Source organism: Pleurodeles waltl, chromosome 7, assembly GCF_031143425.1.
Source record: "Pleurodeles waltl isolate 20211129_DDA chromosome 7, aPleWal1.hap1.20221129, whole genome shotgun sequence".
NCBI lineage: Eukaryota > Metazoa > Chordata > Amphibia > Caudata > Salamandridae > Pleurodeles > Pleurodeles waltl.
In genome coordinates, this window is record NC_090446.1 from 533,333,636 (window position 1) to 534,351,570 (window position 1,017,935).

Here is a 1,017,935-nt window from a genome sequence, read left to right on the forward strand (position 1 = left end):
CACATCATGAGCAATGGTGTGCCCCCTTGTAATGCATGCTCAGACCAGGTCTTAAACCAGGACACATGAATGAAGATTTACCAAACCTTAGAATAGCAGGTGAGAAGTTTCCAGCCCCTCGATCAGATGCCCCCCACCTTGCATCCATGATGGTTGGGCAAGCCTTGATGTTTCACCAGGGGTGTCAGTGTGGTGGATTGCATACAAAGACCCCTTTATTGACAAGGACACAGGAAATCCATACTTGGGGCACGTGATCCTCACAAGTTTGACAACACAAATGTTGATCAAGGGCAAATAAGTCCACTCACCTCTGGGCCCTGATGGTCGTCAATGGATAGCGATCATCCCACTGACATGTACATGATTCCGTAGATGGCTGGTAGGGGAAAGTCATAGATTAGGAGTAAGTCATTGTGGAGGAATGTGTGGTGGACTGCATGTGTCATCTGCTGATGAGGTGTACATTATGGTGGTCATTATGATATTGGTGGTGACTGTTAAAGTGGCGGTAATTACTGCCACATTATGACTATGACAGTGATAACTCCCATAGACAGCCAATGCACCATACCAACCGCCAGGGCCTTAACACCACTGACCACGGCGGTAGCCGTTAATAGCCTGGCGGAAGACAAGGTGCCACCGACTATATTAAGACATAGCAAACTGCCAGGATTTCCGGGGCAGTACCAATGCCATCAAAACCCTGGTGGAAGCAGAAAACAGAAGACGAAAGACTCACCGTCAGAGACACAAGAAGACCATTGCTGTCAAGGAACCGGAACTTCAAGTCTTCTATGCCATGCTCCACCTGGATCACCAACGCCGACGGTGAGTACAGCTGCCTAGCACACAAGGGAGGAAGGGAGGAAAAGGAGAGCGCCACGCACATGCACAACACACACCAGCCACACACGCACCATACACATAACCAGCTGCAGAGGAAAACCAGCCTCACAGGACACACGTCACAATAATGAATGGACAACACTTATCCAGAACTGATAGTGTAATTTGATGCTGACAGCCACCATATTCTCCATGTGACAAGAAACACACGAGTCACTGTTCAGAAAAGGCCAATGGCCAGTCCAAAGTACAAAAGGCCCACATAGCCACAGGGCACAGTCCAAGGTCCAACTTGTCCCCTGACATAATCCACACTACACCGTGCAGGGGCATCATGTTGGGAATGGCCAGGCACCTCAGGGAGAAGCGGGGTGGGGGCACCTCACCTGAAGTGGTGAACTTTCCCACTGGTTATGGAGGGGCTCCATGCCCATTTCTCTTTACTGGGGAGTGCAAGCTCACAGTCTCTGAAGTGGGGAACTTGCTCACTGGTTCTGAAGGGCGCTCCATGCCCATTTCTCTTTGCTGGGGAGTGCAAGCTCACAGTCTCTGAGGTGGGGAACTTGCCCATTGGTTCTGGAGGGGGCTCCATGCCCACTTTTCTTTGCTGGGGGGTGCAAGCTTACAGACTCTGAGGTGGGGAACTTGCCCACTGGTTCTGGAGGGGGCTCCTTGTACAACAGTCCCTGGAGGGTGGCCTACATGCCCTCTGCTGGAGAGGAGGGCTGGTGTGTCCCAGCTGGAGGTGGCGGCTGGTGTGTCCCAGCTGGAGGTGAGGACTGGTGTGTCCCAGCTGAAGGTGATGGCTGCTGTGACCCAGCTGGAGGTGAGGGCTCCTTGCCCACTGTTGTTTGAGGGGTGTCTTGCCTCTCTTAGTTGGCGGAGTGGGAACCTTCCCTTTCCTGGGTGGTGGAGTGGGATCCTTCCCTCTCTTGGGTGGTTGAGTGGGATCCTTCCCTCTCTTGGGTGGTGGAGTGGGATCATTTCTTTTCTTGGCTCAACGACTGGGAGGTGGCTCCACTGTCCCCATAGGCTGTTTTGCTGAGGTGCTGGGCTGGGTTGTTGTGACCCTACTTTTACAGGCAGGACGGGGGGACTGAGGGGGAGGGAAGAGGTCAAGTTGGGCAAGGAAAAGTTTCTTAGGGATAGTGAGGAGGGATAATGGAGGAGGTAGGGGAGTGGAGGATGAGGGAGTGGTTGTTGGAGGTGTATGTCTGCTGGACTTGGGTACAGGTGCATGGGCAGTGTGCTGATGTGAGGTGGATAGCTGTTGGGTGTTTGAGTGCGTGCATTTGTTTCTCTTAGGAGGAGGCAGACAGGGTGGGAGAGGACACAGGGGACACCTGGATGGATGTTGTGGAGGTGTCTGCAAGTGAGGTGTGTGTGCTGCTTGGTGTGGTGATGGTGGTGGTTGCTGTTGATGCAGTGCATGCAGGTGTGAGTGCGGATGTGACAGTGAGGGAGGAGGAGCAGGAGGGGGAGACAGTGGAGGCAGTGGATGTTGTTGTGTGTGCAACTGTCTGTTGTTTGTGTGAGTGCTTGTGGCCTGTAGTGTGCTGCCTGTGTTTATCTGTGCAAATCTTGCGTGATGTTTTGTGTGCATGCTTGTCTGTATGTGTACATGGGATGGGATGGGGTTGTGGATATTGGGACTGGGAAGTGGTAGCTGGAGGGGGGACGTAGGAACAGGGACAATGGCTGCCATCAAAGAGTAGGCCAGAGCCTGGAACAATCTCTGTTGGGCCACCAATACACTGTGAATGCCCTCCCGGAATGCATTGCATTGCTGCATCCGGGGTGCCAGTCCTTGGATGGCATTCCCAATGGTTGACTGCCCTATGGAAATGGATCTCAGGAGGTCAATAGCCTCCTCACTCAGGGAGGCAGGGCTCACTGGGGCAGGGCCTGAGGTGCCTGGGGCGAAGGAGATGCTCACCTTCCTGGGTGAGCGGGCATGGGCAACTCAGTGAGGGACTACTGGGAGGGCGGTGCTGGTATTGGGGTGGTGTCTGTACCTGTAGCTGGGATGGACCCATAGGTGTCCGCCACCACCAGGGAGCTTCCTTCAGAGGAGGAATCTGAGTCAGTGTTGTCACCTCCTGTCTCTGCTGTGGAGCTCCCCTCACCCTCCATCCACCTGTCCCCTCTTCGTTGGTGGACTCTTCCTCCTGGGTCCTGTGGGATGCAGCTCCCTCTGTCACCGTTGCCCATGCTCCTCAGCCAGATGATGCTCATGCACACATGGACAGGATGACAGAAGAAAAAGGGGGGGAGAGAAAGGGAGCACTGGATCAATTGTAGCACCAACACCACAAATGGCATACATATTACCGTCACACACAGGGATCAGGATTGAGCACCATGCATCACACTGGCATTCCATTGGCTAGGTACCGCAGCAAGATGTGAGCCAACCCCCGCCAAGTGCACCCCTCCTGGGAGTCACTAAGCCCTGTTTGACATGGAATACAACCTAGCTGGGTTACCAGATTTAGCAATACAACCATTACCCTTGAGCTGGATCATGCTGCGATCTTTGATCTGGCATTAAGGGGTACCCACTAACTGACACCCACCACCAAGATCCCATGCCACCTACCAATTAGAGTTGTAACGCCCACTGTACTCACCCCCATGTGGCTGCTATGATGCCCTCGAGTACCCATCCAGCTCTGGGTAGGCCATCGCCAGTATGCAGGCCATTAGGGAGGTCAGGTTCCGACGGGCACCCCTCCCTTGTTGGGAGGCCATACCCAGGTGGGCCTCTGCTGTCTTCCGGGCTCAGCAACTCAGGTCCTCCCACCTTTTCCTGCAGTGGGTACTCCCACTGCTGTAGACCCCCAGGGTCAGCATGTCCTTAGTGATGGCACGCCACAATCCCTTCTTCTGATGGGCGCTTACCTGCAGATGAAACACAGACAGGAGGACACCGTTACACATACAATCCAGCCTGTCACACATATGGCCCACAAATCCCTTTCCATCTCCATTGGCACTCACATCACCCAGAGGCCACCATGTACACTACCACCAGACATACCATCCCCCAAAATGACATGATGCTTGCACATACATCTCCATGCAATCTTGTCAAATGCATCGTGCCCACGGTATACCCACCTGTTGGTCTGGAGGCCCCTATAGCTGCTCATACTGGGGTAGGACCCCATCCACCAAACTCTCCAACTCCTCCGAAGTGAAGGCAGGGGCCCTTTCCCCGGTCACATGGGCCATGTCAGGATCCAGACACAGGTCACAGCAGCACATGCAGTGTAGGTGTTGTTCTGTGGAAAGTCAGGAATTCAGTGAGGTTATTAACAGAAAATGGCGGTCACGTCCGCGACGGTGTGCACCATCACCACCGCCGGTGATCCCCTTTGGCCACTGTACTCCAATGAGGAATAGCACGGAGGTGCAAGAACACCTTCAACCATGATGCACAACGCCTGTGGAATTACCTCACTTCCACCTATCCCTACATACAGGACTGGTGGTCACCATTTTATGGTGGTGGACAACATACAGATAATCGAGAACTGAGTCATTTCTATAATTTGCACATACATTGCCATTCCCATTGTCCCATCACATTACTGCTCTATGTACACTTAAGTGGTGGTTCCATTGTTCAAATTGTGACACCCTACTCACTCTTGTGTCCCTTAGATACCTACCACTGCGGATGAATCGTAGGAGGAGACAAGACCCCATGTACAGACCCCTTGTCGACTGGAGGACAGGCACATAATATTCACCTGTAGACTGGACAGGGCCACTATCACAGAGCTGTGTGCTCAACTGGATCCTGGTCTGATATCAGCTGTCCGTGATCCCACTGGAATCCCCCCTCTTGTGCAGGTTCTATCAGAGCTCCATTTCCTGGCAACTGGTTCTTTCCAAGTGACAGTGGGCTTGGCAGCAGGAATATCACAGCAATGTTCTCAATCATGCTGGCAATAGTTTGGTCTGCCCTGGTGAAACACATGTGCAGCTAAATTGCTTTCCACCAGGTTGAAGATTTGGCCACTGTGAAGGCAGGATTCAATGCCATGGGACATATACACAATATTATTGGGGCGATTGACGGTACACATGTTGCATTTGTCCCCCCCGCCAGAATGAACAGGTGTTCAGAAATCGGAAGAGTTTCCACTCACTCAATGAGTAAATGGTGTGCCTGCCTGACCAGTACATCTCCCACGTCACTACCAAGTATCCTGGGTCGGTGCATGACGTATTCATCCTGAGGAATAGCAGCATCCCAAATGTGATGCCACAACTACAGAGGCACAGGGTGTGGCTAATTGGTGAGCCTGACTCCACACCCAATTTATGCCAGTGTATGCCTTCTGGTGTTAACCCCATACCATTGTGTAAGGCTAATGTTTGTCCCTCAGTACTTGCAGGTGACTCTGGCTACCTAAACCTATTGTGGCTCCTAACCCCTGTGAGGAATGCCAGGACCGGGAGTGAGAATCGTTATAATGATGCACATGGGTGAACCAGGAGAATTATTGAAAGGACCTTCGGCTTCCTGAAGGCCAGGTTCAGAAGCCTCCATCTAACAGGTGGATCCCTGTGCTTCTCACTGACAGATAGTAGTGGCATGGTGCATGCTGCATGTTACACAACCTGGCCCTCAGACAACATGCACCTTATCTGCAGGAGGAGAATACTGGAAATGCTCCTGTGGCAGCAGTGGACCCTGGGGACAGTGAGGTTGAGGAGGCAGAGGATGAGGATGTGGACAACAGAACATCTGTTGAATGTCAATACTTCTAATGACACACAGGCGAGACAGTGGAACTGACCATTCCTCTGATTATTGAGGTTTTCTGTGTGGCTGTAGCTGGATGGCATTCACTTCATTTGCATCTCTACTTACTGTCACCTATGAATTCTCATTTTTCAGATGTTGGTGATATAACAACTGTGTACTGATGTGATGACAACAGCCGGATAAAGGTCATTAAATGTATGCTATCACAGTGTTCAGATCATTTGCACATGATGGGACTGTTTCCATATATGCACATTTTCATCACATGAAACACTTTCACCCAGGTTGTGTTCAAGAGTGTTTATTGTAGTACAAATAATTGACAGAAAAGTGCAATGGAATGGGGTGATGGTTGAGGAAAGTCAAAGGTATTGTTCCAGTCTATTTGTAGCACAGGTCCAGTGTCCAAGGGGGCCATAGGAAGGGGAGCAAAGTCAGTTCAAAGTGGACAAGGTGACAGGGTGGGACACATGGGGGACATTCAGGAGGGTCTCATTTCCTGGTGGTGGTCTTGGTCTTGGCAAGTGTCTCTGGCTTCTGTCTGGGTCGCAGGGAATGTGTGCAGGGTGGTTCATCTTCTGCAGGGGAAGGGGTGCTGGTGGCCTGTGGGTCCTGTGACAGGGCCTCCTGCCCACTATCTGCAGCGGAAGTGGTGGGCTGGTCAGCAGACTGGCTAGTGGTAGGGGCCCACTGGTGTGCTATCCATTCCCTCATGATATTGGCCAGATCTGCCAGTACCCCTGCTATGGAGACCATGGTGGTGTTGAGGGCCTGCAAATCCTCCCTGATCTCCTGATGGTGTACCTCCAGTAGCCACTTATTCTCCTGCATTTTGGTAAGGATCTGGCCCATCTTGTCCCTGGATTGCTGGTAAGCACCCAGGACATTAGTGAGTGCCTCCTGGAGAGTCCGTTCCCTGGGCCTGTCCTCCCCCTGGTGCACAGCAGTCCTCCCAGTGTCCATGTTCACCTGTGCCTGTGTCCCCTGAACGGTGTGCCCACTACCACTGACCCCATGTCCCTGATTTTCTTGGGGGTGAGGTGTGGACTGGGGTCCCTGTACAGGTGGTCTCACTGCTGATTGACGTGATCTGAGGACAGAGGTATGGGGACGTTGCGTGGGTGCTGTGGTGTTGGATACTGAGGGGGGAGGCTCTGTGGTGGACTGCGAGTGGGGTAGGGTGACCGACTGACCAGTGGCCCCTGATGGGCCAGGTAGTTCACACAGATCCTGAAGTCCAGAGCTACTGTCATCACTGGGGGCATCTTCTTTCTGGGGGACTGGATATTCATGGCACCTCCTCGCCGCTGAGATTGGCTGGGGCACCTGTGGGGATGTAAGTGATGTATTATACTTCATGTCTGTGACATACTGTACATCCCTAGCTTCCCCTCTATTGTTGCTGTTGCCCTGCCACCTTTCTTTGTGTATGGTGATGTATTGTGAGATTGTTGGTTCTCTATGCTGTGGATGCTTTGGTGATGGGTGTCCATGCAGGGCTGGGAGGGCTGTCCATGCATTGGTATAGCCTGCAGGGCTTGACATTGTGGTTAGTCAGATGTGTAGGTGCCGTGTGTGGGATGGAGTGGAGTGATGGGAGTCAGGGTGAGGGAGTGTTATGGGATACAGGTATGGGGGTGATAAGTAGTAAATGTTGACTCACCAGTGTTCAGTCCTCCGGCTACTCCAGTGAATCCCTCAGGATGCAGTATTGTCAAGTCTTGCTACTCCCATGCTGTGAGCTGTAGGGGAGTAGATGGGGGTCCACCGCCAGTCCTCTGGATGGCAAGCTGGTGCCTTGCTTCCACAGAACGTACCTTCCCCCATAGGTCATTCCACCTCTTCCTGATGTTGTCCCTTGTTCTTGGATGCTGTCCCACAGCGTTCACCCTGTCCACGATTCTCCGCAATAGCTCCATCTTCCTGGCAATGGATATTTGCTGTACCTGTGCTCCAAATAGTTGTGGCTCTACCCTGACTATTTCCTTCACCATGACCCGCAACTCCTCATCTGTGAAACGGGGGTGCCTTAGTGGGGACATGGATTTTGTGTGGTGTGTATTGTGCAGAGGGTGTTAATTGATGTGGTGTGAGATGTGGGGTGTGTGACGGATAGATGGGTGTTTGTGGTATGTGTGTGTAGTTGTCTCAGTGGTCTTTTTGTTAGTCTTGTGCCGCTTATTGGTATTCATAAAGGGTGGTGTGTGTTTTATAGTACTATGAGTGGCTGGGTGTTGTGTGTGTAGCAGTGTCAGGTGTGCGATTTTCGTTTAGACCAATGTTGTGTTGTTTTGTATTTGGGTGGCCATTGAGACCATGTCGGTGTGTACCTCCAATGGTTTACCGCCATTGAATGTCCACTGTGGTGATTTGTGGGTCATAATGTGGTGGGCGTTGTTTTGTTGGGGTAACGGTATGGGTGTTCGTACTGACACATTACCACTGACCTTTGGGCTGGCGGATTTGAGTATGTGGCAGTATTCCGTCAGTTTGGTGTGTGTGTATCATAATTTGGTAAATGGATATTCACCACCGCAGCGGTATGTTGTCAGCCGTCACTGCTGCTGTAAGCGGGAATTCCCGCCAATGTCATAATGAGGGCCTACATTTCTGTGCTTTCTCCACCTAATGATGTATGTAATGCTTGAATATCCTCTTTTTTCAGCTGCCAATATGGCACCTGTGCAACGCATACATACCACAAAAGAGCTGAAAGGTACAGGTACAAATTGGAAGTGGATGCCAGGTACCACAGGATGGCAAGGATATTATGCAAGGAAAAAGCCACAGGGAATGGCGTGTGTTCTCACATGGGGGACCTCAACAGCAGTTGCAGAAGAAAAAGGACAATTTGGGGAAAACATCAGGGGTGCAAGTGGCCTCTGCAGGTCCTTGCCCCTCCACGTCTGCTGCACTTGTAAGAAGCCAGGCACCTGTGCAGCCACCTGCTGCGGTCATGAGCACCAGGTTCGAAAGGGACATGAGACGGGACATAGCCACTTTGATGGCCAGACTGGACGGGTGGAGAAGGAGAGTGCGGAGAATAAGAAAATGTTAAAGTATATATTACAAAATAATTGAAGAAAATTTAAAATGCTAGTGTCACGCCCTCACAGTTCCTTCCCTCTCCCTATTATGGTTGTAAATAGTTTTAGATTGGGTTTTAGATGAATAGTGTTAGGTTAGTGTAGTAGTGTAGGGTAGGCATAGGTTAGGTTGAGTATAGTTGGGAGGTGGGTTTTAGTACTTATTTTTTATTGGGGGCTCATGTTAGGGTATTTGTGTAAAAAATATAAAATACCCCAAAAAATAAAAAAATACAAAATATATATATATATTTGTTTAGGCCGTAGGTTAATTTAGAACATGTGTAGACATAGTTTATGTTGTCTTAATTGTATCCTGTCTCTTAAGGTGGTTGGGGGCCAACGTTTAGAGTGTGGTGTTACATGTGTAAGATTAGTTTAGACTAGGTTACATAGGTGTAGTTGTAAGTTAAGTTAAGTTAGTTTTGGTTAGTTTAGGATAGGGTCGTTTTTAGGATAGTTTTAGGTATGTAGTTGATAATTATTTACAATAAATCCTGATTTGTATATAGATTTTTCCATGTTTATTGAGTGTCTGGGGGTTCTCATGTGTGCACTGGCCAAGTTGAAGTTATGGCCTAGGGTATGTTTACTGACTTGCTTTCCATGGATTACCATGTGCATCCCCTATGACCAAGGAGCTGTCAAATTGGCTGCTAAGTAACAACAACTAGTCCATAAAATTGTCATCCACTGTTCCAGCCATTCACATTGTGTATGTATACTTTATCTTGGACAGGTAAGTATGGAACTTCAATTGTCATTAGTGGGGTCTTGTAGTTTCATTGTTGGCCAGTGTGGCACATATGACAACATGCAACTTTTAAACTGTATCCTTCAACACTGAAAGGTGCCCATCACCGATAAGGTTAGCCACTTCTGTACCACACAAATTAGTTGTACTGGTACTCTCATCTGGGTAAATTACCACTGACTTGGTTCTGAGTCGTACATGCCATATGTGAACTTCAAAGGATATCTGATCAATATTTGTGTGGAATACTCAGTAAGTTGACTATAGACCACAACACCATCATTCACCTATCTCATGTAAGGACCCTAATGTGTGGTTTTGTGTCTGACAGTAATGCACTCATGTGATGATGTTCTTTACTCATTGACATGGATTCACACAATGCAATAATTTAGCTGAGTAGATGGATCACGGTAAACATTGAAATGCTACATCTATACAAGGTGCTTTATTTACAGGTGCAAGTGCATTTCAAATGCTATACAATGCCCAGTTCACAGACCCCGTGAGTGGACCTTAGCCATATGTAGCACAATCAGAGTCCAGGTGTGAGGGACATGTCATGAGACATGGTTATGAGAAGTGTGTATTAGTGAGGAGGTTTAAAATTGGTAATTGGTAAGAATTGAGACAATGACAGTACATAGTAGACAAGCCAACTGTGTTTGAGTGAATAGAGCACATTTCCGACTGTCACAACACTGGCATGATATTAAGCCCAGAACTAAGGAGATACTGTCCATGAAGCACAGATTGGTGCTACCTGGTGGTTTTCCTTGTGAATGTTATTCCTTCCACAGCTTCACCCTTTGATGTGTGTGGTGCCTTCTGTGCCATGGCTGGTGCTGTTGTAGAGGTAGAGGAGGCCACACACACACATCAGGGGATAAACATGTGGAGTTAAAGGTCCTGGCAACTGCCATTTGTAGGAACACATAAGGCATCACTGCAGCAAAGAGAAACTGCTGATTTCTCAACACTGCAGCAACATCACAGTGGTAGGCAGCCTTGCTTTCCCTGATGGAGGCCACTTCCTGCTCTATGGACTCCAGGGTATTCTGCTTGGCCCCCAGCCTGTTGTATGTCATGCTCCTACCAGTTTGGGAGGGCAATCGTTGTATCCTCTGCCTCATGACAGCAGCTATGTCGGCCAGGGATTGCTGGAGTCTACGTAGTGGGTGCCTATGATGGCAGCTGAGTTGTTCTTATTTTGACAGAGGCACCTCTGCACTCCATCAAGGCTTCCTGCCATGGTCTCCATTCCCACCCGCACCTGCATGGCCAGCTCCCGTTGCACTCCTACCACTGTCCTCCGAAAGGTGATCTCTGGGTCCTCAGAGTCCAGGGCTGTGTCAGTACTGGCTGGTGGTGTGTGTTGGTAGCTTGGTGGTTCATGTGGAGACCCCGTAACGCTGTGTGTCCTCCCTGCAACTGGCGGTGGTATCTGGAGGGATCCTAGGACATCCTGGAGAGTCTCTTCTTTGATGGTTGGCAGCTGTTTATCCATTTCATCTGTAAAATCCAGGACAGGCAGGTCGGCAGGAGGTAAGCCATCATCCTTTGAAATGAGATGGTGTTAACTCAATCTTAGATTATTGTGGCTGTTGACATGGCACATAATTTATTTGCTACTGGAGGCTCAGTGACATGTTACTGACCCAAGGTTGTAGCTGTACATTATGTGTAGCATTGTGGATCACAAATGGGTCAAGCTCACAAGGTATTTTGGAGCATATTTAGGTGCCCCTAGTGCCACCTGAGTATCACTTTTTGTGACGCTCCTGTGGCGCTAAGCACTGCTCTCTATTTAAAAAGAGATGTAATGGCACATTTTTGTGGGGTTACGCCTCCTTGTAAATATGAGCGTACAATGGGTGTTCCGGTGGGCGTTCCACCGGAACACCTATTGATTTTGATGCAACCTCAGATTTACAATTTGCCCGAAACCTGAGACAGTGCCAAAACACTAACACCACCCCAGGGGTGACGTTAGCATGACAAAACAAGGAGAGATTTCTGCCGCCCACAAAGAAAGAGCAAATTGCCATTTAAGATTGTTGTTGTGCAGGAAAGGGCTCCTTCCTGCACAAAAACAATCTTCCCCCCAACGTAGCCATCCTTGCACTATGGTGAAAGGGTGGCCGCATTGGCGTACGGCAGCTAATTTTGCACTAGTGCAGGGGGAAACACAGGGCTGTGCCGTATTCTTTTAAATACAGCACATCCCTACATTTTGAAAATGATGGTGTGTGACACTGCCAAATTGGTGCAGCACCATGCACTGTTATATTCTGTTCAATCTGGCCTTCTATCTTGTCAGATGGTGAGATTTCAGCTATGTGTACAGCTGCACACATGATGTTCACAGACAAGCTCCATGTGTTGTATGTGTTTTATGTTGTGCCATTCCCATATGGCACATATAGTTGTGTCTGAGCTGTTGTGGGTTCACCCTGTGTGGGTTGTGTTCCACAGGTTGCAAGCTTGCTTTGGGCTGATTTTTCTCAAGTGGCACAGCTCAGTGCAACAACAATATGTGTTACACGACACTGCAGCAGTTTAGTAACGTTGGGATGTGCCATATTTACTTGAATATGGTACAGTCCCGCAATTCCCCATGCACCTGCACAGATTTGCTTTCCCTGCACCAACACAAGAATTGTTGCAGCATGATGAAGGAGTTCCTGCCATGAGGGAATAATTTGTTTATGTGTAGGAAGGTGACATTGAGACATGGAGGAAGGGAAGTATTTTGGCCAGTTACACCACCCTTACACCACTCCTGGGGTGATATTGACTTCAGTCCTAGTCTCTGATGTCTAAGTTGTGTAGGTGCAGGGGCTTTGACAATATGTAGTGGTTGTTTGGAAGTCCCTTCCAGGTAATGTGCTGCATAGTTACATGGTGGAATATAGCCAAGTGTAGGAAGGTTGCTTTCTTCTAGCATGGTTACCCCAATTTTTTGCCTGTTTGTCAGTGTGTTTTTACTGTCTCACTAGGATCCTGCTAGTCAAGACCCCATTGCTCATAGTTTGTGGCCTATATGTCAGTATGTTTTACTGTGTTGCCAGTATGCTTGACTGTGTCACTGGAGCCCTGCTAACCAGAACTCCAGTGCTTATGCTCTCTCTGATTCCAAATTTGTACTGACATACTGGTAACCCAGTATTCCACTCCAAATTGTCATACTGGACCCCCCTTATAATTCCCTAGTATATGGGTACTCAGGGCATTGGGGTTCCAGGAGATCCTTCTGGGCTGCAGCATTTCTTTTACCACCCATTAGGAGCTCATACAAACAATTCTTCAGAACTGCCATTGCAGCCTGCGTGAAATAGTGTAAGCACTATTTCACAGCCATTTGCACTGCCCCAGGTAACTTATAAGTCACCTATATGTCTAACCTTCAGTTCTTGAAGGCTAGGTGCAAAGTTACTGTGTGTGAGGGCACCCCTGCACAAGCAGAGATGCCCCCACGTGGTCGAGGACCAATTTCCCAGACTTTGTGAGTGCGGGGAGACCTTTATAAGTGTGCACTGTGTATATGTCAACACATATATGTAGCTTCACAATGGTAGCCCCAAATATGGCCATGTGAGGTATCTAAGATTGGGAAATTGTACCCCCAATCCAATTCTGGTATTGGGGGGGGCAATTCCATGCACCCTGGGGGCTCCACCATGGACCTCCAGTACTGCCAATCCAGTTCTCTGAGGTTTCCACTGAAGCCCCAGCTGCTGCCACCTCACAGACAGATTGCTGCCCTCCTGGGGCTTGAGCAGCTCAATCCCAGGAAGGCAGAACAATGCATTTCCTTTAGGAGAGGGGTGTTACACCCTCTCCTTTTGGTAATAGGTGCTACAGGAATGGGAGGGACATCCTCCCAGAGCCTCTGGAAATGCTTTGAAGGGCACAAAAGTTGCCCTCCTTGCATAATCCATCCTACACCGGTTCAGGGACTCCCAGTTCCTGCTCTGGCATGAAACTGGACAAAGGAAAGAGGAGTGACCACTCACCTGTCTATCACCACCCCAGGGGTTGTGCCCAGAGCTCCTCCAGAGTGTCCCTGGGTTCTGCCATCTTGTTTTCACGATGGCCAGGGAACTCTGAGAGCATCTGAGCGGCCAGTGCCAGCAGGTGACATCAGAGACCCCTCCTGATAGGTGCTTACCTGGTGAGGTGACCAACCCCCCTTAGGGCTATTTAGGGTCTCTCCTCATGGTGTTTCCTCAGATTCAGTTTACAAGATTCCAGCAGGATTCCTCTGCAACCTCTGCTTCACTTTCTACCATCGGATCAACTGTAGAACTGCTCCAGGAACTCTACAACTGCAACAAAGTATCCAAGAAGGCTACTGCAACTCTGTAACTCCAGCTCCTGCAAGCAACTGCAACATTTTCCTGGTTGTGCATGTTCTGAGAACTGCCTGTCTTGATCCTGCACTAGAAAGACTGAAGGAATCTCCTGTGGAGTGACGTAATCACTTCCCTGCTTCAGCAGGCACCTCTCTGCAGCGACAACTGGTAAGTGATCCTGACTGTCCAAAGGTCCAGCTTGCCAAATTTGGTGGAGGTAAGGGCTTGCCTCCCCTAGCCAGACAGTACCCCAGTGCACCACATGTTTTGCAGCTCCTAGGGCTTCTGTGTGCTTCTCAAGAAATCCTTTGTGCACAGCGTAGCTCAGGTCACCAGCACTCTATCATGTGACACTCAACTCCCTGAGTTGTTCTCCTGTGGCATGGAATCCCTTTGGGTAGTGTTGCAATGACTGCGATTTGCAACTCATTTGTCCCCATGTCCTGGGAAGCCATTGGGCACTGCCTGGTCTTCTGAGAGCTCTCTGAAGTGCTGAGAGCCCCAATCTGTCTCCTCAGTCCGAGTTGAGACCCCCAGGTCCCTCTTGGGATCCAGGTAGCACCTTTTCCCCCAACTGCCACATTTGCTTGAGCCAAGGCTTGTTGGTAGAAACCAACAACGAAAACCAGCCTGCATCAAACAACTAGACTTAGGACATCTCTTGCCCCATGCAGGAATCCGCAGCTGTGTTCTTTGGTGCATTTCTGACTTTTTCTTCCAATCAGAGAATCCACTTTTGCGCCTTCACCCGGGTTAGCAAGGGCTCCTGTTCTTCCTGGACTCTTCATCTGTTCTTGGACTTGGTCTCCTCTCTCCACAGGTCTTCAAGTCCAGGATTCCATTTGTTGCTGTCTTGCAGTCTTGCTTTGTTTTTGCATAATCGTTTACTACAACTTCTAGTGTGTTCTGGGGAAACTTGCTGTACTTTACTCCTGTTTTCCTGGGCTCTGGGGTGGGGTTCTTTACTTACCTTTGGTGTTTTCTTACACTCCCAGTGCCCCTCTACACACTACTCTTGCCTAGGTGGGGAACCGACTTTCACGTTCCACTATTTTAGTATATGATTTGTGTTGCCCCTAGGCCCATTCTAGCCTATGGTGATTTTCACTATTTGCACTATTTTGTGACTGTGTACTTACCTGATTTTGGTTACTAGTATATATTGTATGTGCATTACTTACCTTCTAAGGGAGTATAGCCTTTAAGTTATTTTTGGCCTTGTGTCACTAAAATAAAGAACCTTCATTTTTGGTAACACTGAGTATTGCCTTTCTTGTGTGTGAGTACTGTGTGACTACAGTGCTATTGCAGTAGTTTTGCATGTCTCCTAGTTCAGCCTTGGCTGTTCTGCCTACAGCTACCTCTAGACAGCCTGGCTTCTAGACACTGCCTACATTTCACTAATAAGGGATAACTGGACCTGGTATAAGGTGTAAGTTCCTATGGAATCCACTACAAACCAGGCCAGCTTCCTCCACTTAGTGAGTGGCTCATGGCTACGTTGTGTATATGCTGGAGTGCATTGCAAAACCAAAGCTTCAGTACGTGTGTGGCTTGGGTGGGGATGGCACATCTTGATTCAGGGCCTATATATCCCGATGCAACCCTTTAGCATGCTTTGAGAGTGCCCTATGTGCCTCCCACTTCTGCCATTTGTGGAATTCCAGATATTCTCCTCCTGCTACGTACTCTTCATTTGTAGTGGTTTTTGGTAGTCTGATCTGTCCTGTCCTGCGATTCCACTGACCAGCCCCTCCAGGATCACCACTGCGACCATCTCCTCCAGCTCATCCAGGTCCTCCTCTGGTGCGGGACTTCCACAACCAGTATGCAGTGCTGCCTTTTGGTTCCTGACCAGTTTCTCTTTAGTCCTGCGCTTATCATCGTGCCATCGCTTTTTTACTCTGTGACAGTCCTCTTCACCTTTGGCATGCTGTTGACTTTGTCTACTATTGTCTGCCATATTGTGTCTCTCCTACTGACTGGCAATTTGGAGGTGACAAAGAGCTGGTATTGGTGCTCCATAACCTCTCTGACCAGGAGTCATGCTCCTCCTCACTAAAGCAACACTTGCACTTCCTCTTCTCCTGGGACTTTTCTGGACCCTTCTGGCTGGTACTTCTGTGATTGGGGTCTCCCTGGGGTCTCTCCTGATCTGCATTCTCCATATTGTCTTTAAATTTCTATTTTTCTTGCTTGTGTGTTTTGTTTTGATGCTAATGTGGTAAAAAAATGACGCCAACCCTTTTTGCGACATTTATACGTGCCGCAAAATAGTCTAGCGCCACTTTTGCAGCATTAGTATCATTTTCCCTTACAGCATGTCTCAATGGTTAATGTAACATTTTTGTGCTAACCATTCCTTAGCGCCATCATTCGTCATTTCTTAAATATGGTGCACGGATGTCGCTAGGGAATTGCGTCAACTTGCGTTAAAAAAAATAATGCACAACTGCGCTAGGGCAATTGTGCGTCATTTTTCAAAAATATGGGCCATAGGACCTTATTTAGACCTTGGCTGGTTGTACTACCTAGGCAGCAGAGGGATACACTCTGCTGCCCGGGTGGACTACTACCTGCAATATTTAGAGATCACTGTGTATTTAGGGGAGCCACAGTGATGGTAATAATTATGCCAATATTCCAAAAGAAATCATTAACAACATAAAACTCGAAGGGGGTTATCTAATGCAATTATTCATTGACGCTTGCATGGCACAAAGTAGCACAAAGCATTTCTTCAATTTACCATTAAAAAGGCCCGTAGGTGCAGCGCAAAACTCCATAGATTTAATTGAGGAACTGTTGGTAAATATAGGTGGACGTCTTTACCCTTTAAATCTGATATTATTTACTCTAACTATATTCAAATGATTCAAATGAACAAAAAAAGCAAATATAAATGCAGAAAGAATTATATAGATTTTAGGAACATTAATTGTCCAGGTCTACAAAAATACATACAAATTAAGTTCCTAGGGTCCAATTCTCGAAGTCGTTTTCACTTGTGAAAGTACTTTTGTAAAAATATTTATTCTATCTCTGCAAAGTGTTTGAAAAACATGTATTTGCTTGTGATGGAGCATTTTGTATGCTCTAATTCTTGACCAATGTCTGACCCTTTGGATCTGTGCATAGAGATTCACTAACGAATCAGGTGACAGTCAATCAGCATTAATTTAGCATTGCAACCAATTAGGCCACACAATTAAAACCCAAATCGGAAATAAAGTTAAAGTGTTTTATTACAAATTAACACTTAGGTAATGTAAACAAATCTCAAAAACATGTTGTAATACCAATAGGGTGGCTAAATCTTCTAAAAAAGTTTAAACAAATTAGCATAAGGCAAACAAGGAATTCAGTCACTGCAATGCAAATATAATTTGGTGTTCAGAAAACAAATGCTAGCCAAATCTTTTACACATTAGTGCAAACGAAATCAACTAACTAAAATAAACCATTGAAATTTGGAAATCTTTTTAGGATCTGAACTACAAAAATGGAAATCTAACGTAAGGACATGACAGCAAAGCTATCATTACTAAAATTGACATGGCTAATACTTCTGCACATATTCATCTAGATCTACCTTTCTGGTTTCTATACTTCATGAAGTGTCTTAATTCAGACCATTTAATAAATGTAGCAGCAGTAGCAAAGGTCTCTTTCAGTCTTCTCAACTGAGCAAAGCAATAGCAAGCAACTGTCTTTTCAGTAAATTTAAAATGTTAATTGCAACATCATTGTTAGTCCTCTTTAAACCTCCTCTGTGTTCTTCTATATGATAACCTCACAATGAATTTTGAAGACTCGGGTCTGGGTACTCGTCGTTATTCTTTACAAATCAATGGAAATTCTCTAATATATGCCCTGTTCAAATTCACTAATAGTCACATGCAGGATATAATGTCTCAGTCTGTCTTGTGGCAATGCAATTTCAAATCTCAGTCCTACCACAAAGTTCAGTTTATGGAGGTTCAGCTGGATATGAATTGTTAAAACAAAAGATTCTTTATTCTCTCTCCTAGTCATTGGCAGTAATATATGCCCATTCAGGGGGGGCTCATTTCCGACAGGGTATCTTGCTCTCTGTGATTTCTGGACTACTGCCCCTTCATCTTCACTATCACTTAGGCCAGACTTTTTAGCTTCCTCTGGAATGGTCTGTGGAACTCTCACTTTGGGCGGAGTCTGTTCTCTTGGCCAATGGTCTCCAGGCACAACTTGCTTTACTACAGTACTAGGTCCTTCATCAGCATCTGAGTTTTGCGAAGTCAGAGTTTCTTGTCTAGACCCTTCTGCACCAACTTCACCTGTTGACTTATTCAGATCCCCCTCAGATCGTAGACGTACTGTTTCAGTCACTTGCTTATTCCCATCAGCTTGACTAACATGCTCCCCTCGTCTCACTGTAACAGACCCTTCAGGCACAGTTGTTGTTGTATCATCAAGGGGACACTGAACTCTCTGAGTGTGAGCTGCATGAATCCAATTGGGAAGACCTCCACATTTCACAGCTGTTCTTTGCAACCAAGATAACCTGGAAATTGCCTTTCCACTGAGGCTTCAAGCATGACTTCTGAATGTGCTTCTTCTCCATAACCCAGTCACCTAGACAGAGGTCATGGCATTGCTCCTGTTGCGACTGTGTTGCAGCTTTTCCAACCTGATGAGAGACAGAATGAACAATATCAGCTAGTCCTTTGCAGCAATCAAGTACAATTTCATCTGTAATGTTCACAAGCAAATTTCCAGGCACAACTGGTAACCTCATAGCATGCCCGATAATGATTTCATGGGGTGATAGTCTTGTCTTCCTGTCTGGAGTACAGCGAAGAATCATCAACACAAGAAGCAATGCATCAGGTCATTTCAGTGAAGTGGAAGCACATACTTTAACCAGTCTGGATTTCAGCATACCATTGACTTGCTCAACAATATCAGAAGCTCCGGTTTGTAAGTGAAATGTAGTCTCTGCTTCACTTACAATGCTGAACTCATCAATATCAGGACTAAAATATAAAAGTGAGTCCCTTGGTCTGACTCCAGAGAAACCGGGAACCCAAAACGTGGTATAAGCTCACTTAACAACAACTTCACCACTGTGAGACTGTCATTTCTCCTTGTTGGGTAAGCTTTAACAACAGAAAATGCATTCAACAACCAAGAAGTATCTCAGTTCATTGCACACAGGTAGTTTGATGAATTCTAACTGCATCCTGTTGAAAGCCCCTCCTGATCTGCCTGTATGGCTCAGTGTTTCTGCAGTTTGTTTGCCTACATTCATCTGCTGACATGTAACACATGTGTGACACAAAGCTTTTGCCATCAACCTAAATCTAGTATTGAACGATGTCTGACGAAACAATCTCACCATGGCGTCATGTCCCACATGAGCTGTACTGTCAGAAATTGGGTCTCTAACTGGCAGAGGTATGCAACCTGTCCTAGACGAGACCACAATCCTAGTCAAGGTAAATCAGATTCACACCCTAAGTTAACCCTGTGCTCACTCTCTGGTAGCTTGGCACAGAACAGTCAGGTTTAACTTAAGAGGCAATGTGTGAAGTATTTGTCCGGCACACACACACACACACACACACAGAGTAACACAATGAAAATACCACAAACAGGATTCCACACACTCTCTGCAATGCTCTGGGGACCCAGCTCCAGAATCCTTGGGGCCAGAGGAGGAGGCCCATGAAATCACCATCACCTGTGGCTGGTCAACGCTATAAAGTGCATTCACTTCACCCGCTGCATGGGACGTGCCCAGGAGAAGCCAGAGCCAAAGGTAGGCCCATTCTGTGCCCGTCAGCACCACAAACAGGCAGGGCAGGGCCACCCCCCTTGGCCTTACACCCACACATTTGTTGCTGTCATTCTTACAAAGACTACCCAGTCTGTTACCTTATCCTGTGAAGAGCGCGTTCCGGCTGCCTTGCGTCAAAACTGTGAGTACATGTAGCCTACAAAGCGGAGAGGTGCCAACTGAGAAAGTAACAGCGTGTAAGTGCCTGACTCCAATCAAAGTGGGACTCAACTACCATAGACACTGTTTGCACGACCCATCCTCGAGTGACTGTGGGCAAAAGGAAGCATACACCATGTGATGCATGGGGTATTGCCACACTAGAAACATTTTTATCTGGCACCATAGAACCATTAAACAAAGAGATTAGCAGCATTGAGGCCAATCTTGAGGCAACAATAAAAATTGCCACAATGTTGGTTGAATGCTTACCAAAATGTTTGGACATGCAGTAAAGGGGGCTCAAGTTGAGTGTCCACAGAAGGTTTAGGCTCCCAGTGCGAAACAACCTAGTAAGATGGGTAGTATTGAGAAATCTAATTTGACCTCTCCTCAAAAAAAAAAAACTAAATCAAGGGGGAGCACTTGCTTTTAATAGTCACTGACCTACTGCTATGTGTGACTTACAGGCCCAGATGGCATGATAATGAAGTATTACCAGGGCCTTTTTGTGGGCATGGAACAGCGGATGGTTACACTACTCAACACGATTACTGTTAGATTCTTGTTAGTAGAGGCACTTGCGGAGTCATGTTTAGGACTTTTAGGTCAACTGATGAATGGGGTGCATCTGTAAGTCTACTACGGAAGCATCATCAGGGGAGGGGAAAACTGAAGAGGTGGTGCAAAGAGAAGGGAACAATTTGGCAGGGACTCTAGCTCACCCAATCACATCAGAAGAAGGCATGCTGCCGTTAATGGTGGGTAAGGACCATGCCTTTTCTGCTCTGGCTATTCCCCTCCCTAGTTGCACCATCCAGATGCCTCCAATAACCCACTCTGATTAATTTAGACCTTCCACCTGTATCCGCTACTTATGTGGCAGTGAATGTAGGGGTCCCCGCCCTCACACAAACAAACAGGAATCTTGGAGATAACTTAAGAACAAATGTGTTCAGTGGACTGGTTCCAGGATCCTGTATCAAAATATGATAATAAGGCGGGTTAACGGGGTGGGGAGAAGTGTAAAGTCTATCACTGGGGAATGTATTGTGATTCATTTTTGTGACTCTGCATTAGCAGAAAGGGCTCTCCGGACTTGTTCCATCAATAAACTCACATCAAAGTCTATAACATTACTGCCCCTGAGGTTCTTTTATTGATTGATAAGGCAGGCTGATTTAGCAGACAAGTATCCCACCTCACAAAGTAACATGGGTCTCTGCTATGGGCACAATGCTGCCCATAGGAGGGCAGAAAGTGTGGGCTCACAATCTATTAATGACTGGAGGAGGGGCAATTGTTATGGCTGCTTGAGCGATTTGAATGAGCTGGATTCACTGATAACTCCTAGTGGGCATCACATAGATAGTGCATCGCAGATCAACCTTTTTGTTTCACCAACACCAAGCATTGCGGTAAATGTACCGGAGCAGTTAGATACTAAATCCCAGACTACGAGTATAAAGGTCAGCATTAGTAGCTTCCTGTTGCTCCCTGATAAAATCCAACAACCTAAGGGGGAGTAGGTGATTGATTCACCAGGGAAACGTAAGCAGGCCAAAACCAGCTCTCTCATTGGTAACCCTCACTTAGTCAAATTCTTATCATGGAACATAGCAGGTTTGGGGAAATAGTTGACACTGCTTGATTGGATGGAGGTTACGGCGAGATACAATGTTATTTGTTTTCAAGAAATGTGTGAGATTGAGGCAAGATACATTGATGAATACAGCACTTATTATACTCTGGCCTGTCCCACAGCTGCAGGTAGGTTGTTGGAAGACTGGGATCTGCTTATTATTAACTATCATAATAACTGTTTTGATGGGAAAGGCTCACAGGTGGTGATGGCTTTAGAATCAATTAGCCAGACTATTTGTAGCAATCACCACAAACTCCTGCAGCTGTTCTGGGTGGGTGATTTTATTGCCTCCCACTGTCCAAGGCTAGCAAAATCAGTATGTGGGTTCGCAGACAGCAAGAAGGAACCTCTGGTACACTTTAGACATGATGAATATGGAAATGCCTTAAATAATCTACTGGTTTTATTTAATCTTGTGATGGTAAATGAGATGGAGGATGCAGAAGCTGGTCATGACCCACCTTTATGGGTAAGAATCACACAGCCATTATTGATTATATTTTATTCACTGAGAATGTGAATACATTGGTGTCAGAATTTGAGTCTGAATCCATGGGATATAGTGACCTTGCTAAGCTGAGATGTAGGATGGAGCTAATGTGTATGAACAAATCTCACATCATTGGATTTCATCCAGACTTGGCAAAGAAAAACGGGTTTACCATTAAGTGGGATAAGGCGGACAAGACAAATTTTCTCTCCTCTGTCCTTCAAGATAACCAGCTTAAGGTCATCATTTGCTTGGATTGGGAAGCTGAGACTACATTGATTACCTTGGCTTTCTCTGATATAATTGTGAGTGTAAGGCAGGCACTCACACTGGTTTGACTCGGCTTGCACCAAAGCCCTTGTGAATTTACATGTGGCCTTTTGTGCTAAGTCGAGAGATACAGCCCTTATCAGAAAAGCAAGGGCACATTATAAGGAGTCCCGGGAGGCCAGGAGAAAAAAGATTAACGAGGATGTGTGGGAAGCACTCCAGATAACAAGATCACAAAAATATATTGCAGCATTTTGGAGGGTAATAGTTGCTCCTTATTTTAGGGAATCTTCAGATACCTCAACAAATGTCCATATTCAGGAATCTAAATGGGTTGAACTTTTTTTCAACCATTTATTCTAATAAGCTCCCGATGTACCATGATGTAAAACCTGTGAAGCCTAGGGGGTGGCCCTGCTCCTCTAGTTTTCCATCTAGATGAGGTGCAAAGGGCTTTCAGGGAAAGTAGTAGGAGTAAGGTACCGTGGACAGACAGGGTTCCTGTAGATGTTTATTGAGATTGCTAGGACCTGTGGACCCCTCTGATCAGTAATGTTTTAATGCCATGTCCAGGGTCAGCCCATCCTTATCTTGGAAGATAATGTCCTTATCTATAGAAAAGAGGAGAAATCTGTGCCTAAGAATTATAGGCCAATATCCTACGCCACAGTTCAATTATGGGGCGTATTTTGTTGCATAGACTGGAGAAGTGGGTGAACTCCAAGAATATTTGAAGACACACTCAATATGGGTTCCACCCTACAATATGGATTCAAGAAAGGGCTAGGTACTATAGACCAGAGTCGGAATTTGAGTATGTTGATAGGAAAGTACACGGTTGTTAAGAAGGGATGCATCTTTCTTGCTTTCTTGGACGTAACATCAGCATTTGACTGCGTTTCACATTCTAAACCGTGGTCTATCATGAATGAGATGGGAGTAGAAGGCATTGTCAACTTTATGAGGCAATTGTATATGGAGGGGAATACGTGTGCATCTTATGGAAATAACGGCAAATGCACAGATTTTTTGACAATAAAAAGGGGTGTTAGACAAAGGTGTGTCCTTGCCCCCTTTTCATTCTCTCTGTACACAAACAAAGTGGAATCTGCACTAACGATGGGAGTTAGGGACACTCCTTATATAGGATCTCGACCCCTCCCAGAACTTCTCTATGCAGGTGATGCAGTTTTAGAGGTAAGAACAGGGAGAGGGTTGCAAGGGTTAATCGATGAATATATTGTTTATGTGCCGGAACTGGACCTACAGGTAAATGACAGTAAAAATGTTACTATGATATGCGGGGTGAGGCCCACAAAAGACCAGCTCATTTTATTAATAAGGCCAAGGTGTGTGAGGGGGCCTCTTTTTCTTATTTGGGTATACTCTTTGATAGCAAATATCTCTAGAAACCAACGGTATTAAACAGGATTGCTTTGTCTGAATAGTCAATTGTTAGTTTACAAAGTCTTTGCAAAAAACTGGGTTCAAAGCCCGTGAAAGAGCTTTTAACCATCTATGCAGCCAAATGTGTAGTGATAGCTACGTATGGAGATGGAATATGGGATATGGTTAATGTGCAAGGTATTGAACAAGCTGAAGATACTGTTTTGAGAAACCTACTAGCAGTCCCCCATAGTTGTCCGAATGCCACTTGCCATGATGAACTGGGTTCCCCTTATATCACGGACAGAATAAAACTAGTGGCACTTTTACCTTGGTATTCTATTTGGACAGGGGAAGGTGTGCTATTGAATAAACTTGTTTTAAAGGACTGTCTGAAAATGCATACAAATCTCGACATAACTTCGTTTGCGTATGTGAAGTTGACCTTTGAGGAGACTGGGCTCCCTGATTTATTGGCTTCACCTAATTCATGTTCGCTCATCATCAAGGCCAAGTTAAAACAATTTTTAGATAATGCCACAGCAAAAAGAATGGTGGCAGATAGACACAAAGGGACTGATTTATACTTTTTTAGCGCCGCATTTGTGTCATTTTTTGATGCAAAAGCGGCGCAAAGTTACAAAATTCAATTATATTTTGGAAGTTTGCACCGCTTTTACGTTAAAAAATTACGCAAACGCGCTGCTAAAAAAGTATAAATCAGGACCAAAGTATCGGTGACCATTTATAATCTGGTACACATCCAAGAAGGTCTCTAATCTTATCTATTTTTAATCCAGAACCTTCAACATCGTTTTGTTTTAGACAGGTTTTGTTTGACCTATTTAGCCCTCGTGGTGAGTTACTCAGCTAACAGCATTCTTTATCAGACCTGCGTCCCTGTCCTTGTGACGGTGTCTCCATTCAGACTAATCTACACATTTTGTTCTTTTGCCCCTTTTATGATGTCCCTAGAAGAAACGTAATATTGCTCCTTTTTAATATGTTTAAATTTAGGCAAGGTGGAACAGCTCTACTGTTCCTGCAAAAATTACATAGCCCCTTGGTATGTTACGAATTGCACTTTATATTTGGCAGATTTTAATATTAAGGAATTGTGCAATATGCTAAAGGGCCCCTTGAAGAAGGTATCATTAATGGGGATATGAGTAGTATTGTATTGGGCTGCTGTAATGTATTGTTTTTTATTATTTTAATGTAATTAATCCTATGTTTTATAGCTTTTGTTTTAACTTTTATTAGGGTGTGATGGGTCTGTACATTGTCGGAAAAAGTTACAAAAGGTATATCAGTCTCTTTTGCTTGCGCTTTCATGGTACACAAATGCAGCAAATAAAGTTTTTTGAACAACTGATTGACTCCACACCAGTTTAGAAAAATTGAGAATATTCTTCTGAGTAAAACATGACCAAAATGACAAATATTCAAGCAGTAAAAGTTGAGATATGTATTTTTAAAGATTAAGGCCCATATTTATACTTTTTGACGCAAAACTGCGCCATCGCAGTTTTGCGTCAAAAAAATTTGCGCCGTCTAACGCCATTTGGATGCGCCATTCGGGCGTCAAATTTATACTTTGACGTACGGCGGCGCAACCAACAGGTGGGAGTCATTATTTCGTGACGCAAACAGCGTCGGTCTGTCGTAAGGCAAACCCACGTAAAAGTGACGCAAATCACTGTGGGTCGATTTACGACAGCGCTATTGTGAATACGCCGTTTTTTTTTCACGCTATTGCGTGACATTTTTGCGCGAAAACTGCACTTCCAGGAGAGGAGACCCAAAATGGATCCCAGATGCCCCAACAGACCCCAGGAGGATGAGAGCAGACCAGGACCAAGCCAGGAGGAAGCACACAGGAACCAGGACATGTTAAAGAAAAAAAGAAAGTGTCGCTTCAGTGCAGAGGAGCAGGAAATCCTGGTGAAAGAGGTGACGGAACACCAGCACCAACTTTTCATATCCTCAAAATTGCCACTCAGTAGGAGAGAGGCCATCTGGAAAGAAATTGTGGACAAGATAAACAGTGTGGCTGAAGCCGGACAGTCACCGAGTGTAAGAAACGCTGGCATGACTGTAAACGTAGGACCAAAGAGAAAATGGCCAGGAACAGGAAGGCAGCAATGCAGACTGGAGGGGGGAGTCCAGCACAACAGGAGGCTCTGGACCACATGGAGGAGATGGTCGCAGCCGTCATCCCAGAGGAGATCGTCACAGGGATACAAGGACTGGACAGCGCAGACTACCACGACACTACGCACATGCAGGGTAAGTCGCATGGGGAATTACAATGCAATAATGGGGACTGTAAGCAGGGGGGGGATACCTACTACACAATGCATGTAACTTAGCACATATATGAAGTGGAATGGGGAAAGGGGCACGGCAGGGGGGAATGCCCAGTACTGACCATAGCCGGGGCACGACAAAATACTGCCACCACTACAGTCCCATGGGGACATCCTGTAATTACAACAAGAGAGCCAAGGGAAACCAGTGACAGGTGGGAAGGACACTACCCTGAATCCACATCCAGGCACTTGTTTTGCACAAACTATTCCCCATCAACTAGGTCCCTACCTGTAATGCAGTAGCAAATACAACAACTGCAACTTAACTGCCACCACAGTTGACAATAACACCTCTCATCTCTGGGCAGCTATAGTACCAAATGGCAGGAGCCCCACCCTGGAACATACATTCCTAAATTAGGGGGTGGGGATGACATCTGCAACTACTCCTAGAAATAAGACAAAGCTACCAGTACACTTAAATGCCGAATGTCCATAACTGACACATACATAAGCCTAAGTAAACAGCAATAGGAGCCACACAGCACTAACGACACACACATGCTGCATACGTCAGGGTCCCTCACGTGCCTGCCTAACAATGCTACATCACAAATGTCATACTGCTCAGACAACAACATTGACGAGGGGACACAGGCAACTGGTCAATGAAACACATCTGCACAGTCTAACCAAAAAATAGGACATTCATACGATAAACAGGCCAATCCAGTAAGACACACATGAGACCCCATCAGATACAAACATCAACAATGTTTTCATCCATACCACATCCTAACATTGACATACATAGGTCATGCCACCTAACATGTACAGATCATGCAATGTGAATAAAAAGTGTATGGTGCAGGGCCTGTGAGGCAAGTGTGCTGGCAGGGCAGTCACAACACCCACAGTCAGTCAAAGTGTAGCGTGGCAAGTGAAACGTATACTTTGCGCAATAGCCTCAGGCTGGAGGCCTTTGTGCATCTTACCCTGAATGTACTTATACTCATTTGCTCACATCTAAGTGCCTCAGAGCACTTTGCACTAAATGAATCTCATTGCCCTTCCTATCAGTTAATGTAGCAAATAGTCAGTCCTAAGGTGTTGGCAATTAGTCAAATCACCCTGTTTTGCCTACTTCTGCACTGGAGTTTGCCAGAACATATTCACTCTGTGGCCCAGTCAAGGATACCGTCTGGTTCGTTGATGATAGATGTGGTAGGGGTTAAGGTTTGCCATTCCTGCGTAGGGAAACTTTGTCATCACAATGACATATGTCTTTTAAATTCACTTCCTCGTCCCAAGACACGCATGGGGGAGTTTACAAACAGAAAATCACATCTAGATGCTGCCTGCCTTGCTGCTGATGCCCAACCAGATCCCAGCCCATTCCTCTGATATGAGGGATGATGTCTCCCCTGTGATTCAGACAGCCAAGCTCCAAACTTAACATGCAGTGCTATATATAGAACAAGCAGAGGGAGAGTAGAAACTGTTAGGCACCATGATAGCTGTGTACCAATGTATTACTCTCCTGCGGACTATTTCAGTTATAACTGTGTGTATTGTTTTGGTTATTGGGGCTCACACCGAAATTCCTACAAGTCAGTTGTACAATGAAACTTCATATCCAACAAATACTGTCTGTGTCATTTGTGTATGGGAACATACCGGAAAAGATAGAAATGTGTAGGACCTGAGTGACCACCACTTCCCTGAGAAGTCCCAAAGATGTCATGGGCTTGGACTTCTAAACATTCCTCTGTTGTGGGAGACCAGAGGCACTGCTAGTCTGTCTGAGCTAAATACAATATCTGGGTGACAGAGTTATTTACAAGTGGGTCAAACTTAGTCCCCCACACCATTAGCTATCCTGCTGCCTAGAAAGCCAAGAATCACATGTAGGATAATGAGAGCCCACCCAAACAAATGTCCCTCCATAACAATAGTGAAACACCGAGGGAGGAGTAGGACAAAAAAATGCATATTCCAAAATAATTACAAATCAACACCTAGAGATGTCCTGGCAGGCATGTCTGATAGCTCCATATCATATATGTGACACACAGGTGGGCCATAGGCCTACAACAATGCCCTATGACAGACAGCAGATACCAAGACAAAATCAGAGTACAAAGTAAAGGCATCCAAAGGCTTGTATCTTAGTGCTAAATGATCTCAACACAGACACACTAATTGTACCCTGTTTCTTTGCAGAGGAACACGGATCTCCTGCCGATATGCCTGTCCATGAGTTCCCTGATGACATGGATGACGAGAACATCAACCTCACACAAGAGACCATTGACATGGTCCTCGAAAGCCTCCAAACCCCCCCTTCAGTAACAAGGAGGAGCCAAGATGAAGCAGCCACCACAGTAGAACCACCCGCCACCCCAATTGTAAGACCTGCCAGCTCCAACACAGCTGAGGACTCTGACGACACTGGCACCAGCTTCAAAAGAACAGTCGTTGGGGTCCAGCGGGAGCTGGCCAAGGAGGTGCGGGTGGGGATGCAAACTATGGCAGCCAGCCTTGAGGGGGTGCGTTCGTGCATGCTGTCAACTGCTGATCAGGCAGCTGCAATGCAAGCCAGAACATCGCTGTTGGAGGAACTTTTAGTAACACAGAAGGCAATCTGCACAGCTGTCATCCAGTTGACCAAACAACTCCAACAGCAAGCCAGTCAGCGTGTGCACGAATGCAACATCGAACCCCTGAGGGCAGACCTGGCTGCCTACCATCGGGATGTGGCTGCCATTCTGAAAAACCAGCACGCTCTCCTTGCTGCAGTACTGCCCTTCATAACTGGACAGGGATCAGCCCCCGGGATGTCTGCCTCCATGTCTTCTGACACTGAGGTGTGTGTTGCCCCTTCAAAACCAACAACAACAAGGACACACCAGGCAACACACACATCAGAAGAAGAAGACATGGAACAGATAACATTCACACGCAAGAGTACCCGGAAGCCCTAGTCCCTGCACCATGCCCCACTCTGACCAAGGTCCTACGTTTTGACACATGCCAGCCTCACTCCAACTACCCTCAATGGCTGTTCGGCAATCTACTGTTTAACTTGTCCACATTGGCTGTAAATGTTTCTCTCCTACCATTTGGCAATTCCTGTTCCTCTGCACCGTCTGTGACATCACCCCAGCATGTCAGGAGCATCATCCACACCCTGTAAATAGGATCACCATTTAAGAATGCACCAGAACGGACTCACCTAACATTGTTAATGGACTTTTTGCACTACTCCACCTAAAAATAAATATCACTTGCACACCAATTGTGTCTCTGTGTCATTTCACACTTCAACTGTGCAGTACATAACTCCAAAGTGGCTGTGTGGCAACCATGTTGATTCTCTAGACTACTGTCCTGATTTCATGTCTACTGAAACATCTGTACAGTGGCCAGGATTGCATCATAGCTTTACTAGACTGAGGAAAATAACTGATGTAGGGACTAAGCACACACAATCATGCTGTGTTGGACAGAATGAGGCCCCATCCATAGCTATTCTAGACAACTATTGGTGGATGAGAAATGTAGGCACCTTGCGATACTAACACAATACATTATGCTGTAAAATGAAAGGAATGATAACCAAATTACACTGCATCAATCACCCTTACAGCGTATACTACCATGAAGGAAAGTCATGCTCAAGCAGTACACACATGATGTAGGTCAGCAATGACAGCAACAAGACAAGAGTGTGAACAAATACTCATCTACAAAGCTCTCCCTGAACTTCACAATGCTGTCCGACCTATCTATTTACCTACAAAATCAACTCTGGAAGCACTCTTTGTGAAGTAGGATACATACCAACCCCAAATCTTGATGATCTATGCACACTACCAATGGTGGCTCTCCCACACGGTGGATACTTACCAAGTTAGCACACGGGTAGCTGGCATGTTAAACCTCAATAGCCTGGGGATAGCGAGCATAGGACACAAATGTCATACTAAAACTTTCTGCTACACTGATGTCAAGGCCATGAAAAGGTAGCACCTAACGCATCTGGTAAAGGGTTAACAAATATTTTATTTCAAATAAGTAAGAAAAGAGGCAACTAAGGGAAAGATAAACCTACACTAATCTAACCTGACTACTACTAACCCACAACTGTCCCTAACTAACCTAAGCTAAACTTACTCTACACATGTAACGAAACGATCTAAACATCAACCCCCCACCCACCATTATGAGACAAGACACATGCAGGACAACACTTACTAACCTACACACATACTATACTATCCTAAACAAACATATATTTTTTTGTATTTTTTTTTTTTTAATTTTTTTTTTTTTTTTTTTTTATCAAACAGGAATCCCAACATTGCCCCCCACCCACCCACCCACACAAAAATATTAGATAGAAAGTATAAGGACCCCCCACCCTCTTACCTAACACTAACTAAGCTAATTACCTATACTTATCCTACAACTAACCCCCCAAACCCAACTAACAGTATGAAAAGAGGAAAGAGGGGAGAGGGGAGGGGTAAAAGTTCAGGAGGGCAAAATAACTAAGGATTTGCCCTCTGAAGTGTGCGCCGGATGGAGCGCACCTTCTTTTTAACCTCCGCCATGTCCTCCGTCAGGTTGTCAACCTTTTGAATTAACCTGTCCAGTTTCCTAGACAATGCCTGGAAGGCTGCAGGGTCAATTGGAGGGTCACTGCTGGTCTGCATGCCGGTGGAGGTGGAGATTGTTGCTGGAGTGGAGTGGCCACGGGACAGCCCTGCTCCCAACACACGGCTGGGTCCAGGTCTTGAGGAAGATGGCTGGTCCGTCGCTGGGTCCCCTTGGGCAGACCTGGTGGTTGTAGGTGGCACCGTTGGTGGAGCCTGTGGTGTGGCATACCACGCCCCGGAGGCCCGTTCCGAATTGTATCTGCGGGCCATCCTCCGATACCCACACTGCACCTGCAGGATGTGCCTGTACCTCATTGCACGGCGCTCAAACTGGTTGCGAGCTGCGGCACTCAGGTTTGCAGCTGTGAAGGGAAAAGGCAAATATTGAGCATAGAATTTACAGTGGGTTGAATACCACAATGGGTAATTTGACCATTACTAGCAATGTATTGGTTGCAGCAATTGTTACAACATATGTCACGGGAAGGCTCAGAGGAAGTACATGTGAATCATGCATACTGAAGGGCATATCACATATAGCATATCCATGTCTCTACATGATGGATGACATCACCCTAAACTACTCCTACAATTCATACCTAAGCCATTATACATTATGGCACCAGCTCGTCCGCATACTGACTTCACTACATATGTCATTCGATGTGATAAGAATCACACTCCTCACTCAATGGCATTTCGAAATAGTTGTGTGCTAAGATTGAACCCCTGGCCATGAATCATATGTCGACACTATGGGCCAGATGTAGGAATTGATGGGAAATCAACTAGCAAATTGCAAAGCTGAACGGTGTCTCTGACACCGTCTGCGAGTCACTATGGGGTCCCGAAATCCCACCTCATGAACATCAATGATGTGGGTTCCAACTTGCACCACCTTAGCAACTATGGGCACTCACGGGGATGGAGGCCTGCTGGGAACAGCAGAACTCCATAGACGTGACTGCTTTTAAATGAAGCAAGTTATTTTTCACCAAGTGTAGGCCCTTTATCTGAAAGGAAAATGAGCTGCGATTTGTTTAAATTCACAACAATTGATTGTTCGTAATTTACACAATAATTATTGCTCCCCTAGACCACCGGCTGTTTTGTGCAGGAGTATTTTGGTCCACTCACAAAGGTGAAGGTTCACAATGAGGACCCCTTCCAGTCAGCAAGTTGGTTAGCAGCCACTTCAAGTGGATGATAACAGCTACTCACTTTGCAACCACGTACTCGTTAGCAAATGGGATTGCCTAACACTGTGATTTGCAAGTAGGGCTGGTAAACTCCTTTATTTTTTTACTTTAGAAAAGCATTTTGCTAATATGTACATGACCACCAAAAACATTTCGGATTAGGAAACAGACGTTTGCAACTCACTAACATCAAATTATGCTATTTGCAATGTGGAGACATTTTGCTACATCTGGACCTAGGTACAAACTCAAGTCACAAAAGGCGTTAAGTACGTGTAACATACTGGTTGCTACAGTCCTAGGTACCCTGTTTGTCAGTAACATCCCAGTCTTTGTGGGTGGTGTGGGAAGAACAAACAACAATCCCATGATCAATGCACAACCAGGAGTGTACACAAAGTGCAACAAGCATGTGCCTTCACACACAACACCTATGAAGGGCTAGCAACACGTTGGAGTCAGCCCAACCTTGTCACATCCCAGGTCCACACATGTCAAAATGATATGACTTAGCCAAACATAACGTACTATTAGTGAGGCATGTTTTACAACACACACAGAGGAGGTAGAACACCCATTCACATGATTCAACAGAACACCTAGGCCATTGCACTCAAGTCACACACACTTCGAGGTCACCTTGTGGAAGTACATGCCCACGGAAGATCCGACCTACAGTGTACACAGTCCATCCTCAACTAGGAAGAAGCACTTGTCATCGAAGCCATGTGCCTAAGCTATCTGGGAGACTGTCAGTCTGATATGCTGACTCAGTTAATGGCAAGTTCCTGACCAAGTCTAACATTGACCAGTGTGTTCAAAATGAGTCATGCTATTCCCAATAGTCGCACTAATTGAATGACCTACTGCCCCTCAATCTGAGAGATGACTAGGGATTGCTTTACCGAAACATTATTCCAATTTGATATCACACCAAAACAACAAAGCCAATGAACGGCCAGCACATCATATCATGAATTGTCCTGAACACACAGTAATCCATCATGCTTCATTTCCAAACAATGTAAATAGCACTTAGGCAACACTCACTGTAGGTATCGGGGTCGTCAAAATGGGCTACCTCACCAACGGTGTACAGGGCTGGTCCACCTGTAAAGCATGAAAGGAAGATTATACTCAGACTGGGTGAACAGACAAATAATTTCTGTTACAATGACAGTGTGTGAATATTACATGGTAATGATACACTTTCACACATGCTCATCCTGCCTGGCTGACTTTGTATTCTAGATTATCATTGGATGAGTCTCCTGCTCCAGTGACACACCCTACTACACTCATGCAGTGGCCAGGACAGTCATGTGTCGTCCAAGTTACTCCTCCATTAGTAGGCCCGAACAATCATGTGATCCATACATCTCAGCATGTGCATCCCAGAGAGAAACATTTCACAACTGGTTCCATGAGGACTGCATGACCACTCACAATCAAACAGGCTATGGGGACAGGTTCAACACACAGCAACCAGACACACATGTGACATATGTGTGGACAACATGACTAACTTCATGTGACGTGAAGGCAACACACAGGTGTTGCATCATCATGTGTTTGCAATTTTCGGTCTAGCTATGGCGTCTACATATGTAGGTATGTTGTTTCTACATGACGTACTCACTGGCCATTATGACCAGTAGAGTACAAATTGAGCAGTTCACGTGTTGCTTTTCAGACACAAATGCAACACTACATTCCATGCAGCTACAGCCATCTGGTATGTGTTGCAAAGATAAGGCATCGGCCTGGTAGCATAGGTCTTCATACACACCCGGCAACAAATACACATTTGGACACATATGTATACCTTTGTAGCGCAGCATTTGCATCATTTTGTGACGCAGAGAGGGGGCTACTTAGCAAAATACAAATAAATGTTGCATTTTACTGCTGTTATTGGGTGTACATGTGTAGCAAAAATGGGGATTTATGTGTATGCCCATGGGCCTAGGTTTCCCTAGTATAACACGCAGTCAGCTACTTATTTTGCAGATTGGCTACCAATCATCACATGTTCACGCACACATTCCTATTATTCCCATGTAATTGATTATTACTCACCAACATAGCCACCAATCCGGAGTCCCAGGTGGTCCAGCAGGTCCTGTTCCCTGCTGATCAGATCTGCCCAGCGGTGCTTGAGTTGATGGACATTCCTCATACTTCCGTAGACCCGGACCAGGTGATGGCGCACCTTCTCCCAACGTATTTTCCTCGCCTCCGTGTGATACCCCTGTATCACACGGCCCCCAGCCTCCAGCATCAGTGGGAGGAAATGGCTTACGAGCCATATGAAGCCCCCCAATTCGTCCTCACCCATCCTGGACAGGCGAGGCCTACCTGACATGATGCGAGGTGTAAAAAAGTACCAAAGAAAAATGAAAGAAAATGTGGGAAATGGGGAAAGGTAGAGGTGTGAAAGAAAAAGAAGAAGGAGAAAAATAGCCCAACTAACACCCCAAACTATGCTACCCACAACAGACTCCCACAGACAATACAAACTATCACAGGTATAGACAAAACAACACTAAACAGACTGAGACAATGTTTGACAACAATAAAAGATTGACACAAAGACAAAATACAAGGCACACAGGACACTAAAGCAGTAAAACACAGGACCACACCTTTCACACAACCACACAGTCTAGATAACTCTGAGACTGCAAAGTGAAAGTGAAAGTCAACTCCCAGTACAGATTTGGTAAACAGGATATCCTATTACATCACTTCCTGCATAAAATGGCCGCCGTTTTTATTTTCGCATAATGCGTCATATTTTCACGCATACACAGATGTGCGTCATATTTTTTTGACGCATTACAGTGCACATGATGCGGAGTGTAAAAATATGCTATGAATATTAATATTTCAAATTGTACATGAGATGACCAACATATTGTGCATGTAGCGTCAATTACACCACGCATACATCATGGGCGTCGTTTTTTTTACACGTACAGTGGTGCACATGATGCGGAGTCAAAAAATATGATATGAATATTAATAATTGATAATGTACATGAGATGACCAACATATTGTGCATATAGCGTCATTTTGACCACGCATACATCATGTGCGTGGTTTTTATTACACGTACAGTGGTGCACATGATGCGGAGTCAAAAAATATGATATGAATATTAATAATTAATACTGTACATGAAATGAGCAATATATTGTGCATATAGCGTCATTTTGACCACGCATACATCATGTGCGTGGTTTTTATTACACGTACAGTGGTGCACATGATGCGGAGTCAAAAAAAATGCTATGAATATTAATAATTAATACTGTACATGAAATGAGCAATATATTGTGCATATAGCGTCATTTGGACCACGCATACATCATGTGCGTGGTTTTTATTACACGTACAGTGGTGCACATGATGCGGAGTCAAAAAAAATGCTATGAATATTAATAATTAATACTGTACATGAAATGAGCAATATATTGTGCATATAGCGTCATTTGGACCACGCATACATCATGTGCGTGGTTTTTATTACACGTACAGTAGTGCACATGATGCAGAGTCAAATATATTGTGGATGTAAATAATAATTTGAAGGTGAAATATCAAGACACTTTTGGATACATTTGTATCTGACTCTGCATTGTGGGCACTCATGTACATGAACAAATTATGACGGCCATGCTGTATGCGTAGAATATGGAGCAAATTGATCCAAATGTCTTCATGTGTTTAGCTTTGGAAAGGTGATTTGTCATGGTAAAACGGTGCGATGTGAGACACATTTGTGTTTGTATCTGACAAATGTCCGTACTTTTATGTATAGACGGCCTTCACACTGTGATGTTTGGGATACGTTAACTAATGTATTGACCATATTTGACAACATATTTGGTGTAATTGCTGATGGCTATTTTGAAATGAGGTTTTTGATACCATTATGTATTCCGTCTCCAAAATGTCCCCACCTTTATGATGGGGATGCTTTTATCTGTAGTCCTAACAGGGAGTGGGAGAGTCACTTTCAGTTTTTAGGGGACTGACCATGTCCCATTATGATTTTGTGTTTCATATTTGTGTAGGACTTGTGACATTGAGGCCACATATGTGCCTTATGCATGTGTTTAGTTCACAAGTACATGATTCCTGTATGTTTTGGGGGTGGTAGAGGTGGAGTTAGTCCCCCAGCACCCTAGGATTTGACCATCCAGAATAGCTACTGTATCCATGGAGTATTTTTATCATATCCTGGCAAACCTGCAGCAGCGGGCAAATGTAAGGCCATATGGTATGAATGACTGTTGACCATTCATTCATCTCATTAGCCCATTTGACGTTTGCAGTATTGATGATTTGGAGCTAAGTTGCATACCATTTTCATATGACTAAGGGGGTCATTCTGACCGCGGCGGGCGGCGGTCGCCGCCCGCCAAGCGGTTCCCGCCGAAAGACCGCGGCGGTCATTCTGGCTTTCCCACTGGGCTGGCGGGCAACCGCCAAAAGTCCGCCCGCCAGCCCAGCGGGAAACACCCTTCCCACGAGGACGCCGGCTCAGAATGGAGCCGGCGGAGTGGGAAGGTGCGACGGGTGCAGTTGCACCCGTGGCGAATTTCTGTGTCTGCAAAGCAGACACTGAAATTCTTTGTGGGTCCCTCTTACGGGGGCCCCTGCAGTGCCCATGCCATTGCCATGGGCACTGCAGGGGCCCCCAGGGGCCCCGCGGCACCCCCTACCGCCATCCTGTTCCTGGCGGAAGACCCGCCAGGAACAGGATGGCGGTAGGGGGTGTCAGAATCCCCATGGCGGCGGAGCGCGCTCCGCCGCCATGGCGGATTCTCAAGGGCAGCGGGAAGTCCGTTTCTGGCCGCGGCTGAACCGCCGCGGTCAGAATGCCCATTGGTGCACCGCCAGCCTGTTGGCGGTGCTACCGCCGACCTCCGCCAGGGCGGTAATTACCGCCAGGGTCAGAATGACCCCCTAAGTTTGCAAGACTCTCAGCGTTCACGATGTGATAATGCGAAGATTGTTTTGCTTGTCTGTGTCCCTTTCTGCATAAACTGGTTTAGTGTCATGTTACAATCTTCCTGCTAGGTTCAAACTGGGACACAACTGTGATGGTCTACTTTCAAATATTAGGTTGGTTGTATGACATATGTGTACATGTGTGTGGGAATGTGGATCCAGTATGACCTGTCTGTGTGTATGTTGTCACTGAAACTTCAAGGTCTCCTCCTGAGTTAGTGGCAGCTGATGTTGTTGCAATTGTGTATTGCTCACATCATACACTTGAGAGAAGCCATTGATGACATGTTCACGTACACATGGATGGTCCCACCCTGTCTCTGAACCCGTGTGATGTGACTTTCAAATGATCTCCAATTTTGGGCTGGATGAGAGACTGTTTCAGTTGTTTGGATCCAGCATGTCTAATTGTCACATTTGTACTCTTGTTGGGCTCTGTGTATGGTAATGTAACATGTCACATCCTACCCTCTGTGCATACAGTTGTGATGTTTATTTTTGGTGTGATGATTTTTAATGGCATTCTTGATCAATGAGACGACATTCATCTTCAACTATTTCAAACTAAAGGTGGTCAGAAATGAATAGGCCAAAGCATGATGTGGTGTTTGTGATCTGTGTTTATTTACAAGTGTGGAATACAAGTGATTATAATGACTTAAGTAAAAAAATTGTTCACAAGCTGTTGGCGCCTACGCACTCCTGCTGCGGTGTTAGGTTGTTCCCCCTCCTGTTGCAGGCCAGCATCCTCCTCATCATCATCCTCAGGGATGTCTGGGTCCGGTTCAAGGAGGGGAATGTTCCTTTGTACACAAATATTGTGTAATATGGCACAAGTGAGTATAATTTTGCATACCATCTCTGGGGAGTATAGTAGGCTTCCGCCAGTGATGTCAAGGCAGCGGAACCTTGACTTTAGGATCCCAAAGGTCCTCTCCACAATGCTGCGTGTCCTCTTGTGGGCGTCATTGTATGCCCGCTCAGCAGCAGTATTTGGGTTCCCATATGGTGTCATTATCCAAGGCTGGATGCCATACCCCTGATCAGCTGAAAGAGAAACACAGAATGGTATCAATTAGATGTAGGAGGCACTGTTGTACGTATCTTTGATGGCAGTAGTTGTGTTGTGTTGTCTGTGACTATTTTGTGTACTAATGTGACAACCTATGGTTGTTGGTGGAAAATTTGGCATTGTTTTTTTTCCTTGGCTGAGCAAGTGTTTGTTGTCTAACTGTTTGTCAGCAGGATGTATTGGTTTCTCAAGTACAGTGTGCCCTCCCTTGCATTGTGACTTGTGACACAGGTGTCCGTGTGTCCTCACTGGGGTTGTGATGATAGTTCCATGCAGAGTTGAAACATGAAAGGGTATTAGAAACGTCCATATGAACATAGCCAGGCCATCCCATCCCTTAAAAGTTATGCATTGTATTAGTGTACAGGTTATTGTGAGACTTCCAATTTGCAAGGTGAAATTTAGGCAACCACAGTCATGAATGTCTTCACACTAAGCTGTGGAGTAAATTCAAATGTGTGAGAGGTTCAATGGTGACTTGTGACACATGGCTAGTGATGTGAGTACCTCAGTGTGTTCCTGTCTAGGTGTTGCTATTGTGGTGTATGTGTTGTTTATCCTAGAGGGTTTCTGTGCAGTGAGTATATAAGTAGATTTTTGTCCTTACCAACAAGTAGTCCATTGCCATACCGTCCATCCTGGAAGTGTTGGTTGATGGTGCAGTGACGGAAGATGAATGCATCATGTACACTCCCAGGATATTTAGCCACGATGTTGCTGATCAGTCCTTGGTGATCGACTATGGCCTGCACGTTGATGGAATGTGTGTGCTTCCTGTTGCGGTACAGGTGTTCACTCGCAGCAGGTGGCACAAGGCGTACGTGTGTGCAGTCGATTGCACCAAGGACGTGCGGAAAGCCACTGATGGCGTAGAACCCCTGTTTTGTTTCCTGCTGCTTCTGCAGTGTGTTAGGGAAGCAGATGTGGCGGGGTGTCAGTCCAATGATGGCATCCAGTACTTTAGGCAGGAATGCGGAGAAAGATGGTTGTGAGATTCCACCAACCAGGGCACCAGTTGTCTGAAAGGAGACACTTGCCAGCATGTGAAGTACGGCAAGCAGCTTTGTTTCTGTTGGGATAGTGCGTGGAGTCACTAAAGTGGGGGCCAATTGCTGTTCAATATTTGTCAGCAGCTGCTGAATGGCCTGCCAGTTCAACCGGTACCTCTGGATGATGTCTCGTTCCCTGAGGCCATGCAGGGTTGTTCTTGGGCGGAATATCCTCTCCTGCCTTCTGCGCTGTCTTTGGGGTCCCTGCTGTTGTTGTTGTGGCTGCTGTTGTTGCTGCAGGGCTCTGCGTCTACGTGCACGTTGAAGAAAAAGCACCTCCATGTCTCCCTGTTGCTGCTCTGCTGCTCTGTTGTTTGTTCTGTGTGTTCTGATTAAGTACAGGTGTGTTTGCCCCATTTTAACGCCTGCCCTGACCCAGGCGTTAAAATGTCACGCTATTCATGCTTTGCGCCATTTTTTTGCGCCGCCTGCCACGCGGGAGTGATTTTTGCCCTGGAGCATAAATACCACGCACCGCTATGTGCGTCTGTTTTTAGACGGGAACGCCTTCCTTGCATCTCATTAACGCAAGGAAGGCGTTCACGCTAAAAAATGACGCTATTTGCCAATACTTTGGCGCTAGACGCATCTAACGCCAAAGTATAAATATGGCGTTAGTTTTGCGCCGAATTTGCGTCGAAAAAAACGACGCAAATTCGGCGCAAACGGAGTATAAATACGGGCCTAAATGTGAAAGAGTACTCAGGAGTCACAAGCGGTGAAAATGTTACCTGAGGTCGTGAGGGACCAGTGCATATCCAAAGTTCAGGCCAACATGGAGGGTGGGCCATCTACAGAACCCACACAGGGTCCACTGAAACAGTACCTTTGACGAAGCAAAGGCGCAATGTCACAATGCGTCAGTTCCGATCCTCACAGTCACTTCCAGCTTTAACATCGAACTCTGTTGAAGTGAATGGGATGCATCGTTGTCGAGCTGCACAGAGCATCGTCATCAAGCCACACAGGCTGTGAATCTGCTGTTAACAAGCAGCCTCTGTGTTGGCGCTGTGGGAGTATTGTATCATAATTTCTCCCCCACTGGAGGCGATGCATCAGTGTTTGCAGAAATCAGCCGCAGAACCCACTTCTGAGGCCCAGGACTGGAGAAGGGCACCTCAGTAAAAATAAGGCTCACAGATGGCAGAGTCCAGCACCACCAGGAGAGTTGCAGGCAGCCTTCCTGAGACTGCAGGAGAACAGGGGGCAGGCCAGCAAGCCCTTGGAGACAGTCTGGCTCAGCAGGATAGGTCCACTCCTTGTCCTCAGCAGGGCAAAGATCATCAGCCAGTAGGGCAGCTCAGCAATGCAGAGAAGCAGTTCCTTGAAACAGTCAATCCAGGCAGAGTGGCAATCCTTACAGCACAGCAGTCTTTACTCCAGTAAAGTTCTTCCCAAGTCCATTATTGATCTGATTTGCTAGGGTGAGAGCCCCAGTACTTATACGTAAAAGTGCATTTGGAGTGGAGGTGACTTCAAAGCAGCTCCTTGAAGTGCATAGGTCTTCCTTTCATCCCAGCCCTGGCTTCAGACTATCTGTTGGGGGTATTCAGCTTTTTGTGTGCAGTCAGGCCACTACCCTTTGAAGTGTAAGTGTGAACCCCTCCCATCCTTCCTGCCAAGGAAGACCTACCAGTACGCAGATTAATGCAGATGTAGTTGAGGGTCCTGTGTTGTGGCTGTCTGGAGGAACTGTACAAATGAAGCTGTCACCCAGCCCAGTCCAGATGTGTATTTTTGTATTTGAGACAGGCTGTCAAGACACAGAGCAGTGAGAGCAGAGAAATGCCCACTTTCTAAAAGTGGAATTTCTAAAATAGTAATATTAAATCCGACTTCACTAGTAAAGATGATTTATCATTACCATTCCAATGATATGAAACATGATACAGCTACTCCTTTCTGATCAGAAAATAATATTAAGGAGTTCTTAATTCTCGCCTATGAGAGAGTAGGGCTCACAGTAGTGAAAAACAACTTCAGTACTTTTTCACTACCAGGACATGTAAAACGTAAAAGTACATGTCCTGCCTTTTAATTACATGGCACCCTGCCCTATGGGCTATCTAGGGCTTACCTTAGCCTTAGGGGTGACATATGTAATACAAGGGGAGTTTAAGGCTTGGCAAGAGGTTTCAATTGGCAAGTTGAAGTGGCAGTTAAACTGCACACACAGGCACTGCAGTGACAGGCCTGAGACATGTTTTGAGGGCTACATATGTGGGCTGCAAAATCAGTGTTGCAGGCCCACTATTAGGATTTCATTAACAGGCCCTGGGTTAATGGCATATCACTTTACAAGGGACTTACAGGTAAATTAAATATGACAAACAGGTGTTAACCAATGTTACCATATTTAGAGAATGGTGCTCGTGCACTTTAGCATTGGTTAGCAGTGGTAAGTGCTCAGAGTCCTAAAGCCAACAAACACAAGGTCAGAAAAAGAGCAGAAGGGAGGCAAAAGGTTTGGGGTAACACTGCTAAAAAGGACATTTCCAACATGGACCACGATAATATCTCACCATAGGTGGTAACAAACTATCTGGTAATACAGTTCTTCCATCATTTGAAACCCAAAAGTCATCTTTACATCCTGCTCTAATCCAACCTTGCTGTTCTGCTTCTGACACTTCTTCCTGCAACCTCTTAACTTCCTCCCAAGTACCTGCTGTAGTTAACAAGAGATTGTAATTTGTCTCTCTCTGTTTCTAAATTTGTCACTACATACTAGTGACTCAGTATTTCACTCCAAATTGGCATACTTGACACCCCTTTTAAGTCCCTAGTATATGGTACCTAGGTGCCCAGGGCATTGGGGTTCCAGGGCATCCTTATGCACTGAAGCATTTCTTTTGCCACCCATAAGGAGCCCATACAAAGGCTTCTACAGGACTGCCAATACAGCCTGTGTGAAATAGTGCATGCACTATTTCTCAGCCATTTTCACGGCACAAGGTCACTTATAAGTCACCTATATGTCAGGCCTTCAGACCTTGAGGGCTGGGTGCAACGTACCTGTGTGTGAGGGCACCCCTGCACTAGCAGAGGTGCTCCCACATCGTCCAGCCCCATATTCCTGGACTTCTGAGTGCAGGGATGCCATTTTAAGTGTGGACTGCACATACGTCAATACCTATGTACAGTTTCACAATGGTAACTCCGAATATGGCCATGTAAGGTTTCTAACAACTGGGAATTATACCCCAATACTGATTCCAGTATGGTTTTAAAATTGCATGGACCCTGGAGTCTCCACTATGGACCCCCAGTACTGCCAAACCAGCCTTCTGATGTTTTCACTGCAGCTCTAGCTGCTGTCACCACACAGACAGGCTTCTGCCCTCCTGGGGATTGAGCAGCTCAATCCCAAGAAGGCAGAACAATGCATTTCCTTTAGGAGAGGGGTGTTACAACCTCTCCCTTTGGAAATAGGCGTTACACGGATAGGAGGGGTATCCTCCCAGAGCCTCTGGAAATGCTTGGAAGGGCACAGGTGGTGCCCTCCTTGCATAATCCAGTCTACACCAGTTCAGGGACCTGAGTCCCTGCTCTGGTTCAAAACTGGAGAAAGGAAAGGGGAGTGACCACTTTCCTGTCCATCACCACCCCAGGGGTGGTGCCCAGAGCTCCTCCAGAGTGCCCCTAGGTTTTGCCATCTTGTTTTTTGGATGGTCAAGGAACTGTGGGAGCATCTCTCCAGATGACAGACGTGGATCCAGCGACACAACTGGTATACTAAAGTAACTCCGACCGTCCCAGCATCCAGCTGCCCAAATTTGGTGGAGGTAAGAGCTTGCCTTCCCACGCCAGACAGTAACCCGATGCACCATGTGACTTGCAGTTGCTAAGGCTTGTGTGCGACCTTCCAAGACGTTATCAATGCACAGCATAGCTTAGGTCCCCATCACTCCATCCTGCGATGCACAGCTTCCTGAGTTGTTCTGGGGTGGCATGGGAATCCTTTGTGTCGTGCTACATGGGCCTCCATTTGCACCTTCTTTGTCCCCGTGCTGTGGGACTCCTGTGCACGCTGCCTGATTTTCTGAGGGCTTTCTGAGTTGCTGAGAGACTCCTCTGTCTTCCCTTTCTGGGTAGAGGCCACCAGGTCCCTCCTGGTCCTGGGCAGCGCCATTATCCACTAACTTGCCCTGCCTGCTTAAAGATTATACATAAGGGTGCAGTATGTATTTTTACCTCAAAGATTAAGGTCAGGGAATATATGGCGCAGCTGAAAGACAGGAGTATTGGTGGAGGGCTAAATTGAGCTCTGGAACTATAGAATCAGGAGGAAAAAGACACTTGTAGCTTAGGGGCTTGGTCGAAGTTTACAATGGGTCTGTGTGTGGATGGGTAGTAGCGGTACCTTTGAAGGTGATATTTTCTAAGGGTAGCTATGCAGTGAGCTTGGTGGGGGGTATGACAACCTCCATCTTACTAACCTTGTGGTCTGGCGGTCTCCCTATGTAGGATGGGGTGCATTTGGGTAGGGCTGTGTTGCAGTGGGGGGGGGGTTGGCCTATGGTCAAGGTAGTGGGAGAGGGTTTCTTAAGGAGACACAGTGGGGGATCATTACTAATGGTGGATCTCAGACAGGTGCAGTGTGTGGAAAAGATAAATCGGTGATACAGTAAAGGAGCAGTTTAAAATGGAGAACATGGGTCAGAAAAGCAAAGTGCATATAGTAACAGTGAATATTTGTGGGCTCAATGATGGTAAAAAACTGCAACTGGTAAGGGAAGGGCTAAAATCTTTTAAGGCTGACATAGTGTGTATGCAAGAGACACATACCGCAGGTTCACAGAAACATCTGCTTGAATTTCCTGGATGGACGCTGGTGGCGTTTACTAGCCAAGGCACAACTACATATATTAGATCATTGAAGGTTTTAAAACGTTTCACGGACAAAGCTGGCTGATTGGTGTTGTTGGAGTGTCTAACTGCGGGGTCAAAATTCACATTCTGTTCAATCTACAGTTCAAATGTAGATGATCCGGAAGTGCTGGACCTTGTTAATAGGGAGCTTGCGTCTTGGTCGGTGCCGGTAATAGTATGCGGCGACTTAAATATACATCTAGATAATGAATACCTTATTTAATATCACACAATATATCAGGGGAGGACACCTAAAGTTTTTGCCGCACTACATATACTAATGTTGAACTATGATATGGTTGATGCCTGGCAGAATTGTAGACCTCTAGAACTAGGCCATACGTTTTTTTCCTTCCTGCATAAGAAGTCAGTGAGATTGGACTATTTTTTTGTGTCATCCACTTTGCGAGAGGGCTTATGGATCGAGAGATAGCCAAAAATAATTTTGGACCATAACCCTCTGGTTTTGGAAGTGTGTATGAGGAGCGATGGTCCTCTGGCTAGGACCTGGTCATTCGATAGAGGGTGGTTAGGTGATCCAGCCTATGTCCAACACATGAGGGCTTGAATCCCTGAGTTTTAGGAGATAAATCGGGGTACCGCTCCAAGTCATATAGTATGGGACACGCTCAAAGCTGCTATTAGAGGAGAGATGCTCAGATACGCTGTTAGCAAAGAGAGGGTGTGCTCTAAACAGCTGGAGGCAGCACAAGCAAAACTGGCTCTAGCTGAACGGTGGTTAGGGGAGGCGGCCACAAATGATTCTGTGATGTTTAATATTTTAAACAAAATTACAGTGGTAAAAGCTGAGATTATGAAAATATACTGTATATGGAAACGGCAGCGGCTTAGTTCCTGGTACACCGACAGGAATGTTATGAAAATAGTGAAAGGGTCGGTAAGCTGCTGACTTTTAAAAGAAAGCAGAAGGCAACTTATGGCAGCATCAACACACTTGAAGATGAAGATGGTCAATTGGTCAGCCATAACTAAGAAGTCTTAAGAGTGCTTACGTAATTTTATCAGAAACTGTATTCACAAGAAATCTACCCCCAAAAGCATGAGGTAATTCAGTATATGGCTAAAATTCCGATGGGACAGTTGCAGGAAGGGGAAAAAAATGAGCTAGAGGCTCCTCTGTCGGATAAGGAGATCAGAGTAGCTGTTACTGCTCTTTTGAGTGGCAAGGCTGCAGGCCCAGATAAGATCCCACTCAAATTTTTAAAAGTTTTATTTGGGGAGTTAAGGAAAGAGCTCCACACTCTATTTTTGGAGGTGAAAGCAGGGTCTCAACCACCTGCATCGTGGGCGGAGGCGAATATGATAGTCTTTTTGAAAAAAGATAAGGATCCGCGACTGCCGGGCTTATATTGCCCTATCTCCTTAATAAACAGCAATGCCAAATTCTATGCCAATGTTGTAGCTACTCAGTTAATCTCAGTGATTATTAATTTAGTCTTTCCCTGGCAACATGGGTTTATTCCAAGGAAAGTCACAGGTGATCATGTTAGATGTGTAATTGCACTATTGGACGCCTTGGAAGTGGCAAAGCTGCAGATGACAGTGATATTGCTAGATGCAGAGAAAGCTTTTGACCGGGTGCATTGGACATTTTTATGGGCATTTTTGAGTAAAAATAACATTTGCCCCCGGTTCATCAGGGTTATTCAGAATTTATACCTAAACCCCACGGCCACTATGCAAGTGGCAGGATCAAAATCGGATCCTATTTTTATTTTGAGGGGTACAAGTCAGGGTGCCCGTGCTCACAGTTGCTGTTTGCCTTATATATTGAGCCATTGATTAGAAAACTGCTAGATAATAGGGTAATTAGCCATTAGAATTTGTAGCGGGAAGCACTCAAATATTAGCTTATGCTGACGACATTGCAGTTGTAACATCTGACCCAGTGGATGCTATAACAGAGATAGAGCAAGAGAAGGCACGATTTGGGAGGGTTTCTGGATATTTGATAAATAAGGCTAAATGTCAAATCCTGACTAATGCCTGGATAAGCATAGAGGACAAGTGCAGTGCGACACAGGTTACATTTTTAGGGGGTCAGGCTGTCGCCCAACTTGGATGAAGTGGTTGGAATCAATTTGGCTCCGGTTCTAGTGAACGCTAAGAAAGAACTGCACTGTATTAATAATTTACAGCTCTCACTCGTGGGGCTGTGTAATGTAATCAAAATGACCTTCTTAACCAGGCTGCTGTATTTTTTTAGGACTATACTGTTAGAAATAGGACCGGATTGGTTTAAACAGATGGAGGATTTGACTAACAGCTTTATATAGTCCTTTTCTAAAACATGCCAGGCTTTTCACTATTTAACATTCCGAAGAGAAAGAGGGGGGTGGGCGCTCCCCAGTTTTAAGCTATATTATTTGGCGGCAGTCTTACAATATGCACGGATGTTATGTTCAACACAAAATCTTGGTAGAGTTCTACGAGATACCCCTCCCTCCATATATGCACTGATTTGGGGCGGGGAGGCTGAAGCAGCCTTTTTAAGAATAGTGGAATCTAGTTACTTCAAGAAAGTTAAATTCAAGATGATTAGGGCTGCCTTTCAAGTTTGGGCTCAGACCAAAAGAAGGATGGGTATTGGGGAGGTTTGTTACTATACGCTGCTCTGGAATACTCCAATGCTTCTGGGGATTTTTAAGGATAAATATTGTTTAAAATGGGCTAATCATGGGGTTCAGAAACTGGGTGATTTCTTTCATAAGGGCGGCCACCTAAAGGCATTTGAGGCCCTGAAAGAGGAGTTTACCCTGGATAATAAGGATTTTTTAAAATTCTTACAGATCAGGAATTTCTTATTAACCATCTCCAAGGACAATTCATGTGGGGGAAAGATTAGGCTAATGGATGTTTTGGGTAACGTAACATGTTGTACCATTAGCAATCTCTACCCGCTTTTGGTAGATTTAATGCAAGACGATTTGAGACACCTTGTCAGGAATTAGGAACGGCGGATAGGGGCCAGTGAAGCTGCGGTCGTAGAGTCCTTAGATATGGCTCAGTGTGTGTGTCTGTCAGCTGGACCGCAAGCCCAGCGCTATAAAGTATTATTTAATTTATTTTACACACCTGCCTATATCGCTAGATGGGGAAGGTCAGAAGGTATTACTTGTCTCCCGTGTAGAAGCTCGATGGCTGATCTATGTCATATGTTTGTTAACTGTGAAAAATGATCAGGCTTTGTCAGTGATATTCCAGAATTCTTGAAAAAACTGTTGAGACAGGATGTTAGCCTAACACCTCAATTGGTGTTGCTAGGAGTTGATGAGACAGTTTGTAGGATCCAATCGCGATATTTTCTTTTTCTGGCAATGTCAGTGATGCGTGGCTGTGTTACATCTGATTGGTTGAAATCAGAACACCCTTCCTGGAACCAATGGCTCACGTGGCTCTTGTATGTGTACCATTTGGAAACCTGTTGATATATGATCAAGGGCACCATGTCTAGGAGAAGGGGCTTGAAAATTTGAGCTACTTTGTCTTCATGGCTCCAAAGGGTTTTAGAAGATAGATCAGTAACTATATGATTAATGAATTTGCACCTGCTTTACTTATTACTGATCAAATACTAATTGTCTGTTGTAACTGATGAAGTTTTTCTGAATAAATTTGTACCCTGCTGTGTGTTAAATAAAAAAAAAAAAGAAAGAAACATTGCGCTACCAGAATATCGTGGACAAGATACCGTGAACAAAGTGTTGAGTCTAGGCAAGTATCGATTTACTTTTAAATGAATACTTTTATACATTTCTCGCTATTTTTGTGCTTGGTGTTTTGTCCACGATTTTCTGATGGCACTGCGTTTTTTTGTGGATATTGCGACATGCAAAAAAAAGAAACAATAACCAAAAAAAACAAAGATTCAGCATCAAAGTTCAGAAAAGGCAAAGTCTTTAAGCAGTAAAGTTAAGCACGTCTCTTCTCAAGACGGTCAAGAAAATAATGGCCTCACAGCAAGATGGGGCAAATGCGGTGGCAAATGGCAAAATGCTGTCCTCTTCTCAGTGCAGTCTGGCTAAGTTCGATTTCCTAAAACTACTTCCCAAGTCCCTATTGGTCAAGGGATCGCACATTCACACTTTGTCCAATAAAACGAAAACTTCAAATCTACAACTTTTACTAGTACGTGGTTCACATGTCAATGATTGGTTCCTTTCATACTGTTCTCATCATCTGGCTTGTCAGGTAACAATATTGCTGTAGCTTATACTCCAGTCTGAGTCTCTATTGTCTTCTCCTGGGAAAGTCAGTCTTACACACATTACATCAACAATGTTGCATTAGCAAGTACAGCATCTTCTAGGAGCAGTTTCTCATGTGAAATACTTTTAGCCACAAGCACAGAGGCAGTACAGTGGAAAATCCCAATTAAATTCTCTAAGCATACATTTTATTAAACGCTTAAGAAATACACCTTGACCTGAGGCTGTGCAACTAGGCCAAGACCTCCGCTAAGTTAAGGTCTACAATTAATAAAGCTAATACATAGTACATATCCCTTATTATAACAAATTACTATTTAATCAAACATAAGCTCAATATTTCAAATTAATAAGCCATTAATAAGTGAACATTGACGGCCACTCACGTGGTCACACTTTCAAATGCGTGCATTATTTTTTTCTCTAAGTTATTAAATTTTCTATGCAAATTCAACACTCGAAATACATGAATATTCATGAATAAAATCAGTGTTAACAAGTGCATAATAAAGGTAATCAAGGAAAGAACCCAACGCGAATCAAACGTAGCCGCAGATACTAAAGTGCCTCATGTGTGTCTGGGTCCGTATCCACAGCAACATAGTTAACCAACAACCAAGCTATGGGAAATAGCGGCAACATTGATTTCCATATATCACATTCACAAAATCTACACAGACTTACAATTTGACCTGATGTCATGTACCAGGAAAGGAACCTTATCACATGCTAAACGCAAGATAGCATGTTGCATCCAAGCCATAACCATTTCATGTCACAGAGTTCACAACCTTCACAACTGAAATTTGCAAACATGCAACTACTCTATTTGGCATATCCACATTTCGAGTATGATAGAGTCTAAACACTTGCCACCAATCCATGTACCACTGGTGATGTAGGAAAGGATGCTACATACTTTGTGGACCTACTCATCTTAGTCATTGTCCACCTGTAAACAAATCCTTGCACACTTATAAGGGCATATTTAGCCCAAAGCATTTGCCCGCAGACAACCACAGGTAGCATAACTACTCTTTCAATGCAATGGACACCTGTCATGTGCATGAAGGCCACATACAGTTCAACATATTATGAGGATTGGCAACATCACTATCCACAAATCAGACATGAGTATCCTTACATCTGTTTAGAAATATATCAATGACACAAAGCCCACCTGAGGTTGCCATGATTGAGACATACACCTTATTGCAAGCCAATTGAGTGACTACATATACCAATCCACCCACATGTGTATGTGAAATACAACACCTGCACCACAATGTCGTCAGTGCAAATAATAGGTTTCCATACAAAAAGAATTCAAAACATATCCAAAATAGCAATAGAAAGTATGTTTAAGACACATTACAATGTAGATTTATGACAAAACCTTACTATGTACACATGATGTTGGCACAACCAGATAAGACTGTAACTATTAAGAAGCTGTCTTGGCCTGTTTGTCATGAATACCACACAATGGCTAAGGAAACAGCTGTGTAGCCATTAACCACCTACAGAACATTAACATGGTACTGACATGCATAGCTCTATCATCAATGTATGTGATCCAATAGGAGTCAGGCAGTACCTCCATGGTTACCTATATGAAGGATGTCCACTCAGATGACGCATTACTGGGGCCAATGTACAGCCCTCACTTACCAAAGAAGTTCACCTCCTACCAGCTCCGAGTAAGTTTAGCAAGTATGGCATGTGAAATGTGGGATGGACATCACAGCCTCACATAAAGCTGTCACTCATCAGAAACCTTATTGGAAAGTAGGAATGACTTTAAATTGTCAGACTCTATGTTGCACATATACATGGATCAAGGGACATTGGAATGGACAGATGGCAAAGACCTGGACAACTTACCATCATAATATTGGGAGTATGTATCTGAAGGTGGGAAGGAACAACCAGCAGGGTATGAAAAGCTGTATAGTGGTACGTAGATGACACAGTCACGTGTGCATCATCATATGCTTCTCTACAGAGCGATAACTTAGGAGAGTAATATGTCCCTATACACAATAGAATGTGCTCACCTGTGTGCCAATGTTGAGGAATGTACAGCTATGTATTTCTTTGAGACCTTTGACCCTTTACACTTATCACATTATCACAGCTTAGATTCTATCACTTCATACACTGACCTGGCAGAGGAATGAAAATGTGTTAAGTCAACACTTATCCCCTTATGGCTGCTGTGCTGGCCTCAAATACCCATCCAACTCAGGGTTGGGCCACCGGCAATATGCGGGCCATTAGGGGGGTCAAGTTCCGACGGGCACCCCCTCCTCTTTGTGAGGACATCCCCAGCTGGGCCTCTGTGGTGTTCCGGGCCCAGCATCTCAGGTCTTCCACCGCTTCCTAGAGTGGATGCTCCGCAGGCTGTGGACTCCCAAGGTCTGCACTTTCTTTGTGATGGCACGCAAAATTCCCTTTTTTTGATGGGCGTTGACCTGAATGGATGACACAGACAAGTGGAGAAAGTCATGTCCACATGCACCATACCAAAACAAGAAGGGTCAAACAAAAGTTAGTGCAAGTAGCCATACACACACTTCCTCCAACATCCGCTTCTATTTGGAATGGCAATCTGCAGCCAGGCAATGTGTGAAGTTGAATCAGACACACAACATGCATATCCAGCACCAGGTATCGGCTAAAAACATATGACCAGACCTCAAGCATGTCTTAAAACATGGTATAAGTATTCAAGTATTTATTACACCACCTTCAAATTTCTAATTACACAGTTTGTACGTGGGTTAGCGTACATACATCACACACTCCCTACTATGTATCAAGGCTCAAAATCTATCTTAGCACATGTGCAGATGTCCATCTACACTCACATATTATCCCAAGCCCTCATTCAACCACATTTCCTGAACATCATCATAACCTCAACATTTCAAACACTGGTATTGTATTGCACTTACCTGTCCATGTGGTGCACCCTAGAGCTGTCCATATAGGGTCAGGAACTCCTCCACAATCTTGTCCAGATCGTCAGCTGAGAAGGCAGGGGCCCTACCACCTGTAGGACATGGCATGATTGCTCCAAGAGGCACTACACAGCAGCTCAGGTCGTGGAAGTCTTGCTGGCAGCAGTTTCAGGAGTCAAGTGAGGGAAGTATGAGATGGCAATCATGTCCGGCACATACAGAACCGTCACCGGTGGCAGACGTCGCCATTGGCCCAAGTCCGCCAAAGGCAGCAATGTGTTCAAATTGCAATGTCCACCGCGGTTGTGTCCACCTACCGACATGACACTATCTGCCGGTGGAGCTAGGTCACTTCCTGGTGTCCGTACAGTAGGTCAGGCAGCTGTCATTTTGAGGCTCATATATGTATGTTAAGGTTATGAAAGGTGTGTCATTGACTATAAAATCCATTTATGACATTGTGTTAACTTCTGGCATTATGCAAACATGTATAAATGTGCATGTATTATGTAGAAGATATTAAATTGCTTTATCCTGAATTATATGCATGAAATAGTATTGTTAGCACAGTAATAATAATCAGTGAATACTATAGCATTACCAAATATGTTCAACATTGTTGGAAATGGCCTTTCTGCAGGGTTACCCCCAGACTTTTTAACTTCCTCCTTCTCTTTTTCTGACCTCATTTTTGCTGGCTTTAGGACTCTGCGCATTTTACTACTGCTAACCAGTACCAAAGTGCATATGCTCTCTCCCATTTAAACATGGTAAGAATGGATCATACCCAATTGGACTATTTAATTTACTATAGGTCCCTAGTAGAGTGCACTATATGTGCCCAGGGCCTGTAGATTAAATGCTACTAGTGGGCCTGCAGCACTGATTGTGCCACCCACTTAAGTAGCTCCTTAACCTTGTCTCAGGCCTGCCATTGCAAGGCTTGTGTGTGCAGTTTCCCTGCCAATTCAACTTGGCATTTAAAAGTAATTGCCAAGCCTAAAACTCCCCTTTTTCCACATATAAGTCACCCCTAAGGTATGCCCTAGGTAACCCATAGAGCAGGGTGCTGTGTAGGCAAAAGGCAGGACATGTACCTGTGTAGTTTACATGTCCTTGTAGTGTAAAACTCCTAAATTCGTTTTTCACTGCTGTGAGGCCTTCTCCCTTTATAGGCTAACATTGGGGCTGCCCTCATGCATTGTTTGAGTGGTAGCTGTTGATCTGAATGGAGTAGGAAGGTCATATTTAGTATGGCCAGAATGGTAATACAAAAACCTGCTGACTGGTGAAGTTGGATTTAATATTACTATTTTAGAAATTCCACTTTTAGAAAGTGAGCATTTCTCTGCACTTAAATTGTTCTGTGCCTTACAATCCACGTATGGCTGGGTTTAGTTGACATCTCCCTTGTGCATTCACTCAGATACACCCATAACACAGGATACTCAGCCTCCCTTACATACATCTGCATTTTGAATGGGTCTTCCTGGTCTAGGAGGGTGGAGGGACTGACACTTGCATGTCAAAGGACAGTAGCCTGCCCTCACACAAAGGACTGCCACACCCCCTACTGGGAACCTGGCAGATAGGATTGAACTGAAAGGGGACCTTGTGCACTTCTAAGCCACTCTTTGAAGTCTTCCCCACTTCAAAGGCACATTTGGGTATTTAAACAGGGTCACTGCCCCTACCAACTCAGACACTTCCTGGAGAAGAAACCTGAACCAGAACCTGCATCCTGCCAAGAAGAACTGCCTGGCTGCCCAAAGGACTCACCTGTCTGCTTTCTGAGAAGGATTGCTGCCTTGCTGTTGCCCTGCTGCCTTGCTGCTCTCTAGCTGTGGTGAAGAAGTGCTCTCCAAGGGCTTGGATAGAGCTTGCCTCCTGTTCCCTAAAGTCTCAGGACCAAAAAGACTTCATCTCTACAAGAAGGACTCCTTGTGCGGGGAAATTCGGTGCACAGCCTGCCAGAAACAACACACAGCCTGCACCGCAGTGAAAATTTCCCTGTACGCCGAACTGGAACGATGCAGCCCGACTTCACATGGAGAAGACGCATCGCCAGCTTAGCGACCGGAAATTCGACGCACGACCCACCGGATCGATGCACAGCCGAGCCGTAACAACGCAGCCTGACTTCCAGAGAGGAATTGATGCAGCACCTGCCATGCGATAGAAAATTTGACGCAACGCCCACAGAATTGACACAGCTCCTGTGATTTCATCCTGCCAGCGCAGGAAATCCACGCTTCAATGGAATCATGACCATGGCGGAAACCGGCAACACACAAAGCCACTTTAACACTCTGACCGCCAGAGTGGTAACTGCCAACAGACAGGAGGAAGACAATGTACTGCCCATAGCATTACAACCTGCCCATCCGCCTGAAACAGTACTCTGAAGGGAAACCACTCACCTCTCGACACTCAAGGAAGAATCAGGATGCCATGGAGCACTGAGTTGCATGTTTTCCCATGCTGATGTATCTTCTCATACACCTGGAGCATGAATGCCGGCGACGACAACAACGGTGAATACTGCACCTAGCACACAAGAGAAGGGGGAAGAAATAGAGAGTGACACACACACACATGCAACCCCCCCACTCCAACACCACATACACAAGCACATGCTACAACATTACATATACACCCTGTAACCCTCAGGAATAATGCAAGGACAAAAGGAATGGAGTCAATCAAGTGTAATATTAGTAATACTTAGAAATACATTCAGAAAGCAAAAACAGTATGTACAATATATACAATATATACAAAATGCGGGACAATGTCCACTCAAAAGTTGTCCGTGGCCCACTTGGCCAAAACACATAGGCCAAGCCCACACTTGACTCCAGCCTCAATACGAAGAGAACACTGCAGGAGCCTCAGGTCCAAAACACACAGGCACCTCAGGGGGAGGGGAAATGGGGGGGCACCTCAGCCGAAAGATGGTACAACGCCACTGCTCCTGGAGGGGGCTCCATGCCCACTGTCTGGTCCTGGAGAGTGCAAGGCCACAGTCTCTCAAGTGGGTGGTTTGCCCACTGCTTGGTCCTGGGGAGTGCAAACCCACAGCCTCTCAAGTGGGTGGTTTGCCCACTGCTTGGTCCTCGGGAGTGCAAGGCCACAGTCTCTCACATGGGTGGTTTGCCCACTGCTTGGTCCTGGGGAGTGCAAGGCCACAGTCTCTCAAGTGGCTGCTTTGCCCACTGCTTGGTCCTGGGGAGTGCAAAGCCAGAGTCTCTCAGGTGGGTGCTTTGCCCACTGCTTGGTCCTGGTGAGTACAAAGCAAGAGTCTCTCAAGTGGGTGGTTTGCCCACTGCTTGGTCCTGTGGAGTACATGGCCACAGTCTCTCAAGTGGGTGGTTTTCCCACTGCTTGGTCCTGGGGAGTGCAAAGCCACAGAGTCCCAAGTGGGTGCTTTGCCTACTGCTTGGTCCTTGGGAGTGCAAGACCACAGTCTCTCAAGTGGGTGCTTTGCCCACTGCTTGGTCCTGGGGAGTGCAAAGCCACAGTCTCTCTAGTGGATGCCTGGAGTGGACCTTGTGCCCAGTGTGCTTCATCCAGGCAAGGAGGGGCTGAGTGGATACCTTCTTCCACTGGATCTGGAGGGGGCCTTGTGCCCTGTGATGCAGATGTTTTTGAGTGCAAGGTCACAGTCTCTCACCTGAGTGTCACAACGACAGCTTTTGCAGGGGCCAGGGTGCACTGCAGCCCATGTAAACACCACTACACACTGTTCTCCGGTGGTGACTGCTGCTCAGTGGATGCCAGTTGCGCTGCAGGTGGCAGTGCTGGCAGTGCTGGTGGCAGCCTCCAAGCCTTCACCTGCAGCCTCGGACGGCTGCCCACTGGGGCTGCTGCTGCTGGCAGTGGTGCTGCTTGTGGCGGTGCAGGTGACGATGCTGGCCGCGGTGCAGGTGGCGGTGCTGACGGTTGTGGTGGTAGCCTCCAGGCCTTCACCTGCAGCCTCAGACTGCTGAAGTGCCAAGGCTGGTGTTCTGTGCCCCTTCCTTCCCTTGGCAGATGGTGGTGCCTCCTTGATTCTGCCATCTGGAGTCTTTGAATTGGCCTTGCTGGCTGGTTGTGCCTCTTTCCCCTTGCTGGCTGCTGTCCCCTTCTTGCCCTTGCCAGGTGGCGGAAGCTTCTTTGGCTTGGCAGGTGTTGGTGGCACACTGGCTGGGCTGACGGGTGCCTCCTTGGAGCCTTTCACAGCAACTGAAACCACAGCTTACGTGGACTGGGTGGCTGAGGACCTGGGCTGGGTTCTGGACAACGTGGCCCGAGGTGAAGGACGGGGGAGGAGGGGTAGGGAATAGGTCAAGGGTGGTGAGGAAAAGCTTCTTACGGACACTGGGGCGGGAAGAGGGTGAATGTTTGAGAGTGGAGGAAGAGGGAGTGGTTGTAGGAGGTGTCAGTCTGCTGTGTTTGGGTGCAGGTGCATGGGCTGGATGCTGTTGTGAGGTGGATGGCTGTTGGGTGGGTGTGTGCTTGCGTTTCTGTACTTTAGGAGGAGGGGGCACAGACACAGTGGGAGAGGACACAGGTGACGTGTGCATGGATGTGGGGGTGGTGACTGCCAGTGAGGGGCATGTAATGATAGGCGTGCTGGTGATAGAGGTAGTGGATGAGGATGTAGTGCATGTAGGTGTGAGTGGAGCTGCTACAAGGGAGGGAGGACGAGGGGTAGGAGGAGGGGAACACAGTGGAGGCAGTGGATGTTGGTGTGTCTGCATGGGGATGGTGCTTGTGTGAGTGCCTGGGATATGAAGTGTGGTGCTTGTGTTTGCCTGAGCCACTTCTGTGTATTGATTTGGGTGATTGCTGGTCTGAAGGTGCGCTTGGGATAGGTTGGGGTTGAAGGGATTGTTACTGGGTAGAGGAAGCTGGTGGGGGAGGCTGGAAACAGGGACAATGGCTGCCATCAATGCGCAGGCCAGAACCTGGAATGCTCTCTGTTGGGCCGCCACACCAGAGTGAATGCCCTCCAGGTATGCATTTGTTTGTTGCAAATACCTTTCAACACCCCGGATAGCATTCAGTATGGTTGACTGCCCAACAGTGAGGGATTTCAGGAGGTAAATAGCTTCCTCACTGAGGGCAGCAGGGCTGACTGGGGCAGGGCCCGAGGTGCATGGAGCGAAGGAGATGCCGACCCTCCTGTGTGAGCGGACACGGGAAACACACTGAGGGACTGCTGGGAGGGTGGTGCTGGTACGGGGGTGGTGGCTGTACCTGTTGTTGGGGTGGGCACAGAGGTGTCCGCCACTGCCAGGGAGCTTCCATCAGAGGAGGAGTCGCTGTCGGTAGTGTCCCCTCCTGTCTCCGTCGTGGTGCTCCACTCGCCTTCCGTCCCACTGGTGCCCTCACCGTCAGTGGATTTGGCCTTGAGGCCCATGTGGGATGCAGCGCCCTCTGTCGCCGGTGCCTCTGCTCCTCCACCAGATGATGCTAATGCACACAAGGACAGCGTGACAAAACAAAAAGGGGGGGAGAGAGACAGAGGATACACTTGGTCAATGCCAGCAACAACACTACTGTTGGCGTACACAACACACAGGGATCAGCCCTATGCACTACCAGTCACAATACCAGTCACCAGCCCATGGGGTACATTGCCTAATGCCATTAGCTGCACATCTGAAACCAACAGGACCCTGGCAACTAACACTATTGGGGTTGGAGTTCTTCAGAGCCTGCCCAACAAGGAACCTACCCTACCAGTTCGCACTGGCCTAGGGGCACCCACAACCCCCACCCAGGTAAAACCTTAACACGCACAAAGTCATGATTCTGAAGCTGCACTCACCCCCACGTGGATGCTGTGATGCCTTCAAGCACCCATCCAACTCCAGATAGGCCACCGCTAGGATGCGGAACATCAGAGGGGGTCATGGTACGATGGGCACCCCTTCTTCGTTGGGAGGCCAGCCCTAGCTGGGCCTCTACCGTCTTCCTTGCCCAGCGGCGCAGGTCCTCCAACTGTTTGCGGCAGTGGGTGCACCGCCTGTCAAGGACCCCCAGGGTTCGCACCTCCTTGGCGATGGCACGCCAAATACCCTTTTTCTGATGGGCACTGACCGGCAAAAAAAATACAGCAGAAAAGGGATTATTCATATCATCCGGACTGTTACACTCAGGGCCCACAACATACCTCCCATCCCCTTATGCACAGACATTGACCACCAGACATGCATCACTCTGCCCAGGACCCCTCAGCCGCCCCCCCTACATGAGGCTTACACACACAGCAATCCCTACATTCATGGCCCATGCATCATGCTCACAGTGTACTCACCTGTTTGTCTGGAGTACCATAGAGTAAAGTGTACTGGGGTAGGACCCCATCCACCAGTCTCTCCAACTCCTCCGAAGTGAAGGCGGGGCCCTTTCCCCAGACACTTGAGCCATTGTCACTTCCAGACACAAGTCACAGCAGCACTTGCAGTGTAGGTCCTCTCCTGTTGAAGGTCAGTTAGGAAGTGAGTAAGATAGAAAATGGCGGTCAGTCCATGGCGGTGCGTACCATCACCACTGGCGTATATTGCCATTGGCTCCTGGAACCCAAAGGGCCCAATGATAACCAATGCAAAGTTGCGTGGTGGTCGTTGACCGCTGACCGCAACAGCACACAACGCCAGCGGAATTACCTCATTTCCACTAGTCTCTGTTCACAGGTCAGGCAACCGCCATTTCAGGGGGACACAGGCATGGCACCTAACTGCGTCACAGCAGACATTGGCACATCAACTTACTCTTGAATTCACATACTGTTTCTGTAAAGGAAGAAATGCATTTTAGTATAACATATGTGTGAATATGAACCTCTGCTCACCGTTTTTCTCCCTAGAGTTCAACCGCTGAGGATGAATAGGAGATGCAGACATCCCCCCATGTACAGACCCCTGGTGGACCTGGCGTCAATGGAGGACAGGAGCATTATCCTGACCTACAGACTTGATAGGGCCACAATCAAGAACTGTGTGCCCAATTGGAGCCAGACCTGATTTCGGCTATCCGCCAGCCCACAGGTATCCCCCCTCTAGTGCAGGTCCTGTCAGTGCTCCATTTCCTAGCAAGTGGTTCCTTCCAAGTGACACTGGCCATGGCATCAGGGATGTCTCAGCCAATGTTCTCAGACGTGCTGACCAGGGTGTTGTCTGCCCTGCTGAAACACATGCACAGCTGCATCATATTCCCCCAGGTGGATGATTTGGCCACAGTGAAGGCTGACTTTTATGCCCTGGGACATATCCCCAACATCATTGGTGCCATTGATGGTACACATATTGCGTTTGTCCCCCCACAGAGAAATGAACAAGTGTTCAGGAATAGAAAAAGCTTTCACTCTCAGAATGTGCAGATGGTGTGTTTGGCGCGCCAGTACATCTCCCATGTCAATTGCAAGTATCCTGCCTCTGTGCATGATGCCTTTATCTTGAGGAATAGCAGCATTCCATATGTGATGTCGCAACTTCAGAGGCACCGGGTGTGGCTAATAGGTGAGCCCATGGTCCCCACCCAGTTGATGTAGGTATTTTGGTGTGGGTTAGGCCCTAAGGGTGAGTGTCCGGCTAACAGGTATCCCTCGATATTTGCAGGTGACTCTGGTTACCCCAACCTGTCATGGCTACTGCCCCAGTGCGGAATGCCAGGACAAGGGCAGAGGAACGTTACAATAAGGCACATGGGCGAACAAGGAGGATAATTGAAGGAACCTCTGGACTCCTGAAGGCCAGATTCCGGTCCCTCCATCTGACAGATGGATCCCTGTTCTACTCACCCAAGAAGGTGTGCCAGATCATCGTTGCATGTTGCATGTTGCATGTTGCACAACCGGGCCTTGAGATGCCAGGTGACTTTTCTGCAGGAGGATGAGCCTGGAGATGGTCTTGTGGCAGCGGTGAAGCCTGTGGACAGTGACGAAGAGGAGGCAGAGGAAGAAGATGTGGACAACAGACATACACTCATTCAACAGTACTTCCAGTGACACACAGGTAAGACACTGTAACTTCACCTTCCATTGCATTTATGTGTTTGACATTGAACATGGCAGCCTAATTTCCCTATGCCTATGGCCACTTATTGTACCCTTTGGCACCTCTATTTTCAGATCTCTGTGCCCCACTCTGGCTCCTGGTGTGTTTACTGCTGCCCACTACAGTTTATACCTATGTTACTATCAGAGTAGATTAGAAATGCAATGTTTGCAGCTTGTTAAACAAATACATATTTCAATGAATTGACAGACTCCATACTTGTATTTGTTCCAAGGGTGTTTATTTTGGTGCTAATAAGTGGAGGGGGTATTGCAATGGGCTGGGTTGCTGATGGAGGAAAGTCCAGGGTAGAATCCAGTCTATTTGTATCACAGGTGCATTGTCCAAGGGGGCATAGGAAGTGGAGCAATTGCAGTTCAAGGTGGACGGGGTGACAGAGTGGGACAGAAGGGTGACAAAGTCTTATTTCCTGGCGGGAGTCTTGGCAATGTTCTCTGGCTTCTGCCTCCTGGTTCGCAGTGACCGTTTGCGGGGTGGTTCTCCTTCTGCAGGGGGTGGGGTGCTGGTGGCCTGTTGGTCCTGTGGCGGGCCTCCTGTCCACTAGTGCCGGCGGAGGTGGAGGGCTGTTCTTCGGTGTGACTAGTGTCAGGGGCCCGTTAGTGTGCCACTGCCTCCCTCATGGTGTTGGCCATGTCAGCCAGCACCCCTGCAATGGTGACCAGGATGGTGTGTATGTGTTTCAGGTCCTCCCTGGTCCCCAGGTACTGTCCCTCCTGCAGCCACTGGGTCTCCCACAACTTGTACAGTATCTGGCCCAGGGTCTCCTGGGAATGGTCGTATGCTCCCAGGATCCCTGCAAGTGCCTCGTGGAAAGCGCATTCCCTGGGCCTGTCCTCCCCCTGTCGCACAGCAGTCCTCCCAGCTTCCCTGTTGTCCTGTGCTTCTGTCCCCTTAACCGTGTGCCCACTGCCACTGACCCCAGGTCCCTGATTGTCTTGGGTTTGTGGGGTTGCCTGGGGTCCCTGTAGTGATGGACACACTGCTGATTGATGTGTCCTGGGGACAGAGGTATGGGCCTGCTGGGTGGGTGCTGTGCTGGTGTTTCCTGAGGGGGGAGGCTCGGTGGTGGGTTGGGACTGTGGCAGGGTAACCGACTGTCCAGAGGTCCCTGATGGGCCAGGTTGGTTACCGTGATCCAGGCGTGCAGAGCTGCTGTCATCACTGTGGGCCTCTTCTGAGCGGGGGACTGGATGTTGGTGGCACCTCCTCTCTGGTGACGTTGAGTGGGGGTCCAGTGGAGATGTAAAACAATGTTATTGTATCTGTGTGTGCCATCTTGTGCATGGATATGTTTGGATATGTTTCCCTCTATAGTTGTTCTTAGCAAGGCAGCTTTGGATTGTGTGAGTTGTGATTTTGTTGGCTAAGTGATTGTCACTAGTGTGCATGCTGTGGTGATGGGTGTCCATGCAGGTCTGTGATGGGGATCCATGCATTGGTGTTGCACGCAGGGCTTGGTATTGGGATGGGTGGGTTGTGATGGTGGGGTATATGTGAGGTGGTGGGGTGAGGGTAGGTGTTTGTGATGGCATGCAGGTGGGGAGTGAAAGTAGTAAAGATTTGACTTATCAGAGTCCAGTCCTCCTGCTACTCCTGCGAGGCCCTCAAGATGCATGATCACCAAGACTTGCTCCTCCCATGTTGTTAGTTGTGGGGGAGGAGGTGAGCGTCAACCGCCAGTCCTCTGTACAGCTACCTGGTGTCTTGCAACCACGAAACGCACCTTCTCCTGTAGGTCATTCCACCTCTTCCTGACGTCATCCCTTGTTCTTGGGTGCTGTCCCATGGCGTTGACTCAGTCTTCGCCATTGCTCCATCTTCCTAGCAATGGAGGTCTGCTGCACCTGTGATCTGAATAGCTATGGCTCGACCCAGATGATTTTCTCCACCATGACCCTTAGCTCCTCCTCTGAGAACCTGGGGTGTCTTTGGGGTGCCATGCTTGTGGTGTGAGTGGTATGTGTGAGGGTGTGTGGGTTGCTGTGTTGGGTTGTGAGCTGTGAGGTGTGTGGATGGTGTATGGGTGATAGTGTTCTGTGGCTCTGATTCAGTGGGTGCTCCTGACTTGTCTCTCTCTCTCTCAGTTGGCAATAATTTTTCATTGTAAGGGGTTGTGGGTAATGTGGGTGTCTGTTTTATAGTGTTGTGGGTGTGGTGTGTGTATGTGTGTCTGGTGTGTGTAGTTTGAATTCTCCAATGTGGTGCTGTTTTGTTAGTGTGTGTGTAGTATGAGCGCAGCAGTCTGTACCGCCAATGGTTTACCGCGGTTGAATGACCACTGCAGTGATTCGTGGGTCATGATGCTGTGGGCGTATTTCTGTTGGCATAACAGTGTGGGTTTTGGTACCGCCAGTTTATCACTGACTTTTGGGCTGGAGAACTTCTGTGTGTGTCTGTACAGTGGCAGATTTCTCTGTGTGGGTCATAATAACCATATCGGTATACCGCTGCGGTCACGGTATGTTGGTGGCCGCCAGCACGGTGGTAGGCGGCATTTACCGACAATGTTGTAATGAGGGCATTTGTTTGCTTTTAAAAGACTTAAGACACTTTATATCACTTTTCAGTGATATATCAACATTTACTTATTGCATTTTAATTGTTTTGACCTGCATCTTATCAGATAAATATTATATATTTTTCTTAACACTGGGTGGTGTATTCTTGTGGTGCTATATGGTGTTATTGTATGATATATTGCACAAATACTTTACACATTGCCTTCTAAGTTAAGCCTGACTGCTCAGTGCCAAGCTACCAGAGGGTGGGCACAGGATAATTTGGATTGTGTGTGACTTACCCTGACTAGAGTGAGGGTCCTTGCTTGGACAGGGGGTATACTGACTGCCAACCAAAGACCACATTCCTAACAGTAGCAAACAGTGTGTAAAGCGCTCTGAGCGTACTTTCCCAGGAATCGAACAATAGAGACACTGACTGGAGAAGAAGATGCAACATTTTCGATACTTGACGTGCCGGATGATGAAGACATCATACAGGGAACCAATCAACAATCTGAAAACTGTGTGATATTAGAATTCAGAGATTTGAATTATGAAAATTATTGGACAAGGTAAAATTGTGTGATTAATTGACCAATGAGGAATTGGGGGATAGTCTGGGTGACTTTGATATAATGCCATGACAAAGGGGAAAAACTGGAGATAGATGAATGGCTGGAGACAGATGCCACGTGCAGATGTTAGGGGAGAGACTGCGAGATCGAGGAAAATATGAGATTCTGTCATTGGGCTCATGCTCTTGAGAGCATGATGTGATGCTGATCGATTGATGACCTGAGGGTGAAGGCTGACTTGTTGCTGATCGATACCGAGGATAGGTAGATATGATAATGTGAGTGAACTAACTTTTGTGCCTTTTCTTTCTAGGTACCAACTGCTCTGTTTAAATAGGTTTTCTCTTAGCTCGATGTTTTTTTAAATCCATGTTCTAAATTGTTTTTGCATGAAGTCCCACATGCTGATGCTAATCTGGGTTAGGTGAGGTTCCTACCCTATGACACTGACAAACACAGACAAATGATTGATGAACTGATTTGCTGAACTCTGCTACTTATGTTGACTTATTCATTCCTGATTCGATTGTTGACTTATGCTACTGCTTTAGAATGTACGCTGATGCAGTTTTGATTAGGTTATGTTTTTGGCGCCTTTTAATGAATCAATATGGATTTATTGACTCGAATAAAGTTGAACTAATTTTCATGACTTGGGCCCTCAATATGAACTTGCCGGTCGAGACCGCCATGCTGGTGGTGGCGGAATTTACCGCCACCGGCATGGCGGTCTCAACCGCCACATAATGAAGGCAATGAGGACAACCACAGGCAGCCTTCCACCATCGCCAGGCCACTACCGACAGGCAGCCTGGCGATGGCGGAATTCTTCATCCGACAGGGCAGTGCTGCCCTGCGGATAAAGAACCCTTGTTCCGCCAGCCATTCCCTGAAGGCTAGTGAAAGGGGTGCTTCGGGGCATCCCTGGGGGCCCCTGCACTGCCCATGCACTTAGCATGGGCAGTGTAGGTGCCCCCCTGCAGTGCCCCCTCACGCAGGTCACTGCCCGATTTACGGGTAGTGATCTGCGCGACGGGTGCTGCTGCACCCGCCGCACATCACCATTGATGGCAGCTCCATGTGGAGCCGTCAGCAATGTCCCGGCCCAGCAGAATGTATATTATTCGGCTGGCGGGGTCTCAAGAGGGCTGGTGGTCTGTGATAAGACCGCCAGCATGAACACGGCGGGGATTCCCGCCTTGCTCATATTGACCCCCTTAGTATTGTAACTAATAGGGATTAAAATCACTAAACGTGTAGTGAGTTGTGGTTATTCATGACTGGAGGATCATGGGGTGTTATGTTCTTGATTCATTGCTGATGATGACTAATGCTTATTGGATTGTGTATTAATCATTAGTGTATCAGCCATTAGCCTAGCTAGGATACTCCATGCGAATCAAAAGGTTCATCGACCTATACGCGTCCACTTGTAAGTTTACTTACTAAGGGCCATGTACGCTATCAGTAGGCACTCCTCAAAGGAAAGTCTTTGTAGTGCAATCCAGTCCACCCTCCCTTTCCTTGCCCTGGCCCCAGTTAAATTGTAGGGGGTTGGAGACTGCTTTGTGTAAGGACAGGCACAGCCCTATTCAGGTGTTAGTGTCAGCTCCTCCCGCCACTTTAGCCTGGGAAAACCCATCAGGATATGCAGGGCACACTATGGGGGTCACTCTGACCCCGGCGGGCGGCGGGAGCCTCCCGCCTGGAGGGAACCGCCGAATGAACGCACCGCAGTCAAAAGACCGCAGTGGCCATTCTGGCTTTCCCGCTGGGCCGGCGGGCGACCGCCTGAAGGCCGCCCGCCGGCCCAGCGGGAAACCCCCTTCAACAATGAAGCCGGCTCCGAATGGAGCCGGCGGAGTTGTAGGGGTGCGACGGGTGCAGTGGCACCCGTCGCGATTTTCAGTGTCTGCAAAGCAGACACTGAAAATCTCTATGGGGCCCTGTTAGGGGGCCCCACGACACCCGTTCCCGCCATCCTGTTCCTGGTGGTAAAAACAGCCAGGAACAGGTTGGCGGGAAGGGGGTCGGAATCCCCATGGCGGCGCTGCAAGCAGCGCCGCCATGGAGGATTCCCTGGGCCAGGGGTAAACCGGCGGGAAACCGCCGGTTGCCCTTTTCTGACCGCGGCTTTACTGCCGCGGTCAGAATGGCCCAGGAAGCACCGCCAGCCTGTTGGCGGTGCTTCCGCGGTCCCCGGCCCTGGTGGTCATGGACCGCCAGGGTCGGAATGACCCCCTATATCTCCTTTTGCGTGACTGTCTAGAGTGAATTCACAAACAGCCCAACTGTCATCCTGACCCAGACTTTTATTCCGCAGATGCACAGAATGGTTAAGCAAGAAAATGCCCACTTTCTAAAAGTGGCTTTTTCAAACTTACAATTTAAAAACCAACTTCACCAAAAGATGTATTTTTAAATTCTGAGTTCTAAACTGGTGTTGAGTCTTTTTGTGGTGTCTTTCATTATGTTTCTTTAAATAAGTGTTGCTCCCTTCTAGGTTAAGCCTGCTTGCTCTGTGCCAAGCTACCAGAGGGTGAGCACAGGTTAATTTTGGTTTTGTATCTCACTTACTCTAACTAGGATTGTGGTCCCTACTTGGACAGGGTACATACCTCTGCCAACCAGAGATCCAGTTTCTAACAAATACCTATCTAGAGGTTGAATTGCAGAATGTAAAACCAGAGAAACTGGGCTAAATACTGGCTTCTCTGCTTGACCAAACTGCGTCATCCTGGGTAGCCATGTTATTTTGCTGAGCCTCTAATTCTTCATTTATAAAGCACATTGAAATATGTGTCCTAAGGACGTGAGTTGTACAACCTCATGTTGGAATAAAAAGACTATAATGTTGCTCCTTGTATTATAAAAACATAGGCTACACATATAGTGTGCACATAACAACTGCCTGGGTTCTTAGTTCAGTAGTTGCGTTGTCATTGGGGCGGGGCAGGGATTTTTCTAAATTTATGTTTAAAAACTATCACTTTTAATAAATGGCTCTCTATCAAGTGATATATTCATTTGAACTACGGAGAAATACTTCTGCATGTCAAAGACAGACACTTATTTGAATTTTGAAGAGACTATTGTATTATAAATTATGATGATTCTTTAACTAGTTACACAGGAAATATTTTCAAGGCTTGGCTCGTGCTCTAAGAGCCAAGCCCGACACAATCATTCTGCTCTTGCTTGGCTCTTCCTAATAATTTGTTGGCTTGCCCACCTCTAGTCTAAAAACAAATAGGTTGAAGGAGTATTTAGATAGCAAAATGGAAAGAAAAATGCAATAAATATCTACCCCAGTGCTGTTTTCACTGATGTGCAGCTGCCACCTAGCCTCGGCCTCACGCACTATTTTGTTTTTCCATGGTGATGGAGACTCAAGACAACTGACAGCCTGATCTAATCAGATCCCTAAGTTTATCTTCTTTTTACCAAAGATCATAGGTAGTGGCAAAACCATTTCTTCCTGGCTCAGGTTCTAGATGGTCACAAATACAATTACCTCTGCCTTTAATGCATTTACCAATTCAGGCACACCGTGTTTAGAAGTATGGCCAAACGTGTGGTAATGGCTTGGACATTGCACAGAGGAGTATCTACGGTAACATTATACTGAATGCCGTCTGCTTAGAAATGACTCTGCACCCTTCTCTTTCACAGATGAGATGAGGAGCTAGGGGGAATATACCAGTTTAAAAGCCTCATAACCTACAGGGATGATGTATCCGTGGGAAACACGATGGGAGGTCCTAATAACTGTGGAAGAAAATGTTCTTAGGGTCACCAATATGTTCTCTTAGACAGGAAAAGGTGATACCTTGCTTGAAACTACCATCAGCTTAACAGAATGCGCTATCGAAATCACTAACATGACAACAACCTACTGTGTATAATAACTAAAATATCACCAAAAGCTGTTAACACAGATGTCTCAGTGTAATGCCTTGCTCTAAGCGTTGACTGAACTGGATGGAATGGGATGTGTCCACGTTAAGATGTAAAGCCCCTGAAAACAATTATTATCAGCAGATCCACGTAAAGGCAGACTGCTGTTACGTGATGCCACAGGCGAAGGTGCAGCGACTGACGTAAAGTTGACGTGCAGCATTAGTCGGCATTTACTAAGATTAAGGGTGTGAATGGGCCCTTCAGGCTACTTGGAAACATATTTGCTGTTATTTAAAGTTGCTTTCACTGTAGAATTAAAACATGGCAACTCAAAGCAGCCTGACAATCAGGCCTTTCATCAATTAACCTTCTCAGAAATGTTTAATTGCTTTAAAAGGTCTACAATAAAAGTTGATCCTAGATGTTTGTTGGATTCTTAGTAAAATTTAAACATTTATAAAAGGCTCTGAAAGCCCAGTCATAGATGATTACTGCGTTAGTCTCCCCAACACAGTAATGCATGGCAAACACGTTGCTCAACTTCTTTCTGGCTGCTCTGCATTTTGCACTAAGTGCCATTTAGCAGACGTTAGAATAACGCATTCTTGGCCTATCCCCTGTATCACCACTTGTATATGACTTTCTCTCGCAATCAGCTGAGCTCATAAACTGATTGTTTCCATTCATCATGGCTGTGCTCGCCCGATTTAGGTGCATATTTATAATGCCCTAGCACCACCTTGCGCCACATTAATGTCATTTTTTTTAATGGTAATGTGGCCCAACTAGGCCGAAAACCCTGTGCCGTACTTACAGAGTGGCGCAATGCATGCATGCATGCATTGCGCCACTCTGTAACGTTTTGCACTACATTATGCCTGTGCCAGGCATAATGTATGTAAAGGGAGCGTTCCCCCGTTAGGGGAGCCTGAAAAATGGCATAAGGAAATCTATGCGATTTCCTCACACCATTTTTTACGGCACTTTTAACGCCTGATCAAAAGCCGGTATTAAAAAGGGGCTTCCATTCTTTAGAATAGGGCCCTGTGTACTCTGCAGGAGTAGCACCAGTAATTTGGCGCTACTGCTGCAGAGTACATCAATAGCGCCTTGAGAAATGATGCTATTGCCCCCTACCCTGCGCCATGGTGCACCGTATTTTAAATATGGCGCACATGTGGTGGCGGTAGGGGAGTGCTAGGGGGCACAGGGATTTCTATAAATCTGCCCCTTAATTATTTCAGTTCCTTGGAGCAAACTTGTGCTTCAGTAGAGAACAAACAAGTACCACCAGTCTCCTTCTGAAGGATCATCTCTGTCGGAGAGTGAATCTTAATGCCGACTGTGCTTGGCGCTGACAGGTGGGTTCTTATTTAACTAAAGAAATTCTGTGCTGATTTGTTTTTATTCATTTCACATCTTACATTGTATAGTGATTTACAACTTTAAATAATTATGATAACTAAAATAAATTACCAAGGGTCTACGCTCGTAATTATACAGCACAGTGATACTTTTGACCTTGTCTGAAAATGTCATGAAAGAAAATAGCTTAATTGGTGCAGGTCTGCCACCTGTAGCATGTTGATGTTATGCGCACTAGAATCCTTGTTGTTCTGGGCAGATTCTGAACAGGCACTCATAATGGGTGGGGAGGTGTTAAGGTGTGGTTAACGGAAAGTATGATGGAATGCACAGTATAGAAGTGTATGTAATGTTTGACCTTAGTTCCCGTGTGGCATAATTCATCAGCATGCTCCGGGCTGGTGAAGACGCCACACCACCTAGTGGGTGATTGTGTTCAGTAAATTCATGGCACGGATGGAAATGTGTAAATTAGTAGTTTCAGTGAGAATGTGTAACTCAAATAATGAATAGTGCACCTTCCACCAGAGAACATATCGTAATTGTAAAAAAAGTTTGTGTGTTATATATAAATTCACATGTAAATGAGCAATATCTGAAGTTTGTTAGTCTTTTAATTATGGATGTTGCAAATCCTTGCACAATGGAATTTGATACAGCTTGCATCCTTGCCCTGCTGGAGGAAACTAAGCTCTAAAATAGCAACTACATTTGAAAGTAGAAATCTTCACCAGGCAAAGGCACTCAAAGTATCCAACCCGTGCAGGACTTTCTTAGGTTGCAAATTTTGAATATCTTCAAGTTGGAGCTTTCCTACCACAAGGCAATAGCTTCACTGGGACCTTATTTGACTGCTATCTGGCCTCATGGTACCCTTCTTAGACACAGCCTGCTGCATTTCCCCATTGAGGGCTTTTGATTTCAATTTCAGAGTCTAAGTCAGAAGGTAGAACTTCCGACAGGGTTAAATCTGGTTTCTGAAGCTGACCTGTGGTCAGCCTTAAATCACACCCAAGTACTGGGCAAGCACAACCGGATGACCTCAGTTGGTGCTTAAAGCTTTTTGGCACTATTTTCTTTGAAAACTTTAATAATTCATAATTCTGGCTACCCAACTGGATTTTTTATATCTTGGTGGCATTTTGTTCATTAAATTATTCTCTATTTTGATAAATGAACGTCAGATATTTATTGTATTGTGTTTTGACTTTTTAATTGTTTTGGTACATCTACATTTTTACACATTTTCTTAAGTTATTTCTGTCTAATTGTTTCACTTTGCTTCAAACTAAGAGGGAACGAGCCTAAAGAATGCAAAAAATGCAGCACTCTTAGTCTGAGTAATGAATTTACTGAGGCACTTCCCAGAGTTCAAATAGAATTATACAAAAATATTAACGTGAATGCTTCATTTAAATGCAGCAAAACACGTGCACCTACTAAAATAGTCACAACAGTTGGATAATAATAATCAGAGAAAATGCAATCTATCAACAATGAGTATGTATACCATGAATATACACATATTTATGCAGACACATAGTAAAGATACATACTTAAGAATTAAAAATGCATCATCCTGGGGATCGAATCCGACATCGTCCTTGTCTTTTGCCAACGTCAAGCTGTGGAACGCGGGACACATGACACAGGAGGAATTTCCCGAATGGGACTCTGATTTTCCTGAGCAATGCATCCACCCTCAGGAATGAATTCCTTCTGCCTCAGCACCAAGCTTCCCCACCTTATATACGTTAAACAAAACTTAAGAGGAAGGTTCTAATAACCCCCCTCCTTATGAGTAAGTTGTGAAATTCAAGTGGTGGTTGTACTTGGTCAGTGTTGAAAAACACACAAAGAGATTGGCCATATCACAAGGTGCATTTCCAAGACCGAGCCGTACCCTTCTCTGCTATAAACATTCTCCTCCTTGTATACCCTTATCAACGTTGCATCCCCCATGTTGTGTTCAATTGCCTGGTGAGAAAAGCAAAAACACGTTAACAAGCCGTGAGCGGAAAAATACCCTGTCCACTGAAGTGATGGAATGTGAAGCTAAGCTGAGCACAAAATGGTGTCAGTGGTCAAGATGGAATTGGTGATTAAATACAGATAGCATTACACTGCTCTATGGTAAAGCTACCAGATCACTGAAAGCTACACTTGACCTAACCAGAATAATGACATTATACTGTACATGTGGTGGACTACCCCACCTCCCAAACTAATAATCCACTTTCTCACAGAAATGAATTGAACAGTCAGGAAATGAAACGTCTCCTCAAAGTGGTAGCAATATTTGGCTACAGGTGTAACAAGCTGCCTTTCTCGCATATATAAATTGGCAATTGATTAGCGTACAGAGCTGAGACCTGGCATGCCATGCAACAAATTACACAGGTCAATTTTTTTAATCTAGCCTCATTTGCCTTTTGCAATCCTGATATGCATATGTGAGGCCTTAATTTAAGATCTGGGCAGCTGGTCAGGGTCTGATAGGGCATGCAAGGGTACAGGAAGAGCCACCTGCCCCCCGTTTGCTCATCTGCAGCCTTCCTAGTAGAGGGGGAGCTGAAGTGGAGAATACCTCCCCACAGCTTAAAAATGTGTATGAACGCCCATATTGGAAATAATTTGCTAGGCAACTCAGAGCAGGAAGGGTGGAGGGGCTCTCTCTTACATTTTAATGGCAAGTAGCCTGCCCTCACACAAAGGACTGATAACCCCCCACAGGGATCTTGGCAGACAGGACTGGGCTGAAAGGGGAACTTGTGCATTTCAAAACCACTCTTTGACATCTCCCACAATTCAAAGGCATTTTTGGGTACATAAACTGGGTCTCTTACCCCACCAAATCAGACACTTCTGAATCTACACCTGCATTCAGTCAGAGAAATTGCCTGGCTGCCCAATGGACTCGCTGAAAAGGACTGCTGCCCTGCTTGTTGCCCTGATACTCTACTGGCCTCTTACTTTGCTGGAAGGGCTCCACCTTCTCTGAAAGTGTCTCTCCAAGGGCTTGGATTGAGCTTGCCTCCTGTTCTGAAGTCTCAGGGCCAATAAAGACTTCACCAACTAGCTTCTAGTTAGTTTTCCAACTTCAGTGGACCAACTTCAGCGACTCCAGTACTGATGCCGCTGCCCAACGCAACACTGCTGCCTGCTCCGGCCCCGTGGTGCTCGCTGCACGCAACAACCACAACCTGCAATGCAAGTCTGATGTCGCAGCAACACCACTGACATCACGCAGTATGATAGCGAACACTCTGAAGTCAACTCATCACGTCTTGACTGACTAGATTCATGGACCCCACCGGGTCACAAGGCCTCGCCACAGATGAGGCACCAGCTCCCCCTGCAACCAGACAGAACCAACACCTCCCCTCCCCTGCCTCGCAGTGCGGACCGCCTCACCTCCCCGGATGCCGTAAGGTACTGATGCCGGACCAGCTCCAGTGATGCTTCATCTCCCCAACTCTGTGCAGTGTCTTTGTTTCTTTTTTTCAAAGGTAATGTGCCTGGGGGTCCGTGTGACTCTGTAACCGGTGCCTGTGGAGTCAGATTATTGGGAACGACTCCGTCAACGATGCTGTGGAAGCCCCAGTTGGAGCTATTGAGTTTCTAAACGTTTTAGTGGTATTTAGGGCCAGATGTAGGTAGGGAAAAATTAGCGAGTCGGAAATTGCGAGTCGTTGCGACTCGCAATTTCCGACTCGCTAAATGCAATGCAAGAAGAAAACGCAGCGACAATTTGCGACTCGCAAATGCAGTCGCACCGCAGATAGCGAGTCCGCTGTTTGCGAGGTCGCTTTTTGCGACCGCGCAAAAAACGGACACGCAGTTTGCGAGTGGGTGTCGCAAATTGCAACTGTGCCACAAATTGAATGCAGGTGCTGCAGAACACTCTGGAAAACACTTTCTGGCACATGATGATGACATCACAGCCAGGAAGTTTACAAATACACCCGGGAGGAGGGAGAACCACACCCATTTTCAACAGCTACACTGCAAACACACAGAACAGCAGCTACCATGGCAGAGACCCCAAGGAAGCGAAAACTCAAGTTTGCAGAAAAATAGCTGGAGGTGTTGACCGAGGAGTGTTGTCAGCACCATAACCAACTGTTTGGAAGGGCAGCCCTCACCGTGCCAGACTCTGAGAAAAGGAGACTATGGATGGACATCCAGGAAAAAGTTAACTCCCTGGGTGTCAGCCACCGGAGCATCGATGAACTCAAGAAAAGGTGGTACGACCTGCGCTCCCGGACCAAGGAGAGGGTGGCAGAGCGGCTCTGGGAGATGAGGGGCACTGGAGGGGGACCGTCAACTTTACCACCACCCACACCCTTGGAGGAAATGGTAGAGGAGACCCTTGAGCCTGAGGCAGTATACGGGATGGGAGAGCTGGACACATCTGAGCCAGGACCATCAATCGGTGAGTACCATGAGACATGCATGTACCCCCATTAATGCCATACCCCCACCCACCTTGTACACAGGAGCATGCACAACCAAAATAGCTCCATTTCAGAGTAGCAATCACCAGAATGGTGCATTATGGGCAATGTAGTCAAGTAGGCAGTTGATAGGCAACAGTTTATTAGGAAGTTAATAACAGATAGTAGATACTGACAGTGTGTTCCCTATGTCCCACAGGTCTCCCACAAGACACCCCCACCAGCCAAAGCAGCCTGGGTCCACTGGTCAGCCAGCATCCAACACAGGGATCAGGATCAGCCACCACTGCGACCTGCTCCACCTGCACCCTGCCCCCTCACGAGACACCAGTTGGCATATTGGTGTGTGAGCCTGCACCAGGTCCCAGCCAAAGTGCCACGGTAGACGTCACAGAGCCATCACTGCGTCGCAGGCTGTAGGAAAGTACCATCTTGCCTGGCATGTTATCCCCATATTTCACTGTATATATGTTGTTTTAGTTGTATGTGTCACTGGGACCTTGCCAGCCAGGGCCCCACTGCTCATAAGTGTGCCCTGTATGTGTTCCCTGTGTGATGACTAACTGTCTCACTGAGGCTCTGCTAACCAGAACCTCAGTGGTTATGCTCTCTCATTTCTTTCCAAATTGTCACTAACTGGCTAGTGACCAATTTCACCAATTTACATTGGCATACTGGCAGTAAAGCCGCGGTCAGAAAAGGGAAACCGGCGGTTTCAAGCCGGTTTTCCCCTGGCCTGAGGAATCCTCCATGGCGGCGCTGCAGGCAGATTACGGGGATTCCGACCCCCTTACCGGCATCCTGGTTCTGGCGGTTTTGACCGCCAGAACCTGGCTGGCGGTAACGGGTGTCGTGGGGCCCCTGGGGGCCCCTGCAGTGCCCATGCCAATGGCATGGGCACTGCAGGGGCCCCCTAACAGGGCCCCACCAAGATTTTCAGTGTCTGCATAGCAAACACTGAAAATCGCGACGGGTGCAACTGCACCCGTCGCACCCTTTCCACTCCGCCGGCTCCATTCGGAGCCGGCATCCTCGTGGAAGGGGGTTTCCCGCTGGGCGGGCGGACGGCCTTCTGGCGGTCGCCCGCCCGCCCAGCGGGAAACTCAGAATTACTGCGGCGGTCTTTTGACCGCGCAGCAGTATTCTGTTTGGGGGACTTTGGCGGAATGAGGCCCTTAGTGTGTGGGCACCCTGGCACTAGCCAAGGTGCCCCCACATTGTTCAGGGCAAATTCCCCGGACTTTGTGAGTGCGGGGACACCATTACACGCGTGCACTATACATGTGTCACTACAGATGTATAGCGTCACAATGGTAACTCCGAACATGGCCATGTAACATGTCTAAGATCATGGAATTGTCACCCCAATGCCAGACAATTCCATGATCCCCCGAGTCTCTAGCACAGACCCGGGTGCTGCCAAACTACCTTTCCCGGGGTTTCACTGCAGCTGCTGCTGCTGCCAACCCCTCAGACAGGTTTCTGCCCTCCTGGGGTCCAGCCAGGCTTGGCCCAGGAAGGCAGAACAAAGGACTTCCTCAGAGAGAGGGTGTTACACCCTCTCTCTTTGGGAAAAGGTGTCAGGGCTGGGGAGGAGTAGCCTCCCCCAGCCTCTGGAAATGCTTTGATGGGCACAGATAGTGCCCATCTCTGCATAAGCCAGTCTACACCGGTTCAGGGATCCCCCAGCCCTACTCTGGCGCGAAACTGGACAAAGGAAAGGGGAGTGACCACTCCCCTGACCTGCACCTCCCCTGGGAGGTGCCCAGAGCTCCTCCAGTGTGCTCCAGACCTCTGCCATCTTGGAAACAGAGGTGCTGCTGGCACACTGGACTGCTCTGAGTGGCCAGGGCCAGCAGGTGACGTCAGAGACTCCTTCTGATAGGCTCTTACCTGTGTTGCTAGCCTATTCTCCTTCCTAAGTAGCCAAACCTCCTTTTCTGGCTATTTAGGGTCTCTGCTTTGGGGAATTCTGTAGATAACGAATGCAAGAGCTCATCAGAGTTCCTCTGCATCTCTCTCTTCACCTTCTGCCAAGGAATCGACCGCTGACTGCCCTGGACGCCTGCAAAACCACAACAAAGTAGCAAAGACGACTACTGCAACCTTGTATCGCTGATCCAGCCGCCTTCTCGACTGCTTTCCTGGTGGTGCATGCTGTGGGGGTAGTCTGCCTCCTCTCTGCACTAGAAGCTCCGAAGAAATCTCCTGTGGGTCGACGGAATCTTCCCCCTGCAACCGCAGACACCAAAAGACTGCATCACCGGTTCTCTGGGTCCCCTCTCAGCACGACGAGCTTGGTCCCTGGAACTCAGCAACTCTGTCCAAGTGACTCCCACAGTCCAGTGACTCTTCAGTCCAAGTTTGGTGGAGGTAAGTCCTTGCCTCCCCACGCTAGACTGCATTGCTGGGTACAGCATGATTTGCAGCTGCTCCGTCTCATGTACACTCTTCTAGGATTTCCTTTGTGCACAGCCAAGCCTGGGTCCCCGACACTCTAACCTGCAGTGCACGACCTCCTGAGTTGTCCTCCGGCGTCGTGGGACCTTCTTTTGTGACTGTGGGTGAGCTCCGGTTCACTCTTCTTTGTAGTGCCTGTTCTGGCACTTCTGCGGGTGCTGCCTGCTTCTGTGGGGGCTCCTTGTCTTGCTGGGCGCCCTCTCTGTCACCTCATGCAATTGGCAACATCCTGGTCCCTCCTGGGCCACAGCAGCATCCAAAAACCCTAACCACAACCCTTGCAGCTAGCAAGGCTTGTTTGTGGTCTTTCTGCACAGAAACACCTTTGCAAGCTTCTTCACGATGTGGGACATCCATCCTCCAAAGGGTAAGTTCCTAGTCCTCTTCGTTCTTGCAGAATCTACAGCTTCTACCATCCAGTGGCAGCTTCTTTGCACCCTCAGCTGGCATTTCTTGGGCATCTGCCCACTCACGACTTGAGTGTGACTCTTGGACTTGGTCCCCTTGTTCCACAGGTTCTCTCGTCTGGAAATCCATCGTTGTTGCATTGCTGGTGTTGGTCTTCCTTTCAGAATTCCCCTATCACGACTTCTGTGCTCTCTGGGGAACTTAGGTGCACTTTGCACCCACTTTTCAGGGTCTTGGGGTGGGCTATTTTTCTATCCCTCACTGTTTTCTTACAGTCCCAGCGACCCTCTACAAGCTCACATAGGTTTGGGGTCCATACGTTATTCGCATTCCACTTTTGGAGTATATGGTTTGTGTTGCCCCTATTCCTATGTGCTGTCATTGCAATCTATTGTGACTGTACATTGCTTGCATTGCTTTTTATTGCTATTACTGCATAATTTTGGTATTGTGTACATATATCTTGTGTAGATTTGCTATCCTCATACTGAGGGTACTCACTGAGATACTTTTGGCATATTGTTATAAAAATAAAGTACCTTTATTTTTAGTATATCTGTGTATTGTGTTTTCTTATGATATTGTGCCTATGACACCAGTGGTATAGTAGGAGCTTTACACGTCTCCTAGTTCAGCCTAAGCTGCTCTGCTAAGCTACCCTTTTCTATCAGCCTAAGCTGCTAGACACCTCTTCTACACTAATAAGGGATCACTGGACCTGGTGCAGAGTGTAAGTACCCCTTGGTACCACCACAAACCAGGCCAGCCTCCTACATTGGTTGTGCAGCGGTGGGATAAGTACTTGCAACTACTTACCACTTTGTCATTTTGTACTTTTCATAAGAGAAAAATATACAAAACAAGTTCAGTGTATGTACACCTAACCAAAAAGTTTTGCTTTTCTTCTCTTACTCTATTGCTAAGTGCTGAAAAGTACCTCAAAACTTTCTAAAAAGTTTCTTAAAAGTTGAAAACGTTTTTTTTCTGTTCCTTAAAAAGTTCTGAAACTTTTTCTTTCTTTTTCTGTCCCTTAAACCCTTTTCTATCATGTCTGGTACAGGTCAAACTATGGATCTGGCCAGCACAGCTTATGACCACCTTAACTGGAAAGTTGTAAGGAGTCTCTGCATTGATAGAGGTTTAGGGGTAGGGAAGAATCCCTCTAGAGAATTGTTAGTTAATATGCTCATAGAAAACGATAAGGCCTTAGCTGGCACATCAGGTGACAGATTAGCTGATGGTTCACACTCTGATTCTGGGGTAGCCCCAGCTAAAGTGTTATATGAGAAGCTTCGCAACCTGCCCCTTAGCAGGCCACCTAGCATGGCTGGTACTAATGTGAGCTCTTATCACAGTAGGAATATCACTCCTTTAGGCCAGGTTGTTACAGTGCCATCTGTTAGCGACAGGTCTCCCTCTGTCCATTCACACCATTCTTCTGTGTCTAAGCATGCCCAACCCACCCACCCTGATGACAGAGTGTTAGAAAGGGAACTCAATAGATTGAGAGTGGAAGAGTCCAGGCTGAAGCTTAAAAAGCAACAGCTGGATCTAGACAGGGAAGCATTTGACTTAGAAAAAGAAAGGCAGAGGTTGGGGTTTGGACCCCATGGTGGCAGCTGCAGTATTACAGATAGTAATCCTGTGAAAGAGCATGATTCTAATAATCTGCACAAGATAGTTCCCCCTTACAAGGAGGGGGATGACATTAACAAGTGGTTTGCTGCACTTGAGAGGGCTTGTGTTGTACAGGGGGTCCCTCAAAGGCAGTGGGCTGCTGTCCTATGGCTATCTTTCAGTGGAAAGGGTAGTGATAGGCTCCTTACTGTGAAAGAAAGTGATGCCAATAATATTACAGTTCTTAAGAATGCACTCCTAGATGGTTATGGCTTAACCACTGAACAGTACAGGATCAAGTTCAGAGAAACTAAAAAGGAGTCTTCACAAGACTGGGTAGACGTTGTTGACCATTCAGTGAAGGCCTTGGAGGGGTGGTTACATGGCAGTAAAGTTTCTGACCATGAAAGCCTGTATAAGTTAATCCTGAGAGAGCACATTCTTAATAATTGTGTGTCTGATTTGTTGCACCAGTATCTAGTGTACTCAGATCTGACCTCTCCCCAAGAATTGGGAAAGAAGGCAGACAAATGGGTCAGAACAAGAGTGAACAGAAAATATCATACAGGGGGTGACAAGGATGGCAAGAAGAAGGATGGTAAGTCTTCAGACAAGGGTGGGGCCAAATCTAAAAATGAGACTTTATCAGGCCCACAAAAACACTCTGGTGGGGGTGGTGGGCCCAAATCCTCTTCTAATCAAGTAAAGAAACCATGGTGCTATTTATGTAAAGTAAAAGGCCATTGTACAACTGATGCCAGTTGTTCAAAGAAAAGCACCAAGCCTCCCACCACTACAACCCCTGCTGCTACACCTAGTGCCCCTAGTAATAGCAGTGGTGGTGGGAGCAAACCTACTAATAGCCAATCCAAGGGAGTAGCTGGGCTCACTTTTGGTAATTTAGTTGGGGTTAGTCTTGTTAGGGAGACCACAGAGGCTGTGTTAGTCTCTGAAGGTGCCATTGATTTGGCTACCTTGTTTGCTTGTCCCCTTAATATGGATAAGTACAAGCAACTTCCCCTAATAAATGGTGTTGAGGTTCAGGCCTACAGGGACACAGGTGCCAGTGTTACCATGGTAATAGAGAAACTGGTCCACCCTGAACAACACCTACTTGGTCACCAGTACCAAGTGACTGATGCTCATAACAACACTCTTAGCCACCCCATGGCTGTTGTGAATCTCAACTGGGGGGGGTTACTGGTCCAAAGAAAGTTGTGGTTGCCTCAGATTTACCTGTAGACTGTCTACTAGGGAACGATTTAGAGACATCAGCTTGGGCAGAAGTGGAGTTGGAGGCTCATGCAGCAATGCTGGGCATTCCTGGGCATATTTTTGCTTTGACAAGGGCTCAGGCCAAAAAGCAAAAAGGACAGGGTGACTTGGATCCTGGAACAATGGACCAAGTGCTCCCTAAAGCTAGGGTTAGTAAAGGTAAAACACTACCTACTATCCCTCCCTCTACAGTGGATTCAACTTCTGAGGAAGAAGAATTTCCACCCTGTGCAGAACCGTCACCAGAGGAGCTGGAAGCAGATACTGCTGAGCTTTTGGGTGGAGGGGGGCCTGTCAGGGAGGAGCTGAGTGTGGCACAGCATACCTGTCCCACACTAGAGGGTCTAAGACAGCAAGCTGTCAAACAGCAAAATGGGGATGTCAGTGACTCTCACAGAGTTTACTGGGAGGACAACCTCTTGTATACTGAAGCAAGGGATCCAAAACCTGGAGCAGCCAGGAGATTAGTGATTCCACAGCAATACAGAGAGTTCCTCCTAACTCTAGCCCACAAAATCCCCTTGGCTGGACATTTGGGACAAATGAAAACTTGGGACAGGCTTGTCCCCTTGTTTCATTGGCCTAGAATGTCAGAGGACACAAAGGAATTTTGTAAGTCCTGTGAAACCTGTCAAGCCAGTGGCAAAACAGGTGGCATTCCAAAGGCTCCCCTTATCCCACTGCCTGTGGTTGGGGTTCCCTTTGAAAGGGTAGGGGTTGACATAGTTGGCCCCCTTGACCCTCCTACTGCTTCAGGCAATAGGTTTATCTTGGTGGTAGTGGACCATGCCACCAGATATCCTGAAGCAATTCCTCTAAGGACCTGCAGTGGCAAAGGCCCTCCTGGGAATCTTTTCCAGGGTGGGCTTCCCAAAAGAGGTGGTATCAGACAGGGGTAGCAACTTCATGTCTGCTTACTTAAAGGCCATGTGGAAGGTATGTGGTGTGACATACAAGTTCACCACACCCTATCATCCACAAACAAATGTACTGGTTGAGTGGTTTAACAAAACTCTCAAAGGAATGATAATGGGACTCCCTGAAAAACTCCACAGGAGATAGGATGTCCTGTTACCTTGCCTCCTTTTTGCTTACAGGGAGGTACCCCAAAAAGGAGTGGGCTTCAGCCCCTTTGAACTCGTATTTGGACACCCTGTAAGAGGTCCCCTTACACTTGTAAAGGAGGGTTGGGAACAACCTTTAAAAGCTCCTAAGCAAGACATATTGGACTATGTACTTGGCCTAAGATCTAGAATGGCTGAGAATATGAAAAGGGCCAGTAAAAACCTTCAGGCCAGCCAAGAGCTCCAAAAGCAATGGCATGACCAGAAGGCTGTTCTGATTCAATACCAACCAGGGCAGAAAGTGTGGGTCTTGGAGCCTGTGGCCACAAGAGCACTCCAAGAGAAATGGAGTGGTCCCCACATTATTGTTGAGAAAAAGGGAGAAGTCACCTACTTGGTTGACTTAGGCACTGCCAGGAGTCCCCTTAGGGTGCTCCATTTCAATCGCCTGAAACCCTACAATGACAGGGCTGATCTCACCCTGCTCATGGCAACAGATGAAGGACAGGAAGAAGAGAGTGATCCTCTCCCTGATCTCATCTCTTCCACAGAACAAGATACTCTAGTGGAAGGAGTAGTTTTGGCAGATTGTCTTACTGCTGAGCAGAAAGACCACTGCATAAATCTCCTGGGTCAGTTTTCTGAGCTCTTTTCTACTGTGCCAGGCACCACTTCTTGGTGTGAGCACACTATAGATACTGGAGACAGCTTGCCTGTCAAAAGTAAGATCTATAGGCAGCCTGACCATGTCAGAGACTGCATAAAACAAGAGGTTCAGAAAATGCTTGAACTGGGAGTGGTTGAGCACTCTGAAAGTCCATGGGCCTCTCCTGTGGTACTTGTACCAAAACCTCATTCCAAAGATGGAAAGAAGGAAATGAGATTTTGTGTTGATTACAGAGGTCTCAACCAGATAACTAAAACTGATGCTCACCCTATACCCAGGGCAGCTGAGCTAATAGATACACTGGCATCTGCCAAGTATCTAAGCACATTTGATTTGACTCCAGGGTATTGGCAGATTAGGTTATCAGAGGATGCTAAAGCAAAAAACTGCATTTTCAACCATTAGAGGGCACTACCAATTCACTGTAATGCCTTTTGAGTTGAAAAATGCACCTGCCACTTTTCAGAGGTTGGTGAATACAGTCCTGCAATGGTTGGAGGCTTTTAGTGCAGCATATCTAGATGATATAGCTGTCTTTAGCTCCACCTGGGATGATCACCTGGTCCACCTATGGAAAGTTTTGGAGGCCCTGCAAAAGGCAGGCCTCACTATCAAGGTTTCAAAGTGCCAGATAGGGCAGGGGAAAGTGGTTTATCTGGGACACCTGGTAGGTGGAGAACAGATTGCACCACTTCAAGGGAAAATCCAAACTTTTATAGATTGGATTCCTCCCACAACTCAGACCCAGGTGAGAGCCTTCTTAGGCCTCACTGGGTATTACAGGAGGTTCATAAAGAACTATGGCTCCATTGCAGCCCCTCTTAATGACCTCACATCTAAGAAAATGCCTAAAAAGGTATTATGGACAGCTAGCTGTCAGAAAGCTTTTGAGGAGCTGAAACAGGCCATGTGCTCTGCACCTGTCCTGAAAAGCCCCTGTTACTCCAAATAATTCATTGTCCAAACTGATGCATCTGAATTAGGGGTAGGGGCAGTTTTATCACAACTTAATTCTGAGGGCCAGGATCAACCTGTTGCTTTTATCAGCAGAAGGTTGACCCCTAGAGAAAAGCGTTGGTCTGCCATAGAGAGGGAGGCCTTTGCTGTGGTCTGGGCACTGAAGAAGTTGAGGCCATACATGTTTGTCACTCACTTCATTGTTCAGACAGACCACAAACCTCTACTTTGGCTAAAACAAATGAAAGGTGAAAACCCTAAATTGTTGAGGTGGTCCATATCTCTACAGGGAATGGACTATACAGTGGAACATAGACCTGGGAGTACCCACTCCAATGCAGATGGATTCTCTAGATATTTCCACTTAGACAATGAAGACTCATCAGGTCATGGCTAGTCTTATTGTCCTTCGTTTGGGGGGGGGGGGGTTGTGTAGGAAAGTACCATCTTGCCTGGCATGTTACCCCCATATTTCACTGTATATATGTTGTTTTAGTTGTATGTGTCACTGGGACCCTGCCAGCCAGGGCCCCAGTGCTCATAAGTGTGCCCTGTATGTGTTACCTGTGTTATGACTAACTGTCTCACTGAGGCTCTGCTAATCAGAACCTCAGTGGTTATGCTCTCTCATTTCTTTCCAAATTGTCACTAACAGGCTAGTGACCAATTTTACCAATTTACATTGGCATACTGGAACACCCTTATAATTCCCTAGTATATGGTACTGAGGTACCCAGGGTATTGGGGTTCCAGGAGATCCCTATGGGCTGCAGCATTTCTTTTACCACCCATAGGGAGCTCTGACAATTCTTACACAGGCCTGCCACTGCAGCCTGAGTGAAATAACGTCCACGTTATTTCACAGCCATTTACCACTGCACTTAAGTAACTTATAAGTCACCTATATGTCTAACCTTTACCTGGTAAAGGTTGGGTGCTAAGTTACTTAGTGTGTGGGCACCCTGGCACTAGCCAAGGTGCCCCCACATTGTTCAGGGCCAATTCCCCAGACTTTGTGAGTGCGGGGCCACCATTACACGCGTGCACTATACATAGGTCACTACCTATGTATAGCTTCACAATGGTAACTCCGAATATGGCCATGTAACATGTCTAAGATCATGGAATTGCCCCACCAATGCCATCCTGGTATTGGGGAGACAATCCCATGATTCCCCGGGTCTCTGCACAGACCCGGGTACTACCAAACTGCCTTTCCTGGGGTTTCACTGCAGCTGCTGCTGCTGCCAACCCCTCAGACAGGTTTCTGCCCTCCATGGGTCCAGCCAAGCTTGGCCCAGGTAGGCAGAACAAAGGACTTCCTCAGAGAGAGGGTGTTACACCCTCTCCCTTTGGAATAAGGTGTCAGGGCTGGGGAGGAGTAGCCTCCCCCAGCCTCTGGAAATGCTTTGGTGGGCACAGATGGTGCCCATCTCTGCATAAGCCAGTCTACACCGGTTCAGGGATCCCTCAGCCCTGCTCTGGCGCGAAACTGGACAAAGGAAAGGGGAGTGACCACTCCCCTGACCTGCACCTCCCCTGGGAGGTGCCCAGAGCTCCTCCAGTGTGCTCCAGACCTCTGCCATCTTGGAAACAGAGGTGCTGCTGGCACACTGGACTGCTCTGAGTGGCCAGGGTCAGCAGGTGACGTCAGAGACTCCTTCTGATAGGCTCCTTCAGGTGTTGCTAGCCTATCCTCTCTCCTAGGTAGCCAAACCTCCTTTTCTGGCTATTTAGGGTCTCTGCTTTGGGGAATTCCTTAGATAACGAATGCAAGAGCTCATCAGAGTTCCTCTGCATCTCTCTCTTCACCTTCTGCCAAGGAATCGACTGCTGACCGCGCTGGAAGCCTGCAAAACTGCAACAAAGTAGCAAAGACGACTACTGCAACACTGTAACACTGATCCTGCCGCCTTCTCTACTGTTTTCCTGGTGGTGCATGCTGTGGGGCTAGTCTGCCTCCTCTCTGCACTAGAAGCTCCGAAGAAATCTCCCGTGGGTCGACGGAATCTACCCCCTGCAACCGCAGGCACCAAAGAACTGCATCACCGGTCCTCTGGGTCTCCTCTCAGCACGACGAGCGAGGTCCCTTGAACTCAGCAACTCTGTCCAAGTGACTCGCACTGTCCAGTGACTCTTCAGTCCAAATTTGGTGGAGGTAAGTCCTTGCCTCCCCACGCCAGACTGCATTGCTGGGAACCATGTGTTATGCAGCTACTCCGGCTCCTGTGCACTCACCAAGGATTTCCTTCAGGCACAGCCGAGCCTGGGTCCCTGGCACTCTAACCTGCATTGCACGACCTCCTGAGTTGTCCTCCGGCGGCGTGGGACTCTCTTGTGCAACTTCGGGTGATCACTGATTCACTCCACTTCGTAGTGCCTGTTCAGGCACTTCTGCGGGTGCTGCTTGCTTCTGAGTGGGCTCCTTCTCTTGCTAGACGCCCCCTCTGTCCCCTCACGCAATTGGTGACATCCTGGTCCCTCCTGGGCCACAGCAGCATCCAAAAACCCTAACCATGACCCTTGCAGCTAGCAAGGCTTGTTTGCGGTCTTTCTGCCGGAAAAGACTTCTGCACAACTCTTCACGACGTGGGACATCCATCCTCCAAAGGGGAAGTTTCTAGCCCTTGTCGTTCATGCAGAATCCTCAGCTTCTACCATCTGGTGGCAGCTTCTTTGCATCCACAGCTGGCATTTCCTGGGCATCTGCCCACTCCGACTTGATCGTGACTTTTGGACTTGGTCCCCTTGTTCCACAGGTACTCTCGTCTGGAAATCCATTGTTGTTGCACTGCTGGTGTTGGTCTTTCCTGCAGAATTCCCCTATCACGACTTCTGTGCTCTTTGGGGAACTTAGGTGCACTTTGCACCCACTTTTCAGGGTCTTGGGGTGGGCTATTTTTCTAACCCTCACTGTTTTCTTACAGTCCCAGCAACCCTCTACGAGGTCACATAAGTTTGGGGTCCATTCGTGGTTCGCATTCCACTTCTAGAGTATATGGTTTGTGTTGCCCCTATCCCTATGTGCCCCCACTGCATTCTATTGTGACTATACATTGTTTGCACTGTTTTTTATTGCTGTTACTGCATATTTTGGTATTGTGTACATATATCTTGTGTATATTTGCTATCCTCATACTGAGGGTACTCACTGAGATACTTTTGGCATACTGTCATAAAAATAAAGTACCTTTATTTTTAGTATATCTGTGTATTGTGTTTTCTTATGATATTGTACATATGACACTAGTGGTACTGTAGGAGCTTTACTCGTCTCCTAGTTCAGCCTAAGCTGCTCTGCTAAGCTACCTTTTCTATCAGTCTAAGCTGCTAGACACCCCTCTACACTAATAAGGGATACCTGGGCCTGGTGCAAGGTGTAAGTACCCCTCGGTACTCACTACAAGCCAGTCCAGCCTCCTACATTGGTTGTGCAGGGGTGGGATAAGTACCCTGTAACTTCTTACCACTTTTGTCATTGTACTTTTCATAAGAGAAAAATATACAAAACAAGTTCAGTGTATGTACACCTAACCAAAAAGTTTTGCTTTTCTTCTCTCACTTCTTTACTAAGTGCTGAAAAAGACCTCTAAACTTTCAAAAAGTTCTTAAAACGTTTAAAAAGTTTTTTTCCTGTTCTTTAAAAAGTTCTAAAAACTTTTTCTTTATTTTTCTATCCCTTAAACACTTTCTATAATGTCTGGCACAGGCCAAACTGTTGATCTGTCCAAGACTGCTTATGATCACCTTAGCTGGAAGGCAGCAAGGAGTCTCTGTGTAGAAAGAGGTTTAGGGGTAGGGAAGAATCCCTCTAGAGAACTATTAGTTAACATGCTAGTTGAGCAAGACAAGACTTTTGTTGGCACTTCTGGTGAGAAATTAGCTGATGGTTCCCACTCTAATTCTGGGGCACCCCTAGCAAAAGATTTGGGAGGGAATCTTTCCAACCTGCCCCTTAGCAAGCCACCTAGCATAGCTGGTACTGATGTGAATTCACATCACAGTAAAAGTGTTGCTTCACATCACAGTAATAGTGTTGTTTCTCATCACAGTAGAAGTGTCACTTCTGTAGGCCAGAATGTTAGTGTGCCATCTGTGAGGGCCAGGTCTCCTTCTGTTCATTCTCACCATTCATCTGTTTCAAGACATTCCCTACCCACCCACCCTGATGACAGAGTGTTAGAAAGGGAGCTCAATAGATTGAGAGTGGAACAATCCAGGCTGAAGCTCAAGAAGCAACAGCTGGATTTAGATAGGCAGTCCTTGGAAATAGAAAGAGAAAGACAGAAATTGGGATTAGAACCCAATGGTGGCAGCAGCAGTATTCCAAATAGTCATCCTGCAAAAGAGCATGATTCTAGGAATCTGCACAAGATAGTTCCCCCTTACAAGGAGGGGGATGACATTAATAAGTGGTTTGCTGCACTTGAGAGGGCCCGTGTTGTACAGGAGGTCCATCAAAGGCAGTGGGCTGCTATCCTATGGCTATCTTTCAGTGGAAAGGGTAGGGATAGGCTCCTTACTGTAAAAGAAAGTGAGGTCAATGATTTCAAAGTTCTTAAGAATGCACTCCTAGATGGTTATGGCTTAACCACTGAACAGTACAGGATGAAGTTCAGAGAAACCAAAAAGGAGTCTTCACAAGACTGGGTAGACTTTGTTGACCATTCAGTGAAGGCCTTGGAGGGGTGGTTACATGGCAGTAAAGTTGCTGACTATGAAAGCCTGTATAACTTAATCCTGAGGGAGCATATTCTTAATAATTGTGTGTCTGATTTGTTACACCAGTACCTGGTGGACTCTGATCTGACCTCTCCCCAAGAATTGGGAAAGAAGGGAAACAAATGGGTCAGAACAAGGGTGAACAGAAAAGTTCATACAGGGGGTGACAAAGATGGCAAGAAGAAGGATGGTAAGTCTTCTGACAAGGGTGGGGACAAATCTAAAAATGAGTCTTCATCAGGCCCACAAAAACACTCTGGTGGGGGTGGTGGGCCCAAATCCTCTTCAAATCAAAACAAAGAAAAGAAACAATGGTGCTATTTATGTAAAATAAAAGGCCATTGGACAACAGATCCCAGTTGTCCAAAGAAAAGCACCAAGCCTCCTACCACTACAACCCCTGCTGCTACACCTAGTGCCCCTAGTAATAGCAGTGGTGGTGGGAGCAAACCTACTAATAGCCAATCCAAGGGAGTAGCTGGGCTCACTTTTGGTAACTTAGTTGGGGTTGGTCTTGTTAGGGAGACCACAGAGGCTGTGTTAGTCTCTGATGGGGCTATTGATTTAGCCACCTTGGTTGCTTGTCCCCTTAACATGGATAAGTACAAGCAACTACCCCTAATAAATGGTGTTGAGGTTCAGGCCTACAGGGACACAGGTGCCAGTGTTACCATGGTTATAGAGAAACTGGTCCACCCTGAACAACACCTACTTGGTCACCAGTACCAAGTAACCGATGCTCATAACAACACACTTAGCCACCCCAAGGCTGTTGTAAATCTCAACTGGGGGGGGGGTGTTACTGGTCCAAAGAAAGTTGTGGTTGCCTCAGATTTACCTGTAGACTGTCTACTAGGAAATGATTTAGAGACATCAGCTTGGTCAGATGTGGAGTTGGAGGCTCATGCAGCAATGCTGGGCATTCCAGGGCATATTTTTGCTTTAACCAGGGCTCAGGCCAAAAAGCAAAAAGGACAGGGTGACTTGGATCCTGGAAGAATGGACCAAGTGCTCCCTAAAGCTAGGGTTAGTAAAGGTAAATCACTACCTACTATCCCTCCCTCTACAGTGAATTCTACTTCTGAGGAAGAAGAATTTCTAACCTGTGTAGAACCTACACCAGAGGAGCTGGAAGCAGACACTGCTGAGCTTTTGGGTGAAGGGGGGCCTGCCAGAGAGGAGCTGAGTATGGCACAGCATACCTGTCCCACACTAGAGGGTCTAAGGCAGCAAGCTGTCAAATAAGCAAATGGGGATGTCAGTGACTCTCACAGAGTTTACTCGGAGGACAACCTCTTGTACACTGAAGCAAGGGATCCAAAACCTGGAGCTGCCAGGAGATTGGTGATTCCTCAGGAGTACAGAAAGTTCCTCCTAACTCTAGCCCACAACATTCCCTTAGCTGGACATTTGGGGCAAATGAAAACTTGGGACAGGCTTGTCCCCTTGTTTCATTGGCCTAGAATGTCAGAGGACACAAAGAAATTTTGTAAGTCCTGTGAAACCTGTCAAGCCAGTGGCAAGACAGGTGGAACTCCAAAGGCACCCCTTATCCCACTGCCTGTGGTTGGGGTTCCCTTTGAAAGGGTAGGGGTTGAAATAGTTGGCCCCCTTGACCCTCCTACTGCTTCAGGCAATAGGTTTATCTTGGTGGTAGTGGACCATGCCACCAGATACCCTGAAGCAATTCCTCTAAGGACCACTACAGCTCCTGCAGTGGCAAAGGCCTCCTGGGAATCTTTTCCAGGGTGGGCTTCCCAAAAGAGGTGGTATCAGACAGGGGAAGCAATTTCATGTCTGCTTACTTAAAGGCCATGTGGAAGGAATGTGGTGTGACATACAAGTTCACCACACCATATCATCCACAAACAAATGGACTGGTGGAGAGATTTAACAAAACTCTCAAAGGCATGATTATGGGACTCCCTGAAAAACTCCGCAGGAGATGGGATATCCTGTTACCTTGCCTCCTTTTTTGCTTACAGGGAGGTACCCCAAAAAAGGAGTGGGCTTCAGCCCCTTTGAACTCCTATTTGGACACCCTGTGAGAGGTCCTCTAACACTTGTTAAGGAGGGTTGGGAACAACCTTTAAAAGCTCCAAAGCAAGACATAGTGGACTATGTACTTGGCCTAAGATCTAGGATGGCTGAGTACATGAAAAAGGCCAGTAAAAACCTTCAGGCCAGCCAAGAGCTCCAAAAGCAATGGCATGACCAGAAGGCTGTTTTGGTTCAGCACCAACCAGGGCAGAAAGTGTGGGTCTTGGTGCCTGTGGCCCCAAGAGCACTCCAAGACAAATGGAGTGGACCCCACATAATTGTTGAAAAGAAGGGAGAAGTCACCTACTTAGTTGACTTCGGCACTGCCAGGAGTCCCTTTGGGGTGCTCCATGTCAATCGCCTGAAACCCTACTATGACAGGGCTGATCTTACCCTGCTCATGGCAACAGATGAGGGACAGGAAGAAGAGAGTGACTCTCTCCCTGATCTCTTCTCTTCCACAGAACAAGATGTTCTAGTGGAAGGTGTAGTTTTGGCAGATTGTCTGACTGCTGAGCAGAAAGACCACTGCATAAATCTCCTGGGTCAGTTTTCTGAACTCTTTCTACTGTGCCAGGCACCACTTCTTGGTGTGAGCACACTATAGATACTGGAGACAGCTTGCCTGTCAAAAGTAAGATCTATAGGCAGTCTGACCATGTCAGAGACTGCATAAAGCAAGAAGTACAGAAAATGCTTGAACTGGGAGTGGTTGAGCACTCTGAAAGTCCATGGGCCTCTCCTGTGGTACTTGTACCAAAACCTCATTCCAAGGATGGAAAGAAGGAAATGCGGTTTTGTGTAGACTATAGAGGTCTCAACCAAGTAACCAAAACGGATGCTCACCCTATACCCAAGGCAGATGAGCTAATAGATACACTGGCATCTGCCAAGTATCTAAGTACTTTTGATTTGACTGCAGGGTATTGGCAGATCAAATTATCAGAAGATGCAAAAGCAAAAACTGCATTTTCAACCATTGGAGGCCATTACCAATTCACAGTAATGCCTTTTGGATTGAAAAATGCACCTGCCACTTTTCACAGGTTGGTGAATACAGTCCTGCAAGGACTGGAAGCTTTTAGTGCAGCATATCTAGATGATATAGCTGTCTTTAGCTCCAGCTGGGATGATCACCTGGTCCACCTATGGAAAGTTTTGGAGGCCCTGCAAAAGGCAGGCCTCACTATCAAGGCTTCAAGGTGCCAGATAGGGCAGGGGAAGGTGGTTTATCTGGGACACCTGGTAGGTGGAGAACAGATTGCACCACTTCAGGGGAAAATCCAAACTATTATAGATTGGGTTCCCCCTACACCTCAGACCCAGGTGAGAGCCTTCTTAGGCCTCACTGGGTATTACAGGAGGTTCATAAAGAACTATGGCTCCATTGCGGCCCCTCTTAATGACCTCACATCTAAAAAAATGCCTAAAAAGGTATTGTGGACAGCTAGCTGTCAGAAAGCTTTTGAGGAGCTGAAGCAGGCCATGTGCTCTGCACCTGTCCTGAAAAGCCCCTGTTACTCCAAAAAATTAATTGTCCAAACTGATGCATCTGAATTAGGGGTAGGGGCAGTCTTATCACAACTTAATTCGGAGGGCCAGGATCAACCTGTTGCTTTTATCAGCAGGAGGTTGACCCCTAGAGAAAAGCGTTGGTCTGCCATAGAGAGGGAGGCCTTTGCTGTGGTCTGGGCACTGAAGAAGTTGAGGCCATACCTGTTTGGCACTCACTTCATTGTTCAGACAGACCACAAACCTCTACTTTGGCTAAAACAAATGAAAGGTGAAAACCCTAAATTATTGAGGTGGTCCATATCCCTACAGGGAATGGATTATACAGTGGAACATAGACCTGGGAGTACCCACTCCAATGCAGATGGACTCTCCAGATATTTCCACTTAGACAATGAAGACTCATCAGGTCATGGCTAGTCTTATTGTCCTTCGTTTGGGGGGGGTTGTGTAGGAAAGTACCATCTTGCCTGGCATGTTACCCCCATATTTCACTGTATATATGTTGTTTTAGTTGTATGTGTCACTGGGACCCTGCCAGCCAGGGCCCCAGTGCTCATAAGTGTGCCCTGTAGGTGTTACCTGTGTTATGACTAACTGTCTCACTGGGGCTCTGCTAATCAGAACCTCAGTGGTTATGCTCTCTCATTTCTTTCCAAATTGTCACTAACAGGCTAGTGACCAATTTTACCAATTTACATTGGCATACTGGAACACCCTTATAATTCCCTAGTATATCGTACTGAGGTGCCCAGTGTATTGGAGTTCCAGGAGATCCCTATGGGCTGCAGCATTTCTTTTGCCACCCATAGGGAGCTCTGACAATTCTTACACAGGCCTGCCACTGCAGCCTGAGTGAAATAACGTCCACGTTATTTCACAGCCATTTTACACTGCACTTAAGTAACTTATAAGTCACCTATATGTCTAACCTTTACCTGGTAAAGGTTGGGTGCTAAGTTACTTAGTGTGTGGGCCCCCTGGCACTAGCCAAGGTGCCCCCACATTGTTCAGGGCCAATTCCCCAGACTTTGTGAGTGCGGGGACACCATTACACGCGTGCACTATACATAGGTCACTACCTATGTATAGCTTCACAATGGGAACTCCGAATATGGCCATGTAACATGTCTAAGATCATGGAATTGCCCCACCAATGCCATCCTGGTATTGGGGAGACAATCCCATGATTCCCCGGGTCTCTAGCACAGACCGGGGTACTGCCAAACTGCCTTTCCCGGGGTTTCACTGCAGCTGCTGCCAACCCCTCAGACAGGTTTCTGCCCTCCTGGGGTCCAGCCAGGCTTGGCCCAGGAAGGCAGAACAAAGGACTTCCTCAGAGAGAGGGCATTACACCCTCTCCCTTTGGAATAAGGTGTCAGGGCTGGGGAGGAGTAGCCTCCCCCAGCCTCTGGAAATGCTTTGATGGGCACAGATGGTGCCCATCTCTGCATAAGCCAGTCTACACCGGTTCAGGGATCCCTCAGCCCTGCTCTGGCGCGAAACTGGACAAAGGAAAGGGGAGTGACAACTCCCCTGACCTGCACCTCCCCTGGGAGGTGCCCAGAGCTCCTCCAGTGTGCTCCAGACCTCTGCCATCTTGGAAACAGAGGAGCTGCTGGCACACTGGACTGCTCTGAGTGGCCAGGGTCAGCAGGTGACGTCAGAGACTCCTTCTGATAGGCTCCTTCAGGTGTTGCTAGCCTATCCTCTCTCCTAGGTAGCCAAACCTCCTTTTCTGGCTATTTAGGGTCTCTGCTTTGGGGAATTCCTTAGATAACGAAAGCAAGAGCTCATCAGAGTTCCTCGGCATCTCTCTCTTCACCTTCTGCCAAGGAATCGACTGCTGACCGCGCTGGAAGCCTGCAAAACTGCAACAAAGTAGCAAAGACGAATACTGCGACACTGTAACGCTGATCCTGCCGCCTTCTCGACTGTTTTCCTGGTGGTGCATGCTGTGGGGGTAGTCTGCCTCCTCTCTGCACTAGAATCTCTGAAGAAATCTCCCGTGGGTCGACGGAATCTTCCCCCTGCAACCGCAGGCACCAAAGAACTGCATCACCGGTCCTCTGGGTCTCCTCTCAGCACGACGAGCGAGGTCCCTTGAACTCAGCAACTCTGTCCAAGTGACTTGCACAGTCCAGTGACTCTTCAGTCCAAGTTTGGTGGAGGTAAGTCCTTGCCTCCCCACGCCAGACTGCATTGCTGGGAACCGTGTGTTTTGCAGCTACTCCGGCTCCTGTGCACTCACCAAGGATTTCCTTCATGCACAGCCAAGCCTGGATCTCCGGCACTCTAACCTGCATTGCACGACCTCCTGAGTTGTCCTCCGGCGGCGTGGGACTCTCTTGTGCAACTTTGGGTGAGCACTGATTCACTCCACTTTGTAGTGCCTGTTCCGGCACTTCTGTGGGTGCTGCTTGCTTCTGAGTGGGCTCCTTCTCTTGCTGGACGCCCCCTCTGTCCCCTCACGTAATTGGTGACATCCTGGTCCCTCCTGGGCCACAGCAGCATCCAAAAACCCTAACTGCAACCCTTGCAGCTAGCAAGGCTTGTTTGTGGTCTTTCTGCGAGAAAAGACTTCTGCACAACTCTTCACGACGTGGGACATCCATCCTCCAAAGGGGAAGTTTCTAGCCCTTGTCGTTCATGCAGAATCCACAGCTTCTACCATCCGGTGGCAGCTTATTTGCATCCACAGCTGGCATTTCCTGGGCATCTGCCCACTCCCGACTTGATCGTGACTTTTGGACTTGGTCCCCTTGTTCCACAGGTACTCTCGTCTGAAAATCCATCGTTGTTGCACTGCTGGTGTTGGTCTTTCCTGCAGAATTCGCCTATCACGACTTCTGTGCTCTTTGGGGAACTTAGGTGCACTTTGCACCCACTTTTCAGGGTCTTGGGGTGGGCTATTTTTCTAACCCTCACTGTTTTCTTACAGTCCCAGCGACCCTCTACGAGGTCACATAGGTTTGGGGTCCATTCATGGTTCGCATTCCACTTCTAGAGTATATGGTTTGTGTTGCCCCTATCCCTATGTGCCCCCATTGCATTCTAATGTGACTATACATTGTTTGCACTGTTTTCTATTGCTGTTACTGCATATTTTGGTATTGTGTACATATATCTTGTGTATATTTGCTATCCTCATACTGAGGGTACTCACTGAGATACTTTTGGAATATTGTCATAAAAATAAAGTAACTTTATTTTTAGTATATCTGTGTATTGTGTTTTCTTATGATATTGTGCATATGACACTAGTGGTACTGTAGGAGCTTCACTCGTCTCCTAGTTCAGCCTAAGCTGCTCTGCTAAGCTACCTTTTCTATCAGCCTAAGCTGCTAGACACCCCTCTACACTAAGAAGGGATACCTGGGCCTGGTGCAAGGTGTAAGTACCCATTGGTACTCACTACAAGCCAGTCCAGCCTCCTACCCTCCTTCCTAAGTAGCCAAACCTCCTTTTCTGGCTATTTAGGTTCTCTGATTTGGGGAATTCTATAGATAACGAATGCAAGAGATCATCAGAGTTCCTCTGCATCTCTCTCTTCACCTTCTGCCAAGGAATCGACTGCTGGCTGTGCTGGACGCCTGCAAAAACGGAACAAAGTAGCAAAGACGACTACTGCAACCTTGTATCGCTGATCCAGCCGCCTTCTCGACTGCTTTCCTGGTGGTGCATGCTGTGGGGGTAGTCTGCCTCCTCTCTGCACTAGAAGCTCCGAAGAAATCTCCAGTGGGTCGACGGAATCTTCCCCCTGCAACCGCAGGCACCAAAAGACTGCATCACCGGTCCTCTGGGTCCCCTCTCAGCACGACGAGCGTGGTCCCTGGAACTCAGCAACTCTGTCCAAATGACTCCGACAGTCCAGTGACTCTTCAGTCCAAGTTTGGTGGAGGTAAGTCCTTGCCTCCCCACGCTAGGTTGCATTGCTGGGTACCGTGTGATTTGCAGCCGCTCCGGCTCCTGTGCACTCTTCCAAGATTTCCTTTGTGCAAAGCCAAGCCTGGGTCCCCGACACTCTAACCTGCAGTGCACGACCTCCGGCATCGTGGGACCTTCTTTTGCAGGTGAGCTCCGGTTCACTCTTCTTCGTAGTGCCTGTTCTGGCACTTCTACGGGTGCTGCCTGCTTCTGTGAGGGCTCCTTGTCTTGCTGGGCACCCCCTCTGTCTCCTCACGCAATTGGCGACATCCTGGTCCCTCCTGGGCCACAGCAGCATCCAAAAACCCTAACCGCTACTCTTGCAGCTAGCAAGACTTGTTTGCGGTCTTTCTGCACGGAAACACCTCTGCAAGCTTCTTCACAACATGGGACATCCATCCTCCAAAGAGGAAGTTCCTAGTCCTCTTCGTTCATGCAGAATCCACAGATTCTACCATCCGGTGGCAGCTTCTTTGCACCCTCAGCTGGCATTTCTTGGGCATCTGCCCACTCACGACTTGAGTGTGACTCTTGGACTTGGTCCCCTTGTTCCACAGGTTCTTTCGTCTGGAAATCCATCGTTGTTGCATTGCCGGTGTTGGTCTTCCTGGCAGAATTCCCCTATCACGACTTCTGTGCTCTCTGGGGAACTTAGGTGCACTTTGCACCCACTTTTCAGGGTCTTGGGGTGGGCTATTTTTCTAACCCTCACTGTTTTCTTACAGTCCCAGCGACCCTCTACAAGCTCACATAGGTTTGTGGTCCATACGTTATTCGCATTCCACTTTTGGAGTATATGGTTTGTGTTGCCCCTATACCTATGTGCTCTCATTGCAATCTATTGTGACTGTACATTGCTTGCAATGCTTTTTATTGCTATTACTGCATAATTTTGGTATTGTGTACATATATCTTGTGTAGATTTGCTATCCTCATACTGAGGGTACTCACTGAGATACTTTTGGCATATTGTCATAAAAATAAAGTACCTTTATTTTTAGTATATCTGTGTATTGTGTTTTCTTATGATATTGTGCATATGACACCAGTGGTATAGTAGGAGCTTTACACGTCTCCTAGTTCAGCCTAAGCTGCTCTGCTAAGCTACCCTATCAGCCTAAGCTGCTAGACACCTCTTCTACACTAATAAGGGATAACTGGACCTGGTGCAGAGTGTAAGTACCCCTTGGTACCACTACAAACCAGGCCAGCCTCCTACACAGGCGACGTGGGAATTCATCATCACAGCGGCAGGCAGAGTCAGGGGATGCCTCCATTTCACGTACTGAGGCCGCACTCCTACGGGGTCAGCGCCTGCAAACACAAGAGATCAGGAGGATTACAGGGGCATTGCGGCACATTGAGCGCAATCAAGGCAACAGCACTCAGCTTGTACATTCTGAGTTGCAACAGATAAATACACACATGGGCGACCTTGCACTCTCCATGCGTCAACTTGTGGCTGGACTGCTAACGCAGACAGAGAGTGCACGGCGTTGGGACAGGCAGCTGCTGAACCGCCTAGAGAGAATGTCAGCATCCATTGTAAGGCTGGCCGTGAACACTACTGGTCTTTCTAGGCGCACGGTCAGCCTCCAAGTGGACATGGGCCACTTTGCCAGTAACATGGCACGTGGACTGGGCCGTCTTAGCCACGCTGTTGACTTAATTGAGGCACGGCAGGTGGCCATGGGCACAGGCGACACGCCGCAAAATAGCGAGCAGGGCTCCACCGTGAGCAGTGTCTCAGCCAGTGACACCAGGGTGCTTCTCAGTGGAAGCGCAAGGCAGGGCACTGCTGACCCCCCAAGTACCAGCCATGTTGGCCGAGGCCGGCGTAAGGTTTGAGCTCCACACAGTGCTGGGGTTGGGGCACATGAAGTCAATGTGTCCCATGCCAGGTGGACTTTTACAGCCCCTGATCTGTTCAAAATGTATATAGTTTTTTTGTTTGCACTAATTAAATCACTTGTTCTTTCCACTTAACACATGGACTCTTTGTGTGTGACCTTAGTGAGTATGGTAACAGTTAGCACGTACCTTCCAAAGTATTGGTTTGCAATGTGTTCCCGTCTCAGTCTGCCTTGATTTGCTATGCTCCTATCCCCATGATGGCGATGTGGTAGCTCTTGCTCTTCATCCTCAGAATCAGGATCTTCAGGGGTGAGAGGTAGCCCACGTCTGATGGCAATGTTGTGCAGCATAGCGCATGCGACAAGGATCTTGAAAGCTGTTATTGGGGTATACTAGAGGGCACCTCCACTTCTGTGGAGGCATCTGAATCTTGCTTTCAGCAGTCCAAAGGTCCGTTCAATTATATTCCTGGTCCTCTTATGTGCACTGTTGTATCGCCTCTCTGTCTCATTGCTGGGTGTTAAGTACGGGGTAAGAATCCATGGTCGGAGTGCATATGCACTGTCACCTGTTTGGCAAAAAAAGTACAATGTTAGCTGGGCATGGATGGGTTCCACATTGACCTGTGTGTATGTCTGCAAGGTGTTTTCAGCTCTACCTAGGAGGTATCCGTCTCCAAACTCCCCATGTTCTAGGCGTTGGTGTATCCCACTGTGCCTAAAAATGTAGGAGTCATGAGTTCTCCCTGGAAATTTGGCAACCATGTCAGTGATGACATAATGGGCGTCACATACCACCTGGATGTTGAGTGAGTGGGTACACTTCCGATTGCAGAACAGATATTCCAGATTTGAAGGAGGGCATATTTGTATATGTGTCCCGTCTACACACCATATGACATGGGGAAAGTTGGCAATCCTGTAGAATTCCAACTTGGTGCTGTTGATTTCTGCCTCATTCCTGGGTAGGTATATGTATCTGGACATGTGTGTGAGTAAGGCATCTAGGAATGCCCTAAAGAACCGTGAGAGTGAACTTTGGGATACCCCACCTGCCACAGCAATGACCCCCTGATAGCTACCCGAGGCCAAGAGGTGCAGTGAGCATAGCACTTGCACATGCATAGTGATGGCGCAGCCCCGCACAGTCTGGCGTTGTAGCTGTGGTTTGAGTAATTCTATTCAATCTAGTATAGCTGCACTGCTGAGTCTATATTTGTCATAAATCTCCTCCTCTGTTTGTTGGAAAAGTGTCTGCCTGGTTCTGTATATCTTCTCCTGTCTCTGGCTCCTCCTCCTCCTCTGTTGTGCAGCGTGGGCTCTCCTCCTCATTCCTATCACATATATCTCCGCCATCTTGGGTAACCCAGATGCCTTCTGGGTCTCCTTTTATACTTTGGTAATGGTTACGACCTGCTCTGAGTTAGTGGTAAATTGGAAGTGCAAAATGGGCTTTTTGCGACTAGTCGCAATTTGCGAGTTGCTATTGCATATGGTTTGCGACTCGCAAATTGCGACTTCCTATTTGCGGGTCGCAAAATGGGGTCGCAAATTTTGCGAGTCGGTAATGGCTCGCGTCGCATTTTGCGAGTCGGAAATAGGTTTTTTGTATCCCATTTCCGATTTTGCGGGTCTCAAATTGCGAATCGGGCCATTTGCGACTCGCAAAAGTTTCCTACATCTGGCCCTTAATCTTTAACAAATTAATAACTTTGTTTGTGTACATTAAATTTTCATTGTTTTGACCTTTATTCATATAAATATTATATCTATTTTTCTAAACCTGTGTGTAGTATTTTTGTGGTGTTTTCACTGTGTTACTGTATGAGTTATTGCACAAATACTTTACACATTGACTTCTAAGTTAAGCCTGCCTACTCTGTGCCAAGCTACCACAGGGTGAGCACAGGATAATTTGTGTTGTGTTGTGACTGACCCTGACTAGGTATGTGGTCCCTACTTGGACAAGGGTGTGTACCTCTGCCAACTAGAGATCCAATTTCTAACAAGGGTGAGCCACAGTAGAGAAAGCTTGACCTTATGTAGCATGCATTCACCCGTGCAGATGCCCTTTCCTGCTTGCCTTCCAACAGTGCAATAATTAGTGTGGATGTCCAAAGGGGAAATCAATAGTTAAGCAACTCACAGCATCCTCCCTAAAAGAAGGACAGAAGAAAGGTGGTCAGTCAAATGAGAAACTTCTGGAACATCCCTTACGTGGAAGAAGAGCCAGACTTTATTTCTGAGCTGTAGCTCTGAAAGAATGGCAGGTAGGGATGCTAACCATCTTTTTCAGATAAAAAAACAGTCATTTGTTTACATTTTGCTATACTGAAAGGAACAGGAATAAGTACTGCTAGGTGAAAAATAATTTGTACAAAATTCTGACTATTCTTTTGCAATATGGCAATTATCCCTCGGTTTGATTTAATAATTATTTAGACAGCTCAAAAACTCTTTTAAAGATTTTTTTTGTTTGCTTGCCTCGAGGTTTAGATTTTAAAAGATTTTACTTCTTTTTCCAATGTTTTCTACAGGAACGGAAACAAAAACACAGGTCTTGCTGTTAAGAAACCAGTCAGGTGGCAACTGTAAATGGTAGGTTGTCTGGCACTCCCTTTTCAAGAGATATACATCTCTCTCTGTTAAAAAGGAAGTGTTCCTATCATGAATAAAGCATTTGGTTAAATATTTAAAGACATTGCTGTTAGCTGTGTACCTTTTTCCATTATTTTTTACTCATGGATCCCTGGATTTGCACAGAGATATTGTGTAGGGGAAGTAGTGGCCTTCATGCTAGATTAGGTGTTGTATGGATTGAATTTTCCATTAACAATAACAATCTAAATAATCTGGTATTGCATACAATACCCAAAATGTCATAGCTATTAAATAACACCTTCAGAAAAAAAGCAATTGGCACGCCTAATAACAACTTATACCAGCCACAGTTGATAAGCATTTCTTATTATCCTTTTGTACAAGAGTGCCTTCCTTTTTAGGGTCGAGCCTGCGTTGCATGCACTCGCGCATGCGTATTGCAACGAGACGCTTTAGTGTTTAGAAAAGGGCTCGGAGCCCTGTCGACGTCACGTCAGTGTTTTTCATTGGTTCATGGGCTTGCCTAATAACATCTGCTTGCTTTCATTAGTCGAAGGCATGCATACGTCATGCCTTTTCCGGTGGCTAGCCCTCCTCGAGCGCATCGACCAAGTACAGAAAACATGTGAGGCTCGTGGACTACTTTTTCTCTAATTTACTAGCTGGATTTCGCTTGTTTATTTTGCTTTGAAAATGTCCCCAGTCTTGTAATCCACAGGCCTTGACGCTGGTTGAGGGCGGTTTGGTCTAGCAGACCTAATTGAAATGCAAACAAGGGCCTTCTTGGGTGGGGACATGAGCTGCTCAAACACATTCTCGTCAGCGGTTAACACCATCGTTGAGCACTGTTAAAGCCATTGTCCGAGTCGTTTTCAGTATATCTTGCCACCGTATTATCCTTTTTCAAAGGGTAGCGACATGCATACTGATTTTTCCATAGTGCTTTACTTAAAGCAGGAAAGGGAACTCCAAAGGTGAGTTTGTTTATTTGTTTTTATGTATTTGGTGTGAAAGAAGCAACTGTTTAAAAGAAGATAACTGCTTGAAAGGCGAGCATTACGTAAAGGTACAGATTTCATTATACTGTCAATGCGGTGCAAAGTGACTTGCGCCTATATGGTGTGTTTGTTTCCATCTTTTTTATTTGCTTTCGAATTGGAAGCATATTGAAACAAAAGTTAAAAAAAATAAAAAAACCTCGACATCCAGATTACTTCTCATTAAAAGTTACCTCAAACGGTCAGCTGTATACTTCTCAGTGAAGGGTTTTAAATGCTGTGCAAGTAAAACGCTTGTTAGGCGTGAGTGATGGATTTGTTGAAGCTAACTTTTAGTTACCAAACCAGCCTCCTTTAGACAACTCAATTTCAAACCATCATTTTAGAGTTTAGCTAATTCTAACTATTTTTGCTGGCCTGACGTAATAACGCATGCCAGACTTAACTTTATTTTGCCTGCAACCTTCCTCTTTGCAGCCTTGTGTGTCTCCAATTCTCTTTCTCGAGCCCGATCTATCATGTTTTTCTGTCTCATTCCCCTTCCATGCCTTTCGAAGTGATTGTGGGAAGTGATTTCATTAAACTTAACGGAGGTGAATAGGTGTTTTTTTTTGGGGGTGGGATGGGGTGGGGGTAGTGAAGAAAAACCATGGGTAGATGAACCAGATAGCGCTTATGGGCAGGCGAGAATGATTTGTAGGCTGGTGACGTTCTACAAAGGCTGATGGGTGCTTCGAGAGTTATGCATCCATTTCTTACGATAATGGCATTACTCCTAGTCCTACTCCCTCGCCTTCCTTTTAACCAATGAGGCTTCCTGCCTCCCTCTAGACCCTCCCTTCCCCTTTTAAAAACCCCGCTCACCCCTACCACCTCCTGTACAAAAACAAGCCCAAGCAGCAACTCAGACAGTCCGTACCGGGGGGGCGGGAGGGAACAGAAAGGAAGGCGAGGGAGTAGGACTAGGAGTAATGCCATTATTGTAAGAAATGGACGCATTACCTCCCGTCCCTCCCTCGCCTTCCTTTTAACCAATGAGACATAGCAAGAAACACACAGGAGACAGACACTGAGTTGCAAGAAGTTTACCCTGTCACCCAGATGCCTCACCCTCAACAGAAAGGACCGGATCAGCCGAAACGGCGGGAAAGCGTACAAAAGGCCCCGAGGCCATGGACACGACATCCTGTCCACCTCCCAAGCCTGAGGACACCGAAACCGGGAGCAGAAGTGACTGAGTTTCGCATTTTCCGGAGACGCAAACACATCCAACACCGTAAGACCCCAGAGACGAACAAGATGAAGAAACAGCGACCTCCGGAGGGAGAAAAGTTGTGAGGAAGGAATCACCCTGCTTAGCAGATCCGCCCGAACATTGACCACCCCCGAATGTAGGTAGCTCGGAGAGAAGGAACCCATTCCTGAGCCCACAAAAAAATCTTCCTGGCCAGACTGAACAAAGCCCTCGACCTGGTCCCCCCCTGTCGGTTGACATAAGCCTTGGCTACTAAGTTGTCTGTCCGAATAAGAACCGCAACTCCCTTCAGGGACACCTGGAAATGAATCAGAGCCAACAACACTGCTTTCAACTCGCGCCAATTCGATGAGCGATTTACCTCCCGTCCCTCCTTCGCCTTCATTTTAACCAATGAGACATAGCAAGAAACACACAGGAGACGGACACTGAGTTGCAAGAAGTTTACCCTGGCACCCAGATGCCTCACCCTCAACAGAAATCACCGGATCAGCTGAAACGGCGGGAAAGCATACAAAAGGCCCCGAGGCCAAGGACATGACATCCTGTCCACCTCCCAAGCCTGAGGACACCGAAACCGGGAGCAGAAGTGACTGAGTTTGGCATTTTCCGGAGACGCAAACACATCCAACACCGGAAGACCCCAGAGACGAACAAGATGAAGAAACAGCGACCTCGGGAGGGAGAAAAGTTGTGAGGAAGGAATCACCCTGCTTAGCAGATCCGCCCGAACATTGACCACCCCCGAATGTAGGTAGCTCGGAGAGAAGGAGCCCATTCCTGAGCCCACAAAAAAATCTTCCTGGCCAGACTGAACAAAGCCCTCGACCTGGTCCCCCCCTGTCGGTTGACATAAGCCTTGGCTACTAAGTTGTCTGTCCGAATAAGAACCGCAGCTCCCTTCAGGGACACCTGGAAATGAATCAGAGCCAACAACACTGCTTTCAACTCGCGCCAATTTGATGAGCGATTGGCCGCCAGCGGGGACCAAAATCCCTGAATCTGTGCCGACCCCATCCAAGCACCCCATCCTGAGAGGCTGGCATCCGTTGTTACCACCACAGGGCTCAGAGGAGACAAAGACACCCCTACCCGAAGATGATTGGACCCCAACCACCATCTCAACTCCCTGCGAATCAACCCTGACCCCGGAATCCGGGTCATCAGAGAACCAGACCCTGGCGCCCACCTTCTCAGGAACCAGTTCATCAAGCAAAGAAGATAGAATCGCACCCAAGGGACCAGAAATATTACGGACGCCAAATGACCTTGCAGACATAACCATAGAAGCGCATGGGGGGCATGACTGCAACACGACCTCCCTCACCATGGACTGGAGTACACCTAACCTCTTTTCTGACACCGTCACCAAACCGAGAAGAGTCAGAAACCGAGCCCCCAGAAAAAACAGATCTTGGGATGGGACCAAATCTGACTTCCCCCAGTTGATCAAAAACCTGTGGTTTTGCAGGACCACCAGAACCCGGGCCACCTGCCTCCGCAACAGGCCCTGCGAAGGTGCATGTATAAGGATGTCGTTCAGATACGGATGAATAAACACCCCTTCTGAATGCAGCAAAGCCACCAGGGGGGCCAGCACCTTTGTAAAAATCCGGGGAGAAGACTTGAGGCCGAAAGGCAGCACACAAAACTGATAATGTTCCAGACTCACAGCAAACCGTAGGAACCGCTGAGAAGGTATGCATCCTGCAGATCCAGTGACACCAGAAAATCCCCCTGACTGACCATCAGAAAAATAGTCTGAATTGACAGCATGCGGAAATGCACCATCTTGATCCAAGCATTCACTCCTTTCAGATTGAGCACAGGCCGAAAACCCCCTGACACCTTCTGAACTAGAAACAAGACAGAATAAGTGCCCTGACCCCTTTCTTCTAGAGGAACGCGGGAAATGGCCCCTTTTAAAAGTAAGTCCCAGACTCCATCCAACAATGCCTCTCTCCGTGCCCCGACCGCAGGCAGAGGAGTGGGATGCACCCCCGAATCTGGAAGCACCTCAACGAAATCTATGACGTAACCATTGGCCACAATGTCCAGCACCCAATGATCGCTGACACTCTCCTGCCAAGCGGAAAGAAAGTGTCTCAGCCTTCCCCCAACCTGCCCTATGCCAGGCCCACAGTGATTGTCAGGACCCCTTCTTGAACCCACCCCGGTTTGAAGGGGCAGCTTTCTTAGGGGAAAAACGGGGCTGAAAACGACATTTCCTGAAAGAAAAAGATTTTGCATCCATCTTGGGAGAAGAACGAGAATGCTTCTTCCACCCTTTGCCAGAAGTAGATCCCCCTTTATAAGGTAAGGCATGCTTCCTTTCCTTAAACACCTTGGAAAGCATTGAAGGCAATTGATCTCCAAACAAGCTACGACCCTCAAAGGGCAGTCTCAGGAGGGCAGACTTCTCCTCAGGATCCGCCTTCCATGACCGCAACCAGAGGGACCTACGGGCCCCAATCAAAGCCCCAGATGGGCTTCAAAGGATAAACAGAATATCCTCTCAAGTGACAGGAAGTTTGCTTAGAGTTTTGTAATGCTATGAATTAACTTATTGATATATATTGAGAATGATCTTTGCAAGACACCAAAGACAAATCGGTAAATATCATAGGAAAGCAGTTTTAAGGTTGTCGGATGAAATCCTCACCAAGTACAAATCGAGACTAAGTGCATAACCACGTTATTTCTTTGAGGCCCCATATTGAGCCCTCCATTCAGGAGACAGTTCACTGAGGTGGACTAGTTCTCATACAGAGCTACCAGCGCTTTGCAAAGTTTAAGGTAAAATTAGACTTCTCGCCCAATGGCCAGAGATCGAAAATCCTAATGTACCAACAGAACTGGTTCGCCTTCAGTTTCACTTTGAGGACAAGGAACCCAATGGTTATTTACGATTGCATCAGTGTAGTCCAAGCAACAACTGCAGCTGATAGTGATATCCCAAATTTTCCCCAGTATAGCCAGGCTACAAAACCTTTGGTCCTTTTAGTGTTTAGCTTAGTTGATGGTCACACTTGTAAAGAGAAGCTATCTCCTTTCCTTACTCCATGCACAAACCTCAGAGAACATAAGATGGATGCCAAGAAATTTTTACACATGAAAATGGTATAACTGATTTCTGTCAGATTGGTCATGGTTTATGCTTGATGTTTCTTTGCAGTTGACAGGGAAACAACAATGTATCTTTCTGGATTTCTTCCACTTAAATTATTCCTTTCCTCTCAAGCAGTTAATGATAGTCACTCTAGCTCAGATATTTACTGTATATTTAAGATTTATTTGTATATTTGTATTATTTTATTTAATCAGCTAACTCATGCGATTTAGGATAGGGAACACTGATAAATACTATTACTGTTGCTTCTTAAATAAACATCAGCTGAATATTTAACAAAGTGATGGCAACAATTGTAGCTCATATGTGAGGTCTGAGACTCCAAATTTAAAAACTCACCTCAATGGCTGGTTCAGTCGACCCCTTTTCCTTTAGTATTCTCGTAAACACTGCTCTCTGGATCCGGGACACTACAAATGTTGGCTACAGACAGTAAATCTGGGGAGGAAAACATTATCCCCATAACCTTTCTCTGCCCCGGTCTGCTGAACAAGAGGATGAGACTGTTAAGTGCAGTTTTTAACCAGCGCGGAATTAGCTTGTGCAGTCAATCTGTGATCACATGCTTCAGGCAATGAACACCCCTTTGAACTGTAATTTTACCACATTTTTAAAGCTTCCAGCAAACAACTGGAAGGCTATGCTGCTTTGAACCTTCTAATGTTTTTTGCTAAATCCTAATTTTAAATGTGGATTGCTATTATCACAATGTCTTGACTTTTTTAGCATTGTTTTGGTTCCTTTTTAGGGTTGATCCTGCATAGCATGCGCTTGCGCATGCGTATCGCTTGCAAGACGCTGTAGTAGTCGGAAAAGGGCTCCATGTCACGTCAGTGTCTTTCATTGGTTCGTGGACTTGCCCTTTAAAATCTGCTTGCTTTCATTAATGAAAGGCATGCATACGTCATGTCTTTTCCGGTGGTTAGCCCTCCTCGAGCGCAGTGACCAAGTACTGAAAACACACGAGGCTCGCTGTTTTCCATCCAGTTTGTGGACTACTTTTTCTCTTATTTCGCAGCGTGCTCTCACTTGTTTAGCAGCACGATCACGCTTGTTTTTTTCCCATTTAATGAGGCAAGAAAAGTCCGGTTGGGAGTTTACAACTGCTAATAGCTCTAACTCTGAGAAATGCGAGACCCGTTGCATTGCAAATGCTTGTTAAAGAATGCAACCAGTTATGTTGTTGAAATGTGAAGTTTGCAGAAAATGCACCTTAACTTTTCTTTGTTAACATTAGATGTACAGAATATGCCTGCACATGCTTCATCGAATAGTGGTATATCTGTATTCAGGAACATTTTGTAAGAACGTCCATGTTAAGATGTGTTTTGTATAATGATTTCTTTAAAAAATTAATTTGATGTTTAGTTGAAAAAGCAGATTGTAATAACATTAATCGCTGGAAGATTCCATCCCATAGAACTGAAATTAGGATTGTCAAAGTCAGCTCAGAATAAAATGAAAAGTATCTGATTTAAAGTCTTTCAAGGACATAGGTTAGTAATCTCACAAGCAATTCAAGGGTAGGAATATTCTCAAAGAATTGTAGCTAATGCTTTTAGAAAGGAATTGATACAGGACCAATGTGATTTCTTTTTTAAACAAAGTAAAGGATAGATGGGATTTTCAGTTATTTCAATGCGGTGCATACTACGATGCACACCAAAAGCAAGTGTTTTCTGTGTGGTGATATCACCATCTTTATTTACTCCTCCTCTTTTCCAGCATACTTGCTTTTTTGCCTCTCTGCCTTGTTGCTATGCCTTGCTGCAGAAAGTATTTACCCCAAACCTGCAATCCACCTCGCCCCAGCCCTTAATACTCCCCTTTCCCCCCTACCCTGATCCCTAAAGCCCCACCCCAGCCCTTGAAACTACTCCGTCCCCTCTCCCGCCCTGAAGCCTAAAACCCTGATCCCTGCTAAAAACCACCCTGACCCAAGTGCCCCAGACCTGAGCCCTAAAACAGCCCCCCACTCCTGAAAACTGCCCCTTCCCCCTGCCCTGTGCTCCAAAAACTGTCTCTAGCCCTTGAAACTACCCTGCCCCCATGCCCTGAGCCCTAAAACCAACCCTGCCCTGCCCTTAAAACTACCCCTCCCCACGCCTGAGACCTAAAATCAACCATACCCTGCCATCAAAACTACCCCTTCCCCTCCCCCACCCTCATGTCTAAAACCCTGCCCCCTGCCAAAAACTACCCTGACCCCCAGCCCCCCTGGCCAGAGCCCTAAAACTGACCCCCAACCCCGGAAAACTGCCCTTCCCCCCATCCTACGCCCTAAATCCCAGCCCCAGTCCTGAAGACTACCCCAACAACCCAACCCTGAGCCTTAAAACCCTGCTCCTGCCAAAAAACGACCCCACCAGCCTCAGTCCTTGCGTCACCTGGCAGCATCTGGAGCTTCCTCTCCAGATCCCTCCTGTTCCTCCTCCCACCCCCTCTGCACAGCTAGACCGCAGTCTTCCTTAACCACACATATGAGTGGTTAAGGCAGATGCATGGTTTAGGCAAGCGCTGCTCCACTGGCGAGGAGACAGCACACATGGCCTAGCTGTTGTTGTAAAGGCAGTTCCCCCCCACCACCTATAAAAGTTGTTGTTAAATCCTGTCCAAATTTGAGACATGTTAATAGCCCAATATGCTTAAAAATGCACTATATCCAAAAACATTTTCAACATTGCCAGTGACCTAGGTGTAAAATTGCTTTTAAATCTGTCCATTTCTGACCAATGCTGAGTATTTTAAAAGACCTTTCAATCCTCGACCCTTCTTTAAAAACACTTGTCAACAACAGCTTCAACAAATCTTACAGGCCTTCCATGCTTTAAAATTTGCCATTAGCCTTAAGGGTCGACCCATTCTGCTGGCACAACGTGTTTTAAAATGCCACATTTGCCACAATTCTTCACAAAAGTCTCTGAAGAAGAAACCCCAATCTACCCTGTCAATCTTATATTCACTAGTGACCAATGTTATTGATTCAGTGTGTTTTAAAATCCCATTTTCCACGACCATCCTTAAAAATCCTTTGGGGGAGAAGAATGTCCAACTAAAAAATTGTCTTTAATTCATTTTACTTTTTTTAACGATTGTACTGGCCAAGACTGTTTAAAAATATTTCATTCATCAATAATTTCTCTAGCTCATCGTTTGTGCAGAATCCTCATTTATCAAGAGTTTTTACAAGTTTACTCTTCACCTTTGTCAGCAAAGGAGCATTCTGTCACAGTCCTATCAGTACGAAGTTGCTGGTTACATCCATGTCCAGCACTTTACTAAAGCAGGATGAAGGGAAAGGTTTACCATACTACTTTAGATGGTCACTCATAAGCTCAAGGTTCTTCCTCGTAGAGGACCCTGTTATGGAGAATCTGGCCAAACAAAATGTAGCACATTTGTCAACAGCATACCCTGAAGAGAACAGGAAAAGGCTAGTAATTAATACTTCCATTGATTCTCCAAATACTGATAATGAATCGGTGATGTTTGTAACAGTTAGTCAGCTATTCTTCAGTCAGCTGGATTGAATGGTTCATGAGAAACTTGGACTTACTCTAAAGGGGGCTGAGTTGACTTTTCAGGAGGTTTAATCCTCCCACATTTCACTAATCCAAACAAATGAAAATAAAAATCCTATTTCCAGGGAACAGCCTGCAATAACCCACTACCAGTAGCAGTGGTCACAGATGAAGATCAAAGTACACCTACCACCCAGAAACTAGACAAACTTGCTACCTTAAGTGATTCTATTCTAGATCGGTGGATCCCGAATTAGGTACATCCAGTGGTCATAGTAATTCTACATTTTACATTAGTGTGACAAAACAAAATGTATTATTCTTTGTTTTGTCTAATGTGACATAAAATCAGTTTATCTAGAAAAGTGCCATTAAATGAGTCATTGAAAAAATATAGTTACTGTTGTTAAACTTTTAAAGCATTTTGTACCTGAAAATTCATTACTACAAACAGATTATAATATAATTTAGCTCCTACTAAAAACAGTGTATAATGGTAAGGCGCTTGTATGATTGTAATGTAGTTGTACACAAGAGTAAGGATGCCAATCCAGACCCTACAACTGGTTTGGAATTGACATCTTCCATAATGTGAATTGCCACATACACACCATTGCCTTGACTTGGATGTAAAGCAGGGTGTGCTCAACAGCATGAAATTAACACTAAATACAGTGCTTCACAAAAGTGTCTACTAAAAGTTGGCCAGTGAATGTACATATGAGAGATATGGTTGATTGAACAGTGAATATTAGACTGTTGACACATCTCTACTGCAAATCCTGGCCAGTGGGAAAAAAAAGCATCAAGAAGGTTCACAGGGTCAGTTATTAGAACTCTTTTTCTCTTCATACGTTGTATGTATCCAAAGGTAGGCACAGCCATACTGAGAAAGAAACATACAGGTCTTGAAGAAAGCCCTTCATACTTTCAAAGAGGGTTAGTTGTGGGCTGAAACATGTCGACAAGCACAAAGGGTTGAAGTATTCCCCTTCTTCTCTTTTAGTTACCCCCAATGAGGACACGAATAAAAGGTGTTGGTCTATTGTCAAGTATTTTTAACTGACTCTACATCTCTGTACCACAGATGGGAAGCCCCTAACCCTTACCTCCACCTTCAACTAGCTAGGTTAACCCCATCACTGCTGTAGATCACAGGGACCAGAAAACAACCATAATGTCTTACCTTTAAGGATGTAGCCCATACTGGTGGCAATCGTTTTCACTGTAAGCAGGTACCCTATGGTGAAGCATACCACCTCATGTGGTTACTTCTCTGAAAAAGGGAAGATCCTTTCAGATCCACTTTACTTTTAGAGCACAACTTCTGCAGGAGTATCTTTCAAGGATACTTATTGTAATAGTAGTAGTTATATTGCGGGGGTGTACCCTACGGATTACTTTTCCCCGTTTTCCCTTCTATTAATTTTTGGCAACCTGCTGTGTTATAAATCCATTTTCCTTCATGAATCTATACCTGAGTATGATATAATTACACTAAGCACAACCAAAGAGTGTATCCTAATCACGGGGGACTTCAATTGTAATTTGTTTGATATGAGGCATGAAATCTCGAATGTAGGTAATAGAGATTTAACTCTTATATAAAGCACATTTGTTTAGCGTAAAATGAATCAGAAGGTACCGGACTGATAAGAACGTTTCTCTTAGACACACTCAGGAACTGAATTACCAAGATAAACTTGAACATCATGTGTAAGATGTTTCAAAAAGGAAGTAGTCTGCCAAAAAGTATCTCCAGTGGCAAAACAAAAATTCTCAAGTCTTTTTTGTAATGTATTAGTGTGTCAAGTTGTAAGTGTATATCTTTGCCAGAATACCGTATTAATGCGTTTACATGGCAAAGTATTTTGGAGCTTTTTACATGAAGCCCAGTAGCTCAGAGTCAGTTTCAGTTGAAAATAGTACACCACCTCCATGTTTTTTAAAAGATGCAGTAGTTTCATGGTATATACACCAGTTAACATTTTAAAGCACCGAGGCAAAATGGAATTCCTATTTCTTTCATTTATAGCAATCCGAGTGACCGGTCGAAAGTATTATTACTTCCATACTAGGAACATGCTTATTAACATCGATACCAATCCGCCTCATTAGAAGGCTTCAATATTTTCTAACCTATTCACAAGAGAGGCACATAAACTGAGCTTTGAAATCCCTTTTAAGGAAAGATCTTTCCATGAATCTTATTTACGGCTTTAGAAAAATGGTCAAAGGACAAAGGCCGGTATGATTTTACTGAAGCCAGTTTTCAAGAGGTCTGTTGAATATCTGATAATATAGCTGCATTAGTATTGCTGGTGTGCAAAAGTGAGAAGGACTAAGAAAAACATTTCTAATTGGGGCTTAGATAGTGTATTTTGAATGTGTGTGAACAATTCTGTCATGTTTACTCCATTGTAATTGATTGGTAAGTCCTTTTATCCACAAAAGGAAATATGAGCTTGTCGAAGAAATGAGGAGGTAGAAGGAGTCTCTAGCTGCCTATCTACCCAATTGTGCTCTGTTGGACGGGGAGATGTGGGAGTCAGAGAAACCTACCAGAGGATCTCTCATCTTCAAATGATGATAAAGGCCTAGAGCCCTGCTCCTAAATGCCTAAATCAGTATGCATTCACAAAGAATCCAAATTTACAACTACATGATTATTTATTATGCAGATTTTGTCTTGATCATAATTATTATAATAATAAACAACTCAGCAGATATTTTGAAAATCTGAGTGAAAGTAAGTAAACCCTGATCAATTTAATGACACATCCCTTTCCTAGTCTATTCCCTGCTTAATGTGCCTGAATGTTATCAGTATCTACCGTATGAGGCTATATTAGTTTACTAAGCCATATTTACGTCAAACCATGTATTGTGTCCGTACAAACCTCATGCTGTTGTCAGGTCATCAGGCAATATTTAGCCTTTCAGCATCTCCCCTCATCAATCTGTCCATATGACTAACCCCATTCCTGCACGGGTACCTTAAATACCTTTATTATTAATGATATTCAATAATGCGGGGAATGGCCATGTTGCCCACCTCCTATTTTGTTACAAAAATATGCAAATAATGTCCCTTTGCAGAAGAATATGGAATCTACAAACCCAGATAGCACTCCCCTCTTCTTCTTTGCAAATCTGACTTTTGCAAGGTCATTTACCTTAGCATTTGTGATTACAGCATGAGACCCAGAGACGTGGAAAGTTTTCCTTCTTTTCCCTGTCAGTTCGAATGGTGTAAAAACATGAAGTTTCTGGACACAACATTTGGTGATCAAGCATGTGCTGTTACCATTATAGTTCAAACAGGTAGTCTGTTTTTCTAGGTCCTATTCCTATGACATGCATTTCCGTAGTATTAAAAGCAGTCATGATTATTTGCCTGGTGTGTCTTGCATGTATCAAGCATTATTATTGCATAAGCCCTGCCACACACAACAGTTCCATACTGGCACTTGGTTTAGGATCAAAATAAATAAGGGCCCCTCGTTATCTTCAAGGATTCACAAATATAACATCCCTGTATTTATATTTAAAATCATCCAGGATGCCTAGCAGATGTAAATCTAGATGTCTAGAAGATGTGAATAGCTATTTTCGAAAACGGAGTGGAGTTTCAATCAGGTGTCTAACATGAGGATTCATTTATTCTGCTATCACATACAGGTCTGGAGAGATTATTTGATACATTAGAAACATTCAATTTGAACAGTCAATTTGCAGATTATAAATTGTAAACAATGATTTGGACATTTCAGTATCAATCAAAACTCAAGTTTATCTGGTCAATTGACAGGTTTACCTTTTAGAAAGGTTAGGGAATATGGTTATCTTGGGGTTCTGATACACTCTTGCATGAATTTGAGAAACTATTGCCCTAATCTAAACCCAGAATGCATAAAAATTTTGGCTGGCTTGTGTACTTTTAAATATCTGCATGGGGGCTGAACCATAGAGCAGCCATTGATGCAGCTAAAATGAAGTTCTATGCCACCTTACTTTATGCGGCCATGGCATTTATTGGAAGGATGCATGCAAAACTAAATGTTCTCCATAACCCAATTGTTAGAAATTGGTCTCTAGCTAGCTTTCAGAGGCATGCACTCTTGTCCAAGCTGGAACCACAGTCCTAATCGGATAACTCAGCTAAACACAAAGTTAACCTGTGCTCACCCTCTGGTAGCTTGGCACAAAGTAGTCAGGGTTAATTTAAGAGGCAATGTGTACAGTATATGTATGTCACTTAAATTACAGTAGCACAGTGAAAACACCACAAAAAGACTCCACACCAGTTCTGGAAAATAGGGAATATTTGTTTGAGTAAAGCAAGACCAAAATGACAAACATCCAATAAGTAGAACTCAAGATAATAATTTTTAACAAATAAACTTCAATGCAGTGCTCAGAAGTCAATAGCGCTAAAATGTTACTTGAGGTCACACTAGACTGAGGTAAATCCAAAGTTCAGGCTGTCTGCAATGGAAGGACTGGATTGGCACCTCTTGGCAGGACAGGACTCACAATTGACAGAGTCCAGCAGCTACAGCAGGGCTGGAGGAAGTCTTTAATTGCCCTGAGACATCAGAAGATGAGGCAAGCCAGCAAGCCCTTTGAGTTACTTAGTTCTTGTGAGAATGTAGAGAGTTAAGTCCATTCCTTCTCAGTCCCAGAATAGAGGCAACAGGCAGCAGGCAACATAGCACTGCAGTTCAGCAGAGTGGCAGTCCCTCCTGGCAGCACAGCAGTCCTTCTTCCTGGCAAAATGTCCTCAGATCTATGGGGGGTTCTACAGCTCTTTGTGTGAGGACAGGCAAAGCTCTATTCAGGTATAAGAGTCAGCTCCTTCCTCCCATCTATCCCAGGAAGGCCAATCAACCTGGTGATGGGCCATCGGGATGTACATGTCACACCCCAGCTCCCTTTGTGTGTGACTGTCTGAAGGGCATGCACTAAGCTCAGCTGTCACCCACCCCAGACGTGTATTCAGAGACAGGCATAAATGGTTAAAGTAAGAAAATGCCCACTTTCTACAAGTGGCATTTTCAGACTTACAGTTTAAAATCTGACTTTATTATAAGTTGGGATTTTAAATTGTGAGTCCAGAGACACAAAACTCAATCTTTTAGCTTTTCCCAATTGGAAGTTACACTTAAAAGCTACTTCAATGTAACCCCATTGTTAAGCTATGGGACAGATTGGCCTTGCTGTAGTGTAAAAAGAATTGAATAGGTTTTGCCCTACCAGGAAATGTTTAACTAAAGAAGTATATGTCCAACATTTTAAATACACTGCACCTTGCCCTTGGGGCTAACTAGGGCCTACCTTATGGGTGATTTATATGTAATAAAAAGGAAGGTTTGGGCCTGACAAGTGGGTATACTTGCCAGGTCTAAATGGCAGTTTAAAACTGCTCACACAGGCTCTGCAGTGACAGGCCTGAGACACGTTCAAAGGGCTACTGTAGTGGGTGGCACAATCAGTGCTGCAGGCCCACTAGTAGCTTTTAATTTACAGGTGCTGGGCACATAGATTGCACTTTACTAGGGACTTACAAGTAAACTAAATATGCCAATTGTGGATAAGCCAATGTTTAAAGTACAAAGTATCTGCACTTTAGTACTGGTTAGCAGTAGTAAAGTGCACAGAATCCTAAAACCAGCAAAAATGAAGTAAAAAAACACAAGAGGTCAGAAGGCAAACAGTCAGGGGAACCACACCAAGAATGCCAGGTCGAACACCAATGCTGCACACATGGCTACAGATAAATAAAGGTACTAGTCAGGCCAGTATTAATTTATTTACCAACTTTATTGGGCTTTTTTCACAGCTAAACAACAAATGTGGGGGTACTTATTTAAAGGCAGTAAAGCTGATATAGGCTTTCTTAACCAAGAGATTGTCATAGAAATGATTACAGCTCTCGATCAAATGCAATTTGTTACCCTTCAATGAAGCATAATCTTTTCTTTAGTGGGTTTCAGATTACTAACTAACATGACATACATAATAACCCATTTTAGGAAAACAAAACTTTCAGAAATCCAAAGCAAAACAATCTTCTTACACACATGGTTTGCCTGTGCTTAAATCGGAAAATGCAGTGATTACACAATGAACACACTTTTGAGCACCATACAACATGAAGTGGATTCCAATTTAGCAGTCAAGTTAAAAAGCAATTCTTGAGATTCAAATTATTCTATTACTCTATATAATAGTTTTAACCCCTAGGGTGCCCGGTATGAGCTAGTCTCGTCCTCGCACACGGTTCTCGTGTGCCGGAGAGGAGACCAGCTCTCCCTGCACCTGGCCCACGGGGGGAGTACTAGCGTTATCCCCGTGGGCCTCCATCCCACACCCCCCAGTCGAGGGTGGAAGGGGCATTGCTTGCCCTTCCACCCCGACCCCCCCGATCGACCCCCAGTGACGTCTGATGACGTCAGCACGAGATCGCATGCTGACCTCATCAGAGGTCACCTCCCATCGCGCCGAAAGCATGCTTCCAGCGCGATGCGGAAGAGAAATGCTCAGCATTTCTCTTCTGCTCGGGAGGAGGGGGCAGGCAGCAGCATGAAAGGAAAGGAAAGGCCTTTCCTTTCATGTCTCCTAAGCATTTCTGCTGCCCGATCGAGATGCGATCGGGCAGCAGAAATGGCAACTAGACACCAGTGATTTTTTTTATACTTACGTATAAGGGGAGCGGCCCCTTGGGCAAGGGGACAAAATATTTTCAAGTCTTTTCTGCCCCCCCGGTGGCCGATCTGCCCCCCGGGGAGGGGTAGAAACCCCTAGACACCAGGGATATTTTTTTTTGTTTACTTTATGTTTTTATTCATGGGGAGCGACCCCTTAGACAAGGGTCGCACCCCTGGGGGGAGATTGTATTTAGGCCATTTCTGCTCCCCTTTGGGGCAGAGTGGCCTATTTTTATTAGACCAATCTGCCCCTAAGGGGGGCAGAAACCACTAGACACCTGGGATTTTTTTTTATACATACTTACGCATAAGAGAAGCAGCCCCTTGGGCAGGGGCCGCTCCCCAGGGGGGCAGAATATTTTTAGGCCTTTTCTGCCCCCCGGGGGCAGAGTGGCCTATTATAATTACGCCGATCTGCCCCCAAGGGGGCAGAAACCCCTAGCCACCAGGGATATATTTTTTTTAAACGTACTTTATGTTTTTATGTATGGGGAGCAACCCCTTAGGCAAGGTTCGCTCCCCTGGGGGGCAAATAGTACTTAGCCCATTTCAGCCCCCCTTGGGGGCAGATCGGCCTATTTGTATTAGACCAATCTGTCCCCAAGGGGGGTAGAAACCCCTAGAAAACAGGAATATATATATTTTTTCTATTTACTTTATGTTTTTATGTTTGTGGAGCGACTCCTTAGGCAAGGGTCACACCCCTGGGGGGTAAATTGTATTTAGGACATTTCTGCCCCCCTTGGGGGCAGAGCGGCCTATTTTTATTAGGCCAGTCTGCCCCCAAGGGGGGCAGAGGGTACTAGACACCAGGGATTTTTTTTTATTCATATTTACACATAAGGGGGGCGGCCCCTTGGGCAAGGGCCGCTCCTGAGGGGGGTAAAATATTTTTGGGCCGTTTCTGCCCCCTCGGGGGCAAATCGGCCTATTTTTATTAGGCCAATCTGCCGCCAAGGGGGGCAGAAACCACTAGACACCAGGGATTTTTTTTTTGTGTTGATTTCACGCAAGGGGAGCGACCCCTTAGGCAAGGGTCGTTCCCCTGGGGGGCAAACTTATTTTAGCCCGTTTCTGCCCCCCCTGGGGGCAGACCGGCCTATTTTTAATAGGCTGATCTGCCTCCAAGGGGGGCAGAAACCACTAGCTCTGGGGATTTTTTTTGGTGCCAATTTCACACAAGGGGAATGACCCCATAGGCAAGGGTCACTCGCCTGGGGGGGGGCAAATTTATTTTAGGCCATTTCTGTTCCCCTTGGGGGCAGATCAGCCTATTGCTATTAGGCCAATCTGTCCCCGGGGGGCAGAAACCACTTAGGCACCAGGGATTGGTGTGTGTGTATGTGTGTATTTTGTTTGGGGGGTAGCCCCTTGGGCAAGGGTCGCTCCACATGGGGGCACATTACTGTTGGCTATATCTGCCCCCTGTGGGGGCAGAGCGGCCTATTTTTGGAAGCCCCATCTCCCCCCAAGGGGGGCAAAAAGCCCACCAGAGACCAGGAACGTTTTTTTTCAGAATAAGAGGGTGGGGGTATGGCCATACCGCCACTCCAAAAAAATGGAACCATAGTTGTTTTGCCCACCAGTGGGCAGATGGGGCAATTACCCCCGATCCAGTGTGGTGGTGGCTACCAAGCAGTATGGGCATGGTTATGCCCCCACCCCAACTGAAGGGGGTAACAGTCTTTCCGCTCTCACCTCTCACACTAAAACATCTTATCCCATGACAAACAAGAGGACATTTGATTATTTTGGGTTTTGGTTTTACATTTGGGCCATGAGAGCTTGGCTAACTTCCAAAATCATCCCACTTTGAACGGTGAGGGCTGCACTTTTTGGACTTTGGGATGCTGCTGTGTAGAAAAATCCCCAAGACCTAGACACTTCTGAAAACTAATGATCTGGATGAGTCCAGGGTGGTGTGCTTCACATGCACCCTGTACCATTTTCTTACCCACAATGCCCTGCAAACCTCCAACTTTGCTGGAAATCACCCATTTTTTCCTCATTTTTGTGATGGAACTTTCCGGAATCTGCAGGAATCCACAAAATTCCTACCATCAAGCATTGTCTCATCTATACTGATAAAGATTTTGTCCCACTTGTCAGCCTAAAAATGTTTTTTTTCAAACTGCCCCTTTAAACCTGCTTTGGTAGTCCCTCAATTTTGACATGTTTTTGGCTATTCCCGATCACAGGCACTTGGCCCACCTACACGAGTTAGGTATCATTTTACCAGGAGACAGAGGAGAACGTTGGGTGGTAGGAAATTTGTCCTGGTGCAGTGATCCAACACAGAAATGTGGGAAAAATTAGATTTTTTAGCTAAATTTGAGATTTGCTGAGGATTCTGGGTGAGAAAACATTGGGGGATCCACACAAGTCACACCTCCCTGGATTCCCTTGGGTGTCTAGTTTTCAGAAATGTTTGGGTTTGGTAGGTTTCCCTGTATGACTGCTGAGCCCAGGACCAAAAACGCAGGTCCCCTCTAACTCCCCACCCGCAAAAACAGGTAGTTTAATAATTGATAATTTTGATGTGTCCACATAGTGTTTTGGGACATTTCCTTTCGCGGGCACTAGGCCTACCCACACAAGTGAGGTACCATTTTTCTATCGGGAGACTTGGGGGAACGCTGGGTGGAAGTAAATTTGTGGCTCATCTCAGATTCCAGAACTTTCTGTCACCAAAATGTGAGGATAAAGTGTTTTTTGGGCCAAATTTTGAGGTTTGCAAAAGATTCTGGGTAACAGAACCTGGTGAGATCCCCACAAGTCACTGCATCTTGGATTCTCCTAGGTGTCTAGTTTTCAAAAATGCAGGTTTGGTAGGTTTCCCTAGGTGCCGGCTGAGCTAGAGGCCAAAATCTACAGCTAGGCACTTTTGCAAAAAAACACATCAGATTTTCAATGTAAAAATGTGGTATGTCCATGTTGCGTTTCCTATCGCGAGCATTAGGCCTACTCACACAAGTGAGGTACCATTTTTATCAGGAGACTGGGAGAACACTGAGTAGTGAAACAAGTATTATTGCTCCTTGTCCTTCTCTACATTTTTTCCTTCCAAACCTGAGACATTGTGTAAAAAATAAGTATATTTGAGAAATGCCCTGTAATTCACATGCTAGTACGGGCACCCTGGATTTCAGAGATGTGCAAATAACCACTGCTTCTCAACATGTTATCTTGTGCCCATTTTGGAAATCCAAAGGTTTTCTTGATACCCATTTTTCACTCTTTAAATTTCAGCAAATAAATTGTTGTATACACTATATAGAATGAAAATCCATTGCAAGGTGCAGCTCATTTACTGGCTCTGGGTACTTGATGAACCTACAAGCCCTATATATCCCTGCAACCAGAAGAGTACAGCAGATGTAATGGTATATTGCTTAAAAAAATCTGACATCGCAGGAAAAAGTTACAGAGTAAAACATGGAGAAAAATTGCTGTTTTTTTCACCTCAATTACAATATATTTTTATTTCAGCTGTTATTTCCTGCAGGACAACCTTGTAGGGTCTAAAACAAATGACCCCTTGCTGAATACAGACTTTTTTCTACCTTTCAGAAATATTTAGCTTTCCGGGATCCAGCATTGGTTTCACACCCATTTCTGTCACTAACTGGAAAGAGACTAAATGCACAAAAAATAGTAAAAATAGTGTATGTCCCAGTAAAATGCCAAAATTGTGTTGAAAAATGTGGTTTACTGATTCAGATCTGCCTGTTCCTCAAAGCTGGGATGCTGGTGATTTTAGCACCGCAAACCCTTTGTTGATGCCATTTGTAGGAAAAAAAACACAAGGCTTCTTCTGCAGCCCTTTTTTCCCATTTTTAAAAAAAAACAACATTTTTGCTGTATTTTGCTAATTTCGTGGTCTTCTTCAGGGGAAGCCACAAATTCTGGGTACCTCTAGAATCCCTAGGATGTTGGAAAAGAAGGATGCAAATTTGGTGTGGATAGCTTATGTGGAAAAAAAGTTATGAGGGCCTAAGCGCGAACTGCCCCAAATAGCCAAAAAAGGCCTAGCACCTGAGTGGAAAAAGGCCTGGCAGCAAGGGAGTTAAAATGCCAATGACTTACTGAGTAATCAGCAAATAAATATTGTGTCAGGTATTGCAAGCAGTGACAAAAAAATCATCGAAAATTTTATATGTTTACACAAATCTTTGTATTGATAAAGAGTCAAATATCTTCAAATTATGTTTAACTATGCAGTGTAAAATAATCAGTTCCGTTAAATTATCAAGGATAATTTAATAACTTGCATTTTGTATCTCACTGTTCCAAGAAGCCCCTGGTTGCTTATTTGTAGAGAATTATTTTGTTCTGTCATTTTTGGTTGTTTTATGTTTTGACAAGTAATATGATTAACATTTTTATTTCTGTTTTGAATGCAATCACAATTACACTAATATTGTATCTGATAATTATTTTGACAAGAATACTACACTGCTAAAGTACGTTGTTTTCAGTGCGAAGACACAACCTACGACAATCAATACTATGTGCAAAACTGCTGCCCAAGAAATAATTGCTACTCACTCCCCTTCCTCCCCCCGTGCATTCTAGTTTGAACCAACCAAATCAAGTTTACAATTCATGACTATGGTTTATGAGAAATTTCTATTGGATATCTTTAGCTGTAATACGATTACATTAGCAGTTTGCTCATATTGAATTATCAATAAAATACTATCTATGTCTCTGTAAACAGCACATTTCTCTCCACCAATGACGGCAAGAAGTGAAGGTCCCACTCATTGGCTGGTCAACCTTCCATGACCCCTACCACATCTGTTCATTTGTGAGTTCCACAAAATCCATAATCCGCAGTGACCTGATATGTGCTGGCTATGAAGGTGGTGCAAACGTCTTTTGCCAGGAGAGTGGCTTTGAAGTATCAACTGAACAGTTATCAAGCAGTGGAAAGAAAATCTTTGCAGTGGAACGATTTCAATAGAACAAGTAGTAACATTTGAGTTTGAACATTTTAGTTCACACACACATATCTCTATTCCCACCTCCAAGTTCAGGTGGAAAACACATTTGGATCAAAATCCTAAAAAAGCTAGATACGAAAATATGTTTTTGCTGTTTACCTTAGATTGCTAGATTAAATATTTGTTTATGTATTACAAATACCACAATGAAAAGAAATAATCACATTTCAATAGATTGAGATTCTTTATTCAATAGTAAAATAGTTTTACAGAGCGAAAATTGATTTCTAATTTAAAAATAATGGAAATCATTTTGAGGGGGAATGGTCAAAAGAAATCAGGATTGTTATCAATCAAGCAATAAAGCGGATCCTGAATTATCCACAAGGGAGTAATGGATGATATGTCCAGAAAACACTTGCACCACTTCTATTCCTCATTGTTATTACAACTCTGCATTATCCTGTGGGGCCAGGACAATGATCTTAAAAAATCATTGCAGTGAAACTGTACTGCTGTGGCTCCACGTCTTCCTTTCCATAGTGCTACTAGCTTACTAGAAGTGGGACACAAGCCTCATTCCTTATGTGTCTGCTATAACTATTCAATGATTATTCTATACCCTTCCACTATTTTCAAAGTTCATTGTGTGTATTTTATCTCATCTAGGGAGACTCTGGAGCACCTCTGGTGTGTGCAGAAGATGGCGGCATGTGGTTCCTGGCAGGCATCGTGAGCTGGGGTTATGGATGTGCTCTGCCACATCATCCTGGAGTCTACACCCTTGTCACCGCTTACACTGAATCGATTCAGCAATATGTGACAAATGTTATATTCCATCTGGCAGTTTTCAACTTCACTATCACCAGCACTGGCCCGAGCACTAGCATCAGGTCCAGCATAAGCATGAGAATGATCCGGAACACTGTTATCACTGCTCTTAAACTTCCCAGCACCACTATAGTGATATACCCTATCATCTTCGCTTTCAATTTCCCATTTCTCCGTCTTATTCAATTGAACGCATTCTAAATGTAGATCTGCCATATGAATCTTTTAACCCTGATTCTCTAAATGTTTAGGGGCATATTTATTAGGAAATCATGCAGCGCAGCAAGTCACCATGCTGCCCTGCACAGCGTGATAGGAAAAGGGCAGGAATGTGCCGTACTTAACACTGTACAGCACATTCCTGTTTCTTCCCTGCAATTGTGCATAATGTGCTGCCTAGAGCCAATGCAGTCATCCTTGCTCCATAGTGTAAGGGTGCCTGCATTGTAAGAAGGATTGATTCGGTACAGGAAGGGGCACCTAGAAAGAGGAAGTAACAAGGAGAAATAATGATATCTTGGGGTGGGGAGTAGCACTTTGACGCATTCCCAGGTCTATCATTAATGCAACTCTGGGAATGCCATTAATAGTAAATCTGGGAATGCGTCAAAATCCATGGAGCCACCCATGGAATGCCTTCCAAGGACAGAGTAATGCAGCGCAGCGATTTGAGCTGAGTTGCATTACTCTAGATTTATCAAGCTACACAAGGCACACGCAAGGTGGACTCGTCTGGCTTGATAAATCTTACTTAAGAGTTGCATCGCTCTTGCGCCTCGTTGCATGGCATGGGAGCAACGCAACTCTTTCATAAATATGCCCCTTAGTATCTGAAGCCTTAGCCATGCTTTCAAAACAATGTCATGAAACCAAATTCCCGGTTAAGAGCCACACTGTTAATAAGATTTGCCATCTATTGGACAGCAGCAGCTCTGGTGTCTTCCTCTCTGGCCGACCACCTGATGAAACGAGAGAGCAGCAACCTTTTCACCCATAAAAATGCTCTAATTGGGAGCATGGTGTACAACTGGGTTTACTGCCAGCGTTGGGGTGTGCTACCCTTCCCAAAATCTTTTTTCTGCTCTAGAAAGTCCCTATTGATTTCATTGATCCACCAAGCCACTGTGGAGCACAGCAAATGGACAACGGCGAAACTTCAGCCCTCATCCTCCTGGACCTCTCTGCCGCCTTCGACACAGTCTGCTACCGCACCCTACTAACACGCCTCCACGAAGCCGGTATACAAGACAAAGCCCTCAACTGGATCTCCTCTTTTCTCTCCGGCAGAACCCAGAGAGTCCGTCTCTCACCCTTCCACTCCGAAGCCACCAACCTCATCTGCGGCGCCCCCCAAGGATCCTTGCTAAGCCTGACGCTGTTCAACGTCTACATGGCACCCCTCGCACAACTGGCCTGGCAACACAATCTCAGCATTCTCTCCTACGCCGACGACTCCCAGCTCATTCTCTCCCTCACTAAAGATCCACACACCGCCAAAGCCAACCTCCATGAGGGACTGAAATCCATTGCCGAGTGGATGAGAAACGGCCTGGGACAACTCCTGGTGGCCGACCGAGCTGGGACCCCCCCCAACACCAGCCAACCACGCACGCAACCTCGGCTTCATCCTCGACCCCGCCCTCACCATGACCAAACAGGTCAACGCAGTCTCCTCCTCCTGCTACAACACCCTCCGCATGCTCCGTAGAATCTACAAGTGGATCCCAACGGAAACCAGAAAAACGGTGACCCAGGCCCTCGTCTGTAGCAGACTTGACTACGGCAACGCACTCTACACAGGCATCCCAGCAAAAGACATCCAACGACTCCAACGCATCCAAAACGCCTCCGCCCGCTTGGTCCTCAACGTACCCCGCCGATGCCACATCTCCCACCACCTGAAGGACCTCCACTGGCTCCCCGTGGACAAGAGGATCACCTTCAAGCTCCTCACCCACGCCCACAAGGCGCTCCACAACGCCGGACCCGCCTACCTGAACAACAGGCTCAACTTCTACGTCCCCTCCCGCCGATTCCGATCTGCCAACCTCTTCCAACGCAAGACTTCCGGCGGCAGATCCTTCTCCTACCTCGCCGCCAAGACCTGGAACTCCCTCCCGACCCCCCTGCGCCAGACCCAGGACCTTCTCACCTTCAGGAGACTCCTCAAAACCTGGCTCTTCGACCAATAGCAGCCCCCCCTCCCCCCCAGCCCCCCTCAGCGCCTTGAAACCCTGACGGGTACGTAGCGCGCTTTATAAATATTGTGATTGATTGATTGATTGATTTGACATACCGCAAAACAAGGTGCATTATGGCAAAATCTGATGCACTACTCAAGATGTAGTGACAAAAACCTCTTGGATTTTGTATTAAAATGGAAGGGAACAATGTTTAATGGGTGAAGTATCTATTGATTAATCAATGTATTAAGCTCACTACTCCAATTTATTATAAACCATGTAGAAAATCAAAGGCGATAGGGAAAGATGTGCTTTGGTGCAAATATCATATACTCAACAGAGTACTGTGGACTAAGGATTAGGCACATCTTTCTCTGAATAAAAACACTTTAATTTTTGCAGGTGTGGTTCAAAGAAGATGAAATTTGAACTGTGATTAACACACAGCAGAGACATTACGTGCAGCAGCAGTGAAAGCTTCCATTACACAAAGAACAGTAAACATCGCCACTTTTTCAAAGTTTTCAATTTTTTTCAGACAAAACAATCACAAACTTGCACCAGTTTCAAAGTCACAAGGAGAATAGTTTTAAGGTAAACTCCTTAGAAAACAACACACATGTGCATTGTAAAGAAGTATTGGATTTCACTAGAATATGCTGGTAGTTTGCGGGAAGAAATAGGTAAGTGCTTAAGTTGCAATAAGGAAACTCTACATACTATGGGTGGGTCAATGTTCGTCATCTGTACAAGAATTTCTCAAAAAACATGCCCATAGCTGTCCTAGAGCACGTTTGGTTTGGACCCTCTCCACGCTGTGAGCTAACCTTCAGACCTCTTCCACATTTATTGCAATCAGGGAGAGGTGAAGGTCTATTCTTTGGGCAGCTCACTAATCAGGTAGATAGACTTCAAAAGTGTGGAATCATCAACAACATGCTTCAGACTATGGGCAAAGGTGTGGCCGATAGAGACCCTGGCCCTGACTTACTATTCCTTGTTTGCAAAGAACGATGTAGAAATTGAACTCTGACTGATTTGACAGGGATGCAATTTGCAATACAACCTATATAGAACGAAGTCACATTACCAATAGGCAAGATTTGAATTACGCTGGTGAATTTCTCAACAAACAACTTTGCATAACTTTTGTAATCAAGTATGTACCTCTCATAAAAATGTATTGGAAGATACCAGTGAGGGGCACGCTTGCACAGAAAATGCTCAACCGAGCGACATCTTCTGTGCAAACAAGTCTCCTGCCAATCACTTATGTAATTTTTTATGCAAGGTGTGTGCTCATGTAGAGAATTCAAGAGAGATACTGACAAAACCAATTTCACTATAAAAATCTGATTTCATGGAATTCTGAAAAGTTTTTTCACTTCTAACTGTCAGAGGGTCACATAATGCTGTGTCTAATGAATACTACGCAGATCGCTGTGATTGGCTACAAATGCAGGGATGGTGGCTTGCAAGGCACAGCAGACTTCTATCCCTGAGTTTGCATTCCCAAAGTCAAAACATTAGTGATAAACAGCACCATGTCCCTAATAGGAATAGATGCTACTTAAAAAAAAGTTTTCACTTTGGGAAGATATCAGGAGGATCATTTACTGGTCCCCTTGATGAGTCTCTGCTCCCCCTATGGCTGCCAGACATGATTCACAAAGGGCACGCTGTTGCTCTGGGGCAGCCTTCTCTGTGATTCAGAGAGCACCCCATGTCACGTGTCCATAGGTGTTTAATGGTTTGTATCTGCAATTGCAGTCACACATCATTGGCACATAGAGGGTCACAAAGAGCTGTATCTGTTGAATACTAAGACAATCTCTGTGATTGGCCACAAATGCAGGGATGGTGGCTTGCACGAGATAGCAGACTTCATCCCTGAGTTTTCATTCCCAAATGGAAAACATTTGCTATAAATAGCAGCCATCGCGCCTTGAAGGGACAGATTCTCCTTAAAGAAGGTTTTTGCGAAGATATCAGGAGGATCATTAGTGATAAATAGCACCATGTCCCTAATAGGAATAGATACTACTTTAAAAAAGTTTTCACTTTGGGAAGATATCATAAGGATCATTTATTGGTCCCCTTGACAACTATCTTCTCTCCCTGTGGCTGCCAGACATGATTCACAAAGGGCACGCTGTTGCTCTGGGGCAGCTTTCTCTGTAATTCAGATAGCACCCCATGTCACATGTCCATAGCTGATTAACAGTTCATGTCTGCAATATCATTCACACACCATTGACACATACAATTGGGAAAATCAATTAGGAGGGAATGTGCTTTCTACCAGGGGCAGCTCCTTCGCAACGATGAAGGAGCGCCGCCCTACCGGCTGAGCCAACAACTGAAAAATAAAACAGTGTTTTACTATTGTTTCATTTTTTAGCTGCTGGCTCAGCGAGCATGTGCAGTGAGGAGCAGGGCTGGGCTGAGGGAAGGGAAAAAGGGAAGGAGGAGTGGAGTGCACTAAGTGCGCATGTCAGTGTGGCCGGCCGTCTTTGGCCATCCAAACTGACAGGCGCATTTAGGTTTCTCCAACCTAGCTGTATTGCACAGCCGGGTTGGAGAAACTGCAGAGACCCCAGACCAAGCCGCTCAGACCAATCCTGATGCTGTTTTTATGCTAGGCATAGCATGAGAGCAGTGCCAGGAATGTGTGGGAAGTCTCTGCTGGTGTTCCAGGGACTGCCCAGACACCAGGAGAGCAGATGAGTGAGGTGACAGGCAATGGCAGCTTCAGAGCAGTACGTTTTTTAGAAATTATTATTTTATTTGCAGTCCTACCCGCCCCTCCTCTTTGTGGCACCCGCCACTGCCTTCCACACCCCCTCCAAAATACAATGCAAGTTGCAGGTACCCTTTCAACAGCTGGAAAGGCTTTTCTGACGCACTTGAGGTTTTCGTACATCACTAAATACTGTTACAAACTCTGGCATTTTGCAAACCACAGAGACTGCAACAGAAAAAGTGTTTCATACATCATGCCCTGGATTACTTGGTGTTGTATAGCAGCTGGGAGAGCTGGGAGTAGTGCTAGCGCAGGTGTATTATTGAAAGTTATTAATGAGTGTTATGTATTCTAAATAATGGGTTTGTGTGGAAAATATAATAACGTAAAAAAATAATGCACACAGTTGAAAATGTGATTACGATGAGAGGACGCCAATGTTCGCAATGTGTACTTACTAGTAGTTTAATATTGTGAAATGTTGAATATATGTTTGACTAATGTAGTAATATATCATATTAAGGGTTATGCATTATGTTTTAGCTTTATTAATTCTAGGCCTTAACTTAGCAAAGGTCTTGGCCTACTTGCCAGGCCTCATGTCAAAGCTGTATTTCTTAACGTTTAACAAATGGCTGTCCCAGAGAGTTAAACTGTGATTTTCCATTTTGCATTGTTTAAATGTGCTCACAACTGAAAGTTCTCATGAGAACCGACTGCTCGAAGATGCTGTTCTTGTTAATGTAACATTTTGTGTGTAATGTGTGTGAGACTGACTTTCTCAGGAGAAGAACAATGGAGATACTGACTGAAGTAGAAGCTGCAACAATATTGTTACCTGACAAGCCGGATGATGAGGACATTGCAGGACAACCAATCAACAACAAGTGAACGGAGTAATGGTAGAATTCGTAGATTTGAAGTTTTAGTTTTATTGGACAAAGTGTGAACAAACGATTAGTTGGCCAAGGGGGATTTGGTAAGTAGTTTTACTAGTTTTGATTTAACGACAACGCACAGGGAGAAGATAGGTTCATTGCCCATTTTCTTGCTGGCCGAAAGGTCGATATTTTCTTGTGCGTCCTGACAAGAGACGTGCTTAACTTTAATGCTTAAAGACTTTGCATTTTCTGAACTTTGATGCTGAATCCTGATGCCTTGCTGGACGACTGATGTCCTGAGGATGAAGACTGACTCTGCTTGCTGATCCACATTGAGGATAGGTATTATGAATTAGACTGTTGATTATCATGTATATTTGTTTTTTCTTTCTAGGTACCAACTGCACTGTTTTGATAGAGCCATAGTTAGATGTTTTCCAAATTTGTGTTACTAAATTGTTTTGCATAAAGCCCAACATGCTGATGCTAATCTGATGTTAGTTAAGTATCCTCACTAATGAAATTTTGCTAATAGTGAATAATGTTTGATGAATTTCTCTGCTGAATTTGAATGTATGAAATCACTTTGACACAGTTGACTTTGTTATTAATCTGTACCATAACCCTGGAATGGGTGGTAGTTCATGCTTTGATTAGATTACGTTTCTTCCGCCGCTTTGGACAGCCAGTATTGTTTCTGTATGTGTTTCATTTGATTTTGAGGTTAATCTACATGACCATAGCATTGTTAATATAGGAAAATAAATATTCTAACTTTTACTAAAAGGTGTGGTTATTCATGACTGAAAGGTCATGGTGAGTGATAATTACTGACTCAATTGATTATTACTGTTATTGATTGTTGTTGATTATTGATATTGTGCATTGGTTATTGATTATGTACTGGAGCTATGGTAAAAACATCTTAATTGCTATTCAAAAGGTTCCTCAACCTATTCGCGTCCCCTTGTAAGTTTACTTATTAAGGTCAGACGTGCTAACGGTAGAAGGGTAGGTTTTCAGAATGGGCAGCAGAGGATAGAGTATATACTGTCTTTTTCAAGTGTCATACATGGAATAGCAAAAATAATCTGAATCTACTCCACCACACTGCCTTCTTGGGACAAAACCACCACCAGTGTGAATATTGATGCAGGACTGAACCCCAGAGGGCAAAAAGGGATGAGGTTCAACAACATTAACACAGAATCTGGGGAGAGTGCATTTGCTCCAAAGAAGCAGATAATTGGAGATGATTATCACAGCACCTAATCCCAGCCTGATGAAAGAAACAGAGTGGGAGGTATTATGCACCAGGCAGGTGAATTCACAATATATGTATATATTCGGAACACTGGCAAGCCTACCAGTAGTGATGGAAATGAAAAATGTGACTAGTCTGTGCCCAGAACAAACGAAATGCTAGGAGACTTAAGGATCTGTAGAGCCAGAAGGTAGGTAGGTGAAGGCTGAGAAAAGGCCCTGAAAGAGGAGGGCATCAAGGAAGCCTGTCTAAGGGTAAAAGGGAAGTAGCAAAATGACAAGAAAGGAGTGGGATGTAAAAAACAGTTACAGTCAAGGGCGAGAGAATAACACCTTAACAACATTGAATTCCAGACATTAGCTTAGAAGTAAATTGGTTTCTCCACATATCTCAGGGATGCTGAGTTCTGAGAATGTTTGAGCTAGTCCTAAGGTGCTGTTGCTGTGGAGGAAAGCTTTTTTTGCAACCCAGATATGCTTTGACTCATACTTCTGTGGCCCTTTTGTGAGTTTGTGTTGCTGATTTACAGGGTCTTGTGTGCCATAGTCTCCACTCTTTCCTCTGATGAATCCTGAGCCTCTTCTTTGGGAGAACGTTAAACGTTCGTAAACCAGGTAAGTTGAATGTATTTTTGTTACCCCTGTCCTTACATCGGTAACCGAAAAGTCAAATAGTAATGGCACACTCTTAGGATTACAAATGTCATTATTTTTGGTTCACTATTATGGTAGCATGATATTAAAGTTGCAATATCCAATGCATTATCTATGTCAGTACTGCTGAGAAACAGTATTAGTAAGTAACTGCAATTAAGGCTGTGCAGAAAGACTATTCTTATGCTATACTGTTGTGGTTTGCACTAGATCACGTTTCTGGAAAGCGGTGACAATCATTTTGAGATCACAGCATTCAGGCAGTGTCAAGCTTCTGGGGGAGATTTGAATGTGGTCAGTTATGATATTTTCGCTGCCTGAGGAGGTCAGATAAACATGCTACAAACCTAACAAAGGTTATGAAGAATCTTTGAAGTGAAAAGCGAATTCTTAACATATACATTTAAAGTAAACATGTGAAATAAACCCCAAGAAGTATAAATCCCGAGCTCTTACATACAGTAGCCCACATGCAATATAATTTAACTCATTAAAATACCAATCGATGGAAGTTACTCCAAATGCTAAACTAGCGGATTCAATTGATTTGCTGGCTATGCTTGGCTGTAGAAATTGTGCTATTAAGCGAACAGACCAACATATGATTTACTCTAAGTAAGCTACACATATATTCATAACAAGTTATTATTCTTTTTATTTAGGGAGTGGGAGAAATTGAGGATTCTGAATTTTCAATGAAGTGACTAAACCAAACATTAGAATGAAGCTTGAGGCAATAAACACTGAAAGCTACTGCAAGCTTTATATTCTTTAGTATTTTAGTATGTAGATTTAGGGGGTCTTTCTAACTTAGGCGGGCGGCGGTCGTCGCCCGCCTGGCGGGAACCGCCAATTGGCCGCTCCGCGGTCAAAAGACCGTGGAGGCCATTCTGACTTTCCCGCTGGGCCGGCGGGCGCTCCGCTGGGCCGGCGGGCGCCAGCCAAGGGAGCGCCCGCCGGCCCAGCGGGAAAAAGCCCTGCAACACTGAAGCTGGCTCCGAATGAAGCCGGCGGTGTTGCAGGTGTGCGACGGGTGCAGTTGCACCCGTCGCGATTTTCACTGTCTGCTAGGCAGACAGTGAAAATCATGCTGGGGCCCCCAGGGGCCCCAGGACACCTGTTCCCGCCATCCTGTTTCTGGCGGTGAAAACCGCCAGAAACAGGCTGGCGGGAAGGGGGTCGGAATCCCCAGCGCCGCCATGGAGGATTGGGCCAACCGGGGTTAATCCGGCGGGAAACCGCCGGACCCGGTTTTCTGACCGCGGCTTTACCGCCGCGGTCAGAATGGCCCAGGAAGCACCGCCAGCCTGTTGGCAGTGCTTTCTGTGGTCCGCGGCCCTGGCGGATTTTACCGCCAGGGTCAGAATGAGGGCCTTAATATTTACTACTGTTTTAGTATTTTTGTGGGTGGTGTATCTTTAGGTCAAGCTTTACTTATGGTTGTCTCTGGCTATCTTAGTATCATCAGGATGCAAAGGTGGTAAAGAATAGGGGAGGAACTCAATTAATGTATCTGAACTATTTGCTGGTGCACAAAATAAAAATTTACCATTTCCAATCTTTTGAACATTTCATGGTAAAAATCTCAGAGACTCTAACTGAAACATGTGTGTTTTCCCTGGTTTATCAACCTCCTGAGAGAACTGGTGACTTCCACACCGATCATTTGGAACTTATAAAGTCTCATATGCAATATCAAAGTCAAATATTTTTTCTAGTAGTCTTTACTCTGTACTTTGGTGTTAGGTGTGACGTAACAGCAGTGGAAGCCTGGCAGACGATGGAGGAAATATGGTGGATATCAAGGTTACCATGCCTAATAAAAGCCATATGGGGTTGTTTTTTATTTCTCTTCAAGCTAATGTTCAAAGAGTAAAAAAAAAAAAAGGAAATTGATTAGTTAGATTATAGTGCAGTATTGTTTGAGACCATAGCCAATTCTTCAATCACTGCAATCATACAGATGTATAGACCTCTGAATAAGCTCTCTGAGTAGGCTGGACAATTTATTGTCAGCCAATCATCTAATTAACAATCAAGAATCCACCCGGCATGCCTAGTGACACAATATATTAACCATACTATTTCTATGAGAAGTATTATCCAAATGGAGGGAGGTATGGCAATTGAAGGAAAGAGACAAAAAACTGTTTGCAGAGAGCTGTGACCCACAAACTGGGAAGCCCAATGTGCCAAAACGATCTGGCAGAAGAGACCCACAGAGACAAATCTAACGCCCAATAAGGAGTAGAGGGAGAATACAAGTCAGTCATTCAGGAGGCAAACGGTTTTCTTTCAGAGGCATTCGGGAATTCTCAAAACACCACATGGGAACTCTTTAGGACTCTAGAGGAGATTATTGGTAACCCATCCTCTTGCGACAGTGAAGCACATAGGATGTTGATTGGTGCCCAAGGAAAGTGACTTTGCACTAATAATTTAACAGATAAATATAGCGGAAGTTATACTCCAGGGTCAAAGCTACTGGTAATGAAGCCAATCCAGCTTCATTTTAAGAAAGTGACTGAGAAATAAATTAGTGACATCTTACAAGTAATGAACCCACGTACCTGTGAAGAGGATCACTATCCATCCAGTGCTGTCAAATCATGGACCAAAATAATTATTGACCCTTTCATTTTTATAGAAGATGTTTTGAAGTACATGACAAGCTTTGAGAGTACCAGACAGGCTTCAGAACTAATCAGAGAATGAAAACTGCTTGTAGACATCAGAGCTATATCTTTATGGACGCCAATACACCAAAATGCCCGGGGAAGCAGATGTGACATCATAGGAAGTAACAATACATTGACCTCTGACCCCCTTTGACGATGGATCAAAATCCAAGTCTGCCTCCCCCTAAAGAGCAATAACTGCAATGTATTTTTTGTCACTCAATAGTTTCTGCAGTACTGCTTATGTAATGGGCAATATCCGAACAAGTAATCATTTCCCATGTGCTAACCCTTCTAAAACCATCAGAAAAGGGGCAGGTGTTATAATCAGTGCTTTAAATGGGCCGGTACTGTCCGGTACTGAGTACCGGCACTTTTTTATTTTGAGAGGGAGAGTACCGGCACATCTCAAGAAAAACGTAATTGTTAGAAATGGGGTTTTTGGTTGGCAGTCAGGTTACCCCCTGTCCAAGCAAAAGCCCTCACTCTAGTCAGGGTAAGTCACACACAATCAAAGATTATCCTGTGCCCACCCTCTGGTAGCTTGGCACGAGCAGTCAGGCTTAACTTAGAAGGCAATGTGTACAGTATTTGTGCAATAAATCATACAATACCACCATATAGCACCACAAAAATACACCACACAGTGTTTAGAAAAGTATATATAATATTTATCAGGATAATTGTAGGTCAAAAAGAATAAAGTTGCAATGGGAAATTGTAGAGATATCACTGAAAAGTGATATAAAGTGTCTTAAGTCTTTAGAATATAAACAAAGTCTCTTTCAAGCACAAGTACCTGGTTTGGCGTGGAAAAATCTCCTCAGAGGGCCACAAAGGAAGAGGTGCGTGGAAAAAGGGTGTGTGCGTCGATTTCTCTCCAGCACACACGGACTTGCGTCGTTATTTTCCACGCGGGGAAGTCGTGCGTCGTTTTCCGGCGCGCGGACAGTCTCTTTCTGTGGATCGCGGGGATTACCAGATGTCCCGGGTCTGTGCGTGGATTTTCCTGCTTATTCTCCGGCTGCGCGTCGGTCTGCGGGGCTGCGCGTCGAAATTACGATCTCACGGCCGGCGTCGCGTCGATTTCTCCTCTAGACGTCGGTCTGCGGGGCTGCGCGTCGAAATTACGATCTCACGGCAGGCGTTGCGTCGATTTCTCCTCTAGAGGTCGGGCGGCGTTGTCCTTGCAAAGCCGTGCGTTGGATTTTCAGTCGTCCCAAGAGCGTCGCGTCGATCAACGTCGGTGTGCGGCGTTCTTCTCGCCGCGGAACAAGCTGTGCGTCGAAATTTTCGGCGCACGGAGCGTCCAAGTGAAAAAGAGAAGTCTTTTTGGTCCTGAGACTTCAGGGAACAGGAGGCAAGCTCTATCCAAGCCCTTGGAGAGCACTTTCACAGCCAGACAAGAGTTCAGCAAGGCAGCAGGGCAACAGCAAGGCAGCAGTCCTTTGTAGAAAGCAGACAGGTGAGTCCTTTGAGCAGCCAGGCAGTTCTTCTTGGCAGGATGTAGTTTCTGGTTCAGGTTCCTTCTCCAGCAAGTGTCTGATGAGGTAGGGCAGAGGCCCTGTTTTATACCCAAATGTGCCTTTGAAGTGGGGGAGACTTCAAAGAGTGGCTAAGAAGTGCACCAGGTCCCCTTTCAGTTCAATCCTGTCTGCCAGGGTCCCAGTAGGGGGTGTGGCAGTCCTTTGTGTGAGAGCAGGCCCTCCACCCTCCAAGCCCAGGAAGACCCATTCAAAATGCAGATGTATGCAAGTAAGGCTGAGTACCCTGTGTTTGGGGTGTGTCTGAGTGAATGCACAAGGAGCTGTCAACCAAGCCCAGCCAGATGTGGATTGTAAGGCACAGAAAGATTTAAGTGCAAAGAAATGCTCACTTTCTAAAAGTGGCATTTCTAGAATAGTAATATTAAATCCGACTTCACCAGTCAGCAGGATTTTGTATTACCATTCTGGCCATACTAAATAAGACCTTCCTGCTCCTTTCAGATCAGCAGCTGCCACTTCAACAGTGTATGAGGGCAGCCCCAATGTTAGCCTATGAAGGGAGCAGGCCTCACAGTAGTGCAAAAACGAATTTAGACGTTTTACACTACCAGGACATATAGCTACATAGGTACATGTCCTGCCTTTTACCTACACAGCACCCTGCTCTAGGGGTTACCTAGGGCACACATTAGGGGTGACTTATATGTAGAAAAAGGGGAGTTCTAGGCTTGGCAAGTACTTTTAAATGCCAAGTCGGGGTGGCAGTGAAACTGCACACACAGGTCTTGCAATGGCAAGCCTGAGACAAGGTTAAGGGGGCTACTTGAGTGGGTGGCACAACCAGTGCTGCAGATCCACTAGTAGCATTTAATCTACAGGCCCTAGGCACCTGTAGTGCACATTACTAGGGTCTTATAAGTAGATTAAATAGTTCAATCAGGTATGATCCAAAGTTACCATGTTTAAAGGGAGAGAGCATATGCACTTTAGCACTGGTTAGCAGTGGTAAAGTGTGCAGAGTTTAAAAACCAGCAAAAACAGTATCCAAAAAGTGGAGGGAGGCAGGCAAAAAGTTAAGGGGTGACTACCCTAAGGCTGTCAGGTCTAACATGTGTCCCCCCCAGCTGAAAGTGGGGAGAGCTACCCGACCTCCTGGGAGCTCTCATCGCTAAGGCGGAAGTACCTGGAGAGATCATCAGCATTGGCGTGGTCAACCCCTGGGCGATGTTCCACCGTAAAGTCCATCCCCTGTAGGGAAATGGACCACCTCAAGAGTTTTGGATTCTCACCCCTCATCTGCATGAGCCATCTGAGGGGCCTGTGGTCTGTCTGAACCCGGAAGTGAGTCCCAAACAGGTAGGGTCTTAGCTTCTTCAGTGCCCAGACCACAGCAAAAGCTTCTCTCTTGATAGCACTCCACCTCTGTTCCTGTGGTAATAGCCTTCTGCTAATAAAGACTACAGGTTGGTCTAGGCCCTCCTCATTTAGCTGTGCTAGAACTGCCCCTATGCCATGCTCTGAAGCGTCTGTCTGCACGATAAATTCCTGGGAGTAGTCAGGGGCCTTGAGCACGGGGGCCGTGCACATGGCTTCCTTCAGGGCGTCAAAGGCTTTCTGACAAGCCTCTGTCCAATTCACCAACCTAGGTTGTTTCTTGGACGTGAGTTCTGTCAAGGGTGACACAATGGTACCATAGCCCTTGACAAACCTGCGGTAATATCCTGTGAGGCCTAAAAAGGCTCTCACCTCAGTCTGCGTTCGAGGTGGTTGCCAGGTCTTGATAGTTTCAATCTTGGCCTGGAGTGGCTGCACCTTGCCACCACCCACTAGGTGTCCCAAGTACACCACGGAACCCTGCCCAATCTGGCACTTACTAGCCTTGATGGTCAGGCCTGCCTGTTGCAGGGCCTGAAGCACCTCCTTGAGGTGAAGCAGGTGTTCCTCCCAGCTGGAATTGTAGACAGCTATGTCATCCAGGTAGGCTGCACAGAAGGCATCCTTGCCAGCTAGGACCCCGTTAACCAACCGTTGGAAGGTAGCGGGGGCATTTTTCAATCCAAACGGCATCACCCGGAACTGGTAATGGCCATCAGGTGTTGAAAATGCGGATCTTTCCTTAGCCCCCTCAGTCAGGGCGATCTGCCAGTACCCTGAAGTAAGATCAAACGTACTCAGGAACTTGGCAGCGCCCAGCCTGTCAACGAGCTCATCGGCTCGGGGGATGGGGTGAGCATCAGTCCGTGTGACTGAGTTGAGACCCCGGTAGTCCACACAGAACGGGAGTTCTGGCTTCGCACCTGGGGCAGTAGCCTTAGGGACCAACATCACTGGGCTGGCCCAGGGACTACTGGATTTCTCGATAACCCCTAGAGTCAACATCTTGGAGACCTCCTCCTTGATGCTGGCCTTCACCTTATCCGACAACCTGTAAATTTTGTTCTTCACAGGGAGACTGTCACCGGTGTCAATATCATGAACACAGAGGTGGGTCAGTCCAGGAGTAAGGGAGAACAGGGGGGAGAACTGCTCTAACAGCTCATAGCAGTCTCCTTTCTGGTTTAGAGTCAGGGAGTCAGACAGAATGACCCCGCTTACTGACCCATCACCTTCTTGGGCAGAGAGGAGGTCGGGGAGAGGTTCACTCTCCTCTTCCATTCCTTCATCTGTGACCAGAAGCATGTTGATCTCCGACCTCTCAAAATGAGCTTTTAGTCAGTTCACATGGAGCACCCTTAGGGGATTCCTAGGGGTTTGGAGGTCCACTAGGTAAGTGGCCTCCCCTTTCCGCTCCTTTATTTCAAATGGGCCAGACCAGCGGTCCTGGAGAGCTCTGGGCTCTACTGGCTCCATTACCCACACTTTGTCTCCAGGTTGAAACTCTACCAGGGTGGCCTTCTGGTCATACCAGTGTTTCATTACCTCTTGACTGGCCTCAAGGTTACTTTGGGCCTCTTTCCAGAAGCGGGTCATCTGGTTGCGGAGGGCCAACATGTAGCTGACCACGTCCTGACGGGGTGTCATTGGAGCTTTCTCCAATCCCTCCTTGACAATGCTTAAGGGTCCCCTGACAGGGTACCCATAGAGAAGCTCAAAGGGACTGAACCCTACCCCCCTCTGGGGGACCTCTCTGTAAGCAAAGAGAAGGCATGGTAAGAGGACGTCCCACTTACGCCTCATGGCCTCAGGGAGGCCACCAATCATGCCTTTCAGGGTCTTGTTGAATCTCTCCACAAGACCATTAGACTGGGGGTGATAGGGTGTGGTGAACTTGTAGGTTACACCACACGCATCCCACAGAGACTTCATGTATGCAGACATGAAGTTAGTCCCTCTGTCAGACACTATCTCCTTGGGGAATCCCACACGGGTAAATATCCCCATCAGAGTTCTGGTCACCACCGGTGCAGTTACGGTCCTCAGAGGGATTGCCTCTGGGTAACGGGTGGCATGGTCCACCAAAACCAGGATGAACCTGTTGCCTAAGGCAGTTTTGGGGTCCAAGGGACCAACAATGTCGATGCCCACCCTTTCAAAGGGGGTGCCAACGACAGGAAGTGGAATCAGGGGGGTTTTAACCCTTTTTCCTGCTTTACCACTGGCCTGGCAGGTAGGACAAGATCTGCAGAACTTATCTGAGTGTGTCCTCATTTTGGGCCAATAAAAGTGGGTGACAAGCCTGTTAAAGGTCTTGCCTTGCCCCAAATGTCCTGCCAGGGGAATGTCATGAGCCAGACCCAGTAGGAAGGTTCGGTAACATTGGGGGACCACCAGCGTACGTGCTGCCCCAAAGACCGGAACCTTAAGCTCACTGTAGAGGAGATCATTCTCCCAATATAGGTGGTGATCGCCAGAGGCGTCACCTGCTGCCTGGTTTGAGGCTTGTTTCCTCAAACCTTCCAGAGTGGGACATTCTTTCTGCGCCTTGCAGAATTCCTCCCTGGTGGGTCCACCCTCAACTTGCCAGCCAGCAAGCTCAGGTAAGTCACCTAGGGTGGCAATGTCTTCCCCAGTTGGCTCGGGAGCCTCCTCCTCAGGAGCCCCGTCAGCCACTGCGGGAACTTCTGGGGCCGGTTTCTCGCGCCCCTTGTCCCTCATCTTGGCAGCTCTCTGGGCCATCGTTCCAGGCTCCAGATGCCCTTGACTTCCCTCTCGGTCAGCCATGGACCGTGTGGTCATGCAGACCCACTCAGGTAACCCTAACATCTCCAGGTGAGACTTGAGCTCCACTTCTTTCCAAGCAGTATGCTCAAGATCATTGCCTAACAGACAATCTACAGGCATGGCAGGACTCACAGCTACTTTCAGAGTACCAGAGACCCCCCCACACTCAAAGGGAACCAGAGCCACCTGTAGGTGACTCTCGCGATTGTCAGCGACTATGACCTGGTGGAATGTATTAGGGACTATCTGCTCTGTTGACACCAGCTGACTCTTGATAGTAGTCATACTGGCTCCTGTGTCACGCAGAGCCTCCACCTTCTGCCCATCAATGGTGACCCACTGCCGGTACTTGGAAGTATTTTTGGGCATGTGGGCCTTGGGCACCATTTCTCCTTCTCCCAGGGACACTAGGGAAATCTCTACCTGTTCCCCAAAGCTATCTGGGTCCATCTCCCCCCGAGCGCTACACTAGTCAACCCAGGTGCCTGTCCGGTAGTGGACGGTGCCCTCTTGGGGCACTGGGGATCGCCTTTATAGTGACCATACTGGTAACACTCCATGCATTTGGGGTTAGATTTCCCTGACTTGTCATATGTCCCTGGCTTTTTCCCAAATCTGGAAAAGGAAGGGTTGCCACCCCCTCCCTGGGAATTCTTTTGGGGGCCTTTGGAGAGTTCCTTATCTGCAAGTTTATCTCCCCCCTCTTTCTTCTGTTGGGAACCCTGACCACCTTTGTGGGAGTCCCCCCCAGGTACCTTCTTGGACACTCTGGTGCTAACCCAGAGGTCCGCCTCCTCAGCAAGCTTCCTGGGATCAGTCAGCTTACTATCCACTAAGTGCTGGCGCAACTCTGTATAAGTAGTATTAAGCATATGCTCTCTCAGAATCAAGTCATATAAACCTTTATAATGAGCTACTTTGTTGCCCCGCACCCATCCATTCAGTGCCTTACTGGAGAAATCAAAGAAATCTACCCATGTTTGTGTGGTTTGTTTGGTGCTGTCCCTGATCCTCTGACGGTATCCCTCAGGGGTCAGCCCAAACTTGGCAAGTAAAGTGGCTTTCTGAAGTGGGTATGTGTTTTGATCAGGTGGATCCAATGTGAGGAGTGTATCCCTCCCCAATGGCGGTACATAACCCCACATAGCTACCCCCCATTGCCCTTCAGAAACCTCATGAGCCCTTAGTGCAACTTCATAAGCAGCTAACCATTTATCTATGTCATCTCCCACCACAAAACTGGGCACCACATTTTTGGGTATACGAACCTTCTTTTCTCCAGCAGGTCCTGTCAGTATGCTGCCACCATTATTGCTGGATTCAGACTGTCTCGCCTTGATCTCCAGCTCCTTGAGACTCAGTTCATGAGCCAACAATAGTTTCTTTTCAGCCAAAGCTCTCTCAGCCTCCACCTGTTTGGTTGCTCTTTCAGCTTCAGCTTGTTTGGCTTCTCTTTCAGCTTCAATTTGTTTGGCTGCTCTTTCAACCTCAGCTTGCTTGGCTTCTCTTTCTGCCCTTCTCTCCTCCTGTTGAGCCTCAATTTTCAGTTTTGCCATTTGCAATTGGAACTCCCTTTCTTCTCTCCTTTCCTCTGCGGTCAGGCTTTGCACAGAGACACTGCTCCCTGGTCTGGAAGGGGGCACAATTGCAGTGGTAACACCATCCACAGATAGTGAAAATTCCTCTGAGGGGCCATTTTCTGGCTCCTCTTCCTCATCATCCTCTAAATGGGCTTCTGCCCAGGCCCTCAGCGCCACTTGAAAGTCCTCCTTTCTGGAGGCCCCTTGGGTGGGTACCCTCAATGCCCTGCAGAATCCTCTTTGTTGTTTGACCGTATATGTATCCAACTGGACTAGGTCAAAGTCCCCTGTCTGAGACCCAGTCAGAGACATGTTGAGTGAGGATTTAGTTTTTGAAAATTGTCAGGAAAAAACGGATTTGCAAAAAGATATAAAAACCAAGTTGACCTTCAACTGTGGGTAGGTAGTGAAATACTTAGCTACTGTATGTCACTGCACAAATACAAGTCCTATCCTCTCCGCTGATCACCAATGTTAGAAATGGGGTTTTTGGTTGGCAGTCAGGTTACCCCCTGTCCAAGCAAAAGCCCTCACTCTAGTCAGGGTAAGTCACACACAATCCAAGATTATCCTGTGCCCACCCTCTGGTAGCTTGGCACGAGCAGTCAGGCTTAACTTAGAAGGCAATGTGTAAAGTATTTGTGCAATAAATCATACAATACCATCATATAGCACCACAAAAATACACCACACAGTGTTTAGAAAAGTATATATAATATTTATCAGGATAATTGTAGGTCAAAAAGAATAAAGTTGCAATGGGAAATAGTAGAGATATCACTGAAAAGTGATATAAAGGCGGTGATTCTAACCGCGGCGGGCGGCGTTCGTCGCCCGCCATGCGGTTACCACCAAATGACCGCACCGCGGTCACAAGACCGCGGCGGCCATTCTGGCTTTCCCGCTGTGCTGGCGGGCGACCGCCAAAAGGCCGCCTGCCAGCACAGCGGGAAAGACCCAGCACCGATGAAGCCGGCTCCGAATGGAGCCGGCGGAGTTGCTGGAGTGCGACGGGTGCAGTAGCACCCGTCGCGAATTTCAGTGTCTGCTAGGCAGACACTGAAATTCTTTTTGGGGCCCTCTTACGGGGGCCCCTGCAGTGCCCATGCTATTGGCATGGGCACTGCAGGGGCCCCCAGGGGCCCCGCGGCACCCCCTACCGCCATCCTGTTCCTGGCGGGAGACCCGCCAGGAACAGGATGGCAGTAGGGGGTGTCAGAATCCCCATGGCGGCGGAGCGTGCTCCGCCGCCATGGGGGATTCACACGGGCAGCGGAAAACCGGCGGGAGACCGCTGGTTTTCCGCATCTGACCGCGGCCGAACCGCCGCGGTCAGAATGCCCTGCGGGGCACCGCCGGCCTGTCGGCGGTGCTTCCGCCGACCCTGGCCCCGGCGGTCAGAATGACCCCCAAAGTGTCTCAAGTCTTTAGAATATAAACAAAGTCTCTTTCAAGCACAAGTACCTGGTTTGGCGTGGAAAAATCTCCTCAGAGGGCCACAAAGGAAGAGGTGCGTGGAAAAAGGGTGTGTGCGTCGATTTCTCTCCAGCACACACTGACTCGCGTCGTTATTTTCCACGCAGGGAAGTCGTGCGTCGTTTTCCGGCACGCGGACAGTCTCTTTCTGTGGATCGCGGGGATTACCAGATGTCCCGGGTCTGTGCGTGGATTTTCCTGCTTGTTCTCCGGCTGCGCGTCGGTCTGCGGGGCTGCGCGTCGAATTTACGATCTCACGGCCGGCGTCGCGTCGATTTTTCCTCTAGACGTCGGTCTGCGGGGCTGCGCGTTGAAATTACGATCTCACGGCAGGCGTTGCGTCGATTTCTCCTCTAGAGGTCGGGCGGCGTTGTCCTTGCGAAGCCGTGCGTGTGATTTTCGGTCGTCCCAAGAGTGTCGCGTCGATCAGCGTCGGTGTGCGGCATTTTTCTCGCCGCGGAACAAGCTGTGCGTCTAAATTTTCGGCGCACGGAGCGTCCAAGTGAAAAAGAGAAGTCTTTTTGGTCCTGAGACTTCAGGGAACAGGAGGCAAGCTCTATCCAAGCCCTTGGAGAGCACTTTCACAGCCAGACAAGAGTTCAGCAAGGCAGCAGGGCAACAGCAAGGCAGCAGTCCTTTGTAGAAAGCAGACAGGTGAGTCCTTTGAGCAGCCAGGCAGTTCTTCTTGGCAGGATGTAGTTTCTGGTTCAGGTTCCTTGTCCAGCAAGTGTCTGATGAGGTAGGGCAGAGGCCCTGTTTTATACCCAAATGTGCCTTTGAAGTGGGGGAGATTTCAAAGAGAAGTGCACCAGGTCCCCTTTCAGTTCAATCCTGTCTGCCAGGGTCCCAGTAGGGGGTGTGGCAGTCCTTTGTGTGAGAGCAGGCCCTCCACCCTCCCAGCCCAGGAAGACCCATTCAAAATGCAGATGTATGCAAGTGAGGCTGAGTACCCTGTGTTTGGGGTGTGTCTGAGTGAATGCACAAGGAGCTGTCAACCAAGCCCAGCCAGACGTGGATTGTAAGGCACAGAAAGATTTAAGTGCAAAGAAATGCTCACTTTCTAAAAGTGGCATTTCTAGAATAGTAATATTAAATCCGACTTCACCAGTCAGCAGGATTTTGTATTACCATTCTGGCCATACTAAATATGACCTTCCTGCTCCTTTCAGATCAGCAGCTGCCACTTCAACAGTGTATGAGGGCAGCCCCAATGTTAGCCTATGAAGGGAGCAGGCCTCACAGTAGTGTAAAAACGAATTTAGGAGTTTTACACTACCAGGACATATAGCTACATAGGTACATGTCCTGCTTTTTACCTACACAGCACCCTGCTCTAGGGGTTACCTAGGGCACACATTAGGGGTGATTTATATGTAGAAAAAGGGGAGTTCTAGGCTTGGCAAGTACTTTTAAATGCCAAGTCGGGGTGGCAGTGAAACTGCACACACAGGTCTTGCAATGGCAAGCCTGAGACAAGGTTAAGGGGGCTACTTGAGTGGGTGGCACAACCAGTGCTGCAGATCCACTAGTAGCATTTAATCTACAGGCCCTAGGCACCTGTAGTGCACATTACTAGGGTCTTATAAGTAGATTAAATAGTTCAATCAGGTATGATCCAAAGTTACCATGTTTAAAGGGAGAGAGCATATGCACTTTAGCACTGGTTAGCAGTGGTAAAGTTCGCAGAGTCTAAAAATCAGCAAAAACAGTATCCAAAAAGTGGAGGGAGGCAGGCAGAAAGTTAGGGGTGACTACCCTAAGGCTGTCAGGTCTAACAGTAATACTTTTAATTGGAGAGTACTGGCACTTCTCAGAAACAAGCAGGTACTCTGGCACAGAGTACCTGCACTTTAATTTTTCCATTTCAAGCACTGGTTATAATGTAAGCAAAATGCTCACTCTAGCAGAATCCTCACTCTGTGCTACCATGGTCACACACTGGTGTAGGCCTAGGGTCCAAACGATTTGCCAATTAGGAAATAAGTGAGAAGTGCCAATAATTTTAATTGTGCCTGTTGGACTGCAGGATTACAATGAAAATAATCCACTGCATTAGACATATGTGAGAAGCTCTACTTCTCGAAATCAGCTGCAACAGTTCTTCGTTTTTAAACAAAACATTTTACCGCTATAGATCCGCACTCAAACTTAAAAACACAAATGCCATCACAGACAACGAACATACACTGTACAACAGTCCTTTATCACCTGACCAAGGATTCATCACAAATGGAGGTTGCTCTTGCCCACACATTGTCAATATTCAGTGATGAACAAAAAGAGGATGAATAGGAAATAGGACTTTTCAAGTTTTAAAGCTATTAATCAGCATTACTACCATAAACCTAGAACCTTCTGGGTCTGATCCAGAGAGCACAATGAGAAATAAATGTTATGCCTGCCCAGTTGTAAGTCCACTAACAAGTTTCTTCATTGGTGATTCGACCTATACAAAGCAACAATGCCAATTAGAAATGTTTGTATTTTTGTAGTGCAATTAGGAGTTCCACCACCAATTCTGAGGCAAGCATTTCAGAACACTACAAGGCTTTCAGAGACTGGATTGTAATTCTGGGATTCAAACCACATCTTCCCCAAAAGCAAGAGAATGACTTGTAGAGATCCGTAGGTCTGCCCAAAGTCTACCTGCTAATTCTGTAGGGCTGGCAAGCTTCCTTCTTAAAAAACTGATTTGCCGACAGAATCACTATGTTTCTGCAGGAGTGTTCATGATCCTACCTCTACAAGTTTCCTTAAAATCAGAGTCACGCACCATAAGGAACAACCTTGAGTTTCCAGCAGTTTCCAATGAGCCAGAAAACATCAACCCATTTCCTCGGCTGTCACGATATCAAAGTCGATATATCGACTTACAGGTAAATTGTGACCTTGATTACAGCTAACAAAATATTCTCAAGTTAAATGAAGATTTAGTATTATTAACTCTGCTGTAGCAATATTTTAGGAGTTGACAATATTTTCATAAATATTGTTTGATACTTCAAATCCAATATTGTGGTTTGAGACCATACACTTCTAAAAAAAAACAACTTCCGGTTTTATTTATCAGACCATGCACTGGTACATGACACACAAGCAACTTTGCCACTTCCCATCCATTGTATTGTTTGAAGTGCCCAACACATTCTCCGCAGCAAACACTGTGCAAGATACATATGTTACAGCACTAAGCGACAATGCATATTTCAACATCACCTTTTGACGTAATGACTTCTACCAGTGTTGTAGGTTGAAGCCATAACTAGGGCTGCCACCTTTGAGTGAAATGGGACATGTCACAGACCACTAACTCTTTAAATGTGTGAAAAAGGCTGCTTTATTAAAAGGCTCCTTTATTAAAACAGGTGTGCATCGCAAAAACATCCTTAGCCCTCTGCCTCACAAAGTAAAACCTCACTATACTTTTGTTAACCTACACTTCCTACGCCCGCCCCTAAATCCCACCCCCCAATTACATAACAATAAAAAATATACATCATAACCTATTCCACTTTTATGATAGTATCAGTTTAAACTTCCCCTCAAATTAACAGTAAACTATTAACATCTGCTAAACTTAGTATTCCTATGAGGTAACCATTAACTTCCTGCCACTTTCCGGAGTGGCTTTTTTCACACCCTCCCTTTCAGTCTGGGTTGCCTATGTCAATAACAGTAATCTTAATTACCTCCCGTCCCTCCCTCGCCTTCCTTTAAACCAATGAGACTTCCTGCCTCCCACTAGACCCTCCCTTCCCCTTTTAAACCCCCCCACCCCTACCCCCTCCTGTTCTTTTTGTCTATCCCGCACTAGACTTACCTTTTCTCTTGCTCCCACGGCAGGGCCTGGGGGACATCGTTGTCTGCACTCCTCGGGATGCGGAGCTCCGCGAGGTGTGCTTCGGCCGGGTACGTCTTTTCGGAGCAGGCGGGGCTGCTCATAAGACGCGTCCTGGGAGTCGGCTGACGGGGTCAGCCGGCTCTTTGTGTCTGGGGCGTCAAGTTCCGGTTTTCTCAGCCACGGAGCCGCCTAGAGATGCTGAGGAGCGTTTTTTGGTTTCCTGAACTGGTAGGATGGGCGTTCTGCCCGCATTTTGACAGCATTTTTTTAATTTGACCTTTGTGAGGATTGGTTAATGGTTGTGTTGGGAGGTCCTGGGCCCTATATATTTGGGGGTGTTTTTAGGGTTGGTGGTAGTGTGTTTTTTATGCTATCATGCCTAAAGTGCCGGCTAAGAGACGGAGGATTGTTTCTTCTTCCTCCTAAGAGGAGGAGGGTGCTGCTGGCGTTTCGAATCCTGGGGGCCCCCAGATTCCGGGTGGTGGTGCTGCGCCTCTCATGTCCAGAGAGGAGGTGCAAGAGATGATCGAAGTGGCTGTTTCCGGAGCTCTTCAAGCGGGGATGGCCAGGCCTAGTAGGTCTAGGGCTACCCATACACCTGCATCTGCAGGGAAGTCCTCCTCAGAGAGTGAGGAAGGGGAAGCTCCATCTACGTCCTCTGGGGGTAAATATGTCTCCAGGGAGGAGATGTGGGATGTGATGGCACATGTACGGGACAATTTGGGGTTTCCAGTGTTTCAACCTACAAACTCGGACTCTCACTTATTTGCGCAATATCAGACGCCTTCTAAGTTTGCCATGCCTTTTCAGGGACCTGTGAAGGATATGGTGTTTAGAGAATGGAAATATGTGGATAAGGCTCAGGTTCCACGATTCCTTCAGAAACTTTATTTACTTGAGAGTGAGGAGGTATTACCCCCCTCGGTCCGCCTGGATTCAATTTTGGCTACCCTGATTGGCAAAACAGCAGTCAATCCGGAGGATTGTGTGCCTACTGATGCCACAGACCGTAAGGTGGATTCAGGGCCTAAGAGGGCTTTTGTGGCTGAGAATCTGGCACTGAGGGCAGGTATATATTCTGCTTATGCGGCCCAGTCGTTGGTGCAGGACTTTGATAAGCTGGCGGGTGGCTGTTCAGGAAGGGGCAGAGTGTTCAGAGGTCCTGGCTGGTATGGAACAGCAGGCCAGGTTGTTGGCAGATGTGTCGTCGGATGTGGTCCGTACTTCGGCTCTGGTGTCTGGTGCTTTAATTGGGGCCCGTAGGTCCCTCTGGTTGCGATCCTGGAAGGCCGACCCGGGGGAGAAGTCTGCCTTACTGCGACTGCCGTTTGAGGTTAGTAGCTTGTTTGGGGATCAATTGCCTTCCATGCTTTCCAAGGCGTTTAAGGAAAGGAAGCATGCCTTGCCTTATAAAGGGGGATCTGCTTCAGGAAAAGGGTGGAAGAAACATTCCCGTTCTTCTCCCAAGTTGGATGCCAAATCTTTTTCTTTTAGGAAACGTCGTTTTCAGCCTCGTTTTTCCCCTAAGAAGTCTGATCCTTCGAACTGGGGTGGGTTTAAGAAGGGGTCCTGACAATCACTGTGGGCCTGGCATAGGGCCGGTTGGGGGAAGGCTGAGACACTTTCTTTCAGTTTGGAAGGAGAGTGTCAGCGATCATTGGGTGCTGGACATTGTGGCCAATGGTTACGTCATCGATTTTGTTGTGGTGCCTCCAGATTCGGGGGTACATCCCACTCATCTGCCTACAGGAGGGGCGCGGAGAAAGGCATTGTTGGACGGAGTCCGGGACTTACTGTTCAAGGGGGCCATTTCCCGCGTTCCGCTGGAAGAAAGGGGTCAGGGCACTTATTCGGTCTTATTTCTAGTTCAGAAAGTATCAGGGGGGTTTCGGTCTGTGCTCAATCTGAAGGAAGTGAATGCTTGGATCAGGACGGTGCATTTCCGCATGCTGTCTATTCAGACTATCTTTCCATTGGTCAGTCATGGGGACTTTCTGGTGTCACTGGATCTGCAGGATGCTTACCTGCATGTGCCTGTGGCGAAGACTTCTCAGAGGTTCCTGAGGTTTGCTGTGGATCAGGAGCACTATCAGTTTTGTGTACTGCCTTTCGGCCTCAAGTCTTCTCCTCAGATTTTTACGAAGGTGCTGGCTCCCCTGGTGGCTTTGCTGCATTCAGAAGGGGTGTTTATTCATCCATATCTGGACGACATCTTGATCCATGCACCCTCGCGGGCCCTGTTGCAGAGGCAGGTGGCCCAAGTTCTGGTGGTCCTGCAAAACCACGGGTTTTTAATCAACTGGGGAAAATCAGATTTGGTCCCATCCCAAGATCTGGTTTTTCTAGGGGCTCAGTTTCAGACTCTTCTAGGCTTGGTGACAGTGTCAGGAAAGAGGTTAGGTGTGCTCCAGTCCATGGTGAGGGAGGTTGTGTTACGGACTGCCCCCGTGCTCTTCTGTGGTTGCGTCTGCAAGGTCATTTGGCATCTGTGATATTTCTGGTCCCTTGGGCGCGTTTCCATCTGCTGTGCTTAATGACCTGGTTCCTGAGAATGTGGACGCCAGGGTCCGGTTCTCTGATGACCAGGATTCCGGGGTCAGGATTGATTCGCAGGGAGTTAAGATGGTGGTTGGATTCCGATCATCTTCGGGTAGGGGTGTCTTTGTCTCCTCTGAGCCCGGTGGTGGTGACTACGGATGCCAGCCTCTCCGGATGGCTGCTTGGATGGGGTTGACACAGATTCAGGGGTTCTGGTCCCCGCTGGAGGCCGATCGGTCATCGAATTGGCCCGAGTTGAGGGTGGTATTGTTGGCTCTGATCCATTTCCAGGTGTCCCTGAAGGGGGCTGTGGTTCTTGTTCGGGCGGACAACTTAGTGGCCAAGGCTTATGTCAACCGACAGGGGGGGACCAGGTCGAGGGCTTTGTTCAGTCTGGCCAGGAGGATTTTTGTGTGGGCTCAGGAGTGGGTTCCTTCTCTCAGGGCTACGTACATTCAGGGGGTGGTCAATGTTCGGGCGGATCTGCTGAGCAGGGTGATTCCTTCCTCTCAACTTTTCTCCCTCCGGAAGTCACTGTTTCTTCATCTGGTTCGTCTCTGGGGTCTTCCAGTGCTGGATGTGTTTGCGTCCGTGGAAAACGCGAAGCTCGGTCGCTTCTGCTCCCGGTTTCGGTTTCCTCAGGTTTGGGAGGTGGACGGGATGTCGTGTCCTTGGCCAAGGGGCCTTTTGTATGCTTTCCCGCCGTTTCAGCTAATCAGGTCTTTTCTGTTGAGGGTGCGGCTTTTGGGGGCCAGGGTTATCCTGATTGGGCCCCCTTGACCGAGGGCGAATTGGTTCCCATTGCTGCAGCTGAAGGCATCCTGTCGGATGTGGCCTCTTCCTCTTTGTCCGTCGCCCCTGGAGTTTCCCTGCCTCTCGATGGGGTCATTGAGGAGGTTACACTTGACGGCCTGGAAGTTGAACGACGGGGTTTGACGGGTCTGGGGGTGCCAGTGGCTTTGAGTTCTACTTTACTGGCTTCCAGGTGGCGTTCCACTTTGCTTTCGTATGGTAGGCAGTGGAAGGTTTTTTTCTTCTTGGTGCTTAAGGCATGACTTGGATCCTACCTGCGCGTCTATCTTTGATGTAATGCAGTTCTTGCAGGATGGTGCGCAATTGGGGTTGTCAGTGGTGTCTCTGCAGGTGCAGCGGGCGGCTATTCAGGCGTTTAGAGGTCCGTGGCGTAATCTTCCGGACGAGGGTCGTTTGATGCCTAGATTTTTTCAGGGGCTTCTTAATTTATTTCCTTGCCCTGTACGTTCTTTTCCTTCAGGGGATCTTGCTTTGGTTTTGGATGTTTTAACGGCTGCCCCTTTTGAATCACTGGGGGACTGTGATTTACGCCATCTTTCCTTGAAGATATTCTTTTTGGTGGCCATTACTTCGGCCCGCCGTTTAGGGGAATTGGGGGCCTTGGCTTGTTCTTTTCCTTTTTGTAAAAATTTTCAGGATCAAGTGGTTCTTGTTCCGGTACCTTCTTTTATCCCAAAAGTCAATTCTTCTCTCCATGCTCGCCAGGAGGTCATCCTTCCTTCCTTTTGTCCGAATCCCTCCTCGGTGGAGGAGGTTCGTTTACATTAGTTGGATGTGCGCAGGGCTTTGTTGGAGTATCTGCGTGTGGTGGCTCCTTTCCGTAAGGGTGATTCGCTGTTTGTGAATTTCAGTCCGGCCCGTAAAGGGGAGAAGCCTTCCGTGGCTTCCTTAAGTCGGTGGGTGAGATCATTGATTCTGTTGGCTTATTCCTTGAAAGGGGTGGTTCCTCCACAAGGGATTCAGGGTCGTTCTACCAGGAGTATGGCGGCTACGGTGGCGGAGCTTCAGGGGACTTCAGTGGTGGAAATTTGCAGGGCCGCCACTTGGGCCTCTCCTTCAACGTTTGTTCGGCATTATAGGCTGTCGGACTTGGGTGGTTTGAAGTCGGTATTGGGTCACTGAGTCTTATCCTCTATGAGGTAATAGGGGTGGGGTATTGGTGTCCTTTGTGCATGGTAATAAACTTCTTGCAACTCAGTGTCCGTCTCCTGTGTGTTTCTTGCTATGTCTCATTGGTTGAAAGGAAGGCGAGGGAGGGACGGGAGGTAATGCGTCCATTTTCTTACGATAATGGCATTACTCCTAGTCCTACTCCCTCGCCTTCCTTTCCGTTCCCTCCCGCCCTCCCGGTACGGACTGTCTGAGTTGCTACCTGGGCTTGGTTTTTGTACAGGAGGGGGTAGAGGTGGGGAGGGTTTAAAAGGGGAAGGGAGGGTATAGTGGGAGGCAGGAAGCCTCATTGGTTTAAAGAAAGGCGAGGGAGTAGGACTAGGAGTAATGCCATTATCGTAAGAAAATGGACGCATTAAAGCCCTGCAAACTTGTGGGCCAATCGCCACCAGAAAAAGGCACCAACCTGACTTTTTCTGCCTCCCTCCAGACTGTATGCTTCACACCTGTGTCGTGAGGGTCCCAAAGATGAACTCTATGACTTTCAGTAGGTACAACACCATACCGTACCTAGAAAGATGTACTCCATCGTCCCTAAAAAACTACACTGCCTGATAACACAGGTTAACATGTTCCACTCGGCCAATTCCTTCATCTCTGCAGAAGTGTTGCATCTCCCTATTAACTTTCCTCCTTGTCTTGTCTATAGCTGCTGGCTTGCTAGCTCCTCTCTAACACCTCCTGGAAATATACTGAGTCCAAGCTACAAAACATCCTGACCACTGAGCATTGATTTCTCTCAAGTCCTAATTCATTGCCCTCAATAGAGCCAAACCTTTCTCCACCACAAATTAATTTTCACCTCAATTTAAAAGCAAAACATCCAGGCAAATTGTGCTGTTCATTAGCTTATTCAATTTAGGCAAAAGCTCCTTCTCCCTCATGCCTCCTTTACTTTGTCATGCTACCGAAAGGGTGGTGTTGTCAAACACAAGGTTCTGTCCCAATGCACTCTTTTCTGCTTCCTGATCTACTCATTTCACAAATGAATGGCCAATGTTCCAAACCGCCAAATGCGCAGCCAACGGGCCTGGAACCGAGCCTCGAAAGATAAAAAGGTGTGAGCAAAATTGTGGCAAACTATGGCCCATATTTATACTTTTTTAGCGCTGCATTTGCGTAATTTTTTTATACAAAGGTGGCGCAAACTTCCAAAATACAATTGTATTTTGTAAGTTCACGCCGCTATTGCATCAAAAAGCGGCGCAGATGCGGCGCTAAAAAAGTATAAATACGGGCCTATGATTCCAACATTTCCCCTTCACTGGATCTGACATACCTCTGAAAACAATTCGATGACCATTTACCCAATCCCACAATTTGATCCCTTGACCAAACCCTCCTGCTCACTTCTGTTCCTACCCCTATGCAAAAAGAATGAGTACCAAAATCCATAGCCACCAAACACAACCTTTCAAGCACTTTTCTCAGAAATTCTAGGAGTTGAAAGGCGGTGACTGGTTCCCCCTAATCATGCATGAAAACCACCTCTTTTGGTTCAAGCGACTGATCTTTACATTTTGGCCCCATGTTACTGGGAACAAGTCCTCCACTCGGTGGGTCAGTAATTTGACCATTGTACTCTTTGACCTCTGGTCAGTTTTGGACAAACGCAGGTGGATTACTACCCCATCTGGCCTAAAACGTACATCCTCCCATGAAAGATCCCTGCTACCCTAACCCCCCAACATCTATGACACCTAAAAAGTGCCCAAAAACATCAGTGTCATCAGTGTGGAAAATAAAATGGATTCTTTTTGTAATTAACAAACCTCGGGCAAACTACTTATTACTTTGAAAACAAACCTGCCAAATAAGGGGCCTCCTCTTTCGCAGTGCACAACCTTGTCCCCTAGCCCATCCTTCTAAGATTCCCTTGCCCAATTCCCCTGCCAAAGGCACGTAACCCAAAAACAGCTTCCTCATAAGGGAAATGCCCACCCGTTTCCCTGCAATCTTGACTCTAGATAAACCTTTCTCTGTCAAGCCTAAAATGAACTGCACCACATCTACCCTCTCCCAATTTCTGGAACATCGACAAGCCCCTGAACTCAGTAATTCTGCCCATGCCTGGTGATATCCTTTATGGGTGAATGCAGCCAGGGACCCTACCACCAACTGGAACATCCTTAGTCTCCTACTGTCCATAACTCCAGTGGCATGTGAATCTTGCCCCTGTCTGCCTCTGTGGCCAGTCCATGGAACCTCTTCCACTGTGAATAAGACAATGTATCTGCAATGTCTCTGTACATGCCTGGTACATGCCTTGCTTTGAGCAAAAAATCGTACCCCAAGCATTCTCGCACAAAGACCCACAGCAACCTGAGTGTCCCTTGCTGATTGTTTGTTGACCACTTGCACCACAGCCACATTGACTACTCCAAAAAGCACCTTCTTGTGCTCTAACAACTTGCCCACAATGTGACAGCCATCACTAAGAGACACAACTCAAGAAATGCGATACTACGTCCCCTTTGTTTCCAACTGTCTGGCCATTCTTCGGCGCACCAGCTTCCTTGCCAGTACAATCCAAAATCTATGCCCGAGGCATCTGAGTAAATCTGAACATCTCATTCAAACTCCTGCTGTGACATGATTGGAACGCAACTGAAAGAATCCAAAAAGAAGCACCACATTCGGAAATACTCCCTAACCCCTGCAGATAAGTGTACATGATGGTGTGGTAGATAAAGTCCTGATAGTGCCAATCCCAGTCACCTACAAAAAGTCCTACCCACCCTCACAACTCTAGATGCAAAACTCAAATGGCCCAAGAGCATTTGCACCTCTCGGACTGTGACCTTTGGCTTTCCCAGCATTGTATCAAACAGTACTTGCATCCCTACTTTTTTTATCTAGCGGAAGGCGAGCCGCTATTGCCTCCGAATCCGGCTCTATTACTAGGAAGGACACGGTTGTCACTCACCCCACCATCTTCACTGGTCCCATAGGGACCCCAATGTCCTCCATGAGCTCCTGACAAATTACCAGCAAGTGCTGGCAGTCCACGGAACTGGAGACTGTTACAAAGTAGAAATCATCCAGATAGTGCATGACCTTGTCATACCCAGTGACCTGCATAAAGAGCCACTCCAGAAAAGTGCTTAGCTGCTGCAACAGTGCACATGAGATAGCGCACCCTATTGGCAGAGCTTTATCCACATACCAGTGCCCATTAAGTTGAATACCCAGTAACTGAAAATCCTCCGGATGTACTGGTAGTAATGAGAATGTCAATTTTATGTCAAGTTTTGGGATATAAGCTCCTGCCCAAGCTTGTTCTACCATTGCCATTGCTACATCCAGTGAGGAACAAGATGCAGATGACACCTCTTCCCAATGAAACCATTTATTGACTGTCCTTCTGGCCATGACAGGTATTCTATCAGTCGGAAGTGCCCTTTCTCTCTTTTTGTCACCTCCCCAATCGGGGAAACGATCAAGTCCTTCATTGGCCATGCGTCAAATGGACTGGTCATTTTCCCATTCTGTACCTCTTTCTGTAATTTCTCCTGCACCACCTGTGGGTGTGCCTTAACTGACCTCAGAGTTTCCACCCAACATCAACCCTTCAGGCCCTCGTAACTCAATTTGAATCCCCATTGAAAACTCACAAAGTATCACTGCATTTTCTCTTGTTAGAGTAAGAGCACAACCAGAATGTCAGCCTGTCCAACTTAACCGGAGTATGAGCTTTTTCCATCAGATCCCTGTGCCCCGACCTCCTTGTAGTTCCCTGTGCCTTGCACCTCAGTCCCACCTGTAGTTTGTTGCCACTGGGTAGAGTTACCACCTGTCTGCCCCCTTCGCATGCCGCCAGCCTTCCCGTAGCAATGTGCAAGGGTGTACTTCCCTGAGCACTTTGAGCATTCATGACTGAATCTACAATACTCCCTTGTGCACATCCCCTTGTTGAAGTCCCAAAAAGCCCAGTGGGAGCCTCCTTGGGTCTAAGCAGCATTACCCACCCATCCCCGGCTAGGACAGGCCTGATAGGGCTGATAGACTATGGGCAAGCCGCTCACTGTAAAAATAGTCTTCCCAAATTTTGCCAGGCCCACCGTATGTTGCCATAGGTCCGAATCTATTTCCCCCCATTTTGCCTCAGGATCAAGGGCCAGTTGTGCCCTGGATTCATCATCGTACTGGACCCAATCATTTCCACCAAACAAGATTTGGGCCTTCCATATAACATCCATATACTTAAACAAGGGTTATGCTACATTCAGGGTATTATTCACAATATACACTGTCATAAATGCCAAAAATACCGCTGTTCAGTTTTCAGTGGTCATTAGAACCCATAAGCGTTTTACCAACTCGTATTCCTCCTCTTTTGAATCCTCCTTGGCCTTCATTTCCTATGCAGGAGCTTGAACATTTCTACATACTTCCCTTTCCAATTTTTTTTCTTTAGTGAATAACATCAAATGAGCCCCCAGTGGCTTAGTTACCCCCATGTATGGGAGTTTTTGTATCTTTAGTTCCTTAATTTTCTTTCCCTCCATTTCAGTTGCCTTTCTCTTCTCCTCAGTTTTGGAGCCTGACTCCCCTCCCTCATGCCTGTTGCACCTTCATGCCACCACCTTCGGTCCGATGGACCCAGCATCTCACAGTCTCTTCACCTCTTCATGCCATGTGTCCATCTCCACACTGTTTGTCACACCAGCCACACCCCGTGGCACCTGATGCCATACCATCCAGCTACCATCATCCTTACCCTGATGGGCCATATCAAACCCTCTCAGTAATTCCAGTGAAGTGAGCCATCAGGACCCATCCTGTCTACCTTCTGACGATGCTCTGTACCCCTCTTTTGGTCACTGTGGTGAGCCCTTCCTGGACCTTCTTGTGCCACATGGGCCGGGTCCCAAGACACAGTCTTGCTGGCCATTCTGGGCCATGCCTTTACTTCACCCCAGGGTGTGTGAGCCACACCGTGCTCTCCTAAGTCTATTACCCATCATAGGCTAAAGACCTGAAATGAAGAATGTAGGACCGGTATGCAGCGCCATGAAATTCCTATCGCCTGAGCTTGACCATCCCTGTCCTCGCTAACCTAGCTTGACGAATAGTGCCTCCTGTGCTCTTGTCCCCGCCTGCTACCTTTGGAATATACTTTTTGTGGTCTGACTGTATTAGACCCCTTTTACCCCCAAGCACTTCTCATCACTTCATCCGAGCATGGCAGCTACAAGCACAGATGCCAGGCCCTTCTTTGTGGCCAGGTTAATTTGGCAGGCCAAAGAAACACCCTAGTCCCCTTTGTGACCTCTCCCTGTCTGTTGTTCCCCGGCCCCTTTCTGGGGCACTCCCATCTGCCATCTATATTGGACACCCTTTGTAGCCAGTTCCACTATCCAAGGTCACTTAGAGTTTGGACCCGACCACATGGCCTCACTGCCATTCCTTGCTTTCAGGCTGAATTCTTCTACCTTTGAGGGCTCCAGGCCTTCAGCACCCTGCTCAATTGGAACTCAACCTGCCTTCATAAGCTCAGGCCCCACATCAAGGATCATAAACAAAGTCGTCCTGCCCTCAACTAGTTATTTGTATCCCAATGCAGGCCTTCGGGTCTGCCCAGTCACTGACTCCAAATCAGGCTCCAAGTCATAGCCAACCCTCTAGTCACTGACTAAACCCTCCCTGCCGGGCTGTTGAAAACTGCCAGCTGAACCTCCCCCTCACCCTCCTGCACTCATTGTATGGCCTGTACCCATGAGCCAGGGCTACTGAGCTCCCTGGGCTGCTCCACATACTGTCTTGACGCTCATGGCCGGTGGTCCCTCCCTTTCCCCACCCCAGCCTGCTTTCGCTGCAGGAGCCGCTCCACGCGCTTGCTGTGCTGAACTTTGCTGGGATGTGAGGCAGTGAGCTCCCAACCCCCCGCCACTTGCGGGTGGCCCTTGTCACCTACCTGGGCCTCTCCTGTGCCTGATGCCTGAACACATAGCAGGGAACTTGCCAGGAAAGCAGTGGCCAGCCCACATGAAGTGTGCCTTACCAGCCAAGCCTACTAGGCAGATGCATCACCTCCCACAATCAGGTCCAGGAGCCCAGCTTCTTTCTACAGAGCACCTGTTGAACTCTATCTTCTGCCATTGCATGCTTGATACTTCAGACGCCGCAGCTGTGCCATGAAGGTAAGGGGGTAATGTTCAAAACACCTAGCAAAGGTAAGTAATAAAAGAGGAAATGCTAATCCCAAGCAATATTTCACTCACTAATGATGTTCCTGATGCTAGAAAACAAACATTTTCCTGTCGGTAAAATGGCTGCATTTATACGCTTTAGGCTACATCCTTTAACTGAGGTAGCCTACGAAGCCCTGTCATCTAGAGTCCGGCTTGTACCCCCAATGACCCTGGGGTACAGACCTTCCTCCGGTCTGCTGTCTCCCAAAACCCCATTCTCAGAGAAAATTACCAGCAATTTGTGCCCGTTTTAAGGTTCTCCAAAGGCCTGGAAATAATAATTAAATCGAACTTTATTTAAAATTGCCTGTATTCTTTTTAACATGGCTTTTCTGTCTTTGTTTACTTTAATCATCTGTCAAGGATTATTAAGGCAGTGCTAAAATCCATTTTAAAGTGTTTTATTCTTGTCTTTACTGCTTATAGTATGTACTGATAAAGGAAAAACACCAGCTTTAAGTGATTGTTCTAATTTTTGCACTGTTGAGATGATAAAATACTGGTCATACTTGTAAAAAGAGACAGCCAGGTGACAACCCTAGGTGTAACATTGCCAACCACAGAATTTACACACCCCAGCATGCCAATTATTCTGCGTGCACATACACATTCTTCTCACATGACCCACAGTAGAAACCAGGAACTCCTTCTTCCAAGCTGTCTAGTGAAAGAGCATAATTTGTCTTCACCATTACGCTTTACTGGGAGAAGGGTAATGAAGCATATAAATGGCTTGTGTAATGTGTGAAACTATATCCATGTAAATGTGGATTAGTAAAAGACCATGACACTGCAGTGCTTCTATGACTAGAAATATAAATGTAATATGTAAGCCGCATTCAAGCAATGTTAGTCAAAAGAATTATAAATACTTCAGTACCTTAACAAATTATATATCACTCTTACTTTTCTGTGGTGTTTAGGACAACTGCATGTGTAAACATATAACCAAAATGTGCACTTTTATTTTTATTGTCAACGCTAGAATTAAGACCTACACGATTTCTGTGTTTAATTTCAACATGAAGTTTGCCTTCTTTGTGCATTATATTTCTTCCTTCTGCAGGTGTGACAGTACCAGACTTCTTTAATGAGAAGAACATGGCTAAGTATGGATAAGGAAGAGATAGCATGAGATAGGTTGTCAAGGACCAAAGCCAGTAAAAGGGAGCTGAAAAAACAAACTCCCTTTTGGGATTCCTGAACTTGACAGTAATCCAAGGTCGTGCACCAGACAGAAGAGAGCAAAATTTACTTGGATGTAATTCACAATGGTGCCCTGTTAGTGGAAATTTCCTTGGCTGTGATGTCAGCTACTGGAAGGTTTTGAGGTTAATTAAAGTGTTGTTTAGTTAGACTGAAATTCAGATTCCCTTTTCCTCTTGACTAGAGATGACCTCTACTTTCTGTTGCACTTAGTGGCTTTATGGTGCTCACATCTTTCTTAACCAAACTTCTCCTAAGGTTTTTTAAAGCTGACATCTTTCTCAGCACTTATCTTTAGTCTATTGGAATAGTCAGAAATGTAAATGTAATGATTAGGCAGGAAAATCTGAACTTGAATGTAAAGCATCTTATACGTTTTCTTATTTACTGCATTGTTGCCTTTGAGATATTGGTCTTTGACATGCTAGTGAAATTTAATGTTGTTCAACATTTTGATTCTCCTTTGGTGATTTGTTTTGAGACTCGGTTTATATGGGTTTAACTCTGAGTCTGTACTAAATCTCATTCTAAACTTTAAGTTTGCCCCTGAGATTCAATGTGTGACCGAATGGGTTACACTGTCATTTATTGATGTGAGTGGATGTGGTTTCTCTTTGCCCCTTGGGACTCCTAACAAAATTCGTCAGACTCAGAAGATTGGAAAAAAGATAAGAATTGGATTACTAGTCCTTGAAGGTTTCAAGCTTGCTTGCAGTATAAACAGTTGCTCAAACCCCAACTACCCCTGGTAGACTATGGGCCACTTGAAGCACTAGCTAAGTAAATCGTTATGTTTTTTTTTAAATGCAGTACTGTCTTGTACCAGGCTCTGTTCCCTGAAGCCTGTGCACAGTGATTCATTTGTAAATAAAAACGTGCCGGTGCCCTAAACTCTCCTCTAAAACACGAGGCTGCTGCAATGAAATGTGAGAGCGCAGAATACTGAGGCAGCGTAATCCTAAATCCATCTCGGGCCTCTTCGATCCATTTACAGCCCGTTCCTGCCACTTCAGCTCACTCTTGCAGCTTTCGGCTTTCTCCCTTTGTGAAGAGTATTAGTTTTTCTCTTCCTCCATCTTTCCCATGTGTATCTTTTGCTCAGAGTAAAAGCTTGAGGCAGCAAAATAAGTGCCGGCCCTCAAAAATAAGTGCAGGTGCTCCACAACGGAAACCACCGGCTCAAATTAGGCACTGCCTGGGCCGTTCTCCACCTTCAGAGGTAAAGAGACACACCTCATTGCAGGGATCTACCTCAAGGGAAAATATGAAACACTGTATGGTGGGTGTGGGAGGGGTGTCTGCCCTTCACGCAGTGATTAACATATGATGGAAAAAGAAAAGACCTCATGTCCAAACTCGGAATCATCGATCTCGAAAAACAGCCAGTTGTAAAACGAATCACCGCAGAGTTCGAGGTCAGCACGATTACCTTCTCCTAGGGTGTAACATTCCTATGCTGCCCTGCGGGAAACAGGTTTGTAAAACCAACTCTGGAAGTCACATATGAGGGGAATGGAAAACATGAGTGGCCAGCTCTTACTGCAGCCCTCGCGCCTTTTTCTGTGCTTGATCTGTTTGCAGGTGTCTTAGCTACTGTCAAGTGTCTCTGCCGGTCTCTATCCACAGTATCTCCAGCAGGTCGTGCTTGTTCACACTGCTAAGCAGCTGTCATCATTTTGTCATGAACAGCGTAGCAGACCTGTACAGGAAAACCAGTTTCTCCCGTCAGACTCCTGTGGCTTCTCAGCCCTTTAGCAACCATTTCTTAAGGCACTGATTTCCGGCTCGGTTCACATCTTCCTGCTCAGCGTTGAAGACTTAAACAGCTCGTCATAGCAATTGCTCTACTTTCATTAGAAGGAACCAGAGGGAAAAGGATATGGCAGTACCCGGCCCGTTGATTGCGGTTCTCTACATAGGTAAGTCTGTGCCCTCCTTCCCTTCGGCGGATGTTAAGATTTCTCCTACCCTTCACATAGGCAGAGGTCAGAGTTTGTATCTCCTTCACCTTGTCACGGGTAAGAGTTTTAGTTTTATCACCTAAGCCCAGGTAAGAGCTTGTAGCTCCTTCATTTAGGCACAGGTAAAAGTTTGTAGCGCCTTCAGTTAGGCATAGGTAACAATGTGTTGCTAGCATAGGTAAGAGTTTGTGGCTCCTTTACCTAGGCATAGGTAAGAGAGTGTTGGAGTTTGTAGCTCCTTCATGTTGACACGGGTAAGAGCTTGTAAGACTTTGTAGCTCATTTCCCTAGGCACAGGTAGGAGTTTGCATCTCCTTCACCGAGACATAGGTAAGAGTTTGATCTCTTCTTTCACTGGGCTCAGAAAACGCTTTTTTGGTCGCATTCCTATGGGCACAGTCTGGATGGAATGGTTATAAGGGACACAACACAATACATTGTCAGGCTGGAAGACAGTTGTTGCTTTTAGGGTTGGATGGAGTGATAAATCCCTCCCAAGCCCTTTTGAGAAAAAGAACGACACAAATGTTGTGTAGATGAATTAGCAACTTGTTTGATGTGCATACTCGGTCCCTTGTGAGCCTGGCATTAACTGTTTTCCTGAGATGATATTTCCCATTCCCGCCCTGACCCACAATGGGGCATATTTACCTGAAAGTGGCACATCAGCTCTGATGCACCACTTTTCTTGCATCACCCTACACCCCCTAATGTCTCCATGGTAGCAATGTATTTACTATACAGCACATCATGGCACATGTTAGGACAATAGCATCACATTCTTGCCGCTATTGTGGCGCTTTGCTGGACTAGTGTAAAAAATGTCGATGCTAATCCAGCAAAGGTCAGGGACGCCCATAGGGTATAATGACAGTGACACTTTAACACCTGCCCTGAGTAGGCATTAAAAAGGTGGAAAAATGGTGCAATAAAATCTTGTAAATTCCACTACGCCATTTTTTTGGGCATCCCTGTGGGGGAACAACCCCCTTGCATACATTATACCTGGCACAGGTATAAAGTGGCGGAAGGGGTTAAAAAGTGGCACAATGCATGCATTGCGCCACTTTATAAATTAGGCATGCGGTGTGGGCCTCCTTAACGCCACCTTACCATAAAAAAAATGATGCTAGGGTGGCACAAGGAGGCAATATGGGCTTGTAAATATGCCCCACAGTTTTTTTTTACCAAGAGGCACAACATGAGAGGTATTTCTCTGATGATTCTGTTCCAGTGCCCTCATGTACATTATAGCTGGATACTACAAGTGACAGAAAACAGTGACAACCTTCTTGAAGCAAGTAGACAAAGGTGGAATGCCTTTAAATGAGAGGAATTTTGAATAACTTTTTAATTTACATCTGGGGATACTTTTTTCCTTTTACGACATAAACACATCATTAACATTTCCCCAAACCTCAAATCCTTGTTTTTACTCTGTTTCACATAAAAAAGATAGTATGGCTGCAGATATGTAGAATGAATGCAGTCTATGTATTGTAAAATTAAACAACCTTGTTATGCAGATAGGAATTTCTGACTAAAAGATGCTAGTCTCCTGTACATCACTTTAAAAAGACATGTAGTTCCGAATGTGTGCTAAGGTGGAGAGAGCCTCCTGCTTTCTTGTAACAAACTCTTGTCATGCCAACATATTAAATCACTGACATCTTTCCTAACTGCCAATAAACAGCTTAGCAAGGAATCACGGTTCTGAAAAAGTTAGTCCTCCCTTTGATTGTTTAAACAGCATCATAATTAAGCTGCCTAACCTGTCCTTTACACTTCTGCTGGGTCTGGCCTCAGGCATTGTGATGTCATAGTTCAACTATAATAAGCTATTAGAGTAGAATACTAGGTATTTTTTTCTTATTACAGGTGTGTAGACTATAATAAGAAAATTAGACATGTTTTTACTTATGTATCACAGATGTCCACGTATTACAAATCCAGTCTATAAAAGTAGCCTCGCTTTAAAGTTGTCTTTGTTAAGCAAATCATATCATATCTCAAGATGTTCAGCAATCACAGATGAGTTTGAATATGTGCGACACACTTCAATTTGCGCCTAGGTCTTTTGTAAAACCAGTTGATCAGGATATGGCACTTTTCACTGCTCATCGCTATTGAGGGTAGGGTATTTAATTTGTTTGACTGCTGTAATATTCTCATCTGTTTGCTATGTCTCATGCTTCATAACTCTTAAAATACACCAAGGTAAATTTACATCTATAGATGTCTTTGATTACGATCATGTTTGTGTTGTTGCGCACGCAACAGTGTATATTATAGTTCCTGTTTTGTTACCTGCTTGGGCATTGAAGTATTGTAGGTAAGGGTGGGTTTTGGTGTAAGGTTTGTGTACGGAATCAATGACTCATGTGGAATGCTGTACACTGTCGCAGAAGTGTCGCAGCACAATATAGAGACAATGATGAATTGCGGGCTTGCTGGAAGAATGAGTTTTTTGAGTTGAAAATATTTTATTGAAGTTCAGATAGCACAGCAAATATACCCCAAATATCCAGGTAAGATATTAAAACGCCAATAACAGAATTAAGACTTCAAATATTGATAAATAAGGTAAAGAAGATTTACGAACGACAAGAGGCATAAATAAAGAGCTCATTGTACGTACAAAATTCTAGGGTGTTTTCAATAGACATCCAAAAAGAAGTTCATCAAAATAACTGGGTTACATCATTGGAGAGTAAGGAAAGAGCATAATGTTGATTTCTCGCTCAGTGAAATTCAGCCATTCCTACAAAGTGTTAAATGTCAGACAACTGTGGTGGGCCAGATGAGTAAAACGAGAAGTAATGTATTTATGATACAGAGATCTGCCACAATGCAACAGAATTTTGGAGTTTCATTGTATAATTTGATAACTAAATTCCATCACCTGATTAATCAAACAAATGACCTACCGGGAAAAGGAGCCATATATTGCAAGAAAAGTATGCAATGTGTCCCAAAAGAATGAATAATGGCCCATGTATTTTATCACAGCTCATCTACAGCTAAAATGGCCAAACAGCATTAAAATAACCCATGGTTATTCCTTTCTGGGGTAAAAGCGAAAACGTGAGATTATGCCATAACAGCATTTGTTCCTGCATACAATCCTATTAATTCGTTTCACCCATAAATCTCCTACACATTATGCAGATGTGAGTATATAAAATTAACTTCTGAATTTCTTTCTTGCTTCACATCATCAATAGCTAAAGTGAAACCCTGACAATGTTCATGCTACATGTCATAGACTCGCAGAACCTTGCTACCTCTCCCATCACTCCCTGAATGTATGGTGGCCTTTGACAATGTTCAGTGCTCTGCTGCCTTTAAGCTAGGGCCTCACCATATCAGTATCACATACACATATGCATCCACACATGCAGGTCTGAAACCCACCATACTTCTACTTTTCCTCAATGTGAAACTTTCTCAAATTCCTATGCTTACTTCTCAAGACGTGCGGGCCAGAATGTCTGGATGCATCAATTTTTTATAAGACAACACTTTATATAACTGCCCCTGTATATATTGCTAGACATTATACTGTGGTTAAAATGGTCTTAGAGGCCATTTTTTCATTACTCAATCTGTTCATATGTTAACTCAACTGAACTATACTAAAATAGGAGGGACGATAATGTCTATTGTGCTTTAATATTCACCATCTCCCCTAGTTTAAAAAATGTGCTGTGGACAAACCTGTTTGGTATTTTGGCATTTGGAGTTCCACTTTTAGACCTATCCCAAAGTTCTTGAAATAAAAGATCACCTTGCCATTTCATCCAATAAAGATAAATAAGTTTGGGTAACCCAGTCCCGACAGATGCAGCAGTTGTCACTTTCACTAGGATCGGGCGTTAAGTTCCCACATGAAGGGCACAGCAAAGGAATTAGTGGTCCTGAACTTGAAAAAGAGGGATCCACTACACACTGTTCGCTGGTTCACCAGACTTTTTTTCTGATGTCGTGCAGCAAAAAAAAGGCACAATGATATGAGCTTGTCCATGCTGGAGTAAGCATTATGACACTGTTGCAGCTGTGTCAATATGCATGCTCTGTGCTAATAGGTACGCGCATACACACGAGTTAAGACTTATGCACATGTATACGACACTACACATGTGAGCATTATTTAATTTATTTTCCATTCCAAGATGAAAGACCCGACATGGAGCAATAAATACAAGTTTCAGTTTTATTTATATAAAAGTATTTTTTTAAATCTGAGCAGACTAGCAGCATGTAGCCGCTGCTGGGTCCATGAACAAAACTAAAAAGAAATTGCATTGGGCGGGGTGGGGTGGGGAAACAATGGAGAACTGGGTGTGGGGGAAGTCAGCGCAAGAGTGGCAGCAATGCGAAGTGAATGAGGAAGGGATACCTTTGATGGGGGCTGGGGAGGTAATAAATACAATAACCAGCAAAAATAGTCACCGTGAAGTATAACAATGAGTGAAATTGGGTGGAGAAGAGGAGAAATAAACACAGAGTGCTCTGGGGTTTTGTGCTCACATGCAATAGCAAGAAATCACATGAACACTCATGGAGTGCTTAAAGAAAACGTCGTTCCCTGAATGAAAGCAGTGGAGAGGTGCACAGCATCCATTCAGAAGGATGATAAAAGGTTATGTTGGGGTGGTACATACACAAGAAAAGGAAAGAAATCAATTGAATAAGAAGCAAGTAAATTAGAGAGGCAAGAAAGCCAATCAATGGCAAAGGATGGGATGGCTTTAACCCCACAGTATGCTTTTGGCATGGTCGAAAAGGGATGTATGATGGAACAACGCATGCACTTACAATGCATGCCTTTACAACGCCGTAAGTACAATGCATGGTCATTACCATGCATGTACTTACCACTAAATGTTTTTACAATGCATATGCTTTTACCACGAATGTCTTTACCACGACAATTTCGTAGTAAAGGCATAGTTGGTAAGGGCATATTCATGGTAAAAACTGGAGGTGAGTATAACATACATTTTATATATATATGTACCTATATATGTAATATATATAAATGTATATATAAATATACATATATATATACATGTCTATGTATATATACATTTATATAATATATATATATATATATATATATATATATATACAAACAAACCTTTCAACCCAAAAACCCCAAACCCTAAAAATTACCTTACCACCCCAAAACCCATACCCACCCTAAAACCTATACACCCCTCACCACCCCAAACCCCATACCCACCCCAAAATCTAAACACCCCTTATCACCCCAAAACCCATACCCACCCTAAAACCTAAAAATACCCTTACCACCCCAAAACCCATACCCACCCTAAAACCTAAACACCCCTTGCCACCCCAAACTCCATACCCAACCTAAAAATACCCTTACCACCCCAAAACCCATGCCCGCCCTAAAACCAAAAAAAGCCCTACCACCCCAAAACCCATACCCACCCTAAAACCTAAAAATGCCCTTACCACCCCAAAATCCATCCCCACCCTAAAAAAACTAAAAATACCCTTACCACCCCAAAACCCATGCCCACCCTAAAACCTAAAAAAGCCCTACCATCCCAAAACCCATACCAACCCTAAAAAAACTAAAAATACCCTTACAACCCCAAAACCCATACCCACCATAAAAACCTAAAAATACCCTTACCATCCCAAAACCCATACCCACCCTAAAACGTAAAAATAACCTTACTACCCAAACCCCATACCCATCCTAAAACCTAAAAATACCCTTACCACCCTAAAACCCAGGCCCACTATAAAACCTAAAAAAACCCTTACCATCCCAAAACCAATACCCACCCTAAAAAAAAAAATGCCTTTACCACCCCAACACCCATACTTAACCTAAAACCTAAAAATGCCCTTACCACACCGAAATCCCATGTCCACCCTAAAACCCCAAAATGCCCTTACCAACCCAAAACCCATACCCACCCTAAAACCTAAAAATAACCTTACCACCCCAAAACCCATACCCACCCTAAAACCTAAAAATATCCTACCACCCCAAAATCCACACGGAGCCTAAAACCAAAAAATGCCCTTACCACCCCAAAACTCCATACCCACCCTAAAACCTAAAAATGCCATTACCACACCAAAACCCATACCCACCCTAAAACCTAATAATAACTTTACCACCCTAAAACCCATACACACCCTAAAACCTAACAATAACCTTACCACCCCAAAACCCATGCCCACCCTAAAACCTAAAAATGCCCTTACCACCCCAAAACCCGTACACACCCTAAAACCAAAAAATGCGCTTACTACCCAAAAACCCACACACCCTAAAACATAAAAATGCCCTTACCACCCGAAAACCCATACCCACCCTAAAACCTAAATACTTAATACTTACCTGTACTTACCTTTAAAACGCATACAATTCATACCTTTACAAGGAAATTCGTAAAGGTATATTCGTGGTAAAGGCTTGCGTGGTAAAGCCATGCGTTGTAAATGCATTGTGTTGTAAATGCATCGCGTAAATTCATTTCGTTGCATTCACCAGGTTGTAAGTGATGTTTCCCTCGAAAAGAGGTCTTCCAGCAAAAGACTGCTCAAAGCTGTCTAAGCAACACCTAAAAAGAGGATGGTCTAGAAGTCAAGGAACCCTTTGATTCTCTTTCGTGACACTCTCCTGCTACCTACTTCAGATCCACATCTGGCATTAGTGGAAGGCTTGTTCTCAAAGTACAAGCTTCTGCCCTCAACCTTCCCTGTATTTATTCTTAGTGTCTGGTACGCACCGCCCTAAATTCATGTTGGTATCCTTCATAATGTATTCAGGGCAAATAGATTCTCCTTCGGATCCAAGAAGAAAACTTCTGGGTCTGCGGTCATCTGTGTGGAGTAAGATGTGACAACACAATGGGATGAGACAACAAGCATTAAGTAGCAAACGTGTATGTTAAAATGGTTGCCATCCTGATCTGTACCAATTAGAGTCTGAAGAGGGTGATGGATCACACGCCAACACATGGCTGTGATATATTTCAAAACACTTACTTGTATCTGAAGAATTAATGCTAAACTTTGCCTTTCACCGTCTAGAAAGAAATGTAACATACAAAAAATTCAAGTGGAGCATCATTATAATTGGTGCAAATTCCGGTTCCTTCCACCATCGGTGCACAATGTGGCCTAACGAATTGGGAAACATGTCACTACAGACTATACTGCTTATCGAGGTCTGGCTGCTGGAGAAGATGGTTCATTGCCTGTGTGAGTTATTAGCTGTATGTGCTCTTACCAATGTTTCAGCATCCAGGCCTGTCTTCTTTTGAGGGAAGGGGTCAATTTAGATCACTAGACTTCTGTAAGTGGCCCAATGTTGAGGGGAGTGAAAAGGTTAGGGTCGCTTGCGATGGCATTGTTTGACAATGATCACAATGAATGCATGGTGGGCACAGGCCTTGATTTTGCCTCTTGAGGGTGCTGTACGTTCAAATGTAAAGTGTAGAAGGAAAGAAAATGAATCAGGCTGATATTTCAATACATCTGCTCTTCGTCCTGTGAACAAGCCCAGGTGTGTCGTACAGAAATGTTAGATGTCCCAGAAGTGATGGGTTGTTCTCTCATTTGCCTTTGTACTTTATTTCCGATATTTTAAATCTGCAAAATGACATGCTGGACACGTTTGTCTTCGGCAGCTGGGGTGTGCAGCAAGTCGAATCTAAGGGGCAGATTTATGCAAAGTGGCGCTGCACCTAGTGCAGCGCCATTTTTCTTGCGCCCTTTAGTGCCCCCTAACACACCATGTGTGCACTGTATTTAATATATGGCACACCATGGCAGTAGTTAGGGAACTAGCGTCATCATTTTTGATGCTAGTTCGGCACTTTGCAGGATTAGTGTAAAAAATGTTGACGCTAATCCTGCAAAGCACCCAGAGGCCAATTGAAAACAATGGCCCCCCCTAATGTGGGAATGCCCCCCTTGCATGCAATATGCCTGGCGCAGGCATAATGTGGCTTAAGGGGTTACAAAGTGGCTCAATGCAAGCATTGCGCCACTTTGTAAGTATGGTGCAACGTTTTTGGCCATCTAACGCCACATTAGTGTAAAAAAAATGATGCTAATGTGTCATTAGGATGGCGCAAAGCCCTCTTAAGTCTGGGCCTGAGGTTCATAGGTGAGGTGAACTCTCAGCAAACCGAAGACCTTCATCAAGGAGATTTTTGTTTAGTTTCCAGGTGTGAGAATCTGTTAGTGAATGTCATTACCTTTCTTTGTAGGTCTTGTGGGATGTTCGGTATGCCGTGAGAGTTTGGTTGAATTGTCGTCTGTACCTGTTGACTTCGCTAATAATCTTAGCCACTTTGTATTTGGGTGTCTATTTAATTTTAATTTGTGTTGGGCTTTGGGGTTCACTTTAGATTTTATATATATTGTATTATGTTTTGTTCTGTGTATGCCATTATTGTTAGTTGTACATGCTCTTTCAGTCTTCTTTCTCTTTTAATTGTTTACGCTTTAAAGCAATAAATTAAATAAAGCTATGAGTGGGTAGGTGAGCACAGGCAATTCCATGACTCTGATAGTTTCGCAAGCTCCAGGTCATACGACATGGACTATTGGCTCTCTTCCAAAGCTAATTGCTGGCAGGAATACTTTTTAAAGTGTAGGGTAGCCGTGTGGGAGTTCGCTTGAGCTTATAGATGTAGTTTTAGGAACACCTGCAGCAGGTCTGGGTCGAGGCTGTCATAAGAAGCAGGTAGAGCATTCATCATGTGCACAGATCTGAGCTTGAAGTAAAAGCCCAGGTCCAACATGTGGTCCAATTTATGAGTGCAGCCTGAATCAGCTTGCTTCAGGCGGTCATGTGTGCTTTAGTTTTTAGTGCATGTGGAACGGTAATAGTTTTGCCCTGTTTTATAGTTTACCACATGCTCTGTTGCAACACAGCCTGTTATTGCCCTGTGTTAATTACATACGTTGGTAGATTTCATTGCTTTTGAGTCATCAAAAATTGTATCTGAAATAAATGCATTATTTCTGTTATCCATACAACCAACACAAATTAAATGGAAAATTACATTTCATAATGGGCACAACAGGAAGTACCTTGCACTTTGATCTGCATGTTTTATTTTTATCTTGTCTTATTTTCCACTGTTTTAGTTTTGCGCTTGGCAGAAATCATTGTACAACCTGTCTTTCCCATGCCTTCGTGCAAACAGAAAACAGTAACCAAGCAGTAAAAAGCTGTCAGCAAACACATACGAGAAAAAAACACAATCTCAAATGTGAGTTTCACATATTTGTGCCCTGGGACTTTTAGCTCTACTCTTATCTAGGGATACTCCTAAATAACAAGCTCAAAATGAGAGCTCAAGTCAACGCAGTGTGCATTTCCTGCTTCCACATCCTATGCATGCTGCAAAAGATCTTCAAATGGTTGTCTCAGAACACCAGATGAAGCGTAACTTAAGCACTTATCATCAGCAGGCTGGACTATGGCAACACTCTTTGCCGGAATCTCCAGGTGACTCCTGCACAGACTCCAGACTACCCAGAACGCGGCTGCAAGACTCATACTCACCCTCCCACATCACACCCACATCCCAATAGACCTCAGGAAGCTTCACAGGATCCTCATTCACAAGTGCAGCCAATTCAAATTTCTCACACACACACACATACTAAGCCCTACACAATGCAGGACACTTTCACCAACTCACCAGACACCTAAGCTATCTCCAGCAGGCCACCATCCTTAATTACCCCTCATTGGGGGAAAAGGTTCATGAAGCAGGGTTGGTAAAAGATACACACATATTTTCTAACAAAATTAACAAGATTGAGGGATTTCCTAACTTGCCTCTCATGTTGTTCTATCCATGTGATACAACGTGATCTCAACCGAGCTGATCTTATTACTTTCCAAGAATACAGAGCAAATGATGCACCACTGACTCTCTCTACAAACAGTAAGAGGGGTGTGCAGCTGACTCATTAGGTTGCTGGGCAGCATTCACAGGTCAGGGCAAATGTTATGCTCCCTCACAAATCAGGAAGTTAAGTGTTGAGCATTAGCAGGAGTAGATGTCTGGAGGCTGTATGAACCTGGGGGTAGCAAACCTGAGAGTATGGGGGAATGAGTGAGGGGAAAACCACACTGGAGAGAGCAAGAAAGCACATGGCTCCAATGGAGTGCTAGAACAAAAGAAAAAAATTATTTCCTGTTGGAAACGGCCCTCTCTACAGGGTCACCCCCAAACCTTTTGGCCTTCTTCCTCCTACTGTTTGCTGGATTTATTCTTGTTGGCCTTAGGACTTTGTGCACTTTACCACTGCTAGCCAGTGCTAAAGTGCATGTGCTCACCACCCTAAATATGGTTTGATTGGCATATACCTGATTGGCAGATTTAATTTACATGTAAGTCCCTTGTAGAGTGTTATACCATATACCAAGGGCCTGTAAATTAAATACTACCAGTGGGTCTGCAGCACCTATTGTGCAACCCACTTAAGTAGCACCTTGAAACTTGTCCCAGGCCTACTATTACAGCCGGAAGGCAGTGTCCAACTGCCATATTTACTTGGCATTTAAAACCTCTTGTCCAGCCTTAAACGTCCCTTTTATTACATATACGTTACCCATAAGGTAGGCACTAGGTAGCCCATATGGCATGGAGCTGTGTAATGAAAAGGAAGGACATGTACTTTTTAGTTTTACCTGGTCTAGTAGTGGAAAACTCCTGAATTTGTTTTATGAGAAGCTTACCCCTCCATAGGGTAACATTGGGGATTTCTTATTAAAATTAATAAGTTGTAATTCCTAAACCAGAGGTGGTAGATATATATTGTTTGGTACCTATGAACTTGTAATGATGAACAGCTCTTTAATGGTAAAGTCAGATTTATCATCACAAATTTGAAAATGCCACATATAAAAAGTTGGCATTTTCCTGCACTTAGACCTCTGTGCCTATAGCCTGTCTTAGGTCATCTGACTGGGTTAACTGACAGTTGGGACTTTGTGAATTCACCTCAGACAGTCACACAATAGGGGGATAAGCAGAGACTGAATGGCCATTAACCGACTTGATTGTGAGGGGGAACTAAGCACAGCGCCACTCGCAACTGAATGGGCTGGGCTCTGCCATCACACAATAGGCTTTACGACCCTGTATTGTCAATGCAGCCAGCTAGGAGCTGGGGCAGGGGAGGGCAGGGCAGGGGAGGCTGGAAATTCCTGGAACTTCAGACAACCTTTCTGGATATCACCCAACTTCTAGGAGCAGAGCCCCAGAATATAAAAATAGGGGTCTCAGACCTACTCCTCAGTTCACTACTGGACCTGCAGAAGGATTCTCAGAGGAATGCCTGCTGCTGTGACCTGCTGTGCACTCTCTCAGACTGCTGCTGTACCTGGAGTCTGCTTGGAACTTTCAGAGGCCAGCCCTGCTGCAGAGCCCTGCATCACCACCTGCACTCTGGAGTGACTCCAAGGGTTACTTTAGCTGGTCTCCTGTTTTGAGGCACAGGGACATAACAGGCTCCCACCATCTTAAAACTGCACCTGGGTCCAGCCTGAGTGAGTCTTGAACCCTCAAGAGGTCTCCGTCCATTCCTGAACCCTTGATTGTGGTGCTAAAGGTCCCCAGGTAGGCATTTTCAAAAATGGAGTACTTGTTATTTTGACCCTTAAATTTAAAAAATTCAGAACTCTGTTTCTACTAATTGATAAATTAAAATTGGATAAATTAGTTTGGGATTTGTATTGTGTTGTGTTGTTACGGCGTTGCTGTTTGTGTAATGCATAAATAGTTAACACATTGCCTTTAAGCTTTAGCCTGGCTTCTTTTTGTGCCAAGCTAACCAGGGTTAAGCACATGTTAAATTAGTGACTTTTTGTGGTTTACCCAGGCGTCACATCCCAGTCAACCAACAACCCAATTTCTCACAGTTTCCTAAACGTGAGCAGTGAAACAAGGCAATATTTGGCTATCCTCCAAGAAAGGAACAGACAGAAAATGACCAAGGCAAGCCCTTGAATAAGAAGCAGGCAAATGAGTGTGGCAGTAAAGCCAACAAATGATAAGCAATGAGCAGGCTGAAATCCACTCTTTGTTCATGGTAAGCCCACAATATGTCCTTTGCAAGTCTGGTAAGCTCAATTTAAAAGTGAATATGAATTCTCCACAAAAAGCACGCTTTTGATATGCTACTTCTTTACCCTAGAATATGTATGCTCCTCCCAACCAAGATCTGGCATTCTTCAGTTGGTCAAAAAATAGAATAAAATTAGGATATAATAGGGAACTTCAAGGTTCGAAAAATGGAAATAAGTACAGTCCCCAAGAGGAGTGGTGAGGATAGTCCATAGAGTTTAACACAAATATAGATACGGCAAGTTACCTCTGTTCCTTGGTAAATCAGATCCATTGATCAGACATAGTGAATGCACCTGTTCATATGAGAAGTTTGGGGACAGGTTGGAAGAGTTTCAGTTCTACGACACTTTCATATTCTACTAGATTATGACCATAGTGGAAAAATGTTGTACAAGATATGGTGATGAAAACGAATAAAACAAATGGCAAAAAAATAAAAAAGTTCATTAGGGGTCCTCACGATTGTGGCGGTCTTAGGAATGCCACACTCATGGTGGCGGTCAGGACCGCCACGGATGCAGCGTTCCGATCACCACATTAAAACCCTGGTGGTTGGACTGCTAGGGAACCTCCAGCTCTGGCAAGATCATTGTTCCCGGCAGCCTGGAGGTGGCAGAGATCTTAATCCACTGGGGCAGCACTGCAAGCAGTGCTGCCCTGCGGATTACTACCTTGTTCATTGCCAGCCTTTTAATGGCAGGAACACCACCATGAAAAGGCTGGTAGAGAACAAGTGCAGGGGCCACAGAGGGGCCACGGGGGCCACAGGGGGGCCACTGCACTGCCCATGCACTTGGCATGGGCAGTGCCTTGGTCAGTGCAGAACCGCCCCTTCCTAGCACCATTGCAATGTTCACTGTCTGCTTGGCAGACAGTGAACATTGTGAGGGTACTAGTACACCCTGCATTGCCGTCGGCTCGATTATGAGCAGGAGACAATGTTATAGCCTGTTTCCCGCTAGGCTGTCAGGTGGAAACTCAGGGTTCTGTCTGCTGACCTAACAGGAAACTCATAATGACTCCGGTGGGGAGGTCGATGTGTAGGCGGGGGTCACCCTGTCGGGAGTTTGGCAGATAGGCTTTCCTGTTCACCAAAGTTGAAATGACCCCCAAAATGTCCAGTGCATATGTGTCTATCACTAGCACTGGTATGAGATATGAAATATAAACTGTTGGGTTACTATGGACATATTGTTTGCGTTTAACCAGAAAATGTAAGCATGGTAACTACCACCTGTATATTGTATCAGTTCGGATGAAATTTGAACTTACCTGACCTTTCCACAGCATAACATGGTCTAAATATAATTTAGCAAAAATATAGGCCCATATTTATACTTTTTTTGCACCACATTTGCGTCATGTTTAGACCCCAAAGTGGCGCAAACTTACAGAATACAATGGTATTTTGTAAGTTTGCGCCGCTTTTGCGTCAAAAAATGATGTAAATACGGCAATAAAAAAAGTATAAATATGGGCCATAGTGTCCTAAATAGTGTTTACAAAAATATCGCCAATTTGGAGTTAATAATAGAAAACGCGTACCCAATAGAGAGACATATTTGCAAATCAGACTTATGCCAGTATACATGTGGCAAAAGGAATTTTTGGTATTTATATTCTGACCTACAGTCCCACCCAAACTGAACCATCTGGATTCTGCATTTTCAGGGGAAAATATTATTTCTAGCACTATTCGTTGGTTGCGTAAATCGTTAAAATCCTGATCTAAATACAGTCCACCTTAAGCCCTGATTCCACGTGTCAGAATTCAGGTTTTTGTTTAATGCACCAGATGAGGAACAATACCCTGGGGTACATTATTTATAGAGTGTGGTTTATAGCCTCTACTTTGTAATTCTGACTAAAGTGAAAATAGGAATTTACAGTGGCATGTGAAAACACCGACCCACTAATAATCCAGACCTAAGATGGTGTTCGATTTTTGCTTAACCAGTTTACTGAACTATAAAACTCCGGAGGATGTCCTTTTTGTCCTAGCCAATAGAACTATTTAATATGTACATTTGGTGCCTGTGCCTTTTATGAAAAGTCCTCAGGACATGCTGCCCCCCCCAGAAAATAGTCCTGAAACCAAAGGCATTGAAAACATTCTTACTTAATCATGAGCCTTACCAGCCACGGGTCTTATAAAAAGAAGACTACGAAATGCAGACAATGTCCCTCTGTTTTTGTCCCAGAAGCAGGAAGAGAAGAATAAAAACATAGTGGCGCTGTTATTTACTAATCCTATTCTGTGACACAGAGATATGGGGGCTGCCAGAGCTAGAAGCCTGCCCTAGCAGAGCTGGGAGCTCATGGAACTGAGGGAAAAGAGATATTACATTTTGAAACCCAGTGCTGCATCACTCAACAAGTCCCGCCAAACAGACCCTGCACTAACTCTTCACTGTGAGGGCTGTTGGCCCCCAGAGGCCTGTCCAGCCACTGCGAGGGATCAGGGATGGAAGGAGAGCAGAGTCGGCTTTAGGAGGTGCGACCAGTGCAGCCCCACCAGGTGCTGTCCGAGGAGAGGGGCTGTGTTTAGAAACAACTTTTGGTTTTAAAAAGAAAACTGCGGTTTGCTTGCACGTCCGTCACTTTTCAGGCAACAATAATTTTAATTTAAATTTATTTATTTATCATAGGAAACGCAAGCTTAAGGACCAAGTTGCTTGCTTAAGGCTGTTTTTTTAACTGCAATGGAAAAAGTGAAAAAACAAGGTGGTAGTTTAAATGCAACAAGTCTAAGGCATAAATAAAATTCCTGCTGCTAGCCAGAATTTTATTTCTTTAGAACAGACCATGGTAACAATAAAAATGGCAAGATAATGCAGGTGATCAATGTTTCTACTGGAGACAGAGCTACGTTTTGTCTATTGGACTTAATATGCCTGCTGCAATGAACGTGTGTGTGTGCTGATCACAGAATGGCAATCCCCATTGTGTAACATTTCCTATTGATTGATTTACACAGGTAAGATTTGTTGTCTCTGTACAACCTGTGTGATGTAAGGTGTTCTGACACACTAGGGTCAGTATGAGTAGTGCTGTAAAACAAAAGAAATGCAGGGAGGGGCTTTGGAGAGATGATTCGCATTGTTAGTGAGGGAATTTGTGGAGAACGATGTAATTGGGGAAATGTGGGACAAAGTGGCGCTAAAAAAGATTGTTGTACCAGGCGCTCTAACTCTAAAGCAATTCCTCGGTTGAAATCTAGGGCTACTGTTATCGAGGCAACAGTCCCTACCGGACTCTGGAGACCGTCCGGAACCTGATGCCTGTTCCAGAACAAAGGACAAATGCGGCTCTGTGCCTCACACTTGTGTGATCTCGGTTACTCATTGTCTTTTACTGCTTTCCATAGTTATTTTTGAGGAAGGTTCATGACTAACAAAGTTAGGAGGGAGGGGTCACCCACTCCTACAGCAGGTACCACTCTTTGCCAGTACGTCCCAATTCAATGAGGTGTAATGGTGGGTGGCACTCGCATCTTAAAAGTAATTATTACGTGATGATGTGTGTGGTTTCATTCTCTTACATTGAGCTTGGTCAGGAACCTCTTACGTTAGATCACATGATGGGAAGTCTAATGTGTGTTTCATGATTATACATGTAAATAGAAACAAAAAATATCTGTTTTCTTTGTTGCATCAATTCATAGTAATGGCAAAAATGGACAAGTTCTTTGAAAAGCTCACCATGATTTCACTTACTCTTCCAGGCCCATTGAGTTGCAGGCTGACAGCATCTAAAGTGTAAAGACTGAGTGAAATGCCCTTATTCTAGCTGGCTCTGCAGTCATTCTAATCCCCTGTGCACCCAACTAGCAACACCCTTCGCTACCAATGAGAAGGAAGCACAGTCCATTTTGTTCTAAATGAGGGTTGAGCTAAACTATTTAACAAAAATAAACAACCTTATTGATTACTGTTTCTTGAAATCCTTCCAGGGTCAGGATCGATAGTTTTGGGCAGGGAAAACGTGACCACCTTCTGAACCCCCAAAACAGGTTTTGATAATAAAACATGTTCATGAATTGGGGTGAAGTGGGCCCCTCACACTTCTGGGCCCTGGTGCCACTGCACCTGCTGTACTATTTAAAGCTACATACCTGGTTCAGCCTAATTTGATGTTCAGCACGACCTTCCTCACACAGTTGTGAAGGACATCAGTTTCCAATTCTCTTCATCCAAAATTTTCCATCAACTTGATCACTTTGACCTGGTCTTAAGCCACTGGTGTTCTCACAGTGTTTTGACTTTGTCCACTTTCTTTCTTTTCCAGGGTTCTTTGGAATGGCCGCTGCACAAGGTGAGATGCCCAATTAAGCTTATTTTTGAAGATCCCATTACCCTTTGTTTCATTGCTTAATTGTTGATAGATGGCCACCCAGCCTTATAGTGGAATCCGTGTGCAGGCCAAGGGTTCAACCCAGCACTAGTTGATGAAATTATGACAATTAATTTAGGTAATTTGGGTGATTAGAAGTATTTGTTGGATAAGGTACTCATTATCATCTGTGTTAAGGATTTCACAAGTGTCCTAGCAGAAACATGACTATAGAGAAGTTGAGTCCCTTTACAAGGTTGTAGAACTTCAGGGTGACTTACAGTGCCTTTGGTGGGCATATATTATTGCTGATAATGCATGACTTTTTCAACACCCCTCCATCCTCTTTTGAACTTTTGGCTTCTTGCCCATTCTGATAAAAGCTTTGCCTTTCGTTGTAGTAATGTAAAATGCAAGTGGAAAAAGAAACCCACCAATATGGAGCATGTAATTTGGTTTATACATATATTTGCATCATTTTTGAGTAATTTGCTTTGTGAATTCGAAGACCTAATAATGTGCAATTATGTTAATTTTGCAATGTTAAGTCATGTTACATTGGATATAAATCCATCCATTGAACTCACATAGTGCAGTAAATGAATTAATTAACATAAATGTCAGAATTTGAGTCAATTGCTGTAAATCGAGGAAGCGGAGTGGAGGATTACGGTTGCTTTCAATTTAAGTGGTTTCCAATGGCCTGTCTCCTCAAGGAACTCCTTTTTACATAAACTGTAGCCTCTGGCTGAAGTTAATGTATGTTCAGAACTAAACTGCAATAAAATATTACAGTATAGTTGTGACTCTTTTCTTATTGTAGATAAGTAGAGATGTCAAAACTAGACCGTAGTACAAATGTTAAATTCAGATTTTTAAACAGGAATTGCAGTCTTCCAAGAACTATAACAAGCATTACTGAAGCACTGAGTGAGTACTTCTTTACTGGTGTGCACTATAGTAGCATATGAATCAAATGCATGGGTCCTCTAAAGGACATAATCTGGACTACAACGTTTTGACCTTGGCACTCTTTGCTATGCTTTGATTTTTTTTTTCCAGATATGTCTACAGACAGGTTTGTTGTTAGGAAGTTCTCATGCCATCAATTCTTCCAAAAAGTACAATAGGAAGTACAGAGAATAGGTAGGGTTAGGTGGGCCACCCTACGGCCATTGGCCTTCATGCTTTTTTTTTTGCAAAACTACAGAACAAGACCAAGGCATTTTCAGTAACGATTACTTTGTCCCAATTGGTGATGGGGTATCCAGTAGTTCTTTTGTTAGATTACAAATGTCACATGAGTATAGCTTTCAATTGAGAGCAAGTATGTGTTCTATGATGTATTTATAAGGACTTTTTATTGCTAATTTATAGCGTTTTTGTTTCGGAAGTGAGTGCTGTTTGCATGTCTTACATGTCTTAGCCTTCCATATATACACTGTGATATGAACTAATTGTCCTTGCTTGCTCATTTGTCTTAGTTTGCAATCATGATATCATGTTGTTGGATACATTGCTTTTTGGTTCGCAGGGTAAGTTTTGCGAGTATGTAGGGTTTTTTAAACAGGCAATGAAAATGCTGGCATTTTGCTAAATTTGTGTGCTATGCATTATTTTTCTGTGTATACCTTTCAAGTTCACCACTTACAATATAAACGTCATATTTCATATTAATATTCTTTGAGGTGACAACCTGCTTTCTTTCACAAGTGCAGTCTGTTCAGAAAGAGGGTCCTACTCTCTGCTTTCATATTGTTTTAGCTCAAGTTGTTTCAGCATTTTGGGATTTTCTAATTAAAACAATGGTTGCCACGCACAAAGTTGCCCAACATTTACTAGAAACTTATTTGTAGGAAAGTGGAGAACTATATACTGATGCTGGTTAGGATTCACTGTGCAATTCTATCACGAACCTCAAAGATGGTCCTTGGATTCACACTAATAAATCCTTTGCACAGTCCTGGTAGAGTGGCAAACACGAGTCAGGCTTTACTGAATGAACATATGTTAAGCATTTCAGTGTACCAACATGGACCATAAGTACTTGACACAGCTCGAAGGAAATCCAACACCATTTAATAAAAATAAAGCAGGCTTTTATATTAATTTAGATACCAAAACAAACTTGATCAGAAACATATAACCGGAGTTGTGGATTTTAGGAGAAAACATAAATCACAGCAATTCAATACTGCAGACCTTTAGTATTGTGGTCAATGGGAAAAAGTGATAGTGACAATTGGTCACTTGCAGGTTTAGTTGCGTGGAACCCACAGAGGTCAAAAGTGATGCGGTCCTGGGCACCAAGCCACAATCGTCAGTTCAAGTTTACCTGGTCTGTGGAGCCCGGGTGCAGAGTTGTCCTGGCTGTCCTTGGGACAGAACTGGAGCCACAGAAGAGCTACTTTTACCACTTACACAATGCTGCGGGAAACAAGATGCAAAAACACAGCAGTGAGGCCGCTGCTGATGCCAGATGCAGGCTGGGTGAAGTTCTCTATAGGTGCAGGGCTGATTGTGGGGGTCAATTGCCGGACTGGTGACCAAAAAGCCTTGGCAGCGTAAGCACAACAGAAAGATAATTTGATGTTCAGAGGTTCACAGGAACACAGTAGCAGCCTGAAACCTCGTGGAAGGCTGCACTACACCATGTGGATTTGGGTGATCCCTTGGAGGGCCTGATGGCCAGTGATTCTTTGGTTTTGGAGCATTGTTTTACCTGCAGTTTGCAGGGGGCTAGTGCCACCAGTCCAGGGGAGTCCGAGTATGCTTCAGGTTTCCACACGGGTCGCTCTGTCTGGGGGAACTGAGATTTAGCCTAGGACGAATCTCGATCAGGCAGTTCTAGAAACGTTGCCACAGGGACAGGGTATCCCTCTTCTTCTTTATGCAGGTTTTGTTGTTGAGGATGTGGGTCTCCAGTTTGTCCTCTTTGAGTTGATTCAGAACTGAGATTCTGGTGTCGGGGTGTCCCTTAAATCCAAGATTTATGGGGGTTGGGGTGTAGGTGCAGGTGACCAATGGGCTACTAGCCCCACCCGTGAATCCGTCCCTGAGGTGACCACATCAGGGTTGTGGGTCACCTTTTTGACTTAGAATCTGTGACTTCCACCACTTTTCAAGATAACAGAGGTCTTCCTTAGCTGTACAGTCCAAGCAGCCCACCCTAGAGGTGTTGCTATCACTCTTGGGGTGTACACCTCCTGCATACAGAATTTCCTGCCTGTCCAAGAGAAATTTTACATGGGGCAGGTGGAGGGCTGTTTTCCATTGGGAGGCAGCCCTGATGCATATCAGAGGTGGTGTAGCCTTTAAAGGTCACGGTCTTGATGGGTCACTTACTAGCCATCATGGGAGGGAGGAGGTGTGACCTCTTTCCTGCCCACACCTTTGTTCCTGACTCCTGGGAGTGTTCACACTAACTTGCAGGAGGTCAGAATCCTGTTTTGGCAACAGCAAGCAAGGCCTGCCATCCAGAGTACAGGAAGGCTGAGACAACCAGGTGAGCAACCTCTATGGTAGCCACCTGGCTGCATGCCCCATCATCCTTGGCATCAGAATTGTGTTGGGGTGATGAAGCAAGTTCTTTGATACCAAGCACGACATATTTAGGGGGTACCATAATGGAGCCGGCAACCTCGAGCGCACCTGGTATTTGCCCATGATATCCTATGGACCTTCTTTCACTTATAGTATGCTTTAATGGTAAACGGTGCTATAGGGAAATGTAAGTTTGAACTTATGTGGCCTCACTCAATGTAATTCACCCTCCCCTCTGGGCTGAGGAGGCCTTCCTTCGGGGTGCTTGACATATATTAAAGATAGTGCTTTAACTTTGCCACACATGGTGAGGGCAAAGTCAAGTTCTAGCAGTTTGCACTGCTCCTGCAATCTGCAAGTCTGTAATGGCAGGACTGCTGTCAGTAGTGTACATGGGTCGTGCAGGATGGCACAAAGAGTGCTTGAGGCCCTGATGATCCCTTTATCACCCATGCCCTGGATACCACTTGTGCTATGTACTAGGGACTTATAAGGGGGTAAAGTCCTTGCTAATTGGGGTTACCAATTCACACATATCAGTTTTGGGGAGAGAGCACTGGGGCCTGGTTGCGGGCTCCAGTGCACTTTCAGAGTCATACCCATCAGCACTGGAGCAAAAGTGTGTGGGGTGAACAGACCATACAAAACTGGCACTTTCCTACATTCCTTTAATAAAAAGCTAGGCCTCCAGCATGGTTTGTCTATTCTTTTGGTCAGGGTTTATTTTCACATGAAGCTCCCAAGCAGAATATTTTGACGGACTTGAATATTTAAATTTACAAAATAGAGGGGATTCAACTATTCAGAATGTTTTAGAAACTATTACGTTGTAGTTTTTATAGCTTGCATTTAAAATCCAGGCCGGTTGTTCCAAAAGTTCTAATATTTTGCAAAGTTGCATTATTGTCATTAAAAATCCACCTTTCTCCTCAGTTGCAACACTGACAAGGAGAGTCTGCAGATTACAACTCCACCCTGTCTCTGTTCTCTTCGCGGAAAATTCTTAAAACTGGAAAGTCTAGGTGATGTGAGTGCATCAAATATTTCCTACTGACCTACTCTAGTCACAAGGGCAAGTATCTGTATGTGTGCGTTTGCAATACCAAATCCCCTTAAGTCAGCTTATTGGGTTATCGCATACGCTGCAGAGATCTGCATTACCCCCTCATGCGATCCTCTTTGTCCCAGTCCTCTTTAGTAATGACTGGGATGAGGAGGATCCATAATCGGGGTAATAATGATTACCAGTAAGTAACCAAACAATACCCTCTCATGTGATCCTCCTCATCCTAGTCATTACTAAAGAGGACTGGGACAAAGAGGATCCTTAATCGGGGTAATGAAGGTTACAGGTAAGTAACTAAACATTACTTCAAAGTCATACAAGAACTACCTGTGGAATGGGTTATCTATTTTTTTCATTGGCAGTCAACAAAGAAACTGTTGTTGAGTTGGTTCTTAGAAGCATACTTTTTGATGGTGGTTGCCTACCTGTTGGAGGTTAAGCAGTGTACAACATTCTTTGTAATTTTAATGCTTAATGTCAAGGTGCTTCCCAATCACCAGTCCCGGTTAGCACTGGAGGAAAATCTTGAGTAATCCAGACTCCACCTGCTAAGTGGAGTTGATTTATCCCCTGAAAATTGATTAGCAGCAAGGAATGATTTCAAAATTTGCAATTCATAGTAGTAATAACTTGGTTTTGACTTGTTCATGTCCAGTATGAGTGGACTTCCCATACTTGTAGGGTAGTGCTTACATCAAGAGAAGTGTCGGAAAGCAGAATGTCAGAGATTTTGAGAAATTCGTATTAAAAAATAGTTGGCTGAGAGCCTCTACAGCGCATGGACCAATGTAGAAGAAAAAAGGCACACTGCTTCTGGCTGAATGCAAGAATTTCCCAAACTCATCTCATAAGCTCATTGGAAATATACAGGGACTAAGGAAATGAAACCAATAAAAGTGAGGGATGTAATGTTAGAATTAATCTCAGACACTGGTAATCACTCAAAGCCACAGCCCTATCTATCGTTATTTTGCACACCATGTCACATCTGAGAGGAATTGGTCATATGCAAATCAGCCTTGGTCCTGCTCCATGTGGAACAAACAGTCCAGATGGAACAGCCAGGCCAGGTCCCCTCCGAACCTTGGACCTATTTAGGCCTTGTTGGTCAGGTGCAGCTTGGTTCCAATGGTAGAGTGAGCAGGGGACCCACATCTGGATATACCCATCCCACTTAAGGTGTTGCAGTGAGGAAAATAATAAAGTGCTTGTTTTCTTGCTCTGAGGTGGCATTGTTGGCAAAAAACAGTGTACTAGATTGCGGCTCAGTGTAATTACCAGTGACAGAGTTTATTTCAAGCAATCCACTGACCACTTTTTTGTTTCCCTCCAAATACAGTCACTAGACAGCAGGTGGATGGGCAAGGCTGTTGGCCATTAATTATATTGTTCTCCTACTTATAGATGCAGGGCATTCTAGGTTACAAAATGTGGACTCACCCTACCAAGATTGGGGGTGATCTGGGGCAACACCCCAATCTGCCACTTTCAAAGAAGGAAAATACTGTTTTGTAGGTGGAGTCAGGTCTTGTACCACTAGGGGTCTGCTCACCCACACATTGTTCCTGCAATCTAGTGGGTATTCCACTTACTTTGGGGGCAGTTTAGTGGGGTAAACACCCTGTGATACTCCTAGGAACGGACAGTCTGCCTAGAGGTACAGGGCTGGGGGAGCTGTGTACTTGGTTTCACACATCTTTCTGATCCCATTTTGACTACTACACATGGGTGTAATGGCTCTGAAATGCCTCGAGCCCTACTAATTAGGACTTAGTGCATGTGGTTTTATCTTTGAAAGGGTACATGGTTGATTAGTTTATACCAATTGGCATGGCTTAACTTACTTGTAAGTCCCTGATATATTTAATACCACGGGTACCTAGGGCCGGTAAGGTAAAGAGTGACTTGTGGACTGCAGCACTAGTTGTGACACCATAAGTATGAGGAAGTAAAACATGTTTTCCAGTTTGCCACTACATGGGGTGTTGGCTCAAATGGTGTGCTTCTAAGGGGAAGAGGCCTTTGATGGGCAAAAGGTGAACAAACTAGAGAGAGACTGTTCTATTGTTCGGGTAGACTAGTTAGCATCAGGGGCAGAGAGGGACACACACTGGCTAAACTGCTTTTTTCCATGGATGTGTAGCCACACTTTTAGGGCAGGCTACCGAGCGGCTACCAAGCTCCACCCACCAAGACACAGCCCGGACATCTTGGGAGTAGGCAGAATAGAAAACTCTGGGATAGTTAGAAGCCACACTACACTGAAAGTTGTTGTCAGGTTGGAGGGAAACTGGTAGGTTTTGGCTAGTGATCACAACCTCCCCTGAGTGCACTTTCTGAGCATTAAAGGGACACCTCATACACAAAGGTGGGGTGAGCGGTATATACCTAATCCTTCGTCCTCCCACTAAATTTACACACACACACATCAAAAAGATCTGGCTCTGTTTTTTGGTCTCTTTTTTGTCCTTCTCAGGCAGAGTTATCTCTGAGAATTTCAAGGCCCTCTCTCACACAAATGTGGCATTCTTCATCATTGGGTTTCCCACATTTTGGACACTGTTGAGTCCAAGGTGGACTCTACCGCTATAAGTGGGAGTGAAGTTTTTTTTTAAATTGTGGAGTGTGTACTCCAAACAATCAAACCAGAGGTAAAAATAGGTGAGCTGTTAAAACTATCTAGAACTATATTTAATCAATTTTATTATTGGCTATTCTGATAGGATTAAAATCAAGGGTGGATGATATAAAGGGATACCAATTACCCTATCACCCTATGCTACTGTCAACATGTTTCTGCTGACTTACAGATGTCCAATGGATCAGCGGCCTTCATCAGGATATGGAGTCTCTGGTTCTAAAATGTAGCACCTTATTAGAGACTAGTCTGTCGTATGCAGGATAAACAGTGATCTATTTGTGTCATATACGCCTGTGTCCATATCATTACTCTGTAAATGAAATTATATAACAGAAACTCAAAACACAAACTTTTTTGGTCAGGCATATTAAAAAAACACCCTTTACTCCCAGTGCCGTAGTGAATATTACATAGATAGGTTCAGTTCACATTTCTCATCATCCATTTCACCAAGTAAAAACATCTAGTGTGGCCTGTTAGAGAATGCATACTGCCAGCAGTTTGCAGTACAGTAGGAGTATTTCTGTTGCCTGTCCCCTCTAAATTGTTGTATTTATGGTCATTCTCACAAACGACTTTCCTGAAGAGCATAAGGGGAGCCCATCAAGTGAGACCCAATGCCTCAAAAACTTTACAAAATGTCCATTCACTACAGTTCCTGGTTCTAAAAAAACAGCCATATCAGCAAAAAATAGAGGCTAGAAATAGAGAGCTCCAATGGACCAACACCTCCAAATTGCCGTAGTGTTCCCTACACCAATGAAACTTTCAATTTGATAGTCTCCTTTTTATTTCCAGCCGACTACATACACATCTACTTCAAGCACCTCTTTGTGTAAGTTGCTCTGAGTATTAATGCGTGTGGCGGCCATCTTAGTGGTAGGAATTTTGTCTATCTCACAATGCTACACGTGACAATCATACAGATAATGACAATAAGACAATGCCTTCTTCAATTAGTTTTCATCCATAGTCAAGACACTCAAATAATATATAGCCTTATTACTAACAAATAACCAATCTGGTTACAGCCCTCTAATGAATAGAAATTATATGGTGCCAATCCTAAAGGGGCTGAAATTAGTCACTACAATATTTCTTGCCAATTTACTGTTATCTTTGTTTGTACTGCCTTGTACCCCTAGATGAAAGTAAAGGGATCTCTTCATTCAATTTGCTTTCAAGCAGTACACCCACCATTGTTCCCTTCTTAATTAAGCCATTTTGACACTCTGCCATTGAACCTGGTTTTATCTATAACTTCCCAGTGAATGTCATTCTCTAAGTGATGGGCTTCCAAAACATATGAGGGGTGTTTGTATAGGAAAAACTAGGCCCTGATTTATACTTTTTGGTGCAAAACTGCACTAAAGCAATTTTGCACCAAAAAAGTTTAGCACCGGCTTGCACCATTTCTGTGCACCAGCTGGGCACCATATTTATGGAATGGTGCAAGCCGGTGCAAAGGGTAGGCTAGCGTAAAAAAAAATACGTTAGTCCTGTGGGATTGCCGGGATGGAAGAAGGGGGTTTTGCACCAAAAAATGACGTTAGGCAGGATAGAGTAAAAAAAATGACTCTAACCTGCCTAGGTTTCAGGCACCAATAAAAGATAACTCTTGTGATTAATGTTCCTGCTAGAGAGAGAGAGATCAGACTTTTGTCTAGTGGCAGTATGGCATATGTCTGCTGCAAAGAACACATTTGTATTCTATGGGGACAGCTGGGTGCAATAGTAATGCCAGCCTTTCCCAGTGCTTTAAAACAGATGAAAAGCATGTGAGAGGAGCTATGGAGAGACGAGGGGCACTTTTGCTGGGTGGTAGCGGGGGAATCTGAGGAGGAGGTCATGGGGATGGGCGCCAAAAAAGGTTGTCGAACTGGGTGCCACCAGTGCTAGAGCCAGCCCTGTGGAGGACCCTGGGCCCCATTCTGGGAAAACAGTGCCTCACTGGTTAAGACATGAGGCGGAGAGGAATCCCCTCAGACAGATTTGTGGATTGCTGCATTCCTAGGAGCTGGGGACACCCCGGAGAGAACAGACTCCCTTTCCATTTCAAAGACTGCTCTTTGATTCAGTGATAGATCGCAAGGACGGGTCCTGGATACATCTCAGAAAGGGAGATCGGGCTGATAAGAGAATTATAAAGGGTAGGACTGAGGGCCTGGGATTATCTCTTTGATGCACATATCACTGTGGCTAACACCCAAGTGTAAATTCTAGTCACTTGCAAGAACTTGTTTGTGGACAATCAGCCTCAGAGTCACGCATGCTGTGGTTGACCTTTTTCATAAAGACAAATAAAAAGAAGTATCCACTTCAAAAGAAGCAGAAGCTCCACATAAAACTTCAAAGGCACAGGTCTTCAGTCATATTTGGTGTCTGGAAAAGGACTCTATTAAGGGCTTGAGTCCCCTAAAATATGTCATCTACCATGCAGCCAGAAGAGCAACATGAGAAGGAGAAGCTCTGTGAGACTTCTGCTCGGGCCTGAGGACTAAGGGCCAAGACCAGCCAGTCTCGCTGCTGGTTGAGGGGATATCACCTAGGAAAACAAGATCAACGGCCCTGGGGACTGGAGCACTAACACCTGCCTTCTTGCCAAGACCACTTTGCCCTGTGAGGATGAGGTGAACACTGGAGGGAGCAAGGTCCAGTGGGGATCCCTGCTGAGGGGACCCCGTGAGCGCGGTGTGAGGAGAGTGGCTGTTCACCGATCACGTCATTTCCCATGTCAAGGAACAGTCTGATGACCCCTGTATGCCAGGAGAGGGCTACTGTGACCTCAACCATGTGAAGTGTGCCATGGGGGAAGCATCAGGCCTTCACCAGTGTGCTGTGGTGACCACTTATTCCAGAAGAGGCCATCTGTAAACTTATTTGGGCTGAAACATGAGACTCTTGCCTGACATGTTTGGGGGGGATGGCACTGAAGATTGCACTCAATAATGAGCTATGTGGCAAACCTATATGCAAATGGGGTTGCCAGTATCACTGTGGCTAAATGTTCTTGTTATGGCCCCGACAAAAGGATTGCTGCCCTGATCAGCAGGTCTAGTTTGTCAACTGCACCTAACTGCTTACCTGAGGATCTCAGGGTTCCTTTGAGGATGTCGCAGTGGCTAAGGAGCGTTGTCCCCCTGGCTAAGCCAGCAGCTGAAAAATCAAAAAAATAGTTTACTATAGTTTTATTATTCAGAAGCTGGCTCAGCCAGCAGCATTTGTAGGGTGGCAGGCTGGACCATGGGAGGGGGAGAGGGGAGGTGGAGTAGAGTGCACTTAAGTGTGCATGTGTGTCTGGCCGGCTGTCTTAGGCCAGCCAAACACACATGTGCCCTTAGGTTTCTCCAACCCGGCTGTGTTACAAAGCCGGGTTGGAGAAACTGCACAGACTCCCATGCAGAGTCTGAGTAGCAGACCAAGCTGCTCAGACCAATCCTGGTGCTGCTCTCATACTATATTTAGCATGTGAGCAGTGCTACCATTGAAAGGGAACAGGAGAGAGGCGGCCGGCACCGGAAAGGTAATTTTTTTTTTTCTTTTTTAATTTCACCCTCCTGTTCCCTCCCCTCAATCTCCCTCTACCTGCCCTTCCCCTTGAGATTTGCGACAGCCACCGCTGATGTTGCTCGCTTGCCGGAGCTCCAGTCAGGAGCTGGAGAACTCTTGCCCCTTTTGTTAGGAGAAAAGCAACTTATCTTTGGTGTCTTCCAAGCTGGAGCAGCTCTGATCAATGGAAACCAACCAGCAGCACTGCTCGACAGGAACAGCCTGCACAACCAGGTGTTGCCGTGTCCACTGCTAGCAGCCTGACTTCGTCATACAGGATCCAGATGGGGGGTGCCGAGGAGAGGGCCCTCACTGCACCACTGAACACTGCCATACTGCCAGACTGGGTAAGACTGAAACTAGGCGTTTGGGGCCCTGGGGTATGCACTGTTGAAGGTGTTGCGGCACAACAGACACTTTTAACTGAAATCCTGAAGAATCAAAAGGGAACTCTTGAGTATAGGCTAATAGTTTGCATTCCCTGATGCAGTCACCAGTGAATGGGGAATAACCCTAAACATATTAGACAAAGGAGGCGGAACAGGGATTTGCCTGACAACTACTAGTGCCCGACCTCAAGGGGGATTGTGTCTTTGCTTCCGAATGTTGTATTCCTTTGCGTGTGTGGACTTTGAAATAAAATACTACTTTTCTTTTAAACGCAAGTATTTGGCTGGACATTGGTTTACTGTTCATACTGTCTGCACTTTGAGTTATGAGTTGTGTTCACTGACCTGTAGCTACACTCCGCTGAGGGAGCCTTGTCTGCTCAACCACAGATACCACTGAGAGTCAACCACAGAAGGGGTTCTTGGCCCAGTTGCTCAGGACCCATAGTGAGCCAGGCCTGGGACGTAAAGAATCAAAGGCTTCAGCCACCACAGTGGGCACCAGCAGCCTCTGCGTGCCCCGTGGCCCTCTGAAAAGGGTTCTGACCGTACTGTTTCAGCCTTTAAGCTCCACTATATTCCGCTCTGCTCTTTTGCCTCCTCTCTTTTTTGTCTCATCATCCAGCAGGCTGCTGAGGGTCTTGGGCCTGGGGGCAGCAAGGAGCAGTGTGGCTGCTAGACAGGCCCTTTTATTCCACTAGACATTTCCCTGGTTGGCTTGAGGCTTTAGAGGCCAGGAACATTCCTGGTGCCGCTGTCACTTACCCCGAGGTTAGATGCAGCTGGGCACAAGGGGGGGCTTCAAGAGAGAGACAAAGAGAGGGAGGAGGTGGGAGAATAGAGAGAAAGCAAAGAGAGAAAGTAGAGGGAGAGGCTGTGATTAGCCAGGTTTTTGGGCTCTGCATCACTACCCCTAGATTCCTCAATTCCACCTTGGCAGCGCTTTATCTGCCTACATGGAGCACTCATCCTTTACTGGTACAGGCGGTGATCCAGCCATAAGGCTAAGAGCGATATTACTGATTATTATCTAGTGAAGCGCTTGCCTGATTGCCATAGACTTTACCAACAGACTGGGCTGAAAGTGCTGTTTTCACCCTCTGCTCTTATCCTAAGTTTGTGATCTTCGAACTAGCGGGCCTGTGCTTTGCCCCAGTTTAACTGCTTTTATCACTTGCTATATTTGGTGTCCTCGCCAGTTTGTTGAGAACTAGAGGACTGATCGGCAGCCTGGCCACTGGCCCTGAGCACTGAAGCCACCACAGGCAGGCTTGGGAATGCAAAAAAGAACCACAACAACCAGCAACCAACCTTGCCACAAGCGGGGAGGTCCGCCGGTCAGAGCTACTTATGTCTGATAAACTTGATATCATATTAGATGCAACTGAGAAATCGAGATCCTCTTTACAGGCAAAAATTGATGCAGTAGTAATCAATATTGGGCTGTTACGAGATGACCATAAGAAACTAACTGAATGAGTGGCGCATGTGCTGCAGTAACTACGACTGCAAACCACTCAATTACAGCAGCAGATGGAGAACCTTACTGTCTGAGACTATTTCTTGGAAGGCAGGGTTAAGGGCTGTGTCAGGCGAAATTATAGCACAGTTGTAGGCCCCCCAGAATGTGTATTGGAACAGAATACGATCGATCTTGAAAACTGGGTTATGGGTTTTGTACTGGGCCAGTACCTCTCCACCCTCCTCTGCCTTCAAAGAGCACACCCAGTACTGACCCGCTCACCCCCGACAGGATCAGCGCCACTGGGACGCTATCCTTCTCGCAGCAAGAGCATAGCCACATTGGTGCCTGAAAATCACATACTGTTGGTGTTGCTGAGTTACACCCTAGCTGTGCAGTAAAAAAGAGCTTTACTGGGGATTAAGTGGCATCTCTGCAAAACTGGTCTTCAGTATTCTCTTCAATTCCCAGATAAACTCAAGATCACCTACAGTCAGAAATCCTACTTTGGTGTGAAACTGTGTGGAACAATAAATATTGAGCCACTAAAACTGATTGGAAAGCTAAATAGGAACATCAAAGTAAACGTCGTTGTCAACGCTTTATAAGAAAACCACTGGATAGGCTGGTGCAGCAGAGAACAACCCCTTTAGAACACTGGATGGACGCAGGGCGGCCTTGAAAAACGCTGCAACTCTTTGAGAACCCAAACATCCAGCTACCGCCAACGAGGAAAATGTCTCGCGCCAGCCCTGGCAGCGAGGATCTATGAAGTTTGCTTTAGTCGCCCTTCAAACTGCATACTAGCTTCTCTAATAACACTTTCCCACAATAGATTGTTTGAATATCAGGAACGTGTGATTGGGTTAGTTCATTCTAATGCACTTTCACATTTTCATTATCTCAGTGTTCACTTACCTGGTAATATTGGACTTTATGTTTTTAAATGAGTTGCTCCCTGTCATAAGTATTAGGCAGCCTTTGGTTGGCAGACTGAATAGTGTATCTTTCCCTTTTGCCCAACTCTGGCTCCTCTTACCTACAGCGGCCTAGTCAACATGTCAGGGCTGCATACCAAAATACCCACTGCATGTTGATATTGAGTGTGTGCCCCGCCCACACGTTGCCTGCCTAGTTCTGAGTACTGCCTCCCCTCACAAACCAGATCCGATATTTTCAACTGTTTGGACCTGCAGCGGTTACTTGCAGGTCCCTCGTATTAATGTTCTTCATTGATGCATGTTGTTAAAATACACCTGGGGAAGAACTATAGACAGGCACATATGACACATACAAGTTCACACCGAGGGAGACACCATGATAGGTAGGGGGTCATGATAGAACGATCACAGCATCAAGAGTCATGCTATCTTGCATGCTTTGACTATTGTACTACTATTTATAATAAATTACTTACTTGGACTATTAAAAAACGCTCACAGCGAGCAAGAATATTATATTCCCTCTAATGTTAACTGGCTGAAAGCGCACATCATTTTCCTCTAGGAGACACGCATAATCTTAGCAGAGGCCCCGCAGTTACAGAAACAATGACGAGGCCAAATGTATTCCATAAACTCCTTGGCTTATGCCAGCGGGGCATTGGTGTGGATGCAAGCAGGGGTCCCCTTCCAACCACGCTCAACACTTCTGGATAAGGGTGGAACATACCCACTGGTAAAGGGCCAGTTGTATGGCAGCATTGTGCTATTAGGTAACATCTATGCACCAAATGTCGACTAGATTGCTCCTTGACCAAACTATCTGATTACCGAGCACAGTAGTGCTGTATTCCCTGGGTACTGGCTGTGGCTTTAAATGTGTCCTAGATGTCATCTTTCAAAGATCACAGATCTCATCCCCCTTACACAATCCCAACTATTCAAATCCCCAAATACTTGACTCGCTGGCTGGTTCACAGATGCTTCTGGACAGTTGGAGACACCACATCCCAGACAGAAGAATTATTCTGCGCAAGTTCAGTGTGGCGACGAGGCGCAAGGTAAACTGAGCAAAATCATGTGATTTCCCTCCGTTCAGGTGCAGAAACGGTGGACATTGACCTTATAGGTAGCCACCTTCCAAGGGAGGGATCTTCTTTTCGTTACCTTGTGGTTTAGATTTATCACTCTGACATTGATAAATATGAGAGTAATTTCATCAAGGTATGACGTCACTGTATCTTCTGGTTGCCTTTTGGAGAGCGCTTCCACTGACTACCCTGGGTCGTATAGCCTTGTATAAAGTGGTAATGATCCCTTTTTCACTCTACTATTTTACGAACATACCACTTGCACTATCAGGAAATGCTTTAAGGACTTAGATAGCCTGCCAATAGACCTAAACTGGGCTAATGGTCATCGAAGAATTGCAAAAACTAAACTCCAACTTCCTTTTGACGGACCAGGCCTGGGAGCCCCTTTGTTCGAACAATATTATGTAGCTGTGCAGTTACAATGGGTTTCTTGCTTGGTAGATTATTGTCTAAGACTTGTAGAAACCACAATCTGCTTTTACCTGAGGCGCAGACAAATGGTTTATTGGTTCGGGCAAACTCAAACAGTACAATATTCCCCTCGGTAAAGTGCTTGAAATGGAAACATTGAAGTGCAGGTACTCTGCGGTACTCTCCAATTAAAAGTATTACATTTTTCTTGAGATGGGCCGGTACTCTCCCTCTCAAAATAAAAAAGTGCTGGTACTCAGTACTGGACACTACCGGCCCATTTAAATCACTGCCTCTGTGACAGTGGCATGCGGGTGCATGCGCAGAACTATACAACTAAGTAAACAAGTTGCAGCATACAGTCCTGCCTCACCACTCATAGACCTACCCAAGTACAAGGGTTATTTGAGGGCTGTTGAGCTGTACTCCTGGAGTGAAGCATTTTTACACACACTATTGGAACTTTTCCAGGATGGACTCTTCTTATTTTTGAAGAAATCACTGAACTCTTCAGAGTCCCCAGAGGTCAGTTACTAACCCAATGACATATATTTAAAACCAAAAGAACAAGCAAATAGCCCACCTCCAAAATAGGTTCCACAAAAATAAATTCCACATTATAGTAAAAGTGAAAACGGTCAAGAATAAATCATAAAAAATTGCATGTCAACCAACTTTCATATAATCAAAATGTTGTTTTATTTGCTTATATTCTTAATAATACTTAATAACATTGTCCATAATGTTTTCTTAAACTGTAGGACCTAAATTTCATGCTCCCTAATGAGTCCACCCATCATTCATACCATCAAACCACTCACGCACAAGCTCACAAAGTTAAAAAATATCTTATCTAATCACAGCAATATTATTCTTCTCAAAAAGGGTCCCCCCAACAAAATAAACCTGATATAAACAAATATACTTTAAAATATTGAAAACAATAATAAGACATTTTCTTTTATCCAGGTCGCATTATTGCTGGACTCCATTAGATTGATTGCAATGTGTTTGCCATGAACCTACATTCCGATAATAAAAGTCCATTATTCTTAACTAGGGCATCAAGGTCCATAGTGTCCGAGATCCATTAAAAAAGGAGTAAATAAAATATCATGTCTGTTAGAAACTGAGGGGCATATTTATACTCCGTTTGCGCCGAATTTGCGTCGTTTTTTTAGACGCAAATTAGACGCAAAACTAACTCCATATTTATACTTTGGCGTTAGACGCGTCTAGCGCCAAAGTTCATGGAGTTAGCGTCATTTTTTTGCGTGAACACCTTCCTTGCGTTAATGAGATGCAAGGTAGGCGTTCCCGTCTTAAAAAATGACTCCCAGGCATGTGCATGGTATTTATACTCCCGGGCAAAAATGACGCCCGGGAGTGGGCGGGGCAAAAAACCCCGCATTTGCGCCTCTTTTTAACGCCTGGGTCAGGGCAGGCGTTAAGGGACCTGTGGGCTCAGAATGAGCCCAGAGGTGCCCTCCCCTGCCCCCAGGGACACCCCCTGCCACCCTTGCCCACCCCAGGAGGACACCCAAGGATGGAGGGACCCATCCCAGGGAAGAAAAGGTAAGTTGTGGTAAGTATTTTTTTACATTTTTTTTTGTGGCATAGGGGTGCCTGATTTGTGCCCCCCTACATGCCATTATGCCCAATGACCATGCCCAGGGGACATAAGTCACCTGGGCATGGCCATTGGGCAAGCGGGCATGACTCCTGTCTTTGCTAAGACAGGAGTCATGTTAATGGCGTCTGGGCGCCCCAAAAAAATGGCGCAAATCGGGTTAAGACGATTTCTTTGCCTCAGCCTGACTTGCCCCATTTTGGGACGCCCAAACGCCATTTTTCCCTACGCCGGCGCTGCCTGGTGTACGTCGTTTTTTTTCACGCACTCCTGGCAGCGCCGGTCGGCTAACGCCGGCTAACGCCATTCAATAAATACGGCGCCCGCATGGCGCTTCAGAATGGCGTTAGCCGGCGCTAATTTTTTTGGCGCAAAACTGCGTTAGCGCAGTTTTGCGTCAAAAAGTATAAATATGGCCCTGAGTCTCTGGTTGGCACTCAGTTTGCACTCTGTCCAAGCAGGGACCCTCACTCTAGTCACGGCAATGGAGAAAAACACTTAGATAACCCCTGCTTAACCACTTGTTAGCTTGGCACAAGCAGTCAGGCTTATCTCAGAAGAAATGTGTAAACTATTAATAACAACACACTAAGTAATACAGTGAAAACACTACAAAATGGACACCACACCCATTAGCAAAAATAGATAATATTTATCTAAATCAAACAAGACCAAAAGGACAACAATATAATATACACAAGTCAAAATATAAATTTTCAAAAGAATAAAAGTCTTACTCCATAGAAAACAATGGAAGCGTTGATTTCACCCAAAGTACCTGGTTTGGATCAAAAATAAAGCCTCGAGCGAGGGTGCACCGGAAAAGTCAGCGATGCATCGATTCCTTACTCACAAGTGAGGCCATGCGTCGTTTCTTCTCCAGTTGGGTAGGCGATGCGTATTTTTACTCCCTCACAAGAGAGTGATGCGTCGATTTCCAGACAGGGCACCTTGGGTCCCCGTAGGTTCATGATGACTTTGACGACCGGGGACGACGAGTGAGAAATTCTGTTGCACGGTGTTAGAAAACGGCGCTGAGTGTGGTTTGCATCATTATCAGCAGCTGCAGGCGGGTGTTGCGTCATTTCTCCAGCCGCTATGCATTTATCTCCCAGCCATGATGCAGGTGGAGCGTCAATGCTTGCTGCAAAGCTCATTGCACATCGTTTATCAGCAGCACTGCAGATGGTGCGTCAAAAACATCCCCGCACGGCATTCTGTGTGTGAATTTCAGCTCTTGTTTTGCCGATTTCACCTTTCAAGGACCCAGGGACTGGATAGGGCGCCACTTGCCAGGGCAGGAGTCTCAGCAAAAAGTCAAGGTGCTGGCAGAGGAAGTCTTTGATGGCCCTGAGACTTCAAAACAGGAAGCAAGCTCAGTTCAAGCCCTTGGAGATTCTTCTCAAGCAGTAATGCACAACAAAGTCCAGTCTTTGTCCTGTTTCACAGGCAGAAGCAGCAGCTGTAGGACAGCCCAATAAAGCACAGTGACAGGCAGGGGCAGCACTTCTCTTCATCTCTTCAGCTCTTCTCCTTGGCAGAGGTTCCTCTTGGTTCCAGAAGGGTTCTTGAAGAAATCTAAAGTCTGGGGTTTTGGGTCCACTACTGTTGTAGTTGGACTCTTGCTCTAGGCAAAACTTCTGGTTTAAGGATGACAGTACTTATGTTTGTAGGTGACGATGCCTATCCTACAACAAGTCGCAACTGTAGTCCCAACAGTTCCAGCTCACTAGCAGTATCTAACCAAAAACCCAAACAGTTAAAGGTGATTTGTGGCAGCCTTTACTCATGGACTCAAGAGTATGACATCTCAGGGAATGTCGTGGATAAACGGAGACTACCCCTTTCTCACAGATACATCATTTCTCAACCAAACACTGGCAATAATGAAGATGCAGTAAGGATTCAGTAGGTTTTATTCAACACAATCTGCAATCTGTGATAAATTGCATGGGCAGCAATGATTAGGATAATGAACAGTGCAAGAGACAGAATTGTAAAGACAAGATTCATGATAATAAAGACCCCCACCATCTTGCAGTAACATGGAAAGACATAGAGTGCATAATATGTCCTATTACCCTATTCTAATAGACCTAACCTTCTACTTAAAAGACAGCTGGGTATGTTAAACCTAATATGCCAATGCCATGTCCCTGAAAAGAGCCCCCAACCCTTGTTACCTTGGAATGAGGTCTCTAGCTCAGACTCCGTAGGAACATGAAGTCCGGGTCAGCATCACGGCGACGTGCGGCATCGATAGCAGCGATGGTATCTGGTCAGAATCCCTCTGATTATCTGTTTAAAGTGAGGTGTATTTATACAGATCTACTTGGACCCCTGACGTAGGTTGTTCCCAAATTTAGCAGGGCATTGGACAGCAGAGAAAAAGGGTGCTCAGACACCAAATCAGCAAACAGTACAGTGTATATTCATCATTACAGCAGTGCTATCATAAGGGGAACGCCTATACCCCCTCCTCTGAAAAAAACAAGTTAATCAGACAAAACCGCATATTTAGAGGCACACGCTATGGTAAGTTAGTGCATGTCTTCAGTTAATAGTACGATAGTTCATATAAAATATGTTGATCAATAAAGATGATAAGTCCAAGTTCAAGGCACAAGAACCTAAACAAAACCTTTATCATGTAGAAAGGTGAAATCAAGCGTTGCAGTTCTTCTGTGTAGTTCAACCAGTTTGGAATGTATTTGTTACAAACAAATCCTTATATTTCCTTAAATAAAGTGATGGATTTCAAATATACCCCAGCCAACACGTGTGTCGTCTAGGGGAGTGACCCCATGACTTCCTCAGGGCTAAAATCATAAAAGAAGAAAGAACTGAACATAAGAATAGATTTAGGTAGTATAGTATACCCTTCACCATAGTGTCATAGGGATGGAAACCAATTTTAAAGGATTCACCTCCTTCTATATATACTTAAAACATAAGAATTCCATATTAATCTATACGATTCATGACATTTGAAGTGAAATATTATATCGCAACTAATCTATCAAGTAATAAACCAGAAGAATTTGATGTGTTCGAATCATGCAAAAACCAAAAGCTCCAAAATAAGAATAGTGCTTGAATTAAAAAATAATAAACGCAAAAATAAAGATAAATAAAAAATAATAATAAAAATAAATATAAATAAAATAAAACAGTGTAAGGAACCATGCACACACATGTGCTACCTTACCTAATCACAAAGTCCTACCTGATACACTAGTCCGTTATGTAGTCAACTGTAAGGTTCTCTAATCCTAACAGGCAAGTTCCAATAAATGACCCACGCCGTATTCAATGAAAAAAGATATATAAGTATAGGATATCGAGTTAGTCCCACGTACCTTACAAGTATATTAAAACCTAAAATATATGAGAGTAACACTAATTCATCATGGCACCGGTAATATTGTACCGCTACGTCACAATGTGGCTAATATTTAGTAGATAAACCGAGCGCGATTTAACAAAAACTAAAATTATAAAGAAATCATCGAAATCACTGTATAGCGGATACATCACCCCTCAAAACAAGCAGAGAACAGTCTGTTCTCCCACCTTTAAACAAAAATTCCGACGCCCTTGGCGCCACAGCTTGCATGTCTGTGAAGTTCTTAACTTTCCGAATTCGATAATACATACACTACCGTTATCTGTAATCCCATGTAAAAAACAAAGTTATTTAATAAAATGCACCACTCGCCTCAGGTATGCGAAAACACAAAAACAGTTGTGAAAATTATCTGTCCAAAACCGCAGATAGAGGTTGCAAGTACGCAGCCTTTATCAACTTCTGAGTACCTCCTATAAAGAGACCACAGACATAGGGAAGGGACTATTCTGCACATTGTTTACTAAACCGCCATATTGTGTGGAAAACCTTCCCCATTACACACCGGCGGAATCATTTTTCTCAACTACAACCCAGTGTCGTATAAAATCCAAGTACATAGACCCCTATGGGTATAGTGCAGGGATTCCCAATCTGTGCTCCGTGGCACCCCAGGGCGCCGTTAAAACTAGCCTGGGGCGCCATCAACAAAGATCTCCTACTGCCCTCCCCATGTGCCGACTTGAAGTCAAGAAGAGATTGGAACAGTGGGGATGGGCACGTAACACACAGAAATTTGGCTAAGTGGCAGGATAATTCCTTGGTTTAAATGTGCTTTATGAAACTCAGTGGCTTCCGCTCTTTTCTCTCACATCCTAACTCACAAAAGACAGGAAAAAATCAGTCAAATTTAAAAGCAGTGTTTCGACCAGTTTCGAAGTATGAAAGTAACAGCGTTTCTGCAGCACTTTTTGGATGGAAAAGGACATCAGGAATAACTTAATTTCCTACAAGAAATGGTTTTCCCACACCTAGACAGTGTAAATGGATGTGAAAATCACAAGAAGTCATGACTTACTGATCTCATAATTTCTCTCTAATTAGCAGTCATGACTACAAGCTGATGATTTAGCTAACACAAAAGGCAAAAACTTGGTAGAAAAGTTGACAGATGGATGCTAGGATCAGCTGTAAATAACAGCAATTCTACAATACGTTTTAATAATTTTCTAGTCAGTAGGCGTAAGGCACAAGTTATCAAATGTGCACAGACTTATGATGCACGTTTTCACGAATTAGGTTTGTGGAAAGTTGCACGTATAGGTTGCGTAGCAGAGGGAAGAACAATTTACAGTGCAGTGTTCAAAGGTCGCCATGTAATAAACAGGTGGGGTTTTCCTGCACATCACATGAGGCTTACAGTTTTTCAATAAACCTTTATGTCTTCAATTCATGTCCTAACACCTTGTTCCATTGCACCGTGCCTACTCTTTTTGCATTCAGAATCAAAACACCAATATTTATGTGTCAGAACAGTACCACTGTGAAGATTTATTTAAACATCCAACTTAGACTGAAAAACACATTGAAATGCTCAGAAATTGTAGTGCAATTCTGATGAGGAATAGACTTAAATTTGTAGCTGGGCCCACATGTAGTAACAGTGTTTTATCGCTCTTTTGCACAATACAATTACACAGTGGTATTTCTAACTGAGATACAGCTATCCTTACCGAATTGGCCTTAAAAAACATAACCACAACAAAAAATGCATCTTTCTGTATGCTGTAGGTCTGTTGCAAGACACATGAGTCCCTGGATCATAAAGTAATGTGGCCAAAAATTGGGCTGCTTTATAAGTGCACTGAACTCCAACATGGCTTGCAAGATACTCCTATGTACAGCAGAGAATGTTTTGTTTGGTACATGTTACTCATTGCAGTGGCTCTTTAACTACTTGACCCAAATGTCCCTTCAGGCTGGCAGGATTTCCAGGGCATGCAGGCAGCAGCACAGATCATTACTGTTAAACTTGAAAAAATAAATAAAAATGGAGCCCTTGCAAATGCACAGTTCAATGAAAAATAAGCACTCCCTTCTCCTCATGTCCATTCGCTTCCAGATCCCATGAACCCTACCTCATAAACAGGAAGGCAAATGACCACTTGTACCCGAGAAGTGAGTTGGTTGTCTGCAAGTCAGATGGTGCTAATTAACAACTGGCTCTTTGCAGATAAGGAAGATCCTGCAATAGCTGTAGAGCTTCAGGGTCTCAAACAACACATTACCCTTGATCTACTCTATTGCCCATACACCCACACCGCCCACTCACCTGCAACACAGACATTGATATCAAGCTGGCACAAAGCATCATTAAAGTGGTTCAAGGCATGGTGTACCAAAGGCTGAAACACTGCTTTGGGATGGAAACTGGCTTGGACATAGTAAAATAGAAGGACTCCCAAGCCTGGGACAACATTGGCATCTCCAAATTAGGGGATGTCCGGGGGGGATAGCTCTATGTGCACATTTCAACACCTCACAGGCACATAAAGGATGCTTAGGTAACTGTTTTACTGCTACCTACAATGGAATCATGCACTAGCAGTATCTCTTAACTCTCTACAGGTCTTTCCACGGTACAACCCCTCACTTAACCAACTTTTTAAATTAAATAACTAATATTATATTTTTATTTTGTTACATCTATGATTATAATACCTTCATTAGCTTCATCCCAATTATTTTCAGGAATAAAAATGGAAGTACTCCTGAGGCCTGGCTTACATTCACCAACCCGCCAAAAAAAGTAACAAAATGGGGAGCTGTGGCCCACGGCCAATAGGTCTAGGGAGCCGTGGGTCGAAAAAGTTTGGGAACCTCTGGTATAGTGTCAGAAATAATTGTACAGTAACCTACGCCCACAAATCTTAATGTACCCGCATCACGCGAATCAGCCAATGTCTGCCATAAATGGTGAGTGTCTCAAACAAACTACATAGACTTTCAGCCCACTTGGATCATGTCAGCACTCCACTCCAACATATTGTATTGATAGCTCAATTACTATCCAATCCATCATGTGAGGTATCGTACCCCACCTACTTATCTGCATTCATATGTTATATTCTTAACCTTAATAGTAATATACAATCTAACGTAGACCATATGTGTGCATGTCCAAGTATTATAACTGTATAGTGGTCACCAAAGAGTCTTAGCAATAAACAAGTCACATATACCCATATATAATAGCCCCAAATATTGATTTAGGTTTAGATTGACAAGAGAAACATATATAGATATGCACACAATCGTAACAAAAAGAAAGTACAATATAAAATAAAATTTGATAAATATACAATGACATACAAAACTAAAAAGCAAATCTCATGAAACAATAGTCACCTAGTACCTAAATAGGAGCATATAGTATCTACGGGTTTAGTCCCCCCAAAAATACTCAAGTTCATGATCTGTATTGAGACCGTTCTCCACTGCTGTAAGGGGCATGATCCAAAGTGCCTCATTTCTTCTCAGGGTAAGTTCCCTGTTTCCACCACTGGGGGCTCTCTGTATATGTTCAATACCAAAAAATCCAAGGCCCATATTTATACTTTTTGACGCTAAACTGCGCTAACGCAGTTTAGCGTAAAAAAATTTAGCGCCGTCTAACGCCATTCTGAAGCGCCATGCAGGCGCCGTATTTATGGAATGGCGTTAGCCGGCGCTAGCAGACCGGCGCTGCCTGGTGTGCGTGGAAAAAAACCACGTAGACCAGGCAGCGCCGGCGTAGGGGGAAAATGGCGTTAGGGCGTCTTAAAATGGGGCAAGTCAGGTTGAGGCAAAAAAATCGCCTCAACCCGATTTGCGCCATTTTTTTCGACGCCCAGACGCCATTTAAATGACTCCTGTCTTAGTAAAGACAGGAGTCATGCCCCCTTGCCCAATGGCCATGCCCAGGGGACTTATGTCCCCTGGGCATGGTCATTGGGCATAGTGGCATGTAGGGGGGCACAAATAAGGCCCCCCTATGCCACCCAAAAAAATTAAAAAATACAAAAAATTATACTTACCTGAACTTACCTGAATGTCCCTGGGGTGGGTCCCTCCATCCTTGGGTGTCCTCCTGGGGTGGGCAGGGGTGGCAGGGGTGTCCCTGGGGGCAGGGGAGGGCACCTGTGGGCTCATTTTGAGCCCACAGGCCCCTTAACGCCTACCCTGACCCAGGCGTTAAATAGTGGCGCAAATGCGGGGTTTTTTGACCCGCCAACTCCCGGGCGTGATTTTTGCCCGGGAGTATAAATACGACGCATTTGCGTCGCCGTCATTTTTTTAGACGGGAACGCCTTCCTTGCATCTCATTAACGCAAGGAAGGCGTTCACGCAAAAAAATGACGCTATTTGCCCATACTTTGGCGCTAGACGTGTCTAATGCCAAAGTATAAATATGGCGTTAGTTTTGCGCCGAATTTGCGTCGAAAAAAACGACGCTAATTCGGCGCAAACGGAGTATAAATACGGGCCCAAATGTCTTATTAACTTCCTGTGTTTGGCAGGTCCTCATATGTGTCACTATCAGATATATGTCATCATCTCCTATTTAATTTATGTGAAACTAAATTTATATGTTAAAATATTTAACATTTCCCAAAATCTATGTTTTATTTAAAAATCGATATGTTTGGACAATATTAGTGTAAATTATATATTTTCTGACGTTTTGATACTCACCATTATAAGAATAGGAGCACAATATTGTGATAAACAATATTTTTGACACAACATTTTTTTCAACAATATTTTTTACAACAATATTGTGTCAGTGATTTAATCCCTTCGCTGCCAGGCCTTTTCCCCCTCAGGTACCAAGCCTTTTTTTGGCTATTTGGGGTAGTTCGCACTTAGGCCCGTAGGAAAGTACCATCTTGCCTGGCATGTTACCCACATTTTTACTTGTGTGTCAGTTTGTTTTTGCCTGTGTCACTGGGATCCTGCTAGCCAGGACCCCAGTGCTCACAGTTTGTGGTCGATATGTGTTCCCTGTGTGGTGCCTAACTGTGTCACTGAGGCTCTGCTAACCAGAACCTCAGTGCTTATGCTTTCTCTGTCCTTTAAATTGTCACTGCAGGCTAGTGACCATTTACACCAATTCTAATTGGCACACTGGAACACCCTTATAATTCCATGGTATATGGTACCTAGGTACCCAGGGTATTGGGGTTTTTGGAGATCCCCATGGGCTGCAGCATTTCTTTTGCCACCCATGGGGAGCTCAGAGAATTCTTACACAGGACTGCCACTGCAGCCTGAGTGAAATAACTTCCACGTTATTTCACAGGCATTTTACACTGCACTTAAGTAACTTATAAGTCACCTATATGTCTAACCCTCACTTGATGAAGGTTAGGTGCAAAGTTACTAAGTGTGAGGACACACCGGCACTAGCCAAGGTGCCCCTACATTGTTCAGGGCAATTTCCCAGGACTTTGTGAGTGCGGGGACACCATTACACGCGTGCACTACATATAGGTCAATGCCTATATGTAGCTTCACAATGGTAAATCCGAATATGGCCATGTAACATGTCTAAGATCATGGAATTGATCCCCCATGCCAAATCTGGTATTGGGGTGCCAATCCCATGTATCCCTGGGGCTCCAGCATGGACCCTGGGTACTGCCAAACTAGCTCTCTGGGGTTTTCACTGCAGCTACAGCTGCTGCCAAACCTCAGACAGGTTTCTGCCCTCCTGGGGTCTGGGCAGCCGAGTCCCAGGAAGGCAGAACAAAGCATTTCCTCTGAGAGAGGATGCTACACCCTCTCCCTTTGGAAATAGGTGTTAAGGGCCTGAGAGGAGTAGCCTCTCCTGGCCTCTGGGAATGCTTTGAAGGGCACAGATGGTGCCCTCCTTGCATAAACCAGTCTACACCGGTTCAGGGATCCCCCAGCCCCTGCTCTGGCACGAAACTGGACAAAGGAAAGGGGAGTGACCACTCCCCTGTCCATCACCACCCCAGGGGTGGTGCCGAGAGCTCCTCCAGTGTGTCCCAGACCTCTGCCATCTTGAATGGGGAGGTGTGAGGGCACAATGGAGGCCTCTGAGTGGCCAGTGCCAGCAGGTGACGTCAGAGACCCCTCCTGATAGGCTCTTAGCTGGTTAGGTAACCAATCCTCCTCTGATGGCTATTTAGGGTCTCTCCTGTGGGTTTCTCTTCAGATAACGAATGCGAGAGCTTACCAGAGTTCCTCTGCATCTCTCTCTTCAACTTCTGCCAAGGATCGACCGCTGACTGCTCCAGGACGCCTGCAAAACTGCAACAAAGTAACAAGAAGACTGCCAGCAACATTGTAGCGCCTAATCCTGCCGGCTTTCTCGACTGTTTCCTGGTGGTGCATGCTCTGAGGGCTACAGATGTCAAGGCATTTGTGAGTTAGGTAAAAGTTCAGTAGTCCATGTGTTTATGCCTTAGTGTCCTTATCAAAGCCATCCAATACAAAGTGGACCAGGAGGGTTAGCATGAATCCAATTTATTCTTGAACTGAGATATCACTTTTAAGCAAACCGCAGCCAACACGTGTTACGTCCTGTGAGAAAATAATCTCAAAGACTTCCTTAGGGCTGTAAAAGATACAATTATAACCGAAATTACACTTAAACACTCTGTTTAACATACGGAAATACATATAGCAGAGAGACACATCAGCAATAGATATCCAACAACAATACCCACGTGACTTTTGTGAAAATGGCAAACGAAAACCACCTAAGCTTTCAAGTGTAATAATTCGTGAATAGTAAAACAAACATGAAGCCACCAATAGAAGCACTAATTAAAAATATGAAACAATTTTGACACTAATAAGGAGTAATTTATTACAGGATAGTGACTAGCATGAAAGTTATGACACCTGCGTGAAAAACATGATGCTGGAGTATTCACCAGAGGGCCCGCATACATAACCCAAGACAGAGTCTATGTAACCAGAGAAAAAACTATAATATCTACTAAAAAGCCCTTCAAGATTGAGAGGAAAAGTCACCCTAATTACAAAGAGATCACATCTAAAAAGTGGTAGTTCATACCTCAAAGTAATATAGGAGAGAAAATGTGCATTTCCATAAGTGCTACAGTAGCTCTCCTGAGATCCCAAAATTTTTAGTTATCAACAAATAAATATATATACATAGTAGCCAAATTAACACAAGTCTAGACCAAAATTTGGACAATTCAAGTAAGTAAAGTAGTGCATTAATGAGAGGGACACCTACCCAGTAACAGAACATCCTAGTAAGTGCGTGTGAGCACATAACGGTGTGTGTGTAAACACCACTGTGGCTGAAATCAAACAAGCGAGTGCATTAAAGACAATACCTCATTGCATCCATAATACCATGGTCACAAACGCCAAGATCCCCTCACTCACCTTCAGAAATCACGAGGACACGAAACAACACGTCCAAAATGAAACGTGGCACTCCCCGGTCGGCATAACGAAAGTGCCGGCACCAGGAGGAGTCCTCCTTTTATTGTTATTTAACCAGCTGTAGAAGAAAGGAAAGTAAAGACAGACTGTCAAACCTCCTCGCTGGCGCCATCTTGGATTTGTAATTCGTTAGACCATGAGATCGAAAATCCAAGAAGGACTCAAAGCACCGAAATCGACAGATTTTCAAATCACATATCACAACCCATAATCCTGAGTACTAGAAGGAGTCCTTCTTTTGTTGCTATCTATTCAACAATACAAGAATAGAAAGTAAAGATGGACTATACAGCCTCCTCATGGGCGCCATTCCTGGATGTGTAAGTCGTTTTAACCACAAAGTCGAATAACCAGGAAGGACTCAAATTACCAGCCCATCGATAATTTTCAAGTACCCTAACAGAAGTTATAATCCCGAGTACTAAAATTGGAAATCAGTAGCTTGATCGAGAAAAAACTGATTGAACTGAAAAGTCCACACGTAACCTGATTGAAATAGGAGAAAAGCGAACATCTGGGTTTTAACACCTAACAAGTCAACACCTGTGGAGCCCCAACAGAAAATTATAATGAATAATCGGTCCTAATGATATTGTATCATAATACAGAGGGCCACCATAATATATTAGGAGATCCTAAAAAAAAAGAAATAAAATAAATAATGACGCTTCACGCGTGTGTCATGTCTATCAAACTTCATCGCAGATCTACATGATTCTCCAAAGTTGGAAAACCTCCCACGGACATGATAAGTATACATTCCCCATCTAGTTAAAATCCATCTTAATCAAACAGCTGTACCTAAATCAATATAAATTAGCAAAAACTTCTCCTACATGACCTCCCCTATTATTCATCGTCCAACATGATTGAAACCAAAGTAACAGTGTACTCATTTCTTGTTTCCCCGCAGTGAACCTCAACATCCGTAATGGCAACTAAATAGCATGGATGCCAAATTATTCACCCAAAAGTACTCCATTTCATAATTCGTGTTGAGGCCCTCTTCCACTGCCCTTGTTTAAGAATCCAGTAACACTCCTGTTTTCTAAGTGCTAATTCCCTATTCCCTCCTTGGGGATCTCTAAATATGTGTTCAAAGCCAAAAAACTCAAAGCTCTTTGTCTGACCCTGTTTGGAGCACTGTCTCATATGTGTAACTATGGGATACCGGTCATCATCTTGTCTCAGGGCCCTATAATGTTCACTCACTCTGGTCCTAAGTGATCTGATTGTGCTACCCACATAATATAGTCCGCATTTGCAGACAATCATGTATATGACATCATTACTGTTACATGTAGTGTTAGATGTGATGCGGAATTGGTCACCTGCCTGTCTGTTAAAGGTAGAGACGCCCGATTAAGTCAATCTGCACATTCCGCAGTGTCCACATTTGTAGAACCCTTTGTTGCAGCTGGTAAGCCAATCCTCATGTTGGTGTACAACAGGGTAACTGGGGCACAATATGTTCTTAAGGGTTCTACCCCTCCGGTATGTAAAGACCAGAGTATCAGAGATTACTCCTTTAAGGTTTGCTTCCGCTGTTAGTACATGCCAGTGTTTGCTCATACATTTATGTAACAGTGTAGAGGTTTTTGTGTAGTTCACTATACACCAAATATTAGTGTCTGCTGGTCTGACTTTGTGTCTAAGAGTGTCTGTCCTAGCCAGGCGCATAACTCTATTGCGTGCTTTCTCAAGGATTCGCGAGGGCTGTCTGCCTTCACCCTGCACTGGAAGCCAAGAAGAAATCTCCAGTGGGTCGATGGAATTAAACTTGCACCAAATGGCACCAAACTTCTGCATCACCGGTCCTCTGGGTCCCCTCTCATCTTGACGAGCATGGTCCCTGGAACACAGGAGCTGGACCCAAGTGACCCCGACAGTCCAGAGGTCCTTCTGTCCAAATGTGGTGGAAGTAAATACTTGCCTCCCCACGCCAGACAGTAATCCTGTGTACTGAGTGAACTGCAGCTGCTAGGGCTTCTGTGCTCTTTTGCAAGGAATACTTCGTCTATAGTCTAGCCCAGGTCCCCAGTACTCTGTCCTGCATTGCTCAACTCGCTGAGTTGACCACCGACTTCGTGGGACCCTCTTTTGTAGTGTTGAGACTACCGCTGTGTTCAGATTTCTTGAACACCTGTTCAAGAGCTTCTGTGGGTGCTGCCTGCATCTGTGTGGGCTCTCTGTGCTGCTGAGTGCCCCCTCTGCCTCCTCCTCCAAGGGGCGACCTTCTGGTCCTTCCTGGGCCCGGTCAGCACTAATTTTCTTCAACAGCGACTCTTGAAGCTAGCAAGGCTTGTTTGCAGTCTTTCTTTGTGGAAACAGCTCTGCAGCCTCCAACATGCCATAGGACATCTTCTGTGCAAAGAGAAGTTCCTGGCAACTTCCGTTGTTGCAGAATCTTCAGCTTCTTCCACCCAGAGGCAGCCCTTTTGCACCTTCATCCGGGGTTTAGTGGGCTCCTGCCCCCCCGGACACTTGCGTGACTCTTGGACTTGGTCCCCTTCCTTTACAGGTCTTCAGGTCAAGGAATCCGTCTTCAGACTTTACTGTCTTTGTGGGGTAGTAGGGTAACTTTACTCCTACTTTTCAGTGTCTGGGGGTGGGATATCTTGGACACCCTTAGTGTTTTCTTACACTCCCAGCGACCCTCTACACACTACACTAGGCCTGGGGTCCATTCGTGGTTCGCATTCCACCTTTGGAGATTTGGTTTGTGTTGCCCCTGGGCCTATTGTCTCCTATTGCATCCTAACGTATTCTACAGTGTTTGCACTACTTTTCTAACTGTTTACTTACCTGATTTTGGTTTGTGTGTATATTTTGTGTATATTACTTACCTCCTAAGGGAGTATATCCTCTGAGATACATTTGGCATATTGTCCCTAAAATAAAGTACCTATATTTTTACTAACTCTGAGTATTGTGTTTCTTATGATATAGTGCTACATGATATAAGTGGTATAGTAGGACCTTTGCATGTCTCCTAGTTCTGCCTAAGCTGCTCTGCTATATCTACCTCTATCAGCCTAAGCTGCTAGAACAATACTAATCTACTAATAAGGGATAACTGGACCTGGTACAAGGTGTAAGTACCATCAGGTACCCAATATAAGCCAGGACAGCCTCCTACAGGCCCTCATAACTTTTTGTCCACATAAGCTACCCACGCCAAATTTGCAGCCTTTTTTTAACATCCTAGGGATTTTAGAGGTACCCAGATTTTGTGGGTTCCCCTGAAGAAGACCAATAAATTGGCCAAAATACAGCAAACATTTCATTTTTTTTTAAATCGGAAAAAAGGGCTGCAGAAGGAGGCTTGTGGTTTTTTTCCATGAAAATGGCATCAACAAAGGGTTTGCGGTGCTAAAATCACCATCTTCCCAGCTTTCCGGGGCAGGCAGACTTGAATCAGAAAACCAATTTTTCAATACAATTTTGGCATTTTACTGGGACATACCCCATTTTTACTATTTTTTGTGCTTTCAGCCTCCTTCCACTCAGTGACAGAAATGGGTATGAAACCAATTCTGTATCCCAGAAAGCTAAACAGTTCTGAAAAGCAGACAAAATTCTGAATTCAGCAACGGGTAATTTATGTAGATCCTACAAGTGTTTCCTACAGACAATAATAGCTGAAATAAAAAAATATAGAAATTGAGGTGAAAAAAGACAGCCATTTTTCTCCACGTTTTATTCTGTAACTTTTTCCTGCGATGTCAGATTTTTTAAAGCAATATACTGTTACGTCTGCTAGACTCTTCTGGTTGCAGGATATTTAGGGCTTGAAGTTTCATCAAGAACCCTAGGTACGCAGAGGCAATAAATGAGCTTCACCTTGCAATGAGTTTTCATTTTATACCGGCTATACGGCAATTAATTTGCTGAAATATAAAAAGTGAAAAATAGGTATCAATCCAAGATGGGATGACTTGTTGGGCTCTCACCCGGTTCTGTTACCCAGAATGCTTTGCAAACCTCAAAATTTGGCAAAAAAAAACCCTTTTTCCTCTCATTTCGGTGTCAGAAAGTTCTGAAATCTGAGAGGAGCCACAAATTTCCTTCCACCCAGCGTTCCCCCAAGGCTCCTGATAAAAATGGTACCTCACTTGTGTGGGTAGGGCTAACGCCTGCGACAGGAAATGCCCCAAAACACTATCTGGACACATCAAAATGATCAAATACAAAACTACCTGTTTTTTTGGGGGGGGGCACCTGCGTTTTTGGTCCTGGGCTCAGCAGCCATCTAGGGAATCCTACCAAACCCAAACATTTCTGAAAACTAGACACCCAAGATAGTCCAGGGAGGTGTGATTTGCGTGGATCCCCCAATGTTTTCTTACCCAGAATCCTCAGCAAACCTCAAATTTAGCTAAAAAATCACTTTTTTCCCATATTTCTGTGCAGGATCACTGCACCAGGACGAATTTTCTACCAACCAACGTTCCCCTCAGTCTCCCAGTAAAAATGATACCCCACTTGTGTAGGTGGGCCAAGTGCCTGTGACAGGAAAGAGCCAAAAACATGTCAAAATTGAGGGTACAAAAGTGCAGTTTGAAAAAAAACATTTTTAGGATGATATATGCAGCAGAATTTCTATTGGTATAGATGAGACAATGTTGGGTGGTTGGAATTTTGTGGATTCCTGGAGATTCCGAAAGGTTCCATCACAAAAATGTGGGAAAAATGTGTGATTTCCAGCAAAGTTGGAGGTTTGCAGGGAAGTTTGGGTAAGAAAATGGTGCAGGTGCATGTGAGGCACACCACCCTGGAATCAACCTGATGGTTAGTTTTCAGATGTGTCTGGGTCTTGTGGATTTTTCTACATGGCAGCGTCCCATAGTCAAAAAAGTGCAGCCCTCATCATTCCAAGTGGGACGATTTTGAGAGTTACCAAGCTCCCATGGCCCAAATGTAAAACCAAAACCCCAAATAATCAAATGACATCTTGCTTGCCGTGGGATAAGATGTTTTAGTGTGCAAGGGAGAGTTGAAAGACTGTTACCCCCTTCAGTTGGGGTGGGGGCCTAACCAGGCCCATTCTGGTTGGTAGCCACCACCCCACTATTTTTTTTTTTTTTTTTAAATTCCATGCCATCTATTCGACTTTCTGACCCCACTCCTGGGGTGTGGATTGAGGGTAATTGCCCCATCTGCCCAATGGTGGGCAAAACAACTTTGGTCCAATTTCCCCACCCTCTTATTTTGAAAAAAAAATCTTCCCTGGGCTCTGGTGGGCTTTCAGCCCCCCTTGGGGGCAGATGGGTATTCCAAAAATAGCCCGATCTGCCCCCAAGGGGGGAAGATATGGCCAACAGTAAGGTGCCCCCGGGGAAGTGACCCTTGCCCAAGGCGTAGCCCCCCCAAACAAAACACACACACACACCATTACCTGGTGTCTAGTGGTTTCGGCCCCCCTTGGGGGCAGATTGGCCTAACAAAAGTACGCCGATCTGCCCAGAAGGGGGGGGGGGGGAGAAATGGCCTAGATACAATTTGCTTCCCATACATAAAAACATAAAGTAAATAAAAATATTTATATATATCCCTGGTGTCTAGAGGTTTCTGACCCTCTGGAGGGCAGATTGGCCTAATATAATTAGGTCCCCAGGGTGGGCAGAAATGGCCTAAAAATAATTTGGCCCCTGGAGAGCGACCCTTGCCTAAGGGGTCGCTCCCCACATATATATAAAAAATATATCCCTGGTACCTAGGGGTTTTCTGCCCCTCTGCCTAATTACATTAGGCCAATCTGCCCCCAGGGTGGGCAGAAATGGGCTAAAAAAAAATCCCCCTCCCCAGGGAGTGACTATTTCCTAAGGGGTCACTCCCCACACATAAATGAAAAAATATATATATATCCCTGGTGTCTAGTGGCTTCTGCCACTCCTGATGGCAGATCGGCCTAATATAATTAGGCCCCCAGGGTGGGCAGAAATGGACTAAAAATAATGTGGCCCCCTGGGGAGAGACCCTTGCCTAAGGGGTCACACCCCACATATATAAAAAAAATATATATCCCTGGTGTCTAGGGGTTTTCTCCCCCCCCCCCCCGGGGAAGATCGGCCTATTTATATTAGGCTGATCTGCCCCTGGGTGGGGCAGAAATGGCCTAAAAATATTTCCCCCCCTGGGGAGCGGCCCTTGCCCAAGAGGCCGCTCCCCTTATGCGTAAGTATAATTATAAAAAAAGTCCCTGGGGCCTAGTAGTTTCTGCTCCCTTGGGGGCAGATTGGCCTAATTATATTAGGCCGATCTGCCCCCGGTGGGGCAGAAATGGCCTAATAGCAATTTGCCCCCCCCTAGGGAGCGACCCTTGCCTAAGGGGTCACTCCCCACACATAAATTAAAAAAATATGTATATCCCAGTGTCTAGGGGTTTCCCGCCCTCCTGGGGGCAGATCGGTCTAAATATATTAGGCCGATCTGCCCCCAGTTAGGGAAGACTTGGCCTGAAATATATTTGGCCCCCTGCGGAGCGGCCCTTGCCAAGGAACCGCTCCCCTTATGCGTAAGTATAATAAAAAAAAAATCCCTGGTGTCTAGTGGTTTCTGCCCCCCCCAGGGGCAGATCGGCCTAATTATATTAGGCCAATCTGCCCCCAGGGTGGGCAAAAATGGTCTGAAAAAAATGTCCCCCTCAGGGAGCTACCCTTGCCTAAGGGGTCACTCCCCACACATAACTGAAAAAATATATATATATATCCCTGGTGTCTAAGGGTTTTCTGCCATGCCTAAAAATTATTTGGCCCATGGGGAGCAGCCCTTGCCCAAGGGGCCGTTCCCCTTATGCGAAAGTGTAATAAAAAAAAATTCCCTGGTGTCTAGTGGTTTCTGCTCCTCCTGGGGGTAGATCGGCCTAATTATATTAGGCCGATCTGCCCCCGGGGGGCAGAAATAGCCTAAAAACAATTTGGCCCCACAAAGAAGTGACCCTTGCCTAAGGGATCACTTCCCACACATGAATGAAAAAAATAACAAATTATCCCTGGTGTCTAGGGGTTTTCTGTCCCCCTGGGGCAGAATGGCCTGAAAATTATTTGGCCCCCTGGGGAGCGGCCCGGCCCTTGCCCAAGGGGCCGCTCCCCTTCTGCGTAAGTGTAATAAAAAATAAAAACCCTGGTGTCTAGTGGTTTCTGACCCACCCCCCGGGGGCAGACCGGCTTTATTATATTGGGCCGATCTGCCCCCAGGGGGGCAGAAATGGCCTAAAAACAATTTGTCCCCCCAGGGAGCGACCCTTACACAAGGGGCTGCACCCATCATGTCCATTTCACACAAAAAAATCCCTGATGTCTAGAAATGCTTGCAGAGACATGAAAGAAAAGGAAAGGCCTCTCCTTTCCTTTTATGCCTCTGCCGGCCCCCTCCTCCCGAGCAAAAGAGAAATGCTTTTGCATTTTTGCACGCTATTGCATGCTGATGTCATCAGATGTCACTGGGGGGTGGAAGGGGAAGCGATTCCCCTTCCAGCCCTGACTTGCGGGGGTGGGGGGGGCGTCCCTCGGGGGGAGCGGTAGTCCTTAACCAGACATAATGGTTACGTCCGTGACGCCTGCGAAGGCACAGCCATGGACGTAACCAATACGTCCATGGCTGGCAAGGGGTTCAGCTCCCTGCTCTATCTAGCTTTCTACTGTTAACATAATCCGAAATACTCCCTCAGATATCTCTCTTTTATAACATCCTGGTCTCCCTTCTTTGCCTCCTCTCCAAATACTAGTAAAAAAACAAAACACCTAAGCTGCAATGCCTTACTAAAATTTTAACCGTGGTGCTCATTAGTTGTTGTCTTTGTGAAATGCTCTAGGTCGGTTCCATGAGTTGAGACCGCACAATTTATTAGCCACAGAATACTTATCAATATGCATTTGTTGTTTTTTATTTCTGAGGGAGAGGAGAAAGGAGAGTGGGAGGTCTACAGTTAGATTTATTGTTTGATTAATCACATTAACATAGAGAAAAGTTTAACAAGTTATGAAGCAATATTGTATAATGAAGTCTATCTAACAGTCTTAAAAAGCCATGTTAAGATATTTTACAGATGTTCACTTGCCGTCGCGATAGCTGCCCTGTAGCAGTACTCGAGTTCATAGGATAATAAAAATACCGAGATATGTGGAAGTTGCAAATTAGTTCATGTATGCACACTCAACATCGGAAAACCTGCTCACTTACAATACTCAAATGGAGAGGCTTATACAAAAGAGTAAAAAGAACCTACAATTTTTTTCATTCACCATCAAAGTCACTACAGCTGTTTCGGACAGGGATGTGCATTTGATCATTGTATGTACTGCATAGAAAGCCATAAAACAATGTGACTGCATTCATTCCAAGTCCAAAGTGTGCTCTGAATTGACTGCTCTGCTTTAAGGAGGGACAAACTATCTTGTACTCACAAGTTGGACACCCTGCAGTTGCTGACATGGGTCTTGACAGATACATCTTTTAGCTCTCCAAGCACTATATCAATAAATGTAACCACTCTACAGATCAGCTGTGAATCTTGACCCTTAATGCAATGCCCCCTCCTGATTGTGCGGACACCAAGGGGCATATTCATAAGAGGGGTGCGTCACATCTGTACTGCGCAATGTAGTACTTGTGTGACGCAAACCACTAAGTCAGATTTTTGAACCTCTGAGTGGTTTCAGAAATCTGGTGAAAGGCAACTCCGCTCAAATTGCTGTGTTGAATTACTCTGCCCTGGGAAGGCATTTCATAGGCATTGTGTGGGTGTTCCTATGCAACTCCCATAAATGCTCCAAAATCTTACACCTTCCCAGCAGAGGAATAACAAGGAAAAATATCTCTATTTCTCATTGCCTCTTCCTCTTTCTATATGTGCTATATTCTGCAGCACACATACAAAGAGGACTATGCCTCCCAGAATTTTTTGTGTGCAGGAAGGTGCCCCTTCCCGCACAAAAACAATTGTGGGTGCAGCACAGGCAGCCTTGCATCATGGTGCAAGGGTGCCTGCATTGGCGCTAGGCTACCAAAAGGGCATCAGCGCAATTGAAAAGGTAGAAATGAGCCATATTGTGATAAAAATTGCAAATTTCTACCCTTTCCCGACATGCAGTGCAGCACAGTAATATGGCCCCCAGTCTTAAAAAGCAAGGTCTCAATGAAATCACCCTTAATCCCAAGAGGTTGTGACACAAGTAGAAAATGAAATGATGATTCACACATGTAGCTGCACCCTCTGCAGCATTTTACTGTATTTTCCACATTGATATTGTACACCAGGACTGAGAGGTGAAATCTCAGGGCCAGATTCACAAAGGTAAAGTTCCATTTTTGAGTAAGCTCATAATTGCTTGTTATTTACAAAGGTATTTCATGACTAGCATCTTCACATAAAAAGATAGGACAGTCCTATCTATGTGTGGAGACTCTGCAGTAGTAAAGATACTAACCATACACTGTGGCCCTCATTACGAGGCTGGCAGTCATCAGACCACCAGCCTTGTTGTGGCAGTCTTACCGCCGTGGACCCAGCGGTAAAGACCACTGCATTATAAGTAGTGGAGTTTGGCGGAAGCCAAACGACCTCAACATCGGCTGGCCCGGTGGTGTGGTCGCACCGATGTGGCCAGCAGTGAGCACCTCAAGCCCAGTGGCAGGCCTCAGCCTGCCGGCCAGGTTACAAGGCTGCTGACCACCAGGCTTTCCATGGTGGTCACCCTGCCACAAAAACCCTGGTGGTAATGCACCCGGTGACAGGAATCCTTATTCCTGTCACTGGCACATACATGCACACATGTCCCCACATCTCCATGTACCCCCGCCCCCACCCGTCCACACACTTACAAACACCCCCACCTGTCCACACATTTCCGAACACCCCTAACTGTACACATCCATCCAAACACCCCCACTCGCTCTCACACTGACATACACACCCCCACTCACACATATGCAACCCCCTCTGCAGACGTTCACCCCCCCACCCCCTGCACTGCATGCATACATTCACTTCCCGTGCACTGCATACATACACTCACTCCCCCTGCCCCACATGCATACAGTCACTCCCCCTCCCACTTGCACCGCATACATACACTAACTCCCCTCCCACTGCACCATATACATACACTCACTCGCTCTCCCCGTTCACTCACACAAACACATTCACATGCACACACTCACCACAAACACCTCCCTCCATCCACAAACATTCACTCATTCACCACCCTACCCCACAATCGCTCAAACACGCACTCCCATCCACAATAATTCACACCATGACCCCCTCCGCATTCATGCACACCTCCACCTTTCCACGCATGCACACATAAACACACTCCCCCCTCTGCATATGCACATGTGCACACAGCCCCCTCATCTGCACACTTGCACCCCCACTCACTCGCAGACTTGCACACAGACACCCCACTCACTTGCTCACAAACACGCACTCATACACCCCCATTTGCCCACATACACTCACTGAGACACCCCTGTTGGACTTTTGCTTATGCAGGGTCATCCCCAGTCTTTTTGCCTCCTGCCTCCTATTTTTTTCTGACCTGTTGCTGTTGGCTTTTCAACTCTGAGCACTTTACCACTGCTAACCAGTGCTAAAGTGCATATGCTCTCCGTGTAAATTGTATGTAATTGGTTCTCCATGATTGGCATATTTGTTTTACTGTTAAGTCCCTAGTAAAGTGCACTAGAGGTGCCCAGGGCCTGTAAATCAAATGCTACTAGTGGGCCTGCAGCACTGGTTGTGCCACCCACATAAGTAGCTCTGTAATCATGTCTCAGACCTGCCACTGCAGTGTCTGTGTGTGTATTTTTACACTGTAAATTCGACTTGGCAAGTGTACCCACTTGCCAAGCCTAAACTTTCCCTTTTCTTACATGTAAGGCACCCCTAAGCTAGGCCCTAGGTAGCCCCAAGGGCAGGGTGCAGTGTATGGATAAGGTAGGACATATAGTAATGTGGTTTATATGTCCTGACAGTGAAATACTGCCAATTTCGTTTTTCACTGTTGGAAAGCCTGTCTCTCTCATAGGATAATATGGGGGCTACCTTTAAATATGATTAAAGTGTAGATTCCCCTAGAGAGTAGATGGACATGTGGAGTTTGGGGTCCCTGAACTCACAATTTAAAAATACATCTTTTAGTAAAGTTGATTTTAAGATTGTGCGTTTGAAAATGCCACTTTTAGAAAGTGAGCATTTTCTTGCTTAAACCATTCTGTGACTCTGCCGTGTTTGTAGATTCCCTGTCTGGGTCAGTTTGACAGTTGGGTTGTTTTTCACCTCACACCAGACAGTGACACAAAGGGGGCTGGGGTATAACCTGCATTTCCTGATTAGCCATCTCTGCTAGGAGGGAGGGGTGGAGTGGTCACTCTCATCTGAAAGGACTGTGCCTGCCTCTGACAATGCCGGCTCCAAGCCCCTGCTGTGTGTCTGATGACTTGCCTGGGCAAGGCAGGATTTCACAAGTAGGTGTGAGTCCCCTTTGAAGAAAGGTGACTTCAAAGACTAAAATGGGTATAAGAAGGGCACCCAAATCTACAGACTTGAGAAACACTTCTGGAACCAAGAGGAACCTCTGCCTGGAGAATAGCTGATAGCTGAGGAAGAAGTGCTGCCCTGCCTGTGACTGTGCTTTGTGGAGCTTTCCTGCAGTGCTGCTTCTGCCAGAGTAAGAGGGCAAAGACTGGACTTTGTGTGCCTTCCATCTTGTGAAGAAATCTCCAAGGGCTTGAGTTAGAGCTTGCCTCCTGTTGTTTGAAGTCTCAGGGACAGCAAAGACTTCTCTCTGCCAGCATCTGGAGTCTCTGGAGAGACTCCTGCCCCGACAAGTGGTGCCCTATCCAGTCCCTCGGCCCTTGAAAGGAAAGCTGGTGGAATCCAAGGAAATCGACTTCGGACGACTCCGGACCGACGCCGCTGCTGAATCCGGTAACACCGCCTGCACCTGACGCCGTGACCTTCGCTGGAACGCATCACTCTTTGCAGGCCCGTCGCCGCAGCAGCCCCGCTGAAGTCCGCGACTCCGTGGAAGTCGCCGCACCACGTTGTGACGACGCCGCTTGAAGTGCACGGATTCAACGTTTCGCACAGATGCCGCGATCCCCGACTTCGCGCATCGGCTTGTTTTCACTCTTCACCAAAGGTACTGTACTTGGGGGTCTACACGACTCCGTGTCCGGCGCCGCTGGTGTCTGCTTGTTGGGAACGACTCCGTCACGACGGCGTGTTAACATCTCATTGAAGCATTTTTGTGTCTAAGCGCTATTTTAGAGTTTAATCTTTAAAAATTCATAACTTGACTTGTGTATGTTGGATTTTTGTCGTTTTGGTCTTGTTTTGTTTAGATAAATATTTCCTATTTTTCTAAACCGGTGTTGTGTCATTTTGTAGTGTTTTCATTAAGTTACTGTGTGTGTTGGTACAAATACTTTACACCTAGCGCTCTGAAGTTAAGCCTACTGCTCTGCCAAGCTACCAAGGGGGTAAGCAGGGGTTAGCTGAGGGTGATTCTCTTTTACCCTGACTAGAGTGACGGTCCTTGCTTGAACAGGGGGTAACCTGACTGTCAACCAAAGACCCCATTTCTAACATTGGTGATCAGCGGTTGGGATTTGGACTTGTATTTGTACTTGACATACAGTAATTAAGTGTACACTACTGTTTGAGTTCAGACCACTACGTGACCACAAACTACTTGTTTGGTGATCTTCGATTTTTCCCCCTTGGGACTCTTTTTATTCTACTTCCATGATTTTGCTGATCCCTTGACTGATTCTTTTTACTTCATTGGGAACTTATTTTCTGCCTTTGGAACTTTGCACTTGTGACCATCATGTCTCAATCTGGAGATGCAACAGCTGGAGCTGTGTTTGAAATAGAGAAACTGAAGGAGTACTCAGTTGCTCAATTGAAACAGTTCCTTAAAGATCTTGACTGTCCCACTGAGAGCTCCACCAGGGAGGCGGAGCTGCAAAAGGCACAGAGGGCCTGGGTGACAATCAAGAAGGCTGGAGGGCACACAGAGGAGGAGAATGTGGGTGGGGAAGTGCAGAGGATACACAGTGGTGTAGTGGAGGTACCTGTTACGCCTGGGGGGAGGGTCCCCAGGAGGGGTAGCAGGGTGTCATCCAAGGGTCTGACTCCTGAAGAGTTACAGAACAGACAGGCAGAGAGGGCTCGCCGGTTCAAGGAGTTGAGTATGCAAAGGGAGAAGGAGTTGGAAGAAAGGAGGAGGGACTTAGAGATCAAAAAGAGGATTTGGGCTTATGAGCTCAAAATGAAGGAGCTGGAAGTCATGAGGGCTGAATCCAGCTGGAATGGTGGCAGCAACAATTTTATATCTAGTGCTGCTGAAGAGGTGCACATGCCCAGAGATGTGGTGCCCTACTTGAAGGAGGTAGTTAACACACACCAGGAGGTTCAGGGGTATGAGGTAGCTCCAGTGATGCACAGGGTCCCTGAGGTGGATTGGGGAACTGGCATGGGGAGTCATATTCCTACTGGTGGGAGGGACACTCTACTGACTCTAGGTGAGAGTGACAGGGAGAGGGGTTCCCCCCAGGTAGAAGTCCTGGTTATGGAGTGTGAAGACATCCCAGAAGAGTGTGGGTTGAGTGTCAGGGACAGTCAGGTACTGTCTCACCAGTCTCAGGAGGGTGATGTGGGGTGCTTTTTCAAAGCAGAGTCACTGGATGGTTGGGTGAAGGGTACTTTGGTTAATTCATGTGAGGGGCTGAGTGATGTAATTGTTGGAGAGCATATGTCTAGTCCTTATTTTCCAGAGCTATGCCAACACCAGGTGGAATGTGAGTTCTCTGACCCCAGGGAGCTTGCAATGGAGGCAGACTTCTGGGTGAGTACCAGAGAGTCTGAAGAGGCATTTGGGGGTGCTCCTGAGAGGAGTGGTCTAGGTAGTTCCCAACCAGGTGAGGTAGGGAAGGATTGTAGTGTCCCAGGTAGGTCCCAGTGTAGTGGGATGGGTGAGGGACCCCATGTCCAGTCTCAGAGGAGAGGGAATGGGGATGGGTTGAGGCCCAAGGTGCCCGAGATCCGGTCCCAGGTCCTGGAGGGTTCCATGAGGGAACACCAGGAGGGGAGCCTAGCCTGTACCATAGGGCCATCTGTTGAGGGAGACCCCACAGTGTCAGGAGAACTTGGGGGGGCGGCTGTAGCCAGCGTCCCACCAGTTCTGGTGTCTGGCAGTACCACTCCTAGTGAGGGGGTGCAGAAGTCCAGACAGAGGGTTGAGAGGGGGTTGCGGACCCCAATGGAGAACCTGGAGGGTCAGGGGTCAGCTCTGAGAGCAGAGCCCCCCAGGAATGACCTTGGTAAGACCATTTCTGGGTTGGGGGGAATCCAGACTCTGTCAGATGGGCAGAGGTCAGGAGACCTGTGCCAGCCAGACTCTTGTGTGGCCCTTGGGGACAGTGTGTCCCTTGAGGGGGGTGAGTGTGCCCCCCTGGAAGTCCTGGTGTGCCAGGCAATGGTTCAACCGCAGGGTGGTGACTCTGGGTTGAATGATCAGGTTCAGGAGGTAAACTCTGACCTGATGGGGGGTAAGTGTGCTCCCAAGGAAGTCCTGGTGCGCCAGGCAGTGGTTCAACCGCAGGGTGGTGACCCTGGGTTGGATGACCAGGTTCAGAGGGTAAACTCTGACCTGGTGGGGGGTAGGTATGCCCCCCAGGAAGTCCTGGGTTGCCAGGCAGTGGTCCAGTCTGTGGGTACAGACCCTGGACTGGAGGATCAGGTGCAGGGGGTAAACCCTGACCTGAAGGGGTGGGCGGTTTGCCCAATCACCCCCCCTGGTGTGATTTCAAGGGGTACTCTTCCTGAGGTGGGGGGGTGCAGAGCCCTGAGAGTAGGGACAGGGGAGAAAGAGCCTCACCCCTGGCCCCAGTGCAATCTAAGGGTACAGACCCTGGATTGGAAGGCCAGGTTCAGGGTGTCCCCCCTGACCTGGAGAAAGGGGCTACTGCTAACAGTGCCCATCCCATGTTGTCTTCTGAGGGGGCCACTCCTAGTTGGGGGGTGCAGGACCCCAGAAGGGGGGGCAGGGGGACGGAAGCTTCACCCCTGGCCCTGGTCCAACCTGAAGGTACAGACCCCAGGTTGGCGGACCAGTTGCAGGTTAACAGCCTGCACTGGTGGAAGAATTGTGCAGGACTGCTTCTACAAGCACCCTGACAGTTTTTGACTCTGGGGGTGCTGTTTCTGCAGGGAGGGTACAGAGCCCCAGAGGGGAGGACCAGGGTCAGGTTGTCATCCCTGACCTGGTGGAAGAGAGAGTGGTCAAAGGGTGCCAGGCACCTGGGGCTACCGCCCCCCACTCTCCGCAGTCACAGTGGTTGGAGAGGCCTGAGGTCGGGCTCTCATCCCTGACAGTTGTCCGGGGCCACCGTGGCTTGCTGTCCTGGTGGACAGAGTTGCCCCTGGGGGGGGGACGAGAGTCACACCCCGGGGGTGGAGTGGGCAACACCACTGTGATGGCCCTGGTGGTACTATCTGCCCATTGCAATACATCTGTGAGCAAAGTAAAGTTAGGTGCTGCACAGATGGTGTCTGTAGATGTGGAGAAGGGTTCCCCATGGGTTAGCTTAGTGGGCCCTGAGAGTATGGACAGAGGGATCCAACTGGAGTCAGGAAGGCGTAGAACTGGAACATGCCCCTGCTGTTGTGGGCCTGGGTCCTTGTTCTATCGCCCCAATCAGGGAAGTACATCAAGGTATTGATTGTTCTCCCCTGGCTTTAGGCTGGTAGGGGGTCGTGTTGGACTTTTGCTTATGCAGGGTCATCCCCAGTCTTTTTGCCTCCTGCCTCCTATTTTTTTCTGACCTGTTGCTGTTGGCTTTTCAACTCTGAGCACTTTACCACTGCTAACCAGTGCTAAAGTGCATATGCTCTCCGTGTAAATTGTATGTAATTGGTTCTCCATGATTGGCATATTTGTTTTACTGTTAAGTCCCTAGTAAAGTGCACTAGAGGTGCCCAGGGACTGTAAATCAAATGCTACTAGTGGGCCTGCAGCACTGGTTGTGCCACCCACATAAGTAGCTCTGTAATCATGTCTCAGACCTGCCACTGCAGTGTCTGTGTGTGTATTTTTACACTGTAAATTCGACTTGGCAAGTGTACCCACTTGCCAAGCCTAAACCTTCCCTTTTCTTACATGTAAGGCACCCCTAAGGTAGGCCCTACGTAGCCCCAAGGGCAGGGTGCAGTGTATGGATAAGGTAGGACATATAGTAATGTGGTTTATATGTCCTGACAGTGAAATACTGCCAATTTCGTTTTTCACTGTTGCAAAGCCTGTCTCTCTCATAGGATAATATGGGGGCTACCTTTAAATATGATGAAAGTGTAGATTCCCCTAGAGAGTAGATGGACATGTGGAGTTTGGGGTCCCTAAACTCACAAATTTAAAATACATCTTTTAGTAAAGTTGATTTTAAGATTGTGCGTTTGAAAATGCCACTTTTAGAAAGTGAGCATTTTCTTGCTTAAACCATTCTGTGACTCTGCCGTGTTTGTGGATTCCCTGTCTGGGTCAGTTTGACAGTTGGGTTGTTTTTCACCTCACACCAGACAGTGACACAAAGGGGGCTGGGGTATAACCTGCATTTCCTGATTAGCCATCTCTGCTAGGAGGGAGGGGTGGAGTGGTCACTCTCATCTGAAAGGACTGTGCCTGCCTCTGACAATCCCGGCTCCAACCCCCTGCTGTGTGTCTGATGACTTGCCTGGGCAAGGCAGGATTTCACAAGTAGGTGTGAGTCCCCTTTGAAGAAAGGTGACTTCAAAGACTAAAATGGGTATAAGAAGGGCACCCATATCTACAGACTTGAGAAACACTTCTGGAACCAAGAGGAACCTCTGCCTGGAAAATAGCTGATAGCTGAGGAAGAAGTGCTGCCCTGCCTGTGACTGTGCTTTGTGGAGCTTTCCTGCAGTGCTGCTTCTGCCAGAGTAAGAGGGCAAAGACTGGACTTTGTGTGCCTTCCATCTTGTGAAGAAATCTCCAAGGGCTTGAGTTAGAGCTTGCCTCCTGTTGTTTGAAGTCTCAGGGACAGCAAAGACTTCTCTCTGCCAGCACCTGGAGTCTCTGGAGAGACTCCTGCCCCGACAAGTGGTGCCCTATCCAGTCCCTGGGCCCTTGAAAGGAAAGCTGGTGGAATCCAAGGAAATCGACTTCGGACGACTCCGGACCGACGCCGCTGCTGAATCCGGTAACACCGCCTGCACCTGACGCCGTGACCTTCGCTGGAACGCGACACTCTTTGCAGGCCCGTCGCCGCAGCAGCCCCGCTGAAGTCCGCGACTCCGTGGAAGTCGCCGCACCACGTTGTGACGACGCCGCTTGAAGTGCACGGATTCAACGTTTCGCACAGACGCCGCGATCCCCGACTTCGCGCATCGGCTTGTTTTCACTCTTCACCAAAGGTACTGTACTTGGGGGTCTACACGACTCCGTGTCCGGCGCCGCTGGTGTCGGCTTGTTGGGAACGACTCCGTCACGACGCCGTGTTAACATCTCATTGAAGCATTTTTGTTTCTAAGCGCTATTTTTGAGTTTAATCTTTAAAAATTCATAACTTGACTTGTGTATGTTGGATTTTTGTCGTTTTGGTCTTGTTTTGTTTAGATAAATATTTCCTATTTTTCTAAATCGGGGTTGTGTCATTTTGTATTGTTTTCATTAAGTTACTGTGTGTGTTGGTACAAATACTTTACACCTAGCGCTCTGAAGTTAAGCCTACTGCTCTGCCAAGCTACCAAGGGGGTAAGCAGGGGTTAGCTGAGGGTGATTCTCTTTTACCCTGACTAGACTGACGGTCCTTGCTTGAACAGGGGGTAACCTGACTGTCAACCAAAGACCCCATTTCTAACAACCCCCATTCGCACACACTTACACTCACTGAGACACCCACATTCGCACACACATACACGCACTGAGACACCCACATTCGCACACATACACACACACACCACACACATGCACCCAACACTCCCCCCCCCTTCGGATGATCAACTTATCTTTTCCGGCAAGCTGGTCATCTGGGAGGGCATGGGTCCTGGTGGTTTTGCACCACCAGCACCATCACCCTAGCAAGAATCTGCCAAGCCATATTACGGCTCGTCATATGACAGGCGGAGTCTTGCTGGCGTGGCGGTGCAGGCGATGCACCTGCCGATGGAGTCGAACTTCCACCCATAAATGGGTGGAAGTCCTCCAACGACTCTTGATATATTAAGAAAAAGCATATTATATTAGCTTTTTCTAGAATAATGTGAGCCCTATCATGCTTCAGTAGTCTAGTCTGGCCTGCCACATTCCACAAGACAAGTGTCAGATGGCACTGCAGCATCCCTGCATTGTTATTGTTGTTAGGTATATTGCTAGTTGTTACCATGGGAAATCGTGGAGCTCCTGTTGATGCTGGTTTCAGTTCCTCAGGCTAGAAACACTTTTCTAGAACGGCTCGTCGGAGTTGGAGAGTATGGAAAGGTTGGTATACTGCCCTGCTGCTTGGAATAGCCTATCCCTTTTAGAATACTGTTGGTTCTGTTTTTTTGCTGCTGTAGTCTACTTGATTCTTTTTTAAATGGAGTGGGATATTTGATCTGGACAGTCGTCTCTACTTTTATGCCACAATCCTCCAGGACCAGCTTGTTTGCCAACATCCGATCAACCAGTGTCGGGAGCTTAAAGTTACTATAGTTGATTCCCAGTGATTGTTGTATTTGGGTAGCACCTTAAATGCCACCCTTAAAATATTATCAGCGTTTATAGTAATCGCTTCTGGTAGTGCCTTGAAGAGCCTCAACAGGTTGGAGCGATTCAGGATGTCATCGCTCCCTTCTGAGCAATATTGGGGTGTGAGAGATAGTTCAGCAGGGAGTGCGCTGTTCCTCGGAGTGTTCATTCCTTGGGTCTCACCTTTGCTAACTGTTGGTTCTACCGGTGTGCTTCCTGTTATATCAGATTGTAATGAGTTATTGAAACTTTGTGCTTTGGGTTTATAAAGTGAAATGACAGTATTCGAAGAATCGAAAGAATCTGAAGAATCTGAATTATCGTTTTTGGAGTAAAATGTGGATCTGGTCAAGGATACATGGTCATCATGCTCAGTTATTGTTGTACTCATTCTGCTGCTGTTGTGTTTGCAGCCCTGAGTCAGTAACTGTGTGGGCTGATTATCTGCTGACTGTCTGATGTTGTGATTCTCCTGTTTTTTCTGCTTGGTCATCCTGCCCTTGAAAATAGGATATACGCTTGATTCGTCTGGCGATGCTGTCCTGAATTCCAAGTTTTGCTGTGCCTGTAATGAGGCCTTGTTTGTTTTATTCTTTGCCTTTTTTAGTCTCTTTTTGGCTCTCTTCGATAGCACTTTTTTTCCAGTGTGGTGCTCTGCTGTTCAGATCACTGGATGCGTCTGCATTTCTCCATACCTCTGCTTCAGTGCCGCTTTGGGACGGCGAGAGAAATTTTTGCAAGGTGTGGGTCTCATCAGTTTGTAAGTTCTCCCTTGCAGTTGGAGGGTTAGGCTGAATGGGATGATTATCCTGCCAGGGCACCGGGACCAGAGATGCAATTGTAGCTGGGGATGTTTTCACCTCTTGAGTTAATGCATCAATTGGTGCATTCATTGGAACCTGATTTGCTGGTTTAGCTTGTGCTGTTTCTAGCGCTGATGGCCTGTCGATGCCAGAGCTTTGCAGGGCTATTTTCCATTCAGTGAACATGGAAGCCGGAACTTCTGGTCGGGATGATAGTTTATACACGATCAAGCATGTAGGCGCATGCACTTACAGATGTACTATTACTCAGTGCTACAGAGTCAATGCTTAACCCTCATTGTTCCAAGGCTGTAAATTTTGATTCAGGTTTATTAATAGATTTGGGTAATGCGTATATGAGATCTAATTGCATTTCAAGCTTATCCGATTGCCAGGTGAGCGCATTTACTGCAGCTGTCAAAGTGGTATTGATCGATGCCAGCAGGTCGGGCTGGTCTGTATTCATTTGAAATCCCAAGATGCTTGGTGCGTAGTAATCCAGCTGGCTGGAGGTATAGGCAAGTAGTGCTGATTGTCAAAAGAGTTGCTGTGCTTCTTTTCATTGCTGGGCCTCTGCCTGCCTTCTAGCATAATAGGGGATTTGTACTTGGAAGCAGACTGTCCTGTCTGTCCTGTCCTGGTTTGAAAAGTTGTCTTTTCTGGTTGACAGGTATTTTCCTGTGGAGTTTGTGAGGGTTATGCAGTGCAGGGTGCAGAGGTACAAGTGTTGTGTTCCTGTATTTTGTGGGCTGGCTGGAGGGCTGCATCATTTGAAATGCTGAGCAAGGTAGCAATACTGCAGCCATGTTCGATTTGATTCTCTTAACATGTGTAGTCCTCAATTGCTGTTGGTATGTTATCGGTAGTACTGTTGGACAGTATTTCAATGATTGTGTCATCCTTCAGCTGGACCGACCCATTGTATGATGGAACTTGAGGTTCTTTTAGGCACTGTTCGGCCACTATCTTGGCGCAAAGATTACTCCCAAGAGGGGGCAGGTCTTCAGCTGAAACAATTAGTTCAATGCCCTGTTAAAAAAATCTAGGACTGATCTTTGAGCTGTTCTTTTAACTGACCTGCCCTGTTTTGGTGTTATTGCCTTGATGCTGTTTCTGTTTGGGTGGCTTTCTTTTGGTGAATTATGATTTTGTGCCAGGCTGGAGGACATCTTTATAATGAGGTGATTAGGCAATTCCTTTTTGGATAGTTTCTCGTCTGCAGGCAACTGCAGCGGCCAGGATGCCCGGGGCCTCCGTGGCTGTGAACTAATTGGGCATAGGTCCCCTGGGGTCGGTTCCTGGGTCTTCCCCCAGGGTTTTTTTTTAGAAATCTCTTAAGCGGACCCGGGTTGAGGGTCTGATTTGCCATGAAGTACCTTGCCTTCAGTTCAATTTGTTGGCAGAAGGATAGCAGGTTCGATATTTTCCAGGTCTGTAGTAGCGGATGTGGCCCTTTTAGTTGATGTGAGCGCCTTCTTGAGCTCAGCCTAGTGCCCCTATCTTTGCCCAAGATAGGCATTACTCAGTTGTTATATTGAGTTGGAGCTGAGACTGAGATTAGAGGAATAAATAATGGTGGAAGTATATTCCGTGATATGATGTGTTGCTTGTTGTTTCAGTGGCATATCGACGACTTGCCGCCGGAGCTCGCTCGGAGGGAGGTCTAAATGGAGTCTGTCTGGCTGGCTGGGAGAAGGTAGAGAGGGATGTGCGCTCGGCTGGTGTTGGGGTACGGAGTGAGGCTCTCCAGCCCCCTGCAAGCCGCACCCAGCATTAGCCGTGCCGCCTCTGCAGGGTTCTGGGGGCACACTCTTGGCCGAGGCTGACTACAGCCTCAACACACCACCCACTGCTCTTCCTGGACTGCCTTTGGCACCCCCAAACCCTCACACTCACCTCTGCTCCGTTTTGCTCTGTTTGACCCGCTTAGCCCTGCTACTTTGGGTCTTCTTCATCTCCACTTCGACTCCTCTTAATCACCGCTTTATCTCTCCTGGAGCTGGGGGCAGGCGACAATTGACGGTAGGGTGGTGGAGCACTGGGCAGGCTGTGTGCCTGAGTGCCTGAATGCCGTTTTGCTGTTCTGCGCGTATGTTGCTGCCACCTCGTCGTCTCACCAACTGTCAGCCTCTCTGTCTCTGTTCCATCTCGTTCCATCCAGGTGCACCAAAATGCACCCAGCCTTCTGTACGCCCTCTGCCAGCCAGCGGGTTCCTGCATATGGACCGCAGCAGCCTCTGTGGAGTGAGCTGCATCGTAGCAAGACTTCTGCCGAGGAGCGCCACTCGGGCTCTCCATTGCGTCGCTGCCCGGGCACCTTAACTCCGCGCCTTCAGCACCGTACCCTCGCTTCAACTCTGTCTCTGCTATGCAGGCCCTAAATCTTCCCGGACGCCGCTCAAATATTAATGTATGTTAATTTTACACATTTATTTTAAATGTAAAATTAAACAAAAAATGCTACAACCTAACTAATTTTGAATAATAAATTACATTATTTAAAATTTCATACATTTAATTAAAATTATTTTTATCAAGTTTAATTTAAAAACTATATTCCCACCTAAAGTAAAACATTACAATTGTTTAGTATGCATTATTAATTATCAAAAGTGAAATATAATTAATTAAATGTAATTATATTTAAGAAAATGCATTGTTAAAATAATTTTTAAATGCAAAAAAGTAATTAAAATATGTTATATTTAAATGAAAAATATTACAGCATACTTATATATATTTTAAACAATACAAATTAATGTTAGTTAAATTAACATTATTTCCTATTGGGTTTTGTTTTAAGTCCCTAACTCAATTTTTGTTCTTGGTAGGGTGTTAGCAATGTGTGGTGTTTAACTTCATTTCTGAGCTTTAGTAATTTACTACTGTTTTCAGGCCATTCTTTGGCTGCAGTAACCTTACAAGTGTAGTTTGTGTAAAGAAATGAGTTTATGCTTTTGCGGTTGGGTAGACACCCCTTCCTAAGCCCCTAACTGACAGCCCATTAACCCTTCCTTACTCCTCCCTATTCCCCTCCCCTTAAGTAGCAAGTTCTCCCCATTTCCCAGCCAATCTTCTCTGTCTCTTTCACACTTACTGCTAAAAAGTGTACTTACGTGTGCCGAGACTCAGCATTCAGGGCAGAGATCTCTGCACAGAAACCGATAGAAGAGGCCGAGGTGTAAGCTCCGCACATAGGTTTGTGACTATCAATTTGCAATACTAAAAAACATGCAATACAAAATGCAGTTTGTGCATAGGCCACTAGGTTGAAAGACGAAAGCCTGCTGTTGATTTGTGCATAGGCCACTAAGTTGAACGAAGAAAGCCTGCTGTTGATGTGACCCCTGGAGAAACATTCAAACTTTAAAAGAACTGCCTTCCTGCAAAGAAGGTTGCAGATAACCCAATTACCAACATGATACAACAACGACTAAAACAAGGGCCCTCATTATGAACATGGCGATCCGTTCTGCACCGCCGGCGGTGGCGGCAGATTCCGCCAACAGAGGAGTGGTCTGGACCACCAAATAATGAACCAAACGAAACTCTTGCATCCCACGCACCACCCACCGCCAGGAAGGTAGTCCCGCTGATGACAGCAGAGTCCACCCACAGGCCATCGGAAAGGCCCAACCCACCCATCAAATTATGAACACCATTCCGCCGCCAGTTCCGGGGTGGGAACCACAGCCACACAAAGCCAGGCGGAAATGAAATGAAACAAATAGAAGGAAACACTCACCAGAGTACCACAAAACTTGCAGCGGCAGCCATGGACAGAGAGCTGCAGATCATGCCAGCCTTGCTCCTTGCCATATATCTACACGACCGAGACCACCGACGAAGACGACAACGGTAAGTACCGCAACCTACGACACAAGGGACGAAAGGGCAAACTTACATACCCACCCACTACACCTACCCCGCAAAGCCCCCCCAACCATCCCCAGCAGCACTAGTCAGACACCCCACACCAAGAGGGATGTACCCAACCGGATGCCACTGCAACGTGGCCATAGGATATACAATAGCCCCATTCACATAAATCATTTAAACAAACAACAGGGTGAAACTGCGTGCAGCCCAAACGCGGGCCACACAGAAACTTTATTAACTTGCTCAGTGAGCTAGATGAAGCAAACAGGGCCAATGGCCAGTCCAACAAGATTCAATTGTCCCTGGCCACAACTGGACACACCTGACTCCCACAAGTGCTGGGTACTCCACAAAACGGGGCACCATAGGGGGATCCAGGCACCTCACGGAATGGGGGCAGGTAGGGTAGGGGTGGGGATTTACAATGGGGGTGGGACTTAGATTTGCGGGAGGAGGTTGGGGGGGGTGGTCTTCTCCTTTGAAGGGGGTGGGGGCTTTTTGGCTCGGGTGGAGCTGGATGCCTTAGGCTCCGAGCAGGCCGTCTTCTTCACTAGAGAAGGGGCATGGGAATGGGAAGGCTGGACCGGGGTGGGCTGCGATGTGGAAGGTGCAGAAAGGGCAAGGAGGTGGGCACGTTTCGGGACAAGACGGGGTGGGCCAGTGGGTTCGAACAGGTCTACACAGGAGAGGAAAAGTTTCTTGGGAGCAAGTGGGGTGGGCATAGATGAGGGCGTGGGAGTGGAGGCAGAGGGAGTTGATGTATGGGGTGTAGGTGTGCGTGTAGTGGGTGCCGGTGACTGCTCAGTATGCTGTGGTGTGGTGGATGTCTGATGGGTGGGTGTCTTGCTGCGTTTGAGTGTTTTGGGAGGTGGGGGGTGGACACAGTAGGAGAAGATAGACAGCTAGTGTGGATGTATGTTGAGTGTGTGTCTGCAAGTCGGGTGAGTGTGCTGCATGTGTCAACTACAGTGGAGGTGGTGAGTGCAGGTGTGGTGTATGGGGTGCATGTATGGCTGTCTGCTATTGTGGTGAGTGCAGGAAGAGGAGCTGAAACAGTGAGTGACGGTGCAATGCATGAGGGTGTGCATGTAGAGGGGACAGACAGGGAGGCGGAAGAGGCGGGCACACTGGGGGAAGTGGATGTTGTTGTGTGTGCAGGTGTATGTTGGTTGTGTGAATGCTTGTGGTGGGAGGTGTGGGGCTTGTGTTTGGAAGTGTTTTTTTTGTATGTTGAAGTGCTTGACTGCGTGTCTGAATGCGTGCCTTGGATGGGTGAAGGGAGTGGGGTGCTGGAAGGGGTAGAGGAGGTTGGAGGGGGGACGGAATGGCCAGGGAAACTGGCTGCCATCCAAGAGGAGGCCAGAGCCTGAAAAGATCTCTGTAGGGAAGACACAGACCCGTGAATGCCATCCAGATAGGCATTAGTCTGCTGCACCTCTGATGCTAGCCCCTGTATGGCATTGATGATGGTTGTCTGCCCTACAGAGATGATTCTCAGGAGGTCAATAGCCTCCTCTGTAAGGGCAGCAGGGCTGACTGGGGAAGGGCAGGAGGTGCCTGGTGCGAAGGAGACGCCCACCTTTCTGGGTGGGGGGGCACGGCCAACTCGGTAGGGAGCAGAAGGGAGGGCACTGATGTATGGGTGGTGGCGGAAGATGTCACGGTCGTGATTTGTTCACTAGTGTCCGCCACCGCCAGAGGACCCCCATCGGAGGAGGTTTCAGAGTCACTACCACGGGTGGTAGTAGCCTCCCCCGTGGAAGTCCCCTCACCCTCCCACCCACTGGTCCCCTGGGTGTCTGTTGTCTCTGCCTCCGAGGATCCGTGGGCCATTGTCTCCCCACTAGCCGGTGCCTCAGCTCCCTCGCCTGATGTTGATGCTGTACCAGACACACAAAGGAGAACAGGGATGGGGAGACAGAACAGGAGAGACACTTGTAAGTAGCTGAATGCTGATACACAATGGCCAGACATACACCTACCCAGCAGACACACTCAACAGGCTGCACCGTGCACTAGGCCCATGACCATGGCCCTGACTACTGAACAGTATAGTGACCTACACCCATATCCTGTCATCGCATTGAAGCTGTGGTAGGTGAAACCTGACAGGGCCACCCTTACACCCTTTGGGGAGCAGACAGTAGCTGGACACCAGTCAAAACCCTGCTCTAAGCCCCATGACCCTATCGCACACACTCATCCTTCCAGGCTGAAGTATGGGCTGGGAGTACTCACCCCCTTGTGACTGCTGTGCTGCCTTCAAGCGCCCATCCAGGTCTGGGTATGCCACCGCCAGGATCCTTCGCATTAAGGGGGTCAGAGCCCGACGGGCACCCCTACCATGTTGGGAGGACTTACCCAGCTGGGCCTCACTGATCTTCCGCACCCAGCGCCGCAGGTCCTCCCACCTCTTCCGAAAGTGGGTGCTCTGCCGGTTATAGACCCCCAGGGTCCGTACCTCCTTGGCGATGGCATGCCAATGTGCCCTCTTCTGGTGGGCGCTGACCTAGTAGGGAGACACAGAGAAGAAACACAGAGGTCAGGCACCTGCATGATGGCAATAGCTGGCTGATTGTTAGACATAGGACAGAGAGTACTCCCAGACATGCAGGACAGTGGCACACAGCATTCCATGCACCAAGCCCCATCCTGGCTCACAGGAACGCACATCAGAGCAATCCACTCCATCTATTACACAAACAGTGCCCCCCAAACCCGGACTCACCTGTACCTCTGGCCGGCTGTAGAGTCTGCCGTACAGGGGCAGGACTCCTTCCACCAGTTTCTCCAGTTCTTCCAGGGTGAAGGCCGGGGCCCTTTCCCCTGCACCACATGGAACATCCATAGCCAGAGGCAGGCCACAGCAGCACACGGAGTGGAGTACTTCTCTGCACAAGATCAGGGAGTCAAGTGAGCACACAATGAAGAACGCGCATACGTTCCAGGGCGGAATGCACTGCCACCGCCGGCGGCGATCATGATACGCAAAGATTCCCCATTGGCATCCATGTTATCCAATGAGGGTGTGAACAGCCGTAAACACCACCGAACGCTGTGACGTCAACCGCTAGTGTTCTTAGGTCACTTCCACAACGAAGGGGCAGAACTACAGTGGGCAGACATTTTGCCATCACCTACGCATCTTGAAATTCAATTTAGTCACATTGCTGGGCCTACTAGCGATATGATTCACATATGTCTCTATCCATAGAATATATTATCACACATGATTTACTCCATTCCCTCTCAGTGGTGACAATGTACATCTGTCAGGTTGCAGTTATTGTACACACACTACTATGAAGAATGCAGTGAATGTGTTCAGCAAATATGCCTGTGTATGTGTGCACATGACTCCTTGTTCTTACCCCTCACAGGTACAGACCCTTGTGGCGAGGAAGGGCACCTTCTGTGTACAGACCACTTGTGGATATGGGGACCATGGTGGAGCGTCAGATCATTATCACTTACAGACTCACACATGCAACTATTCAGGACCTATGTGCATTACTGGATCCTGCACTGACTCCTGGAAATCGTAATCAGCATGCCATTCCAACTGAGGTGCAGGTGCTCTCCGCACTCCATTTCTTGGCCACAAGCTTCTTTCAAGTGACAGTGGGCATGGGTGCTGGTTTCTCACAGCCAATGTTCGGCCAGGTACTTACAAGATTTCTAAATGCATTTGTACAACATCTGCAATCCTACATGCGATTCCCCCAAAGTGCTGAGCTCCCTGCCATCAAGTCAGACTTCTATGCCTTTGCAAACATTCCCCATGTTATTGGTGCCATCGATGGAACCCACATACCCATCATCCCCCTAAGAGTGAGTGAACAGGTGTACAGAAACAGGAAGAACTTTCACTCCATGAACATCCAATTGGTATGTACAGCAGACCAGTACATATCCCATGTGAATGCCATGTTTCCTGGTTCCGTTTACGATTCATTTGTTTTGAGGAACAGTAGTGTGCCACAAAAGATGGAACAACTCCAAGAGGACAGAGGGTGGATCATAAGTAAGTGTGCCTGTCACTAACTGACACATTGCCGAAAAACAGCCTGTCAGACTAAGGACATTCCAATGACGACTCTGTATTGACCATTTCTCTAGGTGATTCTGGCTATCCAAACTTGCATTGGCTCCTGACACCAGTGAGGAATCCCAGGACGGATGCAGAGAGGAAATACAATGAGGCCTATGGATGTACTAGGAGGGTGTTAGACATATCTCTGGGGGTTCCCTGGCCTATGGGCCTGATAAGGTGTGTAGGATAGTGGTGGCCTGCTGCATGCTGCACAATGTGGCAGTGAGGCATTCAATCCCCCTTTTGGAGGTGGAGGGTGCTATAGGTCCTATAGCACCTGATCAGTAACCTCAGAGAGGTGAGGAGAGTGATGGTGAGGATGAGGAAGGGGAAGATGTCAATTCCAGAAACCAACTGATACAACTCTACTTCCAACAACTGTCTGGGACTTCAGCCTGTATATGTAGTTACTGACTAATACTGTAAGTGCGCCATGTCAACTAGGGGGAATTGGTCATGATATGCGAGTCATGGACCTCTTCAGCATTGTACAGACAGACAACATAAGCATTCCCTTCTTAACTTTTTAGAAACACACTGTACCAGCAGCATGCACAATTTGACAATAAAGTTTATCCCTGCCTGTTTCATCATTACTCCACTTTGTTCAACATTGAAGACAGGGGACAGTGTTACAGGTGAGATATGTATTGTTTATTGGTGGAATACAGTGAAATGTGCTATGTACAGTGATGGAAGTCGTTATGGTTGGTTGTCCTCAAAACCGACTTGGTGGCAGGCCATTTCATAGGTGGGTACTATTTGTAGTTCTGTTCATCATTTAGCCCTCAGCTAAGTGCAGTTTGTGAATGGGTTGTGTTGGTTGCTTGGCAGTGGCAGCAGTGTCAATTGTTGGTAGGGGGCTTGTTCTTTGCTGGGTTTCCAGTGCCATATCTTGGCCTGAGGCTACGTTTGGGCGCCTGCTGTGGAGCTACTTGGGGTCACATGGTCGGCCCTTTGATTCCTGGGAAGGTTTTTCCTGTGCAGTTTCAGCTGCTTGGGACAACTGTTGCTGGTTGTCCATGGCTGTTGTGGGGGCCTCTTGTCCGGTGTGGGTGTCTGAGGGTTTGTTGACCAACTGCAGCAGTGCTCCAGCAATGGTGGCCAAGGTGGCATTGTATTCTTTCCACTGCTCCATGGCCTGTTGGTGGTGTTCCAGCTGCATCCTCTGACTTTGCTCCAGGGTGGTTACAATCTGTGCCAACCTGTCTTGGGTATGTTGGTATTGCCCCAATAACTCTGCAATGACGTCCTGGGCTGCTGCATCTATCCGGTGCCCTACCCTCTGACCCACTGGGGCACTTGACCTTGCCCTGGCCCCCTGTGCCTGTGTCACCTGCGCAGGTCTGGATGTGCCACTAGTACTGGGGCCCTCGTCTTCCTGCATGTTGGGGGTGGGAGACTGTGGCCTCTGTTGCTGTGTTCCACCTGTTTGTGCCCTGGGTCCACTGGTGTGGGCACGCCTCCCCTGGCTTGCTGTTCTTGACTGGGTGTTAGGGGTGACAGTGTTTTCCTGGGTGGGGCTGCTGCATGGTGAGCATCCAGGGCTGAGTGAAGGGCCTGCCTGCTCATCAGTGTCCAGGGATCCTTCACCAGTGTCCTGTGATGTGCCTCTGTCTCCCTGGAATGCTGTGGCACTCCTTGTCCCCTCCATTAGGATTGCATGGGTGGTGCTGCCTGTTGGGGGACATAGAAGTGTTTGTTATATATGCATGAGGGTTTGAGGTGGGCGGTACTGTACAATTTAGTGCTGGTGTGCCTTTCAGTGGCCTTCAGGGGTGCCTTTGTGAGGTGGACATAGCATCTAGTGGCAGTGGTGGCGTTACATTGTGGTGGGGGTTATTATTCCATTGTGGGAACGTGCAGGGATGGGTGGCTGTGCACAGCGGGAGTGATGTGGGTCTGGTAGTGAGTTGTGGGTGATGCAGGGTGGTGGATGTGGTGGGTAATGGCTGGGAGGGGTGTGGGTCTAGGTGGGTGTGGGTGGGGTGGGGTGGTGCATGCATTACAGGTATGCTGTATATGGGGTAAATGTAGACGACTTACCCGAGTACCTTCTCCTCCCTGTCGGTGTAGTCGGGTGATGTTGGTGGCGGCCCTCCCCCAGTCTTCTGCACTCCGATGTGGTGCCTGGATGCCATGGCCCGGAGCTTCCCCCGCAGGTTGTTCCATCTCTTGCGGATGTCGTCCCTGGTGCGTGGATGGTGTCCCAGTGCATTCACCCTGTTGACGATGGTCTGCCACAGCTCTATTTTCCGGCCGATGGGTGTGTGCTGCACCTCGGAGCCGAATATTTGTGGCTCCACTTTTAGGATCTTGTCCACTCTGGTCCTTAGTTCCCCTTCAGTGAAGCGTGGATTTTTTGGGGGGGACATGGTGAGGGTGGTGGATTGCGTCAGGATTGGGTACGGTGTTTGGGTGCTCCTGTGTGGGTCGATGTGCGTGTCCTGTCTGCTGACGTTCTCTGTCTGACTCTGGTGCTCTCCGTCTTCTGGTCCTGGTTTCATTGCAAGGGATTGTGGGGTGTGTCTGGGGGTGTTTTATGGTGTTCTGGATGTGTGTCAGGTGTGTGGGTGCTAAGCCCAGCCAATGTGTGCAGTGGTTGCTGTTGGGCCCACTTGCCGCCCGTGGCGGTCGCAACCGCCAATGGTCGTCCGGCCTCCACTGTCCACCGAGGTGATTTGTGCATCTTTATTTGGAGGGCGGGATGTGGGTGTGCTTGGCAGTAGGGGGGTGGGGAGGGCCGTGATTGCCGCGGACAGGGTCCTGGCAGGGAGTGGTGGTGTGGGAATGCTTGGCGGTGTTGTGTTTTTTGTTAATTATATGGTGGGTTTCCATTCGCCGCCACAGGCGGGATTCTGTTCACCGCCGCCACGGCGGTCGGCGGTCTTTACTGCCATGTTCATAATGACCGCCATGGTTTCTGACTCCTCCCATACATAAATATTTAAGAAAGAAAGGGCCTAATGCCTTAAACAAGGAAATCACTAAATACAATGCTAAAACCATCACATAATATTAAATTAGGAAAATCACACAAGGCACTTCGAGCAGCTAATCAGGAGGGCCATCAAAAAGTTTGCTATACCAAACTCCATAGTTTTTCTTGTAACAGTGCTAAGAATTCTAGGTGTTTCAAGATGGTGTCTGGTGCTAATACACCTACATGAAGGGACTATCCACTTAGACCTCTCAATTTTTGTGATATGGGCAAAAGAATATTAAATATACCAGGTATTCGGGTCGTCCTTGCATGTTAGACACTGATCATCAAAGAACTTGAGTTAGCCCTTTACAGCAGAACATTTTAGTAGGGAGTGTCCTGTACCTAATTTTAAGACACAAATAAACACAAAGTCCAGCTACTTTATGCCCTGTCTTGACTACCTGCACAGGTGAAGAGAAAGCTGCATGAGAATGGTGTGCTGCTGTTGCAGTCTAGCTAATACAAAACACATCTCATCAATATAAGATTGCTTTTCTGACCTACTTTCAATGCCTCTCCCTAGAGAAAAATGTGATACCTTTGTTGATAGCCACAGAGTGAGGAAGAGCTAGAACCTCAAGAACCTGGGGTTGATCCATAACCTTTTTGGATGTTCTTTAGGACAATTTCTCCATTGCGGCTGAATCCCTTTTTGTCTCTTAGACCATGTGGATCTGCCACTGCCATGTTCTTTCGACTCGTCACCTGGTCACTATCAGCTAGGCCACAAATGTTGCAACAGTTAACATGTATACCTGGAGACAGTGGCTCACTTGCCCTGTTGGCATGTCTCCACTGAACATGAATTGAGTCAGTGATTGTCACTGCCTCCCAAAAAAGCAAATAAATAGGACACCACACAATTTAGACATATTGGGGCTGATTCTGACTGTGGCGGGCGGCGGAGGCCGCCCGCCACAGTCCCGCCGACAAATGACCGCACCGCGGTCAAAAGACCGCGGCGGCCATTCTCACATTTCCGCTGGGCCGGCGGGCGCTCTCCAAAAGAGCGCCCGCCGGCCCAGCGGAAATGCCCCTGCAACAAGGATGCCGGCTCCGAATGGAGCCGGCGGAGTTGCAGGGGTGCGACGGGTGCAGCTGCACCCGTCGCGTATTTCAGTGTCTGCTTTGCAGACACTGAAATACTATGCGGGGCCCTCTTACGGGGGCCCCTGCAGTGCCCATGCCATTGGCATGGGCACTGCAGGGGCCCCCAGGGGCCCCGCGGCACCCCCTACCGCCATCCTGTTCCTGGCGGGAGACCCGCCAGGAACAGGATGGCGGTAGGCGGTGTCACAATCCCCATGGCGGCGGAGCGCGCTCCGCCGCCATGGAGGATTCCCCGAGCAGCGGAAAGTCGGCGGGAGACCGCCGACTTTCCGCTTCTGACCGCGGCGGCGGTGCTCCCGTGGTCGGTGACCCTGGCGGTCACCGGCCGCCAGGGTCAGAATGACCCCCATTGTCTGATTGTAAGTAGTGTTGTAAAACCAGTGTTTCTTGTTTACTCAAAGACATGGTAAAATCCTCCAGCCCATTCATGGCTATGCCTGAGGTATTACCATATTTAATTTTTAAGACATTGAAAGTTTCATGACACCAGCAGGACCTTTTGTGACAAGCACTAGCATTAGACCTTTTGTGACTAGCATCATTGTGCTCCTCAGAGCATGTTGGGGCACTTGAAGTGAGGCTGCGTTGGTTTGGTGGAGTCTGACCAAACCAGCAGACGTCTCATAGGGCTCAAACATCATGAAGACAGCAGGAATGGAAGTTTTATAAGAATAGCACCTCTTGGTGGCTTTTTAGAATTCACATGATATCTAAATATTTATATATATATTTTACCTAGCGGCGGTCGCCACTACGTAGTTATAGTTAGGACCTAATTTCTACAGAAAATTTGTTTTTTTACTTGCCTATATCTTAAGCGCTGGTTAAAGCATCTTCACAAAATTTTCCCCAAAAAATATGATCCTCAAACCAGCTGCTGTCTGTAAAGTTTCGGGGTGATCTGTCAAGCAGAGGAAGAGAAAAAGGGGGGTACCACAACGTATTTTCTCCAGGTTAATTTCCATGGGCATTTTGAGCAGGAATAGAGGCTGAGCCGCTGGAAAGATATACATCAAATCTGGCAAAAAGCTAGCTGTTGGTCGAGAAAGCAACCTTTCTGTGATTTGGTGTAAATTTGTTAAGTAGTTTTTGAGGTATTGGGACACCGATCCTCCTCAGATTCACAAATCCACATGCCAACAGCAATGTCGTGATTGGCTGGCCGCAACCAAACAAGAAAGTTGCGGCCACCATTTTGTTCATCGGGGCTTGTGTCCCCACGGGGAAAATAACGATAAAAAGTGATAGAAGGGGGCAAGGTAGAGGTACCCTGACCCAATGGAACTAATGGAGGAGTCTGTGAGGCACCCCTCATGACAAGAAATTTTCCAACCAACTTTTTCATACCCCACAAGGAGCCGTGGATCCTTCCCAGATCTTTACTGGGTCTTCCCCAGATCTTTCCTGGCTCCTCCCTTGATCCTCACAGATTATGGTAGATTCAGGTGGATTCAGGGAGGATTTGGGGATCCAGACCACAATTTAAAATAAAATGTACACTCACTCAGAGATACACACACCTACTCACACACTAATTCATACACTCACACACCCACTTACATACCCAGAGACCACTCACACACCCACATATCCACACACACATCCTCTCAGACACTCACACAACCACTTACACACCCACACTCCCCACCACACATCCATACAGACACACTCACACCCACTCACACACCCATGTAACCACCTACACACCCACTCACATACCCACAAAACCACACACACAGCCACACACATATCCATACAATCACTCACACACCCACTCACAAACCCACAAAAGCACTCACAGACTCACATAGCCACTCACAGACCCTCTCAGACACTCACACAACCACTTACAAACCCACACTCCCAACCACACACCCATACAGCCACACACACACCCACTCACACACCCATGTAGCCACCTACACACCAACTCACATACCCACAAAACCACTCACACAGCCACGCACACATCCATATAACCACTCACACACCCACTCACAAACCCACAAAATCACTCAAACACCCACACAGCCACTCACACACCTACTCACACAGCCACTCACACACCCACTCACAGGCCAACTATAACATCCTTTAACCATTGTTTTTTTCAGTGAATTCCTACTTTCTTTTAAATGTAAAGTAATTTTCATTACTATACGTTAATCCAACCACCAATGCACTCATCATTCAGTTGTGTGCTGCAGCGGTTGGCAGCATAGCTTGCTGCCAACCCCTATAAAAACCCTACCCGAGCTGTGCATGGCCTTCAGCAACCCCTGATAGCCACCCAAACCAGCACTGCACATGTCCGCTGGCCTGTGGCCAGGTCCTGCAGCCAACCCCCATAATCACCCAACCCCATATCATGCACAGCCGAACTGTCTGTCTCTCTTTGTGTGAGAATAGGTGTGAGAGGGTGTCTCTGGCTGTGAGAGTGGCTGTCTGGGTGTGAAAGTTGGCTCATGAGGGTCTTAATGGTTCTGTGAGTGGGTGCATCAGTTTCTGATGAGTGGATCTGTGAGTGGGTGCATTAGTACTTGAGTGGGTCTGTAAGTGGGTGCATGAGGGTGTATGTGGGACTGTGAGTGGGTGCATGAGTATCTGAGTGGGTTTGTTAGTTAGTGCATGAGTGTCTGAGTAGTTCTAAAAGTGGGTGTGGGACTCTATGAGTGGGTCTGAGTGGGTACATGAGTGTCTGAGTCTGTGTGTGAGTGGGTGCATGAGTCTCTGAGTGCATGTATTAGTGAATTATTTACTGTATGAATGAGTCTGTGAATTTTTTAAATTTTCTTTTTTGCTTATTCGTGATTAATCTTGATTAATCTCTTGATTAATTAAAATATCAAGTGTGGTCAAGAAAAATCATTTTAAACCCATAATTTGACCCTCAAACACCTGTTTATCACACTCCAGGGGTTAGGGTACCTCCACCCTAAACCCTTATGGTACTTTTTTGTTTTTCAGCCCCAGGGACCGTGTCCCTAGACCTTGAACTGGCAGCCACAACTTTCTGTTCAGGTTGTGGCCGGCAAATTACATTGTTTCTATTCGCATACGCATTTGTGAAAATTCACAATTATTTGTGAATTAATCGCGACCTCAGATGTACAAATGTATTTTCCTTTTATAATTTCAAAAACTACAGAATAGATTTACACCAGGCACACAAAGCACAATCTGCAAGCAGCCAGCTAGCTCTCTGTCAAATTTTGTATATTTCCATCCAGTGGTTCGAGCTGTAGTCATGTTCAAAGGTCCTATGGTACTTAACATGGGACACACAACTTTTTTGACCACCCCTTTCTTCTTGGCCCCCGCTTGACGGATCACCCTAAAACTTTCTGTGTACAACAAGAATCACCAGATCACCAGGGCAGTTTTTGTTCAACATTTTGTGAAGATTCATCAAATGGTGCCAAAGATCCAAAGATATAGGCAAGTCAAAACACGCTTTTTCAATGGAAATATGGTGACCACTATATATATATATATATATATATATATATATATATATATATATATATATATATATATATATATATATATATATATATATATATCTGTAACTCACACCCTCACCAGGCACTGCTAATTACCCACAAATTACATCAATCATGACATCTTCTATTACATCATTGATAATATCACTGCAACATTTGTAGTCAATTATTGCTGAGATACCTATGCATGGTGGAGGTGAGTTATAGTTACCTTAAAGCATGATTTAAGATAACTGCTAAATTTTCAAGGTTTTGTGTGTGTGTACCTCCCTATAACCTTATTTTTTTTAGTGAACTCTTGGACATTTCACATGTAAAGAAACTAACTAAAGTGTCTCCTGCAAGCAAACAAATTACTTTGCTGGTATTTTGTACCTTGGGTTCAATAATGGAATTGAACTGACTTTGACTAGGCAGGTGAGACTATAGCAATGCCTAATACTAAAAGTGAAAATTCTGAAAGTATTTACCCACTGGTGGCAGCTGCCTATACTGCTTAAGGTGGGTATGCCGGAGGTCATGACACAAAACCCCTCAGAAAGAAGTGTAAATAATTTCACAAATAATCAGAGGTATGAGCATTCTTTATGGAAGCATCACTTGCCTCTGATTCTATAAAGACACCCAGAATGTTAGTATTGCAGTGGACCTCTGCCACAAGCCTCAAGTTGCAAAGCAAGAGGAAAGATGTGTTCAGCATGTGGGAAAGCAAAGCATATTGCAAAGGTACGCCTATCATCCACACCGAATTGAATTCTTCTAAGCTGCATGTGACAACTTCCTGAAAATCTGAAAAGCATTTAGAAGAAGGCTCACAAGTAATCCAGAGTGCTGAATCTAATCTTGAGGAAGGTGATAAAGAAGAATATGTCCACCTAGGTTCTGCACTGGAGGACCAAAACTAAAAAATGAATTGTGAACTTCCCACATATGGTTGATGTGCAGTTATGTCATGGAGAGACTATCATTGCTTGTAACCGGCCCTAATGCTGAAGATAACCCACATAAAATCTATACAATTATGGCAGCACATAACAGACAATTACATTCAAGCGGTAGCCCTCCTACATCAGAGAATTCCCTCGCATGTGAGTGCACATGTTTAATCTGAGTTGCATGGGGATAATTTAGGAAATACAATAAGCCCATTCAGTGGGTACCCCAGATTGTGGTTGCCAGAAAACAGAAATACCCAGGAGGAGTGAGAATATGTTTAGACTTGCCAAACTGTGTGATAAAGAAAGGCAAGACACAGCCACACTGCATGGTCTTGTAAGGGAGGGAAAGACAGCAAATTGTTTTTAATTGATCTCAGGGCAGTGTTTCACCAGCTCCAATGGCAGAAATCTGCACAATATATCCCTACGTTCTCTATTTGCTTTGAATAAAGGCAATACCAAATGCCTAAACTACAACATACCAATCCCCACTAAAGTATTCTAAAACTGCATTTGGGAAACTCTCTGAACTTCATGGAGTGGTACACATAAGCAACATAAAGATGTACAGTACATCCATAGAGCAATACCACAATAATCTAAAAAACACTGCTGACCTGAATCAAGGAAAGTGGACCCCGCTTCTCAGTCAGAAATGTGAGTTCTTAAAAAATAATAGAGTTCTTTGGGTATAGGTTGACCTCAAAAGGCCTTGCATCTGACCCCAAAATGGTAAGCGACTTCAAGGAAGCGTCAGCACCTAAAGAATCTCCAGCTTCCTTGGATTGTTTACATAATGTGTACGTTTCAACAGAACCTAGCAAAGGTGGAGGGACTTACTAAAGATGTACACCATCTGGGTTCTGGTCGAAAGATAAAAAAAGGCAATTCTAAAACAACAAAGAAGCATTGTTAACCAACGATACCATGAAATTCTATGACGCAGGAAAACCCACAGAACTGTCTTTAGGAGTGATATAGAAAATAAAGGATGGTGTTTGTACTATGCAAAGGCTGGTGTATATCTCGAGTCTCTGCTGTATTCAAATGGATGGATTTTTTTCACGAATTGAGGTTTAACATCAACAGTTTAATAGCATACAAATATCTGTGAGGTACATTTTACCCCACAAGTGTGACAAAAAGTCATAGATTTGCAAACCATGAAGATTTTATTAGAAAATTAGCGAATCACAAATATTAATCAGTCAAATTCGTCTTCAGTCAATGATCATCTGTGTTAGAAATGGGGTCTCTAGTTGTTAGAGGTATACACCCTTCTCCAAGTAAGGACCACAATCCTAGTCAAGGTAAATCACAACAGAATCCAAAATATCCTGTGCCCACCCTGTGGTAGCTTGGCAGTGAGCAGTCAGGCTTAGCTTAGAAGGCAGTGTGTAAACTATTTGTGAAATAACATATACAATAACACAGTGAAAACAGCACAAAAATACACTACACAAGTTTAGAAAAATAGAGAATATTTATCTGAATAAAATACTGTTGAAACAATAAAAATCCAATGTATGCTAGCAAAGTTATGATTTTTTAAAGCTTAAATCCCACTAAAATGGTTAGAAACACAATAGCTCCAACTGGGGCTATCACAGCATCGTTGACAGAGTTGTTCCCAATAATCTGACGCTACAGGCACCGGTCACGGAGTTGTGCAGACCTCCAGGTACAGTACCTTTTGAGAAAGAAGAAACAAAGATGTTTCACGGAGTCGGGGTGATGAGGTGTTACTGGGGCCAGTGTGGTGTCAGTCCCCTATGGCATCTGGGGAGGTGAGGTGTCGGTTTCGCACTGAGAGGCAGTAGGAGGCGATGCATTGGTTTGTCCAGTTGCAGGTTGAGCTGGTGAAGCAGCAGTGGCAATGTGTTGTTTCCTTATGACCTGGTGGGGTTTATGATTCCATTCAGTCAAGACATGATGTGCCAACTTCGCAGTGTCGCGAAGACCCTGCGTGATGTCAGCGGTGTCGCGGCAATGTCAGTCTTGCATTGCAGGCCACAGTCGTTGCGTCAGTGATGTCCACTGAGCTGGAGCAGGCTGCAGCATTGGTGCTGGTGTTGCTGAAGTCATTCCAGGCAACGCTGAAGTCAGAAAACCAGCTAAAAGCTAGTAGATGAAGTCTTTGCTGTCCCGGAGACTTCAGAACAGGAGGCAAGCTCAATCCAAGCCCATTGAGAGCACTTTTGGGGAAGGCAGAGTCTATCAAACACAGTCGGGGGCCAGCAGACAGCAGGCCAGCAGTCCTTCTCAGCAAAGGAGTCTAGGTGAGCCCTTTGGGCAGCCAGGCAGGTCTTCTAACAGAGTTCAGGTGTAGATCCAGAAGTGTCTGATTTGGTGGGGTCAGAGACCGAGTTTTTATACCCAAAAATGCCTTTGGACTGGGGGAGATTTCAAAGAGTGGTTTTGAAGTGCATAAGTTCCCCTTTTAGCCTAAGCCTGTCTGCCAGGGTCTCTGTGGAGGGTTATCAGTCCTTTGTGTGAGGGCAGGCCACTGGCCTTTGAAATGAAAGAGAAAGACCCTCCACCCTTCCTGCCCAGAGAGACTCATTCAGTATGCAGATGAATGCAGATGTGACTGAGTGTCCTGTGTTTATGGCTGTCTGGGTGGAATGCACAAGGGGAGCTGTCAACAGCACAGACCAGATATGGACTGGAGACAGGGCTGTAAGGCACAGATGGCAGTAAGTGCAGAGAAATGCCCACTTTCTAAAAGTGGTATTTCTAAAATAGTAATATTAAATCCAACTTTATCAGTAAGCAGGATTTTCTATTACCATTCTGGCAATACTAAACATGACAGGGCTACTCCTTCCAGATCAGAATCTATCCCTTAAACGTATATGAGGGTAGTTCTAATGCTAGTCTATAAGAGAAGCAGGCCTTACAGGGGTGGAAAACGAATTTGTGAGTTTTTCACTACCAGGACATGTAAAACACATAAGTACATGTCCTGCCTTTTACCTACATAGCACCCTGTCCTATGAGGTACCTAGGGTCTACCTTAGGGATGACTTATAGATAAAAAAGGGAGTTTAGGACTTGGCAAGAAGTTTTAAATGCCAAGTCGCAGAAGTAGTGAAATTGCACACACAGGCCTTGCAATGGCAGTTCTGAGACGTGGTTAAGGGACTACTGATGTGAGTGACAGAATCAGTGCTGCAGGCCCACTAGTAGCATTTAATTTACGTGCCCTGGGCACATGTATTGCACTTTACTAAAGACCTACAAGTAAATTAAATATGCAGATTTAGTATGAGCCAACGTTACCATGTTTTAGTGAGAGAGGACATGCGCTTTAGGACTGGTTAGCAGTGGTAGAGTGTCCAGAGTCCTAAAGCAAACAAAAATAAGGTCCGAAAAAGATGAGGAGGAAGCCAAAATGTTTGTGGTGACCCTTCAAAGAGGACCATTTCCCAGCTATCAGGTTACAGCATAAGCCAACATAATCTGACCATATCAGAACAGCCAATACAGTTCTAAGTTGTTTAAGTGTTGTAAGCACACTATAAAAGATTTAAGTTCTCCTGAAGGGGAATGCTAAGCTAAGGTTTCAGAAGTGAAGTCAGTGAAGTTCAAGCAGCAAGTGACAGCTAAATAAATCCTCTAAGGCAGAACCAATTAAATGTTCCAATCAAGGACCGGAGAAAAGGGAGAGACTAAGGGGCATATTTAAGAGCCCGTAGCGCTAGGGGAGCATCACTTTTGTGATGCTCCAGTGGTGCTATGCACTGCACCGTATTTCCAAGGTGCCGTTAAGCCATTTTTTGTGGCTTTACGCCACCTTGTAAATATGGCCCCTTCACACCCAGCACTGTGCATGGAAAGGGCGTGCAATGGGTGTTGCTGTGGGTGTGCCACAGCAACACCCATTGCATTTTGATGCTGTCCCTGATTTATGAGTTTCCGTAAACCTGAGCCAGCACCAAAATCTAACACCACCACAGGGGTGGTGTTAGAGTGGCACAACAAGGAGAAATTTTTGTGCATTTTGTGAAATATTTTGTGCATTCTGCAGCACACATCGAAAGAACAAATCACCATTTAAGATTGTTTTTGTGCAGGAAGGTGTACCTTCATGCACAAAAACAATATCCCCCTCAATGAAGCCGTCCTTGCACTATAGTCCAAGGGTTGCTGCGTTGGTGCACAGCAGCAAATACAGGACCAGAGCAGGGGGAAACAAAGGGGTGCACGGTATTCTTTTAAATATGGTGCATCCCTGCGTCTTGAAAATGACTGTGGGTGACGCTGCCAAATTTTGTGCAGCGAAGCGCACCATCATTTTTTTATAAATCTGGCCCCAAGAGTATGGGCAGACATAAAAGAAGTCTCAAGAGTGACAAAGGGATGCCCAGCTTCAAAAGTGCACAGTAAGATGTCTAACTATCAAGTCAGTAAAAAACAAAACATGAAACTCAACAGGATAGATACACCAATGGTTCCCACAGACAAGGAACCAATCAAACTAAAGATTTACAAAGCTCTTTGTGTCAGCCCTCTTCTTATGTATCATACAGTGGAATATTTTCAGTGTCATGACCATATATATTGCACAAGGGATGATTCTTCTCCATCAGTTGATCTAGTGCATGGGTACTAGGATGTTTAGCATTTTACAAATTCCGCTTTCTTTCAAAAGCAAAATGTTCAAAGCAAGCCTATTTTGTAAAACCATTGACCTAAAGGCTACTAAATTCAGTATTAATGTGTTCTATGGGCTGATACTGCTGGGGAATCAGAGGGTAACCTCTCGTTAACAATAATACAGTTGGTCTTTCCTAACTGACTCAAAAGTACTCTCCCTCTATTATTTGTTCTTATATTTGAGGGAAAGGTAGCTGTAGGGATCCGCAAGGCATCCTCTTTTTCGGCGTTCTGAAATTGGTCTAAGACAGAATTGGATATTTCACAATTTAAATCTCCTACCAGACTAATATGTGGAGACTCATCTTTTGCAGCTGCTTTTCTAATATAAGAAAAAACCTTACACAGAAGCTTGTCGTAAGTGGTCTCGGGGGGAATATATGCATTGATTAGCAATAATGGTACAGTCCTTTGTTTATTTCCAGGATTAAACAAAGTTACTGCCAGAAACAGATTGCTTGGATCTTTATAGCACTTATACCTTCACTTAAGCTTGTTAGACAACAGATATGCCAACCCTCCTTTTGCATGTCCCCTTCTTGAGGGCTTTGCTTCACACTCCAAGGTGAAAAAAAATCATCAAAGATTAGTCCCCCTACACTCCATGTCTCCTGGAAGCATATTACATCTCCATTTGATGATGCCAAAAATTTCAGCTTCTACTGACTGTTTTTTACTCCAGCTATATTCCAGGAGATGACTTTTGGCTCATTGGTAGGTGCGAAAACAATGCAAGCATTCATTCTGGGAGGTGCTGGATAAGGTACCCTGTAGTCAGTCCCATCTAGTCAATTCATCTTCACATACTACTTGGGAAGAAAAACTAGGAGAATCCCTGAGGGATACCTGTCTGCCATGATTACCTATATGGACTTTCAACCCCTTATACTCAAATGCCCCTTGCACACTGTATTACACCAATGGGATGCCGTAAAAGAGATCTGTCTCCCCTCATCATCCTGAAAGGGAATAACAACAATCCCCCTACATTGCAGGCATTCAGAGCTATTTATTATTGTTAGGAAATGCCTCCTTGGCATGGTTACCCCCTGACTTTTTGCCTTTGCCAATGCTATGTTTTGAATTGAAAGTGTGCTGAGGCCTGCTAACCAGGCCCCAGCACCAGTGTTCTTTCCCTAACCTGTACTTTTGTATCCACAATTGGCACACCCTGGCATCCAGGTAAGTCCCTTGTAACTGGTACCTCTGGTACCAAGGGCCCTGATGCCAGGGAAGGTCTCTAAGGGCTGCAGCATGTCTTATGCCACCCTGGAGACCCCTCACTCAGCACAGACACACTGCTTGCCAGCTTGTGTGTGCTGGTGAGAACAAAATGAGTAAGTCGACATGGCACTCCCCTCAGGGTGCCATGCCAGCCTCTCACTGCCTATGCAAGTATAGATAAGTCACCCCTCTAGCAGGCCTTACAGCCCTAAGGCAGGGTGCACTATACCATAGGTGAGGGCACCAGTGCGTGAGCACTGTGCCCCTACAGTGTCTAAGCCAAACCTTAGACATTGTAAGTGCAGGATAGCCATAAGAGTATATGGTCTGGGAGTTTGTCAAACACGAGCTCCACAGCACCATAATGGCTACACTGAAAACTGGGAAGTTTGGTATCAAACTTCTCAGCACAATAAATGCACACTGATGCCAGTGTACATTTTATTGTGAAATACACCCCAGAGGGCACCTTAGAGGTGCCCCCTGAAACTGTATCCAACTATCTGTGTAGGCTGATTGGTTCCAGCAGCCTGCCACAACCGAGACATGTTGCTGGCCCCATGGGGAGAGTGCCTTTGTCACTCTGAGGCCAGTAACAAAGCCTGCACTGGGTGGAGATGCTAACACCTCCCCCAGGCAGGAGCTGTAACACCTGGCGGTGAGCCTCAAAGGCTCACCCCTTTGTTCCAGCACCGCAGGACACTCCAGCTAGTGGAGTTGCCCGCCCCCTCCGGCCACGGCCCCCACTTTTGGCGGCAAGATCGGAAGAAATAATGAGAATAACAAGGAGGAGTCACTGGCCAGTCAGGACAGCCCCTATGGTGTCCTGAGCTGAAGTGACTCTAACTTTTAGAAATCCTCCATCTTGCAGATGGAGGATTCCCCCAATAGGGATAGGATTGTGATCCCCTCCCCTTGGGAGGAGGCACAAAGAGGGTGTACCCACCCTCAGGGCTAGTAGCCATTGGCTACTAATCCCCCAGACCTAAACACGCCCTCAAATTTAGTATTTAAGGGCTTCCCTGAACCTAAAAAGTTAGATTCCTGCAACTACAAGAAGAAGAGGACTGCTGAGCTGAAAGACCCCTGCAGAAGAAGAAAAGAAGACACCAACTGCTTTGGCCCCAGACCTACCGGCCTGTCTCCTGCCTTCTAAAGAAACCTGCTCCAGCGACGCTTTCCCCAGGACCAGCGACCTCTGAATCCTCAGAGGACTGCCCTGCTTCAAGAAAGACAAGAAACTCCCGAGGACAGCGGCCCTGCTCCAAAAAGACTGCAACTTTGTTACAGAGGAGCAGATTTAAAGACCCCTGCAAATCCCCGCAAGAAGCGTGAGACTTGCAACACTGCATCCGGCGACCCCGACTCGACTGGTGGAGAACCAACACCTCAGGGAGGACCCTCCGGCGACTCCGAGACCGTGAGTAACCAAAGTTGTCCCCCCTGAACCCCCACAGCGACGCCTGCAGAGGGAATCCCGAGGCTCCCCCTGACCGCGACTGCCTGACTCTAAAATCCCGACGGCTGGAAAAGACCCTGCACCCGCAGCCCCCAGCACTTGCAGGATCGGAACTCCAGTGCAGGAGTGACCCCCAGGAGGCCCTCTCCCTTGCCCAGGTGGTGGCTATCCCAAGGAGCCCCCTCCCTTGCCTGCCTGCACCGCTGAAGAGACCCCTTGGTCTCCCATTGACTCCCATTGGAAACCCGATGCTAGTTTGCACACTGCACCCGGCCACCCCCGCGCTGCTGATGGTGTACTTTTTGTGTGGACTTGTGTCCCCCCCAGTGCCCTACAAACCCCCCCGGTCTGCCCTCCGAAGACGCGGGTACTTACCTGCTGGCAGACTGGAACCGGGGCACCCCCTTCTCTCCATTGAAGCCTATGTGTTTTGGGCACCTCTTTGACCTCTGCACCTGACCGGCCCTGAGCTGCTGGTGTGGTAACTTTGGGATTGCTCTGAACCCCCAACGGTGGCCTACCTTGGACCCAAAACTGAACCCTGTAGGTGGGTTACTTACCTGCAAAAACTAACAATACTTTACCTCCCCCAGGAACTGTGAAAATTGCACTGTGTCCACTTTTAAAACAGCTATTTGTGTTTTATGTAAAAAGTATATATGCTATTGTGATTATTCAAAGTTCCTAAAGTACTTACCTGCAATACCTTTCAAATGAGATATTACATGTAGAATTTGAACCTGTGGTTCTTAAAATAAACTAAGAAAATATACTTTTCTATAACAAAAACCTATTGGCTGGAATTGTCTCTGAGTGTGTGTTTTCTCATTTATTGCCTGTGTGTATGTACAACAAATGCTTAACACTACTCCTTTGATAAGCCTACTGCTCGACCACACTACCACAAAATAGAGCATTAGTATTATCTCTTTTTGCCACTATCTTACCTCTAAGGGGAACCCTTGGACTCTGTGCATGCTATTCCTTACTTTGAAATAGCACATACAGAGCCAACTTCCTACAATTATCATATTTGCTGTGAATGTGGAATGAAATGTTGCCCTAGATATGAAACCCAGCCCTACGTGTAATAAGGAGACCATCTTAATGTCTTTACCTTCAATTATTCTCAAATTCACAATTTCACAATTTCAGAAAGACATATAAGTAATGAGGATCTATCTAAATTTAAATCTCCATTAAAAAGAGGGATGAAGTCCAACCTACAAGAGCCCACATAACTCTCTGCCACCTTTGTCTCTTCTGGCACCAAATGACTTCTCTTAGTGCCAGGATCTAGAAATGGAGCAGCCATTGTGTTTAGGGATGATAGAATATGAGATGCCAGAGACTTGGAGACATCTTCCTTTACTGCAGAGGTTCTCTCAACCAGTGACTTTATGGACATTGTTTTGGGCTCACCTATGGCCTGATCTAAAGAGGGAATTTGCTCTAAGGCCTCAGTAATTAGTAAATTATCCGTGACTTCTCAAAAGTGTAACTTCCTTCGGGCTTTCTGCAAAAGTCTTTCCGAGGTTTTATTTGCTTTGAATCACCAGTGCATGGCACTTGTTTAGGATGAGATTTGAACATCGGGAACAGGTCCTGCTCAACAGTCTGCTCGGCTGCTTGTGGGTTTTCCCACAAATTTTTTATAGTAGAGGATTTATTGAAGACAAATCGAATTTAGTCGACTGGACTGTCTGAACAGAGGGATTCTTTGGTGCATTTCTTACATTATGGTTTTCCTGCATGGGAGCCAAAGTCTTTCTGACAACAAACGTCCTCATGATGGATCTTTCTACCCAACAGTGAAGACCCTTCAAAGCCAACAGGTTCCCTTGGGCCTGAAAAGATGTTCTTCTTCTTGTTAGTCAGTTCTTTTAAAATTGCCGTAACCATATTGAAAATACAGTCAGACCCTCCGACAAATTTTTCTAATAACTGTAGAATTGAAGATGAAAGTCTTTCCAGACACTGTAAGGTATTTAGCATTTTTATTTCTTGATCAGCGATTTGACAAAATTGTATTCTGCTTACCTCCAGGTCTGGAGTGGCTGACAGGTTAGATATCAATGAAGAATTATTTGATGGAGTACTACTGAAAAGTTGCTGTCCTGAAGGGGGAGTGAGAATCCCCATCGACTGCAGGGGTTGTCTCTTATTTTAATTGCTACATCCCTTACATGACTCTAGATCCAGGTCTGGTCAGGTAAAGTCATCATCTCAAACCTGTGCAGCTGTTTGCTGCAGTAAACCCTTTCTGTGGGTTGATTGGGAGAGGGTCATTGCAACGGGTACCGGCGCGGATGAAGGCAAACTAAGAGGAAGGAGGTGGGGGGAAAGGTCAGGAACAAGAAGTCTGGAAGCAGCCCCACAGGTTTGCGAGTCATCCCTCTGTGAGGCAGACTCCCCAAACCCTGAGTTTGACCTTGTCATGTTCCCCACAGACCTCTCCATGCCATCCTTTTGCATAGCTTTGATGGACCCTCCCGTTGGAACTCATATTAGAAATCGGACTCTCCTGCTGGGGTTTCTCCTTTTCCCAAAAGGAAAAGATCTGACTTTTCCCTTTCAGCTGCAAGGTTGAGGATTCTTTATTCCAAAAAGGATTAAATTTGGTTATTGCACAGGCTCTTCCCTGAAGCTAACGGCCGAATCTCAATTTTTTTACAGTCATTGTACAGGGTAGCAGCCAATATTTTGGGCCAGTACTGTTAAAAGGGCACTTGAATTGTGGCTAATAGTGGTACCAGAGGTAATAGGGCTGCAAGCACCACCCTCAGAGGTGGCCGGTTCGGCTGTGAAAAATTAGGGGCTGCTAAGTCTCGGACTCTGTGATTTGTTCCTTCCTAACTAGACGTGGAACTGAGCAGAGTACCCGGCTGAGTCCGTTTAGCATTGATACCAAGTGTTCCAACATAGTTCTAAGCAGGTGGCAGGGAGGGGGAGCTTGCCCGGCCCGCAAGCCACACCTGGCCCTAACTGGGTCTCTTCCACAGGCACAGGGCTTAACCTTGAGCAGCTGCTCAAGAGAGCTGCTCTCCCTGTTCTGTAGGCACTAAAGCAGTGGGGCAGGGGCCAGGGACCAGAGGCGGGGGGAAGTGTCAAAAGTCCAAAGGCTGGAGTAGGCAGGCCAGAGAGCTAAGGGTTGACCAGGGCAACCAAGCACACAAGACAGTCACCCTCCAGCCCCCATGCCCCCACAACAGCATCAACACACTCACCCCCACAAGGTGAGCAAAGCTAGAAAGGAACTGACCGCTCTAGGGGCTGCAGGCATGCAGGGAGCCACCCAAAACCAAAGTCAGCAGGTCAGGAGGCTAATTAGAAGCAAAATGCAGTGGAGGCCAGCAGAGGCCAGATGCGGGTGATACTACTCTTCTACTAGAGCCTTGGCCCTAATGGTGTTAACAAAGTTCAGTATAAATGCTGTACCTTCGGAAAATGTTGATTCAGATCAGCCAAAAGTTAAGTAAAAAATCAGTACATTTTCGTTGTGACAGCTTTAAACAAGGAGGTTTCTTTCAAAAACAGTCTGCCCGTTCTCAGTCTCATGTTAAAGTCACTGACGCAAAATATGTCCATTCAGGAAATGAGCACCTTTGTCTAGGCACCCATGTTCTTCTTCTTCTTCTTCTTATTGCTGACTGTTCACTGACCCTGTCACTTGCGCACTAATCTCTGTCTCTCCATTGATCATTTCTGGGGTGTGCTTTTTGGGCACAGACATTTTCAGTCCCTCATCCTTCTTTGGCCACCTTTTGATTCCTAGTCTTCCTTTGTTCAAACTGCTAGTCCCCTCTCTTGGCTTGGAGTCTACGCTTACAGCTTCACTGTGGCTACTCTTGGCTCATTCACCGCAAGCTCTGAACTTGTATCAGGTTGACATTGAGCCACTTGTGTGTACTCTTCTGCTCCCTATAAGTACTCTGATTGCACTGGAGTTCGATTTTGCAAGTCAGTAGTGGTAATCACCATGTAATTTCCAGCTAGCATCACTCTCCTGGTGTGGGAGGCATGAATCCCTTTTAGAAGGTTTCCACATTTAACAGTGATGTTTGTTGCCAGAATCACCTGGTGGATGGCAGTCCATCGGGGATCCAGGCACGACTTCCTCGTGTGAGCCTCACTAAAACCCAGTCACCAGTATTGAAGTCATGTACTTGCCTTGGAAGTGGAGTCACCAACCCAACCTGGTGGGAGACAGAATGCCCCACATCAGACAGTCCTTTTGAGGAGACAGAATGCCCCACATCAGACAGTCCTTTTGAGCTAGTCAAAACGTGTATGATGTATAATATTTACAAGCACAGTGCCAAGAAGTCTCTGCACATGAGGATTTCATGTGGGGGACAATTTTGTGCTCTGATTTGGGATGCTTCTCAGACTCATCAGCACCAACAGAAGGACACTGGGCCATTTTAAAGACGTGGGTGCGCACACTTTAGCAAGATGTGATTTCAATGTGCTGTTCCACTATGTTTGAAGTCTCAGGTCTGTAACTAAAGTGAAACCTCTGATCTACTTGCAAAGCTGTAAACAAAAGTTGAATCACCTCATCCTTGAAGTGAGCACCACAGACCCATTCAGTTCCCTCAGCAATAGCTTGGCCACAGTAGGCCTGCCATTTCTCCTGGTGGGATATGCCTCCATCCACAAAAAAAAAAAAATACCACCAGAATATAGTGGAGCCGATTACGCATAGCCATTTCAACAAAATCAAGTTACATGCTTTTGAAATAACCACCTGACCTCCCTATGTGGCTTGAGAAAACTACAGTTCTCCTCCCTTCATTTAACTGTTGACTTTTGGCATATTAGTGACACAGCTCTGCTGCAATAAAGTGGAACCAGGGATTAAACCAATAAGGGCTATAGAGATGGGTCATATTGTCTTGTTCTATGTGGGTGGTGCTATGGAAATGTTAGACCAATGGGGGGCAACATAGAGTCAGGCAAACTAAGCCTTCAATCTACTGAAACCCAAACCTTGTCCCAATTCTTCACACACTGTGCTCAGTCAACAAATTCATGGAAGTGCCACTTTCTGAATTATTCGAATAATCTCTATTGAAGGTGCAAGACTCAAGAGAGCAGTATCTGGCTACGTCTTCTGTTACTGATTGCCAGTGGTAAAAAATCACTTCAACTCTGGTGTGCTGCACACTTCACCACAGCTACTTCAATGGGCATTTCTAGCGCCTCTGGCAAATTGCCCAAAATCATGGTCACACCAATCCCATATTGACTATTTGTGTAGATGATGATTCTTACATTGTGAAAGGCGCAGCAAGCTATAGTAAGAGCGATCAATTCAGCCACCTTTGTAGAGGTTGTATTGTGCAATAATCTGCTTTCAAAATTCCCCTTTGTCTCTTAATCAGGAGCCATCCACAAACAACATATAATCAGGCTGTTCCAGAGGGACATCTCGAATGTCGGGTCTTGGCTTGGTACTCAATTCTGTCGCACCAAGGGACTCATTTTCTAGTCCACCATCACTATTATCATCAAAATAAAAGGCAAAGGTACCAATGTGGCAGGGTTGAGACAGGAGCAGCTCCACAGAATGATGTTCTCTGCAGCGAGGATAACCTGCTCATTTTTGATGAGTCTGCTGTTGGTCATGTGTTAGGCTCATATGTGGTGGAGAAAATTACGACAGAGTGTGGGCCACAGCTTTAAGATGATAACCCTTAACTATAGCCTCACATTGCTAAATGCTGACACCAACTCTAGGTACTATCTTTAGGCAACCCGGCAACTCTGTGGCTACTAGGGGCTGAGAAGTATGCAATCGAATGTTTAGAATTACCATGAGTCTGTGTTAGTAGTGATATTGATACTGATAGGGAGCATCATTCCCTTGCAAAATAGTACCAAATGAAAAGATTTTCTTTCAGCTAAAGGAAGGCATCCCTTTATTCACTGTCCCATGGTAGAGGATCAAACACATCTTTGTGTATAATCCTCTGTAAGGCTTTACCACAAATGAAAAGTTGGGAATACACTGACAGCTCACTATCGGAGAAACACCCCGACTTCTCTCTGCATCTTGGGAAGGTTCATTTGCTATTTGGCAGAGATTTTCTCTTGAGATCCAGTTATTGTACCTTTCTCAAAATAATGTTGTAGGTATAGGTCTTCTTTCCTACATTTCTGCAGTTTGGTCAGGGACACTTTAGCCAAATGATTCAAAAAGGCAAAAGTATCTTGTCTGCATGCTTTTTGGGTGATCAATGTCATCAATAGGTCCTTGATATGCTAACCCAGAATGGAGTTGCACCACAATTGCAGGGTCTCCAGCATCCTTTCAGTATCTGATTGAAGATTTAATGGATTTCTGTATACCCTTGTTGAATTCCGTACCTTGCTAAAACTGTATTTTGTAACTGGAACTCAAAGGTGAACTGACTGTTCTCATGGAAAAGTATGGAAAAGAATGCTTGGTATAGGTCGATGGCCATGAACACGCAGCGATTATTTGGAAAAATATCAATGTTAGATTTGGTACCACAGGATAACATGGGACAAAATTTTTATTAATCTTTTGCAGGACCCATAATCGGGAATTGCATGGACTTCCTAAGGTACTCTTTAAGATGCCTTGCTCTAACATGGACTCAGTTCTAGGAGTAATTCCAGTCATCACCTCTTGTGGGAGGTTTTACTGGTATGGAAGGGGACGCTTTGCATTTGATTTGATTTTTATTCTAAAAAATTCAACATCTTTAATCAGGCCAGTGTATTTGCCAGTAGAATCCCAGACCTCCTCGTCCTTAAGGTCATGGAAGAGGTCTTAATTTTTCAAAATGTGGAGCAGCCCAACAACTAGATTCTGGCATAAAGTGAAAACATATAGTAATGCACATAATGGTACTTACTTACTAAGGATACCTGGAGCTCTCCCCTACAATGGTCTGTGATTTGTTTTTGGACAAAGAAATCAAGCTGATAATTGGCAAACTGAAGTTAACTAAAGCCACTGGATCACATAATATTTCAGCAGTCTTAGGTAAGGTGAATAACGATTTGTAGGCTAAAGTTTACTTGCATCTGTTTGGTTGCATAATCAAAACTGGGATCCAACCTCCAATATGGAAAGGCTCTGTGGTGAAACCAATTCTGAAGAAAGGGAATGGGAGACTTCCCCCACAATCAAGATTGAGTATTTTGCTAAATATTTCACAGTTAAGGTTTAAAGGCGGAGAAGGGTTAAGACAGTCCATAGAGAGCTAAGTCTGGTTGGACAATAAATCTAATAGCTCCAGGGATGGTAGAATGTCAAACCTATTCGACAGGGGCCGTGAAATATCGTGATTCAAATTTGAGGTCTCAGTGATGCGTCTCACTGCGGGCGGATGGAAATTGTAGTACCGCCTATCCGCACACTTATGTACCCAAGGGAGATAGAAGAAACACAACGGGTGAACTTTTATACCTTCAGGCTTTGTGGGGGAGCAACTAAGTGAACACAAAAAGCCCAGACAACACTAGGGGTTCTAAAATTAACTATCACACAATCCCCATACATGGTTTTAGGCAAAGAGCCAATCCATGAGACCCTCCTTCTAGACATTCATTCTCTCGAAAGATTGCCCACAGTGGTCAAATGGCTTATCATCCAATGCAAAACTTTATTTCTCAGTGTGGCATGAGTTTCCAACTGTACAAGATTGACTGTAGGGACATTGGTCAGTATAATAATATATCATGTTCATTCTGGTGGAATATGTGGGCACGGTAGAGGAGTTTCATTACTTTGGCCCAGACTCACCGGGCCAGATTCCTGATCAAAACCCCCCTTAGCAGGGGCAGGGGGCTTCCTAAGCTTCACTATGTCTACTAACAGATTGTTGAGGCTATTGCAAGAAGTTACAGGCAGGTGGTCTTTATGCGCCATTTGATCACCGCTGGACAGATCCCCTTGTTAATCTGTATTTGTGAACTTTTGAGGGCACAGGGAGCCTGAGGTTGGGAGAGGAGTGGCTCAAGATCGTGCACCCTCTCCTGTTCCTTGGGCCAATGTCTACAAGACTGCAGTAAAGGGAGGCGCCATAGGGACGACATTCAGACAATTAGACCTTTCCAGCCTCAAGCTTCCTAACCTGCAGTTCAATTACGTCTAACCGTTCCAATATAGGTTTTAACCTAATGTCCAGGGCAGAGAAAAAGACATCCTGCATGGAAACCGGCTTAAGGCCCTGATTTCCTACCCCCTGACCTGAAGAGACATTCTCATCTAACCTTGAGTGCTTAGAATTATTTACTCTCTAAGGCCTCTTTCTTTCTTTCTTCCCCCCTCCCTCCTTTGCCGGTGAATTTGATACAATGATCTCTGGCACCAACGGTGTTGGAATACCCTGAGGCTCGGGCGAAGAGACAAGCTCTAGTGTTGTATAATCCTGTTTGGGAGGCTCTTGTTCAATAAGCATGGGAGATACTGCTCTTGCCACCGGGGATATAGAACTGGCTGAGCTGGAGGCGAGGTCAGGGAAAGGTGGCGTTCGGCCAACACGATCTCCTTAATTATTATATCATTGGCACAGTTGAGAAATGCATCAATTTTCAATGTGGTCGTGCCTGGGGCAGGTACTGGAATGCAGTCAAGGGCTTTGCGCTTCCGAATATTACTAAAGTGAGGCAGCCCAATGAATGAAGAAAAAGGAAAAAAATATGTAGCCAAAAAACTGAAGTTTAAGGAGGATATGCCTGTGAGTAACCTCTGGGCAGAATCAACAACACCGGGCAGCCAGAGTTATCCCAGGTTGTGCCCAAGAACCAAAATGCCAAGAGAGCGGGCCAAGCCTGGCCTCCTCTGGCCTTGAACAGGTGCAGATGGGTCCAGCCCTGGCCTGGTCTTTGCCCAGGCAGTGGGACCCGTACACAGATTTAAAGCACCTCCGGGTGGGCGTAGAGTGGCTGGGGTGGTCCTCCTGCCATTAATTCTCCTAGGACACTGAGTCCGGGCCCCAGGCTGCAAACACCCGGACCTGCACGGGGGGCCCATGCACAGATTTGAAGCACCTCTGGGCACATGTAGAGTGGCTGGGGAAGGCCCTCATGCTGCTAGTCCTCCTGAGCCACTGAGTCTGGTCTTCCCAGGCTGCTAAACACCGGGACCGGGATTACACTCCACTGGGTGTATAAAGAAAATTAGAGTCTTTTGACGCCTATAGTAAAGCCAACTCCATGAAAATAAATCTGTACAAAACAAAGATAATGATGTTAGGCAAAAGGCAAACTAATTTTACAGGGGTCTTGGACTCAATCCCGCGGATGTGGTGAGTCACTCACATATTTGAGGCTGGCATTCATTAGGAACTGAAAGTGGGATGCCCATGTGAGGAGTATAAGAACAAGAGCTTTGTCACAAACGGACTGCCTGGTTACGTTTACCCATATGTATGGGCCTGTGCCTGGTTCCCCTTTTGAAAATGTAAGAAGGGGAAATCCATCCTCTTTCCCTGTATGGGGCAGAGGTCCTAGCACTTGATTCATTCTAAGTTTAGGATCTGGTGGAAAATGCAGTTCCTAATGGTTTATAAAGTCTCCCCCAGAGAACAACGGTACAGGGTAAAAGGAGAGAACTAAGCTTGGTTCCTTGACAAATAATGGCTAATTCCTGAATGTTGAGGTTCCTGATTAGGCTAGGCCAGGAATGTCTAAGTTATGCTTCCTTGTCAGTGAAGGCAAGTGGACTCAGGATGACCGGCTAAGGATAAGGGATCTTGAAGCTGTCCATACTATATGGGGCACAATAGAAACATGGTCCCCCTTCTCTAGTAAACGAGCATTGAGGAATGGCCCTGAAAGTGGGTTGCAGGTTGTATGTGGCATACCTAATGGAGAACCCCTCAATAAAGTTTATGTTGCAGATTTTAGGTCTGGAAAATATTTTTTTCCATCTGTCCCAGCTGAGAGATCCAAAACTTCATAAAGAAATTTTGAAAATTAGATTGGTTGTAACCCATCTTTTCTAACCCGGATTGGCATAACAAAATATGCAATGCAAATGCTGGCTACGTGTGCTCTCTTAATGTAAAATGTTCTCTGTCATATTTTGTTGTATTTAACTTTTTACAATGCTGCTCATATTAAGTTTTTAAGACCATTATTTTTGAATATGTGGGATTTGCATGTTTAATACAGTCAAATAAGCAGAGTTTTAAGATGTTTTGGTTTTTATGATGTTTTATGAACAATTGCTCCAAATACCCTATTGTTACTGATTGACTGGACTTTGTGTACTCAATTTAAACTACGTGCCACTCTGTGCATTTAAAGCACAACACTATTCAATGTATATTAAATCACACAACTCAATTTACACAAGAGGTCCCTCCCCAATGCATTAACTGGAATTGAGTTAGAAACTGATGGCCCTCTTCAATAGGACCTATCTTCACAGGAACTTTAGCTATAGCTGGATTCATTATCTTGTTATATGAGATACCTATAACGTGGACGTGTCTCACAGTAGAACAAGTAGCACCAGTGTCAATAAGAAATGCATCTCTCAATCCACATATGCACAACTCTGGTCTACCTCAATCATTGTGCCAAGCATGCAGTCTTCCTCCTATCTCAGGCACTGTCATTGGGATTGATCAGACACTGATTTTACTCAGAAACTGTCAAAGACTAGGAATGGTTGAAAACTGTCAGAATTCACAAAACGGATCTTTTGAACCCTGAGGTTCACACTCACAGTAGATGTCTGATTAATCTGATTATGCTACATTAGAGGGGCTTGTGGCCTACTAGGGTTCAGAGGTCTTGGAATTTGCATATTCTGAATTGGGATAAGACTTACTTTAGGCATTTGACCATCAAGCTGCATTTGATTTAGATTGAATCTACACGTTTGCTTCCAATTGTGTAACTTGTTGCAATAATGACATGGCATGGTTTTCTTTATCATGACTATATTGATTCCTGAATTAGGACCATCAGGTATTCCTCCTTCTCTAACCTGCGCGACACCATTCACTTTCTGTATCGTCTGACTGTCATCTTTATATCCAACAGCCTGCATTCCAGCTCAAAATTCCAGAACCACGAATTGCCATGTACAGACCATTGTGAAATCCCTTGTAGGCGAACTCTGTTTGAGCCAACATGAATTTCTATTTATCTTTCTTCTGTCTTGCTTCCAAACCATCTTTACAATACTTTATGTATCACGAGATTTCATCTAAGGGGATAAACTGACAACAAATCACAATCTTATGAATAAGCAAGCTTATCTGCGGCCGCAAACCAAGAACAAACAAGCATTTGTAATGCAATAGGTCTCGCATTTTTTTGAGTTAGAGCTATTGGCATTGTAAATTTATAACTGGCCTTTTTTGCCATATAAATTGGTTAACCCTGCGTCATAATTTTGTCTTTTCCTGCCATATAATTCCAGTGGCCCTGCATATAACTAAAGCACCTCTATTTTTCTCTTTCTTCTTTTCTTCTATCTGCAGCAAAAAATTAAAATGTTTCCATTTAGCATTCTAATTTAAATATGCCATACAATTCTACTCCGAATGGAATACCACTTTCACCACCCCAGCATCAGAGTTGCTGTGTGGTATATGCAATTTTCCAATGAAAAACACTAGACACCCACATTTTTAAAACAATAGGTTTCGCAATGTTTGCTTGTGTAAGGTAGCGCATAGAATTAATGTATTTGCTACTTATGAGAATCTAAATATATGTTTAGTTTATGTAAGCGATTGTTTCTAAAATTAACCTTCAACATTTTATAATAGTATAAATAATAAAAACAAGCACAGCCTCTAGCCGCATTGGGCATTATACATTTTCTCAAACAGCTAAAACCTTTGTACGCAGTAGCAAAGCTGTATATACTGCCGCCTGCCACTAGATGTGTGCAGCAAGGAAGCCTATATAAAGTGGAAGCAAGCAGGCTTGTCAAGGTCCCTGCTTAAAAACATCAAAAGTGCCTTAATTGTAATCTTTAGCTCTTGAAGGGTTAGGCCTGACAACCTTTCCAAGGCTTGCTGAAGGAAAAAGGTGCAGTGATAGAGCAGCTTCTGTCCCTGGGCCTCAGAGGGCTGCAATGGTGTTTGAGTTTAGAGGAAACGTATAGTTTCTTCAGAACCATCCTGCTGTCAACTGAACCTATCGGCACTCTGATTCCGTTTTCTGAACCGGAAGCCTTCATTGCGAATCTCAGCTTTTAGACTGGCTTTAAATAAATAATGTATGTGTTTTAAATAGTTTTGTAATTTAGCGATATTTGCACGTCTACCACTAACTGTGCATTTTCCAGGATGCTTCCAGAGTAAAGACTGCTTTTCTCGCATTTCGTGAGCCATATTATAAAAGGCTACGTTGGGCAGACAAATGATTAAAATGCGCTTACACCTCCCTCTTCATCGAACCAAGAAGCATGCACAACAAAAGAGTGTGAAGGGATGTAAATGTGATTCAAACACATACATTAACTAACTTGTCCGACAACATAGCAGACAAAATCTTCCACCCGAGACCGGAGACTAGTTCCCAAGGTTGCCAAATGTTTGATACAACTACGAAGCAACAGCTGGTGGCATTGTCGTTTTTTCTCTAAACCAAAAAGACAAAAACAGGAAATAAATGTATTACTTATTTAACTACCAGTAAGCAAAACAGTGGCTATTTGATAAATTAATATTTAACATTATTCTCAGTGGCGAGAATACATTTATTTTAGCATGTGAGTGCAGTACCTTTAGAACGAAACAGATGATCTAACATACACAACAATAAACAGTATAACACACAGTAAGCAAAGCAAAAATTCAAAAGACACACATTTGAAAACACTGTAACAAAATAAACATAATGGCATGTACGAAGCCACTGAAAACAAACACACACACATAAACCAAATATAACGGCATGTACAAAGCCACTGAAACATAACAGCACGTACAAAGCCACTGAACACAAACACACACACATAAACCAATTCAGAACAGGATCGTACATCTACAAACACAGTTCCATGTGTACAAAATTGTTCAGCTGTACCAAAAAAGTCCCTTAAAAGCATGTAATAAAGAAAAGGTGGTAGACTTCAGGTCCTGCGACAATACTCCAGGGGAGTGAACAACTTTAAAACAAGCATTTGGAATGCAATAGTCTCCTGTTTGCTCGAGTTAGAGCTCATAGCGTTGTAAATTACTGACTGGACTTTTTTTCCACACAGACTGAAAACAAAACAAACATTTGAACTGCAATAGCTCTCGTGTTCGCTTGAGTTTCAGCTATTAGCATTTTCTTGCCACAAACTGAAAATAAAAAGTAAAACAGTTGACATAAGCAGCCGGTTCAAAGCGCTGCTGAGAGCTCGCAGAGACAGACAAAAGGAACAAGCATTTGTAATGCAAGAACAGAAAATGTGCGAGGGAGAGTAATGAATGGAATAAGCAAAGTCACACATCACTGAAGATGAAAAGTAAGTAATAGACTAGAGCCCTGTTAACAGAAACAGACTGGTGCCACTGAAGCATCCAGCGCTCTGGTCAAATGCTATTAGCCTTTGAACAAAGTAATCCCTAAGCACATGCTTCATAGGCACAAGTGGAAGGGTACAAGTACTAGGGCCATGCTCCAGGGGAGTGTACAACTGTGGAAAAGATGGGACAAAGAGCAAGGATTGACCACTAGCAAGCAAGGATTTTTTGAGGACACTAAAACAAACCAGTGAAAAAGCAGAGACCCCACAAAGAAGTATAGAAGTATATACTAAAGTATATACAAGAGGCCTCGCATGCTTGACCTAAAAATGAATATGACTTCCCCGTTTGGTATTTTTAACCCTGCTATGCTGGCGAAAAACCTGCATAAGCCTCTCATAATAAGCATGTGGAGCAGAATCCTTTCCTGTGCCAAAGATACATAGATTACATCACTGGAAATCTTCTATTGTAAGGCTCATGACAAAAGGGCTGACACCAAGAGTTTCATACATTTAGTTTGACTGGTTTCTTCTCTGTAGGAACCGTAGAAGTGTATATCCTGTTGGGTTTCCTGTTTTAATTGTATTTGACTGACTTAGACGTGTTCCGGGCCACCTTGAAAGGTGAACATCCCTTTGCCACTCCTAAGACCCCATGCTTCTTTCAGTTCTGCTCATAGAGTTAACCTCTTGAACAAACCCTTTTCTCCTGTCCTTGATCGAAAGCTTTATTTGGTTCTGCCGTAGAGGCTTTTTTTTTGCTCCCTCATGCTGCTTAAACTTCCCTGACTTCACTTCTGAAACCTTAGCTAAGCAATCTAAAGTTTCCCTAAAGGGGAACCGAACATTTTATGATTTGCTTACAATACGTAAATAACTTGGTTTTGTATTGCCTGTTCTTACCTGCTCTGAAGAAATTGACATGCTGTAACTAGATGATTATTGATGGAACAGTAAATTGACTATATTGTGTTTGTAATTTGCTAATAAAACCTTCATTTTTTGCATATCTACTACTCTCTGTCATCCATGTGTTGTAAATGTGCTTCACAGATATTGAGGTGCTAGCAAACAAATTATACTAGTCCTCAATGTGAGTCAAAGATTCCTCCATTTGAGTACTGGTGAGACTCAAGATTCGCACCACCCTTTGCATGATGCAAACACAGTTCTTACCCTTATCTGCTATGTAAATTGCACGAGGAACAGCTTGTGGTCTTACATTCGAAATGGCAGCACCCATTTTTTCACAAATTGAAAACTGTCCTCACACATATATTCAAATGTATTCGAGCTTGCTTATCGATATGCAGAGGCAGCATCAATGCTTGCTAGAATGGGTCTGCATGTAACTTCTCAGTGACTTTGGCAATCCCCTGTTGTAATGGCTCATGTCACATATACATTTCACTGCAACCTTTAGGAAGAGACATATAAAAGAGCACACAACACAATAATGCCTGCATTTGAGCTATTGAAGGGGCACTTTCTCCACCAGGATTGTTGACATGAAAGTGAGATAAGATGGCTTATTACTAATTTGTTGCATGTTGCACAACATTGGTACTAGGCAACAAATGAGAAGCTACATGACACAAGTGGCTGATGAGGAAGTAGAAGTTAAGGAGGTTTCAGATGTCCTTGTGTTTGGGATTATCATTTCAAATTACTTCTGAATTAACCTACATAACAGTAGTATACTTTTGAATAAAACATAGCACAAAAACGCAATATTAAAAGTGAATGTTGCACCCAAACACTCTTCTACCCCTGCAGCTCCATCCTACCACTGGCCATAACCTCAGCTGTTCCATCTCCTAGCTTTACAGTCCTGCGTGACACCAATTGTTGTGAGTTAGAATAAGGTATTTACTGAGGGAACTGACACGGGCGGGCTTCTCTACTAAGAATCCCGCTTTGTGGGAATTATCCTTTTGGCTTCCACATTGAAGAAATGACAAATTTTCTCAGCTCTTCGGGCTGTGTCAGACTATGCATTTTGAAAGAGCAGACGCTCCAGCCTGGATCCTGCTCAGAGGATAATATAATCCATCCTTTTGGTATTCGCATCAATAACTCCTGTTGCCATCGAGCCAGCATTTTGTTTACACTCCCTATGTTTCCTCTGATGTAACTTGTTTTTTAATGTTGCCTTCTACAAAGGCCCTGCACATTCCCTGAGTAAGTACCCTACCCTGATTCACAACAATTGACATACACAGGGTGTTTCCGGTTGTGGATTGTTTTGCATTGTTGTAACCATGGTTACACAGTAAGGTATGTTGTTACCTTCTTCTCCACAGAGTAGGACACCATCTCTCCTTGATTGTGATGTTCTTATGCCTGTTTTTCAGGCTGTCCCTTTATCAACTTGTCCTGATGTTGAGATCCTACATCTCGCCTGGATACCCTTATAGTTGACAAGCAGCACTCTACAAATCCACCTTGCATTACATTACATCAGGGTCAATACATCATTGACATTATTATACATACAAGCAAAACAAAAAATAAGCTGAATTCAGGAACAGGCTCAGGCTTTTACCTAAGGATTAAAAACTAAGGGGCATATTTAAGAGCCCAAAGCGCCACCTTAGCAGCACCATAGCATCATTCTTTTTATGCTAAGGAGGAGCTAAAATGGCATTTTCTCCATGCCATATATACAAAGTGGCACAATGCAAGCATTGTCCCACTTTATTAACCCTTGCACCACATTATACCTCCACCATCAGGCATAATGTATGCAAGGGGGTGTTGGAAACGGCCTCTCTGCAGGGTCACCCCCAAACTCTATGCCTTCCTCCTCTACTTATTCTGACCTCATTTTTGCTGGCTTTAGGACTCTGGGCACTTTACCACTTCTAACCAGTGCTAAGGTGCATGTGCTCTCTCCCTAAAAACATGGTAACATTGGCTCATACCCAATTGGCATATTTGATTTACTTGTAAGTCTGTAGTAAAATGCACTACATGTGCCCAGGGCATGTAAATTAAATGCTACTTGTGGGCCTGCAGCACTGATTAATGCCACCCACATAAGTAGCCCCCTAACCTTGTCTCAGGCCTGCCATTGCAAGGCCTGTGTGGGCAGTTTCACTGCCACTTTGACTTGACATTTAAAAGTACTTGCCAAGCCTTGAACTCCCCTTTTTCTACATATACATCACCTCTAAGGTAGGCCCTAGGGTCCCCATAAGGCAGGGTGCTATGTAGGTAAAAGGCAGGACATATGGACATATACCTGTGTGTTTTATATGTCCTGGTATTGGAAAACAAAATGTTGGCCCTACTCCTGCAGAGTACATCAATAGCGTTAAAACAAATAATGACGCTATTGCCCCCTATGCTGTGCATGATGCCCTGTATTTTAAAATGGCGCACACCTGGTGGCAGTAGGGGGGCCGTAAGGGACGCAAGGAAAGTGACACTGCACTGGGTGCAGTTTTTTTTTCATTAAATCCGCCCCTAAAACATTTGGTTGCTTATTTTTTGCAGCACATACATTTGTTCATTATTATCTGGATATGTTTTTATCATTGTCTTAGGGTCCTTCTATTGCACTTGGGACACAATCCACTTCTTTGATATTGTTATTTATGTATATTGCACTTACTGCATCGAATGCTGTGAAATCTGCAATTTGAAGTGATGGTTTCATATAGTGCCGAGAACATTATTTGTTCACAGTCATTGTTGCTGACCAAATTGATATTTTTGTTAAAAAAATGACAGTGAGAACGACTGCGTTTGAATACATTCTCATACAATATTACAAGCTGTTTTTCATGCAGTTGCTATAGCAAATAAAGACGGAGTTAGCACTCTTCAAGGTTGGTGCAATTCTCGAGTCTCAAAAATGCTGCTATGAATTCAACAGAAGATAATTTTTGAAATTATTTCCTGTGGGTTTAAATCGCCAGTAGTGACGCGAAACGCCTGTTCAACCATATATGGTTTACACACTTAATAAACTTCAGGCCCATACGCTCTTACATGCATCAGTCACCTAAGAAATGTATCAATAAATGTGTGAGGTTATTGTCGCGCAATATTAGCAAAACGATTGTAGAGTTGGATGGTTTTAAATAGTTTACAAGTTACCGTGCGCGCAAGCTTACTTTCTTCTGGTTATTCAAGTTTTTAAAACCTTAAACTCTTTTCTTAACAGTTAGGCAACCTGCCAGCATTTGAGGATGTTTCCACGTGGAATAAAGGAAGGGCTTTTATTCTGTGCAGAGTGTGGCAAAAAATGTATAAACCACTAATTCACGTTGTTGGCACCTGCCCTACTCTCCTAGTTGAAAGGCGAAAACTGCTTAGAAGTTTGTTTATTAAGTGGGGTATTTGTACGTGTCGGCCGGCTAGAATTGGTGTATTAATCCCGATTTAAATACTCTCTTTTTGAAATACATGTTGTTAGTGAAAAGGAAATTAACGCCTGAATAGTCGAACCAGTAACATTTTCATGTGGTTAAAGCTCAGTATATAAGCATCATTTTGCATTTTGTCTGATATTCTTATTAAAGTGGGCTGATAATGCTATTGTATTTTGATTTTAATGTTACATTGTATTTATTATGCAATGGTTTTAAGTAATCTAATGCGTTAATACATTGATTTTTATTTGAGTCTCAGCTGTGCTTAAATGGATGGATCTTTCACTCCAACTGAGGCTTAACGTCAATAAGTGAATGACATCAATATCTGTGAAGCACACTTTGCCCCATAAGGCTGACGGAGAGTAGTAGATTTGCAAACTTGAACGTTTTAGAAACAAGTTAGCAAATTGAGGGACTCTGCAGATGAGTTTGGGGGGATTCCGAAGAGTAAGGTGCCCATCTGAAAGCTTGTGTCCTAACCCTTAAGAAGAATAAACTAATGCAGGTGCCTAATGAAGATGGGATGTGAGACCGTGTCAAATGCTACCAAGAGGTCCAGGCGAATGAGGGTTGCAGCGTCTCCTCTGTTGTGGATCCTTCAGCTGTCGTCTGTGGTTGTGATGAGTATTGTTTCTGTTCTATAGTTGGGCCTGAATCCGGACTGGAAGGCATCAAGGATCTAGTGTTTTCTGAGGTGGTCAGTGAGGAGTTGGTTGATTTGTTTCTTTAAGTCCTTTGCTAGGTATGGTAGGAGGGAGATGGGTCTGTAATTGGAAAGTGTGGCTGGGACAACAGATGGTTTCTTGAGCAGGGGCATGAAGGTGTCCGTGTCCAGGAATGCAGTTGAGTTGATGGAAGCATTTAAGATAGGTGTTAGTGCTTTGCTGATCAGATGGAGTCCTTTGGTTAAGGCATGGTGGAGCACGCGTCAAATGAGGCCCCAAATGGTGAACATAAATGCAGCAGTTATTTTTACTGTGGCAAAGCTAGGAAACAAGGTCAAGGTTCATTCTTTGGCCCTGATGGGAAATTGACCTGCAACAGTGATGGGGTCAGGCTGAAGGTCAGAGTTGCTGTATATGGAAGTGACATTTTTACAGTGGAATCAGAGAGTTTTTTGCAAAGGTCTTGTGAGGGGGATAATGATGGATGCAACAGGAGGGGTAACAGTGAAATCTTTGATGATGTGATGGCAAAGATTTCCTTGCAGCTATTAGTGTCGGCATTGATGTGATCTGTAAGAGCTGCGCACATGTGTGCTGGTGGCAGGATGTTAGGGCTGACTTGAAGTTGTCGTTAACTGTGGTGTCATAACTTGTTCTCAATTTGTGCTCCAGTTGCTTGCAGTAGTGTATCATCAGCTTGGATTCCTCTGTGAACCAGCTGGTCTCTGGTTGGGCTTTTGCTGCTGTGTTGCGCATGAGTAGAGCCATTCTGTCAGTGAATGCAGTGATCCAGCAGTTGGCGTTCTTGATGGCGTTTGGCAAGTTCCTGGTGTGCAGAGTTCAGTACGTGGCGAGGGGGAAGACCCAGCCTCTTCTGTGATGTTTTCCTATATGCAGTGGGGGAGTTTAGGTGGTGGTAGATCTGTGGTGGTGCAGGAAGGGTATGCTGTGACTGCACAGGGTGTGATCTGCACAGGTCATAGGTTCTGGCTTGTCAACTTTGATATTGCTGATGGAGGAGAAAATCGGTTCAAATACTTGTCCAGCAGTGGGTGGGTTTGGTAACCTGCTGGTTGAGACCAAGGGTTGCAAGGTTTTCTGAAGGGCTGTAGAGTTTGGGTCAGTGTGGAGTACTAGGTGAATGTTAAGGTTTCTGAGGAGGTTTGTGGCTCCAGGGGGGGATGGACCAGCAGGCAGTGGCAATGCTGTTCATCAGCTGAGCTTCTGCTGACCAGTGTACCTACCTCCGAAGCCAAACATCCTGAGCCCCTGAACAATGTGGTAAGCGGAATCGGGTGGTGAGCACCCCTACCATTAGAGGAGGTTTTTTTGAGTGGCCCTGCATGTCAGAAGGCTCTCTACATAGAGTTTTTCAGGCAGTGTGCAGAGGACTGTGTAAGATGCACAATATGGTGGCTGTTGGAACCTGACACAAGCTGCACCACTGAAAGAACCAGAACAGGTGCCTGAACTCCTCGGAATAGGAGTGACACCCTGGAGACTTGAACAGACCCGATCTGGCTGGGGCTCATCCTAAGGCACATCTCTCTCACTGCAGCCTGGGGACCACAGGGAGGAGTGAACAGTAGGCTGTCTCTCTGAATTGCTCAAGGTCCTAGGTTCTGACACATTTAACCCCCTTCTCCCACCCCCAGAGAAAGCTGGGATGGCTAGGTCTACTTCTGAATCTGTTACAGAAGCCACAAAAAGGAGAATCACAGGGCCACAAAGCTGGAAGCGATAATTTGCGGAGCAAGCTGACAGCGCCCCGGGAGGGTGAGAGATATGGCAATATTGAAGTAAGTGTACGGTGCAGCTGTAATGATAGAGGTGTGACACTGGAGGACCTGAGATTCTAAAGCCTGGAAACGCTGTGACAATACCTTCCAAAGCCCTCCATACACAGTGCTTAGATGGAGAGGACAACATACACACATTGAGAGCCTGCAAGTGTGGGAGGGAGGGCTGGACATCGACAAGAGAGGGGTACAGTGCGGAACCCTGCATCGCTCATCTTCAAATTAACTGGGCAGTCTCTCTCGATTGATATATTGGGATTTCTGTCCACATGTAGAGGGAGTTCAGAGCACAATGGCAGGCAGGGGTTTACCTTGCTCCTGGCCCCTGTTTTCTCCCACCACACTTCTCAACCCCTACATTGGCTGAGGGGTGGTGCTTAGAACACATAGTCCAGCAGGACATGGGGAATGCCTGGGTAGCAAAAAGCAAAGTACCTGTCATGCCCTCAGAGATGGACAAGGAGGTACCTCTGGCCCAGGACCCGGACGAAGACCCACTAGCAACATACACTGCAGTGCTATTGGCAGCCATCAACATTGCTAGAGATGCAAACCGCAGCATTTGTGAACAAAGTTAGGATATTGTGGGCTCACAACAAAAAGCTAGTGACAAGGGTCCAAGAGGTGGAAATCAAATGGGACACGACTCACCCGGCGGTGCAGTAACTCACAAGGTGATGCACGCAAGAGGGTGGCTGTCCTCACTGATTGCCTGGAAGATGCTAAGGGCTGAGGGGAGGTCCAGGAGACACTGTGCAAGACTGATAGGGGGACCCTGAAAAGGTGGAGGGACCAAGAATTGAGCTGTTTGAGAAGGACTGGCTAGAAAAGAAAGTGCTGCAGGGCCGATCTTCATGTTTTCACTCAATAGAAAGAGCGCATAGGATACCAGCAAAGGCCCAACCCCTGGACGGCCTCCCCAATGATCATAGTCAGGTTAATGAACTACAGAGACCGGCATAATATCCTCCAGATATCTCATAAATAGCACCAATGGATCCTTGAAGAGCAAGCAGTCAACATCTCTGTTCTAGGAATAAAGGGGGGCCTTTATGCCTGTCAAGAAAATGCTATACCAGTTAGGTCTCAAATCTTCCCAGCGAGACTGAGAACAGTACACAAATGCAAGGGACATTTCCTTTTTTCTGCACAGGAGGCATGGAACTGGGTGGAACAAAAGAGGGGGTCATTATGACCCCGGTGGTGAGTGGAAATGTGGCGGTAGTACTGTCAACAGGCTGGTTGTACATACCGCAACATTATGAGAATGGTGGATTGGCTGCAGCCAACCAGACACTTCTCCACTCACACTGCCATAGCGGTATCAGCCACCGGGCCGGGGATGTCCATCTCCAGCCTGGCGGCTGGCATAGTACCGCCAGTGGCATTATGAGCCTGCCTACTACCATGGTTTTCGTGGCGTTAGCAACACCATGAAAACCTTGGCGGTAGGTCCTATTAATGACAGGGAATTCCTTCCCTGTCACCAGTAGGTGGCTCCCCTACCCCCCAACACACACCTGACACCCCCAGCCCCTCTATCCAAACTCCCCCCACCCCTCCGATCCTCACACTCCCCTCCCAACCCCACGCAGACACGCATCATGCATTCACCCAATCACTCACACTAGCATACATGCATTCATACACACATTGTTCCAGACATGCTCGCACACATTCTTACACACAATCACACGGACATGCAGACACGCGCTCACTTCACCATTCTTACACGCATTCACTCACACACATACATCCACGCAAACAACATAACACACACAGATGCATTCACACACACACAAACATTCATGCACACAATCAGACACACACACACATACAACCAGACTTACCTTGGTTGATGAGGTCTTCCGGCAGGGAACAGGAAGGGGCGCTGCTACCCCCAGCAGCACTCTGGCAGCAGAACAGCACCAGGCCGTATCACAAGTCATGATGCGGCTGATAGCATTCAACTGGCGTGGCGGTGTTGGTGGTAGCAGCACCAGCTTATCACCATCCACCACCATGAGCACTGCCAGATTTCCACCCTTCTTGTGGCAGGAGTCAGGCAGTGATCATAATATGGCAGACGGATAGTAGCCGTGGTGACGGTATTTCAGCGACCTTCACTGCGGCGGTAGTCGGTTTTTACCGCCTTTGTTATAATGAGCGCCAGAGTCTGTTTTCTGGAGCTGAGGTGTCAGCGCCAGATCTTTACCGGTGAAAGCACAGATAAATACAGAACAGAAGAAGGCAGTGGAGGAAATCATGAACTGCAGTGACATTCTTTATGACAACAAGTGGAGGGCAAGAGCGCGGCAAGAAGGAAGGAGTGAAACAGGCTCTGCGGGATCCGACCCTGAGATGGAAGGGGAACATTTGCTGGGGGTTACTCTGATAACATCAGACCACTTTGTAAGAGCGCCTCAACCTCACTCACATCCACAGACTGTGAGTATAAGAGGGGGCTCTGAATGTCCTAGGGGAAGGGCATTGCTGGACTTGGGTTTATGCCTGGTGCTTTACATCTAAGATATGTAATGTTTTATTTAGCCACACAGACCATCGGGACCAGGGCCAGTGCCAGTGTGCCAGATGATGCAGCTGTTGAAGGGAGAGTCTCTGCAACGGCAGGGATGGGCAGTGGTAAGTCACATTGCTTGGTTATTGACAATTCCTAATATAACCACTGTATTTGTTAAGCGAGGCAGATCCACCCATCAACATCCATGACTTCCTTGTCCATGACATTTCGCGACCCATGGGCAATGACCCGATTTATCTGGAACATGGCTTAATTCAGCAGTGTAGTGTTGGCTGTGCAATGTGCCTCTGCTTCTGTTAATGCAACATTTACAAACTTTCAAAGAATTGCAAACTGGAATGAAATCAAGGTGTCTTTCCCTTACCTCCCATTGCCCACTCAGTCACCTCCTAGTACTTAACTCCCTTATTCATTCCTATGCTCTGTCCCAGCCTAAAAAAACATTGAAAAAAAGCATTCTTGTTACATGCCACATTTTATGGTCCAAGTGGTTCACATATTTATTTAATGTTTTCTACAATATACTTTCACTTGTTCAAATGTTTCCTTTTCGAAATTCATCATCTTTCATTTTCAACTACAGTGACTGACTAAGCCTAAACCTAGGCATATGATAATCAGTGACACCCCAGTATTCTATAGCAAAACCTCTACCTGGCATTTACCTTGTACCTTACCATGCAGCCGAGTGAGTTAGGTTTCCTTCACTTACTGCCAAGAAAATGTGTTTGATTGAAGTAATTTGTGTTTGAGGGTGAGGTTAGGAAATAATGTGTGATTAAATGCCTGTGATTTCATGTTTTGCGGATTCAATACTTTGTGTTGATGATAAACATGTCCAATAAGCTCCATATATCCCGTACCTTTTCCTGCACGCCATCTTCTTATGGCAGACATGATATCTACTATCCACATGTTATACATAGAATGTGCAACATATATCATTCATGTGCCTCTTTGGAGTCAGGGTTGAATTTGAAAGGCATTTGGAGAAGAACAGGGCCATTGGAATCAAAGTAAGATAATTGTCCATTGCAGCTGCCCCATCTGCAGACTGCAGAGAGTAGCACATTTTCACCTGATTTGCTGGCTAGCACTTCTCCATTCATTTAGCACAAGAAAAATTGACTACTTGTACTCCACAGTGGAAGATGCCTTACTCATTAATGAGAGTCATTTTTCTTCTTTCCATGCAAAGTTTCTGTGTGAGTTACATTTTTAGAAAGCCTTCTACAAGAAAATAAAATCACTCTGTTTTTAAATCTGGGGTTATGCTGCCTCCTTTCAGCCAGTCAGTGCTTTTTTATGTGAGGCATGTGTTGGTAAAATCATGTCCCTGTGACTCTCCTAACCACATCAAAAATTCCAATGGCCCTAGAGGACCATCAATGTACTGCTACTGTGCTACTATATAAACAAGTTTTTGTACAGAGCATTCTTTACAATTTGTCTCTTTTCTTTTTTTTTCTTTTTGGATATAGCTACTCCTGCTGGTCCACCACCACCATGGACCTGACAGGAGATATTGGCCTGACTCCGGAGGCAGAGGTTGGAGGCCACACGGGCACAGTACCAATGGCTGGTGGAGAAGGAAGGAGGGGTTCATGCCCCCGCACTGGGTCTCAGGTCTGCCAGTCAGCCACCTGCGCCTCCAACCTCCAGGCCATGTCAGCACTATTGCCACTGGCAGCTTGGAGCTGCCTGCACCCATACTACCATTGCCGCTCCCCCTTCAGACCAGCTACTGCATTGCAGAGTGCTGCATGAACTGGCACACTTGGGCCGTAGGATGACAGGCCTTGAGGGCCAGCTTCAAGACTTGCGGACCCTCCTGGAGTATACCCTCTTCTAAAAACTTTTTAATTTTGTGTTTTGGTAAGATGGAATTTTGTTGTGGGTGGAGAGGGTGGGAATTGGGCAGAGCACTTTATTTGTTTTGGACCTTTATGGACATTGATATTTGGAACGTTGGTTGTGGATGGCGAGATATTGTTTTGGGAGAGAGGTCGGCCTGTTGTGGGTGTAGAGGGTGGGCTTAGTTTTTGATCTTTTTGTAAAGGGAAACCTTTCTATTGCAGTTTATGTCTTAATATTTTTTGTCTGTTTTACTTTAACTGTGCACTGATGCCTTTTTGCGCAGCATGTCTTTTTATTCTGCTTCTCAAACTGTATGCCAGTTAGTTATAATTAGCTATACTTATACCCTTGTCCTGCTAACCTCTGTAATGATATTCACCATGAGAAGGGTATGCTGCCGTTCCCTATATTGCCTACAGAAACCTGGTTAAACAATTACTCATCCCATCTGCTGTAGAAGTTAGTTACATACTAAGTAAACTAGTTCACTTTACCCCATAACTATTTTACCTGAATAGATGAAGCGATGGCTGGTCCCTCTCTCAATCTTCCAACACCTTACTGTAGGGTTTCCCAAGGTGCCTTCTTAGTGGTAGTGATAGAGCACTAACATGGAGGACATCACAAGCGAGGTCCCACCCCCACCTAGGTGATCTCCAACTGCAGGATTATTCAAAAGGATTATTTGTCCAAGAACTAAATTGAAAGAAAAACACAGAGTTAATGGGTTATACATATACATTTATATTATAGCTTAGGAATACTGAGATCATACTACTTCCACTATGACACATCAAAGAACAACAGATATTATAACAAAAACTAACAATAGTAAATTATTCTGAGCAATGGTAAGCATTGAATTTAATGAAAACCAAAGTTACATATTCGTCTTGTCAGGAAAATAGTACTCAAAGTTTGGAGTCGCCAATCCGGGCTTCTGAAGGCTATAGGGGAGACTTGCTCTGTTGGAGAAGGATATCCAAGCCCTCGAATTGGACTATTTATGTTCTAAATGCACAGACATGCTGTCCAAATTTGGGATAAACTGTCAGAGGTTACTGAAGAAGCTTTTTGGGAAGTCAATTACCTGGATCGTAACACACAGGCTTGCCGTTATGGGGAGGTTGACTATCCGGGCAGAACTCTTGCAGGTCTGCTTTGCAAGCTGCAAGCTCCCACCTATGTAGTGAAACTGCTGGACACCATTCAGGTCCCCCACACCATCCCTAAAAAGCTGTTGGACACAATGTCCTCCTTCTATGCTGAATTATACACCCCACCCAGGTTCATTCTGATGATAGGATGAGCACATCCCTCAACAACATTCAACTTGTGTGGCTAGATCAGAACTATAGTGCCTATCTTGACTCATCTATTACATGAGAAGAGCTCATACAGGTTATCCATAGCCTTCCAGGTGACAAGGCACCTGGCCTTATGGCCTAACTACTGCTTTCTATAAAGAATTTGAGCCCATTTTAGCTCCTCATGTGCGGTCAATGTTTGGGGAATCCCTTGCCACAGGTTCCCTGCCTCCAGCTCTTAGAGAGGCAGTTATTGTGATGCTTCTTAAGCCTGACAAACCTGTATCCCACTGTGACTCGTACCACCCGCTGTCCATGATCAACGTAGAGGATAAGATCTTTGCTAAAATTCTGGTGAATTGTCTTCTTCCTTTACTATCCAAGATCATGAGGCCTGATCAATCTGGGTTTATTCTTGGTCACTCCACATCCCTCAACCTCTGTACATTTTTTGCTGTTATGCACCACCTGTAGCCCCTTATCTTGGCAGTGGCAGCCATCAAGGCATTTGATTCTCTTAAGTAGCCCTTTCTCTTCAAACTCCTTGCGCACATCCGCCTGAGCTCCCATTTCCTTCGCCAGATACAACTCCTCTATACCTTGCCCACAGCCCGTTTTAAACTCAGTGGTATGATATCAGTCCCCTTTTGGATTACCCATGGGATGCACCAGGGGTATCCCCTGTTGCCCATTTTTTTCGCTATAGCGATGGAGGCTTTAGCGGCTCACTTTCAACAACATCATTCACATTGAGGTATTGGCTTCAAAACCAGGAGGCTGGCTATATCCCAGTATGTGGACGATGTCACCTTCTATGTCCGGAAGCCCCAAGAAAATCTTGCCTCACTCACCCGAGAGATCATCAGCTTTTGTGGTTTCTCGGGCATACAGGTTAACAGGTCCAAATCCATTCTGTTTCCTCTCACAGATGGCATAGAGTCATTCCCAATGGACTATCCATTCAAGTGACCCTCTGAACTAGTCCGATATTTGGGTATTTGCTCAGTCGACACCTGGATGAGCTCTAGGCGACCAACTACAGCCCTGCCATCTCCTGGCTGGAGGTCAGATTACCAGTTTGGCATCCAGATGGATAAAAATAGCGAAAATGGTTGTATTACCAAAATTCTTACATCTCTTCTTTAATGTGCCTCTCTCTCTTACAGTCCACTTTTTACATTGTTTCCGATTCGACTTCGTAGCACTGGCCTGGGCTGGCAAACAGCCCTGAACCAAATGGGAACTCCTTACCCTACCACATGCCCTAGGGCAGTTTGAGTGCGCCCGATATGTCGCTATACTCAATGTGTGCTGGGAGACATATCTACATTTCTGTCTATATCCAACACTGTTTCAGCCTCATGTGCCCAGAGAGGCCGACAATGAGAATCATTGCCCTTAACCACAGCTCTCTACCTGCCATACAATGCACCACAGACTGAGGTAGACACAGTGGAGTGTCTGTGCTGGGTGTGGGCTAGGCTCTCTTGCCTCTATGCACCCTCCATTCAGATTGGACATAACCCCCTGCTGCCTTCTCTGCTGGATGCAGGTGCCAGAGCGAGGGACTGAGGGCGAGACCTTACAACATTGTCTGACTTATACCCAGAGAACCATTTTATACCACCATTTGAGGCCCTTCGCAATATCACACCCCCTGCACTTGAGATACTGCTGTATCACAAACTCAGGGTTGCTTGCCACACTTTGCATGACACCTTCCTCGCTTCCCTTGGTGCTTCAGGCTCTTGAACACATACTTACCAGCCCATCGCCACATAAACTTGTTACCCGTTTGTATAATACAATGCAGTCTCTCGCACCAATTAGGACCTCAATGGACCCCATAGCCTGGGAAATGGATATGGACCCTCCCTATCATGGAAAACCAATGGTCTTAATGCTGTAACCAGACAGAGCTCCTTAAAGTGGGACTTGTGGTGGAGGTCTGTTGCCTGAGATGAGACTCGCTACAGGCCACATTCCCACATCTAGCTTGGGAGTGTCCCGGGGTAGCACGGTTCTGTGAGACAGTACTCTCAAACACATTCTTATCCTTTTAACACCAAAGCAACTCCTCCATATCCTCTCTGTATATGGCTGACTCTGGAGACAACCCTTTGGATGCTAGACTTCCATCACCCTCTTTGGTAACTATGGAAGGATCACCAGATGTTTGGCTCTCATACATGCTGCTACGTGCTGTTGTCACTGACCATTTCACAGAATGTTCCATTTCATTATCATATTGGAGTTGTGCACACTTTGTTGGATTAATTAACCTTGATGCCTTGTAGATGGGAAATGTCCTATCAACGCCATTATACCCTGTGCTGATGCGAAACCGTGCATTCCCTTCCTTTTGATCTCCTTATCTTTTTCCCTTCCCGTTTCCCTGCTTCCCCCCTCACCCTCCGATTTCACCCCCCCCGAACTAGTTGATTGAGGTTGGACTCTTCGTTTCTGTGACATTAATGCCAATAAATAAAAAAAATAATGAAGTCTGGAGTTGACAAGTATAAGCGTTTATGCATAACAAAGCCCTTAATAATGATGTGGATGTATGATGTTCTTGAATGTGTGTTTGACTAAGTGGGGCTGCTGTGGGATACTGCTCAGGTAATAGAAGAGCCCACAGTGAGGGGTGTCACATTTAACCACATCTCAATAAATCACCTGGGAGAGTAGATTAGGGGTTTGATGAATGGATGGGAAAGGGGATTTGGGGTAAAGTGTGACAAAGACAAACACATCACAACAGCAATATTCATCAGGGCGATCAGCAGCACATCACAGTCAATCTGTTTTGGAAGGAAATGGAGGAATAAGTATGATACAGTCTAGTTAAATGCACTGCAAATAGTTGTTCTGCCCCAGAGTCCCAAGCTATTAGAGATCTATCTGTTCTGTCATCTAGGTTTGAAAAAATCAAAGTGAATTTAACCCACCTAGTTCTAAAAAATATGATTGTTTAAATAAAAATAAAACTATAGTGTCAAATTCGGCAGTGCATCTGCATTCTTCTTGGGATGTCCACCATTCTTGGATGCCTGGCTGAACCGGTCCGATGAGTAAGCAGGAGGTTGAGCTTAGCTTTCGCCTTTCATTCATGCAGGAGAGGAGAATGCCTGTTGCTGTGAAACAGAAACTTTATTGTAGAGTCAAGGAGAAAGGCAGAAGGAAGGTAAGCTTCATGAGGAATGTACAGAGAAGACTCAGAGGCGGATCAAAAACCAGAGGAGATTCACACTTGCCAGCACTGCAGCACACACGCTCATCAGCATTTCTCAAGTATGTGCACCTCTCTCCATTCCACATAGCCGAATGCTAGGCCTCAGATTCCACACCATCATGGCTTCCCTTTGAAATAGATAACTCCCTTCTTCTAACTGTTGAGTTAGTCCCATCCTGGCTACTTTCAGCCTCCTCTTGACTCCAAGTAACTCCGTCCCATTCCCAACCCGAGCGAGAAAGACCTGTAGTGCACTGATACGAAACACAAGTAGAGAAACAGAATTGGAGTTTTTGCGTAGATTTGTGTTTGTTAACCAAAATGACTGGTCAGGTCTCTAAAGAACCAGAAAAAAGGAGTGGACCCTGCAGGTACATTTTCATTTAATTTGAAAGGGCCAATCACCTTCAGGAAAAATTATCACCCATCAGGTCCCAGGCATTGAAAATCATCGAAATTGACATACAAATTACTTTAACACCCTCCCTCGCTGTCTGTCACCACATAAATCAACAAGCACCACTCACAATCACTCAGTAGTATATATTCACTACTTTGTGCAATAGTTTTAGTTGCCTCTTCCAATCCAAGCACAGTGGTAGGTAAATTGTATCTCCTCTTTGATGCAAGCAACACATTAAAATTTGGCATTGGCAGTCTTGTAAATCAACGATCTTCTGGGGCAGCCCTGCTAAGAGATGCAAGAAAGGATAGGCGTGTGAGGGAGGCAGGCATTGCCTCCAATGTCCTGAAGGGAATGTAGAGGATTCTTCACTGCACATTGGCCCCAACTCCAAAACAGCCATACATGTGACAAAAAAATTGTGAGGCAGCATAAATCAGACACAAACATAATTTTCCACTAATTATACCTTTTTCGTTGGGCAAAGAAATAGGTTAACTGATAAATAATTAAAAAGTTCCTTGGTGGCATACTCACTCAGGGAAGTAGAGTTTGTCCTCCAACTCAGGTGGTTCGCCCAGAGGTTGGTCAGCTAACACATTTAATTCTGATTATTTATCCTCCTCCTCTGCTGTTTCAGGAACAGTGTAATTGTGTGGTATGAAATGTTGGTTCATTTTGATCATGGTCATTCTCCACATTTTGAGATGAGAGACTGGCCCTTCTCATTGTGGCAACTGTGCCAGCTGCATAGAACACACGCTCAACAGACACATTGGCTACTGGACAAGCCAGATACTTTATTGCCAGACTGCTGAGCACTGGCCATTGATGCATCCTCACATACCAATGCACCAATTGGTTGCGATCCACATAGACCTCCTTTGGGTCTTCCAGATACTCCTGGAACATCCTCTCAATGGTCATTGGTACTGTTACTTGCTCAACCTCTTTTGCCTTCACTGGACTTAAGACCTGCCACTTGAAATCAAGCCAATGCAGAGGCTGGGACCAACTCTTCTGTTCCTGTAGTTGTGTTTTTTGCTGGTGTTCTTCTTGCTGGTGTTGGCTGCTGTGAGACAAGACTGCCCTCTATGGAAGTTAAAGGTGTCGCCCCAGAACTTCTGCCAAGGAGTGGGACTCTTGTAGTTTCCAGCCATTCTTCTGGCTTGCTCAACAATCCACCTCTTGTATTTTGAAACATCCCCTTCAAAAAATGGAATGAAAGTGGGCAGAATATTTTGTACCATGAATCAGATAGTGTGGCACGGATGTGCTCTTTGGATAACATGATGTTATTTTGCAGCCTTGCATTACAAGCAGAGCAAACAATTAGGCTCCCAAAAAGGCATGTGCTTCTGCATTTTTGTTCACACCTGTGACTGCAAACCTTTCAGACACCTTCTTTAGCGGGTCCTGTAGCCCCTGAAGACACTGCATGGAGAGCAAAGACAAATGATAGCCTATGACAAAGACACTCACATACACAAAGAGGCATGGTAATACTGAAGTAAACATTACCAATAATTCAGCAATGCCAAACATGAAAATTAACTGAGCAATACAAAATTTACAACAACATACATCCTCTTATTGCATCAAATATTACCCCACATATACACGTTTTGCAGAAACAAAACATGAAATACAAACAATAACCAACATTTTTGATTTAATCCAGTGTCATCCCTGCCCTAAATTATGCTTTAATTAAAAAAACATATACCACAGAAACCATTCCTTCATGCAGTGATGACTAGTTCTGGGCCTGCTGGCTGTATGGCCCATTGGCAAAATAGGCCACATAGAAAAAAATAATATTGTAAATGCACCAACCATGGAGAAAAGAAACTCGTCTGCGCAACTATGCCCCTACTGAAACTTTAGGCCACCTACCACAATGAAATTTAAAAATCAAAGAAATACTGGTGCATCACCAAGCAAGCAAGTAACACACTTATACAATTGTTTTTTAACTTATTTGTGTGATATCACAAAAACAAAGTCCGTGGATCCCTAAATTCGGCAGACAAAGAGAGTGATTCTTCCACCACGAAATCCAAGTTACCGGGCGATGGACAATGCACTGGGAGAAGCCTGCTGGACAGAAACAGGAACTTGAAGTCTCTGGGGCACTTCCTTCCTGTTGTAAAAAAGTTTAAAAAGGCTTCTTGCACTAAAAAATAACTTGAATGGTCTGTTGGACTAGAAAATCCACACAAAACATCTTTTTGAGTAGATTTAACTACTTCTCAAGTAGAGAATCGGCTTGAGGTGCATCTGTAGTCACTCACGCTCTTGAACGGCACTACAATGGTGCCTGTTGTGTCCAGAAGATGTGCGAGTAGGTACAAACTCTCGCACTTGCTCTCTAGCAACCTGAGAATGTCGTGGCACTTGCGGTTGAGTGCCAAAAACAATTCTCGAGCACTCTAACATTAAGAAAGAATTCTGTTGTTTGCCAGATGGTGAAATTTGTGAACTCTGTGTAGCGTGGAGTGCCCAAATTCCACAAACTCCATGACTGGAATGAATTTTTCCGCCTGGGACTAGTTTCATGTAGCTGGTGGTGGTGTCTGTATAGTTTGTGCAGCAGATGGTATCGTTCAATATGATGTAGAATCCACCTCTGAGGTTGTGCTGAGGATCTTGCCTGGCGATATTGTACACTGTAAGGAGGGCTGTAGAGAAGACTGGTGCAAAAGTTGGAGTTAGCCATGTTTCTGTTAGGAAGAGCGATCTGGAGAGTAGTCATACAATAGGTTCTAGATCTCAGTGATGTGATTAGTGAGGGAGCTGGTTTTTGGGAGCATGCTTGCAAGTGAGGCATTTTCTGTTGGTGATGTTAGGTCAGTGTGAGCGGGTGGCTAGTTGCATGAGTGTGAATGAGTGGAATGCTGAGTACTGTTGGAGCAGGAGTAGTGGGTGTAAGGTGTGTGAGAGTGCATGAGAATATGCAGGATATGCATGTGAATTATCGTTCTGTGTTGATTGGTGTGGCAGTAGTGCAGCAAGCGAATGCCACATTTGAGAGCACAGGGGCAGTGAGGAGTGGAGGAACCAGGTTTCCTGGCACTGGATGCGGGCCAAGATAGGACAAATGAACTTGCTATTGACATACCTTTTGCATGACAGAGGGGTGCTCACTGAGCAGGTCCTAGTAGGTGAATTGGTTTGTTGCCATTACCAATGGATAATTCATTATTTACCTAAAAATGTTCATTTTGGATATTCAGTGCCATGCAAATTGTGTTGGGGTAAAAACGTCTCACAGCTTCCTTGTTTGAGGATACACTAATGGAAAGTGCAGCCTCATGTAATGCAAGTACACATGTAAGTGTGTTGTCATTCAGAAGGGGTAGGGGGTTCTGCATCTTGGCCAGACAGTTTAAGTAAAATTTCAAATTTTTCGACATGCACATGGATCTCTGTTTATGGAGAAAAGTGCTCTTGGTTCAATTTAAACATTTGGAATAGAGATAATCATGGGGTATTAGTGGACTAATATGTTTTTTTAATAACGTATCTCATCTATCTGGAAAGGCAAGTCTGCAAACCTAATTGCCATATTTAGGGAATCATTTATAAGTCCCTAGCAGCACACTGCACCACTGGAGTGTCATTTGTTTTTTGATGCCTCGATGGTTCCAGTGGTGCAGTGTGCCAGGCCACATTTACAAGGCCACACACACAGCCACCTTTCGTGGCTTTTGTATTGTATTGTATTGTAATAGTATTTATATCGCGCTTACTACCCCTCACAAGGCGTCAAAACGCTTTTTGGTCAGTAGCTACCCCGGAACCCAAAAGGAAATAGTGGTGGATTAATATAGGGAAATATTAGTACAGTTTTATTATTATTATGAGTTAATTTTAGCCGCGGATATGTGAGTTTGTTATTTGGATTGACTGGAGTAATGGAGGGGTGGAGGAGGGAAGAATCCAGAAGTGTTAATTGGGAGTTTAGAGGAATAGGATTTAGGCTTAGGATGAATAAAGGGGGGATGGAGAAGGGTAGCGTCTATGGAAAGGGTTAGGAAGATCATAGTAGCAGGAGGGGTTTAGGTGAGATAAATGAGGGAGAAATTAGTAGGGTTGTTTGGGAGATCATGGTAGTAAACTGAGGTTTGTGTGAGTTGGATATGGAAGAGGAGGGAAGAGCTTAGGCAAGGTTATTTAGGAGATGAAAGTAGTAGAATGGATTTGGGATGAGTCAGAATGGGAATGGAGGATTGATTGATAGAAACATGATATATGGTGATGGGTAGACAAAGTAAAGCTTACAAAAGAGTAATAATATATTATTTTGTATTTATAATTGTATATATATATATATATATATATATTTATATATATATATATATATATTGCCAACAATCCTCCTGTTACATACAGAGAGTTCCCGGCCACCAAATGGAAGTCCAAAAATGCTTTATTCACCAATGCTTCCTCCCAGTACAACGCGTTTCAGCCGTAGCCTTGATCACGTAGCACTTGAGAGTGTCTCACATACCAACTATATACCACAAATAGCATGCACATAAGGATAAAGATAAAAGAAGGATGTCTGGCAACGTTGGTGTTTCATTGTTAATCCCCCGAGGCTCCTGCAAGTTTATTTTCCCTCTTCGGCAGTAGAAGATTTACGACGGACTGAACACTGAGAGATTTCATTTTCAAACGGAGTCGGGAACTGGTGACAGCTTTTAAATCCCAGCAGTATATGAACTATTAACTGGTGTGGCATTTCATTGCTGGCTGAGAGACCCATAAGCAACGGGCTCTGTTTGTTTTCGATGAGCACTTGAAACAACATGTGTATCGATTCCAAACACACAAGAGGTTTGCTCAAAGGATTCCTGTATTGTGCAAAATTCTGCTGAATAGCGCTTAGAACTTTACATCAAGATAAATTGGGTTGGATTGGGCAAGCTGTGAATAAATAACTGTAAAGCGGCCAGTTCTGTCGGAAAATACAGTTGTGTTTTTAGGAGTTTCGAATTTTCATTTAAGAATTGCATTTCCCCTTTGCTTTGAATGCGGACTTATTAAATAAAAGACACTGTTTGAGTAACACTTTATTGAATACTCGAACTCAGTGAGAGGGGGTTACAAATAATATAAAATAAAATAATAAGCAAACTCCTCTTTCTCAGTAGTGTCGGACCTTTTCTACAATTGCATTATATCTTACTGAGGCAAATTTGTGGTGGTAGAGTGGATCAGAGATATTGAGAATCCACACCTGGTAGTCCATCGGCTTTGTCACCGAGATGGCTTCCTCCTTGAAGGTGAGACGTAAAGAGAAATCCAGCAAGCTTTTTTCTGCTCACATGATTGATACTAAGGGAAGAATGGATAATTCTGCGAAAGGTGGTTCAGAACTTAAGCTGCAATTACTTCACGAAAAAATTGAAAAACTGTTGAGAAGGAGATCTCTAAGTGGTGGGAGATTGAATCTTTACAAAAGTACATAGATGTGGAAAGAGTACCGAGGGGTCTGAGAATATACACCATACCTACGTATGAAGATCCGGATCCTGACATGCTTGAGGTGTGGGCGGAAAATTAAAAAAACAGTTCACTGAATATAATGAAGATTTTAATCAAATATGCGATTAAGGACAGGAGGAAGATTCTGGAAGAGATTGAGAAAGTGTCAACATAGATTGTATCATTGACTTCAGAGGATGCAATAGAAGAATTTAACCCCTTCGCTGCCAGGCCTTTTCCCCCTCCTGTGCCAGGCCTTTTTTTGCCTATTTGGGGCAGTTCGCGCTTAGGCCCTCATAACATTTTGTCCACATAAGCTAACCAAGCCAAATTTGCGTCCTTTTTTTCCAACATCCTAGGGATTCTAGAGGTACCCAGACTTTGTGGGTTCCCTTGAAGGAGGCCAAGAAATTGGCCAAAATACAGTGAAAATTTCGTTTTTTTCAAACAAATTGGAAAAAGTGGCTGCAGAAGAAGGCTTGTGGTTTTTCCCCTGAAAATGGCATCAACAAAGGGTTTGCGGTGCTAAACTCAGCAGCTTCCCAGCTTTCAGGAACAGGCAGACTTGAATCAGAAAACCCAATTTTTCAACACAATTTTGGCATTTTACTGGGACATACCCCATTTTTGCAATTTTTTGTGCTTTCAGCCTCCTTCCACTCAGTGACAGAAATGGGCATGAAACCAATGCTGGATCCCAGAACCCTAAACATTTCTGAAAAGTAGACAAAATTCTGAATTCAGCAAGGGGTCATTTGTGTATATCCTACAAGGGTTTCCTACAGAAAATAACAACTGAAAAAGAAAAATATTGAAATTGAGGTGAAAAAAACATAAATGTTTCTCTACGTTTTACTCTGTAACTTTTCCCTGCAATGTCAGATTATCGAAAGCAATATACCGTTACGTCTGCTGGACTCCTCTGGTTGCGGGGATATATAGGGCTTGTAGGTTCATCAAGAACCCAAGGAACCCAGAGCCAATAAATGAGCTGCACCCTGACGTGCGTTTTCATTCTATACCGGGTATACAGCAATTCATTTGCTGAAATATAAAGAGTAAAAAATTGCTATCAAGAAAACCTTTGTATTTCCAAAAAGGGCACAAGATAAGGTGTTGAGGAGCAGTGGTTATTTGCACATATCTGAATTCCGGGGTGACCAAACTAGCATGTGAATTACAGGGCATTTCTCAAATAGATGTCTTTTTTTACACACTCTCCTATATTTGGAAGGAAAAAATGTAGAGAAAGACAAGGGGCAATAACACTTGTTTTGCTAATCTATGTTCCCCCAAGTCTCCCGATAAAAAAGATACCTCACTTGTGTGGGTAGGCCTAGCGCCCGCGACAGGAAACGCCCCAAAGCGCAACGTGGACACATCAACATTTTTGGAAGAACACAGAGGTGTTTTTTGTGAAGTGCCTACCTGTAGGTTTTGGCATCTAGCTCAGCCGGCACCTAGGGAAACCTACCAAACCTGTGCATTTCTGAAAACTAGAGACCTAGGGGAATCCAAGGAGGGGTGACTTGCGGGGCTCAGACCAGGTTCTGTTACCCAGAATCCTTTGCAAACCTCAAAATTTGGCTAAAAAAACACATGTTCCTAACATTTCTTTGGCAGAAAGTTCTGGAATCTGAGAGGAGCCACAAATTTCCTTCCACCCAGCGTTCCCCCAAGTCTCCCGATAAAAATGATACCTCACTTGTGTGGGTAGGCCTAGCGCCCGCGACAGGATACACCCCAAAGCGCAACGTGGACACATCCAAATTTTTGGAAGAAAACAGAGGTGTTTTTTGCGAAGTGCCTACCTGTAGATTTTGGCCTCTAGCTCAGCAGGCACCTAGGGAAACCTAACAAACCTGTGCATTTCTGAAAACTAGAGACCTAGGGGAATCCAAGATGGGGTGACTTGCGGGGCTCGGACCAGGTTCTGTTACCCAGAATCCTTTGCAAACCTCAAAATTTGACTAAAAAAACACATGTTCCTCACATTTCTGTGGCAGAAAGTTCTGGAATCTGAGAGGAGCCACAAATTTCCTTCCACCCAGCGTTCCCCCAAGTCTCCCGATAAAAATGATCCCTCACTTGTGTGGGTAGGCCTAGCGCCCGCGACAGGAAACGCCCCAAAGCGCAACGTGGACACATCCAAATTTTTGGAAGAAAACAGAGGTGTTTTTTGCGAAATGCCTACCTGTAGATTTTGGCCTCTAGCTCAGCCGGCACCTAGGGAAACCTACCAAACCTGTGCATTTCTGAAAACTAGAGACCTAGGGAAATCCAAGATGGGGTGACTTGCGGGGCTCGGACCAGGTTCTGTTACCCAGAATCCTTTGCAAACCTCAAAATTTGGCTAAAAAAACACATGTTCCTCACATTTCTGTGGCAGAAAGTTCTGGAATCTGAGAGGAGCCACAAATTTCCTTCCACCCAGCGTTCCCCCAAGTCTCCTGATAAAAATGATCCCTCACTTGTGTGGGTAGGCCTAGCGCCCGCGACAGGAAACGCCCCAAAGCACAACGTGGACACATCCACATTTTTGGAAGAAAACAGAGGTGTTTTTTGCGAAGTGCCTACCTGTAGATTTTGGCCTCTAGCTCAGCCGGCACCTAGGGAAACCTACCAAACCTGTGCATTTCTGAAAACTAGAGACCTAGGGGAATCCAAGATGGGGTGACTTGCGGGGCTCGGACCAGGTTCTGTTACCCAGAATCCTTTGCAAACCTCAAAATTTGGCAAAAAAACCACATGTTCCTGACATTTCTTTGGCAGAAAGTTCTGGAATCTGAGAGGTGCCACAAATTTCCTTCCACCCAGCGTTCCCCCAAGTCTCCCGATAAAAATGATACCTCACTTGTGTGGGTAGGCAAAGCGCCCGCGACAGGAAACGCCCCAAAGCGCAACGTGGACACATCCAAATTTTTGGAAGAAAACAGAGGTGTTTTTTGCGAAGTGCCTACCTGTAGATTTTGGCCTCTAGCTCAGCCGGCACCTAGGGAAAACGTACCAAACCTGTGCATTTCTGAAAACTAGAGACCTAGGGGAATCCAAGATGGGGTGACTTGCGGGGCTCGGACCAGGTTCTGTTACCCAGAATCCTTTGCAAACCTCAAAATTTGGCTAAAAAAACACATGTTCCTCAAATTTCTGTGGCAGAAAGTTCTGGAATCTGATAGGAGCCACAAATTTCCTTCCACCCAGCGTTCCCCCAAGTCTCCCGATAAAAATGATACCTCACTTGTGTGGGTAGGCAAAGCGCCCGCGACAGGAAACGCCCCAAAGCGCAACGTGGACACATCCAAATTTTTGGAAGAAAACAGAGGTGTTTTTTGCGAAGTGACTACCTGTAGATTTTGGCCTGTAGCTCAGCCGCCACTTAAGGAAACCTACCAAACCTGTGCATTTCTGAAAACTAGAGACCTAGGGGAATCCAAGATGGGGTGACTTGCGGGGCTCGGACCAGGTTCTGTTACCCAGAATCCTTTGCAAACCTCAAAATTTGGCTAAAAAAACACATGTTCCTCACATTTCTGTGGCAGAAAGTTCTGGAATCTGAGAGGAGCCACAAATTTCCTTCCACCCAGCGTTCCCCCAAGTCTCCCGATAAAAATGATACCTCACTTGTGTGGGTAGGCCTAGCGCCCACGAAAGGAAAGGGCCCAAAACACAACGTGGACACAACACATTTTTTTATAAAAAGCAGTGCCTACCTGTGGATTTTGGCCTGTAGCTCAGCCGGCACCTAAGGAAACCTAGCAAACCAGTGCATTTTTGAAAACTAGAAACCCAGGGGAATCCAAGATGGGGTGACTTTCGGGGCTCTGACCAGGTTATGTTACCCAGAATCCTTTGCAAACATCAAAATTTGGCCCAAAAAACACTTTTTCCTCTCATTTCGGTGACAGAAAGTTCTGGAATCTGAGAGGAGCCACAAATTTCCTTCCACCCAGCGTTCCCCTAAGTCTCTCGATAAAAATGGTACCTCACTTCTGTGGGTAGGCCTAGCGCCCACGAAAGGAAATGGCCCAAAACACAACGTGGACACAACATATTTTTTCACAGAAAACAGAGGTGTTTTTTGCAAGGTGCCTATCTGTGGTGTTTGGCCTGTAGCTCAGCCGGCCCCAGGGGGGGGGGCAGAAATGCCCTAAAATAAATTTCCCCCCCAAACCCCCACCCCCCCGGGAGCGACCCTTGCCTACGGGGTCGCTCCCCCTGCGTGACATTGGCGCCAAAAAACAAATCCCCGGTGCCTAGTGGTTTCTGCCCCCTTGGGGGCAGATTGACCTAAAATCAGCCAATCTGCACCCAAGGGGGGCAGAAATGGCCTAAATACAATTTGTCCCCCAGGGGAGCGACTCTTGCCTGATGGGTCGCTCCCCATCTCTAAAAAAACAAACAAAGAAAAACAAACAAAAAAAAAAAAAAAATTCCCCTGGCGCCTATAGGTTTCTGCCCCCCCCGGGGGCAGAGCGGCCTAACAATAGGCCGATCTGCCCCCAGGGGGGGCAGAAATGGCCTAAAATAAATTTGCCCCCCCCAGGGAGCGACCCTTGCCTAAGGGGTCGCTCCCCTTGCGTGAAATTCACGCAAAGAAAAAGCTCTCTGGTGTCTAGTGGTTTCTGCCCCCCTTGGGTGCAGATTGGCCTCATCAAAATAGGCCAATTTGCCCCCAAGGGGGGCAGAAATGGCCTAAATATAATTTTCCCCCAAGGGGAGCGACCCTTGCCTAAGGGGTCGCTCCCCACCTAAAAAAAAAATAATGAAACATAAAAATAAAAATAAAATAAAAAAATTGTCCCTGGTGCCTAGAGGTTTCTGCCCCCAGGGGGGGCAGAAAAGGCCTTCCTGAAAAAATGCCCCCCATGGGAGCGACCCTTGCCCAAGGGGTCGCTCCCTTTTGTCAATAACAATAAAAAAAAAAAAATCCCTGGTGTCTAGTGGGGTTTCAAAAGCCGGATTGCAAGCAATCCGGCTTTTGAAACCCTCGGAGAGACTTCAAAGGGAAGGAAATACTTTTCCTTCCCTTTGAAGCCCCTCCGGGCCTCCCAAGTGATTGAAAGAGAAATGCTTTTGCATTTCTTTTTCAATCGCGCTGGAAGCAGAGCTTCCAGCGCGACGAGGGAGGCCCCTGTGACTAATCAGCGCGCGCGCACGCGCTGATGTCACAGGGGGGGGGGTGGGGGGTCGGGGGTGGAAGGGGAAGGGGAAGGTCTTCCCCTTCCATCCCCGACATGGGGGGCAGGGGGGGTGCACGGGGGCGCGCTAGAGCGCCCCCAAGTTCCCCTGTGCCATGGACGAGATGATCTCGTCCAAGGCACAGGGGAACTGTAGCCTTGGACGAGATCATCTCGTCCAAGGCACAGAAGTGGTTAAGAAGAACTTGGAGAAAAAATTAAGAAGGTTTTGAAGGAGATATTATGTCCAAGAAACAACACAAGTTCTTACGAGATTTTAAAGATTACCAATCAGGCAGGATCTTAACCTTTCATCGTAAATATGATCACATGTATGTGGAAAATGACAAAGAATTATTAGCTGAGAACAACAACAGGGATTTCAGGGCCGAGGTGGAAGAGAGTGATATTTCAGACGGGAATCAGTCTGATGTATCTGATTCCCTTTTGGACAAAGGTCCGGCTGCAGATAAGAATGCGAGTAGGTATAATTTTTTTAAGCAATTTCACCTTCTAAATCAGGGAAGGACAGACCAAAGAAATGAAACATTCCTACAACGGGGCAGGGGTCGAGGCAGAAAAGGCAAAGGGAGAGGAACCGGGCAGCACCGATACGGGCAAGGAAAAGAAGAACTCAGGCAAACAGGTGTAACAACCAGAGCCTGGAAAATGATGTGACAACAGTAGTAAATATATCAAAGCGAATATTAACTGAACAAGAAAGGAGCCTTCTGTCATTAGACCTGTCGTTCTGCCCTAGAACGGATTTTGACTATGTACAGACAAGAATTGATCTTTTCCATCTGGTTAGAAAACTGAAATTAAAGAAATGGTATCATACAAAGGTCACTTCAGAGGTGTTGGGAAGTGACAAGCACAATGTCAGTACAGTAACCATTTCAGATGTGGAGGTATTGCATACGCTGTCCAGTTTACATGATGGCATTGAGGCTCATGAGGATCCTGTATTGAACTTAGTGGACTTGGGCATTGAATTGGATTGCCCGTGCCCTACTATGTTTAAACCGAAATCTGTATTTTTACCAGCTGTACAATGTGAAGCGATTAATGTTTTTGAAAAGGATGTTATTAAGCAATTGAAGAAAGTGAGATATCAAATGACAAAGAATGACAGTACAAAGTGAGGCCCTTCAAGGTTTGAAGGATGATAGCAGTATTGTAATCAGACAGTCAGACAAAGGGGGAAATGTCGTTGTTTTGGATAAGGATGCCTATTTAGCAGAAGGATTGAGGCAGGTTAATGATCAAACTTGTTACATACCAGTAAATCTGATGGATGTTAAAAAATCCAACACTCAATACTTTGAAATGTTGTTGGATTGGAGGGATAAAGGGCTGCTCAACTGGGAGGAATATTATTTCCTCAAGTGTGACTCACCAGTAATTCCGATTCTGTAACTATTACCGAAAATACATAAGAGCATTGTCAATCCCCCGGGGAGACCAATTGTTTCTGCCATGGGGTCTCTCCTGGAGAACACGTCTAGGTACATTGATTACTTTTTGAGACCTTTTGTTGAAAGTCTTCCATCTTATATAAAAGATACAACACAGTTTTGAAGGATTATTGATGGAATTGAATGGGAGGATGACTATCTCCTTTTAACTATGGACGTTACTAGCCTGTACACTTGCATCCAACATGATTTAGGGTTAGTAGCAATTCGACATTTTCTAAGGGCAAGATCACTTTCATTTCTGATGCATACAGAGATGATTTGTGATATGATAAGTTTCTGCCTCAATAACAATTTCTTTCTCTTTGATGACAAGCTGTACAAACAAACACAGGGTACGGCTATGGGAACTTGCTTCGCACCAAGTTATGCAAATCTGTTGATGGGCTGGTGGGAGAAGCAAATATCTACTAGCTCACCCGACTTTGATGAAAGGGTTATTTTATGGTGTTGTTATGTAGACAACATCTTTGTGATTTGGAAAGGTGATGAGACTTCGGCTAGAGGTTTCGTAGCCTTTCTCAATAACAATGACTATAACTTACATTTAAGTGATCAGAGTAGCAAACAACAGATTGCATTTCTTGATGTGGAAGTTATGGTCCAAGAACAATCATTAAGGACCAAACTCCATAGGAAATTGACGGCTGGTAACAGCATATTGAATGCGAACAGTGCCCATCCACCAAATCTTATTGCCAGTATCCCCTTTGGGGAATTTTTAAGAGCCTGCAGGATCTGTAGTACCTGGGAGGATTATCAGAAAGAAAGTGATAATATGCTCTTACACTTTCTAGAGAGGGGGTATAGGAGCAAAATGATTCTTCAAGCTAAAAATAAGGCGGATAACATAAAGAGAGAGAATCTGATATACCCGAGAGTGGATTCAGATGTAGGTGATCAAAAGGTAGGATTTATCACAACCTATTCCAACCAGTCACAAGTCCTGAGAAAGATTTTGAACAGGAGTTGGCATATACTACAGAATGATGCCACCTTAGTTAGTGTCATCCTGGAGGCGCCTGCGATTACTTTTCGCAAGGGTAGATCGTTAAGAGATGATCTCAGCCGTAATAGAATAACTAGGGATAGTGTTAGAGCTATGTCCCTTAATCATTCTGTGGGCTTTTTCTGTTGCAGACAATGCAAGGCATGCAAACACAGTAGCAATTGCCTTAAAGTATTTGGGGAAAATGGGCACTGGACTTATCAAATTCGCGGACATTTCAATTGTAATACAGATTTCTGTGTTTACTGTCTGATGTGCCCCTGTGGGAAACTGTATGTGGGTAGTACAATACACAAGGCTAAAAAGAGGGTTCTTGAACACATTCAAGCGATTTGCAATGTTGATCGAACATACCCAGTGGCAAGACATTTCCATGACAAACACAATGGGGATGAGAGGCTGTTAAGTTTTGCAGTCATTGATCGGATTAAACCAAGTATCAGGGGAGGTAATAGAGAAAGGAAGATTAGGATTTTGGAATCAAAACTGATTATCAGACTCAACACCCTGAGCCCTGGTGGTTTGAATTCAAGTGAGGAGATGAATGTGCATTTAGGCTAATTGAAGCTGCTGGATATGTATATTTTTGTCAGTTATTTTAATTATATTTTATTCATATTTAGTGGGGTTTTTATGGTAATTTTTGTGATAGATGTGACACTGTGGGTGGTGTTTTGATACGTGGTAGGTAGTAAGAGACACATATTTGCACACATATATATAATTTGTTTTGAATATTAATATATGGCTGTCAGGGTACATTCATATACTAATGCGTATTTATGTGTTCAGGAATACAATGCTATCCGATATACTATGTTTTATAGTTTTGGATTACCTTTTGTTATCAACAACATTTATTTAAATATTTAATTTTTAATATGGAGGTCAGTTAAATGATTATAATCAATTAATGGTCATTAAGTGTAATTAATGTGGATATTTTAGGAATATAATGGTATCCAGTATATACTATGCTTTAAAAATTATTTTGGACCATTTTGGATATTAATAATATTTAATATTTAATATTTAATATGCAATATGGAAGCTATTTAAATGACTATAAGGAAAATAATTAATTTATGTTTTAAGTGAGTAAATAATGTGGATAATTTTGTAACTGTAAGATTATTTTTAGTATTGTGGATGGGTCATTCTGGACATTCCAAGAAGGGGCTGACATTCGCACATTGCGTGATAGTCATGTAACCTGATGGTCCTTCTTTTATCTTTATCCTTATGTGCATGCTAGTTGTGGTATATAGTTGGTATGTGAGACACTCTCAAGTGTTACGTGATCAAGGCGTTGTACTGGGAGGAAGCATTGGTGAATAAAGCATTTTTGGACTTCCATTTGGTGTCCGTGAACTCTCTGTATGTAACAGGAGGATTGTTGGCAATAATATGTGGATGGCTAGGTCCACACCTGGACCGCTACTGAATTAGCAGCCTCGGATGTCTGGCAACGTTGGTGTTTCATATATATATATATATATATATAAAACACATTTGTGATAATTATTTGTATTCAATTTGTTTAATTCTTTATTATTATTAATATGTATATATATATATATTTTAGATTTATTTATAATTTGAATTGTATTTATAGATTTTATTTTATTTTTATAAAAAAAATTCTCTAGTACAGTAGGGCTAGAGTAATAAATAAATAGATATGTAAGTACATAGTAAGGGAATATATGTCCAAGGAATATAATAATGGGTATAATATGAGAAGAAAAGTAGTATTGTTTAAACACAGACTTTCAAGATTTGTAATATTTGAAGCTAACTAATAAGTGTCCCTTTCTAACATTTATTAATCTTTGCTCAATTTTTGAATAGCCAAATACCTATGATAATAATATATAAACACACACACACATACATACACACATGAATACACACACATATACCCACATATATGTACATACATATTTAAACTGCGAGTAAATATACATTAGTTAAACAGGTTTAAATACAATGGGCCTGATAACAACTTTGGAGGACGGTGTTAATCCGTCCCAAATGTGACGGATATACCACCTACCGTATTACGAGTCCATTATATCCTATGGAACTCGTAATACAGTAGGTGGTAAATCTGTCACATTTGGGAGGGATTAACACCGTCCTCCAAAGTTGTAATCAGGCCCAATGTGTGTAGTTTATTGTTATGACATAGTAGCAATACATATTTTCTAAAGAACTATATATATCTAGAATATACACATAATCAGATAAAACATATTTATTAACACAGGCATATGCAGTCCATAGCTGTTTGAATATGGTGGTTATGAAGGAAAGAGCCAACTCTTGAGCAGTCTTTGGAAGACAAAATAGTTATCTGTGGATCTTATAGTTGGGGGTAATGAATGCCATAGTTTGGCTGCTTGAACGGAGAAGGATGTACCACCTATAGGGGGTCATTCTGACCCTGGCGGCCGGTGACCGCCAGGGTCACCGACCACGGGAGCACCGCCAACAGGCTGGCGGTGCTCCCAAGGGCATTCTGACCGCGGCGGTTCAGCCGCGGTCAGAAAGGGTAAACCGGCGGTCTCCCGCCGGTTTACCGCTGCCCCATTGAATCCTCCATGGCGGCGGAGCGCGCTCCGCCGCCATGGGGATTCAGACACCCCCTACCGCCATCCTGTTCATGGCGGGAAACCCGCCATGAACAGGATGGCGGTAGGGGGTGCCGTGGGGCCCCTGGGGGCCCCTGCAGTGCCCATGCCAATGGCATGGGCACTGCAGGGGCCCCCGTAAGAGGGCCCCACAAAGTATTTCAGTGTCTGCTTTGCAGACACTGAAATACGCGACGGGTGCAACTGCACCCGTCGCACCCCTGCAACTACGCCGGCTCAATTCTGAGCCGGCGTCCTCGTTGCAGGGGCATTTCCGCTGGGCCGGCGGGCGCTCTTTTGGAGAGCGCCCGCCTGCCCAGCGGAAATGTTTGAATGGCCGCCGCGGTCTTTTGACCGCGGTGCGGTCATTTGTCGGCGGTACCTTGGCGGACGGCCTCCGCCGTCCGCCAAGGTCTGAATGACCCCCATAGTCTTTTTCTTGTATGGTGGTGTTCTAAGGCGGGGTGCCAATCTTGAGCAGAGGTTTCTTTGTTGAATGCATTTGGTTATTTTGTTTCTGATAAAAAGTGTTCCTGTCCCATGTATAGCTTTGTGGGTGATACAAAGTAGCTTGACGGTGCATCTTCTGGCAATGGGTAACCAGTGTAGTGTTCTCAAGGCAGGGGAGATATGGGGTTGTGGCTTTACATGTAATAGTAGCCTGGCTTTGGAGTTCTGAATACGTTGTCGTTTTTTTTAAATGATAGATAGAGATGGTCCATGGTAGAGGCCATTGGTATAATCCAGTTTGGAGAGTACAAGTGAGATAGTAGCCTGCACCTTGTGTGGAAATCCGAGGTGGGCGAAGATGCATCGTAGAGTCTTCAAGATGATGAAGCTTGTTCGTGCTGATTTGTCTACTTGGGCATTCATTGTCAGCTTGGAGGCCATGGTGATTCCAAGGTTTTTAACTTCCTTGGATATCTGAGGAGGTGGTCCGAGATCGTCAGGCCAGGCGCGCAGTGGGTCATAATTTTTCCAGTCACCACATATGAGTATTGTTGTTTTGGAGGCATTTAGTTTGAGATGGCTCCAAGTTATCCACCAATCAACGGCTCTGAGGTAACTGAAGATTAGTGAGTTTTCGATGTTTTGGGGGCATTCTAATTTAAGTAGTATTTGTGTGTCATCTGCATAGTTGTAGCATGTGAGATGAAAATCATTGAACAGTTCTGGTATTGATATCATGTAGATGTTGAAAAGCAGAGGTGAGATGATTGATCGTTGGGGGTCCCCTACTTTTGTGAGGTAGGGTTTGGACGAGAAGGGGGGAGAATAGATGATATTAATTCTTTTTTGAAGGTAGGATGTATTTCAGTCTATAGCAGTCCCTTCTATGCCAGCTTCGTGGAGTCTTTGAATTAGGGTGTCATGGTCAACCGTATCAAAAGCAGCGGAGAGGTCAAAGAGAAGTGGTGCAGCAACTTCATTGCAGTCAACTGTGTTTTTAAGATCTTCCCAGATTGCTATGAGTGCCGATTCAGTGCCTCTTCGTGGGCGGAATCCAGTTTGGGAGTCTGAAAGTATAGAATTGTCTTCAATTAATTTTGACATCTGGGTGAATTCTGCTCTTTCTATCAGTTTGCCCAGGAAAGACCCATTTGTGATTGGCCTGTAGTTGTTGGGGACCTGCGGGTCTAGGTTTGTTTTCTTTAATAATGGTCTTATATATGCCTTTTTCAGGTCTACAGGAAAAGTTCCTGTAGTTAAAGAGTTGTTTGTTAATGATTCTTCCTACAGGTGTGGCAGCAGAAGTAGGTAAAAGAATGTTCTTGAAGATGTTTGGTGGGCAAGGGTCAGATGGGCAACCGGAAGGTCTGCTTGCTTTGACCAAATCCATAGAGGCTGGGTTGTTTTATTCTTAAAGGGTATTTTAGGAAAGAGCTTGATGCTGATGGTTTTATTCTGTTTTAAATAGGAGTCCAATGTGTCTGCCTTGGTTGTGTAATGAGTTGCCAGTTTGTTTGTGAAATCTTGAGTAGTGTGATGACTTCCTTCCATGCATTTAGGTTTTCAAAATTCATTGAGAATTTTATAAAAAATTTTGGTTGCAGATTTAGCATTTTGAATTCTGTCTGAGTAGTACTTTTTTTTTTTAGCTTTTTTGATTGATGATTTGTATATTCTGTTAAGTTTGTGTAGCTGCAGTTTGTCTTGACTGTTGTTTGTTTTGAGCCAGGTTTAGTTTAGTTTAGTTTAGTTTTTAGAATTTGTAAAGCGCATGGCGACCCGAAGGCATCCCAGCGCTAAAAGTAACGAAACACAAGAAGGAGAGAGAGTCAGGATTAGTTACAGTATAAGAAGGTTTTAAGCTTTTTCCTAAAGAGGCGCTCGGAGGATTCAAAACGGAGTTCCGTAGGAAGGGTGTTCCAAAGGTGGGAGGCCCTAGTAGAGAAGGAGTTGTTACCCCAGACTCTCTTAAAGCGAGAAACGTGTGCATACCTAAGAGAGGAGGAGTGAAGGCTCCTGGAAGGAGTGTGCAGGAAAATGTGTTTCCTCAGGGAGATGGGACCCTTGTCCTGTAGGGCCCTATGAACAATACAGAAAGATTTAAACTGGATCCTTTCTCTAATGGGGAGCCAGTGGGGGGTGGAGATAGCCAGTTTAGCGGAGGCGTATTTTGAGGAATGGGTAAGAAGTCTGGCCGCTGCATTTTGTACTCTTTGCAGCTTCTTTAGAACATAAAGAGGGGAGCTAAGGAACAAAGAGTTCCCGAAGTCCAAGCGAGAAAGAATTAGGGCTTGAATGAGGATTCTTCTGGCTGTAGGAGGGAGAAGGGTAAGAATCTTTCTAAACATCCGCAAGAGGCCAAAACAGGTAGAGGAGATTTCACTGGCTTGGAGATCCATGGTAAGCCGGGGGTCAAGTATCACACCTAGAGTCTTAACCTGGAATTTAGGAGGAGGAAGAGACCTAAAGGCGTCTGAGAGGGAGGAAAGAGGGTGAGCAAGGGGGCCGTTACCAAGGACCAGGACTTCCGATTTCCCATCGTTAAACTTGAGTTTGGACTTGGTCATCCAATTGGCAATGTCACTCATGACAGAGATTACTCACTGGAGAGTCCCCGGAACTGGAAAGGGACACCACTAGTTGGCTGTCGTCTGCATAGGTTACCAGAGACAGATTGTAAGGGGCAATTACTCTAGCTAAAGGTGACAGATAGACGTTAAAAAGAGTGGGGCTGAGGGACGAGCCCTGGGGAACTCCACATGCCAGCGGGTAGAGACCAGAAAAACAGGTACGGTCCAAAACTTGAAAAGATCTGTCTTTAAGGAAAGAGGAGAGCCAGGAAAGAGCAGAGCCTCCTACTCCTATATCCGATAATCTCGAACGGAGAAGATCGTGGTCAACAGTGTCAAATGCTGCGCTTAGGTCAAGCAGAATGATAGCTACGTGCGACCCTCGGTCTAAGAGCTGGCGAGCCGACTCAGTTACTGTAAGAAGGGCTGACTCGGTGCTGTGCAAGGTTCTAAAGCCCATTTGGATGGGATGAAGAAGTTCATTGCTTTCAAGATAACAGGTGAGTTGAGTGTTGACATGTTTCTCAAGGATTTTTGGGGAAATAGGAAGAAGAGCAATAGGTCTAAAGTTCTCTAGTAAGATAGGGTCAAGTTTGGGTTTTTTCAAAAGGGGTTTAACAATCGCGTGTTTAAATGATAGGGGAACCGATCCCAAGGAAAGTGAATTGTTAAGAATTTTAGTGAGAGAAGGGACAATGACATCTGCTACCTGCACAAGAGCAGAGGGAGGAGCAGGGTCTAAGGGAGAGCCAGATTTAATTTTGGACAAAAGATTAGTGGTCATCTCCTCAGTAAGGGGAGGGAAGGAGGTTAGGGAAGCTCCTAAAGGTAGGGAGTCTGTAGGGTTGTCAATAGGGAAGTGGTTCATAGAGGGAGGGAAACCCGAGTAAATGCTGATGACTTTGTCCTGAAAAAAGGATGCCAGTCGATCACTGTGGGACACAGAGGCCTCCGTCATCGGGGTAGATCTAGAAGGGGAAGTGAGATCTTTAAAGATTTGAAAGATTTCTTTCTGAGGACATAACGAGCGTTCTATTTTTTCACCATAGAAGGTGGACTGAGCCATTTTAATGTTATGGTGATAGGTTCTAACGGATTGCTTATATGTCTCTCTGCTGGAGAGACTGTAGCTTTTACGCCACAGCCTCTCAAGTCTTTTACAGTCCTTTTTGAGTTCAAGCAGGTGAGGGGAGAACCAGGGTTTGGGTTTATGAGTTAAGAGGGATACTCTGGTTGTAATGGGTAACACCGCGTCCAGGGAGGATGAGATCCATTTATAAAAGGAGTCTGCAGTTCCTAAGGCCGAGGGGTGAAAAATTAGGTCAGAGGCTAGGAGAGCTTTGCGCCACTCTACAGGGTCAAGTTTTGACCAAGAGTGACCGGATGTAATGGTGTTAGGGAGGAGGCCATGAGTGGCATCATACAGAAAAGTGAACGAGAGAAGGAAGTGATCGGTCCAAAGAAGTGGCAAAGGAGGAACCATCAGCAAGTTGGTAATATTGCTGAATATGAGATCTAACGTATGACCCTTTTGATGGGTGGGACCAGATGCATACTGAGTTAATTGGAGAGCTGCAAAAGAGGATGTCAATAATTTAGCTGAAGGGCATTCTGGGTTATCAAAATGAATATTGAAGTCTCCTAAAATAGTAAGATTGGAGAGGTTGCAAATGTAACTAGCTGCAACCTCTGGTAAAGTATCTAGGAAGCGTAGCACAGGTCCGGGAGGGCGATAGAGCAGAATACCGGAAAAGGTGAAGGTAGGGGACAAACATAGTGAGAACAATAAGCTCTCACAGTCAGGAATATCCAGAGGTCGAGTAGTACATTTAATAGTGGTTTTGAAAATAATAGCTATTCCACCACCTCTGGCCGCGGGTCTGTCTAGATGGATCATAGAGTACCTGGTGGGCAGGGAACTACAGATGAGTAAGGCAGAGTCCTCATCAAGCCAGGTTTCGGTGAGAAACAGTACGTCAGGTATGAGGTCTTCAAGGAGATTATGGATATATAAAGAATGAGCAGAAAGGGAGCGGCAGTTAAGTAGCATCATTCTAGCTAGTGGGGGGGAGGAAATTTTAGCGGACGTGAGGGGCAGGGTGGTCCAACCACATCGAGGGCAGGTGAGGAGGTGAGGGAAGTGTGACTCAGTTGGATGGGAGACACAGGGATCATTGTTTCTAAATGCCAATAGTTCTGAGGAGGAATAAACTAACCTCATAGGAGGCGGGAGAAGGGCAGCATCTCCGGGCCCAGGACGCTCCAGGGCGCTCCAGGGCGCAGACGGGCTTGCCTTTGGCGCGCCTTTGGCGCGCCAGTGGCGTGCCCGCTTTGCGGCCGGCGCCCCTCCTTCCTTAAATATTGACGAGAGGCAGCCTGAGCCGGCATCGAGGAGAGAAAGGTAAAAAAGGCTATACCGTCAGCCCACATAAAATGGCGGTAGCAAAATGGCACAAACAGGAAGAGGAGAAAAAAAAGGAGTACTGAGCATCCGGTAGCCAACTAAACACGGGCTCCGGTGCTCAGAGACAGCATAAAAAGTGACAATTCAATTTTAAAATGCCCCCGAATAAAGTAAAAAGAATTAAAATTCAGGTATTTAAAAACTACTTCCTTTGCAATTATAAACGCATAGCAATCAGATTCCAGAATAATTCAGGATTAATTTCAGGAATATTTCAGCACACAATATCCTAAAAAACGAATTTAAGAAAGATAGCCTTCTTGTGTATTACTCGATGCGCGGCCGGCGCCCCTCCATCCTTAAATATTGACGAGAGGCAGCCTGAGCTGGCATCGAGGAGAAAACGGTAAAAAAGGTTATACCGTCAACCCACACAAAATGGCGGTAGCAAAATGGCACAAACAGGAAGAGGAGAAAAAAAAGGAGTACTGAGCATCCGGTAGCCAACTAAACACGGGCTCCGGTGCTCAGAGACAGCATAAAAAGTGACAATTCAATTTTAAAATGCCCCCGAATAAAGTAAAAAGAATTCAAATTCAGGTATTTAAAAACGACTTCCTTTGCAATTATAAACGCATAGAAATCAGTTTCCAGAATAATTCAGGATTAATTTCAGGAATATTTCAGCACACAATATCCTAAAAAACTAATTTAAGAAAGGTAGCCTACTTGTGTATTACTCGATGCGCGGCCGGCGCCCCTCCGTCCTTAAATATTGACGAGAGGCAGCCTGAGCCGGCATTGAGGAGAAAAAGGTAAAAAAGGCTATACCGTCAACCCACACAAAATGGCGGTAGCAAAATGGCACAAACAGGAAGAGGAGAAAAAAAAGGAGTACTGAGCATCCGGTAGCCAACTAAACACGGGCTCTGGTGCTCAGAGACAGCATAAAAAGTGACAATTCAATTTTAAAATGCCGCCGAATAAAGTAAAAAGAATTAAAATTCAGGTATTTAAAAACGACTTCCTTTGCAATTATAAACGCATAGCAATCAGTTTCCAGAATAATTCAGGATTCATTTCAGGAATACTTCAGCACACAATATCCTAAAAAACTAATTTAAGAAAGGTAGCCTACTTGTGTATTACTCGATGCGCGGCCGGCGCCCCTCCGTCCTTAAATATTGACGAGAGGCAGCCTGAGCCGGCATTGAGGAGAAAAAGGTAAAAAAGGCTATACCGTCAACCCACACAAAATGGCGGTAGCAAAATGGCACAAACAGGAAGAGGAGAAAAAAAAGGAGTACTGAGCATCCGGTAGCCAACTAAACATGGGCTCTGGTGCTCAGAGACAGCATAAAAAGTGACAATTCAATTTTAAAATGCCCCCGAATAAAGTAAAAAGAATTAAAATTTCTGATGTGTTGCTTTATCTTTTTAAGTTCTGTGTTTCTCCCAGGTGTTGGTTTTCATTTGTCCTGTTTAGGTTTTCTGAGTGGTATTAGGATATCAAAAGCTTCCTGTAGCCACTCATAACATTTTATATCAGAATTAATTGTATCTAGATCTGTGTTGGCTGTTAGTTGTGTTTCTATGTCATCAAAATTGAGTTTGCTCCAAGGTCGATAGATGCATGTATGTAAGTAGTTGTGGGGTGTGCTGATTTGTGGTGTTTTATGTCGGAAAGTTATCAGATGGTGGTCTGACCATGTGACTCGTGTGATGCTATGAACAGTAGTTCAGGCTTAGCAAAAATTGCATCTAGGATGTGTCCAGCGATGTATGTGGGATTGTGTACAATCTGATGTGGGTTCAATGCAACTAGGCCAGTGGTGATAGCTTTTGGATGGGGCATATTGGGTTTGTCAAACTAAATGTTTAGGTCCCCAAGAATGCATAGGTTAAAGTATAATGTAATAAGGTTTGAGGCTGTATCTAGAAAAGCATCTGGGAATGATGAGTTGTTAGGTGGAGAAAGTTACCGGAGGAAGTTGGAGTAGGTTTGCATCTGGTGAGGAGGGCTTCAAAACCTTGTATGGAAATGTTGTCTGTTTTACTGAGATTTTTTGTCTGTTTGAATATAATAGCTAGTCCACCTCTTCTCTGGCCTATACAGTTTTGTGTGATGGTTTGATAGTCCAGAGGAAGGGCTTCAGGCAACACGGGGGCATTTCATCTCCCACCCATGATTCTGTTATGAATAGTAAGTCAGGTTGTGTGTCTGTGAGCAGGTCGTAGATGTGGTGCTTGTTTTTTGAGAGCGATCAAGCATTCATGAGCTGGCAGTTGAGAAGAAGTGTGTTAGTGGCTGTGTTGTTTTGTTTAGGAGAAGGGTGAACAGTATATTTTGAGCTTGTAGCAGGTGTGTTGTTAGTTGAGATAACCGTGTGAGGGTCACAATGGTCTTGTTTTTCAATATAGTGTTCCTCTTCCAGAACGTTTGGGAGGCATTTTGTTGGGTGTGTGGGTGGATGGACTTGGTGGCTGAGAGAGACATGAAGAGTGTACTGTTTTTTGTAGGGTAGCCTTATTATGTAATAGACAAGGGGATGTGAAGTTGTTAAGAGTGGCATGTTGTTTATTTTGTTTGTGTCTGTTTAGTGTGGAAGGAGTATGGGTTAGAGATGGTGGAGGAGCATGTGGCTCATGGTGTGAGTCTCTAAATTGAGCAATGGATGAGAGGCGGGTGAATGAATGTTGCTGTGTTGGGGTGCTTACGGTTGATGTTTGTGAAGAGTGAGAATGTAGGGGTAAAGATTGGACGGGATTTTATTCTTTGTGTAGTCTTTGTGTGACGGTCTAGAGTGTATGCAAGAGGCCCCAGCTGTCAGCTACAAAGACATGAATTCCACAGGCAGGCACAGAATGGTTAAACAAGAAAATGCCCACTTTCTAAAAGGGGCATTTTCAAACTTACACTTTGAAAACCAACTTCACTAAAGATGGCTTTTTAAATTGTGAGTTCAGAGACCCCAAACTCCCCATCTTATCTGCTCCTAGTGGGAAACAGCACTTAAGAGGAATTTAAATGCAGTCCCAATGTTAACCTATAGAAGATCTAGGCCTTGCAATAGCGAAAACCAAAAACTGGCAATATTTCACTATCAGGACATGTAATACACACCAGTACATGTCCTGCCTTTTAAATACACTGCACCCTGCCCATGGGGCTACATAGGGCCTACCTTAGGGGTGACTTACATGTAGTACAGGTTTAGATTTGGGCCTGTCAAGTGGGTACACTTGCCAGGGCGAACTGGCAGTTCAAACTGTGCACACATACACTGCAGTGGCAGGTCTGAGGCATGTTTACAGGGCTATTCATGTGGGTGGCACAATCAGCACTGCAGGCCCACTAGTAGCACTTGATTTACAGGCCCTGGGCACACATAGTGCACTTGGGACTGACTAGTAATTCGAATGTGCCAATCATCAATACAATTTACACAGGGAAGCCTTGCACTTTAGCACTGATCTGCAGTTGTAAAGTGGGCAGAGACAATAAACCAGGAAAAACGAAGTCCAGCATACCATAAAAAACAGGAGGTCAGAAGACAAAAAGACAGGGGAAACATGCCAAAAGATGCCTGGTCAAACACTACATGTGGTTTATCTGTTTATAGGAATATCTACTTTCATGTTATCCTTTGTGGTTCTCCTTTCTGGGAGCACTGAAGTTCCAGAAGCCTGGCAGTACCTCCTTTTTTTTATTTTTTTTTATACATGTTTTTATTAACATTTTGCTGTTGTGTACATACAAATAAAGGTATGGCATTGACTGGTTCTTATCACATCAATGGACAGCATTGTTTGCGTCTCCTGTACACAATTCAGGGTCTAATATTTCAACATATTGTTACTAAATCATTGCCTCGCTTTTGTAAGTCCTCAGCAATGTACTTCTGGTTGCAGACCTTCGTGATCACATCTGTCATATACCATGTTATCATTCACTTCCCCACTCAACAGTCTTTATCAAACTCTGAACAACATAATAACATGATGGCGCACTTGGGGACGTGCAAGGTCTAGTTGCTGGGGGATGCTTCAGTGTACCCACACCAGTGAAGGGGCCCAGTCCCTTGCTCCGTCTCCCTCGATTTGTTTGTGTGTGTCAGGGGCCACTCCATTTGATGCTTAATTACTCTCCCTTCCTGTTCTGTTCAAGGTCTATGAAGGCCCATGTCTCATACTGGCCTCCAGTTACCCCTCCCCACGTCCCTCGTCAGTCCTGTTCCCTTCCTCGCAGTTCTTTGTGACGTACAATACGGCTCTGTATCCCCAATATCTCCACTTCTTCTCTTGTGTGTCAAACCGTCCCCTCCTCAGCATCTCTTTCGCCCCTCACTATACATTCCCATTTCATCAGTACCTGCTCCTGCACCGGAGCAATGGGTGTCTGGCAAAGGCCCGTACCCCTTCGCTCCTCAGGACTTGTAGTTCAGCCCTGGCCCATCTCATCACGTCTCACATCCATTCAGTCAAAGAGGGGCCCTTGGGTGACTTCCATCCCTGTGTGATTAATCTCCTGAATAGAACCAGCGTTAGGTCCAGGAAACATTAATTTACCTTCCCAATTGCTAAACCCGTTTTCAGGCCCAGTAGGCACACAGTCGGAGTCGGGGTCATTTCCATCCCATACAGGTCTTTCAATTTGATCATCACTGCCCCCCAGCCCCTCTGAATATTGGGACAGTGTCATACCATGTGATCAAAGTCAGCATCCAATTCGTCACATTTGGGGCACACCTTGGGGACTCCTCCATATATAAGAGTCAAACGATGTGGAGTGAGGTACGTCCTATGTATGTAATTGTATTGGATATATCTTGAGCGTGTGTTCCTCGAGACCCCCGTGGGTATGCCAACACCTTCCAATACTCTGTGTCTGAGAGACCCCTGCCCAGTGCCCTTTCCCACCTTTCCCTCTGGGATTTTAGTGGGTCTAATATACTTTCGACTTGCGCTCTATACAGTTTAGTTATTAGGTGAGTATCATCTCCCGATGTTAACAGGAGGTGTAAAACCTTGTGTGTGGCGGGCTCCGCATTAACCGTGTTCCAATGCTCCTTTGTGTATCAGCCTCTGACATAGGAGGAACTGTCCACGCGGAACCCCGCCGCTATCCATCAGGTCAGTGGATGGCCTCAGCACCCCATCGCGGAAGAGGCCTCCAATTGTCTCCACCCCACCTTCGTCTATGCTCCCAACCCAGCGCCTGTTCGGCTCCCCTCCACTGTGTCTAACGTTAGTACCGACAATGGTAATGCAGGGGAGTAAGCCGGTCCTACACCCACCGCTGCGTGCATCACTTCCAACAGGCTAAGGACACCTTCGTCATTGCATTTTTTAATTGGGGTTCCACCCTCCGGCGTATCATTTGTGCTATAATCCCATTGCAACTCATCTCGCCGCTGGTGGTGCATCTGTCTAGGCGGTCTCTTCCCACAAACCACCTGGAGGCCCACTGTAACTGGCACACTAGGTAATAGAATTCAAAGTCTGGGGCACCTAGTCCTCCCTCAAGTGTTGGCCTTCGACCTCCATCCCACACAAGGTCTCTGAGCAGTGTATTTAACTCCTGAAACCACGACGAAGAGATCGGCACTGGAAGGTTAGCGAAATAATAAAGGAGGCGGGGTAACATAATCATTTTAGATAATGATATTCTGGCCATTATCGATAACTTCAGTGACAGCCAGAACCCAACAGAAGTCCGAAAGGAGTAGAGTGCCCTGCCTATGTTCCCTTCACGGAGGTCTTTTATGTCATGGAACACCTGTATGCCCAGATACTTAAAAGAATGTGGTGCCCATACCACATCCCCAGGGCACGAGGCGGGGGGTTATTTTCTGCTGTCACTGGGAAGACAAATGTCTTACTACTATTGAGGTGTAGTCCCGAGAGACCCCCGAAGCAGTCCAGTGTTTGTAGGACCCAAGGTAGTTCAGACTCCCCATCTCTGAGATAGATTAGAACATTGTCAGCATTGGGATGAAATTATGTGCTCGGTCTGTCCCCATTCCACTTCCCTGCCCGCGCCCTCTATCCGTAGTTGGGCTGCCAGAGGCTCAATAGCCAGGGCGAATAGTAGTGGTGACAGCGGGCATCCCTGCCTGGTACCCCTGTATTTGGGGTAGGGCTCTGAAATCGTCGCGCTAGTGGGGTCGCATATAATAGGCCCACCCATCTTACCCATCCTTCCCCCAGTCCCATCCTGAGCATCACTGTCCTCAAGTAGTCCCACCGAATTGAGTCAAAGGCTTTCTCGAAATCAATTGCAAGCAGCGTTCCAGCTGGGGGTCTCTCCGTCCTAGGCATCTGTAATATGGCAAAGAGGCGTCTGAGATTCAGCGATGTGCTACGGTTCGGGACAAACCCATTCTGGTCTGTGTGGACCAACGTGGGTATATGTTGAAGCAATCGATTGGCTAGGATCTTGCTAAGAATTTTAAAATCACTGTTCAGCATGGATAGCGGGTGAAAATCAGTGACGGATGCTTCACCCGATTTCAATTTGGGCAGAGGTACCACCAGGGCCTCTCTAAGCGAGTCTGGTAATTGGTCACGGTGTAATGCTTCTGCGTACAAGTCCACCAACTGGGGTGCCAACAGTGCCATGTACTTCTTGTAAAAGTCCATTGGGGGACCGTCTGTGCTGGGCGTCTTCCCTGGGGCTAGCTGCGTAATGGCTTCCCGCACCTCCTCCACCATAACCGCCCCCCCCCAGTTCGTCCCTTCCCTCATGTGTCAGAGTAGTCAGTGGGAGCGATGGTAAAAAACTATCTAGGCGTCCTGCCTCAACATTATCAGGACTCCGATACAGGTAGGTGTAGTAATGCCTAAAAGCATTATTTATGGGGCCTGGCCTGAATCTGTGCTCGCCTTTCATATCATGTACACTCACGATGGGTGACCCCTCCATGCCCGACCTCACCAACCAGGCCAACATCTTACCAGACCTACCCTCCTCAGCTTGTACCGATGCTAAGTATCTCTGCATGCAGTGGCATCTGAGCTGTTCCTCTACCTGAGAGTGGGACCTCCTTGCTTGCATATATTCCTCTTGGTCCGATGTGTCATTGTTCCCTTTCTTTTCCCCCTCATGTATGGTTTGCTCTAGACTGATCAATTCCCGTTCCAGAGTGAGCTTTATCCTTACCGTTTGCCCTTTATTATAACCTCTCGTTGTTACTTTAAGCGTTTCCCACTCAATATATATCTGGAGGAGGTAGATCCCTTATTAATGTTAATGTGATCTGTCAAGAATGTGCGGAGCGCTTCTCTGTATGCCTGGTCCTTCAGTGCAGCTGGAGATAATCTCCACAGTGGTATGGGGGGGTCTGTTCTCAGCTACCCTCCAAGTGAGCAATCGGGGATTATGATCGGATAATGTGCGCCCCAAGTATTCTGAGTGGGTCATACCCTGCGCTAGGTTGGCTGAGCATACCACCCTGTCTATCCTAGTGTACACTCAGTGCAGCCCTGAGTAATATGAGTAGTCCTTGTCACCAGGGTGCTGTTCGCGCCAGACATCAATCAGTCCCCAGGCGTGCACCCATTCTCTCAGTTTTTTTGCTACTTTATGCACTACTGCTCCTGGGAATGGCGGGGTGGAGCGGTCCATGTCTATGTCCAGTATGCTATTGAAGTCCCCCCCCTGTAATAACCTCTCCATGTTGTTGGCGAGTAAGGCGGCTCGATAAACGCTGTAGGAAGGGGATCTGGTCCTGATTAGGAGCATAAATACTTCCTAGCACTATTGGGACACCATGAAGTTTCCCCCCCACTAACACGAACCTACCTTCCTGATCTATGTCATTCGACACTACTTCGAAGGGGACACCCGCACGAACCCAGACCAACGCTCCTCTGGTGTAAGCGGAATATTTAGTGGCAAACACCTGCCCTCTCCATCTGCGCCTTAGCTTCTCCAACTCACTTGCTGTCAAATTGGTCTCCTGCAGCATTGCTAAATGTATGCCTCTCCTCTTTAGATGGTACAATATTCTGTGTCTTTTAGCTGGCGACCCCATCCCCCGTATATTCCACATTAGGAAACTATAGTCGGTCATGTAGAAGTATCAAAAGAATTGCGGTCCCGACCGCCTCCCTCAGCATCCCACTCCCCTTTACCCATTTTCATGTGCTGCATACAAGCAAGCCGCAGTCGCCACGTGCCATCAGAACTCAAAATTTAAAACAACTCCCCATCCCCAGGGCGCCTCTCAAAATGTAGGCTGCCCAGGCAAACTGTGCAACAGTGCAACTTTGTCAACCAAGTAAATATAGTTCTCGCCAGTCTGACAGAGTGGACAAGCAGCCGATGGTCCGTACCCGTCGGGGCCTGTTAATTACACAGTGCACCTCACCTCAGGACCAGTCTTTGTGTACAGTTACCCCAGATCATCCGCTGTCTGTAGGGTCACCCTCGGAGCAGCCGGAACCATCCACTGATGAAACAGTTGTGCCATCTGAGTCTCTCTCGTTACTCTCCAGAGCGGATACTTCTCTGCCCATGGAGGCCGCCACCCTCAGGGCCTCTTTCTTCCCAGACTCCTTCTGGGATCGTAATGGCTCGGCCTGGAGGCGGCCCCGGTGGCGCCGCCCCCCAGGGACCCCAGTAATCCGCGTTCAGCATCGCCCGATCTCGTACGTTGTCCTCTTTGTCCTCCGCGGGCCTCCAGCCACTCCCATGCCTCCTCCGGGTTCTGAAAGAATGTGGTCTTGTCCTCCACTATCACTCTGGGTCTTGCCGGGAAGAGGAGTGAGTATTGGATCCCTTCGTCCCTAAGGGCCGTCTTCACTGCCAGAAACTAGGATCTTTTGGTTTGGACGTCAATAGTAAAGTCTGGAAAGAGAGTTACTTCTCCATTCGCCACTCTAAATGGACCCGCCTCTCTGGCCCTCTGGAGCAGGGTGTCTCTGTCTTTGTAGTGGAGTAACCTGGCAACCACCGCTAGGGGCGGCTTCCCAGGCGCTAGGGGTCTTGAGAGGACTCGATGCGCTTGCCCCAGTGTAAAGAATGGTGTCAATTGTCCCGGTGCTACAACTGTGCGCAGCCATTCCTCAAGGAATTCCATCATATTCGTGCCTTCCGCACCTTCCGGGATACCTACCATCCGTACATTGTTCCTTCAATTTCTTCCCTCCGCGTCCTCTGCTCTGCGCTCCAGCCGTGTCACTCTGTCTGTGAGACTCATCACTTGGCAGCTAGGTCCTTTTGTCTCGGTGTGAGGTCTGCTAGCGTGGTCTCCGTCTCCTTAACTCTGTCAGCTTTTGGTGGTCTGCCCATAGGAGGCCCACTTCCACTGCAACCTGGTTAATATTGTGTTGTAAAGTTGCCTTTGTGTCCTCTATTGCAACCAGTATTCTGTCCAGAGTGTCTTGGACTTTAGTTTGCGTGAGGTCTCGCAGGTCCCCTCCACTGTAGTCGGTGGGTGTTGTGCGTTCCATTGCTTTACCCCCAGGTCTGTTCCTGGAGGTCATCGGCGCAGGATGGCTTGGTACCAAGGATCTCAGTGTGGCCTGGAATCCTTTGCTGCGACTCTGTCAGCTCCTGCCACTCCAGGCCCAGATGCACCCAGCTCAAACTATTTCACCGGGGCGGCAGCATCCTGGCCCCCTACAGCCCGTTCCTCTGGTCGTTGTGTAGTGGCATATTCATTTGTGTCCCCTGTCCCCAAGCGGGGCCTGCCGAGAACGATCGTGTCTGTTCACTGGGACCAGTTCCAGGATCTACGCGGGGTCCCACTCAGCACCGTAAAGCACAACTCCCACAGGTTTGGTCGGCACCACACTGCGCCTGGGGGCCCCAGGGTCCGTCCACCGAAGACCCCAGGCCCTCCCTGGCACCTCGCCGGCGATCCCAATGTCTACGCCAGTCAGCGCGGCCAGCAGCGACTGGGTCCTCACCTCAGGCCCCGCGAATGATTTGATCCTGTGGCGGCATCTCCAGTGATTGAGCGCCTAGCCCGCTCTTCCTCGGTGTCCCGGTTCGGCCAGGGGCGACCGGTATGTCCTGGGGTACCCCGCCCCCTTGCCAGGGCCGAATCCAGAGCCTCAGGGCCCAGCGCCGTCCGTGTGCTCGGGCCCCGGCCAGCACTCCTGCCTCGGCCAGGCCACCACGTAGGGCACTACATGACCCCCTCCGGCTCTGCCGGGGGGCGGCCAGGCCCGTCTTGTCTGTGGTCCGGGGCAGGCTGTCCTCGCCCCAAACAGAAGGGGCCTCAGGGCCGAAGCAGCTGCTCCTCCCCCTCACAGCATCCCGTGGGACGATCCCGCCACAGCCCGGCAGGCCCGACACTCGAGCCCCTGGCTTTCACTCACCACCGGGCCTCGCCAGGGCCGCCCGCTGCTCGCATCCAGGAGCGACCTCGGGGCCAGGAAAGCACCGCCGCCGCTTGACTCCAGCCCCCGACAAGTCCCGTGTGCAGCACACACAGTGATGGTCCTGGGGTGGGGCTCGGTTTAGCGGATAATTGAAGGCCCCTCCGGAGCCGATGGATTATGCAGCCGCCATCTTGGCCAGTCCAGCCACGCCCCCTATGGCAGTACCTCCTTTCATGGAAAAGTCATGTCCTAGGGTCCTTTTCCCAGGGCTCAGGTCTTCCATGTCCTCTGCTACCTCCTTTAATGACTGTACCAAAACAAAAACAAATAAAATGATCTTTGTGAAAAGGTCTTTCACAGAATGTAGGTGTCAATGCACTTCATGTGTGCATTGCACGAACCAAAAGGGCGGTCTCTCTGATGGATTGACAGAGACGCTGACCTGTTGCAAGATCAGATGATCAAAAAATAAAAAGCCAGCAGTTCGCCAGCAAAATAGTAGCTTTGATCAGAGAGCTGTTAATGGATGACTTGAACATTGCATTATAACAACTGCAATGTGATCCAAATGGAATGTTAACATGTACGAGATATAAATGTATTACATGTGATTCTATGATCCTTCAATAAATGCGTCTCTAATTTATTAATAATCAAAGACTAGTGATGCACTCAGTCACTGATAATAAAGAAGACATCAGAACTGACTATTATAAATTATTACAGTCACATTTTGCCCTCACAATACCTGCTGCCAGAGCCAACAGCCAAGGTGAAAAGCCGATCAGGTCACAGAACATAACTGTAGGAAAGTACCATCTTGCCTGGCATGTTACCCCCATATTTCACTGTATATATGTTGTTTTAGTGTATGTGTCACTGAGACCCTGCCAGCCAGGGCCCCAGTGCTCATAAGTGTGCTCTGTATGTGTTCCCTGTGTGATGACTAACTGTCTCACTGAGGCTCTTCTAACCAGAACCTCAGTCGTTATGCTCTCTCATTACTTTCAAATTGTCACTAACAGGCTAGTGACCAATCTCACCAATTCACATTGGCTTACTGGAACACACTTATAATTCCCTATTATATGGTACTGAGGTACCCAGGGTATTGGGGTTCCAGGAGATCCCAATGGGCTGCAGCATTTCTTTTGCCACCCATAGGGAGCTCTGACAATTCTTACACAGGGCTGCCACTGCAGCCTGAGTGAAATAATGTCCACGTTATTTCACAGCCATTTACCACTGCACTTAAGTAACTTATAAGTCACCTATATGTCTAACCTTTACCTGGTAAAGGTTGGGTGCTAATTTACTTAGTGTGTGGGCACCCTGGCACTAGCCAAGGTGCCCCCACATCGTTCAGGGCAAATTCTCCGGACTTTGTGAGTGCGGGAACACCATTACATGCGTGCACTATACATAGGTCACTACCTATGTATAGCGTCACAATGGTAACTCCGAACATGGCCATGTAACATGTCTAAGATCATGGAATTGCCACCCCAATGCCATCCTGGCATTGGGGAGACAATTCCATGATCCCCCGAGTCTCTAGCACAGACCCGGGTACTGCCAAACTGCCTTTCCCGGGGTTTCACTGCAGCTGCTACTGCCAACCCCTCAGACAGGTTTCTGCCCTCCTGGGGTCCAGCCAGGCTTGGCCCAGGAAGGCAGAACAAAGGACTTCCTCAGAGAGAAGGTGTTACACCCTCTCCCTTTGGAAAAAGGTGTCAGGGCTGGGGAGGAGTAGCCTCCCCCAGCCTCTGGAAATGATTTGATGGGCACAGATGGTGCCCATCTCTGCATAAGCCAGTCTACACCGGTTCAGGGATCCCCCAGCCCTGCTCTGGTGCGAAACTGGACAAAGGAAAGGGGAGTGACCACTCCCCTGACCTGCACCTCCCAGGGGAGGTGCCCAGAGCTCCTCCAGTGTGCTCCAGACCTCTGCCATCTTGGAAACAGAGGTGCTGCTGGCACACTGGACTGCTCTGAGTGGCCAGTGCCAGCAGGTGATGTCAGAGACTCCTCCTGATAGGCTCTTACCTGTGTTGCAAGCCTATCCTCCTTCCAAAGGTAGCCAAACCTCCTTTTCTGGCTATTTAGGGTATCTGCTTTGGGGAATTCTTTAGATAACGAATGAAAGAGCTCATCAGAGTTCCTCTGCATCTCTCTCTTCACCTTCTGCCAAAGGATCGACCGCTGACTGCTCAGGACGCCTGCAAAACCGCAACAAAGTAGCAAAGACGACTACTGCAACCTTGTATCGCTGATCCTGCCGCCTTCTCGACTGTTTTCTTGGTAGTGCATGCTGTGGGGGTAGTCTGCCTCCTCTCTGCACTAGGAGCTCTGAAGAAATCTCCTGTGGGACGACGGAATCCTCCCCTTGCAACCGCAGGCACCAGAAGAACTGCATCACCGGTCCTCGGGGTCCCCTCTCAACATGACGAGCGTGGTCCCTGGAACTCAGCAACTCTGTCCAAGTGACTCCCACAGTCCAGTGACTCTTCAGTCCAAGTTTGGTGGAGGTAAGTCCTTGCCTCCCCACGCTAGACTGCATTGCTGGGTACCGCATGTTTTGCAGCTGCTCGGGCTCCTGTGCACTCTTCCAGGATTTCCTTTGTGCACAGCCAAGCCTGGGTCCCCGACACTCTAACCTGCAGTGCACAACCTCCTGAGTTGTCCTCCGGCGTCGTGGGATCTCCTTTTGTGACTTCGGGTGAGCTCCGGTTCACTCCTCTTCGTAGTGCCTGTTCCGGCACTTCTGCAGGTGCTGCCTGCTTTTAGGAGGGTCCCTGTCTTGCTGGGCACCCCCTCTGTCTCCTCACGCAAGTGGCAACATCCTGGTCCCTCCTGGGCCACAGCAGCATCCAAAAACCCTAACCGCGACCCTTGCAACTAGCAAGGCCTGTTTGTGGTCTTTCTGCGTGGGAACACCTCTGCAAGCTTCTTAACGACGTGGGACATCCATCCTCCAAAGGGGAAGTTCCTAGTCCTCTTTGTTCTTGCAGAATCCACAGCTTCTACCATCCGGTGGCAGCTTCTTTGCACCCTCAGCTGGCATTTCCTGGGCATCTGCCCAATCTCGACTTTGTCGTGACTCTTGGACTTGGTCCCCTTGTTCCACAGGTACTCTCGTTCGGAAATCCACTTTGGTTGCATTGCTGGTGTTGGTCTTCCTTTCTGAATTCCCCTATCACGACTTCTGTGCTCTCTGGGGAATATAGGTGCACTTTACACCTACTTTTCAGGGTCTTGTGGTGGGCTGTTTTTCTAACCCTCACTGTTTTCTTACAGTCCCAGCGACCCTCTAGAAGCTCACATAGGTTTGGGGTCCATTCGTGGTTCGCATTCCACTTCTAGAGTATATGGTTTGTGTTGCCCCTATACCTATGTGCTCCTACTGCAATCTACTGTAATTCTACATTGCTTGCATTACTTCCTTTTGCTATTACTGCATATTTTTGGTATTGTGTACATATATGTTGTGTATATTTGGCATCCTCATACTGAGGGTACTCACTGAGATACTTTGGCATATTGTCATAAAAATAAAGTACCTTTATTTTTAGTATATCTGTGTATTGTGTTTTCTTATAATATTGTGCATATGACACCAGTGGTATAGTAGGAGCTTTGAATGTCTCCTAGTTCAGCCTAAGCTGCTCTGCTATAGCTACCTTCTACCAGCCTAAGCTGCTAGAAACACCTCTTCTACACTAATAAGGGATAACTGGACCTGGTACAGAGTGTAAGTACCCCTTGGGACCCACTACAAGCCAGGCCAGCCTCCTACAATACCCGAAGAGGCTGTTTAAAGCAACGAAAATGGAATGCTCCTTTTCTTTCTTCTACTCTATTTTAATAGCTTACAATGACAGGCAGAGAGAATATGTTTATTTTCTTCTCCTTAGATACAGAAAAGTTAGAATATTTCTGCATGTTCCTACACATAATAAGCTATGGCAGCTTCATTTATAACTGACTTTAATTGAACTGTTTCCAATATCTATTTGCTACAAGTATCTAACAGCTTTTATATGTGTTTAATTTGTATTCTTCATGTTTGCAAACATGCTTGCTCTTTTATATGAAACAACTGTGCACCAAGGTTTTGAGTGGTTTATGGTAAAGGTGACAATACCTTCACCCTCGTTCCTCTATAAGCCTAGGGAACTTCTTGGTGACCTGCAATATGCTTATAATATATGGCATGGTGTACTTTGTCTATTATATAAAACAAACCATGTCCTCCTAGTGCTGACAAGTGCATCTACAGACTAAGACCTTTCTAACTCTCTCCCTTCAGCCAGTCCTCCATCTGGGTTACTGCGCTCTCTACTGACTAGGATGTATTATAAGATAACCAGGTGCAGTTTCAGTGGATCATATACAGTGGCATAATGAAACTTGATGGTGGCTCCCTGCAAAGTAGACAGAGGGCCCCAAACTCACTCAGGAGCTCTCAGACCACGGTATTGTGCTGAGGCATCCCCCCGGTGCTTGGGGGCCCCCGCACCTCAAGGACTGCAGGGGCCTTTGTTACACCACTGGTCATATACAAACATTTGAAGTCATAAGGGTGAGCCTTCAGATTCTGGTTCCCTGACCTTCATGATTCTTTAATCTTGGGTTAATCCTTGTCTTAAAAATGTGTTGAGGGCTGTATTATTTATAGCAAAATCTGAGATTTCAATATTGCACTGCAAACTGCACCATAAATTTGAAGTTTAGTAACACGCCACTCCCGCCTTCTTCTACCTCCTGCACACCGCATGCCACAGTGGTGGTGGGCGAATCACTGAAAGCTCGAGGTGCCTGCCTATGGCTCACCTCGAGGTCTTTTTTGACCAGCCCAAAACAATTACAATTTTTGCCATATTGGGTGCACATAGTGAAATAAGAAAATATGTAATAAATCCCAGCTGGCCAGATTGCAAAGTGTATGATGTTACGCAAATATTTTATTTCACTGAGCCTCTTTTTCTTCATTATCAATATGATTACGAGAGTTCAAGATGTGAGCTCTATTAAAACCTTGTGTTTATGTTACAATACTATCTATAATAATAAGAGTCTAGGGCACATTCAGGGTATAGGGAGTGCCACTGGAATTATGCGGCAGGAGAGAGCCAAATTATACGGCAGGGCTGAGTAAATAATGCAGAAAGAAAAGTCAAATACTGCAGCATAATGTGGCACAATTTGTAATAGTATTACTTCATTATTTCATCATTTTTTACTTAGGAACACTGTATGCGCATTGGTTGCACCTTAAAAGTACCAGTATAACACCCATCTATACCAATAAGGATCACAAACGTGACCAGTCCAACTTTGCAAAGGGCCTTCAAGTGCGATGCAACATGCGTCACTGCATCTTTAGTAATTTTTTTAACCATTTGAGATAAACAATTTTTTTTGTCATATTCTGCAGATTATACGGCTGAAGATGGATTGGGTGGCAAATGTGTCAAATATATAATTATGCAGAGATCACGATGGCTGCACAATCACATAATTCCAGTGGCCCTGGGTAGAGGGTATATTAAACAACTGACATGCCTCTTAGTTAACCAGTGGCATTGTCGTCACCGCAGGTTGGCAGGATAGTTTCAAGTGCATGTTTAAAAAAAAGTGATATTACAGTTTTCTTTTATTCTGAAAAGGCCTTATCATTTTTTACCATGCGCAATGTTGGGCTTGTGCATGGACTCAGAGCCAATCCAGACATTTGGCTCGGTTCTCCTTGTTAACTTGTTGACTCATCTCCAAGCCTCAGTCCCCCATATGCACATCCCATGCCATGAGCTCAATAAGGTTGGTTTTGGTACAGAGAATGGTCTGATGGTGCACTTTACTTTCCATGAATCTGGCCTATAAAAATCATACTATAATCTATCCCCAGACCTTAAGTGGCCTTATATAGGCCGCAGTTAGAAAGTGACTTTGAAAAAGATTGCCGATTTTACAACAGTAATAGGTATCAGATGTGAAAGATGCAGTCTCTCTTTACATTCCACATGTTTTACTTCTTCTTCCATTCGGTGAGAATATTTGCTTTTTCTAGCTGTTGTGCTTCTTTGAACTGACAAGACAATGGGTGCACTGTTCCAAAAAAGCATAAGGGGAAACCCATATGTTTAGGAGCAAGAGCCCTCACATATCCAATCGGATGTCATGCTTCATCATCAGGGATGCATCTCGTCAGACCAGCGCTGCAATGTCTTACGGGCTCTCCGTAAGGGGGCTCTTTGTCGGAGATCTTTTATAGTGACTGCCGTGGTAGAATATGCTAGTGGATGATGCCTACAAGCAGACACTAATTGAGCAGGAGAGGGAAATCTAAAATTGGTTCTAAACCTCGACGAACATTGCCATTTATTTATCAACATGCAAAAGTTGATTAATAATTGGTCATGTTCATTAGTAAGGAATCCTTAACTCACATTAGCATCAGCATGTTGGGCTTCATGCAAAACAATTTAGTAAACACAAATTTGGAAAACATCTATGTCTCTATCAAGATAATGCGGTTGGTAACTAGAAAGAAAAAGCAAAACAACCTTAAGAGACACAGCAGTAATAATATACCTCTCCTCAAATGGATCAGCAAGCGGAGATTGTCTTCATCATCAGGATATCAGTTCAATCAGCAAGGCATCAGGATTAAGCATCAAAGTTCAGAAAAGGCAAAGTATTTAAGCAGTAAAGTTAAGCATGTCTCTTGTCAAGATGCTCAAGAAAGTAATAGCTGTGGCAAAAGGCAAAAGCACAATAGGTGACTTCTCATTGCAGTCCGGCTAAGTTACATTTCCTAAAACTGCTTCCCAAGTCCCTATTGGTCAAGGGATCACATGTTCACACAAAACTAAAACATCAAAATTATGATATTTACTACCACTCGGTTCACATGTCGCTGATTGGCTTCTCTTGTAATGTCCTCATCATCCGGCTCACCAGGTAACAATATTGTTGCAGCTTATACTCCAGTCAGTGTCTTCATTGTTCTCCTCCTGAGAAAGTCAGCCAGCAGCAGAGATGGCGTCTCGTTGGATGACTGCTGCTCAACCCCTAACTCTGGTTATAGAGGACAGCTCTGACATAGGATCAGAGACTGAGACAGCAAATACTGAGACAGCATGTGAGGGAAAGGACAATGGCACAGACTCTGGGAGTGATTTTTCAGTCAGGGGAGTCCATTCTAATAGCTCCTCTTCCAGTAATTCTGAGGGAGGTGATGAGGACAGTCCTGCTGGCCCTTTGCAAGCACAGTCTGTGCAGCTGGACAATAGCTGGTTAGCCCAACCCAGAAAGCAGGTCCATGTGGCGGCAAGCACAGAGAGAGAGTGCTCTCTTGGGAGCCCCCCAATTTAGTTCAGCCCTAAATTCCACTGGCCAAATCGTATTGTGGAGACATCAAAATTATCTATCACAAAAAAAACTGGTTTTGTAAGGCAGGCACCTGCGCTTTTGGTCCTGGGCTCTGCCGCTATATAGGGAAACCTAATAAACCCAGAAATTTCTGGAACTAAACACCCAGGAGAGTCCACAGAGATGTGGCTTGTGTGGATTCCCCAAGGTGTTGTTACCCAGAATACCCTGCAAATCTGAAATGTTGAATACAAAACTCTATTTGTTTCTTGCATTTCTGACATACAAACTACAGGAATATGCTGGGATCCACAAACTTCGTACCACCCAGTGTTTCCCTACCTGTCCTGATTAAAATGCTACCCCACTTGCATGCCTGTACCTAGTATCTGCATAAGGAATGGATCACCCCAGGGTCAACTATTGCCCTCATGTAAGGACTAACATTGACCGTTGTGTGATCCATTCCTGACAGGGGCACTAGGCCTACCCACAGAAGTTAGGCACCATTTTTATCAGGAGACTTGGGGGAATGCTTGGTGGAAGGAAATGTGTGGCTCCTCACAGATTCCAGAACTTTCTATCACCGAAATGTGAGGAAAAAGTGGGTTTTTTGGCCAAATTTTGAGGTCTGCAAAAGATTCTGGGTAACAGAAGCTGGTGAGAGTGCCACAAGTTACCCCATCCTGGCTTCCCGCAGGTGTCTAGTTTTCAGAAATGTCCCAGTTTGGTAGGTTTTCCTAGGTTCTTGCTGAGCTAGAATCCAAAATCAACAGCTAGGCACTCTGCAAAAAACTGCTCAGTTTTCTTTGGGAAAGTATGATGTGTCCATGTTGTGTTTTGGGGCATTTCCTGTTGCGGGCATGAGGCTTACCCACACAAGTGAGGAACCATTTTTATTGGGAGACTTGGGGGAATGCCTGGTGGAAGGAAATTTGTGGCTCCTCTCAGATTCCAGAACTTTCTATTACCGAAATGTGAGGAAAAAGGGTTTTTTTGGCCAAATGTAGAGGATTGCAAAGGATTCTGGGTAGCAGAAGCTGGTGAGAGGTCCACACGTTACCCCATCCTGGGTTCCCCTAGGTATCTAGTTTTCTGAAATGTCCAGGTTTTCTAGGTTTTCCTAGATGTAGGCTGAGCTAGAGGCCAAAATCCACAGCTAGGCACTTTGCAAAAAACAGGTCAGTTTTGTTTGGGAAAATGTGATGTGTCCATGTTGTGTTTTGGGGCATTTCCTGTCACGGACATTAGGCCTACCACCACAAGTGAGGTACCATTTGTACCGGGAGATGAGGGGGGAGCTAAGTGAAAGGAAATGTGTGGTTCCTCTCAGATTCCAGAACTTTCCAGCACCGAAATGTGAGGAAAAAGTGTTTTTTTTGCCAAATTCTGAAGTTTGAAAAAGATTCTGGAGAACGGAACGTGGTGAGAGCCCCACAAGTCACCCCATTCTGAATTCCCCTAGAAGTCTAGTTTTAAAACATGTATAGGTTTCCTAGGTTTCCTGAGGTCCCGGCTGAGCTAGAGGCCAAAATCCACAGCTAGGCACTTTGCAAAAAACAAGCAAGTTTTCTTTGGGAAAATGTGATGTGTCCACGTTGTGTTTGGAGCATTTCCTGTCACGGGCACTAGGCCTACTCACACAAGTGAGGTACCATTTTGTATCGGGAGGCTTGAGGAAATGCTGGGTGGAAGGAAGTTTGTGGCTTCTCTCAGATTTCAGAACTTTGCAGCACCGAAATGTGAAGGAAAAGTTTTTTTGCCACATTTTGAGGTTTGCAAAGGATTCTGGGTAACAGAACCTGGTGAGAGCCCCACAAGTCTCTGCATCCTGGATTCCCGTAGGTGTCTAATTTTAAAAAATGCACAGGTTTGGTAGGTTTCCCTATGTGCCGACTGAGCTAGAGGCCAAAATCCATAGCTAGGCACTTTCCAAAAAACACGTCAGATTTGAATGCAAAAATGTGATGTGTCCATGTTGCGTTTTCTGACACTGGAAAAAGGCCTAACCACACAAGTGAGGTACCAGTTTTATCTAAAGACTAGGGGGAACACAGAATAGAAGAACAAGTGTTATTGCCCCTTGTCTTTCTCTATAAGTTTTCCTTCCAAATGTAAGACAGTGTGTAAAAAAGAAGTCTATTTGAGAATTGCCCTGTAATTCACATGCTAGTATGGGGACCCCGGAATTCAGAGATGTGGAAATAACCACTGCTTCTCAACACCTTATCTTGTGCCCATTTTGGAAATACAAAGATTTCCTTGCTACCTATTTTTCACTCTTTATATTTCACCAAATGAATTGCTGTATATCCGGTATACAATGATAACCCATTGCAAGGTGCAGCTCATTTATTGGCTCTGGGTACCTAGGGCTCTTGATGAACCTACAAGCCCTATATATCACCATAGCCAGAGGAGTCCAGCAGACGTAGCAGTATATTGCTTTAAAAAATCTGCAATAGCTGGAAAAGGTTTTAGAAGAAAACATGGACAGAAATGGCTCTTTTTTCACCTCAATTTCAATTTTGTTTTTTATTTAAGCTTACTTTCTGTAGGAAAACCTTGATGGATCTGCATAAATGACCCCTTGCTGAATTCAAAATTCTGTCTACTTTCCAGAAATGTTTAGCAGTCTGGGATCCAGCATTGGTTTCATACCCATTTCTGTCGCTAATTGGAAGGGGGCTGAAAGCACAAAAAATTGTAAAATGTGGTATGTCCCAGTAAAATGCCAAAATTGTGTTGAAAAATGTGGTTTTATGATTCAAGTCTGCCTGTTCCTGAAATATGGGAAGATGGTGATTTTAGCTGTGCAAACTCTTTGTTGATGCCATTTTCAGAGAAAACCCCACAAGCCTTCATCTGAAGCCCTTTCTTCCAATTGTTCTGAAAAAAACTAAATTTTAGCTGTATTTTGACTAATTTCTTTGGGAACCCACAAACTCTGGGTACGTTTAAAATCCCTAGGATGTTTGAAAAAAAAGATGCAAATTTGGTGTGGATAGCTTATGTGGACAAAAAGTTAAGAAGGCCTAAGCGTGAACTACCCCAAATAGCCAAAAAAGGACTCAGCACCGGAGGGGGAAAAGGCCCAGCAGCTATGGGGTTAATAGTGAAAAACAAGAACCTGTGTAAAATGAAGCAAATAAGTCAAAGAAATGTTAAAAATATATATTTGTCATTCAATAAAACAGTGACGTGGGGTGTAAGATCACACATTGTGTTAAAACAGCAGAATGATGGCATATGATGCATACACTGCTTAACATAATTATGCAACATTTGGTAGAGTGACCACTATGACTGAATGAGAGGAGTTACAAAAAACTACTGGCTTTACATTTTGTTGTTAAGGAAGTGCACATAAAATGCAATTTTGTGTGAAGCAGGAGTTTAGAGATTATGCATCACAGTTTCTATTGTGGTAATCTGAGTGCATGGACCTTATCCAGACGGGAGTGGCAATATAGAAAAGGTATCTACTTTGCATAGTAGAGAGGGAAGGAAATGGGGGGACCTATTAATGTTCTGAGTTTATTTGGTCCCTGAGGAATGTGGGTAATTAACTTAAAGTTTCAAAGAAGCACCATTGAAGAATGGATGTCTGGGTAAAGATATTCCTTGTTTAAGATTACAAGAATTATAGCAACAAGATATATCAGGGAGGGATCCTTTTACAGAGTAGCAGGATCTGCAGTCAGAGATTTGTCTCCTCTACCCTTTGCATTAACTGCTGGAGTGGCTCAGCTACCTAGGACATTTGCTGCACGATGGTGGGAGCACCCAATATGTCCTCATAGGCCATTGTTTGGAAGGGTCTCCTCATCTTTAAATATTTCAGTGATATGTGGATAATCCAATAATCTCTACATGTAAAGGTGGCTTTTCTCCTCCCCTTACAATGATGACCATTAAAGGGTTAGCAGTGGTTGTGGTGCTGTGGTGATGACACCTGTAGTGGGGCCACTTGCTGAATTTATAGCAAATGTTTGCTGTTCACATGTGGAAGATCCCATGTAATGGTAGTCATCTGCAAAGGAATGTGTTCATTAGTGTGTGGCAAATGTACACATATCCCACTCACCCAACTGTCATCTATCATTAGTAGGTAAAGTTTCCTGAAACTGATAGTAACTGGTCAGGAACATGAAAGCAGGGGCCCTTATCACCTGTGGAAAGCGTCTTATACAGTCTAAGCATTCGCTCACCCGGAGACAGACCGCATGAGATGCTTTTCACTGGCCCATTGCTTTCCTTATGTTAGATATTATGTCATCTATAATGACCCCATTTTTGTAAATGGCAAGACCCAGAGTAATGAAGAGAGCCTGAATAAACACCATAGTTCATTTATAACAGAAATTGTTTTAAAAAACAAAATCTTTTAATGGACTGCTGATCTAAAAGAGTAAAAAACGTCTCCCAGCTTCAATCTGTATTGGGAGATGAAAGTGTGCAGTATCGGCCTGGTAGGCACCACACAAATGTCCCTTACGGAGGCTCCTTTGAATGTTGCCCACAAGGTGGACATACCTTTGATGGAGCACCCCTGAACAACAGAGGGCACAGACATGTGTATGTTTAGATATGCCATGGAAACAACCATTGTAACCCAACCACTTCCAGTCACAGTCTTGGGCATTGCCTTTTGCTGGCTAAACCTTAATGTCACAAGAATAAGTAAACCTTCTTCCTAATGGAAGCTGTCCTTTCCAGGTATATAGATAATTATCTATGTAAATCTAAGGAACAACAGGGTGTTTCCTGGTCTGAAGACAGGGATAGAATAAAAACACAGGAAGTATCAGATCCTGGAACAGATGACAGAAGAAGATATTTTAAGATAAAAAATTGGGCTGGGTCTTAAAATTACTTTATCGTGAAAAAAATCTTATAAACACATATCACAAATAAGAGCTCCTATCACTCCCAATTTTCTACCTCATGAAATAGCCACTAGGAAGAAGTACTTTAGTGCCAAACTCATCAAAGAATACAAAAGAAAGGCACACAGGTAGACTCTGGATGGATGTTTAAAATTAGAGGCAGATCCAGTGAAGGAACCAGGTAATGGATGATCAGCCTTCTAAGATGAAAATCCCTTATGTAACGAGAGGCTACAGAATTGAATTGAGCTGGAGTCAAACCCCTGATGGCCATAATGGCTGCCCATTGACTTCAGAGAGTAGAAACCCAACAGAAAAACATCCCTTACAAATGCAAGAACTCACCCTCATAGGATGAGGGAGAAAACATTCAAAATCACAGTGTCTGGAGAAGTTTTTCCATTGCCTGATGTAGACCTTCAAATTACCCTCCTTCTTGGAATTGTAAATGTAGAGAGCGAACTGTCAAGGAGAACCAGACTCCAAAAGGCCAAAACTCTGCAGTTCAAAATACTTGGGTACACATGCCAAACAGTTATTTCTGGTAACAGAGGAAAACACAGCATTGAGCGGTTTATTGGAAATATCCAAGGAGACTGGACTACTAGATGTAAAAGACCAGGATATCAGTGTCTCCAGTTCCATGATGGGACCACTAACAATGCCTCCACTTTCTTGTCTTTGATCTTGCACAGTATCCTATTGATTAAGAGAAATGTGGGAAACATCCAGAGACGATACCTGGACCACTGGAAACTGATCTGACCCATTCTCAATGCTCCCTGATGTGGAAGGAGGGAGCAGAACCTGGGGAGGAGTGACTACTATAAGGAAGTGAATAGATTCACTTACAGGACCCCAAACCTTTTCACAATCTCCTGGAAAACCTGTGGCAACGGTGAGATGGAACCCAAGGAGAGGAATATATGGTTCAGGAGGTCTGCACGCCAATTCCTCATCCCCCGAAGATAGATTCCTGTCACAGGTAGTAGATTCTGCTCTGTCCAGGTACCAATCTGTTCCACCAAGTGGACTAGTAAGAGGGCCTAGGTGTTCCCAGGATGATTCACCTATGCTCTCATAAGATGATTGTCTGTCCAGAAGTGCACAGCTTAATCCTTGACAAACAGAGAAAATGCTAACAGAGCATTAAGGACCACTGCAAGCTCCTTCTAATTGAACAAGGACAGATGTTCCTTTCATTGAATAGGGACCGTGAGCAGAGTGTCGGTTCATTGTCACACCACACCCCAGACTGCTTGCGGCTGTAATGTTTGTGACTAGAAGAAGGGGAGCTATGGGTGTAACTCTGCTGAGGTAATGGGGAATAAGCCACCACTGCAATTTCTGTGCCACTTGATTGAATTAATTGATCCAAGCTCTGAGATTGTGGTCTGCAATGAGACAGGAGGAGGTAGACCAAAGATATAGGTGTTGATAGACCTACTGGTACCAAATGAATAGCAGCAACATATCTAACTGAACATTGTCTTGCTGGGGCTACTTGACAGTTAAGAAGCTTTGAGAGGCGTGAGATCAACTTCTGTTGGAGAAGGCCACATGGTTATTGAAAAGTGCCTCTCTAAAGTGTAACTCATGGACCCCAGCATCAGATGTGATTTGCTGTGGTTTGGGGGAAAGTCATGCTGAGAACAACAGGTGCACAGCTGCTAGGCCCCTTCTAGATCTTTACTAAAAGAAAAACACATATTAGCCAGTTGTTTATGTACAGGAAGTGGACATTCCATGAGAGTGAAAGTTACCCACCAATGGGGCCAAAGTGTTAGTGAACATCCATGAAGCAGGGGATACTCCAAAAGGAAGATGCTGACCCAACACATAGAACCTAATGAATCTGAGACTGGATTCATAGGAATATAGAGTGAGGCATCTAAAGGTCAATAAAAGATAGGAACATGCCAGAAGACACCAGAGGAATAATGTTCTGAAGACTCACCATTTTGAATCATTGATACGGAATGACAAACTTTACATCTTTTAAGTTCAGAACAGGGCAATGCTTTCCTGAGTTTTTCTGCACCACAAACATCAGAAAGTAACAGGCCGGACCTCTTTCAGGTTTGGGCACTGAAATTACTGCACCTTTTTTGAGAAGGTATTGAACTCCCTTGCTTTATTGAGATGTAAAGCTTGGCTTGATTAGAAGGAGGTGGGGTCAGGATAACAAACTCCTCTGGAGCTGCCAAAGGGCTGTTGGGTAGCTGTCCTTTATGTGTCTTAACACCCAGGCATCCAAGACATCCGATTGATAGGCTGTGAAGAAAGCCTTTATTCTCCCTCCCCACTGCAACTGGATAGTCAGGACTTGGATGATGCCAAACTTGTTGGTGAGACAGCTGGATGCTGCTGGGATTTATTGGGGCAGGGTCCATCAGGGTCTCATCCCCTCCCCCAAAAGGGCTGGTTGGAACCCCTGTAAGAAGCCTGATTAGAAGCTCTTTGATAACCAAACTGTCTCCCCCTTGAAAGAGGTCCCAGCAATTTACAGTCCTCAATAGATTTCTTTACAAGTTCTTCCAGATGTAGACCAAAACGTTTCACTCTAGACAAAGGGAGAAGAGTAAGGTCTTCTGTGCTTTGTCCACCTGGCTGTAATAGAAGATCTGGTCAAAGGTGATGTCAGAAAGAAATCTTACTTTTGCTGCTCCATTATCAACAGCTTGGCATTACCATTTTCGTCTTGTTGTAGGTCTTCAGAAAGTGCTCGGAAGCGATTGTGTATGCACCTGCTGAAGAGAGCATAAGCTCTCTTTCTTGCTTCTTTCACCTTCTTAACGTCACAATCGGGTGGGGTGCTGCATCTTTCAGAATAATACTTCCGTTTGATGCTAGTCCATCCGTCAAGGAATCAGTCTTAACCGATGAAGTGAACTGTTCAAGAATTTTTTTATAGAGGATATCTCTTTGTCAAGAACCTTGGAAAATCGTAAACCTTCTTATGGCCTTATGTATAGGTATGAATGCTAATTCCTTTCATCTGTACTGGCAGAAGAAGTCATTATCCGGCAGCAGAACTACAGCCACTGGAAAAAAGACACCCGCCCTCCAATGTGCTACCAATTCATTCAGCTCAGTGGTCTTCCTCCTCAGAAGGATTAGGGTTTACATCCTTGGGAAGAAGATACCTTGAGTAGTTTAGTTGCAGGACACCAATCACTAGCTGCAAAAGCTGCTTCTTTCACACCATTATCGATCATTCCCTGCAGGAGTTCCATATCAGGGAATGCCTCCACATTAGACGGCACTAGGGAAGCCTCATCTCCAGAATAGTCTCTAGAGCATGGCTCTAGACAAATGCTTCCCTTCCATGGCTATCTGCACTGCTCTGTCAAAACTGAGCCAGTGAAAATAATGTTGTGGTTTAAAAATGTAGTAACACTTACCACGTTAAGGTGTTACCAAGCAACTCAATGCAGCATGAAAACATGTCCTGGGACAAGCACAGTATTAGAAGCAGGCAATGGGGTCATGAAAGATGGAAGTAAATTGTTTCCGCAGTATTATCCCAACTATACAGAGGATGCAGTAATGGTTTAGCTCCCACCTTATGGTTTACAAAATATCCACAATTAAGTTTAAAAGGCCACTTTATTAGGACAGGTTTATGTCATTTCCAATCAGCTTGAATTCAATTTCAATATAATATCAACCTTGTAAACAACCTCAACTTTCTGACTTCCCTTTTTCCCCACACCATTCTCAAGATGTACAAACTCTTTCTTAAGTCCCCATACTCTCACCTCAGTCTGTTATCTTTGATTCACCTTCCTGCTTGCATTTCCCCACTCTGTCTCTCTCTTACTGTACTACACCTCATCCAATAAAGCCTCCTTGTCCTGTTCCAAAATCCGAATTCACCATCTGTGTGTCCTCTATGCTCACCCCGAGGGGTAGATACGCCCACATCTGACTCACCATCCTCCCAAAAACATCACATACTTACAATACTTTCACAAATCTTGTCCAACAGTGGCATAGCTTGAACAACTCTACTACCACCCTCAATGCATGTGGGGTAAGTGGCAAACGCTCTTCTATACTGCCTTGAATTCAACTTTAATATATCACATTTTCTAAAAAACCTCAAATTTCTGACCAATCACTTTTCCCCACACTATTCCCAAGTTGTAGCAGCTGTTCCAAAAAACCCAGACACTTTCTTTCCATCATCTGCGCTCCCCTCCACCCCAGAGGTAGAATATGCCTGCATGCGCCATTTCATGCATTTACACCCATGCACCAGACCTTCTCGTTACGTGGCTTCCCCACATTGTTACATAGCTCCATCATGTAATACGCAATTCCAAACTGGGATAAATGCACCCCATCAGCTTGAAACAAAAACTGATCTTACTCCTTAATTCCCCAATGTGCAATCATCTTAATTCCCAATGCGTTACAAAAGACCCTCATATCCCTGTTGAGATGTCTCCTGGCTTTGTCAATTGCGGCATGTTTCAGTGCTCCTCTCTACTGTCTCCTGGGCACAGACTCAGTCCAAATTGGACATGTCCCTGTGAACTTCCTCTTTAGTGAGTGCAAATCATTTTTCATGCGTTGTAACAGCATCAAACCAAAGATTTTGACTGATTAATTCTCCCTCAAATGAATCAGGGGCATGTCTGGACAGCCCTTCTGTGGCACCAGGGACACCAAAAATGGTAAACAATTACTCCATCTTATCCCACTATTAGCCCACCATGTAATTTTGGGCCTTCTACTACCACAGCTCATTCCATAGATCTGCTGATCTGCCGAGCTGCATATTTCACAGCCCACTTCACAAGAGTATTCCACTCATCATGTCACCATCGTACTCCTCCACAGCGAGTTAACACACCCTTCTGTGTCAAACAGTACACTACTAAGTGGTCCCACCCCAAGTACTTCTCTGAAACCTTCTTCCAGAGTCCATCACTTCTGCATGTAGATCTCACACTATCTGGAGTTTGTCTGCCTATCCTCCTTATCTGTCCCCAATCCCACCAAATTAAAATTAGTGTGTCTCATACCTGGCTAAGTCCAACCTCACTTGCTGCAATGCCATTCTTAAAACTGCGAGCAGCTTAAGCTCTGTGAGTCTCTTCTGTCCCATGTGACAAAAAGACATCCTCCTGCCATTTCCCTAGCCACAACTGAAAATGTCTCCACTCCCTCAACGTGTAAACCTCAACCTTGCCCCCTTCAAGAAGCCATACCCATCTCCCCTGCTTGCCTGATTTTTCTTTGAACTCCTCAAGCAGATCCTCAACTGTGACTGTTCCAGCCTCTCTTCATCACGTAACACTCCATGCATGCATAGCCATACAACAGCAACAGCAAAACCTCCAAAATGCTCTACAAAAACTCAAATATGATAGCCTCGCGAGCCAACGAGACTTTGCCCTTCTCTTTATCCCATCCCTTCAGAATCCTCCTCAACAACTCTCCTTGCAGTGGGTCAACTTTCCATAAAAGGAAATGCCTGCTAGCTTTCTGGCTATGGTTGTGGGAGATAAACCCTTGCCAAATAAAAGCCAAACAAAAGTTATTACTCTCCCTTCCCTGTATCTTTGCTTCTTCAACAGTTCTTTCCGTGTGCTCCACTCAAAACTCCCCCAAAATCTCTCCAATCTAGCTGGTAACGCTTTCTTGTTGAGTCCGCTAACAATCTCTCATCCAGGTCTATCACTCTTACTTCCCCCATGCCCAGATATCATGTGGTAACTATATCGTCTTGTCCTCTGCTCTCCGGGCCAGCATGCAAATTTACCGCCACTATGAGCAAGATACTGAGTCAGGTATATCATTGTTTACTCGCATCACATGCCTCACTTGAAAAACAAAACAATGTTCAACCTTAGACAAAACAACATAAACTGTCTCAGCAAACGGAGCACCCTAAAGTCCCTGACCTTCCGTTTGTTCACAAAGTCCACCACTATCATATTGTCCACTTTAAATAAACATCTCTGTCCTGTTGGCCATCTTCCCCCCAACACCACCAGTAGAAAAATTCCATAAAGGCAATGCTCCTACCCTGTTTCACCCAATGTTAAGTCCACTGCTCTACACATTACCTCCCTTCAGAGAAAAGACCAAAACAATGAGCACTAACTGCATCCGAAAAATCTGCACCTGCCACACTGTGTTATATTCTTCAAACAACATGGAGATCTTATTGAAATCCTCCAAAAGTCCTCAAAACACAAATCAGCTCTCACCACTATTGAAATTCATCCTTGTGATGGGGCAGACACACCCCTGACCTAGCCATTCTGAGCTTCACGCAAAAAGTCCTTCCCCCTCTTACCACCCGAGATGCAAAATTCAAGGAACCCAATAGCTTCTGTACTTTTCACAGCTTCAACTGCCACAAGCCAATCACTTCATCGAAGAACTGTTGTATCTCCTGCACCTTGCACTGTGGTAACCTTGTCACCAACCCCAAAAGATCTAGTTTAATGTGCAAGAATGTCAACACCATTGTTGGCCCTTCCGTTTTCTCAGGGGTTAAAGGGACATCTACTTCCCTAGCCAAATCCTCACAGTGCTGCAGTGATCTGCTACACTCACCCATGTTCCTCCTTCCAATGAACAAACAATCACCTAGGTACTGTGAGGCCTCTCTATGCCCATTCCATTTGGAAAACAAATTTGTGAAAAGGTGATAAATGTCTCAAGCAGTGCCCATTGAATGGCACAGCCCATAATCAGGACCCTCTAAGTACATAGTCCCTTTAAACTTCATACCTAACAATGGGAAACCTTCTGTATGTATGGGCAGTAACTGAAGGGTGGACTTGGTCTCACACTTGGCTAATTCAGCACTTATCCCGCTATGTTGTGCAAACCTCATTGTATCATCCACTGAGGCATCTACCACTTTTGTGTCTTCTTCCACTAAGAAATTATTCATGGACCCTCCTATCAGCCATGACAAATGATGGGTCATTCTGAAATCCCTTTCTTTCTTAGAGTTTCTCTTCCTGTCTAGAGTTTGTCTTACTGGTCAATTACAGTGCAGCGCCGAGATATCCCAATGGGCATGAGCCATGCACATGTACTCAGCACATAGAATCTTCTTGGGAACCACTCTTAGGGTGGATATATTCTAATCTGGCAGTGGCCAGTCATAAAAGGGGGCCAGCTACTCTCTCATCCTCAAACTCCCTTGCCAGCTTAGCTACCACCACCTTCGGCAATGCCTTGGCTGATTTCAAATTGTGCGCCCACATACACCCTTGTTGCCCTTGGTTTACCCAATTAAATCCCTCTCTGAAACTACACTCATTCCTCAGCGCTGCTTCTCCGTTAGGGTTCCTCTGTAGTCATTGATACAACACCACCACCTTAACCAGTTGAGGAGCCCTTGTGTCCAGCCTATGCTTGATGCACCCTCCTCGTGGACGCCCTCCACTGTTCCCCAGGGATGGCAAGTGTGTAACATTGTGCAATGGGGTACCTCCCCCCACACTTAGAACACTCATGCTTGAATTTACACAGCTGTTAGGATCAGAAACCCTTTTTAAAGTTCCAGCATGCCCCCATATTGAGTCCTCAACCATTGTGTATGTTCTCATGTTGAGCCGGACGGTACTCACCATGTGTGTAGGAGCCTGCGGATGAGCGGAAGACTTCCACTGCAAACAGATCTCAGAATTCACGTCCCCCTACGGTTTCTCTGTTTTTATACTGACTCTTGCTCTATACTCCTCATCATAATTAAGCCAGGCTTAGCCCCCAAAATGCATCTGCACCTTCCTTATGATATTCATGTACTTAAAAAACACGATTGCCCTGTCCCCATGCTTTTCACAATAAATACTGGCAGTAAATCAGATTTTAATAGGCACCCTTGGATGCCAGGCCAGTTCCCATTCCCCCTCCTTGGAGCCCACATTCACCTGAATGTCTCTATGTGGTAATTTAACAACATTTACTTACTCATGTTTCCGAATCCTGTTTTATGTCTTGTCTGATATGTGAGATCCAAAAGGCTTGGCAATGTCTTCTAGGTGGTCAGCCTCTTCCTTGTCTTCCTTCCTTTCATTGCTGTCAGCGTTCTTACTAGCCTTCTGCCCATCACTCAGAATTCCTTTATTGCATACACTACTGGCCTCCTCCTTCCTTCGCCTCATTGACCATCTTTCCTCTTGTTTATCCCTTACCTTGTCTAAGACCTCCGCTCCCCCAACTCCACTGATTTACTGTGTCTCATACCCACCTTTGTGTCTCCACTGTCCCATACCCAACACCAATCTATCCTACCTGTTGGCAACCTGTCATCAGCACTAATCTCCTGAGCACACGGTCCCTGACATCGGGCTGCTTGGCATAGGAGACTACTTTGTCTGCTCTTGACCTCTGAAAAACACTACCACTGCTTCCATTGTCCTTATGACCTGCTCCATCAGGTCGCCCTCTCTGTGTTTGTACCTCCCACACCATCCTCATCTCTCACCTTTTCTTCCTTCCACTTGTCACTGTCCTCCTCATAATTCAGCACAAGTCATCTGCACCATACTTTCCGCAGTCACTTGCATCAGTCGAACATCCATCCAACTCCCCTTCTGGGGTGCCTCTGTTTCATCAGTGTTGTGTTTTGTGGGTTGCACCATGTAATCTTGAGCCTGTGGTGTGGGGAGGGTGGATAATGACCACCTGCCTCTTTAGGGCAATGTCGCAAGGTCATGGAATGCCTCATTGGCTTCGCCAACCTTCTGCCTACCTCAGCTGTAGGCATTGTCATCGTCGTCTCCTCCAGGCTGCACCAAACTGCAGGGCCTCTTTCACCACGGGTCCCCTATCCTCACCAGCTCCCATTGTCCCTATGCTGTCATCCCCTATGCCCTGAAACCTAGAGTCACTGACCCTTAGGACCCACCCCTGCCCGGCATTCCCCAGCATCTGGCCCACATGTGTCCCAGCATCCCCTCTTGCCCTTATGGCCCTTTTCTAGTGCCCCTTTCCTCTCCATGCACAATCTCTTCCATCCCTCTTCAGCGTCCCTCAGTATTTGGTGTTGCCCCTTAATCTTGCCTTCAACATCCACTTCTTGCCACTTGGATGGCTGAACTAGGTCCAGCACACCCGGCCCATGTCCCATTCCTGTGCCTTTAGTCTTGGGAGCTGGCTGGCCTGCAGTGCTCAAGCCCCCACACACCTTCCTGCCCAAAGACTCACACCACTTCTTCTTCCTGCCTCCCTTTTTGTGGTCAGGTCACCAGTGGCCTGGGGCCCTGCCACATCCCTGTCCCCATCCTCCTCTGCATGCATGCCTAAAGGCTCCACCTTTACGCTGTGTGCGGGACTACCCATCGCTACTCTGATGGGAATGTTCTCAGCCCACTTCCCCTCGCTGGGCTCTCTTCCACATGCATCCTCACAGTGACATCACTCTGTACAGCCCCTTCCTGCCCCAGCTCTGCCGGCTGGCTCTGCCACCGCCTTGTGGCTGTTAGAACTGCCCTTCCCCGCAATCTGCCGTGTAGCGACAAACAGACCGCAACTGCCTCAGTAACACCGCCCAATGCGACATGCGGCCAGTACACCATACCAACCCAAGCCTGGTCTAAAACAATGGGCCTGAGGAGATCATCACGCCCTGCTGCACCTAATATGGCCCTTACCGCCTCTCAGTTTTCAATGGCTGAGCACACGCTTAGCTGTTGGCCAGGGGACCTGGGGACTGCCTAAACTACACCTCCCTGGTGTCTTTACGGCAGGAGGTCGCCACAGTCGTTCCGTTCATGGCCAGAGGCACATAAAGTTTGGGCTACGCCCCTGCAGCGCGGGATGCTCAGCTGTTGCCTTAACTTCACCTCCCTGGTGTCTTTGTGGCAGGAGACCACCACAGTCATTCCATCCGTGCCCGGAGGCACATAAAGTTCATACCGTGTCCCAGCAGCACAGGATGCTCAGCTTCTGGCCGGGGGACCCAGTGGCTGCCTGAACTACACCTCCCCAGTGTCTTTGCAGCAGGAGGCCTCCACATTCATTCTATTTGTGTCCAGAGGCGCGTAAAGTTCATACTGCAGCCCCGTAGTGCAGAATGCTCAGCTGTTTTCCGAGGGATCGGAGTTCTGCCTGAACCTCACCTCCCTGGTGTCTTTGCAGCAGGAGGTCACCCAAGTTATTCGGTTCATGCCCACAGGCGCATAAAGTTCATACCGCATCCTCGCAGCACAGGACACGCAGGGCCCGGTCTGCATCCCATCCATGGCCGGTCGAGGTTGGGCTGGGCCTACCCTCTTGGTCCCAGGCTCTAAATACTGTTGTATAGGTTTACCGAATAGGAGGTTACACTAAGAGGAGTGAAGTAAGTGATGTAGTCATCAAATTGTCACTTCTGATGACCTCTTCCTTTTTCTTTTGGGGGTGGAGGTCCCTGGTTGTATTTTACAGGTGTTCAATTTTACCTGTTTGATCTTGTGTCAGCACCCAGTGTGGACATGGGTAAGCACAAAGCAGGAAGCCAAAAGTCCCCCCCGAGACAACTTGCTCTACCATTGACTCCTTTCTATTATGGGCGGTAGGGGTCATCACCAAGGAGATAGACCTGGCAGAAAAGTGCTTATCGCTGGAGGTTGGCAGGGCTTAGTGAAGCCGTAGGAATACCCTCTAGCTCTGTGGATTTAGCTACTGATATGGCCCATGCACTTGACACCAACGTAGGGAGATGTGGTAAAGAGATTATAGATCCTGTTGCTATTGCTTCTATATCAGCCACTCATTCACCTGCTGCCAAAGAAAAGAGACATTGCAGAAAGGGGACCACTGGAGATCTGGGTCCTCCTGCCCTAACCAACTCAGACAACAAATCCTGGGATAAACTTTTAACTGCTATTAGTGACTTGCTCATGCCACTTAAAGACAAGCTGGACAAATTAGAAGGAGAGGTTGCGAAGGTCATTGCCTTATGTCAAAAGCTACCCTTGCATACTTTGGTCCCTAATTGTTCAGCAGGTGTGTTACAAACTGGGCAAGGTAAAATTAGAACCCAACAGGTTGTAGATACTGTAGTTGGTAACATTGAGGGGGCCAGCCAGTGGGCCTCTGAAATCGAGCAACTAAGGGAGGTGTGTGGAGTAAGACAAACATAGGGCAGTGTACGACTCTTTGTGAAAAGCTGCATGGCCCAGCAGTGGGTAATTCACGACCTATTGTAATCCCCACAAAGAGCACCTCACTGCAGCCTTGCAACAGCGAGACGCCTGAGCCTATTGCTATGCCCCCTTCGAGTGAACCAACTAACATTGATTGATCACCAGCTTGTTGCCCTTATGTAACTGTTATGGTAAATGTACCCCCCTTTGCAGCCAGGTCAGATTGAATCCCTGGAGACTCTGAAGATGGGTGGGTTGACCCTTTGGCGGAAAACTTTGGGGGTGAAGGTGTAATTGTTAATTTTCGGAGCCCTAGACTTGTGAGGGAAATTCTATCCAGAGCAGTCCCATGCCCACCATGTGGCACTTCTCTGTCGCTGTTCCCCTTGGGTTTCTTTTATCGACACCTGCAATTCCCGCAATCGCTGGCCCATCCCCGCATCAAGTCACTCACCATTCCGCCTGTGCCCACAAATACTAAGTTTCAGGTTTTGGGCTCACTATCAGCTAATGATTGACAAAGCCATAGGGGTCAGGAGTATAATAAAGCTGAGGGGTTTACTCCTGAGGGGCCCAAAAAATGACTAGTGATCATGGAGGAGGCCCCACAGTTTTTCAGGGATTAGCCAAGGCTGTCAGTACGTCATGTATTACTAGCATTGTTAGGGAAGCAGTAGAGGATAATTTACCCACCAATAGTTTGCCTGAGGTGGTATCTGGGGAGGTGATCATAGGAAGTAGAAGGACAAGACCTATAAATTTGCCACATGGAATGTGGGAGGCCTCTGCAATAAGATAGGGGCAGAGGAGTAGGATAACATTGTTAATGATCTCAATATCATCTGTACCCAGGAGACGTGGTGCGTTACCCCTATAGATATACAAGGATTTACTTCACACTTCTTGTGTGCCACCGCTTCCTAGTCAGGGAACGCTAAGGGCAGGCTCCAGGTACTTATTTATAACAAACTTCCTGAAGTAGTTAAAAAGTCTTCTTGGGTGGACCCTAACTCTCAATTGCTGTGGCTAGCTTCTAGGAGTATGGTGGATTTGGTGTTAATCAATTTCTACAATAATGTCTTCGATTCTACTCGTAGCAGAGTAGCCTACGCATTGGATTATAGCCTGCAGAAGTTCTTGCACTCAATCAATTCACCCTTTATTATATTATGGGCCAGAGACTTCAATATTTAGCCCTGTTTTACCCTAGCAACCCAGGTCTGTGGGCTCAATAGTCAGGAAGGGGTGGGCTATGATAACTGTTGCCATAATGACTATGGAGATGTTTTAAATTAAATTTTATCCAAATATGAATTGTTGTTATTGAAATGTAAATATGGTGTTAATGGGGAAGTGATCCCATACTTCACGGGAAATAACTCCTCATCTGCTATAGATCACATTTTAGTGTCTTCATCCGCCAATAATGTGTGTGATACCCCTTATATTGAGTGACCATGACGCCATTATCCTCCCGTCCTTACTCTGGGGCCAAAAGCGTGCGTCTTATGCTACAATGAATCAGGTTGACGCATATAGGGCTGACTGAGTGAGATTAGAATGGAGAGATATTGACTCAGATGGCCTATGACAGAACATTGTGCAGGGGAGTCTTTATGAGATTAATTATTATTTACAATATGAAATTGACCCTAAAAAGCTGCTTAGCTAATTTGAAAATGTTATTTCCTGTATTAAGGTTCTCTTAACATGTCAATCAAAAGCCAGGAAGCCTGAGAGGAAAAGAGGATGGTTTGATCATGCACGTACAAAAGCTCTGGGGGAACTTATGTAAGCTCTCCATAAATCTCCGAAATATTCTGTGGCTATTAGGACAATGTGCAGTAAGTATAGGGAAGCCCTGGAGAGAAGGAATAAGTTGTTGCGGGAGGAAGCATGGTCAAAATTAGCCTTGGTCACAGAAACAAATGATAATAAGCTGTTCTGGGAAATAGTGAATGAACCCTTTTTGTCCGATGAGGTGTTTCTTGAGATAGGATCCAGTGTTCCCTGCTTGGCTAGGGTGGCCAATTTCTCTAAAGTTTTTAAACATAAGAGGGGCGTTGCTGACATAGCTGGGTATGAGGAGCTGAGGTATGGGAACCCCATTCATCTAAATATTACCATTGATGAGGTTTTCCTGACACTCTATGCTAGTGCTGAGGATAGGCCCCCGGTCCTGATGGGGTACCTGTTGATGTTTTTTAAATCAACTATTAACCTTTGGGGTCCAATCCTTACCAGGGTGCTTAATACAGTAGTGGCCGGAGAGATTCCATTATCATGGACCTCCTGTATCATTGTACCAATATATAAAAACGAGGGATGAATCAGACCCTAAAAATTACTGGCCAATATCGCTACTGGACTCGTCTATGAAAATATTAAGCAGGATTATATTGGCAAGGCTTGACGAGTGGTACTGGAAAACAACATTCTATCACCTGTCCAACTTGGCTTCAGAAAAGGACTAGGAACCATGGAGCAACGTGTATTCCTAGACTTGCTGATTGGTAAATATACCAGGGCTAAAGCAGGGGCTTTGTACCTCTGCTTTGTTGATCTCAGCAGTGCCTTCGACCAAGTAAGCATGCTATTTTGTGGCCTAAGTTGCTAGAATTGGTAGCTCCAAATTAAGTATTGGTTTTCTGGCCTGCCGGTATAAAAATCTAGCATGCAAAGTCCGTTTTAGTCTAAAGGGAGAATGTATTCCTCATTTTAAGTTTGGGAGACGTATTCACTAAGGTAGTGTCCTTGCTCCGTTGCTATTCTCTTTATTTCTTAATGGGGTGGATAACTCCTTACAGACCATTCAAGCAGATCCACCATGTGTGGCAGGGCACCCTATACCTGTGTTATTATATGCAGATTATGTCGTCCTGATTTCTAGGACTCCGCAGGTACTCCAGAAAATAATGAATGGCTTTGAGGAATTCATGACTTTAAAGCGTACGATGATGAATAAATCAAAAATATTTACAATGGCTTGCAGCTAAAAGGCCCAGAAATGTAGAAGCTTTTTTATACAGAACACAATAATTACCACCATTAATTCCTTTAGTTATTTGGGGGTCCTATTTTCAGTTAAAGGGTCCTGGGAACAGCATATTTCCACGGGCAGAAACAAAATGTGTAGGAGCTTCTATGGCATCCTTAGATTTGCCAGCAAACTAGGTAGTCGTCCTGTGAGAGTAATGGTGAACATCTATAGGGCAAGAGTCTTGCCTATGGCCACCTATGGGGCTGGGGTATGGGGATACATGAACAGCACTCCTTTGCAAATGGAGGAAAATAGTTTTTTTTAAACGGTTGCTAGGATTACCTACCTCAGCATCTAATTGGAATACACATCAGGAGGTGGGTCTACAGTATTTGGAGGATGTGCTTCAGATGAGCCCCCTGTTACTGTTGTAGGTGGACTCTTGTTCAAGGCAAGACTGCTGGTTTAGGGATGGAAGCACTTTTGTTTGTAGGCGACTAGGCCAATCTTACAAGAAGTCGCAACTGTTAGCCAAACTCTTCCGGCTCACAACACTACCTCACCAAAAACCCAAACAGTGAAAGGTGATTTGTTGCAGCTTTTACGCATGTACTCAAGAGTGCAACATCTCAGGAGAATCATGGTTAAACGGAGATTACCATTTTCTCACGTGAGCAACATGTCTCAGTCACACACACAGGCAATGAAAGAGATGCAGTAAAGTTTTCAATAGGTTTTATTAACAATCTACTGTAAATTGCATTGGCTGCAATGATTAGGATAATGAACAATGCAATAAACATAATTGTAACAACGAGAGTCATGAATACAAGTGCCCCCACCATCTTGCAATAACATAAGATGTGAAGTAAGTGTGAAATAAACCCTAATACCCTAACATGATGAACCTAATCTCTAACCTTAAGAGAGCTAGGTGTGTTAAACCTAATCTGCCAGTACCATGTTCATGAGAAGAGCACCCCAACCCACATTACCTTGGAATAAGATCAGACTCCATGATGACACGAAGGCCGGGTTTGCATCAAGGTGACGCATAGCATAGATAGCGTTTATGGCATCTGATAGGAATCCCTCTGATTATCTTGTCTGTGTGAGGTGTATTTATACAGATCTTGTAGGACCCCTGACGCAGGTATGTTCCCAAATAATAGATAAGATGGCATGGTTGAGGTGGCAATTATATAAACAATTCCCTGAAAAGGTACATTATGTGGCTGTCACATGAAAGTGGGAAAGTACATGATGTGAGTACCCATGTATCTCATTTATCTTTGACGATGATAGTGATGCCTTTACAGAGTGGCACTGATAACGTGAAACTAAAACATCTTCCTAACTATAAACGTAGCAGCCATCTTGGAAGAAATAATTAAATAAATGTGCTAAAGCATAGCAAGCTAAGTAGTTAAAAGTCACTAGGTGACGGGGTCACAGGCCTGCAAGCCAGAAGGCTAAGCTAAACTCCTGATTCCCATTAAAACTAAACAGGATCCACTACACCCTCCCCATTGCCGGAACAAGTATGATGCTATAATGGTGATGCCAGAGAAAGTGAATGAACCCAAGCCAAAATTTCTCTGGACTAAAACAAGCTAAAATCATATTAGGACATAAATAAAATCTAATTAAAACTTGTTAAAATAGCTAAAACATACAAAGAGACAAAATGTTGACCATGACAAGCACAGCAGGCCAAAGTCAAAGGCAATGTTGGCAACCTTTGAACTTTAATAGAGATTGTATCTAGGCTGATAATCTCACTATATGGAGTGCATATGTCTCTCTAGCCGATGTCAAAGCAACTTGTTTCTGGAACAGTAAAGCCTTTAGTCTGCTCAGCTTGTCATAATTTACATGAGTAGTATCAATGTGAGGCCACATTTCTGCTACTCTTATCTCTTGTGTATGGGGGAATAAAACATGTCCGCAACACGTTACAATCTTAGAAACTCAAATTGCGTAGCAATTCCTGGTCACATACTGCAGCAGGTTTGTTTTATTCAGGACCACATAACTTCCATTCGAAAGTACTTGAAATGGTGGATGAATCAAAAGGATGGGAGTAACCTTCAGAAAACAGGCCATTTCGCGATGCCTGCATTGCAAAGGCCATGAAGGGACAACTGTTTGCAAATCATTGAATGACTAACAGTAGTCTCACATTCGCTTCCGCTAAGAAAGACCCCTGTTTCACCATTCAAACATTTATGTTCAAAAGGCAACTCCCACTTTTCTTTAATATAGCTATCGCCTAGCCACTCGTACCTACCCACGGCAAGATGTTTCAAGCATTTTGAAAAAAAAAAGGTGGAAATGGGCAGATTTATATTGCAAATTACTAGCTATACTGTCAATGGACTTCTGCAACCGTAAAAGGCAACTTTTCTAACTTTTCCATGTGAAGCATGGTGAAACTTGCTACCCTTTTAGCCAATGTCTGTTGTTTCCTGGATAAATTAAAAGCAGTAAACAGGTCACTACTGTTAATGTATTTCCATGGAATGCAGCCATTATTCGAAATCTGTAGTGTCCAACCCAACTGCATTATGGAATGCAATTGACTTTGTCCATGGTGTAAAAAGGATATGTAATTCTGAATGATGTCAATTGCAGATGACACAATGTTATTAAGGGAGTATATTCTGTTGGACAGAGTGTTAATGGCATTATTGACAACAGCTAAAGCCTTTTCCAAATTTCCAAAACACGCAGCAGCTTCCATTCGAGAAAACTTCCAGATCTCATTGTATATGGCATAGATGAATCTTTTAGAGCGTGGCTTTCTGGACCTAGCAAGAAGTCCTGCAAGTCTATATCTTCAGAAAGAGTATTAAGATATTCCTTAACTGCTGCTAAGGTGTTAGTCTGTAACCACTCTTGGCACAGTTAACCCACGCTGTATGTAGTAACTATACCCAAGTGTTGACCCGAGACAAAGCAAGGGTCAGGCCGGCTAATCTTGAAACCCCCTGAGGAATTCACAAAACGTGTCTGACACCATTTTGTGTCTATTGCCCATAATAACCACCCGCCGGACTGGAAAGTGAAGAATGATAGGCACCAGCCTGAACCTTTGCATCTAATTCCTCCTCTGTGACATTTAGGAAGGATTGCCGGTTGGTGAATTTTGCAGGTGTGGGATACTGGGAACTTTCATTTGTTTTATTTTTGCTATCCTTAGACAGGATGTCTGTTGAATTGTATCATTCAAAAAGATAATTTGAAAAGGAATAAGGCATATTCTAAACAAAGCTTCCCTACCCTGAATTTGCTAATCTTGTGTTCCCCATACACGATTTACATCAATAGTGTTCTTCCAGTATTCGTAGCCTTCAACTGCAAGTTGGGAAACAAAGGAATCTGAATAAATCCATTTTGTGTTTGTTAGCAACATTTTCCTAATTTTAGAAGTTGGTAAATTGAAATAGTATGACTCTGCATTTTCAATGTCATGCCCAGAAAAAGATGCCAATTTATCTGAATAATGCTTTGACCTCCCCATAGGCGGAGTTGAACAGCGTTCTCACTGTGTGTAGTTAAATACTGATCTGTGTTTAGTTGCACGGTGCAATGTAGTAATGTCCCCAGTTGTTATAGCAGAACATTTCCCCATAATTCTTTATGTTAGTGTACACATCATCACTTTCAAATACAGTGTAATCCTTCAGTTTATCTTACATAGGATCAACTGTTTGAACATCCCAGTCATTGAAAACAACACCAGGTGTAATTACATCAGTCAATGAAATCTTAAAGACATATGGAATTTGAATGACCTCAGAAGGCCCATATATATCAAATGGAACATTATCTCACACAATCCCATCAAGAATTGGTACTGCTGAAACGTTCACAAGAGACAAGCCTCTTCAGACCTTATGTGAGGAAAGATATGGTGTGAGAACTTCAGCCACTGGCTTAACGTAGGAGTGTTCAGGAAGGTAATGACGATTTATAAGGAGAAAAAAACGTGTCATAAACCAATCCATAATAAAAATGTAAGCAATGTCAGAAATATTCACAGATAGTTCCATGGCTAAATTAAATAGTTATTTTAAGTCATATACACAGCTTACGTTTCTTTGAAACAGTTCCAGTAGTAGGTGCAGATTAAGTTGAAGAAAAGTAATCAATGTCGATGAAGTAACCAGAAGCAGTCTCTGCAAACATAGGAGCCAGTGCATTACTGGTGGATGGATCAACTTCACGTGGAGGCTCATAGTAGACAATGTCGTCAGTTTGTGTGGTGTTAGAATAGAAGACAGCCATATCTTGGACAGGTGATATCATTGAGGTGGTGATAGGAATCAGCAAAAGCTCATTTTCCCCCCCTCTCCATGCTTTAGGAGGCATTTGTAGCATCATTGTACACCGTTGTAGTCAGAAGTTTTGTTATTTCTTCTTTGAAAAGGTATGTCCTGTTGGGTAGTGAGAGGGTACCGGGAACTACTCAAGATACCTCTTGGTCTACTGTGCAGGATCGGCCACATGGTGAAGTTTGAAGTTGTCAATGTAGACAAATCTGTTTGCCTTGGAACCAAGAAGCGGAGGTAGGATGACATTTCTGGTACCTTGTAGTCCCAGGACTTGAACCGGTGCTTGGTATGAGGGGCTGAATTCCTTCTTTACAGCAATCTTTTCATGAACCAGATCCCCAACTTTAGGAATCCAGCCAGTAGTAGTTGCTGACCAATCCCTTATTCCTAAGGTGGCAGCACTGGTGGATGATTTATCGTCATTAAATTGCTGAAGCTCCAGTGAAACAGTGAGATGTTCATTTATGTCAAAAGGTGTATCTGCTGCCACCAAACCAGGACCATCTAGATCCTGGACATACATAGGTATCCCAAAGAGAACCTCATAAGGAGAGCGTTCTCCCAAAGACCTTCTTGGCAGATTATTCAGTGCTCTCTGGACCCCATATAGGTGATGAAGCCAGCTGTGGCCAGAACATAATACTCTAGCTGTTAAGGACTGCTTTAGATCTCGATTCCTCTTCTCTACAACCGAATTTCCCTAGGGATGGTAGGGTGAGGAGTAATGGAGTTCAACACCCATTGTCCCCATGGTGTCCCCGAATGCCTTAGAGGCAATGGCAGGACCCTGATCCAAATGGAATGCTGCAACTGCATATGTACTGATACAGATCAGCAAGTCTTTTATAACATTTCGAGCGTCAGCCGACCGCTATGGCCATATCCACAGGAATCTAGAACAAGAATCTACTTTGACTAAGATGTATTTGTATGCACCATCCCGTTGAAGGGGACCTCAAAGGTCCAGGTACACACATTGTAGGGACCTGTTGGACACTAAGAGGGATGTCTGCGGTAGGCGTTTGATATTTGAGCCCTTTATCTGCTGGCAAATGACATAACAAAAGACATTGCTTGGTCTGTTTGTATAGAACTGGCCACCAGAAGCGTTTCTGTAAGAGTGTTATTGTGGCCACAACACTAGAAGGTGCAGAGGTGACACCCTCATGCACTCCTTTGATTAGATCTAATCCCTGGTCTTGGTTGGGGATCACTCGATCTCAAACCCCAGAAAGTGTTGCATAGGCAACATTCTGTGCACTGACGTCGTATGAATATTTTGTAGGGTATGCTTTTGGGAGAGGCTTGCCTTCAGCCGAAGGTTTCACGGCAGCCAAAATGTAATTATCTAATCTCGTCTGAGAACGAGTCACTGCAGCCACAGAAGCCACAGCTACTGTGGATTTGGCCACTTCATCAGCCAAAGTGTTGCCAATAAAGTGTACTCCTACATGTTGGTGGCCCAATGTATGGACTACATGAGCACTAAGTAGCTTATCCTTAAGATCAGCCACCCTCGCCCTCTCAGTTCTGTTCTATGGTGTTCCCCTTTGAGTCTCTAAACCTGTTCAAATGACAATGATTAAGATAATCATTGTAGGACTGGACACCGTAGTTCGAATCACAGACAATCAGAGTGGGCTGTCCTGGATTGTATGTTCTAGCGCTACGATAGGGCCTTTAAGTTCAGCCAGCTGAGCTGTGCAGTCCCCCAGGGTCTGTGTGTAGGTATTATGAGGATGGAATATACCATCCTTCATCACCATGCTCACAGTTGTACAAGCAGCTGAGTATTGATGTTTAGTGCCTACGGCTGGTTGTCCTGAACCATCAGTGTAAATGGTATTTGTCAAGCGGCACGATGTCTAGAGATGTGAGGTACTCCTGTTCATATTGGAGAAATTCTTGTGTCTGTAGTTTTGGATCAGATGTATTCGACATCGGTGGCAGTCAAGGAGGTTGCCCATTGAATCCAACTTGGATGTAATGCTTTACCTTTAGGAACACTAACTTTTGTGACAACCTCCAAGGCTTGCACTGGGGTAACAACAATAATGCGTTTCCCTTGGGTATGTGGTCTCTCCTTAATGGGAGCCATCTGAACTGCAATCAGAATTTGTTCTGTGGGTGCAAAGCGTTTACCTGCATTGCAATATAAATGTGATTAATATGCTGTGGGTGCTGTGTCTCCTTCATTAAAGGTGACATAAGTGAACTCAATGGCACCAGCAATTATTCTGAATACCAAATTTGTTTTGTTGTCACAGGTGTGTAAGTGCTTTGCTTCTAGCATGTCATGTTGCAATCCTCTAAGAATGCATGTGTGTTCTACTGTCCAGTGTCTGCTAGAAAAATCAGGGCATTTTAAGTCATAGAGTGGCTTGATACGTTGTGCATAGTGAGGAATGTAAGTTCTGCCAAAATTGAAGAAACCAAGTAAAGACTATAGTTTCTTGATAGTATTTGGTGACTGGAGTTAAGCAAATTTTTCTAGAAAGTGCACGGCCATGCTCTTGCCCTCATTTGATAGCTCGTGTCCCAGAAACAGTATGCTGAGAAATGCTATTTTAGTTTTCCTAAAATTAAATTTGTAACCAATGGCTGCGAATCATAGAATAATCCGATTGACCCTGGCAAGATGAATGTTGAGGTCGTCATCTGTGAGATAGATATCATCCACATAGGACAATGCCTCAGGATCACTATCATGCAATATTGGTGTTACACTGACTGAAAACAGCCCTGGGCTGCTCTTATAGCCTTGGGGCAGACAACAGATGCGTTTTTGTGAGCCAAATGAGAATGCACTCAGGTCCCGACTTTCATTTGCTAAATTTTGGCAGAAAAAATCATTGGAGATATCCAAAGTTGTTTTATATTTTTTACGCGCTATGTTGTTAATTAGTGTTGTGCTATGTGAATTTTGTATTACGTTTATGGTGTATAACCGTTTAAGTGCCTGTAATCTAAGACTGCTCTGTATGAACGGTCGGGTTTTGCAATGGGGAATAACAGGTTATTCATTGCAGAGATACAAGGCTCAATTAGTCTCTCGTACTCAAGCTGAGTGAGGATCTTCCTCACTGGAGCCTTAGCTTTGAGTTTAACAGGATATTGTGGCTGAGGCTAGTGGGGTGTACATGGCTACATGGCAAGCAGAATCCTTGTCCAAACCTACATGGTTGCGGTATAGTGCAGGTACCTGCGCTAAAGCCCAGTTGACAGAGTATGCTTGTTTTACCACCTCTGGAACAAGATCAGAGGAGGAAGGGAAAATGCCATCTTCCCCATGTGAAAGCTTACGGACGTGCTTAGGTGGCCAGTCCCTTTCGGCCAGCAGGATATCACAACTAAGTTTATCCCAGAATATCACATTAATGGTGCTCTCAATGTCTCCCTCAATTTGGATATTTAAATCATAAACCCTGTCTGGTGGAAGAACATGCCCATCTACATCCTCAACTGCAATAAAGTCGCTAGTTGCTGTCCCATCCCGATGATCTTTCAGATTCTGGTGACATATTGTGACTTCTGCCGCGCTGTCTAGCAGTGTCACTGCCCACGTCTTGTTCTTCAGCAATGCTCCCAAGTTTACCGGCATTTCTGATTGACAGTGATACCAACTTTTTCTTTTTTAAATGTGACTTTTGTCGTGGAGACTTACCTTCTTTTTTGTCTGAAGACTGTTTGAGTCTTTCTTCTGCTTCACGTAGTCAGGGCGACATTCTGACCTGCCCTCTATTTCGTTACGTCTATCCGGTGCGTCCTGAAAGGAACGAGAGGGACGTGCATTAGTATATCTGTCAGGATCTTTTATATTTTCTCTGTTTCTGAGATTATATCTCCTTTTGGAGTGCTCTGGGTGTGCAGAATCTGTTCTCTGACTTTGTCTGTCTTTAATTTGCTTTTGTTTATCCCAGCACTTTTTAGAACCCTCCTGTGCTTGTTTAGTTCCTTTCTCCGGAGTGGTACTCTGTATTTCAGGCTTTTTCGGCTTGGCTTCCAAACTATCCCTTCCTATACTGGTATAGGTATATGTTAGATGTTTCATCCTTGGCGTGGTCTCCCTTAACTTTTTGCCCCTGTTTCCCAGGTTGTTGATGTGTGCTGGACTCTGTTTTTGCTGTTTTTGTTACTCTGGGCACTTTACCAGTTCTAACCAGTGCTAAAGTGCAAGTGCTCCTATACAAAATGTGTATGTAATTGGTTTATCCATGATTGGCATATTTGATTTACTAGAAAGTCCCTAGTAAAGTGCACTAGAGGTGCCCAGGGCCTGTAAATCAAATGCTACTAGTGGGCCTGCAGCACTGGTTGTGCCACCCACATAAGTAGCTCTGTAATCATGTCTCAGTCCTGCCACTTCAGTGTCTGTGTGTGCAGTTTTAACCTGCCAATTCGACCTGGTAAGTGAACCCACTTGCAGGCCTAAACCTTCCCTTTTCTTACATGTAAGGCACCCCTAAGTAGGCCATAGGTAGCCCCATATGCAGAGTGCAGTGTATGTTTAAGGTAGGACATATACAAATGTGTTTGATATGTCCTAACAGTGAAATACTGCTAAATTTGTTTTTCACTGTTGCACGGCCTATCCCTCTCATAGGTTAACATGAGGGCTGCCTTTAAATACGATTAAAGTGTGGATTCCCATTGGGAGCGGATAGACATGTGGAGTTTGGCGTCTATGAGCTCACAATTTAAAAATACATCTTTTAGTAAAATTGATTTTAACATTGTGTGTTTGAAAATGCCACTTTTTGAAAGTGAGCATTTTCTTGCTTAAACCATTTCTGTGACTCTGCCTGTTTGTGGATTCCCTGTCTGGGACAGTTTGACAGTTGGACTGGTTGCACCTCTCAGTAGAGAGTGACACTAAGGGAGCTGGGGTGTAGTCTGCATTTCCTGATGAGCCATCTGTGCTAGGAGGGAGGGGAGGGGTGGTCACTCACACCTGAAAGGGCTGTGTCTGCCTTCACACGATGCAGTCTCCAACCTCATGGTGTGTGTCTGGGGCCTGGCCTGGGCAAGGCAGGATTTCCCAAACAAGAGAGACTTTGCTTTAAAGTAAGCCTACTTCAATGGGCAAAATGGATATTAGAAGGGCACCCAAAACCACAGACTTTAGAACACTTCTGGAAAACAAGAGGAACCTCTGCCTGGAAAAGAGCTGAGGAAGAAGAGCTGCCCTGTCTGTGACTGTGCTTTTTGAGCTATCCTGCAGTTGCTGCTTCTGCCTGTGCTAGAGGACAAAGACTGGACTTTGTGTGCCTTCCTTCTTGTGAAGAACTCTCCAAAGGCTTGATTTAGAGCTTGCTTCCTGTTGTTTGCTTCCTGTTGTTTGAAGTCTCAGGGACAGCAAAGGCTTCTCTCTGCCAGCACCTGGAGCCTCTGCTGAGACTCCTACTTTGCCAAGTTGTGCCCATCCAGTTCCTGGGGCCCTGGAAGGAGAAGCTGGCAGGACGAGAGTGAGAAATCCATGCACAGACCGCCGTGCGGGGAGATGATCAACGCAACTCCGAGACGCGGCTGAAAAATGGGCGAGCCGCCGGCTTCGCAGCTGAAATAGATGCTCCTCTGTAGTGCAGCTGGGAGATCGATGCATGCGGATGGAGAAATGACTCGCAGCATCGCTGATAGAGGCTGGTGAGATCGCAAACCGTGCTGCGTGTTTTTCGACTCATCGCGCAGCAGGATTTCTGACGCAAACATCGCTGGGTGTGTAAAAATGACACAAGGCCTGCCCGGACCCAAGAGTACTGTTTGGATCGATGCATTTCTCTCCTGCGGAGAGAAGAAACAACGCATGCCGGCCCGACTAAAGGAGAAATGACGCAAGGTCTTGCTCGTGAGTGACATCGATGCATCGCAAGCCCCTCTTGATGCGCACTCACCCGTGCAAAGTTATTTGTGACACACCCAGGTACATTTTCACGCTAACATCGTTATTGTTGTGCTTAAAATCTCATGAAGACTATTTTTGCTTTTCAATTAATAACTTGACTTGTGTATTGGGGATTTTTGTAGTTTTGGTCTTGCTTTGTTTAGATAAATATTTCCATGTGCCATTTTGTAGTGTTTTCATTGTTACTATATGTGTTGGTACTAATACTTTACACCTAGCACTCTAAAGTTAAACCTGCCTGCTCGTGCCAAGCTAAAAAGAGGCTAAGAGGGGGTTAGCTGAGGGTGATTCTGTTTTACCCTGACTAGAGTGAGGGTCCATGCTTGGAAAGGGGTTACCTGACTGCCAACCAAAGGCCCCATTTCTAACATTGGCAGCAGCGATGGGATTGGACTTGTATTTGTACTGTTTTGAGTTCAGACCACTATGTGACCACATACTACTTGTCTTGTGATTTTTGCTTTTATCTAAAGGACTTCTTTTGTTATAGTTCTTGCTGATCCCTTGATTGACGTTTTGTGAAAACTCCATTTGGGAACTTGTTTTTCTGCCTTTGAAACTTTGCACGTTTTTTAACTCTTCATCATCTCTCAATCTGGAGATGCATCAGCTGGAGTTGCTTTCGACATAGAGAATGTAGAGAGCTACACAGTGGCTCAGTTGAAGCAGTTCTGCAAAGATTTTGCCTGTTCCATTAAGAGCTCATCTAAGAAGGAGGAGCTGCAAAAGGTACTGAGGGCCTGGTTGACAGCCAAAGAAGCTGAGGGGCACACAGATTTTGAGCAGCAAGGGGAGGAAGAGGTGCAAGTCACTCACAATGATGTAGTGGGTGGGCTTCTTCTGTCCAGAGAGAGAGAGTCTCTAAGGCAGGTAGCAGTGTGTCCTCCAAGGGTCTGACACCGGAAGAGTTACAGGACAGACAGGCAGAGAGAGAATACCAATTGGAGCTGAAGAATCTCAGTCTAGAGATGGAAGAGAGAAGGATGGCCATTGAGGAAATTAAGATACTGCTGTCTCATGAGCTTAGCTTAAAGGAGTTAGATCATAGGAGCCAGTCCAGTAGAGATGGTGGCAGCAACAGCACAGTACACCCTGAGAGAAGGGTACGCATTTCATAAGACCTAATGAAGGATTACAAAAGGGAGGGTGACATATACTTGTGGTTTAAGGGGTATGAGTCTGCTCTCCACATGAATCTGGTCCCTGAAGCTCCATGGGGGGGCGGGTCTCTGGAAGCACTTTGAGGTAGAGGGGAGGAATACACTGACAGCCTTAGGGGATGCTCAGAATCTCACCTACGCTTCTATGAAGGATGCCCTACTCACAAGATATGGTCTCACCCCTAGCAGTATAAGGATAAGTTTAGGTCCTATAAGAAGAAGGAATCCCAAACATGGGTGGAATGTGTTGATTCTTTTTGCAGGTCATTGGATGGTTTGGTGAAGGGCAGTTAGGTAACAACGTATGAGGGGCTTTACAATCTGATTGCTTGGGAGCACTTGTACAGTTTATGTTTTCCAGAGCTGCGCCAGCACCAGATTGATAGCAAGCTGACTGATCCCAGGAAGAGGACCACAGGGAGAGCACCAGGGTCCAAAGGAAGTATGGGGGAGACCATGCCAAAGGTAGGCAGGGTCCCCCTCAGAAGAAAGGGGGGTAAGGGTAAACAGGGGATGTTCTCGAAAGGGCACCAAACTGATTCCCAAGGTAAAAATTCCCAACCCCCCAGTGAGAAGAAGCCATGGTTCTCCAAAGGGAAGCCAGTGGCAGGGGGACCACCACATAAGTGTTATGCATGTAATCAAGTAGGTCATGTGAGGGGGGATCCCACATGCCCTAAGAGTACCCCAGCACCCACTGGTGAGCCATCCCCGGATTTGGCTAGTGGAGCGTTTGGGGAGGAGTTGGTTCCAGGTGAGTGGGACCCAGCTGAGATGACCCTTGTCTCACTAGGGGACAGTAGATAGTCCAGGTAACCCTCGTGCCTGAGAGCACTAAAAAGCACAGGCAGTGGGTGACCATCAATGGACACAGGGTGGAGGCTCTGAGAGACACAGGAACCAGTGTGACTACAGTGAGGAGTCAGCTGGTGTCTAAAGAGCAGATTGATCCCTGGGTACTTCACCAAGTAGTTGTAGTGGACAACTCAGAGGGCCTGTGCAGAATGGTGGAGGTTCCTTTGAATGGGGGGGTCTCAGGTTCCTTAAATGTAGCTGTGAATCCAACCACGCCTGTAGATTTTTTGCTAGGCAGTGACCTGGAGGATTCCCCTTGGAAGGAGGTGGAACACAGGTCTCAATTGGAGATGTTGGGTCTGCCTGGGTGGGTATGCATATCCACCTGGTCAATGGCAGCCCTTCAAGGTGGTCAAGAGCCCCTGAAGCCTTAAACAGTGGCCCAGGGGACCGCCACGAAGAGGAAGGGCAGGGGCGTGGGATACCGTCCCCAGAACTTTCCATGGTCCGGGAGGAGGCAGAGCCTGAAGGTGATGCCCGGAGCCTACAGGGGAACAGGTGGCTGAACTGGGAGAGATCCCTGAGCTGTTGCAGTGGCAGCAGGAATAGGGGACCCATCAGGGAGGCATTCTGTGAGGCACAGAAAGTATGCCCTACTCTAGAGGGCCTGCGGCAGCAGGCTGCAACTCAGGTGGCTGGTGAGGAGCCAGGTACTCACCTGATCTATTGGGAGGACCGCCTCCTGTATAGTGAGCCTAAGGTTCCTGAGCCTGGGTCAGCTCGTATGCTGGTGGTACCCCAGTGCTTCAGGGCCTTCCTACTGGGGTTGGCTCATGATGTGCCTTTGGCAGAACATCTGGGGCAGGACAAGACCTATAAGCGGCTTGTCTCCCACTTCTATTAGCCTCAGATGCACAAGCATTCTGCTGCACACTATAGGTCTTGCACAACTGTTCAGGCAAGAGTGGGGGGAAATGTTAGGTGCCCCTCCAACCTCTTCCTTTAGTTAGTACCCCCTTTGAAAGGGTTGGTATTGACATTGTGGGGCCTCTGGATCCCAAGACAGCCATGGGCAACATGTTCATCCTGGTCTTGGTGGACCATGCCACCCGGTACACAGAAGAAATTCCTCTGACGTCAGAGGAGGTGGGTCGTGTACTGATGGGAGTTTTTACCCGCATGGGGTTCCCCAAGGAAGTGGTATCTGATAGGGGTACCAACTTCATATCAACGTATATGAAGTCTCTGTGGAAGGTGTGTGGGGTGACATACAAGTTCACCACATCTTACCACCCCAAAAGTAATGGTCTGGTTGAGAGATTCAACAGGTCCTTGAAAGGCCTGTTAGAGCCCTTGAGGTGGAAGTGGGACGTCCTCTTACCATGTCTTCTGTTCGCTTACAGGAAGGTGCCTCAAAAGGGACTTGGGTTTAGTCCCTATGAGCTGATCTATGGCCACCCTGTGAGGGGACCTTTGAGTCTGGTGAAGGAGGCTTTGGAGAAAGCTCCTGGTAAAGCCCCCCCTAAGGATGTATTTAGCTACGTACTGACTTTAAGAAACCAGACTGCCCGCTTCAGGAGTCTCGCACAGGAGAACCTAGAAGCAAGCCAGGAGGATATGAAACGGTGGTATGACCGGAATGCCACTCTAGTCGAGTTTCAGTCGGGACAAAAAATGTGGCAGGTGGCACCAGTGGAGCCTAGGGTCGCACACCTGTGCACACATGATGTGGACACTGGGACAGTACACCCATTAAACAAAGAGTTTACAGGGTGACTGACAGGGTCAGGGATAGTATTAAGGATGAGGTATCCAAAATGTAAACCCTAGGGGTTATTGAGGATTCCAGCAGTCCTTGGGCCTGCCCAGTAGTACTGGTCGCAAAGGCTACTGCACCTGGTGCCACTCCAGAACTCAGGTTCTGTGTGGACTACGGGGGACTTAAAGCGGTCAGCAAGACTGATGCACACCCCATCCCCCGAGCTGATGAGCTCACTGACCGGGTTGGGAGCTGCCACCTACCTCAGCACGTTTGACTTAACGTCTGGGTACTAGCAGATTATCTTAACCGTTGGGGCCAAGGAGAGGTCAGCATTTTCTACCCCAGATGGACACTTTCAATTTAAAGTGATACCATTTGGGATAAAGAATGCCCCTGCCACCTTTCAGAGGTTGGTCAACCATGTGTTGGCAGAGCTGGATGAGTTCAGTGCCGCCTACCTGGATGGCATTGCTGTTTTTAGTTCTACTTGGGAGGAACATCTACAACACCTCTGCAGATGCTGGCATGTAGCCAATTCTACTGCTTCCCCTTTAAGGTTACTGAGTATGATTAATGAGACTGCGTCAATGTTACACATTAGTTTCATCCCCAAATCTTGGGCTGGAGCAGCCCCATGCTCATTCTTCATTTGTTTTAGCACTTTCGGTAAATTGGCAAGTTTTGGGGTAGCATGTGTGGTAGTGTAAATCGTAGCGAAGACTGTACCCCATGTGGCGCAGTCACCAACTGAGGAAACCATCCCTAAGGGCAAGCGCAATGTGAGAATTTTATGTTTTTCCTGCGGTCCTGTATGGGGAAACACAGCTTACATCTGCTTAGTTTTCCGGACTATCCAGAAAGGGGACTTTCTTTCGTTCTGTGGGCACTTTGCCCATGATAGAATGTACTGTTTGTGGATTGATCCCAGTAGTAGCCATCCAGCAGGTGCTGGTGGTGCTGGACATGCTAGTGTTGTGTTCAGAGTTCGCATTACGAACTGAAGAAGTCGTCTATATAGTGTTACTATCTCAATGTATAGATTGCACAGATCAGCTGCCTGCATGTTTTTTTACACCAGGATGAGGTGTATATGTGGCAAACATAGGCCATGTTGGTCCTTCGTTACCTAAGGGATCTAATCTCACAGGTTGTAATACATGTGGGAGGGCGCCATTATGTTCTTGATAAGTTATTGGAATTTCAAGATACTGGTATGCATGTACCATTGTGGTACAGTTGCAGTCCTGTATGTGTGAAATGTGAATGATCTAGCGTCTTCTTGAGGAATGGTGAACCAAGAATAAAATGTTTCTGTTTGGTAAGCTTCATTAGCTTCTATGATGAATGTGACATGTCCATCCTCTTCTGTTAAGCTATGCTCTACTAAGTGCAGTATTAATGCCTGTCCGGCATTTTCAGGACTGTCTATGGTGTTAGCCATATTGTGTAATGGGTAAAGAGATGAAACACCAAGTGAGGAGAAAAGTCCTTTTAATTGTTTGAGCTAAAACAACCTACAGCCTAATCAGGTGCTCTCTGTTCATCTGAGGAGGATCTTCCCAAAGACCACATGTCTCCGTATAATGGTACTTAGGGTACCTGTTGTGTGTAAGACAGTGATACTCAGGGTATCCGTAAATTAGTGCCTGAACACCATCATTGGTAGCGCAATGTAGTAGTTGGACTCTTGCTCTAAGCAAGACTGCTGGTTTTGGAATGACAGCACTTTTGATTATAGGCGACCAGGCCAAATCTACAACAAGTTGCAACTGTCGGCCCAACCGTCCCGGCTCACAAGCAGTACCTCACCAAAAACCCAAACAGTAAAAGGTGATTTGTGGCAGCCTTTAGGCATGGACTCAAGAGTGCGACATCTCAGGAGAATCATGGTTAAACGGAGATTACCATTTTCTCACATGAGCAACCTGTCTTAGTCACACACACAGGCAATGAAAGAGATGCAGTAAAGTTTTCAATAGGTTTTATTACTAAGACTGCAATCTACTGTAAATTGCATGGGCTGCAATGATTAGGGCAATGAATAATGCAAGAAACAGAATTGTAACAATGAGAGTCATGAATACAAAGACCCCCACCATCTTGTAATAACATAAGATGTGAAATAGGTGTGAAATAAACCCTTACACCCTAACATGATGAACCTAATCTCTAACCTAAAGAGAGCTAAGTGTGTTAAATCCATTCTGCCAGTACCATGTCCATGAAAGAGCCCCTCAACCCTTGTAACACTGGAACGAGGTATCAAGATCAGACTCCATGATGACATCAAGGCTGGGTCTGCATCAAGGCGATGTGGAGTATAGATAGTGTTGATAGCATCTGCTAGTAATCCCTCTGATTATCGTGTCTGTGTGAGATGTATTTATACAGATCTTGTAGGACCCCTGGTGCAGGTATGTTCCCAAACAATAGATAAGATGGCATGTTTGGAGCGGCAATTATATAAACAATTTCCTGAAAAGGTGCATTAGGTGACTGTCACACAAAAGTGGGAAAGTACATGATGTGAATACCTACATATTTCATTTATCTTTGACGCTGATATTGATTCCTTTGCAGAGTGGCACTGATAATGTGAAACTAAAACATCTTCCTATCTATAAACATAGCAGCCATCTTGAAAGAAATAATTAAATAAATGTGCTAAAACAGAGAAAGCTAAGTAGGTGAAGAGTCACTAGGTGATGGGGGAACAGGCCTGCAAGCCAGAAGGCTAAGCTAAACTCCTGATTCCTGTTAAAACTAAACAGGCACCACTACATTACTATGATACAGCATCTGGGCCAAATGTGAAAATGCCTTTACTAAACAACTTATTTTAGATTGTTTAAAATTGGATAATGCCTCTGCTATCCCCTGGCTTGTTTATATTGATTCTTCCTTCAGTACCATGCTTATCTATAAAATTAGACCCTGAACGAGTTTTGACACTTTAAAAAAGAATAATTAAGGATACATTCCTTCAACATAGGTTGGACAGCAGGAGAGCCAAAGAAATTATGAAATCTACAGTTGTGTATATATACACATCCCTTTCTCCCGAGGAAAGTTGGAAAAGTTATTTACCTAGTGTTACTAATATGCAGCACAGATTTGTCTTGATAAGATTTAGACTGGGAATGGTGGTAGAAGGCTGGCCTGGTTTGTAGTGGGTACCTTGGGGACTTACACCTTATACCAGGTCCAGTTATCCCTTATTAGTGAAATGTAGTAGTGTTCTAGCAGCTTAGTATGATAAGGGTAGCAATAGCTGAGCAGCTTAGGCTGAACTAGGAGACATGCAAAGCTCCTGCAATAACACTTATAGTTACACAGTACTTATACATAAGTAAAGACAATACTCAGTGTTACCAAAAATAAAGGTATTTATTTGGGTGACAAAGTACCAAAAATATCTTAGAGACAATACTCCTTCTGAAGGTAAGTATTATACACAATATATACACTAGACACCAAAATAAGGCAAGTAAATAGTCATAGAACAATGCATACAGTAGGAAATCCCATAGAAGGCAATGGGAGAAAATCGGTCTAGGGGCAACACAAACCATATACTAAAAAAGTGGAATGCAAATCACGAATTCCCCCCTAGACAAGTGTGTGTGCAGAATACTGGGAGAGTAAGAATACAGTAAAGGTAAGTAAATGACCCCACCCCAGAGCCCAGAAAAGCAGGAGTAAAGTACTGCAAGTTTCCTTAGAACACACTACAGCTCGTTTTGGGGATTTTGCAGCAGCCAACCAAGTCTGCAAAGAACAACTGCTGGATTATTGGACCTGAAGACCTGCAAAGGAAGGGGACCAAGTCCAGAAGTCGAAAGAAGTTCCAGGAAGGACAGGAGCCCTTGCCAACCCGGAAGAGGGTGCAAAAGAAGAGTCCATGGTTAGTCGAAGATGTCCGAAATGCACCCTAGGAAGATGCCAGCAGGTTCCTGCATGGTGCAAAAGATGTCCAACGGTGTGAGGATCATTGCAGATGAGATTTCGTGTTGGAAGGCACCAACAAGGCTTGGCTACCACAAAAGTGCGTTTTGCATCAAAATGGCACTGGATGGACCCAGGATGGACCTGGGGACCTCAACTCTGTGTAAGGAGGAAGGGGGGCACGCAGCCCTCAGGATATCAGCCAGCACCCCCAGGAGTCACAGGATCTGGGTTCAAAAGAGGTGCACAATGTGGTTCATACAGCACAACAAAAGAAGGTCCCAAGCCGGAGAACAACTCAGCGAGTTGTACATCACAGGATGGAGTGCTGGGGACCTGGACCAGGCTGTGCATGCAGGAATTTTGAAAAGAGTGCACAGATGCCTCAGGAGGTGAACAAGATGCAGTACTCAAGCGTACTGTTGCTCTCGGGGAAGGCAAGGTCCTACCTCCTCCAAATTACGTCAGCAGCACCTCAGGACAGTCTATGTCGATGATGTCCACCCCCTGTGTCTTTAGGAGCACGCTCGTTGCTGTGAGAGGTCGTTGTCTTGGAAGGTGCCTGCTTGGAGCAGGGGAGTGACTCCGTCACTTCACTTGAGATTTCTTTGGTCCTTCTGGTGCAGGAAGAAGACAGGTAGTCCCTGGAGCGTCCACACCATGGAAACTGTTGCAGTTGCGGACTCTGAGCTGAGGTTGCTGAAGAAAAGTGTCCCTTGTAGACACTTTGTTGCAGTTACACCATTTCTTGGAGCAGGCTGTGGCTGATCCGAGGTCAGAAGAGTGTAAAGTTGTTGCAGAGGATTCCTGAAGGATACTTGCAAGCAGAATCTGAAGAGAACCCACAGGAGAGACCCTAAGTAGCCCTGAGAGGGGGATTGTCTACCTTACCAGGTATGGACCTATCAGGAGGGGTATCTGACGTCACCTTCTGGCCCTGGCCACTCAGAGCCCTCCAGAGTGCCCCTACACCTTGCAAAGCAAGATGGCTGAAGTCTGGGACACACTGGAGGAGCTCTAGGTCCTGGCTAGCAGGATCCCAGTGAGACAGGCAAAATACACTGACATAATGGTTTCTCGGCCCCCTCACCCCTCGCCAGGCTCCCTTCAACATGCAGCCTCGCAGTGACATCACTCTGTACAGCCCCTCCCTGCCCCAAGGCTGCCTGCACGCTCTGCCACTTCCTTGTGACTTTTTTCACTGCCCTTCCCCACAATCTGCCAAGTAGCAACAAACAGGCTGCAACTGCATCAGCAATGCGGCTCATGTCAGGCACACCATTCCAACCCAGGCCTGGTCTTAAACAACGGGCCTGAGGAGATCATCATGTCCTGCTGCACATAACATGCATAGAGCTACCCTTACCTCCTCTCAGTTCTCAATGGCTGAACACACATTTATGGTTCCCTAGTGCTACTCTACCCTGCCTTGATGAAGGAGTCAGTCAAAGAAGCTGAACTCCTGACCCAGCCTCTTATATGTAACGTTTTCCATGAAAAGACCCGAGGGGAAAATGACATTGCCTTTGCTCCCCCCAGGTCCCCTCATTCTGAGCAGTGTTAAGTATTACATCATTTAGCATATCAGAACATTTAATCACATAGGGGCATATTTAAGAGCCCCTGGCAACATTCTAATGCCATATTGGAGTCATAGTTATTTACGCGTTGGAAGGCCAAAAACGGCGTGGCATATTTACAAAGTGCACTTTGTAACCCTTTGCGCTACATCATGCCTGCTCCAGGCATAATGTATGCGAAGGGGGCGTTCTAAGAGATTTCTTTGTGTCATTTTTTCTGGCACTTTTGACACCTGCTCAGAGCAGGCGTTAAAAGGAGGCTTCCATTGGTTACAATGGGACTCTGGGTGCTTTGTGGGACTAGATAAGCACCCAGAACCTGCAAAGCGTCGGACTAGCGTGAAATATTCTGATGCTAGTCTTTTAACTACCGCCATGGTGCACCGTGCGGTGCACACATGGTGGCGTTAGGGGGGGTGCTAAGGGGCGCAAGAAATGTGGCGCTGCACTATGTGCAGCACCACTTTTCTTAAATATGCCCCATAGGTTTTTGTACTGCTCTGATTTCAAAGATTTTTTTATATATGCTGATTAGTCATTTGTTAGGACCACCATTATTAGGTTTTTGTTTTTAACTAAGACAACATGGTGTGAAAAAGAACTGCTGTCAATTAACAATCTTGCAAATATCCCGCCTATTATTGCTGCATCTGCTAGCATCAGAATTTGCGCCACTATTTTGTAACTGCTGCATTCATTAGTAACTGTGCACAATAAAGTTAGAATCGCCTGCATGTGACTTTTGGACTCATTATGGACTTCTTACTACTGTGTGACACGTGATCTCATCTGTTATGGCTACTGCCATTAGTAAGTGCTCTGCAGATCACTGTTACACGAAGGTGTGATTACTGCCCTCATATTTAATTGCTGCATTTATTATTGCCTTGATGTTTCTTTCTTCACATCAGATTAGTGGATTAGATGCATTCACTTTAGGCATACTACGCAGCACATTGCCAAGGGAATTCTTGCATTCCTGTCAGTAAATGGGTTTGTTGCATATGGAGCACGAGAGTCAAATACTGTTTTAACGAGCCCCGGGAGAAATTTTAATTACGCCGGCGTAATTTTGTGAATTTTGCATTACACGTATTACACGAAATGTCTGAAATTATGCGATTACACTAGTTACATAATTACACCAAGGTTCTATGTAAAAAATAGAGAGGGAGTAACATAAACAGTCAAAACGAGAGTGGCTGTTGTTTGTGGCAGTTGTGCTTCCTGTGCTTTTTCACAGCATACTGTGTACTTGCATTAACGCAAATATGCATTTTGCTCTAAAATATAGGGCTAAATGACGGATTTACATTATCATGCATAATTTAGTGTAATTTTCTTGAAATATTGCATAATTACTACAAAGCAAATTATGCAAATTTGGCACATACCTAGGCCCATATTTATCAAAGTTTTGTGTCTTCCTTGTTCCACGGCCTTCATGACTTGATCATTCTAGAGTAAAGCAAATCGCTGCCTTGCGCTACTCTGCTGCATGTAGGGGTTCCATGGGAGGAGAGTGGGTTTTCCCACACCTCCCCCATGGATTTTGGTGCATTCCCAGATTTACTATTAGTGGTAGACCTAGGAATGCGTTAAAATACAGTGGTTCCTCAGGTGGGGCGTAAAGAGGAGAATGATCATTATTTCTCCTCGTTTGCATTCTGCAGCATGGATAGAAAGAGGAAAATGCCTCTCAAGATCGTTTTTGTGCAAGAAGATGTCCCTTCCTGCTCAAAAGCAATCCCATCTACAACCCAGACACCCTTGCAACTTTAATTAAGGTTGCCTGCATTGGAACTGGGCAGCACAAGATGTGCTTGCACTAGGAAAGGACAGAAATGTGCTGTATACTGTTAAATATGGCACATTCCAGCCCTTTCCATTTTATCCAGTGCAGCGAAACCGGGTGACTTGCTGCGCTGCATGCAAGATTGCTGAATCTCCCCCTAGTGTTAGCAAGCATTATGATTAATAATGCTAGAACCCTTGAATTTTTCTAACTCAGACTGCTGTAAGTATGTGTATCTTGTCTTGATTTCTCATCATTCCCTGCACTGCTAGAATGAAAAGTAAAGTAACTATAATATTTGTTTTGTTTCCTCTAGAGTGTGGGAAACCAGTGGTATCTGACCGGATAGTGGGCGGACAGGATGCAGTAAATGGGGCGTGGCCATGGCAAGTCAGTGTGCAGGTGTACGGTCAGCATATTTGTGGAGGAACTTTAATCACACATAAGTGGGTGGTGTCGGCAGCGCACTGCTACTATGGACTGTAAGTAAAAATGGCATGACTTTTAAACTTTCACAGTCACATACTAGACAGTTTTATGAGCAACTGACTGGGTGATGGATGCTAGCAGGTTCAGGCTACATGTGGCCACTACAGGCTTAGAGGGTCATGTAGAATTTGGCAGAATGGGAGGACATATGTTAATTGGTAGCGCTCCTGTCCTGCCACGTTTTTGGCTCCCCCTTTCTAGGTAGAATGAAGGGAAATGTTGGATTTCTGATGGTGGAGCTTTCATTAGGTCCACAATGGAAACGTCTAACCTAACGGCCCATCCATCAGATAGCAATTGGGTCATACTCAGTGCTTTAAATGGAAAACTAGAAGTGCAGGTACTCTGTACCAGAGTACCTGCTTGTTTCCGAGAAGTGCCGGTACTCTCCAATTAAAAGTATTACGTTTTTCTTGAGATGTGCCGGTACTCTCCCTCTCAAAATAAAAAAGTGCCGGTACTCAGTACCGGAGAGTACCGGCCCATTTAAAGCACTGGTCATACTGACAACTATTCCCCCTTATTTAGAGAGGTGCAACCATCACTTGATGTCACTGCTTAGAATCACCATGTGGGGCATGAATCTACCCATGGGCCCCATTAACAGGGAGAAAACTCTCTGCATGTTGAAAAATAGATTTTTTGTTTTTCAAAATTAAACTTCGACTTTGGGAGCTTTTTCTTAAAAATCAAAAAGTTTGCAGAATGTGCACATCAAACACAGTGGTGACTTAATAAAGCTGCACTACGTACAATGCAGCAACTGCACCGAAGGTAGAGAGAGCCCCACTTGCCTTGGAGAAACATCTAATTATGGGAGGTGGCCTTCCTTCAGGAAGGAGGAGCCAATGGCCTCTACCTCCTTTGAGGCCTGGCATGTCATCTGCTATACTTTAAATTGCCCTGTTGTAACAAGTGCATGGGAAGGAAGTGTGAATAGTTCCAAAGAGTGTGCTTGGCATGGTATACCTTATGCTAGAAACATTTGACATTCAAGCATCCCTGCTGGTGTAAGAGTTTGAAGCCACTACTGAAACATTTCTTCCAAGTTAGGTCAATACAGTGCAGTTAGAGATTCATTTGCTGGTTGACAGCCAAAATGCATTCAACGACAGACTCCAAAATAGGTCCATGGTAAGTTGGCAGTAGACCGCTTACAGTAGCATGTGTTATAGCCTCAGAGCAAATTTCTTCTTGATGTAAGTTTTCATAGTCACCTCTTGAGTCAATTATGAAAAGAAAGACAGAGATTAATTTGTAACAGAATGAGTGCTGGTGTTCAAAGTTTTACTCAGAAGCCAGCAGCAGGTACAAAAAATTTTGGTGGGCCCAATACCAAGGCTGGTAGCCTTAAATCCATCTCATGACAATTTAATCCACTGAAAGACACTCTCTGCCCTTTTAGATCACAATGAGATAGATGCAGTCGTAGAGGTATTATTTATACTGCATTCAGTTGTGAATTAGATCTTAGAAAGAAGACCAGGAAAGAAATCTGGAGATGGACAAAGGAAGGAGATGATATTGATACTATGCAATATATATTAAGCTATGTATTATAATAAGTTAGAAAATAGAAGAGATAATATTATACAAATCCGGACATTAAACATTTCGTAAGGAAAACCCCTATGACTTTAACAATGTCCAGTATGTGAACAGTACGTTCTAACAAAAAAACAGCATTAATGACTAAAGTATGAACAGTCTTAATGATAATAGTATAAAAACAAATAATAATGTTGATGAGTTGTTAAGGAGAACAGGAGACGAAAGTTGAAGGAATTCCCTCATTATATTTCCAAATTATGAAGAAAAATGTTAAGCAGTACCAGAAATAGAATGTGTATTAGTTAGAAAGTGTTTCAAAATTTGGATGAAAATTCCATAATCCTCTTCAAAACCGTAAATGAGTTGTTCTTATGATGCTATTTTACACATTTCAATAAGCCATTTGTTATGTGTAGGGCATTGTGGTACTCTCCTATATCGTAATATTCACCTTTTTGCTACAGTGAGCGCAATAGCTAACAATCGCCTTGTAGGGTTTGTTAAATCTGGGAGATCAGTAACTTCATGTAATAGAACTAATTTATCCATTAAAGGGATGGACAAAGGTATTACTCTTTGTAGAGCAGCAATTATGGAAGTTCAGTATTCCTTCAAAACTGGACATCGATATAAAATGTGGAGTAGATCACAATCCTCCTGTGGCCACCTCCAACAAGTAGAACAGTGTGGTAAACCTGTTATCTTACGTTTTGTGGTGACCAGAACCAGTTATAAACAAGTTTGAAAATAGTATGTTTCTTTCTGGCCTTATTCCCTTATCCATGTTTCTAATAACTTCAGCCCATTCCTCACCGGTCTAAGCTCCATTAATTGGCCCGTGTCATTTAAAGTAGAGTTGTGCTAGTAATGGGTATGGGTGCAACTATGCGTTATGAGATTATAGAATCCAGAGACTGCCCCATTTAATTTCCCCCAGGTATTGTAACACTGGGGAATCCTCAAGTATCCAAGGATATGGTCCTAGCCTAAAAAGTAGAGCTTGGTTTGGATATAAGTATTTCCCCTCTTGAGAGTTAGGCAGTTGAAATTCTATCTGAAGCATGTCAAATGTTTAAGCTCACCTTCTAATGTGAGGAAATTATCCAATATTAGAATACCTGCTGTATTATATATATTCCAGGAAATAATCTACTTTCCTAAGTGTTATGCCATATGAGGGCCTTTTTCTGTGCAGTCTTGGGTTACTGGTAACAAATTGTGGATGTGTATCCAAATTTTAAGCATGGATTGAATAATAGAGTTGGAAGTTTGTAAAGCATTTGTAAACCTGAAATTGCCTATACATCTTGACACTCCATAAGAAGCCATAGTGGGGGATCAATTATAATGAATTATACATTCTAAACCCCTGTTAATATAAATTCCTAGATACTTTCGATGATCCGCTCTCCATTGAAAATTGTAGCCTAAGATAGCTGCTCTTTTTTTATCATCAATCATAACAAATATCACCTGCTGTGACATTGGAAGTTGTTACTTGAGATAAATTGTTCCACTAATTGTCAGTGGTTTCCTGACAAAACCTACAGTATTCATATAAAGACAAGTGGATTCATATATGACTTTCTTCCACCGCCCATCCACATTTGTTATGTTAAATATCTGTAGCAAAACACTTGCAGGGGTAGGTATAACAATTAGGCAGGTGGAAATGATAGCCGTGGTGTTTTTCAGATTCGACATGCCGAAGTCCGACCTGTTGAGGATAGTTTGTGCCAGATAGGTCCACATGTTTTCAGGTTGATGCAGCAGAGACGTCGATCAACTCTGCCGGATGATCACTTGGAAGTTGGGGGTTCTCGGTCCCTCTCAGCCCCACTTGGACATGGCCAAACACACTCCAAGCAGCGCACTCAGTACACAGACACCTTGTAGTATGATCTAGAAAAGAGATAAGTATGATTGTTCTTGCAAGTAATATTTATCATCTGGCACATACTCCCACTTCTCTTGTCCTGGTTTCATGACAAAGGGAATGTTGTATTTTCCTGTCGTAATTATTTCCTCTGGTTCCGGGGAGAGGGGTGGAATTCAGAGATTCTACCCACACCTTGGCACTTGGATTCTTATCAGTGGTGCCAAAGCCTCCTTTCCCTCACACAGTGAGTAGGGGTGGGGCATTGCAGTTTTTGACTGTTCCTCCATACACTTGAACAATCACAATTTGGGCAATTTTGTCTCCAACTTGTAATACCAAATCAGCATCTCCACTATTCAGTAGTATCACTTTTATCACTCCTTGATAGTCTGCATCGATCATTCCCCCCCAAGACTTGAATGCAGTTTAGCACCAGCCCAGTTCAAGGGGCGATCAATCCAAAGTGTTCTGGAGGAATCTGTATCCCCACCCCTGTTCCAATGAGTAATATATCTCTTGGTTTAACTCTGTCAATGTTCAAAGCATGCAAATCAAGACCTGCAGCATCTGGTATTGCTTGGTATTGAGCTAGAGCTCCTGTCTTTGTATCCCAATACGTAATAGTCTTGGTTGTCACTTGGGGTTGTATCTGCAACAGTGGGGTTAACATTTGCATCAAAGGGGTTTCTGTATTCGTCAGTGGTCTATTATTCAATATTTGTAACCCTTCACTCAAATGATCCCTCCAATTTTTTATGACCCATCTGACAATTTCCTCAACTGAGATTTCAACAATCCATTCATTCTCTCAATCAACCCCGCAGCTTGTGGGTAACAGAGAATGTGATAAATCCATTCTAAAGTGTGCTGTGAACAATAGACTTGTACCAACTTAGCTTTAAAATGAGATCTGTTATCACTTTGGATCTGGAGTGGAATTCTGTGGTACAAAATCAACAAATCTACTGTCTTCCTTGAGCTGGGCTGTGTAGCACACTTACATGGATACACTATCAAATAGCCAGAACAAGTATCTAGCACTGTATGCACAAATTAACATCCTTGACTATTTGTCAGTGGCTCAATTTAATCAATCTGTCATATCTGCCTTGCAACTTTCCTCTCCCCAGTTGGCCCCTAACTGTCTGTGGGATTGATCTTTGCTGAGCGTGTTGACAAATAGGACATTGCATAATCACTGTTTTTAGTAAGTCTAGGGGAATCTGCATCCCTCTAATCTCTGCCCACCTGTTAGTGGCCCTCTCTCCCAGGTGTCCACATTTCTGGTGAGCCCATTTAGCCACCCCCACCAAATCAGAATCCTGTGTCGCCACTTCTGCTTCCAAGAATTTGGCTTTCTCGTCTGCAAGGGAATTAAACCATTGTTCTAATGAGTCAGTGGGAGTCTACATGATATACAGTAACCGTGCTTTTGCTAACATTTCCCAAAGTTCCTGCCACAATTCCTTCCCCCACACATTCTTAGATTGTATTTTCCAGTTATATGCAAGTCATGTGGGAAAAAAGGGAGCTAGCCCATTGGCAGTGGACCGTGAATCAGTATAAATGTGACATCTCTCAGGTAATTCTTGTCTTAAGGCTTGATATACGCCCTGCAGTTCTGAATATTGAAAACTCTTTCCTTCCCCAGTAGAGGAAAGCAGCTTTTTTGTTACCTGATTGTATGACACTGCCTTCCAGAGTCTCTTGGGCGCCACATACTTTGCTGTACCATTGGTGAACCACACATGCTTCCTATGCTGAGAGGACAATGATTCAAATAGCTCACCCCACTTCACTGGTGATTCTTTTACTTCCAGCACCTCCTGTAACATTTCTTTATCCTTAACAGGGGCCTCTGCCACCTTTTCATTCAGGGCTGCTGTTCTGGCTGGTCCTATCCAGGCCCTGTCTTGTATGTACCATTTCTACTTAATGACACTTGCTTCTTGTGCATGCCCTATTCGATGAGTTTTAGGTGAACTCATCACTCACTGCATTATCAGGATCTCAGGCCTCAGAATTACATTATGCCCTATTGTCATCTGTCCAGTATGCACCAGAGCCCAATAACACACCAATTACTGTTTTTCAAATGGATTATACTGCTCTCCAGCGTCTAGCAACCTTTTAGTCAAAAATCCCAGGGGCATCCTCTTTTTTCCTTGTTTTTGCCACAGACTCCAATTTGTATACCACCTCTGAACTGTCACATTCAACTCAATGTCTCCTTCCTGTATTGGCCACAAATCTAAAGCACGTTGTATAGATCCTTTCGCCAATACGAAAGCATATTGCTGTTGCTCTCCCAACTCGAATTCATGTTTCTTCCGGGTCACCTTGCACAAGGGGACAAAATCTGACTCAGGTAAGGGATGTGCTGCCAACAGAAGCTGACCAATCCAGTGAACCACTGGATTTCTGCTTAATAATGGTTGTAGCAAATTCCTGTATCTTCTGTCTCACCTGCAGCAACACCTCGCTCTGTCCCTGATGCCATTGAATTACTAAGAATTTCACACTTTGGGAAGGTCTTTGCACCTTTTCGGAATTTATCTCCCACCCCTTGCTTTGCAAATTCTCACCAATACTGTCGAACTGAGTCTGCACCTGTTCTTGTGTTTTTCCCTGAATCATCACATCATCAATATAATGAGAAAGCTGGAATGATGGGTACTTTATCCTGGTGTTCTGCCAACAGCGGCTGACAGATAGTAGGGCTACGCACATTGCCCATTGGGAGTTTTAAAAAATTGTATTGTCTTCCCTGCCATGAAAATGCGATTTGCTCTTGATTCTCAGGGGTTAGTGGTATAGTAAAGAAGGCATTGGCAATGTCAATTGTTGCATATAAGGTCGCTTTATGTCTCTGTATTTTCTCAATTAAGGCAATAGTATCTGGAACGGCGGCAGTCAAAGGGGGTGTCTGTTTATTCAACTCTCACTAATCAACTATCATTCTCCAACTACCATCCGATTAGCGCACGGGCCACTTAGGATTTTTCCAGGCAGTGGTGGCCGGGCCACCATCTCCACCTCTACCAGATCCCATATGGTTTTACTTATCTGCTCCTGCCTGCCTGAAATTCGGTACTGCTTTAAACAAATCATGTTGGTGGCTGGGGAAACCTTTACTGGAGGTATTTTTAAATGACCCACCCTCACTGCTGCCGCTGAGATGTATCTCTTTCATCCAAATTGATAGCACTCATCTTCCAAACATAGAGTCACCCCCTTCAGAATATAAATTGCAAGAATATATTTAAAGAGGGGCACTATCAAGATGGTGTACTCTCTTTTGGAATTCTCACTATTTTCATTGGGATCTTGGTTTGCACAGTGGATGCTTTTTTTCTGCCCAACCTCATAATGGTGTAAGGCTGTCCTTTTTCAGATTCCCATATGTCAAAGAGGCCTTCCATCTGGTATCTAGCAGGGCCCAGACATTCTGGACATTCCTATTTTTCCAATAAATTTCTATGTAAACATGGGTGTCTATTAGCCTTGCGAGTCCATCCCTGTAACGGAGTTTGGCCTACTTCCTGATCTGATTTCAACCATTCAACCTTTCATACAGGTCAAATCTGGATATATGCTTTCATACCTCTGGAGAAACTCCTCTTCCCCCTGTTTCCCTCAATAAAAAATCAATGTCCAACTCTTCCTCTTCCTTCACCTTTTTGGGGGAAGGGTGACTTTTTTCTCCCTTTTTCCCTTCCTCTATCATTTCTGACTAGTCCTGACTCATCTGCTTATTATCCTGTTTATTCACTTTCCTGCTCCCCTCCTTCCTGTCCAGCCCTCGGTTCTGATACATCTCCCACAGACTCTTGGTATCTTTTCCATCTATCTGTTCTTTCTTCACACCATCCTTCAACAATGCCATAAACATATCTCTTCAGGATACCCTTTTGTTGCTCCTGCGGTCCTCGGACCAGGAGGCTCTTTCAGGTTTTATCCACTCTCCTAACTCATGAACTGCCTCAAGTATATTTTTCAAGGGACTACCTGTCTGATTGATTAATAGAGTCATTATCACATCCTTGTAAGCTGGGGGAGCTACAGAAATTATTTTGTTTCACATTGATACTGTCAGTGGTCCCTCCAATAAATTGTGAGCCTCATTCAGGAGAATGGCAGTTTTCATACCTTCTTCCTTGGTTCTCAGCATAGAATCTCTCAGTGTGTACCAGGGTTTATCATTTCGTGGTCAGTCTGACTTCGAATCATTATATTTTTGATTACATCCAGCAACTATTAATTGTGACAGGGCTGTCAAAGCCTAGACACCTACTATTGTGCTGTTTTAGCCTACCAATGTTTTCTTACTGTTTAACCTACCTGTATACATCCTCATGTATTAATGGCTCAGATTTGTCAGAATTAATGCTCCATATGGACTGTGTTGTTGTCGTGGCATGGTGCTTATTTGTTTTATGGTTGAAAAATCAATAAAAATAGTTTTTTTAAATCTGAGCCTACGATTTGCACTAGGTTTATTAACCTTACATCAAATGCTATTGCGGCCAGGGGGGTAAATCCTAATACACAGAATGGAGTTGAGGTAATCCCAGTTAATAAAAAGGAAACCCTTGCCTTCCCTCTAAGTATAGGCGTATCAGCCTTATTGATAACTTACAAAACTTTTTTTACTTGGGAGTTATTGGATACACTTTTAACATGGGTGGAGGAAACTCAAGCCTTGTACCCAGTTTAAGCTGCAATTAGACCTAAGACCAGCACCTCCAATCAAGTATTTCGGCTAGCACTCCTGAATTGGATGTATCCCCTGCTTAGGAGGCAAAGATTATATGTGGCTTTTGTTGACCTCAGAGCTGCTTTGACCTCAATCCCAGGGGCAAGCTCTGCACAGTGTTGATCCAGATGGGAGGATCATGGAACTTGGTCAAACTTGTTGCTGAGCTACATAAAGGGAATTATGCTCAGGTCCAATAGAGCAGTAAGGGGGAACCAACTGAGTCAATTCCAATTCAGAGTGGCAAAGTCAAGGGCGCATTCTTGTTCCTACCTTATACATTCTATATATCAACTATGTGGTTCAGATACTTCTTGATTGCCACAATGACTCTAACACTTTGAATAAGAAGAAGATTTCAATACTACTCTTTGCTGATGATTTCCTTCTTATTTCTAAAACCCCTATGGCTCTACAGGCCCTTATTGACAACTTTTTAGATTTCTACAACTGTAGAGGTTTGGAGTTGAATGCAACTAAAATTATACCAAGGGCTACTCTGTGGTTACACAAAGAAACGTATTCTCGGTCGATCTCCCCATCTTTGGAAATCTATTGTGTTAAAGTGGTGCTGTTTTCAGAGCTGAGGTATGGGGATATTGTGACCATCAGCAATTGGTTACTGCTGAAAACACATTTGCACAATCACTTCTTCTCTAACCGTTTAGCACCCCCTTAAGTCTGCTTTTTGTTTACCTCAGGATCAAACAAACCTCGAATGTGATAATATTGAAACCATTGGTGTAGTGAGTGCGGATGTGGGCTTCCCCAGATTTAAAAGAGTACAGGAAGTCTTTAGAGGACGTACTGGTCCAAAACAATACCCTACAAATACCCAGGCTCACATTTGTGTACAACTGTTTTTTAAAACATGGTCTGCAAAGATTTTGGGATGTCCCCAGTTCTACTTGTAAATCCAACATCAACAGGCTTAAAATTCTCTATTGGGAGTATATTCTGAGACTACTGGGTGGCTTACGAAACTGTTTTTTGAAATAAAGATCCTCCCCCTTTTTTAACCTTTTTTTAAATTCCATCACGCCATTCCACTCTAAGAGTCTGCATGTATGCTTTCGATATGGCTGTTTACCACTGAAATCTTCCACCAGCCGGTGGAGTAAAGAATCTCTATCTGATTTGTGTCCAGTCTGTGGGTTAGCACCCGAGACTGAGAAACATATTTTATTCTTTTCTGAAGGTTACTCTTTCCCCGCTTGATTTACATACAACCAATGTGTCTAAAACTATGGGTAAGGCCCTATTTAACTGCTCACAGGATTTTCAAAAGGTTTCCCTCAACTTTTATTTTGTTTACAGTAAGCTGTTACCTAACAATCATATAGCGTAAATGGTGAATATGCTTGTCTCACCCCGCTAACTGACCACTGACTACTTACAGTTTCTTTTACATTGAATTGTACAGAGAATTTTAGAATTGTTTGTTTTTAGGGCTTGTGTGTTTAAGCCGAGCCGTAATTGGGTGCCGGGCATACAAATGAAGGAAGATACTGGCAATTAATACTAATGATGAATTATTAAGTTATGCGATTCAACCCAAACAGTGCAAACACGGGGCACACAAATCAGAAGCCCACATGGAGGTTTAATGGAAATAAGTGGATGGCTGACATCAGTAAGAACGGCCTTGGGAATGTTTACATCACAGCTCGCTCTCTTGCTAGCAAAGAGCCATAGAGCTATCATCTGAATGAAAATTTGAGCCCAAGTCAAACTCACATGAGGTCTAGACAGCAAAAAACAGTGTGACTAACCGAAGGCCCATTCCGTTTTATACCATAGTGTAGGCTCGTATGCAAATTGGAAAGCGGTACCCTACTATGCTTGTTTGCTGCAATCCCAACGATATCTAACAGCAAACCTGGAGCTAGAGAATGCGTGGCCTTTGCAGAGGAGAAACATCCTGTGGGAAAGGAGAGTATCTGATAGACTTGAATAAGTTGCTAGGATGTAGAAGCAGCCAACCTCATTATGTCCCGAAGGAAGGTTTTGTTTTTCTAGACTGGGGTATTGACTTAGCTAAAGAGGAGGAGGAAAAACACCCAGCCCCTTTAAGATTGGTGACTCATACATGGAAAATTGGCCTTCGAAAAGAGAAGCTTGACACTGTGCACACTGAGGCTTGCACAGGGAGCCCAGCACGACATTGGGAAATAGGGAAACATCTCCAGAATTCAAGCAAAGCAAAGATGGATCCTTCAGCTGAACAGATGCCAATTACAAAGAAGCCCATGAGGCTCATGCAAAGAAGTGGGTTAGGCTCCCAGGAATTTTATCCTCAACTACAATCAAGTGTTAACTAGATAAGAAATCAGGCCAAACACATAACATCAATAATCAGCTATCACTTCTCTCCTGGAATATGGCAGGCGAAAATACATTAAAAAGAGACTCCAATCGAAGAAGATGGCTCAATGAATTCTCAGTATTCTGCTTACAGGAAATCTGGGTAAAGAATGAGCTAGCCTTATCAGAATATCTCACAAAGACAAAGTCAGCAACGAAGCTCTCTGAACATAGCAGGTTATTGGGATGATTGGCCACAAGCATCTCATGTAAGGTAAACTTCAAGTGATCACAAGTAAAGATCTCCTCAAATCACATTCCAGTGACTGACATTAACTTTCAAAATGGCCATACTGCAGGAGTAATTTTCTACAATGGATATATATCACTAAGGGCCACATGTAGCAAGCTTTTTGCACGTCGCAAACAGCGAATTTCGCTGTTTGCGATGTGCAAAAAGCACATTGCAAAGCACAAACCCCATTTTGCAATTCGGTAACCTAGTTACCGAATTGCAAAACGGGTTTGCAATTCGCAATTAGGAAGGGGTGTTCCCTTCCTAATTGCGAGTCGCAGTGCTATGTAGGATTGGTTTGTGACCGCGAACGCGGTTGCAAACCAATCACATTTTGCACCCATCTCAAATGGGTGGTAACCCATTTGCAAAAGGGAAGGGGTCCCCAATGGACCACTTCCCCGTTGTGAATGTCACTGTAAAAAAAACTTCACGAAAACGTTTCATTTTTTCGTTTTTGTAATGCATCTCGTTTCCCTTTAAGGAAAACGGGCTGTATTACAAAAAAAAAAAACTACTTTATTGAAAAGCAGTCACATACATGGTGGTCTGCTGTCCACAGCAGGCCACCATCCCTGTGAGGGCCGCCATTCGCAAGGGGGTGGCAAATTGCGACCCAAGTCATGATTATTCATGAAATGGGCATTTGAGACCCTCTTGCAAATTGCATATGGTGTCAGGGACACCATCCAACACTCAGATTTGCGACTCGCAAATTGCGAGTCGCTTTGACTCGCAATTTGCAGGTCACAAATCTGAAAGTTGATGCGTGTGGCCCCAGATTCGGTAAGAAAGAGACTGCCTCAAGATACATTGCTTTATAATTTAAAATAAAATACCAATGAATAGTTTATCGAGATCTTGAAATAATCATAACAGGGCATCTAAATGAGGCACTCTCTTAGGCATGCCTCAAGCTCGTGCCTACATGAACTTGATTTGTATTATACGATCCCAGAAATGATACACAATTCCATCATAACTGGCAGAAGAAACACAAAATTCTTAGTCACCGCATTTGATCAGGGGTGATAAACTTGAAGGGCCGCTTTAAGCGCGATTTACCTTCACGGCCTACGCACTTAAGCCCATATTTATACATTTTTAGCGCTGCATTTGCGTAGTTTTTTGACGCAAAATCGGCGCAAACTTACAAAATACAATTATATTTTGTAAGTTTGCGCTGCTTTTGCATCAAAAAATTACGCAAATGAGGCGCTAAAAAAGTCTAAATATCGGGCTAGATGTATCAAGCCTTTTTGCATTCGCAAACGGTGCGAATGCCCGTTTGCGAATTCCAAAATGCCTTTCAGTAATTATGAAAGGCATTTGCAACGCAAATTTAAGGAATCGCTAAAATAGCGATTCCTTAAATTTGCGAGCCTGTTTAGAGAATCGCAAATTGCGATTCTCTAAATAAGAAACCGCAAATAAGGAATTCTTATTTGCGATTTCTAAATCACATGTAACAAGCAATTCCTTAATACGAATTGGGCATAAAGGAATCGCTATTACCACCAAGTTGAACTTGGTGGTAACCATGTGCACATTTTAAAAATGCATTAAAAATGCATTTTTAAAATTGACATGTAACGCACACATGCCCCTTTGGCATGTGAGTGCCTTACATGTCCTGTAATATTTTTTTGGGGTGCAGCAGAGAGGGCCTTAGGCCCCCAGCACACTTGGGTTTTGCATTTCCTAAATTGCGAATTCCAGTTAGGAATTCGCAATTTGGGAAATGCAAAAAAATCGCAAAAATTGGCCTACAGACCCATAGGTGCGAATGGGGTCTGTATCGCAATTTGCGATTCGGTAACAGCATTTGCAATTTTTAAGAAATCACTATTACCGAATCGCAAATATGATACATTGCATTTTTGAGAATCAGAAATAGCGATTTCTTGAAAATCGCTATTTCCGAATCGCAAATGCCTTTTTTGTTACATCTGGCCCATGGTCCTTAGTTGGTAATTTACTCACTCAAGGTACCGGACTATACACTAGTAAGTCCACGCCTGTTGAAGCAGATAGCATATTTCGAAATATCTACCAGTGAGAAAAGCAATCATTATCCGTATGTGGTAAAAAATTAAGTGAAAAGTAAAATATGATGAACAATTTAAGACAATCAGTTAACAAGTAAATACAAAACAAAATGTTGGGAAGCAAAATCGGTATTTGAGATAGGAGGTTGTCTGATATTAATAAGTGGGACCATAGCAGGGAGAAGACTGTATTCTGGAGGTTAGTTCACAATTTAGAACCATCTGAATATTAAAAAAATAACACTGAAGAGAATTCTTTGAAGATACATCTGTCAAATCTCTGTTACGTTGAATATCTACCTAAGGAAATCGTGAGACTTTTCACCAGGTCCAGTGATGATATGATTCATAAGCGAACTTTAGGAACTGTGGAAAGTAAAAATCGTTGGCTGAAGAAGGACGTGACAAGTAAAAATAACTCAGAATTAGTGATCTCCAGTGATGATAGTGAGAACAGAAACAGCCCAAGGAAGCTGTTGAGCACAAGGACCGAACTGAGTTCGTGTGGCAATCTTTAAACAAGACCTGAACTCTTGGACAACCCCTCTGCTAACGCTCTATAATGGGATCTTAGCCACTGGTACCATTCCGATCAATTGGCCAGGATCAATTCTGCATCCTAGGCATGAGAAGGAGCCTACAGACAACCCACAAAACCATTGAAAGGTAGTCCTGTTGGATGTGAAAATGAGGGCTTTCGACAAAATCTTGTCAGTTGGAATATTCTTCCAAGATTTTAGACAGGTACAGAAAAGTCTGCAAAATACTAGATAACACTACAGTTATTAATCTACTAGCCAACAAGACTCTAAAACATTCATCCTTACTAGGCATTTGCAGTAAACTCTACTCCGCGGGAGGAGTTCACAGAGTTTGGCCACTCCGAGCTCTGCTTTCACCATGGAGTTCGGCAAAAATGTCACCTATGCCACGTGGCAGAGTTTACCAGTACTCAGCCTGATATTGGTGGCATGGAGACAGGCTGTAAATGTAATCAACACACAGCTTTAATTAAGAGAAATCCCCTCTGTCGTCAGCACATGGCGCTGTGGTAAATGTTGAGCAGTGTAATCGAGACAGTACAAACGGGAGGAAGAACAACTTTAAGTATGGTCACACCCTGGAGGCCCGATGACGTCAACAGAAGCAGGCACTCACAAGAAATGGCTGACAGGGCTTCCTCAGTAGCAGCGGGCCAAAAGGAAGGTGCAGGAGCAGGCTGCGGGCTTGCTGGTAGTCTCCATCAGGTGGCTATGGGGTCACTGCCTTGGGTGGTGAAACTGCAGGCAGCACCACCACCCACCTGGGCCAGATCACTCCCTCCTGTGCTGGTGAGTGATGGCACTATGTGGAGCCTCAGAGAGCCCTTGGATGTAGGAATCTGGCCTGGTGTGTGGTGAGCACCTAAGGTGTATTCACCCTATACCAGGTCCAGGTATCTCATATTAGTGAAGTGTAGGCAGTGTCTAGGAAGTCAGGTTCTCTAGAAGTAGCTGTGGATGAGGAGCCACAACTTATCTAGGAGACATGCAAAGCTTATGCAATACTGCTGTAGTCACACAGCACTCACACACATGAAAGAACCCCACAGTCTTACAAAAATAAAGGTACTTTATTTAGTAACACAAACATTAAAAATGCTATATAGGCAATACTTAGAAAGTGAGTAAACACAAATATATATATATATATATATATATATATATATATATACATATATATGTATGTATGTATATACATATATATGTATGTATGTATATATATATATATATATATATACATATATATATATATATATAGTACTTAGGAAATGGCATGGGAATGCAATAGAAAGCAGTGAAAGAACAGTTTGCAATGGGAACCCTAGGGGGAGACCAAACCATAAAAACATGTACTAAGAAAGTGGAATGTGAAGGTCAGTCCCCCACCCAGGTAAGTAAGATCTGTAGAGGGGAGCTGGAGGAACTGGGAACTCCAAAAGATAAGTACCAAAGTGTCCCCCAGCGACCAGAAGAGAGGTAAGTTCCTGTTTCTTCCCAAACCCATAGAGAAGCATTGCAGAAGGACCATGCAAGACCCAAGCAAAGACTGAAAGAAACTGAAGAAAGATTCTGCCAGAAGAGGACCTGCAAAAGAAGGGGACCAAATCCAGTTCCAGTTGTAGTGTCCAGTTGGGGCAGGAGCCATAACCCACCCTTCTGGAGGTGCAAGGCCAGGCTGACTAGGAAGGACAGGAGTTGGCTATGCAGTACAGGAGCAGAGGAGAAGTTCAGATGTCCCATGTTGCGAGGAGAGATGCAGTTCATCAGTGGTGTGGAAAAAACACCAATAAGCCTTGGCAGAGGCAAGAGTTGCTGAAGAGAAGTTAGCAGAGCTGCTGGGGACCAGGGGAGTCAGAGGGGACTCAACCCAAGGAGGGGAGTCCCAGGTGACCCCCAGCAACTAGGAGAGTCTGGAGATGAAGATGCAGCCCCTACAGGCAACTCACAGGCAGCAAGCACAGGAGTAGCAGTGAGGCCCACTCAGCACACCTGGTAGCGAATCCCACGTCACTGGAGCAGCAGGCAGGAGACTGTGCATCACAGGGACATGTGCTTGAGGCTGGGGCTACAGGGAGCCTGAATATCCCTTGGATGAAGAACCAACAAGACTTGGTAGTTGCAAGAGTTGTGGTGCACAGGGGTACTGTCCTGCAAAAAGAGGCAAAGAGTCCCTTCCTCCCAACTTGGACAGCTGGTAGAGAGGACCGAAGGGACCACTACAGACCACAACCTGTGTTGCAGGATCCACACAGAGTTGCAGTAGAGAGAATCTACTCAGCCGGTCATCGAGGAGTTGGTGCCTGCAGATGCAGGGTAGTGACTCCTTCGTTCCAAGGGAGATTCCTTCTAGCTTCTTGGTACAGACTGAAGAATTGATGGTCTCAGAGGATGCATAGCTGGGGAAATGTTGCAGTTGCTGAAAGGAGCTGGAGAAACAATCTTGCCGAGGCAAAGTCGGCACTGGAACTGCAGATTGTAGGTTCCTGTGGAGTCCAGTTGCGGTTCCAGTGGACAGAATTCAAAGTAAACATTGGAGAGGAGTCCTGCTGAAATCTTGCATGTCGAATCTGAGAGCCCACTCAAGAGGGAGACCCTATATAGCCATAAAAGGTGAATTGGTCACTTAGCAGGGTGATAGCACCTAACTGACGTGGCCACTCAAATGCTCCCAGGGGCCTCTGGCCCATCTTGGATTCAAGATGGCAGAAGCAAATGACCACCTGGAGGAGCTCTGGGCTCCACCCCTGGGGTGGTGATGGACAGGGGAGTAGTCACTCCCCTTTCCATTGTGCAGTTTTGTGCCAGATCGGGGACCAGGGGTCCCTGTACTGGTGCAAACTGGTTTGTGCAAGGAAGGCACCAAATATGTCCTTCAAAGCATACCGGGGCGACTGGGGAGGCTACCCCTCCCAAGCCATGTAACACATATTTCGAAAGGAAGAGGGGGTTGCCTCCCACTCCCAGAGGAAATCCTTTGTTCTACCTTCCTTGCCTTGAGCTGCTCAAGCAGCAGGTGGGCCGAAACCAGTCTGGAGGTTGGGAGCAGCACAGGCTGCCTGGGAAAACCCTGCAAACTGGTAGGAGCCAAGCTGTTGGTCCTCTAAGGAGCCCCTAGAGTGCATGGAATCATACAACCAATACTTGGAATAGTATTGGGGTATGATTCCAACATATTTGATACCAAACATGCCTAGGTTCGGAGTTACCATTATGTAGATGGACATAGGTAGTGACCTATGTCCAGTACATGGATGAAATGGCTTCCCAGCACTCGCAAAATCCAGGAAAATGGAGCTGAAGTTTGTGGGGGCACCTCTGCGCAGGCAGGATGCCCTCACACACAGGTACGTGCACCCTGCCTTCTGGGCTAGGAGGTCCTGCCATAGGGGTGACTTACAGTGACCTGGTGCAGTGACCTGTAGTGAAAATGGTGCATGCACCCTTTCAGGGAGGCTGCAATTGCAGGCCTGCAGAGATGTTTTGCATGGGCTTCCATGGATGACATAATATATGCTGCAGCCCATGGGGTACCCCTCGTGCCCCAATGCCCTGGGTACCTGGGCACCTGGGTAACATAAAACAAGGACTTACATGGGGGCACTAGTATGCCAATTGGGGGGTGTAAAAGTCATGAACAACTAAATTTAGGGAGAGAGAGCACAGTCACTGGGGTCCTGGTTAGCAGGATCCCAGTGAACACAGTCAAAACACACTGACATCAAGCAAACAGTGGGGGTAACCATGCCATATAGAGGGTACTTTCCTACACAACGCTCCCCAAATGAAGGACAATGAGGCTAACCTTGTCCAGATGAGTCTTCATTGTCCAAGTGGAAACATCTGGAAAGTCACAGTCAGTAATTTTATTGTACATATATTAAAATCCATTACAATTTAAAACCAAGAGCAATCTAATAATGCAGTGCACAAACTGAAAACCCCAAGCTTCCAGTAAAAACATGATGTTAATATCAGACATTAAATACACAGTAACAAGCTTAATTAATTTCTATATATTAACATCAAAATAAGAACGTTCCCATAATGACAGGGGATCCAGATGCGAAATACAGCATTGCACATAATTATAATTATGATTTCTTCCTGGCCTATGTACAAGCCATACACCCTCCTCATAAACAATAAACATGGCACCAATGACTATCCGGGGCCTTAAAGTGCTTATGTGCATTAGTTGATCCACCATAAAGTAACAGCCAGCAATAAATCAAGAACCAAAGTGAAGAAATTAAAAACTCATTGACTGTGCAAAGCTGATTCAAACCCAAGGGAGCAAGAGTAGAAGATAGCTTTCATACACCATTAATCACTGCTCGTAGTGCTCTTAATGAACTTGACCTGAGGGGCATAAATAAATTTGGTCAACAAAACATTCAGTATTGTGTTCTCGGGATCCAGTGATTTGCTAACAGCCTCCCGGCAGGAGCAGACCCCCGTTCATTCCATTTGTTCAGCAACAAGGATCAAAACTTCTTCAGCAAAGATGGACACAGACATACCACATGTTCAAAGGATAATTCCCAGCTACCACAACCCCTGCACATTACACCCTACCCTGGGTTGGGCAGCCAGATGGGTAAATGCTTCAAAATAGTTCAATCGCAAATCCTTAGACCCATCTCTTTCAAACAAATGCCATAAGCGCAGGAAAAATAGCCAGATGGGGTAGCTGGCCGGAACGAATTAACAATCGTCCAGGCATGTTTACACTTGGCAAGGAGAGCGCGATCTGAATGGTAGGAGCAGAGCTGACCACTATTTTTAAAACCAAATTTGAAAAGGGGTTGAGAAGGATTGTTAGCCCAGAGATCCTCAACTCTCAATAGCCGTTTACAATCAGTCGAAAATTGGTAATGAGACCCGTTCGCCCCAGTCGCACTAATTTTGTGCCACAGAACTGACTCCAAACTACTCGCTTTAGCCCACTGTAACTTATGACAAAATTGCAGGAAAGCACCTGCACCTACTGCCCGCTAGTCTAAAAGGCCAAATTCCTGGGCAGGAGATGTGGACCCTCATATATCTTGGTAACCAACCTGTTTAGCAGACATGAGCCTCTGCCAAACATAACTTCCTGGCCATAGAAAAGTGAGGGAATAATCTTTGTTCTCATAACTTCCATTAATGGGAACAGGCTAAGCCCCCCCAGGGTTTTAAATAGTTTGGAAAAGCCACCTGACAAATCCCAGGAGAGCTAACCTGGGGGCCCGCAGTAACCTGAGCTCGACCATTTCTTCCAACGCACTCAGCACATTCATTCAGTATCCCTGCAATGCCCCTCAGCCCCACGCCAGTTGCAGGAAATCCACTTCTGGCACTGAATACCAATCACATCTAGTGTCCGACCGGATGCCCATCCTCCTAAGGTGTCTCGGCGTGTAGTACAAGCAAAGCAGGAATTTAAAATGTAGTAGGTGTAGTCTATAATTTTCGAAAAGCTCACTCCTGTGTGCATTGCAATAACTCCATAAATCACCCGAAAGTGTGTCCCCTATATCCACCATCCACTGCGCTCTGGCCTTGGGTGTTATCGAGGACGCAGTCATCTGCATGCACACACACAGGCCTGTAAAAAGGCCGCGGGGAAATGGGGACCTGTACATTAGCTTCAGGATGTGGCTCACAGGGGGCACCCCAGGGAAGCCAGGGTATCTAGCCCGCAGAAGCACCCTGATTTGTAGGTGAACCAATAGCACGTGGTATCATGCGGTGCACAGAGCGCAGCTTCTGGAGAGATAAATGAGATCTCAGGGTATCAAGACCCCAGGGTCGTCAACTTCAAGCCTTACAGATGCTCGCATATCTGACCGCCCTCCAAAGTTCATGTGTTCACAATGTTCCACATCGGTGTCAAGGGCGCAAAGGGTTCACCATTCCCAGCCTGCCACAGGAGCGCCCGCCAGGCCCGCGCTGTACACGCCACCGTGTCGACACTCCATGTCCTAGACCCAGGCCACCCATAGAGCACCCCAGAAAGTCGATCAGGCCAAACAGAATCATGTTCCGTAGCCAGATGCGGTAAATATTTTATGGGGTGAATCCAAAAGTGTCTGTGCGCAATTAAATAAAGTTCCATATTCGGAGCAGCCAGGCCGGCCAGTTCAAACGGCTGTGTTAGCATTTCCCATGCGATTCTGGGCTGTTTGCCGGCCCAGACCAGAGGTATAAGTAAAGACCTAAGCCGTTAGAAATTAGATGTGAGCATGAGAGGAATATTGGTGAACAGATAGAGAAATTTGGGCAGGATTACCATCTTGGCAATGGCTATACGGCAAGTCAGCGAAAGCGGAAGAGAGCGCCAGGCCGTCACCTTGTCTTCTAGCCACATAATAGCCTTGCCGTAGTTGGCCGACCATAATTTATCCATCTCCCTGCAAATCCATATGCCATGGTAGCACACCGGGCCATCAGCCCAACTCAGGGGGTATTGTGAGTGGTACTGTGTCGTAGCTGCCGACAGGGGTAGAACCACAGACTTGGACCAGTTTATTGTTATCCCAGAGATCTGACCAAATCACACAATCTCATCTATTAATATGTCAAGATGAAGTTGTAGGTCATGTACGTATAAAGCAACATCATCAGCATACATAGAGACCAGGATTTGGCATTGTCTGAACGCCAATCTCCTGTGGTTATGATGTTGTCTCAAGTGCGCAGCAAGTCGCTCTATTGCTTCTGTGAAGAGCAGCAGTGAAAGGGGGCCGCCCTGCCGGGTTCCCCTGGACACCATGAAGGAATCTGATATCGTCCCATTGATTCTCAATCTCGCCACTGGAGCCAAGTACAATAGATGGATTAATTGGATGAATCTAGGGCTCAGACCCACCCTAGATAGTAGGCCGAACATATATGGCCACTCGAGGGAGTCGAATGCCTTTGTGGCGTCTAAGAATGCAGTCGCAGCGTGGTCTTCAGGGTTCACCATTCGGGACACCGCAAAAAAAGTATGGAGGCTATACAGGGTCGAGCAGCTTGGCACAAAACCAGATTGATCCGGAAGCACCAAGGACCGGAGTAGGGGCTGCAGACGAGCTGCAACTAACTTTGCTAGTATCTTATTGTCCATATTTATAGCGATAGTGGCCTATACAAGTCACAGTGGCACGGGTCTTTACCCAGCTTCAGTATGGTAACAATGAGGGCTTCACGCAACGAAGACAGGAGAATTCCCCTTCAAGTGCCTCTGCATATACATCTAGTAAATGCGGCTCCAAAAAGTATGCGTATTCCTTATAGAAGGCCGCCGTGAGCCGATCTAAGGCAGGAGCCTTATCTCCCGGCAGGCTACGGATGACTTGTATGACGTCCTCAACTGAGAACGATGAGGCTATATACTGCTTGTGCGAGTTCTCAAGCCAGAGCAGGCTAATGTCGTCAAAGAATTCTGTATATGCCTCCGGGCACGGCTTCACTGATTCAGAATAAAGGGAAGCATAGAAATCAGTTAGCCCCTGCCTGACCCCGTCAGTACAAGCATGGCACTCACCAGCAGAGTCCAGCAGTTCCACAATATAATTCCTGGCCCACGGCCATCGTAGCATTGACGCCACCATTCTACCGGCCCTTTCGCCTTCTCTGTACCGCCTTACCTTAGCTTCCTTACCTAGAAAACAGATGTCACGGAGTCCCACCTCCTCGCACTGTGACAATTTCTCTCTTATCTCAACCAGGAGGGCATTAGACATATCTACGCACATTTGTTACTCCAGCATGACCAACTGGGCCTCCAACCCTGCCAGTTCCCGATGGATCGCTCTGAGAACACCATGTTGCTTAGCCAGACACACTCCCTGGATTACTACCTTAAATGCCTCCCCCAAGGTACCTGCCGATGATACTGATCCCTTATTAACAGTGAAGTATTCCACTATAGCAGTTCGCACCTCTTCCCTAAAGGCTTGATCTCTAAGTGCGTCGTGTGGCAGCCTCCAAAAAAGTCTCGACGTAAGCCCCCAGGAATCCCCAACTTCAAAAGAACCGGAGAATGGTCGGACAAGGTGCAAGGCATATGTTCAATAGACTCCCTCCAGAGCACCACGTCTCTGGTTCTGAGTCATTTATCAAGGCATAACCAGCTGTTATGTACTATGAAGTGGCATGTCCCCTCTCTTATAACGCCATGTTTCACCCTCCATAAATCTGCCACTGCACCCTCCGCCATAATCAGGGATAATGCCTTAGCAGCTGCTGCATGTTCTCACGAACCGCCACCATGTCCAGCACTACACTGAAGTTTTCTCTCCACAGTAGAGACCAGAGCCCAAGGAGCACACGAGGGCCACACCTCCTCAAAGAACTCCAGGCCATCCACATTGGGACCATATACTGACACCAGTCGAAACAGCCTATATTGTAATGTACCCTGCAGTATACCATAGCAGCCATGCTGGTCTGTAATCACTTTCTCAGTATTCCATTGCAGTCCCTTTCTAAGCCAGATGGCCACTCCCCTCCCCTCGCATAGCTCGAATACACTGTCACATGGCTCTCCCCAACCCATCCAGCCCTCACCCTATGTTTCGTGGTATTAGTCAGGTGAATTTCTTGAAGAATGCCGATATCTATCGCATGGCGCTGCATATAGGCCAATACTAATCTCATCTTACGCCCGTCATTCAACCCCCGGACATTCCAGGTCAAGCATCTCACATGCATCACCCCCCAGGGTGCCAACATAGCAGATATCTCAGCCGCACTGCAGCCATCCCCCACCCAGCCTCAAATGGGATCAGCTGAGAGGACGAGTAGATACAGTTAAGAAGAAATAAAGGGAGAACATCCAACAAGATAACTAACAAAACATCTGCCACCCGCCCACTCTGGCTTCTCAATTGAGCCAGACCTCCAAACCCACCCCCACCCAAAATCTGTTCCCGCCACATATCAACAAACAACTTATTTGGACTCATCCAATGGGGCGCTGGCATGGCCATCAGTCTTCTACCCTGGTGTGGACGGGTGGGCAGGAGCCTCTGAATCGCTAGGAGTTCAACAGGCCAGTCAGCATGGAAGCAGAGTTCTCACACAGGTCCCGGCAGGCCACAAGCACACTCAAGGACTGCGAGCGCCCCCCAGAAACAGCTGTACTTAGTCATTATCTCTAAGGGTGTCTCCATCCTCTCCATTATCCTGTGGGCAGACCGGGATCACTTTTTTGGGAATGGTTTTCACATAATTTGCTGCCTGTTTCGGGTCGGTGAAAAACTGTAGTTTGCTTTTGTGCTACACACATAACTTGGTCAGGTAGATGAGGAAGTATTTAGTGTCCTTGTAGCTCAGAGTGCACTTAACCGGGAGGGACACCCTGCAGGCCACCTGTAAGCCAGGAGTATAGTCTGGGAAGATGCTGAGCTAATTGTTATTGTTGACTATGGGTCGGTGCTCACAAGCAAGGAAAAGTACTGTGTCTCTGTTCCTGTAGTTTAGCAAGCGCCCAATGACAGGGCGCTGGCATCCCAGGAGGCAGCCGTTGTCTGAGCAACCTGTGCACCCACTCCACCACCAACAACAGGGAAAGCTCACCAGTAAAAAGAGCGCAGACATGCATAGCCTCCACATAGTCCTCCATGCGCCCCATGGCTGTTGACTCTGGGAAACCTAAGATGCAGATATTGTTACACCTAGAGCGGGCGTCAAGATTTTAATTTTTTTTCTGGATTACTTCCAGCACCTGCTCCATTTGTGGTTGCCGTTCGCCTTCCCCGTGTCGACCGTCCTCCAAATCTGAAGTACGAGATTCCACCCACTCAAGACGGCTATCATGGTCATCCACCCTTTCTTTTAAGCAATCCATTTGCTGTGTCACGTGATCTAGCTTAGCGTCTATACCCACCAGCCTATGCTTAAGGTCTAGAAACATAGCCCTCACTTTGGTTGACTGAGAGTCTTCCTCTTGAGGCAGATCGTCCGTTGACTTGCCTGTTGGGTGCATTTTTACGCTCAAATGTGACCGTGGGCTATTTATGGTCAGCTTTCCCCATCGTAACAGGAACTCACTCCAGGGGGGACCCGCAGAGTCTGGGATCTACTACTTAAGCACCCGATTCAGCACCAGTCACCTCCCAGTGCTACCAAGCAATGTGGGCAGGGGGGGCACTTCATCTTGTCACCGGAGGTCCCTCAGCAAGTTGCCGGCAGGGCCACCCGCTCTTCTTTTCAGCCCACAGATGGATACTAACAGCACAGTCCCCCGCTCTCACATCAGGGCACTGGGTTCTACAATCTTTTTTCTGCTCCCGCAGGCAGCCCGCATGTCTCCACCCGTAGCAGTGGTGGCGCTCACACTCCTTCCATCTCCTCCTACCAGTAGCCACGGAAAAGGTGATATATCGCGGGGACCGGGGCAGACAACTTGGCACTTCCCTGCAGAACAGCATCTCCTTCAAGGGAACGGGCATGTCGCCAGATGAAATCAGCAGGTCTTTGTCAGCTGCCAGCTGTCCTCAGCCCACGCCCGGGGGGCGCTCGCATCTCTATCGGCCCGACTTCCAGGCCTCGCCGTGCCGGCGCACTCACATGCAGGGCCCGCAGCCCTATCCCTGCGGCCGGTCCGGCCCAGCAGGTGCACAGTGTCTGACCCGCTCAAGTGGCCCAGGGGCGCCACAACCCCGGTTCTCCAGATCTCTTTTTCCAGGGAGAGTCAGGGGTAGTCAGCACCCCGTGCGCTGTCCACAGCTATCGTTGGCCCGTCTCGAGGTCCTGTCTGGACTCGACTCTCTCCAGCCACCCACGAGGCGAAGGCCCTGTCGCCAGGCTCCAACCCTTGGCAATCAGAGTGGGCCGCACACATCATCTACCGCCGTGCCGGCTCCATTTTACCAGCCCACACCTCCTTATGGCTTCAGCACATGAGGCTCATATGAAGGAGCGCCTCGGGCAAACGATCCGTCAGATTTATGCGCAGATTTTCACAAAGTGCTAGCAATCTTGCAGGATGGCCAGGCCATGCCCCCACCCTTAGTTATTTATAAGAGTGGTCTGAAATAAGTTTACTGCTCTTATAGTACCAGTTGCTTCCCATAGGCCTTTTCCTGCCGAAATAAACCACTTTAGTTTTAGCAGATTTACTTCCATATAATTCGCAGCTGTATAAAGTGCAAGTTGGTTGAGCAACCGTTGTAGGCCTACCCTGGTATAGCTGAACATTGCCAAATCATCAGCATAGAGCAAATGACTAAGCCAAAAATCACTGATCTTAGCGGGGTGGGAGTTAATGGCGTCAAGAGCAAGTGACAGGTCCGCAATAAACAAATTAAAAAGCAAGGGGGCCAGCATGCATCCCTGCTTCACACCACAAAAGATGGACATTTTCCTGGTAGGAAGCACCCATCTCCTAGTTTTATGCAGACCCAGGTGTCTGTGTATAATTCTATAATAGCCCCCAGGAGCACAGATGGAATTCCCCAGTTTTGTAGCTTGACCCAATGGGAACCCCTGTAGACACAGTCAAAAGCTGCATTAAAATCAACAAAACAACAATGCAGCACAGAGCATGATACGTTTGCCTTGTCAATCAAAGTGGATAGGGCTAATAAGTTGGTAGATGTACCCGATACAGCAGAGAACCCCATTTGGCATATAGGAATTAGGCCATTCAACTCTGCCCAAGATCGAGGATCTTCTAGCAAATGATTGGCATGCAACTGAGCCTCATTGTCAAGCAATGCTATCAGACTAAAATTGGCTGGATCAGACCATGAGCCACTTTTATTTAATGCAAGAATTATAGCACTAAACAAGACACAATAATCAAAAAGATTCTCAAGATCATCTGCCCAAAAGATATGTCCTGTTTAAACAGCATCTGCGGAAGGCCACTGAGACCCAGAGCTCCATCCCGTTTTTCCTTGGAAATGATGCGACAAAGACAGAGTGGGGAAAAAGTCATGAGCTCTAATTGAAAGGAGAGGAACATAGTTACTGAGAAGTGTCTAACCAAGAAGGAAGTCCAAGTACCCTCTGAGAGCACCAAGCCCCCCTCGACTCTTTGTTAAACGGTTAGTAAGGGACACAGGTTTTCCTGAGTTCGAGTCCTTACTAGCGCTTATACGTTTTGCCCAAAACAAATTAGAGCGTCTCTGATTTTCTTCATAAACAGCCTTCCTATAACCTTTCTGCAATTCCTTAAACTTCATTAGTAGGACCTTGGAGTCGGGACTCTTCCTGATTACCCTAGAAGCTTTGTTGCAAGCTTTCTTTAAATTCTGGGTTTCCCTTGAGATGACAAGCTGTGTGGATGAAATAGGATTACTTACAGGTTGGCGATACCTTGACCATAAAAAGAAGACAAAATTGTTTCAGAATTTAATTGGAGACACGCTGTCTGTCACATCAGGATCAAAGAAGTTAACGCACTCATCCATTGTTTCATTACTAGAAGAATAGCTCCATTTTATGCGCTTTAAAGACTCAAAACATAGGCCACCACCCACGGCCTGAGCCACAGCATGATGACGAAAGCTAGATTTTATAGTTACTGTCTGGGGGCGATAATAACTGTCACCCCAAGTGGATAACGAATATTTTTCGAGAAAGGGGAACAGTTCAATATTACAAATAGTGTAATCCAAGTAAGAATAAGTTTGCACATCAGATCTAGTCCCACACGGGGGAGTGTTGTGGCAGTTTAAGACTTTGAATCCCATGCCATTTAAATGCATTACCACATACTCACCACGGAGTTATGAGGACAATCCCTTGGTCTCAACTGTTCGGGGACTAACTGGTAGTTACAAAAATCAGGACCCTCAAGAGCTTCAGAGGTATTCTGAAACAAATTTGTATTAAAGTCCCCAGTTACCAAATAGTCAGCGCAAGGATGTTCCTCAGCTAAGTCACCCAAAATCTGCATTAGACGGGTCAACTTCCCTCTTTTTTCTTTTGACCCTGGAGCAATATAAACATTTAACACAAGGAGGGTTTGTTGCGAGCTCCAATTACTAATCTTAATACCCTGGAACCAGTTCTCTTCCCAAGCAAGTGTTGTAATATGTCCTTGTAATTTAGAAGCTACATAAATGGATAACCCCCCCTTAGCACGTCCTATTTTACTCTCTCTATGGGCAGATTTCCAGACTTCCAAAAACCCTGGTAGCGGGAAGCTAACCTCAGCCCATGTTTCATTCAAAGCAAATATTTCATAACAATTTAAAATGACAATAGGTTAACAGATTCAAACTTATGAGCACTCCCACTGATATTCCAAGAGCATAATGATAGAAGTTTGTGCTGTGACATGGGAGACAACTCCTGCAAGGGTCATTCAGGTCACCCATGCAAAAGAGCAGAAGGCAGACAATCCCAATTAGCCCTCAGCTGGTTACCAACGTCATTTCTTCCTGTTTCACTATGGGTAATGGTGTTGCCCAGAGTCCATCTGTATTGGAGTGGTTACTCCAAGGTCTATGTTCCACTATATAGTCCATTCCCTGTAGGGGTATGGACCACCTCGAAAGTTTTTTTTTTTTTTACTCTTCATCTGTGTTAACCATAGAAGGGGCTTGTGGTCTTTCTGAACAATGAAGTGAGTGCCAAACAAGTTGGCCTCAGCTTCTACAGAGCTCAGACCACAGCAAAGGCCTCCCTTTCTATGGCTGACCAATGCTTTTCCCTGGGGGGTCAACCTTCTGCTGATAAAGGCTACATGTTGATCCTAGCCCTCTATATTTAGTTGTGACAATACAGCCCCAATCCCTACCTCAGAAGCATCTGTCTACTACGAACTGCTTGTAGTAGTCAGGGCTTCTCAAGATAGGTACAGAGCACATGGCTTGTTTTAGAACATCAAAAGCTTTCTGGCAGCCAGCTGTCCACAAACCTTTCTTAGGCATCCTTTTGGAAGTGAGGTCATTAAGAGGAGCTACAATGGAGCCATAGTTCATAATGAACCTCCTGTAGTACCCAGTGAGGCCTCAAAAGGATCTCACCTTGGGCTGAGTAGTAGGGGCAGTATAATTTAGAATAGTCTGGATTTTCCCATGTAGTGGCTAAATTTGGCCTGCAACTACCAGGTGGCACAGATATACCACTTTCCCCTGCCCTATCTGGCACTAAGAGGCCTTGATAGTGAGGCCTGCCCTTTGCAGAGCCTCTAAAACATTCCCTCGGTGGACCAGGTGATCCTCCCAGGTGGATCTAAAGACAGCTATATCACCAAGATTTGCTGCACTGAAGCTTTCCAAACCTCTGGAGAAATGTGCTCACCGGCCTCTGGAATGTGGCAGGTGCATTTTGCAACCCAGAAGGATTCACAGTAAAGTGATAATGCCTACTATGGGTGGAAAATGTTGTTTTGGGTTTAGCATTTTCTGCTAACTTGATCTGCCAGTAGCCAGCAGTCAAGTCAAAGGTGCTCAGATACTTGGCGGATGCCAGTGTATATATAAGCTCATCTGCCCTAGGGATAGGATGAGCATCTGCTTTGGTAACAGTATTAAGACCTCTGTAGTCTACACAAAACCTCGTTTCTCTTTTGCCATCTTGGGGGGTGAGGTTTTGGGACAAGGACTACTGGGCTGCGCAAGGGCTATCTGAGGGCTCAATGACCCCTAGGTCTAGCATCTTCTGAACTTCAGACTTGATGCACTCCCTCACATGGTCAGGTTGCCTGCAAATTTTGCTCTTTACAGGCAAACTGCCCCCTGTGTCAATGGTGTGTCACACCATGTGGTATGACCAGGTGTTAGAGAGAACGGTTCTGAGAACTGCCCTAGGAGGTTTCTGCAGTCCTCCTTTTGGGACTCAGAGAGACAGTCAGCAAGGTCTACCCCATCAACTGAGTTATCAGTTGTATTATGGGAGAAGAGGTCAGGGAGAGGGTAATTTCCTGTTTATGTCCCTCGTCATTTGCCATGAGCAGAGTCATGTCTAACCTATCACAATAGGGTTTAAGGTGGTTCATATGAAGCACCCTGTGAGGGCTTCTGGGAGTGCCAACGTCTACCAGGTAGGTGACCTCCACTCTTCTCACCACAATGGTGTGGGGACCACTCCACTTGTCGTGGAGTACCCTGGGAGCCACAGGCTCTAGGACCCACACATTCTGTCCTGGTTGGTAGACAGTTAGGACAAGCTTCTGGTCATGCAATTGCTTCTGGATCTTTTGGCTGGCCTGAAGGTTTTTGTAGCTCTCTTCATGTACTCAGGCATCTTTGATCTGAGTTCAAGCACATAATTCGCAATGTCTTGGTTGAGAGGCTTGAGAGGTTGTTCCCAGCCTTCCCAAACAAGAACAAGGGGACCCCTAACAGAGTGCCCAAACAGAAGTTCAAATGGGCTGTAGCCCACACCCTTCTGAGGGATCTCCCTGTAGGAAAAGAGGAGGCATGGTAGAAGGACATCCCATCTCCTGCGGAGTTTTTTCAGAGAGACCTATTATCATACCCTTGAGAGTTTTATTAAACCTCTCTACTAAGCCATTTGTCTGGGGGAGGTAAGGAGTGGTGAACTTGTAAGTCACAACACATTTCCCACACATGACTTTCAAGTATGCAAACATGAAGTTTGCATCTCTGTCTGATACCACCTCTTTTGGGAAGCCCACCCTTGAAAAGATGCTAAGAAGGGCTTTGGACACTGCAGGAGCTGTAGTGGTCCTAAGAGGAATGGCCTCTGGGTACCTGGTGGCATGGTCCACTACCACCAGTATAAATATGTACCCGGAGGCTGTTGGAGGGTCTAAGAGGCCAACAATATCTACCCCAACCTTCTCAAAGGGAGCCCCAACCACTGAAAGTGGAATTAAGAGGGCCTTTGGGATGCCACTGGCATGACAGGCGACACAGGAGCGACAAAACTCCTTTGTGTCTTCTGACATGTGAGGCCAGTGAAAGTGTGGGACAAGCCTGTTCCAAGTTTTGCTATGCCCCAGGTGACCTGCCAGGGGAATGTCATGTGCAAGGGTCAACAGAATTCCCCTAAATTTCAGAAGGATCACCAATCTTCTGGTAGTACCAGGTCTGGAATCTGAATAAAGTAGACTGTTTTCCCAGTACAGTTTATGGGTGCCACTGACATCCCCTGCCTGTTGTGCTGCAGCCTGCTACCGCAAGCTCTCCAGTGTGTGACAAACTTGTTGTGCTCTATTGAGCTCCTTCCTGGTGGGCCCCCATCCACCCAGGAGCTCATCTGTGTCAGCTTGAAGCTCCTCTGGTGGAGGTTCCACCCAGGGATTGGGTCCTTCTCCCTCAGGAGTTGATTCCTCACTAGAGGCTCGGGCAGCTGGGGCAGGGGGTCACTTCTTACTCTTTCTGCCCTTGGATTTAGGAAGCTCTTGGGCCATTGTTCCAGGCTCCAAGGTTCCTTGCTCTTTTTGCTTCTTAGCTTGTGCTCTGGTAAGGGAAAATATATGCCCTGGGATGCCCAGCATTGTTACATGGCCTCTAATTCTACCACACCCCAAGCTGAGGTCTCCAAGTTGTTCCCTAGTAGACATTCTACAGGTAGGTCTGACGAAACCACAACCTTTTTAGAATCAGTAACCCAAACCCAGCTGAAATCAATAACTGCCATGGGGTGGCACAAGGTGTTATTATGAACATAAGTCAGTTGGTACGTGTGACTAAGTAGGTGTTGCTCAGGAGGCACCAGTTTTTCAGTCACCGTAGTGGCACTGGCACCTGCTACACTCTACGATTGACTGCTGTTAGTGGTCCCACCACTCCTGATATTGCTAGCGGCACTAATAGTGGAAGTGGGCGTAGTAGTGGTGGAAGGCTTGGTACCCTAGGCTTTTTGTAGGTGAAAGAGGAAGAGGGGGATTTGTTCCCACCCCAGAGGAGTTTTGTGGGCCCGAAGAAGACTCTTTTTTATCTTTGTCCCCACCATTATCCTGTGATTTACCTGCTTCCTTCTTTTTGTGGTCACCCCCTGTATGAGCCTTCCTACTCACCCTGGTGCAGACTTATTTGTCTGCCTTCTTTCCCAATTGTTGCAATTCTTGGGGAGAGGTCAGATCAGAGTCCACCGGGTACTGATGCAACTTATCAGATGCACAAATATTCAATGTTCTCTCTTAAGATTAGGTTGTTTAAGACCTGCTAATCACTAACTCTGCTCCGATGCAACCAGCCTTTCAGAGGTTTCACAGAACAGTCCACAAACTCAATCCAATCCTGGGAGGACTCTTCCCTGGTATCCCTGAACTTGATTCTTTATTGTTCAGTAGTCAGACCAAAACCATGTTTTGTTTGTGGATGTATTCACTTTATTGTACAAAGATTTTTACACTAATGGTGTTATTATAGGTAGTGTGTGGCAATAGATCATATTCGTTGATTAGTGAGGTATATGAATAGATAGAATTATGGATTGAGGGAGACAGTGGTGGAGCGTTGATATATAATATATCTAAATATCTTTTGGTTTTGTTAGGTATATTAAACAATGTTTAGTGCTCACTGGGGCTTGATGGATAATGTGTATTTCATATATTAAATATATTGGAAGTAATGATTGAGTCTATTTGGGATTTACTAATTTTGTTATTATCGAACATATACTGACAAAACCACACGTTCAATATGGATTAATATATGATTGAATTATGAATTTGTTTAATATATGAAAGAACAATAATGATTATTTATTGATTGCATCACAGTCTCCACAGAATTATGAGAAAGTATAAAGAAATTTGTGATTAATACTGTTTATTAAATAGGATCTACATATTTTAAGGTGGCCGCCACTGCCGGAGTAATACTATGGGGTCTTCTTAGACACACAAAAAAAGGGAGCACACTGCCTCACACGCCAGAATAAAATAGCCCCAATGCATCATGGTAAATGCAGTCATTTGATTTAAAGATAAAGACATTTTTCAAAAAGTCTTTCACCTTAAGTAGGTGCAGCAAGTGCTGTATCTCTGGACACGTGTTTCTGGCTTTCGGCCGTCATCAGCAGAGAGAAAATATATCTGAAGGGGTTGCTTGAAATACCGGCTAATGTCTTGACAGGTTTTTGTACCACTAAGTAGGCGAACAGGTGCATCACCAGAGCTCGTCAGCTCGTAGGCTCACGGGAGCCGTCAATTAGACACACAAAAAAAGGGCGCACACTGCCTCACACTCCAGCATAAAATAGCCCCAATGCATCATGGTAAATGCAGTAATTTGATTTAAAGATAGAGACATTTTTCAAAAAGTCTTTCACCTTAAGTAGGTGCAGCAAGTGCTGTATCCCTGGACATGTGTTTCTGGCTTTCGGCCTTCATCAGCAGAGAGAAAATATATCTGAAAGGGTTGCTTGAAATGCCGCCGAACGTCTTCACAGGTTTTTGTACCACTCAGTAGGCAAACAGGTGCATCACCAGAGCTCGTCAGCTTGTAGGCTCACAGGAGCCGTCAATTAGACACACAAAAAAAGGGAGCACACTGCCTCACACTCCAGCATAAAATAGCCCCAATGCATCATGGTAAATGCAGTCATTTGATTTAAAAATAGAGAAATCTTTCAAAAAGTCTTTCACCTTAAGTAGGTGCAGCAAGTGCTGTATCTCTGGACACGTGTTTCTGGCATTCGGCCGTCATCAGCAGAGAGAAAATATATCTGAAGTGGTTGCTTGAAATGCCACCGAATGTCTTCACAGGTTTTTGTACCACTCAGTAGGCGAACAGGTGCATCACCAGAACTCGTCAGCTCATAGACTCACGGGAGCCTTCAATTAGACACACAAAAAAAGGGCGCACACTACCTCACACCCCAGCATAAAATAGCCCCAATGCATCATGGTAAATGCAGTAATTTGATTTAAAGATAGAGACATTTTTCAAAAAGTCTTTCACCTTAAGTAGGTGCAGCAAGGGCTGTATCTCTGGACACGTGTTTCTGGCTTTCGGCCATCATCAGCAGAGAGAAAATATATCTGAAGGGGTTGCTTGAAATGCCGCCGAACATCTTCACAGGTTTTTGTACCACTCAGTAGGCGAACTGGTGCATCACCAGAGCTCGTCAGCTCGTAGGCTCACGGGAGCCGGCAATTAGACACACAAACAAAAGGGAGCACAGTGCCTCACACTCCAGCATAAAATAGCCCCAATGCATCATGGTAAATGCAGTCATTTGATTTAAAGATAGAGAAATTTTTCAAAAAGTCTTTCACCTTAAGTAGGTGCAGCAAGTGCTGTATCTCTGGACACGTGTTTCTGTGTTTCGGCCGTTATCAGCAGAGAGAAAATATATCTGAAGGGGTTGCTTGAAATGCCGCCAAACGTCTTCACAGATTTTTGTACCACTCAGTAGGCAAACAGGTGCATCACCAGAGCTCGTCAGCTTGTAGGCTCACAGGAGCCGTCAATTAGACACACAAAAAAAGGGAGCACACTGCCTCACACTCCAGCATAAAATAGCCCCAATGCATCATGGTAAATGCAGTAATTTGATTTAAAGATAGAGACATTTTTCAAAAAGTCTTTCACCTTAAGTAGGTGCAGCAAGGGCTGTATCTCTGGACACGTGTTTCTGGCTTTCGGCCATCATCAGCAGAGAAAAAATATATCTGAAGGGGTTGCTTGAAATGCCGCCGAACGTCTTCACAGGTTTTTGTACCACTCAGTAGGCGAACAGGTGCATCACCAGAGCTCGTCAGCTCGTAGGCTCACAGGAGCCGGCAATTAGACACACAAAAAAATGGAGCACAGTGCCTCACACTCCAGCATAAAATAGCCCCAATGCATCATGGTAAATGCAGTCATTTGATTTAAAGATAGAGACATTTTTTAAAAAGTCTTTCACCTTAAGTAGGTGCAGCAAGTGCTGTATCTCTGGACACTTGTTTCTGGCTTTCGGCCGTTATCAGCAGAGAGAAAATATATCTGAAGGGATTGCTTGAAATGCCGCCGGACGTCTTCACAGGTTTTTGTACCACTCAGTAGGCGAACAGGTGTATCACCAGAGCTCGTCAGTTCATAGGCTCACGGGAGCCGTCAATTAGACACACAAAAAAAGGGAGCACACTGCCTCACACTCCAGCATAAAATAGACCCAATGCATCATGGTAAATGCAGTAATTTGATTTAAAGATAGAGACATTTTTCAGAAAGTCTTTCACCTTAAGTAGGTGCAGCAAGTGCTGTATCTCTGGACACATGTTTCTGGCTTTCGGCCGTCATCAGCAGAGAGAAAATATATCTGAAGGGGTTGCTTGAAATACCGCCAAACTTCTTCACAGCCTTTTGTACCATTCAGTAGGCGAACAGGTGCATCACCAGAGCTCGTCAGCTTGTAGGCTCACGGGAGCCGTCAATTAGACACACAAAAAAAGGGAGCACACTGCCTCACACTCCAGCATAAAATAGCCCCAATGCATCATGGTAAATGCAGTAATTTGATTTAAAGATAGAGACATTTTTCAGAAAGTCTTTCACCTTAAGTAGGTGCAGCAAGTGCTGTATCTCTGGGCACGTGTTTCTGGCTTTCAGCCATCATCAGCAGAGAGAAAATATATCTGAAGGGGTTGCTTGAAATGCCACGAACGTCTTCACAGGTTTTTGTACCACTCAGTAGGCGAACAGGTGCATCACCGGAGCTCATCAGCTTGTAGGCTCACAGGAGCCATCAATTAGACACACAAAAAAAGGGAGCACACTGCCTCACACTTCAGCATAAAATAGCCCCAATGCATCATGGTAAATGCAGTAATTTGATTCAAAGATAGAGACATTTTTTAAAAAGTCTTTCACCTTAAGTAGGTGCAGCAAGTGCTGTATCTCTGGACACGTGTTTCTGGCTTTTGGCCATCATCAGCAGAGAGAAAATATATCTGAAAGTGTTGCTTGAAATGCCGCCGAACGTCTTCACAGGTTTGGGGTTTTCTGTTGATGTCCATTTTTTGTTTTGTTGGTTATTGAATCATGTATAGTATGCTCCCATTCCATGCATGACCAAGGCTACGGCTGAAACACATTGGAGGAAAAATAATTTTTTTAAATACATTTGATATGCAATTATAGCTCTTTGGAGGTGTCCTGGCTATCCTTCAATTAAGAGTATTATTTGTGTATTTTATGGGATTTCCGAAACCGGACCGGGACCGCTGCAATACAGCTTCCGCGTTTCAGACCTCGTTGTGAACACACACACACATATATATATATATATATATATATATATATATATATATATATATATACATGTATATATATGTACAAGAGAGAGTTGTCCTTAACAAAAGCACACTATATATACATATATTTATATATATATATATATATATATATATATGTATATATATATATATATATACATATATATATATATATATATATTTATATATATACATATATATATACATATATATATATACGCTAGTACTTAGGAAATGCCATAGAAATGCAATAGAAAACAGTGAGAGAACAGTATGCAAGTATGCAATGGGAAGCCTAGGGGGAGACCAAACCATATCCTAAAAAAGTGGAATGTGAAGGTTGGACACCCACCCAGGTACGTAAAATCTGTAGAGGGGAGATGGAGGAACTAGGAACCACAAAAGGTAAGCACCAGAGTGCCCCTCATTGACCAGGAGAAGAGAGGTCAGTACCTGTTTTTTCCCAAATCCACAGAGAAACTTTGCAGAAGGACAATGCAAGACCCAAGCAAGACTGGAAGAAACTGAGGATGTATTCTGCCAGAAGAGGACCTGCAAAGGTTGGACTGTATGGTTGGGGCAGGAGCCACTACCCACCTTTCTGGAGGTGCAGGACCAGGCAGACGAGGAAGGACAGGAGTTGGCTATGAAGTACAGGATCAGAAGAGGAGTTCCAATGTCCCATGTTGCAAGGAGAGATGCAATTCATTAGTGGTGAGGAAAAAACACCAACAAGCCTTGGCAGAGGCAAGAGTTGCTGAAGAGAAGTTTGTATAGCTGCTGGGGTTCAGCGGGGACTAAACCCAAGGAGGGGTGTTCCAGGCAACCCCCAGCAACCAGGAGAGTTGAGAAACAAAGAGGCAGCCCACACAGGCAACTCACAGGCAGCAAGCAAAGTAGTCGGAGTGAGGCCCACTCAGCACACCTGGCAGGGAGTCCCACGTTGCTGAAACAGCAGGCAGGAGACTGCGGAGTCCAGGGCTACACTGAACCTGAAGATCCCTTGGATGAACAGTCAACAAGCCTAGGTAGCTGCAAGAGTTGCGGTGCACAGGGGTACTCTCCTGCAAGGGGATGCAAAGACTCGCCTCCTCCCAAGTTGGACAGCTGGTAGAAAGGCCCACTAGGACCACTCCAGACTACCACCTGTGTTGCAGGATCCATGTACAGTTGCAGTAGAGAGGATCCACGCGGCTGGTCATCAAGCAGTTGGTGCCTGCAGATGGAGGGGAGTGACTCCTTCACTTCAAGGGAGATTCCTTCTTGCTTCTTGGTGCAGACTGAAGACTTGCTGCCCTCAGAGGATGTACAGATGGGGAAATGTTGCAGTTGCTGAAAGGAGCCGGAGAAACAATGTTGCAGACGCGAAGTCATCACTGAAGCTGCAGATTGAAGGTGCCTGTAGAGTCCGGTTGAGGTTCCAATGGCCAGAAGTTGAAATTAATGTTGCAGAGGAGTCCTGCTGGAATCTTGCACATCAAATCTGAGGATCCACTCAAGAGGGAGACCCTACATAGCCCTAGAAGAGGGATTGGTCACCTAGCAGGGTGACCACCTATCAGGAGGGGGCTGTGATTTTACCTCACTGACTTGGACACTCAGATGCTCCTGGAGGCCTCTGCCCATCTTGAATTCAAGATGTCAGAAGCAAGTGACCACCTGGAGGAGCTCTGGGCACCATCCCTGGGGATGTGATGGACAGGGGAGTGGTCACTCCCCTTTCCATTGTCTAGTTTCATGCCAGAGCAGGAACCAGGGGTCCCTGGACTGGTGCTAACCAGTTTATGCAAGGAGGGCACCAAATGTGCCCTTCAAAGTATACCAGTGGCTCCCAAGCGATGTAACACCTACTTCCAAAAGGAGAGAGGGTTGTCTCCCACTCCCAGAGGAAATCCTTCGTTTTGCCTTCCTGGGCTTGAGCTGCTCAAGCAGCAGGAGGGCAGAAACCTCTCTGGAGTGTGGTGGGCTGCCCGGAAAAACTCTGCAAACTGATAGGAGCAAAGCTGGGGATCCTCCAAGGAGCCCCCAGAGTGCATGGAATCATACAACCAGTACTGAGAATACCTCAAAGTGATGTCTCTAGTGATTTGCAGCACATGATACATATAAACATGACTCAATCAGATGCAAAACTGTCATGAATAAATACAGTATCAAAACTGTATGAAAAGACATTCTGTTTTCCGCTGGATTATATGATATGAGCCTTTCCATGATTGCAATGAGATGCAGTATTTTACGCATTAGCTTTCAAAGTGTTTTTTAGTAACACAAATGCCCTAATGACTGCTGTCATCTGTCACCTTAGAGCCCTAGTTTTGGTATTTTCAGTAAGCAGTTGATTCTGCTGTTTACAGAACTCTGTGGAATCCAACCGAGTTTGTAGTCAACTACATGGAATTCCAAGGAGTAGAACTCTGCCCGCTCTGCGTACCCTTAGTCCTTACTATATGTATGTTTCTTAGACAATAGTGTAGATTTTGAGAGAGTCAATCAGAACATTCAGTGGGGAAAGTTGTAGGCCTGGGATACACCGGACCAACTATTCAAGGAGATCTGATAGGTACACACTAATATGCGGGTCCACATGAAACTGAGCAATTGTATAACAATCTCAAAAAAATTCCAACCAATTGGAACCTGAAACTAGGTTGTGAGTTGACACCAGTACTTTTTAATGTATACCGCCAACCTTCTACCATCATTGGCTAATTTAAAACATTTTCTTCCAAAATTAGGTAGGAGACATGTGCCCCTGTTGCAGTATGCTTAAGATACAAGATACGGCACCACAAGTGCGAAAGTTGGTTCAGTCTAACGGTCCATGATGCTCCACATGGGCTGTGCAGAATTATACAACTTATTTGAAAACCTGCCCAACATACGGGAAGTCTTTGATTTTGATGTTGCGGTAGCTTCACTGAATCAGCATTTTGATCTCCAGTTGAATCTGGATTCTGAAAGGTTCAAGCTACAGCCAGCTCAACAGTAGGAAGGTGAGTCAGTAGATACATTCTACGCATGTCTCCACAAGTTGGCATGCACAGGCATTGACCGACACAAAGAAATCAGAGCCCAGCTCATCCAGGGGTGTCAGTCATCCAACCTAAGAAATCTCATCCTGCGCCAACCAGGCATTAGGCTCAACAACATGCTGCTCCTAGATCAATCCCGTGAGTTAGTGGACAGCAGGGCTGATGACATGGAAGCAGCCCTTGCACACAGTTCAAGCATGCTGGCAACATCTAAACCTGTGAAAATCAAGGAAGAACAAGTAGACACAATACAGCACTGCCCTGCGGAGCCACGTGCATCCAACATTCCGAAGCAAGGTAAGAAGGTTTGTGGTAACTGTGGCTTGGTACACCACATGCCCAACATGTACCCAGCACAAGGCAAGCCTTGCCTGAAATGTGGCCAGGCAGACCAATTCACCAAAGTTTGTCACAGGAGAAGTTCCTGACACCGCAGCATGGATAGAAAATTCTCTGCTAACTATCCATCGACAACAGTGAAGAAAGACAAACTAGCCAGGGCAGCCCGCCAGTGAGTTGCACTGAAGATGATGATGATGAAGAGGTATTAACAATATCGTTCACAAGCAAAGAAAACCATCGCAAACAAACTCTGCCCACGTGCAGTGTGGAAATCGGAGGATCCATAATCACTCCTTTGATAGACACTGGTGCATTGGTGAATGTAAGAAACACTACTCTATTTCAAAAGCTGAATTCACAACTAAAAATCACTTCTACAAAAGCCGAAATATATACCTACAGACGAACAGACCCCATACCCCTGAAAGAGGTGAGCAAAGTAATGATTGAAAATGGGAATACAAAGACACAAGTTAAGTTTCATATGATGAAAAGAGACACAGGCACCCTGCTAGGGTGCTTCAAAGGTGAAGTCTTAGGGATAGTCTTATTCACATGGCAAGAATACCAGTCTCATGCAGACAACATCTTAGCTGCCTTCCGAGAGCTGTTCAAAGGCCTTGGCTGCCTCAAAGGTGTAGCAATCAAGCTCCACATACATGACACAATACAGCAGGTAGCCTGCCATATAGGAGGGTGCTGTTTGACCTGTGCCTGCTAATGGAGAAAGAGCTGGTGCACTTTGAGCAATTAGGGATTATTGAAAAGGTAACAGGACCAACACAGTGGGTGTAACTCCTCATGATAGCCTCTAAACCCAGACATCCAGGGGCCATAAGATTCTGTATAGACATGAGGCAGCCCAATAAAGCCCTTCACTGTGAGAAGCCCATCACACCAATGATCAGCGGTATCATGGTAGACTTAAATGGAGCCTGATGGTTCTCCAAGATTGACCTAAATTCAGGGTAACACCAACTGCTACTTGATGAAGACAGAGGGTACACCACAACATTCTTACCCATGTAGGCCTCCGATGATATAAACGCCTTAACTTCGGGGTATCTTAAGCTGCTGAAGTGTTTCAAGAGGCAATCCACGAGATGCTGTCAGGACTGGTGGGTGTAATCAGTGTAAGTGATGACATCCTCATGTACTCGAATACCTTACAAGAACACCACTTAAGACTAAGAGACACCCTCAAATGCCCAGCTGACAGCGGAAAACACTACAACAACAAAAGTGCTCCTTCTTACCAATGTTGTAGAGTTCTTTGGCTACCACTTCTCAAACAAAGGCCTACCAGTCGACCTCATAAAGGTAGAAGCCATTAACTCAGCAGCAGTCCGCAGAACTCCTATGAAATTTGCAGTTTTTTGGGAATAGCCAACTACTGTGGACGCTTCATCCCCAACCTAGCCACCATCTCCGAACCACTGTGGGCCCTAACGAAGCATGACAGCCCGTGGGATTGGAGCAGCAAGACCACACAGGTTTTCAAAGAGGTGAAAAATGCAGTTCTGCATGATGTCACAAGGGTGTACTTCAGCCCTAAACACCGAAAGGAACTGGTCGTCAACACAAGTCGTGTAGGATTGGACTCAGTACTACTTCAAAAAAGCATGAGGGATCCTTGGTCCCTATTGCATATGCAAGTAGAGCACTCATGACGTTGAGACCCATTACGCCTAGACTGAGCACCAGGCCCTGGTAATCTGATGGGCATGCCTGCATTTTCATCTTTATCTCTGTTGCCAGAAGTTCCAAGTAGTGACTGTTCATAAGCCGCTGGTAACCTTGTTTACCAGAACCACCAGAAATGGGCCTCCATGAATTGAAAGGTTGGCAATCAGTCTGCAACAATACTCATTTGATGTAATATATCGACCATTTGTAAACAACTGTGCAGACTACCTCTCCTGTCATCCCCTCACATCTGAAACAGCCCAACACAAGGAAGAAGATGAAGACACAAAAGGATTTGTGAGGATAATTGTCAAGGGTACCTGTCCAAGAGCCCTGTCCCTAACCAAAATCCAGGAGGTAACAGCAACTTCATCTTAAAAGCTAAAGAGGCCGACCAACATCGACAGTGGTGCAATTTCTTAGATGGAGCACAAACACTCTCAGATAAAGAGCAAACTGCCATGATCTGACCTGGCAAGTCTGAGCCGGGCTCAGTGTGAGCAATGGAGGTTTGTTGTTGCAAGGCCGCAAATTGTCCTCCCATGTAGTCTATGGGCTGAAGTCATTAAACTAGCCCACTAGGGACACCAAGGCATTGCCAAGGCCAAAGCCCATCTGAGAGACAAAGTGTGGTTTACCTAGTATGGACAGTGGGTCTAAGAGAAAGCAACGGACTGTAACTCATGCGCCATCATGAGACCCACCTGTCCCCCCTGTGATAACTGAGGAGGTGAGAATATCCCCATGGTCATCCGTTAGTATGGACTTCAGAAGTTTTCCAGATATCAGACTCACCAACGCATCATCAATAGTCACACTAAGTTTCCCACAGTGGAACTAGTGAGGACGACAGCTTTCAAATTCATCAAACCAGTGTTGGGAAAGTTATTCACACTGTTGGGACTCCCCAACAAAGTCAAAACTGATAATGGCCTGCCGTTCCATGGGCAAAAGTCCCAAAAATATCTCTGCAACCTCAACATCAAAAACTGAAAACTAACAACCCCACTTACCCCAAGCCAACAGAGAAGTGGAAAGGATTATGCAGATGATCAATTGGGCATTCAGGATCAAAGTTGAGATAGTACAAGATGCAAAGTTTTGCCTGCATCAGTTTCCACATGCATACCGCCAAACACCTCACAGCACAACAGGGTACACCCAAGTGAGCTGCTAGTGGGAAGAGGGTAAGTTGGGGGGGTTCGGCACAGTACATTTCCTTGACCATACCTCTTGATTGATTTTATGATTTTATTAACTATTATTTTTATCTACTACATTTACATGTTTTAATTGTAATGTTTTTTATGAACCCAGCAATACATTTTGATTTGATCCGGCAGCTCAGTTTTGACAAGTACTTACTTGCGTACCACTGTGGTGTATTAGTTTTTTATAAGAATAACACACTAACTATATACATCCTAATGAGAATAGCATTATACACATATTGTGCGGAGTTGAATAAATGAAGAACTTGTTTTGAATTATGCAGTGCACTGCATCCTTTTATATCAGTGTTTGAAATTGAATTGTTGGTTGACTGGGATGTGAGCTCTGGTTATGCATTTCCTTGCAGGGTGAACCACAAAAAGTCACAAAATTAACCTGTGTTAAACCTTGGATAGATTGTCACAAAAAGCTGTGAGGCTTGAGTTAGAGGCAAGGTGTAAAGTATTTATATAGCACACAGTTATAAAGTGAAAAGAAATATCCCAAACCAATTTAGAAAAATAGAGTAAATGTTAATAAATTATTTGACACCAAAACAACAAAAAAACCAATCAGTAGCGATGGAATTATGAATTTTTAAAGTTTTTAGTAAGAACTAGCACCTAAATGGTCAAAGCTCCAACCGCAGACGTCTAGTCATGCGAGACTTGGTCAAAGTAACAAAATATGGCAGACCGTGATGGAATGCTGCTCAGATACAGAAGTGGATTGGGCAGGTCAGTGCTTACCTTTGGACTTATAAAAATGCTTTAGAAAAATGTTCAGAGAAGATAAAGGCAAGGCTGCAAGAGGTATCTGAGGAGAGAGTGCCATCCCCTGATAGCCTTTGGTTGAAGCCGCAGTGAAGATTTATATGTTGTGACTGAGAGAAGCCATAAAGGTAATTTGATCGTCGGTGCACCTCTGGCATATGGGAGAGCAGGTTGGGCCTAGTCTCCTCCTGGTTCTCAGAGCAGTTTGTTGCCAAAAATGTAGTCCTCACTTTTGGATTTTGGCTATCTGGGCACCTTTAGCACCACTTCCAAGGGTTCAGGACTGGAGGAGCACCATTTTGAAAGTCAGGACTCACTCAGGCTTGGTCCAGGTGCAGGTTCATGATGGAGGAAGCCTTCTGTGTTTCTGTAACTCAGAACAGTAGGCAGCAGACTAGTCATTGTGAGGCACTCTGGAGGTCCTGGGACAGTTGAAGATCCAGTACTTGTCTTCAGGCAGAAGGTAGTGTCAGGCGCAACATGTGTGCGGTGCTCTGTATGCCCCCTTCCTTTAAGGGGTGGAGCATGTAGCTCTTCTAGGCTGTGCTCTGCACCCTAAATGTGTATTTTGTTCTTCACGTCTCTGCTTGCTCCTCTCCGGCAGTTCGTGTCCTGCTCCACTTCGGCATTCTCGTCCCAGCACTCCTCTGTTTTGACGCTGGGCAGTGGTTCTCTGGATTCCTCATTCATATCCGTCACATCTTGCAAAAGAGGAAAGGCAAAACATTGTTGAAAAACCAGCATACTGATTAAGGTGTTAACAAGCTTATCACGCTAACATATTTTTATTGATACTTATCTGATATAATCCTGTAGACACGACTTTTGTGAAGTTTAAGCCCCAGCTCCTGGAACCTCCTAAAAAAGCAAAGAGTAGATCTATTGTTGTCGTCATGAACAAGACAATCACGACAAAATATGAACTGAACCTTATTCTTTTCTTTATAGAACCTAGGTATTAAGATTCTTATAAAAGATGTTTTTCTGTTAAATTTGTACTATATAACTGCCTGGGCATTAAACAAGAAATATTGTTTATTTGTCATGGAAGCAGTATTTCTTCTTGCTTCAATATATTTGGCATGCAGTTTTCAGAAGCCAGGTTGTGTCACAGCAATCTGCCAAAAGGGAGGAAGGGACATTAGAGGCTGACAGAAGACGAGGCAGCTCAGAAGTTGTCAAGTGGCAGTCCGGTGTCCATCAGCGATTGTCCCTTCGTCCCGGTAGGTCAGGCCTGATCATCATTACCTGGTCTGCTTGGCCTGAAGGGAAGAAGGGAATTTACATTGTGTCCATTTCACTCCGGCAGTAGGTAAGAGCCTGACAGGTAGCAGAGCAGCAGGACAAGCAGGGCAGAAATCCAGACAGGACAGCAGACTTTTAGAGGTGCAGTCCAGCAGACGGGCAGACTATCCAGCAGCACAGCAGTCCTTCTTTCTGGCACAGTATCCGCAGGTCCAAGAGTGTACTGAACAGTTGGTGTCTGAGATCCTACTTTTATTGGTTCTGAAAGTTGGGAGAAGCTTCTAGAGAGTGGTTTTGAAGTGTATGGAATTTCCTGCCCTCCCCCCCCCCCCACCCTGGCACCAAGCTAGTTGAAATAACTGTGCAGGGTAGTTCGGCCCTTTGTGTGAAGGAAGAGCTGTAAGTGGGGCTCAGCTCTATCTCCTTCCATCCTGCCAACAGATTGCCCATTACAGAGCACCTAATCCCTCTATTGCGTGATTGCCTGGGAAAATGTCATAAAGTCTGTCAGTTACACCCAGTCATGTGACCCAGGCCATGCTATAGGCACAAAACTTTCTAAAAGTGGCATTTTTATAACTATGATCAAAGCATGGCTTTACCATTAAATAGGCCTCTTCACCTCAATTCCAAAGACATCAGTAATGATATAGCTTCCAGCTCTCAATTGGAAATTACAGTTTATTAAAGTAATACTGAATCCACAGTGTTATCCTATAGAAGGGGTAGGCCTCACAGATTAGGGGTTTTTCACTACCAGGACATATACAACTTGAAAGTAGATGTCCAACCTTTTAGTTACACAGCATCCTGCCCTGTGGGATACTTAGGACTTAGCTTAGGGATGTTTAAGGTTTGGCAAGGACATTTTAATGCAAGCTTAACAAGGCAATTTAAAACTGCATTTAGGCTGGAATAGTAGACCTGGGCAATGTTTTAAGGTGCTACTTAATTAGGTGGCACAATACATGCTACTATGAGTAAATTTAGATTTGAGTTTAGACTTTAGGTTTGAACTTAGACGTTTGCTCTAAACTGAACCAGGTCCCTTAAGTATGTGTTTGGTGACCTCCCAAAAACAATAATGAATAAATATTTTTTTCCATGCCTAAAATGTATGTTGTGTAGTCAGAGCTGAGAAAGCATCTGCCAGGTAGTGAACTAAAACAGACCAATCACTGGGGAGTTGTACACCTAGAACACATATTGGTTTCATGTCTGAGAACAGACAGGTTTAGAACAGTCTTTGTAATTTCGGCAGGTGGTGGAGACTTAAATCATTTTGAAAATGCAGAAAGTGCTGTTGTAGGACTGGCACACCAGTTGAATAGATAAAACATCTTACCTTTGGTCGTCCATTGTCATTTGATAGCTAACATTCCTCAACTGATCCAGACTCTCCATTTCATACTGTGAAGAGTAACACATATGAACCGATGAGATATTGGCACATTCTTTGCATCTGATTGAATCTGAATTGCTTTTATGTTTTTTTTTTCAGGCCCTATTCCCAATCCTCCTACACTGTCTGCATTGGAATGTATCAGCTCTCACTCACCAACCCTAATGCGGTGTGCTCTGCAGTCAAAAGAATCATTTACAACAGTCTGTACACTGGCACAGAAACACCTGGGGACATTCTGCTACTGGAGCTGGCGACGACAGTGGTCTTTACTGATTTCATCATTCCCATCTGCCTACCAAATTCCACTACCGAATTTCCATCTGGGTTAAACTGCTGGGTCACTGGATGGGGAGACATTGGCAGTTCAAGTGAGTGTGGTTTGGGGTTTCGGTAACAATGACACCAAGGATGGTTAAAATGTTCAACCAAATGTTCAGTCAGTTAATGCACCTGATGATATGATCTGATTGTAAACCTGCAGGCCATAAAGTAGTATCTAGAGTGAACCAACTCAGCATTCCATTTGTGTCGAGACTGAATTACGTAATAGCAACATCTTCTGTTTAACACATTTTATTATTATTACTTTATTACTGCTTGTCCAACCCTCAAAAAAGGAAGAAAGAACTTGGAGCCTCTTGTATTATGGGCAGTTCATATTGTGCAAGTTGTACACCAATAAGTTTGCAAACTGCATTTTTAGATACTAGTCAGTAGCATCACAAAAAGTTCGTTGACAGACTTTGGCAATACTGTCATAATCTGCAGCACACATTCAACTGTGTATGCTGGCCTCGTACAGGGATGCATGTTTCTGAAATTCAGAGGTGCTCGAGTCTTCCACTGTAGAGGAGGTCAGTGGTGCATAGAGAATGTGGGGGCTCTTGCAGCGGCAGCCATCGCAAATGTCAAGGGAGAAATGCAGGGACAACGACGGGAAAACAATTTGAAAACGTTTAAAAAAAACACTTACCGTTCTCACCGCCTCCTGTTGCGTTGCTCTTTTGCTCCTGATGGTTGGTGTCCCAGCATTCACTTGGACACCAGCGCAGGCTCCCCAGCAAACCTGGCACTGCTTTCATGCTAAACCTAGCATTAAAGAAGCGTCCGGATTGGTCTAAGTAGCTTAGCCAGCTGCTCAGACACTGCCCTGGGGTCTGTGCAGTTTCTCCAGCCTGGCTGTTCAACACAGCCGGGCTGGAGAAATCTAAATGTGCATGTGTGTTTGGCCGGCTTGAGACGGGCGCCCAAACACAGGTGCGCACTTAGTGCCAGATGTAGGAAGATTCCAAATTGCGACTTGCAATTTGCGAGTCCCAGCGACTCGCAAATTGCAACTCGCAATTTGGAATGCAGAAAGGTGTCTCAGACACCTTCTGCAACTCGCAATGGGGTCGCAAAGACCCACCTCAATAATATTAATGAGGTGGGTCGCAATTTGCGACCCCATAGCGATTCAGGGCACTCACGGGGATGGTGGCCTGCTGGGAACAGCAGACCACCATATCAGTGACTGCTTTTAAATAAAGCAGTCTTTTTTTTTCCAAAGTGCAACCCATTTTCCTTAAAGGAAAACGAGCTTCACTTTGAAAAAAAACCCGAAACCTTTAGTTTCGGTATTTTTCAGGGCAGGTAGTGGTACATTGGACCACTGCCTGCCCTGAAAAATTATTTTTTATGCCAGACACAAAGGGGAAGGGGTCCCATGGGGACCCCTTCCCGTTTGCGTCTGGGTTACCATCCACTTCAAGTGGATGGTAACTGCGCTTTCATTTGCGACCGCAATCGCGGTCGCAAATAAAAATGCATAGCATTGCGACTCACAAATAGGAAGGGAACACCCCTTCCTATTTGCGAGTCAGAAATGCATTTTGCGAGTCGGTTCCGACTCGCAAAATGCATTTCAACATAGCAAAGTGGCTTTAGCGACTCGCAAACAGCGATTTTCGCTGTTTGCCACTCGCTAAACCCTTGCTACATCTGGCCCTTAGTGCACTCTCTCCTCCTCTTCTCCCCCACCTCCCGTGGCCCAGACACGCCCCTCTCTGCACTGCTGGGAGATGAAAGATAAAATCATAGCAAACTGTTGTTTTATTTTTCATCTCCTAGCTCTTGGCCAGGGGGGTGGCGCTCCGCCACCATTGTGGAAGAGCTGCCCCTGGCCTCTTGGTGTGAGTCTTTGCGGTGATTGTACTACATGCAACGCACAAAAGGAGACAAAATAAAGTACATTACCCAGAGAGACACCAGACTCTCACAACATTTACAATGGTGGTGCCATTCTTAGGACCATTAAGCCTGATACACAAATGTAAGGTTATATGTCTAGGTCTACTCACCTGTAGCTTTACTTCTAGGTGTAAATCTTCAGTTTTTGCTTGTTATCATTTCTAAGTGGAGATTTACTCCACACTGCTAGTGGAAATGTAGACTTTAGAATCTTCACCCCATGAGCAGACCTGCGACCGGACCCTGAGGCCAACTCCCCTAACCACCCAACCCCACACTGTGCACAGCCCTTTGGCCGTGCGCTGTGTTAGTTGGCCACAGCCTGTCTCTCTGTGTGTGAGAGTAGGTGTGATAGGGTGTATCTGGGAGTGAATGTGGTTGTGAGAGTGTGTGTTTGTGTGAGAGTGGATGCATCAGTGTCTGTGTGGTTCTGTGAGTGGGTGCATGAGGGTTTCAGTGGGTCTGTGAGTGGACACCTGGACCAGAACCCTCAATTTTACAATGTGAGGGTCTGAGCCTTTAACAATTATGCCACAGGTGAGTGCTTACTGTGCTTTCACTATTTGAAGTCATTGCATGGAGGGACCATGCAATGACCATCTCTCTCTGTCTCTCTCTCGTCCATCCCATTATGAGATGGAAGAGAGAGTGACTGATAGGGCTGCAGGGGGAGCCTTAAGGCCCCTGTGGTTCTAGCCGGCTCCCCATGTCCTTTAGGAGCTGGCATTGCTCCCCTAAGCAGGGAGATACTTTTACTAGCAGCCCCCTGCTTACAAGAGCAATGTTTTCATCTCTCTCACTGTACACATATTTGCCTGCAGGGAAGACTTTGTTTTGTGCATGGAAGAGCTGCTTGACAGCTCTCTCTTACAGAAAGTGGACTTTGTTTGCTTTTGTTTGATGGGAGCTCTCAGCTCCCACCAAGCAAAAGCAAATAACCACGTCCTGGGAGTGGGCACCCTGAAACATAGCAGGAGCCGGCCCTGGAGTGCAGCAGTCCCCAGGGCTCACATTTCAAATGTACCAAAGCATAGAAATTCACCAGTTATAGTTATAGTTATCTCAAGTAACTATGACTTGTGTCCTAAGGTAACTATAACTCATGCCCTCACCAGGCACTGCTAATTACCACAAATTACTCCAAAATAGTGAAGAAAAAACTGTGCATGGCAAGGGCATGAGTTATAGTTACCTTAGGGCACGAGTTTTAGTTACTTGAGATAACGCTAACTATAAATGTTGAAATTTTATGGTTTAGTATGTTTAAAATGTGAGCCTAACTATAACGTCCCTGTAACCTTTGTGTTTGTAGGTGAATATATATATATATATATATATATATATATATATATATACACATATATATATATATATAGGTGGTACTGTAACGGCTCCGGCCAAGCAAGAGAAAACACTAACTCCACTCTCTGCAAGCCGGAAATGCTCCAGCTTGCTGGGATCGGAGTTTTCATCAGTTATCCTGCCCTCTGTCAGGTGGGCAGGAAAACAGATGAAAGACTGCTCTCTCACACAGGTAGATGTGGCTGGGGCCTAGGAGTTGTGGCCCCTGAGCCAAAATAGGGCCTTGAGCCAGGGAGGGGGGAACGAGTGACCCCCTACCAGTATTATTTTTTAGTAGACCCAGGGAAAGTGGGGGTCTCTGGGGCCCAGGGGTCCACAAGGCCACCCTTCTTATTTTTTTATTTAGCTGCAGGGAGGTGGTGGTTCCATAGGACATGGTAAAGTCCCAGGAGGGGGGTCTATGTGGTCTGCCCTCCAATGATATAATGAAGCCCTGGGGAGGTGGTGGTACCCAGGACTCAAAAAAGCCCAATGGAATGGGTTCTGTGCGCGCCCCCTCACCGTTTTATAACAAAGCTCTGGGGAGGTGGTGGACGCAAGGGCTCCAAAGAGCCCTAGGAGTGGGGCCCTGTCAGGCCAAGCCCTGCGGCCAACCACTGCTGCGCATGGCTGAAAGCCATGCATGGCTTGGGCTTTGGTGTATACAGGTCGTAGGCTTTAGGGCCTGGCCCAAACCTTGCCATGCACAGCTAAAGGATATGCATGGTGTGGGGTTTTGGTCCTCCAAGGGGGTTGGCCTCAGGACCAGGCCACAGGCCTGGCGCTGTGAGTGGTTAGATTAACATAAGCAATTAAAAGTACTTAACTTTAAAAAACAGACATTCAATGAAAAAAACAAAGGTTAAAGGGATGTTATAAATAGGAAACATTGAAATGCACTTAAAAAAAACAAAGGTCACAAGTATGTTATAGATAGGGTCATATTTACTTGCACAAAATCTTAGAAATTTAGCAGTTATAGTTATGATAATCTTATTCTTAAGTAACTATAACTCTTGCCCTAAGGTAACTATAACTCGTGCTCTCAGCATGCACTGCTAATTACCCAACATATTACATCACTCATCTTTGATAACATCATTGATAATATCAATGCAACATTTGCAGTAAAATTATTGAGGAGAAAACTGTGCATGGTAGGACCAAAATGCATTGCCACTCTTCTTTTCATGCAATAAATGGAGGGAAATACCTCAAAATTATGAGTGTAAGCAGCATGGTCCTGCCGCTTGAGTCCTGCACCTCGGAAGAGCGCCATAGCCTCCCAAGTACAGAAACCAGCTGGAGCGCTTTAGATTTATATATTTCATGACTTCCATATATTACATAAAATTCCATAGTGTGATTATAAGTGAAACATGGTCTTAGCAGGGCATTAGGGCATTAGAGGACTTTAGTGTATATTTCTTCTCCATTTTCTTTTTCATTGATGACTAACATGCCTGTCTCTTTCGAGGATTCCCTTGTGAATTTCTTCTTCACTCCCAATAAAGGATGGTAGGAATACAAAATATGATCAACTGATTCTTGAGGATTGCTATATAATCAGCATTGAAGGACCTTCTCGAAATTTTGCACAATGAACCATTATGCTGGAAAAGCAGTGAATATAGTCAAAAAGAATGCAATTTTACAGCAGCAGTGACATTTACTTTAAGCAGGATTAGATAATTATTGAATAATCCTTAATTGTGCATTTAGTGTAGACACTGACACTATGGTGGTCATTATGACATTGGTGGTCTATTCCAAAGACAGCTGTGGTGACGGCTGCCAACAGACTGCCACAGAGGCAGATATCCACCCACCAGATTATGAAACACAAACACAAAACTGATAGAAACCAGCCACAACCACAAGTCCACCATACCCAACGAAGGCGAAAAACGGTCAGACCCACCACCCTCACTGCTATGCCAGCAAAACACCACCCTCCAAATAATGACCAACGAATCACCACAGCGGACATCCAACGGCGGTCAACCATGGGCGGTGCACACCTCCGTGGCAGAATTGGACACCCAAAACCACATCAAGCCTACATTGGCCAGAACAAAAAAACCACACCTGACACAAATACACACACCCTACACACCGACCAACAGCACTATAAAACACACACCCACATACCTACAATCCTTTGCAAACACGAAAGACTACTACACCTTGCCAGGCCAATCCCATAGAGAACTGCACACACACACCACAACTACCTTTTCATCCGTCACACATTATACACCTAACCACAACACTAAACATCCTCTGCACAACCCACACAACACAACAGGCATGTCTCCCGCAAAAGCACCCCGTTTCACTGATGAAGAGTTGCGGGTGATGGTGGAGGAAATCATCAGGGTAGAGCCACAGCTGTTTGGTGCACAGGTCCAGCAGATCTCCATTGCCAGGAAGATGGAGCTATGGAGGAGGATCGTGGACAGGGTGAACTCCGTGGGACAATATCCAAACACAAGGGACGACATACGAAAGAGATGGAATGACCTACGGGGGAAGGTGCCCTCCATTGCATCAAGGCACCAGTTCGCCATCATGAGGACTGGTGGTGGATCCCCTCTTCCTCCCCCACAGTTGACAGCATGGGAGGAACAAGTCTTGGCAATCCTGAGGGCCTCACTGGAGTCACTGGCGGGCTGGACACTGGTAAGTCACCATTACTATCTTACCTCCACCGATACCTGCATGGCATATCACCCCCTCACCCTGACTCCCTACACCCCACTCCATCCCACCCAGTGCACCACCCAAATGACTACACCTAAATGTCTACCCCTACATGCACTACCCACTGCAAGGACGTCCCTCCCAGCTCTGCATGCACACCCACCAGCAATGCATGGACAGCATGTAGAACTACCAATCCCACAATCCAACACCATACACTACCAAATGTGGGAGGACAACACCAAACCCATAGGGAAAGCTAGAAATGTGGAATATGTGACAGACAATGACCCTGACATTACACTTACATCCCCACAGGTGCCTCAGCCAAAGTCAGCGGCAAGCAGGAGCCACGGCAACCCAGTCCTCCACCAGAAGATGCCCTCAGTGATGGTAGCAACTCTGGATGTCCCGAACTGGTTGAACTCCCTGGCTCATCCCGGACTACTGGTCAGTCGGCTTCCACATCTCACAGTCAGTCCACCACAGGCCCACCCCCTCTGACTCCAACACCACAGCAGCCACTCAACGTCCCCAGACCCCTTTACCCAGGACACGTCAATCAATATTGTGCCCACCTGTACAGGGTCCCGAGTTGACACCACAGAGGCAAAACGATGAAGGTCCTGGTGGAAGTGGGAGTGGGCCCACCGGCACAGGGGGCCAGGGACAGTCGAAAGTCAGCTGTGCACCAGGGGGAGGCCAGGCCCCCGGAACCGACTGCCCAGGAGGCACTCACACATGTCCTGGGGGCATACCATAAATCCCAGGACAGGATGGGCCAGCTGATCAGCATCATACAGGAGAACCAGCGGCTGCAGGCGGTACACCATCAGGAGGTCATTCGGCAGTTGCAGGGCCTAAATGCCAACATGGCCTCCATTGTAGGGGTGCTGGATGACATGGGCAACACCATGCGGAAGAACAGAGCACACCAGTGGCCCACTTCCACCAGCCAGTCCACTCAACAGCCATCAACATCTGCTGCAGCTAGTGGACAGGAGGACCCGCCACAGGACCAGCAGGCCACCAGCACCCCTCTCCCTGCAGAAGGTAAACTACCCCGCATACATTCCCTTTGACCCAGACAGTCACCAGAGATTGTTGCCAAGACCAAGACCACCGCCAGGAAATGAGCCTCTCCAGAATGTCCCCCGTTGTGCCACTGAGTCACCTTGTTCACTTTGGACTGCCATTGCTCCTCTTCCTATGGCCCCATGGGCACAGGACCTGTGCTACAAACAAACTGGGCCACTACTCTGAACATTTCCTCAACCATCACCCCACTGTATTGCCCCGTCCCTTCATTATTGTCACTTCAATAAACACCCTTGGACACAAGTGGAGTATTAGTGCTTTATGAGACAGAAATGTATAAAGTATTGAACTGTATTATCCTGTGCAAAAGTCCTGTAATGTGCCAATGTATCCAACAAATGTGTCTCAGCAGTCTGTAGTCATCACATCAGTACACAGTTTGAACCACACCAACATCTGCAAAAAGGGAAGGCATAAGTGACAGTCAATTGTAATGGAAAGGTAGTGATTGGCACAGCACAGCTGGCGCACAGCACTTAACTAAAATGGAGACATGAAGAGATCAACAGTCTTACCTGAATGTCATTGGAAGTACTGCTATATGATATATGTCCTACTGTCCACATCCTCCTCCTCACTGTCCTCAGTGTCCTCTGCTGCCACAGGTGCATTGTCACCCCCCTCCTCCTGCAGGTAAGGCACATGGCGTCTGAGGGCCAAATAGTGCAGCATGCAGCAGACCTCCACAATCTGGCAGACCTTCTTAGGGGCAGAGCATGGGGATCCCCTGTTAAATGGAGGCACCTGAACCTGGCTTTCAGTGGACCAATTGTGCATTCCACAATCCTCCTGGTATGGCCATGTGCTTCATTGTACCGATTTTTAGCCCCTGTTCTTGGATTCCTATAAGGGGTCAAGAATCAGGACAGGTTTGGGTAGCCGGAGTCACCTGGAAGAAGTGAGGGACTCATATTAGTCATGTACAATGTACACTGACATACATTGTGTGGAGACTCAAGCTCACCTATGAGCCACACCCTGTGCCTCTGTAGTTGTGCCATCACCTGGGGGACGCTGCTATTCCTCAATACATAGGTATCATGCACTGATCCAGGAAACTTGGCAGTGAAGTGGGAGATGTATTGATCAGCAATGCACACCATCTGGACATTTAGAGAGTGGTAACTCTTCCTATTCCTGTAGACCTGCTCATTTGCCCTGGGAGGGACTGAGGCAATATGGGTCCCATCAATGGCCCCAATCACATGTGGTATGTGTCCCATGGGGGAGAATCCAGCCTTCACTGTAGGCATACCTTTAACCTGGGGGAATGAGAGGTAGCTGCTCATGTGTTTGAGCAAGGCAGCTAAAACCGTTCCAAGCACGATCGAGAACATTGGCTGTAACATTCCTGCAGCCAAGCCCACAGTCACCTGGAAAGAGCCACTTGCCAGGAAATGGAGCACTGACAGTACCTTTACAACAGGGGGAATTGCTGTAGTGCTACGGATAACAGGAATTAGATCAGTTTTCAATTGTGCACACAGCTCATTGATTGTGACCCTGTCCAGACGATACGTGAGTATGATGTGCCGGTCCTCCAGTGTAGCCAAGTCCTCAAGTGGTCTGTACATGGGTGCTTGCCTCCTCAACCTCATCCTCCGCAGTGGTTGGTATCTAAGTGAGCCAAAATTAAAATGTGCACACAGTACACAGTGGATGTATGTGTGTAGGAAACAGGAATTGTGTAGGTGTGTACAATCCATAGCATTGACGCACATATATTGGTCCCACATGAGTACTAGCATTGGGAAATGGCAACCGCCTGCCCTGTATACAGGGACAGGTGCAAGGCGGTCAGCACCCCCATTAAACTCCTCATTGGCTAACATGGAGCTCTATGGAGTACAGGAACAAATGATGATAAACACTGGCGGTGATGGTGTTCACCGCCGCGGACATGACTGCCATTTCCTATTAACCACTTCACTTAATTCCTGATTCTCTCCGGATCAACATCTCTACTGCGTGTGCTGCTGTGACCTGTGTCTGAAACCTACGATGACCTGTGCTACAGAGGAAAGGGCCCCAGCCTTCACATCGGAGGAGCTGGAGAAGCTTGTGGATGGAGTCCTACCCCTGTATGCGCAGTTGTATGGGCCTCCAGACCAACAGATGAGTACATCATGGGTACATTGGATGCGGCGTGGCTGCATGTAGATGTATGTGTGTGCTGGCGGCGCGTCATTTGGAGTGGTGTTTGGTAGCATTTAATGTGTATGCAGAGGTAGGGTCATGTGCGTGCTTAATGTGGGTTATATGCAGAATGTAAGCCATTTCTGTTACAGAATGAAGTGTTGCGTCCATGGCGTTCTCCTGTCTGTGTCTCCTCTGCAGGTCAGCGCCCATTAGACAAAAGGGTTGTGTCAAGCCATCGCCAAGCATGTGCAGACCCTGGTGTCCATAGCTGGCAGAGCACCCACTACAGAAAATGGTGGAAGTACCTGAGACACTGGGCCCGGAAGACCACAGAGGCCCAGCTGGGGACAGCCTCCCAACGTGGAAGGGGTGCCTGTCAGAGCCTGACACCCCTAATGGCCCGTATACTGGCAGTGAGCAATCCTGAGTTGGAGGGGCGCTTGAGGGCGGCACAGCAGCCACAAGGGGGTGAGTACAGGCTGTGTAGTATTTACTTTTTGTCATTGGGTTTGGGTGCAAGGTTCTAGTCAGTGGGTGCCCAAATATGCCGCTTTAGCTTTTCCAGTGTGGTCCTGCTTAGCTATGTAGGGTGGTATGTATATTTGGTCTTGGTAAGTAGCTAGCATACCATGGCAGACAGCGCTTAGTGAGTCCCAGTAGGTGTGCAGATGGTAGTGCTTGGGTACTCTACTGCAGTTGTACCCAGGTAGTGTTTTGTCATTCAGGTCCATACTGCACTGTGTCAGCCTCAGTGAGTTATTGTGATGTGTATGCCATATGTGCTGTTGTCGCTGTGATTGACCCTGTGCTCCCTCTCTTTCTCCCCCACCCTCTCTCCTTTTCTCATCCTGTCCTTGTGTGCATTAGCATTTTCTGGTGAAGGAGCAGGGGCACCGACGAGTGGGGGAGCTGCACCCCATTTGACCCAGGAGGCGGAGAGCACAGACATCGAGGGGACCAGTGGGTTGGAGGGCAAGGGGAGCACCATGGAGGAGATAGGAGCAATGACATCAGATTCTGATTCCTCCTCCAATGGAAGCTCCTTGGTGGTGGCAGATCCCTCTGGGACCACCCCAGCTACAATATCTTCTGCCACCTCCCCTACCAGAACTGCCCTCCCACTAGCCCTCCACCCAGTTGCCCGTTCCCGCTCACCCAGGAGGGTGGGATTCTCCTTCGCCCCAGGCACCTCAGGCCCACGTCAGCCCTGCTGACCTCAGTGAGGAGGCTATTGACCTCCTGAGATCCATCTCTGTAGGGCAGTCAACCATAGTGAATGCCATCCAGGGGCTGGCATCCCAGATGTTGCAATGCAATGCCTTCCTGGAGGGCATTCACAGTGGCTTGGCTGGCCTACAGAGATCGTTACAGGCTCTGGCTTCCTCTCTGATGGCAGCCAGTGGCCCTGGTTCATCCGTCCCCCCTCCAACTACCTGTTCCCAGACCCAAAGCCCTCTTCCCCAACCCATCCCATGCACACAATCTGACAGGCATGCACCCAAATCAACAGACAGGACTCGCACAGACAAACACTGGCACCACACTTCAGTCCACAGGCACACACACAGCCAACACACACAGGCACATACTTCAACAGCCACTGCCTCCACTTTCTCCCCCTCCTCCTCCTCCCTAACAGTCACATCAACACCCACACCTGCAAGCACTGCATCATCAGTCCCAGATCCTGCCACTAGTACAGCCTTGCCCACAGTCACCACAACAACAGACACGCAGACATGCACCCAATACATCACATGCGCAGTCACCACCACAACTGTCACAACCTCATGCCGCACACCAACCTCACTTGCAGACACCACAACAACATATGTCCACACATCCTGTTTGTCCTTTCCCACCCTGTCTGCCCCCTCCAATTATACATAAACGCTCTCACCCAGACTCTCAACAGCCATCCACCTCACACCCGCACATCGTCCATGCACCTGCACCCAAGTCCAGCACACCTACTCTTCCTACAACCACTCCCTCTACCTCCACTCCCAATCCTCCTCTCACAACCCAACCCCTTGGTCCTAAGAAGCTTTTCGTTTCCCGCCTTGACCTCTTCCCTCCACCCCCATCCTGCCCATAAGAGGAAGATCCCTCCCACCCCAGCCCAGTACCTCCACCTCCCGTTTGCCTCCTGTTCCTCCCCCTAAGACTTCAACTGCCACTAAGTGGCACATGAGTGGCACTCTGGCCCCCCGCCCCAAGCCCACTCCTCCACCCACTAAACGGTAGGGTAAAGACCCGCCCCCTCCCAAACCCAAGCTCAAGGACCCTCCTCCCAAAAAGAAACACCCCGTCATCCCCACCTCCTCCTGCCCCCTGAGGTGCTTGCCTATTTCAAACATGATACCCCTGCCCAGAGGCTTAAGGCTAACATTGGGCCAGCCAAGGTCCCTTTGTATATAGTTGCCTCAGTTGTGGGTGCAGGTCCAGCGAAATACAGAGGTCGGATCTAAGGTATGTGTCCTGGCGTGCTTTACTTCTAGCTTATGTTGCTGTTGATTTACTCTGCAGATTGTTCTGGGTGTGTGGTATGTGTGTTTGGTGTGTGTTGTATGTGTGGGTGTGTCACTCTCCTCTCCCTCCCTTGTGTGCTAGGCGGCTGTACTCACCGTCATCGCCTTCGTCGGTGTTGGTGCTCCTGGACTGCCATCCCGTGTACAGCATCGGCAGGACTTCGGTGTCCATGACGACCGCAGACTCCTCTGTGTCTCTGGAGGTGAGTGCCTATTTTATATGATGTGTCTCAGCCAGGCATTTGGTGGTGGTGGTCCCGGCCCAAATCCTGGCTGTCTGCTATGTAATAATGTGGTGGGCAGGTCGTTGTCTTCCGCCTGCCTGAAGGGGGCTACCGACATGGTCAGTGGACTGACCGCACTGGCGGTTGGGGTGGTACATTGGCTGAGTATGGGAGGGATCACCTCCATGGTCATAATTTGGCAGTCTCCACCTCCAGCCTGGCGACGGTACTACGGCTATCATGGGCGTGGTGGTCAGCTGACCGCCAATCTCAGAATGAGGGCCTTCATTTTACTCTGTATTAAAGAAAGCAGAGATATCTTCTTTAGTAAGAAGCTCCACTAATTTTTATTCAACTCTTCCCAATTACCCAGCTTATGGTAATCCAAAATCTTACCTAGGTAATAAGATATTACATTCACCCAAGTAACCAACTTCTTTAAAACATCTGTCTATAGCTAGACTTTTAATGTATCTGATTCAGCATGCGCGCACAGTGACGGATAAACTGGAATGTAATATAAATATTGAAACATTTACAGTACCCATTAATCTGTAACACATTCAATTTAGAGTGGTTATAGCCCAACCAGTCTACAAGACCAAATTCATATTTCCCTTGAATGCTGCCAAGGCTTAAACAGACTCCCTGCTATCATAAACTAGGTTTAGTCTCTTTTCGTTCCCCTGTAATACCTAGTCTATGCTGCTTTATATCTAATTCAATTTAGGGTCACACATGACTCCTAAACTTGGATTTTCAGATACAGGATGCATTTTTTTGCAAATTAAAGCAACACCAAGGTAATTTAGCTAATGTCTAACCATTTCTATTCTGATTGGGCTGCGTTTTTGAATAACGACCATAGAAATAGCAATATACTAATATCATTGCTAAAATATCTATTATTAAAATATAAACTTAAGAATCATGAAATGTAAGAAACACTAATGTTGATCACAAAAATATCAACATTCTAAATAACCACAATAACATAATTTCACCCATTAAAATATAAAGATCAACAAGATCAAAATGTCGTCATTAAAATAAAACAATATGAACATATTGATAAAGAGATCTCATCATCAGAATTATCAATAACTTATATTTAAAAAATAATCATTGATATATGTCTATACTAAACCCTCAAAGCACAATATGCATATTATATGAAAAAGTTATTTTACAACAAATATAGACCATATGCATTGACAATATCAGGAACAACATTGATATAGATTCAAAAGTGTAACACCTGAAAAAAATACCTTGAAAAGATCTAGAGTTACAAAATAGTAAAGTACAACTAATCAAAAAGAGGCATAACTCGAGGAGACACCAAACATTTGATGTGCCTGCACACTAACCAAATAAGATTAAAGCCTGTTACTCTGTTAGACAAAAAAACTGCTTAAGTGACTCCAAGGAAGTACATATTATTTCATTCTTTAACAATGATTGACTAGGTGTGAAAGTAACTCAAAAGAATTATACTTAAATGTTAATTGTAAAAAATATGTTATCATGTCTCTTAGTAATTGCACTACAGGTAGAAAACAGCAATATAGAAATGACAACCTCTACAGCAAAAAAAGGAACATATCTTTTCATGATCATCACCAGTAGGCAGTTATAGTTAGGACCTAGTTTCCATAGGAAAAGTGGTTTTTGTTTTGCCAATAACTTTGGCACCATTTGGCAAATTGTAACAACATTTTCAAAACTATTATGACATTTATTTAGCTGCTGTGTTAAAAGTTTTTGTGGTGATTCGTCAAGCGAGGGCTGAGAAAAACGGGGTGATCCAAAACGCTTTTTTGCCAAAGTGATTTTGATCATGCGTACAGCCCTACAGCTTGATGGAATTACACCAAGTTTGGCAGAAAGGTAGCTCTTGGTCCATAGAGCACCTTTTTTTATATTTTGGGTATATCCATTCAGATGTTTTTGAGATATTAAAAGAAAACTAAGGCCCTAATTACAACCCTGGCGGTCAGTGATAAAGCGGTGGTAATACCGCCAACAGCCTGGTGGTAACAAAAATGTAATCATGACCACGGCGGACACCGCTCAGACAGACAGCCACTTTAACACACCGACCGCCAGGGCGGATTCAACAAGCACGACGGCAGTAACTGCCAAAAGCCAGGCAGAAGAAAATGTACTGCCCACTCTATTATGACCTGCCTATCCGCCACCTTTTCCGGGGTGGTACCAATGATATCAAAAGCCTGGCGGAAACAGAGCTCAGATATCAAAGGACTCACCTGTGGAGAATCAGGGAACAGCCACGATGCCATGGAGCTCGAGTTACAAATTTTTCCCATGCTCGTCTACCTTCTGCTACATTATGAACACCAACGCCACTGAAGACGACCACAGTGAGTACTTCTGCCTAGCACACAAGGGAGGGGGAGAATAAAGAGAGTGACACACACACGCAACACACACACCCCCACCCCCAACACCATACACACAACCAGAAGCAGCATCATAAGATATTTACCCCATACCCCTGAGGAATAATGCAAGGACATAATGATTTGAAGAAAGTGAGTGTAATATGATAAAATACTATGAATAAGTGCATCAAAATCCAAATGTATATACATATTTACAAATGTAGGGACACTGCCCAGTCCTCAATGTCCGTGGGCCACAGGGTCACAACACATAGGCCAAGGCCCCACCTCACTCCTGCAAAAATACGGAAGGAACACTGCAGGGGCATCAGGTCAAAAATACACAGGCACCTCAGGGGGACAGGGAATGGGGGGGGCACCTCAGGCGGAAAGTGGTACAACACCACTGGTCCTGGAGGGGGGCAACATGCCCTGTGCGCTGTTCTGGGGAGTACAAGGCCACAGTCTCTCAAGTGGGTGGTTTGCCCACTACTGTATCCTGTGGAGTGCAAGGCCACAGTCTCTCTCGTGAGTGGCTACTTCCACTGGTTTTGGAGGGGGCATTGTGGTCATTGTGCTTCTTCCTGTGTAAGATGGGGTGAGTGGATGGCTTCTCCACTGGTTCTGGAGGGGGCATGTGCCCCGTGAGCTTCATCCTATGGAGGATGGGGTGAGTGGATGGCTTCTTCCACTGGTTCTGGAGGGGGCATTGTGTCCAGTGTGCTTCTTCCTGAGGCGGCTGGGTGAGTGGATAGCTTCTCCACTGATTCTGGAGGGGGTATTGTGCCCAGTGAGCTTTATCCTATGGAGGATGGGGTGAGTGGATGGCTTCTTCCACTGGTCCTGGAGGGGGCATTGTGCCCAGTGTGCTTCTTCCTGTGACGGATGGGGTGAGTGGATAGCTTCTCCACTGGTTCTGGAGGGGGTATTGTGTCCAGTGAACTTCATCCTGTGGAGGATGGGGTGAGTGGATTTCTTCTTCCACTGGTTCTGGAGGGGGTATTGTGCCCAGTGTGCTTCTTCCTGTGGAGGATGGGGTGAGTGGCTGGCTTCTCCACTGGTTCTGGAGGGGGCATAGTGCCTAGTGAGCTTCATCCTGTGGAGGATGATGTGAGTGGATGGCTTCTTCCACTGGTTCTGGAGGGGGCATTTTGCCCAGTGTGCTTCTTCCTGTGGAGGATGGGGTGAGTGGATGGCTTCTCCACTGGTTCTGGAGGGGGCATAGTGCCCAGTGAATTAATCGTGGAGGATGGGGTGAGTAGATGGCTTCTTCCACTGGTTCTGGAGGGGGCATTGGACCCTGTGATGCAGATCTTGGGGAGTGAAAGGTCACAGTCTCTCACCTGGGTGCCAGACCCACATGATTTGCAGGGGCCAGGCCGCACAACAGCCCATAGATGCAGGACTACACACTGTCCGCCGGTGGTGACGGCTGCTCAGTGGTGGCAGTGGTGCTGGTGGTGGTGCTGGCAGTGGTGGGGGGAGGTTCCAGCCCTTCCCCTGCATCCTCAGACGGCTGCCCACTGGAGCTGCTGCTGCTGGCAGTGGTGCTGGTGGCAGTGTTGGTGACGGTGCTGCCAGTGGTGGGGGGAGGCTATTGCCCTTCCCCAGCAGCCTTGGATGTCTGCCCAATGGAGCTGCTGGCAGTGGTGCTGGTGGCGGTGCTGGCAGAGGTTGTGGGAGGCTCCAGCCCTTCCTCTGCAGCCTCGGACGGCTGCCCACTGGGGCTGCTGCTGCTGGCAGTGGTGCTGGTAGCGGTGTTGGGAGTGGTGAGGGTAGGCATGATGCTGATGGTGGGAGTGGATGAGGATGTAATGCATGCAGGTGTGAGTGTAGACGCAACTGGGAGGGAGGTGGAAGATGAGGAGGAGGGGGACACAGTGGAGGCAGTGGATGTTGGTATGACTGCATCTGGATGGTGTTTGTGTGAGTGACTGTGGGATGATGTGTGGTGCTTGTGTTTGCTTTAACCACTCCTGTGTGTTGTCTTATGTGCATGCTGGTCTGCCTGTGTGCTTGGGATAGGTTGTGGTTGAGGGGAATGGGATTGGGTAGAGGAAGTTAGAGGTGGGAAGCTAGAAACAGAGCTATGGCTGCCATCGGAGAGGAGGCCAGAGCCTGAATTGATCTCTGTTGGGCCCCATGCCAGTGTGAATGCCCTCCAGGAATGCATTGGTCTGTTGCATTTGGGCTGCCAGCCCCTGGATGGCATTCACAATGGTTGACTGCCCACCAGAGATGGATCGCAGGAGGTCAATAGCCTCCTCACTCAGGGCAGCAGGACTAACTGGGGCAGGGCCTGAGGTGCCTTGGGTGAAGGAGATGCCCACCCTCCTGGGTGAGCGGGCATGGGAAATTCGCTGAGGGACTGCTGGGAGGGGTTGCTGGTTCGGGGGTGGCAGCTGTACGTGTAGTTGGGGTGGGTACAGAGCTGTCCACCACCACCAGGGAGTTTCCATCCGAGAAGGATTCACTGTCCTAACTGTCCACTCCAGACTCCACCATGGTGCTCCCCTCGCCCTCCATCCCACTGGTGCCCTCACCGTCGGTGGATTCAGCCCCCTGGGCCCTGTGGGATGCAACTCCCTCCGTCGCCGGTGCCTCTGCTCCTCCGCCAGTTGATGCTAATGCACATAAGGACAGGGTGAAAAAAACAAAAAGGTGGGAAAAGACAAAGGAAACACTTGGTCAGTGGCACTAACAACACCACCGTTGGTGTACATGACATACACACACAGGAACAGTCCTACGCACTAGGCAATGCACTACCAATCACAATGCTAGTCACCAGCCCATTGACACCTAAGGCCAAATGCTGCATACCTGAGACCCACAGACCCCTGCCCAGTAGTAGCTGCCTACTATCTTGGTTGGAGGAAGTTTACATCAGACCCTGCCCAACATGGACCTACCCTGAAATGTCCGGCCTGGCCTAGGGGCACCCACAGGCCGACATCCCCCACCCGGATACCACCCCACCACGCGCAAGTAGTATATTGGGGCACAGTACTCACCCCCTTGTGGCTGCTGTGTTGCCCCCAAGCGCCCATCCAGCGCCATCCACAGCACTGAGACCGCCCTCATCACCTGCACAGATGACATCAGGACCAGAGTGGACAAGGGCGACACCGTCGCCCTCATCCTCCTAGACCTCTCTGCAGCCTTCAACACTGTATGCCACCAAACCCTCCGCACACGCCTTTTTGACACCGGAATTTGACACAAGGTCCTGGACTGGCTCACCTCCTTCCTCGCCGGAAAGAACCCAAAGAGTTTGCCTCCCTCCATTCCGGTCTCCAGCCACCAAGATCATCTGAGGGGTCCCCCAAGGATCCTCCCTCAGCCCTACCCTCTGCAACATCTACATGGCCCGTCTCACCAACATCCTCCACCCCCACTGAATCACCATCATCTCATATGTAGAGGACACCCAGCTCATCATCTCCCTCACCAGGAACCCAGCCACTGCCAAGATAAACCTGCACGCCGGACTCCTCGACATCACCAAATGGATGACAGCAAGCCACCTCAAACTAAACTCAAACAAAATGGAAATCATCATCTTCGGCCCCAACAAGACGGCATGGAATGACTCCTGGTGGCCCACCACCTCAGACCCCCCCCCAACACCCACCTCCCACCCACATAACCTTGGCATTGTTCTAGAATCATCTCTCTCCATGACCCAGCAAATCAACGCCATATCATCCTCCTGCGTCAACACCCTTTGCATGCTACGCAAGACTTTCAAATGGATTTCTTCAGAAACAAGAAGAACAGTCACCCATGACCTCATCAGCAGCAGACTGGACTATGGCAATGCCCTCTACGCAGGGACCACAGCCAAGCTTCAAAGAAAACTTCAGCTAATTCAGAACACAGCCGCACGTCTCATCCTCAACCTCCCTCGCCACGAACACATATCCACCCAACTCAGATCCCTACACTGCTGCCCATCAACAAAAGTATCATCTTCAAAGTCCTCGTCACGCTCACAAAGCCCTCCACGACACTGGACCGGCCTACCTCAACAAACGAGTAAACTTCCACACACCAACTCGCCAGCTCCGCTCCGCCGACCTCGCCCTCGCTACAGTCCCCTGCATCTAACGCACCACCTCCGGCGGCAGATCCTTCTCCCGCCGTGGGGCCAAGACCTGGAACTCCCTCCCCACCACCCTACACAAGACCCAGGACCTCCTAACCTTTGGAAAGTACCTTAAAACATGGCTTTTTTAGCAGTAATCGGCAACCCCTCCCCCCCCAGAGCCTTCAGACCCTAATGGGTGAGTAGTGCGCTTAAGAAATTATTTGATTGATTGATTGATTGATAGGCCACTGCCAGTATGCGGGCCATCAGTGGGGGTCGGGGTTCGACGGGAACCCCTTCCTAGTTGGGAGGCCATCCCTAGCTGGGCTTCTGCCGTCTTCCGTGCTCGGCGTCTCAGGTCCTCCCGCCCTTTGCGACAGTGAGTGCTCCGCCTGCCGTAGACCCCCAGGGTCCGCATGTCCTTGGTGATGGCATGCATATACCCTTTTTCTGATGGGCACTTACCTGCGGGGAAATGGACACAGGTAAAGATATTAGTCCGACCGTCCTGCCTGTTACACTCAAGGCCCACCATAGCAATTCACATCCCCTTACACATAGACATGGCCACACATACATGCAGCACGCTGCCCAGAGCCCTTCCACCAACCCCCCCTACACGAGGCCTTGACATACAGCACTCCATGCATTCATGCCCCTGCATCCTGCTCACAGTGTACTCACCTGTTGGTCTGGAGGCCCATACAGCATTTGGTACTGGAGTACATGCAGTGTAGGTCCTCTCCTGTTGAAGGTCAGGGAGCAAGTGAGTGAACAGATAGAAAATGGCATTCACGTCCACAGCGGTACGTACCGTCGCCGCTGGCGTACAACAATATTGGCTACTGTAACCCATAGGGCCCAATGATAACCAATGAGAAGTTGCACAGCGGTTCTCGACCACCTACCGCAATGGCTCACAACATCAGCGGAATTACCTCATTTCCACATGTCCCTCTATACAGGACAGGAGGACGCCATTTCAGAGGGGAGGGCAGGACATGGCACCTAACTGTGTCACAGTAAACATAAGCACCATTTGGACATATCCAACACTATAGTGTTACAATCACAACATGCACTGAAGTGTAGTGTTTGGAAATATGAGATAATGACCAGCTGCTCACCGTTTTGCCCCATAGATTGCAACCACTGCTGATGAAAAGGAGATGGAGACATCCCCTGTGTACAAACCCCTGGTGGACTTGGCAACAATGGATGACAAGCACATTATCCTCACCGATAGACTGGACAGGGCCACAATCACAGAGCTGTGTGCCCAATTGGAGCCTGACCTGATATCTGCTATTCGTCACCCCCACCGGGATCCCCCCTCTTGTGCAAGTGCTATCAGTGCTCCATTTCCTGGCAACTGGCTCCTTCCAAGTGACAGTGGGCTTGGCAGCAGGAATGCCCTGATTAAACACATGCGCAACTATATCATTTTCCCCAGGTGGAGGATTTGGCCACAGTGAAAGCTCAGTGATTGCATTTGTCCCCCCCCCGAGAAATGAACAGGTGTTCAGAAATCGAAAGACCTTTCACTCAATGAATGTGCAGAAAGAGTGCCTGGCGGACCAGTATATCTCCCATGTCAATGCAAAGTATCCTGGGTCTGTGCATGATTCCTTTATCCTGAGGAATAGCAGCATCCCATATGTGATGGCTCAACTCCAGAGGCACCGGGTGTGGCTAATAGGTGATCCCTGGTTCCCAGCCAGTGGATGTTGGTGTATGGGTATGGTGTGGGCCTTAAGGGTTGGTGTGGCTAAAAGTTGCCCCTCGATATCTGCAGGTGACTCTGGTTACCCCAACCTCTCATGGCTACTGACCCCTGTGAGGAATCCCAGGACAAGGGCAGAGGAACGTTACAATGAGGCACATGGGTGAACAAGAAGAATTATAGAGAGGACATTCGGCCTCTTGAAGGCTAGGTTTCGTTGCCTCCAACTCACAGGTGGTTCCCTGTGCTACTCACCCAAGAAGGTCTTCCAGATCATCGTGGCATGCTGTATGTTGCACAAGCTTGCCTTATGTCGTCAGGTGCCTTTTCTGCAGGATGATGAGGCTGGAGATGGGCGTGTGGCAGCAGTGGACCTTGTGGACAGTGAAGATGAGGAGGCAGAGGATGAGGACAGCAGAAGTGCAATAATTTGTCAATACTTCCAATGACACACAGGTAATACAGTGTGTAATCTCACTTATAATTGACAGTTTTGTGTTTGACATTGTCACTGGCAGGCTGATTTACCCACTTTTATGCCCACTCACTGTACCCTTTGGCATCTCTATTTGCAGATATTTGTGCCTCACTATCGCTCCTGGTGTGTTGATTGTAGCCAACTACAGTTCATTCCTATGTATACATTACTGTACAGTTGTATTGCAGTGTTTATACCTTGTTAAACGAATACATAGTAAAATCATTTGACATACTCCATACTTGTATTTTTTTTAAAGGGTGTTTATTTAAGTGCTAATAAGTAGAGGGGGATATGCAATGGGCTAGGTTGATGGTGGAGGAAAGTCCAGGATAGAGTCCAGTCTCTGTGGATCACAGGTGCATTGTCAATGGGGGCATAGGAAGGGGAGCAATGGCAGTTCAAGGTGGACAGGGTGACAGAGTGAGACACAAGGGTGACATTCAGGAGAGTCTTATTTCCTGGCGGGGTCTTGGCAATAGTCGTTGGCTTCTGCCTGGATCGCAGGGAATGTTTGTGGGGTGGTTCTGCTTCTGAAGGAGGAGGGGTTCTGGTGGCCTGTTGGTCCTGTGGTGGGGCCTCCTGTCCACTACCGGCAGCAGAGGTGCAGGGCTGTTCATCGGTTTGGCTAGTGGTAGGGGCCCGGTGGTGGGCCACTGACTCCCTCATAGTGTTCGCCATGTCTGCCAGCACGCCCGCAATGGTGACCAGGGTGGTGTTTATTTCTTTCAAGTCCTCCCTAATCCCCATATACTGTCCCTCCTGCAGCTGCTGGTTCTCCTGTATTTTGTCCAGTATCTGGTTCATCCTCTCCTGGGAATGGTGGTATGCTCCCAGGATCTTGGTGAGTGCCTCCTGAAGAGTGGGTTCCCTGGGCCTGCCCTCCCCTTGTCGCACAGCAGTCCTCCCAGTTTCCCTGTTATCCTGTGCCTCTGTCCCCTGAACCATGTACCCACTGCCACTGAACCCAGGGCCCTGATTGTCTTGGGTTGGTGGGTTTGCCTGGGGTCCCTGTAGTGGTGGACACACTGCTGATTGACATGTCCTGGGGACAGAGGGATGGGCCTGCTGGGTGGGTGCTGTGCTGGTGTTTCCTGAGGGGGAGGCTCGGTGGTGGTTTGTGACTGTGGCAGGGGAACCGACTGTCCAGAGGTCCCTGAGGGGCTGGGCTGGTCATCTTGATCTAGGCGTGCAGAGCTGCTGTCATCACTGTGGGCCTCTTCTGTGGGGGGACTGGATATGTCTGGCACCTCCTGTCTGGTGACGTTGGGTATGGGTCCTGTTGGGGTGTAAATGCGTAGTTACTGTATCTGTATGTGCCATCTTGTTTAATGGGTGAGTTACCCTCTACTCCTGTGCTTGCATTATTGTATTTGCCCTTGTGTGATTAGTGATTTTGGGGTCTGGGGGGGTATCTGTACTGGACATGCTTTGGTGATGGGGGTCCATGCATAGCTGTTGCATGCAGGGCTTGGTATTGGGATGGGTGGGTTGTGATGGTGGGGCATATGTGAGGTGGTAGAGTAATGGGGTGAGAGTAGAGGTATTAGTTTCTGATGGCATGCAGGTAGGGTGGGGGATGTAGTAGTAAAGATTTGACTTACCAGAGTCCAGTCCTCCTGCTACTCCTGCAAGGCCCTCAGGATGCATGATTGCCAAGACTTGCTCCTCCCATGTTGTTAGTTGTGGGAGAGGAGGTGGAGTCCACCGCCAGTCCTCTGTACTGCTTCTGGTGTAGGTTGTTCCACCTCTTCCTGATGTCATCCCGTGTTCTGGGGTGCTGTTCCACTGCGTTGACCCTGTTGACAATTCTCCGCCATAGCTCCATCTTCCTAGCAATGGAGGTCTGCTGCACCTGTCATCCGAAAAGCTGTGGCTCTACCTGGATGATTTCCTCCACCATGACCCTGAGCTCCTCCTCAGAAAACCTGGGGTGTCTTTGAGGTGCCATAATGTGGTGTGGGTGATGTGTGAGCTGATGTTTGTTGTGCTGTGTGATGTGTTGTGTTGGTGTGTGTTCTTTGAGGTGCGTGGATGTTGTATGAGTGATGGTGTTGTGTGCCTTTGGATGCTGGTGTTGTGTTTGCTATTCTCTCTCTCTGTGCATCTTCAAAAATGTGTTGTAAGGGGTTGTGGGTAATGTGGGTGTGTGTTTTATATTGGATTGGGTGGTGTGTGTGGTGTGTGTATGTGTATCAGGTGTGTGTATTTTGAATTGTCCAATGTGGTTGTGTTTTGTAAGTCTCTGTGTATTTTGAACGCAGTGGTGTGTACCACCAATAGATTACTGCCAATGGATTACCGCTGTTGAAAGACCGATGCGTTGATTAGTGGGTTGTGATAGTGTGGGCATTTTCCTTTTGGCGTGACGGTGTAGGTTTTGCTATCGCCAGTTTATCACTGACCTTTGGTGTGGCGGAACTTGTGTGGGTGTCCGTATTGTGGCGGGTTATGAGATGTGGGTCATAATACCTGTAGCGGAATTCCGCCGCAGCAACGGTATCTTGACGGCCGTCAGCACGGCGGTAAGCAGGATTTACCACCAGGGTTGTAATGAGGGCCTATAACTTGTGCTATAAGGTAAGTATAACTCTCAGCCTTGCCATGCATTTACTAACTACCCCACATATGACATCTTCTATAACATTATTAATAAAATCAATGGGCCTGATTTAGAACACGGCGGATGGGTTACTTCCTCGCAACAATAAACCCATCTGCCAAATTCTAAATCTTATTATGTTCAATGGGATTTAGATTTTGCCTGCCGGGATGTCTGTCACCATTGTGACAGAGGGCCTCATTAAGAGTTTGGCAGGTGCACTGCCAGACTGCCATGTTGGCGGCCCTAAAATGACCGCCATATTTGCGATCTTTCATACCATCATATTATGAGTTATATCGACAGGACCGTCGACTGCCAACCAAAAAAGGAAGACCGGGAGTGGCACTGAGGCCGGGATATAGGTTGTCTAACCTCCAGTGCAGAAGCACAGTGACCAACCACTGACTGTATTGCAAGCCCAAAATCAGGAAGACAATTGGGGTCAAAACCATGGTGGTGCGCAGTCACCAAAGTAATACACAACATCAAATTGGATGGATTTGAAAACAACACAGCTGACACTGTATTTTGTCCAGTATGTGGTTCATCGTCTCCTGGGAATGGTGGTATGCTCCCAGGATCTTGGTTAGTGCCTCCTGGAGAGTGGGTTCCCTGGGCCTGTCCTCCCCCTGTCGCACAGCAGTCCTCCCAGTTTCCCTGTTATCCTGTGCCTCTGTCCCCTGAAACGTGTACCCACTGCCACTGACCCCAGGGCCCTGATTGTCTTGGGTTGGTGGGTTTGCCTGGGGTCCCTGTAGTGGTGGACACACTGCTGATTGACATGTCCTGGGGACAGAGGGATGGGCCTGCTGGGTGGGTGCTGTGCTGGTGTTTCCTGAGGGGGAGGCTCAGTCGTGGTTTGTGACTGTGGCAGGGGAACCGACTGTCCAGAGGTCCCTGAGGGGCTGGGCTGGTCATCTTGATCTAGGCGTGCAGAGCTGCTGTCATCACTGTGGGCCTCTTCTGTGGGGGGACTGGATATGTCTGGCACCTCCTGTCTGGTGACGTTGGGTATGGGTCCTGTTGGGGTGTAAATGCATAGTTACTGTATCTGTATGTGCCATCTTGTTTAATGGGTGAGTTACCCTCTACTCCTGTGCTTGCATTATTGTATTTGCCCTTGTGTGATTAGTGATTTTGGGGTCTGGGGGGGTATCTGTACTGGACATGCTTTGGTGATGGGGGTCCATGCATAGCTGTTGCATGCCAGGACTTGGTATTGGGATGGGTGGGTTGTGATGGTGGGGCATATGTGAGGTGGTGGAGTAATGGGGTGAGAGTAGAGGTATTAGTTTCTGATGGCATGCAGGTAGGGTGGGGGATGTAGTAGTAAAGATTTGACTTACCAGAGTCCAGTCCTCCTGCTACTCCTGCAAGGCCCTCAGGATGCATGATTGCCAAGACTTGCTCCTCCCATGTTGTTAGTTGTGGGGGAGGAGGTGGGGACCACCGCCAGTCCTCTGTACTGCTTCTGGTGTCTGGGTACCACAGAACGCACCTTCCCCTGTAGGTTGTTCCACCTCTTCCTGATGTCATCCCGTGTTCTGGGGTGCTGTTCCACTGCGTTGACCCTGTTGACAATTCTCCGCCATAGCTCCATCTTCCTAGCAATGGAGGTCTGCTGCACCTGTCATCCAAAAAGCTGTGGCTCTACCTGGATGATTTCCTCCACCATGACCCTGAGCTCCTCCTCAGAAAACCTGGGGTGTCTTTGAGGTGCCATAATGTGGTGTGGGTGATGTGTGAGCTGATGTTTGTTGTGCTGTGTGATGTGTTGTGTTGGTGGGTGTTCTTTGAGGTGCGTGGATGTTGTATGAGTGATGGTGTTGTGTGCCTTTGGATGCTGGTGTTGTGTTTGCTATTCTCTCTCTCTCTGCATCTTCAAAAATGTGTTGTAAGGGGTTGTGGGTAATGTGGGTGTGTGTTTTATATTGGATTGGGTGGTGTGTGTGGTGTGTGTATGTGTATCAGGTGTGTGTATTTTGAATTGTCCAATGTGGTTGTGTTTTGTAAGTCTCTGTGTATTTTGAACGCAGTGGTGTGTACCACCAATAGATTACTGCCAATGGATTACCGCTGTTGAAAGACCGATGCGTTGATTAGTGGGTTGTGATAGTGTGGGCATATTCCTTTTGGCGTGACGGTGTAGGTTTTGCTATCGCCAGTTAATCACTGACCTTTGGTGTGGCGGAACTTGTGTGGGTGTCCGTATTGTGGTGGGTTATGAGATGTGGGTCATAATACCTGTAGCGGAATTCCGCCGCGGCAACGGTATCTTGACGGCCGTCAGCACGGCGGTAAGTAGGATTTACCACCAGGGTTGTAATGAGGGCCTATAACTTGTGCTATAAGGTAAGTATAACTCTCAGCCTTGCCATGCATTTACTAACTACCCCACATATGACATCTTCTATAACATTATTAATAAAATCAATGGGCCTGATTTAGAACACGGCGGATGGGTTACTTCCTCGCAACAATAAACCCATCTGCCAAATTCTAAATCTTATTATGTTCAATGGGATTTAGATTTTGCCTGCCGGGATGTCTGTCACCATTGTGACAGAGGGCCTCATTAAGAGTTTGGCAGGTGCACTGCCAGACTGCCATGTTGGCGGCCCTAAAATGACCGCCATATTTGCGATCTTTCATACCATCATATTATGAGTTATATCGACAGGACCGTCGACTGCCAACCAAAAAAGGAAGACCGGGAGTGGCACTGAGGCCGGGATATAGGTTGTCTAACCTCCAGTGCAGAAGCACAGTGACCAACCACTGACTGTATTGCAAGCCCAAAATCAGGAAGACAATTGGGGTCAAAACCATGGTGGTGCGCAGTCACCAAAGTAATACACAACATCAAATTGGATGGATTTGAAAACAACACAGCTGACACTGTATTTTGTCCAGTATGTGGTTCATCGTCTCCTGGGAATGGTGGTATGCTCCCAGGATCTTGGTTAGTGCCTCCTGGAGAGTGGGTTCCCTGGGCCTGTCCTCCCCCTGTCGCACAGCAGTCCTCCCAGTTTCCCTGTTATCCTGTGCCTCTGTCCCCTGAAACGTGTACCCACTGCCACTGACCCCAGGGCCCTGATTGTCTTGGGTTGGTGGGTTTGCCTGGGGTCCCTGTAGTGGTGGACACACTGCTGATTGACATGTCCTGGGGACAGAGGGATGGGCCTGCTGGGTGGGTGCTGTGCTGGTGTTTCCTGAGGGGGAGGCTCAGTCGTGGTTTGTGACTGTGGCAGGGGAACCGACTGTCCAGAGGTCCCTGAGGGGCTGGGCTGGTCATCTTGATCTAGGCGTGCAGAGCTGCTGTCATCACTGTGGGCCTCTTCTGTGGGGGGACTGGATATGTCTGGCACCTCCTGTCTGGTGACGTTGGGTATGGGTCCTGTTGGGGTGTAAATGCATAGTTACTGTATCTGTATGTGCCATCTTGTTTAATGGGTGAGTTACCCTCTACTCCTGTGCTTGCATTATTGTATTTGCCCTTGTGTGATTAGTGATTTTGGGGTCTGGGGGGGTATCTGTACTGGACATGCTTTGGTGATGGGGGTCCATGCATAGCTGTTGCATGCCAGGACTTGGTATTGGGATGGGTGGGTTGTGATGGTGGGGCATATGTGAGGTGGTGGAGTAATGGGGTGAGAGTAGAGGTATTAGTTTCTGATGGCATGCAGGTAGGGTGGGGGATGTAGTAGTAAAGATTTGACTTACCAGAGTCCAGTCCTCCTGCTACTCCTGCAAGGCCCTCAGGATGCATGATTGCCAAGACTTGCTCCTCCCATGTTGTTAGTTGTGGGGGAGGAGGTGGGGACCACCGCCAGTCCTCTGTACTGCTTCTGGTGTCTGGGTACCACAGAACGCACCTTCCCCTGTAGGTTGTTCCACCTCTTCCTGATGTCATCCCGTGTTCTGGGGTGCTGTTCCACTGCGTTGACCCTGTTGACAATTCTCCGCCATAGCTCCATCTTCCTAGCAATGGAGGTCTGCTGCACCTGTCATCCAAAAAGCTGTGGCTCTACCTGGATGATTTCCTCCACCATGATCCTGAGCTCCTCCTCAGAAAACCTGGGGTGTCTTTGAGGTGCCATAATGTGGTGTGGGTGATGTGTGAGCTGATGTTTGTTGTGCTGTGTGATGTGTTGTGTTGGTGGGTGTTCTTTGAGGTGCGTGGATGTTGTATGAGTGATGGTGTTGTGTGCCTTTGGATGCTGGTGTTGTGTTTGCTATTCTCTCTCTCTCTGCATCTTCAAAAATGTGTTGTAAGGGGTTGTGGGTAATGTGGGTGTGTGTTTTATATTGGATTGGGTGGTGTGTGTGGTGTGTGTATGTGTATCAGGTGTGTGTATTTTGAATTGTCCAATGTGGTTGTGTTTTGTAAGTCTCTGTGTATTTTGAACGCAGTGGTGTGTACCACCAATAGATTACTGCCAATGGATTACCGCTGTTGAAAGACCGATGCGTTGATTAGTGGGTTGTGATAGTGTGGGCATATTCCTTTTGGCGTGACGGTGTAGGTTTTGCTATCGCCAGTTAATCACTGACCTTTGGTGTGGCGGAACTTGTGTGGGTGTCCGTATTGTGGTGGGTTATGAGATGTGGGTCATAATACCTGTAGCGGAATTCCGCCGCGGCAACGGTATCTTGACGGCCGTCAGCACGGCGGTAAGTAGGATTTACCACCAGGGTTGTAATGAGGGCCTATAACTTGTGCTATAAGGTAAGTATAACTCTCAGCCTTGCCATGCATTTACTAACTACCCCACATATGACATCTTCTATAACATTATTAATAAAATCAATGGGCCTGATTTAGAACACGGCGGATGGGTTACTTCCTCGCAACAATAACTGATATCCCATCTGCCAAATTCTAAATCTTATTATGTTCAATGGGATTTAGATTTTGCCTGTCGGGATGTCTGTCACCATTGTGACAGAGGGCCTCATTAAGAGTTTGGCAGGTGCACTGCCAGACTGCCATGTTGGCGGCCCTAAAATGACCGCCATATTTGCGATCTTTCATACCATCATATTATGAGTTATATCGACAGGACCGTCGACTGCCAACCAAAAAAGGAAGACCGGGAGTGGCACTGAGGCCGGGATATAGGTTGTCTAACCTCCAGTGCAGAAGCACAGTGACCAACCATTGACTGTATTGCAAGCCCAAAATCAGGAAGGCAATTGGGTTCAAAACCATGGTGGTGCGCAGTCACCAAAGTAATACACAACATCAAATTGGATGGATTTGAAAACAACACAGCTGACACTGTATTTTGTCCAGTATGTGGTTCATTGTCTCCTGGGAATGGTGGTATGCTCCCAGGATCTTGGTTAGTGCCTCCTGAAGAGTGGGTTCCCTGGGCCTGTCCTCCCCCTGTCGCACAGCAGTCCTCCCAGTTTCCCTGTTATCCTGTGCCTCTGTCCCCTGAAACGTGTACCCACTGCCACTGACCCCAGGGCCCTGATTGTCTTGGGTTGGTGGGTTTGCCTGGGGTCCCTGTAGTGGTGGACACACTGCTGATTGACATGTCCTGGGGACAGAGGGATGGGCCTGCTGGGTGGGTGCTGTGCTGGTGTTTCCTGAGGGGGAGGCTCAGTCGTGGTTTGTGACTGTGGCAGGGGAACCGACTGTCCAGAGGTCCCTGAGGGGCTGGGCTGGTCATCTTGATCTAGGCGTGCAGAGCTGCTGTCATCACTGTGGGCCTCTTCTGTGGGGGGACTGGATATGTCTGGCACCTCCTGTCTGGTGACGTTGGGTATGGGTCCTGTTGGGGTGTAAATGCATAGTTACTGTATCTGTATGTGCCATCTTGTTTAATGGGTGAGTTACCCTCTACTCCTGTGCTTGCATTATTGTATTTGCCCTTGTGTGATTAGTGATTTTGGGGTCTGGGGGGGTATCTGTACTGGACATGCTTTGGTGATGGGGGTCCATGCATAGCTGTTGCATGCCAGGACTTGGTATTGGGATGGGTGGGTTGTGATGGTGGGGCATATGTGAGGTGGTAGAGTAATGGGGTGAGAGTAGAGGTATTAGTTTCTGATGGCATGCAGGTAGGGTGGGGGATGTAGTAGTAAAGATTTGACTTACCAGAGTCCAGTCCTCCTGCTACTCCTGCAAGGCCCTCAGGATGCATGATTGCCAAGACTTGCTCCTCCCATGTTGTTAGTTGTGGGGGAGGAGGTGGGGACCACCGCCAGTCCTCTGTACTGCTTCTGGTGTCTGGGTACCACAGAACGCACCTTCCCCTGTAGGTTGTTCCACCTCTTCCTGATGTCATCCCGTGTTCTGGGGTGCTGTTCCACTGCGTTGACCCTGTTGACAATTCTCCGCCATAGCTCCATCTTCCTAGCAATGGAGGTCTGCTGCACCTGTCATCCAAAAAGCTGTGGCTCTACCTGGATGATTTCCTCCACCATGACCCTGAGCTCCTCCTCAGAAAACCTGGGGTGTCTTTGAGGTGCCATAATGTGGTGTGGGTGATGTGTGAGCTGATGTTTGTTGTGCTGTGTGATGTGTTGTGTTGGTGGGTGTTCTTTGAGGTGCGTGGATGTTGTATGAGTGATGGTGTTGTGTGCCTTTGGATGCTGGCGTTGTGTTTGCTATTCTCTCTCTCTGTGCGTCTTCAAAAAATGTGTTGTACGAGGTTGTGGGTAATGTGGGTGTGTGTTTTATATTGGATTGGGTAGTGGGTGTGGTGTGTGTATGTGTATCAGGTGTGTGTATTTTGAATTGTCCAATGTGGTTGTGTTTTGTAAGTGTGTGTATATTTTGAACGCAGTGGTGTGTACCACCAATGGATTACTGCCAATGGATTACCGCTGTTGAAAGACCGATGCGTTGATTAGTGGGTTGTGATAGTGTGGGCGTATTCCTTTTGGCGTGACGGTGTAGGTTTTGCTATCGCTAGTTTATCACTGACCTTTGGTGTGGCGGACTTGTGTGGGTGTCCGTATTGTGGCGGGTTATGAGATGTGGGTCATAATACCTGTAGCGGAATTCCGCCACGGTATCTTGACGGCCGTCAGCACGGTGGTAAGCAGGATTTACCACCAGGGTTGTAATGAGGACCTATAACTTGTGCTCTAAGGTAAGTATAACTCTCAGCCTTGCCATGCATTTACTAACTACCCCACATATGACATCTTCTATAACATTATTAATAAAATCAATGGGCCTGATTTAGAACACGGCGGATGGGTTACTTCCTCGCAACAATAACTGATATCCCATCTGCCAAATTCTAAATCTTATTGTGTCCAATGGGATTTAGATTTTGCCTGTCGGGGTGTCTGTCACCATTGTGACAGAGGGCTTCATTAAGAGTTTGGCAGGTGCACTGCCAGACTGCCATGTTGGCGGCCCTAAAACGACCGCCATGTTTGCGATTTTTCATACCATCATATTATGAGTTATATCGACAGGACCGTCGACTGCCAACCAAAAAAGGAAGACCGGGAGTGGCACTGAGGCCGGGATATAGGTTGTCTAACCTCCAGTGCAGAAGCACAGTGACCAACCACTGACTGTATTGCAAGCCCAAAATCAGGCAGACAATTGGGGTCAAAACCATGGTGGTGCGCAGTGACCAAAGTAATACACAACATCAAATTTGATGGATTTGAAAACAACACAGCTGACACACATTACCACACTGGGCACACCTGCAAAAGATACTATAAAACACACCCCTTCACACACCACAATCCTCTGTATCACATCACACAGAAGCCAGAGCTAATTATTCTACACAGCAGCAGAGATATCCGGCACCACTTTTTTCTCACCATCTCTTTTCACAACCAGCACACGCTTTTGTCCAGTCATAACTTTAAGAACTTCCCATCTTTAGAAAGTCACTGTCACTTTTTTTTTTTAATTCAACCATGTCACATTCTAAAAATCCATGTTTTCTGAGAATGAGTTAGAAGTCATAGTGGATGACATCATAAGAGTAGAGCCACAATTGTTTAGAGCACAAGTCCAGCACACCCCTTTTAGTATGAAAATGGAAATGTGGCACAGGATAGTCAACAGTTTCAATGCTATAGGCACCACCATGCACACAAAGGAGGACATCAGGAAAAGATGGAATGACCTCAGGGCCAAGGTCCATTCCCTGGTCTCCAAGCACCAGCTGCTGACCAAAACGACTGACAGTGGCCCTCCCAGTGCCCCATTACATCTCTTTCCCTGGAAGGTGAAGGTCTTGGCCATCCTGCATCCTGAGGGATTCACAAGAATACCCAGGGGAGTGGAGTCTGGTAAGTCACATCAATGTCATGCATGCTCACTACTCACCTTTTGCCACCTTTACTGTCACTCCACTCACCAGCCCAGTGTTCACTTGCCCAAAGACCCCTGTTTGGCAACTCGCAATTGAAGTGTACTCACCTGGGGGCTAACATTTGTGTTTATTGTGTGTACTATAGGTAGTTACTGTAGGAAAGTACCATCTTGTCTGGCATGTTACCCCCATTTTTCACTGTATATATGTTGTTTTAGTTGTATGTGTCACTGGGACCCTGCCAGCCAGGGCCCCAGTGCTCATAAGTGTGCCTGAATGTGTTACCTGTGTAGTGACTAACTGTCTCACTGAGGCTCTGCTATCCAGAACCTCAGTGGTTATGCTCTCCCATTTCTTTCAAATTGTCACTAACAGGCTAGTGACCAATTTTACCAATTTACATTGGCTTACTGGTACACCCTTATGATTCCCTAGTATATGGTACTGAGGTACCCAGGGTATTGGGGTTCCAGGAGATCCCTATGGGCTGCAGTATTTCTTTTGCCACCCATAGGGAGCTCTGACAATTCTTACACAGGCCTGCCACTGCAGCCTGAGTGAAATAACGTCCACGTTATTTCACAGCCATTTTAGACTGCACTTAAGTAACTTATAAGTCACCGATATGTCTAACCTTTACCTGGTAAAGGTTAGGTGCAAAGTTACTTAGTGTGAGGGCACCCTGGCACTAGCCAAGGTGCCCCCACATCGTTCAGGGCAAATTCCCCGGACTTTGTGAGTGCGGGGACACCATTACATGCGTGCACTACATATAGGTCACTACCTATATGTAGCTTCACAATGGTAACTCCGAATATGGCCATGTAACATGTCTATGATCATGGAATTGCCCCCTCTATGCCATCCTGGCATAGTTGGCACAATCCCATGATCCCAGTGGTCTGTAGCACAGACCCTGGTACTGCCAAACTGCCTTTTCAGGGGTTTCACTGCAGCTGCTGCTGCTGCCAACCCCTCAGACAGGTTTCTGCCCTCCTGGGGTCCAGCCAGGCTTGTCCCAGGATGGCAGAACAAAGGACTTCCTCTGAGAGAGGGTGTTACACCCTCTCCCCTTGGAAAATGGTGTGAAGGCAGGGGAGGAGTAGCCTCCCCCAGCCTCTGGAAATGCTTTCATGGGCACATTTGGTGCCCATTTCTGCATAAGCCAGTCTACACCGGTTCAGGGACCCCTTAGCCCTGCTCTGGCGCGAAACTGGACAAAGGAAAGAGGAGTGACCACTCCCCTGACCTGCACCTCCCAGGGGAGGTGTCCAGAGCTCCTCCAGTGTGCTCCAGACCTCAGCCATCTTGGAAACAGAGGTGCCGCTGGCACACTGGACTGCTCTGAGTGGCCAGTGCCACCAGGTGACGTCAGAGACTCCTTCTGATAGGCTCCTTCAGGTCTTGCTAGCCTATCCTCTCTCCTAAGTAGCCAAACCCTCTTTTCTGGCTATTTAGGGTCTCTGCTTTGGGGATTTCCTTAGATAACGAATGCAAGAGCTCATCCGAGTTCCTCTGCATCTCTCTCTTCACCTTCTGCCAAGGAATCGACTGCTGACCGCGCTGGAAGCCTGCAAAACTGCAACAAAGTAGCAAAGACGACTACTGCAACTCTGTAACGCTGATCCTGCCGCCTTCTCGACTGTTTTCCTGGTGGTGCATGCTGTGGGGGTAGTCTGCCTCCTCTCTGCACTAGAAGCTCCGAAGAAATCTCCCGTGGGTCGACGGAATCTTCCCCCTGCAACCGCAGGCACCAAGGAACTGCATCACCGGTCCCTTGGGTCTCCTCTCAGCACGACGAGCGAGGTCCCTTGAATCCAGCAACTGTGTCCAAGTGACTCCCACAGTCCATTGACTCTTCAGTCCAAGTTTGGTGGAGGTAAGTCCTTGCCTCCCCACGCCAGACTGCATTGCTGGGAACCGCAACTTTTGCAGCTACTCCGGCCTCTGTGCACTTCCGGCGGAAATCCTTTGTGCACAGCCAAGCCTGGGTCCACGGCACTCTAACCTGCATTGCACGACTTTCTAAGTTGGTCTCCGGCGACGTGGGACTCCTTTGTGCAACTTCGGGTGAACACCATTTCACTCCTCTTTGTAGTGCCTGTTCCGGCACTTCTGCGGGTGCTGCCTGCTTCTGGGAGGGCTCCTTGTCTTGCTCGATGCCCCCCTCTGTCCCCAGATGCAATTGGCGACATCCTGGTCCCTCCTCGGCCACAGCGGCATCCAAAAACACTAACCGCATGACTTGCAGCTAGCAAGGCTTGTTGGCAATCTTTCGGCGGGAAATCACTTCTGCACGACTCTCCACGGCGTGGGGGATCCATCCTCCAAAGGGGAAGTCTCTAGCCCTTGTCGTTCCTGCAGAATCCTCAGCTTCTACTGTCCAGTAGCAGCTTCTTTGCACCCACAGCTGGCATTTCCTGGGCATCTGCCCATCTCCGACTTGCTTGTGACTTTTGGACTTGGTCCCCTTGTTCCACAGGTACCCTTTACTGGAAATCCATCGTTGTTGCATTGCTGGTTTGTGTCTTTCCTGCAGAATTCCCCTATCACAACTTATTTGTCCTTTGGGGAACTTTAGTGCACTTTGCACTCACTTTTCAGGGTCTTGGGGTGGGCTATTTTTCTAACCCTCACTATTTTCTAATAGTCCCAGCGACCCTCTACAAGGTCACATAGGTTTGGGGTCCATTCGTTGTTCGCATTCCACTTTTGGAGTATATGGTTTGTGTTGCCTCTATCCCTATGTGTCCCCATTGCATCCTATTGTAACTATACATTGTTTGCACTGTTTTCTAAGACTATACTGCATATTTTTGGTATTGTGTACATATATCTTGTGTATATTTGCTATCCTCATACTGAGGGTACACTCTGAGATACTTTGGCATATTGTCATAAAAATAAAGTACCTTTATTTTTAGTATATCTGTGTATTGTGTTTTCTTATGATCCTGTGCAAGTGACACTAGTGGTACTGTAGGAGCTTCACTCGTCTCCTAGTTCAGCCTAAGCTGCTCTGCTAAGCTACCATTATCTATTAGCCTATGCTGCTAGACACCCTATACACTAATAAGGGATAACTGGGCCTGGTGCAAGGTGCAAGTACCCCTTGGTACTCACTACAAGCCAGTCCAGCCTCCTACAGTTACATGACTACAACTCCCAGCATCCACTGTTCTACAACTCTAAACACTAGACCAGTGTTTCCTTCTCCAAATCGCATTGTTTGTTAACTCACAATTGAAGCGTATTCACCTGGAAGGATAACATTTGTATAGTGTGTGTACTAGAGAGAGTGTCATGACTGCTACTCCCAGCAGGCACTGTTACTGTTACTCAAACCACCAGCACAGTGTTTCCTTCTCCAAATACCCTTGTTTGTTAACTTCCGATTGAAGTGTACTCGTCTGGGAGGATATAATTTGTATAGTGTATGTACACTAGAGACAGTGCCATGACTTCAACTCCCAGCAAGCCCTGTATCTGTAACTCTAAACAACAGCATTATAGTCACTTGTCTATAGACCCCTGTTTTTTAACTCACAAATGACGTATACTCACCTAGGGGATACCATTTGTATAGTGTGTGTAGTACAGGGTGTTACATGACTGCTAAGGCTGGGAGGCACTGTTTCAGTAACTTGAAACACAAGATACCTGTCAATGTCACAACTCTGAAATGCCCACATGAGGATGTCATGGTGAAGGTACCTGTACAAAGACAAAACAAGGAGCATAGGCTTGAAGACATACCTATTACACAAATCACATAGCAAGCATCTGGAAAGGAAGTTGCATTGCAATGAGACTGACACAAACAAAGTAGCTGCATCAAGGTGGGGATATGTCAAAGGCTAACTCTTAAAGCACCCTTTTGCTAAATATTGCAGAGTATCAGCTCCCTAGTTGTTGCCAACACACAACTCCACACATTCTCACAACTACAGTTCATTGTACAGTCACAGTTATTACAACACATGACATACTTACACTCATGAAAAGTAGCTATTGATTAGATCTTCCCAAGTCTGATACTTCCTCTTTATTACTGTAATCCTCACTTGGCATTTCATGAGGCTCACTTTGTGGCACTGCAGACTCCCCCTCCTCTGGGATGTATGGGATATTCCTCTGCAACATGCCACAGTGATCTGACACACTTCCCTGGATGAGTAGAAGAGGGCTCCACCTGTCCCTGTCTAGACACCTAAATCTGGACTTCAGGAGCTCATAAGCCCGCTCCACTACCCGCCGTGTTCTCCCATGGGCCTTATTGAAGTGGACTTCCTCTGGGGTAGTTAGATTCCTTATTGGCGTCAACAAACAAGAATGGTTTGGATATGCGAGTCTCCTGTTAAGGAATGGGACATATGTGAAACAATGAGTCATTCACACAAAAAGAACAGATGATGGACTGAATGCAGAGCAAATCAAACATTCACCCCCAGTCACAAAGATCTGGGTTTAAGCCGGGGGGTTGGGCTTGGGTGGGAGTTGGGGTTGGTGTTGGTGGAGGGGGTGGAAGGCACTGGGTGTGGGGGTTTGGGTTGGGTTAGGTGGGTTAGGTGGGTTGAAAGGATAAAAATAAGAAAGTCCTCATATGTTGTTTACCTAGGAGGGGGGTGCGCTGTGCTTATGACGTTTTCCTTTTCTCCTGACAGATATGTCTAAGTATGGGAATTTAAGATTGAAATTTCTTTCTTGGAATGTGAATGGTTTAAGAGTGGTAAGCAGGAGGAGGAAGATTTTTGAATATTTAAGATTGGCGGAAGAGGAGATTATCATATTGCAAGAAACTCATCTCCAGCAAACAGAGTGGGAGACCTGGGTTAAACGGTTGAATTGGGTTTCTCTTAGCGTATGCTCCTCCCAAACTAGTGTGATAAAAGGCGTGGCAGTTCTCATCAAAAAATCCATAAAGCTTAGGATAGGATCGGTGCAAGTTGACCCTAGAGGGAGATGGGTAGTGGTAGAACTGTGCGTATGTGGTTATTGGGTCACGGTGGCAGGCTATTATGGACCTAACCTAGATGATCCCACACCATTTCAAGAGTTATTCAATATTTTACTTCTAGCTAGATATCCAGTGGTACTAGGCGGAGACTTCAACATTTTGTTAGACCCTGTACACGATAAGTCAACCCCTCGAGGTACGGATAACTCTCCTAAAATGAGGGCACAGGTGAAACAAGCCATGCAAGATTTAGGATTGGTAGACATATGGCACTGCAGAGGAGGCGAAGGAGACAGATATACATTTTACAATAAAAAATATGGGCATAGATCTAGAATAGATTTTTTTTTAATACATAAAAGTTTATGCCCAGAGGTCGGAAAGGTAGCCCACAATCCAGCTCACCTCTCAGATCATTCAGCTGTAAAATTACAATTGGATATCAGGGTCGTAAATAAAGGTATTAGATGTATAATTAATCGCGCTATACTATTAGACGACTCTATAGTAGAAGCATTAAAAAAAGACACAAGAGATTTCTTTCTTTTGAACCAAGGTACGGCAAGTTTATGGTGTGTTTGGGACGCCTTTAAGGCTTATATTAGAGGGAGGCTTATGAGCCTGGCAATATACAAACATCGTGAAGAAAAAGAGAAATTGGGAGATATGGAATTATCTCTAAAAACCTTGCAAGCTGCAATCCATAAAGCACGAGCAGAAGAGAAGGTCAATTTATTAGAGGACTTGATATGTCAAGAGGTTAATGTTCGGACTAAGCTAGAGGCTTTTTTGGAAAATCGCAGTAAGTTAAAATGGGAAGCTAGCCGATATGCTCACCATGAATATGGAGAAGGTTGCAGTAAGCTACTAGCATGGAAGGTTAAGTCAGACCTCTCTAAAAGATATATTTCAGCAGTCAAATCGGACAATACGATTTGTGTGGAGCAAGAAGAGATTGAGGGGGCATTTGTATCTTTTTTCCAAGACGTATACTCAGAAAGCCTGGTTAATTCAGACGAGTCGATTAGTGATTTTCTAGAAAAACTACACCTTCCAGCTCTAGAAGATTCTGAAAAGACCCTATTAAATTGTAAAATAAATGAGGCTGAGCTTATTGAAGGCATAAAAGCGTTAAAAAAAGGAAAGGCCGCTGGTCCAGACAATCTACCTAATGAATTGTACAAGGTCTTGGGGGAAGTTATTAGTCCTTTTTTATTAGAATTATTTAATTCTATGCTGGTTGAGGGGGCTCAGACGCCTAAATCCTGGAGAGAGGCTATAATTTGTCTAGTTTTAAAGCCAGGTAAGGACCCAATGTCTTGTGCATCTTACAGACCCATCTCCCTGTTGAATGCCGACTACAAACTTTATACAGGGATTTTAGCCAGGAGATTAGGGAGTGCCATAGGCAATCTGATTCATACGGATCAAAAGGGTTTTATGAAAGGGAGGTATCTCCAGGATGTAACACATGAGTTATTTGCTGCAATAGATCTGGCGGAACAAGAAAAGACCCCTCTGGCGATCCTGACTTTTGACGCAGCAAAGGCCTTCGATCGGGTCAATTGGTCTTTTTTGAGGTTAGTGCTGGAAAAAGGAGGCTTGGGATTTCCTTTTGTTAGGACAGTCAGGGAATTGTATAGATGCCCCTCAGCGAGAATTCTGGTCAACGGCCAGTTATCACAAGAATTTAGGATTTGGCGGGGTACGCGACAGGGATGTCCATTGTCTCCCTTGCTTTTTAACTTATATATTGAGCCTCTGGCAATTTCTCTTAGGTTAAGTAAGGAAATTACTCCATTTCAAAGTGGGGACTGGGAAAAAAAAGTAGCATTATATGCGGATGATCTTATGCTATACACCAAGGATGTTAGTTCTACCCTACTAGCGTTCAATACTTTGATGGAGCAATTTGGTAAACTTTCTGGTTACAGCGTAAACACAGAAAAGACAGAAATAATGTGTTGGAATTTGACTTATGCTTCTCCTTTAGTCAAACAAGAGATCAGATATTTGGGTATACGATTAACAAATGATCTAAATGAGGTACCTAAACTAAATTTTAACATAACATACAGAGAAACCAAAAAAATTGCTAAAGACGTGGGCCGCTCTCCCTCTTTCCATAATTGGAAGATCCAACATTTTGAAGATGTGTATTCTCCCAAAATTCACCTTTTTATTCAACACTATTCCACTAGAGTTTAAGAACTGCTGGTTTAAAAAACTACAGGGGGATTTATCCTCGTGTGTATGGGCCTCTAAAGGAGTAAGGATCTCGTGGAAAAAGATGAGTAAAAAAAAAGAGTGGGGGGGCATTGCGTCTCCAGATTTCTTCAAGTATTATCTGGCATTTCAATTAAAAAACATTAGAAACCTATTGAATAAGAAGTCAGAATATGATCCGGCGTGGAAAGCCTTAACGGCACACCTCGAGGAAAAAGCAGATCATTTTCTATATAAATTCGGCCATCCTAAGTACTTCAAGAAGGTACGCTTGAAGACACTCAGACATGCATGCAACATTTGGATGCACTTTCGGAAGGTGCTAGAGATACCCTATTTTTGCAGCTCTTCCCCCATTTGGGATTCACCTGGCACTCCTGAATGCCTCACTGATAAATTATCAATTCCTTTGAGAGTGAGTGGGATTGTAAGATGGGGCCAGATAATGGAAGGACCAGAACTGTTAAGCTGGTCGACACTTTATGAAGGGACTGGAGGCACAGTCTCCAAATTCAAGTATCTTCAGATAGCTAGTTGGGTTAAATCGCAACAAATAGGAGAAATAGGAAGGAATATATGGGAAGGGAAATTAAACCAGAAAATCATTAATAAGGAAGTTGCTCTGTGGTACCATGCTCTGTTGGAAGCAACAAGGGATGGGACATCCCTTCCCTTGTCGAAGTGGGGGGGGATCTTTCCAACTCTAGATGTGAAATCTTTATGGAATAGGTCCTGCTCAGAATTGTGGTTCACGACCAGCCCGGCAGAGTTGAAGAAAAACCATTTGTTCACACTTCATAGGGTTTACTGGACGCTGGCCAGATTAACAGCTATCGGGAAAACTCAGGAAAACTGTCCGAGGTGTGGTGACGATAAGGCAAACGATATACACATGTTTTGGCAATGTTCAAAGTTGTGGGAATATTGGGAGGAGATAGGAAACACTTTAAAGATAATATTTAATGTGAACGTAAAATTGGATCTTTCTATGGTGGTGTTTGGGGTCAGTGAACAGGGTATGAATTATCAAAAATTGTCAGCACATCAGGAGCACCTGTTGTTTGTATTAATACTTTTGGCTAGACGAGAAATTTGTCGTAAATGGGTTGACCCCTTTCCCCCCCGTTCTAAGGATTGGCAAATATCTGTAAATCGAATGTGCATAATGGAACAACGAGGTCCCCTTTCTAGAAGGGATAACTTCTGGATGAACTGGGAAAATGTCTACCAATAGTATATTACTGTTTTGCTGTCTGGTCTCCTCCTCGTGCAACTTAAGTCCAATGATTAGTACTCCCCTTACCCAATACTGGGCGATGCTTTGGTTATGACTAGGTTTCATAGAAAATAGTATATCCTGGTTGATGGCATACGATTGGGAGAATAATAAAACGTAGACCAAACGGGACGACCCAAGGGTTACGTTTCCCCCGTCCGGTACCATTTTTCCTCTACCAAAGCATGGGTGATAATTATGAGGACGAAAAAAAAAAAAAAAACAAAAAAAAAAAGATCTGGGTTTAAGCCATTGTTTTTTTGCTCACCATGCCACCCCAGTTTGGACCCAGCGATATGCTATTCAGTCTTGACCCTGTTCCTCATGGGAACAGTCCAGCCCGAACTGCCAAGCCAGGTCCTCCCTGGATGGCAAACAAGCATCCTAGGACCGGTTTCAGGGTATCACCCTTCATCACCTAGGCTAGCTTAAATCCAGTGGCTCAGTGAGCACGGGACCCACGTCTGGGCATACCCTTCCCACCTGGGGCAACAAATGCAAAAAGAACAGATGATGGACGGAATGCAGAGCAAGTCAAACATTCACCCCAGTCACAAATATCCGGGTTTAATCCATCATTTATTTGCTCACCACGCCACCCTAGTTTGGACCCAGCCATATGCAAATCAGTCTTGAACCTGTTCTTCATGGGAACAGTCTAGCCCGAACTGCCAAGCCAGGTCCTCCCTGGACCGGAAACAAGCATCCTAGGACCGGTTTCACAATGAGTCATTCACTTCATGACTGCAGCACCAGACACTGCACACACACACAAACAGGACAGATGTGACATACCAACCACACAGATCCTCTCTGGATACAGTTGTGACATCAGCTGGGGTATGGTGCTGTTCTGCATTATGAAGGAATCATGGGCTGAACTTGTGTAATGGGCACAAACCTGTGAAACGTAGCGATCAGCCAAACAGACAACTTACATGTTGATGGAATGGAAGTTCTTTCTGTTGCAGTACACTTGTTAATTGACCTGTAGTGGGACCAAGCCAACATGAATGCCATCAATGGCCTCCACCACTGGTGGAATGCATGCAAAACCATGAAAGTCAGCCTTCACATGGCCTAAATCCTGATGTTGGGGAAATTGGACGTAGCTGTCCAGGTATTTCAACACTGCTGGGAGGATATCCTTCAACACCAGATTGAACATAGGTTGGGACATGCCTGCTGACTGCGGATAGTGTCACTGTATGTTCAGAGGACCCTGTGGCTAGGAAGTTCATTACTGACATGATTTGTACAATGGGTGGTATGCTGGTTGGATAACTAATAGCTGTCATCAGATCTGGCTCCAACTGACAACATAAGTCCACTATTGTTTGCCTATTCAGGTGGTAAAGAAGGATAATGTGGCATTCCATGGTCTGAAGGTCTGGCAGTGGATGGTAGACAGGAAGTAATCACATCCTCCCTCTCCTGGGTACCTATATACGACAAGACATGTTTTCTAACATTAGTCAGTATGATCAGAGCAAAATACATGATGCATGTCAGTGATATCATGTGACAAGACATTTCAGAAGGGATAGACATGGCAACCAGTACACATCACTTCTGCAAAGAACACAAGGCTCACATATGACCCCATGGTTTTCCACACATGTCCACAACATGTATCTGGATCAAACTCAAAGATGTGCAACACAACTGCCCCTCAAATGATGACTGGATATCCCTAATGCCAAAATGACTGTCAGCAGGGGCTGTGCCCCACTGTTAAATGCCATCTGTGCCCTGCAACATGCTACAATGGTGTTTAAGTAGTAGGACCTACATGACAAGACAGGATAAGCATGTTTGTTTGCTCAAAAAAAAAACATTTTGGGAGGTGTGACGCAGTTTCTAGAGCACAATACAGTATTTAAGGCTGCCAAAATGGCAGCTGCCTGACCTACTTCACTGGACATTATGAACCGCCGGTGACCGCCTGCACAATTCATCATGGCGGTTGCAACCGCGGGGGGCACAGCCATGAGCTAAGGTTATTGCCAGTGGAAGTCGCAGGCCAATAGCTGGAACCGCCTGCGGTGATGACCGCATATGTGGCGGATGTGACCGCCATGTTCTGCAGATTCATTCACTTGACTCCTGACACTGCTGCCAGCAATACTTCCACTACCTGAGCTGCTGTGTACCACCTCTGGGAGAAATCATGCCATGTCCAGCCGGTGATAGGACCCTTGCCTTCTCTGCAGAGGAGCTGGAGAGACTAGTAGATGAGGTCCTACCCCTAAATGAACAGCTTTATGGTTCACCAGAGGAGCAGGTAAGTACCTCATGTGCACAGTTTTCTCTGTACTTCACCATCCATTCCCTCATAGGCTACAGTGTGGCTATGTGTGCTAGGTTGACTACTCATGTGCCTGTTGTTGCAGTCTGTGTGGCCTCAAAGGGATGTACAATGTGCAGGTTTTGGAGGCCAGTGCCATATGTAAAGTTCCTTCACCTTGTGTTGGGTGAGGTTTTTGGGCTCCTAGATCCTCCTTGTGTTGGATGCACATACCTGGTGAGGAGACCTTACTGCCATCCACTGACATCTATTCCCTCATGATTGTTGTAAATGTCAGACAACATGTATGCGCATAACAGCATGAGCTGAGGCAGTATGTTGTATGAGTCATTTGAGTGTAATGAGAGCAATGTCTGTGGTCCCACAGAGATTTCTTAACACATCTACCCTGGCTGAACTTTTGCTTGGACGGCATGCCATGACTCACTCTGCCTTTCAGGTTGCCATACACGCCACATGCAAAGTAGCTGTTGGGTACATGATGTACTGTCATGCATGGAAGTGATGGGATGGAGTGTCTTGTAGGTCCTGTCAGCTCAGCCTGCAGAGACTAGGGCCTGTCACATGTATCTCCTAGTGTCGGTTCTAGTTTAGGCTGGGGTTGAGTCACTGTGGCTATGCAACTGAGGCACTGTGCCTGCTCCTTGTACCCTAGCAGATCCTGCCATGTGGCAATTATGAGGCTCTGGTGGAAACTCCTACCCAGAATGCCTCATTCATTTGATTAGATCAGGAATGGATACAGAGGTAAGTCATAGCCTAAGCCATATGTGCACATAGCACCATTGTCAATGTGTGTCCTTTACTCATGACAGGTCCCACAGCCCTGTTGTCACTTTCACAGGTCAAATTTGTCCTGTGGAGGCTCATTGCACAAATGACAGTCCCACAGTGCAGATAGTGTGTTGATTCCTGGGAGGCCATGCTATGTGACTTAGGCCCTCAGTACAACCCTGGCGGTAGGTGTTAAAGCGGCGGTAACAACACCACCAACAGGCCGGCGGTAAAAAAATAATTAATCATGACCACGGCGAAACCACCAACACATACAGCCACTTTAACACTCCGACTGCAAGGGTGGTAGCAACAAACAACACAGCGGTATCCGCCAACAGGCAGGCGGAAGACAAGGTTCCACCCACTGTATTACAAGAGGCCTATCCGCCACCTTTTCCGGGGCGGTACCAACGCCATCAAAAGCATGGCAGAAACAGTGTTCTGAAGGGAAACGACTCACCTCTCGACACTCAAGGAAGAACCAGGACGCCATGGAGCCCGAGCTGCAGGTCTTCCCCATGCTGGTGTATCTGCTCATATACCAGGAGCACCAACGCCGGCGATGACGACCATGGTGAGTACTGCACCTAGCACACAAGGGAGGGGGGGGAGGAAAAAGAAAGTGACACACACACGCAACACCCCCACCCCTACCCTCACCCCCAACACCATACACAAAAACACATGCAACAACATTACATATACACCCCGTAACCCTCAGGAATAACGCAAGGACAAAAGGAATGGAGTAAAATGAGTGTAATATTAGAAATACTTAGAAATACGTCCAGAAAGCAAAAACAGTATTTACAATATATACAATATATACAAAAGGCAGGACAATGCCCACTCAAAATGTCCATGGCCCACTGGGCCAAAACTCATAGGCCAAGCCCACACTTGACTTCTGCCTCAATACAGAGAGAACACTGCAGGGGCATCAGGTCGAAAACACACAGGCACATCAGAGGGCTTTGCCCATGGCTTGGTCCTGGGGAGTGCAAAGCCACAGTCTCTCTAGTGGATGCCTTCTTCCACTGGTTCTGGAGGGGGCTTTGTGCCCAGTGTGCTTCATCCTGCCAAGGATAGGGTGAGTGGATGCCTTCTTCCACTGGTTCTGGAGGGGGCTTTGTGCCCAGTGTGCTTCATCCTGCCAAGGATAGGGTGAGTGGATGCCTTCTTCCACTGGTTCTGGAGGGGGCTTTGTGCCCTGTGATGCAGATCTTGGGGAGTGCAAGGTCACAGTCACTAACCTGGGGTGTCAGACCCACACGATTTTCTGTGGGCAGGATGCATGACATCCCATGGAGGCAGGACTACAGTCCATCCGCTGGCGGGAACGGCTGTACAGTGGTGGCAGTGCCGGTGCTGGTGTCGGTGCCACCAGTGGTGGGGGGAGGCTCCAGCCCTTCCCATGCAGCCTCGGACGGCTGCCCACTGGGGCTGCTGCTGCTGGCAGTGGTGCTACTTGCAGCTGTGCAGGTGGTGGCGCTGGCCACGGTGCAGGTGGTGGTGCTGGCCGCGGTGCAGGTGGTGGTGCTGCCAGTGGTGGGGGAGGCTCCAGCCCTTTCCCTGCAGCCTCGGACGACTGCCCACTGGGGCTGCTGCTGCTGGTAGTGGTGCTATTTGCAGCGGTGCAGGTGGCGCTGCTTGCGGTGGTGCAGGTGGCAGTGCTGGCGGTTGTGGTGGTAGCCTCCAGACCTTCACCTGCAGCCTCGGACGGCTGCTGAAGTGCCCTGGCTGGTGTTCTGTGCCCCTTCCTGCCCTTGGCAGATGGTGGTGCCTCCATGCTTCTGCCAGCTGGAGTCTTTGACTTGGCCTTGCTAGCTGGTTGTGGCTCCTTCTCCTTGCTGTATGCTGTCCCCCTCTTGCCCTTGCCAGGTGTCGGAAACTTCTTGGCCTTGGCAGGTGTTTGTGGCACACTGGCTGGGCTGACGGGTTCCTCCTTAGAGCCTCTCACAGCTGCAGAAACCACAGCAGACGTGGACTTGGTGGCTGAGGTGCTGGGCTGGGTTCTGGCCACCCTGGCCCGAGGTGAAGGACGGTGGGGAGGGGTAGGGAATAGGTCAATGTTGGCTAGGAAAAGCTTCTTAGGGACATTGGGGCAGGAAGAGGGTGAAGGTTTGGGAGTGGAGGAAGAGGGAGTGCTTGTAGGAGGTGTCAGTCTGCTGTGTTTCGGGGGAGGTACATGAGCTGGATGCTGTTGTGAGGTGGATGGCTGTTGGGTGGGTGTGTGCTTGCGTTTGTGTACTTTGGGAGGAGGGGTCACAGACACAGTGGGAGAGGACACAGGGGACATGTGCATGGATGTGGGAGTGGTGACTGCCAGTGAGGGGCGTGCAGTGATAGGTGTGCTGGTGATGGAGGTAGTGGATGAGGATGTAGTGCATGCAGGTGTGAGTTGAGATGCTACTGGGAGGGATGTGGATGAGGAGAAGGAGGGGGACACAGTGGAGGCAGTGGATGTTGGTGTGTCTGCATGGGGATGGTGCTTGTGTGAGCGCCTGTGAGATGAAGGGTGGTACTTGTGTTTGCCTGAGCCACTTCTGTGTGTTGATTTGGGTGAATGCTGGTCTGAAGGTGTGCTTGGGATAGGTTGGGGTTGAGGGGACTGAGATTCGGTAGAGGACGTTGGAGGGGGGAGGCTGGAGACAGGTACAATGGCTGCCATCAGTGCGGAGGCCAGAGCCTGAAATGCTCTCTGTTGGGCTGCCACGCCAGAGTGAATGCCCTCCAGGTATGCATTTGTTTGTTGCAAATTCCTTTTGACACCTTGGATGGCCTTCAGTATGGTTGACTGCCCAACGGTGAGGGATCTCAGGAGGTCAATAGCCTCCTCACTGAGGGCAGCAGGGCTGACTGGGGCAGAGCCTTAGGTGCCTGAGGCGAAGGAGACGCCCACCCTTCTAGGTGAGTGGGCACGGGAAACACCCTGAGGGGCTGCTGGGAGGGCGGTGCTGCTACGGGGGTGATGGCTGTACCTGTTGTTGGGGTGGGCACAGAGGTGTCCGCCACCACCAGGGAGCTTCCATCGGAGGAGGAGTCGCTGTCTGTAGTGTCCCCTCCTGTCTTCGTCGTGGTGCTCCCCTCGCCCTCCGTCCCACTGGTGCCCTCACCGTCGGTGGATTCGGCCTCCAGGCCCATGTGGGATGCAGCTCCCTCCGTCGCAGGTGCCTCTGCTCCTCTACCAGATGATGCTAATGCACACAAGGACAGGGTGACAAAACAAAAAGAGGGGGGAGAGATAGAGGATACACTTGGTCAATGTCAGCAACAACACTACCGTTGTCATACACAATATACAAGAATCAGCCCTATGCACTAGGCCATGCACTACCAATTACAAAGCTAGTCACCAGCCCATGCCTAACGCCATTAGCTGCACACCTGAAACCGACAGGACCCTGCCCAGTAGTAGATGCCCACTAACACTATTGGGGTTGGAGTGCTTCAGAGCCTGACCAACAAGGGACCTACCCCGCCATTTCGCCTTGGCCTAGGGACACCCACAGCCCACATCCCTCACCAGGTACAACCTTAATACGCCCAAAGTCAAGATTCTGAATCTGTACTCACCCCCTTGTGGCTGCTGTGATGCCTTCACGCGCCCATCCAACTCCACATAGGCCACCGCCAGGATGCAGAACATCAGGGGGGTCAGGGTAAGAGGGGCACCCCTTCCTCACTGGGAGGTCAGCCCCAGCTGGGCCTCTGCCGTCTTCTTTGCCCAGCGGCGCAGGTCCTCCCACTGTTTGCGGCAGTGGGTGCTCCGCCTGTTAAAGACCCCCAGGGTCCGCACCTCCTTGGCAATGGCACGCAAAATACCCTTTTTGTGATGAGCGCTGACCTACAGGAAAAAAACAGCAGAAAAGGGATTAGTCATACCGTCCGGACTGTCATATTCATGGCCCTCCATATCCCTCCCATCCCCTTACACACAGACATTGACCACCATACATGCAGCACTCTGCCCCCTCCTACACGAGGCTTACACACACAGCACTCCATACATTCATGGCCCATTCATCATGCTCACACTGTACACACCTGTTTGTCTGGAGGACCATAGAGTAAAGTGTAGTGGGGTAGGACCCCATCCACCAGTCTCTCCAACTCCTCCGAAGTGAAGGTGGGGGCCCTTTCCCCAGAGACCAGAGCCATTGTCGCTTCCAGACACAGGTCACAGCAGCACTTGCAGTGTATGTCCTCTCCTGTTGAAGGTCAGGTAGCAAATGAGTGAACAGATAGAAAATGATGTACATCGCCATTGGCTCCTGGAACCATAGGGCCCAATGATAACCAATCCAAAGTTGCGCAGCGGTCGTCAACCGCTGACCGCAGCAGAGCACAACACCAGCGGAATTATCTCATTTCCAGTTGTCCCTTCTCACAGGTCAGGCAGCCGCTTTTTCAGGGGGGCACAGGCCATGGCACCTAACTGCGTCACAGCAGACATTGGCACATTAACTGACTCTCAAATTCACATACTGTTTCTGTAAAGGAAGAAATGCATTTTTACTTTCACATATGTGTGAATATGACCCTCTGCTCACCATTTTCCACCCTAGAGTTCAACTGGTGAGGATGAGTATGAGATGGAGACATCCCCCAGTGTACAGACCCCTGGTGGACCTGGCGACAATTAAGGACAGACACATTATCCTGACCTAGAGACTTGATGGGGCCACAATCCAAGAACTGTGTGCCCAATTGGAGCCAGACCTGATTTCAGCTATCCGCCAGTCCACAGTTATCCCCCCACTTGTGCAGGTCCTGTCAGTGCTCCATTTCCTGGCAAGTGGTTTGTTCCAAGCAACATTGGCCATGGCATCAGGGATGTCTCAGCCAATGTTCTCCAACGTGTTGACCAGAGTGTTGTCTGCCCTACTGAAACATATGCCCAGCTACATCGTATTCCCCCAGATGGGGGATTTGGCCACTGTGAAGGCTGACTTTTATGCCCTGGGACATATCCCCAACATTATTGGTGCCATTGATGGTACACATATACCATTTGTCAACCCCCCCCCCCCTGGAGAAATGAACAAGTGTTCAGGAATAGAAAAAGCTTTCACTCTCTGAATGTGCGGATGGTGTGTTTGGCTGACCAGTACATCTCCCATGTGAATGCCAAGTATCCTGGCTCTGTGCATCATGCCTTTATCTTGAGGAATAGCAGCATTCCATATGTGATGTCTCAGCTCCAGAGGCACCGGGTGTGGCTAATAGGTTACCCATGGTCCCCACCCAGTTGATGTAGGTATATGGGAGTGGGGTTGTCCCTAAGGGTGAGTGTGTGTCTAACAGGTATCCCTCGATATTTGCAGGTGACTCTGGTTACCCTAACCTCTCAAGGCTACTGACCCCAGTGAGGAACGCCAGGACAAGGGTAGAGGAACGTTACAATGGGGCACATGGGTGAACAAGAAGGATAATTGAAAGAACCTTCGGCCTCCTGAAGGCCAGATTCCGGTGCCTCCATCTGACAGGTGGATCCCTGTACTACTCACCCAAGAAGGTGTGTCAGATCATTGTTGCATGTTGTATGTTGCACAACCTGGCCTTGAGACACCAGGTGCCTTTTCTGCAGGAAGATGAGCCTGGAGATGGTCTTGTGGCAGCGGTGTAGCCTGTGGACAGTGAGGAAGAGGAGGCAGAGGAAGAAGATGTGGACAACAGAAGTTCACTCATTCAACAGTACTTCAAGTCACACACAGGTAAGACACTGTAACTTCACTTACCATTGCAGTTTTGTGTTAGACATTGAACATGGCAGCCTGATTTTCCTATGCCTATGGCCACTTACTATACCCTTTGGCATCTCTATTGTCCGATCTCTGTGCCCCACTCTGGCTCCTGGTGTGTTTACTGCTGCCCACTACAGGTCATACTATGTATATATAACTGTACATTTGAATTGCAATGTTTACAGCTTGTTAAGCTAATAAATATTTCAATCATTTGACAGACTCCATACTTGTATTTGTTCCAAGGGTGTTTATTTATGTGCTGATAAGTGGAGGAGGTATTACAATGGGCTGGGTTGCTGATGGAGGAAAGTCCAGGGTAGAGTCCAGTCTATGTGTATCCCAGGTGCATTGTCCAAAGGGACATAGGCAGTGGAGCAATGGCAGTTCAAGGTGGACAGGGTGACAGAGTGGGACACAAGGGTGACAATCAGAAGAGTCTAATTTCCTGGCGGGGGACTTGGCAATAGTCTCTGGCTACTGCCTGGATCGCAGGGGCCTTTTGCTTGGTGGTTCTCCTTCTGCAGGGGGTGGGGTGCTGGTGGCCTGTTGGTCATGTGGCGGGGCCTCCTGTCCACTAGTGCCGGCAGAGGTGGAGGGCTGTTCATCAGTTTGGCAAGTGTCAGGGGCCCATTGGTGTGCCACTGCCTCCGTCATGGTGTTGGCCATGTCTTCCAGCACCCCTGCAATGGTGACCAGGGTGGTGTGGATGTCTTTGAGGTCCTCTGTGATCCCCAGGTACTGCCCCTCCTGCAGCCGCTGGGTCTCCTTCAACTTGTTCAGTATCTGGCCCATGGTCTCCTGGGAATGGTGGTATGCTCCCAGGATCCCTGCAAGTGCCTTGTGGAGAGTGGGTTCCCTGGGCCTGTCCTCCCCCTGTCGGACAGCAGTCCTCCCAGCTTCCCAGTTGTCCTGTGCCTCTGTCCCCTGAACCGTATTCCACTTGCCACTGACCCCAGGTCTCTGATTGTCTTGGGTTTGTGGGGTTTCCTGGGGTCCCTGTAATGGTGGACACACTGCTGGTTGACGTGTCGTGGGGACAGAGGTATGGGCCTGCTGGGTGGGTGCTGTGCTGGTGTTTCCTGAGGGGGAGGCTCTGTGGAGGGTTGGGACTGTTGCAGGGTAACCAACTGTCCAGACGTCCCTGATGGGCCAGGTTGGTCATCGTGATCCAGGCGTGCAGAGCGGCTGTCATCACTGTGGGCCTCTTCTGTGGGAGGACTGGATGTTGGTGGCACCTCCTCTCCGGTGACGTTGAGTGGGGGTCCTGAGGAGAGGTAAATGCAGTGTTATTGTATCTGCGTGTGCCATCTTGTGCACGGATATGTTTCCCTCTATGGTTATTATTAGCAAGGCACGTTTGGGTTGTGTGAGATGTTATTGGTTTGGCTAAGTGATGTCACTAGTGTGCATGCTGTGGTAATGGGTGTCCATGCAAATTTGTGATGGGTGTCCATGCATTGTTGTTGCATGCAGGACTTGGTATTGGGATGGGTGGGTTGTGATAGTGGGGTATATGTGAGGTGGTGGACTAATGGGGGTGAGGGTAGGGGTAGGAGATTGTGATGGCATGCAGGTAGGATGGGGGATATAGTAGTAAATATTTGACTTACCAGATACCAGTCCTCCGGCTACTAATGCAAGGCCCTCAGGATGCATGATCGCCAAGACTTGCTCCTCCCATGTTGTTAGTTGTGGGAGAGGAGGTGGGGGTCCACCGCCAGTCCTTTGTACGGCAACCTGGTGTCTTGCTACCACAGAATGCACCTTCCCCCGTAGGTCGTTTCACCTCTTCCTGATGTCATCCCTTGTTCTGGGGTGCTGTCCCACGGCATTGACCCTGTCCACAATCCTCCACCATAGCTCCATCATCCTTGCAATGGACGTCTGCTGCTCCTGTGATCCGAATAGCTGTGGCTCTACCCGGATGATTTCCTCCACCATGACCCTTAGCTCCTCCTCAGAGAACCTGGGGTGTCTTTGTGGTGCCATGGGTGTAATGTGAGTGGTATGTGTGAGGGTGTGTGGGGTGATGTGTTGAGGTGTGCTGTGAGGTGCGTGGATGGTGTATGGGTGATGGGGTTATGTGGCGCAGATTCAGTGGGTGCTCCTGGCTTGTCTCTCTCTCAGTTGGCAATATATTTTAGCATCGTAAAGGGTTGTGGGTAATGTGGGTGTTTGTTTTATATTGGATTGGGTGTGTGGGTGTGGTATGTGTATGTGTGTCAGGTGTGTATAGTTTGAATTGTCCAATATGGTATAGTTTTGTATGTGTGTGTGTATTTTGAGTGTAGCGGTGTGTACCACAAATGGTTTAACGCGGTTGAATGACCGCTGCAGTGATTCGTGGGTCCTGATGCTCTGGGCGTATTTCTGTTGGCGTAACGGTGTGGGTTTTGGTACCGCCAGTTTATCACTGACCTTTGGGCTGGTGGACTTGTGTGGGTGTCTGTATAGTGGTGGATTTCTCTGTGTGGCTCATAATACCCCTAACGGTATACCGCCGCGGTCAAGGTATGTTGGCGGCCGTCAGCAAGGCGGTCTGCGGCCTTTACTGCTAGGGTTGTAATGAGGGCCTTAGTACCTTGGTCACATAGCAGGAACTCTACAACGCATGCCTTTATTTGTTGGATGCCATCTCTGTACAGGAAATACACTTTCTGTACCCACCATGCCAGTCCCTTCATTGTTACTCATGTGTGATGTTTGAGTTTGTACTCTGGCAGTTGCCTGTGGGGACTGTATGCAGAGAGCCATTCTCACAGAATGTGAATGTATTGGTCCATTCATGCCTAAGCGGTTTACCTTTCTGAAGCCACATAGGTGAGATGTGTTTCATAGTGGCTCATATCACAGTACAGGTTGCTAGAGCATGGCCTACATGATATCGGTAAGCTTGCTTAGTCGTTTTAGGGCCTGAGCAGGGTAGTGGGTTAGTCTGCAGATGGCAAAATATATGTCTGTAGTACTGTCCCTTTACTTATTGGCTTGTATTGGGGAGTATTGACAAATAGGAAAGTCCTAGCTTGATGTTACTGACATGCATGTGACTCAAGCTTTTGTGATGAAACGTGTGATCATGATCTCTTGATTTGTCTTTTTCATCCATGCAGGGCAACGCCCATCAAAAGAAGGGATTATATGGACCATCACCTGAAAGGTTAGGACCCTGGGGGTCCACAGCCAACAGAGCACCCAATGCTGGAAATGGTGGGAGAACCTGAGACTCTGAGGACAAAAGATTTCTGAAATCCAGCTGGGGATTTTCTCCCAACATGGGCAGGGTGCCCATCGGACCATGACCCCTCCTAATGGCCTGCATTCTGGTGGGGGCCTTTCCGGAGCTTGAGGGCAGCAGTGCAACCACAAGGGGGTGAATGCTGGGCATATTCCTGCCCGTCACATTATCAAGTGAATGAGTTAGGTTCTGACAGCTCCCCTGACAGTTAGGTATGAGCCATGTGCCACACAGTAGATGAGTGATTGTATGTGTAGACATGTCATGTGGTGCATACTGAAGTGCCTTGCATATTGGCCCAGGGACCTAGGACACAACTGGGTGAAGTCCACAAACCACTTGCTCTGCAGGGATGACACATGGCTGGGTCCATTGATCAAACAACTACTGTTTGTTGCTGTAGTGTGTGTAATTTCTATGCAACAAACCACTACTCCTAAATGTTACAGGCCAAGGCAAGTAGTTGATGGATCACTGTCTTCAGCCAAGTGTCTGAGTAAGTGAGTACATAGGCATCTACCACCCAGAGACAACTTGTCTTCAGTGTATGAGGGGTGATGGTGCTTCTCTGAAGTCTGTAATGTGAAGATGGTCAACATACATGTGACAGAGCTTACAATGCTCTTTAGATGCAGCTATAGGTCAATACCTTACCTTGGTAAGTGGGGACTGTCCATTGACATGATTTATGTGCCATCAGTGTTGCCAACATTCCTTCTGCCTGTAAGTTAACATGTGTTCCTTTCTCTTTTGAAAAACATTTGTAAACTGCTGGTACATGCGTGGTCTACCTATGTTGATGGGATGATGTCTGTATTCCCTCACATATATGTACACGGCAAACTGTGTGTGGAATAGGACATTTACAATGGGGGTACATTTCATGCTGTGCCACAGATAGCAGTGTGACACCATTTTTGATTGACTGACACATACCTTTATCTGTAATAGAATGTCCCCTGGTATGTAGAACTGGCATAGCAATGAGGGACATGACAGTTAGGCCTAGAGTTTAGGGCCACAATTTGAATATCTATGCCCTTGATATGGCATCATGTAGAAAAGTGCACTGCACATGTGCAGTGGGTAAGGGTGTGATCTGACTGTTAGCCAGCTTCATGGAGTGACTTGCAGTTATGTTGGAATCACTTGTGTTTGGGTGAACCCATTCATCCACAGAAAGACATTTGGGTCTGCATAACCATAATGGAGACAATGATGTAGTTTCCAGTTGAGCAACATATTGAGGGGGTTCCACAAGTACTTGCAAATCTCTGGGCCTCTCCAGCATCCAAGGACTAATTGCATCTATTGATGCACTCAGAGAATGTCATTGTAAGGGGTGCCAGACATTAGTGGTGATTACCATGGGGCTTGGGTGGATATTAGGGACATGTCTCCCTGACATATTGCACATGATGTCTACAGTGTCCATTTCCATGCCACATGTGGGACCTATCTGAGCAACATTAATACTATCTCCATGACTCTTGGAACAAATATCACTTGGTGAAGTGTGCGTAGTAGAACTGCTTCCAGTGAGACATGCATATTTCCATGTCACCTTCTCCTGGATATTGTACTCTTGTCATCAACATGACAGGGGTTTGGAGCATCATTCCTTATTGTTGGGTCATCATGTATGTGACAAATAGATGTGTGCATGACCTTGTGTAGGGTCTGTAGAAATGCATTTGGTATTGGCCTACTGTTGTATGCCAACAGGTAACTAAGGTCTGCTCCATGGGGAAAAGCTTTGAGGGTGATGGGGTCTCCTACTTGTTGAATGGTTATTGTGGATTGCACAACTTCAGCCATGCAATTGTAGTAATCTGAGATCCTGAATTTCCTTTAGGCAACTGCTGACAGTTCATATTGCATGCCTGCATATAGTATGGCACATGTATGGGCCACTTAGGTGGAATTTGTTCCTGGGGCCTACTTGAAATACTGGTAATGTTTGCTAATCAGAGCTGTTGTTCATGTGTGATCATGGACACGTGATGGCCCTATTTCTCTTTGTATTTGCTGCATCAGCACAGTCAAGCGAAGGAGACATGGCACAGATGAGTGGGAAACATCTGGCCATGGGACCTCGGGTCAAGAAAACACCGAGACAGAGAAACCCAGTGGCCCAGAGGATGAGGGAAGTGCCACAGGGGAGACTAAAACATCGTCTTCATCATCGGATTCTTCCTCCACTAGACACAACATTATGGTGGCGGACCCATTGGGACATCCCCCTGTACCATCTTTGTCTGCCACCCCCGTTCTAGCACCGCCCTCCCTGTTGCTCCCCAGCCAGTTGGCCGTGACCACTCACCCAGGAGGGTGGGCATCTCCTTTGCAGCAGGCACCTCTACCCCAGCCCCTATTACCCCTGCTGCCCTTTGTGAGGAGGCTATTGACCTCCTGAGAAGTATCTCTGTGGGTCAGTCAGCCATTCTGAATGCATCTAGGAATTGGCAACTCAACTCCAGCAGACAAATGCATTCCTGGAAGACATTGATGGTACAATGACTGGCCTACAGAGATCTTTTCAGGCTCTGGCCTCCACACTAATGGCAGCCAGTCAGCCCATGTTCCATCCCCCCTCCACTTCCCTCTTCCTAATCCACATCCCCCATTCCCATACCTAACTAAAGCACACAGACTGATCTGCATGCATCCACAACACACGAGCAGCACACACAGACACAAGCACCACAAAACACACAGGCACACAAGCAAACAACAGACACCCACAGACACAACAACAATCACCACTTCCTCAGACAACCACACCATACCCAGCAATATACATACCACTTCCAGCATACTCACAGGCACCAGACCAACAGTCAGTTAGATACCCACCACACATATTATACCCACAGACACCACCCAAACAGACCCACAGACATCCACCACAAGCACCATACCCACAGACACCACAGCAACAGACACACAGACATCTACCACATCCAGTATTCCCGCAGTCACCACCCCAACAGACCTGTCAACATCTACCACTCCATCCCCCAGCACCTCCACCTCCCAGACCTCCCAGACCCCCAAGACACACAAACGCTCTCACTCAGCCGCCCAACAGACACCAAGCAAACACAGGCATACCTACCAGAAGCATGCACCCACAACATCCACACCAACACAGCAGCCCACCACATCTTCAACCTCCAAATCCGAACCGCCTCCTGAAGACCATCCCTATGTCCCATGAGAACGTTTTTTTGTTTCACCTGGACCTTTCCCCTCTTCCTTCCACCCCGTCCTAAATCCAAGAGGCCATACCCACCTCCTAGCCCCTTTCTATCACCTCCAAGGCCTGTCCTGCCCCCCCCCCCCCCACAAAAGCACCCATACATCTTCCTCCCCCAAGAAGAAGCTCACCCCTCCCAAAAAGCAGACCACCCGTTCCAAACCCAATACCAACCCCCCCCTTTAAATCCACCCCCCTCCCAAGGATTATCCCTGAGGTGCCTGCCTGGCCACTTGATGTCCCTCCCTGTGGAGGTTCCCTGGCAGTTAGGAGTCAACTGTTTGCTCAATACTGTGCTATGATGGACTAATATATGGACTAGCCAATGGCCATGGACTATTTGAATTTGGTTTTAAAATAAACCCAAATAGTTGTCCTATTTTGGGTACACATTTGTTCTACAATTCATTTTCTACTTTTATGTTGTGCCTGAGTAACTTGTGTTGTCTGCCTACAGTTGTGTGCATTTCAGCCTGCTTGTTGATCCATTTGCTGCTGTTTGCAGTATCTGACTTTGTGGGCAGTGCTGGTGTCCCTAAAGACAAGGGTATATGTTGAGTGTATGGATATGTGATTGTAAATGCAATGGTTGTGTCATTGCATTCAGTTTCTGTTTGGTATGTAAGTATTTCATCTTGTGTTGTCCAATGTGAGCATGTACAGTGTTCAAATTGTCCTCCTGATATGGATTATGTATTAATCTGATGTGTGTCAGCTTGAGTTTAATTTGTTCAAACATGGAGAGTCTTCAATTGTGCTACCTTTGTTTGCATTTGGCTGTGCATGTGTCTATTTAACTGTGTGTACATTGCAGCTAATTCCTGTAGAGGTATGTCCCATGCAATTGGAGTTGTATGTGCTGCATTGACTTGCACTTCCACATTGTGCAGATAGTTGTGTCATTGGGGTCTATCATTGTTTGTCGAAGACATACCAGAAGGCCAGTTCCTGTGCAATAGATGCTTTATGGGCAGTTTGCAAGGTGATATGTGCCCCAGTGCAACCTACTTCCCTGAGTACTCCTGCCTCCCCATCCCTATAGTGAAGGGACTGTTTGCATAGTGATCTTTGTATATTAGTCTCTGTGTACTGTGCATGCCATTTTCCTTCCATTGTGTTGCAATGTGTGTGATGTGTGTGTCCATTGCAGGGCTGTTTGCTGGGATTGTTGTTTGTGTTCCATGCCACATCCATACATATGTGTGCTGAATGTGATGACAGTCCATTGCATGTGAGGAATGTGAGTGTGTGAGTTGTATTTCTATATGTGATGTTGGTGTTGTTGTTATTGTTGTGTGAGACAATGTTTTGTACCCCTGTGCCTGAGATGGTAAGACGTGTTTTTGTGTAGTGTAGCAGTGCAGTGTGTGTCCTGCCGAAAGGGGGTGTTTACTGGCCGTGATTGTGTACTTCTTTGTGAGTTACTCTGACTGTAGACACAATGACACATGAACTTGGTGTCCATAGTGTGACCCCCATGTGATGTGGCTGACGACGCAACAATCTGTTGTTACAGTTAATGACACAGACACATTGTGTACTTATGGTCGGTTGCTCCCACTGCGGTGTTGATTTTGTGCACCTTTGATGAGCAGAAGCAGCGGCAGTACTGTGTGAAGGGCTCCATGGCAGCACCAGATGTGTGAGGCTGCCTGCAGGTGAGTGTCTCCCTTTATAGCCCCCGTTTCCATCTGCTGGGATGTGGTGATTGGACTGCCACGTCACATTGATGGTGTGCAACCTCATAATGTGTCTGGTGGAAACACAGGCTCCACTGGCCTGTTTGTGCAGCCTCATGACCGTGGTGGTCTGTGCTGCCTGTCAGTGCTGGCGGGACCACAGTGGTCTTTGCCCCATAGGCCTGCTTGACTCATAATCTGCATAATCAGTGGTCGGACCACTGTTACAATGTCAGTCGATGGACTGCCAAACTCTTATGAGGCCCAGAATAACCTGTCCGCCGAGTTCTAAATCAGGCCCACTGTAACATTTGCAGTCACATTTTTGAAGAGAAAACTGCATTGTGGGGGCACGAGTGATTGTGCCACTGAAAACGCTATGTGCTGTAAGTATAGGAATGGCTTATTGGGCAACTCACCCCTCATGAAGGACACTGGAATTTACCATGATCCACAGTTTATATGAAAATATCCGCATGACAAGTGTCTATAGTAAGGGATCATACTCTATCCAATGGGCTCCCCAAGTGTGGGGTATGAAAGCATGTGCTCTATAAAGAAAGACCACAATCTTTAAAAAATTACAAACAGAATATAATTGAAATGTAAACATGAAGATGATGTATAGATTAAAGACAAGTGCCAAATTACTAAATTCAGCATAGTTCTTCATATATATATATGGTCCAGTAGAAGGCGTTTTGCCGAAACGCGTTGACAGACATCTCATTCGGGACTCTGAATTACCTGTATAAGCTAAATAAATTTATGAACTAAATACGAGCGCCTTGGACTCAATTGACTTCGACACTTGGGAGATACGTGATGGGATCGGTGCAGCCGTCAGATGGCTATCAGTCCATCTGTTGAAGAAATAATATATATATATATATATATATATATATATATATATATATATATATATATATATATATATATATTAAAATATAGATATATGCATATGTGGGAAGAAGAGAAGGGTGGAGAGAGAAAGAAAGTGGAGAGACAAGGGAGGAGGATAACATGACTAGAGACAGCTCAAGGACAGTAGCTCCAAAATCCAAGAATAGTGAAATGAATCAAAACCAATTAGAACATAAAATGTTAAGTGATAGTGATGATAAAAAGTAATACTGAGCGACTTGGAGGGAGATGAGCAAAACAACACAATCACATGTTAATACAGCATGGGATAAAGAGACACTCTACGTATATACACATTCAGGCATACAGGTTACAGCATATGTCATACACCAATATGAATGGCTCATTCCTCATTACTATTCAAGCCATATGGTAGTTTAGTATTCAGTTGAATAATGTAGCGGGACTCAAGAATTTGTAGCTGTTTTTTGTGATCCTTTGATGTTTTTGCCACTCTGTCAATGGCATTGTATTTTAATACATAATTGTCACCATTGTGTTCGAGACGGCAGTGCCTGGCAACTGGATAACTTGAGTCATTGTTTTAATGGCATGCAGATGTTCCAAAATTCTCTTTTTAACAGCAAGTTTGGTGCTTCCAATATATCTGAGACTGCATGGGCATTCCAAAATATACATGACATGATCAGAGGTGCATGTGCATGTGATACATTTTGTGATCTTCTGGTTTGACCAGTGAGTAGAATGTATTTATCACAATTATTGCTAGGAATGCAGGCCATACAGGAACCACATCTGCAGAATCCCACTAGAGAACCCAAACAAGTAGATGACATGGCGGTAGAGCTAAAGTGGCTATGTACAACTAGTAGATCTAGGTTTTCTGAAGGTGATTGCTGGATACGGTCCAATATAATTCCCTATGATTGGATCAACAGTTAATAAATTCCAGTGTTGTTCCATGAGTTCCCTCACCTTATATGACCTATTGTTGTAGCTGGTTTGATGACTCTGGATGATTCAGTTCTTTGAGTGGTAAGTTCTCCTTTCTGTTTGGTATGTTTCCTAACAGTTTCCTCACTAAAAAGCACATCATGTTGTTTAATATTACTAATTTTTGCTATTGCCTGAATAATGGTTGTTTACAGATCTTCTTTTGATCTGAATCTCTTAGCAATGTTATTTTTTCTCTTTTGTAAACTCATCGCCGCTACTGCAATTGAAACGAGCCCTAAGGAGTTCCCCATAGGTGATGCTTTACTTCAGGAAATCAGGGTGACAACTTCTTGCAAGGAGAACGCTGTACCCCAACGTTTCTTTCCTATGTAATGATGTCACCATTTTTTGATTCTTCACTCTTGGGGCAACATCCAGATATTCACTTTTAGGTGTACTCATTTTATGTGTGAATTTTAGATTAAGATCATTCTGCCCTAGTAGTTGAATTTATTCTAAGGCCAGGGTAGTGTCAAAATCCCATATAAGAAAAAGATCCTCAATATATCTGATCCAAATGGGAATACGTTGGGTATGCCTCTCATAATCTTTTAGGAACATGTTTGTGCAGCTAAGGGCAAAGCAAGGGCCCATTGCAGTCCCAAAGCATTGCCTATATACGGTATCTTTAAATAGAAAAATATTATTTTCCAAACAGCATAGCATCATTTGTTTCAACATGGTAGTGTGTTTGAGAAGAGAAATGGGGTGGCTGTGAAATTAATGCATACAGGCTTCTAGTGCCATTTTGTGGTCTACGTAGGTGTATAAGGAACATACATCTAAGGTAATCATTTATAGTTGTCCTTCCATCAGATTTCATGCATACTACATAATAAATCAAGCAATCCCTTCAGTATTGATCTTAGTCCCAAAACATAGGGAAAAGGAAGTTATCTAAGAAGATGGCTGTATTTTCCAGTAGGCTCCCATTTGAGGATACTATTGGCCTCCCAGGGGGATTGGTGGCATTCTTATGGATTTTAGGCAAAAAGTAAATGCAAAGTATTTTGGGATAGTGTTCCTTTAAAAATGTGTATTTGTCACAATTCAAAAGTTACTCCTGGTGCCACTTGTGCAGCATGTTATAATATATGTGAGTAGAATAATGTTCTGTATTTATAGCACAATATGGGTATATAGCAATGTCTTTCTCTAAGCTGACATTGGACTTCAGCCTTATAGTCAGTAACATCCCTTACTGCTATATTATCTTCTTAATCTGAGGGCTTAATAATGATTGATGAATCATTCCTCAAATTTTGCAATACATGCCTTTGTATCTTCATTAATGAGTTAGTCATGACATTGTGGAACGGCTAAATTATTATATTCCAAATTTGGGTTATGTCTAGATTTGTGTTGTAGGCCACTGCTGTGTGGTGTCCAATTCAAAGCTCAACCTTCCAAGTACTTCTCCTACATCAACCATCAGTAAATCATCATTATTACATTCCCAGCTATGACTATCAAGAATAGATTCAACATCCTGTATTTTAAAGTTCGATAGCCTATAAACGTGTGTTGTGCAATATCTAATGGATCTTGTGTCAACATTCATTTTAAACAATTTTGTGACATTAATTTCCTAACAAAGAGAAATACATCAATCCTATTGCCAGTGTAATCAAATCTGGCCGTAGGGCAGAAGGATAGACCCAATCTGTTGTCACTAGGGAGTGCCACAACAGTATTACCAGATGCAACTTGAGTTAGTTCTAGTTTTATTTGCTTGTTCCTACTACTATTCCGTGTTGGCCTCTTACTCTTTTTCCAGCACAGCATTGACTCCTTCCTCCCTGTTTGTATGGCAGAGGGTCTTGCTTTTGTTTTAGCAGTTGAATCTCCTGATAACAGGTCAGGGCTCAACTCCCAAATCCTCCAAATCTGTTCTATCAGAACTTGAGCCTGTCGATATCAGCTCTTGTTGTTGCTGTGTTATTTTAAGGTCTCTTTGTAAAGACTTCAAATGTCATGCAAATGTAAGAATTCTACCCTGAGGGTAATCCTTTTTGGTCCTTAATAATGTATGCTGTTTCTTTCGTTTTATGTCATCTTCGTATTTGTTAAGCTTTTCTTCGAGAGTCCGGAAAAATTCCACCACAATTATCTCTTCCTTATGTGGTTTAGTTGTGTCACAGAAATTGGTTAGTCCCTTTCTTGTTTCTTCTAAGTAAATTTTAGCATCTTTCTCTAATATTTCCATCATGCCCTTGCATGTTTTGGCTAAGAAGGAAGTCAATTTTTTTAACAGTTCTGGATTTGGGTTCTCGTATGTGGGAATAATTGTTATTCTTAAGCCGCTTGGAACTCAGCGTACCTCAATGTAGTTGGCCAGCGAAGTGATTTCCCACCATTTATTTATTTCTCTGTTAGTTTTACCAGAGATGCAAAGCTCTGTTTAAGCAATGGTTCTATAGTAGCTTGGATCAAATTTGCAGTTAAAGTCATTGCAGTATCTAAAGTTTCATTAAACAATGCTGTAGCAATGTCTTGTCTTTTTTGTTCCCAGTTGCTCACAATGTATTACTGTAGCGCAGTTTGAGCAAATAAACTCTGCAGAGCATTAGAGAAAATTTGACGACTCCCACAGTTTTTGAGTCAGCAAGGGCATTAGCTTTGAATACTATGTTGCAAGAGCCATGTGTTGCCGTGTTAAATTGCAGGTCATGTGAAAACAAATCACTTTAAAACACACAATGCTCATACTACCAAATTGTGAGGGTCATAAAAGTGTCCAGGAGATAGGTCTGTGACAGGAGTCCTCTGATCCACAAAAGGCACGGCGCTCTACCACAACACCCCTAATAGCCTCTCCTTGCCATCCCTGATGGTCGAGATCTGGCATGACTTTCGCAGTGAAGCGGTGGATCAGAAGCGTGATGAACAGCTTTTTGAAATGTCTATTCAAGATGTCCCAAGTCAGCCGCCCAGCAAGCGGCTGACTTGGGACAGCTTGAATGAATATATATATAATCAATAGCTGTATGCCGACACATCAAGATTGCTCCATGTTTTATTAAGCAAGATGATAAAAAGAATGACCTGTTTTGGTCAAATGAGGCCTTAATCACATTAAATGAAACATCATCAGTAAAGCAGTATTTGTGTGCTGATGTACACCCTTTCTCTATAAACATGGAAAACATACTCTGGGGGTCATTACACCTCTGGCGGTACAAGACCGCCAGGGCTGTAATGGCAGAAGCACCGCCAACAGGCTGGTTGTGATTCCCAGGTCATTACAACCGCGGCGGAAGCACCACGGTCGCACCGCCGGGGCCGGCGGTTTCCCGCCACAATGGCCCGGCGGTGGTAAGGGGATTACGAGTCCCCCTACTGCCAGCCTTTTCTTGGCGGTTTGAACCACCAGGAAAAGGCTGGCGGTACGGGGAGTCGCGGGGCCCCTGGGGGCCCCTGCACTGCCCATGCCACTGGCATGTGCAGTGCAGGGGACCCCTGACAGGGCCTGTGCAGCTTTTCACTGTCTGCATAGCAGACAGTGAAAAACGCGACGGGTGCAACTGCACCTGTCGCACGGCCGCAACACCGCCGGCTCCATTTGGAGCCGGCTCCTGTGTTGCGGCCCAGCAGGGATCTCCAAATGGCTGCGGCGGGGTGCGGCAGCATTGGCGGCCGCCCGGCGGTCCAATCAAGGTCGTAATGAGGGCCTTTGTGTTGGTCAAACAACTTCTACTGAACAGTGTAAATGTGCAGGTTGAATTTTTCAAAATTATTTCACAATTCTTCCTACAACAGTAGCAATGTGCAAAATTTGCAAAACATCATAACTTAATTAACATATCAGGCAACACAATTGAATCACCAGTAATGCATATTTCGTGTTAGTGTCCACATTATCTTAATGCACATAAAAAACATTCTTGTGTTGCCAAGACCATCTACAAAAATATGTGGATGTGGAAACTAAGGCCCATTTTTATACTTTTTTTGTGCCGCATTTGCGTCACTTTTTGATGCAAAAGTGGCGCAAACATACAAAATAAAATTATATTTTTTAAGTTTGCATCGCCTTTGCGTCAAAAAATGACGCATATGTGGCGCAAAAAAAGTATAAATATGGGCCTAATTTTACCAAAGTGCACAGCAATTCTTTGTGGTATATTAATAAAGTTGTACCAAGTGCACAAAATTTAAAATAAATAAATTAAAAAGTCAGCAAACAAATCAAATTCCGCTGGGTATCCTGCCCACACTTGCAATTTGCTGCAGTGCTGAGGTGCATGCTACTGGTGATATGAATTAAAATCTAGCCCAGGTGAGCTTGCTCAACAAACACTCCCATAGTTGGATTCCTCAAGAAATAAAATATAATATAATCCTAATTGAATGCTCAGCTAGACCTAAATTACTTTCGAATTTGCTACCATTGACAGAACAAAAAATAAATGGAAAGTAATAGAAGAAGGGGCTTCCCCTAATACCTACATAGGAAAGAAGTAAAGTAAATGAACCTCACAAGGCTGGAAAAAGCAGGGACACCATCATTCACCAAACCTCTATAGATGTGTATATAGCTCCTCAACCAAATTAAGACCATTGGGTAATTTGGAGTCAAGCCTCAAAATATATATTGACTCACTCCTTCTCAACCCTATTTCGTTGTCACACCCCCTAATGTTTTTACCACAGAAATGATGACAAAGTATTTCAGGCTGGAAACCTAGCTGGCATGAACATCTGCAAAATGTCTAGCTACCAAATAGGCTAGGTCCCAGTGCCTTAAGGCCCTCACAAGTTGCAGTATCTATTTATGCACAGACTTTTTGGTGCTTCCTACATATTATAGCCAACACGGGCACTCCAATACATACACAGCAAATTCAGTTTTGCATGTGTGTGTTCCCTTGATCCTTTGTGGGGTGCCCTCCAGAGCTGACATAAAGTGTGTTCTATTTACGCCAAACCCACATGCTTTGCAGCTTGTCCATTTGCAAAATCCTTTACTCATTTGTAGCCGGTTGTTTTTTGCTATCTGTTTGGTAGAACTTAACCAGGGCATCCCTCATTGGTCTTGCTCTGTTAAATGTGCAACCTAATTTGGGAGGCAGAGAAGGACCTATTATGGTGAAATTCCTGGCCAAATGTCAGTACCTGTTGAGAATTCTTTCAATAGTGTCCTGCTCTAGGCTGTATTGGGTCATGAATCATGTTTGCCTGAACTCTATGGGCCTCATTCTGACCCTGGCGGTCTTTGACCGCCAGGGTGGAGGCCGGCTGAAGCACAGGCTGGAGGTGCTTCAATGGGTATTCCGACCCCGGCTGTAAAGCAGCGGTCGCCCAGCCGGGTCCAGCGGTTTCCCGCCGGATTACCCCCGGCTGGGAGAATCCTCCATGGCGGCGCTGCATGCAGCGCCGCCATGGGGATTCCGACCCCCTTCCAGCCAGCCTGTTTCTGGTGGTTTTCACCGCCAGAACCAGGATGGCGGGAACGGGTGTCGTGGGGGCCCCTGCACTGCCCATGCCACTGGCATGGGCAGTGCAGGGGCCCCCTAACAGGGCCCCATAAAGATTGTCACTGTCTGCATTGCAGACAGTGAAAATCGTGACGGGTGCAACTGCACCCGTCGCACCCCTGCAACTCCGCCGGCTCCATTCGGAGCCGGCTTCATTGTTGCAGGGCCTTTCCCGCTGGGCCGGCGGGCGCTCCTTTGGCGGGCGCCCACCGGCCCAGCGGGAAAGCCAGAATGGCCTCCGCGGTCTTTTGACCGCGGAGCGGCCAAGTGGCGGTTCCCGTTTGGTACTCAGAATGAGGCCTTATATCTTTACTTTAGGCTTCTTAAACAGAACTTGTTCTCTATTTATGCTTCTAGCTTTAACACAAGAGTTATGAATGACTTCCTGTGTGTACACCCTCTCACAAAATCTCGTAGCTGCCTGATATAAAGCTACTCTGAATTCTGCATGTTCATTACAATTTCTGTGGGTGCAAAGTGCTCACCATGTGGGACACTGTTTTTCAAATTGGCTGGATGGAAGCTGTCTGCGTGAAGGACAGTATTACCCACAGTGGGTTTTCTGTACATTTTGCTTTGCAATTTGTGATCCTTTACACAAATTTCCAAATCATGAAAGACCACCTGTGTCTCACTAATTATGCTGGTGAAAGGATGATTCAACACATTTATATTGAGCTTATCTATAAACAAGCTAGCACTTTCTTTGTACCCCTTGCAGATATTAAACAGGTCATTTATGAACCTAGTCCAAAGGATGACGTTATTCTTCCAGTCTTCAGAGAAATTGGTCTTGAGCACCTGCTCCTCCCACCAGCCCATAAGCAAACTAGCATAGTTGGGGGCAATGTGGGTGCCCATCTCCTTTCCCCTTAATTGCCTGTACACCTGGTGGTTAAACAGAAAATATGTTTTTCTTGAGGCACCACTGAACCATCTTTATCAGCATTTGAGTAATGCCATTGGTCTCACATTCAAAAAGTACTGCATTACATTCAAGCCATCATGATGATTAATGCTAGTATATAGCAAGTAACATCCACAGAGGTAAGAATATAACTGTCATCCCACAGGACATCAAAAACTCTCTGTAGAAAATCTCCTATATCCTGAATAATTGATGATAAGTTCTTGACAAAATCCTGTAGAAAGAACTCAACACATTTTGAAGTATTTTCAAAAAAAGTTTCATTAGCTAACATTATGGGATGACCTGGAGGCTTCTCAGCATTTTTGTGTATTTTTATATCAAATACAGTGTGGTCAATTTAGGATTATCATTTTGAAGATACAAGAGTTCATCTTGTGTAAGCAGCTCACTGTTACGCCATTCCAAACCCTTACTGTGAAAAGACAGCTTGACTGTCTGGCCTTAGCAATTGTCACTTTTTCATAACAACTCATATACCCAAGAGGATGAAGAACTTCCTCCACATACATTGTGAGTAGCCACAAGACAATGTTCCACCCTTATCAGCACTTCTCACAGCCACATGTGCATTAGATTGTAGTTTCCTTATGACATTATCATGGGCAGTTCTATTGGCTGAGCGCCTAGGCCTTTATTTTCTTCTAGTACTGTAGAGGCCCTTAATATCCTGGGAGACACATTTCCAAACAGATCCAAGCCATTGTTAGCAAGATTAGGAACAAACTTCAAAGGTGGTTTAAATTGTGTCTCCGCTTGCTAATCAACCACAAGATTCATCGTAGATATAATGGTTTCTTTTGTTACTTCTTCCAGGACACCAAGTAGTTCATTTTCCTGAATTTGGAGTTCATTCAAGAGCTTCATATCAGACACCTGCACATTCTTGTTCACAGCTGAACATGTGTTCCATTCAGATTTTTTAAGCTCTACTTCTGCAAATTCTTTTTCGCAGCTGAACATGTGTTCCATTCAGGCTTTTTAAACTCTACTTATGTGGCATGGAAGTTTTTTATTTTAGGTTTTATGACAAATTTGTACAGGTGTACATGGATCTGGGCATAATCAAAATTAATTTCAGGACAGTAGGATAGACTAAACAAAAGAGTTTTCTTCTCCACTTCACTTATTTGAGTATCTGACAGGTTCACTATAGATTGTGAATAAATGTCTACTTGTGAGGCTTGTGTCTGTCTTTTGTGTATTTTGTTTTTTTGTTGGCATTATGGCTGCCTGCACATATATCTTTTTCTGCACTTTCTGGACTGTTTGATTGATCCTTCTGCTGGAGTGCACATTTTGGGTCCTATCTACGATTAAAAAACACACTTCATTGATTACTGATGATTCATCAAATTGTATATTTGTTTCAAAGTCAAGTATTCTGAAACTGTTTTGACTTCTGAACTAATTAAAGAAGAAGCTGATCTATGACATTGCTCTTATCTTTTCCTCTGTAAATTATCAAACATTCATACAAAAGTGAATATTTGTCCTTTCTCATAATCAATTTTGTCACATTTGAATTTTAACATCTTTCTATTAATGATGATATCTTCCTGTTTCTTAAGCCTTGATTTAATGCCATCCAAGAATTTATTGTCCAAGTTTTAGTCCTCTTTCCATGCCACTTCTTTGTTTAGTGCAGAGATAGCACAGCATGTTTGTCGATCTGAGCATATTTAATTGGTATGTGCACCTGGCAGATGGAGGCTTCATTGTCCACTCCTTTAACATTTCAGGGTGTGGAGTTTCAAAACTGGATGCAACCAAAATGTGCAACCCCCTTTTTATTCTTCCTACCTCTACATAGCCCTGAAGCGACTTGCTCTCCCACCACTTTGTTAACTCTGTTCATGGGGCTTTCTCAAGTCTTTTAAGTTTGGTGTGTATATCGTTTTTTAAGGGCAGTGCCCATCACACGGCCACTAGGTGCCTCAATTGTTTCAACTGCATTGTCAAATATTTTCTTTGCTTTTTCCTCTCACTCCTTTTCCTTTGTCAGTTGACATCTGAGATATATGGCAAATTCCAATAATCTTAGGGGTGCAGTCAACATGCTCTGCAAGCTCATCTGCGAGGCTCCCTCTCCCATAATGCACTGAGGGAGCACACCAGCTGCCGTGCCTCCTCCAACCCTTCAGCTGCCAGTTCTTTACCTTCAGGGTATTCACAAGCATACCAGGGCTTTGCAATAATCTTCCTCAGAACACAACATTGGGCGCCAAAGGGCTACAATGCCTCAACCAGGTGGTGTCAGCACACAGGGTTTTGCGACTACTCAAAATAGAAAACAGTTAGGGCCTATAAGGTGGAGGTGCTTGGTGAAGTGGGAGTGGTGGATGTGTGTGTGTCTGTTGGGGTGGTGTATGTGGGTATGGTAGATGTTGTAGATGTGTCTGGTGTGCTGGGATGGTGTCTGTGGGTATGGGCAATATGGTTGATGTGTCTCTGTATTGGGGTGGTGTCTGAGGCTATGATTGATGTGGTGGAAGTGCCTCTGGGTGTTGTGATGGTGTCTGGCGGTATGGTGTCTGAGGTGTGTGGGTCTGTGAGTTTCACGCTGTTGTCTGAGTGTATGGTGGTCATAGTAGATGTGTCCCTGAATGTTGTGGTGGTATCTCTGTGTATGGTGATTGTGATGTGTGGGTCGATGTTGAAGTGGTGACTGATGTGGTATCTGTAGGTGACTGTGTAGTGAATCATAGTTTGTTTTAATGGGATACAGAAGTTAGCTTAGCCTTTGGCTTGCAGACTTGTGCCCTGTCACCTAGTGACTTTTACCCTACTTAGCTTGCTCTGTTTTAGCGCATTTATTTATTTAAATCTTTTAAGATGGCTGCCTTGATTTTAGTTAGACCCAAGTTTCATTTTGCGTTATCAATGCCACCACGCTAAGGCATCAGTATCGGGCAATAAAGATAAACAAACAGCAGGTGTTCACATTAGGTACTTTCCCTCTTCACGCTTTCGAGGGAATTGTTTATATAAATAACCGTCTCAAGCGTGTCTCATTATCTATTGTTTGGGAACAGGCCTACGTCAGGGGTCCAAGCAGATCTGTATAATCTGTATAAATACTCCTCACTTAAACAGATAGTCAGAGGGATTACGACCAGATGCCATCACTGCTATTGATGCTGCACGTAGCCTTGACGCTGACCTTGTCTTCATGTTTTACGGAGTCTGAGCTAGAGACCTCATTCGAAGGTAATGAGGGTTGGGGGGGGCTCTTCTCATGGACATGGCATTGGCAGATTAGGTTTAACGTGCCTAGCTCTCTTCTAGGTTAGAGATTAGGTACATGACATTAGGGTATTAGGACACATTTCATATTTCATGTCTCTTTATGATATTGCAAGATGGTGGGGGTCTTTGTATTAATGACTCTTGTCTTTACCATTATGTTCCCTGCACTGTTCATTATCCTAATCATTGCAGCCCATGCAATTTATCGCAGATTGCAGTTTTGCTAAATAAAACCTATTGAAACCTTACTCCATCTTCTTCATTGGCTGTGTTTGATTGAGACATGTTGTTCATGTGAGAAAGGGGTAATCTCAGTTTAACTATGACACTCCCTGAGATGTCACACTCTTGAGTCCATACATAAAGGCTGCCACAAATCACCTTTTACCGTTTGGGTTTTTGGTGAGGTGCTGCTAGTGAGCCAGGAGGGTTGGAACGACAGTTGCGATTTCATGTTGGATTGGCATAGTCGCCTACAAACATAAGTACTGTCATCCTTAAACCAGCAGTCTTGCCCAGAGCAAGAGCCCAACTACGACATGGCGCCACCAACTATGGTGTTTAGGCACTAATTAATGGATACCCTAATTATCACTGTCTCACATACTACAGGTACCCCAAATACCATTACATGGAGACGTCCGTGGTCTTGGGGAAGATACTCCTCAGCTGAACACGGACTAACTACTTAGGCTGTAGGTTGTTCGAGCTCAAACTTATAAAAGGACTTTACTCCCCATTTGGTGTTCCATCTCTCTTACCCATTTCATAACATGGCTAACGCCATAGAAATTCCTGAAAATGCTAGACAAGCACTAACTCTACACCTAGTAGCGCATGGCTTAAGAGAAGAGGGCAGGGATGTTACATTCATAGTGGAAGATAGTGAAGCTTACCAAACAGAATCATTTTATTCCTCTGTTCACTTTCCTAAAGAAGACACTTCATTCACATTCCACACATACATAATTGCAAATGTACCATTACGGTACCAAGCATACCAGTATCATGAAATACTGCTCACGTATCAGGAGCATCAGAACTGTTTTGAAGGCACCCTATCACATGTAATACAACCTGTGAGATTAGGTCCATTAGCTAATGAAGGACCAACATGGCCTATGTTTGTGACATACACACCTCATCCAGGTATACAAAACATGCAGGCAGCAGACCTGCAAAATGTATACACTGAGCTAGTAACACTATACAGATGACTTGTTCAGTTCATAATGCGTAAACACTACACCAGCGCGTCCAACAGCACCAGCACCTTCTGGATATCATTTGGCTACTGTGAGTAATCCACAGACAGTACATACTATCATGGGTAAGGTACCCACAGCACAGGAGAAAATACCGTTCTGGATAGCCCATAAAACAAATCAGCTGGAAACTGTGTTTCTCCATAAGGGACCACAGGAGAAAAATAGAATGCTCACAATGTGCTCGCCCTTCGGGATGGTTCTCTCAGTGGGTGACTGCGTCACATAGGGTACAGTCTTCACTGCAATTTATACTACCACGCATGGTACCCCGACACTTGCCAATTTACTGGACGTGTTAAAACAAATTCAGAATGAGCACAGGGTTGCACTAGCCCTAAATGTAGGGATGAAACTAATGTGTAACTTTGACGCAGTCTCCTCAATAATACTCAGTAATATTAAAGGGGAAGTGGTAGCACTGGCAACAACGCCAGCGTCTCTGAGAGATTCCACATTTGGATCGGGAGAAAGAGCTACCGAAAATGAATACCTATACCAGTACAGGATGGGATAGTTTGGGAGCCAAAGAAACTTGAATTACAGAGTACCACCCACAAGGAAGTTACTAAACAACCACAGGAGAGTTCTAAAAATCTCTGGGATAAACAAAAACAATTTAAAGATAGGCAAAATAAGAGAGCAGATTCTCCACATCCGGAGAACTCCGATAGGAGATATACTCTCAGAAACAGAGAGTCCCTCTCTTTCCTTTCAGAATGCACCGGATAGAAGTAGCGAGAGAGGGGGCCGTCCTGATCGACGTCCTGAAGAAGTGACAAAAGAAAGACTCACCACAGTCTTCAGACAAAAAAGAAGATAAGTCCCCACAACAAAAGCCACAGTTTAAAAAGATAAAGGTGTCAGCACTGTCAATTAAAAATGCCAGTACACTTGAGAACATTGCAAAAGAACAACACGTTGGCAGTGACACTGTTAGACAGCACAGCAGAGGTCACGATATGTCACCAGAGTCTGAAAGATCATCTGGATGCGACAGCAACTAGCAATTTCATTGTAGTTGAGACTGTGGACAGGCGGATTTTCCCACCGATAGGGTTGATTATTTAAATATCCATATTAAGGGAGACATAGAGCGCAAGATTGGGGTGATATTCTGGGATGAACTTAATTGTGATATCCTGCTGGCCAAAAGGAACTGGCCACCCGAGCATGTCCGTAAGCTCCCACATGGGGAAGATGTCATTTTGCCTTCTTTCTCTGATCTTGCTCCGGAGGCAGTAAAAGAAGGCTACGCTGTCGGAGGGGCTTTACCCCAGGCACCTGCGCTATACCGCTACCATGTAGGTTGGGACAGGGACTCTCCTTGTCATGTAATTCCACTCAGGTCTTCACCCCAACCTCAGCCACAATATCCTGTTGAACAGGAGGCTAATGCTCCAGTGAAGGAGATCCTTGCTCTGCTTGAGTATCAGGGAGTGATTAAGCCCCGTGCCTCTGCAATAAATAACCTGTTATTCCCTGTTGCAAAACCGGACCATTCCTCCAGAATAGTCTTAGATTACAGACATTTAAACAGTCATACATGTGCATACGCTATACAGAATACACATAGCACGGCACTAATTAACAATATAGTGCGCAAAAAAAAAAAAAAAAAACGTTGGACATATCCAACTTTTTTTTCTGCCAAAATTTAGTACATGAAAGACCTGAGTGCTTTCTGATTTGGCTCACAGAAACGCTTCTGTTGTTTGCCCCAAGGCTACAAGATCAGACCAGGGCTGTTCTCAGCCTGAGTAACATCAATATTACATAATATTGATTCCGAAGCATTGTCTTATGTGGATGATATATATCTCACAGATGACAACCTCAACATTTATCTTGTCAGGGTCGATCGGATCGGGTTAGGATTGGCAGCCCTTGGCTGCAAATTCAAGTTTAGCAAAAGTAAAATAGCCTTTCTCAGTGTATTGTTCCTGGGATATGAGCTATCATACAAGGGGAAGAAACATTTTCTAGAAAAATGTGCTCAACTTCACCCACCTAACACTCTCATGCTCAACTTTAACTTGGTTTCTTCAACTTTGGCAGAACATACATTCCTGACTATGCATAGCGTATCAAGTCACTCTATGACTTAATATGCCCAGATTTTTCTAGGAGACACTGGACAGTTGAATACACACTCATCCTTGGTGAATTGCCGCAGGACATGCTAGAAGCCAACCATTTATACTCGTGACAACAAAACAAATTTGGTCATCAGAATAATTGCTGGTGCCTCTGGGTTCACTTATGTCACCTTTAACGAAGGCGACACAGTGCCCATAGCATATAAATCACATTTATACTCAAATGCAGAACAACGTTTTGCACCTACAGAGAATATTCTAACTGCAGTTCAGATAGCTGTAATTAAGGAGAGGCCACTTGCCCAGGGGAAACACATGATTGTCGTTACCCTGGTGCCAATCTTACAGGCTGTCACCAAAGCAAGCGTTCCTAACACTAAAGCATTACATCCACACTGAATTCAGTGGATAACCTCCCTGACTGCCACCGATGTTGACTACATCTTTGATCCAAAACTTCAGACACAAGAATTCCTCCAATACAAACAGGAGAACCCCGCTTCTCTAGATATTTTGCCACTTGGCAGATACCATACTGTCATTTACACTGATGGTTCAGCACAACCAGCTGTAGGTACCAAACATCAATATTCAGCCGCTTGCGCAGCCATGAGTGGAGTGATGAAGGATGGAGTCTTCCACCTGTACAATACCTACACGAACACCTTAGGGGACTGCACAGCTCAGTTGGCTAAACTCAAAGCCCTTATTTTAGCGCTAGAACACACAGAGCCAGGATTGCTGACCTTAATAGTCTGTGAATCATACTACTGCATCCAGTCATACAATTATTATCTCAATCATTGGAAGTTGAACGAGTTCAGAGATTCCAAAGACAACACCATAAAACACAGAACTCTGTGGGGCAGGGTGGCTGATCTCAAGGATAAGCTACCTTGTGTCCATGTAGTACATACATTGGGCCACCAACATGTAGGAGTACACATTATCGGCAAAACTTTGGCTACTGAAGCAGCCAAATCTGCTGTAGCTACGGCTTCTGTGGCTTAAGTGACTCGGTCTCAAACAAGATATGATAATGAAATTTGACTGCTGTGAAAACTTCAGCCGAAGGCAAGTCCCTTCCAAAAGCATACCTTACAAAGTACTCTTACCACATCAGTGCACAGAATGTTGCCTACGCAACAATTCCTGGGGTTGGAGATTGAGTGATCCCCAATCAAGACCACGGATTAAATCTAATAAAAGCAGAGCATGAGGGTGTCCCTTCTGCTCATGCTGGTATTTCGGCCACAGTAACAACTCTTGCAGAAATGCTTCTGGTGGCCAGGTCTATACAAACAGAGAAAACAGTAGGTCCTTTGTTGTGGCATTTGACAGCAAATTAAGGGCCCAAACATCAAACACTCAGAGCAGGCATCCCTCTTAGTTTCCAGCAGGCCACTACAATGTGTGTACTTGGACCATTGCGGTCTACTTCAACCTGATGGTGCATACAAATACACCTTAGTCGCTGTAGATTCTTGTTCTACATTCCTGTCGGTATGGCCACAGTGGTCAGCTGATCCTCAAACTGTTATAAAAGACTTGCTGATCTTTATCGGTACATATGCGGTTGCAGCATTCCATTCCGACCAGGGACCTGTCTTTGCCCCTAAGGCATTCAGGGACACCATGGGGACAATGAGTGATGAACTCCATTACTTCTCACATACCATCCCAAGCAAAATTCGGTCGTGGAGAGGTGGAACCGTGATCTAAAGCAGTCCTTAACAGCTAGAGTATTAGGTTCTGGCTGCAGCTGGCTTCATCACCTAAATGGTGTCCAGAGAGCACTGAATAATCTGCCAAGACGATCCTTGGGGGGAAGCACTCCCTATGAGGTTCTCTTTGGGATACCTATGTATGTCCCAGATCTTGATGGCCCTGGTTTGGTGGCAGCAGACACACCGTTTGACATAAATGAATGTCTCACTGTCTTACAGGAACTTCATCAATTCTGCAATGATAAATCATCCACCAGTGCTGCCCCCTTAGGAATAAGGGATTTACCAACAACTTCCACTGGCTGGTTCCTAAAGTCGGGGATCTGGTTTGTGAGAAGATCGCTGTGAAGAAGGAATTCTGTCTATCCTATAGAGCACCGGTCCCAGTCCTGGGAGTAAAAGGTACCAGAACTGTCATCTTACCACCGCTGCCTGATTCCAAAGGAAACAGATTAATTTCCATTGACGATGTCAAACTTCACCATGTGGCCAATACTGCACAGTAAACCTAGAGGTCTCTTGGGCAGTTCCCGGTCCCCTCTCACTACCCAACAGGACATATCTCTTCAAAGTAGAAATATCAACGCTACTTCAGACTATACAACAATGTCCAATGATGCTACAAATACCTCCTTGATCGTGAGGAGGGCAGAAAATGAGCTATTGCTGATTCCAGCTACCATATCAACGACAGCATCTGTCCAAGATTTGGCTATTTTCTACACTAACACTGCACAGACTGACGACATAGTCTACTATGAACTTCCACGAAAAGTGGATCCATCCACCAGTAATGCACCTGCTCCTGCCTTTAAAGAGACTGCTTCTGGTTACTTCATCGACATAGATGACTTTTCTTCAGACTCATCCACTCCAGTGATTGAAAATGTTTCAAAGACACGGAAGCTATACCTATGGCTTAAAAATAACTATTTATTATACCCATGGAACTATTCATGGTTCTGCTTGACATTTTTTGCATTATTTTTATGGATTGGTTTTGTGACTCTTTTCGTTTTGCTTATAAATGGACATTAGCTTCCTGAATGATCCTCTGTTGAGCCTGTTGATGAAGTATTAACTCCATATCATTCCTCACATAAGGTCCGAAGAGACTTGTCCCTTATGAATATTTTAGCTGTACCAATTCCGGATGGGATTGTGTGGGACAATGTTTAATTTGATATATACGGGACTACTGAGGTCATTCAAATTCCATATGTATTTAAAATTTCGATGACAGATGTAATTACACCTGGTGTTGTATCTGATGATTGGGATGTCCAGACAGTTGATTCTATGTTAACCAAAATGAATGACTATTCAGTCTTTGAAAGTGACGATATATATACACATACAATTAATTATGGGGAAGTGTTCTGCTACAATAACTGGGGACATTACTACCTGCACCGTGCCACTAGACACAGACCAATACTTAACTACACACAGTGGGAACATTGCTCGACACCACCTGCGGGGAGCCCCAAACGATATTCAGATAGATGTATTTATTTTTTGGGCACAACACAAAAAATACTGAGTCATATTATTTAAAGTTGCCTCCTTCCAAGATTAGGAAAATTTTGCTAACAATTACAAAGCTGATTTATTCAGGTTTCTTTGTGTCCCGTCTCACAGTTGAAGGTTACGAATACTGGAAGGACACTATTGATTTAAAGAGTGTGTGGGGATCACAAGATTAGCAAATACAGGGTATGGAAGCTTTATTAAGAGCATGCCTGATTTCTGTGCAAATGATCTTTTTTACCTCTTCGCTGCCAGGCCTTCGCCCCCTCCCCGTGCCAGGCCTTTTTTTGCCTATTTGGAATAGTTCTCGCTTAGGCCCTCATAACTTTTAGTTCACATAAGCTACCCACGCTAAATTTGCGTCCTTCTTTTCCGACATCCTAGGGATTCCAGAGGTACCCAGACTTTGTGGGTTCCCCTGAAGGAGGCCAAGAAATTAACCAAAATACAGTGAAGAAATCGTTTTTTTAAAAAAAAATGGGAAAAAAGGGCTGCAGAAGAAGGCTTGTGTTTTTTTCCCTGAAAATGGCATCAACAAAGGGTTTACAGTGCTAAAATCACCAACTTCTCAGCTTTCAGGAACAGGCAGACTTGAATCAGAAAAACCAAGGCCCATATTTATACTTTTTGACGCTAAACTGCGCTAACGCAGTTTAGCGTCAAAAAATTTAGCGCCGTCTAACGCCATTCTGAAGCGCCATGCGGGCACCGTATTTATGGAATGGCGTTAGCCGGCGCAAGCAGACCGGCGCTGCCTGGTTTGCGTGGAAAAAAAACACATAGACCAGGCAGCGCCGGCGTAGGGGGAAAATGGCGCTAGGGCGTCTTAAAATGGCGCAAGTCGGGTTGACGCTAAAAAATCGTCTTAACCCGATTAGCGCCATTTTTTCGACGCCCAGACGCCATTTAAATGACTCCTGTCTTAGTAAAGACAGGAGTCATGCCCCCTTGCCCAATGGCCATGCCCAGGGGACTTATGTCCCCTGGGCATGGTCATTGGGCATAGTGGCATGTAGGGGGGCACAAATAAGGCCCCCCTATGCCACCCAAAAAAAATTGAAAAATAACAAAAATTATACTTACGTGAACTTACCTGAATGTCCCTGGGGTGGGTCCCTCCATCCTTGGGTGTCCTCCTGGGGTGGGCAGGGGTGGCAGGGGGGGTCCCTGGGGGCAGGGGAGGGCACCTGTGGGCTCATTTTGAGCCCACAGGCCCCTTAACGCCTACCCTGACCCAGGCGTTGAAATGTGGCGCAAATGCGGGGTTTTTTGACCCGCCACCTCCCGGGCGTGATTTTTGCCCGGGAGTATAAATACGACGCATTTGCGTCGCCGTCATTTTTTTAGACGGGAACGCCTTCCTTGCATCTCATTAACGCAAGGAAGGCGTTCACGCTAAAAAATGACGCTCTTTGCCAATACTTTGGCGCTAGACGCGTCTAACGCCAAAGTATAAATATGGCGTTAGTTTTGCGCCGAATTTGCGTCGAAAAAAACGACGCAAATTCGGCGCAAACGGAGTATAAATACGGGCCCAAATTTTCAACACAATTTTGGCATTTTACTGGGACATACTCCATTTTTATGATTTTTTGTGCTTTCAGCCTCCTTCGAGTCAGTGACAGAAATGGGTGTGAAACCAATACTGTATCCCAGAAACCTAAACATTTCTGAAAGTAGACAAAATTCTGAATTCAGAAATGGGTAATTTGTGTAGATTCTACAAAAGTTTCCTGCAGAACATAACAACTGAACTAAAAAGATAATGAAATTGAGATAAAAAAACAGCCATTTTTCTCTACGTTTTACTCTGTAACTGTTTCATGCAATGTCAGATTTTTGAAAGCAATATACTGTTATGTCCGCTGGACTCTTCTGGTTGCGGGGATATATAGGGCTTGTAGGTTCATCAAGAACCCTAGGTACCCAGAGCCAATAAATGAGCTGCACCTTGCAGTGGGTTTTCATTCTATACCGGGTATCCAACAATTAATTCGCTGAAATATAAAGAGTCAAAAATAGGTATCAAGAAAACCTTTGTATTTCCAAAATGGGCACAAGATAAGGTGTTGAGGAGCAGTGGTTATTTGCACATCTCTGAATTCTGGGTGCACATACTAGCATGTGAATTACAGGGCATTTCCCAAATAGAAGTCTTTTTTACACACTCTCTTATATTTGGAAGGAAAAAATGTAGAGAAAGACAAGGGGCAATAACACTGGTTTCGCTATTCTATGTTCCCCCAAGTCTTCCGATAAGAATGGTACCTCACTTGTGTGGGTAGGCCTAGTGCCCGCGACAGGAAATGCCCCAAAACACAACATGGACACATCACATTTTTCCACAGAAAACAGGTGTTTTTTGCAAAGTGACTACTTGTGGATTTTTTCCTCTAGCTCAGCCGGCACCTAGGGACACCTACCAAACCTGCACATTTAAAAAAAAACTAGAGACCTAGGGGACTCCAAGACGGGGTGACTTGTGGGGCTCTCACCAGGTTCTGTTACCCAGAATCCTTTGCAAACCTTGAAATTTGGCTAAAAAACACCTTTTCCTCACATTTCGGTGACAGAGAGTTCTGGATTCTGAGAGGAGACACAAATTTCCTTCCACCCAGAGTTCCCCCAAGTCTCCTGATAAAAATGGTACCTCACTTGTGTGGGTAGGCTTAGTGCCGGCGACAGGAAATGCTCCAAAACACAACAAGGACACATCACATTTTTCTACAGAAAACAGAGGTGTTTTTTGCAAAGTGCCTAGCTGTACATTTTGGCCTCCAGCTCAGCAGGCACCTAGGGAAGCTTACCAAACCTGCACATTTTTTAAAACTAGACACCTAGGGGAATCCAAGATGGAGTGACTTGTGGGGCTCTCACCAGGTTCTGTTACCCAGAATCCTTTGCAAACGACAAAATTTGGCCAAAAAAAACACTTTTTCCTCACATTTCGGTGACAGAAAGTTCTGGAATCTGAGAGGATCCACAAATTTTCTTCCACCCATTGTTCCCCCAAGACTTCTGATAAGAAAGATACCTCACTTGTGTGGGTAGGGCCAGTGCCCGCGAAAAGAAATGCCCCAAAACACTATCTGGACACATCAAAATTATCACATACAAAACTACCTGTTTTTGCGGGGGGAACCTGCGTTTTTGGTCCTGGGCTCAGCAGCCATACAGGGAAACCTACCAAACCCAGACATTTCTGAAAACTAGACACCCGAGGGAGTTTAGGGAGATGTGACTTGCGTGGATACCCCAGTGTTTTCTTACCCAGAATCCTCAGCAAACCTCAAATTTAGCTAAAAAAACTCATTTTTCCCACATTTCTGTGTGGAATCACCACACCGGGACAGATTTCCTACCACCCAACGTTCCCCTCAGTCTCCCGGTAAAAATGATACCTCACTTGTGTAGGTGGGCCAAGTGCCTGTGACAGGGAAGAGCAAAAAACATGTCACAATTGAGGGGGAACCAAAGCGGGTCCAAAAGGTCAATTTGGAAAAAACATTTTTAGGCTGACAAGTGGGGCAGAATTTCTATCTGTATAGATGAGACAATGCTGGGTGGTAGGAGTTTAGTGAATTCCTGCATATTCCGGTAGGTTCCATCACAAAAATGTGGGAAAAATGTGTGATTTCCAGCAAAGTTGGAGGTTTTCAGGGCATTGTGGGTAAGAAAATGGTGCAGGGTGCATTTGAAGCACACCACCCTGGACTCACCCAGATGTTTAGTTTTCAGATGTGTCTAGGTCTTGTGGATTTTTCTACATGGCAGCGTCCCAAAGTCCAAAAAGTGCAGCCAAGCTCTCATGGCCCAAATGTAAAACCAAAACCCCAAATAATCAAATGTCTACTTGCTTGCCGTGGGATAAGATGTTTTAGTGTGCAGGGGAAAGCTGGAAGACTGTTACCCTCTTCAGTTGGGGTGAGGGCACAAATATGCCCATACTGGTTGGTAGCCAACACCCCACTATTATTTTTTTTTTTAATTCCCTGGCATTTAGTAGACTTCCTGCCCCCGGGGTGTGGATTGGGGGTAATTGCCCCATCTGCCCACTGGTGGGCAGAACAACTTTGGCCCCATTTATTTACGGTGGGGGTATGGCCAAAATATTCCCTGGTCTCTGGTGGGCTTTCTGCCCCCCATAGGGGCAGATGGGCCTTCCAAAAAATAAGCCGACCTGCCTCCATGGAGGGCAGATATGGCCAACAGTAATGTGCCCCCATGGGGAGCGACCCTTGCCCAAGGGGCTGCCCCCCCACACAAAACACACACACCAATCCCTGGTGCCTAAGTGGTTTCTGCCCCCCTGAGGCAGATCGGCCTAATAGAAATAGGCCGATCTGCCCCCAAGGGGGCAGAACTGGCCCAAAAATAATTTTGCCCCCAGTGGAGCGACCCTTGCCTAAGGGGACGCTCCCCATATATAAAAAAAAAAAAAAATAACCCTGGTGCCTAGAGGTTTGTGCCCCCCCTGGGGGCAGATCAGCCTAATTAAAATAGGCCGAACTGCCTCCAAGGGGGGCTGAAATGGCCTAAAACAAATTCTCCCCCCCCAGGAGAGCGACCAGTGCCTAAGGGGTCGTACCCTTCAAGAGTAACTGACAAAAAAAAATCCCTGGGGAGCGGCCCTTGCCCACGGGGCTGCTCCCCTTATGTGTACATATAAAAAAAAAAATCCCTGGTGTCTAGTGGTTTCTGCCCCCCTTGGGGGCAGATTGGCCTAATAAAAATAGGCCGATCTGCCCCCAAGGGGGGCCGAAATGGCAGAGAATTTTTTTGCCCCCAGGGGAGCGACCCTTGCCTAAGGGGCCGCTCCCAACAAACAAAAAACACAAAAAAAAAATTAATAAATCCCTGGTGTCTAGGGGGGTTTCTGCCCCTCCCCTCCCCCCCCCCACCGGGGGCAGATCGGCCTAATCGTATTAGGCCGACCTGCCCCCAGGGGGGGCAGAAACAGCCAAAAAACAAATTGCCCCCTGGAGAGCGGCCCTTGCCCAAGGTGCTGCTCTCCTTATCAAGTAAATAAAAAAATAAAAAAAATCCCTGGTGTCTAGTGGCATTTCTGCAGCATAAATGCTTAGAGAAGCCTGAAAGGAGAGGAAATGCCTTTCCTCTCCTTTCAGGCTTCTCTGTCCCCTCCACGTGATCGGAGGAGATATGCAAAGCATTTCTCCTCTGATTGGGCGCTGGAAGCTGAGCTTCCAGCACCGGAGGGAAGGCCTCTGATGAGGTCAGCGCGCGAAAGCGCGCTGACGTCATCAGACGCCATGGGGGTTACGGGGGGCGGGGGTGGAAGGGGAAGCGATTCCCCTTCCATCCCTGCCCCCGGGAGCCCATAGCAGGACGAGGTGGTCTCGTCCTCAGCACCGGGGAACCGGTGCCGAGGACGAGATCACCTCGTCCAAGGCACACAAGGGGTTAAATGACACCATTCAACAGACATCTTCTCTGGAGTTAGCAAAAATAAAGGAAATGAACATGCCCAGTATCCCCACACGGGAAAAATTTAAAGATTGGCAATTCTTTCTGAATGTCACAGAGGAAGAACTAGATGCAAAGGTTCAGGCTGGTACTTATAATTCTTCACTTTCTAGACACGACGAGTGGTTGATTTGACCAATGGACACCAATGGACATCAAGCACGTTTTTTAAATTCCTCAGGTGGTTTCAAGATTAGCCGACCAGATCCTCGCTTCATCTCGGGTCAACCCACGTGTATAGTTACACCATACAGTGTGGATAAACTGTGCCAACAATGGGTACAGTCTAAAACGTTAGCCGCAGTTAAAGGACATCTTAACACTCTTTCTGAAGATGTAGATTTGCAGGACGTTTTGCTAGGTCCTAGAAAATCATGTTCTAAAAGATTCATCTATGCTGTGTATAATGAGATCTGGAAGCTTTCTCAGATAGAAGCTCCTGCGCGGTTAAGGCAAATAGATAGAGAAATCTTAGAAAAGGCTTTAGCTGTTGTCGATAACTGCATGAACACTCTGTCCAACAGGATTTATTTCTTAACAAATATAGGCCCTCATTACAACCCTGGCATTCGGTGTTAAAACGGTGGTAATACCGCCAACTGGGCGGCGGAAAAAATTGGATTACGACCACGGCAGAAACCGCCAACATAGACAGCCACTTTAACACTCTGACCGCCACGGCGGTACAGACAAGCAGCATGGCGGTAACCACCAACAGACAGGCGGAAGACAATGTACCGCCCACCCTATCACAAGATGCCAATCCGCCACCTTTCCCGGGGCGGAACAAACGTGATCAAAAACACAGCGGAAACAGTACACAGAAGTGGAAATCACTCACCTCTCCACACCCCACAAGGAACCAGGTTTCCATGGAGCCAGAACTTCACATCCTGCCGGCGATGGTCTTCCTGCTCCTCTATCAGGAGCTCCAGAGTCGGTGGCAACGACCACGGTGAGCACTGCACCTACAACACAGGGGAGGGGGGAGGGAAAAGAGAGTGACATACACAAGCAACACGCAACACCACCACCCCCACCCTCACCCACAACACCATACACACAAATACATGCTGCAACATTACATATACATCCCCCCACCCCACCTTCAATAACGCAAGGACACAAGGAATTGATTTGAACGAATGTAATCAATAAAAATCCAGTACTCAAAACTCTAAATGCAGTATATACAATTATGTACACCAACTACACAAGTCCAGATAGTGCACAATCATTGTCCGTGGACCACTGGGCCCAAAATGCATGGGCGAGGCCCACACTCAATACCTGACTCCAAACGGAGAAAACACTGGAGGTGCATCAGATGGAAAATAAACAGGCAACTCGGGGGGGCACCTCAGCCTCATGAACGCACGACACCACTGCTCCACGAGGGGGCTCCATGCCCACAGTTTGGTCCTGGGGAGTGCAACGCCACAGTGTCTCAAGTCTTTACAGTGGGTGGTTTCCCCACTGCTTTATCCTGAGGAGTGCAAAGCCACAGTCTCTCAAGTCTTTCCAGTGGGTGGGTTGCCCACTGCTTTATCCTGGGAAGTGCAAAGCCACAGTCTCTCAAGTCTTTCCAGTGGGTGGGTTGCCCACTGCTTTGTTCTGGGAAGTGCAAAGCCACAGTCTCTCAAGTCTTTACAGTGGGTGGTTTGCCCACTGCTTTATCCTGGGGAGTGCTAAGCCACAGTCTCTCAAGTCTTTACAGTGGGTGGTTTGCCCACTGCTTTATCCTGGGGAGTGCAAAGCTACAGCCTCTCAAGTGGATGTCTTTCTCCACTGGTTTTGGAGGGGGCTTTGTGCCCAGAGTGCTTCATCCTGCCAAGGACTGAGGTAGTGGATATCTTTCTCCACTGGTTCTGGAAGGGGCTTTGTGCCCAGAGTGCTTTGTCCTGCCAAGGACAGAGGTAGTGGATGTCTTTCTCCACTGGTTCTGGAGGGGTTTGTGCCCAGAGTGCTTCATCCTGCCAAGGACAGAGGTAGTGGACGTCTAACTCCATTAGTTCTGGAGGGGGCTTTGTGCCCAGAGTGCTTCATCCTGCCAAGGACAGAGATAGTGGCTGTATCTCTCCACTGAAAGTGCTGCATCATTGAAGCTTCCCAGGTTCCTGGAACTCACCACCAGCCTCGTACGACTGACCACTGGGGATGGCAGCCATGTCTGCGGTGGTGCCACTGGCTCAGGATGTCGCGGGGCCGCTGGCGGTGCTTGCGGCAGTGTCAGTCTCAGCGGTGCTTGCGGCGGGCTCTGTGGCAGCGGTGCTGGCAGCGGGCTCTGTGGCAGCGGTGCTGGGCGGGCTCTGTGGCAGCGGTGCTGGTGGCAGACTCTGTAGCGGCTGTGCTGGCGGCGGGCTCTGATGCAGCAGTGCTGGTGGCGGGCTCAGTGACTGCGGTGCTGGTGGCGGGCTCAATGACAGCGGTGCTGGTGGCGGGCTCTATGGCAGCGGTGCTGGCCTCTGTGGCAGCGGTGCTGGCGGTGGGCTCTGTTGCGGCGGTGCTGGTGGCGGGCTCTGTGGCAGAGCAGATGGCGGTGCAGGTGGCGGTTTTCTCCGCCGTACAGGTTGGCGTCGACGTGGACAGAAGGTGTGACACTGGTCCCTCAGGTGGTGCCACCAGGCCCTTTCCTGACCTGCCCTTCACTTTCTGGCCCTTCCCCACCTTGGATGGTGGTGCTGCTGTCTTGCCACTATCCCCTTTCGGTTTCCCTGAGCCCTTGGTGGCAGGTGTTTTCGGCTTCTCCCTCCGGGATGTGGGCAACTTTTTAAGTTTTGCAGGTGGCAGAATGTCCTTACCCTAGCTCCGAGGCACACTGGCAGCCCTGATGGTTGGCGCACTCCAATAGTCCGCAGTTGCTGGCACCACTGTACCTGGTGATGTGGTGGCTGAGGTGCTGGGTTGGGACCTGGAAAGCCTGGCCCTAGGGGACGGGCGGGGGGGTAGCTGTAGGGAAGAAGTCAATATTAGCCAGGAAAAGTTTTTTAGGCACACTGGGACGGGTAGATGGAGGGGGTTTTGGAGTGGAGGAAGAGGTAGTGGCTGTAGGAGGTGTACGTCTGCTGAATTTGGGTGAAGGTGCATGGGCTGGAGGCTGTTGTGAGGTGGATGTCTGTTGGGTGGGTGCGTGCCTGCGTTTGTGTACTTTGGGAGGAGGGCTCACAGACACACTGGGAGAGGACACAGGAGATGTGTGACTAGTAGTGGGGGTGGTGAGTGCACGTGAGCGGTGTGTGGTGATGGGCGTGCTGGTGATGGAGGTAGTGGCTGAAGATGTAGTGCATGCAGGTGTGAGTGGAGACGAGACTGGGAGGGAGGAGGGAGACGTGGAGGAGGGGGACACAGTGGAGGAAGTGGATGTTGGTATGTCTGCGTTCGATGATGCTTGTGTGAGTGCCTGTGGGATGGGTGGTGCTTATGTTTGCCTGAGCTACTCTTGTGTGTTGATGTGTGTGCATGCTGGTGTGATGGTGTGCTTGGGATAGGCTGAGGTACAGGTGATTGGGTCTGCCCGTTCTTTGCCCGTCAGTGCCCGGAAGAGGCTGGGCTGGGCCTCCCCCTTTGGTTTTCTCTTCTAAATATTTTGGTTGTGCACCTTACAAGAGTGTAGTAAGTGCCTTTTCTGCCCTTCCTTATCTATCTTATTTCCCTTGCCGAGCATGGGGAAGCGTAAGGCACGCACCAGTCCTGATGCTGCATGTGCTAAATCCAAAAATCTAAAACTCAATAGAGTAGCGCAAGTTCATTCAAACTGCGTCTCAAGAGAAATTGATAACTTAATTGAGGAGGTGGAATCTATTCTTAAGGAAAAGGAGAGCAAAGCCTGCAAGAGACTGAAATCTGGGACTTTACTTCCGTTCCTAACAGCAGGCCCTAACCTTTCTATTGATCCCCAGCCTTTGAAATCCCCTGCGCAAGTTTCTGTATCACCTAGCCAGTTGGGTTTGCCTAAATCTTTGACTCCCCCTGGTCTAATGGATAACTTAGATGCTACTTCTCATGATCCTATCCTCAGTGGCATCCCTCGCGCTAATCGTTTTTCTATTTTAGACCAGGCTGACTCGGTGGGTGCCAACCAATCTTCGATATCTCCACACGCTATCACTCCCTGTGACCCTCCAGGAGAAGACGTGCTAACAATAGTCTCTAGTTTAAAACGTGAAGTCTGGGAGCTAAAGGGCCTACTGTTTGAGGTTCTCAATCTCCTAAAAAAACTTGACTCACCTCCTCACCGTACTTTGATTCCTGTGCCGGTACAATCTTCTTGCCCTCTGGGCCCGGTTGTACTGCCTGCTATTTCTTCATCAAGTGGGGACCTCAACAAGGGCCCCACCAATAAGCCAGGCCATAGGATTCAACGGGCCACTTCGACAGTACGCTCGGCACCTTCCTCTTTTGACTCTGGCCAAGTTGTGGCCCCTCCTACTCATGTGTCTAATTCAAATTGTATTTATTTGTGCAATGTTCCTCCTCTTACATCTCATATCAGAGAAGATACCTCCTCTCTTGTTAACAAGGTGGCATATTGGATTCGTCATACCAGGGGCTGTGCTTCTATTATTCACTCTGACATTGTCTTTGCTTCTCGGGTATGTGGCTGTCCCGGTGGCCGTGACACCATTAAAATTAACCTCACTAACCCCGAACTAGTTAGGGGACTTTTGCAGATGGAAGCCCGCAATATGTTAAGAACTGACCTTGATATACATTTCCGCGAACGCCTGCCTGCTATTGGCCACAAGACCTTGCCCGCCCATCTTTTTAGGCCCAAGGGAATCCCCTGCAGTGCTCCAGTTCTTGTTCCTAAGTCTGGCTTGTTGCCTTTCCCTGCTGATGGGGCTGCCTTGGTTCACAATCCTAAACACATTGGTACTCAAGACCCTGTTACTATAGTGGATACATCTGATGTGGACTGACTACGCTTCTCTAATCATTGCATACCCTGTGGTCCACTTGTATTGTCTCAAAGACCTTTAATCAGCCCAGGTGGTCCCATTTCAAGTGCTTCTCTTTGCACCCCAATAGTAAATTCTAAATTAGTTACGGATACTGATTCTGGTACGCTCACTGGTAACACTCCAACTTCTGAAGGGTATTTGCTGTCCTGGAATGTGGCAGGTATTAAGAGCAAACTGCCTGATCCGGAGTGGGGGGCTTTTGTGGAATCTTACTCTATCTGCATGTTCCAGGAAACTTGGGCAATGGGTGGTGTGTATAGGCAAGGTTATCGTTCTTTTATAAAAAAGGCAATTCAATCCCCTAGGGGAAGGGCGGTTGGGGGTTTATGTATCTGGGTCAAGATGTTTGAGTTGGTTAGGGTTAAGGAAATTGCTGTTGATTCTTGTGATATTTTAGCCATAGTAATACAGCCTAAGTCTAGTACCCCTGTGCTGTGCATTAATATCTATAACCGTCCAGGCTCCCTTAACCAACAGTCTGATATCATTCATCGCTTGCATAATGTTCTTTCAGAATTCCATTCTAAATACCGAGTCATTATCGCTGGTGATCTTAATGCCCAAATTGAACTTGGCTCAGCCTTTGCTGAGTCCACTCAGGATGAGGACGTAGTATGGAATATTCCCCCACTTCAATTTCATCCTACGCCACTTATTCCTTCCCCTAGGGTGTCTCAGATAATAGACCTTGCACTTACCCATGGCCTCTGTTTTGGAAATGGCCGATTTCCAAATGATAACCCTGCTAGGCCTACTTTTTTCAGAGGTAATTATAGTAGTTGTTTGGATTATGTAATCTTGGATTTGTGAGTTTGGCATCCCATAACTAATGTAGAGGTGGGTCTTGCGACCATGCCCCCCTGCAAATTGCATATAACGTAGCCCTGTTTGATCTATCCGCTGGTTTGGTTGGTCGAAGTGATCTGCCGAAACTTTCCACTAATATGCTTGCGGTAAAGTGGCCTTCATTTTTTAAATCTAACTTACTGAACCATAAGCTTGGCATTATGATGTCCCGTCACCAACTTTTTGAGGACTCCATCGCGTTATCTCCTTCAGAAATTTTGTCCGCCCATGTGGGTTTTTTTGCGGAACTTAGGGAGCTTTTCACTAAACCTTCCAAATCCCAAACAAAATCTTCTGCTCCTAGGTGCAAATGGTTTGACAAAGAGTGCCGGGTGGCCAAGCTTCTTTTATCTGAAGCCTTAAAGGTAAAGAACCGGGATGACATTATATATGCGAGAAAGAACTATGGGGGTCATTCCGACCCCGGCGGCGGTGATTCCAACTTTCCCGCTGGGCCGGCGGGCGATCTCAAGAAGATCGCCCGCTGGCCCAGCGGGAAAGCCCCTGCAAAGAGGAAGCCGGCTCCGAATGGAGCCGGCGGATTTGCAGGGGTGCGACGGGTGCAGTGGCAAAGCAGACACTGAAAATCATTATGGGGCCCTGTTACGGGGCCCCTGCACTGCCCATGCCAGTGGCATGGGCAGTGCAGGGGCCCCCAGGGTCCCCACGACACCCGTTCCCGCCAGCCTCTTCCTGGCAGTGTAAACCGCCAGGAACAGGCTGGCGGGAAGGGGGTCGGAATCCCCATGGCGGCGCTGCATGCAGCGCCGCCATGGAGGATTCCCCCAGCCGGGGGAAATCTGGTGGGAAACCGCCGAACCCGGCTGGGCGACCGCAGCTGTCGGAATCCCCAATGAAGCACCGCCAGCCTGTTGGCGGTGCTTCATCCGGCCTCCACCCTGGCGGTCTATGACCGCCAGGGTCGGAATGAGGGCCTATGTGTCTACTCTCACTCTATCAAAACTCAAACATGAGGAGCATTTATGGGAGTGTCTGGCGGAGGCTGCTAGCTCTCGCAACACCAAGCTCTTTTGAACTTTGGTTGCGCGCAGCGACCCAGGCCTGTCATCCACTACTGAATGTCATATTGACCCAGGAAACTGGTTCTCTTATTTTCGTGAACTCTATGGCTCTCGGCTGGAGTTTTATGATACTTCCACAGATTATGCACTGTGCCAGCCCGAAATGCCGCCCTTCACCCTAAAAGAAACAGAGATGGCAATTTGCGCTCAAAGATCTGGTAGGGCCCCTGGCCAAGATGGTATTCCCTCGGATCTGTACAAATCAGACCTATCTGTGTGGACCCGATATATCAACAGGGTATCAAACACTGCCATGGCATCTCGATCCTATCCGCTTTCGTGGAAGATGGCGATTATTGTCCCCGTTCATAAAAAAGGAGACAAGAGCTCCCCCGGGAATTATAGGCCTATTAGTCTATTAGACAACTTGCAGAATTTTTTTTCGTACCAGTTGCTAATTAGACTAAAACAATGGATAACGGAAAATCAGGTCTTGAGCCATCTCCAGGCAGTATTTAGGGACAAGATCAGCACTATCAATCAGATCTTCCAATTTACCACCATCAAGTGGAAGACCATAGATGCAGACAAAAGCCACTTATTTGTGGCCTTTGTTGATTTGAAGTCTGCGTCTGACCTGGTCCCGCGTGCCAAGCTTTGGGAGGTTCTTAGTACCACCGGTGTTGCGGGTTCCATGATTAATATTATCAAGGATCTTTATTCTGATAATTGTGCTAAAGTCCGTTGGGGTGCTATTGGCGATCTGACTCCTGCTTTTCCAACTACACAGGGTGTGAGGCAAGGTTGTGTATTGGCGCCCACTTTATTTCTCTTGTTTATTAATGCCTGTTTGCCATATCTCTTAGACTGTCAAAGTGATGCCTCTAGCCTGGGTGGGCAGAAGATTCCCTGTCTTCTGTTTGCAGATGATACCCTATTGTTATCACGTACTGCAATGGGCCTTTCTAGGCTGCTCTCCAGATTCCTGGAGTTTTGCACTGACCATGGGTTATCAATTAATTCAGCAAAAACAAAATACATGGTTTTTGGAGATATTAGGCAAAAACTGAAGAGGCCCGTATACTTAGATGGTGTCCCCTTGGAAAGGGTGGGTACCTTTGATTATCTAGGTATTAAAGTGGAAGATTCACATCTTTGGCATGCCCAGCGCCATAAATCTTTATTATGCCTGAAGCAGAGGGCGGGTGGAATTGTTAGATTTGCCTCTAGTTCCCCGAAATTTGCAATATCTCCTACACTGGAAATATACAAAGCTCAAGCTAGAGGGGCCGCCTTATATGGAGCTGAACTTTGGGGCCATTGTAATTTGGCAAATCTGGCTAGGGTGGAAAATCAGTTTCTAAAAATGATGCTAAAGGTTCCATCGAGTACCCCATCCTTGCCCATTCACCTGGACCTAAATCTTTTTTCAATCTCACAGATTGCTGCCCTAAGGCCCCTGCTGTTTTGGATTCGGCTGTGGACAACAGATGCCCTAACTCCTTTTCGGTGTGGCCTTCTCAATGTGGTGGGCCATGACTCTAGTATTAAATCTAAATGGTGTGTTTTTGTGGAACAATCCTTTTCTCGGCTTGGCTTAGGTTCCTATTGGCATGATCCTATTTCTATTCCTAAAAATGCTGCACAGCTGCTTAAGGATGCTTACTGGCATAATGTTCAGGTTGGACAATTTGCTAGTTCCATTCCATTGTCTATGTCCGACAATTTTTTACTTGTTAAATGTCATTACGAATTTGAGCCCTTTTTGGATGCAAAGTTATCTCCATTTGCTCGTGCCCTTTTTATCAGGTTTAGGATCGGGTCTCTTCCTCTGTGCTGCTTTACGTACAAATGGTCCAGTTCAACTAATAGATCTAAAGGTTGCCTGATGGGTTGTAAAAGTGTAGAAACTGTTTCACACGTTTTCTTCCACTGTCAAGCATATCACAAACAAAGAGCACTTTGGCTCATCCCGCTTTGCAAACAATTAGGGGTTTTATCCTGTCTCCACGCTGAGAGAATTTTAAAATGTGACCCGTCCGTCCAGATAGCTCTACCTGTGGCAAGATTTCTCGAGTCTATCTGGCGGTTGAGACTAGCAAGGTTAAGGGACAAAACTGTGTAGTCATTGTTTAGTTTTATTTATGTATATTTACTCAACTTGGATGTATGATTGCAGTTTTTGTTGCACAGGAAATAGACCTTGGTTTGGTTTATTATGGATTATTTATAGTCCTATGGAACTGATCCCTCATTTTATGTCGTGAGAATTTAAAAATGAAACTCATCCACCCAGACAGTTTTATTAATGGGGGAAAAAATAAAATACAAAAAAAATCTGTATTATTCTGACATCTGAGGTTAGCAATTTTAAGGAGCAAGAGTGGGAAATTAATTTTTAGACTTATTTATGTATATTTGTCAATTTGGATGTGTGATTGCTCCATTGGATATAGATATTGGTGTATTATATTTTTAACCAGTGCTGATTCAGGTAACTATTCTCATTATTGAGCACAGCCTTTCTTTATATTAAGTGATGTTTATTTGGCTGCTTATTTCTTGTTTGTTTTTTAAACTTGTCTTGTCCCTTTTAACTGTGCTTTTACCTTCTTTTTTTAGTACCCCCCTGCTTTTAAGAAGCCCTTTTTCTCTTTGTTGTGTATTGTACTTTAATGGTTTGTTTTTTACTTACCGAAATAAAGTTAAATGATTGGGTCTGGGTGGAGGAAGTTGGAGGGGGGAGGCTGGACACAGGGACAATGGCTGCCATCAGTGCTGAGGCCAGAGCCTGAAATGCTCTCTGTTGGGCTGCCTGGCCAGAATGAATGCCCTCCAGGTATGCATTTGTTTGTTGCAAATGCTTTTCAACAGCCTAGATGGCATTCAGAATGGTAGACTGCCCAACAGTGAGGGATCTCAGGAGGTCAATAGCCTCCTCACTGAGGGCAGCAGGGCTGACTGGGGCATGGCCTGAGGTGCCTGGGGCGAAGGAGATGCCCACCCTCCTGGGTGAGCGGGCACGGGACACACACTGAGGGGCTGCTGGGATGGTGATGCTGGTAGGGGAGTGGCAGCTGTACCTGTGGATGTGGGGGGCACAAAGGGGCCCGCCACCGCAAGGGAGCTCCCATCAGAGGAGGAGTCGTTGTCACTGCTGTCACCTCCTGTCCCCGCCGTGGAGCTCCCCTCGCCCTCCGTCCCACTGGTGGCTTCAGACTCCATTGTCTCGCCTTCCAGGGCCAAGTGGGATGCAGCTCCCTCCTGCTCCAATGCCACTGCTCCTCCACCAGATGATGCTATTGCACACAAGAACAGGGAGACCACAAAAACGGGGGGGGGGGGAGACAGAAGAAAGACATTTTCAGTGCATGCAATACCACTACCGTTGGCGGACATTACAGACACAGCAGACCTCAGCACTACACCATGCACTAACAGTTCCTAGATTATTCACAAGGCCATGGGGTACAAGGCCTATGCCCAATTGCTGCACACATGGAAGTTACAGGAGCCTGACTAGGTGTAGCTGGCTCTTACCACTGGTGGGGTTGGGTTGCCACATAGCCTGCCTCACAAGGGACCTTGCCTACAAACTTCACCCTTGCCTAGGGGAACCCACTGCCCACCTCCCACACCCAGACACCTCGTAATGCGCACAGAGTCAGCTGAATGAGAGTGTACTCACCCCCTTGTGGCTGCTGTGATGCCCTCAAGGGCCCATCCAACTCCGGGTACGCCACTGCCAGGATCCGGAACATCAGGGGGGTCATGGTGCGACGGGCACACCTCCCACGTTGGGAGGCCATCCCCAGCTGGGGCTCCGCCGTCTTCTTGCTCCAGCGGCGAATGTCCTCCCATCTTTTCTGGCAGTGGGTACTCCGTCTGTGGTGAACCCCCAGGGTCCGGACTTCCTTGGCGATGGCACGCCAAGTATCCTTCTTCTGGTGGGAGCTGACCTAAAGGAACAGTACAGGGGAAAAGGTAAATCTTTCACCATCCAGACCATCATAGTCATTGAACTACGTTCCCACCCTTGCCCTGATGCACATACACTCACCGTCCGCCCATGCAGGCCTCAGTCCCCCCCCATGTATCTTCCATCCACACCACTCCAAACGGGCATTGCCCATGCAGCATGCTCACAGTGTACTCACCTGTTTGTCTGGAGGACCGTAGAGTAGTGTGTACTGGGGGAGGACCCCAACCACTAACTTCTCCAACTCCTCCGGAGTGAAGGCAGGGGCCCTTTCCCCAGACACATGAGCCATTGCCACTTCCAGACTGAGGTCACAGCAACACTTGCAGTGTAGGTCCTCTCCTGTTGAAGGTCAGGTATCAAGTGAGTGAACAGAGAGAAAATGGCAGTCACGTCCGCGGCGGTGCGTACCGTCACCGCCGGCATACATCGTCATTGGCTCCTGGGACCCATAGGGTCCAATGTTAACCAATGCAGGATTGCGCCGCGGTCTATGACCGCCTACCACGACGGTGTAGAACGCCAGCGCAGTTACCTCATATCCCCTTGTCCCACCTTACAGGTCAGGCAGCCGCCATTTCAGGGGGCCACATGGCAAGAATAATAACTGCATCGCACCTATGTAGGCCTTGCATACACACAGTAATAGGCACATTGTGGATTAATAAATGTGTGCTAATGACAATTTGTGAAACCTCAGTGTTGGCTGACTCTCTGCTCGCTGTTCTCGTCCATAGGGCACGTCCGCTGGGGCAGGTGATGAGATGGCGGCATCCTCCGGTGTACAGACCGCTGGTGGACCTGTTGACAATGGAAGAGAGACACGTAATAGTCACCTACAGACTTGATCGTGCAACTATCCATGAACTGTGTGCCCAGTTGGAGCCAGACATGATGTCAGCTATCCGCCATCCCACAGGGATCCCCCCTCTAGTGCAGGTCCTGTCAGTACTCTGTTTCCTGGCAAGTGGGTTTTTTCAAACAACAGTGGCCATTGCATCAGGGATGTCCCAGCCAATGTTCTCCAACGTGTTGTCCAGAGTGTTGTCTGCCCTGCTGAAACACATGCGCAGCTACATAGTTTTCCCTCAGGTGGAGGATTTGCCTACAGTGAAAGGTGACTTCTATGCCCTGGGACATATCCCCAACATCATAGGTGCCATTGATGGGACACATGTGGCCTTGGTACCCCCGGCAGGAGTGAACAGGTGTACAGAAACAGAAAGAGCTACCATTCAATGAATGTGCAGATGGTGTGTTTGGCCAACCAGTACATCTCCCATGTGAATGCCAAGTTTCCTGGCTCAGTGCATGACTCTTACATTCTGAGGAATAGCAGCATCCCTTATGTGATGGGGCAACTCCAGAGGTGTGGCTAATAGGTGAGGACAAGGACCCTATACCCTGTGAATAGTTGTCTGGGGTTGTCCCCTACGGGTTAGTGTGTGTCTAACAATTGTCCCTCGACATTTGCAGGTGACTCTGGGTACCGCAACCTGTCATGGCTACTGACCCCATGAGAAATCCCAGGATAAGGGCAGAGGAACGCTACAATGAGGCACATGGGCAAACTAGGAGGATTATAAAAAGAACCTTCGGCCTCCTGAAGGCCAGATTCCGGTGCCTCCATATGACAGGTGGTTCTCTCTACTACTCACCAAAGAAGGTGTGCCAGATCATCGTGGCCTGCTGGTTGCTGCACAACCTGGCTTTGCGACGCCAGGTGCCTTTTCTGCAGGAGGATGGTCCAGCTGGAGGACTTGTGACAGCTGCGAAGCCTGTGGACAGTGAAGAAGAGGAGGCAGAAGAAGAGGATATCGACAACAGAAACAAGTTTATCCAGCAATACTTCCAGTGAGACACAGGTAAGAAGATATCACTGCCTCACTCATCTCATACTATTGTTTGAACTATCATAAGTCTGTCACTTTCACCCAGTGTATGGACCCTGAATTGTCACTTTGCCTTTCCATTTCACAGATGTTCGTCCCACTGTGTGACCTCTGCTATATGTCCTCATGGACTGGAGCTGTGTTACATCGGTATGTTGACAATAAAATTGACATTGCTAAATTCCATAGTTGTTATAAATACACATTTGTGAAAGCACAGACTGACTCCATATTGTTTTGTGATTGATGTGTGTTTATTTTTGTGCAAATAAGTGGAGGGGATTGTACAATGGTCAGGGGTGATGGTGGAGGAATGTCCATGGTAGAGTCCAGTCTATTTGGTTTCACAGGTGCATTGTCCAAAGGGGCATAGGAAGTGGAGCTAGGGCAGTTTAAGGATGGACAGGGTGACAAAGTGGGGCAGAAGTATGACATCCAGGGGGGAGTCTCATTTCCTGGCGGGGGTCTTGGCAGTGTTCTCTGTCTTGTTCCTGGATCTCAGGGACCGTTTGCAGGGTGGCTCTCCATCTGTAGGGGGTAGGGGACTGGTGTCGTGGTCCTGTGGTGGTGCCTCCTGTCCACTAGCGCCGGCAGAGGTGGTGGGCTGTTCATCATCCAGGCTAGTGTCAGGGGCCCCTTGTTGTGCCACAGTGTCCCTCCTGGTGTTGGCAAGGTCCTGCAGCACCCCTGCAATGGTGACCAGGGTGGTGTTGATGGACTTGAGTTGCTCCCTGATCCCCAGACAGTGTTCCTCCTGCAGCCGCTGGGTCTCCTGAAAGTTGGCCAGTACTGTTGCCATTGTCTCCTGGGAATGATGGTACGCACCCATGATGTTGGAGAGGGCCTCGTGGAGAGTGGGTTTCCTGGGCCTGTCCTCCCCCTGTCGCACAGCAGTCCTCCCAGTTCCCCTGTTTTCCTGTGCCTCTGTCCCCTGAACTGTGTTCCCACTGCCACTGCCCCCAGGTCCCTGATTTTCTTGGGGTGGTGGGTTTGCCTGAGTTCCCTGTAGTGGTGGACACACGGCTGCTTGACGTGCCCTGGGGACAGAGGGATGGGCCCGCTGGGTGGGTGCTGTGCTGGTGTTTCCTGAGGAGGGAGCCTCAGTGGTGGCTTGTGCCAGTGTCAGGGGAACTGACTGTCCCGAGGTCCCAAGTGGGCTGGGCTGGTCATCTTGATCCAGTTGTACAGAGCTGCTGTCTTCACTGTGGGCCTCTTCTGTGGGGGGAGTGGACATGTCTGGAACCTCCTGTCTGGTGATGTTGGGTAGGGGTCCTGCAGGGGTGTAAAGGCATGATTATTGCATCTATGTGTGCCATCGTGTGCAATGGGTGAGTGACCCTGTACTCCAGTGCTTGCATTCATGTCTAGTTCCTTGTGTGATATTTGATTTGGGTTCTGTGTGGGTATCTGTAGTGAACATGCTTTGGTGATGGGTGTCCATGCTTTGGTGTTGCATGCAGGGCTTAGTGTTGGGATGGGTGGTTTGTGATAGTGGGACATATGTGAGGTGTTGGAGTGATGGGGGTGAGGGTGGGGGTATGTGATGGCATGCAGGTAGGGTGGGGGATATAATACTTAAGAGTTGACTTACCAGAGTCCATTCCTCCTGCTACTCCTGCGAGGCCCTCAGGATGCAGTATTGCCAAGACTTTCTCCTCCCATGTTGTTAGTTGTGGGGGAGGAGGTGGGGGTCCACCGCCAGTCCTCTGTACTGCAATCTGGTGTCTTGAGACCACGGAACGCACCTTCCCCCGTAGGTCGTTCCACCTCTTCCTGATGTCATCCCGTGTTCTTGGATGCTGTCCCACTGCATTGACCCTGTCGACGATTCTGCGCCATAGCTCCATCTTCCTAGCAATGGAGGTGTGCTGCACCTGTGATCCGAATAGCTGTGGCTCTACCCGGACGATTTCCTCCACCATGACCCTGAGCTCCTCCTCTGAGAACCTGGGGTGTCATTGTGGTGCCATGATGTGGTGTGGGTGATGTGTGTGGTGGTGTGTGTTGTGATGTGTGAGGGGATGTGTTTGTGTGTGTTGTCTGAGGTATGTGGATGTTGTGTGAGTGATGATGTTGTGTGTCTGTGTATGCTAGTGTTGTTTCTGGTGGTGTCTCTCCCTGGCCTTCTTTCGCAATTTTGGTAGTAAGGGTTTGTGGGTGATGTGGGTGTGTGTTATTATATTGGATTGGGTGTGTGGGAGTGGTGTGTGTATGTGTGTCAGGTGTGTGTATTTCGAATTGTCCAATGTGGTTGTGTTTTGTAAATGTGTGTGTATTTTGAGTGCGACGGTGTGTACCGCCAATGGAATACCGCAGCTGAAAGACCGCTGTGTGGATTTGTGGGTCGTGATAGTGTGGGCGTATTCCTGTTGGCGTGACGGTGAAGGTTTTGTTATCACCAGTTTATCACTGACCTTTGGTGTGGCGGACATGTGTGGGTGTCTGGATTTTGGCGGTTTCCGAGCTGTGGGTTGTAATAGCTGTAGCAGATTTCCACCGCCGCAGCGGTTTGTTGCCGGTCTTCTGCACAGCAGTAAGCGGGATTTACCGCCAATATTGTAATGAGGGCCTTAGTGTTGTCTGCGATTGATATTATGCAGACAGACATGTCCCTTTTATATCATGGACAAAATCAGCTGCATTCAATCACGCAGTTAGGTTGGACATTACAAACTTTGAAAAATGGCCGAGTTCCATGGAAGTAAATTAACGGTAGGGAATTGTTCACTGCTTTTAATCTATCCAGGGAACAGCAGACAATGTCTAAAAGGGAAGCGAGTTTCACCATGCTTCATATAGAGAAGTTGCCTTTCACAGTTACAGAGTCCTACAACAGTATGGCTCCTACATGGTTTCATTAATCTGCCCATTTCCACTTTTAGTTTTTTTAAATGCCTGAAACTTCTTGCAGTGGGCAGGTACAAGCTACTAGGCGATAGCTATATTAAAGAAGAGTTGGAGTTGCCCTTTGAATACAAATATCTGAATGGCGAAACAGACGTCTTTCTCAGCGGAAGAGAATGCAAGACTACTGTTAGTAATTCAATGATCTGCAAGCAGGTGCCCCTTCACGGCCTTTGCAATGCGGGGGTCATGAACTTGGCCTGTTTTGTGAAGGGTACTCCTGTCTCTTTGATTCCACCAGTATTTCATGTACTTTTGAATGGAAGCTATGTCGTGCTGAGCGACCAAAGCTGTTGTGGTATGCGAGCAGGAATTGCCTCCGCAATTTCAGTCTCTAAGGTGGTTAAGTGTTATGGACAAGTTTTATTCCCCCCCACACGAGAGATAAAAGTATCCGAAATGTGGCCTCAAATATATACTGTTAGTGTAAATTATGACAAACTGAGCAGACTAAAGGCGCTACTGTTTCAAAAACAAGTCGCGTTGATATCAGCTAGAGAGACGTATGCTCTCTAGATAGCAAGATCATCAGCCGAGATTCAATCCCTTTTAAATACCAACTTCCCCAAGCACTTTGGAGAACTTGTATCCAGAATTTTCAACGCCTTGAGCACTACTAGGATTGTCAATTTCTTTAAGGTTGTTGGATCTGGATTTGTGTCCATCTTCCAGATTGTCTTCGGAATCATCCCATCGGCCATCCATTCACTCTTTTCAAGTGTGTTTGGCGGCTTTCCTATAATTTTGGCATTAATTGGCACAATACTGCTGCTATTTCTTCTGATTTGCAGAGTTTGTGTCTTTCCAGTTACGCAAAGCAATGGAGCCGCTGCCACTAGCTCAACTGTGCAGTGAACGCATGGTGTAGGTCTTCGATGCTTCCTTGCTCGAGGAATTGGAGCGTGACTGGTCGTTGTCATTCCGACCACTCCTATGGTGTGTGCAACCAGTCTTTTGCTGCGTAAGGTGCCTCTTTCGAACATTTTCCTATAGTGTGTCTTGCTTTCACGCCAGTGCCTCCGGTTGACCAAGAACTGCTGATGTCCCCGATGAGAGTTTATTCACGGTCATGCCCATTGAGACTAAGGCTGATTTGAGAGGCAACTTATGAGCCTTCCTTGTTGAACGAGTTGGCTCTCTGCACTATGGGGGATGCCACTACTGCAGGTGGACCTACACAAGAGACTACTGCGCACTACTGCTCCGTGGATCCGTCTGCCCATCCTGTGATCGATCTAACATCTGACAATGTGGCCTCTTTACTGAGGTCCTTGCCATTCGATGGCTTCGATGATGGTCTTCAAGATCATGACTATTGTTAGAAAGATTTGATGATTGGCTTATTATACCAAATTCAAAGTTTGCATTTAACGCCCTTACTGTGGCCTGCTGTACTTGTCATGGTCGACATTATGGCCTTCGTTACAACCCTGTCGGTCGGTGTTAAAGCGGCGGTAATACCGCCAACAGGCCGGCAGTAAGAAATATGAAATTAGGACCACGGCGGAAACCACTCAGACAAACAGTCACTTTCACACACCGACTGTCAGGGCGAAATCAACAGGCACCACGGCGGTAACTGCCAACAGCCAGGCAGAAGACAAAGTACCGCCCACAGTAATATGACCCACCTATCCGCAACCTTTTCCGGAGTGGTACCAACGACATCAAAAGCATGGCGGAAACACTGCACAGAAGGGAAATGACTCACCTCTGGACACTCAAGGAAGAACCACGCAACCATGGAGCCCGAGTTGCATGTCTTCCCCATGCTCTTCTACCTTCTTCTCCACTATGAACACCAACGCCGGCGAAGACAACCATGGTGAGTACTGCCACCTAGCACACAGGGGAGGGGGAGAGGAAAAAGAGAGTGACACACACACACACACGCAACACACCCACCTCCAACACCACACACACAACCAGATGCAATAACTTTAAATATTCACCCCGTAACCCTCAGGAATAATGCAAGGACAACCAAAATAGAGTAAAAAGAGTGTAATAAGATAAATATATTAGTAATACGTGCATCCAAATCAAAAAGTGTATACATATTTGCAATGAAAGGGACACTGCCCAGTCCTCAAAGTCCGTGGGCCACAGGGCCACATCACAAAGTCCAAGACCCAACCTCACTCCTGCAACAACACGGAGAGAACACTGCAGGGGCATAGGTCAAAAATAGACAGGCACCTCAGGGGGACTGGGAACGAGAGGCACCTCAGCCGAAAGATGGTACAACGGCACTGGCCCTGGAGGAGACAACATGCCCATCACTCTGTCCTGGGGAGTGCAAGACCACAGTCTCTCAAGTGGGTGCTTTGGCCACTGCTTGGTCCTTGGGAGTGCAAGGCCAGAGTCTCTGAAGTGGGTGATTTGTCCACTGCTTGGTCCTGGGGATTACAAGGCCACAGTCTCTCTAGTGGATGGCATCTCCACTGGTTCTGGAGGGAGCATTGTGCCCAGTTATCTTCATCCTGGGGAAGATGCAGTGAGTGGATAGCTTTTCCACTGGTTCTGGAAGGGGCATTCTTCCCAGTGTGCTTCATCCTGGGAAGGATGAATTGAGTGGATGGCTTCTTCACTGGTTCTGGAGGGGGCATTGTGCCCAGTGATGCAGATCTTGGGGAGTGCAAGGTCACAGTCTCTCACCTGGGTGTCAGACCCACAGGATTTGCAGAGGCCAGGCCACACAACAGCCCATGGAGACAGGGCTACACACTGTCTGCCGGCGGTGACGGCTGCTCAGTGGTGGCAGTGACGGTGCTGGTGTTGGTGCTGGCAGTGGTGGGGGAGGCTCCAGCCCTTCCTCTGCAGCCTCGGACGGCTGCCCACTAGGGCTGCTGCTGCTGGCAGTGGTGCTGGTGGCGGTCCGCACGTCTGCACGTCCTTGGAGAGGGCACGCCATATATCCTTTTTCTGATGGGCGCTGACCTGCATGGAAATGGACACAAGGAAAGATATTAGCCCGACCGTCCTGCCTGTTATACGCATGGCCCACCGTGCTCCTTCCCATCCCCATTAGCACAGACATGGCCCACCATTCATGTAGCACGCGACCCAGGGCCCAACCATCAACCCCCCCCTACCTGAGGCCTTCACACACAGCACTCCATGCATTCACACCCCATGCATCATACTCACGGTGTACTCACCTGTTGGTCTGGAGGCTCATACAGCATTCGGTACTGGGGTAGGACCCCATCCACCAGTCTCTCCAACTCCGCCGAGGTGAAGGGAGGGGCCCTTTCCCCAGTGACACGAGCCATGGTCAGTTCTAGGCATAGGTCACAGCAGCACTTGCAGTGTAGGTCCTCTCCTATTGAAGGTCAGGTAGCAAGTGAGTGAACAGATAGAAAATGGTGGTCACGTCTGCGGCGGTGCATACCTTCACCGCCGGCGTACATCACCATTGGCCACTTTATCCCATATGGGCCAATGTTAACCAATGAGGAGTTGCACAGCGGCTTTCGACCGCCTCCTGCAATGGCGTACAATGTCACCGGAATTACCTCATTTCCACCTGTCTCTCCAAACAGGACAGGCGGATGCCATTCCAGAGGGGGGGCAGGCCATGGCTTCTTACTGCGTCACAGTACACATATGCACCATTTGGACCTCTCCAACAAAATACTGTTACAATCACGACATGCATTGAAGTGTAGTGGTTGGAAATAAGAGATACTAACCAGCTCCTCACCATTTTGCCCCATAGATTGCAACTGCTGCAGATGAATAGGAGATGGAGACATTCCCCGTGTACAGACCCCTGGTGGCCTTGGCAACAATGGAGGACAGGCACATTATCCTCCCCTATAGACTTAACGGGCCACAATTACAGAGCTGTGTGCCCAATTGGAGCCTGACCTTATATCTGCTATCCGTCACCCCACTGGGATCCCCCCTCTTGTTCAAGTGCTATCAGTGCTCCATTTCCTGGCAACTGGCTCCTTCCAAGTGACAGTGGGCTTGGCAACAGGAATGTCTCAGCCAATGTTCTCAATAGTACTGGCCTGAGTGTTGTCTGCTGATCTGACCTGATTGAACACGTGCAGCTACATTGTTTTCCACCAGGTGGAGGATTTGGCCACAGTGAAAGCTGACTTCTATGCAATGGGACATATCCCCAACATTATTGGGAGAATCTGTGGTACACATATAGCATTTGTCACCCCCTGGTGAAATGAACAGGTGTTCAGAAATCGAAAGAGCTTTCACTCCATGAATGTGCAGATGGTGTGCCTGGCGGACCAGTACATCTCTACGTCATTGCAAAATATCCTGGGTCTGTGCATGATGCCGTTATCCTGAGGAATAGAAGCATCTCATATGTGATGGCTCAACCCTAGAGGCACAGGGTGTAGCTAATAGGTGAGCCCTGGTTCCCACCCAGTGGGTGTTGGTGTATGGGTATGGTGTGGGCCCTAAGGGTTGGTGTGTGGCTAACAGGTGTCCCTCAATATTTGTAGGTGACTCTGGTTAACCCAACCTCTCATGGCTACTGACCCCTGTGAGGAATCCCAGGACAAGGGCAGGGGAACGTTACAATGAGGCACATGGGCGAACAAGAAGAATTATAGAGAGGACCTTCGGCCTTCTGAAGGCCAGGTTTCCTTGCCTCCATCTTACAGGTGGATCCGTGTACTACTCACCCAAAAAGGTGTGCCAGATCATCGTGGCATGCTGTATGTTGCACAACCTTGCCTTACGTTGCCATGTGCCTTTTCTGCAGGAGGATGAGGCAGGAGATGGCCGTATGGCAGCAGTGGACTCTGTGGACAGTGAAGATGAAGAGACAGAGGATGACAACAGATGTGCAATAATTCATCAATACTTCCAATGACACACAGGTAAGAAAGTGTAACTTCACATTTAATTGACATTTTTGTGTTTGACATTATCACTGGCAGGCTGTTTTTCCCACTTCTATGGCCACACTCTGTAGCCTTTGGCATCGCTATTTGCAGATATTTGTTTCCCCCATATCGCTCCTGGTGTGTTGACTGCAGCCAACTACAGGTCATTCCTATGTTTACATTTCTGTACAGTTGATTTTCAATGTTTAAACCTTGATGAACTAATACATGCTTAAATCATTTGACAAACTCCATACTTGTATTTTTTCAAAGGGTGTTTATTCCAGTGCTAAAAGGTAGAATGGGATGTGCAATGGGCTGGGGAGGAAAGTCCAGGGTATAGGTCCAGTCTATTTGTATCAGAGATGCATTGTCCAAGGGGGCATGGGAGGGGAGCAATGGCAGTTCAAGGTGGACAGGGTGACAGAGGGACAAAAGGGTGACAATCAGGAGAGTCTTATTTCCTGGCAGGGTCTTGGCAATAGTCTCTGGCTTCTGCCTGGATTGCAGGGAATGTTTGCGGGGTGGTTCTTCTTCTGCAGGGGGAGGGGTGCTGGTGGCCTGTTTTTCTTGTGGCGGGGCCTCCTGTCCACTAGCGGCAGCAGAGGTGGAGTGCTGTTCATCGGTTTGGCTAATGGCAGAGGCTTGGTGGGGTGCCACTGCCTCCCTCATCGTGTTGGCCATGTCTGCCAGCACCCCTGCAATGGAGACCAGGGTGGTGTTAATGTTCTTCAAGTCCTCCCTGATCCCCTGGTACAGTCCCTCCTGCAGCCACATGTTCTCCTGCAACTTGTTCAGTATCTGGCCCATCGTCTCCTGGGAATGGTGGTATACTCCTAGGATCGCGGTGAGTGCCTCCTGGAGAGTTGGTTCCCTGGGGCTGTCCTCCACCCGTCGCACAGCAGTCCTCCCAGCTTCCCTGTTGCCCTGTGCCTCTGTCTCCTGAACCGTGTGCCCACCACCACTGACCCCAGGTCCCTTATTGTCCTGTGTTTGTGGGGTAGCCTAGGGTCCCTGTAGTGGTGGACACACTGCTGATTGACGTGTCCTGGGACAGAGGTATGGGCCCGCTGGGTGGGTGCTGTGGTGGTGTTTCCTGAGGGGGGAGGCTCTGTGGGGGTGTGAGAGTGTGCCTGGGTAACCAACTGTACAGAGCTCCCTGATGGGCCAGGTTTGTCATCCAGATCCAGGCAAGCAGAGCTGCTGTCATCACTGTGGGCCTCTTCAGGGGGGGACTGGGTGTTGCTGGCACCTCTTCTCCGGTGACATTGGCTGGGGGACCTGTGGGGATGTAAATGCATTTTTATTGTTTCTGCGTGTGACATCATGTGCATGGGTGTGTTGCTCTCTATGGTTGTTGTTGCCCTGGCAGATTTGCCTTTGAGTGAGTAACTATTTGTTGTGCTAGGTGATTCTCGCCATTCTGCATGCAGTGGTGATAGGTGTCCATGCAGGACTATGAGTGGTGTCAATGCATTGGTGTTACATGCAGGGCTTGGTATTGGGATGAGTGGGTTGTGATGGTGGGGTATGTGGGAGGTGGTGCAGTGATGGGAGCGAGAGTAGAGGTGGGGTTTTGTGATGGCATGCAGGTGGGGGGTTGATAGTAGTAAAGAGTTGACTTACCAGAGTCCAGACCTCCTCCTACTCCTGCCAGGCCCTCAGGATACATGATTGCCAAGTCTTGCTCCTCCCATGTTGCTAGTTGTGGGGGAGGAGGTGGGGGTCCACTGCCAGTCCTTTGTACAGCTAGTTGGTGTCTTGTTGCTGTGGAACGCACCTTCCTCCTCAGAGAATCTGGGGTGTCATTGTGGTGCCATGGGGGTAGTGGGAGTAGTGAGGGTGAGTGTGTGTGGGGAGATGTGTTGGGGTGTGTGATGTAAAGTGCATGGATGTTTTATAGGTGATGATGTTATGTGGCTCTGGTTGTGTGGGTGCTCTTGCTGTTTCTCTCTGGTATAAATTCTTTCTAGTCGTAAAGGGTTGTGGGTAGTGTGGGTGGGTGTTTTATAGTGGTGTGGGTGTGTGAGTGTGGTGTGTGTATGTGTGTCAGGTGTGTGTAGTTTGAATTGTCCAATGTGGTGCTGTTTTGTTAGTGTGTGTGTATTTTGAGCTGGGCTGTATGCACCGCCAATGGTTTACCGCCAGTGAATGTCCGCTGCGGTGATTCGTGGGTTATAATGCTGTGGGCATAGTTCTGTTGGCGTAACAGTATAGGTTTGGATACTGCCAGTTTATCACTGACCTTTGGGCTGGGGGACTTGTGTATGTGGCTGTATATTGACGGATTGGTATGTGTGTGTCATAATATGCTTAGCGGTTATCCGTGGAGGCGGGATTATGTTGGCAGCAGTCGGCATGGAGGTAAGCAGGATTTACCGCCAATGTCATAATGAGGGCCTATATCTCTTTGTATGTTTTTTAGCTATTGATTTTTAACTTAACATGTTTTTTAGTGTGATTTTTTATCTAGTTTTTATGCTTTTAGCTTTTAGTCCAGAGCATTTTTTTGCAATTGGATTCATTCACCTGAGGTGGCATCGCATTATGGCATTATACTTGTTACAGCAATGGGGAGGGTGTAGTGCATCCTAGCTTGGTTTAATGGGATAAAGGAGTTAGCTTAGCCTTCGGCTTGCAGACTCGTGCCCCATCACCCAGTGACTTTTACCCTACTTAGCTTGCTCTGTTGTAGTTCATTTATTTAATTAAATCTTTTAAGATGGCTGCCTTGTTTTTAGTTGGGCCCATGTTTTAGTTTGCATTATCAGTGCCACCGTGCTAAGGCGTCAATATCAAGCAACAAAGATTATCAAACTGTAGGTGTTCACATTAGGTACTTTCCTGCTTCATGCTTTCGAGGGAATTGTTTGTATAAATTATCGTCCCAAGCATGTCTCGTTATCTATTGTTTGAGGACAGACCTGCGTCAGGGGTCCAAGCAGATCTGTATAAATACTCTTCACTTAAACAGATAGACAGAGAGATTCTGATCAGATGCCATCACTGCTATCGTTGCTGCACATCACCTTGACGTTGACCGAGTCTTTGTGTCCCTACGGAGTCTGAGCTAGAGACCATATTCAAAGGTAACGAGGGTTGGGGGGCTCTTCTCATGGACATGACATTGGCATATTAGGTTTAACATGCCCAGCTCTCTTCTCGGTTAGAGATTAGGTACATGACATTAGGGTATTAGGAGACATTTCATATTTCATGTGAAAGGGAAGAGGAATTGGGAATTTGGAATGGAAAGAGGGAGGTGGTGGGGGAAGTATTGTGGGGGGTGGATGGCTGCCATCTTTGAGGAGGCCAAAGCCTGAAAAGATCCCTTTAGGCCAGACATGTCAATATGAATGCCTTTCAGTGACGCTTTGGCTGGCCAAACCCTGGATGTCATTCACAATATAGGTCTGCCCCACAGAGATACTCCTCAGAACGAGACGCCACCCTCTTGAGTGAGCTGGCACAGCCAATTGGGTGGGAAGCAACAGGGAGGGTGGCTATAGAACTTGAGGTGGCAGACAAAGATGGTACAGGAGCAGGTCATGATGGGACCACAACCACTATGGAGTGGCCACTAGAGGTAGAATCCAAAGATGATGAGGTTGATCCTGTGTCCCTCATGTCACTCCCCTGACTGCCAGGGCAGGCCCTCAGGGCCACTGGGTCCCTGCGTGTCGGTGGTTTCATTACTGGAGGTAGCATGGCCAGATGCTTCCACATATGGATCTGCCCTGTCTCCTTCTCCCCTGCCTGGGATGATGCTCCAAATACAAAGAGAAAAAGGATCACCACATATTCCTGATCACACCTGGACAACAGCTGGACAGCTGTGATTAGCAAATATTATCATGATGTCAAGTAAGCCCCAGCAACAACCTACATCAAAGTGGCTCCTACATGTACCACACCATATGCATGCATGACACATGAACTGTCAACAGTTGCCCACAGGAAAATCAGAATCTCAGACAACTCTAAATGCATGGGTGAAGTTGTGCAGAATAGTAACCATTGAACATGTATGAGACCTCATCACCTTCATTGCTTTGCCTCATGGAGCATGCCTCAGTTACCTGTTGTCATATAATATTAGGCCAATGCAAGTTCATTCCCACAGAGCCCTCTCAAGGTCAAGTATACATCTATTTTTAACATATACAATACCACACCAATAAGAAACGATGCTCCAAAACTCTGCCATGTAGTTGACAGCAGTACAGAAGCGTGAAGAAGATGACATGTAAATACTCATGCCACAATGGAAACATCAATAATGCACACTTCACCATGTGTAAATTGTCTTATTAGAGTCATGGAGGTCATACTAATGTTGCTCAGATATATAACACATGTGGCATGGAAATGTACACTGTAGACAAAATGTGCAAATTGTCAGAGAGATTTTTCTTAAAATCCACAACACAATGAATCCGCTAGCCCAAGGGAAATCACCTCTACTGAATGGCACCAATTACAATGACATACTTTGACTGCACCAGTAGAAGTCATTAGTCCTTTGTATGTTGGGCAGGCCCATAGGTTTTCAAGTACTTGTAGAAGGCCCAATGGGAATCTACATCACTTTCTCCATTTTGTTCCTGCAAACCTAGATGTCCGTGGATGAATGGCTGTACCCAACCACATATGATTCCCACATAACTGCAAGTCACTCCGTGATGCATGCCAAGAGTCAGGTAACAAACCTTCCCCATTTCACATGTGCAGAGCACTTTGCTACATAATGCCAGATCAGTGGCATGGAAATTCACATCGTGGGAAAAAGCGTAGTCCTACCCGTCATGTACCTCATTGCTACCGCATTTGTACATGTCAAGTAACATGTTATAATGGGCAAGGGTATGTGTGTGCCAACAATAAATGGTGACACACTCCTGTCTGTGGCACCACATGAAATGTAGCCCCATTACATATGTCCAAGATCAAACACAGGTGTGCACATATGTGAGGCAATACTTAAATTATCAATTGAACACAGGTAGACCATGCATGAAACAACAGTGTACACATTTTATCAAAAGAGAAATGGACACATGCTAACATGTAGACACAAGGAATGTTGGCAACAGATGGCACATAACTAATGTCAATGGAAATTTCCCACTTACCAAGGTAAAATATTGATCTATAGCTGCATCCAAAGAACAATGGATGACGTCACATGTATGATGGCGGTGAGAAACTGGTACCATGTTGGATGACAGGAAAGTAGCCAATAAGTTTTAGGGAAGTGACCTTTCCCACAGAAAGTGGTCACTGTAGTGGATGTAGCCACCCAAGGGTGAGTGTCCCATTAGACACTACCAGGTTCCCCTTAAAAGCCCACTAAATTCAGTATTTAGTGGGCTCCCCTAGACCAAGAATTCAGATTGGAAAAGACAAAGAAGACCAGCACCAAAGATGATCCAAAGCAAGAGATCTATGGACCTGCTGCACAAGAAAAGGCGCCAAACCCTGCCTACTGCGCCCAGAACCCGAAAATCGCAGCTGAGGAGGAGCTGGACACTGGACCGACCCCAAGAAACCCAGGGGACCTCCAGTCAAGAATCATCCCACATCTTCCTTCTGAGTGGAGACACCACTCAAAAACCAAGCAAGAACCAACAAACTGGTGAGGGTCACTTCATCAAATGGCCAATATCTCCACAATTGGAATTTGAAGCCAGACCTGACAATACACCGATGATTGCCTAGATGTGACCTACAAGTGTGTCAAATTTGGTGGCACTGTACCCTCCAGTGTCTGTGTTATACCAATACCCTGGGTACTGGTCAGCTGACATCAGACAACCAGAAAAAACAGCTCCCTCAGAACTGAAAAAGAATCAGGAGGAAGGCCCAGTCAAGGGACTTCAGGAACACCCTGAACCTCTGACCAGAGTGCCCCCGTTGTCCTGTAAGCAGCCCTCAAAGAGACTTACCTTCAGCTCCAAAGGACTCCGTTGCGCACAGCTCCTGGATCTCCAACACGCCCTGCATCCAGCCGCCCTGCATACTGCAACGAGGAACCAGCTGTGCTCCACAGGTTCCCAACAACTTACAACCTCACCAGGAACCCCCAAGCACCAACTTAAATCTGCAAACCAGCTCCTTTTCCAAGTGGTCCCTCCAGGTGGCTTTGTGCCTGTGCCAAAAGACTCTTCAACGCCGCTCCCACCAGGACTAGGAGCCACCAGAGGCTCTCCAGCTGGCATAAGGTGTCCACTGACTGCTGTGACCATCCTGCAAGAGAAGAGACTGGTAAATCAACTGTACGATTTTAATGCATTTTTAAAAGTGACTGCTTAGTGATTCCTATAGAGCGTAATTACATACAGAAAGACTAACTTTATTCAACATTTGAAAAGTCATGTCTCAAAAAGTACTTCACGTATGTTAAAGATCTGGGTCTTAAAATTTATAGAAAAGTTTGAAGTATTTTTATAAATTCTGGTCTCAAGTTAATCATTGAGTGTGTGTGGTGCATGATTGGATTTGTGAGTACAGCATATACTTAACACATCTCCTGGATTAGCCTAACTGCTCGACCAGCTACCTTAAAGATTGGAGCATTAGGTGATCTAATTTTTACCTCTGGAAACCAACGTGTGGTTGCCTGGACCCCCTGCATAGTGTGCCTAGTTTTGCAATCTGCATAGAGGGCCAGCCTCTGACAATGACCACTTTCACATGACAGACAGTAGTGAGGCACCAGCACTAATCACACACAGAAGACAAGTGACCTCTGGAGCACAGATGCCAATTTACTCACTTGACAAGACACATGGTTGAGGACAGTGATCTATCGCTTCTTTTCTTTGGGCTATAACACTAAGGAGTAGTGAGTGGTCTGTTGCATAGAATTTAGACCTACTAAAACAACAAACATTACCTGATTGATCAATGTACACAGCCATGTGTTGTCCCTGGATAGCAGATTTTTGGTAAAGTGTACTTGGTTGTGTCCTAGGCCCCTGAGCTACTAGGCAAGGCACATCTGTATGCACCAAATTCCATACCTACACAAACAGTTACTCTTCTTGTGTGTCACACATGGCCCTTCCCAAATCATCGGGAGGGATGTCAGAACCTAACCCAACAACTTGGTTATGTGACTGGCAGGAATGTGCCCTGTACTCACCCCCTTGTGGCTGCTGTGCTCCCCTCAGATGCCCATCAAGCTCTAGGTAGGCCACCGTCAGAATGCAGGCTAGTGGGGGGGCCATGCTCCAACATGTGCCCCACTCGCATTAGGAGGACATCCCCAGCTGGCCCTCCGTGATCTTCCGGGCCCAGCGTCTCAGGTCCTCGCACCTCTTCCGACAGTGGGCGCTCCACTGGCTATGGAACACCAGGGTCCGCACCTTCCAGGCGATGGCTGTCCAAGTCCTCTTCTTCTGATGGGCGTTGCCTTGTATGGATGCAAGAGACAAATCAAACAATTACAAACACAAGTTTTTGATCAAATGGTTATATCACACACAGAAATATCTAGCACAAAATGGGCAATTTGTCAAAACACTAAAAGTGTAAAGCACACATGCCAATAAGTAGGTCTATGACCACACACTTTTAGAGTCATCTGCAGACTAACCCACTATCCTGCTCATGGCCTACAATGACTAAGCAAGCCTACTGACATCAGATAGCCCATGCTCCAGCAAAACATACTGCAGTGTGAGCCACTAATAAACACTATACACCAAGGTGGCTTCTGGAGGGTAAATGCCTTAGGCCTGACAGCACAAACACATTTACACTCTGCAACATTGAATCAATACATACACTCCATACAGGCAACTACCATAGTACAGACTTCACCCTTACACTTAAATGACAATGAAAGGACTGGCATGGTGGGTACGGAAATTGTTTTCCTTGTGCATGTGTGGGCATGTGGCCTACTAAATGCTCTCAGGCCACTTCAGGGTAGGTTTCTATTGTGTGTACCTGTACCACAGAGCACACCTTTGAACATATGCTTATAACCTACAGAGATGGCATTCAACCTACAAAGGTATGTTTTGTTCTATTTCTGCTATGTTACCAAGCTACTGAGTCACATGTCATGGCCTCTCACGAATCTACACATTGTCTGCACTGTGGGTTTGTCATTTGTGCAATACGCCTGTGCAGGACAAATTTGACTCAGGTGTGGGTGACAACAGAGCTTTGGTAGTAAGGGACCTGACATGAGTCAAAGACACACATTGACAATGATGCAGAATGCACATATGGACTAGTTCCTAAGTACGCATTCCTAACCTAGTCAATGGACTGAGGCATTCAGGCCACGTTTTGCCACTAGAGCCCACATGACAGGATCTCCAGGTATACAGGGAGTGGGCACAGTGCCACAGTTGCATAGCCACAGTGACTCTCCTACAACTTGGAGTATATATCCCATACTGGGAGATACATTTGACAGGCCCTGGACTCTGCAGACTGAACATACAGAACCTACATGACACTCACATTTCCATTACTTCAATGTATGACAGTACATTATGTGGCAATCAGCAATGTAGCCTGTAGCTTGTGTGGCAACCGGAAGGGCACAGTGAGCCATGATATGCCTTCCAGGCAACAGGTTGGCAGGGCCAGATGTGGGGTGAAAGATCTGTGGCACAATACATATTGCTTGCAAGATCCTCAAATGACACTGACAAGATGCATACACAGCTCATGCTGTCATGAACCTACATGTTATCTAACTTTTACAGCCATCATAAACAAAGAAATGCCATTGTGTGGCAGTAAAATCTCATTGCCTAGTAATTTGCTACTAACTCAAGGATTATGTAGCGCCTCTAAAAACATCACACAACATAATATCAATTGTGCCTATGAGGTACTTACCTGCTTCACTGGGGAGCCACAGAGCTGACTATACAGGGGAAGTACCTCACACACAAGCCTATCCAACTCCTCTGGAGAGAAGGCAAGGGTTATTTTACCTGCTAGATGTGGCATTATTCATCCCAGAGGGGGCACACAGCAGTTGTGTGGTGAAGGTGTGGCTGGCAGCAGTGTCAGTAGTCAAGTGACTGCTTTTGCACAACGTGGCATCCATGTATGCCACGTACGCGGTCATCACTGCCGACCACACAGCGATTGGGCCGCAACCACCACAGGCAACAAAAGCCTATGGCTCTGTCAGCTGCGATTGGTACCTCCCAACTTCTGGACGGCTTTCACCAGCAGACACGAAGAGTTTCTGATGTCTAGATAAGAAGATCAGGCATCCTCTATTTTGGCAGCTTCAAATACTATGTATGGTCGTGTTAAATGTGTCACAACAACAATATATGTTTAGGATAATCAAAATCATACTCTATCTGACTTGTTGTGTAGGTCTGAGTACACAACCACAAGTGTACTGTGTTGCAAGGCGCAGATGGCATAGGACAGCGGTGCATGGACCACCATCACTGAAAGTAGTTTTGGTGGATGGAAAAAACTGTCACATCTTGAGGAGTGATTGAGTAGCAGATATTTGGGTGTCGCCCGAATCCATGTTGTGGACACATCTGTTGACAACCATGGGGGTCACATTTGCCCCTTGTGTTTTTGGCAGATGTGATGTCTAATGGGTGTAACGTATTTCCAGTCAGAAATGCTTTGTCACATGATATTGTTGTTATGCATTGTGTATTTTTGCTGTGGACACGATGACTAATGTTTCAAATTATGGCCCATATTTAAACTTTTTGACGCAAAACTGCGGCGGCGCAGTTTTGCGTCGAAATTTTTACCCCGGGCTAACGCCATATCTGTGTGCCTTGCGGGCGTCAAAGTTATACTTTGACGCACGGCAGCGCAAATCACAGGTGTGAGTTATTTTTTTTGACACACACCACTGCGGCAAGTCGTAAAGCAAAAAAACGCAAACGTGATGTAACTTGCATTATGACTCTGCACACCGTATATGTGGCTTTTTTTAATGCAATTGCCCCCAAAAATCGCCGCAAACACAGCAATATCTGCAGAGGAGAGCCAAAATGGATCCCAGATGCCCCTACAGCCCCAGGAAGATGACAACAGACCAGGAACCAGCCAGGAGGACCCACACAAGAACCAGGACACCTCTAAGAAGAAAAGAAAGTGTCGCTTCAGTGCAGAGGAGCAGGGAATTCTGGTTAAAGAGGTGACGGAACACCAGCACCAACTGTTTGTCACATCAAAATTGCCTATTAGTAGGAGAGAGGCCATATGGCAACAAATTGTCGACAAGATCAACAGTGTGGCAGAAGTACGCAGAACAGTCATCGAGTGCAAGAAACGCTGGCATGACTGCAAGCGCAGTACCAAGGAAAAAATGGCCAGGAACAGGAAGGCAGCACTGCAGACTGGAGGTGGGAGTCCAGCACACCAGGAGCCCCTGGACCACATGGAGGAGATGGTCGCAGCCGTCATCCCTGAGGAGATCGTCACAGGGATTCAAGGACAGGACAACGCAGATTACCAGGAGACAACCCACATGCAGGGTAAGTCGCATGGGGAATTAACATGCACTAATGTCAACTACAACTGGGGGGGATACTGACCACATAATGCATGGAAGTCATCATATACATGGAGTGGCATGGGCAAAGGGGGATGGCATGGGGGCATGGCCTGCACAGACAGAAGCTGGGGCACACCATTACACTACACGAACAACAGTCCCATGGGGGCATGCTGCCACACCAACGATGGAGCAAAGGGAAAGCCACGCCAGGAGGGAAGGGCACAACGTCAAACTCACATCCCGGCACACATCAGCCACCATACCCCCTACATTAACTAGGGCTCTAATAACAACCTCTAGCCATACTAACAACTGGAATGTAACAGCGACAACAGTTGCCACTAACACCTCCGCTCTGTGTGCAGCTCAAGTAGCCAATGGCAGTAACTTCCCCATGGATCATTCACACCTAATTTAGAGGGTTGAGGATGACAGCTCCAGTAATCCACTGAAAAAAGACAAAGGCCCCAGTACTGTCAAATATTAATGCCCATAGTTGTCGCTAACATCAGCCAATGTCAACAACAATTGGAGCTACACAGCACTAAGGACATACCCATGCTGCATATGTCAGCGTCCATCCTGTGCCTGGGTCACAATGTAACATCCCAAATGGCATACTGCTCAGACAACAGCATTGAGGGGGAGGACACATGTAACTGGTCACTGAAATACACCTGCACAGTCAGAGCAGGAAATAGGACACTGCTATGATTATCAGGGCAATCCAATGTACCACACATTCCCTACATCAGCTGTACACATTACCAATGCCAACATCCATATCGTGCCATAACAATGCTATGCATAGGATATGCCACATGTCAACTACATTTAAGTGGATGTGAAAGATCAGAGACTGGAGCAGGTCCAGATTAGTAAGTGTGCTGCCAGTGCCATCAGAACACCCACAGCCAGTGATAGGCCTCACCATGAGAATGGATGTAGACGGAGGGTTGAGTAGGACAAGAAGATGCCAATTCACTATTTGGCCTAAAACAATACTAGAGGAGATGATGCAGAAAAGTCCAATAACCTAATACTATACATGTGACATGCAGGTGGGCCATAGGCCTGGGAGAATGTCCATCTGAAAGACTGGAGCAATGCACACGAAACAAGATCACAATGTGAATTCATCACAAGGCAGGCATGTCACATCACTAATGCCATTACACAGACCCACTAATTGTACCCCGTTTCATTGCAGAGGAAGATCGATCACCTGCGGATATGCCTGTCCCAGAATACCCTGATGACATGGATGACGAGCTGATAAACATTCCCCAGGAGACCATCCAAGAGGTCCTTGGAACCCTCCACACCCCACCTTCAGTCACAAGGAGGAGCACAGAACAAGCAGCCATCACAGAGGACCCACCCACCACCCCAATTGTAAGACCTGCCAGCTCCAATACAGCTGAGGACTCAGACGACACAGGCACCAGTTTTGAGAGAACTGTACTCAGAGTACAGCGGGAGCTGGCCAAGGTGGTGCGGTGGGGATGCAAACTATCGCAGCCAGCCTTGAGGGGGTGCGCCTGTGCATGATGACATCTGCAGATCAGGCAGCAGCTATGCAAGCGCTAACATCTATCTTGCAGGAACAGCAAAAAAGCCAGTAGGAAATCAGCACAGCCGTAATAAAGTTGACCCAACACCTACAACAGCAATCCTGTCAACGCATGCACGAATGCAACATTGAACCCCTCAGGGCCGACCTGGCTGCCTACCATTGTGATGTGGCTGCCATTCTTAAGAATCAGCAGATCCTCCTTGCAGCAGTACTGCACTTAATACCTTCACAGGTAGCAGCGACCGGGATGTCTGACTCCACGTCTCCTAACACTGAGGTGTGTGTTGCCCCTTCACAACCACCACCAACAAGGACAGAGGAGGCAACACACACATCAGAAGAAGAAGAAGACATGGAACAGATCACAATCACACGGAAGAGTACCCAGAAGCACTAGTCTCTGCCACATGGCCAACTATTACCAAGGTCTTGCGTTTTGTAAAATGCCAGTCTTACAACAACTCTAATCAATGACTGTTCTGCTAACCACTGTATATCTTGTCAGCCTGCCCAGTGATTGTCTCTCTCTTACTCATTGGCAAATCCTGTCCCTCTACACTGTCTGAAACATCACCCCAGCATGTCAGAAGCATTACCGTAACCCCTTGTGTAGGATCACAATGTAAGATGTCACTCGAATGGACTCACAATCATGGACAATGTACATATAGCACTACAGCACTTTTCAATAAATAGCACTTACACAACAAATCTGTCTGGGTAATGTGACACATTAACTGTGCAGTAGATAACTGAAATGTGCCTACTCTCAAATCATGTAGCTTGTCAATACAAGTGTCCTGATATCATGTAGTCAGATAAATCTGCACAGTGGCCAGGATTGCATCATACTCTGCCCTTCCTGAGGGTAATATCTGATGAAGTGAGAAACCACACACCATCATGCTGTGTTGGACAGAATAATGCTTCCTCGTGGGATATCTAAGTCATCAAATAGTGGCAGCTAAATGTTGTCATCATGCAATGCTAACACATATAACAGTGCACACAAATCTAAGCAAACACTACAAAACACTGCATGAATTAAGCTGTCTGAGTTTACATCCAAATAGGTCATCATGCTGAACAGTGTCACAAATGATCTATGTGAGTAATGAAGACAAGAAGACAAGAGTGCTTACGAGAACTCATCTGATAAGGGTGTCCTTGAACATCACACTGCAGTCAGACCTAAAACTGTTCCCCCAATACCAAGTGTGGAAGCACTGTTTGTGAAGTAGAAAACATATTAATCGACATAAACCAGTTGGGATCCATGTGAACTGTGATTGTTGGTTGCAACGAATGGTGGAATCTTTGCAAGGTAGCTCTGGGGTAGCTGCCAATCTTACAGCTCAGTTTGGATTTGTTTGTAGCATAGAACACACATGTAATAGAACAAAATCCATGTACACTAATGCCAAGGCCATGATCAAGTAGCATTTAACACATACTGTAAAGGGTTAACTATATATTTATTAAAATGTAATCACAGAAGAGGAAACTGAGGGAAAAGTCTTACCTACCCTAATCTACCCTGACTACTCATTACCCAAAACTGTCCCTAACTAACCTAAGCTAAACTTACTTATCACATGTAACGAATCGTTCTAAACATCAACCCCCCACCCCCCATTATGAGATGGGACACATGGAGGACAACACATACTAACCTACACACATACTATACTATCCTAAACAAATATATATATTTTTTTATTTTTTTTATTTTTATTATTTTTATGTATTTTTTTTATTTTATTTTTTATTAAACACACAAGAACCACAACATAGCCCCCCACACACCTAATAACACACTTAATAAGTAAAAATAGAAAGAAGAATGCCCCCCCCACCCACTAACACTAACTAAACTAACAGACTATACTAACCGAACACTAATCCCCCTAAGCCCACTAAGTATGAGAACAAGGAAAGAGGAGGGAGGGGAGGGAATCATGTCCATTTACACAAAAGTCTAGAGGTTGGCCCTCCGGAGTGTCCGCTTAATCGACTTCACACGCCTGTTTAAGTGGCAGACGTCCTGGCTCAGATTGCTTATCTTATGCAAGACACGGTCCATCTTCTGGTCCAGTTCCTGGAATGCTGCAGGGTCAACTGTTGGTGCTGGGGCTGTCTGTGTACCGGTGGAGGAGGTCTGTGCGCGTGTGGAGCCAATGCCAGTGGGCTGCCCTGCAGCTGTTGCAATGCTGGGGCCTCTGAGTACAGCAGATGTAGGGACAACGGTCCCCGCTGTGGGTGGGGGCATCTGGGTCAAACCGGTGGTCGTGCAGGTGGTGGCTGTGGTGGGCAAAGTGGGGCCACCCTGCGGTGAAGCCCACCATGCTCCGGAGGCCCGTTCCTTCTGGTATCTACGGGCCATCCTCCTGAACCCCGACTGTACCTGCAGTATGTGTTTGTACCTAATGGCCCACCTCTGGAACTCAAGGACCTGGACGGGTGTCATGTTTGCAGCTGTGAAGACAAAGGCCAACAATTTACCATAGGAACTGCATTGTGTGAAATGGCACAAGCGGTCAATCTGACAATACATCTACTGTACTTGTAACAGCTCATATCACCATACAGATCATTGAATGTCTCTGAGGAAGTACATGGCAGGCCTACCTACAAAGTTCATCTCACACATAGCAAATCCAAAACCTACAAGATGGGTAACAACTGGCATTAACTTGCCATCTGAGTTCTGACAGTTGTCAGCTAACATTCATGCTGCACATCCTCCGCCAATGCCTGGGCTACAGATGTCAGTGCATGTGATGAAAACTAAAGCCACATGGTCTGCAAGTTGTAATTGGACTTGCCAGTACAGTAATCATGTGCCATACCTGAGTGTGTATAGTAGGTGCTGACCAAACATTCACTTATTCACATGTATGTGTAACATACTGATAGCATCAGTCCTAGGTACCCTATTCACAAACCCATGCCTGTGTTTGAGGGGAGGGGTGGAGAAACAACAAACAATTCCAAACAACATGCACACCCAGGAGTGCATAGCAAGCTCAACACATGTTTGGCTCCACACACACACACCACAGGTAAGGTCTATCAACAATTAGGAGTCTGCAAACCCTTGACCAATCCTAGCGCCACACATGTCAGGAAGTGCAGACCTTGGTCCACATCATATACTTCCAGTAAGGCATGACTTTCAACAGACACAGAGTAGCAAGAACATCCATGATCATGATTTGCATGCACACCTAGGCCATTGCACTCAAGTTCCACATACTTGTAGTACTACATGTGGAAGTACATGCTGCCAGAAAGTTCAACCTACAGTTTAATAACTACATTGGTGAAGAGGGAAGCTGAAGTCTTTTGGAAAGCGATTTGCAGTACCAATCTGGGAGAATGTGAGTCTGACATGCAGACTCAATCTGAGATGAGTTCCAGTCCGACTCTTATTGATACAAGTGTTATCCACATGACTCACCCCAGTCCTCATTGTGGGCCCTACAGGAATGGACTACAATCCCTAGATAATACAATTGGATACGCATTGGTCAACTCAAAATTTTCTAAGAACTGAAAACCCACTCATGGAACTAGACAAATGATTGGCCAGCGCATCACACCTTGCTATGTGTTCAGCACACAGGAGTCCATCACACATCAACAGCAAACACAACACATAACAGACATATCAACACTTACTGTAGTGGTCGGGGTCATCAAATCGAGCCACCTCTCCCACAGTGTAGGGTGCCAGTCCACCTGTAAAGCATGGAAGGAAAAATGTGCTCAGAATCTGTGCACTGACCAACAATTTCAAAGACAAATACAATGTGTGAGCTGACATAAGTATAGAAAGCCATTCAGACATGATCATACAGCATCGGATATATCACGGCCAACATGTACATAGCATGGGTCTCGTGTGACAGTTACACACATATCTACACACATGCAGTGGCCCTGACTATCATGTGTTAGCAAACATGCCCCTTCATTATTGAGCAGAAATAATAATGGTGTGTAATCGTCTCATCATGTTCATCCAAGAGAGACATCCAAAGGCTGGTTACTTGAGGACTGCATTACCTGTCAAACAGCCTATGTGGCCATGACACATTTATGACATATAGGTACAATGTAGAGAGGGGCAGGGACTTTTGTAAGCCCTCATGTTGTTACAGTTTCTTCATTTGATGTGGCCCAGCAAAGGTGATTTGCACCAAACCTAAATATATGAACCCTTGTGCATACCTTTGGATTGCCATCCCTAATAGGAATGTGGCACAACAAACTCCAAATACCAGTCTAAGATGTTAGCTGAGGGCACCTTACACCTTTTCCCAATGTTTTCTAATCCAGATCTGACATGAATCCAAAAAGATGAAGGAGCACAATAATCCCTAACAATCATAGAACTTCTGTGAACGCTTTACTTACACACTCACCAGACACACATGAGACATATGTCTGGGCCACATTGCTATCTTCAATTGATGTGAAGGCAGCACTCATTTTCTGCATCATGTTGTGTTTCCAAAGTCAGTCTAGCTATTGCGTCAACAAAAATTGCTATTATTTTAGTACATCTATACTTCACTGGCAAATGTGACCTGTAGAGACACGATAGGCTCATCTTTTGTTTTGTCGTCTGACACAAAGGTGGCACTAAATTACATTAAGCAAAACGTATCCTGTAACTTTGCAGAGCATGTGCTGCCTGACAGCTAGCATTTGTGATCCTTCACATAGTGCATCAATTACCCTGTATGTTTCCGCAGCATTACACGCAGTCAGCAACTTAGCTGGCAGATATTGTACCAATCATCTGATGTCACTACATAGCTTTTGATTGTGCACATTTACATGATCTGTACTCACCAACAGGGCCATCAATCAGTATTCCCAGGTGGTCCAGCAGATCTTGCTCCCTGGAGATGAGGTCAGCCCAGTGGTGCTTCAGCTGGTGTTCATTCCTCTGGCTCCCATACACGCGCAGCAAGTGGTGCAGCACCTTTCCCCACCGGACTTTTCGCAGTTCAGTGTGATACCCCTGTATTACCCTGCCTCGATCATGAGTGGGAGGAAATGGCACACAATCCATATAAACCCCCCCCACTCCTCCTCACCCATCCTGCCAAGACGTGGCCTACCTGACATCTCAGCACAGAAAAGGGGAATAGGTGAGAAAAAAAGTGAAGAAAGGAGAAAATGGGGAAAGTAGGAGTAGGAAAAAAACAAAGTAAACTCAACAACTAAAAGAGCCCAACTATTCCCAAACTAGCACTACCCACAACAGACTCCCACAAACAACAAAAACACCACTATACTGGACAAATGTAAACAAAATACACTCAGACAGTATAAAACAACAATATTTATTTCACAAACCAAAAAGTAAGATAGCACACAGGACACAAAAGCACAAGATCACTGGACAACACTCTGAACACAGCCACACAGTCTAGAAGAATCAGTGCTTCCACACTTGGTATTGGGGGAACAGTTTTAGGTCTGAAAGTACACCCACTGTACAGAATCAGTCAACAGGATATCTTATTACATCACATCCTGCATAAAATGGCAGCCGTTTTTAATTGTTATGCGTCATTTTTTCACGCATACAGCTTGTGCGTCATATTTTTCGACGCACAGGAGTCAAAATTATGCCGCTTCCAAATAATAGTACTTTTTGGTTAAAATTATTTGGATGCGGCATAATTTTCACTCCTGTGCGTGGAAAAATATGACGCACAAGCTGTATGCGTGAAGAAATGAAGCATAACGACAAATACTTTTCAATTTTAGTGCATTAACTGGTTTTGTGTCATGTTTCAATATTAATGGAAGGTTACATTTGGGACACAACTGGGATAGGCTGCTTTCATCCACTTTGGTGATTGATGGTGTATGTTCATATGTGAGACATCATACTGCAGCAGACAATGCACCACTACTTCCCTAACTGGAGTTTGACGGTTGGCTGACACACTAGATGACCATATGTTTAGTTTAGTTTTAGTTTAGTTTAGTTTTTATATATTTAGAAAGCGCATAGCTACCCTAGGGCATCCCAGCGCTGAAATGTGATATGTGTGGCCTACATATATGTCTTGCACAATTTGGCCATGTTTGCCATCAGGAGAGGATAGCAAGGTGACATACATGGGTACAATACCTCAATGTCCATGGCTCAATGTGTGTGCAGTGGCCACTAATGTAGTTGTTGACCCAGTGTGTGTGCATCACATGATGCATTTTTGAACATATACTAGTTGAATGTGTAGTCAATGTGTCCATACCATAGATGCAAGTCAATGTGGAAATTAGATAGTACATGTGTAAGTCATACATGTAGCAACATCCGTTGTGTGCCCTCCCAAGGTTTTGGGTAACGTAGACACCACAAATGGAAAAGCATGCACCAGAAAGATGGCAGAACTTGGTCATGTCAATGGTCCACAATTTCACCATCCTATGTTCCTAGATTTTTGGTACCTGCTTCCTAGGCACTTGTTGGTGAATCTCACAGTGAGTCAGGCAAATGCTTTGATGAAGTGGGTACCATGTAATTGTCCCTGACAGCCAAAGGTGAACCGGAAATGTATAATGACGCCTCAGTTGAGGTCATATAACTGAGCCACAACTCTCAAATGGCTGTGGTGGACCAGCATACGAGGCAGCCTGTGTCCACATATTTCCAGTGATCAATTGCACGGAGGTGTCTTGTTCATTGTGTGTGGACCAATGTTGATCCTGTATAAATATTTGTTTTGAGGTGTATGTTGTCACTGTTACGTCCAGGTCTCATCATGAGTCAGTGGCAGCTATTCCTGTATCTACTGAGTATCCGTCGGAGATCAATGTGAGTAAAGTCAATGAGGACATGCAAACCTACTTGGGGATGGTCCCACCGTGTCACTGAAGATGTGTCATGAGACTGTCAACAGGGCAACCTTGGTGTGCTGAGTGAGATAATGTCTCAGGTGTCATGTTCCGGCAGGTGTCATTACAACATTTGTACACAGATTGGCCTCTGTAATTCCCACTGCATCTGGGAACATCATAGTCTCTGTGCTGATTATTTTAGCAGCTATTCACCACACACGGCCCATCAATATGTTGTATACAATCTAATTCAGCATGTGAACTGTCAGGGTCCTAACATGTGTAGACTTTTCATGGACATCATCTGAGGTTGCTGGTTCTGCTGGAGGCCACGTACACAATCCCAGGCTATGGCCCAGGTACACTGTCACACTTTGTCAGTCGTGCGTTAATGAGACCCAGACAAGGCATGGACCATGATTTTGTTATTCAAGGACAACGTAACATATATGGTACATATAAGTGGCAGATGATGCTATACAATGTATTTGAGTATGCATTGATGACGCACATGACAAACTACCCTCTGAGGAATGAGAGGTTTTGTAAAGCAAGTGTCGTACATATGTAGCCACAGGGAATCTTTAGGGTGACCCACAGACAGGTGCCAGTCAGACTGACAGGATGCAGGGTCATTCAGGATCCAGCAATTTCACAAGTTACATGATCAGTGGTCTGACTAAGACTGGTCGGAGGGAGAACTAGACAGTTGACATGTCAAACTGTGTATGTTCTGTGTTTTTGAGGGTGACACATGAACCCAAGGGCTGTGTTACACGGCTTAATTAGTAGCAATGCATAATGGTGTATTTGTCAAAATGTCAACTTCAATGCTGTTCGAGGCATCAGCAGGGGCAGTGCATGTTAAAATCGGTGGTGTGCATGGAGGTGATCACAGGTGTGGGCTGCATCAGTTTCTCACAAGTCCTGTAGATGAGATTTGCAATCTAATGGCCAACAGTGCCTTTCACACGGTAAGCAATCTACAGGTGATACCAGGGCTTAGAAACTCCAAGCCAGTGTATTAATTGAGCTGACGTCCATGCAGTCAGATAGTACTATGACAATGGTATACCATAGGAAAGGGTATAGCACACTGGATTACTCTTGTTAGTCTGTGTGTGTAGGGGAGGGAATATCGGGGTACACATATTCGTATTCTAGGGACCCCTTCAGACAGGTGGGTTGTGACCAGGTGCATGGGTGTGTCAGGAGTTGGGGAATGGGCTGACACCTACACGGAATGTCATGTGCGCAATGCTTGTCATATGTGTGGCACTTGTGCTATCTATGTTCTGCTTATATGGAACTCTAGTCACAGATAGTTGTTGCAAAGATTGTATGTAGTTGGACTTACTGCTGTCAAGGGTCTGGTCATACAATCCTGTTACTGAAGCAAAAGCACTTCAACTGTCTGATGTATGAGGCTTTTTTTCCCCTTCTTGAGTGATGGTGTCTTAGTTGTATGCCATATGCTGCGATGAACCATGTTTCAAACATTTATGTGTGTAATAGGTGTGGTCCTCTGCTATTGCCCTTCAAAGGTGAAATGTACAGGATCTCAGTCATTTACAGTGTGTGTGTATGTGACCGTTGTATGATACGTATCACAATTGTTCTGGAATTTTCTGTGTCCTGATCGGTATATCAGAAATGCTCCATAAGGCAACACTCTTCTTCTGATAGTTTGAGCTAAAGGTGTGCACAAATGATTAGCCAGACCATGATGTGGTGAATATTATCAGTGTTTATTTACATTAGTTTATTAGGTGGTGATGGTGATTATATTTAAAAGGAATTGTTAACAATATGTTGGCGCCTACGCAATACAGCGGCCGTGTTTTGTTGTTCCCCCTCATGTTGCAGGCCAGCATCCTCCTCTTCCTCCTCTTCAGGCATGTGTGGGTCTGGGTCCAGGAGGGGAATGTTCCTTCTTATGCAAATGTTGAGCAGGATGGCACATGTTAGGATGATCTTACAGACCATTTCAGGGGAATATAGGAGGCTACCACCAGTGATGTCGAGGCACCTGAATCTCGACTTGAGGATGCCGAAGGTCCTCTTGACTATGCTGCGTGTCCTCCTATGTGCGTCACTGTAGGCACCCTCTGCTGCAGTACTTGGGTTGCCAATAGGTGTCATGATCCATGCCTGGATCCCATACCCCTGATCAGCTGAAAGAGAGAGTGAATGGGATAATTTTGATCATCTATATCAGCTTGCATGGCAGTAGTTGTCTTGTGTTGTCTGTGACTCTTTTGTGTTATTGTGTTGCATCCTAGGCTTGTAGGATGTACCATCTGCATTGTGTTGTTTCCTTGGCTGAACGAGTGTTTGGCTGCTGACCGGTTGTCAGCAGTATGTTTAGGGATTTGCAGTACAGTGTACCCTCCCTTGCACTGTGACTTGTGATACAGGTGTCCCTGTGTCTTCATTGGGGGTGAGATGGTAGTTCCATACAGAGGTGACATTTGACAGTGTTGTTAACACATTCATATCAATGTACCATGTACATCCCATACCTTTAGACTTATGCAATGGATTGATGTAAACATGATTGAGATGCTTACTAATTGCAAGGTGACATTTGGCAACCCAATCCAAACGTTGTGATCATAGACGTCTTAACATTAGGCTGTACAGTATTTTCAGATGTGTGACAGGTTCAATGGTGACCAATGAGACATGGCTAGTGATGTCACGACCTCAGTTTGTTCTTGTCGACATGTTGCAGTTGTGGTGTATGTGTTGTGTGTCCTAGAGGGTTGCTGTGCAGTGTGTGTATATTAGTAGGTTTTTGTACTTACCAACAAGTAGTCCATTGCCATACCATCCATCCTGGAAGTGTTGATTGATGGTACTGTGACAGAAGATAAAAGAGTCATGGACACTCCCAGGATATTTAGCCACAATGTTGATGATCATTCCTTGGTGATCGACAATGGCCTGCACATTGATGGAATGTGTGTGCTTCCTGGTGCGGTAGAGGTGTTCAGTTGCAGCAGGTGGCACAAGGCGTACATGTGTGCAGTCAATTGCACCAAGGATGTGTGGGAAGCCACTAATGAGATAGAACCCCTGTTTTGTTTCCTGCTGCTTTTGAAGTGTGTTAGGGAAGCAGATGTGGTGGGGTGTAAGTCTGATGATGGCATCCAGTACTTTGGGCAAAAAGGCAGAGAATGATGGCTGTGATATTCCGGCAACCAGGGCACCAATTGTTTGAAAAGAGCCACTTGCCAGCATGTGGAGTAAAGCAAGCAGCTTGGTTTGTGTTGGGATGGTGCGGGGTGTCAGCAAGATGGGTGCCAACTGTGGCTCTATGTTGCACAGCAGGTGCTGAATGGCTTGCCAGTTCAGCCTGTACCTCTGGATGATGTCATGTTCCCTGAGGCCATGAAGAGTTGTTCTGGTGCGGAATATCCTCTCCTGTCTTCTGCGCTGCCTTTGGTGTCCCTGCTGGTGTTGTGGTAGCTGCTGTTGTTGTTGCTGTGCTCTGCGTCTACATGCATGCAGGATGAATAGCACCTCCATGTCTCCCTTTTGCTGCTCTGCTGTTGCTTCTGTGTGTTCTGATTAAATACAGGTGCGTTTGCCCCATTTTAACGCCTCCCCTGACCCAGGCGTTAAAATTTTACGTAAATCGGGCTGTGCATCATTTTTCGAGTCCGCATCCCAGCCGTGCGTCATTTTTGCCCGGAAGCATAAATACAACCCACGGCCGTTTGAGTCATTTTGTGGACGGGAACGCCTACCTTGCATATGATTAACGCAAGGGGGATTCACGCCTACAAAAAACGACGCACACGCCGGGATTTTGGCACCCGCGGTCGTGGACGTCACAGTTTAAATATGGTGCATGGTTTGCGCTGGATGTGCGCACATTTGGCGCAAACAGAGTATAAATATGCCCCTATGTATTTTCACACATAACTACCGTGGGAGATGGAGGATGCGACAACCTCCTGTCTACCTTCCATTGCCAGACTTTCAGACCATGGAGAAATGCCATATCATCCAGGTCTACCGTCTGAATGGGCAAACAATAGAGGATTTATGCCATCAGTTGGAGCCAGATCTGATACCAGCTAACAGTAATCCATACCCATTGTTCAAGTTATGTCAGTATTGCACTTTCTGGCCACCAGGTCCTTCTAACATACCTTGGCCACATCTGGTGGCATGTCCCAAACTATGTTCAGTCTAGTGTTGAGAGATTTTCTGATTGACAGCTATATCAGGTTCCCCAACAAGAGGATTTAGCCAATGTGAAGGCTGACTTCTATGGTTTTGCCCACCTTCCACATGTGGTGGGGGTCATTGATTGTACCCATGTTAGCTTGGTGCCACTGTAGGCCACTGAACAAGTCTACCGCAACAGAAAAAACTTCCATTCCATCAACATGCAGGTTGTCTGTTTGGTGGATCTCTACATCTCAAACATATGTGTTCATTTTCCTGGATCAGCCCACGATTCCTTTATAATGTGGAAAAGCACCATGCCCCAGCTGATGTCACAACTGCAACCAGAGAGGGCCTTCCTGGTTTGTATGTCACGCCTGTCCTGATTCTGTGTGAACTACGTTAGGTGCTACACTCATTAAATGAGTGACTCATTGTTGCACTTATGTCCCATTCCTTAATAGGAGGATCAGCATATCCAAACTGTCCTTGGTTATTGATCCAGCAGGGGAAGTCTGCTTCATTGAGGCCTATGAAAGAACACAGTAGGTAGGGGAGGGGGATTTCGGGCTTCTGAAGGCTAGATTTTGCTGTCTGATCAAGACTAGTGGAGCTCTCCTCTACTCACCCGGAAAAGTGTGTCAGATCACTGTGGTATGCTGCTTGCTCCACAACATCACCCTGCGGAGGAATATCCTGTACATCCCAGAGGATGGGGAGCCTGCAGTGCCACCGGGTGAGAATCCTGAAATGCCAACTGAAGATGAGAGGGGTGAAGAGGAAAGAGGTGACTTGTGAGAAAATCTCATCCACAGCAACTTCTCATGAAGTGTAAATATGACATGTGATGTCATGCCTGTGACTGTACAATGAACTGTAGTTGTAAGATTGTGTGGTGTTTAGTGTTTTTGTAATAGGGAGCGGATGCTATGCAAAAATCAGCCCAAGACTGATTGATGAGATAGCTTTTGACACATCCCCACCTTGATGATGTTGCTTTGTTTGAATCAGATTTCTTGCAATGCACTTTGTTTTCCAGATGCTTGCTCTGTGACTTGTGTCATGTGTATGGTTTCAAGCCTATTCTCCTTTTTCTGCCCTTTGTACAGGTACCTTCACCATGACATTTTCTTGTGGGCATTTCAGAATTGTGACATTGGCAGGTATGCGATGCTGTTCTTAAATGCGAAGTGGACGTGGATTGTTCTAGGTAAAGTAGGTTACAAAGGGGGTCGTTATGAACAACGCCGGATCAGACCGCCATGCCAGCACGGCGGCAAAGACCGCCACCAGCATGGCGGTCTGAAGCGCCATGTCATGGACACAGTGAGGGCCGCCTATGGCAGCCCTCCTCCACTGCCAGGCTGCCGCCGACAGGCAGCCTGGCGGTGGAGGGAATCATTTTCCGACAGGGCAGTGCTGCAAGCAGTGCTGCCCCTCGGATAATGATCCCTTCTTCCACCAACCAAGGCTGCTGGTAGGGGTGTTCTGGGGCCCCCCTGGGGCCCCTGCACTGCCCATGCACCTGGCATGGGCAGTGCATGGGCCCCCATGCAGTGCCTCATCACGCAGGTCACTGCCCGATTTATGGGCAGTGATCTGCGTGACGGGTGCAGCTGCACCTGCCGCACACCAACATTGGCGGCAAGTCCATTTGGAGCCGCTGTCAATGTCACAGGCCTTTTCCCCGCTGGGCTGGCGGGGAAAAAGTTACACGGCCGGCAGGGGGGTAGTCACGCTGGTGGTCATCTATTGACCATCAGCCTGGATCTCGGCGGTTTTAACTGATGAGATCATAATGAGGGCCATAGTTTGGGTATAGGAGACCTGTGCCAAGACAGCTTGCATGGTGTTTGGATGGAAGTTCATAAATGCCCAATGATCTTTTTTGTGTCCTGTGGTGGACCTGCTGCATCATGTGTGTCATCATGTGGTCATAAAATATGTAGTCCTACTACCAGATGCATAAGGATTGAATTATGATGACCCTGTGATCAGAAATGTTTGGACTGCCACGTATTTGAATCTTGGACTATGTGATGTTGGATTATTTTGGTGTGGTGATAAGGCTCATGTTGGTAACATCAACCACTTCAATCTTTGCCTATTCTACAAGACAATGTCTGGCAAATCCCTTCCTTACATGGTCTGGAGGTGTGTACCTGTAAATATGTCCATCCAGTATGAGCCAATCATTTATAATTTCCAATGGTTATCATATTGACAGCCTATGTGCTAAACATTGTAAAAACATTTTTATTTTTACCAGACACTTTTATGTATATGTCTGAGTGGGTTGTAGCTGGGCACTGTGTACATGCAACATATCCCATCTTGAGCAAGTACCTTGGATCATCATCATATGTTTAACATGGTCTAACATATCTACATGGCTAAATATGAAATCAAAATCAGCAGACAATGAATCAGTGATGGGTGATTTTATTGTGAAGCTATGACTAACAGAACATATGCATGACATGAATCAACAACAAAAATAAGAAATGTGAAAGGGTCAGTCATTGTGAATGAAATTATTGGAGTATATGCCACACCATTTGAAGTCCAATGTCCAGAGCACTCCTCTCATTGGAAATGGAAGGTTGTTCAGGATCAGTCCACAGACTGAATGTGTAACACACAAAGGAGGACCTTAAGGAAGAAAGTTATTGCTGGCAGTGGCGGTGTCTTGTCATCGCACCTCCTGGATTCTTTGTTGGATGTTCCCGCTTGCCGGAACCGATTAGCTGCTACAGAGGCAGGGCTGTCTGTGGCTGGTTGTTCCTCTCGCAGGGCCTCCCTTCCTGTGGCTGGCGGTGATGTTGATGGGCCTGCTGTTGATGAGCAAAGGGAAAGGGAAGATTGGTTTTGAAAAGCCCTGCCCAGGGTCGTGTGCATGACCCTCAGCGTCCCTGTTAGGGAGGCCATGATGGAATTGTGGGTCTCCATCTGCTCACACATCTCCTTCTGCATGTCGCTCTGTAGCTGATTGATTTCCTGGAGTGTGGTCAAAACCTGGCCCATCATGCAGTAGGACTCCTGATAGACCTCTAAGATGTGGCTGATAGTGAACTGGCCGACAGCAGCCGCAGTTGTCTCAATCTGCTGACCCACAGCATCCCTCCCATGTCCTTTCCCAAGTGCCTGTTTACTTGGCACAAGTTGCCCTCTCCAGCTAGGTCCTGGAATCTCAGTGTCTGAAGTGTGAAGCTGCAAATCAGGATCCAGGACTGTGGGGCACAACATGGTGGAAATTGTGCTAGGGACACAGGTTGGGGGGTGAATGGTTTCTTGTGATGTTGATAAAACAGGGTTGGGATGTGATGTTGTGGGCACAGTGAGTCTCACTGTTGCAGTCTGACCAGGTTGCTTAGTTAGGCTTGACTTGACATGACACATGTGAAGCATGCCAAACCAATTTGACTCAAGCAGCTGATGAGATGCTCAGATCAGTTGCACTTTGAAAGGTGGCCTGAAAATGACATCTTACCACCAGTGAAGCCAACACAGTGGAGAGGCAACATTTGGCTTTGACAATTTTGTGGCCTAGTCGAGTGGGATGCAGACAAACCCAGGAATGTGTTGTATATGTGACTGGAGTGATCATGTGCACAGTGCTGTGTCAATGTGTCTGCTGCCAATACCAATCTGGTGATGCAGCTTGAAGCCTTAGGAATATATGTTGTACACACTGGGTAAGGTGTAATTCCTGTCCTCAATAGTTGCATCTTGGGTTAGCAAGTCAAGATGTAGCTAGGTAGACAGACACGTCTCTGAGTTGAGCATGATCTATATCTTGGTCGCGTGAGTAAACGTCACTAGAGAGTTGGCAAAAAATGGTATTTGGACAGCTGATCACTGGGCTGGTGTTTGGAGTTCCAACAACAGGACTTCCTGGGAGTTGTAGTCAGGTTTTTCTCCCTCCACCACATACTATACAAATGGTATCCTCCCACGTCAGTACACTTCAATTTAAGGGTTCACAAACAGGTGTCTTGGGCCAAGTGACCATTGGGCTGGTGTTTGGAGTTACAACAAAAGGACCTCCTGGGAGTTACAATCATGACACTCTCTCTATTATACACACTAAACAAATTGCATCTTTCCAGGTCAGTACACCTCATGTGGGAGTTCAGTAACAGTTGTATTGGGCCAAGCAGACCATGGGCTGGGGTTTGGAGTTACAACAACAGGGCCTCATGGGAGTTGCAGTGAGGTCATTCCCTCTCCTTGACCACACTTGACAAATGCTATAGTCCAAAGTGAGTAAATAGCATTAGAGAGATTACAAACAGGTGTACTGGGCCAAGTGACCACTGGCTGGTGTTTGGCATGACAACAACAGAGCCTCCTGGGAATTGGAGTAAGATCACTTCCTCTACTACACATCCCACACAAATGTTATCTTCCCAGATGAGTACAACTCATGTAGGAGTTCACTAACTGTTGTATTAGACCAAGTGGACACTGGGATGGTGTTTGGAATTACAGCAACAGGGACTACTGGGCTTTGCAGTCAGGTATCTCTCTCTACTTCACACACAAGACAAATGGTATCCTCCCAGGTGAGTAAACTTGATTTGAGAGTCAGCAAACAGGTGTATTTGGGCAAGTGAACAGTGAGCTAGTATTTTAGAGTTACAACAACAGGGCCTATTGGGCTTTGCAGCAAGGTCATACGCTCCACTTCCTAACACTAGAAAAATGGTATAATTCCAGGTAAGTACACTTCATTTGAGAGTTCACAAACAGGTATCTTTGGGCTATGCGCAATGTGCTCATGGTAGGAGTTAGAAAAAGAGAGTCTCCTGGGAGTTGCAGTCAGGTCACTCCCTCTACTCACCAACATTTGACACCTGTTTTATTTTACATATCAGTATGTAGTCTGCATTTAGATTTGAGCATACATTCACATTTTTGGACATACCATGAATCTTGGAAAGTTTTTGGAATTATGAGATTTACATGCACTATTTAGACATATGGCATGTGATGGCCTTGGTAGCTGGTATGTTATGTCCAATAATACACATTGAAAGTCTTTAAACTCAGATACTCTTGGTAATGAATGTTGGTGGAGTAAATTAACAAGACTTTGGAAAACGGTGAGCTGTAAGCATGCATGACATTGCATTTCTGTGACTTTTTTGTGCTCTAACTCACTAGACTCTACTCCCCCAGGCATTCCTTTCAAACCCTCAGGATGCAGGATGACAAGCACCTTCTCCTCCCAGGAAAATAGTTTTAACAGGGTACTGAGAGGGTCACTGCCAGCCTTCTTGGCCGGCAGCTGGTGTCTGGAGACCAGGGAACGGATCTTTCCCCTGAGGTTGTTCTACTTCTTCCTAATGTCCTCCTTTGTGCACAGGGTGGTGCCTACAGCATTCACTCTGTCGACTATCCTGTCCCAATTTCCATTTTCCTACTGGGAAGTGTTTGCTGGACTTGTATTCCAAACAATTGTGACTCTACTCATATGATCTCATCCATCATCTTCGAAGAAATGGGGATTTCTGGAATGTGACATGGTGGAAAACAAAATGGGTGACAGGGTGTTAGACCAGAGACCTCTTGGCGTGGTTTCCCTTTACTTTTTACATCTGACCTCCAATTTTTGGACCCTGTGCTGTAATTGGTTTTGGCTGCTTTTGATACTCTGGGCACTTTACCACTACTAACCAGAGTGAGTGATCGATGTCTAAATTGTATTGACGATTGGTTATCCATGATTGGCATATTTAGTTTACTAGTAAGTCCCTAGTAAAGTGCACTAGAGGTGCCCAGGGCCTGTTCATCAAATGCTACTAGTGGGCCTGCAGCACTGATTGTGCCACCCACATGAGTAGCCCTGTAAACATGTCTTAGACCTGCCACTGCAGTGTCTGTGTGTGCAGTCTTGCACTGACAATTCGACCTGGCAAGTGTACCCACTTGCCAGGACTACACCCTCCCTTTTACTACATGTAAGTCACCCCTAAGATAGGCCCTAGGTAGCTCCATGGAAAGTGTGCAGTGTATGTTAAAGGTAGGACATATACTGATGTGTTTTACATGTCCTGATAGTGAAATACTGCCACATTCAGTTTTCAGTATTGCAGGGCCCAACTCTCTCACAGGTTAACATGGGGACTGCCTTTAACTATATTTGAAAATAAGTTTCCCATTGGGAGCAGATAGAGATATGGAGTTTGGGGTCTCTGAACTCACAATTTAGAAATACATCTTTTGGTAAAGTTGGTTTTTAGATTGTCTGTTTGAAAATGGCACTTTTAGAAAGTGGATATTTTCTTGCTTAACAATTCTGTGCCTCTTCCTGCTTGTGTAATCCACGTCTGGGTCAGACTGACAGTTGGGCTGTTTGTGAATTCCCACTAGACAGTGACACAAAGGGAGCTGGGGAGTGTCCTGCATATCTTGATGAGTCTCCTGGGCTAGAGTGGAAAGGGAGGAGCTGATACCTGCACCTGTAAGGGCTGTGCCTGTCCTCACACAATGCAGTCTCCAACCCACTGGTGTGTGTCTGGTGCCAGGCCTGGGCAAGGCAGGATCTTGTAAGCCACTTTGAAGTTTACCTATGTCAAAGGCAGAAATGGGTATAAGGAGTGGAATCCATGAGATTCAACCATACCCTGAAGGGCATGATTATGGGTCTTTCTGAACCCATTAGACATAAGTGGGACATCTTGTTACCATGCCTGTTGTTCGCCTACAGGAAGGTACCACAGAAGGGTGTTTGCCTCAGCCCCATTGAACTTCGGTATGGGCACCCTGTGAGAGGGCCTCTCAATTTGGTGAAGGAGGGCTGGGAGCAAGTTCCCAGGAAGCATCACCAGGATGTATTCAGTTACATGCTGACCTTCAGGAACCAGATAGCCTACTTTCGGCAACTCGCTCAAGAGAATCTGGAGGCTAGCCAGGAAAACATGAAACTCTGGTATGACCAGAATAGCACTCTGGTTGAGTTTCATCGTGGCCTGAAAGTGTGGGTGATGGCCCCAGTAGAGCCCTGTGCTCTCCAAGACTGTTGGTCTGGGCCATTTGAGGTGAAGGAGCATAAAATTAGTGTCACCTACTTAATGGCCATGTGGACTCCTAGGAACACTTTAAGGGTGTTACATGCAAACCGCCTCAAACTGCACTTTGAGAGGTCCGATTTGACCATGCTCTTGGTCACAGATGATGGGGTGGAACAGGAGATTGAACCTCTCCCCGACATCCTATCTGCAAAAGAGCAGGATGGGTCAGTAGATGGTGTGAACCTCTCCCCTACTCTGACCCTAGAACAGCAGAGGGACTGTTGCCAGTTACAATGTCAGTTCACCTCACTGTTCTCACACACCCCGGGGTCACCCATAGGTGCACCCACAATATTGACACTGGGGATAGTCTACCTGTCAAGCACAAGTCTTACAAGGTGACTGACAGAGTGAGAGACAGCATCAAGGAGAAGGTCTCTAAGATACTGATGTTAGGGGTGATTGAGCACTCCAACAGCCCTTGGTCCAATCCTGTGGTTCTGGTCCCCAAGGCTGCTACACCTAGTGTCACACCTGAACTTAGGTTCTGTGCTGACTACAGTGGGCTCAATACTGTCACGAGGACACACACACACCCCATCCCCAGAGCTGATGAGCTCATTGACCGATTGGGGTCTGCCCAGTTCCTCAGCACTTTTGATTTGATGTCTGGGTACTCTCAGATTGCCTTAATCAAGGGGGCAAAAGAGAGGTCAACGTTCTCAATACCGAGGGGCACTACCAGTTTTGTGTCATGCCCTTTGGATTGAAGAACACACCTGCCACTTTCCAGAGACTGGTCAACCAAGTCCTGGCGGGGTTGGAGAACTTCAGGGTGGCATACCTAAATTACATTGCTGGCTTCAGCTCCACCTGGGAGGACCACTTGCACCACCTCCAGGAAGTGTTGAAGGCCCTGCAAAGTGCAGGCCTCACTTATAAGGCCAGTAAGAACCAAATATCCATAACAGTAGAATACTGCCAAATTCGTTTTTCACTTTTGGAAGGCCTGTCACTCTCTTAGGTTAACATGGGGGCTGCCTTTAAATAACTTTTAAGTGCAGTTTCCCTTTGGGAGCTGGTAAAGATGTGGAGTTTGGGGTCTCTGATCTCACAATTTAAAAAAATAAATCTTTTGGTAAAGTTGTTTTTTAAATTGTCAGTTTGAAAATGCCACTTTTAGAAAGTGGGCATTTTCTTGCTTAGAACATTCTATGACTTGACCTACTTGTGTATTCCCTGTCTGGGTCAGACTATATGATTCTACTACATCCAAAAAGGAGGGGAAGCCTCATGCAAATTATATTATGAGTGTAAAGCTTGTATTAGTAATTTTCCACCTGCAGTGGAGATCTCCACCAACCTATAGGAAAGTCGAGGAAAATGTAATGATGTTTACAATTTGTTAATAATTTAAAATATATTTATAGTAAAACATAAATGTAAAATAATTAAAAATATCTAGTTAACATATAACAAATAAACTAAAAATGTATAACACATTGGGGCTGTTTACGATTTCGGCGGACGGAAAAGCCTGTCCGCTAAAATCCCGATGGTGAGGCTTTCTTGCTTGGTCAGTGGGCGGAAACAACAGTTTCCGGCCCCTGTCCCAGTGGGAAATGAACTACAGCATTGACAATACTGTAGTACGTACCGTGCACCAGCACGCTCGCAATGCTCACTGTTGGCAAAGCAGACAGTGAACATTGCGATGATGTTGGCCCTGGGGGCCCCTGCACTTCCTATGCCAAGTGCATGGGCAGTGCCAGGGCCTCCCTGGGACTCCCTGCACCTGTTCTCCGCAAAGTCTTTTCATGGAGTTGCTACCGTCCTGAAATTGCTGGCGGAGAACAAAGTTGTAATCCCCAAAGCAGCGCTGCATGCAGCGCTGCTCTGGTGGATAAGGACCTCCAGTACCGCCAGGCCATTTGGACAATGAATTCTGACTGTGCTGGCGGTCCGACCATGGCGGTAATATTACGCTTGGACCGCAGCATTGGTGGCAGTCTGACTGCCACCTGCGCATGACCGCCAAGTTCGTAATGACCCCCTTATCTCTTCAAATTAGCTTTTTTTAAAATTACAAAATAATTTTAAATGTTAGCACTAATCCTGCCGGTCTGACCAGCGGGAATGCTCTAATTGCAATTTTCCCACCAGTCAGACCGGCAGGAACATTGTAATAGGGCTAGGGGGATGCCACCGCCATAGCGGTGGTGTCCTCCCTGCAAGTTTGGTGGTCCTGCAGTGGGACCGCCAAACTCTTAATCAGGCCCTAGGTCCTACATGACTTAATTATAAAAAACTGAATTTATTTTAGGACCTAAATTATAAATACTAATTTAAAAGCACTAAATAATTAGGTTAACTGCATATATAAAGCTTTAATTTATTTATGGAGTCCAATTTACTATACTACCTTCAACAAACGTCAGTGAAAGAGCTTGTATTTTGGGGGTTGGTGTTAATATTCTAACTCCAATTCCAAACACCTTGCAGAAACTTCATATATTCTGGCTTGAAACGGGCAAATGTATATTCTAACTCCATTTCTTTAAACAATGTGGAAACAATGTAAAAATTCCTACTTTAGGGGAAGGTAGTATATTTACTGTGCTAATTCAAATCCACAAACATACACTGGGAAGAATATATAATGGGGAGGACAGAATATCCATTCTAACTCCAATTAAGTAAACATCAGTGTCAGATTTAATTTTCGAACTGAAATCAAAATTCAGGCAACTATAAATAATTGGTTTTGTCTTATTATATAAAAAACTATATTAGATCAGATAGCTAGTATAATTTGTTTGAATGTTTATTATGAAATGCATATTTAACCCCTTGAACGCCAAGGACCAAATGGTTATGTCCGTTGGTGCAGTGCTCAGGCACCACTGGCATAACCATTACGTCCTGCTACTGGCCCTCGGGTGAAGCGCTAGTGCTCCCCCCGAGGGCAGGGATGGAAGGGGAATCACTTCCCCTTCCACCCGCCACCCACAGTGATGTCTGATGACGTCAGCGCAGGATCACATGCTGACCTAATTAGAAGCCGCCTCCATCGTGCGGGAAGCCCAGCCTCCAGAGCGATCGGAAGAGAAATGCTTGCATTTACCCGATCCACCCCCAGGGGGGCAGAAAGCCTGCTAGAAGCCAGGGAATTTAAAAAAAAAAAAATAGTGTGGTGGTGGCTATAAAGCAGTATGGGCATGTTTATGCCCCCACCCCAACTGAAGGGGGCAAAAGTCTTTCATCTCTCCCCCCGCACACTAAAATATCTTATCCCAATGGCAAGCAAGAGGACATTTGATTATTTTGGTTTTGGTTTTGGCCATGAAAGCTTGTCTAACTCTCAAAATCGTCCCACTTGGAAATGGTGAGGGCTGCACTTTTTGGACTTTGGGACGCTGCCATGTAGAAAAATTCACAAGACCTAGACATATCTGAAAACTAAACATCTGGGTGAGTCCAGGGTGGTGTACTTCACATGCACCCACACCATTGTTTTTCCCACAATGCCCTGCAAACCTCCAACTTTGCTTGAAATCACACATTTTTCCCACATTTTTGTGATGGAACCTTGCGGAATCTGAAGGAATCCACAAAATTCCTACCACCCAGCATTGTTGCACCTATACCGATAAAAATTCTGACCTACTTGTCAGCCTAAAAACGTTTTTTTCCAAACTGCCCTTTTGGACCCGCTTTGGTTCCCCTTTAATTACGACAGGTTTTTGGCTCTTTCCTGTCACAGGCACTTGGCACACCTACACAAGTGAGGTATAATTTTTATCGGTAGACTGATGGAAACCTTGGGTGGTGGGAAAATTGTGGCAGTGTGGTGATCCCACACAGAACTGTGGGAAAAAATGTGATTTGTAGCTAAATTTGAGGTTTGCTGAGGATTCTGGGTCAGATCCACACAAGTCACACCTCCCTGGACTCCCTTGGGTGTCCATTTTTTAGAAATATTTGGGTTTGGTAGTTTCCCTGTATGGCTGATGAGCCCAGGACCAAAAACGCAGGTGCCCCCACAAAAACAGGTTGTTTTGTATTTGATCCTTTTGATGTGTCCACATAGTGATGTGGGGCATTTCCTGTCGTGGGCACTAGGCCTACCCACACAAGTGAGGTACCATTTTTATTGGGAGACCTGTGAAATGCTGGGTGGAAGGAAGTTTGTGGCTCTCCTCAGATTCCAGAACTTTGCAGCACCGAAATGTGAGGAAAAAGTGTTTTGTTTGCCACATCTTGAGGATTGCAAAGGATTTTGGGTAACAGAACCTGGTGAGAGCCCCACAAGTCACCCCATCCTATATTCCACTAGGTATCTAGTTTAAATAAATGTACAGGTTTGGTAGAGTTCCTGTTAGACCTGACAGACTTAGGGTGGTCACCCCTAACCTTTTGCCTGCCTCCCTCCACTTTTTGGATGCTGTTTTTGCTGGTTTTAGGACTCTGCTGACATTACCACTGCTAACCAGTGCTAAAGTGCATATGCTCTCTCCCTTAAAACATGGTGACATTGGTTCATACCCAATTGGCTTATTTAATCTACTTGTAAGACCCCAGTAAAGGGCACCACATGTGCCCAGGGCCTGTAGATTAAATGCTACTGGTGGGTCTGTAGCACTGAGTGTGCCATCCACATAAGTATTCCCTTAACCATGCCTCAGGCCTGTCATTGCAAGGTCTGTGTGTGCAGTTTCACTGCCAATTCGACTTGCCATTTAAAACCACTTGCCAAACCTTAAACACCCCTTTTACGACATATAGGTCACCCCTAAGGTAGGTGCTAGGTAACCCATAGGGCAGGGTGATATAAAGGGGAAAGGCAGGACATGTACCTGTGTAGTTTATATGTCCTAAAATCATTTTACACTACTGTGAGGCCTGCTTCTTTCATAGGCTAACATCAGGGCTACCCTCATACACTGTCTGAGTGGTAGATTCTGATCTGAAAAGAGTAACAAGGTTATATTTAGTATGGCCAGAATGGTAATACAAAGTCCTGCTGACTGGTGAATTTGGATTTAATATTACTATTTTAGAAATGCCACTTTTAGAAAGTGAGCATTTCCCTGCACTTAAATCCTTCTGTGCCTTTCAATCCACGTCTGGGTGGGTTAGTTGACAGCTCCCTTGTGCATTGCACTCAGACAACCACAAACACAGGATGCTCCGTCACACCTGCACATATCTGCATACTGAATGGGTCTTCCTGGACTGGGAGGGTGGCGGGCCTGACACTTACATGTCAAAGGACAGTGGCCTGCCCTCACACAATGGACTGCCAAACCCCTACTGGGACCCTTGCACACAGGATAGAACTGAAAGGGGACCTTGTGCACTTCTAAGCCACTCTTTGAAGTCTCCCCCACTTCAAAGGCACATTTGGGTATTTAAACAGGGCCACTGACCCAATCAACTCAGACATCTATGGACAAGATACCACTGGGGAAGAAACTCTGAACCAGGACCTACAACCTGCCAAGAGGAGCTGCCTGGCTACCCAAAAGACTCACCTGACTGCTTTTCTGCAAAGGACTGCTGCCCTGCTGTTGCCCTGCTGCCTTGCTGCCCTCTGTCTGTGCTGAAAAGTGCTCTCCAAGGGCTTGGATAGAGCTTGACTCCTGTTCTTGAAGTCTCAGGGCCAACAAGACTTCATCCTGCAAAGAACTCCTTGTGTGGCAAAAACTCGACACACAGCCTGCGAGAAACGACGCACAGCATGCATCGCAGTGGGAAAATCACTGCACACTGAGCAGGAACGACGCAGCCTGACTTCCTGTGAGAAGAATCGACGCAGTGCCTGCCATGCGACATACGTTTTCCCGCATCGCCCACTGGATCGACCCAGCTCCTGTGACTTCGTCCTGCATGCAAGGATCCAAGTCCACGTGCCAGAAATCAACGCAAGGCCCTGACTGCGTGAAAAATATCAACGCATCGTCTGTGTGCACCCGGAAAAAATGACACACACCTCCCTATTTTTCACGCATCTCCTCCTCTGCGGCCCCTTGCGGATAATTTTAGACGCTAACCAGATACTTTGTGTTTGCAAGAGACTCTTACTGCTCTTAAGAACTTAAGACTCTTTACATAATTTTCTAAAGTGATATTATAATGTGCACTTATCAATTCTTGATCATTTTGACCTACATTTAATCAGATAAATATTCTATATGTTTCTAAAACTGTGTGGTGTAATTTTGTGGTGTTTATACTGTGTTATTGCATGATTTCTTGCACAAATACTTTACACATTGCCTTCTAAGTTAATCCTGACTGCTCAGTACCAAGCTACCAGAGGGTGGGCACAGGATAATTTGGATTGTGTGTGACTTACCCTGACTAGAGTGAGGGTCCTTGCTTGGACAGGGGGTAACCTGACAGCCAACCAAAGACCCCATTTCTAACAGTTCCCTAGGTGCCGGCTGAGCTAGAGGTCAAAATCCACAGCTAGGCACTTTGGGGGTCATTACAACCCTGGCGGTCGGTGATAAAGCAGCGGCCACCCCGCCAACAGGCAGGATGTCAAAAAAATGGAATTCTGACCCTGGCGGGAACCGCCAACGCAGCCCGCCACTTTAACACTCCGACTGCCACGGCAGGACAGACAAACAGGTTGGCGGTCACCGCCAACAGGCAGGCGGCAGACAATGTACCGCCCACTCTATCACAACTCACCAATCCGCCACCTTTTCCGGGGCGGGAGCCCCGCCGATAGAAACACGGCGGAAACAGACTACGAACGGGAAAACGCTCATCGAAACACACTCCACGAGGAAGGAGGACAGCATGGAACCCGAATTAAACATCCTACCAGCTATTGTCTACCTGCTCATCTACCAGGAGTACGAACGCCGGCGCAGACGACAACGGTGAGTACTGCACCTACGACACAGGGGAGGGGGAGGAGAAAAGGTTACGGGCACACACATACGCGACACACCCACCCCCCCACCCCCCGCAAATCCCTACACACCAATGCAGAGCAACAAGTCAGAGTGACATCCCCCAAACCCCCCAGAATAATGCAAAGACATAATTTAAATGAACGTTAAAATTTATGTATAAAATAGGTTCATTGAAGTCATGGTAAATATGCAATATGAAATATACAAAATAAAGAATGAACATAGGGAAAATTATAAACATAGGCAATAAGTCCTGCACAGTTAGTTAAATTTCCATAGTCCGTGGGCCAATGTGTACAAACACATGGGCAAAGCCCACACAGGAGACCGGATACCATTGGAGAGAACACTGCAGGGGCATCAGATGATAAAACTACAGGCACCTCAGGGGGAAGGGAAGGGGTGGCACCTCAGCCACATGAGTCCACGACGCCAGATCCACGAGGGGCCTCCATGCCCACTGTACCATCCTGGGGAGTGCAAAGCCACAGTCTCTCAAGTCTCTACAGTGGGTGGGTTGCCCACTGTGCCATCCTGGGGAGTGCAAAGCCACAGTCTCTCAAGTCTCTACAGTGGGAGGGTTGCCCACTGTGCCATCCTGGGGAGTGCAAAGCCACAGTCTCTCAAGTCTCTACAGTGGAAGGGTTGCCCACTGGACCATCCTGGGGAGTGCAAAGCCACAGTCCATCAGATGGATAACCGACTCCACTGGTAATGGAGGAGGCATGGTGCCCAGAGTGCTTCGTGAACACCTGCTCGAGACAGAACCGGCACTGTCAATGGGCCAGCGGTGCTTGAGACGGCGTTGCCCAGCGGAGCGGTGCTTGACAGGAAGGGCCCAGCGGAGCGGTGCTTGAGATGAAGGGCCCAGCGGAGCGGTGCTTGAGATGAAGGGCCCAGCGGAGCGGTGCTTGACAGGAAGGGCCCAGCGGAGCGGTGCTTGAGACGGCAGGGCCCAGTGGAGCGGTGCTTGAGATGAAGGGCCCAGCGGAGCGGTGCTTGACAGGAAGGGCCCAGCGGAGCAGTGCTTGAGATGAAGGGCCCAGCGGAGCGGTGCTTGAGACGGCGGGGCCCAGCGGAGCGGTGCTTGAGATGAAGGGCCCAGCGGAGCGGTGCTTGACAGGAAGGGCCCAGCGGAGCGGTGCTTGAGATGAAGGGCCCAGCGGAGCGGTGCTTGAGACGGCGGGGCCCAGCGGAGCGGTGCTTGAGATGAAGGGCCCAGCGGAGCGGTGCTTGAGATGAAGGGCCCAGCAGAGCGGTGCTTGTCACGGCGGCCCCTGTTCAGCGGTGCTTCTCACGGCGGGGCCCTGTTCAGCGGTGCTTGTCACGGCGGCCCCTGTTCAGCGGTGCTTCTCACGGCGGGGCCCTGTTCAGCGGTGCTTGTCTTGGCGGGGCCCTGTTCAGCGGTGCTCCTCACGGTGGGGCCCTGTTCAGCGGTGCTTGTACTGTCTTTCTAGGGAGCCAGACCTGGCCAAGACTTCCCGCTTAGTCGCCCTCCGACCTTGCGGTTGCGGGGCCCTCCTGTGATGGAGTCATGGGCCCGTGGGTGTCGTCCGTCACACCCGGAATGGGGCTGGTGGGGCCCTCCTGGTCAGCTCGCCTGCTGCATGACGTCTCCGCCCTGCTGCCCTTGCCCTCCTTCGCTGAAGCTCTCTGGCCCTTGCCTCCCTTTGATGATGTGGCAGGTGACGGGGCAAGGCTACTGTCCTTGGTGGCAGCCGTCTCAGGCTTCTCGCGCCGGCCCTTAGTTTTTTTTGTCCTCTTCCCAGGGGGTGGGCTGGCTGTCCCCTTGCTGCTGGCCGATGTTCCTGCCCTAGGAGCTGGTGGACTCCAATAGCCCTGCACTATGGTCATAGTAGATGCAGGGCTGGTGGTGGCTGAGGTGCTCTTTGGACTCTTAGCAGATGGAGGGGGTGGGTCAGGTGATGCAAAGAGGTTAATTTTGGAGAGGAAAAGTTTTTTAGGAGCAATGGGAAGGGTAGGTGCAGTGGGTATGGGAGTGGAGGAAGAGGATGTGGTTGTAGGAGAGTCAAGTGTGCTGTCTTTGGGTGCAGGTGCTTGTGACAGAGGCTGTCGTGAGGTGGATGGCTGTTAGGTGGGTGGCTGCCTGCGTTTGTGTGGTTTGGAAGAGGGGGTGACAGACACACTGGGAGAGGACACAGGGGACGTGTAAATGGCAGTGGGGGTGGTGACTGCACGTGTGCGGACTGTACTGGAGGGTGTGCTGGTGATGGAAGTACTGGCTGATGGTGGTGTGCATGCAGGTGTGAGTGGAGACGTCACAGGGAGGGAGGAGGGAGACGAGGAGGAGGGGGACACAGAGGTGGTAGTGACTGTTCCCATGTCTGCATCTGGATGTTGCTTGGGTGAATGCTTGTGGGATCTGTGGTGCTTATGTCTGGATGAGCTGCCCTTGGGTGTTGAGGTGTGTGCAGGCTGGTCTGATGGTGTGGATGGGATAGGCTGAGGAACAGGAGACTGGGACTGGGTGGAGGCAGTTAGAAGAGGGAGGCTGGAGACAGGGACAATGGCTGCCGTCAGTGCTGAGGCCAGAGCGTTGAATGATCGCTGATGGGCAGCCTGACCCGAATGAATGCCCTCCAGGTATGCATTGCTCCGATGCACCTCCCTTTCTACACCCTGGATGGCATTCAAAAGGGTAGACTGCCCAACAATGATGGTCTGGAGGAGGTCAATGACCTCCTCACTGAGGGCAGCAGGGGTAACTGGGGCAGGGCCTGAGGTGCCTGGGGCGAAGGAGATGGCCGGTTTCCTGGCCGAGCGGGCACGGAGCGAAGGCTGAGAGGCTGCTAGGAGGGCGGGGCTGGTGCGCTGGGTGGCGGCTGTACCTGTTGTGGCGGTAGCCACGGATGTTGCCGCCACCGCAAGGGAGATCCCTTCCGAGGACGTGTCGGTGTCGCTGACGTCTCCACGGGTCCCCGTTGTGGAGCTCCCCTCGCCCTCCGTCTCACTGGTGTAATCGGAGTCTGTTGCATGGCCCTCCGGGGCCATGTGAGATGCAGCTCCCTCGTGCGCCGATGCCAATTCTCCTCCGCCTGATGATGCTAATGCACACATGCACAGGAAGAAAAAGAAAATGGGTGGGGGGGAGAAATTAAGACAGGTTGAGTGCATGCATTGGCAACACCGTTGTCGGAGAGGACAGACACAGAAGCCCCCAGCACTACGCCGCGCAATCGGGGTACACTACTCAGTTCTTGTGACTAGGCCTACAGGTCTATGGACGACAAATGCACACATGGGTGATGCAGGACCATGGATAGCTGTACTTGGCTCCCTACAGAGGTGGGGGGCGGGGGCACAGGGCCATGCCTAACGGAGGGGACTAGCCTACAGAAAGCGCCCTGGCCTAGAGTTACCCACAGCCCTCCTCCCCAACCCAGACACCTCCACTGCGCGCAAAGATAGCAGAATGTGCTGATACTCACCCCCTTGTGTCTGCTGTGATGTCCTCACGCGCCCATCCAAATCGGGGTAGGCCACCGCCAGGATCCGGGACATCAGGGGGGTCAATTGGCGGCTGGCACCCCTCCTACGTTGGGAGGCCATCCCCAGCAGAGACTCGACGGTCTTTCTGGTCCCGCGGCGGATGTCCTCCCACCTCTTTCGGCAGTGGGTGCCCCGTCTGTTGTGGACCCCCAGGGCCCGGACGTCCTTGGCGATGGCACGCCAAATGTCGATCTTCTGATGGGCGCTGACCTATGTGACATGTACAAGGTGGGAAAGGAAATATCATCACTTTTCTGCATGGTCGATGTGAGTGGCCCCCCCTCCCCAACCTTGCCATGTGGCACATGCTCTCATCTGTCGTGCGTTGCACTCCTCATTCGCTCCCCTCCCCACCATCTTACATCCACCCCACTCAACACAGGCATAGCCCATTCAACGTGCACCCTGTGTACTAACCTGTTGGTCTGGAGGACTGTAGAGTAGCGCATACTGGGGGAGGACCCCATCAACAAGTTTCTCCAATTCCTCAGATGTGAAGGCAGGGGCCCTTTCCCCAGTCGCAGCAGCCATTGTATCTCCCAGACCGAGGTCACAGCAGCACTTGCAGTATAGGTCCTCTCCTGTGGATGATCAGGTCTCGAGTGATTTATCAGAAAGAAAATGGCGGTCACGCCCGCGGTGGTGCGTACCTCGGCGATGCGTACCGCGACCGCCGGCGCACATCGTCATTGGCTCCTGAAACCCATAGGGTGCAATGTTAACCAATGCGGCTTTGCACCGCGGTCTTCGACCGCCTACCGCCACGGTGTGCCACGCCAGCGCATTGACCTCACATCCCACTGTCACACTTCACAGGTCAGGCAGCCGCCATTTCAAGGGCCCACATGGCATAATTTCAACTGCGTCACACAGGCCTAGGCCGTGCAGTGCCACTCATACAACCTTTCAATGCATTGCGATTCTTTTACTGTGCAAGCTGTGTGAACGAACCTGTGGTTTGCTTGACTTTCTGTTCCATGTCGGTTCCTAGGCACCGTCCGCTGGGACTTGCGAGGAGAAGGATTAATCCTCCCGTGTACCGCCCGCTGGTGGACCTGTCGACAATGGAAGAACGACATATTATACTTAGATACAGGCTTGACAGAGCCACTATACATGAACTGTGTGCCCAGCTGGAGCCAGACCTGATTTCCCCCATCCGCCAACCCACAGGGATTCCCCCTTGGTGCAGGTTCTGTCAGTACTCCATTTTTTGGCAACTGGGTCTTTTCAGACAACAGTGGCCATGTCATCAGGGATGTCTCAGCCTATGTTTTCTAAGGTTTTGTCCAGAGTGTTGTCTGCCCTGATGAAATACATGTGGAGCTACATTGTTTTCCCTGAGGTGGAGGATTTGGCTACAGTGAAGGGTGATTTCTATGCCCTTGGACATATCCCCAACATCATTGGTGCCATTGATGGGACCCATGTGGCTTTGGTTCCCCCCAAAGAAAGTGAGCAGGTGTACAGAAACAGAAAAAGTTATCATTTGATGAATGTCCAGGTGGTCTGTTTTGCTGACCAGTACATCTCCCATGTAAATGCCAAGTTCCCTGGGTCAGTGCATGACGCGTATGTTATGCGAAATAGCAGCATCTCTTATGTGATGGAACAGCTACAGAGACACCGTGTGTGGTTATTAGGTGACTCTGGTTACCCCAACCTCTCCTGGCTATTGACCCCAGTGAGGAATCCCCGGACCAGGGCAGAGGAACGGTACAATGAGGCCCATGGGCGAACTAGGAGGATCATAGAAAGGACCTTCGGCCTCCTGAAAGCCAGGTTTAGGTGCCTGCATATGACAGGTGGATCCCCAATGTACTCACCAAAGAAGGTGTGCCATATCATCGTGGCCTGCTGTATGCTTCACAATCTTGCTTTGCGACGCCAGGTGCCTTTTGTGCAGGACGATGGTCCAGATGGTGGTGTTGTAGCAGCTGTGGAGCCTGTGGAGAGTGAAGAGGAGGAAGACGACGGGGACGACACGGACAACAGGGATACAGTCATACAACAATATTTTCAGTAGCACACAGGTAAGAATCAACCACGCCATTTCACATTTACTTAAGGCCTCCTGCGTCTCTACTGTCTGTGTTTCCCCCCAGTTCCTTTTAACTGAATTGTGACTTTCCCTTCCCTTTTCAGAGCTGTATGTCCCACTGAGTGACTTCTGCTTTGTTTGCCCATGGACTAAAGCTTATTGACATTGGTATGTTGTCATCACAATGTAACTGAACATAATTGCACCGTTATGTGTAATACATTTGTTAAGAATACAAGCAGACTCCTGTTATTTTAAGTGCAATAAGTGAATTATTTCAAGTGCTACATATAGGTACATGATTGTAAAACGGTGATGGGTGGGGGTGGAGTTAAGTCCATGGCAGAGTCAAGTTCTCAGTTTCACAGGTGCATTGTCCATATGCCTGTGGAAGGATGGAGCAGGGGCAGTTAAAGGTTGGACAGGGTGACAATGTGGGACAGTGGGATGACATCAGGGGGTATCTTATGCTGGCGGGGGTCTTGGAATCCTACTCTGTCTTCTTGTGAGATCTCAGGTTCCGCTTGCGGGGTGGTTGTTCTTCAGCAGGAGGTGGGGTTCTGGTGGCCTGTCGTTGTGTGGGGGCCTCCTGTCCACTAGCGCCGGCGGAGGTGGTAGGCTGTTCCTGGTCCAGGCTAGTGACAGGGGCCCTTTGGGGTGCCACATGGTCCCGCAATGTGGTGACTATCTGGTTAAGGGCCAGGACGATGGTCCCCATTGCGGAACCAATGTTCCTCAGTTCCTCTCTGAACCCCATGTACCGTTCCTCCTGCTGTGCCTGGATCTCCTGGAACCTGGCCAGTACTGTCGCCATTGTCTCCTGGAAGTGGTGGTATGCTCCCATGATGGTGGTGAGGGCCTCTTGGAGAGTGGGTTCCCTGGGCCTGTCCCCCCCCTGTCGCACAGCAGCCCTCCCAGTTCCCCTGTGTTCCTGGGCCTCTGTCCCCTGGACGGTGTGCCCACTACCACTGCCCCCAGGTCCCTGTTGTTGTTGGGGTGGTGGGTCAACCTGGGTGCCCTGTAGTGGCAGACACACCGCTGATTGACGTGTCCTGGAGACAGAGGCATGGGCCCGCTGGGTGGGAGCTGTGCTGGTGTTCCCAGAGGGGGTTAGGTCTGCTGTAGCCTGTGGCTGTCTGTGGGGAACCGACTGTCCAGAGGTCCCCGATGGGCCGGGCTGGTCATCTGGGTCCAGGGAGACAGAGCTGCTGTCATCGCTGGGGGCCTCTTCTGGGGTGGGATGGACATCTCTGGACCCTCCGTGGCGGTGTGGTGGCGTTCGGGTCCTGCAGGGGTATAAGGGTATGGTTATTGCTTCTGTGTGTGGCATTTCGTGTGATGGGTGGGTGGCCGTGTACCCAAGTGCAGGCATTCCCTTGTGGGGGCTTTTGTGAGGGTGGCTTGTGGGGGTGATGTGTGTGTGCAGTGGGCATGCTTTGGTGATGGGTGTCCCTGCTTTGTGGTCGCATGCAGGGCTTGGTGTTGGGATGGGTGGGTTGTGATGGTGAGCCATTTGCAAGGAGTTGTTGTGATGGGGGTGGGGGTGAGGGTGGGGGTATGTGCTGGCATGCAGGTGGGGTGGGGGTGGGAAGTAGTAGTTAAGAATTGACTTACCAGAGTCCATTCCTCCAGATACTCCTGCGAGGCCGTCAGGATGCAGGATGTGCAAGACTTGCTCCTCCCATGCTGTAAATTCTGGGGAGTAGGTGGGGGTCCGCCGCCAGTCTTCTGCACCGCGATGTTGTGCCTTGATACCATGGAACGCACCTTCCCCCGTAGGTCGTTCCATCGCTTCCTGATGTCCTCCTGATTGCGTGGATGCTGTCCCACCGCATTGACCCTGTCCACTATCCTTTGCCATAGCTCCATCTTCCTAGCAATTGTGGTGTGCTGCACCTGTGCCCCGAATAGCTGGGGCTCTACACAAACTATTTCCTCCACCATGACCCTGAGTTCTGCGTCAGAGAACCTGGGGTGTCTTTGGGGTTACATGGGGTGGTGTGGATGAGGTGAGGGATGTTGTATGTGTTGTGGAGTGTGATGTGTGTGGTGGTGTATGGTGTTTTGTGCGTGGTAATTGTGTGGGTGATGTTGTGATTTGCCTCTGTGTGATGGTCTACTCTAAGCAGTGCTGTCTCTCTCTGTCCTTGATTCGCAATTGTGGTCGTAGGGGTTTGTGGGTGATGTGGGTGTGTGTTTTATATTGTATTGGGTGTGTGGGAGTGGTGTGTATATGTGTCTCAGGTGTGTGTGTTTCAAATTGGCCAATGTGGTTGTGTTTTGTCTGTGTGTGTGTATTTTGAGCGTGGCGGTGTGTACCGCCAATGGAATACCGCGGTTGAAAGACCGCCGCGTGGATTCGTGGGTCGGAATGGCATGGGCGTATTTCTGTTGGCGTGACGGTGGAGGTTTGGTCATCGCCATTTTTTCGCTGACCTTTGGTGTGGCGGACTTTTGTGGATGTCGGGTTTTTGGAGGTTTTCAAGTAGCGGGTCAGAATGACCGTGGCGGTTTACCGCGGCGGTGTTATGGCGGTCTTCTGACCGGCGGTAAGTGCCTTTTACCGCCGAGGTCAGAATGACCCCCTTTGTAATAAACAGGTCAGTTTTCTTTGGGAAAATGTGATGTATCCATGTTGTGTTTTGGGGCATGTCCTGTCGCGGGCACTAGGCCTACCCACACAAGTGAGGTATCATTTTTATTGGGAATCTTGGGGGAATGCTGAGTGGAAGGAAATATGTGGCTCCTCTCAGATTCCAGAACTTTCTATCACCAAAATGTGAGGAAAACGTGTTTTTTGCCAATTTTGGAGGTTTGCAAAGGATTCTGGGTAACAGAACCTGGTGAGAGCCCCACAAGTCACCCCATCCTGTATTCCCCTAGGTGTCTAGTTTTAAAAAAAGCACAGGTTTGGTAGGTTTCCCTAGGTGCCGGCTGAGCTAGAGGTCAAAATCCACAGCTAGGCACTTTCTAAAAAACACATCAGATTTCAATGTAAAAATGTGATGTGTTCATGTTGCATTTCCTGTTGCGGGCACTAGGCCTACCCACATAAGTGAGGTACCATTTTTATTGAGAGACTTGGGGCAATACAGAATATCAGAACAAGTGTTATTGCCCCTTGTCTTTCTCTACACTTTGTCCTTCCAAATGTAAGACAGTGTGTAAAAAAGATGTCTATTTGAGAAATGCCGTGTAATTCACATGCTAGTATGAGGACCTCAGAATTCAGAGATGTGCAAATAACCACTGCTTCTCAACAACTTATCTTGTGCTCATTTTGGAAATTCAAAGGTTTCCTTGATACCTATTTTTCACTCTTTATATTTCACCAAATAAATTGCTGTATACCCGGTATACAATGAAAACACATTGCAAGGTGCAGCTCCTTTATTGGCTCTGGGTACCTAGGGTTCTTGATGAACCTACAAGCCCTATATATCCCTGCAGCCAGAAGAGTTCAGCAGACGTAACAATATATTGATTTAAAAAATCTACCATAGCTGGAAAAAGTTATAAAAGAAAATGTTTACAGAAATGGCTCTTTTTCACATCAATTTCAACATTTTCTATTTACTTTCTGTAGGAAAACCTTGAAGGATCTACACAAATAACAATTTGCTGAATTCAGAATGTTGTCTATTTTGCAGTACTGTTTAGCTGTCCAGGATCCAGCACTGGCTTTACACCCATTTCTGTCACTAACTGTAAGGAGGCTGAAAGCACATAAAATAGTAAAAATTGAGTATGTCCATTAAAATGCCAAAATTGTGTTAAAAATTTGGGTTTTCTGATTCAAGTCTGCCTGTTTCTGAAAGCTGGGAAGATGGTGATTTTAACACCACAAACCATTTGTTGATGCCATTTTCAGGGAAAAAAACACAAGCTTTCTTCTGCAGCCCTTTTTCACAATTTAAAAAAAAACACTTAATGTTAACTATATTTTTGCTAATTTCTTGGTCTCCTCCAGGGGATCCCACAAACTCTGGGTACCTCTAGAATCCTAAGGATGTTGGAAAAAAAGGATGCAAATTTAGCATGGTACCTTATATGGACAAAAAGTTATGAAGGCCTATGCGTGTACTACCACAAATAGCCAAAAAAAACTTGTCACAGGAGGGGGAAAAGTCCTGGCAGTGAAGGGGTGAAATAGTGCATTTTAACTTATTTATTCACAATTCAACATTTTATAATAATTCTTGAATAACTCATTATAATCCCCTATAAATATTTAAATTCAGGTTTTATTATTAAAAATATGACTGAATTACATTACGCACCACAATATGTTCAGCAACAATATTTACAACATCAATTTTATAATTAACTAACAAATGATATACTTACAATGTTTTCTGTAGTCACAATATCATGACTAGGCTAATATTGTAACAATATCCTGGAATCAAAAATTAAGAGCCATACCTTTGTATGATATATGTTTAGAAAGACTTCCCTGTAGAAATTTAGCAGTTTATTCAGATTATTCAGTTGTCACTGTAACCCAAGAAGTATTGAAGCCAACAACATCAAGTCAGCTGCAACTAGGGAAGTTATAGCGTTCCTGACATTGGTGACTTTTGAGTACTTCCTGTCTATTCTGTGCTACAATGGACTCAAAATGCCTGAATACTATTGCAGCACATTAAAGCTCTGTGATCAATTTTTCACAGGAATTGCACATCTAGATGTTCAAACCAGGCTGAGCCCTGTAACATGCCTGGCATTTTGTATTTCGGTGAGTATTTGCTCCTTCAGACAACTGTGGCTCTGTTTCTCTTGTTGATTCAAGGTGCTTTTCAAGGCACTATATAAATTTTTTCATGTTAGTTTCGGGTTGAGTTTTATCAACCTCCTACAGCTTTATTGTAAGTGGCATGGTGATGGCGCCAGATGAGCAATTCTTTGTTCTTTAACTTCTTTGGGATACCCACCATCACCATTGTCTCCATTTGGGTCCTTATTAATTGATTGGAAGATCTAGTTAACGGTGAATGCTCCTTTCTAAGATAGATCGCTGGTGCATTTGAATAATTTCTTCTCATTGGTTGCGGTTTTCCCAAAATTATCAAGTATAGTGTATAACAGAGAATCAGATGCTTAATAGCGCAGGCTAATGCACTGGGGGTGTCCTTCACTCCCAGAATTCTAAACAGCATCACATCTCTGGCCTTCAATGGTTTCACCTTTTTAGGTGTTAGCATGTGGAGGAGAGCGTTTCTCACCAAAATCTTTCATAGGCACCTTACAGGTAAGGTGCATAACATTTTGGTACGACATACTTCGAGAATTGTTGGTTGCCTTTATTTGGTTAATAATATTGAATTAAAATATGGCAGTTTGATATAGTCTTCTACAATATGGACTGCCCAGCAGAAAGTAATAATGGTGTTTTCTCTTGTCACATGAATACCTTCCAGACAATCCAGAATGTTTATCTACATATCTATGCTGAAAGCCCAGTTTGGCACTAAGAATCAAAATCCCTACGTCACATTATTTAGTTACAAGCACAGTGGTCAGGATGGTTAACTGGTTGGGCGTCAGTGAGGAAACTGTATTCTACAACCCAGTAGATTAGACTGTTTGAAATAATTTAAAAAGTAGCACATACATTTAAGTTTCATTTACTGACCTGAGAGAGAATGTGAATATAGGAGAGAGGGGGAAGGCATGAGTGATTACTGAAGGAATACAAAAGAAAAACAGAAAATAGAAGATATGAAAGGGACAGAGGAGAGACACATGGTCAAGATAGAGGAAGAAAGAGTAATAAGGTTACACACTTAAAGGATAAGCAGAAAAGCAGCGTGAGGATATTGTCTCAACAACATAGGAAAAAGGCCAGCTGAATGTATAGATTGAAAAGGGAGAACCTGTGAATGATAATATTAGAGAAAAGAGAAAGAAGTGGGCTGGATTACCACCACAAGAAGAAGCTCGCCGGCCAGGAGGGAGGGTGGGGCTTGGTGATCCCAGAGCTAGGAGGCTCAACCTGAAGGTCTAGTTCCCCCAGGGAATTGGACAACAGCAGCCGCCCCGCGAGGACGTGGATGGCAGCCCCCAATTAAGCCAAGGCCTATGCCCCGTTTTGGTTCACTTGCCCCTGTGAGGGTCGGTTGTTGCCCCGGGGTCCTCAGCTGATAATTGGCACCCAGATCAGGCTTTTGGCCCTCAAAGAAGCCCCCGTTTTAGCACTGAAGAGCACAGGGGGCCCCCATTTTTCATCATGGCATTGGAGGGGCCTTCATCCTTTCAAACAGGTACTGTGACTGACCACACGTTTCTCTGATGTCATTATGTATTTTTGGTGACATGCCATAGTTTCTCCATATGTTCCTGATATGGCCATTATGTTGGATGTTTCTAAGACCTGCCATGTGTTTACTAATGTTCCTTTTATGGGTATTATGAGCGTTGTATGCTAACCTGTTTTGTGACTTGCCATATGTTTTCTAATGTTCCTGCTATGGACATTAATGATACCTTTATGACAAGTGCATTTCTATAGTACTGTTTTTCCTGACTACTGCTTATGTTGCAGAATAATGAGTAACCTGTGTGTTTTATGTGACTACTGCTGATTCTGCAGGGTAACAATACTGTGTAATGTTCTGACAATTGCTGGGGTAGCAGGGTACTACTGACATGTTATATTTGGTCTACTGATGTTGTGTACAGTACAGTTTATTTATATATAACTTGGTGCTGTGTTCCCTTTGTGTTTATTGCGTCATTTGTGTTGTGTATGTTGTGCAAATGCTTTACACATTGCTTCCGGGTTAGGCCTGACTGCTCGTGCCAAGCTACCAAGGCGATGAGCAGTGGTTATGTTGGACATGTAACTCCCTTGCCCTGCGTAGTGGGGGGGGGGGTTCTGCCTGGCTTAGGTGCATACCGTAGGCAACCAGAAACCCCATTTCTAACAGCATGAAACACAGATCAGCAAAGAAGATGCTTTCTCTTAGTAGAAGGACATTGAATCAGAGCTTAACGAAGTGGACCCACAACATAAACAATTAGGATAAAAAAGCAGACAGAAAATGCTCATGAACCTATAGGGACTATTAAGGCCTCTTCTTATCTATAACACACTGACGCATCTCCTTGTACTAAAACGATAAGTGTACAAGATAGGAGCCAAAGTACAACACCTATTGCGCATTAAACATAAAGGTAGGTTAAGCAGAGAAGACACAATTGCTCTGAGAACTAACACTGGGACTGCAGGATACTATATAAAGACAAAAGCAAGTATGTTTGGTTCCTGTTTTTGGTCCAAATTATTCTCTAAGGAACAAAACCAAGGAACAAGGGAGGAAGAAGTTTATAGAAAAGTTATAATTCCAACACATACAGTATGCGATGATCAAGTCTACCAACTAGGAATTCCTATTTGAGAAGAAGAAATATAAATGTCTGTAAAAACGGTTGAGATTCTGTTAGGTCTATGGACCTGATGGCTTTAGTGTAGAGTTCAACAGAAAATATTCCTCCAAATTCATTGCATTACAATTTGTTTGAGAGACAGGCAGAGTGACAGTGACAATGGAAGATGCCACTATTGTAGTGATACAGAAACCAGGGAAAGACCATTCAGAATGCACAGCTGATAGGCAAATCACTTTATTGGACCCTGCCTTATATTTGAAGGTCCTGACAATGCACCTGGCTTATCTTCTTCTATCCTTAATAAATGTAGATAAGTCTGGGATTCTACCGTGCAATACAGACTTTTAACAATATCCAAAGGGTAGCCCATTTAGGCAGAAAGGCAAAATGCAAGAAAGTGAAGGCAATCTGCGTGCCTTAGACACTGGAAAAGACTTCAGCAGGATGGAATTGCCCTTTACGACAATGGTGCATAATGAATTGGGACTAAAAACTCCATTTATAGATATGAGATTGGTGGGGTATTTGGCTCTGAAAGCTAGGATGAAGGTAGATGACATCATCATCAAATACATTGCCCTTATGAAGAGGCACAGGCATGGTTCTCTCCTCATCACTGGTGTTTGACCTAATGATAGAAGCTGTGTAATATGGACATTAAGGGGGTCATTCCGACCCCGGCGGGCGGCGGAAACCGCCCAAAGACCGCCCCGCGGTCAAATGACCGGGGGGGGTCTTTTTAACTTTCCCGCTGGGCCGGCGGGCGATCTCCAGAAGATCGCCCGCCGGCCCAGCGGGAAAGCCCCTGCAAAGAGGAAGCCGGCTCCGAATGGAGCCGGCGGATTTGCAGGGGTGCGACGGGTGCAGTAGCACCCGTCGCGATTTTCACTGTCTGCCAAGCAGACAGTGAAAATATTTGTGGGGCCCTGTTAGGGGGCCCCACGACACCCGTTCCCACCAGGCTCTTCCTGGCGGTGTAAACCGCCAGAAACAGGCTGGCGGGAAGGGGGTCGGAATCCCCATGGCTGCGCTGCAAGCAGCGCCGCCATGGAGGATTACCTGGGCCAGGGGAAAACCGGCGGGAAACCGCCGGTTCCCCTTTTCTGACCGCGGCTTTACCGCCGCGGTCAGAATAGCCCAGGAAGCACCGCCAGCCTGTTGGCGGTGCTTCCGTTGCCCTCCACCCTGGCGGTTTGAAACCGCCAGGTTCGTAATGAGGGCCTAAGTTTTATATGGTAGTGGGCTCAAGGATAATGATGGACTATGCTTTCCAGGAACGTTGAATTATTATAGAACTGTCCAATTAAGCACAGTACGAGAGTAATCAAAGCTAGAAAATAATGCTCATTGGGTTCATATTAACCTTGCAGTGGCAACTTGTGAAACCTGTGGACCCAAAAACACAGACCTCCTAATATTTACTGCAGACATGTTACTAGCATGCTCTGAGACATACGGAATGAGTAATATTTGGGAAACCTTTACGTGCCCTTGGACAACTTTTTTGGGGAATGGGGAATTTACTGTAGCTGTGGAACAGTTTGCTCTCCAGAGATGGAGAATAAGAGTGTTGAAAGCTGTCGAATATTATATTTTATTAGAGGGACAGGCCTGATAATTTATGGATGGTTAAACAATTTATGGACTAGTAGAAATGTTTCACTTGGTTCTCTAACAAGGGATTAAGGTGGTGTCCAGTAGACCTTTGACCCGAGGAGAAAAACTCTTTTCAACATATCAGGGTACCATGGGCTGCATATCAGCTGTGTATACGTTTCTGATTATTCACTGAGAAGATAATCCATGGAAATATGTGGGAAAAAGACCAAAAGGAAAAATATCCAGAAAGGGATGGAGAATACTATGGAGATATATTTCTAAGAATATTAAATAGCTCATTAGCCCAACACACAGAGTCAGCCCTTAGCATCATAGCAGAATGGTATCTTATTCACCATAGAAGCCACAAAATGTTCCCTGGATCTTCATATTGCTGCCGGGTGGATGACGAGGTGAAGCTTTGTTTATTCATATATGGAGGACAGTCCACAAACCCAGATTTGTTGGAAAGAGTGGTGCTCGATGATACTAAAGAAATAGTGGTGTTACCCCTGTCAGCACAACTGACCACTAAGATACTGGGTTTAAGCCCAACAAACTGGGAGGAGCTCCTCTGGATGATATGGAAATTGGTACATCAGTTTTAATCAAATTGATCAGAAACATGGGCCCTATTCACAAAAGCAAACGTAAACGTTTGGTCTAAACTTAGACCAAACGTCTAAGTTTCTAAGTTTACAACTTTGGGAATTCACAAAGGGCATTTATGAGTAGTAGCTTTAGGTACTCACTCGGGGCAGTGAACCTCTCATGACAAATACACCCCAGAGTATTAAACATTATATGCTAAGATCAGTGTACAGTCTGCACTTTTCACTGAAAACCAAGGTCTGAAAGTGCTAAAGATTGTACTATCTGCAGCCTTCAGACTGTGGTGAAATCTTTACAGACAGCCCATCTTCTGATGCAAAACAAGCACATGTACATAGGTTAGTATCTGGTGCAAACAGTCTTTTATGTTATGTGGACATTGCCATGCTGTGACAATTCTGTTTAATAACTCAAGGCAATATTTATTATGTAGTACATAAACTTGTGTGGAACATGCTGAACACAAGTTGTCAACTTTCACCTGCACACATAGTTACTAGCAGTAGCAGTATAAACTTTATTCAATTGTATTACCATAAAAGCAGACAATGCAAATAAATTTCCTTAAATGTGTTTTGATTAAAAAAGTGGATAACAAAAATAGAGCATAAATAGACAAGTATGAAAACAGCAACATTCTCAAGCAAAATGGTTAAGTATTGTTAACGAGCAACCTGTTGTAAGGCTCCATCATATTTACCTACATATGTAAACCTCCACATAACATTAACATACATATTAGAAGAAGAAACTTTACTCGGTATGAAATAAATCAACCCTTACAAGACATAAATAACAATAAATAAGCCATAATAACAATACCATAGTAAAAATCAATGATCATGATATTAAAAACAGATAAAACCGCATTACCTAAAATATCACTCTAAAAGTTCCTTAAAAAAACTCTACCTTGCTGCGCCAAGTAATGGCTCCCCTCAGGAACAGTCCCAACCCCCTCCATACCAATGCATCTGAAGCCATTTGCAGCCACAAAAAAGCCAGACTGTATTGCACGAAACCCTTTGGCCTCAGCAGGGGTAATAAATAACGACTTCTAAAAGGTTCATAAAAGACACAAAATAATATAAAATGGGGCAAGGTCTGCAAGGACACCCCGTCACAAGGACAGGGCCTGATAGATTTCCCACCATACTGACCTAACGGGAAACAGAGATTACTTCTAATGCTCCCCAAGCGAAAACGAGTAATAAATCTCAGTATAATTTCATTAAAATGATATAATAACAGCCATAGGCCCCAGTCAGTTAATTACTCAGCATAAATATCGAAAGTAACACATTTACATTAACCTATCCATCTCATTCAATTGCAATAAAATGTAATTAAATATTACTAGCGTTGGTGTGGGTTTTGGCGTGGCATGGGCATCATTAGGTTTTAGGGTAGGTATTGGTTTTGGGGTGGCAAGGGCATTTTCAGGTTTCAGGGTGGGTATAGGTTTTTGGGTGATAAGGGCATTTTTAAGTTTTACGGTGGGTATGGGTTTTGGTGTGGTAAGGGCATTTTAGGTTTTGGGGTGGTAAGGGCATTTTTAGGTTTTAGGGTGGGTATCGGTTTTGGGGAGGTAAGGGCATTTTTAGATATTAAGGTAGGTATGGGATTTGGGGTGGTAAGGGGTGATTAGGTTTTAGGGTGGGTATGGGATTTGGGGTGGTAAGGTCAATATTAGGTTTTAGGGTGTGTATGGGTTTTTTGGGTGGTAAGGGCATTTTTAGATTATAGGGTTTTAGGTTTAAGGATGGGTGTGTGTTTCGCAGTGGTATCGGCGTTTTTAGGTATTAGGGTGGGGATGGCTTTTTGGGGGGTAAGAGCAATTTTAAGGTTTAAGGTGGGTAAGGGCATTTTTAGGTTTTAAGACGGGTCAGGTATTTTGGGTGCTAGGGGCATTTTAGGATTTTAAGGTATAGTATAGGTTTTGGAGTGCATTTTTAGTTTTTAGGGTCAGAATGGCTTTTTGGGTGGTAAGGCATTTTTAGGTTTAAGAATGAGTATGGGATTTGGAGTGGTAAGGGCGTTTTTAGGTTTTAAGGTGGGTATGGCTTTCTGGGTGGTAAGGGCATTTTAAGGTTTTAGGGTGGGTGTTGGATTTGGGGTGATAAGGGCATTTTTAGGTTTTAAGATGGGTATGGGATTTGGGCTGTTAAGTGGTGCTTAGGTTTTAGGGTGGGTATGAGATTTGGGGTGGTAAGGGGTGTTTAGGTTTTAGGGTGGGTATAGGATATGGGGTTGTAAGGACATTTCTATGTTTTAGGGTGGGTATGGGTTTAGGGGTGGTAAGAGAATTTTTAGGTTTTAGGATGGATATGGGTTTTAGGGAGGTAAGGACATTTTTAGGTTTTAGGGTGGGTTTGGGATTTGGGGTGGTAAGGACATTTTTAGGTTTTAGGGTGGGTATGCCATTTGCGCTGGCAAGGTAATTTTTAGTTTTTTTAGGGTGGATATGGGTTTTTTGGGTGGTAAGGTCATTTTTAGGTTTTAAGATGGGTATGGGATTTGGGGTGGTAACGGGTGCTTAGGTTTTAGGGTGGGTATGGATTTTGGGGTGGTAAGGGATTTTTTATGTTTTAGGATGTGTGTGGGCTTCGGGGTGGTATGGGCAGTTTTAGGTATTAGGGTGGGTATGGGTTTTTGGGTGACAAGAGCATTTTTAGATTTTATGGTGGGTATGGGTTTTGGGGTGGTATCGGCATTTTAGGTTTCAGGGTGGGTATGGATTTTTGGGTGGGATAGGCTTTTTAGGTCTGATGGTGGGTATGGAATGTATTGCTGTAAGGACATTTTTAGGATCTAGGGTGGGTTTGGAATTTGGGGTGGTAAGGGCTGGTAAGGGCATTTTAGGTTTTAGAGTGGGTATTGGTGTTGGGGTGGTAAGGGTATTTTTAGGTTTGAGGGTGGGTATGGATTTTGGATAGAATAGGCATTTTTAGGTTCTAGGGTGGGTATAGGATTTGGGGTGGTAAGGGCCTTTTATGTTTTAGGGTTGATGTGGGATCTGGGTGGTAATGGATGTTTCATTTTAAGGGTGGGTATGGGATATGGTGTTGTAAGAACATTTTTAGGTTCTAGTGTGGGTATTGGATTTGGGGTGGTAAGGGAATTTTCGGTTTTAGGGAGGGTATTGGTTTTGGGTGGTAAGGGAATTTTCAGGTTTTAGAGTGGGTATGGGTTTTGGGGTGGTAAGGACATGTTTAGGTTTTAGGGTGGGTATGGATTGTTGAGTTGAATAGGCATGTTTATGTTTTAGGGTGGGTATGGGATTTGGTGTGGTAAGGGCATTTTTAGGTTTTGGGATGGGTATGGGATTTGGGGTGGTAAGGGCACTGTTTGAGTTTGGGGTGAGCATGTGTTTTGGGGTGGTAAGGGGTGTTTAGGTTTTGGGTGGGTATGGGTTATGGGGTGGTAAGGTACATTTTAGAGTAGGTAGGGTTCTGAGTGAAAACACACACATATATATATATATATATATATATATATATATATATGTATATATATATATATATATATATATAATGATTGTTATACTTCTCCTTTTTACCACCCATATGCCTTTACCAACCATGCCTTTACTACAAACTCCTCATGGTGAAGACATGCATGTTAAAGGCATATGCGTGGTAAAAACATTTTGTAGTGAGTGCATATGTGGAAATGACCATGCGTTGTATTTACCGCGTTGTAAAGGCATGCGTGGAAAGTGCATGCCTTGTTCCATCATGCATACAAACAGGCAGAGTAACTAACTAGTTAGTACAACTAGCCAAACACAGGCTGTCTTGAACATCCCCTCCACTGATAGATGAGCATATGCACTCAGGCTATATGTGAGGTGGACACAGGTGGACGGCATGCATCTCCAGCATCAACTTTCATGTTATCACATATGACCAGACAGCAAACACATATGCAAATATGGTATTTTAGGAGCAGTCTGGTATACCAACTTTACTAACCTTGTGCAACAGTCACAGGGTGGGTCAGGGAACATACATCAAATACTTTCCATAATGTCTCAAGACTCAATATCAGTCACCAAACATAAGTACATGATAAGGAACTCATCCCATTCTATCACAACTTTGGCACCCTACAGACCTTTAGGACACAATTAGTAACATTGCCCATCAGCCTTTGTTTAGTATGAAAAGTATAGTTGTGCTTATTGTACACATGATGCACTTACCTGGTCCTCTGGTGCACCACAGAGCTGTTCATACAAGGGTAGGACCTCCTCCACCAGCTTCTCCAGCTCCTCAGGTGAGAAGGCTGGGGCATTATCACCTGTAGGATGTGTCAGGATTGCTCCCAGAGGCAGTACACAGCAGCTCAGGTCGTGGAGGTCTTGCTGGCAGTAGTGTCAGGAGACAAGTGAGAGATGAATTATGAAATGGCGGTCACGTCTGCCCTGTAAGAGACCATCACCACTGGCAGACATTCAAATTAGGCCAAGACCGCCAAAGGAAGCAATGTGTTCCAATGACAATGTCCACACTGGTAGTATCCACACACACATTACCCACAAACCCTTAAAGCTACATTTTAAGAAGAAGGCCAGAGAGAGAGATTAGCTAACACACCACCCGCATCCACAGACACACAACACCATCACCCATACAACATCCATGCACCACAAATAACACACACCAACACATCCCCTCACACATCACAACAGACAGCCCCTCACACATCACCCATACCACATCATGGCACCTCAAAGACACCCCAGGTTTTCAGAGGAGGAGCTCAGGGTCATGGTTGAGGAAATCATCCGGGTATAGCCACAGCTATTCGGATCACAGGTGCAGCACACATCCATTGCCACGAAGATGGAGCTATGGCGGAGAATCGTCGACAGGGTCAATGCAGTGGGACAGCATCCAAGAACATGGGATGACATTAGGAAGAGGTGGAATGACCTCTGGGGGAAGGCACGTTCCGTGGTATCCAGACACCAGATTGCTGTACAGAGGACTGGCGGTGGACCCCCACCTCCTCCCCCACAACTAACAACATGGGAGGAGCAAGTCTTGGCAATACTGCATCCTGAGGGCCTCGCAGGAGTAGCAGGAGGACTGGACTCTGGTAAGTCATATCTTAACTACTTCATCCCCCCCACCTGCATGCCATCACATATCCCCACCCTTATCCTCACCTCCATCACACTACTATCTCCATATGTCCCACCATCACAACCCACACATCTCAATACCAAGGCCCTGCATGCAACACCTATGCATGGACCACCATCACCAAAGCATGTCCAGCACATAAACTCACACAGACCCCAAAACAACTATCACAAAAGGACAAACACAATGACGCAAGCACAGGAGTAGATGGTACCTCACCCAATGCACAAGATGGCACACACAGATACTAAAACTATGCATTTACAACCCAACAGGACCCCTACCCAACGTCTCCGGACAGGAGGTGCCAGACATATCCAGTCCCCTCACAGAAGAGGCCCACAGTGATGACAGCAGCTCTGCACACCTGGATCAAGATGACCAGCCCGGCCCATCAGGGACCTCGGGACAGTTGGTTCCCCTGACACAGTCACAAACCACCACAGAGCCTCCCCCCTCAGGACACACCAGCACAGCACCCACCCAGCGGGCCCATCCCTCTGTCCCCAGGACACGTCAATCAGCAGTGTGTCCACCACTACAGGGAACTCAGGCAAACCCACCAACGCAAGAAAATCAGGGACCTAGGGTCAGTGGGCACACGGTTCAGGGGACAGAGGCACAGGATACCAGGGAAGCTGGGAGGACTGCTGTCCAACAGGGGGAGGACAGGCCCAGGGAACCCATTCTCCACGAGGCACTCTCCAACATCATGGGAGCATACCATCATTCCCAGGAGACCATGGCCAAGTTTCAGGAGTCCCAGCGGCTGTAGGAGGAACACTACCTGGGGATCAGGGAGGACTTGAAGTCCATTAACGCCACCCTGGTCAACATTGCAGGGGTGCTGGCAGACTTTGCCAACACCATGAGGGACTCAGTGGCACACCAACGGGCCCCTGACACTAGCCTGGACGATGAACAGCCCTCCACCTCCGCCGGCGCTAGTGGACAGGAGGTACTGCCACAGGAACAACAGGACACCCCACCCCTGCAGAAGGAGAACCACCCCGCAAACCGTCCCTGAGATCCTGGAACAAGACAGAGAACATTGCCAAGACCCCCGCCAGGAAATAAGACCCCCCTGAATGTCACCTTTCTGTCCCACTTTGTCACCCTGTCCACATTAAACTGCCATTGCTCCACTTCCTATGCCCCATTGGACAATGCACCTGTGATACAAATAGACTTGACTCTGCCGTGGACATTCCTCCACCATCACCCCAGCCCATTTCACACCCCTCTCCACTTATTTGCACAGAAATAAACACCCTTGAATCACAAAACAATCTGGAGTCAGTCTGTGCTTTCACAAAAGTGTGATTGCAATACCTCTGGAATATAGCAATGTCAGTGTAATTGTTCACATACCAATGTTACACAGCTGTAGGCCAGCAGTAAGCATAGCAGAGGGCACAAAGTGGGACCCAGATCTGTGAAATGGAAAGGCAAAGTAACAAGTCAGGGTCCATACACAGAGTGAAAATGGCAGACTTATGCTAGCTCCAACAATAGTATGAGATGTGGGAAGCAGTTCCATCTTCTTACCTGTGTCTCACTGGAAGTATTGCATGATGATGTTGTTACGGTTGTCCACATCTTCTTCGTCTGCCTCCTCTTCTTCACTGTCCACAGGCTCCACAACTGCCACAAGACCACCATCAGGCCCATCCTCCTGCAGAAAAGGCACCTGGCATCGCAAAGCCAGGTTGTGCAACATACAGCAGGCCACGATGAGCTGGCACACCTTCTTCGGTGAGTAGTATAGGGAGACACCTGTAAGATGGAGGCACCGGAATCTGGCCTTCAAGAGGCCGAAGGTGCGTTCTATAATTCTCCTAGTTCTCCCATGTGCCTCATTATAGCGTTCCTCTGCCCTTGTCCTGGGATTCCTCACTGGGGTCAGTAGCCATGACAGGTTGACGTAACCAGAGTCACCTGAAAATATTGAGGGACAACTGTTAGACATCCTCCAAGCATTAGGGAATCTCCCATACCCAGACAGCAAATGAAGCTGTGTGGGGACTTTAGGCTCCCCTATTAGCCACACACAGTGCCTCTGGAGTTGTCCCATCACATAAGGGATGCTGCTATTCCTCAAAATGTAAGCGTCATGCACTGAGCCAGGATACTTGGCATTCACATGGGAGATGTAATGGTCTGCCAAACACGCCATCTGCACATTCATTGAATGGTAGCTTTTCCGGTTTCTGTACACTTGTTTATTCCTGCAGGGGAGGACAAATGCCACATGTGTACCATCAATGGCACCAATGATGTTGGGGATATGTCCCAGGACATAAAAGTCACCTTTCACTGTGGGCAAATCCTCCACCTGAGGGAAAACGATGTAGCTGCGCATGTGTTTCAGCAGGGCAGACAACATTCTGGACAACACGTTAGAGAACATTGGCTGGGACATCCCTGATGCCATGGCCACTGTTGTTTGAAAAGACCCACTGGCCAGGAAATGGAGTACAGACAGAATCTGCACTAGAGGGGGGATTCCTGTGGGTGGGCGGATAGCTGACATCAGGTCTGTCTCCAGCTGGGCACGCAGTTCCATGATTGTTGCACAATCAAGTCTGTAAGTGATAATGATGTGTCTCTCTTCGATTGTCCACAGGTCCTCCAGGGGACTGTACACTGGAGGATGCCGCCATCTCATCACCTGCCCCAGCAGACGTGCCCTATGGAGGAGAACAGTGAGCAGTGGGTGAGCCACCACTTAGGTATCATAATGTGTTATTTGCTAAAACATTAGAAATTCGCTATGTGCCTTTATCTGTCGGTATTCCAGTCCAAAATAGGTGTGACGCAGTTTTCTTCCCTGCCATGTGGCCCACCGAAATGGCCGCTGCCTGACCTGTAAGGTGGGACAAGGGGAAATGAGGTAACAACACTGGCGTAGTACACGGTCGCGGTAGGCGGTCAAAGACCGCAGTGCAATTCAGAATTGGTTAACATTGGGCCCTATGGGTTCCGGGAGCCAATGACGATGTACGCCGGTGGTGATGGTATGCAATGCTGCGGACGTGGCCGCCATTTTCTAGCTGTTCACTCGCTTGATACTTGACCTTCAACAGGAGAGGACCTACACTGCAAGTGCTGCTGTGACCTGTGTCTGGAAGCGACAATGGCTACAGTGTCTAGGGAAAGGGCCCCTGCCTTCACTTCGGAGGAGTTGGAGAGACTGGTGGATGAGGTCCTACCCCAGTACACTTTACTCCATGGTCCTCCAGACAAACAGGTGAGTACACTGTGAGCATGGTGGATGGCACATGATTGTATGGAGTGTCGTGGATGGAAGAGGGTGGGGAGGGGGACAGGTCAGCATGTCAGGATAGTGTGTGTGTATGTATGTCTGGCCCAGAATGGCAGGTGCTTGGCAATCTGTGAGATGAAATGTACGGGAGAGTAACATCGATTCTTACTTCACTTTTCCTCTAGGTCAGCGCCCACCAGAAGAAGGGGATTTGGCATGCCATCGCTAAGGACGTCCGGACCCTGAGGGTCTACCATAGATGGAGCACCCACTGCCGGAAAAGATGGGAGGACCTGCGCCACTGGAGTAAGAAGACGGCGGAGGCCCAGTTGGGGATGGCCTCCCAACGTGGAAGGGGTGCCCGTCGCACCATGACCCCCCTGATGTTCCGGATCCTGGCGGTGGCCTATCTGGAGTTGGATGGGCGCTTGAGGGCATCACAGCAGCCACAAGGGGGTGAGTACACTGTCATTCAGCTGACTCTGCGCGCTTGACGAGGTGTCTGGCTGGGGGAAGTGGGCTGTGGGTTCCTCTAGGCCAGGGTGAACTTGGTAGGCTAGGTCCCTTGTTAGGCAGGCTCTGTAGCAACCCAACCCCACTACTGGTAATAGCTATCTACACCTAGTCAGGCTCCTGTTGCTTCCAGGTGTGCAGCGATTGGGCTTAGGCATCGTCCTACAATGGGCATGTTTTTTTCCTATGAACTGTTAGTGAATGGCTTAGTGCATAAGGCTGCTCCCTGTATGTTGTGTCCGCCAGCGGTAGTGGTGTTGCATGCACTGAACATGTGTTTCTTCTGTCTTCCCCCCCTTTTTGTTTTGTCACCCTGTTCTTGCATGCATTAGCATCATCTGGCAGAGGAGCAGTGGCACTGGAGCAGGAGGGAGCTGCATCCCACATGGCCCTGGAGGGTGAATTAACGGAGCCAGAAGCAACCAGTGGGACGAAGAGCGGGGGAGCTCTACGACGGGGACAGGAGCATACACCAGTGACAGCGACTTCTCCTCTAATGGGGGCTTCCACGGGTGGCGGGCACCTCTGTGCCCACTGCATTAAGGTACAGCCGCCACCCCACCTACCAGAACCGCCCTCCCAGCAGCCCCTCAGCGTGTGTCCCGTGCCTGCTCACCCAGAAGGGTGGGCATCTCCTTTGTCCTAGGCACTTCAGGCCCTGCCCCAGTCAGCCCTGCTGCCCTCAGTGAAGAGGCTATTGACCTCCTGAGATCCCTCACTGTTGGGTAATCTACCATTTTGAATGCATCCAGGGTGTTGAGAGGCATTTGCAACAAACAAATGCATGACTAGAGGGCAGTCATTCTGGGCAGGCAGCCCAACAGAGAGCATTTTAGGCTCTGGCCTCAGCACTGATGGCAGCCATTGTCCCTGTGTCCAGCCTCCCCCCTCCAACTTCCTCTACCCAGACCCAATCCCCTGTACCTCAGCCTATCCCAAGCACATCATCAGACTAGCATGCACACTCCTCAACACACAAGAGTGGACATGTCAAACATAAGCACCACACATCCCACAGGCACTCACACAGGCACCATCCACATGCAGACCCAGCAACATCCACTGCCTCCACTGTGTCCCCCTCCTCCACGTCCTCCTCCTCCCTCCCTGTCTCGTCTCCACTCACACCTGCATGCACTACATCCTCAGCCACTACCTCCATCACTAGCACGCCCATCACCACACACTGCTCACGTGCAATCACCACCCCCACTACCATTCACACATACCCTGTGTCCTCTCCCAGTGTGTCTGTGAGCCCTCCTCCCAAAGTACACAAACGCAGGCACACACCCACTCAACAGCGATCCATCTCACAACAGCCTCGGGCCCATGCACCTTCACCCAAATTCAGCAAACGTACACCTCCTACAACCACTACCTCCTCCTCCACTCCCAAACCCCCTCCATCTTCCTCTCCCAGTGTGTCTAAAAATCTTTTCCTGGCAAACTTTGACCTCTTCCCTTCACCTCCCCCCCCCCGGCCTTCCCCTAGGGCCAGGATTTCCAGGTCCCAGCCCAGCACCTCAGCCAGCAAACCCCCAGACACAGTGGTGCCAGCAACTGCGGTCTCATTGGGGCGCCACCCATCAGGGCTGCCAGTGTGCCACCTAGCGAGGCCACGGACATTCCGCCACCTGCCAAGGTGAAGAAGGTGCGCACATTCCAGAGGGAGAAGCCGCACCTACCAGCCACCAAGGGCTCCTCCAAACCAAAAGGGGACAGTGGCAAGACACCTGTGCCAACATCAAAGGTGGGGAAGGGACACAAGCTGAAGAGCAGCTCAGGACAGGGCACGGTGGCTCCGAATGAGGGACTAGAGTCACCCCTTCTGTCAACCACGACACAAGCCCCCTCCAGAACCAGTGGAGATTGACATCCACTACCACAGTCCTTGGCAGGATGGAGCACTCTGGGCACCAAGCCCCCTCCAGAACCAGTGGAGGTTGACATCCACTTGAGAGACTGACTTTGCACTCCCCAGGATAGAGCAGTGGGTAAACCACCCACTGGATAGACTTGAGAGACTGTGGCTTTGCACTCCCCAGGATAGTGCAGTGGGCAAACAACCCACTGGAAACACTTGAGAAACTGTGGTTTGCACTCCCCAGGATAGAGCAGTGGGCAAACCACCCACTGGAAAGACTTGAGAGACTGTGGCTTTGCACTCCCCAGGATACAGCAATGGGCATGGAGCCCCCTCGTGCAACAGTGGGGTTGTGCGTTCATCCGGCTGAGGTGCCCCCCCTCCCCCTCCCCCTGAGGTGCCTGTTTAATTTTGATCTGATGCCCCTGCAGTGTTCTCTCCATTTCGAGTCTGGTATCTTGTGTGGGCTTCGCCCATGCATTTTGGGACCACTGGTCCAGGGACAATGATTGCAACACTATCCGGACTTGTGTAGTTGGTGTACATATTTGTATATACTGATTTTTTAAATTTCTCTATCAGATTTTTCTTGATTACACTTGTTACAATCATTTCCTTTTGTCCTTGCGTTCTTCCAGGGGGTGAGGGGGTGTATCTGTAATGTTGCTGCATGTATTTGTGTGTATGGTGTTGTGGGTGAGGGTGGGGGTGGGGGCATTGCATGTTGAGTGTGTGTGTGTCACTCTCTTTTCCCTCCCCCCTCCCCCCTCCCCTGTGTTGTTGGTGCAGTATTCACCGTGGTCATCGACGGCGTCTGTCCTGCTCCTGATACAGAAGGAGGAAGAGCAGCATGGGCAGGACGTGCAGTTTGGGCTCCATGGCGACCTGGTTCCTCATTGGGTGTCGAGAGGTGAGTGGTTTCCCTTCTGTGGACTGTTTCTGCCGTGTTTTTGACAGGGCTGGTACCGCCCCAGAAAAGGTGGCGGATTGGTGCCTTGTAATACAGTGGGCGGTACATTGTCTTCCGCCTGTCTGTTGGCGGGTACCACCGCGGTGTTTGTTTCTACCGCCGTGGCGGTCAGAGTGTTAAAGTGGCTGTTTATGTTGGCGGTTTCCGTCATGGTCGTGATTCCATTTTCTTTCCGCCAGTTTTACCGCTGCTTTAACACCGACCGCCAGGGTTGTAATGAGGGCCTTAGTGTAAGATGTCATTCCTGTCCACCATAGTTCCATCTTGGGATAGCAGGCCAAGATGAAGCTAGGTAGATAGACAGGTCTCTGAGTTGAGCATGATCTATATATTTCTCACTCACAGATGAGTCCACGTCAATTGAGAGTTAACAAACAGGAGTATATGGGCAAGTGAACACTGGGCTGATGGCTGGAATTACAAACACAGGGCCTCCTGGGAGTTGCAGTCAAGTCACTCCCTCTACTTCCCAACACGTATCAAATGGTATACTCCCAGGTGAGCAAACTTCATTTGACAGTCAATATTGGGGGTATATTTTCAAGGGACCAGTGGGCTGGTGATTGGAATTACAGACACAGGGCCTCCTGGCAGTTGCAGTCAGGTCACTGTCTCTACTTCTTCAAACTTGACAAATGGTATACTTCCAGGCGAGTAAACTTCATTTGAGAGTTAACAAACAGGGGCATGTGGACAAGTGAACACTGGGCTGGTGGTTGGAATTACAGACACGGCTTTCTAGGCGCTGCAGTCAGGCCACTCCCGCTACTTCCCAACACTTGACAAATATTGGGTATTACATTTCTGTAGGCAGACTGCATTTAGGTTTGTGCACACATTTACATGTTGAAACATACCATGATTCCTGGGATGATTTTTTGATATGGAAAGACTTACAGGCAACATTTCGACTTATGACATGTGATCGGCCTTGGTAGCTATACTGTTGGGTCCAACAATACACATTGACAGTGTTACATCTCAGATACTCTGAGTATTGAATGTTGGTGAAGTACATGAACAGTGGCAAAAGCTGAGCTGTGAGCATGTAGCACATTGCATTTTTGCGACAGTTTTTGTGAGGTAACGTGCTAGATTGTGCTCCCCCAGGTATTTCTGTCAAGCCCTCAGTATGTAGGATGGTCAAAACCTTCTCCTCCCATGGAAAGAGTCTTAATGGGGAATTTGGAGGGCCACCGCCAGTCTTGTTGACCTCCATTTGTTTCCTGATGACCAGGGAATGCACCTTGCCCCTCAGGTCGTTCAGCCTCTTCCTAATGTCCTCCTTTGTGTGCAGGGTGGTAGCTACAGCATTCATTATGTCAATGATCCTTTGCCACAATTCAATTTTTCTACTGAGAGGAGTATGCTGGACTTGGGCTCCAAACAATTGTGGCTCTACTCTTATGATTTCATCCATCATGACTCTCAACTCATCTTCAGAGAAACGGGAATTTTTGACACATGACATGGTGGACAACTATAGTGGGTGACAGGGACTTACTTAACAGGGGACGTGCAATAGGGAGTGAATGGACTAAAGTGTGTGCAAGGTGTTAAATGGAATGGTGAAAAAAGAGGTCCCTTATCTATTAATATTAACAAAACAGTAGTCTCTGGTGTCTTTCTTGCGGGGGAGATGTAAAGGGTTGTCATTTCCTTTGAAAGGGTGTGTTTTATGGTGTGATTTGCAGGTGTATCTACTGGACCAATGTGTGTCAGCTGTGTTGTTTTTTAATTCATCCATTATCCACTTGTCTGTTACTTTGCTGAACGCTTACTGCTGTGGTCGATTGCCATTGGCTAACCACCGCAAGGAGTCTGCCACGGTGACTGTGTGTTTGTAATAGGCTTGGTGGTTGGCCGCAGAGATGATGTCGCCGGAGGTTGGACCGCCTAGATACCAGACGGCTGCGCCTCTGTCAGTCTGCCTTTTTTGCTTGGTTTGCAGTGGTTTTGCCTGTTCCCATCGTAATATGGCAGGCTAGGGACCCCCGGTGCAGCAGTCTTTTTTTGGGCAGCCAATATGGTGGTCTGTCGATCTGACCACCAAACTCATAATCAGGCCCTTAGCCTTTCTTCCATTGAGTACCCCATTGTTTCCACTTCTTATGGATGTAGGTATCAGGGGGTTGTGTACAAAGTAAGATTGCGTCCTCTCCTTTTCTGAAGGCACTCATGGACCACTCCCAAGCTAGCTCAATATGTAGGAGCCCTCCAGGATTTGCTAAAAGCTGACCACTTTAGAAAAGTTCCCTGGTTCAAGAGCTTCAAAGACATGTTGTGTTCACTCGGGTTGCCAGGGTTGTAGGATCGTCCAGAGGCTGCTAAATTTCCATCTAAGGATGATTTTAAATAGTGCTATTGGATGGCTGTAGCTACTGATGAATTGCGAAGTGCTGCTTGCTCTAAGATATCATGTGAGTTTATTGATTTTAAATGTGAGAGCAGATATGAAGTGTTCTGTGATCAGATTCAGGTAGCTAAGGACAGGAAACTCTATTTTCAGTTTTCCAGTAGTTGCCCTACTGTTAAGATCGTTTACTTCAAAATGGTCGAGCGGGGGAGAAATTCTATGTCCAGCTTGCAACTTTTATAATGAGAGTGTATCCCATGTTTTATTGCTTTGTCCAGTTTATGCATTGCTCTGCAGAATGTGGCTAACCCCAGTGGGCAGATTTTTAGGTGTCTAAAGTCACTCAGTTGCCCTTTGTATTGTCAGGATGGACACTCAACAGGTCTCAGCCATTTCCTTGCCAAGTTTCTTGCCACAATGTGTCTCCTTATGACAAAAATCCTCTTCTTATTAGAAAAAGCTTGAAGATGCTGGGTAGCTTAATTGTTACATTTTTTACTATTCACGTACAGTAAGCTTATATATGTTTTAAATTAATAGTATTATCTGCATTATTTGTAAAGTATTGATGACATGGTGTTTTAATTTGCTCGTAGGCTATACTCATGATTTTAACAATCGTTCATGTTTTGTCGTCGGAATTAGATTGTATGTTTATATTCATCCTTCACATTCTGTTTGCAATTTTATGGCCCTGGCGGGCGTCATAAAGCCACCAATAGGTATTTATAGTTAGGACCATATTTCCATAGAAAAAGCAGTTTTTGACTTGCCTATATCTTGGGCACCTTTTGATGAATCTTCATGAAATTTTCCAAAAAAAGCGTTGTGGTGATCCTTATTGCACGCAGAAAGTTTTGAGGTGATCCGTCAAGCAGGGGAAGAGAAAAAGGAGGGATGACAAAAGTTGTGTTTCCCATGTTAATTCCATTAGGACCTTTAGACACGTCTACAGCCCGAACCGCTGGACGGAATTTCACCAAATTTGGCAGAAAGCTAGGTTTCTGTATGCAGGTCCTGCTTTCACTTATTTGGTTCAAATCTGTTCAGTAATTTTTGAGATACTAAAATGAAAACACATTTGTATATCTCGCACTGTGATGACTTTGCGAATACTTTGCGAATAATTAGTGAAATTCGCAATTTTTTTGTGAATACATGTGGAAAAACAAGCATTGCAATTGGCTGACCACAACCTGACTAGAAAGTTGTGGCTGCCATTTCATTTCATGGGACACAGTCACCGGTGATGAAAATCCAAATTGAAAGTGGCTTAAGGGGTCAAGGTGGCGATACCCTGACTCCAGCATTGTGTTATAGGTGTGTTTTAGGGGAAAATTATGGGTTTAACTAATTTGGCATCACCATGAGTGATATTTGCAAACAAATCACTAATTTTTACGAATTATTCACTAATATGGAAACATTTGAAAGAACAACCACAGACTCATTCATACACTAATTCATTCACTCATAACTGGACTCAGAGACTCATGCGCCCACTCACACACCCACTCAGAAACTCATGCACCCACACACCTCCACTCAGACACACACACCCACTCAAACACTCATGTACCCACTCAGAGAGACAGGCACTGTAGCCAACCTGCACTGGCCATGGCCAAAGGACATGCATGGGGTTGGGTGTTTATAAGGGCTTTGCTGCCAGGCCAGGCTGCAGGCCAGGCCTTGCAACCAACCCCCACTGCGCACTCCTAAAGCCATGCGTGACAAGGGTTGGAATGACATATAGGCCCTCATTACAACCTTGGCGGGCAGCAGAGGCCAGCCTCATTATGACATCCCCGCTGGGCTGGCGGGCGGAAACAGAGTTTCCGCCCGCCGGCCCAGCGGGAATGTTAGCCGTAACATTGGAGCCGGCTCCTAATGGAGCTGGCGATGTTGCGGCCGTGCGACTGGTGCAGCTGCACCCGTCGCGCTTTTCACTGTCTGCTTTGCAGACATTGAAAAGCAGGGTGGGGCTGTGCCCAGGGGCCACTGCACTGCCCATGCCAAGTGCATGGGCAGTGCAGGAACCCCCAGGGGCCCCGCGACTCCCCTTCCCACCAGACAGGCTGGCGGTAAGGGGAGTCGTAATCCCCTGGGCAGAGCTGCAAACAGCGCTGCCCTGGCGGATTAAAACTGCCAGGACAACCATGGCGGGAAAACGCTAGTCCCGGCGGTGCGACCGCCGTGCTACTGCCGCGGTCGTAATACGGCAGATTTTACCGCCAGCCTGTTGGTGGTACAATCGCCAAAACAGCCCTGGCGGTCTTTGACCATCAGGGTTGTAATGAGGCCCATAGCAATTTAAAATGCCTTATGTTAAAAAACCATAGAAATTCCCTGAAAATAATTCATATATGCAACAAAAAGAACTGCATTGCGCTGTGTGAAGGCTTGTATTTCAATATTATTTATTATTCTTGTCAGTGCACTGATCTGTGATATGATTAGCTTCTGTCTGAATAACATTTTTTTTCTATTTGATGAAAAGCTGTACAGACAGATTCAGGGCACAGCGATGGGGACATGTTTCGCACCCAGTTATGCAAATTCGGTTATGGGGTGGTGGGAAGAACAGATATCCACCAACATACCAGATTATGACAAGAATGTTGTTCTGTGGTGTCGGTATATAGACGGCATCTTTGTGATCTGGAAAGGTGATGAGGAGTCTGCAATGAGCTTTGTGGCAGCTTTGAATGTGAATGATTATAATTTGCATCTGAGTGAACAATGCAGCTAGAAACACATTCAATTTTTGTTGATGTTGATGTTGATGTGTTGGTCCATGAGGCATCATTAAGGACTAAAATGCATAGAAAAGCTGCTGCTGGGAACAGTCTATTAAATGCGTATAGTGCACATCCACCTAAGCTTATTGCTAGTATACCTTTTGGCGAATTTTTTAGAGCTCGTAGGATTTGTAGTATGGGGGAAGATTATCAGAAAGAAAGTGAGAGCATGATAAGGCGTTTTCAAGAGAGAGGATACAATAGCAAGATTAACTTACAAGCCAAAAGAAAAGCAGACAACATAAAGAGGGAGAACTTGTTATACCCGAGGTTGGAAACAGATAGAATTGAGCAGAATGTGAGATTTGTTACTACATATTCCAATCAATCACAGACTATGAGACAGATTTTGAATAAGAGTTGGGACATTTTACATACAGATTCTGTTCTAAGTAATGTCATATCTAATATGCCCTTGATTACTTTTCGGAAGAGTAGATCACTAAGAGAAGATTTAAGTCATAATATGGTCACAAGTGGTAATGTGAGGGCAATAGCATCAGATAACCCGGTGGGGTTTTTCTGCTGAAAACATTGTAAAGCTTGCAGGCATAGTGACAATTGCTTTGAAGTAATTGGAGATAATTGACATTGGACCCATCAAATTCGAGGTCATTATAATAGCAATACAGACTTTTTTATATATTGTTTGCGATGCTCGTGTAAGAAATTATGTGTGGGCAGTACAATAGATAAAGCTAAGAAAAGGGTTCTGGAGCATATTAGAGCCTTCGTAATTATGATCGAACCTATCCAGTAGCAAGGCATTTTCAGGAGAAGCATAATGGGGATGAACAGCTGCTTAGTTTTGCGGTCATTGATCAGATCAAGTCTACCGCTCGGGGTGGTAACAGAGAGAGAAAAATGAGGATTCTAGAATCTAAGATGATAATCAGGCTTAACACCCTGAGCCCAGTGGACCTTAACTCAAGTGAGGAAATGAATGTACATTTTGGTTGAATTGAGTTGCTGGCTACATTTTGTATTCAATATTTTTTAAGCATTTCTGTACCTTATAGGTTTTATATTTATATTTTGTAGATGTGTTGGTCTCTGTAGTGGTGCTGCATACAAGAGGTCTGTGGAAAATCCATAGAAATTTCATGTTGTGGAACCACTAGCCCCCTTTCCTCAGTTCTCGGCTGACGTATCACCCCTAAACTGGCCATGAAGAAACTAGTCAAAAAAAGCACCTTTTTGGATAATATTCTGAAGATTCTTTGAACAGTGTCAGAGTTATTAGCAAACCAAAAAAGGGATTTCCAATGGAAACATACCCCTAACTATAACTCGATCAACAACAGAATATCTGAAACAAAAGTATTGTGTGGAAAGAATATTGTGTCAAAAATATTGAGGGCCATATTACTGAGCAGTTGAGGTCTTAAGCAGTGCATGGCAGCGGCAGAGGTTATAGTTATTGCTCCTAACAATAACTTGTAAATGTATGTGTTTTTCTTAGTTCAAAACATTAATGTTATCATTGACATATTCATCTAACTATATTGGTCCTTAACCTTTGGATTCCTTGGTGGATTTTTAGGGTTTTCTTTATGTAAAGTACTACCTAATTACCATACTTAATGCAACCCCCGAGGCCGTATTTGTTTTAACTTAAAGGGGGCGGTGCACAGCCCCACTCCCTGAGCCTTATTAGGCCCTGAGAACCCAATCCCCCAGTGCCATTTCTAAAATAACAGGGGAGAGGGCCACACAGCCTCCCTACTCAAGCCATTATTGGTCCCAGGGGCCACATCCCACTGGGCCACTTATTTAAATAAAGGGGAGGAGGGTTATGTGCCCTCCTCCCCAAGCCATTGTCAGCTCCTAGAAGCCCATGCCCCAATGTTTTGTGTGATTTTTATGGGGAGGGGGCTCATGGTCCCCCTCCCCTAGCTGATGATTTTGGCTCTGGGAACCACATTCACTGTGGCCTGATGGTAAGTTTAGGAGGAGGGGGCACACGGCTCCCCTCTCCAGGCCGATTTAAGCCTTGGGAACCCCATTCCTAGGGCTCAGCATTATGTTAAGGAGGAGGGGCTCATGCCCCCCCTCTCTAGGCTTATTTTGACTACGGGAACCCTATCCCCTGAGGCCTGGCATTATTGTTGGGGGAGAGGGGGCACACAGACCCCCTCCTCAGGCTGTCATTGGCCCCAGGGACCCCATCACCCGGGGCCTGGTGTGATTATGAGGGGTAGAAGGGCATGCAGCCCTCCCTCCCTGGGTTGATTATGGCCCTGGGGACCCCATCCCTCATGTGATTATGAGGGGGAGGTGAACATTCATTCCACCTCCCCCGGCTGTTATCAGCCCCAAGGACCCCATCCTCTGGGGCCCAGTGTGAATATGGGGAGGGGGCACACTCCATCCCCTGGAGCCCTGCAGAATAAAAAGTGGGTGTCCTGAACCATTTTCCCATTGGGGGCTGAGGTGGAGCACAAAGGCCCTTGCGGCTCCCGATGGCTCCTACAATTCAGTGGGAACCACCATTTCTCCCACCCCTAGGGAGCATATCCTAATGCTGTTCCCTGAGGGCAGGAGCAATATTTAGATCTGTTTCTCTGCCTGCATGTTGCTTGCAGTCTATCAGTTAACTAACTATATATATATATATATATATATATATATATATATATATATATATTAAGCATCTCTTCTCAAAATCCCCCTTTTTTTGTACTTTAATATTATTTTACATGAATTTGAGATAGTAATATGTAATCCAGTGACACAGATGACAGTTACTGATGAAGGTTAAAGATGTAAATGATCAGGCGTGAACCCAGCCAGATCTGCTGATACACATCAAGGGGGAGGGGACGGGGAGCTAGACAACTGAATGTTTTACTCCAATAGGGCTAACATCACTTACCTTAGGTTAAAGTCAGCCTTCTAACAGACTTCATGAAAGACCACCACTCCTGAGTAGCCAGAATATAGGCCACGGAGAACCTATTCTATTCACAATAGTCAGTTGTTTTTTATATCACTCCTTGTTTTAGGGTTCTTTTAATACCACCCTTATAGCTACTTCCCTGTGCAAAATAGTTTTTAAAGCAGAAGAGTCACACTTTGTAGCAAACAAATAAAGTTATCTTCTGTATGTACATGTGGATTTTGTGGCTACCAAAACAGATTTAATGGCATTTGAATACAGCTCATGGGAGACTACTGTTTCAGGCCATTTGTGTTTACTTCAGCAGTTTTCTTAGAGTAAATCTTGCATAAAATATCTGTGTATTTCCACAGCTCACCTTTCTTATCCAAAGACAATGCAAGAAGTGATGGTCCCACTCATCGGTCAGCCAAACTGCGATTATCTCTATCACATAGGGTCAGGTGTGAGCTCCATGAAACCTATAATCCTCAGAGACATGATATGTGCCGGCTATGTGAAAGGTGAAAAAGACTCTTGCCAGGTGAGTGACTTTGAAGTATTAACTGAATTATTTCTCGTGAAGGAGCAAATGACCAAGAATATACGATGTTCAAGAAAATAACGATGGTCTCACCATGCACTATAAAAATTTAAATATCCTCTGCTGTCCCTTTATCCATAGTGCGAGTCACCTCAAGTTCCATTACCTTCTAAAGGAACTCATTGGTCACTTGCAATAATCATATAATATAACCTTAGAATCCGCCGTAGTGGGCTCTACTGGCCATTAAAGGCCCGCTCCCGCATTAAAGGTCCGGGCCTGTAATGGCTGGTAGAGCCCGCTATGGCGGGTTCCAAGGCTATTAGAACATTCTGCCACTAGAAGGCAGAATGTTCTATCAAATAAAACAAATTCCTCATGAAGCCCGAGAGGATTAAACTCACCTCGAGCTCCATGAGGCTTTGTTCACAACTTATGCTGTGAACAAAGAACATTGGAACGTTGACGCTCCGGGCTTTTACCAACCAATAAAAGCCCGGAGCACTCCAATGTCTGCAATGGAGCCCCCAACATTCCAATGTTCTAATGTACATTAATGCCCGGAGAGGGATATTGGGATTTGACCATCCAATAGGAGGACTGCCTTTGCTGGCTATATTTAATTTTACAGGTTGACAAAGGTAGCAATATCTGGCTGACAAACTCTGAACATCCCTGCTGTGTGCTCTGTGTAAGGAGGAATTAAATTGAGAGCTCTTCCAAGCCATACATTTTGGGAGGTTCCCTTCTTATTTGTGACTTTTGGGTGAACACAATCCACTACTATTGCTATTTTTATGAAACTTAGCAAACAAAATGCATTCTGTACAATAAGCAAATGTTAATAGACAGTAATGGCACTATCCTTGATCAAAAAGCATACGTGAACTGCATACTAATGAAATCAACAGTTGTGCAAAAGGAGACAATGTGGTTAAAAATGCTAGTCAAGACTATGAAATTCATTTTCTTTTAGCTGCAGGATGTATATAAACACACATATTTTGATGTAGGAAAACCTGTGTTTTTAAGTGTTATTTTATAGTAGGTCAGGGTTTAGTGTAAACAAGTAAAAAAATATTTGCAGTCCTGGGGTGTATTACAGTAAAGGCCCTGGGGGCGCAATGGGCATGTGCACCTAGTTTGTGCGCCAAAGGCACTTTGGTATTACAGAAAATGCAGCAGATGCGTGAACGGCCCTTCTGTAATACAGAAAGCGTTGGCACACATGTAATGCCAGGACTATTTTGAAATAACGTTCTATCATTTGCATGGGGGCGTGGCCCCATGCAAAGGAGTGAATATCTTTGCCTCAGTACTATGATGTATTATGGACACAAGCGCAAAGCTAAAGAAGGTGTCAGGAGGCCCACTGAAATGCGTCACAAAAAGGTGGCACACTGTCAGTGTGCTCCATGATGGCATCCCTCTGGAGGAAACATCCCCTTGCAGGTAGGTCTAGTCACCGGCAAAGGTTATCTCTAATCTCTATTTGGAGTACAGATGGGTTGCCATCTGCATAGTAAAAAGCTTTAAAGCATTCAGTCAGGTTTTTTTCTTGAATGCGCTGCCCTCAAAGCAGCACAAGTTTGTGGTTGCCCTGGGGCACCACAAGCATTCTATTATGGCTGAATTTTCCCTGTTTGTGCACTGTGCATCCATTTAAAGGTGCGCTACGGCACAAACAGGAAAAGTACACCCTATGCATGATGAGGGCCCAGGAAGAGAATCTTTGGCAGCAGGAAAGCAGTGTCAGGATTGGCGCAGGGCAGGCTGGAAGCCTGTTCCTGCAGGGACGTCGAGGGAGAGGAGCAGTGCGTCACTGCTACGGAGGAGGTAAGTGTAATTATTTTTTACTTTTTATTTTATTTTATTTTATAAATTCTCCCCGCACCCCCTCCCGCGCGCACTGCCCCCAGTTACACCTGTGTGCAGCGACTGCATGTTAACATTCAGTGTCGAAAAGTAACATTCTGTACAGCAAGGGATGAAAGGCTCATTATTGATGGAAAAACTGGCAACACTTAAATTGTAGGGCCTGATTTAGATTTCATTGGACTGGTTACTCCACCATAAAGGTGAAAAGATTGCCCATCCGCCGAAATATAAATCCCATCAGAGATAATGGGATTTATATTTCAGTGGACGGGCTATCCAACACTGTTGTGACGAGTAACCTTAGGGCCTGATTTAGATTTCAACGGAGGGTTTACTCTGTCACAATAGTGATGGGTATTTCTCTGCCAAAATCTAAATACCATAGCAAACAATGGTATTTAGATTTCACTCGAAGGGATATCTGTCACCGTTGTGACAAAGTAACCCTTCTGAGATCTAAATCAGGCTCTCAGTCTTGTAGTTGATAATGTAGTAACTTTAGCTAACAGCCCTGTTGGGGTTTGTGTGGCATCAGAATTTGATAGTAATCAAATTTCACAAGCCTCTAACGAGTTTAATAATAGCTCAAGGGAGTCGGTGTTCTGCTCCTAGCCAGAATAAAAAAAAAATCACCTTTAGTGGGTGTGGGGCGGGGTTCATTGAAGATTGTAGAAAGTAAAAAAAACTCTTACAAAAACCCTGAGTAGGCCCTTCTGATGTCAAACAGAATTTTCTGAGAAGAGGAGGCAATATCAGGCCCACATAGAAGGCATGTGGAGAGGTAACCCTGGATGGGATTCCCTCTATCCCATTACAACTAGATCAATTTTCCTGCACCCACAGTTTCTGGGAGCAGTTCACAGGGCATCATTTTACTGCCCCAAAATTTGTGGCTGGTAAAATTGTATGAGGATTGAGCTGCAAGGACAGCTCAACCACGCCAATGGCACCTACCCAACCATTTCCTGCAGCAAGGGGCTAGCATGAAATATCCCCATTGGTGGAGGGTGTTTAACTCAGAATAGCCAGATTTCAGTGTGTTAATACCCGCCTTAAAATGTTATTTCCAGCCTTTCAGTGTCCCTCCCCAAAATCTGGCCCAATTATAATCTGGGCTGTAGTAGGGATAGAATATTATGGAAAAATTAATTGAATGAAAAAGCATGAACACATCTGCAAGGTTGATCAAAGTGTAGGAGCTCTAGGGATTTCTGTAATGTTGTGACATTGGCAATTCAAGAGGATACATTTTACCAGACACTTGAAACGTAACATACATATGCTACAACACTAGCAGAGTTCTCCATCAACAGAGAGCCTACTCAGCCTAGGCTGTGATACACAAATAATGGTGTGTCAATATGGGTCCTACTTTTAGCTAGGGGCCTGGATGCACCTGGCCTCAAGAGGTCGTCCCCCAGATCTTGGTAGAATTATATTATTGGTACACTATCTAAGAAGGGTGACAGAAAAGATCCAGCTTGTTACCACCAAATGTTCTTTACTGATACTTCCATCAAGTTATCGAGCAAAATACTTGTGAGCTGAACTCTTGGTTTGAGGGAGGTTTTTGATGCACAGTTTGGCTTCAGCAACGAACTGTGCATCAAGGAACAGTACCTGTTTGGGTCAAGAACAAATACATGACAGTGGAAAAACAATCATTGCATAGCTTTTGGTCATATGAATAGGTTTCACTTCGGGGGATCTCTGTATGATATGGGTTTAGAGACACCTATTCAATTGTTTTTTTTTAATCCACTGTTACATCCAGGAAGCCCCAGCGATGAGCACCCAATTTTTTCATGTTTCCAAAGGTCTTAGACCAGGTTACCTCCTGCACCCTTTTTTTTTACCTTATACTTTAATCGTTTGAAATAGGAAATGGGAGTGAGGACTCTATTTTGTACATGTGGCAGACACCATTTTAATTTCAAGAACTTTAAATGGTCTCCAATTGTTGATCAATCAGTATTCGAACTATAGCAGATTGCTGACAATGACGACCAGGACTATTTGCACAGGTTGTGTTAGGTAAAAGTGAGACCTTTTCCTATTGAGTACTTTCATATAAAGACAACTTGAATTGGAAACCCATATTGTCTCATAGAAGTACCAGATTAAACCAGGTTGATAGGTTCTTTTTTTCAGAAAGTTGAGGAGTAAAAAATTTCCTGATTACTGCTACACAACTGATTGGAAATCAGGTGCAAAGTGCAGTTTGTGCCTGACCTAGATTCCAAAGCCCATGTTTATGGGTGGTTTGAGCCATTTTAGTGTCATTTATTTTGATGCTAAAATGGCGTAAACATAACTTTAACTTTTAAAAAATATTTTGACACTAGACCCATCTAGAGTCAAAATATTGGAGTAAACGCCATTTCTATGATGCACGAACCCACCTTGCGCAATGAGATGCAAGGTAGGCGTTCCTCTCCTGGAAATTACACTAACCCTCTAGCGCCATATTTACCTCCCTGCTCATAAACAACATGCAAGGAGGAGGCGGACCAAAATAATGGCACTAAGCCAGCTCAGTATCATAATTTAACGCCTGGGTCAGACCAGGCATTAAAGGCCAGATAGGCCCATTTCCATGGTGAAACACCATGGAATGGGCACAAAAATGCCCACTCCAAGCCCCAGAAACACCACCACATACACCACAGGGACACTACAGGAGGAGGGAGCCCATCCCAGATAAGTTGCAGGTAAGTACTTTTTTAAGTCTATGGTGTGCCACTGGGGCACCTTACATGAGGTCCTCTGCCTGGCACAGGATATATTGGGCTTGCCCAAGGGACACTGGTCTCCTGTGGTGGCCACTGGGGTGGTGGGGAAGACTCCTGTCTATACTTACACAGGAGTCATTTCTTGTCTGCTTGTGCATTAGAAAATGACGCTAGGCTGATTAGCGGCAGAAATTTTGCTGCTAACCAGCCTAACGTCATTTCTGACCCACTGGCGCCATTTCCCTTAAAGCCATTCCCCCAAGCTAGCGTCTTTTTCTTATTTACGCTAGCCATTCTTTAGCACCATTGTGCGTCATTTTATAAATATGGTGCATGGATCGCTTTAAGGAATGGTATTAGCCGGCGTTAAAAGAAATTACACACAACTGAGTTAGCGAAGTTGTGCGTCATTTGTCAGAAATATGGGCTCAAGTTGGGCGATATTTGCTCAATGCCTAAATTGAGCTGGGGCTTGAAGGTCCGGTCCACTGGCACATTTTTGGGGGACCGGAACTTATTTTTAATCATTAGACTAGTACACAGCACAGGAAAGAAAAAGACAGCAAAGAGGGAAAGGAAGAGAAATACTGAAAAACAGTGAAAAGGGGAGAAAGTAAAGATGAGTAAGAACCTGCAAGAGTGAGACAAAGGGGAGACAAAAGGTCAAAGAGAGTTTGTTGGTGGCAGAAAGAGGCATAAGATGCAATCAAGATTTTACATCCTTTTTATATGGCAAGCCTGGCAACCCAGAAGGGAAATTCAGGACAGCCAGCTGAGAAAATTTGGGCATTGGCACTTACTATTTACAAATGAAGCTCCGTATTTGCTCATGTACTCATTTCTCCTGTGTTGTATGGCTATGTGGAAATTATATATCCTGTGCTGTTTGGCCCCAAATTTTCAGTAAATAAAACCTGGAGAGAATCTTTTTGGAAAATAGCCTATAATTCCAATCTGCAGACCAACTGCGCCAGACCAAACACCTCCTTACCTTCAGGAAACTTCTCAAGACCTGGCAGTTTGAGCACTAGCAGCACCTCCCCATCCCTTTCTCCCCCTCCCCTCCTCAGTGCCTTGAGACCCTCATGGGTGAGTAGTGCGCTTTACAGATTCCTGATTGATTGATTGATTGGAAGGCTTTTCTAATGCTCTTATACGAATTGCATAATGTTACCAAGATCTTCACCAGCTTTACCTAATTTTATAGATATAAGTACATTTTTACCTCTTAGTTCTATTCTGAAAAATCCTTTGCATTTTGAATTCCAAAATCTTTCCTCAATGGAAATACAGTGGTTTTAATTTGTAGCAAGAATCGGAGGTTTGAGCGGTAATCCTTTTTAATTGTGTTTGTTCAAGCTAGACCACTAGTTTTCAGATGAAAATTTCAGAGAAAAGTGAGAGTCTGTTAGAGCATTTATTGAGAATGTTTAAAATCAGATGACGCTTTCAAGTATTGGACATTTCTTGGTTTCAGCAATCACCTCAAGCCACAGGATTATTTCTGTTGATTCAAGAACCGAGAAAAGCCCATTTGTCCCACTTCTTCTATTTGTTATTCTTCGTCATGTTTCTCCTCTAACCATTCCCCTATGTATGCTACCCCCTTGTCATCTAGGGAGACTCTGGAGGACCTCTGGTGTGTGCAGAAGAGGGCGGCACTTGGTTCCTGGCAGGCATCGTGAGCTGGGGAGAGGGATGCGCTAAGGCCAATCGCCCCGGAGTCTACACCCTTGTCACCGCTTACACCGAATGGATTCAGCAATATGTGACAAATGTAACATTCCATCAGGCGGTTTTCAAAATCACTAGTAACAGTATAACCAGCAGCCATACTACGAGCTTTGGCAAGAGCTCTGGCACTAGCGTCATCAGCAAAACCAGCACCAACACTTTGTGCAGAGTTTTCTCGTTCTTTCTTCCATTTTTATTACTTCTTTTATTGAAGGACATCTAAAAGTGCATTGACCATGTGACGTTTTTAGATACTTAGCCTCATAATTTGTATCCTTTTGACGAAGATAATTGTATGAAAGAGGAATTTTCCCATGATCATTCACACACTTGACTGGGTGGCCATAAAACAGTAATGTATCAAGAGATTGTACTCCACAATCAAAGCACAAGCAATATTTCAAATGAGATCTAACGGTAATGGAAGTTAGAACATTTTTGTCATAAATCTGTAAACACAAAATAAAGAGTACCTTCCTGATCACTTATGTTGATGTCCAAGAGATAAGGAAGAGGTGCGGACGGAGTAAGTAAATGCAAATATATCAGCAAATGTATCTCAAATAATAAAAAAATATACTGTTACTTATAATTTTATGCTTGCATCACTGTGCTACATTCCATCATAAATTAAATGTTATCTATATAATATTGTTGCTTTTATACATTGTCCTAGCTGTTTGCAGAATATTCCAGGGGAGGCCTACTCTCACAATGGTATATATCTTTATTCATGTCCATCCGAGTCAAAATGGGGTCCATGTTCTCACCTGTTTCTTTTTGCCTTTGCTCCAGTCCGAAGTTTGCTACCCATGAACCCCATAATATCTGGAATTTTCGGGCAGTACATAGATCTCATGATCACTTATTTACTGGCCACATCCAGGGCCAGATTTACCATTCTTTCATGCAACGCAGCAAGATAACTTACTGAGCTGAGTGAAAGGGAGAAAGCAGGAATGAGCCATATCTATTAAGATATGGCACATTCCTGCTCTCTGCCTGCACTGGCACACAATCTGCTGTCTAGTGCCAATGCAGGCACCCTTGCACCATAGTGAAAGAGCACCTCCGTTGCATGCAGGATTGTGTTTCTGCAGGAAGGTGTCCCTTCCTGCACAAAAACAATCCTCAGAGGCCTCTTGCTCTTTTTAAGTATGATGCAGCGTTCAGCACATTCAGAAAGAGGACCCAATAAGGAGAAATATAGATATTTCCGCCTCTCTTGGGATGGCTTAGCATTTTGACACAATCCTGGTTTCTCAATCTTGGTAAATCAGGGAATGTGCCAAAATCCATGGGTGGTTGTGTGGGACTACCCGTAGTCCACCCATGGAATGCCTTTCCAGGTCAAAGTAATGAGAGGCAGCAACTAGCACTGCCATGCGTTACTCCAGATTTACCAAGCAACGAAGGGAGGCTGTGCGTTGCTTGGTAAATCTAACTTAGGTATTGCGTTGCCATTGCAATACCATGCGTGACACAAGGGTGATGCAATATACCATGATAAGTATGCCCTCCAGTATCTGCAGAAGTGAAGAAGGTGGAATGCCTCTGGACCACACTTTCATGGGTATCCAAAAGGTGAATTGAGAGGCTTGATGGGTAAGATAAATTGATCCTTGAGAGGAGGATGGAAGATCCAGATTCAAAAGTTAGGATGCTGCTTGTAAACTGAAATGGTCTTCTTCTAAAAGACATACTTTGTAGAATACACATGAGCCACATTGCAGTTGATTAATAGGAAAATGGGTGGCATGGATTAGAAAACGGAGCATAAGAAGATGGACAGTAATACTGCAGGTGAGAAGTGGGAAATGCTTTTTAGGCCAGCGAGGCTAAGAAAATAGTTCATGTGCTCAAGACGTCCAGAAGAATAGCCAAGATAGCAAAAATATCGATTTGTTTGGTTTCGAAGCAGGGCCTAAAAGACAGAATGGAAAAAATATCTTTCCAACTTCCTGACAGAGCTGCTGGATCTAGATTATAATTAGTGCACACAGCTGCCAATTTCCCAAATCATAAGTCACAGCATGAGTATATGTAAACTAAAATGTGGCAATTTGTCTGGCGCGCCCAGGCCTGATTCTCAAAGGCATCTGGTAAACTAAGTTAGGCATGAAAGAAAGGCATACACAAGAGATAGAGCACACCACAAGGGCCTTTTTGATCTCCCAATATCTATTTATTCCAATATCTGTTTATTTTTTAAGATATGCTATCAAGGGCGGCTCCTTCGCTATGGCAAAGGAGCATCGCCTCCCCGGCCAGGAGATGAAAAATAAAATGATAGTTGCACTATCATTTTATTTTTCATCTGCTGGCTCAGCCAGCAGTACAGGGAAGGGTGGGGCAGGGCCATAGGAGGTGGGAGGAGGAGGGTGTGCACCTAAGTGCACATGTGTGTTTGGCCGGCCGTCTCAGGCCAGCCAAACATACATGCGTGCTTAGGTTTCTCCAGCCCAGCTGTGCTGTGTCTGAGCAGCAGTCGGAGCCACTCAGACCAATCCTGGTGCTGCTTTCATGCTATTTTTAGCATGAAAGCAGCATCGAGATTGCTGGGGGGCCTGTGCTGGTTTCCCAGTGACTGCTGGGACACCACATGGAGGGAATAGGAGCGCATGGCGGCAGGAGATGGAGAAGGCGGTAAGGTAAGTAATTTTTTTACTTTCCCCCCTCTGCCTCCATCCCCTCTCCTGCCCTCTCCCCGACCCTCCCGTGAGGTTTGCGGTCACCGCCACTGTATGCTATTTGAACATAGAATAAACCACATTAATCTAACAGTATGCTGGTTCTACATGACAATGAAAAGTCAGTTAAATGATTACATTTAATGGGCTAAACTACAGACAAAGTGCACTACAACGCTATGACATGTCATGCTGCCAAAAACAGAAATTGGCAACATGTATGGAACTGTTGCCACGAAATGAGTGAAGTGGTGTTGACCCCATTACACCTATATAAAATCAAATCAAACACATTGATCTCCAAACCGCCAGTATCCTGGTTGAGATGAACTAGCTGCTGCACCTCATGCGACTTGCAAGTTTATAATTGAAAGGGGCATAGGAGAAAGCTGGGGTGAGAGAACTATACTAAAGAAACCTAGAGCCCTTCTCATCTGTCTTTATGCTTTCCCAGCTTTTTTATCTGTAAACCTTTAGCTTTTTAAGGAGATTAGGCCCAGATTTTGAATACAAAATATCTAGGAAAATGAGGCTTGGCAGTTTCTTAAATGCTCAAATGCAAGCTACTATGCAGTAAAAATAGTAGTAATATTATTACCGATCCAAACGAATGTGCTCTGAAGATCATAAAATAACAGGTAAGTGGCATCTTTATGGGTTAATCGTTTTTAGAGACAGTGCTGGACATCAGAAATTGAATCATAGCAGTAGCAAATGCCGATTACCAGACTGAGACGGGGAAAACACCTGGGTTTACATTCATCGTGCCTTCTAATCCAAGAACACTCTTAGTAAGCACTGAAATTGTACGGAAATACTAAACGAACCCTCCCACTGAGTTTAACAGCAAACAAAGTCATCCATCAATTGATGAAGCCTCACTCTCTTATTTGCATAAGGCAAAAACAGTTCTTCTTACCGTTTTTCAATAAATGCAGAAAAAATACAAAATTTGTTGCGCAGATCCCGAGGCTGTCAGTGCAGGGAGTGGGGGGTTGGAGGCGGTAGGGAGGTCATGTGCTTTCATGTGACTGCAACACACACATTCTGCCAAAGACTGTAAAACAACAAAAGCACTTTTTATGTAAATTCTACCACATTTTCATTCTTGGCTCCATTAGAATGCATCAGGATTAACTGAAATCTTGAATCGGGTCCAGCAGAGCGTGTTCTATGATTTATAAACCTCATGCACTTTGTAAGGAGATTGTTTGGTCTTGGCAAGACACTGAGAGAGGGTGTTCTAATAATAGGGGGTGAATAGCATGCACCAAGGCACTAAACATATTCATGTGCATCATTGGTCATCTCATTATACTCTTCCTAGTCACTGAATCTTTGGTGTCAGAAGGCATCCAGGGTTGCGCAAGTAGGTGTTAGGAATATAGGCATAACAACCCTCCCCCGACAGCAGATTACAATAGTCTATCAGTCGAGAGGATCTGCCAAGGTCACATGTATTGACAAAGTTGAGCAAAGGAGTCCCTTGGATGTCAGATCTTAAAGTCTCAGTTTTGGGGGGATGGGGTAGGTTTTGCCTTTAGGTGATTAACTTAGGTGATAGGTAGGGGTGGGCGAAGAATACCTCTCTGCCGGCTGAGTTCGCGGAGTTTTGCCCACTCCTCGTTCCGCTTGGAGGGCGGAGTTTTGGCAAAACTCCACCAACTGCAGTGTGGCAGAGTTTTTAAGTTGAGTGTAAGCGGTCGACCTTGAGCATACTTTTAGTTTACTTATTAGGCTGAGCGTAACGTGAGGCTGTCATTGAGCTATCACGATTGCCTCATGTAATGTAACGCTTGTTTTTGTAACAGGCTCACTTGTATTTCTTCTCCTCTTGTATCTGTACTTTGCCTATTGTGAAGCGCTCTGACACCTTCGGGTAAAGTCCGCGCTATATAAAAACGCATTAAATAAAATAAATAAATAAAATTGAGCCAAGCAGGACGAGCCTGCAGCGCGCCCTCCTACTCATCTCTATATTGCAAGGCATGGATTTTTTTAAACAAGTTACAAAGCTATTCTTTGAAAGATAAGTGAATTTATGTTCTAAATCTGCCAATCGGCTAACTCTTTCCCTGTGTTTGGGTCAGGTAGCCACTCCAGGTCGTGTTTTTGTAAAAGCTCAATTAGTGGTCCTGCCAAGATCACATACATGAAAGGGTTATCTATAGGGTGACCATCTGGCACTGAGGCAAATTCTGGACAGGACCGTAAAAAATTCAGGACAAAGGGTCAAAATTCAGGACAAAGGGTCAAAATTCAGGACAAAAATTCAAGAACAAGCTTCGATTTTACAGACAGAGGCAAGAGAGGCCATGCCTCACTATGTTGTCAGTGCATTTATTTACTCTTTTTTTAACATAGCACTATTTATTCACTGTGGACCTTTTGTGAGTGCCTCCTGGTGTGCTACATTTCAAAACCCCTGGCAAACAATTTGGGAAACATTAAGGTAATTAACTTTATAATAGTTTAAACAAATTGAACAAAAACATCTGGCTTACCCCAACCGCCCATGGACTTTCAACCTAATTTTTTTTAAAGAGGCAGGGCAGATGGTGTGGGTGACAGTCTCACACCTAATGACAGGATGTGATGTACCCATAACTTGTCTGTAGTCTCACTGCACTAAAGTGTATGTTTGGGACTCTACATTTATCTCAGAAATGGGAGCCCGGACTACCAATCAAAGATAATAAAAGAGTAGGATGAAATCGAGATCAAATGGGAGATCCACGGCAAGTAGTTCAAAGGGTTGTTGCTAACAACTGGATAAATAAAGAAGAGAAGAACAAGGTGGGACAATTCCTAAAATCAGACAAGATGAGTCCACCAAGACTATTTGAAGGTATTGGGTACCTGGGGAGTTGTCTGCACACAGGAGTGAAACAGAAGAGGCACTGTCAAGTGGTTGAACAATCAACACCCATCCACCTTGACAAACTCTTCTGGTGCAATGGTTCGCTGTTAGTGCTTGTGAAGGGTGAACAGGGGCCAGACCCCTTGCAAGGTTGTGCACGGCAATTGCCCGCTTAGTCCATGTCTTTATATGGTTTTGAAATTGAGCAAAAGACAAACTAGAGATCTGGGTTATCCCTAAGTGTCAAGTACACATAGAATCTTCAAAATATTTGGGATGTAAATTGCACAAACAAAATTTACAAATTTTAAAATGTAATTAGTGTTTCTTTAACATATGGCACTGTTTTCACCTTCATACACAATTAGATCTCAGATTGAACTGGGAACCAGTTACCTTTTGATACCTAGTGATTAATATCTACCATTCTTACACTGATTTCCAGGATGAAAATCTTGGCAGAGCGAACGGTCCCTCCAAGCCCAGTTTGCTTTTTGGTCTTCTCTTCTGCTTTCTGTAGAGGCCATGTGGCACTAGCGAAGATGGTGTGCTAGCCCAATGATAGTATTATTTTGCAAACCTTCCTCTGCTCGTCCTTCATTCTTTCTTCAGACAGGCTACACATCTGATTTAGTCGCTGCTGCGCCATTGGAAGCTCTTTCCACTCTAAAGCTAACTGTGACTGCGGGTGGATTAGATCTTCTGGACTTAGAATGCTTTTATTCAGCTGCAGATGTCCAATGGGTGGCTCACTGGCTTTCTGCCCACCTCCCTGCATGAGATGGGGTTTACCAGTAAAGACTTAAAGAAAGGCTTAATGCACTGCTCATCGTTTCCTACTGACCATTCTATGGATCACCATCCGGGGTTATCATGCATGGCTTTCTCTTGCCTTGCCAGAACCTGTAAACTCACTGACACAAAGAAACCCTATGCTCCTGCACTACCTTTGCTAAGCCTTCTCACTCGCACAGGATGGCTGTGCTCAGAGCAACTCCATCAGTGGCATGTTGCAGGTGTCTTAAAATTGGGGACTTTGTTTCTGAACAGTGAGCTACTAAATTTCCAAACCCTTGTGGCAGAATACCATCTTCACCCCAGTCAACTCCTTACTTACAACCACCTTAAATAATCATTAAATGCCCTAGAAGCTCTGTACCATAGGAAATGGTGGCAAACTGATGGAATGGGTGTACAGACCTATCCTGCAACATGGAAACCCCTCCAGGTCTTCTTGTCATACTACCTGGGTGATTGATGTAGCCAAACCTCTGCAAGATATGGACTAAAATACCGGACTTTCCCCACAAAGTATCCCACAGCTGTCACTTTAAGTAAATTCATAGTGCTTCCTTGTGAATGCATTCTGCCCGTTGTTTTCCATTGACCTTGTGGTCTGTAACTCACAATTTGTTGCTTTCAATTTGCTGGCTTTATTTGTTTTAGGCTATGCAGCTTGAATTCGTCCCTTCCCTTGCCAAAACCTTATTTACAGTATCCTGACGAGTGCTCCCTTTCTGTAAACAGGCCTGTAAATCTTGTTCTTATCTTATCATATTTGCTGTGCATTCAAAGAACAAAGTCAAATGTCAGGCTCTGTCTTCGATGGGAACTTAGTGTTTACTTTCCTTTCTCTGACTTCAAAGTGAGAGGATTTATGCGACAATCTTGCTGGATACTGGGGTTAGGAAAAAGGTTATTTTTATCACATGGCAACATTTAAATAGACTTCAGAATATATCAGAATTAGAAGTACAAATCAAGCACATTTTTGTTAATTCTGAACTGTACTGGAAACAAATACCTTTACATGATTAAAACAAATCATTGCATTAGGTGATGCAATTTCCACACATCATCATCTGTGCACAATATAGTTTGATTTGAAAAACTGTATATCTGTGCAAATGTAATGGTCATTTCAATCAAAAATGTGTTGTCTGTAATGGCAGTGTGTTACCACACCATGCAGGCTCCACTCCACTCTGCTCTGCACCACTCCACACCACTGCACTCTACTCTGTATCACTCCACTTTACGCCACTCCATGCCACTGCACTCTTCTCCATTCGGAACCACTCCACATTATGACACTGCTCTCTATGCTGCTTCACACTATGCCTCTCTACTCTACTCTGTGCTACTCTACTATAAGCCACTGCACTTTACGCCTCTCTACACCACTGTGCTCTGCTCGTCTGCACGCCATACCACTCCAGTCTAGGCAACACCAATCTAATCCGCACAACTCCACTCTCTGCCACTCTTCAACGCTGCACTGTACGCCAGTGCACTCTAAGCTAATACACTCTATGCTAATGCACTGTACTCTGTAACACTCAACTCTATGCCCCTGCACTCTACATCAATACACTGTACATCATTCTAATCTGCTCTGCACCTCTGCACTCTATGCCACGGAACTCTACACTACTTTACTCTATGCCATCACACTCTATGCCACTTTATGCAACTCCACTCTAACCTGCACTTCTCAAGTCTAAGCCACCTCACTCTACTGTGAAATAATCTACTTTATGCCACTGCACTCTGTGCCACTGCACTCTACCCTGCACCTCTCCACTCTATGCAACTGCACTCTACTCTGAAACAATCTATTCTACGCCACTGTACTCTATACCACTCTGACCACTGCACTCTAGTTCAATGCACTCTACACCACTGCAAGCTGACACTCTGCAACACTGCTCTGGTCGCCACTATACACCACTCTGCTCTGTACTACTGCATTTTGCACCAATATACTCTAAACAACTGCATTGTACGCCACTGCCCTCTACTCTGTACCACTGTACTCTACGCCACTGCTCTGTGCCACTCTACTCCACATAACCTCACTGCACTGACACTCTTCTCTGCAGTGTTGCACTCTCCACCACCGTACTATACACCAATGTACTATGTACTACTGCATTCTATGCCACTGCAATCTATGCCACTCTACTCTGCATCACTCCACTCTACAGCACTTTGCCCTACTCTGCACCACTCTACACTACACCACTGCACTCCCTGCAACGTGAGTCTACTCTGCAATCTATGCCACTGCACCACTCTACACTACTGCTCTCTCTGCCACTCTATTGTATGTCCACGGCACTCTATGCCACTCTACTCTGTCCCATGCTACTCCATGCCACTGCACTCTAAACCACTGCACTCTATGCTAACGCACTCTAAACAACTGCACTGTACCCCACTGCACTGTATTTTGCACCACTGGGCTCTACGCCACTGATCCTATGCTACTCTACTCCACTCCACACCACTATGCCACTAGCTTTAAGCCATGCTGAACAGCAGCTACTCTGGTGTATAACATGGTTAATGGCTAAAACACATTAGCAAAGCCAATAACTCTTTCGTAGATGAGACCTACTGCTTTGCCAATGTTTGTTAGTACTATGAGGTACCGAAGTACCTGAAAGAACTATAAAAAATAAAATTACATCATAATAAAGGCTGCTACAAAATGCGCAAATACATTTCGGTTAAATTTTTAAAAAAGTGCTTCGCAAATACAGATTTGAATAATATACAGTTTATACCTAGTGCTAAAAAAATGTATAACACTACATTAAAATCACACACTCCACAGCTCACCTTGGAACACCATTACAATACCTCTCTGAAAGAAATATCTTTGCCACCAGAAAGCTTCAAGTGACTCCTTTTAGTAAAGTCAATGCAGGTTTTCAAGCCCTCTTGTATTTGCAGATTTACCAGTTGCCCACATTTGCATGTCTTTAGGGAAAGAGACCCCCTGGCAAGAAAGCCTTTTCTTATCTGTCTGCCCCTCCCTCCCTCAGAGCACAGGAGACCCCTTGCCTTCTAGTCCAGCTGGGGAGACTGATCTGCCCATAATTTCGCCCTGCCTCCCTTGCCCTTTAGGTGAAAGGCTAAAATTACGGACAAATGCCGTCCATTAAAGCTTGCATCACGGACAACGGACAGCAGGGCGAAATTACGGACAGTCCGTGAAATTTACCGACGGGTGGTCACTCTAGTTATCTATGCTCTTCCTTTTCTGTGCAGCTCCCGGCTTTGTTCCGCGGAAATGAAGACATCCTTGCACGGAACGGATGGTTTGGTAAACCGCATGCTGCTGGACACCCGATTGTTTTTACGACTCTGGTACATGTCCAAAATGTATTCCGATTTATTTTCCCTGCAGATACAGCCCACATGTCCCTCACTAATTCGAATCCTGGCTAAGCCTGCGCAGTCAAAATGAGTGCAGTTTGGTAATAAAATATATTATTATAACGCGGCAATAGTGTTACATCAATTCAGGGTTAAATATTATGTTTTCACCAAGTTATAGTCAAAACGACTGTTTAATATTTGATACCCTAAGGTTAAAATAACATAAAGCTTTCAAACGCAATAAAACGAACATTTCATGCACAAATCCTGCCTCTTGTGCCCCAGAAACACGCAGGTTGCCCGCGGTTAGTATACTGTTGAGCTTGCCTCGTTTGCAGAATTATATTTGTGTATACCGTGAAGCTACAATAAAAAAAAGGAGGGCGTGGTTTTGTGGGCATTAATAATGCATTGTCCAACCCTGTTACAGAAATCCCCCCCCCCCCCCCCCCCCACATTGTTTTAAGACTTCTGCCCATCTTGGTCATTTCTTCTTTCCACTCCTCGCTGCACAAGTGAGATAGATTTGACAGTGTGAATTATGGATCAGGTGCCGACGTGCTACACACATTTGTCAGGGCAACTACATGCCAGCAGTTAACAACAAGGGCCATTGCGTTTGCTCACCACTCCCCCTCTTCTGCACCTTTCTGCTGTTGCTGTTTTGAAAGGGGCGTTTTTTTTTTTTTTTTTTAGAGGGAGATTTGCTGGGATTCGGACCCGGGTCCTGGATCCCTTAGAGGCCTGGTGGGCAGCTGTAGCCAAAAGCCTCCCCAGTTATTCAGGACACGAGTCGACCCCCGTAAAAACCACTGCTTAATTTGTGGTTGTTGTTTCCGTGCTGAGCGCCAGCGCTTATTTTTCGGGGCCGGCGCTTATTCCTCTGCCTCAAGCATTTACTGCGAGCAAAAGACACACGAGAAAGATAAAAGTGAAAAAGCGTCACAGTGGGAGAGAGCAGAAAGCAAGGGGCAGGGAGTGGCTTTAGATGTGTTGAAGAGGCCCGAGATGACTTCAGGACTAGCTGCCTCAGCATTCCATGCTCGCACATTTAATTGCAGCAACTGCGTGTTTCAGAGGAGAGCTCTGAGCACCGGCACGTTTTTATTTATAAATTAAGCACTGGTAAGCCCACCTGGTGATCGGATACCTTCCGCACCTAAAGTCATTTGCGTTACTCAATTAACATGCAAAACATCATTCGACTTTCATCTTTATAGCTAAGGCTCACACTCTCCCCCTAACCCCCCCCCCCCCATGTCATTGGACCACCCATTGTCTCAGAGACAAGGCCTGGTTGGAGATGGCAGACCCGACTCCAGGGACACTGGAAAGGTAACAGTGAAAAGCTGGCATGCCTTGCAGTGAGGTGGGGTGGGCAAGGTTAGGAGTAAGTAAAACAGCACCAGATTGTTTTTCCAGTCCTAGTTTTTCCTTTTACAAATCATTGTTTTCGGGAGTGTAATTCCAACTAGTTGGCGTAAAATTAACACATCAACTCCCAGAACGTAGCCCAGGACTAATGAGGTGTGTCAGTGACACAGAGTTATCTGGTGAGGTAGGCATAGCTACAAATTAATGTTCTAGCTGAAACGTTTAGCCACTTCAGCTTTTCGGATAACAAGCTGCATTCTGGGATTTGTAGTTAATTCCAGGTCATAACGCACAGGTTTAGCTAGTTCTGCTTTTCAGGTAACAATTTGAATTCTGGGACTTGTAGTTTAATTTAACACTATAATCCATAGGCCAGACATACCACATAGCAATCTGGTATTTTGTCTAGAGTGGTTGGAGGCTTTCAAAGTGATATGGGTATGTACACCTCTAGTGTAGATTATATCCATCTGTTGCAGGCCAGCGATTCTCCTGATCGTGCTTCCTGTTTTGTACCTGTAGTTGTCTACAACTTCCAGAGTGTACCTGGACATGCTGCCTAAGTTAAGGAACACATAATGACACTCAGATCGGAGTGGGTAGGTGATTTCAGGGAAGATGTGAAACAGCATGTATTTTATGCTACATATTTGTGGGCAGCTGCTTTTAGTGAGGTATGGCGATTTGTCTATCAGAGTTCACCAGGAATGTTTACACGCACAGACAAAAACGCACACACTTTCTCCCTCTCTCTCTGTTTGGGAAGAGTTCAGAAATGTTGGTCATTTCACCAAAAAAATGTACTTTCTCTCACTTAGTACTCGTACCAATCCAAAGTCCACTCTGTTTCCACTGCCCATTTAGCCCCTCTCATGTCCCCTGTTTGTCCTATCATGATTTTTTACATTTTATGTCAGCCTGAATGTTTGTGAAATTTAAAGCTCACCCCGCTGGATTTACTGACCGAGCTGCGCCCCGTTTGCGCAGGGTCATGTGTGGGAAGAGGGGCAAATCACTTGCTGCTGTGTGCCTGTGCGTTATACTGTCCTTAGAGCACCCTGCAGATGAACGCATCTTAAGTATGCTCTCTGGCTTGTTTTAGAGCCCTTCAGAAACCAAAGGACTTTAACTAGTCCAGACTAGGTGCCTTATGTAGACAATTCCCAATCGTGGTGAGGTGAGTCTTTCAGATAATCTAAAAACAGCAAAAAACGTTGTATTTGTGACTATATTTATCAGATGGCAGGCATCAAAAAGGACACGTGCTGCACCTCTGGGTGTTTAACAACAGTGTATTTTATGACCTGTAGTTCTGGTTTACTTCAGTCGCTCACTGGAACGAAAACACCAGAAAATCGATGATTTTGCGCAAGAAAAGCCCAGGACCTGAGCACTGCGTCCTTGGTAACTTGGACTCACCAGGAAAATGTAACTTTGATCACATATATCTAGAAAGCCCAGAAGCAACCATTGCCATATGAACTGTTTTCAGCATACACCGAAATACTGCTCTCCGCCACATGCCAGCTGGTCATAGCCAGCGTCACTGGAATTATGCGGCAGTGGATGGCCACATTATGCGGCAGGGTTGAATAAGTTATGCATCAAGACAAGGCAAATTACACAGCATAATGCGGCACCTTTTGTAATTTTGTCCCTTCATCATTTCAGCATTTTTATACTTGGTATCACAGTCTGAGCGTTGGTTGCACCCCATTCATACCACTTTAACACCGAAATAAGCCACAGAAAGATGGCAAGACAACCTTTGCAAAGGGCGCTCCACTGCCCGGCAACACATGGTGCTGCAGTTTTGGTAACTTTTGAACCATTTGAGCTAGAAACATTTTTTGTGTAAATCTGCAGATTAAGCAGCAGATAATGGATTATGTGACACAAGCGGTAAATCCATAATTATTTAAAAAACCCGCAGCCGCACAATCGCATAATTGCAGTGACCCTGGTCATAGCTCTTGCCGAAAACATAGTCACTGAGTTGACTCATTTTACGTGTGACACTTTTATCCAGAACTGGCTTTTCAGCAAACAACATTTTGCATTCTGGGATGAATAGTTTCACGTTTTTCTGCTGTATGTTTAATCCTAAAAGCACAAGCATGCCTAGGATTGTGGGTTTAGCGTGTCACTCACGACATGGGGTAATTTGCCCACTATTCACACACTTGTCATCCTCATACCTAAGAACCAACTCCAAGCCCCAAGATGCCAAGTTTTTTGGCAAATAAGCTAGTCTCTCTGAACATATGGTGCATGTACAGCTGACAGTGGTCCCATATCATGTGACAAGCGGCCTTTGCTCGCCTATCCACAGCCCGTATGTTTTATGTAAGCAATATCTGTGTTCAATAGAGAAAATATTAAGAATCTGTGTTAGAGTCCAATTTTCATGAGTTACGTCATCTGACCACGGGTGATGTGACTGCACCAATCTCACCCCTTCGAGAATCCAGTCGACTTGCGTCTCCTCAGCCTCCATGACACAGAAGGGCGGCTTGAGTGCTGCGCTGGGGCTTCGAGGAGGTTCAGAGTCCAGTGTCTTCAGCATAGTTATCACCAGGGTATTTAATGCTGACAAGATCTGTTCTCAGGCAATGGTGCTGTGAGAACCTGGATTTATCAGAGCACTAAAGCTATGTAGCAGTGTCAGACCATATTATGTGGCAGAGTCGACTAAATGAAGTAGCAAGGAAATGCATTTGATGCAGTTAAATTAACATTCCCTTTTCATTCAAAGCCTCGTCAGGGTTAGTAAATGGTTTATAAATAAATATCCTACCCTCGTTTTCGTAATTACATATGAGAAGGGTCTGCCTCCATGCAGCCGTTTTTCCAAACATCATTAATTGATAAGCATTGGCAAAACCAGTAGATATCGCCTATCTGAGATAGTGCCCCTGTCAATGTTATAGCCAGTTTATACATAAGCGTGGCTGAAAGTTTACCAGAAAAAAGCACAATGGCTGGCCACATCATAGAGTTTTTTAGCGTCCAGCGGGCAAGCGCTCTGGCCTGTTGTAATCTGTGGGCTTTTAACCATGCCTATTCATTCTTTGTTTTGCTTGTCTTATATGCTTCATTTTTAAAATGTCCCTCTTTTGTGTGCTGAGTTTCCTCTCTGGCGATTTCACTAAGTGAACATTTTTGTTGGCCATCACACTAGGGGCCATATGTACGAACACATTTTCCCATTGACATAGAATGGGAAAAATCCTTTGCTACATCTGGCCCTAGGTCACGCTTCCTCCTGTTAGTGTGTGTGCCTTGCATCCGAGCCACAATCCTTTCTAGACATTCGCGCAGGGAGCCAATAACTCTAGCACTCACACTAATGGCGGCCGTGGCACTTTGAATTGACTTGCTTCTGTCAAATATTTTACTTTTCATTTTCAATTTATGAGGCAAGAAAAGTCCAGTTAGGAATTTAAAATGCTAATAGCTCTAAGTCGAGCAAACGCGAGACCCATTGCATTGCAAATGCTTGCTTCTCATGTGTGGCTATCCAATCTTAAGTAGGCGAGTGTGAGTGAGAATTTGTGTCCTTTAGTGCGATTTTCGGGTGCTTGAATGCCCCCGATGAGATTTCTCAATGCAGGTGGTTGCAGCAGGTCACAACTGTTCGCTTTGAGAAAGCTGCTCCTCAAGTAGAAAATCTACTTGAGTAGCAGAAAGAAGTAGCACCCTCTAGCACACCAGGTGGTGCTGTCTGCCCTGATTTTATAGAGTTGAATAAGGGCCCTAAAAATCAGCTCAACAGCAAGACGTGCCAATTCCGCTCACTCGTGGAACTCTGCAGAATATTGCAGAGTTTTTATGTGACTCCACAGAATTCCACAGAGTGAAACTCCGCATCAGCTATAAAGCTATGGAGTTTGACTTTGCCAAAGTGGTCCACCACCTGGGTGGTGGTGTGATACTTTAATTCAGCAGGAACAGGAAGATTGTCATATTGGCCAGCTGTTGCTGTTTAGTTACATCAAAATGTGCATTAAATATTGAGAGTCATTGTTCGTATGGAGCTGTAAGAAATTGGGTTTTTGGTTGATCAGGATGTGAGCCCTGGGCAAGCAGCAACCACAATTCTTGTCAGGGTGAGGTACAAGTCAACCATAAATAAACCGGTCCTCTACCCTCTGGTAGCTTGGCACAGAGCAGTTGGGCTTAACTTTCAGGCAACCTGTAAAGTAATTGTGCAACATGTCAAATGATAATAAAGCAAAAAACACCACACAATAAGAATACCACACCATGTTAGAAAGATAGAGCTTTCTTTAATAAAGAACACAAGATCAACATGTCAATACGTCAATCAGTAAAACCAGAGATATGCAATTTTAAAGATTTTAGTGAAAATAGCACAGAAAATCACAAAACGCCAACTGTGGATATCTGGTCAAGCCGGACCAGGACAACATTACAAGTTCTAGCCGACTGTGATGGAACGCAGACTGGCTACGGGGACCCAGTTAAGTCTGCTGAACAAAGCACCATAAATCCTGGTTTGTGGAGTATTCCGCGTCGAAGATGTGTCATGCAGCAGAAGCAATGCATCAATTCTGAGATGGGGCTAGGCTGCAGTGTGAAGGCCAGCGTCAAGGATGCAGTGCACAGTCAGGATTTGCATTGGTTTAGAGGAGCTGCAAGACTGCGATGTGGAGTCCAGCATCAACATTGAGGCTGCCGTCAGCAAGAGATGCGTGGACCTGGGATGAACGGGAACATGGCCGCCAGCTAGCGTCACTGACTGCGAGTCCCCGCCTTCTCACCACCCGCATCAGAGGCTCTCTCACCTCTCCTGCTTCACGCGGCTCCTTGCAACTCCTCGCGTCCTTGGAGACGCGTTCAGCTACGTGCTTGGAACGCCCACACCAGATGTGCGCCCCGTGGCCAGGGGATCCCACTGGGCGGGTTGAGGCAGTACAACGCCTCCCTTCGTCGTCTCCACCACGCTGTCTGCAAGTAGCCTGGTCGCTCTGCAGGAACAGAGGGGCAGCAGCCAGGTTACACTACCGGGGTGGCTCGGGCAGAGTTAGCACAGGCTCTCCCCCAGCATTTTCCCGGCTGGAGCAGGAGCTGGGCAGAGGACTGCTATTAGAGCCCTTTGTTATCAAAAATTCATTCAGGACCAGCCAGGTCGCCCGGGGGGGGGCAATGCTGCATGACCCCCAGATGTACATCAGGGTCTGGGGCCAGGACACGGCAGCAGGGGCAGAAATTACTCTCTTCTAGGCCCAGATTGGACCAGTTGGCTCCCCTGCCAGCTACATCTAACTCTCTGGTAGATATTGGGCTCAAGACCAAGCGAGCTAATAAAGGTAAGTCCCCCAATTTATTATCAATATCTGCATTATGTGAGGAGGGGGCACCTTCTCAAAGCAATAAAACCCTACTTGTTGGAAATAATAGAAAAAAAGGAGGTGCTGCGAAAACCACCATTAAGATAACTAAAATCACGCCTTCACTCAGGTCCTTTTTTAAGGTACAGGAGCAGATTGATATCCCCACGCAACAGAGTATGTCAACCCCCGGCAAATATGGATGCTGCCACAGCAGAGTAAGCATTTACCCCGTTAGACTTATTACAGAGTTCAGTCACTCAAGAGACAAGACAAATTATGCAAAGGGGGGATTCCACAGTAATACAGGAGATGGAGGTAGCAGGGAACAGTGAAACCTGTACGGACTCTTTACTCCAATCTATTTAGCAAGAGATGAGAGGCAAGTTTGCTATATCTGAGTCTAATCAGGCCAAAATTCAAGGAGTCTGCGATAGTCTTGATGCTAAAATCACCAATCTGACGGAGAGATTAGGGGCTATGGAGTCCACCATTGAGGGTTTACAGACTGAGGTGGAGGCTAATAGGCAAGAGACTCACACCTTAAAACAAAATGAGAAAGACCTGACAGATAAAGTAGAATCCTTGGAGAACCACTGCAGACGGAACAACCTTAGGTTCTTGAATATTCCGGAGGGAACGGAAGGAGATAATATTAAAGGCCTTATTATAGCCTTAATTAAAGAACATATTCCCACGGATGCCGCCATTCATCTAGACTTGGAAATACAGGGGGGCCCATCTGGATCCTTTTAGGAGGAATCCATATAGAGATAAACCTAGAAAGGTTGTGGTTAATTTTGCTTCTTACCGAGTGAAGAAGCAGATTCTTACAGAGGCTCTTAAAGTACAGGGCATTAAACGTGATGGTTGGCCCTTTGCAGTCATGTCCGACATGTCTAGTGCTACGCAAGATCGACGATGGGAGCTGGGGAAATATATGCAGGAGCTTCAAACCTTAGGTGCCACTTCACAATTGAGGTTCCCAGCCACACTAAGGGTAATGTGGAGGAACAAAATGCACAATTTGAGAGATCCTCAAGACGTTATGTTATGTTATTTTAACAAATCTATATAGCGCATAGCTACCCGAGGGCCTCCCAGCGCTTCAGCAGATCCTCCCAACAATTTCATAAGGAGATCAGTATAGCCATGTTATCGCACTAATTGAACATACAAGGAAGGAGAGTTAGCGGGCTCTGGGGTGGCGGGGCTCAGGGGTAGGATGATCCACCCATTATGGTTTATAGGAGGGTTCCGAAGGGGAGGTCAAAGGAAGGGTAGTCCTGGGGTGTCACATAGCAATTTGTTTTTGGTAAAATTTTCACTGGGTAGGGAGCAGTTGGGAGGAAAGAGAGAAAAAAAGAGTCCTCACACTTTAATATAATTTTTGGGTTGGACAGGAGGCAGCTGTTGGTATCATGACAGGACTTAGGAGTCCGATATTATGTTTAATCTTAAGATTCTATCCTGGAATGTAAATGGTCTCAGTGTAAGTGGCAGGAGAAAGAGAATTCTGGAATTTTTAAGACTATCTGACAACCATATTTTTCTCCTGCAGGAAATGCATTTAAGATATGAGGAGTGGATGGATGTTCTTAAGACACAAAAATGGATTTCTCAGTTTGCCTGTACTCAACAATCTTGTAATGCGAAGGGGGTAGCTATAATTGTGAAAAGTGGGATTCAAGGTCATTTGTAGATGTGAATGCTGATCCTAAGGGGAGATGGGTATTGGTGAATTTCAAGCTAGATGGCGTTGAGTATACTTTGGTCTCTTACTTTTTGGAACAAAACATATGGCCATGCCTCTAGAATTGATTTTATTCTGATAAGATGTGAGAATTCGGAACAAATTAGCTGATGTTTCCCGCAGCCAGTTTACTTCTCGGACCACTCGGCAGTTCAGCTGGACATAACTCTTACTGGCCTACGCGCAAATCCCAGATGGACATTAAATAGATCCCTTTTGAGGGAAGATGAGATCACACAATGTCTGAAAAGGGATTCTAAGGACTTTTATGAGATTCATTTAGGCTTGGCATCGATAGGGACAGTATAGGAGACATACAAGGCTTTTATCCGTGGGAAATTGATCAGTTATGCAGCTTATAAGACCGAAAGAACCAAAACTATAATAGAGATCCTTGAGGGTAACCTCCGCAAATTGCAACCTCAGACAGACATTGCTAAGGATGCAATGACGCAGGCTGACCTACGGCACCGTATTCTGGAAGCTAAAAATTAACTTGAGACCTTCTTGGAATCAACTGTGAGAAGCAAATGGGAAGCTAGTAAAATTGTGCATTTTGAGTATGAAGAAGGAAGTGGGAGGCTATTACCAGGTCTGATAATACTAGAAATATTATTAAAAGCATAGTGATGGATGGGTCGGGTAGGGTGTCCTCAGTAGATCATGACATGGAAGGAGCATTTGTTAAATTCTTTTTGGAACTATGCAAGGAAGACAGTATGGCTCCGGTTGAGGTGATCGAAAATTGGTTTAAGGGACACACACACCCTAGGTTAGAATCAGATAAGAATCAGGCTCTTAATCAATGTTTCTAATGCAAAGAGATAGAAAATGTTATTGCTGGTTTAAAAAAAGGGAAGGCTGCAGGCCCAGATGGGCAGAATTATATAAACTTCTAAAAAAAGAACTTGTGCCAGTCTTAACCCAACTGATTAATTCAATATTTATAGAGTTTACCTCGGTTCCGTTCTCATGGAATGAAGCCATTATAATGTTAATATTAAAACCGCAGAAAGATGTTAGGAAATGTGAGTCATATAGGCCCATCTCATTGCTTAATAGTGATTATAAAATCTTCACACAAGTACTGGCCAGGAAACTAGACAGGGTGATTGGTGATCTGGTTCATAACAACCAGAAAGGTTTTATGAAAAATCGACACTTAAGTGATTTAGTTCATGATTTGATCTTGGCAATTGACATTTCCACCGTCACAAATATGCCTCTCACCATTTTAACAATTGATGCCGCAAAAGCCTTAGACTGGGTGAGTTGGTGTTTTTTGCAGGTAGCGATGGAACATAATAACTTAGGAGACAACTTTCTTAGGACAATTAAAACCATTTATAGAACACCTCTAGCTAGGGTTCTGATTAACGGCTCTTTGTCTCCACAGTTTAAAATTGAACGAGGACCACGACAGGGATGTCCCCTTCCCCCCTTCTCTTTAACCTATATATTGAACCGTTGGCCAGGAGAATCAGATCAGACCATAGAATAATACCCTTTCAGTATCAAGGATGGACTTTGAAGGAAGCCCTTTACGCAGATGACCTATTGGTCTATACACAGGATCCTTAGCGCTCATTCCCGGTACGTTTTAGAAACCATAGCAAGGTTGGGGGAAATCTCTAATTACTTAGTCAATACCGATAAATCTGAAATGATGACTTGGAATGACCCACAAGATAGCAGATTAAAGAAAGGTGAAATTCGCTATCTTGGGGTAAAAGTGGTCAAAAACTTGGCAGAGGTGGCCCACATAAATGTTTTGAATCTTTTTAGGAGACTAAAAGGCTTCTTTCCCAATGGTTGCACCTCCAACTTTCTATTTTAGCTAGAATAAATTTAATAAAAATGGCGATACTCCCAAAATTTACATTCATTTTTAACACTCTCCCCCTATTTTCTAAACTGATTGGTTACGAAAATTGCAGGGGGAAGTAGTGAGTTTTATCTGGTCATATAAAAGTCCAAGAATTGCCTGGAAAAAATTACGGAAAAAGAAGCTTGATGGAGGAATCACACTCCCAGATTTTAAGCTTTACTACTGGACATTCCAATTGAAAAATATTAGACCACTATTTTCTAAAGAATACGGTTCCCCCCGGCTGCGGGCATTAACAGGCAGTTTTCGGGAGCAGGGTACATATTTTCTTTATAAATTTGGCCTCCCCAAATACTACAAAAAAGTAAGATTAAAAGTTCTTAACTCTGCTTGTGGGATATAGTTCGCATTGAGAACAAGGTTAGGAATTCCTTATTATAGCGAGTTGGCCCCATTTTGGGATTCCCCTGGCACACCGATATGTCTACAAGATGCCTTAGTTAATCCACTGATAGAGGGAGGAATTGTACGATGGGGGCAAATAATTATTAGTGACTCCGTGATCTCCTGGGAGTTCTTATCCGATGTGACAAATACTAAATTGTCCAGATTTAAATATATACAAATTAAATCTTGGGTACAAGGAGAGCCGAAGGCTGGGCTTGTTACGGATTGTGAAAGTGAAATCAGAGGCACCCAGAGGTTGAAGAAAGAAGCCTCAAGATGGTATTGGGTATTAGTAAAGACGGAGGATACCTTTCTCCCTCCACCCGTAAAGGGGTGGAAATCTGATTTTCCGACATTGGACCTTTTTCGTTTTTGGCAAACATCTTTGAAGACACTTTGGTTTGTGGTGAAACCCGCCTCTTTGAGGAGGAATCACTTGTTTACCTTGCAAGGCTTATTGGACTCCCAGAAGGTTAGCTAAAATAGGCCTTCAAAAGAGGAGCAACTGCCCAAAGTGCGGTCTAGAGGAGGCAGATGATATAAATTTTTGGTGGCGGTGTCCGCGAGTAAAAACGTTTTGGGAAAATGTGGGCAAGACGATTTTATTCATTATAAACGATCGAGCAGAAATTAGTTTACCAATGATTATATTCGGACTATATGAGGGCTTTGGGGGAAACACACATGATAAATTGCCGAAATCTTTGGCACATCTTTTTTTCTATCTAATATTGATAGCACAGAGGGAACTATGTACCAAGTGGATATCTAGTTTTCCCCCCACTCATATTGATTGGTCATTGTCGGTGAAGAAAGCTTCTGACTTCGATTGTAGTAAAGGCCAACCCAAACGTCTGAGAATGTGGGAACCTTTTTTGAACTTGTATAGATGCAATTTTCCCGAGTAGAATGGTATGGGACTATTTCTTTCCAGCTGATCATGTCAAGAGTCCAATGATTCATTTAGACGCAACAGAGAGGAGGAGGGGAGGTGGATCGGTTCTTGTTCCTTTTCCCCCGTACCTCCTCACTTTGGGGGTCATTCTGACCCTGGCGGCCGGTGATCGCCAGGGTCACCGACCACGGGAGCACCGCCAACAGGCTGGCGGTGCTCCCAAGGGCATTCTGACCGTGGCGGTTCAGCCGCGGTCAGAAAGGGTAAACCGGCGGTCTCCCGCCGGTTTACCACTGCCCTTGTGAATCCTCCATGGCGGCGGAGCGCGCTCCGCCGCCATGGGGATTCAGACACCCCCTACCGGCATCCTTTTCATGGCGGGAAACCCGCCATGAACAGGATGGCGGTAGGGGGTGCGGCGGGGCCCCTGGGGGCCCCTGCAGTGCCCATGCCAATGGCATGGGCACTGCAGGGGCCCCCGTAAGAGGGCCCCGCAAAGTATTTCAGTGTCTGCAACTGCACCCGTCGCACCCCTGCAACTACGCCGGCTCAATTCTGAGCCGGCGTCCTCGTTGCAGGGGCATTTCTGCTGGGCCGGCGGGCGCTCTTTTGGAGAGCGCCCGCCGGCCCAGCGGAAATGTCTGAATGGCCGCCGCGGTCTTTTGACCGCGGTGCGGTCATTCGGCGGCGGAACCTTGGCGGACGGCCTCCGCCGTCCGCCAAGGTCTGAATCAGGCCCTTTATGTTGATGGAGGCAACATCTCAGGTATCCGCTGTAGGAAAGTACCATCTTGCCTGGCATGTTACCCCCATATTTCAATGTATATATGTTGTTTTAGTATATGTGTCACTGGGACCCTGCCAGACAGGGCCCCAGTGCTCATAAGTATGTGCCCTGTATGTGTTCCCTGTGTGATGCCTAACTGTCTCACTGAGGCTCTGCTAACCAGAGAGTGCTCTCTCTGCTTTCCAAATTTGTCACTAACAGGCTAGTGGCATACTGGTACACCCATATAATTCCCTAGTATATGGTACTGAGGTACCCAGGGTATTGGGGTTCAAGGAGATCCCTATGGGCTGAAGCATTTCTTTTGCCACCCATAGGGAGCTCTAACAATTCTTACACAGGCCTGTCAGTGCAGCCTGCGTGAAATAACATCCACGTTATTTCACGGCCATTTACCACTGCACTTAAGTAACTTATAAGTCACCTATATGTCTAACCTTCACCTGGTGAAGGTTAGGTGCAAAGTTACTTAGTGTGTGGGCACCCTGGCACTAGCCAAGGTGCCCCCACATCGTTCAGGGCAAATTCTCCAGACTTTATGAGTGCAGGGACACCATTACACGTGTGCACTATACATAAGTCACTACCTATGTGTAGCATCACAATGGTAACTCCGAACATGGCCATGTAACATGTCTAAGATCATGGAATTGTCACCCCAATGCCATTCTGGCATTGGGGGGACAATTCCATGATCCCCCGGGTCTCTAGCATAATACCCGGGTACTGCCAAACTGCCTTTCCGGGATCTCCACTGCAGCTGCTGCCAACCCCTCAGACAGGTTTCTGCCCTCCTGGGGTCCAGACAGCCCTGGCCCAGGAAGGCAGAATAAAGGATTTCCTCTGAGAGAGGGTGTTACACCCTCTCCCTTTGGAAATAGGTGTGAGGGCTGGGGAGGAGTAGCCTCCCCCAGCCTCTGGAAATGCTTTGATGGGCACAGATGGTGCCCATCTCTGCATAAGCCAGTTTACACCGGTTTAGGGATCCCCCAGCCCTGCTCTGGCGTGAAACTGGACAAAGGAAAGGGGAGTGACCACTCCCCTGACCTGCACCTCCCAGGGGAGGTGCCCAGAGCTCCTCCAGTGTGTCCCAGACCTCTGCCATCTTGGATTTAGAGGTGCTGGGGGCACACTGGACTGCTCTGAGTGGCCAGTGCCAGCTGGTGACGTCAGAGGCTCCTTCTGATAGGCTCTTACCTCTCTTGGTAGCCAATCCTCCTTCCTTGGTAGCCAAACCTCCTTTTCTGGCTATTTGGGGTCTCTGCTTTGGGGAATTCTTCAAATAACGAATGCAAGAGCTCACCAGAGTTCCTCTGCATCTCCCTCTTCACCTTCTGCCAAAGGATCGACCGCTCAGGACGCCTGCAAAACAGCAACAAAGTAGCAAGACGACTACTAGCAACCTTGTATAGCCTCATCCTGCCGGCTTTCCCGACTGTTTCCAGGTGGTGCATGCTCTGGGGGTAGCCTGCCTCCTCCCTGCACCAGGAGCTTTGAGGAAATCTCCTGTGGGTCGACGGAATCTTCCCCCTGCTAACACAGGCACCAAAAAGACTGCATCACTGGTCCTCTGGGTCCCCTCTCAGCCTGACGAGCGTGGTCCCTGGAACTCAGCAATACTGTCCAAGTGACTCCCACAGTCCAGTAACTCTTCAGTCCAAGTTTGGTGGAGGTAAGTCCTTGCCTCCCCACGCTAGACTGCATTGCTGGGTACCGCGTGATTTGTAGCTGCTCCTGGCACTATTCTAGGATTTCCTTTGTGCACAGCCAAGCCTGGGTCCCCGACACTCTAACTTGCAGTGCACAACCTTCTGAGTTTTCCTCCGGCGTTGTGGGACTCCCTTTTGTGACTTCGCGTGGACTCTGGTTCACTTACCTTCCAAGTGCCTGTTCAGGTACTTTTGCGGGTGCTGCCTTCTTCAGTGAGGGCTCTCTAAGTTGCTGGGCAGCCCCTCTGTCTCCTCCTCCAAGTGGTGACATCCTGGCCCCTCCTGGACCACAGCAGCACCCAAAAACCACTAATGTGACCCATGCAGCTAGCAAGGCTTGTTTGCAGTCTTTCTGCGTGGGAACACCTTTGCAAGCTTCATCGTGACGTGGGGCATCCGTCTTCCAAAGGAGAAGCCCCTAGCTCTCTTTTTTCTTGTAGAACTCCAAGCTTCTTCCATCCAGTGGCAGCTTCCTTGCACCCTCAGCTGGCATTTCCTGGGCTCCTGCCCACTCTCGACACTGTCGCGACTATTGGACTTGGTCCCCTTGTCTTACAGGTACTCAGGTCTGGAAATCCACTGTTGTTGCATTGCTGGTGTTTGTTCTTCCTGCAGAAACCTCCTATCACAACTACTGTGCTCTCTGGGGGTAGTAGGTGCACTTTACACCTACCTTTCAGGGTCTTGGGGTGGGCTATTTTTCTAACCCTCACTGTTTTCTTACAGTCCCAGCGACCCTCTACAAGCTCACATAGGTTTGGGGTCCATTCGTGGTTCGCATTCCACTTTTGGAGTATATGGTTTGTGTTGTCCCTATACCTATGTGCGCCTGTTGCAATTTATTGTAATTCTACACTGTTTGCATTACTTTTCTTGCTATTACTTACCTAATTTTGGTTTTTGTACTTATATCTTGTGTATATAACTTATCCTCATACTGAGGGTACTCACTGATATACTTTTGGCATATTGTCATAAAAATAAAATACCTTTATTTTTAGTAATTCTGTGTATTGTGTTTTCTTATGATATTGTGCATATGGCACCAGAGGTATAGTAGGAGCTTTACATGTCTCCTAGTTCAGCCTAAGCTGCTTTGCCATAGCTACCTTCTATCAGTCTAAGCTGCTAGAAACACCTCTTCTACACTAATAAGGGATAACTGGACCTGGCACAAGGTGTAAATACCTCTGGTACCCACTACAAGCCAGGCCAGCCTCCTACATCCGCTCTCAGTGCTGGGACCTTACAAGGGCTGAGTCATGGTAAGACCTCTCTTGTCTTTTGTTGTAAATGAGGACTCAAAAAACAAAAAGGAGATGCATGGGCCTGTGCTAACAATGCATAGCACAGTTGCAATTTCAATTGGGCTGTGGAGACAATGCAGGGTCTCTGCAATGGGTCCAATCCACGTAGCAGCGGTGATGTGTCGGTTCTGCTCTGATTTGTGCCACACAGCAAAGGAGATGCATCAGTTCTGCAAGATCCACTGAGGCTGGTAGTCAAGGTGCCGGTGCTGGGTAGGGGTGGGTGCTATTCTCTGATCTGCTGGTGGAATTGGCAGAATTTTGGCAACTCCCATAGTGTGATTTTCAGTCCCTATGAGGACCCCCAAGCAAACTTTTCCAATTGGGCAGTCGCAACCGTTCGTGGTCAGAAGGCTGTCGCTTGAGTAGAAAATCTACCCGAGCTGCAGTAAAATCAGCTTGAGCAGATGCACCCTCTGGCACCCTTCAAGGTGCAGTTTATGCTGATTTGTCAGCGTGGAACACCTGCCCATCTTTAAGGGTGGGGGAGAAAAAGACACAGTGGTGGAGAGGGAGTTTGGGAAAGGGGAAAAAGGGCGAGAGAAGGAGAAGGAAAAAAGGACAAAAAGAAAAAAGGGGAGGGGGAGTTTGGGTGGAAGGGGAAAAAAGGGTCTTGGAAAGGGAAAAGACAGAGGAAAAGAAAAGAGAGAAAAAAAGAGAGAGAAAAAGAAGGGAAGTGACCAGTGAGTCACAAAAAAAATAAAATAATTCATCAAAAAAATATATATACAATAAAATAGCTGCCATATGTTAGGGCTAGAGGAAAGAAAATTGTTTGTAAAGTATCTTAGTGGTGATTTAAAGGAATCCACGTTAGGTATATCTGCATGTGGTATTGGACATGAAGGTGTCTTGCTCGATTGAGGGAGACAGTTGTTAGTGTTGCATTAGTCGTCCCCAAGGGATGTTTTCGTTCAGGCCACGTTGATGGGTGCATAATTTGAAAACCCAGCGTTGTTACCTTTCAAGAAGGAAGGATTCAGACCTAGCCTCCTTGTGATGTTCAAGGATGACCCATTGGTAGTTATCTACTGTGTGTGCGCTATTGATGTAATGGTAGTACATTTTCGTGGTGGGGCGGCAGCACCTTAAGTTACTGCGATGTTCCCCAATGCAAATTTTTGCGGGTAGTCATTCCTAGGTAATGCAGATTGCATGGGCATGTAATCATATAGACTACTCCTTGGGTATTGCAGTTGGTAAAACCCCTGATTTCCCATGTGGAGTTGTTATTAAAAATAACCCTCTTAGTCACGCTTGTCAAATGGCACACACTGCAATTGCCGCATGGGTAATATCCTGTGGGTGGTGGTAGGAGGTTGGTGTTGTTTAACCCTCTCTTGGGTGGGTGCGGTCGGTTGTGTACCAGTATGTCCTTTATGCTTTTGCCGCGCCTATGGGAAAACATAGGTTTGGGAAGGTCCAAATGGCTGCTTTTTAAAATGCGCCAAAGTTTGTTGATAATCTTGTTTACCAGATTGGAGGCTACATTAAGTGTCTTAATACATATGGGCCTTTCCTCTTTCTCCTTCTGAGGAGGGGTGTCCAAAAGGGCCTCTGTTATTATTGCATGCTCGTTTCATGGTACTGTTGATGATTTTGGGGGTGTAATTTCTAGCCTTAAATTTTGATGCAAGGTTCTGAGCTTGCTGTTTAAAGTCAGATACCTCTGAACGGTTTCTCCTGAGTCTGAGGAACTGGCCAAAGGGAAGGTTCTCTCTCAAATGGCGAGGGTGTGACTGTCAAATAATAGCAAACAGTTCTTAGCTGTTGGTTTCTCATGAGTGGTAGTTTGTAGGGTGCCATTAGTTGCTATACTGTTAAGGTCAACGAAAACTAGTTGTTCTTTACTCTTCGTTAGAGTGAATTTCAGGAACTGATCCTGCACGTTGAGCCATGCCAAAAAAGGGGCTATGTGTGTTTCCTCCCCTTTCCAGATGACTAAGATATCGTCAATGTATCTTTTCCATAGAGTGATGTTATCCCTATTTGGGTTGGTGGTTTTAAGAATTATTTCCTTTTCCAGATGGTGAACGTGAAGACCTGCTAGACTTGGAGTAAAGGTGCTTCCCATGCTTGTGCCATGTTTCTGAAGGTACAGAGTGTCTTAAAAACTGAAAAAGTTCTTGATTAATGCCCAGAAGCAGCATTCCTGAACCAAGTTGCGTGGTGTTTGGTATTCCCAGTCTATATCAAAAATGACCTCCTCTATAATGCGTAAAGTGTCAGAGTGTGGTAGACTGGTGTACAGGCTCTCCACATCCAAACCAAACAGTGTTTCATTGTTAGGGTAGAAAGGCCTGTCTTTAAGGAGACACAGTACATCCTTCCTGTCCTTCAAATACGTGTCCATGTTTTGGACTATGGGTCTTAGGAAAGCATCAGCAAAACGGGACAGGGGTTCCATAACTGAGTTTATGCCAGACACAATGGCTCTTCCTGGTGGTGCTTCCTGATTTTTATGGATTTTTATGGAATTTTGGGAATAGTGTAAAAGTATGGGGTCACTGGGTTTCAGTTCCGGTTCTGTTTTTTTTTTTAACGTTTTCTATGTATCTCTACAGAAGTCCACAGAGTGAAAGTCTGCGAGTTCCACCCAACCCTAGTGCGGGATTATTGCAAGCCTGTTATGTTCCTGAGGCTTCAAATCAGGAGACCATCCAACTAGCCCTTGGAGTCACTGTGGGGTTCTGGGTTCAAGACATGCAGCCCCAGTCCTTCTCACCCAGTCAAGAGGGGAGCAGGTCAGCACAGCAGGGCAGCAGTTCCTTCAGAGAAACAGTCCAGCAGAGTAGCAGTCCTTCCAGAAGCAATGCAGTCCTTCTTTCTGGCAGAGACTCCACTGGCCCAGAAGTGTACTGAAGAGATGAATCTAATATTTATACACAGTTGTGCCTTGAAAGTGAGGAGAAGCTTCTAAAGGAATGCCTTTAAACTGCACAGGTGCCCTAACTTCTTGGCCTTGGCTCAAGACTAGATACAGGGGACATGCATCCCTTTGTGTGGATTGAGGACAAGACCTATTCAAGTGTAAGTGAGACTGGGTCCTGCTCCTCCCTCTTATCCTGCCAGCGATGGCCCATCCAGTCACACCTAAGTTTCCCATTGAGTGTGGCTGTCTAGAAGAAATACACAAAGCCCAACTGTTGACTCCAGCCTTAAAGCCTAAGCCTCATAGGCCTAGTGTTCCTAATTCAAAGGCGTATGATTGGAATAAGACAATTATTTTTATTTAATATATCTTATCAAATTGCAGGTGCTCCAAATCACAGCACAGTGAAAGTGGATAGTGATATCAGTGAAAAAGTTGTGCTATGGTGTTGTGTATATATATATATATATATATATATATATATATATATATATATATATATATATATATGTATATATATATTTATATATATTTACATTAGTCTCTAGGGGCAAATAAAGTTATTGATTTTAGCAAGACTTAAAATAAGAGTACAATACATAAATCATGTTAAATCATGTCAATCCTCTAGTTTATATGTTGATGTTTCAGCTGTATTAGGAGGGATTTATCAGTGTCATTATTAGGACAAAAGAGTAGTTGTAGTAACCTGAAAGGAATAAAGAAAGCCAAACTAATTAGTGTTCCCCCTAGACATAGTAGGGGAAGATGCAATGGGGGCAGGTGAAATTGTGTACTCAGGAGAATGTACCAGAATAAGAGGGGAACCATCCCCATGGAGAGAAGAATAAATCAGGACATTACTGTAGAATCTCCACAAAATACAAAATATAATGAAGTCAAAAGTGAAAAACCTTCTTGTCATCAGTATCACATATGTGTTTCCCCTGAGATTCTTGGTCTGCAGGATACCCAATAAAAAGCTCTGAGTGGAGCATTAGGAATGTATGTGTAACTCAGTAAAGGATACAGTGTGCGCATAAATGCGGGAAAATGTAATGGAGCGATACTGCTTGCAATCATCACTAGACTATTTCTAAACATAATGGTGATCAACAGATACTTGGTGAGTAATGATATTGCTGGGGAAGTCAATGCAAAATTCGAAAAAATATAAAGGCAGCAGTTTTGCTTGCAAACAACCCCATGCCATCTCTGAATTTAAATGGTATCAATAGGTACCCTTGAAAGTTAAGGCATCGCTTCGGTAACATGTATGAAAATTAAAGCTCCAGACGGACTAGGAGGCATGTATATTCAACCAAACAACAACAAAAATATATAGGAAAGTACCACCTCATGGCTGGGGTAAACAGCATACAGAAGGCTAAGAAAGTGTGAATCAAAAGATAAATCCCTACTATGTAGGCTATGCAAAGGAAAGTATAACCGGTTGGAAATAATAGTCAGAGTGCACACCAAGGCTGAAAAATGCACCTTCCAAAGATCAGTGCATCAGGCCCCAATTGTCCGTGGTCAAGATGGCAATCCTAATATTATAAAAAGCTTATGTTGTAAAAATGGCAAATTAATGCCATCATGGGAAACCACACTATTTACTTCGGTCTTTGACTGCAGATGTTCCAAACTGCAAAACTGCCTAGAGAGCACCGATGGAGCTCTTATAGAGATCTGGGTCCTTGTTCTTACTTCTGTTCTTGTGATGGACCTTTTTAGGATCATTGAGCAGTAAAATAGAGTTTTTACAGTGCAAACCATGTGTTCACACAGTAAATACCAGAAGACGATAAGTAAGGTTAAAAGTTTATTCTAAATAAAAGGCCAAACTAATATAAATGAATCTCAAAACATGTTATATAGGTATAAAATCACTAAAGGTGAGGGGAAACGCCGAATGAGGTTAAATCGCACAAGTATAAGGCATACAAGAACCTCAGTTGAAGCAATATAGAAGATGAGAAACAAAATCTGATGATTTGTATATACATTTTGGTCATCTTGTCAAATCATTTAATAAGTTGTGTTAGTCGAAATACTCCCACCCAAACTAAGAGAAGACCCTTATTAATCTTAAAAAGTAGGGAAGTGTAAACAGAGCAGAAACCTCTTTGGATGTTCTAATGGAGAGGTGTTCCATAGAATAAAGCCACACAAAGATGTAAAGGTAGAAAGGTCTGTACCGCTCCAGGTCTCTTGTGAATCTGACATCGACTATCTGTGTGAATACAAATTAAACCTACAGAACCTTCGAGATATCCACGTCATCAACACCAGTAGTTTTCCATCTTCCTTACATTTGAAATTGGATTCTCCTCCCGGGTCTCACAAATTGGACATCAGGATGACTTAGATGCTTGCCAGCACCGTGCACACAAACAGGAGTCCTTTCTTATTAGGTCATTAACGCTTCTTGTCCTTGCCAAAGTATCCTCCCAAACCTCACTATCCTTTATAGCCAATATGCCTTTCACTAACTGTAGAATCACACAAATGCACCTGCAAGGAAAGAACATTGCAGTGCAAGCAAAACTCCATGTTGAAGGTAAAACACGAAAAGATAAATGGTTAAGGCCTTTGGTTAAGATAACTTTATAAAACATGAAGGAAACATGAGTATATGCATTTTCCAAAAGGGACATAAATTGGAATACATAGATATGTAAGTGAATGAGCACTGCAAATTGGCATTTTAAAGTCAGATATTAGAACACATGTATGAATCACTAATCTTCTACTGTGAAAGCACCTTCTATATTTCAATTTAGATGCTTCATTTTGTGTTGGAAATGTTAAGGCACACAATGTATATGTTGTTGATTACATTGTCAAGTTACTTCTGTAACATAAAGGGGTACAACCAAATTAACGCAGCATCAATCCCTCCTCTGATGACAAACTTAGTTATCACCTTTATGATAAAATCTCTTTAGGTGGACCAGTTAAAACCTTGTAGTTTTCATCATTTTCCATCTAAACTCCTCCAGACGCTTCATGTCATCATAATATTTACATTGATTCTCTTCTAACGAAACATCCACTCTCTTTCTTTTTATTTCTTGCCTAGCCTTCATCCTCTGATAAACTTTAAAACCCACAACCAAATATATTGTGCAGAGAGCAATAATCAAGAAGGGTTTCAAAATAAAGCCCACTATTTCACTTCCTAGGTTTCCAAACCACATGCCTACTGCAGCAAACCCATTTCCAATATCTTCCTAGGCACCTGTTGCTCCAAATTCCTTCAAATCCCCTGTCAACCCAGAAATGTTTTTGATATATGCCTTCACATCCTTACTTTTATTCGGAACATATGTGCAACATTCTTGAACCTTTAACATCCAGCAGACTCTGCCCTATTTGGCAAGCAGAATGTCTAACGCAAGAAGATTCTGCAAAACCATAGATCCCATAGCTACCATCTCAGTACCTACATCCAATAAAGAACTTTGCTTATGAACAATCTATCTACTATAGTAGACAACTTCCTAATCTTCAGATCATTCAAGACTACAACCACATTTGGACTTATTGCCGCACAAATATCTCTCACAATTTCAGCACCACTTCCACCTCATCTAGCTCTGGGTTTTAATTGCCATACATGATCATTCAAATGATCCACATTATATATTTTTGGGAAAACCACACTTAAATAGCATGTACCATACCATCCTTTGAACAATTTGGAATAAGCTTGATCCCTGCAAATAAAGTAAACTCCAGGAATAAGAGGATCACGCCCTCCCAAAAATGCAAGCCAAACAAAACACCTCCATATTTAAAATCATGGTGACATTCATTCTTACCAATGAAGAGCTTATTAAGGGAAAATACAGTTCTGCTTACACATAATTTCCCTTTGTGTTGACAATCTAACAGCAATGCTGGCATGACTCCTAAATCTCTGTGTTTGCTTCTTTCTAATCCCACTGTTCCCCTGTACTTTTGATCCTGTCCAGATTTTTCCCTTTCCTCTATTCCCCTTTTTCTGTCTTCTATTGAATCTAGAAATTTCTTTTCAACTTCAGTAAAAAGGCATGTCAAATAATGTCTATGGGTATAAGCTGTATCCAGTGTCCTAAGCAGCTGAAGGAAACCTTTAACGGTTTCCATATTTGTTGCATGGAAATGACAACTCAAGTGTTTCAACAAAGGAACTTCAGTAAACATCAAATCATAATTCGAAAAAAAATATATATATTTTCTATAAACCAAACTCAGCAAAAGGCTGCAAGAAACACTATATATCATAGTAATATGGTGGAATGTAATACCCTCTGCAGCTGATACTGGTAACTGTGTACAGATATAACAATCCTTTGCCTCCATAGTATCAATATATTCATAAAGCAGATTAAAATAGGCATTCAAACAAAAATCTCCCCAAGATATGTCTACATGCACTGTTTTGCCATCTAATGTATATAACCTATTGCCTATAGGAGTTGACTCTAAAGGAGCTTCACTAGGTAGGGGTTCATCTACTGTAGAGGATGTAGGTGAAGATAATCCTACAAAAAAGACAATTAACACTACAACTGTAACAATAATAATAATGCATATTATTATGTACCTAAAACTGTTACTTAAACCATTACTATAATTAGCCTCCATCTCTCTACTAAATTCAGACCGTTAAGTAGAATGTAGCAGAGGCAGTGTCTTCCTCTTTCCATTTCCAGTTGTGCAAACTGTAAAGCAAAGTCCATGCAATAAACTGAAACAGATTTATTTTCAAAATCTTTGTGCAGCTTCCTTAGCTCTTCTCCATGATCTTCTAAAGGACAACCTTATTCTCCTTCAGCTGCCTCAGGCCTCTGTACTCTTCTTAACCCTTTACCAAAGTCAATACTAATGTGTCTAACAACAGCACAGTTGAGATTCACTGATGGCAAAGAAAATTGAAAATAAAATTCAAGCTAAGTGTTCAATTTGTGGAGGTTCAGTCAAACTCGTATTGTGATCCCAATGTTCCCAAAACTCTCACTCTCTCTGTCATTTATAGCAAAGTATGTCCATTCATACTCCGACAGGGCACTCTAGTTCTTTTGGATCGCCTCTGTGCAAACCCTTCATCCTCACTTTCAGTCAAACTAGAATTCTCAGTGTCCTCTGGGATTGTTTGACGTACATGCTACTTTGGCAAATTCAGCTTCCCCCTTTCTTATCCCTTGGGCCAATGGTCTCCAGCCTTCACTTGCTCACTTTCACAGCACTAGGTCCTTTGTCAGGGTCTGAATCTGAATTTGATTAATTTGCTACTACAGGATGAGACTCCTCCATCTCAGCTTAAAATGTGGATTCTTCCATTTGTCTCTCATACCGAGCATGTGCTGTCTTGGGATCTCTTTAGTTCCTGACAGCTTGACTAACCTGCTCCCTTTTTCTCTCAGTCATAACAGGTACTTCTGGGAGAGGTGCTGTCACATCAACAGGACATTCAACTCTGCTAGTATGGGAAGAATGTGTCTAGTTAGGGAGACCTAACTACTTAACAGCTGTCGTTGTCACCAAGATGACTTGGTATGGCCCACACCAACGAGGCTCCAAACACGTCTTACTCATGTGTTTCTTCAACAAGAACCAGTCACCGGGACTGAGATCATGGCACTGTTTTTGAAGTAACAGGGTTGTGGCTCCTCTGACCTGATGAGACACAGAACTCACCTTGTCAGCTAGTCCTTTGCAGTAATCAAGAATCATATCATCTGTAATGTTCCCAAGTGCATTCACAGGTATAGCTGGCAATCTCATAGCTCTACCCATTATTATTTTGTAGGGAGACAGTCCCGTCCTCCGATCAGGTAAACTGAGAAGACTCATCAACACAAGGGGCCAAACATCAGGCCATTTCAAAGATGTCAAAACACACACTTTTGCCATTCTTGATTTCAGTGTCCCATTAACCTGTTCGACAAGACTTGAAGCCTCAGGTCAATAACTGCAATTTAGTCTCTGCCCCACCTGCAATGCAATGCACAACAATTTCAGGACCTCATTGTTAAAATGAGTCCCTCGGTCTGACTATAGAGAGATCGGGAAGCCAAACCTAGGAATGAGCTCCATCAACAACAACATATAAATGAATCTAAAAAATATGCTATATAGGTATAAAATCACCAGAGACATGGTGAAATGCTGAATCAGCATAAGGCATTCAAGAATCTTAGTTGAAGCAATAGAGAATATGATAAACAAAATATGATGATCTGTACATAAGTTTCGGTGCTCTTGTGAAATCATTGAATATGTTGCATTACTCTAAATACTCAGAACTAAACTAAGGGAAGATCCTAATTACTTCTTGGCATAAGAGCTTGATCAGTCACCTGAAAGGCAGGTTGTCTGCAGGAGCGATGACTATTCCCCCGTCCTTCCAGGACACCTCTCGGCACTGCCGACGTAATACGGGTAGTCCCGGCAAGTGTCCCCAAAAGGGTGGGGTGGATTGGATGAGAGAGAGAGAGACAGAGAGAGAGAGAAGAAAGAGAGAGAAGAAAGATTGTCTCTGCTGCCTCGTCTGGCTGGGCTCCCGAAGCTTTGGGGTGCAGGTATTCGCTGTCAGCATTAGTTGTTGAGTGTCAAGAGCTATAAGGGAAAGAACAGGTATGAGTGATGTGTTGAAGGCACTCTTGTACAGTATTTATGCACACAGTCTATTATCTCGGCTAATCACCTGTCACTCAACACATTCCTCGCACTTCCTTTCCACTCAAATGGGCTTACAGGAATGTGCCATCATTGCCTGGATCTTCTCTCTATCTCACACTGCTTAGAGTAATCTCTCTTGGTGTAGTTGTTAACACTCAAAACTTAAAGCACACAAACACACAACAAAAACTCTATCCCTAAAGGAATAAACGTGCACTGATTAATACAGTCAAGTGAAAGCCTGCTTTTTCTGTTTTTGAGGAATCCCTAATATCAATAATAGGCAAAATGAGGATCATTATAACAAGCGACACACACGTAATTAGCAAAGTCACACACAGGTTGTTCATCTCACAACAATCTCTTGGCGTGCTGATGTGTTTTGTGATGTTAGAATAAATTAACAAGGCAGGTTACAGATGCACAATAAATGTCAAAGTTCTAAGCGTTTCTGTACACTCTCCTAATCAACCTCAAAATGTTTGCTCTTTCTTGAAAATAAAGTCATTTAGTTACACCTTGAGGTTCTTAATCTAAAAAAAAATTCACTCAACAGAGCGTACTTTCTCTACGTAGCTTAAGTAAACAGAGGACAGCACGAAGAGGCTGAAGAATTTGTTTCCCCTCTTGTTGTCCAGCAATGATAAGAAGCTTTGCAGGGAATTCCCAGGAGCAGGCTCTCGATGTCAGCTTCAAGAAGAACCAGAACAAAGCCAGGCACTGACTAATACCTGTGAGGCTTTTTATAGTTTGTGCAGGAATGATTGATGAGTCATGATTAGCACATGGCTCTTCAAACATGAGTAACAAGTGATGAGTCATAATAACCACATGGCTCTTGAAAACAGGAGTGTTGCCTAGAAATCAGAGAAGGCAACTGTTCAACAACCTGCAGGGGCTCAGGTGTTTCTAATTAACCCCTGCAGATGCTCCAAAGAACGTCATGGAAATTAAGTAAACAAGCCTTGATAAAATCAAGCAACAGTGGGTTAACAAGCCTTGGTAAAAACATGGTGTACATACTTTTCAATCTACAAAGGCAACAAGCTTTGGCCAAATAACTGTAAACATTACACCTTAACAAAACTACCACAGCTGAACATGATCAAGCCAACAACCCAGGGGTAGTTTAATACACACACTACAGGAAGCAGATAAACGTGAGTATATCACAACAGCCCCCCCAGCAAATAACACCCAAGCAGACGGGTCTTGGTTGGACTCCAGAGATGGGCTTGACAGACAAGTCGGGGGCATGGACCGAACTAGCTGGTTCCCAGGAATTATCCTCGGGACCATACCCCTTCCAGGCCAACAGATAGTGTAATACTCCATGAATGCGCTTGGAATCCAACACATTAGCAACTTCTCATTCCCAGTTCCCAGCTACCTTCAAGGGGGGAGTTGGTGTTGAAGGGCGACTGTCTGGGGAATAGGGGCGGTGTAAGGAGACATGGAATACAGAGTCTGAGAGTAGGGCTAATTCAACAGCTACTGGATTAATGATTCTTGTGATGAGGAGTGGGCCAATGAAATGGGGTTGTACCTTTTGTGATCCTGCTAGCTGGAGGTGTGAGAAAGTAGCCTCTTTCTAGCATGGTTACCCCCTCTTTTGGCCTGTTTGTAAGTGTGTGTTAGTGTGTTTTTTACTGAGTCACTGGGATGCTGCTAGCCAGGACCCCAGTGCTCATAGTGAAAACCCTATATGTTAGTGTGTTTTGCCTGTCTCACTGGGATCCTGCTAGCCAGGACCCAGTGCCCATAGTTTGTGGCCTAATGTGTGTGTTGTCAGTAGTGCCAAGCTGTGTCACTGAGGCTCTGCTAACCAAAACCTCAGTGCTTATTCTCCCTCTACTTCCAAAATTGTCACTATAGGCTAGTGACTTCATGTACCAATTCCAATTGGCACACTGGACCCCCACTAAAACCCCTAGTATATGGTACCTAGGTACCCAGAGCATTGGGGTTCCAGGAGATTCTTATGGGCTGCATCATTTATTTTGCCACCAAAAAGGAGCTCAGACAAACCCTTTCACAGGACTGCCATTGCAGCCTTTGTGAAATTGAGCACCCACTACTTCACAGCCATTTCACTGCACTTAAGTAACTTATAAGTCATCTATATGTCTAACCTTCATTTACTGAAAGCTAGGTGCAAAGTTATGAAGTGTGAGGGCACCCTTGCACTATCAAAGGTGCCCCCACGCAGTCCAGGGCCAATTCCCCAGACTTTGTGAGTGCGGGGACGCCTTTACACGTGTGCACTACATATAGGTCAATACCTATATGTAGCTTCCAATGGTAGCTCCAATTATGGCCATGTAAGGTGTCTAAGATCATGGAATTGTCCCCTCATTCCAAATCTGGTATTGGGAAGCCAATTCCATGAACCCTGGGGGCTCCACCATGGACCCCCAGTACTGCCAAACCAGTTCTCTGAGGCTTGCACTGCAGCTGCAGCTGCTGCCACCTCACAAACAGGGTTCTGTCTTCCTGGAGTCTGAGCAGCTCAGTCCCAGGAAGATAGAACAAAGCATTTCCTTTGGCAGGAGGGAGTTACACCCTCTCCCTTTGGAAAAAGGTGTTACAGGCTTAGGAGGGGCAGCCTCCCAGAGCCTCTGAAAATGCTTTGAAAGGGCACAGATGGTGCCCTCCTTGCATAAGCCAATCTACACACGTTCAGGGACCCCCAGTCCCTGCTCTGGAGCGAAACTGGACAAAGGAAAGGGGAGTGGCCACTCCGCTATCCATCACCACCCTAGGGGTGGTGTCCAGAGCTCCTCCAGTGTGTCCCAGACTTCAGGCATCTTGTTTTCCAAGGTGTGGGGACACTCTGGAGGCCTCTGAGTGGCCAGTGCCAGAAGGTGACGTTAGAGACCCCTTCTGATAGGTGCATACCTGGTTAAGTAGCCGATCCCCCTCTCAGGGCTATTTAGGGTCTCTTCTGTGGGTTTCTCTTTAGATTCTGCTTGCAAGTTTCCATCAGGAATCCTCTACAGCTACTACTTCATCCTCTGACCTCGGATTGACCGCAGACTGTCAACACCAGGACAGTGCGCGCTCTACGGGCAACATAATGAAAAATGACAAACCTTATGCAATGTAATAATGCATGCATTGTGTGCTGATATTGCATATTAACTTTTTGCATTGCAGGTGTTTATCTTGAAATGTCTTTAATACTGTTTGCAATATATTGTTCATTTTCAAGCCTTTCATGCAGCCTGGCTGGGTGTGGCAGGTGGGCGGGGCTTGGGTCTATTTAAGGAACCCAGCTCCACATGCTCACTATTCAGAGGTCCTGGTGCAGAGCAGCAGCATTTTCCAGGGCTCCTGTTCTGGAGGCCTACTTGGACATTTCCTGGCCCTGTCCTCATTATCTTGCTGATCTTCAATCAGGGCGGTAAGGCATAGTTCAGATAGACCTTGACTCTGTTTTCTAGAAACATTTGAGTTTTTGGCTTTGTGATTTACCGCATGTGCGATTTACTCTTGGCACTTAACCCTTGCAGTTCGGATCAGTAGAGTGCGCGATCATTTCAAGGCATTTGAATCTTAATGGTTGAATCAGCAACAGTGTGCGCGATTCATTCTTGGCAATTAACCCTTGCAGATCAGATCGGCAGAGGGCGCGATCATTTCAAGGCATCTGAATCTTGATGGTTGAATCGGCAACGTGTGGGCGATTCATTCTTGGCAATTAACCCTTGCAGTTCAGATCAGTAGAGTGGGCGATCTTTTCAAGGCATTTGAATCGTGATGGTTGAATCAGCAACAGTGTGCGCAATTCATTCTTGGCAAATAACCCTTGCAGTTCAGATCGGCAGAGCGCGCGATCATTCCAGGTACCTGAGTCTTGATACGCAGGCCGGCAATAAGGTGCGCAATAATTTCTGGGCAATTGAATCTTGAAATTTACATCAAACAGAGTGTGATCTTTCTAGACAAAACAAGTTTAGTCAGTTTGCCTATTCCACAGTATAATTCAAGAATCCTATAGCAGTTAATTCTTTGGGAACTAATGTACTCATTGACTCTTGTTGTGATGTAATTGCTATTCTAAGGATTTAACTTGGGAAAGTTCAATGTTCAGAGTATATGATTATAAAAAGGTCACATTATTGAAACGTTCTTGATCTCTCATGTTATTAGAGCATAAAGGGTTAAAACAAAGTTTATGAAGATTAATGTAAATGACCTTGCTATTGTGTTCTTAACTCTTGCTTCAACAGGTCTCCTTCCCCGCAGTTCCCAACCTAAACCCCATCCCCCACTTGGCCATTCTTTAACTCTGTGCTATAAAGGCTAGTAGAGTTTGGAGCTGCCAAGAGGTGGACATATTGGGAACAGGCGTAAACCCAGAGGATCCGGTCTCGCTGACACAGACTGCTCCAGGAACCGCTGTAACTGCAACAAAGTATCCAGAAGGGATACTTCTACTCTGCAACCTCAGCTCCAGCCAAGAACTGCAACAGTTTCCATGGTGTGCATGCTCTGGGGACTCCCTGTCTTCACCCTACACCAGAAGGACCGAAGAAATCTCCAGTGGAGTGACGGAGTCACTTCCCTGCTCCAGCAGGCACCTTCTAAAACAACAACCAGTTCTCTTGGACTCCTCTCCTGGCAACGAGCGTGCTCCTTGGAACACCAGTGGTGGATCCCTCCGACACAGACTGGCATAAGGTCTGAGGAAGTAAGAGCTTGCCTTCCCTGTTTGCGACAGTAACCCTCTGCACCATGTCATCTTCACCTCCTGAGGCCTCTGTGCACTATTTGCAAGAATCCTTCATGCACAGCCTGGCTCAGGTCCCCAGCACTCCATCCTGTGATGCTGAACTCACTGAGTTGTTCTCCGGCAGCGTGGCACCTTCTTTTGTAGTGCTGCAGTAACCACAATTTGCACCTTCTTTGTCCTGGTGTCCTGGGACCTCTGTGGGTGCTGCATGGTCATCTTTGGGTTCCCTCCAGTGTTGGGAGCCTCCTCTGCCTCCTCAGTATGAGCTGAGGCCCCCAGGTCCCTCCTGGGTCCAGGCAGTGCCATTTTGACGCAATCCGCGGCATTGCTTGAACCAAGGCTTGTTGGATGAATCCAGCGCTGCAACTTGCATGCATAAAACATCTCCATGTGGGACATCCTTTGTATAATGCAGGAACCCACAGCCATCTTCTTTGGTGCTCTTCTGCAGACTTCTTCCAACCGGAGAATCCTCTTTTGCACCATTTTCTAGGTTGGCAGGGGCTCCTGCTCCCTTTCCCTCCAAAAGTGACAGAGAAGATTGTCAACAAACAGCTGACCCGCTACCTCGAAGTCAATAACATCCTGGACCCTTACCAATCCGGTTTTCGCAGTAACCACAGCACCGAGACCGCCCTCATCGCCGCCACTGACGACATCCGGACCCTGATGGACAAAGGAGAAACAGCGGCCCTCATCCTCCTGCCTTTGACATGGTCTGCCACCGCACCCTATCAGCACGCCTCCATGACGCTGGTATCCAAGAGAAGGCCCTGGCCTGGACCACATCCTTCCTCTCCGGCAGAACCCAGAGCATCCGCCTCCCACCCTTCCGCTCTAAAACCACCAAGATCATCTGCGACATCCCACAGGGATCCTCCCTCAGCCCGACACTGTTCAATATTTACATGGCCCCCCTCGCCCACGTCACACGACAACACAACCTCAACATCATCTCCTACGCCGACGACACCCAGCTGATCATATCCCTCATCGAAGATCCCCACACCGCCAAAGCTAACCTCCACCGAGGAATGAAGGCCGTAGCGGACTGGATGAAGGACAGCAGACTGAAGCTGAACTCAGACAAGACGGAGGTCCTCATTCTCGGACCCACCCCTTCAGCCTGGGACGACTCTTGGTGGCCCACGTCACTAGGCACAGCCCCGGAACCCACGGACCACGCATGCAACCTGGGGGTCATCCTCGACTCCACTCTCTCCATGACCAGGCAAGTCAACGCCGTCTCCGCGTCCTGCTTCAACACCCTCCGTATGCTCCGCAGGATCTTCAAATGGATCCCCCTCGACACAAGAAAAACTGTTACCCAACCCCTCATCACCAACAGACTCGACTACGGAAACGCCCTCTACTCAGGAATTACAAACAAGCTCCTGAGACGACTCCAACGCATCCAGAACGCCTCGGCCCGACTCATCCTCGATGTCCCCCACCGCAGCTACATCACACTCCACCTGAGAGGCCTGCACTGGCTCCCCGTCAACAAAAGGATCACCTTCAAGCTCCTGATCCACGCACACAAAGCACTGCACAACACCGGACCCACCTACCTCAACAACCGACTCCGCTTCCACACCCCCACCCGAAGCCTCCGCTCAGCCAACCTCGCCCTCGCCACAGTCCCCCGCATCCGAAAAACCACCGCCGGCGGCAGATCCTTCTCTTACCTCGCCGCCAAGACCTGGAACACTCTCCCCACCATCCTACGACAGACCCAGGACCTGCTGGCCTTCAGAAGACTCCTCAAGACCTGGCTTTTCGACCAGTAGCACCCCCCTCCCCAGCGCCTTGAGACCCTCGCGGGTATGTAGCGCGCTTTACAAATGCAGTGATTGATCGATTGATTGTCCTTCCTGGAATCTGCTGAGACGTCTGGACTTGGTCTCCTCTCTTTGAAAGTCTTCAGGCCCAGGAATCCACCATTTGTTGCTTTGCAGTCTTGCTTGGTTCTTGTAATAACTCTAATCATGACTTGTAGTGTGTTCTAAGGAAACTTGCAGTACTTTACTCCTACTTTCCTGGGCTCTGGGGTGGGGTATTTTACTCACCTTTGTGGATTTATTACTCTCCCAGTGATTCTCTACACACTACACTTGTCTAGGGGGGAATTTGCGATTGGCATTCCACTTTGAGTATATGGTTTGTGTTGCCTCAGTCCTATTTTCTCCTTTTGCATTGTATAGTATTTCCTATTGTTTGTACTATCCTATGACCATTTACTTACCTTATTTTGATGTCTAGTGTATATATTGTGTATAAAACTTACCTCCAGAAGGAGTATTGCCTCTAAGATATTTTTGGTCTTGTGTCACTAAAATAAACTACCTTTATTTTTGGTAACACTTTGTATTGTCTTTTTTGCAGGAGCTTTGCATGTCTCCTAGTTCAGCCTAAGCTGCTCTGCTATAGCTACCTCTATCAGCCTAAGCTGCTAGATCACTACTACATTTCACTAATAAGGGATAACTGGACCTGGTATAAGGTGTAAGTACCAAAGTTACCCACTACAAACAAGGCCAGCCTCCTACAGGAGGTTCTTTATGGATAGCCAAACCTGGTTACCTAGATAAACAGGTTGTCTATGTTTATCAGCCTGTCTTTTCATTTGCGTATGGTTCTGTTCTAAGTGTTTGAGGACCTGTCATTGAATTTCCTGTAACTGAACATGATGCTCTTGTACTGAAGGTATCTTGGAGGGATTATTTGTATCTAGAATGGGAAGCATTCTAGGATGTCGATCAGATATACAATAAAATGGGGACACTTCTGTGGCTGCATGAGTGCTATTATTGTACAAAAACTCCACTAGGGGTAAATCCTTTTCCCATTCGCTGGACCATGCAGACACAAAACGTCTTAAACTCTGCTTCAGGGATTGATTAGGTCGTTCTGTTTGACCATCCGATTGAGGACGATAAGCAGAGGACAAACACACATCGATCCCCAAGGTTGAACCAAAACTTCTCCAAAATGGGGAGACAAATTGGGTACCACGATCGGATACTATTGCGGAAGGCAAACCATGCAACCTCATTATGTGCTGAATAAACAGGCTTGCAAGAACATTGGAGATCCTCTTCAAGGGAGTAAAATGGGCCATTTTAGTTAAATAATCTACTACCACCCAGATGACTGAGTACCTGTTAGAGACAGGAAGATCAGTAATGTAATCCAGGGCTTCTGGTGTGCCATGTAGCAGGTGGGATGGGTAAGGGTTGAAGAAACCCTTCTAGGGGAGTATGAGGAGTCTTGGCTTGGACGCAGATAGGACAGTTTTGGATATAAGCCATGACATCATGTGTTAGGGAGGGCCACCAAAACCATCTTTTACGAATGTCTAACGTCTTTTTCTCACACAAATGACCAGCGAGGGTTGAATCATGCCCCCAATGCAAGATGGTCTCTTGCAAATCTGGTGTGGGAAAAAATAGTCTGTCTGCATGATAAAGGAATCCCCTTTGTAAAGAAACATTTGGAGGACAGTCCGCTGTCTGTTGAGCTATTCGTAGATTGTCAAGAAAATAATGGGGTGAACAAACTGCCACAATCTTCTCAGTAGGTATGATAGAACAAACCTGTTCTGAGTCTGTGTCCTCTTGTGTGAAACCTAACATGGATAGTATGTCTGCTTCTTGTTCGGCTGACCCTGGTCTATAAGTAATAACAAAATAAAATTTGTTAAAAATTAACAACCACCAAAGCTGTTGGGTGTTAAAGCTCTGGTGGCTTGAAACTATTGGAGGTTACAGTGGTTGTTGTAGATGGCTTCGGTATGTCTGGGCCCTAAAAGATGGTGATGCCATTCTTGGAAGGCGAGTTTGATGGCCAACGGCTCACGTTCAGCCACTGTCTCATTCTGCTATGCAGACAGTAGGTTTTTAGAGAAGTAGGCCACCGAGTGAAAACAGCCTGTATCAGGGTCACGTGGGGAAAGGACACCTCCTGCTGCTATCTGGGAGGCATCTGCTTCCACGAGAAAGGGTTGAGGATTATGAAGAAGTGGAGCTTTAGTAAAGGCCTCCTTGAGACGTTGAAAAGTGTCTTCTGCTTCCTGGTCCCAGTGGAAGGTCACATCTTTTCCCAGTAAGGGGGTAATTGGGGACACTACTGTGGAAAACTGGGAAATGAACCACTGATAAAAGTTGGTGAACCCCAGGATCTGTTGGATCTCTTTCACAGACTTTGGGCTCTCCTAGTTTAGGATGGCTTGCACTTTAGATTGATCCATGGAAATACCTTCTGGTGCAATGATGGAACCAAGATAATCAATTTTTTGAGCATGGAAAATGCACTTTTCTAGTTTAGCGAAGAGATGGTGTTCCCTTAACCGTTGTAGTACAGCTCTGACATGTTCAACATGTTCTTCAAGAGTGGCAGAATAAATAAGGATGTTGTCTACATAAACTATAACACAGAGCATTGCAGAGGCCAAAAGGCATGACGGTATATTTGTACAGCCCAAAGTTTGTCCGGAAGGCAGTCTTCCACTTGTTGCTTTCATGCACACAACTTAAGTGATAGGCCCCTCGTAGGTCCAGCTTGATGTATATAGTTTAATTGTGTTCTTGATCCAGAAGTACTGGTATCAATAGAAGAGAGTAGCGATTTTTTATCGTTGCCTTGTTCACTGCGTGATAGTCGATGCAAGCGGACAGTTCGCCCTTCTGTTCTGACACGAAAAACAAAGGGGATGAAACTGGGGCTGTAGAGTGGCGTATAAACCCCTAGGCCAACAGATCATCATGATATCCTCGAAGATATTGAGTGTCTGGTTCAGAAAGGGCATAAACCCTACTGCATGGCAAAATTACCCCTGGAAGTAAGACTATACGTCAGTCATATCACCTGTGGGGTGGCAACTGAGTCGCTTTCTGCTCGCAGAACACTTCATGAAAATCCTGATAGGGTGCTGGTATTATCTTTGGATCAATCTTTGTTGGAAATAGTGATGCTCTGCAGTGCATGGTGAGAATGCCAACAGTGTTTCGAATCCAGGGTTACCTTTCTGGTGACCCAATAAATCTTGGGGTTGTGTAGTTATAACCATGGAATGCTCAAGATTGCTCCAAAAACTTGAGTATCAATTAAGTCAAATTCAATCTGGTCAGAGTGACCATTAGCGCAAACCATGGTTAACAGATTAGATTGATAAATGATAAGACCATAAGACAATTCCAAGCCATCCACAGCTCGGTCTGGTTCTGGGGTTTCTTTTCACAGCATAGCGTTGCCTACGGTTTTAGCTAAACTATGGTCAAGAAAATTACCCGTAGCGCTTGAGTCTAGTAAAATAGGAAGAACTTTATGAGCTTGAGGTGAAAGGCTCAAAGTCACAATTAAGGTAAGGTGAGAAGGTATAGTGTTCATGGTGTTTGCTAATTGGTGAGAGACCATCAAGGAGCAGTAGCCTGACAAAGTGGCCTCAGTTCCCATCATTGCTCCCACTGCTTTCTTGGGCAAACTGGGTTTACTGGTGCAACCCCTAGCAAAGTGTCCTGCCTTGCTACAATAAAGGCACAGAGTCAGCATTCTTCTATGCTCTTTCTTTTCTTTTGGCAATGGTCGCCTTACTCCTCTATTTGCATGGGCACAGAAGTATTGTGAGAAGAGCTAGGGGTGTCTTTTCTTTCTACTTTTACTGCTAGAAGAAGTGTGTCACCACAGGCCTTTTCACCTTTACATTCCTCCAAGCGATTGTCTAGATGAACCACTAAATCAATGAACTCCGAACAGTTGGTGGGAGGATCATCAATCTGTGCCAAAACATCCTTCAGGCCATCCCGAAGGCCACAATAGAACAGAGAATTTATTTTCTGCTTAGGCCACTCAGTTTCTTCCACCAAGGGGTTAAAGGATGTAATATAGGTAAACAGATCCTTGTTTCCCTGCCTCAAATTTAGCCACTCATTGTCGCTAGCCTGTACAAATAAATGTTTAGAAAAGAGTTTACGCATGGCCTCCTTAAAGTGATCAGAATTATACAGTAGGGGTCATTACGCTCAACCAGAGGGACAGACCAAGAGGCAACGTTCCCACTCAAAAAGGAAATTATGAAGGCAACTTTAGTGCCATCATTGGGAAATGCAGCAGGTTGACACAGGATTTGCAACTGGCACTGGTTCAGGAAGACATTAAACATATCGCTGTTACCAAAGAAACGCTCGGGAGGGCTAGAGGAACTGCTGTAGGTGTGGTTACTGAAAGCTTCACTGGCTGAGGAGTTGCAGTACCAGCAGAACCAGTGGTAGTGCTTGAACCACTTGTAAAAACTCAAAACGAGGCAGCTGCATAACCAGGCCTTTTATTCTCCCCATGGCATTATCCCACAGAGTATCTAGATGCCTGTATCTTTGTAATTCATATTGAAAGGACTGATTTTCCTTTCGAAAGGAAGATGTTTCATGTTGTAAACAAGCTAAGGCCCCGGTGACCTCTTGTACGGAAGGAGTGTCTTCAAAAGAGTGTAGGGCATTGGAAAGACCCTCAAAAGGAACCTCCAGGGAATCCATCACCCAGGCAGCCCTGTATTTTTATAGCTGACTTTTTGTAAGAGCTTGACCACTCACCTGAAAGGCAGGTTGTCTGCAGGGGCGATGACTGTTCCCCCCCATCCTTCCAGGAAACCTCTCAGCACTGCTGACGTAATACGGGAGTCCTGAAAAGTGTCCCCAGAAGGGTGGGGGATTGAAGGAAGGAGAAAGAGAGAGAACAAAGATATTGTCTCTGCTGCCTGACCCAGCCAGGCACCTGATGCTTTTGGGTGCAGGTAATCACTGTCAGCGTTAGTTGTTGGGTGTCCAGAGCTATAAGGGAGAGGACACGGATGAGTGATGTGTTGAGGGCACTTTTTTATAGTATTTATGCACTCAGCCTATTATCTCAGCTCATTACTTGTCACTCAGCACGTTCCTCGCACTTCCTCTTCACTCAATTGCGTTAAAAGGAATGCGCCATCATTGCCTGGATCTTCTCTCTGTCTCACACTCCTTATGGTAATCACCCTTGGTTTAGTTGTTTACACTGAAAACTCATAGTAAGCAAACACACAACAAAAACTCTTTCCCAAAAGGAATAAATGTACAATGATTTATACAGTCAAGTGAAACTTGCTTTTTCTGTTTTTGAGGAATCCTTAATATCAATTCTAGACAATACTAAAAGAGTTCCTGCAAAAATGAGGATTGTTATCATACCAAGAGACACACACGTAATCAGCAAAGTCACACACATATGAAGGTTGTTCATCTCACAACAGTATGTTTGCTGTGCTGATGTCTTTTCTGATTTTAGAATGAATCAACAAGGCAGGGTGCAGATGCACAATAAATGACAAGTCTTCAAACGTTTCCGAACACACACTTAATCAACCTCAAAACTTTTGTTCTTTTGTGAAAATAAAGTCATTTAGTTACACACTGAGGTTCTTAATCTAAAAAATATATATATATTCGCTCAACAGAGCACACTTCCTCCACTTAGCTTATGTAAACAGCTGCCAACGCGCAGAGGCGGAAGAAGAAGTTTCTTCTCTTGTTGCCTAGCAATGATAGAGAAGCTGTGCAGGGAATTCCCAGGCGAAGGCTCTTGGTCAGCTTCAAGAAGAACCTGAACAAAGTGAAGCACTGACTAATACCTGTGAGGCTTTTATAGTTTGTGCAGGAATGAGTCATGAGTGGTGAGTCATGATTAGCACATGGCTCTTGAAACACGAGTCATGAGTGATGAGTCATAATTAGCACATGGCTCTTGAAAACAGGAGTGCTGCCTAACAGTCAGAGAAGGCAGCTGTCCAACAATGTGCAGGGGCTCAGGTCTTTCTAATTAATCCTGTAGATGCTCCAAAGAACCTCGTGGAGGTTGAGTAAACAGGCCTTGATAAAAATCAAGCAACACTGGGTAAACAAGCCTTGGTAAAAAAAAAATGGTGTAAATACTTTTCAATCTACAAAGCTAACACGCTTTGGCCAAATAACTGTAAACATTACACCTTAACATAACTACCCCAACTGAATATGATCAAGCCAACAACTTGGTGGTAGTTTATTACACACAATACAAGAAGCAGATAAAGGTAAAAGAATCACAACACTTTGGAGGTACGAAAATGTCAGCATAGCAGAAACTTCTTTGGAAGTTCTGATGGGGAGGTGCTGCATGGTATAAAGCCACCCAAAGGAGTAAAGGTAGAGAGGCCTGTACCACTCCAAGGGGCATATTTACAAAGAATTGGTGCATCAGCTCCAATTCACCAGTTTCCTTGTGTCGCCCTGCACCCCCCTAAGGAAACCATGGTAGCGCCCCATGGCACATGTTAGGACAATAGTGTCACAATATTTGACACTTTTGTGGCTCTTTGCAGGAATAAGGGTTACTAGGGGTTACAAAGTGGTGCAATGCTTGCATTGTGCCACTTTGTAAATATGGCGCAGGGTGGGGGACTGGTTAGCGCCGCCTAATGACCGCAATCATGAAGTCATATTAACATGATAATAATACGAGGACATAGTGTTGGTAATTTAGCGATTGACGACCACAGTCATGAAACAACATCAACTCATTGTGTTGACAAGCGTGTAATTGCTCTGTGTGTAGATGAGATCAATGCATTTAATATATTGAATCATGAACAACTATAGTCCATATTTCACCTCAAAAATGAATACGACTGTCCTTGATGATAAATGGTGTCAGTCTTTTGACTATGTCCAGCCTGGTGGGACATGCCATTTTAGACAGCATCCAAACAACATGAATTAATCATAGATAGGTTTTCATTCCGTTGAAGATTTACATCTGAGGATCTCACATATCTCATAGAATTTCCAGATGTTGTGAGTATAGTGCTTTCCAGGCAAAGGTCCAGAGGGTACTTAGATAACCACCTTGATGTTGTTTACAACCATGTTTGCTAGATTGCCTTGATAGAGGAGCAGCCAGTATCCATGTGATACCCAAGGGGTCTGTATACCTGATCTAGGAGGGTAAGAGTAACTTGGTGGGGGATGCTCCACTTGGTTTTATGCATGAGTATATTTTCACTATACACCCCACATTGTGCATGAGCGTGGCTTGCTATTTCCACATACACTTGAACACTTGTTGTTAGGGTGAAATGTGGGCTCACGAGTATGTGCTCAATTCAGAAGCATACAACTTCAGAGAAAGATTTCAGTAATCTCATACACAAATAGGCAATGAGCATTTTTACTCTCTTAGTGAGGATTAGGAGGTATAATATGTCATGATGAATCGCTATTAGATCAGTGAGACTTGTTTAGGTGACAAATATGTTGACCATGATGATTTGTTCTGTAGTGTAGGAAATACCCACACACAGTTCCTTTATACATACACCATTAACTGGAGCAGTAGACACACAACTTTTTTTGTAGGGAGCCAGACCATTGTATTCTGTGGTTTTCCCTTTTCTTGTTTTTTATCTTGGGATAGGTGTCAGGTTATGGTAAAAATATTTTTCTTGATACCCAATTTTAATATTTTTTGTTCCAGCCCCTCACACATCCACTCACTACTGGCAATTTCCTTAAAAAGATCTCCAGCAAAGAGCCCTCTAGCACTCCCCGTCATGGCCTATCATGCTCTGCAGTACTGGCCTGACGAGGAGTATGACCCAATGATGAAGCATGTCACCTAACGGTGAGTTAGGGCTATTGTTCCTAAAAAGCTAATGCTTTTGGAGACTAAGAAGACCCCCACCCTAATAGGTAAAGCGGACTCTTTCCTTTTGGAACAGTGCATCTCAGTTTAGCCATAGGTTCATGTAGGGAGACCGATGCACTGGACTATATAACTCTACCTGTATTTATATTCCCATTTGCTTTTGGTATTGAATACCAATTAAACCTACAGAACCTGTGAGAAATCCATATCATCAACACCAGTAGTTTTCTATCTTCCTTTCAGTTGAAATTGGCCACTCCCTTCAGGTTTCCATCTCACGAACTGGACAAAATATGCCTCTCACTGACAGTAGAATCACACAAATGCACCTGCAAAAGAAAGAACATTGCGTTGCAAGCAAACCTCCATGTTGAAGATTAAACATGAAAAGATAAATGCTTAAAGCCCTTGGTTAAGCTAACTTAATAAAACAGCCAATACACATTCGAAATACATGACTATAAGTGCATATTTTAATTGTAAACTGGAAAAATCAATTATAAATTAAATGTGAGCATATGCAGTTTCCATAAGGAATATGTATTGGAATACATAGATAAATATGTAAATGAGTACTACAAATTGGCATGTTAAAATCAGATATTAGAACATGCGCATATATGAATCTCTAGTCATCTACTGTGAATGTATATCTTTAATAGTGAAATTTAAAAGCTTTTTTTTACATTAGCAATGTTAAGGCACATTACATATATATTGTTGATTACACTGTCAAGTTACTTCTGTAAGGTACAAGGGTACAACCAAATTTACGCGGCATCAACACGTGCATCGGAGTTCTATAAATAGAAAACATTGCCGTGCATAGAGTCAACGCGGAAGGGAATGGAGCAAGGGTCCATGAATATACCAAAAAACAAAGTAGGGGAGAGCTAAATAAACAGGGGGCAAAATGTGCCCAGTGATTAACATAAATTTAAATGCAACAAGTACAAAGATTTAGTTCATAGATGTTATTGAACTACAATAGAAATAGATGAACTACTATTTTACATAGTGGCATTTAAAGGAGAGTCCTAAGTGCCCAAGAATGACCAGATGAACAGTAAATTAAATACAGACTGCAAACCCTCAATGAAGAGGTAAAAAGCATAGATAGGAATTGCTCAAAGTATATTCAAAACACTGCTCAGCCAGAGAAGCATTTGAAAAACCCCCAATTTTTTCTTGAAGTGTGATTAATGTACTATATATAAAGAGACATGTGGTAATAGGTGTGTGGAATCTAACACAACAAAATGATAGATGCTGCATCAAATACATTTAGGAAACAAACATTTTTTTTTAGAAAAGAGTAGGAAAATTATCAGAAAAAAAGCCACTTATCTCAGGTCCTCTGTAGAGTTAAATCCATGCATTATTGAACCCACTTCTTCAATCCATTGCAGCTCCTTGTGTGATAGTATCTTCTGGTGTTTGGTTTCACTTGTTCAATGACGAGACTGTGTATAGCTTTCTGCTAGATCCAGGAATGTTCAAACATTTGTGCCCCATGACTGTACATTTAATTCTACTTTAGTATTGCAGGATATGGCTTTTGACCTTCTACTTCATTTGACTTATATAGATCAGATCGCATGGGCACCAAATGGCATATACCACATCTTGGGTGTTGCAATTAGTGAAAGCACTGAGAGTGAACTTAACAATATCATGCACACACTTTGGTGTCAATACAGTATTTACATGTTGTGCACGAACCATAGTTGTAGTGCCGTAGGACTGGCAGTAGACCCCATTGGAATTGTATCTTGGGTATAGGTGCAGGAAGGAAAGCAGCTCTAACCAGGGATTCCCTTAGATTGCTGCCCTTTTTGAAGAAGAACAATAGTATAGTTTTGTTGGGTAACTGGTCTTTCACTAAATCCCATTGTTTTAGCATGATCTTCTTTATCTCATTGCTAGTTGTGTTGAATGTATTGACACAAATAATATGACCAGTCTCAGGTGAACATGCATGGGGTACAAGTAACATTTCCTGTGGATTGTACCATGCCCCTTCCCTTGCTTGACCAGTCTTTTAGGGTAGCCACTTGCTATTAGTCTGGTAATTAGGGAGACAGATTCCCTAAATTAGACAGCCCTTTCGTGTAATTCCTGCAAATACACAAAACTGGCCAAAGAGTAAGTTGTCCCTAAGATTCCTGGGGTGATGACTCCCAAATTGTGATAGGGAATTCCATTCTGTGGGCTTTCGATAAAGTGAAGTGTATATCTTTCTTTCTTCCAATCCTACCTAAAGGCCTAAAAAAGGAATAGTTGTGGGGTTAGAGTTCATGGTAAATTGAATATCATTAGATAATTAATTAAGCCATTTCAATTTAAGGGTTCTTCACTGCCAGGACATATAAAACTTAAATGTACATGTCCACTTTTTAAATACATTGCGCCCTACCTTCTGGGCTGTCCAAGACCTACCCTAGGGGTGACTTATATGTATTAAAAAACAACGTTGGGCCTGGCAAAAGATTTATTTTGCTAGGTCAGAATGGCTGTTTAAAACTGCAAACACACGCTGTAATGACGGGCCTGAGACATGAGTGGGAGGCACAATGAGTGCTGCAGGCCCATTGACAGTTATCATTTTACTGGCTCTGGGAACATATAGCACCAGGTTACTAGGGACTTACAAGTAAATTAAGTTGCTAACTTGGTATAAGCCAATTTAACATGTTTTAAGGAGAGAGCAAAAGCAATTTAGCACTGGTTACCAGTGGTAAAGTGTGCAGAGTGCTAAGACCAGCAAAAACGAAGTCAGCAAACACAGAAGGTTTGAAGGCATAAAGTTAGGAGGAAACCACTCCAAGGATGTCAGTTATAATAGGAGATATCATTGCCAATGAAGGTGATGCTGCATATCACTCTGCTCATCACTGTGCCTCAGAATCAGCTCTATTTCATTGTCCTGGAGTGATGGCCCATTGTCTAACTTGAGTTTGGATGGCAGTTGATGCAAAAGCAGCATCTTTGTTGAGATTTGGGGGTCACTATCTCAGCTATGGTGATGCTCAGGAAGTTCTGTGTTTTAGGAGAGCTGACCCACTAAAACAAGCATGTGTCTTCTAGATGACCATTTCAATGTAGCCACAGAGCAGGAAACTGAGTTATGGTCTTTGTCAGAGACTGTGGTGAGGCACAAAAGCCCTTCTCAATCCTAAAACTCTACCATTGGGCCTACTTCAGGAAATCAATCATGTTCATTAGGTGTAGTCTTGTTCATGGCCACTCCCTTGTGTCCATTGTGGGCTAATTGGACTGTTTCTCTTAACGCTAGTCCTTCCAGTGATACAGATACCTCCTGTCAAAAGATTACTATGGCTTCTGCCACATTTCAGTGGAGAAGAGCTTGACACCTTCCACGTGGATCTTCCCGCATTCTCTTATTATGTGACGGTTAAATGAAGTAGACAGGGATCATTAAACATTCCCTATGTCACTCCTTCCCAGCTTGGGTCATCAACAAAGAGGTCTACCACATCATCTGCATATGTTCTTTATGGACTCAAGCTTTTTGTCTGATCCTTTCATATGGCAGGCAGGGTGTATGTAAATAATTGACAACCATATAGCCAGCCTTGTGATAATCCCCCATGAGCAGGTATTAGTGGAGCTGCAATATCCATTTCTTGAAGTAATAATAACAGCAATAATAACAAACATTTCTACAGTGCAGCATTCAAATTGCAGATATCCTGGCCCTGTAACAACAAACCTCATGCAAAACCTTCTTACGTCTACACCAGTTATACCTTTTTCATCTTAGATTAGGTCCCTTAGTCTTTAATTTGGAAAGAGAATGTGGAGGATGTGGTGCTGACCCTTGAAATATTTCCATTAGTGGTTTCTGATCTGCTATCAGGTTGAAGGGGTGGCCATTGATGTATATGTAGCATTTACAAGTGTCTGCAGCCTCCTTGTATAGGAATCCCTGCCTTCTCTGTCAGCTCACATAGGCAAAGGGGTAGATTTTCTACCAGCGTTTTTCTGGACAAGTACCTCACAAAATCCACCAAGGCTGTCCATCTCTTATTTGATCAAAGCAGGCCATTGTGGTTTTCCAATGCAGGCTGACCCTTGAATTCTTTAATGCTTGCAAAAGGCACCACTTCTACTCTACGTTTTTTTTATTTGCTCCCACAGTGGTTCTGTCAGTGGGCCAGGTTTAGATGAAGTATTCACAGTAGTTTCTATGGCCAGAAGCCAGTGCATATCAGGCACATTTTGGGGACCTTCTATGGTTCCACCGTCCACTTTGGCCTTTACAGCTTAGAAGATGTATATAAAAAATTCCAGTTAACCGTGCACTCCAAAGGAAGGATGTTGAAGGATTCAAGCCTGTCACCTTCAGTGAGCCATGACCAATCCTGAAGAGCCCAACCACAAACTCTGATCTTCCTCCTCTCTTACCTCCATTTACTACAAGCTCATACCTAGCACTGAGAGATGATCTATGGGGTCCACTCAACCTGGCAATCAGATAATCAAACAACTACCTTCCATACTACAGGCTTTAACAACTGTTCATCAGTATATGTGAACACCACCTTAATCTCGTCATGCTATGAAAAATCTGGTTCAATTACACCTACCACACCCTTGTAGTCTTTCTATTGCCCATCAGCGTCATAATTCACATGCATTAAGAAGATAGAATTGGAGGACCAATTTGTCACAGTCAATAAAACTCTCTTGAATTCAAGACCACTGCTGAACACACTTGACTTTCAAATACCTTGTGTGTATTAACCTATTCACTACACTCTCAACACTGTATAACTTAATTGTTCTCAGGTTGGCAACTAAAACAAACAATTCCCCATGGGGGCTTGGGAGTGGTGGGCGTAAGCTTGCACCCCTGGGTTTTCGGGCAGGTAGTGCGGTCCATAGAGTAAGGAAACGGGGATTGGTGGAGGTAGTGATGGGGAGAGGTCGGGAGAATAGCATAGGCAGTCAGGGACTGGTATTAAGGTCCTTAATAAATTGCACGTCGGCAGGAGCAGGAAAGAATTTGGGAGCAGAAAAGGTTTTATGGTAGACAGTTTAAGGATGAGTGCACAGAGTAAGAGGGGCATTGAGGCCCTGCTGACTCTGGAGGCAAATATGAGATTGGACATTCTGCTGTCCGGGGTGTAGGACCAGGCCTGGGTTCCTAGGCAGCTGAGACCGCAGTGGCTATCAGCAGGCAGCGGATGTAATGGCCTGCTCCTCACCCAAAGGAAAGCTGAGGAAAGAGAGAACCCTGGAAGGTGGGCAACCTTAGGAGAGTGTGGGGCCCCTGGTGGACTGGCCCTCCTGGGCTGGGAGGCCCGGCTCAACAGTGACTGCTGAGAAGAAGGCAGATGCCAAGGGGAAGGTGGGCTGGGGTGGGTCTGCTGTGCTTGCGAGGCCATCTACGGCTGAAAATGAGGCATCAGCGGCCCTACTTGTTGCCATGTCAATGGTTCGGAATCCGTAGAGGCACCAGTGGGGGTGGCCGAGGCAACCCAGATGCAGTTGAAGGGCAGGTCTGCCATTAGATATGTCAGTGGGAGGCAACCAGGCCCAGAGTATTTGAATCAGTGGCGTTTCTGTGGATGGGAGCGCAGCGGCAGGGGTCTGCAGTGAAGTTTCTGTGTCACACATGGCTTGGAATGCAGACAAGGGGCCATACCTGATTCTTGGTGGGGTGCCCTCTCAACTGTAGGCACAGTCACAGGGAGCCCCAGGAGAGTGGGCTGGCTTGACAGAGATCTGCCTGCTAGTCAAAGTGATGTACTGGCAGGGATAAGAACAGCAGGGGCGTCAAGAACCCTGGGCCTCTGGCTTGGAGGGAATGGGAGGGATAGCAGGGAGTGTAGGGTCAGAGACAGTGGGTCTGGGATTGGGACTGGAGAGGTGGGTGTAGAGAGGATCCTCTGAATAGGCATGGGGATTGGGATGTTGGGATTATGGCACTGGGCCAGGGCCCTGAGACAGCGTTCAGGCCACACAGGGGTTCCTGGCCGGGGGGATGCAAACAGTTGCAGGTGTCCCAGGGGTAGGTGGAAGTGGGTGCTTGATGAGGATGTGGAGGCAACTGGTAGAGTAGGGAGAGCAGTAAGAAGGCCTGACTAGACGGTACAGGTAGGAGACACTGATGTTTTTTCGGCCATGGCCTGGGCACAGCAGGGAGAGCTTGGTATGCCTCAAAGACCCCACACCATAGTCAGAACATACACTTACGTGGCCGCTTCTGGGTCGGTGCAGGACTGAAGTGTTGGTTTTGGTTGAAGGCTCTCTGCGGCCTCCCCACATCGCACAGAGCTACACAACAACTTATATGAAGAGCAATTTAGTGATGTTGGTGTAGGGGATGGAGAGTGGCCGGGTACAAGTGCAGGTGCGCGTGATTACCTAGAGGATGGAATGGAAGAAAAGATGGACCACGATTATAAGGACTTGGAAGACAGTGAGTTGAGGGAGGCAGCTGAAGACGAAGCAGCATTGTATTCTGCACCCAATGTTTTACATCATGGGAACCTGGGGGCTACTGATGGCACAGCAGTTGGTGTGTTGCAGGCCACAAAAAAGAAAGGGAAGACGAATGATTCTGTTGTTCAAAAAGAGAGGGGGCTGGCAGTGGGCCAGCAGGCTGCAGCCTGTGTCACAACATTAAAGCCAGGTATGACAGGTGTGTTGGGTCTGAAGGTTGGCTGTCAGTCTGTGGGAGTAGGCACAGGGGAAAGTGCAGCAGAAGCAGGGATTCAGTTGGTTGAGGGAAAGTATGTCCAGGACTAAGGGTCAGGAGGAAAGGCTACTGTCATGGCTGAGGGGAGTGAGGACAAAGAGGCAGGCTATGATGCAGATGACACAGACCTAGGGAAAGGTGAAGGGAACAAAAAAGAAAGTAAGGAAGTTGAACATAAGAAACTACCATATAGGGGAATTACACAAATGCTAGGCGCTCATCTTACCACGGCCACCAAAGAAAGAATTTGTAAGAGTGAGTACATGGAGAAGGGGGGACAAGGAAGGTTCCAATGAAGAAGAATATGAATTATCAATGCACCCTAAGGTGCTGGTTAACGTTGAAAATTGGAAGGCTGCTTTTTTTATATACACAAGCGTATATTATAAAACGTTTCCAGAACCATGCGTAGCATTATTTAAATACCTGGATGTAAAGCATAAGGCTCGGATCACCTTTGCAGGATTGGTGTGGGTTAGATATGACAAAGAACTTATAGTGAAGGTAGCGGATGATGCAGACAAAGTTTGGGGCAGTTCGATACTGAGCTCTTTTTACAAATGATGCCAGCACGGCCAGCTCCAACGACATATACAGCTAGTGGGTGGCCTGTGATTTACAAGGTCTGTTGTGACCGGCCCACCAAAGGTGTGGTGGGGTCAGGTAGAAGGGGTCAGGTGAACTTGTCAGGAACCTGTTGGGCCTTTAAGCAAGGGAATGTGCAATATAGAATATTGCAGTTTTTGACATGAATGCTTTAATTGCAGAGCAAAACATTCCATTTTACAATGCGGATCTCAAAAAGGGGAAGACCTATGGGTGCATAAGGGGGTCAGTGGCAGAAACACAGAGACAGAGGGAGAGGTGGCCATTGCTATATGGGAAAAGGCTTGTACACCAGTTCAAATTGAACACTTGAGATATTGGCTGAAATGCTGTGCCTTGTCAAATGAAGGGGACCACTGTTAAAAGGATTTGAGTATGGTTTTAAGCTAGGCCATGAAGGTCACAAGAGCGTCGCTGGGCTTAGAATTAGCATTTTGTCCAGGGGCAGGAGGACCTAGTATGGCTCAAGTTGACAAAGGAAGCTGATGAAGGAAGGATGGCCGGCCCTTTTTCTGATTGGCCACTGCCACATTTGATCATTCCCCTCATTGGGGTGGTCTTAAGATAGAGCTAGGAGAGTTTAGGATGATCCAGCAACTGTCATGGGTGGAGGATCAGTCAGTCAACGATTTTAGCTCAGAAGAAAGGAGCTTCAGTGGACTCAGTTATCGCCTTGATAAGGAGGATGGAAAGGGTGCACTGATGGCGGAATGTGATATTAAATTAGCCCTCCGTCTCTTGGCAGTCCATTCAGATGACTTTGAATTGTTAGAGGTCCAGTTTGCAGGTTGTATGTTTGTGGACAAAGCATTGCCAATAGGCTGTTCTGTTTCTTGTACGTTGTTTGAAGCCTTCAGTGCAATGTTCCAGTAGTTGTTACAAGTTGTGACAGGTTCTTAAGCCATGGCACATTATTGAGATGATTTTGTCATGGTGGGAGCACTGAATTTGTTGGAATGTGAAAAATTGTTGACCTGATTTCAGGATTTGTGGCAGGACATAGGGGTTCCGATAGCACTCAAAAAGATGTGTGGACTAGTGAAGGTGTTGGCTTTTTTGAGAGTGGAGTTAGACTCGATGAGAATGTAAGTGAGGTTGCCTATCATTGTTGGGTCTGTTGAGATTGATGCTAGCCAAAGACAAAGCAAATGTAAGAGAAATTCAGGTGTTGTGGGGCACCTCAATTTTACTTGCAGAATGGTCAAGGCAGAGTGAACCTTTGTTGAGACTGGGTTTCGTATCGTGGGGTGCTTCGCTCCCACATCATAAAATCTGGCTATGGGCAGGAATGAAAGAAGATTTCAGGGTATGGCAAAATTTTTGGAAGGAATTCAACTGTGTCCTGGTGGAAGCATTGGGAAAGAAAGTAGAGTGGTCACTGGAGTTGTATGATGTAGCAGGCGATGCCGCTTTTGGAGTTTTCTGGAAAGGCCATTGGTGTTGTGGGAAGAAATGTGCTGAGCAGTGGAAGAATGGGGCCATAGCATTGCATGTCTGGAATTTTTTACTTTAGTGTTCACAGTTTCCTTATGGAGCCACACGTTTTTCAACAACGAAGTGCTTTTTCATGACGACAATTTGTTAGTAGTGCAGGCTGTTAATGGGCAGGTGGCAAGGGATTTGCAGGTTCTAAAGTTATTGAGTTTTTGTGTTGGAATGTTTCGCCTGAATGTTATCTTTAGGGCACATTGCTGAGGTAGACAAAAGCATTGCTGATGCTCTCTTTTGTTCTCAGTGTCAGAGAGTTTATGGGCATGCACCTGGGGTCAATGCTGAGAAGACACCAGTGCCAGTGTACCTGTGAACAGATCGGAGAGAGATGTTGAAACTGCTGTTCAAGGGTTCCTTGTCTGAATCTATGTGGCACGCATACACTCAGGCCTGGAATTAGTTCAGAGAAACGAGTGCTCAGAGAAGACCGGAGGAGACAGATGACTTGTGCAGAGTGGATGAGGTGAAGCTAATTCTGATTTTGATTGCGAAAGGTTTGTTGTGGCTAAGCTGGCAGAATTGGCTTTTTTGGGAAACTGGGAAACTGTGCTAAACCATAGGAACGGATGAGGCGGCCAGTGACACTACATTTGTTGAAGCAATTGATCAGGCTGCTTCTGCTCTGGGGCTTTTTGTGTAGGAGAGGTGATTGGGACTAAAAATAATGACGGTGAACAAGGGATGAATGTGCATGTGTTGCAAGATGAACTGAGGGTGTGGATGGCTAAATCAAAGATGGATCAAAAAGGCAGAGGAAAGTGTGCGAGTCTTAAGAGCTACATACACAAGAGGGGAGTCGCAGGTGGGTGTAGTTTTTCACCAGGAGTTTGAGGGTAGAGTGTGGCCGTAGGTTTTATGAGTGCTGCAGAGGGTCCTGTGCAGGCTGGGCATACTGGAAAATGACTACTGCATGCACATTTTTCAAATTAGAATGGATCCTGAAGCAGAGATGTGAGGGAGGAAAGAACATGCGATTCAGAGGGTGCAAAGGTGGAAATCAGATTGTTATAAATGTTATTTGAGATCATGCCTTGCTCGGTAGAGATTCTGTTTAATGTGTATTCCCTGTTTGTCATAGGTTGCATTGCAGGGCCGGAGTGGGAACACATTGAGGCCTGTATTTGTGCTCATTCCTTTGTGGAGTGAGCAGAATGGCACACTGATTCTTGGAAGATTTGCAAATAACTGAGTTTCGATGATGTGAGGGTTCAGTTGAAATGGTTTGGGAGAGAGGTATGTGCTGAAAGCAATTGTTGCCCAGGTTGAAAGAGTTGCGGAGAAACTTTCATTGCCCGGATGTGATGGTACTGCATGTGGGTGAGCATGATTTGGTGAGGGTGAAAGGCTTAGCCCTTACGCAATGTGTCAAGGAGGACCTGCATGAGATTAAGAGTATGAGGGCAGGAATGACATTGGTGTGCATTGCTTTTTTGCTGAGTTGGATGGGCTCCAGGAAGCCTATGGTGATTGACAGGGCCAGGGAAAAATGTAACCATGACATGATGAGGTTTTACAGAGACAAAGGAGTGATGTAGTGGAACATAATGGGATCAGGTTTGAGAAAAGCCAATTCTTCACAGATGATGGGATGCAGTTGGTCAGTTTGTCAGTTTTAGGCATGGATTTGTATTAACTACAGGGGAGGATGGTTTTGTCCAATTTGTTGAAGGATCCAGCCTATCGTGTTATTGGGAGGGGCTATCGCTCAAGAGGTTTTTCTGGTGGTGGGTAGTTTCAACAGGGTGAAAGTTATTTCACTGGAGATTGGTCAGGTTAACACACAGTTCAGAAATGCAGTGGTGGGGAGAGGAGAGCGAGGGGCAATCTGAAAGGTTACAGGAAGACAAGTGTTTGGAAGAAATTGAACATTTTGGAAAAGTGTTGTGTGAGCAGAAACTGGAAGGGTATGAGTGGCTGTGGCATTCAAAGGTTCATCTAGGGGAGGGTGGAGGTGGTTGGATAGTTGTTACAATGTACTAGCTAGGCTATGTTTCCACAGTTTGTATGGCTAGATGTCAAGGTTTGTGTAAGTTAAAGTTGCACCTGTGTCATTAAAGCAGCCTTTTCCACACTTCTCCAGTCTCATGGGTTTTAATTTAGGGCTGTCCCACCTGATTATCTTTCTTATCTCCAGCCTTTGCAAACTCAAACCAGAAACCTCACCTCCCCGGTCCAGCCAAAAAAGTAGCTAATACATATTTATGTGCTTTTCACATTCCTCACACCATCACCACATCATCTATCTTACAGCCTCTCATTCACAACCACAGCTCCCAGTGGCGGTTGGTGGCACATCACATTGGAGGGGCACAAAAAATATATGCATAAAATACTACTCATAATAGTATATACAATAATATACACATTAATATCTACATAATATTAATACCCTTAAGTTGGATCCTTAACAAATTGGACACATTATTATAAATAAAAACATTTTTTTTAAAAACACTTACACTGCCACACAATGATCTGCAGCACATCCTCCGTTCTTGAAGCTCACAGCCAACTCTCTCATCCAATCAAGATGCTGTTAAGAAGCATGAGTAAAGCGTCTTGATTGGCTGGAGCAGGCAGGCTCCACGCTCCAAAAGGCAATGTAGGCCTGTGCCTTCTGTCCATCCTGGCTGTCCCGGACAACTGGGTTGGAGAGGTTTGAATTGTGCATGTGGGTTTGGCTGTAGCAAAGTAGCCGGACCAAACCAACATGTGCACTTCAACCTTAAGTGGTCACTCCTCCCTGCTGCCAATGACTGGCAGAAGTGACGACTGGCCAAGCCCTGCCCTTGCACTCTGTTCTCTGTCAGAATGGCTAAAAAAAACATGCTAATTAAATAATTTTAATACAATTTTATTTTTGACACTTTTTGCACAGCAGTGTGTGTGTGGAGGGTGATGCTCATCCGTTCCCATAGAGGAACCGGCACTGACAGTTCCTATAATGTATTCACTCTAACTTTGAATTTGTTAAGAAAAAATCAAACATACAAATTCTGGATATGCATATATATATATACTGCATCATACTAGTACACGAAAACAATGATTCATTCAGTTATGCTCAACATCATTACATGAGTGATGAAACTTCTGTTAGGTATAGAGTCATTTACAACGTTTGCTTGGATGGCTATGAATTCTTTAAATGATATAATATATCTGCAAATGATTCATCAACAACAAAAGATACTCTTGCTGCTTTTTAGACCTGTAGTAGTTCAAACTGAAATGCCTGCCAATATTTGTAAACAACCTTGATTTATGCATTTATGTTTTTAGATTGAGGAATCTCAATAGAGTTTGTTCTCTTCAATGCAGTCAACATGTGTAGCGCACTGTTTTGTGCCAGTGCTCCCACGAGGTTGGACCACCTCATAGATCTTTAACATCAAGGAATGGGAAACACTGCAATAGTAGACAAAAACTGTTTATTACGCCATAAACTGCCTACACATTTCGACCTGTCCGATCTTGATCACGGCTGTTAGTCCTTCGTTTGTGTTCCTGTTATATACAATCTAACATCACAGAAGCATTCTGGTTATTGCAGCCGGTAGGTTTTTCCTACATATTTTAATATTTTTTCATACATGTTTGACATTACAACATTCACAATATGGCTCCTCAATATTTTACCATGTATGGCCCAATGTTCTTCATCTCTATTATTTCTGAGTGAGTGTCTAAACTTGTTATATCAATTTACTCTAAATGGGCCCATTATATGCATATTCAATGACCTATTTCTCTATTTTTTTCTCCAGTTATCTTCTCTGAGTGAGTTTTCTGTGTACTTTGTCCCACACTGTTGAGCTGTGTAGGAGATTGGTCTGGTTTGTAGTCGGTACCTAAGGTACTTACACCTTATACCAGGTCCAGTTATCCCTTATTAGTGAAATGTAGGCAGTGTCTAGCAGCTTAGGCTGTCTAGGGGTAGTTGTAGCAGAGCAGCCAAGGCTGAACTAGGAGACATGCAAAGCTCTTGCAATACCCTTATAGTCACACAGTACTTATACACAATAAAATACAATACTCTGTGTTTCCCAAAACTTACTTTATTTTAGTGATACAAGGCCACAAATATCTTAGAGGCTATACTCCCTTAGGAGGTAAGTATTATACACTAGTAAACAATCATAAAATAGTGCAAACAGTGAAAATCACAATATGTTGCAATGGGCCTAGGGGCAACACAAACCATATACTAAAATAGTGGAATGTGAGTGTCAGTTTCCCACCTAGGCAAGTGTAGTGTGTAGAGGGGCACTGGGAGTGTAAGAAAACATCAAAGGTAAGTAAAATACCTATCCCAGAGCCCAGGAAAGCAGGAGTAAAGTACAGCAAGTTTCCTAAATCCCACTAGAGGTCGTGATAGAAGATAATGCAAGAACCAGAAGAGACTGCAAGACACCAATGATGGATTCCTGGACCTGAAGACCTGTGGAAGAAGGGGACCAAGTCCAAGAAGCAGTGAAGAGTCGAAGGAGAACAGGAGCCTCTGCTAACCCAGATGAAGTTACAAAGGGGGAACCACCAGTGAGAAGACAAAGTCAGTATTGCACCACAGAAGACAGACACGGGTTCCTGGTTGGTGCAGAAGATGTCCCACACTGGATGGATGAATGCAGTCTGCTTTGCGTTGCGGATTCCGCCAGCAAGCCTTGGTAAATGCAAAAGTTGTGTTTCATGAAAAATGCCACTGCCCGAGCCCAGGAAGGACCAGGTCGACTCTACCTCAGGGGGGGGGGGGAGACAGAGGAGGCTCTCAGCAACTCGGAGAGCCCTTAGAAAATGAGGCAGCATATACAGGAGTACCACAGCATGGGGGCAAAGGAGTTTCAAATGGCAGCCATCACAGCACTACACAAAGGGATCCCACACCACCAGGGAACAACTCACAGAGCTGAGCATCACAGGACAGAGTGCTGAGGACCTGGACTATGCTGTGCATGAAGGTTTTCTTGGAGAAGTGCACAGAAGCTGCAAAACACTTGGTACACAGGGGACTGTCTGGCATGGGAAGGCAAGCTCCTACCTCCACCAAATTTGGACAGCTGGACCTTTGGACAGTCAGGGTAACTTTAGACCACCACCTGTCTTCCAGGATCCACGCTCGTCATCGGGAGAGTGGCCCCAGAGTACTGGTTGTCACTGCAGAGAGGTGCCTGCTGAAGCAGCGAAGTGTCTCCGTCGCACCACTGGCGATTCCTTTAGTCCTTCTGGTGCAGGATGAAGACAACTGTCCTCAGAGCATGTACAACCTAGAAACTGTTGCTGTTGTTGGCTGGAGCGGATGTTGCAGGGTCACAGTAACATTCTTCAATACTTTATTGCAGTTACAGTGTTCCTGGAGCACTCTGCGGTTGATCCAACGGTCAGAAGCTTAAGTCTTGCAAACCAAATCTGAGAACAGAGTAGAGATCCTAAATAGCCCTCAGAGGGGGATTGGTCACCTAACCAGGAACGGACCTTTCAGGAGGGGTCTTTGACGTCACCTGCTGGCACTGGCCAATCAGATGCCCCCAGAGTATCCCAATACCTTGGAAACCAAGATGGAAAAACCCAGGGACACTCTGGAGGAGCTCTGGGCACCACCCCTCAGGTGGTGATGGACAGGGGAGTGGTCACTCCCCTTTCCTTTGTCCAGTTTTGTGCCCGAGCAGGGGCTGGGGTTCCCTGAAATGGTGTAGACTTGATTATGCAAGGAGGGCACCATCTGTGCCCTTCAAAGCACTTCCAGAGGCTCTGGGAGGAAACCCCTCCCATGCCTGTAACACCTATTTCCAAAGGGAGAGAGTGTAACACCCCTGTCCTAAAGGAAATGCATTGTTCTGCCTTCCTGGGATTGGGCTGCCCAAGCTCCAGGAGGGTAGAAGCCTGTCTGAGAGGTGGCAGCAGCTGGGGCTGCAGTGAAAACCTCTGAAGACTGGTTTGGCAGTACTGGGGGTCCACAGTGGAGCCCCCAGGGTGTATGGACTTGCCCCCCAATACCAGAATCAGATTGGGGGTACAATTTCCGGTTGCTATACACCTCACATGGCCATATTCGGAGTTACCACTGTGAAGCTACATATATGTATTGACCTATATGTAGTGCACACTTATAATGGCATCCCTGCACTCACAAAGTCTGAAAAAATGGGCATGGACAACGTGGGGGCACCTCTGCTAGTGCAGGGGTGCCCTCACACTCAGTAACTTTGTACCCAGCCTTTAGGGTCTGAAGATTAGACATATAGGTGACTTAGAAGTTACCTGATGCAGTGAAAATGGCTGTGAAATAGTGTTTGCACTATTTCACTCAGGCTGCAATAGAAGTGCTGAAGGAGTGTTTGTATGAGCTCCTTATGGGTGGCAAAACAATACTGCAGCCCATAAGGATCTCCTGGAACCCAATGCCCTGGTTACCTAGGTACCATATATTAGGGACTTATAAGGGGGGGCCCAGTGTGCCCATAAGAATTGCAATATGGTGTCACTAAACTTTAGTGACAAATTTGGTACACAGAGTGGATAGCAGAACTCCAGTGACACAGTCAAGCATACTGACAACACACATAGGCCACAAACTATGAGCACTGGGGTCCTGGCTAACAGGATCCCAGTGAGACAGTAAAAAACACTGACAAACAGGCCACAAATGGGGGCAACCATGCAACAAAGAGGCTTCTTTCCCACAACCTGTCAAAATCTTAAATATACACATGCAATTCCTCTTCAAGATTCAGGCCTCACAAGCTTTTAGTTTTTAACTTCATTATATACCTAGGCTCATTTTTTCATTGAGTATGTACTCTGCCACCACCCCTTGATGATTTTGATGCTGTGTCCACCCCAAAGTATCTTAATATTTTCCACGCGGATCCAGTATGCTCATTGTTAATATGTCTTTACACTGCATACGTGGTGTCATTATTCTCAACTGCTCTGATATGTTCTAAGATTCTCATTTGTAACAGACAGATGGTACTCCCAGCATACCTTAGTCCACGTTTACACTCCAGTATCTATACCATATAGATAGTTTCACAATTTATCTTTTGGTTGATCCTCATCTCTACTCAATTTGTGTCCATGAAGGACCTAACATTTGTGTCAATAGTACTTGCCTTGCATCGAAAATACTTTCTAAAGCCTTTAGCTATTTCTTGAAACCAAGACTTATCCTGTCTTTCTTCAAATTAACTGTGTACAAACATATCTTTAATCAAGGGGGCTCTATTTTATATGCAATTGACACTGCAGGTTCCAGACTTTCCCTAATGCCTGGGTCTTCTTTCAAAATAAGCCAATATTTATGTAGAATCTTAAAAAATTGATATGCATGTTTGCAAGAAAGTTGAAACTAACTAAAATCCATGCTCAAAAGCCAAAAAGAGAAGGGGATGTAATTGTGTCACAAACAAGTATTCAAATGAGAATTCACCAAATACCTAACTTAAGGAATATCCTAGAGCTACATTACCAAGAAGGAGTGAAAAATGTAACAGACACACAAATATTGAATTATTGTGGCATAGATAGCGATATGCATAGAAACAGCAATTTCAAACCAGAATCAAAACTATGTCCTGTATTACTCCTAGTAATAAAATAGATTTATTCTATGATTTAGTGATGACAAAGTTTGAGAAGGTTCAAAAACTAAAAAATGAAAGGAAACATGACAACCTATCCAAAGAGAAGAGACAAGCAATTAAATCTTTACAAAAAAATCCCACCATCATCATAAAACCCGTAGACAAGGGAGGCAATGTGGTCATTCTAGACAAGGAACATTATATTAAAGAAGTTATGGGGCAACTGAATGATGTGGAGAGTTATGTCCATTTGACGTACAATCCAACATTGGAAATAAAACAGAACTTTGAAAGAAAATTGAAAAAATTAAATTTGGATCTGTTTATCAATGATGATGGATGGAAATTTCTAACAGTTGACCATCCAATCACACCAACGATCTATTTCTTACCAAAGATTCACTAAAAATAAGGAATCCCCAGGGAGACCAATAGTCTCTTACTGTGGCTCAGTATTGGAAAATATTGCCAAATACAGAGATTTTTAATTGGCCCCTATGGTACAAAACCTGAGTTCATACATAAAAGATACTAGGGATCTACTGAGAATCATCGATGGTATTGTGTGGCAAAATAAGTATTTTTTGGTAACTATAGATGTAGTGGGCCCTATACACATTGATTTGACATGAAGTGGGCCCACAGGTGATTCAATATTTCAAAGGAAAGAAGAGTGGGAGAGTACCAACTCTCTAAAATGCTGGGCGACATGATAGATATATGCCTCAGAAATAATGTTTTTATATTTGATAAACAGATGTATAAACAACAATGCAGGACACCTATAGGTGTTGCTTGTTCGCCGAGCTGTGCAAACTTAACAATGGGGTGGTGGGAGAAGTCTATGGCATGGGGGAAAACCACCACTGATAAAAGGACTAGGTTGTGCTGTGGACTACATATATAGACAATCTGTTTATTATTTGGAATGGCACAGTGGATGATTTCAAATGAATTTTTGAGCTTTTGAATTTCAATCATATGGGTCTGCAGTTTACTTACATGATTGATAAAGAAAAGGTTAACTTTCTAGATGTAACTATCTATGTTGACAACAATGAGCTGCAAACAACATAATATTGAAAAGAAACATCAACTAATTCTATTTTGCATGGGTCTAGTTTTAATTCCCATTTTGTGGAAAAAACTTCATATTGTGAATTCCTTAGGATTGGGAGAAACTGTTCCGTGGAGTCTGACTTAGAAAAGAATGGAAAAATAACCATTAACAGGTTTAGAGCAAGGGGCAACAGGGAACATCAGATACAAAGAGGTCTAGGCAGAGCAAGAAAGGTAGATTGCAGTGGAATATTGGTTACAAGCAAGCAGAAGGAGATGACACAGAATGAAATACAGACACAGAAATTAAGAGTTATTCTAACATATAGCAAAGAGAGTAGTAAATCATAGATTCCTCGTAAAAAGTGGCATATTTTGAGAGAATACCCAGACATAAGGGAAAGTCTAGGACCCATAGTGTCAATTGCATATAAAAGAGCCCCATCAATTAAAGATATGTTGGTACACAGTTACTTTGAAGAAAGACAAGATAAATTCTGGTTTCAAGAAATAAGTAAAGGCTTTCGAAAGTGCTTTCAATGCAAGGCATGTACTATTGGCAAAAATGTTAGGTCCATAGACGCAAATGGAGTAGAGATGTGGATCAACTAAAAGATCAGTTGTGAAACTACCTATGTGCTATACATACTGAAATGTAAATGTGGACTAAGGTATGTTGGCAGTACCATCTGCCTGTTAAAAAAGAGAATCTTAACACATATCAGAGCAGTTGAGAATAATGATATCATGTATGCACTTGCAAGACATATTAATAATGTACATTCTTTATCTACATGAAAAATATTAAGATACTTTGGGGTGGACAAATCATCAAGGGGTGGTGACAGAGTAAGTAGTCTGGGATTAAAGGAGTCTAGGTATATAATGAAGCTAAAAACTAAAAGCCTGTGGTGCCTGAATCTTGATGAGGAATTGCAGGTGCATATGTAAGATTTTGACAGTTCAACAGTGTTGGACAAAGTTTCCAGAAAACTCACTCAGAGAGGATAATGGAGAAAAAACAAATTGAAATAGGTCATTGAATTGAATACGCACAATATGCGTATAATGAGCCCACTTAAGGTAAATTGAGATCATGACAAGCTTAGACACTGAATCAAAAATAATACAGATTAAAGAACAATGGGTAATACTTGGGAAAATGTCAAAGAGTCATATTGTGATGTAAAGTCAAAGCTGTATGAAAAAATATTAGAATGTGTGGGAAAAGCCTAGCGACTACAATAACCGGAATGCATCTGTGATGTTAGATTGTATATAACAGGAATACAAATGAAGGACTAACAGCGGTGATCAAGACCGGGCAGGACAAAATGAGTGGGCCGTTTTAGGAGTAATATACATTTTTTTACATCTGCTATTGGAGTGCGTCCCATTCCTTGATGTTAAAGAATCTCTATAGAGTAAGCCTGGCTAAAGAGAAGTGAAGCACTGAAAAGCGGTGCAGAACCTGAGGTATGATTCCAGATTATATTCAATAACAGGGTTTTGGAGAAATGAGCGATTTGATGTGGAGATGCAATGTTCTCTGCAAAAAGTATGTTTCCATCACCTCATACCTATTGAAATCTTGTTCAATGTTGTCAATGACAACTCTCAGGGAGGACTTATACAAAGCTGGCTAGAGAACCCTTAGTTGGCTTATGCTCCCTTTCCCATTTTGCCTGCTGCCTTAGGGTCAGAGTGCAGACTGAAGGAAGGGCAGAGTACAAGCTGACTTAGATCAACCACCCCCCCAGCTTCCAGCTTATCCTTGTTCCAGGATGATAGTCCACTCTGAACAGTCCAGTAGCTTCGGCATATACTTGCAACTGGTGGAAAAAGCCAATGGTACTAAAGGACAGTTATGGACAAGTAGGTTTCCTTTCAATGGCCACGAGCAAGCTCCACAGTTCAAGGAGGTTGGACGAAGGGTGTGAGTAGCTCTGGGTATAGGATTTTGGTGCATGACCAAAAGGGAACAATGAAGGTGACAAATTTGCATGCAATGTAACATTTAGGAATTGAAGTCACAGAAAGCACCTTTACAGAAAGTGACATTTGACAATTAATCCTCTTTGGCATTGTTGAAGTGACTTCCAAGAAGAAAATGTCCTAGGGTGGATATCCAAAAAATTGTAGGAATATAAATATCCCTAATAAACTACATGTGTTATAAAGTTATATTAAGTAGATACTCATTACATTATCCACAATGAATGGGAAAGCAAGGCTCAGGTCTCCCTAAAATCAATATTGTTACTCTAAATTTTTCAGATTGCAGTTTGATTAAAATTGCGAGATAGATAGTTCTAAAAACAATACCTGAATAAAATGTCCCCAACAGATGTTTTTGCACAAAAATATGAAAGCGATTGAGGTCCTGGTAAAATATAAGCAACAGGATCTAGGGACATAATGCTGAGATCTGTTAGATGCACCTTTTAACATTTAGATTTATTTGAAAGTCTTGTAAATCGCAGAACAGGCCTAGAGAAAGGGCATCTGAGTGCTGTAGAAACAAAGCATTAGGATTTAGGGTACAGAAGACGACATTCGTTTTGCAAAAAGGTAGTGTAGTGGAAACAACTAAGGAGAAAATGTGCATTTTCCTGTGCCAATTTAAAGACTGACAACGTAATCTTTTAATACTTCCTTATTCCTATCTACTGGCTAACAGATATTGTTTATCAAGCTCAACCCAATATATAATTGACAATAACGTTTTTTCAATGAGGTGATTCACTGAGTGCTTCAACAGTTTCTATCCTCTGCAGATAACAGGGGTTGCTATTACCCAATGTAATTATAACATAGATGTTGTCCAAAGCATATACGTCACTGGCCCCACCAATGTAAAGCGTGGAGTGCATTCACTGCTGTCCTGCAGGCTGCATCCTTTCCTGCATCCAAAGATCTCCAAGACATTACACTCAGCAGAACTGGACTTTCCGTTCCGATGACAACAGCAGTGGAGAAAAGGGGCCCAGTGATTCCAGAGCAGCCTACCAACCTCCCCCTCCAGTGCTGCGCTTCCTGCCTCAACCTTTTGTGTACAGGCCAAGACAGTAGTCATGTTACCCAATGATGCGACTATATCCAGGAAATCCCACCACACACACTTTTTTATGGCGAGGATAAGTGCGTGGCAAAATAAGTACCAAAGAACAATCACACGTACAGTAGACTCATTTCTTAGAGTATCACACAGAGATCACACAAAGCAAGAACGAACAACAGGTGATCAGGAGCCAGGTACCAGCCTACTGGAGAACGTGAGCCACAGAACACAAAAGTACTCAGCAACTGTGTGGACCTTGTTCCTGCACAAAAACAAGACAAGTGTAATCTGAGATGGGAGTTAGCAGATTTCTTTTCGAAATAGGTGCCTCCATTCCTATTTTCATTTATATCCACCAGAGATAGAATTCACCATCACCAGGAGACTCAAACAAAAGACTCCATTTATATCTCCACCTTGCTCTAGTACATCGGAAGAGCAAGCTTTTGAACTTTTGAACTTTCAAGCTTCTTTCAATATTATGCTGCATCTAACACTTATACAATGAAGCATTTGGCTCCAGGTAGTATTCTTCAGGTCTGATATAGAGTTTGGTTGATGGGTTACTCCATCAAAAGCATGACGGATATCCCATCCACCTTATTGCTATCTCCATAGGATATAATGATATCCGAATACATGGACGGGATATCAGAAACGCCCTCCGCCAAACTTTAAATCAGGCCCTTTATTCGGTTTTTAGCCAAAACCATAAAAGCACATATATAGATATTAATCTGTACAATCCTTTCAACTTTATTATGCACATAAATAAAAAAGACTAATGTTAAACATTTTTACATAAATGACATAAAAACAAGTAAAAATTCATCGATTTGGCAGAATGATGGGTGCCTAATCACATTAAAAGAGTACTGCAACTAAATGTTCATTATAATAATCGGTTGTAAAATCAATATAAAATGTCACAAATTACAGCACATTTTAAAGCTAAAGTGCAGTGTATACATTGGTTTCCAGAGATTATTGTGACAATTTCAAAGAGAACAGGCAATTAGTCAACAAATTAAAAAAATTAAAGATCTCGGAGGTGCAAATTGTTGTCCATACATAGCCACAAATTGCAAGCAACATGACTACTTCTTGAAATATAATTCAAATAACATTCAAAAAGCAATTTTATTCTTGTACAGAGAGTGGCATCATTTTACATCTAAGTCTTCGTGCGTGTAGCAGATATCTGGACAAGACAAAAAATAACCATGCAGTAGTGTCACTCCTGGGAATTCTGCTTGGGCCCTCATTTGTCTTACTGGTAGAATAGGTAAATTAGAACTAACTAGGTTCTCCTGTAAGCAGAATATCTGGGGCACAAAAATAAAAAGTGCTCTTCTGCTTCAGGGCTAACATGGGAAGATGGACAGATAGGAGTGTTGTGGCCATTCCCTCTCTAGCAGTAATCATTAATTGGAAAAATACCATATCCAAATTCCAAATATAAAGATTTCGCTTGAGGGGGTTCAATTTGATTAATAAACTCCTCACAGTACAAATTACCTTTGAAATCCAAAAACCTTCCAGTTAGCTCTCCGCAGTACCATGGTGCAACCAAAGGACGCAAATATGAAGCCAATAACTCTCCTCAAGGGACATCAAGGTATTTTGTCTGTATGAAAAAGGATTGGACCAGAGTTCATTCACACTAAGGCTGTAAAACCATGTTTTGACATATTTTAGCCACAGTATCCTCCCTTTAGTGTTGATTGCAGTTACTTCAAGAAATGATTGTCCCATACAGAGCAATGTGTTATTATGCTAGACTCTGATCCAATAGGCTTGAGGTCTAAATGCTGCGACAAGAGACATTTTAAAATCCAAGATCCAATCATATTGGGGTTAGTGGTGCATTTCGAGGTATACCCAAAATCGATCCCCATAAAGAATTTTTCAGATTTTTCAAATGCCCCTATATTCTAAAGACCCCAGATCTTGCTGCCATATAGCACAGCACTACCCCCTTTGCCAGACAGATGTCAGTAACCAGAGCAACCGGCCTATAGGTGCATACTTTCTGCCTTTTAACCAATGCAGAGCTTATGTGCTGAAGAGTAATCCGGGTCTTGGAAATGTGTAGAGCCCATGATAAATGTATTTGTGATCCTAACCCCAGGAAATCAAATTGTTTTACTTGTTCTATGAAGGTATCACTCAATTTCACCTTGCCTCTCAATGTCTTGTGTGACCTTAACGCCAAAAAAGTGGTCATGTTAATGTTAACCTCTAAACCAAATTCCTCACGAGCTGCCGAAAATCTATTCAGTGGCTTTTGTAGCCCCATCAGAGTTCTCAATACAAGTAATGTATCACCAGTGAACATCAAAGATGCAAATGGACCATCAGCAATCTTAGGAGAGTTCCTATTACAATCGTGTAAGGACTCAATCAACCTATTGATATGTATAGGGTGAACAGAGTTGGAGCTAGTACACACCTTTTCCTCACCCCTCTGTTCACCCTTAAGCAGTTTTTGAGTTTGCAGTTTTGTTTCCAACTTATTTGGGCATAGTTGCCCCGGTGGAGCCTGATTATGATTTGTAGAAGGTAGTTTAGGACTCCTAACTGCTTTATAACTACCCGAATTTTCTCTCTAGGTAGAAGATCAAAGGTAGCACGTAGATCCACAAATACTACATATGCATGTTCTTTTTTTATTACTATATATTTCCATAATATTACCAAAAAACTAAATAATTGGTCGATAGTACTTGTGTTTTCTCTGAAAACGGCTTGATGAGGTGAAATGATCTGTTATTTTTTTTATCCAGTCCTGTAAATCTCTCAAACAGGGGCCTACAGAACAGTTTTTTGTGATATATCAATGAGGCTAATAGGCCTGTAGTTTGCTGGATCATTTTTGTCACCCTCATTATATACTGGAACCACCTCCACCCCAACCAGGATCGAGAACCTCTGTACCATGTAAAATAGCATTAACACTTAAGCTGAGAAAAACACACCATACTTCTGGTTCAGAGAGGAAACCATGACCTGACATTGTATCCTCTTTGTAAAGTAGTTAGGTCTAGCTTGGCTTCCTCCAAACTAAAGTTGGTCTGGTCGACATCCTGGGACTCCCATTGTGTCTCTGAGTAGAATAGATCATCTACTCTCAACCCCTTTATAGTCTGCACGGCATAAAGTGTGCTAAAATGTGTTTCCCAAGGCAACGGTTGGATATGATAATCTTCATCAGTGATTTGTCTCTGCGTTCCCTTTGTTAGAGTATGTCGAAACTGTTTACTAACCTTGGCTTGAGCTGAAATGGATAATTTGCTCCATAAACTCTCTTCCCAGATTCGTTTCGCCTCTTTTTAAACCCTATTATATTGGTTCCTCTTGAAGATCACTGCATTTTTGCATCCAGTTTTTACGGCTCCCATCAGCTCTTTCCTTGCTACCTTGCAATGCTCGGTAAACCCTTCAGCTTCATGGTTGTGTCGCCATTCACTTCACTGTTTTATAAAAAAAAAAAAAAAAAACGTTTTTAATCTTTTCATTAATTCACTATAAGTGTTTAAAGTTGGTTGAACCTCACCTTCAAGCTTTCCAAAGACGATAAGGGATTGCATTACTATAGTTTATATCTCAGCCAAAATATCCATATTATCCTCAATTTTAGTCCATTTAATCCTCCTTCTGTTGTTGGTTGTTACAACTGGATAGGCCAACACTCCCACTGATTTGGGTTTAGAAGGGCTAAACGTGTGATCCATTTCTAGGGTCAAGGTGTTATGATTACTGTCATGCCTTACTATTATAGTCATATCGATCATATAGCACCAGGATGATAGATCCAGTAGGATATAATTAATTCTAGTTCGATAATGTGTCCTTTTGAACATGTACTTTAGGTTCTTCTCTGACGATGAATGCCCAATACAGGCTCAGAGACTGTGCTCGAGTGTGAATGAGGCTACCTGGAAAGCAACTTTCGTGTTTCTAGAAGGGCTAACATTCCTAGGTCCAGATTTTCCCCACTCCTCATCCTCCCCCTCAATGACATTAGCCAGAACTTTAGTAGGTTCATATGTTGTATTAAGGTCTCCTGTGAGTAATAGATAAGCTGTGCTCTCTACCTTTTCCAAAATGTCATTGTGGGCCATTACAGTAGGGGAGTACTGATACTGTGAGGGAACTCCTTTATAGATGTTGACTGAAAGAACAGGCTGCTTCCCTAGCATGCTTTGAAGGTTGACAGTCAATAAGTCCCTACAATTAATATCAATTTTTTAAGAGTACATTGTATGTGGATATTGACCCAAATGAAGAGGCCCCTTGTTGGATGTCTCATTGGTGAAGGGGATGCTTCCACAATAAAATTGGTGAAAACCACCCTATGGACCACATTGGTGGCACATGTCTCTTAAAATAGACACATGCCAAAGCTGTCAATACAATTCCCACAATCCTTACAATTAAGCTTGGTCTTTGTACCAGTTAAGTTCCACAAACGTATCTTTAATTTACCAGTGGCAACAGAAGGAAAGGTCTGTAGATCTTCTGTAAGTTGGTTCCTCACTTCATTGCCTAGGGATTGCCTCCTCTGTTTGTAACCCTTATATAAGTTAGTATGAGAATCTATTATTACAATAATACCGGGGCAAGTATGTACTCTTGTCAGGGTTCTCGGGTTATTGCAGGGTGACAATCCCTCTTCCCATCATGCTCAATCAACTTCGAACCTGCCACTGTTGGGGTCCTTATTTGAGTTTACTTGAACATTACCAAACTATCCTATTGCTCCCCAAGCCAAGTTCTTCCCTCCTACTAGGTAAAGAGTACCTACATTTAATCTTGGAGTCATTTGTGGGTGTTGTGCATTGAAATAGGTTCACTAACCTATCTCCAAGGTCTGGATTGACAAGCTCAAGGGTGATGTAGTCATGGTCATCATAAAAAGGGCACTGTCTCGCCATCTCTATGTTGGATCTAATAATGAGAAGGCATTGGCTAACTTTCTGCATCCAATGTGCAACCTTATTTATGAAAGTCTCACCACGTTCTTGTATTGAGGATGTGATTTTGGGTACATTTACCATGTAAATTATGTTCCTACCTCCTGCTGGATAATGCCCAGGGTCTGTAGAAAGATTCTCCTGGATGGTCAAAGTATGCTCCCTCAGAGACTGCCTTGCCAGCTTGGGGTGCAATCTAACCCTCCTGCCAATTCCACCGACAAGGTGAGAGGGATGTGAGGGCCTCTTAAAGCCCTCATGCATGTGGCTTGTAGCAGGGGATATGCAGAAATTGCTAGTGTCAATGTCTATAGGAGCATGGAGAGTCTGCCTGATGGAAAGACATAGGTAACCTTTGACTGCTAGGCATTGGTTGAGATGTTTGCTACTTACATTTGTTCTGGCCTGTGATTGAAACATGCTGGAGTAGAGAGTGTGTCTCAATGTTGTTTCTCTGATTGTAGGCTGGGGCCTATTAATATCTTGGGGGCTGGAAAATGCTCTGCTCATGCCACATTGACTAAACGTTTCAAATGTTGCATTAAGGGACCCAACTTTAGCACTAAGTAAGGATATTTCATCAACTATGTGAGAAAACAGGGCTGATTGCAGAGGCCCCCTAACTTTTTGCCCCATTTTCCACTTTTGGCTCGTGTTTTCCTGACTCTGTTGGTGCCCTGGGTACTGCTAACCAGTCCCAGGGCCTGTGCTCTGTGTAAAATCAGTATGCAAAATAGGCTAATTATAATTGGCTAAGTCAACCTACCTATAAGTCTTAGTATATGGTAAGGCATGTAGGTTTAGGGACCCCAGCATAGGTAGTGCACCCATAGGTGCACTGCTGGGGTGCCCATTGTCATATTAAAGGCAGGTCTGCCTTGCTGGCTGCTTTTAAATTAAAGTTATATGCAAATTCGACTTTGGAATTAAAAGTAGTTCCAAAGTCTTAAACTACCTTATTTTTACATATAAGTCTACATATGGCTGGGTGCCATGTAACTATAAGCAGGGACCTTATACAAATAGTTTTATAAGCCCTGGTGAGGTAAAACAGCCAAATTTGTTTTTCCCTCATTGTAGTGAATGGCCGTTTGGAGAACTTTTGGAAAAAAGCTCCATAGAGGGACCGACCCGCCACTGCAACTCTAGCCGGCTTGCCTGAACCGCGACCCGGCCTGATTTGCATGTTCGCCCCGGTGAAGAAAATCTCCAAAAAAGAGACTAAGTCCGAACGTAGAAAGTTGACCAGGACCTCCCAGCCAGCGTATCCGAGGAGGGCTCCAAGGACGTCGGATCAAGATCCAGGTTCACCCCGGTCGAAGGATTTTCACCTCGAAAAAATGACGAAGTCCGAAGGTAAAAATCTCCACCGAGGGCTCCTGCCACGCGTATCCGGAGAAGAGTTCCAGGAGGTCGGATTGGACTGGCAGGTTCGTCAAGCTGAAGAAAATCTTCAGAAAAACGACTAAGTATGAAGGCAGACTTTTGACCGAGGCCTCCCGCGGGCTGTAGCCGAGCCGGGCTCCATTGCGGTCGGCCTTAAACATTGACTTTGCCCCAGTCGAGGTGCGACCAGATGACCAGATTGGCGCTTTTTGTTTCTAGGTGCTAGAAAACAATCATTCTTTAAAAATTCATATCTCCGGTTCCCCTTATCCGATTTTATTCATTTTTGTGTCATTTTAAAGATACAAATATAATCTATTTGTATAAATTAGTTTTGGATTTTTAAACTGTTTCCTGTGTTTTATTTAATTACTGTTTTGTGATTTTTGAATGCTTTACTCTCTCTCCTAATTTAAGCCTTGTCGCTCGTTGCCAAGCTACCAAGGGTTGAGCTGGGTTTAATTTACTGAGACCTAACTGGACCTAAGTGGAGGTTAGTGGCCTCTTGCTAAGTGTAGGTACTTACCTGCCCTTACCAATAACCAATTTTCCAACAAACTAAGTTATAAAGAATTGTTTGGAGTTGACCTAATTCACTCTGTTAATTGCAACTATTGTGTTCATTCCTGTCACCAGCTACTTTCTTAACACCAGTCTTCCTGTAATGCAACCACTTGGATCATCAGTCGCATAGTCACACAGTAAACACTCTCTGCGATGTGTGGTCATAGGATTATGGGGAAGTACATTAATGATGAGGTTCTGAGCATCATCGTCTATTGGGACAACAAATCCATGGACCACCATCACAGACCTGCATGGACACCCATCACCACAGAATGCCCAGTAGAGAGAATCACCTAGCCCACAAAATCACCACGCACACAAGGCAAAGCTGACAGGGAAATCACAACCATAGAGGGAAACACACCCTTGCACAAGATGGCACACGCAGATACAATAACACTGCATTTGCATCCCCACAGGACACCTACTCAATGTCACCAGAGAGGAGTTGCCAGCAACATCCAGTCCCCCCCAGAAGAGGCCCACAGTGGCGACAGCAGCTCTGCAGGCCTGGATCACGATGACCAACCTGGCCCATCAGTGACCTCTGGACAGTCGGTTACCCTGCCATAGTCCAAACCCACCACAGAGCCTCCCCCTCAGGAAACACCAGCACAGCACCCTCCCAGCGGGCCCATGCCACTGTCCCCAGGGTCATGTCAATCAGCAGTGTGTCGACCACTACAGGGACCCCGGGCAACCCCACAAACCCAGGATGATTAGGGACCTGGGGTCAGTGGCAGTGGGCACACGGTTCAGGGGACAGAGGCACAGGACAACAGGGAAGCTGGGAGGACTGCTGTGCAACAGGGGAAGGACAGGCCCAGGGAACCCACTCTCCAGGAGGCACTCACCAACATCCTGAGAGCATACCACCATTCCCAGGAGACGATGGGTGAGATACTGGCCAAGTTGCAGGAGACCCAGCGGCTGCAGGAGGGACAGTACCTGGGGATCAGGGAGGATCTCAAACACATCTACACCATATTGATCACCATTGCAGGGGTGCTGGCTGACATGGCCAACACTAAGAGGAAGGCAGTGGCACACCAATCGGCCCCTGACACTAGCCACACCGAAGAACAACACTCCACCTCCGCCGGTGCTAGTGGACAGGAGGCCCCACCACAGGAACAACAGACCACCAGCACCCAAATCACCTGCAGAAGGAGAACCACCCTGCAAACGGTCCCTGCAATCCAGGCAGAAGCCAGAGAATATTGCCCAGACCCCCGCCAGGAAATAAGACTCTCCTGATTGTCACCCTTCTGTCCCACTCTGTCATCCTGTCCACCATGAACTTCCATTACTCCCCTTCCTATGCCCCATTGGACAATGCACCTGTGATACCAAGAGACTGGACTCTAACTGGACATTCCTCCACCATCACCCGAGCCCATTGCACATCCCCCTCTACTTATTAGCACTTCAATAAACACCCTTGGAACAAATACAAATCTGGAGTCTGTCAAATGATTCAAATATGTATTAGTACAACATTATCAAAGCATTGCAAATCATATGTGCAGTTATATTTACATTGGAATGACTTGTACTGGGCAGCAGTAAACATACCAGGAGCCAGAGTGGGCCACAGAGATCTGAAAATAGAGATGCCAAAGGGTACAGTAATTGGCCATAGACATAGGGAATTCAGGCTGCCGTGTACAATGTCCAACAGAAAACTGAAAAGCAAAGTGAAGTTGCAGTGTCTTACCTGTGTGTCACTGGAAGTACTGCTGCATAATAATAGTTCTGTTGTCCACATCTTCTTCCTCTGCCTCCTCTTCCTCACTGTCCACAGGCTCCACCGCTCCCACAAGAACATCTCCAGGTTCATCCTCCTGCAGAAAATGCACCAGGCATCTCAAGGCCAGGTTGTGCAACATGCAATGATGATCTGGCACACCTTCTTGGGTGAGTAGTACAGGGATCCACCTGTCAGATGGAGGCTCCGGAACCTGGCCTTCAGGAGGCCAAAGGTTCTTTCAATTATCCTCCTTGTTCGCCCATGTGCCTCATTGCAATCTTCCTCTGCCCTTGTCCTAGCATTCCTCACAGGGGTCAGTAGCCATGAGAGGTTAGGGTAACCGGAGTCACCTGCAAATATCGAGGGATACCTGTTAGACACACACTAACCCTCAGGGACAACCCCATACCCAGATACCAACTTATACTAGGTGGGGACCTTGGGCTCACCTATTAACCACACCCGGTGCCTCTGGAGGTGGCCCATCACATATGGGATGCTGCTATTCCTCAAGATAAAGGCGTCATGCACAGAGCCAGGATACTTGGCATTCATATGGGAGATGTACTGGTCCACCAAATACCCCATCTGCACATTCATAGAGTGATAGCTTTTTCTATTCCTGAACACTTGTTCATTTCTCCGGGGGGTGGGGGGACAAATGCTATATGTGTACCATCAATGGCACCAATGATGTTGGGGATATGTACCAGGGCATAAAAGTCAGCTTTCACTGTGACCAAATCCTCCACCTGGGGGGAATACGATGTAGCTGCGCATGTGTTTCAGTAGGGCAGACAATACTCTGGTCAACACATTTGAGAACATTGGCTAAGACATCCCTGTGCCATGGCCACTGTTGTTTGGAAGGAACCACTTGCCAGGAAATGGAGCACTGACAGGACCTGCACTAGAGGGGGGATACCTGTGGGGTGGCGGATAGCTGACATCAGGTCTGGCTCCAATTGGGCACACAGTTCTTGGATTGTGGCCCGATCAAGTCTGTATGTTAGGATAATGTGTCTGTCCTCCATTGCCGCAAGGTCCACCAGGGGTCTGTACACTGGAGGATGTCTCCATCTCATATTCATCCTCAGCGGTCGAAGCCTATGGAGGAAAGCGGTGAGCAGAGGGTCATAATCACACAGCTATTGCAATAATGCTGCATTTCTTCCTTTACAGAACCAGTTTGTGAATCCGAGAGTCAATTGCTGTGCAAATGTCTGCTGTGATGCAGTTAGGTGCCATGGCCTGTGCCTCCCTGAAATGGCGGCTGCCGGACCTGTGAGGAGGACAAGTGGAAATAAGGTAATTCCGCTGGCGTTGTGCGCCGTTGCGGTAGGCGATGGACGACTGCTGTGCAACTTTGCATTGGTTATCATTGGGCCCTATGGGTTCCAGGAGCCAATGGCGATGTACGCCGACGGTGACGGTACGCCCCGCCGCGGACGTGACCGCCATTTTCTATCTATTCACTCACTTGCTACCTGACCTTCAACAGGAGAGGACCTACACTGCAAGTGCTGCTGTGACAATGGCTCATGTGTCTGGGGAAAGGGACCCTGCCTTCACTGCGGAGGAGTTAGAGTGACTGGTGGATGGGATCCTACCCCAGTACACGTTACTCTACTGTCCTCCAGACAAACAGGTGAGTACACTATGAGCATGATGCGTGGGCCATGAATGTATGGAGTGCTGTGTCTGTAAGCCACATGTGGGGGGGGCTGAGGCGTCCTGGGCAGAAGGCTGCATGTATGGTGGTCAATGTATGTGACCATCCGGCCAGTTAACTAATTCCATTTTCTTCTGTCATTTTTCCTGCAGGTCAGCACCCATCAAAAAAAGGGTATTTGGCGTGCCATCGCCAAGGAGGTGCGGACCGTGGGGGTCTTTGACAGGCAGAGCACTCACTGCCTCAAACGGTGGGAGGACCTGCGCCACTGGGCAAAGAAGATGGCGGAGACCCAGCTGGGACTGGCCTCCCAATGAGGAAGGTGTGCCCGTCTAACCCTGACCACCCTGATGTTCCGCATTCTGGTGGTGGCCTATCCGGAGTTGGATAGGAGCTTGAAGGCATCACAGCAGCCACAAGGGATGAGTACAGATTTTGAATACTGACTTTGCGTGCATTAAGAGTTACCTGGGATGGGGGATGTGGGCTGTGGGTGCCCCTAGGCCAGGAAGAAGATGTCAGGGTAGGTGCCTTTTTGGGCAGGCTCTGAAGCACTCCTACCCCAATGGTGTTAGTGGGCATCTACTACTGGGCTAGGTCCTGTGGGTTTCAGGTGTGCAGCTAATGGCATTAGGCAATGTACCCCATGGGCTGGTGACTATCTTTGTAATTGGTAGTGCATGGCTTAGTGCATAGGGCTGCTCTCTGTGTGTTGTGTATGCCAATGGTAGTGTTGTTGCTGGCATTGACCAAGTGAATCCTCTGTCTCTCCCCTCTTTTTGTTTTGTCACCCTGTCCTTGTGTGCATTAGCATCATCTGGCTGGGGAGCAGAGGTACCGGAGTTGGAGGGAGCTGCATCCCGCATGGGCCTGGAGGCCGAATCCACCGAGGGTGAGAGCACCAGTGGGACGGAGGGCAAGGGGAGCACCACGACGGGGACAGAAGGGGAGACCACGGACAGCGACTCCTCCCCTGATGGAAGATCCCTGGCAGTGGCAGACACCTCTGTGCCCACGCCAACAACAGGTACAGCCGACATCCCCCCTACCAGCACCGCCTTCCCAGCAGCCCCTCAGCGTGTTTCCCGTGCCCTCTCACCCAGGAGGTTGAGCATCTCCTTCTCCCCAGGCACCTCATGCCCTGCCCCAGTCAGCCCTGCTGCCCTCAGTGAGGAGGCTGTTGACCTCCTGAGATCCCTCAGTGTTGGGCAGTCAACCATTCTGAATGCCATCCAGGGTGTTGAGAGGCATTTGCAACAAACAAATGCATACCTGGAGGGCATTCACTCTGGCGTGGCGGCCCAACAGAGAGCATTTTAGGCTCTGGCCTCCTCCCTAATGGCAGCCATTGTCCCTGTCTCTAGCCTCCCCCTCCAACTCCCTCTACCCAGTCCCAATCCCCTCAACCCCAGCCTATCCCAAGCACACCTTCAAACCAAAAATTCACCCAAATCAACACACAGAAGTGGCACAGGCAAACACAAGCACCACACTTCTACTCAGAGGCACTCACACAAGCACCATCCCCATGCAGACACACCAACATTCACTGCCTCCACTGTGTCCCCCTCGTCCTCATCATCATCCACCTCCCTCCCAGTTGCGTCTACATTCGCCTGCATGCACTACATCCTCATTCACTACCTCCATTCCCAGCACGCCTATCACTACACGCCCGTCACTGGCAGTCACCACCCCCACATCCATGCACATGACCCCTGTGTCCTATCCCACTGTGTCTGTGACCCCTTCTCCAAAAATACACAAATGCAAGCACCCACCCACCCAACAGCCATCCACCTCACAACAGCATCCAGCCCATGCACCTGCACACAAAGTCAGCAGACAGACACCTCCTACAACCACTCCCTCTTCCTCCACTCCCAAACCTTCTCCCTCTTCCCGCCGCAGTGTCCTTAAGAAGCTTTTCCTGGCAAACATTAACTCCTTCCCTACCACTCCCCCCCTCAGGCCAGGGTGGCCAAAACCCAGCTCAGCATTTCAACCACCAAGTCCATGTCTGCTGTGGTTCCTGCACCTGTAGAGGATCAAAGGAGGCACCAGTCAGCCCAGCCAGTGTACCACCAATCCCTGGCAAGGCAAAAAACATTCTGCCACCTGGCAAGGTGAAGAAGGGGACAGCATCAGGCAAGGGGAAGGAGCCACACCCACCAGCAAGTCCACCTCATAGACTCCAGCTGCCAGAGCCAAGGTCACACCACCATCTGCCAAGGTGAGGAAGGGGCACAAGACACCAGGCAAGGCACTTCAGCTGTCCGAGGCCGCAGGTGAAGTCCTGGTGGCTACTAGCACAACCGCCAGCACCGCCATCTGCACCGCGGCCAGCACCTCCAGCAGCTCCGCTGCTAGCACCGCCGCAAGCACTCCTATCAGCACCGCCACCTGCACTGCCGCCAGCACCACAACTGTCGGCAGCAGCAGCCCCAGTGGGCAGCCGTCTGAGGCTGCAGGAGAAGGGTTGGAGCCTCCCCCCTAACTGGCAGCACCGGCACCTGCACCGTGGGCAGCACCGCCACCTGTACCTCAGCCAGCACCGCCGCAAGCACCAACACCTGCACCATTGATAGTAGATTACACTGCCAGCAGCAGCAGCCCCACTCGGCAGCCATCCAAGGCTGTAGGAGAAGGCCTGGAACCTCCCTCCACCACTGGCAGCACCCCCACCAGCACCGGTACTACCATCACTGTGCAGCCGTAGCCACTGGTGGATGGACTCAGGCCCTGCTTCCATGGACTATCATGTATCCTGGTCACTGCAGATCTCATGGCTCAGACATCCAGGTGAGGGATTGTGATCTGCCACACCACACAGTTGCATCACTGGGTACAAAGCCCCCTCCAGAACCAGTGGAGAAATGCATCCACTCAACCTATCCTTGGCAGGATAAAGCACACTGGACACTAAGCCCCCTCCAGAACCAGTGGAGAAAGGCATCCACTCACCCTATCCTTGGCAGAATGAGGCACACCGGGCACCAAGCCCCCTCCAGAACCAGTGGAGAAATGCATCCACTCACACTATCCTTGGCAGGATGAAGCACACTGGGCACAAAGCCCCCTCCAGAACCAGTGGAGAAGCCATCCACTAGAGAGACTGTGGCTTTGCACTCCCCAGGACCAAGAAGTGGGCAAACCACTCACTTGAAAGACCGTGACTTTGCACTCCCCAGGACCAAACAGTGCAGTGGGCAAACCACCCACTTGGGAGACTGTGGCTTTGCACTCCCCAGGACATCGTTGTGAACATGGAGCCCCCCACAAGGAGCAGTGGGGTAATTCCATCTTCCGGCCGTGGTGTGCCCCCTTCCCCGTCCCCCTAAGGTGCCTGTGTGTTTTCAACCTTATGCCCCTGCAGTGTTCTCTCCATATTAAGGCAGGAGTCAAGTGTGGGCTTTGCCTATGGGTTTTGGGCCTGTGGCCCATGGACATTTTGAGCGGACAATGTACCGCCTTATGTACATATTGTATATTTTTGTAAATACTATTTTTCAAATTGTTACGTATATCTGGCTATTTCGAATATATCACTGTTTTGACTCTATTCCTCTCGCGTAGGCTCTCATTATCCTAATGAGACTACTGGATTTTTGGGCGGCAAGATCGTTCACAGTGTGAGGGACTAAGTCTAACCCACGGCGAAGGACCCTTGTCACCCCAAATCCGGGTTGAGCTCCGGCTAACTAGCAGTGCCTCATCTCTCCCAAAGAGAAGAGACAATTGGGCAGCCGAGCGCATGACATCTTAGTGTTTCCCAGGGAAGTCGTGGTCACTCAGATCCCAACCATTTTTCTCATACACAATGTGGTCTCATATATAAATGACAAAGGCAGTTTGAATTTTAAAGATTGGTTAAACAACTGCATTTTAGATAACAAGGCGTGAGCCGCAATAACTAGAACCATACAACACAGTAGGATTGAAATAGTAACGAGGAGAGTGAAACATAAGAATAACGCTATCATAGTGCAACTAGATTACGTTCTCTCTTCTAAGTTCTATTTTGAGCACAGCATGTTAAGCTCTAAGCCTGCCTTTCAGGTTCCCCCGGGAGGACATCGACCCTCATACATGAGCAAAGGCCTGTGATCAAGATCAGCATCCGCAACAGGGCAGTCAGCATCTAGTTGTGTGTTCATGGTCGGAATCTCCCTTTTACGTGTACCAGGACTAGGAAGTGTTTTTATAACTAAGACGCCGGTGTTCTAAGAAACGGCCCTACGTAAGAATGTGTACTTTCTATGAACCCTAAAGACTAAACTTCTACCACGTCTATCGGCAATGTACCAGACTGTATCCTTGACTGAAGCACCGAGCGAGCAAGAATGTATTGTTTGAGAACTTCAGTGCTGAAGTAAGCTAAACAGTGTGATAGAAGAAAATAAAAGAAGACCGTGAAACTGGTTATTGTAAAATAACAGTTGGAGGCTAAATAAAATGCATCTAGGGCAAAGTGCACAGAGGCCTAATACTTTAAGCAAACGTGCAGAAAGCTACATTAAAAATGGCTACACTACACCCTCCCCTTGTCGGTAGAAAGTGGTGTAGGCTGAAACTAAAAATGCCCTAAGCTAAAAAATAAGTAAAACCCTACAGAATTTCAACAAGTCAAGAGAACACCAAAGCACATTAATCCTCAATTTAGAACTAAGCATGCGGCTAAGAGCCAAATTCGTGTGACAGTGTTAATTTAGACCAGATCCACTTTTAGCATTGGCCATGGAAAGCAGGAGGTTCTCCACTTCGGCAGATGCTGGAAAATCCACACCAAAGACTATCACGGAGCAGGTGTGTTCCAAAGCCCCAGTGTCAACCAAGGCGGCATCCCCTACAGAGTCTGTGAACGAGTTAACATCAACTTCCTCCAGGAAGGGTATCTCACAATCAGCCTCACGAAGCAAACGCAGCCACAGTGCGCATGTCTGGGAATGAGCCCTCATCGGGAACATCAACAGATCAGCATCAACCACTGGGGGGCATTGCTGTGAGAGACAGACGTCTAGTGCATGTTCAAAAGGGCACCGAAACATGGGCTGCGCACAATCCAAAACCGGTCTGAATGACAGAGACCAGTTACACTCCAAATGTTCCAGGAGTGTTGCTCCAAAGTGCTGCATCATGCGTTCACGACACAGCTGCGCTGATGGGAGCGCCCACATTCGTCCTTGTTGCGGCGGGACAGCCATTGCGGAAAAACAACAGCAACAGCAAAATGCTGGCTAATAAAGCCAAAGTTATCGGAAATCCCCAAAAAATCTTCCAAAAATTGAATGAATAGCCGAAGGTATTAAACCAAATATGGAAGAGAAGGTGTGAACGAAACCGACACCAACAGCTTTGAAAAAATTTGCTAAATCAGCCGTGCTGGACGCATTAAATTTACGTCCCACGAGTTCACCAAAGTGGCTCAGAAAGTTTGTATTTAACAGGGACTGTGTTTCTGCTGATGACCTTGCCACCTGAAGTGCGTAGGTCTCGCGTGCAGATGTAAGGGCCACATGCGTTTGAAACAATAAAGCCTTTAGTCTACTTAACTTGTCGAAATTCGCCTTGGAAGTAGCAAAGTGAGGCCATATATCCGCTACCTCCCTTAATTTAGTGGGGGGAAACAACACATTCCCGTAGCAAGTAACAACCTTGGTGTCCGAAACAACATAAACTATTCCGGCCCGCAGACCACAACAGACTTCACTATTGAGGAGGACGTAGCTGCCGTTTGAAAGCACCTGGAACGTGTGTTTAATCAAGGGGACTCAGATAGCAAGCCAAATTCGCAACTGAGGCATTACATGCCCCATGCAAGGACAGCTGCTTACAAATCATCGAATGGCTCACTGAAGTTTCACATTCACTGCTGCTAAGAAAGACCTCTTTCATGCCATTGAGGTATTTGTACAAGAAGGGAAGCTCCCACACCTCATGGATGTAACTATCTCCCAACTTTTCGTATCTGCCTACCGGAATATTATTTCAAACAAGAAGTGAATTGTAACGTAGAAATCGGCAGATTGATAACCCCGTGTATCAACCACTCTGCTGAGGGAATCTCGGCCACGGTAAAAGGCAATCTTTCTAATTTTTCAATATTAAGCATGACATAAGTCGCCTCCTTCTTAGCCATTAGTTGTTGTTGTCGCGTTAAATTAAAGGAAAAAAATATCTCCCTGGCACTGATGTGCTGCCACAGAACGCAACCCACCTTCAATGTCTGGAGCGTCCAACCCAACTGCATAATGGACCGGGTCTGACTTCGTCCATGATGTAAAGACATATCAGATCGTATAATGTCTATAGCAGAAGAAACAATGTTGTTAATCGTATATATTCGATCGGACAAGGTGTGAATTCCATTATCCACAACAGCTAATGCCTTTTTCAAATTTTCCTGATCTATCTGCCTTAACTGGGCTGCAGCCTCCTGCTGGGAAAGCTTCCATATTTCATTGTACACTTTGTACAAGAAACGCTTCCTACGTGGTGTCTTCAGGCCTGAGAAAAAATCTTGCAAGTCAGTGTTATTAGACAGGAGAGTGAGATGTGTCTTAACTGCATCTAGTGAGGATGATTTTAACCACTGTTGGCACAATTTTCCCACACTATATGTAGTAATAATTTCAGCATGTTCTGGTGACATATAGCGAGGGTCTGCCCGATTCGTCCTGAAACCCCCCGAGGAGGTGACAAAACGTTGATGACACCCATTGGTGTCTATAGGCCACAGTAACCACCCGCCCGGACGTGTCAATGAAGTGTTAAATGTACCATTCTGGACCCAGTCTGTAAGGTCACTAAAAGTGGCATTTATGTATTTCTGCCAGTTATTAATCTTTGTAGGGATAAGTATACTAAGCATGTTCAATTCTCTAATCGTTGCTAAGCCCAAACAGCTAGTCTGTTGTACTGTTTCATTTAAAAAAATAATTTGGACGGGAATGAAACATGCTCTAAACAAATGTTTCTCTACCCTTTGTCTGCCAATGTTTTGTTCCCCAAACACTTTTCAAATCAACATTATTTGACCAATATTCATAACCTTCAATCGATAGTCGGGAAACAAAGGAATCCGAGTATATTAATTTTGTATTAGTCAACAACATTTGCTTATCTGTAGACGGAGTTAACTTAAAATAATATGACTTAGCACTCATTTGATGATGCCCAGAAAAATACGTAAATTTGTCAGAATAAGTTTTGGAACTCCCCTGTGGGGGAGTTGGGCAATGCTCCCATTGCGTATAGTCAAATATCGTTTTTGGACTACTTGCTTTATGTATAAAATGGTGCCCATAATAATTATAGCAAAACATGTCACCATAATTGTCTTCAAACTGGTAAACATCTTCATTTTCATAGACTGTATTGTAGTGTGGTTAGTTTTACGTATCCTTTGCGCATTAGCTTCAGGCTTTCGCCCTTTGTGCACTTTGCCCTGGATGTATTTTATTCATTTGCTTGCAGCTTAGAGCCTCTGTGCACTTTGCTCTAAATGCTTTTTATTAGGCTTCGTACTGTTATTTTTCAAATAGCCAGTTCTACGGTCTTGTTTTTTATTCATATCACACTGTTTAGCCTACTTCAGCACTGGAGTTCTCCATAACACATTCCTGTTCACTATGTGCTTCAGTCAAGGATACAGTCTGGTACATTGCCGATAGACGTGGTAGGAGTTTAGTCTTTGGCATTCCTGCATAGGGACATTTTGTGATCACGCTGACATGTTAGTTATAAAATCACTTCCTTGTCAAAATACACGCAAGAGGGAGATTCCGACCAGGGAACCACAACTAGACGCTGACTGCCTCGTTGCAGATGCTGAACCAAGATCACAGGCCTTTGCTCAGGTATGAGGGCTGAGGTCTTCCCAGTGATTCAGAAAGGCAAGTTAGAAGCTTAACATGCTGTGCTCGAAATAGAACAAGCAGAGGAAGAGTAGAAACTAATAGACACAATGATAGCTTTGTTCTTATGTTTTACTCTCCTGGTGACTATTTCAATCCTACTGTGTTGTATGGTTCTGGTTATTGCGGCTCACGCCTTATTATCTAAAATGCAGTTGTTTTATTAAAACATTATATAAAACTTATACTGCCTTTGTCATTTGTATATGAGATCATACTGTAAATGAGAGAGTTGGTTTGGATCTGAGTGACCACGACTTCCCGGAGAAGTTCCAAAGATGTCATGCGCTCGGCTGCCCAATCATCTCTTCCCCGTGGGAGAAATGAGGCACTGCTAGTTAGCCGGAGCAAAAAACGGATTTAGGGTGACAGAGGGGGTGATTCAGACCTTGGCGGACGGCGGAGGCCGTCCGCCAAGGTTCCGCCGCCGAATGACCGCACCGCGGTCAAAAGACCGCGGCGGCCATTCAGACATTTCCGCTGGGCCGGCGGGCGCTCTCCAAAAGAGCGCCCGCCGGCCCAGCAGAAATTCCCCTGCAACGAGGACGCCGGCTCAGAATTGAGCCGGCGTAGTTGCAGGGGTGCGACGGGTGCAGTTGCACCCATCGCGTATTTCAGTGTCTGCAAAGCAGACACTGAAATACTTTGCAGGGCCCTCTTACGGGGGCCCCTGCAGTGCCCATGCCATTGGCATGGGCACTGCAGGGGCCCCCAGGGGCCCCGCGGCACCCCCTACCGCCATCCTGTTCATGGCGGGTTTCCCGCCATGAACAGGATGGCGGTAGGGGGTGTCTGAATCCCCATGGCGGCGGAGCGCGCTCCGCCGCCATGGAGGATTCATTGGGGCAGCGGTAAACCGGCGGGAGACCGCCGGTTTACCCTTTCTGACCGCGGCTGAACCGCCGCGGTCAGAATGCCCTCGGGAGCACCGCCAGCCTGTTGGCGGTGCTCCTGTGGTCGGTGACCCTGGCGGTCACCGGCCGCCAGGGTCAGAATGACCCCCAGAGTTCCTTACACGTGGGTCAGACTCAGTCCCCCACACTGTTATCGATCCTGCTGCCTAGAAATCCAGTAGTCTCATTTAGGATAATGACAGCCCACGCGACAGTATAATATTGTAATTCAGTCATCATGGAATCAACTGTCTTCGCATCCCAATCATCAGATACAATGCCTGGTATTACAATATCATTCATAGATAACTTTAGGACATATGGTATTTGAATTATCTCAGTAGGACCGTATATATAAAACATTACTTTATCCCACACAATCCCATCCGGAATTGGCACTGCAGAAATGTTCACAAAGGACAAGTCTCTTTGAACCTTATGTGATGAAAAATGTGGCTTCAACACCTCCTCCACCTGTTCAACCGCTGATCTCTCAGGAAGAAAATGACCATGTATCAACAGAAAAAAGGTAATGACAAACCCTATCCAGAGAAAAAATGCTGACATAGTCAATAAGAGCCACAGATAGTTCCAAGGAAAAATAAATACGTATCTTTAAGCCAACACATCAGCTTACATGGACCTGGGTCAGTAGTTGAAGAGGCAAACGAGTCCGATAGACCATCGTTGTTGTTGGCAAAGTACCCAGAGGCAGTTCGTGCAAAAGGTGTCGCCGTATTCAATGGAGGAGTTGGTGTTTCTCGCGGTGGTACACTGTAGATAGCACCATCCGCAACTTCAGTAGTCATAGTGACTCGATCAAATGTTTCCAAGTTATTTGCTGTCAGTGTAACTAAAGCGAGATCATCATCCACCCTCCCCAAGCTCGGAGAGGCAACAGTATTGGTATAAATAACTTGGAGCGGAACATCTTCCCCAGTAGTGAGAGGGATTCGGGAACTACTGGACGTTCCCCCTGGTCTGCTGTGCAGAATCGACCACATTTTGTAACTTGACATTGTCAATAGAAACAAAGTGATTTTCTTTGGCACCTGGAAACAGTGGTAAAATAACAGTTCTCGTTCCGTGTATTTCCAACACAGGGACTGGTGCTCGATAAGAAGGGCCAAATTCTTTTTTCACTGCGACCTTTTCACGCACAAGATCCCCAACTCTGGGAATCTCACTGGTAGGTGTTACTGGCACATCCTTAATTCCTGTGGAGGTAGCACTTTTAGAAGAGTTATCTTCACGGAACTGTTGTAATTCCTGCAAAACAGTGACACGATCATTTATGTCAAAAGGCGTTTCCACTGCCTCCACACCAGGACCGTCAAGATCCGGAACAAACATTTGTGTTCCGAACAGGCACTCATATGAAGTGCGACCCCCCAGGGACCTTCTAGGCAAGTTATTTAGTTTTCTCTGAACTCCATACAGGTGGGTTAGCCAACTACGACCCGTACCTAATACTCTGGCTGTTAAGGATTGCTTTAAATCGCGGTTTAATCGATCCGCGACAGAATTTCCCTCGGGATGAAATGGAGACGAGAACTGGAGCTGGACCCCCAACGAAGCCATGGTGTCCCTGAATGCCCTTGAGGCAAAAGCAGGGCCCTGGTCCGAATGGAATGGCGCATCTGCATATGTACCGACAAAGACACACAAATCTTTAATAACAGTTCGAGTGTCAGCCGAGCGCTGTGGCCACACTCACACAAATCTGGAGCAAGAATTAACAGCGACTAGTATATATTTGTATGCACTATCCGGTGTGAGTGGACCGCAATGATCCAAGTACACACATTGTAATGGTCTGTTGGATATTAAGAGGGGTGTCTGCGGCGGGCGCTTAGCTGTTTAAACTTTAATTTGTTGACAGATGCCACAACAAAGGACATACTGCTTAGTCTCTTTATAGAGACCAGGCCACCAGTAACGGGCCTGTAATAGCAAAATGGTGGCGGCCACGCCGGAATGTGCATATGCCACTCCCTCATGCACTGCATTAATCAATTGTGGTCTTACAACTTTATTGGGGATCTCGCGTATGCCTACACTAGGTATTTTAACCTCAGCGTTGAGCATAATTCCCATGAAGTATTGATATTTATTAGGAAACCCTTTAGGATAGGGCGTGCCATCAACCATAGCTTTTATGGCAGCCAGAATCTCTGTGTCTGGTTTGGAACTCGAACGAGTCACTGCGGCCACAGTGGCAACTGCCACTGCCGACTTTGCGGCTTCATCAGCCAAAGTATTCCCAGCAACGTGTATTCCAACACGCTGGTGTCCAAGAGTATGTACAACATGGACTTTAGATAGCGTGTCCTTCAGGTCTGCTACCTTCCCCCACAGCAGTCTGTGTTTTATGGTGTTACCCTTTGAATCTCTGAACCCATTTAAGCGCCAGTAATGTAGGTATTCATTAAAAGACTGGACACAATAATATGAATCACAAACAATCAGTGTGAACTGTGTCGGATCCGTATATTCTAATGCCATCAATAGAGCTTTCAGCTCAGCCAATTGTGCCGTACAATCCCCTAAGGTTTGTGTATAAGTATATTCGGGCCAGAATTTCTCCCCCTCCACATGGCCATTCACTACTGCACATGCAGCAGAATATTGGTGTTTTGCCCCCATCGCCGGTTGCGCAGAGCCATCGGTGTACATGACTACTTGATATTGATCAATTGGCAACGTGTCCGCGGGAACTGGATATTCAACTTCATATTGCAGAAATTCGTGAGTTTATAACTTTGGGTCAAAAATGTAATCTACATCAGTGGCTGTTAAAGACGGAGCCCATTGTATCCATAGCGGGTGTAGTGCTTTTGCGTTAGGAACGCTCGCTTTTCTAACAGCCTCCAGGGCCGGAATAGGGGAAACGACTATAATGCATTTACCCTGGGCAAGAGGTCATTCCTTAATAACAGCCATCTGTACAGCAGTGAGAATTTTCTCTGTTGGTGCGAATCGTTGTTCAGCAACCGAATACAAGTGGGACTTGTAGCCAATCGGGACTGTCTCACCTTCATTAAATGTGACATACGTAAACCCAATGGCCCCAGCTATCACCCTGATGACCAAATGCATCTTATTGTCCCGTGTATGTAAATGATTTGCAGCTAGGAGATCTGCTTGTAACTCCCGAAGAGTATGTGTATGTTCAATTGTCCAGAATTTGCTTGAAAAATCAGGACAGATTAATTTGTATAAAGGTTTTATGCGTGTAGCATAATCAGGAATGTATGTTCTGCCAAAATTTAGAAAGCCCAACAATGATTGGAGTTTCTTAATCATATTAGGAGGTTGCAATTGTGCACACTTTTTTCTAAAAAATTGTGGTGCTAGGCTCTTACCTCCATTCGACAGCTCATATCCCAGGAATATGACGCTGAGGAAGGCAATTTTAGATTTTTTGAAGTTAAATTTGTAGCCAATTTTGGCAAACCCTACAACAATGCGAGCTACCCGTCTTAAATGTTGTAGTAACTCGTCATCCGTGAGATATATATCATCTACATATGACAATGCTTCAGGGTCCAACTCGTGTAAAATTGCAGTCACACGAGCCGCAAACAGTCCCGGGCTATTCTTATACCCCTGAGGCAAACAACAGAATTTTTCTGGGAGCCTAACGCGCTAAAACTTGTCAAATCCCTGCTTTCGGGTGCTATATTCTGGCAGAAGAAACCATTCGAGATGTCTAAAGTTGTTTTGTATTTTTTCCGCACAATGTTGTTCATCAGGGCGGCGCTATTTGAATTTTGTATAGCATATGTACGTGTATGTCCGTTCAAATGTCTGTAGTCTAAGACTATTCTATATGAATGGTCCGGTTGAGCTACAGGGAATAAGGGATTATTCATCAGTGAGACACAGGGTTCAATTACCCCCTGGTATTCCAGTTGTGTAAGCATTTCCCTCACCGGTGCCCTTGCTTCATGTTTTATTGGATACTGCGGTTGTGGCTGAGGTTCACCTTTAATTGGAATTACATGATATGGGGAATCCCTATCCCACCCTACGTGATTTCTATTTAAGGCAGGTGCTTGTGCTAGAGCCCATTTATTGGATAGGACTCCGCAAGTTCCCCTGGAACAAGTGGTGAGAACGAAGGTTTCATAACCTCCTCCCCAACTGGACAGGTGCGAACAAAGTCAGGCGGCCAATCCTGTTCAGCCAGCAAAATGTCATATATCTTGACTACGCAATCCCAAAAGATTGCATTTATAGTGCGTTCAATGTCTCCTTCCAATTGTAAAGTCACTGTATACACCCTATCGGGTTCAGAGACACGCAAATCTGCTGTTTCAACTTGTATGAAGTCATCAGTTGCTTTCACCTCCAGATGCTCTAGAAGATTCTGGCGAACTATTGTGACCTCTGCCGCGCTGTCTAGCAGTGCTAGTGCCCATGTCCTGTTCTTCAAGAGAACTCTCTTCCTGTGTGGCATGTCTAACTGAGACTGCCGCCACCTTTTTCTTTTTAAACTGTTGTTTTTGTTGTATCGGTTTCTCTTCCTTCTTTACAGAAACCTCCGAAGAGCATTGTGATTCCTGTCTTGGTTTCACGTACTCTGTACTCCGCTCTGCCCGCCCACCTCTCTCATTTCTCTTTTCCAATTAGTCCTGAAAGGAACGAGATTGGCGTGTATCAGTGTATTGATATCTATCAGGCGTCTTCAAATTATCCCTATTTCTGAGATTATACCAATTGACAGGGTCTCCGTACGTGGAGATTCTTCCCTTTCTTTTTTAGGTGTCTGTTGTTTTTTCTCCCAGCGCTTCTTATTACCCTCAGGTTGTTGTTTAGCATTGTCTTTACAAATTTTTCCTTGAAACTGTGGTTTTTGCGGTCTAGCCCCTAGGCTATCATGACCGATACTGGAATATGTTTCCGCTATTATTTTAGGCAGCTCCCGCTCCTGATCTAGTTGCGGGACGTCACGAAGAAGCATACGCACCGCAAGTGCAACTGCCTCCCCTTTAAGATTACTCAGTATTATTGAGGAAACCGTGGCAAAGTTGCCCATCAGTTGCATTCCTAAATCTAAGGCTGGGGCAGCCCTGTATTCATCCTGTATCTGTTTAAGCACTTCCGGTAGGTTGGCCAAGGTCGGTGTACCGTGTGCCGTTGTATAGAGCGCGGCTAACACCGTGCCCCATGTATTACAATGTTCCACTGTGGGAACCGTGCCAAATGGTAAACATATAGTTAATATTCTATGTTTGTCCTGAGGTCCCGTATGGGGAAATACCGCCTCCAGCGTATTAATTTTCTGTGCCAGCCAAAATGGAGTCTCCTCCCGTTTTGCTGGAACTTTACCCATGATAGAGTGTACAGTCGCCAGGTTTATACCTGGAGCTACTGCATGTGGTTGTGCTGGAGCAGCACGTGCTGGGTTTGTATTTAGTGTCTGCATCACAAATTGTACTAAGCGTCTATATGTAGCCGTTAAGTCTGTATATAAACGACAAACTACAGCCACCGACATATTTGCAACCGCAGGATGTGATGTATATGTGGCCAATAAAGGCCAGGTCGGACCATCATTACTCAGTGGACCGAACCTTACTGGCAATATTGTATGGGGTAGGGCGCCATCAAGCCAATTATTATGTTCTTGATAAGATAGACGTATCTCTAGGTATGCGTACGCCCTGTACTGGCCAGGCGCGTTCGCAACCGTATATGTGTGAAATGTATTTGTATTCCCATCAACTGCTGGAAATGTGACCCAGGAGTAGAAAAGTTCTGTTCTGTAGGCTGCATGGGCGGCCACCACAAACGTGACTGGACCACCCTGGATAGTAAGACCATGTGCAATCTAATGTGCTGTGAGCGGCTGTCTCATATTAAGAGCTATTTATATTACCTGGGGATTCGCCATTTGAAAAACAGCGATGGTTTAGAGAAGGCACACCAAAACGGGGTCTTTCCTTTAAAGGTTCAAGCTTGGACAACCATCCGCTATATTTAGGGTTACCTATATCGCGGTGGTGGAAGTCCTCAGTGCCACGGACGTCTCCGTTAACGGAACTGAGGGAACATTATCATATATGAGACCGAGAGAGACTGGTGGACCCGACAATTAGAGCCAGACCAATCGTTGGCAGCGCCATGTCACGTAGGCTCTCATTATCCTAATGAGACTACTGGATTTTTGGGCGGCAAGATCGTTCACAGTGTGGGGGACTAAGTCTAACCCACGACGAAGGACCCTTGTCACCACAAGTCCGGGTTGAGCTCCGGCTAACTAGCAGTGCCTCATCTCTCCCAAACGGAAGAGACAATTGGGCAGCCGAGCGCATGACATCTTAGTGCTTCCCAGGGAAGTCGTGGTCACTCAGATCCCAACCAGTTCTCTCATACACAATGTGGTCTCATATATAAATGACAAAGGCAGTTTGAGTTTTAAAGATTGGTTTTATAAAACAACTGCATTTTAGGTAACAAGGCATGAGCCGCAATAACCAGAACCATACAACACAGTAGGATTGAAATAGTAATGAGGAGAGTGAAACATAAGAATAAAGCTATCATAGTGCAAATAGATTACGTTCTCTCTTCTAAGTTCTATTTTGAGCATAGCATGTTAAGCTCTAAGCCTGCCTTTCAGGTTCCCCCGGGACGACATCGATCCTCATACCTGAGCAAAGGCCTGTGATCAAGATCAGCATCCGCAATAGGGCAGTCAGCGTCTAGTTGTGTGTTCCTGGTCGGAATCTCCCTCTTACGTGTACCAGGACTAGGAAGTGTTTTTATAACTAAGACGCCGGTGTTCTAAGAAACGTCCCTACGTAAGAATGTGTACTTTCTACGAACCCTAAAGACTAAACTTCTACCACGTATATCGGCAATGTACCAGACTGTATCCTTGGCTGAAGCACAGAGCGAGCAAGAATGTATTGTTTGAGAACTTCAGTGCTGAAGTAAGCTAAACAGTGTGATAGAAGAAAATAAAACAAGACCGTGAAACTGGTTATTGTAAAATAACAGTGCAAGGTTAAATAAAATGCATCTAGGGCAAAGTGCACAGAAGCCTAATACTTTAAGGAATCGCACAGAAAGCTACATTAAAAATGGCTACACTACATTCCTTTTGTCCTTGCGTTCTTCCTGGGGGTTACGGGGTGTAAATGTTATGTTGTTGCATGTGTTTGTGTGTATGGTGTTGTGGGTTGGGGTGGGGGTGTTGTGTGCCACTATCTTTTTCCTCCCCCCTCCCCTGTGTACTAGGTGCAGTACTCACCGTGGTCGTCACCGCTGCCTTTCGTACTCCTGGTAGATGAGGAGGTAGAGCAGCATGGGCAGAACCCACAGCTCGGGCTCCATGGCGTCCTGGTTCTTCGTTGAGTGTCGAGAGGTGAGTGGTTTCCCTTCAGAACACTGTTTCCGCTGTGCTTTTGATGGCGTTGGTACCACCCCGGAAATGCTGGCGGATGGGTGGGTTGTGATGGGGTGGGCGGTACATTGACTTCAGCACGTCTGTTGGCGGTTTCCGCCGTGGTCTTGATCCCATTTCTTATAACCGCTGGCCTGTTGTATTAGTGTCTAACACCTCACCTTCACTTGGGTGGAAGACTTAAAGATGGCAGAAGTGACTGGACGATACAACTTACGAAATTTATACCTTTGTGCTTTTGTCTGGCACCATAAAACCTCCAGATATGGGCGGGTGCGATAGCAGTTCTGTCTATAGTGGACTGTTGCATAGAATACTTTTTTTATTTTAACTTTATCATTTCTTGTATTAGCATAACTAACAACAACCGATAGCTCAGTGCAGCAGTCCTGTGCCGTACAGTATCATGAATATTATTCATGGATTAGGACCATCAAGCCTTCAATCTTGAACCACAGCTAAATGAATTAAAATTATTACATCTTAGTCACATCTATTTTTAATGGTGTTTGTCTATATCATTTGCCTACACTTGTGACTGGGGGCAGGAAGGAGAGATTCCACCTCTTCCATTCATCTGGAGCAGCATCCACCCCTTTGCCTGGAATACTTCTGAATACTATCCAATGAAAGCAGTTACAACATTTTCTTAGAAGACCATGCTGGATGCCCAAAACAACACCACCATCTCAGTGATAAATCACCAAACACAGAGCCATCTTTCAGGTTACAGAAATTCCAATGATTCCTTACTTCTACTCATTATCCAAGATAGACCTGCAGCAACGTCCTCCACCAGGTAGACTCAATGTGTCAATAATTGGTCGAATTTTGCAACTTTTTTCTGAATTTTGTACTGCTCTCCATCAGGCTTTGGTACTTTACATGCCTTTTTTCTTGAAGGACACTAAAGGTGTACTTAATCTATTGACAAACATTGTTTTGGCCCTACAAAGGAAAACCTCTTAAATATGAATTTTGGAGCATTCTGCATGAATATCCCCTAGGAATCTAACTTACAAACAAACCACCAGGGTGTTTCAAAAAAGAATATTGCACCTCTATGACACTGTTTTCTTTGTGATTGAATCTGCTTCCCTAGCCCTCGCTGAGATTTATTGTCATTCTGAATATTATCACTACTTCCAAAAGGGTGGCACCTCAGGTGGTTTAAATGCCCCTAACCATAGCAGTGGTAGCTCCTTTGTTTGGGTATCGGGGCTCTGCCCTTCCAATATTTGCATTGTGTGTGTTGGACCTGGCCTCTCTGCAGGGTCATCCCCCGACTTTTTGACTTTTCCCTTCACTTTTTGCTGAATGTGTCATTTGCTGGCCTTAGGATTCTGACCATTTTACCACTGCTAACGTGCAGGCACTCTGTACTCTAAACATGATAACATTGGCTTATCTACAATTGGAATATTTAACTTACTTGTAAGTCCCTAGTAAAGTGGACTGTGTGTTCCCATGGGCCTGTACATTAAATATTACTAAGGAGCCTGCAGCACGGATTGTGCCACCCACTTCAGTAGCCCTTTAAACATGTCTCAGGACTTCCATTGCAGAGCCTGTGTGTGCAATTTTAAACAGACATTTCAACCTGGCAAGTACACCCAACTGCCCGGCACAAACTTTAATTTTTAATACATATAAGTCATTAGCATGTCCTGGTAGTAACAAAATCATTACGTTCATTTATCACTACTGCAAGGCCCATCTCTCCTATATATTAACATTGCAAGTACCTTTAAACAGGCTTTAGGTGTAATTTCTAATTAGGAAAAGATAGAAGTTTGGTGTCTCTGGGATCACAATTTACATTCCCAACTTATAGTGAAGTCAGATTTCAAATTGTAAGTCTGCAAATGCCACTTTAGAAAGTTGGCATTTTCTTACTTGAACCATTCTGTCCCTCTGCCTGTCTCTGAATAAACATATGGGGTAGGTGACAGCTGGGCTTTGTGCATTCCCTCTAGACAGTCACAGACAAAGAGAACTAGGAGGGGCAACATTTATATCTTGATGGCCCATCATCAGGTTGCTGGGCCTTCCTAAGATAGATGGGAGGGAAGAGCCGACACTTGCACCTGAATTGGGCTGTGCCTGCCCCCACACAAAGAGCTGCATAGAGTGTCTGGAGGCAGGTAAGGAAGGACAGGGACTTGGTGCACATCAAAGTCCTCTAATTGGAGTCTCCCCCACTTCAAAGGCTCAACTGGGTATAAGTACTGAACGCCAAACCACACCAAATCAGTACACTTCTGGATCTGAGGACATTCTGCCAGAAGGAAGGACTGTTGTGCTGCCAGAGGGACTGCCACTCTACTGAACTACTTTGCTGTGTTGGCCTGTTGCCTCTTGACTGGGATTGAAAATTGCCATCAAAGACTTCCTCCAAATGTGATGTAACTCTGCCAGCTGTGAGTCCTGTCTTGCCAAGGGGTGCCGACCCAGTCCTTGGTCTTGAAAGTAGCTGTTTTCCTGCAAAAATCGATGCATCAATACCATTGCATCGATCAGAACCACCAAATCCTCCCTCATTGCTGAGGCATCGTCATTCCCTCTGAGATCAAGGACTCTGCATTGTGGACTGAGCAGCTCAGGATAAATGTATCACCACCAGCTCCAGTGCATCACCTTCACTGCCCGGCTCGAAAAAAATGCATCAGCTTCATTGCAAGAGGTCGATGCCTCATCTCGAGTACATTGCATCACCAGCTGTATAACTCGACTGCATCACATCCCCAGATTGCACTGATAGGAACTAACACATCACCTTCGAATCACCTCCTCTTTGTCAACGCAACAGTCCATCCAAGGTACTTTTCAATAGGTCCTGTGAGGGTCCTGGAGCTGGTCTGCCCTCCATCGCAGTCTGCCTGAACTTTAATTTACCTCAGTCTAGAATGACCTCAAGTAACCTTTTGGCGCTATTGCCTTCTAAGCACTACATTGCAGTTTAATTTTATAAAATTCATATCTTGAGCTCTCCTTATTTGATTTTTGTTCTTTTGGATTTATTTTACTGAGGTAAATTATCCCTATTTTTCTAAGCTGATGTGGAGTCCTCTTGTGGTATTTTTCACTGTGTTAGTGTAACTTAAGTGTTACACAAATACTTTACACATTACCTCTCAAGTTAAGCCTGACACTGTGCCAAGCTACCAGAGGGTGAGCACTGGTTAATTTAGGTTGTGCATGTGACTTACCCAGGATTTACAGAACCCACTGGAGAGACCAATTATTTCTGGGATAAGGATTATTGTGAAATATGTATCTAGGTATATAGGTTCTATTTTTTGACCTTTTGTTCAGATTTTACTGGCATAGCACAAGTACACCTTTGAGTTTCTTACGAAGATCTATGAGACTGAGTGAGAAAAAACATTTTTGTTGGGTACATTAGATGTCACTGGTTTTTATACTAGCACTTATCACAAGCATGGGACTAGACCTGCACTGCACTTTACGGAAGCAAGGCCAATGAGATTGCACAGGTATAATGAAAATTATTAATTTTTTGTGTGACCCAGCACAGTTTCCTTATTTGCAATCAGCTGTATAGACAACTAAAGGTAACTGTGATGGGCGCCTATTTTACCCCAGCTATGCCAATTTACAAATGGGCTGGTCGGACAAGCACATGCTCCAGACACACTACTTGCAAACCATGGACAGCAAGGTCATCTTACCTCTGAGACATTTTGATGACCTGGTCCTTATTTGGAATGGTCAGGAGATGAGGTGGAAACCTTTATTAGGAACATAAACATCAATGACCTTAACCTGAATTTTACACTGATACTTAGTGACTCAAAGGTAGCATTCTTGGATGTCAAAGTGTCAATCCAAGATAAAAAAATCTGCACCTCATTATTAAAAAAAAAAAAACAACATTAAGAATTAGTACACTTCATGCATTGAGTTTTCTCCAGACCTTTTAAAAACAAAATATCCTGTACTTTGAGTTACTAAGAATAAAATGGATTGGTAAGAACGAACACACTGTTATTATTCACAGATTCAGCTATAGAGGTTACAACCATTATACACTTAAGACAGCTTTAGGCAAATCCGAAAGTGAAGAGATACTTTTAGTAAAACAAAACAAAAAAGGTAAACAAGCAAAGGACCTAGGCCACTAACCATTTTCAATATGTAGTATAACAGTGTCAGCAGGAAATTCAGGAAGAGATGGGTGATAATTTACTGAGGTGTCATTACATATGGAAAAGTACAATGAATAAAGGATCGGTTAATCAAGAGTGAGTTCTCCATAGTAAAACCTAGTAATTTCTCAATATATAATGGTTTAAATGATGTCATACCTGTCAGGCATGTACATTCAGTAAAAATTGGCAATTTGTTACCATTCCAGAGCAAACATATCCTAGAATGATTTTAAAAATCTTGATTTGTAAAACTAAAGATGTAGTATATAGATTATCTTGCCCTAGTAAAAAAGATTGACAGGAATTACCCGGTAGCATACCATTTTCATGCTGACCTTTTCAGATTTTCTGTGATTGATAGTGTTATGTGACCCAGGGAAGAGAGAGAAACAAAACTTTGTAGGTTAGAGTCCAAATATCTATAATAGGACACAATAGTAACAAATGGGTTAAATAGTAATGCATACCTGCACATTTGTAATTTATGCTTAATGGGCTGGTCTCCTTTTAATTTATGTTGAAGCTGGATTATTTCTGGTTTTAACATGCAGCTTTTTTATGTCCCTCTTCTTTGCTTCTTTGTTCTTTAGAGTGAATTGGTTGTAGTAGAAATGTAAGTCGTTATGTCATATCATGCCTGATAATGAATTTTTGACTCTGAGTATGGACTATAAAATTATACCCACTAGGGCTGGATTCCTACATCTCTAGCAACTTAGAAAAAGTTCTGCATAATCAGATAATACTGTATTACTGATGTAATAATGATTGAGAATGTTTCTGTGATGCATAAAATAGCACTGAGCACTTTAATGGAAGGAATGGTTGGTTTTTAATGTGACTGCATAATAGCAGATAAACAAAATACTGTATTGATATGTACGTATGATGTATATAATAGTATGGTTATGTCTAGCATGGGTAGGGATTAAATATCTATGATTTATTGATTACACTCATTTACAATCTTTATTGGAATTTGAGTATGAATTAAAGTATTTTTCTATGTTTGTGTAAGAATATTTTTTCCATTACTAAGGTAATACTGAAAGGTTTGTGTTTAAAAACATCTATACTTTTGTGATCCATACATTAATGACCTTGATGAATGGATAGAAATTTCTGAAATACAATGTCATAGTTACGAACTACAATACAGGGAATATTTCTGTATTTGCGTTTCTAGGTCATCACACTATCATGCTTGTTTTTTTTTAATTGCACTTTAACAATATGACTTCTTATCGTGAAGAAGGCCTCTTTACATTGAAACGTGTAGGTTAGCTTTTGCTTAATAAAATCACATTTTCACCAAATGTAACTCATTAATAGAGCCTGCTTTTCTGAAAGTGAAATTTGCTGTGTCTGCCTGTAAATAATATATATATATATATATATATATATATATGTTTTTGGCGCAGTGTGATGAAACTTCTTGAAATTTTAAAAACAAATACAACAGCTGGTTCAGCTAATCTTCAGAAAATTTCCGGATGATCCATCAAGCGGGGCCGAGAAAAAGGGGAGGTCTCAAAACGTGTTTTTTTAACACAACTACAGCTCGAACTGCTGGACGGAAATACAACAAATTTGGTCCAGAAACCGTCCTTTTTTGTAATTTGGTGTAGATCCATTCAGTAGTTTTGGAGATATTAAAAGAAAATCAAATTTGCATATCTAGAGGCGCGAACCCTCCATGAATCTTCCTGATCTCATCCAGAAATCTGATTCGCTGCCAACATTACAATTAGGAAGCATTGGCAGCCATTTTGGGACTCAGCTTCAGCAGAGTCCAAAAATAAAATGTAAAAGAAAAGAAAAGGGGACAGGGTAGAAACACCCAGACCACCTAACCTTAATGCTGTGGTCACCCTGGGTCCCCCCCAGGACACAAAAGTATTTTCATTCTATTTACAGTGAAATTCGCAGAGGATTTGTAAATCTGCCAAACAAAAAAAAAAGAAAAACAAGCACAGTCTTCTTCACTTGTTTACAATGTAGCCCACAGGTGGACCAGGCTCACAGGACCTTTTCAGTGCCTTGAGGACCACCACCCTCCCAAAATTGAATGTGAACATTTGCAGGGGGTGGGCACCTGGCCCCCTGGGCCTTCAGGAACCACTATCTCCCCAGGGCAAAAAAACTTTTTAAAAATTGGATGGGGGGGCCAAGAGGTCCACCTACTGGGCAATATAGGGCCCCGGGGACCACCACCTCCCTGGGGTCAGCCAATGTGAATTAAAAGGGCGGGGTTGCAAAGCCATTGATGGCATTGGGGACCTGCACTCCCCAGGGCCATCTGCTATTTTCTGAGGTGCCCACTCTCTGGAGATAGCTATTTGCTTGGCAGGAGTTAACAGTTCCCACCAAGTGAGAGCAAACACTAACTCTGCTTCCAAGAAGCGAGAGTTGTCAAACCGCTGGTGCTTGCTGTAAGCAAACTTTTCATCTGTTTCCCTGTCCACAGCCAAGCTGTGTGTGGAGCAAGGTTTACTGCTTAATGGGTTGTGGGCTGCAAGGCCTGGCTGCATGCTAAGCCCTGTGGCTAACTCCTGCCTCACATGCCTGAAGGCCATGCATGGCACACAGTTGGGTGCTTATAGGGGGATGGCTGCAGGCCAGGCTCTGTGGCCAACCCCCACTGCTCAAGGCCAACCTCAGCCACGCATGGCCAAAAGCTGTGCGTGGTTGGTTGCCTATAGGAGTAGGCCGCAAGCCAATCTCCACTCAGCACAGCAGAAGGCCATGAGTGGCATGGGGTTTAGTGCTTATAGGAGGTTGGCTGAGGGGCCTGGCCACAGGCCAGGCCCTGTAGCCATCCTCCACCACGAATAGCCAAAAGCAGTACCTGGCGTGGAAATTGTTGCTTACAGGCCCTGGGACCAACCCTCACTGCACACTGCTTTCGGCGGTGGTTGCCTTAACGTAAAGTAATTAAAATTGCTCAACATAAAAATAAAAATAAAATCACTGAAAAAACAAAAGTTACAAGGACTTTATAGTTCAAAAACAGAATTAAAAAAACACATAGAAATTCACTTACAAAACCAAAGGTTACAGGTATGTTATAGTTAGGTTCACATTTTACTTGCACAAAACCATAGAAATTCAGTAACTGTAGTTATGGTTAGCTCAAATAACTATAACTCATGCCCCTAAGGTAACTATCACTCATGTACTTGCCATTCACTGCTAATTACCCCACATATTCCATCACTCATGATGATCTTTAATATCATTCAAAATATTACTAGCACGCACCTGGGGCCCCGGGAAAGAATTTCTGCTCTCCCGTTACGTATTCAACAACCACCAGCGCGCAGGTGAGACAACACCTCCTATTCAGGTTGACAGAATCTTTGGGCTTGGTGTAGAGTGTAGTAGTCAGAATCATTCAATTACAAATCAATGACATTTTGCCATAGGCCAGCTAGTTTTCTATGACTCCAGGCGTACCTGCAGACAGCTAGAGAAAAGATGGAGGAACAGCAAGTCCCCGAAGACTTTGAGGCTTTCAAAGCAGCCACAAAATCCCACCACCACCTCAACAGAATCATCAGGAAAGCCGCCTTGCAGGACTACATCAGCACCACCGCTCAGGACACCAAAGAGCTCTTTGTCGTGGTCAAAGAGTTTTCCAACCCTCAATCAGAAACAGCAAGCATCCCTCCATCTCAAGACCTCTCTGACAGGCTAGCCAACTTCTTTCACCAGAAAATCAAAGACATATACAACAGCTTCGGATCTCAAGACTCTCTGAGCCCTTCAGTAACCCCCCAGATCCGTGCCATCGAACCACCACAGACACTGCACCATTGTACCACCCTCACCACAGACGAGATGTGCTTCATCATGAGCACCATCCATTCTGGAGCCCCATGGACCCCTGTCTTCACCACATTTTTAACAAGGCCAACACATCCATTGCAACCGAGCTCTGACACACCCTTAACTGTTCCATTAAGACAGCCACATTCCCAGAGGACTGGAAGCACGCCACGATCCGCGTGCTCTTGAAGAAACCCATGGCCGACACCCTGGACCTCAAGAATTACCACCCCATCTTTCTGCTGCCTTTCCCAGCCAAGGTTAGCGTAAAGGCCATCAACACCCAGCTCCATAAGCACATCGTGGACAACATCCTGGATGTCGCCCAATCAGGCTTCAGGAGCAATCACAGCACAGAGACCGCCCTCATCGCTGCCATACATGACATTGGCTCGCTCCTCAACTTCAGCCATACAGCAGCCCTCATCCTACCGGACCTATCGGCCGCCTTCAACATGTCTCACACCTCACCCTCTGCTCCAGGCTCCATGGAGCCGGCATCCTCAGAAAGGCCCTACAATGGCTACACTCCTTCCTGTCTGGCCAAACACAGAGAATCAGACTCCTGGCTTACTTGTCAGAAGCTGCGGAGTTCCACAAGGCTTCTCCTTAAGCCCCACACTCTTCAACGTCCACACGGCTACACTCACATCCATTGTCAGGGACCACAGACTTAAGATCGTCTCTTACTCCGATGATACTCGTGTGATCATCTCACTTACTGAAAACCCCACTATTGCCAAGAAAAGTTTCCACAACGGGATGGAAGCCATCGCCACCGGAATGAAACTCAAGTCTGAGAAGACCGAGATCCTCATCTTGGGATCATCCACCAGCCTGGAACGACTCCTGGTGGCCATCAACCCTCGGCACCCCCCACCCCAACAGACCATGCAAGCACCCTTTGCATCATCCTGGACTCATCGCTCACCTTGACCCACCAAGTTAACTCAGTCACATCCTCCTGCTTTCACACACGCCAACTTCTCAGAAAGATCTACAAATGGATCCCAAAAGACTGCAGCAAAACTGTAACCCATGCCCTGGTTACCAGCAGGCTCGACTATGCCAACACCCTCTATTCCGGTACCTCCCAGAAGGACCTTAAGAAGTTACTGCACATCCAGAACGCCTCCGCAAGACTCGTCCTGCACATTCCCTGCCACAAACATATCTCCAATCACCTAAGGAACCTCCACTGGCTCCCTATCGAGAAGAGAATTAACTTCAAGCTCCTCGTCCACGCCCTCTACAACCTAGGACCCATACATCTCAACCACTGCATCACCTTCTACTCCCCCACCAGACCACTCCGCTGTCAGGGCTATATTTCCACAGGGTCTGTATGAAGCTCAACAGGGGCCACCTCCAGATACCTCCAAATCTGAATGTTCTTAAAGAGCAGATTTTTAGTGTGATCGGATGAGGGGAAGGTTGTGGGATGGGATCAGCAGGGGAGGAGATCTGAGAAAACAAAAAGGTCAGAGGAAAACAATGCAAAGCATGTTAACAATTCTGCACAGACTTGAATTGCAGTCTGGCGTAAGGGTTTCAGGTTACTTTGAAGTTTGAGTTACAGTATGGAAAGATGATTGAGAAAATGAAATGGCACCAGGACGTTCAGCAATGGGTTTTGTCGAGCCTTTCCCTAATAAACATGCAATTGGTTGTCTAATGATACCTTCTTTAATGTAATATATATATGCCACAACATTCACCCACTTGCCTATGCTTGCCTCATGAAGATCGTAAGTCAGCAATAAAACTCTTCAACTTGTAATCCTATTGATCATGTTTATAAAACTCTTGACTTCAGAGTTAGTTGCAGACTAAACAATATTTTCAAAAGAATTCAGTGCACTTTTAATTGTATGAAAACATTCTGCCTGGAAGATGGGGAACTCAGAGTGACCCTGTAATAAATCAACACAGACTTCAGGACACAAAACGCAATAACTGGAAAGCTACATGGAACCCAGATGCACTTTCTTAGAAAGAATAATTTTACCTTCAGAGCAGGACCTGCTCTGGAAATACACTCTGCTAGAGGCCCACACAAAGATTAATGAGTGAGATGACTGCAGCTGATAACAGGAGATACTCCGCTGGAAAGCTGCGATGACAGCTGCCTGAATAGATTGAGGAAAATACCCTTAGGAATGTGTTCACAGAGATGAGAGCAAACCGGACTGCCACCAGGAAGCTGCAGAGCAAAAGTGAGCATTGATTTCTGGGTGGGGCCAGTTTTATAATAGGTGCCACTCCCAAGATGGTGGCTGTACAGCATGCTGAGAATTGTAGTGTCTTTCAGACTACTACAATGAAGCAGCACAACGCTAGCAAACAGTTGTATGGAGGAACAAACATTTAACATTCAAGACATGCCATATAATACCATAAAGTATCTCATGGGGTAATAGCACAGTTTATTAAGAAAATGAACAAGACCACCAGTTAGCTTTGCATGCGGCCTTGTGAGCTTTCCCACAAGATGGTTTGACACACAATGGTACAATGAGCGCACAGGTAACTTAGCTGGGGCGGGCCCTAGATCGCACACTGGCCGTGTTCTGACATCTGCTCAACAATCGCTAGCCCTTGTGCCCCGCAAACAGAAGACCTCGGCTGGTCGGAGACCCTTCGCCTACCTCATGCCAAAGAGCTGGGACACCCTGCCCTTGCACCTCAGGCAGTCACCATCTCTACCGAAATTCAGGAAGGACCTTAAAACCTGGCTTTTCAACTGCAGCTCAGAGGACTAACCCCCTTAGCAACTTGAGACCCTTACAGGTGAGTAGTTGTGCTTTATAAACCCCTGATTTGATTTGATCCATAAACAATACTAAACACCATAAACAATTTAAACACTAAATCAAACTCTAAACCGAATAAAGTTTCAAAGCTTTATTACAAACCCAAAATCAATGTCACATATATGGTGTGCAAAACCAAGTTATAAAAATACATTAAAAACATAGGCTGACGGAAATGTCTGAAAAGATTTAGCCTACTAAAATCAATACTGTTAGATACTCCAAAAGAAAAATGTAGATTAACAACAACACAACATGAACATTATTGTTAGACTTCAAAGCAGAGGATGGTGACATCAATTAGTCATCAAATCACAATTCAACATTCAATTTCAGGTTTTAGAGCTGGGCCATTCCTATCTCTAACAAGAATATGGATATACACTTGTGGGAACAGGCTAATGCATGAGGTCAAAAAGCAAAAGATAAGAGAAAGACAAAAATAATTTGAATTAAAAATCTAACTAGAATAACTCACTATAAAAATATGCTGGTGTAAGTAACTAACTGAAAGGGAAACAAGAAACCACATTTAGTTATCCCTCTCCTCATGAAACAGCACATAGTAGTAGTTTGTCATGCAGGATGGTCACTTTCTTCTGGCGTCAGTTGACAGCAGCATCAGGACAGTGCAGAACACAGGCTGCACATATGACAGATCAGCAGTTCAGAATTAGTTGGCCTTATTTGTACTCAGCCACATTACAGAATATGGCAGTTAAGTCTAAGCTGAAAATTAAACTCATCTGGTGACTTAAAGAATAGTAGAATGACAGCAGACTCAAACAGGGTTCTGGACAGTTTTGAAATTGGGAACAAGGCAGATTGAAGAAGACTGAACTCAATTCCAAAGTTCCTCATTAATTAGAAATATGCACAATCCATTCATTGGTCCTTCAGTTGGGTGCATTTCAGATGTCAGCTTCAGCATCCATTCACTGCAGATGGCACTCCAATTCTGTTACTTTTCTGAATCTTCGTAACAAAAATGCATTTTCATTGAATGATTTACACATTATTAACAAACTATTACATTCTCTAGTTATTTGTTACTTCAGATCCTTTCTCACAACACACAATAAACTAAACTAATACTCTTCTCATGAGAACTAAAAGTTTCCTGTCCTGTTCAACAGCTAGAACAAATACTATAACATTGTTGCTTCTAAAACATGTCTCTTGCCCACAAAACAATAGGACATTCAACATGCACATTAACAGCCTAGGGAAATAATTCAGGTCAAAGGGGACAGAATAAACAAGTGATTTTCCATTACTACTGCAAAATAAATCTTTTCAGGCCTAGTCAAATTAGAAGAGCCTTAATACACATTAATAAACCTATTGCGCACCTTGCGATTCATATATGTAAAGCAAATTATGCCATTTCAAACATTATTTAAAACATGTTAAAACTAATTTAAAATGTATTTTTTCTGCACACGTGACTCGTATTAAAAAACAAATCATTTAGTTTAATATATGTGTGATGAATTCTTATTCATTTAGAGCTTTCAATAACACTTCATATTAATTCACATTATTACTTCATTTAAAATAAATGCAAAACTTTCATGTTAAAATGTAGGGTTTAATACGAATGGTGGACACGTGGTTCACTATCATTCAAACTGGCCTATTTTACAACTCATATTATTTCCTGTGATCGATTTTTAAATGTAGGTTAATCAATCACCATATACTAACTTTTATGCCACTAATTTATTTAAAAAACTTGATCTCTCTCACTATCAACGTAACATTTGCAATAAAATTATTGAAGAGAAAACTGTGCATGGTTCACCTCAAATGTCTGGTTTTATAGCAAAATGTTTAAGCATAGGATTAGCACAGTGCCATCCACACCAAGCTGTAAAATTACAAAAGCCTTCTGCCACTTATACCACTCCACTCCAGGCACAGTATTGCACCTTCGGATTGGTAAAATATCATCCAAGTCATCCTGGAGTGAATAAAAGCAACACCGGATACTTGTTTCACTAACATTATAGTTCTTCTGAGAGGTTTAGCTTTGGTCATTCACAAGGGAGCACCCAGTGTAAATCAAAACAATAACTTTTCAGACTTAGAGTGCAACATAATTTGTGCAAACAATTCTGGGTAGTTCCCAAGCTTAGGTGGTTAGCAGCTCCTTCATAAAACATCCTACAACACCAGCAACACTCTAAAATTGGTCAACTCAAATGTCTATTTTTCTAGCAATATTTTATGCATAGGATTAGCACAGTGCCATCCATACCAAGCTAAAAAAATACAAATTATTTTGCCATTTATGCAGCAGTCTTTAAGCATAGGATTAGCAGAGTTCCATCCATGCAGAGCTGTAAGATTGCAAAACCTTTCTACCACTGTAGGCACAGTATTCCAGCTTTGGCATGGGTGGTACTGTGCTAATCCTTTGCCCTTGCTATAATCTGCATATTTTTTAAATCTTTACTTTAGAAGCACTTTTTAATCTTTAACCTAAATTTATATGCACATTTTGTGGAAGCCTATATTATTCTGTGTTTAATGCATGTTTAAAATGATGACTTACACATACACAGTGATTTCAGGGCCCTGAGGACCTTGTACCAGTAAAACTAATCAAGAATTGGCGAAGCCTGAGACCTATTGTCTCTGCCAGTGCCTTATGTGTATGCTATACAGCATCAGAAAAAATGTTGATGCTGTACAGAATGAAAATGAAGAGGAAAAAGAGGCCAGACGATGCAGCTGCCGACAGCTGTATCATTTTGTAAGCATGAGTATGTATCATGATCCATGGATGCATTTTGTTTTTATTTACCAATCCGAGACTGGTCAGTGAGTAAAAAAACATCTGAAATGGAAGCAACACAAAAACAATTTTCATTTATTAAGTGGAAGGAATGCAGCAATTTGCTGCCTGACACTAATCCCCCCCCCAAAAAGGCTACATTTTCTTGTAAAAATAAAACTGTGGGAGGGAACTGGAGGGCAACAAAAATGCAGATTGGGGTAGCAGATGGGGGAAGAAGGGACAAGAAGCACACAATGTAGAGAATATATGGGCAAATGGAGTAGAACAAGGATGGAAGCAACAAGGAGTGCGGGGGAGCCTAGGCGTCTGTCACAGACTATTACAACAGGGCTAGATGTTGAGGGAGAGAAACTTCAAAATGGTTCTGGCAGTAAACATTATGGAGTGGGGGGGCATGGCACTGCCCTCTATCCAAGGAGTTCTCTGCAAAATCCATTTGCCACTTCACCTGTGTCCTAGGATGTCTACCATCCCAGTGCAAGTACCTAAGTCATGTAAACAACCAAGGCTACACTGGTGGGGCAGGCTGGGTATGCATTGCGTGTAAATGCCAGTAAATCAAGGTGTGGTGGGTTATATACAAAATCCAATGACCCCTGAAACTCCTTCCATCCCAACGCATACTTACATACTTACATACTTACACATTCATGCATTTCTCTATCTGGCCACATCATTACCAGTTTTGACCCTCGAAAAAGTCACAGTTGTGATTACAGTGAACATTTGGTAGGTAAGATAGTTCACAGTGTTAATGAGCTTACTGCTGAGATTTCAGTGGAAGAGGTACCTGCATGAAAGTGCCAGCTTTATTCTGTGGTTGATGAAGAGTACACTGATTTGAGAGTCATCCTAGCATAATTGTGAATTATCAGAAGATGAAAGTCAGGTGCAAATAATGCTCTGTAGTGACAGTTTACAGATTATAATAAACTTTTCAAATGTAGGATAAAAGCATACATACCCCACAGGATGCACTGAGGAGAGTTAATACGATCTATCATTCTCTGTCTAAAAAGTGGTTTCAAACAGCATCCTCATATTTGTAATAATGTATGTTTCTCAAGCTGCATTATTCATAATGTGCTTAAAAGGGACATGCGAGCATTTCATATTTCCCCAAACTAGAGCAAAACAACTTCAAAACACAGTACCTGCAGCTGCCTCACTGAACACCAAGTTTTCAGTTTTTCTGATGTGGAATCACACTTCCTTCATGTTCTGTCACTGTGATAATACATATACCCAGGGAGACATAAGGTGAACGGCATGATACAGCACAGTGTGTGACCATGAGAGTGGAAATAGCCTGCAAAATGTTCCCAAACAGCTGTCATTGATTGTGAAGGGGTGTCCAACCTCAAATCAGCATGACAAAGTGCAAGAGAGGGGCTTTCTAAATCTGAGGAAACTGAATGGGGGTCTGCAGGAGCCTGTAGACCAGAAGCTGCAAGAGGGCATTCACTGGTGAAAACAGAAAGGCAAGAAAGAAATGTTGGTTCCTTAGTATTTCCTAGGCAAACTGAGTGCTCAGGTTATCATCTGAATAAAAGGCCCAGCGCAAGAAAGCATCCGCTTTCACAGATCCCCTAAAATTTTTATTGTTTAAGGTGTTTGTAAGTAAGAGTTGACCCATGTGAAGATTGTAGTCTGTCATAAGTGTTTGCACATCTTGAAACTCTCTGTCAACAAACCTATCCCTCAATTTTGAGAGGCCTGCAGCATGCCACTGACAGATTTGTCCTGAGTATATCTGTTAGAAATGGGTTTTTTTGGTTGGCAGTCAGGTTACCCTCTGTCCAAGCAAGAACCCTCACTCTAGTCAGGGTAAGTCACACACAATCCAAATGATCCTGTGCCCACCCTCTGGTAGCTTGGCACGAGCAGTCAGGCTTAACTTAGAAGGCAATGTGTAAAGTATTTGTGCAATAAATCATACAATAACACCATATAGCACCACAAAAATACACCACACAGTGTATAGAATATTTATCTGGATAATTGTAGGTCAAAACGAATGAAGATGCAATGTGAAATTGTAGAGATATCACTGAAAAGTGAGATTTAGTGTTTTAAGTCTTTAAAAAGCAAACAAAGTCTCTTTCAAGCACAAAGTACCTGGTGTACAGTTGAAAATCTCCGCAAAGGGCCGCAGAAGAAGAGATACGTGGAAAAATGGTGTGTGTGTCGATTTCTCCCTGGCACACACGGACTTGCGTCATTATTTTTCACGCGGGGAAGTCGTGCGTAGTTTTCCGGCGTGCGGACAGTCTCTTTCTGTGGTTTGCAGGATTATCAGATGTCCCGGGGTCTGTGTGTGGATTCTTAGCTTGTTTTCCGGCTGCGCGTCATTCCGGGAGGCTGTGCGGGGAATTTTCATTCTCACGGCAGGCGTCACGTCGATTTGCCCTCTGGAAGTCGGGCGGCGTTGCCCTTGCGAGCCCGTGCGTCGAAGTTCTGGTCGCCCCGAAGGCATCGCGTCGATCAGCATCGGTGTGCGGCGATTTTCTCGCTGCGGAGCAATCTGTGCGTCTAAATTTTCGGCGCACGAAGAGTCCAAATGAAAAAGAGAAGTCTTTTTGGTCCTGAGACTTCAGGGAACAGGAGGCAAGCTCTATCCAAGCACTTGGAGAGCACTTTTACAGCCAGACAAGAGTTTAGCAAGGCAGCAGGCCAACAGCAAGGCAGAAGTCCTTTGTAGAAAGCAGACAGGTGAGTCCTTTGAGCAGCCAGGCAGTTCTTCTTGGCAGGATGCAGGTTCTGGTTCAGGTTTCTTCTCCAGCCTGTGTCTGCGGTGGTAGGGCAGAGGCCCTGTTTTATACCCAAATGTGCCTTTGAAGTGTGGGAGACTTCAAAGAGTGGCTTAGAAATGCACCATGTACCCTTTCAGTTTAATCCTGTCTGCCAGGGTCCCAGTAGGGGGTGTGGCAGTCCTTTGTGTCAGAGCAGACCCTCCACCCTCCCAGCCCAGGAAGACCCATTCAAAATGCAGATGTATGCAAGTGAGGCTGAGTACCCTGTGTTTGGGGTGTGTCTGAGTGAATGCACAAGGAGCTGTCAACTAAACCTAGTCAGACGTGGATTGTAAGGCACAGAAAGATTTAAGTGCAGAGAAACGCTCACTTTCTAAAAGTGGCATTTATAAAATAGTAATATTAAATCCAACTTCACCAGTCAGGAGGATTTTGTATTACCATTCTGGACATACTAAACATGACCTTCCTACTCCCTTCAGATCAGCAGCTGCCACTTCACCAATGTATGAGGGTAGCCCCAATGTTAGCCTATGAAGGGAGCAGGCCTCTCAGTAGTGTAAAAACGAATTTAGGAGTTTTACACTACCAGGACATGTAGACTACACAGGTACATGTCCTGCCTTTTACCCACACAGCACCCTGCTCTAGGGGTTACCTAGGGCACACATTAGAGGTGACTTATGTGTAGAAAAAGGGGAGGTTTAGGCTTGGCAAGTACTTTTAAATGCCAAGTTGAAGTGGCAGTGAAACTGCACACACAGGCCTTGCCATGGCAGGCCTGGGACAAGGTAAGGGGCTACTTGAGTGGGTGGCACAACCAGTGCTGCAGGCCCACTAGTAGCATTTAATGTACAGGCCCTAGGCACATACAGTGCCCATTACTAGGGAATTATAAGTATATTAAATAGTCCAATTGGGTATGATCCAAAGTGACCATGTTTAAAGGGAGAGAGCACATGCACTTTAGCACTGGTTAGCAGTGGTAAAGTGCGCAGAGTCTAAAAGCCAGCAAAAACAGAGTCCAAAAAGTGGAGGGAGGCAGGCAAAAAGTTAGGGGTGACCACCCTAAGGCATGTCAGGTCTAACAATATCCATCCTGTGAGAGTGGGAAGGCCTAGCAAAAGTAGTGCAGGTGCATAGGGTTTCTTCGCCTTAGACAGTTTACGGGTTCAAGCAAGGCAAGAAAAAGCTGTGTGGGGTAACCCCAGGTGGCGTTCAGTAAAATGGTTAATAGGAAACAATGAGTAGTGCAGTAAGCCCTCCAAGTCTTTACAGGTAAACCTCATCTCATGCAGGGGTGGCCAGACAGCCAGAGAACTGCCCATTGGAGCTGTGCAGCAAAATAATAGCATTTTAAGTTTGGAAGGTTTACATTGGAAATAGCTTCCTGGTGGGGCCCCAGCCCCCAAATCAGATGTGGTGTGTTTCTGAAGAAGGAACAAGTGATGAGCAAAGGAAGGTTTGCAAAATAATACAGTAACTGGGGTAGCACCACCATCTTCCCTAATGCCAAGTGGCCTATTAATGAAATTGGAAGAGAAGACCAAAAAGCAAACTGGGACTATCCTACAAATCTGCGGGGAAATGATAGATATTAATCCCTAGATATTGAAAGGGTATGATTCTCAGTTCAATCTGGGGTCTAAATATATATAAAGGGAAAAACACTACCATATAATAGAGGAACACTTCTTACATTTTAAAATCTTTATCATGTTCTTACATTTTGTTTGTGTAATATACATCTCAAATATTGTGGAGATTCTATATGTACTTTGACACTTAGGGATAAGCCAGATCACTGGTTCTGCCTTGGGTTGACTACAAAACCATGTTAAGACATGGACAGAGTGGGCAATTGTCCAGCACAAACTTCCAAGGAGCATGGCCCCTGCTGCCTTTCTCTAGCATGACCAGCGGATCATTACACCAGAAGAGTTGCTGGCTGGGTGCAGCTTGTTAAACCACTTGACAGCGCCTCTTCTGCTTCTCTCCTCTCTGCTGAGACTCATGCAGGACCCATCTTGTCTGATTTTAGGAATTGTTTCTCCTTGTTCTTCTCTTTCTTATTTATTTAGTTTTTAGCAACAACCCTTTGAATCAGTTGCTGTGGATCTTCCTTCTGATCTCAATTCCACCCTTCTGTTTCATTCTCTTTGGTTGGTAGCTCGGGCTCCTAGTCTGATATAAATATAGAGTCCCAAATACACACTAGATAGCTGTGAGTCTAGAAACAAGTAGTGGGTTCATCACATCCTGACATCAGGTGTGAGACAGTCACCCACACCATCTGCTATGCCTCCTTTTTTTTTAAGTTTAAAGTCCACTAAAGGTTGGGGCGGAGCTAGCCTGCCAGCTAGATGGCCGGCACCTCATGAGCTCTGCTGGGCTTAGGGCCTCTCCTCTACATTTATCCTGTCAGGACGAGCTTTTTTATGGTTTTCTGGCTGGGCGGCACTATGGCAATGGGGGTGCTTTGACCGCTGTAGCAGAGACCTGACTGTGGCTCCGGGCAGGCGGATACAAGTGGCGGCAACAGAGGGCCCGGGCCATGTCAGATAGAGCGGCCGCGGACGTGGTGTCGCGGGCCATCTGGCCTGGGTTGGACCACTGAGTGCGGAGAACGTCGGCGCCGTTGAGGCACCGCCACTTGCTGGGCAAGGGGAGCTCTGCGGGGGGCCCGATCAGCGATAGGGTCGGACCAGGGTCCCCCTGCGACTCCCGTGGACTGCTGCCCTGGGCTCCTGTGGCAGAGCTGGGGGGTGTGCTGCTCTACAGGTTGTGCGGAGCCGGGCTCTTGAAAGATCATTGGGCCCCCGGTCTGGTGATGGTGCCGGCTGGCTGGGGGCCGCGAAGCGAGCAGCTGCCTTCCTGGGCTGTTTGCTGGAGGAGGGGGTTCTGCGGGGGCCCCGGTTGGGTCTGACCGTGGACCCCCCGCAACTCCTGCGGCCTCTGCCCCTGTGCGGGGCTGGGCGCTGTGTGTCTCGGCGGGCTGTGCAGCCTCGCAGGCCTTATGGAGACTGTTGGGCCCGGTGGCCTTGTGGTGGTGCCGGCTACTGGGGGGCCGCGAGGAGCGCAGCGGCTTCCTGGAGCAGCTGCCGTGGTTGCGGTCCTGGGCCTGCGGGGCTGGGTGGCCTACTTTGTGGGCTGCTGGCCAGATTGGAGACTGCGACTGGAGCCCCTGGTGAGGAGGGGAGGCGGCGGATCTTTCGAGGGTGACTGCGCTGGCTAGATCGGGCCGGGTGGACTGTTGGGAGCAAGAAGAGGTAATCTGCCAACACTGAGCGCAGAGCTGCAGACGCTGTGCGCCTTGCCGGGCCCGGCATGCTTTGCAGTTGGAGTGGGGGGACCCGACCTGGAGCTGGGCTGAGTCTGGTGGCTGGACCAGAGAGGAACTGGCGCTGGGAGAGCATGGCTGGTGAGGAGTGAACTGAGGTGTTTGAAGGCAACGGACTGAGAGACCAGTCTACATTGGCTGTTTTCTGGCTGTACTGGAGGCGGGCATTCTGGCCGAGAGGGACAGCTGAACGATGGGGAAAGCGGAACGACAAGGGAAGATCTCCTTTGATGGAGGTCAGAAGAAAGGGGGAGCAACTACTTCTCAGCCTTAGGAGAAGGTGGTGGAGGAGGGGTCACCGGACGTTTCGGTCAAAGCTATGTTTCGGGATCTGAAGAACAGCCTGGCAGGAATTGATGGGAAGCTTGACCATTTAACTGAGCAGTTGGACCGTATCGAAGCCCGGGTGGTTGATCATGACTCCCTTATTGATCAACTGGAGGCGTGTACTTCCGGACTGGAGGATTTGCGGTATGGTGAGCGAGAACAACTGCTACGTATGGAGAGAGTGTTGGAAGTAATACGAGCTAAAAATGAAGATTTAGAGGCTCTCTCGTGCCGCAATAATATTAGACTGATTGGCCTCCCGGAATCTACGGATATGGGCAGGATGGAGGATTTTGTGTAAGGTATGCTTTCCGAACTTTTTCGTGGTCAGCTGTCTCGCTTGTTAGTGGAGGAGAGGGCCCATAGGTTGCTGGGGCCCCGGCCTCCTCCTGGGACCCCTCCACGCCCCAAATATTATCCGGCTACTGAACTACCGCGATAGGAATGCGGTTCTATGACTGGCTAGAGAGCACCGCCCGGTAATATATAAGAACACTGAATTGAGCTTTTTCCCGGATTACACCTCTGGTGTGCAAGCTGCGCGCAGGGCCTTCTTACCAATTAAACGCTCTCTTAATCAAACGGATGCCATGTTTTCTCTTATCTATCCTGCAAAACTGAAAGTGCAGTATGGAGGTAAATTCCATTTCTTTACGGACCCGAAGTTGGCGACTAAATTTGCCAAGACTCTTCCCCCGGAAGTCTGCAGCAGTGGCCTCAAGTGAACATGATGCGGAGCACGAGTCCCTTAGCGATAATGACTGAATAGCCCTGACTGTTGATCACTTACCTGCTCATCTGGATATGCTATCCGCTGCCTTGTTGGCTGCCTTATTTGCTGTCCTGACGTGGTTCCTTTATTTGGGCCCTATGCCCGCCCATCCCAGTCCTGGTCGGGATGTTGGGTTGGGTGGCTAGCTGCACGCCCTTTGGATGAGTCTTGTTATCATGATCGGTTGGGTACATGTGGTTATTGGGGGGTGGATACTTGCTTTGACCCGGTTGGGGTGTCTGCGTGGGTGGGGGGTGGGATTTTATATGTGTTTGTTGTTATTTGTTTTTCTGATTCCTCTTTCCTGTTCTCTTTGAGTGAGGTTGGTCGGTTTGGGGGCATGGCAGTGCTGAACTATGTTTTGGAAGGAGTGTGGCGATGACACAGGAAAGGGTGACATTGATCCGTTGTATCACTTGGAATGTGCGAGGTTTGAATGATGGGTGCAAGGTGCGGCTTATGTCTGCGTATGTTAAGCGCCAGAATATAGACACACGCATGCTACAAGAGACTCACCTGGTGGCAGCTACGATGCATCATTTGAAAGCCTGGGGGATTGGGGAGTGCCATGGCTCTGTCTATTCGCACTATGCCAGGGGGGTGGCGATTCTGCTATGGAAGGAACTGCAACGGTGCACTCAGAGGTCAATTGTTGATCCTCATGGTCGATATGAATTACTAAGCGGAACGTTGTTGGACAGGCCTTGCAGACTTGTGTCAGTGTACGGTCCTAATACGGATGACTCTGAGTTTTTCTGCGAAGTCTGACGGTTGGTTGTGTCGATGGGGGGGAGGTGCTGTGCTCTGGGGAGGGGACTTCAACGTGATCCTTGACCCAGAGCGTGACCAGGAGAGCCTGGCATGGGTGCAGCATGTGGCAGCTGCCCGGGCTCTATCTGCGATTATGGCAGATGCGGCTTTGGCGGACTTGTGGCGGATGAAGCATGGCGAGGTGAGAGAGGGTACATGTGTCAATTATGTGCACAATAGCTGGTCGCGCATTGATCGCTAGCTGGGCTCACGTGATGTGGCGCTGTGGACTCAGTCAATGGATCATCTGGCTCGTACGCTGTCGGACCACTCTCCGGTCAGATTGGAGCTTTCAGTGCCTGGGGGCCCCGTGCATGCCTTTACATGGCATCTGCCCCAAGGGGTGCTCCGGGATGAGGCGTTTCGCGAAGAGATACGTCGGGATATTGTCTTTTATTTTGAGGAGAATGGTGGTTCTGTGAAGTCGGCAGGCACGTTGTGGGTGGCCTTTAAAGTGGTCATTCGTGGGGTTTGTATTTCGAAACCCCACGGCACGCTGCGACGGGAGTTGGCTGATCTGGAGGCACAGATAGCGAAGTTGGAGTCTCGTCTGGTGGCGGATTGGTCTGGTGACACACTGACTGCTCTTAGAGATGCAGTATCTTCGTGTGAAGAGGCCTCCATGAGGGAGATATGTTTTCTGGGGAGGTTTGCGAGGGAGAGGCGTTACGATGAGGGAAGAGAGAGCGGGACATACGTTGGCGAATATGCTCTGTAGGCCCTGGGCCAGTAGCTATGTCACTGAGGTGGATAACTTGGGGGAGAGCGCGTGGTGGGCACGGATGGCGTTATGAAGGTATTCACCAAATTTTTCATGGACCTGTACTCCGCCCCTGCTGAATTGCCTGCTAAGGTGGTCCAGGACTACTTCTCTGAGATTAGCTTGCTCTGGTTTGACGATGTGCATATGGTGTATTTTGATGCTCCTTTCTCTGAGGAAGAGGTAAAGGCTGCGATTCACGGTCTGCCTGGGGATAAGGCCCCTGGCCTGGATGGTTTGACCCCTGCATTTTACAAGGAATATTCTGATATCCTTGCGCCTTATTTGCTGGAGGTCTATGCCGAGGCCCTGCAGAATGGAATTCTTCTGGCTTCCCTCTGGGAGGCACTCAGTCACAATTCTCAAGCCTGGTAAGGATCCACATAGCTGTGATTCGTATCGCCCACTCTCTATGATTAACATAGATAATAAGATCTTGGGCAAGTTGATAGCGGCATGGCTGCAGCCACTGAAGACGAAACTGGTGTTGCCGGATCAGTCGGGGTTTGTTCCAGGGTGGTCTACGGTGCACAAGTTGCGGACGTTCTTTGCAGCTGTTGGCTTAGTTGCCGCTGACGATGAGGCCGCGGTGGTGTTTTTGGACACCACAAAGGCGTTTAACTCATTGGTGTGGCAATACATGTTTGCGCTTCTTGAGAGAGTGGGGATGAGTGTGCGCTTTGTGAGTTGGATCCATCTGTTACACATGCAACCTGTCGCCCGACTGCGGCTGAATGGAAGTGTGTGTGCCCCCTTCCCGGTGGCTCGGGGGACCAGACAGGGGTACCCTTTGTCTCTGTTGCTCTTTGCGATGGAGCCGCAAGCGGCTTTTTTGCAACAGCACCATAATGATAGAGGGCTGCCGTTCCGTCAGCGGTCTATTTTTATCTCTATGTATGCGGATGACATTGCGCTGTATGTGTGTGAACCTGGTCAAAATCTAGATGTCCTGCTGGATGAGATCGCTCGTTTTGGTGGCCTTTCCGGAATAGCAATAAATTGGTCTAAGTCAGTTGTGCTGCCTCTTTCACCGGGGACGGCGGCTCGGTTTGGTATTTGGGAGTATGGCTGAGCTGTGATGTTGAGACGCTCTGGTTGGCCAATTATTGTAAAGCTATATCTTGGCTGGAAGACAGAATTGAGATGTGGCGCTCCCTGCCATTGTCATTGACAGGGTGGATTGCTATAGCTAAAATGGTGGTGCTGGGGGCGTGGCTTTGGATGTCAAGATGGCAGTCGCACTCTGAAAGTGCTCTGGACCCCTCTGTCATCCTCCCGAAGAAACTGCAGTTTTTCAACTTGGTGGTGCCATCCTAACTGTTCCTGAGGGCTCCCCAATCCATGAGGATACTACTGAGACGCGAGGTGGTGAGGAATAGGCTCCGGGCCCTTACCACGGCCCGATTTGGCCTGAAGATCAAAATGGCGGGCGAGGCCTATCCCTCCCGGCAAGGCTGGGATTAGAAAGCCGGGCCCCGGGTGGGATCACGCTGAGCCACGGACGCTGTGGGTGGTTTGAGAGGAGCTGGCGCCGTTCTCTGGAGTGTGAAACCCCCATGAACTAAAGGGGGGCGGCGCGACAACAGCCTGAGAGAGGGGACCCTAGCGGCCCAGGCCGCCTCCATGTGCTCCGACCTGGCAGAGCTGGGTGCTGAGGATCGCTGCGGCCGGACCCTGGATGGGAGGCAGACTGCGGGCTGTGCTGAGGAGAGGACTCCTCGGATCAATTTGAAGCGGCGGGGCCACCGCGCAGGAGGCGCACACCTGCAGCCGCTGGACTCAGGGGCCGGCGATCTGACTGGGGCGGGCAGCCTGCTGGAGGTGCGCCGGGCTCCGGAGGTGTGAGGGGCCCCCAGAGAGGCAAGTGGGCCTACCGGGGAGTGCGCTGTGATTCTGGTGCGGGCTGCGGTGTACTGAGAGGGGCGGCGTGGCCGCGCCTAGAAGGAGAGGAGACCAAAAGAAAAAAAAAGAGAAAAGGAGAAACATAGCGGCCCGGGCCGCTTCCGTGTCCCCCGGCCCTGCGGGGCAAATCACTGAGTGCTGCCGCGGCTGAGCTCCAGGCGTGGAGCCAGCCGCAAATCAAGCTGACGGAGAAAGACTCCCCCAAACATCCATAAATTGTGAAACTGCTGCGCGGTCAACACACGCCCACCACCACTGATTATAGAAACTGGTGGCCTGACAGGGGTGAGCGCAGACCTGACGGGGTGCCCCAGGCCCCAGGGGTGTGGAGAGCCGGATCCCTGTGCGCCAAACAAGTCCAGTGGCATACCGGAAGAAGGGGACCCCCTTTCTTTCCACCCCGCCTGCACTGGGGGGCGCAGCGGGTGGACTGCGGGGGACGAGCTGGTCTGCCGACCCCCTTGTGGGACCGGGGGTGAGATTGGCTCTCCGAGGCCCGGGGATCACAGAGATTTGGCCACGGAGCCGGAATCGGAGGCTGGGTGCCCGGGGGTCCGGACTTTGGATCCCCACAGATGTGACTACCCGCCTTGGAGTTATCCCCTTGATGATCTCCCGACTGGAGGGACTCCTGGCACTGGGGCCTCCTAGTGATCTTGAACTGGTGGCGCCTGGTGGGACTCTTGACAGAGCCTGGTGATTCCCCGAGGCCTCCGCTCCCTGCTCAGCGGCGCATCCCGGCCGGACTGGGGCGGCCTCTCAGCCATCGAGCCCCAAGCAAGGAATTAAGACCGTACAAATACGCTTATAATGATGGAGCCACACCAATGAACCTCCTCTGGGACACCCCTCTCTTGGGTTCCCGGTAATGTGAGGGAGCTTTAAGTGCCGGAGCTCGGAAAGAATTACTACAATACAAGAGACAATATAGGCCTGTCCTAACTCCCTGAGGCGAGATGGGGAAGGGCAGAGCGAACAAACAACCTCCGACCTCCCAGCAGAGGATAGATCAGTTCACGACACCGGCAGGCCCAAGGGGAGACGGAGACGCGACTAACGGGGCCCCAGCGCTGGATGGAGTGAGTGCGATCCTCCAAGCAATTCAATCATCGCAGTCAGCTGTAGAGATTAGAATCGGGGAAGTGCAAGAGGATGTGGGCCTTATTAGGCAAGACCTCAGAAACGCAGTGAGCCGAATTACCGAAGTGGAAGGCCGGGTCTCCCAGACTGAGGATGAAATAGCCGATCTTAGAACTAAAGTGGCCCAGTGGCAGACTCAGACCGGTGAGTTGCATCGTCGCGCTGAAGACGCAGAAAATCGATCGAGGCGCAACAATCTGCGCCTCATCGGATTCCCAGAAGGGGCAGAAGAAGACAAGGCCTCCGAATTCTTGGAGCATTGGATCAAAACTTGGATGCTAGACCAAACTCTCTCCCCCTGGTTCGCGGTTGAACGTGCCCACAGGGCCCGTGCTTCGCGTCCTCCCCCGGGTGGCCCAAAACGCCCGATGATTGCACGCTTTCTCAATTTCAAAGATCGGGACAATATCCTTAAGGAAGCCAGGCGCTCTGAAGACCTTCAAGGGGAGAATCATAAGATCTTAATATTCACAGACTACACCTGTGAAGTCCAGATCCATCGCCGGTCATATGAGCAAGTCAAACAAAAGCTTAGAGCGATGCAACTTTCTTACATGCTCCTCTTTCCTGCATGGCTTAAAGTCCGTATGGCTAGAAAGGCGCATTTCTTTGAGTCCCCGGAGAAGGCGTGGGACTGGCTGACCGAGGGGGGCGTCAGAGCCCGGAGGGGACCCCTGAGACCGATGGGAGAGCCCTCCCGGGACGGACCCCCCCCGACGGGACCCCAAAGGAGCCGGAGGCGCACCAGATCTCGGAAGGGGAGGCGAAGGGACTCGGACATTCTCACAGGCGGAGAGGTGGCTGGAGACCCTAGTTCTCAGATAGAGGAGGCCCCCATTGGGTCCCCGGGGGTCCGGGACGCGGCGCGGGCCGCAGACGACAACCGCCTGAGCCAATCCCCGGTGCTTGGCTGATATGAGACACATGGCCCCCATCGGGGCATGCGGAGGGTGACCGGGGCCACCCGGTTCGCACCTGCGGATCCTGGAGGAGGCCCCACCAGTAGCTTGGTGCTTCTTTATTGCCTGTCACATATGGCTTGTTTTCTGACCGTTGATTGCAAACGATCTGACTGAAGGGAGGGGTCCACCACTCCACTCCAATGACAGTCCGTCTGGCTGTGTTGTTTTGGTTGGGTATTTGGGCGACAGATGCTTCCTGGGTGGGAGTATGGGGAGGGGAGCGGTTGGGGGGGTGAGAAGTTGGAAATGGGGTCAAATAGTAATGTGTTGATAAGTTTCCTTTGTTGTTCCAATATTTCACTGTTACGTTCAAAACGGTCGTCCCTATATCCACTGGCAGACACTGGACAATCTACAACACCCACACAGCCCACGCCTGGCCCTCACTGACACAAATCGTTTCATGGAATGTGAATGGCCTATTAGACAAGATGAAGAGGTCCGCAGTATTTAATACTCTCCGCAGATACTCCCCCTCAGTGGTCCTACGACAAGAAACCCACCTCCTTGGGTCTAAGTGCCCCATGCTCGCACGAGGAGGATATGACAGGGTCTATCATGCGGGCTTCTCCAGAGGCTCTAGAGGAGTAGCCATTCTACTCCACCGTTCGCTACCCATGGTGATTACAGCCACACAGTCCGACCCCCAGGGCAGATTTGTAGTAGTCACAGGGTTATTCCACGGACTACCGCTTAACCTTGTATGTGCTTATGCCCCCCCAGCTGGACTTGATATCTTCTTACTCTCACTGTGTCAGGTGGTAGCGGGACTCCCCCAGGGAACCACACTAATGGGAGGGGACTTTAATGCCTTTCTCGATCCCAGGCTGGATGTATATGGCGATTTCACTGCTAGTAGGACCAACCGGGCTTCGAGTCTTAGTGGCTGGGCTGAGAGTCTCGGCCTATGTGAGGTATGGAGAACTTGGCATCCTAGGAAACATCAATACACACACGTCGCCGCCCACCTGACGCACACCAGAATCGATCTCGTGTTCATGCCCGCTCTAGACTTCATCAGCGTCACGGGGGCGGAGATATTGCCTTGTGGAGTCTCAGACCACGCACCGGTACAGATCCGACTGGGTGGAGCGGACCCCACCAGACGCCCGATGTGGCATCTGAATGCAAGGTACCTACAGGACAGCGACTACACTCTTGAGGTTAGAGACCATCTTGCTCAATATTTTGAACAGAACCTGGGATCGGTCCGGTCTCCAGGTATAATGTGGGCCGCCTGTAAAGCTACTCTTAGAGGACATGCCAAATATCTCCTTTGCTCGCATGAGTGCGCTCGAAATTAGCGAGTGTCTGAGTTGGAGGCCAGGACGTTATACCTGGAACTCCAGCAAACGACCTCAGCGTCGGCCGCTGATCTGAGGCAACTCACCACTGTTAGAGACGAAATCAAACACATAGTGCTAGAATTAGCGAAACACATTTGGAGAGCCTCAGCCGCCCGAGTGTATGGTTGGGGGGACAAGAATGGGAAGCTTCTACATTGGCTGGCCACCTGCCCTCTGGCTAATAGAGTCATACCCGAAATCATGGAGGACTCTGGATCTCTTTCTAAAACACCCGTCGAAATTGCGCAGAGCTTTGCCTCCTACTATGCACGCCTATACGCAGAGTACCCCCAGCCCTCTTTTGAAAGGGAATCCCCCCTTCTAAACAATATAACTCTCCCCAGAGTTTCCCAAGCGGCAAGGAATAGCTTGGACGAGGCAATCAGCCTTGCAGAAATCACCAATGTGATTGCCAGCTTGGCATCGGGCAAAACCCTAGGGCCAGATGGATTCCCAGCAGAACTATACAGTAACAGTGGTGACATCCTGGGTCTCCACCTGCTTAGTATGTATGCAGAAGCTGAAACACAGGGCTATTTCCCCTCGGGGATCGACCAAGCCACAATTGTAGTGATCCCCAAGACCCAACCCCCGTCGCGACATTGCTCGGCATATCGGCCGATTTCACTTCTAAATACTGAGATTAAAGTGCTGTCCTCAATTCTTGCCTCCAGGCTGAGTGAAGTAATGCCCGCATTGGTACACCATGTCCACTGCAATAGACTGTTACACCTGGCCTTGGCACACCACAGGACCCTGTCTCGCACCCCTTTGGCTTTACTTCTGCTCGACTTTGAAAAAGCCTTTGATACAGTAGATTGGTCCTACCTTGATTGCGTTCTACAATGAAACGGACCGGGGGCCCAAATTCCGCGGCCTGGTGAGACTACTCTATTCTCCGACCCGTTCCCCATTGGTCGTGGCACCCGACAGGGGTGCCCATTATCCCCCCTACTTTTCGCGCTAACAATAGAACCCCTGGCAAAGCTGTTACGAAAAGACCCTCTGATCGAAGGTTGGTCTTGGCCTGCTGGCCCAGAGGTCCGTGTGGCGCTGTACACGGACGACGTCCTACTGTACATTTCTAACCCGACCAAGAGTGGCCCTCGCATTCTACAGATTCTGGGCCTCTTGTCGGAGGCCTCAGGACTGATTCTAAATCCCAGCAAGTCTCTATTGGTCCCTCTCCACCATTCCAGAGATTGTGCTGACTGGCAACAAAATATCCCAGTGCGGAGAAATAGTTTTAAATACTTGGGAATACATGTTTCACTACTCCCTGAATTAACATGGGAACTTAACATCACACCACTTACTAGAAGAATCAAGAACGACCTCCAGTGTTGGAGGACCCTCCCCCTCAATTTGCTTGGAAAAATAGCACTCTATAAAATGATGATCCTTCCCAGACTCTTCTATCTATTACAAAATTTTCCGCACCCTATACCCATGAGATGGTTTAAGGAGATGGACTCGTTAGCGCGCCAATTCATGTGCAACGGCACCCGTCCCAGACTGGCGCTCAAAACCTGTCAGAGAGACGTCTATGATGGAGGTTTGGGCATGTCCAATATTCATTATTATCACCTTGCGATGCACCTGCTCGTGATCAACGACTGGGTGGGGGGTGGATGGACGGATCCGGCAGTCCGCTTGCAACTCCAGACGCTGAGCTACCCTCGGATCTTTGACGCCCTGTACGGTGGCCCCATCTCCCGGGACGTCCCAGATGTGAACAAGGTGATATTGCTGGGATGGCAGGCGGCCCAGAAGGTGTCAGGGTGGTGGGAGCGCCTCACCCAGCAGACCCCGCTATGGCACGGGAAACACCTAACAGAGGTAGGCCTGGAGGGATTTCAGAAGTGGGACAATATAGGGATTTCCACGCTGGGCGACGTTTGGGGTGGGTCACACATGCGATCCTTTGAGGAACTCCAGAAACTCTTTTCACTAAACAAGACGCAATTCCATAAGTATCTCCAGCTTCGCCACGTCCTACTAGTACACGTCCTAACAGGGGATAACATACCTGAACATAGCCCTATGGAGGCAAGGGCATTGATGGGGATCCTGGGCAAAGGCGGTGTCTCCCAGATATACCGCACCTTGGTTGCCAGCACTGCCTGTTCCCTGGAGGGACTTTGCCAGAGGTGGGAGGGATGGGTGGGTCCCATGGAGGAGGTGGACTGGGATGAGGCACAGATGGCCCCGCGAACTCTAACAATGGCTACTCGTTTCCGATTGATACAGACCTACTACCTCCACACAGCATACCTTACACCCACCAAATTACATAGAGCGTGCCTTCGGTCCACAGCCGACTGCCCCCGATGTATGAATCCAGACACTGATTTATTTCACATGGTATGGGCATGCCCGGTCATAGCGACCTACTGGAGGGCGGTCATGCGGGAAGTCTCTGGGGTCCTGCAGGAAGATATAGAGATGGTACCGCTGCCTCTCCTGCTGGGGGTCATGGGAGACATTGGAATGAGAAGACCAGATCGAACCTTCCTGGGGGTGGCATGCCTGGTGGCTAAGAGAGACATAGTGGCTGATTGGAAGGCCGGGGGCGCACCAGCATTGGCCAACTGGAGGCGATGGGTGGACTGGTGTGCGCAGCGTGAAAAACTTGTATATGAGGTTAGAGGATGCCCGAATAAGTATAACAATGTATGGGGAAAGTGGGAGGCCGCGTCATGTACCTTTCCTGCATTATTGAGCGGCACCACATCGGGGAGGATCAGTGTAAACCCCCTCTCCCCCGCCCCTAACTGGTGTGTGGCCCCCACAAGGTTACTCCAACAAGGCTGTGTACAAACATCACCTACAGTGTTTTTGCCCGGGACAATGGAATTGACCATCGTTAGGTGCTCGTTGGCACCTAGTTATATATATGTATCATTGTTTTATTTTTCTGCAAAATCAATAAAAATTTCTTTATGAAAAAATAAAATGGTGGTGCTGCCTAAATTCCTATACTTGTTAGTTAATCTTCTTCTCGTCCTCGGAGCCTGCTTTTTACAACGCCTCCATTCCGCTATGATTCGACTGGTCTGGGCCGGTGGTCAACCTCGAATTGTATGGGAAAAACTGATGTTACCGTTTGAATTGGGTGGACTTGTGGCGCCTGACCTGGAGCTTTATTACTATTGTGCGCAGGCCCATTTTGCACATTACTGGATCCGCCCGGTTCGCTACATGCCGCATCTCGCCCCAGAGAGTGATGCGGTGTCACCGGATGGTCTGAAGCGAGTTCTGGGTGGCTTGTCTCGGCCCCGCCCCCGGGGTGAGGACACAGTGGCATGTACTGTCAGGGCTTGGACGGCTATATTGACGTGAGACCTTTGCGCCGATGTCGGTGGCTGCTGTGGCCGATGAGGCAATGTTTCGCGACTCGCAACTGCGGAACTATCTCCATGATTCGGACCTGTTGCTCCTGGGGGACTGGTTTGTGGACAGGAGGTTGATCTCTCCGGAGGCGGCGCTTGGCGATGAGCCTGATAACGCGCTACATCGGTTATATGTGTTGTGGGTGTGTGCAATGCTTTGTGCGCGATATCCTGGTCTCCCTGAGATTCCGCGGACATACCGTGCGCTGGAGGTTCTGTGGAGTGCAAGGTCACCGAACAAGCTCAATACTAAATTGTATGGCTGCATGCAGGAACAATGGGGTGGATTGGCGATGGCTGCTAAAGCGAAGTGGGCGGCTGATGTAGGAGAGGACATTTCGGATGAAGTCTGGAGGATGTGTTGTGCGCATACGAGGGCGTTATCACCAAACTACAGGCTGCGCCACATTCACTTCAAATTCCTACATCATCTATATTATACTCCTCGAGGCTTGTGTGCTATGGGGCTGCGCGTGGATGCTAATTGTGAAAGCTGTCATGCTCCGGATGCTGTCTTTCTTCATCTGGCATGGCACTGTGAGGAAGTACACAACTTCTGGCGGGTGATTTTGCATGCGATTGAGGAGATGATTGGACTAGAGTTGGCTCCCTCTCCTGTGCTGGCGCTGCTGTGTAAGGTGGATGGGGTGCCGCTTGCTGTGCGGAGATTAGTAGGCATGTTGTTGCTTTTAGCTAAACGCCGGGTTGCGATTTGCTGGGGCCATGGCCGGCCTCTTCGGGTCTCTGACTGGCTACGCAATGCTGTGTTCTGTCAGGAACAACTGGCGATTTATTGAGAGCTGTCTCCGGAAAGTTCTAGGCTGTGAGATATTTGGGCGCCCCTGCGCTCTTATCTAGAGTCTGTTCATAGCTAAGGGGCGCTCTTGCTGATTGGGTACGCTTGTGGGAATTACTTGTGTCACCGCTCCTGTGTGCTGTTGCTGGCGGTGAAGTTTGATGATGGTGATGTCTGCTCCCTTTCCTGGCTTCCTTGCTCTATTTCTGTTGATTGTTATTCTGTTTTTTGCCCTTCGTGACAAGGCATTTATTGTGGTTAGTCCGGCTCTACGCTATTTGAGGACAGACATTTCATATTACATTTGGACTCTGTCTATTAGAACTGAGTGGGACCGTCCCGAGATCCTCCTTATTGTGAGCTGACGGAGATGTTTCATAGATGTAACAGGACGTGGCTATGTCTGCATTAATGTTGTAAGGGCTGAAGGGTATCTTTTGTCTGTTATTAAAAGCATAAATAAATAAGTTAAAAAAAATAAAAAAAGTCCACTGAAGGTTGCGGTGAGCCCGCTGCTCTTGTTCAACTTATTTATTCTAGCAGAAGATCACTTACCTTAATGTTTCCCAAGTTGTTTGCTATGGGTTTTAAAACAATTAGAAACAATCAAAATGTTCCTGTTGCTTTCCAAGAAAGATTGGGTACATTTGGATTAGAGAAATGGCCTTGACACCATGCTCAAGGGTCTTCATTCACAAATGAAGAAGGATGTAACGTGCCACCTAACTGTAGCATACCTAAAGGCAATCACAAAAAGACCATAGTGAGTAAACAGTGTCTCTTCTTGGATGTGCCTGTAAAACTGCCCTTTTGTCTTGAATTATGACCCTTTGTCCTGAATTGTTTACAGTCCCGTCCAGAATTTGCCTCCATGCCTGGTGGTCACCCTATGCCGGGTGCTGGGCTCAGAAGAGAGCTCTGCCTCAGAGAGAAACTCAGAGGTTCTGTGGACACTGCAAAATGCTGCTCGTAGTTTATGAAATGTTAATGCATATGTGGAGCATTAACATTGCAGTTTGACTCATTTTTATGCACCATGACTTCAAAAGGCAGTTTTAGCATTTAAATAAGTGGGTCAGAAATCGTTTAGGTACAGCATTCATAAAATGAAAGCCTGAGTCATCAATTGAGACTAAAAGTGAGATACACATCCCTGCCACCCATGTTCAACCCAATTAGGGTTTCAGATACCTGCAGCAATTTCGAGGCCGATTTATATTTTTTCATTGCTCAAAGTGAGGTAATTTCTGATATGTTTCTCTTTTCATGGACTTTATTTCTTGGTTTTACTCACAGAAAAAGTGTCACTCATTTGGCAGTATGTCACTGCAAGCATGGAAATGTCACACCTACACAGTGTGAAACCTTGGCTATTATGTGCATTAAGAAACCCGAGAGCAGCATTGGTAATCGTTGCAATGAGTTCTGCAGGGCATGGGGGGACCACGTACACAGGGACTGTACTGTTAGCTCATTCCTGAAGTAGGTGTTCCAAATAGGCACAGCTGTGTAAGGCGGTTTGAGCTGTTCTCGAGTGCAAGAGCCGCCCTGCGAGCAGGTGTGCAGGTCTTGGCTCCAATGGCAGCTGGTGACCTTTAAAAGTGGTGGGGCTTAAAACCTGGTTTGAATTCCAATCAGCTTCTTCTTTAAGGTTTCTCACACACGTTTGTGCACTAAGGACCTCATTTAAAAAGATTTGGCATAGGGCAGCACCGCACATCTTTTTGTTGTGCTGCCCTACTCCAAATCAATAGGGCAAGAATGCACCATTATCTATAGGATACAGTGCATTCCTGTCTTTTCAGCCAGCACCGGTGCACAATTTGGTGCCAATGCAAGCATCCTTATTTTGCGTTGTTGGTAGGACACCTCCCTGCACAAAAGCAATTCATGGAGGTGTTGCTCTCATTCTATGTGTACTGGTGACTGCAGCACACATGGAAAGAGACAACAAGGCGAAATTAAAACATTTCTCCTTCTAACGCCTGCTCTAGGGAGGTGTAAGGCTTTGGCGCTGCTCCAGGTTTACGTGACTTTATAAATTGGGGCAGCATCATAATCCATGGGTGTTGCATGGGAACACCCACCACAAAGCACATGGAACACCTCCTTGTCACAAAGTAAGGCAACAGAGTGTTTTTCGCTGCCTTGCCTTACTCCATATCTGTGAGGCCATGTAAATGCTGGCTTTCGGCCAGAGCATCTGGAAAAAAAAAAGTGGTCTCTTGTAAATATCACTGTCTCACTTTGACTCACTCCGTCTCACTCCATCCCACTTATTTACAGTCTCGGTCATTCTACTCTGACCCACTGTCTCACTCAGTCCCACTCATTCTGAATTACTCCGTTTTACTGTATCTCACAGTCAGTTACACTCACTGTCATTCTCCATTACTTAATCACATTAATTCTCCCACATAATCATCCTTACTGTCACTCCTTCTGAATTACTCCTCAGTGACTCTCTCTCACTTTAACTCACACACAGTCACACAGACATGCTCACAGTGCTGGAATGGTGCATGCACCTTTGGCACCCATGTTAGCAATCAATCAGTATCACTAACTGCCTTAGTTTGTTGATAGACCTGAAGCGGGTCTGCATTTTACTATTATTGTACCAAGAGTAAATCATTATTCATTGGTACAATAAAAATGGACCACCAAACAAGCAGGGTGTAGTGTAGCTGTGGGGACAATAAAGGACAGCCACAATTGGTCCAGGGCACCCATACATCAAACCAATCCATCTACACAATCATCCATTCTTTCACTTATCCACCTCCTTTCATCCATCCACCCTTTCGCTCCATCTAGCCATCCTTGCACTGCATACTCCATCATCCTCCCTTTGGCTTATCCATCTATCCACCCTTTCACTCAGCCATCCATCCTTACACCCAACCATCCACTCATACATCCCTCCATTTACCCTTTCACTCACCCATCTATTTATCCATCAATTCACCTTCTCACTCATCCATCCTTTCATCCAGACATCCATCTACCCTGCCTTTCAGTCACCCATTCATTGTTTACCCATCCACCGTCACATGCATCCTTTGACTCATCCATCCTTTTGCTCAACCATCCATATTTTAACACCATCCATACATCCACTCTTCCACCCATCCAACCTTCCAGTCATAGACCCGCTTTCCCTTTAGCTTTTACATTCCTACATCCATCCTTTCACTCATTTATCCATGCATCTATCCATCCACCATTTCATCCATCCACCAATCCTTCCTTTCATTCACTTGCCCTCCCAAGTTCATTATGAGCCTTTGTCTGCCAATCTGAAGACCGAAGATGCCCATCAAGAACCCCACCACCCCCATATGTGCTAAAGCAGGGAGTGGGGTGGGCAGTAATGATGCCCCTGCTGCAGAAGCTTAACCGCACACTTCCCTCTTAGTCTACTAGTGCAATTGTTGTCCGCAGCTGGTTTCTTCCCTCTCTTGAGCCGCTACAGTAGAGAAAAGGAGCACTCCGTTGTGCTCAGCTCCATAATGTTTTTTTTCAAAGTGAAACCAAATGCAGTGATAAACACATCTTATTGCCAGGAGAGCAGCTCCCTACACTCCTCATATAGCCTGCCCATCTGTGATGACCAACAAATAGTTGTCACCCACTACCTCCTTGTTCTCATTAGCCTTCCCTACCCCAGCCATTGATGTGAATGGAGTTTTTCTAACTCCGCACTGGGCCACGGTATATGTGTCCCAAAAACAACCGGATCTGTGGCTTTCTAATTCAGCTCTCCCTTTCCTGTGATGTCACTGCTGTAGCTTGAAACCGTGCCTGGCACGAAGGCAGTAGGAAATCAGCAAAGTTGACTAGAGTTCACCCAGGAGATTTAACACACTGTCTCAGAGAAGTGATTTATTTTTAGCTGCTCTCTGTTAATTTTCCTGACCTTGCCTCTCCCCTCAGGGTTGCAGGGCAACACCCATTTTGCCCATGAATACCTGTCGCCCCTACTTGGCTCTTACTGCCTGTTACTTCCTTTCATCAGCCTACTGATCCTCAAAGTCACCATGGGTTAATGTTGTTATGCAAAAAGCAAGCTTCTTAGATATATTTTTTTAGTTAGAGCCTTCTGCCTACCGAGGACATTTTCTTTGGTAAGATCTGGCACCAATTAAAATGTCATGTTGGTAGAATTTAATTGTATACTTGGCAATAGTGTCAAATTAGGTGTATGCATTATTTTTTCAAATGAGAAATGTGTGGAAATTGTACTGAAGTAAGGTTAAGATGAATTAAGGTGCATTGTGCAGAAGAAACTCCAGCCACAGTGAAGCTCAAGGGAACCGACTTCTCAAAGCCGTTCCCTTTCAATAATAAGCATTCCATTCAGAACTTGCTAACAGAAAGAAATTCAGTGTGGTAACCACAGCACAGAGTATAAAGATTCATAAAGGAGAGAGGGGAGAGAGAAAAAAAAAATATATATATTCATTCACACATTACCACAAAATGCTTTTCTACCAAACCAAGAAAGAAACATATCTTCACCATTGGTTGTTAACTGCTGATGGCATTTGGTACATTTTGGTTCATATAATTATTTTGTTTCCCAAAGCAGTAATTGCAGGATTTTTGGTTTGTAATTGTTAATTCAATAGTTGGAAAAATAATTTAATCAAGCAAGTGGGAAGACTATCCAGTGGAAGATTGGCCATTGGGTGAAAAGAACAACCAAGAGATAACTTGTGAAAAGGATGATTTGGGGATGTGAACTTATTTGAACTTTTAAGTTGAGTGAGGAAGTGTGGCGAGTATGTGAAAGAGAGACGTAAAGAGAAAAACAATAGGGAGGCAGAAGAAAAGAGTGATCTGTGACATGCTATTTTTCAAACGGGTGTGCTGTGGAACAGAAATAGCAGTGTTGCTTTAATGCTAGAACATGTGGGAGTGTGGCCTCCAAAATTAGGCTAGGTGACACGCAATAGGGGAGTGACATCTACTACCATCAAAGGTCGACTTGAATCTTTTGACTCAGAAAGGAGTAATACGATCATCAAATCAAACAATAAGAACCAATAGCCATAAGTAACAATGGAAATGTAATAAGGCGTCAGTAATTTACAATCACCACAATTATATGGCCATGAATCACCACACCAATTTAGTAAAGTTTAAATATCAATCGCCCTTATATTAACAGTGCTAAAGTAATGTAAATAATACACAAAACCAGATGTTAGCAATTGTGAAACACAGGTTGTCCAAAACATCTGAAGAATCTTAAGCAATCTAACAAGGTTCTAAGAGAATTCACCATTAAACACTCCACAAGAATTATACAGAATAGCATCAGTATTATTTGAGAAATAGCTACAGATTTAGATTAGTTGTGCAGTTCAATCGGTCATAATCAATTAATAAATATTCCAATTAATTATAGGGACAGACATCCTTTATACCAAATTCTAATTAGAAAAGCAAGTTTGGGGCAGGGCTTTATCACATGCAAAAATCAAAATAAGACAAAATGTAATTTGGCAAACATCTAACTAGGGTGCTAGCAAAATTATATGGTTGGATTTCTAAGGGAAAACCTGCAACAGGAAAACAAAACAAATGCACAATGGTTACACCTCACCTAAATGAGACAGCAATTAGCAGAGTGTCAGCAGAGCACAGGAACAGCAGGACTTCAGCGATCAGTATCGGGAACATGAAAGGGGATACAGTTCAGTAATGTTGAGCCTAGGGTATCTGAACTGTTAGAAGCATGCATGTTTGATCTTCTCTGAAATTAATTCTTACTCAACTGAACTACATCATCTGAAACTTTGATGAATGAAAGTCCCAAAGATCACTAGCTGGATTCCTACTGGGCAAGACTATGTGGTGTGACAGTGAGCAACCAACTGAATTTCACTTCTCTTCCAGTTTGTAACTTTTCTTCATTCTTCTCCAAGTTAGGCCTATTTTGACATTCCTCTCCGGTCGGCAGTTTCTTTAGAATATTAACATTATAAAAAACAGCACAGAACATGACACTTTAATTATCATTACTTCTTACCAGAAACTAAAGCCCATTCTTACAATTTACAATAATTATCATAAGGAAGTACAGAATTAATAGAGTAGAACAAGCAGTTCAATATGACAGTTAATAAACAAAGTTTACAAAGGAATTTCAATTAAGTCAGCATAACACCTCAAACACGGTACTGTGGAAAAATACTAAAGGTTAGGCTTTTTACTGAAGCTAATACATGAAGAATAAAAACATTTTAATAGTCAAACCATATTCAGTGCATTATTTAATTAATCAATAATAATTTAAAGTAATTAGGTCTATTAATCATCTTTTGCCAGTACAAATGGTTACGATTCATCAAAATATGTTTTCAAGATTATTTATTATTTCACAGAACTCAGGGTGGCAGACATCATGTCAGACACAATTCAAACATGCACATTTTATACTTCTAGCACAACTCTCTAATTAAGCTCTTTTAGTATAAGATTTGTCCACTCATATTTTTATTAATAATGTTTGCTCTCCGACAATCCCTCCTCTGATGGCAATATGTGCTGTCACAAAAGAACATTATTTTAATAAAACAATTCAAAGCTTAGTTTGATTCGTATATCTACAATTAGGTTTTCTCGTCTCTACAAAATTTCTCAAGTCACAAAAGTATCTGCTTCTCACCTTTTCTATTTCTTTCCTCTGTTTTTCATATTTTGCAATTTTATGCACTTGTACACCTTGTAAAATCTGATTGTACAACTAAGACACACAACCACTATTAATAATGGTTTCACTATCATTCCCACAAAACCCTGACCAAGATTTCCTAACCAATTTCCCATTTGAGTAAAACCTTCACTTATATTTTCCCTACACATTTGGCTGTTTCTGGTATTTTCAAATTCAAATTTGTCAAATTTCTAATGTAGCTTCTAATTTCATTATTGTCTAGAATAAAAGTGCAACAATGTTGAGCCTTAAGCATCCAACAGACTATGCCCCCTTTAGCTAAATGAATGTCTAATGCAAGACGATTGTGTAGAACCATCAAATGGACCACAGCCATTTCTGTATCCATGAGAAGCATTGCTCCAGAAAAATCTGTTAACATTTTGCCCACATTGGTTGACAATTTTCTAATCTTAATATCATTCAGAACAACTCCTATAAAAGGAATAATTGTTCCAAATACATCTTAATTATTTCTGAATAGATTTCCCTTTTTGTTCTTGGTCCTGATTTATCATGAGTAGCATTTATGTTGTCAATCTGGTATATTTTAGGGAACACCACTCCCAGATAACAAGTCCCACACCATCCCCTAAGGATACGATAAGCTTTTTTACCACACACACCTGAAATAGCAGGATCTTGTCCATTTAGTAATAAGTCCCATGTATTACTAAATAGAAATACAGGTCTACATTCACCTGCTCTCAGAAACTTAGTATCCGTTCTGGATTGACACCTGTATATACAAAACCTCCTAGCACTACATGTTGGTAATCTAAACCAAGCTTTTCTTGCATGTTAGTTACACTATAAGCATGATCATTCTCATAATTGCATTTCACTAAGCCCTTTTCTATCTTCTCTCTAATTGTTTTTTTCCAGTCATCAGCCTGATTGAGGATATTTTTCTCAAATGGTGAAAGCATGCATTTCAAATTAGTCCTGTGAACGAGCATAAGCAGTACCAAATGTCAGTGTAGGCTCAAAGAAACCTTCTATAATGTATATGTTTCTAGCTTTAGCAATACTACTCACAAGTGTTGATTAACTGGGACAAAAGAAAAGACTAGATCAAAATTCAAATAAAAGTACTGTATGTACTCCTGACTATAGAGATATGTAATTCCTTCTTGTACTTAGGAAGGAATTTGTATACATCCAAAACATCTTCTCAGATTTATAGTCTCAACATATTCATACAGCAAAACAATAATAAGCATTAGAAGAAGGATCTCCTGGTGAGTGTAAGTAACGCTCATCTTTAAAGAATCTGTTTAACTGAGAAAGTGTCGTAACTGCTTGTATTGGAAAAGGTGTGTACGTAATCTCAGCTTTATCAGAAAAACTCATGCCTATGATCAACAACAAACTTAACAACACACATACAACTGACAACCCAACACATGCATACTTGCACCCATTGTTTGTAGTGCGATTCATATTTATGGCCTGTAAAGAATCAAAAAGTAGAAGGAAGAAAAATATATCTTTAACTATGCAGTAACAACAACAAAAAATAATCTTCAGTCTTCTATTTGATTATATACAGCATCTTTCAGGCTCTCCAGAATTTGTCAAAAATGGGTTTAGAAGCATTGTCAAAATATGTTTCTAATGTCTCTTTTAGTAAATCACAATCTCTTGATCACTGGCTATCACTTCCAGGGTATAATGTCTTTCTTGGTCATTTGGCAATGCAATTTCAAAACTCAGTTCAAGTGTGATTTCAAGTTCCAAAATGCTGAACTGGATTTTCACGATTAAAACAAAAGGACATAAACTTGTTTTTCTACTCATCAGCTGCAAGGTACGCCCATTCAGGACTTGTGTATCCTCGACTTGCAACTCTTTTTCTCTTTGACTTTCGACTTGTTTATCCTTCACTTAGATCTGTTTCTTCTGCTGTTTCTGCTTTCTCATTTATGCTCAGTAACTCATCAGAGACTTTTTCAATGGCATGGGAGGAGGGCTATTTAGCTCTTTAAATTTTTTGTAGACAGTGATGATACAACTGGCCTTACAATTCTTCTTGGTCTAGCAGGAATCCGAAAAGTTCTTCATTGACTTGTTTCACCTGCATAACTAGCCACTTCAGAAGGAGACAAATCTGAGTAACACTGATTCAACTCACGGCTACTTCGGGAAACAATATTTGCTTTATCTCCTTTTCCCAACAGTCTGTTTCTGGGAGAGTCCTCCACCTCAGACTTGACTCTCTTGCTACATCCACCTCCGTTTCTGCTATTAGAGGAATATCAGGCTTGTCCTCAAATTCAGCTGTCAGAGAAGTACTTGAATCTGGATCTTCATCAGTTTGCTTTGTCTTTACTTCTGCAGTCTCTTGCTCTGTTTCTGTCACTTGCTCCTCTTGAGACTGTACAGTTTCTGCTGATGGTTTTAGAAACACTAGATCATCATCCAAGGGATATAGAGCTTCACGAGTATGGCTCGCATTAATCCAGTTTGGAACTCCGGCACACTTCACAGCAGTTGTTGTTACTAGTATTACCTGGAATGGACCCTTCCACCTAGGCTCCAATCAAGTATTCCACAAGTGCTTCTTGATTACCACCCAATCACCAGCCCGCAGACTGTGACACTGGTCTTGGGATGGTGTCACAGCTGTTGCTTCCACCGGGTGAGACAAAGAGTGAACCACATCAGCTAAACCATTACAGTAATCCAGCACCAAGTCTTCTGTTATGCTCATTAGCACATTTGAGGGAATTGCTGCCAATGTCATGGCTCTTCCCATCAATATTTAATGGGACAAGAGATCAGTATTTCTGTTGGGTGTACTTTGCATGGTCATCAGAACCAAACGTAAAGCATCAGGCCATTTCAGACTTGTGGATGCCCACATTTTTGTTAGTCGAGCTTTCTCAGTACCATTCATTTGCTCCACTGATCAAGAACCTTCGGAACGATGTATACAGTGCAGCTTCTGCTCAATGTTTAAGGCTGGACATACCAATTTTATCACCTTGTTGTTGAACTTACTTCTTCTATCTGATTCTAAAGAGGCTGGAAACCCGAATTTTGGGATGAGCTCCCTAAGTAACAACTATGCTACTGTGAGGCTGTAATTTCTAGGTGTAGGGTAGGCTTCAATCCTATGACTAAATATACAGACAATCACCAACACATATCTCAAACCACCACACACAGACATCTCAATAAAATCCATCTGCATTCTGTTAAATGGACCACCTGATCTTCCAGTGTGGTTCAAATTGACAACAGTTCTCTTTTCCCATGTTAATTTGTTTACATGTAATGCATCTGTGGCAAATTACTTCTGCAACCTGTCAAAATTTCGGATTGAACCAGGATTGCTTAAATGTTCGAATCATTGCACCTCTGCCAATGTGAGTTTCACCAAAATAGTATCTAGCCATTTGTGGCAGTAGATAGTTTGGCAGGACTACCTGTCCTTCATTTGAAACCCACATTTCATCAATTTCTCTTTGGTTGCAACCCAATTTTGTCCAGCTTCTTTTTTTTATCTTCTGGAACTTTATCTTGTAATCTTTTTATTTCCTCCCAGGTGTCAACCACTGTCAACAGAAAACTTTGACTTGTCTCATCAGTATCAGTTACATTTTTCCATTCTTCTTTGAAAGTGGCACAAATAAGTGCACAATATCTAGCAACTTGATCAGCATATGTATTACTCAGAGATAAAATCATTTGCTTTTTGATCCGCAACACACTTAACAACTGCAATTTTTTCAGGTAGCTGCAAAGTTTTCAGTAATTCATGAATCAGGTCACCATTACTGATAGGTGATCCAGAAGAGGTAATAAAACCTCTTTGGGACCAAAACTGCCCGAAGTCATGTACAACAACCAAATCCATAATGGCTGTCTGTAAAATTGTAATTTGAAGCTAGAATGATATAGAGCATGCTCTAGTAAAAGCAACCAACACAGCAACTTGTGCAGAAAATACTCCTTGAAGCCACGAAGCTTTGAGTATACCAGAAATAGTGCACACAGCATAACCATCTTTTAGAGTTCCCACAATCTCTTTCAAACAAAATTATCTGGCAATTTTTCTCTGAAGAAGTATCCTGAATATCAGGTCTGGGTTTGGGGCACAGTTCAGCATCATCCAGACAGACGTTTTCTACTTCATTTACATTTTCAGACTCAGCAGTGTCTATAGGTGACAATGTAGCGGGGTTAAGTACTCCGCACCCTCTCAGGGATATATTTGGTGATCACAAAATCAATAATTTGTATTTAGTCAATCGAGCATTGGTCAAATATTGTGTCCTGGTCCTGCTAAGAAAGACTTCAACTGAGTGATGGATCAGAACAGTTAAAGGATGTCCCATCACAATGCTCTCACTTTGGGCAAGACTAAAACCAGCCATACCCACCTGCTTTAAACAACCTGGAAAAGCAGTAGCAACTGGATCTAATGTAGCTAAAAAATATGCTACAGGATGATTCATGCCACCATGTACCTGTGTCAGGACAGAAAGAGCACAACAGTCACGTTCATGACAAAACAGTGATAATGGTGCTCCACACACACTCTCTCTCGGCTCAGTAAAAGCTTTCATACAAGCTTAATCGAAGGGCACGGGATCAGTAATATCTTTATGGGTCAATCTTTGCAAAACCTTGGACATAACAGTAAAATTGGAAATCCAATGGCGACTGTAACTCACAATTCCCAAAAACAACCTGACATCTCTTTGTGTAACAGGAGGGTTCATTTGCAATATAGCTGTAAGCCTTCTCTAGACACTTTCCTTGCACCTTTCTCTATTTGGTGTCCCAAACACTTCACTTCTTTCTGATAGTATTGCAATTTTGCTGGAGACACTTTATGTCCATTTTCACCCAAATGATTCGGCAAAGCAATAGTATCTTGCTTGCAAGCTTCTTGTGACTTTGATGCAATCATTAAATCATCTATGTACTGACCCAATGTAGATTGGAAAAGTATTTCCAAAGATTCTAATTTCTTTTCAACACGATTAAAAATTTATGGGGATTCTGAAAATCCTTGTGGAACTCTAAACCAGGAATACACACAATTGCAGAATTTAAAGCAAAAAAGAAACTGGCTAGCCTCATGTAGAGGTACTGAGAAAAATGCTTGTGACAAATCCATTACTGTAAACCATTCTGCATCACATGGAATTTGGAACAAAATCACTGCTGGATGAGGCACCACTGGACAACATTTGACCACGGTGTCCTTTATTTTTCTCAAATCCTGAACTTTGCACAATTTCCCACTAGGTTTCCACAAACCCATAATAGGTGAACAACATGGACTGCTTAGCACTCCTTGCCCAACAAAATATGCAATTACTGGAGTAACTCCTTCAATTACACCTTGTGCCCTGTGATATTGAGGAGTTTTTTAGGAAAACTGCTTTAGGTTTAACTAGGTCTAACTGGTTCTACTCCTTTAATTAGACCAATATCTCAGCCTGAAAGATTCCACACTTTTAGAACAACTATATTGTGTACATTACTTGGCAGATCCCGTACTGTAAATGTGTGAAAAAGAGTAATCAATTGGAATTCTTCATTAGTTAGATTAAAACCAATTGGTATGCATGATTCTTCACCATCAATATTTGTTTGAATGGCAATTCCATCATTCATGCAAATAATTGAACATTTTGATTAACACAACAAATCTTTTCCCAGCAGGCATACTGGACTTGAGTCACAGACTACAAATTAGAGTATGCCTTCAAAAGTACCAATTTTAACAGGAATTGATTCAGTAATCAGATTAGTCAAGAGCTGATTTGTAACTCCTGCGACCTCTATTGTTCTCCCAGATAGTGGCACATTGAGAACTCCTGCAGTTCTGGCAGTAGAGTGTGTAGCTCCTGTGTCAACCAGGAATAAAACTTCATGACCCATAACTGTTCCATTTACATAGGGACCACTCTGATCTACCTCTAATAAAGCCGCTTACACATTCTTCATCCAAATTCACTCATAATTTCATCACTCAATACATCCTCACTGTGTAATGGATATTATTTTGACTTGACCTTTGTCCCATGTTCTGCTGAGGAACCACTACCTGCTGCAGCTTGAGGTATTTGTATTTTCTGCTGCTGTGGCATCATTTGCATCTGCTGTTGAGGTATCTGAAAACATGGCATCTGCTGGTTGGGGAATTTGCATTTGCGAAATCTGCTTCTGATTATTCATATTCTGGACATTTACATTAAGATTCCAATTTCTCAGTCCCCTCAAATTTGGAAACAGATTATGTTAATTCACCTGCAAAACACCTTCCTGCACCATAAAAGGACATTCCCGCTTCCAGTGTCCAAGACTCCCACCCACATGACAGACCAACATTTTCTTCATTACCTGCACATCACCTGGATTAATATTAGTATTTAAATCAACACGACTGTCATTTCCACTTCCACCACCTCGTCCTCTTCCTCTTGCCAGTCATTTTCCATGAATCACTTGCATGTTTCCCCATTGTTGTGGTACTCCCTGCATCCCTGATTGTGCTGCTCTAATATGCATCACGGTCCCCCTTTCTCTCAATCTTTTCTGTTTAATGTCAATTTCATCAATGCAATATTTAGCAAGTTGCAATAATTCATCAATGGGTTTTACTTGCCAGCAAATCAAATTACTGTTAAGCATGTTACCAATTTCAGGTCTCAACCTGTGCACAAACCAGAACACAATATGAATCACGTCTTTGGGCTCAATTGTTTCTGTACAATTGTAATGCTTAAATGCCTGCAACAAACTTTCATAATATGCATGTATGGACTCCTTTGCTTCTGAGCTCTTCTATCGATACTCTGCCAATCAATATCTTTGGAAGAAATTCTTGTTTTCAAAAATTCAATCAAGATTTTCATTACATCAGGAGACGACACACCTGTAACTGGAAGTCATGGGAGCTCTCTTGTAGGACAAACAACACTCCTCTTGCATGCAATCCATAAATTAGCTAGGACCACTATTTCTAAAAACGTATTCAAATCCTTCAATAAGCAAGTTTCACAAACCTGTTTGTCTGCTGATCCCATTTTGGGTAGTCATTTGTAAATGACAAAATATGACTCCTACTTCAAAGGACATGAACATAAATCCCTCCAGGAATTTCTCTCATTGGTAATATTTACTGGACTATCAGTCTGCTGTGTGTTAGTAGTCTGTGTAGTCGCAGACTCTATTTTCTTCTGATCTCTTTTTTTTTTACCCATCTGCCTTCCCATTTAGCTAATGCTTCCCATGTTTGAATACTTCAAATTAATTCAATAATATGAATTTTCTTTCGAGGAGATCTCATGTATGCAATGTCTTTTGAATGGAATTCTAACCTGTAACTCCTCTTCAATGGTTTGGATTTTTCAATATCTAGTTCATATTTCTCTGCAAGCTCTGATAATTTCTGAAGTGCCAATCCTGCTTTGTTTGTGACATCTTTACACATGAGGCGTAACTTATCTTCATTATGAGTCAATTCTATTTAATTCAAGAGTTCCCTCAATCATTTCATTTAATTCTAATTTTAATCTTGCCAAATTGTGGCTTTCTCCTTCAGCAACAGTTTTCATTGTTAGTACGACACTTATTTCTCCAACCATTCTGTTAACTGCTGAGCTGTTAAGCCTTGCAAGGAAACATTATTATTCACTTTAGGCTTAGATTGGGGAGTATTACATGGCGGACCTATCACTCTCTCAGGTGACCCTAGAACAAAATTTGTGAAGTCACTGGACTCGCTGCATTTATAAGCAGGCCTGGTTTGTCAAAAGTATGATTTATTGGAGACATAACTCCCACAGTAGTAGGTGAAATCATTGTAGCATTAACTGAGTTAGAAATATGCACATTGCTCTCATTATTTCCCTGGGCATACAATGGAACAACTGGACCAATTGTAACAGAAACTGTTAATGCTTCTGGACCTGGTGAAGTATTCTGATGTTTTTAGTAAATCATTCCAGTACTCAGACCTGTAAATAATGAGGAACTTGATTTCTATATGGGTACTGGAGTATAGATTGGCATTGTTTGGTCTTGACCAACAACTTGGACAGGAATAATTGAATTAGGTGTAGACTCCACCTGACCCATCACTGGTTGCTGAAATATCTGTGGTGCTACTAGGACTATAATACTCGGTGCAGAACTAACAACAGGTACTGGAGGACATATTACAGGTTGAGCTACAGTTTGTATCACAGGAGTTTAAGTTACTGTAATAATAGGAATATTAGTTCTGGCCTGGACTTGACTCTGCTACTACAACTGAAGGTGCACTTCGAATAACACTAGCACCTTGATTTGCCTCTTCTGCTACGTATGGAGGAGAATGATTTCTCAATAATTGTGTTAGAAATTCATTGCCGTCTGAATCACTATCGTAACTCAGTATTTTTCTAGCTTCATCTGACTCCGACTCAGTTTCCCCATGATTCTTTTTTGTCTTTGGCTTGCACTGCCCCCTTTTTCTTGAGAAACTGTAGGACACATTCCAGTACCTAACAATCTTTTCTCAGCTTTTCGCATTTGTCTCTCAAATTTAAATTTATCTTGTTGTCTGGCTACTAGCTCCCAAATAGGTAAAGCTTCAAACTGTGCTGTCTCGGAGGAGGCTTTTATTCATAAAGTACTCTTCTCAGATTTTCTAATATATTCATATTAAAACTTTCATGAGTAGGAAAAGCTAAAGACCCTGCTTTCTCTGTTATTTTGCGCCACTGTTTTAACCAAATATATGCTGATGGACCTTTCTCCTCAATCACTATGCATGTGGGTGTACCTTCTGGCAGGGCAATTTCTCCTATTTTAACTGGAATGAAAGCATCTCCTCTCATCACAATTTCACTTTTACCTCTAATAGGACTTAAACTACAAATTAAATTAAAAAAAGGAAGTATTTCAATCTCAAAATCCTTTTCACTTGCTACTCTCAACCAATAGCTATTCACTGTTGTCCACCAATCCGTGTGTGGCTTCTTTCACCAACCAACCAATCCCAGCATGGACCCAGTGACATCACTATCACTCCACACAGCAGCTGAGAAAGCCTTGCGGCTTGTCGCTCAAACTCGATTCATACAACTAAATGCAAAATATTGCAAGCACTAGAAAAAAACAACAAAAAGCAACTTGCCTGCTTACTACAGTTAGGATTCAATCACTTTGGAAGCCTTACAGAAATTTCGACTGTGGACTCTTGCACAAACATCTACTCATCCAGCTGTGGCTCTCTCACAAATACAAGTAAGATTTGATCCACAAACCTCACTTCCGTTAGTACAGATTATCCATGTGCACTCAGGTTTCACCTAATAACAACACACATGCAAAGGAAATATTACTATTGGTGTTCGACGGTCGGTGCTCCATCGACAAACACCTTCACCTTTAGACAAGTAGTTTATTTTTTTACAGGTGAGGAAGGTTTAAGAAAGGGCGGGAGGGGAGGACGAAGTATCGAGAGACGACACAGTGAGGTAAATGGGGCTGGATTTAGTGTTTAGAACTTTCAACTGTGGCCTTTCACACAAACAGCTACTCTTCTGGCTGTGGTTTTCAAACAAACGCAAGTAATATTTTACTCGCAAACTTGACTCTGTTTGATACTGATCCACTATGTGCAATAAGGATTCACCTAATACAAACCAACAAAAGACATACTCCAGGGAAAAACTACTGGTATTTTTGACAGCGCTCAATCGACCAACACCTTACCTGCAGACAATAAACTAACCAAGTGTCTCCATACACTTGTGCAATACTCTGAAGTCTTAGACCTCGCAGGGTCCATTACTACAACAACCACATGGGTAATTTTTCATAACAAAGTACAACATTCACTTGAAGTACGACGACTTCCCTACTCTCACCTTTGGAGAGAACAAACTCCCTATTCATCTACTTTGGAGTATGCAAACTCACTATTTCACTTATATATTGCAAGCACAAACCCTATTTAGAACTCAAACAACACTGGGAACATACCACCAACTTCATTTAAACAAGCATTGACAAAATAAAATAACCAAAAAAACATGGATGATCCCTATCGTATTCAGACACAACCATCCTCTGCTAACAAATTCTGTGGGTGTGTAATCTCCTAAATTAGGCTAGATGACATGTAAAAGGACAGTGACATCTACTACCCCCAGAGGTCAACTCGAATCCTTTGACTCAGACAGGAGTAATAAGATCGTCAAATCAAACAATAAGAACCAGTAGCCATAAACAATAACGGAAATGTAATTTCCACTCACCATAACTATATGGCAATGAATCACCACACCAATTTAGTAAAGTTTAAATATTTATCGCCCTTATATTAACAATGCTAAAGTCATGTAAATAATAAACAAAACCAGATGATAGCAATACAGAAAACACAGGTTGTCCAAAACATCTGAAGAATCTTAAGCAATCTAAGACGAATCTAAGAGCAATCACCAGTAAACACTCCAAAAGAATTATACAGAATAGCAACAGTATTATTTGAGAAATAGCCACAGATTTCATTAGTTGTGCAGTTGAATCAGTCATAATCAATTAGTAAGTATTCTAATCAATTATAGGGTCAGACATCCTTGCCATGAAATTCTAATTCGAAAAGCATGTGTGGGCTGGGCTTTATCACATGCAAAAATCAAAATAAGACAATTTAATTTGGCAAACATCTAACTAGGTCGCTAGCAAAATTATATGGTTGGATTTCTAATGGAAAACCTTCAAAAGGAAAACAAAACAAATGCACATTGGTTACACCTCTCCTAAATGAGACAGCAGTTAGCAGAGTCTTTGTCAGCAGAGCACAGGAACGACAGGTCTTTAGTGATCAGTACTGGGAATATGAAAGGGGAAACAGTTCAGTAATGTTGGGTCGAGGGTACCTGAACTGTTAGAATCATAAGCATGCACGTTTCATCTTCACTGCAATTAATTCTCACTCAACTGAACTACATCATCTGAAACTTTGCTAAATTAAAGTCTTAAAAATCACTAGCTAGATTCCTACTGGGCAAGACTATGTGGTGTGACAGTGAGCATCCAATTGAATTTCACTTCTCCTCCAGTTTGTAACTTTTCTTCATTCTTCTCCACAATAGGTCCATATTGACATTCTTCTCCAGTGAGCAGTTTCCGCAGAATGTTAACATTGTAGAAAACAGCACAGAACATGACAATTTAACTATCATTCCTTCCTACCACAAATGAAAGCCCATTCTTAAAACTTACACTAATTATCACAAGGAAGTACAGAATGAACAGAGTAGAACAAGCAGTAGATTTACACTGTGAGCTTTTCAATAAGAAAGTTAATAAACAAAAGAATTTCAATGAAGTTAGCATAACATCTCAAACACTGTACTTTGGAAAAATACTAAAGTATAGGCCTTTTACTAAAGCGAATACACGAAGAATAAAACTATTTTAATAGTCAAACCATATTCAGTACATTTAATTAATCACTTTAAAATCATTAGTTCTATTATTCATCTTTTGTCAATTCAAATGGTTATGATTAATCAAAATTATGTTTTCAATGTTATTTATTATTTCACATAAAACTCAATGTGGTGGACATCATGTCAGCCACATTTCAAACATGCACATTTTTGAAATTTCTAGCACACGTTTCTCTAAATAAGCTTTTAGTATAAGATTTGTCCACTCCTATTTTTATTAATAATGTTTGCTCTCTAACAATCCCAGCTGTTGAAAACAAGGAGAACTCCATTTTCAGAAGTCCTGGCCTCTATAGGTCTGGACAGGTAACCAAAGTGAAGTTATGGCGCATTTCAAAGTCATAGGCCAGATTACAATATGGCGCATGGCAGGCATGGTTCTATTGATCAAAATATACACATGATGAGGGGGACAAGAGCAAACATTAAGTCAAATTAATACTGCAGGCTCAGGGTGCTGACGCAGCTCGTAGCTTCCGTTAGCAGCAGGAAAACTGCACAAACAGAGGGCGTTAGTGGGCATATAAGGTGCAGGTATGTTTTACACAAAGGAACCAACATGGAAGCAAAAACCCTCACATCAAGATGCTGCAGTCTCCAAAAATTGTAAGGGTCTTCAAAGGTTTTGCTGAAATCAAGTAACAGCTGAACATGATCACTTACTGTAATATGTACACAATAAAGCACAGCAAATACTGTGTCGAAAACAAATATCATTCTGAATTATGTTTTTAAACTTGGGGTAAAAACCCATTAATAGGGTTCTGCCCTCTTTCTGTAACAGTAGTAAAATATATACACAATGCTGTTGCCATGGACCCCGACTAAAATGCTTCTTGAATGAGATTGCAGTAGCAGCTTCTGTTCTCAATATAACTTAAACACCAGCAATATATTAGATCCACGCCTTTTCCTTACTGCAATATTTGTGCTAGTGCATGCCAAGGACTGTCTGGCCAGGCTGCAGCCTTCAGCCACAGGGGCATAGTTGTGCATCTTGCAGCAAGTGCAGTGCCATTGGCCCAAGGGGTACAAGGCACATTCTGCACCCCAATTGTGGGGGTTCTTTTTGTTTAACTACTAAACTGGCAACAGACGAGTCCCACTTCTCTTGATTGATCTAGGGCCGAAAGCATCCTGCTGTGCCACTGGATAGCCACCACAAGTTTATCACATTCACTAGCTCTGTGCAAGTCAAAAACACTTTTTACGCCCTGTCACTTTCACATTTTACCAGTCGCCATTAACCACAGAGCACTAGTGGCGAACTGCCTCAATCACCATAGGTGGGGCCTAGTAGCTGATCCAACAACATATTTAAATAAGTGATTTTCTAAACAACCTTTTCAATCCTTATTCACTCTATTCAGGAATGCCCTTGGGCCCCATTGTTAGTGGATCGGTTCATGTTCTCAACCCTATCCCTCAGCTGTATGATTAACCATGCTTCACGGTTCAGAATTCACAAAAGGTGATGTATAATATTTCCTTTCTCCAATCTTCTCTCATAGAAAGTGAGGCTCTCTTTTCTATTCCTTTTCCGTTCACTACCAGCTTGCTTGCTTTGATATTTTAAGTCTCAAAAGGTTGAGTGTATGGTGGTAGCAGCAAGCTTTAGCTACTTTTTATGAAGCTCCTCATGCATATTTAAGGTCTCTGCATCCATAGTTTTCCTTTTTCACTAACTGAGTTTTAGCAACTGACAGATCTACAAATTTGGGAAAATAAGTCAACAGTCTTTTCAGACATCGTTCCTTCAATACATCAAATATTTTTTATTCATATTATAGTACAACAATAAAACACAAGGTCTTCTTAGCCAAAGGCTACTCTGCCGCCAAGGCACACACAATCAGGGAATACAAAAGAATCAGGATAGAGATCATGGGATTTTATTGTAGCCAGCAAATTTCTCCATGATATGAGGAGACAGGGCATCGACCTCTGATGCTCGAAAGGTATGTGTCCTCAAAGTCTGTCTGTATGTATGATTAAAACCATGGACTTTAAAGAGCTTCATCCTAGAAAATGGATTGGGAGAGCCTTGCTTCTCTAGTATACCCACTTGTTCTCCAACATTCCAATACTCACTTGTATCTTTAAATTTGAATTAATAGTTTATGATCTCAGTATGTGAAACGCTTAAATACCATTACACTCCATCTGCTCTCCTAATCTTTAGATGCCCTTCCCTTGTTAAAGGCCCAAATTGGTACATAAAAAACAATACAGATTGTGGCTGCTGGCAATAATGTAACTTTAGGTGACCGTCCTGTTTGTAAATATATTCTACCAGTGGCAAGTGAGGGTTATGTGATATCAGTCAATGGTGATTAAACTTTCTTACAATAAACATATCATGGAATAAATTAAAACTGTTTTGTGATTCCATCACCAGAGATCGTATATAGTGAGGCAAGAAAAATGAGGTTTTGTAGTAAGCACTAGCCAGTGTTGGAAAGTTCTTGCAACCAGGCATGTTTTTATTGTTTACGCTGATGTGTACAGGGAAGCTACTAGGCAGCAGTAGCTGCACTGGAAGAAGTGGTGCAGCGAGTCACATCCCTGAGGAGGTCCACAATGGAGATAAGTCATGCCAAGATTGCTACCAAAGGCGACATAGGATGAGGAGTAGCAGCAGTAACAGGAGAGGACAGATCCTACTGGTGATGCTGCCAGCATTTGTGGAAAAATGTGCCTCAAGAAACTCCACTTCAGGAACATATTGCTGAATCCAAGTAGTGTAAGCAGTAACTTTGGTGTACACCCCAGGGAGATTCGGTAAAGCACATCCCTTCCCCCAGCTCACAATGCCTGCTAGGTACCAGGTACCATTTGATTCACAGGCCAATGGTCCTCCAGAGTCTCCCTGGAAAAGAAGAATCAATGCAATCAGTGTCACCGATTCACACATAAAAACACACTCTGTAGGTCTGTGAAACACTAGAGAAAATTGGAGAGATATATTGGTCTGAACTTTAACATCGAAATATTCAGTTTTAAATAGTAATACGCACAAATTAAATCAGAATGTTAGGTTTACTATGCTAAACTACTCCTGTGTACCTTGATGATCTATCTATCTTCAAAGTACATAGATGTGAAGTTAATAGTAAAGCTATACACAATCCAAAATTTACTTACCTTCAAAATAATCTGGCTGGCAACAGTTTGAATGCTGTATTCTTTAAATTTGCTATTTTTGCCATTGATGTTCCGACATAAAACTGGTTCTGGAGCCAGAGTGTCTACTGTAGGCCAATTCACTGTCACGTTTGTAAGAAAACTACTGGATACATAGATTACTTCTATTTAGGTTTGTTGTATATAACAATCATATAAGGCCATCCTAAAATTAGCATGTCCACAAATCTCTTGGAACCACATTATACATCCAAGGTTCGGAAAGAGGACTTGGCAACAGGTGGGTACAGGGAAATAATGGAATCTGTGGAGGAAACCAATTTAGAGAAAGGTAAAGTTGAGTTTAGAAACTTGGTTAGTGATCAAAATTTCACAATTTTCCTACAGGACTACATTTAATTAGAAACCCTACATTCTAACCATATGATTTAATAATTTAAAATATGTTATGGATTCTGGGAATGCGTATCTATGTTCTCTTAAAATGAACCAATTAATTTCCAGATTAGAAATGATTCATAAAAGAAAAACAAGGACTGAAAAATGGTGCTGCAGATGACTTGGACTCACTCAGTAACCTTTGAATCTACCTGTCTCAGGATCCACAAAGAATCGGAGACAGGCTTGTTTAAATACATGAATTTAGGGCAAGGATCTTTTGGCACATGGCATGATATCCGTAACATACAGAGGTAGAACAGACGGTGGATAGATGGGTGTGGTGAACAAGATTTTACAGAGACTGAGTGACCTTGAGGTGCTTTGGGTGAAGCTAGAGGAAAGATCGGAGGTGCCTGTTAGAAAGTAGTCTTGAGTGGCAGTTCAAAATCGAAAAACAAAATTGAGAAGTCAGAACTGGGCAGTAGAAGGGATGGGTAGAAGATGCTATCACAAACTACTTCAGCGTTTTGGGCTTCTATGCTCTTGGTTGTGAGTTGCAAGCAACCTTTGCCAATCAGCAAAGGCATTTGGATGAGGCCTTTGCCTGTGCAAGAGCAGATGAATATATCAATCTTAGCGGCAGACAGTTTTCTTACACACAGTTTACGTGTAGAAATGGCTACAACTCAGCCTCTCTCCAGCTACGCTGAATACACAAGTCAGAGGTAGAGTTTAACTAAGATGAAAGTAAGAGGTAGGGCTTAGCTAATATGGCGGACAGAGCTCGGACCAAAATCTTAGCTACTGTCTGCCAGAACGGTGATACGAAATTCAAGTGACCCACCCAGCGTGTCCTAACGGGTCAGCAACCACACCAGTAGGAGGCTTTATACAGACTGACTAGCACTCGCAAATGTTTATTGGGTGCACTACAGGTTGTCTAAGGTGGTTTCTGATGGCATAGCAGCGCAGTTAGATTCTAACTGAAAAGCAGTTTGTTAGCTCTATTTTGTTGAAGCTAAAAGCTGCAAAACGGATCTTTGTTAGTTGAAGCTGGCCATTACATAAAAGAGGTTGGAGAAGAAGACAACTGCTTAAATCAGACTAATGTTGAGATTGGTGGGAGGAAGGCGTATCAATGGTGGCTTTCAAAAACTGGAATAGTTGCAACAATAAAGCATACAGCGTCCAAGATACCATGCAGTGAGCGCTAAAATCTTTGAAGCACAATAAAGCATGAGTGCGTGCGAAAGAACAAGTGAACGAGTGAAAGCGAGTGAAGAGAACGACTTGTAAACATATTGCAGGACAGGTTACTACAGCAGGAGCTGATCAGGTTATACTATACATATTCCTTCCATTAGTCATGGCTATTCCATTTCGTAAGCCTACAACTGATTCTTTTTCTTGGGAGTCAGAGATCCATTTGGAGAGGCCTTCTAAACTTTCACCCCGCTGTATGACGGAGACGTTGGTGTTCCCACTTCCTGGTGATCATTCCATTCTCTAAAACACAGTGATTAACATCTCCTATGTTTCAAGGTACTCCAGAGCCTTGTCGTCTCTGCGTAGAGCCCTAAGGTGTAACTTCTCAGCTATCGCCCATTCCAGTGTGTCCCGAACGCAGTATATAACTGCTGGAGGGTGCATCCACAGCCATCCCATTACAATTCGATATTCCATCAGCAGCAACATCAAGTGCAGGAATTTAACGTACATCTTTCCCTCCTTGGCTTTTTGAGATTTCCCAATAGGCAAAACCATGGGGTAAGTTCTACGGTAATGTCAGTCACAATTGTCCTCCAGTATCTCTGTACCAAGGTGCAGGCCTAGGCCAAATGCCTGTGCCTCACTGTCCACACTGCTGGCAAGATGCTCTGCAAACAGCATCAATTCTGGTGGGGATGAGGTAGGTGTGATGGACATAATTGAAGTGTATCAACTTAAATCTAGCATTGCTAAAAATCCCCTTAACCAGTGTGCATTATTTACCCCATTACATGTCAGTAAGTTCTTCCCCTAGCTCAGCCCTCTAGGCAGCAAAGGCCACCAGATCTCTCCTAAGCCAACCAGGGTTTAGCACCCTGTACAGCATGAGTATCAGATATCTGCCCTCTCCTGCATTGAGCATCATTTTCAACATCTGTCAGGGTGGTGCATTGCGGAACCCCATCCAGATGTCCCTGGCAGTGCTAGCTAATTGTTCATACTGTAAGTACTACCCCTCACCCACAGAGAACAGCTCTCTGGCCTCCTGAAAGGAGATGAACTGTTATGCAGGATATAAGTTACCCAGCAATCTTCAGCCTCCCATCTGCCACTGCAAGATGTACATGCTTTTGCTAATATGTTGGAAGGGCTTTAAGACCCACGCTTCTAGGTCCTTAGAGAATGGGGGCCATTGCAAGACCCTAATCACCACCTTTCCCCACATATGGTTGGTATGTCACACCAGATAGGGGAACTCATCCTCAACATTACTACCATCATTAACAGCACCAACAGGGGTGTATCACTGTACATTTCCTTGAGCAAGCTCTAATCCCAGCTGCCTGTTTCCGTGGCCCATTTTGCTGCACATTGTAGATGTGATGCAAAATACTATGGTTCCACATCTGGAAGTCGAAGCCCCCCATTTTCCAGACCATGTTTCAGAGTATCGAGAGCAGACCTACTTGGGCACCAGTGCAATCATTTTTCTGTTAAATATCTGGAACGTCTTTGGGGACAAAGGGCACATCTACTGTTGTACTGCATAGAGGCATCTCCAGAAAAAGACTATTATGCAAGAGCCACCCTTCCCATCATGGACAAAGGCTTGGAGAACTAACCCTAATTATCAAAAACTGTCAAAAACCCACTGAGCCCAAGGACCAGCAATTGCCTCCCATTCCTACCCACATATCCACTCAGTGGAAAAAGGAGGGACTTTGACCTGTTGATTTTAAGGCCCACCACCTCCCCATATTTGGCCAAGACAAACAACAGTTCTGTCACTGCCTCACTTGGCTGCTGCTAGCAGAACACGTTGTTGAGATAGACAAACACCAAGTAAGTTGAATCGCCTACTGTCCCCTCTCATCTTGCAAGTACTGTTCATAGCCATATCACCAAGGGTTCCATGGCCACTGCAAATAGCAATGGGGAGAAGGGGGCATCCCTGTCTCATCCCTCTCTAACTCCCCAGTCCTCTGATGGAATATCCCCATTCCAAACTCTGGCACGGGGTTTTGCGGGTAGGAAATGCACCCATGACCAAAAGACTTGTCCAAACCATACATCACAGGAGCTCCTTCAGGTAGGCCCAACCAAGTGTGTCAAATGCCTCAGCTATATCCAGTGCCATCTTTGTATCACTCTCACACATTAACTGCAGTATGTGAGTTAAGCATCGATGATCATGGCCATACAATGGCCAATTATAAAACCACATTAATCCTCATGAATCAGTTGGCCCACTATCGCTCTACGGCTCAAAACTAGGATTTAACAGAGTACCTTTGTGTCTGTGTTGATCATGGTCAGCATTCTATGAGAGGGGGGTCCAAGAAGTTGCCACCCGGCTTAGGCAGCATGCAAATAATTTCCGCCCACATAGTGGTTGACAGGGCCACACTTGGCCTGTGTCGCCTCAAATACTTCTAATAGTCTCTCATACAGAACAGGTGACAAACATTGACCATATTAAGCTGGGACCCCCCCCCCCCACCAGATCTCCTCCCCTGGGCTTTCCCATGCATAGCCTTCCCCACAACAGTTTCAGGGCTTTCCACTCAATCTCCCTATCCGCCGTAGAGCCCCAGCTGTGGTCAAGATAGGAAGACACCTGCAACAGCAGCCGATGGTGATACTCCCTGAAGCGACACTCGGTACTTTGCAAAGAAGATGGAGGGTGGGGTTGTGATCCTATTGACCATGTTGCAAATTTTGTACCTCATTTGCTGTACTCAAAACTCTTTGTGGTGTATCGATCCTTCACTGCTTGCTATTGTTTAATAAAAAGATGTTATAAACAAAATGCAAAAAGAACAGATGATGGACATAATGTGGAACAAATCAAACATCCACCCCTAGGTCACAGATCTGGGCTTAATCCATCCGTTGTTTTTTTTTGCTTGCCATGCTTTTACAGTTTGGACCCAGCCATGTGCAAATCAGTCTAGACCCTGTTCCCCATTGGAACGGTCCAGCCAGGTCTTTCCTGAACCAGAAAAAAGCATGCTGGGACCGGTTTTGGGGTATCACCCCTAAACAGCCAGGCTAGCTCGACTCTGTTGTCATAGCGAGCATGGACCCCCATCTGGACGGGTCCCACGGGAACAGTGTCAAGACAGAATTGCATATGGTGAGCAAAAGAATAATGGATTTAATCCAGATCTTGACTGAGGGTGTGTGTTTGAAAGGTTTCAGCACTCCATCCATCATCTTGTTGTGTTGCTATGAAAAAAAAAAAAAGGACAGAAGATACCTGCTTGCCTAACTCCTCCCTACACTCTTGGTCATCTAGTGTCCCAGGTGGAAGTCCCCACTGCTTGTGTACTCAGTGCATTCCACCTCCCAAAATGTTAATCTTCAGTGGTGTGTAATCTAAGATATGGGACAAATACCGCACCCCTCGCACCATATGTAGAAATTCTCCCCATTGCTAGGACTCTGTCTAGGCTACTATAGGTGTGGTGTGTTAAATAGTGATAGGAATATTATCAGCTTGGGTTCAACTCACTTGCTGTCCGTGTTATGCATCATCACTTGAAAGATGGAGGTCATACTTCATTTAGTACCATGCTTAGGATGGTACCTATCCAGCTCCCCATCCAATACACAATTAAAAAAGTCATTTTCATCTGTACTGGGAGAATAGAGATTAAGTATGGCAATGTCCCAGTGTCCACTGTAGGAGCTTGTGCTGACCCTCAATGTCAGCCTCAGAGTATTTTAGTGGAAAAGGAATTACAAGTGCCACCCACACTGGCACCCCCTTGGTGCAGACCGAATACGTTGCAGAATGCAATTGACCCCATTTCTTCTGAAGCTTCTCCTCCTCAAGCACAGTTAAGTGGGTTTCCGGCAGGCATGCAATAAGGATCTGGTGCCTTCTAAAGGTGCAAAAGTAAACTATGTTGTTTTACATAACTGCCTAACCCTCTAACATTCCATGTCAATGGGTTATATTTCGAACCCATTTCACAATGTGACTGTGTGACAATCCCACCAATCTGTGTGGACTAGGATGGCTCCATCTCCACCCCACTACTAGTGTTTCGGCATGTCTTGGTGATTCAGTACACAGCCTCAACAAATAGACAGCAGAGAGAGACAGACAAAGACCGAGAGAGAGAAAGCTCAGCCCGTGGAAGGTAGGGGACCTGGTCTATGGCCTATTTTGCTAATGCCTTAAAATATCTCTGAAAGAAGAAAGAAAGCAGTTAAATAGGGAAAACAGTGACAAATGGAAAATGCAGGGGTGAAAAAGAATCAGCAGGCGAGATCAGCCAGGGGGTGTCTGGTAGTGCATGAACGAGGCATGAGGTGGAATTAAGACTGCGCAGCCTGATATTTGTAGCTTTTGAGAAAACCTCTGGGGCCCGAGCCTATTGTCTTCCCATATTCCACATTTAGGATTGCATATATATGCAACAGTGAAGCAGAGAGAACCATTTTTCAATTTTAAGTTTTATTATGATTATATTAGGATTATGATGACTATTTCTTATATTAAAAATAATAATTTAAAAATCACACATGATTACTAGTATTGTCCAAAGAATTCCGTTTATTGAAAAGTGGCAACTAAAAAAACACATCAGAACCTTTTTTTTTTTTTTTTTTTTTTGGGGCCCGAGTGTACTTTTAGGAATGGAAAATCTAAGATGCTTAGGGAGATTTCTGTGCAAATATAAGTTGGGAAAAGTGACACCCAACCTTGTACCAGACTACTTACCATAAAGATTTAACCTCGGGTCAGATTGGTATTACGCTGCTGAGTAGCACTTAGAGACTTCAAAGCCACTCACCTGGCAAGAGTCTTTTCCTCCAGCCTCATATCCAGCGCATATCATGTCACTGAGGATTATGGGTATAGTAGGGCTCACAGTTGACGCAATATGGTAAAAGTTGTCACAGGTTAATGGATCAATAAGTGGGACTATCACTTTCTGGAGAGTCTGAGGCGATGGGAGAGCACCTGTGAAAATAGTAATCGACAATTTAGTTTTGATGGTAAGAACAGGCTCAGATAATCCTGCATTTCTCACGAATGAGGATTAATTATGATGTACATTGTGGCCACCATTGTTGGACACTGCATACTGCCGTGACAGATGGCGTACATGTGTATTTAACAAATAATGATGACAGTTAATAATGGTAAGAATGTTTTAGAACATGAGAAATATATTATGAGCATTAAAATTAGTACTGAGTTAATCATACTTATATTGATTTATATAAATGTATTAAATGGGGAGATATATGTGCAGAAAAATAGATGCACGTCTCAATCCGATCTATTGCTATACAGTAATAATATTTGCTAATAAATAATTTTGTTATCGCATGTATGATTTACATTTGTAAAGTGCGCAGTAGATTTGGGTAATTTAAATTTCATTTAATTATATTCATCTGTGTTTGACTAGGCTAGGCCCAAGATTAATCTTCGCAGCAAATGGTGAAGAAATTGCTGTTTCATTATGCCACCTTTGACCTGAATTCTTTCCTTAGTTTGCTTATGCGTTAAGCGAAATTTCCATTGTATTAGTGGCTGAAGCTAGTGTCTTACTGACCTTGGCCAATGTAACTTAATTGTTTTTGCTTATGAATTAACAATGATCATTCATAGTTGTATGAAAGCTGTTGAAACCATCCTGTGACCCATGGGAACAAATAGTAATGTTTCCAAATGTAGTATAAATGTTAGTTTTTAATGGAACCAAGAAAGTGCCTCATGATGACTTTGCACCGTCCCTAAGAAAAGTCGGAAAAGTTGCAACTAGATGGATGGCAATGGACACGACTGGATAGTGGTCACCTCAGAAAAAATAAGCCCACTTCTCTGACCAAGTGGAGAGGAGTTAAAGACTTTTGGAACTTTAGTTAGTCTGCCCCCGACACTCGTAGGTTTAGTCTGCTGTTGACCGTCTCGAGAGCCACTTCTGCTCTTTGCCATGTTGGGACTTTGTTCTTGCCCCTTTTGAGTTTACCTCCTTAAACCATAATCTGACTTTATCTGCCCCTATTATGCTCAGAGGTGTCCCCCACAAACCATCCTCTATGCCCAAACGTTGTCACCCGTTTTAATTGCCCCTTTGCTCATGCTGTTTAGCATTGCTTTGTCCACATTATTTTGAACTGCTACCCTTGTCTTTCTGCTCTTGGAGACTGTCTACTAATGCTTTGAAGCTATGGGCACTCTGGATCAACAAATCTTCCTGTCTGCCATCTCATAAGGAGAGGTATATACCTGCAATGTGTTACTTGGAGTCTTTCCCTGTCAGCTTTTGTCTTCTTTTGTCTTTTGCCTTTAGTTGCATGTGCTAGCCCTTTCCCACACGTCAGTCCAATTTCGTGATAGAAACAGGGTTGACCAGGCCCGAAAACGAATTGACTTTGTCTGAAAGTTGACTATCTAAATGAAGCTATCAACTGTATTGAAATTTATTTCTGTTGCGCAAATAATTGTTTTATTGATTTATTTATTATTTTGTTAGAGTGGCTAATTGTGTTGATGTTCATTAGGTTACACCTCTTTAGATGCTTTGGTCAGCCTATGATCTTTATGTATGTGTATAATTTAGTTCAGTGCACCATTAATATTACCTTAGCATTGTGGTTGTATTTATACAATTTTGAAACTTAAATCATTTTGGAGTTTAAAAAGGTTATGTTGTCTCGAAAATGTGTAATGTCTCTAAATCGTTTGAATTATTGGTGCTGTTTAATTGGTATTTAATGTATTCCATTACCACATTCCTCTCGGAGTAAAAGATTTGATTGACCTCACAGGGTGGTAGGTGATGACTGCGCTAATGCATCTCTGAATCCGTATTAGGAAGAGGAAACACGCCATCACTTTCTTAAAGAGCAGACATTGCATCTCAAGAATAATTAACTTCATGTACTCTAAGCGAGCATTCCAACCTCATCGGGAATCAGTACATCTGAGAGGGTGGTTGGAATCTAGAATGGATACTATGATTTTGGGATAAATTTAAGGTATGAAGATATAAGATGCAGATCTACATCAATATAGAATTACAAGACCACGAGAAGAACCACATTTGATATAAGGTTGACCATCAAAGATCAATTAACCCTAAAAAATAAGGATTTGATGTGACCCATAACCCTGGTGAAACTGAATTTGGTCCTCAAGATAGGTAGGTCAATTTGATAATAAAATCCAGCAAATACATCCCACCACTTAGTCCTTTAAAGTAATTTGAAGAACTACCTGTTTCATACTAGTGCTGATGATCACGACAAACTCCTGCACCACTATCCCATTTGATTTCCAAACTATGTTTTTTTGTGGATCCACAAATGGCTCATTCTTTATCTTGCTTCATTTAAAACAGTCTCACTGCTCTTTATTAGTGTGCTGCAATATTGTTTGATCTAATTTTCTTTACAGGAGACCACAACATGAACGAACTCCCAATTGCTGTGTGGTCTCAAACAACACACCTACTGGTAAAGAGGGAACTTGTTACAAGTGCCACACTAAAATACTCAGACTTCTGGGTCAAGAACTTCCTCTATGATAAATGTAGTGCTCTTAATAAGCTACAACTATATTACTTTGACAAATATTGCTTACTATGTACTGCGAAGCGAAAAAGGAGCCTATATGCGTTAGACATTACTTTGCAATTGCTTGCTATCCTAATAGAATGCAGAGTCTATACCAAGAAACAGGCAACAATGTTTGTCTTCAGAAAAGGAAAAACATTTTTCACACTAAATACAAGTGCCCCCATTGTGAATGCAGTTAGTCCTTCTCCCTGTAGTGTGCATGAATTGACCAGCTGACACATTTCACTGCCATTATTTGGTCTAAAGGCGGGCCCATGCCTTCACACAAAGGGAGGAGAAGTGTGAGGTGGTAATCTGTCTCTCCTCAGTGCTTATCATCTTTCACCTCTTCCTTGTTAGAGTGTCCAGGGGATGCTTTAGACTGGCTTCAATGTTGTTTCCCAGGCATACTTCCACAGTGATTTTGAGGCAAACAGAGAAAATGAAACTAGTGTGCATCTTAAAAAATGTCCCTAGGATAATGACTGTCCTCTCTGGCCCCATATGAATCCCTCAAACACCCCCTGCCCTGAGGCATAGCTAGACCCAGCACAACTGGTGGGTGGGCAGAGGGACTTTGGTAGGCATGGGCTTAGCATTTGACTCTTTATTAAGTGCATCCTTCTCGCATAGACACAATCAATGATCAGTGTAACCCTTCTATGAGATCTTTTCTACCCCGGGGCCAGCACATCTATAGTCCAAAAGCATTAGATCCTACAAAAGTCAACATTACTGGTTGAAGGCCTTGCTCTATGGCTGACCTGAGCCTGGCCTTACTTATTTCCAATAAGGCACAAGAGCTGGGCAGACAAGGACTACTATGTAATACTAATATCAAGGAAGTTGCTTTCTAAGGGGGAATTATAGTAATTCGTAAAGCTTTCTCGATCCTTCAACAATTAGCTGAATGCCTTTATCTGCTAGAGACAAAAAGGCAGAACCATGCTCAAGCTCTGCAATCAATTTTGAGGCAGAAGAGCTGGATGGAAGCTGTAAGTCTCTTCCTTCCAGGCCATACCCTTCTCTTAAGAAGGGCAGAAGAAAGTCAGTAGACCCTCTCTAAGGATGTTTTCTGCTAACTCATCCTCTCTACAGTAGTCTTAAGGCCTTAGAAATGAACTTTAGCTACTTCACACCCATTCACAGCACTGACTACCTTTCAGACTCCACCCACATAGCTGCCACAACCAACGTAGACTGTTAATTGTCAGTTTCCTGCCAAAGGTTAGGCATTCCCTAAAATAAATTAGGGCCTATTAGAATGGTTTAAGTTGGTGAAACTGAACATCAAAGCAACACCTGAAGGCTGAATTGTAATATATAGGAAGTTACACACCAAGTCAGCCTGCAGAGGTTCTTAGAGCTACTTTTACATTGTAACCTTTCTAAAAGATATAGATAAATTTTGCTTGTGTCTTAACATTACTTACAACAGTAGTAACATGGATAAAGCAATTGCATGGTCGTCTACCAACAACACTCACTTGAAGAGCCAATGTTTCCCCAGCCAGTGACCCAACAATTTAAACCAGATGGGAATGTGACAGATGAGGCTGGCATGCAGATGGGCAGGATAAAATCAGTGAAGTCCATTGTGGTCACCAGCTCCAACAGCAGGATGTCCCCAGGCCCTTCTTCGGCATTGTAAAGCGGATTGACAATGATCCTCTTGACGTTAGAGCACACTGAGTTAGTGTTGTGGCTCAAAAGCTGGTACATCCCCAGACAGACAGTGTAGGATGACAGGGCATAGTTCCTACATGAAAATAACAAGATGTAGGCATCATGGTCATAAGAATCGAACAGCACATCAATTATTATTGAAATACTCCTAACAAAATGAAGTGGGGGCCTAGATAATTTGGGAATATTGTCATAGCCAAATGACAAGCGGTGTGCTTTGAATATTGTAGCAGCATAATTTTAGGCTCAAACATATATACATCATTTATATACATTTATATGTAGCCTATATATCTAATGTGTGTTTAACTTCATTGACCCGTGTGCTACACTTGAGAAAAAAAATAGTAATAAGTAGTTAATTTAATCATTAAGAGTTTACGAATAGTTGTACCAGGTTGATCACAAGACAAATTTTGCCATATTTACTGCATATTTATGTTTCAATAAGGATTGTTAAGCTGCCAATGGTCAACAATATTGTAATGTGCATCTATGTTGATCATGGGTTAATTTAACTTGACAGTAAGCCTTAGTTGAACATGTTTGCTTTTAATGCTGCAAGTATGCTGTTTCACCTTCCCTGGAGGTGTGTTATTGTGTTCCTCGTTGGCTAGAGAAAAGGCTTATTGTTGTATGGTAGATATGTAGGGAGGCCAGGGAAAAGGGAGTTGTCCACAGATGGGGAGGATGACTGTGAAAGGGGCCTTTTGTACCCAGTGTACCAAGATGCAACACTCAAGGACAAGCAGATGTGTAACTAATTATGTCAAGTTAGGCATTTAGGTGGTATGCTGACACCTCAAATGCATTTATAGGATTGACTCCCAATTGTGGGAACAAGATATGAATGTTCTGGAACCTTCAATTGGGCTTTGATTGGTGATTCATAGCTTGTTAGAGCAGACTTTATCCTGACTGAGTGAGGGCAGATCTCTATCCCGGCTATGTTTCCCTGAGTGTAAGCTGTATGCTGAACACTAATTTTCTTCTACTACTAAGGACCAAAACCATGCTGACACCCGCAATGGTTCCTCATCAGAAATACCATGCTCATTTGCAAGCTTATAATAGAGAGGGACAGTTTCTTTATGGAACACCTGATTTGGATAATCAGTTTCCTTTATATTGTGGCTGTAACTATCCTGTATTCCATAATACTGAGACTAAGATACTGAAACATTTTAATATTTTGACTGAACTAATGCAGTTTCTTAATATTAGCCAAGTTGTTCATCTTTGATTGGACAAACACTTTAAATAAATCTTTAAGGTTAGCATAACTGTTTCTCTCTCGTTATTGTGAAGCTGCATTGGTTTCACAGAAATTGAAATGTATTTCCAATGTTAGCTCCCCAACAACACTTCAAGTTGACAATCAAGGGTGCATACAACCAGCGGGAAATAATATTTGATGATTACACAAAAGTATTATGGTATAGCCAACCCCACCATATCAACGTGTATGCTGCACATTGTTTTCACCTGGCCAATACATTCTACAACCACATATTTCACCACACCTTATACTAACAACAATAAGACACCATTTTGATATTAGGATACATTTTTTAGGCTGGTCTGAGCTAGTTATACATTACACAATACTGACTTTAAAAAACACATGGTGGGGCTAGTTACAGATTTTATCACAATCCTGAGATTTCAGGCTTGGCAAACAGATTACAGATATAGTGGAAGACTCTGGTTTGTACCAGTGAAGGTTGTTATATAGTGCAACAGTATGAACCAGAGCCATTCATCTCTTTGCAGTGCCTTTGCTAACACAAGGAGTTAGGGCTCACATTGTCGAGAGTTGCAGAGGAAAACCTGATGGTGTTTAACTCTCAATGTCATGTTTCTCTTCAGAAGGCCTTTCTCAGGCAAGCTGTAAGGTTGCACTTTAGAGACCAGGGTGTAAGGTGTGACATATCAAACAGGAACCAGACATATTAATATTTGCCTTGGTTCTGCTCCAATAGAAGAAGTCCAGTCCAAACTGCCAGGCCATGTCGCATGGGAGCAGGGACACAAGCAACCTCAGAGCTCTTCTGACACAAACAGCAGGGCTGTGAACACCCAGTGTTTTTATCACACTTCCGCCCTGCCATTGTTGGATTGTGGCAGCCTGCCCACCCCACACAGGGAGTGAAGCTCACACTTGGCACTGGGTGGGCGGTCCTTGGAACACTCTCTGTTTCCTCCAAAGAACACTCTACTAATGTGCAGTACTTGTAAACCACCTCCATGGTGCACACCTTCCGAAAGGTTGATAGCGCGTCAAAACCTTGATAAGTAAACTTACAATGAGACACGCCTAGACCGATGAATCTTTTGACCACGTTTGGGGACTTCCCAGTACAAGATATCTTTCTGGCATCACAAAATCAATATCAATAACAATCAATATTCTCAATAACTAATCATTGAGCTAATCAATAACATTTAATAAGAATCAATTATGTGAACACACCATGACCTTCCAGCCATGAATAACCACACAAATCTAATTGAGTGTTAGGATATTTATTCCCTATTAGTTTCAATCTAAAGTTGCTTCTGTTAATCTCATTAGCAATCAATCTCATTAGTAGCTCTTCGAATTTTATCATTAATACACAATTAATCAATGCATAGAGAATATTCATCAAGCATTTAACGCGTTACTAGTAAGAAGCAGTTTAACAAAGTCTCAGAATACAAGGTCTAACAAAGCAAGAATTCAGTCATTTGTCTATTTGCGTCAGATATTTGTGAACACCTTAACTAATCTCGAATTAGCATTGGCATGTTGGGCTTCATGCAAAACAATTTAGCAAATACAAATTTGGAAAACATCTAACTATGGCCTCTATCAAAGAGCAGTTGGTACCTAGAAAGAAATGGTAAACAGACAATTACAATTATCATCAGATAGTTACCCCTCCAACGGATCAGCGTCAGTCTTCGTCCTCAGGACATCCGTCGATTCACCATCAGCAAGGATAGGACAGGGCAAATCTCAGTAAGGCATAGCTAAGAATAAAGCTCTTCCCTCATAAAGAGGAGAAGTAAGTATCAGGTAAGGATTCAATAGATGATGGTTAAGGTATTAGAAGAATAAATGACAGTCTCAAAATGGCTCAGTGGAATGACAAGGAGTGGTGAAGAATGGCGAGGAATGACCAATTTCTCTTCAGGTCATGCAGTTATATCAAAACTGTCGAACTAACCCTTAATTCCCTATTAGATAATTTTTGTGCATCATTATCTCTGTCCAATAATTCTCCACGCACCTTACTAGAATTTTCCACAAAATGCAGATCTCATGCAGTTGATTGGCTCTTGTAATTGACATCTTCATCGCGTGGAATGTCAGGTAAGAAAAGTTCCAGTACGCTCCAGTCAGTAGTCCCATTGTCTTCTCCCAGCCTAGGCAGCCTTGCACCTTTTATGAATTACACTGTTGCATTCGGCAAAAATGTCTCCTTGAGCAAGTCGAGTCCCATGAGAAAGAATTTACTACGGCTACACACACACATCTCTCTAGCTTCTGGAAAAAGTACAGCTTTGTGTCCTTCAGGAAAGCAGCACATTGCACGTTAGAAAAACACAGTTTAATATGAGACCAGGCAGCTAGGCCCAGACCCTCACTAACTAAGGTCTAGTGATTAATTTAGCAGAACCCCAATACATGCATTAATCATAATATGCTAATAAAAAATCCATACATTAGTACATCGTGAATTCATCATTAGTACGTTTCATTAGTCATCATATACATTGGTGGCCACTCCCCGTGGGCACATTTCAATTGTGTGTATTATTTTCTACGTTAACACATTTTCTTTGCAGCTTCATGGTATGTTATATTGCAAGCTTTTCATGTTAATATTAATTTTAAGGTCACACTCTAACAATCCCTCCTCTGATGACTCTTGTCATCACACAAACCTTTCCACTTAAATTTTACATTCTAGAATTCTTTCATTTCAATTTCTTCTCTCAATCGTTCCCCCTGTGATTTTGCCCTAAACAATTTTTCCCTTTGTTTTTCTTCCCTCCTCTTATTATTTTTCGCCATTTTCAATTTAATTCTTTTACTAATTTTACATGACACCCATATTCCAAATAAGCAAAATATAACAATCAATATTCCATGAATTATTTTTGCCAATATCCCATGCCAAATACCACCAAACCAACTTCCCACTGAAACAAGTCCTTTTCCAAACTTTTCCAAAACACCTGGCTCTTTCAGTTCCTTCAAATCTGTACTATCTCTAGTTAAGTTAGTAAGCATACTTCTAATCTCATTACTATTGTCCGGTATGTAAGCACAACAATGATGCTCATTAAGCATCTTACAGACTCTGCCATTTTTCGCTAAAAGAATGCCTAAAGCAAGCCTGTTTTGAAGAGTCATAGCCCTCTCCGCAGCAAGTTCAGTATCCATCAGGAGCATAGCCCCTGTAAAATGTGTCAGCATGTTATCCACAATAGTAGAAAGCTTTTGAATCTTTATGGAGTTTAAGATATCTCCCACTGAAGGAATTATTGCTCCAAATATGTCACCTACTACACCAGCAGCAGTCTCTCACTTTGGTCTAGTACGATGTAACTCAGACACTTTTCGAAACCTTTTCAATTTATCAAGTTGATATATCTTTGGTGTTAGAAATGGGGTCTTTGGTTAGCAGTCAGGTTACCCCTGTCCAAGCAAGGACCCTCACTCTAGTCAGGGTAAGTCACACACAATCCAAATTATCCTGTGCCCACCCTCTGGTAGCTTGGCACTGAGCAGTCAGGCTTAACGTAGAAGGCAATGTGTAAAGTATTTGTGCAATAAATTATACAATAACACAATATAGCACCACAAAAATACACCACACAGTGTTTAAAAAATATATATAATATTTATCTGGATATTTGCATGTCAAAACGATCAAAGATGTAATAAGAAAATGTAAGGATATCACTGAAAAGTGATTTAAAGTGTCTTAAGTCTTTTAAAAACAAACAAACTCTCTTTCAAGCACAAAGTACCTGGTTTGTGTGAAAAATCTCCGCAGGGGGCCGCAGAGGAGGAGAAGCGGGGAAACAAAGGGGGGTGTGTCGATTTCTCGGGCTGCACACGGTTGACGTGTCGTTTAGTTTCCACGCAGGGACGGCTGGGCGTAAATTTCTGGCACTTGATCATGGATCCTCTTCAGGTTGCGGGGTTTTCAGACTCCCCGGGGTCTGTGCGTAGAATCTGGGCTTGTGACAAGCTCTGGGTTGTTCCGGTGGGCGGTGAGGGGAAATTTCTCTCTCATGGCAGGTGCTGCGTCGATTTTCCCTCTGGAAGTCGGGCGGCGGCGCCCCAGGTCGGCTGTGCGTCGATCTGGTGGGCGGTGCGTCGAAGTTCGGGTCGCACCTCAGGCGCTGCATCGATCTTTTTCTTGCGAAGTCAAGTGGCGGCATCCCGGTTCAGCGTGCGGTACATTTTTCACCGCGGGACAAGCTGTGCATCGTTTGTGGCAAGCTGTGCATCAAATTTTCGCCGAACAAGGAGTCCAGTTGCAAGAGAGAAGTCTTTTCGGTCCTGAGACTTCAGGGAACAGGAGGCAAGCTCTATCCAAGCCCTTGGAGAGCACTTCTTCACCACAGTCAGGGAGCAGCAAGGCAGCAGGGCAACAGCAAGGCAGCAGTCCTTCACAGAAAGCAGTCAGGTGAGTCCTTTGGGCAGCCAGGCAGTTCTTCTTGGCAGGATGCAGGTTCTGGTTACAAGTTTCTTCTCCAGGAAGTGTCAGAGGTGGTAGGGCAAAGGACCTGATTTTATACCTAAATGTGCCTTTGAAGTGGGGGCGACTTCAAAGAATGGCTTGGAAGTGCACCAGGTCCCCTTTCAGTTTAATCCTGTCTGCCCGGGTCCCAGTAGGGGGTGTGGCAGTCATTTGTGTGAGAGCAGGCCCGCCACCCTCCCAGCCCAGGAAGACCCATTCAAAATGTAGATGTATGCAAGTGAGGCTGAGTATCCTGTGTTTGGGGTGTATCTGAGTGAATGCACAAGGAGCTGTCAACTAAACACAGCCAGACGTGGATTGTAAGGCACAGAATGATTTAAGTGCAGGGAAATGCTCACTTTCTAAAAGTGGCATTTCTAAAATAGTAATATTAAATCCAACTTCACCAGTCAGCAGGATTTTGGATTACCATTCTGGCCTTACTAAATATGACCTTCCTACTCCTTTCAGATCAGAAGCTACCACTCCAACAATGTATGAGGCCAGCCCCAATGTTAGCCTATGAAGGGAGCAGGCCTCACAGTAGTGTAAAAACAAATTTAGGAGTTTTACACTACGAGGACATGTACACTACACAGGTACATGTCCTGCCTTTTACCCACACAGCACCCTGCCCTTGGGGTTACCTAGGACATACCTTAGGGGTGACATATGTCGAGAAAGGGGAGTTTTAGGCTTGGCAAGTACTTTTAAATGCCAAGTCGAATTGGCAGTGAAACTGCACACACAGGCCTTGCAATGGCAGGCCTGAGACAAGGTTAAGGGGCTACTTAAGTGGGTGGCACAATCAGTGCTCCACGCCCGCTAGTAGCATTTAATCTACAAGCCCTGGGCACATATAGTGCACACTACAAGGGACTTTAAAGTAAATTAAATAGTCCAATTGGGTATGATCCAATGTTACCATGTTTAAAGGGAGAGAGCACATACACTTTAGCACTGGTTAGCAGTGGTAAAGTGTGCAGAGTCTAAAAACCAGCAAAAACTGTGTCCAAAAAGTGGAGGGAGGCAGGCAAAACGTTAGGGGTGACCACCCTAAGGCTGTCAGGTCTAACATTTGGGAAACCTATCCCCAAATAACATGTCCCATACCATCCCTTTGGAAGACTGTAATAAGCATTAAGTCCACATATATAATAGATCCAAGGGATCGCTGGATCCTGTCCATTTAACATGAACGTCCACTTACTCTGAAACAAAAACACATGCTTGCATTCACTCATCCCCACAAACACATTGTCATAATACGACTTTAGTCTAGATATGCAAAGCTTGCCTATGTGTAGTGCATCTAAAGTTAATTTCCCCTGTTCCCTCATTGCACTATAACTCTCACTACTAGCAAAAGCTCGCTGCTGCAATCCTTTCTCCAATTTACCCTTCAATGCCCTTCTTCTGTCTTCGCTGTGATCTAGAAAGCTTTTCTCTACAGGTGTAAGCAAACATGTCAAGTTATTGCAGTGTGCATAAGATGTGCTAATTGATAATGTTGCCTCAAAGAATCCCTTAACTAACTTTATGCTATAGTACTTAGCTACACTACTCAAATCCTCTATGATAGGCACATAAGAAAACACAAGGTCGTGATTGGAGTAAAAATATTGGATCTCTTCCTGATTATAGAATCTTGTTCTTAACAGATTACATCTTATCCCATATGTTATTGACAGACTGTGATAGGTAACCCCCTCTTGTCCTGAAAGAGGAATCTGTGTACACACAATCTTTTGCATCCATAGTCTCAACATACTCACTCAGCAAGCGATAGAAAACATTAGTCGATAATTCCCCTTTTTCATTACTTCCCTCATGCAAATATTTTGTATCCTGCTCAAACCTCTCCCAAGCTGTTAGTGCTGTGGCGACCTCAGGAACTGTAGCATTGTTAGTTCCACTCTTACCCACTAATGACATTCCCACAATCAACTATGATAAATATCACACACACAACACCCAAACCAACACCCAAACATTTACAAGGCCTACTTCCCCTATTATCCTCTCTAGTGTTAGCCATGATTTGTAAAGAATCAGAAAGTGAAGGATTTCTAGTTTCAAACAACAACCAATCAGAGGATGGTTAAGCTTATTATTATTTTTTCTTTTTTTTTTTTTCTTCAGCAAAGTTAAGGCAAGTGAAAGTCTTTCTTCAGCAATTTATTTACAGGTTTCACATTCACTCCCAGGATCCTTGTCAATTCAGGTTAGCAGGTTGTCAAAATCAGTTTTCAAAAGTCAATTCAGGTTATGAGTGTCACATCCGGTAAGTTATCAGTCTCTTTTCTCAATTTTTCTTCTATAATTCAATTCTTAGGTCAACTCAGTTTCTTTGACCAGACTCAGGTGCCAAAGTACTGACCTAGGACTTCTCGATCAAAGCAGAACACCAAGAACTCTTGTTGCCATTCAGCTGACGTTGCACACGCCCATTTAGGAGCCGCGTACCTTCTGTTTGCTACTCTCTTTTATTCAACTTGCGATCACCTTGCAACTCTCCTTCACTCAGATCTTCTTTCCTTGTTGTATCAACCTCTTCCTCTATTGCATCTTCGACAACCACTTTCCCCTTCTTCACTTGCAATTCCAGCCAATTATCTCCTTTCATCTCATCTCTCTGGTCTTTGATCTTTCCTGGGGTGACCCTTCGCAAACCTCGGACTCTATGGTGTTTTCTCTTGATGGACCTACAATTTGCTCAGGAGGAGTCTGGACACTCTGACTCTCTTCCGCCTCAACTCCTTTGCCTTCTGGGTCTGTCAGGGGACTCTAGTTCATTTCCATACTCTGCTTCTGGGAGAACCTCCTTCTGACTTGGCTCCCCTGGTGCCTCAGTTGAGATAGGCTCACATTCACCCCTCAGGGTCTCTTCTCCTTCGTCTCTTACTGGAGTGACTAAGCCGTCCTCAACAGGCACTCCTTTTGTCTCAGTTCCCCTTCGATCACTCTCCGGTCCTGAGACTTTCTTCTCTGTTGTTGATACTTTCAACAACTCAACTTCATCAGTTGGGCATGTCACCTTTTTTGTGTGACTGGCATGGATCCAATTCGAAATTCCTGCACACTTCGCAGCAGTAGTAGTCGTTAGTATTACTTGATATGGCCCCTTCCAACGTGGCTCCAAACACGACTTCCTTACGTGTTTCTTGATGACAACCCAGTCACCAGCTTTCAGGTTGTGTCCTGGATCATTTATCGGTGGCAGAGTGGTATCTTCCACCTGATGAGAAAAAGAGCGGACCACGTCAGTCAGACCCTTGCAGTAGCCCAACACTATATCACCCGAGATATTCACAAGAGCATTCGCAGGCACTGCGGGCAGTCTCATAGCTTGGCCCATGAGAATTTCATGAGGAGACAGTCCTGTTAGGTGTATTTCTCATTGACATTAGCACCAAAGGCAACGCATCGGGCCATTTCAAATTCGTGGCTGCACACATCTTTGCCATTCTTGACTTCAGGGTACCATTCATCTGCTCCACTAGTCCTGATGCTTCAGGGCGGTAACTACAATGCAATTTCTGTTCAATGTTCAATGCTGCGCACAATAGCTTAACCAACTCGTTGTTGAAGTGACTTTCCCTATCTGATTCTAAAGAGATTGGAAACCCGAAACTTGGTATCAATTCCCTAAGCAGCAGCTTCGCTACTGTAAGACTGTCATTCCTGCATGTAGGGTATGCTTCAATCCAGTGACTAAAGATACACACAAACACCAACACAAAACTCAACCCTCCACACACGGGCATCTCAATAAAATCCAATTGCATTCTGCTAAATGGACCTCCTGCTCTCCCAATGTGGCTAAATTCACCACTGTCCCTTTTACCGCATTCATCTGTTGACAGATGATGCACCTGTGACAAATCGCTTCTGCAGCTTGTCTGAACTTTGGGTTAAACCAGTTAATTTTGAACAACCTGATCATGGCATCCCTCCCAATATGCGCTTGACCATGGTAAAACCTCACAAATTGTGACAGGAGACTGTTCGGCAAAACCATTTTCCCTTCATCTGAAACCCACAAATCATCTGGTCTTTGTACACATTGCATCCTAACCCAAGAACGCTTTTCATCTTAGCTGGCACGTCCCTGCAACAATCTTAATTCCTCTAACGTGTCAATGACTCAATCTGTAACCTGTACATGTCTCATTTTCTGTTTCAGGTAACAATTCCCACTGATCCTTGAATGATATACAGTTCAATGCGCAAAACCTTGCAACTTGATCCGCATATCTATTTCCCATTGAAACAAAGTCTTGTGATTTCAAATGAGCACTGCATTTCACCACAGCAATTTCATGAGGTAACTGAATCGCGTGCAACAACTCCTTAATTCTTTCACCATTTTTCCCTGGAGAACCAGAAAAGGTCAGGAAACGCCTCTGTGACCATAGTTGGCCAAAATCATGAACAATTCTGAATCCATACCTGCTATCAGTATAGATAGTCACCCTCAACTGGGTGGCGGCATAGAAAGCTCTAGTAAGAGCAACCAATTCAGCCACTTGAGCAGAATATATTCTCTCAAGCCAAGACGCCTCCAGGATACCAGAGATCGTACATACAGCGTATCCGACTCGCAGCACTCCTATTGAGTCTCTTAAACAGGAGCCATCGACGGATTTGGTGATTTTCTTCCAATTGGGTATCTTTAGTATCAGGCCTCGGTTTGGTGCACATTTCTGTTACCTTAAGACAATCATGTTCTACATCTTCGACTTCTGTGTTTTCATTTGGAAGCAAAGTTGCCGGGCTCAGCACTGTACATCTTTTCAACGTTACATTTGGTGACCCTAATATAATTGTTTCATATTTCGGCAGTCTTGCATTTGTCATGTGTTGCGTTTTGGTACGGTTAACAGGATCTCAACTAAGTGAGGGACCATGACTGTTAAAGGATGTCCCATCACTATGCCTTCACACTGTGTGAGGCTTTGACCAACTGCTGCTACTGCACACAGACAACCCGGTAAGGCTGCTGCGACTAGGTCCAAAGTAGCTGAAAAATATGCTACTGGTCTGTTTACACCTCCGTGGACCTGTGTCAGAACAGACAAAGAACATGCATCACGTTCATGACAAAACAGAACAAAAGGCTTTGTGTAATCAGGCATACCTAAAGCTGGAGCCCTGCACACGCAGTCCCTTAGCTCAGTAAATGCCTCCATTTCTTTCTCTGACAGTACTATGAAATCTGGCCCATCCTTAACCGTCAGTCTCACCAATGGCTTGGAGATGACTGAGAAATTCGGGATCCACTGACGACAGTAGCCCACCATTCCCAGAAACATCCTCACATCTCTCCGTGTCGTTGGGGGATTCATCTGTAACAGGGCAGTCACCCTCTCCCTGGATAACTTCCTCGACCCCTTCTCAATTTGATGACCCAAGTTTTTCACCTCTTTCTGACAATATTACAATTTCTTTGGGGACACCTTGTGCCCGTTCTTTCCCAAGTGGCTCATTAAGGCAATCGAGTTATACTTGCACTCATCCCTTGTTTTGGATGCGATTAACAGATCATCAAGGTACTGCACTAGAGTCGATTGGAAAGGTAATTCCAATGACTCCAAATCTTTCTTCAGTATCTGATTGAAGATGGAAGGTGATTCCGAAAACCCTTAAGGAATTCGACACCAATTGTAAACCTTATCCAGGAATTTGAAACTGAAAAGAAATTGGCTGTCCTCATGAAGAGGCACAGAGAAGAACACTTGGGACAAATCAACCACTGTGAACCACTCTGCATCACATGGAACCTGGAACATAATCACAGCTGGATTTGGCACCACTGGGCAACATTTCACCACTATGTCATTAATCTTTCTCAAGTCTTGGACAATGCAAACTTTCCCACAAGGCTTTCTCAATCCCACTATTGGTGAATTACATGGGCTGCTCATCACTTCCTTCAAGACTCCCTGCTACACGAAGTCTGCAATTAACTGTGCCACCTTTATAAGGACATCTTGCGCCATATGGTACTGCGGTACCTGGGGAAACACAGCATTTGGCTTCACACTGACTTTGACTGGTTCTACTCCTATTATCAGTCCTACTTCTTTCCCTGTCAAGTACCACACCTTCTCTTGGACTGTCCCCTGCAAATCTGCTGGCAGATCAGTCACTGTGAACATTGGGAAAAAGTGAATCAGTGGATACTCCTCATCTGTGGTCTCCGTTTCAGACTCTGAAACCTGCTCCTCATCTCCTTCATCATCACTGTTTGTCTGAACCTCTATTCCTTCATTGGAACAGGTGATCGAACACCTTACCTTGCACAGCAAGTCTCTTCCCAGTAGGGACACGGGACTCGAATCGCAAACCACAAACCTGTGCAATCCCTGGAAAGTGCCAAGCTCAACCTGAACCGGATCTGTAATCGGGTTTGTCAGGAGCTGGTTTGCTACTCCTACTACCTTGACTTTACGTCCCGAAAGAGGCAGCTTCGGAACCTCTGTACTTCTGACCGTAGAGCATGTAGCTCCTGTGTCGACCAAGAATGAGACCTTGTGACTCATTACCTTCCCCTGAACATAGGGCTCCTTATGATCTACTTCTAGGGACGCTGCAAGCCTACACTCCTCATTATCTGAACTCTCATCCGACCATTCCTTGTTTATTCCGTTCTCACCACGCAATGGGAACTGTTGTACTGCGTTACTTTGGCTCATTCTTTGACCTGTTGAGGAAGCATCACCTGTTGCTGTTCCATTGGTGCAAAGGGCGATTGCATTTGCTGTCTAGGTACCATGGGAACCTGCTGCTGCATTTGCTGCATCTGCATCAGCTGTACACAGGGCATCTGCACTTGTTGCATGAGTTGGAGACCCTGCATCTGAATCATGTTATTCTGAAAGTTCGTATTAGGATCTCTCAACATTGGTCCCTTCATGTTTTGAAATGCACTGCCATCATTGCTTTGTTGAACAACACCCTCCTGCACCATCATCGGGCACTCCCTCTTCCAATGTCCAATGCCCCCGCAAGCATGACAAGGTAACATCTTCTTCATCCCCTGCACATTGTTCTGAACTACTATGGTATTCAAGTTTGTGCTTCTGTTCACAAAACCTCCGCGACCTCTGCCTCTCACTTGCGCCTGAAACATCCCATTTCCTTGCGGCTGTTGCACCATCTGTTGTAGACAACATCCCTGCATACCTGACTGTGCTGCCTTAATTTGCATTACCATCACTTTCTCCTTCAACTTTCTCTGCTTCAACTCAATCTCGTCACTACAGTATTTCGCATACTGCAACACCTCCTCAATCGGCTTTGCTTGCCAACAGATCAAGTGGTTCTTAATCATCTGACTAATTTCTGGTCTCAATCCTTCAACAAATCTGAACACAAGGTGATTCATGTCCTTCGCCTCAATGACCTCTGTATCGCTGTGGTTTTTGAATGCTTTCAACAACCTTTCATAATTGGCATGTATCGATTCTTTGGGTTCCTGTGCTGTCCGGTCAATCTTTTGCCAATCAACATTCTGCGGCAAAACTCTCTGTTTCAAGAACTCAATCACCCTATAGTAGTATCTCATCACCTCAGGAGACGGTGCTCCTGTGACTCTATCCCTTGCCGGTTCTGTGGTCGGCCAATCCACACTCCTCTTGCACTCAAGCCACAAATCAGATGGAACTATGATCTCAAAAATTGTATTCAGATCTTCCCATAGACATTTTGCAAGCTTCACAAACCTGTCCGTCTGCTGATACCACTCTACTGGTTTCTCCCTGCCTGGGAATGTCATTTGTAAATGACAGGATATCACTTCCAGTCCACAGTACATGGACAAGAACCCCTCCAGCCGTCTCTCTCATCGGTAGCATTTTTACCGCACCCACATCCTGTGAGGCCTTTGCTGGCTGCTCTTTGCAGTCACTTTTCCTCTTGTCTCTTTTCTTCCCCCATCTGCCTTCCCATTTCTCTAAGGCTCCCCAAACTTGTGCACTCTGCGATATCTCTTTAAGGTGTGCCTTTATCCCAGTAGACCTCATGTGTTCAAAATCCTTAGGCTCAAAGTCTAACCTGTAACTTCTCTTTAGAAGTTTAGTACTTTCTAAGTCTATTCCATATTTATCTGCCAAATTTGCCACCTCTGGTGTACCCTGCTCACTTCTTTGGTTATTTTTGGACACAAGTATCTCAATTCTGCTTCCGTGTATGATTCTAGCCTGTTCACTCCCATGCTTTCTTCAACTATTTCATTTGCCTCCATACCCAACCTCACAAAATTCAGATACTCTTCTCCTTCTGACCTTCCTGCTACTGCAGGAGTAGTCTGTGGTGAGTTTAACTTGTCTAACTAATCGTTCAGATGTTGCGCAGTTAATCCTTGTAAGGAGATATTCCCAGCCTGCACTGCCGGTGTTTGCGGTATATTCGCACTCGAGATTTGCGGTGTCAGCAGTCCCAAACCTGACTGTCTCATGGCATCTGGAGGAGCCCCAATTGGACTGAAGTCTAATAAAGAACTAGATTTTTCAAATGCGATTCCACTGTAGTCATCCATTGAGAGCTCCCTACAGACCCTCCTCTTGCCATCTCCTGAGTCATTATCCCTTGATCACATACAGTAGGCTTCGCTTGTGAATACAAGGGTACTGGTGGACCAACTGTAATGGGCAAGGAGGTGGCAGCTGGTGTCTGCCTGTTTCCCAAAACCTGTGGGGCATTAACTCTCATATTCTGGTTCATTATTGGTGCTATGGCTGACTGCTGTCCTGTGACCGAAGTGTAATTCAGAACCATCTGTTGTTGTGGCTGGGGCAGTAAAGGTGGAGTTGGCTCGGTCTGTATCAGCTTTGGTCTCGTATATGCCGGATCTGAGGGCACCATCAAATTCGTGGTAGTCTCTAGTATTGGGACATCAGGGTAAAGTCTCTGAACCTGCGGTGGCTGTAACTGAGGTTGCATCTCTGGAGCAGTGGTCATACTAATACTACTCTGCACTGGGACTGGTGTCGAGACAGAACTAGCCTGTACCGGATTTGCTGTCGCCTTGTTCTGAGTTGAACTTACAGGGCCTGTACTAGTGCTCGGTCTGATGTCATCTATTGCATATGGCGGTGGTCGGTCATTCCATAACGGATTTAGGAACTCATCATCATCTGAGTAATCCATCTCTGACCAAGGCTTCTTAGCCTCTTTGTCTTTAGCTTTTGTCAGTCTTACAAGTAGCTTTCCCCCCTTTGTCTTCACAGTCTTGAGCTACTGCTGGAAACATCTTAACTCAATCAATTCTTCCTCTCCTCCAAACTCTTTGTGCACTATCCCACCTAGCCTCCGCTAGTGTATTTTCTGCTTTCCTCATCCTCCTCTCAAATTTCTGTTGCTGCTGTCGTATTGCCAACAGTTCGAGAATTGATAGCACCTCAAACTGTGCTGGCCTCAGAGGTGGCTTTAGCTCATTTAACACCCTCTGCAAATTTTCCAAAATCCTTTTATTGAACGTTCCGTGCTCTGGAAACGCCATACACCCTTCTTTCTCTGTAGCTTTGCACCACTGCTTTAGCCAAAGACATGGCCCGACACCCCTCTTCTCCATTACGGCATAAGCTGGTGTATCTTCTGGTGGTGTAACCTCCCCTACACTTGCGGTGATATATGCATCTCCCCTCAAAGCGCTCTTTAAAGTCTTTAAAAATGTCATTTTTGCGTTATTTGTTTTGTTCACAATCGAATCAGGAAGCGACTTTAATTCCCAGAACTCTCATACCTTCTCCACCAATTGCCTCTCACGAACAGCTGCCAATCCGTGCGCGACCCTTCTCTCTAACCGACCTATCCCAGCGCGGCTCCAATGACGTCACACTCACATACTGCGGCTGACAAAGTCTTGCTGCTTGTCTTCCTCACTCTTGATTCACACAAACTAATGCAATACATCGCGAGCACCAACAAAAACTCAAACTTGCCGGTTTACTACAGGAAAGGGTATCACAATCGCTTTAGAACTTTACAGAGATTTTGCTTAGCCTCAGCCGCTGCTCTCTCCTTCTCAGATCCCTCACTTGCAAGCAAAATTTGACCTGCAAATTCTACTCTCGACTTGTCAATGGGTTGTCCTAGTGCACTTAAGGACTCACCAAATCTCCATTGAAGATTTTCATTCACTCATGTTGACTCAAACTGGACTTTTCAACCTCCCCCGATTGACCTATTAAACCGCGCAAATTACAACATAAACCAAGTGTCTCATACACTTATCAATATACTCCGGAGTCTTAGACCACACAGGGTCCGTACATCACCAAAAAACACGTGGACAATTTTGAGCACAAAGCGCCACACTCACATGAAGTTTGCCGACTTCCCTACTCTCATACTGTGGAGTACGCCCGCTCCTACTAAAACATCACCATTTGGCCTAAAATCCTCACAGACTTCACAACATACATATGCATAAGCTGTGCAAGCGCAAACCCTACTTCATTCACACTATCACTAGAACGCCGAGAACATACCCAACTCTCTTCGGCAGGCTCCGAGATTCCAGGAAAGTCATTTGGGACTTAAGGGCACGTCATCTCTCCAATTTGCATCTTAAAAAAGAATTATTTTTTTCAAAACCCAATTTTCCCGATACACCTCACTTACTTCCAAACTATGCTCATCAATTTCTACCAGACCTTCGGACCTTTTGAACCAACAATATCATCAAACAGTGGTCCCTCTTCCTGGGGCCCCAAAGGGCCAAACCATCCTCTACCACCAAAAACTGATAGCACGTCAAAACCTTGATAAGTAAACTTACAAGGAGACACGCCTAGGCAGATGAACCTTTTGACCACGTTTGGGGACTTCCCAGTACGAGATATCTTTCGGGCATCACAAAATCAATAACTCAATCAATATTCTCAATAACTAATCATTGAGCTAATCAATAACATTTAATAAGAATCAATAATGTGAGCACACCATGACCTTCCAGCCATGATTATCCACACAAATCTAATTGAGTGTTAGGATATTTATTCCCTATTAGTTACAATCTAAAGTCGCTTCTGTTTATCTCATTAGCAATCAATCTCATTATTAGCTCTTCAAATTTTATCATTAATACACAATCAATGCATAGAGAATATTAATCAAGCATTTAACGCGTTACTAGTAAAAGCAGTTTAACAAAGTCTCAGAATACAAGGTCCAACAAAGCAAGAATTCAGTCATTTGTCTATTTGCGTCAGATATTTGTGAACACCTTAACTAACCTCGAATTAGCATCGGCATGTTGGGCTTCATGCAAAACAATTGAGCAAACTCAAATTTGGAAAACATCTAACTATGGCCTCTATCAAAGAGCAGTTGGTACCTAGAAAGAAAAGGCAAACCGACAATTACAATTATCATCAGATAGTTACCCCTCCAACGAATCAGCGTCAGTCTTCGTCCTCAGGACATCAGTTGATTCACCATCAGCAAGGATAGGACAGGGCAAATCTCAGTAAGGCATAGCTAAGAATGAAGCTCTTCCCTCATAAAGAGGAGAAGTAAGTATCAGGTAAGGATTCAATAGATGATGGTAAAGGTATTAGAAGAATAAATAACAGTCTCAAAATGGCTCAGTGGAATGACCAGGAGTGATGAAGAATGGCGAGCAACGACCAATTTCTCTTCGGGTCATGCGGTTATATCAAAACTGTCGAACTAACCCTTAATTCCCTATTGGATCATTTTTTGGTGCATCATTATCTTTGTCCAATAATTCTCCACGCACCTTACTAGAATTTTCCACAAAACGCAGTTCTCATGCGGTTGATTGGCTCTTGTAATTGATGTCTTCATCGGGTGGAATGTCAGGTAAGAAAAGTTACACGTTACGCTCCAGTCAGTAGTCCCATTGTCTTCTCCCAGTCTAGCCAGCCTTGCACCTATTACAAATTACACCGTTGCATTCGGCAAGAATGTCTCCTTGAGCAAGTTTAGTCCCATGAGAAAGAATTTACTACAGCTATAGACACATATCTCTAGCTTCTGAAAAAGTACAGCTTCGTGTCCTTCAGGAAAGCAGCACATTGCACTTTAGAAAAACACCGTTTAATATGAGACCAGGCAGCAAGGCCCACGCCCTCGCTAACTAAGGCCTAGTGATTAATTTAGCAGAACCCCAATACATGCATTAATCATAATATGCTAATACAAAATCCATACATTAGTACATCGTTAATTCATCATTAATAAGTTTCATAAGTCATCGTATACATTGATGGCCACTCCCCGTGGGCACATTTCAAACGCGTGTATTATTTTCTACGTATCACATTTTCTATGCAGCTTCATGGTACGTTATATTGCAAGCTTTTCATGTTAATATATATTTTAAGGTCACACTCCAACAAGGTCAAAGTTACTTTTTGGGTCTAGATTTCGACAGTATAGTTGTGAAACCCTCTTTCCCCTGTGTTTTCCTCGTTTCCCTTCCCACTACCCTCTTTATCATAAGTGCTACTCGTTTCCCATACCAACAACCTTGTCATTTCTCCTTGTGTGCTCATATGGTTCTACCCTTTTCTCCTAGTAGCTTCTCTAAAGTGCCCCAGGGACCAAGCAGTTTTTCCTTTCATAGAACTGAAATACAGGTTATACTGAAAGCCCCCTAGACTTAAATACCGTCATCTTTTTATTTCTATGTCAAAAGAAAGTCAGGTGGCAAGGGAGCCTTTATTAGAGACATTGCTTTCTTTCTAGCTCATAGAAAATACAGGGAGGCTATATTGAAGGCTCATTTGCCATGCAACCTCAATTCCAAATAGAAACAAAGATCAGACGGTATCGCAGGAAAGGCAGCCTCCAAATCAGTCCATCTTTCATTTCTTTCACGGTTTTAATGACTTACACTAAATGCATTAGCACATTAAACCTAGAATGATTGACTTTGGCAATGGTCAATGTCCCATTCACCAACAATATGTCTGAGATAAGGATTACTCTTACTTACACTCCGCTCCACTATACAACAATGAGAGAAAGCCCTGCATACACTGTGTGAACGCAAAGCGTGCATCCAAGCGGTACTGATTATGGAATGGCCTACACAAAAGTCTGCTGCACCTACTGCATTGCAAAAGAACCAAAAGGACAATTTTTAGAGATGCACATTCTTTTAATTGGGCTACAGGAGTTTGCAGCCACAGTGTTCTGTGCAGTCAAACTGCTGATTATTTTTAATAGCATTTACTTGCTTCATTAAAATTGGACACACGTTGGTCCCAGTAAATTTTCTTTACCATTTGAAAATTGTGTGTTCCTATGGCAGCTCTTAATTTGCAAACCTAATCAGTAATGTGTGGTACAAAATGCACCTAGGGCTTAGAAGTTAAATATAACTTTTAGAGCATCAGACCTTAATAAGTATACTTACAAGGGGACGCAAATAGGTCGATGAACCTTTTGACTCGCAATTAAGAAGTTCTTACCATAGCTCCAGTATATAATCAATAATCAATATACAATAATCAACAATCATTAATAATCAATAAAATCAGTAATCAACTGAGTCAGTAATTGTCACGCACCATGATCTTTCAGCCATGAATAATCACATCATTAGTAAAAGTTTAGTAAATTTATTTCCCTATATTAACAATGCTAAGGTCATGTAGATTAATCTCAAAATCAAATGAAACACATATAAAAACAACACAGGTTGTCCAAAACGGAGGAAGAAACGCAATCTAATCAAAGCTTGAACTACAACACATTCTAAAGTTATAGTGCAAATCAATAGGAGAGTCAGCTGCGTTAATTAGATGTAATACCTGTAGTTAAGCAGAGAAATCACAGTTTTATCGCATTATATCTATCCTCTGTTGGGGTCAGCAAAGCAGAATCAGTCTTCGTCCTCAGGAAATCAGTCGATCAGCAAGGCATCAGGCTCTCAGTTAGGGAATATGAGCCCAATGTCAGAATGAATGTCTCTCTTTTAAAATCTGTAAAGTCTCTCCCTCTCCTAAAGTGTTGTTATATCAAAGCCACCTAAACTATCCCCTAATTTCCTATTGGTCAGTTAAGCGCATGTTCACACACTGTCCAATAATACTACTATATCAAATCTATGAATTCTAATATTCCTACGTTCCCATACAGTTGATTGGCCCATTTTACGATGCCTTCATCATCCCGCTTGCCAGGTAACAATATTGTTGCAGCTTCCACTCCAGTCAGTATCTTCATTGTTCTTGTCCTGAGAAAGTCCATCTCACACACATTACACATAAAATGTTGTATTAGCAAGAACATCATCTCCTAGCAGTCGTTTCTCACGAAAAGCTTCCGTTAAGCACATTTCAACAATACAATAGACATTTCACAGTTTAATTCACTCAATCAGCATTTTTATTAAACGCTATGAAATACAGCTTCTGCATGGGGCCTGGCAAAATAGACCAAGACACTCGCTAAGTTAAGGCCTACAATTAATAAAGCTAAAACATACTTCATAACCCTTAATATTACATATTACTGCATTAATGTAATACCTTTTCAACATTTCATATGTATTAATCATTAATTAGTACATTTTGTGAACATTTTGAATTTATTACAGTTTTAGTACTGCATAAATACTTCACACACTGCCCCAAGTTAAGCTGGTCTGCTCTGTGCATAGCTACTGAGGGTTGAACTCTGGTTAATTTTGTGACTTTAAGGATTCACATTGACTAGGTTCATTCATAGATGTGGGAAGTCACCCACCCCAAATAATGAGCTAATTTCTTACAGAAGCAATTGCTGTTTCCCTAGCAGATGCCACCTCAGCTCTGATTGCACATGTAGCTAGCCATTGTGAGGGAAAATGTGAATTTATTTGTAGTAAGGTAGCTAAGGGTGACCATAAGCAACAGTGAGAAGAACTAAAGACAATTCTCAAAACCATAAGGATGAAAAATTAAAAATGTTAGTACTTATTTACATCACAAGACTATCTGAAACAAATGCAGGATATACCTTCAGAGGCGCTGGCACATTTATATTTCTGGGTTTAGAAAGGTGATTGGTCAAAACTCCATTAGGGGCTAGGACTATAGCGTGCAAAGAAATGTACACAACCACATGGATTACTAACATAATGTTTCACCACCAATTGAATGACATGTACTTCCATGACTTTTCTAGTGCAAAGCCTCAGTCATCGCACCAAGCTTTACCCATCATTGGTGAACTAAATATTATCCCATTGATGGGCAGATTGCCAGTGTCAACTCTACCCATCATTACTAGCTCTCTGTCCAAAGACTAGGTCTACCTTTGGATCACCTTCAAGATCCTTCAATATGGCTGGTTGACAAATGTCCAAAGCTGAGCCAGAGAATTTACTGCTGGAGGTAAGATAGTAAACAATTTCAACTGATACCTGAGGTAAAAGCCAAAAATTGAGCTACTACTCTGTACAATATAGTTTTCGTCTCATCAGGCCTACCCCATGACATGTTATCATTTATACATCTTTCTATGGATCATGTTAAAAAAGAAAAAACATAGTGCCTCAGACGGTGAAAGGAAGAGTCCTTGGATTCATTACACACACTGAAATTCTGATCTATTTTAAACTTGCCCTGATGTGCCAAAATCCTTCAAGCCACATAACAGGTGCTATTACACAATGCTTTGCAAATTATACCTTTTTACACCATCTTTAGGCATGCTTCATGATTGATAATAAGACCAAATCTTTCATGATCCCCTAATTACCTTGGCAGAGATGCTGATCTGAAAAACACAGCCCTAATCTTGCTGGGCCTGGCTGTGGCATTCAGTACCGTCAAACACATAGGGGGTCATTCAGACCTTGGCGGAGGCCGTCCGCCAAGGTACCGCCGACAAATGACCGCGGCGGCCATTCAAACATTTCCGCTGGGCCAGCGGGCGCTCTCCAAAAGAGCGCCCGCCGGCCCAGCGGAAATGCCCCTGCAACGAGGACGCCGGCTCAGAATTGAGCCGGCGTAGTTGCAGGGGTGCGACGGGTGCAGTTGCACCCGTCGCGTATTTCAGTGTCTGCAAAGCAGACACTGAAATACTTTGTGGGGCCCTCTTACGGGGGCCCCTGCAGTGCCCATGCCAATGGCATGGGCACTGCAGGGGCCGCCCCAGGGGCCCCGCGGCACCCCCTACCGCCATCCTCCCGCCATGAACAGTATGGCGGTAGGGGGTGTCTGAAACCCCATGGCGGCGGAGCGCGCTCCGCCGCCATGGAGGATTCAATGGGGCAGCGGTAAACCGGCGGGAGACCGCCGGTTTACCCTTTCTGACCGCGGCTGAACCGCCGCGGTCAGAATGCCCTAGGGAGCACCGCCAGCCTGTTGGCGGTGCTCCCGTGGTCGGTGACCCTGGCGGTCACCGGCCGCCAGGGTCAGAATGACCCCCATAATGTTTGTTAATCTTTTATCCCATACTGGAATTGGTGGTACTGCTTTGAACTGGTGTAGCTATTTGTCTTTTGTCAGCTGAAGATATACCCTATTTAAAATCTACTCTCTTACAATCTATGGGGAGGGAAGTGTGAGAGTCTTCATAATTGTTGCTAGTATTTGAACATATATGTTAATAATTCATTACTACCCTTTCCCAAGTCCTTTGCTTTTTGTTGTGCGATGATTGCTGAATGATAGTGAGGTGAAGACTAGGCAGTGCTTTGCTGGCTGTTAACAGATTATTGTGACCAAAACTGTCAGATTACATCACACTGAGACAGATATGATCACATTTATAACTTTCCCACTATGGATATCTCATTTTGTAAATGTAACATTAATATTAGGCCTTGGCAAAAGTTTACTTACACCAGAGTAATTTTGGTAATTTCACATAACTACATTTATGCATAAGTACCACCATTATGCCACATTGCGTAATTTTAGTGACAATTTTAAAGACAAGATGTACAGCTCGGGTAATTTTGTAATTCGAACAGCATTTCGGGTATATTGTTTTACCCAAGTGGACAGTTTGGATAAGTTTAAAGTGCAAAACAACAAATCTGAAGGAGATTGGCAGTGTGTTATACTCAAACAATGTGAAATAAACCCAAAATAACATTCTTGAGATTCATTTTTACCCAAACATACCATTCAGGTACTTAGTATTTGAGTGCAAGATGCAATTTACATAATTTTGAGGTAATGTCATGTAATCGCACTACAGCAAATTACACAAGTTTCTCACTCTCATAATTGTTATTGAAGAAAACTGCAGCACAGCCGAAATATGATTTTAGTTTGTGCACTACATCATTAGCCTTAAAGAGCATGGGAGTTCTCCTTAGAAGGTTATGCCACAGACAAAACAGAAGATCAATTTCTGTTACCACTTACTGCCAAGGGGAGTATTTCCTTATTTGAGTGATCCTCACATGATTAGAGTGGTGAGAGCTCTAGTGCTGTCCCTCTTAAATTATGCGGATGAACCAACATTGATCTTCTTCAGCACTGCTTCATCATTTGCAAGGATTACAACATCAATGCCATACTTCCAGAAGGGACATAACTGCTTCCGTATTTCCGGCCTATTCCAGTCTTCACTTTTTACCAGAGCACTGGAGAATTGAGTTTAATTCTGATGCCTGGTGACTGAGTAGTGGATGTGATGCAACATGTTTGCAAGCGGAGCAGAGGAACAGGGAGTGGGTGCAGATGGCTGAAGCATGATTGGGGCATGACCCCAGGAATGCAGGGTGGGCTGGTCGGCATTGTAGGAGGCTGACCTGGTTTGTAGTGGGTACCTAAAGTACTTACACCTTCTACCAGGTCCAGTTATCCCTTATTAGTGAAATGTAGGCAGTGTCTAGCAGCTTAGGCTGTCTAGGGGTACCTGTAGCAGAGCAACCAAGGCTGAACTAGGAGACATGCAAAGCTCTTGCAATACCACTATAGTCACACAGTACTTATACACAAGTAAAGACATTACTCAGTGTTACCAAAAATATAGGTACTTTATTTTAGTGACACAAGGCCAAAAATATCATAGAGGCAATATTCCTACTGGCAAGTATTATACACAATATATACACTAGTAACCAAAGGTAAGTAAACAGTCATAGAATAGTGCAAACAGTGAAAAACACAATAGATTGCAATGGGCATAGGGGCAATACAAACTATATACTAAAATAGTGGAACGCAAAGTCTGATTCCGCCCCCCCCCCCCCAAAAAAAGCAAGTGTAGTATTTGGAGAGGTGCTGGGAGTATAAGAAAACACTAAAGATAAGTAAAGTACCCCACCCCAGATCCCAGGAAAACAGGAGTAAAGTACAGTAAGTTTCCTCAGAACACACTAGAAGTCGTGGTAAAGGATTATGTAAGAAACAAGCAAGACTGCAAGAAACCAATGATGAATTTCTGGACCTGAAGACCTGTGGAGAGAGTTGACCAAGTCCAGAAGTCGATGAGTCTAGGAAGAACAGGAGCCCCTGCCAACCTGGAAGAAGGTGCAAAAGTGGATTCTCCGGTTGGAAGAAAAGTACAGAAATGCACCATAGAAGATAGCGGCAGGTTCCTGCTTGGTGCAAGACATATCCCACATCAAGTCATTGGATACAGGCTGCTTGCATCTCTGGATTCTGCTAACAAGCCTTGGTTCATTCAAGATCATGTTTTGCATCAAAGAGGAGCTGCCCGGACCCAGGAGGGACCGGGGGGGGGGGGGTCTCAACTCAGACTGAGGAGACAGAGGGGGCTCTAAGCACTTCAGAGAGCCCTCAGAAAGCCAGGCAGCACCCAGAGGAGTCCCAGGACACAGAGACAAATGAGTTGCAAAGTGCAGTCATCGCAGCACTACACAGAGGGATCCCACGCCACCGGAGAACAACTCAGGGTGCTGAACGTCACAGGATAGAGTGCTAGGGACCTGCGCTATACTGTGCACGAAGACCTTGTGGAAGAAGTGCACAGAAGCCCAAGGAGCTGCAGAGGATGCGATGCAAAGGGGTACTGTCTGGCACGGGGAGGCAAGCCCTTACCTCCACCAAATTTGGACAGCTGTACCTTTTGACAGTCAGGGTGACTTTGGTCCACCACCTGTCTTCCAGGAATCACGCTCGTCAACAGGAGAGGAGTCCCAGAGTACCAGTTGTCATTGCAGAGAGGTGCCTGCTGAAGCAGGGAAGAGACTTTCACTCCACGGGAGATTCCTTCGGTTCTTCTGGTGCAGGGTGAAGCCAGGCAGTCGTCAGAGCGTGCACAGCCTGGAAACTGTTGCAGTTGCTGGCTGAAGTTGCAGGTCACAGTAGTCTTCCTGGATACATTGTTGCAGTTACAGTGGTTCCTGGAGCAGTCTGTAGTTGATCTGACAGACAGAAGCTGAAGCAGAGAATGCAGAGGAGTCCTGGTGGAGTCTTGCAAAACAAATCTGAGGAAACACCCAGAGGAGAGACCCTAAATAGCCCTGAGAGGGGGGGATTGGCTACCTACCCAGGTATGCAACTATTAGGAGGAGTCTCTGACATCACCTGCTGGCACTGGCCACTCAGATGCTCCCAGAGGTTCCCCACACCTTGGAATCCAAGATGGCCAATGCCAGGGACACTCTGGAAGAGCTCTGGGCACCACCCCTGGGGTGGTGATTGACAGGGGAGGGGTCACTCCCCTTTCCTTTGCCCACTTTCAGGCCAGAGCAGGGACTAGGGGTCCCTGAACTGGTGTAGACTGCATTATGCAAGGAGGGCACCATTTGTGCCCTTCAAAGTAATTCCAGAGGCTCTGGAAGGATACCCCTCTCATGCCACTTACTTCCAATGGGAGAGGGTGTAACACCCTTTTCCTAAAGGAAATGCATTGTTCTGCCTTCCTGGGATTGAGCTGATCAATCCCCAGGAGGGCAGAAACCTATTGGTGAGGTGGCAGCAGCTGTAGCTGCAGTGCAAGCCTCAGAGAGCTGGTTTGGCAGTACTGGGGGTCCATGGTGGAGCCCCCAGGGTGCATGGAATTGGCCCCCAATACCAGATTTGGATTGGAGGTTCAATTTCACAATCTTAGACACCTCACATGGCCATATTTGGAGTTACCATTGTGAAGCTACATATATGTATTGACATATGTAGTGGACACTTATAATGGTGTCCCCGCACTCATGAAGTCCAGGAATTTGGGCTTGGACAACATGGGGCACCTTTGCTAGTGCAAGGTTGCCCTCACACACAGTAACTTTGCACCTAGTCTTCATTAACTGAAGGTTAGACATATAGGTGACTTGTAGGCTACCTGGTGCAGTGAAAATGGCTGTGAAATAGTGTGTGCACTATTTTACTCAGGCTGCAGTGGCAATCCTGAAGGAGTGTTTGTATGACCTCCTCATGGGTGGCAAAAGAAATGCTGCAGCCCATTAGGATCTCCTGGAACCCCAATGACCTAGGTACCATATACCAGGGACTTATAAGGGGGATCCAGTGTGCCAATCAGAATTGGAATATGGAGTCACTAAAGTATAGTGACACATTTGGTAAACAGAGAGAGCATAAGCACTGGAATTCTGGTTAGCAGAATTCCAGTGACAGTCAAGCATACTGACAACACATACAGGCCACAAACTATGAGCACTGGGTCCTGAATAGCAGAATCCCAGTGAGACAGTAAAAACACACTGACAAACCAGTCAAAATGGGGGTAACCATGCTAGAAGAAAGCCACCTTCCTACTGGCGTCAGTGAGGGCTTCAATCGTTGGAGGCCCCTGTCCCTTGGTCCCCTTCTGTGAAGGAGTGGCGGTTGTGTGGGCAACACAGGACACAGAAAGCCGGAAAGCCTGAAGTAGCTACTAGCGTAGATGCATATGGCAGTCCGAACCCGGTGGCCAGAGGCAGACAGCAGCAGACAGCAGATAACACCAGGAGAGTTATGAGATACAGTGAGAGTTTGTGGTGAGATCAAGTAGCAAGGCTCAGAGCTGTGGGTTCTGCGTGAGGAGCAAAAGCGGCCAGCAATAGACCTCTGCGGCTTGTTTATATGATGGGGCCCGTTTGACAACCTCCCACTCTCTTGGTTGCATTTTGCCTCTTATGGTTACATAATATTTTGTCTACATCCCCGGCCCCTGGCTTCCACAGAGGTGTTTTTCATGCAAGGCTAGTCAGTGAGTCCCAAAGTTCTTCCTAGCGCCAATCCATATCTCCTGGAATCAAAACATTACTATTATCAGAGGCCTTTTAGTGCCCACATCACCTGGAATCAAAAACCTCACCTAGAATCAAAAACATTTCCATTATTATAGGACATTTGTAGAAATAATGACCAATTAAGGAGAAATGATAGTCCTCACACAATAAGGTCTTGCCGATTAATGGCGCTATTGATGGCTTTATATTTAGCACAGTACTGGTGTGGAGCATCGTCTTTTGAGGGATAGATAACTCCTGTTTCAGGCTTTTGATTTTGGCATAACAATTCAGCATTTTGAGCCAGAAGGCCCTAAAGAGCATTAATATATGATCCATCCTCATAAGTTCGCAAGGACCCATCTCGGAGCAGTGAGTGTGTGATACTTTTTTTTTTTATGAATAGTTGTGCTCCTTCTTGGATCGTGGTGTGGTTGACTTCCCAAGAAAAGGCCCACAATTGGGAGTTCTATTAAAAGCATGCCATTGGACTAGAGGCTAAGTTATGACAACTAAGAAGATTCACTCGGGGAGGCTGGTCTTCACAAAAACCTGCAAAAAGACCAGAACTAAGAAATACGTTCACGCATCTGAATGTGGTGAAAGGCTTTAATGCAAGCTCTACTTTCTTCAATAAAAGAGAAGTAGGGGCAAATAAAGTGGTATAGAGGAAGAGCTTTCAAGAATTATCTATAAAACCTTTGTCTGAAATTGAAACATCATCTATTTCAATTCAGCTGGGCTAATAACACAAAGCAGCAAATGGACCAGGCAATTCTATCAACCAAGGAAACTGTCCCTCTCGTTGAAGACTTAACTCTCCCCTATATTGAAATAGCCACAGCTCCTAACCTGCCTTGATCATTTAATGCTTCTTCAGTTCCCTATTCATTGCTGGATGTCATTGAAAATAAGAAGGGTTCCACATTGGGCTCCCCTCCCAGAAACCAGCTGTTTAGTACTACTCGAAGTGGGAGCTATTCAGCTAATTTGGGGATGTCTGTTATTCCGGATCTATGTCTGTCACTAAATACCTTCTGCAATCCTGCTGAGGAAGAGAACCTGTTGTCTGATACACTTAAGTGTTTAGAGAGAATTTTGCCCTCAATTTTGGCTTTGATGGAAAAATCTATCAATAATTCTGATCAAATTTTGGGTGCAATTCTGCCCTTAACAAATTTGGTCTCGGATAGAATGACCCTTGCTGAAAAGACTATCTCCATTGGTTAAACTATGTGATATTATTTGCAAAGGTCTCACACTATTTGCACTCTAAATAAGTCTCATAGGGTGATGGAGGTCTTCTACTCTTCTTGTAAGGATTCCAGTTCCCAAGTCCGACCGCCTCTATGTAGGCCACAAGAGAAAGCAAATCAAGATGTTTTTGAGCTTCATCAGTCTTACTCCCTGAAGACGCTTTTATGATTGGAGATGAATCATTACAGCCTACAATTATGTCCCTTACAAACAAGGCAAAGGGGAAAAAGCTTTTGACTCTTTTCCGAAGTAAGGAGGCCCCCACGGATCAGGAAAAGAAGAAACCGTTGAGAAATAACAAGTGCAAGAACGTGCAAAAGCCTTAAAGGAGGAGGAAATTCTGCAGTATTAATAAAAGACAGTTAAGAAAGCTGCATTTTGAAGTGAACTCTGCTACAATTTCTCCTTCAAATGGTGGACGACTCAAAACTTCCAAATCGCAGAGGGAGTCTCAACAGTATAAGGAATAACTCTCCCTCCATCTGTATTGCCTCCTGGGGCTTCACCGGTGTTATTGCCTAAAACTCAAGGGGGGAATTGCTGACCTGGAGAAGCCACTGGTCAAACATTAGTATCCTCCTCCCATCTTCTGAATCCCCAAGCTGATTTGTTTATTTCTAAAGTAGGAGGCAATGTCATTTATGCTGCAAATGAGAAGGGGTATGTAAGGGATGTCTCCTCTCACATTCAGTTATCAGTTCCTAGGTCTCTAGAATTCTTTAACATTTTGATCAGGATCTTTTGAAGAGGTCTTATTTATTTTTTGTTTTCCTGATATCCCGGACTTCAAAATGAAAGAGAGTAGTGATCGTTCCCTGGTACAAATTATTAACCATTGTCAGTATGCTGGGGTAAGCGTTATTTTCAATTCGAAAGTAATATCTAATTTAGTGGTAATAAGTAGGGTTGTTGTGATATTGATGTTCTCCCTTACCAAAAGAAAAAGGCATTCGAAATGTATTCATATAACCCTCACAAACAGGTTACTTATTCAGCTGACTCCTATTCAGCTGACTCTCCCATTCCAGTAAGGTCCCCAGTTAGTTTGCCACCTGAAAGGGAAAGCAAATTGCTGGTCTCCATGGGGGAGAGAAGGTAGGAGGGTCTCTTTGCTCCCTGAGAGGTGGATTAAAAAAAGATTGGTTCTCATCCCAAGAGGAGGAAGTTGAGAGTTGAAGATGGGCGGCAGATGTGCTTAATCCGAATAATCTGATCGGGATGAACGTTAATAATCATTCCTACTAACAGCCTCAAATTGATTTGTTGGAACACAGCTGGTTTGCTGTTCGATAATAACAAATTGCCATTTTTGAAAGGCATGGATGCAGATACATTATGTGTACAAGAAACATGGTGTGAAAATAATTGTTCGATGAAAGGCTATTTTGTGTTAAATTCTCCTGCATGTCAAGTTAGGAAGGGTCATGCAAAAGAGGGCATAGTAATGTTGCTTAGTACCAACATTAGTAGGGAATATAAATATTTCTCGCCTGCCTCTAGTTTAATTTGAGCTGTGAAAATAGGTTAAAATAGGGGCCAGATAGGTATGGACTCTTCCTTGGTTGTAAATGTGTATATCCCCCCTGACTCTTATTATACCCCCCACTGAAGGATATGCTTGACTTTATTTCTTTAATTAGGGTTGGAGAATATTGTGCACATATTGTTTTGGTAGGCGATCTGCACACTAAAGTCTCCAATCATACTTTATGGACATATGCAAACGATGCCAAAGAGGTGGCTTTTAAACCCCCACCCCCGCTGTGTTCCTTGTTAGTGGTGGACAAAAGAGGATTAATGTTGTTAAAATGTTTAAGATCACCCAAATTCCTGGTTGTAAATGGGAAAATTGAAAATGATAATCCGGCAAAGGTCATGCATACGTCTTGTTCTGGTGAAAATGCTAGAGAATACTTTCAGTGATCATATGCTAATCTCCTGTAAATTAGAACTGGGCTTATCGGAGATCGGTCCCTCAAATTTTAAAAACAAATCAGTGGAATTTAATAAATCGAATGGCAGAATTTACTGGAATGCCAAAGCATACGTAAAATTAAAAGAAACGCTGACGGCCTTAGAAGATGATCAGCAGCTTTCCCTAGATTCTCTGGTAAGGCATGGAAAATTGTGTAAAAATGGTTTCTAGCTTGTAAAATAAAAAATATTAATTTACCCTCTTGGTGCACACCATATTTGGACCCTGTGAGAAGTTTAAATAGAGACATGAACAAATTAGTAAGGCCTCAATTTTTGCTTAAATCTCTAGAACAAAGTAAATTAATTGCTCGCCTTAAGTGGAGAAGATACATGATGAAATGCGCCTTAAGAAGAGAGAAGGAAGAACCTAAGTGGGTCCAGTTAAAGGACGCAGCTTCCCATATGGACTCAAATACATTTTGGGAAATTGAGGTTAGCTGTGGCACCAGAACTAGATCTCTGCCAGCTCCCATAAAAGAAAAGATATGGAGAGCATATATTGAAGAATGGTATTCTGCCAATACCAGTTCCTATTGGGTACTGCCCCTGTCATTGGCAGTGAATGATTCTCCAAGCTCTTGTTATGACCCCTATAAGAGTGAGATTGTGGGGTTCATTAAGCAAATTAGATCATCAGGTGAAATGGGCCCAGATGAAATCCTGATGACTCCTTAAAAAGGAGCCTTTGTTATGAGCCAACTATCTGGCACCTCTTTTCTCTTATTGTTACCAGCATAGGGGTACTCCCCCTTCCTTGTCTGGCAGTATTTTAATCCCTCTTCATAAAAAGGGTCCCAAACATCTTCCTGGTAACTATTGACAAATTGCCTTACTAGATGCAAAGGGGGAATGTTTTTGCCAGGAGTTTATTGGAGCATCTTACAAGCCAGCTTTAGGGAAAAACATTGCATTTTGGATAATATCTGTGTGTTGAAACATATTGCTGAAAAGCATACAGTGATTAGAGGGGCTAATGTCTATGTGGCATTCATTGATTCCTCTACCGCCTTTGATAGGGTCGACCAGCCATTGCTCTGGAAAAAAATGCAGAAGCAGGGTATACCAGACACCCTTCTTTTATTAATAAATGGCCTGTACTCCTCTACCTATTGCCAAGTGCTATTAGAAGGTGACTGCGGTTTATCTGCGGTGGTTCCAACACAAAACAGGCTGAAACAAGGGTACCTGTTAGCCCCATCACTCTTTTCCTTATATGTTTCAGATCTCACTCGTTGTCTGGCAGCCAGCAGTGGAGATGCTCCAAATATAAGAGACCATCCTTTGCCTTGTCTGATGTATTCTGACTATATGTCTATAACACTGAAGAACAGATTGTTGTCCCTCTAACAGCATACAACATCACACTTTCTGGAAATTAAGGTTTCAAAGAGTAAGATCTTATTAATGAAAAGCAGAAAGTTTGGGAAGCTCTACAATCACAAACTGGAAATTTTTAAAATCCTATCCCGATTTAGAGAAAGTGGTTCAGGTAGCATTCTGTATAAGGCCCATACTGATAATTGCTCACAGAAGGCTTCTTCACATGCAAATAGTCTATGTGCGTTTAATAAAGTAATGGGACGAAGGCATTTCATGCACCTGCTCTTCTTCTTCAAGGCGAAAATCCCCTGACGTTATTGTACGCAGTAGAATCTGTTAATGTGGCTAAATGAGGCTTTCTAGAGCAAATGGAGGGACAAATTTTACACAAGGTTTGCGTTTTTAACTAAGTTGTCCCAACGCCATTAATTAGGCTGGAATTTGGATTGATAAGCTCCTATGTACAAGGCCTAGCCAGGGTAATTCGGTGGGTTACCAATTGAAGAACAGTGAAAAGGAGTCCATGAGAAGCCTCATGAATCGAGAGTCTTTTTATACTAATGTATTAAAATTTTCCCTTTCTCTAGTTTTTGGCCTGGCCTTGAGTTATTTAGGCATTACAAGTCCAGTCAGTCATCAAAGAGAATTACGTACTGTATGAGGAACAAAAGGTTAGAGGTGATACCCAGGGATAGTGGTCCGAAGGTTACCTCGAAGTATATGTTTTGGAATTTGGACTATGGCCTCCATTGCTTCCTGATCTTATTCCGAATGAATTTGCTTCCATTAAATGATTTAATTGCAAACTGGCCCTCTTCTGGAGAAATTGGGAAAGATTGTAATTTTTGTGGTCTAGAATACCAAGATCATATTAATGTCCTTTTTTTGTCCTGCACTATTACCTCTACAACGTCACTTCTTACATCCAATGTTTTTGTAGAATAGGGTAACATCGGTTGAGACAGCACAAATTTCTCTTTTCTCCGAAAAATGGTGTAATTTGTTTAAGATTTTTAAAAATAAATAAATTTATGAATTTATATTAATGGATTCTTGATTGCTGTTGGGGGTGTTCCATGTTTACATTCAGGCTCACTGCCATGACAAGGGGGAGCTTACTATGGGAAGAGTATCGGAAAGTGCATAGTATAAATATCACCCTCTAGGTTGCATTTTAATTGTTTTTAAGGTTTATGTGCCTTGTTTTACTTAGGATTCAGATTGCTCCTATGCTTTAGTTAGGAATTTCAAATGGCTGCTATTTATGGTACATTGGGTAGCTGATGGGTGAGTAATCTCTAAGAATAGTTATTATGATGTTTGTTTTAAAGATGGCACTGGTGAACTGATTATTGCTTATTATATATCTTTCAAAGATGTATAACTATTTTATTGAGAATTGTTTTGTTTTGATCATGTGGACCTCAGAGTTCCGAATCATGAATAAAGATGGAATTGCATTGAGTATAATTAACATCCTCTACATGGCCTTGCTGGGCGTGGTTCTAAGAGAGCATGAGGCAGTGATTGTGAAAATGCAGCTGGAGGAGCTATAAAACAAAAGGGGGCATATAGAAAATAAAGGGTTCTTACTGTACACTGCTGGAGAGGACAGGAGGCGGTGATCTAGTGACAATTAGGGAGAAAATGGCATTGTGAATTAAGGTTGGGTGGCGACAGTGCACAGTCCTTTATGGAACAGGGGGGTGTAAAGATTATATGGCATCATAAAAGACAAAACACCTAAGGAAGGGTGATATTGATAGAACATTACCCCAAAAGCAGGAGAGGAATAGTAATGGGGCAGTGTTTCAGTAGAGTAAAGAGAGCAGGAACACAGTATGGGACGGTCATTTTGAGGCAGAGGGTAGTCTCATGGAGTGATATGTGGGGAAATACAAATACAGCCTCATCACCAGGAAGCTGAACAGGTCAAATGAGTTCGGGTGTCTCTACAACTGAATACAATTAGTGTCTTCTGTGACTCCACATCCCTTGTACAGAATGGGGCAGAATAAAGCCTGGTTAATAGAAGTTGAGGGGAGAGAGATCTAGAGCACCACCCTATGCTAATAAAAAGAGTATTGCAGGGGTGCCGGCTGCAAAAGGGTAGGGTGGAAGCAGGGTTAGGATTGCCGCCTTCCTCATGCAAGTTATCCTGATAAGAAAAGGGAGTGTCCAGAAGGAAGTAGGAGAAAACTAATAAGGGTGGTGAGCCTGCAGCCACCTGGAAATATTACAAATATTGATAATGCACAGGCTCAGGTGTATGAAGACAAAAACAACTACTACAAGATAATATATAAGTGAGTAGAGGAGAAGATAGGCAGGTTTGGGTTTAAAGTTTCGTCCTATGCAGACATCCAATTGCTACTAGATTTTGATCCTGCCCTTCAAGATCTGGAGACTAAACTGCAGAATTGTCTGTCTACTGCACATATTTATGTGTCAAATATGTTTATGTACAATGGTAGAAATACTGAAATGTTATGGAGAGGGAGAGAGAGAGAACATCACTCCATTGTCCAAAAGAACATGGCCAACACCACTTGTCAACATGCTTCTCTGAACTCGTATACAAAAAAATGTAAACATCTGGTTTGAAAACAGCCCACATTTTGCCATCCAAATGTAGATAATTTGTGTCTCTTATGGTGCAGTTTAAGCTTTCCTTCATTCCTAAAGAAAAAATGTATCACTATGGAGGAACTGGGTTGATTCTATCCTGCTGGATTAGGCCTTTTGAAGTAAACCTGAAAAATAACTTGGGCAACTAAAGTGAATTTAAAATACGGATGCACACTTCGTTACTGGTCTGCAAAAGTAAGGCCATATCTCTGAGGCCCATAGATAACTACACTGGCTACCAATGAAGGAAAGAATCCAGCACAAAGTGATTTGAGTCATGCACCAGAAAGTCTTTCAGTCTGGTCCGAAATGTCTTTCTCAAGGATTCTTCCATATCTACTGAACTCTTGTTAAGATCTAGAGCTCACTCCTGTGAAAAATCCTTGGTTCGGGAAGCCATACTGCGGTGACAGATCATTCTGAGTAATGGGCATCAACTCTGGAATGCTCTTCCGTTCACATGTGTCACTGCTGACTTAGATACTATTTGTAAAGCATTACAATTTTTTGGGGTTTTGTTTCGTTTTTCTGCAGTGTTCCACATCATGGCCCTCATCACGACCCTGGCGGACGGGGGAGAATTGGCGGTAATACCGCCAACAGGCCGATGGAAAAAAAATTGAATTATGAACATGGCGGTTATCGCCAAGGTCATCCGCCACTTCTCCATTCCGACCGCCAGGGCGGTGACAACCGCTGGGCTGGAGACTTCGGTCTCCAGCCCGGCGGCCGTCACCAGACCGCCGGCGATATCAAGACCCTGCATACCGCCATGGATTTCGGGTGGTTTGGAACCGCCACGTAATCCATAGCGGTAGGCACTATCAGTGCCAGGGAATTCCTTCCCTGGCACTGATAGGGGTCACCCCCACCCCCGAGTCCTCCCCCACACCACCCACCGCCCTGCCAACCCCCAAAGGTGGCAGGACCCCCTCCCCACCCCCAACATGCACATACACACACCCCCTCCCCACCCCCACCCCCAACATGCACATACACACACCACTACACGCACAAATACACACCACATACCCGCACACATACAGACATACACACAGACCGATCAGCACACATTTCCCATACACACAACACCCCTCCGCACTCACACACCTCCTCTACATACTCACACGCACACCCCCTTGCATGCACACAACACACAAGATCCCCAACCCCCCTCCCCTAACGGACGATCAACTTACCTTGTCCGTTGATCCTCCGGGAGGGGACGGGATTCATGGGGAACACCGCCACACCGAATAATGGGACGTGATTCGGTGGCCGGTGTTCTGATGAGGGGCGGTGGAGGTGGAGCAGCCTCCACTTCCCCGCCGACCGCCAGTATGGCTGCTGGAGGCTCTCTGTCCGAAAAAGGACAGAGGGCTGCCAGCAGTCATAATATGCATTGGCGGTCTTCAGCACAGCGGTACCTCGGCGATCTTTAAAAAAGACCGCTGAGGTCGAAATGAGGGCCCATGTCTTTTCCTGATGTGTTTGTTGTTCTCAATATGCCCAGCGCCATGATAACTCCGCTTTTTAAATAAAGCACATAAAAATACACTATGAGGGCTTGTATTAAGGGAGGGGATTTGATTGAAAGAGAGGAAAGGATGCAGCCTTGGTCAATCAGTGGGCTAGCAAGCTATAGAGAATATACAGGGCAAGAAAACTTATCAGGGGGTGCAAACATGGGACAGAATTTCCAGAAGAGGCAGTGAGAAATAGGAAAGTAAGCAGCTGGTGGTTCCTTTAAAAAGACTGAAGAGGAACGTAGAAAGGATATTTGATGAAGAACACAACAGAAAGAGTGAAGTGAGGAGGAATGACATTCATAGCCCAAAGGGTGGGACATGCAAGAATTTCCAAAACTGAAAAGAGGGAGTTTCCATGGGCCAGGGGGTAGTGTCTCTCCATACACAAAAGAAAAAAGTGGGCAAGGATGATCCAGGTGTAGCAACCAAAGGATGGGATTGCCAGAAATGTATTGCCTTACACATTTAGTTGTGATTTATGTTACAAGAAAAATGGGTTCCGAGCACATGTACAAAATAGTGATGTATGTCAATCAATGGAAAAATGACAATTTAGAAACCACACAGAAGGAAACCAATTAATAGAAAACCAAGTTTAAAGCAGGACCATTTTAAGTGGGGAAAAAAAAAAAAGAAAATTAAAAAAATCGAAAATTAAAAGAAACATTTTAAAACAAAGATTTTTAAAGAAAATTCTAAAATCACATTAAACTTGGGTGGAACTTAACGGTAATGAGGGATAGTTGAGTTTAAGGATAAGTGATGCTTAAGGGTGAGGAGGGGTTTTTAGGAATCATGGATGTGTGGTGTTCAGGCATTTAAAGGGGTATTTAGGGTTTAGGGATCAGTGTAATTTGAGGAGACAGAGGGGTTTTTGGGTTCAGGTTTTGGTGACGGTTAGGGGTGAGGAGGATTTCTAAGGGTCTGGGATGGGTGGGGTTCGGGCTTGCAAAAGGGTTTTTAGGGTTCAAGGGTGGGTCAAGTTTAGGGTTGTTTTAAGGGACCTGGAATGAGAGGGGTTTAAAGGCAGTGAGGTGTTTTTAGGGTTCATAGAAGAGTAGAGTGTATGGGTGTTGTGGTGTTTTAGGGTTCACTGATGGGTAGGTTTAGTGCTGATGAAGGTTTTTAAGTTCAGTGATGGATATTGTTTTGTGTGGTGAAGGGTTTTTAGGTTCAGGAATGGATGGAGTGAATGGACAGAGTTTTAGGGTTCAGGAATGGGACGAGTTTTGGGTGGTAAGGGGTTTTAAGGTGATGAAGGGTTTCTGAAGGTTCAGGTGTGGGTGGAGTTTTTAGGGGTCAGGGATGGATAGGGATAGATAGTGAGTTTTTATTTTTAGGGTATAGGGATGGATGGAGTTTAGTTATGGTAAAGGAGTTTTGGTGTTGAGAGATGGGTGAGATTTAGACATAGAAATAGGTTTTAGGGGTTAGGAAGAGCTGGTCTTTTCGGTAGCAAGTGGTTTTAGAAATATTTCCTGAAGTGAAGTATTGAAATAAATACCTCAGGCAAAAATGTTTCAGAAAGTAAGATCTGTAACCTTTGCTTTAACACTTGAAAAAAGCATAAGAAGTTTTTTTTTGTTTTTTTTTTTTATAAAAAAAAAAAAAAGAAAACATGAATTGGTTTCTGTGTAATGGTAAATGCCATTCATTCTGTAAATAGCCATTAAGCAGTTTAGGTGAAATGTTTTTTTAAGTAATGGTATTCCATTAAATTGAATTATTTATGAAATCACATATAACTGAAAAATACTATGGCCCTCAGTATGACATTGGTGATATTTACCGAATAACGCCATGGTGACGGCCGCCAACATACCGCTGTGGAGGCAAACATCCGCCGCCAGATTATGAGACACACACACACACACAAATCCAACAGAAACCACCACAAACACAAATCTGCCAGACCCAATGAATGCGAAAAACTGTCAGAACTAGCACCGATACTGGTACACCAGCAAAACATACCCTCTAAATAATGATCCATGAATCACCACAGCGAACATTCAACAGTGGCAAACCACTGGCAGTGCACACAGCCGCAGCGGAAATGGCCACCCAAAACAAGCCAACGCTGGCCAGTCCAAAAAAGCCACACCTGTCACAAATACACACACACACACACACACACCCACAGCAGTATGAAACACCCCCCCACATCACCCACAATCCTTAGCAAACACAAGAAGACCGCTACACCTTGCCAGGCCAATCCTAGAAATACCTGAACACACACACCACAACTACCCATTTATTCATCCATCACGTAGCACACACCCCACCACATCACATCACTCAACACCCTCTGCACAACACACACACCAGACACCCATGTCCCCACAAAGGCACCCCATTTCACTGATGAGGAGTTGTGGGTGAGGGTGGATGGAAATAGTCAGGGTAGAGCCACAGCTGTTCGGAGCACAAGTACAGCGTATCTCCATTGCCAGGAAGATGGAGCTATGGCGGAGGCTCGTGGACAGTATGAACAGTGTGGGACAATACCCACGCACAAGGGAAGACATTCAGACGAGGTGGACCGACCTACGGGGAAGGTGTGTTTCATTGCAGCAAGGCACCAGCTCCCTCTACCTCCACTCCCATTCCTCATCCCACCCCCGCCCCCACTGGTCCTAAGAAGCTTTTCCTTTCCCACCTTGCCCTCCCCCTCACCCTGCCCGTAAGAGGAAGGTCCACCCCAGCCGAGTACCTCCAGCTCCCATTCAGCTCCTGTTCCTCCCCCTAGGAGTTCCCCCGCTACTAAGGGGAACACGAGTGGCACTATGGCCCCGTATCCAAGGCCACTCCTCCGCCCCCTACTCAGAAGGGCAAGGAGCTGCCCCCTCCCAAACCCAAGCCCAAGGGTTGTATATAGTTATTTCTTTTTACAATGAGCTCGCTGTTACCACCTAATTACAGTGATTGGACTACAGGTATGTGTCCTGGCTTTCTTTGCTCCTGGGTTATGTTGCTGTTAATTTGCTCTGCAGATTGTTCTGGGTGTGCGGCATGTGTGTATGATGTATGTTGTGTGTGGGGGTTTGTCACTCTCCCCTCCCTCCCTTGTGTGCTAGGCAGCTATACTTACAGTCGTCGTCTTCGTTGGCATTGGTGCTCCAGGACTGCCATTGCATGGTAAAGCATCAGGAAGACTTCCAGTTCTGGTTCCATGGCGGCCACAGACTCCTCTGTGTCCCTGAAAGTGAGTGTCTCCTTTTATCCGATGTGTTTCCGCCAGACTTTTGGTGGCGGTGATCCCTCCTGGAAAACCTGGTGGTCTGCTATGTCATAATATGGTGGGCAGATCTTTGTTTTCCACCAGCCTGTAGGTGGCTACCGCCGTGGTCAGTGCCTGTATCCCACTGGAAGTTGGGGCGGTACATTGGCTGCGCATGGGAGGGATCATAGCCATGGTCATAATTTAGCTGTCATTACCGCCAGCCTGGTGAGGGTAATACCACAATCACTGGTGTGTCGGTCACCTGACCACCAATGTCATAATGAGGGCCTATGTCTTAATTACTTTACCACCATTCAGTCCAACAAAACTGCATTCATGAGACCCTGAGAGGCGATAAGGCATCTGCCTGTTTGGCACAAAGGCAGTTTAGCAGACTTCACGGGCTGGCCAGACTTCACATTGATGAAGGTTTGAGAAATCTGGGGGATTCTCTCAGAGTAGGATCAGGACCGAGAGGCTGCAGAGAGGGACCTAAATTGTGAGGGGGGGTCTCAATGAACTGCAAGGCTTGCCACTGACCGGATATGTGGTGACATGTGGGCCTTGAGAGAAGGAGCGGACCACCAGCCGGGGAGGCACTGGTTGCTTTAAATATTTGTGTGGTTTACACTATTAGGAAAAAGGGTTCTCTGCACATGTTTAAAACAGTATGTTTTCATTTAAATTAATGCTGGTTTTCATTGCCACCATGCAGTCTAATGAGACATCAAGGCAGTGTGACAGGTATCACAGAGGGTATATTGGGAGACAATTCAAGATTGGCAGTTCTTCAGAATGGAAACTGTTTGTCTTGTCAAAAACACAGACACCCAAAAGTCTCACCTACAGCTGAAGCGGAACTTCAAGGCTGCTGAACAGAAGGAGTGGCCCATCACTCATATTTAATTTATTTTATAGTGCTACTGATCCCAGTGGAATATGTCAGAGCACTTTGCATTACACATAGATACTGTACAGAGGCAATGAATCATAGAAGTGTGCAAATGGAGCTTATAGCAATGTTACCTAAGACAATGAGAGCTACAAGGTATAGGAGTGCATGCCATGGACATATATTGAGAGCTTGCCTGGAGAAAAACAAATCCATGATAAAACTTAACACAGCGTTGGGGTTGTCTACACTAATAGAAATGTTCAGTTGAGGGCTCTGGGTATTCTGTGTTTTGGACAACCAACAAACCCCACACATCCATGCAACCAAAGAAGAATAAATCACATCATAGTATAATACTTTCACAGATCAGCCATAGCTGCAAGAAATTACAGATTAAAACATTGTCACCTATTGTTTTAATTTCTTGCACAGTGTTTTTTCCTCATTTTTTCAAAGAAAACCAACAAAATGTTACGTATTAGTGTAGCAAGATGGCAGTATTATATGGTATGACTGAAGGGGTCCTACCATGTAACACTAACACGACACACAAAAGTGGACCTCGGATTCACATCAGTAAACCTTAGCTCAGTCCTGGTAGAGTGGCAAAGAAAAGTCAGGCTTTAATTCAAGGAACATGTTTTAACCCCTTCTGTGCTGGGGACGTAACGGTTGCGTCCACCGGCACAGTGGTCCTGTGCCGGGGAAGTAACCATTAGGTCCTCGGCATGGAGCTCGGAGGGAGTGCTAGCCACTCCCTCTGTGGGTTTCCTTCCCATCCCTCCCAAGGCAGGGATTGAAGGGGAAGCCCTTCCCCTTCCACCTCTGACCCCCCCAGTGACATGTGATGGGGGCCTGAGAGGCTTCAAAAGGAAGGGAAGGAAAGGAAGTTCCTTCCCTTTGAAGTCTCAGAGCATTTCAGAAGCTGGATCGTGAAGCAATCCGGCTTCTGAAATGCCCACTAGACACAAGGGATTTATTCTAAAAAGGAAATTGGCATAAGGGGAACGACCCATTGGGCAAAGGTCACTCCCCAGGGGGGCAATTTGTATCAAGACCTTTTCTGCCCCCACGGGTGCAGAAACCTCTAGGTGCCAGGGATCATTTTTCCCCCACCCAGAGGTGGGGAGGGATCCCTTAGGCAGGGTTCACTCCCCTAGGGGGCAAATTATATTTGGGCCATTTCTGCCCCCAAGGGCGGAGGGGGGGGGCAGAAACCTCTAGGCACCAGGTATCTTTTTTTTTTTTTTTTTAAGAGGTGGGGAGCGACCCCTGAGGAAGGGGTCGCTCCCCTGGGGGGCAAATTGTATTTAGGCCATTTCTGCCCCCCTTGGGGCAGATCAGGTGATTTTTGTTAGGCCAATCTGCCCCCAAGAGGGGCAGAAACCACTAGGCACCGGGGATTTTTTTTGCAGCAATTTCATGCAAGGGGAGCAACCCCTTAGGCAAGGGTCACTCCCTGGGGGGGGGGGGGAATTCATTTTAGGGGCAGATTGGCCTATTGTTATTAGGCTGATCTGCCCCCCGGGGGGCGGGGGCAAAAACCTCTAGGCGCCAGGGATAAAAAAAAAATTTAAGCGGTGGACAGAGACCCCTTAGGCAAGGGTCGCTCCCACGGGGGGAACATTTATTTTAGGCCATTTCTGCTCACCTTGGGCTCAGATTGGCATATTTCTATTAAGTCGATCTGCCCCCGGGGAGGGGGAAAAAAACATTTAGGCACCAGGGATTGGTGTGTGTGTATGTGTGTGTTTTCTTTAGGGGGCATCCCCTTTGGTAAGGGTCACTCCCCATGGGGGCACATTATTTTTGGCCATATCTGCCCCCCTTGGGGGCAGACTGGCCTATTTTTGGAAGGCCCATCTGCCCCCAAGGGGGAGGGGGGGGGAGGACAGAAAGCCCACCAGAAACCAGGGAAGTTTTTTTTCCAAAATAGGAGGGGTGGGGGTATGGCCATTCCCCCACCCCAAATAAATGGGGCCAAAGTTGTCCTGCCCACCAGTGGGCAGATGGGGTAATTACCCCTGATCCGCACCACAGGGGCTAGAAAGTCTACTAGATGCCAGGGAATTAAAAAAAAAATAGTTGGGTGGTGGCTACCAACCAATATGGGCCTGATTATGCCCCACCCCAACTGAAGGGAATAACAGTCTTTCAGCTCTCCCCCACACACAAACATCTTATCCGATGGCAAGCAAAAGGAAATTTGATTATTTTGGGTTTTGGTTTTACATTTGGGCCATGAGAGCTTGGCTCACTCTCAAAATTGTCCCACCTGGAATGGTGAGGGCTGCACTTTATGGACTTTGGGACGCTGCCATGTAGAAAAATCCACAAGACCTAGACACATCTGAAAACTAAACATCTGGCTGATTCGAGGGTGGTGTGTTTCATATGCACCCGCACCATTTTCTTACCCACGATGCCCTGCAAACCTCCAACTTTGCCTGAAATCATACATATTTCCCACATTTTTGTGATGGAACCTTCTGGAATCTGCAGGAATCCACAAAATTCCTACCACACAGCATTGTCTCATCTATACGGATAAAAATTCTGCTTCACTCTTCAGCCTAAAAATGTTTTTTTTTCAAACTGCCCTTTTGGATCGATTTGGTTCCCCCTCAATTTCGACATGTTTTTGTCTCTTCCCTGTCACAAGCACTTGGCCCACCTACACAAATGAGGTCTCATTTTTACTGGGAGACTGAGGGGGGAATGTGGGTGGTATGACATTTCTCCCAGTGCAGTGATTCCACACAGAGATGTGGGAAAAGTGTTTTTTTAGCTAAATTTGAGGTTTGCTGACGATTCCGGGTAAGAAAACATTGGGGAATCCATGCAAGTCACACCTCCCTGGACTCCCTCAGGTGTCTATTTTTTTTTTTTTTTTTTAGAAATGACTGAGTTTGGTAGGTTTCCCTAGATGGCTGCCGAGCCCAGGTCAAAAAACACTGGTGCCCCCGCCCGCAAAAACAGGTAGTTTTGTATTTGACAATTTTGATGTGTCCAGATTGTGTTTTGGGGCATTTCCTTTCCCGAGCAGTAGGCCTACCCACAAAAGTGAGGTACCATTTTTATCGGGAGACTTGGAGGAATGCTGGGTGGAAGTACATTTGTGGCTCCTCTCAGATTCCAGAACTTTCTGTCACCGAAATAGGAGGAAAAAGTGTTTTTTTGGCCACATTTTGAGGTTTGCAAAGGATTCTGGGAAACAGAACCTAGTCAGAGCCCCACAAGTCACCCCATCTTGGATTCCCCTAGGTGTCTAGCTTTCAAAACTGTGCAGGTTTGCTAGGTTCTCCTAGGTGCCGGCTGAGCTAGAGGTCAAAATCTACAGCTAGGCACTTTACAAAGAACATGTCAGATTTCAATGTAAAACTGTGATGTGTCCATTTTGTGTTTCCTGTCATAAGCATTAGGCCTACCCACACAAGTGAGGTACCATTTTTATCGGGAGACTTGGGGGAACAAAGAATAACAAAACAAGTGTTATTGCCCCTTGTCTTTCTCTGCATGTTTTCCTTCCAAATGTAAGACAGTGTGTAAAAAAGACGTCTATTTGAGAAATGCCCTGTAATTCACATGCTAGTATGGGCACCCCTTGAATTCAGAGATGTGCAAATAACCACTGCTTCTCAACACCTTATCTTGTAGCTATTTGGAAATACAAAGGTTTTCTTGATAGCAATTTTTCACTTTTTATATTGCAGCAAATGAATTGCTGTATACCCGGAATAGAATGAAAACCAATTGCAAGGTGCAGCTCATCTATTGGCTCTGAGTACCTAGGGTTCTTGGCCCTATTTATCCCCACAACCAGAATAGTCCAGCTGACGTAACAGTATTGCTTTAAAAAAATCTGACATCGCAGGAAAAAGTTACAGAGTAAAACGTGGAGAAAAATGGCTGGTTTTTTCACCTCAATTTCAATATCCTTTTATTTCCGCTGTTATTTTCTGTAGGAAACACTTGTTGAATCTACACAAACGACCACTTGCTGAATTCAGAATTTTGTCTACTTTTCAGAAAAGCTTTCTGGGGTCCAGCATTGGTTTCTCACCCATTTCTATCATTAACTGGAAGGAGGCTGAAAGCACAAAAAAATAGTAAAAATGGGGGATGTCCCAGTAAAATGTCAAAATTGTGTTGAAAAATTGGGTTTTCTAATTCAAGTCTGCCTGTTCCTGAAAGCTGGGAAGATGGTGATTTTACCACCGCAAACCATTTGTTGATGCCATTTTCAGGGAAAAACCACAAGCCTTCTTCTGCAGCCCTTTTTTCCCCAATTTTTTTTTTTTTTTTTTTAAAGGAAATTTTAGCTTAATTTTGGCAAATTTCTTGGTCTCCTTCAGGGGAACCCAAAGTCTGGGTACCTCTAGAATCCCTAGGATGTTGGAAAAAAGGACGCAAATTTGGCATGGGTAGCTTATATGGAGAAAACGTTATGAGGGCCTAAGCACAAACTGACCCAAATAGCCAAAAAAAGGCTCGGCACAGGAGGGGAAAAGGCCTGGCAGCGAAGGGGTTAAGCATTTCACAGCACAAACCTGGATGATACGTAATTGACACGACTAGAAATAAATCTGACACACATTTATAAGAATAGAGCTTATTTTAATATAAATTTAGACGGCAAAATGAACAGTTTAGGTTAGGAGATATTACTTTTATAAACAATAGAAAATCACTACAAAAGTGGCATTTAAACTTTGCATTGAAGTCAATGGGAAATTGTCATAATGTCATATGCTGCAAAAAAGCACTGAAAGGATGAGTTGCATTTCGCCCTTGGGAGGGTTAAGCTAGTGCAATCCCTGGGCCCAGATTAGGACAATCAAAGCAGCTTTACCTGGCCTGTGGAGTCTGGGTGCAGAGTTGTCCTGGCTGTCCGTGCTGCTGAACGGTACTTGCATTGAAGGCAATGGCAAGGATGCTACTGGTAACAAACGACCACTTGGGGGGGGGGGGGGTCGAGCTGCAGGGAACCCTTGCAGTGTTAAGCCTGGGGCTAGGCTACAACAGTCAATTCACTTCTGCCAGGTCAGTGGGGTCCAGGTGCAGAGGTGTCCATAATGCTGAACAGGACTGCTGCTGCTAATTTTACCATACACACAATGTGCTGCAGCAAAGGGGAGAGGCCTTTAACTTTGTGGAAGGCCGGACTAGGACTCTGACAATGCACTTCACCAACTGGATCCAGTTGATCCCTCAGCGAGCCTGATGGTGGGCGATTCACTGGTTCCAGAGGTCCTTTTTACATTCAGTTTGCAGGAACAGGTGCTACCAGTCCAAGGAAGGTAGAGCATACTTTTGGCTTCCACTAGGGTACATCTGGTTGCGAGTGATGAGTTCAGCCAAGGGCAAAGGTAGATCACACAGTTCTCAGTCTGTTGCTTCTGGGTCAGAGTTTCACACTTTTGCTTTGGAGCAGGGGGCAGCGTCTGGTTGATGGTGATGCAGAGCTTCTCTGTGTCCTTCTTCGAAGTAATTCTATGAAATCTGAGGTTATGGTATCAGTGGTGACCCTTAAATCCTGGATTTAGGGGAGTTAGGGGTGTGGAAACTAGTGGCCAATGGACAGCTAGCTCCTGCAGCTAATTCGCCCTGAGGCACTGACACCCGTGGGACAGGTCACCTTTTCCTACACAGAACCCTTTATTTTGCCACTCCTAAAATGGCAGAAATGTAAATTTAGTGCACAACTAGAGTTGTGGTTAGCCTGCTGGGGGTGTGCACAGTCCTGCATACCTTATATTTCGCCTGTCCATGAGCAAATATGCCTAGGGCATGGGAAGGACTGTTTCCCTGCTGGGAGACAGTGCATATGGCTAACAGGGTCGAGGCAGCCTTTGAAGCTCACCACCCTGATGATGCTATTCACTAGCCCGGTTGAGGGGCAGAAAGTGTAACCTCTAGTCTGCTTCAGCCCTTTGTCCTGACCTCTAGGAGCACCCAGGCTGCCTGACAGGTGGTCTGAACTCCATCTTGGCAGCAGTAAGTGCTGGAAAAAGCGCAGGCTGCTCGGCCAGAGAACAAATGAGGGTGGCAAACAAGTGGGCAACCATTAGCGCCCCACAGGGTAATGCCAGCTATTCCTCAACATGAGATTCATGTTGGGGAGAGAAGGCATGTTTGACACAAAACTCGACATACTTAGGCGGTACCATAATGATGCTAGCAACCCTGGTCAACTGGGGCTTAAGTCCCATTTTAATCTAATGACCGGCCTGCACTTATAGTGTACTTTAACGGAAAGTATGCTATAGGGGCAGATAAGCTTGTGCCTATATGGCCGTACCCTAAATATATGGCACCCTGCCTCCTGGGTTGCAGAGGGCTTCCTTAGGGGTGCCTGACATACATGTAAGGCAGTGCATGGTACTGTGCCACTCATAGTGAGGGCACAATCAAACTCTAGCAGTTTGCACCGCACTGGCAGTGTGCAATGGCAGGCCTGTCACCAGTAGTTTACCTGGGCCTTCCAAGGTGGTAGAACCTTGTGCTCGAGCCCCGATCACCCCTTTATCACTTATTCCCTATGTACCATTTACTAGGGGCTTACAGAGTGTTCAAGTTTTGCCAATCAGGAATTCACCATGTCAACATAACAATTTAGCAAGAGAATACAAACTGGGGTCTGGTTAGCAGGTCTCAGTGCACTATCAGAGTCGAAAAGCCAGCATCTAGGGGTTCAAATAGGGCAAAAAGTCGGGGGTATCTGCAAAACAGGCAGATGTAACATCAAACAGCTGATGGAATATCTACCTGTTATGCCCTAAATAAGGTCGACAACCTTTGAGTCCTGCTAAGGGTAGAACTAGAAATAGGGAAATAATCAATTCAGCATCTTCAAAATTTAAACAGTGTAACCAGTTTGGCCACACATTGAAAACCCAAGTCAGAAATCAAGTTAAAGGGTTTTATTACAAGTTAACAGTCAGGTTAATGTTAACTTGTAATAAAAACAAACTGTAAAGATACAGAATGACAATCAGACAACCATAATGCCTGAAGAACTCTAAGTGTGCTAATATAAGGCAAAGTGATAGTTCAGATACAGCTACATAAAATAAAAATAAACTCTGATGCTCTTAAAAACGCTGGTGAAATCTATTACATACTAGTGCAATTTAAAGTCATTTAACTACAGAAGCTAGGGGCAATCTGAAATCTCCTACAGAAACCTAAAGAATGCACTTGTCCCAAACATAAAGGACACAAGGGCACAGAGTAAAAAGTAAATGAAGGACAAACAATGTGGAAAAATGTCATTAGGGGCAGGAGGAATATAACTAAAGAAGGCAGAAATGGAGAAAACAGGGAAGGTGTCAGCCTATCAGAAGCTCAGTCAGTAGCCTTCTTGGGAATCCAATGTTCGCCTAAGCCACACTCAGCAAGCATGGGGAAAGGGAAGATAGAGGTCTGTACCTCTCAAAGTCCAAGGAAATCTCTGGTCTCCTCAGTTAGGGAAAGTCCTAGTTAAAACAACAGTTGATTTGGTTCCATCTCCCCTGAACAGGACAATTCCAGCTCCATCTTCTCACATCTCACAGGCAGCTTGCAACATCTTCAATCTTTCCCACGGCTGTCATGAGAAGGTAAACATCCTTAGTCTCCTGTATAACTACTGCAACAAGTGTACATGGGATTCTCTCAAAGTATCTGTGTACCTCTTCAAGTTCTTTTCTCGGGCTCACTATGAGTAAGACAATACCATCTCTATTTCCAAACTAACATTTCTCTGCACAAATACCTCAAAGAAATTACACGTTAGAAGAAAATGGAAAACAGTTTCTCACATTCAGGAAAAATATGATTCAGCCCTTGTTCAGCTATCGAAAACCAATGTGTTTATGGCATATTTCATTCATATTATGACTTAACTGTGCATGTTAAAGTTTTCAGAACAAAATGTTAATTATACTTTGTCAATTTAAACTCCATGTAACAGTAAAATGCAAAACAAGACAAATTGATAAAACATGTAAATGAAAATGACGGATGTTAGAAATGGGATCTTTGGTTGACAGTCAGATTAGCCCCTGTTCAAGCAAGGGCCCTCACTCTAGTCAGGGTAAAAGAGAATCACCCTCAGCTAGCCCCTGCTTACCCTCCTTGGTAGAACAGTAGGCTTAACTTCAGGGTGCTAGGTGTAAAGTATGTGTACCAACACACACAGTAACTTAATGAAAACGCTACAAAATGACAACACCAGTTTAGAAAAATAGGAAATGTTTATCTAAACAAAAGACCCAAACAACAAAAATCCACAATACACAAGTCAAGTCATCAATAAAAATGCAAAAAGAGTCTTTAAGTAGTTTTAAACACACACTAACTCTGTCAAAAATAACCCCGCATGGGCGAGTGCGCCTCAAATAGGGCTTGCGATGCGTTGATTCCACTCATGAGTGGGACCTTGCATAGTTCTGCCTTTTGCCACATAGGGGCGCGTCGTTTCTTCTGTCCCCAGGAGAGTGATGCATCGATCCGGTCAGCACTCTCGGGTCCGGGCAGGCCTTTGCGTTGTTTTTCCATACCCAGCAGTACTTGAGTCAGAAATCCAGGCGCACGATGATCCAAAAACCCTGCAACGCGGGTTGTGATCTCCCAGCCTCCGTCAGCGATGCTGCGCGTCGCTTCTCCTGCGCGTCGCTTCTCCTGCTCCGTGCGTCGATTCTTCTGTTGTCTTTCCTGCGAGCATCTATTCTCAGCTGTGGAGCCGGCAGCGCATTGTTTCTTCAGCTGCAGATTGGAGTTGCGTTGATCTTTTCCCCGCACGGCACTCTGTGCCTAGATTTCCTTGCCTTTAGGCTTCCAGCTTCTCCTTTCAGGGTCCCAGGAACTGGATGGACACCACAGGGCAGAGTAGGAGTCTCTAAAGAGACTCCAGGTGCTGGCAGAGAGAAGTCTTTGCTGTCTCTGAGACTTCAAACAACAGGAGGCAAGTTCTAAATCAAGCCCTTGGAGATTTCTTCTCAAGATAGAAGGCACACAAAGTCCAGTCTTTGCCCTCCTACTCTGGCAGAAGCAGCAACTGCAGGATAGCTCCACAAAGCACAGTCACAGGTAGGGCAGCTCTTCTTCCTCAGCTCTTCTCCAGGCAGAGGTTCCTCTTGTTTCCAGAAGGGTTTTATAAAGTCTGTGGTTTTGGGTGCCCTTCTTATACCCAATTTCTACTTTGAAGTAGGCCTACTTCAAAGTAAAGTATCTTTTGAATGTGAAATCCTGATTTGCCCGGGCCAGGCCCCAGATACTCACCAGGGGTTTGGAGACTGCACTGTGTGAGGACAGGCACAGCCCTTTTAGGTGTGAGTGACCACTCCTCCCTCCCTCCTAGTACAGATAGCTCATCAGGCTATGCAGGCTACACCTCAGCTCCCTTTGTGTCACTGTCTAGTGTGAGGTGCAACCAGCCCAACTGTCAAAATGACCCAGACAGGGAATCCACAAACAAGCAGAGTCACAGAAATGGTATAAGCAAGAAAATGCTCACTTTCTAAAGTGGCATTTTCAAACACACAATCTGAAAATCAACTTTACTAAAAGATGTATTTTTAAATTGTGAGCTCAGAGACCCCAAACTCCACATGCCCATCCGCTCCCAAAGGGAATCTACACTTTAATCAGTTTTAAAGGTAACCCCCATGTTAACCTATGAGAGGGACAGGCCTTGCAACAGTGAAGAACTAATTTAGCAATATTTTACTGTCAGGACATATGAAACTCATTACTATATGTCCTACCTTAACCATACACTGCACCCTGCCCTAGGGGCTACCCAGGACCTACCTTAGGGGTGTCTGACATATAAGAAAAGGGAAGGTTTAGGCCTGGAAAGTGGGTACACTTGCCAAGTCGAATTTACAGTTAAAACTGCACACACAGACACTGCAGTGGCAAGTCTGAGACATGATTACAGAGCTACTTATGTGGGTCGCACAACCAGTGCTGCAGGCCCACTAGTAGCATTTGATTTGGGGGCCCTGGAACCTCTAGTGCACTTTACTAAGGACTTACTAGTAAATCAAATATGCCAATTATGCATAAGCCAATTACATACACATTTTGTAAAGGAGCACTTGCACTTTAGTATTGGCAATGGTAAAGTGCCCAGATTAACAAAAGCAGTACACATCAACAACCTGGGGAACAGAGGCAAAAAGTTAAGGGAGACCACGCCAAGGATGAAAAGTCTAACAATGAAGAACTACATTTCCTCAATGTTAATCAATAACTTTTAGTATAAAAAGGTATGAAATCTATTATCGTTTCAAGGTAAATCAATTCTAAGCAACATTTTGATTAATTGGGTTCATCATCATCATCAGCTTTATTCGATCAATTGACCATAAAAGCAACATAAAAACAAAGCTAGTAAATAGTACATGAATAAATAGTCATTGATTTTTAAAATATATCATCCACACATCCATAAATTAGTTTAAAATCGTTAAAACAATAATAAGCTTAAATTACACATAAGACTCTGAGACTTATCTATAGGAGAAATGGAACCTTAGGTTGCTTTTTGGAGATGACATTGCATGCGCCAAGCTGTAGCTAAATACTTGCTTACTGAAAGAATTACATCGGCTGAATTATGACTTTTTAGGACCTGTTAAGCCAATGAACAGTTCTTAAATCCCATGGCCCTGCAAGTTTTGCGGATCCATTTTGATCGCGGAATCGCATAGGCTGGACAGAAGAACATAAAATGTTCAATGGTTTCGAAAATACTGCCACAAGCTGGGCATATATCGGGAAGACTGATCGGCCCCCACCTATGAGTCAATGACATCAGGGGCAAAGAGCCAAAACTAAACCTTGCATATAGACTTTTACCCTGCGAGTCCGGTATAATGTCCGGATAAGATTCAAACTTTGGGGACCATTTAAGATCAATAAAAGAATTAGTTAGGCGACCATGGGATTTACAGGTTATATTATTGTCCCTATCATAAGACCAATAAGTTAGCTTTAAAACGTTTTTATGCAGTCTCTCTAATTTGTGGGGATTTTCCCAATAATCACCCAGACCCAACAACCGAAACCAATGGGCCACATGACGAATCCAGGGAAGAGTATTAGCATTTTTACATTTTAATAGGTCAAGTAATGAGGTCTTATATATATATATATAATTCAGGGGTAATCCATAACCTGATCCAATAAAGGAGGGGGTCTTAAAATAGCTAGATCTGCTACTTGGCTTAGCCCCAAGTCTAAAAATAATTGAAGCAGGGGTGTGGTGCGTGGGCATGCTATTAAAGCCCTTGCAAAATGGTTTTCTCCCACTGAGATCTTATTACAGTTAGAGGAACCCCATACTTCCGCTCTGTACAAGGCTGCACCTTGTCCCTTAGCTATGTAGATATTTATTGCTGGGGAAACTACTTTTGTAGAGGAACTTTGATAAAATGGGCAGTATGGATGAAGCTCTGTGTTGTAGCAACCCTGCACTTTTTATAATCTGCTCTTCCCATGATAGTTTACTAGTTAGCCTGACTCCCAAGTAGTCTATAGAGCTAACTTTCTTAAAAGGGACTCCGTCGATGTGAATGGAACATTTTTTGCTAGGTCCTTTGGAAAACACCATCAGTTTGGTTTTATTAATGTTAACCTCCAACCCATGCTCACTACAAAATAGATTGAACCGGTCAACAAGGATTTGCAGCCCCATTGGTGTCTTAGAGATGAGGAGCGAATCGTCAGCGAAAAACAGGATGGGGATTTGTTGTGTATTCAGGGAGGGAGCATCATTCTGGCATGTGGACACAGCCTTCACTACTTCATTGATAAATAGAGTGAATAGTAGGGGGGCTAGCACACACCCTTGGCGAACTCCCCTTCTGATTGGAATCTGTTCTGTCAGTTCGCGTTGTTCACCCCACCTCACTTGGGCATAAGTATTATCATATAATCGTTTTAACAAGTGTAGTAGGTCCTCTGGGACTCCCAATCTACCCAACACTTCCCACAATTTGGCTCTTGGGACCAGATCAAAAGCGGATCGCAGGTCTATAAAGACTACATATAGGCACTGCTTGGCAATAAGAACATATTTCCAATACAATATGGCCAGTCGAAAGACCTGGTCTACCGTGCTAGTTTTAGCGCGGAACCCTGCCTGTGGTTGGGAAAGAATTTGGTGCTCCTCAACCCAACTGGTTAACCTCTGCAAAATTTGTTTAGCGAAAATCTTTTGTAAATTGTCTATAAGGCTAATTGGCCTGTAATTGGCTGGAAGGTTAGCATTTCCTTTTTTATAGATGGGTATAATTTCTGCCCCCTTCCATGTACCTGGGATTTGTCCCCCTGCAGCTATGTTATTTGAAATGGCATTAATGTACCAGGACCAGATGTTTGGTTCCGATCTATAAAGATCTCCAGGGAGTTTGTCCGGTTCAGGTGCTTTGCCAAGTTTCAGACTATTTATAGCCTCAAGGGTTTCTTCTACTTTGAAGATAAGATGACCCTTGGGGACACACTGGGCCCCCACTTGGAGGGCCGTGCTGGGGTTCAAATCCAACAGCATTGGTGGGGAGTGGACTACGTTAGTGTCCATGAAGCCCTCTGGTAGGGCATAAAAGGTGGAGCCCTTTAAATCTTGAACAGCACTCCCGCCTCGCGGGACGCGAGTTAACCTGCACCTGGGGGGCCAAGGAGGAGGCGGCATCGAAGTAAGGTGCAGGAGCCCTTTAAATCTTGAACAGAGCTCCCGCCTCGCGGGCGTGCCCATCCTGTGCCCGTCGGAGACCGGCTGGGCTGGGCCCCCCCTCTTTCATCAGCATTGCATCAATAGTAGGCCTCTCTTACAAGTTTGCCTGCTGTTATCTGGAGGCTATTACCTAGAGGGCTGTATTTAAACAAGTATTCAGCCGACTAGTGGGACGCGGCTACTCTCCGGAAGAGGCTTGGCAGGCAGGGCCAGATACTCCAGTGTCAGGACATTCAACACACAAGTAAGGGAGTCATCCTTCTTTCTTTACTTTGTATCTTGTATTTATTGATCTCACAAGCATTTTTCTATCATGGGGAAAAGGAAGGCTGTAGATTTACCAGCGCAAACCAAGGGAACAAAAATAGCGTAAAACCGCCCAAGTAGACCTTTGAATTTGGGTCCACCCAATAGGTCAAACCCACTGGATGAAATGGACCTTCTAGTCAAAGAAGTTGAGTCTATGCTAGGTACACAAACAACTATAGGGGTAAATAATCCAAAGAAAAGCCCTCCCAAGGATAGGAAAATCTCGGAGATATTTAAAAAGAAGGGGACAAGGAATTCTGTTGATGCCACAACAGAGGTCGATGGGAATGGGGGCCCGCATAATTGTAGGGGCTCCACCTCAAAACCCACTTACAACATAGTGAGTCCTCCAGTATCCCAGGGGGGTCTCCCACATGTACCACTCATACCGACTCTCCTTCCGCTGACCCCGGTGATTAAGGTGGTTCCAAGCTTATTCTGCACTAATCGCTTTGAACCATTGTTAGTATCAGAGGATTTGCCCACGAGTGTGCCCAAGCCCAAGCCAGTTGTTGGAATATCTGATCCTAGTGTTATCCCATTGATCTTCCAGTCCGAGCTGGAACGCAACGAATCTGCAGCTAGTAGAGACAACCTGGCTACAGTTCTTCAGAGAGTCGATGAAGTTAAGGGATTGGTTTGAGTATTAATAGATCTTATGAAGAGCAACCCTGTGCACCAGTATGGAAATAACTGTGCTTGCGAAGGGATTTGCAAGGTTTGTGGGGACGCCAGGGGGAAAGAAGCATTTTCTTCTTTTGCCCCAATAAAGGGGACTGAGTCAAGGGATAATTCTTGTCTCCCCACTAGAGGGGGGACAATTTCACAAGGGAGGGAAAATTACCGCTGTGATACCAATAAAGATAACTCGAGGCCTAAAAGGAGGGTTGAAAATGCACCCAGACACAGAGATCACCAAGGGAACCAGGAGAGCAATTCAACTAGTGACAGAGCCAGAGGTAGGATTAGCAGATCTGACCTCCCAGAAACTGTCCAAGAGGACAGTTCTACACAATATTCTAACAGGCCATATAAAATTCCCTATAACAACAATATTCCCTCCCGTAACAATATCGAGAGTGTAGTTATTAAATAACGGGACTTGCTCACAAGTCATGGAACAAATAAAATCTATTTGACCAATGTTCCGAAATTATCGATAAGGTCAGCTGAGAACCAAGCCTCTTTGATTAACAAAGTTATACACTGGATACGCTCTCGACGAAGTTGTCTTTCTGTTATTTGCTCCGATATAATATTGGCTGAGAGAAGCAGTATTCCAAGGACCAACTTTGATATAATCACTATCCATTTTGAAGATAAGACCATGGTGACTCAATTAATGGATTTCGATTCTCGCACCCATCTGAATAGTGCAACAACCAGGGGGGGAATAAGACTTATGTTATACCCACATAATTCTGGATTAGTCATGGGTCCGGATGGACTAGATGGTTTAATTAATTCCCGTGGAGGTGTTGTACGAAAGGTAGCTACCGATCTTGGGTTGTTGCCTGATCCGGTATGACTGACTACTGATTAATTGAGTTATACCACGTGGTTTTCATCTCCTATACTACAGTGGACACACATCATGAGTGTTAGGTGCAACACTTTACATGCAATGCTACATTAGTTCATACAGTAAACTTGATAATATGGTCGCATATAGGTCACGACTGTAACATCAAAGAAGATAGAAACCTACGTTATTCCACAGCCTTATCCTTTCTTCATGCGATTGCTTACAAGCCTATGTCAATTGTACCCAACAGGTGAGTGACTGTTAAAAGCAATAGTATTATCTTTTACCCAGCTCAATGATTCCATTTATTGAATAGTCTTTTGAGTTTGCCAGCAGGTTTTGGTGAATGTGTTGAATTATTACTTAATGCCATGAGGGTGAAGTCTACAGTCTCAGCCTCAAATACATCTTGCTGCACCATGGGGTTTTTATCTGCATGTTGGTTGTAAAGCAGGTCTATGTCAATCATGCAATTCTTTATTTGGCTACGAGTGAGCCAAAAAAGTACCACTGAATAAGTATATTATAAACAAGTGTTGAAAATATATTAAAACAATAAAATGTGCTTTCCTGATTGAGCACATATACAAATGTCATTTCCACAACATTTTCTAATTTTCAGAGCTGCATGTATAGAACCGAATACACCATACGTATGCTTTCCAATTACAACTGTTGTATTAAAACCAATGCCTCTTTATAATGTGCAAAAAAACATGTGTGAAGTGATTTGTACTGTTATATTATCACATAAACAGGGGGTGAAGGGAGCAACATGGAATTCAGGTACATGAGAGAGGTAATGCAAACTGAAAGTGCAGTATGTTCAGCCTTAGGTGGGAAAGATAAAATCTGAACTGTGCATTACAAACAAACAATAAATAGGGTTCAATTCCTCTTGATAAAACCAAGGCAGTGTAATCCTGAACTACTGGGTTAGTCACTACCGTCTCTACTTGTTTTGCCTCATAATACTTGTAAAACCTGTTGTTCACTCTTATCTTGACTGACCCATCAATACATTATGGATGCTCCCCCAAAATGTCCCCACCACCAAGTCAACAAAAGTTAGTTTTACATACTTGAGCCAAGAAATGGCTCACATTGTCCAACGCTAAGCAATCCTTAGTAACTGCTTTGGAAAAGGATGTTTCCTCTTTAGACCACATTGAGACCCACAGCACAATTGGATAACTTTTCATAAACACACTAATACAAAGAGTACCACTCTCAATATGACAAATAAAATGTGTGCTATATTTCGGGACAGCCAGCAGCCACTGTATGAGCTTGTTTTCCACTTTTTGATGAGGTTCGTTATTAGTATGACCTCATGCCTGTAACAACCCACATAAGCCCATTTTTGCCTTGTTTATCTAGAATATGGGCTTAAATGTTTTCTCTCTAAATTTGTCAGCAAATCTATGAAGTGCCGCAGTTGACCTCAACAGTAGTTTTATCCTGATGGTTATACGGTGTCTCCAGTCTAAGGCCGAGGCAAACGGTAGACTTGTAGGAAGACAGGATTTTTGCAGTTCCCCCCTTACTTTTGGCCCTATTAGGATGAGTAGCTGCTGGTTTTTGGCTCGGAGAGTGCATGGATGCCTGTTAATTAGGCCCCAGTGCCAGTGCTCTCTCCCTAAATAGGATGACTGTGAATTGGTATCCCCAATTGGCAAGGAATTTAACCCCCTTTTATGTCCCTAGTATATGGCACCAGTGGTACCAAGGGTATGCGAGTTACTAATGTCATCAGGGCCTGAAGCACTATTTGTGCCACCCGGGTGACCCAAGTAAACCTATGACAGCAAGCCAGCCATAGCAGACTGCAGGAAGAGTGCAAACTGATCCAATTCAACTTTGCTTTCACCATGTGTGGAAAGGTCAAAGCACTGCTTTAAATATATGCCAGTTACCCCTACTGTAGGTCTCCTGAGCCCTGGAGGCAGAGTGCATTCATTTTAAACTGTGGACATGTAAGTGGAAGCTTATATGTCCCTATAGTGGCCTCTTCCATTAAAGGCTACTCTAAGTGGTTAGCAGGCCATAGGCTAACATGGCCTGGCACCTGGGCATCCCAAGGTCACCACCTCCATTATGGTCCAGCTGGAGTATGTCATGTTTGAGATCAAACAAATTGTGTCATTAAACCAGATTCAAATCTGAAGTCAGATTTAATGTGACATGCGCCCAGGTGGCTACCTTACAGGTTCCTGAGCAAGTCATTTGCCCTGGCTGACAGCTTGCAGCTGCTGCCACCAAGACTCCCTGCAAGAAAGTGTGAACACTCCCAGGAGTCAGAAACAATGGCCTGGCTGGGCTGGAGGTGTCACCTCCCTTCCTGGCTGGATGGCTAGTGAAGTGGCACATCAAAGCAGTGAGCTTGAAAGGCCACACTTCCTCTGGTATGCAAGTAGGCTGTGCCCCATAGGTGGGCAAAGCAGTCTGTCTGCCTCCAGGCACATTTGCACCCAGGCAGATGGGAAAATTAGGTAGTTAGGAGGTGTACTCCCCCTGAAGGCTAGCCACATCTCCAGGGTTGGCTACCCGGTCTGTACAGCTGAGGATGGGCTCTGCCATTTTGAAAAGTGGCAAAATAGAGTATTCTGGGTGGAAAAGGTGACACACACCCCCAGATGCGGCCACCTTAGGGGCTGATTAGCCACTAGGGCTAGTAGCCGATTGGCAACTTGCACCCATACCCCTAATGCCCATAAATCTAGCATTTAAGAGGCACTCCTGACACCAGAACCTCAGATCTTATTTGACTTGCACCCTAGGACAAAGAAGAGACCAGGATCTGCGACTTCAGGACCTGCACAAGGAAAAGGCACAACACTGCACCTGTGGCAACCACCCTGGCACTGCACAACTGCGACTTGTCCTAGACCAGAGACCAGTTCTAAACTTAAGAGGAACTTCTCTGAAGAAGCAAAGGCAGCTCCAGAACTCCCTAGGACTAGAGGTACTAGCCCCCTGCAGCCAGCAGGAACCAGCACGCTTGCAGAAACAAGGAAACACTGGCCATCTGGCCTGCCTAGGTGATCACTCAAAAGTAAATGGTCTAGTGCATTGTGGGAAATGTAGACCTGACCTCCAGCAAGTTTAAGGCTTTTACGGTTTTACCCCGAACTCCAGGACACTGAAGTAACCGCACACTGTGTTTGCTGCGCCAAGGCTTGTTGGTGACCAGCCAGACTATCACCACCTTTGTTTGACACTGGACCTCAAGGGAAACTTACATTACCTACAACCACACCCCTCAATGTCTCTGTTGTCAATGTTTTGCATCAGTTTTCCCTCTAGCACCGTCTAAGAGGTAACACCAGCACCCGCTGCTCCAAGGACAAGCAGGAACGCTCTGCACCCAGGCCATATGATCCAGGTAAAGCTGTACTGTCTGGTGAACTTTGGTCCAGGGACCCACACCAGCTTAACCTCATGTAGTTCTGCCGACCTGCAAGTGACCGAATGTCATAGGTTTGTTTTTCTAGTGACTGCAGCTCCTGTTTTCACCACCAAGAACAGCCAAGCCAACACTGCACCAGGGCCTTATGAGCCAGCTAAAATGGCACTGACTGCTGAACCATGGTCCTGGGCCCCAGATCACCTTAACACCTCCGTGGTTTCCACTGGACTCAACCTGCAAGTGACTGATTGTTACTAGCTGTTTTCTCCATTGACCGCAATAGTAATGTTTGGCAGCTGTGTACAGTATATAAAATCTACTGTATTTTTATAAATTGGCGTTGGATTTCTTTTGAGTCATGTCAGTTACTTATAGCCCATGTTAGTACTCTGAAATGTTTAGCACATGTTCCTCTAATACAGCCTGACTGCTCTGTGCCACAATACTAGGACTGAGCTAGAGATTTATTTTTGTGAATCTAAAGAACCCAGTTTGGGGCATTGTGAGAGTATTGCATAGTGGGAAGTAACCAGCCTCACTGCATAAAACTCCACTTTCCTACCAGACCCAAATAGATAAAATGGGATACTCTCTCAAGCTTTATGTTATCAATCGAGTGAGAACTGACCTCGGTGCCCTTCGGCCCATAGGTCATAGCAGAAGATTTAGAGCAATTGATGTTCAAACCCACATTCTTCATAAAGAGGGTTTAAAAAAAAAAAAAAAAAAATATTGAAGTCCATGTGCCGTTCCTGATGATAACATGGCATTGTCTGCATAAAGTAATACGGAGACAAACCGTCTCCTCAGCTGTGGGCAATCTTTTCCACTAGTAATCAGGAATTTGTCGTAACAAATAATGTAGAGGGATTTTTTTTTTAAAGCACCAAAATGCACCACTTTCTTCCCCCTCTTGACAATCCTATATTCCCCGAACAAGCACCATAATTTACACTTGCATGTGTTTCCTTATGTGATCTTCTTGAAAAGGTGATTAAAGTTTTCTCCACCCACTGGGATTTCGTAAAAAAACCAAAAATCAACATTTAGACCTATTCAATGAGTCAAAAGCACAGGTTGAATAAAAAAAAAAAAAAAAAAAGAGAAGTGAATTGATTCCTTCCCAGCCTTGGTGTATTTCCCAGTTATCAAGAGGAGGTTGAGGCACTGTTCCACCATGTCCAAACATGGGCGAAATCCATAATGGACCTCAGAATGAGCCCCTCTCCTCTCCATCCAGCGTTCCAGCGAAATTGGGCATCAACATGCACGGAGGTTTCTATTTCCCTTTTCAAATATAGAAAATATGGTGGCTTCTGACCAGGTCGATGGGATCACTCCAGCCAGAATCACATTCGTCAACAACAGATCACAAAAATAAATATTACTTTTAAAGACGTCTACTAGAACACAATCCTGGCCGTGCTTTGCCTGATAAGCAGGTCAACAATGTGTGATACCTCCTCCTGGACCTGAATAGAGTGGTAAAACCGCACTACCACCCCACCTCAGCAAGAAGTTCAAAAAGTTCTGTACCATCAAGGACCTCGTCTGAACTGAATACTTTTGCAAAGTGTTCAAACTATCTCGTCAGCTGAAATTATAGTTTCTGGGAAGAACCAACGAATATTGTTGAAATAAAGTATGTCCACAGTCCATCAAAACACTCCTGCACCTTTAAATTTTCCAGCCGCTAGCAGGTCATCCCAGGCTTTTTACATAATTTCTGTTCTTTAGCGCCCGATTATAATTATGTCTGGAAAGCATCGTCCCTGGACTACAGTACATTTTTAAGGGCTCTTAGAAACCGGTTCATGAGCTCTAGAGCAGGTTTGGTGAAACCAGTGCAGCCCGGGTTTATGCAGACACTGACTTTTAGTCAGCTTGTGACTGATGCACTCACTAAGTGACTAAACGGTACATATAATTTCATTAGTATCGCCAACTGGGTGCGGCACAGCTCTTTAGGACTGTCATGGTCGGACAATGGAGCGGTCTGTAACCGATGGGGTCAATTTTCATACCCTTTGAACCAGAGTTCTTGATTTTTATAGTATTTAACCATCAGCCCATTCTTTTGTTTTTGTGTCCCTCCTACATGAATACAAATTGATAGTGGGTTATAATCACTAAGTCATTTAGAGGTAACATTATAGATAGACATCAGGGGACTAGAGGAAGCAGAGAATAAAATTAAAATCAATAGTACTACTACCCTTGCCCCTTTGAAGATCAACAGCGAGTGGTTGTCCATGTCCATCTGATCTTGGAATGTGAAAGATAAATTATATTTCATAATTAAATTCTTTAAAAAAATAAAAATAAAAAAAGCCATATAAATCATGTTTAAAATCCGCTTCCGCATCTACCAAGCTAGACTCTATTGCTAAGGCACTAGCAAGCTGTAACATTAAAATCTCTCACCCATAATGTTGGCAGGGGTGTGTGGATTTTTTTCAGTTGTTTATCTGGTCCCTTTAAATACCGAGGTATTAGAGTAATCACAGATAGAACGAAAAACATTAATAATGGAAATCCTCTTTACACCAAGGCTGTTGGCAGCAAATCAAGTCAGAATAATGTATGAATGAGAGCCTGTCTTGGTTTCCCAACTTTGCATGGCTCCAGCCATATCCCATGATAAAAATCAGATAAACCCCTTCTTTGCAACTTTGTCTGTGGAACTGTCTGCACCGTGTAGACAAATGTAATTTAATAGCAGAACATATCCAACCTGCCTGAAGTTGTCGAGACTTCCCGTTGTAGGGAAGTAAGTCAATCAAAATTCATTCAGATCTTGGAGAAAGGCATTTCTAGTGAGAATGTTAAATCATTCAATTATCTTCCTTAAATTGGGGACATTCACACTATTGTTTTACGAACTGTTGATTGGCTCATAAAACTAGACAAACGGCATGGCTAAAATATTTTCGACCACATTTCCCCTGGTTAGTAATACAAAAGCAATCTTTGATTAACATGTAATCTCCTGGGGCAGTGTTCATCATAGCCAACCCTCAGAATCCTTCTTACAGGGGCTGGCTTTAGCACTGGTGGTGCCCTGTGCGATGGTCTTTTTCGGCATCCTCAACCATAACCTCCTTCTCCACTAATTCCTTCACTACCACTCTCCAACAGTGCCCCTCATCTCTCCAGAACCCCCCTCTGACGAACATTTAGGGCCATATTTATACTTTTTGACGCACAACTGCGCCAACGCAGTTGTGCGTCAAAAATGTTAACGCCGGCTAACGCCATTCCAAAGCGCCATGCGGGTGCCGTATTTAATGAATGACGTTAGCCGCCATTAGCTGGTGCTGCGGAGTGGTGTGCGTAAAAAAAAATGACTCACACCAGGCAGCGCTGGAGTAGGGGAAAATGGAGTATGGGCGTCAAAAAATGGGGCAAGTCAGGCTGAGGCAAAATTCTTGCCTCAACCCGATTTGCGCCATTTTTTTTTTACGCCCAGATGCCATTGACATGACTCCTGTCTTAGCAAAGACAGGAGTCATGCCCCCTTGCCCAATGGCCATGCCCAGGGGACTCATGTCCCCTGGGCATGGTCATTGGGCATAGTGGCATGTAGGGGGGCACAAATCAGGCCCCCCTATGCCACAAAAAAATAACGGAAAAATATACTTACCTTAATGTCCCTGGGGTGGGTCCCTCCATCCTTGGGCGTCCTCCTGGGGTGGGCAAGGGTGGCAGAGGGTGTCCCTGGGGGCATGGGAGGGCACCTCTGGGCTCCATCCGAGCCCACAGGTCCCTTAACGCCTGCCCTGAGCAGGCGTTAAAAAATGACGCAAACGCGGCTGGTCGTAATTTTTTTGACCCGCCCACTTCCGTGCGTCATTTTTGCACGGGAGTTTAAATAAGGCGCACAGGCCTGGGAGTCATTTTTTAGACGGGAACGCCTACCTTGCATATAATTAACGCAAGGTAGGTGTCCACGCTAAAAAATGACGCAAACTCCAAGAACTTTGGCGCTAGACGCGTCTAACGCCAAAGTATAAATATGGAGTTAGCTTTGCGTCGGATTTGCGTAAAAAAAATGACGCAAATCCGGCGCAAACAGAGTATAACTATGCCCCTTAATTTTTTGTATAGTGCTACTCATACTTCACTCACACTCAGATCTGTAATCTACATGGTACACGTTCTTTGCAGCATGCGCAGTAACCCTCTGCGCTACTTTATGATGAGGCAAAACTGCCACTAGATAAAATGCAATCTCTCACCAGGAGGAAGATTAAGCACCAGAGTTATCTTGCCATTTTGATTGGTGCAGGAAAACTGCTGGAAGCTCGAAGTTGTGCCCAGAATTTGTTTTTAAGCACAGCGTTCCCCATCAAGTCAGCACCAGGTGCAGCTGACACCTCGCCCGCCCTAAAGTCGGCCCTGTTTCTTACCAGGATTATCTGATTTCAGAGAACTTTAGGCCAACCCGAGTTCCTTTTAAGCCAATATGCTGCCTTGTTGCTCAACTGCTGTTCTCCAGAAAGGGCCTGAGAGTTCTCCAAAACTGTAATGTAGGGAGTACATTCAAGGATAAGTGTAAGCAGGACAAGCCTGCCTCCTGGGATAGCAGAGCGCCAGACACAAAACATGCCTAAATCACTGCTACAGTGCCTCCTGATTGCGTGGAGCAGACCCCTGAACATGCTGCAATAGTTGGGCGCCTTCGGATCGATGGTAATTGGTCATGAGTGAATACATTAGTTCCATATGCTGCATGTTCTTGGTCTATAAGGGCACCCTTCTGTTTGCCTACTGGTGCCATTGTATTTACCGTGATAGAGAAGTTCAGAGTCCTGTTTTCCAAGACTTTTAGTTTGTCCAGTAATTGAGTAAGTGAATCCGTCAGCAAGGTCTCTAGTTTGAAGAATGTTTTTATTAAAAAAAAGATAAAATAATTGTTACATTTTGTTTCAACTTTTTTACATCACCTTTCCTGTGAGTGTTTGTTCTGGGGACATCTTATTCTTGCCCACTCACTTTGTGAGATCTTATGTTTGTTCTTTGTCGCAAGGGATTTTAGGATGGCAGTGGAAGAGACGGCTTCCTCAATGGCCAATTGTGACTCGTTTGAGACATACGGATTAGCCATAGACGCTGGCTGAGCCACTCTCCTGTCTCAAACATCTGACATGGCAACACATTAGGGTGAACACTGCCTAAGCTGTGGAGGGTCTCTTTCATTCACCAGAATGTCTCTATTACATAAGTCATCAGTCAACTCCTGTTGAACAGAAGAGCTGCTCTTCATCTCTTCCAGTTTTGGAGGTTATGACACCCATGATAGCTGTAAGATAGGATGTGATGGAAGTCACAGGCACTACTCATTTTTCCCCTTTTTCAATCCAGGTGCCTTCCTCTTGCCTATTTGTAGAAATGTAGAGTTCCTTCCTACGTAGAATGGATCCAAGGGGAGAACCCCAGCTCAACCTCCTCTGGGCTATGATGGCCACAAAAGAGCCAGTATCCCACACTGCGGCAATTGAAACTGCGCTAAGTAGTGCTGATGAAGACAGACTGCCTCCACTCAGGGCAGCAGTGAAGCCTGGAACCTGTGGTACGTTCAGCAACTGCATTCCATTCTGTGAAAACTGATGCTGCGTTAAGTAGTGCTGATGGAGACAGCCTGCCTCCTCCCAGGGCTGCAGTGAAGCCTGGAACCTGTGGTCCCTCCAGCAAGCATGTCCTGCACTCTGGGAACTAAGGCTGTGCTAAGTAGAGCTGATGAAGACAGCTCGTCTGCGCCAATGGAGCAGTCCTCTGTTGCTCCTAGTTAGACCCCATATAACACTTTCCTGTTTGTTTAGCAATACTCCAAAAGGATTGGTCTCAGTTGCTTCTTGAGTGCGTTTCTGATAACTAGTGGACTTGATGAATCTCATACACCTCATCCAAAATGCTGCATGTATGTGATATTTCTACAGCCCAAACCTAGCCAAAAAGACAGCAAAGTGAACCATGTTGACAGTGAGTGGTAGGAGAGGTAGCTGGATTTCAGAAGGGTAATGCATTGTGACGTACTGTTCTATAACAAGGTGCATCTTCAACTCTTTCCTAAATAAAAGCAGTGTTGAGGTGGTCCTAATTAATACAGGGATGCTCTTTTAGATCCTGGGTGCATAAATTTAAAAGGCCTGCTGCTTTTTTTCCTATCACCAGAGATGGTGTACTGGTCGCAATGACTTACAACAATTAAATGATGCAGCTTGTTTTGAAATTGGAGCAGACCAACAAAGGGAGCCAATGGACTTCCATCAGGATGGGGTATTGTGATCATGTTTCTTTAGGCTTTGGATGGACGTGCTGCGGCATGTAGGATACCCTTAAGGTGTGCCAGTGTGGGGGCTGTGAGGCCATGGAGCAGGGCATAACCATCATTCAAATGCAAGAATAAAAAGGCTTCAACAAGAGTTCTGAAGCAATTTTCTGTAAGACACAAATGTGCCTTCTTTAAAAGAGAGAGATGGTACTAGGCAGGTGAAGTTTGGGTTTTGAAATCAAGTTTCATGCCAGTGAGCCAGGTTTGTAATGTTTCTGGTTCACTATTCAGAGCAAGAAGTAGGAATTCTGTCTTAGCTGTGTTGAGCTTCTGGGTAGATGTTGTAGATCCAGGTCTGGATGATGTGCAGGCAGTGTCTAAGGCGTTGAAGCAGAGGACACTCAAGCAGAGTTGTGTATGATCAGCGTATTGGTCAATCTTTATGTCGTTATCTGTGAGAAAAACACCAAGCAACTCCATGTAGAGGATGAAGAGGACAGAGGATGGTATGGAATCCTGTTGGGCTCTGGAGGTGAGGGGGCACCCAGTAACTCAAAGTAAAGCGGAGAGCTTCTTGGTCTCGCTAGGGAGTTGATGCTATAAAATCAATAATACAAGTGGGCCACCCACAGAGTATGTTTGCCCTTGCAAGGGGTAGGAAAGTGCTATATAAACACCACTATGATATACGTACATCTATGTGTGGTTTGGGAATGTAAAGCAGTGATCAGTTTTGACAACACACAAAACACTGTTCAGAAATAATGCATAATGTTAGAAATATAATTGATTGCATATTATAAAATAATGAACACAAATACATTCTTTACTTGCCATGCAGTTAAGAAATTAAGAAAGGTCATGTTCGTAAGAATCTCTAAACTCTTTAAAGTTGTAATTTGCATTTGTAACTCTAGATTTTATCCTACATTATGGTTGAAGCAATTAAGTAGTAAGTAAAATTGCAGCATTCTAAAATAATGTTTATGGTCATGTTTTATCATGACTCTAAAATGGCTTTCTTATTGAATAATCTTTTCCCAGCTTTAAACACATTCCTTGCCAGAGTAACTCATTTTATAAGTCCATTAAAAAAAACAAAGGCCATAGATGGCCATCAGGTACACAAGCCGAACCCTTTCCAACAATTTTTCCCCAAATAGATGTGCGCCTCTGGGATACCTCCAGTGGCGCAACAAAGGCCCATGCAGCCCTCGTGCTGCAGGGGGCCCGAGCTCCAGAAGGCCCCCTCAGCTCAGTACGCAAGCCTAAGACCCCGTGACTGAGTTCAGAGGTGGGAACCTCTATGTACCTTGCAGCCCCCCCTCAAGTATCGTTACTCCACTGGATATCTCATGCACAATCTTGGTCTTTCTTGTAATGAGGAAATATGGAATCGGAAATGGTGACTGGTAAAGATATTAGAGATGGAAACAGAACAAAATAGGTTGCAGAGAAATATCAAGGTGGGGAAATAAGCAGCAGAAGGAACAGTGTCAATAAGGACAGAACGTTGCTTGAAATGGGGAGTACGAATCCACTGGTGGTGGGTGTAATCATGAAGCCAAAGAGATTTTTTTGATTGTAGAATTATTAAAAAGTTGTTCTCTAGTAAATGAAGGATTCAAAAAGAAACTGCAAAATTCTGCAAGCTAAATGAAACTTAAGGACATGAAATATTAACCCATCAATATTTGGCAACATGGGATGCATCTCATCCCCAGACTCAGAAAAGTAAGGTCAATGCAGAGGTGGATGCATGTGTCTGGGAGAAAAATACTGAATGAGGAGAGGGTTATTTCTCCTTGCTGGAGACTTACCAGGAGAAAAAATAAGCTTTACATTGTTTTAAAATTAAAATGATTCAGAAAATTTAGGAATATTTTGCTCAGTTTTTGTCCACGTAGAGGTAGGCTCGCTGGTGGACCAGATAGCTCCAATTGAGGGTGGACCAGTAGGTCAGTAAGAAGAAATGGAGTGATGATGTCCAACAAATGACTTGTAGACCCAGATAGAATAAAAGGAAGAGAGCACGATAATCTGGCCAAAGGTGTGGAAAGGGAAGGAACCATTAGAGTCAACTGGCGAAGGTTGATTTGCGCAGAGATAATGAAACGACCTAACTATTGTCATGCTTTTGAGAACCTGCACTACCTTTGAGGAAAACAAACTGAGCATGTTAGCTGGATTTATGTCCGGTTTTCAAGGCTGGTCAGACCATTTCACACGGTCTTCTGAGTAGTTGCCGACTCTTATACTCACGTATCCTGGACAGGCAGCAAAGCATCTCCCAGGCCACTGCTCGCAGGACTCTTGTGGAGAATTCAGAAAATGTAGGAACTTTGTCTTACATCCACATTACTTACTGGCCGTAGTAGCAATGTGCCGCCGACACCACCCATCTGTTTGTGATTAGAGTCCCCCCGCAGACATGCTTTCCGTTCACCTGCACACTGGCCTGCCATGGCCACTCCCCCTTCGCTGCATCCTGTCCTCCCACAATACGGTTGGAAACCACTGGGGTGCCACAAACTACAAAAAAACAAAACAGATTGTTAACAGAGGGCAGGGTTCGGCATAAAATTCCTGCATGGATTTATGAGATCAGTCTATTTTTGTGAAGTAAGACGCGCGTTTTGAACATAACTGAACTTACTATGCTCCCTAACCTTAAAATCCTTGAACTGATTGGAAGTCACTGGATGAGAGAAGCAATGTTTAATGGAAGTAGCAATCATAAATATCTGCAAGAGTCATTATTGGGTGCTGCAGTGCAGCAAATAGGCACAATGGCACTTGATGCCAATAGGCTGTAATATTCAGCAATAGGCCTGTAGGTTAAAAAAAAAAAAAAAAAAAAAAAAAATCACCAAAATGTCTATCAATATTTAATGAGTAAAGCAGTAACAGTTGTAACAGCAACTATGGGGTGCAAAAATCAACAATGGAAGAAACACTGACTTGAGCAGGCAGCAGTGTTAAAGGAGCACAGAAGCCAAACAGGTGCAACAGACAGTAATGTACAAAACCATCTATGTATTGTCAATTAAATCACACAATATTTTTTCAAAACAAGAAAATTTAATGCATTAAAATCAAAGGAGCCAATATTTCACAATTGTATTGGAAGAAACAATCTGCGTACAAGGATTCAGTCCTATTAAAACAGACTCCTAAATGGACCCCGCATTATTAGCTCCCAAAAGGTGCAGGGAAGCAATCATGAAAATCAGGTGACATTTGAGCATTTTCATAACTTATGGCAAAGCACAAAGCCTCTAATTGTGGTATTCTCTTTTAATAGCAAGAGGCCCGAGCCATTTTCGTCTTTCGGTTAAAGGAATAGGGCAAACAGAGAGTATATTTATTAATGTTTCTTGTATGTAACCACATGAGCAGCAAAAAAAGGAGATGGGTTTGTAAGCTAGCCAAGCGTGTCGGAATTCCCTGTACAGAATGCATAAAAAGCGTATCTCTAGTTGCTTTTGACTTACAGGCTAAAAATTGCTTGGAGGAGAGTTTTCAAGGAAACTCTTCGTCATTTAGCCGGACTATTTCTTGGTCCTGTAGTCTTCAGATAATTAAAACAAAAAGATGAAGAAAAAAAAAAAAACACCTCCACGAGCATTTTTGCCACAAATTTGAAATTCGCCACAGTTGACGAGTTGCAGAGGGATCGCAGTGTCAGACAAAGCACGAATCTTTATTTTCTTGGTGAGAGTGCAAGAGAGAGAAGAAATTTAAAAGAATTAGTATGCCGCATTGTATTGCAACTAACTAATGAATCATACGTTTCAACGAAGGCTACTGCAGAATAAATTCTAGTTTGATGTGTGAATGCCTAGTACAAATAGGCAAGCGACAAATGTTCCTGATTAAGTTAGACTGTGGGTTGTCCAGCACAGAGGACAGTTTCTCTGGGGATGCCATGCCATAGTCAATGGTGGGAAGACATCATGAATGACCGATAGTAGGGGAGTTGTCGAAGGTGACAGAAGGAGATGGATGGTGGATGCTACTGCTATGGACTTGGGCTTTAGATGAACACAGTGTTCTTTTGGGGAACGTTGGTCATCGAATCATACTCCAGGGTAACCATATTACCTTTCCCTCTCTACCCCAGTTCCCTCAATGTGCCATCTGATCAGCTTGCAATAGCTGTTGCTAAAGACTAACAAGGCGGAATTATGTGTGTTTGTTATTAGGCTGTTAAAGGCATTGAACCTATTCAGGGGTCTCTGAATTCTGCAGGCTAATGACTGTATAATCAGTGGTGGCTGGTGCTAGCGCAGGTGTATTAATACAAATTATCAATGAGTGTTCATGTATCCTGAATAAACAATTTATGTAGAAAATGAAATAACAGACAAATAATGCACGCATTTTAAAAATGTGATTATGAAGAGTGGCCGTCAATGTTCACAAAGTGTACTTATTAATAGAATTAATACTGTGAAATGTTTAATATATATTTGATTAATGTAGTGTGTCATATTAAGGGTTATGCATTATGCTTTAGCTTTATTAATTGTAGGCCTGAACTTAGTGAATGTCTGCGCCTAGTTTGCCATGCCTCATGTCATAGCTGTATTTCTTAACATGTAATAAATGGCTGTCCTAGAGAGTTAATGTGTGATTTCCCATTTTGCATTATGTGCTCGTAGCTGAGAAACCTTTCCCATGACTGCTAGAATATGCTGTTCTCGCTAATGTAACATTTTGTGTGTAATGTGTGTGTGAGACTGACTTTCTCAGGCGAAGAACAATGGAGATACTGACTAGAGTGAAAGCTACAACAATATTGTTACCTGATAAGCCGGATGATGAGGACACTGCAGGACAAACCAATCAACGGCATGTGAACAGAGTAATAGTAGTGATCATAGATTTGGAGTTTTAGTTTTATTGGCCAAAGTGGGAACATAAGAATGACCAATAGGGATTTGGGAAGTAGTTTTAATTTAATGACGCTGCACTGAGAGAGATGCGGTCATTGCCCATTTCCTTGCTGGTTGAAAGGTCAATATTTCTTGTGCATCTTGATGCTGAATCCTGATGCATTGCTGATCGACTGATCTCCTGACGACGAAGACTGATTACTTGCTGATCCACAGTGAGGATACGTATAATGATATAGACTGTTTATTATTATGCATATTTGCTTTTTCTTTCTATGTACCAACTGCATTGTTTGATAGAGCCATAGTTAGATATTCTTCTAAATTTATGTTACTAAATCTTTTTGCATGAAGCCCAACATGTTGAGGCTAATCTGGTGTTAGTTAAGGATCCTCACTTATGAAGTCATGCTAATAGGGATTAATGCTTGATGAATTTCTCTGCTAAACTTAATGTATGTGATTACTTTGACGCAGTTGACTTTGTTACTGATTTGCCCATAACCTTAGAATGTGTTGTAGTTCAAGCTTTGATTAGATTACATTTCTTCCGCTGCTTTGGACAGCCAGTACTGTATCTGTATGTGTTTCATTTGATTTTGAGTTTAATCTATATGACTTTAGCATTGTTAATATAGGGAAATAAATATTCTAACTTTTACTAAAAAGGTGTAGTTATTCATGACTGAAAGGTCATGGTGCGTGACAATTACGGACTCCATTGATTATTAATGTTATTGATGATTATGGATTGTCTATTGGGTATTGATTATGTACTGGAGCTATGGTAAGAACATTTTAATTGCGAGTCAAAAGGTTCATCAACCTATTCGCGGTTCCTTGTAAGTTTAATTATTAAGGTCAGACGTGCTATCACTGGTGAAATTTGAAAGTGGTGGGATGTAAAGGTTTTCGCTGAGTGAGGCTGTCAGTCACAAGTGAGGTTTGTGGGGAGGATTAGGGGGCTGGTCTTCCCACTGGAAATTTTTGAAAAAGAAGTGGGCAAATGATACATTTCAAGCAAATATGAGAAAGAAAAAATGTTTATTAAGCAATTGTGAAAGTGTAGACTTAAAATATTGAAACATAAAAATGCCTCATATGTTACTGAATTAAAATTGCTCATCATCTTATATATCACCTGTATAATACACAAGTTATTCAGACAATGTCTTCTATCACTGTTTGCTGCAGATCAAGCTGCACAGAACATTTTCTAACTGCCTGAACTTGTCACCAGAGCAGACTAGTGTGCATCAAAGAAAGGCGCAGCCCATCCTTTAGGGCTGCGGGGTCACGCCCCCCCACCTTTTGCCCCTCATGAAGAGTGTCTGTTAGGCTGAACAAAGGTCCTTTGGTGTTTTCTTACACTCCCAGTGCCCCTCTACACACTAATCTTGCCTAGGTGGGAAACAGACATTCGCATTCCACTATTTTAGTATATGGCTTATGTTCCCCCTAGGCTCATTGTTGCCTATGGTGATTTTCACTATTTGTACTGATTAATGACTGTTTACGTACCTGATTTTGGTTACTAGTGTTTATTTTGTGAATAATACTTACCTCTTAAGGAAGTATAGCCTCTAAGATATTTTTGGCCTTGTCACTAAAATAAAGTACCTTTATTTTTTAGTAACACTGAGTATTGTATTTCTTGTGTGTAAGTACTGTGTGACTACAGTGGTACTGCAAGAGATTTGCATGTCTCCTATTTCAGCCTTGGCTGCTCTGCCTACAGCTACCTCTCGACACTGACTACATTTCGCTATTAAGGGATAACTGTACCTGGTATAAGGTGCAAGTACCTTAGGTACCCACTACAAATCAGGACAGCCTCCTACACATAGGAAATCGGTTCTAAGTTGTAAAGGCCAAGACCGAGAAGTAAGAACCTACCCAACACATTTTTTTGAAAAATGGGACGCTGAATAGGCCCACTGTACTAGAGTGTAGGGACCAAGCCGGACAATATTCCGACATCTTCTGATTCGGGTACTTAGATCCCTGCTTGTAACAGATCTGGTAGTTCAGAGTCAAAGCCTTAACCAGAATGCATGGCCACACTGGGAGCCAACAATAAGTGGACCACCATATTTTGAATGACCAGTAAATGGTTTAACAAGTAATCAGGCAGACCCAAATATAGGGAATTGGAATAGTCCAATCTAGAGAAGATGAATGCTCTCCCTACTGTCACCTGAGCTTCAGGAGGGAGTTAGTGTAGAAATGTCTTCATTGATCTTGCGGATGAAGTTATCACTCTACAACCCAACCACTGAAGGATGAGAGGTCGACGCAGAGCAGCTGAAACTCTTGTTACCAGTTTGTACATAGTGCCTCAAGGCCAGTTACTTTGCTTTTTTTCTACTGTTGATGTGTTGGTGAAATCACTATCTATCGCCGGGTGTTAAATTTGAGACAGGCTTGTGAATGGCCATTAGTCTAGGGATCCATTGAAGAGTGTTGTGGGTAGTTCCAATGGAGGGTGTACCATGGGGGGGGGGGCATTAGTGAAGGTAATGTCATGGGCATTAAATGGCAGTTGAACACTACTGGAAATTAAAAAGTGCCTGCCCCTGAATACAGCGAGGCACCATCTCGGATGTAAGCAATGAAGCACAATGAGTGAAAATGTGGAGTGACCATCATGAATCAAACATGAAGGAGTTAGAGGAAAGGTGTAGGTGCCAAATGACTTGAAAACGAAAACCAATGGATGGCTGGTGTTTACCACTGAATCATCCAAGTGCCCTGCATCACTGTGCCAAAACTACCATGTCCATCATGCCCTGTAAATTAAGTGATGAACAATCTACTTAAACCCCAAGCTTCTGCGATCAGCAAAATAACAATGTATTTCAAAACCTCAATGCAGCTGCAAAAAGCATTAGAGATAGCAGAGCTCCTGTCACGAAACAATGACCTGTGGTCAATATTACCAACCATGTGGGGGCAATGACGCCGTACTACCATCTGACTTTTTGGGAAAAACGTACCCGGCTGGAAGAGGTAGTGCATGGTAAATTACACTGGTGTCTAAACCACTGACAATCATGATAAGTAACCGCCGGAACCCATGGTAATGCAAAATAATCTAGCATGCAAAAATGATTAGTGTGGCAAGTCCTGGCCTATTCAGATGCTGCTCCCTTGCTGACAGCAGTGCCAGGATTGGATCAGGCAGGTGAATCCATCACTCATTCTGAGTTAAGGGAGCGGCGGCTGCCTACCCCCTCCCCTCACTATGGACAGATGGTGATAGGCCTCTATTGTGCATGTTAAGCTGGTCACTGAAAGGCAGTCGGACAACCTGACATGCACACTTTGAAGTGCGAGTGTGTCGAGGTGAGCCTGTATTGCATTTTTAAGCCCCACCCACTCATCACAAAGCAACCTGGCTCTGCCAGCTGGTGGCTTATTCAAAAATAAAAATACACAGTGCTCGCGGCTGGAAAAATATTTTAAAACATTAGATTTGGGGTCTCTAGGGACCAAATTTAGGGGGGCAATGCCCCAACACTCTCATAAAGGAGGCGCCACTTTGTATGATGTAAAATAACTGTTGTCTGTAAGTTGCAGAGACTGAAGGATGAGTGGCTCTAGTTTTGGGGATGGGGTCCTTGGGTCTTGATGGCTCTGGAGAAATCTGCCTTATACATGGTGAAAAGCAAAGGGTCAAAGACACAACCCTATTTCAGTTCTCGGTTTACCTTTATTTTTCTTTAACCTCTTAACTGCTGGCCCTCCCCCCTCAGTTCCTCCCCCCCCCCAGTGCTGAGCCCTTTTTTGGCTATTTCGGGTAGTTCGCGCTTAGGCCTTCATAACATTTTGTCCACCTAACCTAGCCACCCCAAATTTGCGTCCTTTTTTTCCAACATCCTAGGGATTCTAATGGTACCCAGAGTTTGTGGTTTCCCCTGGAGGAGACCAATAAATTAGCCAAAATACTGTGAAAAATTCGTTTTTTCCAAAGAAATGGGAAAAAAGGGCTGCCGAAGAAGGCTTGTGTTTTTTTCCCTGAAAATGCCATCAACAAAGGGTTTCTGGTGCTGAAATCACCATCTTCTCACCTTTCAGGAACGGGCAGACTTGAATCAGAAAACCAAATTTTTTACCACAAATTTGGCATTCTACTGGGACATACCCCATTTTTACTATTTTTGGTGCTTTCAGCCTCCTTCCAGTTAGTGACAGGAATGGGTGTGAAACCAACGCTGGATCCCAGAAAGCTAAACATTTCTAAAAAACTAGACAAAATTCTGAATTCAGCAAGGGGTCATTTGTGTAGATCCTACAAGGTTTTCCTACAGAAAATAACAGCTAAAATAAAAAAATATTGAAATTGAGCTGAAAACAACAGCCATTTTTCTTTATGTTTTACTCTAACTTTTTCCTGCGATGTCAGATTTTTTAAAGCAATATACCGTTATGTCTGCTGTACTCTTCTGGTTGCAGGGACATAAAGGGCTTGTAGATTCATCAAGAACCCTAGGTACCCAGAGCCAATAAATGAGCTGCACCCTGCAGTTGTTTTTCATTCTATACTGGGTATACAGCAATTCATTTGCTGAAATATAAAGAGTGAAAAATAGGTATCAAGAAAACCTTTGCATTTCCAAAATGGGCTCAAGATAGGGCTTTGAGGAGCAGGGGTTATTTGCACATCTCTGAATTCCGGGGTGCCCTTACTAGCATGTGAATTGCAGGGCATTTCTCAAATAGACGTCTTTTTTACACACTCTCTTATATTTGGAAGGAAAAAATGTAGAGAAAGATAAGGGGCAATAACACTTGTTTTGCTATTCTATGTTCCCCCAAGTCTCCCGATAAAAATGATACCTCACTTGTGTGGGTAGGCCTAGCGCCTGCGACAGGAAATGCCCCAAAACACAACGTGGACACATCCCATTTTTTGACAGAAAACAGAGCTGTTTTTTGCAAAGTGCCTACCTGTAGATTTTGGCCTCTAGCTCAGCCGGCACATAGGGAAACCTACTAAACCTGTGCATTTTTTAAAACTAGAGACCTAGGGGAATCCAAGATGGGGTGACTTGTGGGGCTCTGACCAGGTTCTGTTACCCAGAATCCTTTGCTAACCTCAAAATGTGGCTAAGAAAAAACACGTTTTCCTCACATTTCAGTGACAAAAAGTTCTGGAATCTGAGAGGAGCCACAAATTTCCTTCCACCCAGCGTTCCCCCAAGTCTCCCGATACAAATGATACCTCACTTGTGTAGGTAGGCCTAGCGCTGCGACAGGAAATGCCCCAAAACACAACGTGGACACAGCACATTTTTCATAGAAAACAGTGCCTACCTGTGGATTTTGGCCTCTAGCTCAGCCGGCACCTGGGGAAACCTATCAAACCAGTGCATTTTTGAAAACTAAAAACCCAGGGGAATCCAATATGGGGTGACGTGTGGGGCTCTGACCAGGTTCTGTTACCCAGAATCCTTTGCAAACATCAAAATTTGGCCACAAAAACACTTTTTCATCTCATTTCGGTGACAGAAAGTTCTGGAATCTGAGAGGAGCCACAAATTTCCTTCCACTCAGCATTCCCCCAAGTCTCCCGGTAAAAATGGTACCTCACTTGTGTGGGTAGGCCTGGTGCCTGCGACAGGAAGAGATCACACAACGGTCAATGTTGGTCCGTACATGATGCAGCTGTTGACCCTGGGGTGATCCATTCCTGACGCAGGCACTAGGTGTAGACACTCAAGTGGGGTAGTGTTTTTATCAGGACAGGTGAGGAATCACTGGGTGGTAGGAATTTTGTGGATCCCAGCATATTCCTGTAGTTTGTGTGACAGAAATGCAAGAAAAATACAGTTTTTATTCAACATTTCAGCTTTGCAGGGTATTCTGGGTAAGAAAACTTTGGGGAATCCACACAAGCCACACCTCTGTGGACTCCCCCGAATGTCTAGTTTCCAGAAATGTTTGGGTTTAGTGTGTTTCTCTATATGGCCGCCGAACCCAGGACCAAAAACACAGGTGCCTGCCTTACAAAACCAGTTTGTTTTGCGATAGATTTGATGTCTCCACAATACGATTTGGGGGGTGGAATTTGGGGTTGAACTAAATTGGGGAGCTCCCAAGAGAGCACTCTCTCTCTCTCTCTCTCTCTCTGCTTGCCGCCGCATTCACCTGCTCTCTGGGTTGGGCTAACCCACTATTACCCAGTTGCACAGACTGCTTGCGAAGGGACAGCAGGACTGTCCTCATCCCCTCCCTCATAATGTACTGGAAGAGGAGTTATCGAATGGGACTCCTCCGACTGAAAAATCACTCCCAGAGTCTGCGCCATTGTCCTATCCCTCAGACGCTGTCTCAATATCTGATGTCTCAGTCTCTGATCCTAGGTCAGAGCTGTCCTCTATAACCCGAGTGCCGGCAGGCAGTCATCCATCAAGATGCCATCTCTGCTATTGGCTAAACTGTTGCTCTAAAACACTAGCCTACGTAGACAGTCACAAAATCAATGGTGTGGGTGAGATACGTGCAACAGAAGAGGCCACCTTACCTGCGCCTCTTCCCTCAATCAGCACGTTCTTTCAAGACACTCAAAAAACACCTTGTCACATACCATTCGTCACAGTCTTTAGCACCTCCTGCGCCCAGTCCAACAATCATTATTGGTGCTCCCACCCCCTCCTCCTCGGATTCCCTCATTACCACCCAGCAAAAGTGCCCTTCATCTCTCCATAGCCACCCTCCACCCCGCACATACATTTCATTTGTATTATAGCGCAGGTAATGGCTGACTTTACTAATGTACTCAGCTATTTACATAAAATACAGATTTGCTCTTTGCAGTAGGCATATAAACCTTCTGCGCTTCTTTATGGCAGTAAAACTGCCACCAGACAAGTCTGACCCTTTTGTAGCAGAAACATAATCACAATACTTACTTGACTTTTTTATTGCTGCCTAAAAGCTACAGTTGAAAAGCGTCAGTTGAAGTATGTGCATTGCTTTGAAGACGCAAGCTGCCACTGCAAGACAACTGGTGGCAAATCTATATATAAATAAATATATATACATATATATATACTGTATATAAATAAAATCACTTTTATATGTGGGTCTGGTAGGGGGCCAAAATGGCCCCCAGGGAAACCCTACAACAACTAAAAAAAATATTGCCCCCACAGGGGGTCGCCCTGCCCACGGGCGACCCCCTGTCCATTTATTTTTATTTATTTGATTTCCCCATCGGAGCAGGAAGCAGCCTTGCGGCCGCTTCCTGTTCCAATGGGGAAAACGGCCTTCCCCACTTTCAGAAGGCCTCGTAAGAAAGGGGAGACTCTCCCCTTTCTTACGAGGCCTTCCTGAAACTGTTTCCTGGCCCCCGATCACAGCACAGCTGCGATCGGGGGCCAGGAAACACTTTCAGGAAGGCCTCGAGGGAAAGGGGAGACTCTCCCCTTTCTTACAAGGCCTTCCCGAATGTGGGAAGACAGTTTTCCCCATTGGAGCTGGAAGCGGCAGCAAGGTTGCTTCCTGCTCCGATGGGGAAATCAACATTGTTACGTCAGTGCGCCGTCACAAAGGGGTGGGCGGAGGGAGACACGGAAGAGCTTCCGTGTTTCCCTGGGACTGAAAAAATAAAAAATAAAAAATCCATTAACCCCCTCCCTGGTGTCGGCCACTGGTCAGTAGGTGGATCAAGTGGCTGAAAGATTTAACATTTATTGTAAACAGATTGGTTTGAGATATATTCCTGAAACCCAGCTGGGTCCTAGAATTTAAACTCTTGGTGGAACAGGCAAACATTTAGAGGACTGATAAAGTGAAGGCAAAATAGATTTCACTTTCTTGTGGAAAAAAACATGTTGTGTGTTGTGTTATGTTATATGTTATGTTACTTGTATTTGTAGAGCACACCCTGAGCAGGTCTGTGGCTAGCCATGCCAAGGGCAAGTGGTGGAGTTTAAAAAAAAGATATGTCTTCAGCTCTTTGTGGAGCTCTAGAGGCGAAGAGGAGGATCTGTGAAGAGTTGGGCGGTTCCATGCTTTAGGAGCAATATAAGAGAAGGCCCATCTTCCTGATGTGGTTCTGTGTATATTTGCAAGTAGGAGTCTGGCTGAGCGGAAGTGTCTGGAAGGTATGTGAAAGGATATGCAGTTATTCGGGTAGGCTGGGCCCAAGTTGCCTGCTTCTTTGTAGGTGAAGATGAGCAGGTTGAACTCTGCTAGTTTTTTTAATATGGACCCTGTGGAGCTCATTGAGGCATGGCATGATGTGGATGTTGCGTGGGAGGTTGAGGGAAAGTCTGGCTACCAAGTCCTTGATGGTCTGCAATCTTCTGCTGATAGAAGATTCATGAACTTCGATCTTTACAATGCAGGGCCAGAAAACATATATGGCCTGGTTATTCACCTAGCACCAGTATGCACAGGCCCTTAAATCCCAGCATGCTTGCCTGGTAATAGTCCATAAGTTTAGGAAAACAAGACTAGATGGTCATTCCCTTTGCCAAAGCCTGGAACTCTTTACTATCCATCCTGTGTGCACTACAGAACGGAGCGTATGCAGGAAACCGCTTAAAACTTTTTTTCTCTCAAGTATTATGTATTACTTCGTACAAGAACTCCGATTGGTGCTCTCTGCCATCTTTTCCTTTATATTTGTGCCAGGACACTTCAATCATATTTTGTGAGGTGTCATTACTTCTCATTTCAATGATTGAAGAATTATCCAAGTCAATGAGAATCTTTGACCTAAGTGGACTTATCAGGATTACTGAAATTTACTTTGGGATGATTAAGGAGAGCAGGACTGTCATTCTGGGCATACATTCCATTGATAGATAAAACAAAACAAACAACAACAACAAAAACAGAAAGATGGGCTGAATATGGAGTGAGAAAGGGCTGTGCCTCAAGATCTGGTCACAGAGTGGTCCTAGGTGGTGGCATCTGATCAATACCTCTCAGACCAATTCAAAGTATGAGGAAAGATCAGTTGTGTTCACTTGTTCGGAGTCGGTCACGGGTGATATGTAGCCTGAAGAGACTGGCAGAAGCAACATATGAGAGGAAGGTGGTTGGTTGTAAAAGGAAGGAGGCAGTTGATGAAAAAGTAGGTACGTCTAAAGAGATGGCTAATATATGGGGTGGGAAAGGTAGGAGGAGACAGAGTGAACACAGCAATGCAGGGAGATATGAGAAGTGAGGTGAAGAAGAGAATTGTGTGGATTTACAATGAGGTCAAAGTCTGAGGAGGAAAAACGGGAGAGGTGGCGAGTTTCTGTCTGCAAGGAATTTTCACTTTCCAAGGTACAAAACAATGATGATTTGTACTACTAGAACAGCCCTTTTATTTAGAACGTAGATGCTCAGCTGAAGACAGCAAGGAGAATTGTTAGAAATGGGGTTTTTGGTTGGCAGTCAGGTTGCCCTCTGTTCAAGCAAGAACCCTCACTCTAGTCAGGGTAAGTCACACACAATCCAAAATCAGCCTGTACCCACCCTCTGGTAGCTTGGCATGAGCAGTCAGGCTTAACTTAGAAGGCAATGTGTAAAGCATTTGTGCAATAAATCATACAACACCATAGTATATAACACCACAAAAATACACCACACAGTGTTTAGAAAAATATATAATATTTATCTGGGTATTTTCAGGTCAAAACGATCAAAGTTGCAATATGAATTTGTAAAGATATCACTGAAAAGTGATATAAAGTGTCTTAAGTCTTTAGAAAGCAAACAAAGTCTCTTTCAAACACAAAGTACCTGGTTTCTGGTGGAAAATCTCCTCAGAGGGCCACAGGAGAAGAGATACGTGGAAAACTGGTGTGTGCGTCAATTTCTCCTCAGCACACACGGACTTGCGTCGTTATTTTCCACGCCGGAAGTCGTGCGTCGTTTTCTGGCGTGCGGACAGTCTCTTTCTGTGGATCGCGGGGAGTACCAGATGTCCCGGGTCTGTGCGTGGATTTTCCTGCTTGTTTTCCGGCTGCGCTTCGTTCTGCGGGGCTGCGTGTCGAAGTTTCGATCTCACGGCAGGCATCGCATCGATTTCTCCTTGGGAGTCGGGCGGCGTTGTCCTTGCGAGGCCGTGCATCAAAGTTTTGATCTCACGGCAGGCGTTGCGTCGATTTCTCCTTGGAAGTCGGGCGGCGTTGTCCTTGCGAGGCCGTGCGTCAAAGTTTTGATCTCACGGCAGGCGTTGCGTCGATTTCTCCTTGGAAGTCGGGCGGCGTTGTCCTTGCGAGGCCGTGCATCAAAGTTTTGATCTCACGGCAGGCGTCACGTCGATTTCTCCTGGGAAGTCGGGCGGCGTTGTCCTTGCGAGGCCGTGCATCAAAGTTTCGGTCGTCCCGAAGGCGTCGCGTCGATCAGCGTCGGTGTGCGGCGTTTTTCTTGCCGCAGAACAAGCTGTGCGTCGAAAGTTTCGGCACACGGAGCGTCCAAGTGGAAGAGAGAAGTCTTTTTGGTCCTGAGACTTCAGGGAACAGGAGGCAAGCTCTATCCAAGCCCTTGGAGAGCACTTTTACAGCCAGACAAGAGTTCAGCAAGGCAGCAGGCCAACAGCAAGGCAGCAGTCCTTTGTAGAAAAGCAGACAGGTGAGTCCTTTGAGCAGCCAGGCAGTTCTTCTTGCCAGGATGTAGTTTCTGGTTCAGGTTTCTTCTCCAGCAAGTGTCTGATGAGATAGGGCAGAGGCCCTGTTTTATACTAAGTTGTGCCTTTAAAGTGGGGGTGACTTCAAAGAGTGTCTAAGAAATGCACCAAGCCCCCTTTCAGTTCAATCCTGTCTGCCAGAGTCCCAGTAGGGGGTGTGGCAGTCCTTTGTGTGAGGGCAGGCCCTCCACCCTCCCAACCCAGGAAGACCCATTCAAAATGCAGATGTATGCAAGTGAGGCTGAGTACCCTGTGTTTGGGGTGTGTCTGAGTGAATGCACAAAGAGCTGTCAACTAAACCTAGCCAGACGTGGATTGAAGGGCACAACAAGATTTTAGTGCAAAGAAATGCTCACTTTCTAAAAGTGGCATTTCTAGAATAGTAATATTAAATCCAACTTCACCAGTCAGCAGGACTTTATATTACCATTCTGGCCATACTAAATATGACCTTCCTGCTCCTTTCAGATCAGCAGCTGCCACTTCAACAGTGTATGAGGGCTGCCCCAATGTTAGCCTATGAAGGGAGCAGGCCTCACAGTAGTGTAAAAACGAATTTAGGAGTTTTACACTACCAGGACATAACTACACAGGTACATGTCCTGCCTTTTACCTACACAGCACCCTGCTCTAGGGGTTACCTAGGGCACACATTAGGGATGACTTATATGTAGAAAAAGGGGAGTTCTAGGCTTGGCAAGTACTTTTAAATGCCAAGTCGAAGTGGCAGTGAAACTGCACACACAGGCCTTGCAATGGCAGGCCTGAGACAGGGTTAAGGGGCTACTCAAGTGGGTGGCACAACCAGTGCTGCAGGCCCACTAGCAGCATTTAATCTACAGGCCCTAGGCACATATAGTGCACTCTACTATGGACTTATAAGTAAATTAAATAGCCAATCATGGATAAACCAATCAATAGTACCATTTACACAGAGAGCATATGCACTTTAGCACTGGTTAGCAGTGGTAAAGTGCCCAGAGGTCAAAAGCCAACAACAACAGGTCAGAATAAATAGGAGGAATGAGGCAAAACGTTTGGGGATGACCCCGTCAATAAGCCAGGTCCAACAAGAATTTATAAATGAAGATCCACACAGGAGTTAGAAAATGTGTAATTGTGACAGTATAATTTCTGTACAGTGGTGCTTGTCCTGCTAGGAGCTACAAATGCTGTACTTTGGGTTAAGAAAAAACAGGTCTGATGACTGGGACACAAACCACCACTGTCATCTCCATAAAAGGGAGGTCAAAAGAACTATCAAATGCCTGCACGTCAAAGAAGAACAGATCAATGAATATGCAACAGGACGCCCATAAGACTGTTCTTTGGACACAAGCATACAACCCGCGGAGACCTCAAAAAGACTGCAGCGGTGGAGTCATCAGCTCCACACAGGCCACAAAACTTACAATGGACAGAGACTTGACTTACAACATTCTTTGCATCTCTGAGCATGAGAAAATGCCGACAAAGAGAAAGCCCTTACCATCCTATGTCATTGATTTGAATGGGATGCACAGATTCCTGTAACAAATTTAATACCGAAAAGTGTGGCTTCTAAAAGGGTGAGAGAGATATCGCAGCCATGATTCACATTAATCAACATAATCGGTTTACCGACAGGAATTAATTCAATATTTGAGTCTCAACTTAGACTTTCTATTGTTTCATTTTTCGGATACAGAAATCAGAACAATTAATAGAATGGTGCGAACTCGCTTCAGTTACAGCTCTGAGATACTTGTATTTGAGAAAGGGCGGTTGCCCCTGAATCAAGAGTGCAAAGCATTGGGGCACTGGCTACTGACATTGAATCGAGAAAGTAAGGCTTGGCACAACTTTCTATTGAATGAAACACAGATGAATGAAATTTCGAAAGCCGCAAGTGACGCATCTTGGGTCACATTTTCCAGGAAAGCAAAGTGCAAACAGATTCTGCAGACACGGTAGGCCTAAGGCTGTATTTTTAGTCGACAACCAATTGTTTTCAACACGGTACACGTCTGCTCTCACCACATCAATAACTCTGCAACCATAGCACCCTACCCAGGTGCATCACAAACAGGAAAGACAGTTCTAGTGCTCGTCTGCAAGCACAAGTACATTTTAGAAAATAAAAGAGGAAACAGCCTTAATTCAGCACATGATCATAGCGACAAGAAATTCTCCTGGTTTATATCACCGAGGCTTACTAATAACAAATAACCTCCATGGCCTCCTACTCCGAACCTTGTTACCATCCCAGGGACCACAATCATCCTCTTCTGTCATGGGGACAGCTGGCCACGCGGCTAGTGTCAGAACAGAAGGTATGTATATGGTGCTGAGGTGTCAGAGGGTCAGGCCAATGTCTTGTGGCCATTGTGGACATCACAAGCAAAGTCAGATCCCACAGGCTGTGGAGAGGCAGATACAAGCAGCTTTAGGAGATTAACCCCCCCTCCCCCCCTTCAACCTGCAGCAATCCATTATGGAGAAGGAGACGCATACCGTCAACAAGATGAGCACAGCAGTTCCCTTGCAGGTTTGCACTCACAAAGTATGGTTCACATTCTGTGAGAAAATCAGTGATGAGTGGAGCCTGTTTTCAACGGGACATGACCTTTGAGTCAATACACGTTCCTTGGCCCCAAAACACACCAGGAACCAACCCCGATTCAAATGGACCAAAGAGAGAAGCCTCCCTGGGAGACACCTCCACAATAAGGCTATGTAAGCCAGGTGAGGTTTAGGTAGTGAAGAAGCAGATTTGGTGATGGATTCTTACTCTCTCCCTCACACAAGTGCTAGGCTGGGAAACGGTGAAAGTGGTAGACAAGAAAGTAAGTGTTACTGATGGCTTGGGAGGGACACACAGAAGTTCAGGATGCAATTCTAAATGAAACTGAAAGAGACCAACAACTCGATCTAGACCAGAGGTCTTCAATCTGTGGGGCGCGACCCTCGGGGGGGCATGGAGTCGAGGGAAGGGGGGGGTTGCGCATCCCCCAGCCTTACTGTCAGCACAAAAAGGATTTATGAGAAACTGTTCTCCTACTTTTTGTAAAACAACCATCAGGATATGGTTAATTCAGATATTGTAAATACTTCAGCTGAAGTGTCATTCAGGGAGTGTCCTGTGCTGTAAAAATGAAGCCGGGCAGACGGATAAACAACTTCAAGCCAGGGTGCCTGCTGCCTGAAAGAAATGTAAATGTGCAAGAGTTAGACTGCAAATGTAAAAGGTATTCTACAATTGTAAAGGATGGTTGGGAGCCAGCACTGGTTTTAATTGTTCGAAACTTTGTGATAACAAAGATTTATTATTTTTGAGTGGTAGTGTACTTGACAACTGAGATGTGATGGGAGTGCTTTTAATTGTATTTACATCATGCTTACTACCACGAGTAGGTGTTGAAGGGGCAAGTATGTAAAAAAAAAAAAAAGAAAACTGCATTACACAGTCTGGGTATTGCGAAAATCTTTATTTTAGAAGCACCATTTTATCGTAAAAAACTTTTAATGCATTTTGTAGCAGAATATTTCATACTGTGTGTAATGCAAGTTTAAAATAATGACTTGCATATTCACAGTGCTTTCTGTTGCAGTTTGTGACCACGTGGCACTAAAAATACACAAGTCACTATTTTCCACTGCACCACCCAAGATGTCATTGTGTGGCTCTCTGGATACACACAGACCACTACAGTGCATTCATAAATAGAGGTTTAATAACATATTATCGTGCATTTCGCAATGAGTAGCAATGTGTTTTTTATTTAATTTTCTTTTAAGCTGTGTGATATTTTATATGTAGCTACCAGAGGATGAGGGACCTAAAACAACTTACAAAATATTTTGTATTTGACCACACCAATGATGGAGGGGTGGTTACATGGCAGTAAAGTTACTGATTATGACAGCCTGTATAACTTGATCCTGAGAGAGCATATTCTTAATAATTGTGTGTCTGATTTTTTGCACCAGTACTTGGTGGACTCTGATCTGACCTCTCCCCAAGAATTGGGAAAGAAGGCAGACAAATGGGTCAGAACAAGGGTGAACAGAAAAGTTCATACAGGGGGTGACAAAGATGGCAACAAAAAGAAGGATGGTAAGTCTTCTGGCAAGGGTGGGGACAAATCTAAAAATGAGTCTTCATCAGGCCCACAAAAACACTCTGGTGGGGGTGGTGGGCCCAAATCCTCTTTTAATCAGAACAAGGAAAAGAAACCATGGTGCTATTTATGTAAAATAAAAGGCCATTGGACAACAGATCCCAGTTGTCCAAAGAAAAGCACCAATGCTCCTACCACTACAACCCCTACTGCTACCCCTAGTGTCCCTACTAATAGCAGTGGTGGTGGGAGCAAACCTACTAATAGCCAATCCAAGGGAGTGGCTGGGCTCACTATTGGTAACTTAGTTGGGGTTGGCCTTGTTAGGGAGGCCACAGAGGCTGTGTTAGTCTCTGAGGGGGCTATTGATTTAGCCACCTTAGTTGCTTGTCCCCTTAATATGGATAAGTACAAGCAGCTACCCCTAATAAATGGTGTTGAGGTTCAGGCCTACAGGGACACTGGTGCCAGTGTGACTATGGTCATAGAGAAACTGGTCCACCCTGAACAACACCTACTTGGTCACCAGTACCAAGTAACCGATGCTCACAACAACACACTTAGCCACCCCATGGCTGTTGTTAATCTCAACTGGGGGGGGGGTTACTGGTCCAAAGAAAGTTGTGGTAGCCACAGATTTACCTGTAGACTGTCTACTAGGAAATGATTTGGAGACATCAGCTTGGTCAGATGTGGAGTTGGAGGCCCATGCAGCAATGCTGGGCATCCCAGAGCATATTTTTCCTTTGACAAGGGCTCAGGCCAAAAAGCAAAAAGGACAGAGAAGCTTGGATCCTGGAACAATGGAACAAGTGCTCCCTAAAGCTAGGGCTAGTAGAAGCAAACCACTTCCTACTATCCCTCCCTCTACAGTGGATTCTACTTCTGAGGAAGAAGAATTCCCTCCCTGTGCAGAACCTACACCAGAGGAGCTTCAAGCAGACACTGCTGAGCTTTTGGGTGAAGGGGGGCCTGCCAGGGAGGAGCGGAGTGTGGCACAGCAAACCTGTCCCACATTAGAGGGTCTCAGACAGCAAGCTGTCAAACAGGCTAATGGGGATGTCAGTGACTCTCACAGAGTTTACTGGGAGGACAACCTCTTGTACACTGAGCATAGGGATCCTAAACCTGGAGCTGCCAGGAGATTAGTGATTCCTCAGGAGTACAGAAAGTTCCTCCTAACCCTGGCACATGACATTCCCCTAGCTGGGCATCTAGGACAAATGAAAACTTGGGACAGGCTTGTTCCCCTGTTTCATTGGCCTAGAATGTCTGAGGACACAAAGGAATTTAGTAAGTCCTGTGAAACCTGTCAAGCCAGTGGCAAGACAGGTGGCACCCCAAAGGCACCCCTTATTCCACTGCCTGTGGTTGGGGTCCCCTTTGAAAGGGTAGGGGTTGACATAGTTGGCCCCCTTGACCCTCCTACTGCTTCAGGCAATAGGTTTATCTTGGTGGTAGTGGACCATGCCACAAGATATCCTGAAGCTATTACTTTAAGGACCACTACAGCACCTGCAGTGGCAAAGGCCCTCCTGGGAATATTTTCCAGGGTGGGCTTCCCAAAGGAAGTGGTATCAGACAGGGGAAGCAATTTCATGTCTGCATACTTAAAGGCCATGTGGAAGGAGTGTGGTGTAACGTACAAGTTCACAACACCCTATCATCCACAAACAAATGGACTGGTGGAGAGATTTAATAAAACTCTCAAAGGCATGATATTATGGGTCTCCCTGAAAAACTCCGCAGGAGATGGGATATCCTTCTACCATGCCTCCTTTTTGCCTACAGGGAGGTACCCCAGAAAGGAGTGGGCTTCAGCCCCTTTGAACTTCTTTTTGGACACCCTGTTAGGGGTCCACTCACACTTGTAAAGGAGGGTTGGGAACAACCTTTAAAAGCTCCTAAGCAGGATATTGTGGATTATGTACTTGGCCTCAGATCAAGAATGGCTGAGTACATGAAAAAGGCCAGTAAAAACCTTCAGGCCAGCCAAGAGCTCCAGAAGCAATGGCATGATCAGAAGGCTGTTTTGGTTCAGTACCAACCAGGGCAGAAAGTGTGGGTCTTGGAGCCTGTGGCCGCAAGAGCACTCCAAGATAAATGGAGTGGACCCCACACAATTGTTGAGAAAAAGGGAGAAGTCACCTATTTAGTTGACTTAGGCACTGCAAGGAGTCCCCTTAGGGTACTCCATGTAAACCGCCTGAAACCCTACTATGACAGGGCTGATCTCACCCTGCTCATGGCAACAGATGAGGGACAGGAAGAAGACAGTGATCCTCTACCTGATCTCTTCTCTTCCACAGAACAAGATGCTCTGGTGGAAGGTGTAGTTTTGGCTGATTGTCTTACTGCTGAGCAGAAAGACAATTGCATAAACCTCCTAGATCAATTCTCTGAACTCTTCTCTACTGTGCCAGGTACCACTTCTTGGTGTGAGCACACTATAGATACTGGAGACAGCTTGCCTGTCAAAAGTAAGATCTATAGGCAGCCTGACCATGTCAGGGACTGCATAAAGCAAGAGGTCCAGAAAATGTTAGAACTAGGAGTGGTTGAGCACTCTGACAGTCCATGGGCTTCTCCTGTGGAACTGGTACCAAAACCCCATTCCAAAGATGGAAAGAAGGAAATGCGGTTTTGTGCAGACTATAGAGGTCTCAACTTGGTAACCAAAACTGATGCTCACCCTATACCCAGGGCAGATGAGCTCATAGATACACTGGCATCTGCCAAGTATCTAAGCACTTTTGACTTGACTGCAGGATATTGGCAGATCAAATTGTCAGAAGATGCTAAACCTAAGACTGCATTTTCAACCATTGGAGGACATTACCAGTTTACTGTAATGCCTTTTGGTTTGAAAAATGCACCTGCCACTTTTCAGAGGTTGGTGAACACAGTCCTGCAAGGGCTGGAAGCTTTCAGTGCAGCATATTTGGACGATATAGCTGTCTTTAGCTCCAGCTGGGATGATCACCTGGTCCACCTATGGAAAGTTTTGGAGGCCCTGCAAAAGGCAGGCCTCACTATCAAGGCTTCAAAGTGCCAGATAGGGCAGGGTAAGGTGGTTTATCTGGGACACCTTGTTGGTGGGGAACAGATTGCACCACTTCAGGGGAAAATCCAAACAATTATTGATTGGGTTCCCCCTACCACTCAGACTCAGGTGAGAGCCTTCCTAGGCCTCACTGGGTATTACAGGAGGTTCATTAAGAACTATGGCTCCATTGCAGCCCCTCTTAATGACCTCACTTCCAAAAAGATGCCTAAAAAGGTATTATGGACAGCAAACTGTCAGAAAGCTTTTGAGGAGCTGAAGCAGGCCATGTGCTCTGCACCTGTCCTGAAAAGCCCTTGTTACTCTAAAACATTCTATGTCCAAACTGATGCATCTGAATTAGGAGTAGGGGCAGTCCTATCACAACTTAATTCTGAGGGCCAGGATCAACCTGTTGCTTTTATTAGTAGGAGGTTGACCCCTAGAGAAAAGCGTTGGTCTGCCACAGAGAGGGAGGCCTTTGCTGTGGTCTGGGCTCTGAAGAAGTTGAGGCCATACCTGTTTGGCACTCACTTCATTGTTCAGACAGACCACAAACCTCTACTTTGGCTAAAACAAATGAAAGGTGAAAATCCTAAATTGTTGAGGTGGTCCATATCCCTACAGGGAATGGACTATACAGTGGAACATAGACCTGGGAGTAGCCACTCCAATGCAGATGGACTCTTCAGATATTTCCACTTAGACAATGAAGACTCATCAGGTCATGGCTAGTCTTATTGTCCTTCGTTGGGGGGGGGGGGGCGGAGGGGGGTTGTGTAGGAAAGTACCATCTTGCCTGGCATGTTACCCCCATTTTTCACTGTATATATGTTGTTTTAGTTGTATGTGTCACTGGGACCCTGTTCACCATGGCCCCAGTGCTCATAAGTGTGCCTGAATGTGTTACCTGTGTAGTGACTAACTGTCTCACTGAGGCTCTGCTAATCAGAACCTCAGTGGTTATGCTCTCTCATTTCTTTCCAAATTGTCACTAACAGGCTAGTGACCATTTTTACCAATTTACATTGGCTTACTGGAACACCCTTATAATTCCCTAGTATATGGTACTGAGGTACCCAGGGTATTGGGGTTCCAGGAGATCCCTATGGGCTGCAGCATTTCTTTTGCCACCCATAGGGAGCTCTGACAATTCTTACACAGGCCTGCCACTGCAGCCTGAGTGAAATAACGTCCACGTTATTTCACAGCCATTTTACACTGCACTTAAGTAACTTATACGTCACCTATATGTCTAACCTTTACCTGGTAAAGGTTAGGTGCAAAGTTACTTAGTGTGAGGGCACCCTGGCACTAGCCAAGGTGCCCCCACATTGTTCAGAGCCAATTCCCTGAACTTTGTGAGTGCGGGGACACCATTACACGCGTGCACTACAGATAGGTCACTACCTATAAGTAGCTTCACAATGGTAACTCCGAATATGGCCATGTAACATGTCTATGATCATGGAATTGCCCCCTCTATACCATCCTGGCATAGTTGGCACAATCCCATGATCCCAGTGGTCTGTAGCACAGACCCTGGTACTGCCAAACTGCCCTTCCTGGGGTTTCACTGCAGCTGCTGCTGCTGCCAACCCCTCAGACAGGCATCTGCCCTCCTGGGGTCCAGCCAGGCCTGGCCCAGGATGGCAGAACAAAGAACTTCCTCTGAGAGAGGTTGTTACACCCTCTCCCTTTGGAAAATGGTGTGAAGGCAGGGGAGGAGTAGCCTCCCCCAGCCTCTGGAAATGCTTTGTTGGGCACAGATGTGCCCAATTCTGCATAAGCCAGTCTACACCGGTTCAGGGGACCCCTTAGCCCTGCTCTGGCGCGAAACTGGACAAAGGAAAGGGGAGTGACCACTCCCCTGACCTGCACCTCCCCTGGGAGGTGTCCAGAGCTCCTCCAGTGTGCTCCAGACCTATCCCATCTTGGAAACAGAGGTGCTGCTGGCACACTGGACTGCTCTGAGTGGCCAGTGCCACCAGGTGACGTCAGAGACTCCATCTGATAGGCTCCTTCAGGTGTTAGTAGCCTATCCTCTCTCCTAGGTAGCCAAACCCTCTTTTCTGGCTATTTAGGGTCTCTGTCTCTGGGGAAACTTTAGATAACGAATGCAAGAGCTCATCCGAGTTCCTCTGCATCTCTCTCTTCGCCTTCTGCCAAGGAATCGACTGCTGACCGCGCTGGAAGCCTGCAAACCTGCAACATAGTAGCAAAGACGACTACTGCAACTCTAACGCTGATCCTGCTGCCTTCTCGACTGTTTTCCTGCTTGTGCATGCTGCGGGGGTAGTCTGCCTCCTCTCTGCACCAGAAGCTCCGAAGAAATCTCCCGTGGGTCGACGGAATCTTCCCCCTGCAACCGCAGGCACCAAAAAGCTGCATTACCGGTCCCTTGGGTCTCCTCTCAGCACGACGAGCGAGGTCCCTCGAATCCAGCAACTCTGTCCAAGTGACCCCCACAGTCCAGTGACTCTTCAGTCCAAGTTTGGTGGAGGTAAGTCCTTGCCTCACCTCGCTGGGCTGCATTGCTGGGAACCGCGACTTTTGCAGCTACTCCGGCCTCCGTGCACTTCCGGCAGAAATCCTTTGTGCACAGCCAAGCCTGGGTCCACGGTACTCTAACCTGCATTGCACGACTTTCTAAGTTGGTCTCCGGCGACGTGGGACTCCTTTGTGTAACTTTGGGTGAGCACCGTTTCACACATCCTCGTAGTGCCTGTTTCTGGCACTTCTCCGGGTGCTACCTGCTGCTGAGAGGGCTCCTTGTCTTGCTCGACGTCCCCTCTCTCTCCTGGTCCAATTTGCGACCTCCTGGTCCCTCCAGGGCCACAGCAGCGTCCAAAAACGCTAACCGCACGATTTAAAGCTAGCAAGGCTTGTTGGCGTTCTTTCGGCGGGAAAACACTTCTGCACAACTCTACACGGCAAGAGAGATCCGTTCACCAAAGGGGAAGTCTCTAGCCCTTTTCGTTCCTGCAGAAACCTCAGCTTCTTCTGTCCAGTAGAAGCTTCTTTGCATCCACAGCTGGCATTTCCTGGGCATATGCCCATCTCCGACTTGCTTGTGACTTTTGGACTTGGTCCCCTTGTTCCACAGGTACCCTAGATTGGAAATCCACAGTTGTTGCATTGTTGGTTTGTGTCTTTCCTGCATTATTCCTCTAACACGACTTCTTTGTCCTTAGGGGAACTTTAGTGCACTTTGCACTCACTTTTCAGGGTCTTGGGGAGGGTTATTTTTCTAACTCTCACTATTTTCTAATAGTCCCAGTGACCCTCTACAAGGTCACATAGGTTTGGGGTCCATTCGTGGTTCGCATTCCACTTTTGGAGTATATGGTTTGTGTTGCCCCTATCCCTATGTTTCCCCATTGCATCCTATTGTAACTATACATTGTTTGCACTGTTTTCTAAGACTATACTGCATATTTTTGCTATTGTGTATATATATCTTGTGTATATTTCCTATCCTCTCACTGAGGGTACACTCTAAGATACTTTGGCATATTGTCATAAAAATAAAGTACCTTTATTTTTAGTATAACTGTGTATTGTGTTTTCTTATGATATTGTGCATATGACACTAGTGGTACTGTAGGAGCTTCACCCGTCTCCTAGTTCAGCCTAAGCTGCTCTGCTAAGCTACCATTATCTATCAGCCTAAGCTGCTAGACACCCTATACACTAATAAGGGATAACTGGGCCAGGTGCAAGTACCCCTTGGTACTCACTACAAGCCAGTTCAGCCTCCTACAGTTGGGACTGCTGCCTTCCCTCACTGGCTGCCTTAGGTCAGCCAATGAGGGAAGGCAGCAGTCCCAGCCTCATCACAGAGTGGGATGGGGTCAGTGAGACTGCTGAACCCACCCCACTCTGTGACGAGGCATAACTGATTGACACTCGCCCTGAGTGCTTCAGGGCTTAAACCTGAAGCGCCCAGGTCGAAGTCAATGGGTGACTCTTTCCTGGCCTCAAGGCACATTTGCTGAGCCGAGGAGGTCACGCCCATAGGCGCTGTGACCTCTTCAGCCCAGCAAAGTTCAGCTCAGGCAGCCAGGAGTCTGCACAAATCACGCATGTCAGCTCCTGGCTGCCTGACCTGAACATGAAGAGTGTTTGTCAGGCTAACCTTTGCTCAGCCTGAAAAGACACTCTTCATGAGTGGCAAAAGATGGGGGGGCGTGGCCCCTCTGCCCTAAAGGACGGGCCGTTCCTGCTAATATAGGTGGTATAAAAAAAAACAAATCACAATTGTCAACCTTGGTTTGTTACACTACACATGCAGTTATAGAATTTCAGTGATGTCAAGTACTGTGATGTCATCAGGGTTAAGGTTTTGTGACATGACTTCCTAGGAAGTGTCGGGTCATAAGTCATATGAGGCCACTTCTTGTGATTAGGTCAAATGGTATTTGATGTCACTTCCACTACTTATGGCATTTTGGTGAACCAATGTCCACTTGAGACAATAGTAAACTGCATTTAATCAGCACACTGCATTTTACATCACACATACAATTTAGAAAAACATAGATAAGTGATTTGCTCAGAATCACACAATTTGTGGTCCTGTGCTGAAGCCGGCATGAGAACCAAGTTCTCGGGCACGACAGCCAAGTAACTAAGCTACTTGACCTAATGCCCTCCCTTATTTTATGTTGTATCATATTGTTACAAAACAATTCCACACAATTATTTGTCTTTCCCCGAGTCACTGTACCATTGCTGAACACTTGACTTCTAGCTCCTTGTTCATCACCCAAAACAGCCGATTGCTTGGCTGTATATTTCTGTAACTTACACTGCCAAAATCGCATCTTACTTTATTTAGATTGCATGGGTTGACATGAAGCAAGTGTCTCGTGCCTAGTAAACCCAGTGCATGAATAAATCATTAGTGATTGCGGTGTAATTAGTGGCTAAGAGCATTTTGAGATGCCCCACTTTTAAAAAGGTATTGTTTATTAAGACGGTTGCTCACCATAGCTGTCATATAACTACAAGTTGCTAAATGTAAAATAAATAAATAATGCAGTTTCAAGAGTAGGCATTTCATAGAGAACAACTTCATATGCGTTTATTATAACTCACTTATGTTTGATCCTGTAGGATGAGGAACGAAGCTCGGTGGGTTCCTCTGTTAAGAAATTAGGGGGGGGGGGGTGTTGGAATCTACCCCTCTTTTCGGTAACAGACCTCTCAGTGACTCTGGATATAATCGAGAGCAGAGCTCTGGGAAAGAGAGCCTGCTTAATCGCAACAAAGGTTTGCATGGTTCTGGGAATTCTCAGTGCAGATCCCAGAGATTTGAGATACCCAAATAGAGTTTTGATTGTATGTTATTAATACCAAAGCTTTGAATGCATGGGGTATTTAAAAGAATAACGCTTTGGGTAAATGATTCTGGGTTTCATCCTGATTAGAGCAGTGTGGTAGTTTCGCCTCTTCATGGAACAAAGAGTTATTCTGGATGCCAAAAGTTTGAAGTGAGACCGTACCATCCAGAGTTTGAGGGAGCCTGTGTACCAGTGCTTAATTTGTGCTTGTTGTTTCCGGTGCGGAGAACCGGCACTTACTTTTGAGGGCCGGCACTTATTTTTCTGCCTCAAGCATTTACTGCGAGCAAAAGACACGTATGGGAAAGACGAAGGAATAGAAAAACGAAAAAGCGTCACAAAGGGAGAAAGCTGCTAGAGTGAGCTGAAGGGGCAGGGAGTGGCTTTAAATGGAATGAAGAGGCCCGAGATGGCTTGAGGATTATGCTGCCTCAGTATTCCCTTTCGCACATTCATTTAATTGCAGCAGCCGTGTGTTTAAGAGGAGGGCTTTGGGCACCGGGACGTTTTTAGTTACAAATTAAGCACTGTTGTGTATTATGAGGAGCAACACTTTCAACGTCTTTGGCTGGAATTCTTAGTAACCTTTTCGCTTTGTCCGATTAGCTTTGATTGCGAGCTTTGATTGCGGCTAGATACTTTTATAACTAACGTAATTGTACACAATTGTAGGTTAAGAGAGAACGGCATATACTACTAGACAGACTATTTTTTCTTAATTTAAAGTAAAACAAACAGAATGTTCCCTCCTTCAGTATAGACACATTTTCGGGTAGCAGTGAATGTCTATTGAGATTTAGGTGGCAAATGCCCATGTTTTTATTTAAACGTGTAGCTCCGATGAAGGTTTAATTTTCTCATGCGAGGTGACGACGAATTGTCTGACCCAGTGATGTAAGTCATAGTGTGGCACTATTATTTGGGGGAGTATGGTTTTATTACCAGGCACAGGATCACGCGGATGCATTATTTTGTCTGCTTGCAAAGTATTTCAGGAAGCAAAATTTACTATGGTCAGTAATCAATCCCTCATGTATTTTTAACCACAACAGCGTCTTTGAGGTCCTTACTTCCACTTAGCGCCATCTTTTTAGTGGGCATTACATGTTAAATATTTTTTGTCAGTGCATCCAAGATTCCAACTGGGCACAGCATATAGCTGGTGGCAATATAAAGGGATTTCAAGGTGCAGGGGGTTACTACACGCAGGCACTTTGTGCTGGTAGGGACTCTGCAGATTTTAAGTAGAATTCACAGTCTTTAAATTGAACCTTAAGTGCGGAGAAGCAATTAAGCCTTTGCTGTCCAGTGGCCGCTCCTGATGAATTATTTGCCCCCAAGTGCCATTTTGACAGAAATGGTGCCGAATACTTTGTACAGACACGATTATACACGTATAGCATATTTTATTTTAATATTTTATTTGCCAATCGTTTTACTAATCAGTAAAATACCATCAATCGCCCAGCAATATAACAAATCGTAGCAGTAGTATGCGAGTTTTACATGAAACTGGTGCAGAGGTCAATTTTAGGTCTAAAGTTTTAGTAAACGGAAACGTGCCACCTATACAAAACAAGAGGATAGAACAGTGCATTACCGGTGAGGGGCGGGTTAAAGGCGGGGGGAGGGAGGGACTAGGGAAGCAAAAAACGAGCAGGCTCGCCGGCCTGAGATTAATGTCCAGAGGACAGGCTTCTGTGTTCCAGACTCAACACGGCTGAAGGCAAGTTCCAACTAAGAGGGCCAGCTGTGTGCTTTAAACAGCATGAGTATTATGTTGTAAGTAGGAGTTTCCTCTTTGGCACTTTGTGTGGATAAATGGAGGGCAGACACATTAAAGTGGCACATGGAGCTTAAGTGCACGGGGGTCAAGTTGCACCTTGCATAGCAGAAAGGTAGAAGTTTTGTACTTGAGCGCCGCCAGGGTAAAGCTAAGGAAAGTCGGAGCTATGATTTTCCTCAGAACTTAAGCAGTGAAGCATCCCAGTCCACAGAGGAGGATATTTCTGGAGTCCTCAGGTCTCCTCCCTTCTCAAAACAGTCTTTTCAGCAGCTCAAGCATGAAGTGAGAGCCTCTATGCCATTGGATCAGGTGGCTTCGAGGCCCGCCAACAAAAAGTAATGATAGGGTTGGATTGGGACGGTTGGCACACGGGCAATGGGCCAGTATCTGAGTTGCAGCTGTGGTCTGCGTTTCTGGGCAGCGTGGAGGCCAATTTGGGCTATATCTGTTCAGTTTAGGTGATCGTCAGCGGCCTAGTAGGGGCCTGAGCAGTCTTACCGGAAGCAGATGGGCCCCTATTTCCTCCCTTTTACCAAGAGGGCAGAGATATAATTCCCAGTCTCTAGCTGGGCCTGCCCATTAATGTATGCCGATTGAGCAGGCAGAGGGGGCCTGAGCAGAAGTGGTCTCACATATTAATGTCTGGTTCCAGAGGTCAAAGTGGGTGGAATGGAATGGGCCTACATGCCCGTACTTTTTTCATTTATGCAAAAACGATCCCCTGCTTATCACAAAAAGACAACTGTCCCATGGCGGTTATTTCTGCTAGTTTCAATTCTTCCACTGAAATGTCATTCAGTGAGTCTCCTCTACTGGGAAACCAAAGCTAGGCAGACAACTAAACAGGCCTTCCTATTAGGGTGCCTGCTTGCTGGAAAGAAGTGCAAATGTGCACTACAAGTTAATCTGCAAACGTAAAGGATGCTTGGGAGCAATTACTGGCTTTAATTGACCAAATCACGCAAAGCTTTGGGATGACAAAAAATTATTTTTTTCAGGGGTAGTGGAAAGAGTTAACAACTAAGCTGTGATGAGCCTGCTTTTAATTGTAGTTATACAATGCTTACTACCCCTGGAGGTGTTGAACGGACAGTAATATATATTAAAAAAAAAACATTACTTACAATGTGGGTATTACTAAAATCTAGGTTTTGGAAGCACCATTTTATCTTTAATCAGTTTGCACACTTTGTAGCAGTCTATCTCACACTGAGTGTAACCCAAGCTTATATTATAATAATGACTTACATATTCACAGTGTTGTCACAGGCTGTGACCTCTTAGAAATACACAAGTGTCTACTCTCCACTGCATCAAGTTGTAGGTCTGTTGCTTTCTGGTTACACACAGACCTCTGCAGTGCGTTAACTAAGTGGGGTTTCAAAATGTACTCAGTAACAACTTTTTTATTTATTTTTCATTTATGCTGCACATTATTTTATATGTAGCTACCTGATGGTAAATGGCAAAAAGAATTAAAGAATATATAAAAAAAATTAGCCACACGTTTCACTCCACCCCACTGCCTGCAGCATCACAGTTCCTATACATTTCTTTAATGCACTTCAACCAATTTGTCGTTCACAAGTGTGGACTAATCCATGCACAGAGAGTCCTGGCAGCATTGGCTTTTTTTTCATCTCAGTGAAGTTAAGTAAGCATGCCTCTTTTAGACAACGCTCCCCTTCTTTTCATAATACTTAAAACACTAAAGCAGTTTTTGCGAAAAGGTGCAATTCGCAAATGTGGGCTACTTTGTGCCCAGGCCTATTTTGCATCCCAATCCAAAACTGAATGATAAAGTTTGCCAAGGCCATGGAAATTGGTTTTAGAAGCCATGGAAATTGGTTTCTAAGTGTTTATTTCACAGAGTGTGAGAAACAGCCCAAGAGGCACTTCTCCCATTTGTGAAGTGGTGTGGACCCAGTTGGCTGTGCAAGCTGTATAGTCACATCAGTCCAGTGCTGTGGGAGGAATGAGTACGCCCACGGCATTTGGTGTAAGTCAGAATCAAGGGCTTGACATAGGGGGCAGGCGACATTGTCGCTAGGAAGCATCACTAAATCTTAGGCTCCGTTTAAAATGAACCACTGTATACATTTAAATTGGAGACCACAGCCGGATAAGCTAGCACTCGCTCCAATTTCTTGAAATTGAAGGGCAGGCCCAGTTCCACCTCCCATTTTTCACGGAAGGCTCCTGACAGCGGCAGCTTTCCATAGTGTGTAGGTATTCTATAAGATGGTGACAGAAGTTCTGCCTCTGATTTTTACAAGAGGTGTGCAGCACACAAGAAAAAATGTGCTATGTTAAAAATTAACCCTGTAGTTTGTTGCTTTGTTTAACCAGTTCACTGAAGGGCATTAAAGCACCATCATTAAAAAGGTCGCCCAAAATTGTCACTCTCCCAGCCATCGTACCTCCAGTGTGTATGCTGACAGCTGACCCCCAACTAAGCAGGGAGCCCAGAAGGGGGATAGCTGGAGTATAAAGGAGGGCAGAGTCAGTTATGAGTGTACCCCTTCAAAAACATCGAAACGCAAAGGAGGCTGGGGGCCACAGCGACCCTAGTCTGAGTGGGGTGGATAAAGTGTGGCAAGAGGCCCAGTCGCCAAGGGCAAGGATCGAAGAAGTATCATCCAGGTAGTTTTCTGCAAATTAGCAGCCACCCACTGTAGCTGGGATGCCAAATAGTAATAGTCGTGATTGGGAGCGCCAAGGCCAAACCCTACTGTAGGCAGATGTAGCTTGGCCAGGGCTACCCTACGATTGTCCCCTCGTCAGATAATGTAATCTATAGTACATTTAATGAATGGAAAAAAAGATGCTGGTAATACAAGGGTGAGGTTGGCACAAAAGGAACAGCAAACTCAGAAAGATAAGCATTTTAGAGAGTGCTATTCTGCCAGCAATGAAGAGTGGTAAGGTACGCTAGAAAGAGACCTGGCTGCAAATGCCTACTACTTCCAGTGTCGCTGGTAGAGTCTTGAGATGAGGTTATGTGTTGTGATCCTGAGCAACAAAAGGTGGATGCTGCCTCTAGCTCCAATCTCCTGTCACATCCTTCTGAGCCTCTGAAGTAGCCACACCAGTGGCAACAGTCCATCCAGTGTGCAACACAGATCATCTGTGCTTGCGCCATTGTCATGGCAGGGCCTGCTTGTTTGGGGAAAGAGGGTGACTCAAGCCTAAATCTGTTTAGTCCAGTCCCAGGCAGCAGCTGTATCATCGAAAAAGGGACTTTTTTACATAAACCACTTGAAGATTGGCTGGGATACAGAGAGAGTAGATGAGGACCAGCTCAAGCAGTTTACATTCGACTGTGAGAAGAAAGTTTGCTAGTGCGCACTGAGATTGTGTAATTCTGGAAGAGCAAGCTGTGTGCATTGTTGATTTATACCAGAGATAGCCATCAAGCCTCTCTCAGCACCTCATCCTGGTCCCTGTAATGCAGCACTCTTTCTATGAGTGAGAAGGGCACAGAAACGGTGGGGGGCTCCTTGCCAGGATCCCGCACGTTGTGCCCATGGGGAAAAAGGAGGATAATTTGCCAGATGGCATAAAACGTTTAATCCAAGTCTTCATGTAAGACAGAGTTCTGACCATCCACACCCTCCACCAGGCTCACAATGTGTGTATTATTTCTGTGGGGCCTACTCTCCGTGCCTTCCACTCGCCACTCCAGGTAGCATACGTTGTCCTGCAAGACTGACCAGCCACTGCATCTCTGTGTACTCCGGGCTAATCTCAGCAGTATTCATTTCCATTCGGTTGACCCTGTAGGAGAGCTTCCTATGGTCATCTCGAGGCAGTCCTAAATCAATAGCAACATCAATCTTGTGCTCCATCATCATCCTAGAATGTTCATTGACAGCCAAAATGGAGTTCAGCTTTTCTGAGGTGTCCATTGCTGCAGTTGGAGGGGCAGCAGATCGTCCAGAGGTTCTGGGCATCATGGATACAGAAATGGGCTTTCCCATCACGGCAAGAAGATCTGTCAGAGGCCTCACCAGCAGCACAAAGACAGGGCAAGTGAGACGTCATTAGACCCACTTGCAGATGAAGAATCGTGCCTAGCCACATCTGCAGCTCGAGTGTCAAGAAGAGTCCTGCTGGGTCAAGTCCACTGCGATTCGCAAAGGTTAAGGGACACCTCATCAAGCACAGTAAGCCAACATGGTGCACCACTAGAAGAGGTCGATTCAGAAGCCCTCCACTTGCCAAGCTCTGTCCTGTATTAGTGCACTGCCAATTGCCTCTCCAGGGAGGGAAGGTAGGTCACGAGTGCAGGGACCAATAAGGGACACAACGGTAGAGCTAGGGAGGCACCATCAAACTGTTGAGTTCAGTGGGATCATGCTCCTCAGAGACATCAGTTGTGGTGTTGTTCAGACGAGGAGGTGGGGAGTGAGGACACCCACTACCAGGTGCACAGCATCGTGGCACATAAGGGTGCTCCCAGGTCTCCAGTGTCACTCTTGAGGCTTCTCCAGTAGTTTCAGGATTAGCCGCTCCCGCACCCCTACTTACCATAACTATAACTGTCAAGTTCAGATGTAGATATAGGTGAACCCCCCCCCCCACCTACAAAGGCCGGCCGTAATCAGTAGCCACCTCTAGTTGGTTTTTATGTGCACTGAGGCACACACATTGCCACTGCGGGAGTATTGGACGTTCACAATACACCGCAGGAGACAATTATTCAAAGAAACCTTGGAGAAATTCCCCATACTTTAGAGGGGCGAGTATAACCCATATACTATACTTATTCAGAAACACAGATCATACACAAATCTTCTATAATTGTAGTGAAATCCTGCCAGTGCTCTTCATCCCCACTCTGCAAATTGTCCCAGCTCAACTGCTAAAGTCACACATTTTAGTGACTAACTTCACTAGAGCACGGACACAAAATACAGCGAATTAGAACTGTGAGTACACCACTGCTTCTTATACCAACAAATGCCCTTTTGACTGATGCTTTAATCAGGTTACGCAAGCGAGTCACCATTTGAAAGCCAGCTGAAAACATAAGTGCTTGTGTTAAATGTTGAAAAAAAAACTGTACAAGCCCTTGTGTTTTCTGCCACTCCTTTCTCTGATGCAGATTTTCTGCACATATACAATCTATAAAAGAATAGAGTGGCGCTCTTGTTGCGACCGCTAGCTTTAGTGCATTTAATTCTACATAGGATATTCTTGGGAGTGCATGAGTGCCTGTATTTCTAGCACATGTGATGACGCAGAAAAAGAAGGTCCGACATATATTCATGCATACCGTGTGATCAATACATAATGAAGTGTGATTTTAATTAAAGAAATAATGAACGAGGGAAATTGTGCCCTCGGGGTAGTTCGCCATCATTATAAACGAGCTTTATTAATCACGAAGTATTAAAATTGTACTAATCCGTCATAATCGCAAATGTATGCCATGATTTCTTGTTTGAATACTGTTTTGCTTAGCTTGAATTTAGTACACGCTTTGGCCTAGTTGCTTGGTTTCAAATTCTAACTGCGTGATTTTTTTTCCTTGAATTAATGAAATATATATTCTTGCTTGAAGTTGTATTTTTCCAGTAGAAACTGGCTGGTACACTTATCTCCAAGGTTTCGTGCTAGGCCGGTTACATCCCCTTTGATACAAGGTCAGTCTCTGCAGGTGCTGACAATGAAGGTACAGATACCAAAAATAATTGGCAAACCATGATACAACTTGTGTTCCAAGGTTCCAAGGCTAATGTATGCACAAATAAGTTCTAGTAAAAGACAATTTTTCATTGGACAATTTGAAGCCAACCTATGAACCCTCCAATGGAAGACCCTGCAGAATTTGGAATGTTTCTTACTTAAACCCACCGGACAAAGAAGTCAGCCATTTTCCTCGATGCCAGTTTGAAGCCTGATGCCAGACTCCATTTTGGACGACACCCTGATGCCCTTTTCTCTATCTGAGAGAAAGAGACTTTAAGAATTCTCACCCTAGAGACTTTAACTTTGATTTGCCCCCGTCTTGCCCATGCAGTAACTTTGCCCCATTCTCCTTGCCGCTGCAAGGAAACTTGCCCTTAACTTTGCCCCTTTGAAATTTGCCCCATGCTGATCAACCGGTACCTGAAGGACGAAGACTTTTCTTGAATGCTGATTGTATTTGGTAAATATGAAAGGATAAATGTATTATGCATTGTGTTTTTCCTTTTAGGTACCAACTGCTATTTTGATAGGGTCCTAGCTAGAAGTTTTCCAAATTTGTGTTAACTAAATTCGTTTTGCATGAAGTCCCACATGCCAATGCTAATTAGAGGTTAGTCGAGGTATTCATTCAATGTATCATGAAGAATTGAAATCTTGTTATGCTGACCGAATGTATGCAATTAGTCAAATACAGTTAGTCACATTTGTGATTTGCATTGCTATAACAGAGTGTATCATCATCCAGATTTTGAGTAGATTGCGTTTCTTCCGTCGTTATGGACAGCTAGTAATGTTCATATACATATATCAATTGGTTTTGAGACATATATATATATATATGCTAGCTTTGTTAATATAGGGAAATAAATTCACAAACTTTTAATAAACTGGTGTGGTTATTCATGACTGAAAGGTCATGGTGCGCCGAAATACCAACTGTTATTGATTTCTGATGTGTTATATTGATCTATTAATTGAGTACTGATTACCGATTACAACAGTTATTGATTATTGATCTGAGTGACTCGACTATTGAGGATGAGGAGAGCCCGACTCGGTTAAAAGATTCACCGACCTCCAACGTGTCCAGGTACAGGTAATTTATAAGGGCTGGACGCGTTATCAGTAGATGGTAGCAGAGATTGATGGTTTCGCCCTTTGGGACCCCATCCGAACAATAGACAGAGTCAGGTTAGAATTTTCTTTGATAAAACAAGTTGGAGAGATGATGATGCCCTAAGTCCCCAATGACTTTCCCGGGATCTCGGAGCTTGCGAATGAGGAACATGAAGGTATGAGAATGGTCTCAGCATTTCTAGTGACGGTAGGAGTGAAGTTAGGGTTTCGCGCTTGCACGGCTTATCACCGCAGATTAATTGAGAAGTCTGTGAAGATTTAAGGAGTTAAAAGATATTAGAGGAGTGTTCCTCCAAAGGTGTGAGAGTAGGGAAGTCGTCGAACTTCATGTGTGTGTAGCGCTTTGAGCAGAAAAATTGTCCACGTGGTTGTTGATGTTGAGACGGGCCCTGCGAGGTCAAGAGACTCCGGAGTATGTTGAAAAGTGTATGTGACACTTGTTTGATGTTGTGATCTGGTCGGTTTAATAGGTTGATCGGGCGTGGTCAACAAGTCGGTATGAATGTTGCAGAGTGAAAGAAAATTTCGACTTTGAGATTTGACGAATTCTAAAGTGCACTAGAATAGTTCATTGATCAGTGGAGAGTAAAGTTTGCGGGTCAAATTTTGCTTGCGAAAGTGGGAAACCGAGAAAGATGGAATAACTGCAGAGGCTAGTGAAAAATCCCTAAGGTTTCTGAAGCAATTGTATTACCTTTCCTGTAGTAAACCGACAGATCTGTTTTATTCTTTTGGTTAAGTGCTCGCGTTATATTGCAGAAATTAGTTTATGAGTGAAGCCGAATGAAAAGAGGACAAGCCGTGGGACTTTGTCAGCCGCAGTGTGTGAGTGTGACGTCACTAGGAGCTGCGCTGGGATAGGTCGGTTGGTGAGAAGGGTCGCGCACGGATTGGACGCAGTCCGTGAAGCGCAATTGGAAGGGGAAAGGCAAGCGAAGAGTATTCCGGGAATTAAAGTCACTTATTGATTACCTATTTTAGAAAAACAAGAGACGGAAAGATGAAATTTTTCAAAGCATTTAAGAGTGCCATGAGGGGAGACGTTTATATTAAAGCAAATGTAGGAGAAGAAACACCGCCTGAGGGTACACCAGCTTACATCGTCATTGAAGAAAAGGGTGTAGCGCCATGTCTATGGTTAAAACAATGGTGCAAATTAACAGAGAAACATGGAAGTGTAGCGTTCCCTATCCACGGGTCGTTTAATTTAAGGGTTTTAGAAAATCTGAGATTTGCGCTATACGACATGAAAGTACCTCCAAGGCCAGCACAGTTTGAGGCATTAGCAATTTGGGAGCTAATAGCTAGAAACCAGCAACAAAAGAAATTTGAGACAAGAATAAGAAAAGTAGAAAAGACACTAGCGGATGCTAGATGGGACAGCACACAAAAGGTTTGGAGATCAGACATATTGCAGGGAATTAAATTGTTTTCAGCGATTGCCGAGGAAGCGGAGACGGAAGGAAGGAAAGCCACCTGTAAGACAAACAGGAGTCAGTCCAGAGAGGGAGAGGGCAATAGAAATTCGAAAAGGGGAGACGAGTCAGATGATGAGGAGTTCATTATACAATTGCTGAATGATCGCCCACCACCATACGTGGAAAGCGAAAAAGGCTCAAGTATTAGTACTGCCCCTCCAGAACCAATACAGGGTAATGTAACACCAAATTTGAGAATATCTCAGAGGCCGAGCAGCTCTGACATGCCTTTCTCACCACAAATACCACGGATTCAGAGAATGTACCCAGACGTGCCAACATTGAAACCTGCTGATAACTATCAGCCACAGGTTCAAAGGCACTGTTGCGATGGGCATAATGTGGGAATGACTTCCGATCCAATGGCGCAAGGAGGACAAAACTATCAGAGACCGACATTGATTCAAGCTGAATCAACACAGTTCTCGATGCCCCAAAAGCAGACACAAGAAGTGCGAGTAGTAGAAAGCCAGTTAGGTATGCCAGCAATGATGAACCACAATGTGGGGATTAACATGCCACAGAATTCGGGGAACAGACAGAACCCAGACGCAATATCTCTACCTATCACTGTAGGTCCACCAGTACCACTGTACATACAGGCAAATTCAAGCACCAGCGACCAAGGGTTAATGATACAGAATGGGACAGGGAGGAGATGCATAGAAACCACTCCAGAAACAACTCCGATAGCGGCACTGCCAAATGGATCTGGGTCCTTGTCGGAATTCAGTCCAATTCCAATTTGTGCTCCGTCAACCGTGGTAAGGTCACATCCACCACTATTAGTACCGTTAACTTCACAGACTGAAACCGTCAATGGCAGTTGATGTAACTGCCACATTGATGGGACTGAACGCGCAACAGTTAACACAATGGTTCAACAGCCTGAACTCCCCACAGAGTACATCAAGCGGGAAGGGAGAAGAATACCTGAATAAAATAAGGTTGGGTATGGAGGCAGATGAACTGGTAGAGGGAACAATGGGTTTGAACAGATTAGAATCATACACAGAAGAAGAACTAAGATACATGTGCCCTAGGATTACAAGAGAAGTGAGCAACATACATAAGAAGTTACAAGAAATTGCAGACAGAAACAAGATCGATATAGGTAAGACTAAACACCTGAGCAGAAGTTACAGGTTAGACTTTGAGACAAAAGATTTTGAACACATGAGATCCGCAGGGATGAAAACACACCTTAAAGAGATACTGCAGAGTGCACAGGTTTGGAGATGTTTAAACAAGTGGGAAAGCAGGTGGGTCAAGAAAAAGGACAAAAAGAAAGAAAATACTTCAGAACGAAGTGAGAAAAAACAACAGAATGACGATCTGATAACCATGTTACCAATGAGAGAGACAGCAGGGGGAAAACTTGTACATGTACCATGGCACAGGTGCGATATTCAATCCTTTACGGATGACTTTCCCAAATTAAGAGAGAAGCCGATTGAGTGGTATCAACAAACGGATAGATTTGTGAAACTCGCGAAGTGTCTCTGGGAAGACCTGAATACCTTATTTGAAATTGTGGTTCTGGCTGATTTGTGGGAAGATTGTAAAAGGGCTGTAGGTTGGCCGACGAGCGAACCAGAGAGAGATAGGGACACAGGTGCGCCATCACCCACGGTAATGAGTTTGTACCACAAGGTGATCGAGCACTTGAAAACCAAGGTTGCGTCGAAAAATGTGGATTGGCAAAGGATTGACAGGACCGCCCAAGAGGTTAAAGAATCTATACATGCGTATTATGAGAGGTTGTTGAAAGCGTTTAAAAATTACAGTGGCACGGAAACGATTGAGCCAAAGGACGTGCTTCATTTTGTGTTCAGGTTTGTGGAAGGGCTGAGACCTGAAATTAGCCAGATGATTAAATCGCATTTGATTTGTTGGCAATCAAAGTCGATCGATGAAGTGTTGAATTATGCAAAATACTGCAGTGATGAGATTGAGACAAAGCAGAAAAGATTGAAGGAAAAGGTGATGGTGATGCAGCTCAGAGCAGCTCAGACAGGTTTACAAGGTTTGCAAGGTTTTCAACAACAGATGCCGCAGCAGCAGCAGCAGGGAAATGCTATGTTTCAGCCGCAGATGAGAGGCAGAGGCCGAGGGGGTTTTGTGAATAATGGTCCTGATTTGAATACCGTTATGATTCCAAATGGTATACAGGCAATGAAGAAGGTGATGCCATGTCACACGTGCAGAATTGTCGGGCATTGGAAACGGGAGTGCCCAATGATGGTGCAGGAAGGTGTAGGTCAGCAAAACAATGATGTCAATGCATTTCAAACTATGAGAGGACCGAAACTGAGAGGTCCGAACCCAAATTTTCAAAACAATATGAACCAGATGCAGGGTCTACAACCCATGCAACCGCAACAGGTGCAAATGCCTCGTGTGCAAATGACACAATTGCAGCCAATGCAACAGCAGTTTCCTATGGTACCTAATCAGGAAATGCAAATACCCTTAGCACCAATGAATCAGCAGCAAGCAATGCTTCCTCAACAGGTCACGGGTCAGGCAATGTGTCAAAATGACACAGTACACCAATTCCCACTACACAGCGAGAATGGAATAAACAATGTATGGGAGTGCGGAAGTTCAGATGAGGAGGGAAATTGTGTGCTTGCAGCATCTTTGGAAGTTGATCAAAAGGGTCCGTATGTAGAGGGAAGAGTTATGGGTCATCGCGTTTCATTCTTGGTTGACACAGGAGCTACACGTTCAACTGTTAGGAGCATTGAAGTGCCAAATCTGCCACTTTCAGGGAGAACAGTTCAAGTAGTGGGAGTAGCAAACAGGTACCTGACAAACCCAATCACAGATCCAGTACAAGTCAGAATTGGTAACTATCAAGGGACACATAATTTTGTGGTATGTGACTCAAGCCCGATATCACTGTTAGGGAGAGACCTATTGTGCAAATTGGGATGTTCGATTATGTGTTCGAACGATGGAATTAGAATTCAGACGAGCAGTGATGGGGAAGAAGAGGACAGTGTAGAAGGGGATGAGATGGAGACTGTCGATGAAGAGTATCCTCTGATTACCCTTTTTCCGATGATCACTGAAGCAGATATTCCAGCTGAGTTACAGGAAACAGTCGGAAAAGAAGTGTGGGATATGACAGGAAAAGAGGTGGGATTGGTGAAAGGAGTGGAACCAGTGAAAGTGACTGTAAAACCCAATGTAACCTTTCCCCAGACCCCACAGTACCATATGGCACAAGACACCCTCATGAAAGTCGCCCAACTCATTGATGAGTTTGTAAAGCAGGGAGTACTGAAAGAAGTGTTAAGCAGTCCATGTAATTCACCAATCATGGGACTAATAAAGCCAAGTGGAAAGGTCCGAATTGTGCAGGACTTGAGGAAAATAAATGACATAATAATTAAATGCTGCCCTGTAGTACCAAATCCAGCTGTGATAATGTTTCAAATCCCTTGCGATGCAGAGTGGTTCTCAGTCATCGACTTGTCACAAGCATTCTTTTCGGTGCCTCTTCACGAGGACAGCCAATTTCTCTTTTGTTTCAAATTCTTAGACAGAGGGGGTGATTATGACCTTTGCGGACGGCGGAGGCCGTCCGCCAAGGTACCGCCGCCAAATGACTGCACCGCGGTCAAAAGACCGCAGCGGCCATTCAAACATTTCCTCTGGGCCGGCGGGCGCTCTCCAAAAGAGCGCCCGCCGGCCCAGAGGAAATGCCCCTGCAACGAGGACGCCGGCTCAGAATTGAGCCGGCGTAGTTGCAGGGGTGCGACGGGTGCAGTTTGCACCCGTCGCGTATTTCAGTGTCTGCATTGCAGACACTGAAATACACAGTGGGGCCCTCTTACGGGGGCCCCTGCGGCACCCCCTACCGCCATCCTGTTCCTGGCGGGAGACCCGCCAAGAACAGGATGGCGGTAGGGGGTGTCAGAATCCCCATGGCGGCGGAGCGCGCTCCGCCGCCATGGAGGATTCCCCCGAGCAGCGGGAAGTCGGCGGGAGACCGCCGACTTTCCGCTTCTGACCGCGGCTGAACCACTGCGGTCAGAATGCTCGTGGGAGCACCGCCAGCCTGTTGGCGGTGCTCCCGTGGTCGGTGGCCCTGGCGGCCACCGGCCGCCATGGTCAGAATGACCCCCAGAGTCTACAGTTGGTGTCGAATTCCTCAAGGGTTTTTGGAGTCACCGTCAATTTTCGATCAGATTCTAAAGAAAGATTTGGAAGCGTTGGAATTGCCATTCGAGTCAACCCTAGTACAGTACATTGACGACTTACTGATTGCATCCAAGACAGAAAGTGACTGCACAGCCGACACCATTGCCCTATTGAACCATTTGGGAAGGAATGGACACAAGGTGTCTCCTTCAAAATTACAGTTCTGTCAGAAGAAAGTGAAATATTTGGGTCACCAAATAGAGAAAGGGTCACGAAAAATTATGAAGGAAAGAATAACAAGTGTACTTCAAATGAGTCCTCCAAAGACGAGGAGGGAGGTGAGGAAGTTTTTGGGAATGGTGAGTTACTGTCGCCAATGGATTTCCAACTTCTCAACCCTAGCAAAACCTTTACTGAAACTGACCCAGAAGGATGCATTGGATGAAATTTAACTGAAAGGAGAAGAGATGGATGCTTTTATTGAATTGAAAGAATGCATGTGCAGGGCTCCAGCTTTAGGTATGCCTGACTACACAAAGCCTTTCACATTGTTTTGTCATGAACGTGATGCATGTTCCTTGTCTGTCTTGACCCAAGCCCATGGTGGCGTAAACAGACCAGTAGCGTATTTTTCAGCTACTTTGGATCCGGTCGCAGCAGCACTGCCAGGGTGCTTGCGCGCTGTAGCCGCAGTTGGTATCAGCCTCACTCAGAGTGAAGGAATAGTGATGGGACACCCTTTAACAGTCATGGTCCCTCACTCAGTCGAGATACTTTTGACACGTTCCCGAACACAGCACATGACTGGTGCTAGACTCACAAGGTACGAAACAATAATTCTGGGATCACCTAATGTACAGCTGAAAAGGTGCACTACGTTGAATCCAGCAACCTTGTTTCCCAGTGAAAATGCTGAAATTGAGAACGCTGAAGACATCGAGCACGACTGTCTTCAGGTGACTGAATTTTGCACCAAACCAAGGCCTGATATCAAAGATACCAGATTAGAAGAAAATGATCAAATCATTTTTGTTGATGGTTTATGTTTAAGAGATGCACTGGGTGTATTGAAAGCAGGGTACGCTGTATGTACTGTAACAGGTGTTCTGGAAGCCTCTTGGCTTCAAGGGGTTTACTCTGCACAAGTAGCAGAATTGGTAGCCCTTACTGGAGCATGGCAACTTTCTGCATTAATGAAAGTTACCATTTACACTGACAGCCAATACGGGTTTGGAATAGTGCATGATTTTGGACAATTGTGGTCACAGAGAGGCTTCATGACCTCTTCAGGATCACCAGTGAAAAATGGTGAAAGAATAAGAGAATTGTTACATGCCATTCAGTTACCAGGGGAAGTAGCAGTGGTGAAATGCAGTGCACACTCAAAGGGACAAGACTATGTTTCCCTAGGAAATGGATATGCGGATCAAGTCGCAAGGTTTTGCGCATTGAACTGTATATTGCTTTGGGATGAATGGAATTTGATAAGTGAACCAGAACTCGAACCAAGAGAAATATTTGCTCTAAAGGTGATAGATACGATGGACGAATTGAAATACTTACAGAATGATGTCAGTGAGGATGAGAAACTTTCGTGGACCAAATCACAATGTGTAAAGAGACTAGATGAATTATGGGTTTCAAGTGAAGGGAAATTCGTTCTTCCAAATAGCCTTTTGACACAGATAGCCAGATTTTACCATGGACAAGCTCATCTTGGGAGGGATGCCATGATTAGGTTGTTTAAAACTGATTGGTTTAACCCCAAATTCCGTCAAGTTGCTGAAGCAGTTTGCCACAGTTGCGTCATTTGCCAACAGATGAACGCAGGGAAGGGAACAGTAGTAAATTTGAGCCACATTGGAAGAGCAGGGGGTCCATTCAGCAGGATGCAAATGGACTTCATTGAGATGCCTGTGCATGGAGGCTTGAAGTATGTGTTGGTGGTTGTGTGCATTTTTAGTCACTGGATTGAAGCATACCCTACACGCAGAAATGACAGTCTCACAGTTGCAAAACTACTCTTGAGAGAGTTAATACCACGTTTCGGATTCCCGATCTCTTTAGAATCAGATAGGGGAAGTCACTTCAATAATGAAGTAATAAAATTGCTTTGTGCAGCACTGAACATTGAGCAAAAGCTGCATTGTAGCTACCGCCCTGAAGCATCAGGTCTAGTGGAGCAAATGAATGGCACATTGAAATCGAGAATGGCGAAAATATGTGCATCGACAAACTTGAAATGGCCTGACGCATTGCCTTTGGTACTAATGTCAATGAGAAACACCCCTGACAGAAAGACTGGACTGTCCCCACACGAGATTCTCATGGGCAGAGCTATGAGACTTCCAGCAGTTCCTGCAAATGCGCTTTTGAATATTACAGATGATATGGTGTTAGACTACTGCAAAGGTCTAGCTGATGTGGTTCGATCTTTCTCTCACCAGGTGGAGGCAACCACCTTGCCACCGATCCAAGGTCCAGGACACACCCTGAAAGCAGGTGACTGGGTCGTGATAAAGAAGCACGTGAGGAAGTCGTGCTTGGAACCCCGCTGGAAAGGACCTTTCCAAGTGATTCTGACGACTACCACTGCTGTGAAGTGTGCGGGAGTTCGCAATTGGATTCACGCCAGTCACACAAAGAGGGTATTGTGTCCCACAGACGAGGAAGTTGAAGCGCTGAAATTACCAGTACCTGATAACAAAGTGCCAAGCGTTGAGACGGAGCGAAAAAGGACTAGAAGCGAACAGGCAGAATTAGAGAAGGGAGAAATATTCTCTGAGGACGAAGCAACTGATTCACTTGGGGAAGACCAAGGAGAAGCCTCAGACAGCGACGAAGCAGCTGAAGGTAACAAAGAGCCTGAAGCAGCTGAGAGTGACAAAGAGCCTGAAGAAAGTAACGGTGACAAAGGGCGCGAAACAGGTGAAGAAGCAGGAAAGTCTGATCAGAGGAGGGCTTTCCCCAGAAGCAGACGATACAGGAAGAGAACAGGAAAACCTGATTGATTTCCCAGAGGGAGAAGACGAAACCAGACAGAGTGAAACTGTTCAAACTCCTTCGTAAGAGGTTGCAGGTCCGTCAAGTGGACCCAGTGCAAAACGTAGACAAAGCATATCACCAGTAAAACTGAGAACTAGAGAAACGTTGAATGACAGTGAAGGGCCAAGAGTGAAAGAGAAAAGAAAGGAAGTGTCTGTCGTAGTACCAACACCAAGTGAAGAAAAGGACTTGGCCAAAGAGGAAAGTACCAGCGAGAAAGAATCAAAGAGAGATGCAAAATTGAAAAGAAAAAGGATACCGAGCAGAAGGTATTCCGGTCCGGAGTGGGCATACATAGCCAATAACAACTGGTCAGACGAATTCGTATCCCTCAGTCTCGAGAACGAAGAAGCAGAGCTACACTTTGGAAACAAAAGTTCTATGGACTCTGTTGATTGAAAACATTGATCACCTGACTGACTTTTCAACCGGCTAAGACATTGCTAACTTGATTGACTTTGAAACCGATTTTGAGACAACGCTGCTAACCGATAAGAGACTAAGCTGCTAAAGAAAACTGTGTGAACATTGAACTCGTTCAGCTTTGTAAATACCTGCAAAACCGCTTTGATAGAGTGCCTTCAACTTTCTGATTCTATATAGATCATGACTAGTTTCACTACACAGGGGCGTAAAATGAAGTATTGTAAATACATGTGTATAGGCTTAATAACCGCATGCGTACTAATAATTGTAGCAATAATTCTTGGAATGCATGGTAAAAGCGAGAGTGAGACGAATGATGCTTCTACTTCTAAACCTATTATCGTTACTGAACTAACAGCTCTCAAGAGACTCGAGCAAGACGAGAGACACTTGCATGATAAGAAGGAACTTTCATCTAACGTTTTCTATCGCTTACTGAGTAAGTATGTTGAGACCATGGATGCGAAAGATTGTTATGTGTGTACACAAATACCTACCTCAGTAGTGGAAGGGGTAACGTATCACAGCATGCCTCTTACGTATGGAATTACATGTAGTATAGTAGCTTCCAGATTTTATGCTCAAAAAGACATTCACTATTTCTATACTAATTACGATGTTACCTTTGCATAGGTCCCCATAATAGGGCATTTAAGTAAGATAGCTCGAGATTATTATGCCAAATTAATGAGGGAATTCTTCGAACCAATGTCACCTTTTCACACAGCTCACGCACATAGAGAGAACCTTACATGCTTGCTTTCACCAGTAGAAATAGAATTTTTAGACCGCACTGATGATAGGAAGAATGAAATGAAGGAGAAATTAGAGAAGGAATTACACGAAAGGACGTCTGTAGATAATTATGCTTTTGCTGCAATAAAGACACAAGGGAAAATAGCTTTAGATACATTGCATGTAGGAAGATTTTGTATACATAGATTTCCATCATATTATGACACAGTTTTTGTGGGAACGAGTGAATGTAAACATACGTATGCATTTCAATCTAAGTGGACGTTCATGCTGAATGGACAAGACCCAGTTATTCCTGGAGTATATTATATTTGTGGACTCAACGCCTATTATCGTCTTCCTAAAGGATGGTATGGGAGGTGTTATTTGGGAATAGTGTTCCCAAAGGTTTACCAACTAGACGACTTAAAGAAATTTCCAAGGCTGTCTGAATCACATCGTGTTCAGAAAAGGGAGACAGCTTCTGGTGTGGTAGGAGATATATTTGGAGCTTTGATTCCTTCAGTAGGAGTCATATTGAATTCAATCAAAATACGAAAGTTGTCTACTATTGTGGATAACATGCTGACAAGGTTTTCAGGAGCTATAATACTGATGGATGCTGAACTTGCTGCAGAAAGAGCTTTGACTCTTCAAAATCGGCTTGCCTTAGACATTCTTTTAGCAAAGGATGGCGGCGTTTGCAAAATGCTTGGTACACGTCACTGCTGTACCTATATACCAGATAATAGTGGAAAGATTAGAACAATGCTTACGAACTTAACAAAAGAAAGCGTAGATTTAAAGGAATTGAAAGAGCCCGGAGTTTGGGAGAAGGTTGGAAAGGGATTTGCTTCCGTGGGAAATTGGCTCAGCAACGTTTGGAACGGATTGTTACTAAAAATAGTAAAGGGAATATTGATAATATTAATTTGTTTATTAGGCTCTTGGGGAACATGGAAAGCTTTCAAAATGTTAAAAGCAAGGAACAAAAGAAAAAGAGAAGAGAAAATAGAGAACAAAATGGTGGAAATATATAGGGAGAAGTCAAAAGGGACTAAAAGAAAAAGGGAATTGACTGAAGTGCCAAATTACTATACAGAATTTTAATGGAATAAAATTTGTGGGTAGATTTGATGTGATGACATAATTAGTCATCAGAGGAGGGATTGATGACGCAGAAAAAGAAGGTCCGACATATATTCATGTATACCGTGTGATCAATACATAATGAAGTGTGATTTTAATTAAAGAAATAATGAACGAGGGAAATTGTGCCCTCGGGGTAGTTCGCCATCATTATAAACGAGCTTTATTAATCACGAAGTATTAAAATTGTACTAATCCGTCATAATCGCAAATGTATGCCATGATTTCTTGTTTGAATACTGTTTTGCTTAGCTTAAATTTAGTACAGGCTTTGGCCTAGTTGCTTGGTTTCAAATTCTAACTGCGTGATTTTTTTTCCTTGAATTAATGAAATATATATTCTTGCTTGAAGTTGTATTTTTCCAGTAGAAACTGGCTGGTACACTTATCTCCAAGGTTTCGTGCTAGGCCGGTTACATCCCCTTTGATACAAGGTCAGTCTCTGCAGGTGCGGACAATGAAGGTACAGATACCAAAAATAATTGGCAAACCATGATACAACTTGTGTTCCAAGGTTCCAAGGCTAATGTATGCACAAAGAAGTTCTAGTAAAAGACAATTTTTCATTGGACAATTTGAAGCCAACCTATGAACCCTCCAATGGAAGACCATGCAGAATTTGGAATGTTTCTTACTTAAACCCACCGGACAAAGAGAAGTCAGCCATTTTCCTCGATGCCAGTTTGAAGCCTGATGCCAGACTCCATTTTGGACGACACCTTGATGCCTTTTCTCTATCTGAGAGAAAGAGACTTTAAGAATTCTCACCCTAGAGACTTTAACTTTGATTTGCCCCCGTCTTGCCCATGCAGTAACTTTGCCCCATTCTCCTTGCCGCTGCAAGGAAACTTGCCCTTAACTTTGCCCCTTTGAAATTTGCCCCATGCTGATCAACCGGTACCTGAAGGACGAAGACTTTTCTTGAATGCTGATTGTATTTGGTAAATATGAAAGGATAAATGTATTATGCATTGTGTTTTTCCTTTTAGGTACCAACTGCTATTTTGATAGGGTCTTAGCTAGAAGTTTTCCAAATTTGTGTTAACTAAATTCGTTTTGCATGAAGTCCCACATGCCAATGCTAATTAGAGGTTAGTCGAGGTATTCATTCAATGTATCATGAAGAATTGAAATCTTGTTATGCTGACCGAATGTATGCAATTAGTCAAATACAGTTAGTCACATTTGTGATTTGCATTGCTATAACAGAGTGTATCATCATCCAGATTTTGAGTAGATTGCGTTTCTTCCGTCGTTATGGACAGCTAGTAATGTTCATATACATATATCAATTGGTTTTGAGACATATATATATATATATATATATATATATATGCTAGCTTTGTTAATATAGGGAAATAAATTCACAAACTTTTAATAAACTGGTGTGGTTATTCATGACTGAAAGGTCATGGTGCGCCGAAATACCAACTGTTATTGATTTCTGATGTGTTATATTGATCTATTAATTGAGTACTGATTACCGATTACAACAGTTATTGATTATTGATCTGAGTGACTCGACTATTGAGGATGAGGAGAGCCCGACTCGGTTAAAAGATTCACCGACCTCCAACGTGTCCAGGTACAGGTAATTTATAAGGGCTGGACGCGTTATCACATGTATTGTTGACAACTGATTGCATTAGCATGGCATAAGTCTTGTTTCCCCTTCCAGAGGCTAGGAGGCCCCTGGCGTGGCTATACACACACACACACACACACACACACACACACACACACAGATGTCTCCTGTGAGCATTAAACTTGCTGCGTACCCAGAGCTTGAGAGGCTGTCCCTTTAAAGGGGTCTGCGAGGGATCCCCCAGAGAAAAAACTACTGCACCAGTCTTGGTCTCAGGAAATGTTAAATGTCTTTAGCAGAACCTATACATAATAAAATAGTTCAGCGTTTTCATTTTGTTTGAAATAATTCAGCGCTTATGTTTTCATTTTGGTTGCTCTCAGCGTTTAAGTTTTCAGTCGCTCCGATGTGTATTTGGGGCGCATATGCCATCTATAAAAGAATAGAGCTGCGTACTTGCTGCGACTGTTATTTTTGCTGTATTAATTGCAATTAAGGACATTCTTGGAAGTGCATGAATGCCTGTATTTCTAGCGCATGCATTGTTGCCAGCTAATCTCATGACCGTGGCACAGTCTTTGCTGTCATTGACTGCCTAATTAAGCTGAAGAAAGCTGTGTTGGGATCCTGAGTGAGGCAGTCTCACAGGGCCAGAGCAAAGTTTGTCAATAAACACATCACCGTCTGGACTGCTGAGTGCATTGTGTCCCAGCGGCTTGTAATCCATTTGAATTCTCAGACGGAAGCCTCTCAGCTGTGCAGCTTGGCTTCAGTAACATTCCACTGTGGCTTCCAGCTGAAGTAATTGGCACCAACATCACCAAGAAAGTACTGCTGATACATTTCAGTTGGAGAACAGCCTGAGGGGAAATGAAAACCTCCCACAAAGATACACTTCGGTTACATCCAGCTCACAGCAGGTAGGATTATGTTCTCCAATCACAGAGCATAGCCAATGGGTCCCCTCAAGAAGTATAGGCGCTGGCAATGGTAATGTGTAGAGTATATTAATAAAACCAGCCCCAGATCAGTACACAAATGCAATAACATTGTCAAAGCCTACAGCTCTAAAATTGCCAAGACCTACTGGCATTGCCAAAGCTTGCTTCTCAATATTGTTGCACTATGTATTCATACATTGCCACATTTAGCTTTATGTTAAAAGGTGTAAAGACAAATTATACCCAAAGAATTTAAAACTTACAGCAGTGAAATATCGCACCTTTTTAAAATACATTTGGGCTCAGAGTTTCCTACCAAACTGGAAGATTATTTGTTTTTTAGAGCTTCATCGAAGCACATTTTAAATCTGCGAGAGCAGAAGTTTGACACCAATTGTTCATAAAGATCTGAAAAACATACATAGCATGGGGCTCGGGATTAGTTCCTTGCTAATCACTGAATGGCTTTCTTGTCCATCACAATTCCTTTAATCTCATTCTTTGGCTTTTCTCCCTCCTTGCGTGTTAGCCTCACCCCTTGGGCATTTACTCTTCACATAACTTTTGATTGGATGAGTTGTATCCTTCCACTGCTTGATGTGAGGGGAGTATTTTATTTTTGTTCATTACTCCACAGAAGCATATACTTTTTTTTTCGAATGTCCTGCCCTCTTCCACTTTTTATGCCATTATTAATTATTATTATTAGTCAGAGTGGCACACTTCTGTTGTGCTGTTTGCTTAGTCGCATTTAAGCAATATCCCGCACAGTTATGTTTTTTTTAATACACCATAATGGCCGACCACCATATTCGAAAGTTTAATTGAGTAGGGGGAGAATGGAGGGTGAGGAGGTGAGTAAGCATTGGCAAAGTCAATTGCTTTCACATGCTAAACTTATTGGGTTTGTCAGTGCTTTACTATTTAGTGGTGGACAGAAGGGTATTGGGAAGGGTTTTTGGGGAGGCCCTATTTTCTCTGGGTCTCTCAAAGATTCTAGCCCACTCCCTTGGGCAGTCTAAAGAAAACCTAAAAATTGTCCACAGGTATGCATCAATAAAGGAGGCATTCCACCTTGTAGTTTCAAGAAACATCACAGAGAACTCAAGCTTTGGTCTAAAATATCACTGTGAACTACTTGGTGGAAAATAACTCCATTGATGATAGCTCATGAAGTACAATTCTATATATTCAGTGCTTAATCTGTCAAAAACTAAATGTTGGCCCACACTTTCTCAGAAGCCCCATGGTTGTAATACTGAATGTAGTGGTTTAAGAATACCAACACTGTATGATCTTGGCTTCACCTCATGCCTCTTTCTCCCAGTGACAAAACTACCTGCCCAGGTTCTTTTTTCAACCTTGCTTTCTCTCTTTATCACTGTTTTTCCCTATTTCTCTTTATTTCCGGCTTCGCTGCCTTTCCCTCTCGTGTTCTGAATTAAAGTCTGATTATTAAAACTACATTTTGGGACCCCAAAGAGGGGTGCCGGTGGGCCCCGCCTTCAACCACAGGCTCAAATTAAGCACTTCATACATTCTGCAGGTAGAGGGCCGGTCTTGTCAGAAGGACACAGATTATTTAAAAGGGTATTGGCACAACCACGTGTTATAAACAAAACACCACGACCATAGATACAAAAGAGATAGTAAGTAATTTCAGTTTTGAGGCCTTCTACCTCCTGTGGTGCAGTCTTAGGCCTCTTACTTACACTTGGTTACAAGACACCGTGGTTATTGTACCCCTTGGTAGGGTGGAAGGTGGTGGGAGCTAGCCTATAGAGCATAACACAGCTCAGCAGCCAACATTTCTTCAACATTTACTGGCTGGAACCTGTGACAAGCTACAACACATATACATTGAATGCTTGGTCGTCATGATGCAGTAGTGAAGTCATGACGAGGGAAGCCATGTGGGCTGGGAAAAAATATGTTTTGTGAAGTAGCTTACCTTGCGCAGAGGCCATCCCAAAGAGCCCTGAAAAAGAAGGAAAATGGACAATAATTACAACTTTACATTGATGACGGCAGAATAGGTTTTCACATGGTACTCGTGGCTTCCGAGCAGCGGTTATAACAGATGTAAGGGCCACTAAACAATACTCAAGCATCTGTGGATGGATGAAACTCAGAGTAGAATCTATGAACCTCTTGATACGCACAAGCACGTGTACACTTGTCATCTATGTGTGTATTTATGTATGCCTTCTTGTTGTGTGTCCGTGTGCCCTTTGGGTTGGAGTATGTGCTAGGTCAAGTGAAGAGTGATTGGTCATATGATGTCTTTCCGGTCATAGATTATCATCCTTGGCACGTGGAAAGGAAGACTTACCCTGGTAAATGAGGCTGACAAAAGGACATGCACGGCTGAACCTGATGACTACTGCTCCGCTTTATATCAACGTCTACCTCAGAATGACTTGCAAACATTCCAGTTATTGCAAAATGAGGCAGCCCGTTCTTTGCCTGCTTTAAAGAAAAGTGCCTAGATGTCTCCAATTTTGGTCCTCCACTGGCTTCCAGTGAGGAAACTTATGTTCAAGTGTCTATAGGCTTTTTACGAACAGGGACCTTCTATGCGAGAAAAATAATCTGCTACATTCCATGTGATCCCTCTACTCTAGTTTTTCTGCTCTGGGCTTTACTCATGTTAAGGAGGAACTACCTTTTCTGCTAGAGACCATGCAGGAGAATCTGAACTTCATGAAAGTCTTAAAAACTCATAATGACTGACTCTAAACTCTGGTTAAGGACCTACTTAGGGCCACAACACTTCTTGGGGTAATCGTTGCACTTAACAAAAACTAACAACATAATACATAGGATGCAGGCAAATCCAATAGTTTTTGCCTGCACAAGAGCTGTTGGCTTTGCCAATGTCTTTTATTCATGTTCTACAGCAGTACTGAGTAGAGTGAGTGGCATGAGGTAAAGTGGTGTGGAGTGTAGTAGAGTGGCTAGAGTGTGGTACACTAGAGAGGAGCAGTGTAGAGTGAAGTGACAGAGTACAGTGGAGTGGAATAGACTGGCATAGAGTTTAGTGCAGTGGCATAGAGTGGATTGGCATAGATTAGAGCAGAGTAGGTTGGAGTGGGTACACTAGAGGGGCATAGAATGCAATGGTGTGGAGTGGCATGGTGCAGAGTGGCATAGATTACAGTGGTGTGGAGTGCAGTGGCATGGAGTGGACTATTGCAGAGTAGAGTGGCGTACTGTGCAGTGGGGTACATTGATGTGACAGGGTGCAGTGGCATAAAGTAGTGCATAGTAGAGTGGCAGAGAGTGCAGTGGTGTAAAATGCAATAGAGTGAACTGTAATGGCATACAGTGGCATAGACTCCTGCGGAGTGCAGCGGCATAGAGTGCAGAACCATAGAGTGGCACAGTAGAGTGGCGCAGAGTAGAGTTGAATGGAATAGAGTGCAGTGGAATACATTACACAAAGTGGAGTGGAGTGCTTTAGACTGGTGCAGAGTAGAGTGGCCTATAGAGATTTTGAGAAGAGTGGCGTAGAGTACAGGGGCAAAGAGTGTGTACAATGCAGTGTCAGAGTGGTATACAGTGCAGCGGCAGAGAGCAGTGCAAAGTGGAGTGGCAGTGGCAGACTGTATAGTACAATAGGGTGAAGTGCAATAGCACAGTGTAGTGGCATATAGTAGTGCAGAGTAGAGGGGCAGAGAATGCAGTGGTGTAGAGTGCAACAGACAACCGTAATGGCAGAGTACAATGGCATAGACTGCAGTGGAACAGAGTGGTGAAGAGTAGAGTAGTGCAGAATAGAGTGGTCTGGCATAGAGTGTGGTGCATAGACTAGACTTCTGCAGAGTGCAGTCGTGTAGACTGGTGCAGAGTAGATTAGAGTGGTGTATAGTGATTTTGAGTAGAGTGGCATAAAGTACAGTGTCAGAGAGTGGTGCACAGTGCAGTGGCATACTTTGGTATACAATGCAGAGACAGGGTGCAGTGGCGGAAAGTAAAGTGTCAGAGTAGTGGAGTGGCATAGAGTCCAGTGGTGTAGAGTAGAATGCAATAGGGTGATGTGCAATGGCATAGACTACTGCAGAGTGCAGGGGCACTGAGTGCGGTGGGGTAGAGTGGACTGAGAAATAGGGTAGTGGAGTAGAGTAGAATGTATTAATGCAGAGTAGCATAAAGTGCAGTGGCATAGATTGGCACAGAATAGAGTGACACTGGGATAGAGTGCGTGCAGTAGTGTAGAGTTGCACAGAGTAGAGTGCAGTAGTGAAGAGTGCAAGTTAGGGGGTGGTAGGGAAAAGAAGCAACATGGAAGGAGGACATATGGGATGGAATAGAAGCTATGTAGACGGGGACCTGGGAGACGTACATTACACACAAGCACTCACATGGAGTGCTTCAACAGAAAAAAAAAAAGTAGTTTCAAAACTGGGAGCAGTGGATGGACACAAGTAGTTGGCCTCTGCTTCAGGGGAGGGCCAAACAGAAGAAAAAGGGAAATGATGCCCGCATTCCATAGCAAAGCGGGGACAACGGAAATAAGAGCGACACTGAAACTATCAAATGGTAAACTATGGCAGGCTGTAAGCCAACTATACGTGAACAACATGTCTTGCAGAAACAGCACATGCGCTATCTAGATAAAACCTAAAACAGTATCTATTTTCCTTTAACGTGGCTTTTCAATTTTTAGCTCTGTTTTTGTAGCTGTAAAGTGACAAGCAGGAGATATTTATGGCAATATGTTTATTTGTTGCAATCCTTACGTAATTATAGAGAAGTTATAATCTTTCTGCATGTTTCAACATATTCCCAGTGACTGCACCTTTTTTTTCTTTCATAAAATAGACTTGTATGAAACTGATTCTAATATCTTCTTACAACAAATATCTAACCACTTTTTTTGATGCCTTCAATTTTGCAGTAGAGATTGTATTTTTTATTCTTCATGTTTGCAAACATGCTCGCTCTTTCACATGAATGCGCCATGTACCAACATTTTTAGTGGTTTTGGAAAAGGTGATGGTGTGACCGTGTATTATAAGGGATAAAGTACCCCCTGCCATACCTAATGAGGATATTGCAAGTCACCTTGGAGTTCCACACCATTATAAAAGAAATCTGCCTTCAGGGTCTATGGTCTATGTTCATGGAATTCCTCAGTGACTAGCAATATCGCTATAATGTACGCATGGCATACTTTATTCCATATATAAATATAAAACAAAGGTTGTTGGACTGCGCAGAAATTGGCAGGGCAACCACTGTCCATACGTAGTAAACAAGAGCTCACGAAGAGAATTGGAAGAAAAGGACTATAAAATTAGTGTGTTTACTACACATTAAAACCTCAAATTTAAGGACAGGTTACTACCAGGGAATTGAGCCATACCATGATTACTGAGACCCCCAAAATTGAATTTACCCTGGCAGAAACCAAGTCTGCGATCGCTTCACTGAAATGGGGAAAGGCCCCCGGCCTTGATAAAATACCAGGCGATTTATACAAGACAAACCCAGATATATGGGCCCCATATCTGAACCTCATTTCCAATGCGGTAACTGCAGGAGCACCTGTCCCGAGCTCCTGGATGGGAGCAGAGATAGTTCCCATCTTTAAGAAAGGCAACCCCTCTAACCCTGTCAACTACCGCCCAATCTCCTTACTTGACAACTTCCAAAAACTTTTTGCAAAGCAAATTCTGTCCCGTCTAGAAGAATGGATTCTGGACACCAAGGCCATTTCTGATCTGCAAGCAGGGTTTAGGCCAGCAGTTAGTACTATAGATAAGGTGCTAAGATTTTTAACAATAAAATGGAAGACTGTGGAAGTAGGAGGGGGCGTCTTGCTTTTGTATGTTTGCTGTATAAAAAAAACAAACGAAAAAAAGTGGTGGCTCATAAAACCTTTGGAATCACTTAGAGACAGAGGTTGTGTTCAGTAGAAATCCTGGGGATGGCTGGCTCGGTGCACCTTAGCGTGAGTCTGTAATCTGGATGCCCCACTTGTTTCAAACTTCGCCGGCTACAGCTACTCCTCTTTTAAAAGGAGCTTCTACCCTGAAGAACCTGGAGAAATCGTGATTACTGGTAAGTAATCGGGACATTATCAAAGTTCTATTAGTCCTTGCCTTTGTTATTTCTAGTGAGGTTAATTCAACCTCTGTACAGAACAAAATCCAGAAGCATGTTTAAAATGTAAGGCCTTCCGGTATTGTTAACCAATAAGAAACTTTGCCCTCCGTTCACCTACAATCCATAGTAAGTCAGTATGTGATTTGTCACTCAATAATATAAATGTATAATATAAAGCTCCTTTTATTGATCAAAAAGCAGACATATGTACAAAAACATTAAATGCATCAATAACATTTATCAATAAGAGGACGCATCCTTTCCCTATATTACTAATGCATAAACATTCTCACACACTCTAAAATCTGATTTCTGTAATGTATGGGATCCTCCCCAGTAGATGGTCCGTAGATTAAAGGTTAAAAAAATCTGTTGTCCTCTACCAACACATTTTGATGAGTTTTAATAGAGCTGTAGACTGTCTTCAGGACCTGGGCAAAATACGATCAAGTCAATTGAAGTCAAATACCCCTCCATGTACCTATTAAGGTTCCCAAGAGTTTTTATGTTGTGGAAATATAACGCCTGCCCACCTCCAAAAGCTGCACCAATCAAGGGGGAAGGTTGGTGGGTAGAAATTACTGACCAACGAATGAGTAGGATTAGAGAAAGGAGGATTACACTATAGTAATTGTGGCATCTGCTTCTCTTGTCATTGTTTATGAGGAATACCAAAGTAACAGCCCAGACCTTAGCGAACACCAGACAGAAAACACATCAAGCCACCCGCCGAGTGAATCCAATGTAAAGCAAAAAGCAAGGTTGAATAGAGTAGAGACATTAACTACAAAAGTTCAGAACATCAGCATTCAGCCCCTGAAGGTGAAGAGCTGAACAGAGACAATGGGAGAGAGCCAGAATCAAGTGACCTTTCGCAACCCAGCAAGAACTCACTCCTTGTGGACCACATCCAAAACCGCTTTGAATGTGGAACCCTAGCTAAAAAGGCCATCAGGCGGAATGAATCCATGAACCAGTGATAGAGCGGAACGTGGTAACAATTTACCTACGTTTGGACGCTCTTTAGGCCGATGAATCTTTTGACTAAGTGGGAACTCTCTGTACTATTAATTGATCACTCACCTTATATCGTTAATCAATAACGTACATAAGCAACACCTTGAACAACATAACACTTAACAATTAATCCAGAATACATTTCGGCGAACCCTGACCTTTCAGCCAGGAATGACCACACCAGTTTATTGCAAAATTAATGAGTTTATTTCCCTATATTAACAAAGCTAGCACAATATAGATGTGTCTCAACACCAAATGATAAACATAAATGAACATTAATAGCTGTCCATATCGTCGGAACAAGTGTAATCTATGTAGCATTTGAATCACAAGGCATTCGATAGTGGCAATGCAAAGCACTAATACGATAATCTGTAATGGGCTAATTGCGTACATTTAGTCCGCATAACAAGATCTCAAACTGCATCGTGCGACATATGGAATCCTCACCTAACCTCAAATTAGCATCGGCATGTGGGACTTCATGCAAAAACAATTTGGCAACATCAATTTAGAAAACTCCTAGCTAGGGTCCTTATCAAAATCAGCAGTTGGTTACCTAAAGGAAACACAATGCAATTTTACAATTTCCTTTCATAATTACCAATTCCAATCAGCAATCAATGAAGTCTTCGTCTCACAGGTATCGTTTCTCGATCAGCATAGGACGGGACAAAGGGGCAGGGGTGAACGGGGCAATTGCCTCACGGCGGCAAAGTAAGGCTACTACTTCATGCAAAGGGGCAAATCAAAGTTAAAGTCTCTAGGGCAAGAATCATTAAAGTCTCTTTCTCTCGATTAGAGAAAGTATCAAAGTCTCTCAAAATGGCGTCGCAGCAAAATGGGTCATACTAGCTACGAAGTCAAAATGGCGGGATGTCCGAAGATAGAGAGAGAGCTTCTCTCTCGTGCACCTGATTTTTATAGACAACAGTTCAAGTCCTGTAGGGTCTCCATTGGTGGGTTCATAGGTTAGCTTCAAATTGACCAATCAAAAACGTCAGTTCTCAAGCTTTTACTTGAGCATACATTATCCTTGGAGATGGGTACGCAAATTGCAACATTGTTTCTCCATTAGCTTACTCTCAGAGCCTCCATTGTCCGCACCTGCAAGCCGACCTTGAATTTAAGAGAAAATATGCCATGCTGGCACCAACTTTAAGATAAGCATGTGAGCAGTCTCTGTGGAAAAGTACAGCTTCAAGCAGAAATACACGTTTAATAGCACAGTGGAAAAATACGAACATTTAAACCGTGAGACCAGGCAACTAGGCCAAAGCCTCCGCTAAAGTAATGCTAAGCTAAGGCATTTCAAATAAGCAAATCGTAGCACACGTTTATGATTATGTCGGATTAGTGCAATTCTAATACACCACGTTATATAAAGCACGCATATAAATGATGGCAAACTACTCTGAGGGCACATTTTGTCCCCGTACAATCTTTATTAATTCGGTTAATGTCACACACGATTATGTCAGCACTACGTTTATGCGTTAATAAATCAAAACCTTCATTTTCTGCTTCATCAATCCCTCCTCTGATGACTACTTGTCATCACACAAATTTAGCCCACAAATTTTATCCCATTAAAATTCTGTCAGCTCCCTTTTCCTTTTAGTTCCCCTAGTTTGCGCTTTGTATTCTTCTGCCATTCTTTTCATTATTTTCTCCTCCTTTCTTCTTTTAATTCTTTCCATAATCATTATTATTCCCCTTTTTATTCCCCAAATTCCAAATATACAAATTATTACTATTAATATTCCTTCTATTATTTTCAATAATATTCCATTCCAAATTCCCCCAATCCAATGTCCCACTGAAGCAAGTCCCTTTCCAACCTTCTCCCACACTCCTGGTTCTTTCAGTTCTTTCAAATCTGCACTTTCTTTTGTTAGATTAGCAAGCATAGTTTTAATCTTCACACTATTATCAGGTATATAGGTGCAGCAGTGACGTGCACCAATCATTTTGCAAACGCCTCCATCCTTTGCTAAAAGAATGTCTAAAGCAAGCCTATTTTGAAGAGTCATAGCTCTTTCCGCTGCAAGTTCAGCATCCATCAGGATTATAGCACCTGAAAATTTTGTCAACATGTTATCCACTATAGTAGACAACTTTCTTATTTTGATGGAATTCAGCACAACCCCTAATGAAGGAATCATGGCTCCAAATATATCACCTACCACAGCAGCTGCGGTCTCTCTTTTCTGGATACGATGGGATCCAGGTGTCTTTTCAATCATCGATGTGTCATCCAGTTGATAAACCTTTGGAAACACTATACCCAGATAACATCTTCCCCACCATCCCTTTGGAAGACGATAATAGGCATTATGCCCACAAATGTAATACACCCCTGGAATGACAGGGTCAAGCCCGTCCATCATGAATGTCCATTTGGCCTTAAAAATAAACGTATGTTTGTATTCACTCGCTCCTACAAAAATATTGTCATAGTAAGATTCACCTCGATATATACAAAATTTCCCTACATGCCAAGCATCTAAAGCAATTTTCCCTTGTGTCTTTATAGCAGCAAAATCATAATTATCTACTGAAGTCCTCTTATGCAGTTCTTTTTCTAATTTCGCCTTCATTTGAGCCCTTCTATCATCTGTGCGATCTAAAAAGCTTATTTCTACAGCGGAGACTGAGCAAGTAAGGTTCTCCCTATGAGCATGAGCCGTTTCAAAAGGTTGCATTGGCTCGAAAAAATCCCTCATAATTTTGTAATCCCAATATTTTGCAGTCTCGCTTAGCTGCGCTATTATAGGAACATAAGCAAAGGTAACATCATAATTTGAGAAAAAATACTGTATATTAGATTGACCATAAAACCTAGACATTACTATACTACATGTAATCCCATATGTAAGAGGCATGTGGTGATAAGTCACCCCTTCCTTTACTGATGTCGGTATCTGGGTACACACATAACAATCTTTCGCATCCATAGTCTCAACATACTCTGTTAACAAGCGATAGAAAACGTTATACGAAAGCTCTTTCTTATCATGCAAGAGCCTCTCATCCATTGCTAGTCTTTTCAATGGTGTTAGTTCAGTGACAGTAACAGGAACAATAGTAGAAGCAGCAATAGTCCCCTTCTCACCCTTTCCATGCATTCCAAACACAATTGCCATTATTATTAGTACACATGTTAGTACCAAGCCTATACAAACGTATTTACAATACTTCTTTCTATTGTTTTGCATAGCGTACCCAGGCATGATCTGTATAGAATCAGAGAGCTAGAAGCACTTATAAATGAAACTACTTAGCAATTCAGTTACAAAGCTGAACGAGCACAATTTTCACACCGTCTTCTTCAAAAGGCCAGTCACTTATCGGTTAGAAGCATTTGTCTCAATTCGGTTTAGCAATGTCTCAACTGGTTGTTTGTCTCACGTTAGATTGCAGCAAGCAATGTCATTTACTACCTTTTCAATCAACAGAGTCTATGAAACTTTTCTTTTCTATTGGTATCTCTTCTTCTTCCTCGTTCTCGATGCTTAGAGATACAAACTCATCAGTCCAATCATCATTGACTGCATATGCCCATTCAGGACCGGAATACCTCCTGTTTGGTATCCTTTTCCTTTTCAATTTTGCTTCTCTTTTTGATTCTGCTTCGCTGGCACTCTCCTCCTTCGCCAAGTCCTTTTCTTCACTTGACGATTGTTCCACGACAGTCACTTCCTTTCTTTTCTCTTTCACCTTCGGCCTTCCTCCTTCGTTCAAACCTTCTTTACCCTTTTCTTTTATCGGTGAGATACTTAATCTTCTTTTTGCACCGTGTCCATTTGATGGACCTGCGTTCTTTTCTGTAGAGGTTGGAGCTTTTTCGTTCTGCTCTTCTTTGTCCCCACCTTCAGGGAAGTCAGTCACGTTTTCTTTTTCTTCTTCTGTATCATCTATTTCTGGGAAAGCCCCCTTTTGCTCAGGCTCTCCTGCTTTCTCACTTTCTTCGAGCCCTTCGTCACCGTTACTTTCTTCAGGCTCTGTATCACTTTCAGCTGCTTCAGGCTCCTTGTCACCTTCAGCTGCTTCAGGCTTTTTGCTACCCTCAGCTGCTTCAGGCTCTTTGTCACCTGCAGCTTCGTCGTCGCTGTCTGAACTTTCTCCTTGGTCTTCCCCAAGTGAGTCGGACTCTTCGTTCTCCAATAATATCTCCTTTTCTTCTGCTGTTGCTTGTCCGCTTTCAGTTCGCTTTTGTTTTGTCTCAGCACTCGGCACCGTTTTATCAGGCACTGGTAGTTTCAGCGCCTCAACTTCCTCATCTGTGGGACACAACACCTTCTTTGTATGACTGGCGTGAATCCAGTTGGGAACCCCCGCGCACTTCACAGCAGTAGTTGTTGTCAGGATCACTTGGAAAGGGCCTTTCCAACGGGGTTCCAGACACGACTTCCTCACGTGCTTCTTTATCACGACCCAGTCACCTGCTTTCAGGGCGTGTCCTGGACCTTGGATCGGTGGCAAGGTGGTCGCCTCCACCTGGTGAGAGAAAGAGCGAACCACGTCAGCCAGACCTTTGCAGTAGTCTAACACCATATCATCTGTAATATTCAAAAGCATGTTTGCGGGAACTGCAGGAAGTCTCATAGCCCTGCCCATGAGAATTTCGTGCGGAGACAATCCAGTTTTTCTATCCGGAGTGTTTCTCATTGACATTAGCACTAAGGGCAATGCGTCAGGCCATTTCAAATTTGTTGATGCACATATTTTTGCCATTCTCGACTTCAGCGTACCATTCATCTGCTCCACCAATCCTGATGCTTCAGGGCGATAGCTACAGTGCAGCTTTTGCTCAATGTTCAGTGCTTCGCAAAGTAACCTCATCACCTCGTTATTGAAGTGACTTCCCCTATCTGATTCTAAAGAGATCGGGAATCCGAACCGTGGTATTAACTCCCTCAATAATAGCTTGGCAACTGTAAGGCTGTCATTTCTACGTGTGGGGTATGCCTCAATCCAGTGACTAAAAATACACACAACCACCAACACATATCTTAAACCTCCATGCACAGGCATCTCAATGAAGTCCATCTGCATACGGCTAAAAGGACCGCTTGCCCTACCAATGTGACTCGCATTCACAACTGTCCCCTTTCCTGGGTTCATCTGCTGGCAAGTGACACATCGATGGCAAACTGCCTCTGCAGCTTGACGAAATCTGGGGTTAAACCAATCAGTTTTGAACAATCTCATCATGGCATCTCTCCCTAGGTGAGCTTGCCCATGATAGAACCGCGCAAGCTGTGATAAGAGACTATTTGGCAGAACAAGTTTTCCCTCATGTGAAACCCATAGCTCGTCTTGTCTCTTTAAACATTGTGATTTAATCCAGGAATCTCTTTCATCCTCCCTGACATCACTTTGTAGTGCTTTTAGTTCTTCTATTGTATCTACGACCTTCAAGGCAAATGCTTCGGCTGGTTCGAGTTCCGGTTCACTTATTGTATTCCAATCATCCCTTAACAATATACTGTTCAAGGCACAAAATCTTGCGACTTGATCTGCATAGGCATTTCCCAGAGACACATAGTCCTGTCCTTTCGTGTGAGCACTGCACTTTACCACTGCAACTTCAGCTGGCACTTGAATGGCATGTAACAACTCCCTTATTCTCTCCCCATTTTTCACTGGGGATCCTGAAGAAGTCAGGAAACCTCTCTGTGACCACAGTTGTCCAAAGTCATGCACAATCCCAAACCCGTATTGGCTATCAGTGTAAATGGTGACTTTCATCAATGCAGACAATTGACATGCTCTAGTAAGGGCTACAAGTTCTGCTACTTGTGCAGAATAGACTCCTTGAAGCCATCCCGCTTCCAAGACCCCTGTTACAGTACATACAGCATATCCTGCTTTCAAAATTCCCACCCCATCTCTTAGACATGAACCATCAACAAAAAGAATTTGGTCATTTCCATCAAGTTTTGTATCCTTGATGTCCGGTCGGGGTTTTGTGCAAAATTCAGTCACCTGAAGGCAGTCATGCTCGACGTCTTCAGCGTTCTCAATTTCAGCATTTTCTCCAGGAAGCAAGGTAGCTGGATTCAACGTAGTGCACCTTTTCAGCTGCACATTCGGTGAGCCCAGAATAGTCGTTTCATACCTTGTGAGTCTTGCTCCAGTCATGTGCTGCGTTCGGGATCGGGTCAAAAGTATCTCAACTGAGTGAGAGACCATGACTGTTACTGGGTGTCCCATCACTATTCCTTCACTCTGAGTGAGGCTGATACCAACTGCTGCTACAGCGCGCAAACACCCTGGGAGTGCTGCTGCAACCGGATCCAAAGTAGCTGAAAAATACGCTACTGGTCTGTTTACGCCACCATGGGCTTGAGTCAAGACAGACAAAGAACATGCATCACGTTCATGGCAAAACAATGTGAAAGGCTTTGTGTAATCAGGCATACCTAAAGCTGGAGCCCTGCACATGCACTCCTTTAATTCAACAAAAGCATCCATCTCATCCCCTTTCAGTTCGATCTGATCCAAGGCATCCTTCTGGGTCAATTTCAGTAGAGGCTTTGCTAGAGACGAGAAGTTGGGAATCCACTGGCGACAGTATCCCACCATTCCCAAAAACTTCCTCACCTCCTTCCTTGTCTTTGGTGGACTCATTTGAAGTACACTTGTAATTCTTTCCTTCATTATTTTCCGTGACCCTTTCTCTATCTGGTGACCCAAGTATTTCACTTTCTTCTGACAGAACTGCAGTTTGGAAGGAGACACCTTGTGTCCATTCCCTCCCAAATGGTTCAACAGAGCAATGGTATCGGCTGTGCAGCCACTTTCTGTCTTTGATGCAACCAGTAAGTCATCAATGTACTGTACTAGGGTTGACTCGAATGGCAACTCTAACTCTTCCAAATCTTTCTTTAGGACTTGATTGAATATCGACGGTGACTCAGAAAACCCTTGAGGAATTCGACACCAACTGTATACTCTGTCTAGGAATTTAAAACAAAAGAGGAATTGGCTATCCTCATGAAGAGGCACAGAAAAGAATGCTTGTGACAAATCGATGACTGAGAACCACTCAGCTTCGCAAGGGATCTGAAACATTATCACAGCCGGATTCGGTACGACAGGGCAGCACTTGATTATGATGTCATTTATTTTCCTCAAATCTTGTACAAGTCGGACTTTCCCACTTGGCTTTATTAGTCCCATTATCGGTGAATTACATGGGCTGCTTAATACTTCTTTCAGTACTCCCTGCTTCACGAACTCGTCAATAAGTTGGGCAACTTTCATGAGGGTATCTTGTGGCATGTGGTATTGTGGGGTCTGGGGAAAGATCGCATTGGGCTTTACCATCACTTTTACTGGTTCAACTCCTTTCATCAATCCCACCTCTTTCCCTGTCATGTCCCACACTTCCTTTCCGACTGTTTCCCGTAATTCTGCTGGGATATCTTCTTCAGTTATCATCGGTAAAAGACAAATCAGAGGATACTCTTCGTCGACTGTTTCTATCTCATCCCCCTCTACACTGTCCTCGTCTTCCCCATCATTGCTCGTCTCTATTGTTATTCCTTCGTTTGAACACATGATCGAGCAACCCAATTTACACAATAGGTCTCTTCCTAACAGTGCTATTGGGCTTGAGTCACACACCACAAACTGATGTACCCCTTGATAGTTACCAATGTTGACTGGTATCGGATCTGTTATTGGGTTCGTCAGATGCCCGTTTGCTACTCCCACCACTTGAACTGTCCTCCCTGAGAGTGGCAAATTTGGTACTTCACTGCTCTTAACAGTTGAACGTGTGGCTCCCGTGTCAACCAAGAATGAAACACGATGACCCATTACTCTTCCTTCTACGTACGGACCCTTTTGATCAACTTCTAGGGATGCCGCAAGCACACAATCTCCTTCCTCTTCTGAGCTTTCACTCTCCCATACATTGTTTATTCCCCTCTCACTGTGTAATGGGAACTGTTGTACTGTGCCGTTTGTGCTCATTACCTGACCCGTTACCTGTGGAGGAACCATCATTTGCTGCTGACTCATTGGTGCCAAAGGTATTTGCATTTGCTGATTAGGTACCAAAGGTAACTGCTGTTGCATCGGCTGCATTTGCGTCATCTGCACACGGGGCATCTGCATCTGCTGCGGCTGCATAGGTTGTAATCCCTGCAATTGGTTTATGGTCTGAAAATTTGGGTTTGTACCCCTCATTTTTGGTCCTCTCATTGTCTGAAATGCATTGGCATCATTGTTTTGCTGACCAACACCTACACCTGCACCTGCGCCTTCCTGCACCACCATCGGGCACTCGCGTTTCCAATGACCTACGTTTCCGCACGCGTGACACGGCATCACCTTTTTCATTGCCTGCACACCCGTCACAACAGTGTTCAAATCTGGACCATTATTCACAAAACCTCCTCTGCCTCTGCCTCTGGCCTGTGGTTGAAACACCATGTTTCCCTGCAACTGCGGCTGCTGTTGCTGAAACACCATGCTTCCCTGCAACTGCGGCTGCTGTTGCGGTACCTGCTGTTGGAACCCTTGCATCCCTGGTAACCCTTGCAGTCCTTGCAGACCTTGCAAGCCTGTCTGAGCCGCCTTAAGCTGCATCATCATCACCTTCTCTTTCAGCTTTTTCTGTTTCACCTCAATTTCGTCGCTACAGTATTTCGCATAAGTCAAGACTTCATCAATCGGTTTCGACTGCCACCATATCAAATGCGATTTTATCATCTGACTTATCTCTGGTTTCAGCCCTTCCACAAATCTGAACACAAAATGAAGCATATCTTTCGCCTCAATTGCTTCTGTGCCACTGTAATTCTTGAACGCCTTCAACAACCTTTCATAGTAACTATGAATCGATTCCTTAGCCTCTTGGGCAGTTCTATCAATTTTCTGCCAATCCACATTTTTCGCGGCAACTTTCGTCTTCAAATGTTCAATCACCTTATAGTACAGACACATCACCATAGGTGATGGTGCACCTGTCTCTCTGTCTCTCTCGGTTCACTTGTCGGCCAACCTACAGCTCTTTTGCAATCCTCCCACAAATCTGCCGGAACCACAATCTCGAATAGTGTGTTCAGGTCTTCCCAGAGACATTTTGCAAGCTTCACAAACCTATCAGTCTGCTGATACCATTCAATCGGCTTCTCCCTCAGTTTGGGAAAATCATTCGTAAAAGACTGAATATCGCTCCTGTGCCATGGTACATGTACTAATTTTCCCCCTGCTGTCTCCCTCATTGGTAACATAGTTACTGTATCACTACTCTGCGGTCCTTTCTCATTGTGCTCTGTGGCACTGTCCCTCCTCTTATCCTTCCTCTTTACCCATCTGCTTTCCCACTTGTCCAAGCACCTCCACACTTGGGCACTCTGCAACAATTCTCTAAGGTGTGCCTTCATGCCTGCTGATCTCATGTGTTCAAAATCTGTGGTCCCAAAATCCAACCTATAGCTCCTGCTCAAGTGCTTCGTCTTGCCTATGTCAATCCCGTTCCTGTCTGCTACTTCCTGCAAACTTTTATGTACCTTGTTTACCTCTTTCGTGATCTTTGGACATAGATACCTCAATTCCTCTTCCGTGTAGGATTCTAACCTGTTCACACCCATATTCCCTTCCACCAATTCTTGTGCTTCCATGTTCAGCCTCATCCTGCTCAAGTAATCGTCTCCTTTCCCACTGTCTGAACTTTGTGTGGAATTTAAACTGTTGAACCATTGTGTCAGCTGTTGCGCATTTACCCCCATCAGTGTGGCATTCACATCGACTGCCATCGATGGTTGTGGCAACCTTTCAGTATTCAATGTCAAAGGTATTATCAGTGGGGGGCTCGACCTCACCAGTGTTGACTGAGCGCCTACGGGACTAAACTCCATCAAGGATCCAGACCCAGTTGGCTGAGCCGCTATCGGAGTTATCCCTGGAATGTTTTCTATACACCTTCTTTCTGTCCCATTCTGCAGCATTTGTCCCTGACTGCTCATACCTAAGTTGGGCTGACTATACAAAGGTACCACTGGACCTACAGTAATGGGCAGTGATATCGCATCTGGATTTTGTCCATTTCCCATATTCTGAGGCATGTTCATCCCCATATTATGGGCCATCATTGCCGGCATGCCCATCTGACTCCCCGTCATTTGAGCATGAACATTTCCTCCCTGCATTTGCTTTTGAGGCATCATAAACTGAGTTGCTTCAGCTTGTGCCATTGTTGAGTTGTAACCATTCTGTGCGCCCCTTACGGTTGGATCTAGAATCATTCCTCCACTGTTATCACTGCTGTAGTACCCTGGCATCTGCGGCTGATAATGTTCTGCTGGTTTCAACACGGGCACATCTGGATACATTCTCCTGACCTGCGGTATCTGTGGGGTGAGCAGTAAGCTCGGGTCCTTAGATCCCGATGGTGCTCCTGGAATCTGCGTTTCACTGTTCTGTACCGATGCCGGAGGGGCAGAACTGGTACTTGGACCTTGTCCATTCTCTGCATAAGGTGGTGGACGGTCGTTCAGCAATTGCATTATCAACTCCTCATCCTCTAACTCCTCTTCTCTTCTCAACTTTTCCTCGTCCTCTCGGTCCTTGGAACACTTCCGGTCTGTCTTACAGGTAGCTTTCTTACCTGTCTCCTCTTCATCCTTAGTAATTGCGGGGAACAATTTTATTCCCTGCAATACATCTGACCTCCACACCTTCTGCGCATTATCCCACCTAGCATCCGCTAGTGTCTTTTCTACCTTCCTCATCCTTGTTTCAAACTTGTTTTTCTGTTGCTGTCTAGCCATGAGTTCCCATATTGCTAGAGCCTCAAACTGTGCTGGCCTTGGAGGCACCTTCATGTCATACATCGTAAATCTCAAGTTCTCTAGGACCCTTATATTGAATGTCCCATGTATCGGGAATGCTACGCTCCCATGTTTCTCTGTCCACTTGTGCCATTGCTTTAGCCAGAGACACGGAGCTACCCCTTTTTCCTCCATTACAATGTAAGCTGGTGTACCCTCGGGCGGCGTCTCCTCTCCTACGCTCGCTTTAATGTATGACTCTCCCTTCATCGCGCTCCTGAATGCTTTGAGGAATTTCATTTTCTCGTCTTTTGATTCACAAAGTTTATACTCAATAGGTTCTCTTATTATTCCACAAAATTTGTAATCAATAGGTGACTTTAATTCCCGGAATACTCTTTACCTGCCTTTCCCCTTCCAATCGAGTCCCACGGACTGCGTCCAATCCGTGCGCGACCCTTCTCTCCAACCAACCTATCCCAGCGCGGCTCTTAGTGACGTCACACTCACACACTGCGGCTGACAAAGCCTCGCGGCTAGTCCCCCTTCACTCAGCTCCTCTCGTAACAACTTTTTGCATGTATCGCGAGCTACCAAAACTAAAACAGATCTGTCGGTTTACTACAGGAAGGGAAACGTAATCGCTTCAGGACCTTAGGGACTTTTCACTAACCTCGGCCACTATTCGATCTCTTTCACCAGCCTCGGCCGCTATTCGGTCTTTCTCAGTCCCCACATTCGCAAGCAAATCTGACCCGCAGACCTACTCTCAACTTGTCAATGATCTGTTCTAGTGCACTTAGAATCTTGTCAAAGCCCGAAGTCGAAGTTTCTTTCACTCCCTAACACACGTACCCACTCGTTGACCACGCCCGATCAACCTACTAAACCGCCCAGACCACAACATGGATCAACATACTCCGGAGTCTCTTGACCTCGCAGGGCCCGTCTCAACAACAACAACCACGTGGACCTTTTTATGCACAAAGCGCCAGACGCACATGAAGTTCGACGACTTCCCTACTCTCACACTCGGAGCCGCACCTCCGCTATCTCTATGAAGTTCGACGACCTCTCTACTTCTACACTCGGAGTCGCACCTCCGCTATCCTTAAAAGAAAACCCTCGCAACCTTTTCACACACTCTGCGGCAATAAGCTGTGCAAGCGCAAAACCCTAACTTCACTCATACCATCACTAGTACCGCCAGCGCTGTTTCCACATCTCCCTTCTCTTCATTCGCAAGCTTCGAGATCCCGGGAAAGTCGCGGTGGCCCTAGCCCATCATCATCTTGTCAATTATTTTCATCCAAGAAAATCAAAGTTAAAGTCTCTAGGGCAAGAATCATTAAAGTCTCTTTCTCTCGATTAGAGAAAGTATCAAAGTCTCTCAAAATGGCGTCGCAGCAAAATGGGTCATACTAGCTACGAAGTCAAAATGGCGGGATGTCCGAAGATAGAGAGAGAGCTTCTCTCTCGTGCACCTGATTTTTATAGACAACAGTTCAAGTCCTGTAGGGTCTCCATTGGTGGGTTCATAGGTTAGCTTCAAATTGACCAATCAAAAACGTCAGTTCTCAAGCTTTTACTTGAGCATACATTATCCTTGGAGATGGGTACGCAAATTGCAACATTGTTTCTCCATTAGCTTACTCTCAGAGCCTCCATTGTCCGCACCTGCAAGCCGACCTTGAATTTAAGAGAAAATATGCCATGCTGGCACCAACTTTAAGATAAGCTTGTGAGCAGTCTCTGTGGAAAAGTACAGCTTCAAGCAGAAATACACGTTTAATAGCACAGTGGAAAAATACGAACATTTAAACCGTGAGACCAGGCAACTAGGCCAAAGCCTCCGCTAAAGTAATGCTAAGCTAAGGCATTTCAAATAAGCAAATCGTAGCACACGTTTATGATTATGTCGGATTAGTGCAATTCTAATACACCACGTTATATAAAGCACGCATATAAATGATGGCAAACTACTCTGAGGGCACATTTTGTCCCCGTACAATCTTTATTAATTCGGTTAATGTCACACACGATTATGTCAGCACTACGTTTATGCGTTAATAAATCAAAACCTTCATTTTCTGCTTCATCACCAGCAAGCTTTAGAAGAGGCCCATAACACACCCACGCCAAGCACATGATTCAAACAAAAGTGGCATACAAAAGGAGCCCTGAAACACTCATGGAAAGTAAGCACCCCCTCGAGAGAAGGTGATCAAAAATCAGGGAAGAACATGCTCAGGGAGGGTCAAGGACAAAGCAGAAGTGAAAAGAGAGGAACTGTGAGACTGACAAAAACACACACAAAGAAAGAGGTGAGCAGCCAGGACCACACTAACGAAAGCTGCATAACAAACATCACGAGACCCCAAAGCTCAATTCTCCTATAACAACCCAGCACAGAAAATATGGAAGAGATATGTTGGGACAGGAATGTCCCCTGCGTGGTGAATGGACCTGTACACTCTTGACCCGAGTGCCAGAAACAAGTATCTTGACTTTGATTGGTCCTGTCTGCACACTAGTCTTGCATGTGTGTAGTGGCAAAGGGCTGCCCCCTGTAATGCGAGATCTAGAAACATTTCTGCAACCCGGAACAGTGCAAAGTTTATGCCATCGTAATAGTCAAAGGATTATTGTATTTACCATGGGTAAGTATCATAAATCAGTGATGGCAGTATACAGAGTTTTTGTGAATCTTTGGTATGACTAAAACTTTTTCCTCTATGTCTGGGGAGAGCACAGCCACTCCAGATTTCTTGTACACAGTTCCACTTTAGGCGTACTCCAACGATGTGCTGACATTCCATGTGCATGTGTGTCAATAAAGTGTATGAATGTGCAGTGCATGTAGGATAGCAAAATGTATGTTCAGCATTCGCGTAATGGGACCTATAGGAACCATTTTTGATGGCTTCTTCTTTAGCCTGGCACAAGACGGAAGGTGCATGGAGTTTTCCCAGTCAATGGAAGTGTATGGACTGCATTCTTGCCTCTTGAGGTTTTAGATGCATAAGCTGGAATGAAGGGGGATGGAGATTGTGCTACTTGTAAAAATTCAATGGGGACCTCGTCAGCAACCGTCTGCTGCATATTTTTCCTGGGCACTGCGAATTGGTAGATGGTAAGGGTAAGGACTGTAGTTTCTGTAGTTGAAGAGGAATACCTTTCTAGGCAGTACATGCCATTTTGTCTATAACTCATTGCTGCTTCAGGAAGGCTATTTGAATTGTGCTGTTATTTTGAATACTCCTACTTTGCATCGTTTCTGTATGCTATCAGAGCCTTGCCCTTGCACAACTAGGCAGCTCAAAATGACAGTTGTGGAAAAGCTACAAATAACATTTGATAAATATCTGAAACCTCTGACAGTAGATCCACATCCGCTATCTGGAAAATAAATATAAAAGTAGGATCCAAAGCACCTCACTTTGTTTCTGTTCAAAGTTCTTCTAGACCAATGAAGGGAGTTCTCTGAAAAGTACTCAAAGAATTGCTGCGTGACCAGGGCTGGTGTCTGCAGAACAGCCACTCTCCCAGAAGTGAGTGTTGGAGAAACTATGGCTCTGACTAGCGTCTAAAAGCCTGCCTAATCAGAGAGGTACACAGAGAGCCCGACCCTGCAGGATGAGAGTCATTCGAGGATGACAAACTAAGGGTTTTTCCGACAGGAGGAGTATCCAGAAGTAGCCAACTGGCTTAAGAAAGCAAAGTTGTTGTTGACCCGGATCTCAAATTAGTTCCAGTTGTGAACTGCATGAAGAAGTTACCTGTTAGACTTGGCATCCTTGGCATGGTCTCCCCTAACTTTTTGCTTCTGCTTCCCAGGTTGTTGTTGTGTGCTGCACTCTGTTTTTGCTGTTTTTGATACTCTGGGCACTTTACCACTGCTAACCAGTGCTTAAGTGCAGGTGCTCCTGTGTAAAATGTATGTGTAATTGGTTTTCCATGATTAGCATATTTGTTTTACCAATAAGTCCCTAGTAAAGGGCACTAGAGGTGCCCAGGGCCTGTAAATGAAATGCTACTAGTGGGCCTGCAGCATGGGTTGTGCCACCCACATTAGTAGCCTTGTAAACATGGCTCAGACCTCCCACTGCAGTGTCTGCAGTTTTCACCTGCCAGTTTACCCACTTACCAGGCCTATACCTTCCCTTTTTATACATATAAGACACCCCTAAGGTAGGGCCTAGGTAGCCCCAGGGGCAAGGTACACTGTATGTTAAAGGTGGGACATGTACTGAAGGCTTTTACATGTCCTAACAGTGAAATACTGCTAAATTCTGTTTTCATTGTTGCAAGGCCTATCTCTCTCACAGGTTAACATGGGGGCTGCCTTTAAATATTATTAAAGTGTGGATTCCCATTGAGAGTAAATAGAAATATGGAGTTTGAGGTCTCTGAACTCACAATTTAAAAATACATCTTTTAGGGAAGTTGTTTTTTAGATTGTTAGTTTGAAAATGCCACTTTTAGAAAGAAGGCATTTCTTGCTAAACCATTCTGTGACTCTGCCTGTTTGTGGATTCCCTGTCTGGGTCAGGTTGACAGTTGGGCTATTTGGGAATCCCCTCTAGAAAGTGAAACAAAGGAAGATGGGGTGTATCCTGCATATCCTGATGGGCCATCTGTGCTGCAGTGGAGGGAGGAGTGGTCACTTACACCTGAATGGGCTGTGCCTGCCCTCTCACAATGCAGTCTCCAACACCCTAGTGTGTCTGGGGCCTGGCCTGGCCAGGACATGATCTTACAAACAAGAGATACTCCTCTTTGAAGCTTACCAACTTCAAAGGCAGAAAGGCATATTAATATTGGACCCAAAACCCCTGAAAATTATATCACTTATGGATTCAAGAGGAACTTCGGCCAAGGTAAAAAGCTGAAGAGAAGTGGTGCCCCTGCCTCTGCTTTGTTGGGATATCCTGCAGTTGCTGCTTCCTCCTGTGAAAGGGGACAAAGACTGGACTTTGGGGTACATTTCTGTTTGTGAAGAATCTCCAAGGGCTTGAACTTGAGCCTGCCTCCTGTTTTGAAGTCTCAAGGCCATCAAGGGCTTCCTCTGTAAGCACCGGGAGTCTCTGCTGAGACTCTTGCCCTGCAAAGTGGTGCCCTATCCAGTCCCTGGGCTCTTGAAAGGTGAAGTTGGCAGAACAAGAGCTGAAACCCACGCAGAGTACACCGTGCGGGGAATTTTTCAACGCCATCATTTGCAATGCGGATGACAAGCCGCCGGCTTTGCGGCTGGAAATGGCACATTGCGGCTGGAGAAACAACACGCAACATCCGCTTGCCGCTGCCGATAATGACGCAAACCCCACTGTTGGACTTTTGCTTAGGCAGGGTCACCCCCAGTCTTTTTGCCTCCTGCCTCCTATTTTTTTCTGACCTGTTGCTGTTGGCTTTTCAACTCTGAGCACTTTACCACTGCTAACCAGTGCTAAAGTGCATATGCTCTCCGTGTAAATTGTATGTAATTGGTTTATCCATGATTGGCATATTTGATTTACTAGTAAGTCCCTAGTAAGGTGCACTAGAGGTGCCAGGGCCTGTAAATCAAATGCTACTAGTGGGCCTGCAGCACTGGTTGTGCCACCCACATAAGTAGCTCTGTAATCATGTCTCAGACCTGCCACTGCAGTGTCCGTGTGTGCAGTTTTAACTGTAAATTTGACTTGGCAAGTGTACCCCCTTGCCAGGCCTATACCTTCCCTTTTCTTACATGTAAGGCACCCATAAAGTAGGCCCTAGGTAGCCCCAAGGGCAGGGTACAATGTATAGTTAAGGTAGGACATATAGTAATGTGTTTTATATGTCCTGACAGTGAAATATTGCTAAATTCGTTTTTCACTGTTGCAATGCCTGTCCCTCTCATAGGTTAACATGGGGGCTACCTTTAAATCTGATTAAAGTATAGATTCCCTTTGAGAGCGGATGGACATGTGGAGTTTGGGGTCTCTGAGCTCACAATTAAAAAATACATATTTTAGTAAAGTTGATTTTAAGATTGTGTGTTTGAAAATGCACTTTTAGAAAGTGAGCATTTTCTTGCTTATACCATTTCTGTGACTCTGCCTGTTTGTGGATTCCCTGTCTGGGTCAGTTTGACAGTTGGGCTGGTTGCACCTCACACTAGACAGTGACAAAAAGGGAGCTGGGGTGTAGCCTGGATATCCTGATGAGCCATCTGTGCTAGGAGGAAGAGCAGGAGTGGTCACTTATACCTGAAAGGGCTGCGCCTGCCCTCACACAATGCAATCTCCAACCCCCTGGTGAGTGTCTGGGGCCTGGCCTGAGCAAGGCAGGATTTCACATTCACATTCAAAAGAGACTTTACTTTGAAGTAGGCCTACTTCAAAGGACGAATTGGGTATTAGAAGGGCACCCAAAACCACAGACTTGCGATCACTTCTGAAAATCAAGAGGAACCTCTACCTGGAGAAGAGCTGAAGAGAAGTGCTGCCCTGCTTGTGACTGTGCTTTGTGGAGCTATCCTCCAGTTGCTGCATCTCCCTGTGCAAGGGGACAAACACTGGACTTTGTGGTATATTCCTGCTTGAGAAGGACTCTGCAAGGGCTTGGACTGAGCTTGCCCCCTGTTCTGAAGTCTCAGGGCCATCAAAGACTTCCCTTATCAGCACCTGGACTCTATGCTGAGACTCCGGTCCTGACAAGAGGTGCCATATCCAGTACCTGGGCCCTTGAAAGGAAAGCTGGTGAAAATTCATGGAAATCGACTTCGAACGACTCTGGACCGACGCCACTGCTGAATCCGGTGATGCTGCATGCAACCGACTCCATGATCTTCGCTGGAGTGTGATGACCCTTGCCGACCCGACACTGTTGCAGCCCCGCCGAAGTCCACGACTCCGTGGAAGTCGCTGCACCACATTGTGACCGACGCCGCTTGAAGTGCACGGATTCAACATTTTGCACAGGCGCTGCGATCCCAGACTTCGCACATCGGCTTGTTTCCGTTCTTCACCAAGGTACTGTACCTGTGGGTCAGCGTGACTCCGTGGCTAACGCCGCTAGTGTCCGATTGTTGGGAACGACTCAGTCACGACGGCGTGTTAACACCTCACCAAAGCATTTTGTGTTTCTAAGCACCATTATAACTTGACTTGTATATGTCGGATTTGTGTCATTTTGATCTTGTTTTATTTAGATAAATATTTCCTATTTTTCTAATGTTGTGTCATTTTGTAGTGTTTTCATTAAGTTATTCTGTGTGTTGGTACAAATACTTTACACCTAGCACTCTGAAGTTAAGCCTACTGCTCTGCCAGGCTACCAAGAGGGTAGGCAGGGGTTAGCTGAGGGTGATTCTCTTTTACCCTGACTAGAGTGAGGGTCCTTGCTTGAACAGAGGGTAACCTGACTGTCAACCAAAGACCCCATTTATAACAGTATTACACCTCTATCGGTCTGCATAACAAATTAGACCTCCATTGAGGCATACAGCAAGCAGAGTTCGCCGAAAATAAACCTGGATAAAACAAAAGTGGTAACTTGATGCTTGCATGCCCAAGAGGTGGAAGTGGTTAACTCCAATACATTTCTAGAGCAGTCTTTCAATAGGAACTTAAACTGGAATACACATTTGGGGAACGTCAAGCAGAGGTCCATGCTGCAACCTGGTTGTTTAGTCAAATTTAACCAGAGTTATGAAGACCCTTTCACCACTAATTGAGGCTTATGAAGGGAAAATACCTCCTCTAGGGCTTTATAGAGCATAGGTATTTGCTCTTGACCGGTCTTGCAATTGTGATCTGCTGGAGGGGGATGTATTTTTTAGGCTGTTGTCACTGCCACCTGGAGCCATGGTTCAGGGAGTAAGGAGGAAAATGAATCTGTTTTTGCTGGTGAACTCCTGTGTTCTGAATTTTGTCAATAAGCGATCAATTGATAGCAAAGCTCCAAAGGTTTCTAGATTATGTTGGAAAGAAATGTTTGGTAGCGAGAGGAGGGGGGCAAGGGAAGCAAGGGCAAGGATAAGAGATTTAAAAAAAAAAAAAGAAAAAAAAAAAGAAAAAAAAAAATCAATTCTCTTTGGGGTACAACTGAAACTTGGTTCCCCGTTCCCCTATAGGCAAGCTCTGAGAGAATTTTTGTGAAAGGTTGAGGGTTCTTTGGACCTGGCTTATTGGAGAAAGAAGAGGAATCCCTTCTACTTTTCCCCCTACCAACGCCCACTGGTGATGTCAGTGCTTGGCAAAGCATGAGGCCATCACAAACCCCCACCAGAGCAAAAGAACAACAGGTTAGTTGACTGCTCCAGATTCAAGGGGGTTTTCTCTGCCTATGTTTGAGGGAGGCATGGTTGGAAAAGGGAGAGCCTCCTCTTTCAAGCAATGCCTTTCTCAAACACATTCCAGCTTATGTATCGCTGTCACACCATAATCCACAAGCAGGAATACCACTAGTTACAATGGATTTTAGGTTTTTTTGTGGCTGGGGGTTGCCTGCCATCTGGTAAGTGGGCAGACTACCCTGCCCCCGTGGGATGGGGAAAGATTGGGATGGACTGTTCCTATTGGAGCAGGGTCAAGACTGATTTGCATATGGCTGGTTCCAATCTGAAGTGGCATACTGGGTGAAAAACAATGGCTTGGGGTGCGTCCCTAAACGTTTGCCAGCGGTTGAGACTAACTCAAGCATTCCACCCATTACCTTTTTGCTGTTGCAGTAGCTTTCTATGTTAGTGGCAAACAAAGAGACTAGCACTCTGTGTCCCAGAATACCATAAAACCACACAAACGTATATAGGCCCCTTGTGAAACACATAACTGATACAATCCAACCCTAGTACTCAATACAGTCAAATGAGACCTCTCAGGAATTTCAGAGGACTTGATTATCTTGCGAATCTGGGAGACTGAGAAAGAGGAATAGCTGCATGAGTGAAAGGGCCATCAGTGAAAATCTGTAAGGTTTCAGAAGTGATTGCGTTACCTTCCTGTAGTAAACCAGCAGATTTGTTTTTTGCTCGCAATAAGTTGCATTAGTTGTGTTAAGTGGAGTTTAGGAGGATGAGACGCAAGACTGTCAGCTGCAGTGTGTCTGAGTGTGACGTCACTGGAGCTGAGCTGGGATAGGTCGGTTAGAGAGAAGGGTCGCGCACGGATTGGCAGCCGTCCATGAGAGCCAGTTGGTTGAGAACGTCGGTGAAAGGCATCTTGGGAGTAAAAGTCATTTCCTGATTTGATTTTGAATAAACAAAAGTAGAAAAGATAAAGTTTTTCAAGGCGTTAAAGATTGCCCTGAAGGGAGATACTTATATTAAAGCGAACAAAGGAGAGCCTACACCGCCAGAGAATACTCCGGCTTACATTGTAATGGAGGAGCGAGGTGTCGCGCCATGACTTTGGTTGAAGTAGCGGTGCAAGCTGACAGAGAAAAATTGAAGCTTAGCATTTCCTGAGAATAGGACGTTCAATTTGAGAATTTTGGAACAACTGCGGATGGTGCTATCTGAATCGAGGCCCCTTCCTAGACCAGCACAGTTTGACGCATTAGCAGTTTGGGGGCTGGTAGCTAGACAGCAACAGCAAATGAAATTCGAGCGGAGTGTGAGAAAGGTGGAGAAGTCACTAGCAGAGGCAAGATGGTATTGAGAGCAAAATTAATGGAGAGCAGTGACATTGCAGGCTGTTAAGCGGTTTCCAGCAATTACGCAGAAAGATGAGATAGAAGGAAAGAATACAGCAAGAAAGTCTAGAAAGGGTTCCTCTGAAAACAAGGAAGTGAGAAAGTCTTCTATAGTAGAGGAGGACTCGGAAACTGAGGACCTTGTTACACAGATACTGAGAGACCGACCACCACCGTATGCGGTGCATGAGGATGATGGTCCGAGTACTAGTGCTGATCAAACAGCCTCGGCACAGGCAATGGAGACAGTGAGTCCGATACAGGTTAATACTAGCCGGACACAGGCTGTGGTGCAAGGACCTAATGTATGGACTACTCCAATAGTTCAGGCACAGATGCATCCGCCACCTATACAGAGAATCTATCCTGAGGTGACTGTCTTAGAGACAACTTCGCACTTAGTGGCACCTATGGAGCAAGTGGTTCCAAGACCATTGTTGGTTCAGACTGAGCCGACTCCGATTTTGTTGCCCCAGGTACAGCCTCAGGGAATGCAGAGGTTTACACCTATGACTGGGACACAGTCGGACTTGACACCAATTATGTATCAGAGCATGGGAGTTACTATCCCACAATGTTCGGGGGCTAGAGCAGCCCCAGATGCAATATCACTGCTGATTACTGTTGGTCCAGCTGTACCATTATTTGCACAGAAGAAACTGTACGTGAGTCAGCAAGGGCAGATGTCCCAGAGTCTAGTGAGGAGGGGGCCAAATGAACAAGTTCAGGTAGTCTCTTCTATGTTCAGACCTTTGATGGGTCAAGATCATTGTTAGATCTCAGTCCCCTTGTTGCACTTCCAGATACTATAAATGGACCTAGTGCAGGTCAGAGCCTAAAGTTATTGACACCACAGGCATCAAATGAAGTGGTACAGTGTAGGAAAGTACCATCTTGCCTGGCATGCTACCCCCATTTTTACATGTCAGTAAGTTTGTTTTTGCCATTGTTGGAGTGTGACTTTTATAATCAATGTTAACATGAAAAGCTTGCAATGTAATGTCTAATGAAACCGCATAAATGTAGTACTAATGCACGTGTTTGAAATGTGGCCACCAATGTATCCGAAGACTAATGAAACTGACTAATAATGAATTAATGATGTACTCATGTATGATTTTGTATCTGCTCTAATTGTTATGTATTAAGGTTTTGCTAAATTACTCATTAGGCCTTAGATAGCAAAGGTCTGGGCCTAGCTGCCTGGTCTCATATTAACTGTGTTTTCTAACGTGCAATGTGCTGCTTTCCTGAAGGACACGACGCTGTACTTTTCCAGAAGCTAGAGATGTGTGTGTAACCGTAGTAAATTCTTTCTCATGGGACCAGACTTGCTCAAGGAGACATTCTTGCTGAATGCAACAGTGTAATTTGCACCGGGTGCAAGGTCGCCTAAACTAGGAGAAGACAATGGAACTACTGACTGGAGCGACAAGTGTAACTTTTCTTACCTGACATTCTATCCGTTGAAGACGTCAATCACAGGAGCCAATAAATTACATGAGAACTGTCTTAGGTGAAAATTCTAGTAATGTGTGCGACGGATTATTGGACAGAGATGACGATGCACCAAATATTGGCCAATTGGGAAATTAGAGACTTGTTCTGCAACTTTGATATAACAACGTGACACAAGGAGAAATCAGCCATTCTTACTCTGCCATTATCGAGCCATTCTTAGCCATTCTTCCTGAAGCCATTACTTTGCTTTTCTGAGAGACTTTGGGGGTCATTACGACCCTGGCGGACGGTGTTAAAGATGCGGTAATACTGCAAACAGTCAGACGGACAAAAAAAGGGAATTATGACCCTGGCGGAAACCGCCAATAAAGACAGCCACTTTAACACACCGCCTGCCACGGCGGTACAGACAAGCAGCGCGGCGGTCACCGCCAACAGACAGGCAGAAGACAATGTACCGCCCACAGTATCACAACAGGCCAATCCGCCACCTTTTCCGGGGCGTATTCACCGTGGATAAAAACACGACGGAAACAGCTTTTGCTATGGGAAAACGCTCACCTTCTACACATCCCACGAGGAACGACGAGTCCATGGACCCGGAACTCCAAATACTACCTGCCCTTGTCTTTCTGCTCCTTCACGACCAACAGTGACGTAGGCGCAGAAGATAACGGTGAGTACTGCACCTACGACACGGGAGAGGGGGGGAGGCAAAAGCTAGGGGGACACCCACCAAACACCCCCACACCCACCCTCGCATATTACAACATACACACCAATGCAGTCACAAACATAACAGTAACAACCCACAATCCCCCCGGAAGAACGCAAAGACAATGCGAATTTCGGGCAAACTTTGTAATGTGCCACTCACTATACATGTCATACAAAAATATACAAATATATGTATTCCAAAATCACTCATATTTACATATACAATCCGAGAAGTAGTGCAGATATGTACACAACAATGTCGGTGCACAAACAGTCCAAAAAAGCATGGGCGAGGCCCACAATAGATACCTGACCAAAATCGGAGAGAACACTGCCAGGGCATCAGATAGAAACACTACAGGCACCTCAGGGGGAAGGGAAGGGGGGGCACCTCAGCCACATGAATGCAAAGCCAGATCCACGACGGGGCTCCATGCCCATTTATGCCATCCTGGGGAGTGCAAAGCCACAGTCTCTCAAGTCTCTACAGTGGGTGGCTTGCCCACTGTACCATCCTGGGGGGTTCAAAGCCACAGTCTCTCAAGTCTCTACAGTGGGTGGCTTGCCCACTGTACCATCCTGGGGAGTGCAAAGCCACCGTCTCTCAAGTTGATGCAGGTCCATACTGGTACTGGGGGGTGACTGGTGCCCAGACTGGATGAGTCTCCCCGTGAAAGGTAGTGTCCTGTCACTGTCCCAGCTGCACATGGGATAAGGATGCCTGATGTGGTGGGCCATTCATTCCTACCCGGTGCATTGCCCTGTTCAGCGGTGCTTTGCCATGGCGGTCTTTGACCAGTTCAGCGCTGCTTTGACATGGCGGTCTTTGCCCTGTTCAGCACTGCTTTGACATGGCGGTCTTTGCCCTGTTCAGCACTGCTTTGACATGGCGGTTCTGGACTGTTCAGCACTGCTTTGACATGGCGGTTCTGGACTGTTCAGCGGTGCTTTGCCATGGCGGTCTTTGGACTGTTCAGCGGTGCTGGACTGTTCAGCACTGCTTTGACATGGCGGTTCTGATACGGACATTGGTGTGTGGCATGACGATCTCCATACTGGACATTGGTGTGTGGCATGACGATTTCCACATTGGACATTGGTGTGTGGCATGACGATTTCCACACTGGACATTGGTGTGTGGCATGACTATCTCCACACTGGACATTGGTGTGTGGCATGACTATCTCCACACTGGACATTGGTGTGTGGCATGACGATTTCCACACTGGACATTGGTGTGTGGCATGACGATTTCCACACTGGACATTGGTGTGTGCATGACGATCTCCACACTGGACATTGGTGTGTGGCATGACGATTTCCACACTGGACATTGGTGTGTGGCATGACGATTTCCACACTGGACATTGGTGTGTGGCATGACTATCTCCAGACTGGACATTGGTGTGTGGCATGACTATCTCCACACTGGACATTGGTGTGTGGCATGACGTTCCATCATTGCACAGCGGGCCACGATACTTGGGCCCTCCTGGGCACTGACTGCGGCGGTGGTCTCTGGACCAGTGATGATACTTGGGCCCTCCTGGGTACTGACTGCGGCGGTGGTCTCTGGACCAGTGACAATACTTGTGCCCTCCTGGGCACTGACTCTGGCGGTGGTCTCTGGACCAGTGACGATACTTGGGCCCTCCTGGGCACTGACTGCGGCGATGGTCTCTGGACCAGTGACGATACTTGGGCCCTCCTGGGCTGTGACTCTGGCGGTGGTCTCTGGACCAGTGACGATACTTGGGCGCTCCTGGGCACTGACTCTGGCGGTGGTCTCTGGACCAGTGACAATACTTGGGCCCTCCTGGGCTGTGACTCTGGCGGTGGTCTCTGAACCAGTGACGATACTTGGGCCCTCCTGGGCACTGACTCTGGCGGTGGTCTCTGGACCAGTGATGACGGTGCTGGCGGTTGTGTCTGGACCGCCGGAAATGATGGCGCACTTCTCCACCGTGACACTCACAACAGGCTGGGCAGACTTCCTCTGGACCTTCCCCACCTTTTTTGGAGTTACAGCTGACTCACCAATCGCCTTCGATCCCATTTCACTTGTTGTCCCACCAGGAGTCTTGACACGGTCCCGGCGTCCACTCTCCAATTTCGGAGCCTTTACAGGGGGTGGGCTGCCAGTGCCTTGGCTCCAGGTCCTACTGCCTGCCCTGGTAGATGGTGCACTCCAAAAACCTGGAACACGCACCACTGGTACTGGAGGCTTTTTGGCTGAGGCGCTACGACGGGACTGATGAATTGGAGAGGTGGGGTGGGGGCAAAAAGGTCAATTTGACAGAGGAACAGTTTCTGACGGACACTGGGATGGGTAGCTGGAGGGGGTCTGGGAGTGGAGGAAGAGGAGGTGGTTGTAGGAGGTGTCACTTTAGCTGTTTTGGGTGCAGGTGCAGGTACTGGAGGCTGTCGTGAGGTGGATGGATGTTGGGTGAGTGATTGCCGGCATTTGGGTACTTTGGGAGGGGGCGTCACAGACACACTAGGAGAGCACACAGGGGACGTGTAAATGGCAGTGGAGGTGGTGAGTGCTGGTAAGCGGCGTGTGGTGCTGGGTGTCCTGGTGCGAGTCCTAGTGCCTGTAGATGTGGTGCATGCAGGTGTGTGTGTAGACGACACTGGGAGGGAGGAGGGAGAAGAGGAGGAAGGGGACACAGTGGAGACAGTGGATGTTGCTGTGTCTTTATGGGTGTGATGCTTGTGTGAGTGCCTGTGGGATGTGTGGTGCCTATGTTTGCCTGAGCTACTTTTGTGTGTTGACTTGTGTGCATGCTGGTCTGATGGTGTGCTTGGGATGGGCTGGGGTACAGGGGATTGGGTCTGGGTGGAGGAAGTTGGAGGGGGGAGGCTGGACACAGGGACAATTGCTGCCATCAGTGCTGAGGCCAGAGATTGCAGGGTTCGCTGAAGGACAGCCTGACCAGAATGAATGCCCTCCAGGAATGCATTACTGTGTTGCAACGCCCTTTCTACACCCTGGATGGCATTCACAATGGTAGACTGCCCAACAATGAGTGACCTGAGGAGGTCAATGGCCTCCTCACTGAGGGCAGCAGGGGTGACTGGGGCAGGGCCTGAGGTGCCTGGGGCGAAGGTGATGCCCACCCTCCTGGGTGAGCGGGCACAGGGAGAACGCTGAGGGGCTGCTGGGAGGGCGGTGCTGGTAGAGGAGGTGGCCGCTGTACCTGTAGAAGTGGGGCGCACAGATGGTGCCGCCACCACATGGGAGCTCACATCGGCGGACGAGTCTGTGTCGCTGTTTGGTGATCCGGTGGCCGACGTGAAGCTCCCCTCGCCCTCCGTCCCACTGGTGTATTCAGAGTCTGAGGTGTGGCCCTCCATGGCCATGTGGGATGCAGCTCCCTCGTGCTCCGGTGCCACTGTACCTCCGCCTGTTGATGCTGATGTACAAAAGGACAGGGAGAGCAGGAAAAGGGAGGGGGGAGACAGAAGAAAGAGTTTTAGTGCATGGCATACCGCTACCGTTGGCGGACAAGACAGACGCAGCAGCCCCATGCACAACGCTGCGCTCCTGCCCTCTGCACATGCAATTTCTGGGATATGGCCTACATGGCGATGGTGGAAATCTGCGCACATGGATGCCACAGGGGCAACTATACCTCAACTTGCTAATTTACTGAGGTGGGGTAGAGTGCCACATGGCCTACATTACGGAGGGGCCTTGCCTACCTAACTTGCCCTGGCCTAGGGACACCCACAGCCCACCTCCCCCACCCAGACACCTCCATTGCACGCAAAGTCCGCAGAATGAGGTTGTACTCACCCCCTTGTGTCTGCTGTGATGTCCTTAAGCGCCCATCCAACTCCGGGTAGGCCACCGCCAGGATCCGGAACATCAGGGGCGTCATGGTACGACGGGCACCCCTCCCACGCTGGGAGGCCATCCCCAGCTGAGCCTCCGCCGGCTTCTTGCTGCAGTGGCGAATGTCCTCCCATCTCTTCCGGCAGTGGGTGCCCCATCTCTGGTGGGCCCCCAGGGTCCGGACCATCTTGGCGATGGCATGCCAAATGTCCCTCTTCTGGTGGGCGCTGACCTACATGACATGCACAAGGGAAGAGGAACAGTCATTACCAATTGCACCATCAATGTGTGTGTCCCCCTCCATACTCTGACCATGTGGCCCATTTATTCCCATGCTTTACTGTAGTATGACTTCTGCCCCCTTCCCTCTACCAACCAGCCCTGTCCACCCAGGCCTAGCCCCTACAACGTGCTCCCTGTGTACTAACCTGTTGGTCTGGAGGACCGTAGAGTAGCATGTACTGGGGGAGGACCCCATCCACAAGTTTCTCCAACTCCTGTGCAGTGAAGGCAGGGGCCCTTTCCCCAGACGCAGCAGCCATCGTCGCTTCCAGACCGAGGTCACAGCAGCACTAGCAGTGTAGGTCCTCTCCTGTCGAAGGTCAGGTATCTAGTGATTGAACAGATAGAAAATGGTGGTGACGTCTGCGGCGGTGACGTCCGCGGCGGGGCGCATCATCACCGCCGGCACACCTGTTCATTGGCTCCTGGGACCCATAGGGTCCAATGTTAACCAATGCAGCATTGCACCGCGCTCTACGGCCGCCTACCGCGACGGTGTGCAACGCCAGCGCTGTTACCCCACAATCCCATTGTCCCACTTTAGAGGTCAGGCAGCCGCCATTTCAGGGGCCCACATGGATTCATTTTCAACTGCGTCACACATACGGAGGCCTACACTCAACACACATACAGGAGGGGTTTATTGTCTGGTGTACTCTTGTGTGTGACTGTGGGTACATACTTGGAGGAATAGTGACTGGTTCTTCGCTGTTGTCCTTCGCAGGCACCGTCAGCTGGGACATATGAGAAGATGGCGGAATCCTCCGGTGTACCGACCACTGGTGGACCTGTTGACAATGGAAGAGAGACATTTAATTGTGACCTACCGGTTTGACCGTGCTACAATCCAGGAACTATGTACCCAGTTGGAGCCAGACCTGATGTCACCAATCCACCATCCGACTGGAATCCCCCCTGATGTGCAGGTGCTGTCAGTGCTCCATTTCCTTGCAAGTGGGTTTTTTCAAACAACAGTGGCCATGGCATCAGGGATGTCCCAGCCTATGTTTTCCAATGTGTTGTCCAGAGTGTTGTCTGCCCTGCTGAAACACGTAAGGAGATACGTCATTTTCCCTCAGATGGAGGATTTGCCTACAGTGAAAGGTGACTTTTATGCCCTTGGACATATCCCCAACGTCAGAGGTGCCATTGATGGGACCCATGTAGCTCTGGTCCCCCCCGCAGGAGTGAACAGGTGTACAGGAACAGGAAGAGTTATCATTCAATGAATGTCCAGATGGTCTGTTTGGCAGACCAGTACATCTCGCAGGTAAATGCATTGTTCCCTGGCTCTGTGCATGACACCTACATCCTGCGGAATAGCAGCATCCCTGATATGATGGGTGAACTCCAGAGGCACCGTGTATGGCTATTGGGGGACTCTGGTTACCCCAACCTTTCCCGGCTATTGACCCCAGTGAGGAATCCCAGGACCATGGCAGAGGAATGCTACAATGAGGCACATGGGCATACTAGGAGGGTTATCGAGCGCACCTTCGGCCTCCTGAAGGCCATGTTCAGGTTCCTCCATATGACAGGTGGATCCCTATTCTACTCACCGAAGGAGGTGTGCAACATCATCATCGCCTGCTCCATGCTCCATAACTTGGCATTGCGATGCCAGGTGCCTTTTCTGCAGGAGGATGATCCAGATGACAGTGTTGTGGCAGCTGTGGAGCCTGTGGACAGTGATGAGGATGAAGCTGAGGAAGACAAAAACGACAACAGGGAGTCAGTCATACTGCAATATTTCCGGTGAGACACAGGTGAGAACATTTTCATTTTTACCATTACATTAACTTTCACACATCTACCTCTATCCTGTACCGACATTTCACTCACTATTTGTTAATTGAGTTGTCCCCTTCCATTTCAGTTTCACAAATGTGGTAACCTACGTGTCAACTGTTTGCATCCTTGAAGGGCTTGTGATGTGTGACATAGGTATGTTAGCCTTCCAATGTGTAACCCATTATGAAACTGTAATTGATAATACAGATTTACAAATCATAGACTGACTCCATTTTTTTTTTAGTGTTTCAAGGGTGTTTATTTAAGTGTAAAAAAATGAAGGGGGTTGTAAAATGGTGATGGGTGATGGTGGAGGAATGTCCATGGCAGAGTCCAGTCTATTAGTCTCACAGGTAAATTGCACATCTGGGCATTGGAAGTGGAGCTAGGTCAGTTCCGATTTGGGCAGGGTAACAAAGTGGGACAGTCGGGGGACAAACAGGGTGGTCTTATTTCCTGGCGGGGGTCTTGCCATCTTGCTCTGTCCTGTTCCTGGATCTCAGGGCCTGCTTGCGTGGTGGTTGTCCGTCTGCAGGGGATGGGGTGCTGGTGTGTTGGTCCTGTGGCGGGGCGTCCTGTCCACTAGCGCCGGCGGAGGTGGTGGGCATTTCATCGTCATGGCTAGTGTCAGGGGCCCCTTGGAGTGCCACGGTGTCCCTCAAGGTCTTTTGAATGTCCGTCAGCACCCCTACGATGGTGCCCAGGGCGGAGCCGATGGTCCTGAGCTCCTCCCTGAACCCCAAATTTTGTTCCTCCTGCAGACGCAGGGTCTCCTGCAACTTGTCCAGGACCGTGGCCATCGTCTCCTGGGAGTGGTTGTATGCTCCCATGATGGAGGAGAGGGCCTCGTTGAGAGTTGGTTCCCTTGGCCTGTCCTCCCTCTGTCGCACAGCAGCCCTCCCAGTTCCCCTGTGTTCCTGTGCCTCCGTCCCCTGGACCGTGTGCCCACTACCACTGCCCCCAGGTCCCTGTTGTTGTTGGGATGGTGGGTTACCCTGGGTGCCCTGTAGTGGTGGACACACCGGTGATTGACCTGTCCTGGGTAGGGAGGTTTGGGCCCGCTGGGTGGGTGCTGTGCTGGTGTTACCAGAGGGTGTAAGCTCGGTGTTGGGCTGTGGCTGGGCAAGGGGAACTGACTGTCCCGAGGCCCACGATGGTCCGGGCTGGTCATCAAGATCCAGTGGGGCAGAGCTGCAGTCGTCACTGTGGGCCTCTTCTGGGGGTGGAGTGGTGTTGTCTGGACCCTCTGGTGTGGTGACGTTCCTTCGGGTTCCTGCGGGGGTATAAGTACATGATTATTGCATGTGTGTGTTTCATGGTGTGCAATGGTTGGGTGTGCGTGAACCCCAGTGCAAGCATTCCTGTGGGGGGGCTTGTGTGCTGATGGTTGGGGGGTGTTGTGGGTCTGTGCAGTGGGCATGCTTTGGTGATGGGTGTCCATGCTTAGTTATGTCATGCAGTTCTTGGAGTTGGGATGGGTGGTTGGTGTCATGGGTAGATAGGTGAGGATTTGGGGTGATAGGGGAGGGTGTGATGGTGGGGGGGTGTGATATCATGCAGGTAGGGTGGGGGTTATGATGGTTAAGATTAGACTTACCAGTGTCCGTTCCTCCGACGACTCCTCCGAGGCCTTCAGGATGCAAGATGGACAAGACTTGCTCCTCCCATGTTGTTAGTTGAGGGGGAGGAGGTGGGGGTCCGCCGCCAGTCCGCTGTACCGCGATCTGGATACCGTGGAACGCACCTTCCCCCGTAGGTCGTTCCACCTCTTCCTGATGTCCTCCCTATTTCTTGGGTGCTGTCCCACAGCGTTGACCCTGTCCACTATTCTTGGTCATAGCTCCATCTTCCTGGCTATTGATGTGTGCTGTACCTGTGAGCCAAATAGCTGTGGCTCTACCCAGAGGATTTCCTCCACCATGACCCTGAGCTCCTCCTCGGAGAAGCGGGGGTGTCTTTGGCGTGACATGGGGTGGTGTGTGTGATGTGTGGGGTGGTGTATGTGTTGATGAGTGTGGTGAGTGTAGTGGTATGTGGTGTTTTGTGCTTGGATGTTGCATGGGTGATGGTGTTGTGTGCCTCTGTGTGATGGGGTTGTCTGTTCTGTGCTATCTCTCTGGCCTTCGTTCGTGAATTGTGGTCGTAGGGGTTTGTGGGTGATGTGGGTGTGTGTTTTATATTGTATTGGGTGTGTGGGAGTGGTGTGTGTATGTGTATCAGGTGTGTGTATTTGTAATTGTCCAAATGTGGCGGTGTTTTGGAGATGTGTGTGTATTTTGAGCGCGGCGGTGTGTACCGCCAATGGAATACCGCGGTTGAAAGACCGCCGCGTGGATTCGTGGGTCGTAATGGCATGGGCGTGTTTCTGTTGGCGTGGAGGTGGAGGATGTGTTTCCACCAGTTTATCACTGACCTTTGGTGTGGCGGTGTTGTGTGGGTGTCTGAATTTGGGCGGATTCCGTGATGTGTGTCATAATAGCTGTGGCGGGCTACCGCGGCAGCAGCGGTGTATTGGTGGTCTTCTGCACAGCGGTAAGCGCCTTATACCGCCAATGTTGTAATGACCACCTTTGTCTTTTACTTAAACCATCCTCACCTTATCCTCTGCCTTATATGCACTTCTCCTCCTTAAGAGGGAAGAGCCTTTTGCTATACCCTGTTGAGTCTTACCCTTTTATCCTGGCTAATGGCGAACTGACTGATGTCCTGAGGACGAAGACGGACACTGTATGCTGCCCCATTTGGAAGGGTAACCATCTGCTGATGAATTGTAATTGTCTGTTTGTCTTTTCCTTCTAGGTACCAACTGCTCTTTTGATAGAGGCCATAGGTGGATGTTTTCCAAATTGATGTTGCTAAATTGTTTTGCATGAAGCCCAACATTCGGATGCTAATCAGAGGTTAGTTCAGGAGTTCACTAATATCGGGTGTAAATAGACAAATGTCTGAATTATTGCTTTGTTGAATAATGTACTAAGGATACTCTGCTAAAGTTGATTCATGTTGACGTCGTGCTTTGTTCTAATGTTCATGATCTATGCTTTGATAAAGTTTTAGTCGAGTTGCCATATGGTAGTTTTGTTGATGTGCTTACTGATATTGAGACTAATAAATATGCTAGTAGATTGTAACTAATAGGGAATAAATATCCTAACTCTTACTAGACTTGTGTGGTTATTCATGGCTGAAAAGTCATGTATGTGTGATTCTTATTACATGTCATTGATTAGTTGAATTGATTAGTTATGGTGAATATTGATTAGGTTTATTTATCTATTGATTGAAATGCTAAGCGGATATCTCATTCTGGGAAGTCCCCAAATGTGGTCAAAAGATTCATTGGCCTAAAACGAGTCCCCTTGTAAGTTAAAGTAACACAGTTTTGACGCGTTAGCACCTTTCTCACTGGGATCCTGCTAGCCAGGCCCCCATTGCTCATAGTTTGTGGCCTGAATGTATATACCTGTATAGTGACTAACTGTGTCACTGAGGCTCTGCTAACCATAACCTCAGTGCTTATGCTCTCTCTGCCTTTAAATTTGTCACTATAGGCCAGTGACCACTTTGACCAATTTCTATTGGCATACTGGAACACCCTTATAATTCCCTAATATATGGTACACAGGTACCAAGGATATTGGCCTTCCAGGAGGTCCCTATGGGCTGCAGCATTTCTTTTGCCAACCATAGGGAGCTCAGGGAAACCTTTACATAGGACTGCCACTGCAGCCTGAGTGAAATAACGCACAAGTTATTTCACAGCCATTTTCAATGCACTTAAGTAACTTATAAGTCACCTATATGTCTAACCTTCACTTGCTGAAGGTTAGGTGCAAAGTTACTAATTGTGAGGGCACCCTTGCAGTAGCAAAGGTGCCCCCACATAGTTAAGGGCCAATTCACTGGACTTTGTGTGTGCGGGGACACCATTACACGCGTGCACTACATATAGGCCAATACCTATATGTAGCTTCACAATGGTAACTCAGAATATGGCCATTTAACATGTCTAAGATCATGGAATTGTTCCAATTATTCCCCCATTCCAAATCTGGTATTGGGGAGACAATTCCATTAATCCCCAGGGCGCCACTATGGACCCCGGGTACTGCCAAACCAGCTCTCAGGGATTTTCTCTGCTACTACCGCTGCTGCCACCCCACAGACAGGGTTATGCCCTCCTGGGGTCTGGGCAACCCAGTCCCAGGAAGGCAGAACAAATAATTTCCTCCGACAGAGGGTGTTACACCCTCTCCCTTTGGAAATAGGTGTTACAGGCTTGGGAGAGGTAGCCTCCCCCAGCCTCTGGAAATGCTTTGAAGGGCACAGATGGTGCCCTCCTTGCATAAGCCGGTCTACACCGGTTCAGGGAAACCCCAGTCCCTGCTCTGGCATGAAACTGGACAAAGGAAAGGGGAGTGACCACTCCCCTGTCCATCACCACCCCAGGGGTGGTGCCCAGAGCTTCTCCAGTGTGTCCCAGACTTCTGCCATCTTGGATCCAGAGATGTGAGGGCACTCTGGAGGCCTCCGAGTGGCCAGTGCCAGCAGGTGACGTCAGAGACCCCTCCTGATAGGTGCTTACTTGACTGGGTGGCCAATCCTCCTCTGAGGGCTATTTAGGGTCTCTCCTGTGGGTCTTTGCTCAGAAAACGACTTGCAAGAATTCACCAGAGTTCCTCTGCACCTCTCTCTTTTACTTCTGTCAAGGATCGACCGCTGACTGCTTCAGGACGCCTGCAAAACTGCAAAAAGTAGCAAGAAGACTACCAGCAACATTGTAGCACCTAATCCTGCCGGCTTTCTCAACTGTTTCCTGGTGGTGCATGCTTTGGGGGCTGCCTGCATTCATCCTGCACTGGAAGCCATGAAGAAATCTCCAGTGGATTGATGATATCCCCCCCCTGCTTCAGCAGGCACCAAACTTCAACGTCACCAGTACTCTGGGGCCCTTCTCATCCTGACGAGCGTGGCTCCTGGAACACAGGTTGTGGTCCCAAGTGACCCAGACTGTCCAGTGGTCCAACTGTCCAAATTTGGAGGAGGAAAGTCCTTACCTCTCCTCTCCAGACGGTAATCCTGTGCACAGTGTGAACTGCAGCTACAAGAGCTTCTGTGCACATTTCTACAAAGTTCTTCATGCACAGCCAAGCCTAGGTCCCCAGCCCTCTGCCCTGCGATGCTCAGCTCCCTGAGTTGATCTCCAGTGTTGTGGGACCCTCTTTTGTAGTGTTGAGACAACCGCCCTGTTCAGATTTCTTGAACCTGTGTTCAAGGACTTCTGCAGGTGCTTCCTGCTTGCGCATGGGCTCTCTACGTTGCAGAGGGCTCCCTCTGTCTCCTCACCCAAGTGGCGATATCCTGGTTCTTCCTGGGCCCAGGCAGCACCCTTTTTCTTGAACGATGACTCTTGCAGCTAACAAGGCTGGTTTGCAGTCTTTTGCCAAGGAAACAACTCTGCATCCTCCAGCACTCCGTGGGAAATCTTCTGCACAAAGGAGAAGTTCCTAGCGTCTTTCGTTGTTGCAGAATCTTCAGCTTCTTCCATCCTGAGGCAGCCATTTTGCACCTTCTTTGAGGGTTTAGTGGGCTCCTGCCCCCCATGGACACTTTCGCGACTTTTGGACTTGGTCCCCTTCCTTTGCAGGTCCTCAGGTCCAGGAATCCGCCTTCAGTGCTTTGCAGTCTGTTGTGGTCTTTGCAAAGTCCTCTATCACGACTTCAGTGTGTTTCTGGGGAAATAGTAGTACTTTACTCCTACTTTCCAGGGCCTTGGGGGTGGGGTTTCTTGGACACCCTTAGTGTTTTCTTACACTCCCAGCGACCCTCTACACACTACACTAGCCTAGGGGTCCAGTCGTGGTTCGCATTCCACCTTCTTAGTATATGGTTTGTGTTGCCCCTGGGCCTATTGTATTCTACAGTGTTTGCACTACTTTCTGACCGTTTTACTTACCTGATTTTGGTTTGTGTGCAGATTTTGTGTATTTTACTTACTTCCTATATATCCTCTGAGATATTTTTGGCACATTGTCACTAAAATTAAGTACCTTTATTTTTAGTAACCCTGAGTATTGTCTTTCTTATGATTTAGTACCTATATGATATAAGTGGTATGGTAGGAGCTTTGCATGTCTCCTAGTTCAGCCTAAGCTGCTCTGCTATACCTACCTCTATCAGCCTAAGCCGCTAGAACACTACTAGTAAGGGATAACTGACCTGGCACAAGGTGTAAGTACCATCAGGTGCCCACTACATGCCAGGCCAGCCTCCTACATATAGCAGGTGCCACCAACGAACGCAAGTAACATTTCGTTACAAAGACTGACAGCACAGCAAAGAGACGCTGCCTCCATCAACATAAAGTGAGGAGATATGGGAGGGAGAAAAAAAAAAAGTAAGAACCAATCCACCTCCCCTCCTCAGTTGTGTCAAATTAATCATTGGACTCTTACCATAATCAGCTAGAGAGAAATAATCCCGTACCAATCTATTTGGGAAAATTGATTCTATGAAAGGTCAAAAAAGGTTCCCACATTCTCTGACATTTCGACTGGCATTTAGTGCAGTCGAGGTTAGAAACTTTCTTCACTGACAATAACCACTCAATATGAGTGGGGGGAAAACTGGATATCAACTCAGAACATATTTCCCAAAGACCTATCAATATTAGATAGAAAAAAGGTGTGCCAAAGGTTTCATCATTTTATCAATTATATTTCCCCCAAAACCCTCAGATAGTCCAAATATAATCATTGGTAAACTAATTTCTACTCAACTGTTTATAATGGATAGAATTGTCTTACCCACATTTTCCCCCAAATTCTTTAATCTCGGACAGCACCACCAAAAACGTATGTCATCTGCACCCCCTAGTCCACACTTCGGGCAATCACTCCTCTTTTGAAGACCTATTTTAGCAAACCTTCTAGGAGTTCAATAGGCCCTATACAAAGTGAGCAAATGATTCCTCATCAAGGAGGCGGATTTCACCACAGACCAAAGTGTCTTAAAAGATGTTTGTCAGAGGTGGAAAAGATCAAATTTCGGAAAGTTAGATTTCCACCCCTCTACGGGTGGTGGGAGAGAGGCATCCTCGGTCTGCATTAGTACCTCCTATCATCTTGAGACATCTTTCTTTAATCTCTGGGTGCCTATGATTTCACTTTCCCAGTCCGTGACAAGCCCAGCCTCAGGCTCTCCTTGCACCCAAGATTTAATTTGTATATATTTAAATCTGGACAATTTAGCATTTGTCAAATCACATAAGAACTCCCATGAGATCGCGGAGCAACTAATAACTATTTGTTCCCATCGTACAATTCCACCCTCTAACAGTGGATTAACTAAGGCATCCTGTAAGCATAATGGTGTACCGGGGAGTCCCAAATTGGGGCTAACTCACAATAATAAGGAATTCCCAACTTCGTTTTCAGTGCAAACCATATCCTGCAAGCAGAGTTCAGAACTTTTATTCTTACTTTTTTGTAGTATTTGGGATGGCTAAATTTATAAAGAAAATATGTAGGTTGCTCCCGAAAGCTGCTTGTTAATGCACGCGACCGGGGGGAGCCATATTCTTTAAAAAACAGTGGTCTGATATTTTTCAATTGGAATGCCCAGTGGTAAAGCTGAAAATCTGGGAGCGTGATTCCTCCATCTAACTTCTTTTTCCTCAGTTTTTTCCAGGCTAATCTTGGATTTTTATATGACCAGATAAAACTAACTACTTACCCCTGTAATTTTCATAGCCAGTCAGCTTTAAGAAGCAGGGGGGAGGGTGTTAAAAATGAATATAAATTATGGGAGTATCACCATTTTTATTAAATTTGTTCTACCTAAAATAGAAAGTTGAAGATGCGACCATCGGGTAAGAAGCCTTTTAGTTTCCCTAAAGAGATTTTAAACATTCACATGGGCCATCTCTGCCAAGTTTTTGACCACTTTTACCCCAAGATAGCGAATGTCATCTTTCTCCAATCTACTATCTTGTGGGCCATTCCAAGTCATCACTTTAGATTTATCGGTATTGACTAAGTAACCAGAGATTTCCCCAAATCTTGCTATAACTTCAAAAAGTACCGGGAATGAGCTGTGAGGAACCTGCGTATAAATCAATAGGTCATCTGCATATAGGGCTTTCTTCATGCTGAAAAGGTATTATTCTATGGTCTGATCTGATTCTCCTAGCCAACAGTTCAATATATAAGTTGAAGAGACAGGGGAGAGGGGGGCATTCCTGTCGTGTTCCTCGTTCAATTTTAAACTGAGAAGATAGGGAACAGTTAATCAAGACCCTCGCTAGAGGTGTTTTATACATGTTTTTGATTGTCTTAAGAAAGTTGTCTCCTAAGTTATTGTGTTCCATCACTACCTGCAAGAAGCGCCAACTCACCCGGTCAAAGGCTTTTGCAGCATCAATTGTTAAAATGGTGAGGGGCTTATTAGTGGCGGTAGAAATGTCAATTGCAAAAATCAAATCATGAACCAAATCATTTAAGTGCTGATCTTTCATAAACACTTTCTGGTTGTTATGAACCAGATCACCAATCACCTTATATAGTCTCCTGGCAAGTTCTTGTGTAAAAATGTTATAATCGCTATTAAGTAGTGAGGTTTCTGTGGTTTTAATATTAAAGTTATAATGGCTTCATTTCATGAGAGCGGGACAGAGGTAGACTCTATGAATATTGAATTCATCAATTGGGTTGAAACTGGGACAATTTTTTTTTTTTTTATTTTTTTTTTTAAAGAAGTTTGTATAATTCAGCCGGGATCCCATCTGGGCCCGAGGCCTTCCCTTTTTTCATACCAACAATAACATTTTCTATCTCTTCACATTGGATACATTGATTAAGAGCCTGGATCTTGTCTGAATCTAACCTAGGGAGGGGGTCCTCCCTGAGCCAGCTTCACATCCACTGGAGCCACAGTGTCTTCCTTACATAGTTCCAAAAAGAATTTAACAAATGCGCCTGTAATATCATGATATTCTGAGAACAGCCTACCCGACCCATCCATTACTATACTTTTAATAATATTTCTAGTGTTATCAGACTTGGTTTTCCAGGATAATAGTCTCCCACATCCTTCTCCATACTCAAAATGTGCCAGTTTAATAGCTTTCCCTTTACTTCTCGCTATTGATTCCAAGGTCTCAAGTGAGTTTTTTGCTTCCAGAATACGATGCCATAAGTCAGCCTGCATCATTGCACCCCTAGCAGTGTCTATCGGAGCTTGCGATTTGTGGAGGTTACCCTCCAAAGTCTCTATTATAGCTTAGGTTCTCTTGGTCTTATAGGCTGCATAACTATTCAATTTCCCACGAATAAAAGCCCTATATGTCCCCCATACTGTAGTTATCGATGCTGAACCTAAATTAATATCAGAAAAGTCCTTAGACTCCCTTTTTAACCATTGTATGATCTCATCCTCTCCCAAAAGGGATCTATCTAGTATCCATCTATGATATGTGCTGGACCTATAAGGGATATGTCCAACTGAACTGCCAAGTGATCCGAGAGGTGAACTGGCTGGTGGGAAACGTCCACTAATTTGTTCAGAATTCTCAGATCTATCAGAAAAAAAAAATTCTATAGGCATGGCCATAGATTTTGTTCCAAAACGTTAATTCTTTAGTCTGACACATTCGGATTCACCAGGGGTCGACCAAGCCAACATTCTTAATTATATAGTGGAAACAGTTCCTCATTTTAACTGTGTTGAAGGTTAATCTAATGGTAGATCTGTCGAGAGTAGGATTAAGCAAAACATTAAATTCCCCTCCAATTATTATCTGGTTCATGGCTCTGAAAATTGCACAAATAAATCCATAAGTGGACCAGGATCATCCACATTGGGTCCATAGTAGGAGACCAATGTATACACAACCCCTTCTAGCTTAATATTCGCCAATACCCATCTCCCCCTAGGATCAGCACTCACATCTGTCAAATGACCTTGAGTCCCATTTTGCACAATAATTGCTACTCCTTTCACATTACAAGATTGCTGAGTGCAGGCAAACTCAGAAATCCATTTTTGTGTCTTAAGAATATTCATCCACTCCTCATGTCTTAAATGTGTCTCCTGCAGGAGAAAAATATGGCTGTCAGATAGTCTTAAAAATTCAAGATTTTTTTTTCTCCTGCCACTCACTCCGACACCTTTCACATTCCAAGTTAGAATCTTGAGATTAAACATAATATCAAACTCTGTAGTCCTGTCCTGATGCCTGTATGAGGACTCTTTTTTTCCCTCTCTTTTCTTCCATCTAATCCCCACCCAGTGAACATTCAACCAAATAATTTTTATGCATGACACCCCAAAACTACCCTTACCTTGCCCTCCCCTTGGGAACCCTCCTATAAACCATAATGGGTGGATCATCCTACCCCTGAGCCCTGTCACTCAGAGCCCGCAAACCCTCCTTTTGTATCTGTTCAATTAGTGTCATAACTTCTTGAGGATCTCTCAAATTGTGCATTTTATTCCTCCACATTACCCTTAAGGTGGCCGGAAACCTCCGTTGTGAAGTGGCACCTAAGCTTTTGAGCTCCTGCACATGCTTCCCTAGCTCCCATCGTCGATCTTGCATTGCCCTAGACATGATGGACCTTACTGAAAAAGACCAACCATCATGTTAAAAGCCCTGTACTTTAAGAGACTCTGTAAAAATGTGCTCCTTTACTCGGTAAGAGGCAAAGTTAACCAGAATTTACACACATACCAGGTGATCTTAACGACTACGACAGCTGTGAAGTGTACAGGAATTCCAAACTGGATTCACGCAAGTCACACAAACAAAGTGGCCTGTCCACTGGATCATGAAGAAGTGTTGTGGAGAGTACAAACAACTGTGAAGCAAATTACAGCACCAGAACCGGAAAAGGAACAAGAATTAACTGAAGCTGAACCGGAGCTCGTTGAGGATGGTTCTATCACCCCTGTGAGAGACGAAAATGAAGATCTCCAGGAGGGTGCAGAGGAACCTATTGCAACTGAACCAGCAGGAGTCAAGTACTGATAGGGCTCTCCCAGAAGCAGACGATTCTGAGAGACAAACAGAGCAAGTGCTAGACCAAGAATGGGAAGGAGTTGAGCGGGATCAAAGTCAAAACGATCCGATTCCTCCTGAACCTCTTGCAGGTCCATCAAGAGAAACCACCACAGGGAAGGAAGGGATGCAAGTCCAATCCTGAAGAGAATACTAACAGAAGGTACACGAAAAGGAGATAAGTGGCCGAATTCACAAGTGGAGAAAAGGAAAGAGATGATTGTCGATCAAACACTAGAGGAAGAAGTAGACACTATGAAAAAAGAAGAATTGAAGGAAAGGAGAGTTGAATGGTGATCAAAAGTTGAAAAGGAAAAGAATAGCAAGTTGAAGATACGCAGGTCCTGAATGGGCATATGCAACTACAAACAAATGGCAACATGAGTTTATGTCTTTATGTTTTTATGGGGAAGTTCTGAGTCAGTATTTTGAAGTGACCTGAAATAAATTGATGAACTGAACTGTTGAAACAATCTGAGAAATGTTTTTTGAGAAAGAGACTGATGAAATAACCGGATAAGACATTGACAACCTGAATTGACATTTGGAACTGATTTTGACAAAGCTGGAGAAGGGTTCCTGGAAGTGAAACTGAACTGCTGAAAGAATGGTCTATTTTTGATTTTGCTGCACTTTCCTAAGTTACTTCTGCTTTCTGATTCTTTACAGATCATGGCTGATGTAGGTAAGCAGTTTAGGGATGTTAGGCGCTGTAAAGATATGAGCATTGGTTTGGCAATTATGTGTGGGATATTGTTTAAAGTGTTGATTGTGGGTATGTCTGTTCTTACTACGAAAGGAGACAACCATACTTCTGCCTTTGAGACTACTACATTAACTGCTTTAGAAAGATCTAAGTTAGATGAGAAGTATTTGCATGACTTTACTAATGTTCAAGGAGAACTTTCTTCTAATGTTCTCTATCACTTATTGAGTGAGAATGTTGAGACTATGGATGCAAAGGATTGTCTTCTGTGTACGCAGATTCCTTCATCAGTCGCTTACCATAGCCTTCCACTAACATATGGGATAAGTTGTAGTCGGTTACTAACAAGGTTCTATAATCAAGAATACATCCAATATTTTTACTCCGATCACAATGTTGTGTTTTCGTTTTTTCCTATTATTAGGTATTTGAGTAGAGTAGCTAAGTATAATAACATAGAACTAGTTAGAGGATTCTTTGCACCCACACTAACGTTTGGGACCACTTATGGTCATAAGAATAATCTCACATGCTTGCTTACACCTTTGAAGAAGAGCTTCTTGCATCACACTGATGACAGGAGAAAGGCACTTAAGGAGAGATCAGAAAAAGGATTAGAGAAAAGCACCATTCAAAATGATTATGCTTATACTGCAATTAAAATGCAAAGAAAAATTAGCTTTAGATGCATTACACGTAGGGAAGCTTTGTGTATATATATATATATATATATATATATACCTAAGTCATGCACTGACACTTTACTTGTGGGTACGAGTGAATGTAGGCATGTGTTTTTGTTTCAGAGTAAATGGACCTTTATGTTGAATGGGCAGGACCCTGCAATTTTGGGGATCTACTATATTTGTTGACAATGCTTATTACCGTCTTCCAAGAGGATGGTATGGGACATGTTACTTGGGGATAGTATTCCCAAAGACTTACCAGATGGAGGATTTGAAAAAGTTTCAGAAATTGACAGAATTATATCATAAAAGACGGAGGAGGGACACCTCGTCTGTGATAGTGTGAGATATATTTGGTGCAGTGATTCCGTCAGTGGGAGTTATCCTGAATTCAATTAAGATTCGAAAGATGTCTACTATTGTGGATAACATGCGGACAAATTTTTCAGGGGCTATACTCCTGAAAGATACTGAATTGGCTGCCGATAGAGCTATGACTCTTCAAAATCGTCTTGCATTAGACATTCATTTAGTGAAAAATGGCAGAGTCTGTAAAATGATTAAATCTAGGCATTGCTGCTCGTACATTCCTAATAACAGTAGAGAGATAAGAGATTTAGGGCCAGATGTAGCAGCATTTAGAATTGCGACCCGCAAATTGTAAGTCAGAGCGACTCCTAATTTGCAAGTCGCAATTCTGATTGTTGGATGGTCTCCCTGACACCATCTGCGATTCCCCAGGGGGGTCGCAAATGCCCACCTCATGAATAATCATCATGAGGTGGGTCGCAATTTGTGACCCCCTTGTGAATGGCGGCCCTCACAGGGATGGTGGCCTGCTGCAGACAGCAGACCACAATGTCTGTGACTGCTTTTTAATAAAGCAGTTTCTTTTTGTAATGCAGCCCGTTTTCCTTAAAGGAAAAAGAGATACATTACAAAAACAAAAAATGAAATGTTTTCGTTTCATTTTTTCAGAGTAGGCAGTGGTACATTGGACCACTGCCTGTTCTGAAAAAATGTTTGAAGTGCCATTCTCAATGGGAAAGGGGTCCCATGGGGACCCCTTCCCTTTTGCGAATGGGTTACCACTAATTTCAAAAGGGTGAAAAACCAGGTTACCGAATCGCAAAACGAGGTTTGTGCATTGCGTTGTGCTTTTTGCACGTCGCAAACAGCAAAATTTGCTGTTTGCGACGTGCAAAAAGCTTTCTACATCTGGCCCTTACTTACTAATCTGACTAACGCAAGTAGTGATTTGAAGAAGTTGAAAGAACCAGGTGTTTGGGAAAAGGTGGATAAGGGGTTGGCTTCAGTGGGAAATTGGCTTAGTAGTATTTGGAATGGGGTGCTATTGAAACTCATACAGGGTATATCAATTTTCATAGTTTTCTTATTAGATATATGGGGATTATGTAAATTATGCAAAATAATTAAATTAAAAAGGTCTAAAAATAATCAGAGGAGGGAGAAAAATAGGGAAAGAATTTACAGGGAAAATTCAAGGAGAAGACACAATGTAGAAGAGATAGAATTGTAAACATTGTGGGTGGAACATTTGGTGTGATGACATGTTTAGTCATCCGAGGAGGGATTGCTAATGCAGATGTCCTAATCAGACATTTTTAATGGGTTTGTATGTATTTTGAATAATGACTTATGTAGAAAAAATGATGTGCACATTTGAAAATGTGACCTCCGATATTGTCCACCAGTGTTTACGAAATGCACTAAAATATAAATAATCCACCTGAAATATTGACAATGCATTAGAATAATGTAGTAATATGTCATACTAAAGGATATGAATTATGTTATTGCTTAATCAATTGTAGCCCTTAACTTGGTGAGTGCTTTGTCCTAGGTTGCCAGGCCTCACGCAAAAACTGTATTTCTTAGCATTTAATGAAAAACGCTGAGAGTGAACTAACTGAAATGCTCATTGTGTAATAAAATGCTTAGTAGAGGCTTTCTACAAGAACCGACGGACAGGAGATGAGGTCTCTTGTAAAGTAACTAAATGTGTGTAAAGTGTGCAAAGGGTTCTTTCCTAGGACGCAAACAATGAAGACACTGACTGGTGACGAAGATGCAACAAAATTTATATCTGACGAGCCAGATGATGAGAACATCGTAAAGCAGGCCAATTAACGACATGTGAACTCTAAAATATTAGAATTCATAGATTTGGTAAAGGGACATTATTGGATAGATTAATAACATGATTAATTGACCAATTGGAAATTGGGGGATGGTTTGGGGAACTTTGATATAACAACATGACAGAGGGAAAAAGACTTCAGACTTATCCTGATTTTGTGAGGTGATATTGAAGAGGGGAGATTCAAGATCCTGTCATTGGGCTCATACTCTCTGACTGAGAGCCTGATGTTTTGCTGATCGACTGATAACCTGAAGACGGAGTCTTCTTGCTGACCCATACTGTGGATAGGTAGATATGACAATGACTGAATTGCATTTTTATGCCTTTTCTTTCTAGGTACCAACTGCGCTGACTTAATACTTTTCTTTAGGTAGATGTTTTCCAAATTAGTGTTCTAAATTGTTTTGCATGAAGCCCCACATGCTGATGCCAATTGTTGTTAGCTGAGGTTACTCATGTGACAACTGACAAATTACAGGGACAAACGGTTGATGGACTATCTTGCTGAACTTGATGGATGTCATAGTTTTACTGAATTGGATTTTATTAATGTCTTGTGTTGATGCCTTAGAATGTCTTTTGATTCAAGCTTTGATTGCATCACAATTTTCGCAACTTGCTGATGAGTATATTAATTTTTGTTTCCAATTTGAGTTGAGAAGAATTAAGATTTCTGACTTAGTATTGTTAACGAATAGGAATAAACTTACTAAACTTATACCTAAAGGTGTGGTTATTCATGGCTGAAGAGTCATGGTGTGTGAAAATGACTGTCTCCATTGATTATTATTGAGATGATTAATGGTTATTGATTGTTGTGCGTTGTTTTCTGATTCTGTGTCGAAGCTATGGTAAGAACACCCTATACGTATCAAAAGGTTAATCAACCTATACAGGTCCCCTTGTAAGTTTACTTATTAAGGACTGAGGTGCCAACAGCACTATTAAGTAGATTATATGGTAAGGTGGCATGAATGACTGCATTATACATAAACCACTGTTGCAAGCACATTCCCACATGTTTATTCTGGTTTGCAGTTTTTTTCTTTGACCTGTGACGAGTGCAGTGGCACATTAGCTACAGGAAGGAACGTCTTCCTTTTTGTGATATAGGTTCTGTGTCATGTAGCATCTCACTTTCTATTTTTATTCTCGTGCATTTTCTGTTTATACACCACAGGACCAACAGAATTCCACAGAATAAGTGAACATATTCCAGCTGAGCTATACAACCTGGTAGTGTGTATATGGATGCCGGTACAGCAGTGGTCCCCAAACTGTGCGCCGTGGCACCCCGGTGCGCCACCAATCTCATCCAGGGGCACCACGGTCACTGCAAAGTTTTTCAGACGAATGGTACCCCTGCCCTACACACTCAAGGTGACTCAGTTTTATTTTCATTGTTGCATTCTCTCAGCTTTGCTGGAATACTGCTGATATTTTACTCTCTTTTGAAGTAGTGAAACATGCTGGTGTTAACATGTTTTTCTACATTCCTGTGTTAGTAACAGTCAGTCTGGCCTTTAAATTATCATAGATTCTCAGGCTTACCCCTGCAACAAATTGATATAATTTTGATTCCAGAATGTATGCAATAGGAATTTACACATATCCTCTTTCATTGTCTGATGGTGTACAGAAACAACAAGCTGCCAGGACTGCATTTGGCATTTTAATGTATTCTCTTTTCCTTCACTGTGAACTGATGCAGCATTAGCCATCATTATACAACATCACTGCTAGAAGGCTGATGAATGAGAATTACAGTGCACACTGTAGCCCGCGCCCTCCCCCCTGCCTGCCAAATAAATGTGATGTAATGGGAAGCCGCGGCCAATGGCCGATTGGTCAAGGGAGCCGCGGGTTGAAAAAGTTTGGGAACCACCGAGATACAGGAATGAATGATGATAGCCAGTGAGGAAGCATACTAGGGCTCCTGGTCCAGAAAAAAGGCAGGGCCCCACTCAGGGGACTACCGAAGACTGAAACACATGCAGGAGTTAACACTTACCCCTGACATCACAACTCATTTTATCAACCATCTCTTTGGCCCTCTGGGAATAAAGATCATACCGTAGGAAGTAACCGGGGATTTTTAATTTACACACTGCATCCTAGGCCCAACATAAGTACTTTCTGCTATCATGGGGAGCCCGTACGCCACTAGATTTTCTCTCAGTAGAATGCAGCTGGCAGAAGATGAAGAATGACACCAAGGAAGGGGTGGGAGGCTTTGTCCTACAAATTTGTGTCACACTCTGATCCTGCTGTATAGCAAAACATGGGACACCGGGGTCCCTCAAATCTTGAAAATCTCTTTAGGGTTTCATCCTAACCCATTCTGGTTAGACATGTCTCGCTTAACATTTTTTGTGAATCTCTCTACTCTCCTCATACCTCGCCCAGGTGAGAGGCAGTAAGAAGAAATTTTCTTCACCCCAGGTATATATTCAGCATCAAAACCCATTTCTTCTACATATATTACCTATCGTCTATCCCGTGAAGAGACTGAGTCAAATCATTGAATCATAAACACCTCAAGTGTTCTGTGATCAGTGCGAACTATAAAAGTAGTGTCCCATACTAAATTGTGGTATTTTCTTAATATTATGATTGTCTCTCTTTCAATGACCGTAACTAATCTCCAAGGGGCAGATTAGCAATCAAATGTTTTACTGCCTGCCTCTTTTGTAGTAAAACTGTGCCTATAACTTTGGAGCATGCATCTTTAACAATTTTAGTCTCTTCCCCAGGCACAAATGCCTCCAAACAAGGCACCTACTTTGAATCATTCTTTATAGCTAAAAAATATTTTTCACAAAATATTCAACAACATGTGAACAGAGTAATAGTAGAATTCATAGATTTGGTGTTTTAGTTTTATTGGACAAAGTGTGAACATGCGATTCATTGACCAATAGGAAACTGAGACATAGTTTTAATTTAACAAGACTGCACTGAGAGAAGACACCATCATTGCCCATTTTCTTGCAGTCCAAAAGGTCAATATTTCTTGTGCGTCTTGACAAGAGATGTGCTTAACTTTAATGAATAAAGACTTTGTGGTTTCTGAACTTTGATGATGAATGTTGATGCCTTGCTGATCGACTGATGTCCTGAGGATGAAGACTGACTCTACTTGCTGATCCGCACAGAGGATAGGTATTATGAGTAAGAATATTGATTATCATGCATGTTTTTTCTTTCTTTATAGGTACCAACTGCACTGTTTTGATACAGCCATAGTTAGATGTTTTTCCAAATTCGTGTTACTAAATAGTTTTGTATGAAGCCCAATATGCGGACACTAATGTGATGTTAGTTAAGAATCCTCACTAATGAAATTCTACTAATAGGGAATAATGTTTGATGAATTTCTCTGCTGAATCTGAATGTATGTAATCAGTCTGATGCAGTTGACTTTGTTATTAATTTGCACCATAACCTTAGAATGTGTTGTAGTTCAAGCTCCAATTAGATTAGGTTTCTTCCGCCACTTTGGACGGCCAGTATTGTTTCTGAATGTGTTTCATTTGATTTTGAGATTAATCTACATGACTTTAGCATTGTTAATATAGGGAAATAAATATTCTAACTTTTGATAAAAGACGTGGTTATACATGATTGAAAAGTCATGGTGTGTGACAATTACTGACTACTGATTATTAATGTAACTGATTATTGTTGACTTGACATTTGTAGGAAAGTACCATCTTGCCTGGCATGTTACCCCCATATTTCACTGTATATATGTTGTTTTAGTGTATGTGTCACTGGGACCCTGCCAGCCAGGGCCCCAATGCTCATAAGTGTGCCCTGTATGTGTTCCCTGTGTGATGACTAACTGTCTCACTGAGGCTCTGCTAACCAGAACCTCAGTGGTTATGCTCTCTCTGCTTTCCAAATTGTCACTAACAAGCTAGTGACCAATTTCACAAATTCACGTTGGCATACTGGAACACCCTTATAATTCCCTAGTATATGGTACTGAGGTACCCAGGGTATTGGGGTTCCAGGAGATCCCTACGGGCTGAAGCATTTCTTTTGCCACCCATAGGGAGATCTGACAATTCTTACACAGGCCTGCCACTGCAGCCTGAGTGAAATAACGTCCACGTTATTTCACAGCCATTTACCACTGCACTTAAGTAACTTATAAGTCACCTATATGTCTAGCCTTCACCTGGTGAAGGTTAGATGCAAAGTTACTTAGTGTGTGGGCACCCTGGCACTAGCCAAGGTGCCCCCACATTGTTCAGGGCAAATTCCCCGGACTTTGAGAGTGCGGGACACCATTTCACACGTGCACTATACATAGGTCACTACCTATGTAAGGCGTCACAATGTTAACTCCGAACATGGCCATGTAACATGTCTAAGATTATGGAATTGTCACTCCAATGCCATTCTGGCATTGGGGAGACAATTTGATGATCCCCCGAGTCTCTAGCACAGACCCGGGTACTGGCAAACTGCCTTTCCCGGGGTTTCACTGCAGCTGCTGCTGCTGCCAACCCCTCAGACAGGTTTCTGCCCTCCTGGGGTCCAGCCAGGCCTGGCCCAGGAAGGCAGAACAAAGGACTTCCTCAGAGAGAGGGTGTTACACCCTCTCCCTTTGGAAAAAGGTGTCAGGGCTGGGGAGGAGTAGCCTCCCCCAGCCTCTGGAAATGCTTTGATGGGCACAGATGGTGCCCATCTCTGCATAAACCAGTCTACACCGGTTCAGGGATCCCCCAGCCCTGCTCTGGTGTGAAACTGGACAAAGGAAAAGGGAGTGACCACTCCCCTGACCTGCACCTCCCAGGGGAGGTGCCCAGAGCTCCTCCATCGTGCCGCAGACCTCTGCCATCTTGGATTCAGAGGTGTGCTGGCACACTGGACTTCTCTGAGTGGCCAGGGCCAGCAGGTGACGTCAGAGACTCCTTCTGATAGGCTCTTACCTGTGTTACTAGCCTATCCTCCTTCCTAGGTAGCCAAACCTCCTTTTCTGGCTATTTAGGGTCTCTGCTTTGGGGAATTCTTCAGATACCGAATGAAAGAGCTCACCAGAGTTCCTCTGCATCTCCCTCTTCACCTTCTGCCAAAGGATCGACCGCTGACTGCTCTGGACGCCTGCAAGCCGCAACAAAGTAGTAAAGACGACTACCAGCAACCTTGTATCGCTCATCCTGCCGGCTTACTCGTCTGTTTCCTGTTGGTGCATGCTCTGGGGGTAGCCTGCCTCCTTTCTGCACCAGGAGCTCTGAAGAAATCTCCCATGGGTCGACGGAAATCTTCCCCCTGCAACCGCAGGCAACAAAAGACTGCATCACTGGTCCTCTGGGTCCCCTCTCAGCACAACGAGCGTGGCCCCTGGAACTCAGCAACTCTGTCCAAGTGACTCCCACAGCACAGTGACACTTCAGTCCAAGTTTGGTGGAGGTAAGTCCTTGCCTCCCCACGCTAGACTGCATTGCTGGGTACCGCATAATTTGCAGCTGCTCCGGCTCCTATGCAATCTTCCAGGATTTCCTTTGTGCACAGCCAAGCCTGGGTCCCCGACACTCTAATCTGCCGTGCACAACCTTCTGAGTTGTCCTCCGGCATCGTGGGACTTCCTTTTGTGACTTCGGGTGGACTCCGGTTCACTCCTCTTTTAAGTGCCTGTTCTGGTACTTCTGCAGGTGCTGCCTGCTTCTGTGAGGGACCCCTGACTTGCTGGGCGCACCCTCTGTCTCCTCATCCAAGTGGCAACATCCTGGTCCCTCCTGAGCCACAGCAGCACCCAAAAACCCTAACCGCGACCCTTGCAGCTAGCAAGGCTTGTTCGCGGCCTTTCTGTATAGGAATACCTCTGCAAGCTTCTTCACGACGTGGGACATCTATCCTCCAAAGGGGAGGTTCGTAGTCCCCTTCGTTCTTGTAGAAACCAAAGCTTCTTCCATCCGGTGGCAGCTTCTTTGTACCCTCAGCTGGCATTTCCTGGGCATCTACCCACTCTCGACATTGTCACGACTCTTGGACTTGGTCCCCTTGTTTCACAGGCACTCTGGTTCGGAAATCCACTGTTGTTGCTTTGCTGGTGTTGGTCTTCCTTGCAGAAACCCCCTATCACGACTTCTGTGCTCTCTGGGGGTTATAGGTGCACTTTACACCTACTTTTCAGGGTCTTGGGGTGGGCTATTTTTCTAACCCTCACTGTTTTCTTACAGTCCCAGCGACCCTCTACAAGCTCACATAGGTTTGGGATCCATTCGTGGTTTGCTTTCCACTTTTGGAGTATATGGTTTGTGTTGCCCCTATACCTATGTGCTCCTATTGCAATCTACTGTAACTTTACACTGCTTGCATTACTTCCTTTTGCTATTACTGCAAATTTTTGGTATTGTGTACATATATATTGTATATATTTGGCATCCTCATACTGAGGGTACTCACTGAGATACTTTTGGCATATTGTCATAAAAAATAAGTAATTTTATTTTTAGTATATCTGTGTATTGTGTTTTCTTATGATATTGTGCATATGACACCAGTGGTATAGTAGGAGCTTTTTATGTCTCCTAGTTCAGCCTAAGCTGCTCTGCTATAGCTACCTCCTATCAGCCTAAGCTGTTAGAAACACCTCTTCTACACTAATAAGGGATAACTGGACCTGGTACAGAGTGTAAGTATCCTTGGTACCCACTACAAGCCAGGCCAGCCTCCTACAATATTGAGTATTAATTATTGATCTGCATGTACCGGAGTTATGGTAGGAACTTATTAATTGAGAGTCAAAAGGTTAATCGACCTATTCACATCCCCTAGTAAGTTTACTTATTGAGGTCAGACACGCTAACTGTAGTCCCAAATGAAAGCATGAGAAGCACATGGCTGTGGAATTTGCTGTGTGTTTCCTAGAACGTAGACATTGTGAATGTGGAACAGCCTGTATGTTTTTTGTGGTCCCGACTAATCCCCCAGATGTAAAGACAAACAAACATGTGGTGCCTGGTAAAGAGTAGAGGGCCCTGCACTGCCCAGACATGTCCTGGGCAACTTTGCTCAGAAGATTTGAGGCTCCCTCCTTTTGGCACTAGGTGACGAAGATAGCGCCTGGCAGCCAGGGCAAGGAGATCTCAGCGTTCAATCAGGTGAACATCCCATGACAGCACCTGGAGTCGCTGTGACTGTCACTGTGTTCACATACCAGGAAAAGAGGACTGCAAACTGTCTGTGCCTAGGGAGGCCTCAGGGCAACTGACCTCAAAAGAATCACCCGAGTACCAGGACTGGGCCTGATGAACGTCTCTGGAAAAGCCTACATTGACAGACATTGATGCCTGGAAGAGGGTCACCAACAGAAGCACCTGCTGCGTGGTGTGCGGGGAAGATTCCACCTACTACCAGTGAGCCTGGCCTTGCAGGTCAAATGAATGCAGTCCTTTTGCCAGTCCAACCAAGAATGGGTGAGACACTCCAATGTTCGCCACGCCTTAGAGCAGGGGTCTTCAAACTGGGCGGTGGGCTTCAAGTGATCCATCGGGGCGCCAGGCTCTGGCCAAAAGAAGCATTACACAGACGGTATTTTGTTTTAAGCAGAAACATGTTATTGCATTTTAATAAGGTAACAGTACTTAACTGCTAAGGTTATGTAAGTCTAGACATATGTAAACATTGCCATCTTTATAAAATATTTAAGAAAAATTCTGTGGGGGGGGCCATCTTTATAAAATATTTGTGAAAAATTCTGAGGGGGGGGCCAGTGATTTTTATTTTTCAACTGGTGGGGGGGCGGCATTAAAAAGTTTGGAGACCACTGTCTTAGAGACTGTGTGCTAAGATAAATAGGTGGGAATGTGCGGCACCTTAATAGAAGCTATGCCACAAACCCTGCAGACTCTGAGGAAAGAGAGGAGGAACAGGGTGAGGGGTATAGTGCGTAAAGGGAGAAGACCCACTCTGAAGAGCTGTGAAATGGTGGGGAGGGGGTCCCACGTAATTGTACTGTGCTGTATTTCTGCTCTTTGTGTAATAAAGTACTTATCTTTTATAAAGAGAAACACTGGGCTGGACACTGATCTTATTGTGCTGGGGGGGGGCGGGGGAGGGAGGAGGGGGTGCTGGGTCCTTGTATCCCAACACTAACCTCGCTGGGAAGCCGATGGCTGCTTGCCATTGCTACTACCAGTGCTTTAAATGGGCCGATACTGAGTACCAGCACTTTTTTATTTTGAGGGGCGGGGGGAAGAGTACCTGTAGACTGCAGAGCACTAGCAAGACAGTCCCTGGGGATAGCTGGGGCAAATGACCCAGCACCCACAGCTGAGGCATGGTGCCTCAGCATGCCCTCCGGCCTCCTGCACCAGGTCTGACAGCCCCACATCCAACTGCACTACGGAAAGGAGTTGCACTACGGTACGGCTCATCCCCCCCATCCCCCCTGCCCTCTTGGGACAATGGGACCCCTCAACCTTTTTGTCACCAGGAATATACAGCTGTAGCACTGAAAGCATTCCGTACTGGTCACATCTACTGCTTCTAGCCATGGCTGCTACCGCCAAATACACAGCACAGTTTCACACAAAGGATGAGAGAGGAAGGGGCGGCTCACCTACTAGTCCCGGCTCCTGTAGAATGGGACCAGACCAGCTGTGTTTTTTCTCTGAATGTTTTGTTGTGAATAAGGCAGCTCAGGCTGGTGGGAAAGGCATGACATCCATTATCTTTTGAAGTGTGAATGATGTAGTATTCGAATCAGGGCCGGCTTTAGCGCTGGTGATGATCACCCATGATCACCTCCTCAGATCCCCTCAACCACCGCCCAGCAAAAAGTGCCCCTCTTCTCTCCATCGCCCCTCTCACATACATTTCATTTTTGCTTCTCACTCTCTGGCATGAGAAGTGAGTTTTTCCCCCAAAGAGCTTGTCATGGCTCTTTACCACCTCTTCAGTGAGCACCTACAGTCCCCTGCTCACTGAACTTCAGTTTCCTCTTTCTGCCTTCAGTATCCTTTGCATTCCCCTCAGTGGCCATGGTGTGTTTTGGTCCTGGGTGACACTCCAATCTGGCTCCCTAGTGCTCAGCTCAATGAGTCTGCCTCCTCCTGTGGCTCAGGCTTCTGGAAAAGGCATGTCTAAGCCACTTCTTGGTTGTGAGGTCATCAAACTGTTCCATAATGCAAAAATTGAAAACTGCGATTGCCAACTAGCGATTTGCTATTTTACCGAATCGTTATTTGGTAGTTGCTATTTGGATTGCAAATTTTTCGTAATCCCAAAACATTTTGTGAATCCTATGTTACATCGCATTAAGCAATTTCCAAATAGGGATTTGGTAAAAATCTCTATTTTGTAATTGCTAATGCAGTGCTTCATACTTATTGTCCTATGTTACAGTGACGCCAACACAGAAAAAAAAAAAAAAAAAAGCTTGTTTATTTTCCACTGAAATTTAGCAACCAAGGGCTTTACTATGTAAAACGCCCTATTCCTGAAACTGTCAAATCTTAAAAAAATAACCAGTAGCATTATCTGCTAAACAAAACAAAATAAAAAACAGTGACAGTGTTAGAAAAGCAATTTGGACTAAATCAAACATCCAACACAAACAGGAAGTTCTAAGCACAGCAACAGGCGTTTGAAAAAACAGATTGCCTAGTGAGCAGAAAACTCCATGTAAAACTTTATGAAATGAAACGTGCGAGACACTGCTACATTTTTGTCAGTGAATAGGCTGTAAACAGTATCTGCTCTAGGGCGATGCAACAGGTGCCACCGCACTGGGTGCTCACTTCAGTTGGGGGCGCAGTTTTTGCAACTGTATTATAATTTTAAAAGCACCTACTATTGCCATTTCTTGCTACCAGCTCTTTTCAGGCAACAATGCAAATGCCACCATAACTCCGTGATTAATATTCTTTCTGGAGAGAGATCGGAAATCTGTCTAGTGGAAGTTTTGACTATTGTAAGGTAGTGGAGAAGGTTAATACATAAATTATTAAATAAAGCAAATCTGACAAGCAGCCCTCCAAGAAATCCGCTTGATTCTCCCCCGCCCTCCAAGAGTCCAAGCACACCTGCAGACAGCTCGAGAAACGATGGAGGAGCAGCAAAACCGTGGCAGACCACAAAGCCTTCAAAACTGCTGTCACCGCACACCACCACTTCATCAGAAGAACAAAGAAAGCAGCCATACAGGAACACATCAATGCCTACACACAAAACATTAAAGAACTCTTTGCTGAAGTTAAAGAATTTGCCAAACCCAACATAGAGACAGCAGACATTCCCCTCCCTCTCAAAACCCCTGCGACAACCTTGCCGCCTTCTTCCACTGCAAGATCAAGAAGGTCTATGACCGCTTTGCAAACCAAGACCCAGCCACCCACCCCACCTGCAACCACCGCACCTAATGACTCCAGACCTCATCAGATCTCACCCAACTGGATCACCCTGACCTATGACGACACCCTCAGGATCATGAAGAGTATCGACTCCGGGGCCCTCTCAGATCCCTGCCCTCACCCCAACTTTAAAAGAGCCAGCACCACTATTTTACCTAAACTCTGCTGCACCATCAACTGCTCCATTGAGTCCGCCACCTTCCCAGAAGAGTGGAAGCACCAAGAGATCAACACCCTGCAGAAGAAAACCTCTACTGACCAGACAGACCTCAAGAACTACAGACGCAACTCGCTGCTCCCTTTCCCAGCCAAGGTCATCGCGAAAGCTATCAATATCCAGCTCTCCGAGTTCATCAAAATTAACCACATTTTGGACCTCTCCCAATCAGGCTTCAGAAGCAACCACAGCACCGAGGCTGCTGTCCTCGCTGCTACAGACAACATCTGCAACCTCCTCGGCTGAGGCAAAATTGCTGCCCTCATCCTCTTTGACCGCTCAGCCGCCTTTGACACCGTCTCCAACCACACCCTCTGCGCAGGACTCCACGACTATGGCATTAGCAACAATGCCCTAGAATGGTTACACTCCTTCCTCACTGGCCGAGCACAGAAAGTTAGACTCCCACCATTCAACTCAGATCCCACAGAGAGCAGCTGTGGAGTGCTTTAGGGATCTTCCCTGAGCCCCACTCTATTCAACGTCTACATGGCCCCTCTCGCAGCCATCGTCAAAAGTCCGGGACTCACCATCATCTCCTACACTGATGACACCCAGCTGATTCTCTCCCTCACAGATGAACCCACAACTGCCAAGGGCAACTTCCAAAACAGGATGAAGGCAGTCGCCACCTGGATGAAGGACAGCTGCCTCAAGCTTAACTCAGATAAGACAAGTGCTTATCCTGGGCTCCACCCGGGATGACTCCTGGTGGCCCACAGCGCTCGGAACCCCCCCACACACAAAACCTCAGTATCATCCTGGACTCCTCGCTCTTAAAGGACTGCCAAATCAACGCCATTTCATCCTCCTCCTTCCATACACTCAGCCTGCTTAGAAAGATCTTAGGTGGATCCCCACCAAATCCAGAAAAACTGTCACACGTGCTTGTTAGCAGCAGACTCGACTACAACAACTCACTCTCCACTGGCATCTCCCAGAAACTCCTAAAGAAACTACAGAATATCTAGAACGCCTCTGCCAGAATAATCCTGAACATCTCATGCCCAGTGCTTAATTTGTAAATAAAGAGGTGCCGTTGCTCAAAGCCCTTCTCTTAAACATGAGGCTGCTGTAATTAATTATGCCAGCACTGAATACTGAGGCAGCGTAATCCTGAAGCCATCTCGGGCCTCTTCAGTCCATTTACGGCCACCCCTGGCCTTTCAGCTCATCCTGCAACTTTCTACTTTCTCCCTCTATGACGCTTTTAAGTTTTTCCTTCTTCTGTCTTTCCCATATGTGTCTTTTCCTCGCAGCAAATGCTTGCGGCATAAGAATAAGCCCCGGCCCTCACAAATAAGTGCTGGTGCTCAGCACCGGAAACAACAAGCACAAATTAAGCACTGCTCATGCCGCAGCCACATCACTGCCCACCTGAGAAACCTTCACTGGCTACCTATCAACAAAAGAATTACCTTCAAGCTCCTCGTGCATGCTTATAAAGCACTCCACAACCCAGACCTGCACACCTCAACCACTGCCTCTCCTTCTACACTCCCATCAGACATCTCTGCTCCACCTAACAAGCCTTGGCCACAGCAAGACCATAGCTGAAGGAAGATTCTACCCCTAACTCGCTGTGAAGACCTGGAATTCCCTGCTTCTGCACCTAAGGCAATCATCAACGCTGCTGCAATTCAGGAAGGCCCTCAAGACCTGGTTCTTCAACTAATCTGCAGACCCCCCCCCACGCCCCCTTCAGCACCTTGAGACCCTCACAGGTAAGTAGTTGTGCTTTATAAGAACCCTGCTTGATTGAGAGAAAAAAAACGCACAGAAGATGATTACTGTGTCAAAGCTGTAGCAACTTGAGCACTCTAACGAGAGTTAGGAGTCTCGGAACCTCTTGTCAATTCTGCAAGGAGGCTCCATCGTTTTGCATATTATTACTGACCGTCGGCTCAGCAGGCTGTACCCCAAAGATATAGGTTCTCACATATACCCAGCCGAAGGAGAGAACGGACTCCTACCTTTGTAAGTACCTGGTCAAAAAGAGTCATGATTCCTACTAGTGCACCCTGAGAGACTGCACAGACTCGTACACAGGGTTGGACTGGTCGTAGCAGCATCGGGCATTGTCCCCGTGGGCTGGAAGGTTCGGGGGCCGGTTTTGCATCAATGCGGTGAACTCGGCCGCCAAAACGGCAGCAAGCTTGCGTTTGCACACCCTCTATGAGGTCTTAAAACTGGTGCGTGAAAAGGTACTACGCAAGTTTTAAGACCTCACTGTGCGTGCCAAGGTATCCACCCCTCCCCTGCTTTAGATTCCCAGTCCGGCCGTGCTTGTACACATGTGAAGGAGGGTACATGAGCTTAAGCTTACACGTGCCCAAAAATGAGCAAAGCATTCTTTCTCTTTTCGGGCAAAGCGGAGAGAAAACTCTCGCAGGTTGTACATTTTATTGCACCTGTCCATGTGCAGGAAGGCACTATCACCCAACGAGCAGGTTAAAGGCACACACATTTTAAATAGTGCACACACCGGGCGAAGGAGGGAATAGCCGCTTACCTGCGTCCAAGTGAAACATGGCCCAGGTGACAAAGAGTAAGGGCACTTTGACGTGCAAAAAGGCAATGGTGACGCAGACTCTTACTTCGTTCGAGTTAAAGGAGGTAGAGGCAATCAAATTACCGAGGTCCGTGATTTAGCACATCGGGTTAAGGTTTTTACTTTGCATGCTGGAACTTTTAGTTCTGATTTTATACGGGACAAGTCCCAAACTACAAACCGAAATAAATATAAAGTAAGCAACTGTACTGGATGAGGTATTGACTCACGGGCATTACAAATTTCAGAGTTTTGCCTCATGCATATGCTCGAGTGTATAAAGCACATAGGTGTACCTAGTTATAAGTGCTCGACGAAGGAGGGCACAGACTCACAACGAGGTGCAGTCTCTTACCTGTGCTCAAGTGAATGAGAACAATGAGCGCCAAACCGGGTCCGGCCATCTCTTCTTCCACTTGTCGACACTATCCGAAATCCAAACCCACAAACCGCGATGTCTAAACAAATAAATAGAAAACTAAAAGATCTGAAAAGCTGTGCAGGCCCCTGTCGTCGAGTTGAGAAGTGGGGTCACTCTCCAGCACCTTAAGTCTTAAGGCTTAAGACATCCACGCTCAGGGGCGAAGATACCAAAGGAGTGTACCGCCTGGTCGTTCGGCCTACAGCCGTCTCGCCCTCCAAGAGGTGTGTCTGAACCGGTTTTGATTATTCTATTCAGGTGCGCTGCAAGCCCTCGAAACCATGGACAGGGAGGGGTCCAGTCACCTGAGTACAACAGGGAAATACCGACAACCTCACAAATACAACCAGGGCATGAAAAGGAGACGCGGGGTGGCCTGGCCTCCCCCGAGGACGTGGTTACCCAATAGGAGAACTTCTAATGAGCCTGTCTCTTCTCGGTCGCCTGAAGGAGGCTGTTAATGGCTGATTTTGTTTTTAAACCTGCAGATTGGATTCTGAAACCGGCATTGGCAACTATTACTAGGAAGCAAGGGTAGGGTTTCAGTGTATGTTGAGGGAGGCGGGGTAGATTTCCAAATGTGGATCATTATTTTACACAACCGGAGGGTCGACATCTCTTGCGTGAAATCTGGGACAAAGAGCCTCAGCGCATTTTGCATTCACTTTGTATTTCATCAGGGGACCACCTCTGCAAAAGTAAAATTTATAATGAGTAGGAAAATGTCATCAGGGTCCGTTAATTAAATTTAAAAAAAAAAGTGATTTGGGGTCAAAAGTGTCTTGCATGAAACCTTCAGTTCTACTTAAAGTGTAAATGCCTCTGCTATGTTTTGTGTATTTGTAAGCTGTAATCTCACCGAAAGGGTAACCCGAGCTGCTGTGTGTCCCTGGCTCTGCCTTTGGTAGGTTGGTTACTTGAAAAGTCAGGATGCCAACTTCTTGTGGAATACAAGAAGACAGGAGGAGGCTCTGGTGTGGTGTGGGGGGGTCGTTCCACACTTTTGTAGCAAATTAAAAGAACGCTCGTCCTTCTGATCTGGTTCTATACATGCGTGGGATGCGTGCGAGTAGAAGTCCTGTGAAGCTGAGGTGTCTGGTTGGTGGAAGGAAATGGAACTGTTCTGGTAGGTGGGGCCTAAGTTGTCAAATTTCTTGAATGTGTGTATGAGGAACTTTAATTTGTGTATCAGGAGCCAGTGTAGTTCTGTGCAGGAGGGTATGGATGAGTCTGCCTGCTGAGTTTTGGATGATTTGTAGTATTCTAGTTAGTTGCTTGGTGATCTGGCATTGACTGTGTTCCAGTAATCCAACTTGCTGCTCAGTAGTGTGAGTGACTGCTTTGCTGGGGTTGCTTGTGAGTCTTTTGAAGCTCTTCCCTGGCATCTGCAGGGTGTGGTGCCTCTGCAGAATGACATTACTCACACACCAAAAGCACAATATTATTGGCAACCAAATATCCCATGTTGGTGGCAAAATCTATCAAATGCCCCCTAACAAGGAGTATATTTTTTTACTTCTAAGACAAATACTCCAGCCAGCCAGAAAGGGAGTTCAATAGGCATTCTGTGGTAAACATTTTCACTTAGTCTAATGCAGAACTGATTTCCCCCCAGTATGTAGAAATGCCATGTTTCTTAAAGAAAAGTATCTGCTGTGTGTGTGTGTGTGTATGTGTGTTTGTGTTTAGGAGTTTTGTAAGAGCCAGGAGCTGGTAACGGCAAACAGTTTGTGTAAAACGTATGAGCCTTGATTATGAGTTTGGTGGTAAAAATCACCAAACCTGCACTTCGGGTAAATAATGATTCCACGAGGTTCCTTAAATAACACGTGTAAACAACACTGATCATTAATTTTGACAGTGAACAGAGGAGTCTTTATTTAGCTTTAGCGCATGTGTTCAATACTGAATGTGGCCTCTTTAGCTCATGTTGTAAATACCACTCCTAATGAATAGCACATGCACAAAAAAACAAGAAGTGCTCATTTTCAAGCATTGGAAGTTCCTGTCCCTAGAGAACAGAAACCGCCAGAAAAATATACAAAGGTCCCTAGGACACTCTGAAAGTACACCAACATCTCCTTTCCATATGGGAGTGTGCAGGCATTCATTTTGTGTGGACAAAGCACCTTGAAACAAGGCAAACAGAATTCACCACCATATCACTCAGTTATCACAAGCAGAAACTGGCCAAACTCTTCCATCATGGAACTAGGCAGGGAAAGGAAGTGGAAGCTTGTGGATCCTGAACAGGAGGCGCTAGCCACGGAGGTGGTAAAACAGCATTACCATCTGATATTCCAGATTATGCTGACAATGCCACCACAGAACAAACAAAAACATGCCTTTGGAAGGCAATAATGGGCAAAATCAATACTCAATGAACATACCTGCTAAATGTTTGGAGCATTAACAGTAGGTTTTTACCTTTGAAATTCCAGGTACTTAAAATTGTTCTCAAGCATAAGCACTGAAGCAATGCAACTGGTGGTGGCTCTACGCCACAGCACTGCCTCACGAGGTTGAAAGAAAAAGCGTGAACATACTCAACATATCCGAAATGGAAGACATGAAAGAAGGTCCTGCGAACAGAGAAATGCAAGGTAAGAGACATGGAAGTTATAATGGAAGTACATATGGTTTTTAATAAGGTGACTTCACTGTGAGTTTTCATCATTTTGAAGAGTGACCAATGTAATTTGATACTCATATTTACTTTAATCCATGTATCTGATGTCATCTGGGCTAATAACTCTCTGATGGTACTTCCAACATATATTGAGACTGGACTACATCAATCATCATGCATTGCAATCTTGATGAGGGAGAGTTGATTTGTCTGCCCAGTACTTCAACATTGATGAGTTACCACAGTATGACCTGTTGCTTCATGTCGCGATCATGACTTTGTGGTTTCATCCAAAGCACCTAACATACCCGTTCAGTATATCCAGATCCACATCACACAGCATTTGCACATAGATGATGAGCTTCATTTTACTGTTTCAGCTCAGTTGTTCCAGCCTATGCGAGGCCACCAGCTGTACAATTGTGCAGTCTGTTGACCCCAGGATGTCAGGAAATCCTGCTGTAGCATAGCTGTTTACTTTGCTTGCACTAGCTGTGTGGGTGTCCAATGCAAACTGTAGTTGCTGCTCACTCACTCTCTGCAAAGAATTCCTCACTTAGCGGCAGTGTTTAATTTGTGAATAAAAACGTGCCGGTGTCCACAGCACTCCTCTTAAACACGCGGCTGCTGCAATTAAATGTGCGAGCATGGACTCCTGAAGCAGCATAATCCTGAAGACATCTCAGGCTTCTTCAATCCATTAAAAGCCACTCCCTGCCCCTTCCATTCACTCTAGCAGCTTTCTCCCTTTGTGACGCTTTTTCCTTTTTCTCTTCCTCCGTCTTTCCATATGTGTCTTTTGCTCACAGCAAATGCTTGAGATAGGAGACTAAGCGCCAGCCCTAAAAAATAAGTGCTGGTGCTCAGCACCAGAAACAACAAGCACAAATTAAGTACTGCTTAGCGGGGTATTTTGCTGAAGGTTTACTGAAAAATGCCATGCACCAATCATACTGACTGCTGCGTAGTGCCTGTTCCAAAGAATTCTAGTGCTGTCAGCATTTTCAGAAAAGGGAGTGGCAGTGAATCCTTATGCCGGGCTCCAGGGTATCTCTAATTATGAAAATATGTTTTTTATGGTGTATCCTCTGTGTTTCAAAATAACCTGTCCATGGTTGCTTATGTGGTTCTGGCCCTGGGTGCAGGTGTGTGAGATAGTTTTTTTAGTCTTGGGTGGAACTCGCAGAGTTTGACTCCGCGAAATTCAGTGGAGTTACCAAAAAACTCCGCCCAATTCTGCAGAGTTCTGCGAGCAGACCTAGTATTGCTCGACCACTGTTAAAATATCCCACCGCGCCGGGTTTAATGTTTGCGAGAACATATGCTATATATGCAACCTCTCCAGTGAGCTGTCACTTTCCGACATCGGTACAGGTTCTGCGGTGGAGAGCAGTGATTGACTGTGCACTCTGGGACAGAGTCCTGGTGGACTCCTGATGCAGTCCGTCTTCGGACTCCTAGACTGAACCTCGAGCCCGCTCCAGTCTCCATCAAATGGTCCCGGGAACGGGTGTTGGACTGGCATTCCTTCCGCTATTAGTGGAAAGTGAGGGCTGTGTCCCACACCCCGGCTAACCTGCCCCTCCCAAACAAGTGTCATAACGATGCTCAGAGATGCTTGTTACCCCTTTCTGGCACTGTCGGAGCACAGGGGCACGTCACTAGCATTATGCACTGTGCACTCTCAGCAAATGCAGCACCGCTCCGGGATACAGTACATTCAGCTTCATCGGGCAGCCGTGTCGAGGACAGAGTACCTGGTACTGTCTCTGTCCGTTATCTGTAAGTGTGCCATAGGCTGTTGTTCTGAGGGTTGCCCCTTGGGTGACCCCGTAATCTCCCCTCATGCCTACCATCCCCTGTGATATTGCACAGGGCCACAATGTCGGAGAGCTGAGGCCTCTGGGGCTCGGACGCAAAGCACTCTGGACAGGTATGGCCTCAAGACCCTACTGCCTGGCCAGCAGCGCCCAGCAGTCCCTGTTGTTTGTGATCATAGCGCTTCCCAATGCACTCTCGGCAGAACCTGTGCCCTCAGGGGGTGGGCACTGTCTTCTTGTAGGCATCTCTGCAGATGGAGCAGACCAGCATTTCTTGGAGCAGGATCAACATTCTGAGAGGGGACAGGGGGCGCCCACAGGCCTGGGTATTCGGCTCATGTATCAGCTCTAGATACCCCAGAGGCCGCCGCTCCGAGGACCTTCTGGTGAATCTGCCAGGCGCTAAGGAAAGAGACTACGGGCAAATTGCAAGTCCCGACAGCACAGGCAACTTTGAGGAAGTGAAAGGACGGTGCTAGCCCGGGGACAGCTTGGGCCAATTTACTTGAAGAGAAACCCAAAGGAAGACGGAATCACATTATGATATTAATAGGCTACATACATTGTATCGCAGAGGTCTTAATTTTTTTTTATGACAAGCAGGGCCAGTCTGGGAACGGGTGAGGGTGATGGTGCGCCAGTAAACTCCACCACCCGGCAATGGGCGGAGTGGCAACACTCCGTGAACTCTGCCAGTGGAGTGGTGTTTACTACACACTCCTAATTTTTTTCAGCTCAAGCAGTGCATGTACTGTGCTGTGGTTTTTGCAATATCATGTTGGTTTTTACTTTTTTGTATTGTTTTACAGATTTTCTTTCATTCCCTACTCTTTCAAGAATTTTTCCCACCTCCTTTTGACTGGAGGTTTTTTCCCACTGGTTTTTAATGTAATAGGTTGGTAATAACCACATACTTTATTTTTCACATGTTGTAAATAGCACATGCTCTCTCTCATATGTAGTTTTTAACGCATGATTGGACGATTCATTAAACTCATGTGCTAATTTCCCTGTCTTGCAAGAGTTACCACTATGCTTAATCCATAATCAGGGGCTTTGTATTCTTTTTAGCACAACAATTAAGACGCTGTAATTTTTCATAAAATCCACTTAGGAAGAGGCAGAAAACTGCCGTATTTTAATGATTTCCCCGTTTTGTTTAACCTCTTTTGGTATAAAAATTCCATCCAGACTGGTAAAAATTGGACAGGTGGCAACTCTACCAACAGTCTAGGAGTTAACTTTCAGAGCAATGTTGACTCCCATACAACAGCTTGTTTCCAAGGCTCTATAATAGTTACAGTTTCCCGCAGCATGTAGATAATTTGAGCATTGTTCCCATGGCTACTGTTTTGTTTCCAGTCTGGCCCTGACCATGGATGTCCATTCACCAAAATGCCAGAAATAGCAGAAGTGGCATTAACACCTTTTGACATTAATGACATCACAGGAAGTGACATAATATGATCTTTGATTCTGACTCTTCCAAGCAAGTTGTGTCACATTACCCTAACCCTGATGATATCTCAATAATTAACACCGCAGAAGGTCCATAATAACTTCATTATTCATATAACAGCACAGACAAATGCCTGTTTTAGGTATCAGCTACATTAGGGTACTGACACGATCTTTGAAAGTCCGGGGGTGTAATATTTGCCCCAAATTGTAGCTAGCGAGCAAATCGAGCGAGACAGTCCTTTTTCCTGGTGTTTGGGTGAGTTTTTCTCCTGAAGATTTTTTTTTAAAAAACGGTCAAAATGGGCACAAATTCCACGTATATTTACTTAAACTCCATAGGATTTGATAGTGCACTTATTAAATATTCAAGTCCTTTCATGGTGTGCTGAGTCAGTAAAACCTGCTAGACCCCAGAATTTGACCCATTTTGTGCTTAAAAATGCGATGAGTGCTAACCCTTATATCAAAATTACCTCAACTGTTCCTAGGCAAGCGTTTTGTCATGGGTGCTCCCATATACTACAGGTGCCCACACGCCAAAAATTACAATAAACTTCCAGTGCCAGAAGTTTCCCATTAATGACTTCCATGTCCCATGGGTCCTCTCTAGCACCAATAATTACTTCCAATGTGCTAGTGCTAGCATTTTGCCATAGGTGCTCCCTATACCAAGAATGTCCTAAAGTAGGCCAGCAGTTTCACAGGTACCCCATATGGCAAGAGTTACCTTTATTATGCCAGTACCAATATTTTACCTAGTGTGCCAATTATGCTAAGGATTACCTCCACTATGTTAGTGCCAGTATTTTTGTAACAAGCGGCTTTATAAGACTAGAAATACCTTCAGAAACCTAGAGTCAATGGCAGACTCTCAAGCCTAACATCATATTCCCACTCATACTCACCTACCTTTACTCACACTCATTCTGACTTTCACTCATTCATTTTAAGTTGCAGTCACTAATTTATTCTCACTTACTCTGTCCCACTCACTCTTATTTACTCTCACCTATTCACACACACACTGTTTCTCATTATTAATCTGACTCACTCATATTTGTCACTCACACACACTTGCACTCACTCTTATTCCGTCATTCTTGCTCACTCTTACACATTCTCACACACTTTGAAGCACTCATTTTCTCTTACTCTCTCTCACACGTACTCACAATCACTTGCACTCAGTCTTATTCTCACTCATTCCCAATTATGCACACTCATCGACTCATACTTGTACTCGCTCATAGGGATTAATTCTCACTTACACTCATTTGTACTAACTCTTACTCCCTCATTCTCACTTACTCTACTTTACTCTGTTATTATTCACTCTCAGTGTAAGAAACTGGGTTAGTAGTTGAGGTGGCTCAATACCCACCTCAAGCAATAATCGCAGTCCTTGTCAAAGTGAACCACTAAAGTCACTAAATTAACCTGAGCTCAACCCTATGGTAGCTATGGCACAGAACAGACAGGTTAAACGTAGCGGTAATGTGTACAGTATTTATGCAGTACTAAAAGAATAATAATCTCGAAATGAAAACCAATAAAAATCACATGAAGAATTAGAAAAATAGAATGAACATTAATAAACAAAATGTCACTAAAGTGACCAAAATTCAATAAGGAAATGTGAATTTTGAAAGTTTTACTTACAGATATCACCAATAAGCACAATGTACCAGTGATAATCAGTGGTCCCTGTAGAACGGGACCTAAATGCAATCTGATGCTGACTGCAATGGAGCACGGGCCTGATACAAGTCAGAAGATTTTATTTTCTGACTTTAGTCTTTTACGTCCCAATCCCCCACAGGAGTAAACTTCTAAAGCCTCCTAGAACATCATGAGAGGCGCTTAGAGACTCCTGGAGTTTCAGACAGAGGTTACCACAGGTTTCAGTCCAGGTCTAGCTGCTGCTGGTCAGTTGCAAGAAAAAGCCTCTTGCAGCTAGTTTTGTTCCTGTAGCTTTAACAGGAGGTCAGCCATAAAACACTTGGAGTCCACTTCTTTGTCCTCAGTACAAGAGGGAGAGTATGGTGTTTTGCTTCACTAATGACTGAGCTGAAACACTCATACACTGACAAAAATCTCTGGAATGTGCTTCTAAGTCTAAAGAAAACATTTATTCTTTCACTTCGCAGGTTCGTAAAAGGAGATTAGCGTGCTGAAAGTGCACGTTTAAAAATGGTCACAGCAATGAAATTAAAACATGTACAAATGATTCTCCACTGCCGTATACACAGCAAAAATATGTATCCATATTATAATGCAAAGCAAATAATGAATTAAAAAATATGCATCACCATGAGGCAAGGACACAACTGCTTCATCTCCCTCCTAATTAGCATCAGATCGCCAGATCCCAGAATCGATCGAGGAGAGAGAGAGAGAGAGAGATCAATTATCCTCACAGGAAGGATGACACACCCCAACGTCTTAGGCATGTCTGAGATCTGAACCACTCTCAGTCCTCAGTCCATCTGGTCTCAGCCTCTTATACTTTGAACAAACAAGAGAGGAAAATTCTAGAACCTCCCTCTCACTGCAGAAGTTTATTTATTCAAAAAATGCTGATTGCTTTAGGCCAGCTTTGAAAATAACACGTCGGGACTTGGCCACAATCCCAAAGTGCCACTTCAAAACAAGACTGTTCCCTGCCGTCTTAGTACATTATCATAAGCATAAACCCTTGGTGGGAAAAAACACGAAAAAAAATAAAAACATGAGCACATTGTACAACCTGGAAAACCACTTGCAGGTTTTAACATGGTGGTGGGTAATGCTAAAATAAAGTCAATAGGCAAAATGAAGTTGATGGTCACTAATGTGATGGTGTGCTGCTAGGCTAAGTGCAACGTGGAGTCAATGGTCAAAACATAAATATCATTGCATAGGTATAGACTTCTAGACTCTTCTCAGGTCTCAGACAGTATGTCCAGTACCCTCCTGACCTTACACGGGTCCAGCAGGGTTTTAAAGTGGGGTGTCCGGGGATGCCACATTTAAGCCTGGCACAAGATAGTGGGTGGGAAGGACAGCTGGAGATGCTCTAACCATTCAGGTAAAAGTTCCCTGGGCTAACCCTCCCCACTTTGGGGATCTCAAGATGGCTGAAGTGTTCAGCCTCAAGTAACCTGGGCTCTGAAGATCAGGGCTCTCTATGCCATGTGTACTGTGGTAATCCAAAAGTGCTCACATATTTAACCGCAAAATCCAGTTTTTGGCAGTCCCTGTACCCCTACCAAACATGGAGATAGAGGTATTGAAGAAAAATACAAACGGCGCTTTCAGCAACCAGATAGTGGATACTCTAAAATTTTTTGCCATTTTGTTCCCTGCTTTGCAGTATGCCCCCAATGTCAAATGAAAAATGCCAGAAAACTTCTCAAGCAAGTTTTGATATTCCAGCAGGATGTGAACCTGTAATATCAATGAGGCCCACTGTGATGGAGGCGGGTCTGGCTGGAGGGACATAAGAAGGGTAAAGCCTCAGTGTTAGCTACATCTGCTTGTGACAAGGTAGGACACTTTGAAGGTAATCAAGTCCTTCGGCTTAGTTACAGGCCATCCCACCAAGGGCACAACAACACCTCACCACAGGCCAGGCTTTTTGTCCCTGTTCTGGGAGAAAGTTCACACTTCATGCTCGCCCACTGAAATTCTAATTACTGGCTGAAGGTAGACCGCAAAATGCAGATTTAGGACTTGATTTAGAATTTGGGGTGTGACCGCCAAACCGCTGCAGAGGTGGACTTGAGAATACAGTCAAGTCACCAGTGTTCTGCCCTCTGTATTTAGGTGTTACAGTCCTGCAGGCAGTGTACTGGCGGCGGTTTTCTGACGGAGGGAGGACATAGTGGGACCCAATGGACAGCAGACTATGGCAGTGACTACAAAATAGAGGCAAGTCACATACCCACACTGTACCTTTGCCATATGTGTCCCCCTGCATCACACATGACACAACACACCACTTACACACTGTTATCCATTGCCATTCCACCACAATACAACATGTACATGACACAAACTCACAGTGCCATACATCCGTACCACAGCATACACACACTAGTGACACTGCACGCACATGTGACGCAACCACAACAATCAACACAACTACACATTCATCTACACACTCGTACATCACAACTACACACATCATAACGACTGCCACACAAAAACACTCACCTGTATGCTGCATGCAGTAACTCAATGTACTGCACCACATACACAACAAGAATGCCATATGCAAGTGGCACACATACTGACACAACCATAGCACCCACTACACCTCCCTCCACTCACATTATTACACAGATAAATATACATACTGACACACACACAACTTGAAGCACAACATGACAGGTACAGGTTCCCTTGCAATGTGCACACATGGACACAGTTGGCAAGTGTGAATGTACCATTATTGTGGTGCCAGCATTTATTTGCCAATGAATACTGATGCCATAATGACAGTTGTGTATGTGTGTAATGAGTTTTGTACCAGTGTATCTCCACCTGTGTTTGACCCACTTGTGTCCCCAGACATATGCATGTCACAGTAATCTTAAAAAATATATATTTTGACATCTATATGTCTGCAGTGGTCCTGAGCTCCTGTGCAGTGACCCCCCCCCCCAAAGTACACAGCCAATGCAAGTTCCCTATCTTCATGTGCAGTGATGAGGGGGGCTGTAATGAAAATAGATGTTTTTGACCACTGACTTTGTGTTGCACAACTTTGCATATTAGTTTTTCAATGTTCACCAGTTGCAGATTACATTTTGTATTCAGTTTAGCTGCATATTGGCTTTATCATGACGTTAGACATTGCAGTTGAGACATTGCAGTTGAGCTGTGTTTTTCCACATGGTAACCTAAGCTTGTGTTTTTCGTATTCCTTTCTCACTGAACACGAACAGTTAGTCATTCAACATGATAAGAAAGACAGTGCAGGGAAAGGTACAGCCTTGGAAGGAGAGCCTTGAAAAGCTGGCCAGTTTTCAACATTTTTCTTCCAACTCTGACCTACAGTAGCCAGCATGTTTGAATATTTCCATCTTAGAGGGGGGTGTTCTAGAATGCTCTTCTGTGGTTGTTTAAGCTATAAAAAGGTGGCGCTGCTCAGTAGCAAGGGAATTTCCAAGACCTCAGTCAAGATTGAACATCAAATGCCTGCCACTTGTACCGTGAGGGTGGATATCTCTTTCTCGCAGTTGAACGGGGTCATCTTCTTGCTGGCATGAGAAAGATGAAGAGCTTGGCAAGCCCTACGGTGATGAATTTTTACTTTATTCTTTGCTTTGTAGTTATGCTATAATATAATCACATATATTTGCTGTGTACATTGCAGTTGATAATCATTTTGATATATTTTCCTTTCATTGCTGTGACTATTTTTAAACGTGTGCTTTCGACCTACTAATCTCTTTTTAGGAACCTCATGGTGAAGTAATAGTAAATGTCTTCTTTGAAATAAGAAGTGCATTCCAGAGATTTTTGTCTGCTCGGTCATTTGTTAAAGCAAAACAGGGGCTCATGTTTTCTCCGTGGTGTTGGAGGGTGTTGTCCAGCGTGAAACAGAAGTGGAATCAGGAAAAAAGTTGAGTGTTCACCCCTAACTTCCCGTCCAATCTGCCAAGTCAGACTTGGAAGTTGAGTGCCAGTTTTTTCTTAGTGGTATAGCACATCCAAATCTGCACAGTGGTAAGTGTGGCTGGAGTCCCATCACCAGCCACTCTTTCTTCTGGCACCATGCCAGCAGATGAGAATCCTTGGAGGAGCCGGCGGGACTTGGAAGGGTTATCATCTATGGGTTCGACAACATCTAAATCTGGCAGGCGAACCGCCAAGGTGGCAGATGAGATTTTAGTTAGAAAAACAACGGTGGGACCGATACCACCAACATCTAAATCAGACTCTTAGTTTCCAGGGACTTCAGGCAAGACAAATGTGTCTTTTAAAAAATCATCTTTCCAAAATATTCTAACAAATCCAACTTCAGTAGTCAATTGGGATTGTAATAAATATTTTAAAAAGTCCAAAAATACATTTGTAGTTGTTCCTTAGATGGGAATATCATATATTTAACTTAATATTGTATCCAAATATTCGCCATGAAACAACCATCCCTGCAACAATGAATATAACTTTAAAGTACTAGACACCCTGAAGAAATGTTAAACATTAACATTTAAATGTCCTTTTTTTTTAATGCTATACATCCTGCCTTAAAGGACAGTAAAGGTCACTTAGGGTGACATACATATCTAAAAGAAGAATTCTAGGCCTATCAAAAGGGGTTATTTTGTCAGGTCAAATTTGCAGTTAAAACCTGAACAGCCAGCTTATTGATGGTAGGCCTGCAGTCATGTTTACGTTTACATTGTCACAGTAGTGGATGGCACAAAGGGTTCCGCAGTCCACTTGTTACATTTAACTTACAGTCCCCAGGTACACCTTGGTCTCATATACTAGTGAAGTTACGGTAACTTAAATATGACAACTAAATGTATACACCAATTTCATCATGTTGAAAGGAGGAGCACCACTGGTTAGCAGGGGTAGAGTGCACAGAGTTCTACAGCAAGCAAAAATACTGTAGAGTACAGCAAAGAAATCAAGGGTGACCCTGGAGAAGGGCCTAGTTTCCAACAATCACTATAATAAATATGGGTGGAAAACATGGAGGACAGGTCATGATGTCCATAAGTGCAAGCCATCCCCGTACTGTTCATGGCACTGATTTTGCCACTTTGAAGGCAGCGCTAGGTGTTGGCAGACAAGGTGTTGGAATTATGACCCTTGGCTAACCCTAAACTACATTCAAGGTCTTGACAGGTGTAAAGCCTGGATGCAGTCTAGCATCCCCACCCTAATGTCATTAACGTATACTGGCAGCAGGCAGTATGTTTCTAGCCCTGAACTTTACTCTTACAAACTGTTGAAACATACCTGTGAGTTGATCTCTTGTAAGTAGGGACTTTCAGACAGGCCTGCTTTACCAGCCAGACCTGGTTTCTCAGCCAACAGAACCAAGCATGTTGTGGATTGTGCTGTTTTCTTATAGGTGTAGAAGTAAAAACTGAAAAATCAGCATGCTTATTGCTATTGGCTGAAAACTTTGCCTGGCTGAAAGTTACTCTCATCATATGACGCCAGCAATCATATCTATGTTACAATTTTGATTTTTACTTAGTTTTACGTCATCTAACCAGGAACACATTTTTTAGTACTTAAGTTTTTATTTTTGATGAATATTTACAGATGTGTTAGCTCAATAAAGCTAGTGGATGTGATCCAGGACTACAACCTCCAGAATACAATGGGAGGTTAAAAGAAAGCTCAAAGCTGCAGTATTGTGCCCCTAAAGACAATAAGTCATCTGTTAATCTCACTGGAGTGAACCAATAAAACAACTGTGAGCATACAATACATGATAAACTAACGCAGGGACTGGAGCATGGTGTGAGACAACCAGAGACACTACCACTGACTTTGTAAGCCCTAAAGTGAAATCTCGTTCCCCTTCCAGGGGTTAACACAGACCCCCTGCAGCCCTTGTGGCATGTGCACGCAGAATATTGAGGACCAGAATATTGAGAAGGTAAGTGCAAAGTAGGTAAGTATATATTTACTATCCTTGACTCAACATCTAAGTACCTTGAAGATAGATATATCACCAAGGTACATATATGTGGAGTTATACATAGTAAAACTTTGCTTTCCTGTAGAAACTTAACTTCACAATATTTTTGCCCTCGATATTGGTGGCACAATATTTTGTCCCACAATATTTTTGTTTTCGATATTCTGTCTACATACTGTATAGATTTCATACACTTCGGGGCTTCAGGCAAGTTCCTTGAGTGATGTCTGCTTTAGAGATCAAGAGAGTGCAGAATGTAACATCAGACCAGTAAAATACAGCAATCTTATGCTGTTGTATGACGTGTGAATAGTACATCCACTTTACTGTATTTGGTTAATTTTACTTTGCATTCTGTTATTTTTGCTTATCCCTTGTAAATTAAAGACTTCAACTGCCAAATAAGTGGATGTTAGACGTATGTTCCATACTTGACATGGAAACCAAAAATCTTAATTCCCCCTTAAGCGTGGAGAAAAATGTTTTTAGCAATAAAAAGAAGCCGGTTTCTGAGATTGAAAAAATAGTAAAATATGTTTAAATAACAAAAATAAAGATAACAAAAGAGGAAAGGCAGACCTTTCAAATAAAAATGATGCTTGCCCACTCTTTCAAAGAATAATACACCCCTTGCATATACAGTAGGAAGCAAGCATGTTAGGAATCCAGACCAGTAGGTAATCTGCTGTATTGCTGACAGGATTGCCTGGCAGCCATTCCTCCCCCTTGTTGCTGCATTAAACCACTCAGTGACTCCTTTGTCGACCTGCTACTCTCAGACTTACTGCATCTTGAGCTTTTAAGAACTCTGCTATTACCTGCAGCCCAGAAAACGTGCAGGACCAAATGTTTCCAGCATGTGCCTCTGATATTGTGTTGTCTTGGCTATTTGTGAGAGGACAGGGTCACTTAAATTAAGAGGAGAGACTTCCTGAGCACTTTAATCTAACTGTGTTTTTTTAGGTCACTGAGGCCTTTCTTTTTTTATTGTTATTTTTTTTCAAAGGAAGGGGCACGTGGCCACCACCCCCAGAGCCACTAAGGACCCTGGGCACCCCACTTCCTGGGGTTTTCGTTTTTTTATTTTGGGGAGGGGCGTGTAGTCTCCTTCCCAAGCCACTGAGGGACCTCAGCGGCATTCTTCTATTTCCTGTAATGGTTGCCTGCAATATTTTTCTTTATTTTGCAGGCAGTGAATGAGAGAACCTGCTCCTGCTGGAGTGTGTCTTCCTTGGGAGTGAATTGGTCCAAGGGGGAAAAAAAGCCCCCAGACCAACCAGAATGCTCTTTGTTTTTTTAAACTGGGTCAAGATATACACGTATTTGTGTAGTCTAATATCTTAAAAACCTCACAAAATGCTTGCTTTAAGGTCCGAGATTTAGCTTCCTACTAAATTTGATTTAATTCCATCTGTAGAAAATGAATGAGGATTTGTTTCCGTTTTGGGAACCAACTTTGTCTTGCCCTAACTTGACAGATTACCCGAATCTTCCCATGCACAAAACAGGCAAAAGCCAGGCAAAAAGAGCACTTTTTTGGAGAGTTTTGTGAAGATTCAGCAAACGGTGCCAAAGTTATTTGTAAAACACAAAGGCATTTCCTATGGAAACACAGACATAACTATAACCTAATTGTAACTACCCAGTGGAGACTGCTACTAGGTAATTATACATGTATATTTTTTCACTAAAAAAACAAAGTTTAACGTTATGGTTAGGTGAAAATATCAGTTAAAAGATAACATTTAAAACTCACAAATCAGTGAAAATTCCCTGTTATGGTTTACTGAAGTAAATATAACTTGCACACTCACCATGAATAGTGTTAAAATAATATTGCCATTTCAAATTTCATCAGTGATAGTATCAAACATGTCATAGAACAGGTGATGAGTAATGTAACATAGGAGGTGATAAGCAGTAAAGAAACAGTTTGCCTTTTGACTGAATCAAACGTTTGTACACATGCCTCTGGCTAGTGTCAATTAAAGCACTCTCCGTACTTTACACATGTAATGACATTCTCCTTGCCAGATTTGTATTAGTTTCACTCTGAATGCTATAGATCGAAGTATTTGTTTATTTCAAAGGCTGAGTAAAATGTTTTTCCATCTGTAATTTTAAGGGACGAGAGAGGGCACCGGGGGAGGTGAGATGAGGAAAGAATCTTTCCATAGAGAATCTTCAAAAACACTTTCTCTGAAAAGGATTGTTCAGACCCTCATCTAATCATTAAAGCCTTGTGAAGGTGGCAAGCACATGAATTGGTGGGCTAGTTATGCACTGAATATCAAAATGTGGTACTATGCAATGTTTTATTTTAGATTGTATAATTTCATGTTTTTAGTGTAAATTGTACGTAATCTAAAAGTGATTTCCTAATTCTGCAGGTTTAGTAATTCATTTATCCTTTGATTTGATGCTGGAGTTGTCATGTTCATCATTCTCAGACAGATGTTCTAATGCTACCAGCTATCTTGTCTCCAGTCTCCCAGCTGCTGTGTTCCAGAGAGCCCCCAGACTTATGTACACTTGTTCTCCTGGTGAGACCACTTTCCCTTGGCAGGAGGTGGCATCACAATGGTGAAATAAACTACCCTAGTCTTGATGCCAATGACATCACTTTAGCCTTGGTACATGGTTACATCACTTTGCCTCCCCTTGTCACAAGGTCACATTGCTCGCTCTTTTTTTATCAGCAGGTGATGTAACTTACCTTATTGCCTTCTCACTTCTTAGCATCACTTGCATTTTGACTTTTTGTCAGGCGACATCACATACCTTTTGATTGTCTTTGCCATTTTATTATAGGTTCAAATATGGCCTCTCAGTGCCTACAGTTATTTATTGTTGCAAAACTAGCGCTAACCACCCAAAAATACATCAGTACATATTAAGGCACACATCCTAGAATGTCCAGCAATGTGTAGCAATCTTCACAGTTTTATTTCCATGTTCATCTTCCGATCAAACTCCAGCCTTAACAATTTAATTTCCATGTATATGTTCGGATCACAACTCAGCCATCACGTTTCGTCTGGGAATTAACCCAATGACTTAATCAGGGCTGTAAATGATATGCATATATAACATTGTATACATCTCTTTTCACATCCATGGCATACCCCTCTCCAGAACTGTTATGTGTATGAGGCAAGTGGGAACCCATAATACCTCGTAGTTCCATTATATTCGAATCACCATGTGTTTATTAGACACAAGATTATCCCAATTCCAAAACTCACTCAATGTGAATAATATGTGCAGTGTCCAAAGCACTACGCTCAGTTCATGCACCTACATCTGGAACCCGTTATCTATTAAGCACCTCCACGTATTTTATTCTTCGTGAATAGCTATGCCCATTTCTCTGTAATGTACCTGAACAATACCACTTCGATACACGTTGGAGTTTGAGAACTCCCTGTCTTTTTTTCCTGACTTCTCCAATACCGTCGTATCACTGCCAATATAATGAATCACTAGTAAACAAAAACCTGGTATTTAAAGATTAAGGTCCTATCCAGCCTCTGCATCAAAACAAGTGCTCAACAGAAAAAAAGATGAAATTCCCATCCCAATTAACTTACCCATTGAGATTTTCCTATTCTGTTTTCTCAATTGTTTCAATCTATCATCCTCCCTTTATGTTCGGGCACTCAACCTGCAAAACTAACCATTTATTAACACAATCATCTGTTTGTATAACGCCGTTCCAAAATTCAAATATTCAGTCGACCCCACCACCTGTAAACAACACAACCCCTAACCGTATATCAATAGCCCCATACACTGAGTAGTAATCATTCCGCTTCCTTCTATCAATACCAAAGTTATACTGTAGTGTCCAAGGCGCTTATTCCCTGATCAGCTGTGACCCCCTAAATACACTCAAAAAACGTATTTGACTGTAACTACCAACAAAGCATACTAAATACGATCTTCTTATTCTACTCATAATTATACCAGACCCACAATCTTTACTCTGCCAACTCCCCGGTACGATTCTGCTCATGCAACATTGCAAGTACGCAAGAAGTGATTTCAGTCCGTTTTCTACTTCCTTCATAAATCCTCCACTACATTGACCTCGAAAGAGAACTCTACTTACACACTCCTGATGACCTCAAGGATCCCATGAAGCTAAAAACAAGACAATTTTCACGCGTTTTGATCGTAAATTCTGTCTGAGTTTAAATATTGATGCTGCCAATCCACCCTTAATTCGCTACTCAAGCCCCAGCTTCCAAATACAATTCCATGTTATCAGTCTCATCAATTTTTAAGAAGAATTACATAAATATATTCTAGAACCAAACTTATGGATGAAATCTTTACCGCCAATAACGAATTTATCAGGAAAAGCGCCTCTACTCAACGCCTTGTCATCCTCTATCAATTGTCCAAACAACACTCCTATCCCAAGGAGGTCCTTTAATAGCGGGTCGATGTAGGAGGCTGGTCTGGCTTGTAGTGAGTACCAAGGGGTACTTGCACCTTGCACCAGGCCCAGTTATCCTTTATTAGTGTATAGGGTGTCTAGCAGCATAGGCTGATAGATAATGGTAGCTTAGCAGAGCAGCTTAGGCTGAACTAGGAGACGAGTGAAGCTCCTACAGTACCACTAGTGTCATATGCACAATATCATAAGAAAACACAATACACAGATATACTAAAAATAAAGGTACTTTATTTTTATGACAATATGCCAAAAGTATCTCAGTGAGTACCCTCAGTATGAGGATGGCAAATATACACAAGATATATGTACACAATACCAAAATATGCAGTAATAGTATTAGAAAACAGTGCAAACAATGTATAGTTACAATAGGATGCAATGGGGACACATAGGGAAAGGGGCAACGCAAACCATATACTCCAAAAGTGGAATGCGAACCACGAATGGACCCCAAACCTATGTGACCTTCTAGAGGGTCGCTGGGACTATTAGAAAATAGTAAGGGTTAGAAAAATAGCCCACCCCAAGACCCTGAAAAGTGAGTGCAAAGTGCACTAAAGTTCCCCAAAGGACATAGAAGTCGTGATAGGGGAATTCTGCAGGAAAGACACAAACCAGCAATGCAACAACGATGGATTTCCAGTCGAGGGTACCTGTGGGACAAGGGGACCAAGTCCAAAAGTCACAAGCAAGTCGGAGATGGGCAGATGCCCAGGAAATGCCAGCTGTGGGTGCAAAGATGCTGCTACTGGACAGTAGAAGCGTAGGTTTCTGCAAGAACAACAAGGGCTAGAGACTTCCCCTTTGGAGGATGGATCCCTCACGCCGTGAAGAGTCGTGCAGAAGTGATTTCCCGCCGAAAGACTGCCAACAAGTCTTGCTAGCTGCAAATCATGCGGTTAGTGTTTTTGGATGCTGCTGTGGCCCAGGAGGGACCAGGATGTCGCCAATTGCGTCGGGGGACAGAGGGGGCATCGAACAAGACAAAGAGTCCTCTCAGCAGCAGGCATCACCCGCAGAAGTGCCCGAAACAGGCACTACGAGGATGCGTGAAACGGTGCTCACCTGAAGTTGCACAAAGGAGTCCCACGTTGCCGGAGAACAACTTAGGAGGTCGTGCAATGCAGGTTAGAGTGCCCTGGACTGAGGCTGGACTGTGCACAAAGGATTTCCGCCAGAAGTGCACGGAGACCGGAGTAGCTGCAAAAGTCGCGGTTCCCAGCAATGCAGTCTGGCGTGGGGAGGCAAGGACTTACCTCCACCAAACTTGGACTGAAGAGTCACTGGACTGTGGGAGTCACTTGGACAGAGTTGCTGGATTCAAGGGACCTCGCTCGTCATGCTGAGAGGAGACCCAAGGTACCGGTGATGCAGTTCTTTGGTGCCTGCGGTTGCAGGGGGACGATTCCGTCGACCCACGGGAGATTTCTTCTGAGCTTCTAGTGCAGAGAGGAGGCAGACTACCCCCACAGCATGCACCACCAGGAAAGCAGTCGAGAAGGTGGCTGGATCAGCGTTACAGAGTTGTAGTAGTCGTCTTTGCTACTATGTTGCAGTTTTGCAGGCTTCCAGCGCGGTCAGCAGTCGATTCCTTGGCAGAAGGTGAAGAGAGAGATGCAGAGGAACTCTGATGAGCTCTTGCATTCGTTATCTAAAGAATTCCCCAAAGCAGAGACCCTAAATAGCCAGAAAAGGAGGTTTGGCTACTTAGGAAGGAGGATAGGCTAGCAACACAGGTAAGAGCCTATCAGAAGGAGTCTCTGACGTCACCTGCTGGCACTGGCCACTCAGAGCAGTTCAGTGCGCCAGCAGCACCTCTGTTTCCAAGATGGCAGAGGTCTGGAGCACACTGGAGGAGCTCTGGGCACCTCCCAGGAGAGGTACAGGTCAGGGGAGTGGTCACTCCCCTTTCCTTTGTCCAGTTTCAAGCCAGAGCAGGGCTAACGGGTCCCTGAACCGGTGTAGACTGGTTTATGCAGAAATGGGCACCATGTGTGCCCATGAAAGCATTTCCAGAGGCTGGGGGAGGCTACTCCTCCCCTGCCTTCACACCATTTTCCAAAGGGAGAGGGTGTAACACCCTCTCTCAGAGGAAGTCCTTTGTTCTGCCATCCTGGGCCAGGCCTGGCTGGACCCCAGGAGGGCAGAAGCCTGTCTGAGGGGTTGGCAGCAGCAGCAGCTGCAGTGAAACCCCTGGAAAGGCAGTTTGGCAGTACCAGGGTCTGTGCTACAGACCACTGGGATCATGGGATTGTGCCCACTATGCCAGGATGGCATAGAGGGGGCCATTCCATGATCATAGACATGTTACATGGCCATATTCGGAGTTACCATTGTGAAGCTACATATAGGTAGTGACCTATATGTAGTGCACGCGTGTAATGGTGTCCCCGCACTCACAAAGTCCGGGGAATTGGCCCTGAACAATGTGGGGGCACCTTGGCTAGTGCCAGGGTGCCCTCACACTAAGTAACTTAGCACCCAACCTTTACTAGGTAAAGGTTAGACATATAGGTGACTTATAAGTTACTTAAGTGCAGTGTAAAATGGCTGTGAAATAACGTGGACGTTATTTCACTCAGGCTGCAGTGGCAGGCCTGTGTAAGAATTGTCAGAGCTCCCTATGGGTGGCAAAAGAAATGCTGCAGCCCATAGGGATCTCCTGGAACCCCAATACCCTGGGTACCTCAGTACCATATACTAGGGAATTATAAGGGTGTTCCAGTAAGCCAATGTAAATTGGTAAAATTGGTCACTAGCATGTTAGTGACAATTTGAAAGAAATGAGAGAGCATCACCACTGAGGTTCTGGTTAGCAGAGCCTCAGTGAGACAGTTAGGCACCACACAGGGAACACATACATATAGGCCACAAACTTATGAGCACTGGGGTCCTGACTAGCAGGGTCCCAGTGACACATAACAAACATACTGAAAACATAGGGTTTTCACTATGAGCACTGGGCCCTGGCTAGCAGGATACCAGTGAGACAGTGAAAACACCCTGACATACACTCACAAACAGGCTAAAAGTGGGGGTAACAAGGCTAGAAAGAGGCTACTTTCTCACAGCCGACAATCAAATCGAGCCTAACCAAACAATGCCCAAACAAATCCCAAAATGGCATCACGCCCTTTTGTCATCTAACATGTGTAATTAATATTCCCACCCCCTATCTCGTTGTCCCTACTGATCACCTTATACTGCTTGTTCCCCATGCATGTGCATTTCACCATACAAAAAATGACCATCCATAACTACTTGTATGTATATGGTAAACCGAACGGATCATCATTCCCAGTTTTAAATGCTACCTCTATAACCAAACCTCCCAGTCTCATTCATACCCTTTCACAAACCAAAAGTCCCCCAAAATATTCCAATTCCTGATCAGTATTTAAGCCATACTCCACAGCATATCCATAGCAATTCTATCCTTCTAAGGTGCAATTCTCTATTACCACCACCAACGTTCCTGGATACTTGCTCTATCACAAAGAATTTAAACCCCTTTTGTATTGTTTGTGGATCACATGTCTTTATGTGTAGGGCAATCAGATATCTCTCATCATCCTTTTGAACTGCCCTCAAATGTTCCCTAATTCTGACTTTGTGGGTGAATTGTACTACGAATATAAATATGTTCACATTTACACAATATTATGTAAACCACAAAGGTTGTGTCACAATTCATGTTTGTCTGAATCTGAAAATTCAGATTCCCAAACCCCCCAAATTCCTTTTTACCATGCCGTGCCCATTTATTAACCCCACATTGATTACACTTGAAAAAAAACTCAATTTTGTTCCGATAACCAGTGATCCTGAGCCTGATATGTTGGATAACTGGAACAGAGAAGACTTTTCAGAGATCTCCCCCTCCGGTAAGTAATCTCAGGTCTATTTGTAATGCAACCCCCTAATGTAACATCCTGTTTCAAGATATTCCAATGCTTCCTCATCACTATTTGTAGAATATGTGAAGTCCCTGTATAGTCTTTTATCTAATTCTATCCTTATCTTTGTCACTACTACACCCTGCTGCACTCTGGGACTTCAGAGTGTCCCATCTAGAGGTCCGAGTGGCTCTTTGTTGAGCCTTTTTCATATCCTTTTATTGGTAACTCCTTGCTCTAAATCAATGACCCATATCCTGTATACATTGTTGGAATTCCACATCCCTGATACAATTTCGTCTAGCCCTTATCATTTCACCAAAGGGTATTGTCTGGATCTGGTGCCTTGGTGTGCACTGGATGTATGTAAAATCAAATTACAAGATGTTGGTTTTCGATAAAGTGTACTTTGAATCTTACTTTCCTCAATAAAGAGTTACACATCTAAAAATTATATTCTTTTCAAGCTATACTGATAGGTAAATTTAATGTTCACATCATTTTCATTAAAACAATCGCAGAATTCTACCAACTGCTCAGTGCTACCTGTCCAAATCATAAAACAGTCATCTATATATCGACCCCAATAAAATATATACGTCTGCCAATATGCTGTCCCGGGTCCCCAGACCCACTCCTCCTCAAAAGACCCCATAAAGAGGTTTGCATAAGGAAAAGATCTGGAGCCCATAGCTACTCCCTGCTTTTTTTCTGTACCATTCTTTATTAAACAGGTAAAAAGAAATTATGATTCAAAATCAAATCAGCCATATCCAACAACATATCTGTGTGTTCCCATAAGCTGGCCGATCTTTTATGCAGTATATTATGTAGTGTCCAAAAGCTTGTCTCATGTTTTATGCTTGTAGATAGTGCCACCACATCCAGTGTGTCACCATAGTCATACCACTTTCCCATTGCATATCTCCCAATAAGCTCAAAACATGTTTCATGTCTTTAATATGGGATGGAAGACAAGCTACTAAGTGCTGCAAGAATACATCCACAAATTCTGACAACCTTTCCATAGGGCCCCCTATCCCAGACACTATTGGTCTCCCTGGAGGAAAAGGGAGATTCTTATGTATCTTGGGAAGATTGTAAAAACAAGGAAACCTTGGGCGATCAACCCTTAGATGCATGTATTCATCATCATCTAATAAACATTGTGGATGCCATATTTTTAGGGAGTTGCTGATCTTGTTCGTCAAACTCATTATAAGATTATATGTCAAACTCTAATAACAATCTCAGTCATTTAATTGAGTATAAATTTCATTTTCATAATCTCTAGGATTCATGACCACAATGTTGCCCCCTTTGTCTGCCTGTCTAATAATAATCCCGTCATCTTCTTGCAACAAATTTAAGGCCTGCTGTTCCCCATAGCTTAGATTATTTATAAAGTTCTTAGCTGTGCTTCTGGATAGCTGTTTGTCAAGGTCTTTCCTAACCAACTTATAAAATACTTCTATGTTACTATCACATGCTACCCTAGGTGTCCAGTTAGACTTGTTTTTTAGCCCACTAGTTACATGTAAACTTGGTGTTATATTCAGATCATTCAATACCTTCAAAGTGGTCATTGGATAGTCCTCACGATCAGTGATTGACAACAGGGCCATGGTATCATGTATATCTTAAATAGATAAATCACTGTGCTTCAGTCTCTCTACTGGTATCCTTACATCTCTTTTTTGCTGACAATTCAATTTGAAATATCTCTTTAATTTTAAACATCTCACAAATTTGAATAAATCTATTTTCAACCTGCAAACATCGCCCCTACTGGCTGGGCAGAAACCTAATTCCTTACTAAGCAGTGAGACTATCTCAGAAGAAAGAGGTTTGTCTGATATATTGGCTACATTAAACAACTGGCATGGGATTACCCCTAGACTCTCTTGTTCCATGATCATGCCTTCATGCCCCCTCTGTCCCTGGGAGCCTCCTCCTCTCTGACTCCTTCGGGTTTTGCTGTAAACTCTCTTCTTTGCTCTCTAGTCCCCTGTTTGATTCTCAGAATGTTTTGAAAAAAGTACTTTTGTTTGTGGGTACGGTTTGAAACATTACCCCTTCCCCCCATCTGTATCACTATCGCTTGTTGGGGGAGAACTGATAGAGCTTGAATCAGAGCACACTGATATAGCTGAATGTGCTTGTACAATATTCCCCTGCATTAAGTGATCATACTTTCTCAAGAATGTAAACAGTTGCTGTTAGACATGGCAGCTTTTTTGGCGTGTCTCCCCTGTCTTTTTGTCTTCTCACCTCCTGTTTTTAAGGTTTACTGGACTCTGTTTTTGCTGGTTTATTGTCTCTGCGCACTTTACCAGTGTGGATCAGTGCTAAAGTGCAAGTGCTGCCTAGGTAAATTGTAATGTTGATTGGTTTATCCATGATTGGCATGTTTTATTTACTGGTAATTCCCTAGTAAAGTGTACCAGAGGTGCACAGGGACTGGAAATCAAATGCTACTAGTGGGCCTGCAGCACTGGTTGTGCCATCAACATTAGTAGCCTTGTAAACATGGCTTTAACTTGCCACTGCAGTGTCTGTGTCAGCAGTATTAAACTGCCAATTCGACTTGGTAAATGTACCCGCTTGCCAGGCCAAAACCTTCCCTTTTACTACATGTAAGGCACCCCTACAGTAGGTACAAGGTAGCCCCACGGGCAGGGTGGAGTGTATGTTAAAGGTGGGACATGTAATTACGTGTGTTACATGTCCTGATAGTTAAATTCTGCTAAATTTGGTTTTCACTGTGTAAGGCCTATCTCTCTCATAGGTTAACATGAGGGCTGCCTTTAAATATTATTAAAGTGCAGATTTTCTTTGAGAGCAGATGGAAATATGGAGTTTATGGTCTCTGAAGTCACAATTTAAAATACATCTTTTGGTAAGGTTTGTTTTTAAATTGTGTTTGAAAATGCCACTTTTAGAAAGTAGGCATTTCATGCTTAAAACATTCTGTAACGCTGCCTGTTTGTGGGTTCCCTGTCTGGGTCAGTTTGACAGTTGGGCTGTTTGCACCTCTCTCTTGACAGTGACAAAAGGGGGCCGGGGTGTAGCCTGCATATCCTGACGAGCCATCTGAGATAGAGGGGAGGGAGGAGTGGTCACACACACCTGAAAGGACTATGCCTGACCTCACACAATGCAGTCTCCAACCCCCTGGTGTGTGTCTAGGGCCTAGCCTAGACAAGGAAGGATCTTGCAAACACTTGAGACTTTGCTTTGAAGTTTGCCAAGTTTAAAGGCAGAAAGCGGTATAAGAAGAGGACCCAAAACCCAAGACTTTTGGAATCTTTCTAGAATCAAGAGGAACCTCTGCCCAGGAGAAGAGCTGAAGGAGAAGTACTGTCCCTTTGCTGTGTACGATTCCAGAACCAACACTGCGCCGCCAGTAATACCGCTCTCCGGAGCTCACTGTGAGGATCACAACGCCCTACTGGTCCAAGGTACTCTTTGCGGGTCTTGCCTACACCGTAGCTGGCCTGTGACGCCACGGCCAGCCTGAACTGTTGGTTTTGTTGATAATGATGCCAATATAGCCCCAGGTGGAGCTATCGACTTCAAGGAACTGCATTTTTAAGTTAAATCGTACAAAAATCATATCCTCAGCACTGTATGGTGGATTTTTATCATTTGTGTCTTGTTTTACACAGATAAACATAGGCTATTTTTCTAAAACTGGTGTTGTGTCCTTTTGTAGTGTTTTCACTGTGTTACTGTGTTTTATATGCAAATGCTTTAACCATTGTTTCTGAGATGAGACTAACTGCCCATGCCAAGCTACCAGGGGGGTGAGCAGGGGTTATCTGAGCGAGTATCTCCCCTTTCCTGACTAGAGTGAGGGTCCCAATTTGGACAGGGTTCAACAGACTGCCAACTAGAGACCCCATTTCTAACACTCACCCATTCAAATAATCCCACTCATCCCTTTTTAATTTTCTTGCTCTTCTTTGTTTAACCTCCTCTTGATATTTGCCTAGTATTTCATTAAATATCTTATACATTTTCTCCATGGTTTCCGTTAAATTCAACTCTTATTTTCTTTCTCTAGTACTAACGTCTCCGCTTGTAATCTGGACACCTTTCTGTCTGCATCTTCTATGAGGATGTCCATTAGTCTCATCGAACTAGATGTAAAGTCATCATCCCACTTTTCAATAGATCCATGTCTAGATCATCATAAGCAGGAAATATTTGTGATCTGAGACCCCTCATCATTCTGTTAAATTTTCTATATTGTTTCAATGTGGATGCATCTCACCATTTCGAAGTCTCACTCTTTCTTAGTTTTTCCAACCTAATAAATTTATCTCTTCCATAGTTGGTTCCCACTCTTAACTGCCTCCTGTACTGTGTATCCGCTGCATAGACTTCTGAACAACTCCACTGCCTTTCTATCCCTATCCATATTGGTTATTGGCTGTAAAGATTTCATCTATAAGGTTGATTCTAGAATATATTTTCATTGATGTATTTACTGTCAGCATCACGTAATATGTTTTTTGGTGTTTAATAGCATATTAATATGATTCTTCTTAAAAAAGGATGAGACTGATAACATGGAATTATGGCAGTCATTATGCACACGGCGGGAAACACCCCCGACCGCCGTGGCGGCGGTGAACAGAATCCCGCCGTTGGAGGTGAATGGAAACCCGCCATATAATGAACGAAAATCCCAACCCCGCCAAAAATCACCAGACCACCACTCCCCGCCATGACCCTGTTGGCGGAAATCCCGGACCTCCCCACCCCGCCACCGCCAAGCACACCCACATCCAAATAATGGTGCAGAAATCATGGAGCAGTGGAAACAGCACAATGCCAAAATGGCCACCATAGCAGGAGCACTGCTGCAGCTGGACCAAAACCAGTCTGTCACCCACACAGGACAAGAGGCCCCACCATGAGAATCCACCATCAGCAGAAACATCCCAGGAATTACCCTCACAGGAAACCCAAGGGCCTAGCATGTCATCCCCTGAAGATCAACAGCAGGCACCCAAACGGACCCTCAGGCCAAGATATGGCACTGGAACCCCAGCAAAGAACAAGGCCCCCTTCAAGAAGTAACTCAGCAACAATCTGCACAGCAACCATCCCACTCAATCAGCCACCACACATTGCTAAGAGGCAATATGAACTAATGTAAGAAAAGATGGACCCATCATTAGTACCAACAAGGCTGCCACCATATGGTTCTTGAGGACACCCACCCCTTACGACTTGCCATCACTGTAAATAGCACTGTTCACTCACTTCAACCAATAAAACACACATCACACCTGTAATACTGTCCACTGCGTTAAATTGTGAACAAAGTGAAGTATGGATGCAACTGGCTGATAACTACTTTATTGTGAAATCTGTGCATGAAGGGAGTCCTGTGTGCCTAAATGTTGTGCAGCATGCAGCAGGCCACCACTATTCTACACACCTTTTCAGGCCCATAGGCCAGGGAACCCCCAGAGATATGTAGACAACGAAATCTAGCCTTCAGGAGACCTATAGTTCGCTCTATCACCCTCCTAGTACGTCCATGGGCCTCATTATAATTCCTCTCTGCATCCGTCCTGGGATTCCTCACTGGTGTCAGGAGCCAACACAAGTTTGGACAGCCAGAATCACCTAGAAAAAGGTGCAATACAGAGTCATCATTGTTATGCCCCTTAGTCAGACAGCGTGGCTGTCTGCTATGTGTCAGTTAGTGACAGGCACACTTACCTAAGATCCACCCTCTGTCCTCTTGTTCCATCCTGTGTGTCACACTACTGTTCCTCAACACAAAGGAATCATGGACTGAACCTGGAAACATGGCATTCACATGTGAGATGTACTGGTCTGCAGTATATACCACTTAGATGTTCCTGGAGTGAAAGTTCTTTCTGTTTCTGTACACCTGTTCACTCACTCTTGCGGGGATGATCGGTATGTGAATGCCATCGATGGCACCTATAACATACAGTATGTTGGCAAAGGCATAGAATTCCGACTTGATGGCAGGGAGGTCAGTACTTTGGGGAAACCTCACATAGGACTGCAGGTGTCGTACAAATGCATTCAGAAATCTTGTCATTACCATGCTGAACCTTGGCTGTGAATATCTAGCACACATGCCCACTGTCATTTGAAATGAGCCCTTGGCCAGGAAATGGAGTGCGGAGAGCAACTGCACTTCAGTAGGGATTGCATGCTGATTACGATTTCCCGGAGTTAGTGCAGGATCCAGTAAAGCACAAAGTTCCTGAATTGTTGCACGTGTGAGTCTGTAATTGATTATGATCTGACGCTCCACCATGGTCCTCATATCTACAAGTGGTCTGTACAACGATGGTGCCCTTCCTCGCCACAAGGGTCGGTACCTATGAGGGGTTTCAAAAAGGTGTGATGAAGACACATACATAGGCACACATTTCATCATTTGCGCACTGCATAGTTCATTGTACTGACTCAACATTAACTGCTTCCTGACAGATCTACATCTACACCACAATGAGGGAACATAGTATTTCATGTGTGGTATATTACGGAATGGACACATGCTTAGGTGCTTCATGTGGCTAGTAGGGCCTGCATTGTGCAAAGTTTTATTTATAGATGCGTAGTTACTGCCAAAATGTCTGCCCACTATAACCCAGGCCTTTCGCTGTGGAAGTGACCTCATACCGCTAGTGTTTACCGCCTACGCACCGTCATTGGTTAACATGGATGCCAATGGGGAATCCTGGCGTATCATGATGGCCGCCGGCGGTGACGGTGCACACCGCCGCGGAATGTACACGATTTCGTCGTCGATTATTCACTTGACTCCCTGATCTCGTGCGGACAGGTACTCCTCTGTGTGTACTGCTGTGGCCTGCTGGATGTGGCTCGTGTTGCAGGGGAAAGGGCCTTGGCCTTCACCCAGGAGGAACTGGAGATGATAGTGGACGGGGTCCTGCCCCTGTAAGCAAAACTGTATGGACCGCCAGAGGTACAGGTGAGCCTGGGGGCCACTGTTTGGGTGTAATGGATGGTGTTGAATGGACATATGTGTGCACCTCTGAGCCTGCATGGGCCGTGGTGCATGGCATGCTGCGTGCGTATGGCCTGTAAGTCTGAGAGTACTGTCCGTCCCATAGTGGACATTTAGCCAGCTGTACCTATCTTGCAAGTGCCTGACCCCTGTGTTCCATATCTGTGTCACCCTTTTAGGTCAGCGCCCACCAGAAGAGGGCACTTTAGAATGCCATCGCCAAGGAGGTGCGGACCCTGGGGGTCTACAACCGGCGGAGCACCCACTGCAGAAAGAGGTGGGAGGACCTGCGGCGCTGGGCGTGTAAGATCTGTGAAGCCCTGCTGGGGAGGTCCTCCCAACATGGAAGGGGTGCCAGTCAGGCACTGACCCCCCTCATGCGATGTATCCTGGTGGTGGCGTACCCAGACCTGGATGAGCGCTTGAAGGCTGCCCAGCAGTCACAAGGGGGTGAGTACTCATTTCACAAACTTCAGTCTGGAACAATGTCTCTGTGTGCATTAGGGTTCATGTTGCTTAGAGGCAGGGACTCCGGCTGGTGTCCATCTACTCTATGGTCCCCAAAGGGTGTAGGGGTGTCTTTGTCAGGTCTCCCACACGTCGCCTCCTTAGGTAGTCCAGGGGATGGGTGTAGAGCAGTATTCTGGTCAACAGTCAGGGGCATGGCCATGGGCATAGTGAACGGTGCTGCCTGTTGGGTGTGTCTTCTGGGTGGGTGTATTTCTGGCCATTATGTACCTCCATTCAGCTATTTACAATTGTCTCTCCTGTTTTGTCTTCCCATTCCTGTTTTCTTGTGTTGGTTTGGTACAGCAGCAACATCTGGCGAGGGAGCTGAGGAACTGGCAAGAGGGGAAGCAGCAGCCCATGAATCCTCGGAGGCAGAGACATCTGACGCCCAGGGGACCAGTGGGTGGGAGGGCGAGGGGATTTCCATGGGGGAGGCAACTACCACAGGAGGTAGTGACTCCAAGCTTCCTCCGATGGGGGCTCCCCGGCGGTGGCGGACCCTAGTGGCCACACCACTACAGTGACATCTTCTGCCACCCCCCATTCCATCTATGCCCTCCCTTATGCTCCTCACCGAGTTGCCCGTGCCCGCTCACTCAGAAAGGTGGGCGTCTCCTTCGCCCCAGGCACCTCCTCCCCTGCCCCAGGCAGCCCTGCTGCCCTCACAGAGGAGGCTGTTGACCTCCTGAGAACCATCTCTGTAGGGCAGGCAACCATTGTCAATGCCATCCAGGGGCTAGCATCAGAGGTGCAGCAGACAAATGCCTATCTGGATGGCATTCACAGTGCCATCTCAGCCCTACAGAGATCTTTTCAGGCTCTGAAATAAATTATTTCACCCCCTCCTCTTTGCGCACACCTAATCCCACAGTCTATTGTACCACCTGTCAGCTGTTACTCATATCAAAAAGTGGATCATCATAACACATGTAACATACAACATCGCTGTTAGTAGCACCATTCCATTCTACTAATGTAGACAGGACAGTAATATTCACATATCAAAGGCACAATCGTTATCACTGCAAACCATACCTGTGCTACATCGGAAACCTGTAACTCAACTAGGTGAGGCTAAAGTGGAGCTACGGGTAATATGCATCTAAAAATGTTTTTGTTTCCTTATTATCTTTTTATTTTTTAATCTTGTTTTAATTTTTTATATCATGAAAGGAAAACCCAATCGAGGAACGTGGGGGGGAAGGCTCTCTACTCTGTGTGTAACCACATGCTTCTGAAAGAAGAAAGGTATATTGAAACATGACATAAATCTGTACACAGAACTAACATTTCTCTCCCTATCATCCCTGCCTCACACTTGCAACATAAACTTCTCTAATTATACTTTCAAAAATAATATACAGTAATAAATTTGGAAAACACATGTTAATAGTAATAGCCAACCATCATTGCATAGTCAGGTGTATAATCAATGCATCAAGTTCTTCTCTTCTAGTGTAAGTGTAACACAGGACATACATTCGGAAGTGACATTGTAGATCTACTGATAACATTATATATATTAATTATTTTGTTACTGTCCCTGTATCTAAAGTCCTATCACTGAGACATTTAATAAGTATGAACAAATAGATGCTATAGGATAGCCCTTCTAATCACATATCCTAGTACACTCTTACACGGAAATCAGCACTCAAAAAATAAATAACAATGACACTCAGTAACAGTAGAATATTCACACAAACTATTTCACCAAACAAATGGTAATCCAAAGGTCAGGAGAAAACACGTTACACCTGTATACAGCCAGTATTTTTGGAACACAGCATTGTATCCTATTATTCTCTTCCAACACACAGAATATTTGCATCAATGCTGGAGGGGTTGGGACCTTGCAGGCATCACCGCCATCAGATGTCACTTCCCCTTTCTCGTACAAGTGTGATGTTGTGAAAGTCAGATGTCCCTTTAAGATAAAATATGGCATGGGACACACACCAGTCTTTACTGGGTGCCCTCAATCTGTAGCTGTCTTTTCGCTAAACTCTTTCACAGTGCAAAAACACAAACAGGATGCAATTTATATTTGGCACCCTCATCATCAGAAGTATATTACTAATAGCTGTATTGCAGTACTACATAGTACATCTTAAGGTAGTAATAACTCTATCCTAATATAGGTATGTTCAATACTCAAAACCAGTATGGAAAATATATAGTTGCAATTTACCAACACATGAAGGCAATCCATGTCACTGTGCACATTAAGATGTACCCCGGAAGACTCCCATTAATTATGAAAACATAAAACGTAACATAGACAGACGGATACAGAAAACACATCTTCTCGTCCATGTTCTGAAACCTAGGAAAAAACACGGATAGGAAAATACTCCTCCTGCAGCCAATTATATGCACATATATATACGTAGGTACATACATCCCTGCGCCCAGGGTGTATAAGAAAAAACTTTAAAATTAACAGTATCCAAATACTTATTAGGCATCAACATTCAGCTGTACATTTATTCTTTATTCCGCACTTCAAAGAATCATGCTAAATCCATCACACTATCCCATCATCGTGTGCACCACACTTCTACTTTGTCCATCATGGTGACATATCGCAACAATCCGTGGCTTTGCCCTCGGAGCCATGCCCAGAGTCTGTGGTTTTCAGAAATGGGGAAGGTAATCTTAACTGCCACAACTAATGCAGGAACCTCGCAGATAAATGGTAAATTTGTGCCCAGAGCTTATCAGTTAATGCCACAGATAAAATTACAGTAAAAACATTGGATTGATACCATCCAGTCAGTGGATACATGTGGGATAAAAAAACACCCACTCTTCTTTTACCTGTGGAGGAGACATAACCTGTAAATTGCATAACTGCACCCAGGTAGTGTTATTCTCCTTTTTTTTCATCAATAAATGCATTTCCTGTGATATTCATATTTGTTCGTGAACTATGAGTGCAGAATTCACCCTGTGTATCTTAGAAGATATGTGTAACCAGAATGTTTTACCCTAAAACATCACATTTACTTTGTTTGTTCAAAAGATATTCTTATAGCTAGAGACATTGTACAAAGTGCCGTGCACATTAATTAGGTGGATCCATTAAAGAATCCATTAATATTTACAAGAGATCTACTGTCCTGATACAATATAAGCAGTATTGTCGTTACTGCTATAAAATAAAATACATTTGTGACCAATGTGTTGCATTTATATTTATTTATTGCACCTTTGATACTTTAGTTGCGCTCACATGACTTCAACAGACTACATGTATTGTAGGCGTTTAAACATCCACTTGTGTTATTTTCTTTAAGCCGCTTATTAAGTGAAATCGATCACTGTCAATAACACGTCATGTGTCATTATTATTACTGCACAAATATTTTTATTTTCAATATCAATACACCTTAGTAGAAGTTTGTTATCACACAACTAACTCACTCTACATCCCAACAAGAACCCTAATGTTTTATATATATTATTTCCTGATATTACTTACAATCCAGCACATAGTAACTCTTCTGTTAATGTCTAGATCTTTTCCATAATTGAACATGACTAAATTATTTGTATGCACTCTATTGAGCTATGAAGAAATATACAACCAGGGGTATGGAATTACCGTAGACAGATGCCTAGCACAATTCTTCCAGAATGCTCTCTCATCAGATGCAAATATTTGCAGAAGCTTGAAAGCAAAATTTGCTATTCTTTGCCTTCCAAATAACTTCACAAACAATGTAACTAGGAAAGAAGCATAATGCTAAACTACCATGAAATTTTAGCTGTCATTTCTTTGAAGCATCAATTAGTAAAATGTGCAGATGCATGGTGGTATTTCCAAAATTTATATTCATAACGGAAATATCAATGTAACAATTTCAGCAAAGTTATGGGCAAAATGAAAATAAACAAGCATTGGCAAAAGCAAAAGAAAATGTTTCCCCGTCCTCTAAAAGTACACATTGCCACAGTAGTTCCTCGCATTAACAAAACTACTTTGGGGGCCATTACAACCCTGGCGGACGGTGTTAAAGGTACAGTAATACCGAAAACAGGCCGGCGGACAAAAAAAAGGGAATTATGACCGTGGAGGAAACCGCCAACAAAGACAGCCACTTTAACACTCCGACCGCCACGGCGGTACAGACAAGCAGCGCGGCGGTCACCGCCAACAGACAGGCGGAAGACAATGTACCGCCACAGTATCACAACCCGTCAATCCGCCACCTTTTCCGGGGCGGATTCACCGTGGATAGAAACAGCTTTTGCAATGGGAAAACGCTCACCTCTACACATCCCATGAGGAAGGAGGCCACCATTGAGCCGGAATTACAAATCCTCCCTGCCATTGTCTTCCTACTCATCTACGAACACCAGCGCCAGCAGCGGTGAAGACAATGGTGAGTACTGCACCTACGACATAGGGGAGGGGGGAGGCAAAAGTCAGGGGGACACACACGCAACACCCCCACCCCCACCCTTGCACACTACAACACACACACCAATGCATTTCCAAACATCATAGTAACAACTCACAACCCCCCCAGAAGAATGCAAAGACAAAAGGAAATCAGTCCAAACATTGTAATGTATCAAAATACATGTACAAAATATATACAGATATATATATATATATATATATATAAACACATTCAAAAGTATATACATTACGAGAAGTAGTGCAGATATGCACATATCAATGTCCGTGCACTACTGGGCCAAAAATGCATGGGCGAGGCCCACACAAGATACCTGTCCACAAACGGAGAGAACACTGCAGGGGCACCAGAGAGAAATACAACAGGCACCTCAGGGGGAAGGGAAGGGGGGCACCTCAGCCGGATTACAGCACCACGCCACATCCACGACGGGGCTCCATGCCCATTGGTGTATCCTGGGGAGTGCAAAGCCACAGTCTCTCAAGTCTCTACAGTGGGTGGGTTGCCCACTGCTTTATCCTGGGGAGTGCAAAGCCACAGTCTCTCAAGTCTCTACAGTGGGTGGGTTGCCCACTGTACCATCCTGGGGAGTGCAAAGCCACAGTCTCTCAAGTCTCACAAGTGGGTGGGTTGCCCACTGCATTATCCTGGGGAGTGCAAAGCCACAGTCTCTTAAGTCTCTACAGTGGGTGGGTTGCCCACTGTACCATCCTGGGGAGTGCAAAGCCACAGTCTCTCAAGTCTCTACAGTGGGTGGGTTGCCCACTGTACCATCCTGGGGAGTGCAAAGCCACAGTCTCTCAAGTGGATAACAGTCTCCACTGGTTCTGGAGGGGGACTGGTGCCCAGAGTGCTTCATCCTGTTAAGGACAGAAGTAGTGGATGGAACTCTCCACTGGTTCTGGCCGGGCAATGGTGCCTAGACTGGATTAGGCTCCCCGTGACAGTTCCTGTCCCGTCACTGTCCCAGCTGTACATGAGATACCGATGCTTGATGTGGCGGTGTTTTCCTTCTGCAGCGGTGCTCTGCCCTGTTCAGCGGTGCTTTGCCATGGCGGTCTCTGGCTTGTTCAGCGGTGCTTGCCCTGTTCAGCGGTGCTTTGCCATGGCGGTCTCTGGCCTGTTCAGCTGTGCTTGCCCTGTTCAGCGGTGCTTTGCCATGGTGGTCTCTGGCCTGTTCAGCGGTGCTTGCCCTGTTCAGCGGTGCTTTTCCATGGTGGTCTCTGACCTGTGCATTGGTGTGTGGCATGACGGTCCCTCATTGCCCAGCTGGGCTGTGGCAGCCGGGGCCCTCCTGGGCACTGACCCGGCGGTGGTCTCCTGACCAGTGACGATACTTCTGCCCTCCTGGGCACTGACTCCGGCGGTGGTCTCCTGACCAGTGACGATACTTCTGTCCTCCTGGGCACTGACTCCGGCGGTGGTCTCCTGACCAGTGACAACGGTGCTAGCGGTGGCGTCCCGGCCACCGGGGAGGATGCCACCCTTCTCCACCATGCAGCTCTCACCAGGCTGTGCAGACTTCTTCTGGCACTTCACCACCTTTGGAGGAGTCAGAGCTGACTCTGCAATCCCCCTGGGACCCTTGTGAGTAGTTTTGCCTCCAGGAGTCTTCACCCGGTCCCGTCGGCCACTTTCCAACTTGAGATGCTTTACAGGGGGTGGACTGGCAGTGCCTTGGCTCCGTGTCACACTGGCTGCCCTGGTGGCCGGTGCACTCCACACACCTATAACACGCACCACTGGTACTGGAGTCTTTTTGGCTGAGGCGCTACTACGGGACTGATGAATTGGAGGGGTAGGGGTGGGGGCAAAGAGGTCAACTTTACAGAGGGACAGTTTCTGACGAACACTGGGATGGGTAGCTGGAGGGGGTCTGGGAGTGGAGGAAGAGGAGGTGGTTGTAGGAGGTGTCACTTTAGGTGTTTTGGGTGCAGGTGCAGGTACTGGAGGCTGTCGTGAGGTGGATGGATGTTGGGTGAGTGATTGCCGGCGTTTGGGTACTTTGGGAGGGGGCGTGGCGGCGGTGAACAGAATCCCGCCGTTGGAGGTGAATGGAAACCCGCCATATAATGAACGAAAATCCCAACCCCGCCAAAAATCACCAGACCACCACTCCCCGCCATGACCCTGTTGGCGGAAATCCCGGACCTCCCCACCCCGCCACCGCCAAGCACACCCACATCCAAATAATGGTGCAGAAATCATGGAGCAGTGGAAACAGCACAATGCCAAAATGGCCACCATAGCAGGAGCACTGCTGCAGCTGGACCAAAACCAGTCTGTCACCCACACAGGACAAGAGGCCCCACCATGAGAATCCACCATCAGCAGAAACATCCCAGGAATTACCCTCACAGGAAACCCAAGGGCCTAGCATGTCATCCCCTGAAGATCAACAGCAGGCACCCAAACGGACCCTCAGGCCAAGATATGGCACTGGAACCCCAGCAAAGAACAAGGCCCCCTTCAAGAAGTAACTCAGCAACAATCTGCACAGCAACCATCCCACTCAATCAGCCACCACACATTGCTAAGAGGCAATATGAACTAATGTAAGAAAAGATGGACCCATCATTAGTACCAACAAGGCTGCCACCATATGGTTCTTGAGGACACCCACCCCTTACGACTTGCCATCACTGTAAATAGCACTGTTCACTCACTTCAACCAATAAAACACACATCACACCTGTAATACTGTCCACTGCGTTAAATTGTGAACAAAGTGAAGTATGGATGCAACTGGCTGATAACTACTTTATTGTGAAATCTGTGCATGAAGGGAGTCCTGTGTGCCTAAATGTTGTGCAGCATGCAGCAGGCCACCACTATTCTACACACCTTTTCAGGCCCATAGGCCAGGGAACCCCCAGAGATATGTAGACAACGAAATCTAGCCTTCAGGAGACCTATAGTTCGCTCTATCACCCTCCTAGTACGTCCATGGGCCTCATTGTAATTCCTCTCTGCATCCGTCCTGGGATTCCTCACTGGTGTCAGGAGCCAACACAAGTTTGGACAGCCAGAATCACCTAGAAAAAGGTGCAATACAGAGTCATCATTGTTATGCCCCTTAGTCAGACAGCGTGGCTGTCTGCTATGTGTCAGTTAGTGACAGGCACACTTACCTAAGATCCACCCTCTGTCCTCTTGTTCCATCCTGTGTGTCACACTACTGTTCCTCAACACAAAGGAATCATGGACTGAACCTGGAAACATGGCATTCACATGTGAGATGTACTGGTCTGCAGTATATACCACTTAGATGTTCCTGGAGTGAAAGTTCTTTCTGTTTCTGTACACCTGTTCACTCACTCTTGCGGGGATGATCGGTATGTGAATGCCATCGATGGCACCTATAACATACAGTATGTTGGCAAAGGCATAGAATTCCGACTTGATGGCAGGGAGGTCAGTACTTTGGGGAAACCTCACATAGGACTGCAGGTGTCGTACAAATGCATTCAGAAATCTTGTCATTACCATGCTGAACCTTGGCTGTGAATATCTAGCACACATGCCCACTGTCATTTGAAATGAGCCCTTGGCCAGGAAATGGAGTGCGGAGAGCAACTGCACTTCAGTAGGGATTGCATGCTGATTACGATTTCCCGGAGTTAGTGCAGGATCCAGTAAAGCACAAAGTTCCTGAATTGTTGCACGTGTGAGTCTGTAATTGATTATGATCTGACGCTCCACCATGGTCCTCATATCTACAAGTGGTCTGTACAACGATGGTGCCCTTCCTCGCCACAAGGGTCGGTACCTATGAGGGGTTTCAAAAAGGTGTGATGAAGACACATACATAGGCACACATTTCATCATTTGCGCACTGCATAGTTCATTGTACTGACTCAACATTAACTGCTTCCTGACAGATCTACATCTACACCACAATGAGGGAACATAGTATTTCATGTGTGGTATATTACGGAATGGACACATGCTTAGGTGCTTCATGTGGCTAGTAGGGCCTGCATTGTGCAAAGTTTTATTTATAGATGCGTAGTTACTGCCAAAATGTCTGCCCACTATAACCCAGGCCTTTCGCTGTGGAAGTGACCTCATACCGCTAGTGGTTACCGCCTACGCACCGTCATTGGTTAACATGGATGCCAATGGGGAATCCTGGCGTATCATGATGGCCGCCGGCGGTGACGGTGCACACCGCCGCGGAATGTACACGATTTCGTCGTCGATTATTCACTTGACTCCCTGATCTCGTGCGGACAGGTACTCCTCTGTGTGTACTGCTGTGGCCTGCTGGATGTGGCTCGTGTTGCAGGGGAAAGGGCCTTGGCCTTCACCCAGGAGGAACTGGAGATGATAGTGGACGGGGTCCTGCCCCTGTAAGCAAAACTGTATGGACCGCCAGAGGTACAGGTGAGCCTGGGGGCCACTGTTTGGGTGTAATGGATGGTGTTGAATGGACATATGTGTGCACCTCTGAGCCTGCATGGGCCGTGGTGCATGGCATGCTGCGTGCGTATGGCCTGTAAGTCTGAGAGTACTGTCCGTCCCATAGTGGACATTTAGCCAGCTGTACCTATCTTGCAAGTGCCTGACCCCTGTGTTCCATATCTGTGTCACCCTTTTAGGTCAGCGCCCACCAGAAGAGGGCACTTTAGAATGCCATCGCCAAGGAGGTGCGGACCCTGGGGGTCTACAACCGGCGGAGCACCCACTGCAGAAAGAGGTGGGAGGACCTGCGGCGCTGGGCGTGTAAGATCTGTGAAGCCCTGCTGGGGAGGTCCTCCCAACATGGAAGGGGTGCCAGTCAGGCACTGACCCCCCTCATGCGATGTATCCTGGTGGTGGCGTACCCAGACCTGGATGAGCGCTTGAAGGCTGCCCAGCAGTCACAAGGGGGTGAGTACTCATTTCACAAACTTCAGTCTGGAACAATGTCTCTGTGTGCATTAGGGTTCATGTTGCTTAGAGGCAGGGACTCCGGCTGGTGTCCATCTACTCTATGGTCCCCAAAGGGTGTAGGGGTGTCTTTGTCAGGTCTCCCACACGTCGCCTCCTTAGGTAGTCCAGGGGATGGGTGTAGAGCAGTATTCTGGTCAACAGTCAGGGGCATGGCCATGGGCATAGTGAACGGTGCTGCCTGTTGGGTGTGTCTTCTGGGTGGGTGTATTTCTGGCCATTATGTACCTCCATTCAGCTATTTACAATTGTCTCTCCTGTTTTGTCTTCCCATTCCTGTTTTCTTGTGTTGGTTTGGTACAGCAGCAACATCTGGCGAGGGAGCTGAGGAACTGGCAAGAGGGGAAGCAGCAGCCCATGAATCCTCGGAGGCAGAGACATCTGACGCCCAGGGGACCAGTGGGTGGGAGGGCGAGGGGATTTCCATGGGGGAGGCAACTACCACAGGAGGTAGTGACTCCAAGCTTCCTCCGATGGGGGCTCCCCGGCGGTGGCGGACCCTAGTGGCCACACCACTACAGTGACATCTTCTGCCACCCCCCATTCCATCTATGCCCTCCCTTATGCTCCTCACCGAGTTGCCCGTGCCCGCTCACTCAGAAAGGTGGGCGTCTCCTTCGCCCCAGGCACCTCCTCCCCTGCCCCAGGCAGCCCTGCTGCCCTCACAGAGGAGGCTGTTGACCTCCTGAGAACCATCTCTGTAGGGCAGGCAACCATTGTCAATGCCATCCAGGGGCTAGCATCAGAGGTGCAGCAGACAAATGCCTATCTGGATGGCATTCACAGTGCCATCTCAGCCCTACAGAGATCTTTTCAGGCTCTGAAATAAATTATTTCACCCCCTCCTCTTTGCGCACACCTAATCCCACAGTCTATTGTACCACCTGTCAGCTGTTACTCATATCAAAAAGTGGATCATCATAACACATGTAACATACAACATCGCTGTTAGTAGCACCATTCCATTCTACTAATGTAGACAGGACAGTAATATTCACATATCAAAGGCACAATCGTTATCACTGCAAACCATACCTGTGCTACATCGGAAACCTGTAACTCAACTAGGTGAGGCTAAAGTGGAGCTACGGGTAATATGCATCTAAAAATGTTTTTGTTTCCTTATTATCTTTTTATTTTTTAATCTTGTTTTAATTTTTTATATCATGAAAGGAAAACCCAATCGAGGAACGTGGGGGGGAAGGCTCTCTACTCTGTGTGTAACCACATGCTTCTGAAAGAAGAAAGGTATATTGAAACATGACATAAATCTGTACACAGAACTAACATTTCTCTCCCTATCATCCCTGCCTCACACTTGCAACATAAACTTCTCTAATTATACTTTCAAAAATAATATACAGTAATAAATTTGGAAAACACATGTTAATAGTAATAGCCAACCATCATTGCATAGTCAGGTGTATAATCAATGCATCAAGTTCTTCTCTTCTAGTGTAAGTGTAACACAGGACATACATTCGGAAGTGACATTGTAGATCTACTGATAACATTATATATATTAATTATTTTGTTACTGTCCCTGTATCTAAAGTCCTATCACTGAGACATTTAATAAGTATGAACAAATAGATGCTATAGGATAGCCCTTCTAATCACATATCCTAGTACACTCTTACACGGAAATCAGCACTCAAAAAATAAATAACAATGACACTCAGTAACAGTAGAATATTCACACAAACTATTTCACCAAACAAATGGTAATCCAAAGGTCAGGAGAAAACACGTTACACCTGTATACAGCCAGTATTTTTGGAACACAGCATTGTATCCTATTATTCTCTTCCAACACACAGAATATTTGCATCAATGCTGGAGGGGTTGGGACCTTGCAGGCATCACCGCCATCAGATGTCACTTCCCCTTTCTCGTACAAGTGTGATGTTGTGAAAGTCAGATGTCCCTTTAAGATAAAATATGGCATGGGACACACACCAGTCTTTACTGGGTGCCCTCAATCTGTAGCTGTCTTTTCGCTAAACTCTTTCACAGTGCAAAAACACAAACAGGATGCAATTTATATTTGGCACCCTCATCATCAGAAGTATATTACTAATAGCTGTATTGCAGTACTACATAGTACATCTTAAGGTAGTAATAACTCTATCCTAATATAGGTATGTTCAATACTCAAAACCAGTATGGAAAATATATAGTTGCAATTTACCAACACATGAAGGCAATCCATGTCACTGTGCACATTAAGATGTACCCCGGAAGACTCCCATTAATTATGAAAACATAAAACGTAACATAGACAGACGGATACAGAAAACACATCTTCTCGTCCATGTTCTGAAACCTAGGAAAAAACACGGATAGGAAAATACTCCTCCTGCAGCCAATTATATGCACATATATATACGTAGGTACATACATCCCTGCGCCCAGGGTGTATAAGAAAAAACTTTAAAATTAACAGTATCCAAATACTTATTAGGCATCAACATTCAGCTGTACATTTATTCTTTATTCCGCACTTCAAAGAATCATGCTAAATCCATCACACTATCCCATCATCGTGTGCACCACACTTCTACTTTGTCCATCATGGTGACATATCGCAACAATCCGTGGCTTTGCCCTCGGAGCCATGCCCAGAGTCTGTGGTTTTCAGAAATGGGGAAGGTAATCTTAACTGCCACAACTAATGCAGGAACCTCGCAGATAAATGGTAAATTTGTGCCCAGAGCTTATCAGTTAATGCCACAGATAAAATTACAGTAAAAACATTGGATCGATACCATCCAGTCAGTGGATACATGTGGGATAAAAAAACACCCACTCTTCTTTTACCTGTGGAGGAGACATAACCTGTAAATTGCATAACTGCACCCAGGTAGTGTTATTCTCCTTTTTTTTCATCAATAAATGCATTTCCTGTCATATTCATATTTGTTCGTGAACTATGAGTGCAGAATTCACCCTGTGTATCTTAGAAGATATGTGTAACCAGAATGTTTTACCCTAAAACATCACATTTACTTTGTTTGTTCAAAAGATATTCTTATAGCTAGAGACATTGTACAAAGTGCCGTGCACATTAATTAGGTGGATCCATTAAAGAATCCATTAATATTTACAAGAGATCTACTGTCCTGATACAATATAAGCAGTATTGTCGTTACTGCTATAAAATAAAATACATTTGTGACCAATGTGTTGCATTTATATTTATTTATTGCACCTTTGATACTTTAGTTGCGCTCACATGACTTCAACAGACTACATGTATTGTAGGCGTTTAAACATCCACTTGTGTTATTTTCTTTAAGCCGCTTATTAAGTGAAATCGATCACTGTCAATAACACGTCATGTGTCATTATTATTATTGCACAAATATTTTTATTTTCAATATCAATACACCTTAGTAGAAGTTTGTTATCACACAACTAACTCACTCTACATCCCAACAAGAACCCTAATGTTTTATATATATTATTTCCTGATATTACTTACAATCCAGCACATAGTAACTCTTCTGTTAATGTCTAGATCTTTTCCATAATTGAACATGACTAAATTATTTGTATGCACTCTATTGAGCTATGAAGAAATATACAACCAGGGGTATGGAATTACCGTAGACAGATGCCTAGCACAATTCTTCCAGAATGCTCTCTCATCAGATGCAAATATTTGCAGAAGCTTGAAAGCAAAATTTGCTATTCTTTGCCTTCCAAATAACTTCACAAACAATGTAACTAGGAAAGAAGCATAATGCTAAACTACCATGAAATTTTAGCTGTCATTTCTTTGAAGCATCAATTAGTAAAATGTGCAGATGCATGGTGGTATTTCCAAAATTTATATTCATAACGGAAATATCAATGTAACAATTTCAGCAAAGTTATGGGCAAAATGAAAATAAACAAGCATTGGCAAAAGCAAAAGAAAATGTTTCCCCGTCCTCTAAAAGTACACATTGCCACAGTAGTTCCTCGCATTAACAAAACTACTTTGGGGGCCATTACAACCCTGGCGGACGGTGTTAAAGGTACAGTAATACCGAAAACAGGCCGGCGGACAAAAAAAAGGGAATTATGACTGTGGAGGAAACCGCCAACAAAGACAGCCACTTTAACACTCCGACCGCCACGGCGGTATAGACAAGCAGCGCGGCGGTCACCGCCAACAGACAGGCGGAAGACAATGTACCGCCACAGTATCACAACCCGTCAATCCGCCACCTTTTCCGGGGCGGATTCACCGTGGATAGAAACAGCTTTTGCAATGGGAAAACGCTCACCTCTACACATCCCATGAGGAAGGAGGCCACCATTGAGCCGGAATTACAAATCCTCCCTGCCATTGTCTTCCTACTCATCTACGAACACCAGCGCCAGCAGCGGTGAAGACAATGGTGAGTACTGCACCTACGACATAGGGGAGGGGGGAGGCAAAAGTCAGGGGGACACACACGCAACACCCCCACCCCCACCCTTGCACACTACAACACACACACCAATGCATTTCCAAACATCATAGTAACAACTCACAACCCCCCCAGAAGAATGCAAAGACAAAAGGAAATCAGTCCAAACATTGTAATGTATCAAAATACATGTACAAAATATATACAGATATATATATATATATATATATATATAAACACATTCAAAAGTATATACATTACGAGAAGTAGTGCAGATATGCACATATCAATGTCCGTGCACTACTGGGCCAAAAATGCATGGGCGAGGCCCACACAAGATACCTGTCCACAAACGGAGAGAACACTGCAGGGGCACCAGAGAGAAATACAACAGGCACCTCAGGGGGAAGGGAAGGGGGGCACCTCAGCCGGATTACAGCACCACGCCACATCCACGACGGGGCTCCATGCCCATTGGTGTATCCTGGGGAGTGCAAAGCCACAGTCTCTCAAGTCTCTACAGTGGGTGGGTTGCCCACTGCTTTATCCTGGGGAGTGCAAAGCCACAGTCTCTCAAGTCTCTACAGTGGGTGGGTTGCCCACTGTACCATCCTGGGGAGTGCAAAGCCACAGTCTCTCAAGTCTCACAAGTGGGTGGGTTGCCCACTGCATTATCCTGGGGAGTGCAAAGCCACAGTCTCTTAAGTCTCTACAGTGGGTGGGTTGCCCACTGTACCATCCTGGGGAGTGCAAAGCCACAGTCTCTCAAGTCTCTACAGTGGGTGGGTTGCCCACTGTACCATCCTGGGGAGTGCAAAGCCACAGTCTCTCAAGTGGATAACAGTCTCCACTGGTTCTGGAGGGGGACTGGTGCCCAGAGTGCTTCATCCTGTTAAGGACAGAAGTAGTGGATGGAACTCTCCACTGGTTCTGGCCGGGCAATGGTGCCTAGACTGGATTAGGCTCCCCGTGACAGTTCCTGTCCCGTCACTGTCCCAGCTGTACATGAGATACCGATGCTTGATGTGGCGGTGTTTTCCTTCTGCAGCGGTGCTCTGCCCTGTTCAGCGGTGCTTTGCCATGGCGGTCTCTGGCTTGTTCAGCGGTGCTTGCCCTGTTCAGCGGTGCTTTGCCATGGCGGTCTCTGGCCTGTTCAGCTGTGCTTGCCCTGTTCAGCGGTGCTTTGCCATGGTGGTCTCTGGCCTGTTCAGCGGTGCTTGCCCTGTTCAGCGGTGCTTTTCCATGGTGGTCTCTGACCTGTGCATTGGTGTGTGGCATGACGGTCCCTCATTGCCCAGCTGGGCTGTGGCAGCCGGGGCCCTCCTGGGCACTGACCCGGCGGTGGTCTCCTGACCAGTGATGATACTTCTGCCCTCCTGGGCACTGACTCCGGCGGTGGTCTCCTGACCAGTGACGATACTTCTGTCCTCCTGGGCACTGACTCCGGCGGTGGTCTCCTGACCAGTGACAACGGTGCTAGCGGTGGCGTCCCGGCCACCGGGGAGGATGCCACCCTTCTCCACCATGCAGCTCTCACCAGGCTGTGCAGACTTCTTCTGGCACTTCACCACCTTTGGAGGAGTCAGAGCTGACTCTGCAATCCCCCTGGGACCCTTGTGAGTAGTTTTGCCTCCAGGAGTCTTCACCCGGTCCCGTCGGCCACTTTCCAACTTGAGATGCTTTACAGGGGGTGGACTGGCAGTGCCTTGGCTCCGTGTCACACTGGCTGCCCTGGTGGCCGGTGCACTCCACACACCTATAACACGCACCACTGGTACTGGAGTCTTTTTGGCTGAGGCGCTACTACGGGACTGATGAATTGGAGGGGTAGGGGTGGGGGCAAAGAGGTCAACTTTACAGAGGGACAGTTTCTGACGAACACTGGGATGGGTAGCTGGAGGGGGTCTGGGAGTGGAGGAAGAGGAGGTGGTTGTAGGAGGTGTCACTTTAGGTGTTTTGGGTGCAGGTGCAGGTACTGGAGGCTGTCGTGAGGTGGATGGATGTTGGGTGAGTGATTGCCGGCGTTTGGGTACTTTGGGAGGGGGCGTCACAGACACACTGGGAGAGGACACAGGGGACGTGTATATGGGAGTGGGAGTGGTGAGTGCAGGTGAGCGGGGTGTGGTGCTGGGTGTCCTGGTGAGAGTCCTGCTGCCTGTAAATGCAGTGCATGCAGGTGAGAGTGTAGACGATACTGGGAGGGAGGAGGGAGACAACGAGGAGGGGGACACAGTGTAGGCAGTGGATGTTGCTGTGTCTGTATGGGTGTGATGCTTGTGTGAGGGCCTGTGGGATGTCTGGTGCCTATGTTTGCCTGAGCTACTTTTGTGTGTTGACTTGTGTGCATGCTGGTCTGTAGGTGTGCTTGGGATGGGCTGGGGTACAGGGGATTGGGTCTGGGTGGAGGAAGTTGGAGGGGGGAGGCTGGACACAGGGACAATTGCTGCCATCAGTGCTGAGGCCAGAGATTGCAGGGTTCGCTGAAGGACAGCCTGACCAGAATGAATGCCCTCCAGGAATGCATTAGTGTGTTGCAACTCCCTTTCTACACCCTGGATGGCATTCACAATGGTAGACTGCCCAACAGTGAGTGACCTGAGGAGGTCAATGGCCTCCTCACTGAGGGCAGCAGGGGTGACTGGGGCAGGTCCTGAGGTGCCTGGGGCGAAGGTGATGCCCACCCTCCTGGGTGAGCGGGCACGGGGCGAACGCTGAGGGGCTGCTGGGAGGGCGGTGCTGGTAGGGGAGGTGGCGGCTGTACCTGTAGAAGTGGGGGGACAGATGGTGCCGCCACCACAAGGAAGCTCCCATTGGCGGATGAGTCCGTGTCGCTGGTTGGTGATCCGGTGACCGACGTGAAGCTCCCCTTGCCCTCCGTCCAACTGGTGCATTCTGAGTCCGTGGTGTGGCCCTCCATGGCCATGTGGGATGCAGTTCCCTCGTGCTCCGGTGCCACTGTATGTCCGCCTGATGATGAAGATGCACACAAAAACAGGGAAAGCACAAAAAGGGGGAGGGGTCGACAGAAGAAAGACAGGTTGAGTGCATGTCTTACCACTAGCGTTGACGGACAATACAGACACAGCAGCCCGCTGCACTACGCAGTGCTCTTGGCCTATACAGATGGAATTCCTGGGATATGGCCTACATGGCTATGGTGGACATCTGCACACATGGAGGCCACAGGGGCATCTATACCTGTACTTGACCCACTACTGAGGTGGGGTGGGGTGCCACATGCCCTGCATTACGGAGGGGCCTAGCCTACGTATTTCTACCTGGCCTAGGTGCACCCACAGCCCTCCTCCCACACCCAGACACCTCAACTGCGCGCCAAGTCCCCAGAATGATGTTATACTCACCCCCTTGTGTCTGCTGTGATGCCCTCAAGCGCCCATCCAACTCCGGGTAGGCCACCGCCAGGATCCGGAACATCAGGGGGGTCATGGTGTGACAGGCACCCCTCCCACGTTGGGAGGCCATCCCCAGCTGAGCTTCCGCCGTCTTCTTGCTCCAGCGGCGAATGTCCTCCCATCTTTTCCGGCAGTGGGTGCCCCGTCTCTGGTGGACCCCCAGGGTCCGGACATCCTTGGCGATGGCACGCCAAATGTCCTTCTTCTGGTGGGCGCTGACCTACATGACATGCACAGGGGAAGAAGAGAAGTCATTACCAACTGCACCGTCGATGTGAGTGGCCCCCATCCCTACCCTTGCCATGTGGCACATGCATTCACAGTCCTTCATGTTCCCTGCACTCTGCCCCCTTCCCTCTTACAACCAGCCCTCTCCACCCAGGCATAGCCCATACAACGTGCTCCCTGTGTACTTACCTGTTGGTCTGGAGGACCATAGAGTAGCGTGTACTGGGGGAGGACCCTGTCTACTAGCTTCTCCAACTCCTGAGCAGTGAAGGCAGGGGCCCTTTCCCCAGACGCAGAAGCCATTGTCTCTTCCAGACCGAGGTCACAGCAGCACTTGCAGTGTAGGTCCTCTCCTGTCGAAGATCAGGTATCGAGTGATTGAACAGATAGAAAATGGCAGTCACGTCCGCGGCGGTGCGTATCATCACCGCCGGCGCACTTCATCATTGGCTCCTGGGACCTATAGGGTCCAATGTTAACCAATGCAGCATTGCGCCGCGGTCTACGACCGCCTACCGCGACGGTGTACAACGCCGGCGCAGTTACCTCACATTCCCATTGTCCCAGTTTAGAGGTCAGGCAGTCGCCATTTCAGGGGCCCACATGGCTTCATTTACTACTGCGTCACATATAGCTAGGCCTACACTCAACACACATACAGGAACAGTTTTGTGTTTGGTGTCGTGTTCTGTGTAGCTGTGGGTACATACCTGGGAATTTGTTGACTCTGTGGTCGCTGTTGTCCTTCCTAGGCACCGTCAGCTGGGACATTTGAGAAGATGGCAGAATCCTCCGGTGTACCGACCGCTGGTGGACCTGTTGACAATGGAGGAGCGACATTTAATCATCACCTACAGGTTTGACCGTGCCACTATCCAAGAACTATGTACCCAGTTGGAGCCAGACCTGATGTCACCAATCCGCCATCCCACTAGAATCCCCCCTGATGTGCAGGTGCTGTCAGTGCTCCATTTCCTTGCTAGTGGGTCTTTTCAGACAACAGTGGCCATGGCATCAGGGATGTCCCAGCCTATGTTTTCTAACGTGTTGTCCAGAGTGTTGTCTGCGCTGCTGAAACACGTAAGGAGATACATCGTTTTCCCTGAGGTGGAGGATTTGCCCCCAGTGAAAGGTGACTTCTATGCCCTTGGACATATCCCCAACATCATAGGTGCTATTGATGGGACCCCCCCCCCCCACAGGAGTGAACAGGTGTACAGGAACCGGAAGAGTTATCATTCGATGAATGTACAGATGGTATGCTTGGCAGACCAGTACATCTCCCAGGTAAATGCTATGTTCCCTGGCTCAGTGCATGACGCCTACATCCTGCGGAATAGCAGCATCCCTTATATGATGGGTCAACTCCAGAGGCACTGTGTGTGGCTTTTAGGGGACTCTGGTTACCCCAACCTTTCCAGGCTATTGACCCCAGTGAGGAATCCCAGGACCAGGGTAGAGGAACGCTACAATGAGGCCCATGGGCGGACTAGGAGGGTGATCGAACGCACCTTCGGCCTCCTGAAGGCCAGGTTCAGGTGCCTCCATATGACAGGTGGTTCCCTATTCTACTCACCAGAGAAGGTGTGCCAGATCATCATCGCCTGCTCGATGCTTCACAATCTTGCTTTGCGACGCCAGGTGCCTTTTCTGCAGGAGGATGGTCCAGATGGCGGTGTTGTGGCAGCTGTGGAGCCTGTGGACAGTGATGAGGATGAAGTTGAGGAAGAAGACATAGACAACAGGGAGTCAGTCATACAGCAATATTTCCAGTGACACACAGGTGAGAATTTTTTTTTTTACCATTACATTCACTTTCACAATTCTACCTCCATCCTGTCTGTCATTTAATAGCAGTATTTGGTCACTGAGTTGTACCTTTCCATTACGGTTTCACAGGTGTGGTTACTGACGTGTGTCATCTGCTTGCATCCTTCAAGGACTTGTGATGTGTGACATAGGTATGTTGGCTTTACAATTGAGAACGCATTTTGACACTGTCATTGATAATAAAAATGTATCAAATCACAGACTGACTCCAGATTGTTTTGTGGTTCAAGTGTGTTTATTTAAGTGCTCAAAAATAGAGGGGGGTTGGAAAATGGTGATGGGGGACAGTGGAGGAATGTCCATGGCAGAGTCCAGTCTATTAGTCACACAGGTGCACTGCCCATATGGTCATAGGAAGTGGAGCTGGGGCAGTTTAAGAATGGACAGGGTAACAAAGTGGGACAGTGGGAGGACAATCAGGGTGGTCTCATTTCCTGGCGGGGTCTTGCCATCTTGCTCTGTCCTGTTCCTGGATCTCAGGGCCCGATTGCGTGGTGGTTGTCCATCTGCAGGGGTGGGGTGCTGGTGTGGTGGTCCTGTGGCGGGGCTTCCTGTCCACTGGCGCCGGCGGAGGTGGTGGGCAGTTCATCGTCCAGGCTAGTGTCAGGGGCCCCTTGGAGTGCCACAGTGTCCCTCATGGTCTGCTGTATGTCCTTCAGCACCCCTACGATGGTGCCCAGGGCGGAGCTGATGGTCCTGAGCTCCTCCCTGAACCCCAAATACTGTTCCTCCTGCAGGCGCTGGGTCTCCTGAAACTTGTCCAGGACCGTCGCCATCGTCTCTTGGGAGTGGTGGTATGCTCCCATGATGGAGGAGAGGGCCTCGTGGAGAGTGGCTTCCCTTGCCCTGTCTGCCCACTGTCGCACAGCAGCCCTCCCAGTTCCCCTGTGTTCCTGTGCCTCCATCGCCTGGACCGTGTGCCCACTACCACTGTCCCCAGGTCCCTGTTGTTTTTGGGGTGGTGGGTTCTCCTGGGTTCCCTGTAGTGGTGGACACACCGCTGATTGACATGTCCTGGGTACGGAGGTATGGGCCCGCTGGGTGGGTGCTGTGCTGGTGTTACCAGAGGGTGGAAGGTCAGTGTTGGGCTGTGCCTGCGCAAGGGGAACCGACTGTCCCGAGGCCCACAATGGTCCGGGTTGGTCATCAGGATCCAGTAGGGCAGAGCTGCTGTCGTCACTGTGGGCCTCTTCTATGGGTGGAGTGGAGATGTCTGGACCCTCCTGTGTGGTGACATTCCTTAGTGGTCCTGCAGAGATATAAGAGCATGATTATTGCATCTATGTGTGTAATGGCGTTCAATAGGTGGGTGTGCGTGTACCCCAGTGCAAGCATTCCTGTGTGTGGGTTTGTGTGATGATGGTTAGGAGGTTGTTATGGGTATGTGCAGTGAGCATGCTTTGGTGAGGGGTGACCATGCTTAGTTGTGTCATGCAGGGCTTGGTGTTGGGATGTGTGGTTTGTGTTATTAGTACATATGTGATGAGTTTGAGTGATGGGGAGGGGGTGAGAGTGGGGGTGTGTGATAGCATGCAGGTAGGGTGGGGGATATGATAGTGAAGATTTGACTTACCAGTGTCCATTCCTCCACCGACTCCTCCGAGGCCCTCTGGATGCATGATGGTCAAGACTTGCTCCTCCCATGTTGTTAGTTGTGGGGGAGGAGGTGGGAGTCCGCCGCCAGTCCGCTGAACCGCAATGTTGTGCCTGGAGACCACTGAACACACCTTCCCCCGTAAGTCGTTCCACCTCTTCCTGATGTCCTCCCGATTTCTTGGATGCTGTCCCACTGCGTTGACCCTGCCAACTATTCTGCGCCATAGCTCCATCTTCCTGGCTATGGATGTGTGCTGCACCTGTGAGCCAAATAGCTGTGGCTCTACCCGTAGGATTTCCTCCACCATGACCCTGAGCTCCTCCTCGGAAAACCGGGGGTGTCTTTGGCCTGACATGGGGTGGTTTTGGGTGATGTGTGGGGTTGTGTCAGTGTTGATGTGTGTGGTAATGTGTAGTGGTGTGTGGTGTATTGTGCGTGTAATGTTGTATGGGTGATGGTGTTGTGTTCCTCTGTGTGGTGGGGTTCTCAGTTGCTGTGCTCTCTGTCTCTCTGGCCTTCGGTCATGACTTGTGGTCGTAGGGGTTTGTGGGTGATATGGGTGTGTGTTTTATATTGTATTGGATGTGTGGGAGTGGTGTGTGTATGTGTATCAGGTGTGTGTATTTTGAATTGTCCAATGTGGCGGTGTTTTGGATTCGTGGGTCGTGATAGCATGGGCGTGTTTCTGTTGGCGTGACGGTGGAGGATTTGTTTTCGCCAGTTTATCACTGACCTTTGGTGTGGCGGACTTGTGTGGGTGTCTGAGTTTCGGCGGATTCCGAGATGTGGGTCATAATAGCTGTGGCAGAATTACGCGGCCGCGGCGGTGTGTTGGCGGTCTTCTGCACGGCGGTAAGTGGCTTTTACCACCAATGTTGTAATGATCCCCTTTGTGCCAATATTCTTCATATGGAAGAGCAGAATGGTGTCACTACCAATGAAGCCAGTTGATAAACAGAGAGACAGAATTCAAATAACAAAAGGTCTGTGATAACCAGTTTGTGGCAGAATTCTTAAAGAAAATCACAAAGTGCACCCATGGTATCTGTTCTTGCATTAGTGCAGATTTACAGCTTTTATGCATGAGCAAGCATTTACCGAGGCAGACCAGGAAATCGGACTCCTAGACAATATTTGTAAACGTCATTTTAGCAGTAGAAAATATGCATGTGTTTTTACAGGACAAGTAGACTGATGGCACAAACTGTCCCATGGACAAGTAGACATTTTATAAAATTCCACACTCCTGACAACATATTGTTAACTGCTGCAAATTAATCCTCCATTCCCTCAAGACTAAATTTGTTCACTGTAAGAATTTTGGCAACCTTTGCATGGGTCAAATATTTTTAAATGTAATCACTAAATAAGAAAGTTCTTATTTGTTGTACACCTGTGGTTCCCAACCTTTTGACTCCTGGGGGGCCCCCCATTGAAACATTACTGGAAGCCGGGGACCCCCAAGCAATTTGCACAATTTAAATTTCAAACATGAAAACAGTAATTCGCAATGAGTAGTACACACCAAACACATACTAACATTACTAAAGATATAATTCTTTTATATTGAAAAAATATGCAAAAATCAAAACATTTTATTGGGAATGTTGGTGCTGCATCTCGGCGACTAACTTTACAAAATGTTATTTTATTTAGGAAAGGTTAATCCTTCGGGCAATTTCTTTAATTATTTCGGGGGCTATTTCTGTTATTATTTTTTTAGGTACATAAGATCTAAGAAATCTTTTACACATAAATATGTGGTGGGGAAAGGAAGTAAACCATAAGTGCCTCTCATCTTTCCCTATCCTCTTTGTCACATGTAATTAATTTTTATTATAGCACCTCTCATACCAGAGAAGGGTGTCGGAGCACTTTACAGGGGAGTACAAGGTGTAGGATTCACATGGCATCCACACTGTTAGGCATTTTGCTAAAAGTACTTAGAGAAGCACAAACTCAGCATTCAGAACACAACACAGTGGTTAGTGTTGTCTTTAATAATAAAAATGGATTTCTACACGGCAAACCTTTTTTTTGTTGTTGTTTTGAGCAGCATAAGGAAAATGAAAGACTGGGAAAAAAACAGCTTTCTAATTTGTGCTATGCAGTTGGCATGCAGCTCCTTAATTGCAGTTCATAGCTCACTGTGCTATATTACGATTATGAACTGTACAGTAACTAAAGAATCTCTGTGACAAAAGCAGTAACCCACTGTGCAATCCACATAAAATACTGTTCTTTGCATGATACACATCCTTTGCAGCTGGCATATTAACCATCTGCACTACCTTTCAGCCACAACTGCCACTGTCCAAAACTCTCATTCCTCCCCAGCAGGTACATTAATCACTAGAGTTATCTTGACGCTTTTATTTTCGCTGCAAGGAGCTTTGCAGTGCTTTTAAACCTGCTGAAGAAAGGAAGTAATAAATATAAAAACACACACACACACATGTTTCTGTAGAGGCACCAGCTGGAGAAGTGACTTCCTCCCAGCCAGGCCTGCGGACCCCCTGGGAATGTGTCACTGACCCCAGTAGGCCCACCGACCACAGGTTGGGAACCACTGTTGTACACTATCCACAGCTGTACAGTGAAACGCCCCCCTGAGGATCTTAACCTAAAGCCACTAACAAGTAATAAAGTCAGAAGCTTGTGTCTTATTAGTTGTGATAACTTAACAATTGAACTTACATTTTCTACAGCGTGTAAGCATGTTACAACCATCCCTTGTCTACTTGCAAACCTTCCCCATACTTAGTCTAGTGCCAAATGATAGTGTAGTAATTGCAGTAGTGGTCACATATTTCAGGCCAGTGTATCACTTTCTTACAATCCTCCCACAAATCTCTTGGTACAATAATGCTAAACAATGTAGCCAGATCCTTCCAAAGTAGCCCTCCCATGGCTATTATTCTGTTTAACTCTGTACATTTTTTTTTTTGTATACCGAGAGACTGTTTTGTGATCGCCAGCTGTGTGTTTGTATTGCTGAGCACCTCTTACCACATCTTGATGTTATGGAGTGTGTGATGTGCATACGTGGACATTTCCCATAGTAATTTGTGTGATCCCTCACGCCCCTTGCCAATACACCCTTACATTTCATTTGATATCTGTTCGTACTTCTGTTCATGTTTTCTGATGGCGTTAGCCACTTCCTCTTTACCCTGGCTATGAAATAACTGTCTAATTCTTTCAGAAGGTCTCTTACTTTTTTGCTTTTATTTTTTACTTCCTCATCCATCAAACGCCATGCCAGGGTGCGGCTTTCACGTTCCGTTTCTGCTTGCTGCTGTGGAGGCAGCTCAGAGTGTTTGGTCCCTGTTGTGGTGACCTCAGGCTGTATTGTATTTCCCAAATGACCTCAAGCAAAATTGATGTTTGTTCCTGTGCACTCGCCACAGAAAGAGAGCTTGGCAAGCCCCTATTATCTCTAATTGTTTCATCCTCCAATCTTCCCTGCCCTTGTCAGCCCCCCACCATGTGGAGGAAACCATTCTTCAGTTCAGGCATTTTGAATTGTCACATTCAGGACAGCCCCACATTCAAGGGACATCCCATATGCTACTAGAATGTAGGTGGCATTGTAAAGCACAACACATGTCCAGAAAGCCACAGTAACAATATTGTCAGTTTCCTTCCAATCTCATAAAGAGGCCCTCACCACGATAGAACAGACGCTCAAAACGGAACAGTATGGAAAACAACACAATGCTACAATGTGATAAATGGCAACATGCAAAACGCAGGTACTATTAAACAATCCAAATACCCCTCCCGCCACCCACCTCTTGTACCCAGGGTGAAAAAGTCCCTGGGGACAATCCGGAGGCCCCCCGGGCACAAGGCGTCTGGAAGAGTGGTTCACAGAAGAACCAAACCGAGGAGGTGACAGGCAAATAAGGAGTGCATTCCCTGCCTGCTTTACCGGGGCAGACCACTACTGCCCCCCTGGTCAGGTTTCCCCCACAGCCCCTCCGGTTGGGTACATAACAGTCACAACCCCTCCGGCTGTGACCAAAGACCACCCCACTGGGTGTCCCGGAAAACACATGCCTCAGCCCCACCGGCTGACCGCTCCACTGTTACAGCCCCTCAGGCTGCAACCCTAGACAAGCCCTCGAGCTGTCCAGAAAACCACACTGCAGCCCCACCAGCTACACACATTCATAAAAACATGACACCTGCTCGCATCCTCGGAGCAGAGGAAACAAACAACAGTATTAGCCCAGAAAGAAAGGGGCAAGGATTTGACAAGTGAAGAGGGAAAGTAGCATACAACCCCAGAATCCAACGCGTGGTGCACGGCCACCAATGGAAAAGCAGGAGTAGCCACCTAAACAGGAGTGGCACTACCGCCATCCCAGTGAAGGCAAAGCAGAAAAAGAGCCAGAAACAAAAAACAATGCTCAGAGAGAGGGAGATGGGAAAACTCAGAAGCAACTTCACCCCTTATCACTCCACTCCCCACTTATTGAGACACAGACCAAAGCAGACAGGCAAAACCAGAGGGGATCAGGAAGTGATAGAGACTCAGCACTGGCACCCTTTCCAGGAAGGGCACTCCGAGCATAGTAGGGAAACCCACAAGAGCCAGGGGCCCTCCCAAACAGCTGGGAGCCAGGCAGGGGAGATCGTCAATCCAAACACTGCATTCTGCACCAAGATGTTGAAGCGTCCTTTTCTATCTGCCCTCAGGAACAAACCAGAGACCAGCCAGCCTTAAGGTACAAGCAGAAATATTTAATAATACATGCACTGAGACTGTGGCTTGAAAGGCCAAGGCCAAGCAGTCTGAATTGCGGAACTCCAATACAATCTTTTATGCATGAAAACCACAAAAGGGTGAAAATACATCATCCAATCAGAATAACTGAAAGATAATTTCTTCATCAAGTACATGGCGTGATGTTGATCAGGAGATGCATGGTATTACACATATATTAGGCATCTATCCAATCACAGTAGAATAACATTTCATGGTGGCAGCGTGATACAAGATGACCACAAGCGTGACCTTCACATTTCTCAGACGGTTGGGACTTTCCAAGGCGTCACCAATCAAGCTTCCTCATAACCTCTCCTCAGACCTATGTGGACATCGAGATGTCTGTCTGTTGCTGGGGGAATGAAGCAATGCATGTCGCATGAGCTTTCTATTTTAAGCAAGCCTTGCTTTACAAGCTGCCTGTCAGGGTTAATGTACTAAGGGTCATCCAACCTTCTGCGTATGTTTTTCAGGCCTGTACATCATTGAGTATCACAGGATGAGGTCAGGCCTGGGGGGATAATAAAATGGATTCCTTAGCCAGTTTCCACAAAGGAATGAGCGCCTTGGACACTATGACTTTGGTATTGATAGAAGAAAGCGGGATAATTACTAGTGAGTGTATGGGGCTATTGATATACTGTTGGGGGTCGTGTTGTTTAGAGGTGGTGGAGTGGATTGAATATTTGAATGTGGGACCGGCGATATACAAACAGGTGATTGTGTTATTAAATGGTTACTTTTGCAGGTTTAGTGCCTTAACATAAAGGGATGACGATAGATTGAAAAAATTGAGAATGTAAACTAGGAAGATCTCAAAGGGTAAGTTCATTGGGACGGGAATTTCATTTTTTGTTTCTTCTGTCAAGCACTTGTTTTGATACTGAGGCTGGATAAGACCTTAATCTTTAAATACAAGGTTTTTGTTTATTAGTGATTCATTAGATTGGCAGTGATACAATGATATCGGATTTTTCTACTGTCAGTGTTAATGCATGAGAAGCAAATGCTGTGACCTGAAAATACTGAAGGAAATTCCCTGATAAAATTGTCATTAACCCATAGCTGGCTATCAACAATACAGGATCAGGACTGTTTGGATCAAGTAAAATACCTAACTCTCCTTGATCTCACAACCCAGGACAGATGGACCCTTTTGTGCAATACATAGTTTATATTCTGCTTTATCTTTAAATTCAGATTTCAACTTGCAGTACTCCAGTACTGTAATGGGCTCACACGTAAAACTATGCAGTTTGATACCAGGTTGTTTTAATTCAGTTTCTAACACAGTAAAATTCACAGCAAAAAGTCTTCCCATCACCATTTTGTTGATAATGGTGTACAGTGGACCAGAGTCTGCAGCCAGCCTTATGTTTACACACGCTCAACAATTTCAGAATCAGGTTTTTTCCTTGGTTGACAACTCACATCTAATACCTCTTCATGAATGCTCAAAACGTCTGTGTCATCCTTCTCTGAATCTGAACATTCATCATCATAGGTGAATCAATCGAATATACATTTGAATGATATATTTTAGTGACAAACTCTGGCAAAATAACACTTCATACCCCATTTAGAACACTTTTGACTCATAGCAGGGCATTTCTTTTCATAAGCTAGGTGGCCCACACTTCCACATCTGCAACAATTCCCTTTCATGTGATCCATGTAACGCCTGTTGCTGTATTTCCCTGTGAAATCTTTCTATCTGCTATCTTCTCTACTATCATCAGAAGATTCCTGTATCCTTGTGATAACTTTTACTACGGTGTCTTCCTCAACGGCATTAGTTAAAATCGCTTTTGCACACTTGGCTGCTAACTTTGCTGACTATATAGATCACTTCCTTTGAAGTGGATGCACCATTAATCCACAGTCTGTCTTGTATACCAGAGTTATTGCAATGCATTATGATTTGAACTCTAATCAATTGATGTGCAAATTTTCACATTTCCACATGACAGCTAACATATTTAATGCAGAAATGTAATCTTCAATGTTCTCATTGGTACCTTGTTTCCTTTGAAAAACATTTGCAACAGTCGAAGGCTACGCAAACGATTGGAGAAAAATATAAATCAAGAACTTTAATGGCATGTGGAAAACATGCCCTCATCGCCCGGTCTCTGCAAGACAAATAATTGATTACATACTCTTTCCATTCCTACCATTTAGTTGAAGATTCTCCTTTCATTACCATAAAGGGTGGAGAAGATGGTAAGTTAAATGCAGATACACTGGATGATATTAAATAATGTTAACTAAGAATACATTGTGACAATGTCACTTCTCTAGGTTGTGACCAAATTCTACAGGTTGTGATTCAAACCAATACCTTACTGAAGTGATGTCTTTAGCTTCCTCTGTAATGTTTTCCTACGGGGTTCAATTATGAAAAATATGACCATAGCATGTCATAGCTCGATTTTACTTCACAATAATGAAAGGACAAAATCATGGATATATGACTAATTGGTTACACATCATTTTGCATATCCCAAGACAAAATCACTGCTAAAGTGACCCCACACACTGCTTGTATCTGGCAGCCAGTCCCACAATGTGTTGCTAGAACAAAAGCAGACATCTCAGTGCTTCCATGCTCCTCCTTTGGCATCCTGTGGTAGCCAGCACTAAGACATGTACTTGAACGAACAGCATCCGGCAGCCAATTCCATGATGGGTTACTTGAAGTACATGGGCAGCGTCAGGCAGCTAATTCCAGGATGGATAACTTGAAGCACACTTCATGGTGCTTCCATTTTCCTTCCTTGAAGTCTTGCTAGAGCAACACTTCCATCTGTTGGAGTCTAGAATGCAAAGATGAAATTGAATCCTATAGTAAATAATACGTATGGTGAACAAGACAGTGAGGAAAGAAAACTATTCAAAAGATATGCAAAATTATCACCAGCTACAACTTCCCACCTGCTAGGGTTTCAGGTGTTGTTTAAATACTCTATGGGTGTACCTGACTCCTGAAAGGCTAGCGGCTTAAATGGGAGACAGTGTGGTTCCCATGGGCCCTGGGAGAGTAACCCGGTTAGTCAAGTTTTTTAAAATCCTTCTGTGAATGTTGGAGACCCAGCGTACCACTTTGCCGGCAACTCTATCTTGCTGCAAGCAGGTGAAATCAATTGACATTAGCAGGTGGGGCCAATAAATCATGGCATTTGGAACCAATAAACAAAAGCAGGAGGAATCAATTAACATTAGTAATTGGTGTCAATAGGTCATGGAAGCTGGAACCAATAAACAGAAGCAGGTGGAATCAATTAAAAGCAGGCGGTGTCAATAGGCCAGAACCAATAAACAGGAAGCAATTTTCTATTCATAAACAACGGCACCAGAAAGCTTTCATAGGTTCATGTGCTCTAGGAAGGGGCCTGCCAAAGGGTTAAGTGTAGTGGGACAATGGGGCCTGAGAGGTATTTATCCTGGTGTCTCAGGAGGCCATGAAGTCCCTCAGGGGAAATACAACATGAGAACTGTGCACCAGACCCATTGTTCAGGTGGCACAAGAGGGGATTGTAACATTGGCACTTATTCAGTAGCACACACACCCTCCTTGGGGAAGGTCGCAGATGGGGGAGGAGTAAGGGAGGTGGGAAGAAGGGCTTAGTGGATCCCTCTTGGTGCGCCATCAGCAAAGAGAGTAGGTAATCAGAGGAGCTGCCAGAGGTAGGTAGGGCATTGTTGGGGGCAGAGGAGAAAATGGGGGCATCATTGGAAAGAGAGACTGGCTAACCATGGCACCACAGGTCCTCCTGATGGAGTGGGAAGGTGTTCACAAGTTGTGGAGTAGAAGAGAGCGAAGATCTGCACAGAGGCCTCACTTCTTGTAAGAAGACAGCAATGGGCAATAGCAGAGAGATGTGGTTAGGGCATGTTCCAGCTTCTTTAAACAGCAAGGGTCCAGCATCTTCTGCAGTCGCAGCCTTGCTGGAATGGAGGGACGATGAGCGGGTGGAGAAAGTGGAGGGGGTAAGATGGCACTGCATAAGGAAGTGAGGATGGAGAGTGAACAGGTGGTAGGAGTGAAACTGCTTAGGAGAATGTACACACAAAAAGGGCAAGGAAAGGGGGAAATGGCAGGGACTGGAATGGGTAAAGGGGGACACATGGAGAGAGGATTGTCAGGAGATGGAGCATCAGCTTTTTCAGGGAAGCTCTCATAGAGGTTGGGCATCCAAGATGGAAGCTGGGCCACAGGTGAGCAGACACAGAGTGCAGCTGGTGGTGTTTAGTGCCACAGGTGACGTGAATACCAGGACAGGGAATAGGGAAGCAATACACACAACTTCTCTTTTCCTTTATAGGCTGAAGGGACCCACAACATGGTAGTCTCTGTAGAATACTGTGCTGCTCGGACACCCCGAGGGAAAACAAAGGAGGGGCACAGAGTAGCCACCTGGATGGCATCACAGGACATGGCACTCAATGACAGAAGAAGGTCTGTGAGGCCTTCTCCATTCTTAAGGCGGGAAGGTTAAGAGCAGCCTCCTGTGATCAAACATACGGGTCGAGACAGCCTGCTTCAGCAGAACACCAAGGTAGGACCGAACTATCTGTAAGGGACTGCATGGATCATAGACCAACTAGGGTGAGCCTGCAGTGACAAGAGCAATGAGGGCACAGCGGGCAGTGGAAGACGAGGTTATGGACCATACAATGCTAGACTATGAAGATGATGGTTTGGAAGAAGGAGTGATAGTGGACAGTGATGCACCTTTGGAGTGAGGTGGTGGCAGCAACATTCAAAGTGGGGTGGGGAGGTCAGATAACCTTTTTGTGCCTAGTGTGTTGCAAGGCCCAGGTGGCAAGCAGGTGGTGTCTATCAGCATGCAATTATAGAGATGTGGCGGTCAGGTGGCTAAGTGGAAATCGTGAAAGTGGGCACTGACCTTATTATGCCAGGTATGGGAGGAGAAGTGGTGAATGCCTCTACAATGGTGTCAACAGGTGTGGATGCATGGCTGGAGCAGGAAAATGAAGGAGCAAGGTTGTGAAAGGGACAGTAAGTGAAAGATGTAGGGGTGGGCATAGACATGCTGACACAGAGGGATACAGCTCAGGGTAGTGTATGAGGGGAGGAGAGACAGAAAAAGGTAGGAAAGTTAAACATAGGTACAGAAAAGGGTAAGGTGGTTGCAGGGGAGCAGCAGAGTGCCCCTGGGACAAGTGTGGATGTAGTGGCTACTGATGGCAAGGTGGATGGAGGACAGGGAGCTAAGACCTAGGGAAAGGAGAGAAAGGAGCGGACAGGAAAGAATTGCCCAATATGGGCATGATGTAGCCTTTAGGGCACATCTGATGCTGTCTACAAAAAGAAGCTATGGAAAAGGGAATATTGTCATAGTTGCACACAAAAGTCACGACGATAGGTCGAAAACCATACCAAGTGTAGTGTCAGCAAGAAAACACACAGAGCCAACAATAACATACAGTGTATATCACAAACATCCTGGACTGACATCCTGGACTGATTGCATAAGATTATGGAGGTGCAGGAGAGGGCTCTTAGATTCCCAGGTAGTAAGTGCAAGGAAGAATGAATGGGCACACTAGGCCTCCATTTGCATCTGTAGAAGGTGTGATTTTCAGGGTGTGTGATTTTCAACACTGCAAAGAACAGATGAGAGGAGTAAGAAGCCACATTAATCTGTTCCTCTTTTTGTTACAGCTCGCATGAACACAGGATAAGTCACATTGCACCACAATCAGAAGCTCCTGAATGAAGAGCCCCAAGCAGTCCGAGAGACAACACTGGAACGACAAAAGCTAGGTTTTAATATTTTATGCCATTACCTTGGGAGTTCAGAGGGGGACAGGTGATTCACAGTCTCACTTTGAGATTCTGCAGGTGTGGTCAAACAATCTGAGGAGGGACCGGGAGGTTAGTGGTCCAGTGTACAGTCTCCCAAAACTGATACAAATACAACAAGTGTACACTGTTCCAAAATTAGCCAGTCAGAGGACCAAAAGTGACTAAGAGCGTTAAACCCTCAAGCATCTCAATGGATGACTGGCTTCATCATCGGGAACGCTCTACACTAGGCTGGTACTGCAATGCCTAGTGGGCTCCTTGTGGGAGCTCTTGCCCATATCGCTCTCTAGTTAGCAGGAGGATCCAAAAGGAGTAAATTTTGACAAGATTTAAGGATCCAAAAAACGCAGGAGAGAATGATATAAAAACAATCTGCAAACCATCACCCCTGCTGGGCTAGAGATCGAGGTTAGTGAATTATAAACCTTAGCTTGTTTCAAAATTCAATTAGAACTTGACAGATTGCCTAGCCCTTGACAGCTACTGAGCCTGAACAATGAATACTAATATGTTATGTGCTAACAATAATTTTAGGAATTATAACTAGTCTACAGTAGGCATCTAGTGTTGAGAGTCAAGATTTATGCAAGGAGATGGGAACTATCCGTATTGAGGTAGTGGGGTTGACCCACAAATAGAAAACCAATGGAGGTGGTCAGGGAACCCTGGGGTTAAAGCCATGGACATTGCCCCCACCACTCCACATTTCAGGAACATCTTCCAATCATACTACCACCACATCTCCTACAACGGAGCCACCAGGACTGGGTTTCGAGATGAATACCACTAGAACTATTCGTGTAGTTCAAGCCAGGTGCTGTGACAAATGCACTGTGTCCCTGCCGCTGGAGATGGCCAGGTTAGTGATTTTTTGAGATAGACAGTTCGAGTCCCATAAGGCTAGTGATGGTGTCATAATAGAAATTCAAGTAGTTCAACCCCCATAGATTCCACTAGCTGCCCCAGAAAGGTTTTACGGGATCCCAAGAAGTACGCTATTTTTCTTAACCAATGTAAATGTCATTTTCTTTGTAAACCAACTATGCTCCCTGATGATCAGACCAGAATTGATTTTGTGCCATCTTATCCAGGGGTTAATGCAGCGAGTTGGTCAATCATGATTATAGAAAGAATTTATCCTATTTTATATAACTTCACAGATTTTTGTTCAGAAATGAGGAAAACATTTGATTCAAAAACCCATAGTCTGTTTTTAGATCGAGAATCGATAACTCTGAAACAGGGGTCACAGGACTTGCTCACATATATAACTACTTTTAATTGCTTTGCAGTAGAGACTGACTTGCCTTTAGAAAAATAACTTCCTTGTTTTATCAAGGACTGAGAAGTAAACTTAAGGACATGTCTGCCCAAGTCGACCATTGAGTTGGACCGCAGGTTCTTAGAATAAAAGATGACAAATCTCACTCTGAGGGGCGATTAATAGCACTACACCCTAATAGTGGAAATGATGAGAGAGGAAAACACTCTGATGGGTCAGGATCCATGCATATAAATAGAATCTGAGGACCCTGACCCGTGAGAAACATGAAAAAAGATGAAAGCAGAAATTGTGCATGTATTGGGGCAAAGAGAGTCATTTCATCAAAGATTGCAGACTTCCAAATCAAAGTACAGAGATTTGTCAAACAATCAAAAATCAGGCAGCTATTTTGAATATCAAAAGAGTAAGAAAACTAGCAATCTTGAATTTGGAAGGGGTCTCTCAGTGACTTTAGAAATCATGGCAAATACAGTAGCCCACAGAAACGTAAATGTTCAGTTCATGGCATTAGACAAGCAACAGATAGATGCAACCGCCCTCATAGACTCAGGGGCGGCAGGAAATGTCATTGATCAAATTTAGGCTCATAAGTTAAAGTTACCTTGTGTATTAAAGGACATTCTCGCGCCAGTGAAAGCAGTCAATGGAACCGCATTAACCTTCGGCCCTGTTGAATATTTTACCAGTCGTCTAGTAATGAGCTTAGGGACAGATCACTGGGAAGTAATTCAGTTTAACCTTATTGATGCGCCCAATTTCAAAATCATCCTTGGAATGCAATGTTTAACCTTGCATGATCCTGAGGTTTGGAAGGGGTGCTGGAATTGTTCATACGCAATCAGGCTTTTGCATGCAATATTGTACAAAGAGATAGGATTACAGCATGCCACACAAGACAATCCTCCAAGGTCCTTGCACTATGGAAGTGTTGAAGCACAAATTTGTTGCATTGCCAAGTTAACCAGAATTGTATCAGGACTACAAGGATGTTTTTGGCAAAGTAAAGGTTTGCACAATAACCCTTCATCCCGAGTACGATGGTCATATATACTTTGACCCTGGGGCATCCATAGCCTGTAGCAGAATATACAGCTTAACAGAACCAGAGCCCCAACATTTACGAGAGTAGTTCGATGTGAATTTGTCATCCAGGTTTATTCGAACGCCTTTCTCACCAGCATCCCCGTCCCTCTTCTTCGTTCCTGGTAGGGGAAGCAAGTTATGCTTCTGCATTGATTATAGGATCATCAGTCAAGTTACAGTTAAATATAAATAGCCTCTACCGTTAATACCAGTCCTGTTATGCCAATTCAAAGGGGCATCAGTATTCACAAATTAGACCTCTGGGGTGCTTACTATCTTGTGCGATTCGGGGTGAGGAGTGGAAGTCTGCATTTACAACCAAATTTGGTCTGTATGAATATCAAGTCATGCCTTCCAGACTCTACAACGCACCAGCAATGTTTCAATATTTTATGGATGATGTCCTGAGAGGTTACTGAGATGTTTCTTGTATTGCTTACATAGATGATACTCTCATTTTACCAATAGTGCAACCTATTAATTGTTTACTGTGAAAAGGGGCTGCCTTTTATTGGACTGTGGAAGCTGAGAGTACCTTTCAACAATTGAAGCACCAATTTACACGAGCTCCAGCCTTCAGGCATCAAGACATAATTCTACCAATCCAAATTGAATCCGTGACATTTGTCTATGCCTTGGGGTTAGGGTCCTTTCCTGGAGACATCCAGAAACAGGCCAGATGCACCTGGGTGCCTACTATTCACATAATTTACCATAAGTGAGCTGAATTACGGACAAAGAGTTCTTAGCATCTTAGCAATCAAAGGAGCTTTTAAGCAATGGAAACTTTTTGGATGGTGGCTAGACATACAACAGAAATTTACTCTGACCATAAAAAATTTCAGTTTTTAAAATCTGTAAGAGCTCTTACCCCGAGGCAAGTTAGATGATTGCTGTTCTTTTCTGGTTTTAACTTTGACATTAAATATTGCTATGGCCCCAAGAATGGTGAGACAGATAAGTTATCAAGGTCTCTGGGTCTAACTGAAGAGTTAGTACCAGGGCAAGAACTTCCACTAATTCTAGCTCCCAATCTCAAACAGAACAAACTGGTTCACAACATATAGACCTACTATCACAAGGCACTGATTTCTTAGAAAACGTTAGGCAACAGGTAGGCAATCTGAATAAAACTGATTGGTTAGACGATAATCCAGACAGAGAAATGCCAGATGGTTTGCTATATCATCAAGGCACCCTATTTGACCGACATACCGGTATTGAAATGGATGCATGTGTGATACAGATTTGGATGGGCATCCCTGAGTTGGCAAAACTAGAGCTGCAGCAGCACTTTTGGTGGCCCACCTTGGCAAGTGATGTAAAACAATTTATAGCTACATCGGCGGTTTGTGCATAAGGAAAGGCAGAACATACAAACTAAACCTGTAGGCAAACTTCAAACAATCCCAATACCACCAAATCCATGGTACACAACCTATATGGATGTCATAGTACAAGTGCCCCAAAGCAGGGGCCACACATTCATCCTAATGATAATTGACCACTTGACCAAGTTAGGGAAGTTTTTAGCTTTACCAAACTTACCCACAACGGTGTCTCTAACAATCATATTCCCTGAAAAATCATGTGAGAGCACGGAATATCTAGTATACCTATCACAGATCGGAGAACCCAATTCATTGCCCACTTCTGGTGTGAATTGAGTGCCACAATGAAAATTAATACAAGACTTTCAACAAGTTACCACCCTGAAACAGATAGTGCAACTGAACCCCTTAACTAAACATTAGAGCAATATTTCTGAAGTTTGTCCCTCCAGCAGGGGGAATGGAGCTCTCACCTCTGGATGGCTACGTTTGTTTATAACAACTCTGAACATTCGGCTTTAGGTTATTCTCTATTTTATGTCACCTATGGTTACCATCCCCACATCCTACCCTTTGAATGGCCAGTCAACCCCCTAAATCCTTCAGTGCAGGAACATCTTCATAGGTTATATACTACACTCCAGCAGGCCAGGATACATTTAGAAACTGCAACAGCACAAAACAAACACTATGCTGACAGAAAGAGAATGCAAGAATCACATTACCAAGTTGGAGATAAAGTATGGCTCTCCACAAAACACTTGGATCTGAAGGGAAATATAAAACTAAAACCGAAGTATATAGGACCTAAAGAACATGGCTAGTGCAACCAGTAGCAGTATCAGTACAACTTCGAACTACCCTTTGCATACATCCAGTATTTCATGTCTCACTTCTTAAACCATGTCATCCAGGTCTTCGAGTCAAAACTCCTGTGGCTCCTTTAGGGATAGAGAGGGAAAAAGGATATGAGGTCCACAAAATATTGTATTCCAAAAGAAAGCAAGGAGTATTATTTTGCTTAATAGACTAGAAGGATTTGGCCCAGAGGATTGATCTTGGGTCCCAGCACAACATGTACACGCACCGGCTTACTCAACAAATTCACCAGTGGTTTCCACTAAAACAATGACAATAATTGCTGAGATGGCAGTCTATAAGTGGGGGGGGCAGCCTTGGTCACACATAAAAGTCACTACAATAGGCTGAAATCAACATGTGATGAAGTGTAAGCCAGCAAACACACAGTGTCCACAATAACCTAGAATGTGAATCCATGAACATCCTGGACTGATTACCTAAGATTATGAAGGTGTAAGAAGGGGCCCTAAGATTTAAAGTAGTAAGTGCATGGAAGAAAGTTTGGGCTCACTAGGGCTCCATTAGCACCTGTAGCGGTTGGTCAAAGGTTTGGTTTTCGGGGTGTGGTTTCCAACACTGCATAGTACTAGAAGGCTTCATGGTGTGACTGTTGAGTGGGGCTTTGGGGCATGGCCTCCCACGAGGTTTGGACAGAAGTGTGGTTTTCAAGGTGTGGTTTCCAAACCTGCCAAGTACTAGTAGGGTTCAGGATTTGACTGCTAGTTGGGGCTCTGAGGTGTGACCTCTCACAGGGCTTCACAAAATCTCCATGGCCATTTTGGATGGAATCCTATAAAAGGCTTCCCTTAAACACCATGCCATTCCTAGGAAATTGCTCTCAAGAGGAAAGCAACCTGCCAGACCTCAAATTAGCTGATCTAGTGAAACCACTGCCTCTGCTGCCTTGATGATTGGCAGAGCACCGTCACCCTCCAGATCCCTGCTGCTCATTCTGGAGTTTTATTTAATGTGTTATCTGCAAAGAGAAACCAAAAAACCTTAGTAAATGCGCTACAGTTTTACAAGCTGGGCCGTGCACGCAAAGACTTAAAATATGTACTAACCAGTTGATCAAAGCGCATTACTTGTTAAGTTGCGTTAACAAACTTTTATTAAAAACCCTAGACAATACTAATCAGACTCTGTAAAGTGGCAAACTTAGCAAAATACCAAGCAGCAAGATTGATAGCACAGTTCATGAGCGGGCTCTACCCAGCCAAAAGGCATTAAGCCTCAAGGGATTATGTTTAGCGCATCTTGCCCAAAAAACCAAGGCTGTCCCCAAGACTGAAGAGGTTGTTCAATTCCGGGTTATAGCATTTTTTAACAGGTACTAATGTTGACATGCATTGCATGATTTTCATGGGAGCTGAGTGAGTGTTAGAGTTAAATGACAGATGAGATGAGTAGTAAGCCATATTAATCTGTTCCCTTGTTGTTACAGCTCGCACGAACACAGGAGTCAAATTGTAGCACACCAGAAGGGTTCTGAACTAACAACCCCAAGTGGTCCAAGAGACAGACCTGGAACAACAAAATCCAGGTTTTATTTCATCCTGTTTCCCAATTCCCTTATGAGTTTGGAGGATTACCTTTGATTCATCATTTCACTTTGAGCTTCTACTGGCGTGGTCAGACAGTCTGCAAACTATCACTCCAGCTGGGCTGGATCTCTAGGTTAGTGAATTATACATTTCAGCTTCTTTCAAAATGCATACAGGACCGGATGAATATGTTCAAATTACTGTACAGGGAGCTGTGCGCTAAACAAGAGTAAAAAGAGGAGGAATTCAAGTTATCTAAGAAGCCCAGGGTGCCACTGACAATTGAAAACTGGATGGCGGAGTTCTTGATGTATGCTAGTATGTATTGTGTACATTTCCAGAGTAGAACATCGCTCTGTTTAAATACATGAATGTGATCTGGAAAGCACAAATAAAATATGGAGTGTATGCCTGAGTGCAGCCGGATGAGGAGTTTCAAGCCCGTACGATACTGGACTCGGAGGCAAAGTGAGGGGAGATTGATTCGGATTTGTGGTGACAAACAGTGGAGCAACAAACAAAGTTTGGGAAAACCATCTTTACAACTAGCGGCTTGCTCATACTGTATAAGCACTTTCAAAGATGTCCCACCTGAGGGGGTTATGGACAACACCAAAATGCCAAGGGAGCTTAATGGGGGCATGCCTGGACTTTGATAAGGGGCTCTGAATGAGACAGTGCTGTAAGTTCAGGCATGAGTGCTCAAAGTGTGCCGGGAGATGTGCTGATACACTGTAGTGGGGCTGCAGGCGGCTCTCAAGGGACACACACAAGTCAATGGTTACAGCATGGGGGCCAGGCGTTCATGCAGCCCACTCAGCAGACAGATTACAGAGGGTGTTGAGGGGCAGAGGGACGTGGGGGAAAGGACTCATAATGCTGTTTTTTCTGGAAAAACCAGAGCACTAGTTACAGTTCTATGATCGGAGGGACGATGCCATGGTATTGCGAAACTTGTTTTGTTGGGGTCTTAGGCTGGAATACGAGGGGCTATGAGTGAAAAGGTGGGACGATAATCTGAAATCAGTAGAGGTGCACAAACAGGTAGTTAATGACAAACTACAAATAGAAATGCATAAGGGAAGGATTGCAGGCCCTTTTGACACTTGGATGATTTATTGTATTCCCTATCAGAGTTGTTACTAAGAAAGAGATCGGGCAATTTTGGTTAATCGAATGTTTATCCTGGCCCGAGGGGGGGGATCTGTAAATGACTGTATCTGTGATGAATTGTCCTCAGTATCTTACTCTTCGGCGGATGTGGTAATGGTGGAAAAAGTAGGAAAAGGTGCAAAAATGTGCTAGAGAGGTATACAATTGGCCTTTCTACTGCTGCCAGTACACCTGAATGATTTCCAATTGCTGAGGATTTAATTTAACATATGGTGGTATATATGCAAGGCATTACAGATGGAATGCTCCATATATTTGTCTTTGAATGTTTTATTTCATTCTTACAGTGGCTATTTACTTGGTGTATGGGTCACGCTGCTGTGATGCACCATCTGGATGATGTCTTCTTTGTGAGTGAACCCAGCACCACAGACTGCCAGCAGCTACTGGTGTGTTTTCAGGAGCTCAAGGGGGACATGAGAGTCCTGCTGGCACAGAATTAGACAGTGGGTCCAGTACAGTACTGATTTTTCTAGGAATCTAAATTGATTCAGCAGCCAGAGAAGCGCGGCTACCAGCAGAAACAAATTGACAATGCTTTTGCTATTTGATGTAATGCTGATGAAAAACAAAGTAGAGGTAAGAGAAGTGCAAGTGTTACTGGGTCATTTGAATTTTGCTTGTAGATTGGTCATTTTGGGAAGGACATTTTGCAGATAGCTAGGTTTATTACAGTCAGGCCTGCCATTACCCCATCATTACTTGCACCTGTCCTCAGCGGTAAAGGAAAACTTAAGGATGTGGCAATTTTTTTTCTAGAGTCTTTCAATGGCATTGTATTGCTCAGTCTGGATAGGACAGAATGGGGCATGCATGATTTCTCTGATACAGCAGGAGGCATAGGTTTTGGACTGGCATGGTCGTTGGTGTGTGGAAGGGTGGCCAGATGATTGGAAGCATAGGTGTAGAAGCATTGCATTTTCGGAGTTTTTTTCATTTATGGTGCCTGTCACCCTGTGGGGTGCTGCATTGGCTTATAAAACAAGTACTTTTTCACAGTGACATTATGGCAGTAATACAAATTATGAACAGAGAGTCGGCAAGGGATTCTCAAGTGCTTGAGTTGTTATGAGTTTTTGTGCTGTTTTTTTTGTGGCATGATATTTGGCATAATATTCTATTTAAATCACAACATGTTCCTGGAGTCGACAATGACATTGCAGATGCTTTGTCTCATTCACAGTGGGAAAGATTCCATGGGCTGGCCACAGAGGCAGACAGAGACAAGACTCCAATGCTAGAGGATCTTTGGATTATAGGCAACAGAGGATGTCACAGATGATGGCAGGGCCTTTGACTGAGTCAACAAAGCGGACTTATACACAGGCTTAGGCAGAATTTTTGGAATCGGGTGTTAAGGAAAAAAAAAAATATATATATATATCCATGTATATCCAAATGTGTGCACTACATAGATATCATACTTAGATATAGTTCTCACCCGAACTATCTCAGTTCTCACTGTAACAACATGCCTGGAACTGCAGAGGCTTCCAATCTGACCATGACTGGACAAGCTTTAACAGCTGTTCAGAGCCCACTTAGAGCAGCATTTTGCTGTTCCTGACTTCCATGTTAGTTGCTCATCAGGATGTTAATTTCTGCTTACACTGTATATATGTATTATAATTGGCACAGTGCAGATCTTGCATGTCTCTGTTGCCCATATTTGGCAACATGTCCTTTTTCAGTTCTACTGAAGAATGTGTGTATATGGCCCAGAAACCAGTCACGCAAGGAAGCAGACTGAGAGCACTGATGTTTTCCATGCTGGCCAGCAAGCATGCAAGGGTACCAACAAATGCATTTAATTTTGTTCCTGAGAGGGTACAAAAATATTTCCATAACATTGGGCACCCAGAGTAGGGTATCCGGGTGGCGGTGAACAGTAAGATGAGGTGCAGTTTGTTTGGTCTCTGACAGAGAAGGGCTATTGAGGATTAACATTGCAGGGAAGTTTGCTGGCTTCGCGTTTATGAGTAAGTTACTGTGGGGCTATGAACCTTCCACCGGAGAGCTAGGTAAGAGGATCTTGGAGGATTGGGCCAGCAAAGTAGGCCACACAGGGCCTCAGAGAAAGCCGCTGACATAGCAATTGTTTAGCAGAGTTACTTGGATGCTTCCAGAAGGCTGCTGGGGTTTCTATGAGGCTGAGCTGTTCACCATGCTGATAGTATGGATATTCTTTGGGGCCTTTAGCGTTTCAGAATTGTTGGGGGGAGAGGATCTCATGGAGTTCGTTGGACTGATGTTGCAAGAAGCGAAACTGAGGTGGTGATTTTGTCGTGCAAGCCTATTGTTAGAATGCACCCTGTCTAAGTAGGGACCATAATCCTAGTCAAGCTGAGTCCCAAAAGACCCTAAATTATCCTGTGCTCATCCTCTCGTAGCTTGTTACTGAGCAGTCAGGCTTAACTTAAGAAGCAATGTGTAAAGTATATGTGCACTACTTAAACAGTAACACAGTGAAAACACCACAAACAGATTCCACACCAGTTTAGAAAATGTAATTCCCTTATTTGTAACAAAACAAGATGAAAATAGTAAAAATCCAATAAGTACAAGACAAGATATGAATTTTAGAAGAATAAGTGCAAAAATAGCACTTACAAGCAAATAGCGCTTTAGGGGTTACTTTAAGACACGCTGGACTGGCAGCAAAGTCAACGTTTGTGCTGACCTCAATGGAGAGCAGGCCGGGTACAGAACCCATGCAGCCCCGTTGAACAAAGTACCTTTCCTGGTTGCAACAGCAAGATGCACTGTGAAATGTGTTGATCGAGCCCTCGCAGAGATTGCGATCTGTCCCACACTGCGAAGGCGATGCGTTAGTTCTGAACACAAACACAGGAGCAAAAATTAGTTGGTTCTGAAGTGAGATGCACCAGGTTTCTCCACGCAGCCGAGGGATGTGTCGATCTCGGCAGACTGCTTCATGTGCGGTTCCAGTGCACCTAGCTGTCAGGACAATGCAATGGTTCGGTGAGCAATGCTCGATTCTACTCTCTCAACTGGCTCTGAGCACCAGTTCTGATACATGCAGACAGGAGATGGATCGATTTCCATGGTGCAAGTATCTGGGTCCACATCAGTAAACAAGGCACAGGAGTAGGAATAGGGACTTTGATATCTCTGAATCCCAAGGAACAGGACGCAAGCCAACAAGCCCTTTAAGCACACTTCAGCTAGAAGGCAGACTCCAGCCTTTGGTCAGCATAGTCAGAGTCCAACAGGCAGCAGGACAAAACAAGTGAAAATCAGGGGTTCCAGGTCAGGCAGTCCAGCAGATGAGTCATTTAAGCAGCACAGCAGTTCTTCTCACAGAGTCCAGCTGTAGGTCCAGAAATGTCTGGTTTGGTTGTGCCAGAAAAACAGTACCCAGTTGTGCCTTTGAAGTGGGAAACACTTCAACAAAAGGTCTCTGAAGTGCTGAAGTACACAGAGGTGCTTTCTTCCCAGCCCTGGCTCCAGACTATCAGTAGGGGTAATTAGCCATTTGTATGTAGACAGGCACTGCCTATTCAGGTGTGTCAGCCCTCCCCTCCCTTCCTACCCAGGAAGAACCATCAGAATGCAGATGAGTGCGCAGAGACACATAACCTTCCTGTGTTCATGGCTGTCTAGAGGGAATGCACAAAGTGTAGCTGTCACTCACCCCAGACGGGTATTGGAGACAGGCTGAGGCACACAGAGGAGCAAAGGCAGAGAAATGTTCACTTTCTAAAAGTGGCATATCTGAAATAGTAATGCTAAATCCAATGTTACCAGTAAAGAGGATTTATCATTACCATTCTAATGATATGAAACATGACCCAGCTACTTCTTCTTAATCAGGAATTACAGCTTAAAAGTGTAATAAGGAAGATCCAATGTTATCCTATGAGAGGGGTAGACCTCACAGTAGTGAAAAATGAATTTGGGAATTTTTCACTACCAGGACATGCAAAACTTAAAAGTACATGTCCTTATCTTTTACTTACACAGCACTCTGACCTGTGGGCTCCCCAAGGCCTAACTTAGGGGTGACTTACGCGTAATATAAGGGGAGTCTAAAGCTTAGCAAAGGGTTTTAAATGCCACGTCAAGGTGGCAATAAAACCACATACACAAGCTTTGCTATAGTAGGCCTCAGCCATGATTGGCAGGCTACTGTAGTGGGTGGCACAATGGGTGCTACATGCCCACTAGTAGTATTTAATTTACAGGCCCTGGGCACATGGAGTGTGCTTTGCTAGTGACTTATAAGTAAATCAAATATGAAATTTTAGGTTAGGACAATGTTAACATGATTTAGGGGAGAGAGAACAGTTTTAAGGAAAGCACTAGAGCAAGTGGGGTGGTGGAGAGGTACTATGGTACACATTCTGAATTGGGGTAGCAACAAGGTCAGGAAGGAAAAGCTGGAGCCAGACAGACATCATGCAGCTGGGGCGGTGGCCCTCTGATTGTTATAGTAGGCATGTGAGAATTGAGGGGGAGAAATTGTAAGTCATGGTTCCACTTTACCTGTATAGGCTGCTGTGTTTTTGTTGCAAGTTCTGTTTCGGGTCCGGAATGCAAGGACTTATCCATCTGAATCGTGTTCCACCCCTTTGTAAAGTGGGCAGAGAGAAAAGCAGCTCAAGGGGGCATGGAGTAAATTAATTTTCTACCCCCAGTTGTTCACTGTTACTTGGCTGGGGAAAGAAAATATGCCATTGAGGTAATTGCTGCTCAGTTTGTATAGGTTATTGAGGGTTAGTAAGGCCCGGATGCACTGGTGATTAATTTAGAGGAGAATGATTTGGTGGTGTGAATATGTTTCCCTTTTTTTTGTGGACTATGAAAAAGGATCTGAGAGTGTTTAAGTATCAGTGGGCAGGTTGTTTTGTCATTTGGATAGAGTTCATTCCAGGCAGATTTGGTGTGGCACTCACAAGCCCACGGCCACTGATTGGGCTCATTGGAAGGCCAATAGAGAAATGAGGAATTTTTGCAGACATGAAGGTTTTGGTAGGATCGACATGCGGATTTGACATACTAGAGTATTGAATTTTGGGAGGGTGGAGTTCATCTTTCCAAGTTCAGCATGGATTTGTATCTGATACAGTTATGGGAAGTGTTGGCAAGGACATTAAACATTTCTATGCACTAAGAGATGCTCCTGGTAGGTGGGGGGTGGGGTTGGTGGCAGAAAAGGTCTGGCCTTTTTCTGAGTGGCAGTTGACCAAGAAATTTGCATGGGTTTAGATAATTTTATTGTTGTTGCCATTGGCATACCAATCTTAAACGGAGGTGTAAACAAGCACACACCAGGGCAAGGCAGGAAGTGAAAAATTACACTATAGCAAGTTAGTTTAATTATATGTTAATAGATGCGGTGATAAGCAGTAGTGGAGGTTAAAGGTCACAAATTGCTGAAGTTCACTTATGGTAAGATGTAGATAGTTGATAGTTACAGGGTTAGGTTATATGGGAGCATTTAGGGAAGGGGCTAGGATAACTTATCAGAGGTTTTTTGTATAATGAGGCTTTAGTTTTTTAAGACAGAATGCCTAGGAAACTGTGTAATGTGAACCTGTTTAAATAAAATCTGCATTTTTCACACAATAGCCTGTATCAGTGATCTGTGCTTTACTCCTCTGAACCAATCGAGCCGTTAAGCTTTCTTCGGAACGAATACAGAAGCTACAGTAAAGAAAGTAAACAAGGCATTGCTCCAGCCCAGCGAGAAACACGGACAAGTGAGGAATTTCGAATGTAGGCTAATAGAGCCATTAATCATACTGTTGTGCATAAAAATCCGATAATGAAAAAAAAAACAGCTTTGGATGATAAATAAACATTTATTTTGAATTTTAACAGTAAAAGGGTTTAAACCTGCTACTATATTTACCGAATCTCATTTTATTTTTTTAGCAGATGTTGCACTACAAAATCATCTTCAAAATATTAAAGAAAGGATTGTTTTAAGTATATAATGGCATAAAGAATGTAACATGTGGTAAGTAAGTGTAATGTTTAGATGTAAAATAGTCCCTCATACATTACAATGCGAGGACTCCTTTGGAGGTCGAATGATCCAGCAAAATAACCAATTACAGGAAGTGAGACAGTAATATTCCTTTGTGGAGGAGCTAAAAGATGCTTTACATACATGTTAAAATATTAGTAACAACAGACATGAAAGCATCATGACTATGTAGGCTAAAGTGTTTAATACTGAATATTACTTCTTGCTTTCCATGCCACCTGTAAAACGTTTCCTAGTGTGATCCATAGGTTCTGATAATTAATCACAGACCCACCAACTTGAGAACAAAATCGGCCATGTGGGGAGGAGTGGCAGCCTAGGCAAGGCTAGGCTTTATGCCAAGAACTTCCCAAGAGAGCCTTCTGCCCTCATCCCCTGTCATCATCAACCGCCTCTTTCTACCAAAAGGAAAAAGAGATCAAAAGGTTGTTGAGGCTGCAGGTGATGTCCTGGGGTGTTTTCACGCCCCTTAATTGATATTATCTGTTCGCAATCTCCAAAGACAAGCTGGAAATCCACTCTCTTCAGATATATACAGCTCACCTGTCCTGCCACCATGTGACTTCAGCTCCTCAAAAGGTGACTGTGTGAATAGAGCCGAAATTATGTGAGACATGGTGGCACCATGTGAGCTGGCAGTTTTGTAACCAATATGAAATACAAATCTGCTGGTTGACGTTTCTTAGAGCACATAACCCTTGAATGCAATGGGTCCAGTAATCCAACAGAGTTTGCATTGAAAAAAGAGTTACAACTAAGTCGGTCACAAATTAACTGCGGAAGCCAGTGCAAATTGATTATGCACCAAATACTACATCCATAGCTAGTGGTAATCAGCAGGTATACACTTTGCAGCTTCAGGTTCTGCATAATTTGTAACCAGGACTATAGATGGCCATTTAAGAATGGAAGGATAAGCTGAAAAACAGAAATTGTCTGGTTCCTCTCATCACTTGGTTCCTCTAAATCAGTAAGAGTAAGGTGTATCACTTTGTTTCCAATGGCAATGCTTTGGAAACTACTAATGGTGAGTCAAGGACCATTAGATTACCATTAACAAGACATCACATTTAACAATTCCTCAGCCACCAAATGTGACATTTCTACCTACTCCCCCCAAAAAGTTATCACTTATTAAATATAATAAGGTAATCCAATGTTATCCTACGGGAGAAGTAGTCCTTGCACTAGTGAAAACAAATTTAAGTGTTTTTCACTACCTAAATGTACATGCCCAAATTTGTAAATACAAGTCACTGTGCCTTATGGTCTGTTTATGGCCTGCCCTGGGGGGTTATGCATATGCATTAAAAAGGAAGGTTTGGACCTGACAAAAGGTTTATTATGCCAGGCTGAAACAGCAACTTAAAACTGCATATACAGACTGCAATGGCAGCCTTGAGACGTGTTTCAAAAGCCTACTTAAGTAAGTGACACCTTCAGTGCTGCTTGTCCACTAGTTGCATTTAATGTACAGGCCCTTGGTACACACAGTAACAACTTTGCTGGACCTTATACATAAACTAAATGTGCTAATTGTGTGTAAGCTAATTTTACACTGTTTAAAAGAGAGAACTCAAGCACTTTACCACTTGATAGCAGTGGTAAAGTATGTAGAGTCCTAAAGCCAACAAAAACAAATTCAGCAAAAACAGGAGGGGTGGAGGCACAAGGTTTGGGGGTGACCCTGCAGAGAGTGCCAGGTCCAACCGGGGTTCCACACAAGAGAGATTATAATTCTAGTTTTTTTGTTTGGTGGAGCATAATAGAAACACATCTGCTCTCAAACCATCATAATATTGTAGTCCTTTGGAACACAATATTCTCCCACTGAGGGAGCCAGCATGGTTTCCAAAGAAAAAGGAGCCCTAAAGGGACCCCCTTCACTTTGCAAATTAGTTACCACACCAATTTGGGGCTTGGTAGTTCATCAATGGATTGCAACTGCAATTGTGGTTGGAAACTATTGCTAAATTCCTTTTCTTTGGAAAGGGGAGTGGGACACCCTTTTCATGACCCCATATATTTGAATTTCAGAATCGATTTCAAAAGCCCTTTTACAAGTTGAAATTGTGCATAATGATAAGTATGTTTGTGGTCACAAATCTGTGATTTTGTGGTTATAAACTGAGTTCTAAAACTGTCTTAAATACAATTTGCACCCTAAACACTAACTCATAGTTACTTTGGCAGACGTGACAGAGAATACCACCCCATTACACCATGTGGCAAGGCACTGCAACTTGGGAGGCCCATTATAGAGCTCTCATGCTCCACAAATTATCTACTTCTTTAAGTGTATTTGCTTAGGTGTCTAATAAAGGTGATTAGAACCTTTGCAAAACCAAGGGGAAGCTATTTTCTCTCCTACACCTAAGTAATCTCCTAGAGTGTGTTGGTCATTATTATTTTTCATGTCCTTTACCGCCAGGTTTTTTCTAGAGGTGACAGATAGGAAAAAAACCTTCACACTGTCCACCCCACATAGGACAGACTGTGTAAACTCTTTCATCTTATGACTTCTTCTCTGACCAGCCTTTGGTGGAAGTATTCCATTAATGAAGCCAATGGAGGCTCCTGCAATAAAAAACTAAAGACTTTAAATGAAGACAGTTGGGCAGATAGGGCACTTCATAGCATTTGTGATGGCGTACACTGTCTACTAAATCCTACATCAGAATTTCAATAATTTAAAAATGGAATATATGTACCCAGCCAAATGTCAATCAATGTTTTTGTCAGTTGCCTCACTAACTATATTAGGCAAGTAAGACTAAAATGTGGCTTAATGGAGGTATAGTTGATAATTAAATCATCATTCTAGTCGAATTCCTTTAAAAGAAGAGACAGGAAACAAGGACTGTTGTGTAGCCATTTTAGTTATAGCTCCATTTATGTAATTTTAGTACACTAGGCCTGCCGCTGCGCACTTTACCCTAGATATATTTCATTAAGATTTGCTTATTATTTTAACAATAACCACATTTGCGGTCTTGTTTTATTTCTCTCTCTCCGGCTGTTCTTTTCCTAGGCTAGCACTACCTTCTTAAACAAGAAATTGTGTTATATAATCAGAAATAGAGATAATATTAAAACGCCTGACAGATATCAATATACTGATATACGCAATCTCGTTCCTTTCAGAACGCACTGGAAAAACGCAGAGAGAGAGGTCGGCGGTCAGAGTGAAGAACTGGGTATGTGAAAATGAGACAGGAATCACAACGCTCTACTGAAGTTTCTGTTAAAAAAGAAGAGAAATTCCCCAACAAAAACCCTAATTCAAAAAGAAAAAGGTGCCAACGGTTGAAGTTTGTCATGCCACTCAAGAAGAGGGCTGTATTGAAGAACAAGAAGTGGGCATTAGCGTTACTAGACAGTGCAGCAGAGGTCCTAATAGTTCACCAGAATCTTCAAGAGCATCTGGAGGTGAAAGCAACCAACGACTTCCTACATGTAGAAACTGTGGACATGTGTGTCTCCACGTCTGATAGGGTGTACAAAGTAATGCTACCGTTAGAAGGAGACATTGAACGCACAATCAACGCAATCTTTTGGGCCTGCGTCGTAAAAATCTAGGATATTTTACTGGCCGAAAGGGATTGGCCACCTGAATTTGTCTGTGTCTGCCCATATGGGGAAGATGTTATCAAACTTTCTTTCTCGCCTCTTGTTCCCGAGGAACTCACAGAATCCTACGCCAGCGATTGAGCATTGGTGGAATAAAGATTCCTCCTATCATGTAATCCCTATTAAAAATCAACCCCACCCACAACCTATTTATCCAATAAAACATGATGCAAAAGCACCTGTGAGGGAAATCCTCATACAACTGGAGTACCGGGGCGTAACCGAACCCTGTGTCTCACCCATGAATAATCCATTATTTCCAGTAGCTAAACCAGACCATTCGTACAGAATAGTCTTAGACTACAGACATTTACACAGTCATACTCGCACATACGCTATACAAAACTCACATAGCACAGCACTCATGAACAACATAGTGCGTAAAAAATACAAAACAACACTGGACATTTTCAATGGTTTCTTCTGCCAAAATATAGCACCTGAGAGTAGAGACTTAACAAGTTTCAGCGCACTAGGCTCCCAGAAAAAATTTGGTTGCTTACCGCAGGGGTACAAGAACAGTCCAAGCTCGTGTGACTTCAATATTGCACCACATTGACCCTGCAGCATTGTCCTATGTAGATGATATTTATCTCACGGATGATGAATTACTGCAACATTTAAGACGGGTTTCCCGCATTGTTGTGGGATTTTGCTGAGTTCGGCTACAAAGTCAATTTAAAAAAAACAAAAATAGCGTTCCTTAGCGTCCTGTTTCTGGGATATGAGCTATCAAGTGAAGGAAAGAGCCTAGCCCAACAATTCTTGGAAAAAAGGCACACAGTTACAACCTCCTAATACAATTAAAAAACTGCAATTCCTATTGGGTTTTCTAAATTTTGGCAGAACTTACATTCCAGATTATGCATCACGCATAAAACCTTTATATGACTTAATGCGTCCTGACTTTTCAAGTACATTTTGGACATTTGAACACACACGCATTCTCAGAGCTTTGCAAACAGACATGCATGCAGCACAACACTTACACACAAGGGACAACAAAAAACATCTGGTCATCAGAGTAATTGCTGGTGCCATTGGTTTCACCTATGTAAATAGCAATTAGGGTGAGACAGTCCCGATTGCATACAAATCACATTTGTATTCGTCAGCAGAACAACACTTTGCTCTCACTGGGAAAATTCTCACTGCTGTTCAGATGGCCATCATTAAAGAAAGACCTCTAGCCCAAGGCAAACGCATTATTGTTGTCTCTCAAATCCAAGCCCTTGAGGCTGTTACCAAAGCCAGCATTCCTAACGCCAAAGCATTACATCCATATTGGATTCAATGGGCAATGTCTTTGACAGCCACTGATGTAGATTACATTTTTGACACAAGATTACAAACTCAAGAATTTTTGCAATATAAACCAGAATACCCAGTTCCAGCAAATACACTGCCTATTGATCAATATCAAAGAGTCATGTATACCAATGGCTCAGCGCAACCTGAAATTGGCACAAAACATCAATACTCCACTGCTTGTGCAGTTGTAAGCGGCTATATGGAGGATAATACATTTTGTCCCCAACATACATTCACGCAAACCGTAGGGGATTACACATCACAATTAGTAGATCTAAAGGCTTTGGTGATGGCACTAGAACATACGGATCCTGCACAGTTAACACTGATTGTTTGTGATTCGTACTACTGTGTCCAGTCCTTCAATAAATACCTGCATTACTGGCACCAGAATGGGTTCAGAGATTCTAAAGGTAACACCATCAAACACAGACTTCTGTGGGGGAATGTAGCAGATCCGAAGGAAACGCTAACAAATGTCCATGTGTACATACACTTGGACATTAGTGCATTGGAATACATGTTGCTGGAAACAAACTGGCTGATGAAACCGCAAAATCAGCAGTAGCTATGGCTGCTGTTGATGCAGTAACCCGTTCAGGAATGATACCGGACCATGGCATATGGGCTACTGTGAAAGCCAAGCCTAAAGGCACGCCCTAATCCAAAAGCATTTCCTGCTAAGTATTTCTACTGAATGGGAGGCTGCTTAGATCCTGAAGTAAAGAGACCAGGCGTGGGGGTTCGAGTAATTCTCAACAAAGACATAAGATCAGAGTTGATTAAAGCAGCGCATGAGGGGGTAGCATCTCCCCATGCTGGTGTGGTGGCTACAATATCATTGTTGCAAGCACATTATTGGTGGCCAGGTCAATACAAACAGGCCAAGCAGTATGTCCTTTGTTGTGACATCTGCCAACAAATTAAGGGTTCCACCGCAAAACACCCACTGCAGACAACCCTCCTAATTTCCAACAAACCTTTCCAATGTGTGTACTTGGACCATTGTGGTCCCCTGAAACCGGATAGTGCATACAAATACATTTTAGTGGCTGCAAGTCTTTATTGGTACACATGCAGTTGCGGCTTTCTACTCGGACCAGGGCCTTGCTTTTGCCTCAAGGGCATTCAGGGATGTCATGGCTTCGTTAGGGGTCCTAGTCCATCACTCGTCTCCATTTCATCCCATGGGGAATAGTGTCTTGGAGCGACTAAACCATGATTTAAAGCAGTCCTTAATAGCCAGAGTTTTAGTTATGGTTCGAAGTTGGCTTAATCACCTGTATGGAGTCCAGGGAGCACTAAACAATCTGCCTAGAAGGTCCCTGGGGGGTCGTACTTCATACGAATGCCTGTTTGGAACGCAAATGTATGTTCCAGATCTTGATGGTCCTGGCTTGGAGGTGGCAGAGACACCTTTTGACATAAATGAACGTGTCACTGTCTTGCAGGAATTACAACAGTTCCATGATGACAACGCTTCTGCCAATGCTGCCTCCACAGAAATTAAGGATGTATCAATAACACCCACCAACTGGATTCCTAAGGTTGGGGATCTAGTACGTGAAAAGGTTGCTGTGAAAAAGGAGTTCGGTCATTCTTATTGTGCACCGGTCCCAGTGTTGGGAATACACTGTACCAGAACTGTCATTCTACCACCGTTGGCTGGTGCTTAAGAAGAACCGCTTTGTATCTATCGACAATGTCAAGTGACACCATGTGGCCGATCCTGCACGGCAGACCAAGAGGAACAGCCAGTAGTTCCCGAATCCCTCTCACTACTGGTCAAGAAGTCCCTCTACAAGTTTTAAGCAGGAACGCTAAGACCTCTCCGAGCTTGGGGAGGGTGGAAAATTATCTTGCATTAGTTCCACTAACATCTGTTTCAACAAACAATACCGAAAGTACTGATTAATTTGACACAACTTCAACACAGACGGATAGTGTCATTTACTATGAGCCATCACGGTAGACCCCTATCAGTTCTCCTCCTACAAATACGGCTCCAGCTTTTGCATGACAGCTTCTGGATACTTCACCGATGTCAATGACACCTTTCGGACTCATTTGCCTCTTCTACATCTGAACTGCCAAAAACACGTAAGCTAATAAACTGGCTTAAAACAAATTACTTTATTTTACCATGGAACTATCTGTGACTTTCCTTGACTGTACTAGCTTTTCTCCTTTGGATTGGCTTTGTCATAACATTCTATTTATTAATACATGGTCATTTTCTTCCCGAAAGATCAACAGTTGAAGTGGTGGAAGAGGTCCTAAAACCCAATTTTTCTTCTCACAAGGTCCGTTGAGACTTGTCTTTTGTGAACATTTCCGCTATACCAATTCCTAATGGGATTGTTTGGGATAAAGTAACATTTGATATATAGTGCCCCACGGAGGTCATTCAAATACCGTATGTGTTTAAACTTTCAATGAACGATGTAATAATACCCGGAGTTGTTTCTGATGACTGGGATGTGAAAATGGTTGATTCCATGATGGCTGAATTGCAGTATTATACTGTATTTGAAAGTAAAGATGTTTATCAATCTAAAGAGAATTATGGTGATATGTTTTGATATAATTACTATGGGCACCATTTCATTCACAGAGCAAGTACCCCAAAGGCTATTTTTAATTACACACAATGGGAACATTGTCCAACGCCATCACAAGGGAGTTCTAAAACGTATTCTGAAAAGTTTGCATATTGTCACAATGCTAAAAATACTGAGTCATGTTATTTTAAATTGCCATCATTGGAAAATGTACACATATTATTAACAGATAAGAAATTCATTTATTCGGATTCCTTTATTTCCCAGTTGGAAATAGAAGGCTACGAATATTGGCTGAAGTCGATTGACTCAGAAAGTGTGTGTGGAACTAGAAATTGGAAAATAAGGGGGAAGGAAGCTTTATTCAGAACATGCCTGATACCTGTTCAAATGATATTTTTAAATGAAACTGTACAACAAACTAGTTGTTTAGGCTTAGCAAAGATTAAGCAATTGAATGCGCCCAGTATTCCTGCCCCTACAAAATTTTACAATTGGCAAAAGTATATAAATGCAACTGAAGATCAGCTCAATGAATGGGTCCAGAATGGCCTGTTTAATGCTTCACTGTCACATCCTGGTGGGTCGTTATTGTGTCCAATAGATACCAATGGGTGTCATAAACATTTTATAAACTCCACAGGGGGTTTCGAACCAGTAGGCCAGACCCTCGCTATGTGTCATCTGAACTTGCGGGAATAGTAACAACATACAGTGCAGGGAAACTATGGCAGCAATGGTGGAAGAGCTCCTCACTAGATGCTCTTAGAGAACACCTCAGTCTCCTGGCTAATGACACTGATTTACAGGACTTCCTGTTATGCCCCAGAAAACAATGCAGAAAGCGCTTCTTATATGCAGTCGATAATGACATTTGGAAGATTTCCCAACAAGAAGCTGCTGCCCGGTTAAGGCAAACAGATCAGGAAAACTTACAGAAGGCATTAGCTGTTGTAGATAATGGGATTAATACCCTGTCCGACCGGATATACACCTTAAACAACATTGTTTCTTCTGCAATAGACATAATACAAAGTAATACATCTTCTCTACACCATGGACAGAGTCAACTAAGGTCCATCATGCAGTTGGGTTGGACACACTTCAAACACTGAAGGCAGGTTGCGTTCCCTGGTAACACGTTAGCACAAGGGACATATTTTCTACATTTAATTTAATGCAACAACAACAACTAATGGCTATGAAAGGAGCGACTTATGTAATGTCAAAAATCGAAAAGATAGAAAAGTTGCCTTTTACTGTGGCTGAAATACCATCTGCTGAGTGGTTAATACACAGGGTCATTATTCTGCCTATTTCAGCACTACAATTCACGTCCTGCTTAAAACACATTCCAGTAGGCAGATATGAAAGGCTGGGAGATAGTTACATCCATGAGGTGTTAGAGCTGCCTTTCTCGTACAAATGTCTCAGTGGCATGAAAGAGGTCTTTCTTGACTTCTGACAGCCATTCAATGGTTTGTTAACCGCTGTCCTTGCTCGGGCTTGTAACGCTTCGGCAGCAAACGTGACTTGTTATCTAAAGGGAGTTCCAACTACCTTAATTAGACCTGCGTTCCAGGTGCTTTCAAATGGCAGCTAAGTTCTCCTCAATAGTGAAAACTGTTGTGGGATGTGAGCTGGAATAGTTTATGTTATTGTGGTCTCTAGGATTGTTACATGCTGCGGGAACATACTTTTTCCTCCCACAAGACAAAGAGAGAGAGCTGACATTTGGCCTATGTTGCTACTTCAAATGTGAATTTTGACAAGTTGAGCAGACTCAAGGCTTTATTGTTCCAAACTTATGTGGTGTTCACATCTGCACTTGAGACCTATGCACTTCAGGAGGCAAGGTTATCAGCAGAGATACAGTCCCTTTTAAGTACCAACTTTCCGAGAGACTTTGGTGAGCTTGTGGGACGAATATTTAATGCGTCCAGTACAACTGGAATCGCACATTTCTTTAAGGCTGTTAGTTCTGGTTTCGTTCACACCTTCTCCTCTATATTCGGTTTAATGCCATCAGCCATCTACTCAATATTCTTCAGTATATTCGGGGGATTTCCAATAACTTTGGCTATAATAGGTGGCATTATGCTATTGCTACTTTTTCTGCTTAATGGCTGTCCCGCCGCAACAAGGAGGAATGAAAGCGCTCCCACCAGCGTAGCTGTGTCGTGAATGCATGATGCAGTACTTCGGGGCAACAATCCTGGAGCAATTGGAGTGTGACTGGTCTCTGTTATTCAGACCGGTTTTGCATTGTGTACAGCCCGTGTTCCGCTGCCTCTGGTGCTCATTCGAACATGCACTTAGAGTTTGCCTTTCTACGCAGCGCTTGCTTTCATTGGATGCTGATCTGTTGATGTTCTCGCTGAGGGTTCATTACCAGACATGCGCTTTGAGGGTGCTTTGCTACGGGAAGCTGCTTATGAGTTACCTTTCCTGGAGGATGCACCTCTGAACTCATTATTGGGCACACCACAGAATGCTGCTGCCTTGGGTGACGCTCAGGCTTTGGAACATGAATGCTCTTTGGTTCTTCTTGCAATTAATTTTTTCATTTACCACCTGCTGAAGTGGAAGATTACCTGTCTTCAATTATCCCGGATTCTATTAGCAACTTCCAAAATGACTCTGACTCTTGAGATTCTACCTTTTTTACGCCAGAAGTTAAGATTTTAAAATTGTCCTTTTATACACGCTCAAGTGTCTTTTTGACTTGTCATTATTGAAATTTTTATATATGTATATATCTTAGGTTGAATTTTAGGAGCTTTTATATATAATTAAGTTTTGAACCACCTTTAAAGCGGCAAGGGGAGGGTGTTATGTAGCTCCATGCACATACTTTTAGCACACTCGGCCTGCCACTGTGCACTTTACCCTAGATATATTTTATTCAGCTTTGCCTATCATTTTAACAATAACCACATTTGTGGACTTGTTTTATTTCTCTCCATCTAGCTGTGCTTTGCCTAGGCTAGCACTGCGTTCTTAAACACGACATTTCGTTCACTCTGTGCTTCTCTCAAGGCTGCAGTAAGATAGGTTGCCGGTAAATGTTGTAACGCTTTGTCTCTGGTATTCATAGAAACATACACATCCATACGTAGGGACATTTTCTTAGGACATCAACTGTTTTATTATAAAAACACTTTCCTGTCCCATACACGTTAGAGCAGAGGTCTTCAAACTGGGGGGCGGGCCCCCCTAGGGGGGCCTCAAGTGATCCCAGGGGGGCGCCAAACTCTGGCCAAAAGAAATATGCAGATAACATGCGTTTGTTTTAAGCACAAGCATGTTATTGCAGTTTTAAAAAGGTAACAGTACGTAACTGCAATGTTTAAATAGGTTTAGAAATATATAAACATTGCCATCTTTCTAAAATAATTGTGAAAAATTCTGAGGGGGGCCCAAAGATTTTTATTTTTCAACTGGGGGGGCGCAGCATTAAAAAGTTTGAAGACCACTGCGTTAGAGGGAGATTCCAGCCAGATGACCACAACTATATGCTGATTGCTGAACTCTTCGCTACAGCTGCTTATGCAGACTTCTGGCTCAGGTATGAGGGATGATGTCTTCCCAGGGGAACCTGAAGGGCTGAACTAGAGCTTAACATACTGTGCTCTAATATAGCTTAAGTAGGAATCAGTCTATTGACTTTAGAGACAATATGATAGTGTTATTTTTATGCTTTACTCTCCTTGTCCCAATTTTAATCCTGTCATGCTTTATCGTCCTGGTTATTGCAGTACATGCTTTATTATCTAAGATGCAGTTGCTCTATTTAAACCTCATTGAAACATATACTGCCTCTGTTTGTCCTTGTACATGTGAGACTAATGTAACTGAGAGAAACGGATGTGATCTGAGTGAACATGATTTCCCTGAGGAGTCAATTGTGTCATGCACTCTGCTGCCCAATCATCACTTCTCTTGGGTAGAGCTGAGGCACTGCTAGTTAGCCGGAGCAAAACCCAGATTAGGCCGACAGGTGTCACCTGTAGTGGGTTAGACTCAGTCTCCAACACCGCAGGTGATTCTGCCGCTCAAATCCGGTAGTCTCATTAGAATAATGAGAGCCTACGAGACCATATATATCCTGCATTATCCAATTTTCCACAAATGTGATTCTTCAAAGGCAGTCTCTATGCTTTATCTTTATAAACATGCTGAGGTAGTTGATATTCCATAATCAAATGTATTGATTATTCTATTGTAAAATACTTTTTAGTTTTTTAACAAATAGTGTAACACTAATTTCATACAGCCAATTCTAAAACTACGTCAACAAGTATTACTACATAGGTGGGCTATGAATGAGTCTCATCAACTTCTATATTTGCTGCACATAATTAAGATGCATGCGGTATTTCAATATACCACATTTGGGTTCCATACACTAACAAGGCAATGATTCTTTATCTCTATACCAGTGTTGTATTACTTGTGGTATTAAATTTAAAAAAGATTGTACTAGGGAGACTTATAGAAACATTTGAAATCTTCTAAAAAAAGTATAATGAGAGGTTGAGGGAATTAAGGAGTGTAATTATTTCATTGCATTTTCAAGATCAGACACGTTAATGGGAGGAAAGTGCTCTGTATGGCTTGCAGATGCTCTACCACCCTATCCTGTCAATTATCCATGCTTTTCTAGGGTACCCCCTTGTGAACTGAACAATCATGTATGTCTTCTGCAAGTACTTCATCCTTATTCTGTGTGGTGGGGCTCCGACCTAAAATATATCTTTCTGAGTCAGATTCACTACTGGCCCATCAACTCAAGATTCATGTATGGGAGCCTTACTAATACTGGGTGAATGGGTACATTTGAGCTCACGTGGCTCCTGCTCATGCTGATGGTACTCAAGCAGTAGGCTGTTTTAGTCATACTGCTTCTCAATCCCACATCCTTGAAACCATTTATAGTTGAGGGATAAGGGGAAAGCTGCTAATGTAGTCCCTTTGACACTTTAGGTTTCTCCCTACTCTAATGAAACCCACTTATTCCCTAGTTCCTGCATTGCTATTGGTTTCTGGAACAATGAGAACAGACGGAGGGGGCTGCTTGGTGTAAAATCACAAAACATTTTGACCAGCCCATACTGATCTAACCTGTGATTCTTGGCTTCAGAATTTATAGAAATGTAGACAATAAAAGAACGAACCACTCCAGGAATGTATTACTTTTTATATCAAGTCCAATCCCTCTATTAAGAACTAGACCAACACCATGCAATTGGCTAGGTTCCTCGAATTTATTAATAAAAAAGGGAGTCTTCTACAGAAGAAAGTGGAAATATCTGATCAACAATGTTCTCACAATGACTCTGACTCAATACAGGCATACAAAGAATGCAATGGGTGGCAGAGTAGCCTACTCTGAAACCAATTACATTGCTTGCATATCACACAGTGACTGACTCGGTTCCTTCCCCAGTTCCCATTCACTTTTTCTTTGTTATTGCAGTATGTATTAGGTAAAAACATTAAAACTACGTTCTAAACACAAGCATTGGCAAAGCCAATAGGTTTTGCCTATGCAAAATCTATTGGTTTTGTCCATGTTTTTTGGACATTACACAGCAGCATGTTTTAAAGTTTATAAAAGCACTATGACATGGTCAACACTGTCCATGTCATAGCTTAAGCCATGTTGTGCAGCACCTAGTGCTGCTGTGCAACATGTATTTTAAAAACATTGATAGCCTTATCCCAGTCAAGAAATGCGTTACAGTGACTTATTGTTTTCCTAGAACTGCTTATAGATATGTGACAGCAGTCCCGAGTCACAGCTTGTGCTGCATATGAATCCTGAGAGGGGTGTCCTTGCTTACAGCGTGAAATGTGTTCTTTCCTTTGAGAAGTTAACAAGATAGTTCAGAGCTTATATCACAATTAAAAGGATGAGAGGATGTGGCACTACAGTCAAAGCTGTTTACCTTGCTTCCTGGGAACCACTTTGAATCTTGGAGTCTGCTCAACATCCTGTGATTCTGGACAAAGAAGGAAAGAAGCTGGTTTTTGACACTCAGCATTGAAATAAATCATAGGTGCATCCACACATGCAACACTAATCAGCAGTATGGCAGTTACTGGATGCCAGTTCCCCATAGCATGTGATGGTACTTTACATGAGTATAGTGTGAGAAATAATGCAGTCACACATGTAGCGGTGCTGCCCAGTCATGTGAAGTTATCCTGTCTCTGCAAGTCTAATCATTTTTAACCTTGGTTACTAGCTTTGACAAACAATGGAAGTTCCAGGAGGTGGTTAAAGCAAGTGGTGAGTAAAATAACAAAGAGCAGGGATACAGATGTGGTGGGTTAAAAGCAGGTGGGAGGTTGTTCAAAACACAGTCAGCGGGTGTGGAATATGTAATGTAAGTGCATCTCATGTAAATTACTTCATTCCCTTCAGATCGCATATACGCAGCATAAGTGCACAAGAAAAATAAATGGCAATGCAGTGCAGAAAGAGAGTATGAACACATGCACTAATACGGAGTGTGGAAACGAATATTTTAAAAAAAGTACCTTTGATGTGTACAGCCTGTGGTAGGACACTGGTTGCCAGCCACTAGCCACCTGCTGGAAACAGTACTTGAGCCAAGCTCCATGGAACAGCCAAGGAAGGAGGAAGTGAAACCTGATGATGTGACTCTGATGCTGCTGACCAGTGAGAAGCAGGAAATGAGAGTGACCACAAAGTCTGCGAATGGTAAGTAACGGAGAGGCAGTAAGCCCCTTTTAAGATTTTTTTTTATTAGAAGAGCTTTTGCAAGTACAGTGCAAGCGCTGTACAGGGGACACCTAATTTTTTTTATAACCACTAACCTATTTGCCTTTTTGTGCATCATGTTCAACTTGATTCATGGGAGAGGACTTTGGAAGTATCAAAATAGTTGATGGGGCATTCATATATGCAGCTATATCATCAGTGGTTTTGAAGAAATAATCTTTTTAAAAATATTTATATTTTATTGTGTTTGTGATTCTTGTAATCACAAACACAAACCCAAACCCATTGGATGTAAGTAGTTTTAGGAACATAAAGAAAACATATTTAAATTTTATTAAAACTCCTTATTTAAATTTGACATTTACATTGGTCCTAGTTCTGAGAGAAACTCTCTGAGCACAATAGCTCAGAACTCAAAATCACCCAATAGACAAAATAACATTGCACAGCCATTTGCTTCATTTAGTAAATCAAAAGTACTTTAATATAACAATGAGATTAAATACTGCACATGTCAAACAGTAATACAGTTGCTGGGTTGTAATCTCATCAATAAATCTCACTGATTCAATACATACCCTAAGGCGCCTTCTCCCAGCTTGTGGAGTTTTCCAAATGTATATAACCCCTAGTGTTTCGCTTCATTTCCTGTGTGAGAGACCGCAGTGAAAGCAGCTCCCACTCCTATTGCTCAAGTTCGGCTCGCTCATTCTGTGGTGCAGAGATCGCAGAGGGGGTGCTGAGACTGAGACCAGTCTGGACCTGTCGCAGCTTACAACTTGCACTTGTGGGCTTTAACGCAGCTGCGAGTTGAGCAGGAAGAAGGGCAGGCGGCCACCTTGGAGTGTTTAGCTGTTGGGGAGTAGAACAAGGAGCACAGTGGAGCGGGAGAGCAAGCCAGTAAGGAGTGGGGCATCATTTAGTTCCACTGCATCTGGTTGAGCCCCAGAGATTGCAGAAGTAGCCCAACTAGGTTTGGGTGCAGCTTGCAGTCACGGGCGAGCTCCCATCTCCTAGTGTGCCAACCACAGATTTTGCCTGAACTTGATATGGCAGCAGGCAAGGGAATAAGCTTCAACAAGCCAACAATAAACTTATTTTGCTATACTGCTTCATAGTGCTATACTGCCCTAGTGTCTACAGGGTTATATAAATACCCTTAATGCCTTTTCATTTTAGAATAGCCAACCATATAAAAAGTGCATGGATGCATTGATATACTGATGCTATACTGACGCATGGTGCACCAGAGCTACCCCAGCAGAACATACTTATTTGACCTTTGTTTACCTGTTGCATTGAATAACAGCACAAGGAAGGGGAAGAGCTGCTTAACTGCTCATTTATGATGCACTCATGAAGAACTCACAGCATGGATTCACTTCTCAAGAAGACGGGAGATGGAAAAAGAGCTGCCAAGAGGCTTGGAAAGTGAGATATGCCCACTTTTACCAACAATCTCGCAGAAGACATTTTGATACCTTCAGTGTATTCACCTTCAGCATCAATATTATCGCCTGCTTCTATGTTTCACCCACAACCTCCCCCTCCTAAGTGCTCAAATATTACAGACTATTTAAACTTTAATAATGCAACCAACTTAAACCTCTGTACTGGGACCACGAGCCTCAGGTAGTACTCCTCCTGTACCTCAGCTGGCGACTTTGTGACATTCAAGGTAACCTGCGAGTTCATTGTACCATGCTCACTGTGCCAGCCCAGGTCTGTGTATCCACCACAAATCATCAGGAGCACTGTTTATCATTCCCAGATTTAACTTTTGACGATTCTACCCTACTACCCTTGGAAACAAACCCGGCAGCTGGTAGCAGTCTAAGGAGTAAGCCATTTATTGATGCTGCCAGTCCGGTACATCAGATGGTGCATCAGATGATAAACCTTACACAACTCAGTTTGTGTGCTCAAGCAGCAGATGGACCAATACTTCTGGCAACTTTGCATATCACCTGGTCCAACTACTCCATTAACCCCTCTCTACTAGTGCAGTCAAGGAAACGTTCAGTTATTTTGGTTTCTCAAGTCACTCCAGTTTACTGTCCCTATGGGAAGAATATAATCCACAACACAATTCCCTCTCCAGCCAGACTGAAGGGAGGCCACAGCATAATTCAAGCTTCACTATCTGGAATGCCTTACTCAACAATCTGGAGAAAGTTGCAGCCTTACTCTTGTACCATTCTGAGAAACTGGATATGCAAATGGACGTTCTAGGTGCCATAGCACCACACATTGTAGGTATTGATGCAATATTGCAAGCATTAAATATTTGAACAAGTGGGTCCAGTCGGACCAGGCGCTGTGTATCAATTTTTGCTTTTGTTGCAGCACAATTAATTCCCCTGCTAGGATATCACAAGTGTTGGACGATATCCTTAAGCGGCTCTCAACACCTATCCAGCAGACGGACACAACTTCGGATCAAATGGTTAAGATGACATCTAGCCAGGTGTCTGTTGGGATCAATGGCACTTCGGGAAATACACTATAGACTGGCTTATCTTGCACTATCATCAGATTGTATTCTGGCAACACAGCTGAATGACCATCACCAGAGCAACTTATTGTTCAGAAAACTGCATTCTTTGGTCCTGAAAATGGCAATAAAAATGGCAGAGAGTGTAACCCCCTTGCACTTCCTTCTAATCCACAAGAAGACAATACTAACCGAATTATTGACCGAATAGGGTACGTAGTACAGCACAGAGAGGTTACAATGCCACCCACAAAAAGGGAGTGAAAAAGACTTCGGAAAGCAAGACACAAGCGCAGAACTTGCTTCATTCTGCACTCGTGCAGTTACCACCCAGCTGGCTACTTCAGCCAATAGGAGCTTTGGAGGCAATGCAGGCATCTCTTTGCCCATACATGCACAGCCCCCCAATGAGATGAAAACATATCCAATGTTCAATCACAACTCAGCACCAAAGACTGACAGCAAAGTCCACAGTGCCATGAGCGAGTCACTGCTGCCCTTAGACAGCCTATATTACAAACCACAGAGGGTAACTCATATACAGCCAAAGGGGTCTGGGTCAAACCTTATTACCAAACAACATGGACCCCTTAGGAACTAATTAACCCCCCATTCTGCTTTACATCATACGACAACATACAGCATAGACCCCAAGTCCCACAAAAAGTATTTTCTTCTGTATCCAAAATGTATTAATTACTTCTCTAGATACAAAATGTACAATCCCTCGTCGTAACAACAAAAAAAGAAGGACAGAAAAAGAGTGTAATTGGATCAAGTGCTCGTGAATATTAGAAAAGGCAAAGAATAATCAATCTCCCACAGTACAATTCAAAAGGTAAGATTAAAAACTATATATATGCCCTTAGACAGCCAGCATACAGCTTTACCTTCGGCGTATATTTTGACATCAAAAGTCCTCTGCTGGCAATACAGTATATGAGAACCCCCCTACCACCACTACTGAACTTATTATGACTGATATGAAAATGTAGATGTCACCCCTACTGGCCTGCCATCTCAATTGGAAATGCCAACTCAATGAGCTGCCTTTACTTGGCCATCCTACCAGCATTTACCCATATTTATACTTTTTAGCGCCGCGTTTGTGTTGCTTTTTGACGCAAAAGCGGCGCAAACTTACTAAATACAATTGTATTTTGCACGTTTGCGCCACTTTTGCGTCAAGAAGCGGCTCAAACGCGGCGCTAAAAAAGTATAAATATGAATGTCTTAGGGTCCCATCATGCCTGCTCACTCTTGTATGGATTGTGCTGTTAAGTCTGAAGCCTTAATAATCTATTCATCTCCCACTCATGGGAAGTCTTTATTTGATGATCACGGTATTGGGGCAAACAAATCAGGGCCAACAGAAGAGCGAGATCAGAAGCCTGTAAGCATGCCCAATTTTCCAACAACAAAGCTGGAGTTTATATTGCACTGTGTTTCTAGGGGCAAACATGATGTTCTCCAATAGGGGCAAAATTAGGAAATTTTTGGGGACAGTGGTGAGTAATAGACATATTGGCGGCACACATTTGGAATGAGTAGAGCTCAGTGATAATCCAGCCTCGAGGAGCAGCAATATCACTACCTGGTCTTGGCCAGACCTTGCAAATCCTGTTTGGCAGTTGAAAGACAAATTTCTCACATGGGGAAGTGAGATGGTACCAGTACTACCCCCTCGCTATCCTACACCTCTACTCCTAGGTGACAGTTACCACCACAAATCAGCAGGATTACTGAAAGAAGCCATTGGCTCAGAATTTTAAAAGCACCTGCCCATACCCGGAACAGTTATAAGCGTGCACACAAAGGGAGATCACCAAGACGTTTTCTTTCAAATACGGCAGGCAGAAAGTGATGTTATCAGTGCACGTATGTGAAATCATGAGGGGACGTGCACTATGTTCCTTCCTGAGATCAAGTGCACCCTTCCCAGGAACTTCAGCAGAAAGTGACTTGACCTGGTGGGTCCTTGCATTCTCCTGTATATATCTATAGAGCCAGACCCAGAGGCCAATAACTGTGTCCTTTTAGCCAAGCAATCAGCCACCGAAGCGGTCATCAATGGGACCCCGAAAGCTGACAGCACCCTAATTTGTGAAGAGGGGATTCCAATATGAGCCCAGCCAGCAACGAGACATGACTTAAAATCTGATTGTGTCAATAAAATTGCCAACATCCCAAAATTCATTTTTTTGGTCTGGAACGTTGCCTTAATCAAAGCGTAAATCGAGAATCAGAAATGGACTAACTGTGCGAGTTCCTTTATGATATTATGCTTCCAGGAAACATGGAGCGTGTCCCCTGTATATATCAATGGTTTTAAGACATTTCACTTACCTGAAACTCCCTCCACACGTGGCCAACCCGGGGGGCTTGGCAATTTATATCTCTTTCTATATGCAGCCAGTACACCGTTCTATCATGTCCATGGCCTGGAATTTGTCAGGATATCGTCTGGCATCATTCATTTTTACAATAATATCACAACAGCAGACAGAAGTTGTGTATTGTCAAAGTGAGACCTTGACTTACACTTATTTAGCCCTGGAAGTGTTAGTGCGCTGGGTCTGAATTGGGGGGAAGGGTGACTTTAATGCACACCTTTGCTCTCCTGTGCACAAAGATGCTTGCGGCATAATTAATGTTGAAGGAAATGCTTTATTTCATTTTGCTGATGATGCATTTGAGAAGTACATCACTTATCTGCTAATGAAATGTAATATTTAATATGGTCTTTGCTAATGAGTATTGCATTATTAACCAACCATTTCTTAACAGTGCAGAACCCATGATTAAATCTGCAATGACCGGACACAAGTGGGCCTCATTCTTTGAGAAGCTCTACTCTAGTACCAATGATATAGGCAGCAAAAATTGCAGGCTTCAGGTGATGTTCCCTTGCCTTTGGGAGACTGGCTGTCATGAAGATAACAGCCCTGGTCACACATCAGCTTTTGATGAACTCTACAGAGTGGAATTAGTACAAAGTGAAGTTGTTTAGGTGCCTTTGAAAAGTGTCAAAGCAGGTCCTGCTTGACAAGAGTCTTACCTGTTAAAGGCAAGTGTAGGGTGAAGTGTAGCACATCAACAACAGTATTGAAGTGGACTCAAAGAGCAGACACCAACAACTGTTTTAGTTTAACAACCCCTAGCTGAATTTTTGTGGTCAGCATTCACAGGCAGGACGGCAGTGTCTGAAGCTTGGAAAAGAGGTCTTTATCCTCATTATTCTTTGCAGACAGCCAAATACTCCTGCAGACCAAAATATCAGTGTGCCATATCCTGAAGACAGGCATGTTTTTGTTCAAAATGATTAAACTGTTTTTTATCCTTTAACAATGTTGCTTAATTTATGCGCTTACCTATGCACATACTTCTGTACATTTGTAGATGCACTTGCTTTCAAATTATTCCCTGACGCTGCTACGGAAATACATGATGGCCACCACATTACCATTGCCTTGAGTCCCTTTTTAGGGTCGAGCCTGCGTCGCATGCGCTTGCACATGCGTTTCGCTTAAGAGATGCTTTAGGAGTTAGAAAAGGGCTCGGGCCCCGTTCACGTCACATCAGTTGTCTTTCATTGGTTTGTGGGCTTGCCTGTTAAAATCTGCTTACTTTCATTAGTGGAAGGCACGCATACGTCATGCCTTTTCCGGTTGTTAGCCCTCCTCGAGCGCAGTGACCAAGTACTGAAAACATGCGAGGCTCGCTGTTTCCTGTCAGGTTTGGGGACTACTTTTTATCTTTTGTTTGCAGCGCGATCTCGCTTGGCAGAGGTCGAGTGCTTTGCATAACATCGATCCTGTTACATAGTTAATTGCACTTTTGCCGGTTACGTAGATAATTGCACTTTTGCAGATAGGTTTCACTGCTAGTGAACTGTAGCAGCGTGATCGCACTGTTTTTTTCTTTCAATGTGGAAAGAAAAATCTGGTTGGGAGTTTACAACTGCTAATAGCTGTAACTCGGAGAAATGCGAGACCCTAGTGCATTGCAAATGCCTGTTTAATTAATGTCAGCTAAATAAAGACGGTCACTCTATTTATCTGGCAGCCGCTCAAATAATACATCTGTATTTAGCTTGCAGATAGATACGCAGGAGAGTTTCAGATATTTAGACGGTCTTTTGCTGAATAGTCGAGATTATATAATATTTTGGCTGCCACTGGGTAAATAAAAGAGATTATGCACTGTTTCTCCACCAACCATTTTGTTATTCAGATTTCAAACCTTTATTTAGCAAATTGCCATCAAAGTACATAAAAACTTCAGAGTTCTGTGACTAAAACCAATATATGGATTACAATAAATATACACAAAAAATTAAAACCGTGTCTACTGCCTTTGCCAATATCTCTGTTAAAAAATGAGGCAGTTCAATGATAAAAAGTCTTAAAAATGAGCTATTATGTACTTAAAATACCCTTATTATCTTATGGCACACATTGAGACATATTTTTCCTCCTGATCCTCCACATAGCCAGCAAAAAGTCAAGGGACCACAAATACTACAGATTGACTTGTATCGGCTTTTACAATTCGTAAGGCCTCCCAGTAGTCCCTGGCCCCTATATTCCGGCAGTGTTAGAATCCGTTTTTTCCTAATACTCTGGCAAGAGGGGCAAAAGAGTGTAACATGCTCTACTGTCTCTTTCGAATTGGTGCAGAAAGGGCGCTGTCTTCCAACTGACCCAGATTTGCGCCCCCAATTTGCTGTAAAGGAAAGGAGCAGAAGAGTTAGAGCCTAAACTACTCTGACTTTGCATTGTGCTCTGCTTATGCTGCCAATAGTCTCTCTTCACTACCTCTTTAGGGGTTGCAATGGCCTCCTCAGGTGTGTCCCACAGTCACTTCAGCCCAATCCTATTGAGAGTTGTTTTTATGTGCCTAAGCCAGAGTACGTTGCCTGCTCCTGGTATACCTAACACCTCGGCAAAGCCTGACTGATATGCATGAAGCTCGGGTGTAACCCAGAGCCTTCTCCAACACGAGTGACCTTACACTAGCCCTGTCTGCAATGTTTCTTAGCTGCAGATCTGACCTTAGGCAGAGCAGTGGTGTGCTAATAGGAAGAACAGTCACTTGGAACATGAATGGCTTTTGACTACAACCATTGACGACACCTTCCTGTGGCCCCATCGCTCTACGTTATACAAGGCAGTTCCCAAGGCCTGACTTTTGTATATCTGGAGTGCCAGAGAGACTGGTCAAAATTCTGAGCCTTTATGCATCTTCACTATACCCCCAGATGTTTGCTCTAGCTGGTCTGGACTTTGCAGTATGAGTTTGTCAGTCAAAATGCTCAAAATGCTCTGATAGAGTAATGCCCAAGTAAACAAAAGTGTATACGTGCTCCAGGGGAACCTCTCTCAATATGGGATTGGAGCGAGTAGAGTGACATGGGTTGAGGACCATATATTTACCTTTTTCAATATTAGGGTCTAAGCCCCTTAAATTGCAAAACTGGTTGAATTGGTTAAGCATTCTCTGTAACCCCAGGGGTGATTTGAAAAGCACCACTGCATCATCTGCAAACATCAGGGCAGGTATTCTGATAGTTGCAAGATGTGGGCATCCGAGTCGCAATGGTTCACAAAGGTAACTAGGTAATTAATAAACATCATAAGTAAGGTGGGTGCAAGTATGCAGCCCTGCCTACCCCGCTATTAACTGCGAATGGATCTGTCAATTCTCCTGCTGGCCCACATCCTACTTATGTAAAGTTATCGTCGTGGAATCTCTTGATCATGTCTAAAAGGTGTTGAGGGACCCGTATGTGAGCCAGAATTTGCCAGAGGGTGGATCGATGAATGAAGTCAAATGCAGACCCTGGTCTACGGAGACCACGTAGAGGCTCCTGTCCTCTAATTAAACAGTCTTCCAATACAGCAACAGAAGTTGAAATACCTGGTCAACTGTACTGGTTTGTTCTCTAAAATCAGCTTGAAAGGGGGGGCCTGGTCAATATCTCTTGGTCAGTCGTCCAGTTTTGTAGTCTGCCCACAATTACCCTGGCAAAAAGCTTTTGGGAACTATCAATTAGGCTTATGTGCCTATTGTTGCAGGGGCAATCATGTGAACCCTTTTTAAAACAGGAACAGTCTCTGCCACAGCCCAGGTCAGTGGAATGGGAGCTGCCTTCAATATAGCTCTAAACATTAAGAAGAAGTAAGGGCACCAAACATCAATTCTGTCCAAAAAGAGATCCCTGGACAAGAGGATCTTGTCAAGCCCTGATGCTTTACGCATTAATATTTTACATACGCTTGCCTTATTTCCACAGAGCTAAAGCCCACTTCTGCTGATTGATCCCTCAGCATTGAGGTGCGGTCTGTCCCCTGTTGGGTCCCTTCATGCTATCAATGCGTAAATTGCGTAATGCCTGCATAGGATCTTCACTCTGTTCAGCAGTAGAGTACAATTTTGAAAAGTGGGCAACTCAATCAGTTATCGAAATGTGATTTTCAGCAGGGCAAAAAGCTTCAGCACTTTCTGTAGAGACAATGTTCCCAAAAGAACGGTGGTCACCAGTTTGTGCCGCGGCCAATCAAGCCTTCCCATTTCCTGAGCACACACTCCCTCTTTGCTTCATCAAGGGCGTCTTCGTACCACCTCTGTGATACTTTTATTAATTGTTATTAATGGCCTGTCCTGCTGTTTGATGGTTTCAGTAAGGGCCACTCTAGCTCTGCTGCACTGACTGTTGTACGAGGTGGGTCCAGTATGTTTCCTAACTGGCTGTCTAATTTCCACATAGAGGCAATCTCTAAGTCTCACAAAAAACTGATTGTGGAGGGTACTAATGCCAATCAGGACCTCCCCCTTCTCTAACAGCAGTTATAATAGTGATATCAACCCCACTATACCCTCAGCATCTAGTCTACATAGTTTTTCAACCGATTACTTGGATTGGGACAAAGTGCTCCATTTAGGTCTGCTCCTGTCGGTGGACATGGTTAACATTCTTATCATGGTTAGCCGGAGCAACAGGGACCAATTAACTCATATCAAGGGCCAGAGCATTATGGTCGCTATGTTGTGGGCTACAACAACCATATCTTTTAATTATGGCCAGAGTCGAACATCAACCAAACAATAGTCTATGAGGCTTGTACTCTGTGGGTGATTGAATGTACGGCTGCCTTTCCTGTCAGAACTGGATCAGCCATTGCAGGCTCTTGGGCCCTGGTTCAGAGCAAATGCATTGCGTTGTAAAGCCAATAGGGACCATTTTTTAACAGGAGGGATCCAAAACTCTGAGATGGACCATAAAAGATCTCCCTCAGTTATGTAGTGGTCCATAAGCATCTGGCAGTTCCAAGTGGCAGTTGATGTCACCCTCCACAATTTTTAAAAACTCAGCTTAGACTTCAGGGAACAGGAGGCAAGCTCCATCCAAGCCCTTGGAGAGCAATTCTTCACCACAGCCAGAGAGCAGCAAGGCAACAGGGCAACAGCAAGGCAGCAGTCCTTCACAGAAAGCAGAAAGATGAGTCCTTTGGGCAGCCAGGCAGTTCTTCTTGGCAAGATGCGGGTCCTAGTTCCAGTTTCTTCTCCAGGAAGTGTCTGAGTTGGTAGGGGCAGAGGCCCTGTTTAAATAGCCAAATGTGCCTTTGAAGTGTGGGAGACTTCAAAGAGTGGCTTAGAAGTGCACAAGGTCCCCTTTCAGTTCAATCCTGTCTGCCAGGGTCCCAGTAGGGGGTGTGGCAGGCCTTTGTGTGAGGGCAGGCTACTGTCCTTTGACATGCAAGTGTCAGGCCCTCCACCCTCCCCGCCCAGAAAGACCCATTCAAAATGCAGATGTATTCAAGTGAGGCTGAGTATCCAGTGTTTGGGGTGTGTCTGAGTGAATGCACAAGTGAGCTGTCAACAAAACCCAGCCAGACGTGGATTGTAAGGCACAGAAAGATTTAAGTGCAGAGAAATGCTTACTTTCTTAAAGTGACATTTCTAAAATAGTAATATTAAATCCAACTTCACCAGTCAGCAGGACTTTGTATCACCATTCTGGCCTTACTAAATATGACCTTCCTACTCCTTTCAGATCAGCTGTACCACTCAAACAATGTATGAGGGCAGCCCCAATGTTAGCATATGAAGGGAACAGGCCTCACAGCAGTGTAAAAACGACCTTAGGAGTTTTACACTACGAGGACATGTTAACTACACAGGTACATGTCCTGCCTTTTGCCTACCTTGCCCTATGGGTTACCTAGGGCATGCCTTAGGGGTGACTGATAGGTAGAAAAAGGGGAGTTTTAGGCTTGGCAAGTAATTTAAAATGGCAAGTCGAATTGGCAGTGAAACTGCACACACAGGTCTTGCAATGGCAGGCCTGAGACAAGGTTAAGGGGGCTACTTAAGTGGGTGGCACAATCAGTGCTGTAGGCCCAATAGTAGCATTTAATCTACAGGCCCTGGACACATGTAGTGCACTCTACTAGGGACTTATACGTAAATTAAATAGTCCAATTGGGTACGATCCAATGTTACCATGTTTAAAGGGAGAGAGCATATGCACTTTAGCACTGGTTAGCAGTGGTAAAATGCTCAGAGTCTTAAAACCAGCAAAACTGAGGTCAGAAACAGAGAAGGAGGAAGGCAAAAAAGTCTGGGGATGACCCTGCAGTAAGGCCATTTCCAACATATCCCCCTTCCAGTCTAAAACCAGGGTAGGCTAATCAACACTCTGATGGGCTTCCCTGCTTAAGGCAATAGAACATGGACAATGGCCCACTACTGCAGGGGCACTTGCCATTTCTACGCCTTTCTGCACTCAGTGAGGCTTCTTTGTCTATACTCTCTGGGGCCACTGAACTGATCCATGGGGAACCCTTCTCATCACCTGAGGACCCCATCTTTGAAGTGCCAAACTTTAATTTGCTTACAGATGCATCCCAGTATGCAGACAGTACCACCATGGCCAACAAAGTGATGTGGCCTGTTCCATTCCTTGGGTCTGACTTCTGTCCCCAACCCAGGGACAACTCTGTCTACAAGGACAAAAACCAACAGACGCCACTGACAGCTGTCAGTGTCAAGAGCCAGGCCCCAGACCATCCACTGATAAGTGGAGACCCTGAGTGGGGCTTTTGGATGAGCTTCTCCTCCAGCTGGGGGGCTGGTAGGGAGTTCCCAGGGGGCTCCTGAAGCATCTCAGAATGGGGGCCAGTAGCCCCAGGGGTCTTGTACCCCTTCTCTATTCTTACAAGTTCAGGTGTGGGTCCCTGATACTGGTCACTCAGCCCAGGGTCTGTACCCTGAGGCTGAACAAAGGACAAGGGTGAGTCCTTCCTCACCTTGCCTCCACATCTGGGCTCACATACTCTCCTCTGGAGAGTAGTACTGCCAGATAGCTGAACTGTCAGGGCGCCCTTAGGGGTCAACCCTCTCAGTTCTCCTGACACTAGGGGTAACTCATTCCCAAGAATGCAGACAATGGGCAGGTGGGGACTAACTATGACCCGCCTCTGGGTCACCTCCTCACCCCACTTTAGGGACACCAGGGCCATGGGGTGGAAGAAATCCTCCCCATTGGCTGGAGTCACTCTACACACCTGGCCGGTGTACTCATCTGGTGACACTAGTCTTTCCACCATCATGGTAAGACTAGCCCCTGTGTCCCTCAGAGCGGTGACTGGGACCCCATTCACTCCCATCTGGTGGGAATGATGACTCCCACCCTCAGGGATCACCAGCTTACCCTCTCAGTCCCCCTCCCAACTAAAGGAGATGAAGGCATGGTCTACTGCCTGCCCCTGGGGACTACTTTCCGCTAGGGCCACATTGGCCACCCCGTGGACGTCCCACCAGGGGGTGATTTCTTTGGACAGACCGAGTCCCCTTTCCTGTGTCCTAGCTGGGAACACTCAAAGACGTGGGGTTGGGAATGGGATGCTTTGGGCCACTGCCCACCAGGACCACCACCCTCTTTCTCAGATGGGGCATGGGAACCCTTTCCTCCCCCCTTACTCTGGGACTTGTCTTGGTCATCACTAACTTCTCCCTCACTCTGTTGGGGGGACCAGGAACAGGCAGGTTACTGTCAACCAAGTTCTGGCGCAACTCTGTAGAACAAAGACTGAGCATATGCTCTCTCAGAATTAAATAACCCTGTGTAATCATCTACTTTGCTGCCCGCACCCATCCATTCAGTGCCTTACCAGAGAAATCAAAACAGTCTTCCCAAGTTTGTGTGGAGAGTTTAGTGCTGTCCCTGAACCTCTGACAGTATTTCTCAAGAGTCAGCCCAAACTTGGCAAGTAAAGCAGTTTTCATGGGTGCATATATGTTTTGATCCCTAGGATCCAGTGTGAGAAGTTTGTCCCTCCCCACAGCTGGTACATACCACCACAAGGCTGCCCCCCATTGCTCTACAGGAACCCCATGAGCCCTTAGTGCAACTACGTACGCAGCCAGCCACTTATCAATGTCATCTCCCACCACATAACTGGGCACAACATTTTTAGGTATACAAATCTTTCTTTCTCCAGCAGGTTCTGCATGTATGCTGCCACCATCAATGCTGGACTCAGACTGTCTCGCCTTGATCTCCAGCTCCTTGAGACTCAGTTCAAGAGCCAACAAAAGTTTCTTTTTAGCCAAGGCTGTCTCAGATGCAGCTCTCTCAGCTTCAATCTGCTTGGCTGCTCTTTCAGCTTCATCTTGTTTGGCTTCACTCTCTGCCCTCCTTTACTCCTGTTGAGCTTCAATTTTCAACCTTGTCATTTGCAATTGAAATTCCCTCTCCTCTCTCCTTTCCTCTGTGGTCAGGCCACGGTCAGAGACACTGCTCCCTGGTTTGGCAGGGGGCACAATTGCAGTGGTATCATCATCTACTGATGGCAAAAAAATCCTCTGAATGGGCTTCTGCCCAGGCCCTTAGTGCCATTTGAAATTCCTCCCTTCTGGAGGCACTTCGTGTGGGTACTCCCATATCCGTGCAGAACCCTTTCAGCTATTTGACAGTATATGTCTCCAACAGGGCCAGGTCAAAATCTCCAGCTTGAGACCCAGTCTGAGACATGTTGAGTGAGGCAGTTAGTTAGAAAATTGTCAGGAAAAAGGAAATTGCAAAAAGAGATAAAAATCAAGTTGACCTTCAACTGTGGGTAGGTAGTGAAATACTTAGCTACTGTATGTCACTGCACAAATACAAGTCCTATCCTCACCGCTGATCACCAATGTTCGAAATGGGGTCTTTGGTTGGCAGTCAGGTTACCCCCTGTCCAAGCAAGGACCCTCACTCTAGTCAGGGTAAGTCGCACACAATCCAAATTATCCTGTGCCCACCCTCTGGTGGCTTCTGGTTGAGCAGTCAGGCTTAATTTAGAAGGCAATGTGTAAAGTAGTTGTGCAATAAATCATACAATAACACCATATAGCACCACAAAAATACTCCACACAGTGTTTAGAAAAATATATAGTATTTATCTGATAAGATGCAGGTCAAAACGATTAAAATGCAGTAAGTATATTTTAGGATATCACTGAAAAGTGATATAAAGTGTCTTAAGTCTTTTAAAAGTAAACAAAGTCTCTTTCAAGCACAAAGTACCTGGTTCACGTGAAAAATCTCCTCAAAGAACTGCAGAGGAGGAGATGCGTGGAAACAAAGGGCCCTGCGTCAATTTCTCATGCCGCATATGGCGATATATTGTTTAGTTTTCATGCAGGGACGGCTGTGCGTTGATTTCTAGCGCTCGGTTGTGGATCCTCTTTGGGTTGCGGGGTTTTCGGACGTCCCGGGGACGATGAGTAAATTTCCTGCACTGGCAGGACGAAGTCACAGGAGCTGCGTCGATTCGGTGTGTGTTGCGTCTAATTTTCTACAACACGGCAGGCGCTGCGTCGATTCCTCCCTGGAAGTCGGGCTTCTTCGTTCCGGCTTGGCTGGGCGTCGATCCGGTGGGCTGTGCGTCGAATTTCCGGTTGCTATGCTGGCCCTGCATCGATTTGGCATGCAGTGAAATTTTCACTGCGGTACAGGCTGTGCGTCGTTTTTGGCAGGCTGTGCATCGAATTTCGCCGCACAAGGAGTCCTTCTTGTAGAGATGAAGTCTTTTTGGTCCTGAGACTTCAGGGAACAGGAGGCAAGCTCTATCCAAGCCCTTGGAGAGCACTTCTTCACCACAGCCAGAGAGCAGCAAGGCAGCAGTCCTTCACAGAAAGCAGACAGGTGAGTCCTTTGGGCAGCCAGGCAGTTCTTCTTGGCAAGATGCAGGTTCTGGTTC

At 45.4% G+C, this 1,017,935-nt stretch overlaps 2 protein-coding genes and 1 long non-coding RNA gene across 5 annotated transcripts; 1 reads left to right on the forward strand and 2 right to left on the reverse strand.

Moving 5' to 3' along the window:
* Positions 1-17,054: 17,054 nt before the first annotated feature.
* On the reverse strand, positions 17,055-199,393 carry LOC138304303 (uncharacterized). Of its 3 annotated transcripts, XR_011205542.1 has the most exons (4): positions 199,144-199,393; positions 198,989-199,055; positions 197,957-198,337; positions 17,055-18,496 (listed from the first exon to the last, which is right to left on the reverse strand). It is a non-coding gene; the product is annotated as an uncharacterized lncRNA (long non-coding RNA). The 3 variants fall into 3 exon arrangements; XR_011205543.1 differs by lacking the exon at positions 198,989-199,055; XR_011205544.1 differs by lacking the exons at positions 197,957-198,337; positions 198,989-199,055.
* On the forward strand, positions 154,897-577,067 carry LOC138304302 (serine protease 27-like). The gene is made up of 6 exons (XM_069244254.1): positions 154,897-155,117; positions 171,599-171,625; positions 351,757-351,922; positions 396,205-396,476; positions 569,959-570,128; positions 576,357-577,067. Exons 1-6 carry the CDS (start codon positions 155,078-155,080, stop codon positions 576,693-576,695), a joined length of 1,014 nt encoding a protein of 337 aa, XP_069100355.1. The 5' UTR covers positions 154,897-155,077; the 3' UTR covers positions 576,696-577,067.
* Positions 577,068-724,590: 147,523 nt separating this feature from the next.
* On the reverse strand, positions 724,591-915,138 carry LOC138304305 (serine protease 27-like). Its single transcript, XM_069244257.1, has 6 exons — positions 914,692-915,138; positions 852,874-852,900; positions 803,142-803,307; positions 736,645-736,916; positions 732,379-732,548; positions 724,591-725,708 (listed from the first exon to the last, which is right to left on the reverse strand). The coding sequence occupies exons 1-6, from the start codon at positions 914,738-914,740 to the stop codon at positions 725,445-725,447; spliced, it is 948 nt and encodes a 315-aa protein (XP_069100358.1). The 5' UTR covers positions 914,741-915,138; the 3' UTR covers positions 724,591-725,444.
* Positions 915,139-1,017,935: the final 102,797 nt, after the last annotated feature.

Coding starts and splice junctions, on each gene's coding strand:
- LOC138304305 (XM_069244257.1), bottom strand. CDS start 914,740: ATGGCCGGACCCGGTTTGGCGCTCATTGTTCTCATTCACTTGAGCACA. Junction 852,901..914,691: donor TCTCATTCACTTGAGCACAG/GTAAGAGACTGC, acceptor CTTCTTTTTCAG/GGCTCTTTGGGATGGCCTCT. Junction 803,308..852,873: donor TGGGATGGCCTCTGCGCAAG/GTAAGCTACTTC, acceptor GTTTTTTTGTAG/TTTGTGGCACCCCAGTGGTT.
- LOC138304302 (XM_069244254.1), top strand. CDS start 155,078: ATGGCAGTACCCGGCCCGTTGATTGCGGTTCTCTACATAG. Junction 155,118..171,598: donor GATTGCGGTTCTCTACATAG/GTAAGTCTGTGC, acceptor TTTCTTTTCCAG/GGTTCTTTGGAATGGCCGCT. Junction 570,129..576,356: donor GTGAAAAAGACTCTTGCCAG/GTGAGTGACTTT, acceptor CTTGTCATCTAG/GGAGACTCTGGAGGACCTCT.